The sequence below is a fragment of the Thermobia domestica genome, chromosome 12 (assembly GCF_964235325.1).
Source record: "Thermobia domestica chromosome 12, izTheDome1.hap1.1, whole genome shotgun sequence".
Classification (NCBI taxonomy): Eukaryota; Metazoa; Arthropoda; class Insecta; order Zygentoma; family Lepismatidae; genus Thermobia; species Thermobia domestica.
Genome location: NC_137465.1, coordinates 217,969,220 through 218,875,012, shown reverse-complemented (window position 1 = coordinate 218,875,012; position 905,793 = coordinate 217,969,220). Strand labels below are relative to the sequence as shown.

The window sequence follows — 905,793 nt, the reverse complement described above, 5'->3', positions numbered from 1 at the left end:
TACCCATATTGGTTTATTAGGACAATAAATTAGGATATGTTAGTAAGTATTTTAATAACAAACTATAAAGAAATCTCCAGTAAAAGAATATTTTTAAAAATATTAAAAAATATATAATCTTTCGAGGTCATTCAAACTCTGTTCTTCTTGTCTTCTTACTTTTTCTTATCTTCGTTTAATGCCGTGAAGGATAACAATGTGATCTCTTTGGCAGTAAAGACATCCTATAAAATGGATTAGTGTTGCTGCGAAATTGAAAATTTCTTTAACACGTGTAACTGGAATCTATGTTGCCAGGCTCATGTTATTGGTGACTGTGGGCATTTCTAAGTTCTACCTGAGAGTCTATCTGATCGAACCGGTTTATCGATTGTCATTTATAGTCCATAGGATTAGCATGGAGCTAGATGGAATTCGGAATGCTCCGTTCCAATAATGTCCATTTTAAACTTGAACCCCTTCCGTTTCCTCCACACAAAGCTCCTGATTAAAAAAAAAGTAACCAAACGTTTGCTGTAGTTTTATATTTTTAACGTTGATTCTTCTTTTTCTTGTTTCTTTTAGTTTCATCGTTCCTTAATTTTTTTCATTTATGATTTCGAAGGGGGGGGTCCGGACCACCTGGACTCACTCCTTGGCTACGTGCCTGTTCTAGCCCGGTATTTAAAGCCCTATGAACATGGTTTCCTTCTTCCTGTAAATACTTCTTTCGCCATTCGTATCCTTGCTTTCATTTCATTATCGCACTTCATGTACTCACTAATAATACTACCCAGATATCGAAAACTTGTCACCTGTTCTACTTTACCTCCTCCTTCTTCTATATTTGGTACAGTAAATAATTTCTTTAAAAAAAGTCCCTATTAACTTGACGTTATATTAACAACGATTCTTGAAACATGCATCTCATTGTTTTTTACTGAAAGGTTGAAAGCGATTTCTGAAAAAAAAAATGTACCCCGATTAAATTAGGGATATGTGGTTCATTACCCTAGTCTACTAATGGAGACTACTTTTTATGCATATATATTTAGAATACTACGCATGTTTCTTTACTTTCAGTCATCTCTTAATATTTTTTCAATCATTTTCTGTCCGTAAGCAAGTTAGTTCTACCTACATGGAAACATTACTTAAGATACGTTGTTTCTCACTCAAAGAAGCTGTGAGTTTTTTAAAAACTAAAAATGTGTTTTAAATTACAATAATTCTCAAAAGTCTGAACGCACTGCTGATTTTTCAGAATCCTCCGCACCCAAAAAGAAGGCGTATATCCGTACAAGACCCACTTTGTTGAACTTGTTCTGTAAAATGAAAATCATTGCTTATATAAAGAAATGAAAGCATATGGTTCTGTTTCCATTGATGCAAAATTTATTGAGTTCGTTTGCGTTCAATGAAATGCCGATCCTTTGCCTTGATAAGAGCTTTACACAGGGTACAGTGGCTCAGTGGTAAAGCTATTACCACTAGTATGCGAGGTCCCTGGTTCGATCCCCGGCCCCACAACATCGTGTCTGTGGGTTTTCTTGGAATACTCCCACTTTTTCATTCCACCTATTCATCCATTATCATTCACTTGCTTTAATTATCGTCTCCCTTAGCCTAAAGAGCATAACAAAGGACATTAAACTAAGAAATTTCATTTCATTTTCATTTCAAGAACCTTACAAAATCCAGGTATTTCTTTGACTAAATTTGTCCATTTTTTGCAAAACTATGAGACTAGTAGCTCTGAAGAGCCAAAGACCTTCAGTATTTGTTGCCACCTATTTATGTTCATGTTATAAGAGCGGTGAGGTGAGGTGAGGTGATTTTAGTTTAGCGTCCCTTTCAGCAGCGAGGCTTTATGAGACATGGACCTACTGATTAACGGGGAATCCAAACCACATGAGCTCCCGCCGGGCATCGAACCCGGGTCTCCCACGCCGAAGGCGCGTACGCTAACCGCTTAGCCACGAGAGAGCTCTGTTATAATAGCTCGATGGGTAACAAATCCGGTAACTGTGGCGACTATTCCAGTTAGTGGTGATGTGTGCATCTTCTTTGCATTGCAGATAATTGCTGCATTGTTTGGAACAATGCTTGAGATGTTGTAGAACAAAGTTACTGTCTCCAATTCGTGTTCCTGATGAAATTCTATGCCGCACTTAAACGTTTTGAAACATGTTTTTGGCCATTATTCCAGTAATTCAATCTGATCAATTTGATGGTCTGTAAAACATCTCCAAACAGTGACATCACCTTCTCCATGCCTTGCTGTAAGTCGCGATAAATGCGCTCTCCGGAACGACGACACACAAATTTCTAACATTGGAAGGCGAAAAGTTCGAATTTTAGATTAGTTGGTCCGAAGTTCCCTCTTCCATTGTTTATTTTATTTTATTTTATTTTTTGGTCCAGGCGTATCTCTGTGTAACGTTTCCTGCTTGAAACGATGATTTCCTCAATCCTAGCCCAAAGACCATAGATTTAAGGCGCTGGACAATTGTCTTATTAGATACCGATTGGAAATGGTTATTCCATAGTTCTTTTAGTTCTTTCGGGGCTGTTAACGTCCATTTCTTTTGATCGTTTTTTCCAGTGAACTTACCCTCAAGAGAAGTTATTATTTTTAACGATCACTGTCCAACATTTACGCCATTTTGTGACTGTTTTTTTAACAGTCTGACTCACTACTCAGGCCGATCACTGAGTGATTTTTCTCAGAGAATGACTGCCTTCTCTCAAAATAAATACTAGAGCACGTACTTTAACTCTTACTTAACAGTTTCTCTTCCCCATTACATAATACTTGCATGTTATTTACACTATTTTACTGGTTCATGCAAATGAAACAGTAAGATCATATTCATAGATTTGCATCAAATTTTGTCCATATTACGACACGATTGAATAGCGCATACACAACCGTTCGTCTAAATAAAGAGAAAACTACTGACAAGAGTTGAGTTGAGTTGATTTTGAGTTTAACGTCTCATTCAGCACCGATTCTATATGAGACGGGACCTACTGATTAACGTGGAATCCCAACCACATGAGCTCCCGCCAGGAATTGAACCCGGGTCTCCCATGCCAAAGGCGCGTACGCTAACCGCTTAGCCACGAATGAGCTCCCAAAACTACTGACACATCGCTACGTATCGTTCAAACGATGCGTCATCAAAAAGAGTATGACGTTAGTTGTCTGTTTGTTGGTTATCTGTTTATTGACAAGTAGCTTTCCGGAATAAATTTGTCTCGATGTCAATAAGAGCATGAATTTTCGTATCCTCATATGAAAAACGTTGTTTATTTTCAAAAACGAGTTCAATACACATGTTTTTGTATCGACACAGTGTCTTTTATTTGGAAAATTCTGAAAAATCAACAGTGTTCTTAAACTTTTGACAATGGCTATACGTAATCGTTAATATTACTTAACATGGAAGGAGTAAATATTAGCGTAAATTGCACAAGTCCACAATGAAAGGGAGTCAGATGGTGCATAATTGTTTTCGTAATATGTGAGTGGTAATTCAAATAAAACAGATAAACCTTTAGTAAAATCACAAGAGAAACAAACTGAGTGGGTGTTCTATGATGAACTTAGCCATCAATGGAAATAACAGTTAATTATCAATTCATTGTGTGTCGAGTTCTTGAAGAGATGCCAATTTTATCTTCCCTCTGAATTAAAATGTAATTATTTATATAACAGTTCTTCCTTGAAGGAAAAAGAAGGGAAAAGAAGACTCACAAAGAAGAAGAGCGCGTTTCGTAGGTCTTTGAACAGAGGGTTATGAAAAAGAACCAACGGATGTTTCGTGTAGAATATTCTGCTGTGCGGAGCAGAAACGTGAATATTATGTAAATAAAATCAGATTCAAAACAATAACTAGAGACCTTTGAAATGCAGGTACTAGTAAATAACTTATGACCAGAAGAAGAACCAGCTAATGTAATATCAAAGGCACGTTCCCACGTAGTGGGTGCTCTCCTTGTTCCCGAGTTTTACTTTCAATAGTGTTAAGCAGTCTTAATATTTTATTCTTATTAATTGAAAATATTAAGCATTTTAATTTTCAGTTGTAGAAAAATATGAAAGTTTATTTGTTTAGGATTTGGTATTTGTAATTTCATAAAACACAATCTGTGAATGTTGTAAATTTTCTGAAATATTTTATGTAAATGTAAGCATTTTGTAATTCCATGTTTTGTTAACACGAACCCAGTTCATCGAACAGTCTGATGTAAGTTTTGTAAATTCCGAACTGTTGACAGGATGGCCAACTTTGAGAAATATTGGTTAACTACGATGTTTTTTCCCACAGAAATCTCATACGCACGTGTAGTGATTTCAGCTCGAGTTTTGGGAGTCAGGTGCCGCAATGCAAGCAACTCTGTTGTATCAATTCTTCAGTCTATTTTATCGCAGTTAGTTAAAGTCGGAGAACGAGAGTGGAGTTGGAATTAAAGGTAGAGTTGGAGACAGCATCGTGAGCGTATTTAATAAATCGTACATAACGAATCTTAGTCACAGTCGATAATCAAGTCGTAAATGTAACATTTTGAAGTTACTTGAATAGACTGGCAGTGTATAGCTCACAGATGACGAGAAGAACCCTGGCAGGAGTAGTGTGACGTAGGTATGGGCTCGTCCACTTTTCGCACGGGGGTTTCAAATGACACCACGTAATAGCACACATATAACTTTACCCAGAGTGGCAGACGACATCTAAGTATAGGCCACACCTCAAAATCCAAAAATGGAGTTGACCGTGTCGTTGACCTTTCCCCGCTTCCCCTGTTTTAGGGTTCTTCTCGTCATCTGTGAGCTGTACATCAGAGCACTTAGCAGGTGAATTTTCTGGATTTGGGTTAACATCGTCATCAGGTATGGTCCAGTTAACCTATCCTCTTATTGCCTGAGAATTGTCCAACACTTTAAAGTTACATAGCCAACATTCCCTACACACACCTACACTTCAAACATTGAGAATGATGCAAAATACATGTTGATTATTGTTTTCAATGGTGTTTATCATTTACACACACGGTTCTGTTTCGCTGTTATTAAAACAGTGGTGCAGTTCCCCAAAGTACCTCAAAGCACCTCATAACTGCGTTCATTTAACATTAATTTAAGACATATCTTGAGCTAATACGAACAATCTGCGAGTACTCTGAGTGCTCAATAACACACGTAGAATTGGCTATATGCCAAGCTCAATTTTGAAGGAGTACCAACCCAGGTTGACAATAGTTAGAAAACACGGACACTAAATAATGAGTCTCTCCCCAATTTTCTTATTAATTTATTTAATAAGTATACAATTTTACATTCCCTATTATTATTAGAATTAATGCGGGTTCCTTTACTACGGCATGGCGCGTCCTCAAATTGCGGATCGAGGGGAAGACTTCTTTCTAGATATAGAGATTAGCTCCGAATGTACTGAATAAGCAGTCGGACAGACGACAAGGAACGGTCCTCCACCTTGGGAGTTGAAGTGAGGCTAACAACCGCATCCTGTTAAAAAAAAAAAAAAAAAAAAAAAAAAACACTTGTTCAGAAAGATTCACAGAAGCCTCGCACCAGGACTGATAACTTGACACGACCTCAGCAAAATAAAATGGACCGTCTTATTAGAATATTAGAAGTCTTTATAGGGGAGGCGCGTTAAAATCCGTAACGAGCGAGTTAGAGAAATACAGGATGAACCTAGTAGGAATTTAGGAAGTTAGGTAGGAAGGAAATGGAACTGAGACGTCCGAAAATTTTACGTTCTTTTACGTGGAAGGAAATAAAAATCACCAATTAGAAACGGTTTTTCGTTCACAAACGAATAAAAGTAGTTAAGCGGGTTGAATTTATTTCGTAGACATCAGGCGGGAAACATAAAAACTTTCAGAACAAAGAAATGCGAATTTTTGAAAGCTAAAATTAAGGAACTTGAAGATAATAGTAAAAATAAAAACATTCGGGGTATGTATAAGGTGATCAACGAATTTAAGAAAGGCTATCAAACTCATGCTTATATATTAAAGAAACCTCTCGGAACTGTTATCACTTATACAGACAGCATCTCAAATAGATGGAAAGAATTCTTCGACGATTCGTTTAACACGCAGCCCAAAGCTAATGTGCATGGAAAAAGGGAAATACACATCGCAGAACCCTAAATTCCAGAACCTAATAGAAGTAGAAATCGCTATAAAGAAATTAAAGAAACACACATCTCCGGGTGTAGACGAAATTTCGGCTTAGTTAATTTTAGCTTGAGGCGAAAAATTGTGGAACAAAATACACGATATCATTCTCCCTATCTGGAACAAGGAAGAATTGCCACAAGAGTGGGAAGAATCAATCATTGTTCCAATTCTCAAGAAAGGCGACAAAACTGACTGCAATAATTATCGAGCCATTTCTCTTCTGTCAACATCTTATAAAATCCTTTCAAACATTCTATTAGCAAGATTGACCCCATACGCAGGTGAAATTATTGGAGATTATCAGTGCGAATTTAGACAAAATCTATCAACTATCGATCAAATATTTACAATCCACCAAATAATCGAAAAGAAGTGCTAATACAATATCCCTGTACAACTATTTATTGATTTTAGAAAGTCTTACGACTAGGTTAGGCGAGAAACATTGTACAATATTCTTACAGAATTTGGAATATCGATAAAACTAATTAGATTAATTAAGTTATGTTTAAATGAATCCCAAAGTAAAGTCCGGGTAGGAAAATTTTTGTCCACAAGCTTTCACGTCGAGAATAGCCTGAAACAAGGAGATGCGTTGTCGCCAATATTATTCATATTTGTCCTAGAATACGCTATAAGGAAAATCAAAGATAGTAAAGAGGGCCTAGAGTTGAATGGTATTCACCAGGTTATAACGTATGCTGATGATGTAAGTTTAATAGGGGATGATAGGAAAACAATAAAAAGAAATGCAGAAGTCTTATTAAATGCTTGCAGGGACATGCGTTTGGAGAGAAAATTAAATACATGGAAGTTCGTCGGGATCGTAATACGCAAATTATGGATGCGTTAAAATATCAAATAATACTTTTGATAAAGTAGATACTTTCAAATATAACGGACGCAAACCATATTCGCGAAGAAATTAAATGTCGACTAAAAACAGGGAACTCGTGTTGTTATTCAGTTCAAAATATCTTGTCGTCGCGAATTATGTCGAGGAATTTGAAGCTTAGAATATGTAAAACGATAATCATGCCTGTTGTTCTGTATGGTTGCGAAACATAGTCGCTTACTCTAAAGGAAGAACATAGACTGAAAGTATTTCAGAGCAAAATCCGGACACTCTTTTTATTACCTCGCTCTACCTACATCCTATATGGGACAGAGTTTTACAATATTAGTTTCTTCTGCCATGGCTTCCAGAAGCACAAAAGAAAATTCTACAAGTATTAACTAAGTTATTTCTAATTCATTTCTTTCTCATTTACTAAAGTTGCTTGTAATATTATTTATAGAAAAATAAATTTTGCATCCATTTGTATAGGAAAATTACAGTTTCAAGGGTATTGTAACAAGAACTCTTGATATTATTTGAAGATTAAGTGCTACTTCAGTTGTACAAGATTTTGTCCCCAAAAAACAATTCTCAGGAGTTGAATGTTCATATTTTTTCGTACTTTCTCGTACTTTTTCGTACATTTGCAAGGAGATGGGTGGTATGATAACATTCCACTGCGCCTAAGTAGCAAAGTCAGAAAAAAAAGTTTGAAAATGAAATGAAATCTTTAAGTTTAACGCCCCATTGTTATGCTGACTAACCTAAAGGAGGCGGTGATCATAAGAAATGAATCAAAATGGTGAAACGAAGAAAGTGGGAGGAAACGGGAGAACAATGAGAAAACTCACGAACACCATGTTTGTCGATCACAAAGCTCACTTGGCGCGAGCTGGAATCGAACCAAGGACCCCATGCACCATAAGTGAACGCTCTACCATTGAGCTACCGCAGCCCCCCCAAAAATGTTTGGTTGTCCCTGGCTGAAGACCATTGTTCCCTCCTGTGGGCCATGATTCAGAGTAACCTAGGACCACCCTCTCTAAATTATGGAAATGGGTACGTTGGCCTACTCCTCAATTTTTCTGGAGCGGTGCATAGGACAGCTTGTTAAACTTTGATAATTGGCAAAACTAAAATCTGGTAGGGTAGTATAGAACCATAGTATGTACCTCTGAAAGTTTGGGAGTTAAATCTACGCATAAAAATTTACAAAATTCCAAATTTGGGATGTTATCGTCCTACTTTTTCTTCTAAGGTGAAGCTTTATTACAATATATTATCAAATATCTTATTTCGAAGTAGTGTTTTCCGAAGGAATTTGGAAACGTAGTCCGCTCCCATCACCTACAATTCAGAATCCGATCCGACGTTTCTGAGTTAAATTTCCAATCGAATAACCTCGGGGACACGGTGGTTCAGTGGCACAAAACTCACCTCTGATACGTGGGTTAACTGGTTCGATCGTCGACCAAGTAAGTTTGTGGTCGACAACATCGTGTCCGTGGCATTTCTCGAGGTTCTTCCGTTTCCTCAAACATTTATATAACACTGATTATTTCATCATCACTCACCTGCGTTATCGTCCGTGTCCTTTAACCTAACGAGCATAACGTAAGGCGGTAATCTGAAAGATTTCATTTCAATATCAATCGGATAATGAACCGTCGTCAGAAGTTACAATCAAGTAGATGCTACTACACAGATTGTCTTCGATGATAGAAAATGAAATAAAATATTTCAGTTTAATGTCCCACTATTATGTTCTGTTGAGTCAGGGAGACGCTAATTAAAGCAAGTGAATGATGATGCAAGAATTGGTGGAATGAGAAAATGGGAGGAAACGGGAGTACCACGAAACAATCTACGAACACGAGGTTATCATCTCAAACTCACTTAGCCGGGAATCGAACTAGGGACCCCACGTACTAGAGGTAAGAGCTCTACCACTGAGACATCATGGCCTTCTCCTTGATGATAGATGACGTGCCTGCAGAGTGAAGAAATCTCTGAATTTACAATTATTTAATTATCAAGAGTCTTAAGTACACTACTGATTTTTCAGAATATTCCAAACAAAACCATCCGACTTGTGTCCATACAAAACCATGTTTATTGGACTCACTTTTGAAAATAATTAACTTTGTTCATGTAAGGATACGAAAATTCATGATCTTGTTGACATTGAGACAAATTTGTTGAAGAAAGCTGCTTAGCAAAACACACACACGTAATTAATGAACAGACAATTAACATTACGCTTTGTTTAATGATGCATCTTTTCAACGACGCCCAGAGGTGTGATGTACGAATCCTTGTCAGTAGTTGTATCTTTACTTCCACGAACAGTTTTATATGAGCTATTCAACTGTGTAATAATATGGGCAAATTGGATGCAAATCTGTAACATGTGATCTTACTGTTTTTATTCGCGTCAATCAGTTGATAGGTTCAAGCACGTGTTCAAGAAGTCATTTTGAGAGAATCATTCTCTGCCAAAAATCACTCAGTGATCGGGCAGAGCAGTGCGTCGGACTCTTGAAAGATAGTCACAATGTGGTGTAAATGTTACATGGAAACGAACTTATCGTCCAAAATTACAACTTTTCTTAAGGAAAATTTCACTGGTAAAACAAGCAAATGGAATAGACATTAGCAGTTACAGAAGAACCAATATAACTATGGCAGAGCCATTTTCAATTCGCATCAAATAGGAAAGTGACCCAGCGCCTTCAGATCTATAATCAGGAGGGTAGGATTGAGGTAAAGAAACCATTGCTTCAAGCAGAAAACATTTCAAAAAAGACATTCCTGGGGCAAAAAATGAAATTTTAAAAAATAAAGACTTAAATGATAACGAACGGAAATAGCACTTGACTGACGAACCTAAATTTCAGTTTTTCGCCTTCTAATGTTAGAAGTTTCTGCGTCATCGTCCCAAAGCACGCTTTCATCTCAACCGTGTAATTACTTTCGGCAAGGCACGTGTCTTCTTGTTTCAAATTCTCCGGTAATGTAACTGAAAATCAAACGTAAAGATAATTCAGATGTGTATATATACAATCTTACTGAGGATATGAAAATACCTTAGTTCGCCTTGTAACATTATTATTTTTCGAAAGTAGTAATTATCATATCACCTATGTCAGATAGATAGAAAAACTGTATCAGCTCGAAGTAACTTATCTACGTGGTGTTGCTAACAGAATCTCATTCTGTCACCTGTGTAGTATACGAATGATAATAGAAGGTAAAGCTACATGTTCAGACAGTTTTTTAAATTTGTGAAAATACTAGCGTTCGGGTGGGCATTTAAAAGAAAGAAATACTGAAAAATATGGCTTAAGTTTAAAAGTGTTCGTCCAGTTTCAAACCTTCAAACAATCAATTAAACCATTAAAAATTGTTAGGTTAAGCTAGGTTTGGTTAAGTTAGGTTACCCGGTAAAACTTTACTTAGGCTAAAACAATGACTGGAACAGGTTCTCAGAGAAGCTTCAACTATCACTTAAATTCAGTAATCCGTGATTCTCATAAAAATTTAATATAATATATTCTTTTCATTATTCTTATATAATTCTGTATAAGTTAATGCGGAAATATCATGTTCAACGCACCGATTCGCCATCCTATACGGCTACCATGTTGCTGAATCATAGAAACCTTCTGCGTCTTGCAAATAGTACCCATTTTACATATCTTTTCTCGTATTAAACATAACTTTACTGAAAAACGTACCACCATCACGAATCCACCTAAACATCACATAAGAACTCCAAATCATCATTTCTTACCTCATTTTTTTCTGTAAATTTTACTAATTTTTATTTTGAAAAAATGAGGAGCATCTCTAAACTTAACTTTCGATTTGAAAAAGAAATACTGATCAAAAATATTATAGATATTACATAAGGTGTCATTTCTTTATTTGTAACAGTCTTAAAGCATTATATTCCACAACACCAAACCATTAGTATTACAATGTCCATTTCCACGCACCAGTCTGAAAATTAGTGTAACGTTGTGGCACATACTTAAGCAGGAGCTAAATCTTCAAATTGACGATAGAAATAACGTATTCTTTCTGGATCTAAGTGAATCTCCATGAACGAAAATACTTGGGGGTAATCTTTATGAAAAGCTGGTGTGACTACAACTTCCACATTACCAAAATATCCTTCACTACAGTCAAGTGAGTATCCACAAAATACAGTGTCTACTCCAAAATCTTCCAACTTTTTTAGCAGTAATCTACTTCTGTCAGGATCGATTGCTTGACTTTGAAAATTAGCAAAATGTTCCATTAACTTAAAGGGTCTGTTTTGTAATATCACAATATTTGGATATGCACTTTCTACTACAATATTTAACTGCTGACTAAGCCAATCTTCCTGCTTATTTCGTAGCTCATTCCGATTATCTGTCATATAGTATTCAGAATTCAACACTATAAAGAACGTACTACCTACTGCAAATGAGAAATAATCATATCCAAAGATCAAACGGTATTTCTGCACTTTTTCTTCAGTTAAAGGGTTTCCAATATAGTCACCACACACGAAAATGATCGGAACGTGCTTAGAAATATCATTCAAAATCTTTCTAATACTGAACTCATAATCTGATTGCTTCATAGACGAATCTAAAAGTTGTTTGAAGCCACCAGTTAGAGTAATAAATTTCGGTTTTTTCTTCACAGTACTTAGATTTCGAGCTAAATTTCTGAGATTCGTCAACATAAGATCTGTCGATGGATTTGCTTGAGGATCTCCAGCAAAAACAAAATAGACATAATCCCGAAATTTTTCTTTCTCTTTGTCAAGTAACTTATATTGATTTCGAAATCTCTGTTTTGTACGTAAGTACTATACAGCGAAAAACATAGTAAAACTATAAGGTACAATACAGATAATGAACTAAAGATTTTAATGATTTTTTTCAAGGATATAGTATACGTAAGACCGTCTGAGTTCCAGAAGAAGCTGGACGCTCATACTTTTAGGGATTATTCATTGAGTGTCTACGAACTTAGAAAGGGGGTAACAAATCCACTTTCATTTACTTATCCACTGATACGAAAATAAAAAAGAACGTACCTAATTGCCCTTGTACTTTATATGCTATAGCGCATTACATTATATCCAACAAGGATTTTGGTCTGCATCATGATATAAATTTAAAAATATTTAACATTTTTCAAATCGAAATCAACAAAATTTATTCTAGAAAGTAAAAATAGAATGTTAAGCACATATAATGAAGACAACGCAGTGATTTAATTTGGTAACGTATAAATATATAATATGAAGTATCCTCGCGCACGGAAGACAGGGGGTTCTCATGTATACTATTACCTTTTTCAAATATCGTTTTTTAATCATAATCTTTAATAATATTTTATATTTAACCCTAACATAAAGCGATCTAAGATGCATTGTACAGTTCTTTGTTTCCGAAGATTATTTTGATTCAGATTGCCTTGCACTTCTTTCTTTACATAGAAATTAGGTTTACGAATTTCACCACACATTTATTTTACCGGCATGTGCTTAATTATGAAGAAGTTTCCGATATTTCGTCAGTAATATTTCGTCTGATATGCTACATTGTGATAAAATGAAAATTCTTTTTTCTGTAGAATCTAAAATTATGTGTTTCTATACATTAGAAGAAAAATATTTGCTCTAATATTTTGGGAACGAAAATTATAGTTCATAACTACTCAGAAAAGTAATTAAGCTGTAGAATAAATAGATATGAATAACGATATTCCATTCTCGCTTGTGGGAAAATGAAATTGACCAATATAATACCCTGAAACAAACTATTTAGCAATCAAAGCATCTGAAACATATTCTAGTATCCACAAAATGGCTGACGTCACAGGCTACTGCATGTTTCTGAAATATCTACAAGATATACCTAACAAATAGCACAAGAAGAAAATTAAAATTATTTTGTTCAATATTTTTTTTTACAAAAATGTTCAGATATAAAGTTATTGTGTTACTATTTATTATCGTGTGTGTGTGTTACTTAAGAAGATTAAAAATGATTTAAATAAACCAAGATAATCAGATTTCAAGTATAGAAGATAAACTGACAGATTAGTTGACAGGTTTATAATTTACATAAGTTAAATGATTATAGGACATTTCCTACATAGGATATTCTTGCATAGAATATTCATATGACGGATATGTCTCAATGTTAGGAGTTTTATAATGGTCTATTTCTAAAAATTTATGAGTCTTAATACTGGTAATGCAAATTTGTGTCATGCTCAAAGTGAGATTCAGATTCTTTCAGTGTTCTATAATTAGAGTGCTACATCTGTTACTGTTTCGTACATTCAGTCAGGGGCGGATCCATGACGGACTTCTAAGGAGGCGGTGGGTTGTAATACTGGTACTTAGAGCTACTGTTAAGAGCGTCAAACTCGGGGATGGGTTTTATTCATATATCTTAATAATGCATCTGAATTTTCTATAATCTGAGCTTTGGCTATTACTTGGAAAAAATCTTGACATTGATGTTGGGCAAACAAAGGAACGAAGCGAGGTTGTAGAGATATTATCGTTTGCAGCAAAAAGGAAATGAAATGAAATTTTTGAGTTTTTCGTCCAACGGTTATACCGGTTAGGCTAAAGGAGAAGGTGATGATGAGTCATGAATGAAATGGTGGAATGAAGAAAGTGGGAGGAAAAGGGAGAGCCCCGAGGAAACCCACGCACACGGTGTTTGTCCACCAGAACGTTCACTTGGTGGGAGCAGGGTTTGAACCCGGGACCCCAAGCAGCAGAGGTAAACGCTCTACCACTGAGCCACCGCGGCGTCACTGCAGCAAAAAGAATTTAAAACACACAGGAAGTGAAAGGCGCTGGGACAGACGTATTTGTATAAAGAAATGAAGTGAGTTTTTCGTCTTTCTTGTTGACGCTTTTGAAATAGTAAGGTAACCTCAAGGGAGGATTAGAAAGGGGGAAACTATTACAATTTTTTTTCTTTCAACGCTGACAATGACAAATTTAAATACTGTGCATTGTTATTCAGCCAAAGGGCTGGAAAGTGTGTCAACGAGAGTTTGAAGACCTGCTTCTGGGTGTCTTCATTGAATTTATGTAGTAAAGATAATCTTTCAAATTTCTGTATAAACGTTTCCGCATCCTGTCCTTCTGAATTTGGAAAGGTATCTATGAACATGGGAGAAGCAATGGGAAGACTATTAGGTAAACTACTTTTGTTTTGTTGTCTTCGAGCCATTTTGTTTTTTGAAAATTCTTGAAATACTTGCACTAAGTTTGGAACAAATAAAGAAAAGAACTGCAAGAAATGTATGCCAGAAACCAGTAAGATATGCAAAACATATGTTTTGGTGAATTTGAATACTGCTCATGAAGAAGTAATTTCGTGATCTTGGCCTCAAAGTTGTAGTCATAGCAAACGCTAATATACCTTTAGATTTGAATTTAGTCTCTATTATTCGCTAGGAAAGCCATATTTAATCTAAAATAATGTGTTGGTCTACGTAAATTGTGATTGTATTTATTTGCTAACTCGCCTGTGAAAGTTACCTCTGTATTAATTATGTATAGTGCTAGTATTACAAATCATGATAACGCCCTATTAGTACTTTGATAGTTAATATGTGAAAGGAAAAGAGTTCTGATAATATAGGTTTATTACAATGATTTCTGCTAAAGTTACAACATTATTACAGATATGCAGACTTGTTGACGTTAATAATCAAACATTGATTCATTAGTCAAGTGAGCTCAAAGGAGTCTACAAATTCAAACATCATGAAATCAAATTAACAATATAATAATAAGTTATGCTTTAAGAGCAGTTATCAAAGAGGCCTTGCAGGAAACCATGAAGAAATTACTTCTTCAGAGACTGATTCAAAGAAAGAGGTTAGAACTTACATTTAAAATTCGGAGGTCTCTCTCTATAATCTCGACACAGTGTAAGCTGTAGATGTTCATCGTCGGAGCTTTGAAACATAGTGCGAATGCAAGATCAGTATCCATATGATTCTCTTCTAATTTTCCAAGTTTATATATTAGTCTGAGAGACCACTTTCACTATACAGAAATGTACAAACAACCAGTACGTAATAAGTCCTTGTGGCTTATTTTCGTAGTTTTTTTTTTCTAAAAAGTTATTTGTCTTATGACGTTTCAGTTTTTTTTATCTTTTTTAAAGTAATACTGATAAAATGTTCGTGATGGTACACTCAAATGCAAAAGTTTCGTTTTTAAAATTGAACCAATTTAGACTTTAATAATCATGACAGTATCGTTTGAAAGGCAGTTGAATTCTGAAGAGAATAATGGACAAACTATGATTCTAGGATGAATATGGATGTCTCGGAAATTTTTACCTGAGATCAGGGTCTTTTGCGGTACTCTGCGGCATTGTGGGGATTATTGATAAATATTTTCCGCTCTTACTATTCACGATAGAAGCGTGAAATTTGGTAAGCAGATTTAGTCCACAGAGTAGTATTTATCAGAATTTTTCAGATCTCACAGGGCTGTTCTACAAGGGTCCAAAGTGTGACAAAATAATTTCCCTGAAATTTCCCTTTTCCCCTCAATTTTTCCTTCTCCTGATATACGGTATGGGCATTTAGGTCATACCATTTGAAATCCTGCTCTATTCCGAAGAGGATGAAGTATGAACCATGATCCTACGATAAATAGTGACGATGCAGCAGCTGCTTGACAGAAAGTCTAAAAATACCCCAAAAACCCAAGATCTTAAAACAGTGAATGTATCAGAACCCTGAATGAGACAAGTGTCTTTGTGCAAGGTACCACACCAGCATTCATCCAGTGGAATTATTCTCATTCCGTCATACGTTGCAAACATTCTTTTTGATTTTCCACGATTTGTTTCTATCTCTTTCTACCCTTCGTGCACACAACGTGCTCAAGGACCGTACTACACAGTCTCTACTTCCTCATTCACGTCATCTTTGCGATAGTATTTTTACATTGCCATAGCATGGAACGCCTCCTGTTACACTAGTCTAAAACTGTATTGGCCACTATTGATTTCAATAGACGGTGTACATCAAGAGTCATATGTCCCATGACCCATTTTCCGTATTCTTCTTGATCCAAGTCCAACATAGCGGCTTTTCAGATGTTCCCTATGATTCACATTATGCCTATTTAGTGGATCTCTACATGCATTCCTCATATTCAACATTTGACCTCAATCCCTCTAATTGTTTCAAAATTAGTACAGAGCGGAAGTGTGTTTCTCTACTGTATCAATACCCGCAAAAAACAAAACACGAACTGAACTTTTCTTTCATATTGCCTGGTGTTTCATTATTACAAAATAGTTTATTCTTAATTACTACGATTAGAACGATCGTGCTCTGCCTAAAATCTATATCTCTTCCTCTCGTGTCAATAACAATTCAATTGTGATCAGTGGCTGACTATGAACTGTTGCTAAATTTGCTATCATTGTTTCCATTTTCGCAAATAATTTTGTTTTCTGGCGTGTATCTACCTTCAACACAACTTTATTAATTGAAAATTTATTTTCACCCTGAATTTCCATTTTGGATGGAAGTACTACGTTAATACCATCTTCAATAACAAAACATACATTAACTGATGTAACTTCAAAATGAATTGGTTGCAAGGTAACGTGTATGGGGTTTTGGGTTTTGCTGAAATTAATTTATCAACACTATAACAACAAAAGAATTTTGTTTTAAAACGTTACGTTGTATTCAACAAAGGATTTGACACCAGGTGCCTTAAACCAAAACTTCTCGATAGAGGTTAAGACAAGACAAGACAACGTTACATTTGCTAAAATTCATGTTACGGTAACCTACCTCTTCAAATCTACTTTCTAAAAAAATTCGTTTTCAGCATAGTGCTCTATTAAAGGAAGTGGTTTAGTTGTTACTCCCAGCATTACTTTGTAAGTTTCGTTACATTCATTATTTAACTGTAATTTGAGTCTTTTGCATTCTACCTGACAGTAGTTTGAAATTTGTTTCATTAACCAAATCTAAATTTACACCTTTAACATTCTATTTATTAGGTTTATTTTCAATTAACAAGTTATCTTTCTTTTTGCAGGATATATGTTGTAACTATACTACATTTGATATTCAATTTGATTTTCTAATATCTTTCTAGGCAACTGAAACAGCTTTTCTAAGATGTGAGTAGCATTTCCTCTCTGCCCTTAAGCATTTTCAAATTCTCACAACAATAAATTTCCTATTGTATACAAATTATTTTCCATGGAAATATTTATTAATACAATACCAAATTAAACAGTTACATTTTGCAATAGAACTTTGCTTTCGAACTGGCGCATATCATGTACTAAATTTTAAATTCCAGGTGCTATATTGGCTAATTCTAACTACCTTACCCGCAAGAAACCATTTACTAATAATTTAATGTTATTAGTAATCGGTCCCTGTTCGGACGCCATAAATTCGTTTTTGTATTCATCTCTAAAGCCAACATCATATAATCAGCTAAGCTTCACCCAGCACCTCAATCTGATGCAGAAAATTTATGTTCTTGGATGTTGAAGCGATGAAGTAACTGAAGTACAACTGACTCTCCCAATGTGAGTATTTATGAGAAGGAAACAACATAATGCTGTATGTTGAAGGAACAGAAAGTTTAACAAGTGATAATTAGTCTAAGCGGTATAGAAAAATTATAAATTAATGTGAACGTACGGAATCATTCCTTCGCACCAACACTTTACACCTATTTCGTATCATCCGACGTACCCAGTATACTTGAAAATAGGCCCCGCGTAGCGTATACGCTAACGCTCTCGCCTTCGGTGCGAGAGGTTCCGGGTTCGATTCCCGGTGGGGCAACTCGGTCGAAAAAGTGTAAAAGCTTTTTCAGGTCAGCCATTCTGAATGAGGTTTTCCTGGATTTTCCTCATTCACACCAGGCAAATGCTGGGGTGGTATCTATCTTCTAGCTTCCAGGCCGCTTCGTTCCTTTCTCCTGATAATTGCTTGCAGAGGGACGTCATCCCTCATGTACGTGACGGGCTGAATGCCCTTAGATGCCGAAAGCCCAGAAATCTAAAATCCTAAGTCCTATATTTGAAAATAAATTATACAACAACTGAAGTTACTATTTGTAAAGCACAATTGTTTTGACCAATTTATTATTATTTGATCTTTTGTAACACAAACCTTTCAAACACTTACGCTCGGTTGCACCAAAAGAGAATTAAGATCGGATAAGATAATCCATTGATTATTTTCATCTTTGGATAAGAATCTTCCATCGTTGCACCAACAGATTGTGAGAAAGGATCAACTTATCCACGAATAATCGGGAGTTGCATAAAAGTATGACGTTTACGACATGACGTCATACAATACCATACAAGTGATTGGCTAAAACAGTGTAGTAACAACTGAAAACTGATTCGCGTAGCATGTGGTAAATTTTCATACTAGATATAGGAAGAAAGCGGGCGAAGTTGACTCCTCGGGAAGGCAAATATGATTTAAGCTGGTGGACGAGCATATCCTTTAACAAAAGAAAAGCCATATCAAATACTGAAGAGGAAGCTGTTTCTGATATTTCAAAATATATCTATAGGAGTGCATTTTTTTTGATAAGAGAGATGACGTGAGCGATCCTCTGACGGGTGCTCATGCAATTCGGATCTTACGTTAAGCTGTAGGACCGCGTCCCATATAGCATTGCTCCTGAAAGGGATGGTAAACTCCAAACCAAATAAAATATACCTAGGGTCCAAATATTAAAAGGCAAAAGAAAGCTCTGTCCTAATAATCACACTTCTTTGTCCGCGTATTAAGCGACATTTTCAAGTAAGGGTGGGTAGTTTATTTTTCTTAAATGTTTGGCTACAAACTATGCAAAGCTTCACACAAATATCACCTACTCTGAAATACAACGTTCGGTTTTCGCACTCAAGTATAGGGTAGAATAGGGAAGAGTAGAGAATATTTGGGTAGCGTATGGAATCGTAGGGTAGAGTAGTGTAGATTAAGTTATATTAGTTAGCTCAATGCTTTGCAATTATTTTCAAATGTAGGGTATGGTAGGGTAGGTTAGGTTATGCTAGTTCAATTTTCAATCATTATTTTTAAATGTAAAGAAAAATGAAATTCTTTAAGTTTAACGTCCCATGATTTTACCCTTTAGGTTAAGGGAAATGATGATTGATGCAAGCGAATAATAATGAAAGGATTGGTGGAATAAGAATGTGAGAGGGTATGGGAGTGCCCTCAGAAAACCCACGGATACGATGTTGTCCAAAACAAATTTACTTGGCTGACAATAAACCAGGGACCTCCCGCGCCAGGGACAAGCGCTCCAAATGTAGGGTACAGAAAGTTAGGTTACGTTGTATTAAGTTACCTTACATTAAAGAGAGTACTTAAGATTAGGCTAAGTTAGCTCATCGCACTGCTGCTAACCATGACACTTTATTTAACAATTACATCACCAGGAAATCCCCCACGACTCTGTATGTACAGCTTTTTTAAAACCCTAACTTTGACATAGATTTCTTTTGCATCACCGCGCGATCGCCAGTTCCACTGAAAAAGAAATAACAACGGTTTAAGTTTACATTTGCGTCGCCAGTTGGTTATGCTTCATTCCAGAACGCACCGTAACACTAGTATATGTAAATGACCTTTTATAATTAGCAAAGTTTATTTTTAATTCACTGTCGGGTTTGCATAATGTTACCAATTGGCGATGCGATGCGATGCACATTTATGTACTGATCCAAGCACAAATTTCTTGTATATATACTTCTTTTTCAATAAATCAATTTTTGTGTCTGAAATAATCATTCTTGGGACATGGAGTTGCATTAATTTGGTCAGATAAATTTTAGGGAAACTTCAGTATCTGTACATGATAAGAACTATTGTGCAAAAGACTAACCAACTTGTACTAAACTGTCACTAAAAAGCATGTGTTATCTAAACGAGTTAGGGTAGGAGCGCAGACGAGTAGCCAGGTCGGTAGCGAGGGTGTGCGTCAGCAAAGGTGAGTATGCATATAAACGAGGATACTGCAAACACTATATATGGCAACAAATTACCTTACATGTTAAATAATGTATGTGTACGTTACTAAAGAAGGTATAGGTAATATCCCGATGTTTTCATTGCTTGTATATTTGTGTTCCAAATTAAGGGTCAAGTACCGTATCGCCGGACCACTTTTAGGAAATCTACCGGATGAATTGGTTAATTTATTTTGATTTCTGATTAAGAATGAGTGAAAGTCAGGTGATGGAAATAGCTGAAGTTAAAAAAGTATATGTTGTTATTTGTTATTTTTGATGTAAGCGCATGGCATATAGAGGTGGAAGGGACAATTTGGCGGAAAAATACACATGCTGTGATTTAGTGGCGGGAAAGGCAGTGTGAAAATGGCAGTATGTGTCAAGGTTCTGACACTCTTGTTTGAGTTTTATCGAGTTATAACCTAACCTAATGAAACTTAACCAACCTAACCTGCTAGGTAGCTACTACGGCGGTTATTTCTACATACTTCAGAAAGTGTATTTTATGTACAAGTGGATAGTTATTAATATGAAACCCTGAGAAGTGCTTTTGAAACAAGTATCTTACCAAAACCCACATGTTTTCACTATCCTCGCGTATATGCGGACACACCATCGCTGATGTGTCAGTTCTCGTCGGACGCACCCAGCGCTATCTTGCGGGTCCACTAGCTTCATGCTGCCCTAACTAGGTTTTATAAGACCTGTGATTTTAGTGGTCACCTAACACAGGTTGGTTTATGCATTTAGCACTGTAGTTTTTATGGCATATATATACGCATATACTGATTTACTATTCCATGTCGTAAAGGTTTACACAAATGATTTTCAAGGTAATTGACTTGTAACTCAACCTAACCTAGCCTAATACAATGTTGTCTAATCAATATAACGAACTGTAGTACATTTTGGAATTTTTTGTCGATTCTCGTTTTGTCCGGCGATACAGCACAAATGATCAAAATAACATGACACATTAATAACGTAACTTTCACAATGAAGAAATCAATTCCAAAAGAGCGTAAGTCAAAAAAGTAAGTTTTTCAGGAGACGATTTGTGTGTGTGCGTGTTACCATCACTCTTTTTCAGTGAAATGAAAGTAATCTACATAAAAGAAACTGTAATTACCTATTTTTTGTAAGATAACGGTGAAATTATCTATAACAAGAGTTTTATAAGTGTTTTTAGGCGCGAGACAAAAAATAACTTCAGAAAATACTGTTGACCAAGGACATTTTGGAAAACAACGCTGTTTTCTTTTGTTTACAATTAATTTGATTTATGGAGTTTTGGCATGGCACCCAGTTCAGTGTACGGAGATACTAAAATGGAACTTAACAAAACCTGTATCTCAAAATTGACAAAGGCTCGTTTGGAATCCACCCCTATAGTGAATCCGTGCGTAACAGGTTCAACTTTCATTAATGTATTTTACGTTGCTACGTATCTCACAGGTAAGAAGAAAATATATTTCGATTAGTAACACACTAGTCTATTAAAATATTACAAATTTGTTCTGTAAATTTTACAAATTGTGGATCCGTACAGTAAATGTGCACCAGTGCTTCTAATGAAAATTTGCTTACATTAAAAAAAAAAAACTAAACACATCAAGTTATTACTTACGGTGGTTACTGTATGACTTATTGGTAAGAGCACGATAGCAGCAATCAGTAGTTTTTATTGTAAAACTTGCAGAAGATACTAACAAATGTAATGTAATGGTGGAAGCAATTCTAGTTTATGGCATACAAAGTTAACTGTTCCGATCTTCAGTTTCGGTTTATTATTTTTTTTTTCTTTTCACACTTATTGCTGCAGTATTTAATATACAATGGCATATTCAATCCAAATAATGCAAAATTGTAAAGATTTAAAATGCCAATAGACCTGTTATATGAACGAATGGAACAGTGTATGTCATAAAATATAATTGACCCCAAGAGAGTATCTGCAGCAAGGTAGAATCTTACAAAGATAATCACCTTAAATGTGAGATAAATTTAACCTACTATGTCCATCTCTACTAGGTGATCATTAAAAACTAAATTTCTTCAATTCACAAACTGCAGCAAATAAATAAGTCAATTAATAAAATAAATAATATAATAAATTAATGGAAATATGCTACTTTAATCAGTCCATTGTAGTAATGGCAGATTTTTATTGGTAAAAATATCACTCTTGCTTAAGGAACAACTGAAATAAGCACAGTAACACCACTTATATCCACATAACCACATCAATATCCAAATTATTGATATAATCTCCTGCAACCAACCCTGCAGCAAAACGCTGTAAAATATCCAAAACATAATACTTCGACAAGCGAAAACTAATACAAAATTCATCATCGTTGAAGTACTCAAAAGGATTTTGCCTGTCTCATTATTTTTGTAGGTTGGATAGCATATTCTCTCTCTTCCAGCACTCCAAATTCATCTAAAACATTCAAATCTTCAGCAAGCATATTCACTCTACTCACAGCTGATCATGGCGTTATTAAGGATTAATCTCACGTTTCCGATGGTTAATCTTAAACCGACGATTTGGCGATATAATCTTCAGATCAGTGTTGGTGTAACATATTATCCTCACTTCAATGATTAACTTTAGTTTCATCCCAATCAACGGATTGATCCTCGGTTGGTGCAACTGAGCATTAGAGCATTTTACAGAACTTAAATCAAAATTACATTTAACACATGGCATTAGTTGAGAGCCACAACTAATAGCTTTAACATGAACACGTACGCTTTCCAGTACGTAATGAAGACATGCCTTATTGATAGCGTTATAGGAAGAAATAAGAGCTTAAACACAATAATATTCAGTGTTATAAAGACACACAGCGCCAATCCCATGTTAGTAATCCTTGAGTCATTTGCAGAAATGAATTGTTTCATGCAAAGTATGCTTTATATCTGAATTTAATAGTTTTTCAGTGAACATTTAGGATGTGAATAGAATAGAATAGAATAGAATAGAATACTTTATTAGTCATTAGACAACATAGTTGCAATAGACTTCGTCCAGAATAGTATTTAAATTGTAAAAATTATTGAAATGTAACAAAAAAGAAACTATGGCTATTACTAATTGACAGTTAATAACTAATTGAAACTATTACTAACAGTTATAACACAATTTACATTCTTCATATTTACATACTTCATATTTACATATATACTTCATAATTACTTCATAGAAGTATTACTACATATATACTTCATAGAATGTGTAGTGTGTTTGGTGCAGTGTAGTAAATTTTAGTATGCAAGGAAAATATTTCTCTCACTAACCTGCTGTTGATGTAGATGGCTTCCCTCTTATGAACCTTTGAACGGTTTATCCTTGTATATCAATGAATGAGACTCAACGCCACGTCCATTGGATTTTCAACTTACAAGGAGAAGGCAGACTTTGGTAAGTGAACTTCGGGGCCATTCTTTGCGAGTTGGTAGTGCACATTAAAAGAATTAATATTGCAAACTGGGAGAGCGCAATGGCCAAAAATAACGTAGAAAACCCGTTTTAAAGTTTTCTACTCGCTGCATATATTGTATGATGCATACAGTTACCATGTTTCGGCGTGGCAAAGTGAGAAAAATCTTTGACTCATGAGTAAAGGGTTTCGGGTTCAATTCCTTTTCAAGTCATACATCTTTATTTTTGCTTCAACCAAATAAAGTACCGGTAGCCATTAGTAACTAGAAGTAAAATATCAATTCACTATATATTTATAATGAATGAAACAATATAAATTTCCAAATCACTTGTAAAACCTTTCAATGTTCCATGGTAACTACGGTGGGAACAAAATTTAACCTATTCCGTAAATATTATTGTTACCGCAGTCATTGTGTAAAAAAAATGTTCTTGAAGCTTCGTATCTACATCTGTAGACAGTGTGCGAATTACAAGGGGAATAAGCAGGAAATCTTTAGTTATAGGAACATCCAGTATTAGCAAAGGGGATTTCCCCCTCAACTCCTTTGTGATTCGCAAACTGTCAACACATGTAGACGCAAAGCGTCAAGAACATTTATTACACAAGACTGTCGTAACCAGTGACGTATTTAAGGGGTGCGCTTCCGGGCTTGATCCCCCCGAAATGTTATTTACAATAAAAAATTAAATGAAATATCTTGGAGAATTTTTACATGTCCAGGACTAAAGTTGGCAAAGCCCCCTCGAAATAAAATCGTAAATACGCCACTGGTCGTAACCATAATATAATTCGTGATATCAGTACTTTTACGGAATAGATTAAATTTTGTTTGCCAGTAACATGGAACATTGAGAGATTTTACAAGTGATTTGAAAATTTCTATTGTTTTATTCATTACAAACATACGGTGAATTAATATTTTACTTAAGTTACAAATGCCTACTTTATTAGTTGAAGCAAAAAAGTATGACTCGAACAGGAACCGAACCCGGGACATTTTACACATAAGTTATAGATTTTACTCACTCTGCCACACCGACACTTGATAATTTCGTGCGTCGTACGATATATGCGGCGAGTAGAAAGCTTTAAGACTGTTTTTCTCCGTTATTTTTGGCCATTGCACTATTCCAGTTTGTAATATTAACTCTTTAAAAGTGCACTACCATCTCCCCAAAAATGGCCCCGAAGTCCATTTACCAAACTCTGCCTTCTCCCTGTTAGCCATTAGAATTTAGAATCAGGATACATGCTAATGTAGAGTGTTACTTCTCATAGGATAGGTTGAGTTCTGATTTAGGTTTGCGGACTCGGCTGTTCATTTTTGAAGGTATTGGTATGCTGGTTATGGGTTGCTATACTCGAGACCGAATGAATGCGACTAGAGGGTCCTCAGTTTAAATACTACGGGAGGGGTAGTAGTGGAAAGTGGGAATTCACTACCATTGTGGGGTCTCAAATCTATAATCTCGAAGAGTGCGGAAAAGTGTCAGTTTGAGAGAAATAGCTACATTAGCATTATGTAATTGGGAAGTACTTAGAGTTTGTTACAAGTTGTTTAACATACAGTATTACATAACGCAGAAGTTTACATTTGTAGACATAACGCCTTCCAGCTTTTCGTTTCTGACTTACTTGGATGATTTAAAAGCGGATAGTAAAATCAAAACTAATAAATCCATGTGCGTGAATTAAACAAATAAACACAAAGATTTTTATAATATTATAAAATATTATGTTTCATCTTTACTTTTTAAGATGATATTCCCACAGTAATAAACAATAAAAAACCGTTCTGTTGCTTTTGGTGTCAGGGATCACCTCCCAAACGTTGTCGGTGTTGTTTTGAAACACCCTGTATATATATATAGCGGAAGGGTTAAATTTTTAGTTGGCAACACTGTTAGATAAGCAGCAACTCTGAACACGTTGAGAGAGGGAGAGGGAGGGCAAGGGTCAGTTTCTTACCAAATTCTATCCATTGTTGTTTCAACGTTGACTGTTAAAAGTAAGTTGTAAGCTGTATTGGTGTGTGTGTCTTTTAAAGAAATAAATAAATGAAAAACTCCTCTGAGAAGACTATTTTTTTACCGTATCAAAGATGGTGTCGGTGAAACAGAAAGCGCAATGTGTTCTGTGGTACGCAGAGCTAAAATCACCAATTCTGGTGTTTCGAAAGTTCACCAAAGAGTTCAAAAAGCCGGCACCGACTGAAAGTACAATTCGAAAGTGTGGAAAGTTTATGCAAAGAAGCCAAGTGGTTTGGAGAACTTAACCCTTAACGAGTTTTCGTAACCATTTGGTTACACATTTTTTGATCTTGCATATTGCGTTTGAAGAGTATTATTTTCAGGAATTGTTTGTTGTGGTTATTTGTGTACATACTTTCCGCGATGGTAGGGCATCTATTGCCCTCTGGTGACAATTCTCATGAATTTTACGCCAGAAGTAGTCTGTGGATATGTTGTTTTGCAAGCAGTGCCGAAAGCAGACTGAAAAGGTAGTGAACCGTTAAGGGTTAAAGGACAAAATCAGGGCGTCTGTGGCTGGCATTTCAGATCAAACACGGCGGAACGCTGTGAGTGGATTCCAGCGCCGCCTACGCGAATGTGTGGACGTAAATGGTGCCCAGTTGGAGGTGTGGCGGTGGATGAACTGAGCTGGTGCAGATTACAGGTAAAAATTTAATCCTTCCGCTACCGTTTGCACTTTATTTGATTTCAATATGAGCATTTTTATGTAAATTATAAGCGAATTAAATCCGTCCATACTTTATGAAAACCCTGTATATATATATATATATATATATATATATATATATATATATATATATATATAGACCAACCTGGGTGCACAAATGCTTCCTTTTGGAGTTATAGGCTGCCGAAAACATGAAAAATGAATTTTAGAGGTCCATAGCTCCAAAACTATGTGACATACCGTAGTCAGGTCAATACTTTACTTAGGAACTAATATGTGCTCTATGCAAAAATACATATTTCAGAATCCTAAGGTACTCACGCAACAATTTTTGTATAGGCAGTTTGGTTACGGACAAATAATCTGAAGCACTCACTAACTACCTCTATAAAAATTGTTGCGGGAGTACTGTATGATTCCGAAGCATGTATTTTTGGATAGAGTACATATTAGTTCCTTAGTAAAGTCTTGACCCAACTACGGTAGGCCCCATAGTTTTGAAGCTATGGATCCTTAAAGTTCATTTTTTCACGTTTTCGGCAGCCTATAACTCCGAAAGGAAGCATTTGTGCACCTAGGCTGGTCTATACTTTTCGTCTTATTTTGGTATCAGGAATCACCTCCCAAACGTTGTCGATGTTGTTTTGAAACATCCTGTATATATACAACTATTTTTGAACATTTTCTTTCTTTTCTTCATATGCCTTTTTTCCACCACCAAATGGCGGGTGGATAGAAACAAGAAACTATCGTTGGGATATTTGGCCAGAGATTTGTAATATATATATTTGTAATATATTTGTAATATATTTGTAATATATATATATATATATATATATATATATATATATATATATGTGTGTGTGTGTGTGTGTGTGTGTGTGTTTTACTTGCGTTATCACTATTTTTTAACTTAAAAAAATAATGCAGACCAGTCATAACGTGTACTAAAACGTAAATTTCTTAAAACATTCCAATTCTGGTCAAAATCGTATGACTTTTATCAAATCTCATGCGATACGGTATATACCGTTCTTTCTATATTGATTTTTTTTTATTATTTTGGAAAAATCAAACAAAAGATATGTCTATCAATTAAAAATACTTTTAGGTTTCTAAATCTTACTTTCATATATTTCTTCACTTCCTCTTCCCACCCCACATAATATTCTCGCGGCCTCATAAGAGTCCCAACCCACAGGTTGAGAAATCCAACCTCTGTCAAACGGCAACAAGACGGTAATTTTGTTGCTTCAACCTATTCTATATTAAAAGCCAAAACATTTTATTCCTGTTACAAATTATTACGATATATAAGTTACGTCACAATCAAACTGAAAGTGATTCAGATGTATGTATATAATCTTAGAGTATAATGAATTTGCAGTTATTTTCGAACATGTAAATTACAATGGAACAACTCGGGTAAACATAATAATAAGGACGACTAAGAAATTGAGATATTGTGTGCAGTGGGTTGTGACCGAACCACAGAAGAATGCACAGTGTGTCTACTACATTTCAAGACTGGCAACACTGCAAGATAATCGCTGAGACCAACAAACGATTATTATGTGTAGCTTTTAGTCTGTGTTGTGCATTATATGAAGAATTCACGAATTTATGTTCTGAATTTTCTCAGTTACACTGATTTCAGTGAACTTTTTTTTCTTTGTTCGTCATGGAGAGTAATGTGTAGCCACCAAGTTTTGTATAAAACTTGGCAAAACAGCCACGGGCACCGTGGAAATGACTCAAATATCTTACAACAATTATGCTCTTTATCGCGCGAAGATTTTTGTGCGGCATCGTCGTTTTCGTGTGGGTTGAGAGGTGGCCACGGACGACTTTAGACCTGTGAAGACAATGCTAATGGTGTTTTTGACTGGTAAGGTGTTGTGCATAAAGCATTCATTCCAGAAGGACAAATTGTGAATGCTATGATTTATAGCAGCGTTTCCCAACCGGTGTGCCGTGAATGGGCCGCTGGTGTGCCACGAGGAATCGAAACAAAATTATTAATTTTATAGCAATCAAATTGCAAAACCTAGGGGAAAATGTACTTTTGTATTTCACATTACTATGAACCTCTAGTGTGAATCTACAATTTTGAGTTTGCTAACTTTCGGGGGAGGCTTTACCTGAAAAATCTGAAAATTCTGCAAAATATTTCATATACTTTACTATAGTAAGTAAGATTTGAGGGGGCTTAAGCCCGGAAGCCACCCCCCTAAATACGCCACTGGTTATGTTATTGTTTCTTTATTGTTGCAGACTATTTCGTAACTTGAAAATTTAAAATATCATTCAATCCTTTCGACAACTTACCTAATTTGTGTTTTAAAAGTAAAAGAGATTTATTCGTTCGTTCGTTATTTAGTGATCTTCCTTCTTAGTAAAAGGTTGGATACAGTTCTTTTTTTTTTAAAAAAAAAAGCGTATTTTTTAAAAAACATGAGTCCAATATTTCATTGCAATTGTTTTCTATTTTTAAATTAGAATGAAATGATTTACCACGGGGAAAAGCCAGTGATAGTGCTTTCTTCTCTGTGAGAAGGAGATCAATAATCACAGAAAAAATGTCACTGTGTTTTATATTTACAAATAATAATATCTATAAGTGTGCCGCGAGAATCCAAATAACACCTGTAGTGTGCCGCAAGTTAAAAAAGGTTGGGAAACGCTGATTTATAGAGACACTTTAGCACGCTTACTGCAGACGATGTAACGGGGTGCGTCCGGAAATGTTTCATTCGAGTTAATGGCTCTTGTTTCACGATAATGCACCATGCCATAGAGGCGTTCTATTTGATAAAGTATACAGCCATATTCGGCAAAAAAAAAAAAAAAAAAAAAAAAAAAAGATGACGTGCTTTAACCACCTGACCTGCCCTCAGCAGACTATTTCCGTTTCCAGAAGTCAAAAAGATAATGAAAGGAAATCATTTTCACTCAATTTCGGACATCCAAAGGGCCGTGACTAAGAAACTCAACATGGTCGGGCAAAAGGACTTCCAGAAAGAAATTCAGGGCCTTATGCAGAGTCGTTTTGACATCTGATTAACACCTTACTACGGGGTAGACTAAAAGATGATTATCAAAATTGTATTCAGAGTCTCTGATTAGGACGTAGTATTGGACGAAGTTAATCACATGTGACTAATTAATCTAGAGCAGAGACTAATCTTTTACCCACGGTTTAGCGTGCGACACAACATTTCGTATTTCGTAATTCATGTATTTTCATTTTTACAGACTACGCATGCGCTCATCTACTTTTCCGTAGTTTCCACATTTATTTTACTCACCGATGCATTGGGTTTTATAAGTTAATCATACCCAAATCATCATTTTAGTTGTACTCAAAATAGACTCTGAATACCAAAAAATGCACCTTCCTTAGTAAAAAGTTAGTATGCTTACTAACTAGTTTATTGCTAACCTTCGATTAACGAATTCTCTCTGAATACCGCCCTCAGAAACTATACAGCCGTGCAATTGCCCGTATAGAATAAGGAGGGTCATATTTTAAAGATTAGCGGTCAATTAACGTAATTCTCTTCTGTATTATTAACTGACAATGCCACACTTAAAATTTAGTAGACACACTCTACGTAGGTAGTGTGTCATTGCATTGGAACGGTCAACCTTTTCTAGTTTACTCGAAATTTGGAAAATGTGACATACCATTCTGCTCGCCCGAGCTGCTCAATTGTTTAATCTGTCAGTACTTGACCTATGTAACACTAGAGCATTTCTATTTGATCTTTGCCCCTTCTGGCGCTGCAGTCGATGTGTGCTTTCCCGTACGTCCCTCAAAAAACGAGGGAGAAGTTGTTGCAGCCAAAATCTTTCAATTGTTACATGTGGAAGCGTTTCCAAAATGAATTATTTCACAGACTTCGCTGTGCTCTGTCTTGTTAGCCATTCTAAGTAGCCTACGATCTTCACTCGTCAAGACCAAACGATTGAATGACAAATTGGCAACACAACTGAGGTCATTCACTTCTTTTCCCTAAGCAAAGGGATAATTTCCACCGTCAGAGGGTGGTGGGAGTGGGGCCGAAGTATAGTCCGCATACTTTCCGACGGCGGAGATGAGATAGGCTCTAGTGGACAATAAATAAAATACTCGTAACTTATTAAAGCATTCATTTGTAATTTTAGTTTAGAAAAGAAATGAAAATTGTCTTCACAACAAGCAATAATACGTTGAACATCTTACATGTACTCAGGGCCAGAGACTTTCTGTTTCAACTGTGTCCCTTCTGGCGCTGCTGACGATTTGTTTTCCCGTACCTCCCTCGAAAGAGAAGGACAGGTTGCTGCGGCCGAGATCTTTCAATTGTTGGACATGGAAGTGTTGCCATAATGAATTATTTCACAGACTTCGCTGTGCTCTGCCTTGTTAGCCACTCTAAGTAGGCTACAATCTTTACTCGTCAAGACCAAACGACTAAATGACAAATTGGCAACACAACTGAAGCCATTCACTTCTTTTCCTTAAGCAAAGGAAGGGGTTCCCTGAACCGTCACAGGATGGCGGGTATGGGGCTGTAGTGTGTTTCGCATATTTTCCGAGGGCACACCTGAAATAGGCTCTAAAAGTGGATCTGAAAATGTAGCGGAGGTTAACGTCACATTTCCCCAGTGCCTATCTTTGCCCATTGTAACTTTTGGGAAATGGAGGGACGCCATAGATATTTTTTTTTTGGAAGTAGGGAACGACTTCCACCCGCGTTCCCCCTCATTTTTACCCCTGCATATACTTACAAAGAAAGGGTAAAAGTGTAAAATATTGAACCTACAGTTGTGAATATGCATTTCACACATATAGCAAATTCAACTTCCTGTTAGTTAGTCCATTTTAAAACGTCTCTCAGATAGTAGAAACAAGAATTTTTTGTTGAAAAAATATATCGGATTTTTTGTACCAGGGGCCACAAAATTTTTTTAACGGTCCCTAAATCGAGTTTTTATATTTTCTACGGAATAAGTAAATCATACTGAGCTAACTGATAAGTTTGGGTTGGGCTACACCTTGTGTAGTTCTCCAGATATAAGGCCTACAAGAAAAATTTTAGTTGAAATATATTGGATCTTCTGATCTTAAAAAAAAAAAACGCACGCCAAATACGTAACAAATTAAGCTCTAAACATTCTATTTAAAGATGAATGCAACATATTATTGGCATTGTTGGGTAAAATTGATTCATTACCGAGCAAATCTTGGGCACGTTCGCTTACGTGTTACGCATAACGCATGACTTTATCTTGAATCCTGTTTGAACCTAGGATTGAAAATGGTAAGAGTGCGGCGTTTCAAAATTTGATCCAAATAACTTATGGATAAAAGCAACAAGTTTATAGAAAGGAAGGCTTTTGTTTTTTAATGAAATGTGACTATTCAATTCTTCCATTACAAATCTTTGAGTTGCAACAAATATTTCAATGCATTGTTAGTATTTATTACTTGATTCATAAATATTATACATATTTACATTAAGCTGTCATTTCTTTTCTTGTGGCATCTTAGCAAAGTATTATTATATTCCATAATATCAAACCATTAATTTTGCAATATTCATTACCACGTAACAGGCTGAACATTAGTACATTGCTATACCCTTGTGCCTACACACGAGTTACATTGCCAAATTGACGATAAAAATGACGACTAATTTCTCCATTCTTTACGTAAACATCCCTGAATGCCCATACTTCAGGATAATCTTTATGAAAAGCTGGTGTTACTACTATTTTTACGTTAGAAAAAAGTCCTTCACTATATCCAAGTGAATATCCACAAAATACAATGTCTACTGCAACACCACTTAGCTTTTCTAACAGTAAGTTACTTGTGTTAAAATTAAGTGATTGACTCTGAAGTCTAAAAAGATGTCCCATCAAGTTAAAGGCTCTATTCTGCAATATTACAATACTCACATATGGACTTTCTGTTACCATCCTGAATTGTTTAATAAGCCATTTTTCCTGTTTATTTCGTAGATCATTCCGTTCATTTGTCATATAGTATTCAGAATTCAGTACAATAAAGAACGCATTACCCACTGCAAATGAAAAATAATCGTCACCAAAGGTTGAATTATATTTCTGAATGTTTTCGTCAGTCAGAGGATTTCCAATATAATTACCACACATGAAAATGATCGTCGTTTCCTTACTAATATCGTTCAATATCTTTCTAATATTAAACTCATACTCTGATTGTTCCATAGAGGAATCTGAAACTTGTTTGAAGCCACCAGTTAAAGTAACAAATTTCGGTTTTGGCTTCACATATTTTAGTACGTTTGCCAGATTTCTAAGATTCGTCAATGTAAGATTTGTAGATGGATTTGCTTGAGGATCACTAGCAAAAATAAAATAGAAGGATTTGTCCCCAGAATTTTCATTCATTTTGTCAAATATCTTATATTGATTTCGAAATCTGTTCATAAATTTGTATCTGCTATGACCTAGGTAATTAACACACAGCAAAATGCATGGCAGAGCTATAAGGCACAATAAAGACACAGTTCTTAAAGGTTTGATCATTTTCTTCAAATTCCACCTTATAAGCATATTGTTTATCAATTTCATGATTATTATATTAACATCGATCTAAGATAAACTCAAAGGTCGTTTGTTTTCAAAGATTATTTTAAACCATCTTCTTCTTCAAAACCCAAATTTTCTAAATAGATACTACGGTCGCTGAACTCGGGATTTGTCGACCATGTCACTTGTCATAGTTTTGTGCAGAAATTGATTACATGTTAAATTGGCTACACATTTTGCAGTTTATACTGCAAGATAACCATGGCACGGACAAATTGCTTATTTACATACTAAGTTTTCCATCAGCAAATTATTGCTAATACGGTAGTAGTTCGACACTGATATGATATGCCATGATATGAAACGACATACAATATATAATCACCTTAAAAATAAATTTGCGAAAGAACTTAAAATGTTGCCATATTTAAATTAGTTTTAAAAGTGAAGTTGTTTTAAGAGTTTGCTGACTCAATACCATCTTCTTTTGATTCTTTCTCAGTCATTGACAATAACTGAGTTCATGTCTTGTAACAAGTAATACTAGTTCGATACTATGATACTATGGTAGATACTAGTGCTGTACACTACCAGTAATGTGTACGTTCAGTTTTATGTTACAGTACAGTACTTACTATAATACATTACTGTATTTCATTCACACCAAACTTATAAGTTTCAATATTGTACAGTACGTACACTGTATTCCATTTCAAACTTAATGCAAAAAAACAGATATTAAAGAAAAAACTGTATTTAAAGAAAGTTTACTTTGTTTTCTACGAAAATTTGCACGCATTTACTTATTAATCGTTTTAGTTATTAATTTCCTAAAACTGCGTATTTTCACTACAAAAAAATCCTCTCGGACCTGTCGGATTAACCAGATGTTCTGATTAAGAGAGTTCGGATTACCGGGATTCCACTGTAGTTCTTTTTGGTGATTTTAATCTACCAATAGATTGGATTGACCCTAGGATGGGGGTAGGTAAATGCCCTAGTGCCTTTAGATATGTTTATTCAAGGTTTAGGTGTCAGTCAATTTAACTTATTTTATATTCGTTGTGAGAACATTCTTGATTATGAGGTATCTTCTCTAATTGATCTTGTCATCACTTCACGTAAAAATTTGTTTTCATTTAATTACGAATCTTTGAATGTCGATATTCCTTTGCTTAGCCCATCATCGAAAAATAACATCTTCGAGTCTAAGCAGTTTATTTGATTATGGAAGAAGGTACCGTGGAACAGTATTAATCGTGCCTTTGAATTACTTTCTTAGTGTGTACTGAATGTAGGTCAAAACAGATAACCAAAAGAAAACATAAAAACAAGCAGAAATCTACAGGTAACCAAAAAATTCTCGCCGTTCTAGAGCAGTGATAAACAAAGAGTAATAAAGTGGACGGCATGTACCTTTAGGTTTCAAAGTAATCTCCTTCAGCATCCAACATCTTTTGCAAACATTCCTGCATCTGCACAATACCCTAGTGATAAAACTCGGCAGTTGTGGATGCAAAGAAGTCCGTGAGTGCGTTCCGCAAGTCTCCCACATTTGCGAATGATCTCCCACGGAGGTGGTTGTCAAGGAAATACAACAGGTGGTAATCTGTTGGCGCAAGATCCGGTGAATATGGTGCATGACAGTGTCTCCAAGCCAAGTTCCTGAAGGGTCTCCCGAGTCCTCTTTGCCACATGCCACTTGCCATTGTCGTGCAGGAACAGCCCACCCATGCGATTCTCCAATGCTAGCCCCTTCTACTGCAACGCACGGTGCACTCCTTAACAGCACAGGATGTGCTAGGCATGTCCCATTTAGGTGTCCCACTACTTTTTAGGTACCCGACACTTGGCACACATGATATTCATGTGCTAAGTATGTACTTCAGCTACCTACAGTTTTAGGTACTTCTTACACCTAATTCATATTTGTAACTATGTACCACAAATATAGCATTTATATACCTGGCTCAGTTTCGCACTCTAACAGTCATTTGTTTTTATGTCGTCATTTGGGACATGTATCTCTCATGTTCTAGGTACGTCCTTTAGGTACATACTGTTTCAGATACTCTAACAGCACAAGATGAGCTAGGCATGCTACATTTAGGTGTTCTAAATTCATCCCACATTCGCTGCATTTGCTTCTTCTAAGCGATTGTGTACTAGAAGCAATAAACGCATCAAATTTATTAGATAGGAACTGTCGGCGATCATTTGAAAGTGAATATGGAAGAACCATGAAATAAAGTAAATAGACACTCGTCATTTTGTTATAAAATTACATGGCGAATAGATTTTATCTGATCTCAAACGGTTATCGTCGAATATATGCGCTTAAAGAAGCACTCTGATTAGCCAAGTTCAAAAGACCTCAACAATTTATCCCTCTACAAGCGACATTGCCTTCATCGCCTCCTGGCGAAGTCGGTAGAACACGCGCCTACCCTAGGGTAGCCCTACATTTTGTTTACTTGTTTAAAGTGTTTTGTAGACTCACCTTAATGTAAACACATTACGCATATAGGCGATTTAACATATTTTGGAGAAGTAATTTTGTGGTTCATTGACGCTTACGGCATGGGGAACATAAGTAGAACGTATTAGGCACGTTCCCCAGGCACGTCAGACATGTGTCTAGGAGCGGACATAGAGTGTGACTATCACTTGCCATTCATGTTATTTCTCTCTCAGAGGTACATAAGGCACATATTGGACACATTCCCATGTACCTGAGGGAACATGATAGGCATATGCCTGCTATGTAATTGTGCTGTTAGGGTCTTTGCAACTGCTGACTGTAGAGGTAAGTAGTGATGGTTTGATCAGGTGGAAGGAACTCTAATAAACCATTTGCCGACAGTTCCACCAGAGAGAATAACTTTTCATGGATGCAGAAATATCTTGAGGTGTGACGAACAGAGTGACGTGGCTACAATCATGGTCTGGTACGCTTAGAAGTGTCATGGAGGACCCACTTTTCGTCACCAGTGAGCAAGCGATCGAAGGTGGGTATGTTCAGCTGCCGACTGAACAAGAACAAACAGGTTGTCACTTTCTGTTCCTTGTTAGCTGTGGACGTGTAAAGTGCCCACTTGTTTAACTTGTATAACTTCCCTATTCCATGCAGATGCAGACTGACTATTTCAGTGGAAATATGGAACCTTTCTACAAGTTAATCACACGTTAGACCACTATCGTCCTCGATGGCTGCTTCCAGAGTCTCGTCATCCAACATACGTGGTCGTCCACTGTGAGATTCATCCGAAAGGCTCACATCCCCCGAACGAAATTTCTGGAACCAATGCTTGGTGGTCCGTTCGTTCACGGCATTCTCCCCAAATACCTGGCATATGAGGCGATTTGATTCGGCATCTAACAGGCTGACTTCAAAAGCATACAAAAAACACACACCAACTAGCTGCTTCGATACCTCCATTTCTTTTCGACATTGGACGAGCTATGTCAGCTGTATGTACGCAATGTGCCTGTACTACTGAAGGTCAATGGTCAGATTAACTCCTGATTGCTTGGCAGCCACATGCGCCAGTTCATTTATTCTCTGTGAGCGCAGGATTAATTGGAACGTTACAAACGACACAAACTTTTTTGGTTATCTGGTACAATCTTCATGAAAGCAAAAGAAAATGAAAATATTACCACAGATAATGCAAACTTTGTCAAACTAATAAATCCCGCTAAAGAAAAATATAAATAACAGCGATGAGAAAAACGAAAAATACATTAATTGTGGATACTGCCTCAAATGCAGACATGGTTAAGATGATGAATAATAGAAACCTGCATCAGATGGTTAAAGTCGAAAAGCTGTAAAAGAAAACGTTTTTTAAGACAAAAAGTATCGTCTGTTAGAGAGAATTTTAGTAATAGTAAAAAGTGACTGACGAAAGGAACTACTAATTTTTCTTATTTTAACCCGGGTAATTGACGAAAGTATTGGTAAAAAGAGAAAATACCCGAAAAGGTGATCTCGTCTATAAACTTTATCTCATCCTTATTATCTTTAGAAATCGTTTATTATTATTATTATTATTATTATTATTATTATTATTATTATTATTATTATTATTATTATTACAATAGAATTTTTTCGCCAAAAAGCTAACTTTATAATATTATGATTACCGTTTCGTTCTGACCTTGAAGAATGTTTCATTTTACAATTACATACACTCTACACATGCGGTAGCAGGAACGTACCCAGGATTTCGTAAAGGGGGGAGGGGGTCCGTGACATGAAATACTGTTGTTATCACACCAGGGGCTCGATCATCCTAAACTATTTTACTGGCAACACACATTGGTTTGTTAGAACAATAAAATGAGGATATATTAGTAAGTATTTTAATAATAAACTATGAAAAAATCTTAAGTAAAAGAATATAAAAAATGTATTGAAAAAGGTTTTACAACCTTCCTTCCTTTGTTCATTCAAATATAAGAATTTTCTTTTCATTATGACCTCAACTATTATAAAAAGTAAATATCCACTATTATAAAAAGTACATATTCAATCATGTCTTGTTATTTTATAATATCCTTTTTCTGTTGAATCAAATGTTAACAGAACTTTCTTTCCACATGACATTTTTTGTTTTTATTATTCCGTCAACTACTGTCTGTTCCAAATGACAGGTTAAAGGAGCAGTAGGAAACTGTTTCTCAAATAACTTGTTTGATACTGCAGAGAAGCGATAACGAAAAATTATGCTTAAAAAATGTGCACACTGTTACAGAACAGCACTGTTTTCGAAACCTTGAAATTTCCCTGACTAGTAGCAGAAATTCTGAGAATTTCGTAATTTTTCTAGAAATTTCAAATTCCCTGACTTTTCCAGGGTATCCCGCTCATTCGTCACCATATATTGCAAGTAATACAAATCTCCTCATAAGAAAGAGTAACCAAAAGCATGCTGTAACTTTTTGTTTTTAACACTGAATCTTCTTTTTCTCCTTTCTTTTTGTTTCATGTTTCCTTATTTTTTTTCATTTCAGGTTTCGAAGGAGAGTCCGGAGGCTGAGTGCCTAGCGGTAATGACATGTTGTTCTATTATTATTGAATATTTAAGTCCAGCCTCGGAAAATACTGGCTGAACCCTTGTTCTTTGTCGGTGATCCCAAACTTCTAATTTCAGCCCAATATCACCTAATTATCCGAAGTACCTCATCCTGAATGTGGATCGAGCGCAAAAATCAATCGAATAAATTTTGAACTTTACACACTTTCAGGCGTGGGAGACCCGGGTTCGATTCCCGGCGGGAGCTCATTGTGGTTCGGATTTCCACGTTAATCAGTAGGTCCACGTCTAATATAGCCTCGCTGCTGAACACTACGTTAAACTCAAACACAACAACAACTGTATATCCCTTCAAAATTCATCCCATTGCAATTCAAAACTATAAATAATTTCTTCGTGTCTGCTTTTTCTTTCGCCCGCTACTGAACATGCTAGATTCTCAGTGTTTAAAATAGGTGCTCAAGCTACCAACATTTCACCTTGACATTTCCTTTCGTTTTTTTGTGTGATGGATCTTCAATCTATTTTAGTTTAATTACTTTTCTAACTTACGACCAACTTGTGTCGTCTCTGTCTCTCTCCCTCTCTCTTTAGATATAAAGTGTGCTTGTGTGTCCTGGTAACCAATATATCGTCATCCGTAACAGAGACACTTTTGCAATCGCTCTGAAACCAAATATTTACCGTCTGTGTCGTTTGGTGTACAACATAAACTGTGCGAATGTGCCTCACGGGTGTGAAAACCCAGAAAAGACACACTTCCTTTCAGAGTATTTTCAATATTGTCCTTGTACTATGTTATCACATGAGTGTTTTCCTTTTAGTTATATATATTTGTAGATCAGAAATCAGTGTTTTCAATTAATGGCATGCGCTAAGGTTTAACCCTTTCCCTTGACCAAAATATTATGGAAGAAAATCTACATTTAATTCGGTAAAATATATTTACAAAAATCACATTTGTTCTGAAAGAATATGAAATTGAGTGTTGGAACAATCCTTTTGATAAAATTTTGCCACTGCTCTCAATCACTGGGTTAAATGGTTTCACACTAGTAACCCTGTACTTGTAAATATAAAATACAGCTTTCCAACATATTCAGAAATCCTTCGTCAGAAATCAATATGCTACGTTGTTTTTTTTTTCATATGTACACTCATGTCCAAAATTATTGTCGCATGTATATAAATATGTTGTTGTAGGAATATAATTTGATAACGAATTCGCCCGGTATTTCTTATAAATGTTAGTATGTGTATAATTGGCAAAGACATGTATGTGGAAAATTTCATGTCAAAAGACCAGTAAATAAGAACAATAACACGAAAATAAAACTTTCTTGTCCATATAGCAACATTTTGTTTTATTCATTCTAATTTTCGTATTTATAATTATTTTCCTATGAAATTTACCACAAATATACCTTTCCCGATTATACACATACTATCAGTATTAAAAGTACCCTGCAAAATCATTATCAAATTATATTCTTACAAGAAGACAGTTATAGATATGCGACAAACATTTTGGACATGAGTGTACTCATTCATTTTAAAAGTCAATTTTTTAATAAATGACCTACATATTCCTTTAGAGAGAGCTCCCGCCAAGTGAACTTTGTGATGGACAAACACCGTGTACGTGGGTTTTCTCGGGGTTCTCCCGTTTCCTCCCACTTTTTTCATTCCATCATTTCATTCATTACTCATCATCACCGTCTCCTTTAGCCTAACCGACATAACCGTGGGACGTAAAACTCAAAAATTTCATTTCATTTTCCTTTAGAGAGAAAGGAAATTGCTTTGAAAATATGCTGAAGTATTAGATAACCAATAAATTGAACCTGACGTTTTCCGAAACGAAAGTTCTCATCAAGAGCGCACTCACAGGGGGGTCCACTGGGTCCGGACCTTATAATACTTCCTATACATTCATACACTTTCGTAATAAAACTTTACTTGTTTAACAGGGAAATGATTAATGTAATATGAAAATTTGATCTTACACTTCATCTGTACTTTTTCTCTTATAAAAACAATCTAGTTCTATATCTTATTTTTGAAAATATAGGTGGAAGTATTTTACAATTACTTATCGTCTTTTCGGGTGCAGACTAATACCCGTTTACTAATACATAGACGTCATGGCTTCGAACCCTCACTCAACAAAAATTTCTGGGTACGCGCCTGGTTCTGATTTTTAGTTCTCCTGTCAATCCCCTGAAGATACATTCACAAATTGAGATGCCTCATGGGAAAACGTACAGTACTTGAGGAAGAATTTTTTGAAATTCGAAGATGAAGGGGACAATAGGACTGGCTGGCAATTGTTATAGTAAAATGTCCATATCTCTGTGTCTCTGACTGTTAAGAATACCTTTTTAAATCTGAGAAACCGTTTCTTATCTGTGCACCGAGAATGTCTTTTCTTAGAAACAAGAGTTTGAAACTCTCATTAATGAGAAATGTAGAAAAGTAGTTGAGGTTGTATAAAGCGGAAGGAGAAAATGTACTGTTACAGAAGAAAATTGACAAATCTCATTTCTAAGAAAATATTGTCTCGGTGCACAGATAAGAAACGGGTTCTCAAATTTAAGAAATTATTTTTAACAATGTGAAGAGTAAAGACGTTAAATTTGCTATAAGAACTCAGCATCTAAAATAATTAGACATGCGTTTTACAGGTTTGTTACTAATAGGAAAGGGGAAAGACGAAAAATGGTGGGCGCTGTAATTGTTATAATAAGATGTAATATCTCGAAATCTCTTAAGATTAGACACATGTTAGGAAGATGAAACCTCGTATGTAAACTACTTATCCAAACCAAGTGCGTATACGCCACTGCTATTTCAGAAATTCCGCCTTTAACCAGAGAAGGAGATAATTTCTATATAAACTAATTCAAACCAAGTGGTTATACGCCACTGCGATTTCGGAAATTTCGCCTTTAACCAGAGAAGGAGATAATTTCTATGTAAACTAATTCAAACCAAGTGGTTATACACCACTGCGATTTCGGAAATTCCGTCTTTAACCAAAAAAGGAGATAATTTCTATGTAAACTTATTCAAACCAAGTGGGTATAAGCCACTGCGATTTCGGAAATTCCGCCTTTAACCAGAGAAGGAGATAATTTCTATGTAAACTTATTCAAACCAAGTGGGTATACGCCACTGCGATTTCGGAAATTCCGCCTTTAACCAGAGAAGGAGATCATTTCTATGTAAACTAATTCAAACCAAGTGGGTATACGCCACTGCGATTTCGAAAATTCCACTTTTAACCAGAGAAGGAGATAATTTCTAACTTTTTTCTTAATGTATAAAATGACTTTGAGGTTCTCAGTATCATGATCAGAGAAAAGCAGGTGGACCATTTGAAATGAATTTTTGAACTTAGAACTTGGGCTGATATGAGTTTTTATTATTTCACTTTGATAGAAATACATATTCTAAAGAAGAAAAGGATTTAAATTTTGCGCAGAGAAGCGAGACATTAGCCGAGCAAATGCGGGGGTGTACAGGCAGTTTCGGACTGTGGGGATATATAATGCAATGGCATGAGCCTCACTTGGAGGGCCCCATGTAGCATATAAGAACCTCACAAAGTACATTGAGCTGTTGTTGTTGGCGGTGGTGGTGGTAGTAGTAGTTGTTGTTGTAGAAGAAAAAGGAGAAGAAAAAATAAAATTTAAACTTTAAGTTTTACGTCTCACGGTTATGCCGGTTAGGCTAAAGGAGACGGTGGTGATGAGAAATGAATGAAACAGTGCAATGAAGAAAGTGGGAGGAAACGGGAGAAAGAAGAAGAAGAAGTTTAACAGTGTTGCAAAACTTTTGTAATGGGGGGGGGGGTTTCTTCATAAAGCTCTCAGCTTCATTTACGCGTGGTAACGGGGCCCCATTCTTCATATTGTTGACATATATTCTTACTAGGCCCCAAGCAGTACTTTATAATACTGGTATTAGTTTCATTCCAATAATGAGACCCCAAGGCTACATTCAATGTTGAGGGCCACCGAACTCAAGAGAACGGAACAAACTGCAAGGATTAACTATGCTCCAATACAGCGGACATGTTTTATCTTACTTTCCATGTTCTTCAATATTCATTCTCATCAATATAAATAACGAGAGAGGGCCCCAGCAGGGATCCCTGCCCTCCTGCCCGGCCAGTCCGAGGGTGAAGTTCCCAGCTAGCAGGAGGCTAGTGTATATAAACTAATTATGTGGCATATGGAACCTAGAGATTCAAAGCTACATTCATAAAAGCTTTCCACTAACTTCTCTCCTTAACCAACCAGATCTAGCTTCTACTTTGTATTCCTATTCTTCGAGATCCCTCTTAATATTGTCCTCCCATCTGCGTCTAGGTCTTCCTAATAATGTATTATATATATATATATATATATATATATATATATATATATATATATATATATATATATATATATATATATATGTGTGTGTGTGTGTGTGTGTGTGTGTGTGTGTGTGTGTGTCAATCATTTGAGGCATTATATAGCATTCGTTACATATATCGGCCCGTGAAGGACAGAAATATGTATGGAAGCCAATGCACTGATCACAAGTCCATTAGGACTATTTTCAATTTCCTTTAGTTGCATATTAAGCCGGCTTCAGAATGAACAGAACCGAGCTGGGAATAGCTCTGGTTGGCCCCAGGTTACTAGCAAACTGCAATGTGTTGTTCGTATTCGACAATCCAAAAATACATTACACTCTAGCATGGGGTTTAAGCGGAAGCAATCCATCCAATCGGCATAAAGTCAGTCCTATTCGCATGGTATTGAAATATTGATGAAAGTAACTAACAAGAAGAAGAAAGTACTTAACTAAATTTGCTTTTACTACAGTCCATAAATAGCTATGGTCGGTCAAATTACGCTCGTACATTTGGGTAATGCGTGGTCAGTGCATTGTTACCCAAGCTCTATTATTTCCGGCTTTCTGGACTGAAATTCGATACATTGTACTCCAGGTTGCTCCCTAATTCCCTCGTGATGCTGGACCAACACCCGATAAATTTAATGCCCCCATTCGTATTAAGGGATCACGCACACTGAATTCGCGAACATTAATAATTAGGCTAGGGGGTGAAGAAAATTCTAAATTAAAAAATCGACACGGATTCTTGCCTTCGATAGGTTATGAAGTTCCTCCTCTAAATATTTTGAAGTCTGTAGGTTGAAATTTGTAAGAGAAATCGTGAATTTTCATGAAAGGTAAAAATATATGAGATAAAAGACTGTAGTGACATCTATCGATAAAACTTGTCCCTTTAAACGAACCTTAACATTAGTCCTTCATGTTTCTGTGTGTGAGAGACAGAGAAAGAATATGTTTTCCTCAGTAGGGTCACATGGTACGCTGAGGACTTGATCTTCCTTGCCGTTAGAGTCGATGTAGACAGAACCTGGGGTTGGCTGTTACAGAAACTATCTCTATTATCGCTGAAAGGAAAGTCTGCGGCTGGATTTAATAGGAGAGAAAAGATGTCTCATTTTCCGTGGCTTGTTTCTCGCTAGCTCGTCATCTCGACAAAGCCATCGAAGCGGCAACTATCAGAGGTTATTCATCACGTGGGATAACGAACAAAACTCAGTTGTTAGCTTTTGCGTATCACAAAGACTAGTACAACATCGTCATTTAATAACAGGTCATCCACTGGAACTGGCAGTTCGAATAAATGTATTGAAATTGTAACTTCATCACCGAGCAGATAAATGTACTAATCATTGATATTAACAAAATGTTATCTTAATGCAGTCATTCTCAACCGTTGTGTCCCGCAGACCCATGGGCTGGGCCGTGAAATATTAGAATTTAAAGAAAACGAACTAAAGCAATTATTAGTTAAAGATAAAATCAATGTGGATATAGCGTGTGGGTCAATCCAAATGAAATCAACCAATGATGGTTGCTGACAAAATTTAGTTTTTTTTTATTAATTTTTTGCCTAAGTTTGTGCCACATTCAGGGAGTTGAAAACGGGTATTCATTTATTTTTTAGCCGCGCAGGTTTTGTCGTAGCGGCCATTTTGTATACGCGCCTGAGCATATTTTGAACTTTTTAGTGCATTCTGTTAAATGCTTTAACTTTCTGGGTTTTAAAGATAATGAGTTCAAACCAAAACCATATGAAAGATAATGGAATGGACAACATTCTATGTTCTGTGCACATTGAGATGTGCTTTACAACGTTGAAAAAAGAAGTTCTGAACATTGAGGTTGGAAATCTAGAAATGGCCATTTTGGAATGTACATTTTGAAACGAAATAAATAAGACTCACCTTCAATTCTTTGTCAACATAGAGACTAGGTAGTAAACAACGTCTCAAACAAGTTTCAGATCAGAGAACCATATACTTGATTTTTTTTAAAATTTTTAAACATTGCAAATTTTCGAAAATTGTCTATGTTCACCATCAAATATATCAGGAAGGACAAAGTTAAAAATCTCAAATTTGCACAAAACAGACGATAGTTATGCGATAACAGGTGGGCAAAATTGCATCACTGAGACTTGAGTAGTTTCTGAGTTATAAGGTTTTTCTTCACTGGGACTTAATATCATGAAGCGTCATGAGTGGGTATAAACTTTGTAGCAAAAGTCAAAATATCACAACGGTAATGTTAAATGCTAAAAGTGTTCATAATTTATGAATCGTATCTTGTACAAAAAGCGAAACGCGTCTGTTATTTCTTTTCTGCCTATAGCGCTACTGTTAAGATATCAGTGAGGTAAATAGTTGACTAATTTGTGTACGCAGTTTGGAACTGATATTGAAGGTACGACGTGTAGGAGTTATGAACTCTATAGGTGTTAGATTCCGGAGAACATTAGTGATTGGCACCCACACTTTGTCGTAGATAGTTTAAAAGAGATTCTTGGACCGTGGAGATGGAAAATGTGAATTAAAAAATCGTTATTTTCCTGACTGATGTCTTTAATTCTCCCAATCCATCATTTCTCATCGTAAATACAGGCTACGGTATCATTAGGTGCAAATGACACAATATGCTATATTATGGAAGTACTGAAGTACTGCAATCAGTAAATTCATCTGATTGTGAAAATGCATAACATGTGATTTATGTTTCCGTCAGAGGTACAAATCTATTATATGATCTGGTATTAATAATTCCTTTACAAGTACTAAATCTAGAATTTCTTGCTGTTTGACTGCACTTCTTCTGATGAAACATAGATAAATTGTATGCATGAGATACTATTTAAACACAAAACCTGTACATCTGTTCAGCTCTTAAAATCGCGAATTTCACATCACTGCAACAACTTACAACTCAAAAACTACTCAAGTCTCAGTGATGCAATTTTACTCACTTGTTACTGCACCACTACCTTAATTTCGTGCAAACTTGGGATTTTAAACTTATGTCCTTTCTGAGATATTTGATGGTGAAAATACACGATTTTCGAAAATTCGGAACGTTTAAAAATTTCCAAAAAATCAAGTATATGGTGCTCTGATCTGATACTTGTTTGCGACGTTGTTTACTATCTAATCTCTATGTTGACAAAGAATTGAAGATGAGTCTTATTTATTTCGTTTCAAAATGTACATTCCAAAATGGCCATTTCTAGGTTTCCAACCTCAATGTTCAGAGCTTTTTATTCAACGTTGTAAAGTACGTCTCAATGTGCACTAGGGATGCACACGAGTCGAATCGAGTCGAGATTTAAGCCTGTCTCGACTCGTCTCGAGAAAATCTTGTCTTGATTCGTGTCTCGACTCGAAAATATATTTCTGTCTCGACTCGACAGTTTCTCTCTTGACTCGACTCGAATTCGAGACGAGACGTCTCGAAATTCGAATCGAGACAAAATATACGAGTAAGCAAGAATATTATGACTACCTACCTGATTGTCAGTGTGTCCACCTTTGGCACGGATAACAATGGCGAACACGTCTTGGCATGGACGCAATGATCCTTGAAAGGTCACTGGAGAGAGTTGGCACCACATGCGTACACACAGGTCACCTCATTCCCGTAAATTCTGGGGAGGGGGCGATGCGCTCTGACATCACGTTCAATCACATCCCATCTGTGTTCGATTGAGTGCAGATCCGGCGAGTTGGGCGGCCAGCACATCACTTGGAACTTGATCCTGTGTTCCTCGAACCACTCCGTCACAATCCTGGCCTTGTGATATGGTGCATTATCTTTTCGAGAAATGCCACTACCGTTGGGAAACATAGTCGTCATGAAGGGGTGTACGTAGTCTGCAAGCAGTGTGCGATACGCCTCGGCCGTCATGGTGCCTTGCTCGAGCTCCACTAGACATATGGGTGCTCACGTGAATGTTCCCCGGAGCATAATTAAGCCGCCGCCAGCTTGTCTCCGACCCGAGTACAAGTGTCAAGGGGCTGTTCCCTTGGATCACGACGGATTCGCACCCTCCCATCGTCATGATAAAGAAGGTATCGGGATTCATCAGACAATGCAACGCTCTGTCACTGTGCAAAGTTTTAGTGATGATGGTCATGTGTTCATTTCAGTCGTAGTTGCCGATGTCGTGGTGTTAACATTCTCACATGGATGGGACATGGACTTCGGCTTCGGAGGCCCATCATTAGGGGTGTTCGGCACACTCTGTGTTCAGACACACTTGTACTTTGCCCAGTAATAAAGTCTGATGTTAGTTCTGCCACAGTTCACTGCCTGTCCTGTTATACCAGTCTGCCCAGTCTGTGACGTCTGACATCTGTAATGAGGTGGGGGCGCCCAACCCCTCGACGTTTGGACGTCGTTTCCCCTTGGTTTCGCCACTTTTTGAAGACACTTACCACAGCACTCCTCGAACACCCGACAAGTCCTGCAGTTTCCGAAATTCTCCTGCCGAGTCTCCGTGCCATTGTAACCTGCCCTCGGTCAAACTCAGATAGTTCGCGCGCCTTCCATAGAACCTCTACACACTGCCAGCATTCTCACAGATACTACATGCACCGTACGTGTGACTGACTAGCAGGCGTTCGTCGGCAGGTGACGCAGATATTGCCTGGACGGGTTTATATCGATAGTAGGTAGGTAGTCACAATGTTCTGACTGATCAGTACATAATAAATAAATTTAAAATGTAGAAAATTTTCAACATTCTGATTAACTTGCAGGAAATTTCACAAGTTATGACAAGAAGGAACTGACTTGGACAAGACAACGGTTAGTTTATGAGGCATCTTTTTTTTCTGGTACTTTGTGAAATTTTGATGTTTGATGCTCATCAGTCGCGCTTCCATTTTTTTCTAATTGTTCCAGTTCATGATAATTAACAATATTGCGCAGTTCGAATATATGTTCACGTTTTCATTCAATCCAACTCAAGCCGCTTCAGATACTATAGAGTTGTATTTGTTTATGAAGAATTAATTGCGTATTAGAAATACACCCCAACAAAACATTCTGCGTGCTCATCTGCTCAGTATTCAAGGTTTTAATTACTACCTGGATTGTTAAAATGTGAACGTAAGTCGCATTAGATATCTAAGCACTTTCTATGGATAATTGAAGCGCATGCTAATTAAGGTCTTTCTAGCAAGCACTTCTGCTGTTCCTAAACCTTACGCATTCGAGTAGGAAAAAAAAGATAGAAAGAAAGAAGTAAAAATGGTAATTTTGTAACCTTGACTCACTCGGGCTCGTGCTCTTTTTCCTCGATGGAGCTCGCTAATCTCAATGAGGATCACACTAGTTAAGATTCTCACTAATTCGAGCTTGAGCTTGATATTCACTGTGAAATTCTCTTTAGCTCGATCACGTCATGCCACACGTCTTTTCCTGTTTTTACATTTGTCTCACCATTTTCGATTTATAGGAGTGGCCGTGGACTTTTCAATTACGCTTTTGTTTACATTTTGACCCGCCGCTATTTTGCACAGGGTTGTCGTAGAGAGTCGGGACTTGCTCCATTTTCCTCCATTTTATAATAGCTTTCAAACGATGTGCCACTTAACCCCCCTTGCCATTTGAAACTTCTGAAAAAATGAAATGAAATCTTTATTTTACGTCCCACAATTATGCCGGTTAGGCTAAAGGAGACGGTGATGATGAGAGATAAGTGAAATAGTGGAATGAAGAAAGTGGGAGGAAACGGGAGAACCCCGAGAAAACCCACGAGCACGGTGTTTGTCCACCACAAAGCTCACACGGCGCAAGCTGGGATCGAACCAGGGACCCCTTGAGTTAGAACCTGTCTGGGTCCCTGCGGGGAACCCTGAGGCAAACTTTTTTACCCCCAAAAAGTGTGCCCTTGAAAATGATGGGATACCGTACGTGTCCACCGAGTTTTCCATTTACCCAACAGTTTCCGAACAAATGACTCGGTTCAAACTATTCTACCAGTTTTTTTTTTTTTTTTTTTTTTTTTTTTTTTGTAGCTTTTACATTACAAACCAGTTGAGAATGCTCCAAGAGCATTGCCTGAACGAACTTAAGAAGAATGGAGATATGGAGCGGGAAGTATAACTGTCATTGTTCCTAGATGTAAAAGTAAGTCTTCTCTTTCTTCTCTTTCTCGCAAAAATTAGCAAAATATCATCTCTCTATGACTCACAGTTCTGGAGATATGGCTGCTTAAATATCTAGAAATTCGAAATTTTTTGGCCAATATCTGGGGAACGGTGGCCAATTGGCCAGTAGACAGTTAATCAATGGCCACCGGTTACTATTTGATACCAAAATATTTACCATCCTCTTAAGGTATTGATCAACATCAATATCATCTCCCTACAACTTATGGTTTCTGAGCTATGGCTTTTTAAATATCTAGAAATTGGCCATTTTTTGACCAATATCACGGGATCGGTAAGTCATAGAGAGATTATATTCGTGTTAATCAATACTTAAGAGTAGAGTTGATTTTAGTTTAGCGTCCCTTTCAGCAGCGAGGCTATATGAGACGTGGACCTACTGATTAACGTGGAATCCGAACCACATGAGCTCCCGCCGGGAATTCAATACTTAAGAGTATGGTAAACATTTTGGTACCGATAATAATGGGTGGCTACTAGCGAACTGGCCATTGGCCAAACCAGTGGCCACCGGTTACTATTTGGTACCAAAATATTTACCATCCTCTTAGGTATTGATCAACATCAATATCATCTTTCTACAACTTAAGGTTCCCGAGCTATGGCTCGTTAAATATGTAGAAATTGGCCATTTTTGGCCAATATCACGGGAATGGTAAGTCATAGAAAGATGATATTGGTGGTAATCAATTCCTAATAGAATGCTAAACATTTTCATACTGCTATTAAATGGTGGACACGGGCCAACTGTCCATTGGCCAAACCACTGGCCAGTTGGATAGTGGCCACCGGTTACTATTTGGTACCAAAATGTTTACTATCCTTTTAGATATTGATCAACACCAATATGATTTTTCTATGACTTACGGTTCCCGAGATATGGCTCCTTAAACTTCTGGAAATCGGCCATTTTTTGGCCAATATCTCGGGAACGGTAAGAGTGACGCGAAAAATTTAATCACTTCATCTGGTAGTTTTTGATGCTCTATCGAATGCAGTGTTCAAAATTGAAAAAATCGCAAATAACAGACGGACAAACAGACAGACGCACACAGGCATAGAGAATTTATTAACGAACTTTTTAAGTTCGTTGAATATGTTGTAACTCGCGATATCCCGCCCGGTGGCACGCATAACTTCGGGATTCGTCTAGTTAAAATATATTAAATGCGAACACAATTGTCTCGTTCGGATCTCAGTGAAGCCACTCAATTGTCAGTAGACAACTGTCTTCTTCAATTAACAAGTTGCAGTATCTCAAATTGTTTTCTTGGTAGATATTTCTGGTAATTTATTGTAATACACGGTAATTGTAGTCTAAGATACGCGATAACGAAAATATGGCATTATAGACTAACATAATAATATGCAAATGTTACACTAGAAAATAAAATCTTTGGAAAATCGTAAAGAGCAACCTAACATTCATGTTCACAGTCATACCTCATTATTTAATTTTAATGATTACTCCATTATCTAATTCTGTGACATAGCACGCGGAATTTACTTTTGTCCTAAGAGTTGCACAACAGTGTATACCTAGGTACATATACTAGCAGATGTGTCCGTGTTACGTGAGGAAGAATAAAGTTTAATGAACAAAATCCCAGAAATTTCAGTGTTATACGAAATAACTTCTTTCCTCCTTTAAAATCGGGAAAGCTGGAATACGTGTTTGCTCATTCTTATTGAGGAGCTTATAATCAATAATTCACGTCTCTGACTTAAGTGAATCCTCACATTCAACATTATGTGCTTATAAGATCTGAAGTTAGAACAGTATAGGAATTACTGTTTCTTACTTCATGAGCGAAGTGTTTGCGTGCTGGATTTCACACCTACAACTCAGGTTCCCAACCATAACATTAAAACAGGAGAGGGCAAGATAATTTTGGGCAGCTAACTCGAAATGAAATCTTTCAGTATTACTTCACATCGCACGATTTTGCCCTGTAAGCTAAAGAAAACAGGACGTTGAGAATGAATAAAATGGTAGAATGAAGTAAGTGGGAGGAAACTAGAGAACCACGAGAAAGTCCACATACACGGTGTTTCTGTGCCACAAAGCCACTTGGCACCAGCTGGGGATCGAATCAAAGTCCTCACACACCAAGCGTGAAAGCTGTGCCACTGAGTCACAGCGGACCCGGGACTAGGAATTCGAGTCGAGTCCAGTCGAAATTCGAGACATGTCTCGACTCGTGCGCATCCCTAATGTGCACAGAGCACAGAATGTTGTCCATTCCATTATCTTTCATATGGTTTTGATTTGAACTCATTATCTTTAAAACCCAAAATGTTACAGCATTTAACGGAATGCAGTAAAAAGTTCAAAATATGCTCAGGTGCCCATACAAAATGGCCGCTATGACAAAACCTGTGCGGCTAAAAAAAAAAATAAAAAATGCCTGTTGTCAACTCCCTGAATGTGGTGCAATCTTAGGTTAAAAAAAATTAAAAAATAAATAAATTTTGTCAGCAACCTTTGACCTGGAAACTGGTTGATTTCATTTGGATTGCCCCGTGTACAAGTCAGCGATTCCGTCCGCAGAAACAATGCCCACTTCTACATTGAATTCCAGACGACAGAAAGGATGTGATACCAAAGAATAGTTGTGCTGTGATTACCAAATTCAGGGCTAGCATAAATGTTTCATTCATTTTGAAAAGGCTATATTTTCAAAAGTATTACACTTACACAAATGAAAGATATATATGAAAAAAAAACTCATCAAATTCATACACCCTCTACAAATGTTTAATATGTGTCTCTTTGGTAACACGACACACGTCCCATACATTTTGTAGCGTAGTTCTATCAATTGTCTGCACTGCAGCACTGATGAGTTGAGTTGATTTTGAGTTTAACGTCCCGTTCAGCAGCGAGGCTATATGAGACATGGACCTACTGATTACCGTGGAATCCGAACCACATGAGCTTCCGCCGGGAATCGAACCCGGGGCTCCCATGCCAAAGGCGCGTACGCTAACCGGTTAGCCACGAAGGAGCTCCAATGCAACATTGATGAGTTCTTTGAGCTCGACTATGGATTGCGGTAGTAGGGAGTACATAAACAAGGTTCTTAACGTGCCCTCACAGGAAGAAATCGTATTGCATTAAATCAGGAGATCTGGGAGAACAGGTGATTTTCTATTTACACAAGCAACTAGTGTCTTTGAATTGCCTATACCACCGTAAATGCTTTGTTTACATAGCGGTTCTTTTCCATACTATATTCTGAAAGCGCGTTGCTTAGCTGTAACAAACGAACATCTGGCATATTCAAGCACACAAAAACTTTTTCCTTGCTTTGCCTCCATTTTCGACAGGTACTAACCTCGTCCTTGCACACTGCACACTGCCAGACCTAATCGGAAAGATAATGGACTCGTGCTGCCACCTGGTACACACAATACAAACTTGGTGAGTTTGTTTTTTTCTTTTATATATCTTGCATGTATGTGCGTGTAATACTTTTGAAAATATAGCTTTTTTCAAAATGAATGAATCACTGATACTAACCCTCTGTAGTAATGCAGGCAGGGACTAGCTTACAGTTCCTAAGAGAAGGCTACGTCCTTTCTAGAAAATAACGTAAATTATGATAATTTTCTAGAATTAGTTTTACGTTGTTTAAAACATATTATTCTACAAACTCATGCAAATCAGAGTATCGTTGATAACAAGGAAAAATTAGGTGTTGATTTAAATACGAAAGAAAGAGTCAAGGAAAATGAAAAGTGGAAGAAATAGTCTGGTTGTATATCAAAAGATTTTATCAATAAAATGGAAGTTATCGGATAATAGGGGCAACGAATTATTACTAAAACATTCACAGACACTGTCGTGTGATATATGAGTTACATGTAGCCGGCTACATAAATAAGATCCTTCATCGACACTTTTCCTTTGTGATTCAACATATTTCCCCTCTAAATTGAGAGGAGAGTGACTTCCATATTCTAAATGTGCACCTTTCTACATTATAATGGATTATTTTATAAGTTACAAAGAATTGTCCTAAAGCAAGGGTGTTATAAAATATAGGATCTGCCTATACAACAGTCTTGAAGCCATACGTCACAGTTTCGCCACTCCCCTCCGCTCAATAAGATCGCAATATTTTGAGCCAACATTCATGTCCGAAACGGTTAGTAGCCAATCAGACGATGGCAGAAACGAGAGTAGCCAATCAGACGATGGTGGAAACGAGAGTAGCCAATCAGACGATGGCGGAAACTATTAGTAGCCAATCAGGTGATTGCGGAAACGAGAGTAACCAATCAGACGATGGCGGAAACTGTTAGTAGCCAATCAGACGATGGCGGAAACGAGAGTAACCAATCAGACGATGGCGGAAACTGTTAGTAGCCAATCTGACGATGGCGAAAACGGTTAGTAGCCAATCAGACGATGGCGGAAACGAGAGTAGCCAATCAGACGATGGCGAACACGAGAGTAGTCAATCAGACATGCCGATGCATTGTTGTTTTTGGCTTCATTGAGTTAACAGGATGAAGATACATATGGACAGATCCTCTACTTTATCACATCCTTGCTCTAAACTAACGTTTCCAGTTTGTTTGTTTTTATTTTTATATAAAATTCGAGGAAATTTCATTAGTTTAAGTTATGTTCTCTCATACTTTGTTTTCTTTTGAAATACTATAGTATTTGACTTCTGAAGATTGATGCACGTGCTTTGTACATTGTTCATTGTCCATTATGTTCGTAATGGATCAACTTCCTATTTGTGTTCGTTACGTTGTCCAAGCAAAAATTTTCGAGTGACTTCAGAATAGCTGAAGACTCTAGAGGTATAGCTTTGTTTGAAAAATTAAAATCAATATAGAGCAGTTTGGCATCTCTCTCCTTCAAATATGGTAGCATATCCCTTTGACAGAGGAGTACAATAATGGTCTTCGTGTTAAAAAAGGAAACCCAAATTTCATGCACTCACTGTAAAGGACATGTCCCTAATTTAGTGTTAGTCGATTCTAGGGTAAACTTCATGCAAGCAGGACAATTATTTGGAGTAGTACCGCTTTTTTTTAAGAAATTCTCATTAAAGATGGCACTATGTAGAAAAACAAAAAAAAACGTTACTGTAGTCATGCTATGCTCTATAAATTAAATAAAATTAGATAGTGATAGAAGTGAAATAAATGTAGTTAACCTAAACTGAATTTTGCTTATGTGATTTCCGTGTACGGAAGTTAATAAATATCGACACTTACTTTTCCTACTTTTAATGTTGGTTTTACATTTTATTTATATTTTTTTTCAAACTGGAAAGCTTGAACCAGGTGTTCTCCTAGAATATTTTGTTGGTAGGCGTCACAGGTTCTTTTGGGGGGACTTTAAGATTAGGGCGAAAACACGTTGCGTTTTGATCGAGACAGTTCCGTTTTAGGGGCATGTCCCGGCCGTCCCGTAAGTAGATGGAAAAAGTAGCATTTGCCCCGTTTTCTATAAGTGAAAAAAGTGAATAACGAACTCAGTATCTTTTACTCATTGTAAGTGTATTAATAATTAATAATAACAAAGAGTCAAGAATTGAACTCAAATTCCCTTGCGGTACTGGTCGAAAGTCAGCAGAGGTTTTAGCACTTCGTCGCTGCGCCTCGAAGAACCGCTATGTGTTAAAACCACAACTTTTCAAGAGAAGAAAAAGACATTCGAAACTACTAAAGTACTTATAACCACAACTTTTGCAAAATATACACGGAAACACTTGAAAAATATAATAAAAATGGTTTTGTGTATATTATGCAGTGGACATTGTTGTAGCTTGCTTCAGCAATATTATATTACTATTTTTGTGTTTACGTAGAATATGTCGATTTATCTTTTGCGTGTTTATAAGCACATAAAGGATCAATATGTACGTGATTAGAACTTGTAATCTTTGATTTCAATCTACTATTTTATTTCATTGCTGTGGCGAAACAATTGAATATTCACTTATCACATTATAAGGGACACTGCTTGGCAGCTTTGAGGTTTATTTGCACGGCATAACACATTTTGGGGGAACAAGATGGCGACGGACATCTTTACACCTGGAATATCATGCTCCTTCAATTGTGCAATTATGAATTTGTACATAATCTTAAATTTTGACAAAATTTAGTTTCTTTACAATTTTTATATATTATTACATCTTTTTTATGTGTCCTGAGCCTCTAACCCCAAGTAATTTTACAAATTGTGTGAAAACAAATTCACTTAGAACATGCGAACTCGTCCATGTTTTATACAAATCTACGTTTTCAAAAACAAAACAAATTTAGTGAAGCAGTCCACTAGGCTATAAGGCCGGGACTTCCTTTATAAATCTCCCAAAAGGGAGATAAGTAGAACTCATTTTCGACAAAAATGTTACATAGCAGTTCTTCGAGGAGCAGCGGCTTGTTTGTTTGTTGAACAAACTCGAACGTGTCTTTGCTTTTTCATATGTACCAAATTACTTGACCCTCCCTGTAACAAAGAGAGAGAGAGAGAAAGGACGGGGAGCTCTGATATCAAAGCGCTGATCAGAACAATGGTAGGCCTAAAAGTCCCGGTTGCTGATTCAGCACCAGTAGCAATCCTAGCCATATTCTTTTTTATTTCTAACTATTTTATAGCCAATTTTCATATTCATTCTTACGTATCTAAAAATAGAGGCAATATTTTATAGCTTATAGATATATTATATAGGTACATTATATTACAATATAAATGTGTTAAGTATTTTCTAAGGTAAACAGGAACTAATTTACACATACAGATCTGTCTCTCCTTTCTCAAGATTTTTAAAATGTCGGAACCTGTCTTGTTTTCAACTGAAAATTTTATGTAATATTCCAGACACTACATATATGTAATATTGAAGCAGTTTTATTCGGTAGCCAAAACGACGATAGAAAACTGTTTAGTACTGCTTCCTATACTCTCAGAAATAAAAAAGATAAAACTATATTGTTTAATAAGGAAACAAAGAGTATATAAATATAAGACCCGATCTTTATGCTTAATCAGTCATTTCTCTGCTAAAAGTACAGTTTCACTATGAAAGTTGTACAGGATGATCATAAAGTCCCTTTACTCCTGAAAATAAGTAACATAAACCATTAAACGTACGTAAATAACTACACGGAAAGAACTGAATGGCTTGAACAATAATGCTTTCCAGAAGTTTTATTGAGATAGGAAATATTAAGTGTCCAAAGGATCAGTCTGTCATTCTCATGACAAAGGATAATATGCCACCAGGTTCTGTGCGACATGTTCATTCCTTATTCTTCACACTTTCTGTGACGAATACTTTCTGTTTCCATCGCAAAAGTGTTTGTTTCGGGGGAGGATCTCGTAGAAACCTTGTCAGAAATTCTGTACGCACTTCTGCCAATGTCTCTCCTATGAGATTTCTCTCATGCACCCAACAACTTGTAATAACACGTTCTTCAATGCTGTAATTTGAAGTATTAGTCACCGTTCACACAATCTGAAACAATGGAAAACTTTATATTAGCATTTATCAAGGAGTAATCGAAAACTTACATCTACATTTATCAAAGGATAACGGGATTTTGTGGCCACACTGTATGTAAAGTTTAGAAGTTTTGGAGGGGTTATCCGACCCCGGGGACTCTTACAAACGTGTACCCATGGCTTGGACTAATTACAAAGCACATGCGGCAATACAGAAGTTAAATATTATAGTATGACAACGGACAACATAATTTAAACAATTAAAGCTTTCCCGAATTTTTTAAGAAAGAATTTGGAAGCGTTATTATAACCCAGTATAATGTAAGAAGGTGCACATTAATAATATCAAAGTAACTCTTTTTCGGAATTTAGAGGTGAAATATGTTGATTCACAAAGGAAAAGTAATGTTGAAGTATCTTAACTCATATATCAACATTCATGCAGCACTGAAAAGTTTGCTTCATTTCTATGATAGTTTCTTATGTATATAACGTATATAATTATTAATATGTGAAAGAGGAATTGGTGCAGAACTACTGTACTGACCCACAGATTTCTAAAATTTACAGAACAAATTTTTAATCATATTGTGATAGACTAAGGTATAAATAATCTAAATATGTTGTGTTATTACCTATCAGATGAATATTTACATAAAAGTAACGTTATACTGATATAAATCGAACTTGTTATGCATGGATTAGTCTATAAGGTGGCTAGTGACCACAGAAATATCTGAAATTAATGTTCTAACTCATGACGTACAACTATAGAAATGTCTGAGATCCACATAATTGTGAAACTGACTTTGGTAATGTGTTGTTACTTTGGAACACAAATATGCAAGCAATGAAAACATATAGTAATATTGCCTATAACGTAATTAGTAACGTACAAATACATAATTCAACATATAAAGTAAGTAATTTTATAACATATTTAATATTTTGCGCTATCCTCGTTTATGTGTATACTCACCTTCGCTGACGCGCCTGCTTCCTACGGACGCACCCATCGTTAACGTTCGGGTTTCCCTGCTGTGCTCCAGATCTGACTCGCTTAGATAGCATTCATGTTTTTTTAGTGGCCACCTAGCACAGTTGGTTAGTGTTGTTTTCACAGTAGTCCTTATTGTGTACATACACTGAAGGCCCCCTAAAGCAAAACTGTAGAGGGGAATGAAAGTCTACAGCCCAAAAATGATTAATATATAAAAAGTCAATTTACTGAAAAAGAAGTACATAAGCAAAGTATTTATGTATGATCCGTACAATAAATCTGCACCGAGGAATTCACATTTAAGCATTAATAAACATTTCTACATGAAAAGAGACATGTATCATATTATTATAACTTTTTTAAATACTATTTAGAATATACACTAATAAGATTGCAATCCAGAAATCCAAAGTCCAAACTCTCTAGTAGAAAGCTATTGACGTCATGGCAAGAATATCTAAATAACTAAGCACAGGCCACTTTAACAAAAGACTGAAGAAATTATTAATTTGTATTTGCGTAAAATAAATAGTGAAGAAGAAAGAAAGATCTTCAAAAGCTTTATTAACGCAACTTAGTACTTATCGACTGGACGCTATCTGTTCCAGTTTACCAGAACACAACTTTTTAGGATAAGACTCACAATGAGTTATTTGTTTAGGGTATCTTACAAAAAATAACAGTTAAGAAGTAAAAGACATTACTATTGAAGACAATGTGTGCGTTATGTGTGAAGAAAAGAATAAAAATTATAATTCGGAAATTATACGTGAAAATTTTTTTACTAATTTTAACGTTATTTTTGGGATTGTATCTTGTGATATTAAGTGTTTCGCGGAATGGTAATTATAATAACTCACATAAATTGTTTAGAGGTGGATTTCGAAATCAATATAAGCTGTTTAACAAAGAGGAAGAAAAAGAGTTAACAAAAAATTTCAGATTTATTTTTGCAGGAGATCCTCAAGCAAACCCATCGACTAATCTTACTTTGACACATCTCATGAATTTGGCTCTAAAGCTAAGGCATATGAGGCAAAAACCGAAATTTGTTATTTTAACTGGTGGCTTCAAACAGGTTTTAGATTCCTCTGTGAACCAATCAGAATATGAGTTCACCATTAAAAAGATACTGAATTACATTTCTGAGGAAATTCCAATCATTTTCTTGTGTGGTAACTATATTGATAATCCACTGACAGAAGGAAGTTTACAGAAATACCGTTCTACGTTTGGTAATGATTATTTCTCATTTGTAGCGGGTGGTGTATTTTTTATTGTACTTAATTCAGAATACTATATGACAGATTATCGGAACGAGTTACGAAACAAACAGGACCAATGGCTTAATGAACAGTTAAATACTGTTATACAAAGTACATATAAATATATTGTAATACTGCAAAACAGACCGTTCAACTTAATGGAACATCTTTTTACGTTACAAAGTCTAGCTATGGATTTTAACACAAGTGTCTTATTGTTACAGAAGCTAAGTGATGTTGGAGTAAACAGTATATTTTGTGGATATTCACTTGGCTGTAGTGAAGGATATTTTGAAAACCTAGAAATAATAGTCACGTCAGCTTTGCATAAAGATTATTCTGAAGTATTTGGGTATAGAGTTGTGTATGTAAGTAAAAAGTTTATATATCATGAGTATCGTGAATTTGATTATTTACATCCCGTTTAGTTATTTAATGTCATAACAAATTCATTAACGTTCAGAATGTTACGTGAGAATAGATGTAATATTAATAGATTGATCGTAAGGTATAATGTATTCAAATAAAAGAAATGCTGCACTAAAAATAATGTAATAGTGTTCGTAACTTAAAATGTACCGTGTTAATGGGTTCACTTGAGCAGATGATTCTACCAAATTAAAAAAAGGGGGGGGGCAAAATACGATGTAAAGCATTTTTCGTAAAGGAATGAAAGTGTGAATATAAGTATAATTACTGTCAGTGCGTAGCATATTGGAATGAATTTTGAGCATAGTGAAAGTACTGTATGTGTAAGTGTACTCTTAAACTATTCTCCTTTTATGCGTATACCCCCATTCGCTGACGCACCTGCTCCCTACGGACTCACTCCTCTCGCACCGCTCGAGCTCTTCTGCTCTAACTCGGTTAGATATCTTTCGTGGTTTTTAGTGGCCACCTAGCACAAGTGGGTTCGTATTTTATGTACTGTAATTGTATGCCATATGTCCACACTGTATTTATACTGAGCCCCTCTGAAGTCAATCTGCAAGTAGTAATTGAGCCTTTCATTCAGTGCAATCTCTGCTGAAAGAAATATAAAACTCTAACCTAACCTGAAAATTTGGTAGTATCGTCTGTTCGAGTAATGCCGTATTAACTCACAATAATCGTTATCGTCATTAATTCACTACGTTTTTAGCTATTTTACCATTATTAGCAAATCATTTGCCGCAACTGAGAAGCTTTCATACTTAATATTCTTCGGCTAACATCTTCGACTTTACGTATGATTTTTCTGTTTTGATAGCATCCATTAATTTATTTAACAAATAATAAATGTCATATGACAATTAAAATGTGCTTGAACATGAAAGAGGACTGTACAGCAGAGTCCCTATAACGCAGTACTCAATAACCCGGCAGTCCGGATAACTCAGCCACACCGAAGGGTGCCCATGTTGTGGTTTTCAAGGGGAGGGACAAGTACAAGCGACGATTCTAATATAGTTTCAAATTTTGCTGTAACTAATGTAAAAATTCTATTGGGTTTTCGATATTCCTAAATATAATTTACTCTTAGGAGGGCAAGCGCCCCACCTTCACCCCCCTGATGGGCGCCCTTGGCCACACCCTGGCAGGACGAAAAATTCCCGCGCGCCAACCCGTTTATCTTTTAATAACGTCATTGCCGGGTATTTTTCTGAGGTCTGTCTTATCAGATAAATTGCCGTACTGTACATTGTGTATTCATTAATTTTTATGTCAGTAGTACTGAGGTCACCCTACCGCGTTTTGGACTTTGACCCCGACTTTTGTGACGTCATAGGTCAAAGGTTAATGACCGAGGGGTACTTAGGACCATTCCCTCTAAATTTTGGCAGAGGTACCTTGGCCCACCCCCTAAATTTTGGCAGGTGTACTAGGACCACACCCCTTAAGTTTTGGAAATTGCCAAATCTAAAAATTTGGTATGGTAGCCTAGGACCATAGTATGTACCTCTATCAGTATTGGGGGTCTTTGTCGTTCCCTTTAATGTGTAAAATATTGCCAAAAATTCAAATTTTGGAGGTTGTTGACCTAATTTATCGCCTTTGATGAAGTGTTATTACCCTATATGGTTATATGGGAGTATACAGGGGTCCATTCCCTCTTATAAGACATGGGTATATTAATGCACCCCTTTAAATTTTTGGGAGGGGTACCTTGGCCCACCCCTTCAGTTTTGGAAATTGACCAATTTAAACATTTGGTATAATAGTATAAAACCCTAGTATGTATCACTATAAATTTGGGTGGTCCACCTCGTTCCCTTTCATGGGTACAAAATTGCCAAATTTTAGTACAACCACGCGTTTGGTTTTTGGCTCATTTTATCCCCTTGGATGAGGTCCTATTACCTTATATAGTTATATGGACGTATACAGGGGTCCATTTCCTTTCATAAAATATGGGTATATTGGTGCAACGCTTTAAAAATTTGGGAATGGTTCATTGGTCCACCCCATAAATTTTGGAATTTGCCCAATTTAAACATTTGGTATTATAGTATAGGACCCTAATATAGATCACTATAATCATATTGATGTAACGAGTGCCATCACATTCCATCAGTTCTCATCTTCCCATTATACCAATATGATTCTATATGCATTCTTTAAAAGTGGATACCTAGCTGAACGTCCTGAACGGTCTGTAACACCCAAGAAGTTTGCCTTGGGTCTTGATGGTGCGAATGTTTGTGATCATTGTGGTGCGCCATTTTTCATTCGGTGTTCATGGAGCAAGTTAATGGTATGTTTTAAACATTTCGTGAATGTCGACGATGTCTATTTTGTGAAGTGTAATACATACATCTCATAAAAGGTTGATCTCTACACCTCCCGGACACGTATTTTCTTTCGCGCTCCTGATGCACATAGTCAGTCATTAGCAGCTAATGTTTTTCCTGTTATCATTGTTCACACTACACTTTCAAATGAGTCTCACTAGAGATTGCACTTGCTACCTTGCACTCAAGGGGTTCCTTGTCAGAGAACTACAAACTTCAGACAACGATTTCTATCTATGAATCCAACTTTTTTCTCTTGTATTTTGTTGATTGAGCGGAACGCTGAACGACAATGGTATGGTGTATGCGTAACGAATTCTATCCGAGGGTCTTCATCAACGGTGTTCTTGCTGAGCTCGTTGAACGCCATGTTCAGTGCTCACGGAGTTCATTTTGCAGTGCTGTCACCGGAACAGAATGTGATAAACTTACAGCGAAATGAGTTTTCATTCGTTAGTTCTGTTCCAAATACAGTTAATGTTTTCATTTTTCGCGGCTTGTCATGCAGTGTGCCCCAGTTTAAATTTGTAAAGAAAAATCACTCGTAATTAAGTGTTCAAAATGGTGCACTTTCATCACACAACCCTATTCAACTGTCTTGGTACCCAACCCTGAATAATGAGTCTGTTACTTTAGACGCGTTACCTTTGCCCATCCTGTGTTGCGCTGCTAAGGTGAGTTCCCAACCAGAAATCAAATTGGATATTTCATTCGCATTAATCTAATAATAATAATAATAATCCATCAAATAAATATCCATGTTTTTTAACACCGCTCTAAATGAAAGTAACGCCGGCAGAAACTATTTCTCTGGGTCAGACAATCCGCACTCTAGAAAGAAGATTGTAGGTCTATAAGACAAGAGGACACTTTGTAAGAATATGATTAGGATTAGGAATTTGGAATTAGATTTTTGGGGTTTAGGCATGTATGGCCGTGTTAGCCCGTCACACATTTGAGGGATGACGTCTCGGAGAATTGAAGCGGAAGAAACGTATGGAAAAGTAAGGAAGTAGCCTGGGGCTATTATGTTATGTACCATCCTAGCATTTGCCTAGTTTGAATGAAGAAAACCCAGGAGAAACATCACTCAAAATGGCTGGCCTGAAAAAGCTGTTACACCTTTCCGATCGAGTGTCCCTACCGGGAATTGAACCCGGGACCACTAGCACCAAAGGCGACAGCATTTGCGACTACACTACATTGTAAGAAAACGAAATCACTGAGGAAAATGCAGAGGTTTCTGCCTAACCAAAAACTGGTTGTCAAGGACAAAGGAGTGATAATGAATCTGTCAGATTCTATTATTTGTTTCTCAGGAATCAGGGGTATATTTGCTTGCTTTACGATTTTCTTATCGCCATTATGGAAACTCTCTTATGAAATACTTGGAAATATTCCTGGAGGACAACACGGTGTGTGTAACAAGAAAAGCGCAACACTTATACCAAGAAACTAGAAATTTAAATACTTTCAGACACTTACGTGGTAATTTTATTATTCTCTGCTTTGTAGACACTCTGCAAAACGTTGAATTTCCTTATTTCACAGAACTACTCTTCTGCGTCTTATCCTTTCTGTAAGAATGACTCAACGGAAACAAGTCGTACAAGAAATAAGCAACACCTTCTTAATACGTTGTACACAAAACTTAATGACTTATTGTGAAACGCTTATACTTAATTAAATCCAGTTAAGACAATAACAAGGATATATATACTTGTTGTATATATATTCGGATTAGGTTCCGCATCCCAACCTGAATTTTCATTATAAAGCAGGATTGGTAAGCCGTATTCTCTAGGACGTATGAAATGTCATTCAAAAGGTATAGACACATTTCAAAGAACGAGCGTCCTTCAAATATCCTTCAGTGTGTGTGATACATTTATCCATATCAAAGATAGTAAGTAGTTAATAGTCTGAGCTTTCTATGTATTCGCTACTACAAGAACAAGCAGTTTTGCGTTACGAAACATGACAACAAAGTACTTGATACTATCACAGAGTACTTGAAATTGTCTTCAAAACAAAATTCTACATTTGTGCACAAATATATTTGTTTGTATTGAATGGTTGTTGGATCTCTAAGGCGAAAACTTTGATTAATTAATTTTGCATTATTTCCTTCTGCCACACTGAGTTTTGAAGGTAAGCTCTGAATAACGCTATGATTACATTAAGTGTAGTTGGATGGTATTCAAATAATGACGCTAGATAATCTTGTACAGAGCAGACGCTCTGTTCAGACTAACTTCCCTCCAAGAAATTTGAATTCGAAGACCACAACAAAGATACCTCAAAGACGAGAAGCACAAAAACAAGATTAACGTGAGCTGCAGAAAGTTGGTCCTGTCCACTAGAGAGAGATGAACTGGTGATTCTTGTCCTCTACTAACGAGAGGTCATATAGTTGTCCTTTTCCTCAAGAATGGCAAATATACGGTTGTCTTCTTCCAATCATGGCTTCCCATTTCCTGCACTAGTGAGAGATCACATAGTTGTTCTTTTACTTAAGTCTACAGCCCTATAACTACTTCATATTACACCAAAATTCTTGTTAACATTGTCTGATTGATTACCAAATAATTTTCCACGTCTTGTTCTAATAGTCCTTTTGGGATTTTGAAGGTAAATTTTAGGCTTTTAATCAAGCAGCTATTCCATCATCACTATTTACCCTGGGATCATGGTTCGTGCATCATTCTCTTCAAAATAAAGCAACCTTCCAAACGGTACTACTCACATGTCCATATCACGTACTTGAAAAGGGTAATTCGAGGAAAATTGGGACCTTTTCTGAAAAGAAAATTCCTTTCTCAAAAGCTTAGCCCCCTCTGGATTGGCCCCGTATTAATGTACAGATCTCAAAATTACTCGAAAAATGCAGGGAAGAAAATGACGGAAGGAGCTATAACACGTGTATTCTGTTTGATGATCATGTAGACGACATGTATACATGTGTTCTTGGATTCCATAAATCCTTTTAGATAGCATTTACGAGACAACAAAATAAACCTTTTGCGTTGTACTGTTTTGCGTCAGGCCAAACAGATGACGTCATGACCCCACCAACATGACGAGCTCTTTATCAAAACACGTGTGACCTGTTAGGCAATGTATGTATGACTGAACAATAAAAAATCCAGCAGTAATAGATAGAATGTTTTAAAATAATACAAACTTATGGTATATATATGGTATATAACAAATCCCGAAAGGACTAGAGAAGTGGTGTCTATCTTTCAAATATTCTTACTTTATCAATTCCAGATTCCTGCCTGCTCCTTCTTCTCTCTATGTGATTTAAACTAAGAAGAGAAGCATTCGCTTAGAAAATGATTCCTGTAGAACACTCGTTTTACCTAGAGATAATATAGTTGAGTTTTCTCCTCCAATAGTGATAAATATTGAATCTTCAATCAGGGACGCAAAAAGACCGATTCCAGGTCAAAAGACCGACACACAGCACAGTTGCAAATACACGCATACTTTGACGCACACGAGCACATAAATCCTCCTAGACAGCATTTTGCACTGTACTTTTGAAGGCCAAACAGATGACGTCATAACCCCCACCAACTTGATGAGCTCTTTCTCAAAACACATATGACCTGTACATCATATAAAGCAACAATTATATTCGCACATATTATTAACTATTAAATGAACTGTTAAATATATTAACTATTATAATACGTAAGAGCAAATTAATATGTTTTGATATGTTTTTCCAAGAATTAAGACTTCTTGTCCTTCGTTGCCGATGGCCGTGTTTCTAATTCCCTCCAATAGACCTGATATAGACATAACCGTTGTTCAAAACGACAGGTAAGTGCTTGTCTATTTACCATGAAGACGAGCCAAAAAATTATCTACAATTCTTGTCCTGCAGTTTTTTTTTTTTTTTTTTTTTTTTTACACAAGGGTATGGGTTCAACATGTAAATCTTTCTAGATGTCACTTCTCGTTTCAATGCATTGATCCAGTGGTTCGCAAGCTTGTGTATTCCTTCCAAAAAGAAAACTTATAATTGCTTGCGAAGCCACTTTTGCATCGCTTCTATACATCTATGATTAATGGGTAGAACTATGACTGATGTTTAAAGAATACGCTACCTCATCAATGGTAACCCGCCAATTCGCTAGAATCATCTGTCAAGCTTGCTAAATCTTGTCGTCTACTCTGGAGTTTGACGGAGTCCTCCTTCTTCGTGTGTCACACTCGTCCGGCCACTTTTCAATTTGTCAATCCACGAAAAAAATATTTTTAACACCTTTATGTGATAAAGTACTGTTCCTGTATTGTGATAGAAGTCTACAATGAATTTCAACCCCTTTCACACCCTCTGACCAGAGAAATTGGATTGTTGTTTATTGTTCTTCCTTGGCACTAACTGATAGCGGAGTGGACATGTTTACACTGTAATAGCAAGAAGGCGGATGACACAGTCGAGATTTTCTTTTGTTTTAAATGTGTTCTCTTTTCAATGTTCTTGCCGTATAAGTACTCGATATTATGTTGTTTTATATTTCATTTTTATTTGTTATTGTTGACAATGTAACTATGTATTAGACAGAGTGAAAGATACGGCACAAGCCTTAACTGAGTCTTAAATATATTGAAATTGAAAATTAAATTGAATTCAGAATGGAAATTAAACTATTGTAGAAGTTACCCCTTTCTCCCTTAGAAGAGAAATTTTGGAAGAAAACACTGAAATGCGTGGCTAATTGCTTTTAATGAGAAGTTCATGTGCCGAGTTTCATGTTCCGAACTTCAGAGGCTTCTTGAGTTCAACTCTATTTCTTGCATAAATCATGAACTAAAACATTAAAAATTTTAAATAGGCTACGGTTCTTTTTCTGTAGTTATCTAAAAGTGTACCAAAACACGACGAACTGCATAATTTATACGGTTTACTAAATATTGTTAGGGTCATCTGGTCTAGGAGGCTCAGGTGAACAGGTCATGTAGCCAGAATTGAAGACAGTAGGAAAAAACTTTCATTGGAAATCCAATCGGTTTTAACTGGAAATCCAATCGGAAAGCGACCATTAGGAAGATCTAGGTACAGATGGAAGAACAATATTAAGATGGATCTCGCAGAAATAGGAATACAAAAGTAAAAACTGAATCCAATTGGCTAATAACAGAAGCTAATGGAGAGCTTTTGTGAACGCGGCATTGAAGCTTCGGATTCCATAGGCCATATTTCTATAACGAACAAGAATATAAACAAATATTCAGCTTTATACACGTATAAGATTAGTCGCCAATATCATATCATATATATTTCTTGCAGATGCTGTTATATTTATTACTCCCCCTGCATTGATTGATGGATGGATGGATGGATGGATGGATGGATGGATGGATTGATTGATTGATTTAATTGATTGATTGATTGCAATTTAATATTCACTTTTAAATATCAAGACTGTACGAGACAACACGCCTTGAAGTGACACCATAACCATTATTTGAGTTTGTATCTGAGGCAAGTCACTCACCGGTAACCACGGGTGTAAGAAACTTGGCCACGAACGAGCATATTGCATCAATTGTTCATAACAGAATTCATCTTCTGCAAGCAATTTCTTGCATGATAAAAGCTCCAAAATCTTTTATATATTACATTTCGTCATTTAATTAGTTTGGGCACTGAGGGACGAAAGTTTTTTGAAAAAATGCTTCTCCCTTTTTTTTTTCTAATCTGCGTTCCATCTTCCGCTGGGTTGCTAAAAGGCTTCCCACAGACTCCAGGAAATACTGCTATCAACTCAATTTTCAATCTATTCGCTTCATTTCGGTCGACCGCCACAGGATGTGAAATTGCATCTGAGGGGAAGAGAAGGGAATTTTCTAAGACTTCAAAGGAAGCATCGTCTAGATTGGAGTCTTAAGCTTTTGAAGGTAAAGAGTAATGGACGTTCTTAGTTGCCCCCTACAACATACAATATTCATTGAGCTAAGACACGCCGCTAAGTCACTTCCTTTCTATGATTCATAGCATGATGACTGATTTTCAAGAACTATCAACGTCTTTATATTGTAGAAAAATTATGGAAGGAGTTGTAGATGGTGTGAAGTCTCGAAAATTTCTTATTTTATTTCTAATGTATACAGAATGTTTTGTTAATTATTAAAGTTAACTACGTACAGTGAAACTTACATATGTTCCTCACTATCAGTTCCATTAACTAGTGATTCTGTGTATTATTGAAGCGAATAGTCCTCCTATTAGTAATTTCAACCCCGATTTATACTAGTAAGTGTTTAATATCAAAGAAAACACATTTTTAAACAAAAATTGGAGCATTATTACGAAATTTTCACGGAAATACTTTATTGTCTGTTGGGATTCAACCTAGCATAAGTAAGCTGAAGTTTAACTATGTGAAATAAACTTGAGAGAATGTTGGGAGGTAGGAAGTTTTAACGAAAAATGCTCAAGCCCTGTAATTGTATTTGGAGTTAAACCTGTTGTTGAGTATATTGATTCGCGGTTACTGAAATATATATGATCGACATTAGGTCGGGTAATTCATTGTGGCTTTAGGAAAGTCGTTGAAGTTTATAAACAAAAAGCTTTTAAGTTTAATGAAATATACTTATATGGTGATTCGAGATTATACTATGGTTAATTGGTAAAGCAATAAAAATAAATTATCTATGTTTGTTTGTTCATATGTTCTAGTTTGAGCAATATAATCATGTCAATTAACAGCTAATCTTAACACTTACAAACGTGAAGGGGATTCCCTCTCTCATTATTCATTAATTTAAGCTCCATCAGCAAAGACGATTGATAATCCTCAGAAAACTTTACGCCACATACCACCAAAATCGAATTTATTTTACGACATATATTGTAGTACATATTTTTGCTTTAATCGTTGTATGATCTATATTGGATAGGAAGACTGCTCATTTGAGTAACTTCTACTCCAAGCATTGGGAATTGTTGATAGTCTGACAAACATTCACATCATTTTGTATCAAAATGAAATAGGTACGAAATAGTAGAACATATACATAGGAGAAAATATTCTACCATTCTCAATTGATTTTAAATCCAAGTAGTGTGGAGCCGGTTTTAAAGCCATAAAAAATGCGCCATATTCCATCAAAATCAATTTTTTACTATAGTTATCGTAAAACACACACACACACACACACACACACACACATATATATATATATATATATATATATATATATATATATATATATATATATATATATATATATATATATATATATATATGTGTGTGTGTGTGTGTGTGTGTGTGTGTGTGTGTATTAAAAAATCGAAAAGGATACTCACTCTACATTAGGGTAGTAAATTCACCGCTCACTCCTGACAGTATTTAATCCCAAGCTCTGAGGACTGTGTTAAAGCCTCTAAGAACATGCTCATATATTCTAACAAAATTAAATATTTTTTACGGAAGTTATGGAGGAACTTTAAAAAGAATCCGAGGGGTCTAATATATCCTTTGTTCTTTCATGATCTTAAGTCTATCCAGAAGAAATGATTAGAAAGTCTCAAAGAAAACATTCAGAATATTGCATCAAAATCAAGTCTTTTCTTAAAATAAAATTTTCGTGGAATATATTTCTTAAATTTCGGGAACAGTCTAACCTAAACCATTTTGGCACCAATCGGTAGATTTGGGGAAGCTGGTGTCCAAATAGAGATATGCCAAAATTTCACTCTCTCTTTCGTACAGAAACAACAATATTGAGTGCACAAACGTTCATAAAGTAATGCAGTAATGATTCAGACTATTTTAAAGCCAATCGGAGGTGGAAATTGCCGTTTACATAGGCCTCCCGCCCCAAAAAAAAATTTTTTTGAATACTTAAAAATTACTTTGTACACAAACGCCAGTTTTGAGTTCACAATCGTGTACAAAGGTTCGAGAATATTTTGGTGAAATTCGGAAGAGGTGAAGGTTGTTTAAACTGAGTTATTAATAAATTCCTCGGACTAAACTACAAAATCTATATAAATAAAAATGAGAGTAAAGATCTATCGATTGTGATGATTTTTGGTACATGAATGGATGGCCCCTAAGGGGAGAAGTAGGGCCAAAATTTATGCAAAAATTTCAGTATCTCACGATTCTGTCAAGTTAGGAAAAGAACTTGTATATAAACTTCTCATTAAAAGCAAGCGGATCCGTTTCCCAGCGATTTTGAGAATACTCGTTACTAGGGAAGAAAGGCACATATGAATATATATTAGGGTAGTTTTTATTTTTCGACTTTCGACTTTCGAGTTTGTTTTTTTTTTTTTTTTTAGTTTCACTTCCAAAATGGTTCTATATCAGACTAAAGTAGCCCATGAGAAAAAATAACTCAATTGTGTAATATTAAATGGTGCCCCAAATGACCTCAAGTTTTCAATCATTTACAGTATGCAATATGAGGCATATGATAGTTCTAAGTTTGGAACAGATAGAGGGAGTGATATCATATCTTGACTAGGGGTAATGGGTATAGAACCATCATGAGGGCCATCTTGAATACCACAATCTTGGGCTCAGATCCGATTTTTTAATAGGAAGAAAACATATGACATAGTTTTGGGATAGCTTTGACATTATTTCCAACTTATCACCGATTATTTAATAATTATTACTTTATAATATATATTTATTAACTTAAGTTTATTATAAGTCTTTCCAAACATAGAAGGTATCATTGTGTCATATTCTGGTAAGCTTGAAGAAATTTGAACCAATCTTGGCACACACATGACTTACAATCTGGAAAAATACTATATGGGTAAGACACCCCCTAACACTTCTATGGGAGTGGGAATGGCGACACTTGAATATAATCGAAAATGACCGGTATTAGTGTTGAATCCATAATTTTCGGGGACGCTGAGAAGAATAGTGACACACACGATGACGTTCAAGACCAAGTCCAAAAGATGGAATGAAATCTTTGAGTTTTTCGTCCCACGGATATGCCAGTTAGGCTAAAGGAGACGGTGATTATGAGAATGAGTGAAATGGTGGAATGAAGAAAGTGGGAGGAAACGGGAGTACCTCGAGAAAACCCACGAACACGGTGTTTGTCCACCAAAAAGTCCACACGGCGCGAGCTGGGATCGAACCAGGGACTTCAAGCACCGGAGGTGAACGCTCTACCACTGAGCCACCGCGCCCCCAAGACCAAGTCCAGGTGCAGAACCCATCGGTATGGGGAGGTAAAAGGACGTGAAAAATAAAGTGTCGAAAATGACAGAGATTAGTGTTGAATCCATAGTTTTCAGGATCGGGGAACGATTTACTAGTTAGGAATGACTTTTCGAAATGAAATGAAATGAAATTTTAGAGATTTACGTCCCACTGTTATAGGTGTAGACTAACGGAGACGGTGATGAAAACTGAATGAAATGGTGGAATAAAGAAAGTGGGTGGAAACGGAAGAACACTAGAAAATCCACGCACACGGTGTTTGTATACCACAAAACCCACTTAGCGTGAGTTGAGATCAGCTTTAGGCAATGGCTTCATTTACCACCCCTTTTTTCTCCAGGAAGAATAAACCTTAAAAGCCAAGATTTTAAGTATGTTACCCCATCATAAACAACAAAGGGGAGGGAAAATGCACTCGCACTCAGAAAGGCCTAAACACTTAAAATACAATCTCGTTGTGTCTGATTTTTCTTCAAATAATAATCTATTATTTTAGTGAAAGATAAAGCAAACACACCTGCAAAGGAAAGACGGTCATCCTTTTTATAGAATTCAACATCAAGCTTCAATCTCAATATATCAGTTTGCAATTCCAGTGCAACTAGCTCTTTTATCTTTATTTCTTGATTATTTTCTACATCTGTTAAATTTTTAAAATTTATTTCCACCTTCAACGATAAGGAACTTGTTTGTGACAAAGACAAGAATAGTTTTCATACCAAAAACTCTGATAACTAGTTTAATGGAACAGGTGTTCGCTACTGTTTGAGAATTGAGCTCTTGTATTCGACAACAATCATGCAATTCATATTGGGATTTGTTTGACAATTTGCTTTAGCACTGTCTATATGACCTTAAACTAATGCGATCTAAACATGATTTATGAATGTAGTATTCAAATAGGTCAGTTTAGTAAGTTTAACTACCATCATCATCATAAAGTCTGTTTCCAACAAGAAATATTTATTTGAAATAATATAGTGATGACAGATTTTGCCGCTCCGTGCAAATGCACGTGTTGCACATGCGGTAGACCCGGCACTGGCTGGGATTGAACCAGGGACTCAACACACCAAATGTAAACTCTCTACCACTGACCTACCACGGCTTCCGGAATGAATTTTGAAACATAGTTAATAGCTGTTTTTTTATCATGTTATTTTCATTAACGGGCGTATTCTGGGAGGGTAAGGGGTTCCCAAATTTATACCAAAAGTAGAGTATGTTATGGATTTTTGTCAATACACTTTCAATGAAATGCATATTCTGAGCGGAAAGGGGATTCAAGTATTTCCCATAAACCCATTCTCACATTGCGAAGAATGGACATTTCAGATTTCATTACCAACAGATACGTCGTTTTCTTTTCACGCAAAACTGCAGAAAGGGTATTTTTTTCTTTTTTTTTTTTTTTTTTTTGGAGGCATTGGGTTTAGTTAGCATATTTATGTAGAAAATGATCCTTGCCATTTACTTTTTTTTTAAAAAAAATCATACATAAATATTCCATTTACAACTCGACAATTAAACATAATTAATTTTCCTCTCAAAAGGAAAATACTGGGAGTGAATATTTCTTGAAAAATAGCTTCAGAAATCTGGTACAATTGTGTGGTTCGTATGCAAGGTGGTATCCTAAGCAACCTTCAGAAACTTCTATGAAGTGAACAATAAAGTTAATTAGAGCCAATGTACGTAAATCACAAAAGTGAAATAATACAAAAGCACTGCCACTTTCGGAGACAAAAGAGACCAAGAAAATTGCATAAATTCTTAATTTTAGCTTTTTATACAGAATTAGCTCACCTGTCTTGTTTGTAAAGTCAAGTTGATTGCTTTAAAGATCACCTTGAGTCAAACGGGCAAATCTAACAATTTTATGTGTACTATTGATGTCGTTGTACAGGGCGTTCCGTTAAGAACCAACATTTACTATTAGAGAATAAGGATTTCTGAGCTTTCGGCACCCATGAATGTTTTAGCCCGTTGCGTATGAGGGATGATGCCCTAGGCACACTACTCGCAGAAATTAGTAAGAAACAAAGGAGTGGGAAAGGAAAGAAAACGATCTGAGACCTTATGTTGGGTAACATCCCGGTATTTACCTAGTGTGAATGAGGCAACTTCTCACTCAAGATGAAGGGCCTGAAAAGGCTTTTACACCTTTCAGAACAAATGTCCCTACCAGGAATCGAACTGCTCGCGTGGGACACGGTCGCTCAGTGGAAGAGCGCTTGCCTCTGGTGGGAAGGGTCCCTGGTTCGATTCCAAATAAGTTTTCAAAAATTGAAATCTTTGAGTTTTATGTTCCATGGTTCTGCTGGTTAGGCTAAAGGAGTCGGTGATGATGAGCAATGAATGAAACGATGGAATGAAGAAAGTGGAAGGAAACGGGAGAATCCCGATGAAACCTACGCACACGATGTTTGTCCACCACAAGGTCCACATGGCACAAGATGGGATCGAACCAGGGACCCCACGCATCAGAGTGAACATTCTACCACTGAGCCATCGCGGCCGCCCAAGTAAGTTCCAGTGGAAAACATAGGGTCCATGGATTTTCTCAAGGTACTCACGTTTTCTCACACATTATCATTTCACCGATTTTTTTTATCATTATTGACTTGCTTTAACCATCCTTCTTCGTTACCCTAATGGATATAATCGTGTGACATTAAACTAAAAGATTTCACTCGTATCAAAGGCAACAGGCACTGTTAACATTAAAACAATGAAAAGATTAAATGTGTGTGGATTCAATCATTAAAGAGTGTGGTCAAAAAAAGTTGATAACCTATAAATATCATTTTTTTTTCTGTAATTGCACTGAAAGTTATGAAATAATGTGCAAAATCATTTCTTCTAACTATCTTCTATTTTTTTTTTTTCAGTTGCTCTTTCCTCAAGGATTTTTTAATGCTCAAATTGTTAATGATTATTACATTCAACAAATTATTTAGCAAAAAAAGAAGTGCATAAAGTAAATTTTGTATAGAGTAAGGGTTATCAAATTTTTCAACAACAGCTCTCAAATTATTTAAAATTCTGCAATATATTATCTACTGTATAATGGGAAAAGATGTTGAAAGGCTAGACGTATTTATCAACCGGTACAAAACCGAAATTTTTATTAACATAGACCTTGGTTAATTCTATGTTTTCGTGTATTTTGCAATCTATGGATCAAAGTTGTTGTAAGAAATCTTTTTAAATGACTGTTAAAGTTTGCAGCACTGCTACATATTAGACATATATTTTTATTCACCGTTATGTAGTTGTCTTATCCACCTAATAAGATAACGTAGAGCCATGTGAAAATAAAGAAAGTGTACACCAACTTGGCAACAGTAAATTACTTAAAGTATTAAAATGAAAAAAAGTTTTACGTCCCACGTTTATGCTAAAGGAGACGTTGATTATGAGAAATGAATGAAATGGTGGAATGATGAAAGTGGAGGGATACGGGAGAACTCCGAGAAAACCCACGAGCACGGTGATTGTCCACCACAAAGTCCACACGACGCGAGCTGCGATCGAACCAGGGACCCCAAGCACCGGAGGTGAACACTCTACCACTGAGCCACCGCGACTCCTTACTTAAAGTATTCGATAGCCTATGCAGTGTCTATAACATTATTACAATTTCTTATAGATTACTATTTGAATTTATCTTAAAATTTTACCATTATCTGGCGTCAATTTTTCCAAAATACCAGATAAAACTTTGTAATAAATACAACTTTGAAAGGGTTATCTATATCTACTTTCAAAATATGCAAAACCCTTTTTACATTTGGAATGGAATGTGTTCCTGATAAGTTCAGATATGTTACGAATATATGCATTTTTATCTGGTATTCCAAAATATTATTTCAGTACAAACAAAATTATAAAAAATGGATTCTATATTGATCGTTTTAAATATGGCTCCTAATGCATGTTCTAACAGGCTATATTTCAATTAATTTAACTACTACGGTTCAAGTTATTTTACCAACACACAAGCAGCTCAATCTACAAGCTGTTGGAGACTTAAGGGGGTAGACTTCTAAATATTTATCAAAAGCTAACAATTTTCCTTTTGCCAGTTTTTCGTAAGTGAAAAGAGATAATGAAATGTAACTTACCTCAATAATAGATGATGTTATTCTACACCCGAAAATACGAATCGGAAGAATTTTCAATGTTGCCATCCATAGAAATTACAGTGTGGTCAGAATTTGAATTACCCAAAAATCTAGGTTATGGCAGAGACTAGAAAAATGAACTCAACGGCAATTGATGTCTTATCATGCTGTCCATGTTCCTTGTTAGCTACTTTTTAAATAATATTTGTATTTTAATTCTACTTTTTTATTAAAAATTATTTATTTTGTACTCTTTATTACAAAATAAATGTAAATATTACTTAAAAAGTAGTTAGCAAGGAACACAGACAGCATTATAAGTTATCAATTGCCTTTGAGTTCATTTTTCTAGCCGCTGCCATAACCTAGATTTTTGGGGTAATTCAAATTCTGGTCACACTGTAATTTCTATGGATGGCAACAATGAAAATTCTTCCGATTCGTACTTTCGGGTGGAGAATAACATTACCTATTATTGAGGTAAGTTACATTTCATTATCTCTTTTCATTTACGAAACACTGGCAAAAGAAAACTTGTTAGTTTTTGAAAAATATTTAGTAGTCTGTCCCCTTAACGAGGGAGGATCAGAAACTAAGTTTGTGTGGAGTTTCGTCTGTTATAGAAGAATGAGGACTGTGAGTAAATTTTACTACATGGGCACAAAAACCGGTTTTTCGGTTTTTAGGAAAACCGAAAATTTGAAAATTTTCGAGAAAAATTGTTTTCACCGAAACCGGTTATCGTTTTTCTCCAAAACCGGTTCGGTTTCTCACCGAAATCGGTTTTCTCCAAAACCGGTTCGGTTTTTCATCGGGTCCGATTTCAGTTTTCTTCAAAACCAGTTCCGTTTTATTTTTTCAAAATTTGTTCTATTTCTGACCAGAATAGTAATTCGTTGTTCTCCGGAAACCGATTCAATTCCCACAAAAATATAGTTTTATGTGCTTTTTAAAAGTTTTCACCTAAACCAGTTTCGGTGAAAACCGAAACCGCTTTTGGAAAAAACCGAAACCAGATTCGGTTAAAGAAACCGGTTTTTGGAAAACCGAACCATGTTTTGGTAAAAACGAACCTGTTTTTGTAAAAAAAACCGTAAGGTTGTTTTTTCGGTTTTCCTAGAAACTCGGTTTCCGGTTTTTATAAAAACCGGTTTTGCCCATCCCTAGAAATAATATATACACGTTTTATTGAAGGCTTCGTAAGCTTACTTTCTGATCATCTCTCATGTCTAAGTTTCCTCGTATATACTGTTATGTTAATTCATGTTGAACATTGTAGAACAAAAATAAATTTTTTTAAAAAATAAAAAAGTGTGAACATGTAAGCGTAGACATTTAAGAGGGCAGACTACTAAATATTTTTCAAAAGCTAACAATTTTTCTTTTGCCAGATTTTCGTAAATGAAAAGAGATAATAAAGTGTGACTTACCTCAGCAATAGATAATGTTATTCTACACCTGAAAATACGAATCGGAAGAATTTTCAGTGTTGCCATCCGTAGAAATTACAGTGTGATCAGAATTTGAATTACCCAAAAAATTAGGTTATGACAGCGACTAGATAAATGAACTCAACGGCAACTGATAACTTATCAGGCCGTTTTTGCTCCTTGTTAATTACTTTTTAAATAATATTTGTATTTATTTTGTAATAAAGAGTACAAAATAAATAATTTTTAATGAACAGTAGAATTAAAATACAAATATTATTTAAAAAGTAATAAACAACAAACACAAACAGCATGATAAGTCATCAGTTGCCGTTGAGTTCATTTTTCTAATCCCTGCCACAACCTAGATTTTGGGGTAATTCAAATTCTGGTCACACTGTAATTTCTATGGATGGCAACACGGAAAATTCTTCCGATTCATACATTCGGGTGTAGAATAACATTATTTATTATTGAGGTAAGTTACATTTCATTATCTCTTTTCATTTACGAAAATCTAGCAAAAGGAAAACTGTTAGCTTTTGAAAAATATTTAGTGGCTGCCCCCTTAAGTTCAGAACAAGAGGAATTCCTTAAAAAAAATAAAAAGGAAAAAGAAAACTTTATACAATGCAATATGAACCAGTCTGTAAGTAAAGTTCTCCTTGGAGCAGCAATTTCGATAATTAAGTTCAAAAACTCCAAACAGAGAGTTTGAGGTAAATTGCATTCATTAGACGATGTTCATATATTTCTCTGAAATTATCTTTCAAAATACCTTGCAAGAAGAAACTTGCAATAATTTTGAATTGGCGTAGCAACCTCGATATTTCCACGTTATACATATGTTTTAGGTAAATTCCTCAACGTAAACAGTTAAAACTAATTAGTTATGTGCTACAACATTTTTACATTAAAAAAAAAATATGTATATAATAAAAATAATAATAATAAAATGAATTGAATTAATTTGATTGTTGTGTTTTCTTGTATGATGTTCCTTTTCCTTGAGATTACATGCTATGTTGAATGTATCATTGACTAGTGACACCGAACCTACTGGGCCCGTATGGGCTCGTCATCAGCAGTCACTGATACACTCACCAAGCCAATCATCTCCGGAAAATAGAACTCAAATTTGGCCCGAAATATAAAGCTTCCAAACTCTCTTCCATCTCGACTCACAGCCCGATATCCAGGTCTGCAGTTCATCATCCACATCCCATCCGGAAATAGGTTGTGAACCACGACTACAGACACAGGACACCGACCTCCGAGTGGAGCTGGCACTGAGCACAAAGAAGATCTTGATGTTGTCTGTGAAAGCCCTATCTGAATTTGAAAAAAAAAATCTCGAAACAGAATTTTGTAATTAAAAAAAAAAATCCAAACTGAGATTTTGATCGAAACAGATAAAATGAGAAATTTCTACAGATTCGGTTGTTTTCAACCAGGGCCGCCCACAGGGGGGATGTATGGCGCAAGCTGCGCCATTGAGAAAAAGTTTGGGGGGGATTTTACTCTACTTTCGAACTAGCAATTTTACTGTCGGAATAGCATTAAAACACGATTTTGAGAAGCTAATTTTCAAAAATTTTCCGGGGTGAACCCCCGTATCCCCTGCTTCGATACTCGATGAATGAAGTACGCGCAAGTAGCCGTATGAAAGGAAAGGTTGGTTCGTTTTAAGAGAGAAGGGCCGCCCACAGGAGGGATGAATGGCGCAAGTTGTGCCATCGAGAAAAAAATTGGGGGGAATAAAAAAATTGGGGAAGAATTTTACTCTAATGTCGAATAAGTAATTTTGCTGTCGTCAGAATAACATTGGAACACGATGCGATTTTTTTTTTTAAATCTCGAGAATGAATCCCCCTACCCCCTGCTTAGAAACTCTATGAATGAAGTACCGCGCAAGTTGCTATATGAAAGGATGGCGCCAAGTTCTGGTGAACAACAGTTACAAACACTCAAGGAATCACTTTCAAATTTAGATTTGAAACTTGCCTATGTTGTCTGTTGAAAATTATAAAGTAGTTTGACATAATTGTGAGCTAATGGTAACCATACAGACAACAGCCAAGTTTCAAATCTAAATTTGAAGTGAGCCAGTGAGTGTTTGTAACTGTTGTCCACCAGAACTTGGCGCCTATTTTTGTGATTTCAATTCTTTTTAAGGCCACTCGTACTTGGCTCTTTTACAGGAATTTTTTTGTTGGATATCACTTCTTTTTGTAGGCTAATTTCGAGGATAACATTTTCTTTTGATATCAAACTCAATAACTCGTAACTTGCGTCTTACTTTTCATGTACAAGGGAATTATATCAATATTTTGTAAAGAAAAAAATAATACTACTAATTGTAAAAAAAAAAAGAATACCTGTGCCATACACAGTGTGTAGAAGTTTTTATACCCTTCAATATCCTTATAGAACATATTTAGTATTGTACACTACCAAGACTACTAATAAAAGTAATGCCATTTTTATAATTACTACTGCCCCTACTACTACTACAAGCATTCTATACTACTACTACAGGAAATAAAAACAACAACAAAAATAACAATTACTAGTACTATAAAAACTACTGCTACACTGGGCAAGTGTTTTTAGAGGACTTGAGTTTTGAGGAGGGAAGAGATTATTAGTTTTTGGGGGGAGTGCGCCATCAGCTTTGGGGGGGATGGGCACCCCTGTTTTCAACTCGGTCACACTAAGGAAAGTCTCTTCCCTGAATTTCACAGCTATTTCATTTCCCCAGTAAACTTATTCTGCACATACTGCTCTTCGTTTTGATCACGCTTCGCATGCATACCAAAAACATCGACTACACATTTCTATGACTTCTTAAAATTACAAGCTAATTAGATTTAGTATTCGAAAAGAAAGATGCATTCACGGCTAGTAAGTTTTATTCTTTTCCAAAATATTCATGAATGTATTATTGGACAAAATATTCATTAACAGGAAAATATTTTACATTGAACTGACATACCCATCAAAATAAAATTAATAAAATCGATTTCTATACTTTTCAGAGCCGAAACATTCTTTACTTTTGCTCATATTCTCGAAATATTCATATTCTTTAATATTCATTTAATATTCTTGCCTTCTAGAGCATTGACATTGTATCGACACGCAAAACAAACAAAAGGACACAATAGAAAATACAAAACACTACTGAAAATAATAACTTCACTGCCTACATGTTGTGGTTAGCTTATTTTGCTTCTGTTTACATATTCTTTGGTGCTCACACTCCTCTGTGCGTCGAGATTGTGGCCGGCGTAGAGGATTTACGCTCTTCGCGACCTCTCTTCAGCTCGGACCCACATGACAATCTAGCACAGGCAAAACATTCATGTACATCTTGACACACTTAAACCTAAAGCCCTAATCTAACTATACTAACTTAACCTAAACAAGCATATATATATTAAAAAAAAATCACACATATATTTCATAAAGCACCATACTTATTTCGCATTTATATTTTGTTTCGCGTCCGCTACCACATTCCTACCGAAGACGCAGTGGTTAGTTTTGCATCAGTGTCGCTCTGAATATATTGAATTTCATGAAAAGAAAAAAAAGGCATTTACTAGTAATTAACAAAATTTGCGATTTCTAACTTGATGGGTATCAGATTTTAAAATATTACGTAGGTTTAGCCTATTGATGAAAGTTTTCAGTTACCGGTACGCAAAATGCATGTACCCTTGCACTTGACAGTAGCCGTGAATCTGACACTTGTTTACATCTTCAACATTCATAATCATTCTATTTCAAAAACCAAAGAAAACATGCCAAAATAAATAAAACTTAATTTTTGAGTTACCGAAAATGAATAATTTCTAAGATTTTGGGGAATCTAAAACATCTTTTCATCACTGGGGAAAATGTGTGTGTGGTACACACATTTTTCTTGAGATTACAACAATCGCTCTGTGCTGAGATTCTAGCTTTCTTTTCCCCCCCATCGAATGAAAACACGATGTCACATTGCCTGAATCTACATGTGTGCGGCGTTGAGGGAAACTTTACGAACTTAATGCTTCATATTACGAATATTACACGTACACCAGAAAATATATTCACACATGTTTGTCAGAACAAGGAAATTTTGAAGCCAATTACCTGGATTGAGTTTCACTTTCACTATTCCTTACTTACTTGAATCCTCTTCTTACACAGCGACTGAACGGACATATTAACAACAAAAAAAAGGTTCCTGACGACTTTTCCACTCGAGATTCCTGGGAAACTCGTAAAACGTGGTCTCAAAACAGTTTTAGGATACTAACTCCTACAGCACCTATCCAGAAAAAGCATCGAGCGTGGCTTGACTTCTTCTTCCTCGATGTCTGCACCACTACTCAACGTTCTCTCTCCTTCACCGTCTCCTCTGGCTTCTCTTAGGTTCTCTGGCTGACCGAGAACGCAAAATTTGCTAAGGAGCTCATTCCATAACACTAGACATCTACAGGCTAGTATCCATTATGTTATACGAAATCACTTCACAATTGGACTATTTCTGGATTAATAATCTGTTGAAACACCAAAACACCGTACGTTTATCTCTTATGACAATTTTCAATATTCGCCAAAACGAAGAATTTAACACAATTTAACGTGATCACAAATTATTCCACTTTTCTGCAGACGCTAAACACTGCACGTCTGACTCTTGAAATGGCTGACGCCGTAAAACAAAGAGTTGCATGAAGATGATCCCTAATTGGAAGATAATCATGACGTAATGATCGGATGATAGGCTTCTGTGCGAAGATCAAAGAAAACCGAAATCTCAGCCGCAGCTGTGATTGTGGATTAGCCAATCAAATAAATTTTACTTCGAAACAAAGAGATGCACCAAGAAGAAATTATGGCTGACTTTATTAATTTGGAATTTTGAAGAAGATTTTACGAAATAAAATTTTTAGCTTTCTCGTGAAGATTCCCTATGCCGAAATATGAATAGAAATGAACTGAAAACCATTGAAAAAGCTGAAATATACACTTATTTGTCTAAAATAATAATATATTCATGAATAAATGCGTAAAATATATAAAATATAACTAATAATCATGTAGTCTTCTTATAACATCTATCGAAACGCTCTGTTGTACTAAAATTACGCAAAATTCTCGACCTACTGTTCTTCCACTATAAAATAAAAGTTTCTCTTAACATTCTAAATAAATTTTAAAATTTTCCTACCAACATACAAGGTGCTCAAAAGCATCGGGCCATGTTACGTTATGCTGAGCATAAGGTAACATCCTCCGGGAGCTTCGGAGAAAAAAAAATCTGAACTTATGAGTTCTTCTTCAGTTTTTTTTTTTTTTTTTTTTTTGTTACTACTAAATTACTAGACTATACAAGATAAAACATCCTTTTTTTTCTAATTACAACTATACATTCTAATCAAGCTTAACCTAACCTTAACCTATAAACTAAGTTTTCTTTTCCTTTTTTTTTTCATCCTTCTAATAATTCCTTTCTTTTCTCTTCTGAGCAGCGAAACAATTTCAGATTGTCAAAACTCTGAACTCCTATGTTTTCTCCCTTCAGAGTTTGCAATCTCGCTGAATTTCGAGATAAAGATACCACTTTGTAAGGTCGGACGTATGTATGCATAAATTTAGCAAACACCTTTTTGGGTATTGACGATATATGATGAGTTTTCACCATCACCAAAGAACCTTCTGTGACGATGTCTTGCTGTTTCCGCAGCTTTCTCTCCTTCTTCGGTTCTGCTGCCGGAACAGAAACTACAAATTTCTTGTCTTCATTCACTTGCACCGTCTCTTTTGGCCAAACGAAGTTTTCTTTGAAGCTCTTGGATGCTGAATACGATAGAAAACGCTCCGCTGGAGTACATCCGAGAGCATCACACCAAGAGTGATTGCACAAATCTTGGGCTGCTTTTAGAAAATTACTCCATTTGGACTGATTCTCACTACAATTGAGAATCCTTCCAGATGGCATGTAGTTTTCTAAAATCCCCGAATTTCGGAAGCTGCCAAAACATTGAATTTTGAATTTAGAAGGTTAGTATCAAAATCGAACGAGGTTGTTACCAAATTGGAATTTTGACCACTCGCGAACCGATCTTGTTCTTTCTGGGGAGTTGAGGAATCCACATCGCAGTCCACACTCTCCCCTAATGAGGGCTGCGGTATGCATTTCCCAAACTATTCCCGTTCGTTTCTGGTGGCTGAGCCATCGTAGGTACGAATGTCGTATATTGCGGAGGCCATCCAGTGGACATCGCCATGTTCACTCCCGGGGAGGAAGTGGACGTGGGAGCCGCCACTCCCCCTCCAGGAAGTAAATTCGGCGCGTATCCCGGATAGGCTTGCGCTCCTGCTGAGTTCATCGCGTTTGGCGCGCATGTCTGAGATGTACCCCGCGGATACCCATAACTCATCGCTGCTGGATAGTAGCGTTGGTTGTACCCATACGGAGCATTCCGATTTCCATTACCATCTCTTACCCAATTCGATCTTCCTTGATTGGGCCATGGTCTTCGAGACTGAAAATTCCTTCTTCGACCCCGGTTTCCGGAAAATCGGTCATCTCCTTTGCCATTGGAACTTCCTTCCTTCCTCTTGCTTTCGTCTTCCTCCGTCTGAGACGAAGTATCTTTGGTGGCTTGTTTCCCTGACTTTTCTGTCTTTTTGACAACTTTCGCCTGACGTACCTGAAAGCGTCTAAACTTCTTGTCCGTGACCGGTTCACTAGGCTCTGGATGTCCCTCTATCTCAGCTATTTTCACCATAAGGTGTTGAATATTCTTTGGCTCAACAGCCCTCAACAACTTGGCATCACCAGCTGGTAAGCAATCCAAGACTATCTCAATCAGTTCGGTTTCATCCGGGTGTTGTGCCACAGCATAATATTCTGCTACAATTTTCCACGCAAAGTCCGTTAATCGGCTGTACTTCGCTCGATCGTATTTCATTCCCTGAATGAACTTCTTTTGCAACCTTTCCATTCTCGCCGAAAAATAGTGTTCTCGGAACAGACGCACAAAATCCGCATAACTATTAATGTCTTGACATACAGTCTGGAACCATGTCTTGGCCCCAGCTGTTAAGCAACAAGGTACCAAGGTTAGACGTTCGTGTTCTGATGCCGAAATTACCTTTAAAGTTTGTTCCAAATTTTCTAGAAATGTTCTAGCCAAACCGTATTCACCAGAAAATGTAGGTAAGTGATTTAATTCAGAAAGTCTTAAATTTAGAGTTCGCTTACCAAAGCCTTCCTCGCTTCTACTGGGGTTCACGGGAGAATTGTGGCCAACGACGGGGCTCTTTGCACCCAAGTGATTTTGACCGAAAATGGAATAGTGTTGGTAATTTTGTCCAGAAATTAAGTTGTCTGGCATTGATACCACCGCGTGACCACATATTCCCTCCTGAACTCCAGCACACGAAGGAGTCGTGTCTGCTACATTACTAGAGGACACCACATGGTTCAACCGACAACTAGGATTGGAAAATCCTGACACCTGAGGCGAAACTAACAATGGATTCGACCTCCTGGACAACGCCTGACAACCTATTGTCTCAACACAGGACGTATGTGACTTGTTTAAGTTCAACGTACGTGTAGATAATTCAAAGGGAAGGACATTTGTGCCGTAAATGTTGGTCGGCTGACAGACAGAGACAGTCACCGTGGGAACAGTACGAGTCTCCCCAAATGAAGAGACCGGTACATCCACTTGGATGTCTGACTCGGTCCCGTCAGACTCGATTTCATCACCGACAACAAAGTCTCGCGCTCGTTTACGACTACACCGTTTATCTTTTCTTTGGTTTTGTTTTCCCTCTAACGTCTGAATCCTGGCTTCAAGTGCCTGACACGACCTTTGGGTACTGAGTTCGAGATGTGAGAACTCCTTAGTCAAGTCGTCACATCGTCGATTCTGCGCCTCAACCGATAACCGGAGACCTTCCTCAACGGCATCTACCCGCGCGTCTATTTTATTCTGATAGTTCCCAACAGAGGTATATAAATCGCGAACTTCTGACCTAACAGCCTCTACGTCTTCGTTCACATGGGCTACTTTTTCATTAATCGTTTGTAACAACTCAAACTTTACATTATCGAATTTTTCATTCATGTCCTGGAATTTACTATCTACCTGATTGCTCATCGCCTGGAATTTATTGTCTACTTTTTCAAATTTTTCGTTTAGGGTTACAGTTAAAGTTTGACTGAAGCGTTCCATCATGGCCGCAAAGTCCGTTAATTGTACATTTGGACCGAAAGCTACGTTTCCTCGACTTCCTTCCTCCTTATCAGAATCATTCGGGCTACCCCGCGTTACACGTTCGCCTTCATCACTCTCAGTTTCCGGAGATTTCGGCAGTGGCAACACTGTCACCTGCTTCGCCAGGCAAGGCTTACATAACCACGGCTCACTACTTTTGTCTAACTCCTGCACTTGTTCCTCTGACAAACCATAACATTGGGCATGTACCCATCTAAAACAACTGTTACAATAAACACTAAACCCTGCAATTTCGTCAGAACAGCATATATATTCACTCGGATGACGAGATTCGTTACTTGATCTGCTACCCACAGACATTTCCACTTTCATGAAGGTTGTTTCCCACAACATCACGCACATACAGATTCAGAAGTGACCATGTTTCATTCAATGTAGCGATTGTCGTAATGATCCCCATTACAAATACTCTGCTGTGATCGTTTGTTTTCCTTAGCGCTCGCGTAGGATTGAAACAACAGAAATCCTGGATAAGGGTCGCCATTTTTACAATAAAAAAAAATATGTATATAATAATGTATAAAATAAAATGAATCGTGTTTTAATTTGATTGTTGTGTTTTCTTGTATGATGTTCCCTTTCCTTGAGATTACATGCTATGTTGAATGTATCATTGACTAGTGACACCGAACCTACTGGGCCCGTATGGGCTCGTCATCAGCAGTCACTGATACACTCACCAAGCCAATCATCTCCGGAAAATAGAACTCAAATTTGGCCCGAAATATAAAGCTTCCAAACTCTCTTCCATCTCGACTCACAGCCCGATATCCAGGTCTGCAGTTCATCATCCACATCCCATCCGGAAATAGGTTGTGAACCACGACTACAGACACAGGACACCGACCTCCGAGTGGAGCTGGCACTGAGCACAAAGAAGATCTTGATGTTGTCTGTGAAAGCCCTATCTGAATTTGAAAAAAAAAAAATCTCGAAACAGAATTTTGTAATTAAAAAAAAATCCAAACTGAGATTTTGATCGAAACTGATAAAATGAGAAATTTCTACAGATTCGGTTGTTTTCAACTCGGTCACACTAAGGAAAGTCTCTTCCCTGAATTTCACAGCTATTTCATTTCCCCAGTAAACTTATTCTGCACATACTGCTCTTCGTTTTGATCACGCTTCGCATGCATACCAAAAACATCGACTACACATTTCTATGACTTCTTAAAATTACAAGCTAATTAGATTTAGTATTCGAAAAGAAAGATGCATTCACGGCTAGTAAGTTTTATTCTTTTCCAAAATATTCATGAATGTATTATTGGACAAAATATTCATTAACAGGAAAATATTTTACATTGAACTGACATACCCATCAAAATAAAATTAATAAAATCGATTTCTATACTTTTCAGAGCCGAAACATTCTTTACTTTTGCTCATATTCTCGAAATATTCATATTCTTTAATATTCATTTAATATTCTTGCCTTCTAGAGCATTGACATTGTATCGACACGCAAAACAAACAAAAGGACACAATAGAAAATACAAAACACTACTGAAAATAATAACTTCACTGCCTACATGTTGTGGTTAGCTTATTTTGCTTCTGTTTACATATTCTTTGGTGCTCACACTCCTCTGTGCGTCGAGATTGTGGCCGGCGTAGAGGATTTACGCTCTTCGCGACCTCTCTTCAGCTCGGACCCACATGACAATCTAGCACAGGCAAAACATTCATGTACATCTTGACACACTTAAACCTAAAGCCCTAATCTAACTATACTAACTTAACCTAAACAAGCATATATATATTAAAAAAAAATCACACATATATTTCATAAAGCACCATACTTATTTCGCATTTATATTTTGTTTCGCGTCCGCTACCACATTCCTACCGAAGACGCAGTGGTTAGTTTTGCATCAGTGTCGCTCTGAATATATTGAATTTCATGAAAAGAAAAAAAAGGCATTTACTAGTAATTAACAAAATTTGCGATTTCTAACTTGATGGGTATCAGATTTTAAAATATTACGTAGGTTTAGCCTATTGATGAAAGTTTTCAGTTACCGGTACGCAAAATGCATGTACCCTTGCACTTGACAGTAGCCGTGAATCTGACACTTGTTTACATCTTCAACATTCATAATCATTCTATTTCAAAAACCAAAGAAAACATGCCAAAATAAATAAAACTTAATTTTTGAGTTACCGAAAATGAATAATTTCTAAGATTTTGGGGAATCTAAAACATCTTTTCATCACTGGGGAAAATGTGTGTGTGGTACACACATTTTTCTTGAGATTACAACAATCGCTCTGTGCTGAGATTCTAGCTTTCTTTTCCCCCCCATCGAATGAAAACACGATGTCACATTGCCTGAATTTACATGTGTGCGGCGTTGAGGGAAACTTTACGAACTTAATGCTTCATATTACGAATATTACACGTACACCAGAAAATATATTCACACATGTTTGTCAGAACAAGGAAATTTTGAAGCCAATTACCTGGATTGAGTTTCACTTTCACTATTCCTTACTTACTTGAATCCTCTTCTTACACAGCGACTGAACGGACATATTAACAACAAAAAAAAAGGTTCCTGACGACTTTTCTACTCGAGATTCCTGGGAAACTCGTAAAACGTGGTCTCAAAACAGTTTTAGGATACTAACTCCTACAGCACCTATCCAGAAAAAGCATCGAGCGTGGCTTGACTTCTTCTTCCTCGATGTCTGCACCACTACTCAACGTTCTCTCTCCTTCACCGTCTCCTCTGGCTTCTCTTAGGTTCTCTGGCTGACCGAGAACGCAAAATTTGCTAAGGAGCTCATTCCATAACACTAGACATCTACAGGCTAGTATCCATTATGTTATACGAAATCACTTCACAATTGGACTATTTCTGGATTAATAATCTGTTGAAACACCAAAACACCGTACGTTTATCTCTTATGACAATTTTCAATATTCGCCAAAACGAAGAATTTAACACAATTTAACGTGATCACAAATTATTCCACTTTTCTGCAGACGCTAAACACTGCACGTCTGACTCTTGAAATGGCTGACGCCGTAAAACAAAGAGTTGCATGAAGATGATCCCTAATTGGAAGATAATCATGACGTAATGATCGGATGATAGGCTTCTGTGCGAAGATCAAAGAAAACCGAAATCTCAGCCGCAGCTGTGATTGTGGATTAGCCAATCAAATAAATTTTACTTCGAAACAAAGAGATGCACCAAGAAGAAATTATGGCTGACTTTATTAATTTGGAATTTTGAAGAAGATTTTACGAAATAAAATTTTTAGCTTTCTCGTGAAGATTCCCTATGCCGAAATATGAATAGAAATGAACTGAAAACCATTGAAAAAGCTGAAATATACACTTATTTGTCTAAAATAATAATATATTCATGAATAAATGCGTAAAATATATAAAATATAACTAATAATCATGTAATCTTCTTATAACATCTATCGAAACGCTCTGTTGTACTAAAATTACGCAAAATTCTCGACCTACTGTTCTTCCACTATAAAATAAAAGTTTCTCTTAACATTCTAAATAAATTTTAAAATTTTCCTACCAACATACAAGGTGCTCAAAAGCATCGGGCCATGTTACGTTATGCTGAGCATAAGGTAACAACATTAAGTCGATATTCTTATTCATTGAATTTACGAAATTTGAGATATTAAAGCAATTAAAATACTATTACCCATAGTATTTTAAGACAAAATAGTTTTTCTTACTGTAAAGAGTGGGTTGAAATAATTTCCCTTAGTTTAAAATTTAAATCTTCTAAAATATAAGAATTTAAACCACACATTAATTGCCTTATAAGTTGTTTAATATAAGTTATTATTTGTTCTATAGCTATCGTATATCTCAGTAAGATCTTCCAACATTCGCAATTCATTTCTCTAAAAAGGCAGGAAGATTATACTAATTATTACCTCTCTTAAGAAATTAGAAAAGAAACGCGTGTACCGGCAGACACGGAGACTAATCAGATATAGAAAATTTTAATCTGTTTATATCCAACCAATTTGTCACTGCTGATGTGACATGTGTAATTGAGTCAGAAATATGAAATCGGCGCCGTTATCAATGTGGTCTTGTCACTGTCGCATTTTCCCAAGAACAAATGTAACGGTACACCTATCTATGATAACACGTGTAGTGCATGATGTCAATAAAGTGTTTTCAAAAAGAAGAAAAGGCAAAACTTAACGTATATTAGTTACAGATGATGATCTCGTACAAACTGTACAGATAATTAGAATGATATTATTATTTTTCTGTTACTTATCTCAGTCCTTCAACCAAACAGAATAACTCGCGATCGTCCAATGTTCACTTCAGCACAATGACATCGTATAATGGCACAATGTCCACCATTCATCACATCGCTCAATACCTAATAGTACACTATTTCAAGTTACACTCGATACATTTCATACACTGAAAAGGTAGTGTGCTCCCATGAGTAGACTTCTTCCAGCTTTCTGGTTCTTCCGTGTGATGGCCAACAGAGAGAGTTCGCACACTGTTCTTTGCTTAGATATTATCCGGTATTCTCTGCTGCCATCTGCCGGAATGCCTGATAGGAACTTTCAAAGATATTGCAGAAGGTATGGTTGATGTGGTGGCGCTACCTACCACAGTCTTCGAAGTATCGGTAGGTGCCGTAGTATCACTTTGGTTCTATGAAATTGGCCGGAAATGAACCATTATTGATTAGGATACATTACCCTAATCAATAATGGGTAATTCACCCCTGTCAAGGAACATAACGAATTTTACCGCTACTGCAGGGAACCGTGATTGTCGGCGGATACAGTTGCAAGAAGTTGAAAATGAAAGGTGCGCAAAAAAGTGAAGGCAAATTATATTTAATTCCAGGAATCCGCCATGATCTTAATCTATCGAAAAAACATCCCTCGTTGGTACGGAGACAATAAGAATGAAGTGCGGGATCACTTGAATGGACGTCCATCCATGTTTACCGGTTTTATCATGACATGAAGCAGGAAATAGAAATCAATGTTACTATCTTTCATTATACTTGTGTTTAAATCCCTGACGCCAGCCTAATAAATTTCTACGCATTTGATCTATTACAACTACAACAGCATCTAGAACATTGTCCTCACTGGCATGTAGAAAACCTGCGGGGAGGTATTGGATAAAATTCCTATGTTTATGCTCCAATGTATTTGTTCCAGTGGAAATTGCGATGTCGGGTGATATTCCATAATCCTTATGGTCCAATAGAACAAAATTTGTTGTGATGGCACAGATATTCATAGGATAAATACATTGTAAGAATCGGTCGGATATAAACCGATCAACCTTTTGTAGCTACATGAATCTTGTTTTTAAGCTCATGAGGACCTTAAAATTTATTCCGAGATTGTGTTATTGCTCCTTTGCTTACCTTATAAAAATTAAACACAAACGAATGAGTTCTGGATTTCGTGCATGCCATTCCCTGGGCCTTTTGTGGTCTATATATCGGTGCCATAAATTACTTTCTCAAATATGTTTGGGACTGCTTTTGTCGCACCTCTCATTTGTCCACAATACGATGTCAGATGCCATTTGCTAATATTTGCAACAGCTTGTAACTCACCCAAAACGCTGGATCTCACTGTATAACAAATGGACTTTTCTCTTTGTTTTCATGTGTAAAAACTTCTCCTGACCGTTATAGCCATGGGCGTCCGAAGAGGGGGGCAAGAGGGGGCAATTGCCCTTCCCTGGTTTTTCGAAAAAGGTTAACATTTATAGGCTCTTCTGGTGACAATAGTATACTTTTAAAATCAACATTCACTAAATGATTAGAGTAACAAAATTTAGTCAAACTTATCCTCAAGATTTTAATCTATTTCTCTCCCCCATGTGATGTTTCATATCTTTCAGTAATAATTATATTCAGCCTGATGCTGCATGCAATGCTAAGTATTTTGAATGATGGTATCCGTCAGTTGAGTTGAAACGATAATTTCGCTCTTTGTTGTTTCTTTTGCTGACGTGCTGCTGACAGCAATGAAGTTTTGTTTTATTGGGTTTCATTCTAGCAATTGTGTGTGTGTGTGTGTGTGTGTGTGTGTGTGTGTCTTGCCCCCCCTTGGAAAATGTCCTGCGGGCGCCCATGATTATAACATGTATTATGTTGCACTTTATATAATGTAATGTAGGTCAGCGTAAAATATAGCCATTGTAAATTCAGTATGTACACTGTGGCACACTTCTTTGAAGTGCACCGGAAGCAAATTATCCCAAAAGTGCTGACGGAAGTCCTATGATGCTAAGGGTTTCTAGTTGTGGTGAACTACATCATGTCCAAGGGCGCCCATGTTGTGGTTTCCAAGGGAGGGCAAGTATAAGCGACGTTTCAAATATAGTTTTAAATTTTGCTGTAACTAATGTAAAAATTCTATTGGGTTTTCAATATTCCTAAGTACAATTTCCTCTTAGGGGGGCAAGCGCCCCACCTAGCACCCCCCGGATGGGTGCCCTTGATCATGTCCGTGAGTTTTCACGAAGTTCTGCTGTTTCTTTCCTACATTCTGATCCCATCAATTATTTCAAAATATTCGCTTCCATTAATCACCCGTCTCTCTCTTAACCTAATGGGCATAATCTGTAACGTATATTAGCGTTTCCGTCGAAGAAAAAAAAAAGATTTCTGATGGAATTCTAATTGTATATTTGGATGTAAAGGTAGGAGTTAAGTAATACGGCTTCTACTCAATAGATGCCCTTCCACTTCACTTATGAGTGCTTGTCACGAGGAGTTCCCTCGAATCTCAAGAGATGGCAGCACTAGTGGCTGTAGCTGCTGAGTGGGTTTGCCCAGCAATTCGGTCACTTGAAGATTGGAAAGGGTAAGGGTTAGGTTTAAACTCTTGGAAATAAGTTAAATTTAATTTCGGTATGTTATAACATTGAAATTCCCTTTCGAACATATGATTTGGAAATTATGTGATAGTTGGCTTAAAACTGCATGAATAATATTGCTTCAATTAGTGTGTTAACAGAATATTATGAATATTAGTGAATGTATAAGAATTTCTTGTGTTTTGGTAAGTAGAGTGCTATTTTTCTACAAAAATTGAGTATTGGGTTTGTACTTAGTACTGTCCTGGGGAATAAAGTGAGGACGAATTATTTAACCTCTTTTTGGCTGTAGAAGGAGATTCGAAATTTATTCGTCCTCGCGTTATTTTTCAGAGCAGTGCATGGGAAACCCAATCCTTGGGTTTGGATCCCATTTTATTATATATTGGTTCGGATCGCGCATGCTGGGTTCGGATCCCAATAAGCACATTTATGCAAACTCTAGAACAATTACTGGGAGAATATTTGAATAGGAATTTTCATGTGAAACAAACGCGTAAAACCCGAGTAGACGTATTACTGTTAATTCCTAACCTAATCAAGAAACATTGTAAGTTTTGGGGAAAGAAAAGCAAAATTAATTATTCACGTGGATCCGGATTGTCACTGAGTGCCGGAAGGGTGGTAAACTTCAGTGAATGGAAAAGAGTAAATGTATATACGGGTAAAATTGTATCTTTTGGAATTATTAACGTTTCCTTTTGATAAATTAATGTTAAAAGAATTTGATACTTACGTAACTTTGGAAAATTAAATGTTAATCGTTCAAATTGTCATTTGTTGGGAAGTTTTGAAGTTATTTCAGTATTTAATCGTTTTTCTCCGGTGTTTGGTAATTTCTTGTTGTTGTTATACATATATATTGTTTATAATAAATTGTTCAAGTTGAATTTTTCGAGTTTACATATATCTCCTATTTCAAACAAGCTTGATTGCTACCAGGAAAAAAAACATTATTTTTCAGTGTTTTTACTCTGCTATTGCCAAAACAAGAATCGGGGAAATCTAACTCGACTAGTGTGCTTGCGATTGATTTGTATGCAGGTAAAGGAAGGAATTGTGTCTGTTTATTGGGCAAAGTTTGACTTTTACCTGTGGACAAATTGAACGCGGGACCACGGTTGTATGTGTGAGCATGCAACGTTACAACTTTCCAATCTTCAAGTGTTACTTGTTTTGGCTATATACTTGTTTAGATTAGAATTTAATGTTAAAAATAAAGTGCAGAGTAATAGTCAGGAGATATATGAAAAGAAAATAAATTTGTGTGGAGAAATTTTTGAGGGTGCACCTAGCACAAGTTGGAACGAGTTGTTGCGCATTTGCTTGTTGTTTGTAAAAGGAGAAGAATTTACGGATAATTTTGAATTCTGGCTACAGGAAAGATGGATACTAGGCAGAATTACGAAAATATTGATAATTTTGATCGTAGTAGTTCGAGTAGTGAAGAAGGATTTGTAGGTTATGTAGCTTTTGAAAATCCTTGCTTTCATAATGCAGAGTCAAATTTTAATAGTAACTTTGTTGAACCTAATCGTGGGAGGCCTCAGTGCCAGGCTTAGATAGACGAAATGTACACAGACATAATATGCGTTCTGAGCATTTGAATTTTGATTTTAATAAATTAGCAACCGAAGGGGTGTATAAATTGTTGTTGGCCGAGACTAATCAATTACCTTTGGTAGACGGTACAAATACAGAATTATCATTCCAATTCATTTTGAAACTAGACAAAATAGTACGTAGTAAAGATTTACCGTGTGATGTGATTTTAATAGCTAGTTTAGCGCGGACAAAAGGGGAATTTAATTACCTTTTGCAGTCAATGATTGGTACAGGTTCAGTTTGGGGAGACATTTGTAGACAACTTGTCATTAAATTCATCTCACCTTTGGCTAGAACACAGTTTATGCGTTTAGAGTTTTACCGAGTTATGAGGGAAAATCAAACCTTGTATGAATTTGTGGAGGAAAAATTAGCATTAATACATGTTTTAGATATGAATTTCGAAGAACCAGTGATTTGTAACTTAATCTGTAATATGGTTAGTCCAATGGTTCATAAGTTTTTCAACTGTAGGGGAGTACCGATGACTTTTGAACAGCTTGAGGACGCAGCTTTACATTTTGATAATATGTATAGGTACAGTAGCGATTATTACAAACTGAGAAATGCTGTCGGACCAGTAATGGGTAGTGTAAATAAAAATCCCCATAAGGGAATAACAAATAAAACCGCTATTTGTAATGTAATTAGTCAACCTAGTGTTAATAGTAAACCGGTTAATTTGGTAGAAGGTAGATGTTTAGACGGAAATCCTGAACAAAATCAAAATGTAATAGTTTCTGGTAAGAATACTAATACGTCATCAGTTAATGAACAATATCAAGGTAATACAGGTGCCATTAGGAGAAATATTGTGAATAGTTCTTCGGGTTCAAACAAACATTTTCGAAAAAGGAATAGTGCTTTTGGTAGAAATTCTGAACATAGGTCATTGGTGAATGAATCTGGTTTCCAAAATATAAATTCTTCACAACCTAATAAACATAATAGAGATCTTCTGGTTGTGCCTGCATATATTAAAGGGAAATTAGTAAACACAATCCTCGATACAGGGAGCGAGTCCTGCTTTGTGAGTGAAGTATTCTTTAGAAATCTGCAAAAACAGTGTAAAATCAGGGAAGTAGATGTTAGTTTGCAAGTTGTAGGTCTTGGTGATCAACAAGTGACAGTTAAATCACGAGTTCGCTTATATTTTCGGATGGGTTTTCAACAGTTTTCTGAAAACTTTTATATAGTTCCATCTACAGAGTTTGATCTCTTATTGGGAAATAGTTTCCATCGAAAATATCAAGCAGTGATAGATGTGTCCAACAGACTTTACAAAATCCAAGCTAGGAAGTTAATAATTCCTATAGATCCCCCATCTAACCTGCAACAGTCTACTCCTCGGACAAACTTTTTATCTTCTAGGGATAGCGTGGTTCATCCCACTCCCACATGCTCGAAGGGGGCTGAGGAGGCTGCTCGATTCCCTAGAACCTTACAAAATCAGACTTGCAGATCAGAACAGCAGGCGCTTGGAGAACAACAGTTGGCTGCCGAATTGGAAACCTATGTGGATCATGAGGTGCTTCAGGTTACTGATTCTGGGCAGAATGCAGCACCTTCAGAAGGTAATTATAAAGTTTCTTCGGAACTTTTAGTTCAAGATCCTGAATTACAAAATTATGTAAATAATTTAGTAACTTCTTTTTCAGATGTTATTTCAAATCGTTTAGGATGTGTGAAGGATTTCTATTATCAAATTGAATTAATTGATAAAACTCCAGTTAAGTTACAACCGTATAGTGTACCAAACTATAAGCAAAAAGAATTAGTTAATTTTATTCAAGATTTAGTAAAAGAGGGGGTGGTTGAAGAGATTAATGCTTCTCCATTTTCCAGTCCATGCTTTTTGGTCCAGAATAGGGACCATAGTAAGAGATTAGTCGTGGCTTACGGCTCTGTGAACAAGAAGATAATTACACGGAATTTTCCGTCACCCAATCTTGAAAATGTTATCTCCAGCATATCTAATAACCATATCTTTTCAAAGATTGACCTCAAGAAAAGCTTCTACCAGTGCTTGCTCACTGAGGATAGTAAACAGGTAACCGCCTTTTTAACTAAAAATAAGATGTATCAATTTCGACGTCTGCCAATGGGGTTATCAACTTCACCTCATGTTTTGAGTTATTTGATGTCAAAAATATTAGACGGCTTAATTGGGGATAACTTAGAAATATTTTATGACGTTGTGTTAATATTTACGCCTGATTTAGAATCACACAAAAAACTGGTTGAGGAAGTTCTAAGTAGGTTCAGGGAAGCTGGGTTAACTGTATCACCTTCCAAAACTCTTTTGTTTCAAACCAGAATAAAATATCTAGGGTTTCAATTTGAACGGGGAACGATGACCATAGATGAGGACCGACTTGAAACTATTAAAAATCTACCAAAACCTAAGAATAGGAAAGGCTTGAATAGGGTGTGTGCATTTTTTCAATTCTTTTCAAAATTTGTACATAATTTTGCTGAACTCATTGCACCTTTACAGGAGATGCGTTCCGCAAAAGTTCCATTTAAATGGACTAAAGAACACGATGATGCTTTTCAAAAACTAAAAGATGCGTTTTGTGACGAGGTAATCCTTAAGGTCCCGGATATGAATTCAAGTTTTGTTATTCATTGTGATTCTTCCTTGAAAAACTACAGTGCGATATTATCTCAGTATAATAAAGATGGCGAATTAATGCCAGTACATATGTTTTCAAAGGCCATACCACCATCAGACTGGAGCAAGAATGTGTACGAGTTAGAGGCGAAGGCTTTATCTTTGGCGTTAGAACGTTTCGAATATTATTTGCATAATTTCTTTGTAGTTTACACAGATTCGAAGGCTTTATCTTGGTTACTTCATAATCATAAACGGCAAAGGAAGTACGGTACTCTGATGGAGAAAATTTCCCAGTTTAAGTTCAAAATTCTCCATATTAGGACAAGCTCTAACATTGCTGCCGATTTCCTGTCGCGAATAGGAAATCATGTGGAATTTTATACTAATGAACCTAATACAGCTGAGGTTATAAAAGATAATGGAAAAAATGTCAACTTGAGTTTTGTAAATTTTTGGAAATTGCCGTTATTAAACGAATCTTTAAAAGAACATCAACAGTCAGATAAAGATCTTCAAGAAATTATAGGGAAATTAAAAAAGAAAGAAAGTGTAGACTCATATATTTTAAGAGATGGTATCTTGTTAAAGAAAACGAAGAGCCAGATTGGGGATGGTTATAGAGTAGTAGTTCCACAAAGTTTAGTACCAACTATACTAGACTATTTCCATTCTCAGTTGATAAGTGGTGCTCATAGAGGGGTAAGAAAGACAACTGCCGCCATTGCTAGACGTATGACATGGCCGAATATGTTTAAGGATATTAATGAGTTTGTGAGATCTTGTCCGAAATGTCAAAGGATTCGTGATAGGAACACCTTGCCTCAGGGAAATTATTATACGAGACATGTAAAAGCTCCAAACAACACGTTTTTTATTGATATTGCCGGGAAATGGCCTAGTAGTCAAGGATATGAATATGTATTAGTAGTAGTGGACGCCTGTAGTAAGTTTGTATTCTTAGAACCTTTAAGGAAACTCTCAAGTCAAGCTATTTGTAAGAAATTAATGGATATATTTTTAAGAACTGGATTTGTCTCTAAGGTGGTTCATGATTGCGCGACATATTTCGTATCACAGTACTTTACTCATTTCCTGTATAGCCTAGGGATACAGGACATAAAAACCTCGCCGTATAATCCATCTCCGAACATTTGTGAGAGAACGATACGTAGTTTGAAGGGAATTCTGAAGGCATACATTGATAAGAATCAAAGGAATTGGGCCCAATTACTATCAAAAATTGCTTTCTCTATCAATGTGAGTCTTAATGAAACTACGGGTCTCTCTCCTTGTGATATCTACTATGGAAGAACCATGTATAGTCCGCTTGATGTCAAGTGGCTTGTAGATTTGGGTATATTGGACGAAGAAGTCGATAAGAGTACGAAATATGAAATTATAAAAAGAAATTTAGAGAACGCCTGGAAAAGATGTGAAAAGACCTACTCTAAGAGGCATTTGCCAGTTAACTTTAAAGTTGGTGATCAAGTCTTGACCAAAAGATTCATGAAGGCATCATTAGAAAAACATTTCAACCCTAAACTTGCTGAACTTTGGGAGGGTCCTTATTTTGTAGTTGGTCAACCAACTATGAATACCTTATGGTTGGAGAAGGTGGACAACCCCCAGGTCAAAATAAAGAGACATGTTCAGCATTGTAAACGGTATATTCTGCCGAGAAATGCGCAACCCGTGAACCAGGTTGGAGATTAAAAGGTTTAGGTGTAAGAAAAAAAAATTTCTTTGTAAGGAAGATTATTTTATCTTGTATATATATATATAATTATGTGACATGTTTGTGTGAATTGTTTGTGTCGCTTAATTTTTGTATCCTGCAGGAGCTGTCCGTGGTTTTGGTCCTACTGTCTTTTGTGGTTATGTCAGAATGAATGAGGGAAGACGATCTTCCAGTATATACCCGAATTTGGATACACATATGTACGCGGATTCTATCACACTATTGTAATAAAGCACGTCCTCAAGGTATAGATGGATGGAGACTGTAAGTTGTAAAATTTTTGTATATAAGCATGCAATGCATGGAATTGGTAATTATTATTAAGATAAAGATTCTTCTCCTTAAACGCATATACTTTTGATGGATGTAATTAAATTTTTGGGCAGACGGATCTATATGTAACGTATATTAGCGTTTCCGTCGAAGAAAAAAAAAAGATTTCTGATGGAATTCTAATTGTATATTTGGATGTAAAGGTAGGAGTTAAGTAATACGGCTTCTACTCAATAGATGCCCTTCCACTTCACTTATGAGTGCTTGTCACGAGGAGTTCCCTCGAATCTCAAGAGATGGCAGCACTAGTGGCTGTAGCTGCTGAGTGGGTTTGCCCAGCAATTCGGTCACTTGAAGATTGGAAAGGGTAAGGGTTAGGTTTAAACTCTTGGAAATAAGTTAAATTTAATTTCGGTATGTTATAACATTGAAATTCCCTTTCGAACATATGATTTGGAAATTATGTGATAGTTGGCTTAAAACTGCATGAATAATATTGCTTCAATTAGTGTGTTAACAGAATATTATGAATATTAGTGAATGTATAAGAATTTCTTGTGTTTTGGTAAGTAGAGTGCTATTTTTCTACAAAAATTGAGTATTGGGTTTGTACTTAGTACTGTCCTGGGGAATAAAGTGAGGACGAATTATTTAACCTCTTTTTGGCTGTAGAAGGAGATTCGAAATTTATTCGTCCTCGCGTTATTTTTCAGAGCAGTGCATGGGAAACCCAATCCTTGGGTTTGGATCCCATTTTATTATATATTGGTTCGGATCGCGCATGCTGGGTTCGGATCCCAATAAGCACATTTATGCCAACTCTAGAACAATTACTGGGAGAATATTTGAATAGGAATTTTCATGCGAAACAAACGCGTAAAACCCGAGTAGACGTATTACTGTTAATTCCTAACCTAATCAAGAAACATTGTAAGTTTTGGGGAAAGAAAAGCAAAATTAATTATTCACGTGGATCCGGATTGTCACTGAGTGCCGGAAGGGTGGTAAACTTCAGTGAATGGAAAAGAGTAAATGTATATACGGGTAAAATTGTATCTTTTGGAATTATTAACGTTTCCTTTTGATAAATTAATGTTAAAAGAATTTGATACTTACGTAACTTTGGAAAATTAAATGTTAATCGTTCAAATTGTCATTTGTTGGGAAGTTTTGAAGTTATTTCAGTATTTAATCGTTTTTCTCCGGTGTTTGGTAATTTCTTGTTGTTGTTATACATATATATTGTTTATAATAAATTGTTCAAGTTGAATTTTTCGAGTTTACATATATCTCCTATTTCAAACAAGCTTGATTGCTACCAGGAAAAAAAAAACATATTATTTTTCAGTGTTTTTACTCTGCTATTGCCAAAACAAGAATCGGGGAAATCTAACTCGACTAGTGTGCTTGCGATTGATTTGTATGCAGGTAAAGGAAGGAATTGTGTCTGTTTATTGGGCAAAGTTTGACTTTTACCTGTGGACAAATTGAACGCGGGACCACGGTTGTATGTGTGAGCATGCAACGTTACAAATCGTAGGATATTAACTTAAAAATTTAAAACTGGAATTGCATCATACTTGGCCCAGTCATTGTCTGCTACAATGAACTTTGTATCCTCTCTCTCTTTCAGATGGAGTTGGTGCTATATAATCAGGAGTTTGTAAATTAATTACTGTAATCCATCTCTAATTAGGATGCATTTCTTTATATTATTAATGGTTGAACTAGTAGTTACTAATCTCACATACCTTAATGATTATTGATGTCATGGGCGTACGCAAACTTTCAATAAGGGAAGGTTCAAACACTCATATTCTTTGTAATGAAATTATATGTAAACAAAATTTAATTTCTTACAAAGTGAAAGGCATTTAAATAGTTCTAAAGAAATTAGTACTCTAACCATTAAAACTCAAGTTCACTTTAAAAAAAAAACAGAAAACTAGGCCTAATTCTACATATAAATCAATTGGCGAAAATACAACAAGAAAGTTCCCGAAGGTATTCAAAATGCAACTAACAAAACTACAGTTGCTAGGTTTCGAAGGAAGACAAGAGGTCAATTTATGTTTTGACGTCATACATCTTCCTAACTACTAAACCCATTATTTCCTTGGCTTGATTACTATTTGTAATAATACGAGTTGATTCCGAGAATTTCATAAAGCTACTGTGTAGCCTGTATAAACTGTACGTATCGCACACTCTCTTCTACACAGAAATGAAAGTACAGAGTTTTTTCAATGAAAGATTAATGTGCCAGTTGCAGTAACACATTAATAGTGAAACGCCAACAACGACAATATTTTACAATGTGTTTGGTAATTTATCCAGTTACAGAGGTACTAAACCAATTTTCAGTAACTTTTCCAACACAATTAAGCTTTCTCTGAGAACATAAATTGCTTAAATAATTTTCGTACTCAAAATACTCTGGTGGTTCACGTCTTATTCATCTATCCCACAAAATTATACCAGAATCAGTCATCCCAATGAGTATCTGACAAACCATAGAAGTTTGTTGAAAAATTCTTGCTTCTACCAGCACATCTTGAGAGAAGATTTGTATCTCTTCCTCGACAAGTAACTACTTGGGCACATTCTAGGTCGTCAGTTAACTCTATAATAAACTATACCCTCTGAAGTTTTACAATTATTTTTTTTTTCTCAAGGATTAATGTTTGAAATATTTGTGTGAAGAAGTTAGTAGTTGACTTTATTTTCTGGTTCAAATGCTACAGAGCAAATAATTTTAAATTGCTGCTATTTGTTATTTCAGATTTCAAATAGGTTATCAGTGTTTTTTTTTTCTTTCTTTATCCTACTTTTAATACAAAAATATTTCAGTCTGTCAGTAAGGCTAATATGTGAATTTCAAAACATTTAAGAATTACAGGTTGCATAACCACGAGGGACAAATGCTTAAATATTGATAATTTTTATTATAAACGCAAGTTGCTGTCTACCATGCAGTTACGTTAATTTCTAATACTTCACAGTCGGTGTAATAGTTGTCACTAACTGCGTTGTTTCCTACCTGATGTCAATAGATGTCGCTAGCGTGCAAGCAATTGCAAACGAACTGGTAAATTACTCTTTCCGGGGGAATGGTAAACTCGGTCTTTCCCCCTTTTTTATTTTTTTTTTAATTTTTTTCTTTACTGAAGACGTATACTTTACTAACGCTCTCTCGAACATATCGGGATTTCAACGCTATGCAAAAATTTACGTCTTAGGGTACGATTATCCCGAAATTCTCGTATTTAATCCTTTCTATTCTTAAATGTTCCTATCCTCGAATCGTTTTTCGTTATTCATAGAACAACATGTTTATGATGAGTTTAGCGATTAATTTTCTTCAGGCAAATCATAGTTGGCAGCAAAAGCTTTTAAAAACAAGTGTCTGCAGTTCAGGTAGCAACAGTGTAAATTGGAAGTAAAATTTTCCGGAAAATTTTCCGTCTTCCGTTTTTTACGGAAAATTTTCTGTCTTCCGTTTTACGGAAAATTTTGTCTTCCGCTTGTCCGGAAAATTTTCCGTCTTCCGTTTTTTCGGAAAATTTTCCCTCTTCCGTTTTCAATTTTCCGGTTTCCGGAAAAAATATCTTCCGTTTTCCGTTTTTCCGGAAAATGTGGCCATCCCTAGTTCCAATCCGAAATGCGAAGACCGTTGTGGAATAAGCACACTGGTTTTGTTAGCCAGTTCTACTAACACCTCTGATGGTATATAACAGAGCGCAAAATTTCAAAGTCAGACGCACTCGCCAATCCAAAAATTATGGTCGCCAGTATATCGCTCACGTATAAATTATGAGAGATCCCACCACCACCACCACTATGGCCTTTGGTTTGACAAAGAGAGAGATTACATCAGGGCATAATCTTTCAAAACCAAACAATTAGATATAGGATAATCCATTTTGAATTGAACAATTCATATATGTTAAAAATATCTTACCTTAAAACTTCACGTTTGTGTAGCGCTCTCTTTCTCTCTGCAAAGAAACACCAGTTGTCGATTGTAGTTTTCCGATTAAAGTCCTTAAGTGAAGGGCCACTGATGGAAATTGTCAGCAACTCATCCAGTGTGCCAGTCTTCAGTGAATTCCTGTGGGCAGTCTTAACTCTGTTGAGATTGCTGAAGCCTCTCTCTCACACATGAAGCAGTACTCACAGGTAAGACTGCACATTCGATTGAGGTTGAGAAAGGAGGGGCGAATTACAACGTTGTAAAGACTTCACTTTCCATGTCCGTTGTGAAGACTTCACATTCCGTGTTTTCTCTCACTCGGTGACTATTTTCGTGCAAAACAGAAACTGCACATTCCTGTGCGTTTAGGCAGAAACCATTCCTACTGAACATTGGTCGCCAGCTCTAAATTTCCAGTCGCCAATGGCGACCGAAATTTTTTTTTGCTCTGGTATATAAGTACGTGCTACTGTATTGTATTTTTTTTAAAATGTTTTTAGTAACCTGATTTTGTTTTCAAAGTCTATTAAACCTAGCCTTTCATTAAATAAAAGTGACTCTTCTGGTTGAGAGCTTATCTCTGGTGTGTGGGGTCCCTGGTTCAACATCGTGTCCGTGGGTTCTCTCGGAATACTCCCGTTTTCTCCAACATTCTCATTCCACCAATTCTTCTGTCATCATTCACTTGAGAATCAACCGTCTCCCTTAAGAGTCTTCATCCCGGCGAAATTAAAATACCGCTAATTTTACAGTAATTATGTGATATCTTCAAATAGATAAAAGATAATTGAAATATGGAACAAGAGCGCCCTAGACAATATTATTTTGCGTGAGGTACCGTTATCACAAGTCACCTAGTGGCTTTATGTTTTCAGCTATTTAGAAACGCGAAAATAAATGACGATTTTCAAAATGGCTCGAAATCGAACGCAGATAAGTGAGTCGTGATAGCGGTATCTCATGTAAAATGATATTGTCTAGGGCGCTCTTGTTCCACAATCGATTATCTTTTATCTATTTGAAGATATCACAGAATTAATGTAAAATTAGCGGTATTTTAATTTCGCCGGGATGAAGACTCTTAACCTAAAGAGCATAATCGTTTAACGTTAAACTGAAACAAATAAACGCTATTTTAGGGATATTATTATTATTATTATTATTATTATTATTATTATTATTATTATTATTATTATTATTATTATTATTATTATTATTATTATTATTATTATTATTCCCGACATAACTTATTTTATGATTACCCTAACTACGCTCATTTTTACATATCCGGATTGCGTTTACAATTCATTCATCCGGATAATTGAAATTTGATTGTGTATCTTAAGTTTTGAAACTCTTACGGTAAAAAAAAATTAGTACTGAATACCATAGTATTTAAAAAAAAAAATATTTAACAAGCTAGTTCGAAATGGCAAATGTTAAAAACGCTTCATAATTGTACTGTATTTTCCACCAATCGTATCGTACTTCCTGTTTATAAAACACTTTTCAAATCAATAAACATTCAGACAACCCATAGTTCTTGTTTATTTTATCTCGCTGTTGGAAATGTTTATTGTTACCTATACACCAGCTATGTGTATGAATCTTCTAACTTCTAAAATAAACAAGGTTGTTTTTATTATTATTATTTTTATGCTGTTCCTTCTCATTCATTACCAGAGAGACCTAGAATATGCATGAGAAACAACAAACATGGCTAGTTGTTAGAAAGCTGTTTTCATCTTTTTTTTTTTTTCAGAAAGGTAACGTTGTGAGAAACCAATAATGGATTTTTTCCCTCAAGTTTTGATTCAAAATTGAAATAACGGAAGAAAAACTAATAAACTGTAACTCGTACTTGATACTGCAACATGAACTGAAAGAATTTTTTTTTTTTAATTTGCTTTTTAGATCAAAGTAATTCAACATTCAGCTATTTTATTAAAATATGTTTCTATTTTTGAATACCACTACAATGCGAGTTTTCAGTCAAGGAAAAAGAAGGTTTTTCCGAATCCAATTACGTGTTTTAATTATGAAACTTTATCTAATTCTGCAGGGCATATTTAAATACGATAGACTCAAGAGCGTATCTTAGGAGATCCAACTGCTGTTTCACAGTCAGCAGTTGAAGAAATTGAATATTAGCCTCAATCCAAGCTAGAGGTGCAACGGCTTTATAAAAAAGAAGAAGTTTTTCCCAGCGTTGTTCTTCCTGAGAATTTTTGAACATTTCAACTTTGATGAAGAAATAACAATACGTTTCACTTTTTCCCGTTAGACTATAACACGAAAAAGTGTTTAACTACTGCTTCTGCAAAAAAAAAAAAAAAAAAAAAGTTTAATAGCTTTTTAAAAGTTTACAGAGCGAGTAAAATTTCAAAGAACGTGCTGAATACAGGGACGTACCCAGGGGGGGAGTCCTTGGGGTCCGGACCCCTCCCCCGAAATTTCGACTTTTGTGTAAATTTAGCCTAATTTTAGGGACAATTTTAGGAACTTTAATATAAAATATCCTCAAATTGAGTTGGGACCCCCTCCCGAAATAAATTTCTGCGTACGCTACTGGCTGAATAGGACAATAAACAACAGTGGAAATGATTTGGACGAGGCTACTATAACTGAAGATACCTTTCGCATTATAATCGGAGACGCTATAACATAAAATCAGTCTGTAATATAATATACAGACTTCAGCTGGCAAGTACCAAGAAGAAAGAGGCTAATTGAAGAGAATGTAACAAAAGTGTGCATAGAATTTCAAAGAACGTGTTGAATAGGACAGTAAACGACGATGGAAATGATTTGAACGAGGCTACTATAACTGAAGATTCTTCCGAATTCTGATCGGTAACGCTGTAACTTAAAAGATATACAAGGAGAAGACTTGTACTATTCTGATGTACAACATAGCTGTATTTATTATAGTTCAAGGAAAGCAGATTAACATCCAAGGTATACCCCCTCGTGTTCAACTGCTTGCCGCTACTTTCCTTCCTCCATTGTCGTCGATACCACGTCTTGTCCTTCGAGGCAAAGAAACCAGTCACTAGTGTTCTTACCTTTTGCTGGTTAGTGAACCATCTTGATTTCAAGAAGTGCCCCATGGACAAAAAAAAGGGGGGGTTGCATTATATGCTAATTGTGGCATCAGTTTGATGCCACCAAGTTAATGAATATTTTGTTTCGTTTTCTGAGCTGAGTTCGGTTTTACGTTATCTTGTTGCAGTAGGCGTGCTTTCAGTTCACTAACGCAGGACATTTCCGACGTAGTGTAGCAAACATCCTGTCCAACTATTCGAAATAAAGGTCGGAATCAATAGTATAACCGTCAGAAATGAACTTGAATGAACTATTCCCTCGTAGTTCCACTATAAACAGAGCAGGACGTTATGCTTGAGACGGCTTTGTTTGACGACTATTCTGGAAGTTGGCCCTTACTCTACAACTGCTTTGGAATATTCGAATTTCGGGAAAAACTAAGGATGGGTGCGAGTCGAATTACAACTCCACTCGACTCGAATTCAAGTCGAGTCAAATGTAATTTTCTCGAGTCGAGTTCAGGGCCGAACCACTTTTTTCAAAGTCGAGTTTCGAGTCGAGTCCAGTTTGATAAATGGCTCGCTCGTTCAGCTTGTTTTATCTCGTTTTGAAATAATGGCCTGATTAGACTGACCATGAGAAGTGGCGAAAGCCATGAGAAATGTAAGAAGTAATGTGGAACACTTTTAATATTACTCACGAGAGGGGACACTCTCGTATCTCGTCTCGTCTCGATAATGAAAAGAAAATATATTTTTATAACGAGACAACTTCAAATGTCGTGAGTACCAACATAAGTACATACGGTAGTTCTTACTATCAAGGCCGAGACCTGCAGGGTCGAATTTTTAAGCCGCTCGGTTGGGATGAGCAAACAGCTCGGTTCGATTTGGTCCGAGTGAGCCATCAGTTCTAGCCAGCTCGGTTGGGTGAGCTGTTGGCTCGGCTCACTTCTCTGTTCGGCTCGATAGTGAATGAGCTGTTAGCCGAGCCGCTCGAGCCTTTGACAAACCTAAACCCGGGCCAAGCAGTTTTGAACATGTTTAACTGCTGCCGTATAACATTTAACAATTTTTGGCTCGAGCACGAATACTTGCTACTTTGGAACTCAAACTCAGAACCGCGTAACCTCCTTGCCTCCCTAAGACTTCGCAACGACCGGGATCGACAGTCAACTAGTTTTTAGTATTCGGATATAAACCGCCTACTTTTTATATTTATACATGGTTTCCTGTTGTTGTTACAATAATAATAATAATAATTTGTAGTAATAGTAGTAGTATCATTGATAATTATATTGTCTATGTAGGATACTTGAAGAGAGTACTTGGAACTACACACAGGGCTTAGCTCGAATTGCCTCGTTTTTACTCGACTCGACTCGAAAGTCGACCCGAATTCGAGTTGAGTTGTAGGAAATTTTTCGAATCGAGCTCCAAGAAGTTTGTTTCGAGTCGAGTTTCAAAAAAAACGGTCGAACTCGCTCGTGCCCATCTCTAAGAAAAAAACAGTTTTCGACACATGTGACAATCCGTTTCAGAAAGGGCCGCGGAGGCTCAGTGGTAGAGTCACCTCTGGTGCTTGGGGTCCCGGGTTAGATCCCAGCCCCCGCCAAGTCAACTTTGTGGTGGACAAACACCGTGTGCGTGGGTTTTCTCGGGGTTCTCCCGTTTCCTCCCACTTTCTTCATTCCACCATTTCATTCATTACTCATCATCACCGTCTCCTTTAGCCTAACCGGCATAACGTGGGACGTAAAAGTCAAAGATTTCATTTCATTTCCGTTTCAGAAAACGCATATCACACGGATTTTGCAGCAGTTATCGACACACATCTACTCTCCTCTGGGCCTGAACTGGAGCTAACTCATGTGACACAATGCGACAGCTCCTGTGGTTTTTCCGAGTTCGTAAAATGACGCACTACAATGCACTGAGACATGGCGAGTTGGTTGGTAATCGTTGAGTCCTGGTAGGTGGATTATACTCAATAGCGTGCCGTATGACTTCAGAATCTGTTATCCTGTGACGGTCGGCCTTTGGGCAATCTTGGACATTTTTATAACCTGCACGAAATTTCTGGAACCAACCAGTTGTTGTGCTGCGATTCACTGCACCTTCTCCTTTTGCATGACAAATGTTTTGAGTTTCTGCGGCAGCGTTATGCTCCAGCTCGAACTCATAAACAAATATTTCACGTATGAGACATTATTGAGCATTCATCTTTACTGCCACTAAAAACTGACGAAGTGACGGCCTCCATGCTAAATAGTCTGCTTATCATGCTATCTCTTGGATAGTTTGACCATGTATTTACGGGCGATCACGATGTATATGCGCGCTTCGTGTTTCTATTGTGGAAATATTGCAAGACTTGCGACTGATTCTTATACGTGGGTTGTTCAATATGTAAGTTTCCCTAAGCTGTAAAAAAAATACTTTTTAAGACACATTTATAAACTATACATACATGTGTAGGTGCATCCCTCCTCACTTGTCCATATAATCCCCATTGAGATTCAGGCATTTATCTCATCGTTGCAGCAATTTTTCCAAACCCTTTGCAAGTAATCAAGGCTCTGGCTATTGAGCACTCTTCACACGTTCCGCTTCATCACCATGTCGTTTATGTCGAACCTGAACTCTTCTTCAAGGGAACGCAATTCGACATAAACGATCTGTTCTCTTCTTGACGATAACGCCCACCCCAACTCAGCAAACAAAACACAACATTGAAGAATTAGCGTAGAACGTATGCCCTACTCTCTATACAGCCTCAATTAGGGATGGCCACAGTATTTTTCGAAAAATGTTTTTTTTCGAAAACGAAAAACGAAAAATTTTTTCGAAAAACGAAATTTTTTTCGGAAAACGAAAAACGAAAAATTTTTCGGAAAACGAAAAACGAAATTTTTTCGAAAAAACGAAAAAAATTTTGAAAAAACGAAAAACGAAAAAATTTTCGAAAAAACGAAAAAAATTCGAAAAACGATAAACGAAAAATTTTTCGAAAAAGCGGAAAACGAAAAAACGAAAAATGAAATTTCCAAAAATCGAAAAACAGATTTTTCGAAAAAGACCATCCCTAACCTCAATTTAGCGCCGAGTTACTTCCACCTTTCTCCGGTATTAAAGTCTGCATTTAAAGGTGAACGTTTCGAAACAGATGAAGAAGTGAAGCGCGAATGTGATGAGAGTGCTAAATAGGCAAAGCCTTGATTTTTTGCAAAAGGTTTGGACAAAGTAGTCCAGCAGTAAGACGAATGTCTGTATCTCAATGACAATTATGTAGTGAAGTGAGGAAGGACCCACCTATATATGTATGTATAGTTTCCAAAAGTAAATATTTTACAGCTTACGGAAATTTATACATTGAACGACCCACGTAATATAGAGACTCTGTCTGACAAGTATCAATAAGCATGCTGATTCAAAGGGGAGAAAGAAATTACGGCTTGAATTTCATAGATGCTGAATAGGGTAGCGTTGCTTCGAAAGAATAGTGCAAATGTTTTGAACGAGACTACTATAACTGAAGATGCCTCTTGAATTCTAATCGGAGACGCCACAACGTAAAAGATGTAATAATATACAAGCTCGATGATCCTTGAACGATAAACCAGTTATTTGCATTTTTCCCCTTCTCCAAGAAAGCTTTTAGCTACGTATATTATGCATGGCCCTGTCAAGAACTGCCATAACCTCGTTTATCAAGAACTTTAAATACATCTTTTTTTTTTTTTTTTAATACGTCTACTTGAAAGATGGCCTCTTGTTTCACAGCAGAGAACAGATTGATCGGAAAACTTGAAAGAACGAACAACTTCGATAGCTGGTAAGTTCTTTCACCTTAAAGCAATTAAAGGCAAATTAGCTCTGGTTACGTCAGCCATTGTTGTCAAGAAGCTGAAAAGAGAGGACTAGGTAATACATTATTTGATGAGCTATCGGATGATTGATGTGGAGAAGAGGCCAAAAGCAGCCTTTCCTTGTAATATGAAGAGACTCGCTTAATGAGCTGAATCATAAACACACACTAATAGTGTCACATTAAAAAGAAGCCAGTATCATTGAAGCCGTAACATGTAATATAGTAAACGTTTGGATACATAGGCGACAATATAATGATCTCTATATGTATAAGAATAAATCCACTGACTAAATGACTGATAAAATTCACTCATTGCCAGATCTCGAAAAACTATTGGACGTAGAACCTAGAAACTCTTTTTAAATATCGTCTTTGCATAATATACAAGGTATTTCAAAACAGCACTCACAGCGTTTGAGAAGTGATTCCTGACACCGAGATAAGACAAAAAGTATAGACCAACCTGGATGCATAAATCAGCCATTTCGGAGTTATAGCATGCCGAAAACATGAAAAAAATGAACTTTAAACGTTCAAAGCTCCAATATCATGGAACCTACCGTAGTCGGGTCAAAATTTCACTTAGGAACTACTATGTGCCCTATCCAAACATATAAGTTTTACATTCGTGCAGTACTTTCGCAACAATTTCTATAGAGGTAGTCGGTGAGTATATAACCGTTATCCGGTTATATAAGTGTTTTTTGGGACACTGTATATTTTTGAAGAAGAGAAACCATTCTTAGATTTATATTTTATTCTAGCAACAAAAATAATTTCTTTTCTTTGATAGGAACTGCTAACAACCGATTTCTCTCCCATGAGTTAGTAGAACCTTACATCATTCACCAACACATACGTGTAAAACATTGTTTCACAGTGGAAGAATTTTAGTGAGTAACAAAGACCACATTCATTTTGTGAACTGCATGCGTGTGAACTCTGATTCGTCTATCTGATCACTTCAATATTTCTTCCTTACACATTAATATGCAAAGACTACGTTATATAGTTATTTAGAACTGGATTAAGTACTTTCTTCAATTACTTATGAAAATACTACATCACAGGTGCTCGAACGCCTCACAGACGTCAAGCAATATTGCTCAGCCAGCCCTTATATCAAAATTTTCACCCACCTCTTCTTTCATATTGTGGCCAGTAAACTGTGAATTAACGCAAATTCTTTCAACATTTAATTTGCATATCCATACAGATGGTTTAACCCGATTACATTTTGAAATGAACTACCAACATTGACCAGTTGGTCAGCCCAGCTCATATCCGGAGTATCTCAACTCGAAGAATTTTCTCCGTGTGTTGACGCAGCCACCATGCTAGTTTAATTCGCTATACAGTCAATCAAAGGACATAAGTTACTAAGTAGGCGCACAAGAACCTTCTCAGCGACAAGCCCCATTTAGTTAATTCCCTTATCTTTTGACTATATGTATATAATTAGTTAACGGGTTCTATCTACTCCTTGGATTATGCATTGCGACTACCCGTGTTTATTCTACTGAATACTACTGTGATTTTTTTTTTTTTTTTTTTTTTTTATGGATTCCCATCGCAGCAATCAGGAACTTACCTCGTGGGATTACTTCCAATGTTACCCCACAGTATTGACCCCAATGTGCATCATTTAGTGATGTGAGAAAAGTGCTTATGGTGATCTTCAAAATATAATATTTCATTCGTGTATATACGTGATACAAATTGAAAAGGGCTATCGTATTTTGAAATATGAAGTATAATTTTGTGTTTATTGAAGTAGTTAATTGTCCACGTTCATACTAGTGTTTTGTGCTGTGATTAATTTCTTCTAGATAATTATTATTATTATTATTATTTTTTACATATAGTGCATCTAACAATTAAGTATATTATTTTTTTATTCAATGTGTTTTCGTCTTATGTGTGAATGGTATTTTCGTGTGTCGCGGTCTAAGCGATTGTCTGGATGTCCATGAAGATTTCGAAACGATACATCCGAACCTCTCGGTGCTTTAAGCTCATCTCATGGTTGAGATCTGAAAACGATCCGGAAAAAGTTATGTAATTCCCTTTTGGAAATGTTCTTTAATATCTTAACCAGGTAAGTTTAACTGTTTTGAAAGCATACATTGGTTGGACGGGGGGAGCAGATTCGGAAAGCGGTTAGAAGTAGGCCCTACTTCAAATTATATGCCAGTAGCCAAACTCCCTCTATAAAAATTGTTACGTTAGTGCCTTAGGATTCTGAAACATGGATTTTTTTGGATAGGGTATATATTAGTTCCTAAGAGAAGTCTTGACCCGACTACGGTAGATCCCATAGTCTTGGAGCTATGGAACTTTAAAATTCACTTTTTCATGTCTTCGGCAGTCTATAACTCCGAAAGGAAGCATTTGTGTACCCAGATTGGTCTATATATTTGTCTTATCTTGGCGTCAATCACCTCCCAATGTTCTCGATTTGTTTTGAAATACCCGGTATACAACGGAATATTACTAAATATGACTGAAACAGGGGGAGGCTTGAAAAATTTTATTTTGCCATTCTCCAGATCTTCCTGGAGGATACGGAAGTTCCGTGGCAAAGCGCTTAACTCTGGTACGTGGCATTCCTGATTCGACCCCCGGCCAAGTAAGTTTGTGGTGGACAACATCGTGTCCGTGGGTTTTCTTGGGACATTCCCGTTTCCTCCCACATCTCATTCCTCCAATTCTTCCATTCATGATTCAACATATAAATTAGAAAGGGACCTTCATAAGTTGGAAACGCGTTCTGCTGCAAAGAATTCAGACGGACAAACATCTGAGAAATCCCGAGAACATTGGATTAATCTGAGAAATTGCTAATAATGGCTAGGCGTTGAATAGTTCGCTACCATAGGCCTCAAAGGCTCTGTTTTTTTTGTTCGATTAAATAAAATATTGAATAAAATTCGTGAGAAGGTCATGTAGACAAATGGGAAGCCCTGGAGTTGGGGTGAATTAAAAAAAAAAAAGTGGTAAAGCGTTTGCCTCTTGTTTGGTGTCCCTGCTTCAATTGCAGGTAAGGTTGTCAGATCTTCCAGCAACAAAAAAGAAATGTCTTAGGACTTTAGGAAAGAAAAGCAAGATATGATATGTCATGTTAAGAATTTACATATAAGAAATTCACATAGTAACAATCAATAATTTTATTGGAAACTGGAACAGTTTCATTAAAAATACGCAGCTGCACACAAAACCACAAATATATATATATATATATATATATATATATATATATATATATATATATATATATATATATATATATATATATATATATATATTAGTTTTACAATTGCCGGTGGTAGCTTATGTGATTCGGATCCAACGTGAAATTGTAGGCCTTTGTCTCATATAGCCTCGGTGCTTAAAGGGAACCTAAACTGAAGTTCTACCAACCAAGTATTGCAAAAACTTTCCGTTCTTTTTAATCGTATTTTAATGAAGACTTTGCATCTGTTAACAGTCTCACATCCTTTTTTATACATTCAATAAATCCTTGTAGGACATAGGAGCAAAATTCACAAGCACTTAGAGCTCTGCTTTTGTTAGTTCATAATAACTTGTGCTACTGACATCAGTATATTTTGCTTTTATTAGTTCACAGTAGCTTCTGTTCCTGATATGAGTATATTCTGCTTTTGTTAGTTCATAGTTGCTTCTGTTTCTGACATCAGTAGTTTCTGATTTTATTAGTTCTCAGTAGCTTCTGTTCCTTACAGCAGCATGTTCTGCTTTTATTAATTCACAGTAGCTTCTCTTTTAACCCATTGGCATATTCTGCTTTTATTAATTTACAGTAGCTGCTGTTTTTGACATCGGCATATTCTGCTTTTATTAGTTCACAGTAGCTCCTGTTCCTGACATCGGTATATTCTACTTTTATTAGTTCACAGTAGCATCTGCTCCTGACATCAATATATTATTTTTATTAGTTCACAGTTGCTTTTATTCCTGACATCAATATATTCTGCTTTTATTAGTTCACAGTTGTTTTTGTTCCTGACATCTGCATATTCTGATTTTATCAGTTCATAGTAGCTTCTGTTCCTGACATCAGTATGTTCTGATTTTATTAGTTCACAGTAGCTTCTGTTCCTGACATCAGTATATTCTGCTTTAATTAGTTCACAGTAGCTTCTATTCCTGACATCAGTATATTCTGCTTTTATTAGTTCACAGTAGCTTCTGTTCCTGACATCAGTATATTCTGCTTTTTTTAGTTCACAGTAGCTTCTGTTCCTGACATCAGTATATTCTGCTTTTTTTAGTTCACAGTAGTTTCTGTTCCTGACATCAGTATATTCTACTTTTATTAGTTCACAGTTGCTTTTATTCCTGACATCTGCATATTCTGATTTTATCAGTTCATAGTAGCTTCTGTTCCTGACATCAGCATATTCTGCTTTTATTAGTTCACAGTAGCTTCTGTTCCTGACGTTAGTATATCACGATCGATCGAAACTAGGATATCGAGTCGATGTTGACAGATGATTAAGATGCTAAAAAAAAAAAAAAAATAGTATTGTTGAACAAACTGTGGGAGTGCCAGCTAAATTTTAAAATGTAACCTGTTGCATTTTCTCTCTAAATACTAACTTATATCGTTGGGTTGGGTTGTTACAGCAGCGTCATTTTAGATTTTGCTTGGGGGCCGCGGACAAAACCCTAGATGTGAGTACATTTTCAGGTTTTTCATTGGTATATTATAATCTTATGGATTAAAATATAGGGTCTCTCAAAAGTCCCCTGACATAGGTAACTGTAATTATCAGAGTTACAACAAAATGTAAGAAGGGAAACCTTCTCCAAATATGATGTTTTCAATCTAAAGTGAAGATTTAAAAAAAAAAATCAGATGAGCCGTTTGAGCTGTACACTCTTTATGCGCTCAATGTTAAATGCAAATGCAACGTTGCCATTAATAGAAGGGCTTAGGGAGGGGAGGGCGGGGACCGAGGTGGATAAATTTTGTAAGAGTATGGTGAATGGGAACATGTTTGAAATGGGGTCTGGCCATCGACACATTAGTGTAAAAGACAGTAAGTTACTTCATTCACTTATGTTGTGGGCCCAGGTAAATGGCAACGTTGCATCTTCATTTAACATTGGCCCCATAAAGAGTGTACAGACCAAACGGCTCGTCCGATTTGAAAAAAAATCTTCCCTTTAGATTGAAAACATCATATTTGGAGACGGTTTCCCCTCTTACATTTTGTTGTAACTCTTATAATAACCGAGTTACACTATGTCAGGGGACTTTTGAGACACCCTGTATATGCAAATGTCAAACTTAGGGGGCAATTGCCTCCTGGAACTCCAAATGATTCGTCGGGTTATTAACAATATCTGATAAATCAGTTTATTCTTCCCCTTTAACTTAAGAAAAATTACCATTTCTTTTATTTATTAAAAAATGAAGAAACTGTTTTACGGGAAAAGTAAAAATGTATAACGTAAAAAGTGCCAGAGAAACGTAACACTGATGGGGAAAAGTACGCCCACCACAGACGCGCGCTCTAGCCACTAAACCAACGGCGGCAATGAACTTATGTTGGGCAACATTATGTCTGTGGGTTTTCTCGGAGATCTTTCACACTTTCATTCCACCAATTCTTTCCTGATGATGCTAGAGCGGGAAATGATGCAGGCACCCTCCCAGTGGCATCATCCATCCCCAACTGTTCTCTCCAGACACGTATTATAATATAAAACTTTTATTTTCGGTATACAAAAACTAACTGTCCCCCATCCCCCACCCCCCAAAAAATATCTCTGCCGCTCCGCTTTCCCTCCCATTTCCTAAGAAATTAAAGCTGATGTCGTTATAGTCGTGGAACATTAAAGTACAGATTTCATTTTGTTTCTCTATAACTAATTATCCACATTATTCCGCAACCTTACCCCTTTTCATGTGCAGAAACGATCTTTCGTAAAATGTTAAAAAGTATGTATGCTTCATTATCGTCCATTTAATCAAGCTGTTTGACGTAATATGATGGTTGTAATGACGATGTGAAACTTACTTGAACGTAACTAATGAAGATGGCGTTTAGCAAAAACTTGGAAGCTCCTGCGCAGCACTCAGCACTCACACTCACGCTGACATTCACACAGCTTTTAAAGGCCTCTGAGAAGAAGGACGGGAAGTTAGCAGGGGGTAGATGGACTTCGACGTGAAAAGAGGAGCCCATAATGCAATTGTCGAATGTGTGTGCCAAGCACTCTCAACTAATCAAACCCTGTTACGTAAAACCCAGACTCACTTTGAGATTTTCTGTTGTGGAAGACTGCAAATGTGTTTTCATGGTTCCCGGAAGAAGGAAATAAAATGTCATAACGAAAACAAAACTACGTTTGGAAGAAAATAGTGTCTGCGTTCTTTACTAAAGTGGTTCACGCTTCGTTTTACGGCTTTTTAAGTACCCGCACGTTTATAACCAAACTGATAGCATTAAGGGTAACTTGCTAAAGTAAGGTACTAAAGTTCTACTGAAAAATCAACCAAGAAATTCCTTCATCATAAAATGAAGCTAATATTCCATATTAAAGGGGAAAGGAAATAGATTATTCTGTGAAAACATGAAAATATGTGTAAATACAGGTTATATTGCAGGTTGTTAACTTGCAAATAAAACAACAAGATGCAAGTCTGTATATGTAGAAAGTAATACAATTAAAAACAATAAAAATTAATTAGACATACACTAGGGGTCTAATTTAGAATTCATATAGTTATGAGAAAATATACTAACCACTATTAAACTGATGCTAGTCATACCAAAGTAATAGAGGCATAAATCTGTCTTTAACATTGGAGGGGGATGGGTAAGACAATTCCCATATTTTTAAGCGATGTTCAAAATAGTCATGAAGTTGGAAAACAATGCTGTGGAGGATCAGGGAGCAGAGTTGTCTTCAACATTGGGATACGGGCAAATTTGAGGCTTATTCTGGGGGGACATCAATTTCATCTCACTTTCCTTTGTGGTAATCGGACACAAATCATCACATTTGTCCCCAATAAACACATTTCAAATCGGATTATTGAGGGGACAGTCAATCAGTTCCAAGACAGTCCAAGACAAAAGGGGACAGTCCATCAGTTCCAAGATTGGAGGGACATGTCACTCTCATCTCCCTCTGGGATTTGCGCCAGCGCACCGAAGGGCTGCGTTAAGGCAATGATATTTGCTCTTTTGTGTACGTAGTTGCTGATGCAAGCCTGGGAATTATGTGGTAACTTCGTGATTGAGTGCCATATGGTGGCATGGAACTTAACTTGATTAGAAATATTGTAAATTTAATGGTTTTAACAAATTTTGCGTGAAAAGTGCTCAAACTGCGAAGTTGAAACTTACTATTCTTATTACTAGATCTGGAAATCGTGATGGCCTTTCAACATTCTCAAGCGTCCGATCCATGCATCAGGAACACTGGTGTTCATAAGTAGGTTTAAGTGTACATGTTACACCCATGATTTTGTGTATGTGTGTGTGTGTGTGTGTGTGTGTGTGTGTGTGTGTGTGTGTGTGTGTGTAGGAGTATGATTTTTCATTGAAAATGGCATAATAGAACTTTAATTATATTATAATGTTACTCTTAAGAATGCTAACTGAGAAGGGAAATGTATTATGTACAACATTTTAAAATAATGAATTATCATAACAGAGAATTCATTCTCTTTTGATTCTAAAGAGATCAATGTGGCAGGAGGCGTAAGCAGGTATAGACTTATTCTGTTTAAAAGGAATGGTGCAGAGGCTACCATTCCCACATAGCACACGACATCCCTAGGACGTCCCATTTTGATCCCAATTATCCTATATAGTTCCCGAGATTATCGGGATAATGAGTAGACATCCCATGGACGTCCTGCATGGGACCCCTAAAGGATTTCCCCGTAGGATATCCCAAGGAAATCCCACGCCGAACACACCTAGAACCACATTATCCGATGATTTTCCAGTGGATATCCCTTTGGGGTCCTGTTTAATATCCAGTTTTCCAGGATGTTAGCGGACACCTGGATATCCCGCGGAGGTCCTATGGATGTCCCGGGAGCAAATTCAGATGATCCCGGGATCCCGTTGCCCATTGCGAATCACTCGCGGACGTCCCGTGAACATCCGTGAGCCATGTGGGATTGCTTTTGGAAAAAAATATTTATATTTATATTTACATTTATATTTATATTTATATTTATATTTATATTTATATTTATATTTATATTTATATTTATATTTATATTCTGTGTAACGTGGGTTCCTGTCACCACGGCATGGCGCGTCCTCAGGTTGCGGATCCAGGAGAAGAGCTCTAGATATAGAGGTTAGCTGCGAATATACTGAATAAGCAGTCGCGGACAGCCGACTAGGAGTGGTCCTTCAGCTTGGGGGTTTGAGTAGGGCTAACAACCTCATCCTGTAAAAAAAAAAAAAAAAAAAAATACTTGTTCAGAAATATTTACAAAAGCCTCGGACAAGGACTGATAACTTGGCACGACCTCAGCAAAAGCAAATGGACATGAGATTTGGAACATGGAATATTAGGAGTCTTTATAGGGCAGGCGCGTTAAAATCCGTAACGAGTGAGTTAGAGAAACACAGGATGGACGTAGTAGGAGTTCAGGAAGTTAGGTGGGAAGGAAATGGATCTGAGAATTCCGGAAATTTTAAGTTCTTTTACGGGGAAGGAAACAAAAATCACCAGTTAGGAACAGGGTTTTTCGTTCATAAACGTATATTACCAGCTATTAAACGGGTTGAATTTGTCACTGACAGACTTTCTTTTATTACTCTTAAGAGACGGTGGTGTGATATTATTGTTTTAAATGTACATGCCCCAACGGAAGATAAGGATGACGATATAAAAGACAGTTTTTACGAAGAAGTGGAACGGATATTTGTCCAACTCCCGCGATACCATATGAAAATTCTATTAGGGGATTTCAATGCGAAGGTAGGACGAGAGGATATTTTCAAACCGATTATAGGGAACGAAAGTCTGCATAAGGAAAGTAATGACAACGGTGTTAGACTCGTAAATTTTGCAACATCCAAAAACCTAATCGTGAAGAGTACAAAATTCCCACATCGCGACATTCATAAATACACTTGGACATCACCAGACGGGAAAACACACAATCAAATTGATCACGTTTTAGTAGATAGAAGAAGGCAATCTAGCATAATTGATGTCCGGTCGTTTAGAGGGGCTGATTGTGACACCGACAACTACCTGGTAGCAACGATAATACGAGAGAGGTTATCGTTGAATAAAGGTAATATTCATTGTCCGAAAACGGAGAGATTCAATTTAAAGAAATTAGAAGAGAGCCAGGTAAGAGAGAAATACCACATTGAAGTTTCGAATAGATTCTCGGCTTTAGAAGATTCGGAGTGCACTAGTGTTCAGGAAACCTGGATTGAAATTAGAGATAACATTAAAATTTCAGCAAAAGAAAAATTGGGACACGCGGAAATACGTAGGAACAAAGCATGGTTCGACCAGGAACGCATAAAATTAGCAGAGAAGAGAAAACAGGCAAAATTACGCTGGCTACAAAATCCGAATGAAATAACTACACAAAATTTCGCAGATATCAGGCGGGAAACCTCCAAAACTTTTATAACAAAGAAACGCGAGTTTCTGAAAGCTAAAATTAAGGAACTTGAAGATAATAGTAAAGTTAAAAACATCCGGAACATGTATAAGGGAATCAACGAATTTAAGAAAGGCTATCAACCTCGTGCTTATATATTAAAGAAATCTGACGGTACAGTTCTCACTGACACGGATAGTATCTTAAATAGATGGAAAGATTTCTTTGACGATTTGCTTAACACGCAACCGAAAACTAGTGTGCGTGGAGAAAAGGAGATACACACCGCAGAACCGTATATTCCAGAGCCCAACCGAATAGAAGTAGAAACTGCTATAAAGAAATTAAAGAAACACAAATCTCCGGGTGTAGATGAAATTCCGGCTGAGTTAATTTTAGCTGGAGGCGAAAAATTGTGGAACAAGATAGACAAACTCATTCTCCTTATTGTTCCAATTCACAAGAAAGGCGACAAAACTGACTGTAATAATTATCGAGGCATCTCTCTTCTGTCAACATCCTATAAAATTCTTTCAAATATTCTATTAGCAAGACTGACCCCATACGCAGATGAAATTACTGGAGATTATCAATGCGGATTTAGACGGAATCGATCAACTATCGACCAAATATTTACCATTCGCCAAATACTCGAAAAAAAGTGGGAATACAATACCCCGGTACATCAACTATTTATTGATTTTAGAAAGCCCTACGACTCGGTTAGGAGAGAAACATTATACAACGTCCTTACAGAACTTGGAATACCGAGAAAGCTAATTAGATTAATTAAGATATGTTTAAATGAATCCCAAAGTAAAGTCCGGATAGGAAAGATTTTGTCCACGAGCTTTCACATCGAAAATGGCCTGAAACAAGGAGATGCGTTGTCGCCATTATTATTTAACTTCGTTCTGGAATACGCTATAAGGAAAATCAAAGATAGCAACCAGGGCCTAGAATTGAACGGTATTCACCAGGTTATGGCATATGCTGATGACGTAAATTTAATAGGTGATGATAGGAGAACAATAGAAAGAAATGCAGAGATCTTATTAAACGCTTGCAGGGACATGGGTTTAGAAGTAAATGCAGAGAAAACTAAATACATGGAAGTGCGTCGGGACCGGAATACAGCAAATTATGGATGCGTTAAAATATTAAATAATACTTTTGATAAAGTGGATAGTTTCAAATACCTAGGATCAATATCAACAGAGGAAAATCATATTCACGGAGAAATTAAATGTCGACTAAAAGCAGGGAATTCGTGTTACTATTCGGTTCAAAATCTCTTGTCGTCGCGAATTCTGTCGAGAAATTTGAAGCTTAAAATATACAAAACGGTAATCATGCCTGTTGTTTTGTATGGCTGCGAAACATGGTCACTTACTCTAAGGGAAGAACATAGACTGAAAGTATTTGAGAACAAGATCCTGAGACGAATATTCGGACCCAAGACGAACGAGAATGGGGAATGGCGGAAACTTCATAACGAGGAACTACATAATTTATATGATTTACCCAACATTGTTAGGGTCGTGAAGTCTAGGAGGCTTAGATGGGCGGGTCATGTAGCTAGAATGGAAGAAAGTAGAAACGCTTTCAAAGTCTTGACTGGAAGACCAATCGGAAAACGACCATTAGGAAGACCTAGGCGCAGATGGGAGGACAATATTAAGATGGATCTCGCAGAGATTGGAATACAAAGTAGAAACTGGATGCAGTTAGCTAAGGATAGAAGTCAGTGGAGAGCTTTTGTGAACGCGGCATTGAACCTCCGGGTTCCATAGGCCATAGAGTTAGTTAGTTAGTTAGTTATATTTATATTTATTTATTTGCCATCAACACAACAGACATAAGCCAATTATAGTGTTGGTGTATTACATAATACATTTACAATAGTTTTCTTAAAACATAGAGTTCACATTACATATGTCTATTTCTTTGTGTTCGATACATATTTTGTTATAAGTAGAACACATTCTCCAGATTACTGATTTCAATAATGCGTTGGTCATTGCTTTTTTTTTTTTTTTAAATAGAATAGGCCAGGGTTACAGAGCAAGTTTTAAGTGTCGGGACATGAAAATTTAGTCATATGATATCCGTACAATTAAACTCGTTTTGTACTATTTTATGGAGAAAAATCAAATCTGTCACATTTCGCCTTTGTTCAAGTGTAGGGATACAGAAGTTGTCTATTAATGTTAGATAATTTTCATAATATGGACAGATTCCAGTTGTCTTGTACGTTAAGTATTTGATAAATTTAGATTGGACTTTTTCCAGTTGATGTCTACTGCTGTTGTGATGGGTTCCAGATCACAGCAGCATATTCCAGTTTTGATGGAACATAGGCATAATACATTTTTGTTAGTGTGGTACTATTGTTAAATTCCTTTCCAATTCTAATTATGAATCCTAACATCTTGAGAGATTCATTAACTATGTTCTCTATATGGTTATTAAATGGCAGTTTCGTGTCAAATATGATTCCAAGATCTTTGATTGAATTTAATCTATTTAGTAAGATCTGATTCATTGAATAACCAAACTCTATTTGACTTTTGTTTCTGGTAAACGATAAAATGTTACATTTGTTTATGTTTACATTAAGTTTGTTAAGAGAACACCAATTAGCAATATTTTCCGTGTCACGTTGTAAATTGAGACAGTCATGGATGGTCTTTATCCTACAGTATATTTTGAGGTCATCAGCAAAAAGCAATTTGTTACTTAATAATATATGATCAGGGAGAGCATTAATGAATAAAAGGAACAATAACGGACCTAGATTAGAGCCCTGGGGAATTCCAGAATATGCAACATAATCCGTTGATCTATATTCTTTGAAGATAACAGTTTGTTTTCGATTATTTAAATATGATGAAAAGAACTTGATCAAAGGAGAAGAGAAATTATATTTACCTTGCTTATGTAATAGTACTTTGTGATTGACTGTCAAAGGTCTTTTCAAAATCTATATATATTACATCAACCTAACATCTTACATCTAACGAATTTGCTATAAAGTCTGTGATAAGAGCAAGGTTTGTTGCTGTTGATTTGTGTGGGATAAAGCCATGTTGATATGGTGAGATTACTGGTTGGGTGTTGTGGTCAATTATCCGTCGGTATAAGGTTTGTTCAAATATCTTTGCAAAAGTACGTAAAATTGATATAGGCCGGTAGTTATTTATTTCGTGTTTATCATTGGTTTTTGGTATGATAAATTTGGGAAGATTGGGCCCAAGTTTTGGGGAAGAATCGGTACCGGTAGTCAAGAACTGGATATCCAACCATTAACCGACAATTAGCCCTATTGAGAAGTGCAACACCATGTTGAAACATTGTACGGAAGTCGCATGCTTCATTTAGCATTTTCAAGCATTCGTTGATAACCATCCGTGGAAAGATCACGTTCGGTGACCTTCGGGGTAGATTACTCCCTGTATCTAAATCTCGCACCACACCGACTATCTTATTGCCTCTTTGTATTTTCAAACTATTAGTCCACTTGAGATTTATATCACTCCAATACAGCCAGTTTTATTTGTAACATCCCCATTAACGTAAAAACGGTTGATTCAACATCGGAATTATCAATGATGTGGTCATTTCTTACTCTTATAATTGCAGGTACAATTGAAGACAGATACTGCAAGCTAGAGGACCACAAACACCACACACACCTATCTCTCTCTCTCTCTCTCTATATATATATATATATATATATATATATATATATAGTGTATGCATGCACTGAGAAAAGAAATTGTAGGTGGCGTACTTAAAACATAGGTTACATGCGTAATTCCTGTAGTTTTTGGACTTAACGTACAGCAGACGTATAACTGAAAACGCATGTTTTATAATACTTTCTGTATAAGTGTTCCATCTAAGACATTCCTCATTTTGAGATTTAAAAAATAATAATATAGAAGTATACAGTTAACGGATCATCTCCAAGTTTCTAGAACAATATAGGAGAGTGAAAACATTTTAAAATAGAACTGACAACATGTTTTGTGGGTAACACGGATGGATTTAGAAAGGTGAAAACAAAAACAATCCTAGTTCCAATTTCAGTTCCATGAAAGGTAGAAATGAATACTATAAAAACCATAGACAATTCATTCAAAGGTGCAAAAAGGATCTATCAACCACACGCCTCCTAGTTACCACTCTTGCTTCCTCGAGAAGTGACATTGGAAAAGTGTTGTGCTGTTTCTGATTACAATGGACGTTAAAACACTGTAACTACGCTCTCAAGAACTCTGTTAGTGATTTTAGTGAAAGACGCATAAGACAGTCCTAACGAGTAAAACGAGAATGTAAACCCCTCAAAATATCATGTTACTATTGTTCATTTTATTGGCTCTTTTGGTGATGGTTTAGTTTATATTCACTTTGTTATATATAATTGTAATAAATTAGTTTTCTACATGTCATGCCTATGAATCTAAGTTTCTAACTCTATACTACCTGCCCTATGGCAATATCAATCTCTCTCAATCAATCGTAAATTTTTATTATTTCTTATGGCTCCCCGGTGGGGAATCGAACCCCAGTCTCCCGCGTGACAGGCGGGGATACTAACCACAATACTACCGAGAAATTTAAGCAGTTAAGACTGTCTTGTGTACATTTCACATACTTGTAAGGCAAGACTTTTATTTTTCATATTTCATTATACTTATATTTTCTGTTATGATATGCCTATAACTCGTAGACAAGCATCTTTCATACCTCTCACCATGAATTCCACTTCAGACAACAACACCAACAATACTTCTGGTACAGTTTCTATCATTCCCGACATATATGACCCAAGTACGCACCCATCCGCGGAATTATTTTTAAAGAATTTTCTCAAAATTGCCTTAGTGAATAATTGGTCAGACTCAAAATGTGTGCAAATTTTTGAGAAATCCTTAGCTGGACCCGCTCATTTCTGGTTTTCCACCCAGACCCTTTCATCCCAAACTTGGGCAACCATCCAATCAAAATTCTTACGTCAGTTTGGTCAAGATCAGGTCCCCCGTTCCCGTATTCACCAATACCGCTCACGCGTTCAACTCCCCAACGAACCTCTCTCTCATTATGTCTTTTCCAAAAAGTATTTAGCAGACCAAGCTTATACCCAGCTAGACTAATTTTTGTTAGAATGTGTTTCTAATATGTTACCTGAATATATTCGTTGGTTCGGGACACGCTCAATTCCTGACTATTCTACCCTCTTAGATGAAGTAACCTTGCTGAAACGGACCAACCACCTTGTTCACAAACGGGAAAACGAAACAAAGACACATTCCACAACCGCGACCGATACCACAGCGCAGGCTATTTCCGAACTAACAGATCAAATATCTCAACTCCGTCTCCATGTTAATACTCTTTCAAGTTCCCAATCCGCATCTGTCCATTTTGCTCCCTCCCGTTCCCGTTCTCCAAGTCCTCATAACCGCTTGTACCCCTCCAAACCATCCCGACCTTCATCCCCGAACCCAACTCACTCACCTTCCTCTTCATTCCTCCCACATTCCCATTCCACCAATTCTCTCACAACCTATCAACACCATTCTTCGCCGACTCCTCCACCCTTTCATTCCGCTGCTTCCACCTCTACCTCATGTGCACTTTGCACTACGTACTCCGCTCCCCTCCCACATTCCCATCTCACCAATTCTCTCACAACCTCCTATCAACACTGCTCTTCACCGACTCCTCCACATTTTCATTCCACTGCTTCCACCTCTACCTCATGTGCACCTTGCGCTATGCACTCCACTTCCCTCCCACATTCCCATACCACCAATCCCAGTACACCCTCCTGCACTAACTGTATCCCACAGCAACATCAATGTTGCCAACACGTTTCTTCAACCCCTTCCCATCCTTCTCATAACTCCACAAACTAATCTTCATCTACAAACAATACCAAACGGAAGAACCCCAAGATACAGTGGCGCTCTAGTCAGAACAAACAACCTCCATCCCAGAATGTTTTTACCACACACTCTACCCAAATACCTATTCCTCCCTACCCGTTTTATCATCCTTTTTTCCAATATCCCCCAACTCCGTTCCCTCCTTCTGCCCCTGGGACCACACTAAACACACCTAAGAATTCAAAAAACGGCCAAAATTAGCGCGAGAGTCACCCCACCGCGCGTTAACCACTCAATCTTCATCCCCACCTTCCACTTCATCTCCCACAGCAACTAGCCAGGACTATCATACCCTTCCCTTGCAGTTCAAGGGTAATTCTCCCTATATACGAGGTACTTACGCAAACAAAGACTTACTTTTTTGCCTCGATAGTGGTGCAGACGTAGAATTATTCCCATTTGAATTATTGGAACCAAATGCGCATACTTTCCATCTCCCGTCCCTTCTTCAAGGTTTGTCAGACAAACCCGTCCAATTAAATCGCGCTACTATTCTCAAAATTAACTTTAATGGTCGTAATTACTCCATTCTTTTTCGGTTAGTTCCCTTCAAAAATTTCCCACCCCTTCTTTCATCACGTTTTTTGCAAGATCACCAATCAATTTTGGATTACTCACAAGGCACTTTGTCCTTGAAACATTTTGGAAAAATGCCACATACTGTAAAGGATAAAAACCCAGTTAGTATTAACATCTCGCATTTCTTTCAAAAACACTCCAAACCTCAGGTTGTATTTTTTGCGCGGCGCACTACCGTTATTCCCCCTCATTCTGTTAGATTCGTACCACTGGCTACTAATGGTTATTTCCCTGATGCACAGTTTCGCCTACATACACCGCTTTCTCGGAATTTAAGTAAATGTTATATGGTACATACTGTAGTTTCCACACAAAACCTTGTTCTCCCGTTGGCTAATCTCACAAACAAAAAGCAAACGATTCAGGCTCATAATCCGGTAGTTATAGGTTCTCTCTTTTCCTGAGAGAACCTATAACTACCTGACTGTTAGGCAAATATATTTTCCTACAGACGAAGATGCGGCACGCAACAAAGAAAAGCGTCTTAAAGAAATTGGTCATCTCATAGATATTAGTAAATTTAAGCTGTCTCCAGACATGAATGAGGAACAACAAGCTCAAATGCGGGAATTACTCTCCGAATATGCCTTTTTATTTCAATGGGCAAGTGACCATTTCACCAAGATAGATTCTTTTGTGGCAACATTAGATTTAGAAGACAAAACTCCATTTCAGTGTAACTCTTTTGTCATTCCGCACAAGTTACGCCCCCAAAGCGAGAGAGTTAGTTATACAACTTTTGAACCAAGGGATTTTTGAAAAATCGGATTCCCCCTATAAAAACAACATCCTCTTTGTTTTAAAACCAAATTCTGAATTTCTTAGGGCCGTATTTGATTTGAGGGTTTTAAATGGGAAATGCCGGACTTTAGCTTCTCCATTACAGGACATACAGGACGTGATAGATTCGCTTAGTGATTCCACTTTTTTTTCGAGTTTTGATCTTCACTCCTCTTTTCATCAGTTATCCCTTCATCCTGATGATCGCCCTGCAACAGCCTTTAGTTTAAAGGGCCTCTCTTTGCCCTTCAAACTATATGCAACTCACTTCAATTCCACAGGGTTTCAAAAATTCATCTATTTTATTACAACAGGTACTGCAAACTATCTTTCGGGATTTATATACCAATAACATCACTTCGTTCGTAGATGACATGTATATCCATGCTGATTCTTTTGATCACATGATGACAGTTTTACTCGCATTTTTTCATACAGCTGCAAAACATTCTTTGCTGTTCAATATCAACAAATCAGTATTTGGCGCTAGACGGATTAAATGCTTAGGTCATATTGTGGAAAATCATACAGTCAAACCTGATCCGGAGAAAACCGCTGCCCTCGCCAATGCACCCAAACCAACCACCATCAAAGGGTTAAAAAGTTGGTTAGCTTCGGCTAATTACTTTAGGAAATTTTTCCATCACATTTCTCTCATATTAGCCCCACTTTATGAAGCTATTTCGAATGGAAATCGCAAATTGATATGGACACCTGAAAGAGCCTTCGACCAGATGAAGCACCTCCTCACTTCCCCACCAGTTCTTGCTTTGTACTCAACAAAGAACACAGAACATATTTTAATGTGCGATTCCTCAGCCCTAGGCGTTGGCGCCGTATTGTTACAAAAAGACCTTAGCTCTAATGTCATTCAGCCCGTCTGTTATGTTTCTTCCAGGCATCCAAAAACTGTCAACCCTCTCCCGATTTTTCATCAGGAATTATATGCAATTTTCTTTTCGCTTAAGAAATTAGAAAAATACCTTCTAGGAAAACATTTTACTTTGATCACTGATAACATTTCCCTTCTCGCTATTAGGAAAACTGTTATCCCAAACGCAAAAATTCTCCGGTGGATCACTTATATCAACACTTTCACTTTTACAATCAAACACGTAAAAAGTCAGTCTAACGCAGTTGCCGACCTACTTAGCCGTTTTCCTCTGGACGTCTCACCAGACGCCATTGCCTTAGAACAGGATGACACTCCCGATGCCGTCCTCTTTACTAATACGACCGATACTGACCAGACCCACCTACCCTTGGAGGACACTCCTCCTACTGTTCTAACTACAATAGGTGACAACACTGACCTACCAAATCTCCAGCTTCAGGACCGTTTTTTGGCAAAATTATTACGACTCTAAACACAAAAAATGAATCAGACCCGGCCTTTCAACGTTTCACGAAACAGTACGTTCTTCAGAACAACATCTTGTACAGAAAAATGTATCGTGCCTCGCAAACCCGTTTGCTTGTCTGTATTCCGGACGCGCTAAAACCTGCTTTATTTCAGGAATATCACGGTGAACTCACTCATGTAGGCTTTAACAAACTTTACTGGATGATACGTTATAAATATTACGTACCACGCTTGAAATCTTGGTTAGCGAGTGAACTCAAATCTTGCAAACAGTGTGCAATTTTCAAACGCAATTATTTGCCCAACAACCCCAACATACAACGTTTTCCCCAAGCTCCCCTATTTTCGGTTTATAGCTTGGACTTAGCAGGGAAATTCATAGCCAGTGACCCAGAGAAATACCAATATTTCTATGCCGCAACCGAACATTGCACAGGCTTTACCATTACACAACCCATCACTACCCCAAATACTGACAATTTCATCTCCTTCATTACGAATCAAATAATCATTCCCTTTGGTGTTCCTTCCTGTATTTATACTGACCGTCAGTCAAGCCACACTTCCACTTTATCCCTGAGCTTTCTCAAATCCCTCAACATTACAGTTAAGTATGGATTACCATATCAGCATTTCACACTAGGAAAAGTTGAACAACGTCTGGGCACATTGCAAACCAGTCTTAAATTTCTGTGTCAATCTAACCAAAAACTCTGGCCAAAATATTTGCCTCCCGCCCCTTCCGCACTTAACAAGACTCCATTAACATCTTTAGGTGTCTCATCTCATGAGTTGTTATATGGAGTACCTCCTCGCCTACCCATCGATAACTTGCTGCATGTTGAGAAAGAACATCTAGATTTACAGGACCGCCTTTTGGCACTAAAAGACATGAGGGATTTAGTTGAATATAGGAAGCACCAAGCATTTCTTGACTTCAAGAAAGAAGTCGAATCAAGCAAACCGCCCACAGAGTTTCTACCGGACTCTCAAGTTATGATTTTGGACACATCCTCTCAGCCTGGTACTTGTAAACCACTGTCCAGAATTTATAAAGGATCTTATAGGCTCATATCAACTGTTTCTCCAAAGTCCTCGTTGATATAGAGGGTAAACCCACCCTTATAGGAAAGACTCGTTTGAAACATTACGTACCACCAACAACACCTAATTCAGAGTTCGAAATGAAATATAAGCGTTTTTTGAAATCGTCTAATTAAAATTTTAAGCTGGCAAAGCTTCCGACTTTGTCTCTCGTTCTGCCATGGACTCATATTTCAAAAGGAACTTTATTTTCAAATCCCCTGTTAGGTAGGCAACACACTTCACAAAAATCTTTCTCCCGTGCAATAATTTCCCGACCGTATAATGCATTCATATCTCACCTCCCAAATCCTGATTCCATATTGAGGCGTTGGTTCATTTCCCGACACACCTTAACTTCTTATCCCTTTTCCCCTTTCTTCCCTTCACGTAAGTAACCCGCCACTTAAACAATAGCGACACTGAATGTTCTCAACACATCTTTTCCTAAGCATGTAAGGAAAAGTATTTGTTTCTATTCACGTATTTCCTTCCTGTATCTTAATCTTGAACAGCTGGTTCTGTTCAAAAACTTGAGCGCTCTAAGGATACATGAACGAAATCTGTTGAATAATTTCATACAACTCACGCTCAATAGACATTGTTTATATCAGAATAGACACAATCACCCTTTACCATTTTCATAACATCTTAATACAAAGCGACTAAAATCCGTTTCTTTCGATTCAAATATACGGTTACGTCGTGACCCACCCCAACCAACTACTAACTCTGCCACTATGTCCTTTCCTCTCTTACGACCCTTTTGCCTTCAATACATCATAATCACTCACTAATTCAGCGTAAACATACTATTTATCTTCAAATTTAGGTGTTTACTTTATTTCAACAACAACAACAACAACAAAAAGAGAATTTCTAGGTAATACGTACGAAATTTCTTCTTCTCTCATAATAATATCCGGTTCACACATCACTTACACAAACACTAAACTTTCACCCTTGAACCTTCCTTCTACTCGCACACAATTACGGTACAAACCTCCAAGAATACACTTTCGCACAGGTCATTTACCTTGAATTCTCTATGATGCAGTGTGACCTACTTTGGCTAGTGGACAAATAGCCTCTTCATCCCGTTACTCTTCTACCAAAATATTTTGTTTCTGTTGAGGACCACAACAAAAGAACTACACCAGATTAGAGGGACTAAAATAATAATAATAATAATAATAATAATTCACTCCTACTTCCATCTCTTTTCCTCTTTGCAGTTTATTGTGTTGTCCCTCGTTCCACGAATTCCTGCCTTCGACTCCCGATTAGCTCCAATCGCTTGCAATAATTATTGCCTCCTACAAACAAATTGCACTATTTTCTGTCTGTCACCGATTACATTTTTTTTCACCCGTGACCTTTATCAACAACAATTCTTGTGGTGCATACCTGGTATCAGACATGTCTTATCATTGTTTTCTTTTTCACCTTTCTTTCCATTTTTTCTCTTCTTTTCATATAATGAAATTTGAATATGACCAGCCTTGCCTGCAACCTAACAGAGATACTCATGCACAAGCGTACTTTTATGTTTTTTTGAGTTCCTTTCATTTACGTCCTACTTCCTGGACCCGTGCTCCACCCGCCCTGGGACAGCGATTTCCAGAATCTAAAGGGATGCAGCAATGTCTCCAGAGAATTCCTGTTCCTGAGAGATGCAAACAGCCATGTCTCCAGAGACTTCCTGTTCCTGAGAAATGCAGCCAGCCATGTCTCCAGAGATTTCCTGTTCCTGAGAAATGCAGCCAGCATGCCTCCAGAGAATTCCTGTTCCTGAGAGATGCAAACAGCCCTGTCTACAGAGACTTCCTGTTCCTGAGAGATGCAAACAGCCCTGTCTACTGAGACTTCCTGTTCCTGAGAAATGCAGCCAGCATGCCTCCAGAGAATTCCTGTTCCTGAGAGATGCAAACAGCCATGCCTCCAGACTTCCAGTTCCAAAGCGACGCAGCCAGCCCTGCTCCTAGTGCTCCAGTACGATATGCAACCAGCACTACTCCACGGCATTCCAGTTTGCAGCCTTCTGAACTTTCACATGGACCTTCCTCGCATATCAGTGTTTTTTTTTTCACCCCATGTGATCACACCCTTTAGTGTTTTATTTTTTGAGATTTAAAAGTCACTAATTCATAAGAACAGATGACAGACTTTTTTTGAGCCGAGGATTAAGACATTCCTCATTTTGAGATTTTAAAAATAATAATATAGAAGTATACAGTTAACGGATCATCTCCAAGTTTCTAGAACAATATAGGAGAGTGAAAACATTTTAAAATAGAACTGACAACATGTTTTGTGGGTAACACGGATGGATTTAGAAAGGTGAAAACAAAAACAATCCTAGTTCCAATTTCAGTTCCGTGGAAGGTAGAAATGAAAGTACTATAAAAACCGTAGACAATTCATTCAATGGTGCAAAAAGGATCTATCAACCACACGTCTCCTAGTTACCACTCTTGCTTCCTCGAGAAGTGACATTGGAAAAGTGTTGTGCTGTTTCTGATTACAATGGACGTTAAAACACTGTAAGTATGCTCTCAAGAACTATGTTAGTGATTTTAGTGAAAGACGCATAAGACAGTCCTAACGAGTAAAACGAGAATGTAAACCCCTCAAAATATCATGTTACTATTGTTCGTTTTATTGGCTCTTTTGGTGATGGTTTAGTTTATATTCACTTTGTTATATATAATTGTAATAAATTAGTTTTCTACATGTCATGCCTATGAATCTAAGTTTCTAACTCTGTACTACCTGCCCTATGGCAATATCAATCTCTCTCAATCAATCGTAAATTTTTATTATTTCTTACATCTATACGTACTTTCCGTATGAAACAATGTAGGCGGTCAGGATCTCACATACAAATGGACGTATATAACATATAGCTGACGAAGGTAACATAAGTATTTGCATGTGATATACGGGAAATTGTTAGATGTCAGACATCCTGCAAGGGTATGATGTAACATCTAAGGGCAGTGCCTATGTAGCAGACGGATAACGTATGCTCCGTACTGATTTTTATAGTAAGCAAGAGGATACCGTATATTTGTACAATATACCGCTGTCCGGAGAACGGATTTTTCTCTGTGTATTATTATTATTATTATTATTATTATTATTATTATTATTATTATTATTATTATTATTATTATTATTATTATTTTAGTCTAGCTTTTCCTGCTTATGCGTGGTCGATGTTTGGTTGGATGATTCACTTCCATCTTGCTCGGTCCCAAAACGTCATTCTCTATTAACTCTTAGAAAGGGATAAGGGGAGATAGAAAGAGAGTTACAAACGTTAATTTCTGTACAGAATAATTCCTTTGCCACGAAAGCAATGGATAATAAAATGGGGAAGTAAAGAGCGGTTCAAATTCTTCTAAATTGTTTCACAAAGCCCTGAAGTTAGGAAGGAGAAAACTAGACATATGTACTCCTCTTTTTTAAAAAAAGAGAAAAGAAAGAAAGAAAGAAAATTGAACACCTGCTCCTAGAACAGGGAAGATAGGCAATCTCTATAAAATTCCAATTATCGATTCTTTGTTCAAGAAAGGCCAATATGAAGATTCGCTTAATTTAGATGTATGAAATTCAGTATATAAACTCTTAATTAAAAACAAGAGCATACGTGTTTCAGGGTTTTCTAAACTTTTAATGCTAAAGAAGGACAATTTCTTCAACATTCAAATTTCTCTTCTTCTTCTTTTTTTTAATAATTCAGAAATTGCTCTTTCAAGGACTAACTTAAGTTGGAATTCTGAAATTTGTTCGTAATTAAAAAGCATGAAATATATGTTTCAGAGTTTCTGAGATGTCTGCCTCGAAAGGAGTAAAGGGAACAAATTATATAACATTCAAATTTTCGATTCTTTATTTAGAAAAAGACACAATGTGAGGGTACTGTTAAGTTAGACCTTTGAAATCTAATACCTAAGCACTTCATTTAAAAGAAAAAAAAATAATGAGAGAAAATATTTTTGAAAAATTCATTTCTAAAGGGGGTCGTTTTATATTCATACAACGCCGAATTTTAGGATTTGTTGAAGTTGAAAGTGTGAAGTTTAGTATATAAAGTATTCATTAGAATTGAGTGAACACTATTTCACGGTTTTCTAAAATCTCGCTTCTAACGGAGGAAAGGAGATAATTTCCACTGGAAAATCACATTTTACAGAAAAAGAACAATTCTGCTAGTTATATATGCCCAGCTCCAATGTTTTGAACCACGTGAAAGTTAGGAAATTATAACCCTACAGGGAAGCTTCAAAATGGGCAAGCTGAAATACTTCTCGAAAAGTAGTGATTCATGCAACATATTCTTTTGCAGTTTACTGTACAATACAAGAAAAATATACAGGATGTTTCAAAACAATACTGACAACGTTCAGGAGGTGATTCCTGACACCAAGATAAGACGAAAAGTATAGACCAACCAGGTTGCACAAATGCTTCCTCTCGGAGTTATAGACTGCTGAAAATATAAAAAAAATAACTTTAAAGGCCCATACGTCCAATACTATGGGACCTACCGTAGTCGGATCAAGACTTTATTTAGGAACTAATATGTGCCCTATCCAAATATCCATGTTTCAGAATCCTGCGATACTTCCGTAACAATTTTATAGAGGCAGTTTGCTACACACATATAATTTGTTATACTCAAAAACTACCTCTGTAAAAAATTTTGCGTGAGTACCTTAAGATTCTGAAATATGCAATTTTGCGGAAATATGCAGAAAATTTTGAGCTGTTTATTCACACAATTTTTCCAAACTGCACATGCATCTACAAATGCATATTCAATTGGTAACGGGCCGCGATCGCTCAGTGGTTAGAGCATTCACCTCAGGTGCGTGGGGTCCCTGGTTCGATCCCAGCTTGCGCCAAGTAAACTTCGTGGTGGATAAACAACATGTGCATGGGTTTTCTCGGGGTTCTCCTATTTCCTCCCACTTTATTCATTCCACCATTTCATTCATTTCTCATCACCGTCTCCTAGCCGGCATATGCGTAGGACGTAAAACTTAAAAATTTCATTTCATTTTAAATTCTAATAACGTCCTTTAAGCCTTATTTTTTTCACTATTACTGAGTTGTGGTAACATGTATATTCATGTCCAAAATGATTGTCGCATATCTATAACTCTTCTTGTAAGAATATAATATGATTTTGCAGGGTACTTTTAATACTGATACTAAGTGTATAATCGGGAAATGTATATTTGTGGTAAATTTCATAGGAAAAGAATTATAAATACGAAAATTACAATGAGTAAAACAAAATATTGCTAAATGAACAAGAAAGATTTATTTTCGTTTATTGTTCTTATTTACTGCTCTTTTGACATGAAATTTGCCACATACACGTCTTTGCCGCTTAAATACATACTAACATTATACGGGGAAATACCGGCGAATTCGTTATCAAATTATATTCCTACAACAACGTATTTATAGACATGCGACAATAATTTTGGACATGAGTGTACATATAATGAATTTAGCATTACAAAATGTCATGTGAAAAGACAATGGTGGTGTTTTGAAGCAATTTGATGTATCTTAACCCAGTAAATAAATTACTATAAACATTTCAACAAGTCCAAATGTAGCACTTGTTACCATGAAATGGCTTCAATCGAATTGTTTTGCTTTTGTCAGGAAGAAAACAAAGGAAACCATATTTACCGAGGTATTCTTCCGCAAAATTAAATTTTTCCAAGAAAATTAGTAACGTGTGGCAGACCGTGCTGTTTACATAATCGCTAAATTACTTTATTTGAAAACACTATTCTTCATAAACAGTTTGTATTTATACAGATACTCTTCTATTTTCTTGGAACAGAACCACAAAAGAAGAAAACATGGAAAGACAGAAATGCTTTCTAAACTAGGAATTTATTTATTTTGTTTTTTGTTGCAACTAATTGTGACAACTTAGTCACACGAAATAAAACACGACACGCAAAAGGAGCAAAAGTACTATTTAGAAACATTTAATATGTTTTTCATCAACAAAGCAATGAAAATGTCATTTTAACAATAAAAAATAGAAATTAAAATAAAAAAAAGTTTGTAAAAGTGAAGACTTCCAGAGACCTAAAAGTTATTTTGCGGTAGTTTTATATTTTGAGAAAACTTTATAATTAATTACTCGTCTGTCAAAAAAAATAAATTTTTCTTCGTTAACAGAAAAAAAGAAAAGAAAAGAAAAGAAAAGCCATGTGAAAATAATGAGTAGCACGTGCAATTATGAAACTGGAACTCGACACTATCTCTATTCGAGGCATTGTTAGCTAACTCAATTATAAAAAACAGAAAGATTTCTTCACACGCGGCTCCCTGGACTCCTATCATCATTCTGCAGTATACTTCAATAAAAAAAAAAAAAAAAAGAAAGGTGAATCTTGTGTGTAGACCCTCACGTTCTTTACTCTAACTGTAAGTTATGTGATGTTCAATAATCAAGAGTCATTAGAAATTCTGTCAACTTTGATTTGCTTTTCTTAGTTTGACTACGTAATATCTCATCAGCGCATGTATTCAATCATCACTGGTAAATTACTTTCCCGTAAAATGTAAAGCTTCTATTTTCACCAGAGATGACAAATATCACAATATAATTGCCCACGAGGCGGTAGAGACCTGCACGGGCCGAATTTTCCGGCCCGAGCCCATTCCAGCCCGAATGTACCTAGGCCCGGCCCAGCCCGGGCCCGAAAAGTTTTGGAGATTTTCGGCCCGAGCCCGATAAATTTTAAATGTTTTTGGCCAGACCCCGGCCCAATAAATTTTTAAAAAATTTAGCTCGACCCCAATCTTTCTCAAAATTTAGTATTAAGCTTGACCTTACCCTCAGAAACCTTTTCTAAACTCTGGTTGACAACCTGACGCTTGCCTCCTAGAACTTTGCCTGTCATCGAGAGAACAAAAACTCCATTTCCTGTAACAAAAATCTAACTTAATTGATTTTAGCATAAAGTGGCGATGGCAATATTGTTTAGCGACAAGCATATTTGGGTTCAGTGAAGATCAAGGTCAGAGCTCAATTTACTGCGCAATGCCTGCAATCCTCTATAGTGAAAGTGGAGCCGCTAAGCAATACAAACTGTAAATAGCTATTGCATTCTTTGTAACATTTTTCACGGGCACACTTCTTCAACGTTTGGCTTTATTCCAATTATCGTATAACGAAAGTCAATAATTATTAAAGAATTGCAATTAATCGGCCCCAGCCCGGCCCGATCTGAAAAGAAATCAGTGTCGGCCGGCCCAAGCCCGGCCCGGCCCAAAGAAATAACAGAGTCGGCCCGCCCAAGCCCGGCCCGCGGGCCGGGCCGGGCTTCCGACCTCGGGTTGACCCCGCCCCTTGCAAGTCTCTACGAGGCGGGATGTGAAACATGACACTCCTCGTCTCGTTTTTGAAATGAGAAAAACTTTCTGAGAATCGAAACGAGACGAGAAGGAAAAATCCTTTATTTATCGTCCCGTCTCGTTTTGTGGTGAGCACTAATAGCAAGCCTGACTTTGGGACTCCTCCGTAGGGTTACTAGACGTCTGCATTTGGTAGACAATTAGTATTTATAAGCCGGTCCTGATGTCCGTATTTTTTTTTTTAAATTGTAAAAATGTCCGTATTTTTAATCCACAAATTATGTTCTTTAACATCTCTTCTGTTGTATTTTCATTTGAGTCCAGATGTGATTTTTCAACTGGAACTGGCTATACTTGTGTCAGTAGTAGTATACATGTGAGAACTGAGTTATTTTAATTTATACAGTACCATTGTTGCCACACTTGGTACAATTGTACCAAATTCAGCCCTTTTTGTCATTCATCGGCCCGTTGGTACCACGCTGGCATTTTAAGCCCCTTTTGTGAAAAAGTTGGTACAATTCTACCTAATTCAGCACCATTTAATGAACACCGGAACTTGTCACATTTTCAAAAATGACATTTCCTACCACTCACGTTACTCATACTGTAGTGTTGGCCTCTTAAAAAATATTGGTGAACATTCATTCGGTGACATTGCTCTCCATAACGCTACGAACTTTGTGTGGAATTATACCGGGAAACAAATGAGACTAGATGGACACGAGAAAGAAGCAGTGTGCTAGAAATTTTAGCTTCAAATCTTAAAAAAAAAAAAAAAAAAAAAAAAAACCCGTTGAATGAAGTGTTGAATATTCTGAAGAAGACCAGCGTGTGCTCAAGTAACTCGTTGCAAATGTAAGTATAATTTGTGTGTCGTTGCAAAGATTCTACACCAAAACGATTAGCACTAAAAAATACATTGACGTAGTTATCGGCTTACCGGGCTAAGTTGCTTACTAGTGACGTATCTTCCTTTTTAATTTGCGGCCTCTGTTACACTTCCTACGTGCGACAGAAGTTTCATCTACTTCCACGGTTGTTCGGGGTCCTCCTACTTGGGTGTTTTTAAAAAGTAATTTTTAAAACGAGCACTTTCTTGATTTGGAATATTGAAAGAGGGGGGGGGGAGGAAATATTATAGAACTTACCCTCTTTTAGTTTCATGTTATAGATCCATGTATTACACTGGTATAAAATAATGAATTCAGCCCTTTTTGTTTCAATTTGGTACTATTTTTCAGCCCACTCCAGAGCTAGGACTGTGGCAACACTGTATAGTACTGTTGTGAATTATTTCCATTTATAGTAAAATTGTACGTAGTACGGTATTTTGTGAGTTTACTGGATAGTAGTAACAGACAAAGCTCTACACAGCAGAGGACTTGCCGCCGCTGTGTATATTTTATTACGTGTTTCTGTGATCTTTTGCGCTGGCGCCATTACTGTCTGACCGTAGTGCGAGTTCCCTTTATACTTTTACCGCTTGCTATATATATTTTATTACGTATGTGATTTTTTGCTGTAGCCATTATTGTTGGAATTAATTGCGACTTCCTTTTATACTTTTACAGCTTGTTTGTATAGCTTATTACGTATGTGTGATTTTTTCGCTGGCGCCATTACTGTCTGACCGTAGTGCGAGTTCCCTTTATACTTTTATCGCTCGCTTTGTATATTTTATTACGTATGTGTGATTTTTCCGCTGGCGCCCTTACTGTTTGGTTTTGCTTTGACTTCCCTTTATACTTTTACCGCTTGCTTTTTATATTTTATTACGTATGTGTAACCTTTGCGCTGGCGCCATTACTGTTGTGAGTTTTGCACACCTGATTTGTATATTTGCTGCTTGGTAGCCGTGGACGCTAATGGTGTTTTCATTTATAGATACCGGCACACTTTGTATATATATTTATTATTGTGACCTAAGTAAGAAGAGAAAGTTTACTTACCTTTGATGACACGGCTGCTATTTTGCTGGCTATTTCTTGGTTGTTTGTTGTTGCAGTTGTATATAATTTATGTACATATTTTAGTGTTATTTGTAACGAGAATAATTACACTGATTTTTCCATAAATAGGTAAATTTTCCTTTTAGGGATGTTTTGTAGTGTTGCAGCGAAAACTAATTAGATTGTTGTTGACTTTAGTTTAGCGTTTCTTTTAGCAGCGAGGTTATATGAGACGTGGACATACTGATTAACGTGGAATCCGAACCACATGAGCTTCCGCTGGGAATAGAACCCGGGTTGACCACGCCAAAGTTGCGTACGTTAACCGATTAGCCAGGGAGGAGCTCTACAGTGATTAGACTACGTATAGTTACCTATAATATAATTTTTACGTAATGAGACCAAGCCCTAATTATGAATTATACTTTAATTTTTACTAGATTAATTATGAATTTACCTTGAACATTCTTTTATTTATATAATTGGAAATGATCAATATTAATTAACCTATAATACTTATTATATGTATATACTTACGTATGAAGAATTGAGCGTTGACGATTGTGGTTTTGATGGACGGATTTGTTTTTCCAATATGGCGGCGTTGCGTGATTGTTGAACAGAGGTTCCTCCATAGTAGGACTCTGAAATGCGAATGCGCGCGTTTTGCTTGCATTGTTTTTTTTTTTTTGGTAAGTGACTAGCCGTTTCGGCTAGAACCCTGTTAGAGGGTTATGCCCTCTCTTAGGGAACTGAAGTATGACAACAGTAGATGTGCCTTATTTGAGAGGGTCTCAGAGTTCTTTATTAAAGCTTGTTACAGCGATCAAAGACTTAGGACCTGTGCGGGCCTAAACATCAGGCAGGGAAAGGGTGGCAGAGCAATTACATGATGTACAAGATGCAACTTAGTTGTCATTATATAGGTTATATGGAGTTGTGGAAGGAGTTATTGTGCAACGTAGGATGGAAAAATGAGCGGAAGATGGTCAGGAATTTGATAGTCAGCAAGTAACTCCAGGTCTAGTGCATCAGGAGGTAGTGTGTAGCAGTACAGAGTATACAGGAGTGATAGCGGTGGATGGAAATATCGAAATGCTGATGGGTGGAGTGCCATATGATGCATAGTAGTCAGAAGTAGAGGATGGTGTGCTTCATAACGATTGTGTATGTAGGTGAGACGTAACTTTTCCAGATGAAACTGTAGAGATGGAAACTCAATGCGGTTGTATAATTCTGCTGTTGGGCTAGGTAACTTAATGCGAAATGCAATACGTAGTGCATGTCTTTCTAAGATTAAGAGCTTTTCGTAGAAAGAGCGTGCAGCAGCTATCCAAGCAGTGTGACCGTATGTTAGAGTCGGTCGTAGGAAAGCTTTGTAGGTATTTAATACTGTAGTAGGTTTCAAGCCCCATGTTGTTCCGGTTAACCTCTTTAGAAGATTTAGTCTATTGTAAGCCTTGGCGGTGACTGTTTGAAGATGTGGTTTCCATGTTAGATGTTTATCGAATGTAATGCCCAGATAGGTCACTGTTGAGCGTGCCTGTATAGGTGTATGGTTGACATGAAGTGTGAGGCGGTTGGGATTTCGACGGACTCGTGAGGTTTTCTTAGAGGGAATGAATACAATCGCCTGGGTTTTCGTGGCATTAATTGTAAGTTGCCATTTATCACACCAGCGGAGGAAATCGTCAATAGCTGTTTGCAAAGATTTGTTTATTGATTGGATAGTCGATCCCAAAGCAAGGAATGCCGTGTCATCGGCGTACTGAAAAAGATGGACTTTATCTGGTAGTGGGGGCATATCAGCAACGTAGAGAATGTATAGAAGTGGCGATAAAGCCGATCCTTGAGGAACTCCGGATAGCAGAAAAATAGGGTGTGATAGGCAGTTGTTAATAGAAACATAGGAAAGGCGTCCCACTAAGAAGTTGTAAATCAGACGGATATATGTGAGAGGAAAACGGTGCCGTATTAATTTATAGATAAGTGCTAAGTGCCAAACTTTGTCAAACGCTTTCTCTAGATCAAACAGTACAAGACATGATGGCTTGACGGAATTATAATGATGTGTGACCATAGTGGATAAGCGAAGCAGTTGGTCGTTGATAGAATAGCCTGGTCTAAATCCTGCTTGATGGATGGGAAGAAGGTGGCGTCTGTCGATGTATGTATGTAGACGTCGGACAAGTATGCGTTCTAAGATTTTACTGAAGGTAGACGTTAATTGTATTGGACGATACGATGATACACTTTCAGGTGGTTTGTGAGGTTTTGGAAACATTAACGTCTTTGAAGTCTTCCACTGAATAGGGAAATAGCCTGTTCGAAGTATGAAGGTAAAGATGCTGGCAAGCAGAATAAGCAATGAAAGCGGACTTTCTTTGATATGTCGGTAGGTGATATTATCGAATCCTGGTGCACTATTACGTTTATTTCGAACAACAGTGATGATGTCCTGAACTGTAATTGGTTCTGTCAAAGGTTGATTAAGTGGAAGGGTATGGTGTAGATGAGGCTGTAAGGAAGGAGATGACGTATTGACTGCGTCTGCTGGATGGCGATAAGTAGGAGGAGACCTGTCAGGTGTGAATATTGTTTGAAGAAAATCAGCGAAAGCGTTGGCTTTGTCTGTATCTGATTGAATTCGAGATTCCCCTTGTAATAGTGGGTAAGGTGTTTTTGTGTACTTTCCACAAAGAGTGTTAAAACGTTTCCAATACTTTGTGGGATGATTGGTATCAGATAATGAATTGCATGTTTTAACCCAACAGCGTAGTTTGTAAGCACATATGTAGTTTCTGACCATCCGCTGAAGTTGTTGATAATGACGAAATGATTCAGGATTGCCAGTCCTTCGATAATCTCGATAAAATTGTCGAGAGCGGGTAACGAATGTAAGGTATTGCGGAGGTAATGCAGGCTGGTACGGTATGGAGGTAGAAACTGGTATGAAGAGAGAACTTGCCTCCTGGATTGTAGTTGTGATAGTGTCGATACGAGCATAGAGTTCATCTTCCGTGGTGGGTGTTTCTAATGGCTCTATAGCTGTCATTAGATGAGCTTGATACTGAGCCCAGTTTGCCTTGTCAAAGCGGAGACTAGTGCGCTGGAAATGATTACAGGAATTGATAGTAGTTGCACGGAGCTGAAGTTTAACTGGAACATGGTCACTGCCGACTGGATCAAGAATATCAATATGTACTTGGGAGACTAGATTAGCTGAAGTAATGACGATGTCCGGGGTAGTTTGTGAGATAGGTCTTGTATGTTTAGGCAGATTGTGAATGATACCAAGCGTATGAGTTGTAATGAAGTTTCGGAATGTAGTTCTGTCTTGCTCTGATCTACTATGCATGTTGAAATCGGCCATGATTATAAAACGTTTATAGTTATCGGAAATATACCGAACAAAGGATGTAGGTAGTGGATGGCCGGGTCTGATGTAAATGGTGGCTACAGTGATGGCTACGTTACGGAAGTATAATGTAAGTAGTAGGTACTCAGGAAGACCAGGTAAATTGCAATTATGTCTGCGAGATGGAACACGATGTGGAAAACCCACAGCTGTTCCTCCATTGGCTCGTTTGAGCGGAAGGGAGCAATCCTGTCTGATCAGTGCGTAGCCAGGAAACTGGCAAGAGATGGATGGAGTAAGGAAGGTTTCATTAAGAATAAAGACTGTGGCTCTTTCCTCTAGTAGTAACGCTTCGAATAAAGGTTTGTTTTTGTGAAGTGAACGAATGTTAAGGTATATAAACGTTAAAGCCATGATGAAACAGACAAAGCTAAACAGTGGTTTCCAAGCGAGAGGTATGAAAGTATACATTTTGTCCTGAATAAGTTGCATAGAAGTTAACATGAAAAATCTCTCTTGCTGCGTGAGTAATTTGCTGTAAGACGTGAGAGCGATGAAATGGTTGGATATTTTGTAAGGTAAGCGTGAGGAAAGAAAGAAGATTTCGCACTGTTATAGGTGAGTCCATAGTAGGAGGAACATCCTCGGAATAATTATGTGTGCGCAATGGTACTACATATTCTGGGTGATTTACTTCAGGAGCAGGTTTTCCTTTGCATTTATAACTATATGTCGGATGTGCTTCGTGACAAGTAGAACAAGTAGGTGGCCGTTCTAGATTTGGACAGGCACGTGTTAAATGCTCGCCAGTGCAGTAACCACAGACGTTGGTGTTAGTACAGTTGGCGGTAGTGTGCTGATTGTAAGCCTGACATTTTTCACAACGAACAGGCATTGGTGCAGAGGAGCGAGAGGGTTCGACACGATGCTTCCTGTTATATATATATGCGCCATTTGTCAGCAGACTATCTATGGTGTTTTGCGATGATGTTAAAACTCGAACCATGAATGTAGGGCCTGAAGCGTTACGGATTCTCAGAACTTTCTGGAGAGTGTGTCCTTCGTAGGTTAGTTCTTCTTGAATCTCCTCATCGGTGTAGGAAGGATCGACACCCCGAATAACCACAGATAGCAGAGGTGTACGTCTTGGAGGAGGCATTTGTTTTTGTTTAGATGCATTAAGGCTGCTAAGTTGAGCATCTTTGCCAAACGTATCAATAGGCACTTTGTTCTTAATAGTGCTGAGTAAATTAGGGTCCTCTGTTTTAAAGATGTATCCATTTCTAGTCTTAATAATTTCTTTTAACGAAGCTCTAGGGAGATATTTGCGAAGTTGTATGGCGATATGTTTCTCGTTCGCAAATTTAGTGTCGAATTTCGTCAAAAGAAATGAATAAGTTGTTGCAGATGGTGGACTGGAATAATCAGAAGCAGCAGATGGTTCGGTTTCCATGTTGTTGGTACCTATCTCAATATCCAAAGTCTTATGTGGTTTTTTACTAGGTGGTGAAAGCTGCAAACGAGTAGCATAGCTACCTTGGATTCTTGAAGACAGTGATGCAACAGAGTTAATGGAACTTTGAGATGCACTCCTGGTACGAGCAGTTAGGTCTTTTGAACGCTCTTTTCGTTTTTCCACCTTAGTCGAACAACCGGAAGGTCCAGAAATGAGGCCAGGTAACTTGTGTCGACCGGTTATGGATTTGCCAGTGTCTACGCCAGAGTCCGCCATAGTGAAAGCCGTCTGGAGGGCTAAGCCCAAGTATGAGATACCAAATAAACCGTAAAACCAAGAACAATAGCAGCGTCGTCAATAGGTAAGACCAGTTAGGTGTGTTAGCCTCCGTGGAGGCTTTAAATCAACTCGACGGTTGTTTCCTTGAACCTCAAGGAGGCAAGTAATCCAACCGTATTTAGAAGTTCGCGATTCAACCAATGGGGATGGAAATACTAGTGACTTGCTTATTTTTCTCCGCCAGCAACGGATACCCTATTTTTTTACCTGGTTAGAGATTCCAGGTGGCCAGTATGCTTGCATTGTTTTTTTTTTTTTTTTTTTTTTTTGCTAGCCCTTGGGCTAGCTACCCTGTAGAGGGCTACACCCTCTTTAAGGAAAGGGATGGAATGGAAATTAAGGAATTAAAGGTTATAATCGATGGGCTAAGAGATGTTACTTTATTTATTACTGTATATACTCGGTCATGATAGTCTTTGCGACTATAATCATTTTAGAGGTGAGGTAATTAACAAAATTATATATAGTTATAAATACAATAATGATGATTACAACGATACATTTATTGTGCAAATAATGCAAATGTGTATAAATGAATATGAGGTATGAAATGAGGTGCGATGCACGCCACAACACATAGGTATTGTTAATAAAGACAAATGCGGGTTATCTTCTGCCTAGGGGCGACGCTAGGCCAATGTAGACAGAGGAGGCCCTGTTAGATGACAGAGGGGTTACTGTGCTTGATATGACGGGTAGATATGCGGAAGATGGACATGAAGGCGGTGATCGTGCACAAGTGCTAAGTCTGGGTGATTAGGCGGTAGGGTATAGCAATATAGTGTGAAGAGTAAATTAAGTGGGAGATGGTAGTATCGGGGGCGAATAGATGAGAGGGCGAGGTGATGCATAGTTTCGAAAAGCAGTGATTGTTCTTGCTGGTAGCGAATGGTGATGAAGTTTCGGCGTAGAGATTCAATGTGATAAAGCAATGTAGGAAAGGTTATGAGAGAGTACAAGTAACGAGTCGGACTGGGAAGAGAAATACGGTGAGCGATACGAAAGGCATGGCGCTCGAAGGTTGCCAGTTTGAAGTAGAACGAAGGTGGAGCTGATATCCAGGCAGTGAACCCATAGGTCAGCACGGGACGGAGAAAAACTTTATACGTGTTTAGAACGAGGTGCGATGTAAGTCCCCATGTCGTGCCTGTCAGACGTTTTAGGAGATTGAGGCGGTTATAGACTTTAGTTTTAACGTAGTTCAGATGAGGAGTCCAAGTAAGATGTTGATCAAATATAATGCCGAGATAAGTTACTGTTCTGCTGAGACGAATTGGCGAATTCTGTATGGAGAGAGAGAGAAGTGATGGATTTCTGTGAAGTCTGGAGCGTGTGCGTGGTGGAAGAAATACTATGGCTTGAGTTTTTGAAGCATTTATAGTGAGCTTCCATTTTCGACACCACTCAGAGAAACGATCAATTGATTCCTGCAATATTAGGTTGATGTGTCTAATAGTACGGCCGAGTGCAAGGAAGGCGGTATCATCGGCATATTGAAAGATATGTACGTCTGCAGGCAGAGGTGGAAAGTCGGAAACGAATAGCAAGTAGAGTAAGGGGGACAAAGCTGATCCTTGAGGGACACCTGAGTGTAGAAAGATTGGATGAGATAAATGATTGTTAATATGAACATATGTAATGCGGCAAACCAAGAAGTGATAGACGAAACGGATGTATGATGTTGGTAGTTTAAGTTTGATGAGTTTGAAGATGAGGGCGAGATGCCAGACTTTATCAAATGCTTTTTCAAGGTCAAAAAGCACAAGACAGGATGGGCGTACAGAATTATAATGATTTGTGATAAGGGTGCTTAGGCGTTGGAGCTGATCATTGATGGAGTATGACGGGCGAAAACCGGCTTGGAAAGATGGGATGAGACTGCGTGCACTGAGATAAGGGTGAAGCCTATTGACTAGAATGCGTTCAAGTATTTTGCTAAAAGTTGAAGTGAGTTGTATAGGGCGATAGGAAGATACAGCACTGGGTGGTTTTTTCGGTTTTAGGAACATGAGCGTTTTAGACATCTTCCACTCGGCAGGAAAAAAGCCTGTTCGAAGGATGAAAGTAAAGATAGAGGCTAATAAAAGGAGTAGTGACGGTGGGCTTTCCTTGATGTGGCGATATGTAATTGAATCAAAACCTGGAGCAGAGTTTCGTTTAGTCCGGACAACGGAAGTGATATCGGCAACAGTAATGGGAGAAGTGAGTTCATTGGGCGGTAATGTATGGCTGACACTAGGTTGGAAGAGATGACTCGCTGTGTTGACTTTATCGACTGGATGAGAAAAAATATGATCTGAGGGTTGAGGGGTGAAGATGTCTTGGAGGTAGTCGGCAAACGCATTCGCCTTGTCCTGATCAGAAGCGGCCTGATTGTTGTTGATGATGAGTGGGTAAGACGTTTTGCTGAATTTACCACAAAGCGCATTGAAACGTTTCCAGTAACGTGATGGATGTGCTGTGTCTGCAAGAGTGTTACAAGTTTTAATCCATTGGCGCTTTTTGTACGCTTCAATATAGTTTTTTACAGAACGTTGGAGCTGATTGTGAAGACGTAGTGCTTCGGGATTTCGTGTCCGGACGTAGTCACGATATGCTTGACGAGAGCGTTTGATCTGCGCTAGATAGTGCGGAGGTAATTTAGGTTGGTATGGAGTGGAGCTAGAAGTTGGGATGAATAATTCGGATGCACGGGTAATCTCGGAAGTGATAGTAGAAACGTGGGCATATAGCTCGTCGGATGATGTAGGAGGGTGGAGATTTGCGACAGCATGGGTAAGATATGTGCGATATTGATTCCAGTTGGCTTTATCAAAGCGAGGCGTTCGTAGTGGAGGAAGTGCAGTATGTGAACGAGTGGTGCCAGAATGATATGAAAGTTTGACCGGGGCGTGGTCACTACCAAGAAGATCAAGAACTGTGAAGGTACTGTTAGCAGCGAGTGTATTTGAGGTGATGGCGATGTCGGGAGTGGTATTGGACACAGGTCTAGTAGCAGATGGGAGAGTATGTATGATGCCGGTAGTGTGAGTGGTGATATGATCTGTAAAGCGTGTGCGTTCATTCGGAGTGCGACTATGAAAGTTTATATCGGCGAGAATGATGAAATGTTTATAGGTATTAGAAATATGACTGAAAAATTCAAGTGGGATGGGGTGACCGGGTCGAACATAGATAGTAGCAAAAGTGATGATGATTGACTTGAAGTACAATGTTATGATGATATGCTCAGGGAGGTGTGGTACAGGACAAATGTGATGGCGAGATGGTATGTGATTGCGAAAGCCAATTGCTACTCCCCCATTGGCCCGTAATGCAGGAGCTGTATTGTCATGACGAGTGAGTGTGTAGCGAGGAATATTACATACGGTAGACTTGGTGAGAAAGGTCTCATTCAGCAAAAATACAGATACGTGTTCTTCGAGTAACAGTGCTTCGAAAAGGGTTTTGTTGGTAGGTAAGGAGCGAATATTCATGAAAAGAAAGACTAAATCCATAATGACGGGTAGGTTAAACAGTTGTTTCTTGACGGGATGTATGAAAATGAACGTAATTGTTGGTATAGGTGGCATAGAAGTTGACATTGAAGACTGATTTAGCAGCTTTGGTAAGTTGTTGTAGAATATGATTGCGTTGAAAAGGATGAATGTTTTGTAGGGTGAGCGTGAGAAATTGAAGAAGCTGCTGGATGGTAACTGGATCAGTGGTTTGAAGATCGGTTTTAGGTGGAGAGTCTGGCATCCGGAGCGGTACGACTAAATCAGGATGTTGTTGATCAGGTTGAGGTTTATTCTTGCATTTATAACTATAGGCCGGATGTTGTTCATGGCATGTGGGGCATTCAGGTGGCTGTTGAAGGTTGGTGCAGAGGCGCGTAGGATGTGGTCCTGTGCAATGTCCACAGACTGGCTGATTTTTGCAATTTACAGTGTTGTGATCATTGTAGATTTGGCATTTTTCGCATCTCACTGGAAGAGGAGCTGGAGAGCGTGAAGGTTCAACCCTGTGGCGTCGTTTATAGATGTATGCGCCAGTAGTGAGTAATGCGTCTATTGTATCTTGGGAAGAGGTGAGAATGCGTACCATAAAAGTTGCGCCTTGATTGTTTCGTATGCGGATGACCTTATGAATGTTATGCCCTTCATGTTGAAGCTCTTCATGAATTTCGGCGTCAGAATATGTTGGGTCAACCCCCCGGATGACAACTGATAGATATGGTGGACGTTTTGGAGGCGGTGCTTGTTTCTGACGAGTAGAGGAGAGAGATGTAAGAGTAGCATTTTTCCCAAAGATCTCAAACGAGGCCTTGTTTCTGATGGTGATAGCAAACTGCGGATCTATGGACTTTAGGATGTAACCGTTACGTGTCTTAATTATTTCTGCTAGTGGAATGCTTGGAAGATATTTCCTAAGTTGTAACATGATGAACTTTTCATTGCTGTATTTCATGTCATAATTTTGAAGAAGGAACGAATGTAGAATCGGGCGATGAGGAGGCTGATTATTGGTGTGAGATGATTGAGAATTTGGAATGAGTGTATTGCTATTGTCATCGGCTGCATCCATATCAGAGTTGTCTGAAATATTGTCTCTGTGTTGCTTCTTGGACTGATGTCGAGGCTCCTTAATAGTATCAGCATATAGCTGTGTGGTTCGTGGAGACCTAGACCTGGTGGAGACATTTGAAGCTGATGAAGCTGTAGAGCTACCGGATATGGTTCGCTGCCGGTTGCCAGTGTCCTTCCGCTTGACCACCTTCGTGCTCGAAGCGGACGGAGTGACAAATACCGGAGGAAGACCACCGTGCCGTCCATCCACCTTTGGTCCTGAAGCAGCTTGATCTGCCATAGCAGAGACCGATAGATATCGAGAAAGCCGTGAGATCCGAAGATGAAGTGTAGTGAGTGATGAATATGATGAAGGTAGGACAACCCGTTTGGATAGTTGCCCAGGAGGAGCAGCTCCTCTGGCTCGATCCGTAGATCCGGACGCCCTTGGCTTGATGAGTCTGACGGACGGATCTCTAGAAAGAAGCAGAGAAAGAGGCTCAGGATATGGAAACGGAAGGTTAATTCAAAAATCGTCACCATATACAAGGTAACGCTTCAGAGCAAGCTCTGGGAAAGTATTGTGTGCTTGCATTGTCGTATAGATTGATGGTAATTAAAATTGTGAAGAATTTGGCTGGGCGAAGTTGCATAGTTTAACATATTATTGCATTATGTGATTAATTTATATTATTTTTTGTTTTAGCATGTACTTAATTATTATAAAATTGAAATAATAATAATAGATAACGAGACATTTTGATAAAGAAAGCGGAACCCCACAGTACTACGATATGTGCAACTGTGCTACCATCTATTGGCAATAATTACAACTTTATTTAACAGCCACGTTATATGGGAGACTGATACAGAATGAAGGGGGAGACTTAAGGTGAATTACATGAGATTTAGATGTACAAGAAAGAGAAGAGAATAAAATAAATAGAGAAAGCTATTATTGTTTATTGAATTGAAGCACCATTTAAGCGTAATATATTAGTTTGTAATGAGGTTATTAAATTGGGTTTAACTGGATACGTATGCACTTTGTAGGGTTGTTTATTATTTATTTAGGATTTTTATTTAATAATATGGTTTGTAGAAGTATATTGAATTGCTATAAAATAGAACAAACTTATATTTTATTTGTATAGATGTATTTAAGATTATATTCGGGTGCAGTTTTAGTATTGGTTTGCGTTAACGTAGTGAATGTGCGGAACGGCACACGATGGATTTGGAATGGGTGGAGTATTACAATTTACACGTTGCTTGGGAATTGTTTAGTATTGGTTTGCATTGATGAATGTTGCACATATTGAGGAAATGCTGAAGATTGTATTTATGCTAATTGGCACTACGATTTCCATTTGAAAGAATTAAATAAATAATAGCTTGAAAATATTTTAAATTGGATTACGGTATGGAGCATAATATTTAAGTATATTGTATTTACTGCGAACTAGAGTATTTATGTAGCTGCTATTATAGAATTAACAAGTACCAGAGATAATTATATTGTTTTTATTTACCATGTATTGAATTATAAGAATATATATTCCTTATAATATTTGATAACAGTTGGGAAGCTTTATATGGTGATTGATTTTTTACGTGTGGAACTGATTTAATTTGAAGCAACAGCAAATACATTTGACAGATAATTGACGTATTTGCAACTATTGAAATGGGTATAAAATGCTTTATGTATGTAAAAATATTTAATATTTTTGTTTGTAAAGTATGAGGCAATTTTAACTGCTAATGTATAACATTACAGATAGGGTTTTAAGCTATTTTAGAATGAGCTTAGGAGATAACAAAATTATTATGGAATGAGACTAGCATGATGCATAGGGAAGATGACATGTGGAATGTTTGGGAAAGTTTTATTATTTTAGGAAATAATATATTAATGAATACAACGGGTAATATTTTTAAGAGAAACCCATATTTTAGTATTGGTGTACTATTGAAAGCATGAATCAACAATTTTGAAGGCATAAGACATAGGCAAAGACTTGTATTTACTGGTGTTATTGTTTTACGTTTACCGGAGAGGATGTTGCTCCCATTATGTTAAAACAGTTTTGAATAGATTTGAATTATTGGAATATAGTATTTTTTATACTTAGGACTTATTTATAAATACAACTTACGAAATTAGAATATTATCGATTGAATTATTTACAATGTATATAATTATTTATATTTTAATGTTATTGACTAGTTATTTAAAATTTAGACGAATTGTACTTTTAGTGCTGGAATGGTATATTTATATTGGTATAGATTATGTACTAATACGGAACACATTGATTAGCATACAACTCTGCAGATTATATATTTGCGTAGACGAAATTATGAAAACTGTTGATTTTTAGTATTTAACGCACTTACACGAAAATAATTGTACAATTAGAAATTGTTGAAAGTTTTGAATGGGCAATTATGTATATGCGTGGTGTAGTACAAGTATTTGGAATATACGTATTGTATTGTGTTATCAACTATTGATACAAATAGGCTGAAGGATTTACGTAGTATTTGCGTTTGCGACAATATAAAATGTTATGAGAATGACATGATACCACGTGATTGTCAGACTTGCATTATATAGTAATTAGATTTATGTTTTATTAAGATATAGAGGTACATATTACGCATTAATATAGACACAGATTGATTTATTTTATTTTAGGCATGAAAGAGAAACTCCATATATTGGTGTTGACTGTGGAAAAACAGAGACGTGTGTACATTACAATTTTCCATTAGTATCTGAAAAGTTACACAGAATATAAACCTTCATCCAGCCTATGAGGTGGGTGCTCTTTGACTTGGCTATGGAGGCGATGCAATTTATGCTTAGAGCAGTTAAAATATGGGATTATATATGGGAACTTATATGCGAAAATTTGGTAGACAGAACATTTTTTGTCATTTATTTAAAAAACTATTGTATAGTTACAAGAGAATTTTGAATCGATTTTAATTTATTTAGGAACTACCATATACAATATTATAATTATTTACGGTGAATGCGGTAGCAACACATGATTGCATGAAAATATGTGGAGCCATCTATTGTATAAATTGGAAAACACAATTATGACTGTACTCGATAGAGGCACACGATGATGAATTACACACTTGTAACATTTCTGATAACTACATAAAATGTTATGAGAACGAGATGATACCACACGAATGTCAGACCTGCATTATATACTAACTAGATTTGTTTTATTAAGATATAGGTGTACATATTATGCGTTAATACAGACACACAATGAATTATTTTATTTGTGCATGAAAGAGAGATACCACATATATGCGTTGATTGTGGAAATGCAGAAGCATGTGAACATTGCAACCTAGCATTGTTATGTGAACTAATACACAAAATATAAACTTTAATGTAGTTTATTGTAATATTTATCAAGAGTTTCATTCCCATCCAATGGATGGTAGGACCGTAGAAGGCAATACCTTTTTTTTTGTGGCCAGAATTCTAGTTTATATTTTTTTTTTTTTCACCAGGCTTTCATTCCCATCCGGGGATGGGCGGGCCGCAGACGGTTATGCCGTCTCTATGGCCAGTGATTGACTAGTTTATATTTTTTTTTTTTTTTTAATGCTAGCCATATGCTAGCTCCCTTTTAGAGGGCTACACCCTCTCTTAGGTGTGAGAAGTGAAGGTAACATGGTAAAGATGTAACGCATGGGTGGGCTAAGAGTAATTTATTTATTTATTTATTACTAGAACTACTACATTATGATCTTTTCGATCATAATCATACTTGAGTGGTAGGTGTAGTTTTAATAACATAAGAGCAGTAACATAATAACGAGTATAATTGAACAACATAAATATGAATATGATAATTATAGAAATGTATATATAAGTGAGAAAACAAAGCAAAACATGAGAACAATAGAAGTGCCAAAAGTAAGATGTGATAGCTTATATAAATAGATGAATGAAACGTTACTTTACATATATATGATTGTTATTAAAGGAAAATAAATAAGGAAATAATCAGACAGTATATTATAAACAAAGAACATTAATGATCATAACGGAGGATTAAGTATAGCATGCACGATACTAATGATATAGAAATGGGCGTGAATGATGTGGCGAGGTGCATACACAGGACAACACGTGGGTGATGTTAGTGATACAAATGAGCTTATCTTCAGCCTAGGGGCTGCTCTAGGCAATGATGAAAACGAATGAGGCCCATGTTAGTAAATAATGGTAATCACTGTGCTGGAAATGATGGGTGAATGAGAGGAAGATGTTCATGAATGACGTAATCAGCAATGATAAGTAAAGCGGGATCTAGTGGTGGTAGAGTATAATGATATAATGTGAAGAGAAGCGAAAGTGGAGGATGATAGTAACGATGAGGTGTTGGATGAAGTGCTAAGTAACGCATTGTATCCTGAAGTAAAGGATGACGAGTTTCGAAGCGCTTGGTGATATATGTGAGCCACAGTTTTTCAATGTAGTACTGTAAGGTTGGAAAGGTAATTAGATTATACAGATCTTGTGTGGGACTAGGTAGCTTAATACGGAATGCTGTACGGAAAGCATGGCGTTCTAGGATGAAAAGCTTATTGTAGAATTTTGTCGGGGCAGCTAACCAAGCAGTAAATCCGTATGTGAGGACTGGTCGTAAGAATACTTTGTACGTATTTAGTATTGTGTGTGCTTTAAGGCCCCAAGTGGTACCAGTCAATCGTTTCAAGAGATTGAGTCTATTATAGGCTTTAGTGGTAACATTTTTCAAGTGTTGCGACCAGGTAAGGTGGCGGTCGTATGTTATTCCCAGATATGTAACAGTATTACTGAGTTGAATATGCACCCCATCAACCTGGAGAGAGAGTTTTCGTGGATTTCTACGGAATTTGGAAGTTTGTCTGGGTGGTAAGAAAACTATGGCCTGAGTTTTCGCTGCGTTAATAGTAAGCCTCCAGAGAGTACACCAGGTGTAGAAGCTTTCGATAGCAGTCTGTAAGATAGTATTGATCTGCTGGATAGTTGTTCCAACTGCTAGAAGGGCCGTGTCGTCCGCATATTGAAAGAGGTGTACTTTATCTGGTAATCGAGGCATATCAGCTACATACAGAAGATATAGTAAAGGAGATAAAGCCGACCCTTGTGGTACTCCTGTGAATAGAAAGATAGGGTGTGATAAACTGCCACGTACGGAGATATAGGTGATACGGTTGGTAATGAAATTATATATGAGACGGATATATGAGATAGGAAGCTGGAATTTGATAAGTTTATATATGAGCCCAAGGTGCCAGACCTTGTCGAATGCTTTCTCCAAGTCAAATAACACTAAACAAGAAGGTTGAGCGGAATTATAATGTTGTGTGATGAGCGTTGTGAGTCGGAGTAGCTGATCGTTGATAGAGAAGGCTGGCCTAAAACCTGCTTGAGTGACTGGGAGTATGTTATGATCGGCGATGAAAAGATGTAATCGTTTAACCAGAATGCGCTCTAAGATCTTACTGAAGGTGGAAGTAAGTTGGATAGGTCTATAGGATGCAATATTCTGCGGCGGTTTGTGTGGTTTAGGAAACATAAGCGTCTTAGATGTTTTCCAAGCTAAAGGAAAGTAGCCAGTGCGCAGTATGAATGTGTAAACATTCGCAAGAAGAAGCAGAAGTGAGATAGGACTTTCTTTGATATGGCGATATGTGACGTTATCGAGACCCGGTGCAGTATTTCGCTTATTAGACTAGTTTATATTTATGACACTTAAAATATGAGAGTATATATATGAGAACGTATATGCGAAAAAATTTGTAGACAGAACTTTTTTACTTATTTAAGAATGCTGTGTAGTTACAATAGAGAATTTTGAACCCGATTTTTAATTTATTTAGGAACTACCATATACAATATTATAATTATTTACGGTGAATGCGGTAGCAATAACAGATTGCGTGAAAATATGTGGAGCCATCTATTGCATAATATGGAAAACACGATTATGGGTGTATTTGATAGAACTACCCGGTGATGAATTACACACTTGTAATATGTGTGATAACTACATAAAATGTTATGAGAACGAGATGATACCACACGAATGTTAGATTTGCATTATATACTAACTAGATTTGTTTATTAAGATATAGGTGTACATATTATGCGTTAATACAGACACACAACGAATTATTTATTTTGGCATGAAAGAGAGATACCACATATATGCGGTGGTTGTGGAAATGCAGAAGGATGTGAACATTGCAACCTAGCATTGTTATGTGAACAAATACACAAAATATAAACTTTTATTGGAACTTATACGTTTGTTGTTCGTTTGTTTGTTTATAGCTAGTTATATTGACTTGTACCATTTTAGAGGGTTATGCAGTTTTTAGGGAAGAGTGATGTATAATTGGAGGATTTAAGGATTGTGTGATGTTTCATAGAAGTTTTTATTACATTATAATAATTGCTAAGGTTTTAAGGATCTTTCCAATCCTTAACATTTGCTAGGAAATTAACGAGGAAATTGCAGTTAGTGTAGTATTGTATAGAACTGGAAGAGTAGAAATATGGAAAGAATAATGAATATGTACTGATAAAGTATATTATACCTGTATATTGTGAATGATGAGCATGAGGGATGAGGCGAGGTGTGCTAGTATATTACAGCACAGAAGTGTTAGGCAGATGAAGTTTTTTTTTTTTTTTTTTGCCTAGGGGCTGCTTAAGCTTTAATGTAGATAATGGGAACACTGGTAGTGGTAGATGGATTTAGTGTACAAATAATGGAAATATGAGTGGCAGATGATCATGAACTTGATAATTTGGGAGACCCTACTGGTCAAAGGGCTCAGGAGGTAGATTGTAGCAATAGAGAGTATAGACCAATGATAGCGTTGGAGGATAATATTAACATGGAGAAGGATGGAGAGCTAAAAGGCACATAGTATTTTAAAGTAAGGGGTCGTGGGTTATAACGAGAGCATATGTATGCGAGACGCAAAGTTTTAAGATGAAAATGGAGTGTAGGAAACTGAATTTGGTTGCACAACTTTGCTGTAGGACTAATTAGTTTGACTCGATATGCAATGTGGAAAGCACATTGTTCCATCATTAATAAGTTTTTGTAAACTGTGTGGATGGTTTTAACTCATGCAGCATTTTCGTAAGTTAGCACAGGCCGTAAAAGACGCCTTGTATGTATTTAGAATTGTGTTTGCTTTCAGTATTCAGGACGTTTGCCGACACTTTTTTTTTTTTTTTTAATAAGTTAACTTTATTGTATGCTTTTTTTTTGCGATTGTTTGAAGATGTTTTTAACTGAGATGTTTAGTGAATGTGACCATTAACTAAGTTACACTTGAATGTGCTTGGATGAGAGCTTGATTTAGTTTTAGGGAAAGGTAGTTAGGATTTTTTTTTTATGGATTTTTGATGTTTTACGGAGGAATGATGATGATAATTTGTGTTTTTGTGGTGTTGATTGCTAGTTTTTTATTTGCTGCACCACTGAAGAAAACTGTTAATTATTATCTGTAGAGCAATGTTGATGGATTGGATACTAGATTTTAACGCAAGAAAAGATAGTGTTGGTGGCATATTGAAAGACCTGAAGTTATCAGGAAGTGGATACATATTGGGAACATAGAGATCTGGTGACAGAGCAGATTTTTTGAGGTACTCAACAGTGAAGGAAAATAGGATGGGAGAAGCAGTTATATATTGAAATATATGACAGGCGGTTGATTTAAAAACTTGTATATCAGTTTTATATACAAGATAGGAAATTGAAGATGAATTATTGTGTATGCAATTGTGTGGTGTTTACTTTGTTAAATATTTTGAGTTAAATAATACAAGACATGTTGGTTTGATCTAATTATAATGTTGTGTAACCATGGTAGTTAAGACCGGTAGTTGATTGTTGATCGAATATCCTGGGTGAAATTTTGCTTGATGTATGGGATGTATTTTGTGTTGTTATGTATGCATACAGACGTCTTACTATAATACGTTATAGGGTTTTACTAAAAGCAAACGTTAATTGAATTGTACGGTAGGATGATAAGATGGTATGAGTTTTTTCTTGGTCTGGAAACATTAACGTCTTAGAGGGTTTCCAGGTGACAGGAAAATATCCAGTGTGCAGAATGATAGTAAAAATTGTGGGTAACAAAGTAAGTAATATAAGAGGGCATAGTTTAATATGACGATAGTTTATTGAATTAAAGACAGGGGCACTATTCCTTTGTTACGAATAACTGTACGGATATTTGAACTATGAATGGTTTTGTTTGAGATTTATTTTTGCGGAAGAGTATGAAGGATATGAGGTTGTAATGAAACAGAAGATGAAATGAATGTGTTGGATGGATGTCTATATGAATATGTGGGACGGAGTGGTGTGAAGAAGTCTTGAAGGAAATTAGCAAAAGCAGCAGCTTTAAAAGAGTCTGTCTATATAGATAACGCATTATTTAATAATGGATATGGTGTTTTACTGCTTTTGCAAAGAGCATTGAAATGTTTTCAATACTTGTTAGGATGAGTGACCTCAGAGAGAGTATTACAGATTTTATACCAATACCATAGCTTGTAAGCACAGATATAATTTGATTAACCTTTGAACTTTTGGTGATGATGAAGTGTTTTTTTTTTTTAATATTTTTTATACGCTGATATTTATGATAAAACTGTTGAGAGCGAGTGATAAATGTGAGATATTTTGCTGACAATGCTGGTCGATAAGTGGATAATGTAGTTACCGGTATGTAAAGTGAACTAGTTTTTGATTGAAGTTGTGATGATATGATTGTTATGATACAGTTTTTTTTTTTGATGTAGGAGCTTGCAAAGGGTTTATTGCTCCCGATAGATATGTTTTGTATTGTTTTCAGGTGAATTTATTAAAATGGTCTTTAGTTCTTTGAAATTTGTAGACTGAGACATATCTTGAGTACTATAATGTAATTTGATTGGAACATGATCACATCAATTTTTAATGGATTGAGAACATTAATATAGATTTGTGAAATGTGATTAGCAGAAGTAATGACAATATTTGGTATGTTTTGTGATATAAACCTATTGGGTTTTTGGAAGATTATGAATGATATCAGTTATGTGACTTGTGACAAAGGTTTGAAAACTAGACCCCCACCCCTATTAGTTTTAAATACTATTCTTTTATTCAAATTAGCTTGAATATTTCATCTTTACATCAGTTTACAACCGACAAAGTCACCCAGACCGTTTACTGCGCGTGCTTGAATTTCTATATATTCACATTGAAAGCAATAATTAGAAATCACTATGCCTGAACCCCAATAGCTCCTTTTGTATTTACTTGTCTTTTAATTAGCCTGTTGGATTTCAACGTATCAATAAATAATGCTTTTAAATCCATTTTTTAAAAAGTATACTTTTGGTTATTGTACATTTAAGACATGGTGGATTACTTCCTTTGTGACAACTTTTAGTAATGAGTGGTGCTATCTTATCTACAGAATACTCCACACTTGAAAAATTTATTACAGTTGTTATCATAAGACAATAGTTATTGAACTTTCGCTAAATATGTTTACAGATAAAGTATTGCGTACAATAAGGAGGAACAAATGCTATCGAAAACTCGTCAAATGTTAAGGATTCTTGTAGACAATCCATGTAGTAAGTTGTGAATATATGTTAAAACTGAAGCCTACATTATGTATTTGATCAGTGCTAAAAAATACCTGTGAATTTTCATTAGGTAGGCTATATGTTAAAAGCATAGGAAAGAAAAAACTAACACCAACTTTGCAATGGGAAAGGAGAATAAACTGTTTCACAAACTTCTTCTTCTTATGTCTGAAGTTTCATGAAAGTAAAATTTATTTATTTGTACAAGTAATCACCGATTTATTTCCTATTTATCTGTATTCTTTTTTCATGTCTATATGACATATATTCAAAGATCATTTACTTATTTAAACAGGTTTTTATGTCGATGCGCTAGGTTATATATTTCTATTGTATTGAATTAGATTCAATCTCCCAACATGACCCTCCTCCTCTTTGCTAACGGATAGCGTCCCTGCTTTCGGGGTTGGCAGACTACAGTCATAATTCGTTATGGTTCCTTATCGATTTTGACCGTGCAATTTGACCTTGTATGTCCATATCAGATAACTCGCGGCCGAATGTGATTGTCGACATAGGTTGTGAGAGGTGCTGTTTCAGTTTTTTCCGTCACTTGCACCACAGATGCACATTGGTTCTGATTGATAATCCTCTTTAATGCTAGGCGGAACCTGTCACTGAGGATTTCCTTCAGACCAGTTGTTCTTCTTCATCCATGTGGTTTTGTTGTGAATTTTGTAGACTGTCATCAACTACATATCCAATAACACACCACTTCGTCACGCTCACACCACATAAATAAGCATCAACTTAACCATTTTGGGAAATCAGAAAAAATCGTACGCACATTTTACAGTATCAGTTTGCTCAGTTCGCTGCACACTGGCGTTCTACTGATCCTAACATATTACGGAAAAAAGTGTGATTTACCATATACGAAGTAGCGTGCACCTTTGGCGTACAGGGTTCCGGGTTCGATTTCTGGTGGGAAAGCCATAAAATATTTTTAAACCCATTATTGTGATTCGGATTCCATGTGTAGATGCATATAATTTCTAAGTTTCGGAAGTCCTGTTTGATAGAGTGTACGAATGAGAGAAAAAATAAAGTAAGAAGAATGGACGGTCGTGTGTAACTGTCATACATGTATACATTTAAAATGACTGATCGTTACAAGCGATTGTACCCATATGGCAGAAATCTGGTAGTATACATTTCCTGGTAGAGAAACGAATAATGACACGTCCGTGGTATTGAGATCATTTGTTATTGATCACTTTGCTCTACAGAAAGTTTGTCATATGGGTTAGATGATGGGTTTACGTTTGTGCTTTGGAGGAAAGTAATATGATGTTTTGTATTTGTTAACGTATTAGATAATTAGAAGAATGTTTAGGTGCTTGGCGTGTGACAACAGTGAGTGATAGTATTGGCAAAATGGCTTTGGATCATTTCATATTTGTTTCTATCTTGCCTCGACGAAGACTAAGGGGGAAGGATGGAAAAAGCATACCAATTATAAGTGAGATGTTTGTACCTGTAGATGTGTTCTAGCCATACCTTTGATACTGTGCGTGAACTTCCATTCTTGTAATGCTGTATATGTGTACATGGCGATATTCATTTGTGAAGGATAGTTTATTAATTAACTGTCCAATTTGGTTGACATAAATCTCATCATTGGGGAGGGAAAAAGTAAAAAATGCAAAATGGGACATTGCCTTATCGTTATTTCTTTCAAAGATTGGATTTTCGAATCTGGGAAGATGGCATTTTCCTGAACTGAATATTTCTCAGCCATTGGATTGGCAAAGTATGTCAATCCAATGGCTGAGAAATATTCAGTTCAGGAAAATGCCATCTTCCCAGATTCGAAAATCCAATCTTTGAAAGAAATAACGATAAGGCAATGTCCCATTTTGCATTTTTTACTTTTTCCCTCCCCAATGATGAGATTTATGTCAACCAAATTGGACAGTTAATTAATAAACTATCCTTCACAAATGAATATCGCCATGTACACATATACAGCATTACAAGAATGGAAGTTCACGCACAGTATCAAAGGTATGGCTAGAACACATCTACAGGTACAAACATCTCACTTATAATTGGTATGCTTTTTCCATCCTTCCCCCTTAGTCTTCGTCGAGGCAAGATAGAAACAAATATGAAATGATCCAAAGCCATTTTGCCAATACTATCACTCACTGTTGTCACACGCCAAGCACCTAAACATTCTTCTAATTATCTAATACGTTAACAAATACAAAACATCATATTACTTTCCTCCAAAGCACAAACGTAAACCCATCATCTAACCCATATGACAAACTTTCTGTAGAGCAAAGTGATCAATAACAAATGATCTCAATACCACGGACGTGTCATTATTCGTTTCTCTACCAGGAAATGTATACTACCAGATTTCTGCCATATGGGTACAATCGCTTGTAACGATCAGTCATTTTAAATGTATACATGTATGACAGTTACACACGACCGTCCATTCTTCTTACTTTATTTTTTCTCTCATTCGTACACTCTATCAAACAGGACTTCCGAAACTTAGAAATTATATGCATCTACACATGGAATCCGAATCACAATAATGGGTTTAAAAATATTTTATGGCTTTCCCACCAGAAATCGAACCCGGAACCCTGTACGCCAAAGGTGCACGCTACTTCGTATATGGTAAATCACACTTTTTTCCGTAATATGTTAGGATCAGTAGAACGCCAGTGTGCAGCGAACTGAGCAAACTGATACTGTAAAATGTGCGTACGATTTTTTCTGATTTCCCAAAATGGTTAAGTTGATGCTTATTTATGTGGTGTGAGCGTGACGAAGTGGTGTGTTATTGGATATGTAGTTGATGACAGTCTACAAAATTCACAACAAAACCACATGGATGAAGAAGAACAACTGGTCTGAAGGAAATCCTCAGTGACAGGTTCCGCCTAGCATTAAAGAGGATTATCAATCAGAACCAATGTGCATCTGTGGTGCAAGTGACGGAAAAAAATGAAACAGCACCTCTCACAACCTATGTCGACAATCACATTCGGCCGCGAGTTATCTGATATGGACATACAAGGTCAAATTGCACGGTCAAAATCGATAAGGAACCATAACGAATTATGACTGTAGTCTGCCAACCCCGAAAGCAGGGACGCTATCCGTTAGCAAAGAGGAGGAGGGTCATGTTGGGAGATTGAATCTAATTCAATACAATAGAAATATATAACCTAGCGCATCGACATAAAAACCTGTTTAAATAAGTAAATGATCTTTGAATATATGTCATATAGACATGAAAAAAGAATACAGATAAATAGGAAATAAATCGGTGATTACTTGTACAAATAAATAAATTTTACTTTCATGAAACTTCAGACATAAGAAGAAGAAGTTTGTGAAACAGTTTATTCTCCTTTCCCATTGCAAAGTTGGTGTTAGTTTTTTCTTTCCTATGCTTTTAACATATAGCCTACCTAATGAAAATTCACAGGTATTTTTTAGCACTGATCAAATACATAATGTAGGCTTCAGTTTTAACATATATTCACAACTTACTACATGGATTGTCTACAAGAATCCTTAACATTTGACGAGTTTTCGATAGCATTTGTTCCTCCTTATTGTACGCAATACTTTATCTGTAAACATATTTAGCGAAAGTTCAATAACTATTGTCTTATGATAACAACTGTAATAAATTTTTCAAGTGTGGAGTATTCTGTAGATAAGATAGCACCACTCATTACTAAAAGTTGTCACAAAGGAAGTAATCCACCATGTCTTAAATGTACAATAACCAAAAGTATACTTTTTAAAAAATGGATTTAAAAGCATTATTTATTGATACGTTGAAATCCAACAGGCTAATTAAAAGACAAGTAAATACAAAAGGAGCTATTGGGGTTCAGGCATAGTGATTTCTAATTATTGCTTTCAATGTGAATATATAGAAATTCAAGCACGCGCAGTAAACGGTCTGGGTGACTTTGTCGGTTGTAAACTGATGTAAAGATGAAATATTCAAGCTAATTTGAATAAAAGAATAGTATTTAAAACTAATAGGGGTGGGGGTCTAGTTTTCAAACCTTTGTCACAAGTCACATAACTGATATCATTCATAATCTTCCAAAAACCCAATAGGTTTATATCACAAAACATACCAAATATTGTCATTACTTCTGCTAATCACATTTCACAAATCTATATTAATGTTCTCAATCCATTAAAAATTGATGTGATCATGTTCCAATCAAATTACATTATAGTACTCAAGATATGTCTCAGTCTACAAATTTCAAAGAACTAAAGACCATTTTAATAAATTCACCTGAAAACAATACAAAACATATCTATCGGGAGCAATAAACCCTTTGCAAGCTCCTACATCAAAAAAAAAAACTGTATCATAACAATCATATCATCACAACTTCAATCAAAAACTAGTTCACTTTACATACCGGTAACTACATTATCCACTTATCGACCAGCATTGTCAGCAAAATATCTCACATTTATCACTCGCTCTCAACAGTTTTATCATAAATATCAGCGTATAAAAAATATTAAAAAAAAAAAAACACTTCATCATCACCAAAAGTTCAAAGGTTAATCAAATTATATCTGTGCTTACAAGCTATGGTATTGGTATAAAATCTGTAATACTCTCTCTGAGGTCACTCATCCTAACAAGTATTGAAAACATTTCAATGCTCTTTGCAAAAGCAGTAAAACACCATATCCATTATTAAATAATGCGTTATCTATATAGACAGACTCTTTTAAAGCTGCTGCTTTTGCTAATTTCCTTCAAGACTTCTTCACACCACTCCGTCCCACATATTCATATAGACATCCATCCAACACATTCATTTCATCTTCTGTTTCATTACAACCTCATATCCTTCATACTCTTCCGCAAAAATAAATCTCAAACAAAACCATTCATAGTTCAAATATCCGTACAGTTATTCGTAACAAAGGAATAGTGCCCCTGTCTTTAATTCAATAAACTATCGTCATATTAAACTATGCCCTCTTATATTACTTACTTTGTTACCCACAATTTTTACTATCATTCTGCACACTGGATATTTTCCTGTCACCTGGAAACCCTCTAAGACGTTAATGTTTCCAGACCAAGAAAAAACTCATACCATCTTATCATCCTACCGTACAATTCAATTAACGTTTGCTTTTAGTAAAACCCTATAACGTATTATAGTAAGACGTCTGTATGCATACATAACAACACAAAATACATCCCATACATCAAGCAAAATTTCACCCAGGATATTCGATCAACAATCAACTACCGGTCTTAACTACCATGGTTACACAACATTATAATTAGATCAAACCAACATGTCTTGTATTATTTAACTCAAAATATTTAACAAAGTAAACACCACACAATTGCATACACAATAATTCATCTTCAATTTCCTATCTTGTATATAAAACTGATATACAAGTTTTTAAATCAACCGCCTGTCATATATTTCAATATATAACTGCTTCTCCCATCCTATTTTCCTTCACTGTTGAGTACCTCAAAAAATCTGCTCTGTCACCAGATCTCTATGTTCCCAATATGTATCCACTTCCTGATAACTTCAGGTCTTTCAATATGCCACCAACACTATCTTTTCTTGCGTTAAAATCTAGTATCCAATCCATCAACATTGCTCTACAGATAATAATTAACAGTTTTCTTCAGTGGTGCAGCAAATAAAAAACTAGCAATCAACACCACAAAAACACAAATTATCATCATCATTCCTCCGTAAAACATCAAAAATCCATTAAAAAAAATCCTAACTACCTTTCCCTAAAACTAAATCAAGCTCTCATCCAAGCACATTCAAGTGTAACTTAGTTAATGGTCACATTCACTAAACATCTCAGTTAAAAACATCTTCAAACAATCGCAAAAAAAAAGCATACAATAAAGTTAACTTATTAAAAAAAAAAAGTGTCGGCAAACGTCCTGAATACTGAAAGCAAACACAATTCTAAATACATACAAGGCGTCTTTTACGGCCTGTGCTAACTTACGAAAATGCTGCATGAGTTAAAACCATCCACACAGTTTACAAAAACTTATTAATGATGGAACAATGTGCTTTCCACATTGCATATCGAGTCAAACTAATTAGTCCTACAGCAAAGTTGTGCAACCAAATTCAGTTTCCTACACTCCATTTTCATCTTAAAACTTTGCGTCTCGCATACATATGCTCTCGTTATAACCCACGACCCCTTACTTTAAAATACTATGTGCCTTTTAGCTCTCCATCCTTCTCCATGTTAATATTATCCTCCAACGCTATCATTGGTCTATACTCTCTATTGCTACAATCTACCTCCTGAGCCCTTTGACCAGTAGGGTCTCCCAAATTATCAAGTTCATGATCATCTGCCACTCATATTTCCATTATTTGTACACTAAATCGATCTACCACTACCAGTGTTCCCATTATCTACATTAAAGCTTAAGCAGCCCCTAGGCAAAAAAAAAAAAAAACTTCATCTGCCTAACACTTCTGTGCTGTAATATACTAGCACACCTCGCCTCATCCCTCATGCTCATCATTCACAATATACAGGTATAATATACTTTATCAGTACATATTCATTATTCTTTCCATATTTCTACTCTTCCAGTTCTATACAATACTACACTAACTGCAATTTCCTCGTTAATTTCCTAGCAAATGTTAAGGATTGGAAAGATCCTTAAAACCTTAGCAATTATTATAATGTAATAAAAACTTCTATGAAACATCACACAATCCTTAAATCCTCCAATTATACATCACTCTTCCCTAAAAACTGCATAACCCTCTAAAATGGTACAAGTCAATATAACTAGCTATAAACAAACAAACGAACAACAAACGTATAAGTTCCAATAAAAGTTTATATTTTGTGTATTTGTTCACATAACAATGCTAGGTTGCAATGTTCACATCCTTCTGCATTTCCACAACCACCGCATATATGTGGTATCTCTCTTTCATGCCAAAATAAATAATTCGTTGTGTGTCTGTATTAACGCATAATATGTACACCTATATCTTAATAAACAAATCTAGTTAGTATATAATGCAAATCTAACATTCGTGTGGTATCATCTCGTTCTCATAACATTTTATGTAGTTATCACACATATTACAAGTGTGTAATTCATCACCGGGTAGTTCTATCAAATACACCCATAATCGTGTTTTCCATATTATGCAATAGATGGCTCCACATATTTTCACGCAATCTGTTATTGCTACCGCATTCACCGTAAATAATTATAATATTGTATATGGTAGTTCCTAAATAAATTAAAAATCGGGTTCAAAATTCTCTATTGTAACTACACAGCATTCTTAAATAAGTAAAAAAGTTCTGTCTACAAATTTTTTCGCATATACGTTCTCATATATATACTCTCATATTTTAAGTGTCATAAATATAAACTAGATACTTACTTTGGGTTCAGCCTAACCTGTCTTGAAGCAGTTATTGCACCTCCCGATGAAGAAGTATTGCAACACGTATTTCTGAGATCGGTGCAAGTACGCTTTTTACAGGGTCGACAAAAGGATTATACGCCTTTTGGAGGGTTAAAACCTGTATTTTTGTTCTCATCTCATCTCATCTCATCTCATTTCTTGCTAGCGGGATTCGATCGACACCTGTACCTTTGTATACGCCTCCATCACTTTTGTAGGGCCGTTGGCCCGATGCACAGGCTACCACCCGTGGTCCCCCAGCCTAGGGATCAGCGTAGGCGCACTAGGCGGGAATCTGACAACTCGGATCAAACTGTTGACAAGCGCCCCCGTTCGGGGTCTGCTCCAGAGACAGCCACTCTTGCCGATGACGAACAGGATCTGATTATGGACACGCAACCATCTGTTAGTAAACCAACCGCTCCTCCTCAGCCTTCGACTACTCCGATCTACAATTTTCTTCTCACTAATTTTGACACCAAATTCAAGAACTCGAAACATATTTTTCAACAACTTGTCAAATACGTTCCACGCCTGGAAATAGCAGAAATTCGCTTCACGAACAATGGCGTCATACTGAAATCAACTAATCCAGATTTTCATCGCCATGTACGTAACAAGGCCTCATTCGAAATTTTTGGTAAAAACGCAAACATTTCTGTTTTGCAACCAAAACGTCAGGCCCAAGCTCCACCACCAAGGAAACCACCATTATTATCTGTGGTCATCAAGGGTGTCGATCCCGAGATAACAGACACTGAGGTCGAAGAGGAGCTTACAGCTGAAGGGGTCAGCATTCAAAAATGCATTCGAATCCGCAACAATACAGGCGCTACCTACTTAGTTCGAGTTCTGACCAGCGAACAACAGGCCATTGATCACTTGCTACAGCATGGAGCGTTCATTTTCAAACGCCGCCATAAGGTAGAGCCTTCTCGTACACCTCCGCCACTCCCGATCCGTTGTGAAAAGTGCCAAGTGTATAATCAACATCTGACAGCTAACTGTCCCAACAATTCTAAGTGCGGCTACTGTGGTCAAACTCATCTCACTAAAGATTGTCCGAATGGAACAGCACCGCCACAATGTAATACCTGTAACGAAAAGCACCCTACTTACAGTTATAAGTGCAAAGCCAAACCTCCAGCAGAGCCTACGAAACCGGAACTAGTTGTGCCTTTACGCACTCCCGATGCTCCAGTGCCCCCACATAATTCTCTACGTGAACCAGTTACTGTTGAAGATATGATTCGCTTTTTCAGTCTCACGCTTCAAAATATCCATCCGTTCTTGCGAGCCCACATAGTCGCTCAAGTCATTCATGCGACCAAAGTGTTATATCACCTCGATGTCAGGGCGACTTATTCCGGTCAGACCGTCCATTTTCAAATCAATCCCGTCACAACCCAAGTTTAATCGTTTTTCATCATGGATAGGAGTCTTCTTATAACGTTACTCTACCTAAATATCCAGTCGTTATGTACCAGGAAAGATCTTCTCACTGCTCTTTTACGTGAACATCAGGTACATAGCTTTCTATTGAATGAGACTTTCCTGACCCCGAAGCACTCTGTCTATTTTCCGGGTTATGATTTCACCCGTCACGATGGCCCTCCAGGGCAACGAGCAAACGGCGGAACGGCTATAGGGATCCAACATAAACTACCAAGTCGAATCATTACTTATAACTTTCCCGAACGTCTTCCGGAACATAATATCGTTACTATTTACTTTAAAGCCAGACCAATCACTGTAGCTACCATATATATTCGTCCCCATGTTCGCATACCAACTTGCTTCTTCACTTATCTGGATACTACATTCCGCTATTATATTATCATGGCTGATATCAACTACCACAGCAGAAGTGATGCTGAGAAACGTGCATTTTCTAATTTTATCAACTCACATACGAATAGCGAAATTTGCGCTATACCTAGAGCAACCCGTCCATCTTCAAATACCACTCCAGATGTGGTCATTGCGTCTTCTAGTATCATGCCGTATCTCGAGATCACAGTTCTTGATTCAATAGGTAGTGACCATGATCCTATCAAAGTAGACTTACAATTTCCTACCGCCAAGAAACCACAACCGGAAGCTCTTTGTACCCAGCCAAATTTTGACCGAGCTAATTGGATAGAGTACCGGAGGGACTTAACGGATACGCTAGCTGGTGTTCCACTTCCAAACGATATCCCATCATTTGACGCTACGCTAAGCAAACTCACTACGAACATTCAAACCGCCAGTGCACTCTTCATTCCTGTTACCACCAGAAATCTCTACAGGCCTAAATTACCCCCTCAGTACCTCTCATTCATTTCCTTAGCCCGGACTGCATACAAGGAGTACCTACGCACTCGTGATGCTGTCACCCTACGTCTCCATCGCCAATATCTTCGAATGGTGCAAAATTACATCCGAGCGTATAAGAAACGTAACTGGATCCGAACTGTCAACACTTTAGCCACAGAAAGTCATCCAACACGTTACTGGAAACATTTCAACCGTCTTATTGGGAAAACCAGTGCACCTCACTATCCGCTAGTTGAGAACAATACTGCCTTGACCACAGATACAGAGAAAGCAAATGCTTTTGCCCGGATTCTTCAAACCACCTTTACACCAGAAGTCTCGCTTCGAGACAGGTCCAATCTCTATCAACGTGTTGCGAAGTACAGCAACCCTCATAATGGGTACCTAAGAATAAATATGGATCATACTCTGGACGATCAGAATCCTTTGACTGCACCTATAACTCCACTAGACATTACCGAGGTCCTACGCCACAAAAAGAACACTGCGCCTGGCTTCGATCGTATCACTTACCGTCACATTAAGGAAGGTCCAGCTCTTTTATTCCACATTTTGGCGTCGCTGTATACTTTCGTTCTCCGCACCGGCTATTACCCACCCGATTGGAAGGTATCCAAAGTACTCATGTTTCTTAAGCCACATAAAGAAAAGTCAGACCCAGCATCATACAGGCCAATTCAACTGACGTCAACGTTAGGCAAAATATTTGAACGAATAATCGTTCGCAGACTTCATCACCACTTGTCAACCTATGATCTTTTGCCTACACACCAAGCCGGTTTTCGACCTAATCACAGCCTCCTCGATAATCTCTTACGTCTAGTTACTATTCTCACGAATCATTATAATAAAACAGCACCTTCCTGCTTACTTCTCTTCGACCTAGAAAAGGCGTTTGACCGAGTGTGGCACAATGGTCTTATCTATAAATTACATTTTTTTCGTCTTCCTGCGGCCTATCTTCGGATAGTGTATCATTTTCTCACCAACCGTCTTGCATATATTTCAATAAATAACAGTCTCTCCTTTCCAATCTTTCCTTGCACTGGCGTCCCACAAGGTTCAGCTTTATCACCTTTATTATATATTCTATTTGTTAGTGATCTACCTGTTTTGCCAGAACCGATTTACACTTTCACCTTTGCGGATGATACAGCGCTGCTCGCTTGCTGTCAAACTATGCATCAAATCAATACCCATTTACAACGAGCCATTGATGCTTTCAGCAACTGGTGTAGTCGGTGGCAATTAAACTTAAACTGTGACAAAACACAGGCGTTAGTCATCCTTCCGCATAAGAGGCGTAGTCGAGTGAGACGTAATCCATCTCTGCTTAATATTCAAGTCCAGGGTGTACCCATCCATGCAAGTACTACCGCTAAATATCTGGGAGTGATCTTTGATGATAAATTAACCTGGAAACCACACCTTCTTTCAATCAAAGAGAAGGCCCAAAACCGTTTAAATCTGTTGAAGCGCCTGGTCGGTACCACCTGGGGCTTACATGCTGACACATTGTTAAAAACGTATAAAGCGTTTTTCCGTCCGTGTCTCACACATGGCCACACTGCTTGGGTTAGCGCTGGAGATGAATTTTATAAGCGGCTTCTTATCATCGAACGTCATGTGTTACGTCTAGCCTACCGCATCACCTTGCCTAGCCCTACTCGCCTTTTGTACGATAAGCTGACCTTTCCGCATATCACTCGACATCTTGAAGACCTCCGCTCTAGGTACATAGATAAAAAATGGACAACTCAGCATCACACCCTCCTAGAAACCATACACATTGATGCCAGTCTTTCCACTCCTCCTAAGTATGCTTATACACCTTTACAGCATCTACTTACAATCTATAGTCAGAAACATCCAGAGCATCCGGATCAACATTTCTTTCAATCATATCATCCACCAGAATTCAATCATCACGTTTATCCATCGCTTGCACAGTAACTCTCATTCTAACAAGGGCTTCCCCATGTCGCTCATCAGTGTTGAGTAGCCCCAACACAGAAGATAACCTCATTTGTGACTACTAACACTGCCCTGTGAACTGTGGCGTCCATGCACTTCATCTCATCATCATTTTACGACCACTCAGATTTCATAATATTCCTTCCTTGTTTGTTTTCATTGCTATTATCAAACTTATGATTATTGCAGTCTCATTTTGATATTACTTAGGCTCTGTGTATTTATCCTTGTGTCTCCTGCCATGCTTACAACAACAATAATAATTCACCTATATGTATGAATAAAGTGAGCTTCTTTATTATTGTTGTTAGAAAACCTCATAGCCCATACATGTGTTCCACTTATCACTGACATTAAATTTAAGTCCCTCCCGAAGAGACGACGTTATCGTCTGCGGAAAACAGTAAAAAAAAAAAAAAAAAAATATAAACTAGAATTCTGGCCACAAAAAAAAAGGTATTGCCTTCTACGGTCCTACCATCCATTGGATGGGAATGAAACTCTTGATAAATATTACAATAAACTACATTAAAGTTTATATTTTGTGTATTAGTTCACATAACAATGCTAGGTTGCAATGTTCACATGCTTCTGCATTTCCACAATCAACGCATATATGTGGTATCTCTCTTTCATGCACAAATAAAATAATTCATTGTGTGTCTGTATTAACGCATAATATGTACACCTATATCTTAATAAAACAAATCTAGTTAGTATATAATGCAGGTCTGACATTCGTGTGGTATCATCTCGTTCTCATAACATTTTATGTAGTTATCAGAAATGTTACAAGTGTGTAATTCATCATCGTGTGCCTCTATCGAGTACAGTCATAATTGTGTTTTCCAATTTATACAATAGATGGCTCCACATATTTTCATGCAATCATGTGTTGCTACCGCATTCACCGTAAATAATTATAATATTGTATATGGTAGTTCCTAAATAAATTAAAATCGATTCAAAATTCTCTTGTAACTATACAATAGTTTTTTAAATAAATGACAAAAAATGTTCTGTCTACCAAATTTTCGCATATAAGTTCCCATATATAATCCCATATTTTAACTGCTCTAAGCATAAATTGCATACTTTCCCAGAGCTGTGCTCTGAAGCGTCGCTTCTTGTATGGTGACGAATTTTGGAAAAACCTTCCTTTTCCTTATCCTGGGTCTCACCTTCTGTCTCTTTCTTACGAACCGTCTGTCAGACTTATCTAGCCAAGGGCAGCCGGATCTACAGATCGAGCCAGGGGAGTTACCCCACCTGGACAACTATCCAAACGGGTTGTCCCACCTTGCTCATCTCATTCATCGCGCATTACTGCATCATTATTTAGGCTCTCGGATCTCCATTATGTCTGATCCTCCTATTGCTACTGGATCCTCGTTAGAAGGACGACATCAAGGCCTTCCTCCTGTGTTTGCCGTTCCCTCTGCTTCGGCTGCGAAAGTGGCCAAGAAGAGGGATTTGAGCAACAGACAGCGAACGCAGTCAGGCAGTTCTACTGCCTCTACAACTTCAAATGTGTCCACGAGGTCCAGATCTCCACACGGTCAACAACTCTATGCTGACTCTGTTAAGCAGACTCGCCAACCGGCAAAGAGACAACATCGAGAAAATGCTTCAGATACTTCAGACATGGAAGTCCAGCCAACCAACATCAATAACTCATCTCATCTTTCATCTTCTTCACCGTCTGTCCCGATACTTCACTCTTTTTTGCTTCAAAATTTTGACACCAAGTATAGTAATGAGAAATTCGTAACAATTCAACTCCGAAAGTATATACCGAGTGCTCCTCTTTCTCAAGTCGTAAAATCACGAAACGGCATGATACTGAAATCTCCAGATCCTAATTTCGCCATCCTAGTTCGGAATAAAGCTTCATTTGAGATCTTTGGAAAGCAGGCTATCATTACATCACTTAACTCCGCTAAACGTAAACAAGCGCCTCCCCCAAAACGGCCTCCACTTCTTTCCGTGGTTATTCGTGGCGTAGATCCCTCGTATACCGAAGAGGAGGTTCAAGAGGAACTTCAGTACGAAGGGCATACTGTTCAAAAGGTTGTTCGCATACGAAACAATATTGGTGCCACCTACATGATGCGTGTCCTTACGTCTTCCCAAAGCACAATTGACAACCTGCTCTCTTATGGAGCATATATTTATAAACGTAAACATCGTGTAGAGCCCTCCCGGTCGTCTGTGCCTCTCCCACTACGGTGTGAAAAATGCCAACAATACAATTCACATCCCACATCTGCCTGTCCAAATCCTACAGTTTGCGGCTTTTGTTCTGGCTCTCACCAAACTCGTTCTTGTCCCAACATGGCACAGCCTCCGAAATGTTCTACTTGCACCGAACAGCACCCAGCTTATAGTTATAAGTGCAAAGGCAAACCTTCTGCTCAAGAGTCACATCCCGAACTTGTTGTTCCGCTGAAAACCGCCGAATCATCCACTTCCACCGATAATTCCGTTGATGACCCCGTTACAGTTAGTAAATTACTAGAATTCCTTGCCCTTACTTTGCAAAACATCCACCCTTTTCAACGCCAACACGTTCTTCAACAAATTATTGCCGCTGCTAAATCTACATTTCATGTATCTTTGTTCGCAACTTACTCTAATAACTATGTTCACTTCCACACAACTCGCCTCGAAACCTCAGTTTAATCGTACCCAGTATGGATATAGTTTTTTTGTTTCTTAACATCCGATCACTTGTTAAAAACAAAGTGCTGTTCGAAACACTCTTACTCGAAGAACAAGTCACAGCTTTCCTCCTTAATGAAACATTTCTCAAACCCACTTCATCTTGTTCCCTTTCTCGTTTCACTTTACTCCGTCACGATAGTCATATGCCAGCCCTCAGAGCCAATGGTGGAGCTGCAATTGGTTTCCGACACACAATCCCGTTTCGGTCTCATAACTGTCCTCTATTACATCTCCCAGAACACATCATCACCACATTATATTTCCGTAATATCGCCCTCACCCTTGCTACTATCTACGTACGCCCTGGCCTTCCTATACCTCATGCCTTCTTCTCACATATTTCCAATACTTATAAACACTTTATTATCCTGGCTGATGTAAACTTTCATAGCCGTTCAGCAGCTGAACAAACCTCTTTCACTGACTTCATCACAGTTCATACCACAGGAACTTCTCTTAATCTCCCTCGCTGTACTCGCCCCATCAGTAATACCACTCCAGATATAGCAATAGTCTCAAACACAATCATTAATCGTTGTACTGTTGATGTCCTCGACCTAATTGGCAGTGATCACGCACCCATCAAGCTCATATACCATTCAGGCCTGACTACTGTTCAATCCTCATTTTCGCCACGCATCTCACTTCGCTATGACAAAGCTGACTGGACTCAATATCGTACCTATCTCTCAAACACCTTAGCTGATTCCACATCTCCCACTACGCCGGACGAACTTACAGATCTAGTTACTCATTTAACCACTTCCATTCAACAGGCATCTGCACTCTATATTCCGCATTCAGAATCAATTCCATATCGTCCAAAACTACCACCCCAATACCTAGCCTTTGTTCGTCGATCACGACAAGCCTACCGCGAATTTCTACGCACCAGGAATCCCGACGCCCTAAGACTTCATCACCAACTTCAACGCACAGTCCGTAACTATATTTCTGCTTACAAATTACGCCAGTGGGTGAAAACCTGCAATAACCTATCCGATACAGTTCATCCTAGTCGCTACTGGAAACGCTTCAATTCTCTTTGTGGCAAGCATACTAAAACCCCATATCCGCTTCTTCTACAAGATACGCCATTACATTCCGACACCGAAAAAGCAAATGCCTTTGCTGATTACCTCCAAACTATATTCACGCCCTCAGCATCAGATAACATAGGCAACAATCATCCAGTAGATCAAGTAGACCTTAACTGTCCATCACTTCAACCTCATGTCGCTCATCCACTACCCAATCATGTTCTTACCAGTCCCATCACAGTATCGGAAATCACCTCTGTTGTCCAGCACAAACGCAATACCTCACCAGGTTTCGACTCCATTACCTATCGCCATATTAAGGAAAGCCCCGCTATACTATTCACCATTCTGGCGCTCATTTATACATTCATATTACGTACAGGTTTTTTCCCCACAGACTGGAAAGTTTCCAAGACTCTCATGTTCCCCAAACCAGCTAAACCACCGTCTGCTGTTTCTTCTTACCGACCTATTCAATTAACATCTACTTTCAGCAAAATATTCGAGCGCATTCTTGTGAAACGTCTCCACCCATATTTACTAGACCGCCAATTACTGCCGAGTCATCAAGCTGGTTTCCGCCCCTCCTTTTCCATTAATGATCAGCTACTTCGTCTAACAACACTCATAACAAATCATTACAATTCCATCTTACCATCATGTCTTGTCCTTTTTGACCTTGAAAAAGCCTTCGACAAGGTTTGGCATATTGGGTTAATTTATAAACTCATTAAATTTCAGTTACCGCTGTCATACATTCGCATCATTTATCATTTTCTCATCTGTCGCATCACTTACATTGCCATTAACGAACAGCTATCACATCCAATTTTCCTCATGTGCGGTGTTCCTCAAGGCTCTGCTCTTTCCCCATTATTGTACATCCTATATGTTGCTGACCTTCCACCTCTTCCTACTGACGTCCACCAATTTCAGTATGCAGATGATACAGCCTTTCTTGCTCTTGGCAAAACTATTCAGGATATCAATCTTTCGTTACAGATAGCCATTGATCGTTTCACCCACTGGTGTTCTAAATGGAAACTCAAGATTAACGCCACAAAAACTCAAGCTATTGTATTCATACCACCACGTAAACGAACTAGAGTCCACCGGAATCCATCTCGTCTGTCACTTCATGTCCATAATACGCCCATTATTCCCACACGAATCGTTACATACTTAGGTATCGTTTTCGACCATCATTTAACCTGGAAACCGCATCTTCATCATGTTAAAACTAAAGCTTATAACCGTCTAAACCTCCTGAAGAGACTAACCGGCACAACCTGGGGTCTCAAAGCACCCGTTGTTCTCAACACCTACAAGGCTTTCCTCCGACCCATTCTTACATATGGTTTTCCGGCATGGATTTTTGCCCCTCCCTCGTACTACACGAAACTAGCCATTTTAGAGAGACATGCATTCCGCATTGCCTTCCGCATTTCTCTCCCCAGCCCAACCCGTGATTTATATTCCTTAATATCATTCCCTATCCTCAGCTACCATCTCGAAACTCTTCGCTTAAAATTCATTACCCAACGCTACACACATCACCATCCTCTACTTTTCGAAACTATGCACCACCTTGCCCTTCACTCCTCGCCTGCACGATACCATAATACTCCGCTTCATCTCCTCTTTACATTATATTGCTACACAGTCCCTCCAGACCATCTCGATCTACAGATCCTCGAAGACTACCGTTTGCATGTACATCTTCCTCATATCTTCCCATCATATGCACAGTGATTCCATTTCTCTAACAGGGTTCATCACGTCTCCATTAGCCTAGAGCCACCCCTAGGCAGAAGATAACTACATGCGTCTTTCTAACAACCCTCTATTGTGTTGTGGCGTCAAGTGCACTTCACCTCATCCCTCATTTTCATCATGTCTTCTGATTTGTTTCTCTGCTCTTTAACTTTGTATTAGATTTATCACACCCATTATCTTGACTATGTTTTCTACTCTGTTTCTGCCTTATATACTATGTTGTTTTTATGCTCATGTCTGTATCTTGTTTATGTTCCAGTGTAACCTCCAGTATGTTTATGATCGCAAAGATCATAATGACCTTTCCTCCAACTGATGATAAGAATAATAAAGATTAATAAATAAATAATACAGCCCATAGCCCAACAACCAATCCTTCAGTCCTCTAGTAATCCTCTCACTTCCCTTCCCTAAAAGAGGGTGTAGCCCTCTTAGAGGTTGCTAGCCTATGGCTAGCATTAAATAAAAAAAAATAAAAAAAATAAAAAAAAATAAAAAAAAAATAAAAAAAAATAAAAAAAAAAACATAAATTGCATCGCCTCCATAGCCAAGTCAAAGAGCACCCACCTCATAGGCTGGATGAAGGTTTATATTCTGTGTAACTTTTCAGATACTAATGGAAAATTGTAATGTACACACGTCTCTGTTTTTCCACAGTCAACACCAATATATGGAGTTTCTCTTTCATGCCTAAAATAAAATAAATCAATCTGTGTCTATATTAATGCGTAATATGTACCTCTATATCTTAATAAAACATAAATCTAATTACTATATAATGCAAGTCTGACAATCACGTGGTATCATGTCATTCTCATAACATTTTATATTGTCGCAAACGCAAATACTACGTAAATCCTTCAGCCTATTTGTATCAATAGTTGATAACACAATACAATACGTATATTCCAAATACTTGTACTACACCACGCATATACATAATTGCCCATTCAAAACTTTCAACAATTTCTAATTGTACAATTATTTTCGTGTAAGTGCGTTAAATACTAAAAATCAACAGTTTTCATAATTTCGTCTACGCAAATATATAATCTGCAGAGTTGTATGCTAATCAATGTGTTCCGTATTAGTACATAATCTATACCAATATAAATATACCATTCCAGCACTAAAAGTACAATTCGTCTAAATTTTAAATAACTAGTCAATAACATTAAAATATAAATAATTATATACATTGTAAATAATTCAATCGATAATATTCTAATTTCGTAAGTTGTATTTATAAATAAGTCCTAAGTATAAAAAATACTATATTCCAATAATTCAAATCTATTCAAAACTGTTTTAACATAATGGGAGCAACATCCTCTCCGGTAAACGTAAAACAATAACACCAGTAAATACAAGTCTTTGCCTATGTCTTATGCCTTCAAAATTGTTGATTCATGCTTTCAATAGTACACCAATACTAAAATATGGGTTTCTCTTAAAAATATTACCCGTTGTATTCATTAATATATTATTTCCTAAAATAATAAAACTTTCCCAAACATTCCACATGTCATCTTCCCTATGCATCATGCTAGTCTCATTCCATAATAATTTTGTTATCTCCTAAGCTCATTCTAAAATAGCTTAAAACCCTATCTGTAATGTTATACATTAGCAGTTAAAATTGCCTCATACTTTACAAACAAAAATATTAAATATTTTTACATACATAAAGCATTTTATACCCATTTCAATAGTTGCAAATACGTCAATTATCTGTCAAATGTATTTGCTGTTGCTTCAAATTAAATCAGTTCCACACGTAAAAAATCAATCACCATATAAAGCTTCCCAACTGTTATCAAATATTATAAGGAATATATATTCTTATAATTCAATACATGGTAAATAAAAACAATATAATTATCTCTGGTACTTGTTAATTCTATAATAGCAGCTACATAAATACTCTAGTTCGCAGTAAATACAATATACTTAAATATTATGCTCCATACCGTAATCCAATTTAAAATATTTTCAAGCTATTATTTATTTAATTCTTTCAAATGGAAATCGTAGTGCCAATTAGCATAAATACAATCTTCAGCATTTCCTCAATATGTGCAACATTCATCAATGCAAACCAATACTAAACAATTCCCAAGCAACGTGTAAATTGTAATACTCCACCCATTCCAAATCCATCGTGTGCCGTTCCGCACATTCACTACGTTAACGCAAACCAATACTAAAACTGCACCCGAATATAATCTTAAATACATCTATACAAATAAAATATAAGTTTGTTCTATTTTATAGCAATTCAATATACTTCTACAAACCATATTATTAAATAAAAATCCTAAATAAATAATAAACAACCCTACAAAGTGCATACGTATCCAGTTAAACCCAATTTAATAACCTCATTACAAACTAATATATTACGCTTAAATGGTGCTTCAATTCAATAAACAATAATAGCTTTCTCTATTTATTTTATTCTCTTCTCTTTCTTGTACATCTAAATCTCATGTAATTCACCTTAAGTCTCCCCCTTCATTCTGTATCAGTCTCCCATATAACGTGGCTGTTAAATAAAGTTGTAATTATTGCCAATAGATGGTAGCACAGTTGCACATATCGTAGTACTGTGGGGTTCCGCTTTCTTTATCAAAATGTCTCGTTATCTATTATTATTATTTCAATTTTATAATAATTAAGTACATGCTAAAACAAAAAATAATATAAATTAATCACATAATGCAATAATATGTTAAACTATGCAACTTCGCCCAGCCAAATTCTTCACAATTTTAATTACCATCAATCTATACGACAATGCAAGCACACAATACTTTCCCAGAGCTTGCTCTGAAGCGTTACCTTGTATATGGTGACGATTTTTGAATTAACCTTCCGTTTCCATATCCTGAGCCTCTTTCTCTGCTTCTTTCTAGAGATCCGTCCGTCAGACTCATCAAGCCAAGGGCGTCCGGATCTACGGATCGAGCCAGAGGAGCTGCTCCTCCTGGGCAACTATCCAAACGGGTTGTCCTACCTTCATCATATTCATCACTCACTACACTTCATCTTCGGATCTCACGGCTTTCTCGATATCTATCGGTCTCTGCTATGGCAGATCAAGCTGCTTCAGGACCAAAGGTGGATGGACGGCACGGTGGTCTTCCTCCGGTATTTGTCACTCCGTCCGCTTCGAGCACGAAGGTGGTCAAGCGGAAGGACACTGGCAACCGGCAGCGAACCATATCCGGTAGCTCTACAGCTTCATCAGCTTCAAATGTCTCCACCAGGTCTAGGTCTCCACGAACCACACAGCTATATGCTGATACTATTAAGGAGCCTCGACATCAGTCCAAGAAGCAACACAGAGACAATATTTCAGACAACTCTGATATGGATGCAGCCGATGACAATAGCAATACACTCATTCCAAATTCTCAATCATCTCACACCAATAATCAGCCTCCTCATCGCCCGATTCTACATTCGTTCCTTCTTCAAAATTATGACATGAAATACAGCAATGAAAAGTTCATCATGTTACAACTTAGGAAATATCTTCCAAGCATTCCACTAGCAGAAATAATTAAGACACGTAACGGTTACATCCTAAAGTCCATAGATCCGCAGTTTGCTATCACCATCAGAAACAAGGCCTCGTTTGAGATCTTTGGGAAAAATGCTACTCTTACATCTCTCTCCTCTACTCGTCAGAAACAAGCACCGCCTCCAAAACGTCCACCATATCTATCAGTTGTCATCCGGGGGGTTGACCCAACATATTCTGACGCCGAAATTCATGAAGAGCTTCAACATGAAGGGCATAACATTCATAAGGTCATCCGCATACGAAACAATCAAGGCGCAACTTTTATGGTACGCATTCTCACCTCTTCCCAAGATACAATAGACGCATTACTCACTACTGGCGCATACATCTATAAACGACGCCACAGGGTTGAACCTTCACGCTCTCCAGCTCCTCTTCCAGTGAGATGCGAAAAATGCCAAATCTACAATGATCACAACACTGTAAATTGCAAAAATCAGCCAGTCTGTGGACATTGCACAGGACCACATCCTACGCGCCTCTGCACCAACCTTCAACAGCCACCTGAATGCCCCACATGCCATGAACAACATCCGGCCTATAGTTATAAATGCAAGAATAAACCTCAACCTGATCAACAACATCCTGATTTAGTCGTACCGCTCCGGATGCCAGACTCTCCACCTAAAACCGATCTTCAAACCACTGATCCAGTTACCATCCAGCAGCTTCTTCAATTTCTCACGCTCACCCTACAAAACATTCATCCTTTTCAACGCAATCATATTCTACAACAACTTACCAAAGCTGCTAAATCAGTCTTCAATGTCAACTTCTATGCCACCTATACCAACAATTACGTTCATTTTCATACATCCCGTCAAGAAACAACTGTTTAACCTACCCGTCATTATGGATTTAGTCTTTCTTTTCATGAATATTCGCTCCTTACCTACCAACAAAACCCTTTTCGAAGCACTGTTACTCGAAGAACACGTATCTGTATTTTTGCTGAATGAGACCTTTCTCACCAAGTCTACCGTATGTAATATTCCTCGCTACACACTCACTCGTCATGACAATACAGCTCCTGCATTACGGGCCAATGGGGGAGTAGCAATTGGCTTTCGCAATCACATACCATCTCGCCATCACATTTGTCCTGTACCACACCTCCCTGAGCATATCATCATAACATTGTACTTCAAGTCAATCATCATCACTTTTGCTACTATCTATGTTCGACCCGGTCACCCCATCCCACTTGAATTTTTCAGTCATATTTCTAATACCTATAAACATTTCATCATTCTCGCCGATATAAACTTTCATAGTCGCACTCCGAATGAACGCACACGCTTTACAGATCATATCACCACTCACACTACCGGCATCATACATACTCTCCCATCTGCTACTAGACCTGTGTCCAATACCACTCCCGACATCGCCATCACCTCAAATACACTCGCTGCTAACAGTACCTTCACAGTTCTTGATCTTCTTGGTAGTGACCACGCCCCGGTCAAACTTTCATATCATTCTGGCACCACTCGTTCACATACTGCACTTCCTCCACTACGAACGCCTCGCTTTGATAAAGCCAACTGGAATCAATATCGCACATATCTTACCCATGCTGTCGCAAATCTCCACCCTCCTACATCATCTGACGAGCTATATGCCCACGTTTCTACTATCACTTCCGAGATTACCCGTGCATCCGAATTATTCATCCCAACTTCTAGCTCCACTCCATACCAACCTAAATTACCTCCGCACTATCTAGCGCAGATCAAACGCTCTCGTCAAGCATATCGTGACTACGTCCGGACACGAAATCCCGAAGCACTACGTCTTCACAATCAGCTCCAACGTTCTGTAAAAAACTATATTGAAGCGTACAAAAAGCGCCAATGGATTAAAACTTGTAACACTCTTGCAGACACAGCACATCCATCACGTTACTGGAAACGTTTCAATGCGCTTTGTGGTAAATTCAGCAAAACGTCTTACCCACTCATCATCAACAACAATCAGGCCGCTTCTGATCAGGACAAGGCGAATGCGTTTGCCGACTACCTCCAAGACATCTTCACCCCTCAACCCTCAGATCATATTTTTTCTCATCCAGTCGATAAAGTCAACACAGCGAGTCATCTCTTCCAACCTAGTGTCAGCCATACATTACCGCCCAATGAACTCACTTCTCCCATTACTGTTGCCGATATCACTTCCGTTGTCCGGACTAAACGAAACTCTGCTCCAGGTTTTGATTCAATTACATATCGCCACATCAAGGAAAGCCCACCGTCACTACTCCTTTTATTAGCCTCTATCTTTACTTTCATCCTTCGAACAGGCTTTTTTCCTGCCGAGTGGAAGATGTCTAAAACGCTCATGTTCCTAAAACCGAAAAAACCACCCAGTGCTGTATCTTCCTATCGCCCTATACAACTCACTTCAACTTTTAGCAAAATACTTGAACGCATTCTAGTCAATAGGCTTCACCCTTATCTCAGTGCACGCAGTCTCATCCCATCTTTCCAAGCCGGTTTTCGCCCGTCATACTCCATCAATGATCAGCTCCAACGCCTAAGCACCCTTATCACAAATCATTATAATTCTGTACGCCCATCCTGTCTTGTGCTTTTTGACCTTGAAAAAGCATTTGATAAAGTCTGGCATCTCGCCCTCATCTTCAAACTCATCAAACTTAAACTACCAACATCATACATCCGTTTCGTCTATCACTTCTTGGTTTGCCGCATTACATATGTTCATATTAACAATCATTTATCTCATCCAATCTTTCTACACTCAGGTGTCCCTCAAGGATCAGCTTTGTCCCCCTTACTCTACTTGCTATTCGTTTCCGACTTTCCACCTCTGCCTGCAGACGTACATATCTTTCAATATGCCGATGATACCGCCTTCCTTGCACTCGGCCGTACTATTAGACACATCAACCTAATATTGCAGGAATCAATTGATCGTTTCTCTGAGTGGTGTCGAAAATGGAAGCTCACTATAAATGCTTCAAAAACTCAAGCCATAGTATTTCTTCCACCACGCACACGCTCCAGACTTCACAGAAATCCATCACTTCTCTCTCTCTCCATACAGAATTCGCCAATTCGTCTCAGCAGAACAGTAACTTATCTCGGCATTATATTTGATCAACATCTTACTTGGACTCCTCATCTGAACTACGTTAAAACTAAAGTCTATAACCGCCTCAATCTCCTAAAACGTCTGACAGGCACGACATGGGGACTTACATCGCACCTCGTTCTAAACACGTATAAAGTTTTTCTCCGTCCCGTGCTGACCTATGGGTTCACTGCCTGGATATCAGCTCCACCTTCGTTCTACTTCAAACTGGCAACCTTCGAGCGCCATGCCTTTCGTATCGCTCACCGTATTTCTCTTCCCAGTCCGACTCGTTACTTGTACTCTCTCATAACCTTTCCTACATTGCTTTATCACATTGAATCTCTACGCCGAAACTTCATCACCATTCGCTACCAGCAAGAACAATCACTGCTTTTCGAAACTATGCATCACCTCGCCCTCTCATCTATTCGCCCCCGATACTACCATCTCCCACTTAATTTACTCTTCACACTATATTGCTATACCCTACCGCCTAATCACCCAGACTTAGCACTTGTGCACGATCACCGCCTTCATGTCCATCTTCCGCATATCTACCCGTCATATCAAGCACAGTAACCCCTCTGTCATCTAACAGGGCCTCCTCTGTCTACATTGGCCTAGCGTCGCCCCTAGGCAGAAGATAACCCGCATTTGTCTTTATTAACAATACCTATGTGTTGTGGCGTGCATCGCACCTCATTTCATACCTCATATTCATTTATACACATTTGCATTATTTGCACAATAAATGTATCGTTGTAATCATCATTATTGTATTTATAACTATATATAATTTTGTTAATTACCTCACCTCTAAAATGATTATAGTCGCAAAGACTATCATGACCGAGTATATACAGTAATAAATAAAGTAACATCTCTTAGCCCATCGATTATAACCTTTAATTCCTTAATTTCCATTCCATCCCTTTCCTTAAAGAGGGTGTAGCCCTCTACAGGGTAGCTAGCCCAAGGGCTAGCAAAAAAAAAAAAAAAAAAAAAAAACAATGCAAGCATACTGGCCACCTGGAATCTCTAACCAGGTAAAAAAATAGGGTATCCGTTGCTGGCGGAGAAAAATAAGCAAGTCACTAGTATTTCCATCCCCATTGGTTGAATCGCGAACTTCTAAATACGGTTGGATTACTTGCCTCCTTGAGGTTCAAGGAAACAACCGTCGAGTTGATTTAAAGCCTCCACGGAGGCTAACACACCTAACTGGTCTTACCTATTGACGACGCTGCTATTGTTCTTGGTTTTACGGTTTATTTGGTATCTCATACTTGGGCTTAGCCCTCCAGACGGCTTTCACTATGGCGGACTCTGGCGTAGACACTGGCAAATCCATAACCGGTCGACACAAGTTACCTGGCCTCATTTCTGGACCTTCCGGTTGTTCGACTAAGGTGGAAAAACGAAAAGAGCGTTCAAAAGACCTAACTGCTCGTACCAGGAGTGCATCTCAAAGTTCCATTAACTCTGTTGCATCACTGTCTTCAAGAATCCAAGGTAGCTATGCTACTCGTTTGCAGCTTTCACCACCTAGTAAAAAACCACATAAGACTTTGGATATTGAGATAGGTACCAACAACATGGAAACCGAACCATCTGCTGCTTCTGATTATTCCAGTCCACCATCTGCAACAACTTATTCATTTCTTTTGACGAAATTCGACACTAAATTTGCGAACGAGAAACATATCGCCATACAACTTCGCAAATATCTCCCTAGAGCTTCGTTAAAAGAAATTATTAAGACTAGAAATGGATACATCTTTAAAACAGAGGACCCTAATTTACTCAGCACTATTAAGAACAAAGTGCCTATTGATACGTTTGGCAAAGATGCTCAACTTAGCAGCCTTAATGCATCTAAACAAAAACAAATGCCTCCTCCAAGACGTACACCTCTGCTATCTGTGGTTATTCGGGGTGTCGATCCTTCCTACACCGATGAGGAGATTCAAGAAGAACTAACCTACGAAGGACACACTCTCCAGAAAGTTCTGAGAATCCGTAACGCTTCAGGCCCTACATTCATGGTTCGAGTTTTAACATCATCGCAAAACACCATAGATAGTCTGCTGACAAATGGCGCATATATATATAACAGGAAGCATCGTGTCGAACCCTCTCGCTCCTCTGCACCAATGCCTGTTCGTTGTGAAAAATGTCAGGCTTACAATCAGCACACTACCGCCAACTGTACTAACACCAACGTCTGTGGTTACTGCACTGGCGAGCATTTAACACGTGCCTGTCCAAATCTAGAACGGCCACCTACTTGTTCTACTTGTCACGAAGCACATCCGACATATAGTTATAAATGCAAAGGAAAACCTGCTCCTGAAGTAAATCACCCAGAATATGTAGTACCATTGCGCACACATAATTATTCCGAGGATGTTCCTCCTACTATGGACTCACCTATAACAGTGCGAAATCTTCTTTCTTTCCTCACGCTTACCTTACAAAATATCCAACCATTTCATCGCTCTCACGTCTTACAGCAAATTACTCACGCAGCAAGAGAGATTTTTCATGTTAACTTCTATGCAACTTATTCAGGACAAAATGTATACTTTCATACCTCTCGCTTGGAAACCACTGTTTAGCTTTGTCTGTTTCATCATGGCTTTAACGTTTATATACCTTAACATTCGTTCACTTCACAAAAACAAACCTTTATTCGAAGCGTTACTACTAGAGGAAAGAGCCACAGTCTTTATTCTTAATGAAACCTTCCTTACTCCATCCATCTCTTGCCAGTTTCCTGGCTACGCACTGATCAGACAGGATTGCTCCCTTCCGCTCAAACGAGCCAATGGAGGAACAGCTGTGGGTTTTCCACATCGTGTTCCATCTCGCAGACATAATTGCAATTTACCTGGTCTTCCTGAGTACCTACTACTTACATTATACTTCCGTAACGTAGCCATCACTGTAGCCACCATTTACATCAGACCCGGCCATCCACTACCTACATCCTTTGTTCGGTATATTTCCGATAACTATAAACGTTTTATAATCATGGCCGATTTCAACATGCATAGTAGATCAGAGCAAGACAGAACTACATTCCGAAACTTCATTACAACTCATACGCTTGGTATCATTCACAATCTGCCTAAACATACAAGACCTATCTCACAAACTACCCCGGACATCGTCATTACTTCAGCTAATCTAGTCTCCCAAGTACATATTGATATTCTTGATCCAGTCGGCAGTGACCATGTTCCAGTTAAACTTCAGCTCCGTGCAACTACTATCAATTCCTGTAATCATTTCCAGCGCACTAGTCTCCGCTTTGACAAGGCAAACTGGGCTCAGTATCAAGCTCATCTAATGACAGCTATAGAGCCATTAGAAACACCCACCACGGAAGATGAACTCTATGCTCGTATCGACACTATCACAACTACAATCCAGGAGGCAAGTTCTCTCTTCATACCAGTTTCTACCTCCATACCGTACCAGCCTGCATTACCTCCGCAATACCTTACATTCGTTACCCGCTCTCGACAATTTTATCGAGATTATCGAAGGACTGGCAATCCTGAATCATTTCGTCATTATCAACAACTTCAGCGGATGGTCAGAAACTACATATGTGCTTACAAACTACGCTGTTGGGTTAAAACATGCAATTCATTATCTGATACCAATCATCCCACAAAGTATTGGAAACGTTTTAACACTCTTTGTGGAAAGTACACAAAAACACCTTACCCACTATTACAAGGGGAATCTCGAATTCAATCAGATACAGACAAAGCCAACGCTTTCGCTGATTTTCTTCAAACAATATTCACACCTGACAGGTCTCCTCCTACTTATCGCCATCCAGCAGACGCAGTCAATACGTCATCTCCTTCCTTACAGCCTCATCTACACCATACCCTTCCACTTAATCAACCTTTGACAGAACCAATTACAGTTCAGGACATCATCACTGTTGTTCGAAATAAACGTAATAGTGCACCAGGATTCGATAATATCACCTACCGACATATCAAAGAAAGTCCGCTTTCATTGCTTATTCTGCTTGCCAGCATCTTTACCTTCATACTTCGAACAGGCTATTTCCCTATTCAGTGGAAGACTTCAAAGACGTTAATGTTTCCAAAACCTCACAAACCACCTGAAAGTGTATCATCGTATCGTCCAATACAATTAACGTCTACCTTCAGTAAAATCTTAGAACGCATACTTGTCCGACGTCTACATACATACATCGACAGACGCCACCTTCTTCCCATCCATCAAGCAGGATTTAGACCAGGCTATTCTATCAACGACCAACTGCTTCGCTTATCCACTATGGTCACACATCATTATAATTCCGTCAAGCCATCATGTCTTGTACTGTTTGATCTAGAGAAAGCGTTTGACAAAGTTTGGCACTTAGCACTTATCTATAAATTAATACGGCACCGTTTTCCTCTCACATATATCCGTCTGATTTACAACTTCTTAGTGGGACGCCTTTCCTATGTTTCTATTAACAACTGCCTATCACACCCTATTTTTCTGCTATCCGGAGTTCCTCAAGGATCGGCTTTATCGCCACTTCTATACATTCTCTACGTTGCTGATATGCCCCCACTACCAGATAAAGTCCATCTTTTTCAGTACGCCGATGACACGGCATTCCTTGCTTTGGGATCGACTATCCAATCAATAAACAAATCTTTGCAAACAGCTATTGACGATTTCCTCCGCTGGTGTGATAAATGGCAACTTACAATTAATGCCACGAAAACCCAGGCGATTGTATTCATTCCCTCTAAGAAAACCTCACGAGTCCGTCGAAATCCCAACCGCCTCACACTTCATGTCAACCATACACCTATACAGGCACGCTCAACAGTGACCTATCTGGGCATTACATTCGATAAACATCTAACATGGAAACCACATCTTCAAACAGTCACCGCCAAGGCTTACAATAGACTAAATCTTCTAAAGAGGTTAACCGGAACAACATGGGGCTTGAAACCTACTACAGTATTAAATACCTACAAAGCTTTCCTACGACCGACTCTAACATACGGTCACACTGCTTGGATAGCTGCTGCACGCTCTTTCTACGAAAAGCTCTTAATCTTAGAAAGACATGCACTACGTATTGCATTTCGCATTAAGTTACCTAGCCCAACAGCAGAATTATACAACCGCATTGAGTTTCCATCTCTACAGTTTCATCTGGAAAAGTTACGTCTCACCTACATACACAATCGTTATGAAGCACACCATCCTCTACTTCTGACTACTATGCATCATATGGCACTCCACCCATCAGCATTTCGATATTTCCATCCACCGCTATCACTCCTGTATACTCTGTACTGCTACACACTACCTCCTGATGCACTAGACCTGGAGTTACTTGCTGACTATCAAATTCCTGACCATCTTCCGCTCATTTTTCCATCCTACGTTGCACAATAACTCCTTCCACAACTCCATATAACCTATATAATGACAACTAAGTTGCATCTTGTACATCATGTAATTGCTCTGCCACCCTTTCCCTGCCTGATGTTTAGGCCCGCACAGGTCCTAAGTCTTTGATCGCTGTAACAAGCTTTAATAAAGAACTCTGAGACCCTCTCAAATAAGGCACATCTACTGTTGTCATACTTCAGTTCCCTAAGAGAGGGCATAACCCTCTAACAGGGTTCTAGCCGAAACGGCTAGTCACTTACCAAAAAAAAAAAAACAATGCAAGCAAAACGCGCGCATTCGCATTTCAGAGTCCTACTATGGAGGAACCTCTGTTCAACAATCACGCAACGCCGCCATATTGGAAAAACAAATCCGTCCATCAAAACCACAATCGTCAACGCTCAATTCTTCATACGTAAGTATATACATATAATAAGTATTATAGGTTAATTAATATTGATCATTTCCAATTATATAAATAAAAGAATGTTCAAGGTAAATTCATAATTAATCTAGTAAAAATTAAAGTATAATTCATAATTAGGGCTTGGTCTCATTACGTAAAAATTATATTATAGGTAACTATACGTAGTCTAATCACTGTAGAGCTCCTCCCTGGCTAATCGGTTAACGTACGCAACTTTGGCGTGGTCAACCCGGGTTCTATTCCCAGCGGAAGCTCATGTGGTTCGGATTCCACGTTAATCAGTATGTCCACGTCTCATATAACCTCGCTGCTAAAAGAAACGCTAAACTAAAGTCAACAACAATCTAATTAGTTTTCGCTGCAACACTACAAAACATCCCTAAAAGGAAAATTTACCTATTTATGGAAAAATCAGTGTAATTATTCTCGTTACAAATAACACTAAAATATGTACATAAATTATATACAACTGCAACAACAAACAACCAAGAAATAGCCAGCAAAATAGCAGCCGTGTCATCAAAGGTAAGTAAACTTTCTCTTCTTACTTAGGTCACAATAATAAATATATATACAAAGTGTGCCGGTATCTATAAATGAAAACACCATTAGCGTCCACGGCTACCAAGCAGCAAATATACAAATCAGGTGTGCAAAACTCACAACAGTAATGGCGCCAGCGCAAAGGTTACACATACGTAATAAAATATAAAAAGCAAGCGGTAAAAGTATAAAGGGAAGTCAAAGCAAAACCAAACAGTAAGGGCGCCAGCGGAAAAATCACACATACGTAATAAAATATACAAAGCGAGCGATAAAAGTATAAAGGGAACTCGCACTACGGTCAGACAGTAATGGCGCCAGCGAAAAAATCACACATACGTAATAAGCTATACAAACAAGCTGTAAAAGTATAAAAGGAAGTCGCAATTAATTCCAACAATAATGGCTACAGCAAAAAATCACATACGTAATAAAATATATATAGCAAGCGGTAAAAGTATAAAGGGAACTCGCACTACGGTCAGACAGTAATGGCGCCAGCGCAAAAGATCACAGAAACACGTAATAAAATATACACAGCGGCGGCAAGTCCTCTGCTGTGTAGAGCTTTGTCTGTTACTACTCTGGATAAATCTGGTTTTCATTATTTCTTAAATCTGTCCTGTTCTCGGACCCATTTGTCCTGCGTTTTACTCATCAACACGTGGTAACCTTTTTCCTCCGGTCTGGAGCTCAAAAGCTCAATGAGCTGGAACACTTAAAAGCACGTGCAAGCGTGCCGATCCTGCCTCCCCCCCCCCAAGCTCATGTGGGCCCCCCTATTGTATTTATGAATATACAATATTTGGCATAATTTGAATGCAATTTGTCTTAAAAATCCTTACTTATGTATCTTCTGCATCTGAATGGGTCCCCCCCCCCAAATTTACAGAGAAATTGGCGCCCTTGAGCACGTACGCTATAAATGCAATTAAATAGTGAATCAGAGTGTATCTCCGAGCTAATACAAGCCCTTCTGAGTCAAATGAGGTAAATAGACGCGAGCCTTATTGAGGATAATGTGCACTGGCGGCTCCACAGGGCGGACGCCAAAGTGATATGAGGACAGAACATAGGCAAAAATATTAATACGTGCAGAAACGTTAATATTTTTGATTGCATTGATAGATTCAAGTCGTACGGTTCTTGTAGACGTTTTTTAAAACCCTAACTGTTAACCTTGGTATCTTTATCATGCACAAAAATTTCAGTACAAATAGAAAAAAATTAGATAAACCTTACGGCACTGGTGCCACAAAAGAAAGAAAATTTTGACTTTTTTTCTGCTTAGAGTAAGAAGGATAGTAATACTTTGATACGGAGAACAAAAATCAGTGGTTTATGGAGAACACTCAATGATAACAGAAAATCAGGAAATTTTACAATTATTCAAATTCAATGTAAACGAAAATATGTACTTACAAGAAAATAAAAAAGCTTTTGCATTTTTTGTAGTAAAGTGTACATTAGTCATGTGTTTGTAAAGATATTGTAATATACAGGGTGTTTCAAAACAACACCGACGTTTGAGAGGTGATTTCTGATACCACGATACGACAAAAAGTATAGACCAACCTGGGTGGACAAAAGCTTCCTTTCGGATATAGGGGGCCGAAAACATGAAAAAAATTAAATTTAAATGTCCATAGCTCCAAAACTATGGGACTTACTGTAGTCGGGTCAAGACTTCACTTAGAACTGGTGTGTGTCCTATCCAAATATCCAAGTTTCAGAATCCTGTGGTACTTCCACAACACTTTTTACAGAGGTAGTTGGAGAGTACTTCAAATCATATGCTCGTAGCCGAACTCCCTCTATGAAAATAGAAACATGCATTTTTGAATAGCGCATGTATTAGTTCCTAAATTAAGTCTTGACCCGACTACGGAAGGTTCCATAGGTTTGGAGCTATGGACCTTTGAAGTTCATTTTTTTTTTTTATGTTTTCGGCAGCCTATAACTCCGAAAAGAAGCATTTGTGCACCTAGGTTGATCTATACTTTTTAATTCATAAAGGACGATGTGAAACTATAATAAATTTTCATTCTGTATAAACGATCATGTATAATCATTGTGTATAGTGTACTGCTATATATTGTAAAATTTGAAAAATGAAAAGAGAAAGATCCCGGTGGTGGTCGCTTGTAGCGCCAGGTTTTGTAATAATAAAAAGAAAAAAACTGAGATGGCGGGTTTTGGGTTCATATTCCGTCTGTCACTATTTATTCCCTGTGCACCACCGTTAAAGTCTCCGTTCCTCGAACTAAAATGGTTTGTGACTCGATAAGGATTGATCTCACGGTTAGGAAATCCTATCTCCCCGCGGTGTCCCAGGGCTTTAGGGAAATAAGATCCCTCTAAAACCGTGTAAGCAGATGAAACTTGATATTACTCGCATACGTATCCTGAATTCACATGCTGCAACGCTGAAAGAGAATTTTGCTCTAATGCTTGGTTTGTGTGGACGAACTAGACTGACTTTCACTTTCCAAGTGGACTGAATAATAATGGTAGTAATAATAATAATACCAGAAAATAAACGAATAATCTAGAATTTAGAATTTAGTTGAAAATTCTGAAAATCAGTCTAATCCCCACTATAGTCGAGAAATGCTAATATTGCCTAATTTGCCTAACAGATCCTTTGGAAACCAATGATATGCTTGAGGTTTGGGATACAACTTGTTTATGAAAGAAAAAGCTTATGAATTTGATTAACAATGTAATAAAAGTTTTAATGAGCAAATGAAAACAATAACAAAAAAAATGTTTTCTAAAAAAATTAAGCAAGCTGAAGGTTAATATTGAATTTTGGGTTTTCTGACAACAAATGTTCAGAATAAGGCATAAGGCCTTAACACAAAAAAAAAATCAATTTAAGTAAATTACATTGAACTATGTAGTGAATGAATTGTTATAATTAACCTGATAATAATAAACAATCTGTGGAATTGATGTTTATAACCAGTGCTAGATGCAATCTTACATTGTTTACATTTTATATATATATAGCTTTCCTGATTTACATAGATATCATACCAAACTGGTTAAATTACAATTTTGCATTTGAAAAATACCTAATTATTTGACATCGCATGCTAAGTATATAGTTTACGTTGATTAGCTGATTTGTTTTGACTATAACCTTTTTAATATTTACGAGATTAAGATATTACATAGCTAGACGGAATTTTGAATATAATAACCTATATTTTATTCGGGTGAAAACTAAGTATTGAAATGATTTAAAATGAGTTAAACTAGTTGAAGTAAGTGGAAATGAGTTGAAGTAACTTGAACTAAAATAAAATAAATTGAGAAACAAGTCATGACTTTGATTTGAGATTTGTGGGAAGTATGAAAGAAACATAGAATGATCTAAAGGAGTTGAATAAACCTACTGCCTGACTGCTAACCATTTCTAATTATTTAAATTAATAACTGAGAATGAGAATAAGTGCACTAAATATGCACTTTGACATTTACCTAACAAGCATACACTATCAAATACATAAAATCAATGAGCGTAGCATTACCATTTCGTTATGCATAAAGGCTACATATATATATACTCATATTAACACAAGTAGAAAATTAATAGACACAAACATATATATATATATATATATATATATATATATATATAAAATCATAAGTAAATACATGCATACATACATAAAAATCAAATAACATATGAATATTAATAATAAATGTCAAGACGTCTCTCGAGATTTTTTAATCTGAATATATTGAGTTTTTCGTGATTTTTCTCTTTATCATTAATAGGATTGGTATACGGCCGAACATTTTCATGTATTCGTCTAGTTTGTTCGTCTAGTTTATGCGCATAAACGTCTGATCGCTCGATTGTTAGAGGATCAGACTGACGTAATAATTGCGGCTTTACTTAGCCTACTTCGTATTTTTCATCTATATTCTACCTGACTGTACTAATGTCGGTTCCGCTTTATTTATGGATTACGTATCTCCAACCAAGAAAATGATTAATTGCGAGACTAGTCGCATATACATCATAGTTACTAATTAATCCTTTAGCTCTCTTACGTAACATATATTTGATGACTCATTACAATATTATTTATTAGAGTTTTACTAGTATATAGATCGAAATAGACTCATTTAGTACGTTCACTTCTATGCAAAATTACTTTACAAACACTATAATCTCTGGACAATTAAAGCAATGTCTTGAATATATTTTCTAGGAATATCTATTATGTCTTGTTCAAAATTTATGTTAAAGTTCTCATATTACATGTACATAGCGCAGATGATGCATTTTTACTTCATACAAATTTCCATATGTTAAAGTAAATACTTCTTTCATCGTTAAAGGTCTACAACCCGTCATTCGATCTACTTTTAAATTAACTTTCTTTATATGTTATCAAAAAAAATCTAAGCCACAAATAGAGAAATGACCTAAACTACTATCTCCTTAATAAAAACAACGACATATTCACTAAAGTCACAGAATATATATATATAGAAGTATCATTTTAAAAAGTATCTCTATTTTTAATAAGCCTTGCTCAAAAAGAAAGAAAAAAAAAGAGTTCTAATTGTTTAGCAATTACAGTTCGAGTTGGAAAATCTTTTCTCCACGCGGTGTAAATACATTAACAGTTTTCAAATAGTTCCGACTTTATATCGCGAACGTCTTGCATTTTATTCAATGACGAAAATTTCCCTTTTGGAATCAACAAAAAATAATTTGGATGGGTCCTACCTTTCGCCGTACACACTGCTCTCACCACCAAGCTCACAACACACATACAGATGTCCCTGCGTTTACTGGCTTCCTTCTTTCGTGAGAAGTGTCCTGGATTCGGAGTTCCTCTCTTCGATTCCCGCTGCGTCCTCCTCTCAAAATGGAAGGGGCGTCGCTCTTGGGCGTCTCCTGATCCATCAAGGTGGGGCTTCTGTTGGTCCATTTCTGATAGGATGCACTCTCACTAAAAGCACTTTCAGACGTCACACTGCACCAACATCACTCTCGGTGTTAAAAGTGTAGTGTTACACGGATAAACAGTGTTTATTGTTTTTAAGCATTGTGTATAATACTTCAAAACTGATTATGTATGATTAAAACTAGTTCAAGTGCTTTCGGTGCGTATGTAGGTTATTCTAATTGTCTGTAATAGCTCGTGATTACGTTTATAAGTACGAAACTCTGTCACTCAAAAAACAATGTTTGTAGGCGTTTCGCGATCTATATATATATATATTAGCAGCGTTACAAAGTTTATATATATATGTTTATATATATAAATATATTTTGAAGAAGATCAATGTGTAGGTTACTATACTAAGGAAAGATTGTAATTTCGTACACTCGGCTTCGGTGAGTTTAGCCGCACATTGTTATTGTGAACTTAACTTTTGATTATGAATGTAGTGTGTGTGTGTAAGTTCCGGGTATGTTTTTGTGTTGCGGTGGTACGCTGTTTCCCGGTGAAGAATTATTTTACGACTGACTTGGAGTTTTGAATTTTTAACCTGCCGAACTTTTTGGATACGCCTCTAACGGTGTCTTCGATTTCGTCTCTGCTCTCTTATTCGTTAAGTTATTTTGGTGTCCTAAATTTTGATTCTCTTGGTCTCCGCCTAGTTACGGTGTTCGGGCGTCGTTTCTCTAACGTACGTGCTTCCTTCAAATTTCACATGTTATATCGAAAATTTTTATGAGAGTTGATTTGGCACCTAGTCGTCTCGTGCGTGGTTTTGGACCATTTCACAGTTCTATGTTAAAATTTTATCTTGGTTCTGAGTGGCGACATATGGTCTATGCTGTGATTTTGACAAATTCGCAGAGATTATATTTCTACTTGGATTCTATTCAACGTGTTAGGACTTTATTATTTTTCTCAATTTCACAAAAAGATGCTAAAAGCTGTTTTGTTCTTCTTTCTTGCGTTCACGCCGGGAACTCTGCTGTGTGTGGTCTACGTATGTGGCTTAGGCAGTGGTATTGAGAGACAATGGAAGGGTCTTTCAACTGTCCTCGCCGCACGGACAGGTATACAAAAAAAAAATAAAACATCTTACTTCTCGGATAGTAAGGGAAAATAAAGAGAATGTTCTTTGGCTCTTTAAACAAACAAAAATGAAAATGAAAATTATATTCACTAATGTCCATAATTATACGCAAAATTGAATTTAAAAGATTTATTTAAAAATTAAATAAAAATGGTAATGATGCAACTGTCACAGTTATCCCCCTCCTAAGATGGAGCAGATGATGCAACTTAGTTGAAGCAGATCTCCATCCTAAGAGAAACTTTGTGATTGACATTGCATCATGAATTCTAAGTACAAATTGAGCATTACATAAAAATCCGAACCCTAGTCAGAAATTTCAAAGTTCACAAAAATATTCTGAAGTACATGAAAATTCTATCCCTAATTTTGAAGTTCATAGAAAAGTTGAAGTACATAAAAATCCGAACCCGAATGGTTTTTACCTCGTGTGCTCTGATCTGCTAGTGGATGATAGGTCTCAGGTGTCGAGTTTGTGGTCAGTTCAAGCTGCTAGACACAAGCTTATGAGGCATGTTTTAAGTAATATGACTTTTATCTTAATTGTCTCTTGGAGTTCTTCTTTAATTTTCTTCCTTCTGGTCTGCATCATCGCAGGTGTAATAATTGGAACTCTTCGTTATTTTATCTGCGCGGGATACGACTTCTTACTTTTCTTCCAAAGTGCTGGCTGCCCTAGGTAACAAAACAACAAAACAATAATATTATATCATCTTCAGCGTCTGGGATCATCGGGAAAGAGAGCATTGGTTACAGAGGGTGGCATGGAGCTTCAATTCCTCCATGTGCGAGGGCAAAGCCACTGCTCGCACTTCTGCTTTTATCCTTCGGCCATGATTCTTCTTCAGTAACACAACTTTAAAATATAAGGAGAGTAAAATAATTAAGGCAAAGTTCCATGTCGCGAACATCCAATTGTGGGAACTTGCAAACATCTTGGTGGAATTGTCATCTGCTCGCAGCTCGTAGCTCACTATTCTTTGGCTCGGCGCGTTTTCGCAGGTATCATCACCAAGGGGAAGGGGTGCGTTGAGTCTCTGCTCTAAACGCAAAACTCCACTTCAGAGAGCTCAAATCGGGAATCCTTCTCTACCGATTGCTCTGTATATAGGCACTTCTTCGTGCATAACAAAAATTATATCTCCTGGGCCGGTTTTAATGCTGGGTTGCGCACATTGGTGAACGTCTTTTTCCAATCTTCCTCTGTAATTTTTATTGCCTCACATCCGGTACCTGAAATAAAGTTAAAGTAAATACACTGGTAAACAATTTCACTTCTGGGCATTATGCGTCCATATAATTCATCTTCTTATTCTTTATGTTTATCTTCTAGGGTTAGCCACTTGGATAAAAGATGCAGTTACATTCAAATGCGCTGTGCCATATACAAAATTCACTTATATTTCTTTAATCAGTTTTCTGCTAAATTTTCTTCTCCGCGCTGATATTTCAGTTTTCAATTCTTCTTTTCTTGCATTATCTTCTTGCAATTCTTCTTCTTTACTTCTTGCATGCAATCATTCTATTACTGTGCTTCTATTTGTTTTCATGCCATTGTGTATTTGAGGTTGTTTTCTAGCAAGCTGTCACGTGACCTTGACTCGAACCTGGACCGTTGCAAGTCAATTTTTAGTAAACAAATGTCATAGCCGGGCGAATGGTAACAATGCCGATACCATTCTTCTCATTTACAAGGTTTTCCTCTCCATCATCTCGGTACCTCCAATTGTCATTACTCATTTCTTGAGTTCTCACCGCTTTGATAGGGGCAATCATTGTATCGTGCTGGCCATCTTTACATCCTGCGTCTAACTTGTGTTCTCCTCTCCTGGTACCTTCATCCTGAACGGTAATACATTGCGGATTTGCTTCGTTCTCCCAGTTATCATCGCTCATCTCTTGTGTTTCATTTGGTCTGACTTGACTGTGAATCTCTTGTCGGTCACATGGGCTTCTCTGGCCGTTGTAATTTATCCATGAATCTTGGTCCTCAAAATCAAGTATTCCTTTTCCTTCTATATTTCTGGAGTCTTCTGCCCATTTTCTCCATGGCTTCTGGTGATTATTCCTCCGGCAGAAGTTATGGCTTCGTTGCCATCCTGGACGTTTGTCGTGGAAACATTTCATTCTTGCATCCTTGTGCCGTATTGTCTGTATTCTTGTCTTCCCAGGGACCATTCTTCCACGCAGTTTGCGTTTAATCTTGAATTTCGGAGTGTTCAAAGCGTTGGAAACGCTTGTGCTTATGTCTACAGGTGGGTCAGTCTGCTTGGCCTCCTGGTGTGTATCTTGCACAATTTCTTCTGATGGAAGTTCCTTCAGTATAGCTTCTTCCATCTGGCTCTTTTCTACTATTTGACTGTGCTGTTCTGGTTCCGGAATAACCTCAGCGTCTTGCAGTTCGTCCTTCTGACGTGGTGCTTCATGCATTTCATCAGGATCTTTCTTCTCCTCTCTGAGCTTTTTCCGCTCTTCTCGTTCTTTTCTTATTTCTTCTGTTAGTTCTTGCACGACGGTTCGTAACAGGTCGAGCATCTCCCTCATCTGTTGTTCTTTCGTCAACATCTTGGTCCTTATTCTTTTGTCTGTGCCCGCAGTCTTGGCATCTGAAACTAAAAATATACGGCTTTTGCGCCGAATTATTTTTGCTCATACACAAAAATATATTTCTTAATTACTAAATTAATTTTGCAAATAATATTCTTGCACTCCAATATTAAAATCTGAAGTTTCGTCGCTTATTGTTATACACACACAACACGTTTACGTTATTTATTTATTGTTCATGAAATAAGCCTGAGTGTACGATCTTTTGCAATAATTCCAAAGCACAGTAATTCACACCTTAAATCATCTTCTCTTAAAATTTACTAAATGCTATACTTAACCTACATTAGTATTAATACGTTTCTAGCTTAACCCTATACATACTGAAAATTCAAAAAGTAAACGAATATATGCACTCCTTAAATATAAACTAATAAAAGAAAAGTTATTCCTATATAAATATATGAATGGATATCTTACAAATACATGAATGGTAGCAGGTTCGAGTTGATTTTAGCAACTTGTAGTTATTATCCTATTTCTATTTTCCTCACCTGGTTACCTTATTTTTCTTCTTTTCCTTCTTCAGTCACCCATTTTCAATACAAATAAATTCTGCAAACTGAATATTCTCTATTGCTAGCTCAACGTAAACGTAACTTACATTCTTCTGGCTGGAAAAGAAATGAAATTGGAGGAGAAAAGAACGTTGATCGTTCCTGGAAGTACTGTTCAACTTCTGTTGAATTTAGTTCGATTCCAAGGCTCATTGTGTAGCTGATAATAATCTTAGCAAGTAGTTACTTTTTTTTTTTTTTTTTTTGAGGTTAACAATGTAATCGAGTTCTTAAAATAATGGAGTTCTTTGAAGCGTATTCGTCGAGACTGTAAAGTAATTATCGTGTCTGACGATTAATTATCGCATCTAAAAATAAATTATCGAATCTGAAAGTTAATTATCGGGTTTAAAAATTAATTATCGGGTCTGAGCGTAAATTATCGAGTTCGAAAATTTATTATCGTGTTCCTGTTCGGATGCGCCATATTTGTAAAATTTGAAAAATGAAAAGAGAAAGATCCCGGTGGTGGTCGCTTGTAGCGCCAGGTTTTGTAATAATAAAAAGAAAAAAACTGAGATGGCGGGTTTTGGGTTCATATTCCGTCTGTCACTATTTATTCCCTGTGCACCACCGTTAAAGTCTCCGTTCCTCGAACTAAAATGGTTTGTGACTCGATAAGGATTGATCTCACGGTTAGGAAATCCTATCTCCCCGCGGTGTCCCAGGGCTTTAGGGAAATAAGATCCCTCTAAAACCGTGTAAGCAGATGAAACTTGATATTACTCGCATACGTATCCTGAATTCACATGCTGCAACGCTGAAAGAGAATTTTGCTCTAATGCTTGGTTTGTGTGGACGAACTAGACTGACTTTCACTTTCCAAGTGGACTGAATAATAATGGTAGTAATAATAATAATACCAGAAAATAAACGAATAATCTAGAATTTAGAATTTAGTTGAAAATTCTGAAAATCAGTCTAATCCCCACTATAGTCGAGAAATGCTAATATTGCCTAATTTGCCTAACAGATCCTTTGGAAACCAATGATATGCTTGAGGTTTGGGATACAACTTGTTTATGAAAGAAAAAGCTTATGAATTTGATTAACAATGTAATAAAAGTTTTAGTGAGCAAATGAAAACAATAACAAAAAAATGTTTTCTAAAAAAATTAAGCAAGCTGAAGGTTAATATTGAATTTTGGGTTTTCTGACAACAAATGTTCAGAATAAGGCATAAGGCCTTAACACAAAAAAAAATCAATTTAAGTAAATTACATTGAACTATGTAGTGAATGAATTGTTATAATTAACCTGATAATAATAAACAATCTGTGGAATTGATGTTTATAACCAGTGCTAGATGCAATCTTACATTGTTTACATTTTATATATATATAGCTTTCCTGATTTACATAGATATCATACCAAACTGGTTAAATTACAATTTTGCATTTGAAAAATACCTAATTATTTGACATCGCATGCTAAGTATATAGTTTACGTTGATTAGCTGATTTGTTTTGACTATAACCTTTTTAATATTTACGAGATTAAGATATTACATAGCTAGACGGAATTTTGAATATAATAACCTATATTTTATTCGGGTGAAAACTAAGTATTGAAATGATTTAAAATGAGTTAAACTAGTTGAAGTAAGTGGAAATGAGTTGAAGTAACTTGAACTAAAATAAAATAAATTGAGAAACAAGTCATGACTTTGATTTGAGATTTGTGGGAAGTATGAAAGAAACATAGAATGATCTAAAGGAGTTGAATAAACCTACTGCCTGACTGCTAACCATTTCTAATTATTTAAATTAATAACTGAGAATGAGAATAAGTGCACTAAATATGCACTTTGACATTTACCTAACAAGCATACACTATCAAATACATAAAATCAATGAGCGTAGCATTACCATTTCGTTATGCATAAAGGCTACATATATATATACTCATATTAACACAAGTAGAAAATTAATAGACACAAACATATATATATATATATATATATATATATAAAATCATAAGTAAATACATGCATACATACATAAAAATCAAATAACATATGAATATTAATAATAAATGTCAAGACGTCTCTCGAGATTTTTTAATCTGAATATATTGAGTTTTTCGTGATTTTTCTCTTTATCATTAATAGGATTGGTATACGGCCGAACATTTTCATGTATTCGTCTAGTTTGTTCGTCTAGTTTATGCGCATAAACGTCTGATCGCTCGATTGTTAGAGGATCAGACTGACGTAATAATTGCGGCTTTACTTAGCCTACTTCGTATTTTTCATCTATATTCTACCTGACTGTACTAATGTCGGTTCCGCTTTATTTATGGATTACGTATCTCCAACCAAGAAAATGATTAATTGCGAGACTAGTCGCATATACATCATAGTTACTAATTAATCCTTTAGCTCTCTTACGTAACATATATTTGATGACTCATTACAATATTATTTATTAGAGTTTTACTAGTATATAGATCGAAATAGACTCATTTAGTACGTTCACTTCTATGCAAAATTACTTTACAAACACTATAATCTCTGGACAATTAAAGCAATGTCTTGAATATATTTTCTAGGAATATCTATTATGTCTTGTTCAAAATTTATGTTAAAGTTCTCATATTACATGTACATAGCGCAGATGATGCATTTTTACTTCATACAAATTTCCATATGTTAAAGTAAATACTTCTTTCATCGTTAAAGGTCTACAACCCGTCATTCGATCTACTTTTAAATTAACTTTCTTTATATGTTATCAAAAAAAATCTAAGCCACAAATAGAGAAATGACCTAAACTACTATCTCCTTAATAAAAACAACGACATATTCACTAAAGTCACAGAATATATATATATAGAAGTATCATTTTAAAAAGTATCTCTATTTTTAATAAGCCTTGCTCAAAAAGAAAGAAAAAAAAGAGTTCTAATTGTTTAGCAATTACAGTTCGAGTTGGAAAATCTTTTCTCCACGCGGTGTAAATACATTAACAGTTTTCAAATAGTTCCGACTTTATATCGCGAACGTCTTGCATTTTATTCAATGACGAAAATTTCCCTTTTGGAATCAACAAAAAATAATTTGGATGGGTCCTACCTTTCGCCGTACACACTGCTCTCACCACCAAGCTCACAACACACATACAGATGTCCCTGCGTTTACTGGCTTCCTTCTTTCGTGAGAAGTGTCCTGGATTCGGAGTTCCTCTCTTCGATTCCCGCTGCGTCCTCCTCTCAAAATGGAAGGGGCGTCGCTCTTGGGCGTCTCCTGATCCATCAAGGTGGGGCTTCTGTTGGTCCATTTCTGATAGGATGCACTCTCACTAAAAGCACTTTCAGACGTCACACTGCACCAACATCACTCTCGGTGTTAAAAGTGTAGTGTTACACGGATAAACAGTGTTTATTGTTTTTAAGCATTGTGTATAATACTTCAAAACTGATTATGTATGATTAAAACTAGTTCAAGTGCTTTCGGTGCGTATGTAGGTTATTCTAATTGTCTGTAATAGCTCGTGATTACGTTTATAAGTACGAAACTCTGTCACTCAAAAAACAATGTTTGTAGGCGTTTCGCGATCTATATATATATATATATTAGCAGCGTTACAAAGTTTATATATATATGTTTATATATATAAATATATTTTGAAGAAGATCAATGTGTAGGTTACTATGCTAAGGAAAGATTGTAATTTCGTACACTCGGCTTCGGTGAGTTTAGCCGCACATTGTTATTGTGAACTTAACTTTTGATTATGAATGTAGTGTGTGTGTAAGTTCCGGGTATGTTTTTGTGTTGCGGTGGTACGCTGTTTCCCGGTGAAGAATTATTTTACGACTGACTTGGAGTTTTGAATTTTTAACCTGCCGAACTTTTTGGATACGCCTCTAACGGTGTCTTCGATTTCGTCTCTGCTCTCTTATTCGTTAAGTTATTTTGGTGTCCTAAATTTTGATTCTCTTGGTCTCCGCCTAGTTACGGTGTTCGGGCGTCGTTTCTCTAACGTACGTGCTTCCTTCAAATTTCACATGTTATATCGAAAATTTTTATGAGAGTTGATTTGGCACCTAGTCGTCTCGTGCGTGGTTTTGGACCATTTCACAGTTCTATGTTAAAATTTTATCTTGGTTCTGAGTGGCGACATATGGTCTATGCTGTGATTTTGACAAATTCGCAGAGATTATATTTCTACTTGGATTCTATTCAACGTGTTAGGACTTTATTATTTTTCTCAATTTCACAAAAAGATGCTAAAAGCTGTTTTGTTCTTCTTTCTTGCGTTCACGCCGGGAACTCTGCTGTGTGTGGTCTACGTATGTGGCTTAGGCAGTGGTATTGAGAGACAATGGAAGGGTCTTTCAACTGTCCTCGCCGCACGGACAGGTATACAAAAAAAAATAAAACATCTTACTTCTCGGATAGTAAGGGAAAATAAAGAGAATGTTCTTTGGCTCTTTAAACAAACAAAAATGAAAATGAAAATTATATTCACTAATGTCCATAATTATACGCAAAATTGAATTTAAAAGATTTATTTAAAAATTAAATAAAAATGGTAATGATGCAACTGTCACAATATATATCTATATCTATATCTATCTATATATATATATATATATATATATATATATATATATATATATATATATATATATATATATATATATATAGATAGATAGATAGATAGATAGATAATGAAAATCTGAGGGAAGTTAACCGAACTATTGCTGAAAAACGAAAGATAAACAAAACAGAAGCTGCAAAAAGAAAAAAATGTAGTAATATTAAAGGGTCACCAAAACACTACTGAACATTTTAGAGAGAATTTCGTGTGTGATGAGAATGACTAATTTGAAATGCTCGATCTACGAACTAAAACCAGATTTAAAATTGATGGGAAAATTCCAAAATCATAAGTGTTTGAAGTTGTGGTTGTTTCTTCACATGAAATGCCTTCTTAGCAAATATATTGGTAGTTTTAGGTGAAAAATATGCTTTAAAACTAATGCGACTTGTAAAGAAAGAAGATGAGTGTCTAACATCAGTTGGGCAAAGTTGGTCAGGATTGTTCAAATAAGAAAGTACAGACAAAAGTAATTTTGGGTTGTTTATCCTATAAGATTAATATTGAATAAATTAAAGGTGTTATTACGATGTTCTGTATCCAGATAAAATTAATGTTAACTATTATTTCTTGAATTATCACAATCGATGCTCAAAATATAAATTATACGGTTAATTTCCATCGGTTAGTAGTAACAGTTACAGAAGTTTGCATCTCTGAAGTGATGTTATATACCAGTGACTGAATTCGTAACAACTTATTATTGGTATGGTTAGTACTTGCTAAACGCCTTTAAAAAAATCTTAGATAATTCTTAAAAAAAAAAAAAAAAAAAAAACTGTATCATTGAGTCTGTAAACTCGCTGATTATTTTATCATTGTTTCGTCAATTAATCTTTAATAACTCATGCTGGCCATCGTGTGCATTTGTTTCCAGAGGAACTTCCCCGTCAATCTGTACCGCTGAACTGGAAGTGACAGAATGGGATATTGGGTCACTTTACTGCTCTTTTGCCATATATTTTAATTTTACTGCTCTTTCTTCGTTGGGTGAAGTTGAGTATAATTTATCTAATGTTCAGCCATCTACCAGGAGAACTGAAGCTTTCTCGCCTACCACTAAGACTTTACACTTGTTGGGCCTTTTGCAGAGTCGTTTTGACGTATGATTAGTGTCATACTAAAGGCCTGACTACTTCCCGAAACATATTTTCAGTCGAAACTCTTTAATATGGGAGTATCACGCGTCAGAACTACTCTGCATAAGACCCCTCCTTAATGGCGATATTCAGTCCCCCCAATGACAATATCGAATTTTCTATGTACGAGTATTATCAAAATGTGAGCAGCATCAAAATTAAATTAATGGACAGTGTAATACACGAAATTGAATTAATTTAGTATGACTGTTTAGTGTTTACTGAAACATAGCTTAATGATTTTGTACAAGATGAACTTCCATTTTCTTATTTTAATCCGTTTTATCTCCATGATGCCATACGGCAACGGAAAACAACGTTCAGAAAACCAACGCTAAATATCTGCTCATTTGCCTTGTTCATTTACTAGTAAAATCTAATTCCGTAACTACTAAATGAACAAGGTAATAAATGAAAAACGTTATCTTTTGTGTGTTTATGTTGTTAAGAAAGTATACAAAACACAATTTACAAAATAATAATAATAATTCGGGATAATAAGGGTTAATATATACAGAAAAGATTGCGGAACTTCTTGGAGTGGTGGTGTTATGGTTTGTATAAATAATAAATGTACCAGCAGAGCACGCCATGATTTAACAAGAAATTGTGAATTTATTTGGGTATAATCAAGTGTAAGAAGGTAACAAAATGTTCCTTGGGTGTTAATATAGGCCAAAGATTCTGGTGTAACCATTTTGGAAGCATGCAGAAACTCGTTATTGGCAACTCTTTCATTAGGTGATGTGGTTCTGATAGGTGGTTTTAGTTTATCCGTTGATTGGATATTACTTGATAGTGTGGAAATGATACCTGATTTTTAGGAACATTATTCATGGCCACGGCTTACATCAACTTAACGGAGCATATGCAGAGTCGTTTTGACGTACGATTAGCTTCATACTAAAGGCCTGACTATTTCAGGAAACATGTTAATCGAACTATTTAGTATGGCACTAATAACGCGTCAGAACGATTTTCCATAAGGCCGATTATCTTCAATGCATGTGATCCGTGCCAGGAACCTGGATTATGTTGTCTCCTCGTTAAATGAAGTTGATATAACCTCACACGTACTTTTTTTTTTTCTGACCGTAACTCAATGGATATAACTTTTCTTCCTTTCCACAAACTACAAACAGGCGTTCTAGTACAGCGACACATCGAAGGCTTTATTGCAGCGTTTCCCAACCGGTGTGCCGCGAGGAATCGAAACAAAATTATTAATTTTATAGCAATCAAATTGCAAAACGTAGGAGAAAATGTATATTTGTATTTCACATTACTATGAATATACAATTTTAAGTTTCATACCGGGTTACTGTTCTGTACATTTCTAATGTTGAAAAAAGTAATTGTTATCATTGTTATGACGATTATTGCTTCTTTATTGTTGCAGACTATTTCGTAACTTGAAAGTTTAAAATATCGTTAAATCCTTTCGACAAATTACCTACATTTGTGTGTTAAAAGTAAAAGAGATTTGTTTGTTCGTTCTTTATTTAGTGATCTTCCTTCTTAGTAAAAGGTTGGATAGTTTTTAAAAAGAAAGCGTATTTTTAAAAACATGAGTCCAATATTTCATTGCAATTGTTTTCTATTTTTAAATTAGAATGAAATATAAGCATGATTTACCACGGGGAAAAACCAGTGATAGAGCTTTCTTTTCTATGAGAAGGAGATCAATAATCACAGAAAAAAATACCACTGTGTTTTATATTAACAAATAATAATACTGTAAGTGTACCGCGAGAATCCAAGTAACGCCTGTAGTGTGCCGCAAGTTGAAAAAGGTTGGGAAACGCTGCTCTATTGAATAAAATCTGTCATGCATTAGACTTGTTTCCATTATGTTTGTTGGACAATGGTACTATCAATGATGCTACAGTATTACTTACATATACTATTTTAGTTGCTGTTGAAGATTTTAGCTCAATCATCGCCTAAGGTCCCGTCTTGGTTTGACGCTGAAATACGTTTGCCCTTAAAATAAGAAGATTGCGTAGTTACTTTGAAAGCAATATTCGAACTAGTGTACTTATAATAGTTTCTCGATATGCAAAATTTTTACTTAGGAGGACTACATTTCAAACGTTTCAACCTTTTGTTCGAAGCCTAATAGCTTTTGATCTCTTATTAACTCAGAGCTCATTCGTGGCTAAGTGGTTAGCGTACGCGCCTTCGGCGTGGGAGAACCGGGTTCGATTCCCAGTGGGAGCTCATGTGGTTCGGATTCCACGTTAATCAGTATGTTCACGTCTCATACAGCCTCGTTGCTGAAAGGGACGATAAACTAAAATCAACTCAACTCTTATTAACTCAAAGAGAAAACCATCTAGCATTCTTAGGAACATCACATACGAGGGTAACACTGTTGTTAGTGAGCACAAGGCAGAGTCATACAATGATTACTTGTATAGAAACTTCTCTACGCAGCCGGTGTCGAATCCTCTTCCTTGACTTGAAACTGTGTTCCTATTACACATGTTCAATTTCTACTACGCCTGCTTTTGTCAGGTCTCACTGACCATCCCTCTCTTGGACCTAACAATATCAATACTACCTAGATATATTCCTACGCAACACTGCTACTCAATTGGTTTTCTCTTGAATTTTGTTTAATAATGTTTTGTGAAAGCAGTTTTTCCTCAGCTTTAGAAAACGGCTAACATTATTCCAATCTATAAATCTGGTATTAAAACTGATGTATACTCTTCTAGTCCCATTTCTCTTCGGTTTCCAATTCTGTTAAGAAAATCATAAAGGATAGATTTTACTATCTTACAGCTCCTTATTTTGAACTCAGCACAATATGGCTTCCTGTAGCAGAAATCATGTCTTACTAACCTATCAGAATTTCTTACTTGTGGTATTGTGTTTTGGACAATTCTCAACTGGATGTAATATACTCACAGAATATACTGATCTAATATACTTTTAGATTTCTCAAATGCCTTTAAGTTTCTCGAAGTTGACATACATCTGCTTTTTCCTAAGCAATCCAATAGATTTAATGCTTATGGGTTATTTCTGTTTCTTATCTTACTGATCACAAGCAACGTGTTAAGTCTCCCAAATTCATCATCCACGTTGTTCCAGTTCTTTCTGGTATCCTGCAGAGCAATGTTAATAGGACCCCTGTTGTTTCTCCTAAATATGGATGACTTCCTGTCCTATATTTCTTTACCATCCAAGAACTTTCTTCTTTTGTCGATAATTGTCAGAAATTTCATTCATAGATGATACTATATGACTTCCACTTAAAAGTACGTTCTATTCTTTCTGTTGGTGAGGTAATAATTATAGTACGCTGCAATTGTGAAGTAACAAACTCAATGCTTAAAGGGCCTGGAAAAAGTTCTCTGAAAATTAATAAATTCAAAAGGAATTAACTTTGAACTTCTGTATCGTATTACCAATTCATTTAAAAAAAATGTCGAGGGAAACGTCCTGAAAAGTTTAATTTAGCAGTGGGAGAAGTTCATATAGTCAAACGAAAGTAACACTGAAAAGTTACAGTACGATATAGATGACAATAACTTACGGTGGGGAAAAAAAAAAAAAAAAGGTAATGCAATTAAAAATTTAAACTAAATTTTCCCGGAACTTTGGAGTTTTCTCGTAAACAATTGTACTTCAATATTAATGGACGCCATGGAATATATATTTATAAACTGAGATTACTAATCGTGTACCCGTGAAAAAAGAATCTTTTCTTGTTATATGATATCCGCAGTCTCTGCTACGTTCTTCAGCAACTTTCATGAACTACTACGCTAGATACGTTGTGCACCATCTCATCCTGTGACTATCTCAGACATTACTTTAGAAACGGAGATAACAATTTACAAATGGCACTGAATTATGAACTACTTGCACTAATTCTGAAAAAAAAAAAAAAAAAAAAAAAAAAAAAAAAAAAAAAACTGAAATAATGATTTACAACGCTGTTATGAAGTCCTTGCTGTAAAACAAATGCTTACAACTTTTTTAAAAAATAATTATAATGCAATGAAATAAATTTTAAATTGTGCTATGATCTGTAAATTTCTGGATGGCAACACTGATACAACAAAGGTCATGAAAATGGCGACGGTACAGCGGGGGACACTTCTAAATGGTACAGCCATATGGAGATTTACGGCTAAGGTGTACCATTTAGAAGTGTCCCCCGCTGTACAAGAGAAAACACAGTGTGTGTGTGTTGGTGCAGCGAAACTTCAAACGAATGTACAGTCCGCAGCAAAAAACCTGCAACATGAACATGTAAGTTAATTGTGAAACTACGCCAAACAGCGCAAGGAATCAACATAACCTCTAAGTGGCACGAATCATGCCAGGAGAAACATCGGCGTCTTCCCCTGCATACTTATTTTGGTGTAAAACTTACATGCTCACGTTGCAGGTTTTTTGCTGCGAACTGTACAAAACAGTACTTCCTAATGTCAGGAGTATAGAGAGTTGACATAGTAAATTTGTGGCTACCCGGAGTGTTTGTGATATGTAAAGAAGTGGTCAGCCGCCAGTGAGCCCAAACACGGTGCGAAGGGTTGCTGACAGCCTGGAGAGAAGTCCAAGAAAATAGATTTCGTTGCGGTTGCTGGAGTTAAGAATCCCTCAGTCAACAACGCGTTAAGATAATGTGCAAACATTTGAAAGCCAAACCGTACAAGACTGAATTTCTGAATACACATGATCAAGACACGAGATTGGAGTTCTGTGAACTGATGCTGAAACGAGTGGATGATGATAGAGAACTGTTCTCAGATTGAGAGAAATTTCCATGTTTCAAGGAGGGTAAACCGGCACAACTGTCTTGTTTGGAGAACTGAAAACCCTCATGAATATGAAACCCACGAGACAGGCCGGAAGTGAATATTTGGTGTCCCGTATCAATGAGCCATCTCATGGGCCCGTCTTTCTTCGAAAACACGGTGACAGGGTGAGACATACCTTCAAATGCTTGTAAATTTCCTGATGCCCGAATTGATTAGGCTGGGAATCAAGAATTGCATCCACTACAAGCAAGAGGGAGTCCCCCAACACATACATTTTGCACAAATTGTCAGGAACTACCTTAGCCTGGCAGGTAGGTTAGGCGCAGAGGCTGAGGCCCCACCCCTTGGCCCCCAGGTATCCCGATTTGACACCCAGAGATTTTTGGTTATGGGGTCACGTTAAGACACAGGTATAAACGAAAAAACTAACGACTTGCAGAACCTGAAAGCTAAGTTCAGTGAAGTGATTCATGACATTTCTGACGCCGCCACACGGAACAGCATTCATGGATTTCGCCAGAGGTAGCAGGAGTGTATGGATGTCAACGAGTCCAGCTGGAAGTGTGGCGATGATGACGGCAGTGTATCTATGGATGATGATATAAATACGTCTTAATAAACATCTTAACATTTATTTCACTGCAATATCATTTATTTAAAAAAAATTGTAAGCATTTATATGAAGGACTTTATATTAGTCCTGTATATTAACTAGTAGTAAGTCACTTGAACGAAGACTATCACTACACTTCAGAAACAAAATCATTAATTTATCCATTCTCCACTTCATGACTGTCTTGAAAAAAATAGTGTAACAATGTTCACAATACTGAGTTTGTGCCTTGTAAACCTCGCAGAATACAAAAGATTCTTTTTTACGGATACAAGGTTGGTACTCTCAATTAAAAGAACTACAATCAATCATACACAAAACACGCACTGTTACGTATCTAGGTACACTATGCATAAGAAAAATTAAGAATATATAACACAATGTGAAATATTTTTCCTATTTATTTTTAATAAAAAATAGACTCGGGAGTTACAATTTCACGAAGTCTTGACTTTACATTAATTTGCCCTCTTTGTACACTTTCTTTTTACATAAGTTACAAGACCATTATTAAATGCCATTAATTCTGTTTTGCCCCTCATCATAAACACAACTTTCCGGATTCCAACATGAATCTCTTTCCACAGTTAATTCGTCGTAACAAATGCAGTTGTCACTGTGCACACCTCAATGTGAGTGACACTGAAGACTGTACATTAAAAATTTTAAAAATATATTTATTATATATATATATGTATATATAATACCTTCCACAATGAAAGATTAATATTATGCTAACCCATAACGGGGAAATAACCACAAAAAATAAGTTGTTTTTTTCTTTTAAATTAGAAATAAGGAACATACATATACATTTACATACAGAGATAAACTTTTGTTTCCACAAAATTGGTTATTATGGAAGTAAACGATTTCCATAATAAAAAATAATAATAATAATACTATTCCGCTGAAGAAAAAAAAATACAAAATTAAAACATTTAGAAACAGAACATTTATATTATTTTTACATATTATTATAATAATAATATTGCTCCTTATAATAACATAAGTATCCTTCACTGACTAGTAACTGTCTTAAAAAATATTTTTAAATGTCGAAACAGAACACTGTTACCACTGTTATGCACATTTAACAGAGTTAAGAATTATTACTTTTTTTTTTCCTTTTTTATATTTAATAACAGAACTGGGTACACATCCAACAATTAGAATGCCCTTCCGAGGTACGTAACGTCTTCACTTGGGCCGAGATTCAATTCTAGGAAACCGAGTTTTCCATAGAATTCTAGCATGTACTTGTCTCCGACACTCACTTCCACATAGCAACCGAAAGAACCTGTCAATTAAAAAGAAAAAACAAATAACTTTCATTTACATAAAAATAATACAGTATTCAAATAATATAATCTTGAACAATAGGTTTTTCCCCGCTAATTTATATGATTTTTCTGATGTAGAAATGCATAAACTGTCACAAAACCATGTTCCTACCACTAAAATACAGCTGGCATATAACCCTATGACTATTTCAACACTTAAAATAGAAAATTAAAATCAAAATTGTTTAATAGTATTCTCTCGCAGCTGTATGGTCAGCCTATATACCTCCGAGGCGGAACACCCATGTCTTATTCCGGTACCTTATGTAGTCTGAAATCTTAAGTTAATCTGTAAGTATACCTCTCCTATTAACATCGGATCTGTAAAGACATGTGCCATTCCACAACGAATAATTACTTCCTTCTATGCGTTAACTATTAAGGTCTTCAATCAATGGCACTATACAGGGTAGCCACATAGTTCCGTTAGCCCTTGGTAAATGCTATAAGTTTTCCGTTACCCCTTGATAAATGTTAATGTAAATTTTTCCATTGTTTCAGATTGTGTGAACGATGGCTGATACTTCGTTACAGTATCGAAGAACGTGTTATTGCAAGTTGTTGGGTGCATGAGAGAAACCATGAAGCCCAAACCTCACCACCTGTGATAATGCGTTATGAGGGTTCATAAAGGACATCGTTGCACAAAACCGTTACGATACCACTGCCGAACTGACAGAAGCTATGAAACAAGCTTTCAGTCAAGTTACATCTTCAATGCTCCGCAAAATGTCGCACAGAACCTAGCGGCGTATTATCCTTCAAGACAATGACGGTCGACAGACTGATCCACAAATTATTCCACGGACTTCGCTATGCACTATCTTGCTAGCTATTCTAAATAGCCTACGATCTTCACTCGCCAAGACCGAATGACAAACTGGCAACACAGCCGAGGTCATTCATTTCTTTCCCCTAAGCCAAGGGAGAGATTCCATCGTAAGAGGTTGGTGAGGGTGGGGCCGAAGTATGTTTCACATATTTTCCGAGGGCACACTTCAAATAAAAAGGCTACTTTCAACAGTACAAACAATTTGGACAACTACTTTAATAATTCCATGTCTACATTAAGTCAAAAGATTATATAAAGATAAATAAGTGGGTCGTTGTTTTTATCCAGACGCACTAAATATCATGGAGAAAGTAATATTCAATCAAAAACAAAATTAAATTCCCTTCGGGTTTGAAATGAGTTGCCGTTATTGCGTTTTTGTCGTAATTCTCTTCGGGACTGCTATATTATTTCAAAATCTAGGCAAATTTTCTCTATTCCCCATAACCCGATCCGAATAAGAGAAATATGTTCAACAAATACTACATAAGTTATCCATTTTCAGTCAGATCTCCCTTCACTTTAAACTTCCAATTCCTGAGTAATCTTTACTCTTTAGAAAATTTCATTACCCGTACAAATCGAAAGGAAGAACTGAACTTTCCATAAAAACTAATCTGATCTTAAGACGACTAAGAAACAGATATGAAGAAAATCATGTGATGTTTAAGTGCAATGAAACTATCAAAAAAAAAAAAAAAAAAAAAAAAATATCACTACGACCAGGATTCGAATATACAAACCGCTGTCCTGAAGTTAAACGTAATCACAGAGCCACTGCAAATAATATATATATATATATATATATATATATATATATATATATTAATTTAATTTAATTGCTGCATATTTTCAAGTTTTAAATATTTAATAGCATTACCTAAATATAGAACTACTGATTTTACAATACTTGACTACCTTACCGTTTGCTCTGAGTGCGGCGAGAAGACACGTGATAAGCCTTTTCGCTACACTTTGATCCATCACAGACGTAAGCAGAGAGGAACACAATACTGATGGGTGGTGGCTGTGAATGCTGTCAGGTACATTATTCTTGAATGAATGGAAACTCATTATAATTTCCTGAAAAACGTAAAATACTAGTTTAGAAAAAAATTACATAACTGTCACAGTACATAACTCTATATTCCAAGTTCACTTACTGCCACAATATAACGATTTTGTGCTCATTTTCTGGAAATAATAAAATACGTAATTACAGCACATTGTATACCATGCGCGCATTTTGTTCCACAATGATACTCACAGGTATTCTGCTTCGTTTCGACTAGCTACTTGGTTTTCATACCGTCCATTAACTATATATCTTGCCTCTCCTTCTTTTTCGGCCCACCGTACGTTCTCCGTCAATCCCATGAAATATCTCCGTAATAGTGTCGAAACGGCGACCTTTGAGTTGGATCTTCAGATTCGGGAAGATGGTGAAGTCTGCAGGAACAAATTCTGAGAAATAGGGTGGTGCGGAAGTGCGATCATGTTTCTAGTGAGAAACTCACGTGTGAGGGGAGCACGGTGACAGGATGCATTGTCACCGTGGAGCAGACAGTCTTTCGCGCGCCACAAATCCGGTCGCTTTCACCAAATGTCCTCCCCTGGAGAGGAATTTGTTAACCAAAATGCCGCGAATGTCGAAAAAGAAGACGAGCATGCACTTGGTTGAGCTGTGGACTTGTCTCGTCATTTTCGGTTGTAGAAATGGGATCTTCCACTATGAAGACTGTTGCTTTGTCTCAGGGCCGTGCCTGTACACAAGTTTCGTCACCGATAATGATCCTCGACATGAAGGACGATTCATTCACGGCACGTTGACAGAGTTCGTGGCAGCAGACTTCAACGCGGTGTTCCTTCTGCTCCTGGGTTAGCAGCCTAGGGACAACCTTGGCAAATACACGACGCATGTTTAAATCATCCATGAGGATTGCCTGTACTGTTCCGTTTAACACACCGATACTGGCAGCAATGTTGTGGATTATTCTCCGACGAATCTCATGCACAAGTTGCCAATGATTTTTCACCTTTTCGGGTGTTGTGCACGTTGAAGGTCGTCCTCATCTCTTCTCGTCTTTTAGTGACGCTCTTCCGCTCTCGAAGCGCCCGTGCCACTCAAACATCTCGAACGACTCGTTTCAGAATCGTCGTACACTTGCCGAATCATGTCAAGCGTCTCTATGGCGGGTTTGGCCAGTTTTACACAGAATTTCACGTTCACGTGTTGTTCTAACTTGCTGTCCATGATTAAATCTCAGACGTGGTAACGCGCGTGGTCAGAATAACACCAGCTGCACACCTCCCGATGTACACCGGACAATGTCTTTTGGCACACTGAATTATGAAAATCGGTGTTCCCTGTGAGTGCAGCCTTGCGCTGTCATCTTGTTGTGTTACAGAACTAGTATCGAAACTTTTTGACACCACCTTGCACTATCCTGGTATTCCCTCCCTACTTCTATATTCGATACCGACCGCAAGGTTCCAATCACCATTGTTTTGTCACTAACGTTTATTATCTCGCATTCTTCCCAGTTCTTCCACAAGTTTTCAATTTTCTTTTCAGATTTCGCAACAAGCACATCAACAGAAAAGAATTAAAAGAAAATCAATCATACCAATGGGGAACAAATTTTTAACACATACTGATGGAAAATGAAAAAATGAACATACGAGAGGAAATGACGTAGGAACTTCGTATTCGTGTACGTTACTGACCGGGTACTCTAAATGTAATTAATAATGCAGCGCTATGGACGCAATACGATGCAAGTACTTGCCATGGAAATTCGAGATGGACAACTGGTGGATCCTAAACGTGGTAATGTTTCTAGCCCCATACCGAATGTCAATTTAAAAGTATGTTGGATACATGCCAGAAAAGCATAGTCGGCCTTAGTGTACTTAACGGACTTTTAACGGGTTCGTCATTGGTGACTCCCAGAGGCTGGATGGGAAACTAACATCTCCATGAGAGAGTACAGCTTTGCTTTGGGTGGTGTGCACAATCATCCAAAATGTTGAACAAGAAAGTGCCCAATGTGCATCGATGTTCACGCCAATTGTCCATGAAGATTTACCCACATGAAAGCATGGTTCAAAACAACGCATAGACGGCACTCCTGGACCGTCGAATCAGATGAATTGCCATTGCGGATCACACAGCTATTGCATATTAGAACTAATGTCGCGCTGGGGACACCACGAATGACTACGACTACGGTAGACACTAGCCAATCATCCCCTTACGGCTTGCAATCGTGTAGCTCTTCAACTTACCGCAAGAAAAGTAATTGGAAGAATGGATGTCGTCTTACTGTATTATTAATTATACCCCCTTTTCCTTCAATTCTACTATCCGTGCAACAAGAGTTGGCCTCAGACAAATCAATATTCCAAGTATTATTATTGTTATTTGAAAAAAAAAAAATACGCTCCTATTATATTTTTACGATAATAAAATTATGACTTGTTAAATGTTCTAGTTTGTTGCCAGAACTGCTTTGTCTGTTGCGGGACCTTTGGCAACAGCGGCACCAATACTCCACGTGCTGTACCCAATTGTCAGAAGCCAACTCTTGTTGCACGAATAATAGAGTTCCAAGTGTGGTGTCGACTAAGTGACGGCACCTTTCACGGTATATACAACAGCGTGACTAAAAACAATTTCAGGCATCATGAGTGGGAAGCTATAGATGACAATGAGCCTTTGCCTCACGCATCCATTTGCGTAGGAAACACTGACCACTGTAGCGCATAATCAGAACGACACCGAGCCGTTAATTTGCTCACCATCAGGGAACATGTACTTTAACCACTGGACTTTCCGTCAACACATAACTCGTGTTACATGTATCTATTGCATTCTCGAAGCAGTGCGTAATCTCTTACGTCCTTCAAGATCACCAGAACTGTTCAAATATTAAGAATTTGTAGGATATGATAGCACAATGTCTCACAAGACGGTTAGACTCAATTTCTTATATTACTAATTTTAACTGATTTTTGCACTGAAGTTAAGTACACTCATGTCCAAAATGATTGTCGCATATCTATAACTGTCTTCTTGTAAGAATATAATTTGATAATGATTTTGCAGGCTACTTTTAATACTGATACTATGTGTATGATCGGGAAATGTATATTTATGGTAAATTTTATAGGAAAAGAATTATAAATACGAAAATTAGAATGACTAAAACAAAATTTTGCTAAACGGACATGAAAATTTTATTTTCGTTTTATTGCTCTTATTTACTGCTCTTTTAACATGAAACTTTGCCACATACATGTCTTTGCCGATTGTACACATACTAACATTATAGGAAATGCCGGGCGAATTCGTTATCAAATTATATTCCTACCACATATTTATATACATGCGACAATAATTTGGGATATGAGTACATGAGTTAAATCAAGAAAAGAAAACCCCTACGAGTCCCTCTTACATTGTTAGTATGTACAAAAGAATTGTTGAATTGCTCGTCCTAATAAAGAAACCGGAGTACAAAAATCTGCATAACTAGTGCATGAAGATTATTTCAGTTTCAGGACCCTTACACTAGAAACGCAAAATATGTTCACAAAAGATTCAGTCTGCATGTGAGTGACAACCTGGGCAACAAAACCACAGAATTAGTTGTAACCGTTCAGGAAAACTTTCACATACAATCAATGACCTTATAGTTTTAATAATTCGATTGAACATGCGTTATCACTCAAATTGAAGCTGCTTCGTGATGCTAGCTCAACACTGAAAACCGTCCCCTTATTGGGAATCGACTCAGGACCACGGGAACACTCATACTACTACTATTAGTCAATTAAACTTTACAAATGGACTAAAATGCCAATACAATCAACTATACAACCTTAAAGCCGTTTATTCAAGTAACAGAAAGTATATATGCTTACTGGTATAAAATTACAAAAACAGAAATTTTAAAATTAATAAGAACTTAGGATGAGTATTTCTCTCTTCGGATACAACGTCAAATATTTCTAACACCAGTAGAACGTACAGGGTTTAAAAGTACAAGTTTCAGAATTACACTTACTTCTGCTGGAGTAAGGAGTTCTCCTTCCCCTTTAACTGGTTTTGGATATTTCTCACAGAGCTCAGGTACCCATGCGAGCTCTACTTTTTTATAAAACTGTTTGGCATCCAACGCTGCCATTGCATATCCTACGATTCCACTTTCATCTTCAACAACGAAACAAAATTCAGACGATAGATTAACAAAGCCGCCAATTAGTCTGAAAAACAAAACAGAACGAAAGTTAAAACAATATACATACAGAACTTAGTGTCACAAAATTACCAGAAAGTTAAAGTATGAAAATGAAACCCACTTTCAACTACACATGCAAATTTCCAGAGCTCTCAAACATGTTTAGCGAATGTAGAACAGATCATGCTAATTTATAATGTTTTACCTTTGCTGAACATGTTTATTTTGGGACTTTTGGAATACTATTTACAGAAAAGCATTACTCTGATCATGAAATTGTTAACAGAACATGCAAGGAAGAGACCTGCACTTGTCCAACAAGTTCTATTATACCAAGAGTGTTAAAAAAGTAATGACTTTTTTTTAAAGATGAAATTATTATCTTTACAAATCAAGGTTATTCCCTTTACAATAGTTCCTTTGGATACACAGCAATGGATAAGTTATTTTCATTCTTCGAACCAGTACTGGAATACCATTTAGCTCGTCGGTTATGCTACAATGGATATTACCCAAAGTACCAAAATGGCGTCCTTTTAATTAGTTTTTGAGCAAGGGAAATAAAAAAACCATAGGGACACACTTGGAGAAGCTGAGGAGCAACAGGAATCCTTTTTTTCTACTTAAAAAAAATACTGATGGAGACTGTGTGACATGGTTCTTTGGAACCACCTTGGCACATACCTCTTTCATGTCCAAATCCTGTGTTCAGATTCGTTGGACAGTAAACACGTTCAAATGTAATTCACTATTGATCATTCTCGCCGTCAATCGACGATCTGACCTCACGAGAGGCTTCACTCTTGCCACAGTCAATTTCGAGGCTCAAGGTCTTCCCGCACGAGGTTAGTCTTCCACGTGTTCTCAGGCTTCTAAAAAACGACTTGTACTCTCTGAACGCTTGAGTCTTGGATACGGAATATTCTCTATAAGCCTCGTAAAGGATTTGCAGGCTCTATACAAATTTGATGGCACAAAGTAGGTCAAACCTTTGCCGGTCGGTTTTCGTAACGGACCTCACAAACACTTCACTATTACACCATCTCAACAATCGAGTAGCAACTGAAGCACGTTCAAATTTGCCCTGAGACAACGGCAGAAGTTAATGTAAATATCGTGTGAAAGTGGAGGCAGCAGGTTGTCGGTTCGCGCACGGTGCCACTCATTACTTTTCTAACACACCTCGTCCTACGAGAGTTCAATGCCCATAAAAGAAACTATCTACACATTCTCTGAACACTACTACTAATCATTTATGATTGAAATGTTAGTGATGATGCATTTGAATCACAACACAAGAAAAGGGAAAGACATGCCCTTAACTTGAAAGTATTATTAGTTAGCTACGTGAAACTATGGGAAACAGAAAAATAGTATATAAGTGAAGAAAACAGTGAATTTATAGATTACAGAATGATCACGCCAACACAATTCACCCAACTCAAGCAATTAATTCAAGTTTTCCTTCTAGCTCAAGTACAGCCACAGAAGAACTAACTTTACCACATTTTTTATAGTACAATGATCTCAATTACTGCATGCTAAAATCAGAAATGTGTCTTAATGAAAGCTTGGCTACCAATAGTTTATCCCCCTTTTAAGAACAACATGGTTATGATATGCGTATTAAATCATCGGACAACTGTATACTTACTTGTCTCCTATTAAGTTGGGATAGTCCGGAAACACTTCCGTTCCATCCATACCGTCATCACAGGTTTTGCGACAAACTTCATACACACTCGACTCATCGGACGCCAAATAAGGTCGAATAGTGTACACTTTATTTGTTGGCACATCAGGTGGTTTGTATATGAATAAATCGTTCCCAGAATCCACTGGGATTAGGCGCTAATAGAAATAAAGGCACACCATTTAATTTTCACTTCCAATCTAAAGGATATAAACGCATATATATATATATACATGAATTATCAACTTAAACACAAAAAAGAAGCATTGTGGTTTCTAGAGAATACGGTATATGGCACTGCACCTTTGGATATTGTTTTTGTTTCTTCCAGAACATCCAAATATCGGACTGAAATTATCCACTACGGTACATAGTATTACCATATTCTCCGATCTACTCTCCTCTACTGTCAGCTAACCATGAAATTCTGATACATACACACAAGAAAAGAAAATTAATGGTAAGAAAATAACATAGAAATTTTATAGAATGCTGAAAAAGATGTTATATCACAAGCTATGCCATACAGTACTAAGTTACGCCCTGCGCGTCAACCACAATGCTTTGGTTATTAAGAACAACGCGCGAACATATAAAATGAGGAGAATGCTTTCATTTTTGTTTTGCTCAGTTCCACATACGTACTTGTAAATCTGCTGTAAGACCACCTCTGAATACCCAGGGCTCCTGCTCCCCACTCATGAACGCTTCCTTCCAACCTTTGGAGAACCCTAGAGTAATGACAATAGGACGATTAAGTTTTGTTTTCTTTGTTTTATAAGGGTGCTAGGAGAAACGAATTAACAACAATCACTAGGGACTGTTCTTGAGAAATAGCCCTCGTAAAGATTTTATATTTCGTATTTTCAATATTTCCGCATGCAAAAGTATATCAATACCACCCAAGTTTAAATATGTAACTTTTAAAATTTCAAGAACAGGCCCTCTATATTGCTTACTTAACTTAAAATGGTGGGATCGCCCTTGCGTCAAGCCACATTTCGCAGTGCAATCTAAGAATGGGGCCCCAAACCCAAGGCCACAGTGTATTGATTAATAGTGCTACACTGAGGAAATGCTACTATGAATTATTAACATCCTCTACTTCAGTATTTGAACAGAAAAAAAAAAAAAATATTAAAAATAAAACAGCACCCAAAATCAACATTATGTGGCCTTTTCTTTAAAAAGCTATATTTTACTTATCTCCCCCAAAACCAAAGCTAACGCAGCGCAAAATACCTAACGCGCGCGCAAAAGTTAAAAAAATTCCATAGATTTGTTCTCTTCCGTTGGGATGTCCTGCCGCAGTAGGGTGCTAAAATAGGTTTGTGGGATTTCAAAGGCAGATACCCAAAGGAAGAGTATTATATTCATGAGCCAAATCTGAAAGAAAATTAATTTCAAGAGGAAACTGACTACTGCTCGGAAGTTCATTACTGGAGGGTAATTTGTCACGATTTTGCACAGCTAACCTCTTGGCTGTAAGTCAAGAGGCTATGCCGAAAAGTCTTATTTTTTCTCTGTATAAATGCTGGGCAGCTACGCCGAAATCAGCACAGCTGCTACATGTAAAATAAAAATGAGGATCTTGAAAAAGAAAAAAAAAATACCACTACAACTTCCCCCCTAACAAAACAAATTTCAGTTTATTACTCTCCATTTCGTGAAAATCTGATGCCAGTAGTCAGCTCTATTTTAAAAGCATCATCCTAGAAGAGAATATAAACAATAATATCGGCTTCTTTCTCCTGCCTTGTTTCTTCGAAACGCAGAGCGCATGTGGCTTTTCAAAAGTCTACCTACCACATATTACTGCCTGCCAGTAATTTATCTAACCTGTTATTAAACCCTCAAATATATTACCAACGCAGCGAAACTGAAATGGAGCAAATATACCAAAAGATGCGTACATGTATATGTTCCCTGGATGTAGCTTGCAACCATCTGTGGAATGTGACCAGTGGCTGTATGGGAAAAGAGAAGAAAGAGAGATTAATGAATGAAGTCACTCCAACCTGAAAGATTTCGCTTCATCTACAAATCTTTCGAATTTTAGAATTTTAAGTAAAAGTTTCTTTATATAAAAGAAATTGACTTATTAAAAGCATAAACTCTTACCTGGCACTCTCCCTTGCCAGCACAAGAAAGTAAGAAGAAAGAAAACGCATGCTACAAGATCGTGTATTTAATACCCAAACAATACATGAGCAGTTCTCTTGTATTTTTCTAAGTCAAGAAGGATTATCACAAATATATTTCAGGGTACTCCAAACCTCTGCACCACTATAACCCTTCCCAAAGCTTTCGAAAATAAAAAAGTAAGATTTTAAAAGCAAGAAAGAAAACAAAAATAATACAGTAACTGTGATGAAAATTCACCAACTGAATCTGCTTGATTTAAGTATATTTGAAGTTGGAAACTTATGCAGACTGAAGCACACTGAAATCTATTATTAAACTATAAAACGATTGGTGCTACAAGAAAAGTGATTTTACTTGGGAAGTACTTATTTTCTAACACTGTATTCAAATCCTCACTATGGACTACTGCGGACTAAAAAGCAATTGTTTTACTTGTGACTACAAATTACCTTAACATAAGAAGACAAAGATTAGCAGATACAACAAGATATTCTACGATTAGATGGTAAAAACCATTTGGATGTAACGATCCCGAAATTCCAACTTGATTTCGCACTAAAAGATCTGAAAGTATGGTAAAGACAATGTTTTCCAAGATGCTCGAGGGTATAAAGCACACAGGAGATCTAAATATATGACATGTTTGACTACGCTTTAGCATCTTACGTTACAGCAAGGTCTACTATTGCCTAGTTTCACGCACTGCTTTCGACAGCTCTCAAGCAATGCTGAATAAAATCTGACATCTCCACACGATATTGCTAATCGTGCTGTACCAGACTGATCTTTGCCTTGTAATAGTTTTCTTCTTTTCTTGCAAAAACACAAGAGAACATAAATCATGTATAAGGTCGCCTCTGTCTTAACCTTATCTATTTCTTCAGAATTACTTCGTAGTATCCGATTCTTCTATCTCTGAATCATTAACTTTATTTACAATTCTGTATTCCGCCTCTCACACGATCATAAGAACTATACAATTTTACTGCATTTGTACTTGGACAACCCATCGAATCAGATGCCCCCTGAAATCTTCTTTAAAGACTTACCCAGCCACTTTACGTATGTATTCAGCAGAGAGACAACACCTCGCATATCCCAAACATACGGGTAGAGATCATACAGAAGTTCCCGATTGTTGCAGTACGTTAGACGTTTATATAATTTATTTAAACCTTCCGTCATGTCATCTAATTTCGATGCACGTTCGTACCATTCTTCCACCTGAAATTGAACAAGGTGTACTTTTTTTTTTTCTGAATCTCATGACACCTCTATTAATAAAATGCATATATTTATAGTTTAATGATTTGTTCCTATAGCAGAGCCAACAAGAGATGGTCTCTAAAGTTTCTTCCCACGTGCGGACGCTTTACATGCTGCCCCTACTTTGGTGCTAGTGTTTCCACTGAGTCTTACACCATTAATTAAATTGCTATTATAGATGCACCGAAAAAAGCCATGGCAACGCTTTTGCGAGCTGTCAGAGATCTTCTCTTGCTGGCTCCTCTATACCATTGGAAGAAAAACCAATATTGGAAAATAAATCTATATCAACAATAATCTTCCTCAAGTAGAAATTAAGATTTCTCAGGGTGTATAGTAAACTTCCAAAATGAAATTTCGTGACTTTTTCGTAACCTTTACTTTACCAAAACATAAAATTTCGTAACATTCTCAAGAGCGAATTTGGGTGCGAATGAGGCCGAATTTTCATGCATGCGATAGAAGCGTGCTATGCTTGCTATTTGGTAGCGACTAAAGCCGACCATTGACATTTTTGGTGGTGAATTTTAACGTTTTATAGAACAAAATTTTCCAGTCTGTACTTATATTTGTACAGATGAAAAAAAAATCGTGACCCAAAAGCTAAATTTCTTGACTTTCATGACAGTTTTCTGATTTCGTGACCTTTTCGTGACAGATAAGACACCCTGTTTCTTTAATCCCAACGTTTAATTACATGGGTATTGATTTCATTTTCACATTTCCCATATTACAGTGGAAAATATATTCACTATTCTATCAACTTAGAACAATTTCTCAAATTTAAATAAATAAATAAATAAGTTACTGTAATTACTAGAGACCAGATATTAGGCGAAATGCCTACTTTTTTTTCTTAATGTTAGAGAGATTGAAAATGAATGAGCTGAACTTCGCAATTTCAGTAAAATTTATTTTGCCTATTTCGTTCTATATTGCCTATTTTATGCCGAATGTTGCCTATTCTTCGCATTTTCTTCAAAATTAGTACTTCATTGCAGAAGTTAAATGAATCTCCTGTTTTAATAAATGTCCTCATCGGTTCCTAGAAATTTAAATGTAACAGAAATGAATTTCGTCCATGTGAATCCTAAATTCCATCCCAATGCCGCAAGAAATCTGAGCGAATTAGTGCGGTTAAAGGACGTGGGGTCACATTTCTTGCGTGCTACTTGAATATGTTCCAATTACATCCGTGAAACAAGATTGTCTTAGATTTAAAGAACTTTTTTTTTTTTTTTTTAAATAAGTTTTACAATCAGATATTATCAATTGACAACCTCAAAAATAAATAAATCACGTGAAATCAAAATTAATGGATGCTCAAGATGGTCAACCAAAATGTATTAAATCAAAACATACTTAATACTTTATATGCTTATTCGAAAGTAAATAATAATTTCTTTCCTCAAGCTCTTGCATGCCGAGCAGTAGTCATTAACTTATTTTTCGACAGTCTTCATATCGGTTGAGGGACTTATCGCATCGTGGGATGAGTTTGAAGATTTCCTCCTGATAAAAATCCTGTCCTTACGTGTTCAGCCACGTTGTCACAGTGTTTCCCCTCCTCGTCTGAAGCGAAGCGACGGCCTCCTAGATGCTCCTTCAAGTATGGGAGCAGGTGAAAGTTACTTGGAGTGAGGTTCAGGTTGTAGAAAAGGTGGTCGATGATGTCCCAGCGAAACTGCTTCAACAGCGTAGTAGTCTTCTGGGTTGTTGTGAAGGAAGATACGCCCTCGATAAGAAGTCATGGCCGTTTCATTCTGATTGCTTTGTGCAATTGTGTCAAGGTCTCACAGTATCGGTCAGGGGTCGCATTCCCTTTCCAAAAATTCCACGAGTATAACACCGGCGCTGTCCCAAAACACTATGGCCATCAATTTCCCGGCAGATGACTTCACTTTAAACTTCTCTGTCTTTTGAGAGAAAGGGTATTTCCACTCCTTCAAGAACTTCTTGCTGCTGGAGTCTGTAATGGGAAACACGGGGATCAATGTTTCGTTACCCGTGACATGCGGCGAAGGAAACACTTCCCTTCCGTGAACAACCGTTCCAAAAGTTGCAGACTTGCCCCATGCGCTTCTCCTTGTGTTGACTAGACAAATTGCGTGGAATCCATCGGAAACACACTTTTTGGTACTGCAGAATATCGTGCACAATGTGAGGAACGCTTCAGAGCGAGATTCTCAATTCTGCCATTAAGATGCCGTACAGTAATTCTCCTGTTCTGTATCAGCTCCTTCACGCGAGCTGTATTCAAATCTGTTGATGCCTTGCTGGGTCGGCCACCGCGTTCCTTGTCGGTGACATTTTCTCTAATAGCAACAAACTTTTGACACCGTTCTGCGACATGCTGACGAGGTATTGCAGTCTCTCCGTAAACATCTACCTGCTGCGGTGAATTTCAGCCGCGGTTACATATTTCGCCCACAGAAATCAAATAACTGAGTGGACTTATTCGCGAGAAGAATTTTCAAAACGAGACACCATTTGTGTTTACCTACACCTAGCGCCGTAGGTGGCGGATATCTGAAACTGCAGTTGCCAACTCCATGCCATCCTGAGATTTGCGACATCAATGCCATTTCGTGCGGAAAAGGTTCAATACTTTCTAGACGGCCTAATTATATATTATTGCAAGGCACGAATCCAGCAGCCAGATCAGAGTTTGGTCATTATTTAGCATATAAAATAAAGGCCTGTCGCCAAACTAAAAATTTTATCGACCTGGCGACCGGACATTTTACTTTACACATTTAATCTGTTACAATCCCAATATATCATATTTTGAATGTTTTCAATGAAATGACTTTTTAATGTAACAGGGAAAAAAAACTGTTTGCTTACCTCTGGTTTAATAACACCGTCCTTGCTTCGGTTGCCGTTACTGACTAAATGTGCGTTCATCTTGAGCCAGTTGAATTCCTGCAGTAGCTGCAAGCCTTGAGTGCCATGTTCGAAGGGCAGGTAGAAAAGATCACACAAGAATGCTAAATCCTCATGGGTCAGTTCATTTTCACTTTTCGTCGTACTATCGTCTTCCGTTGCATTCAATGGTTCGACTATCATGCCACTGCCCGCTGTCACTGACGACTGATTCACACTATTATTTGCAGAAGGTCCCACTTCCACTTGCATTGTTGTTGTTGAATTTGACACTGACACATTTTCACTATTTTCAGTCATGAGAACGTCTTCAACGCTTTTCCCGTTTTCTTTGATCTCCGCGTCTCCCTCGATTCGGTGGGATGGTGAAGAGTTGGGGGTCGGATTACAATCCATTGGTTCTGGAACTGGCGGCGTCTCAGAAGCACTAATGTTCTCACTGTCACTAGGAACTGCCACAGCCACACCCGGCACTGTTTCATTACATACAACCTTTGTTTCAGATACGAGCGAGTTCATCACAGCGGTCGGTGTAGGTTGCAACATGCTGTCGTTCGTTACCTAAATAAAGAAATATTACAAAAATAAAAGTAATACACATCCTTTAATTCGATCAAATACGCATATTTTATTATTGTATGTCTTATCTACGACCAACTATTTGGCTTACTACCACTGTAAATCAGAGTACATTACATCGAAGAAATATTCACGAGTACAGTGCCTAGAACAAAAGTAGGTAGCCCAATACACTATTTTTCATCCATTCAGTAACTTCTATACTCAATTGGTCATTATCTTCCTAAACGAATATATTTAATTGGACACTTGTCCTTCGGATCGACGTCAATGCTTTAAGTTACAGCAACCGACACTCAATAATTTCATCCACCTTAAACATATTTCAGAAAGAATCTAGATAAGGATTATTCACTTTTGCTTACAGCAATATAAGAGGCTCAAAAACGTATTGGTCGGAAAAGAATGAGACAGAATGCTATGTATTCATGTTAAATGTAATAATGTACACGTGGACACGACGTAGGCAGTCAGACAACTGAATTATGTCCCGTTGTGTTCCACGAAATAGTGATATTGAAGGTCGTTCAACATTCAACGCCAAGTATGGGCGAGCAAGCACATCGGACAGGAAAAACGTGATATCTGCGAGGATCTCATCCTCGAAACTCAGTGTGTGTGTTCCATAATATTTTCAAGTTGTAGAAAAGTAGGCAGCAGTGATGTGTCCGTCATGAAACAATAATGGGAGAGAAAACGAAGGAAATAACGGAAGATTGTAGTGCTTGTAATGAAACTTTTTCAGAACGGAAAAATCGCTTGCGGAAATAAGCGACTGTTGGAAGACCAGGAACAAACGCTGCAAAATATAGTTTACCGATTCAAGAAAACACCCAACAGTAGAAAATGAACTAAGAAGCGGCCGCATCTCAAAGCTTTCAGCTACAGTAAAACAAAACATTGTGCATAAATCCGAGATTAAGTAGCCCGAAGTGGAATGTGATGTGAAAGTGACAGTATGCGTGCTGAAACAATCAGAAATGTGTTTCGTTCAAGATAATATTGGGGAGAACAATCCATTCAAAGCCCTACATAAACAACGCGAATAAGAAAAAAACTGGCGTACGCGAAAGAGCACAAAATTGCAAATGATAAGCTCTGAAACATAGTTATTTTAACCGATAACAGTATCATCCACCGGTATCAACTCAATCGAGTCTTTATGGCAGTTTGGAACTAAATATTCACTCTCTACAACAAAAATGACCTAGCGGAATGAAGTAAAATCTTTCGCGAGACCACAGACAACTTCGTATGATGTCGAGTACATTGTGTGAAATCATCCAGAGGAACGAAGACTCCACCAAGTACTAATGATGGCGACAATGTGCAGAGAAATATGATACGTTTGTACCTATATTTTTTTCAGTCTCGTTCTCTTGACAGAATCACTGCTCTGTTTCTCTCATCTTACATGTCACATAGAATAATACGTAAGCTAGGAATACAGTAAATGTTCATTTGTTATACCATTTCCCTTCTACTTCGCACCCTGACATGTTATACATCTTGACACACCAGTGCTCTTTTGAGCCACTGTAGATGATAAGCTATTAATGAAGATATTACTCGTATCTTGTAACTGTGTATTCCAAATCCTATCTTGAAACAGTGTATTCCTTCCATCCAGTTCTACATTTCTAGCTTTCTATACATCCTTCTGAGTTAAAAATTGCTTGTTTTCCATATACCCTTCTGAACTAAGTACAGAAATAGAGCAACCTCGCCTAGCAAGGTTAGAATTTAAAACTGATTTGGACTTACCATCGGGAAGAACACTCGTACACGACAATAACTAGCCAGTGGAAGTGTGTTAAAAACATACAAGAGTTTTATTTAAAACTAGCTGAAATATTCGTCCCGTGAGAGAAGCGGACAAGTTTATAAAAACATATTTGGAAAGTATATTTGAACTCCCCTTCCTCCGTTATGATGTGTATTTGAATCAAAGTGAAATAAAAACATCTTGGCTCAACTGCTAATTACATTCAAAAATTCATTTAACAGTTCAAACGTTTACTGCAGCATCTGACCACTTACTTTTAATAGCGTAGATTTCACTTTTCTAATATATATAGAAATGTAAAAGTAATTGATCCTGCAACTTCAAATATCAGAATTGCAACTATATTCATTGCTTCAAGAAAAAGAAGTTAACAATTATTTACGTATTACGTTTCGCTGGGGGATGTGTAAGGAAAATATATTTTTAAACTTTTTAAAACAATCTGAGTATTGTCACCAGTTGTTTAACCCTCATCCTTTCATGAACTAAAAATTGTAATGCCTTTTACGAACAGACTTATCAACTTCCATTCAGTATGACCGATCAAGTGCGTTGAGCGAGAGGAGCACTGAAAATTGTGAGAACCATAACTCGTTATAGGCAAATTAGAATGTCAAAAAAAGGAAATAAATAAATTAATTAATAATAATGGAAAAAGGAAGATTACAAGTGTTTACATATGGGGAAAGTTAGGTAAATTCAACTTTCCGACTTACAAAGATAATATTACACAAACAAGATAAAAGTAAAGACTGACGGGAAGCTTCCCTAGGCAAAGGGGGTTGGGAAAGAGTGGACAAAACTTTTAACTGTTGTGAACCTAAGTGTGCTATCAATAAACAGAGAATGTATTGAAGTAGGACTCTCCTCACAGTCAGATGGAAAGAGAGGTAAAACAAAGACACTATGGAAAAAAAAGGATCGCTTTACGTTTGACACTGCCCTGCATAAATGGGAATTTTAGTACACGCCATTGACAATTTTTGAAAGCACCCTCTTGAGAGGTTTTCTGCAAACAGAAAAAGTTACTGACAGAGTCAGTGAACGCAGTGGAAATTAGGGATCGGCAAAAGTTTTTTTTTTTTTTTTTTTTTTTAATAAAAACCGGAAACCATTTTCTAGAAAAACAAATCCGAAAAACCCACATTTCGGTTTTCTCCAAAACCAGTTCGGTTTTTCATCGAAACCGGTTTCGGTTTTCTTCAAAATGGTTTTCGTGAAAACTTTTGGAAAACAAAACTATTTCTGTGGAAACGGAATCGGTTTCCAGAGAACAACGAAACGTTCTGGTCAGAAATAGAAGAACTTTTGAAAAAAACCGAACCGGCTTTGGAGAAAACAGAACCGGTTTTGAAGAAAACCGAAACCGGTTTCGGTGAAAAACCGAACCAGTTGAGAAAAACCGGGTTTTGTGCCCACCACTAGTGGAAACCTCTTGTCCACGGAAAACTGCGGAAAGCTGTCCAGGAAAAAGAACCTGTAGAAGGCCACGTCTGAATGTGTTGTTACGTTATCAACGATTGTCTGTCGAGCGCTGAAAGCAAGTACTGAAGGTATCCATCGTGAGAATATCCATGAGCACTAACCACTGCTGCTGCTCTATGCTCAAAAAGACTTCGGTTTTGGAATCTGATGACAAGTTGCAGCTGACTGACCGGAACAAATTACAACGTTCAAATGAAAACATGGGAACTTCAAAGAAGAAAGGAGCTATGTCATCCACTACGGACACTTTACTTAGGAGGTCGTCAAATGAAATGTCCGTATGTAATCACCAAAGTAAGCGTACATCTCACTAATTAGGAAGTCTGACCAACGTTATCTAACTAGTGTCACTCCCGATTCAATGGACAATGTTAATGTTCCCTTCATTGCTACATCATCTCCCTTCAGTGGACAGTCAAATCTCGAGGACAAACGTATTCGCCGCAGCTGAACGAATTAAGTCAAACCTCAAGTGACAAAATTCAAGATTCCTTCTTGAACTGGATTTCCATAACTAAAGAAGGTGCCTAAACGACTCCAAGCTACTCGGACAGAAAGTGTCTCAACCAGCTTAAAGTCAAGACAACTTGGCCCTCATCATGTATAACCGATCTCCGGTCTATGAAGTTCTTTGAGGAAAAAAAAAAATGTAAACGGTACGTTAATTCTCCTGGATCAATGGATACTTCATAGGCATCTCCGATTGATTAACTTTTGGCAAAACAGCTTACGAACGGACCCAATGGTTCAATGTAAACGCTACATACGTTAATGCAGATGTACCAATGAAGCTTCATGGACATCTCCAGTCTATGAAGCTTTTGGCAGAATAGCTCAAAAAAGACCCAATAGTTCAATGTAAAGGACAAATACGTTAATACAACTGTATCAATCGAAGCTTTATGATAATCTCCGGTGTATGAAGTTTTCGCAAAACAGCCCAAAAATGATGCAGAAGTTCAATGTAAACGACCGATCCGCTAATACAGCTGTATCGATGGAATCTTAATGGGCGTATTAACCCTTTCGTGGGACAGATTTTCTAGAAGTAATAGAACGTCTCTCTTTCATGTCACACAAGTTCAAAACAAATATATATATATATATATATTAGGGGAATCCCTGTTTCCCTAGTGAAGAATCATCTTCGAATGAGAATGGAACAAATAAGAGCATACTTAGGCCCCTTTGGCGGGAAGTATATTTTCCATTGCCCACTAAAGAGTTAAAGTAGTAATTTATTATATTAATAGCCGATTTCCTTATGGAGCTCTCGATTATTAATACAACAAATATAAACTCTAATATGCAAATAAAGCTTCTATCGGTATACTTACATTAACGTGTCTGTTGTCTCCACTGAACTTTCGTTCAATTTCTTTCAAAGTACTTCGTAGACCCGAGATGTACAGGGTGATTTAAATAAAAAAAAAAAAAAAAAAGAAGGAATTTTGAAAATTAAATAATTTCATGAAAAGTTTTTTTAAAATTATTTGTCTCATTTAATGGTAAAAATAATGGCATTTTAGAATACATACAGTACAATTTTAGTAACCGGTGACCACTGGCTGCGTGGCCACCCGTTACTATTGGAGGCAAAATGGTGATCATCCTCTTAGGTATTGATCAATACCGATATCATCTCTCTGACTTACGGTCCCCGAGATAGGACTCCTTGAATCTCCCGAAATCGGAACTTTTTTAGCCAATATCTCGGGAACCGTAAGTCACAGAGATGATATCGGTGTTGATCAATACCTAAGAGAATGGTAATCATTTTGGTACCAAATAGCACCCGGTGGCCACCGGTTACTATAATTATTATTTTAAATGGCATTATTTTTACTATTAAATGAGAATTTTTTAAAAATTATTTTCATGAAATTATCTCATTTTCAATATTTTATATCTATCTATCTATCATATATATATATATATATATATATATATATATATATAAAATCACCCTATAAAATGAGAAGTCTTTATGACTTGTTAAATCGAACCTCTAAACACTAGTTGTATCCACTTATACTCCTTAAATGCGAAATTTGCTCAATTTACAGAATTATTTAGGTATTTTATTTTTCAGCCTTAACAAATAAGCCTTTAAAATCCTACTTACAGTGCTGCACACTTCTGCTAAAGCTTGCAGTTGATTGGCATTTACTCCAGGGACGACTGGAATAACTCCCGTTGAACTACTGGTTGTTGTAGTGGTAACACTCATACAAGTGTTAACTGATGGAATGATAGGCATGGGAGTAGCAACAATCTGAGGCTTGGCTATAGGACCCCACATGGTTTTGTGTTTCTTGAACTCTGGCAACCATTCGTTTATTGCATTTTTCAACGCCTGTTTTGGATGGTACATATTAGGAGAGAGAGTTGATGGCACGTCTTCCACACCACCGTCTTCCGTTTCAGTCTCCAACTTAATATCTGCACTCACAGAGTCGTCTAAAAATGAAAGAAAAAAGTCAACACCTTCTCATACGACCTAAATGATACAATTACAATAAATACCACAATATGCTCTTCCAAAATCTAGTTACGTGCAGTTTCAATAAGTAAAGAAATTAAACAACCGAAAGATATTAAAGAACACTCAAACACTTCACTGGAATGACATACAGTAGAAGCTTGAATCTGAGCTCACTGGACAAACAATAGATAACTGTGCTATTAGCGCCACGATCTATCAGTTTTCTGGGTATGTAGTTACTTCTTCGAACTTTTGCTAAACAAATTACTTTTGCAGATTTGTTTTATTTTCTGTCTGTATAATACACAACTGTGTCAATCAAAATGAAACCTTAACATTTGAAGAGTTCGGAGGAAAACAATGATAACCCTCATGTGAGCTGAATTGTCGAAGGAGTTCAAGTTTGAAAGAATAGCATATTTAGTATGCTTTTTTTTTTTTTTTTCCCCTTATCTTGAATTGTTTTCGCAATTCAGCTCACATAAGTGTTATTGTTTTCCCCCCGAACTCTTCATTTATGTCTTAAACACGCAGAATGTATATTCACTCATTAAGAAAAACCATATTTACGACAAATCTGCTCAAAATCTACTATCTATGTCGTTCCAAATTTCTTGCAGAATTCATTTTCAGGTATACTAAGGATGTACAGGTTTAAAAAAAAAAAAAAATCATAGTTCTGGGAAAAGATAGAACAGCTATTTATCCAATGTTCTTGGCATTGCTGCCAGAGTGAGTGAGTGTTGCTGTGCTGAGCTTTCGTTACCATACAGCGGCAACATCTTCAGAGCTATGCGTGATAACCCTCTGAAGATGTTGCCGCTGTATGGTAACGAAAGCTCAGCACAGCAATACTCAACTCTGGCAGCAATCCCGAGAACATTGGATTAATAGTAGACGCCAGCAAACCTTCAAGATCATATAGAACAGCTCTTTGCCGGTGGTAATATCTGTGAATACATAAAATGTAAAAGTGAAATAAGTGCAAGAATAAGGAAGAGCAAGAGTATTTAGAAAGAAGGGAAGCATATTTTGTGGATATCTGAATAAAGAGGATTCTTTTTATAGTATAGTATTCTCAGGGCCAAAAGTATACATGTATGCTAAACGTTTAGACCCTTAAATGTGAGCATGGAGAAATTAACTGAGCCCAACAGAAAAGCAATGAAGTGGGGAAGATTCAAATTAGATTTATTTCTTAAAAAGAGAGAGTGAGAGAGAGAGAGAGAGAGAGAGAGAGAGAGAGAGAAGATACTAGATGAACTATTTTAAAAGATTATGAAGAAAAATTGTTTCAGTTTTCCTTGCCTCATTTTCAATGTGACTTACTCAATTGCTGTTGAACTCTTAAAAATATGCTGGTGGAAATTTTTCTTCTGTAAAATCCCCCACTTCGAATAAAATATCTTAACAAAGCGAACGAAATTCAAAACTTCGAATAACATTCTTCCCATATTATCAAATCATGAAGGGGAAATTTGCTAATAACGTTTCTCTAGACAACCACTACAAAGTCACAAACTTATCACGTATGTTTGAAGTCTTGAAGATCTGTACATTATGCCGGTATAATTATGACTGTAACGTCTGCGTTCCTCGATTTCAAGCAGCAAATGTAGCATATCTAGAATATTTTAAGAACTTCGTATTGAATTCGTACCATTAACTGTTTCTTCCTCTTTCCATAAAAACTTTTCTTAAGTTGACTGCAAGTGAAACATTACTAACGCAGTTCTTATGATGCATATTATACAGAAGAAAAATGCTCAACTAAAGTGTCTAGAACTTAGCAATACAGTCAAAGAAACCACTGAAAAAGAGGCAAGAAAAGCCTTGAGGCACTGTTTAAAAAAAAAAAAAAAAAAACTACAAGGATGTCTTGTCTTAAAAATTACAAACATCCATCAGCAAAAATTGTTGAACCGTTTGCAAAAGAAATGTGCCCTACAGCACGTAACAAAAGATACGGTAAAGGGTGAAAGAGGCTACAACTGCAGGCTGGTATTATAAAGCTACTACGTCAAGAAGATATCAGCTTTAAATGTTTCAAATACACACAACTAAACAAAAAATTACACACATGAAAAGCATTCCCCCACAAATCCTATTCTTTCGTTTCAATTTTAAAAAAAAAAAAAAAATGTGTTCATAAAATATTAGTGTACAAAATTATCAATGTCTCAAGTTCTAAAATAGTTAGTTATTGCTATAAAGACCTCTCGTGTACGTCCCGTTCTAAGTAAATCAAAATAACACACAGCGTAATTGCATGCTGGAGGCTTAAACTTCATGAGTATCTTAATTTTATAGTGCATTCATAAGTATGTCATGAACAAATTCACGTGAAAATGTTATGATACTACTTACTCATACTCAAGTCTCTCTTCCCATCTACATTGCATCGACTCCACTGAGCTAGCGTGTGAATGGCAATGAAGTTGGCACCATATTCACAGTTGGGATTTGTCAGAACTCCTCGAAGCTTTGGTATAAGATCTGGAGATCGGCCAGAATACGGTCCCAAAAAAACACGCTTCTGATCATAATCATTTGCATGGAGATTATCCCATATAACAGGAGGCCTTCGAAGTACTTCGGTGATTTCCTCCACCGATTCCACTGTCAACAGTTTTGATATCACTTTTGGCCCTGGAAAATTTGTATTTTATGTATTAATATCCAAAGATTCTCTCGTTAAAAGTGAATTTCTCAGTACTGCTTTTAAATTATTCAAACAAGAACACAAGTGAACACAAAATAACTTTCCAGTTAACGTTTACTGATCTCAATTGCGCTAAGTGAACGTTCACTTCGTATTTCATTCGTTCCTTATGTCTGACAACGGAAAATCTGATAATGTCCAAATTTGGCACAGTGACAGTGGCCATTAATTACAAGATACTCTTCACATTAAAATTTGAATTAAACGAAGTGAAGATTCACCAGTAAGCAACTGACCCCATGATTCTAATTAGGCTAGATGGTACAATCCGCGGCAAAAAACCTGCAACATGAGTATATAAGTTTATTGTGAAATGATGAAGTCTTTTGCTCCAAAATAAGTGTGCACGGGACGAGGCCGAGGTTTATCCTGGCGTGATTCGTTCTACTTAGACGTTATGTTCATTCCCTGTGCTGTTAGGCGTAGTTTCACAATAAACTTACATCATCATGTTGCAGGTTTTTTGCCGCGGATTGTACAAGTCATTCATTCAAGGGTGCTTTTATACACTATAAAGTAGAAAACTACGTGAATAATTAGCCATTAGAAGTTCCAAGTTGCTCTCGGTGGCAGTGGCGTAAAAGCAACCAGAAAAGTAAGATCCTTCCTATCAACGGCATCTGTCCATCGATCCTAAAGCTCTTCCACAAATTATTTCATTCCAAAAGGCTTTTTTCTCTTACTCTTTGCCACCATCTGTAATTGACACTATCTTGTCAGGTATATTTGCTACAAAGGCAGCATTTTTATCGGTTGGTATATAAGGCGAAACAGCATACAAAAGAAGAATACAGAGAAACTAAGATGTGAAGAAATTTATGATGTTCCAAGATCTTAAGCACATGTTAACTGAAAATTTTCCTCTATCTTGGTAAAGCAAGGTACCTGACAAGACAATATCACTTGAAAAATACGGTAAATTTACAAGAGATTGTTTTTCTTCTTCTTTCTTTCATTCATTCATTCTTAAATATTAACTCAATTGGCTGCATCAAACTCTTACTACTGAAGTCAATTCTGTTAACTTCAAATGAAGACCTATTAATACATTCAGGGCTTATGAAAACTAGTACCTTCAATATCCGGAGGAAGTCTGCACTCAAGCTCTGATTACAAAACACACAATTTACATGATCAATTCAACTGTTCCAATTAATGCTGTTGAAGTTACTTTTGATAAAATTTTCTACGAGAAGGTAACCAACTAATTGTAATTATGTTTTTAAAAAAATACAATAAAATTTCTAAAAAGTTTTAGATGGGATTTTAAAATCCTGAAATTACTGCAAATAGATCCATAACCAATCACGAATTTGTTTAGTTCCAAAGGCGAATGCAGACTAGAATAAAGCAATTTCTTACCTGTCCACATAATATCTATTTCCGGTGCAAGTTTCGAACCAATTGTATTTAGATATTCGGAATTTTGAACATTTGGCATTGCTCTAGCTGCACAATACTGCGTTGGACATAAGAGAAATTTAGGCTGATTCAAATGCTGGAATATTTCGTTCGTTACAGAAACCTGAAAAACACCGAAAGATTATAAATAAATTTAAAAATCATAATATCACGCAACCATACATGCAAAATTCAACTGTTAAAGACATGGTAACATTACAAGGATAACCAGTATAACTTACACGACTGAAGAAAAAGAACAAATTATTCCGAGTTAGTCTTCCATCATTATGAACTGGATTATTATTGGCTTTGCAAATTAATATAACATGTCACAACTTCACGCATTACGTCTTCGAATGATGAAGTGTAGGCTAAATTTTTAATGTTCAGGATATCGCTTTTCCAGATTCCCTTAATGTGGTTTCCTGAATGTTAACGGTAATCACTGTCTTCATACTTTTCTTTCCTTCTTTTGATACTTACATATTATATATATATACACACAACCGATTATGACTGACGTAATTTCAAACTTCAAGGAACAAATAATCTCACCTTAAACTGAGGACGACAACTATACAGACAATGGAGACTAGAGCGTATGAGAAATACCATACATCATTAAAGCATCTAGGATTTCACATTAGCAACACAGGTAACATTTATCACTGGCGCCACAAGCGTGATTACTCATGAAGGATTCAACGCACTTATAATTACATATAAGAGGGTTCGGCATATACTTCGCTCGAACTACCCATTCACAAGGCGGTTTCCCTCCATAGTATCACCATGACTATATCAACTATCCACTTACCTGGTTATGTACAGATGCGAATTTATCAGGCACATTTACTCATACTTTGTCAATAAACAGATTATAGTAGAATAACTATCAAGCATATCGTCATCATCAGTAATTTTCAGGCGGATTAAATATAATTGGCTAAATATATTACTCGGTATCGAACATTAAAATCATAAAAGAAGGATTATAGCATATTGTAAGGTGAGATCGAATCATTTGAGGGGACCCTGAACTTGTTTTAGTTGTACATATTTTCTATAGTACACATTGCAAAATTATACTTTAAATTCTTCGCAACAACTTCAAAATTGTTATAGGAAGTTTTAATGAACTTGAAATAGCTTACAACCATCTATATCTCCTATAATATTACCAAATCACTGGAAACAGTATCACTTAATTTGTAACTATGTATATATTACATATTCGACGACAATCTATTTTGTTCTACTTCTTTTTAAAAAAAAATCAATAACTTTTTCTTCTTCTTTTACACTAATTAGATTTCGGATGTATATCTTTCCAGAATGATTACATATTTAATGTGTTATACATTTTAAATTACAATAAATATTGATTTACTAAAATCTTATTAAAATTAATCAGAATATTTAAATCAAATTGAGTATTGAATAACCTCTGACAAAAATATTAACATTTTGTTTTGTCGTATATCTCCGGGACGGAGCTACTCAAGGAGATGTCCGAGTTTATTTCTCTGTACGGAACAAATCTAAAATTTGGTCCGTTACAAACACGGGTAATTCTAGCGACATATTCTTCTACCGGGAGTAGAATCAGTCATGCACACAGTGGTCTATCACCAGTTCGTTGAACTTATTTTTTGCAAAATCCTGTACGAAAAAAGAAAAAAAAATCGTAAATACTCAGTGTCGAAGTGAGTGGAAAAATTGGATAAATACAGTATGTAACACACTTGTTCGTATAGTGTGAATATACTGGGAAAATTGTTCTGTAACCGCCCAAAAGTGAACTTTATGTACTAGCTTTGTTTTAGTTTGTTGTAAGAAAACATTACAAGAACCAATACATGAAAGCCAAAAACCAAATGTAACATGCAAACCCTAAAAAGTGAAAAGCTACATTTTTCGTGTAACATACTTGTTCTAACACCAACTATTTTCTTCAAATCACTACTTAACTCCGTTCGACGCTCCATTTTCTTCAAAGCAGATCCACAGCGTAAACTACCGTACACTCACCTTTCTTAATGCACCCTGTGCCTCTAGAGGGCAACTACGTAGCAAACTGAGAGAGATCAAGAAAAGGTGTCACCCTTCTCAAAACATAGTTGGTGTACGTAGCTTTTTGCTGTTTACACTATTTTTAGAGTTTGCACATTACATTTGGTTCGTGGTTTTCATATATTGGTGCTTTGATGTTTCCTTACAAATAAACTGAAAGAAAGCTAGTACATAAAGTTCACTTTTGGGCGGTTACAGAACAAAGCACATGCTTTCCTCGATTTCCCATGTGAATGTTATATACTTTGCTTTCTTTAATATGTAACTAGAGTTACGTGCTGTACCTTTATGTATTTATATTATATATCAATTTTGCTTGTCTTGTAAAGAAAACGTTAAATAAACACTCCTACATCTTCTTGCCTTTTTTTCAATGCAAGCGCCTTTTTTGCATAAACATTTTCTCAATGGGGCCATTTTTTTTTTCACTTTTAAGAAATATTTTGGCTTTTTCCACATTTTATTCCCATAATAATTAAACAATGAATACCGAACATGTGCGGTATGGTACCACGCATCTTTCGCTTCAGTGCAGTGTACTATACAATGGACCGTAAAGAGAGGCAACATCAAACTGAACAATCAATACTGTTGAATGCTTTTGTACAGTCAGTGACAAAAATTCTTTCCGTTTGGTAATATTTTGGGGGGGGGGGAATTATGGCTGGGACATACAGAAAATTACATTCTTTTTTAGTTTACTGAAAACTGTACTCAAATTGTTCTACCATTCTGAAGTTATTTACAAAACCAATTTCATCAAACGGAAAGAACTTTTGTCGCTGACTGTACATACAAGTATTTACTTCGTGAGTGGATTCATTGATTGATTGGACTTTAGCGTCCTGTTTAGCAACAAGTCTATATGAGATGTGGAGCTAGAGCTTAACATGGGATCCGAACCACATGAATTCCTACCGGGAATCGAATTAATGTCTTCCGCGCCAAAAACGCGTACGTTACTCATAGTCTCAAGTGTGTATGAATATTTACATTTGAAATTTGCACTTGCTACCAAAATCCACCACTAAAATTATAAGTTCCAAGCATTCCAGTCAGTTTATTTCTTACCAGTCAAACCTCACATTTCCTAACGAATCGAATATTTCGAGGAATCCCAAGCTACAAATCCCCCCAGGTCTCATATGCACAATTCCATAGCCGTCTTTAGGAAGGCCCCGGCCTTCGGTGTGGCAACGCTGTTCCCCACGCCACTCGACGTCCATCGCGAGCAACACGAGGACAAATATTTTTCTGCAGGTTTTTTTTTCTTTTTTTCACTTCCTTTTGTCAACTTTTTGTGATTGTTTTGTCCCTGTCCAATCAACAAATGGAATATTCTTGTTGAATGTAATAAGCAAGAGACTAATATAGCGAAGCCTACCTAAGTAATAAGTAATCAAAGGGTGATTGACTAATACAATATAATTAGTAAGATATGTTTAAAGTACAAGCACCATGACAACAAATTGACTAAAATAATATAAAATCCATTCATAAAATAAGATTACAAAACATATTGAAAGATGTAAGTCAAAGCAAGAAAGGGTAAACGAGCAGTAGGAAAATGAAATGAAATCTTTCAGTTTTACGTCCCAAGGTTATGCCGGTTAGGCTAAAGGAGACTGTGATTATGAGAGATGAATGAAATGGTGGAACAAAGAAAGTGGGAGGAAACGGGAGAACTCTGAGAAAATCCACGACCACGGTGTTTGTCCACCACAAAGTACACACGGCACGAGCTGGGATCGAACCAAGGACACCAAGCACCGGAGTTGAACGCTGTACCACTGAGCCACCGCACCCCCAAATGAACAGTAGGATAGGCTTATATAACTAAATTGATAATTACATTGAAGTTTACCGTCCTTTTCAGCACTGAGGCTATCTGTATGAGTGACGATGAATGCATAAACTCCTATTCTAGTTTTATATACGTTTACATAAGTATTCATAAACATAGGCGCACGAAGGTGGGGACAGGGAGCCCAAGTGCCCCCTGGTTCACGAAAATGTGTATTATAACAACAATTTCTTAAGGGACCTCGGTGGCTCAGTGGTAGAGCGTTTATCTCTGGTGTTTGGGGTCCCAGGTTCGATCCCAGCTTGCACCAAGTGAACTTTGTGATGGACAAACACCGTGTGCGTGCGTTTCCTCGGGTTTCTCCCGTTTCCTCCTATTTTCTTCACTCCACCATTTCACTCATTTCTCATCATCACCGTTTCCTTTAGCCTAACCGGCATTAGCGTGGGACGTAAAACTCAAACATTTCATTTTAAATTTCTTAAGGTTTTCTTAATATAAATTAAAAAAATACCAAACGTAATATAGCAACCAGGGAGATGTCCCCCTAGAAAATTTTCTTCGAACGCCCATGTTCTTAAGTATTGTAGATAATGCATATACAGTACATTTACAAATTTGGCAGAATTGCCAGAATTTTAGGTCTATTGAAAGCCGTTCTCATGCTGAAAAGATGTTTAACTTCCTTCTATTCCTTTCTTTTACAACAGATTGCTTCATTAATTTTGAACAGTTATTTTAAAGAATATTACACAAACAATGTTTGCTACCAATTTTTCACTGTCGTGGTGGCATGGATTTACAATAATATTATACAATCAAGTATGTTATTGTCTCTGCTTATCCCTAATACACTTAAGCGATGCAAGACTAATTTCTGACTATTGTTTGGAATTAACTTGTTTTCATATTCTTTAGATATTAACACCTGCATAATTGCAAATACATGTTTGCATACTCTTACAATAAAATCTGACGGTACCGACAATTTGCTTCGATTTATGTTTGTGAAATATTCATCTTTTGATTCCTCTTAATGTATCAAAATATCATTACACGCATCACGGTTAAGTTTGTGTGCTGTCTTGAAACACATATGTACAGCCACATACGTACGTACAGAAATGCAGAATAATCTGATGTAAAACTGCTCAAATAGCCTTTGTTTAGAATCTCAAGAAACAAACTATTAATAGATAATCTTTACTGTTTACAAATTCGTAATAATCATCCAATATTTCGCTTGAGAATGGAACGCTTTGGAAATCGGAAACTCTTTACATATTCTTCCTCCTTAATTGTTTTAGGGTAATTACGTTGATATCCAGGCATAATACATTTATCTGGCATTCTGTCCTCTAATTCCCATAAATGTAACACTTTACAGCATCTAAATACCAACGCCTTTTACTGACAGCTTGCGATTTTCACCATTTACCGAAAGGCAAATGTTCCAGCCGATAGGACGTTCGCGCTGCGTTGCCGAGTTTCTATGGCGGGGCCTTCCTAGAGATAGCTATGACAATTCTCAATCTGCATGAAACCAAGATCATATAAACACCACTATAGAATATAAAAAGTTGTTCCGCTCGTTTGATTGTGATGAGATAAACATCCAATATTTCAAAGCAACACCGACATACGAAGTGCATAATAATGTTACCAGTAATTTAATGTTGTTAAACCTTTTTCTTTCAACTCACCGTTATTTACGTATACCAAACTTCGCTGATCTTCCACCGGAGTTGAAAGTGGCTTCGCTACATCTACCTCTAGAATTTTCATAGATCCCTACAAAAATAACCGATTTGTTTGAAACCCCATTCAGTGTTTCTAAATGAATATCATGGTTTTAATTAAGTATATCTTGTATTACATACACAATACAGAAATAAAACATACCTTAAAAGAAACAGTAATACAAAACTTCTTACAAGTGTTTACTGTGGGATCCCTTTGTGACAGCACATCTAGTACGGTATGTAGTCAATTTCTCCCCACAATGAAGCTAGCATGTCTGAGGTAACAGACTTCACTGCTGCATCAATCCTGTACAGCAATTCACGGAGATCGGTAAGGAGCGGCGGCACGTAAACACGATCCTTTATCTACACCCACAAAAAGAAGTCGCAGGGGGTGAGGTCGTGAGATCTAGGTTTTATCACAGGATTACACGACTAAAGAAAATCACCATCTTCCATATCAAGCACTTTTTCGCATAAGATGGCACGAATCACACTATCTTCAGGCTTTAGGAGCCGTAACAGTTGCAGATGGTACAGCTTCAGTTTTAGTCCTAACAGTGATAACCCGCATTGCTAGTTCCTGACTCGCCCTCCTTACAGATTTTCTGGAATTTCGAACGAAACTTGATTTGTTGTTCCCCGTGCGTTCTTCCGGAACATTTCCCCCCCATCACAGACATCCTGTAGTGCTTGTTTGCATCACCTTCGGATATTGTTATCCAATGGGGGATCACATCCATATTCTCGCCGAAAAGCTGAATTCCAATTGCCGAGTTACACCTTACGAATTCCAAGACACAGACGATTTTACGCTCAAGAGTCATCGCCATCTACGTAACTAGTGTCCTATTATGGTAGTTATGAAACAACTACACAGCCGGAAAGAAATTATTTGATTATTATTCCTTTTAAGGTGTGTTTAATTTTTGTACTGTATATGAAGATTACATTTAATTAAAATGTCGATGTTCATTTAGAAACAACACGTATTTCTGGTTTTCAAAAGAATCGGAATAATTTCTAGATCTCCTGATTTTATCTTTTATGTTATTTTCTATTTTCATGATAGAAATGCTAACCTGAGCGTGAGCAAATGACTGGAAAACTTCCTTATCAGCTTCTGACATTTCAGGCTCGATATCATCGAACAACAATGCAAAGGCAGTACAGCCAAACTGAGAAACCTACGAAAGAAAAATACATTAATATCTTTCAGTTTAAACGTTCTTAATACTCTCTATCTATCAGCTACAATAAATCACACATCACCTAGAACTCTCATTTAGCACTTCCTTAGATAGTGATCAGTAGACGTATTGTATTTTCTTAGATTTCTTTCTTTAAGCATTAATAATATTTTCAACAAATCCTGATTTTACCACACTGATTCTCTGTTGAGAATTATCAAGAGACACATATCTATGTAACTATGATCACTGAATCCATATCTATAGAGGAATTGGTATGTTCAAAATCGGTTGTTTGTTCCATTCGTTAATATATGTGTAATTACACTACAGACGAACAACTACGCCCAGAAACACTTCATTCGATGCCCACGAAGGACGTCCAGGCACTTTGCTTCGTGTGTAGTACATACACCAGAAAGTTAAAATTTGATGGCGAAGGTATCATGAGTACATAAGTACGAAGTAAACGCCAAAAATGTAAAATATACTACAGAAAAAAAAGTACCCGAAATAAAAGATTACAGCGAAGGAGAAATAAACGCAAAACATGAGCAAACTAGAAAGAGCGAAATGTGAAGAAAACAAAACAAATGCGGTTGATGAACGTCTGCTTAGATCAAAGGACTCAACGTGAGTTCGAAACGAAATACGATCTCCACATTGTTTGTTTTCACACCGTGGAAGAATATTACAGGAATTTGACCGGCACTTATTGAACACAGCCTTTCCCAATATATTATGCGTTCCTCTTACTGTTTTACTATATTGTTGTGTACCGATAAAAATTTCATAATATTCTTTAATTTTACAGTTAAAAGAAAAAAAGTATGATCGTGCTGTGTTGAGCCATTGTGTGACGGCGAGGATGAGTGTCCGATATTGTAACACTCGAAGAATTGAAAGTAAACTTATGCAGGGAACTTGAACTTGATGAGCAACTTGAAATAATATACTGTATTCCATGCACTCAGTAAGTAATCAAGAATATAACCAGTAATTTCATATACTCAGTAAATAACTAAAAATAAAGTTTTATTTTGAAACAATAAACCCTGTTATCTATTTGATCCATTCATTCACATGCAAGTGACACATCTTTTCAAACGTAATTTTACAAAATATTTCACAAGTCTGCCAACTACTGCGAAGACTATCTATAAAAATGCGTATGCACAAGATAACAACTTAGCTTCAATTACCAAATAATCCTAGTACATACCGAGCTGAGAGCAAGTACTCAAGCAAATAACCTGTCTGTATAAATTAAGTACAATACGACGATTAAAAAAAAATACACATATTATCCCTAGAATCCAAAACAATTACAAGGTAAATGAAGTTCGAGTTATGACTCAAGTAGTAAGTGAATTGTAAGCGTTACGGAAGAGTGTAACTCGTCGCCTTAGCATTATTCTATCATTTCGTCGCTAAAATATTTCATTCAGAAATTATTAGTACCTGTTCAAGCTTTCTCTTCAAGGCAGCCACCTCCTTTGCGCTGGAGTAGGTAATATCTAGTCCTGGAGATAAAGCGTAATAAAAAGTGATTCCACATTCTCGAGATGCGGTTATAAGACCAGTAAGATGCTCAGCCTCTTCAACTGTGTACAGTTCTCTCCAGTACGCACGATGTTTGTAATCGTCCTTCGGCGCATACAAATAGGAATCCATTCCCCATTTTTTTAATCTGGAAAATAAAAAATAAAAATAGACAATAGGCACTTAACTTCTTTTTTCCTTTTAGACTAACTTTCAACGAGGCATGACAACAAACAACTGAAGCTATATCCGCAATAATAACGAAAACCCAGGATAAACGAGAAACAACGAACACGAGAAAATGCCAACTACAGTTAAATAACATAAACGAGAATCTATATAAATACAACATGAAAGTGATTTCATCATGAGAAAACAGCTGAATCGTTTGAAGTGGAATTTTAAACATAGTTAGTGCCCACCTAAACTAGGTTCTTGTCACTTTCGTCTAAAATGTGCAGGGAAGGGAGTTCAAAATTTATACCAAAAAGAAAGTAGCTCATGAACCCCTCAATTCAGGAAGATGAAACTATGAATATAAACATTCAAAATAAGTTCGTCCAAGAATTCTTGAACATTGCGCTTTGAAGGGGAGGAAGAGGGCAATTTCTATACTTTTTTCGCCACATTAAAACCCATGCTGTCTGTCATCACGGAATTTTTCTTTTCAGCAATTATTAAAAATACCCCAAAGGCATCTAAATGGGAATGTTTCGGCAAAAATTTATTGCCTTCTTCTGTATATATCTTACCAGAAAACTAACACTGATTGCGGAACTACATCCCTTTGGTTATCTTGTCCCTAATAGTATAACTTTTCTCACTTCTAGTAGTCTTCCATATATATTCCTCATACCTATATACAAGGGTTGGATTTTTAGTAATGGCAACAATGGTATATCTTGAGAAGTAGAGTACTTACAAGGCTCCAAGTTTTGTAGACCCTCGATGTAATCACCAGCATTGTGAATCATGCATTCCCAGCGATGTGGAAGCCGCTGGATGCCGTTTGCAGTGCATAATCTATGGATAGTGCGGATGGAGTGATCGGTCTCCCGGAGGCGTATTCCACTAAGTGGTTCCTTCATCTTCGGGAAGAGGTCGTAGTCGCTGGGACTTAAATCTGGAGAATATGGGGGGGCGACACAGTACTTCCCAGCCCCAACGTGACAGCACCTGTTGAATGTGCCCTTGCATTGTCATGCAGAATGATAGGTGGGTTCGCTTTCGTCTTACAGCTGGTCGCAGATTTTTTTTTAAAGCAATAGTATTCTGCACTAACGATGTGTCTTTGGGGGACTGTATTGGTTTATGATTACACCATCCCAGTCACATAGTCTTCACATTGGTTGGGGTATTCCTAACTGTTACTTATCTCGGTGAACCAGGATAACGCCACTCGTTTGACTGCCGTTTCAGCTGTGGTTCATACGCTCTGGCCCAGATCTCATCAAAAGCAATGACCCGCTGTAAGAAGGTCTCACCTTCACGTTGATACCGCTCGAAGACGACCCGCTCGGGAGAGTAATACTCCCGGAAGTATGTTTTTCGGACGCTATCCTAGCCAGCTGTTTTAAGTTAGTCACGAAATTTATATCACGGGGGTCAAGGTGTAACAAAACGAGCACAGCGGGGCTTCTAACCCGTTCCTACTACTACTACTACTATTTATCTGTACGGAAATAAACAAATCACTCTTTCCAGTATTACTTTCATTTTAAAAGTGTTATGAAAATTATAAAAAACTTCCCTTGGGCCGGCTTTGAACCCACGCCAAAAGCGGTTTTCGTTACTAGCATGTAGCATTACACGCTCGGCAATGAGGGCCGACAGCAGCAAGCGTTTGATTTTTGCTATATGAATGCCACGTGGCAAGAAACTGATAACGCTAAACAATCAGAACCGCGTATTTAGCTCTTACTCCGGGAGCATTACTCTCTCGAGCTAGTCCTGCTCCAAGAATGTTCAAGCGGCATCATATCGCAGCCACTTTTGTTGTTCAGTCAGATCATGTGGAATCCACCTTGAGGCAATTTTACGCAATCGCAGATTCTTCTTCAGAATTTTCAGAATAGTCGAATGCGCTAGCCCTGTATCGTTGGCCAATTGACGAATTGTGGCGTTCCGTTCCACTAGCACTAACGCGTTCACGTTCTGCACATCATCTTCACTTACAAAAGGATGACCGGAGCGAGGCATGTCTGTGACATTTTGTCGTCTATCATTCAAGGCTTTGACCCACCTTGTTACTGTATGGTATGATAATGCACCTGCACCGCAAACATCTTGCAATACTTCGTGGCACACTTTTACATTCCTACCTCTAGCGCATTCAATTTTCAATCAGTTCCTCTGATCTTGCTTCGTAAACATGCCTGTATTCGGCAAACACTCACTCATAACTGTCGGTGCTGCGTGCGCATGGAGGGAAGGGCAGGCGAGTTCATGTGCTCTGAGGGAGGGTCGGCATCCAACCTACAGCTGGTATAATTTATAATGGATTGCTTTGTTCCCGAGTATAGGAGTGTTGGCATTACTAAAAATCCAACCCTTGTATTTTTCTTCATGAGTGAACACTGACCGGTATATAGCTGATTAATAAAAGTGAAGAAACATTACTTTTCAGTCTCACTTGTTTCACTTGCTTTATTTTACTCCACCAATAGTGTAATTGGTCGAAGAAAACTGCTAACACTACACTAATTTGAATCTCTTCAATACTCCTCAAAATTTATACTAGGAACGTAACGAGTTTTGAAGTACGTATGTTGGAAACTGAAATTTCTTACTTGATCCTCTTCCCACTTCCAAATTTTACAGACTATGTTGAGACCTATGAATTTACATACTGGTGCTAAATTTCGATGTTATGTTGAGTTGAGCTGATTTTAGTTTAGCGTCCCTTTCTGCAGCGAGGCTATATGAGACATAACGAGTGACGCATTGCCAAATCTACATCTACCGAAAATCCTAGATGTTGTACCGTAATTGTATTGTAGATGGAGTTATGAGTTTTCTATATATTACTTCAACTGAAATACGCAATGTTAAGCGGAAATGTTAAGGGAGGGGGGGAGGGTTCAAATATACCTTTCAAGGGTTGTTTTTGTTTGTTTGTTTGTCAAACCTATTCTCTTGTGAACGGGCATTTCAGCTAATGGAACAAAATTTCAGAAAGTTTCAGTTGCGAATTGAACACAAACTCTATTTTTTTTAAAATAATAAATCTTATCTCTTAATATAATTTACATTTTATATATTAGTATGACCAAGAGTAACATCAGATCCAGAATTAACATATATTAAGAGATTCGGCTGCTTCTTAGGTGCCGAAGCTTTTCGGGATGCGCAATCACAATATAAATGATGTTAAGATAGTCCAGCATATACTTCTTCAGTAGAGAGGATCATACACATATCTTGTTACATTAGGACGAAAAAGCCTGAACTATATCTGTGTAAGAAAATTAAGATAGTATTATCTTACTCAAAATTGAAGTTATCCTGAAATACCATTGCCATTGTAAGAATGCAAATGCTAAAAGGAGTTCTCTTCGAAAGGAGTAATTGGACTTGGGGAAATGTAAACTATAACAACTATTATGTTTATGATCTGAGGGCTTACTGGTCACTGCGCATTGTTCTTCGATTTGTCAGTTACATATTATGACTAGCTGAAATGCCCGTTCTTCACGAGAAGAATAATAGATTTATGGAAAGTATCATATTTGAACCTATTTCCTCCCTTAGGATACGTACGGGGGATGAATTTAAACTTAAAACATCATCAGTATGTCATTATTCATCACAGCGACCCTAGAAATTATGGATTGGACACTATTATCGGTAGTTTCCTATTATTTTTACATGTCATCCCTTTCCACTCCCGTGCCGACAGTGGATAAAGTTGGACTCATATAGCATCGGGCGTATATCACTGTTCATCTCAGCGATCCCGAAAACTATGGAGAATTAGATACAAACATTAATCATTTTCTATTATTTTTACATGTCACTGCTCGCCTAATTGCCGAAAAGGTTCTAAAACCCTCATTTAGGCTAGGGTCCACTCATGCACCAAAAATCATCAAAATTGGAGCAGCGATCTAGAAGGGTCAGCGAGCAAACATCGTTATATTTGTTTTTATTTACATACTTTTTTTTTTTTTTTTTTTTTTAAAGCTTTTGACATTAGTTATATGAGTAGTTCTATCTTTTGAGTGATCATATTGTTTTCATATTTATTTATTTATTTATTGAAAATTCCCAGATAAAGCATAATTTTGCCATTTTACACAGGGAAATGTTAAGCAGGAAAAAAAAGAAAAAAAATACCAACAATAATAACACCAATAGTGTCAACAAAGAATGCAGAAGTAATATTATTTGGCCAACATGCATTTAATTGCTCTCAAACACCGGGTAACTCGAAAAAAATGTACATATAGTTGTTAGATGACTATAACAGTTGGGTATTCTGTAAAAAAGAGACCTCTGTATAATTGAAAACCTAGGGCAGGCAAGATGGAATAAATGGGTATTCCAAGTTTTGCGGAAAGGGGCACGTAAGAATGGCATGATGAAGTTATAAAATCTCTTCACTTAATTTTGATTACTAAAAATGTTTTAGTTTCTCTCTTTCCGTGCATCATAACAGACGAAAAAAAAAAAAAAAAAAAGAGAGGGCGAGAGAGAGTTCTTGAAATATTTAAAATAAATACACAGGCATAATAAAGAGAATTTTCTTATTAAATAGATCTCATCTTTACACTGACATAGCTACTTAGACAAGAACTGGAAATAGTACAATCAATGTAGCACAGAATGTTTCGAAGCGTAACCTGAAAAAATTAAGTTTATTATTGCCTTCTATGCCACTCAGGAGTTACGAAAGGAACAGATCAGTAAAAGAACAGAAGAATAGAAACATGTTTACATTCACAGGCGACGAATGATTTGAAAACAAATGGAAGCATGACGGACAACTAGATGCTTAGGACAGATATACGGAAAATATGACATCTGTACAGCTTACGAGAGAAATGGAGCTATAGCGGTTAATGCTGAATCTAAATAAAAAAATTAGCTTGATGCCAGAAACCTCAACGACCAATTATAAAGACCAGAATGGACATAAATACTGTAATTCAAATGATGATTGGGACGAAATGGGCTGCACCATCTGCTGATGTGATTTGAATTAGAGCAGATACCTAGTGAAATCATATTTCTAGTGTACTGTCCCATGGCTATGTCCTTGAGGCTAAAGGGGACGGATGATTAACCGTAGAAAGAACAAGTGGGACAATTTTGTTTTATTTAGATCTTTTTTATTTAGTTTATATGCATTAACATGTATTTAGGATTATCTTTTTGTTATTGTTCCTTTTGATGAAAAGTTCATTTTCATTTTATTCAACTGTAATATACTGCAGTTTTTTTGTTATATATATATATATATATATATATATATATATATATATATATATATATATATATATATATATATATATATATATATATATATGTTGCGCGGCCGATCTGACCCCCTCCCCTCATCATAGGTGATACACATTTTTGCTTTCCCCAAAATTCCATTCTTTTTTTTTTTTTAATATATAAAACTTGCATTACTTTAAAATGTTACTTTTCTCCATTATATAAACACTTAGACTTTCATATACCTAGTCGAGTGTTGCTGAATGCTGTTAGTTATAAATACAAATAAAAAGCACAATTCCTTAAGAAGTTTCTTTTTTGAAATTTAGTTCAACATGTTAACTCAAATTGAACAAATATACTCTGAAAGCTACTTAAAACCAACGCGGGCAAATTTGACGCCCACCCCCAACCCTTGGTCCGTTACGTAGCAGATACACGTACGGACTTTCTAAGATTAATGAAGCTGAACGATGACAGAACTATTGGAATGAGAATGTGCGAGGAAACAAGAACAGGGCCGTGGTGGCTCAGTGGTAGAGCGTTCATCTCTCGTGTTTGAGGTCCTTGGTTCAATCCCAGCTCGCGCCAAGTGAACTTTGTGGTGGACAAACACTGTGTCCGTAGTGTTTTTTACCTTCATGAATATCAATTGTTTTTCTTAAATATTGTTATACTTAGTTATTCAAACGAAAGGATTAACTGATTGTTAGCTAACAATTTTATTGTATAACAATTTACAACAATAAACAATAACACATTCTGCTTTGTGGCTATGCAAAAAATTAACTATAACATTTAAACAATAAACATAAATCATTTATAGGAGCCATAACAATTTTAAATAATATTAAAAATTAATAAATCTAATGCTTAAAATTAATAATAAAGTATCTTAACCTGTCTACGGAAAACTTACCCACAATCTGGAAATAGCCAAAGTCATCATAACAAAATTAAAAAGGTATATATATCAGGGTTGGCTGGTTTAAACCAAGGTTTAAACCAGCTGGTTTTTTCAAAAAAACCAACTGGTTTAAACCAAAAAACAAAAAAATGTTCGTAAAAGTGTAAGTGTTTGTAAAATCTTGATGAACACACATTTGTGGGTTATCACGTTTCACTCCCGTATATTATTCGTATTATATTCAGACATAAATTCCCCATTCATTATTCAAAAAGATTATACTACAAAAGCAACTTTTTTTTACAAGTCTATAAATGTTTATTTTGTGATTTTTTTGTAGTTGTTATTATTGTTATGTAATTGCAATCGAAGAAAAATTCTAAATATTGTTTCGTTTCAATGTTTACTATTGATAAAATACATCGAAAATGCCGCACTTTTTGTGTGTGTGTGTGTGTGGAGGGGGGGTCATACAGACCCCACGAGAGGCATTTAGTGAAATAAGTATCTTTGGTATCTATTTGTGTATAAATGAGTTTGAGCCAAAGTGGACTCAAATAATTCGTATCTTTATTCACTTTTCTTATTGATATGCACATTAAGTCGGTGTATTTCTTTAATTTGGGCCAATAAAAGTCGTTGTTAACTAACTTGAACTAAATTAGTTCTTCAGTACTCCGTAGTACTTTGAAATTGTTCATATATAATTCTGTGTAATGGTTTCACTTGTGCAACTGTTTATCTTTTTGTCCTTCTGAAATGACTCTTGACAGTTATATTAAGAAGCATGCAAAGATCAGTACAACGTTTTTTTTTTTTTTTTTTTTTTTTTTTTTTTTTTTTTTTGCCAATTAGTCCTCGTTCTGAGTTCAAATGGAGGACAATTTCTCTCGGATGTAACTCGAGAAGCGGTTTTTATTCCGCTTTAAGCTTATGTGACCCCTTCCAGCATAACCCGGTTGTTGCATAATAACACCAAGGCGAAACAAACTTATTTCTGTCCATATACGATATGAATATATAGGGCAAATCATTTAAACCATAAAAACCTGGTTTAAACCAAAAAAAAAAACGGTTTTTTTTGTTTTTTAAATAAAAACCATGGTTTTTGCCAACCCTGATATATATATATATATAAAAGACAACTTACTTGGCCAGAAGAGTGTTTTGCCATTCTTGTAGTATGTCAATAAGCCTATCCAAGTTCAGGTGTCCAAATCGTAACTTGTTGTTAAAAGAGAGGCTTTTTATACTGTTTAGCAGAACACTTTCTCTTTCGCCAAAAGTTGTTTACAATATCTTGCAAGGCTAATAAAATTTCTAACATTTTTTAAAAATATTGCTATTGCCTTTATACTTTGATTTTTTTTTTATTTTAAATAAAGTTTTAATTTTACTTAAATAGAATTTTATTAAACAATACAGCCGTTTCCTTCCGCTTCTTCATTCCACTCATTTCTCATGATCACCGTCTCCTTCAGCCTTACCGGCATAACCATGAGACGTAAAAAAAAAAAGAAGAAAAGAAAAGAAAAGAAAAAAAAAACAAGAACTACGAGAAAATCTAGGATCGCAATGCTATCAATCAAACTCTCACTGCCTGGGATTGAACAGAGACTCTCTGCACTAAGATGGCAGGTATCTGTAGTTTTGTTGTCTAGTTAGTGCTATTTATTAAAGCATGAATGTAAGCGACGAAGGAAAAGAACTGGAATAACAAAAAACAATAAAGAAGCGGGAAAACTGACTACAGATTCTCAAAATATTTAGTGTAGAGTATGGTGAACATGTGAACATAAGGATTAAGAATATTAGTTGAGTGCAACAAACATTGGAAGTATTAAAAAAAAAAAAATGGGGAAGGATAGGACAATAAACAAAATCATTGTCAGAAGGAAGCAGAAGAAGACTGCTATCAATGAAAGGACAGGACTAAAACGGACAATTCCTCGACATTTCTCCAACTTGTATAACTTGCTTGTGATAAATATATACATAAAATATTAATGTATATTATTACTGGAAATGTTCTATGTAATTCAACATTGTTTTCCTTTTTATTATTATATCAGCCTAATTATTATTTATTTTTTTTTCTAAGCTCTCCTTCTAACCTCTTTTCTTACCTGTTCACTAAGTTTGAGCATGCAACAAATAGATTAACAGTATAGTTTGGAAGAAAAAAAAAATTTAGAGAGTGAATTGTTTGACTTCTCTTGATAATTTAAGCAATGTCATTACTTACGAAAATAATAATTAGCCATAAGTTTTCCAATCAAATACGATATCCACGCGGGGACAAATAGCATCGTTGCTGACGTTCTCATTAAGTACCGAACAAGCAATCAATCAACTATATATTTGCTTTTTATCCTTCACACTATTTCACTTCCGGTATGTAACAAGAAACTAATAAATTAAAACTTCAATTTAGTAATTAACCACGAAGCTACACATTATTGTGTGAAAACATTTGTAAAACTGTAGAATGATGAGTAAAATGAAGGTCAGTTAAATTTTTTTGTGACATTTCTACTAAATTCCAACACATGCAATATTAAGACGTATTTTACTTTGCGTGTCTAATCCAAGAAACTTCTTAAAGAACAAAAGACTATAATTTACAAGCAAAGCACTCTTCTCAATTTCTTCCATATCATACTGACCATTTAGTATATGAAACTGAACATGTATTTGTGCACTTCTCAAGGTTCCCACTTTCCTGGAAACTATGAATTCCCTGACTTTTCTTCGTCATTACTTATACAGCTTTCTAGATCTAAATATAATGTAAAAAAGCAACTATTATTCCCTATCAGGATTTCCTCATCTACTATGCATATACATGTATATACTGTGCGTGTAGGTACACTTTGCAAATCAAACTATTTTATAAAATATTCCCTACTCAATAGCTGGGCACAGCGAAAAACAGAAATGGGTTGTGACAAGTAAAAATCCGTTCAAAAAATTCCCTGACTTTTTCCGGTTTTCCAGATAGATGGGAAACTTGCTTGTGTTCCTTGGTTAAAGAAAACTATGGCAAATGCAAAATTTAAGAGAATGGGTAACCCAGATAAAACTAAGGTAATACATTGTTTGCAAAGCATAAGTAACAATACTTGATTTTGTACTTCACAGATAGTCTTCTACTAGTAAAACAGTATGTCACGGTGAAAAAATGTGCACATGGGTCGGGCATCGAACTCGGGCTCAGGCAAAGCACATCAGTGTGTTAATCACCACGCAATCCAGTCCTCCTCCATACCAGTCACACATTTTCATCATTCTACCTCTTAGATCATGTGAGCTGCACCCTATCTGACACCTACCTAGTCACCAATTTTAAATGTACACCTTGCTTTAAAAACTGTTTGGCCACTCACAGTTACTTACGAAGACAAACTAAAGTGTAACACTATTTTCTCTTCGAAACTTTCCCCATGAATGTTCTGATGAAAAGGACAATGCATTTCATAGCCACAATGTCTGCTGTAATCATCAATAGCATTATCGTTAAAATTACAAACAAGAATTTCCATGAAAATCTTGAACGTGCGTCCTCATATTTTCCGATTTTCATATTCCACACATTCAGAAAGGCAATACTGCACATATCGCACCTTTAGAATCCTGAGACGACTAGTGTTAGTTATAACTTTCAATGTCAAATATTTTAAGGAACTATGGGACACGCAAAATCAAAATATTTCTTCAATATTCAACTACTGCAAAGATCGAAAAAAGCTATTTTATAATTCGACGACAATAATTACTGACGATATATGTTCCGAGTTCTTTCAAATTTTCACAAGATTGTACAGTTCACGAAACTGTAATTTCTTTGCGTAAGTTTTTATTAATTACAAAAGGCTAAACTTAGAAAAACTGATCGGAATTTGTGAGACCGGAGTGTCACTGTTCAAAGTTTAGAGTTCAAAATGACTTGAGAACTTATTTTGGAACATGAAGAAACTTCTTGACAATTTAGTAACTATTTCACTACGTATATTTTCTTTTTATCTTATAGGATATACACTGAATATAAAATTCGTACCTTCTGTATGCAGTTAGGTAATTTATTTTGACAAATTTCAGTGTTCTTCCTTGTTACAACACACTTTTCAAGAAGACGTTCTGTTGATCTGTAGGAAATTACCAAAATTTCTGGATTTTCGTTATTTTCTTCTTCCACAAGAATTTTTTACCAACTTGAATGTTAACAATTAAACGTCACATCACATTTTTTTTTTTCCCCAAGAAAAGGTGGATAAAGTGAAGGAAGTGATCAATATCTTTTTCTGTAATTCTTAGAGTTATCTTACACTCTAACTACAATTTCCGTGGGTTAAAATTTCATACGAAAGATCATCCTAAAAAGGAGCACAGCTTACAGTTTTAAAGTAATTACTTATGAAAGCCGCAGAGCACACTGAAATGATTTAAATAACTAACCTAACTGATTATTACCATGATTATAACTTCTCTAATTATTACAATGTTACGAGAGTAATGTTGTACTTATTCCCATAATCTACAACTATTCAAATCACACTTCACAAGTACCAAAAGACTTGGTTTCCGAAATGTGCATTCCAAACACTTATTCTCATGTAGAATCTAAATTTAATATACAGACTGTTCCATAATTCGTGTTATTTTCTACAGCGCTGGGAGAAGATGAAGTTTATACACTATTAATGTAAAATTTGGCACTCTTATTGAGAAATATCTGAATTTTTCGAATTTTTAAAGAAAATAAGAGAAAATTGCTGTTTAGCCCCCCTTTTAGGGGTGTAAACACGAAAGTTCATTTTCCTTATGGGAGATTCAATGTTAAATTTTAGAAGCAGTTTTCTCCAATAATTATTCGTGAAGATTTTGGAGCAAATGAGTTGTATTTGTTACAAAATGCAAAAACACTCATTCACAAAGCTAGTAAAGCCGTCTCAAACATTATTATGCGAAGGTCCCCCTTTTGGGGGGCAAGGGGCGTAAAAAGGTGGTGCGTGATATGTTACCAAAATCCCAAAATTTATTTTCGGAATGCCAGTAAGCGTGAGATTAATCACAAATGTCACAGAATTAATGCTCCAATGTCCTTACATCTAAGAGTGACTTATAATGGGGCTACAGCCCCCTTTCAAAAATTTAAAAAAATCACCATAAATATCCTTAGTAGGGACATACGAGAAGAAGGTATTTTTGTTAATGTGAAATTTGTCGTCATTGTATCAAATGAGTATGCGTTTTTCAAATCTGGAATATTATTTTGATAACGCACCGCCTTAGGGGGGCACAGGGGGCGAAGTACTCGATGATGGATCTTTATAAAAATTCAAAATTTTGTTCCGGAAATGCCAGTGAGCGTCAGAATTTCACCACTGTCACAGAATTAATATTCTAATGCTCCTTGCATGTACCAGTGACTTATATGGGGCTATAGCCCCCTTTCAAAAATAAAAAAAATCACCATAAATATCCTTAGTAGGGACATACGAGAAGAAGGTATTTTTTTAATTAATGTAAAATTAGGCGTCATTGTATCAAAAGAGTATGCCATTTTTCAAATCTGGAATGTTATTTTGATAACGCACTGCCTTAAAGGGGCACAGGGGGCGAAGTACTCGATGATGGATCTTTATAAAAATTCAAAATTTTGTTCCGGAAATGCCAGTGAGCGTCAGAATTTTCACCACTGTCACAGGATTAATATTCTAATGCTCCTTGCGTGTGCGAGTGACTTATATGGGGCTATAGCCCCCTTTCAAAAATTTTTAAAAAAATCAACATAAATATCCTTAGTAGAGACATACAAGAAGAAGGTATTTTTTTAATTAATGTAAAATTAGGCGTCATTGTATCAAAAGAGTATGCGTTTTTCAAATCTGGAATGTTATTTTGATAACGCACCGCCTTAGGAGTGCACAGGGGGCGAAGTACTGATGATGGATGTTTATAAAAATTCCAAATTTTATTCTGGAAGTGTGAATGAGTACTTGATTAATCACGAATGACACAGAATTAATATTCCGATGCTCCTTGCATGTGCCAGTGATTGATGTGGTGCTACAGCCACCTTCCACAAATCACCAAAAATCACGATAAATATCCTTAACAGGGACATACCAGAAGAAGCTTTTTTTCTGTTGGTCGATTAATGGCGTCATTGTAATAAAAAGTTATGCATTTTCCAAATCTGAAATATTATTTTGATAACAGGGGACAAAGGGCGCGGTTGGTAATTTTTGGCTTTGGAGAGCACAGGGGCCGAAGTATAAAAATTCCAAATTGTATTTTGGTAGTGCCAATGAGCATGAAATTAATTGCAAGGCGCACAGAATTAATGCTCTTATGCTATTTCCATGTACAATCCGCAGCAAAGAACCTGCAACATGAGCATGTAAGTTTATTGTGAAACTACGACTAACAGCACAGGGAATCAACATAACATCTAAGTGGCATGAATCACGCCAGGAGAAACCTCGGCGTCCTCCCCTGCACACTTATTTTGGAGCAAAAGACTTCGTCGTATCACAATAAACATATATGCTCATGTTGCAGGTTTTTTACTGTACCAGTGATTGATATTAGGCTATAATCCCCTTTCATAAAACAATAGAAATTCATGATGAATGTCCTTATATGCAAGGACCTACTGGCAGAAGGTAAATGTGAAATTTGGCATTACTGTCGAAAAATGTTTGTTTAAAAAAAGAGCTAAAGCGACAATATGATAATGGTCATGTGTTGATCTCTTTTAGTGGCGTCAACTCAAAATTTGATTGGCCTAACTGGAGTTTCAATGTAAAATGCGGAAAGCAGTTTGCTCTATATTTATTCGAATTTTGCTGTAAATTAGCAGTTTTAGGTAGAAAATACGATATCATTCCTTTTCTTCCTCCCCTTTCATCTATGATGTTACATGCGTTTCTCGTTTTATTGCGCCAAACCTGCAAATTGGGGAAGATAGGCAGTAAGAAAAATTCAAACTTTTCGTTATTTCCCGTGAGCGTCAAAATATTTGGAAATATACCAAAATTAATGCTTAGAAGCTATCTCCATGTGCCAGCGACCACTTTAGTGATTCAATTGCCCCTTCCCGGTCCCAAAATCATTTAAAGAACCACACCACTTTGTTTTATTATCTTCCATGCTTCTCTCTGGCCTATTCAGAATGCATGCTAAGAGATGTGTGTTTAAGAAGCACTGGAACACGTCCGAATCATTTGTTGGCGTCCCACTGTAAGCTGATTTTAAGCAATGTCAACAAACTTTTGTTTATAAAACACCCTCTAATTCCTGACTCAACTTCTTGTTCATGTGTGCTGACAACAGTTTCAGACCTTTTCTTATCGCAATACACCAACGATTTACGAGTTAACGTGTTGACAGTTCAATAGGATTTCGTGTCTGTAATCAACACCTGAGTTAGATTGACTTCTTCGGAAATGGACATTACATAGTAGGTGAATCTCGGGGATAGACTGGCTTAATAATTTGATAATTACTTGTCGTTTCCAGTATACTTTAAGAGTGCATTCATACTGTAGTGTCCTTCGATCATGCAGTCTTTAACTCAGGATCAGCGTGCTAATGTAATTGAATGGTACATTTTATCAGAAAAAATCTGCAAGAGCAACAAGATCCCGTATAGTTAAAGAACTCGGATTAAAAGTACACGAAATGCAAATTCACCATTTGTACAAACAGTTCCGCAGCAATTGTTTTCACACTGCCCATCTTGCATCTAGAAAAAGTGCAGGAAGATCTCAAAGTGTATCTACAGAAGAAACAAAAAGACAGGTGTTATTATCTGTTACTAGTTCACCGCGGAAATCCCTTGCTCGTCGAAGCTTAGGTTTAAATATTAAGAACATTACGCTACAAAGAATTTTAAGAAACTTGAAGGTAAAACCATACAAGGTCCGAATGGTTTCTGAATTGTGTGCAAGTGATTATGGTGATTGTGTTTATTTCTGTAACTGGTTTATCGAGAAGTTAAATGAAAACCCTATGTTCTTATTTCAAGTGATGTTTTCCGATGAAGCAAAATTCTTCTTAAATGGTTCTGTGTCGTCATCACATGCAAGATATTGGCCATCGATACAGCCGAACGTGAGATCAGAAGTGTCAATGGACAAACGAGGAATAATGGTTTGGTGTGGTATAACTGCGACTGAGGTGATAGGACCTTTCTTTTTTGATGAAAATGTAACAACGTCATCATACCAAAAGCTACTAAGAGAAAAAGTATTTGCTGAACTTGATCGTTTAAATTTAGGTCAAAGTGATGAATTGTGGTTTATGCAAGATGGAGCGCCAGCGCATCGCTCAAATACGACTATAAATCTTTTGAGAGAGACATTTTGGGAACGGATTATTTCTATGGGGTCAAGTGTCGAATGGCCACCAAGAAGGCCGGATCTTACACCATGCGATTTTTTTTCTTGTGGGGATTCCTAAAACAAATTGTCTACCAAAAATCATGTAACAGTGTAGAGGACTTGAAACAGAGGATTGCCCACAGTATAGAGATGATCACTCCAGATATGTTGGAGAAGGTGCTCACAGTTTCTCTAGTAAACCGCATTAATTTATGTCTTGCTCGTTCAAGAGGGCATGCCGAATAAAAGTAAGTTGATTTCATGGGTTTTACACTTAGGTTAATGATCTTTTTAAACAATTAGTGATAGTAGAGCCAAGAAGAATAGTTTTCAACAAAGAATAATTTCCAGCAACTGATTCTTATTCCTCGGGAAACATTTGTATCTATTACAACCGTGTGTCCGTGTGTATTACTTCTGCAGTACATACGAGTAAATTGTTATATGGAAAGTTGGATAATACGGTTATTGTGTAAGAAGTAATGAAAATACATACTTTTTCTTTTTACGAATAAAGCAAACAATATTGAAACTTAAAGCTCACTTTTAATTTTTAAGATCTTACTTTTCATTAAGATTTTTTTTTCCTGCTACGTTTTCCATTGTCATTTTGTGTTCTATTGCGAGATGGTTCTGCTTAAGTGTGTAGAAAATACGTAGGTGATTTGTGTGTGAGATTTTCTGCTATAAAAAGAGCCCTAATTGATTTTTAAAAATATAAAATTCTTTGATTATATTCCAGTGACACCATAACAACAAAGCTATATGCATAATCAGTTACACTGACAGAAGTTATTCATTTACAGTAATTTCCATGTTTATTGTATATTTTTTTGTGTTGCAATAATGACAACTTACATATTAATTATGACATATTTATTGTGAATGTTTGTGATTTTTGGAAGGGAGCTGTAGCCCATATAAGTCACTGGGACATGCAAAGAGCATCGGAATATTAATTCTGTGACATTTGTGACTAATCTCACGCTCACTAGCATTTTCAAAATAAAATTTGGAATCTTCATAAAGATCCACAATCTTATGCTTCACCCCCTTTGCCGCTAAAGGTGGTGCGTTATCAAAATTATACCGAATTTAAAAAAAACAATGCCAGCGCCAAATTTCACATTACTTGATTTTAAAAAATAGCTTCTTCCGGTGTGTCCCTGTTAAGGATATTTATCGTGATTTGTGGAAGGGAGCTGTAGCCCCACATCAATCACTGGCACATGGAAGGAGCATCGGAATCTTAATTCTGTGTCATTTGTGATTAATCTGATACTCATTCACACTTCCAGAATAAAATTTGGATTTTTTTTTTATAAAGATTAAAATGCTTATGCTGCGCGCCCTGTGCCCTCCTAATCCGGCGTCACCAAAATAGCATTCTATATTTCAAAAACGCGTACCTTCTTACTAAGATAAATTATTTTACATTAATTTGACAAGAAATAATGGTTTCTCGGATGTCCCTGCTAAAATATTTATGGCTAATTTTTTATGTGATTTTTTGGAAGGGGCTGTAGCCCCATATCAATCACTGGCACATGCAAAAAACATCGGAATATTAATTCTGCGAAATTTATGATTAATCTGATGCTCACTGGCATTTCCAGAATAAAATTTGAAATTTTTATAAACATCCATCATTTTATGTTTCGCCCCCTGTGCCCCCTAAGGCGGTGCGGTACCAAAGTAACATCCCATATTAAAAGAGACATACCTTTCAAGCACAATAACACCAAATTTAACTTAATTGATTTTAAAAAAATGTTTCTTCCGGTATGTTCCTGCTAAGGATATTTATGGTGAATTTTTAATATGATTTTTGGAAGGGAGGCTGTAGCCACATATCAGTCACTGACACATGCAAAGAGCATCGGAATATTAATTCTGTGACATTTGTGATTAATCTGATGCTCACTGGCATTTCCGGAACAAAATTTGGAATTTTTATAAAGGTCTATCATCTGATGTTTCGCCCCCTGTGCCCCCTTAAGGCAGTGGTTACTAAAATAACATTTCAGATGTGAAAAACGCATACTCTTTTGATACAACGACGCCAAATTTTACATTAATTGACAAAAAGTACCTTCTTTTCGTATGTCACTACGAAGGATATTTATGGTGATTTTTTGAGAGGGGCTATAGCCCCATATAAGTCACTCGCACATGCAAGGAGCATTGGAATATTAATCCTGTGACTGGTGAAAATTCTGACGCTCACTGGCATTTCCGGAACAAAATTTTGAATTTTTATAAAGATCCATCATTGAGTGCTTCGCCTCCTGTGCCCCCTAAGGCGGCGCGTTATCAAAATAACATTCCAGATTTGAAAAATGGCATACTCTTTTGATACAATGACGCCTAATTTTACATTAATTAAAAAATACCTTCTTCTCGTATGTCCCTACTAAGGATATTTATGGTAATTTTTTTAATTTTTGAAAGGGGGCTATAGCCCATATAAGTCACTGGCACATGCAAGGGACTTTAGAATATTAATCCTGTAACAGTGGTGAAAAATCTGACGCTCACTGGCATTTCCGGAACAAAATTTTGAATTTTTATAAAGATCCATCATCGAGTACTTCGCCCCCTGTGCCCCCTAAGGCGGTGCGTTATCAAAATAATATTCCAGATTTGAAAAACGCATACTCATTTGATACAATGACGACAAATTTCACATTAACAAAAATACCTTCTTCTCGTATGTCCCTACTAAGGATATTTATGGTGATTTTTTTTTAATTTTTGAAAGGGGGCTGTAGCCCCATTATAAGTCACTCTTACATGTAAGGACATTGGAGCATTAATTCTGTGACATTTGTGATTAATCTCACGCTTACTGGCATTCCAAAAATAAATTTTGGGATTTTGGTAACATATCACGCACCACCTTTTTACGCCCCTTGCCCCCCAAAAGGGGGACCTTTGCAAAATAATGTTTGAGACGGCTTTACTAGCTTTGTGAATGAGTGTTTTTGCATTTTGTAACAAATACAACTCATTTGCTCCAAAATCTTCACGAATAATTATTGGAGAAAACTGCTTCTAAAATTTAACATTGAATCTCCCATAAGGAAAATGAACTTTCGTGTTTACACCCCTAAAAGGGGGGCTAAACAGCGATTTTCTTTTATTTTCTTTACATATTCGAAAAATTCAGATATTTCTCAATAAGAGTGCAAAATTTTACATTAATAGTGTATAAACTTCATCTTCTCCCAGCGCTGTAGAAAATAACACGAATTATGGAACAGTCTGTATAATCCTTTCCTATATAAATATCCTTAATAATAATAATCTCGTCAACTATACTTACAGATCTTAAATCTCCACATGTAATGCCCTTATAACATCTCTTCTTTAATCTTAAAAGTACTTCCAGTTTGTCTCACAGACTATAGCAATCAGCGGATATACAGTTAGTTGTGGTACTTTCTGCCCACATCACGCATATACGTATTATGCCAACCTAACTGGATACACACGTAAGAATTTTCTACTTCAGTAAGTCTTATTTTCTAATAGGAAACTATCCACAAAAAGTATAAAAATTATTCTTTGAATTTTATAATAGTCTGAAAAACGCGAAAAAAAGGTGGCGGTCGACCAATGGACATATGCATGAAGACGAAGAAAAGTTCACTTACTTCTGAAAAAGATCCTTCCTCTGCTCCGTAGTCCACGGCCTCCCATAAAACCCTAAAAAGCAATTACAAACAATTAATATCACACATATATGCATTAATAAAATGTATTTTATATTGTAACAATTTCTCAAATTCTTTGTATTCTTTAATTGTAATTAAAGACTCCCAGACAAACGAGCACACAGCAAATCATTTTAAACCTCAATTTCTTACCTATTATTATGCTTGCGCGTAGCAGTCTAGTTAATGCACTCCGTAGCATCAGGCAATTCTAAAGCTACAAGAATTAAGGGATAGTGATCTCAAATCTACAAAGCTAGGGACAGAGGCAATAGTCTTTCGCAGGTTGTAATGTTAATGATTCTAAATAGCTGTTATTTTTAATTCTGGATAGTTCTCTCTCAACAGACCTACATTATAATCACACAACCTTCATAGTTTTTATTTACATACTCAATTTCACGTAGAAGGTATAGTTTACCCGTAAGTGCCTGGTAAGGAATTAATGTAATCACAAAAAGACAGTTCGCTTCCACCATAGAAATACAATTATCTTTTCCCCAAAATTGTGTACTGTATTTACTTTCCTTTGAAATTTATAAAAAAAAAATAAAATAAATAAATAAATAAAATAAAATAAAATAACGAAATCTTTTAGTTTAACATCCCACGAGTAAGCCCTGTAGCTACTAAGTAAGCATTAACAGCAAATCTGAAGTGATGCAATTGACCTTATTCATAGAGTTTTTTAGTGCATCAATTGTTTCCGTGAACGAACACGACTGCAAATAATTGAAAAACTTTCTTCGCAGAAGAAAACGGAAAGGGCTCGCACTATTTCTAATGAAAAAAATTATTTAACAATAAGAATTCGCGCCCCAAATGCTTTTCCAAAGTGAAATCTATGGGCATCCCGTTTTTCGATAATCATTCCTCAATGGTATGTCCCAACCGAACATGCAACCCCGTACAACACTCAGCGCGCGCTATCGAAATGAAATGAAATCTTTTGAGTTTTACGTCCCACGGTTATGCCGGTTAGGCTAAACGAGACGGTGATGATGAAATGGTGGAATGAAGAAAGTGGGAGGAAACGGGAGAACCCCGAGAAAACCCACGAGCACGGTGTTTGTCCACCACAAAGTTCACTTGGCGTGAGCTGGGATCGAACCCGGAACCCCAAGCACCAGAGGTGAACGCTCTACCATTGAGCCACCGCGCACCCCGCGCGCTATCGAATCACCATGTCAAATTTGGTTAAAGAATGGTTCAAGCAAGGATGTTATAAAATAGAGGATCTGCCCTTACGTATCTTCATCATATGAACTCAGTGAAGCCAAAAAACAACCGAGCATCGTCTAAACCCGTACGTCTGATTGGCTACTCTCGCTTCCGCCATGATTGTTGGCTCGAAACATTGCGATCTTAGTAGCGCTGAGTGGGCAGAGTAGGTGTGGCGAAGCTGTGACGTATGGCTTCACAATTTTGTTGAATGGGCAGATCCTCTATTTTATAACATCCTTGGGTTCAAGAGTATCCAGATCCTAGGTCGAGTAGAAGAGTTCCGATCCAAAATGAGACAAATCAAAAGAATTGATTGATTATGAAACAATTAGTAGAATTATAATGTGCGACGAAAGGGAGCATTCCACGACTATATTCCCCTGAGTCTATAACACAAACAAGGTATTGTCTAACACAAACTCGTCTGGGCGGGGATCAAAGCATTGCCCTCGTACCAGAGGTGGACTCTCTACCACTGAGCCACCGTTCGATCTGCTTTGAAATTTGTACGTCGACTTTCATGTTGGCCTATGTGCAGCCAGCCACCTTCCTACCAGTCCCTCGATTCCACACCTTGTAGTTAAGAGGTAAAGAAATCAGTCGCTGCTGTTTCCACCTCCTGGTAACTGGTCAAATATCGTGATTTCAGGAAGTGGCCAGAAAATAATCCGAAGTGAAAAGGTCAGAACTATATACCGTGCGTAGCATCAATTCTATGACATCAAGTTCCCGCATTGTTACGCTTCTCGTGCCGAGGTAGTTTGGCATTAACTTGCTGCAGCAGAGCGCGCTTTCAGTTCGACAATGCTGGGGATTTTTGGCGCAGTGCGGTATGCATCCGCTCCAACTGTTCGTAATAAATAGCACTGATGATGAACGAACTAAGTGAATAATTCCCTTGTAGTCCCAACTCTCAGAGCATGACTATGCTCGAAACGGGCCTGTTCGACGATTGGTTCTGGAAGTTGGCCCTTGCTCAACCACTCTGATTTAGGATAAGCACCCACTTTTTGACACATGTAACAATCAGTTTCAGAACACATAAATCACGCCGATTTTGCAGCAGTTGTCGGCATACATTTGCACTCCTTTTGTCCTTAGCTGGAGTCAAATATCGTAGCTCCTGATGGTTTTCCCATGTTCGCAAAGGTGATACACTACAATGAACTGGAACATGTCGAATTAATCTGACAATCGTCGTGTGCTCGTGGATGAATATTCCTCAGTGTCGTGTAGTATAACCTCTGAATCTTGGGATCAGGGACGTAGCCAAGATTTCGAAGAAAGAAAAAAAAAAGGGGGGGGGGTCCGTGGCATCAAGTGCTGTAGTCATCATACCAGGGACTCGATCATTCTAAACTATTTTACTGAACCATACATTGGTTCGTTTAGCCAGGATTTCGTAATGGGGGAGGCGGGACATGAAATACTGAAGACCCAGAAGCTCGATCAATCTAAACTATTTTACTGGCAACATATATTGGTTTGTTAGAACAATAAAATGAGGATATGTTGGTAAGTACTTTAATTTTAAAAAAAAAATGAAGAAATCTCGAGTAAAAAAAAGAAAGTATTGAAAAATATTTTACAATATTTCTGTTCCTTCCTCTGTTTATTCGAATATAACCATTTTCCTTTCATTATGATCTCAACTCTTATAAAACGTATATATCCACTATTACAAACAGTACATATTCAATGTTTTGCAAAATATCTTACAATATCTGCGTTCCTTTATCTGCCGAATCAAATGTTAACAGAACTCTTTCCACATAACTTGTTTTGTTTTCATTATTCCGGCAACTACTGTCTGCTCCAAATGACTGTTTATGAAATAACATGTTTGATACTGCACAGAAGCAATGACGAAAAACTATGATTAAAAATGCCCACGCTGTTACAGAACGGCACTATGCTTTCGAATGCTTGAAATTTCCCTGACTAGTATCAGAAATTCTGAAACATACATAACTAGAACCTTCAAATTCCCTGACTCTTCCCCAATATCCCGCTTATTGGCCACCATGTATTGCAAGTAATACAAATCTAATCATAAGAAAGAGTAACCAAAAGCTTGCCCTATCTTTTTCTTGTTTCTTTTTATTTCGTCCTTCCTTAATTTTTTTTTTTTTTTTCATTTCTGGTTTCGATTGAGGGAAGGGGGTCAGGACCCCCTTCCTTGGCTACGTCTCTGTTGCCATGGCCGGACCTTTGCTGATCTTTGACATTTTTACAATCTTCACATAAACAAGTAGGATTAGGAATTAGATTCATGGGCTGTCGGCATCTAAGGCCATTTACCCCGTCATGTATATGAGGGATGACATCACTCGGCAAACATACTACCCGATGAAAGGGAGGGAAGTGGTCTGGAACCATTATTTGCGAAAGTGCACTTTGAGCAGAACATTCATAGGAACCAATACTTAAGCAAGCCTTGTTGGACTTCTTACCCCCTTCGCTCGCTCAGCTATGTTTTATGAAGTAACACTGGAGATCTTATATTTGCAAGATTGAGGAGAAACTAAAAGATACCCAAAATCACTTGTTCTGCTCAAACTGTACTGTTAGTTCATTACGTTGGGTACCATCCCGGCATTTGCTTGGTGTGAATGAGGGAAATCCAAAATGAAGTCACTCAAGATGGCTGGCCTGAAAAAGCTGTTACACTTTTTCGACCGAGTTTTCCCACCGGGACCGCTCGCACCAAAGACGAGAGCGTTAGCGACTACGCCACGCGGGGCTATCTGAACAAAGGAGTTGTTGTGCTGTGATTCACTGCAACTTCCCCTTTCGCAAGACAAAATGTTTTTTTATTGCTGCCGCCACGTTATAATAGAGTTGGAACTCATGCAATAACAGCTATCATATCAGACGTTGCTGAGCACTCACTGTTACTTTCATTAAAAACTGACTGAACATACTGATGGAGTGGCGGTCTCCGTGTTAAATAGTTCGCCTGCCACCAGGGTTGACTGGTTTAAACCAGCTGTTAAAAAAAAAAAAAAAAAAAAAAAAAAAAAAACTGGTTTAAACCAAAGAACGAAAAATGCTTTAAATCATGTGAACTTCGTGGTGACGTTTCCACATATCAACCCATCCGCATTACGTTTATCTACTTTTCACTTTTTAATCAAGGGGTCTCGTGTTTAATTAAACCACAACCCATCTTTCAAGTGTAAACTAAGTAGCGATTCGAGGTGTCCCTCTAAGTAAAAGTCTTCTCCGTGATAACCTTGGTATTTCATAAGGATGTTTAGCCTAAACATACGAAATGAAACCAAATTATATATTTCTACTTGAATGAATGCCTGTTTTATAAAGAAGCCAAGGTTGCTTAAATATATTGATAGAAATTGCCAAATTTATCAACTGCCTACGTAGCTTCCAACATCAGCTTGGATTTGACTTGGTTTTAATTTTATTGAATGATGTCTACACACCAAATTTGTAATATAATACCTGAGTCTTAGCGTAGTGATTATGTTACGTTAACCTTAAAATTTTACATACAAATACACTTAAAGTAATGACAGGATTTCCCCAATTTCAAAATAACGAATTTTTAGGACCGCTTTAAAAGGGTATAAGTAGGGTAGGATCGGATTAGCTAGGGAAGTTTGGACATAATTTGTTACAATTAATAGTCTAATTTCTCGTCTCTGTGTAGGGATATCAACTGGAACGTCTCTATATACCTGCATCCATGTTCAGACTATAAATGCTCGTTTTACCTTTCCATAATCCAACTATGCAGTAACTTTCTGCGAAGTAGCTCCCTCCACTTACCAAACAGTTCCATGCTCATAATCACTCACAAAATGAAATAAACACAATTTTCGTCTACTTTACATATCATGAACCACACAAACAAGCAAAGTACTGGTACCCATTTCTTTCCAGTAAATTTTTCAAAATTTTGCCAGAAACGGACGACCAACTTTGAAACGTAACCCTAATAGAACATCGTGCCGCACATGTTACAAGTTTGGACGAAGCTTGAAGCTGTAGGAGCAGGTCTCGTGTAGCCACAGAGCTGAAAAGGGACGCCAAACTTCAATAAACAAAGAAGAAATTCTATATCCATGTCTCATATGGCTTCGATACTAAAATGAGAGGCATTTATTCCGAAGTTGGGCGTCCGCTTTCGCCACGTTTTTTCGCTTTTATCTCCTTTCCACATTTTCTGCAATTTGTTATTAGGTTCATTAATCCGCGCTCTTCACAAACTTTTAAAAGATTTTGCCCGTTGTCAACGTATTGCTTCACAAATGTTAAAACTGTTAGTTCATTGCCCTTGTACATTCGCCATGTTGATAACATAAATGCTAGTATCTTTCCCACAATGCAACTGTTCGATTACCTTGCAGCAAGTAGTTCCCTCCGCTCGGCGTATAGTCCCATGTTTATAACCGCTTATATATAACAAATAAAAAGATTTTCTAGACCCTTATATATTATCAAGCACACAAACGATCAAATTATCCATATCTTTCCTGTAAATTTTTAAAATATTGCTGGAAACGGACGCCCAACTTTGGAACTTGACCCAAATGAGACGTCAGCTCCAAAGTAACAAACCAATCTAGTCCTCTCGGTTTCAACATTAGCAAACTGAGCTAAAATTCCGATCCAAGTGATTGCTGCCCAACAGTGTACTAGAAGAGGAAGATCCTAATCAATTTAGAATGCTGAAACACAGAATATTTTAAAGGAAAAACACCTAGACCACCTATTGTTGTATTAAGTTGGTTGCTTTTTAAAATATTTGGAAAACATACGGAAATGAAGATCATTTATTGATTCGGTGTACAGTTAAGAGCGAGAAATTAAATCACTAAGTACCTATTATGCTCCGATTTATTTATCAATATTAAATTCGATGCAGATTAAGGACAGAATTGCCGAGATTTAGAACACTTAGTTTAATTGCTTTAGTTAAGTTCTGAATAAATAAACGGGTCACTGCACTATACACTGCATCTATTTAATCTATCTGCAATAAAATTAAAATGGACGAAACGAAAATGGCCGCCGAATTCCTGAAAATAAAATCACCGTACTGAAGATTTCAGCACTTACATATATTCTTGAAACATAATGTTATAATTTCAAAGAAAATCTTACAGTAACTCGAACATAATAAATGATACCTACAAATATCAATATAATGTCATCTTAACAGATCCTGACATGCAAGTCAGCAACTTTCACTGCAACATATGCGCCAACTAAACAAAACATGAACTTCAAAATTTTCCAATATCCTACAATATTCACTAAATATGAACATTGTTATATAAGAATTGCATAAATAAATATACCTTCTACGACTCCACATATAAAATTCCCGTTTTTCGTATGTAAATTGTCCATCGTATCAGTCTTATCCTCCGCCATTTTGGACCTTGATCTCAAGCGTTTCCGCTTTGACTTCCCTACAAATAAATTCCAAAGGTCCTTCAATATTCCTTTTACGACGAACACGGTTATGTACAAAAACCACCAAACTACTCCAAAATTCACCGGAATTTCATAACGAAAAAAATTATTCCACTGCCGACGTATTTTGATAGATAACCTATTCGCCCCAAATCCGAACAACATCCACTTCTTCACAAAATGGAACAGCCCAAACCGGGAGGCACTGTTGCCAGCTATACAAGGCTAATATAGGTATCGTAGTATATAGCTTTTCAACTTGGTACTATTCCGTGTGCATTATTCCGTAACAGGCTTCGCTAAAATTGCGAAACATACCAAAACACAAAACTTGCAAATACCAATTATAACTATTACGCTTATCGCGAACTAGAGTGCAGATTTTGCGTTGTTTTTATTTTGCGATAATAGGCATAGGAGTTATAATTGATATTTGTTAATTTGCGGATTTCAACGCAATGCAAAATGTCAATAAGCAATTACAGTAACTATACATATTATCGCCAAATAAAATGCAAATTTTACACTGGGTTGGCGTGAACCGCTACATAGTGAAGCCAACTATGTAATTAAAACTGCTCCTTAGCCGTGAAAGGATATTTTTAAACCTTCGGGCGCGGGCTCTTTCTTCCTATGTGCTATCATCAACGCAACATAAATTTAGCGTTCTGAATTGCGATAGATGACAATAAAGTTATAATTACTTACTGAATTATTTGCGATCACTAGCGTGCGCAGGACATTGGGAATGTGGGTGCCAGATCTAAAGTACCACCATATGGAATGTCGTCCTCCCCCCTTTTCCCTAAGAAAAGATAGCGTTTTTGCACCCAACGCTGCTTCGGCGACACACGGCACACATGCAGACGAGAAATAATTTACACGTAATCTCTTCTCAGTTTGTAATAATTCTACATAAAATGTTTGTCTAATGGGGGTACCAAGGCACCCATGGCACCCACGTTGCGCACGCCTATGTTTGCGATGCATGCGATCCCCTAATATTTCAAAACTGTTATAGAATGATGCCCCCGGGAGCAGCAGCATTGTACATTAGGCTACACATAAATTTATTGGAACATTGCTCACCTTATTGTTAAAATGTGAAGAAACCCTAAAAATAAGGGGAACATCGAAATGGAACGATGACATGGAAAAGGAAGGGAATTTGGTTAAACTAGCTTGGAGGCTTTAATGTAAATGGAAAGGAACTAAGTGAGAAAGAAATGGAAAAACCGAAGAACTTCTTGAATTTTGGTGGAAAAAGAAAATGGAAAATGTTAAATGAAAAAAAAAGCAGTACATGTTTTTTTTTCTTTTCTCACGATTTTTTAAAATTATTTTCAGGAAAAAACTTCCGAAGAGAAGGAAGGCAAATACCTTGAACCTGAACCTGAACCTGAAGGAATGCTTAAAGAAGCTGTGTGCTCATAGTTCCCCATGGGGTCTTGTACAATTTTCTCACCGATGAATAAAATTCTTACAATGAGTTTAAAGTATTTCAGTTTACATGTCTGCTTCTTTCCCTCCAAAACTTTCTAATTTCTCCAGAAAGAAACTTCCAGTTTTCCTCTGCCCCTGATAGAGTATTTGATCCTTAGCCCAATGATGATTTCAGGTTTTCCCCAGGGAAATTTCCTATCAGTGATGATTTCAGATCCCTCCGGGACTATTTTAAAGAAACGAGGTGAAAGTAACCCTATGAAAATACAGGATGAACCCAATCAGAGAAATGCCCCGAGGCGATGTTCGTAGTTTCGGATTCGGATTCCTTCCCGCTGATCTAGAGACTAGGGTGTGTTCATTTGGTACATATGGTACCAGGTTTGATTTCTCGGTGGGAGTGCACAAAAATTTAATTATTCACTTCCATTAATTATTCATCTTCTTTAGTTTAAAGGCCATGTGCGTGGAGCATAAAACAGTAGTGGATCTACTCGGGGCCACATATTTTTAGTAGAAAAAATAATTTAAGCTATTATCTATATATTTTTGAGTTTATAGTAAACTCGTGATATACCTATAATAGTCTGAGCGCCCTCCACCAGTATTTACCTTCTAGATTCGCCACTGACCTAAAATTAGAAATGAAACGAAGATAGAAAAATATTAATGTTCATTTTTCTTCTCTTATAATATAATTTTATGAATATAAACAAATAAGTAAATTAGTTTTTCAATCTTTTTTTTTTTTTTTTTTTTTTTTTTTAGTTTTAACATGTTTTCCATCTTACTTAAATCTTTTCTTATGTTCTCATAGCTGAAGACGTATTTTATAGGAGAAAAAGCATAATTCCAAATTATGAAACAGATGTTTGCTACCCAAAATACGAAGAAAAGAGGAAGAGAAAGACTAATCTTAGCTAGAATGTTAAATTCAAGTAATTCAAATTTATACCGCTAGATGTCAATGCGGAATGCGTTGGTTACGCTGGTTGTTTTTGGACGAGTGCCAGGAAAATTGCTGTGTTGAAGCATTTTCAGAGTTAGCGTAGTTTGCATTGTGAGTAGTTGCAATTCTACTTGTGCACGAGTATCATTGTGATAGTGTGATCGTGACATCTGTCAAACTACGAGATGGCTGACAAGATATTCGCAGGAGTAGAAGGGTGAGTATTCTTATTAGATATTGTCAATATGAATATAAAAGACGATTGTCATATAGTTCAATATTGTATATCTGATATATTTATCAAATTGTATTTTACTTACAAATTTATTGATTTTAAAACGTTAATAATATATGTACAGTTACCGAATAAATAACTTTCCTCTCTTTTTTTTTAAGCTGCTAAAAGAAAATCATTTACCATATTATAGTAATCAGAAAGTAAATTTAATCTCACATTTTATCCATCGATTATAAAAGCATATGCTTTTTGATATACTAGAATATACTCACCAAGATTCGAACCCCGAACATCTTGAAAGATGCTCTTAAATTTTCTGTTGGGAAATAAGGCTCAAATTAGGACATATGGATCGTTATAAGATGGATGTAAGCTGAGCTATACTTCCCAAAGTGAAAGTGTATTAATTATACCTAATATTTATGAGATTGCTTACATGTAGTATGTTGGTATTTTGTGTCTCTCTCTTATTTTATACTACATTGAAGATGGGATAGGATTCAATCAAAGGATTTGAATACGTTATCTAGGTGTGCTTTATTTATGTAAATAGTAATAATAATAAAGTGCTACTTTACAGTTAATTTTCTAAACCAGTTTATTTATATTGGATTTTGCATCTAAAATTTAAATGAAGATCAATACTAAAATGGAAAAATGAAATGAAAATTTAGTTTTACGCCCACGATTATGCCCTGTAGGCTCAAGGAAACGCGTGATTAATGAAAATGGTATGAATGAATTGGTGTAATGAGAGAGCATGAGGATCCCGCAATAATCCATCTGAAGTTCATAAAACAAAGTGGTTTATTTTAATTATTAGTGGAGTATGGTGAATTCTATTGAAGACAGTATTTAGTTATTCGTATATTGGCGCAGTCTTATGGTAACCGAGTGTGTTGTCTATCATACACAAAGTACCATCACAGTGTTCGCCTAGTGTCATGGAAAAGCAGAAAAGTCTGATGTTAGCTATTTTATTTTTATGTCCCGATTATGCACCGACGCTAAGGGAGACACTTTTGATGAGATAGATTATAATGATACAGCGACGAATGTAGGGGGAAAAAAACGAAGGAGCCCCAAGAAAATCAGCACACGGTATTTGTCCACCACAAACCACGGACCTCACATGCCAGAGTTGAGCGCTGTACACTGAACATTGCGACAACATACTGTGAAATGTAAATACGAATTTATTTAGCTTTCTGCCCTAACAACAATTTTGTTAGTAAAATTGTGTGTTTTCTAAACGTTCTAACTTTGATTATTTTGTCGTCTGACTGTTTATAAAAGTTTGAAATTGCAGCTGACGAGTGATAAATTTTGCTGCACCTGTGATAGTTGATGCAGTAAGCTTTGTTATCTTCCGCTTTCCTCCCCTGGGATATGATCACCTTTGGTCAAAGATGCTTGAAAAGTGCATCTTATCAAAAGTTGTACTCCAGTTTTCTCTTATCCCTCACATAAATGACTCTTCCGTGATTGTTCGTGACATTTATTAATTTATTTGTCACCTCTGACAGAATCAAGTTTTTACAAATTGAATCTTCAACTTTTGAACATTAGTCTTCCAGTCATTGTGTCGACAACTCATTTCACAACGAACAGTGAAGACGGGTAACTTTATTCAAAACACGGATGTCGTAAGATAAACTCGTAGGGATGCAAATGTGATTAATATGTATTCCTTATGTATTTCATATGTAGTGTAATCACTATAATATACGTAATTAATTCGACTCAATTCAAATGTTATTAACATATATGTAATTAATGGGCGAACTAGGATCGCGGTGGCTCAGTGGTAGAGCGTTCACCTCTGGTGGATGAGGTCCCTGGTTCGTTCCCAGCTTGTGCCAAGTGAACTTCGTGGTGGCCAAACGTCGTGTGCGTGAGTTTTCACGGGGTTCCCCCGTTTCCTCCTACTTTCTTCATTCCACCATTTTATTCATTTCTCATCATCACCGCCTCCTGTAACCTAGCCGGCATAACCATTTGATATAAAACTGAAATATTTCATTTCATTTTATTTAATAGGTGAACTAGTGGTTAACGGAATCGCTAATCTTACATAATGTAATAATTATTGACGTTCAAATACGTAAACTCTCTATGTCGAAACATTCCAGTGTGAAGAGATTTCTTATTTTAACACTTTTGTCTCATCCCATTTCGACTGCTACGATTTTACACCCTGCACAAATGAATTGTTTTGAAGGTTCTGTGTACAAATTCCGAGGCTAGCCATCCTCACTGTTTTTCTGAGGGTTTATTTCAGTTATGACAGATGAATATCGGAATGGTGCTTTTAAGTATATGTCCCCTAGATGGCTTCCGTCCACTTCCATTGTTGTTATTATTGTTGGTGTTCAATTTTCCAGTGTAAACTGACCTTAACTTCCTTAAATAACTTCTAGAAGACAAATTCTTTAAATCTATAGCATTATAATCAAGAGAGGCTGTAAAACGAAGTATGCTTATTTTGTAGAGATTACTAGAATTATTAAACTGAATAAAAAGGAAGAAAAAAGAAAAATACATCGAAAAGTGTATAAATAAAGCAAATAAAATGAAGTACACCTCTGCATCAAATTCACTTAAGACTGCAATCCATATAATGTTCTATTACCACTGGGACAAATCCCGGAGGATGAGGGAGACATGTTCCCTCCAAACTTGGAACTGGAGGGGACTGTGTTTCCACAATAATCCGATTGAAATGTGTTTTTTGGGGGGGAGGGGAGAAATGTGATTATTTTGTCCGACTGTCACTTCATCTACATCGTCTGATATATAATATACAACAGGTTCATCTCAGAAATCAGGTTCATCTACCGTAATGTGTCTCATCTCTCCCCTCCCACTCCCCCTAGAATAAGCCTCAAATCGGCCTGCCTTCCAATGTTGAAGACAACTCTGCTCCTCTGATCCTCCACAGCACTGTTTTTCAATATAATGAATATTTTGAACATCGCTGGAAAAAAAATATATGGGAACGATCTTACCCGTCCCTCCCAACGTTGAAGAGAGATTTGCGCCGATGTCTATTACGTGGATATTTTTAGTGCATTTGTATAAATCAAGTTAAAATGTTTTCAGTGGATAATTTATTCATTTTCTGTACGTTAATATATTATTTCAACCCAGTTGTATGAGTAATTTTTAAGCCTTGAAAAAGAAATTAAAATCTGAAAAGCTTAACCAAAGTTGCCCTGAAATATTTTCTTATATTTGGAGATGGATATTTCATCTCAGTCCTTGACAAATTTCAGCTTTAATCAATTTCATTCGAAAGCCTCAAGGAAAGCTCTTTTATGCATTGCGAAAATTGTTTATTATTATTATTATTATTATTATTATTATTATTATTATTATTATTATTATTATTATTATTATTATTATTATTATTATTATTATTATTATTACGAAAGTTATGATTTAACTGTTTGATCACTCTAGCTCCTTCAGAGTATTATTCCATTAGGGAGAAGAGTTTGCGATAAACTAGTTCCTGCCGGAAATTGTCACATGTTTATTATCATGCAAGTTATAATGTAATGTTGCAAGGGGTCGTCATATTATCACGAATTGCAGCAATAGAGTGCATCGTTTGACTTGTTCTCTTGTTAGTTCAATGTGTATTCTTTTCTTTGCACTTACGTAAATATGTTCTTGAATATTACGACATTAAGTTATAGGCAAACATTTAAGGTTAGTGTAAAGGGACAAGTTTTGACCATAGATGGCACTACTGTCTTCGTATCTCTCCCATGTATTTTTTAACCTTTCACGAAAATTTAAAATTTCTTTTATAAATTTCAACCTAGAGACTTCAAATTTTTAGAGAAGGAACTTCATAACCTACTAAAGGGAACAATCCGTGCCGATTTTTTATTTAGAATTTTCTTAATTGTTGAAACAATTCTATTGTTAAAGGTTTGGATATCCATTTCAACAATCAAGCCATTTCAACGTCCCTCTGCAATCACACTGGCCGGGAAGTTTGGGAGGAAGAAAGAAATGGGGAAAGAAGGAAGAGGTTGGGATTATTATGAGAGGCACCATCTCGGCATTTGCCTGGTTTGACTTGATTTCATTTTGAGTTTAGCGTCCCTTTCAGCAGCGAGGCAATATGAGACGCGGACCTACAGCGTAACGTGGAATCCGAACCGCACCATTTCCCGCTGAGGTCCATTTTAAAGACTCGTACGCTAACTGCTTAGCCACGAAGAAGCTCAAGGCAATTACCTGGTGTGAAAGGAGAAGGTCTTATTTAGGATGACTGGCTTGAAAAGACTTTTTACATATTTTCGACTGGATGTCTTCACCGGAAATCGAACCCGAGATCACTCGCACTAAAGACGAGTGCGTTAGTGACTAAAAGTTTGGACATCTTTCATTCATACTCATCGTTTCTATGATTGCCGTATAGTATCAAATTATTTTACCATACGAAAATACGTATGTATCCATGTTCACTTTCAACTAATTAGAAAGACTCTCACCATTTACTCTTTAGTTAAAATCACTAAATATTGACCTTTCTGTTGATATAAGGCTTGATTTAATAAAGCTGATTGGGCCGCGGTTGCTCAGTGGTAGAGCTTTCACCTCTGGTGTGTGGGGTTCCTGGTTCGATCCCAGCTCGTGCTAAATGAACTTTGTGGTGGACAAACACCGTGTGGGGGGGAGTTCTCCCACTTTTTTCATTCCACCATGTCATTCATCTCTCATCATCATTTCTCCTTTAGCCTATCCGGCATAATCGTGGGACGTAAAACTCAAAGATTTAATTTAATGAAGCTGACACAAATATATATTCTTTCAACGAACAATTTATCTAGCAACTCCTGCTAGTACAGATTTATAAAAACAATTATCGCCTTACTTTTAATATTCTGCTTCCTCTCCCAACAGTTATTTTCTACAGCCTGAGATCTGAGCTGCGACCCCCCATTTTATTGTAATTTATTTATTTATTTATTTGTGCCCTCAACAGAGTATAAAACTCCAGTTACAGAAGGTTAACATTAGTGTTTATGTCCAGTTAACCAGTAAGAGTAATGATGATAAATAAGTTTAAATACATACATAAACAAATAAATAATAACACGACAAGACAAATAAAATACATTAAGTGTACAAATAGCCATGAATCATAGGATTTCCATAACTTGGTTCCTGAAGTGACGCTCTTTGTTACTAAATATATGCAAAAACACATTCTCTTTACTTACTGCATTGTAAGCAGCACTAATTCTCCAAGTATCTAGGCGATTCTCTGAATCGGCATCTGCTAAAGTTTCGTCCTTCTTGAAGATCTTTGCATAGTATTTTTTTTTTTTTAAATCAAAATATCCAATATATTTCAATCAAAATTTTTCTTTTACGCCTTATACCTGGAGAACTACGTAGCCAAACCAAAATTATCACTTAACTCAGTATGATGTGGTTATTCCGTAAGAAATACGAAAACTCGATTTAGGGGCCGTTCAAAATTTTGTGGCCCCTGATCCAGAAATTTATTATTGCCCAAAATGACAACCTTTTGATACATTTTTCTTTGGATCATTCCTAAAATTCTTGTTCTTATTGGGTAATGCGTACCTTCCAAGAAGTTGACCCAATTTGGCAAATATATAGGTTACTGGCTTTCTTTTAATTAGCGTTCACTCTTATTTCCTTTAGGCTAAAGGAGACGGATGATAAGTGAAAATTTTATGATTATGAAAGAGTTACTTGATTGAGAATGTGGAAGAAACGGATGAGTCTCGAGGAAATCCACGAATTAAATGTTATCTAGTACAAAGGCACTTGGCTTGAATCGTATCAGAAATGAGGTTCTATCACTGAGCCACAGTGCCCCCCCCCCCCCCCCGCCATTTTGACCTTTTAGTACATATGTTACGTGATATAATACGAGGGAGATTCAGAAAGTAAGGCTTCCAAGGTGATACCTTTATTTGTGTTTGACAGATAGCATGCATACAGGTATCAGTGAAAAGTTTGCAATGCCATCTACAAATGGTGGCATCATTTTTCAACATAGTCTCCATTACGGGCCACACAGTTGCTCCAACGCACAACAAGGTTTTTCATGCTGTAGGCGAAGAATTGTGGTGGCTGCTCTCGACACCATTGCGGAACTGCTGTGTCCACCTGCGTGTCACAACTGTAGCGTTGGCCCTTAAGGTGATTCTTAAGTTTGTGGAAGAGCCAAAAGTCGCAGGGCACAAGATCCAGACTATAGGCAGGATGAGGCAGAATGTCAATAACATTTTGCCAGCAGATGGAACAACTTAGAATATTTGGCGGAGGAGATGACGTGTGGCTGTACTCCATCGACTGACACTTCGTTTCCGGGTTGTAATTGTGTATCCACAACTCGTCGCTGACAACCTTCCGCAGTCAGAAATTCAATGACAGTCCGCTGTTTCAACTTGACGTCACGACTGGATGTCATGGATTGTTCAATTACTCTAGAAGGTGAAGAGATAGGAAGATGAAACAAGTGACATTCTATAGCTTAAACATCGGTCCATTAATGATAAACCGTTCAGAATATTTGCAGTACTGTTAGCCAAATAGTGGACTTGGATGCATTACTTTTTGAATTACCCTCGTATTATCATGTTATAAATGAGGATTCAATTTGGGATACTGTCTCGAATCCTAGTTCAAGCTACTTTATCCAAGAATCATTTCTGTGCGTTGTAGCCCCTGTTCGTAACCGGATAACCGTTCTTTTATAAATTCTAACCTAATGTGGATAACATAAGAATATCAATTGAAGGACGACATAGTGTCCATATGTTGTTTGTGTTTAAGATCGTAGGCATAAAATGCAAATTAATTAAGCGCTAAGAGACGTTCGTTAGTCTCTCGAGTTAGGCGGTGTTTATTTATTCAGCACGAGTAGGTAATTAGTGTGTTTAACACATAACTGTTCCTTGAAGCAAGCATTAGAACATTTTTACAAGGTATTTGTTGCTGTCTTTAAAATGCAAAATTTAGTTCTAAAAAAAAATCAGTATTAAGGTTATTTAGCAGGAAGTAATGTCTTTTTTTTTTTTTTTTTTTTTTGTCAGTGTCTGCGTTCGTTCAATATCTACAAGATGTTTTGAGAAACCACGCCTTAGTATACTTGAATTCAGAAAGAAGTTAATTCAGTACTACTGGATAACACTTATGCAGGGCCGCAGTCGTAAGGAATCCAGCGGGCCCGAAACCCCCTCAAAACTTCGTAACTTGACATATATTTATACATTTTCGTAATAGAACTATACTTGTTTAGCAGAGAAATTATTGATGGAGCATAAAGATTTGGTCGTATCCTTCATCTGTACTCTTTCTTTTCTTAATAAAAAGCAATTGGTTCTATTATGTTTTCTAAGAATATAGGTGGCAGTAATTAGTAATTACTATCATCTTTTCGGGTGTAGAGTTGGGCTATGTTAAGGGGCCAAACTACTAAATATTTTTCAAAAGCTAAGAATTTTTCTGTTTGCCAGTTTTTCGTAATTGAACAGAAATAATGAAATGTAACTTACCTCAATAATAGATAATGTTATTCTACACCCGAGAATACGAATTGGAAGAATTATCAGTGTTGCCATCCATAGAAATTACAGTGTGTCCAGAATTTGAATTACCCAAAAATCAGTATTTATTTTGTAATAAAGAGTACAAAATTAATAAATTTTACCAAACAGTAGAATTAAAATACAAATATTATTTAAATAATAGTTAACAAGGAACATAGACAGCATGATAAGTCATCAATTACCGTTGAGTTAATTTTTCTAGTCGCTGCCATAACCTAGTTTTTTGGGTAATTCAAATTCTAGTCACACTGTAATTTCTATGGATGGCAACACTGAAAATTCTTCCGATTCATATTTTCGGGTGTAGAATAACATTATCTTTAATTGAGGTAAGTTACATTTCATTATCTCTTTTCACTTACGAAAAATTGGCAAAAGAAAAATTGTTAGCTTTTGAAAAATATTTAGTAGTCTGGCCCCTTAATGTTTAAGAGTTAACAGCTGTTTCCCAATAATCCTATTGTGTATTGTCATAATGAAAAGCGTGCTGCAGGAGCGCGCCCAGAAATTTTTGTTTGGAGGGGTCCAAGGTTTGGAAGGGGAGGAGGATCAATACTACAAGCCATTATGACCATAGTACTGAACGGGTATTATTCTGCACCCGAAAACATAAGTAATTGTAAAATACTTCCACATATATTTTCAGAAAGAAAAAAATATGTGATAGAGCTAGACTGTTTTTAAAACAGAAAGAATAGAGATGAAGAGTAAGATCAAATTTTCATGCTACATCAATCATTTCCCTGTGAAACAATTATAGTTTTATTGACAAAGTGTACAAATGCATGTTGAATTAGGAAGTTTTGTTGGGGGTGTACGGATCCAGTGATCCCTCCGTGGCTATGCCCCTGGCTTGTTGAGAGCATTTCACTCAGTATCAGTTTCACTCTTAATAAGTTGTGTTGTTTTTCCGTACAGCGTCAACGTTTAGATTTACAAACAAATTTGTTTTTTTTTCTCGATCTTTTCAAAAACTACGCATAAGGTTTTACATTGACCCATATCATTTTGTTCATCTCAGCAAGATCTACTGATTGCTATATGTCTCATCTTTTGGATTTTTTTTTTTCGTTAAAAGCTAATAACATTGCAGATTAATATTACAGTTGGTTAAAAACTTCCTGGTATTTATTTAATTAAATGCAAAGAAAAGAATTGTACTCACAATTAGCATCAACATTTTCTCCGTTCACAAACATTAATATTGCTAGCCTTAGGTCTTAACACCGGTCAGGAATTTGATCAAAATCGTACACTCTCACGTTCGGGGCCCTCGTAACCTCCTCTAGTTATAACAGGGTAATGATTGGTACCTTGTTGGAAAGCTTATGGCACAGATTCCAAAGAGGTAATACTTGTGCAATTCCCACACTATTCGTAGAAGAAGAAGAGTAGTAGGAGGAAACAAAAAGTCCAAAAAATATGAAACAAATAGAATTTGCAGTCCCTGGCAATTTTTACAGTCACTTTACGCTAATAAAATACACTTGTAACATTAATATATATATATATATATATATATATATATATATATATATATATATATATATATATATATATATATATATATATATATATATATATAAACAGTGGTAGTCATTGCTGCAGTAAAAAGCGAGATAAAAATTCAGAAGTCATACTAAACAATAAATGTACTTAACACTACTGCTGACTGTGGAACTCCCTCCGCACCATAGTATCACATTTTATACACACCGTTTGTTTCATTGTTGTCCGTAGAAAATACAAAAACAGGAATCATTCTTCTAGACCAATTCAGTGAAAGATATCTTGTCTTGTATGGAACCGTCCAGAAAATAATTGTAATTTACGTCAAAAAACTGAGACCCAAGCAATGGTCATTTTTGCCCCCTTCTCCACTTCTCCATATAAGCAACAAATGCTTTTACAGTGTATCGCCGTTTAGTAGACTACTTCATTGTTTCCCATACCAATTTTTATGACTGTACCCCAAGGGCCAGGTGAATGGCCCTTCCAAAACAAACCTGATGCAAAAAAAAAAAAAAATCCCTCTCTCCTCCGTTATACTTCAGCACATCAGCAGCAAACATCATCCTTCAGGAACACATTAATACCAAAATTGTCTTCCTACCTTAATTAGAGCTAAGCTATTAAGGCTTGACGCACCACTTCCGTCCTTCAGCCTCTAAAAGTTAAATGAAATAATCGTTACTGTTGATTTCTAATTTGTTAAATAGCTTGTCATTTATCCTGAAATATTAGGCCACCAAAACAATCAGCATGCAAGGTTGGTTGCCGGATTATCATGTTTCTCGTAGACATAGAAGGACTGTTGATGCAACATGAACAAATTAACGGTGATAAACTTTTTTTTTTTTTATGATTTACGTATTCCGATCCGAGTTCCGAGTATTAATTTTGTAAGATGAGGTGAAGATTTCTCAATGTTCTGAAATTTTTGAAGTGTAACGATTATGGTTATCGCATTATCTAAGTGTATACACTTCTATTAATATCAGTTGATTGTTATCGAAATGTTTTCACATTGTTTACATTATGAATTAATAAAGCGTTGTCATTATTTTCTGTATGTTTAGTGTTATATTATTATTATTATTATTATTATTATTATTATTATTATTATTATTATTATTATTATTATTATTATTATTATTATTATTATTATTATTAAGTATTCTGCCTGTTGGCAGGTCCTGGAACTCATAGAAGATTCCCGCTCCCCCTCCTTAGGTCTGGAAACATTTGTTCCACGACTGTCGCAGTGGCTCAGTGGTAAAGCTTTTATCTCTGGTGCATGGAGTGCTTGGTTTGACCCCAGTTCGCTCCAACTGAGCGTTGTGGTGGATTTTCTCAGTGTTCTCCCGTTTCCTCGCACTTTCTTCATTGCACCATTTCCTTCATTTCTCATCATCACTGTCTCCTTTATCCTGGCCAACATAACGGTGGGACGTAAAACTTCAAGATTTCATTTAATTTCTTCCACGTTTCTCAATCTCTAGTTTCCTCCGTTAACTTTCAATATTTTGTTCTACTTTTGAATCGATAAGTTGTGTTTTTCCTACTCCTTGTTTTCTTTTTTATTTTTATTTTGCCCCTATGGTGGTATGAAGAAGGCATTTTTTTCAAGATGTATTTCTCTCCCTCTCTCTCTGCCCATTTTATCTTCTACATCATCCTTCAGCACCTCATTTCAAACCTCTTTAAGTATTTCTTCTCTAACTTAAATAATGTCTCACAGGCCATATTTTATATATATATCGTTTGACAAGCTTCTTCCTTAGTCCAATGTTAAAGCTACTAGTTGTAATAGTCATCCGTGATCAGTGTGTAATAGTAATAGTTGTAATCCGTGTGTAATAGTCATTGAAGAGCATTCTTACTATCCTTCTTCCTGATGGTAGTACCTGCTTTTGCAATTTAGGAATGAGTATTGAATGTCTTGTTTGGTCAGCTCTGTCTTCAAAGTGATTGATCCTGTGGCACATATCAGGAGTGGAACTATGATAACGGTTTCTTGTTCCACATCACTTTGACTTCGATTGTGTACTTTTCTTTCATTTCTGCCTATTTCACCCGTACGTTGTCATCCGATGGTATTGCAATATATTACAAAGATTTTTTTTTTTTTTTGTGTTCTTGTCCATAAAACAATGCCATGTGGTCTATTCATGCTATTGTAATTCTGTGCATGCTACTTCTGTGATTATAAATATGTCCCAGTATAGCTTTTAGCTTTGGTTTTCCATAAAGGGGTGGTGGTTTATATTTGCAATGTAGTAGTTTTTCTTATATAATTTTGCAGTGTGTTGCTATGACTTGATTTCCGCTACGTTATTAAGTTTTTCTGTATATTCGGTTAGTGTGTGGATTTTACATTCTCCCCTGATTTCGTTTTTATTTTGGCATCTTCTGCATTTATCTGTTTTGGCCAGTGGATCCTTCAAGATATGTTTCCAAGTGTTGCTACGACTTTGTCTCGGACTGTTGCCATTATTATTATTATTATTATTATTATTATTATTATTATTATTATTATTATTATTATTATTATTATTATTATTATTATTATTATTATTATTATTATTATTAATCTACAGGGTTTGTCCGGAAAGTAATAGGACTGAGTCGATTTAAAAAAAAATATTGAGCCAATCGTTACAATTCTTTAAAAACTTTGAAAATAGGCTCCTTCTGCGTCGATGCAGCGCTGCCAGCGCGATTTCCAAGCATTGAAGGCGTCACGGAAGTCATTCTCCGGAATAGCCTTGAGAGCCGCAGTGCAAGCTGCTTGGATCCCCTCTGTCGTCTCAAAATGCTTGCCTTTCATCGGGCGTTTCAGGCGAGAAAACAAAAAGAAGTCCGGGGGCCACATCTGGGCTGTAGGGCGGCTGCGGAAGCGTTGGGATGCCGGCCTTGGTCAGGTAGCTGTTCACAAGAAAGGCGGTGTAAGCCGGGGCGTTGTCGTGGTGCAGCTTCCAGTCGGCTCCGATGTCTGGTCGGACCCAATTGACCCTTCGTTTGAGTCTCTTGAGCACTTCCAGGTAAAACTTGGCTTTGACGGTTTGTCCAGGAGGAACAAATTCATGGTGGACGATGCCTTTGATGTCAAAAAAGACACTGAGCATCGTTTTCATTTTGGATTTGCTCATTCTTCCCTTTTTTGGGCGAGGAGACGCCGGCGTGTGCCACTCGGAAGATTGCCTCTTTGTCTCGGGATCATACTCAAAGATCCATGATTTGTCACCTGTGATTACGTTATTCAAAAATTGGGGGTCACTTTCACACATGTTCAAATTTTCTTGGCACAATTCCACTCGCCGCAATTTCTGGTCGTCAGTGAGCACTTTTGGGACAATCTTCGCGCACACCTTGCGTATGTTCAAATGCTCCGTCACAATTTCATGAACCACAGTTTTTGGTAAATTTAACATCTGGGTAATTAAACGAATACTTAGTCGACGGTCTGAATTCAAAACTCCGCGCACACGAGTCACATTGTCGGTGTTTATCGAAGTCGAAGGTCTTCCAGCACGGTCTTCATCGGTGACCTCTTCCCGGCCCTCCGAAAAGGCCTTGTGCCACCGAAACACACCACTTCTTGCTAAAGCATCATCTGGGTAAGCCTGCTTGATCATATCAAACGTCTCTGTCGCAGATTTACCGAGTTTAACACAGAATTTAATCGCGTACCTCTGCTCTAACGAACGCAGCATTTTCGGCTTGCACCACGCACAGAAACACGTCACGCCGAAAAGCCTGTCCTGACTCTCCGTGTGCTCAGAGACAACTGACCAGCTGCTCGTTCGTTAGCTAGGAACGCCCTCTACCGGATCCAGTCGGTGCGCGCACGCTCCGAAGTACAGTCATGGCGGAATAAAATCAGTCCTATTACTTCCCGGACAAACCCTGTATGTATTAAAATGCCAGAAAAAGTTTGTATGTTTGTGGTCCTTTCGACAATGAGATCTCGCAAATCACAAGTGCAAGAAATATGATGTTTTCGCTGATCGATTCCAAATTTTGTTTAGATTTGCTAGTTCTCATTCAAATTTTCAAAAAAAAAGAAAGAAAAAAACTTGTCTTTATTTTTCTATTTCACATTTTAGGCGTCATTTTGACCCTATTAGTTTAAAATTGTCACTAGGACATTAAGGTTGATACCCTTGTGAAAGGCCACCAGTAGAAGAGCTACGTATAGCGGGTTGATGGACATTTCAGGCGTTTTGCTTTATTCTGAATGACAATACCTATTGCAAGCTGACAACTACGAAGGCTTGTGGACCCACAATGAGGCGTACTCAGATATGGAATTATAAGGAAAAATATATATATGCATTTGGTATAATCTATTACTTATCCAAGTTTGCCACAAATCCACCCCAATATTCTATATATTAAAATACTACATTTATATGTTTGTCTATAGAAATTCACTCCCTTTGAGAGTCTTCCTGTCCTTTACTTGTGTTCGTAAAGGGACTTGTACAGATATAGTGAGACGTGAGAAGGAGATTCACGCTCATATTAGAACTGTGCGCTGTGAAAATAGCGCAGGTTCAGCTAATAATTTTTATTATTATTTCTACAGAAGAGGTCTGAACAGGTACATGAAAAATACATGGAATTTCAGATGTATACACAATAGTTAATAAACTATTAAACTAATAAAAATATTTCTAGGAATCTTTTGTATAAGTTTGACTCGACACTTGCATTTTCAGTGTTATGTTAATTTCGCAGTTCGCGGAACGGATGTTGATTTTTTTTTTTTTTTACCATTAGATACATACTTCATCGTTACTAAATAATAACTAATGTTTACATATAATGTTAAGTTAATAACTGTTTCATTAAACGGCTATCCTTGAGAACTCTAATTAATGATTTGTATGTACAGTAGTTTCGGAAGCAAATGTAGTTTCTTCCTCATGGAATTGTTGTTATAGACGAAAGTTGTTCCAATGTTGTCGTTTTCGTAACTCACTTTCATATAATCGGAATCTGACCATAAATCACGTAAAAATAAGCTTTTATTTTTCTGCTGAGATTTTCTTTTTTTTATTAACTTTCTTTAGTTGTTACTATTTGTTGTAGAACTACACACACACGGCTTCCGGTGATTGATTTTCACAGCTGCAACTATGTCGATTTCGAGGTCGCATTTGTTGTGCAGGAATTCCAGTCGTATGGGAAGAAGAAAGGTGGAGAAATCGTAGTTTCCGTCTGTAACAGTGGATAATCAAGCATTTCATCATCAGCATCATTGTCATATTTTCTCTAGAATATTGTTATAGTTTCTAGTTTTCTAAGCACTGTAGTTTACTTACGTGGTAAAACTTTAGTTGTTTATTTATGCATTTGTGATAATTTATTACTATTTTAATATAAATTGAACTTCCCGTTTTATATTATTAGTATTATAATTTATTTTATTCTTAATATGTTAATTTATTTCCTTTTTATCCATTTGGTTTTTCTTTTTTTAAAAAAATCAATATCACGAGACACAGTACATTCAGGTAAACTAATTTGGTCTCCATCAAACTTAGCATAGCGATAATCTTGACCTGCGTAGTAAACGTGTGAAATATTTTCCTGTACAGACCTTTGGTTTCCAAGTTGTGGATAATTGAATTTGGGGTTTGAACTGACATGAGCCAAATTTTCGAAATAAAAATATTACAGAGAAATTCTCTAACGTCTGAAGAAAAATTGATCTGATCTTCATCACTCTTAGTATATTGATAGACCTTGACTTGCTTAGTAAGTATGTGATATATTTTCCTATGCACACCTTTAGTTTCTGAGTTATGGACAAAACAAATTTGGGATTATGACTGACAATGAGTCAAACTTTTGGAGGGGGAAGGGAATGTTACAGGAAAATTCTCTGAATGTTATCATGTAAATTTATTAAATCTTCACCGAACTTACCCTAGCGTAGTGGTAGACCTTCACCAATAATATTGGGGAGCTCAAAGGGTCTATGAGGTCCAGGTTTCGTCGTCTATGCTGTACAGTAGATCCTTTGAAGTTTCGTCCACCCTGTTCGTCCTCATCTCCAAAATGGCACCATTGCTTATTGACACTTCCTTGAAGGAGTAGAGAATCCGCGGCGTCTCAGTGCTAGAGCGATCAGTTCTGGAGCATGGGATCCCTGGTTCGATCGCAGCTTCCTGCCATTGGGCGGCTTTGTAATAGATAAACATCATGTACGTGGGTTTTCTCAAGGTTCTCCCACGTTTATCATTGTCATTTGTCTTATCACTATTTCGATTAGTGGGGGCCGCGGGGGCATAGTGGTAAAGCGTTCACCTCTGGTGCATAGGGTCCTTGGTTCGATTCCAGCTCGCGCCAAGTTAACTTTATGGTGGACAAACACCGTGTGCGTGGGTTTCCTCGGGGTTCTCACGTTTCCTCTCACTTTTTTCATTCCACTATTTCATTAATTTCTGATCATCACCTAGCCGGCAAAACCGACGGACGTAAAGCTCAAAGATTTTATATTTTTGTTTCCGTTAGCCACGGTGCATAATCGTGGGGCGTTAAACTAATAAAAATAAAGTATATATTTACCTTTACTATTAAACTATTACCAAAGCTTAGTGACTGGAAACGTTATTGGTGTGGCTGCTATCCCTTTTGAGTACCCATATGCAAAAGGACCTACTACTTAACCATGTAGGTCCCGACGTCCCCCACAGGGAACATAAAATATGACGACATTATTATTATAACTTTAAAACCAGTCTGGCAACATTGCAAACGGTTTACAGGGGATGATCATAGTTGGATCATCCCTTGTAAACAGTTTCAATGTTGCCAGTCTGACTTTAAAGTTATAAAGAAATAATGTCCTCATATTTTATGTCCCCTATAGGGGACACCGGGACCGACATGGTTAAAGTAAAATTCAGAACATTACTCAAGTTTATATCCGAGATTTCCACCGTATCGAATCCTCAGATTGCACCCGGGACTATATACATAGGAAGTACCTGCATTAAGCATTTAATCCCGGACATGGAGGTCTAATAGAGCCTTTCTACCAGTGTTTCTTCCAGACATGTTCTTGGGGGGCACTGCTTCCCCGGAGGAGACCAAAATAATACGTCTAAAATATAGTAGTAGAATAGTACCAGCAGTGCCCCCCGGAATACTAAGTGTGCCTTCCCCCGGAACATTTTTCTGAAAGAACGACTGCTTTCTATTTCAAGTATGCTGCTGTTCATGTTTGTTTTACCTTACCTCTATCGAAAGAGGAGCGAGAAGTTGCTGTGACAGTGTTGCCACATTGAATTATTTCATGGGCTTCGCTGTGCACTATCTTGTTAGCCATTCTAAGTAGCCTACTGTCTTCACTCGCCAAGACAAATTGGCAACACAGCCGAGGTCGTTCACTTCTCGCCCCAAAGGAAAGGGAAGATTTCCTCTGTAAGAAGGCGGCAGGGGTGGGGCCGAAGTATGTTTCACATATTTTCCGAACGCACACTTGAAATAGATAGGCTTTAGTAAAAAAACCGGTGAAGTCATGTGTGGAATATTTTCCGGAATAAATCGTAGATTAATGTGTAAATAAACGTAACACAAGAATTGTGTATCAATATTGACTGAATGCAATTGACGTGTAATCACGCCACCTTTGATATTGTTAAGATAGAACGTTTGTCTCCTTTTCCTGCCCTTATCTGTCTGGATGCCTATTCAATGGAAGCGAAGATAAAGGAAGAAAGTGTAAGTAGATAAAAGAAATATGAAGAGTTTGACATTGAGTTTCGTAGCGGTACTTCGAGGTTTTATCAAGAGAGAAGTTGTGTTTTTATCTTAATCCTTTTGGTATTTCTTAAATCATAAACTTTATTATTTCACAATTAGCTATTATAACGTGTACAGATTGATAGAAGTTTTAGGCATGTAAGAGGAAAAAGATATAAATTCGAAAGTATTTATTTAAGTGATTATTGCGGATTTTCAAGGAGATAAAAAATTGCAAAATTCTTTCACGGCTATCAAATATTTTGTAGTACAGTGTAATAAAACAAAAGAACGTATATATATATATATATATATATATATATATATATATATATATATATATATATATATGACAGTTTACGACAAGTATCTTATAAAATAGAGGATCTGCCCTTACAACAAAATCTTGAAGCCATACGTCATAGTTTCGCCACCACTACTCTGCCCACTCCACCCAACAGGATCGCAATGTTTTGAGCCAACAATCATGGCGGGAACGAAAGTAGCTAATCAGACGATGGCAGAAACGAGAGTAGCCAATCAGACGTGCCGATGCTCGGTTGTTTTTTGGCTTCATCGATTTAATAGGATGAAGATACATATGGGCAGATCCTCTATAACATCCTTGGTTTATGATTAACGTTTAGCGGACACGGTGACTCATTGGTAGAGTGCTTACCTCTGGTGTGTGAGGTTCTTGATTCGATCCCCGGCAAGTAAGTTTGTGGTGGACAACATATGTGAGTTTTCTCGGGTTACTCCCGTTTCCTCTCACTCTTTCTCATGCCACCAATTCTTCCATCATCATTCACTTGCCTTAATCATAAACTCCATTAGCCTAAAGATCATACTCATGGGACGTTAGACTTAAAGATGTCATTTCATTTCATTTTACGATTTTTAGTGCTTTTGCTTCGCGATTGGAAGGTAGCACGTTGAAAATGGTATGAAATGAAATGTTTGAGTTTAACGTCCCGGAGATATACCCTTTAGACTAAGAAAGACGATGATTAAAGCAGATGAATGATGATGGAAAAATTGGTGGAATGAGAAAGTAGGAGGAAACGGGACTACCCCGAGAAAACCCACGGACACGATGTTGTCCACCACAAACTTACTTGGCCAGAAATCAAACCAGAGACCCCACGCACCAGAAGTAAGCGCTTTACCACAGAGCCACGATGCGACACACGTTCAAATCCCACCTATAGTCAATTATCGAGACTTAGATTTTCCCTCTTTCAATTTTCTGTGCAAAAATGTTGGGCTGTACTTTCCTCTGAAATGTATTTGCAAGTGTGAACGAAAGAGGGTAAGCCAAGGGCGTTAATATTTGTGAATATGAAAGCCAAGTAGGGGATAAATATTTGTAAGGATGAGAATCAGGGAAAGAGATTTATCTGAAGGTGAAGATGAGCGAAGATTAGAAAAAAGAATGCTCATCTCTACGTTTAACAGCTGTGCGTACAATTGTCCATGAAAAATGAAGAAGCAAAAATGAGAGCAGACTGATTCCGGCGACTACCATTAATGGTTGTCCTTGTGCTTGTTTTCATTGCAAACAGAAGATGATAGTCTCTCGGAAGGGATGTTAAGCTTTCCTGGAATAAATGGCACATAGACTGCCTCATCTCCTTTACGCTAAAAGATATAACCATGGGACATTAAATTGTTCAGTTAATTTCATTTTCATTTCATTCAAAAATTCGGGTGTTTACTCCTCCAATCGTGCTACTAATTGATAATTTTGTGTGTGTGGTTTAGAAAGTAAAGGACACCTGGTGTAGTGGTTAGAACATTCGACGCAGGTCCGCGTGGTCCCGAGTTCGATTCCCAGCTGGTGCTTCCCAATTTTTGGCGTCCATCCAACGTCGTGGGGCAAACTGAGGACAGGGCGACGCAGCGCGTTGACCATGTATTCGTCGCTGAGTTGGACGTAGTTGAGAATGTCGCTAACAGATGACGTTGGGGTGTTGGAGGGGTTGAGACTCACAAAGGGCTGTTACGCCAGTGGTTTGGTTTGGTTTTATTTTATTAAGTAGTGGGACACTATTAGTGAAAAACAATTTGACTGTTTACGAACTATATTGTAAGATATTAAAATGTAAGCCTAAGAGAAATCTTTAATGTCATGCACAGTGTTTTTGGTGTTTGAGCTGTTTGTGTTTCGTCTTCGAGATATCGAGGTTATGAAGTACTGGATCCAACTATTTAACATAGGCTTTTCGCTGTCTACATTCAAAATTGCGAGACGAGACGAGTAAAGATTTTCCGAAAATTCGAGAATTGTGATGATACGAGACAGAAAATTCGTACAATTTATTCCGTTCCCCACCACACTTTCTTGCCTCCAAGAGAACTTAATTTCAGAAACTACGCCACCAGATTCGGCTTGGTAAATGCTAGTGAATGATGATGCAGGATGGAAGAAAATAGTCACAGTGTCAGATAGAATCCAAGTGTATAACTCTGGAAAAGCATGGGCATGATGTAGCCCAAGTAATGAGAAGTACGTTTATAAATTTGAAACGAGACAAGAAAACATGTCAATTCTTGTCTCGTTTTCGAGACGAGACGAAACATTTCTCGTCTCGTAGACAACACTAATGATGAAATTCATCATATATTTTGTCGAAACTGCAACACAAGTTATTAATAAAAGATTTTTTGCGTTGGTCAAATTATGTATTTTTAGGATTAAGATTAGATTTCTGGGCTTTCCGCTTCTATGCCCATCTTAGCCCGTCACACATTTATGAGGAATGACGTCTCCCGGCGATCTCACTGCTCGGGGAATTGGAGAGGAAGAAATGGGGAAGGAAGAATGAGAAATGGGACGATTGTAAGATACCATCCCGGCATTTGCCTGGTGTGAATAAGAAAAAAAAGCAAAAAATCTCACTCAGGATGACTGACCTGAAAAAGTTGTTATACTTTTTTGACCGAGTGTATCCTCCGGGAATCGAACCTGGGACCGCTGACACCAAAGCAGGAGTGTTAGCGGGTTAGCGGTACGCTACACTGAGAATAAAACGTATACGGCACATTGGTGTAACTAGGATATTTTCCTAGGGGGACCATGGCCCCTTTTGTTCTGGAAATTGGAAGAATCTTTTAGAAGGCCTTGTTTTAATTTTTTTTTTTTTTTTTTCATATTTCCTTTTGAGTCCACCTTAACTCGCACTCATTATCATCTCTTCATTATTTAGTTCTCCAAACACGACACTGTCATGTAACAATTCAGTGAAAATCTATTACATCCAAAATTTGCTTAAAGTTGTATATTTCCTATATTCTGTTGCTACTAAATAACTACCCAAAATCTACTCTAATTATGAAAACATAAGTTTCTATTACAGTTTTACTCGTGCAATTCTGAGCGAAAGTACATTATTCATAAACGTTAATTATCATGTTCTCACTTTACTCTTAAATCTAATAGGAATACAAATATTCTGGTTGTCATAAAACTTGTTAAATTCTAAAATTTTGCGACCCACTGGTTGGAAAATCTGCCGTAATGGATAGAAGCATCTTAAATTCCAGCAACTGATAGCAAAATACTGAATATGATGATAAAACTGAGGATGTTATCTTACAGGGTATAAAAAACAAAATTAAACCCAAGTATAAGCCAATATTTTAGCCTTAAACTTCATAACAATAGGAGATAACTCCCTGTTTACGTACTTCAGTCAGTATCGTGAGGCACAGAGCATTGTATTGCACGTGGGAAGTATATCGCGTCCAGATCATAAAATACGTTGAATGTAATTCATTTAACGTACACAATGTATATCTCCACGGTAGTAATGTTCTGTGGATTACGATCTTAGCAGCGCCGATCAATACAATGTCAAGTTCGAGTTTTCTGTGCCAGTAGCACATGAGTTACGCATTGGATGAAAGAAACATCAACACACATGATTAATTTATTACAATATGTTACGAAATCATACATCAGAGTAAAACGTGTCAAATGCGATGAATGAACATGCTTTGTGTTTGAGGATGACTTAAATAAATGGTGGTTCTTCGATGCTTTGAAAATTATTTAAAAAAAAAAAAAAAAAAAAAAAGATTGGCATAGTATCTTTTAGCCCACAGAGCGTGACCGCGAAACGCTAAACTATTGATTTAAACTAAGTTTTCGTGTTTGAAAACAGGCCTGGAACTCATAACTCATGTTCAACGTTTTGGTCATAATCTCTTTTATGATGAGTGCACTGTTGATATTGTTATTGATTGCTACGTAAAATTTACATTTAGGTGTGACGCCCTATGGGTATGCTACAAGGCAAGGAAGACGGGGTGCAGATGGTGATAATAAACGATATGATGGAATGAATTAAGTGGAAGGAAACAGGAGAACCCAGAGAAAACACAAAACCAGGGATTCCACTCACCATACAATAACTGAAATACATGGGCTTAGCACGGTTACTGTATTTGCATAACTCCAACCAGATCACCATGTTGGCGACATTATGGGGAGGAATAAAATGATCACTTGCTGAATATATTTTGAAGTAGATTCTTATCTGTAATCCAAAATTTCAACTGTTGCGAATATTTTGGATTCATCTTCGTCATAATTTAGTAGCAGAGGAAGGCTACCAAGATGTTCTTCCCAACTTGTGAGCTGTTCGTTAAGAATAATTTGGTTATGCAGATGTCAAAAATTAACATTTATATGTCCTTTTCATATTCTTCTGAATAGTTGGCAAAGTGTTGCAGTGTAAATAATTTGATAAGCGAATGACGCACGTAAGATGTCTGTTATAATTTCTCTTCTTATGTTATGTTGATGTTCTGAATTCATGTACTGACTGCTTTCTGTAACTGTGAAACAAGTTGAAGTGTGACAGACAGAGAGAGAGAGAGAGAGAGAGAAACTAGTACCAAGGTTAGTTGTCACGTGTTCTTAGTAATACTCTTTTATTATAAACGCGTGAGGAAGAATGAATGTAAACTACAGTTCTGTCGTATGTAATATCAAAGATTTATTATTATTATTATTTGTTTTTCCATTCCCATGTGAGAAACATGTTACAATAAGTTTTATGTGTACTTCAATAGATTATGAGGAGAAAAAAATTATAGTTTTTCATTCTTAATTGTAAATAGTGGACACTAACGGATCTAGAAGAGTTGAGTTGATTTTCAGTTTAATGTCCCGTTCAGCAGCGAAGCTATATGAGACGTGGACCTACTGATCCATGTGAAATCCGAAATACATGAGCTCCTGCCGGGAATCGAACCCGGGTCTCCCATGCCAAAGATGCATGCGATAGCCGCTTAGCTATGAAGGAGCTCCGGATCTAGAAGAGTTGCTTAAAGGAAGCAGAGAATTATCTCCTGGAAAATGAATACACATATAATAATAATAATAATAATAATAATAATAATAATAATAATAATAATAATAATAATAATAATAATAATAATAATAATATACTGGTGAATTTATTATTATTATTATTATTATTATTATTATTATTATTATTATTATTATTATTATTATTATTATTATTATTATTATTATTATTATTATTATTATTAAAGAACCCTAGATGGTAGTCTCGTAAAAGAAAACATGAATCTATTTTTTTAATCCATAAAAGTTCCTAACTAAATCTGTTTAATAAACGCGTAAGCTCATACTAATCTAAATAAATGTAGAGTTTACTCTTTATTAAAATTAAAAAATGTATAAATAAAAACACAGAAGAACAAAAAATTCTTTCAACTAAACCCATGGACTCTCTTGTCCAGCCCTGTATTATACACGAATTTTGGTATCTCCTAGTTTAATTCCCGAACTGGCAACTTTTTTTTTTTTTTTTTTTTTTTAACTATCAACTTCAGTGGACAACTCCCATTCCTCTCTCAGAACCAGTTCTGAGTAGAGATCTGCCTCTCTCAAGAACACTAAAGAAAGTGGTTCTCACCATGTGAAAATCATGCTCTCTCTTTCTCTCTCTCTCTCTCTCTCTCTCTCTCTCTCTCTCTATATATATATATATATATATATATATATATATATATATATATATATATATATATATATATATATATGAAATATTAAAGATAGTTGTCAACTGCTTCCTTGGCAAATTTTCTTCTCTGTCCTCAAATAGTAATGTATAAAAAAAGCTATCAAAAATCATATATGCGTCTCCATCTCTCTTTGGTTGTAACCTACCGTCCGGAAAAGCGGAGAAATATATCCAACTAACCCAAGATACCATCAAATGGAAAATTATTTTTTCTTATTACTGAAATATATATGAAAGATTATGAATAAAGATTATTACATAAATATACAAGATACATGCGAAGATACACAATAGAAATAATAATAATATCCTAATATTAGCTCTGTTTTTCTGCCTGACTAATGCAACATACATACATAATGTGTACACAATTATATATATATAGGGAGAACCTGAACCTGAAAGTAGTGCACAAACTTTGGGAGGCGACTCAAAAGAAGAGAAAAGGTCCTCTTGCGTATTGTCGAATTCCGCGTCGTGTACGCTGTGCACATCTTTCTGTTCCACTCCAATTATCAGGATTCGAGTTTTGATTCCAAGTTGGGATCCCTGTCACTGTTACACGACCCGGAATTCGACAGTATGCAAGAGGATTTTAGTTTTCTTTTGATGTCACGAAACACCTCCCGGAGTTTGTGCTTATCTCTCAGGTTCACCCTGTTAATTACGTCTATTCAACATATAAAAAACAGCAAGTTGTCTAAAAGAGGTTGCTTGCAGGAGGGCGTGAAATATGCAGGGTTTGCGAAAGAGGACACCATGTAAACAAGGCTGGAAACTAATGGTGTTAGTTAAATTCTGAATAATTCTTTATTCGAATTATGGATACTTCGAATAGTCGAATAAGGAATAAGTATTTTACAAACTGCTTGAACTTTCATTTGAATAACTAAAACTCGAAAATTTCAACAGCACTACTGGGAACCACTGCTTTAGGGAATTTTGGGTATATTGGTACAATGATAATCAGCCAATAAGAGCAAAATAAGAAAGACCTATGATTCTTTTGAAAAATTCTCAGCTGGTTGCATTCCTCGTTTCCTGTTCTAGCGACCAACTGGCGCTGGAAAATTGCAACTATTACCTTGAAAACAATTACCACTATGTTGTTTACGTCTTCATCCAGAGGAAAGTTACTACCAAAGTCGTTTGTAACACGAATTCAGTAAACTATTAAGTCTCATATAGAAATGATTCGAAAATTATGTCCTGGAAATAAGGTGTAGAATTATTCTTATGTAATAGGAATGCGTGCAGAAGGATCTTTCTATTATTTAGTACCCAGAGAGATGATAGATATTATAAGAAACGATTATTGTTTTACGGTAGAGGGAATACTCGTATTGAAAATGTTATATGCTTATCGTAGCATGTAGATTTCGGTTTATAAAGATGTAGCTAAACGGTTAGATGTTGACGCCTTAGTGGGAGAAATTACAATATTGATGTCCAGTGGGAGTAGGCCTATTTATGTACGTTTAATTGTTCGTGTATTGTAATTCAAGTATCGACGTTGAATGGGATATTAAAACAGCAAAGGAACAGGTCGAACATCTAATATACGTGTGTCAATCCTAAGAATTTCTTATTCTTCTGGAAATATTTAGATATACAAGTTGTTTGTTAATAATTACATTATTAACTTCCTATTCAGGTTTCTTGCCCCCCCTTTTTTTTTAGGATAGTGGCCCCAATAACGAAAAGTGTATATATAAGTGTTCTAAAAATAGCGCCCCCACGGACAACAGAGCGCTATTCTTAGCGTCAGAACAAAGCGAAAATGCTATATAATGATATATCCTCCGGGGTTTCGTTTAGCTGCTATAAGGAATCAAAATTTCGCTATGTGACAACATTACATATTAACTTGGAACCATTAGGAATGCTCTACAAATCTATCAATTACATTGATTGTTAATGAATAATAAGTGGTACTAGTGTCAACGTTTATTGACTTTAACTATCATCTGGTAAGAATCGATGTAATTATTTGATGGATTGGTACAGTACTCTTTGGTTCTTTATCTGCGACTTTGCCACACAGTGCAAGTAGCGTCTCCAGACGAGGGACCCGAAAGGTATACAAATATATATATATATATATATATTTTTTGCTTTATTTTGACTTGTAGAATACAGGAGCGATCCAGGACGGACTTATGGGGGGGCGGTGGGTTGCAATACTGCTACTTTTAAGAGCTCCAAACTAACTCTGACATGGGTTTTATTTTATATATAAAATAAGAAAGTTTCCTCTTTTGGAGGGGGGAAATCGCTTCGACCACCCCCCGGATCCGCCCCTGGTAGGATAGTGTCCTGTAGTCCATGGATACCATTTTACAACATCCAATATAACTTCTTGTAAAATATTGAAAAGTATGAATATATTTTGAGATCAAATTAAAGGTGTATTAGTTTTCTTTAAAAAGTTTATCCCTATTTAGCTGTAATCGTTGACAGTTAAATATAATACAATTAAAAAAAAACGGAACAAATAAATGTTCAGCATTTCTAAACAACTTTATTTGTTTAATTAGAGGTTATTCTTAAATCAAACAACGTTTCAATGTCAGCATAAACAAGAAAAACAACCTTGAATAACGATGAAATACTTACACTTTCCACTTTACTATACTTTACAAATATCGGGATTAAAGGGAACGACTGTATCTCATGTTACACTATATTTGCTTTTTGATAGTAGTATGTGTTGTTTGTTTCCTTCCTTTTTTCCTTTCTATTTTATTACGTGAGAAATTTTAGACTATTACTATGCCACGAATACAATACAGGATAACTGAACCTTGTTTGTTCTATTATCGGAATCTTTCCAAAAATATAAAAAAATTCATCAGTCACTGATTCCAATAATTGGGGTTGCGGTGGTTCAGTTGTACAGCCAGTGGCGTGTTTACGATTTTGTTTCGGGGAGCTATGCACAACACGCTGAAGCAGGAGGGCAATTGCCCATCTGAGTTTGAGAATTAAATATATTTTAATCGATTGTTTACTAACATACTAGGGAAAAACGTGAACCTTGTACGTCGGTGGAGGATCTTACCTCTCACGTACATCTGAAATAACGCTCCTGCAAACACACGTTGAATATTTGTAATCTCATTTCAACTTAACTGATTTCATTTTAGAAAAAAAAATGGAAATATTCAGTTTTATCTCTGTACGTTTTTACCTGAAAGAAAATATTGAAACGAGTTGAAGCTGAAATATACTGATCGCAGTTTTAATGACAAGAATTGCAAATTGGTGAATATTATCTGATATGATACAAAAATTCAGCAGCAGTGAGTCTAACCTTTTCTTCTATTCATAGAAGAAAACGGAAGCATCCTCTTGGCTTACATAATTTCCCAAACTACTTATATTCTCCGTCTTGGTTTTGTTTAATTCAAACATTTACCTTTCTTTATAACTAAACGATGTAAATATTCCTTATTTGTTATAATAACTAAAGTTCCGTTATGTTGATATCCGTGCAAGTTGGTGTGAAGCACCAGTTTCGCTTATCAACTCCTCTTAGTTTTGATGTTACTGACGACGGCCGACTTGAATCACAACTAACAACGGTCGAAAGTATGATAGGAGAAACGAAAGAAAGTAACAGCTAAGAAAAAGAAACAGAAGAGTAGAATGGACGAAAAAAGAAAAAAAAAGAAAGCAGTTCTTACATGAAGTGAAATTTGACAAATACAGTATTATTTCTAAACAAGCAGCATAACAAAATGGAAAGTCAATGAACTTTTTTAGAAATGCTAAGAAGGATTATTGTTGTACGTGGAATGCGAAAAACTAGCAGTATTTATTTCCGGGAGGCTTGAACCTGATAGTCCCCCTAAATATTCCATGGTGTGCAGCGCTCATCTCTGGTATGAAAAGAGCCCCTGGTTCGAGCGCAAGACATGTGAGGGTTTGGTGGAAAATATGTTGTCTGTGCATTTTCTTAAGGTTCTCCTGGTTTCGTCGTAGATTCTCATTCCACCAGTACTTTCATAATAATAATTTACTCAATAATTATTTATTTCCTTTATCCTAGAGCACAGTTTCTCAACCAATGGTACGCGAGCCGCTGTTGGTGGTACGTACGACTTATGGCGGTAATGCTTTGGTGGTACGCCAGTATAAAAGGTTGAGAGCCCCTGTCCTAGAGGGAACGTTCAAGTAAAGATTGCATATTATTATTAGTAGTGGTAGTAGTAGTAGTCCAATAATGTTGATATCCGTCGCTAGAGAGGGGACGTGGTGGCTCAGTGGTAGAGCGTTCACCTCCGGTGCTTGGGGTCCCTGGTTCGATCCCAGCTCGCGCCGTGTGGACTTTGTGGTGGACAAACACCGTGCTCGTGGGTTTTCTAGGGGTTCTCCCGTTTCCTTCCACATTCCACCGTTTCATTCATTTCTCATAGTCACCGTCTCCTTTAGCCTAACCGGCATAAACGTGGGACGTAAAACTAAAGATTCCGTCGCTAGAGAGTTTAATTGATTAGAGTTTGACTCCTTGTTCACATCTAGTGTTGCACACGAAACGAGGAACAAGGTTTCTTGTCTCGTCTCGTATTTTTTTGGTAGGAATTTCGTCTCGTCTTGTAAATTTATGTAGTACAAAATTTATTCGTAGATTTTTTTCTGAATTTCGTCTAGAAGTTAATAGAATCCTTGTAAGTCACGACAGATCCATAAAGGGGTGGTATAACATTTAAATCATATTTATTATTGGAATATACCGTATTGCGTAATGAGCTGCGTATCTTTAAACGTTTTCGTAAATGCTTTTCATCATGTTCGTACAATTGCTTTATCAATTTACATTTTTTTTTTTTTTACTTTGAACCATGTAACACTAAAGCAGTGTTGGAGATCTAATGCTTGAGTGAACTAGTGTTACACACGAGACTCGAAAAATGTCTCAAATTTGAAAATGTAGTTTTTTATGTCGACTTTTGTCTTGTTTTCGAGACGAGGACGAGATGAGAAATATCTCGTCTCCTAGGCTATATTATTCAGCATGAGACGGACCCGTACCTCAAACTGGATTCTCAAATTACAATTCAGCTTTTAAGCTCTAAGGAGACATTGAGCTGAGGATCACAGTAACAGAGAGTATGCTTATTTAGTCATTAAGGTAGGCCTGTATAAATTCATTAGATACTACGCTATAATTAAGGGCTATTAAAGTTATATACGAGGGTGATTTAGAAAGTAATGCATCCAAGGTGATACCTTTATTTATGTTTGACAGATAGCACCGATATAGGTATCAGTGGAAAGCTTGGAATATCAGCTACAAATGGTGGCAGCATTTTTCAACATTGTCCCTATTACAGGCAACACACTTGCGCAAACGCGGAACAAGGATTTTCATGTCGTCTCCAAAGAATTGTTGTGGCTGCTCGTGTCACCATTGCCGAACTGTTGCTTCCTGCTCCGCGTCACACTGTAGTCTCTTAACGTGATCCTTAAGAGTCTTCATCCCGGCGAAATTAAAATACCGCTAATTTTACAGTAATTATGTGATATCTTCAAATAAATAAAAGATAATCGAAATGTGGAACAAGAGCGCCCTAGACAATAATATTTTACATGAGAAACCGTTATCACGACTCACTTATCTGCTTTCGATTTCGAGCCATTTTGAAAATCGGCATTTATTTTCGCGTTTCTAAACAGCTGAAAACGGAAAGCCACTAGGTGACTTGTGATAACGGTACCTCACGCAAAATAATATTGTCTAGGGCGCTCTTGTTCCATATTTTAATTATCTTTTATCTATTTGAAGATATCACATAATTACTGTAAAATTAGCGGTATTTTAATTTCGCCGGGATGAAGACTCTTAAGTTTGGGAATGATCCAAAAGTCGCAGGGCACAAGATCCAGACTATAGGCAGGATGAGGCAAAATGTCAATAACATTTGGCCAACAGATGGAACAATTTGGCGGAGGAGATGACGTGTGGCTGTACTCCATCGACTGACACTTCGTTTCCGGGTCGTAATGGTGGATCCGTGACTCGTCGTTGGCGATGAATTCCTTGGCGCACAATCTTTCGCAGTCAGAAATTCAATGACAGTCCGCTGTTTCAACCGGACGTCACCATTGGATGTCATGGATTGCCCCATTACTCTAGAACGAGAAGAGATAGGAAGGTAAAACATGTGACATTCTATAGCTTAAACATCAGTGCATTAACGATACACATCTCAGAATGTTTGCTGCACTATTAGCCAAATAGTGGGCTTGGACGCATTACTTTCTGAACCGCCCACGTTCTTTTAAATTTCGATCCAAGTTCGAGTTCTACTTAGTTGAAAGGCTCTTCGTTAACCTCAACACCACTTAAAAAAAAAAAAAAAAAAAGTGAATAATTCACAGATTTTTTAAAATCTAGCCCAAAATGTTATTAAATAAACGAAAAACTGATTCCAAGCCTTTTCTTACAGACCAGACATTTGGATGCACAGTTTGTGACGTCACAATTGTTGCACACCCAAATTTATACACTATACAAAGTGTCTTAAAATCAATTAGTACGAGGGCAATTAAGGAAACAACCTCCGTTTACGCATGTGCAAAAAATGGCCGGGAAAAGTGACGTCAGTTCTGTGGTGCTGTGTGCAGTTCGCTCGTCCGCTATAACAATTGAAAATGAACGCTCCAATAGAGAAAAGCCCGCCAAATGTGAAGTGTGTGTGGTAATACCATTTCTAAGTGCGAATCAAACTTTCGGCAGCTGCGGTTCATAGCGAACTGTGTGGTGTTTATGGACGAATGGATGAGTGAATGATATCACATGTTTAAAGTTGGACGAACTGATGTGCGCGATGCGGCAAGAAGTGGGCGCCCATCTTCAGTCAGCAATGAACACGTGCAGGAAACTGGCAAAACTACTCGTGAAATCTGTCGGTTCACAACATCGTCGAGCGACTACCACCTCTTCAAGCACATGAAACAGTGGCTTGCGTCGCACCGCTTCGACAATGACACTGTGCTTCGCAATGCTGTTAATGGGTGGTTTCATTCCCAGACGGGAGATTTTATTTTTTCAGAAGGAATTTAAAAGCTTGTAAAACGTAATGTGAAATGCCTCAATTTGTATGGTAAATATGTTGAAAAGTAATGTTGTACTTTTGTAATGTGTATAATAAAAGTTCTGTGTCTGCAAGTGTATGTCTTTGGTTACCAAACAGCAGTTTTTTCTTTTTTTTTCTTTTTAATTACCCTCGTAGTACGCATAATAGTGTTTTGTAGATACTATTTGGCTTATCCCTACATCTTTGATATTCTTCAGTCTCTTAAAGTATTCACCAAGAATAATTAAAAAAAATGGTGGTGAGTTAGTAAAGAGACTTTAAAAAGATATGATAAGATTAATTAATTTCCTGTATCTTTTGTTAATTAGATAACATTTTCTTTGCATGTTAGTGTTCAAAATTAATCAACGGGTCACATCATTTGTAATAGTGCGAAATTTAGTTTTACTTTTCTCATTATCAATCGTAGACAATCCGTTCTTTTTAACCCATACAAAACTAAAGAATATATTTCTCAGTTGTTCCTTAGGGTTCAAACTTAAAACCATTGTTATTCTCTTGTTTATTAATTACTTACCTCACTGCATTCCTGGCCATGAAAAATTACTATATACGGATGATCTGAAAATATATCCTTGCTAAAATCAATTCTCTAAACGATAACATAAAAGTGCAGCAACTCTAGATCATATTTGTAACTGGTGTTCTTCTGTTCAACTTGGAGTCAATGTAGTTTAATGTAAAGTGTTATCACTCACTAGGAGCAAATCACCTGGTCACTTTGATTATGTAATTAATAAATATGGAGTAAATAATTGTTTAGTTAAGGATCTTGGTTTTACGTTTGGTGCTAAGTTAACGTTTGACAGCCAAGTGAAGCATTCAAGCTATTAAGATTCGTAATTACATTGTAGAACAGGAAAAGAATTTACGAAGTCTTCAACGTTACAGAAGTTGTATTACAATACGTATGTTCGTTCAAAGTTAAGAGTATACGTCTACTATTTGGAATCCGACACAATTAAAAAAAAAAAAAATGTAAGCTATTGGACAAAACTTTTGATTTATTATTCATTCAGAAAGTAACTCAAAATATTTTGGACTGTCTTGACTTAGATTTTTGTATTGAGTTTTCATGTTCTTTCATTTAAAAAAAAACGTAAAAACATTGACCTCTATTACTGTAAAAAATCAAACAGTAATATAATCATGAAATCACCAATCTGGTGAACAACAACTTTGTATAATAGAATGTGTGTAAATAACAATGAATTTGATATATGTCATATGTCACCTAAAAGATTTAGAAATGTCATTATGAATATGTAATGATGTAATTCTCAACAGGGATAATTTTGGAACTGGGGATCCAAAATCAGGTATATATATATATATATATATATATATATATATATATATATATATATATAAAAGATAGGGCCTACCATGTTTACAGGAGAAATGAATTGATGTTACGTAAGGGTAATTCCTAAGTATTAAACTAACCTAACCTAACCTAGTCTAGCCTAAACCATCAAAAACAGAAAGTATGAGAAGAAAGTATGGATTTTAAGCAAAGCATTCTGGCCCCCAAACTAAGAAATCTTAACCTGACCTAACCTAAACTAACCGAAACTAACCATCAAAAATACAGCAAATATACGAAGAAAGTACGAATTTTAAGCAAAAAGTTCTAACTCTCCGAATTCCAAAAATATGCCTTCTCAACACTGTAATTGGACTATAGCTTGTAGTGTTGACAATAAATAAATAAATAAATTATTATACTATATAAGTGACCATCATGTCTTGTTTAGCTTTCAGAATCGGAAATGTCATTTGGAGATAAAGAAAATGTGCTCAAATGTACACAAGTCAATGACATACACTGATTTTTTTTTTTTTTAAAGGAAAACTCGCTTATCCCTGAAGTCAGTGTTAGAAGATGTTAATATTTGTAAATGAGAGACATTCCTGAATAACTGACATTTCAACACTTGAATTTGATATTATTAATGCAGGATTCATTAATATTGTTTGTAAACACTAATTCTGTACATTCTTTCTATTTTTAAAACAAACAAAAAAAAAGTAGGAGACGTAATTTTTCAACACTAAAACAATTTCTCTCACCTTCTTGACTGGATTAGCGCTCGTAAAAATTCCTAGTGGTCATAATTCCTGGCGTGACTGGACACATTATTTTCCGTTATGGCTTCGGGCGCTTCCTTTTAAAGAAAATGACCTTCATAGGTGCATGGTATATAGGCCAACTACATTAAATTGTATTCTTGTTAATATCAAGGCGAGCAGCCCAGAGACAAAAGTGCGATTATCGTAGACAAAATATAAGACACTATCACAACTCTTTTGCTTCCTTCCTTTTGCTATTTCTTTTGTGTCTCTGCCTTTTTAAATGGGTGGAGCTCCACTTTGTAGGTGCTTGTAGGTGACACTATCATGAAGGTTTCCAGGTTTATATGGATATGCTGGAAAATTTTCCGATTGACTGATCCGAAGGCGTTTCACTTTTTGTAGCACGTTCGTTGAATAAACATTCGAGAAACAATATCATAGATAGTCTGCTGTGCCGGATTTACGTATAATCTAAACAAGCTATGGTTTAGGGCACTACTCATTTGGGGGAGCCAAAAAATTTAAAGAAAAAACTGATTGTTCACTCAGGGCCGGCGCTAGAGGTTTTGCCGCCCTGGGCGGTACTTTCACATGCCACCCCTTTATTGTTTTCTTTCTCAAATTTTGCCGCCCCTGTATTCTTTTATTTTTTCAAATTTTGCCGCCCATCAGACTTGCCGCTCTGGGCGGTGGCACGGCTCGACCCCCCCTCGCGCCGGTCCTGTGTACACTGTAAAAAATCGTTGTGTTATTTCAACGACATGCCAATGTGTTAACACGATTGTGTTAAAATATAACACAAACAAGTGGTTAGAACAACTCACTCTCCATTTGGAGTTGTGTGTCAAATGCCGGTAGTTGAAATGACACACTGCATGTGTGTTAAATTAACAGAAGTGTAGAATCTTCGGTGTTGTTTTCTGCGTGATTGCCAAATATGTTGGGCATCTAATTATAAAGGCTTATGAATTAAAGCTACAGACAAACATAGTAGAAAGAAATACTTAAAGAAATCCAGGTATACGCAAAATTTCAAAATGTAAACCGCGCGATGTGCTTTCAATTGTTTTACATAATGTTTCTAAAGAAACCTAACAGCACAAGATGTGCTAGGCATGTGCCATTTAGGTGTTCTAAATTCATCTCCCACATTTGATGCATTTATTGCTTCTTTTTCTAAGCGATTGTGTGCTAGAAGCAACAAACGCATCAACTATATTAGATGGCAACTAGTGCCGATCATTTGAAAGTGAATATAGAAGAACTATAAAATAAAGTAAATAGACAGTCGTCATTTTGTTATAAAATTAGGTCTACATGGCGAGTATATTTTATCTATTCCGAACGGTTATCGTCGAATATACGCGGCTTAAAGGAGCACTCTGATTAGCCAAATTCAAAAGACCTCAACAATTTATCCCTCTACAAGTGACGTTTTTTCCATTCCTTCCGTGGCCAAGTCTGAAGAGTACGCGGCTAGTAATTGAAAGGTTGGTGGTTCGCGACCCCCCGTCACGGGAGTACATTTGTATTTTACTTGTTTAAAGTGTTTTTTTTTTTTTTTTTTTTTTTTTTTTTTTAGACTCAGCATAATGTAAACACATTACGCATATAGGCGATTTAACATATTTTCCGGGAGTAATTTTGTAGTTCATTAACGTTTATGGCACGGCTCAACACCGGTTGTGTATTAAAAACGTAACACACCCCCTGTGTTAAACGCCAATACCGCGGGGTATGTGTTGGACTAACACCGCATAGTGGTAGTCACGCTGGAACCACTGCCCTGTGTTAAAATTGAGTTGAATTAACACAAACATTTTTTACTGTGTAATGTAATTTCCAAATAACAAGAAAAAAAGCAAATAAAATAAAACGCACATACAACAATGCTGTTTTGTATTGTTATGTACTAGGCTTTTATGAATTAAGTTATAGGGTTCTATTTCTCAGCCCCATTTGTAATGAGACCTCTGTTATCCAGCCCTGCTTATAATGGAGCCCCCGTTTCACCAGCTCTGCTTGTAATGGGCCCTTGTTTCCATTTAGATATCCGTTAGATCCATAATTTAGCATATAGCATATATTCAAACCTAAGTCTTAGGCTATTTGAGTAAGCGTTACCCCCTGTAGCGAACGCGGCCAAAGTGGCTATTCAGTAATTTTACTTTCACCAGATGTGTAAATCATACTGTGAGCCAGTCAGGGTTTCCAGGTCTAGGTGTGTAATAGCAGAGCTCCAATACTCTACACAAACCATCTTCCAAGCAACTGTTTCTTGCTACAATCCCTTTGCCTGGCAACACGTCTTTCCTTTTTTCCCTTCCTTTTGAAATCTTTGAAACAGCAGGTGGTCTATTGTTCCGACCCGCACCAAATACGCTCGAGCTGACGTTTTCTCAGTGATTTTATTACTTTCGCGTTTATGATTAGCCATCTACATTTAAATACATGATCAGCGTATTCCAAGAGTACACATAAGCAATAAATACGCTTTATCGCTTCAAATAGCCGGGTACTAAAAAAAAATAATAAAAAAAAGGCAACATTTTGTCGCTGAAAAAGAAAGCTTGACATATAAAAGGCCCTTTCAATAGCTTAGGGTCCCATCAAACCTAAATTCAGCACTGGTACTCTGCCGTTATTGCTAGGTCATTTGCCGCAAATGAGAAGCTTCCATGCTCCCCGTCTTCTGTTGACCTCTTCGTTTTGTCGTACAATTTTTCTGTTTTGGTACCATCCATCAGTTGTAATCTCCTTCCATTCCTGTGTTTGCTTTTATTTCACTTTGAAGGAAACTTTTTCTTCAAAATATCCCTATCGAGAAGTTCGGCGCCCCCCTAAACCGGCTCTGGATGCACATATCCAGAATTAAAATCTACTTTGAAATACAGTATACTTCTGTTCTTCCGTAACTCATGTGGTAAATCATATTGCGATTGCATGAATAGTTACAAAAAAATATATATTTCCTAATTCTGTTAGAAGATTTAAAATTTCATGAAGAAACAGTGAAAAAAATCAGAGCTGAAAGAAAGAAATTTTGGCCACAGCACTATTCATTTAAGTATTGTAATTGTGATTCATATATCATTCTTTTCAGAACAAAAGATTTTAGATGGTACCCTGCATAAATGTGTGTGGCGTACTCGAAAAAATGGAATTTTAAGATAATTTGGGAAATTTCTCTCAAAAAAAAAAAATCAATTTCGGAAAGTTCCGTACCCCCTGAATCAGCCCTGGCTGCACGTACTCGGTTGGAATCTTTCTTGAAATGTACCCCTGTCCCTTCGTAACTCATGTGCCACGTCGCACTGCAGTTTTTTGAATAGTTAGAGGGCCCACTCACGGTCCACGGTTTGCGCAAACATCATGTTTGTGCAAACATCGTGTTTGCGCAAACACTCGGCCACACACGATACAACTGTTTGCACAAACTTCAGTTCAATTTTGAGTTTAATCGCGTAAGCATGTCCACTGAAGCAGCTTGTTTAACGTTAATGTATAGTAGGCTATATAAATAACACCTACCCTCAGTGGCGGAACTTCAAAATCAGCCCCCCCCCCACACACAGATACAGAAAAATCTTGCCAGGACTTATTAGGACCTATAAAACAATTTAAGCATTTCATGTTTCTTTCCAGCACAGACATTCAAAGTCAGGCAATGAATGACACCATGTAAACACGAGTAACTACATGTAATAATCAGAATATTACCGCTACTTTGAATTAGGACTATTTACTAATTGTTTAAAACTGAATATAATATATGTGAATGGAGTTTTCATGATTGTTACACTGTTATAATTCAACGAGGATATGTATGTGTACACGGCTGATTGACAGTGACAGTTCTGGAAAAATATTATGTTGCTTATTTTCCTAATGATCTTTTGATTACGAGTTACATACGCATATACTGTTGTGAAATCTAATTTGATTTCAAATAAATTTTGTAATATATTAAATTTACCTCAGACTTGTAGCCAAACGGACTGTAACTGTTCCGAAAGTAGTTCTAAACTTACTCAGAAAAATAAAGATATCTTTTTCCCCAACTTTGATCACATCAGGAATGACAAAATCAGGTGTTATACCCGCTCAAAACCAATAATGTTAGAGTAAAATAGTGCGTATACTTTTCAACGGAAGTAACAAAAATTATTTTTCTTGATTGCGATTTCATGTCTGACTAAAATAAAACACATATAATCAGGGCCTCCTTACGTCTTGGGCCTCCCTGCCGTTGCAGAGGCAGTAGCTCCGCCACTGCCTACCCTACAGTTTTTTTTTTTTTTTTTTTTCGTAAGATTGCTCTAATTTAGACTTTAGTCTGGCAATGTCAGCTTATGACCTTTGTCTGACCAAGACGAAATTTGTCGCTTGGTGTTGGTGAGCTCATTGCTTGATGAAATGACAAAGCGACTGTTTGTAACAAGCTGCTTGCAAAATGGGTCTGCAGTCATTCAGTCAAGGATTTTTTTTTTTTTTAATCTTATCAACTAGAACACAAAATCTTTTGTACGAATGCAACAAAACTCCGCGTGCTGCTATGCTCAGTGGAGGTATGGTCGGTGGCGTTGGGCGCTGAAAAATGCCTGTTACGTGATGTCATGCAGATTATCAATCATGTCATTGCTGGAACTCCCGCGCTTCGGTGTTGATCCCCCCCCCCCTTCGGCCCCACCGACGGCCGCAAAGGCGCGAACTCCAGAAACTATTGAAGTTAGCAGCACAACGACTGTTGTTACCAACATGCACGTTTAAAATGGTGCGGTGTGAAGAATGAAGACTTTTTTTTTTTTTTTTTTTTGAGAACAAGGTCACAAATGAAAATATCTATCATAACATATGCACAAATTTACCACTACTTATATTAAATGAAAGTGTTTCTTCCACATCAATTATTTCATCCACGCTCGAAATACCGGATAATTGCATTTCCTGGTCTCTCAGAAAGTCCATATGGGAAAAATACCACAACGAGGGTACATACACGTCATCTGTTCTACTTCCAGATCTTGTACTTGCATTTATCTTCTTTAGTTCTCTTCGGTATACAGAACGAAGTGAATTGATTTTATTCCTCACTGACTCTCTGTCCGCCGTTTGATCTATTTCCTTCATTTTATTCACTAACTTCTCATATGCCGCATTTTTCAAATTCCTGATTTTATAATCTTCACTCTTTATCTTCCACAGTTCAGGTAAATTTCTATAAAGGTCAATAAATTCTCGCCAGAATTCTTGATTCCTATTCATTGACGCCATAGCGCAAGAAATAATCGTCTGTACACTAGGATTCCTACTCGGAAATAAAGCTCGTGTTTGCACAAACATGCCCATACACGGTCCACGTGTTTGCGCAAACATCATGTTCGTGTAAACAATTTTCGAACGAGTTCGATGTGGAAAATGTTTGCACAAACGTTTGCACAAACAGTTCATACATCGCCACACACGGTCAAACTGTTTGCACAAACAGCCTTGTTTGCGCAAACCTTGGACCGTGTGTGGGCCTTGTTACGAGAAGAAAAAAATCCTAATCCTGTTGCAAGATCTAAAATTTGCTGGCGACTGGGGGAGACGGCTGTGCATGGTTGATGGTTGAGCGGGTTGGTCAGACTTATCACCCCCCATTTTCTTCTATCAGACATGTGCTTGAGCAATTTTATCACCATTACGCATATCTTCCTCACCGCTAGCATCATCCTCTTCGATTTCTTCTGCTTCCCACCTGACTCTTTCACTCTCTGAAACAAGAACTAAGTTTTTCGTGTGGTCGTGTCAAGTTCTTTCAGAGACTCCAGAATGGCAGATCGGGATAGAAACGCCATAATTGCATTCAAAAAGCTGCTTTTATACTATCTAACCAAAGAACTTCTCACGAATCCTTCTAAAATAACCACAGCAAGCACTAAAACAAAAATAATTTCAATCACTTCCCCTGTTCTAGCTTCCAAATTACACACAACACCTGTTGCTGGGAGAGAAAAAAATAGCTTCTCGCAAAAACAGTCAAAAACTCACAGAACGTCAGAAATCAGCACGTGCTTTTTTCTCTCACAAAAACTAACTCCGAACACACTTCCAACACAATTGCATTGAAAAGAAAAAAAGAAAAAAAAACTTTCAGACCTCTATGAGGAAACAGGGGGTTGAAGACGGGGAACTGATAAAGGACATTTTGTCACCTATGGCCATGCACTGTGAGTTTTATATCCGTTCACCTACTATTGTTCCTTCTTGCAAGCTACTATTGTTCATAGTTTGACACTGAAACAATCGAGTATATGGAGTCACGTAAAAAGCACGTTTAACTCTGAGCAACAGATATTTAAATGTGACGTTTTCACTATACACGTGCTTGCCAGCCAACAATAGCGAGTTCCTTGAAACGTTAAAAATTAAAAGAGTATGAAACTGATTCTCAATAAAGGAACGGACCTCTCAGATGAGGGTAATAAGGGACGTATGCTCATGGATGACACATCGTGTGTCATGAAATGTCAAAGGATTTATAGAAAGATTTTATTTATTATTATTTGAGCAATGATATCTTTAAACGTTCTGATGTGCACTGTTTTCTTTAATTCATTGCACATGATTGCTGACCATCTTCTGAGAATGAAGAAAAACAGTTCCACTTTCTGTATTGCGAAATACGTTTCCTTTCACTGTGTCGAACATTTTCGTTCTCGTGTATGAGACGTTTTTGTTCATGTAGGGTCTACTTCTGTATTGCATCCACGCTAATTATCTGTTTTCTTTTCTTATATTTTCCCTATAATGCCGGTTAATGTATTCTCTGTTTTTCTCTTTTGTTACACAGGTACTATCTGATATGAGTTTGATGTACAAGAAACTTAGATATAGTCCGTCCATTCTGAACACTTCCGCTCTTAATAAGATCACTGTTCGTAGGTTTCCTTAAGAAAATTTCCCTCCACTGACAAAATTTTCCCGTTTGTTATTAAATTTTCCTTAGTTTGTTAAGTGTTCAATTCCTATTACAGAAGTTGTGTGATAAGATTATTTTAGTTATATTAAAGGAAGTACCAATCACATTTGAAACAAAACATATAAAACACACAACAAATTATTGCTATTGTATTGATTCATTTCTGAAGAACAAAGAAAAGTTGATAATTTTGTATTGGTCAACCAATTTAGGCAAGAATTTCCCTCGATTTTCATGGTTTATCGAAAAAATTCCTTTTTTCCCTTTTTGCTAGATTTACGTATGATATGATCCTGGATTAGGGAAATCGAAAAAATCCCGTTTTCCCTTTTTTGCTAGATTTATGTACGAAATGGTCCTAGATTAGGGAAATCGAAAAATCCCTGTTTCCCTTTTTGCTAGATTTACGTACGAAATGTTCCTGGATTAGGGAAATTTCCCTCAAATTACATGATTAAGATAGGCAAGGTGCTGTGACGGTGACAAGTGATCAGACCTGAAGTAGGTGAAACAATCATATTGCCCATCATATTACGGGGCCGGAAGAATGCTTATCTCTCTCATTTACTAGAGCTGTTAAAATTCGAATAGTTTCTTACTCGAATATTCGAACAATTGTTCGGCTAACAAATAATTATTCGAAAAAATGTTCGGATACCGAATAATTTTAGCATTACTACTGCACAGCTAATTTCAGAATAATGTTCTAGTGTTGCCAACGGCTCGAGCGGCTCGGCTCACAGCTCAGTCACCACAGCTGAGCCGAGAAGTGAGCCGAGCCAACAACTCACTCAACCGAGCCGGCTCGAGCCCTCAGCTCATTTGGGCCAAGCCGAGTCGATGGTTCACCCCAACCGAGCGGGCTCGAGCCGATGGCTCACCCGAGCCGAGTCGAACCGAGCCGATGGCTCATCGCAACCGAGCAACAAAGAAAAATACAAGTTCGCTTAGAAATATTTTTTCAGTTATTGATAAGCAGATGGAAGTAATAAAACAAGTCTAGATAAAAACAAAGGATGCCTTTAAAAAACTACATAGATGCTGTTACATGACCTTAACAATAATAGTTGTAGGCGCACTCGAACTTTTACATATTTGTAATGTTATTTCATTTGTTTTTTAAAATTATATTTACAATAGAGATCAAACTAGTGCCCACTGATTTAAGAGATTGTTTAACAAATCAGTTACTACAAACTCAAATATAAAACATTTTGTTTGTCTCCACGTAATCCAAGTTCGAAAATCGGGCTTTTGTTTTAACATTTCGTAACATGTAGTTAGCATCTTTAATCTAGTGTTGTCTACAGCTCGAGCGGCTCGGTTCACGGCTCATTCACCACCGAGCCGAGAAGTGAGCCGAGCCAATAGCTCACCCATCCGAGCCGGCTCGAGCCGATGGCTCACCTGAGCTGAGCCGAAGCGAACCGATGGCTCACCCGAGCCGAGCCCAACCGAGCCGATGCTCACCTGAGCCGAGCCGATGACTCATCACAACCGAGCCGGCTCGAGGCAATGGCTCACCTGAGCTGAGCCGAACCGAGCCGATGGTTCATCGCAACCGAGCCGGCTCGAGCCGGTTGACATCACTACAATGTTCCGAGAGCCAAGCGCTTTGCATTCCTGCAGCTAGAAAGCCGAGGCGATAAGATTATCACAGGTATTATTACGTAACGAACCAGTGGTATGTGCTAAAAACGGGCGAACTATAGTTGAGGAGGTAGCTCTAAGAAGGGCACATACAAAATGGTAACTTTCTGGAAATCAGTGTTCAAGATTTGCATGGAATGTGTTAATATATGTTCATTTCATGATAATTAATAACTATCAATAAAAAGTTAATATTATTCTCTACATATAAGATTAATATATTCTATGTGGATTAGTCTGTTTTCATAGACATGACATTTTGTCCGGAAGTAGTGCGCATAGAATGATGAAATTAAAAAAAAATGAAATCTTTGAGTTTTACGTCCCACGGTTATGCCGGTGAGGCTAAAGGAGACGGTGATGATGAGTAATGAATGAAATGGTGTAATGAAGAAAGTGGGAGGAAACGTGAGAATCCCGAGGAAACTCACGCACACGGTGTTTATCCACCACAAAGTAGTTATTCTATTTACTTCCCTCGAAGTTCAATACACTTCCTTACAACGTGTTCCAATTTTTTTTAGATCAGTTTAAAAAAAAATATGAAGACTGTTCCTCGCTCCACTGTTCCGTAACACTAGTCACCTCTTTATCAGATCCAAAATGGCGTCCTGCGAAGTGATCTTAGTGTTTTGTCTGAGTAATAGTCTGAGGGCTAGATTTCAGGAATAAGGAGAATGATCTAGCTAGATCATGTTGTTAGTTGTGTTTGCAGTGTTCGATGGACAAGGACATTATCCTGAAGGAGCAGAATTCCTTTTTTTGAGTTTTCCTCCGCGTTGCACTTTCAATTTGCCTTTCAGTTTCGGTAGTAATGGAGCTAAATTTCTGACCCTTAGGCAGGTAGTCTATGAGAACGACTCCATTCTTATACCAGAAGATTGTTGCAAACACTTTTTCAGCCGACTTCTATCTCTTGAACTTCTTGAGTCGAGGGAAACCTGAGTGTCGCCACTCCATTGACTGTTGTTCGTTTCAGGATCGAAGTGGTTTAACCATGTTTTCTCCATAGTTACAATTCGTGACACAAATTGGTCGGCATTTCGGACACAATAGGAAATGACTTCCCTTGATGGATTCACTTTTTCATACTTTTGATCTACTGACCGATTTTTGGGAGTACATTTTTCTGAAAGTTTACGCATGCCCAAGTCATTACGAATTATGCTACGGACGCGTTCCCAAGAAATGCCCACAATCCCTGCAACAAGTTTTGCTGAGATTCTGCGATTTTCAAGAATAATGTCATGAATTCCATCCATGATTTCGGGGCCAGTCACTGTTTTTGGTCCTCCTGCACGTGGAGCGCCATCTGTTGGGAAATCGACAGGTTTAAACTGTAACGCCCACTTCTTTACCACTGCATATGACGGGGGAGAGTCCTGTAGTATTTCACTGATTTCCTCATGAATTTGCTGCGGTCGCTTTCTTTGATGAAACAAAAATTTGATGACATCTCTGATCTCGATGTTCGTCAAATTCGCTGATTGAGCACACGTTATTATTTCAGTGGCCTGAAAAACACAATAATAATTTCGTTATTAATATGAAAATTTGCATTTGTACCATTCATGATTCTGCCTGTACTCTTTGGTTGGGCTAAAAATTTTCAGCAAACCCTCGTATCATTATCAGTGATACGAAAAAGTCAAAATTAGCCTAAAATAATATTCACGCTGCATATGGAATTCTCATCCATATCATTGGCCACATGCTCCACAAATCGACGGGACGTCCTTTGTTTAATAACCTGTGTATATATAAATTGATATTGTTAAGTACATAGACAGGACAATGTTATTATATAACCTTTGACTTAATACTCATTCAAGTTTACATTGTTAGAATACAATGCACGTATTCATTGTTGCATGATTAATCTGTAAGTTACGTTACTTTGTCCTTGAGTGCAGTTGGATCAGCTGAAGTTGTGACAACGCATGAAATGATCCATCAAGTAGTTAATGTGACGTATTAGGTTATTTCGCCTGTTACTTGTTGATCCTTCAGTGCTAGAATCTAAGTGGATTTCAATCTTCAATATTCCAGTTCCGTCACTAGGTGCACTAATCCTAAATGGCACAAGTCATAAACAACAAAAGTCCGTAAAATCGTTTAGCTTATACCGATAACATTTATAAATACGTATGTCGATATGGACAACAGTCCGTAGCGTATATCATTTTCTTCTATGTCTAGACCTCAACATTTAACGTGTCAAGTTTTGTGGCCGAATATGTATAAACTATTGGTGGGCACAAAAACAGATTTTTCGGTTTTTAAGAATTTCCAAAAACGTTTTTTTAACGAAATCGGTTTTCACCGAACGGGCTTTTGGTTTTCTCCAAAACCGGTTCGGTTTTTCACAGATTCCAATTCCGTTTTTTTTTTTTTTTTTCAAAATTGGTTCTATTTCTGATCAAAATAGTGTTTCGTTGTTCTCCAGAAGCGATTCCGTTTCCACAGAAATAGTTCTATGTGTTTTCCAGATTTTTTCACCGAAACCAGTTTCGATGAAAACCGAAACCTGTTTCAGTGAAAAACCGAACCGGTTTTTGAGGGAAACCGAAACCGGTTTCGGTGAAAAACCGAAATGTCGTTTTTTTTTTGGTTTTGTAGAAAGCGATTTTCGGTTTTATTAAAACGGGTTTTACCCATCCCTAGTATAAACATGTTTTTCTAGACAGTTCAAATATGATACGAAAAGAAGCCATTAATAGTGGGTATATCTTCAATTATAAAAAAGCAATTTTGTAAAAATAGAAATTTCGGAAAATACATCAGTTTAAATATATTTTATCTTAAGTGTTATCATTGAACATTTCGTAAGTAAACTACGTTTTAATTAGTTACAGAAATTATAATATAACGAACTCAGGGCAAAGTAAATGTTATAACTGCAGACGGCAGAAGTCTTAAACAGTATAAGTTCTGAAGTGCATGAGTCCTAAAATGCAGAAGTCCTTTAAAAAATTAGAACTTTTTGCACTTGAGAACTTACGAACGTTTCCCAAGTTTAATACGTATTCGTATTTAAATAATTCAGAGAGTTGAACTAAAATTATAACAACATTAAAATAATTTTAAACACTTATTCATTCAGAAATTTCCTCTTGTAATTAAACTAGAATTGAGTGGATTCCTTTTGAACTGTCCCTAAATCCACAAAATTTTTGAACTGTCCCTAAATCAACTTTTCGTAATTTCTACAGAATTAGCACATCATACTCAGTTAAGTGATACTTTGGGTTTGACTACGCTGTATGTAGTTCTTCAGATATAAGATCTACAAGAAATCTTTTGATTGAAACATATTGGATCTTTTAATCCAAAAAGAGAGAAAAGAAATCTTTCAGTTTTACGTGAGACGGTTATGTCGTGTAGGCTAAAGCAGACAGGTGATTGATAGAAAATGATTGATTGTGAAATAATTGGTGTCCCAAGGAAATAGGAGATTGCCAATAAAACACACGCACACGATATTGATATATTTTGAAGAATTCAATTCTTTGGCGAGTCAGTAGTTTCTAATGGGTCAATCCATGCTGTGATCGAGAAAAAAAAGGAAAATTGCCGATCGATCATTTCAAAAAAAAATATATAATTTGTTCAGAAATGTTGAGTCGATATAAGAGTGCTTCAAAAGTACAATTAATTACTTTCTACAACATCGCATGGTGACGCAACGGCTGCCACCATTTTGCGTTTTCTCGATTTTTAGGCGTTTACGTTGTTTCTAATATCTCGGCACGTATTTGTCTTACTGACATGAAAATTGCTGGATGTCTCCAACTTGTACAGAGCTAAAACTTTGTCCTCTTAACATTTTTGCCTAAAACCACTTGAAAGGGGTGAAATCAGGGCATACAGTAGCAACATTTTTAGACATTGAAGACATGTTTGGGAAGAGGAAACAACTAACGTAGAGGTCTGAATTTGTATGTGCATGTAGTTTGGGGTCATAAGTTTATACACAAAAATTTGCAGACCTGTAGCTGCTCCCAAAGACCAGAAAAAATCGTAAAGTTGGGGATTTATGCCAATTTGTCATATTTCACTGTCCAATATCTCCAATGGGCCTGGATAATAAAACTGAAATTTTGGAAATAATTACTCCTTTAGTACACCATAACACACAACAAAGCACGTTTTGTATTTTTGAGCAGAAGTCAATGTATTAAGGAATTACGTCATACTCTAGGACGTGTTCACCAATTCAGCTGGAAATTCGTTGTTGTGAAGTAAAATAAAGTAGGATGAATGGTTAGTCCAGTCAAGGCTCACAAGCTCGTTCCTTTCCTCTAGTTCTGACTCATTGTCTTTATCACACCCACAGCAGAATTGGTGAAGAATGCCGCTATCAGCAGAAGGCGAGAAAAGTCAAAATGCATACTTGACAAAAAGTCTGTAAGTACTCATTACTCTTGCTGCTTGCTATATCAATGATATTCAGTCCTGTTTATTCTTGTTTTAACTGTCAATTCATGCAGGAGACTGTTGCCCTTTCGTTTGATTCACATTCCCCAGTCAGTGAACACTCACTCGCTGTAAACACTCGCTCAAAAACACAAAACGCGTTTTGTTGTGTGTTATGCTGTACTAAAGGAGTAAATATTCCCAAAATTTCAGTTTTTATTATCCAGGCCTATTGGAGATATTGGACAGTGAAATATGACAAATTGGCATAAATCCCCAACTTCACGATTTTTTCCGGGTCTTTGGGAGCAACTACAGGTCTGCAAATTTTTGTGTATAAACTTATGACCCCAAACTGCATGCACACACAAATTCAGACCTCTACGTCAGTTGTTTCCTCTTCCCAAATATGTCTTCAATGTCTAAAAATGTTGCTACTGTATGCCCTGATTTCACCCCTTTCAAGTAGTTTTAGGCAAAAATGTTGAGGACAAAGTTTTAGTTCTGTACAAGTTGGAGACGTCCAGCAATTTTCACTTCGGTGGACAAATAGATGCTAAAATATTCAAAACAATGTAAACGCCTAAAATCGAGGAAACGCAAAATGGCGGCAGCCGCTGCGTCACCATGTGATGTTGTAAAAACGTTTTGAAGTACCCTGATATAGGTTAAACATTCATGAATATATCTATCTATCTATCTATCTATCTATCTATCTATCTATCTATCTATATATATATATATATATATATATATATATATATATATATATATATATATATATATATATGTGTGTGTGTGTGTGTGTGTGTGTATTTTATTTAAAAGATCCAGCGGCAATTTTTCTTTTTTCTAGATCACTTTGCATGGATTGACCCTACTATTATTATTATTTAACAGATGCAGAAGGAAAATCAAGAAATAAAGATAAAAGAGCTAGTTGCACTGAAATTGAAAACTGATATATTGAGATTGAAGGTCGACATTGAATTCTATAAGGATTACCATCTTCCTTTGCATGTGTGTTTGCTTTTGATTTCACTAACATAATAGATTATTATTTATTAATAGAGACCGGATGTTTAGGCAGTAAAAACCTGGAAAATAGGCACATAAAATTTTAAAAATAGGCATTAAAATAGGCACTGAAATGTAACTCGAAATAATGGAGATAAATACTCAATACAATTATAAAATAAATTCAAGTCATATTGTTCAAAGAATGTAGAAACATACCTGTTTGTTAATAACTTCTTTAACTGTATATATAAAAGCAAAACTTGACATGTATTCCATGTATGTTTGGTAAATTCATTCTATACAGCACTTTATCACTACATATAACAGTCCAAATTTTACGCACTTTATTAGTACACACAACAGTCCAAAGTTTTACAGCACTTTATCAGTACAAAAGTAGTCCAAAGTTTTACATCTTATCATTACAAACTAGTGATGAGCAAACGCAAGACCAAGACCAAGACCGGGGTGGTCTTGGTCTTGGTCTTGGTCTTGCACATCCAGTCTTGGTCTTGGTCTTGCACTGCAACCCTTGGTCTTGGTATTGGTCTTGGTCTTGCACACCCAGTCTTGGTCTTGGTCTTGGTCTTGCATGCAAGAGTCTTGCAAGTCTTGCATTTAGGAATTTCCAAGCTTTTCATAGGTAAATTTTACTATGAATATAAGAGATAATAAACTCTACAATGCGCCAATAGTAACGGAAATACAATGCATGTTTCTAATTGTAACATAGTTTTAACATTGTGTAAGTATGTGATAGTGTACAACATAGGTGATGACCTTTCCTTTTTTAATGGGTGCCCACGCTTCATACTTGTAAGATATGCCTAAATCACAACGTTTCGTAATCTATTTATATTTTAAACAGATCCAACATCCACTGGTTCCCAAACTGGGGAGGCTACCCCTGAGACACAATAAAGATAAATCAAGACGGCACAGATTATTGAAATACCATGAATTGCAAAATTATTTTTACACTCTAAAGGCGTCAGATTTTTCTTTTCAACCACGATTAGCTAATTCTTGTATTAATCAAACTTCCAATTAAATATTGAGATTTTGTTTTACTGATTCCAATATGTACTCTATGGGGCAGAAACATTGACATTACGCAAAAGTGATGAAAAAATTGTAGGATTTCGATACATGGGCATGGCGAAAAAAGCATAGAATTAGCTGTATTGAACGGACAACGAATGAGGTGTTAAAAAATTAGCAGTAGGGAAAAAAGAAGAATTTTGGTTATTGTTAAGAGAAGGAAGAGGAACTGGTTAGGATATTGGCTGAGGAGGAACTGTATTATGAGGGACGTGCTGGAAGGTAGTGTGGAAGGAAAGAGAGGGAGGGAGCGAAGGAGACTAGTTGAAGAAGGTATTAAAACAGAAAATTGCTACATCAAGACGAAGAGACTAACTGAGGACCACCGAACATCGAAGCTTCTCAGTTGCAACAAGTAACCTGTCAATACTGGCAGAATAGCTATTATGAAGATCATGATATATTTAGCAATATTGACTAAAAAAAGAGAGAGAGAAAATTAAAATAATAATTATAATCAAAACTCTTAATATTTTAGAATAATTTGAGTGAAAACTGAAAACGATTCAACTGTCTATGTCTTTTGTGTAAATTCAATCTATATAAATACTTTTGATCTGTATTGAAAATACAAAATAACGGCGTCAAACTACCAATTATTTGAAGTCTCACTTGCGAATATGGATTATTAGCATCAATTACACACTTCGTTGGGTTAAATAATAATAATAATAATAATAATAATAATAATAATAATAATAATAATAATAATAATAATAATAATAATAATAATATATTTCGTTAGTCACTTTTTACTATTAGTAAAGCGCTCTCTGACATCGGTTGTTTTTGATTATATTTATATTCCTCTCTCCTCCTCCTCCCCAAGTTGCGGGGCTGAATTTGAATTTAAACGGCATCAAAGTGTCACTGTTCGTCTCAGAGACCCCCAAAACTAAGGATTCGGCACTAATATCGGTCATTTTCAATAAACTTATATATATCTCCTTTACCCCATGTTGCGAGGTACGGCATCGGAAGTGTCATTGTTCATCTCAATGACTTCGAAAACCATGAGTTCGACATTGATAATGGTAATTTTTGATAATTTTACATATCTTGTTCCTCCCTCAAGTTGCAGTGTTGAATTTGCACTTAAACGGGATCGGAAGTATCACTGTTCATCTTAGCGACGCCGAAAACTATGGATTCGACACTAATATTTGGTCATTTTTTAATCATTATTATGTATCTCCCTCTCCCCAAGTTACGAGGCTGAATTTGGTCGTAAACGGTATCGGAAGTGCCAGTAATCAACTCAGCGAACTGGAAAACTATGGATTCGACAATAATATTTGTCATTTTCGATCCTTTTTATATAGCCTATCTCCTCTTCCCTCCGCCAAGCTACGGGGCTGAATTTGGATTTAAATAGCATCGAAAGTGTCACTGTTTATCTCAGCGACCACAAAAACTATAGATTTAATTTTAATATGAGTCATTTTCGATCATTTTTAAATATCTTTCATTCCCCCTCCCCTAAACTGCGCCGCCAAAGTGATATGACAGAAACCACCTCAGGTCCGATCCTCATCTATGTTGAAAATGAGATCAAGTTCGGTTGGGTGGTTCAAGAGTTATTAAATTTTATTTATTTTTGTACATTTTCCATTTCTACCTCCTACCGTCAAAGTGATTTGATAAAAAAAAAAAAAATCCCAAGTCAGAACCTCATCTATGTTGAAAATTTGATCAAGATCGATCGGGTGTTTCAAAAGTTATTAAACTTTATTATATATATACCCCTCCTTCCTCCTCCCCTAGGTTCTACCATCAAAGTGAAACAAACTCTAAAAAGTTTTCCAGGACCGAACCTCATACATGTTAAAAATTTGATTGAGATCGGTTCAAGAGTAATTGAGTCACAAACTTAGTCATTTTTATTTTTATTTATTTTATTTTATTTTATTATTTATTTTATTTTTATTTTTGTACATCTCCCCTCCTCTTGCTCCCCTACATTGCTGCGTCAAAGTGAACTGACAGATATCATTCCTCAAGTCAGAACACCCCAGCACCCCTTTAAAAAAACACCCCAAGTCAGAACCTCATCTATGTTAAAAATTTGATCGAGATTGGTCGTTTGGTTAAAGAGTAATAAAGTTTTATTTATTATTTTATAACTCCCCCTTCCCCTCCCCTAAGTTTTACTGTTAAAGTGAAATGATGAAAACAATCCCAGGCCCAAACCTCGTCTATGTTGAAAATTTGATCGAGATCGGTCTGCTGGTTCAAGTGATTAGGAGTCACAAAAATAGTCATTTTCAATTTTATAATATAAACTAGCAGCGTTCACCCCGCTTCGCTGCGGTCACCCCGGAACGCAATAAACTTTGTTACTTAGATAATTTTTACTTTTTCGCTTTCAAATTGCAGTAAATTTTAACATTATAGCGCCTGTCATTTATGTTAACCCGCCGAGTGACACGGTCATGCGGGTTGCATATACATACGTTTATTTTTATACCTATGATCAACTAACAAAGGATTTGTACGTATGGACACTTGAATGGTCACTTATCTCAAGACACTGGTAATTAAAAATTAAAGTGATATGATAAAAACCATCTAGGGTCCAAATCCTAATAACCCCCCAAAAATAAAAGAAATTCGTTCAGCCGTATTAGCGTTATGAGGGAACAAAGGATTTGTACGTTCTCTTTTATAATATAGATTTATTGTTGTTGTATAATGTTATATTGTTTAATCCTCGATGTGTCGTATACCTAACGAGGCTAATATTAATAAACAATTATTCAATGTATAAGCATCCGCCAATGAAATCAAACTTGCGATCACATGCACTAAGTGTTTGTCAATGCCATGAAAATGTTATTTCGATATTAGTTTTAAGAGTACACATTGAAAATTTCCAATGGATGCTTGAGTCTCGGAGCCAAGGCCATACCCATGTAGTCGACACCTATGGTGTACGGTATTACTGATGTTCGATCTATATTTCTCTTTAGTTTTGAAAGAAGAACACCACTAATATGCTTTGAAATAAAATTAAGTATGTAGTTTAACGTCCCACGATTGTGCACCAAGGCTAAGGGAGACGGTAATGATGAGAAATGACTGAAGAGGTGGAATGAGAAAGTAGGAGGAAACAAAAAATATCGAGAAAACCCACGCCCATGGTGTTTGTCCACCATAAGAGCGCACATGGTGCGAAATGACACCTGTGTGGCTTGAAAACGAGTAATATCTACATAACACGTGAACAACCAATTCAGAAAACGACATACTGTTGCTATAAGCTACAGGGGCAGATCGACTCACACGGATTGCATAAACTACTGGAATACATTCACTTCAGCAGCATTTTTACTGAAGCCAAGAAATCCATCTCCTTCTTTTTTTACATTACATAAAAAAAATTCAAGTAGTGCCGGTACTTGTGCAAGACTCTTGCGCAAGAGTCTTGGTCTTGGTCTTGGTCTTGCAGGTATGGTCTTGGTCTTGGTCTTGGTCTTGCACCCCTTGGTCTTGGTCTTGGTCTTGCATCGGGATTCCTGGTCTTGGTCTTGGTCTTGGTCTTGGTCTTGCATGCAAGACTCTTGCAAAAACTGCAAGACCAAGACTCTTGCGCTCATCACTATTACAAACAGCACTTATATTTCTTGGAAGAGGCAGAATCCTTTATTGAAATACTAAATTATATATTTTCCCCCCAATAAAGTCTTATTTTGATGAAAATTAATAGAATGCGCAACATTAGGTACTAAAGTAATCATTTAGGCAAAACAAGCAAAATAAAATTAGCTTAAATTGAAACTATAACCCCCATATAAACTTTAAAACCTTATTTTGGATCATATCTTAATATTAAAGAATAGGCATTTTACCTAACATTCGGTATCTTTTTATTAATATAATAGATTATTATTCACTAACATAGTACATTATTAAAGCGCGGCTTTTAAGTTTTGTTCTTTCTGGAGAAAGGGGCAATGGGAAATGATGCTATTGCACAGGGAGGGAAATTGCCTAGGGCCAGCCCTGGAATAATTTTTGTATATTTTTGATATAACTTTTCTTGATATTTTGTGAGTTATTCACTAAAATAAAAAAAAAGTGGGGCATGAACTTAAGAAAGAACCTTTAGCAACGAAAAATATGAATGGGTCACCTTGAATTGGCTCTTTTTTGCGGAATAGAAGCACGAAGAAAACAAAAACTACGTACCGCTTGAACTCGCCATTTTATTCCCGGATACATTTTATAAAAGCCAATATTTATTCTATCTGGGAAAACATTTTACGAGGCCTTCTGCATTCATCTATGTGTAAAAGTAGTGTAAGTTTATACAGTATTTAAAAGAGTACCAAAATAGCTCTAGTTAAAAGGGTTATATTGATTCAATTATTTCTGGCCTCATATAACCAAATAAGAAATCAGAGAGGATTTTTCGTGGGTGAGGACTGGAGTCCACGTGGCAAGATATCCCAAGCACTTTTCTTGTCATCCGCGCGTAGGAATGTCGTAGAGCAAGGCGGGTTAAGTAATCCTTGTGACTTCTCTCTATCATGTGGACGACCTTGTAATGTCGGTGTCTTCCATTCAATGTAAAGCGCATTCGCGCCGTTAACATGTCTAATGCGAAGTGAAGGTGTTCTGAATGTGAGATGTCAAAAGAAAGAAAAAAAAGAAGCTAGCACAATGTATATGGAAGGTCACGAACTTACAAACACTGTGCAAAATTAAAGCTGATATTGTGTTTAGTAATGTCTATTAACAAATGAAAATCTTATAGCTGTTGGATTATTAGGTCAAATAAATATTTATTTTCATCTTTTTTTTCTTTTTTTTTTACATCCTTATTCAATACAGGTTATGAAGGACGAAACATACGAGGGTGAGTCAATTTTTATTATTTATTAGGTCTACCGCAAGAGTACAATGTTTTTATTCATATCATTGTTCAACATAGTCACTCTGCTTTACAATGCACCTGGTCCACCGTTGTACAAGTTTTCCGATACTCTCTGCCAAAAAGATTTTGGTTGCGCAACAAGCCACAAATGTATTGACTGGAGCTGATTCGACGTTTTCTGAGATCATCTTTAAGTAGACCAAACAGATGGTAATCCGACGGGGTGAGATCGAGACTGTATACAGGATGCTCCAACACCTCGAAACGCAGCGTCTGAAGAGTTTGAGCGGTGTGGGCGGTGGTTATGTGGAAGCTCTTTGCCATGCAACACAAGAACGCTTTCCGAGTTGAGTTGAGTTGATTTTGAGTTTAATGTCCCGTTCAGCAGCGAGGCTATATGAAACGTGGACCTACTGATTAATGTGGAATCCGAACCACCTGAGCTCCCGCTGGGAATCGAACCCGGGTCTCCCACGCCAAAGGCGCATATGCTAACTGCTTAGCCACGGAGGAGCTCATGGAACGCTTTCCGACAATCGACCTCTGCGTTTATTACGAATTACAGTCTTCAACTTGCTTAACAACATATCACTGTACCTTTTACTGTTTATTGTTGACCCCTTTTCCACGTAATGTTCAAGGATTGGCCCTTACACTGTGAGCATCACTTTCCCTACAGAAGGTTGACTATTGAATTTATTCTTGATGGGAGATCCAGAGTGCATCCATTCCATGTTCTGGCATTTGCTTTCCGGTTCAAAGTGATGAGTCCACGTTTCATCTTTAGTAGTGTTTCGCATGAGAAACGCTTCGCCCTCGTTACCATAACGGTCTAGTAGTTGCTAACAGATTCTCACATGGTTTTCGTTGTGCTCTTCACCGAATATTTTCGGAATCCATCTCGCACAGAGTTTGTAAAAATTGAGCCTGTTATGCATGATGCCACATGCAGAACCATGACTAATCTGCCTTTGGGTTGCCACTTCATCAACAATCAGTTGTCTGTCATTCAGAATCAAGGCCCGGACTCGCTCAATAATGTCATCAGTTCTTGCTATAGCTGGACGTCTTGTTTTTTCCTCATCCTTCAAGCTCATTCGATCATTTTGAACTTTACTGGTAAACACTTCGCTGTGGCAACACATTGTCCCCGTATTGTGCTGAAAGTCTTCTACGAATTTCCCCCTCCGGGTACCCTTTCCGACTACAAAAAATGGATGACAGAACACTTCTTTGGTTCATATAGAGAGTGGCGCGTCCATCTTTACTTCTTAACAGCGCAAAGCGAACTGACTGATGTGATAACGCTGTAACCTACCACAAGCGAAGCCAACGGTGACACCTAGCGTCTGGTGAGAACACAATGCCGTACAGCCAACTTCAGAAGAAATAGAAAAATATTGCATTTACTTTTTGGCTTATCCTCGCACTATGTGTTAATGTAGGCTCCGGGCCATGAGCCGAATTTGAATCCAATGAAATTGACGGGGGGAAATATAATGTTTGGTTTGTACCTCTTTCGGTTTGAATACAGCTTTCGTCAACGAACTCGATTCATATATTTGCCGTAGGAGACTCGGGTTCGATTCCCGGCGGGAGCTCATGTGGTTCGGATTCCACGTTAATTAGTAGGTCCCGTCTCATATAGCCTCGCTGCTGAAAGGGACGTTAAACTCAAAAATCAACTCAACTGGATTCCTATCTTTTCACCTTCTCATCCTGACCAAATTTGGTGGTGATTCACCAGGGAGATTATTTGTTTGTTTCTTTGTCGCACGCACTGGCGCAAATCCCGGGGATTGAGGGGAGATATGTTCCCTCCAGTCTTGGAATTGGGTGGATTGTCCCTCCAAATAATCCTATTTGAAATGTGTTTTTGGGGGAGAAATGTCATGATTTGTGTCCGACAATGGAAAGTGAGATGAAATTGGCGTCCTCTCAGAATAAGCCTCAAATATGCCCGCTTCCGAATGTTGAAGACAACTCTGCTACTGCCTTAATCCTCCACAGCAACTTGTTTTTCAACTTCATTAATATTTTGAACATCGCTTTTAATATATATATATATATATATATATATATATATATATATATCCCAGACAACACGTACGTGTACGACACATGTGCACTATCCATGCATAAGCCATACATTTGCACATGTGCATTTGTGTGGATGATGAACACATACATAACCCGTGCATAAGCCGTACACGTGAATTTGTGTAGATGAAGCACACATACATAACCCGTGTATGTGCACATGTGCATTTGCGTGGGTTATGCACAGGTACATAACCAGTGACTAAGTCGTGCGTGTGAACATGTGCATTTGCATGGATAAAGTACACATTTACATAACCCGTGCCTAAGCCGTTACATACACATGTGCATTTGCGTGGATGGAGCACAAGTACAGAACCCGTGCTTAAAGCCGCTATGTGCACATGTGCATTTGCATGGATGAAGTACACACTTATATAACCCGTGCTGTAGCCGTTGTATACACATGTGCATTTGTGTGGATGCAGCGCACGTACGTAACCCGTGCTTAAGCCGTTATGTACACATGTGCATTTGCGTGGATGCAGCGCACGTAGAGAACCCGTACTTAAGCCGTTATGTGCACATGTGCATTTGCATGGATGAAGCACACATTTATATAACACGTGCTTAAGCCGTTATGTGCACATATGCATTTGCATGGATGAAGCACATATTTACAGGGGTGCCCATCCCCCCCAAAGCTGATGGCGCACTCCCCCCCAAAACTAATAATCTCTTCCCTCCTCAAAACTCAAGTCCTCTAAAACAATTGCCCAGTATAGCAGTAGTTTTTATAGTACTAGTAATTGTTATTTTTGTTGTTGTTTTTATTTCCTGTAGTAGTATTATAGAATGCTTGTAGTAGTAGTAGTGGCAGTAATAATTATAAAAATGGCATTATTTTTATTATTAGTCTTGGTAGTGTACAATACTAAATATGTTCTATAAGGATATTGAAGGATATAAAAACTTCTACACACTGTGTATGGCACAGGTATTTTTTTTTTTTTTTTACAATTAGTAGTAGTATTTTTTCTTTACAAAATATTGATATAATTCCCTTGTACATGAAAAGTAAGACGCAAGTTACAAGTTATTGAGTTTGATACCAAAAGAAAATGTTATCCTCGAAATTAGCCTACAAAAAGAAGTGATATCCAACAAAAAACATTCCTGTAAAAGAGCCAAGTACGAGTGGCCTTAAAAAGAGTTGAAATCACAAAAATAGGTGCCAAGTTCTGGTGGACAACAGTTACAAACACTCAAGGAATCACTTTCAAATTTAGATTTGAAACTTGGCTGTTGTCTGTATGGTTACCACTAGCTCACAATTATGTCAAACTACTTTATAATTTTCAACAGACAACATAGGCAAGTTTCAAATCTAAATTTGAAAGTGATTCCTTGAGTGTTTGTAACTGTTGTTCACCAGAACTTGGAGCCATCCTTTCATATAGCAACTTGCGCGGTACTTCATTCATAGAGTCTCTAAGCAGGGGGTAGGGAGATTCATTCTCGAGATTAAAAAAAAAAATTGCATCGTGTTCCAATGTTATTCTGACGACAGCAAAATTACTTATTCGACATTAGAGTAAAATTCTTCTCCAATTTTTTTATTCCCCCCAATTTTTTTCTCGATGGCACAACTTGCGCCATTCATCCCTCCTGTGGGCGGCCCTTCTTTCTTAAAACGAACCAACCTTTCCTTTCATACGGCTACTTGTGCAGTACTTCATTCATCGAGTATCGAAGCAGGGGGTACGGGGTTCACCCCGGAAAATTTTTGAAAATTAGCTTCTCAAAATCGTGTTTTAATGCTTTTCCGACAGTAAAATTGCTAGTTCGAAAGTAGAGTAAAATCCCCCCCAAAATTTTTCTCAATGGCGCAGCTTGCGCCATACATCCCCCCTGTGGGCGGCCCTGCATATTTATATAGCCCGTGCTTAAGCCGTTATATACGCATGTGCATTTGCATGGATGCAGCGCACGTACGTAACCCGTGCTTAAGCCGTTATGTGCATATGTGCATTTGCATGGATGAAGCACACATTTATATAACCCGTGCTGTAGCCGTTATGTATACATGTGCTTTTGCGTGGATGCAGCGCATGTACATAACCCATGCTTGAGCCGTGCATGTGCACATGTGCATTTGCGTGGATGAAGCATATTTAAATTACCGGTGCTTAAGCCGTTGTGTGCACATGGGTATTTGCACGGCTACTGCACGTGTGTATGAGACGTCCATAATACCGTGCAAGTGTATACTTTTACTTTCATTCTTTTACTCTCATTCTCATCATCAGAAAGTAACCTCCATTTTTAGTAGGTGTCGTTTTTCCTCCAGGCGGTGTTATAGAGACTTTTCGATGAATAACAGCTGAATGATTGTAAAAACTCCATAACGCCCACTGAGCTAGGATACAAGATAAACAGGTGGCAGCATTGTACTGATGTAACTACAGTCAGACAGTTCATAGGTTTACAAAATTATTTTCATGACCGATTAAAGCAGAATATGTTGCGTTATTTGTTACTTGGCAAACATGTCAAAGATATTACCTAAAGCTTTGCTCGTTGCAAATAATAAACTCCAAACCTAAATTCTCACTGACAATTATTAGTTACCTGTTATATACTTTGAAGGTGATGTCTTTGCAGTTATAGATGGTGTTACTGCGTAAGACACCAAATATATAAACTTCTTTTTTCGTTGCATCTCGAATTTGCTTTTACATCACCTCTGTACTACGAGGAAATCACCTGTGCACTACATGTAAATCATCTCTGTCCTACATGTAAATCACCTGTGTGTTACGTGTAAATCATCTCTGTCCTACATGTAAATCATCTGGTTACTGCGTGTAAATCACCTATGTGCTACGTATAAATCACCTCTGTCCTACATGTAAATCACCTGGGTACTGCGTGTAAATCACCTGTGTGTTAACGTGTAAATCATCTCTGTCCTACATGTAAATCACCTGGTTACTACGTGTAAATCACCTGTGTGCTACATATAAATCACCTGTGTGCAACGTGTAAATCACCGCTGTCCTACATGTAAATCACCTGTGAACTACATGTAAATCGAATACGTGCTACTTGTAAATCACCTGCGCGGTAGGTGTAAATCACTTGTGCATGACGTGTACGTGTGCATTGCACATGTTCTGTGCACGTGAAGATGTTGAATAGAACCTGGCATGTATATGTGCATCACATGTACAGGCGTGCATTTATACAGATGATGCACATGTTGCATCCGTGCAATTGTACATGTATTATACGGATACTGTACGTGCATTGTGCTGTCTGGGATATATATATATATATATATATATATATATATATATATATATATATATATATATATATATATATATAGATAGATAGATAGATAGATAGATAGATAGAAACAGTCTTACCCCGTCAACCCAATACTGAAGACAGATTTGCCTCGCTGCTTGCACTGACGGACAAACGGGCAGTTTCGGAAAACCGGTAAACCAAACTCCTAAAAATATCATATTGTTCATTAAGAGTCTTCATCCCGGCGAAATTAAAATACCGCTAATTTTACAGTAATTACCGGTATGTGATATCTTCATATAGATAAAAGATAATTGAAATGTGTGGAACAAGAGCGCCCTAGACAATATTATTTTACATGAGAAACCGTTATCATGACTCACTTATCTGCTTTCGATTTCGAGCCATTTTAAAAATCGGCATTTATTTTCGCGTTTCTAAACAGCTGAAAACGGAAAGCCACTAGGTGACTTGTGATAACGGTTCCTCACGCAAAATAATATTGTCTAGGGCGCTCTTGTTCCATATTTCAATTATCTTTTATCTATTTGAAGATATTATATAATTACTGTAAAATTAGCAGTATTTTAATTTCGCCGGGATGAAGACTCTTAAGAAAAAGTGATTTTGATGAGTGGCAGCTCTTGGAAGAACTCACGTCGGTAACAATTTAAATTTTATCAGAAGAAGCCAAGAGAAGAAGAAACTCTTAATATAAATTCAGGAAGCATTACGTAAGCTTTCTTTCCTTAGGAACTAGCTAGGAAAAAAAATTGTTACCAATCTGAATTCCCTTCAGAGCCGCCATTGGTTTTGATTTATTATATGAAAATAATGTTCTCTTTTGTTCCTAAAGTGTTTCGCAAATGTGTATTTAACGAATGAGCATAGTTCTATGGTTTCATCACTGCCAAAGTTCAGACTTCTTTTCTCTCTGAAATAACGCTTGTTTTTAATCTCTCTGTATAGATTTATAGTATGCATATATACATGTAATTATGTTTGTTTATTTTATTTTATTATTATTATTATTAAGTAGTGGTTGACGTACTTCTACACAGCAGAGGACTTGCCGCCGCTGTGTATATTTTATTACGTGTCTCTGTGATCTTTTGCGCTGGCGCCATTACTGTCTGGCCGTAGTGCGAGTTTCCTTTATATTTTTACCGCCTGCTATATATATATATTATTACGTATGTGTGATTTTTGCTGTAGCCATTATTGTTGGAATTAATTGCGACCTCCTTTTATACTTTTACAGTTTGTTTTGTATAGCTTATTACGTATGTGTGATTTTTCCGCTGGCGCCATTACTGTCTGACCGTAGTGCGAGTTCCCTTTATACTTTTACCGCGTGCTTTGTATATTTTATTACGTATGTGTGATTTTTCCGCTGGCGCCCTTACTGTTTGGTTATGCTTCGACTTTCTTTTATACTTTTACCGCTTGCTTTTTATATTTTATTACGTATGTGTAACCTTTGCGCTGGCGCCATTACTGTTGCGAGTTTTGCACACCCGATTTGTATATTTGCTGCTTGGTAGCCGTGGATGCTAATGGTATTTTCCGGCACGCTTTGTATATTTATTTAATATTGTGACCTAAGTAAGAAGAGAAAGTTTACTTACCTTTGATGACACGGCCGCTATTTTGCTGGCTATTTTTTGGTTGTTTGTTGTTGCAGTTGTATATAATTTATGTACATATTCTAGTGTTATTTGTAACGAGAATAATTACACTGATTTTTCCATAAATAGGTAAATTTTCCTTTTAGGGATGTTTTGTAGTGTTGCAGCGAAAACTAATTAGATTGTTGTTGACTTTAGTTTAGCGTTCCTTTTAGCAGCAAGGCTATATGAGACGTGGACATACTGATTAACGTAGAATTTGAAACACATGAGCTTCCGCCGGGAATAGAACCTGGGTTGACCACGCAAAAGTCGTGTGCGCTAACCGATTAACCACGGAGGAACTTTACAGTGATTAGACTACGTATAGTTACCTATAATATAATTTTCCACGTAATGAGACCAAACCTAATTATGAATTATACGTTTACTTTTTATTAGATTAATTATGAATATACCTTGAACATTTTTTTATTTATATAATTGGAAATGATCAATATTAATTAACCTATAATACTTACCATATGTATATACTTACGTATGAAGAATCGAGCTTTGCCACTTGTGGTTTATGATGGACGGATTCGTTTTTCCAATATGGCGGCGTTGCGTGATTGCTGAACAGAGGTTCCTCCATAGTAGGACTTTGAAATACGAATACGCGCATTTTGCTTGCATTGTCGTATCGATTGATGCTAATTAATCTTGTGTAGAATTTGGCTGGGCGAAGTTGCATAGTTTAACATATTATTGCATTATGTGATTAATTTATATTATTTTTTGTTTTAGCATGTACTTAATTATTATAAAATTGAAATAATAATAATAGATAACGATACATTTTAATAAAGAAAGCGGAACCCCACAGTACTACGATATGTACAACTGTGCTGCCATCTATTGGCAATAATTACAACTTTATTTAACAGCCACGTTATATGGGAGACTGATACAGAATGAAGGCGGAGACTTAAGATGAATTACATGAGATTTAGACGTACAAGAAAGAGAAGAGAATAAAATAAATAGAGAAAGCTATTATTGTTTATTGAATTGAAGCACCATTTAAGCGTAATATATTAGTTTGTAATGAGGTTATTAAATTAGGTTTAACTGGATACGTATGCACTTTGTAGGGTTGTTTATTATTTATTTAGGATTTTTATTTAATAATATGGTTTGTAGAAGTATATTGAATTGCTATAAAATAGAACAAACTTATATTTTATTTGTATAGATGTATTTAAGATTATATTCGGGTGCAGTTTTAGTATTGGTTTACGTTAACGTAGTGAATGTGCGGAACGGCACATGATGGATTTGGAATGGGTGGAGTATTACAATTTACACGTTGCTTGGGAATTGTTTAGTATTGGTTTGCATTGATGAATGTTGCACATATTGAGGAAATGCTGAAGATTGTTTTTATGCTAATTGGCACTACGATTTCCATTTGAAAGAATTAGATAAATAATAGCTTGAAAATATTTTAAATTGGATTACGGTATGGAGCATAATATTTAAGTATATTGTATTTACTGCGAACTAGAGTATTTATGTAGCTGTTATTATAGAATTAACAAGTACCAGAGATAATTATATTGTTTTTATTTACCATGTATTGAATTATAAGAATATATATTCCTTATAATATTTGATAACAGCTGGGAAGCTTTATATGGTGATTGATTTTTACGTGTGGAACTGATTTAATTTGAAGCAACAGCAAATACATTTGACAGATAATTGACGTATTTGCAACTATTGAAATGGGTATAAAATGCTTTATGTATGTAAAAATATTTAATATTTTTTGTTTGTAAAGTATGAGGTAATTTTAACTGCTAATGTATAACATTACAGATAGGGTTTTAAGCTATTTTAGAATGAGCTTAGGAGATAACAAAATTATTATGGAATGAGACTAGCATGATGCATAGGGAAGATGACATGTGGAATGTTTGGGAAAGTTTATTATTTTAGGAAATAATATATTAATGAATACAACGGGTAATATTTTTAAGAGAAACCCATATTTTAGTATTGGTGTACTATTGAAAGCATGAATCAACAATTTTGAAGGCATAAGACATAGGCAAAGACTTGTATTTACTGGTGTTATTGTTTTACGTTTACCGGAGAGGATGTTGCTGCCATTATGTTAAAACAGTTTTGAATAGATTTGAATTATTGGAATATAGTATTTTTTATACTTAGGGACTTATTTATAAATACAACTTACGAAATTAGAATATTATCGATTGAATTATTTACAATGTATATAATTATTATTTATATTTTAATGTTATTGACTAGTTATTTAAAATTTAGACGAATTGTACTTTTAGTGCTGGAATGGTATAGATCATGTACTAATACGGAACACATTGATTAGCATACAACTCTGCAGATTATATATTTGCGTAGACGAAATTATGAAAACTGTTGATTTTTAGTATTCAACGCACTTACACGAAAATAATTGTACAATTAGAAATTGTTGAAAGTTTTGAATGGGCAATTATGTATATGCGTGGTGTAGTACAAGTATTTGGAATATATGTATTGTATTGTGTTATCAACTATTGATACAAATAGGCTGAAGGATTTACGTAGTATCTGCGTTTGCGACAATATAAAATGTTATGAGAATGACATGATACCACGTGATTGTCAGACTTGCATTATATAGTAATTAGATTTATGTTTTATTAAGATATAGAGGTACATATTACGCATTAATATAGACACAGAGTGATTTATTTTATTTTAGGCATGAAAGAGAAAACCCCTATATTGGCCTTGGCTGTAGAAAACAGAGACGTGTATGCATTACAATTTTCCATTAGTATCTGAAAAGTTACACAGAATATAAACCTTCATCTAGCCTATGAGGTGGGTGCTCTTTGACTTGGCTATGGAGACGATGCAATTTATGTTTGTTTTTTTTTTTTTTTTTTTTTTTTTTTTTTTGCACAATGCTAGCATGCTGAAGGCATGCTAGCCCCTTACAAGGGTTACGCCCTTTTCTCGGGAAGAGAAGGAATAGTAATATGGAAAGTAGGCAGCAGGGATGGTCTAAGTGATTTAATTTATATTAACTTTATTGATAATAAATTAAAGAGTATGAAAGTAGCATAGCAGACATTATGGCCTTTAGCCATAATCATTAGGATCGGTGATGAGATGGAGATGAGACTGAGGTGCACTGAACGCCACAACACAGTAAAGGCAAGGGTTAGTTAGACGAATGCATGTTATCTTCCGATCCTGGGGCTGCTCAGGATCATGATGAGAGACACAATGAGCCCTGTTAGAAGAGATGGATTACTGTGCGTATGATGGGAAGATGTAGTGCGAATCTGAATGAATGGCAAAGGCAGCTGCGATGTCTTGATCTGGATGATTTGGTGGGAGTGAATAACGGTATAAAGTAAAGAGGAGGGAGAGTGGCGGGTGGCGAACAGGATGTTGTGGAGCATAATCGATATCACTGTGTAGAATATCGAGGAAAAGGGGATGCTTCTGAGCCAGTCTATTGGTGATGTAGGAAAGTCGAAGTTTTTCAATGTGGTACAGGATGTGAGGAAAGGGGATGCGATCATACAGATCTTGTGTAGGACTGGGTAGCTTTATACGATATGCAATACGCAGGGCGTGTCGTTCTAGGATCTTCAGCTTGTTGTAAAAGGTTGAATGTGCAGCGACCCAAGCTGTGAACCCATAGGTGAGGACGGGTCGTAGGAACACCTTATATGTTGTCAGAATGGTATCTGCTCGTAGGCCCCAAGTTGTGCCAGAAAGTCTGCGAAGAAGATTCAGTCTATTGTAGGCTTTAGTGATAATCTGAGCTAAATGAGGACGCCATGTGAGGTGAGTATCGAATATAACGCCTAGGTACTTGACGTTTTTGGTAGGTTTGATGGGAGTATCAAGAACAGTAAGGTTCAGACGTGTTGGGTTTCTATGGACGCGGGACCGTCTCTTAGGGTCAAGAAAAACTATGGCTTGAGTTTTCTCAGAATTTAGGCGTAATCGCCATTTCGAGCACCAATTAACAAAGATATCGATGGCAGATTGGAGTGCTGTGTTCAATTGATGGATCGTTTTGCCGAGAGCAAGAAATGCCGTGTCGTCTGCAAACTGGAAGAGATGTACATTTGAAGGAAGTGGAGGAAGATCGGCAACGAAGAGCAGATACAAAAGTGGAGATAATGCTGAGCCCTGTGGAACTCCGGAATGAATAAAGACAGGGTGTGATAAGGAGTTGTTTACAGATATGTATGTTATGCGACATGATAGAAAGTTGAAAATGAATCGGATGTAGCACATTGGTAGTTTACAGGACAGAAGCTTAAAGAAAAGCGCAAGATGCCATACCTTATCGAAAGCTTTCTCAAGGTCGAATAGAAGTAAACATGATGGCTGTGAGCGATTAAAGTGATTCGTAATGATATTGGTAAGGCGTAAGAGCTGGTCATGAACACCAATGCGAGGACGGAAACCTGCCTGATGGAGTGGAATGATGCGATGGCGAGAGAAATGTGGATGAAGTCTGTTAACAAGAATGCGTTCGAGAATTTTGCAGGAAACAGTGGTTAATTGGATTGGACGGTAAGATGATACTGAGGTAGCTGGCTTGTTAGGTTTTAGAAACATTAAGGTCTTGGAGGTTTTCCAATTGACGGGAATGATACCGGTACGTAAAATGAAAGTGAAAATATGCGCTAACAGGAGCAGTAAACAGAAAGGACTCTCTTTAATGTGACGGTAAGTGATAAGGTCCATGCCTGGAGCAGTGTTACGTTTGCGAGCTGTGACTTCACGAATTTCTAGAACTGTGATAGGCGTGGTAAGTTCGTGATGAGCTGGAAAGGTATGCTCTGTACTGGGTTGAAGATGACGAGATTCAACATTAAACGTATATGCAGGATGGCGTCGTTCAGATCTTTCAGGAGGAAATGGCGTGAAGATGGTTTGGAGGTGATTCGCAAAGGCATCAGCTTTGGCACTATCTGAGGTGAGTGGATGATCACCGTCAATGAGAGGATAAGGTGTTCGAGTGAGTTTGCCAGTCAATGCATTAAATCTCTTCCAGTATTTGGTAGGATGTGAAGTTGCGTCCAGTGTATTGCACGTTTTGACCCAGTTTCGAAGTTTATAGGCTATAACGTAGTTTCGAACCGTACGTTGGAGTTGTCGGTGATGGCGGAGAGCCTCCTCGTTCTTTGTACGTACGTAATCTCGGTAAAATTGTCGAGAACGTCTGATCATGTGAAGGTATTGAGGTGGTAATCGAGGACGCCATGGATGTACTTGCGAGGTAGGTATATTCTCGGCAGATGCTGTATGGATAGAAGAGGTGATAGTATCCAGCGCCGAGTATAGTTCATCCTCAGTATTTGGTGGCTCGAGATGTTCAATCTTAGATGTGAGATGAACTCTGTAGTTATCCCAATTAGCTTTGTCAAATCTAGGGACCTCCCTCGGTGGAATGTTTACAGAACAGGGATGTCGAAAGGAACGTTTGATAGTTAACTTGACTGGAAGGTGGTCGCTGCCAAGAGGGTCTAAGACTTCGATATGGCATTTACCGGCAAGGGTAGTTGAGGTGATGACAACATCCGGTGTGGTATCTGAGACAGGGCGTGTTGATTTTGGAAGTTTATGCAGAATGCAAGGTATGCGTGTTGTAACGAAGTCCTGGAATTGAGCCTTCTGGTAAGCGGGTCTACTATGAATGTTAATATCGGCCATGATAATGAAGTGGCGAAAATTGTTTGCGATATACTGAAGAAAGGAGTATGGTATTGCATGGCCGGGCCGAACGTAGATGGTCGCCAAGGTGATGTATAAAGCTTTGAAGTAGACGGTTGTGATAAGATATTCTGGAAGGTTGGAAATAGGAGCTTGGAAAGTACGATAAGATAACTGAGAAGCAAATCCAATGAGTACGCCGCCATTGGCGCGGAGGGCTGGTGTTTGATTGTCGGCTCGAAAGATCTGGTATCCTGAGAACTTACAAGACATACGAGGTGTGAGATGCGTTTCGTTTAGTAGAAACGCTGATGCATGTTCTTCCAGAAGAAGTTGTTCGAAGAGACATTTATGTTGATTGAGAGAACTGATATTGAGAAAGATAATAACGATATCCATAAAGAAATTCATAATTTCAAACAGATGTTTCCAAGCGGGTGGTGTGAAAGTGAACTCGTTGACCTGTGTAGGTGGCATTGAAAGTAACGTTGAATATGCAGCGGGCAGCATACTGTACTTGTTGGAGTACATGCGGCCGTAGGAAAGGATGCACGTTTTGTAGCGTTAATGTGATGAACTGAAGAAGTTGAGATACTGTAACAGGCTGAGAATCAGGTGGTACATTGGAGGTAGGCGTGGAGTTGGTTGTTGGTTCACTTTGAGTGCGAAGTGGTGCCACTAAGTGAGGTTTATCCGGTGAAGGTGCGGGTCGAGCTTGACACTTAAAGCTATAAGTCGGGTGTTGTTCAGGACAAGCGGAGCACTGCGGTGGACGCTGCAGGTTCGGACAGGTACGTGTGGAATGAAGTCCAGCACAGTATCCACATTTCAAGTTATTCCTGCAGTTAGCGGTGGTGTGCGTGTTATATTCTTGACAACGCTCGCAACGGATTGGTACTGGTCGTGCAGTGCGTGATGGCTCGACACGATGCCGCTTGCGATAGATAAAAGCTCCGTTATCAAGTAGCTGGTTGATGGTGTCCTGCGTTTGAGATAACACTCGGACCATGTAAGTGGGACCTCGGTCGTTTCGAATGCGGATGCACTTGGAAACTTTGTACCCTTCTTCTGTGAGTTCTTGTAGAATCTCATCATCAGTAAGGTCAGGATTTACACCTCGTATGACCACGGAGAAGGCAGGCGTGCGAGGTGGAGGAGGCGGCTGTTTGATTCTCCGGTCAGTCAGTTTAGTGAGCTGTGCATTCTTGCCGAAAATTTCATAACTAAACTTGTTGCGAATAGTGGTAGCCAGATGTTGATCAGGAGATTTGATGATCATCCCATTTCTGGTGGCAACAATTTGTGAGATCTGAGCTCGCCGATAATATTTAGTGAGCTGAAGATAGATGTGCTTTTCGTTCTGATATTTCGTGTCAAAATTTGTAAGTAAGAACGAATAGATTGGTGGTTTTGTACTGTCAGATAGCGACGGAAACTCTGTGTCGTCGATTCTAAGTCGCTCACTATCAGAGTCTGAGATGCTATCTCGGCGATGACGTTTCGGAGATGGTGTGTGATGGTGACCTATAACTGGAGATCGTGATCTTTCCGGGCTATTGTCGGTACGGTGTGAATCTCGGTGCCTACGTCTGATATCCGAATCTACAGAGACGGTAGGACCAGCTATTACCGTAGGAAGTCCGACATGTTGTCCTCCAGTCGCCATATCGGGTCAACCAGTTATGGGCTCAAGGCCCACTGGTCGAAATGAGATGAATAGCAATGAGAAGTGAGATGAGAAAATACGATGAGTGTAATGAGTTTCAAAAGACAAGGAACCCTTCGAAAGCGATAACTTTCGTCTATCCTGTAAGTGCCGTATATGTGTTATGCTCTCAGGTACGTATTTCAATACCTGGTCCTCGCTGACACACTAACAAACACAAGACAGGCTAGGTTTCTTGATGAGGTAAGTATGTGCAATTTATGTTCGTTCGTTTATAGCTAGTCATAATGACTAGCACCCTTTTAGAGGGTTACGCCCTCTCTTAGGGAAGCAATTTATGCTTAGAGCAGTTAAAATATGGGATTATATATGGGAACTTATATGCGAAAATTTGGTAGACAGAACATTTTTTTTTGTCATTTATTTAAAAACTATTGTATAGTTACAAGAGAATTTTGAATCGATTTTAATTTATTTAGGAACTACCATATACAATATTATAATTATTTACGGTGAATGCGGTAGCAACACATGATTGCATGAAAATATGTGGAGCCATCTATTGTATAAATTGGAAAACACAATTATGACTGTACTCGATAGAGGCACACGATGATGAATTACACACTTGTAACATTTCTGATAACTACATAAAATGTTATGAGAACGAGATGATACCACACGAATGTCAGACCTGCATTATATACTAACTAGATTTGTTTTATTAAGATATAGGTGTACATATTATGCGTTAATACAGACACACAATGAATTATTTTATTTGTGTATGAAAGAGAGATACCACATATATGCGTTGACTGTGGAAATGCAGAAGCATGTGAACATTGCAACCTAGCATTGTTATGTGAACTAATACACAAAATATAAACTTTAATGTAGTTTATTGTAATATTTATCAAGAGTTTCATTCCCATCCAATGGATGGTAGGACCGTAGAAGGCAATACCTTTTTTTTTTTGTGGCCAGAATTCTAGTTTATATTTATGACACTTAAAATATGAGAGTATATATATATGAGAACGTATATGCGAAAAAATTTGTAGACAGAACTTTTTTACTTATTTAAGAATGCTGTGTAGTTACAATAGAGAATTTTGAACCCGATTTTTAATTTATTTAGGAACTACCATATACAATATTATAATTATTTACGGTGAATGCGGTAGCAATAACAGATTGCGTGAAAATATGTGGAGCCATCTATTGCATAATATGGAAAACACGATTATGGGTGTATTTGATAGAACTACCCGGTGATGAATTACACACTTGTAATATGTGTGATAACTACATAAAATGTTATGAGAACGAGATGATACCACACGAATGTCAGATTTGCATTATATACTAACTAGATTTGTTTATTAAGATATAGGTGTACATATTATGCGTTAATACAGACACACAATGAATTATTTATTTTGGCATGAAAGAGAGATACCACATATATGCGGTGGTTGTGGAAATGCAGAAGGATGTGAACATTGCAACCTAGCATTGTTATGTGAACAAATACACAAAATATAAACTTTTATTGGAACTTATACGTTTGTTGTTCGTTTGTTTGTTTATAGCTAGTTATATTGACTTGTACCATTTTAGAGGGTTATGCAGTTTTTAGGGAAGAGTGATGTATAATTGGAGGATTTAAGGATTGTGTGATGTTTCATAGAAGTTTTTATTACATTATAATAATTGCTAAGGTTTTAAGGATCTTTCCAATCCTTAACATTTGCTAGGAAATTAACGAGGAAATTGCAGTTAGTGTAGTATTGTATAGAACTGGAAGAGTAGAAATATGGAAAGAATAATGAATATGTACTGATAAAGTATATTATACCTGTATATTGTGAATGATGAGCATGAGGGATGAGACGAGGTGTGCTAGTATATCACAGCACAGAAGTGTTAGGCAGATGAAGTTTTTTTTTTTTTGCCTAGGGGCTGCTTAAGCTTTAATGTAGATAATGGGAACCCTGGTAGTGGTAGATGGATTTAGTGTACAAATAATGGAAATATGAGTGGTAGATGATCATGAACTTAATAATTTGGGAGACCCTACTGGTCAAAGGGCTCAGGAGGTAGATTGTAGCAATAGAGAGTATAGACCAATGATAGCGTTGGAGAATAATATTAACATGGAGAAGGATGGAGAGCTAAAAGGCACATAGTATTTTAAAGTAAGGGGTCGTGGGTTATAACGAGAGCATATGTATGCGAGACGCAAAGTTTTAAGATGAAAATGGAGTGTAGGAAACTGAATTTGGTTGCACAACTTTGCTGTAGGACTAATTAGTTTGACTCGATATGCAATGTGGAAAACACATTGTTCCATCATTAATAAGTTTTTGTAAACTGTGTGGACGGTTTTAACTTATGCAGCATTTTCGTAAGTTAGCACAGGCCGTAAAAGACGCCTTGTATGTATTTAGAATTGTGTTTGCTTTCAGTATTCAGGACGTTTCCCGACACTTTTTTTTTTTTTTTAATAAGTTAACTTTATTGTATGCTTTTTTTTTTTGCGATTGTTTGAAGATGTTTTTAACTGAGATGTTTAGTGAATGTGACCATTAACTAAGTTACACTTGAATGTGCTTGGATGAGAGCTTGATTTAGTTTTAGGGAAAGGTAGTTAGGATTTTTTTTTTTATGGATTTTTGATGTTTTACGGAGGAATGATGATGATAATTTGTGTTTTTGTGGTGTTGATTGCTAGTTTTTATTTGCTGCACCACTGAAGAAAACTGTTAATTATTATCTGTAGAGCAATGTTGATGGATTGGATACTAGATTTTAACGCAAGAAAAGATAGTGTTGGTGGCATATTGAAAGACCTGAAGTTATCAGGAAGTGGATACATATTGGGAACATAGAGATCTGGTGACAGAGCAGATTTTTTTTGAGGTACTCAACAGTGAAGGAAAATAGGATGGGAGAAGCAGTTATATATTGAAATATATGACAGGCGGTTGATTTAAAAACTTGTATATCAGTTTTATATACAAGATAGGAAATTGAAGATGAATTATTGTGTATGCAATTGTGTGGTGTTTACTTTGTTAAATATTTTTTGAGTTAAATAATACAAGACATGTTGGTTTGATCTAATTATAATGTTGTGTAACCATGGTAGTTAAGACCGGTAGTTGATTGTTGATCGAATATCCTGGGTGAAATTTTGCTTGATGTATGGGAGGTATTTTGTGTTGTTATGTATGCATACAGACGTTTTACTATAATACGTTATAGGGTTTTACTAAAAGCAAACGTTAATTGAATTGTACGGTAGGATGATAAGATGGTATGAGTTTTTTTTGGTCTGGAAACATTAACGTCTTAGAGGGTTTCCAGGTGACAGGAAAATATCCAGTGTGCAGAATGATAGTAAAAATTGTGGGTAACAAAGTAAGTAATATAAGAGGGCATAGTTTAATATGACGATAGTTTATTGAATTAAAGACAGGGGCACTATTCCTTTGTTACGAATAACTGTACGGATATTTGAACTATGAATGGTTTTGTTTGAGATTTATTTTTGCGGAAGAGTATGAAGGATATGAGGTTGTAATGAAACAGAAGATGAAATGAATGTGTTGGATGGATGTCTATATGAATATGTGGGACGGAGTGGTGTGAAGAAGTCTTGAAGGAAATTAGCAAAAGCAGCAGCTTTAAAAGAGTCTGTCTATATAGATAACGCATTATTTAATAATGGATATGGTGTTTTACTGCTTTTGCAAAGAGCATTGAAATGTTTTCAATACTTGTTAGGATGAGAGTATTACAGATTTTATTCCAATACCATAGCTTGTAAGCGCAGATATAATTTGATTAACCTTTGAACTTTTGGTGATGATGAAGTGTTTTGGATTTTTTTTTTATTTTTTATACGCTGATATTTATGATAAAACTGTTGAGAGCGAGTGATAAATGTGAAATATTTTGCTGACAATGATGGTCGATAAGTGGATAATGTAGTTACCGGTATGTAAAGTGAACTAGTTTATGATTGAAGTTGTGATGATATGATTGTTATGATACAGTTTTTTTTTTTTGATGTAGGAGCTTGCAAAGGGTTTATTGCTCCCGATAGATATGTTTTGTATTGTTTTCAGGTGAATTTATTAAAATGGTCTTTAGTTCTTTGAAATTTGTAGACTGAGACATATCTTGAGTACTATAATGTAATTTGATTGGAACATGATCACATCAATTTTTAATGGATTGAGAACATTAATATAGATTTGTGAAATGTGATTAGCAGAAGTAATGACAATATTTGGTATGTTTTGTGATATAAACCTATTGGGTTTTGGAAGATTATGAATGATATCAGTTATGTGACTTGTGACAAAGGTTTGAAAACTAGACCCCCACCCCTATTAGTTTTAAATACTATTCTTTTATTCAAATTAGCTTGAATATTTCATCTTTACATCAGTTTACAACCGACAAAGTCACCCAGACCGTTTACTGCGCGTGCTTGAATTTCTATATATTCACATTGAAAGCAATAATTAGAAATCACTATATCTGAACCCAATAGTTCCTTTTGTATTTACTTGTCTTTTAATTAGCCTGTTGGATTTCAACGTATCAATAAATAATGCTTTTAAATCCATTTTTAAAAAGTATACTTTTGGTTATTGTACATTTAAGACATGGTGGATTACTTCCTTTTGTGACAACTTTTAGTAATGAGTGGTGCTATCTTATCTACAGAATACTCCACACTTGAAAAATTTATTACAGTTGTTATCATAAGACAATAGTTATTGAACTTTCGCTAAATATGTTTACAGATAAAGTATTGCGTACAATAAGGAGGAACAAATGCTATCGAAAACTCGTCAAATGTTAAGGATTCTTGTAGACATTCCATGTAGTAAGTTGTGAATATATGTTAAAACTGAAGCCTACATTATGTATTTGATCAGTGCTAAAAAATACCTGTGAATTTTCATTAGGTAGGCTATATGTTAAAAGCATAGGAAAGAAAAAAACTAACACCAACTTTGCAATGGGAAAGGAGAATAAACTGTTTCACAAACTTCTTCTTCTTCTTATGTCTGAAGTTTCATGAAAGTAAAATTTATTTATTTGTACAAGTAATCACCGATTTATTTCCTATTTATCTGTATTCTTTTTTCATGTCTATATGACATATATTCAAAGATCATTTACTTATTTAAACAGGTTTTTATGTCGATGCGCTAGGTTATATATTTCTATTGTATTGAATTAGATTCAATCTCCCAACATGACCCTCCTCCTCTTTGCTAAGCGGATAGCGTCCCTGCTTTTGGGGTTGGCAGACCACAGTCATAATTCATTATGGTCCCTTATCGATTTCGACCGTGCAATTTGACCTTGTATGTCCATATCAGATAACTCGCGGCCGAATGTGATTGTCGACATAGGTTGTGAGAGGTGCTGCTTCAGTTTTTTCGTCACTTGCACCACAGATGCACGTTGGTTCTGATTGATAATCCTCTTTAATGCTAGGCGGAACCTGTCACTGAGGATTTCCTTCAGACCAGTTGTTCTTTATCCATGTGGTTTTGTTGTGAATTTTGTAGACTGTCATCAACTACATATCCAATAACACACCACTTCGTCACGCTCACACCACATAAATAAGCATCAACTTAACCATTTTGGGAAATCAGAAAAAATCGTACACACATTTTACAGTATTAGCTTGCTCAGTTCGCTGCACACTGGCGTTCTACTGATCCTAACATATTACGGAAAAAAGTGTGATTTACCATATACGAAGTAGCGTGCACCTTTGGCGTACAGGGTTCCGGGTTCGATTTCTGGTGGGAAAGCCATAAAATATTTTTAAACCCATTATTGTGATTCGGATTCCATGTGTAGATGCATATAATTTCTAAGTTTCGGAAGTCCTGTTTGATAGAGTGTACGAATGAGAGAAAAAATAAAGTAAGAAGAATGGACGGTCGTGTGTAACTGTCATACATGTATACATTTAAAATGACTGATCGTTACAAGCGATTGTACCCATATGGCAGAAATCTGGTAGTATACATTTGCTGGTAGAGAAACGAATAATGACACGTCCGTGGTATTGAGATCATTTGTTATTGATCACTTCGCTCTACAGAAAGTTTGTCATATGGGTTAGATGATGGGTTTACGTTTGTGCTTTGGAGGAAAGTAATATGATGTTTTGTATTTGTTAACGTATTAGATAATTAGAAGAATGTTTAGGTGCTTGGCGTGTGACAACAGTGAGTGATAGTATTGGCAAAATGGCTTTGGATCATTTCATATTTGTTTTTATCTTGCCTCGACGAAGACTAAGGGGGAAGGATGGAAAAAGCATACCAATTATAAGTGAGATGTTTGTACCTGTAGATGTGTTCTAGCCATACCTTTGATACTGTGCGTGAACTTCCATTCTTGTAATGCTGTATATGTGTACATGGCGATATTCATTTGTGAAGGATAGTTTATTAATTAACTGTCCAATCTGGTTGACATAAATCTCATCATTGGGGAGGGAAAAAGTAAAAAATGCAAAATGGGACATTGCCTTATCGTTATGTCGTTCAAAGATTGGATTTTCGAATCTGGGAAGATGGCATTTTCCTGAACTGAATATTTCTCAGCCATTGGATTGGCAAAGTAAGTCTTAACTTTGTCAATCCAATGGCTGAGAAATATTCAGTTCAGGAAAATGCCATCTTCCCAGATTCGAAAATCCAATCTTTGAACGACATAACGATAAGGCAATGTCCCATTTTGCATTTTTTACTTTTTCCCTCCCCAATGATGAGATTTATGTCAACCAGATTGGACAGTTAATTAATAAACTATCCTTCACAAATGAATATCGCCATGTACACATATACAGCATTACAAGAATGGAAGTTCACGCACAGTATCAAAGGTATGGCTAGAACACATCTACAGGTACAAACATCTCACTTATAATTGGTATGCTTTTTCCATCCTTCCCCCTTAGTCTTCGTCGAGGCAAGATAAAAACAAATATGAAATGATCCAAAGCCATTTTGCCAATACTATCACTCACTGTTGTCACACGCCAAGCACCTAAACATTCTTCTAATTATCTAATACGTTAACAAATACAAAACATCATATTACTTTCCTCCAAAGCACAAACGTAAACCCATCATCTAACCCATATGACAAACTTTCTGTAGAGCGAAGTGATCAATAACAAATGATCTCAATACCACGGACGTGTCATTATTCGTTTCTCTACCAGCAAATGTATACTACCAGATTTCTGCCATATGGGTACAATCGCTTGTAACGATCAGTCATTTTAAATGTATACATGTATGACAGTTACACACGACCGTCCATTCTTCTTACTTTATTTTTTCTCTCATTCGTACACTCTATCAAACAGGACTTCCGAAACTTAGAAATTATATGCATCTACACATGGAATCCGAATCACAATAATGGGTTTAAAAATATTTTATGGCTTTCCCACCAGAAATCGAACCCGGAACCCTGTACGCCAAAGGTGCACGCTACTTCGTATATGGTAAATCACACTTTTTTCCGTAATATGTTAGGATCAGTAGAACGCCAGTGTGCAGCGAACTGAGCAAGCTAATACTGTAAAATGTGTGTACGATTTTTTCTGATTTCCCAAAATGGTTAAGTTGATGCTTATTTATGTGGTGTGAGCGTGACGAAGTGGTGTGTTATTGGATATGTAGTTGATGACAGTCTACAAAATTCACAACAAAACCACATGGATAAAGAACAACTGGTCTGAAGGAAATCCTCAGTGACAGGTTCCGCCTAGCATTAAAGAGGATTATCAATCAGAACCAACGTGCATCTGTGGTGCAAGTGACGAAAAAACTGAAGCAGCACCTCTCACAACCTATGTCGACAATCACATTCGGCCGCGAGTTATCTGATATGGACATACAAGGTCAAATTGCACGGTCGAAATCGATAAGGGACCATAATGAATTATGACTGTGGTCTGCCAACCCCAAAAGCAGGGACGCTATCCGCTTAGCAAAGAGGAGGAGGGTCATGTTGGGAGATTGAATCTAATTCAATACAATAGAAATATATAACCTAGCGCATCGACATAAAAACCTGTTTAAATAAGTAAATGATCTTTGAATATATGTCATATAGACATGAAAAAAGAATACAGATAAATAGGAAATAAATCGGTGATTACTTGTACAAATAAATAAATTTTACTTTCATGAAACTTCAGACATAAGAAGAAGAAGAAGTTTGTGAAACAGTTTATTCTCCTTTCCCATTGCAAAGTTGGTGTTAGTTTTTTTCTTTCCTATGCTTTTAACATATAGCCTACCTAATGAAAATTCACAGGTATTTTTTAGCACTGATCAAATACATAATGTAGGCTTCAGTTTTAACATATATTCACAACTTACTACATGGAATGTCTACAAGAATCCTTAACATTTGACGAGTTTTCGATAGCATTTGTTCCTCCTTATTGTACGCAATACTTTATCTGTAAACATATTTAGCGAAAGTTCAATAACTATTGTCTTATGATAACAACTGTAATAAATTTTTCAAGTGTGGAGTATTCTGTAGATAAGATAGCACCACTCATTACTAAAAGTTGTCACAAAAGGAAGTAATCCACCATGTCTTAAATGTACAATAACCAAAAGTATACTTTTTAAAAATGGATTTAAAAGCATTATTTATTGATACGTTGAAATCCAACAGGCTAATTAAAAGACAAGTAAATACAAAAGGAACTATTGGGTTCAGATATAGTGATTTCTAATTATTGCTTTCAATGTGAATATATAGAAATTCAAGCACGCGCAGTAAACGGTCTGGGTGACTTTGTCGGTTGTAAACTGATGTAAAGATGAAATATTCAAGCTAATTTGAATAAAAGAATAGTATTTAAAACTAATAGGGGTGGGGGTCTAGTTTTCAAACCTTTGTCACAAGTCACATAACTGATATCATTCATAATCTTCCAAAACCCAATAGGTTTATATCACAAAACATACCAAATATTGTCATTACTTCTGCTAATCACATTTCACAAATCTATATTAATGTTCTCAATCCATTAAAAATTGATGTGATCATGTTCCAATCAAATTACATTATAGTACTCAAGATATGTCTCAGTCTACAAATTTCAAAGAACTAAAGACCATTTTAATAAATTCACCTGAAAACAATACAAAACATATCTATCGGGAGCAATAAACCCTTTGCAAGCTCCTACATCAAAAAAAAAAAAAACTGTATCATAACAATCATATCATCACAACTTCAATCATAAACTAGTTCACTTTACATACCGGTAACTACATTATCCACTTATCGACCATCATTGTCAGCAAAATATTTCACATTTATCACTCGCTCTCAACAGTTTTATCATAAATATCAGCGTATAAAAAATAAAAAAAAAAATCCAAAACACTTCATCATCACCAAAAGTTCAAAGGTTAATCAAATTATATCTGCGCTTACAAGCTATGGTATTGGAATAAAATCTGTAATACTCTCTCTGAGGTCACTCATCCTAACAAGTATTGAAAACATTTCAATGCTCTTTGCAAAAGCAGTAAAACACCATATCCATTATTAAATAATGCGTTATCTATATAGACAGACTCTTTTAAAGCTGCTGCTTTTGCTAATTTCCTTCAAGACTTCTTCACACCACTCCGTCCCACATATTCATATAGACATCCATCCAACACATTCATTTCATCTTCTGTTTCATTACAACCTCATATCCTTCATACTCTTCCGCAAAAATAAATCTCAAACAAAACCATTCATAGTTCAAATATCCGTACAGTTATTCGTAACAAAGGAATAGTGCCCCTGTCTTTAATTCAATAAACTATCGTCATATTAAACTATGCCCTCTTATATTACTTACTTTGTTACCCACAATTTTTACTATCATTCTGCACACTGGATATTTTCCTGTCACCTGGAAACCCTCTAAGACGTTAATGTTTCCAGACCAAAAAAAACTCATACCATCTTATCATCCTACCGTACAATTCAATTAACGTTTGCTTTTAGTAAAACCCTATAACGTATTATAGTAAAACGTCTGTATGCATACATAACAACACAAAATACCTCCCATACATCAAGCAAAATTTCACCCAGGATATTCGATCAACAATCAACTACCGGTCTTAACTACCATGGTTACACAACATTATAATTAGATCAAACCAACATGTCTTGTATTATTTAACTCAAAAAATATTTAACAAAGTAAACACCACACAATTGCATACACAATAATTCATCTTCAATTTCCTATCTTGTATATAAAACTGATATACAAGTTTTTAAATCAACCGCCTGTCATATATTTCAATATATAACTGCTTCTCCCATCCTATTTTCCTTCACTGTTGAGTACCTCAAAAAAAATCTGCTCTGTCACCAGATCTCTATGTTCCCAATATGTATCCACTTCCTGATAACTTCAGGTCTTTCAATATGCCACCAACACTATCTTTTCTTGCGTTAAAATCTAGTATCCAATCCATCAACATTGCTCTACAGATAATAATTAACAGTTTTCTTCAGTGGTGCAGCAAATAAAAACTAGCAATCAACACCACAAAAACACAAATTATCATCATCATTCCTCCGTAAAACATCAAAAATCCATAAAAAAAAAATCCTAACTACCTTTCCCTAAAACTAAATCAAGCTCTCATCCAAGCACATTCAAGTGTAACTTAGTTAATGGTCACATTCACTAAACATCTCAGTTAAAAACATCTTCAAACAATCGCAAAAAAAAAAAGCATACAATAAAGTTAACTTATTAAAAAAAAAAAAAAAGTGTCGGGAAACGTCCTGAATACTGAAAGCAAACACAATTCTAAATACATACAAGGCGTCTTTTACGGCCTGTGCTAACTTACGAAAATGCTGCATAAGTTAAAACCGTCCACACAGTTTACAAAAACTTATTAATGATGGAACAATGTGTTTTCCACATTGCATATCGAGTCAAACTAATTAGTCCTACAGCAAAGTTGTGCAACCAAATTCAGTTTCCTACACTCCATTTTCATCTTAAAACTTTGCGTCTCGCATACATATGCTCTCGTTATAACCCACGACCCCTTACTTTAAAATACTATGTGCCTTTTAGCTCTCCATCCTTCTCCATGTTAATATTATTCTCCAACGCTATCATTGGTCTATACTCTCTATTGCTACAATCTACCTCCTGAGCCCTTTGACCAGTAGGGTCTCCCAAATTATTAAGTTCATGATCATCTACCACTCATATTTCCATTATTTGTACACTAAATCCATCTACCACTACCAGGGTTCCCATTATCTACATTAAAGCTTAAGCAGCCCCTAGGCAAAAAAAAAAAAACTTCATCTGCCTAACACTTCTGTGCTGTGATATACTAGCACACCTCGTCTCATCCCTCATGCTCATCATTCACAATATACAGGTATAATATACTTTATCAGTACATATTCATTATTCTTTCCATATTTCTACTCTTCCAGTTCTATACAATACTACACTAACTGCAATTTCCTCGTTAATTTCCTAGCAAATGTTAAGGATTGGAAAGATCCTTAAAACCTTAGCAATTATTATAATGTAATAAAAACTTCTATGAAACATCACACAATCCTTAAATCCTCCAATTATACATCACTCTTCCCTAAAAACTGCATAACCCTCTAAAATGGTACAAGTCAATATAACTAGCTATAAACAAACAAACGAACAACAAACGTATAAGTTCCAATAAAAGTTTATATTTTGTGTATTTGTTCACATAACAATGCTAGGTTGCAATGTTCACATCCTTCTGCATTTCCACAACCACCGCATATATGTGGTATCTCTCTTTCATGCCAAAATAAATAATTCATTGTGTGTCTGTATTAACGCATAATATGTACACCTATATCTTAATAAACAAATCTAGTTAGTATATAATGCAAATCTGACATTCGTGTGGTATCATCTCGTTCTCATAACATTTTATGTAGTTATCACACATATTACAAGTGTGTAATTCATCACCGGGTAGTTCTATCAAATACACCCATAATCGTGTTTTCCATATTATGCAATAGATGGCTCCACATATTTTCACGCAATCTGTTATTGCTACCGCATTCACCGTAAATAATTATAATATTGTATATGGTAGTTCCTAAATAAATTAAAAATCGGGTTCAAAATTCTCTATTGTAACTACACAGCATTCTTAAATAAGTAAAAAAGTTCTGTCTACAAATTTTTTCGCATATACGTTCTCATATATATATACTCTCATATTTTAAGTGTCATAAATATAAACCATCTTCGGGGTCGATAGCAATATCGACCGTATCAACTGTGACGTACCAAACGTCAGAACAGTTGTCTTTTGAGAATCCTTTCCAAATTCCTGGTCGAAGAAGCTTCATACTGTGTGTAACTGCTGAGAGACTCATCAAGCCCACCTCAGCTGATACCTACGCAGTTGCCAAGCGTCTTCAGGCCCACCTAGACCACTATCCGAACGGGTGGTCTTCATATACCCTTACCTTACCTACTTCATCTGGCGGCTTTTTAAGCTTGCGTAATGGATCCCGGACCAGGTCCAGGGCATCCCGGATTACCACACCAAGTTGTTCAGGGCCCCTCTATTCCATCAGCGAAAGGGGATAAGCGGAAGGATCGGCAAGAAGTCACTTCAGGAACTTCACATTTGCCATCCAATGCATCCGCTCCTATCAGTACGAACCAAGTCACGCATGCTTCAAAACGACCTCATACATTGAGTGAATCATCAAACTCTTCTAATGAACTCATGGACGCAGACTTTCCGCCGCTCAAAGCATCTTCTAAACCACCGATTTATGACTTTCTTCTCACAAACTATGCCCCTACATACCAGGATCTTCGTCAACTTTATTTACGAATTTTGAAATATGTTCCTAGAACTACCGTCAAACAACTCATCCATACTAAAAATGGTATCATTATCCGCTCACCAGATCCGAACCTAGCCTCTACCATACGTAATACTTACTCCTATGAAATTTTTGGACCATCAGCTGATCTCAAGAAACTAACCACCAAACAAGTAAAGCAACCTCCACCTCCCCGTAAAGCACCGGCACTTTCTGTTGTCATACGAGGCGTGGACCCACAATTCAGCGATGAGGAAATCGCCAAAGAACTACAGCTGGAAGGACACTCAATAATAAAGTGCATTCGTATTAAGAACGCTAATGGTCCTACTTATATGGTGCGGGTTCTTACGAATTCCCAAGACACCATAGACAATCTTCTTAGCGACGGTGCTTATATTTACCTAAAACGTCACCGAGTTGAACCCTCTCGCTCCTCGCCACCTCTGCCTGTTCGATGTGAGCGCTGTCAGTCTTATAATTCACATACTACGTCTGAGTGTAAAAATCAATTAAAGTGTGGCTTCTGTTCAGGACCTCACGCAACGAAGGCCTGTAAGAATCTCCAAAGCCCTCCTAAATGCTCGACTTGTAACGCGCCACATCCCACCTACAGCTATAAGTGTAAGGCGAAACCGGGAGCAGAACCTCTTAAACCCGAACTTATTGTACCTATTCGTCCGCATGAATCGCCAGAAAATACCCCTGTTCCAGCTTCAGCTTCTCACCCTCTCACGATTAATCAATTTCTCACATTTCTCACAGTCTCTTTACAAAACATCCATCCCTTTCTCAGGCAACATATCCTTCAACAAATTCATCTCGCTGCCAAAAGCATCTTCCACATTAATTTCACTGGCACATACTCTGGGAACTATGTTCATTTTCATTCAACTCCTTATGAGACTGCCGTTTAATATCTTGCTACACCCACTGCTTATCACTGTGATTATGGCCATTAATTTCTTATTTCTAAATATTCGATCATTATCTAAACATAAACCCTTGTTTGAACAACTGCTTTTGGAGGAACACATTCACTGCTTCTTACTAAATGAAACCTATCTTACTACTGCCTCACTCTGCAAAATTCCCTCATACCATCTACTCCGTCACGATTGCCTCCTGCCCTCACGTCGCGCCAACGGTGGGGTAGCTATCGGATTTCCTCCTTCAATTCCCCATAGACTCCATAGCTCTGGGATACAATCTTTGCCTGAACATCTGATCACTACTTTATATTTTCCACAATGCTATGTAACAGTGGCCACCATATACATCAGACCTGGACGTCCCATTCCTTTGCAGTTCTTCCAGTTTATTTCTGACTCCTTTCGCAACTCTGTTATCATGGCTGACATCAACTTCCACAGTCGCTCTGACAGACAAAAATCTGACTTTCGCACATATATCCAAACCCATACTACTGGCTTTATCCATCACCTTCCAAAACCTACCCGACCTACCAGTAACACTACACCCGATATCGTTATTACTTCATCCAGCTTACTCTCCCAGATACAAGTGGCTGTCCTTGATCCCATGGGCAGCGACCACGTGCCCATAACACTTACCATAACTCCACACGGCCAGCATCATCTAGTTCCTTCCGCCATACCTCCCAGACTCATACCTCGTTACGACAGGGCGGATTGGCCGAACTATCGATCTTATCTCACCACTCACTTAGAAAACATCCCTGCTCCCACCACTGAACAAGATCTATACGACACTCTTCACACCATCACCCAAAGCATCCATCAAGCCTCCTCTAAATATATACCGCAGACGTCTCTTCATCCATACAAACCGACACTACCGCCTCAATATTTGCCTCTGATTCGTCGCTCGCGACAATTCTATAGGGACTACAAACGTACCGGTAATCTGGAATCGCTTCGATTATCTCGTCAATACCAACGAACTGTTCATAATTACATTGTCGCATACAAGAAACGAACCTGGATCAAAACCTGTAATAACTTAGCAGAAAACACGCATCCCACAAAATTCTGGAAGAGATTTAACCGACTAACTGGTAAATCTTCTAGCACTACTTATCCGTTACTTGAGAATAACACTCCTATCCATACTGATACCGAGAAAGCCGATGCATTTGCACATTATCTTCAGGATGTTTTCACCCCACTCCCACCTGCCGCACCGAATCGTCTCCATCCTGCTGATCATCTTAATCTTCATGCCCCTGCCTTACAACCAAATCTCAATCACACTCTCCCACCCAATTCACCTCTCACCGTCCCCATAACAGTTGACGAAATTCATCACACCATTGCTCATAAACGCAATACAGCTCCTGGAATTGATACTATCACCTATCGACATATTAAAGAGGGTCCTTATGTCCTGCTTTATCTACTCTCCCTAATTTTCACTTTTGTTCTCCGCACAGGATTTATTCCTGCCGACTGGAAGACATCTAAAACCTTAATGTTTTTGAAACCCGGTAAGACAGCATCATCTGTTTCATCCTACCGCCCTATACAACTCACTTTAGTCTTCAGCAAAATCCTTGAACGGATACTGGTCTCCCGCCTTCATGTTCATCTCACTACTCATGACTCCATCCCCATTCATCAAGCAGGCTTTAGACCATCCTTCAGTATTAATGATCAACTTCTTCGTCTCACTACACATATCACTAATCATTACAATCTCTCGAAACCTTCTTGTCTTGTGCTCTTTGATTTAGAAAAAGCATTCGACAAAGTTTGGCACATAGGCCTCCTATATAAACTTTCTTTCTTTCGCCTTCCCTATTGCTATATTCGCTTCATCTTTCATTTCCTTTTTTGCCGCTTGACATATGTCTCCATTAACAATCATCTCACGCATCCTGTCTTCATTAACTCAGGTGTTCCACAAGGTTCCGCCCTTTCACCTTTACTTTATCTTTTATACGTGGCGGACTTCCCTCGCCTTCCCTCAAATGTTAGTCTCTTCCAATACGCTGATGACACAGCATTCCTAGCCACTGGTAACACCATTCATCAGATCAACCATACTCTCCAACAGGCCATAAATTCTTTCTACTCCTGGTGTGAACACTGGCGTCTCAAAATCAATGCAGATAAGACTCAGGCACTTGTTTTTCTTCCTCCACGTACTCGCAGTCGTATTCATCGTAACCCCACCAGGCTCCACATCCAAGTCGATAATTCACCTATATCCGTAAGCAAAACAGTTACATATCTCGGCATAACCTTCGATTCACATCTCAAATGGAATGCTCATCTTAAACGTATTACAACCAAAGCCACAAACCGCCTTAACCTCCTCCGCCGCCTCATAGGTACCACTTGGGGTCTCCAAGCAACCACCGTATTAACCACCTACAAAGTCTTCATGCGTCCCGTCTTGACGTATGGGTATACAGCTTGGGTCGATGCACCAACTTCCTTTTACAAACGCTTACTCATTTTAGAACGCCATGCCCTACGTCTTGCTTACCGCATCAGGCTTCCTAGTCCTACACGAGACCTATATGCTCGGACCCCCTTCGCCAACCTTCTGTACCACCTTGAAGACTTGCGACTTCGCTATATAACGAAGCGATTCCAGACACACCATCCTATGCTATTCGACACCATGCATCGTGATGCTACTTTCCGCAAGACCTCTGCTCTCTTACGCCATACACCGTTATCTATATTATTCACTCTTTACCGTTACACTCTCCCGCCCAATAGTCCATTTCTACCCCTCATCGAAGATTACATCACTGACTTACACTCACCTTACATTCTTCCATCATATGTCGCACAGTAATCCTTCCGTACTAACAGGGCTCCCCATGTCTCCATTATATCCAGAGCAGCCCCTGGATAAGAAGATAACCTGCATTCGTCAGACTAACCTTTCCCACGTGTTGTGTCGTCAATAGCACCTCACTCTCATCTCATCACATGATCGTCATTTTTTATAATATCGCTGTTACTTTGTATTGTATATATTAATTTGTATTGTATATCTGTGTATTGTAATAGTTGTACTCCAATCCTGTCTCACTTTCCACTCCTAATGATTATGGCCAAAAGGCCATAATGACCATTGTTTGGATTTATTGAAATAAAGATAAACAAATAAATACAACCCTCTATAACCAACTCTATGTTCTGTAACATCCCCAACTTCCTTTACTCCCTCATCCCGAATAAAGGGCGTAACCCTTTGGGCGGGTGCTAGCCTCGGCTAGCAAAAAAAACAAAAAAAAAATATAAACTAGAATTCTGGCCACAAAAAAAAAAAGGTATTGCCTTCTACGGTCCTACCATCCATTGGATGGGAATGAAACTCTTGATAAATATTACAATAAACTACATTAAAGTTTATATTTTGTGTATTAGTTCACATAACAATGCTAGGTTGCAATGTTCACATGCTTCTGCATTTCCACAGTCAACGCATATATGTGGTATCTCTCTTTCATACACAAATAAAATAATTCATTGTGTGTCTGTATTAACGCATAATATGTACACCTATATCTTAATAAAACAAATCTAGTTAGTATATAATGCAGGTCTGACATTCGTGTGGTATCATCTCGTTCTCATAACATTTTATGTAGTTATCAGAAATGTTACAAGTGTGTAATTCATCATCGTGTGCCTCTATCGAGTACAGTCATAATTGTGTTTTCCAATTTATACAATAGATGGCTCCACATATTTTCATGCAATCATGTGTTGCTACCGCATTCACCGTAAATAATTATAATATTGTATATGGTAGTTCCTAAATAAATTAAAATCGATTCAAAATTCTCTTGTAACTATACAATAGTTTTTAAATAAATGACAAAAAAAAATGTTCTGTCTACCAAATTTTCGCATATAAGTTCCCATATATAATCCCATATTTTAACTGCTCTAAGCATAAATTGCACTAGCAAAAAAAAAAAAAAAAAAAAAGCGTATAAGCGAGAATCATACTCATACCTTACCAAGCAACCTAGCCTCTCTTGTGTCAGTTACTGTGCCAGCGAGGACCAAGTATAGCATACGTACTTGTGAGCATAGCACAATTACAGCACTTAGGGGTCTGACGAAAGTTTTCACTTTCGGAGGGTGTCTTGTTTTTTGAACCTCATCTAACATCTTTTTCATTTATTTTTTCATCTTCATCTGGGCTTTGGCCCTCGGCTCCTCTATCACGATGACGGACACTGGCAAAGTTAACGGATCTACGAATCTCGGTCAAGATGTCGGATTACAACCTCCACCGCTTAACATCGGGCCTAACGGTCGCCAAAAGACGCAGCCAAGGATTGTTACGGGAACACCTCGTTCAGACCGTAACTCTATTCCTTCCTATGCTGACTGCATCACCAAAGGACACAGAATTCGTTCACGATCTTTCTCTGATGGCGAACAAGCGCTAGATTCAAAGAAGCAACGAATTTCTCCCAGTGTTAATCAGCCTACAACTGACAGCCATTGTATGGATTGGGCATCCACTTCTGCCGATAATCATCAGCAATACCAGCCAGAACCCGTGTACAACTTCTTTCGTCTCACTAACATATCCTTGTGTTGTCCTGTCATACGCACTTCATTGTCATTTTTTTTTCCCTGTCCTCATGATTATGAACAAAGTTCATAATGTCCAATGAAATTGAATAAAATGCAATAAAAGCAGTAAACTGAAATTATGATCTAAATAAAATAAATGATTCTTTCCGCTTACTCTTACTTCCCATAGACCACCTCCAATATCCTTCCTTCCCCAGTCTCTGCACTCCTCACCCCGGATAGAGGGCGTAACCCTCGCAAGGGAGCTAGCCTTCGGCTAGCAAAAAAAAAAAAAAAAAGCATAAATTGCATACTTCCGATCGATTGTTCAATCAATCGATTACTATCAGCTGTGACGTACCAGACGTCAGAACGGCTGCTTTTTGGAATTCCTTCCTGTTCCTCATCCTGGGTGCTTCTCCACGCCATTTCATTGAGCACTGTAGTCCAGACTAATCTAGCCAAGGGTCTCCAGTGCTACGGATCTGGTAGGAGTCTCACTCTACCTTGAGTACTATCCAAACGGGTACTCTCACCTGCATCATTCATTCATTTATTCATTTCTCATTAAAACATCTGACACAGCTCCTTTGCTTATCCCGGGCTCTTGCCCGTTGGCTGGTATTACACTATGGCGGACTCTGGCAAGGCAATCGGATCAAAGACTAACGGCAAGCATTCTAATCTCCCGCACGTCGTAGCCGGCCCATCCGTTCGTGCCACTAAGGCACAACCACGGACGGACTCTAGTGCTACAAGTAGACGACAGCGGAAAAGCTCACAAGCATCCACAACTTCTGTTATCTCGAACAGCTCAGTTCGATCTAGGTCTCCTCAGGAGAAACAGAGCTATGCCGCCCGCCTCACTACCTCACCTCCACCAAAGAAGCAGCACTTGCATTCTGATTCAGAATCCGATCCAGATGAAATGATCATCGCAGATCCAGCAAATGGAGAATCTCACACTGTTCCAAAATCGACTTATTCTATGCTCCTAACTAATTTCGATAATAAGTTTTCTAACTCTAAATTTGTTGCACTTCAACTACGAAAATACCTACCACGTGCAGCTATCTCGGAAATAGTTCATACTCGCAATGGCATTATTCTGAAAACTACAGATTCATCTCTATTTTCAACTATCAGGAATAAGGTCCCTATAGACACATTCGGAAAGAATGCTCAATTAACATCATTACAGGACACCCGTCGTAAACAGGCACCACCTCCTAGGCGTACGCCATTGCTGTCAGTGGTCATCCGGGGAGTAGATCCTTCATACACTGATGAAGAGATCCTAGAGGAGTTGAAATACGAAGGGCATATGATCACAAAGACCATTAGAATCAAGAACGATCGTGGCCCTACCTATATGGTTCGGGTATTGACTTCACACCAAGAGACGATTGATGATTTGCTTGCTAACGGAGCTGTTATATATCAGCACAAGCACAGGGTGGAACCTTCACGTTCCTCACCACCATTGCCAGTACGTTGCGAGAAATGTCAAGAGTATAATACGCATCCTACTGCTGAATGTCGCAACAAACAAAAATGTGGTTATTGCTCTGGCCCGCACTCCACACGTACTTGTACGAATCTCAGCTCCCCTCCGAAATGCCCCACGTGTCAAGAGCAACATCCTGCGTACAGTTATAGATGTAAAGGCAAACCTGAACCACAAAAGGATCATCCCGAGCTTGTAGTTCCACTTCGTACTCCTGAGCAACCTATCACTAATCACCATCCATCAGACGCACCAATCACTCTCAACCAACTACTGACGTTCTTTACTTTGGCAATGCAAAACATTCAACCCTTTCAACGACCGCACATACTTCAACAGATCATTCAAGCTGCCAAATCTACATTCAATATCAATTTTACTGCCACCTATTCTGGAAACACAGTCCATTTTCATACTTCCATACCTGACACTTCCAACCATGGCTCTGGTGTTCTTATATCTTAACATCCGTTCTCTTCAACACAACAAAATGCTCTTCGAAACGTTGCTCAGGGAAGAACATGCCAATGCTTTTCTACTGAACGAAACATTTCTAATACCCTCTGTCAGATGTCGCATACCAGGATATTCCTTGTTTCGCGATGACTCCAAATTATCAGCTCAACGTGCCCATGGTGGTACTGCCATAGGTTTCCTTCATATGATTCCTCACCGACGCCATATCTACAATGCTCCTCAACTTCCAGAGTACGTTATCATATCACTGTATTTTCGAAACATCACAATCACTATAGCAACAATATACATTCGACCTGGTCACCCATTACCCAATGCATTTGTTCAATTCATTTCCAACAACTTCAACTATTATATCATTATGGCAGACTTTAATATGCATAGTCGAACAGAGCAGGACAGAACTAACTTCAGAAATTTCCTTACTACTCATACCACTGGTATTATTCACGCTCTTCCCAAACCGACTCGCCCCATATCAAATACAACGCCAGACATAGTCATCACGTCAGCAAATCTTGCCTCACGCAGCCTCATAGAAGTTTTAGATCCACTTGGCAGCGACCATGTTCCAATTAAACTTTCTATCAACACTCACAGCTCAAACCCAACTCAAACAAAACCTAATCTTTCCACAAGCCTCCGCTTCGATAAAGCTAACTGGGACAGATACAGGAGTCATCTTACCACCTCCACCGCTCATACTACAGCGCCGTCAACAGAAGATGATATGTACGCTGCCATTCACACGATCACATCTTCCATCCAAAAAGCCAGTTCTTTGTCTATACCTACCAGTACCACTCGACCATATCAACCTAATTTACCACCTCATTACCTCACAATGATCACACGATCACGGCAGTTTTATCGTGACTATACTCTCACCAAAAATCCGGAATCATTGCGTCATCACAAACAGTTACAGCGCACAGTACGTAACTACATACGTGCTTATAAACTTCGATGTTGGGTAAAAGCTTGCAACAAACTCTCAGACACTAATCATCCTTCCAAGTACTGGAAAAGATTCAATGCGCTGTGTGGCAAATACACTAGGACCCCATATCCTCTGTTAATACAAAACTCACCTCCACAAGACGATGTAGAAAAAGCAAACGCATTCGCAGACAATCTTCAACGCATATTCACACCACAACCTCCTGAGCATGCATCTCATCCCGTTGAAAAGATCAATCTCGCTGCTTACCAGTTACAACCCAGCATTATTCATTCTCTTCCGCCTCACACACCGTTAACTTCTCCTATTACTGTTGACGATATCAGAACCGTAGTCACCCGGAAACGTAATTCTGCACCTGGCTTTGATAACATCACATATCGACATATCAAGGAAAGTCCTCTCTCTTTATTAACACTACTAGCAGCGATTTACACCTTTATTCTTCGCACTGGGTATTACCCAACCACCTGGAAAATGTCGAAAACCCTGATGTTTCCAAAGCCCAACAAGCCATTGGACGATGTTTCTTCATATCGTCCCATACAGCTCACATCCACATTCAGTAAAATTCTGGAACGAATCTTGGTCAAACGCCTTCATCAATATCTCGCAGAACACCACATACTTCCTAATTATCAAGCCGGATTTCGACCTGCTTTCTCCATCAATGATCAACTGCTTCGTCTTTCTAGTCTGATCACTAATCATTATAATTCTGTCAAACCATCTTGTCTCGTTTTGTTCGATTTAGAAAAAGCATTTGACAAAGTCTGGCATCTGGGTCTCATTTACAAACTTATCCGCCTTAATATTCCTATCCAATATATTCGAATCATTTACAATTTTCTGACTGGCCGACTTGCATATGTTTCTATCAACAATAAGTTATCTCATCCCATTTTTCTTCTCTGTGGTGTTCCACAAGGTTCAGCATTGTCTCCACTTCTCTACCTTCTGTTTGTCACCGATATGCCACCACTACCAGAAAAGGTGCACATATTTCAATATGCTGACGATACTGCCTTCCTTGCACTGGGTAATACCATGCAACAAATTAATACGCTTTTGCAGACAGCTATAGATAGTTTCTCTCTCTGGTGCACGAAGTGGCATCTTCACATTAACGCTTTAAAAACACAGGCCGTCGTATTTCAACCACCCAAAACGTCAACTAGAATTCGCCGCAACCCCAATAGATTATCCATTCAAATCGACCAGGTTCCCATACAAGCCAGTAAGACAGCAACATATCTAGGTGTAACATTTGATCGACATCTAACCTGGAAGCAGCACCTGGCATCAATCACTTCTAAAGCATACAATCGTTTAAATTTACTGAAACGTTTAACTGGCACTACTTGGGGTTTAAAACCAGCCACTGTTCTCACTACTTATAAGGCATTTCTCCGCCCAACTCTTACACACGGCCACACAGCCTGGGTACCTGCCCCAACCAGTTTTTACCACAAACTCCTAATACTTGAACGTCATGCCTTCCGAATTGCACATAGAATCAAATTACCCAGCCCTACCCAACATCTTTACAGTCTCATCACATTCCCTACATTGCAGTACCATATCGAAAAACTCAGACTTACATATCTTACTAAACGTTACCACGATCATCATCCTCTTCTTATGGATACCATGCACCATTTAGCAGTTCATCCCACGCCCTCTCGATATATGCACACGCCCTTGTCATTATTATTTACCCTATATTGCTACACATTGCCACCGAATCACCCAGACTTAAATCTCCTCGATGATTTTCATACTCATTTTCATCATCCGTTCATAACTCCATCTACTGCACAGTGATTCTCCTCTATCACTAACATGGGCACCCCCCTGTCCACATCATAGCCTAGAGTTGCCCCTAGGCAAGAAGATACTCTCATGTGTCCAATTAACATTTCCTATGTGTTGTGGCGTGTTTTGCACCTCATCTCATCTCTCACCTTCATCATCATACAAACCGAAACTACTTTGGACTAGTGTTTAAATTATTCCCTTATGCTTCTGATTCAACTCTCATTATATATATATATATTTTTTTTTCACCATCGCTTCTTGATTCATCTTCCTTATATGTGTCTTACATTTTCTCCTCATACTATGTATATTATGTGTTATGTATATTATATGATATCTTGTATTATTTTGTCTGTCTCCCAACCCAAATGTTAAGGCTGCAAAAGCCTTAAGTCCTATGCTTATTTATAGATTTTATTAAATAAAGATAAATTGATATCTACCTTCTCATAGACCATCCTTCATAATCCAGTATCACATTCTCCATACAATTCCCTTCCCTAAAAGAGGGCGTAACCCTCTAACAGGGTGCTAGCCATAGGCTAGCCTTAAAAAAAAAATAAAAAAAAAATAAAAAAATAAAAAAAAAAAAAAAAACATAAATTGCATCGTCTCCATAGCCAAGTCAAAGAGCACCCACCTCATAGGCTAGATGAAGGTTTATATTCTGTGTAACTTTTCAGATACTAATGGAAAATTGTAATGCATACACGTCTCTGTTTTCTACAGCCAAGGCCAATATAGGGGTTTTCTCTTTCATGCCTAAAATAAAATAAATCACTCTGTGTCTATATTAATGCGTAATATGTACCTCTATATCTTAATAAAACATAAATCTAATTACTATATAATGCAAGTCTGACAATCACGTGGTATCATGTCATTCTCATAACATTTTATATTGTCGCAAACGCAGATACTACGTAAATCCTTCAGCCTATTTGTATCAATAGTTGATAACACAATACAATACATATATTCCAAATACTTGTACTACACCACGCATATACATAATTGCCCATTCAAAACTTTCAACAATTTCTAATTGTACAATTATTTTCGTGTAAGTGCGTTGAATACTAAAAATCAACAGTTTTCATAATTTCGTCTACGCAAATATATAATCTGCAGAGTTGTATGCTAATCAATGTGTTCCGTATTAGTACATGATCTATACCATTCCAGCACTAAAAGTACAATTCGTCTAAATTTTAAATAACTAGTCAATAACATTAAAATATAAATAATAATTATATACATTGTAAATAATTCAATCGATAATATTCTAATTTCGTAAGTTGTATTTATAAATAAGTCCCTAAGTATAAAAAATACTATATTCCAATAATTCAAATCTATTCAAAACTGTTTTAACATAATGGCAGCAACATCCTCTCCGGTAAACGTAAAACAATAACACCAGTAAATACAAGTCTTTGCCTATGTCTTATGCCTTCAAAATTGTTGATTCATGCTTTCAATAGTACACCAATACTAAAATATGGGTTTCTCTTAAAAATATTACCCGTTGTATTCATTAATATATTATTTCCTAAAATAATAAACTTTCCCAAACATTCCACATGTCATCTTCCCTATGCATCATGCTAGTCTCATTCCATAATAATTTTGTTATCTCCTAAGCTCATTCTAAAATAGCTTAAAACCCTATCTGTAATGTTATACATTAGCAGTTAAAATTACCTCATACTTTACAAACAAAAAATATTAAATATTTTTACATACATAAAGCATTTTATACCCATTTCAATAGTTGCAAATACGTCAATTATCTGTCAAATGTATTTGCTGTTGCTTCAAATTAAATCAGTTCCACACGTAAAAATCAATCACCATATAAAGCTTCCCAGCTGTTATCAAATATTATAAGGAATATATATTCTTATAATTCAATACATGGTAAATAAAAACAATATAATTATCTCTGGTACTTGTTAATTCTATAATAACAGCTACATAAATACTCTAGTTCGCAGTAAATACAATATACTTAAATATTATGCTCCATACCGTAATCCAATTTAAAATATTTTCAAGCTATTATTTATCTAATTCTTTCAAATGGAAATCGTAGTGCCAATTAGCATAAAAACAATCTTCAGCATTTCCTCAATATGTGCAACATTCATCAATGCAAACCAATACTAAACAATTCCCAAGCAACGTGTAAATTGTAATACTCCACCCATTCCAAATCCATCATGTGCCGTTCCGCACATTCACTACGTTAACGTAAACCAATACTAAAACTGCACCCGAATATAATCTTAAATACATCTATACAAATAAAATATAAGTTTGTTCTATTTTATAGCAATTCAATATACTTCTACAAACCATATTATTAAATAAAAATCCTAAATAAATAATAAACAACCCTACAAAGTGCATACGTATCCAGTTAAACCTAATTTAATAACCTCATTACAAACTAATATATTACGCTTAAATGGTGCTTCAATTCAATAAACAATAATAGCTTTCTCTATTTATTTTATTCTCTTCTCTTTCTTGTACGTCTAAATCTCATGTAATTCATCTTAAGTCTCCGCCTTCATTCTGTATCAGTCTCCCATATAACGTGGCTGTTAAATAAAGTTGTAATTATTGCCAATAGATGGCAGCACAGTTGTACATATCGTAGTACTGTGGGGTTCCGCTTTCTTTATTAAAATGTATCGTTATCTATTATTATTATTTCAATTTTATAATAATTAAGTACATGCTAAAACAAAAAATAATATAAATTAATCACATAATGCAATAATATGTTAAACTATGCAACTTCGCCCAGCCAAATTCTACACAAGATTAATTAGCATCAATCGATACGACAATGCAAGCAACATTCTTCTGGGTCGATAGCAATATTGACCGTATCAACTGTGACGTACCAAACGTCAGAACAGTTGTCTTTTGAGAATCCTTTCCAAATTCCTGGTCGAAGAAGCTTCATACTGTGTGTAACTGCTGAGAGACTCATCAAGCCCACCTCAGCTGATACCTACGCAGTTGCCAAGCGTCTTCAGGCCCACCTAGACCACTATCCGAACGGGTGGTCTTCATATACCCTTACCTTACCTACTTCATCTGGCGGCTTTTTAAGCTTGCGTAATGGATCCCGGACCAGGTCCAGGGCATCCCGGATTACCACACCAAGTTGTTCAGGGCCCCTCTATTCCATCAGCGAAAGGGGATAAGCGGAAGGATCGGCAAGAAGTCACTTCAGGAACTTCACATTTGCCATCCAATGCATCCGCTCCTATCAGTACGAACCAAGTCACGCATGCTTCAAAACGACCTCATACATTGAGTGAATCATCAAACTCTTCTAATGAACTCATGGACGCAGACTTTCCGCCGCTCAAAGCATCTTCTAAACCACCGATTTATGACTTTCTTCTCACAAACTATGCCCCTACATACCAGGATCTTCGTCAACTTTATTTACGAATTTTGAAATATGTTCCTAGAACTACCGTCAAACAACTCATCCATACTAAAAATGGTATCATTATCCGCTCACCAGATCCGAACCTAGCCTCTACCATACGTAATACTTACTCCTATGAAATTTTTGGACCATCAGCTGATCTCAAGAAACTAACCACCAAACAAGTAAAGCAACCTCCACCTCCCCGTAAAGCACCGGCACTTTCTGTTGTCATACGAGGCGTGGACCCACAATTCAGCGATGAGGAAATCGCCAAAGAACTACAGCTGGAAGGACACTCAATAATAAAGTGCATTCGTATTAAGAACGCTAATGGTCCTACTTATATGGTGCGGGTTCTTACGAATTCCCAAGACACCATAGACAATCTTCTTAGCGACGGTGCTTATATTTACCTAAAACGTCACCGAGTTGAACCCTCTCGCTCCTCGCCACCTCTGCCTGTTCGATGTGAGCGCTGTCAGTCTTATAATTCACATACTACGTCTGAGTGTAAAAATCAATTAAAGTGTGGCTTCTGTTCAGGACCTCACGCAACGAAGGCCTGTACGAATCTCCAAAGCCCTCCTAAATGCTCGACTTGTAACGCGCCACATCCCACCTACAGCTATAAGTGTAAGGCGAAACCGGGAGCAGAACCTCTTAAACCCGAACTTATTGTACCTATTCGTCCGCATGAATCGCCAGAAAATACCCTTGTTCCAGCTTCAGCTTCTCACCCTCTCACGATTAATCAATTTCTTACATTTCTCACAGTCTCTTTACAAAACATCCATCCCTTTCTCAGGCAACATATCCTTCAACAAATTCATCTCGCTGCCAAAAGCATCTTCCACATTAATTTCACTGGCACATACTCTGGGAACTATGTTCATTTTCATTCCACTCCTTATGAGACTGCCGTTTAATATCTTGCTACACCCACTGTTTATCACTGTGATTATGGCCATTAATTTCTTATTTCTAAATATTCGATCATTATCTAAACATAAACCCTTGTTTGAACAACTGCTTTTGGAGGAACACATTCACTGCTTCTTACTAAATGAAACCTATCTTACTACTGCCTCGCTCTGTAAAATTCCCTCATACCATCTACTCCGTCACGATTGCCTCCTGCCCTCACGTCGCGCCAACGGTGGGGTAGCTATCGGATTTCCTCCTTCAATTCCCCATAGACTCCATAGCTCTGGGATACAATCTTTGCCTGAACATCTGATCACTACTTTATATTTTCCACAATGCTATGTAACAGTGGCCACCATATACATCAGACCTGGACGTCCCATTCCTTTGCAGTTCTTCCAGTTTATTTCCGACTCCTTTCGCAACTATGTTATCATGGCTGACATCAACTTCCACAGTCGCTCTGACAGACAAAAATCTGACTTTCGCACATATATCCAAACCCATACTACTGGCTTTATCCATCACCTTCCAAAACCTACCCGACCTACCAGTAACACTACACCCGATATCGTTATTACTTCATCCAGCTTACTCTCCCAGATACAAGTGGCTGTCCTTGATCCCATGGGCAGCGACCACGTGCCCATAACACTTACCATAACTCCACACGGCCAGCATCATCTAGTTCCTTCCGCCATACCTCCCAGACTCATACCTCGTTACGACAGGGCGGATTGGCCGAACTATCGATCTTATCTCACCACTCACTTAGAAAACATCCCTGCTCCCACCACTGAACAAGATCTATACGACACTCTTCACACCATCACCCAAAGCATCCATCAAGCCTCCTCTAAATATATACCGCAGACGTCTCTTCATCCATACAAACCGACACTACCGCCTCAATATTTGCCTCTGATTCGTCGCTCGCGACAATTCTATAGGGACTACAAACGTACCGGTAATCTGGAATCGCTTCGATTATCTCGTCAATACCAACGAACTGTTCATAATTACATTGTCGCATACAAGAAACGAACCTGGATCAAAACCTGTAATAACTTAGCAGAAAACACGCATCCCACAAAATTCTGGAAGAGATTTAACCGACTAACTGGTAAATCTTCTAGCACTACTTATCCGTTACTTGAGAATAACACTCCTATCCATACTGATACCGAGAAAGCCGATGCATTTGCACATTATCTTCAGGATGTTTTCACCCCACTCCCACCTGCCGCACCGAATCGTCTCCATCCTGCTGATCATCTTAATCTTCATGCCCCTGCCTTACAACCAAATCTCAATCACACTCTCCCACCCAATTCACCTCTCACCGTCCCCATCACAGTTGACGAAATTCATCACACCATTGCTCATAAACGCAATACAGCTCCTGGAATTGATACTATCACCTATCGACATATTAAAGAGGGTCCTTATGTCCTGCTTTATTTACTCTCCCTAATTTTCACTTTTGTTCTCCGCACAGGATTTATTCCTGCCGACTGGAAGACATCTAAAACCTTAATGTTTCTGAAACCCGGTAAGACAGCATCATCTGTTTCATCCTACCGCCCTATACAACTCACATTAGTCTTCAGCAAAATCCTTGAACGGATACTGGTCTCCCGCCTTCATGTTCATCTCACTACTCATGACTCCATCCCCATTCATCAAGCAGGCTTTAGACCATCCTTCAGTATTAATGATCAACTTCTTCGTCTCACTACACATATCACTAATCATTACAATCTCTCGAAACCTTCTTGTCTTGTGCTCTTTGATTTAGAAAAAGCATTCGACAAAGTTTGGCACATAGGCCTCCTATATAAACTTTCTTTCTTTCGCCTTCCCTATTGCTATATTCGCTTCATCTTTCATTTCCTTTTTTGCCGCTTGACATATGTCTCCATTAACAATCATCTCTCGCATCCTGTCTTCATTAACTCAGGTGTTCCACAAGGTTCCGCCCTTTCACCTTTACTTTATCTTTTATACGTGGCGGACTTTCCTCGCCTTCCCTCAAATGTTAGTCTCTTCCAATACGCTGATGACACAGCATTCCTAGCCACTGGTAACACCATTCATCAGATCAACCATACTCTCCAACAGGCCATAAATTCTTTCTACTCCTGGTGTGAACACTGGCGTCTCAAAATCAATGCAGATAAGACTCAGGCACTTGTTTTTCTTCCTCCACGTACTCGCAGTCGTATTCATCGTAACCCCACCAGGCTCCACATCCAAGTCGATAATTCACCTATATCCGTAAGCAAAACAGTTACATATCTCGGCATAACCTTCGATTCACATCTCAAATGGAATGCTCATCTTAAACGTATTACAACCAAAGCCACAAACCGCCTTAACCTCCTCCGCCGCCTCATAGGTACCACTTGGGGTCTCCAAGCAACCACCGTATTAACCACCTACAAAGTCTTCATGCGTCCCGTCTTGACGTATGGGTATACAGCTTGGGTCGATGCACCAACTTCCTTTTACAAACGCTTACTCATTTTAGAACGCCATGCCCTACGTCTTGCTTACCGCATCAGGCTTCCTAGTCCTACACGAGACCTATATGCTCGGACCCCCTTCGCCAACCTTCTGTACCACCTTGAAGACTTGCGACTTCGCTATATAACGAAGCGATTCCAGACACACCATCCTATGCTATTCGACACCATGCATCGTGATGCTACTTTCCGCAAGACCTGTGCTCTCTTACGCCATACACCGTTATCTATATTATTCACTCTTTACCGTTACACTCTCCCGCCCAATAGTCCATTTCTACCCCTCATTGAAGATTACATCACTGACTTACCCTCACCTTACATTCTTCCATCATATGTCGCACAGTAATCCTTCCGTACTAACAGGGCTCCCCATGTCTCCATTATATCCAGAGCAGCCCCTGGATAAGAAGATAACCTGCATTCGTCAGACTAACCTTTCCCACGTGTTGTGTCGTCAATAGCACCTCACTCTCATCTCATCACATGATCGTCATTTTTTATAATATCGCTGTTACTTTGTATTGTATATATTAATTTGTATTGTATATCTGTGTATTGTAATAGTTGTACTCCAATCCTGTCTCACTTTCCACTCCTAATGATTATGGCCAAAAGGCCATAATGACCATTGTTTGGATTTATTGAAATAAAGATAAACAAATAAATACAACCCTCTATTAACCAACTCTATGTTCTGTAACATCCCCAACTTCCTTTACTCCCTCTTCCCGAATAAAGGGCGTAACCCTTTGGGCGGGTGCTAGCCTCGGCTAGCAAAAAAAAAAAAAAAAAAAAAAAAAAAAACAATGCAAGCAAAATGCGCGTATTCGTATTTCAAAGTCCTACTATGGAGGAACCTCTGTTCAGCAATCACGCAACGCCGCCATATTGGAAAAACGAATCCGTCCATCATAAACCACAAGTGGCAAAGCTCGATTCTTCATACGTAAGTATATACATATGGTAAGTATTATAGGTTAATTAATATTGATCATTTCCAATTATATAAATAAAAAAATGTTCAAGGTATATTCATAATTAATCTAATAAAAAGTAAACGTATAATTCATAATTAGGTTTGGTCTCATTACGTGGAAAATTATATTATAGGTAACTATACGTAGTCTAATCACTGTAAAGTTCCTCCGTGGTTAATCGGTTAGCGCACACGACTTTTGCGTGGTCAACCCAGGTTCTATTCCCGGCGGAAGCTCATGTGTTTCAAATTCTACGTTAATCAGTATGTCCACGTCTCATATAGCCTTGCTGCTAAAAGGAACGCTAAACTAAAGTCAACAACAATCTAATTAGTTTTCGCTGCAACACTACAAAACATCCCTAAAAGGAAAATTTACCTATTTATGGAAAAATCAGTGTAATTATTCTCGTTACAAATAACACTAGAATATGTACATAAATTATATACAACTGCAACAACAAACAACCAAAAAATAGCCAGCAAAATAGCGGCCGTGTCATCAAAGGTAAGTAAACTTTCTCTTCTTACTTAGGTCACAATATTAAATAAATATACAAAGCGTGCCGGAAAATACCATTAGCATCCACGGCTACCAAGCAGCAAATATACAAATCGGGTGTGCAAAACTCGCAACAGTAATGGCGCCAGCGCAAAGGTTACACATACGTAATAAAATATAAAAAGCAAGCGGTAAAAGTATAAAAGAAAGTCGAAGCATAACCAAACAGTAAGGGCGCCAGCGGAAAAATCACACATACGTAATAAAATATACAAAGCACGCGGTAAAAGTATAAAGGGAACTCGCACTACGGTCAGACAGTAATGGCGCCAGCGGAAAAATCACACATACGTAATAAGCTATACAAAACAAACTGTAAAAGTATAAAAGGAGGTCGCAATTAATTCCAACAATAATGGCTACAGCAAAAATCACACATACGTAATAATATATATATATAGCAGGCGGTAAAAATATAAAGGAAACTCGCACTACGGCCAGACAGTAATGGCGCCAGCGCAAAAGATCACAGAGACACGTAATAAAATATACACAGCGGCGGCAAGTCCTCTGCTGTGTAGAAGTACGTCAACCACTACTTTATTATTATTGCGCCACTGGAAAAGCTTGTGAAAGTGGGTGATTATCATGTTATTAAGCGCACATCGTGACATTTGTTGGCTTCCGCAATACTACATACTTAACTACGTCACGACTAATACCACCAACTCGCCATAATAATTGCCCATAGTGAGCGTATCATATGGGGAAAGATATATATATTTTTTTATCTATTTGTGTACATTATATCAGTGGCTATTTTTATAGGTTAAACTTTTCTCCTTACTTTTGGTATATTCATAATTTGATATTTTCTGCCTGATAAAAGTGGCGAAATTCCTACTTTGTACGTTTAGATAGGCGTTATACGAATCCTATTAGAAAACCACTGACACTTGTTCTTGGTGAAGAAATCACAACATGCAGGTCATGGATCGTTCAAGCATGTATACAAAAGGACACGGTAATAAAAAGTATGCGGTAAGCTTCGTCACTTTCTCACATTCGTTTCTCTCTCTCTCTCTCTCTCTCTCTCGGAGAAACGCGCTCCAGTACATGTACAAAGAATATCACAGTTCATTCCGAATCCCGAATATTAGATATCGTTCAGGAGTTCAAGATTTATAGTTCCAGGACTTCGGAATTACTTTCTAGTCTCATAATTCATATTAGTACTATTGTTGTTCCTAAATGGTTCTTTCGTACCTTGCTTTTATTTTCCGTTCACGTTTCTGATCTTTACTAATATTACAATATTTTTCTTCTCCCTCAAGTTTTTTCGCTATTCTTATCCTTGTTTTTATTTCTCGTTCACACGTTTCAAATCCTCAATAATACAAGGTCCATTCAATAAATAACCGGAAAAGTTGTATTAAAAATACAAAATTTCGACAAATTTTGTGCTTTGTTATTTTTCGGTAGTTCTAGAATTATTACCTGATGGACCTGGTACGCCTGTCTTGCGAACATGATGCTAGAAATGAGTGAAACAAGATGGCGGCACCCACACAGGTTAGGACTAGCTCAGGAGAGTAATGCTCCCGGAAGTAGGAACAGAAAACACACTTCTGATTGGTTGGCGTTATCTATGTCTTGCCACGTTGCATTCAAATAGCAGAATTCAGACGACTGTTGTTGTCGGTCCTCGTGGCCGAGAGGGCTAGCGCTATGTGTTAGTAGCGAAAATCTCTTTTGGGATGAGTTCAAACCCGGCTCGAGGAAAGCTTTTTTAACATTTTTTTTTTACATTTCTATAACACTTTAAATTAAAATAATATGAAAATAATACTCAAAAATGTGATTTACTTACTTTTGTGCAGATAAGTAGTAGTAGTAGTAGGAACGGGCTAGAATCTCCGCAGGGCTCGTTTTGTTGCCCTTGTACTTCATGATATAAGGCTCGTTTTGTTCCCCTTGTACTAAATGATATAGATTTTGTGACCAACTTAAAACAACCGACTAGGATAGCGCGTAAAACAGCTGGCTAGAGTAGCGTGCGAAAAAACACTTCCGGGAGTATTACTCTCCCGAGCGGGTCGTCGCAGGTTTGCACCAACGTAGAGTAGTAGAGTGTCATTAGATTTATGTCAACTGAAGAGTTAAACAGGCGTATGACGATGAAGGATATTGCAGCAAAGATGATCATTAGTGTTGGATCCTGTCTGACTTAACCCCAAGCAATAGGCTAAACTGGGAATTCTACCCTTCCCCCCAGAAGCTAATATTTTTAAAAATAAGTTATTATTACTAAGCCCTTAACTAATAATGCCTTTTAGGGGCCTGATAGGAATAGGAAAAGTTGTTAAGCCTCGAAGAAACAACCGGGATGTTTCAGAGAAACAGGGTCGTCATTTCAGACTTCGCTTGAGGAGGGCAAGAGCACCACCGACATAAGGCTTTCACGTTTTGTACTAGGATATTAGTAGACAATCGATTAAATGTATGTATTTTTCAAACTCTTGGGGGAGGGGGGCAATTGTCCTCTCCTGCCCCTCTAAATGACGCCCCTGCATAGAAATCTCGTAATTTATATGAAATGTATCGTGGAACAAATTTAATCAAGACTACTTGGGAGGGAGAAGGATGAACTCATCACATTTTTTTTTATTTATCTACAAAAATGTTGGAAATAGATGGGTAGGTAAGGAAATTAGATGTTGAGGTATCGATAAACAAGAGTTATGAAAATGGTAAGAGGAGAGAGGGTTGTAAAAAAAGAGAGATAGAATGATCGAATACATTATGACTCTATTAGCTATGGAAGAGTGGCAAAAGCGAAAATACCCAAAAGAAATCTACGATTAAAATACAGGGTGACCCAAAAGTAGATATACACCCTGCATTGATCAAGTATAACATTCTAGTTTATGGATTTATTTGATTCGATTGCTCCGGGCTTAAGTTACAAGTAAAAAGACGTTAAGAGCAAATAATAAACAAACTAGGTCTACTTGTTTGATAACAAGAAGAATACAGTGAGCTAATCAGTACGGGACTGTATACCTACTTTTGGGCCATTCTGTACACATTAAACAATACAAGATGTTGGTTAAAAATACAAAGAAGTGAAAAGTTCGGCTGAGAAGAGGAAAGAACCAAAAGCTCTGTCAAATCAATTGAGAAATTGCTGACTCAAAACGAATAAGATTTATATTCGGAAATTCAGTATTAAAGTAATGTCTACTCATCATCAGAGGCTTCAGAATCTCCATATGATAACATGTAAATGTAATTCATAAATATTTTACAAAATACTGCACTTAGGAAATTGCAATTTCATACACGAATGCCAAAGAACAATATAATTCAAATTATTGCCTCAATTTTACACCGAAGACTTGGATTAATTGTAATGTTTAAGTGATGGAAGTAGAAGTAACTACCCATTACGAATTTCAAATCCCAACTATGTAGTAATTATGGAAGAATTAATTATGTAGTTTACAGTATATCCATGTAAACATCTCATACAAACTTGATGCTGCAAGGGAACACTATTTTAGCCGTGATTTATATCGAACTGTTGATCCTGTTCTCCAAAGTACATTTTTTTAACCGTTTAGCAGTGTTATTACTAGGAATGGGCAAAACCGGTTTTTATAAAACTGGAAACCGGTTTCTAAAAAAACCGAAATCCGAAAAACCGACATTTCGGTTCTCTCCAAAAACAAATTCGGTTTTTCTCCAAAAAACGGTTCGGTTTTCTCCAAAAAACGGTTCGTTTTTCTCCGAAATCGGTTTCAGTTTTCTTCAAAACCGGTTCGGTTTTCACCGAAACTGGTTCCGGTGAAAACTTTTGGAAAACAAATAAAACTATTTTTCTGGAAACGGAATCGGTTTCCGGAGAACAACGAAACACTAATCTTGTCAGAAATAGAACTAATTTGAGAAAAAAACGGAACCAGTTTTGAAGAACACCGAACCGGTTTTTGGAGAAAACTGAAACCGGTTTTTTGAAAATTTTCATAAACCAGTTTCGGTTTTTCTAAAACCGAAAACCGAAAAACCGTTTTTTGTGCCTACCAGTAATTACACAGAGTTGGAACTTTCTAATATGAAATTAGTGGTTAGCAATAATTTTCTGACTAAAGTTATTATTAATGAACAAGTTGACGCTGTCTATCTGATCTTTGCTTTCGTATTATACATCATACAGTAGGAAATCGCAAGAACCAAATAGTTCAAATTGTCGTGTTCTTCCTTTGTGGCGTTTACACAAAATCGTCTACCCGGGCTGCATAAACGAAGGAAACAAATGGAATACGGGTAGTACCCGCGACGTTCTACCACACCCATTGGGAAAGTGCTTGAGGGGGGGGGGAATCTCTGCCTGTCAGCAGAACAGCTGTTCACGAGGACCAAATTGGAGCAGACACCTTCAACCACTATGTAACATATAGTCAATTACAATGGTATCAAAAAAGTACATTACTCTTGATACATCATTAAGCATGAAATTGCAACAATCATCCAATTTCTATTGCTTTTCTGTATTCATATGGAAAATTTTAAGTTGTTGAGTACTTCGTTAGATATTCATGAAATAAAATTTACATGTTCTCTTATTCAAACTGAGAAACCAGTGGTAAAAGGTGTAAGGTCCCCTTAATTAATAGGGATTAGGAAACCTACGTTATATAGAATCAAGTCCATTTTTTTTTTTTTTTTTTTTACGAAAGTTATCGTGTAAAATGTTATTATCATGTCTATTTAAAAGCTTTTTGAAAAATTACATAGCAAATTCAAATTAAATAATCGAAAAATTATCGTAGAACAAAACGTAGGAATGGATGCCGCCTCGCGGAGTAGAACTTATTGGAGCTCTTTTTAAAGTCTTATATTAGATATACTATAATTAATAATTGCCATAAAATTTACAGTTGAACCAATTATATGAAATTATTTTATTGGTGTTATTATGTATTTTTATATTTGTAAAATAAAATGTGTGATATTAGTCGTATGTAAACTCAAATAAATTACTTTCAATAAAAGTTTTTGATATCCTGTGCCGCTGCAATAAAACGACATTTTATTATTATTATTATTATATAGCTATGCAATCATCATAAGTGCGAAGGAGGAAACCTCTGAGTGCGAAATTCCACAGCTGAAGAAAGGATTATGCTAAATGCCAAGCAAACCATCGAAGAATCGTGACTGTCTCTGCATGTAAATATTGCATCAGAATTACACGTGTATTCTGACAGTTTACATTTACAATCCCCATTCTCTTCTACTGCGCACACAACTTTGTTATCTCTCATCCGGACGAAGGGGAAACCGTTTTTTTTTTTTTTTTTTTTTTTGTCATTTAGTATATTTTTTAAGTTTTTCATTTTTCCTTTCCATGAAACTGCATTCCAGTGATTAAAAAAATAATCATTGCGCAAAACAATACATATAATTGATAAAGAAAAAGTATCGTTTTGTTTTGTTTTGTTTAGACTGACGTCAGCTGAATTCTTTCGTAAACCGTAAACGTAAATCAAGAAGAACGCCCTTGAGCAGCACTGCCATCTTGTTCTTAGAAATGTTTCTGTTAGAACTTCGATTGGTTTTATAGTTTCTTTCATTTTCAGTAAATTCACACAAACATTATGAAAACAGTAAAAAAATGTTTGTGCTGCTTTCTTTGAATAGTGCGATACGAAGAGAAATATCTGGACCAATGGCAGTCAGATCGGTGAAAATTTAAATATCATCGCTGCAAAGGGAAGACTGTACAGAAGAATTACTGTATTATGTACAGTTAAACTTTCTTTCTAGACACATAGCAACAAAGGGCCCATCCAGTTGCAATGATATAAACAGACTTTGGGAGAAATGGATGAAATTCAGCTCAAATGAAGAAGAGATAGATCTAAAAGCAAATTGTCCTAAAATAGATGGAACGTACTCAAAAAGCACGAAACGTTAACATTAGTGTCAATGCAGAGTTCCTACTGGTAAGGAAAGTCAGGGAAAATGGTGCAAGTCAGGGAAACTCAGGGGAAAAGAATGGAAATCAGGGAAAGTCAGCGAAATTTCATAAAATATAATTTTTCTAACATTAATTGTACACCAATTTTAGCTTAGCCAACCATTAATGATCACAGTATGAAACGTTGATCACATTTTTATGGGTGGTAAGTGGAATGTGGGGCAATTCAAATGAAATCGATCAATTTCCAGGTCAAAGGTTGCTGACAAAATTTATTTATTTTTTATTCCTTTTTCCCTAAGTTTGTACCACATTCAGGGAGATGAAAACGGGTATTCATTTGTGTTTTAGCCGCCGAGGTTTGTATGTAGCGGCCGTTTTGTATAGGCGCCTGAGCGTATTTTGAACTTTCCAGAGGATTTCGTTAAACGCTGTAACATTTTAGGTTTTGAAGATAATGAGTTCAAACCAAAATCGTATGGAAGTTAATGGAATGGACAACATTCTGTGTTCTGTACACATTGAGATGCATTTCAAACGTCGTAAGAAAAAAACTCTGAACATTGAGGTTGGAAACCTAGAAATGGCCATTTTGGAATGTACATTTTGAAACAAAATAAATAAGACTCACCTTCAATTTTTGTCTACATAGAGACTAGATAATAGACAACGTCCCAAACAAGTTTCAGATCTGATAACCATATACTTGATTTTTTTTTTTTTTTTTTTGAAAGTTTTAAACATTGCGAATTTTCGAAAATCGTGTATTTTCACCATGAAATATCTCAGGAAGGACAAAAGTGAAAAATCTCAAATTTGCACAAAATAGACAATATTTGTTCCGTAACAAGTGAGCAAAATTGCATCACTGAGACTTGAGTAGTTTCTGAGTTATAAGTTATTGGACTGATGTGATATTCGCGATTTTAACAGCTGAACAGATGTACAGGTTTTGTGTTGATATAATATTTCAGGCATACAATTTATATATGTTTCATCAGAAGAAGTGCAGTCAAACAGCAAGAATTTCAAAATTTGCTAGTTGTGAAAGAATTCAATGCCAAATCATATCATAGATCTCTGACGCAAACACAAATCAGATGTTAGGAATACTCACAATCAGATGAAGTTACCGATTGCAGTACTTCAGTACTTCTAGAACATAGCATATGTCATTTGCACTTAATGATACCGTAGCCTGTATTTACGACGAGAAATGATGGATTGGGAGAATTAAAGACATCAGTCAGGAAAATAACGATCTTTTTTATTCACTTTTTCCATCCCCATGGCCCAAGAACCTGTTTTAAACTATCTACGAATGACAAAGTGTGAGTGCCAATCACTAAGTTCTCCGGAAACTCACACCCACAGAGTTCATAACTCTTACAGGTCGTACTTTCAGTATCAGTGCCGAACTCTGTACACAAATTAGTGAACTGTTTACCTCACTGATATCTTAACAGTAGCGCTATAAGCAGAAAAGAAATAACAGAGGCGTTTCGCTTTTTGTACAAGATATGATTCATAAATTATGCATACTTTACCCATTAAACATTACTTTCGTGTTATTTTGACTTTTGCTACAAAGTTCATGAGATTTTTCACTTCTGTCCTTCCTGAGATATTTGATGGTGAAAATACACGATTATCGAAAATTCGCAATGTTGAAAAATTTCCAAAAAAATCAAGTATATGGTTTCCAGATCTGAAACTTGTTTGGGACGTTGTCTATTATCTAGTCTCTATGTAGACAAAACATTGAAGGTGGGTCTCATTTATTTTGTTTCAAAATGTACATTCCAAAATGGACATTTCTAGGTTTCCAACCTCAATGTTCAGAGCTTTTTCTTTTGACGTTTCGAAGTACCTCTCAATGTGCACAGAACACAGAATGTTGTCCGTTTCATCACTTCCATACGATTTTGGTTTGAACTCAACAGCGTTTAACGGAAGTTCAAAATACGCTCAGGCGCCTATACAAAACAGCCGCTACAAACAAACCTGGGTGAAAAATAAATGAATACCCCTTTTCAACTTCCTTAACGTGTACAATCTTAGATAAAAAATTAAATTTTATCAGCAACCAACATGTACGTATGAGCAATTGATTATTATTTGTCTCTATAAAATAAATGTTCTCATGTATAAATATTCACCGTTATTTATTCCTTATTTATATGTAATCGTCATCCGACACATGTCATGAAAGTCAGGAAATTTCCTGACAAAGGCCAGGGAAAGTTAGAGTGAAGTCAGGGAAGTAGATTTCTCCAGATCAGTAGGAACCCAGCAATGGAAAACCGACGAACAAAGGTTCTTCCACCATGGGCGCCCGAAGAAAATTTTCTAGAGAGGGGGCCCTCCCTGGCTGTTATGTTACGTTTGGTACTCTTTTATTTGTGTTAAGAAAATTTTGTTTTCTCAAGCCAGAGGGGGACCCGGGCCCCACCCTGCCCCCACCTTCGGGCGCCCATATCTTCCACTTATCACAAAAACCAAAAGAGTGATATGGTTGAAATTCAGCTTAAATATAGAACAGACTATGTAGATTTTACATTCAAAAAAGAAATTACCACCCAGAAAAATCAGGTTTAGCTGAACACAGTTTAACAGAAGGCCATAAAGTTTTATTTAAGGATACATCCATCATTACCAAGAGCACCAATTACTGGACCAGGATAGTAGCCGAATCTCTTGCCATAGTTCATGAACCGAACAACGTTAATAGAGACACTGGATTTCAACTCAGCCCCCTGTGGAACCCGGTCATCAGTACCACAGCAAAGAAAACGACACTCAAACATCCAGATAACCCTCAGCCAATCTGTACCACGGACTACGGAACATAACCAGCCAATCACAGCTCCAGTTTTCAGATTGAAACAGCCAATCAGGAACCAGCATTTTCGCCAGTCCAGAGTATATATTACTTATATCCGCTGATCTCTACATAATTGCCCTGATGATGAGAACGATGACAGCTCTCGAAACGTTGGCCTATCCACCAGTTTTCACCTGGCTGATTGCCCGAGAATAACTTTATCAAAAAAGAAATTGTCGTAAAATGGATGGAACATAGTCAAAAAAAAAAAAACAAAAAAAAAAACGAAACATTAACATTAATGTCAATGGAAAATCAATGGGAAAAAAATAAAGTCGTCCAAATATCTCAAAAACTATAATAAGGAGATATAGTATACAATTGTTTGGAGAAATCTAGCTCCATCTTTCGTTTCTTACATACATCCTTGTACGATACCATCTTATGATCGAACAAAGTTGATTTCATTCCTGGTCTAGTGACTAACGTTGGCGCACAAGTTCCTGGGATGGATTCCCAGTTAGAGATCATCAATGGTTCAGATTCCATTTTAGACTCTCGATTTCTTCCTATATAACCTCGCTTCTCTTGAAGGACGTAAATACAAGTAAATCAATTGAATTCATTGAGATCAGAGCACCGATGTTGTTCATTCACAGTTTAAAACCCTGATTTCATTGACCATGCTATCTTTTGTGTGTGTTTCGTAACTTTTATCTCGAGTTTTGTTCTCGTGGTTCCTCACAAACCTTGACCATATATTCAGTGTCAAGTGCGTTAGCAATGATAAGTAATCCACGAAGGACACTGCATTTGATATAAACGTTGAAGAACCAGGATCTACTAATTTTGAAGGTGGTTCAAGTTGTTTTGTAATTTTTGATTACAGTATATGCAATATAATGGTTTAGTAAGTGAAAAGAACCCTTTATTAATCATGATGATATCTTTTACCATCTTTGGGAAGTCAAAAACTGAAAAGCTTCCATGTAATACTATTTTCAGTTAAATCTCTGCGTCTTGAGGTAAAAACCATTCCTTGTAACACTTCCCTCTGTATCCTTCTGCCATAGCTATCACGTCCCCAGGATTTAATTCTTTCTCAGCCCATGTTGCAATCACTTTTATTTATTTTTTTTTCAATTTTTGAGTTTTGAGTTTGGCGTCCTCATATAATACTGTGGTTATGAAGGACGTGACCTGCTATTCATGTGGGCTTTTAAAGCACGACCAGGTTTTAACCCGGTGCAGTTAGTAAGTGCACAGATCATCATGCGAGATTAACCCTCCAACTATTAGCCGTTCCCCGCTACCCTATTTCGCCTTCAAGACAGTTGTAAAGCACATTTGATATTGTTCTTTTCGTTCTACTATTCATTGCACTTCTTTGTTAGATTTCCTTTCGATCTAGTTAATTTTCTCGATTCTTCTCCATACTCACATTTCGAAAGCATTTCATTTTTATGGCCACTTTCGCGTAATATCCATGTTTCTGCCCCCGCTGCGTACAGATTAAACATTTGAGGTTAGTATATCTTCTTAGTACTAATAATGCACTAAGGGGGGCCGCATCAGGAGGGGCCGCGGTGGCTCAGTGGTAGAGCGTTCACCTCTGGTGCTTGGGGTTTCGGGTTCGATCCCAGCCCCCGCCAAGTGAACTTTGTGGTGCACAAACACCGAGTGCGTGGGTTTCCTCGGGGTTCTCCCGTTTCCTCCCACTTTCTTCATTGCACCATTTTATTCATTACTCATCATCACCGTCTCCTTTAGCCTTACCGGCATAACCGTGGGACGAAAAACTCAAAGATTTAATTTTTCATTTTTCAGGCGCCATCAGGATCTTTAGCTTAACGAGGAATCTGAACATTAAACTCGTACCGGAAATCGAACCTATGCTTACTGAATCAAAGGCTGTATCGCTAACTGTTCAACCTCCTGAGGATTGAATTTTTTTTCTGACAAACGTGTCTACTTTACTAATTAGATCGCAATATTATGTAAATATTAAAGAGAACGACATCTTTTGACAAAAGTCTCATCGGTAAAAATTAAAATTTTATCCATCAACGTTAAAACCCAAGCTAAAGGATGAAAAGGAAATGAAATATTTCAGTTTAACGTGCCACGCCCACGATTATGCCTTTTAGGCTAAGGGAGACGATAGTTAAGATAAATGAATGATTATGAAGGAATTGGTGGAACGAGAGTGTGGGAGGAAATGGGTGTACCCAGAGAAAACCCACGAATACGATGTTGTCTACCACAAACTTACTAGGCTGGGGATTGAACCATGGACCACACACACCAGAGGTAAAAACTAAGGGATAATATGTTCTGACGATAAAAGTTTGTCGATGGAGTTTCTCCTCAAGGGCCCCCTGCTACTGGACTAAGAGATGTTGATTATACCGTTTTTTTGTTTTGTTTTTTAGAAATGAAGTTTGGAAAAAAAATAAATGAAATCTGTGAGTTTAACGTCCCACGATTATTCACTTCAGGCGATGATTAAGGCAAGTGAATGATGATAGAAGAATTGGTGGAATGAGAGAGTGGAAGGAAATAAGAGTACCCTAAAAAATCCATGAACACGATGTGTCCACCACAAATTTACTTGGTCGGGGATCGAATGAGGGACCCCACGCACCAGAGGTAAGCGCTCTACCATTGAGCCACCGTGCCCCCCCCCCGTAAACATGAAGTTTGGGATGAAACTGAAATAGTGAATATCTTAAACCTCCCGAATGCGATCAGAGCAATTAGAAAAAGCATGTTTGATCTTGTTTAATCTTCAGTGTAGCTTAGGGTGACCAACCGTCCCGTAAAAACGGGATTGTCCCGTTTTTTCACTACCATTCCCGGTGTCTCGAAAAATTTTCCCGGGACGCCGAAATGTCCCGTGTTTACGTACATTGGATCCAAAAAAATATTTCTAATCTAAAATTTCCTAATTTATATTATTATTTTCTAAGCTATGTGATTATATTCGAATATGTGTAATTAGTGAGCAACGTCATTACGACGTTTGCGATATTGGTTGCGGGAGTTACACTGTTTTCCCTCCAAGACTGCCACTATGCAGGCGACAGTGCAAGAGGCTGAAAGTCTTATGAAAAACAAGCTGCTTTTTAGACTCTCTGTTTCGGGCGGTGGAAGACTGAGGCGCTGTCATCAGTACAGTACAGTGTTTCCGTGATTTGACTAAGATGTAACATCAGGGGCGTCATTTAGGGGGGGGGGGCAGGGAGGGGCATTTGCCCCCCCTGAGTTGGAGATGTATATAGATTTTATCAATAGAATAGTAGTAAATCAGTGAAAAACGCGAAATTTTACTTATATCAAGGGGTCTTGCCCCCCCAAGCAAAATCTGAAATGACGCTCCTGTGTAACATACTGTCATTTCCGAAATGGAAACGAAAATAATAATAATAATAATAAACTATAAAAGTGAAAGTAAAAAGAAAAGCAGTTGTAAGTGAAATAATGTTTAAAAGTAAGAAAAAGCAAATAAAATGAGTTTGAAACCGATGCTCAGAGTAGTTTGTTATGAATTCTGCCGGTGACAGATTTTGTTGATTGACAGATATTGATTAATGTTTCATATAGTTTTTGTAATGTTTTCAAAATTTCATTTTTTTGTTAGTTGCTGATAGTTACTTGTTATTTAATTAATTCCACAACCATTTCAATAGGTTTTAAACCGAAAAAGTGTAAATTTGGCCTTTTCTTGTGAGAGATACAGAGAGAGAAATAGAGAATGGAGAGGCAAAAATATATATTTAGGGGAGCAACCTATCCAAAAGTAAAAAAGTTGTCCCGTTTTTTCTAGTTGACGATTTGGTCACCCTAGTGTAGCTGTATGACGTGGATATTTAAACGGCGGTTGGCATTTGAAGGTGGCGCTCCAAATGCTGCTAGCAAATGAGAGGCCAGCGGTATTGCCACGTTTATTTTGTACACATCCACCTGATCGCACTGTAGTTTGTCTGCTTAGCCATAGCCACTTTCCTTTACCACTTGGCAACGTCGCGCCAGAGCTTGCGTTTTATTTGTTCAGCTGAAATGCCAAGATGTTTGTCACAGGCTTTTTTTTTTTTTTTTTTTTTTAGTTTAACATTGAGTTCCGATCCTAATCACATTGACTCAATCTTGATTGATTGAAGTTTCGAACCTAGGTTCACTTATACAGAATGCTCGCAACTGTCAAACGTGTCGCGTCTGCACCCACATGAATTACACAAGAACTGTGTACCCAGGGTTGCACCCACAAGGGTTTCACCGAGTCCGGGCTCTCCCAAAACTTTCTAACTCAACATACATTTGTTATTCACATTCTCAATAAAATAAACTCTACTTGTTTAACACAGAAATTATTGAAGTAGGATGAAAATTTGATCTTACACTTCACCTGTACTCTTGACAATCTATAGCACGGCCAACAAGAGATGGTCTCTGACGTTTCTTACCACATGCGGTGGGACATTGCAGCCTCTACTTTGATACCAGTGTTACCAACCACGATCACTTTGTCTTATACCATTAACTAAATTGCCACTACAGTTGCACCGAAAAAATCTTGACACGCGAGTACTGGCAATGTCACTGCGAGCTGTTAGAGACGTTCTCTTACTGGACGCACTATAGGTCTTTTGTGTGTGTGTGTGTGTGTGACAATATAGGTGGAAGTATTTTACAATTACTTTTATCATTAGAGCAACCCAAAAGCATAAAAAGCATAATAGCAATTTAGACATACGGTTGGTACCTTGAACAAGGTTGTGGTTATTTAAGAGTCCAGAAGAAACTAATTTTAAAAGCATAATTTTAGAAAATAAAGCATAATTTAAAATATATAGCACAATTCTTGGAAAATTCTGTTTAACTGCAAGTTTAACACACTATATTAAAATTTTTAAAACCAATATTTACAAGGCAAAATCATTGAGAACATAACAATGCAACAATGAAAAGCTAATTTTTATTTCTGTAAACTTCTCGGTGTAATCCTTTAATGTGGAGAAAAAGAAAGAAACGAAGAAAACTTTCCGCCAACGATGAATAGTACACAAGAACTTCACACTATATTGTTATGTGTACGAGTGTACCGCTTGTACTTTAGCACTTTCTGTATTTTTTGGTGATATCTTTTACTTTCCCTTTCTGTATATATGCACCTCTAAGGCGCACAAAAGTGAAGTAAAAACTGACTCGAGTAAAGCACATATCTTCTCTTTACAAGTGCATTAAGTAGAAAGTTCGCTAAATATGAAAGAAATTGGTCGCATAAAATATTAATAAATAGATCAAGATATTTAGAATATTTAATGTATAGTAAATATTTTACATTATTCACGATTAATATAAAACAACGATTGAAATTAACAATAAAGCATAATAAAGCATAATTTGGAAAAAATAAAGCAAATTACACAGAAAATAAAGCATAATGTGGTTTGCTCTACTTATTTTTTCGGGTGCAGAATAACACCCGTTCATTACTACATAGACATAGTAGCTTATAGTATTGGACCCACTCCGTCCAAAACTTGGATCCAACAAAAATTTGTGGGTGGGCGCCTGAGTGTATTTTTATCAGTTGTTTTTCAAAGTAATAGGGAAGGGAAATAGGCTTTAGTTAGTTAAAAAATATTTAGCCTCCGTTGGCAACTCTGAACTCGAATGCTTATTGCATGAAAACGATATGGATCAACGTGTCATTGTTTTGTTGCGAGGTATTTCATGAGACAAGATGGTTATTGGTGGGAAATTAAGGTGTGCTTCCTTGTAACGATGCAATTGGCTGCTGTGGATGGGTGTGGAGGAGTTTGTGAAAGTCTTAAAACGTATGTTAGTGAAGGCCATTATATTTACTCTTTGTGGACTTTCAAGGAATACTGTATTAGTAGTATTAGTAGTTATATACATAGGGGAATTTGTTTTCAGTTTCCGTTACACGAATAGAGGACGAGGAAAAAAATGCTTTCTCATTAAGGAAGGCACTTGTCGACATTTTTTTACTTCAGTTTTAATTGCCCTCCTTGTTGTTGTAATATGTGCTAGGTCCTGGGTTTGATTCCAGATTGGAGAGCAGTAAATGCATTATAGTAATTTCAATCCTTCTTTAAAATATAGGTCCCCTCATACGTATATGCATCGTTGTTTAATTTAAATTAATTAAGGGTACTTTGAAGCAGTGGCGGATCCAGTCTCAGGCTGGGGGCTAGGCACGCTAGTTTTTTGAGTGAAAAATAATTGAATCTATTATTTACGTATGTTTGAAAGTTTATAATGAACGTTGCCATTTACTCTTTAGTGTATTTTTTAATAGATATAGTTTTAGTTGCACTTTTCCTGTGCAATGTGTAAAAACAATACTTGAGGTCCACAATATCAACATCCAACCTAGCCATAATATACATCGGGAGAGAGTTAAGTTGGAACTTTCTGCAGGGCCCACGAAAAACTGTAAACTCATGACATGCCTATTATAGTCTGGGTTCTGGTTGACACTCCCATTGTTTACTTTCTAGATTCGCCACTGATTTGAAGGCTGTGAATGGCAAATTTTTGTATCTTTTTTTTGTCCTTTATTTGATTTTTTTCTAAACAAGTAAAAGTCCCACAGTCAAGGGCGCCCATCGTGGGGTGGAGGCAAGGTGGGGCGCTCGCCCCCCTAAAGCGAATTGTACTTCGGAATATCGAAAACCCAATAGAATTTTTAGAATAGTTACAGCAAAATTTGAAACTATTCTTAAAATGTCGCTTTTTCTCGCCCCCCCTTTGGAAACCACAACATGAGCGCCCTTGCCCACAGTGTAATACCACGTGAAAAGTTTGGTTTGTCACAATGTAAACGTGACACTTCAAGTTTGTATGTTTGATTATCCCTTCAGGCTTCATTCCCCACTCAAAAATTGTAAATATTTGGAAGTACAAAATATTTAAGTTTTTTGATTTGTCGAGTATAAAGTTATATAGTTTCATTTTAGGTTGTATTTCATGAACAAATTATATTTTCCATCCTGAGCACTGTACTAACCCGCTAATCTCAATAGCACTGTGGGTAGTATATCAAACAAGGATAAAAAATAAATCAAATCTTTGAGTGTAACGTCCCACGATTATACCCTTTTAGACTAAGGGATGCGGATAATTAAGGCAAATGAATGATGATAGAAGGATTGGTGGAATGGGAAAGTGGGAGGAAACGGGAGAACCCCGAGAAAACTCACAGGCATAATGTTGTCCACTACAAACTTACTTGGACGGAGATCGAACCAGGGACCCCACCCACCAGAGGTAAGCGCTCTACCACTGAGCCACCGTGGCCCTCCCCCTCAAACAAAAATGTATTAATAATTATTCGTATAAGAATGCGAAGAGAACCGTTTTTTGATTGTTAGTATCTCGGGATCAAATGGGTGGGTGACATCTATCAAAGAACTCGGTTAATTTTTGATCTTCTACTCCCTGGCCAAAATTTATGGTGATTCATCAAGTTAATTCTGAATCCTGAAAAATAATCAAAGAAAAATCGGTCATTTGATATAATAGATAGAGTGCGAATCGGTGGACGCAGTGGGGGAAAAATGAAATGAAATCTTTCAGTTTAACGCCCCACGAAATGCTCGCTAGGCTAAGGGAGACGATGGTTAAGAGTCTTCATCCCGGCGAAATTAAAATACCGCTAATTTTACAGTAATTACCGGTATGTGATATCTTCATATAGATAAAAGATAATCGAAATGTGGAACAAGAGCGCCCTAGACAATATTATTTTGCATGAGGTACCGTTATCACGACTCACTTATCTGCTTTCGTTTTCGAGACATTTTGAAAATCGGCATTTATTTTCGCGTTTCTAAACAGCTGAAAACGGAAAGCCACTAGGTGACTTGTGATAACGGTACCTCACGCAAAATAATATTGTCTAGGGCGCTCTTGTTTCACATTTCAATTATCTTTTGTCTATTTGAAGATATCACATAAATACTGTAAAATTAGCGGTATTTTAATTTCGCCGGGATGAAGACTCTTAAGGTAAGCAAGTGATGATGGAAGAATTGATGGAATGAGAATGTGAGAGGAAACAGGAGTACCCGAAAAAAACACAGATACGATTTTGTCCACCACAAATTCATTTGACCGGAGATCGAACCAAGGTTCCCACGCACTAGAGGTAAGCGCTCTATTACTAAGTCCCCGTGCCCTCAGGGTGCAGTGGGTTTTCTAAGTGCAAACATTAAGAAAAGATGTTTCCCAAACAGGAAATAGATGTCAGCAAAAGTTTATACCAACAAAAGTGGTTTTATATCTGTTTGTTCGATTATGCTACTTTTTGTAGCTTTCCAGATTTAATTTAGGCAACCAGTAAAACATACACACATATCAACATGTATAACGTCCAATAACTTGATAAGGTGATTAGGCAACCAGATCGACATTTGGGATATGAAGATTCCATAACTTACACTTGCAGGTAACAGCTGCAATGCCAGATTAAAACCCAATCATGATAGTCAGTCCTGCACTTTTGTGTCTAGTGTATTTGATTGAACTGATTAAAGAGAAAATGCATTAATTTGTTTTATTCTTTTTCAGAGGCGCTACTCACTCCAAAATCGTGTTGTACAATGGTTTGGGTGAGAAGCTGGTAGAATGTGATGGTCCTGGTACTAACCATTGGGTATGTAGTATTTTTATATTATTTCAATGCTTTTATTTTCTATTATTTGTTTTATTGTGAAGCCAAAATTTGAGAGTTCTGGCGAAACAAATTTCTGAATGTGAGGGAACCGTTAATGTCTAAGAATGAAAATATTATTTCTAATATTCGGCTGATTTGAATGAAATGTCCGTTTTACGATTAATAGGAAATCACCCTCTGTGACTCAACCAATGAAAGTGTCAAGATCACATTACGATATTACAAACTACACATGTTCAGAAAACAGATTGGAGTACCCAGTTAATCATGAAGCAATGTGTTGATGTAAAGGGTCGGGTGAAAGTGCATCATGGTGAACACAGAAGTATTAGTAGTTGTGTCTTTGCAAGTTAAAACTGGTACATTATGAACATCTATACCCTGGCCGGCAAACGATGATTTCTGACAGTTCAGCTCGCGAGGACCACTGAGGAGTGCGGTGTTGCCATGTACTCCTCGCGCAAGGGAAGACTCGTCTGCTTCCTCGTTGAGGGTGGGAAGGGGTGAGTGAAAGTTTGGCAATGTGCGGTGGTTACCATAGAGACGCGAATGGTTCTGAGCCTAAGGTTGGTTGACCTGCTGTCTTCTGCTCGCTCGTCGTGGCCTTGTCCAAAGCTGTCAGAAAGCATCGTTCACCGGCCATGGTATAGCCGTATAAACATCTCCAATGCACTTGGGCCAGGAGTGAGGAATGAATGCATCATATGCCGTTGGTTTGTGAATTTTGGATTCTCTATGAATTGCAGTATAAAACTGTACCTCATCCACCTATTCTTGTGTCGTCTCTCACTGACTACCGTTTTCTCCTGGCATCTTGATCACTTGATAGGGAAGAACTTCCGTGATGACGAGCAGTGCAAAATTCCATTTGAGGATTTCGCATCCCAAGTTCCTTAGTCATGGACTCCAGTATCTTTATCGATGGCAACTGTATGGTTCCAGCCGGAAGCTATTTTGAATAACCAGATATTTTGTAATCTTCTTCTTTGTTTATTTTGCTTTTAGTGTTTGAAAATGGCACATGCTAATCGGACATTTGAATCACACGAACCCAACGCGGAAGAATGAAGTCAGAAAATCAGTGCGGCGAAGAGATGACTATATGTGTTAGTAAGAAAAGAGAATTGTCTGAGTATTGACCCTATTGAGAAGTAGTATTTCGGAATGAGAAAAATAATTGTGGGTTGGGGAAGAAAATACTGTGAAAAAGAAATATAAGTGTCTGAGAGGTGAAGGAAAAACAAAGGTTTGAGAGTAAGAATCTGCAATGCATTTTTTTCACGCGCTATCCTAGCCAACTAGCACAAGGGGTGAGGTTATATTTACATGGAAGTTGCACCACCCGTGTGTGACGTAATGCTACGTGGTATTATCATGGGGCTCAAGGTGGAACAAAACGAGCCCTGCGGGGCTTCTAACCCCCTTCGCTCGCTGACATTCGCTCTGCTGTTTTTTATGCATTACCGTATATATATTACGTACAAGGGCAAGTAAGTATTATTTTTATCTTACGAGTATTTTAATGATTTAATTTTTATAGTTTTGAAAATTTAAAAAAAACTTTTCTTGGACTGGGCTTGAACCCACGCCAAAAGCGATTTTCATTACTACCCTGTGCGCTAGCATGCTCGGTGACGAGGACTGACAACAGTTGGCGTTTGTTTTGTGCTAAACGTATGCTACGTGGAGAGAAACGGATAACATCAACCAATCAGAACCGTGTATTTAGCTCCTATGGCTAGAATCGAGCGTGATTAAAAATGCGTCTGCAATAGTGGGATAGACAAATTGTTGTGAGGGAAACGAGTCTATTCTTGGTTTTAAAACGTACTGCCTTAAGAAGTGGTATCAGGAAAAAGAATTATAATGAAGGTACAAACATTAGAAAACTGAATGGTTAATAATTTTTTAAAAAATGTTTTCATCTTTAGCATAATAGACAATCTCAGAAATAGGGATAATAAAAAAACTTTCCATTCAACAATATATGAATTAGACATTTCGCAATCGAGGAAATATGTTTTAGTTTATTGCACTTGTTAATCTTTTAAACTCTTTTAAACTTTTTATAGCATTGATTTCATCACATTTTCCCTATTGCTGTGATAAACTATTCACGTTATTAGCCAATAATGTTCTTTATGAGATAATCTTTGCGAATTAGAGCGAGATAATAACGACTTTGACTCCAAAATGTCAAGTGTTGATAAGTGAAGATCACTAATATGTCCTTCTAATTTTTCCCCCCGAGAAAAGAGATAAACTAATTTAAAACTATATGAAGGATTTCCAAGTCAGCTATTCTTCATTCTGTCTAAGCTAATAGGCAATATTCTAATCTCTCCCTTTTTGACAATACAAGAGAGGAACAAAAATGTCTAATTTGGTCTAGAGAGAAATTTTTAAATATAATATCGTCCTAATCAAGCTTGTCATTAGCCCCTCCAATCAATCAAACCGAAAGAGTCCTTCCTTCATGAACTCCCGTCCAAACTTTATTTTCTGACGACAGCCAAAATACTTATTTGGTTTATCAGTTTAGTGAGATATCTTTTCTCAGTATTCGTAATAATTAACCAGGAACGTAACCAAGATGGGAGGCAGACAGGGCTTTTGCCCCGGGTGCCGGATTGGAGGGCGCAAAACTGGGCAAATATTTTTCACTTTGAACCAAGGGAAAGAGTTTTAGCAAACTAAAGATCAGAAAAAAATCACCTGAGAAACTTAACAGGACAACAGCGATTCACCAACCTTTGAATCATATGAATAGAGCATAAGTTAGCTTCAAAGCTATCTTTAGAGAACATTGTAAAAATCTTTGCAGCCAAAAGAGCCCGCAAAGTTAAATTTTAATTCCAGCTTTTCGTGTTTTCACTTAACTTACATCGATTCAAGAGATTTGCAAAATACCCTAGTATACTCGAGACAACAGCTTGACTGTTTGTCATAATTAAATATTATATTCTAAAGCAACCGACTGTTGATTTATTCTACACATATGCTCATCCCGATATAATTCCAAAAACATTGAGATTTGCAGTTATGATAAGACTATAAGAATACGTCAAGTATGCTACTCTTAGATTATTTGGTAATCAAATACTAATTGAATCGTTGAGTTCGAAAACGGGTCATCTCCATCGAAGCTAATTTGAGAAGAGTGACAAACAAAACTCAATTAATCAATGTGTATCTGACATATAGAGATATTGTCATTCTTGGAAAGTAGAAAAATGTCAATTGTACGGTCTGAAAATGAAAACAGCTCTATATATCAGATACATATTGGCAAATTTAATTTTGTTTGTCACTTCTCTCAAATTAGCTTCAATGGAGATGACCGGTTTTCCAAGTCAACGATTCAATTAGTTTGGTGTTTTATCTTGTACTGAAAATTATATTATATACTGCAATTTTGAAACCAATCTTTACCATTTGAAGAAAAAATGAAATAGGAGAATTACTATATGATACCAATATCAGGTGTAGTCGGGGAGCGTTTTGGTTTGGTTGGTCAGAGAGGGCGCTAAGGCAAGTTCTTGTCCCGGTCGACAACTAGCCTAGTCGGGTCAAAGGGCGCCGATTTCTCTGTAAATTTTTTTTTTGGGGGGGGGGCATCCAGATGCAGAAGGGATATATGAGGATCTTAAAACAAATTGCATTCAAATTATACCAAACATTGTATATTCATAAATACAATGTGAGGGAGCCCACATGAGCTTTGGGGGGCCTCGGTCCCCCCAGGATCGGCGACCTTGGTTAGATCGCTGTAATTAACTTACGAGTACGTACATTAAAAATTTTAATGTGTTATTTGTGCTTATTTCAACGACGTAATTAATTTTCTAAACAAAATATAATGACTACGAACGGAAACGTATTTAGGAACGGAAGCATTGTTAATTTGTAGAACTCTTTTGGAAACTGTATACTGTATAATAAAAATCATTATTAATTACAAAGGAAGATTACACCTCATCCTCCAGTTAATTTGCACATTAAGCTTAGAATATTCGTGACATTTAAAACATAATTTAAATTATATTCTTTTGATGGATATTTCTTTTCCTTAGTAGAATTACGTATTTTATTTAATTAATTTATAAATTATTTCGCATAGACACAATATACGAGCATATTTCAATTAAACACAATTAAATATATTATTTCCTCGTTTTCCCAAGATGAACCTTGCAACTGAAATTAAATCTGAATAGCTTATTTTAATATGCAGGTAGCAATGAGTATCATATGAAGTGTACAGAAGCCTGAAATATCTATTATGTCTTTATATCATTTATACTTTGTGTTTATGTCCATAGAGTTTCTTATTCAACTTTCAGATAGTTGTCCGAGTGAAGTTATAAAAACAATAAAAACACTACCGGTATTTTTTTTACCCTCCATATATATAGTGCTCTTTTAATCCATTAGTAATATTGGTTTTTAAATAATTGATATATTTGAAGTGAATTCTACTCAGAGATCCTTTTTGGATCTTCAGTTGATAACATCGCTTGCACATTGAAACAAATTTGCAACTGCTTTTTGCCATACAAGTGGAAAACAAATGACTACTCAATTGGTAACGCGCTAGTACCTGGAATCACGTACAGTGGCGCCGAATGTGCCTCTAGTGGTTATTTTATAACTCAATGGATGAGACCAATACTGTTTCTAATAAAATAAACTTATCCCCTCCCTTTTGCGGAAAAGAGGCGCCACTATTGAAAGGAAAGTAAATATGAAATGTAGCTTTATCGAAATTCCTGATAAAGCACATTAAAAAAAAATCATTTTATATCATCGCTCTATTACGTATTGTATCCATAGGATTAATTTGGGTTGCAAATAAGATAAAATTATCGTATCAATACATTATAAGTCCCAAGTCTGTCATTGGTTGAGTTGCCATTTGTCTGATATTTTGCCATTCCAATACTATAACGCAACCCCAACGAACAACATTTTATTTAAATTACAAACACACTACAGAGATAAGTTACTTATCTCAATAACACAGTTGAATGTATAAGGCCTCTTTCATACTACATGCCGTGCCTCGAATGACGCCGCGCCGTGTGTACAAAAGTCGTGCCGTGAAATATACGGCTTTTGTCGTGAACATCACGGTAGCTTTTTTGTCGGCCAAAATGATTTGTCATTTTTACGATACAGACAGTATGGATGATCGAGATAGGTTATTATATTTGTACTGGTTCTACTTAAAATCTAAAAGACGAAGGCAGAGAGGAAGAAAATGGGTTTATTTCTTGAATATTCAAAAACCTGTAGCTGGTGCATTTGTGCTATTATTTAGTGACTTCAGAAGAGATGAAATGATTTTTAAAAATTATTTTCGTATGTCGATAGTAACCTTTGATGAGTTGTTAAACAGAATAAAAGGACAGATTTTAAGGCAAAATACCCACTTTTAGTAAGGCATGCAATTTCACCGACTGAAAGACTTGCCGTAGCTCTGAGGTGTAGTTGGAAATTCTACGTTTCGAAAATCTTCAATGTTCATATTTACACTTTTGTATTCAATTATAAATTGGTTTTGAAAGTATATATCCCAAGTAATACGATATCAAGTTTAATTTTTAAAAAAAACGGATATAAATCACATTCTTCAAAGTATCAATAATACAAGATTAAACTATACAATTTTATCAGGCGTACACCGTCTAGTCTGCAAAGAACCATGAGTGACAACAGTAATCAATACACCGTGTACGGCGCGGCGCCGCGCAGCGTCTTGAAGGGCGCCGTGATGTTCACGGTGGCCGCATATGGCGAAACACCGTGGCCGGATAATCTGAAAAGCCTCATATATACTAATGGTAATCAAATACTCAAGATGCTGTGCCAGATGCGGCACGCGGCAAACGCCGCGTAGTCTGAAAGAGGCGTTAAAGTTTCCAAAAATATATACGAATTATTGTAAATATTAGAATTAATTTCTTATACGTGTTTTAAATGGATTCCAAACTTCTGTGGGCAGGGATTAATTGTGGTAAGGGGAACAGCAATATTTACGTTATGGTGAGATCCAAGGATATTAGGCTGCACACAGGCTAATTTTTATGAGTAATCTGGGTTCGGGATTTCATTAAAATTAGCTGTTAATGATTGTGAAACAACCCTTGCACCCTTTTCTAATTTTTGACCGATGAGGACAACAACTAGGCCCATTCTGGATCTTAGCAAAGGCGAAACAGTGTTACGATCTTTTCTGCACTTTTGACTTGTGATCCCATCGTGTTTGTGGAGTTCCACGGGGTCCCTTAAGGTTGGTTTAAAGGGACAATTTTGCCGATAGATGGCACTACAGTTTTCGTATCTCTCCCATGTATTTTTTTATCTTTCACGAAAATTCACGATTTCTTTTACAAATTTCAACCTACAGACTTCAAATTTTTAGAAAAGGAACTTCATAATCTATCGAAGGAAATAATCCGTGCCGATTTTTTATTTAGAATTTTCTTCATTGTTGAAATGGATATCCAAACCTTTAAGAATGGAACTGTTTGAACAATGAAGAAAATTGTAAATAAAAAATCGGCACAGATTGTTCCCTTTAATAGGTTATGAAGTACCTTCTCTAAAAATTTGAAGTCTCTAGGTTGACCTTTATAAGTAAAAAATACATGGGAGAGATACGAAGACTGTAGTGACATCTATCGGCAAAACTTGTCCCTTTACACTAACCTTAATCACCCGTCTCAGCGTAAAGGGCACTTCAAGATACGCTATTTCAGAAGGCTCATATCTCCGTTACTATAAGGAAATGAACCATGAACTTCTATGGTTGATAAAACCAAACCTAACCTCTTGGCATAACAACCTTTTGTGGACCCGAGCCACTCCAACGCCATCTGTCAGCAATCGGATGAACTACGTGCAGACTAGCGACAAATACGTGGTCATCCTGTGGCCGTCACGTCTTTTATTTATGTAACTCCTCAGTTTGCCTCACAACGCTGGGTGAACGGTAGAAATTGTGAAGCACCGACCGGGGATTTTTATGATTGACAGAGCAGGTTGAATAAGAATGGATTATGGTTATAACACAAAATCGCGTTTTTGAGTTGCGTCACTTTTAGGGATGCGCACAAGACAAGATTTGAAACTGTCTCGTCTCGAAAATGTGCTGTAAAATTGATGTCTCGACTCGAAAAACGTATATTTTTATATTGGAAGATCTGTGCCTCGACTCGAATTTTCTCAGGAAAATTATGTCTCGACTCGACTCATCCCTAGTCACTTTGCTGTTTACCGACGATTTAACTATACATTTTATCTCTTTTGAGGGAAAGTTGAAAGCAAACCTGGATTTTCGTGTCTAATACCCTAAATGCCATTTTTAAAAACTACAATCCTGAGCTCAATAGGATAATAAGTAAATAATAATATTTACTTTTGAATTTTAAATATTTCTGTTACATTTTATATTTTCTTATGTTCATGTGTGAATCCTTTACAAAATATAAAGGATGGAAAAATTACATCGTCTCTGTTGTCAATGATGAAAAATCTGTAGGATCGTTTACATTTTTATATGAAGTTTTGTAAAGTAGAGTGGGAACTCGAAAACTAAATGTATTATTGACATTGACAATGAACTAACAGATTATGTAACACAACAGAATCACTGTTTCACGCATGCTTGTGAATCTGATGACTTATGTTTACCATTTTATCTTCAGTCCAAAGAATGCTTTAGGTATCACCTATCTCGATCAATTCCTTGATTATGGAACCTTTTACACAAGTGAAAGGTATAGGCCCCTTCTTTGTTAGAATCTTATCAAATCATTAATTTTAAAAAATGATAAGAGCACAACCATTTGGGGGGTATGTCATTTTCTGTTAAACTATTTATAATTTAAATAATAATCTTTGAAGTGCTTAAATGCAATATCAGCTTTTCAATCACACAAGATAGTAAGATTTTAAATTAATTGATGGTCAAAGATATTCGATAGTTAATAGATAAGAATTTGCGTCATACGGTACTTTTAATTTCGTAGAAAATAAAATTATTTTTAAAATGTTTTACTTTAACTGCACTTTATTTGTTTTTTAAGATCTTATTGTATTAAATTTCTGATGATTTTTACAGATATATATGTATTTAAATATAATATTGTATTTATTTGCTTTATTTTTAGTAAAAGAGTAAAATAATTAAATTGTCTCTGTGATACGAAGTGTCATACTTCGAGTCATGTATATATGTGTTTGAATTAATTGTGGTGATTCAATAACTTCAGTTCAGCATCCCGTTGAAATATTATCAAGGTATTTTCTGATTCACGACAAACAAATACACAGACTACACGTTGCTAATCATTTAAATAATACTTCTTTTCGTTCCCAATCAAGAATTTGGTTTCGTAACAATTTAAAGATTTTTTTTTTAAATATTTATTATCATGTTTTTAAAGTAAATCTTTCATGTTAACGTCCCACGTTTATGACCTTAAGGCTATAAGGGAAACGGATGATTAAGGCAAGTGATTGATGATGGAAAAATTGATGGAATGAGAATATGGAAGGAAAAGGGAACACCACGGGAAAATTCACGGACACTATGTTGTCCACCACAAACTTACTTGGCCGGAGAACGAACCAGAGACCCCACGCACCAGAGGTAAGCGTTTTAATCTTTATAACACCCTACACTCTTACCTACCGTTGAAGTTAAATCAAGCAAATTTCAAGTTTCTTTGACCAATTAAGGCCTACGTACGGTTGGCAAGTGGGTGGCCTTCTAAAGCAAGACGAGTGGCCAAGATTTTTTGTACAAGACTCCATCGTTGTGCAAGGGACTTTGCAGGGGAACATTGACATATGCACATATGTGTGTGGTGAATTGTATTGACACAAAATATCCTTACCCTTAATGATATTTTAACTAAAGGTTCCTAATTTTCAGTTCTAGATGTAACTCTGAAGCACAAAGGAAAATAAATGCTCACTCTACTCCTTCTGCATTGACTTAGTGAAAAGACTTTTTCCCTACTGAATTAGTCTGTGGTTGAGTGCGAAGTAAAATTGTAAAATTAATCTATGTGCAGAAATAAACCGATTGAAATGGTCAAGTGAATTAAGATATTACGCTGGTTAACGCAAGTCCAGCTACTCAACGGATCAGCATTATGCATTATCCTTTTACGTGTAACTTCTTTATCACCATTTTCATTTCTTATTGTTTCCTTTAGCTTAAATTGCAGATCCGTATTTATTGATAGGCCTTAAAACTGAGCTCTTGTTATCTTCGGAAATATGAGGAAATCTTTCATGGGTAATATAAAGGTATATTTTCCCCTTTAGGGTCTTGATTGAGCTATAAATAATAATAATAATAAAACACTATCAGTCGTTTTCTAGAACTCTGAGACGCAAGAATACATTCCAATATGATGAACAGAAACACTCAGCTAAACGTGTATTTAATCATGGTATTGAAATAACGTCGTAGACCTCTTCCTTGCTGCGAGGTACTGCAAGTTTAAAATGCAGGGAAGCAAAATGAAACAAAAATATCACACTTTAAGAATTTTCATGCGTGAAATACTGTTTTATACAAAATATATCTATTTTAGAATAAATGTTGAACTCTGTGTCTGAAAGTTAAATGTGTTCTGGATTTGAGCAGAGAACTGATTTTTACAAGAAAAATATAAAATGACTTTTTTAAGAGTCTTCATCCCGGCAAAATTAAAATACCGCTAATTTTACAGTAACTATGTGATATCTTCAAATAGATAAAAGATAATCGAAATGTGGAACAAGAGCGCCCTAGACAATATTATTTTACATGAGAAACCATTATCACGACCACTTATCTGCTTTCGATTTCGAGCCAATTTGAAAATCGGCATTTATTTTCGCGTTTCTAAACAGCTGAAAACGGAAAGTCACTAAGTGACTTGTGATAACGGTACCTAGCGGTATTTTAATTTCGCCGGGATGAAGACTCTTAAGTTTAATGTTCCATAATTATACCCTTTAGGTTAAAGGAGATGTGATTAGTGAAAGTAAGTGATTGTGAAATGAAATTTTTTGACATTCTTCCAGTGTGAATCGAAGAACATAAAGAATTCCGATGTGAGAGCACAAAAGAAATTAATTTCACAATTAATCATTTTCATTAATCATCCGTCTCCGTTGCGTCACTGTTAGAAGCATATGTCCTCTTGGTGGTCTAGGCCTATAGTGGCTAGTGCATGTATTTTGTGCACGTGGTCGCGGGTGCGATTCTTGATGCGAGAGCACAAAATAAATAATGTCACAATCATTCACTTTCGTTAATCATGCGTGTCCTTAAGAGCGTAACCATGGAACGTTAAACTAAAAAATACTACAATAATAATAATAATAATAATAATAATAATAATAATAATAATAATAATAATAATAATAATAATAATAATAATAATAATAATAATAATAATAGTAATAATAATAATAATAATAATAATAATAATAATAATAATAATTTCATTGTTAGGAAAACGCATATAACAATACATAAAATCGATTAGTAAAGAAACTGCTCTAGCAGATTAAAAATTTATCAATTATTATTAGCAACTAAATGATTATATCTTTTAGTGGCTTAAAATTAGTTTTTCTCGAAAACAGCGCATGAGAATTTCCCTTCAATTATCTGATTTTGTTCCGCTTGATGTGCTCTAGTCTAGTGGTTCATGCGTTGGTCTACCAGGGGCGGATCCAACTGGATGGACTGGGCGGATGGACTTCTGGGGGGGGGCGGTGGGTTGTAATACTGCTACTGAGAGCTACTTTTAAGAGCTCCAAACTCTGGGATGGGTTTTACTTATATATAAAATAAGAAAGTTTCCTCTTCTGGGGGGCTATCACCCCGTTCGCCCTCTTGGGTCGGCCTCTGTGGTCTACGTGGCCTCGCATTGGATTCCCAGCCGATGTTTCTCAATTTTTGGCGTCCACCCAACATCGTGAGGCAAAATGGGGAATCATTTGAATAAAAGACGTGAAGGCCACTAGGTCCAGATAGCTCCTGATAGGCCTGTTAAGATATAAGGCGACGTATCTGACCGCTGATCGTGTGTTTGTTGAACTTAATTCATCTAATCGCTAACAAATGACGTTGGAGCGACTGAGGTCCGTAAGGGCTGTCATGCCAGTGGTTACTTTTGGTTTCACTTTTGGACAATATCATAGTTAAATAAAAATTTTAGAAAATCAGTTTTAATCATAATTTTAGGCTAAAACTCCCAAATAATACTGCGTACTGTCGCATTACTGGTATCGTCGTGAAAAACTTGGTGAAGGTACTTCATCATATTTCTTCTTAATAGATTGCGTGGTTGTCGTTTACACACAATTTTTAGGTTTACACAGGAACTCGGAAACTACGCATGAGGATTACTCACAAGCTCGATGAGATACATACAAAAAGTGGTATATACTGTGTCTCTTATCTATAGATATTTTTTTCCCTGTCAAACTCTAATTATGTTGGAGAACTTTACTTTCAATAGACTATTTCCATTGACTCGAGTAATTAGGAAAAACAATGCATTGTACGTAGCTTAGATTCCACTTTTGTGAGAAGAAAGTAAGAAAGTAAGAATAATGATCGCATGTTAACGTCAACGCTGACGTCAGTGATCACTGACACTTTGACAGGCGGTGATCTATTATTTTTTATCAACGTGACATCTTAAACTTTAGTATTCAAATTCAAAAAGTTAAGTGAAATGATTTTTCCCTCTTTTTTTTTTACGTTCTGCAATAGATATACTAAAAATTTGTGTAATAATAAAACCTCTTCCTCTACCTTCTATACAGGGTGTTTCAAAACAACACCGTCAACGTTTGGGAGGTGATTCCTGACACCAACATAAGACAAAAAGTATAGGCCATCCTGGGTGCACAAAATTCTTCCTTTCGGAGTTATAACCTGCCGAAAACATGAAAAAATGTACTTTAAAGGTCCATAGTTCCAAAACTATTTGACCTATCGTAGTCGGGTCAAGATTTCACTTCGGAACTAGTATGTGCCCTATCCAAAAATACATGTTTCAGAATTCTAAGGTACTCACGAAGCAATTTTTAATAAGGGAGTTTGGCTACGGTCATATAATTTGAAGTACTCTCCAATTGCCCCTATAAAACTTATTGTGGAAGTACCGCAGGATTCTGAAACATGGATATTTGGATAGGGCCTATACTAGTTCCTAAGTGAAGTCTTCACCCGACTACGGTAGCTCCCATAGTGTTGGAGCTATAAACCTTTAAAGCTCATTTTTTTTCATGTTTTCGGCAGCCTATAACTCCGAAAGGAAGCATTTGTGCACCTAGGATGGTCTATACTTTTTGTCTTATTTTTTGTCAGGAATCACCTCCCAAACGTTATCGGTGTTGTTTTGAAACACCCTGTATACATTAAAATGAAAGTGACTACGTTTGTAACTTAACGACTCTCGAACCACCCGACCGATCTCGATCAAATTATCAACGTAGATGAGGTTCGGGCGTGGGAGTGATGTTATAATTTCACTTTGACGGTGCAACTCTCCGGACCGAGGAGAGGAAGGGGAGCTACATAAAAATAAATAACACATAACAACTCTTGAACCATGAGACCAATCTCGATCAAATTTGCCACATAAATGAGATTCGGGCCTATTAAGGTTTTGTCATTTTATTTTGACGTAGAACTTAGGACAGGAGAAATATTTAAAAATAACGGAAAATGACCGATTTTAGTATCGAATCTATAGTTTTCCTGTTTCCGGGGTCGCTGAGATAAACAATGACACTTGCGATGCCGTTTAAATTCAAATTCAGCCCCGCAACTTGGAGAAGGGGAGGGGAATATATTAAAATGATCGAAAATGATCGATATTAGTGTCGAATTCATAGTTCTCGATATCGCTGAAACGAACAGTGTCCCTTTCGATGCCATTTAAATCAAAATTCACACTTTTATGTCCAAAATGAAACATATTCTCCCCTTACGAAGAAAGGGTATCCTGCTAGTTTGCCATAAACCTTAACGTGGGACTAGTTGTGATCGAACTTAACGATTGAAGAGCAATATGTCACTCGTACTGATTGACACTATTGTAGCAAAATACATACAATTCAAGCAGGGTTTAAGTGCTACTATCTCTTCCTTCTTAGCAAGGACCAGCGTTGGCTTAGTGGTAGAGTGCACATGTCAGATGCGTGTGGTGCCTGATTCGATTGTAGCTCGTGCCAAGTGAACTCTATGGTGGACAAATATTGTTTGTGTGCGTTTTCTACGTGGCTCGCTGTTTCCTTCCCCTTTCCTTGTTTCACCATTTCATTCATTATAACCATCATCATTTCATCTCCCTTGGTCTCGGTGCATAAACATGAGACCTTAAGCTACAAATTCCATTTAATTTTCTCTTCTAAGCAAAATACATAAGGAAATCCCATTTCTTTGAAACTTAAATTTTACATTTTTCGAAAGAAAAAAAGAAAAGTGGTTAACCATACAGTGTCAAAAAATAAGAAATAACTTACTACTAGTAGTACTTCTGCTGCTGCTGCTGATAATAATAGTAATAATAATAATAATAATAATAATAATAATAATAATAATAATAATAATAATAATAATAATACTAATAATAATAATAATAATAATAATAATAATAATAATAATAATAATAATAATAATAATAATAATAATAATCGCTAACCCAGTAAGCTCATTGGGCTCGGGGTCACTATTCTGAATGGGGCTTGCACTCTCTTGTAGTTGTGTCCAATTATTGCGCTCGATCGCGATTGAGTCCCAACATTTTTGTCTGTCCGTCTGGTTCGTGAGACACCGATTCTGTCATGAAAACATCTCGCAACTCCCTTATCCACAAAGGAAGTGTAAGGATGTCTCATAAAAAACGCAACTTTTGAAATGCCCGCAATTTCTGTTCTAGTTAGTTGGCCACACTGAACGTTACAAAATGTTCATCTTTTGTCTTTGAGGTTAATAGTCAGGGAGCGCCAAATAGCTTGACCATTGTCTGTATGGGTAGGAATGGATCGCTTCACAAAGAAACAGCGTGTTGTCATAGTAAAAAAAAAAAAAAAAAAAAAAAAAAGTGAATGTTTGGTCAACGTAATGCACCAAATAAGTCAACTGTAATGACGTTGGCCAAACATTTCACAGAGTTTGCAAAGAGTCTCTGGTCTCTGCACAACATTAATCACATTTGTAATTAGTTTTTTTTTTTTTTTTTTTTTTTTTTTTTTAACTATTACAACACGCTGTTCCTTTGTGAAGCAATCCATTCCTACCCATACAGACGATGGTCGAGCTATTTGGCGCTCCGTGACTATTAACCTCAAAGACAAAAGATGAACATTTTGTAACGTTCAGTGTGGCCAACTTACTAGAGCAGAAATGGCGTGCATTTCAAAAGTTGCATTCTTTATGAGACACCTTTTAGAACCGAGGACTGTCTGCCTTAGAGCACCACTCTCCCAATCATGAGTTATTGACATCAAGTAACCTTTACATAAAACATGCTTTGAATAAACATTAAGCTCATTCCAATAAATAACTTAAAGGCACTTACACCACCCCATTTCAAATACAGTAACTGTGTGATAAACATTTTATTCTTCATACAGAAAAAATTATATATATATATATATATATATATGTGTGTGTGTGTGTGTGTGTGTGTATTTCCGCATTGAAAGGAGTCAGTTAGAGCCACCGAATTCTGTGAACAAATAGGTTCAGGGTTGAAAAACATGTTTTTTTTTTTAAAAAAAAAAAGAACTAAAAAAACGTTTTTTATGTTTAAAACATGTTTTTTTTGGTTTAAAACGTTTTAAACGTTTAAAACAAAGTACTTTGTTTTAAACAAAAAAAAACATGTTTAAAATGTTTATTTTGTTTAAAACAATAATCTGAATACGCATATATATTATATTTTTACACTCTTAGGTATTGCTTGCCATCTATATTCAACCGCTAGATCAAATTTCGGGATCTTTCCTAATCTCGATCCGCCCAAATGTTCAATTCCGGAGAAAGAAATCGGGATTTTCCCGATCTCCGTTCACGGATTATGTAGTTTAGTTTGTGTTACGTTCTACTGGTCGTCTGCATTCTTAATCTTTAAAAGCCCATTGACGCAACTGATGTGTCAGGGCTTTAAACCTCAATGGCTCAGTCTTAAACCTAAATTAAGGCTGGAAGATGGTTTTGGTACCAATTTATTCCTGAAAGATGCAGCTTTGCTGGTGTGCATTTTATGTATATGGGAGGAGGGTAAATATCGTGTTTTTTTCAACAGTTTTTTGGGGAACCATTCCCCCTTTGAGGGATAGATTCATAAAAATTGGTACGTGAAGCAATGAAGTAGGTCATTACATGGTAATATCGTGTATTTGTACTTCTTGCTTATATGGGGGAGAAGGGAGGGGGCAAAGTTAGCCATTTTTTGGAGTTTAAGTTTTTTGACGTAAATTACATTTATTTTTAGAACAAACATCAATAGCTCAGCCTCTAATTAAGCTAGAAAAATGATTTGGTACCAAAGTATTTGTGAGGGATGAAGCTTTCCGTCAGTTGCATTTTATGTATATAGGGGGTACGTATGTACGGCCGAGAAAGGGAGGATGAAGTTCGTTTTTTAATTTTTCATCAATGTTTTTTCATTAGGTTTTGGCGGGTATTCCTCCCCCCTTTGTGGTACATCCATAAAAATTGGCATGTGAAGCAATGAAGTAGTCCCCTACATGATAGTAACTTGTATGTGTACTTGTTGCTTATAGAGGAAGAGGGGGTCAAATTTGGTTAATTTACATTTATTTTCGGGACGGTCCCATATAACACAAGATATATTTCACTGAAGTGGTCTAGAAGCATAATTCTTGTTCGTATACATGATGTGTGCAGCAAAAATGATTTGCATATGGACGTGGTGCTAGTGGGGGAGGGGAGAGAATGTCTAATTCAGTGAATGTTTACTTCGCATAATTTTTTAAAAAAAATATTTCCTACATAAAACGAATTCATTACGCAATGGCAGCAATGGCTACAATTTCTTACATTATTGTCACAAGTATGTGGCCTACACATTCATCATTTTGTCAGCGTAGGGTGGCTGCAAGGGTTGCCAGGGCCCCGCAAAGTTAGGGATGCACTCGAGACGCGAGAAGTCTCGCATCGTCTCGCGTCTCGTCTCGCATTTGCGAGACGAGACTCAAAATTTTATGCGAGACGCGAGACGAGACTAAACCATGCGAGACGAGACGCGAGACGAGACTCGGTTAATTCTCGCACGAGAAGTCTCGCGAGACTTCTCGCAGTCTCGCAATATTTATGAATTACATTTAATTGTATATTTAGTGATTTTACATTTATTGAGTTTTCTAAGTTGAGCGTTAATGTCTCCAGTAACAAAAAGTGATTGGGGCAATAGACATTTTATGAGATTTATTATTATTCAAGGTTGATTTTCAGAATTAAAGCCTTCTTTAGTTTCTAAACATCATTAAAAAAGAAAAGCTTTGTAAATTGCAAATTTATTACAGCAACGATTTAGGACTTTATTTTGCGACACAAACACATACACGCAGGCGCGCACGAATACATGAACTTCTGGTTTTGGTCTGAAAAGCGAATAAGACTCCCTATTGCTGTGAATTGTGATATTTCTGTTGTTTTTGTCTTTTTCACATTACTACTAGCGATGAATGTTGCAGGATGGCGGGGAAATCCCTTCTCGTCAAAGTTTATCCCCTGCCCGGCTCGCAGAAATAACATTATATTTTTACATGGAATAAGTATTTTCTTTCTATATATTTATCAAAAACATCCCCCTCTAGTTCGGAAGTTTAATTTAAACACTGGTTTGGTAGGATGGTCCTATAGGTTTGGTGGGAGATGGTAGGAATGGCCCTATATCTGTCAGTAATTTTATTTTTTAGATATGGCAACAATATATAAGTTGAAAGCGAAAGTTGATAAAATGCGATAATGCAACATTGCTATAAGCGCGAACGAACCAAAAGAATTGGGTCGTGTTGTGTTGTGAGTAGTTCTTTTGTTATCTACAAGCGCTTTTGGTGGTCTAAAAACATCTTTATAGTGGAAAATCACCCTTCAAGGAAACGACCAAAACGTGTAAATGTTGATAGTGGCGACGATATTTTAGAAGAACCAAATGGGGACCCAGTTGAAAGTGAAACGGATTCAGGTACTGTTTCTGCAAGTTCGAGTCTTGATCCATCCGAAACAGCAGGGGGTAAAAGTAAGTTCTAGGATTAGTTTGAAATTGCGACGAATGCTGAGTTGGCTATTTGTAAATTTTGTAAGCCTAAGAAGATAGAATTGAAAATGCATTCTCGTAATATAACGCGGTGAAGAAACACTTGCAAAATATTCACAAGAAAGAATACGCGATTTTCTACCCCGACAGCGACAAAGATCAGAAGAGTAGCTGCAGGAAGGTGGATATAACAATATATTTCCCTCAGAAGAAGGAAACTAAGGTAAGTGCATAGCATACTTGACAGTGTCTAAAGTGTTGAAAATTAATTATCACTATTCCCCGCTGCGAGCCATTGATATAATTGTTATTAGTATATAACATAATTATGTTGTATATCAGTTATTTAGGTTAGTATATTAGTATATGTTATCCACAAGTCCGTTCACACAAGTAATGTTATTCCTTGGTGGCTGGTGTAAAGGGAGATAGGCGACAATAGATGGTAGCACTGTTCTCCTACACAAGTAACGTATTTTTATATTTTCTCTGCTGTTTCCACAAATTTAATGCTAGAGAGTTTAAACGTTCTGAAAAGAAAGTTAAAACCTATTCTAAGGGAACAATCTATGTCAATTTTGGATATTGTGACGTTAGAGCATTCCTCGGACTAGAAGCAGGCAAAGACAAGGTTGAAATCCGGTTAAATAAAGACGAAGAAATTTACATATAGATTACCACATTGCGATTCGACAAAGCCGACTGGCCAGGATATCGAAATTATCTTAGTAGCATTTTTGCAAACTCAACTCTATCAGAAACGGAGGAAGATTTTCATAATTCTTTGGATAGAATAACTACAGCACTCCATGACGCTACCAGCCGTTTTATACCGACTAGTACATCCCATAGTTATCACCCAACGCTCCCACCACTTATCAGACGTTCACGAGCACTCTACAGAGATTACAAATGTACAGGAAATCTAGAGTCGTTGCATTTACATCGTCAATTTCAACGCACCGTTCACAATTATGTTAAAGCATATAAACTCCGTCAATGGATAAAAGCTTGTAATACGAGGGCTATCCAGAAAGTAGATTACGTTTTCGTCTGTGTCCGCTAGGGGCGGGGCTAGCGCGGCCATCTTGGGGTCAGAGCGTTGCGCAGCTCAGTCGGCATCTAGCCGTGCTAGTGAGAGGTTCGTGCTGTGCTCCGTTAAGATACTGTGACGGTTTGAAATGTCTGCGTTAATTGAAAATCCCGCGAGCTGCGAGGTGCGTGCAGTAATAAGGTTTCTGACAGCAAAAAACTGTAAACCGATAGAAATCTATCGGCAGCTGTGTGAAGTGTATGGGGACAACATTATCACTGAAGGTGGAGTGCGACAGTGGGTCATAAGATTTAAAAATGGCCGAACCAATGTTCACGACGAAGATCGAAGTGGGAGACCCAGCAAAGTGACTGCCGAACTTGTCGAAAAAGTCGATGTTAAAGTCCGTGAAAATCGAAAGTTCACAATAACGGAACTTTCTTTGAGTTTTCCACAAATTTCGCGAAGTTTGTTGCACGAAATCATCAGCGAAAAGCTTGGTTACCACAAGTTTTGTGCAAGATGGATTCCAAAAATCTTGACAGAGGACCACAAAAATCAGCGAATGGCTGCAGCGTTGCACTTTTTGGACGCCTACAATAAGGATGGTGACTCTTTACTCGATCGCATCGTTACTGGTGACGAAACATGGGTGAAACACGTGAACTGTGAAACGAAATTGCAATCAATGCAGTGGGGGCACACAGGTTCTCCCCAAAAACCCAAGAAATGCATGCAAACAATGTCGGCAAGGAAGATGATGGCGACTGTTTTTTGGGACAGAAAAGGTGTGATTTTGGTGGACTTCCTGGAAAGAGGCACTACAATAAACGCTCAAAGGTATTGCCAAACTCTGCAAAACCTCAGAAGAGCAATTCAAAACAAGCGCAGAGGAATGTTGAGCTCTAAGATCTTGTTGATTCACGACAACGCCCGGCCCCACACGGCAAATGTCATGCGTGAAGTTCTTGAATCTTTTCAGTGGGAGTTGTTTCCTCATCCGCCGTACAGTCCCGACCTGGCACCGAGCGACTCCCACCTATTCCCAGCAATGAAGAAGTGGCTGGCTATGCAGCGTTTTGATGACGACGAACAGCTGCAAGAAGAGGTAACGAAGTGGTTGAAGTCGCAGGCGGCCGAATTTTTCGACGAAGGAATTTCCAAGCTCGTACATCGCTACGATAAATGCCTTAATTTGAATGGTGACTATGTCAAAAAGTAGTATTTGTGTGTGGCTTTCATCTGTATATAATAAAATTTGTTTCCTATACTTTGTTGATTTTTTATTCCAAAACGTAATCTACTTTCTGGATAGCCCTCGTAATTTGGGAGACGATGCACACCCATCCAGATACTGGAACCGTTTCAACATGCTTATTGGTCGCAAGACCCACACTACCTATCCTCTCCTAGAAAATGAAAATCCTCTTCACACAGATAAAGAAAAAGAAGACGCCTTCGCAACCTATCTACAATCTATTTTCACGCCGTCTGAAGCAGCCATTCGTCGCAGGCATCCCACACATACCTTTAACATAAATTCACCAGAACTTCAACCCAGCACGTCTCATGTTTTACCCGACCATCCTCTTGCTACGCCTATCACTGTAACAGATATCAACTCCGTCACGGCTCGCGAACGCAATACTGCCCCTGGTCTGGACTCAATCACTTACCGTCATGTGAAAGAAGCGCCCTCGCCTTACTACACCTTTTAGCAACTATATTTACGTTTATTCTCTGCACAGGTTTCTTCCCCCTCCGTGGAAGACTTCCAAAACACTCATGTTTGCTAAGCCATACAAACCACTCAATTGCGTATCATCTTACAGGCCCATACAATAACTCCGACTTTCAGCAAAATATTGGAACGCATCCCTGTCAAAAGACTTCACACTCACTTAACAGCGAAAGAATTGCTACCTTTACATTAAGCTGGTTTCCGACCAGGATATAGTATTAACGATCAGTTACTTCGCTTCACCAACATGATCACTAATCATTACAATTCTTCCAAGCCTGCCTGTTTAGTTTTATTCGATCTCGAAAAGGCATTTGATAAGGTATGGCACCTGGGACTTTTATTCAAGCTTCTGTCTTTCCGTCTTCCTATCACGTACATCCGCTTCATCTTTAATTTTCTTTCAAACCGCCTGGCTTACATCTACATCAATGACAGTGTCTCTTATCCTGTATTTCTTTATAGCGGCGTTCCGCAAGGCTCTGCCTTGTCCCCACTGCTGTATCTGCTTTATGCCGTCCTTACCGCAAAACATTCATACTTTTCAGTACGCCGATGACACGGCTTTCCTGGCGTTAACGAAAACTATCTCTCAAATAAACAATGCGATGAATGAAGCTATCCGTCGCTTTAGCGATTGGTGTCGGACGTGGCCCTTAACAATAAACGCTACCAAAACTCAGGCCATAGTCTTTATTCCACCAAAACGTCGATCACGAGTTCATCGAAACCCAGCTCGTCTTGCCCTTACCGTCAATGATACTGCCATACAGCACTCAAAGACAGTGAAATACTTGGGTATTACATTTGATCATCAACTTACATGGCGTCCACACCTGGCTACCATTGTAAGCAAAGCTAAAAATAGATTAAATTTACTTAAATGTCTCATAGGCACAACGTGGGGTCTCCAATCTTCTACGCTCATCAACACCTACAAGGTCTTCCTCCGTCCCGTTCTTACATATGGTTTTCGGTATCAGCAAGCGCAAAATATTACGAAAAGCTGTTAATAATGGAACGACATGCTCTCCGCCTAGCCTACCGCATTAAATTACCAAGTCCAACCCTAAATTGTACGACCGTATCACATTTCCTCAATTTCTTTATCATATTGAAGCTCTTCGTATTAAATATATAACTCAACGGTATGACAGCGAACACGCTTTATTTTTTGAAACCGTCTACAGCGACGCTCCCTACACTCACAGCCATCACCACACGTCTACAACTCTCTCACTGCTTTTTGCATTATATAAATATACCGTACCTCCAAATCATCCGGACTATAACATCATCAGTATCCTCAGCACATCACACGTACCGGCCCACACCATAGCTAGCTAACTTAAAAAAATTGATATAGTAAAAGGATCCAGGTTTGGTTCAATGAGTTCAAAAAAACATATACGGAAACGTTATATTCTTTATATCCTAATTACATTGGCGACTTCTTTTTTCGGGGCAAAAATGTGCCCGCATGGCATACTGGAAAATATTGCTGGAGAACTCTAAGCTGGAAAATAATGTTGGATCCAGCAAACAATTTATGCTGGTTTTGTTGTAAATTATGCTATGTGATAATTATTGGTTCAGCAATCAAATTCCAGCACAACTTTCCTTTTAATTTGGAGCGGAGTGGACACAAGTTCGGATACCATGTTGAACTCTAGGTTCCGTCTCCTTAGGATGTTATGAACATTCATCCCATGGAAAACAATGGCAAACCACCATGGGTTCACCTTGCCAAGGGACTTTTAGGTCAAATATCTGCCTTCGGACAGAATATCACATCATCATTCATTAACAGCCATAGAATAAAACATTGCAAAATTTTAACCCAGAATATATGCGAGACTGCGAGACCATGCGAGAAAGTCTCGCGCGAGACGCGAGACGAGACTCAAGATTTTATGCGAGACGCGAGACGAGACTTCACATTTGCGAGACGAGACGAGACGCGAGACGAGACCAACATTTGAGGCTGCGAGACGAGACGATACTTTTCCATTTCTCGTCTCGTCTCGTCTCGCGTGCATCCCTACGCAAAGTCAATATTTTCATATTTTTAATGTTTTTTTGTCTGTTCTTTTTCTATGAATACGGCGGGAATTTTACGAATGTTACCTCATTGGAATTTGTGGTCTATAAGCTTTCCAATGGTGTATAACTCATGACTCTGTGATAATTAGGGAGGTCACCAGAGCCCCGAACGTGAGAGTCTACCATTTCGTTAAAATCCCTGGCGGTTGTCCAGAGTTAATTGTGTTGTTATGCCGTAGACATTAATCATTATTAGCTACCCATATTGCAGATAGAGATGTGTCTTGAAAAACTGTTTAGTTAAAATATATCATTTGCTCCTTGTAGGCTAGTCACTGCTCTTTTCTGTGAGTTGTATTTGTCAGAGCATTTCTTCTAGCTTATGATGTGAGAACTGTTCATTATTATGGAAATGATAGTGATCAAAAAATACCCAAGTTTTGAATTTGTGAATTTGGATCTTAGAATAGAGTATAGTGTGTTTAACCTCCGTTATTCTTGGAAATTAAGAAATGTTGAAATACTTCATTTGAATTTCTGTTGGTTTAGTTATATGCACATTGATGTGCAGAATTTCGTTCAGTAATTGCTGTTATAATAAGAATATAACTCTGCTTGTAATTTACTCCATGCACAAATCCTGCGGAGGATGGGTTGTTTGTTAGAAAATTAAATTAGCTTCTTCAATCTGATATTTTAGTTGTTTTAAACATGTCCAACCAGCATCGAAAAAAAACACGTTTAAAACATTTTGTTTAAAACGTTTAAAACAAACTGAATAAAACAAAAGCCCTCGTTTTAAACATGTTTTAAACATTTGTTTTAAACATTTTGTTTTAAACATATCAACCCTGAATAGGTTTACATCAAATCTAATCGTGTACGAAGCTTTTCTTCAATTTTCGATTCGGGTGGATTAGGGGATCAAAATTTATGTAACAATTATGTATTTAAATAGTGAATCATAGTGCCAGTGAGATAGGCAACCCGACCGTTAGTCCGAATGTTCCAGTTACATACTTGTCAGGGGTGATACTAAAAGCATTTTTTCTTCATTATAAATTTCACGCATTTAAAAAAAAAATCAGAGTTTCCATAAACATTATTCTTCACATGCGAAGAACAAGTATTTCTGCTAGCATGGCGTAAAAATAAAAACAACTGATTATGTCGTTTTTACATATATATTTTTTGGGGCACAGAGTGTCAGTCCTGCCAGTGTGGTGTTGTCGAGGGCTTTGGGGCCTTATGCTGACGGTTGTGATGAGAAATGCATCCGGGATTTGATGACGTGTTTAATTGTCCTCCATGTTTCTGTGTTAGTGTTCCTGTCAACTCCGGTAGTCGTGACAACTGTCAGAAGAAGAAAATAACAAAACTATGAATGTAGGCCTACATTAAAAAAAAAAAAACAAGAGTGGTAAAGCGGTCAGATGTGGTGCGACGGGTCCCTAGTTCGATCTCCGGAAACACAAACACAATGTTGTGGAGAGCATTGTGTCCAATGGATTTCTCAGGATTCTCCAGTTTCCTTCCACATTCTCATTTCACAAATTATTTCCCAATCAATCATTTTTATTAAATATCCATCTCTTTAGTCTAAAGAACACCATGAAACATAAAAGTAAAAACTTCATTAAGCTATTATTTTTTTTCAGTTGATGGGGATGGCTGAATGTCAGCGGCGAATCTATGCCATGGTTCAACAGGCCAAGAAAGAAGCAGGTATCTCTGACGATACTGTTTTAGAAGCAATAGTAAGTATCTTAGTTTTATTTTTGTTCTCGTATTTTCTTCTACATTTATCTAACACTTAGGAAAAAATATCTATATATATGTATGTTTCTGAATGATACGAAAAGATAAAAATATGTGAGCTTCCTTATGGCTATGTGGATAGTGTTCGCGCCTTTTGGCGCCGGAAACTCGGATTAAATTACCGATAAGAGCTCATATAATTCGTTTTCCGCATTAAGGATTATAAATTATATGTATGGGCTTTTGGTATCTATTACCATCAGGGGTGTCCGAAGAAAATTTTCTATAGGGGGTGGGGCATCTCGATGGTTGCTATATTACGCCTGATATTTAATATATGTGGTTTACTATATTACGTACACATTTTCACGAGCCAGGGAGGGGCCCGGACCCCACCCTGCCCTCCCCTTCGGGCGCCCATGATTACCATGTTAGCCCGTCACGTATGAGACATGACATTCCTCGGCGATCACACTGCCCGGGAAATTGGGACGAAGAAAGGAAAGGGAAAAGAAGGAAACAGTCTGGACCATTATGTGAGGCACCATTCCGACGTTTGCCTAATGAGGAAAATTCAGGAAAACCTGAACATTCAGGATGGATGACCTGAAAAGTTTATACACTTTTCAACCGAGTGTCCGCACCGGGAATTGATTCTGGGACCGCTCACACCTAAAGCGAGAACGTTAGCAAGTACTCTCCGGGGGTGATAGCTGCAAGTCTACTTCTCATACAGCCTCTCGCTGCTGAAAGGGACAGTAAACCCAAATCAAATCAAAAGAAAACGTGTGCCCCTTCGTAGCCAACTGGCTAAGACTCATGCCTTCTATGCGTGTGTCCCCAGGTTCGATCTGGCTGGGGGTACTTACAGCGCTGGATTTATCACTAAGCCCACTAGGCCTGGTCCTAGGGGTGTACGTTGGACGAAAACAAAACTAAGTTTAATAAACAAGACAAAAAATCAAAGTTGAATAATAATAATAATAATAATAATAATAATAATAATAAATAATAATAATAATAATAATAATAATAATAATAATAATAATAAATAATACCGTAAAAATAAGAATAATAAGAATACTTCAATTTAGAATGAAGGTCCTGGAAGTAATGATTTATTTAACGAGTTTGTTCGCTTCAATTATTTCTAGTTAAACTTGAATGGAATTACCTATTTGCAGTGAACAGTTTCGTACATTCGAATGCGTGATGCTGTGCGCCTCCTCTTGTGCTTCGCATTAGTTTGTGTCATCGTGACCGCATGCGCCCTCAGCCCTTGGGTATGGCACAGATTGCTTCTGTTTCAAATGTAGTGTGGCCACTCTGTCATCCAGGCCGGTAGCCAGCCCAAAAATGTGTGTGGGGGGTAGAAGTTAGGGGGCCGATCTAACCATATTATAGTTCATTTGTAAGCCTACCATGAAAATTTTGGGAGGCAGCAAAAATTTAGGGGGTGGGTCCTAGATCCCCCGTGGATACGGACCTGCTGTTATCTCTTTGGTGGTCCAAATGAAGTTCAATTTACGCGTATTTTAATGAAGGAAAAATGTGGGGAAAACAGGCAGTAAGTCTGAAAGGCAGTACTCAGATAAAGTTCGATGTCTGTCCTAAAGTTTGTTTTGTAAAAAACTTCAAAACGGTGAACTTAAAAATGGAGAATGGTTGGTTTATTCACCATCGAAAGGATGTGTTTTTGTGTTTACCGTGTTTGTTATTTGAAGAGCCTGGGATTAATGAGTCGTTTAGTACCGGATTCAATGAATGGAAAAATGCTTCTGAACGAGTGCTTGAACACGAGAATAGCTTTTATCATAAAAGTAGCTTGCAGTATAATTTATTTTTAAGAATGTTGAAACAAAGAATGGTCTAAAATAACTTTATTTTATATTGAATTAAAATTTTGTTCCTTGATCGGGATGAAGCATGGCAAATATCTTCGGGCCTAGGGGCGCCAAAACATTAAATCCAGCCCTAGGCATTTGTCTCGAATATAAACCCAAGTAGTGAGTCGAGGCCACTGTAAACAGTAGGTTCCATTTCCCATAGCCCTCATTGGTGAAAAGGAGCGCTAACCTCCGTCAATCAACCAATGAGGAGAAAGTATACGTAAATCAAAAATAAAGATTGTCATGTTCAACTACTGAAGAGATAATTCAGTCATCAGAGACTGAACATTTAGGCTCCAGCGTCGATATCAATATAACGGATACTTCTGTGATAGATATATATTTTTTCTTATGTTCTTTTTTGAAGGTGAAGGCTGTTCTGCCGTTATAGTTCACCCCGATCACCTTGAAAAAAACCACTGTAGCAAAACTATTTTTGGTACAGTTCCAATCGTCAAGCATCACCGACCTTGGAGAAAACGAGTTAACTTTTTAAGAAAGAGTTTTTCAGCAGCTCACACCCACTTTATGGTTGTCTGTATCACACCCTGGCGTGACATTTTGGAAGTGTGACACTTGCACTTTATTAAGTTGTAGATAATACTATCTCCCGTGCGCAAGCCGCAGCTTATTTTTGTCTGGAATTTCGAAAAATTCCACGTATAAGCCATAAGTAGCTTTTTTGTTAACAGTCCTTTAATAGCTTATTCTTCTGCTTGTTAGAGTCCATGCTATCTAGCACTATGATTTTTTTAAAACAAACAAGCAAACTCGATGACAATACAATATTTTCACATAATTATTTGCGTTAGAGAATCCTTTTCTTGTAAAATTAATGTTATTAATTTCTTTTCCTAAATATATATCCTATTCTCTTATGCAACCAAAAATGCACTGGAGTAGATACGTGTAACATAACACCCAGGCTATCATCGTTGGTTGATTTAGGGTTTAGCGCAGGGATGCAAATAAGCAACAAATTTTACTAGCCCAAGAAATAAAGCTACTAGCCCAGATTCCACAATAGAAATCATTTACTTAGCTTCGGTATGATATTAAATATTCGCCCGCACCAATGAACCACTTGTAGTAGGGGAGCTTAGGGGAAGTATCCTGCACTTTGTGTTAAAAGGTGCCACTCGGATATGTTGTTCCCCTGATCCAACTAAGCAGGAATCGAAGTGGCCCCACTCCGACAGGTGGCCAGAATCCAATATGGCGGCTATCAAAGATGGCCGCCTCTGCGAATTCATAGTGTTGGTTTTAGAGGCATATATCTCCTTAACTAATAGTCCAATCTTTACCATTCAAAAACTAAACGACGTAGAAGATAACAGGGTCAAATAAATTGGCAAAAGGTTTTACCTAACACTGAAATTAACACCTACAGAAATTATTTAATTTGGAACTTTACATTTCTTATGATTGAGTTTACTCATATTTTTTTAAAATAACAAGTAAACGAATGGGATTATCGAAAAAGATGTCGTATAACTTTTCAAAGAGTGTTAAATTATCTTTCGTTTGGTGTATATTTCATTCAGATTGGTTAATAAACAACGAAGTTATGACAATTTAAAGATTCGCATTGAGTCGATTGATTTTCCCCAATGTCGAGCGAGAGTTCATTTACCGTAATAAAACATCACTGATGGATGCTGCATTCTACGAAACAAATCATTCTTTTGTGATGTATTCTTCATAAGTCCCACTTTCACTAGAAGCACAAAGTAGCCTGACCAACAGGCCCGTATCCAGGGAGGTCTAGGGGGCCGCCCCCCTAAATTTTTGCTGGCCCCCTAAAATTTTCACGGTAGGCTTGCAAATGAACTATAATATGGTGATGAACTATAATATGGCTGGCTACGGGCCCCCTACATTTTTGGGCTGGCTATGGGTCTACTGGCCAAGCCCGGTTATGATTCCAATATGGCGGCCATTAATTATGATTCATAAAAATTAGTTTCTTTCGAAATATTGACCCGAGTATCTAGATTTGTAAACGAATACGGACAAAGTAATATCACCTATTCTATTACTATTCACTTTTATACATGAATCAAGTTTAAGAATATCTTAAGAAATTACGTGCGTAGCGTCACGATAGAAAAGTTTTATTGTTTCATCTGAATTGAAAGAGAACTGCACAGGAAGACTAAGAAAGAAGTTCATGTCTTTAAACCATAGACATTGCCTTTATATCCTTTACAATATTATACGGAAATTACATAAAGCAATATATTTTTTTTAATTCTTTAATAATTTCTTTCGTATTGAAGAACAGAAACACAAGACAAACACTTGGTTCGATAATTTGAAATTCACAATATATCTTTTGGATTTTCTATGTGTACAAACAGTTTTATGATTTCGACGAACAGTTAATTACTTTTTGTACAAGCTATTCTATAAAGAATCATACATTTAAGTTTATCTATTTATTGGTACGTTTCCATCGTGGTGTAAATTTACTGTGGATCAACTGAATATTCAAAAATAATGAGTGCTACTTACATGAAAGTTCTATTGGTCTAGATCTTCGTTTCCAGTTTCCATCACCTTTCCACATGTTCCCCTACACATAGAACAAAAAAGCAGCACGGGACGCTTGCACTTCTACAACGACATCTTGGGGTACATGTCTTGCAGGCACATTTCAAAAAGAGTTTCCTACATGCTTCGTATACAACTGGAATGGAAGTCCATGTTGGAGAAAGTTCACTTCCATTGTCAGTCCATCCCCAGTTTACTGGTGAAGGAATATGTGCTATCTTCTTTATTGCCTGGCCCCAGATTTGTCCAGCTTGGTATGCTGCACGCTTGGTGTGAAGAAGCAAGGCATCACAATTTGGAGAAAGTGCAGTAAGAGGTCTGCCCTTTTCCAAAAAGAATTCTCGCCGGGCTTCATTAACTTTAAATTTTTCACTTGTTTTTGAATATAATAGGACAACATATCGTTGCAGTGAATTAAAACAATCTTTGCCTATGTTGATTACAGGGTGTGAAATAGTTAGGAAAGCTGTGGTCACCTCTGGATACAAAAGCCGTGTTTTCCATGCTTATAATTTTCCATGTCCGAGAAAGTATGACATTGTATCACATCCTGTAAATGCGTGGAGGCCTCGTAACGCAATTGATTTTTCTTTTCTTCATGCTTTTGAAATATGATGAACTGGGAGAAATCAATGATGTTTCTTGGTACCGAAAGATATCGATAATTCTTCTAAACCGTGTCGCTTCGATAGTCGTGGAAAAACGATACAGTAAGTATTACAACATCTGTGTCTACTGTGCGGATGACTATCTTCTTGTGTGCATTTAATGCTGCATCAAAGCAATGTAACATGATCCTACTATCAGCTTCTTCCAAATGATTTCCTGATGATTTGTTTGAAAATGTTGGAAGATTTCTTGAAGTTTCTATGTGATATCCATTACTGGTTGCTACCTCAAAGTTCCTTCCTTTTTACACATAGATTTTCCAAGAAAAAGGAACAGTTCTTATTTATTTGCGTCATTACGAAGGAAATCGTTCCACTTGCTAGGAATTGGTGTAGTTGGTGTTACTTTTGTCCTTATTCCTACAACCCTGCTTTCTCATGTGGAAGATTTTATGCTCTTTGAAGAGTATCTATCCCATATCAGATCCACTCTCTTTGCATGGAATGTGTCTGCTTCTCTTTGAACATATTCGAAGAAATTACACTGGAAATGATCACAAAATGTTTCTACTGATACTGGTTGCAAAATGTGAATCAAAATTGCTCCATCAAATAACGAAACATCACAAGAATTAGGAAAGTGTTCTTCTTTGATGTTGGCTTCACTCTCTAGAAGCATAACTAAGTCGGACTTTTTTGAGGATTGTGAATTATGGCAGAGAGGCTGTGGATTTGGTTGACTCTCGTGCTGAAAGAATTCATCCAAGTCAAGTCCTCTTGTTTGATTGACGCAGTAGATGTCCCGGCGTATAGACGGCCGAGTCAGCAAAAAATTATCTTGTTTTCCTAGAATTCGGTGTCATTTCCTGGAATTGGGAGGCAAGTTTCGACAAGCCTTTAGTTGCTATGGTCATAGCCTTTTACGGCTACCAGAGAAGTGCGTGGGAAAATTTTGGTTTATCTGAACGTGTATGAGAACAGTTTGTTGTTATGATGATAGTCTTGGATGGTCATACTCTTGGAGGGATCATAGTCCTATCAGTTATCATGATCGAAGCTTCATGATTGATTGATTGATTTTTGCTTTTCGTTATGTATTGAATAGCTAGATGCTCTTGGCCTTCATAGTCTTGGATGCTCATACTGTTGGCCGGGTCAGAGTCCTATTAGTTATCATGATCGAAGCTTCCCAATGGATTGATTGATTGATTTTTGTCTTTTCGTTATGAATTTGAACCCCCAAACCCCCTCCACTTCCTCCTGCGAAGAACGTAAGGGAACGTTGTTACTATGTTCATACTCTTGGACGGCGAAGCTTCCCAATTGATTGATTGATTGATTTTTGCCTTTCGTTATGTATTGAATAGCTAAATGCTCTTGGATGGATGAGAGTTCTATTAGTTATCATGGTCGAAGCTTTCCAATTGATTGATTGATTGATTTTTGTCTTTTCGTTATGGATTTGAACCCCCCAAACCCCTTCACTTCACTCCCTCCTGCGAAGAACGCAAGCGAACGTTGTTACTATGCTCATACTCTTGGACGTCTATCACGTTCGAAGCTTCCCAATTGATTGAATATCAAGCTCGAAGCTTCTCGATTGATTGATTGATTTTCGTCTTTTCGTTATGTATTGAATAGCTATTTTGCATAGCGAAGAGCATACTTAATGTCTTAAAATAGTCAGTGCTTTCTCATCGAGAATCGAACCTGAACACTAAATATGTTTTCATTTTGAAAGCTCTCTCATTGAAATTGAACGCAAGACCAGTACTTCACGATTTAGAGTTGAATTAATTCTTGCATGAAAAAAAAAAGAATTTCATGTATTGGTTTTAGCGTAGCATATGATATGTACATTGTTCGAAGCTCTTCATTTCGAAGCACTATAACACTTTCAAGTGTTCAATGCCCCCTTTCTCTCTCTTTTTATCATCGAGAATCGAACCCGGACCAAAGTGGTATTAAAACATAAATAACAACCATAAAAATTAATTTAAAAAATACAGCATCATATTATTATTATTATTATTTTGGGAGTGAAAGTGAAGCAGACAACTAACCTTGATTGTAGCTTCGCTAACTTATGAAATAAAGACTTTACACAAAATTCTACTTTGGTAGGGAGCTGGGATCGAATTTGGTACTTCATGATTTTAAAGTTGAACTAGTCCTTGCATGAAAAAAAAAGAATTTCACGTCGTTTTCACGACAGAAAGGATAGAGTTAATTTCATGTCTTAAAATGTGTAATGTTTTCTCATCGAGGATCGAACCAGCAGGACACGGGAATCAAACGCAAGACCTGAGAATCAAACGCAAGACCTGTACTTCACGACCATTGAGTTGAATTAATCCTTGCATGAAAAAAAAAGAATTTCACGTATATAGCACATCGTTTCACGACAGAAAGGAACGAAATAGAAATATTTAATGCTCTTTCACTAAGAATCGAACCAGAACCCTAATATATGCTTTTATTTTGAAAGTTCTCTCATCGGAATCGAAGGTGAAACCTGTACTTCACGATTTAGAGTTGAGTTAATCCTCGCACGGAGTAATCCAACTTGAGGTGAGCACTCTATCACTGAACGTCAGTGTCTCGCATATAGATTAGATTTTATTTTTTTAAAAAAAACTTTTCGTCTTATTTTTTTCTAGTCGTCTTGTATTGGGTAGCTAGATTCCACCCCAGCACCCCCCGCAGACCTATCTTGTAATGCTAAGAATAGAAGTTCCCAGATTTTCTGCGAAGAAAAAAAAGAATGCTTTCTCATCGAGAATCGAGCCCGGATCCCAAACGATCGTGGTCTTTCGTAAGTGTATGGTACATGAATAAACAAGATAAAACATGATTTCCTCTTCGTCACCCTTCCACCATCATGCATGTGTGCACAGATATTTGTATGCATAGTGTCATTAGTCTCTGTTGATCATCTGCTGAAATAACATGTCTGTGTAAATCATAAGTTACTTTATAATATTGACTTCCATAGATTTCGAACATAATTGAATATAGAAACGTAAGCAAGATTTCATTGAAGTAGACGATTAGAAAAAGACGCATAGTGGAAGATTAAGAATGGAAATGCGACCAAATTCTGTATCTGAAAGGATACCATTCCAACAAATGCCAGAACTACCATATAGTGTTGCATATAAATGTTTTGCCCCACAATATAATCAGTATTGTACAAAGGAATTACGTTTAAGAACATTCGAACACTGGCCTATTTCATCAAAACAATGCCCGGATGAATTAAGTGATGCTGGATTTTTTTACACGAAGACAAGAGACCAAACTATATGCTTTTATTGTGCTGGTGGATTAAAAGATTGGACTGATAACGATGTTCCATGGATAGAACATGCGAAATGGTTTCCTAATTGTCCATTTCTTTACTTTAAGAAGGGATATGCTTTTATTAAACAAATACAGGAAAAGTGCCCTGATATACAAGTATTTCGTAGTGCTCCGAATGATGATATACATAAAAATGCCAGTAAAAGTTGCAATAAGGAACATAATTTTCAATATGGTACAATTTGAAGTGAAACTTGAATAAAGTTCCATTACATACTTTTTCTTTGTATATAACTGTAAAAAGTACATGTACATATTCTAAAGTTACCAAAACAATATGTATTTATACAAATAATTTACGTATGTGCTATTATGTATAACTTCCATATGCATTAGCATCGTATTTGGAAAAATGGAAATATATGTTTAATATATAAAGGAATGAAGATTAATTTATTTGGACGTAACATGCACGATCTTGAATTTACTGAACTGATATCATAATCGTAAGTGTATAGGACATATATAAACAAGACGAAACATGATTGTTTCTCCTCCTTGTCATATTAAATGGTGCATAAGGTCTTAATTTAATGAAAACCAAATTATTGTGTATTGTACTAAAAAGTGGAACATTTGAATAAGTGAATCGTGTTGCTAAAGACCTTGTATTTGGATTTAAGTGAAATTTTAACGGAATGGGAAAGAAAACTTGTACATTTGATTCCGCTTGTTTTCAGACAATAAACAAAAAACTCATAGATTCAATTATGACTGATTTATTGGATAGTGTACAAACACATTCAAGTTTGATGGAAAAACGAACTTTAAAGTTGATGGCTGTCAATGAAGTGGACTTCTGTTCAAAAAGAAGCAGAAAATACTTTTCATTTATACTGGCCAATGTAGTAGTAGTAATTCTAGTGCATTTAATAATAATAATAATAATATAGTGAAATTGAAATCTTTTATTATTTTCACATAAAATTTGTAGAGTTCATAGGGTACGAACTGAGATCGAACGAGGGACCCCAAGCACTTAAGGTGAACGTTCTATCATTGAGTCACCGTTCCCCATGGAACGAAAAAATGAAATGAAATCTTTGAGTTTAACGTCCCACGATTATGCCGGTTAGGCTAAGTGTACTATGCTAATGGAAAACGAACGAGGGACCCCCAAGCACTTAAGGTGAACGCTCTACCACTGAGCCACCCTGCCCTCTGGAACGAAAAAATGAAATGAAATCTTTGAGTTTAACGTCCCACGATTATGCCGGTTAGGCTGAGTGTACTATACTAATAGACGGCGATGGGACAAGTGAAAAGTGAGTTTTACGTCCTGCGGTTACGTCTACTAGGCTAATGAAGGAGAGGTGATAATGAAAAAAATGAATGAAATGATGTAATGAAGAAAGTGGAAGGAAACTGGTGAACTCCGAAGGGAAATCGACGCATACGATGTTTGTCCACCACAAAGTTTATAGGGCACGAACTGGGATCGAATCAGGGACCCAAGCACTTGAGGTGAACGCTCTACCACTGAGCCACTGTGCCATCTGGAACGTAAAAATGAAATGATAAGGACGGTTTTCCGGGGTCAGTCAATAGCATCTTTTCGTTAAGTTGTAAAGGAAGCAGGGAATTTGTGGTCGCTAAAATTAATGACAAGTATATAGAAAAAAGACATGTGATTTGAACACGGGACCTCATGCACCAGAGGTGAACACTCTACCACTGAGGCACTGAAGTTAATTTCATAATTTTCTAATGTTAATAAGAGTCAAATCTAACGTTAAAAACACATACATAAGTCAACGAACTGAGAGAGTTTCTGTATCTGCACTATCTACTTGCAAAGAGCAGAAAAATAAGATAACAGAACATGTTTTGCATTTCAATGTTGTTCTCCAGCTATCGCGTCAACATTATCTTAGGTCATGGTTTCAGACAACACGAAGCGAAGATATGTATGTGTGTGTTTTAGGTAATATTAAAACAGTGTTTGAGATCTAAAACTTGACAAAACTAGTGTTGCTTATACATCTCGGATGTCGTTACTCATGTACACATGATGTTGATTGATTTTTGAGTTTAACGTTCCGTTCAGCAGCGAAGCTATATGCACCACAAAGTTCACACGACGAAAGTTAGGATCGAACCAGGGGCCCCCAATCACCGGAGGTGAACGCTTTACCACTGATCCACAGCACCCCACGATTTCAACATAAACACAAATCTTCAAGTTAAAACAATTGTCTATTCTCAAATAAGAGAACATTTCTCCATTTCTTTAAGTTGATCTAGGAAGTTGAACTTTGTACAGTTTTCTCCATATTATAGTCTAAGTTGTGTGTGATATTACTTTAAAAGGACGAAAGTAGTTAAAATATTCCCTATTATTATCATCAATTTCTTTTAAAATGCTCAGAATCCCGTCATAGAATTCGTATACTAGCTATGTACACAGGCGTGCATCAAGATTTTTTTTTTGTTGGGGAGATGTCCAAGCTTTGGGCGACGGGGCTCAAACACTACAAGCCTCTGTGTAGTATTGAATGCGTATTATTCTGCACTCGAAAAGACAATAAGTACTATCTAAGTGTATATCTTTCTGTCTGTCTATCTGTATGATGAGCGTAATCGTGGTACGTTAAAACGTAAGAAATATGTGAAAGTTTGTGTATGTGGTTCAGTGATAAAGCAACGACGTATTCTTTCAGTTGAATACTTAGTATAGTAGAGTATTGTTCCGTAACCCCAGTGCATGCGGTCCCTAGTTCGATCTCCGATCAAGTAAGCTTATAATTTTTTATTACTAATTGCCGCCCACTGTGGTCGACTTCCGAACATAGTGTCCGTGAGTTTTCATGGTCTACTTATATATTTTTATTTTACTAAGTATTCATTCATTCATTCATTTGTCTTAATCATTCGTCTTCCTCAACATAATGAGCATAATCGTAGTACGTTAAACTGAAATATCTTCTTACGTTTCGAACGTAAGAAATATGTGAAAGTTTGTGTGTGGTTCAGTGATAAAGCAATGACTTATTCTTTCAGATGAATACTTAGTATAGTAGAGCATTATTCCGTAACCCAGTGCATGCGGTCCCTAGTTCGATCTCCGATCAAGTAAGCTTATAATTTTTTATTACTAATTGTCGTGCACTGTGGCAAAGTGCATGCAGTCCCTAGTTTCATCTCCGAACAGCGTGTCCGTGCGGTTTCATGATCTACTCATACATTCTCATTCTACTAAGTATTCATTCATTCATTTGTCTTAATCATCCATCTCCCTCAGCAAAATGGGCATAGTCGTGGTACGTTAAACTGAATTGAACGTACCTCTAACTTGAGTTTTCGTATTTGCTACGAAATAAGAACATCATATTGTGTTAAGTAATAGTTTTCGCAATCATTGAGACATCATGCCCTTTGTAAGAGAGAGAAAGAGAGAGAGAGAGAAAGAGAGAGATGAAATATTTTTAGTTTAACGTTCCGCCTAACAGAATTTCTTCGTATTTCCACTCTTCAGTGAAAATCAACGTTGCCATTTTCTTTTAACATAACATGTTTTTTTTTTGAAGGTACATTAGTGACAATACTACGAGTCTTGGATGTTTCTGTTTCATATCGAATTTGAAAAAATATACTTGTCGATTTGCGACTTATGTCTTTTCGTATCGAAAAGTTTCTCCATTCGTTGGCAAATAAATCTAAAAGTAATAATTTTTTCTTCACGAACTATGAGAATTGTCTGAAACAAAAAGAGATGTGTTTATGCCCTTATTATTATTATACTGAACACCTATCATTAACATCATCATCATCATCATCAGCCTTGGAGAAACATGAATCTAGCAAATTCCGAACTCGTTATCTTTCTTTTTTTAGAGTAATTAACTGAAGGTGTGATGATTGCCAAATCTGAGGCACTGATCGCCATTAAGTTCCAGCACTTGCTTTGTACAGGATGCATACCAAGAAGCTTCAGCATTTGAAAAGCGAAGTAGTGATTGTAAATCCTTTACCACTGAGCCACCATACTCCTCAAACCTAAAATGTAATAGGTTTGTACATCATGTAAAGACCCCCGGAGAAATAAAGATACGTCCCCATAAATATACCCTTTCTCGGTAAAAGGACATATGATTAAGACGAAAAAATATTAGTTGATAGAATGACAATGTGAATAAACGTTATATCACTAAGACATCATGCATCCTGAAATCCATTGAATTTATGAGTAGAAGAACAATACACGTACTAGAAAGAAAAGATACATGTTCTTCTAACCTGACATAATTGCTTTAGAAAAATAACAAAGTAGAAGTAAACAGGAGAACTAATGATCACAGTTTTTTTGTTTACCACAATTACCTATTAACATGAACTCGGATTGAGACAGGAACCACAAGCACCAGAAGTATTCACTTTACCCATGCCCTTATCCACAGGGATGACGAGCGCCCCTAAAATTATCACGGTAGGCTTGCAAATGAACTAAAATATGATTGAATTGGGTCTTTCCTAACTTCTACTGCCCATCTCCCTACATTTGGGACTGACTGTTGCCAATCTACCAATGGGACTCAACCATTGATCCATCATGACCGTTAAAAATTAAATTGTGATTACTCATCACTCTTTTACAAAAAGTTACGAATACCGTCAGCGAACTTTCCATTGTGATAATACCAAGGAGACAGGAGACTAATGAGGTAATGCTTAAAATTACTAATATTTGGCGAACATGTGAGCCATGATTAGCAACCAAAAATTGGCATGTCCATGCTCCCTTTTAGAAAATTTTGTTCCAACTGGACCTGATTCAAAACGTTAGTGGTTACATTAGATAGTATTTGCAAAGATGTGATGTGCACAAGAGTAACATGTAATCGTTTCTTAGAAAATTAATTACTTTTCAAAACGAAAGTCTAACATTAAAAATGAATCGAATGACTTCATTAAAAGATTGAAATCTATTGTACACGTTCACCATCATCATCTTTAAACATCACAAGTTTACTTTTTAAAAAAAAGAATGAACTACATACGTGTGAAGATAAATATTAAACCAAGACATTCGTCAACAAAAATGAGAAGTGTTAACGTGATGTTCTGACGTAATGCTGAACAGCAAAAGATAGCATATATCTAAAGAAACACTGACCTATCCTATATACAGAAGGAGTAGCAATGTAATATTCTGCGATATAATACATGATTCATTTTTATATAACTCTGCACATGTCGACATCAGGTCCGCAATTTGAATTACTAGCGAAAAAAGATAGCAACACATAATGGCCAATAAGTTTTGATCTACATTTGTTGGAGAAACAGTAGATCATTATTACGTATAGTCATATAATCTACCTGTACACACGAAAAAGAAAGTATTCTTCAGTTGACAAATTTTCTTTTTCGCATTAATTCGTGAACAAATGAATTAATTTGTTTTCACGTTATCTTTGGAATAGTTATAATTTGATAACTTGTCAAGTCGGTACTGTAATAGGAAAAGAAATTTTCTCAACTGTTTGTATGGGCGCTAAATGATTATCCGCGAAGATGTATTGCTTTTTAAGACAAGTAAGAAAAGGTAATTCAAATAACAAATTACAATAGTCTTGTGTTACGTTTTTTGAACAAATCTGAGAAAGTGGTTGGATCTAGTAATGTAGTATTCTGTGATATAATACATGATGCATTTTTACATAGCTCTGCACATGTTGACAACAGGCCCACAATTTGAATTACACTATTAAAGATGTACCTAGACTTATATTCGGTTAATCGAATCTGTAACTGTAACTGACCACTTACACTTCGAAAAATTGCACAAATCTGAAATTTTCAGATGAACCCTTATTGCGAAAAAAAGTTGCATCACGTAATGGTCAACAAGTTTTGATAAGTGATGACACTACGGATAAAAAAATATCTATATCCTCCTAACTCTAGCAATTCCCCCAAAGTCACTGCTAACAGGTGTAATATAAATAAAAAATCATCGTTGATAATGGGCTTGCGTGTACAAATTTCTAATTTCGATATCGTTTTTTCTAAAATATATTGAATCTTGGATTAAGTTATCACAAACTTTTTTGAACGTACCTATGTTTTTGTATCATCTCGAATTTGAAAATGTACTTATTGAATTGAGACTTGCCTCTTTTTGTATCGAGAAGTTTCTCTCGTTTTGTTGGCATTACTCGTTACCCTAGTAATAGTATTTTGAGGTTTCAGCTTTAGATCTTCATAATAAATCTTTTAATCCCCCTTCATTTGTACATTTTGTTTCTACTTTTGTATCTCTGTAGTTATTAGATAAAACATAAAATGTGAACGTGATTTAAAAACAAAGATAGAGTAGGAATGTTGAAAGAAGCATTTAAATAAGAAATAACCCATCTTGTGAATCTTTGAATAAGAAGTTAGAAACATAAACTCTACTCACACACACACGATGTTTGTACACCACAAAGTTCACTTCATGGGAACTGTGATTAAAATCGAACCTGTACACATCATTTGAGGTACAATTCATGTTCATTTCTGTTCTTTGTTTACTGTAATGAAAAGGTATGTTCTGGGTCAGATCACCAACATTCCTTAATATTCCGAATTTTCTGTAAATTTTGTCTAATGTGGACATCTTCCTCATCACAAAAACTTGGGCGAACTAGTATTGCTCATAAGTCTCGGATGTGTGTGAATTATTAATGCTCATAAATCTCGGATGTTTTTGTATTGTCTTGAGTTTGAAAATACATCGTGTTCGTGCAATTGCTATATCAATTTAAAGCTTTTATATATACCGCATGTGACATTAAAACAGTGTCTGAGGACTAAAACTTGAGTGAACTAGTATTGACTATGAGTCTCGGATGTTTCTGTTTCATTTCGAATTTGAAAAAATGTACTTGTCGATTTGCGACTTATCTCTTTTTCGTACCGAAAAGTTTCTCGAATCGTGTCATATTTTGTCAGACAGTGAAGATAGGAACAAAGGAACCACTGATGGATTATTTTACAAAGAGGAATTACAACCTGTGACGTTATCAAAGATCTAGATATTCTATGCTTGGTCGTCCTTCTACCTTTCTCTCTATCAACATGGATTTAATAAAAAAAAGTCGTGAGAAACACTAAAAGTATTTCACATTATTGCTTATATTTCTCATGGCTTTCCTTTTCCAGTTTAATAAGACTACGATTCCAAAACGACTTAAAATGAGCTGAAGGAGCGAGCCATTTATGAAACTCAACTCGACTCGAAACTCGACCTGAAAACAGTAACTCGACTCGAAACTCAACTCGAGAAAATTACATTTGACTCGACTCACGCCTATCCCTAAGATTTACGCATGTAACCTACGATTTTACGTACGCTACATAGTTTTTTCTTTGTGGCATCAAGTCTGTATATAATTGATTCATATTGAGCCTCAAAGTCTTTCAAAATCCTCAACTTCAGTCCATATAATGGAAATTTAATCCATTTTGAGAAATGATGGATAATGTTGCGTGTTGTGTGTCATCTTCTTTTTTGTCCATTGACTTATAGAGGATTTATTTTTCTTTCTTCTTTGAAATGAACTGAAATGTTAATAATTTATTCTACTAATATCTTCTTAAAATATTCCTTACTTAATAAAAACTAAATTTTGGTAGATCTACATCAGTTGTCTGAAAAGCATTGTCCTTTGAAGTTCAAAATTTGAGAATACACTTGTGATTTGAAAATAACGCAATGAAACTTCAAATACATATGATCTGCCATTTTTCCGGTAACAGAATTAACCTGTAACTGTAGAACAAGTATTTCAAACTTGTGAGCTGCATGTGGCCCTTGAATCATTTCTTTGTGACCCTCGGTTCACCTTCAGAAAACAAGAAAGAAGTATTCGTATATATATATAATGGCCCAAAAGTAGATATACACCCCCGTACTGATCAGCTCATGGAATTTTCATTTACTTATTGCAACCCATACATACAATATATTGACTTAGTTTCTTCATTATTTGCTCTTAATTCCTTTTCACTTATGCCTAAACTCGGAATAGACCGAAACATATAAATTCATTATCTTAATAAATTAAAATGTCATACTTGATCAATGCAGGTATGTATATCTACTTTGGGTCACTTTGTGATACGTTCAAAAATAGTTCACATAGACAATGTTCATATGGCTTAAACCAGCGACAAATTGCTGTTTTCTTGGAAGATTTTGCATAAATATTCTAGGTTTCCCTATCGCAGAGAAGTGTGCTCGGTATCCTGTGCTCCACGGGTCTGAAAAGTTCCTAGAACTTGAGAGATGAAATTAACAATTTTCTTCAAATCAAAGAACAAAGCACAAACTTACTGACAGATTCTTTATGGTTACAATATGTTTCTTTCATGGCAGATGATATTACGAAATATTTGTCACATTTTAATTTGAAACTTTAAGGAAAAAAACATAATTACTGCAAACATTACGTAAATAAAACGTTAGAACACAAGTTGCAGCTCTGGGAGAAACTGTTACAAAACGAAGGCTTCATACATTTACCAATTTGTGTTAAGTATGGAACAAGTACAATACATTTGCTTTGTACAGGTTGCATACCAAGAAGCTTCAGTATTGGAAAAATGAATTCAAAGAAAGATTCCGCGATATCAAAGATTAACTCTCCCTGTATTCTGCTTCTTTCTGAACTGACAATAAGGAATGAGCAACTCTCAGTCCTTTCGCGTGGGAGGTGCAAGTTCGATTCCCGTCGGGAGCTCATGTGGTTTGGATTCCACGTTAATCAGTAGGGTCACGTCTCATATAGCCTCACTGTCAAACGGGACGTTAAACTCAAAATCAACTGATATATGCCACATGTAACATTAAAACATTGTCTGAGGGCTAAAACTTGAGTGAACTAGTATTGTCTATGAGACTCGGATGTTTCTGTTTCATTTCGAATTTGAAAAAATGTACTTGTCGATTTATATCAAACGAATCTACTCCCCAAATTAATAATAATAATAATAATAATAATAATAATAATAATAATAATAATATTCAAACGGTGAATTTGGTACATAACTTTTCACAAATTAAGATTTCCTGCTCTAAGTGATTCTACCTAAGGAACGTCTAAGATGATTTTTCGTTTCTTTTACTTTTATTAAAATGTAAAACTTCCAAACAAATGTACAAGATTAAATCTAAACCTAATAGCTCTTTTTTTAATTATAAAACTTGAGTGAACTAGTATTGTCTATGAGACTCGGATGTTTCTGTTTCATTTCGAATTTGAAAAAATGTACTTGTCGATTTATATCAAACGAATCTACTCCCCAAATTAATAATAATAATAATAATAATAATATTAATAATAATAATAATAATAATAATAATAATAATATTAATATTCAAACGGTGAATTTGGTACATAACTTTTCACAAATTAAGATTTCCTGCTCTAAGTGATTCTACCTAAGGAACGTCTAAGATGATTTTTCGTTTCTTTTACTTTTATTAAAATGTAAAACTTCCAAACAAATGTACAAGATTAAATCTAAACCTAATAGCTCTTTTTTTAATTAGTTTTTTATTGGTGAATGAATTCAAATACGATTTTTAATACAACGTAAAATATTAGTGAACTAATGAATGATACATAATCGGAAATGTATAAAATATATCACTTTCACTAAAATCACTACACTGAAAAACATATTTTTTTCTTTTCATAATAATGAATTCAAATACGATTTTTGCGTACAACGTAAAATGTTACTCACTAATGAATGATACATTTTTTCAGAAATGTATAAAATATATCACTTTAATAAAATCACTAGACTGAAACATATGTTTTCTTTCTTTGCGTGTTTCATTTCACTATTCGTATAGTAAACTTGATAATGTATATAATTTTCAGACAGTTAGATATCCTCTTGTCACTCAATTTACGTCATAAAAATATATATCACTTTTCACTAAAATCACTACACTGAAAAATATTTTTTCTTCTTTTTTATCAACACATATCCATCTCATCGATGTCATCCACAGGTTGGGTATCAGTATGAAGAATAAGTCGATAATCATGTACATGTTCATACACTTACGATGCGTTCAACTCTGTGAATTCAATATCGTGCATACTATGTCCCGTTAAATTAATCTTTTTTTTTCCTTTGTATATTAAACAAACGTTTCCACTTTGCAAATATGTTAATAAAGCGCCATTATCTGCTTCAACTTTTTCAGTAAATCGTCCTGGTAGAATCACTTTTTGTCCTGCTTCAAAAGTCACACAAACCTTCTTTCCATATACGGTTGTAATTAATTTGCAATCTACAATACGATAGGTTTTATTAATTTCTAAGTCTTGTAATTTTGTAAAAGATACTAACGACGCTGCATTAAGTTTGGTTAATAAATTCATTGACGATGCCATCTTTAACTAATGAATAATATGTTCACTCTCGAAGACGTATTCTATATGTATGACCATTAAATCACCTTGTCCTCATTATCTTAAGAATTCGCAGGATACCTTTCTTATCTCTCGATGGAAATAATAATAATAAAGGACTCTCCTGCGTGAGACACAAAACTTAATACATTCACACAGGATTGAAAATTTTCAAGCTCATCGATTTTCCTTAACATTGTGTGAGAACATGATGTCTTAAGAAATCCCACGAACAAAGATCATTTCTTTGATCACATAGGAAGTAAATCGTAAACGAAATAAGCTGAATTGCATAAATAATGAAATTTGCAACTAAGTAAGTTAACGAATAGTGTAATGAGAGAATTTACTTATCATGGGTACAAAAGATTTATTACACTAATTTTACAACTAAACAAGGGCTAATGCTATATCCATACATATCAATTATTTATTAACTTGAGAAAGGCCTACGACTCGAATATGTGGGAAACAAAATTTGAAATACCGAAAAAAGTTATTTAAACTAATTAACATACATTTAAATGAATCTAAAAGTAATAAATTTTTCTTCACGAACTTTGAGATTAGTCTGAAACAGAGAGAGAGATGCGTTGACGCCCTTATTATTATACTGAGCATCTAGGCTAGTAACACATGAAGGCAAAATTTGTATGTGATGTCTTGTACTTTCAAGTCGAGTTGCCATATTACTCGATTTAACGGATATCTTCCAATTAAAGCCTTAATTTACAACAGTGAAAACAGAATGAATCCTTTTTCTATGACTTTTATAAGGAGATCTGTCCGACATTGGATCTCATCATAAATTTTTGTAAAAGTATCGTCGATCTTGCTTCTCGATGTATTCTATCTCGTCTCGAGAATGAACTATATCATGAGGGACGTACCCTTCGCCACAAAATTAAGATTTCTTGTTCAAAGTAATTCTACTTAAGGAACGTCTAAGACGATTTTTCGTTTCTTTTATTTTTTTATTAAAATGTAAATCTCCAAACCTAATCATAAGAACAGAAACACGACTAAATGTAGAATGTTACACATGTTGATCGGGAAAACAATTGTGTGCAACGATAAAGATGAAATCTTTTAGTTTAACGCCCCACGAATATCTCTTTTAGACTAAGATGAAAGGATGATTAAGGTAAATGAACTGATATTATGAGATGAAGCGGAAATATCACATGAGAATCAACGAACACGTTGTTGCCCCATCACAAATTTATTTATTTAATGTCCTACGATTATGCCCATTATGCTAAGGCATCATGAGCTAATATATTCGGTAGTCGAGCTAGGGACCATCATATACCAAATGTAAGCGCTTTGCCGCTGTGCCGTCTGCTCATCTTTTCAGCACCTTCAGCTGTTCTAATAGCTAACACGGAACGTGATCCTGAGTTCGATTTACGGATGGGAAAGCATTGGAAGTCAAAAATAAAGCAAGTTTATTATGATAACTGTTTTCAAGAAACATATAAGCTTTTCCAAACGAATAAAATCTCCCCACCTCTCCCTGCTACATTTAATATCCTTATTCAATTTCATTTCCTTATTCACACACATTATTTGATAGATGTATCAAAATATCATCTTTAGTAAATCTTATCTATTAACAGACTTATTTTTCATTACACAAACTCAGCGTTTTCGCATTCAGATTACACTATCTTCAGTCGCACGTGAGTATGTTCGTATGTGAAGACGACAACAAACATACATGTAATCTCAAATGCTGTATACGTTTGAAAATACGATATTCACGATTCATGCAATGCGATATTCCCCTGAGCAACTAAGGTCTATTCGATCAAAGAACAGTCTGCAAACAAATTCTATTCCCATGAACACTTACAAGTGAATTCGTGAGAATCCCAAGACCAAATTAGATAAAACAAATAGTTCATAACCTACAGACATTTCGTGGGGCGTAATCTTTTGTGCTATGGGAATGTTATAGCGCAATATCTCATCACCATCATGTGAATATCCATATAATACTTTTCACATGCAATACAATCAACCCTGGTGATTTGAGCATACAAATTTTCTCATCCTACGTTTTTAAAACATTATGATATGCTATGAGAAGTGCTTCCGCTACCAATACGTTTTAAAAACATCCATGAACCACAACAATCGTCTTATCAACTCAATTTCCTGAGAAGGTTCCAGACGAAAATTTTCCAGCCGTTTCGTGAGAATAAGATCAGGTCACACTCCTCAAAACTCTTCGCAGAAAACCTGGGAACTTCTATTCTTAGCATTACAAGATGGATCTGGGGGCTGAGGTGGGGAATCTAGCTACCCAATACAAGACGACTAGAAAAAAATACGATAAGTTTTTTTTAAAAAATAAAATCTAATCTATATGCGAGGCACTGACATTCAGTGAAAGAGTGTTCACCTCACGGTGGATTACTCCGTGCGAGGATTAATTCAACTCTAGATCGTGAAGTCTCGCGTTCGATTCCGATGAGAGAACTTTCAAAATAAAAGCATATTTAGGGTTCTGATTTGATTCTTAGTGAAAGAGCATTAAATATTTCTATTTTGTTCCTTTCCGTGAAGTACTGGTCTCGCGTTCGATTCCGATGAGAGAACTTTCAAAATAAAAGCATATATTAGGGTTCTGGTTCGATTCTTAGTGAAAGAGCATTAAATATTTCTATTTCGTTCCTTTCTGTCGTGAAACGATGTGCTATATACGTGAAATTCTTTTTTTTTTTTTTCATGCAAGAATTAATTCAACTCAATGGACGTGAAGTACAGGTCTTGCGTTTGATTCTCAGGTCTTGCGTTTGATTCCCGTGTCCTGCTGGTTCGATCCTCGATGAGAAAACATTACACATTTTAAGACATGAAATTAACTCTATCCTTTCTGTCGTGAAAACGACGTGAAATTCTTTTTTTTTTCATGCAAGGACTAGTTCAACTTTAAAATCATGAAGTACCAAATTCGATCCCAGCTCCCTACCAAAGTAGAATTTTGTGTAAAGTCTTTATTTCATAAGTTAGCGAAGCTACAATCAAGGTTAGTTGTCTGCTTCACTTTCACTCCCAAAATAATAATAATAATAATATGATGCTGTATTTTTTAAATTAATTTTTATGGTTGTTATTTATGTTTTAATACCACTTTGGTCCGGGTTCGATTCTCGATGATAAAAAGAGAGAGAAAGGGGGCATTGAACACTTGAAAGTGTTATAGTGCTTCGAAATGAAGAGCTTCGAACAATGTACATATCATATGCTACGCTAAAACCAATACATGAAATTCTTTTTTTTTTCATGCAAGAATTAATTCAACTCTAAATCGTGAAGTACTGGTCTTGCGTTCAATTTCAATGAGAGAGCTTTCAAAATGAAAACATATTTAGTGTTCAGGTTCGATTCTCGATGAGAAAGCACTGACTATTTTAAGACATTAAGTATGCTCTTCGCTATGCAAAATAGCTATTCAATACATAACGAAAAGACGAAAATCAATCAATCAATCGAGAAGCTTCGAGCTTGATATTCAATCAATTGGGAAGCTTCGAACGTGATAGACGTCCAAGAGTATGAGCATAGTAACAACGTTCGCTTGCGTTCTTCGCAGGAGGGAGTGAAGTGAAGGGGTTTGGGGGGTTCAAATCCATAACGAAAAGACAAAAATCAATCAACCAATCAATTGGAAAGCTTCGACCATGATAACTAATAGAACTCTCATCCATCCAAGAGCATTTAGCTATTCAATACATAACGAAAAGCAAAAATCAATCAATCAATCAATTGGGAAGCTTCGCCGTCCAAGAGTATGAACATAGTAACAACGTTCCCTTACGTTCTTCGCAGGAGGAAGTGGAGGGGGTTTGGGGGTTCAAATTCATAACGAAAAGACAAAAATCAATCAATCAATCCATTGGGAAGCTTCGATCATGATAACTAATAGGACTCTGACCCGGCCAACAGTATGAGCATCCAAGACTATGAAGGCCAAGAGCATCTAGCTATTCAATACATAACGAAAAGCAAAAATCAATCAATCAATCATGAAGCTTCGATCATGATAACTGATAGGACTATGATCCCTCCAAGAGTATGACCATCCAAGACTATCATCATAACAACAAACTGTTCTCATACACGTTCAGATAAACCAAAATTTTCCCACGCACTTCTCTGGTAGCCGTAAAAGGCTATGACCATAGCAACTAAAGGCTTGTCGAAACTTGCCTCCCAATTCCAGGAAATGACACCGAATTCTAGGAAAACAAGATAATTTTTTGCTGACTCGGCCGTCTATACGCCGGGACATCTACTGACGCGTAGTAAGCGAGAGAATAGCTCAACGTCCATCTTAAGTAATTTTATTTCATTTCTATTTGTTTTATTCTTTTGAAGGGAAGAATGAAGCACTAGAGAAGATATTTTTATGGGCGAAAAGAATGGCTTGGTACATTCTATTGATCTTTCTTGCACAAATTCCTTGTACATATTAGACCCTTTTTCTTCTGCTGAATATAGGGATTCAATTATATCACCGTTATAAATGATTCTGGAAGCAACATTAACAAATCCACTATTTTCTTCAAACGGATTCCACAATTCGACGAAAACTTCTTTCATCTTTTCAACAGACGATTTAAATCTTTCTTGCATCGACGAGTAATCTTCATGGTGCTTATTATCAGGATCATATTCATTATATGGTATTTTGAATTCATTAATTAGTCTACTAATTTCTGGTCCCGTTGTCATCCATTTGACAAGAGTATTGTCGTCGTGTAAGAGTCCAATCGCTCCGCCATCCCCTTTTATAATTTTGTTATTTTGCTATTTTGTTCATGAGCTGATCTATAGCTATTGCAGAGAAAGGTTTTGATGTCTTTCTTATCACAAAGTAACCCATTTCGAAAGCATAATCTCAGGAGGTGTTTCTTCCAACTTCTTCAAATCAAAAATGCGAACGCGAAGCCAACGAGCATAGTTAAGGTGGTCCATTGCGAAAAACAATTCTGCCATTAGTTTTAGTGTTTCAACGTAGAGCTTAAAATTTCCTTGACGTATGGCTCTGATGTAAATTAAGAGCAAAATCACGAGACGGTAATATATTATCCAAAACTTAAACGTTGGACACGAAGATTCCTTTTCAGTATACCAGTCATTGAAAGATTGCCCTGATGAAGAGTTCTGATATGCATCACGCAGCAAATGATGTAAAACTATCAGAGTAATCTGATGAGCAAAACGAGCTTTTGTAATGTGAGTTACTTTCAATATACTGTCAGCGGTTCCTGGTGTTGCTACATCTGACTTGTATAAAATTTCTACCCAACCACTTCCATCTAACTATTTGCCTATAAGATGCAGGAAGGCTTGTTCGATGTGCAATCCTCCCAGCATCAGAATTTGATGATCTCCGCCATATAACTCTGGCCAATTCCATTGAATTCGTTTCCCCACACTGAGAAAGACTTGGAGATATTTCCTGTACACGTGTAGACGAATTGTCTTGTGAATGCAGTTCATGCGTGAGATTTTTTACTAGTTTTAGCATACACGCTCAGCCCAACATGGAGAGGAAGAGGTGGCTCGCGATTGCTTTATGCCTTGCTGCTTCTGTTTCAATATCGCCTGCTTTCCTATGGAAGTTACAAAATATAAGTTGGCTTGCTATCAGGCGATAAGCTTGTAGTTGCTTGACTGCGTTGCTATCAGGGGTGACAGATGAATCATAAAGTAACATATTAACAGCAGCTATTAGTGAAGGAGGAACAGAATCTTCCTGGCAGTGATTCTCAAATTTTCTTGCAAAATGACTCTTGTGGTTTGCCATATCCTTTCGAAGCATCTTAACAACATGACTTAGTGCCATAGCATCTTCATCTATGTCTTTCTTCAGCTCACTTATTATGTCAGATCCTTCTGAAAGCAAAACATTTCTGCCGGACAGAAGAGCTGTTAGCTCTGGCCTGTGACGAAGAATCCTTCCACGAAATCTTGTACTATGAACTTCTATTTCTTCTGATTCAGGCTTCTTCATAATCGTCATTAACCGTGTTTTGTACAATTCAAAAACATCGCTCATTTTGAATCGACGACTTCTTGGTAACACAAGAATTGCGTAAGCGCCTCGAACTTTGACTTTTTGTGTGATTCCGAACTATTCCCGCCGAAACATTACACGGGATTTACGCCATTGTTACTTTCAATGGAAATACTTCAAGAATAGTGCAGTTGTTGTTACTCAAAGTTTTTTAAACACTCAGTTCTATCCGATTCTTTTGTCGTATTTCGAAACAAGATTTGGAGTTCATTCCTTCCCATACTTACTCTGTGGGGCAGAAGGATGAGGGAGAGAAAAATGTTTGTTATTGCTTTGTCGTACTTGTTTATAAATCTAGATACTTCAATAAATATTTCGAAAGTGACTTATCTTTATGGATGATAATTAATGGCCGCCATATTGGATTCATATAACCAGGCTCGGTCAGACTGTCTTGTGCTCTGGTGAAAATGGGACTTATGAAGAACAACTCACAAGAGAATGATTTGTTTCGTACAATGCAGCATCCATCAGTGATGTTTTATTACGGTAAATGAACTCTCGCTCGACATTGAGGAAAATAAATCGACTCAATGCGAATCTTTAAATTGTCATAACTTCGTTGTTTATTAACCAATCTGAATGAAATATACACCAAACGATAGATAATTTAACACTCTTTGAAAAGTTATACATCTTTTTCGATAATCCCATCCGTTTACTTGTTATTTTAAAAAATATGAGTAAACTCGATCATAAGAAATGTAAAGTTCCAAATTAAATAATTTCTGTAGGTGTTAATTTCAGTGTAAGGTAAAACCTTTTGCCAATTTATTAGACCCTATTATCTTCTACGTTGTTTAGTTTTTGAATGGTGAAGATTGGACTATTAGTTGAGGAGATATATGCCTCTAAATTTAACACTATGAATTCGCAGAGGCGGCCATCTTTGATAGCCGCCATATTGGATTCTGGCCACCTGTCGGAGTGGGGCCACTTCGATTCCTGCTTAGTTGGATCAGGAGAACAACATATCCGAGTGGTACCTTTTTAACATAAAGTGCAGGGTTTTGCCATTTTTTTGCCTTAAGCTCCCCTACTATTGCCCAGGCGAGTGGGCGAGTGGTTATTTTCATTCCTGGAGCGTCTTGTTCAGCGCTGAAGCTATATCAGACGTGGACTTCGAATCAATGAGCTCCCATCTGGAATCGAACCGGGTTGCGTACACTAACCATATAACCATAAAAGAGTTCAGGATATCGTGAGTTACGTTTCAGAATTTAAAAACAGGAGAAAATGGGAAAACTCCGATATAACCTATACGACCATAAAGCCCACTTGGCGCTAGCTTGGATTGAACCAAGGACCCCCACCGCAGCCCCTTATTAAAAAAGAAATCTTTTAAGTTTTACGTCCCACGATTATGCCGACTAGGCTAAAGGAAACGCTTATGATGAGAAATGAATGAAATGGTGGAATGAAGAAAGCGGGAAGAAACGGGAGAACTCCGGGAAACCCCCCACACGGTATTTGTCCACCACAAAGTTCACTGAGCGCGAGCTGGGATCGAACCAAGGACCTCATGCACCAGAGGTGAACGCTCTACCACTGAGCCACTGTGGCCCCTAGCCCATAATTTAAGTCTTAGCAAATGAAACAATTTTAAAACGAGCATTTTACAACATAAAGGAAACGGATTATTTCCCTAAAACATACTGGGCAAAGATTGATGCTTAGATTGAACGCTTTAGTCTGTAAGTTACCAAAATCTGTCAGGTAACTATACATTTTTGCTTAGTTGAGGATTCTCTAAAGCTTTCCTAAATGTTTGATATGTGAATGTTAGGATCCTTTCTTTGATAAATAAAAGCTGTTTCTTCTTGTTTATTAGACTCTAGGATCACTTTTCAGCATTGAGACTATGTGAGATTTGCACCTACAGTTTGAGAATTATCCGAACCACCATGATGCTCTTTCACCAGGAATTGAACCTGGAACAACATGCACCGAAGACACACACGGTAGCCACTAGCCCAGCAGGAAGACCTACATAGAACCTGCTTAACTTCCTTACATACATCTTTCATGTCTTCCATTCTTAGCGTTTGTAGTGTAAAATGACATCATATCTATCCGAACTTGGTTAAGTAAATACACCGTGTCAACAGTGCTTCTTCCAGACATGTTTTCTTGGGGGGCTCTGTCCCTCGCCCAGAGCTTGGATCCAGTTTCTACTTTGTATTCTTATCTCTGCGAGATCCATCTTAATATTGTCCTCCCATATGCACCTAGGTCTTCCTAATGGTCGCTTTCCGATTGGTCTTCCAGTTAAGACTTTGAAAGCGTTTCTCCTTTTTTCCATTCTAGCTACATGACCTGCCCACCTAAGCCTCCTAGACTTGACGACCCTAACAATGTTGGGTAAACCATATAAATTATGTAGTTCCTCGTTATGAAGTTTCCGCCATTCCCCATTCCCGTTCCTCGTGGGTTCGAATATTCGTCTAAGGATCTTGTTCTCAAATACTTTCAGTCTATGTTCTTCCCTCAGAGTAAGCGACCATGTTTTGCAACCATACAGAACAACAGGCCTGATTATCGTTTTGTATATTTTAAGTTTCAAATTTCTCGACAGAATTCGCGACGACAAGAGATTTTGAACCGAATAGTAACACGAATTCCTTGCTTTTAGTCGACATTTAATTTCTTCGTGAATATGATTTTCGTCTGTTAATATTGACCCTAGATATTTGAAAGTATCCACTTTATCAAAAGTATTATTTAATATTTTAACGTATCCACAATTTGCCGTATTGCGGTCCCGACGCACTTCCATGTATTTAGTTTTCTCTGCATTTACTTCTAAACCCATGTCCCTGCAAGCGTTTAATAATATCTCTGCTTTTCTTTCTATTGTTCTCCTATCATCCCCTATTAAATTTACATCATCAGCATATGCCATAACCTGGTGAATACCGTTCAACTGTAGGCCCTGGTTGCTATCTTTGATTTTCCTTATAGCGTATTCCAGAACAAAGTTAAATAATAATGGCGACAATGCATCTCCTTGTTTCAGGCCATTTTCGACGTGAAAGCTCATGGACAAATTTTCCTACCCGGACTTTACTTTGGGATTCATTTAAACATATCTTAATTGATCTAACTAGCTTTCTCGGTATTCCAAGTTCTGTAAGAACGATGTATAATGTTTCTCTCCTAACCGAGTCGGAGAATACTCGGAATAATATGGAATAGTACCCTCCGAATACAAGGTGTACTCCCCCGGAACATTTTTTTCTGAAAGAAACTATGCGTATCAGTAGGTATTTTCTCGGGGTTCTTCCGTTTCCTCTAAGGTTGCCAATTTCGAAAAATTAAAAAAAAAATAAAAAAAACCGCCATATCCTCAAAATTCCCTATGATATATGTCTGAGTGTGAAGTATCTCTGTTCGAACCCATCAATAGGAAGGAAATGTACTATCGTGAACAAAAGTGCATTAGCACTTGTATTCTGCATTTGTTTAGTACTGCATTCAATAACTAACTAACTCTATGGCCTATGGAACCCGGAGGTTCAGTGCCGCGTTCACAAAAGCTCTCCACTGACTTCTATCCTTAGCTAATTGCATCCAGTTTCTACTTTGTATTCCTATCTCTGCGAGATCCATCTTAATATTATCCTCCCATCTGCGCCTAGGTCTTCCTAATGGTCGTTTTCCTATGGGTCTACCAGTCAAGACTTTGAAAGCGTTTCTACTTTCTTCCATTCTAGCTACATGACCTGCCCACCTAAGCCTCTTAGACTTGACGACCCTAACAATGTTGGGTAAACCGTATAAACTATGTAGTTCCTCGTTATGAAGCTTCCGCCATTCCCCATTCTCGTTCCTCTTGGGTCCGAATATTCTTCTCAGGATCCTGTTCTCAAATACTTTCAGTCTATGTTCTTCCCTCAATGTAAGTGACCATGTTTCGCAGCCATACAAAACAACAGGCCTGATTATCGTTTTGTATATTTTAAGCTTCAAATTCCTCGACAGAATTTGCGACGACAAGAGATTTTGAACCGAGTAGTAACACGAATTTCCTGCTTTTAGTCGACATTTAATTTCTTCGTGAATATGATTTTCGTCTGTTAATATTGATCCTAAATATTTGAAAGTAACCACTTTATCAAAATCATTATTTAATATTTTAACGCCTCCACAATTTGCCGTATTACGGTCCCGACGCACTTCCATGTATTTAGTTTTCTCTGTATTTACTTCTAAACCCATGTCCCTGCAAGCGTTTAATAAGATCTCTGCATTTATTTCTACTGTTCTCCTATCATCCCCTATTAAATTTACATCATCAGCATATGCCATAACCTGGTGAATACCGTTCAACTCTAGGCCCTGGTTGCTGTCTTTGATTTTCCTTATGGCGTATTCCAGCACAAAGTTAAATAATAATGGCGACAACGCATCTCCTTGTTTCAGGCCATTTTCGACGTGGAAGCTCGTGGACAAAAATTTTCCTACCCGGACTTTACTTTGGGATTCACTTAAACATATCTTAATTAATCTAATTAGCTTTCTCGGTATTCCAAGTTCTGTAAGAACGTTGTATGTTTCTCTCCTAACCGAGTCGTACGCCTTTCTAAAATCAATAAATAGTTGATGTACCGGGGTATTGTATTCCCACTTCTTTTCGAGTATTTGGCGAATGGTAAATATTTGGTCGATAGTTGATCGATTTCGCCTAAATCTGCACTGATAATCTCCAATAATTTCATCTGCGTATGGGGTCAATCTTGCTAACAGAATATTTGAAAGGATTTTATAGGATGTTGACAGAAGAGAAATGCCTCGATAATTATTACAGTCAGTTTTGTCGCCTTTCTTGTGAATTGGAACAATGATTGACTCTTTCCACTCTTGTGGCAATTCTTCCTTGTTCCAGATAAGGAGAATGAGTTTGTGTATCTTGTTCCACAATTTTTCGCCTCCAGCTAAAATTAACTCAGCCGGAATTTCATCTACACCCGGAGATTTGTGTTTCTTTAATTTCTTTATAGCGGCTTCCACTTCTATTCGATTGGGTTCTGGAATATACGGTTCTGCGGTGTGTATCTCCTTTTCTCCACGCACATTAGTTTTTGGCTGCGTGTTCAGCAAATCGTCAAAGGAATCTTTCCATCTATTTAAGAGGCTATCCATATCAGTGAGAACTGTTCCGTCAGATTTCTTTAATATATAAGCATGAGGTTGATAGCCTTTCTTAAATTCGCTGATCCCCTTATACATGTCCCGAATATTTTTATTTTTACTATTATCTTCAAGTTCCTTAATTTTAGCTTTCAAAAAATCCCGTTTCTTTGTTCTAAAAGTTTTGGAAGTTTCCCGCCTGATATCTGCGAAATTTTGTGTAGTTATTTCATTCGGATTTTGTAGCCACCGTAATTTTGCCTGTTCTCTCTTCTCTGCTAGTTTAATGCATTCTTGGTCGAACCATGGTTTGTTCCTACGTATTTCCGCGTGTCCCAATTTTTCTATTGCTGAACTTTTAATACTATCTCTAATTTCAATCCAAGTATCCTCAATACTAGTGCACGCCGAGTCTTCTAAGACCGAGAATCTATTCGAAACTTCAATCTGGTATTCCTCTCTTACCTGGCTCTCTTCTACTTTCTTTAAATTAAATCTCTCCGTTTTCAGACATTGAATATTACCTTTATTCAACGATAATCTCTCCTGTATTATCGCTACTACCAGGTAGTGATCAGTGTCACAATCAGCCCCTCTAAACGACCGGACGTCAATTATGCTAGATTGTCTTCTTCTATCTACTAAAACGTGATCAATTTGATTATGTGTTTTTCCGTCTGGTGATGTCCAAGTGTATTTATGAACGTCGCGATGTGGGAATTTTGTACTCTTCACGATTAGGTTTTTGGATGTTGCAAAGTTCACGAGTCTAACACCGTTGTCATTACTTTCCTTATGCAAACTTTCGTTCCCTATAATCGGTTTGAAAATATCCTCTCGTCCTACCTTCGCATTGAAATCCCCTAATAGAATCTTCATATGGTATCGCGGGAGTTGGTCAAACATCCGTTCCACTTCTTCGTAAAAACTATCTTTTATATCGTCACCCTTATCTTCAGTTGGAGCATGTACATTTAAAACAATAATATCACACCACCGTCCCTTAAGAGTAATAAGAGAAAGTCTGTCAGTAACAAATTCAACCCGTTTCATTGCTGGTAATATTCGTCTGTGAACGAAAAACCCTGTTCCTAACTGGTGATTTTTATTTCCTTCCCCGTAAAAGAACGTAAAATTTCCGGAATTCTCAGATCCATTTCCTTCCCACCTAACTTCCTGAACTCCTACTAAGTCCATCCTGTATTTCTCTAACTCACTCGTTACAGATTTTAACGCGCCTGCCCTATAAAGACTTCTAATATTCCATGTTCCAAATCTCATGGCCATTTTCTTTTGCTGGGTCGTGCCAAGTTATCAGTCCTTGTCCGAAGCTTTTGTGAATGTTTCTGAACAAGTACCTTTTTTTACAGGATGAGGGTGTTAGCCTTACCCAAACCCCCAAGCTGGAGGACCACTCCTAGTCGTCTGTCCGCGACTGCTTATTCAGTATATTCGCAGCTAACCTCTATATCTAGAGGCCTTCTCCTCGATCCGCAACCTGAGGACGCGCCATGCCGTGGTGACAGGAACCCACGTTACACGGACTGCATTCAATAATAAGCTTAATAGATACATTGTGCCATAAACGAGAAACTGTAAATCGGCATTAATCATTTTATTGTATTTACCAGTAACTGCCACTTCTTTAAACTTATCGAAACAGATGAACAAAAGTATATTAATCTTTACGTGACAATTTTGGATTTGGAAAATGAAATTTATTCTTTAAACTTATACTTCAACTACAGCAGATTGCTTTAAGAGGTTCTTTTTCACTCTCAATAAATGTATTAAATTCCTTACAAGTAAATTTCAAATTTTTCCTGATAGAGTCCTGTCATCTCTTTAAAATTATCTAAACAGATGAATAAAATATATTAATCGCTGATAAATGGTGAAAGGTGACAGTTTTGGATTTACAGAATGAAAGTTTTTAAATCTATACTTCGAACTAAATAAAATTGCTTCGGACTAGATACAAATTTCAAAACAAAAAATGGTCATAAAGGGGCTGGTAAGAAGTTTGTACCGGTCACTGGCTTTAATCAAAATAACAGTAATATTTCCGGCCACTCCGGTGAAAAACCGGCCAGTTGGCAAGCCTAGTCAGTAAGTATTTTCTCGGGGTTCTTCCGTTCCCTCCTACATTATCATTCCAGTATTTATTTTATGGTTGTTTGCTTTCATCCGTCTCCTTTAGCATGCAGGGCATAATCATGGAAAATTAAACTGTCAATTACATTTAATATTTAAACATAAACTACATTTCATTCGCAAGTTAACGGAGTACTTTGCAAAGGATTATTGCAATTTGAGGTTCGTAAATTGAGAGGAAAGAGTGTACGTTAATATCTTCCGTAAGTTCCAGCAGCAATAATTTCCACTCGTGTGTTTGTTCAGAAGTTCCAGTTATAGATAACCGGATCAATATTTCGTATCCATGCCAGAGCCACAGACAAGTGCCCAGAGCTCTCTTTCTGTTGTCTCCACAAGATTTTTTTTTTTTTTTTTTTATCATGTTCACCCAGATGCTTCATTAGATAGTTTCAAACTTCGTCAACAGATGTCAGCTAATTCAATGCGATGCAGCCATTGTACACTGCGCAAGCGCAGTGCGGAAGAAAGGCAGACACGAGAAAACATGGCGTCGTAGTTAGTGTGTGTTGCGTGAGTGCTTGTTTTAGTGAGGTTGGATTATTTGTGTATATAAAAACGGGAGGAAAGTGCTATCTGTTTGTGTCCGGCACGTAGTAAAAATATAAAAAACTGCTATTTTTTAATCATTCCAGAAACATATACAGAATATATCTACTAGTGAATACATAAAATTAGAAATACCGGAGAATATACATTACGTTCTAATAGCCATATTTCACCGTAGTGATGTTATTGTGAAAAACCTGAACTAGGGAACTAAGTGTAGTAAATATTTTAGACTATGTCAGATTTTGATAAGAACCGTATTGATCGCAAGAAGAAAAAGCCATTTGGAATGAGTAAAGACAAGGATGAATCTGGACCTTTGGGTGGTGGGCGATTTCCTATTATTTTAGCGAAACCTGATCGTGACAAAGATTGGGACCGTACTGATAGAGAAAGATCTTCCGATTCTCGAAGTCCTGCTAAAGCAAGTGACAGGCCATTATCACAGCCTACTATTATATTACGTACGAGGGAGGGGGAAAGTCGAGCTGTATCCCCCAGTCAAAGACCACCAAGTGTTTTAAAAAAGGAGACAGACTCTCAGCAACCATTGTATCACATAGCACCAAAACATACGGCAAGCGAAAATGTCAACCCTCTGGCCCCTCCCCCAGAGATGAAAGCAAGTGTAAAATTGGTTGACGAATTATTTCAATTATGTGACAATGCCATGGAACATTTAATTGATCAGAATGACTTTCTAGTTGTAGGATGTCTAGGTTTGCAAGGTGTAGGAAAATCAACTATTATGTCATATCTAGCTGGGAATAAACCGCATGAACCTAATAAAAATTTATATTTCAAACCTCAAACTACAGAACACCAAGAACTTGGTGGGTACTGTACATCTGGCGTAGACATTTACGTTTCACCATCACGAGTAATATTTTTGGATTCTCAACCAGTTCTTTCGCCAGCGGTGATGGATCGTCTTGTGCAACAAGAGAAAAAATTCGTTGCGGAATTTGCTTCCACTGAAAATGCCATGGAAGTGCAATCACTGCAATTGGCAGCATTCTTTCTTTCAGTATGTCATGTAGTAATATTTATTCAAGACTGGTTCTTTGATCCGAACGTACTGCGATTTCTTCAATCTGCAGAAATGCTGAAGCCGTCTACCCCAACAACGTCACAAGATGAGGAAATAATTGAATATTTCCCTCACGTGTTGTTTCTTCATAACCGAGCGCAACCGTCTGATTTTAGTCCGAAACAAATTGAAATGATGCAAAATGTTTATTCACAGATATTCGCAAAGTCCAGGTTGCAAATACAAAGTGGTCTAGGAATTGGTACTGGTAATGTTATGGCATGTCTTACGCCTGCGACATGTGGCGATCCATTGAATCTCTTCCTTTTGCCTGAGAAGGATAGTTCATCGAACGGTGACCACTATGTAGGACATCCAGGATTTGATCACTTGCTCCAGGCACTGAGAAGCCAACTACATGGTGTGGCAAGGAATCCTTTGACACACACACCGTTATCAGAGAAAAATTGGTTTCATTACGCGTCGAAGACGTGGGATAGTGTTAAGAAAAGTACTTTCTTCCTCGAGTACAGTAGACTTCTTCCTTAGTAGAAGCGTTTGTACAGGATGCCTTTGTTTTCATTAAGAATTTTTCATTTATACAGGTAATTCTATGTCTTAAAATACTAATATGTATAATCTAAAATCACACTAAGGCTTTTAGCATGTAAGTTACGTCATTACTCAAGCAAACGGTTCTGCCGAATTTTGACACATTTCTTACATTTTCAGGTGAGGATAGAGCATTGTATTTCTTTTAGCAGTGCATGCACTACATCAGGAGCTCTATTACTACTTGCAGGTTGACTTCAGGAGGGTTCAGTATACATACAATATGGACGTATGGGATAAGAACTAGTGCATAAAAGATAGACCAACGTGTGCTAGATTGTCACTAAAAGCACGAATGTGGACATTTCTCGTAAAGGAATGAGATTGTGTAGAAGCTCTAACCTAACCTGAAAATGTAAGAAATTTGTCAAAATTTGGTAGGACCGTCTGCTCGAAAAATGCCATTTTAGACTAGATTTGCATTTTTCTTGAAAGTGAAAACGTTTATTTGCGATTGTACGATTAATCATCGGTCAGTATTTTATAAAAAAATACGATGATACTGCGTATTAAATATTAATTCCACATTTACAAAGTATAAGTTTTACGTCCAGTACAAATCGTAATCCTTATTGCTTTAGTTTAGCTTCTCTAATCAAATTCATAAACCTAAATGTCTTAGAAGAAATAAACCGTTGATAGGTCTAACACGAATATATGACAGGTGCAAATTTAATATGTAAAAAAGAGGTAGTGGAATATTATAAGGATCGTTACAAAATTCAGTAATCAGGTGGCAAAATATTACCTGTTATTGAACACTATATTTGTAATTGGAGTGTTGTTTTATTGCAAGCTGTGCCCTGTACTCCCGGACGTCAGATTGCGTTGAGTGTTTTTTAATGTGTTGTATGAATGCAATTCCCAGATTGAACAGTCTGAAAAAATAGCCTCAATACTGAAATCAAGGATGATGATGATATGAACAGAGGAACTAGGCAGTTTGTGATTTTTCCAGTGCATCATGGTCCTTAGAACTTTTTCACTACTCCTTAATACTTTTTACGATATATATTTCTGTGGCTTAAATCTAAGAGAACAAATTGACATGTTCGACACTTGTTTAACATCTCTAAATGCATGTTTTCTTGTACAAGAGGGGCAGATGTCAATATCCAATAGTATGTATGTAGCCTATTCGTAGATATTTTATCAAAAAGTTGCATTGGCTCTTTTAGATTTAAGCCACAGATATAGTTCTGTAATATTGCAGATCGATGCGATATATGTATATTAACTATTGATTTTAGTTTTACGTTCAGATCTGTTGAACTAGTTGTGTTAGCCAAGCACACTTATATCAATTAGATACATACATTTTGACGAACAACTGTGATCCTTAAAAAGTCACACTGCCTGTAGTACTACACATTTTGATTGTTTTTTTCCACTACAGATAGTGCTAATGGACCTTGAATTACTGCCTTTCTTTCTCTTTATTATTATTATTATCATCATTTATCATTGCACATGCGCTAAGAGAGAGAGATGATGGTGATGATATGAATGATAATGGTGGAATGGCGAAAGTGGGAGGAAACGGGAAAGCCCACGCACATTGTTTGGCCACGATAATAATAATAAAAACGACGGGAGCTGAGATCGACCAGGGACCCGACGGGCCACCTGTAGCTTATATAACTGCCTGTTGTCAGTTTTATGAAAACCTTTAGCTTATGTAATTTTATCTAGAGCCGTCTATTTCAAGTGTACCCTTGCTGGCGCTGCTGTCGATGTGTTTTCCCGTACCTCCGTCAAAAGAGGAGAAACAAGTTGCAATGGCCGAGATCCTTCAATAGGTGGATGCGGACAGCGTTGCCATTTCAAATTATTTCTCGGTCTTCGCTGTGCACTGTCTTCTTAGCCATTCTAAGTAGCTTACGATCTTCACTCACCAAGACCAAACGTCTGAATGACAAATTGGCAACGCAGCTGAGGTCATTCACTTCTTCCCCCAAAGCAAAAGGAAGATTTCGTCCATAAGAAGGTGGCGGGGGCGGGGGCAGGGCCGAAGTATGTTTCACGTATTTTCCGAGGGCATAGCTGAAATAGTCTAGCAAAAATGGTCAGTTTTATGAAAATCTGTAGCTTATTTAACTTTACCTAACACTTGTAAATACCACTTTACTTTTTTCAGGGTCTTAGTTTAAGTGGTTGTGAACAGCAGGAGACTAATGATGAACTTAAGAGAGGAATGCAGAAACTTTATCCAGATTTGAGCAAAAGTTACGTGGTGTGTAGTGATACTGTAGGATCAATTGCAGCTGCACATGAACATGGTAAGAGCATAGAAATTAGAGTAAATATTAATAATTACTAGTAGATACTATAGGATATATATTCACCAACATCATCGTAAGTATAGCGCCATTATTGACAGGTTAGCTGAGAAACTTCCATGCTCCACGGTTCTCCGCTAACCTCTTCGTCTTCATGTACGATTTGTCTGTTTTGATATCGTTCATTAATTGTAATCTCCTTATTCCTGTCACCATACCCTCTATCACGTCCCTCATGATACAGTTCCATCGTAGCCATTGTTCCAATAATTTTCCCTTCCTCTTTTTTTAATATTGTTCTTTTCTGCCTCACTATTTGTAACACCTTATCATTTGTTTTCTGCCCGACTCAGCTAATTCTCTCCATTCTTTTCCACACTCGCATGTCGAAAACTTCCAGTTGCTTTTCATCACTTTTGCGTGGCGTTCATGTTTCTGGCCTATACAGTACAATACTCATACGAAGCATTTTATGAGTCTTTTTTTCTTTCTTTCCTTTCTTTTCAATTTTTTATTCAAGGTCTTACAAAATACTTTTCTTCCTCCTAAAGACTTTTTTCGCCATTCCTATCCTTGCTTTTATTTTACGTTCCCACTTCATATCATCGCTAATAATACTATTCAGGTATCGAAAACTAAGTTCAAGATTTTACCCTTTTGTAATATTTCGGCCCTCACTGTGGCCATGTATCTTTGCCTATAAGATGTAACCTGGATATATGAGAATGAACAGGAACAGGAGCACTGGTTCGAAATACAAGATAATTTTAAGTATTGAAAGTACGCATGTGACCCATGCTGTTTATTTAAGAAATAGTAGCTTATTGCGTCATTCTTATTTTGTACTGAGGGCAGTGTAGATGGACATTTCCACTTTTCTAAGTCGTCTAAATACTATATAGATTTCGTCACATATTTCTGGGAAGTACCGGCAGCTGTGGCCGTAAGACGTTTTGCATCCCTCGGCAGGCACACTATCTAGGAAAGAGGGGAAGGAAACGGCCCTGGATCTGTAAGTTAGGTGCCATGCCTACATTTGCCTGGTGTGAATCACTCAGGATGGTGGCCTGAAAAAAACGTAATCGATTTTTTCCACCGGGAATCGAACCCAGGACTCATATCAGTTGCAGTAGCAACCAAAATTCGTAACTGAAATAAAGAAATCGACATTATGAATGTGAATAGGATTTGCACGGTGGTACAATATAAGCTAAACACTTATTTCCTTAAATATTAATAAGTTTTGTTTTAAATGTGCAAAGAATAAATTAAAGCAAGATCAAGAGTATTTCAATTTCAGTTCCGGTGGAACATCTTCATGAGAAGTATAGTAATTAAGTAACTTTTTTATTTTTATTGTATAAGTTGTTTAAAATGCAAAATGCCTGCTGTCTCAACTCATTAAATTAGTGCACTATACAGCCCGACTCCGTAAAGAGCTTCTTGTTCACCTCAACCATAGGTTGGTGGGCAACATGGAAATTTTAAAAATATACTCCCGCTTGGAATAGCTGTTTTATACTTTGATAAGGCCTCTTCTTCGTAACTGCATCTAGATATTGTATCCTTGGTCTTCCTCTTTCTGGTTTTCCTTCTGCCTTTCCCTCGATCAGCACAGCGATCCAATCCGAGTGTGGAATAAGATGGCCAAGCATGCTGTTTCTTCTTTTTCCTATTATCTTCATGATCTGTCGTCCTTCAATACCTTCCTTTAGTACGTCTTCATTCCTTTTTGTTTTCGGTCCATGATATGCGCAGCATTCTGCGCCAACATTACATTTCAAATGCTTCCAGCTTGGATATTTCAGCTTTTCTCAATGTCCACGTCTCTGATCCGTACAGCAGCACGCTCCATATCAGTGTCTTAATAAATCGTTTATGAATGTCCAGAGACACATTTCTTGATGTTAGTAGTCCTCTTTTCCGCTTGTTTAGCCTGTGCTATTCTGGAACTTACGTCTTTCTCACTTCTTCCGTCCGAGGATATTAGACTTCCTAAATAGGGAACGTCTTAACGTCTTCGATTTTCTCTCCACCTAGCCATACGTTTGCCCCTTCCTGTCCTGCTCTTGTGCACTTTATCACTTTTCTTTTCTTCTTATTTATCTTCATTTTGCATATTTTTTCCTGTTGGTCATTCAAGTTTGAAAGTGCTTCCTGCATGTCCTCATCGTTCTCCGCTATCAATGCTATGTCATCAGCAAACCTTATTGTGCTGAAAACTTGACCATTTACTTTTACGCCTTTCTCGTTTTTATCCAAGAATTCTTTCATAGTCTCTTCTATATAGACGTTGAACAGGAGAGGTGAAAACCCACGTCCTTGACTCACTCCTTTACTTATTCTTACTTCCTTCTGATCGCTTCCTATAATAGCTGTCTGGTTCCTATAAAGTTGGTATATTATTCTCCTGTCTCTGTAATCTACTCTCAACTTCTTCAAACCTCTGAACATGATATTCCAATCTACGTTGTCAAAAGCTTTCTCTATATCTACAAATGCTATCACAATTGGTTTGTTTATTCTGATGTGCTGTTCCATGATCAACCGTAGACTCAGTATTGCTTCCCTTGTTTCACTTTTTCTCCTGAATCCAGTCTGGTCCTCCGATAACCGTTCTTCGATCATTCCCTCTATTCGTTGTGCGATAATTTTGCACAGTATTTTTGATGCATGAGGAAGCAAACTTAACGTTGTGTGTTCTTCGCATTTCGTGCACCTCTCCTCTTCGGGATAGGTACCAATATGCTTTTCTCGAAGTCTCTTGGTATTTTCCCCGAGATATACAATTCATTAATAAGATTAAATAGTTTCTTCTTTGTTGCTATTCGGAGATTCTTAATCACTTCCGTTGGTATTTGATCTATTCCTGGGGCTTTACCATTTTGCATTTTCTCCAAAGCATTGTCAAATTCGCACTGTAAAATTGATGGTCCTAATTCATTTTCATCTATGTCTTCTTCCTTCTCTATCTCTTCTTCGTTCACTCTGTCTCCTTTTTAGAGTTCTTCAATGTATTCCTTCCATCTTCTTGTTATCTGCTCTTCTATGTGCGTTTCTCTTTCTCCGAACTGTTTTCTAACCTTTCTATATATGCCGTTTCTGTATTGCCTTTGACTACATTTTTCTCAATTTCTTTGCATAAATTATTTATCCGTTTTTTTCTGGCCGCCTTTACTTCTCTGTTGATTGATTTCTGCACCTTCTATATTTCTCTTCTTTGTTTGTTATCTTGAACTGTCTTCTTTGCTCCATCATTTCCAATATTTCTGCTGTTATTCAGAGTTTATATTGGGTTCTCGTTTCTCTTCCTATGTGCTCGTCGGCAGCTTTTGTAATGCGTGCTTTCATGGCTTCCCATTTCGAGTCGATGTCATCACTTGCTAAAGCTACCGTGGTCGTCTCTGTCTGTCGCATTTGCAAATTCCCTTTTCATGTTTTCATCTCTTCTTAGTTTGATTGTGTTCCATCTTTTGTTTGGTGCTATCACTCGTTTCCTCTTTAGTTGGGGTTCGCTCTTCATTAAAACTAAATTATGGTCTGAGTCTTGGGTAACTCTTACTGTTCTTCACTTGGCTTCTAAATGCTTGTCGGACCAGTATATAGTCTATTTGATATTTTTCTTTGTCTACTGGTCTTGTCCATCTTAGTGGTTTTCGAAGAGTGTTCGTTACATTCAGATTATGGCTTTTGCAGAACTCATTTAATCGTGTACCTCTCGCATTCCTTTCTCCTAGGCCGAAATTCCCAGTTACATTCTCTTCTTTGCCTTCGCCGACCACTGCGTTCCAGTCACCATGATGGTTAAATTGTCCTCGTCTTCAACTTTCATCAATAATTCTTCTATTTGCTCGTAGATTTCTTCTACTTCCTCATCTGTGTAGCTTGATGTAGGCATATATACTTGGATTATCGTCATATTTCTCGGTTCGGTTGCTATCTTCAAATATTATTATCCTTTCTTGTATTTCCAACTGCGTATAACTTTCTGTCCTGTCTTCTTATTCAAGACAAAACCGACTCCTGCTGTACCGTCTTATCAGTAAATTCAAAATGTACTCTTTTCTTTGCTGTATCCTATAGGTAAGTTTTAGGAAATATAAATGTTGAATTTTCCTAGTTTAATAGCGTCGTTGCAAAATTATTCTGACATTTTAGTGATTTTGAGTTGAGAAGATTGTTCGATAAGTGATTGTGGAAAAAACATTGGATTTCATTCTCCGGTCAAATAGAGTTAAATTACAAAACGAAGTTAAATCAGTTGGATTCGAAAGCTTTGTTACATTGTCCCGTAGAATTATGCTTTAGTGTACGTCAGGTCAGTTTTGATTTTTCTGAAGTGTATTTCTCTTAAAACAGAGTTTTTATATACACTAATATTAGCTTTGTTTGTAATTGAACAGGTGGTATTGTAGTCATAGCTGGTACTGGATCCAACACCCTTCTTCTTAATTCAGATGGATCTACGGCTCGGTGTGGAGGCTGGGGTAACATGCTGTCAGATGAAGGAAGCGGTAAGTTATTATTATTATTATTATTATTATTATTATTATTATTATTATTATTATTTGTATGTATATAATACTACTCTTACTGCTGAATAATTCATGCATATACTGTTATTTTGTTCGGTGTCTTTTATTCATTTTGACCCTCAATATGAGGGAGTGAGTTGATAGGCCAGCTTTGTTTATCATTTGCTAGATCATCCTTTAATCTGCATCTTTTTAGCGGTGAATACCGCTGCAGAACTCACGGGTGATTGCTGGGAATTTCGGTAGAAAATGATCAGTGGGCATCCTCCTCCAAATAAGGTGTATGTACACCCATCCTAGTCTGCTTGTGTGTGAATCGAGTGTTTCTTAGTTGTGTTAGGTTCAAACTAAATAATAAAACAGATTTTTTTTTTCTAGAAATCTTCTTCTAAAACAGGGAACACCGGAGCCTAGTGGTTAGAGCGTTGGATTCATGTCCGTGTGGTCCCGGGTTCGAATCTCGGATGGTGCTTTCCAATTTTAGGCGTCCGCCTGGCGTCGTGAGTTAAATTGGGGAGTCACATGAAAACAAGACGTGACGGCCACTAGATCTAGAAAGCTCCTGTTAGGGACAGGGCGTCGCAGCGTGCTGACAGCGTGCTCGCCGCTAGTCTGGACCTAGTTCTGCCGGTCGCTATCAGATGGCGCTAGAGGAGGCTTAGGCTCACAAATGGGCCGTTACTCTCAAGTGGTTTGGTTTAGTTCTTCCTTTAAAATTGCAAATCATTTTTTTTTCATAGTATTATTTGTGATCATAATACGTTAACGTGTTTGTCTTGACAATAATGTATGTAATATAAGGAAGACTGAAATTTGTTACGTGAATAGCGTAATCTGTACTTTTGTCAGCCGTATTTCGTAACCAAAAATCCTGGAGACCTCTTCTGTCTTTTTCTGGAAGGTTTGTTGGATACTCATTTACTCCTTTTTCTTTTTGATCTGCAGAATTTGATGTTTTATCTGATCACCACCGGTAATGAGGTTTTGAGTTTTTTCTTCTATATGAAATAGTTTCCATGAGTGACTTCTAAGTTTTCTTGACGCTGGTCTGCGATGTTGCCTAAACTAATTAATTTTTGACCATTGTTTTTACTCGTGTGTCCTTTTATGAGAAGCATGGAAAAGGAAGCATCCACCATTGGCTTTTCATGTCCCGGTAAAATTGCGTATGCCCTCCTGTTATGACTAATATTTTTACCATGTTTTGCGTATTGAGAAGTATTATTATTATTATTTCAGATTTGTAAAACCCTTTATTTTTACTTTTTACTGTATTTTGTGTGTTTCTTTTTTTGCAGCGTTTTGGATTTCCAACAAAGCGATCAAAATTTGTTTTGATGAACAGGATAATTATGAACAAGCTCCCTACTGTACTGACTACATATGGAAGGCTATTCAGGAGCATTTCAACGTAAAGGACAGGTAAATAATAATAAAGTTTGAAAGTTGTACTTCGTGTATTCAGCGTTGTAAAATTCATTCTTTTGAAAAATAGTCATGTAAATAACGGCCGGCAGGGTTACTAAATTTCATAAACTGAAAACAGAACACCTCATGTCGAGTACTGGTATTGAAAGGAAAATGCTCTAAGAAAGGAATTAATCTCGTTAAATGCAAACATATTCTTCCAACAGAGCTCTTTCGTGGCTAAGTGGTTAGCATACGCGCCTTTTGCGTGGGAGACCCGGGTTCGATTCTCGGCGGGAGTTCATGAGGTTCGGATTCCACTTTAATCAGTAGGTCCCGTCTCATATAGCCTCACTGCTAAGAGGGGTGTTAAACTCAAAAATCATCAATATTCTTCCATCAATGAATGTAAACAATACGAAACTGGAAGATAAAACAAACGAAGTTATATGACGTTATCAGTAGTACCAACCTCAAAACACTATAAGACCACACGTTGAGTTGAGTTGATTTTGAGTTTAACGTCCCTTTTCAGCAGCGAGGCTATATGAAGACCACACGTTGTTTAAACACGTGACTGATTCTGTTTAGCACTTGACGAAACTCATTTAATAGAGTACGCTACTTGTAATAAATAACCGTGTGATTTTTTTAATTTAAAAATCCGTAGATATTAGTATATATTAAAAAGCCGCCGGACACATTTTCCAGGAAGAAAAGAGGGTGTGTTCGAGGAAACGAGAATGTTAGGTAACCCTGATAATCGGTCAGTTGAATCAAAACAGTTAAAAGTCAGGGAACTTAGCAAGTTCGGTATTTCGGTAACACGTTTTCATTGCCGGAAATGGAGAGTGAAAATGGCTCGCCCCAATTATATAACGGCTGTTTTTATAGATATTAATGAAAGAGAAAACAACCGATTTTTTAACACACCATATCCTCTATAGATGTGAATTCAATAACGTACAGAGTGAGAATGTGACTGAAGGGACCGAGATTCGAACCCAGGACCTCCGGCACATCGTGCCGATGCGTTAATCACTACGCCACTCAGTCCGCTCACCAGAACAGCCACCCACTCTCAAGGTCGGTGCTTTCTACTCGGACCACGTGGGTTGTACGTGGTCATATAGATATTTGATTAATATCTATATGAAATCACAGCCATCATAGGTGCTCAATATATGGACACAGGATTGTCCAATCACAGCAGGAGTCTGTGTACAATATATTTGTATGTCTGTCACCGACCGCTTCGTTCCTCACCATGACTTGTCTTACTAATGTTTATTTTCATCCCATATTCTTCATAGCCCTTCCTCACGTTATCTAATATCTAATGTAACTTTCTGCACGAAGTTTTCATTATTTCAAGTAAGAAAATAGTTCAATTCCACGTTTACTTACCTCATTTTTTCGTTTTTTCCATGGTGTAGTTGGTTTTTACAAGATAGTAACGATTATTGTTGAATGTCAAATCAGTGCATGTAAATTTTGGACTTTGCATTTGTTAAAATTTGATTTTTGTTTTATAGATTTGGTCTCTTGGAACATTGTTATGCGAAATTCGACAAGCCATTCTTTGCCAAGCTGTGTGAGAAAATAGCCAAAGGTGCTCAAAAAGGAGACGAAATGTGTCGGTGGTTGTTTGCCGAAGCTGGTCGATGCCTAGCTAAAAGTATACTCGCTTTGCTACCTAATGTAGATTCGGTAAGTGCTGTTGCGTGTTCTTTAAATACTAAGTTCGATTTTTGTTTATATTGTGTAAGTGTTTTGTTACTTCAAGGGATGGGAAGATGTTAGGAATAGGTAAATATAAAGAATATGGAGCACTCTCTTTACCACAATGATTAGCTGCTGTTTTACAAAGTACGAGGGTCGTCCGATCAGTTACCTACCTAGACAGGAAGGGAGGACGCCTGACACGCACGCCAAGGCTACTGTGGGGAACCCCACTGCGCAATTTGAGGTCAGTCGGAGCAACACTGGCCGCGAGCAGAGTGTTTGTGTTACGCCACGAACAATGGATTTGCAGAAGTTGGAGCACCGCTCGGTCATCAGGTTTCGGAAATCCTGAGAGCAAGCAGGAGTCCATGCAATGCAAACACCATGATTCCCCGCCCCCGAAGAAGTTCCGTACACACCAACAGGCTGTTTACCAGTGATTTGCAGGCCATGATAAAGACTTATTTTTTTCTCTCTGATTTCTTGCCTGCCCACGAAGTGGCGACGGTGCATAGACCTCCATGGGGCTTACATCGAAAAACAGTGATGACCAGGTTCCTATCTGGATTCTCTCTTGTCTAGGTAGATAACTTATTGGACGTCCCTCATAACTGCTAATAAATGGTATAGGGTACACTCATGTCCAAAATGATTGTCGCATATCTATAACTGTCTTCTTGTAAGAATATAATATAATAATGATTTTCCAAGGTACTTTTAATACTGATACTATGTGTATAATCGGGAAATGTATATTTGTGGTCAATTTCAGAGGAAAAAAATTATAAATACGAAATTTAGAATGAGTAAAACAAAATGTTGTTAAATTGACAAAGTTTTATTTTCGTTTTATTCTTCTTATTTACTGCTCTTTTGACATGAAATGTCTTTGACGATTATACACATAATAACATTATAAGAAATGCCGGGCGAATTCGTTTTCAAATTATATTCCTACAACTTATTTATAGACATGCGACAATAATTTTGGACATGAGTGTACAAAACTCAAATATAAACAATCTTATTCTATATCAAGAATTTTTGTTCTTCATTCAGACGGTTCAGATTTTCTTCAGAGTTCAAGTGTATATATCAACAGCATAAAACTAGCTTATTGCAGAGGCCGCTTTTCTTTTGTTCACCAGAGCTCCTTCGTGGCCAAGCGGTTGGCGTGCGCACCTTTGCTGTAGGAGACTTGGGTTCGATTCCCGGCGGGAGCTCTTGTGATTCGGATTCCATATTAATCAGTAGGTCCACGTCTCATATAGTGTCGCTAGTGAATGGAACGTCAAACTCAAAAATCAATTCAACTCTTTTGTTCACCTGCAAATTTGTCATCTTTAAAGTATACATATCATGTCAACTGTGTACTCTTCACAGATTCCTATATATTAATTCTACAACCAACAAAAAGTTGATTACAGATATCTAGACACTCGTTCCAATTTTCACTCATAGAATGGATAGAGATTCAAATTTCCCAGGATGCCGATTTCGAAGTTTTATCTTGGCTATATGGTTAGCGTATGTGCTTTTGATGCAGGAGACCCGGCTTCGATTCCCAGTGGGAGCTAATGTGGTTCGGATCTCACGTAAAGCTGTAAACCCACGAGGCCATTTGATTTAGCCTCGGTGTTGAAAGAGGCGCTAAATTCCAGTGAACCATCCAAGAATCCAATTTTTTTTTTTTTCATTTCAGTTGTGGATTTTTTTTTTTTTTTTTTTTGGTACACGTAAAGATTCAATATGGCTTCCATTGTTGATGCGGTACGACGATAATATGTAGATTGTTATTATGGACAGTAGTCCGTAGTGTACAATATCACTTTCTTTTATGGCCAGAGCCTATTTATGTTCTTAGTTTGGGCCAGACATAAATATCTATGCTTTTATAGTTATTTGAGAACATAAAAGATACGCCATGTGAAGGAGTGTATATTCGTTTAAAAAAAAAAAAAGTAAGAAATTAAGAAGTTAAATGATAAAGTATTTATACAAAATACATAAATTCGCATATATCGTAGTCTGTGTTATGTCATTTTGAACAGTTAACTAGTGCACTATATATATGTAACGAAGTATGAATGGAAGCGAACGTTATGTTATAGCGGCACACATCCTATCTGAAGTCTCACTTGCTCTACAACGTCTTCAGACGTATGGAGAGACCTGAAGACTTCTTGTGTCTGACCAAACATCCAGTTTCAATAAAACACTTATGCCATTGATAAATAGTAGGCTTATTGGGAGGTACCATACTTGTACGAAAATTACGCTGCATAGTTGTCGCAGACTTGGATTTTTCAAACCAAAACACACAGCTAACATGTTCGGGACCAGTAAAGGCAGCCATCTTTGCTGCAACTGTCGCTAGCGCTTGTGGTGGCTTGTTTCTAAACTAGTGTACTACGTGAGTCAAAACTCGATGTATTTTGCTACAAAATGAAACCAAAACCACGTCTGTAAGATAAATGAATCAATCAATGAGTTTTCAAAGTTGTAAAGTCCCTTTTGATACACCCTGTATTTAAGTTGATATCTTGGATCGTGCGTCTGATGAAGGCGATGATACACTGTTAAACTAGTGTAATAATATGTATATAAAGTGATAAAATTGATAGGTTAATTGATTAGAGGTTTCAGCAGCGAGGCTGTATGAAACGGACCTACAGCTTCGGATTTATATCCGAAGTAAACACTGGAAAAGGGAATCGAACTCAGAACCGGGTATAGAATGCAAACTTGTTATTCAGTTGCTGTAAACTGACGAAAGATGTTCTGTTAAAAGTCCTAATGTTTTTAAATCTCAAAATTTAAGCATGTGGTGGTAGACTGGTGGAAGCAGATTTCCGCATTTTTCTTTTCTTTTCTTTTTCTTTTTTATTTAAATTTTTTTCTACTACATTTAATATTTGTCAAAACCAAAGTAAATCACTGTTTACCAGTAATTTGGTTCAAGTTGAAACGGAAAGTTCTCAAAAATAAAAATTTGACTGATTCCGGAATTGACATACAGCAGCTAGCGTCATCAGATCAGTTTACTGTTCTAGTCAACACACTTCGAATTTTATTCTTTTGTATTTGAAGAAATGACTAAAATATTTTCCTCTCTCTTTCTTGATATATTTCAGAATCTGTGGAATACTCCTGGAGGGCTTCCTATTGTTTGTGTTGGGTCTGTGTGGGGGAGTTGGGAATTCTTGAAGCCTGGATTTTTGAGAGAAATGCAGCAGTACCAAGCCAAAGGTCATAGTGGACAGGATGTGGCCATCCCGGAATTACTAATGCTTCAGTTGACCACTTCAATGACCATTGGTGCCACTTACCTTGGGGCAAAGAACATTGGGTACGATTTCCCAAGAGACTATACCAAGAACTATAAAGTGTTCTATCGCTATAGACCAAACCAAAATGGATATATAAATATGTAAATTTTGTTTATGTAGAAATAATGAACATCATTGCTCAATTGTGAAAAGTAAGACCACGTGTAATGGTTCCTGTTTATATATATATATCATACGTATATAAACATATCTGACTGATGTGTGATGTATAGAAACGTCATTTATATATAGTTTGTATATTGTTGTTGTTGACGGAGAAGTTCCAAGTTTTGCACATTCCTCTGTGAGTATGTGAAGAATTCGTTCTGCGCAGTGATACTGAAACTGTTCCCTGTAAATTATTTGTGTTGTCGAGTATGAGTGAAGTTAAAAGAACTATTTATATTCGAAATTCAATTTCTGTTATAAACTGGTTGGATGCGTGTATGATCCATGAAATGTGCGATAGTGTAGACACAATAATTTTTCTACTATTTAACTGTCGGTAACAGGAAGAAGAAAATATTGACAAATTCTTATTTAAAAATGTTGGTAGACGCTAGCCACAACAATTGTCCAAGGACCAAAACTTTTATATTTTTACGGTATATCATTGTGGAAAATAGAGAGAAAATTTAATAAGCGAATAGAAACTACCACAAATTATTGTTAATTATTATATCTTCGGGCTTCCAATCACTTAATTGTGTCTACACTTTTCTACTACTACTTTGTAAAGTCTAAGATGATCTGTTAAATTTCGTATGCGCGTTTTATGGTTGTGCCAAACAATTACAAAATGAGTATTTTAGTTGTACTTTTATACGTAATTCACGTAATTTCGACTTAATTAATTATATGAATTTCTTATTCATCTAGACCATTAAATTGACCCTGTTCTATGAATATATTCTACTGTACAGAAGCTCTTCTCTTAACTGAAAAGTGACATTAAGCCTTTCATTTACGAATTGAGAAAAGAAAGAAAGAAAGAAGAAAAAAATGAGATTGACGATCAGTTACGGAGTGTAGTTACAGAAGTTAATTTTTAAAGTACTTGTGCAGATATGGAACTTGACTACCTTATTTTAAAAAATGCTATCCTCTTTTGTATTATATTAAATCTCACTTTTTTCAAGCAAGCTGCACTATTGTATAAGTTAGCACTTAGTTCTTTTATTGTATGTAAAAACATTGTACTATATTCACTGCATATAAGAATGTAAATACAAGATTAATTTCTGCCACCGGAAAAAAAAATCGTTTGTTTTTTCAAGTTATGCAATATTTAAGAAACTATTTATTGTTCTTGATCTGATTGTTTCTCACTCATTGGACGCTACGGTGTATATCGGATGTTCTAAAAATGGTGGCCCAGGGACAACATTGCTCTATTCTTAAGGTCACAATAGAAAGAGAATGCTGTACAATGGTATAAGCTCCGGAACCTCCTTCAGCCGCTACGGGAAGTCGTAAATTTCACTATGTGGCAAAGTTGTAGATTAATTTGGAACTATTAGCATTGCTCTACGAATATATCAGCCAGTTATATCGATTGTTAGCTAATAAGCGGTGCTAGTTTCAACATCTATCGACTTTAACTGCCATCTAGAAAGAATTAATGTAACCATTTGATGGTTTGGTAGATCTTTTCTTTGGTTCTTTATCTGCGACGTCTCCACATAGTGCAATTCGCGTCTCCAATCGTGGATCCGAAAGGTATACAATTATATATATATATTTTTCCCTTTATTTTGACTTGTAGAATAGTGCTCTGTTGTCCATGGGCGCCATTTTTAGAACACCCGATGATATATACAGTGCTTTTTTTCCATAATATAATTTAGGAGTATGGTCAGAATAACTTTACAGCTAACTTGCGCTTCAAAACAACATATAAGGGCGCACTGTGTATCATGGGTTCATGTCCCCACGGCATGGCACGTGCTCAGGTTGCAAATCGAGGAATCTCTAAATATAGAGGTTAGCTGCGAATATTTGAATAAGCTAGGGGATGGTACTCCAGCCCAGGGACTTGGCGTGAGGCTAACCTCTTCATTCTGAAAGAAGACACTCGTTCAGAAACATTCACAGAAGCCTCGGACAAAGACTGATTAACTTGGCACTACCTCAGAAAAGTAAAATGGGATTTGGAATGTAAAAAGTCTTTATAAGGAAGGCGCATTAAAATTCTCAACAAATGAGCTAGAGAAATATACAATGGATGTGGTAGGAGTTCAGAAAGTTAAGTGGGAAGGAAGGGGCACGTTGCGGACGGAAATTCTACATTATGTATGGAGAAAGAAATTAAAATCAACTAAGAACAGGGTTTTTCGTTGACAAACGAATAATATCAGCAATTAAACGTGTTAAAATTTGTTAATGCTAGATTCTCTTTTATTACTCTTCAGGGCCGGTGGTGCGATATTATTGTTCTAAATGTACATTCCCCAACAAAAGATAAGGATGACGATATAAAGAACATTTTTTAGAAAGAAGTAGAACGGGTATTTGAATAACCCCCGCGATACCATATGAAAACTCTATTAGGGAATTTCAATGAGAAGGTAGGACGAGAGGATATTTTCAAACATCTTGTGCAATGTGTAAAAATTTTATCGTGAAGAGTACAATTCCCACATCATAACACTCATAAATGTACTTGGGACCTTGTATAAAGAGTTGAGAAAGAGATTCATAGCACCTCACCAGATGAGAATAATAATAATAATAATAATAATAATAATAATATAGAAGACAATCTAGCATAATTGATATTCGGTCGTTTAGAGGACTTTCTCTGATACTGACCACTACTGGTAGCAGCGATTTTGAGAGAGATTATCGTTGAAAAAGGGAAATTTTCATAATCAGAAAACAAGAGAGGTTTCAAGACATTCAAAGAGGGTCAGGTGAAAAGAAATACCAGATTGAAATGTCAAATAGATTCTCGGTTTCAGAAAGATGCACTAGAGTTCAGGATATTTCGGCCAAAATTACGGATAGGATTAAAATTTCAGCAAAAGAAAAATTAGGGCGCCGAAATAAGTACGAACAAACCTAGGGTCGACCAGGAATGCACTAAATTAGCAAATAAAAAAAGGAAAAACTGTGTTGGCTATAAATTCAGGACGGTAGAACTTCATAAACTTTAGGGAAAGGTTTATAGTAGGTAGAACAAAAGAAAAAAAAAGCATAGTCTCAAAAATATTCACCTAACAAAGAAAAAATGAAAAAAAAAGCTATCTTGATTTCCCAACATTCTCCTTTTAGCTCGATCCCTTTTTCCCAGCGATATGCAAAAGTTTCGATACTCTGTTTATAGTGTGAGCTCCCTCGTGGCTAAGCGGTTAGCGTACGCGCCTTTGGCGTGGGAGACCCGGGTTCAATTCCCGGCGGGAGCTCATGTGGTTCGGATTCCACGTTAATCAGTAGGTCCACGTCTCATATAGCCTCGCTGCTGAACGGGACGCTAAACTAAAATCACCTCACCTCTGTTTATAGTGTGATCCGTTGAGCTCCTCAAAATAGCCATTAACCGCAGACTTCACCTCTTCATTACTGGCAAATCTTTTACCACCGAAACATTTTTTTTTTTCATATTTGAAAAAAGAAAATAGTCCGAGGGAGCTGAATCTGGCGAATAATTCGAACTTTTAACTCGTTGATTTTGCCTATTGCGATAATGGATGAGTAACCTCGTGCATTGTCCTCCCCTTTCAGTCTATTGTTTTGACTGTTCCTTCGTTTCAGGTGTTAATGGACCCATGTTTCATCCATGGCTATGAATTGACTCAAAAACTCAGCTTTATTGCTATGAAATATCGCCAAACACTCGATTGAAACATCCTCATACGTTGTTCTTGTTCCATTGTGAGCAAATTCGGCAATCATCTCGCATATAGCTTTGTCATGTTCAAATTTTCAGTCAATGTGCGGTGTACAGCACTTTTTGAAATGCCTTACTATGTCTGCCAGCTCGTGCACTTTCAGTGGACGGTTATCCAATACCATTTTTTCGATTTTCTTCATATTTGGCGTGGTCACCTTCTTCGATCGACCACTGCGATGTTCCGTCTTTGCAGCTTGTACACCCTCCATTCCAAAAGAAACCGAACGTTTTAAAAAAACAAAAAAGCAATGTACATTTTGGAACAAATCATTTTTATTAATCAATGTATTCCCCTTCTGCATCGATACACATATTTGCACGCTCCAACAAGTTGTCAAACGACTTCTCCATGTCCTTTATTGGAATGGTCTTTAGGACGGCGGTCGTCGCCTTCTCAATGGCATCAATTGATGCGTGCCACTTTCCTTTCATCGCCAAATGCAGTTTCGGGAACAGATAGAAATCGCACGGAGCGAGATCTGGTGAATAGGGCGGATGATGCAACCGAATAATGTGATTTTTGACCAAAAATTCAGTTACAAGTCGCGAACGATGTGATGGTGCATTATCGTCCAAAAAGAGTCCAACTGCCGATTTCGCGATATTCGGGCCGAATACGACGAATTCTTGCCAGCAAACGCTTCATGACGCCCAAGTAAAACTCTCCAGTGACTGTCTGGCCGGGCTGAACAAATTCTTTGTGGATAATTCCTTTTGAATCGTAAAAACAAATCAGCATCACCTTAACTTTTGATTTCACCAAGCGACTTTTTTTGGGTGTTCCTTCATCCGACGCTCTGCATTCAGCACTTTGCCGCTTTGTTTCGGGCTCATATTCAAAACACCACGTCTCGTCACCAGTTACAATCGATTTCAAGAAGTTTCGATCCTGCCGAGCACTTTTAACGATGTCTTTGCAATGCGCAATTCGATCAACTTTTTGGTCTTCGGTGAGTTTGTGTGGTACAAACCGCGAATTAACCTTCTTAAGGCCCAAAACTTCGGTCAAAATGCGGTATGCGGTTGTTTGAGGAATGCCTAATTCCATTTCAATAACTTTCACCGACGATTTTTTGTTATGTTTGATGAATTCACACACTTTCTCGATGTTTTCTTCCGATAATCCGGTTCTGGGACGGCCTGATCTTTCGTCATCATCCAGCGTCTCTCTACCCGATTTGAATCGCCTGAACCACTCGTAAACTTGCGTACGGGATAGACACTCATCACCATATGCATTTTGTAGCATTTGGTGCGTTTCACTAAAAGTTTTACCCAGTTTAACACAAAACTCAATTGCAGCTCGTTTGAAACTCATTTTCCGACCGATGTACACAACACACTGACAGTTGAAACGCAATAACTTTGTTGCCGTGCATCCAAATGTCATGACATTTATAATAGTTGTCAATGAGGGACTACGCCATCTACCGGTAAAATATTACAACAGATGGCACTAGTGGTACTATTTGTTTTCAAAAGTTCGGTTTCTTTTGGAATGGAGGGTGTACAGCTTCGTTTACTCAATATTTTACTGTTGTAAACGAAGAAGCAGACTTACCAGTGCAGAACAGGGGATCACTGGATCCTGGGTTTAAAAAATCAGAAGATTATATGTCAGAACAACCGAAGAAACTGAGGTGGAATTATTTGGATTGCATTCAGCGTACTCAAATTATTATAAAATGCGTAATCTAGAAACTTACTCAAGCGTAAGCACTTTCAACATGCCATTAGCATTTGTTCTTTGCTGTCTAACGTTTTGACTAATAAAAATCGTTCCTATTTGTAAAAAAGCTTGAGAAACGCTGTTAAGTATAAAATATATTGACTATAAAAACCTGTTTTTTTTTTTCTTTCTTCCGAGAATACGAATGTCATTCACTTGCAGGTATATAACCCTCTTACGACCTTGGGGTAATGCGATATATCTATATAAAACAGTTTGTTTGAGGGTTGCTTTCGGCCACTGATTCTTTTAGTGTTCTTTGTCCTAGTTTAGTACATTATATATTCCATAAATGGAAAATTACTTGTAAAATGGAAAGGTAACGCATCAAACCATGGGATCTATTTGACTCCATATAGGAATTATGTTTTTCTCCAACTAAGCTATTTTATTTTGGTAGTTCCATTTCTTGCGGATATATAATGCTATTGCTGCCACATTTTTGACAACTAATTGGACTCTATGATGCACGGATTTCATTTTTCAAAGAGGCCAAAAGAGTATTAACTAAAACAACATGGAATGCACAGATATTACACCTAAAGGAATGGAAGGATACATTGAACTGATGTTCCTTACAGGTAATTATTGCTCTAGTGGTGAAGCCTTTGAAGAACTCTGAAGTCAAGAAACTGGACGTTTCATTTTCCGTGCAACAATATTCCTCACGAAATTGAAGGTCGTCAGCATATTTTTAAGATTCGGTAACCAGGCAGACACGCCAACGAGGAGGACGACTAACAAGCTGGATTCTTTTCATGATGTATTTGGTCTAGGAATTAATTCGTGCGGTTGGTACGCACACATTGAAGCTGTAGTACAAACACAAAATACATAAATACCTTAAGAAAAATATTGTCCATCGCTAGCCACCACTTTCGCCCATCTGTCAGGCAATGTACGGATTCCGTGGCGAAAGAAGTCCTCATCCTTGGAAGCGATCCAGTCAGAGACCCGTGTTTCGATATCTTCTGAAGAAGTAAACCGCTGTCCAATCAAATCGTTGTTCATGCAATCGAACAAGTAGTAGTCCGAAGGAGCAACGTCTGGTGAATACGGCGGGTGGGGTAAAACTTCCCATCCGACATTTTCTAAATAGGTTTTGACCGGTTTTGCGACATGTGGGCGAGCGTTATCATGTTGAACAATAAGTTTATCATGTCTGTTCTCCCATTCTGGTCGTGTTCTGGCCAGAGCTTGCTTCAAACGCATTAATTGTCGTCGATAACGTTCTCCATTCATAGTTTCACCCGGTTGCAGCAGCTCATAGTACACCACACCTTTCATATCCCACCATATGCACAGCATAACCTTTGCACATTGAATATCTCGTTTTGGTTGTGATGGACCTGGTTCACCTGGTTTCACCCAGGCCTTTTTTCGTTTAGGGTTCTCGTAATGGATCCACTTCTCATCACCCGTAATAATTCGATGCAGAAACCCCTTTCTGCTCTGTCGTTGAAGCAGCAATTCGCAAATGGTTTTTCGTCTTTCAACGTCTCTGTCTTTCAATTCATGTGGAACCCAATGTGACATCTTTTGAATCATTCCCATGGCTTTCAAGCGTTTGGAGACTGTTGTTTGATCAACGCCTAATGCTGCTGCAAGTTGTTCCTGCGTTTGACACGAATCCTGCTCGAGCAATGCTGTCAATTCTTCGTCTTGAAATTTTTTTGGCTGTCCAGCTCGCTCTTGGTCTGCCAAGCCGAAATCACCACTTCTAAACCGTGCAAACCACTTCTGACACGTTCGCTCAGCTAGAGCATGGTCACCATACACTTCCACCAAAATACGATGACTTTCAGTCGCACTTTTCTGCATGTTAAAGTAATGCAGCAGGACACCCCGCAAAAACACTTTATCAGGCACAAATTGCGCCATGTTCACTTAACTACAAACTGGTGTTGTTGACGCTTTAATCCACTGCCCTATACTACGAACGATACGCGATGACAGGGGTTTGCAACACTTGTGTGGATACACGGAACTGTGGGACGCTCCGTTCGTTGCGCCATCTCTTGTCCACCCGCACGAATTAATTCCTAGACCAAATAAATGTTCACTTATAAAGCAGGAACATGTTCCGTTCCATTTAGTGATGAATTCAAGGGTCATAGGAGAGTTAATGCGACACTTATACCCTAAATATGTAGTTAAGAAACATAATGATATACAAAAAGAACTCTTTATTCTTGAAAATCAGCCACACACCCTCCAGCATACATTTGTGTATATATCACAGACAACTTCCTAGGGAAAAAATGTGTCCAACAACAAAAGTATTCCGCCTTATGCAGAGTCGTTTTTCGGTGTCATTAGCATCGTACTAAAGGCCTGCCTACTGCAGGAAACATATGTTAGTTGAACTCTTTAGCATGGCACTAATTACGCGTCCGAATGACTGCATAAGGCTCATAGTCTTTTTCTTGTAAGAGCATGGAAGTTAGGTTGAATCAGTTTAGTAGCCCATATACAGACACATACGTACATATTCCATCTTAATTTGAAATTCATACTCTGCGTTTTTACATTTCCTATACACACCATATACAAACATTAATTTGATATAATTCTTAATCAACTTTACATATATTCAACAATGTATTTTCCATACAGATATTTGGAAACAAAACTCATACAAAAACTATAATAATAAAAACAAAACATTTCCACGATTATATCACAATTGCATAATATATATATTAGTTCCTTTTACGAAATGTATCATAATAACGCACTATATTGATTTTAAAACAATGTAATCTATTTTACATACTAAAATTATCTTGAACAATTACATATTAAAATAATTTCCCTCTGGTTGAAGTTGTTCCTCCGCAGTGGCGGATCTAGCCCGGAGCCTAGGCCCCCTAGTTTTTTTGAGTGAAAGATAATTTAAGCTATTATTTATATATTTTGGAAAGTTTTATAATAAAGTCATGATATACCTATCATAGTTTGAGTTCTAGTGCTCCCCCCCCAACCCAGTTTTTACTTTCTAGATCCGCCACTGTTCCGCCGCCCATAGCCTTTTTTATATTTATTCCACATAATTTTCACGGAGATATTAATTAACCCTTTCGACTCTAGCGGTAAAATATCAGGACCTTGGAAGAGAAAGGGCAAACTCGAAACATCTAATTTTTTTTTTTTCCTCACATGAGACGGGTCTGGACAACACATAGATATCGCGTTTTGCCCTGGTTCGCCCTTAGTATCCTCAGAGTTTCTATTTAAACACAGATTCGTCCTTGCTATCGAGAAGTACTTGCAAAAACTTTCAACTTGATTTCCCAACACGTCGATTTCAAGATTCGCCCTTTCTCTTTCAAGGTCCTGATGTGTGTACATTATATTTCAAGATTAACATAAAATTCAGCCATTTTGAATCCTCCAAAATGGTTACGTCTTTGTATTTTTGAAATTGTCTAAATTATTTTCAGCTATTTCTCTAGTGCTTTCATCTGTTGTCAGGAACAATGCACAGCACTCGTAGGCGCTATCACGATGGACGAAGGTCAGCCACATTGTATTATTTTTTAGCGAAAAGAAATATTTACATTAAGTCACCCTTTTGGTTTAGTAATGTGTTTCGAGCTCTTAATTACGTAGTTACTTTTGAGTAGTGCAATTTTGTATTTTATATGTTTCAACCTTAGTATTAGTGGCATATTTAAGGGGGGCTTCCAGGCTTAACCTGTTTTAAAGTGAATGAAATATATTGCAGAATTTTCACATTTCCGGGAATTAAGATGACAAATCCCCCCCGAAACAAAATCGTAAATACGACACTGCCTAGTATACAAAACTGTGCATGTCACATAACTATAAATATGACATCTGCTTACAAAATGGTGATTGTATTTCAGTTAAGTCAAAAGGCATAATAATGCAAAATGAAAATAAAAATTGAGGGGTAAACGGAAAAATCAGTGCTGAAAGGATTAAACTAAACTTTTATTTAAATTAAGGTGTTTCATCCGCTCTACTTATTTATTTGTTTATTTAAAATGGCGTTTCAGGGGAGACATACTGCCTTTGCCATCAAAGTTACAAATCCATTGAAGAAACACCGAAAATTTAATTTACATATTATTATGTGGTTCAGTAGTGAGGTACGATTGTTTCATCGATTTTAGTGTCAAATGAAATGAAATCTTTAAGTTTTACGTCCAACGGTTATGTTGGCTAGACTAAAGGAGACGGTGATAATGAGAAATGAAAGAAAAGGTGAAATGAAGAAAGTGGGAGGAAAAGGGATAACCCCCGAGAAAACCCACGCACACTGTGTTTATCCACCACAAAGTTCACTTTGCGCGAGCTGGGATCAAACCAAGGATCCCATGCACCAGAGGTGAATGTTCTACCACTGAACCACCGCGACCCCAATTTTAGTGTAGTTTACTGCCACCCAAGACAAAATAATATATATACACAAAATGAATTATTCGCCAGAAAATTGTAAAAACATACTCATATGTACTAAATAGTACACAATAAGCCCTTTCGCTAAATCCTTCATCAGATGACGTAAGGAAGATGCACGGAAAAAAAAAATCAACAGAAAAATGGTTGTGACGCATCCAGGTGGGTGCCATCTAAGAATGAGGTTACATGGTTATATTGCAGAAGTTCTTTCTTGATTCATTAGTCTTTCTCCAGTGCTCTTGCCGACCAATCTGTCCCACTAAAGTTGTGGCCAACCTAAGCTTTCAGTGACATAATTTCAATAGCTCCAAATCACTAACCATAAATAATTCCAAGTAATGTTAGAACTGCACCATTTCCTACTACAGAACTTCATTTTTTAGATTTACCTGCACATGGTTAAAATTATTAGTACTTTGAAGTAACAAAAAGTTAATATATACATAATGCATGCCCTCAGATACGCAATGATCTTAAGTTATAGCAACGAACACAGGGCTGCAACATTCGCTGTAACGAGCAATGCGGTTTGTCGATGCCCGCAAACAAATAATCCCACATTTTAAAAATTACCTTTTACGTAGAACAAATTGTGCAGTTATGATTTGATAATAGACCTACAATATACCTGTGAACTACAATAATTCACATATATGTATAAAATAGCTTGTTTTGTCGTCAACGAGCATACAAATATAGAAACGCTCACATCAGAGCGAGAGTTGTTTTCTGCTGTAGATGTGGAATATGGCGTCCTGAGCGAGAGAAATCCAAATTGTATATTCCCCCTGCGTGTTATTTTCGGTTACACAGAGGTGGCACTCAATTAAATGACCAAGCAAGGCAAATTGTTTTAAACGTATATTCATATTTACGTGCCGATCCATGTAAGTGTGTGAATGGTGATGTTAGTCTTACTGCTGGTACAATAGGTGTCAGTGAGCGTGTGATTTTTTCGTTGAAAAAGGAATTCTTGGAAGGAGGGAAAGTGTCAACACCAAAGACAAGAAAATAACTGCACTGAGCTTCGAAGTAAGGCTAATTTATACATTTCAATATAAGTGTGTTTGTGTTCTAAAATATTTTTCCCTTCTGTTTGCTGTGATTGTCAATCGGAAACTCTGTCTCGATTCCTACCCACCGCTTCATACACTGGCTGTCAGCTGTAAAAAACTCTCCTGAACGCGCGAATGAATACAATACTTCCCTTTGATTGTGAGTGGGCCAGTGCTTATGTCACTGCAAACTTAGATTGGCCACGACTTTAGTTTTATCTTGCTTACATACAAACATTATTTTCTATTTTGCAACACTGCCAGATAACTCATTCCAAGATAGCCCTCACCTGGGACCTCTCTCATTTATTTCCTTTATTTTGTTCCCTATCTGACGAAGCTATTAGCGGAAGTGCTGATCGTGTAATTTCTTTAGTTGTCAATTATGTTTTCACTATTTGTTAGCAAGCAATTCATATCGCTTCGGGTCCCGCATTTTTTTTCTTTTCGACTATTTGCTATACACACACAGATATACAGGGTGGTCTGTAGAAGTATGTACAAACTTCAGGAGATGATTTCTCTAAGAACAGGCAACGAAAAATTCTATATTAATATATACGTAATACTGCACCATCCTGGAGATATACAGCGTGTTCGAGAATATATTCAGTGAATGACAGGATGCCCATCGTGCAGGAAGCGTGACTATTATTGTGTATATGGTGGTCATTTTCAACAATTCCTGTTCCCAATGTGGGACCATGTTCCTGACTCCTCCCAAGAGGCGTAAATCATTCTTTAACTACGCCTACAGTAAGTTGGTGATTGTTCTCAATATATCGATGCCTCTCTCAGGGTCACAGATCACTTACGCACCTCTTACTTCCATACCATATAGCGTGTGCAGTTTCTTGTGGTTCATTCTGTATATCTCCGAAACAGTGCGATATTATGTATATATACTGATATAGACTTTTTGCTGCCTGTCTTCCAGTGTTGTATTGAGAAAGGAGGAGGGGCATTCCTTACGTCAACATAAACAATCTACTCGTGATAGTTGGTGCCTGGAAGGGATAGAGAGAACTTCCTGTGGGTGAGGCCTTATTATTTTTCATAGAAAATGTTAGACAGCGGGAAGAACATTCTATGGAAATAGTATCTCAGGTAGACGACTAGCACGTGCCATCAGGTTCGGTAGTGAACGTGGCACTTTAGAACATAAATTTTGAACGTAAAGCTGTGATAGGTAGGGATGGGATTCGGCCACTTGACTTCCACGGGTTCCCAGAAATGGGATGGACTCTTGTCAGGTTTGGTCATCCCGTGGGATTCGGTAGCTTATGTTATTTCGGGGGAGAAATGAGCTTGCCTTGAACGCCCCGGCACTGACACCAAATATGTCAATAGACTCATATTCACTAGGGGAGTCCCCACCTCCAACAGTAAGTACAACTGAAAGATGGACTCCAATCCAATGCGAAAAGGAGGTATCCCATTACCCTTCTTCGAAAGGATTTCTTGCATTTAGTACGAACTTCTGAAAGAGCAAGCTGACACACAAGTCTCTCAAACATCTGTACAATTTGAAGTTGGTTTAAAGTCCTAAAGTACCTTAAAGAGGCCACTTTTCTATCCCGTCTCATGAGAAGTGATGTGGTAGACACTTCCGCAACATGCCCGACAGAAATCACCTGCTGGAATTTACACACACGTTTGCGCACCACTCTGTATACACTTTATTATGCAGAAATCTTACTCCCCTGGATGCACAAGTCTCCCAAACTCTAGATTGGGAGAATGGAGCGTAAGTGAACACCACAGTAATCTAATTTCAATTCCGTGGATTTCGCATGTGGAGAATTTGGAAATCTTGAAAAGTATTCTGTGAAAAGCCGGAATCTAAGTCCTCTGTATGAGAAGATAATTACTCCAGCGGCTGTTTTGTGTCTTCACTTATTGAAAAATAAATAAATAAAATAAAATAATTAGAAATCGACAAACGTTTGGAAAATTGTGTTGAGAATGACGACAGACATGTGCTGATAATCCAGGTGACTAATAAAATAACAAACTAATAATCAGTTCTTCCATTGGGTCCAAACTTCATAACCAGTCTATACAAAAGAAGAGAAATTACTTTTGAACATGGAGATTCGCTTGAGACGGCGAGCTGACAAGACGTGCTTTTGTTACAGTGCTGCCATTGCGATCAGAATTTCAGTGAAGCAGTGGAGAACAACAATAGGGGCCTTTGGAGGAGGTGGGTCTGTTAGCAAGTGTAGTGAACATAGTGCAGGAAGTTATGGAAGGAAAGCGACTGGAAGAATAATATCCCTGGCGGTTGTGATAGCTCTATTGCGCATTGGAAATATAGAGAGAAACGCGGGAGCAACATTCAAGGATGGAATAAAGCAAAAGATTGAAGAGGTGGTGGTAAAGCTGGAAAACATGGAACCGAAACTGAACAATAGAATTAATAAGTTAATAAGAAGATGGATGTGGTTCAATAAGATGCCTATATCTTGAAATCGAGAAGTGAAATTTGGTATTTAGACCTTTCATTTGAAATAAACAAGTGTTTTAGTGTATTTTGATATTTGACCTAGAACGGAAGAAAAAGGGCTGAACGCGGTTCTTTAGGATGCGTTCGAGTTTTGTGTGTCTTCGGACTCAGACGAATTCCATATGAGAAACGCAGAAGGGAGGGTAATTAGTAAACTGATAATGTGGGATGAAACTAAGAGCCCTGAGAAAACGCACGGACACAATGATGCCCACCACAAACTTGCATGGCCCGGGATCGAAAAAAGGGTCATACTGTACAAAAATAATAGTTAAACTCAATGTTGGATTTAAGGAAAACTAGAGAAGTGGACGCTTCATAATTGTTTAAAAAAGCTAAAATGCCTCCAAATTATCACTATAATTCGAACACTTGATGATGTTACACATAAATACAAAATCATAATACGAGGGGAGTCCGAAAATAAGTTTCCCCAGGCGACTGTGGACAGAGGTGGGAATGCAAGGCCAAAAATAGCATGTCATATTAAAGATCAGATGTACCTTTATTTTTCCACCTAAGTACCACGTACATTGAGACATTTGTCATACCGGTCTATAAGATTCAAAAACTTTCCAGGCAAAATTCAGGGCTCTGCATGCGGAACAAGCGTCGAGCAGTTTCTGTGACTTCAGCATTGCTTCCAAAGCGCCTGCCACCGAGAGTCTTCTTCAAAGCCGGAAACAGATGGAAGTCCCTGTGTGCGAGATCAGGACTGTATGGCGGATGGGCAAGGCGCTCCCACCCAAGAGTTGCAATATGGTTCACTGAATTGGCAACACCATTTCCGCCTAATTTGTTTTGGCATCACATCAGGCCCATAGACTTCCATGAGGCGGTTATGGATTTCTGTTCCCGATACGCCACGTCGCCATTCACAGCGGACAACTACTTGAACTTCCTCATTTGACCACAACGTCAAAACGCGCCTTCTCTCCATAGCTACCAGGCTCAGACTGAGAGACACGTCTTCGCTTTGCGGAGGCGCTGCGACGGCGCCATCTCCAGGAATGCGGGTGAATGAAACTCACTTGTGTTTGGGTATGCTGCGCGTACCACCGTCGTCTTGTTTTCCCCACTGCTGTTCGTATTCCTAGGGAAAACGAGATGGGAAACTTATTTTCGGACTCCCCCTCGTAATAACTTTCCTCTCCTATCCTCCTTAAAAACATGGAACAATGAACATTATAGACCTAGTACACTACATTTTTTTTTTCCGGCGGAATGTGTCCAATTCATTTATTTTGTTAATTTTTAGATCAATATCTCATCTTGAAGGCTAATGCACACTGACCTTTCACTGGAAACTCAAACCGTCATCAGTACCTCATAGATTAATTGCCAACTGTATATCTACTCAGGATAACACTTAACCCATTATGATAACACTAACAACATTGCCAGAGAGGAAATTTTGTTTGACTAGCTCTTGCAGATGATCCAGAAAACTACACTGTTTGATCCAGTATTCTTAAATATGTGGCTGTACTGTATCTCCATCCGTTTGTGATATAGAGTTCATTTTATCAATTTATTATTCAAAATACGAAATACAGTTTTCCTTCATTCTAATAATTTTTACGTAAATCTGTTGTAGTGGCAATTTTTGAAATAAGGTTTTAAATTAAATTTAATTTGATTATGCTGTATAATTACAATATACATATAATGAAAGATACTTATTTACTATAAAAATATATATAATTTACTCTCATCAAACAGTACATAATAATAGTGATGTACAGTGTAAATTATGCTTTAAGCAACTGTAACACAAATATATTACTGTTGATACATGCTATTACTTTTACATACAATTTGAAACTTTGATTTTTCGATTTTCTTCTATACAATACAATAGTGCATGGTCTGAATTAAATAATTCTCTCAAACTAGCTGAATTGATAGTTTTCTCAAAATACAAGGTAACCAAAAATGTCCTCACCGGATTTTGATGTCCCATTTGATAAAGCGCTCACAGGAAGAAAATGAAGTGACTTACGTGAGAGAGAAAAAAAAAAGTTAGTGTCACGATTGATCTGCGCCAACACATGCATATTCCCCATCCACTGCAATCAATTATAGGTTGGTTATTGTCAGAGAGAAAAGGAGGTATCGAGGCAGCTCGTTCGCGGATTAAAGATGATTTGCCAGCAGGCACATTAAGTCATTGAATACGCTAGGCATTTGGCGAGAATGCTCAGAACGAATGCACCACCAAGCATTGGTTCCAGAAGTCCAGGTTGGGACATCTGATATTTTGTGATGAACCTTGCAGTGGATGAGGAGGTCCTGAAGGCATAGAGGAGAACAACAGCCAAACGTGTGATCTTGCCGTATGCTTCCAAGCTTCCCAAGAAACAGTCAGACTTCACCTGCACCGCATAGGGAAGGTGTAAAAGCTAAGCAAGTCGCACTCTCTGTAGCCAACAAGGAACAACAAGTAAAACCTGTCTGTCGTTGCTGTCCGGCATCACACCATACACACGTAAGTGGTCAAGTGCTTATGAGTGATGAAAAGTAGATCCAATATGACACTTTAAACTCCCAAATGTACCAGGGATGTGAATATGCGGCCCTGTGCCTTAAATCTCAAGACAGCTCCTGCACTTATGCAAGATTATGCTTTGTGCCCTGTGTCTGTGTCCGGTGAACTAGTCGCCAAGTAGCGCATTATGAGCTTCTACCACAGGCCACACGATCAATGCGGATCTATACTCGCAGCAATTGTAACGGGTGCAACATGTACCGAAGCAGGAGACACAGTTGGTTAATTGCAAAGGTGGGCTGTATCTCCATCACAATAAGATTCGTGGCAAGGACAGAACACACGTGGCAAGGACGACGGGGATACATTTCAGTGACTAGGCTGGGAGAAACTACCGACAACCAAATTCGTCGGACATAGGGTCATTAATTACTTACCTGTTTTATTCCCTGGACTACCATCTCCGTGCGAAATCCTTCGACAGTGAAGCAGATCTGCGGCACGCAGTCACTTCTTTGTGTCCCAGACTCTCGAGTTTTATCGCTAGGGCATTGCGCAGTTGCAGAAGCGTTGGCAAAGGGTGCTGGATACTGACGGAAATTACTTCGAGACCTAACACTGATTAATGCACTGTATATAGTCCGCCTGTTTCTGATGATCACGAACGGCAAAAACTATTTTTTGGTTAACTTGTATGCAATTTTACAATATTTATTCTTATACACTCAGTTTTCAAGAAGAATGTATTGTGTATTAAATGTAAAACCACAGAAAACAGTAAAACCTATGTCAATACTTCATGTGTAGTCTTTTGTTTTAGCAAAAATAAAAGAAAAAAAACGAAGTAGCAAACCGAGGTTGATATTTTAATATCTGTTTTTTTACTCCTCAAAAATACACGAAAAGGAGTGGCTTTACGAAAGTAATAATTTTCAATATAAATATCTGAAATCGATTAGAATAAGCCCTTAGTTACATAGCTATTTTAATGTGAGAAAATACATTCAATGCAACTTTCGTAAAATACTTCCATATGAATATCTAATGTCTACCAGACTTGACTCTTACCGACATTTTGTTGTTTTTTTAATACGGGTTTGTTACAACTCATCTACGATATACAAAGGATGTCCCAAAATTAACGGGAGTAAAATTACATGAAATTTTAAGTTTAACACGATCACTTTCCACTAGCTAAAGATACGTATGATATATACAAGTTATTGATACAATGTTAATAAAGTGGAAGTATCCCTAGAAAGCCCACAAATACCCAAGAACCCAAGCCATGTCCACCAGAACTTCGTATGATGGTTCCGAACCTTGACCCTTCACACCGATCGATCTACTATTAAGCTACCCATACCAAAAATCAGATTATGCTTTTATTATAAAAATAGCTATCCGTTTTGATAAATAATGGCCCCTTTCCTTTTCTCTTCGACACGTTTTCGAGCGGAATTATAGGCAATGTGGATCAAACGCGTCTTGTGGATGTGCCATCAATGTGCTTTGCACGGAGTTTAGCGTCTCCGGATCTGTAAATAACAGTTCTCTGAGGCATTCCTTAAATTGCGAAGGTTAAGCAAAATTAAGTAACATATGGATCTTATAGAATCTGGGGAACAAGATGAATAACGGTGTTGTACAGAATGATCCGACTGCTGGACTAGCAGGGACTCAAATCCCGATATTCTATTGCCAGGTAGATAAATCTACCATAGCAACAATATAATCAGTTTACTGTGTTCTTGGTGCTTTGTTCCTCAAGGCCAATTAGCCAATTGTCTATTAGCAATTTGAAGAGATAGTCCAACAGCTGATATTATAATTGAAAATGCTTTAACATGCAAAAAATAAAACGCCAAAAATACAGAAAACTGGTCGTTGACGATACCAGTTTGCTTTGTGCGGTTCCCACCCAGCAAGTGGGAGATGGGAGTTCGAATTTCTGTTAGCCTACTCGTCTGATCTCTGTTAGTACATCATTGTCTGTATCTACTGGAATTGAATGGCAACATAATAATTTAAAAGGTGACATTTACTTGCAGTAAAGCAACACAATTGCGCCCTATGTGATCTTACACTCCAGAATTCATCAGTTTATTTATTGACTCATTGCAGAACACCGTAGTGTAGTGGCTAGAGTGTTGGAATCATGTCCAAGTGATCCCGGGTTCGATTCCCGGCCGCTGTTTCTTAATTTTCGGCGCCCACCCAGCGTCGTGAAGCAAATTGGGAAGTCACGCTCTAGAAATCTCCTGATTCGCCTGTTAGAGATAGGGTGACGCTGCGCGCTCAACACGTGTTCGTGTCTAGTCTGGACGTAGTTCAGCTTGTAGCTAACAGATGGCGTTGGAGCGGCACAGGCCCACAAAAAGGGTTGTGGTTGTATTTATTGCCTCATTACGTAAATTTGCAGCTTCACCTCAATGTAATACAAGAATGAACAATAATTTCAGAAAGTACATCGTCTCTTTCTCTCTCTCAGCTGTACTTCTATCAAGCCGCCATAAATTTTATTGCATATCATCTTTCGAGTCTCATTTCAATATTACTTTGATAATCAAAAGTAATTTTGTAATATATTATAAAGCAACAGTTAAACTTGTGCTTTGTATTGTACTGCAAAATTACTTTTATTTTATCCTGCGTGCTTTCAATTGTGTAATGTAGTTTTGAAGTGAAAACTAAAAGAAAAATGAAATCTTTGAGTTTTACGTCCCACGGTTATGCCGGTTAGGCTAAAGGAGACGGTAATGAGGAAAGATGAATGAAATGGTGGAATGAAGAAAGTGGGAGGAAACGGGAGAACCCCGAGGAAACCCACGCTTACGGTGTTTGTCCACCACAAAGTTCACTTGGTGGGGGCTGGGATCGAACCCGGGACCCCAAGCACCAAAGGTGAACGCTCTACCACTGAGCCACTGGCCCCCTATGAAAACCAAAAGATCATCTGCAACAGACTTATGTATATTAACTATGCTTTCACAAAGAATTATTTTAATATTCACACGCTGTTAAGTTGCTAGACAGTATTGTCGATGAATAAAAAAAAAAAAAAAAAAAAAGTTTTGGGACACCCTTTAAAATCGATTAAAACTTGCTTGCGTACTCACATTTGCTGTTTTCAGCACAATGTAACAGTACCACTGCGCCATACCTGTCTTTGGCTGTAACAAGACACTATTTCTACGACACAAGGCCTCATTCTTTTCCTAGGAACACTTCCGATTTTCTCCGCACCTTTCTTTCTTGCCAAAGTAAAACTATTTCTTATATAATTTACAAACAAGCAATAAGATCTGCAAACGGTGACTGTGGTTGAGCAGCAGCTCGGAATGTAGACACGAACGTTTGTCTTTGGCCCTCGTCCGTTAACTGAAACAAGACAAATACATAAACTTATCATATAAAGTCCACATACACACAAATACATTACATAAGTACGAGGAGTCCGAAAATAAGTTTTCCCAGGGGACTGTGGACAGAGGTAGGGATGCAAGAAAAAAAAAAGCATGTGACATTAAGGATCAGACGTACCTTTATTTTCCACATAAGTACCACGTACATTGAGACATGTGTCATATCGGTCTGTAAGCATCAAAAACCCTTCCAGGAAAACTTCAGGGCTCCACATACGGAAGAAGGGTCGAAGAGCTTCTGTGACGTCAGCATTGCTCCCAAAACTCTCCCGCCGTCCTGACATTTTCGTCTGCACTTGCCGTGCACGTCCTTCCACTTGCTGCCACCCCTCACTGAATTGGCGACACCATTTTCGCCTCATCTGTTTCGACATCACATCAGACCCATAGACTTCCACGAGGCGGTTATGGATTTTTCCTCTCGATACGCCACGTGGCCCGTTCATAGCGGACAACCGCTCGCACTTCCGTTTTTGACCACTACTTCAAAACGCGCCTTCTCTCCATGGCTACCAGGCTCAGAGTGACACACTCGTCTTCGCTTTGTGCAGGCACTACGACGGCGCCATCTGCAGGATTTCGGGCGAACGATACCTGCTCTTGTCTGCGTGTGCCACCGTTATTTTATTTCCCCCATTGCTGTTGGCTTTCCTGGGGAAAACGAAAGGGGAAACCTATTTTCGGACTCCCCTCGTATATATGTACAGAATAAAATACATTTAGTAACTTTTATATGATCAATAATTTCTTCCCTTCAGATACTGGGTGAAAAATTTTGGACTGTTACATGAAGTGATGAGATGTACATAGCTTATTTATTAGAACTGTACGGGAAAAAAATTAATATTCCTTTCTCTAAAAGACGTTCTCTACAAATAAGGATCAAATGTTTCTAGATTTTGTTGGTACTATTCATCATCTAAGTTCAATTTTTGAATGTGACTGAATGTTTACGTTTATTTCGAGTTGGTTTTTACTATATATTTTACTGTCTATTTCTTGGATTATAAGTGCTTATTTGCATGCATTTTCTTCCATGTTTCTACAGCCTATTTAGCTTTTAAAAAATTACGTTAGGACCATATCTGTTAAATATATATACTTTTTGGTCTATACTTTTTGTCTTATCTTAGTGTCAGAAATCACCTTCCAAACGTCGGTGTTGTTTTGAAACACTCTATATATATACAGTAGAACGTCGATAATCCGAATGTCAAAAATCCGAACGCGGTCCCTAGAAGCTAGTGACAGTACACTAATTCAATTTTCTTCGTGTGAAGTCAGTATTTTTACAAAAGCTTATTCATATGTAATTATTTGTCATACATATTTTTATTTTCCCTTGGGCCTATGCAGGTTAAGTTTTAATTGTAAGTTACAAGAACAGCGTAATTTAGTGTACGAGCAGGTTCTCCAGAAACATTAAATGTAAATAGCCTCGTACGTATGGTGTTGTAATATACTGTATGTACTGTATAACCACTGTATCGATAAAAAAGCATACCGTACAGTATATTTAAGTCTAAATGGCATTTTCTTGATCATTTTCGAAAATCCGAACAATTTGAAAATTCGAACTATCTGTGGTCCCAATTAGTTCGGATTTTCGACTTCCTACTATATATACAGATGGTGATCAGAAAAATGGAAACACCTAAACGAAATTGCAACTTACCAGATTAATATGGTGTCGGGCCACCTTTCGCCTTCAGAACAGCCTTGATGCGACGTGGGATGGAGGCATAGAGGTCGTGAATGGTAGCAACTGGAATTTTACACCATTCCTCGTGCAGAGCATCGGCCAGTTCTGTGAGAGAGGATGGAGGTGGAAATCGTCGCCAGAGTCGTGTTTCCAAGACGGACCACAGATGTTCAATTATGTTGAGATCTGGGGATTGGGTGAGCCAGGGAAGGTGTTCAACTTCATCCCGATGTTCCTCAAACCACGCTGCAACAACGTCAGCTGTGTGAATGGGCGCATTATCATCCTGGAAGATGGTGTCATTGTCCGGGAACAACATCCGGACCATAGGATGCAAGTGGTCTCCTAAAATTGCGATATAATCGTTGGCAGCGATTCGTCCGCTAAGTGTGACCACAGGGCCCAATGAAAACCATGATATGGCGGCCCACAGCATCACCGAGCCGCCGCCATGTTTCACATTTAGGCGGAGACACTGCAGATCATAAGCTTCTTTGGGTGTTCTCCACACATAAACACGGCCCGTGGTTGGGAATAGGGTGAAGGATGACTCATCCGACCATTTCACACGTTTCCAGTCCTCAACGGTCCAAGTTGCATGGTCGCGGCTTCACTTGCGGCGTGCGAAAGCGTTATGGTCCCTGATGAGCGGTTTGGCCCGTGCAACACGACCTCGTAAGTTCATGTCATGTAATTCGCGGCGGACTGTGACTGTCGAAACGAGGTGGGGGAGGTGCTGATTGAGTTCCTCCGTCACTTGCTCCGCAGTGGCACGACGGTTCTGCGTGACAATGCGCTTTAATATCCGGCGTGACCTGTCACTCATGATTTTCTTCCGCCCACTGTTCCGTTTCCCCGATGTGGTTTTCCCGTGTGTTGTGTAGACCGTCATCACCTTCGACACTGTCCCACGCGACACAACTAACACAGTAGCCACTGCCGTCACACTCACTCCACATAACTGCGCACCAACAATTTGCCCTCTCTCCGTCTGCTGCAGCCACTGGACACTGCTGTTCCACTGCGCCTGACGTAGTATGGAGACCGACCTAACACACCACCACCAGCGGTCCGGTGCTGCGGGCGCCACGACACCACTGCCAACCCATACATCTGACGTGTTGCCAACTACAGGTGTTTCCATTTTTCTGATCACCGTCTGTATATATTTAAAAACCGCTCCACAATTTTACTTACTTTGTGCCTTACATAGAAAGACATGTAAATTGTACACGTACATATATATTGTAACTCTCAATACTAACCTGATTATAAAAATCAGACGCTGCTATGCAAAGTAATTTACGATCTTCGTATTCACACCTTCCAATCCGTGATTGTACATGTGGGAAACTAAGCTTTGTTAAGGACATAACTAAATGAACAATTATAACAGAAAATAACTTCAACTCTTAATTGTGACTACCATTTATTAAGTCTTATAACTGATTGTGCAGGTTCATTCAATTTTTATAAATAAATAAAGAAAGAAAGAAAGAAAAATACAAAATAAAAGGAAACAAAGAAAAAGTAAACGAAAGAAAAAGAAAAAAAGAAAGAAAGAAAGAAAAAGGAGTTGAGCCTGCGCTCACACAGCGCATCATTCATATACGAGCATGAATATCCTTGTTATTTCTCACATCTGTACATGTCTCTTTGCAGACACAAGTGAAAGACGTCTTCATAAAAATCGGTAAGAGATACCGTAAAGGGGAGATTTTTTTCGATTACTTTTTCAATATCTCGCACCGTTTGCAAGATTTGAGTCTACTCCCGGTTGGAGTTTTTAATTCATATATCATCAGTGTTTTCTTTCTTCTTGCATGCAGTATGTAATAAGCAAATACATAAATTAACTAACTCTATGGCCTATGGAACCCGGAAGTTCAATGCCGCGTACACAAGAGCTCTCCACTGACTTCTATCCTTAGCCAATTGGATTCAGTTTCTACTTTTCCTATTTCTGCGAGATCCATCTTAATATTGTCCTCTCTTCTGCGCCAAGGTCTTCCTAATGGTCGTTTTTCAGTTGGTCTTCCAGTTACGATTTTGAAAGCGTTCATTCTTTCTTCCATCTTGGCTACATGACCTGCCCACGTAAGCCTCCTAGATTTGGTGACCCTAACAATGTTTGGTAAACCGTATAAATTATGTAGTTCCTCGTTATGAAGTTTCCGTCATTCCCTATTCTCGTTTCTCTTGGGTCCGAATATTCGTCTCAGGATCTTGTTCTCAAATACTTTCAATCTATGTTCTTCCTTCCGAGTAAGCGATCATATTTCGCAACCATACAGAACAACAGGCATGATTATCGCTTTATATATTTTAAAATAAACGAATACATTACACATACAATCAATTATAATGTCAGTGATATATGGTGTTCATTGGGCAAAACACTCCAAACAATAAAGATTCACCTTAGACTGGAGAAATGGTTATCTTTCGTTTTTCATTATAGTTTGGCCATGAAACAAACACCTGAGACATATGCAACCCCTACATACAATTATGTGGTGTTGGAATGTATAATGGATAGGATGATTTTTTTTTTAGTTTCAACACTTCCAGTGTACCCATAAAAATGTAATAAAGAAATAATGGACATGTTTTTTTTTTAATATTGAGTTAGAACTGGACAATCTACGCGAAATTTGCAATCGATCAGTGAAAACGTTTAAAATATTTGTTTTTGTTATAAACGTGAAATCACAAATAACCGTAAATCAAAAGTTTGAAATCAAAAGTTAGATGTTGGAGCTCAGGCGCTTTTGTTGCTATTGTAGCATTTTAATAGATATTTATTTCATAACGTGGGTTCCTGTCACCACGGCATGGCGCGTCCTCAGGTTGCGGATCGAGGAGAAGGCCTCTAGATATAGAGGTTAGCTGCGAATATACTGAATAAGCAGTCGCGGACAGCCGACTAGGAGTGGTCCTCCAGCTTGGGGGTTTGGGTAAGGCTAACACCCTCATCCTGTAAAAAAAGGTACTTGTTCAGAAACATTCACAAAAGCCTCGGACAAGGACTGATAACTTGGCACGACCTCGGCAAAAGAAAATGGACATGAGATTTGGAACATGGAATATTAGAAGTCTTTATAGGGCAGGCGCGTTAAAATCTGTTACGAGTGGTTAGAGAAATACAGGATGGACCTAGTATGAGTTCAGGAAGTTAGATGGGAAGGAAATGGATCTGAGAATTCCGGAAATTTTACGTTCTTTTACGGGGAAGGAAATAAAAATCACCAGTTAGGAACAGGGTTTTTCGTTCACAAACGAATATTACCAGCAATTAAACGGGTTGAATTTGTTACTGACAGACTTTCTTTTATTACTCTCAAGGGACGGTGGTGTGATATTATTGTTTTAAATGTACATACTCCAACTGAAGATTAGAGTAACGATATAAAGGATAGTTTTTACGAAGAAATGGAACGGATATTTGACCAACTCCCGCGATACCATATGAAGATTCTATTAGGGGATTTCAATGCGAAGGTAGGACGAGAGGATATTTTCAAACCGATTATAGGGAACGAAAGTTTGCATAAGGAAAGTAATGACAACGGTGTTAGACACGTGAACTTTGCAACATCCAAAAACCTAATCGTGAAGAGTACAAAATTCCCACATCGCGACGTTCATAAATACACTTGGGCATCACCAGACGGAAAAACGCATAATCAAATTGATCACGTTTTAGTAGATAGAAGAAGACAATCTAGCATAATTGACGTCTGGTCGTTTAGAGGGGCTGATTGTGACACTGATCACTACCTGGTAGTAGCGATAATACGGGAGAGATTATCGTTCAATAAAGGTAATATTCAATGTCCGAAAACGGAGAGATTTAATTTAAAGAAATTAGAAGAGAGCCATGTAAGAAAGGAATACCAGATTGAAGTTTCGAATAGATTCTCGGTTTTAGAAGACTCGGAATGCACTAGTGTTGAGGATACTTGGATTGAAATTAGAGATAGCATTAAAAGTTCAGCAATAGAAAAATTGGGACACGCGGAAATACGTAGGAACAAACCATGGTTCGACCAAGAATGCATTAAACTAGCAGAGAAGAGAAAACAGGCAAAATTACGGTGGCTACAAAATCCGAATGAAATAACTACACAAAATTTCGCAGATATCAGGCGGGAAACTTCCAAAACTTTTAGAACAAAGAAACGTGATTTTTTGAAAGCTAAAATTAAGGAACTTGAAGATAATAGTAAAAATAAAAATATTCGGGACATGTATAAGGGAATAGGCAAATTTAAGAAAGGCTATCAACCTCGTGCTTATATATTAAAGAAAGCTGACGGAACAGTTTTCACTGATACGGATAGCCTCTTAAATAGATGGAAAGATTTCTTTGACGATTTGCTGAACATGCAGCCAAAAACTAATGCGCGTGGAGAAAAGGAGATACACACCGCAGAACCGTATATTCCAGAACCCAATCGAATAGAAGTAGAAGCCGCTATAAAGAAATTAAAGAAACACAAATCTCCGGGTGTGGATGAAATTCCGGCTGAGTTAATTTTAGCTGGAGGCGAAAAATTGTGGAAAAAGATACACAAACTCATTCTCCTTATCTGGAACAAGGAAGAATTGCCACAAGAGTGGAAAGAATCAATCATTGTTCCAATTCACAAGAAAGGCGACAAAACTGACTGTAATAATTATCGAGGCATTTCTCTTCTGTCAACATCCTATAAAATCCTTTCAAATATTCTATTAGCAAGACTGACCTCATACGCAGATGAAATTATTGGAGATTATCAGTGCGGATTTAGACGAAATCGATCAACTATCGACCAAATATTTACCATTCGCCAAATACTCGAAAAAAAGTGGGAATACAATATCCCGGTACATCAACTATTTATTGATTTTAGAAAGGCTTACGACTCGGTTAGGAGAGAAACATTGTACTATTGTAGAGAACTTGGAATACCGAGAAAGCTAATTGGATTAATTAAGATATGCTTAAGTGAATCCCAAAGTAAAGTCCGGGTAGGAAAATTTTTGTCCACGAGCTTTCACGTCCAAAATGGCCTGAAACAAGGAGATGCGTTGTCGCCATTATTATTTAACTTTGTGCTGGAATACGCTATAAGGAAAATCAAAGATAGCAACCAGGGCCTAAAGTTGAACGGTATTCACCAGGTGATGGCATATGCTGATGATGTAAATTTAATAGGGGATGATCGGAGAACAGTAGAAATAAATGCAGATATCTTATTAAATGCTTGCAGGGACATGGGTTTAGAAGTAAATGCAGAAAAACTAAATACATGGAAGTGCGTCGGGACCGTAATACGGCAAATTGTGGGGGCGTTAAAATATTAAATAATACTTTTGATAAAGTGGATACTTTCAAATATTTAGGATCAATATTAACAGATGAAAATCATATTCACGAAGAAATTAAATGTCGACTAAAAGTAGGGAATTCGTGTTACTATTCGGTTCAAAATCTCTTGTCGTCGCGAATTCTGTCGAAGAATTTGAAGCTTAAAATATATAAAACGATAATCATGCCTGTTGTTCTGTATGGTTGCGAAACATGGTCACTTACTCTGAGGGAAGAACATAGACTGAAAGTATTTGAGAACAGGATCCTGAGAAGAATATTCGGACCCAAAAGGAACGAGAATGGGGAATGGCGGAAACTTCATAACGAGGAACTACATAGTTTATACGGTTTACCCAACATTGTTAGGGTCGTCAAGTCTAGGAGGCTTAGGTGGGCAGGTCATGTAGCTAGAATGGAAGAAAGTAGAAACGCTTTCAAAGTCTTGACTGGAAGACCCATAGGAAAACGACCATTAGGAAGACCTAGGCGCAGATGGGAGGATAATATTAAGATGGATCTCGCAGAGATAGGAATACAAAGTAGAAACTGGATGCAATTAGCTAAGGATAGAAGTCAGTGGAGAGCTTTTGTGAACGCGGCACTGAACCTTAGGGTTCCATAGGCCATAGAGTTAGTTAGTTTAGTTAGATATTTATTTCAAAGATTCTCATGTATTACATCACGTATTTTTAATATTTAAACCAAGGATCATTTAGCTGATGATAAATGAGAAATACACGATATAACACCCGAGAACTATGGAAGAATGTTGATTCGTCATGAAGACTTCAAGCTACATAAACAAACGTTACAGCTGATCCAAAACTATTAATTGTGCGATCTACTTCAAAAAATATATTTCTCAGCAGAAGACTATCATAGAGTAAAATTAGCAAATCCTAATTTCTCAACTTTAAACCTGGTTCTTAATTTTAACATGCAAATTACAAACAATATACGCGTCGTAAAAGCAAAGAAAAATACTGAAATTTAGTCATTTTCTACTTAAAAATGAAATGCGAGCTTGAATTCAAAAAATATTTACATATGTCATTTAAATAATATTTATGTGATCATGGTAAGATTATAATTGACCAACTGACTAATGGAACATCGACATGTCTGCACTTCATAATTTCTTTAATTTGCACCATAAAATATTGGGAATTTGGTTATCGTTCGAGCGCATGTAGAACTAATTCGAGGATGTTCTAACTAGCACTTACTAAACGGAATCCTGGTGATGTTAGCGATGAAACTAGGTGAAAATAGGACGATAATATGTGTTGAATAGTTGTTCAAGAAAAGTTCCTTTTTAATACTTTAAGCGCGCCATGTGCATATATGTATTTTATGCATATTTGGTCTATTACTCACATACACATTTTCACGTATTACTCGAAAGGTCAGTGAGCGCTGCTAGCCTCAAAGTAAAATATCTGATTTTGGGTTTGGCGCTTAATGTGTTAATAAAAAATTGTATCATGAAAATCACACCATCGCTGTATCAATTTTCACATAATGAAAGATGTTTTACCACAATTGAACGTTATCGTTATATTGTAAACCTTATACTACAATTTGGATCAATGACGGACATGTCTTGCCATCAAGATATAGATCTGTCCAAGCGACTCTAGGTTCTTTTATGTGTAGCTTAGTTTGGACTTCGATGCTGCAATATTTTGTTCTCAACTGAATTTTGCTACAATCGGGATATTTTAGTTTAAAACAACATTGAATTTTAATCAAACGAAACGTTCAAATCTACACTGGGAGTTTTTAATAGACTCCTAATTTAATATTATCTTGGTAGCATACATGTTTTTATCTATAAAGAATACTACTAGATAACTAATAATATCTAATAAATAACTAATAATAAACAGCAAATAACTAATACTGTATCTATAAATGATTGAAATCTATTTTCATGGAAGAGTGATTTCTCTCCTCGCTATGCTGAATACTTCGTTCAAGATAATTCACTCAATAACTTATTCAGGGCACCATCCCAGCATTTTTACTAACTGAGGAAGACTTCCAGAATTTCAATAATATGAAACAGTGTATTGGCATAACACATTGCTAAGCCCAAAAGAAACAGAACAAATACTTCTGGAGTTCCACTAAATAAAAGATTTTGTGTAGCAGCTACAATGACGAATTTGCAGTAAGAGATAAAACTTAACATCGTCGGATATTTTGTACATCCAAATTATCCTGTACATGTAATATCATCATCATAGGTATTCTGCTATTATTGGCAGGTCACTTGCTGCAGCTGAGAAACTTCCATGCACCACGGTCTTCCGCTAACCTTTTCGTCTTCACGTATGCTCTTTCTGTTTTTATATCGTCCATTAATTGGAGTCTCCTTTGCCCTCTCCCTCTTTTTCCTGCCACCATACTCTCTACCACACGTCCTTCATGATACAGTTTGTTCTCAGCCAATGTCCTAACCAGTTTCTCTTCGTCTTCTCAATAATACCTAAAAATGTTCTTTTCTCCCAAACTATTTCTAACATCCTCTCATTCGTTTTCCGCTCGACCCAACTAATTATTTCCATTCTTCTCCACGCCTACATTTTGAAAGCTTCTAGTCGTTTTTCATCACTTTTATGTAATGTCCATGTTTCCGCCCCATACAGTACAACACTCCACACGAAGCATTTTATGAGTCTTTCTCTCAACTCTTTATTCAACATCCCACAGAACATTATTTCCTTCCTCCTAAAGGCTTCTTTCCCTATTCATATTCTTGCTGTTATTTCACGTTCGCATTTCATATCATTACTAATAATACTACTCAGGTAATACACAAATAATAATATTTAGAATAAAAGAGTAAAATAAACAAAAAATATAATAATAATAAATAGTAAAGGATACATTGCTCGAAGCCATGGATTTGTAGAAGCGCTGATAAAGAAACACATAAGGTACCACATAGCCATACCAACAGGTGAACACTGAGTGAAGTTTGAAAGACTGTCCACTACCCAATCTTGTAACAAAGACAACTGCGATTGTTGACAAGCTTGATCGAAAACCTAAAAAAATATAAAATTATATAATAGTAAATCAAAACAAACTTACACTAAGAAAAGAAGAAAATAATTTCTAGAAAGACTCCAGACTTTAATTTGAATAAATTCTTTCAATTGCGTGGTAATTCTCTCCATCTTCCTCTGATAGGCGGTTAATACTCTGGCACTAATCAACGGTTTCAATACTCGTAGACATGACAATATGTCTAAAACATCGTTCCACATTGGTAACCAATTTTTCATTTCGAAATAAAACTAGAATATTTTTATAAGAAATGATAGAACTAGAATATTTTTATAAGAGAAAGAGTACACATGAAGTCTAACACCAAATTTTGATGCTACATCAAACATTTCTCTTTTAAACAATTATAGTTTTATTGAGAAAGTGAACAAATGCATATTGAGCTAGAATTTTTTTTTTTTTTTTTTTTTTTGGACGGGGGTAGTACGAAGCCCCAACCCCAGAGGCCGCATACGCGCAAGTGAGCCCTGACTGCAAAACTTTCATTTCTGTTCCTTGCTAAGTGAATTTTGAGATGGCTCTTTTATGCAGAAGTCCCGGATGTTTTTTTTCTAAAACACCTTCTTATGTAACATTACTATTTGCTCTCAGTGAAAAATGTCTTCATAGCTCTATATGAAACTGTTAATCAATATATATAATAAAAGTAAGTGTGGTTTGTCCGTGCGTGCCACAAAGGCTCCGAAACCAATACCCGGAGCCCCATGGTAGTTATATGGTATTGTAGTCCTGTGTCTCCCATCCATGAAGAAGGTTTTGGTTTGGACCAGCAGGGGTCCTAGAGGGAAAAAACGCCCTAGCAACGGTGTTACTGTGCTTTAAAAAAAAAAAAAAGTTAAATTTTAGAATTATCAAGTCTTGGAAAATGTTATAGACTGTTATAGAAGTTTCCCAAAGGTTTGAGAGTGTCTTAAAATTTTCAGAATACTCTAGAACCTTCTAGAATGTTCTAGAATGTTCCAGAATGTTCTAGAATGTTCCAAAATGTTCGAAATTGTTGTAGAATGTGCCAGCATGTTATATTATTTTCCTTTAGAATCGAAAATGTTCTAGAATACGCACCAGTAAGAAGGTACACATTAAGAATACGGGATCATTTTTATCAAAGTTTAAAGGTATGATTATCATTACGCTCAGGTTCTTCTCAACCTATTTAATGTTCTGAAAGGAAAATGGTGGGGTTATGTCTAGATGATGGGAGCCAGACAACAGAACCTACATTATACTAACTTAACCGAATGCGAGCTACTGCTACTATTTGTGGTAAAAATTACTTATTCAGAAGCATAATTAACTAAAATTATAGATTACTGAGAAACAACTTTTCTGGAAGGTACACTGACAGAAAGTTAAATACATGTCAGTTTCATATTCAAATTACTTAATACTCTTTGGCACAAGTGTGCTCCAATAGCACCAAAGAAAGTTAACAGGCAACGATGGCCAGAGTCTGAACCATTACATTTATTTACAAGTTTGTTTAAAAGAAGAAGATATAATGTCTACAGACATCGTTGAAAATACAATGATGGTTTCAGAATTATCACAAAGTACCTAAAATACCCGTTCTTCGCACAAGGAAAATACGTTTATAGGAAATGAATTACTCTCTATAAATTGGAAATTAAATATTATGCCAGGGAAGCTTTTAAAATATAAGATCAGATCAAGGAAAAGTGAAATTGACAGACAGTTAATTGTATGCCAGTGATATGTTTAAAACGTAACAAGTGAAAGTAAATTGCTAAAGGTAAAACTTAGGTAAAACATGATATAAATAAAATGAAGAGTTTGTTTGTGTATCTGTCTGTCTGTACCAAGAGTTAACAAATTTGGGTCACGGGTACCTTGGTCTAGGCCCCAGACCAAGACGAAGCTTTTTTTTTTTTTTTTTGAAATTTTGAACCAGGAGGTCTCAGGGGGGGGGGGTTGTAAAAGAAGCAGAAAATGACCGATATTAGTGTCAAATTCATAGTTTTGGCGGTCGCTGAGATCAATGGTGAAACTCAAGAAAGTGGTTACTTTTTAAATTTAGCCCCTATCAGCTAATGAATGAGGACCATAATAAAGAGGGTGTCGAGACATGTAAAAATAATCCAAAATGACTGATATTAGTGTCAAATCCATAGTTTTCGCAGTCGCTGAAATCAATGGTGAAACTAAGATCGCATTAACTTCCAAATTCATCCCTTCGGCTGCGGGCTGGACGGTCACTGGGGGCGGGGAATACCGTGACATGTAAAAATAATCCAAAATGGCCGATATTTGTGTCAAATTCATAGTTTTCGCGGTCGCTGAGATCAATGGTGCCACTTCCATTAGCGATGACTTTCAAATTCAGCTACCATTGTATGCGGGCCGGAGGTCACCGGGGAGGGAGGGATAGACATGTAAAATTAATCCAAGATGACCGATATTAGTGTCAAATCCATGGTTTTCGCGGTCGCTGAGATAATGGTGACGCTTCCATTAGCAATGACCTTCAAATTAAGCTACCACTGTATGCGGGCCGGGGGCACCTGCTGGGGGGGGGGGGTACTGAGACATGTAAAATTAATCGAAAATGATCGATATTAGTGTCAAATCCATAGTTTTCGGGGTCCCTGAGCTCAATGGTGAAACTCAAGAAAGTGGTTACTTTTTAAATTTAGCCCCTATCAGCTAATGAATGAGGACCATAATAAAGAGGGTGTCGAGACATGTAAAATAATCTAAAATGACCGATATTTGTGTGAAATCCATAGTTTTGTCTACATTCATGTTGTTGTTTTTTTTCTGTTTAGTAGTAGATGGTTTTATTGTGGTTAAAAACAGGTTAGTGAATGGTTGTATTAAGTATAAACCGTGTTACTATTAAAGTCATCCCAATGGAAATACATCTACTTTGTCGGATATGCATTCACATAAAATAGATCCAATTTTAGAAATGTTTATTTTTTATTTCGTTGTTCAGTTTGTTTACATAGATATTTTATCTGACCCGTGCGAAGAACGGGCATAACAGCTAGTAAATACATAAATTAAAAATGTGAAAATATCTACTCAAACGCAAGGGCTATTTTTCTTTCAACCACTGGTAGAATACAAATAAGAAACAAATGAAAATTGATACAACCTTATTGTAAACAAAACTTAGATACAACGCTGTGCTACTCTTTTGCGTAATTTACATTGTAATTAAGACTCTTATCATAACCTGATACAAACTTTCCTATGCCCTTCGCAAAGGTTTCCACGCCCATTCAGCTCCTCGTCACTGTGAAACCACTGTCCTATCAACCACAGTTTTCTGTAATAGAGAGCTGATCTTGGAATTTCAAGGAACACGGAAGACTATTCAGAAATCGTCAATCTACGCCTTTCACGAACTACGTAATTCATTTGTTCAACATCGATACAGACTTCGCAACCCTTGACTGCCATCGTCATGCGTATCGCTGTGTCCTTTAAACTTTCTGCACCGCTAGCGCATACAATCACTACTTACACTCCAACTATAAACCTTATTCATTCGACCATAAGCTGTGGCTGCATTATGCTCTTCCGTTTGAAAATAGCAAATTAAAAAAAAAAAAAAAAAAAAAATGCCTGCTCCAGCGTCATCTGCTAGCGATTGACTGAAGTAAGTCCATCCAAGTGGCTACCACGTGACCAGCGCGCTGTGACGCTCTGTCCCTAACAGGTGCATCAGGAGCTATCTAGATTAGTGGCCGCCACGTCTTGTTTTCATATGACTCCCCAGTTTGCTCACGACACTGATTGGACGCCAAAAATTGGGAAGCACCGGCTGTGAAGCGAACCCGGGACCACGCGGACATGAGTAAAACACTCTAACCACTAGACTGAACAACGTACGAAGAATTACAGGAGGTAATTCACATTTGGCACGCACTTCGACTGCTTCGGCATGTTTTTGCTGTCGCTATTTCAAAATAATTAAACAGCCAAGTCTGTCTAGGACGCAGAGGGTGATCGACGTCCATGCTGCTTTATCTCCGTTTTGTCGTCGTTTGTGGCTCTTCTCTCCATACCTTACCGGAGGTTAAAAAAGAAAAATAGCCCACATAATCAGAATTCTCTTAATATAGATTTCTAATTACATTACTATTGATTTGGTTCTTGTTGAGACAGAGAAAATTCACATAATCGTTTTATCTTGTAAATGTTAGGACAAAATTAAACAACAACGATATTACTATAAATTGTACGATATGAATTGACGTGTGAATGAAAGCAGCTTTGAGAAAATTTATAGCCCATGATTGACTTAAAGATTATGTTTAAATCTTACCTGGAAAACTACGTCTGCTAACAACCTCGGATGAGGTTGTTGTGTTGACAAAAATTCACCAATAACTTTATTCAAAATTTCAGATGGGGGAAAGAAATCTGTTAGTAATGTTGGTAGTACTCCACACAGTAATTCTACTTCAAATGGATATCCTTTCTTAATCCTAGAACAAATTACAAAAATAAATAAGTAAAAGATGTTTGCTTAAAACTAGGAAAATTTTACAAAATAAAAAAAAAAAAAAAAAATTTTTTTAAGTACTCAATGAATAATTGCAAATATCCGGACAACAGGTTGAGGGAGATGTTAGTCCTGTTTGCTGTTTATATCCACATATGTGTAGGCGATAATAAATGTTACACTTGTTGCGCACGGGCGAAGTGTGGCTCGTTAGCAGAGGTTGGTTACTTATCAATGCAGGGGCGGATCCAGGACCGACTTCTGGGGGGGGGGGGCGGTGGGTTGTCATAATGCTACTTTTAAAGCTCCAAACTCTGGGATGAATTTTTTTTTTATATATATATAAAACAAGAAAGTTTCCTCTTCCTCCATTGCCCCGATCGGCCTTCCCCCCTGGATCTGCCCCTTTATCAATGTTTCTTTCTTTCCCCAGGCAAGACGTGTGGCGCCGTGTGACACACAAATGATGTTGTCAGCGACCAACGTTACCAAGGAAGAACAGCGGGATATGATACGCTTTTTTTGTGTGCGGAAGGTGTCTATCCAGCGGACATATACAGGAGAATGCAGGGTGTATATGGTGCGAAGTGTGTTTCAGACAAAACAGTGCGAAAATGGGTTTGGCGTTTTCGTGGTGGCAGGGTTACACTGACTGATAATGCGCGACTCGGGCAGGTGACGAACCGAATTCCTGATGAGACAGTTGCTTCTATTGACAATTGCATTCAAACTGATAGACGGGTCTCTTTGGATGTCATTAGTGCTTAAGTACAGGTGTCCCATGGCAGTGTGCAGGACATTGTGCGCAAGACTTGGTTACCGGAAGGTTTGTGCTCAATGGGTCACCAAGTGTTTGTCCGAAGAACAGCGACACAACAGAATCGGAAGATCACTGATCCATTTGACACGATATCAAAACGAAGGCGACGATTTCCTTGGAAAGATCACTGCCGGAGATGAATCCATATGTCCACTTTCTCAACCGGATTCCAAATGTGACAGTATGTAGTGGAAGCATGCAGGGTCGCCTAAACCAAAGAAAATCCGTTCTACAACATCAGCTGCTAAAGTCATGGTGACTGTGTTCTTCGACGAGCAGAGGTTCTGCTAACGGTGTTCCTCCCCAAAGAGAAACAAAAAACGCCAACAAATACTGCGACGTTCTCTGTCGGCTGCGGCTAGCAATCAAGAATAAACGCCGGGATAACCTCACAAAGGGCATCACTTTATTGTACGACAATGCCCGGCCTCATGTTGCCAAACAAACACACGATCTTTTCGCGTTGCGGACGTTGGAAGCGTTAGACCACCCCGCATATAGTCTGACTTGAGTCCCTGTGATTTCCACGTTTTTGGACCACTCAAGAAACACCTCCGGGGGCACCACTATTGATCGGATGGAGAAGTGTAGCAAGCTGTGACAGACTGGTGCCATATTCAATCCAAGGAGTTCTTCCAGGGTATTCACAATCTCGTGTCAAGGTGCCTCAACAGCAACGGTCATTATATAGAGCTCTATCCAGTAATAAAGTGTGTACATGGAAATGGACCTTTTCACTTGACTGCACCTTATATATTTACAAAATAACATTAAATAGTTGCCATTTGTATACGGTATGTAAACATTTTGAATTGAAAAGAAACAAAATATCTTTAGACTAGTCTCACAATTTAGTTTTGCGACGTGAATTAATGGAAGCAAAACTACCAAATATGGATAAAGAAAGAAAACTATTAAAAAAAAAAAGTTTATGTAGATGATAACATGATTCTGACCATGTACTGAAAATCGATTCTAATTGATTCAATTTTGAGTTTAGCATCTCGTTCAGCAGCGAAGCTATAAGAGACGTGGACCTATAGCTTAATATGGGATCTGAATCACATGACCTTCCGCTGGGAATCGAACCATGTGGAATTTGTGGATAATTTAAAAAGGCTGGTCCATGCGTTATAGGAGTCTTCTTACCAAAGCTACGTAATCTGGTAAATATATACATAGACTATAAAGAAAAGCACTTGATCAAATCAAAACTATATTTCATTATAACTTTATAGAAAGAAATTATAAACAATCCAGAACTAAAGCCAAAAGTGATCAATTTCTGCACTTAATTAAATAGAGGTCATTCGCATGGATATTGGGACGTGCAATGCATGATTAAAATAGAAGAAAATTCGAGAAGTTTAACATTTTGAGTATGAACATAGAAATATGAGTCGGGAGAAATTATTGAATTATTGCATATCGTTTTCAAATCTTATTAATTTATTAGATACCTCCTTATATAAATTGTAGGTAAGAAATTTTGGGCAGTAGCTTCACCTACGTTTTAGAAAAATATCATCTTTGAAGATAATTTCTCTAAAATACATTTAAGTTTACATTTTAACAAAAGAGACACTGACCAAAGCTTAAAACTTTACTTTATTTTAAATTATAATTTGTAAATTATAATAAAAATTTGTTAAAGTAAAGTTTTAAGCTTTGGTCAGTGTCTCTTTTGTTAAAACAATTAATCCAAAGCCATGAATAGTCTTACTATTAAGTTTACAATAGAAAAAGAAAAACAAAAACTTTTTCGAAGTGTTCCCATAGCTTCAGTCTAGGATTTTTATGTCCATCTGTGCGGTTTCAAATGTTTTATCTGCTATACCAGTCCCCCCATATGAATCACGTAGGATAGTTTCAAGTCAATTCAACCAATCATTTAGTTTAACGAAAATATTATCAACAACTACTTATGAAGACGTTTATCGGCTTCAAAAGTAAAGGTGAAACCGAAGAGATGTAAAAAATAGTCAATTTACATGGATACGATGATAAGATGGCGAAATTACTTACCTATCGAACAAAGCAGACGTTCTTTCCATGGCCTGCATTAATAGCTCAGGATCAGGACCCTGTTCTCCACCTTCGCCTGGAGTATTTGTACTTTGTTCCTGTGCTTGACCTGGAAAACATTTTTTTAACATGTTTATACATTTTCACAGGAAGTCAAACAAAAGTCTAGTCTAATTACTAAGTGACACAATGGGATTCATCTCTATTAGCAGTAGTATATTGGGTTCTGAACAGGGAACAAGAAACAGCTGAATTCTACAGAACAATAACAAGTTGATTCATAGATTCACCAATCTTATTAATAGCAAGTACTTTTAGAGTCTGTCTAAATCTATCAAGTTAAGAAGTTCCTGTCTGTAAGATATATTACAGTCTGCTGGGTGACTGCACTTCAAGATTGTCAATTGAATATTTGCTATTTGTCATTTTACAAGCACATACCCAGGATTTTTCGTTATCCTTAAATTAAGAAGAGTTGAAAATCTTACTATCAAATTAGCAAACTTATATTATCAGTTTGCGGTTTGATAGTAAGATTTTCAGCTCTTCTTAATTTAAGTATAACGAAAAATCCTGGGTATTCCAACTCTTCTTAGATTAAGGATAATGAAAAGTCCTGGGTATTCCAACTCATATGAAGAGTCCTGGGTATTCCAGCTCTTCTTAATTTAAGGATAATGAAAAGTCCTGGGTATTCCAACTCTTCTTAATTTAAGGATAATGAAAAGTCCTGGGTATTCCAACTCTTCTCAATTTAAGGATAATGAAAATTTCTGAGTACGTCCTTGTAAGATGACAAACAGCAACTATTCAACTGACGATCACAGCAACTATTCAACTGACAATCTTGAACTGTGATCACCCAGTAAACTGAAGATATACTCTTATTCATGAATAAAAATTGCAATGAAAATTTAAACCTAAAACACACGAAACAGAAAACTCAATAAACCATTGATCCAGTGAACAGTGATCAGTAAGTGGCTAGTAACATATGTTGAGCTTTGTTCGACAAGAAGTTGTGTGCTTCATCTTTTTAAATTCATTCCGAACTGTTTTAAGCTGATGATGGAAACCATGATTTCCGAAAGCGCTACTTAAAAAGAATATTAGGTTTTTTTTTTTTTTTTTTTTTTTTACTTATATATTTTTTCTAAATATGTAATCACCACTCGCAATACACAGTGATATGTATCTGCCCTTAGTAGCTTCTCTTTTCACTACCTTCGCTAATAACTGTTGGTTACACATACCTGTATACATGCACGATAACAGAAGCTGAAGAGCTGGTAGCGAAACATTAGGATTTGGATGTCTCAGGCGTTCCACTGCAAGCTTAGTCACTTGTTCCCAAACTTTCCCACCAATAGACTTCGTCACTACAAGCCTTTCTAGTCCCTACAACGAAAAAACAAATTTTAATGCCCTGTCCCATACGTACAATTATGTTTTAAAACAAGTGAATTTCATTTCACGCTGTGAAACTATGCAAATTCAATATTGAAACTAGCACTAGCAAATCTATACCTTAATTCTTTGCAGCGTAGTGATGCATTTTTTGCGTCACTCTGGTAAACGTTTTCTTGGTTCTTTCACAGCGATTCAATTTTTGAATCACAAAGTCGACGTAATTTAGGTGTTTGTTCTTAGATGTCACACCAATTTATTTTCAGTCATTCGTGGTATAACCATGTGTTTGCCTTCTGTGAAGGTGATGTGTGTGTGTATGTATATATATGGAGTGAAGGTGTTGATAAATAAAATGTTTCTATTCTCGGTACGCATGCTATATTATTTATTTTGACTATGAAATCTTGTATTTTAGATTCATACTAAATTGTGTAGCTGATCTAGCACTTACCTGAGTTTAATTCTTATCTTTTTTCACGTTTTCTTAGCGATGCATAATTTGCATTATTGTGCAATATGCTCATTACAACGATAATTTGCTGTATTCATGCTCATTTGCTTTTCATACATAATAAGTTACGTACGATATTTACTTTTGATTGTGTTAGAAAATAATGTAATACAAATATGACGTAATCCTGGGAAGGGGGTGCTGAGGGATCAGTCAGTGGCGTAGCCTAAGGGTTCTAAGGACTCGGACTTCGCTCGAAATTTAAATCAGACTAGCAGATTATAATAATTCCAGAATGAATCTGAAGCATGAAGCTTCCAAAAACCCCCGATAGACCCCCCCCCCCCGAAACCCAATCCTGCTGCTGAGTACATTTTTCTGAAGCTCCCAAAAACCGCAATATTCGTCACTTTTTAGAGAAAATGTATTTTACAAGTATTTCATACGTGAGTCTGACCATAGACCATACAGCTCCACCATATGACATCTGAATACGTGTCGTCAAAATCCTTTTTGTAAACGATCCATGGTGCGAAATCCTGAGGGATAGAGGAATCCCCTCCCAGCTCGGGTGTTTTAATATTACATGAAAGTGTATAATGTAACAGCTCAGTTAGAACTCCCCCATATTGACTGAGGTGATTTCGCACCCCCTGAGGATCCGACCTGCATTTAAATCAATCTTTTACGGCTTTCGGTTCAACCTTTTCCTTTTTCATGAAAGCCACACATGGAAATACATACTAACTCTTTAACTATGGTTCTTCACTTTTTTTTTTTTGTTCAGATATATCGAGATGCCAAAAGGACTGACAGAAAAGGAAATTGAAGATATTATTCTATATGAACGAAGTCCTTCGGAACCAGTCAGATGTGGAAGTGAGTGATATAGAAGATAATGTTTTACTGAATGAAGCTGAAGATCCCAATGTAGATAGGTCTGAAATTATTTTAAAGAATTAATTTTAGTTACACCGCGGTACTTTCATGGAAAAGTCTATATCTACGGTCTTTCATGTTGCAGAGTGATGCAAAAAATGAATCATCTTGTTTTAGTGCTAATCACCTTGTTTGAGAAAACAATTTAACTGTCTAACATATACAGAAATTCGTCTAGTTAATTTTACAATAAATAAATAAAATATAAAAAATTCCCGTGCAACACGAAGGTATAAAATAATTACTTCCCTATACTGCAAAGAGTTAAGGCTGCAACAGATCAATAATGAGAGAGGTGAAACTTGCTCATCAGGCACTGAATCCACTTCTAAAACATTATCTAGTTATCTTTTACAATTATAACTATATAATGATCAATACTGAAAACAGAAGTTGTATTCGTTTTTTTTACTTCCAGCTTCAGTAGAAGAACAAAGTTAAGATGGAATTCATTCTTGGGATTCGAAATTCTCGCCAAAAACAGTTTTGTTGCGTCCTATTACCATTTTCACTATATGAGAATCAATATTACAATTGATTTGTACCACTTTTGATTGCAATAGAGAATAAAGTCGAAAATTGAATCTGTTCTTGTAATATTGAATTCATTTAGTATTGAGGAATTTGAATTAGTTTACATGAATTTTCATTAATAATAGTTAATTCTTATCCTTATAAAATTTCACCATATTAGACAGCAAGTGCAAACTTTCTTATTTAGCCACGAAATGTCGTTAAGGCTATTACAAGTTCTGTCTTCTGCCGTTTCGTTTTAGAAGCCAAATAATCATTCTTCCTTTTTTTCTTTTTTAAATTAATAATTTTCAATAAATATCAATATAATCTAACGATAAGTACTTATTCATTTTCACTTGACAAATATTTCACATAATCACGCTTAATATATATCAACAACTTGACAAAAAAAGTTTACAGACGAACGGATAATTGTAATCAGGGGCGTCATTTCGGAGGGGGCAGGAAGGGGCAATTGCCCCCCCCCCCCTAAGAGTTTGAGCAATACATATACTTCAATAGATTGTCTACTAATATACTAGTACAAAACGTGAAAGTCTTTATGTCTGTGGTGCTCTTGCCCCCCATCAAGCGAAGTCTGAAACGACGCTCCTGATTGTAATGGCCAATTACCTTTTACTTTTTTTTCTTTCTTTTTAAAGAAGCAAATACATTGTTCAAAAGGTTTGAATGCAGTTTACCCATAATTCCATGACCTCCGAATAGACACTTATCAAGTTGATCTTAATCGAATCCAATTAGCAAGAATTGTAATCAGCTAAATTAAACAAATAATTTAAAAATTGCAGTAATAAAGTGAACTGGAGTTCTAAGACCAAAATAAACTTCGAATTACCTTTCATGGTAACATGTCAAGTTGTGATGCACTAGCAATACGGATAAATAAATTGGTAAGACAGAAAATGGAAATCTATAAGCCAAATGTCGAAGTCAGAAATGACGCAACATTACGAAAAAGCTTGGTGACAGTAGAAAAGAAAAAAAAATCGGATGTCTGTTAATTTGATATATTTTATGTAATTTTGCCTCTTATGTTTTTGGATCAAAAAATCCATTATATTTTAGTCAAAAATTTTCTTGTAGCTCTTATATTTGAAGATCTACATATAGTGTAGCAAAAGCCAAACTATCACTTAACCCAGTATAATTTGCTTATTCCGTAAAAAATACGAAAACTCGATTTACGGGCCATTCAAAAAATATGTGGCCTCTGATTCAAAAACTAATTATTGCAGAAGATCGCAATCTTTTGATGCAATTTTGAATCATGCGTAAAATTCTTGTTAACCTTTTGCATTCGTCCTTATGGCGAATATACAGTTGTATCCCAAATATATTAAATGTTAGTTTGCATGCGATTGGAAAGAATTTACGGTAAGATTCCATTCTATACAGGGTGTTTCAAAACAATACTGACAACGTTTGGGAAGTGATTCCTGACACCAAGATAAGACAAAAAGTATAGACCAACCTAGATGCACAAATGCTTCCTTTCGGAATTATAGGCTGCCAAAAACATGAGAAAATGAACTTTAAAGGTCCATAGCTCCAAAACTATGAGACCTACCGTAGCTGGGTCAAGACTTCACTTAGGAACTAATATGTGCCGTATTCAAATATCCATGTTTCAAACTCCTGCCGTACTTCCGCAACAATTTTTATAGAGGTAGTTGGTGAGTACTTCAACTTACATGCCCGTAGCCAAACTCCCTCCATAAAAATTGTTGCGTACGTACCTTAGGATTCTTGTTTTCAACAGGTTATAACTCCAAAAGGAAGCATCTGTGCACCCAGGTTAGTCTATACTTTTTGTCTTATCTTGGTGTCAGGAATCACCTCTCAAACGTTGTCGGTGTTATTCTGAAATACCCTGTACCTTTGTTCATATAAATATTTGTCAATTTGATCTTGATCGAATCCAAGAATCGATTTTGTGGTGCCTGACTCCTGGAAACAACCTGTAGTGAATGAACTTGTTGGTATTATTCTACATTGCGGTATTTTGTAACGGATAAACGCTATATAAGAATTTATTTTATGCTTTCTACACTTTATCATGCCACTAATTTCTTCGTCATCATCTAAATACAATTCTCACTATCTTCTTTACCCTATAGGCATAGCTGGAAGAGTAAGTTAAATACAGATTTTTAAATTTATTTTGAGACTGGTTTTTTACGTACTTGTAACAATGAAAGATGAAGATTTGTAGGCAGTGACGTCGAAGCCACCAGGCCAAGCACAAGTTGTAACACAGAAGGAGCAAGCTCGGTTTCCGTCATTTCTTCCTCGACGTTCTCAAGCAAAAAGAACACTAAACTCCACATCACCAGCAGATGCTCTTCACTCTGGTTGCTAGGTCTGGGAAAGAAACGCATTTTTATTTTTTGATTAAGGAGGAATTAACAATTTTCTAAACAAGTGACAAAACATGAGGTGGTTTCTGCAGTTTTAAATAGCAAAACATTCTTTTATTTTCTCCTGAAAATGCCGCTTAGGAAGATGGAAATAATAATTAAAAATTCGGCAACTATTAAATGATAAATCTACATCACGGTTAGTTCAACTTAATATTTGTGATTGTGCGTCAGTTTCATTAAGTTTTCATTTATTTATTTATTTATTTATTTATTATTTTTAATATTTTCTTGGAATCTTTGGATCCGGGTTCACTCGAGCAGATGTTCTACCAAATAGAAAATTTATAGGTAAAATACGATGTGAAACATTTTTCGTGAAGAAATGAGAGTGTGAATATAAGTAATTACTGTTAGTGCACAGCATATTAAAATGAATTTTGAGTGATAGTGAAAGTATAGTATGTGTAAGTGTGTCCACTATTCTCGTTTATGCGTATTCCTCCAGTCGTTGACACGTCTGCTGCCTACGGATGCATCTCCTTACTTCCATCGGGCTCTCGTGTTGCTCTCCTACGCTAATTCGGTTAGATAGCATTCGTGCTTTCTACTGGTCACCTATCACAACTTGGTTCGTGTTTTATGCACTTTAGTTTTTATGTTATATGTCCACAACTGTATTTATACTGAGCCCCTCTGAAGTCAATCTACAAGTAGTAATGGAGCTCTTCATTTAGTGCATGCTCTGCTAAAAGAAAAAATCTTTAAGTTTTACGTCCCACGGTTATGCCGGTTAGGCTAAAGGAGACGGTGATGATGAAAGATGAGTGAAATGGTGGAATGAAGAGAGTAGGAGGAAACGGGAGAACCCCGAGAAAACCCACGAGCACGGTGTTTGTCCACCACAAAGTCCACACGGCGCGAGCTGGGAACGAACCAGGGACTCCAAGCACCGAAGGTGAACGCTCTACCACTGAGCCACCGCGCCCCCCAACTCTGCTAAAAGAAACACAAAACTCTAACCTAACCTGAAAATGTATGAAATGTGTCAAAATTTGGTAGAACCATCTTTACGAGTAATGTCTTTGATTCCATATCAAACACTTGTTGATAAAACTTCCCTGTCCGTCGTGCAGTCTCTTATTAATTTTATCTCTCCTCTGCTATCACGTTTTCCAAATATTTAAAACTCTCCATACTCTGAGAGATAGTTCTCCTAAGAGAGAAGTTTTACTCTCTTCTACAATCATTAAAAAACACTTAACACGCAAAAGCACCCACAGTTATCTACAAATAAACGTTTCGGCAAAGTTATTAAGTAGCACTTTTATATAACCATTACTTTTGTTATTCCCATTGATTTACTTTTTCACTGCTCATTTTTATTCCAAACTCTTTAACAACGTATCCTTCCTTTCAGTGTTACTAAACTAACTAACTCTATGGCCTATGGAACCCGGAGGTTCAATGCCGCGTTCACAAAAGCTTTCCATTGATTTCTATCCTTAGCCAACTACATCCAGTTTCTACTTTGTATTCCTATTTCTGTGAGATACATCCGAATATTATCCTCGCATCTGCGCCTAGGTTTTCCTAATGGTCGTTTTCCGATTCGATTTCCAGTTAAAAATTTGAAAACGTTCCTACTTTCGTTCTCGCTACGTGACCTGCCCACCTGAGCCTTCTAGACTGGATGACGCTTGGTGAGCGGTAAAAATTGTGCAATTTCTCGTTATGAAGTTTCCGCCATTCCCCATTCCCGTTCCTCTTGGGTCCGAATATTCGTCTCAGGATCTTGTTCTCGAAAACTTTCAGTATACGTTCTTCCTTCAAAGTAAGCAAGCATGTTTCGCAACCATACAGAACAACAGGCAAGATTATCGCTTTATATATTTTAAGGATCAGATTCCTCGACAGAATTCGTGACAACAAAATATTTTGAACTGAATAATAACACGAATTCCCTGCTTTTAGTCTACATCTAATTGCTCCCTGAATATGATTTTGGTCTGTTAATATTGTTCCTAGATATTTGAAAGTACTCACTTTGTCGGAAGTATTATTTGATATTTTAATGGATCATTAATTTGCCGTATTACGATCCCGAGAAACTTCCATGTATTTGGTCTTCTCTGCACTTACTTCTAAACCCATGTCCCTGCAAGCGTTTGATAAGATCTCTGCATTTCTTTCTATTGTTCTCCTATCATTCCCTATTATACCTACATCATCAGTTTTATACTATGAAATGAAAAGTTTAAGAAAGAAAGAAAAAAAAAACTGAAACAAATTGGAAATAGGTTATCGATACTTACGTAGTACTGTTGTCTATATGTTTCTGAATATATTCAATAGCTAATGGCAAAATAAGTATCATTTCTTCGGAATGAGTCTTCGGTGAGTCTGAATTAGTTTTCGCTTCCGTTCCTTGGCTCGTCATCACACCGCTCTGAAGCAAGTATAAGATCCCGTGAAGGCCTGCGATCCTCGTTGGAAGGAAAGAACTTTTCAAACTTGCTTCCACCATCTTTTTTACTCGATCGTACACTTCTGCATCCTGTTAACAAATTTACGTTAGTGTTATGAACAAACACTGATTATTTTACATTATAATATTTGTTGCAAACTTTGCTCATTATTTAAGGATATTTGCAGGATTTTGTAATGTAAAAGCACGCAGTGAAATCCAACATTATGTCTACCTATGTATGGGATAACCAGTGAAGGAAAAAAAAAGTAATTCTAATTTCGCTGTACGATTACGATATACAAATGTTTTTAGTAGAAAAATGACTTACCTTGTGCTTACATGTTTTGTTACTTTAACTGAATATTTCTTTCCTCTCTGGTTACGTCTTCAGTACTACTTTCTTCTTATTATTATTACTGCGTTACTGGATCTTTACTTTATCTCTTATTGTAGTTTTTGTTTTCTTTTAAAGAACAATTAGTTCAGAGTATTCCATAGACTTAATTTCGGTTTTTGATTACCCTCAATGATTGTCCCACTGTATTTACGCAGTAATAAAAATGGTGCTAAAGACATTACCAGAGAGGAAAGAAATATTGAATTAAAGTAACACACATGGAGGAACAAGATACGTCACTTGCATTCTGGACAAAATCGATTAACCGTCCCAAATATACATTAATCTCCATCCTCAACTCTCTCCTAAAACTGTAGGTGTCAGAAATCCAGTACAATTCCGGTTTTAGTATTTATCTACCAAGAAGGAAAAAAATACGAGATAGCGATTTTTTTTTTAATCGACTTAGCATTCTAAGAATAGATACATCTTCTCTCTTAATCCTCTATTCAAACTACAAGTGACAGAAATCAACCACTTCCGATTTCAATGTTGATCGCTGTAGAGTAAAAACATGAATAGATTGTGAAAAACGGTTTGCTGCAATCAATTACGTATACCAAGAATATAATATTCCATCTCCAGTCCATCTATTAAAGCCGGAAGCCGTATCAATATTAATTGAGAAAATACATGGTGTACACGTTACACTGCTAATTGTTATTCATGAAAGTAAATATTTAATTACCATACATCCTATCTCCACTAAATACAATTCCTTATCTAAGTCATATTTAATTACCAGTACATCGTATCTCCACTAAATACCATTTTTTTTAGCTAAGTCATATTTAATTACCATACCAGTACATCGTATCTCCACTAAATACAATTTCTTATCTAAGTCATAATTCATTACCATACATTCTATCTCCACTAAATACCATTTCTTATCTAAGCTATATTTCATTATCAGTACATCCTATCTCCATTAAATACAATTTCTTATTTAAGCCATATTTCATTACCATACATTCTGTCTCCACTAAATACAATTTCTTATCTAAGTCATAATTCATTACCATACATCCTATCTCCACTAAATAGAATGTCTTATCTAAGTCAGATTTCATTACCAGTACATCGTATCGCCACTAAATATTTTTTTATAGCTATGTCATATTTAATTACCATACCAGTACATCGTATCTCCACTAAATACCATTTCTTATCTAAGCCATATTTCATTATCAGTACATCCTATCTCCATTAAATACAATTTCTTATCTAAGTCATAATTCATTACCATACATCCTATCTCCACTAAATAGAATGTCTTATCTAAGTCAGATTTCATTACCAGTACATCGTATCGCCACTAAATATCATTTTTTTTTATAGCTAAGTCATATTTAATTACCATACCAGTACATCGTATCTCCACTAAATACCATTTCTTATCTAAGCCATATTTCATTACCATACATTCTGTCTCCACTAAATACAATTTCTTATCTAAGTCATAATTCATTACCATACATCCTATCTCCACTAAATAGAATGTCTTATCTAAGTCAGATTTCATTACCAGTACATCGTATCGCCACTAAATATCATTTTTTTTATAGCTAAGTCATATTTAATTACCATACCAGTACATCGTATCTCCACTAAATACCATTTCTTATCTAAGCCATATTTCATTACCATACATTCTGTCTCCACTAAATACAATTTCTTATCTAAGTCATAATTCATTACCATACATCCTATCTCCACTAAATAGAATGTCTTATCTAAGTCAGATTTCATTACCAGTACATCGTATCGCCACTAAATATCATTTTTTTTATAGCTAAGTCATATTTAATTACCATACCAGTACATCGTATCTCCACTAAATACCATTTCTTATCTAAGCCATATTTCATTATCAGTACATCCTATCTCCATTAAATACAATTTCTTATCTAAGTCATATTTCATTATTAGTACATCCTATCTCCACTAAATACCATTTCCTACCTAAGTCATGAAAATGCTGACAAATGTCAGCGAAAATTTGACGTTTACTATGATTTGTTAAAGAACCTACTCTAATCTGGAGGAACAAACTGAATACCTTTCGAGTTCATTGCTAAAACTACTCCTCAAAAGATTTACATTATAATTAATCTAACTCATCCTCTTTTCGTCAAAGACCAAGCTAAATGAAACATAGATACAAAACGTATCAAAATATATACATATAATACAAAACTAAAAGAAGGTCTACATCAAAATGTATTAATAATAACGAAAAAAATGACATATCGATATTCTAACTTACCGGACCTAACACAGCAGCAGCTTTGCAAGCACCTAAAACCAAATATTGGCTCAATATTTCGTCTTCAACGGGATGTGCTCTGTGCAATTCTAAACAAGTATCTAGCATCCATTGAAAATGACCCTTCTCTGTAAACAAGTCAGAAATCGCAAGCACTGAGCGAACAGCTTCGGTCAACAATCTCAACGGCGTACGTGACTGAAAAGAAGAAAAACAAAAATGCCAAGTTTTCTCTTTTGACTCACTCTACGGCTTAAGATAAAAATCTCGCTGCAGAAACAAAAGTGCGCCAATGGAGTAAATCTTACGCCAAACTACTCCAGTTGAGTTTCTGCAATTTTTGTTATTCATTTCTCTTCTGTTTTATATTATTCTCCCATCTTTTTGGTATACTCGAAGGTTTCTGCCGAAAGGCTTCTCTTAGAATATGTCTATACATTCTAAGCATATCCCCCCCCCCCCTTCATGTCAATGACGTACGAGTCTCGATCTTATTACACTAAAACCTGTCTAATTTAGTCTCATTTCTGCAGAATCAGCATTTCTCCATAAAGTGTTACTTATTGCTCTCTAGTTTGGCTACCTCTTTGGGCTGGTTATAATATGGAACTTGCTGCATTGAAACAATGTTATTCCTACAATACTAATATTAAATTCATCTCAGTATGTTAAACATTCGACATATACGCAATCTTATTATTATTATTATTATTATTATTATTTTAAGAAACCCTTTGATAACATCTTTTACTATTGATAACCACTTATCTTTCATATATGCCATGGCAATCCTAATCTGATTATTGATTTCCTGGTATGATTTAGACCAATGGTTCTCAACCGATACGCAGCCACACATTGGTGCGTCACGCAGTCCCCTAAGGTCTGTCGCGAAGTTTTAGAATTTAAAAATCACGAAGAATTTAATAATAATTAGTTAAAATCGAGGTAGACTGTACCAGCCAACACCTCCAGCGGTAGAAATAATGCTCAGTGCTATATTCAGTCATTATAAAAACTAATTGGTTTCACTATTATTATTATTATTATTATTATTATTATTATTATTATTATTATTATTATTATTATTATGTATAATAAAAATATCAAACAAGTGTGTCGCTATGTCCTGACGTTCAGTGAAATGTGACGTCAGTCAAAATAGGTTGAGAACCACTGATTTAGACTACCAATCCTGCTGCCATAGACCGCCAGATACTAAGGAACTTTTTTACTTTTATTAGGTATGACTGGGGACGTTAGGATCGCGGCCAGTGGTTCCCGTCATAATAAACACAAATGCACAAACACGTACTTCCATAAACAAAAAGCACCCAAGAAACATCACCCCAAACCCATCTCATTATAACATGTTTATCCTGGTCTCCTCAGCCTCCAGAGCCTCGTTAGCCTGCAGTACAATTAATGCAGTTCTAAGGTGTAACTGAAGAATGTGATTTTTACAAAGATTGGTTGCCGAAATTATACGAAGAATTTAGTCATCCAATTAGGATTCCCAGGGCACATACAAAAGGTTAGTGGTTGTTAATCTTTAACAAAATGTACCAGCCTTTATTACGTTAAAGTTAATCTTTTACTATTGTTATGTTTCGCAAGGTCAACAAACTCAAGGAAGAATGGGAGTAAACTTGTCCACCAAAACTGACTTTTCCAAAAATACAGATGATGATGATATTGTTTATTCTTATCATGTCTGATGTCGGTAACCGTAACAACAGACCATTACGCCTTCGCATAGATATTCAGGTCTACTTACTTAAAAAAAAAAAAAAAAAAAAAAAAAAACCTCCGAAGAAAGACTGGTAGCAGTCCCTAAAACTTTAGAGAGTATGGCATATAAATACACAGTCGATCGTTCCGTTGGTGGAGGATGTGCTATATAAACACAAAATCTGGACGGAGAATGGGTGCAGTTTAGAAGCCTTATTTACTTTAATTTGTCAAATAAATCATTCTACGTATTGCAATATTATAAAAATCCGGTATGAATTCTGGATTTTTGTCGTCTCTGAAAGACACGGTGGCTTAATGGTAGAGCGCTTATCTCTGGTGTGTGGGTTCTTGGTTCGATCCCTCGCTAAGTAAGTTTGTGGTGGACAAGACAACATAGTGTCCATTGGTTTTCTCAGTGTACTTCCATCTCCGCTCCAATGTTCATTCTACCAATTCTCCCATCATCATTCACTTAACTTGATGGTTAAGCTGAAAGATTTTTCATTATTTTCATTTCTTAAGAAAAACTGCTTTAAATAATTAAGCCTAAAGGGATCATCTTTATTTATAATGGTAACCAAGAAAGTTCTGTCGCTTTTAGGGGAGGTCTGTGTTCCATTGGCTCTCACACCGTGAGTTGAATGTCAATGGAGATTACGCGAAGGTCAGTTGTTGGTGTGGGTACATTCAACATACTACCTCGTTGTGGCAGTTCAGTTACACCGTGAACTTGCATAAGGACAGAGTGAACATGGGACCTCCACAGAGCATCATAAGGGCATGTATGCTGTACGAGTTCAAACTGGGGTCAAACGTCGCTGCAGCGGAGCGGAAGATATGCCAGGTCTTTGGTGAGGGTGTTGTGACTACGCGGACAGTGCAGCGGTGGTTTAACAAGTTTATAGACGGTGACGAAACACTCGAAGATGCACCACGTGCTGGAAGATCAACATATGTACAAAATGAAGATCTTCAGGCAGCAATTGAGGGGATCAGTGACCAGATATGTGAGGAACTGGGACTACAATTCAGTGTGAGTGGAGAAACTATTTGGCAGCACCTCTGTCAACTTAAGAAGCACTACAAGTTGGGTCGATGGGTCCCACATGATTTGACTTCGGGCCAGAAGGAACGCGAACAGACACTGTGTTTCTTTGCTGTCTCGTCTGAGGAAGGAGCCATTTCTGGACAGGGTGTTGACATGTGATGAGAAGTGGGTCCTGCATGAAGCTCCACGGCGCTGTCATCATTGGTTAGCATCCCATGAACCGGTTCCAAAACAGCGAAACCAGCACTGCACCAGAAGAAGGTTCTCTTGTGTTTGGTGACTACTCGCGGCATCGTACATCGGGAGCTGCTATCAGCTGGTCAGAGCATAAATGGAACTGTGTACTGTCAGCAGCTGAGCCGTATTCAAAAAAACTTCAAAACTCTGGAGCCAGCACTTCTGAATCGCAAACAGGTCCTCCTGTTACAGGACAATGCTAAGCTACACGTAGCTACGATGACCCGGGACACCATTCTACGCCTTAGATGGGAAACACTATTGCATTCGCCGTACTCCCCGGACACTGCACCGTCCGATTATCACCTGTTCCATTCTTTGGACAATCACCTTAGAGGACGCCAGTTCAAATCCCTAGTAGAGGTGCAAAATGCACTTGATACCTTCTCGCTTCACGTCCACCAAGTTCTACCGCGAGGGAATCCATGGCCTTCCAGAACGTTGGCAGAAGGACGTCAATGTTGATGGGGACTATTTTTGATCTTTCAGGTACGTCTTAAGTGACATATCGCTGTTCGAAGGTGGTGGGTGAAAAAGCGATAAAACTTTCTTGGTTACCTTTATATATATAACGAGTACATAAAAAAAAAATGAATATCCACTCATCCTTCAGGCAAATGCGAATTACTGCTAAGTGGTGAGCAGCGCCATCAGATAAAAACGACGCGCTACTTGGAGAGCTGAGATTCGAACTAAATGTAACTCTGGTTTCATATGTGCTGAGCTACATTTCGTGACCGCAATAGTTTGGATTTCGACCGCAATAACTATAATTTTGAAATCAAATCAAAACCGCGATGAATCGAGAATTGCAATAACCAAAACCGTGCCAATCGAGTATTCCTATAGGTTACGATTTGAAATTTTAAAATTACTTTTCGGTTCCGGGACTAAATGAGACTTTGTTCTATATTCTAACATGAAATTCGAACCACGTATACACTAAACAAGAAAAAAAAATCCGATTTCCAGCACCAAAGGCATAAGCAGTAAACATTCAACCACGATATTGCTCTTTCTGTTTTCATTAAATTATCAGTTTAATGAGCTTTCAAATATTCAGAACAATACACATATACATACAAAATTAAGACCTACCATAAATATTAAAAATATACCTGAGGTACTGTCCATTGGGAATATAGCTGAATGAGAAAGTGAAGACAGGAATGTAGATCAAGTCCACTCGCTGCGAGACACTGTTCACGCTCCAGGCACTTCCACGAGACTGTCAAAGAAAATACAAAATCAAGTGTTCTAACAATAACTGAAAATAGTAGTCCAGTGTTCAAATTTTAAAATATTTTTAAAGAATTAATACAAACGGGAAGCAATATTGAAGAACAAAGGCAACGTGCTTATCACTTGTTAAAGGTTTAACTATAGCTCAATATTTCGTATACTGTAGGTGTGGTCCTGAGTTCAACTTCAATTGTGGTCCAGGGTGCATCAATATATGAAATATAATTCTGTGGCATTCCTAATACACGCACAAACATTCTCTGCATTTTGCTTGCTGATGTGTTTGAAATAAAATATTACGGGATGCATGCTTAGGAACTATATTAACTGACGAAGTAATAGGGATGTTTAAAAGTTTGGAACAGATGCTATTAAGTGAATGGTGTACGCTTGTGTTGACCAGACAAAAACTCAAATTGTCATTGTGGGCAGGGACGTACGCAGGGGGTGGGTCTTGGGAGTGCGGATCCCCCCCCCCCCGAAATTTCAACTTTTGAGTAAATTTAGCCTAATTTTAGGGGCGATTTTAGGAATTTTAATATAAAATACCCTCATATTGAGTTTGGACCCCTCCCGAAATAAATTCCTGCGTACGCTACTGATTGTGGGTGTACGCAAAATTTTTGGTAGTCATGTTTGATTCAAGTACATTCCTTTAAATGAACGATACATCAATTGACAGTTATAGAAGCTAAGAAAAATGACGGTAGCATCTGATCTTACCTAAAGGTAACGAACCTGAATGTTAAATATAGCTTCAGTTCGATTATTTGATTACAAATATATAGGAGCGGCTCTACGCAATTTGCCGCTCCCTTTTCTCTAGAAGAACAAGTCTGAAAAATCACGATTTTATGTGCATCATGAACAACGAAGAAGGGAAAGTGCACTCGCACTCAGAAAGGCCTAAACACTCACTACAAATACAATCTCGTTCTACCTGTTTTTTTCCCTTGAAAAATAATCTATAATGTTAGTGAAAGATATAGCAAAACACACTCGCAGAGGAAAGATGGTAATTTTTTTATAGAATTCAATATCGAGCTTCAATCTCAATATATCAGTTTGTAATTCCAGTGTTCTATCTTTATTTCTTGATTTTCCTTCTACATCTGTTAAAAAAAAAAAAAAAAACTTGTTTCCGCCTTCAATGATAAGGAACTTGTTTATGACAAAGAGTAGACTAGTTTTCACACCAAATGGCTCAGGTGTTTGCTACTGTTTGAGAACCGAGTTCTTGTGTTTGACAACAATCAAGCAATTCATGCTGGGATTTGTTTGACTATTTGCTTTAGCACTATCCATGTGACTTTAAACTAATGCAACCTAAACATGATTTATGAATATAGTATTCAAACAGAAAATCAGATTAGTAAATTTAATTATCATTATTATGAAGTCTGTTTCCAACAAGAAATATTTATTTTAAATAATATAGTTATGACAGATCTTGCCGCCCCCGTGCGAATGCATGTGATGCACATAATGGTAGAGCCGGCCCTAGAAGTATATTTGAAGACATACATTTCATGAAGGGATAGCAGTTCCTTCAATTCGAATTCACCAATATTCCACCAATTTTTTCGTAATTCAAATGAATTAATCATCCATCCCATTAGCTTAAAGGGCACAACCACAGACGCTAAATTAAAAATTCTACTTCACTTTGTTTTAAAAAAAAAAAATATTTAAGTATTTTACATTACTATCAGAACAACAAAAGACTATTGTAGTTTATCTGCTTCTCTGATTATATTCAACACTCCACATCTCAAGTTTTGATGAAAAATGAAAGCTGCTTACCTCTACCTTTGTGTTTCTCTGCTTCTTCATCTTCATTCACTTCTTCTAATATTCTTGTTGCTGTCCACAGATATTCAAGGGACACTTGACTATAACCGTATCTTTAAGAAAAAAGTTTTATTATTATTATTATTATTATTATTATTATTATTATTATTATTATTATTGTATTATTGATCATATTGAATGAAAACGACGAAATTATTTCAACTGGTTCCATGATTTTAAAAAATAGTAGTAGATATTTCGTCTGGATTGCTAGACAGTCGTAAGTAAAGAAAAGCAAGGAAGTATTTACTAAATACTAAGAGCCAAATGACTACCCGTTACTTCCTTTAAAATACCCTCTTCATACCTCTTTTCCATTTTTTTTTAACCGATGATTAATATAGTTGGCACTACTAGACGAAATAATGGCTTTTTTGTATTGACAGAATAAATATTGAGACCAGTTAAGGTGCGATTTTTGCTTTTATTTAACTTCCAAACAGCTTTTCTGCACATTTGTCAACACTATTTTTTGATCATACGAGGGACAGTGAAAAACTTCCCGGAGTAATGTTGCAGTTTTTCGGTCTTAGTGACCCCCCCCCCAAAAAAAAATGAAATCTTTACGTTTTACATCCCACGGTTATACCGGCTAGTCTAAAGAAGATAATGACAAATGAATGAAATAGTGGAATGAAGAAAGTGACAGGAAACGGTCGGACCCTAAGAAAACCCATGCACACGGTGTTTGTCCACCGCAAAGCCCACTTGGCGCGAGCTGGGATCGACCCAAGAACCCCATGCACCAGGGGCAAATGCTCTACAACTGAGCCACTGTGGCCCAAGTTTGGAAAGGAGTCGGCTACAATGTCTACATCCGTTTGGTGGGACGAAGAAAAATCCTTGAAGTAAGTTTTATCAAGATAGCGGACTGCGATATCCAATTCAGGAACACTTGACTTCGAGTTGAATTGACTGATGCTCACTCGATTATTATGAGTTATTTTCTCCAGATCAGATCAATCTGTTAATTTAAATATTGCTTTGCTCTAGTTTCAACTTTTGTACTTTTAAACAGAAGCAACCTACTTTTTGTTTACTACCTTTCATACTGTTTATATATGGCATAACAAGTTGAAAAAAAAATCAATGAATTGAAGGGAATAGTGGGAAAAGTTTATAACCCACAACTTGTTGGATACATGCGATTAAAGTTATAAATTAGTGTACCAAATTTCTTCGTCTAGCTACCTGATCGAGTTTCCCTTTTGATCTTTATTCTTCAACTTTCTATGCTAAAACTGATAATAATTATTACGATAATTAAATTATTGTCAGGAAACTTTATCAACTGTATACAAGATTGTAATTAGAGTTTTCAAGTTGCTCCACCACATCCCTCAATTATGACATAATATGGTTTCATAGGTAATTTAAACCTGAAAAATAGTAGCAATGAGGAATTACGAAACCAAACCACTTGGCGTTAACACCTGGGGCCCTGAGTCGCTCCAACGCCATCTGTTAGCGACCGGTTTAACTACGTCTAGCCTAGCGACGAACACGTGGTCTCTAACAGGAGTATCTAAACCTAGTGGCTGTCACGTCTTTTTACTCACGTGACTCCCGAGTACGCCTCACGACACTGGGTGAACGTCGAAAATTGGGAAACGACCTGGAATCGAATCCGAGACCACACGGATGTGAGTTCGACGCTCTAACTATCAGACTAGCTGTCTCTGGAGGAATTACCAAACAAAATATAAATTGTTCACGATTTAATGATCTTAATTCCATAGTCCCATGAATGTTCAACAAGATAAGTGGACGACGCCTTATAATTACAATAATAATTGAATTATAATCAAGGCTTACTTCAATGTGTAAGTCAATAATTTTTATTCAACGGACAGTTTCTGTAGGGGGGGGGGGGGTCAGTGCTATCCGTGTTCCAACGGGAAAGGCGATCAGTAGTGAAAGCTTCATTAGTATCGCAGAAAAAAAGGCAGATGTGCTCTGCCGAAACTGTCCGTTGAATGACGTAAACCGAGGCTAAGTTCTAGATTATAATTCCAAGTATATTTTATTTTAGTATATTAAAATAAACATACTACGAGGGGCGCCCAATAAGTTATCTACCTAGACAGGAAGGAATGCAGACAGGCTCATCTGATCATCACTGGAGGTCTATAGCACCGTCGCCACTTTGAGGGTAGCGAAGAAATCCTAGAGAAAAAATAAGTCTTTGTCATGGGCTGTAAACCACTGGGAAACAGCCTGTTGGACCTCGTTGTCTGACGAAAAACGTTTTCGCCGCAGGTGTTTCCATTGCATGGATTCCTGCTTGCTCTCAGGATCCCAAATGGTGGATCCAGGTTTCGCCCTCTGTCACCAGATGCAACTTTTGCAAAATTCATTGTTCGCAGCGTCATACAAACATTCGCTACGCGGCGTGACACAAGCACACTACTCAGCCACTGCGTTGCTCCGACTGACCTCAAACCGCGCAGCGGAGTTTCCCACAGTGACCTTGGCGTGCGTCTCAGGCGTATAATGCTCCGCCTCCTCCCTTCCTGTCTAGGTACATAACTGATCGGACGACCCTCGTATGTTATTTTTCCCTACAAACTTTCATATTTTGAGTTCAGTCAGTTTTTCCTCTGTTCAATTAAAATATTTCCAATTAAGAATTACACTTAAAGGCAATTACCAAGTTCTCAGAGACTTTACTATAACCGAACTTGCAAAAACAGAAATAAACCACAAAATATAGTTAAGAAACATGACGTGGATTATGTCTTCCCCAATTTATATGCAGTCTTTAACTGAGAATACCATATGTGTTTAAAATGTATATATACATACCTATTACGATAGTTCACTCTTTCTAGATTTCCTCTTTGGAAAACATGTTGAAATTGACTAAAATGACTAGTTAATTGTTGGTCTTGTAGTCTCCAACTTAACAACTCATGCACAGCTATTAACTTCTGCCCGTTACTGAAAAAGAAACACACAACACATAAAAGAAACGGGAAAGCAACAAGTTCTTAATCCATCACTAAAACCTTGCCTACGTTTAAGATTCATATATGGCAGGATGGGAGAAAATAACGATTTCTTTAACAGATATTACTATTATTAGAGACCATAGTCGAAATGCCTATTTCCTAATGATAGAGATATGACAAAAGTAAATGTCCTAAGGTTTATTTAGGCGTTCTCTGCTTCAATTTCAGCAAAATTTATATTTATGTATATAACGGAATAAAGTAAATTATCTACCTGTATATATTAGGTGGAATTAACTCATACTACATAAAACTTGATGGGTTGATGAAACTGTATCCACAAAAGTATATATATTCTAATAATTTTTTATTTTATAGTCACTTCAAATCAAGGCGCGTTTTGTAAGGATGCTGTACTTCCTTGTTTATTTACAATATGGGGCACAAACTAAAAACTAAACTAAGGAGGATTTTACGTTAAGTGTAAGCTACACCATTTATGTCCAAACTACTAAATTAAAGTTCAGTTCAGCTCTTATAATCGCCAATTTCAGCATAAAACGACAGAAATGATTGTTAAGCCTCAAAAGAAACACACACCAAGATCAATCAAAATCTCGCAATGTTTACAAAAGATATAAGTTTCTAGACAAACTTCCAAACTAAGGTCGAATCCACTTCTTTATACTTGACCATTCCAACGTAACTAATAGAAATGATTTTTAATCTGTTACGAAGATACTCACCAAGTTTTATTAAAACTGATATTTTTTCTTGAAACTTACAGTGCAAGAGACAAAAATATATATAGGCGTACAATAATTCAATGATAGAGGCTTACCTCTAGTGCAACGGGTCTCTGGTTCGATCCCAGGCTATTAGTTTGTGGTGAACAACATCATGTCAGTGGATTTTCTTAGGGTTCTCCAGTTTCCTTTCATTTCTCATTCCATCAATTCTTTTAATAAGCACTTTCTTTCATCCGTTTCCTTTTGGCTACAGAGTATAAATGTGGGACATAAAACTGAAAAGAAAGAAACACACATGGACAAAAAAGAACCCTCCTTCTTTTACCTTCTACCTCAACTTCTATATTTCTAACGCTACTAAAATAATGAAAATTTCTAAAATGAAGCGAATTCATTTCTTACTAGCTGAACCTGCGCTATTTACACAGCGTACAGTTCTAATATGAGCGTGGATCTCCTTTCCACTTCTCACCATATATGTGCAACTTCCTTTACGAACAGAAGCAAAGGACAGGAAGACTCTCAAAGGGAGTGAACTGCTATAGACAAACATATAAATATAGTATTTTAATATATAGAATGTTCGGGTGAGTTTGTGGCAAACTTGGATAAGTAATAGATGATACCAAATGCAAGTATTTTTTCTTATAATCCCATATCCAAGTACGCCTCATTGTGGGTCCACAAGCCTTCGATGTTGCTAGCTTGCAACAGGTTTTGTCATTCGGAATAAAGCAAAGCGCCTGAAATGTCCATCAACCCGCTATACTTAGCTCTTCTACGGGTTGCCTCTCACAAGGGTATCAACCTTAACGTTCTAGTGGCAATATTAAACTAATAGGGTCAAAACGACTCCTAAAATGTCGAATACAAAAATAAAGACTCTTTTATTATTTTTATTATTATTATTATTATTATTATTATTATTATTATTATTATTATTATTATTATTATTATTATTAATGAGAACTGGCAAATCTAAACAAAATTTGTAATCAACTAGCGAAAACAGCACGTTTCTAGCGCTTTTGCTTTTCGACATCTTATTGACGAAAGGATTGGCCACAAACATATAAACCTAGTATTTTAATATATAGATCCTTAATTGATTTCAATCACCAAATAACAGAAGTAGAATTACGCTACCATCATCATCCAAGAATTTCAAGGCTAGCGAAATGTTTTCAGATAACAGAATTAACTTGAATGATGAATCCTCGTTACAACTTTGAAAAAGAATAAAAGATTACATTATTATTTTTTAAAGTAAAGCTTAAAATAGAAATAAACATTATAGAGAAAGTAGAAAACCTACACAATCTCGTAAATTATTTTACCTTGAATTCTGAATGGGTAATCTTTCCCGTGGTTGGTGTACTAATACACTTGTATTTGGATTACCAGGCATCGGGAGTAATAAAGTTTGAATGAGTATGGCGGTTATAGCTTGAACGGCTTGGCTGCTAGCCTGTAAGAAACAGAATCACCATCTAAAATTACTTCATATCGTTCATACCTTGTATTTGAAAATACTTCATATTCTACTTTAAACAGAACATGCTCTCATCCTATGTTCTTACTTTGCCTGTTCGATGCAGCCTTCCTTCAAAAAAGTTTTCAGAGCAAATAAGTTTGTTAGTACAGGCATTATACACTGCGCTGATATATTAAAATAATTATGCATAATTTAAATCGTTGCATATAAAATATATAAAATAATTATACATATCAGTGATGGTCAATTAATGCACTGAGGGCCAGTGAAAATAAATAAATAAACACATCCATGGTGATTTAACAACATATTAATTACTATAGTAGACTATTCACTATCGAACTAGTTCTAGCTAACAAACAAACAAACAAAAAACTCCGTACTAAAATAGAGAATGATTTTTTGCACACCTACTTGACTTGTTGTAACACCTTCATAAATATATAACTTTGCTGAGAAAAAGCACTCATTTGTCAAGAACTTAAAAAAAAAAAAAAAAAAAAAACAACTGAAAAATGTAATTTTTGACACTGTTAGGCCTACCTTCTTACGTTTGTGTAATCATTTATCATTTATTAATGAACAGTAACTTAACTTTATATAAGTTATTTTAAAATTAAGCTTAAGCTTTATGTTAATGTTTTGTTTATTTTTAAAATTGTATTGTACCTAATTGTGTGTGTATACAGTGTACATAATTTTATGTTTCCTACAATTAAGTTAGATATTATAAAATTTCTTAAAATGTGATGACTTGATGCGTCTCGACGCAGAATAATTGACGAACTTGAAGACTTTTCCGGGTTATCCTAGAGCTCTATTCAGTGCATTTTGCACGACGATTTCGGAATGCGACTGTTCTGCATCGACCTTCCCTAATGAGATAAACAGATTTTGGCGATGCTTTCCTCGGTTCGCGCTCTTGAGGGACGACCGGAAAAATGAAATGAAATTTTTGAGTTTTACGTCCCACGGTTATGCCGCTTAGGCTAAAGGAGACGGTGATGATGAGAAATGAATGAAATGGTGGAATAAAGAAAGTGGGAGGAAACGGGAGAGCCCCGAGAAAACCCACGAGCACAATGTTTGTCCACCACAAAGTCCACACGGCGCAAGCTGGGATCGAATTAGGGACCCCAAGCACCGGGGGTGAACGCTCTACCACTGAGCCACCGCGCCCTCAAAGGACGACCGGAATGGGGCTTAGGTTTAATGGCCATTTCCCGCTGTTAAACTGAGCAAACTATTTGTGCACTTGCGTTTTACTAACAGCATATTCTTTGTAAGCTGTTTGCATAATCATCATCATAGTGTCTGGTGCGTTCTTGACGAGTTAAAAAGAAAATTTCACAACCGCGCGTTGTTCATGAGAATCCACCATTTTTTCGTCACGAATGCGCTTCAGATATACAAAGAACTCTCAGCGTCGTTGTCGGTTGACGCCACTTGCCATACTGACTCACGAGAGGTCCTCCCACAGTGCCTTGGTGGTGCAACTTTGTATTACAAGTACACGATGCGCATGAGTACGACTCCAGTTGTTTCTGGGTCCTTTCTTATATATCTAATTAGCACACAATGTAACTTTGAGTAATTGTACTCTTACAATTACTAGTTGAATGACGAATGGAAATTTTCTATTAACTTAAACTAATTTTAATAGTGATAAAGAATAATACTTCATTTTACTTTACATTTAAAAATAATATATTTATACCGGGTGAGGCATTTAAAACTGTTTTTTTGAATATCTGGAAAACTACAAATCGGATTTTGAAAAAGTTGTAATAAAAGTTGTTCGTCTCGAAGGGGGACATCCAATGATACCACACTCGACCCCCTGCCCCCACCCCCGGGGGCGGGAGGGGAGGCAACTTTGAAATCTTAAATAGGAACCCCCATTTTTTATTCCATATTCTGATTCTCCGTGAAAAAATACGTAACTTTTGTATTGAACATTTTTTTCGTTGCATGATAGATGGCGCTGTAATCGACAAAAATCAAAATGGCTCACAAACATTTGAAAAATGAGGCATTTAAAACTGTTTTTTTGAATATCTGGAAAACTACAAATCGGATTTTGAAAAAGTTGTAATAAAAGTTGTTCGTCTCGAAGGGGGACATCCAATGATACCACACTCGACCCCCTGCCCCCACCCCCGGGGGCGGGAGGGGAGGCAACTTTGAAATCTTAAATAGGAACCCCCATTTTTTATTCCATATTCTGATTCTCCGTGAAAAAATACGTAACTTTTGTATTGAACATTTTTTTCGTTGCGTGATAGATGGCGCTGTAATCGACAAAAATCAAAATGGCTCACAAACATTTGAAAAATGAGGCATTTAAAACTGTTTTTTTGAATATCTGGAAAACTACAAATCGGATTTTGAAAAAGTTGTAATAAAAGTTGTTCGTCTCGAAGGGGGACATCCAATGATACCACACTCGACCCCCTGCCCCCACCCCCCGGGGGCGGGAGGGGGGCAACTTTGAAATCTTAAATAGGAACTCCCATTTTTTATTCCATATTCTGATTCTCCGTGAAAAAATACGTAACTTTTGTATTGAACATTTTTTTCGTTGCGTGATAGATGGCGCTGTAATCGACAAAAATCAAAATGGCTCACAAACATTTGAAAAATGAGGCATTTAAAACTGTTTTTTTGAATATCTGGAAAACTACAAATCGGATTTTAAAAAAGTTGTAATAAAAGTTGTTCGTCTCGAAGGGGGACATCCAATGATACCACACTCGACCCCCTGCCCCCACCCCCCAGGGGCGGGAGGGGAGGCAACTTTGAAATCTTAAATAGGAACCCCCATTTTTTATTCCATATTCTGATTCCCCGTTAGAAAATACGTAACTTTTGTATTGAACGTTTTTTTCGTTGCGTGATAGATGGCGCTGGAATTGACAAAAATCAAAATGGCTCACAAACATTTGAAAAATGAGGCATTTAAAACTGTTTTTTTGAATATCTGGAAAACTACAAATCGGATTTTGAAAAAGTTGTAATAAAAGTTGTTCGTCTCGAAGGGGGACATCCAATGATACCACACTCGACCCCCTGCCCCCACCCCCCGGGGGCGGGAGGGGGGCAACTTTAAAATCTTAAATAGGAACCCCCATTTTTTATTCCATATTCTGATTCCCCGTTAGAAAATACGTAACTTTTGTATTGAACATTTTTTTCGTTGCGTGATAGATGGCGCTGTAATCGACAAAAATCAAAATGGCTCACAAACATTTGAAAAATGAGGCATTTAAAACTGTTTTTTTGAATATCTGGAAAGCTAAAAATCGGATTTTTAAAACAAAAACGTAAAAAAATCACTCATCTCGAAGGGGAACATTCAACAATATCACACTCGACCCCTGCCCAACCTCCCGGGGGCGGGAGGGGGTCAAATTTGAAATAATATACGAGAACCTCCATTTTTTAATAAAGGTTTGGATTCTCTGGGAACAAATACGTAACTTTTGTATTGAACATTTTTTACGTTTCGTGATAGGTGGCGCTGTAATCGACGAAAATTTGTTTCGAACAATTGAAAAATATCCAAGAAATACGCATCAGATTAAGAAAATTAAAGTAGATAGTTTTGATATCTTTGTAAATACTATCAAATGACACCATAGTTGACTACCGTAACGCTATCTCAGTTATTCTGAAAGGTGGTTATTCTAAAATCTTTAATGAGAAACTGTAATGTTTTAAGCAAAGCACTTGATTCTCCAGAACATAATTCATTACTTTGCCCATATTTTTGGTGTAATTTCTGTTACCGATGTAGGTGAAATTTACTTCAATTGGACTACGTGGACGTAGTATCTATTAGTTTGTTTCCTTTTGTTTGCTGATTCAATGTGAGTCCCCTTGCCTCTCACTAAGGAGGTGCTTGTTTCAGGTAAGTCCCCTTGAGTCTCGTCATCGAGGTGTTTGTTTTAGTTGAGCCTCTTGCATCCTACCATTCGGGTGTTTGTTTTGGGGTTGTCTCTTTGCCTCTCACACATCTTCATTGTTTACTGAACAAACGAACAAACGTTCGAAATGGTCCCCCTTTTCTGCAATAGACTATACATTGCAAGCAGGGGTAGGCGCGAGTCGAGCTTAAACTCGACTCGAGTTGAATTCGAGTCGAGTCAAAGGTAATTTCCTCGAGTCAAGTTCCAAGCCGAGTCACTGTTTTGAGCTCGCGTTTCGAGTCGAGTCGAGTTTGATAAATGGCTCGCACATTCAGCTCTTTTTAACTCGTTTTTAAATTATGGCCTGTTTAGACTGGAAAGCGAAAGCCATGAGAAATGTAAGCAGTAATGTCGAATACTTTTAATATTTCTCACGACAGAGGTACATCTGGTGGGGGTACGTTTAGTATATGTCATCTCGTCTCGAAAACGAGACAACAATAGATTTTTATAACGAGACAGCTTCAAATTTCGTGAGCACCAATATAAGTATATACTGTAGTTCTTACCGTCTAGGCTTAGACCTGCACGGTCGACTTTTTGAGCCCCAGAAGAAGCCCAATCCGTGCAGTGATGTCAATAGGCTCGGCTGGTTCAACTGAGCGAACAGCTCAAGCCGGCTTGGTTGGGACGAGCCAGCGACTCGGCACAATTGAACCGATGGCTCGAGCCGGTTCCATTCGGATCAGCCACCAACTCGACTCATGTGAGTCATCGGCTCGAGCCAGCTCCATTAAAAGCAGCCCATCGACTCGGTTCGACTCATCTTAACTGAGCCTATGGCTGAGCCGGCTCGCTTCGGTGAGCTGTTGGCTCACTTTTCTGTTTGGCTTGATAGTGAATAAGCTGTGAGCCGACCGCTTGAGCCGATGACAACCCTAAACCCGGACCAAGCAGTTTTGAACATGTTTGACCGACGCCCTATAACTTTTATCAATTTTTGGCTTGCTCCTCCGGAACTCAAACCCAGAACCTCATGACCGATGTCCTTGCCTCCTAAAGACTTGTCGACTACGCAGATAGACAGTCAACTAGTTTTTAGTATTCAGATACAAACCGCGTAATAATAATAATAATAATAATAATAATAATAATAATAATAATAATAATAATAATAATAATAATAATAATAATAATAATAATAATAATAATAAGTTGTAGTAGTGGTAGTATATTACTAGTAATATCATTGATAATTATATTATCTACGTAGGATATTTGAAAAGAGTATTTGGAACTACACACAGGATTTAGCTCGAATTGGCTCGACTCGACTCGAAACTTAACCCGAATTCGAGTAGAATTTCGAGTAGAGTTAAAGGAAGTTTTTCGAGTCGAGTCGAGTCGAGTTTCAAAGAAAACTTGCTCGAACTCGCTCGTGCCCATCCCTAATTGCAAGTGTTACACCTACAGGAAATCTAACCATGGACTGCTACGCGTGATAGCAGTTCTTGCTTCGTAGACGGTAGTTTGAATAATGCAAAATATATCGCAAAAAATAGTCACAATTTCGAACATTTTCTTATCACTTGTCAGCGGTGTTTACTCATTTTGATTGTTGTCTATTAGAGCGCTATCTATTAGACAGCGCCAAGAAAGACAATGTTACATAACGTACTCACAAAGTACGTTCACATGTCATTCAGGGTTATGTCGTTGTTTGTATTGGTGAGAATAACATGTAGTTTCAAGGATTAGTTTCTTGATGAAATTCTATTGAGTGGAGTTCGATTGTGGATTTCACTTTTAATGGGATGTTAACTGAAAGAAAAGAATATGGGCAACAAGACAATAGTCCGTATCGTATGATAAAGTTGGACTTGCTATGTAGTTAGAGTCTGTGATCAATAATGATGAAAATAGTTGTTCATTAGTTACAGAAAAATTCTTATTATGGATCAATTGAAGATATCAGTAACATTAGGTGACGAAGTTAAGGAATACTTTGAGTCAAATAGACAGTAGAAGAAGCACGTTTAAGGTATGCTAACCTGTTCCCTGATAGGAATGTTCCTTCTGCAACGACTTTTCGCAGTATTATTCAATTATTTATTGAAACTGGAAGTATTCAACCCAGACAACGAGTCCGATCACGGCCTGTGACGAACGAAAATACCGCAGTGAATGTTTTAGCTGCAGTTGCTGCAAATCCTCAAATCAGTTCTCGGCAAATCGCACGAAGTTCTGGAATGTCGCAAAGAAGTGTTCTGCACATACTGCATGAACACAGATTCCATCCATATCACGTTTCGTTGCATCAGGAACTACATGGGGACGACTTTCAACACCGCTTGAACTTTTGCAATTGGATACAACAGCAATTAGCAGTTAATGATGATTTTATTTCACAGATACTTTTCTCTGATGAGGCAACTTTCACGAATACTGGTCAAGTGAATCGGCATAATATGCATTATTGGTCAGTAGATAATCCACATTGGTTAAGGCAAGCCGAGCGTCAACGTACATGGAGTGTGAACGTTTGGTGCGGTGTTTTAGGTACTCGAATAATTGGCCCATACTTCATAGACGGGAATTTGAATGGTCAAATGTATGCCGATTTTTTAGATAATATTTTGCCAACACTACTGGAAGATGTCCCACTTCAAACAAGAATGAATATTTGGTTTCAACAAGACGGATGTCCAGCGCATTATTCACGGATATCTCGTGAGGTTTTGAATAGAAAATATCCTGATCGATGGGTTGGACGAGGTGGTCCTCAAAATTGGCCTGCACGATCCCCTGATTTAACTTCTTCCGACTTTTTCCTGTGGGGAACGCTAAAAGCAAAATGTTACACGGAAGAACCAACAACCACAGAAAATATGCGGCAGCGCATAATCAATGCATGTGCAAACATTAGCGAAGAGACACTTAGAGCAGTAGAATTGTTCTTCAGAAACAGAGTTGTAATGTGTATTGCAGAAAACGGACACCATTTTGAACATTTGCTTCGATAAAATATGGAGCTTCCGATGGTGAGAGGCAAGGGGACTCACCTTAAACAAGCACCCCGATGGTGAGAGGCAAGAGGACTCACCTAAAACAAGCACCCGTATTTTTTCACGGAGAAACAGAATATGGAATAAAAAATGGGGGTTCCTATTTAAGATTTTAAAGTTGCCCCCCTCCCGCCCCCGGGGGGTGGGGGCAGGGGGTCGAGTGTGGTATCATTGGATGTCCCCCTTCGAGAAGAACAACTTTTATTACAACTTTTTCAAAATCCGATTTGTAGTTTTCCAGATATTCAAAAAAAACAGTTTTAAATGCCTCATTTTTCAGTTTGTGAGCCGTTTTGATTTTTGTCGATTACAGCGCCATCTATCACGCAACGAAAAAAATGTTCAATACAAAAGTTACGTATTTTTTCACGGGGAATCAGAATATGGAATAAAAAATGGGGGTTCCTATTTAAGATTTTAAAGTTGCCCCCCTCCCGCCCCCGGGGGGTGGGGGCAGGGGGTCGAGTGTGGTATCATTGGATGTCCCCCTTCGAGACGAACAACTTTTATTACAACTTTTTCAAAATCCGATTTGTAGTTTTCCAGATATTCAAAAAAACAGTTTTAAATGCCTCATTTTTCAAATGTTTGTGAGCCATTTTGATTTTTGTCGATTACAGCGCCATCTATCACGCAACGAAAAAAATGTTCAATACAAAAGTTACGTATTTTTTCACGGAGAATCAGAATATGGAATAAAAAATGGGGGTTCCTATTTAAGATTTCAAAGTTGCCTCCCCTCCCGCCCCCGGGGGTGGGGGCAGGGGGTCGAGTGTGGTATCATTGGATGTCCCCCTTCGAGACGAACAACTTTTATTACAACTTTTTCAAAATCCGATTTGTAGTTTTCCAGATATTCAAAAAAACAGTTTTAAATGCCTCATTTTTCAAATGTTTGTGAGCCATTTTGATTTTTGTCGATTACAGCGCCATCTATCACGCAACGAAAAAAATGTTCAATACAAAAGTTACGTATTTTTTCACGGGGAATCAGAATATGGAATAAAAAATGGGGGTTCCTATTTAAGATTTCAAAGTTGCCCCCCTCCCGCCCCCGGGGGTGGGGGCAGGGGGTCGAGTGTGGTATCATTGGATGTCCCCCTTTGAGGCGAACAACTTTTATTACAACTTTTTCAAAATCCGATTTGTAGTTTTCCAGATATTCAAAAAAACTGTTTTAAATGCCTCACCCGGTATATATCAGGGTGTCCACACAATTTGGTGAAAAAAAAATCCCTGACTCTTCCCTGACTTTCCATGACCAAAGTTCCAGATTTCCTTGACCACTGAATAAATTAAAAATATAGAAGAAAAGAAAGAAACCCCAGCCTCCACACTCCCCATAGTTGACCTTGTTCTCTTTCCGCTTCTAATTCTTTCTTTTTTCAATTTTCTTTAATCCAAAAGAATGTAAATTTACAAATATATGCATTAGGTCGATATTGATTACATATTGCACAAACTGTAAAGTTACAAATGAAAGTGTGCAGTATACATAGTACTTAAGATATGAAAAAATATACATTATATATGCTCACACATTATAATACCAATTACACAGATTTATAATATTTTTTATAGTAATAAACAATTCATACATGATTTTACTGATCATTACAAAAACATATCTTTGCCGGTGGAGTTGTTAAATGCAACCAATTTAACAACTTGTTTTCATCCTTCTTCTTGTCTCCGCAGTTTAATTTTCTTCTCTTCGTCCTCCAGCTCCTTTAGTTGTTGCTGAATCTTCCGTTTCTCTCCTCTCTTCTCCTCTCCAGCATTCATTTCTCTTTTCTTTTTTAAATACATCTGATATTGTCTCATTCATCTTCTATCTGAATTTATCATACCTCTTGTAATTGTTTATGCTGACGATCCACCTATTCTCATCACAGAATCATATATGATCCGTTAAACTACCAGAGATTCTTCTTGTAAGTTCTCAACAATGAGATTTTTGCGTAGACAAATGCGTTTCCGTAACAGAAGATAAAACTCAGCTTCATAACAGATCATAAGTCAACGAAGTTCTTCTCATTTCCTAAGAGTAAGTGAAAAAAATCATCAGGTACAATACCATCTACGTCCTTGGCTATGAAATCATTAAAGAGTTCCTTAAATCCTTCAGTCTGAGATTTCACTGTGAGCTGGAGATGGCGTTTCTTTACGTTCTCAGCCATTTGTCCACATATCCTCTTGGCACCATGCAATTCTTCTAGAACAGCATCTACTCTTTTGAGCAAAATGCCAGAACGCGGTTAGATGTGTTTCTCGGAGAAAATTAGTTTCAACAACTATTTCAGAGAACACTGTCTCCCTCAATATCATCATTGAGAACACCACATTTTGAATCCAGTAACAGTAAAGAAATTAACACTACTTCATAAATTCAATAATTGAACAATGGACCTAAATCGATTTTTCCCTGACTTTCCCTGACACATTTTTACTTCCCTGACCTTTCCCGACTTTCATTGATTTTCCAGAAAATAAATGTCGCGAATTCAAATAGTTAAGACATGGTTGCGGGTTTGATTCCTACATAAGTACATTATTTTTTATACTGGTGTAGCATCTTGGTGTACGAGAAAGTTACCTAAATTACTAAGTGGTCTTAGTGGAATCGAGTAACTTCTGTTTTTTAACAAGATATTTCAAAAGTTACAGGAAAACAAAAGAATCTGTACACGTTTGGGCAGAGTAACGGTCCCAACTCTTACTGATATTGGTATTGTAATCGTTTAACTTCATTTTTATTTATTTGTATTTTAGGTTTTCATTAGGAACTTTCACTCAAACACGGACATTTTAGGTTCTATTTTCGTTTATTAGGATCACGCAAATAGGACTTCTTTAACACTTTAATGTTAGTAGGTGTGCACGTCCGTTACTCCACACGATAACTCTTGAGCAAAAGCGAAGTTCTGAATGTTTCGTGCAATAAATAGCTAGGGTAATGAAATTATTTTTTTTCAGTTTAACCTCCCACCATTATGTCCGTTAGCCTAAGGGAGACGATAAAGCAAGTGAATGGTTATGGAAGAATTGGTAGGGTAAAAATGTGGGAGGAAACAGGAGTACCCCAAGAAAACCCACGGACACGATGTTGTCCACCACAAATTTACTTGGTCGGGAATCAAACCAGGGACCCCACGCACCAGAGGTAAGAGCTCTACCACTGAGTCACCGTGCCCCCCCCCTTCCGCTAGAGCAGCGTTTCCCAACCGGTGCGCCGCGGCACAGTGGTGTGCTGCGATTGGGTCGCTGGTGTGCCGCGAGGAAATCGGAACAAAATTATTAATTCTATAGCAATCAAATTGCAAGACATACAGAAAAAGGTATATTTGTATTTCAAATTACTACTATGAATCTAAAATTTAAAGTTTCATACTGTGTTACTTTTCTGTAGAACATTTTTCTGTAAATTTCTAATTTTGAAAAAAAAAGTATTTGTTATCATTGTTATGACCATTATTGCTTCTTTATTGTTGCAGACTATTTCGTAACTTGAAATTTTAAAATATTATTCAATCCTTCCGGCAAAGTAAACATGCATACGAATTACCTATATTTGTGTTTTAAAAGTAAAAGAGATTCGTTTGTTCGTTCGTTATTTAGTGATCCTCCTCCTTAATGAAAGGTTGGATACAGTTTTCGAAAAAAAATGTATTTTTAACAACTTGAGCCCTATATCTGATTGTAATTGTTTTCTATTTCTAAATTAAAATGAAAAATAAGCATAATGATTTACCACGGGGAAAAAACAGTGGTCTAGCTTTCTTCTCTGTGAGAAGGATGTCAGTAATCAGAAAAAAAATACTACAGTATTTTATATTTTCAAATAATAATAATAATAATAATATGTGTGCCGCGAGAATTCAAGTTACCCTGAAGTGTGCCGCAAGTTGAAAAAGGTTGGGAAACGCTGCGCTAGAGCAATCACTTGGACGAAAATGAAATGAAATCTTTAAGTTTTACATCCCACGGTTATTGGGCATTCTATTATCAAAGTATTGGACATTTTTCTGCTATTACTAGGAATACAATTCTTTACAAGTTTTTGAATTATCGATCTGATAATTCAAGAGAGATTCTTACACATCCAATATACTACGTGTATATCATATCAATACCTGAGTCATTACAGCGACCTCTTCTGGTGCAGCATCCTCTCCGGGATTTGAACTAAGAACACTTAAAAGAGCCATCCAAGTCTCTTCGAACTGTTGCCTGCTAATCCAACCCAGCAGTGTTACTCTAAAGGAAAGAATAAACAAATAATAGAAGTTGTACTTACAAAGAGAAATATAAACAATGAACTACTCTCCCCTTACTGGGTGGTTAATCAACCATTGAGCTACCAGCGACATAGACTCCTTTCCAAGTTTAGAGTTTTATTACTAGAATGAAGGTAGGAATCGAGATTGGTGGTGTAATCTGTTGGTATCTGTAAATACGTTTGTAGTTTGAAGGCAGGAATATAACTGAAAAGCTCTTATTCCTATGTTTACATTAACTTGTATAAGTAGGTCCAATTTATGATACGAGAAACATCTACATAACATCACGAAATCTAATTTAGCTTGAAGTATACCTTTCACACAATCTGCTTCAAATTCTATATACATATATTTAAAACAAATATATCTAAAGGTACTTAATGAATAACTAACTAACTCTATGGTCTATGAAACCCGGAGACTCAATGCCGCGTTCCCAAAAACTTTCCACTGACTTCTGTCCGTAGCCAACTGGATCCAGTTTTTACTTTGCATTTCTATTTCTGCGAGATCTATTTTATTATTATTGTCCTATCTGCGCCTAGGTCTCCCTAATGGTCGTTTTCCGATTGGATTTCCAGTTAAAACTTACAAAGCGTTCCTACTTTTTTCCATTCTGGCTACATGACCTGCCAATTTAAGCCTCCTAGACTTGATGATCCTAACAATATTTAGTAAATTTATAAATTACGAAGTTCCTCGTTATGAAGTTTCCGCTATTCCCCATTTCCGTTCCTCTTGGATCCCAATGTCCTCAGGATCTTGTTCTCAAATACTTTTAGTCTACGTTATTCCTTCAGAGTAAGCGACCATATTTCGCAACCATGCAGTACAACAGGCATGATTATCGTAGCTACTTAATGAGCAATTCAAAAATATTAAATAGTGGTCGTACGCACAAAAAATAAAAATTGGCCATATGGCTGGCAACTCAACGTAAAATAACCACCTGTCTCATGAGAGATTCGATTCCAATATCTCTCCAGCTCATCATCCAGATTTTTTAAAAAACGTAATTGCATTGCTGTGCTATGCCTTCAGCTGTTTAAATAACATCTCGAAAGACACGGCACAATATAGGGCACTCTTTTCGCTAGTGATACTGTTTCGGGTTAGCAGAAGACCCGGGTTAGCTTCCGATGGAAGTCATATGGATCAAACCCACGTTACATATATATATCTGATTCACGATTGATTAATCTCGATACTGGTATGGGACGGTAACTTCAAACTAACCAACATATATATATATATATATATATATATATATATATATATATATATATATATATATATATGCATGTAATAGTAATGAATTTGTAAATAACAATGGAGTTACTTATTTTATTTCTGAAAATTTCAAATATATAAGAATAATGAGAAAAAGCGGAAAGGCTATTCTTAGTTATATACTGAACTTCATGTACTGATCAGAACATTCAGTTATCGTATTGGTGACGAACACAAAAAATATTCCTAGTTGCTTCAATTAAATGTCCACTAAAAGCAGGGAATTCGTGTTACTATTCGGTTCAAAATCTCTTGTCGTCGCGAATTCTGTCGAGGAATTTGAAGCTTAAAATATACAAAAGGATAATCATGCCCGTTGTTTTGTATGGCTGCGAAACATGGTCACTTACTCTGAGGGAAGAACATAGACTGAAAGTATTTGAAAACAAGATCCTGAGACGAATATTCGGACCCAAGAAGAACGGGAATGGGGAATGGCGGAAACTTCATAACGAGGAACTACATAATTTATACGGTTTACCCAACATTGTTAGCAGGGGCGGATCCAGGACGGACTTCTGGGGAAGGGGGGGCGGTCGGCGGCAATACTGCTACTTTTAAGAGCTCCAAACTTGTTATGGATGGGTTTATTTATATATAAAATAAGAGTTTCCTCTTGTGGGGGGGGGGGGCGATCGCCCCGATCGCCCCCCTCTGGATCCGCCCCTGATTGTTAGGGTCGTGAAGTCTAGGAGGCTTAGGTGGGCGGGTCATGTAGCTAGAATGGAAGAAAGTAGAAACGCTTTCAAAGTCTTGACTGGAAGACCAATCGGAAAACGACCATTAGGAAGACTTAGGCGCAGATGGGAGGACAATATTAAGATGGATCTCGCAGAGATTGGAATACAAAGTAGAAACTGGATGCAGTTAGCTAAGGATAGAAGTCAATGAAGAGCTTTTGTGAACGCGGCATTGAACCTCCGGGTTCCATAGGCCATAGAGTTAGTTAGTTAGTTAGTTGCTTCGACTATACTTGCACAATAATACAGTCGATTGTGCATGAAGAAATATCCTAAGGCAAACTTCATTTACTTTAAAACATACCTAAAGATAAACTGTTCCAAGACCTCTTCCTGCAAATACTCAACAGGAAGCGGAGGTACTTGAGTTTTTGTAGGTCCTCCAAAGTCAATGTCCCAACCTTGCAACCAAACTTGCGGTGGTGTGATAACATAGGAATTTACGAGAGGCATCCTCGCTAAACTTATTATCAAACTCCTAGAAGAAGAAGAAAGAAAAGAATCAAAATTTACTTTAGCTGTAAGTATCTAAAATAGTAAACACAGCCATGTCTTACACATTTCTATATTTAAAAAATAAACAATTACTGAGTACGCTCTTGTACTAGAGATTATATAGCAATGTCCATTGTAATACTGAGATAAAGTTTGAATTTCTAATATTACAACCGCTAGTAGATATGGCACTATAATTTTTACTAACATCTACACTCGTTGCTTATCCCATTGAAGAAACACTTGCTTCTTACAAGCAGGTTTACTCAGTGTATTGGCGATTTCCTCTTCATAGACATTGGATTTTTTTTTTTTTAATATATAATTACGGTTTATAGTACCATATCTTACATACCATATAGTACCATAGTTTATAGTACCGAAGGATTGAATACATTCCTTCGTGTTATGAATATTCATCCCTGTAATGGGAAAGACGGTTAGCTTCAAGCGTCATTCTTATTTCTGAATTTTATAGCGTTTCACTCGAAAAAAATCAATAGTAATCAACATTTGCAAATACTGTATATTCAATATATAATGAGTTACTTAGTGACGCGCTTTTTCGTATTTAGTGAGCGATCGAGGGTTCGCTTCCCGAAAGACAGAATGTGATTCGAATTCTACGTTGAACTGTGCAGCCACAAGTAATATATATACTCGTGAAATTGGACGCTAAACATAAACAAGTTAGAAATGAACCTAGTCTCTTCGCAGCCAAGACGCTAATGATCACGACTTCTTTATACACACAGTCTCTAAGTTCGATTCTCGGTGAGCCACTTGCCTCGCAAGGTTCCGATCCAACAGACAGGAAACCCCACTTCAGCCTCACATAGCCTCGGCACTGGAACTTCATAGTCAAGCGGAACCAAGATGGTTTATTTGTAAATAAGCCCCAAATTACAGATGAACCCGGATATTCAAAAGTGCTTTATAATTTCTTTTTGTCCTCATGATTTTGCTTATATTTTTCATTTATTTTTTTCCTCATAAGCATTTTAAAAATGTTCTACTGTTTTAAAAAACACGTATTAAAAAAACAGTACTTTCTTTGCAATCACAAGTAAGATTTTATTTCTCTTTTCTTTCTTTCTCTCTCTCTCTTTCTCTCTCTGTCACATACACAAACAAACACACACACACACACCAACATGCACAAACTGGGACACCCCTGCATTGATCAAGTATAACATTCTAGTTTATTTGCTTCGGTTCTTTCAAGCTTAAGATGTAAGTAAAAACACATTAAGAACAAGTAATAAAGAAATTAAGTCTACCTGATGGATAACAATAAGATATGATACAAAATGCAATGAGCTGATCAGTACGGTACTGTATACCTACTTTTGGGCCATCCTGTATATCCTTTTATCCATCCAAACAAACCAATATTTAGAGATTTTCTTTTTCGTTAAGACTCACAGGACAGTTCCAGCTGAGGACTCACCGGGATGTACACGAAGTGGCAACAGCGTACCACGTGCTTCTCCAAACATCAATTTATTTCTAGTTTTGAAAACACTATAGGGTGGTAACTTACTATTAGCAATTAGCGTAATGCACTAAGACGATTGATGCTTATGTAAGAGTTCTCATTGTATCTTCCTACAAAAAGCATTACACATCTCTCAAGCAGGGTTGTATAACATTGTAGGATACTAGCGTTACACACAGACTGGGACGTTCTCCTTCTATAATAAAAAATACACATTTTGCTACCTCTAATACTGTAACGTTTTATTCTTTTATTGTTGTAACAATGTAATAGTTTTTTTTTTTTAAAAAAAAAAAAAAAGCCTACGCACTATTATTTGCAATAACGTCGTGCACAGCTAAAGAAAATTGATTTATCTTCTATTCGATCAAATATTATAATGTTATTCTTTAAAATTATACTTATTGTTTTAACATAAGAGTAAAGTTATTCTTACTTCAGAGGTTCAGCGAGAAACGCTGGTATGCGATCCATTTTCATGCTAGTTCTTTCCAACCATGAAACCAAGGTAGCCATCTGATGACATGCATGAGCTGGACAGACACATTCAGGGTCATCAAGTGCTTTTTGTAGCCCTAAACAAAATAATTAATAACAATATATATATATATATATATATATATATATATATATATATATATATATATATATATATATATAACAACAAAAGCAGAAGTGTTCTTAATTAGCATTTTGTTGCTTAAAATATAGGGTGGACCAAAATTCTATACATAGAAAATTTTATATTATCATCTTTACAGATTCAGAATTCTTATGTAATATATTCAAGCTAGAATGAAAGTGCCTAGCAAGGAGACTTTTGACTCACCATGTTCAATCATCATCATTAAAAAAAACATACAATGTATGTTATTTTCTTTTGCAGTTGACTGCATAATATGTTTCCATGTCTAGAGTTTGAGTCTGTTTGGGTACCATATGGACGGTCAGCTCCAAAGATCACTTAACACGCACAACGAAGAGTTTGTAAATGAAAAGTTCCCTTATAATAATAATAATAATAATAATAATAATAATAATAATAATAATAATAATAATAATAAAAAAAAAATTAAACTCTGACAAACCTGCCGCAGGAGAATTAGCAGTAAGTTCTTCTTTCTGCAAGAACTGAACAATTTGTAGAACACATCCAATACTAGAAGCCACCCACGTAACATTCTGGGAAAGACCCATAACGCCAGAGAGATTAGGATCTTCAAGAATAGTTTTCACACCCATTAATCCCACGTGAATGTAATGGGGCTGCGGTTTTTTCTCATGTATAATCAACCAACTGATTGCCTATAAAAGAGAGTATATCAACTGAAGTCACTGTTTTGAAAATAGTAAACAGTTTACCAGTATGAGATTAGAATTATACGAATACAGCAAATAAATAAATAAATAAATAATTTACCGCTGATTTCTGTACTGAGTGCTTACTTAACAAAATAGGGTAATACAGTGAAACCTGTCTTTAGCGGAATCGAGCGGGACTTGCAAAAATTTCCTTTAAAATCAGGTTTCCGCTTAGTGGAGGTAAACCTTTCCTTTTTTTTTTTTTTTTTAAAGATACATGCTTATAAAGGAGCATACTGAGAAAATATATTGCTGTACGTACATTGTTCGATTACAGTACTTCTTTCTTCTACGAATAAATATACAAAAAATAAATAAATAAATAAATAAATAAAATGAATACAAAATATACTATGCACACGTTACTTTATTTTTCTAATAGCCAAGCAAGGTTTTCTGTGTACATTGCTGCTTGGCTGCTTGACTTTCCGCATACACTTTAGCCTGAGAAATTATACTAAGTGAATCAGAATCATTTTTCTGTAAGGCAAATTTTTGCAGTAAAACTTCTGAGGGCCTCTTGATATGTAGCCTATTTATTCTACACTCTTCTTCGAACTCGGTATCGTATTCTTCTTCTTCCTCTATCTCGTTTTCTTCTTTCCGACATTCCGTATGATTCTTGATTAAGTTGCGGGGATTAAGGACAATTTGTGGGGGTGAATATGAGTAGTGGTTGGGGAAGGTAACACTGTCCAGAAATATTTAACAAAAGAACGAACATTTTATCGCAGACAGTGTAACGTATATGTCTCACAAAATGTCTAAACATCTTCTAAACGCTGTAGTCCGGAACTCAGAATTTTCCGTTAAATGTTTATTTTTCTTTCCGTTGTCCGCGTAACACAGTTTCCGCTTAGTGAAGGGACTTTTACACGTTTTGTTCTCCAAAATTCATGGGACCGTAAAATATTTCCGTTCAAGACAGTTTTCCGTTTAATAAAGGGTCCGTTGAAGACAGATTTTACTGTATTTAAGAAAATAATAAGAATAATGTGGAAAGACCAATAATATTGATCTTTAATTTTTAGGAATAGGTATAATTATGTTGTATTTTGTTACATTATGGAAAGAATATTTTTGTAAAGACAAAAATTTCAATCACTACGTATAATATTTGATGTGTAACGTTTTGATGTAATCACTTGTTTGTATAGTTGTTTACGTATACTGATTGGAGTTTTACGTAATACAGGCCAAGTTTAAATATGGAGTAAGTAGACAGATTGCACAAATTGCACGGATGACAAGGATTCCTCAGATTTCATAAATTTTGAGGAACACACAAATTTTAGACAAATTTTCCAGCTAGTGAATTCTCCATAGTTCTGGCGAAGTTTTACATCCACGAGCAACGACGTCATTATTGGAATCACTTAAAGTCAGTGAAATTTTATGTATATAACGATCCAAAATTTGTCCAAAATTATTTCGAGACAGAGAAGTTGATGCTAGAGGAGAGAATTGCCGGTTAGTTAAACTAAACCACGTGTGGAGGCACCTTGGAAAGCCACTCGATCTGGTAGTCAACCTTAAAGCACCAAATCATGCTCTCATCATTCAGTACAACTTAGTGTGAAGTTTAGAATTTTCGTTAAAGTTCAAATATTAATGAGATCTATATTGCTATTGAATGGAACAATATCAGGATACAAAGTCAGGAGTTGGTACACCGAGCCTACGGAGATCTTCAAGTCATGGAATCAGGTCACAAACTCACTGTAGTTATTCTATCAGGCCTTGTTTCCACATTGTAAAACTAAGCACAACACTCTGAGCAAGGCAATGTCATAAAAATATATAAAAACAAAAACACGTAACATATTTCAACTAGTGGTGGGCACAAAAACCGGTTTTTCGGTTTTCGGTTTTTAGAAAAACCGGTTCGGTTTTCGCCGAAACCGGTTATCGGTTTTCTCCAAAACCGGTTCGGTTTCTCAGCTGATACGGTTTCGGTTTTCTTCAAAACCGATTCCGGTTTTTTTCCCAAAATTTGTTCTATTTCTGACCAGAATGGTGTTTCGTTGTTCTCCGGAAACCGAATCCATTTCCACAGAAATAGTTTTATGTGGTTTCGAAAAGTTTTCACCGAAACCAGTTTCGGTGAAAACCGAACCGGTTTTGAAGAAAACCGAAACCGGTTTTGGAGAAAACCGAAATGTCGGTTTTTCGGGTTTCGGTTTTTATAGAAACCGGTTTTCGGTTTTTATAAAAACCGGTTTTGACCACCCCTAATTTCAACACATTAACTGTGTCTTATTCGGACTTCCACTCCTCTTCAAGCAGAGAAGGAGTGGAAATATGATGAAGACACAGTTAATATGTTGAAATTATTACGTGTTTGTGTTTTTATATATTTTTATCACATTGCCTTGCTCAGTGTGTTGTATTTAGATTCACTGTGTGTATAGATACACTCACTGTCCACGCCTATGAGTACAGTCAAGCATACAAAAACAACACAACCATTTCCATTACAATATTTTATATTAAACATTCACACACATGAAATTAAAGCTCGTTTCTTTACGAATTCTCATCCTCTTAAACATATTTAAAACTTACCACAGGAGTTTGGTTAGGAAGGATCTATGTGTTAATGTGTAAAACTCAAAACCCTATCGCTAAAGTTTAATTTGACCGTCCCCGAAGCTAAGTATTTTTATTCACATCAATATATATATATTTCCTCAATAATACATACATACATACATACATACATACATACATACATACATACATACATACATACATACATACATACATACATACATACATACATACATACATACATACATACATACATACATACATACATACATACATACATACATACATACATACATACATACATACATACATACATACATACATACATACATACATACATACATACATACATACATACATACATACATACATACATACATACATACATACATACATACATACATACATACATACATACATACATACATACATACATACATACATACATACATACATACATACATACATACATACATACATACATACATACATACATACATACATACATACATACATACATACATACATACATACATACATACATACATACATACATACATACATACATACATACATACATACATACATACATACATACATACATACATACATACATACATACATACATACATACATACATACATACATACATACATACATACATACATACATACATACATACATACATACATACATACATACATACATACATACATACATACATACATACATACATACATACATACATACATACATACATACATACATACATACATACATACATACATACATACATACATACATACATACATACATACATACATACATACATACATACATACATACATACATACATACATACATACATACATACATACATACATACATACATACATACATACATACATACATACATACATACATACATACATACATACATACATACATACATACATACATACATACATACATACATACATACATACATACATACATACATACATACATACATACATACATACATACATACATACATACATACATACATACATACATACATACATACATACATACATACATACATACATACATACATACATACATACATACATACATACATACATACATACATACATACATACATACATACATACATACATACATACATACATACATACATACATACATACATACATACATACATACATACATACATACATACATACATACATACATACATACATACATACATACATACATACATACATACATACATACATACATACATACATACATACATACATACATACATACATACATACATACATACATACATACATACATACATACATACATACATACATACATACATACATACATACATACATACATACATACATACATACATACATACATACATACATACATACATACATACATACATACATACATACATACATACATACATACATACATACATACATACATACATACATACATACATACATACATACATACATACATACATACATACATACATACATACATACATACATACATACATACATACATACATACATACATACATACATACATACATACATACATACATACATACATACATACATACATACATACATACATACATACATACATACATACATACATACATACATACATACATACATACATACATACATACATACATACATACATACATACATACATACATACATACATACATACATACATACATACATACATACATACATACATACATACATACATACATACATACATACATACATACATACATACATACATACATACATACATACATACATACATACATACATATATATATATATATATATATATATATATATATATATATATATATAAAATAAATAAATAAATAAATAAAAATTAAAATAAAAATTAAATTAAATTAAATTAAAATTACGCAATAATTTTCATTGTACAAGCTTTGATTTCAGTAGACTTAAACCTGATTTAAACTACTCGCTGATCAAAACATACGTTTATTGTAAAATTTATTAACGTGTAACAGTTTCGCCAACTATCCACTTGGCTTCATCAAACACTATCTGGATAGTGGCGAAACTGTTACACGTTAATAAATTTTACAATAAACGTATGTTTTGATCGCCACTATCCAGATAGTGTCTGATGAAGCCAAGTGGATAGTTGGCGAAACTGTTACACGTTAATAAATTTTACAATAAACGTATGTTTTGATCGCCACTATCCAGATAGTGTCTGATGAAGCCAAGTGGATAGTTGGCGAAACTGTTACACGTTAATAAATTTTACAATAAACGTATGTTTTGATCGCCACTATCCAGATAGTGTCTGATGAAGCCAAGTGGATAGTTGGCGAAACTGTTACACGTTAATAAATTTTACAATAAACGTATGTTTTGATCGCCACTATCCAGATAGTGTCTGATGAAGCCAAGTGGATAGTTGGCGAAACTGTTACACGTTAATAAATTTTACAATAAACGTATGTTTTGATCGCCACTATCCAGATAGTGTCTGATGAAGCCAAGTGGATAGTTGGCGAAACTGTTACACGTTAATAAATTTTACAATAAACGTATGTTTTGATCGCCACTATCCAGATAGTGTCTGATGAAGCCAAGTGGATAGTTGGCGAAACTGTTACACGTTAATAAATTTTACAATAAACGTATGTTTTGATCAGTGGGTAGTTTAAATCAGATTTAAAATTACGTGGTTCAAAGCCTAGAGGGGTGCAACCTTTTTTTAAGTGGCCTTCTAGGACAACACTAATTTCCAAAAACTACATAAAAATAAAAGTAAACGGCTGACCCTACATAAAAATATAAGTAAATGACCAAGCGACCGAGCTCACTTCATAGCTAAAAAGCTTGTAAATATAATAATACTGTATTTTCCGCCATGTAAGACGCACTTCAGTTCACAATTTTGAGGAAAAAAATATTTGCACTGCAAATTATGAAGTTTTTATTATTTTTTAATATAGTGAAATCTTTTACAAGTAACATATATGGAGTTACTCCAATGTTAGTTAAATGTACGATTGTATGCTGTCTGAAAATGTCTATAGCGTGTGTGCGTCCAGAGAAAGAATACATATTGTGAAATGGTAAACAGAGCGATTATATCCAAACTCCATTTCAGGGGCGTCATTTAGGGGGGGGGGCAATTGCCCCCCTGAGTTTGAGGTTTATATGGATTTTATCAATAGAATAGTAGAGTGAAAAACGCGAAATTTTACTTATATCAAGGGGTCTCCCCCCCCAAGCAAAATCTGAAATGACGCTCCTGCTCCATTTACTGTGCTATTGTACTGTATGTAACTGGAATACTGTTGTACACTGGAAGCAAGGAACAAATTAATCAATTCATAATCGGGAAAACTTATTGAAACTGAAACAACTAAAATTTCTGTATCTGTAAGACACACCCCATTTTTGGACTTACCCTTAAAGAAAGAAACAAAAAAAAAAAAAAAAAAAAAAGAAAAAAGAATGCGTCTAATACGCCGGCAAATACGGTAATACTAGAGCAAAGGAGCTTTTTAATATCATAATAAATGTATGAAAATAGAACAGCAACAGATAGCTTACATAAAGACGTGAAATGTCAAAATATAATCGTAAAGCAGTAGCGTTCGATAGGAACATCAACGCTAATACTGTCAGGTCAACCATAAATTGTTCTTTCTATTTACGCTATCTAATTATCTAATTACTTACTTCCAAACAGAGAACACCGAATTTTGCCACATCACTCCACGATTCACCAGGCACATCAGGACTCCACGCAAGCTTGCTCAATGTTTTTAAATAACAAGTAACAGCTGGTATAATTTGGAACAAAGATTCCCAAAATTCTGCCTCGGAGAATAATTCCCCAATTCGATTCGTATACTTAATTTCTTTTGACGTGGCTTGTCTTCCAATTGGATTGTAGACCTTAAAATAAATACAAATAAAATGGTTATGGAAGCGATTGTGTGCGCTAATAATTTCTGCAATAAATTATTTTTGACAAGTTAATGACTCTGCAATAAATTATTTTTGACAAGTTAATGACAGAGTTAAAAAATTACATACAGTCACTCACACGTAATGCTCCACTTCCCCTCGCTTGAGCTCCGGCATGTTCTGTATTCCAATCTAGTTTATTTACATGTGTTCATTGCTTTATTACATGTTTTATGTTCTAATCTCCTCACTTATTGTGCTGTCTTTTTATATATATTGTTCTACTTATTGATTTCATATGCTGGTGCTTCTTGGAACTAACTTTCAATGGTGCTTCTGTCATTTTTCCCAGCCCGTACAGTCCCCTCTTTATCTGGGAACAAACTTTTTGTGAAAATGTACCTAGCAAAAGTGTACAATGAATGTTGCAGAATTGGTTTTAATGATATCTCATACTCATCACGCTGTTTGTAGCAGAGTCCAAGAAAATAACAATCCACAATTTGCATCCACCTTCTTTATATCCTTGTTTCCTAATCCAGGTTTTTTGGAAAGTAATATTTGTGATGTCTCCTTAACTTCATCTGTGCTGAACTGGTGTAATGCCATGTCGCCCAATGACAAGACAAAATATGAGTAGTGAAAGAAGTTTTATATTTGATCAATAATTTCTAGTAGCGCTTTTAAACGTAACCTTCAAATTAAATATTTATTTTAACATAAATAAAATTTAAACTTATAGTGACTATAGATATCAATGAAAGAGGAAACAACTGATTTTTAGCACACATTAGATCCTCTGTAGATGTGAATTTAAAAACACACAAAGAGTAAAAAAGTTACTGGACCGAGACTCGGACCCGGGACTGCCGGCATACCGTGCCGATGCGATAACCACTAGGCCACCCAGTCCACTTTCCAGAACAGCCACTCACTCTCACACTTTCCATTCGGACCAAGTGGTATTGTACCACAGACCACTGCTGTACTTGGACAATCCCTCAAGGAGAGCACTGACCTCGGGAGTAGAGTGGCTGTTCTGGGAAAGGGACTGGGTGGGTAGTAGTTAACTCATCGGCACAGTATGTCGAAGGTCTCGGTACAGTCAGACACTTTTTAACTCTTTGTGTGTTAATAGTGATTATATTTTTTTCCTATTTAGTACTGAAAGTGTACGTTGTAATACCCAGCAGCATTGTGCTACCTGTACGTGCAATAAATTTATATATGTATATTTTAAATTGAATGACCTACATAATAAAAGCTATAATGTATAATACCAATCCTGTCTGTAAATTATTATTATATTTATATAAAAGTTAAGTTGATTAACTTTAGATCCTCCCTCTTTGATTTCTTCTTAAAAATAAATAAATAAAATAAAAACAAGAATTTTAGGAATGATCCAGAAAATGGATCAAAAGATTGCGATCTTCACCAATAATTAGTTTTTGGATCAGGGTCCACAAAATTTTTGAACGGTCCCTAAATCGAGTTTTCGTATTTTTTAGGGAATAAGTACATCATACTGAGTTAAGTGATAGTTTGGATTTGGCTACACTACATATATTTGTCCAGATACAAGGTGTACAAGAAAATGGATATATATATATATATATATATATATATATATATATATTTAAATCAGAGGAGAGAGAGTTTTTGAGTGGCCCCGAAATCAAGTTATCGTATTTTTACGGAATAACCACATCATACTGAGTAAAGTGATAGTTCTGGTTTGGCTACACTACATTTATCTCTCCACATATGGAACGTACAAGAAAATGTTTGATTGAACGAAATATCTTGGATTTTTTAGATCAAGGCCCACAAAATTCTTGAATGGCCCCTGAATCGAGTTTTCGTATTTTTTGCGGAATAAGCACATCATACTGACTGAAATGATAATTTGGGTTTGGCTACACTATGTGTAGTTCTCCACATATAAAACCTACAAGAAAATTTTTGCCTGAAATATATCCCTTTCCGAATCCCGGCTTTTTGGGCTATTTTTTAGACTTTCAGTCAAGCAGCTACTGCATCGTCACTATTTATCCTAGGATCATGGTTCATACCTCATTCTCTTCAGAATGGAGCTGGCTTTCAAATGGTACCACTTGCGTGCTCATACCATATACCAGGAGCGGGGAAAATGATGTCAAAGGGAAAATTTCGGAGGGATTTTTTTTTCTCGCACTTTGGGCCCCTCTGGAGCGGTCCTGTGTGAACGTAGCCATCTTTAAAAAAATCTGATAAATAGTACTTGGTATACTGAATGTGTGTGCCAAATTTCAAGTTTCTATCTTGAATACTAAGGGCGGGAGAAATTTTATCGAAATTCCCACCATGCCCCAAATTACCGTAAAACACCATTATCTCAGGTAAAAAATTTCCTGAGACATCCCTAATTACCCTAGGGTCATGTTTCGCCCATCATTCTCTTCAGAATAGAAGTGCCTTTCAGGCGGTACCATTCACTTGTCTTCATCATGTATCTAAGGCGGGAAAATCCCGTGAAAGGGATTTTTTGCTAAAATTTCCCTTTTTCAACGTTTAGCCCCTCTGTACCCCCCTGTTTTAACACAGAAGTACGAAAAAAAATCTGTTAAATACTCCTTGGTGGACTGAATGTTTATGCACAATTTCAATCTTCTAGTTGCAAAAATAAGCCCGCAAAAAATAATACCGAAAATGTCCAAAATTCCCCTATACAGAAGTATATTTTGATAAAAATTCCCTGACACTTCCCTAATTACCCTAGGGTCATGTGTCGCACATCATTCTCTTCAGAATAGAACTGCCTTTCAGACGGTAACATTCACTTGTCTCCATCATGTATCTAAGGCGGTAAAATCGCGAAGAAAGGGATTTTTTGGTAAAAATATCCCTTTTTTCAACTTTTTGCCCCTCTGGATCCCCCTTTGTTTTAACGTAGAAATCTGAAAAAAAAACTGGTAAATACTACTCGGTGGACTGAATGTTTGTGCAAAATTTAAATCATCTACGTGCAAAAATAAGCCCGCCAAAAAATAATGAACATAGACCGGCCCCGCAATATTAAAAGAAAATATATATTTAAAATCATGACGTCATCACCTCCTATGTCTCGACGCAGGAAGGTGTGAAACCATACGTAAGGTCTTCTACAATGCCTCTAAACTAAACAAATTGTACCACAGGATCCCCGAAGGGATATTGGATCTTTTGATCCAATAACAATTTATTTATTTATTTATTCATCAGGAAATAACAGATATAAGTCCAACAATTTACTGTACCTATACAACACTACACTAAAGCCCTATAATAAGATAATTAAAAAAAAACAGACCAATCTTGTACAGATATATCAAAAAGAATAATTGCATATATTACGTATCAAGAGTGACATTTGGTAAACTGCTTTCTGATAATACAAAATCTCCGATGATAATAATAATAATAATAATAATAGGATGCGCATCCAGAAAGTAACTTTCCCACGTCCCATAGTTAGGAAACCGTAAGTTGCGCGAAGCGACTGCGTGCATGTGAGAGAGTAAGGTCCTAGCATGGCGCATGGGCCAGCGGAACTTCCCTAGTGCTCTCAGTAGGGTCGTGGCAGTGGTTGAAGATGGACGTTCCTATTCCAGCTCCCGCCGCGTGTGAAGTGCGTGTAGTGATGAAAGTTTTTGAATGCACAGGGCATAGTGCCGATTAAAATCCATCGTTAGCTGTATCGTTGCAAAAATGTCAATGCTGACCCATGCACATGGCTTTGTGTTCTGGAATCAGTTGCTTCGGCACCCACTTGGCACACAACTTCTTGAACAACAGGCGCTCTATGACAATGATGTGCAATGAATGGGAAATCTGCGGGAACTGACCGCTGAGTTTCGTTATTGTGAAGCTACGATTCTGCATGATGCGTTCCCGAACAAGGTCTACAAGATCGTCTGTGAAGACGGTTATTCTACCTAACATCAAGTACTTTGTGGAATGCCATTACTCGATAATTTTGCGCCTGCAGTTCACGAACCTACTGCATTGGAACATCTGTATATTTTCTGTGAGACAACACAGCACAACGGAAGCGACTCTAAACTACTGAGCCATATTTCAACGAAAATATCTGTCACCTCCTGTCTGATGTGATGCCACTCATTGGTGAACGTAACGACGTGAATCAACTACAAGAAACGTTGAAACAGTAATCCGGTGTGGTCGTGGGCCGAGGGCTAGTACACATAATATTCAATAAGAGTCAATAAACAATCGTTTCTCACCTGATGCTGTCTGAGTATCATGCTTCTGATATGACTAACATACAATCGTTTCTCAGCTGATGCTGTCTGGGTACCATGCTTCTGATATGACTCACACAATCGTTTCTCACCTGATGCTGTCTGGGTATCATGCTTCTGATATGACTAACGCACAATCGTTTCTCACCTGATGCTGTCTGGGTATCATGCTTCTGATATGACCAACACACAATCGTTTCTCACCTGATGCTGTCTGAGTATCATGCTTCTGATATGACTAACACACAATCGTTTCTCACCTGATGCTGTCTGGGTATCATGCTTCTGATAAGACTAATACACAATCGTTTCTCACCTGATGCTGTCTGGATATCATGCTTCTGGTATGACTAACACACAATCGTTTCTCACCTGATGCTGTCTGGGTATCATGCGTCTGATATGACTACCACACAATCGTTTCTCACCTGATGCTGTCTGGGTATCATGCTTCTGATATGACTAACATGTTGTAACAGAGATAGCTTAGCAGCTCTATACAAAGGAGATTCTAAACTTGATGTTTTATCTGAATCCAAGTAGCTAGAGGTATCATTGTAACCGACCTTCTGCGTAGACAAGCCCTGACATGCCTATAAAAAGAAAGAAGTAACTGATTAACAAACAAATTCAGTCATGAAATAACCCATGATCTTATACATATGTCGAACTTCTTTCTGTTTGTCACATTGCTCAATATTGTTAAGGATTTCATAAATGAACAGAAAGGGTAAGAAAAAGATTAAACCTAATAGATAAAGCGGATAAGTTCTACATCATGACAAACAGATTAGTTCTGTTTCGTTACTTATTTTTTTATTTTTTTTTTTATATAGAAATATAGAAAATGTACAGATTTAATGATTTTGTTTTTAATAAAATAAACAGAATATAATAATGAATTAAATATGAGTGATGCTTGGTTATATTATCATCTTAATATTCAAAAGGTTGATTCTTTGGATGTGAATACAGATATTCTTGAGAGAAAGATTTCTCATTTGATATGCATAGTTCTTCAGAATAAATGAACAAATAAAATATAGATTATAGAATCCAGGTAGAAAACATAAGACTAAGTTATTATTGATATAAAATTACATTGAATTTTAATTAAGTCATTGACACAAAGAAGACATAAATGGAATTAACTACAGAAATTATGAATTGGAAGAATTTAAAGCCTGTTTTGGAGGAAGACCTCCATGTACTGAACTTTTTGTATGTCGTTTCTTTACATAATTGAATCAAAAGGTTTTACTCACAGGATAGTTGAAGGTTTGAACAAGCTGTAGAACATTATGAAGATGAGCTCTTTGTTTGTCAACTAAATTGACTAAGCTAAGAGAGAGCTCCCTCGTAGCTAAACAGTTAGCGTACGGGTCTTTGACGTAGGAGACCCGGGTTCGATTCCTGGTTGGAGCTCACGTGGTTCGGATTCCACGTTAATCAGTAGGTCCTGTCTCATATAGCCTCGCTGCTGAAAGGGACGTTAAACTCAAAATCAACTCAATTAAGCTGAGACACACAGACTATAACGACACTATTGCCGTTTCTGACCGTTTGTTTATATTTTGGTCAATTTATATATTTTGTGTTATAGCCTTTCACCGATACGAGATCCTTATTTGTGTTTATGTTTTGAATTTGTCATTTTCATTTTCTGATTTCACTTCCTTGAAAGTGAATTTACTTGTTTATAGAAACTTAACCTATTTCTTTTTATTTTCAATAAAAAAAAAATAGATGTATTTCTTTGAGAATTACGTTACATCTCAAAAGAGTTGTCCACGGAAGCTTCTCAATTTACAGTCTCAAGTGATCTTATAGCACTTTTACTGTTGGCAAACTATGATGATTATTACAAGCGCGAGAAACCAGAATCTTTTAATATTATAAATTCTTAATATTTGTTCTTTATTTTATTTATTTATTTTTAGATAAGGTGATTTAATGCTAAAGAACAAATGAGAACAACAATTAACGTCAAGCATGTTTCAAGGTAGAAAGTACATATGATTAGCATTCAGATACTTGTCTTGGGTCTTATTTTATGCGGCGATTTCTTCGACTTATGATCTAAGTTTTTCCCAATCTAACTAGTCAGAAAAAGTAATTAGATAACTTGATGGGCAATTAATTACATGATATGGATCTATATTATACTCAAATTATACAAGGAGTGTTCAGCAATTATTATCCCTGATATAAAGGCATTATCTGAAATAGATGAAATTGTACAGTACGCAGCAAAAAACCTGCAACATGAGCATGTAAGTTTATTGTGAAACGACGAAGTCTTTTGCTTCAAAATAAGTGTGCAGGGGAAGACGCCGAGGTTTCTCCTGGCGTGATTCGTGCCACTTAGACGTTATGTTGATTCCCTGCGATGTTAGGCGTAGTTTCACAATAAACTTACATGCTCATGTTGCAGGTTTTTTGCTGGGGACTGTACATGCACCATCACCTATTCCTTAAATGTTTAGAGACAAAGTTTCAGGCATGTCGGGTGAATAATGTTAGTGTTGTGCTTTGTTTTTCAGGTCAAGGAGCGAGGATTGAGAAAATGTACGAATCTGAATAAAGAGCCGTTATTAAGTACCTCTAGAGGAAGGGATTTTCCCCCAAGGAGATTCATGAAGATATGGTGAATGCATTACGTGATGGCGCCCCTACATACCAAATCATCAAGAACTGATCACATGACTTCCGGTGCGACAGAGCGAGCTGTGAACTTGCATCAGGTGCATGACCGCCCGTAACCAGTGTGCACACCACAAAACATTAACGTGGTTCACGAGCTGATAATGGCTGACAGACGACTTACTGTGCGGAGCACACAGTATCAGCCCGATGGGTACCACGAATGTTAACCACTGATCAAAAGCGTGAACGAATCCGCTCAGAAACAAATATGGCATTGTTTAAGAAACACCCGGCTAACTTTCTAGCTAGATGTGTGACCGTAGATGAAACCTAAGTACATCATTACGATCCAGAGTCCATGCAACAGAGTATGCAGTGGCGGTACCATGATTCTCCTCCCTCTGAGAAATTCAATACAATGACATCAACTGGCAAGCTTATGGCCACGGTTTCTTGGGATAGTAAGGGTGTATTGTTCATTGATTATCTCCAGGGCCAAAAGACAATTACAGGTAACTATTATTCACAATTGATTCCAAAAGCTAGGGAGGCAATCAAGGAGAAACGCAGAGGGATGCTACACAGGAAAATGCTGCTGCTGCAGGACAATGCCCCTTCTCACGGAAGTCACCTTACCGCCGCCGCTATTGCTGATGCCGGGTTTGAAGTATTTGAGCACCCTATCTACTCGCCAGATCTTGCCTTAAGTGACTTTCACTTGTTCCCCAAGCTTAACTAACACCTGCGAGGGACAAAATTTGACAACAATGAGCATGTAATGCAGGCTGTCGAAGAATGACTTCTAGTACAGCCATCAAGGTATTTTTGAAACTGGTATTCGTGCTCTAGAACATAGATGGGAGAAGTGCATTACAGTGAGGGGGAGGGTGACTACGTGGAAAAATGACAGATCTTTTACGTCAGGGTCAATAATTGTTGAAAACCCTCGTACTAGTAAAACAAAGTTTTGTGATCTTTATCTTAACCATCTTGTACCGAAAAAGTTCACGGATTAATAAGTGAACGAGATATAGCCACAAAAAGACAAACTGAGGACATAGTAACATTTTTCTTTATAGTAATGTGTTTCATGCTTAGTATTCCAAGACAATTAGCATCTTTTATTATCTTACCTGCAAGGTCAAGTGTGTGCCTAGTTTCAAACAATCTTCTAGTATATAAATGTTAAATTCCTTCGTGGCCATAACAGACAAAATACCTTCGAAGTCTAACTTGCTAAGGAGTTGTGCACATTCAGTTCCAGAAGCCTTTGGTCGACAGCACCTTTACGACACACAAAAAAATTAAAGTTTAGAAAATATGACAATTCAAAGGATATATTCGTGATGAGTACTGAGTAAAATGCTTATCATATCTAGCAATGAATATCTTTTAATAAAAAAACCTTTCCGGTTGGAAGTTGCTGATCTCCAATATATTTAATTTTGTTTCATTTCTAGCTTTCCTAGTTCAATATATATATATATATATATATATATATATATATATATATATATATATATATATATATAGATAGATAGATAGATAGATAGATAGATAGATCTATCTTTTCTCTTTTATAGACGTGCTCTTTTATAGCCGTCTTTTGGAGAAAGAGTCTGTGAAGGGGTTGTAGGAGTTCTTCGTGGCTCTCCGTGTCCTTCGTACTTCTTTGTAGATGGCTTCTGTTGGGTGCTTGATGATTCCGTAGAGAAGCACATGCGGTTGTTTACAAGCACTGTATGAGGGGTTATTGCAATGTATTTAACTAATAGCGTAAAACGCACGAAAAGCTAAGTCAGAGTGACTGAGAGATAAGTGTATATTCCAAATTGAGGTGGTCAGTACTGTAGAGGTTAATGGAACATTAGAACATAATGAAGCGAAGTTCAAAGATTATCCAGACGAATAACTGTTTTAAGAGTAGTAAGTAATGGTAAGTAATGCGTATCTTATAGGAAATGGTAGGTCCTGTAAACGTCACGCCAAGTCAATCGTTTTATTGTACTATTTTTTCACATAAGAGCAGCACAAACAAAAATCTCCCTTTTTACTTCGCAGGTGAAGATAAAATAAACAAACTCATTATTGCACAGAACAAAACATTTTCCAGTAACATCATCTGAACGAACAGCCCTGTATGATACAGAATAATAAGTTATAGTTGAACTGTGTTATTATAAAACTTCATCGTAAAGTATAGCTTAAACAAACATATAATAAAGTTGATTACTGTTCCTAAAAGCGTTTATGTTTTTAAGCTCTAGTTCCTTAGCAATATATAAAAAATCAACAAGTAATGATTTTTGTCAAAGAGAATTTACATTAATAAAATGACTGATTTTACATACAGAACAACCTTAATTGAATATGTTACTCTTATCATATGAAAAGTCAAAATAATTATAATTATTTTTTAAAAGAGAAGTTTGAAAATATCTCCACTTACTGCACTTTAACTTGACTAAGATACCAGTTCTTATCAACACAAATGCTCTTGACGTTGGCCGGATTAAACGTTCTTCCCTGTTCAAGTTCTAATGGAGAGAGATCGTAACACTGAGAACCAAGTTTGTTCAAAACACTGACTAGACGACTATGCCTGAAAGAAAGAAAGAAAGAAAGAAAATAAATAAATAAATAAATAAATAAAATTAACTGCGTGTTTCAGTGATATAAATTAAAATATTCGAAAGAGTAAATAAATACTTTGATACCCATCAGAAGAAATCATTAATTGCGATGACAGCGATTAAAAAAAAGTTTTAAATTGATAATTACGTCTTTGATCGCACAGCTCATTTTTAAAAATCTTTTTTCACAGAAATAACCGGGGAATATTTAAAGTACGCAGACTGGTACTTTTTCATAGTTAAATACTTGTTTAAATTCTTAACAACAGCAATAACTCGCCACATATCTTGCGGTAAATATTCGTTTCATGTATGATGTGGAGTCTAACCCTGACCTTAACAAACTTCGTGTTTGTTATTCTTACATTTCTAGGAAGAAATAGAACTTCTTACTGAACAAGAAATTTATAAATTTTGCCCAAATGAAGAGAAGAATACGTTATATCTAAAGAATAGTTTATTATAGGATTGTTACTTACAGGATATCTGGAGTACAGTTAATGAGTAATATATAGATAATTGCCATTGATATTGATCCCAGCGTATAGGAAGGAGGTGGATAACTTCAGTGTAAAAACCCCTGGGTTGCTGACAGAACCATTATACTACGGTATTCTGCGCTTCCTTATTACAAGTTAACCATTCACCTTTCAGTGACATTTTTAAGGAGCCGAAGATACGGAAATCATATTGGGAAAGATATCAAAATTGTACGGGGGATGTTTGAAAATTTTCCATCCAAATGTTTTCAGCAGGTTAAAGGTCTTATTGGCCACATATAGCCTAGCGTTGTTTTGAAGCAGCAATATCCCATTCAAGAGTTTCTCTCTGTGCTTGATTCTGATGGCCTATTTAAGCCTCCCCAACGTGATGTAGTATCATTCTGAAGCGTTACAATCTTCTGCGTCAAGAAACTCGATAACATTTCGTTGCGCTAATCTGGAGGAATCCATCATGCACCCGACTACGCTTGTAACTTTCCCTAAACGAGGAAAGAGCAGGTACAAGTGCAAATCGGGAATCACACTGCACCATCCATTGACAAACGTATTTCCTCACTTCGACTAGATTCGACGCCTCTACAGTCAAAGTCTCCTTTTCATTCCTTATATGTTATCCAAATGAAGTCCTGATTTAGAATGAAAAGGAAAGATAGGATATTTATTGGCATTTGAGCTACAATGTAGACCAGTGGTTCCCAACCGGCGTGTCGTGATACTTATGTGTCGCTCAGTCCCTTAGGATATTGCGAAATATTTGAACTTAAAAAATCTTGAACCATTTACTAATTGGTTAAAATCAATTTTGAAATAGACTGTACCAGTCAACCTCCAGCGGTAGTAACAATGCTCGGTACTGCATGCAGTCCCTATTTTATGGGGCGCAATTTGGAGCTCAAGTGGGGAATTTGACCCCTTGAGTTTGAGATTCAAATACATTTTAATCAACAGGATAATAAACAAATGGGAAGTGTGAAAATATACTTACATCGGACAGTCTTGCCCCCCCCCCCCTCCTTCTCCTGAAACAAAATCTGAAATGATGCTGCTGCTTTATAGAAACTAGCACTATTTTCATTTTATATTATTACTAGCAGAATACCCGTTCTTCGCACGGGGAGAATAAGTTTCATTTTGGACATAAAGGGATGAAATTGGATTTAAATGGCATCGGAAGTGTCATTGTTCGTCACACCGACCCAGAAAACTATGGATTCGACACTAATATTGGTCATGTTCGAGCATTTATATATATATCAGTCGGGTTGAGTTGAGTTGTTTTTAACATTCTGTTCGGCAGCGAGGCCATATGAGACGTGGACTTACTGATTAACGTGGAATCCGAACCACATGAGCTCCGCCGGGAATCAAACTCGAGATCGGTAAGGTGGTTTAAGCGGTGCAAAGTCACAAACATAGTGAGTTTCATTTTTACATATGTAGATTAATTTTAAAAAAATATTAAAGAAGTGTGTCGCCAGTCAAAAAAGTTAGGAATTACTGATATAGGCACTGTACAGCGAAATAGGCATAATAAATTTTGCTGAAATTGAAGCATAAATTCCCAAATGAACTTCTGTGTGTTCATTTTTATCACGTCTTTAACATCGAGAAACAGACATTTTTACCTAATATCCGATCTCTAAAAATAACAGTAGCCACTGTTCTCCAAAGTAATAAATACGAAAAATACACGAATATTTACTTCTTAGATAATTTTAGTATCATGAATTAAAAAAAGTACATGAATATTTACTTTTTAGCTAATTGTAGTGTCATAAATAAGAAAAATACATGAATATTTACTTTTTAGCTAATTTTAGTGTCATAAATAAGAAAAAATACATGAATATTTACTTTTTGGCTAATTTTAATGTCTGGAGTGAGTCCATGATCATTTGAAAGTCCTGTTGTGGAAGCTGTTCCTTCACCTCTTCTACTGAAGATGTAAGCAACATCTCCGCTCGCTGACACGCTAAGTTTCCTGCCAATCTTGCTAAAGCAAGCTGCGGATAGCTCAAAAGTCGTGGGATAATCAATGTCAGCAACGAACCACTCTGAGATGGATGAACTCCTTCTAGACACTTCAATAATTGTCTTACAAGGCTCGGCTGTAAAATAAAATTGAAATACTACTGAGAAGTCCATACACTACGATACATATTCTATATACTACAAATCTAATTATTATTATTATTATTTGTAATTATTCTCTTCAAGGAAATATGGAAGGATAAGCTCTGCTAACTTGATAAAACTAAGATTCGAGAAAATTTTCCATGGTGATGCTGCTTATGAAAGAATATTGTAATATCCCATGTGATGTTGTAAACAAACAATTCCACATGTTAGTGTTTACAAACACCACCACGTGGTTTGGCAAGATGATTTCACACCAGATGGACCTACAATCACTTGCAGACGACGGCTTCTAGCCCTTCCCACGGAGCATGACGGCATCGGAGCAGCAGCGCCACCGCCACTCAAGGAACGCTATAAATTGGATGGACCACGGCAATTCTGTACCATCTTTCGCGCTTTCCTATCTTCTAATTTACCTTTCCTTCCTTCTATCTACACAACTACAGACTCGCGTGTAAGTGTCTTCCGAAAAGATCGATAATACAAAGCCGACAAACTCTTTAGGCTACTAACAGCATGTGAGGAGAGGCATGTAGACAGATGGTTGATGCCTTACTCTCTGTCAGGACGCGGGCTTTCCTGAGGAGCGTCCTTTTTTCTAACTTTTCTGTTTCTGTTTCTGAATTCTGTACCAGTTTTCTGGTGACCCTCCTATTTTTTGCTTCGGAACATTAGGAGTAACCTAACCCCAGGGCCTCTAGTCTGCTTCGAGACTACGAATATCCTTTCTCCTGGCTTAGCCTGCTTCGGGGCTCTGTTAGCCAGCTAACCTACCCACTGCTTGCTTCGGAGCTTTGGGCACCTAATTGCACTCCTCTTAGCCTGCTTCGGGGCTCTGCAGAGATCCTGTCTGCGACCTTACGGTCAAAGACCACCTATAACTAACCTTTGATATTAGAGAGATTAATTTGTACAGTATTTTGTGAAAATACTTTCATAGAAAAATTTTATAATAAAATTAGTAGTGGGAGATCGATTCCGGACACTCCTTTTATTAACGCTCTACCTATACCTATATGGGACAAAATTTTACAATATAAACGTAGAAGAGTTCAAAGCAACCAAATAAAACGTTTGCTCTCAATATTTTTCAAATGTCATTATTTTGATCCTGGTAAACCAAAACATCATGTAACGGTAAGCACGAAACATGTGATCACATTTCTGACTGAAGCTACAAATTACATGTATGTTTTATTTACACGAACAAATTAAGTTGATAGTAATTATTTTGCTTGGAATACGTAATTAAAATAGTTTTAGATGAAACTTATCGAATAAATAAATAAATAAATAAATAAATAATAAGCCAAGTTCTTTATTACTTTCATTTCATTTTCACAACGGCAAACTTATAAAAGAAACATACTTGCGTTAGGTTTTCACACCGAGATGAGACTGCTTGCACTAGGAGACAACTGGCTGCAGGACTTCGATGAACGGCTGCTATAAATTCTTGTACTGGAGGTTCAGTGGAAAGACGAATAACCTCCTGAATATGGTTTACAAGCAACCATGTCATCTGTTCCGCGTCATTTAAATTTTCACACTGAAATCAGAAATTACAATAAAAACTTTGTAACAATTTACCTCAACTAATACAAACTTGGAATTATCAACTGATTATATATTAATCTCAATTCAAATTTCCTTTTTATGTGGATCTAAAACCTATATTACTTTGCATATGTAGTAATTGGAAAGCAATTGCATATGTTAAACATAGAATCAAATTAGAAATTTCCTTTTCAAAACTTGATGGAGTAATTCACAAAAATCTGGTCGCTGGACTGATTCTCGAACCCCCATCTTTTGCTTGGTCGGCGGTTGATCTGCAAATTGTTAGAGTAACCACTAAGCTAAAGAACGGTTAATTGGCTGGATTGAAGTTTCAGCGCTCCTTTTAGCACCATGGCTATATAAGACGTAGATTTACATCTCAAGGTGGGGTCTGAACTCCAGTAATACGCTTAAATGTTTCAAAGCTTTTCCCATAGGGAATCAAACCTGGGACACTGTGCATGCAAAGGCGCGAGCGAAACCACAAGACCAGAGAAGAGGATTAATTGTTTCTGATCCATAAGAAACTTGTAGATGTATGAGAACACATATTTCCCTTTTTAGTGTTATGCGATGACTTTACGAAACAACGGCCATTTTCAGGTTTTGGCGTTGATGGAATTTATGTTGTATATAAGGAGAATAGGTCAAGCTACTACTATTAGCAGTGCAGCCAACTACTCAATAGCTGGCAATTAAAATACCTTACTTACGAATAAAAATGAAATCACGTCTGGCATTTCGCAGGGTAATATCTTAATTCTATTGTTTCAATAACAAAGAAGACTGTTTGTCATGAAAATACAGAAAATTATTTCAATTTTTTCCCTTTCACATTCACTCTTTATTGAGCCTTCAAACTTTTAACGCATTTCCATGTTAATCATATCAAAGTAACTATCTTGCTTAAACAACTCCAGCACCAGAAAGCCGTCTCTGCTGGTCTAGTGGTTAACGCATGTGGTCCTAAGTTCGATTCCCGGTGAAGAGCACAAAACATTAATTTTACAATCAATCACATTTATTAATCATTTGTCTTCTTTAGCCAACAGGGCATAACCGTGGGACGTTAAACTAAAAAAAAAATTCACTTTCCAGTACCAGAAAGAGAACTCCATTACAAAATTATTCAGGTTCGAAGCCTATGAATTCAAGTATGCAGAAGCATGTTAAGTGTAGTGTCGTCAAATAAAACGTCTCAAAACTTCATATTCTGTTATATATGCCTCTGAGTATAATATGGAAGCTATGGGCCTTTATACAGTGGAACCTGGATAATTCGAACCTCAAGGGACCAGTAGAAAAATTCGAATTATACAAAAATTCGAATTAGACAAGTTTTTGTAAATGGTTGAAATAAACAATCAAACTTCATGTTTTAACATAAAGACCATTATTGGAGCTAATATTAAGTGTTTTAAGTACCATACACTCATTGTAAAACTAGAAAACACATAGGTTAATACAATATGAAGTAAAATACTGTACTGTAATACGTACGTATGATCTGTCAGGAAAGTAAATGTACACCTATTTTTCGAGTCTGGCATTCCTGCGCTCCATCCATGGAGAGTATGAGAATTAAATCAATCAAAAGTTTACTGAGGGGCAAAAAGAAAAGCTTAATCTGAATAAGATATTGCAGAGGGGCACAAGCTGTGAATACGAATAGTGCATTGTGTAAATAAAGGACGACACCGAAAGAGAAAGCCAGAAACAGCTGTTAAACTTACAAAAAAAGAGTAAAAATTGTCGAAGTGGGAACATAAAACACAAATACAACAAATACGCTGACAACTAAACGGTCACCATGCCATGATCTTGGTGTAGTGGTTATGGTGCTGGCTTACAAATGCAAAGGACCCAAGTTCGAATCCTCGGCAAGGACATTTTAAAAATTTTTGTTAATAATACATACAACTCATGAGAGATGGTAAAAGAGGTCGTATTTAGTTTTTCGTAGCAATTATTATTGGTAATGTTTAGTACTGATAATACTTTTTGTCTTTGCGTATTGCTTTTATTCTTTTCTTCATTTCCAAAGAGAAGAATATCCGAACAAATTCCACAAAAATTCCTCATATTTTGAATGTAAACGCCATTTGCAATTAGTGAAGAATAAAAATTGAACGTTCCGATGTAGCTGCAAAAAGTAAAAAGAAAAACATGGAAGTGGACCATACTCATGGTTATTAAAAATACAATTTCTACATGCCTTACACCTCCCGACCACGTTTCTACGTTAGCAAGTAAGAGGCTTGTGTTTAGGTTAGGCTCGTCAATACGTTTTGCAAAGGGGCCCGGTTTAGCTCTGACGCACCACAGGTGCGAGAAGGGAGAAAAACACTTTTTCTCTCTCCCTCTGTGTGTCTACTTATCTATCTATTTGTATATATATAACGCTATTTGTGAATGCCATAACCACCCTAATTTTCAGCGGATTGAGACGAAACTTGGCACAAACATTAATTGTTGAAATATCTTAATGAGTTCGTTAACCAGAATAATCAGATGAAAATGTTCAAAATGGTGGTCCTTCAAACTCTTAAAAAGTTCCAAGGGAACCAAATTTCGCCCATAAATAGGTATTCAGAAAGTTTGAATAAATTTTCCTCTTTTACTGAAATATTTGTGTGCAGAAACTTATTGAAATATTGGACCCGATTAATCGCCTAAAGAAGGTTCACGCCCTTTCGCTACGGTCAGTTTTTTTTTTTTTTTTTTTTTTTTTTTTTTTTTTTTTTTTTTTTTGCAGGAGGGGGTTATTTTCCTATCGGAACAAGATGATTGTTAGTGATGATATGAAATTACACATTGAAAGTGAAGTAACTTGTGTAACGTGTTATTTGAAAGAATAATATAATAAATGTGCATTCCTCTAACACAGAGAACTCATGTATTTCGAGTTTGGGAGCCTGAATGGCGAGGAGTGTTATTTGATTTGCTTTTTAGTAACACATTGCATTGCAAATAAAGGTAAGCAACATTAGTGGTAAGTAAAATAATAATAATAATAATAATAATAATAATAATAATAATAATAATAATAATAATAATAATAATAATAATAATAGGTGTTGTTTGTGGCAAGGTAATATCTTAATCAATTCTTCTTCAAACGTAATGATTGTAACGCCATATCTCCCTTACAAACAAAATATTAGCAATTTATATCGAGAGAACGAGAAACTGTAGAGCGATGGGACCAACGTTGGACAGTATGCACTCATAGTACTCAGAAAAGTAAGCGATTTCAATGCAAAATGAACGAAGAGTCATTGTCATGGGTACTCATGGGGCCACGGCAGAGCCCTCTTTAGGCAAAGTGTCAATAACTTATATCGAGAAATGATACTGGGATGGGACCAACTTTGGACACCGTGGACCCATAAAGCGCATCGATAAAAATAGGGGGGGGGGCGCCAGCCAGCCTTACTTATTTCCACATAATAATATAAAATTATATTGTCGAAATACACACACGAGTTAGCTACTAATATTTCATATTATTATTATTATTATTATCGACAGCGTCTTTTCATTACGTGTGCGTGTTTGGCATGAAGCCAAAGAGAAGATCCATCATTCGTAGAAAGAATAATAGTCAGTTACTTTAACTGTGAACGACAGCGAAAAATACGAAAAGAGTGGACTACCTGTAGCGTAAAGAAGCAATATTTTCTCTCAAATGGATAAAAAATCAAGCCGAGATTAATTCGAATTCGCATGGACGGCGCGAAAAGCTAGTGCTTTGTCCACTTTTTTTTAACTGACTCACTGAATGTGTTTCAGTAACTTACTTATCGCTAATTTTACTTGCTTCACTTGTTTAACTTGCTTTTTCTAATAACTTATAACGACAGGGACACGAACACAGAAACATCGAGAACAGTTAAAAATCATAGATGCTCTCCCGCCGGGAATCGAACCCGGAACTCCATACACCAAAGGCGCACGTGCTAGCGACTAGACCAGCGGGAAGGGCACCACTCTCTCCGTGTGTCGTTAGGGATTACGACCACTGTATTGCCAGCTATCACTTCTGTGGGTTGTATACTATGATCACATGTTTCTTCTCTGCTGGAAGAGTAAAACCTACATTATATGTAATACATGAGATATTTAGACCTACATGCTCTTCATATAATGTAATAAAAGGGTCATGCTGGGAATAAGAAAAAGAACATTCCTTGGACAAAACGGAAACTATTGGCATCAGAAATATTTATCTACGAGGCATGCGCAGTAGTATATTTCAGAATAGTTACTGTTTTGTTCAGTAAACGATGAAAGGGGTATAAAAAAGCAAATATGTCGCGTCAACGAGATCGACCAGATTTGACAGGGGCGGAAGCAGATGTATAGTAATACAACAACTTCGCTCAGTTGATACGAGCCGAGCCGGTTGATATCACTACCCGAGTTGGTCTTCTGCTTGGGCTCAAGAATTCGACCGTGCAGGTCTCAGCCTTAATTTTAAGAACTACAGTATAATTTTAAGTACTACAAGAAAAATACCTTTGACTCGACTCGGATTGAACTCGAGTCAAGTCGAATTTTGGCTCGACTCTTGCTCATCCCTATTCGTATTTGTATTTTGTTTCCACTTCAACAATTTCTACTCTTTTTTTTCTTCGTTTACCTATTGTTTCTGGATTTCTCTGTCGGTGTCGTCCTTTATTAACACCATGCACTATTCTTATTCCCAGCTTGTGACCCTCTTCAATGTCTTATTCAGTTTAGGCTTTTCTCCTTACATTGACTTGACATGTAATTGATTTAATTCTCACTTTCCGCGCACGACCGATGAAAATGTTTTATTATTATTATTATTATTATTATTATTATTATTATTATTATTATTATTATTATTATTATTATACTATTGAACTTGCACGGCGAAATTAATGTATAATACGATATCATTTCAATAATTTTATTCCATTGTATGTTATTTAATTTATTAATGGGCACTAAATTGTCTCCAGATCAACGAATAAATTAACTACGGCATGCACTTTGGTGGAAATATCATTACATGAACATGTTTGGAACGAACCAATAATCTTATTGCAATGATATTTCCACCAAAGTGCATGCCGTAGTTAATTTATTCGTTGATCTGGAGGCAATTTAGTGCCCATTAATAAACTAAATAACATACAATGGAGTAAAATTACAGAAATGATATCGTATTATACAGTAATTTCGCCGTGCAAGTTCAATAATAATAATAATATAATAATAATAATAATAATAATAATAATAATAATAATAATAATAATAATAATAATAATAATAATAATAATAATAAAACATTTTCATCGGTCGTGCGCGGAAAGTGAGAATTAAATCAATCACATGTGAAGTCAATGTAAGAAGAAATGCCTAAACTGAATAAGACATTGAAGCGGGTCACAAGCTGGGAATAAGAATAGTGCACGGTGGAAATAAAGGACGACACTGAAAGAGAAATCCAGAAACAGCAGGTAAAAGGAGAAAAAAGAGTAGACATTGTTGAAGTGGAAACATAAAATACAAACACGAATAGGGATGAGCACAAGTCGAGCCAAAATTCAATTCAACTCGAGTACAATTTGAGTCGAGTCAAAGGTAATTTTCTTGAATTGAGTTCCGAGCCAAGTCGCTGTTTTCGAGGTCTAGTTTCGAGTTGAGTTGAGTTTGATAGTGGCTCTCTCGCTCGTTCAGCTCGTTTTAACTCGTTTTGAAATATTGGCCTGATCAGACTGGAAAGCAAAAGCCATGAGAAATGTAAGCAGTAATGTGGAATACTTTTAGTGTTGCTCACGACAGAGGTGCGTCTCATCTCGTAATTTTAGTGCATCTCGTGGGGCAATTTTAGTGTATCTCGTCTCGTCTAGATAACGAGAAGACAAGAGTTTATTATTATTATTATTATTATTATTACGAGACAGCCTCAAATGTCGTAATCACCAATATAAGTATATACTGTAGTTCTTAAAATCAAGGCTGAGATCTGCACGGTCGAATTCTTGAGCCCAAGCAGAAGACCAACTCGGGTAGTGATATCAACCGGCTCGGCTCGTATCAACTGAGCGAACAGCTCGAGTCGGCTCGGTTGGGATGAGCCGATGACCCGAGCCGGCTTAGTTGGAACAAGCCATCGACTCAGCTCAATTGAGCCGATGGCTCGAGCTTTCTCGGTTGGGATGGGTCACCTACTCGGGTCATGTGAACCGGTTCGAGCCAGCTAAGTTGAAACTAGTTCATCAGCACGTTTCGACTCAGCTCAACTAAGCCGATGGCTCAAATCGGCTCGGTGTGGTGAGCTGTTGGCTCGGCTCACTTCTCGATTCGGTTCGATATTGAATGAGCTGTAAGCCGAGCCGCTCGAGCCGTTGAGAAGCCCAAACCCGGTCCCAGCTGTTTTGAATATGTTTGGATGAAGCCTATAACTTTTAACAATTTTTTGCTCGAGCCCGAATACTTGCCCCTTCGGAACTCAAACCCAGAACGTGACCGATGTCCTTGCCTCCTGAAGACTTCCAGACGACCGAGATCGACAGTCAATTAGCTTTTACTATTCAGATACAAACCGTATATCTTTTAAAGATTATACATGGAGTTGATATAATAATAATAATAATAATAATAATAATAATAATAATAATAATAATAATAATAATAATAATAATAATAATAATAATAATAATAATAATAATAGTTTTAAACTTGCCCTGAAATTTGGCAAAACTTACTTAAAAGTAGAGATTTCGGGGAAAGGGTTCGTACCTTAGAGAGACACCTCTGCAACTACCAACATTTTAAACTAGAACCTTTTATTGAAGTTTCATGTAGAAAGTATGTTTTGAGGAAAATAACTGTAATAAATATAACTGAATATCACGCGACAGTAAGGCATATAATAAACTAATTTTTAGAATATGCAGAGGTAAATATAAAAGCTTTGTTACAAAAATACCTACACAGAGCATAATTCAATGAGCTCTGAAATACAATGTAACGAAATAGCCTATGAGATTCAGTCTACAGAGCAATTGTTACTTAAAGAATGGACATACACTATTTCGAGAATCGAGACAAGACGGGAAATGTTTACGATACTTTTCGTCTCGTCTCGATTCTCATCTCCAAAGAGAGACGAAAATTTTGGTTTAGCCCTGACCCGTCTCGAATGTAAAATGTTAATTCTCATGTTATTTTATTTGTTTTAGAAACGAGATGAGAAACTCCTCTTCTCGTGAGCAACATTAAACCAAACCGAAATATTCTTTCCAAATGTCACGTTTCTCCTTGTAATGGTATGACCTGAGCGATAATTTAGCTTCTAGCTTTTAATCTTCTACGAGATAATAATAATTATTATTATTACTATTATTATTCCTGAAGATTTGATAGTTCAAGTATTGAAACATCCGAGTATTCAAATATCTGAATATAATAAAACGTATGTTATCGCTGATCAATCGCCATCAAAAATTCTAAAGTAAGAAAAAAAAATTGCAACGTGCATTCGCAGAAGCACCTTGACCACTGAACCGCGATCGCTACGCGGTAAACGATCCGTCTTTAGTCTGGTTACGTTAGGTTTCTTTGTCTCCGCTTGCAAACTTGTATGTTATATTTTTCGATTCAAAATGTCTTTCGTATTTCTTTTATGAAGTCGCTAAAGTTTATATTAATAACTAGAGTTTTTCTTAAACCACTGGTTCACAAGTTCGTTCTTTCTCCACACGAAACTACAAATATGACAGATTGAATTCTCATACTCCCCATTTCTTTCAAAGCAGTCGCCATTACCTGGTCAAAGACTTGTTTTCGCCACGATTCATATTAACCAAAATAAATTCATTTTTCGGAAGCGGAACTTTCACTTTCCGGATTTCGCAAAATTATGGAATTCAGTTATACTCCGGAATTCAGAAGAATTTCGGAACTCGGAAAGAATCCGGACTTCAGAAAATTCCGGAATTGAGAAAAACTCCGACTTTCGAAAAAATACGGATTTTCCGAATTCCGGAATGTTAACGAAATCAGAAATTTCTAAATTCCGGATTTTTCCGAATTCCGAAATTATTACAAAATTGGAATTTTCCGAATTCCGGAATTCGTCCGGCTTTACTTTCGGGAGTCCGAAAACTAATAATTCCGGAACGGGCTATCCCTAGTTTATACACAACCTTTCAGAACACTAAGCTAGTAGCTGTCTACAAACAAACAAGTAATGCAAAGCATGTTGTATACTGCAATACGTCATGTATTAAAATCCGACACCATGACCCTTTTATTACATTATATGAAGAGCATGTAGGTCTAAATACCTCATGTATTACATATAATGTAGGTTTTACTCTTCCAGCAAAGAAGAAACATGTGATCATAGTATACAACCCACAGAAGTGATAGCTGGCAATACAGTGGTCGTAATCCCTAACGACACAGGAAATGAGCATTGCCATCGCCGCTGGTCTAGAGGCTAGCACGTGAGCCTTGGGTGTATGGAGTCTCGGGTTCGATTCTCGGCGGGAGAGCATCTATCATTTTTAACTGTTCTCGATGTTTCTGTGTTCGTGTCCCTGTCGTTATAAGTTATTAGAAAAAGCAAGTTAAACGAGTGAAGCAAGTAAAATTAGCAATAAGTAAGTTACTGAAACGCGTTCGGTGAGTCAGTTAAAAAAATAGTGGACAAAGCACTGGCTTTTCGCGCCGTCCATGCGAGTTCGAATCAATCTCGGCTTGATATTTTATCCATTTGAGAGAAAGTATTGTTTCTTTTCGCTACAGGATGGATTTTCTCTTTGGTTTCATGTCAAACATGCTCACGTAATGAAAAGACGCTGTAGATAATAATAATAATAATAATAATAATAATAATAATAATAATAATAATAATAATAATAATATAATAATAATAATATGAAATATTAGTAGCTAACTCGTGTGTGTATTTCGACAATATAATTTTATATTATTATGTGGAAATAAGTAAGGCTGGCTGGCGCCCGCCTCCCTAATTTTTTCGATGCGCCTTATGGGTCCACGGTGTCCAACGTTGGTCCCATCCCAGTATCACCTCCTGTTTTCTCGATATAAGCTATCGACATTTTGCCTAAAGAGGGCTCTGCCGTGGCCCCATGAGTACCCATGACAATGACTCTTCGTTCATTTTGCATTGAAATCGCTTACTTTTCTGAGTACTATGAGTGCATACTGTCCAACGTTGGTCCCATCGCTCTACAGTTTCCCGTTCTCTCGATATAAATTGCTAATATTTTGTTTGTAAGGGAGATATGGCGTTACAATCATTACGTTTGAAGAAGAACTGAAAAAGATATTACCTTGCCACAAACAACACCTATTATTATTATTATTATTATTATTATTATTATTATTATTATTATTATTATTATTATTATTATTATTATTATTGTTGTTGTTTTACTTACCACTAATGTTGCCTACCTTTATTTGCAATGCAATGTGTTACTAAAAAGCAAATCAAATAACACTCCTCGCCATTCAGGCTCCCGAACTCGAAATACATGAGTTCTCTGTGTTAGAGGAATGCACATTTATTATACTATTCTTTCAAATAACACGTTACACAAGTTACTTCACTTTCAATGTGTAATTTCATATCATCAGTAACAATCATCTTGTTCCAATAGGAAGATAACCCCCTCCTGCTAAAAAAAAAAAAAAAAAAAAAAAAAAAACTGACCGTAGCGAAAGGGCGTGAACCTTCTTTAGGCGATTAATCGGGTCCAATATTTCAATAAGTTTCTGCACACAAATATTTCAGTAAAAGAGGAAAATTTATTCAAATTTTCTGAATACCTATTTATGGGCGAAATTTGGTTCCCTTGGAACTTTTTAAGAGTTTGAAGGACCACCATTTTGAACATTTTCATCTGATTATTCTGGTTAACGAACTCATCAAGATATTTCAACAATTAATGTTTGTGCCAAGTTTCGTCTCAATCCGCTGAAAATTAGGGTGGTTATGGCATTCACAAATAGCGTTATATATATACAAATAGATAGATAAATAGACACACAGAGGGAGAGAGAAAAAGTGTTTTTCTCCCTTCTCGCACCTGTGGTGCGTCAGAGCTAAACCGGGCCCCTTTGCAAAACGTATTGACGAGCCTAACCTAAACACAAGCCTCTTACTTGCTAACGTAGAAACGTGGTCGGGAGGTGTAAGGCATGTAGAAATTGTATTTTTAGTAACCATGAGTATGGTCGACTTCCATGTTTTTCCTTTTACTTTTTGCAGCTACTTCGGAACGTTCAATTTTTATTCTTTACTAATTGCAAATGGCGTTTACATTCAAAATATGAGGAATTTTGGTGGCATTTGTTCGGATATTCTTCTCTTTCGAAATGAAGACAAGAACAAAAGCAATACGCAAAGACAAAAAGTATTATCAGTACTAAACATTACCAATAATAATTGCTACGAAAAACTAAATACGACCTCTTTTACCATCTCTCATGAGTTGTATGTATTATTAACAAAAATTTTTAAAAATGTCCTTGCCGAGGATTCGAACTTGGGTCCTTTGCATTTGTAAGCCAGCACCATAACCACTACATCAAGATCATGGCATGGTGAACGTTTAGTTGTCGGCGTATTTGTTGTATTTGTGTTTTATGTTCCCACTTCGACAATTTTTACTCTTTTTTTGTAAGTTTAACAGCTGTTTCTGGCTTTCTCTTTCGGTGTCGTCCTTTATTTACACAATGCACTATTCGTATTCACAGCTTGTGCCCCTCTGCAATGTCTTATTCAGATTAAGCTTTTCTTTTTGCCTCTCAGTAAACATTTGATTGATTTAATTCTCATACTCTCCACGGATGGAGCGCAGGAATGCCCGACTCGAAAAATAGGTGTACATTTACTTTCCTGACAGATCATACATATACTAGCACTGTATTATGCATGAACATTGAAAAAATCATAAAAACAGAAAAAAATATTACTGTATTAATAGACAAATAACTATCATGATCATGAGACTCAAAAAAAAATCCACATTTTTCAAAAAATGCTGATATCTTTGCTTGTTTCCTAGAATTTAGTCTCTCGGTCATTACAAACGAATCTAACAAATTCAAGGATGACTTGACCTCCTTTTAGATTTACACGGCAAAAACTTTGAATTATCCAGATTATAATTCGAATTAACCATGTTTTAGCATTGTTTGTATATAAAATTCTAGGGACCAAGTGAAAAATTCGAAATAAAGAAGTTTTCGAATTACAGAAGTTCGAATTATCCAGGTTCCACTACATATACACACCTTACTCCAACTTTCATATTTTATAAATCAAAATTCATCTGTTTCTTCATTTATACTTCCTTAATCTATGCCTCTTCTACTCCAAATCTACGCAGCCGTATTCTATGCGCTGTTACTTCAATAACATGAATTTCTCCAATCTCCCTACTCTCAGGATGATCTACGTGGCTCAGAATGTAAATTGTTATTTAAAGAAACCAAATAACTCATTTTAAAAGTATATTTTAAAAATAGTACGTGTGGCACTTACATGTTGACAAAGGCCGAAGAATAACGGGCTGAAACAGTTCAGTTAATTATTAGTGCTTTTCACGTGTGTGGTCTTTAGGAAAACATTAATACTTTATACGTTTTAGAGGTAACCAAGTACTGAAATTACACGTCAAACGTAACTTTATAAAAATTGTAATTTTATCGTTGAAACACAAGTTTATCATAGTACAGTAAAATACCAACATAACGAAATTTTGGTCATTTCCGAAAATAATTTGTTAAAAATTGATATTTCCAGTAAGCTACATTAAACTACATTATAATAATTAACTAACTAACTCTATAGCCTATGGAACCCGGAGGTTCAAAGCCGCGTTCACAAAAGCTCTTCAATGACTTCTGTCTTTAGCCAATTGGATTCAGTTGCTACTTTATATTCCTATTTCTGCGAGATCCGTCTTAATATTGTTCTCCCATTTGCGTCTAGGTCTTCCTAATTGTCGGTTTCTGATTGGGCTTTCAGTTAAAATTTTGAAAGGGTTCCTAATTTCTTCCATTCTGGCTATATGAATAACCACCTGAGCTCCTAGATTTGATGACTCTAACAATGTTCGGTAAACCATATAAATTATGTAGTTCCTCGTTATGAAGTTTCCCCATTCCCGTTGCTCTTGGGTCCGAATATCCGCCTCAAAATCTTGTTTCTACTTTCAGTCTGCGTTCTTCCCTCAGAGTAAGCGACCATGTTTCGCAACCATACAGAACAACAGGTATGATTATCATTTTATATATTTTAATCTTGAAATTCCTCGACAGAATTCGCGTCGAGAAAAGATTTTGAACTGAATAATAACACGAATTCCCTGCTTTTAGTCGACATTTAATTTCTTCGTGAATATGGTTTTCATATGCTAATATTGATCCTAGATATTTGAGTGTTCACTTTATCAAAAGTATTATTTGAGATTTGCCACATTACGATCTCGACGAACTTCCAGGTATTTAATTAATTAATGCAAAGTTCTCATAACGGAAGATCCTTCATATTAATAATACACTCGTTTTCACATTAGCGCTCCCATCTGTGGCTTCTTCCAAGAACACTTCAAATGATCCTCGAACAAAGTCGGTGTTGCAGAGATTGAAAGGAGTGATGAACAGAGTTTCTTATTAGTCAATTATATCTTGCTCCAGTCTAATATAGAAAAAATAAAAAATAATATCTAAGAGATACACACTAAAATTTTGACTTATCAATGCTATAAAATTAAAACCTATTAAATAAAATTGAAAATGACAGTCGAAAATGACCCACATTAGTGTCGAATCCATAGTTTTCGGGGTCGCTGAAATGAACAGTGACACTTCCGATACCGTTTAGATCCCAATTCAGCCCGTAACTTGAGGGGGGAGCGAGAAATATGTATGAAAATGGTCGAAAATTACCGATATTGGTGTCGAATCCATAGTTTTTGGAGTCGCTGAGACGAACAGTGAAACTTTCGATACCGTTTAAATCCAAATTCAGCCCCAATTGCCCTTTATGTCCAAAATGAAAAGTATTATTCCCGTGCGAAAAACGAGCAATCTGCTAGTACTACATAGAATAAGTCTTCAGGAATTGATAAGAACTTATCTTGTGCCAATTTGAATGCCTAACGCATGCCTCTGCCTCCTGTTTGTGAGCTACAGGTTCGATTACCCTAATCTAAGTAGTGGTTCGGATTCCAGTTTAAACATTAGGTTACGTTTCACTTAGTCTTGGTGCTGAAATGGGACATCTAACATCAATCAACCACCAACTACGAACTTTCTTCGGAAGAGAATGATTTACAATATTCACTGCGCTCAAATATTGGAATTTTCGAAAGATTTCACGATACATTGTCAAAGAAGATATTATTAAAACTAACACGTATAGTTCGCTTCTCCAGCCAGAGTGGAGTTCGTATATAGAGAATACGTGTGATGACTTGTGCCATAATTAAGTCATCGTCCGAGGGATCTAACAGAAGACATCCCCGATAAATAAATGGCCAAGTAGAACTCTCATTTCACACAACTAACAGTCGCTTGTCAAATCCACGTGGTGTCTTAGTTGCCACAGTTACAAATGCTGTTCTTTAAGTTAGTGCTCAATTCCCTATTCCCAAGACCAGTCTCCTTGTTCTCACATTGCCTGATATCTGTTTCATATTAGCCATAGAATTGGGAAAAAAGAACAATCATAGTGGGGTTAAGACGCTGCAACTCTGCAAATGCGATCAAAAGAAGGATGGAGGGAGGAACGGATACTGTTGTAAAATTTAGCATGGAAACTACAAAGGCATTTGCCGAACTGCACTCCTATTGAGTGAATATACTATATACGAAATGTACATGATTTGTTAAAACACGAGAACAAATAGACAGTGAAAAAAGAAAAGATATAAAGTTTTCTGTAAGTCAACCTTGCTATTCAAAGGATCTGCAATAATAATGGAAGGCAACAAATAATAATAATAATAATAATAATAATAATAATAATAATAATAATAATAATAATAATAATAATAATAATAATAATAATAATAATAATAATATTATTATTATTATTATTATTATTATTATTATTATTATTATTATTATTATTATTATTATTATTATTATTATTATTATTATTATTGACTATTTCCTCTTGATATTGAATTGTAAAACATTTGGAAAATTCAGAAGCACAGTGGAAAGTGAAAAGCGTACAAGGTAAGTTATACTTTCTTACAATCTGGTTCCCCAGTACGATTTCCATTGAACAACAGGCAATTTGAACTGATATAATTCTACTACAGGATAAAGGAGGATGATTTTTACAAGAATCAATGGCCATCTGCTTAAAGCATGATTTACAGAAGTAAAAGTACTATTTTTGCTAAAGGAAGTACTTGTTTGATGAAAGGAGTACTTAGAAAACTTACTACAAAATCACAGAAGAGAATGATTCCGCCTTTTCGTACGAGCTCCAAATTACAACATGGTGAGGGTCCATAATTCTTCATTTGTAACGGGCTGAAACAAAAGAAGCTAGTTATCATTAATGCAGTAAAATACCAGTATAACAACATTCTGAGGACATCTAAAGTTAATTTGTCGTAACGATTATATGTGATTACATTTTGTTGCACTGAAATAATAAATTTTCAAGAACCCACCTGATGTTGCATCCACCTGTATTACTTCAACAATAATTACACAAAAAGGATTTATTAGATGACAGGAAAATCAGGATATATATATGAAGTAATATGTACAGTATTTGTAAGAGATATTTCTGTAATTGCTCAGTATACAAGTTTTTACATCATTTTACAAGTTTTACAAGTGTTTACATCGTTTTACATCATTAAGTTCTTTCCGTTTGATGAAATTAAAAAAAAAAAAAAAAAAAAAAAAAAAAAAAAAATGGTGTCATAACTTGAATGCACTTCGTACTAAAATACCATTCCGAGACTTGTCTAGTGATATTGAACGTGAGCTCTAGAAAACTACAGCTATTCGAGCCCGGAACCTTATGATTAAGGAAATCATTCATCTACGTCTGTTCTATGTCACATGAAAAGTGCATGTATTACACAAGTATTTAAAAGCCCTTCTCACTAGTCTAGTGTCTAGAGTGCGTGCCTTTGGTACGGCTGCAGGGACATTATTTCGAGAAGTGACACAAGTTTCGTGTGATTAGTTAGTGAGGAAAAAAAAAAAAAGAAAAAAAAAGTGGTGTCATAACTTGAATGCACTTCGTACTAAAAATACCATTCCGAGACTTGTCTAGTGATATTGAACGTGAGCTCTAGAAAACTACAGCTATTCGAGCCCGGAACCTTATAATTAAGGAAATCGTTCATCTACGTCTGTTCTATGTCACATGAAAAATGCATGTATTACACAAGTATTTAAAAGCCCTTCCTGCTAGTCTAGTGTCTAGAGTGCGTGCCTTTGGTACTGGGGTTCCACGTTCCATTCCTGCTGGAAGAGCACTGAACGCATTACAATAGCCGGGATTCCATCTCAAACTGCAGCTCCACGTTTCACAGAGCCTCAGTGATTAAAAAAACGAACGCTAAACTCCAATGAACAAACAAGTATTCAAAGCAAGTTTGACATATGCAACTTACCTAGCAGTAGCACCAGATTTCGTCGGTGTTGTTCGCAACACCCGACCCCAGAACTCCTGATTACTATAATTGAGAATAACAAGTAGATAACACCACTCAAAAGTGAGCAGAGGAGACAGCGGTCCAAGTTCAAGAAACAGAGTATTGATATCATTTAATGGAAGTTCAGTTTCTTTTTCATCTGCACTTTTTACCATTTCCATGGCGGCATTGGCTACTTTGCAGTAGCTCCCTACAAAAAAAATGTAACCTTGAATGAGGTAAAAAAAAATATATATATATATATATATTCTTTGATATTTTAGTAAGATCTTCGCTTTTTTTTAACAATTTTTTTGGTTATACTCATATCACTAACACACTACCCAGGGGTCGTCCATCTAGGTTAGTAAAACACTAGACGACTCCCAAAAGTAAAACTATGATACATTTGATACCATGCCCGTATGTCCTCAGATTATTATGACGGAAAATAAAAGAAGAAAAGAAGAAAAAAAAACTTCCAAGTCATTCAACAGTTAACGGAAATTCCATCCACCATGACAAGATCGCACCACATTGGATTAAAAAAAATAGTTTCTAATTACCTTAGGCCAAAAACTGCATAAAAAGCACATAATTATTCGGTTTTTAATTGTCCTTGGGCCAAAATCGCATTAAAAACACATAATGATTCGGTGGATGAGCTTCCCACTAACACTGCCGAACTGTTGAATTACTTGGAAGTCATTTTTTTTTTCGGCACAAAACCGAAACAATCATGCACATTGAACAGAACAGTTGGTTTATTGTGCAACTCATGCCAAAGCCATCGTATTGCGATTCAAAATGTCACTTGCAGCCGAATCCACTTTCGTTATGCCGCTCACAGTGCCATCTATTGATATACTTTGGAGCTGTTTTTCTTATGCCATACCATTTCCCCTTTCTTCAAGTATATTCAGCTCAAATTTAAAGTCATTCTGACCAGTGGTTCTTTTTTCTAGCATTCTGAAAGTGGGAGTTTAATTATAATCACCTGCCTGTAGCCATGCATTATGAGGAAGAAAATAATTAAGGATGGATTCTAAACCAGATTTGATGAAGTTATCGTAACGTTCAAGTAGACCTTCTTCTTTCCAAGAAGATGAATATCTTAGAAAATATAGTAATCTTTTAAAAGAAGTTCTTAATAAGTAAAAAGCTGGGTGTGCCGACATTAATGACAATCGTGAGAAATAATTCTCCAGCTTGGCAGTCTTTCCAATTAATAAAGTTTTCCTTGCTTCAGAAGAAAGGGCTGAACCCAAAAGAAAAGCGTTTGAAGGCGACGTTAATTGAATACTGAAGCCGCCTCATTAAACATGGTGAAAAATAAATTTGTTTGTTCTGGAGGTGTTTCCAGGAAGCTAATCTCACATTTAAAGTAGTTTAGTTGGAGGCTTATTAAAGATGCCTTTGTATCGATATCATTTAATGTATTTAGTATGGTATCCGGGTCTCCAGCTATAGTACCATCGTCCAAGTACCATGTATTTAAATCTGTATTTATATTGTTGACGATTGCTTGTAGCGTTAAGGCAAATAATGCAGGACCTAAAGGGTCTAGTTGCTGAACTCTTTGGTATAAGATAATGTCTGTGCCGTTTAATAAATAACTAACTTAAGCATAACTCTGGAGCACGTAAGGATAGATGGATGGAAAACTGTCCTTAATGGCAGTGAGCATTGCATTCCGGTCTATATCCTTAATAGAATTTTTAAAATCAATCTTTTTTTTTTTTAGGAAGGCTTTAGACTTCTCATGAGGGTAGGAGTAATACATACGTGCAGCATGTGCTGCAACTTTAGCCCCGTGTTGAATGCCTACTCCTAGTTGGTGTGGAAAAAGGCGTTGAAGTAAGTAACTTTTAATTCTCCCGCATACTATTTTAGAAGAAAGTTTTCTCCATGTGTTTCTAATGATAATTGGTCTAATCCATCCACATTTCTTTTTCAATGTAATAAGAGAAGCTCCGATGAAAATTGGCCTTATTTCTACGGTTACATCTCCTGACAAAATCATAGAGAGGAACTCGCAAGTGATCTTGGTAAGGCGATCTTTAGAGTCATTAATATTGTAAAGAATTAAGTCCTTGAGAACTGAAGGACGCATGCTGTCTATTCATCCAGCTGAACCAGAAGGGAAGGATTTAAGCACTTTTAGAAACTCGCTGAACAAAACTTTATTAACTGTAACATTATGATTTGCTAAAGTAGGTGCAGTAAATATATAAGAGTGCGGAGGATGTTTTTCTTTTAAGGATCTTAAAATACCAGGATCTGATGGGGCAAAAGAATCCTCAGAAATGAGAAGTCTGAGAGCACCATGTATGTCGCCATCAGCGAGTTTATTTTAGATATGTTTAATGAAGATGTTGTTAGGTGATTTGTTAAGACTTCTGTTGTATTTGTCTTTGTTCGTCGTAAACTTATTTGAGTTCGTTCGATCGGTTCGTTCGTTCGATTTGACCAGAGTTGAACTCTCTGTTTCACCCATGTGGTGAGATTAGAGATTTTTTTTCGGATTGGGTAGGCATACACAGAGTAATGTACGGAAATATTAGGAGTTCGGTCCATTCTTCATTATTATTTGAAGTTACAATCTTCTGGAGAATTTCGATAAGAGCTTCAGCCCCTGCATGTCTTGCTCCTCGAGGAACTCGGCAAAGAATGGGCACTGATGATTTTAGGCTTCCCAAACTATCAATAAGTTTTGAACTTACAACCTCTCCAGGAGGAAACGTTATCATTTGAATTTAAGTCTATATTGTTTGAAATAGTACTAGTTGAAGAATGGGCACTGATGATTTTAGGCTTCCCAATCTATCAATAAGTTTTGAACTTACAACCTCCCCAGGAGGAAACGTTATCATTTGAATTTAAATCTATATTGTTTGAAATAGTACTAGTTGAAGAATGGGCACTGATGATTTTAGGCTTCCCAATCTATCAATAAGTTTTGAACTTACAACCTCTCCAGGAGGAAACGTTATCATTTGAATTTAAGTCTATATTGTTTGAAATAGTACTAGTTGAAGAATGGGCACTGATGATTTTAGGCTTCCCAATCTATCAATAAGTTTTGAACTTACAACCTCCCCAGGAGGAAACGTTATCATTTGAATTTAAATCTATATTGTTTGAAATAGTACTAGTTGAAGAATGGGCACTGATGATTTTAGGCTTCCCAATCTATCAATAAGTTTTGAACTTACAACCTCTCCAGGAGGAAACGTTATCATTTGAATTTAAGTCTATATTGTTTGAAATAGTACTAGTTGAAGAATGGGCACTGATGATTTTAGGCTTCCCAATCTATCAATAAGTTTTGAACTTACAACCTCCCCAGGAGGAAACGTTATCATTTGAATTTAAATCTATATTGTTTGAAATAGTACTAGTTGAAGAATGGGCACTGATGATTTTAGGCTTCCCAATCTATCAATAAGTTTTGAACTTACAACCTCCCCAGGAGGAAACGTTATCATTTGAATTTAAATCTATATTGTTTGAAATAGTACTAGTTGAAGAATGGGCACTGATGATTTTAGGCTTCCCAATCTATCAATAAGTTTTGAACTTACAACCTCCCCAGGAGGAAACGTTATCATTTGAATTTAAATCTATATTGTTTGAAATAGTACTAGTTGAAGAATGGGCACTGATGATTTTAGGCTTCCCAATCTATCAATAAGTTTTGAACTTACAACCTCTCCAGGAGGAAACGTTATCATTTGAATTTAAGTCTATATTGTTTGAAATAGTACTAGTTGAAGAATGGGCACTGATGATTTTAGGCTTCCCAATCTATCAATAAGTTTTGAACTTACAACCTCTCCAGGAGGAAACGTTATCATTTGAATTTAAGTCTATATTGTTTGAAATAGTACTAGTTGAAGAATGGGCACTGATGATTTTAGGCTTCCCAATCTATCAATAAGTTTTGAACTTACAACCTCCCCAGGAGGAAACGTTATCATTTGAATTTAAATCTATATTGTTTGAAATAGTACTAGTTGAAGAATGGGCACTGATGATTTTAGGCTTCCCAATCTATCAATAAGTTTTGAACTTACAACCTCTCCAGGAGGAAACGTTATCATTTGAATTTAAGTCTATATTGTTTGAAATAGTACTAGTTGAAGAATGGGCACTGATGATTTTAGGCTTCCCAATCTATCAATAAGTTTTGAACTTACAACCTCCCCAGGAGGAAACGTTATCATTTGAATTTAAATCTATATTGTTTGAAATAGTACTAGTTGAAGAATGGGCACTGATGATTTTAGGCTTCCCAATCTATCAATAAGTTTTGAACTTACAACCTCCCCAGGAGGAAACGTTATCATTTGGATTTAAGTCTATATTGTTTGAAATAGTACTAGTTGAAGAATGGGCACTGATGATTTTAGGCTTCCCAAACTATCAATAAGTTTTGAACTTACAACCTCCCCAGGAGGAAACGTTATCATTTGAATTTAAGTCTATATTGTTTGAAATAGTACTAGTTGAAGAATGGGCACTGATGATTTTAGGCTTCCCAAACTATCAATAAGTTTTGAACTTACAACCTCCCCAGGAGGAAACGTTATCATTTGAATTTAAATCTATATTGTTTGAAATAGTACTAGTTGAAGAATGGGCACTGATGATTTTAGGCTTCCCAATCTATCAATAAGTTTTGAACTTACAACCTCCCCAGGAGGAAACGTTATCATTTGGATTTAAGTCTATATTGTTTGAAATAGTACTAGTTGAAGAATGGGCACTGATGATTTTAGGCTTCCCAAACTATCAATAAGTTTTGAACTTACAACCTCCCCAGGAGGAAACGTTATCATTTGAATTTAAGTCTATATTGTTTGAAATAGTACTAGTTGAAGAATATCTCGTATTAAGCTCAGATGCTCTCTTTTCGTTATGACATTTACTGTTGTGAATCATCAATCCTCTCGAGTTGCCGAAGTATTTATTACATTTGGAGCAGAGGACATCTCTGGAATTAAAACTAGTTCCAGTAGGTGTGCAAGATAAATGTTTAGATTGATTGATCATTGTTTCTTCATTGTTGGATTTTTTAAACTTAGGCTTTAAAGATAATGTTATTGTTGAAGAATTCGAAATTTTTTTTAACTGACATGTAGTTTAACGAATAATAACTCACATGCATTTTGCACTATGAAACAAAACACGAAAACAGCACAAAATGCACAAAACCCACTGTGTTTCTTCAATCACTCATACAGGGCAAAGCACTGCACAACGAAGACAGCTCCCATGTAATGCACAATAAAAGGTAGATGTCACCGAACACTTGACTCGTTCCCATTGCCGATTAGTGTTTGCGAATCACGTTGTGTCTTCAGAGTTATCGGAACATGTAAAATGCATAATCTAAACACTCTCCTCACCAAAAAACCACACTTTCCCACTCAAAATAAAGTAAATTCATGGAGCGGTTCGCAAGCACGTCTATACTGTTTAATAATACGCTAGGATAAAATATATAAACACTCGTATGCCATTTATCTTCATACAACTTTTAAACTTTTGGTTCTTGTAACTTTTAAACTAATAGATACAAAACGTTGAAATTTTGTATCACGCAAATATCTACAGGGGTCACTGTTTAATATACAATGCAATACAACAGATTAACAGTGTTACCAACCCAACATAATTAAGTATTTTTTTTCAAATGGCACTATGTCATGTTATTACATATTTCAAATCTACTTGGGACCGCGGTGGTTCAGTGGTAGAGCGTTCACCTCTGGTGCTTGGGGTCCCGGGGTCGATCCCAGCCCCCGCCAAGTGAGCTTTGTGGTGGACAAACACCGTGTGCGTGGGTTTTCTCGGGGTTCTCCCGTTTCCTCCCACTTTATTCATTCCACCATTTCATTCATTACTCATCATCACCGTCTCCTTTAGCCTAACCGGCATAACCGTGGGACGTAAAACTCAAAGATTTCATTTCATTTCATTTTTTTCAAATCTACTTACTGAACAAAAACTTACAATACCACACTTGTTATGTAGCGTCACAAAGTACGCTAAAGTATCAAAAATATCGGAAAACAACCAAACACTGGACTATTCTACCATAGTAATAACACGAGTAAGACGGACAAGGCAATACACAGCTAAAGCTTTAGTGTCAAAAATTATGGTCATTATTTTTATCAAATTTATCAAATTTAGTATATTAAATATAAAATTTAAAAATTCCGAAATTATTGTAAATATTTAAATTTCGTAAATTCATGAAAACAATTCAAGGCTGGCTTGAGTACAAAATACCAAAACTGTCTGAATTGAATGAATTAAGTCAGAGTTGTTTCCGAAACCTAATCGGCTTATTGTACTTATTTTATTCTATCAGACATACACGTGAAACTTGCAGACAAGGAAATTTGAAAGGCACGCGGATTGTATACCGCAGTTTCATATAAAAAGGACCACCTACGTTCAGTCAACCACTATAAGTTGCCATTCGTCTATAAAGTTACGTAAGTCAAGAAGAGTCTTTGAGATTGACTACAACTACCACAGGAACACAATGTAAGTGCCTTCCCTTTATTAAGCTTTTCTGACAGTTTCAGATTCATTGCTTCGTATTTCAAGCAAGACTTTATACATCTTATGAGAACAACTAATGAAATTAAAACCTCTTTATCAATCAATAATCAGTTTCCTATTCTTTTCAATTCATTGTTGTCTCTATCTGTCGCAATATTCTGTGAGAAATCAGCCTAAAATTTAGATAAACTGAAAATCTACAATCAAGGGTTCAATTCTTAGTTGACACTCCAGTAGTTAGTATTCTTCACACAATAACAATATGACTTATTTGGAACGAACAGAAACAAAGTAACAAGCTAGATAAGTATCATAGCTAATTATGTAAATGGTTTTGAATCGAATAAAAATTATAATGTCAATCGCAGCAATTTGATATGTCAAACCGTTCCGGCGATACAAAAAGAAAAAAATGATATAATTACTATATTGCTTAAAATGGCGTATTTGTGGTATTTTTTTTTTTTTTTTTTTTTTTTTAAAGTTGTTGCTTTCCTTCGCTTCTGTAACATCCTAACAATAGTTTCTGGCACCTATAATAACAATAAATTCTTGGAATTACATAATTTTAAGTACTCTTGCAAATTTTACAAATTTTACAAGTGTTTATTATATATTCAGAACAGTTCAGATATCAAATTGCTGTAAACCTTATTATGATATTTGCAACTAATGAAAACTATCTCTGTAATTAGATTAGATACTTATCTAAAGCAGTTTTTCGATCGAAAAAATAAAAAGTCAAATTTTCAATCCAATGTAATTTTGTTCCAAATCAATCAAATTCCATCATATCATGATCGTAATATTAGACACTAAAGTACTCTGAATATGCATTGCTCCGTCCATCTGATTTGCGTCAGCCACAAAACCATTTGACGTAACAGCTCTTTTAGTGCGCATAAGCCGCTCCAACGCCATCTATTACCTACTGGTTGAACTACGTCCAACCTAGCGACTAACCATGTGAAAAGAAGGCTGGGTCGACCTGTATCAGAAGCTTTCAAGACCTAGTGGCCGTTCATATCTTTTATTTATGTGACTCCCCAGTTTGGCTCACGACGATGGGTGCACGCCGAAAATTGGGAACCACCGTCCGGGAATCCAACGTTCTACCCTCTAGACTACAGTGTCTCCATGATGCGTTGTAGAGGTCACAAAAATTTGGATGTTTGTGAAGCAATGAAACTGTACCGTCATTAGTTTCCAGCATTGAATTTAAAAAAAATGTGACAGTGTAAGTTCTTGTTTCACACGTAGATTTAAAATATGTAATAGTCTGACGTAGTTCCATTTCAAAACATATAGTTTTATATTGAGTTGGCAGCACTGTTAACATGGTGGTATTGCAGAGTATGTCAAACAATGTCCCCTTTCCGATACTTGCATAGTACAAATTTCAGCGTTTTTTATCTATGACTTTGTACTGAGTTGGTAGCATTGTTAACTTGGTAGTATTGCATATTATGTCAAACCATGTCTCCCTTCCAATGTTTGCAAGATACAAAATTTCAGTGTTTTTTTATCTATAACTTTATGCTGAGTTGGCAGCACTTTTAACTTGGTAGTATTGCACAGTATAAAAAACGATGTCTCCCTTCCGATGCACAGTATGTCAAACGATGTCTTCTTTCCGATATTTGCATGATACAAAATTTCAGCCTCTTTTATCTATAACTTTATGCTGAGTTGTCATCACTGTTAACTTAGTAGTATTGCAGAGTATGTGAAACAATATTCCTCTCCGATATTTTCAAGGTACAAAATATTAGCGTTTTTTTTATATCTATAAGTTTATGCTGAGTTGGTAATATTGACCAGTATGTCAAACGCTGTCCCCCTTCCGATATTTGCAAGGTACAAAATTTCATAGTTTTTTTTTTATCTATAACTTTATGCTCTGAGGTGGCAGCACTGCTAACTTGGAAATGAATCAATAATTAATGGGGACGTCAGCAGCAAGGATATTATGTCCCCGTCACGATATATAAAACTGCTCAATAACAGACTGCTCGAAATAAAATACTGGAATGAACAGAGTAAAATAAAAGAAATAAAATAGGCACTGCAAATCAGAAAGAAAACCAGAAAAAGAGTTAAAATAATAAACATAAAGGGTAAAATATACAACAGTAACAATAAATAGTACGAAAACAATAAAAAGTCAGAATAAAATATATATAAAAGTTAATAGTTCAAAGAGCCAAATACTAAAAAGCTCACAGAACATGAACCCTGCATAAACGCAAGTACACACACAAGAACATGAAAAGCATTTCCTAATGCACGCCGAAGTGTACGCGACAGTCCGTGACGTTTCTGAGATCTGAGTATTCCGGACATTCTAGAAGAACATGAGGAACACTCAGTGATACATACACTCTTCACAATACGGATAGTTGTTTAACTTGGGAGTATTACAGTGTATATCAAACGATGTCCCTCTTCCAATATTTGCATGATACAAAATTCCAGTGTTCTTTGTCTATTAGTTTAAAAGTTAGAAGGGCGTATCAAAATAAATGGTCCACCCTGTATGATCAGTAGAAACACCCATGTAGTACAGACTAAAATTAGAATAATACTAATGAAACAGAATTATCGAAAATACTCTAAATATTTAATACATACTCTGTTAAAATACTAAACATTATGTTAGTGAAATACCATCTATGAAGTCACACTTACCAGACTGAAACATATAAATACAGTACAGAAGAAATTGGGCGAATTGTTCTTGAAGATATTCACAGTCTTCCACAGATGACGATGTAAATACTATTTCGTAAATTTTAGTACTAACTAGACCAATAACACGAAACATAAACCTGAAATTAAGACAAACACCATTTTAGACAGCGCCTTATATTTAAGTGTACTATATATATATATATAGTCACTACGAAGATCAAGTATGCAGTTAACTTAAGCTAATGTATGGATTAACATGTTTTTCACGGTTTACAGTTAGTTTCCATTAAAAAATCTAGGATGAAGAAAGACCACAGGGATGAAAGAACTTGCCGGAAAGACCTCGTTCAAATCCTAACTCTGAAGGATGCTGGATTTGACAATTGGGGATGATATTGATCTTTATGTATATATATATATCGGGTGTTCTAAAAATAGCGCCAACAGATAACAGAGCGCTATTCTTCAGGTCAAAATAAAGCGAAAATGCTATATAATTGTGCACCCTCCTCTGTTTCCTTCAGCCGCTATGGGGAATCAAAATTTCATCACTGTGTGGCAACGTTGCAGATTAACTTGAAACCATATGAATACCATCAATTGTTACGTTAATAAGTGGTGTTTTTGTGAACGTCTATCCACTTAACTCCCATCGATGTAATTATTTGATGGATTGGTAGATCTACTCTATGATTCTTTATCAGCGACGTTGCCACATAATGCAATTTGCGTCTGCAGACGAAGACCCGATAAGTATACAATTTTATATATATATATATATATATCGCTTTATTTTTACTTGTAGAATAGCACTCTGTAGTCCGTGGGCGCCATTTTTAGAACACCCTATATATATCTAATTCAGAAAGCTGCCAAATCTCTTAAAAAGATCCTTAAGGTTGGTTTAAAGGGACAAGGTTTGCCGATAGATGGCACTACAGTCTTCGTATCTTTTTTTTTAACTTTTCACAAAAATTCACGATTTCCCTTACAAACCTCAAACTAAGACTTCAAATTTTTAGAAAAGGAACTTTATAATCTATCGAAGGCAATAATCCGTGTTGATTTTTTATTTAGAATTATCTTCATTGTTGAAATGGATATGGAAACCTTTAACGGAACTATTTCAACAATGAAGAAAATTCTAAATAAAAAATCGGCACGGGTTGTTTCCTTTAATAAGTTATGAAGTTCATTCTCTAAAAATCTGAAGTCTCTAGGTTGAAATTTGTAAGAGAAATTATAAATTTTCATGAAAGGTGAAAAATACATGGGAGATATACGAAGATTGTAGTGACATCTATCGGCAAAATTTGTCCCTTTACACTAACCTAAAGTGACTTCTATTGAAAAGGCACTACATTTGTTTATTTACTCAACAAAGTCTCCAAGGTAATTGTGTACTGGAATCGTGCGAAGCGGAAAGGAAGTTTAGATAGGAAAATGAATAATGGACAGGTACCATATGTATACTTATCAATAGAACTGAAAAATAAAAACACTCGAAGAAAGCTATTACAAGGCCTTTTATAAATTCAAATTACGAAGCAAGAACACAAACCGTTAATTTACGCGTAAATTAATAGCTAATATCGTAAAGAACCTAGTAATTACCTTGCCATTACAATTTCCGGGGCTACTTCATTTCTGCTAACCACATTCAATGGATCCACAGTCTCATACTGCGTTGGGATAAATAGCTCTAATTCCTCCAAACGACTAAGCACCACTTCCTCTTTTCCCTGAGAAATGAGGACTAGTAACATACCAAGAACCATTCCCAGCCACCGCTGAACTACCATTAGTGAACTATGCTGAAAGTAATTAAATAACACGATTATTACACTCAAAATCACAACAATTATGAGAATGTTCATGCTTTGTAGTAATCTCATTTCTTGCAGAAAAATTGTTGATGAACATTACGTACTATGCGAGGGTCATTTAAAAGCAAAGTTCTACAAATTATGAGAAGTTCTTACTCACACACACATGTTGGTATACAGGGTGTTTCAAATTAACACCAACCATGTTTGGGAAATAATTCCCGACACCAAGATAAGACAAAACATATAGACCAACCTGGGTGTACAAATGCTTCCTTTCGGAGTCACAGGCTGCCGAAAGCATGAAAAATGAACTTCAAAGGTCCATAGCTCCAAAACTATGGAACCTACCGTAAGTGGGTCAAGACTTCACTTAGGAATTAGTATATGCCCTATCCAAATAGACAAGTTTCACAATCCTGCGGTACTTCTGCAACAATTTTCATAGAGATAGTTGGTGAGTACTTCAAATTATATACCCACAGCCAAACTCCGTCTATAAAAATTGTTGCATGATTACTTTAGGATTCTGGAACATGTATTTTTTTGATAGCACACATATTAGTTCCTAAGTGAAGTCTTGACCTGACTATGGTAAGTCCCACAGTTTTGGAGCTATGGATCTTTAAAGTTCATTTTTTCATGTTTTCGGCAACCTATAACACTGAAAGGAAGCATTTGTACATCCAGATTGGTGTATACTTTTTGTCTTATCTTGGTGTCAGGAATCACCTTCCAAACGTTCTTGTTGTTGTTTTGAAACACCCTGTATATATTATTTATATCGTGAGAACTAAAGTAATCAACCGACACCTTTTTCATACCACCATTTCCCACAGGTATAGCTACAATCAAATCTAAGGAGATAAAATGTGCCATTACGCCGAGAATCACACTTGGGACTGACTGACTGTGCTAACTACTATGCCACTCAATCCTTCCACAGACCAGTCGCACATTTTTCACTTTTGAGATCAGATGTTTAGACAGTTTAAACTACACAAACTGTATCAGAAAATCAAAGTAGCTGATCTTTTGTAGATTGCGGATTCCGTATTTATACGTGGTTTGATTCAACATGCATTTCAATGGTTCTGCTTCTTTATTATACGGAGTTAGCAGTTTTGAAATATCCCTTGGACTTCGTAGTTCGGAATTTCGTCAATAGATCGCGTGAAGATCCTAATTAATACCTTGTTACCGCCAGGGTTCAAAAACCATGTGTTTATTGTTTGACTGTCAAAATGGCGAGAAAAAGCCTGTCGGGCGATTCAATAAGCTTCAGCTTAGAAGCGGAATTGAGCGACAGTGGTGGTGATTTGTTTGAAGGAGCGTTCTTGGACGATTGTGGGACTACGTCGAAACAGAAATATCAGATATGTGCTTATCTTGTGTATGTTATATATTTCGTCAAGTTTTTATTTTTTGTGAATTTCATGTTGTAAATTTTGAGCTTTCCAACATATTCTTATTATTGGTATACAGAATATTATATATAAGAATAAAAAGCAGGCCCTAAACTTTCAAACAGTGCATGTTGTATTATTTTAGCTTTTCTAGATTTTGATATATAATTTTTTAAAAGTTTGCAAAAAAGCCCAGCATTCTTGGGAAAGCTTGCACTTCTGAGCCCAGCACTTAAAGTGTTAATATAAGTACATTAAATTAGACCATGTGTGTATTTAATTCAAGATTTCTCCTCTGTGCATGTTGTGTAGGCAATAGTTCGTAGTAGTACGTTTTAGCAGTCATTGCTTAATCCACATCTTCTAATATAGTAGTTTATTGCGATTATTTGTTGGTGAGGTTGAAACAAAACTTCGTTTTGTTTGAATCGCATCACAATTACCAGGGAAACAGCACTTGTGTGTAGATAGCTTTGTATTTATTCAAGTCGATATTAGCGAAGCTATCAATGCACGGGCGCTGAACGGATTTCAAGTTCGATTCTCGAGCTTGGTTATCACGTTGGTTTCTTTTGCCTCCCGCTGTAATCATTATAACATAAGAGACAAAGTTGAGTAGTTTCAATTTTTAAATCTATTTTGACAAACATGTTATAATAATAATATAGTATTTGTTGGGAATTTACCATTGATGGCACTTCTGAGAAAAGAACCCGTAACAATGGATCGACAGGTCTCAAAACACTCGGTGCAGCTGAATTTAGTAAGCGATGTAAAGCGTGTTGAGCCTCTCTGGTTTCCAGTCTTACTCTTCCCTGAGCCAGCAGCGGAAGCAATACATCCATTACTTGCCGTGACCACCGACGCCATTTTTCTTCATTTTCACTATGACTTTCCGTTAGAACTATACTCAATAGTTCCAATACCTGTTCAAAAGAAAGAAAAAAAAAGATTACAGGGCTGACACTACCACTGATGAATTAGACTTGAAAAGGATATTCAACTTTGCTCTTACTTTTACGAAGCATACCTAGCTCTAAGGCTTAGAAACTGAACGGTTCATCGCTCAAGAAAACACAATTCCAGCAATGGATCCTTGGATCCTATCCTGCGCTTGTTCAATCGAGTTCGGACTGTTGTTTCCCACCTCTCTAAGATTCCTCTACTTTCTTAATTTACCCCCCAAAAATTATTTTTTCTAGGTATCTCTACTAGAACTCTATATACTTTGGGTGCAAGAGTGCGTAACAAAATTAAGCGCCGTTTTCCCATAACTCTTGCAGTTATCAATTGTCAAGTTATATATTCCTGTCAGTTTCAACACAATTCCCGCCCAGTTTTACACATCACTGCAATCTTTATATTTCACAATCAAAAGGATTAGGAATTAGATTTCTAGGTTTTTGGAATTTATGGCCATGTTGGCCCAAACGGGTAGTGTAATTGGAATAATGTCACTATTTTATATTGAAAACGTTTTTTTTTTTTTTTTTCAACAAATTTCCTCTTTTTCCATTTTTCTTATCTTACTCATAACAGACTTGGCCTATGGCCCTGGATTTACGATATATCCTGTATAGCTTATCTATTTTACCAGCGTTCATAAGTTTCATAAAGTCTATGAATGGTTCGTGAACCATACATATTCCCACTCTTTTCTCTGTCTGCCTGGTATTGAATATTTGGTTCAGTATTGACCTATTATATCTGAAGCCACACTGATGATCACTTCATCTACATACGAAACCGTCCTACCAGACTGTTGAAAAAAGAATTTACAGCATGCTGCTAATAATGATATTTATAAACAAACATTGCATTCCGGTTTATTAATTCTGCAATTATACGCAGCACTATCCATTCCTTTCACTCCTTTGGAATACTCCCTTTCTACTATGCTAAGCATATCCTAAGCGCACAGTGAAGATTTTACTGCTCGCCTTTTCGTCAGAAGGATTCGATCTAACGAATATATTTAGTACTTCCTTCTCAGCCAAGCTCTTTGAAAAGAACTGTGAGAAGGGAAAGACTTCTTGAGAGGACACTGTTTCTAGCTGTAACAGAAAACTTTGAGAGACCATTGCTTCTACCTACAGTAATTAGAAATATGTAACAAAAAACTAACGTCAGGATTTTGTTAAAAATGCAATTTCTGTACTTTCTGCATTATAATCCTCTTTCGCATGCCTTATTTCAATGTTGCCCGACTCGATGAAATTCCTATAACTGTTACTGTCCTTAAAATTATTAGACGTTGGTTGATTTTGCCTCAAGATCACCTTTTTATTTTAGATTTATTTATTTCATTTTTGTAAACAAAATTTATTATGCTTCTTTAAGGTCATTTGTATGATACACTTTTATAGAGACTTCATTAGTCTAAGTTAAACGATGAATCCCTTCTAAGAGTATGAAAGGCTTACTAAACTATTCTATATATTTCTGTTATCAAATATCTGTGCCATATTTGTTTATTTTTAGTAAATACTTTGATAAACCTGGCAAAGAAATTAGTTTACAAACTTTATTATTATTGTTTTGAAATATCAACTTACCTGATGATATTCTACTAGCCGTAACAACATGGAGACAAGAAAATCTCTTTGGGTATCAAGTTCCTTCAGATCTGAGCTGCTACTGCTAGACCCTCGTGCTAGAAACACATCTTCCACAACAGGTACCAAAGCAGGAATGCCTACGAATATGCATATTATTTCATACAGTGAAATAGTAAAACATTTTCTATGCATCACAAAACAAGTATGCTAATGAAAAGCAAAGTAAGAAAAACGTAACAGCAATTACATTTTTAAAAAGTTTTAACTTTGACATTCTACAGATTGTTTAAGCTGGTAGCTGTTTTCGAATGTGTCCACACAAAGTTTTTTTTTTTTTTTTTTTTTTTTTTTAAATACGTTCTGAATCCGTAATGACTTAAAGAACGAGTATTCGAAATTACTCACCACGAAGTCAATTCCATTTTTTACGTTAAAACAAAATATTATTTCACGCAAAATATAGTTTCTAATTGTAGGTAACTACTATTCGCATCCAATTCGTTTACCGTATTTTAAACATTTTAAACTGAACACTATTTTTTTTTTTTTTTCGTAACTTCAATGTAAAATAAGCGAGCATAGCAAAACAGATATATATTTCTAGGCCAACATTATGAAACAAATATGAAAAGAAAGAAAGAAAGAAATAAAAAGGCGACAGAAAAGAGTAGTGCTAAGGTACCGTAGGTCCCGTATTTTAGCTAGTAATCCAGTTTTGAAAAGCTCGATTGTTCAATTTGGAGTTAATTAAGCCACTTTCTTTATATATAGAATAAAGTGTTGAAGACGATATGGCTTCTGTCATTAGTTCTACGGCCTTGGTTTGTAGTCAGTAGTAGATTGTGTTCTTGAGAGCCAACATCGGGTTTCCAAGAAGACCAATCACTGAGCTCTGACGGTACGTAAGGTCGAAAGACCATTCTGCCATAAAGGAAATATAATGATAAACTGTTTTCTGTTGCAAAAATAGCTCACTTCGGTAATAAATCATGATCATAGACGCATCACATTTTGCGAAACAATTTTTCGTTTGTATTGCATTTCTAGGATTTTGTGTAGGAAACTGCGATGCGACACCGCTTAAATAAAACGCATATATCCTTTCCAGCACCATGGCTGTATGAGACATAGATCTACAGTTTTAAGGTGGATTCCAAACCACCGTAACGCGTCTAAATTTCAATGTCCTCCCACTGGGAATCGAGTCAGGGACCTCGAATATCAAAGGTGCGCGCGCTAGCCGCTAGACTAGTAGGAAGAGCTCATGTTACATTGTACGCCTACATCTCTAATAGCCTCGCTGCTTAAAGGAGGCAATAAACAATATACTGACCTCTAACATCTGAAATCACTTCCAATTACTGTACTCAGCTACTTTTTTTTTTTTTTTTTTTTTTTAACTACCTGAAGTACTCGTTTTTCACCCATAATAGACAAATTAATAGAAACGTGTACTTAATTTAGAGATTGGTGTGCTGATAGCATAATTTACCTTTTTTATTTTATTTATTATTATTATTATTATTATTATTATTATTATTATTATTATTATTATTATTATTATTATTATTATTATTATTATTATTATTATTATTGTTACTGTATTGGAATTCACATATATTGTCTAGTGTTAATCTATAATTTGATTCATCGTATCTAGTCATTTATGTTTCTAGCTAATAGTAAGTACATCAGTTTCGGGTATAAAATCTCATTGAAAGTAGGTTGAAACAAACGTAAATCACACGAAGACGACAACAACAACAGCAATAACGAATAATAACAACATAAATTGTAATTCACTGAAAATTGAAAAAAACACAGCACAGAGAAACTAATTAAATGTTAAGTCACCAACTTTTCTTATCCGTTTACCCTTCATAAAGACGATCGCGTAATCGTAGCATAACTTTTTTTTTCTACTTGATTTCAACATTGTTATACAAACTTTTTTATCTTACAAGGGACGTATGCGAACCGTGACAGCTATATATTTATGAAAATGGGTATCCTGACAAATTTTGGATTGCTAATCATTGTGGTGATAGTAACTCGGTGCGGAAATGCGTTGTTTACCCGCTATGTAGGCTATAATACATATACCAAGCAGTGACCGGGTGAGGCTGTGCCGAGTTATACCTCAAAAACGCCGGGAAAAGGCAGAAAATGAAAAATGTGTGCAGATAACCTGATACCTACAGGAGGGAACACGTGACCAAGATCACGGAAGTAGTCACACAAACTTGTTACCATCCCAACACAACTTATAGTTTTTCAAATAGAATGTATATCATGAGAATGTATATCATTTTGTGCCATTAAAACAATCGTAATAAAACGTGAAAGAAAATAAGCTAAAGGTGGTTATCAATGTTGCCGAATAAGGAAAATATGAGGTTCTAAAGTTGAGAAATTATGGAGTCCGTACGAAACGAACAAATGTACAACAACAAAAAGATTGCAGAAGGAACAAATATACAGTAGGGAGTAAACCACAGTATGCACAGCATCCAGTAACTAACGGGTTTGATATCATGTAATATCGAGTGAGAAATGTACGTATTTCGCAATAATATCTATGGCTTTTCTGTTGTATGTATTGGTATATTATGTTAAAATATTTTGCGTCTGTATATTACTGGTAACCTGAATGCAGTGTGTTTTATCTTCATCGTTGTCTCACATGCTAACGTCTTCTATACTATAGACTGACAACTATCACAGGTCATTAATCTTTGTAAATCGATTCTGATGTACTTTCTTGTCACAGATTAGTTACCTTTCGTGCTACAGCTTTTTTGTACTGTTTCCAGGCGCTACGCTGTCGTTTCTGTGGTTTGGAATTCATGCAGGATTTAATGCAGTGTTGTAACTCCAAAACAGTTCGTTTTTATAGCTCTCGGGAACGCTTCGAGATATCGATTCCACACAAACGCCGTTGGAATTGCTGCACTACAGGAAGACTTGCTGTTCACATTTCCGCATTATGTCACATGAGACTTTTTCTTTCTACGACTACTCTAACATGTGTCCTTTTCGGGTGAATCATGTATCAACCTCTAAGTCACTGAATGCTGTGCATGCTGTCGTTCACTCCCTACTGTACATTAGTTTCTTCTGTAGTCTTGGTATTGCTTTACATTTGTTCATTTCTCTGTACGGACCCCATAATTTCTCAACTTTAAAGCCTGATATCGCCTTTATTTGGCAACATTGATAACCCATCTTTTGCTTATTTTCTTTCACGTTTTACGCCAATTGTTTTAATGCCATAAAATGGTATACGTTCTATTTGAAAAATTATAAGTTTGTATTGGGATGACAACACTGCTTTGTAACAATACTGCCGTGATCTTAGTCACGTGTCCCCTTCCGTAAGTATCAGCTTATCAGCACACATTTTTCATTTTCTGCCTTTTCCCGGCGTTTTTGTCGTATAACTCGGCACAGTCTCATCCGGTCACTGCTTGGTATATGTGTTATGCATAGCGGGTAAACAACGCATTTCCGCACCGAGTGACTATCACCACGACGATTAGCGATCGACAATTTGTCAGGGTACCAATTTTCATAAATATCTAGCTGTCACGGTTCGCATACGTCCATTGTCAGACGTGTTTTTGATTCGCACATGACATCTTATTTCAATACATTTATAAGGGTATTCCTTTACTCTCGACCTCACTCTAAAATATCTGTACGAAGAAACTGCGAAGTAAATAAAAGATAATGTGTACTTACAATGAGTATTTGGAGACTGTCCACTTGCCATTAGGCCATCGCATAACCTTATAACCTTTGGAATTCCTATGATAAGCTTGGAATGATATTTTTCATAGGAAAGATGCACCAGAAAATAGAAGATCCGAGGTATCAGCTCTTCTGCATGTCTGAAAATGAAACCAATTCCTATAGAACATTAAATATTTTTCCTTTTTTCTTTTTATATGTATTTCTTCGGAAAAAAAAATCACAAAAATTTCCACTATATTTTACTATATATGACATTACATACGTAAGTTTGAGTAGATGTTGCAATAAATAGAAACGCAATCACTCTTTTGTCACACCACATCCTCTACGAGTATGAATTCAACTAAATTTAAAGTGTGACAAATGTACAAGACCGAAAATCGAACCCAGGTCCCTGGCTTATCGTGCCGTTACGATACCCCTCATGTCCAATTAGTACTTAATTTTTATTGCTGAGATCGGAACTCAGCCATTCAGACTACATGGACTAGACAAGTTCTGTTGTGCTTGGACAGCTTAATGTCTTTGTTAATGAACACCTATGATGGAGTATCAGCTATTATGATATATGGAGCAAACAATTGTTTTTTTCTCATACCCTGAATTTAATTGAATTCACATCTATACAAGACTAGATAAAATGCCCGTTCTTCTCACAGGGAGAATGTTTTTGAAAAGTATTAAACCCCTACCCCCGCTTAGAATACGCATTTAAAAAGAATTTGGATTTAAACAGCATCGGCAGTTGTCACTATTCATCTCAGTGACCCTGACAACTATGGATGGACAATAACATTAGTCGTTTTGATTATTTTTATATGTCACTCCCGCTCTCTTTCTCTTGCCAAAAACGTGTTAAAAACCCGAACAGGTTTACTCATGCACCAAAACTCATCAAAATCGGTGCAACGGTCTAGGAGGGGTTAGTCGCCAAACTTATTTTTAAATTTCACCTCCCCCATTCCTTCTGACGAAAAAGTGATAAAAACATAAATTAGGCTAAGGTCCACTCATAAACCCCCCCCAAAAAAAAATCAAAATCAAAATAGACGTAAAAGTCTAAGAGGAACTGCGAGCAAACACTGTTACATTCATTTTTACTTATATAGATATGGTGAAAGAATCTATCTATAGTTTTACCCATTGATTGTAATATCACAAGAAGTTGCAGCATAGTTCATGTGATTTGAATCACTGAGCACTGACCTCAAGAGTATAAGTGTGTGGCTCTTTAAAAAGCGGACTGTGTAACGTGGTAGTTAGAACACTGGCTTGGTAAGCCGGAGACAAAGGTTTGATTTCCGGTCCAGTCGTTTGAAATTTTGACTCTTAATTTCTTGAAATCTTTCAGTTTTACGTCCCACCACGATTATGCCCTGTACGCTAAAGGAGACGGAGATGAGTAGATGTATTTCGTAAAATACGAGCTGTGTTCAAAAATTATCGAACCATTTTTCCCGCGTAAACCAATAAGGCACGGGAGACTTTCTTCAGTGTAGATGTAGAGGGAACATTCATGCGCACTGCGCAATCGTGAATTTTTTTTCCCGCCCGCAAAAAGCGTCAATCTCTGGCAGTCGGCCAACGAGTGAAAACGTGTACTGAGCGCTCGTCGGATTTTAATCTTTTGTATATATATATATATATATATATATATATATATATATATATAAAAGAAAGAAAAAAATCACCCTTGAGCAGCGATTGCTTCAAAAGTTTGCCAAAAGCTTGGCAATACCAAAGCGGAAACCATTTAATCGTATCATTACATTCAATTTTGAACGAGAATTTGGGCATGAGAAGAGTGTCCACAAAATGTGATTCAAGCTTTCATTGCCAAACACAACATTCCTGTGTGTCGTCAGGCTCCCTATTCACCCGACATGCCTCCGTGTGATTTTTGGTCATTGCCAAACACAACATTCCTGTGTGTCGTCAGGCTCCCTATTCACCCGACATGCCTCCGTGTGACTTTTGGTCATTGCCAAACACAACATTCCTGTGTGTCGTCAGGCTCCCTATTCACCCGACATGTCTCCGTGTGACTTTTGGTCATTGCCAAACACAACATTCCTGTGTGTCGTCAGGCTCCCTATTCACCCGACATGCCTCCGTGTGACTTTTGGTCATTGCCAAACACAACATTCCTGTGTGTCGTCAGGCTCCCTATTCACCCGACATGCCTCCGTGTGATTTTTGGTCATTGCCAAACACAACATTCCTGTGTGTCGTCAGGCTCCCTATTCACCCGACATGCCTCCGTGTGACTTTTGGTCATTGCCAAACACAACATTTCTGTGTGTCGTCAGGCTCCCTATTCACCCGACATGCCTCCGTGTGACTTTTGGTCATTGCCAAACACAACATTCCTGTGTGTCGTCAGGCTCCCTATTCACCCGACATGCCACCGTGTGACTTTTGGTCATTGCCAAACACAACATTCCTGTGTGTCGTCAGGCTCCCTATTCACCAGACATGCCTCCGTGTGACTTTTGGTTATTTCCCAAACTGAGAATGCCACTAAAAGCGACACGATTTTAGTCAAAAGAAGATATTACGCGGAATGCGACGACACGGTTGCTCACCGTTCCAAAAACTGCCTTCCATAAGTGTTTCCAAAACTGGTGGAGCTCTAAGGAGGTCTGTGCATTACCAAAGACACTACTTTGAAGGGGGTCGAATTTCCAAATCAATAAATGTATTTTTGCCAACAAAGGGTTCGATACTTTTTGAACACATCTAGTATCCCTTTGAGGATCCGGGCTTTTTGGGGTATTTTTTAGACTTTCAGTTAAGCAGCTACTGCATCGTCACTATTTATCCTAGGATCATGGTTCATACCTCATTCTCTTCAGAATGGAGCTGGCTTTCAAATGGTATCACTTGCATGCCCATATCATATACCAGGAGAGGGAAAAGTGATGTCAAAGGGAAAATTTCGGGGGGAATTTTTTTTCAAAATTTGGGCCCCTCTGGAGCGGCCCTATGTGAACGTAGAGATCTCAAAAAAATCTGATAAATAGTACTTGGTAGACTGAATGTGTGTGCCAAATTTCAAGTTTCTATCTTGAATAGTAAGGGCGGGAGAAATTTTATCAAGAATCCCCACAATGCCCCAAATTACCGCAAAACACCATGATCTCAGATAAAAAATTTCCTGAGACATCCCTAATTACCCTAGGATTATAATCCGCCCGTCATTCTCTTCAGAATAGAACGGCCTTTCAGACGGTATGACTCACGTGTCTCCATCATGTATCTAGGGCGAGAAAATCCCCCAAAAAGGAATTTTTTGGGGTAAAAATATCCCTTTCTTCAACCCTTTGCTCCTCTGGATACCCCCCCCCCCTGTTTTAACGCAGAAATCTGAAAAAAATCTGGTAAATATTACTCGGTGGACTGAATGTTTGTGCAAAATTTCAATCTTCTACGTGCAATAATAAGCCCGCCAAAAAATAATGAACATAGGCTTAATAAGAGAAAATATATATTTTAAAATTATGACGTCATCACCTCCTATGTCTGGACGCAGGAAGGTGTGAAACCATACGTAAGGTCTTCTACAATGCCTCTGGACTTGAGAAAGAAAGAAAGAAAGAAAGAAAGAAAAAAAAACGGACGAAAAAGCTCAAATAGAAGAGTTATAACGCAATGTACCATGAAATACCCGTATGGTACAAATTGTACCATAGGATCCCCAAAGGGTATACTTAAATTTAAAGAAAATGGGAAGTAATGATACAATATGCTCATGCCTTGTTTACTTACGGTATCTGACCTTCCTCAATGAATTCAAATTGTTTTAGAACGAAACCAATAAACGTCTGCTCCGAATCTAGAAGACAGTAGTTGACTCGTAGCTGAACAAGTTGACTTAACAAAAGCAGCACTTGGCATTGTAAATGGGTGTCACTCGTAATTGTATATTGCTGCGGAATAAATAGAAATGACAAAAAAGAAGTAACTATATCAATAAAGGTTACATAAAATATATTCCAGAAGATTCTTAATATATATATCTAATAATAGAATATAAATATAACAGAATACTTTTAATACCTCTGACAATATTTCACGTTTGAAAGATACCTATTTAAACTTCACAAATGGGTTTTAATTTCATATGTACGAGTAAAAGTTTTTTTTTCACATACGTGTCCTCCGGTGTTTTGGAAAATTCTTTTCAGAAATGACAATATCTCTGTTTATATATTAAATTTATTACTAACGATAGCTCCGTCCTTACTCCATGAAATATTAATGTTGTGAAACGTGCATTAATGTTTCTCCGAGATTTCAGTGTGCCGTGTTTCAGAAAACGCACATTTTGTCTAACTTTTTTTTTTTTTTTTTTTTTAATCTATAACAAGATTATGAGTAGAAATATCCATCTACTCAGGAAGTTATTTGTGTCGCTCCATTCTACTTTTTAAAAGATCTGTACAAGAGTAGGAAATACTAAAACTTTGCTATTTGGGAACTTCGAAATGCTTCTTGTCTTGTTTTGATTAAAGATCACGTTTACAGCTGAGAGGCATGTTATCGCGCCATATTGTGTTTTTGATATATTTTTTACGTTACAAAATGAAAGAAAGTTATCAATCTACTTCAGAGTATTTTATAAGTTCTATGACGCTAAAATCTACATACTACAGAGCCTCGAAGAAGTTTCTATGTTGGGGTGTGTGTGTAAGTGTTACCCCTTTTATTCAGTTAGGAGTGCAACAATATTGAACTATCACAGGCCATGAAAAAATTTGGAGGAGTATTGATAAAAGGGGCAAGCTTTCCTCGAATATCTAAGCAACAATGGATAAAGAAATTTGAATTCCCAAAAACTCCGACCATAGGTGATCCGTCAAAAAAAATGAGGAAGTTTGATCCAACCAAATTACTCGAACAGTCCTCAGAACGCTTTGTGACCGGACCGGTGGTGTGGTCCTATAATCCAGTTCTCTGTAGGTAAGATTATGTGCTGGGAAACGGCCTAAGCCCTGTTCGTGGTTCGAAGAGTCCACGTCAATAGTAAGTCCTTCCTTTAAGGCCTCAAAATACAAAACTCAAAAACAACGCTTGGTGACGTTTAAGATATCAACTTGGTATGGTTTTCCCAAATGGTATCTATTTAAAAATAGTGCGACTTCAATAACTCGAAGCGGAAGGGAATAGATAAAAATTCAAGTTATCGAGTTTTTCGAGGAATCGATGTTCGAGTTATCAAGGTGGTTACAACAAAACTTTGAGATTTATTCAACCTCTATAACTCGAAGTGTGAACGTTCCTTAAATTAAATAAGATGACTAGTAAAAATAAAACGCTACACATGAGTAAAACACGATTACAGTACACATTAGCAACGTAGGGATTAGCAACAATGACAATTACGTAAAAGTATAGAGCTATAGCTTCGAGTTATCGATTTCACATCAAGAGAAATTCAACTTACAGATGTAAACTTCGACTCGTAAAAGTTCGAAGATATGAAAGTTTGAAGTTACCGAAGTTTTTAAATATGATTATGAAACTTAAAATTCGATTTATTGAGGTTGTAATTTTTAAACATTCGAGTTACAGAGGTTCACTTCAATATTGAGTGTTATGGAGAGTTCAAGAAAATGTGTAAAAATTGAGTTATCAAGGAATTAGTTATCGAGGTCCAACTGTACTAACAAAAATCGGTGCTTCGTTATTTCAATGATATCATCATATGTTTACCACATTTTAATTCTGACTCTTCAATTAACGAAATATTTTTCTTTACACATTTCTTTCCGAAATGAATGAATTCCACGGACAATCTCGCAGAGTTTTGTGCGAAATATCGAATGTCAAAATGTCCAATTTATCAGAATTGGACTTAACGTTAAGTTGACCATAGACTTACTTTGTACATGCAAAATACTGCTGCAAAATACTGAAATTTAAAAATAATGTGCAGCTAACCGTAGTAGAAGAATTTAAAATAATTTCTTGTTTGATCTAAAACTCTTTTGACGTACAGTATTTCATATTGACAGCAACGATTGTATCTCTTAGTATGTCTTCTTTTTCTCAAATATGTCTCCAAGAAAAGCATACCCATCATTTTATTAGAACTAGAGAATCAAATATGAACAATAATTATTACCATTGTAATTTTCTTTTTCAGATCGTATGCTATTTATTCTTGACGAATCATAAACTTACAACGAACTAATGTTAATAAATATCATCATATTAAATACTCCTATATTAAGAAATATATGAAGGAACAACTAACCTTTAATGCCTTGATAACCATAGGTTCAAAGAGTCGTATACACGACGCCAAAGAAGCTTGGCCTGAACTCTTAAAAGGTGGATACATTTTTCTTTCGCTTTTCTTTTTCAGATAATTCAGCCAGCTACAAGAAGCAAAAATGATTATTGGTTTTATGGATAATATTCTATCGAAATGAGCAGACAAAACTAAATAATAGTTTTGTATGCATTATTATTTAAGTTAACATGCAGAAGCAGAGGTACTACTGGAACATATATGATAGGACTCGGCAGAAGTTCGTATATATTGAAACCTTGATTTAAAATGAAAACAATATTCTAAGACTAATGAAATATTGATTGATTAATTAAGTAGAATTAGAACAGTCACTGATTAGGATTAGAATAATTTTTCAGATACCTACTTTATGTTAATTTCATGCACATAAAATGCTTAAATCTATCAAGCGCGGTGTCCGAAGCAAGAGCTATTCCTGTTCGGATCAGAACAGTAACGCTGTAAGATATTGTCTATAGGTAGTTGAATTGTGTTTAAGACATTCTGAGCTCGATTACCCTTTCTAGTTTCAAGTGAATCGACTTCACTTGTCATACAACACAAATATTGAAATAATCACCTTCATTCACTAGTACACGAAAAAGTTTTAACTTCGGATAAATTTAACCTACAGTGTTACAATGAGAATCTTTCCCTTTTAAACGTCATCAGCAAATAATCGAAGTACTAATTTGAAATGAAAAAATGAAAGGAAATCTTTAAGTTTTACGTATCAAGATTATTCCGGCTAGGCTAAAGGAGACGGTGATAATGAGAAATGAATGAAATGGTGAAATGAAGAAAGTGGGAGGAAACAGTAGAACAACGAGAAAACCCACGCATACGGTGTTTGTCCACTACAAAAATCACTTGGCGCGAGCTGCGATCGAACCAGGGACCCCATGCACCAGAGGTGAACGCTCCACCTCTGAGCCACTGGGAAAATATTAATTTGGAGTCGTTTAAATATAAATGAAATTTGAAGTTTGGTGATTTTGTGCAGAACCTTATGGTAACCGATTGAGATACGGTTTCTGGTAACAATGAACTAAATGAACTATACACGTTCAAGAGAAATGATTATAATTTTATTTAGTGTTTTCACATAAATTTAAAAATTAATTATTTTTACTCGGAAAAGAAGAGGCAAATACGAAAATCTAAAGCACTCGTACTCTCCTGGAATAGAAGAGCCTAGTCTGTGGACAGCCACAGTAAGAAAGCGGTTAAAATTTGGTTGAAGATAATATTTACACAAATACAAGTTAATAACTCTTCATTTTATTTATACCTAAAAGACTGTATGTAATAAAATCTGTTACATTTTATTTGAACATTCCTATGTTCATTGCAGAAACATCATGTGCATTCATACAGTCCTTATTCATTTATTTGTTTCAAGAAATGATTCAGACACTTAAGACTCAAATATAAAAGACAGCAAATATTGTTACCTGTGTGATGCGTTTAGGAGTAATATTTTTCTTCAATATTTCACAACCCTCACTGTTTGCTTATTCAAGTAGTCATCTCCCGATTAATTCTTGAAACGCTGCTTATTTTATTTATTTTTTTATTATATTTATTTATTTTGAGTTTAGGAAAAGAATAACTTCAGCATTTAAGGTCGAAATTTAGTAAATTTGTATGCTTTTTCTTCTCTTCTTAGAACTGATAACTGTGCTGTGAATGATTTATGATAATCATAGCGTCCACCATCTTCCTGTTTTGAAACAACAATGTTTTCATATCCACTAACACTGCACTATATTGTTAAGTGAAGCATATTGAGTCGGTCGCTATGAAAATTTCGGTCCAGTAAGAGTACGTATAAGACTTTATTCTTTGCTATAATTTATGATGTATTCTCATTGCTTGTCTGGGGTTTTATTATTCCGTTTTAATTTAGGATTCTTGATCCTAATGAAGAAAGGTCCGTATACTTGTCTTTCTATAAGCGAACAAGTTTTGTGCAAAACGTTACTTTGTTCTACGGAAAACTTTTTTGTTTATAGAAAGACAAGTATACATTCTTCATTAGGTCTGAGAATCCAAAATTAAACCTGGATGAATGAAGTATAGACAAGTAATGAGACATTTCGAGTTTTTATCCAAAGTTTCCTTGCGGTAAACTAAAACTAGATAGTATGATAGTATGGATGTAGATTCTTTCTAGGGTTTACAACTTCAATCAGTTATGATTCTTTATTGGAGCCGCATACAGACTTGGTTCATATGTCATTATACTGAAAAAAATAAAAATAAAAATAAAATAAATTTTTTTGTGACAAATCCATTATGGCTCAATGTGTGCACCTGCGGTCATCCTGGAAACATCCCAAAGAAAGTCGATTTCCTGCCAAAGAGTAGCCAGCATTTCGGGTGTAACGTCCGCGATGGTTGTTGTGATGAAATATTTCAGTTCATTAACATTATCAGGTTGGGAAGGGATGCACACTTTATCTTTCACACAACCCCACAGAAAGAAGTCAAATGGCGTGTAATGTGGAGACCGTGGCGGCCGGGCAATTGGTCCACCGCGACCTATCCACTTATCTATGAAATGCTGATCAAGAAATTCCCTTACATCTATCAGGTAGTGCGGCGGGGCACCATTTTGTTGCCACTAAAAGCGGCCATCGTGGTCATCTTCATCGAACTGTGGAACAAGGAAGTTCTGGAGCATATCAAGATAGGCGATGCCGGTAATGGTACTCTCAGCAAAGAAGAATGGACCATACACCTTTGTCTGGAAATAGCGCAAAACATGTTCCAGGGTGGCCACTCATTTGAAATTTCAAAATTCCCTGACTTTTCCAGAAATTTTCCCGGTTTTCCAGAAAATTTCTAGAGATATCTAAAATTGGTATATCATTGTTTTTCAAATCTTAAACAGAAGCTACAAGTGAAATGCAATGTGGACTAGAGGATCATTATTAAAAAAAGAATCACAAAAAACACCAGCGAAGATAAATAGTCTAATTTTAATCACTTACTTGCCTAATTTTCAATTCTCCTGTGTGTTTCCACTCCACTGTAACTAACTGCTGCACAGAACGAGAAGAGGAATGTCTATCCCAATCGCTTTTCAACCTTAAGCTTAATACTGGTCACAAAAGTACACACACTTACAGTCCACTACTAAAACACAAATTACTGGAACGAACACTACTTTACTGAAATGTTTTAAAACCTCAAATCACAGACTTGCAGTTCACTAAAATCAAACTGTAGTTAAGACCACATCTAGTTAAATGTTTTAAGACCTCAAACCAATAATCTCATCATCAATTGCAGACAGTTTCTCCTTGACATCATTCAACAACTTCATTTTCTTCGCCTCGAGTTCAATAACTTTATCCTTAATGGCATTTCTCTTCTTCTGTTTCTTCTCTTCCTCTTCTTGATTCCTCAGAGACTCAACATACACTCATGAGCATTGCGGGCAGCATGGACAACCCTCTTTGTAATTGGAAACTTATCAATACCACCCACAGCTGAAATTTTATCATGTACCTGCCTGAGTGCAATTAGACTCAACTCGCTTTGATTTTCAATTAAACATTCTTTGTTGATTGAAAATCCCCTCTCCACACAAGCATTTCCATGAGATAAAATGAGGAGAAATTTCACAAAATCAGTCATATGTATTGAGCATGCGCCTAAATGCAGCATCTCCATCCAATGGTCATCTAATCTCTTACTTTTCCTGTCATAAGTCCTCATTGCTTCCAATACGAGAGGATTTTTAGCAAAAACTTTGAATTCACCTTGGATTTCATCAGCTAATGTTCTTAAAATCCAATTTTTGGATACTACAATTTCTAGGCAATTGGACAATCTCTTTGCAGCTACAGTGTCATCCATAACAAACACACTTGGATCCAGGAAAGAAATTGCTCTTGTCAGGTTGAATTTTAGAGGTGACCTGTCCATTATTTTCAGTATGAATTTCTGACACCCTGCGCGACAGTCTTGTCGAAATTCAAGAGTCTGTCTATCCGATACGGTATTGGCTTTTCGTATAGCATCCTTTGATATGTACCCAATGTTTACAAACTTGGCTGGCTTTAAGTTTTCGCTATTATTGAAATCAATCTTAACCAATGGCCAGCCTTCCAAAACACTATCTTTCACAAAACGACCTGCAACAGACAATACTATGGCCTGGAGCGAGTTGTAAAGGAAAGGAGCTAATGGAGCTTCTCCCTGAAATTCACGCAGGAAAGGTTCAACAGATTTTGCTAATGTTGTGAAAAAGCCAAGTTTTGCACCAAGCAGGTTATCATTTGTGAAATGTCTTACAGTATCAAAGCTTTTGCACTGTGGTACTTTCTTCTCATCAACAGCCCACTGCAGTGTTGGGTAAGTTACTTGTAAAAATGTAACGCGTTACAAGTTACTTTACTTTCTCTTAAAATGTAACGCGTTACTTGCCTCAAAAAAGTAACTGTTACTTTACTTCGAAAGTAACGCGTTACTAACGCGTAACTTTTAGATCCGAAACTTTGAATATATGAAAAAATCTTATTAATTCATTTTTCCGTACGACTATTACTACCACTATTATTATTATTATTATTATTATTATTATTATTATTATTATTATTATTATTATTATTATTATTATTATTATTATTATTATTGTAGCAACACTGTGTATAAACATGAATGATAGGCGGTTTATATCTGAATACTAAAAAAGTAGTTGATTGCAAACCTCGGTAGCCGTGAAGTCTAGGAGTCAAGGACATTGTTCACGAGCTTCTGAATTTGGGTTGAGAGTCTAGGTTGAGAATTCGGGTTCGAGCCAAACATTGTTAGGAGTTTATAGGGCACTGGCCAAATATCTTCAAAACTGCTCGGCCCGGATTTGGAATTGTCAAGGACTCGAGCAGCTCGGCTCACAGCTCATTCACTATCGACCCAAACCGAGAAGTGAGCCGAGCCAACAACTCACCCAACCGAGTCGGCTAGAGCCCTTCGCTCAGTTGAGTCGAACCGAGCAGATGGCTCATCCCAACCAAGCCGGCTCGAGTCATCGGCTCAGTTAAGCCGAGCCGAGCTAAGCTTGTTTTAAAAAATCTCTTGTAGTCTCGCTATCGAGACGAGATGAGATGTGAGCAGTGTCTCCTCTCGTGAGCAACACTAAAAGTATTCCATATTACTGCTTAGCTTACATTTCTCATGGCTTTCGCTTTCCAGTGTATCAGGCCATAGGGGGAGGGGAATGCTATTACTTCAAATTGGTTGTCAAAAGGTCAAATATCTGTATAAAGCATAGCCAATTAATCGTGTGTCGCAAAAAGTACTGCCGCCACTGAGTACAAATGCATGTGGAATCCACACAGTTTTTGATTCCACATAGAAATACACGCATTAACCAAAATTCCACACATTTTGTGAAATTCGACACACATTCGGAACTCTTCCGGCAGAAATACTCAACTACCGTTCAGCCTTTATATTAATCACGTGACTACCAAAACGGGATGCAGGGGCGCAGCCCCGAGCGAATTCTGGAAATCGAGCAGCCATCGAACAAAACAAGTGTGTTAATTACAAAATGGTCCCGATTTCGCTCCAGCTCAATTCATGGGCAGCACTAAATGACAAAAGAATATGAAGAAAGTATGCGCAGCCCAAACCAGCAGAGCTAGATAAACGAAACCTGGAAAGAAGGAGAGATCTGGGGGCGAAGCCCCCAGCGACCAAAGCTATTTTGTATATAAATAAACCGGCTAAATGGCTAGGAATACAGCAGAACGTAAATTTTCCTTCGAGTAAAAATTCCCAGTTTTTCATCAAAATTCCCTGACTTTTCCAGAATTAAAAATTTCCCTGCCTTTTCCCGGTTTTCCAGATTTTCCAGGTGAGTGGCCACCCTGTGTTCACTTTCAGGCTGTCACGAACCAGCTCCACGTGCGTATGTGGATTTTCCGTGTCCCAAATACGACAACTGTGTGTGTTGACTCGGCCGGAAAGATGAAAAGTTGATTGGTCACTGAATACCACATTGTTCAAGAATGACTCATCACCATTAAGGCGATCCAACATGGCAACACAGAATTCATGTCGGGTATGTTTATCCACTTCACTCAGTGCTTGAACCAAGGACAGTCTGTATGGCTTCATGGACAAACGTCTACGCAATACACGCCAAACAGTGGTCTGAGGGATACCAGTTTCTTGTGATGCACGTCGTCTAGATTTTCGAGGACTGTAGACAAAACTCTCCCTAGCTGCTTCCACTAAATCGTCAGTCACGGGTTAATGCCCTGGAGCCTTTGTGTGTCGCACAGAACAACTTGTTTCAATAAATGTCTGGTGCCATTTGTACATTGTTGATCTGCTGGGTAGTTCCTTGCCGTATTGTGTGCGACGCTGTATACTCGTTGCTGACTTCGTTTCCTCAAACCAAAACACGCACTTATCTCTTTCCGCACCAGTGAAAGTCTCAATTTTCAACGACTGACCGGTAGCACCGCGTGTGATCAACTCCGCAACTACTCACTACGTGAGTCAAACTTGAAGTGTTTTGCAATATAATCACAAACAAACCAAGTCTGTATGTGGTTCCAATAAAGAATTATAATTGATTGAAGTTGTAAACCCTATAAAGAATTACCCTGTATATATTTTCATTGTCTCATCAGTACACAGTGCAAAATTATATGTTAAGATATGTATTTCAGCGCACTATTTTCTACTAAAAGTCAAAATTTGTTAACCTGAGTGATGGATCGTGAAGTTTAAAAGAAGCTGCCACACCTCGTAAACTTTGTCCCCGTTAACTTTGACGAGCAAGTTATTACTCTGGGATTATTTTTTTGACGACTATTTTTTTCATATTTGTTTTTATTATGGTATGTAGAAAGAGATATTTTTGGCTTTAAGTACTGAAGGTGCCTCTCTCTTGCATACTGAAAGAAATACAAATATGGAAAAAATGAAATGAAATCTTTGAGTTTTACGTCCCACGATTATGCCAGTTAGGCTAAAGGAGACGGTGATTATGAGAAATGAATGAAATGGTGGAATGAAGAAAGTGGGAGGAAACGGGAGAACCCCGAGAAAACCCACGCACACGGTGTTTGTCCACCACAAAGTTCACTTGGCGGGGGCTGGGATCGAATCCGGGACCCCAAGCATCAGAGGTGAACGCTCTACCACTGAGCCACCGCGACCCCTAATACAAATATGGAATAAGTAATAGTTGAAAAAATAATCCCGGAGTGTACTAACATGTTCGTCAAAACGGACACGAGTGAACAGTGAACGAAGTACTGCTGCTTTTTGAACGCATTGACCTCCTTGAGTTGTAAAATTAGTTTACTTGTATTTGGTTTTCTTAAACTTGACTAACTGCGTAGGCCAATCTAAAATATGAAAACAACTTATTTTATTTATTTAAAAATTATTCTAGTATTAAAACTTACCCAGATCCCTCTCCTTCGATATTCGCCAACGATAATGGCTTATTTGATGTTACTATTTCAGTCAAATTGGAATAAGGTGTTTGGAAACAAGTGTTATAGAATCCATCGTTTGGTGAATAAAATGAACTCCACGATGTAAGTCGTTTTTCTTCCGACTCCTCCCACTGAGCACATAAATTGGTTCCAAACAAACATTTCAGCAACTGAAAAAACAAATAACAATAACATATGCTAATTAACAGTATTGCAGTCATAGTTTCAAATATTTTGCAACATGTTAATACCCGGACGGTTAATTTCAGTTTCGTTTAACTTACAAATACTTCTCCTAACCTAATGGAAAACAATGACGGGCATTCTCGTCATTGTGCAGTTGTCAGGTTATCCCATAGAAGGACAAGTGTATTGCATCAGACAAAACTGATTTATTTTGTTCAACCTACAAATACTTCCCTTAATCTAATGGAATACAATGACGAGTATTCTCGTCATCACGCAGTTGCAAGGTTGCCCTATATAAAGACAAGTATATTGTATTAGACAGAACTGATTTATTTTGTTCAACCTCCAATTACCCCCCTTAACTTAATGGAATACAATGACGGGCATTCTCGTCATAAGGCAGTTGCAAGGTTACCCAATATAAGGAACTTAATGGAATACAATGACGGGCATTCTCGTCATAAGGCAGTTGCAAGGTTACCCAATATAAGGACAAATGTTTTCCGCTTCATTATACAGAACTGATCTATTTTTCGTTGTAATATAATGGAATACAATGACGGGTATTCTCGTCATTTGGCAATTGCAAGGTTGTCCTATTTAAGGAGTGTTTTCCGCTGCATTAGAAGGAAATGATCTATTTTTGTACACTTGTGGGAGTAGAATTGAGGAGTCTACTCAAAAACACTTAAAATAAAATTTGATGAAATGAATGTTACTTTTACGTTCCATAGTTACGCCTTGCACGCTAAAGCAGATGCATATATTAATGAAAAGAGATGTTTATGAAATAACTGGTGGCGTGGGCGCCCCAAGAAAACCCAAGAACACGAAGTTGTTCACCACAGATTCACATGACCTGGGACTGAACCCGGAACCCTTCTTACCACAGGTGAGCATTCACTGAGCCACCCTGTTTCCTAAAACATTCAAACGTTTACCGATAATGTGTATATGAGTAAACAGCATCATTGTAAAGAGCAATTGAAAACTACGTTGTCTGTTGTTTGTAATCCCATCATGGGAAAACGGATGAACGGTTTGAAAATGATTTTAGAACATTGCTAGTACCTACCTCGAGCAACGTTTTTATCATAATGCTTTGATTAAAGGGCGTATCCTAAGTGGATAGGAGGTTCAAAATTTTATACTAAAAATAGAGAATCTCATGTGTTTCTGTCATTACACTTTCACTAAAATGCGCATCCTACGAGGGAAAAAGGTTCAAATATATTCCATAAACCTATTTTTCCTGTGCGAAGAACAGGCACTTCAGCTATTTTTATTATATGGATACAGCCTCTTCTGTCCTGTACTGTCTTTTCACTCTGAATTTTCATAAAAATCGTCATTATAGAAGAAGATACAGTGTAGCAGGGGCCGACTGATTTTCCTATGGACTTGTCGTATAATTAAATATATAAATTACCTGATGAACACATTTGATTGTAGATGTTGATGCTACTACTACAGTGGATTTCAAATACGAAAGGATTTCTTCAGCAATTCGCCTCATTTCATGCAAGGAGCCGATTTCTAATAGCTGAGATAAAGTATCCAATGTCACTTCCAATAGACTCACAAACTTTTCACTGGCTCTTGAGTCTAAAGTTATCTGTAATACAAAGAAAAAGTATAAGTTGAACAAATAACTTTCGTTTCACAGTGTGAAAGTGAGATGCTCAAATAAAATTACTTTTCGAACTATAAATTTTCAGCATTAAAAACTAGAAGTGTTAGATCTAGCATTCTTAGTTCTAATATTGAATCTTCATTGCGTGTAACTGTGGAGCGTCTATCGATCATTACAAAGTATAAAATCAAGGAATGTAAATGCGGATGAGAACTGACAACTCACACGCAACTGTTGTACTGAACGGTTAGGCTTGAATGCATAAATGAAACTCAACCATTTTAAATTAGTAAAATAGCAACTAGATCAGGTAGAAAGTAAAAGAGGGAGAGAAGGGATTTAACTAAAAGGATAGGAATGAAAATTTTCCTTGGTTATTCTAGGTCCTCGATGATGTCGTAGTCTTGAAGAATGACGAATAGATTCCTCAGAGTACTTTTCCACATCCTAGCTGGCAATTGTACGAGGTGTATCCGGGAAGTAAGTACAGTTTTGAAGAAAAAAAAAATACTAAAATAGATTTGTTCAGACTAAATTTATTTTTACATGAAAAAGTATATCAAACTATTTTTCGACAGTTTCCACCAATGTTCAAACACTTGTTATAGCGGGTGACCAAATCTTCCTCAAAGAAACATCTCGCCAGTAAATACAACCGTAACTCCACAGATTTTTTTCCACTCCATACAAGATAACTACAACTCAACCGTACTAATGTCAGTGGAGAGGCAATAAACTAGTGAAACTAGCGCGCATACGCGGTGCGTCGACACTCGCGCTGCAGTGGCGTTCACACGAAACGGTACGTACATACCGGACACTTGCGGAATTCTTCATTGAGGAAGGTTTGGACAAGTTGGTTACTCGCTCTGAACATCGGTGAGAAGTGTTTGAACATTGATAGAAACTATGTCGAAAAATAGTTTAAGGTGTACTCTTTCATGTAAAAATCAATTTGGCTTGAACACACCTGGTTTAAGGTTTTTTATTTATTTATTTATTTATATATTTATTTATTTTTTATTTAAACGGTACACGCCTCGTAAAAACCCAATGGAGTTGACTGGATTCTTACCCCGTCAAATCTGCTTGGGGTGATGAATGGAATTCTGAAGTAGCTCGATGATAATCGTTGGATGATCGCCTAGTTTTCCTCATGGACAGTTTCTGCCTCAAATTGAGCTGGATTGTTCCCCTACTTCTGTTGCACACTCGAGTTCTTGTTCACGACTACCACTTGAGACGTATCTCCAATAGTTTTGTTAAAGAAGGACACTGATATTGAAGATGATTCAACTAGAAGGCTCTGTGTAATGTTAAAGGAATTGTTTCAAATAATACAGAAGGTCGATCCGCATATATGTGTCCAATTTTGAAATAGCACTAACCTTATGAAAATCCATGGGACCACCATCGGTTGGCCTCAATGTGATGGCCATGTGTTCTGGCAATAGCCCTGCACTATAACTTCCACTGTAGAAGACTACGACGAAGTACAGGAAGTGGAATCTTCTCCCATTCCTCCCGACAGGCTTTACACAGGCCCCGAGAGTAGTGACACAACGAGAAGAAAGTGCTCTTCTCAGTAGACCAAACCCGCAGAAATCCATGGGACTGGCATCTGGTGATTTTACTGGTATATCATGAAATGGAATAGCACGAATACCGGTCTGTCTCCATCTGCTTCAGAAAGTTCTGGGTAGAACGAGATGTATGTGAGGAGGCCTTATCCATATGCACAGACACTTGCTTTATGGTATGCCATACAAACGAGGCAGATCTTCTGTATAAATTGGGGTCAGTATATGTTGCTGCAAGAATGCAGAGTTGATTTTACAGTTTTCAGGGACCTGACGAATTGTTAACTTGCCCTGATAAGAGTAACCGGCGACAACCATAAATCCTTTCGAGAAAGTTGCTTTGCAATGACGGATGAATGCAGGACGGCTTTTTGCATCTCGCGAAGTTTAAGTTATCGACCAAATTTTGCCACAATCTGATAGATACACCCATGCTTCATCTAGTGTGGCCACAAACTTCCACTTTTCCCCAGATAGATGGCGTTCATACAGGCGCCTGCTGTTGGTCTTTCTCTCACGGCGATGGGCTGCACTTAGGTAATGTCCATGACTTTAAAGACCCTCCGGAGGTTTAATTTCCCACTCAGGGCGCGGTTAACAGTTGACTGTGGTATGTGGAGTCGAGCTGCCATCACATGTTGAGGAGGGGGATTTTCTTGTAAGGCCATTCGCCGCAACTTCTGAGCTACTTGTGGAGTCACTGTGGTACACGCTCGCTTCCTCGACCCCTTAGTGGGTGAATGCTTACCTGGTATGTCTTCTTTTTTATACTGCTTGATTATGTTCTTGGTAGTCGTCGAACCCAATGCACAACCATTTTCTTTGCACTGCTTTTGAATTTTAGAAACCGAATATTTGGCGTTGAAAAGTCCATTACGTAGCCCTTCCAAAAACGGTTCACCTTTGGAGCCATGATGCTCACGATACACAGTTTCGCTTGGCAAACGATAGAATGGACCTCCAGGTATAGCACACGCGTTTAACCACTTGGTTCGGTCACTTCTGTGGCCAGGAGTACGGGTGTAAAATTGGACACATATACGCGGATCGACCTTCTGTACTATATTTATAAAACATTACTGCACAACAAAAATAATAAAAAGTTCTTTCAAACAAACAAGAACAAGTATACTACAAACCTTGTAATTAGTATAAGCGCTCTTTAGTATGTCGTATGTTTTCATATAATGAGGGAGGTTAGCAAAGAACCCCATGGCTGAGCCTTTCGTTGGTTTTTTTTCTTCTGGTTTCTCTTCCTTCTCTGAAAGGATAAAAGAAACATTAAATAACATTTACCATCGCTTAATAAATACATTCAAGATAGAGCTAACGAAATACAAAATCAAATTTGTCTCGCAGTAAAGAAATAAACATACTTCAGTTTAACATCCCACGTTTATGCCCTTTAGTCTAAGAGAGACGATGATTAAAGCAAGTGAATGATTATGGAAGAACTAGCGGAATGATAATGTAAGAGGAAACAAGAATACCCCCGAGAAAATCCACGGAGTGGCACGGTGGCTCAGTGGTAGAGCGCTTACATCTCTACGTGGTCCCCGGCCAAGTTGGTTTGTAGTTGACAACATCGTGCACGTAGGTTTTCTCAGGTACTTCTATTTCCTCCCACTTTCCCATTCCACCAATTCTTCCATCATCATTTACTTGCCTTGATTATCGTCTCCTTTAGCCTAACGGGCATAATCTTAAACTAGAAAGATTTCACTTCATTCGTTTCAAAGCCCACGGACATGATGTCTACCACAAACTTACTTGGTCGGGGATCGAATCAGGGACCCCTAGCACCAGAGGTTAGCGCTTTACCATTGAGCCACGCTGCACCCTTCCCCCTATACAGTAATGAACGGGAATTGATGGCCTACAACTCTCTTTTTTTTTTTTTTTTTTTGTTAGTAAACGAAACTATTTCAGCCAGGTTTTCTCTCAATTAAATAAAAATAGATTTAGCATATAATAAATAATAAGTGGCAATATTACACTGTACGCTACGTGAAGGAGTTTGGTTTGTAATGCTGCATACAACGTAAAACTTGAAGTTTGAATTTTTGCATTTCTTCTCACCTTCCATTCCCCACTCAAAAATTTTAGTAAGATGAATGAATATTTGAAAATAGAAAATATTTAAATTCTTTAAACTTGTCGAGTAGTATATATATATAAAAACTCACCTTGAACAGATTTGGAAGGAGACATAACTTTGCTTCTGTCAATTGTGGAAGTAGAATCCAACGATTTACTCTTCCGTTTAATTGGTGACAAAGATGGCGCTGTGGGTAATGATGGAAGCGTTGGCTTTGAGGTAGGTATCACTGGGATTGTTTCCTCCAACACATGAACGAATATATTCAACGTTCTTATTGTATGAACAAGTAACATTTCTGCAGCAGAAGCTAGCTGAAAATAAAATAAAAGTATCAATATATAGTATATTAATGAATGGATGAGCTGTACATAAGCTGTGATCAAAAAATACGGTGAATGAATTTTTTTCAGCATCGACTACTGACTCTACAACCATTTGATGTAATTTGTCCGATAGCTTAATCCGTCAAGTTGGAACACGGTCTGACTTGTCAGTCAGCGTCGAGAGCCGCTAGAGTGAGGTTGTCTTTACTGTGTCTGTCACTCATCATGGATTTCGGACAACGCGCGAACATTAAGTTCTGTTTGAAGTTCCAAACAAGTGCCAAAGAAACTCATGAGATATTGAAATTGGTGTATGGCAATAATGTTGTAAACTTGAAGACTGTTTACAACTGGTATGAGCGATTTAAAAGCAGAAATGAGTCGGTAGAAGACGAGCAACGTTCGGGACACCCATTAACTTCAAAAATACAAGAAAACGTGCAAAAAGTGTCACAAAATTGTATGTTCAAACAGACGAATTGGACGTTTACCGAAAAACTTAGCATCTCATACGATTCTGTGGAAAGCATTTTAACCATCGATTTGCAAATGGGAAGTGCGAAATTCGTTCCCGACCTTTGACTGACAAACACGAGTTTTTGGTCGACGAAAATATTGTGTTTGTCCACATCCACAGTATTCTCCGGATATAATACCATCTAACTTCTGACTCTTCCCCAAAATTAAAACCATGCTTAAGAGTCTTCATCCCGGCGAAATTAAAATACCGCTAATTTTACAGTAATTATGTGATATCTTCCAATAGATAAAAGATAATTGAAATATGGAACAAGGGCGCCCTAGACAATATTATTTTACATGAGAAACCGTTATCACGACTCACTTATCTGCTTTCGATTTCGAGCCATTTTGAAAATCGGCATTTATTTTCGCGTTTCTAAACAGCTGAAAACGGAAAGCCACTAGGTGACTTGTGATAACGGTACCTCACGCAAAATAATATTGTCTAAGGCGCTCTTGTTCCATATTTCAATTATCTTTTATCTATTTGAAGATATTACATAATTACTGTAAAATTAGCGGTATTTTAATTTCGCCGGGATGAAGACTGTTAAAGGAAAACGTTTTGACACCATTCCTGACATTAAGAGGGCTACGACAGAGCAGCTGAATGCTCTTTCACAAGAGGCCTTCCAGAAATGCTTCCAGTCATGGATTCAACGTTGGGATAGGCGCATTGCTCGCTAAGGACAGTACTTAGAAGGAGATTAAACCAAATTCCATATAAGGTTATTATTTTATTTCTAATAAAATTATTCATCGTATTTTTTGATCACATTTCGTACAATTTTGGTAGTTTTGGTAACCAAGGTTACATGATTTGCCATACTGAAAAAAAAAAATGAAACTAACAAACCTTACCTAACTTTACTAGTAAAAGGTAAAGATAAGTCCCCTATTTGCGACATGGTAATAAGGCTTATGGGTGGTGTGGAAGAACGGCTCACACTTATACAGAATGTCATGTAGTTAGTACTACACCCTCTCTACCCTCCATGATTCAGGAGATAACCATTTTGTGCGTAAACCTATAAGCCGCAACATAAGGAGCAAATAGTAGTGTTCCGTCTATACCACGTGAGAAAGTTTGGTTTGTATGGCGTAATATTTTCTCAAGTAATATTGAAACCGGAAGTAGTACTAGATTTCTACCACTTCCGGTTTTAGTACAGAGATTAGAATGAAGATCGCATATTTCTTCGCACCTTTAATTGATTGCAGCAAACTGCTTCTCGCTAGCTATTACCGTTTGAACTCCATAACAATCAATGTTCAAACCGGAAGTGGTTGATTTCTACCATTTCCGGTTTGAATAGAGAACTACAAGAGAATAAGGCAGTTATCCTTAGAATACTAAACTGATTCCCAAAAAAGACGCTTCTCGCTTTCTATTGTCGTTTCTAATCTATGTAGATCAATATTGAAACCGGAAGTTGTAGAGGATTTCTATCACTTCCGGTTTTAGTAAAGAGTTAAGAATGGAAGTTTAATCGATTCCAGGAAACTGCTTCTCCCTGATTCCAGGAAACTGCTCTCCCTACCTTTTTGTTCTATAGTAATCAACATTAAAACGGAAAATGGATGATTTACAGCACTTTCGGTTTCACTATCAGATCCATCAAGTAGTTCCTGAGATTTTTAGTCCTTCGGATGAACACACGGACAGACAGGGTAAATATATAAAGGAATTTTGGTAAACAAAACTCCTTAAAAATAAATCTCAAAAGGATTGAACCCGGGTACTCCCAATTGGTAGGTAGACGCCTTACCGTCTACGCCACGAAATCTTATCTTCTTTAGTGCTTAATGATTCATGAAAAAGATAATTGTTCAAGTTGGCGTTCATTCACAAGATTTGAAGCTGTAGAAGATCAATTTTGGGAATTATATTCACAATTCGGCAAGATCGTTTACTTTCTTTATCCCTAGAATATTGTAGTAACTAATATGTCGTAATTCACCCTTTACTGTGCGCTCCGAAAAAGGTTATAGTATTACTAATTGAAAATCATCTACCAAGGTTTAAAATTTGGAACAACGAAAGAATAGTACATTGTTGCCCATAATTATGTTTTTTTTTTTTTTTTTTTTTTTTTAAATTTGTGTGTATTCATTTAATTGACATATTTCTATCTTGCTAGTTAGATACAGTGCAGTGTTAAAAATGTGCAGTTTGGAACCACGCAGCAAGCAGAATTTCCCCATAATTGCAATCAAAACAGTTCATACGCGTCAAAGACAATTAATTACCAGTTTAATCAGTACATTAATGCAAGTAGTTTATTAATTTCTATATATATAAATGCAGCAGTTACTGTAAGTACCAAAAACATAATTATTTGTATCATAGCAATGTATGTTGTATAAAGACTTGTTTACAACGAAGCAATAATGCATGTAGTCATTGTAGAGTGAATCATATTTTATATCTGTAATAAATTCATAGTATAAAAATAACAAGGCCAAATCTTAGAATCAGCTTTAATAATACAGTCCACAAGGTGTTATAGCAATACCTTAAATCACATACATTATGTATGCGATGTTTCAGACTGCGGCAAAAGCTAGCAACATAACTTGAACATAAAATTGAACACGTTACTTTTTATACCTTTCCTTACAAGAATTTTAATCTCTGTTCTCCATGGCATGATCCATCAACGCACCATCTAAATCGATACATGCCTGGAGACGAAGAGCAACCATCCAAATCGATATATGCCTGGAGACGAGGAGCAACCATCCAAATTGATATATGCCTGGAGAAGAAGAGCAACCATCCAAATCGATACATGCCTGGAGACGAAGAGCAACCATCCAAATCGATACATGCCTGGAGACGAAGAGCAACCATCCAAATCGATATATGCCTGGAGAAGAAGAGCAATCATCCAAATCGATACATGCCTGGAGACGAAGAGCAACCATCCAAATCGATACATGCCTGGAGACGAAGAGCAACCATCCAAATCGATACATGCCTGGAGACGAAGAGCAACCATCTAAATCGATACATGCCTGGAGACGAAGAGCAACCATCCAAATCGATACATGCCCGGAGACGAAGAGCAACCATCCAAATCGATATATGCCTGGAGACAAAGAGCAACCATCCAAATCGATATATGCCTGAAGAAGAGCAACCATCCAAATCGATACATGCCTGGAGACGAAGAGCAACCATCCAAATCGATACATGCCTGGAGAAGAGGAGCAACCATCCAAATCGATATATGCCCGGAGACGAAGAGCAACGTTGCCACAAGTAGCTTGATAGTTTCGTACTAGTATCCCGCGGAACTCTATTGTGATAGATTCCCATAGTTCGGCCAAATTGTGTATGTACTGGTGATACCCTTTGTCATAAACTCGTTTGTGCGTTATTTTGGCTCTATGCGGCTCAAGCAGTTTAATTCTCTTTTATTTTAAAAGGACTGTTACTTACAGGCAGACGACGTTTCTATGTGTGCGTTTTCTCGCTCAGAGGAGCAGACGACTGGCTTGACCTTGGCCAGCGCTTCTCCAGCCAATCACAGCTCTGTCTGCTCTTACGTCACCCAGCACGAGAAACTCACGCGAACAGCGAGAACTAAAGAGATTTGGCAGTAGGCAGCACTATTCGGCGCGAAGATAAGAAGAAGGGGACACCTCAAGAAGCCCTGCTGCACAATAATCTTTTAATAATGTAATCTGCAATTGTATCAACCTTTAGTTTATCGTATGTAAAACATCGATATAAAAATTCAATATAATACCCTATAACTAACGACAGGGATTTGTAAGTATGCTTCATTATTAAAATATTTAAGTCTATTTGTGAGTATTGATTGTGATTTGCATGTCATGTCTTCAAGCCTCGTGGCAATCAATTTAAGTGCACGGTACTGGAAATACTTCTTACTTATTGTTTGTGGTGTTTATTATCTTTCGTAAAATATGATGCTGAATCTTTGGTGTTTTTAAAGATTGTATTTAGAATTTTTGCTTATGTGTAGTTGGCGTTGAAAGGAGCTATTACTCATAATAACTTGTTTCATCGTCAACGCTCGAGCAAACGTCCTATTTACGACTATCTAACGTAATGTTTGCTCTATTTGGATTACCATCCTATGGAGTAAACATTATACCTTTATCCTTTAAAACACTCCATAAGAAAAAGTCAAGTAGTGTCAAATGGGGAGATCGAGGGTGGCCACTCCACAGAACCACGTCGACCGATCCAGTGGTTTGGGAATGTTTCGTTCAGCCACTTTTGCACTGGTATGGCATCGTGTGGTGGTGTTCCATCTTTACCACTATCCACACTCTCAGGTTACATAGTTTTGCCATATCGAAAATTTTGTCCAGAATTACAAATTCTATAGTCAGTCAATCATATATATATATATATATATATATATATATATATATATATATATATATATATATATAATTATGTGCCACTCTGTAATTTCTATTAATTTGAATATTCTTTAGCTAATTGAGAACTTGATTTCATTATTTGTATTCATGTGAATTTCCTTTGGCCAATTAAGATGTTCATTTCAACCAGCAACATTCAGATTTCCCAATACCGTTTCAGCACAACAGATTTTACAAAGATGGATGGGCTCAGGTTCTTTCAACTAGTCTTACATTTAGTGACAGTTACACTCTCTTGCTATTCGTTTTCTTTATACAAAGGAATATGTAAAAAATAAAATATTAAATGAATACACATTTTGAAATAATACACAGTGAAGGCATAATTGTAAATAAGTCTATAACATACTTGCCAAAGTTCTCATACGCTTATGTGATATTTTGAAAGCAACTACTTTCTCCTTAACAGGAATATTAAGATATCTACCAATTCCTTCAATTCATCATTTTGCCAAAATTCAAATTAGTAAGTAGCTCAGAATGGAGTATTTGGAATGTTTCAGTAACTCAAAGTGGTGAAGGGGCTACGGTGGCTTACTGATAGAGCGTTCACCTCTGTTGCGTGGGGTCCCGCTTCGATTCCTGCTTTTGCGCTAAGTGAGCTTTGTGGTGGACAAACACTATGTGCAAGGATTTTCTCGAGGTTCTCCCGTTCCCTCACACTTTCTTCATTCCACCATTTCATTCATATCTCATTATCACCGTCTCCTTTAGCCCACCCGTCATAACCATGGGACGTTGAGCTGGAAGATTTTACTTCATTTTTCAAAGTGGTGAAACAATTTTCTAAGCATAGGCACATAGCGTATACTAATGAAATTATCTACATTTTGATTTGTATATTTTGCACAACTTACGCTGAAGTTGCAGTGACTCGTATGTACCTGTATTTCTTGCACGAAGTCCTTCTGTGTGCAACACTAGCCGGAACATTGGAAAAATGATGGAATGAAAGAATTGCCAGACACTTCAATCTTCCCATAACCTGAAGATGAAATCAGTTCGTTTGGAAATGTCGTTACTACACAGCATATGATCACTTTGGCAAATAAGTTGTAGGTTTATTTACTGATAAAAAATATTAGTGCAATTTACCTGTCTATCTGCTAAGACATCCCATAAATGTTTGTGACTTTCTTCAGATGTACTAGAGGAATCTCGACCTTTCAGACTACATACAGCCATCCCTGAAAAGAATAACAGGACCACAATTAAAAAGATGCAAACTTTAATTATGCATGCACATGTGTGAACCGCTAAAATCTGAATTTTATTTAAATTGAAATATGAATTTACTTATATGCTATTTGATAATGATATTAAGGTATTAATTTGTCGTTTTAATTAGTAAACTTGAAACTGGCTCAAAGATTTCAGTTATTTTTTAACAGTTTTTTGACACATTTCAAATGCTAAAAACACCCTACGAGCTAAGCGCCTATGCGAAGGTTTTCTTAGAGCGTAGATTCCGATTCGATCCTCACTGCTAGCATAAGGGTTCTGATCCCATTGTAATTATTCACGCCTCACATCCTTTAGTAGTAGTGGTGGTGGTGGTGGTCGTCGTCGTCGTCCTCCTCCTCCTCCTCCTCCTCCTCCTCCTCCTCCTCCTACTACTACTACTACTACTACTACTACTACTACTATTACTACTACTATTACTACTACTATTACTACTACTACACTACTACTACTACTACTACTACTACTACTACTACTACTACTACTACTACTACTACTACTACTACTACTAATAATAATAATAATAATAATAATAATAATAATAATAAACAACTTTAACTATTGAACAATTAAAGCTAAGCTTCAATAATCTCGAGACGACTATGAATGTACCAGAGAAAAGATTTCCTGCGAGCTGCATCAACCACTGCTGACTACTTAAATCCAAGGCTACAGGAGACGACATTAGCAGAGTTAAAGTTGTTGCCAGTAAACCACACGCTGGACTTGGTGATTCAACCAAAGTATCGCTTCCAGAGCTGAAAAACAGAAGAGTCAAATGAAAGATGAGTAAGTTAAAATATGATCTTACAATTCAATAGTGTTACTATTAATCATATCTTACCATATCTACTAAACATTCGAGATGTGATCAAAATATACGGTGAATAATGTTATTAGAAATAAAGTAATAAGCTTACATGGAATTTGATTTCATCTCCTTTAAAGTATTGTCCCTGGCTAGCAATGCACTTATCCTAACGTTGAATTCATTACTGGAAGCATTTTTAGAAGCCTTCTTTTGGAAGGGTATTTAGCGGCACTGTTGTGGTCCTCTCAATGAAAGGAATGATGTCAAAACGTTTTCCTGTAAGTACTGTTTTAATTTTGGGGAAGAGCCAGAAGTCGCAAGCTGCTATATCTCGAGAGCACAGCAAATGTGGATAGACAGAAATATTTTTTTCGGCCAAAAACTCGCGGATCAAAAGCAAGGTGTGGCACGGCGCGTTTTTGTGATAAAGAAAGAAGGTATTTGCCCATTTAATTGGCGGCTAAAAAGTTTTTTTCAAGGACCCATACGAGATGTTTCTTTGGAAAGCTCTCGCATATAGTCATTTGCCTGTTTGAACGAATTATTTGTGCTAATTTTTGTGCGTTTTCATGTTTTTGACGTCAAAGGACGTCTCGATCGTTGCTCGTTTTCAACCGACTCCTTGCCGTTTTTGAATTGCTCACACCACTTGTAAATAGTCTTCAATACCACCACTTCATCGCCATACACTGATTTTGACATTTCGTGAACTTCTTTGGCACTTTTTTTTTTTTAAGCTTAGAACAAAACTTAATATTGGCGCGCGACAGACACTCTTCACACACCCTCACTCTTCTGCCTCTGGAGGCCAACTAATATGTCACAACTCGTTGAAACTCGAACACTGACAATACCAAAGGTTTAGGCTACCGGGCTTACTAGCTGAAATGGTATACAACATCAATAGATGTCACTGTACAACAACATTTGCCGTACTTTTTGTTCCACCTTGTGTGATTGGACAAATGTTTATATAATTTGTAAAAAGTATAACAACTATACAACCATGTAAAAGTATAACAACGAGTATACATTAACCCGGCGTTAGGTGCGTGGGTGACAGGTGTCACTCACCCATTAAAATGTATTTAGAATATGTAAAATCATCTTCAAATGACGATTCTTTGATTTAGTTGACAAAATGTTAATTACAGATTATAGTTTTGCTTGTACACAGTGTTCTACTGAATATAACGGACTTGTGTTTCTGACTACTAGACTGATTCGAAACATGTTACACAAATGTCTTTGAGATGTTCTCCACATCCATCTCTTACATTTCAAGCAACACATCATTGTAGTTTTTTCTCTTCCTCTTCCACAAGCATGACAACCTTTTCTGGAGCCTGATGACTTCTCAAGATCGACCATCGACCATTCTCTCTTCATCAACACCAAGTAACAGTTGGATTCGGCCACTGTTCCTAATTTCAACTGGAAATTGGGAAATACAGCATTGGCGTTGTATCTGAGGTTTAATCATTTGCCAGGCAATATCCTCCAAAATATTTCTTCGCGACAACTGAGGTCAACTGGTATTGAATTTCAGTATGCAAAGTGCATTAATTGCACATATCTTTAGACGATCAAAAAATATCACCATGGGCTATCTTGTTCCGATTCAGTGTTGTGGTCGCTTGCACTCATGTGATAAATTAAATAATCATTTTCATCAGAACACACCTCCAACTCCTCCTCTTCCTCATTAAGCCACTGCAGAACAATATTTTTATCTTTTGTCGTCTTTGTCTTCCGGCGTTTTGACATTTTACTTGTTATGTATATAGGTGCGCGGTTGACAATTGTCACCCAAATACGCTACTGCAGAGGAATTTATTTCTCACAAACAATAGACGGGAAACAGAAATATACTACTGCCACCACAACAAATATCAACAATTAACGTTCAGCTACTGAAAGGTGCTACTCAAAATACCAACCCACAGTGTTGCAAGTTTAAGATAAAAATCACTGGGAGACACCTGTCACCTACGCACCTAATCTAGGGTTAACCAAATGTTTCTTTAATTGTACTAATCTGTTTCAGCAATTTCTATCGCCTTTGTCAGTATCTCTGGGAAAACAGACGGCAACTGATTTCAAGTTGACCACATCGGTTTAATGCTAGTGTAGATCAGAAGTTATTGCTAGGTTGGTTTCTCAAAGAAATTAAAAACCCTAAGAAAGCACATAACGATAAATAGATATTACTTAACAGTTATTTTAAATAATTGAGTGATAAGTTGATAAAGTATGTAACTCTATAAGTTTATAATCACAACAGTAAGATCACAAGCACTTTTAAATTGTAAACATAAGTTTATAAAACTAGTTCTACATTATCTATGTCATTACAAAAGTTATAGCGCGAAGAGTTTGCAGTAGTAGATCATGCTAAAGAAGAGTTGTTCGAGTACAAGAGATTTCATTAACAAGAGTTTATTCTTATCATTGTTCAATTGGGTGCAGGAAAAAGTGCAAAATGCCACCACTCTACGAAGTGAAAACACCTACATGAGAGTTTCTCAGAGTGCCGACAAAGTAGAGAAATATTACTGGAACAGTTTAGTACTGTTAAAGTACCTTTGGGTGCAGTAAACTGTAATATCAAGGAACATGAAGCTTAAAATATATAAAACGATAATCATGCCTGTTGTTCTGTATGGTTGCGAAACAGGGTCGCTTACTCTGAGAGAAGAACATAGACTGAAAGTGAAGAGAACAAGATCCTGAGACGAATATTCGGACTCAAGAGAAACGGGAATGGGGAATGGCAGAAACTTCATAACGAAAAATTGCATAATTTATACGGTTTACCAAACATTATCAGGGTCATCAAGTCTAGGAGGCTCAGGTGGGAATGTCATGTAGCCAAAATAGAAGATAGTAAAAACGCTTTCAAAGTTTTAAATGGAAATTCAATAGGAAAACGACAATTAGGAAGACCTAGGGGCAGATGGAAGGACAATATTAAGATGGATCTCGCAGAAATAGGAATACAAAGTAGAAACTGGATCCAGTTGGCTAAGGATAGAAGTCAATGGAGAGCTTTTCTGAACGCGGCATTGAACCTTCGGATTCCATAGGAAATAGAGTTAATTAGTTAAATTGTAATATTCTTTTACAATATTTTATCATCTTTCAGCAAACATTAATTTAACAATTGCGGATATGCTCTTTGATTAACATTGTTTACTTATACTACAATATAAATATATGGCCTCATTTGGACAGGCCAATATGTTCTACGGGCGGTATGAAGATAAAGCTCCAATGTCTCATGACCCCAACGCATAGATATGATGTGCTTAACAACATGCTCTACACCCGCCTCCATTCCCTATGCAAGAATTTAACAGAGGCTAGGGGAACCACTAAGCTCCATTTGGACGAGAAGACTATAATATAATGAAATATTTTAGTAATCTTTGATATGGAGGCACTTTAATATGTACCTCTATAATACGAGGGGCTTTCATTATATGCTAAGCCTAAAGGTGGTGCAATAATCGTGGGATGATGAAACACGGTAAAATAATTGCATCGGCTTTCCTTAGCATAAAAACAAAAGTAGATGGCGCTAACATTTATTGTTCGGTTTTAGTAAGGTACAGAACATTGACACTGGGCGGTGTCTACAAGCAAGCCACGATTTCTACAATAACCAACGAGCCGCTATTTCCAAAGCTGCCATCCAATAATGCGGATTCCAGCTTCTCTATCCATTCTATTCTCCAGATCTAGCCCCAAGTGACTTCTTCTTGTTTTAAACATTGAATAAATACTTCTGCGGTTTACATTACAGCGATGATGAGTTAACATTGTTTCTTTTATGCTGCCCAAGATTGGTTACATGGCTTTTTATTATTATTATTATTATTATTATTATTATTATTATTATTATTATTATTATTATTATTATTATTACTGATAGATGTGCTAAGTGGCTTCAGATCAAGAGACGTTACCTACTTCCTATGTGTTAGACTTCTTATGACTTACAACTTATTGAATACTCTTCGTATTTTCATCTACCGACTTATATATGAACAGTACTGTTGTATTTAAGAAAAAATCATAATGGTACCACTTAAATTTTTTTTAACACATGAACAAAAACGAACATGGCCGATGGTATGGTCCAGTAATCCAGATCTGTGGGAAGAGAAAGCCTGTGATGGGGAACGTCTTGTGATGTAAGAGTTGACTTTGAGTGATGGCCTGCTAACTGCAACGGATTCAAGTCCCATTCGTGTTCGGAATCCAAGTTGTTGTGTAAAAAAAAAAAAAAAAAAAAAAAAAAAAAAAAAAAAAAAAAAAAAAAAAAAAACCTTATGTAAATTAATGTGAAACCGGACGTTTAAAAAATTAAACAATTTTAGGAATGATCAAAAAAAAATGGATCAAAAGATTGTGATCTTGGCCAATAATTAATTTTGGATCAGGGGCCACATTTTTTTTTTTTTTTTTTTTGAACGGCCCCCAAATCGAGTTTTCGTATTTTTTACGGAATAAATACATCATAATGAGTTAAGAGATAGTTTGGGTTTAGCTACACTACATGCAGTTCTCCAGATATAAGGCCTACAAGAAAATTTTTGATTGAAATATATTGGATCTTTTGATCCAAAGATGAAAAACAAATTAAAAATCTACAGCCGATTTTATTATTATTATTATTATTATTATTACTATAGGAAGAGTGCGGTATAACTGAAGTAATATTACAAGCAAATAAAAAAAAAAAACATAATTTAGTGAAATTTGAAATAACATAGAGGCCATAGTAGATCCGAGGTACAGCTCTCACCTCTGACGAAGAGTCCCTGGTTCGACCTCAGATTTGGGCTACGGTTTTTCAGTGATAAAGCGCTTACTTTTGGTGTGTGGGGTCCCTGGTTCGATTCCCAGCTATGAAAGTCTGTGGTGAACAACATCGTGTTCGTGGGTTTTCTCCCGTTTCCTCCCACGTTTTCATTCCACCAATTCTTCCATCATCATTCATTTGCTTTAGCCATCGTCTCCCTTAGTCTAAAGAGCATAAACGTGGGACGTTAAACTAAAAGATTTCATTTTCTCGATTCTAGGTCATCTGAGTTTGTGCTACACAACATCGTCTTCATGGGGGTTCTCGAGACTATCTAGTTTCCTCCCAATTTTTATTTCACTATTCTTTTATATTAATACCGTTCCATTAATCATGTCTCCTTCAGCCTATAGGGCATAATAGTGGAGCGTAAAACTACCATTTCATTTAATTTCACTTCTTTTTAGATTTTTTTTTCTTAAATACTATTAAACTTGGTTACGTAATAAATATATATTTATCGTACCTTGTACTCCTTTTAAGTGATGGTTTTTTGCTTGATTTCTGAACTAACATGCAATTCCATGCTCGAGGATAAACTGTTGTCAGATACTCCATAGATAATGCATTTAGTGTTTCACAGCAACCATACTGAAAGAGATGTAGAAGTATACATACAAATTTGTACGTTGTAAATGTAAATAACAAAAACAGGTTACCAGAGTTTCCCAGCAGATACATGGTTACCACTTTTCCTTTTCATGCATGAATCCCGGTTATTGTTCTAGCATGGCACACATTACAGAAATTCTACTAATAGTACACTAAATATTTACCTGCTTACTGAAATGTAATACTTGTGCCAACTACAGAAGATATTTCTGGAAAAAAACAAGCGTTTTACTGTTTTTCTTTACAAATTTCAATGTATTTCCTTCCATTGATATAACAAATTTAATTTTAGCAAGAAAATCATATTTACTCACTAAATTCATACATTAAGGAACAATTCGGGATTTTATTTACAATATTAATTTGACAGTAACAAGAAACAACATGTTCTATTGATGAGTCATATTAGCCACGGAGGTTCAGTGGTACAGAATTCACATTTAGCGTGTGGGGTTCCTAGTTCGATCCAACTCACGCCAAGTGGGCTTTGTGGTGGACAAACACTGTGTGTGTGGGTTTCTTGGGGTTCTCCCATTTCTTCCACATACTTCAGTCCCGTCTAGCTTAGCATATGATAACCTCGCGACATAAAACTGAAAGTTTTCATTCCACTTTTTGTTTATCAATCTTGAGAAAGAACACAGATCGAGAAACCTACACGGGAATCCTTAAGCTGCTTGCGTTTATAAGTTATAATATTCTACTGTACACAATGGACATTTCCCTTTTGACCTAAAGTTCAAACTTAATGATTACATCGTGTAGAACTAGTCTTCAATATAGCATACAAGAAAGACCTCTCAAAATTTGTTTTTAGTTACAGAGATACAGAGCTTTAAACCTTGAACAAATGCGTTGCATACGATTACAGCAGCAGATACAAGCTGTTTTGGCGTGACGTCACATATCGGTTCCCTTATCAAGAGTAGTTGAGTTGAGTTGATTTTAGTTTAGCGTCCCGTTCAGCAGCGAGGCTATATGAGATGTGGACCTACTGATTAACGTGGAATCCGAACCACATGAGCTCCCGCCGGGAATCGAACCCGAGTTTCCCACGCCAAAGGCGCGTACGCTAACCGCTTAGCTACGAATGAGCTCCCCTTATCAAGAGTAATATGCAGTAAAAATGTTATGAGTCCTGAATAACATTCTCCTTATTTCGTAAAACTCGACATTTTCGGTAACTCTCTCAGTCTACATTAGTTCAAGTTTGTGGGATTCTACTATACTGTACAAACTTTTGAGCCAATACGTTCAAAAAATTTCACTAGAATTAGACTTCGCAAAAATACAGGATAAGTGGAAAAGAAATATAATTATTCTACAGTAAATTCCTGTATTTTATGATTTTCTTGAGACCCTTACTCACCGTCAAATGTTTTGATGCTGACATCAATAACGTTTGAGACAAATGGTTGACAACTCGAGACAAAGAACTATCAATTCTTCTTCGATACGGTTTATTCTTTCCAACATTAAAAGGTGACGGCAAACCAATAATAAAAGGTTTCTGTGGAAGACAACTGTCCCCAACAATGGGAGTAAGGTACTTGGAGCTGAACATGGCACCTTTTGCTGTAATGGCATCTTCCCCTGGGTAATCCAAAGGGAAAAATAACGAAGGTACGATTCTGAAAAGATAATAATTAAAAATAAAAATACTTATTATTATTTTTTTTAAAAAAAAGTGTTTCGCTGCTAAAATTTATTGATAAAATTAGCGAAAAGTTTACCTGATATACTGACACAATAACCAGAAAATATTATTTTAAACGTCCAAACACAGCACGCAAGACCTATTTACATTAGAATTATTTATAATTAACAACAAACAATGTAGAAGGAAGTGGATATTATTAAAAATTGCAATTTTAGAACTTATCAGTAGTATTTTACAGTCCGACCACAGAAGAATATTAGAAGGTCGATTCTTTGTATTCAGGAGGCTAATGAGGTTCTATCCGACCAATTTTCAAAGTGTACTTAATCTATGTAAAGACGTGTCGCCGCCACTGATTGTGTTTTTTTCAAATCACCATCATATGGACTATCGCCCGAGATCGCAATTTCCACTGCAATAAACTAGGAATTCCATTCCATTTCTCCCTACAGTTCTTTTCATACGCAGAAGGGGGTAATATTGTAGACATCATTTTAAAAATCCAAATGCACATAAACCAATTGGGCTAGCCGGATTTTTGAGAGGAATGTCATAAAGGAGATTACACGAATGACCGTTTCTTGTTCATGCCATGATAAAACCAGAGGGAAATGAGAAACGAACTTGGTTCTGCTTGGCTCCGTATAAACGAAGGATGTCTTTCAGATTGTTTAGGGTTATTGTGGATTCCTGAGAGTACGCAGAATTCATCTTCATGTTTTTGTTCACCTTACGTACCTCCAACTTCCCCTCGTAACTATTCAGACAACAATCATAAGTCTCTATGGGAACTTTCTCTGTACTGGCTGTAAGACTCCATCCATCTCTTCCTTGCCAGAAGTGGATCTCACTAAATGTGACAAGTGACTTCCGTTTGCAGCCACCTCTCCCCCGTGTCTTCCGTACAGTTTGAAGAAATTTGTTTTACATTCAGCAATATCGCACGGAAGAGGGTTGTGGTTTACAATGAGCTGCTCCCGATTTAATCTCTAGGCCATGTCACGTTGAGGTGTGTCCTGCCAATAGACGAATTTTACGAAGCACTTCAAGAGACTCTCGCTGGTAACATCGAACAGTCCCCTTTCGTTGTCAAATGTTTTTCCATTTGTGACTGCTTCGCTAAGATATCTGTACCTGCGATCACTCCGATGGTTAAAGATTTTCCACTGTTTCACCATATTCGGTTGTACAAAAAAGTGCGTGGAAGTGTCACGATTGACCTTCTCAATATTGGCTTACTTTCGGCCGCGTTTCACGAGCAACAACACAACACTCCAGCACCTGAGATACCATACTTGATAACGACGCCGGCTTCATGTTTCTGGCGCAACTACACACGCGACAGCAGGTTGCCAAATCAGTAGGATATGAATCGATATGCCTTCTCCATGCCGACAAAATCTGAGCCTTATTTATGAACTAGATATGTCAGAGATACCTCGATATTAACGAACGTTGGTACTTATCATGTCTGATATAGTTAAGTACATTTAAACCTTCTCCAGAATATCCATCAAGATTGAAATCCATCAAGTCAGAACTGCCAAGGACTATTTTTCACCAAACCACGCTAATTTCTGCATGGTACCTTGAATACGACCATTCATTTTCATTCTACTCCGATCTCTCCCCTCTTCTACTTCCCTACAGAATATTTCTTAAGGGGTGAAATAAAACCAAAGAGTGACTTTACATTAGAAAGTAGAAAGCAGAAAGTAAATCTTTAAAATACGAAAGTGCAACCAAAAGAAACAAAGTTAATAAATAATTCTCACTTTACAATAGCTGATGCCGTTGCTTTCCTAACTCTAGCATCTTCATCTTCTAAGAGGGAGGTCATAACATTAAAGAGAACTTTCTCCTGAAATTCCATGCTGTTGGTTAGCTGATATATTGTGACGTACGGTAATTCACTCACTAACTCTACAAGATGAACCTGTAAGGGAAGGAGAATCTTTTTATTAGAAATAGTTAAAATTCTACACACATCCTACACACATAAAACAACACAACAAATGGATATGGAAAGAAACAATACAAAGATTTACAGGCGTACATACTGTACATATGACGATATTTTTGCAACTACTATTAAAGAATTCCTAAAAAGGAACTATATCGTTCTTTTTTTATCAGCAGTAATTTCTAATCTAATCTAATATAAATAAAATAAAGAGCTTATTTGTGTGTTTGTCTGTGTGTCTGTCTGTCTTTGTGCAGCCTGGAGACCAGACGAGTGGACCGAGAGTTACCAAAATTTGGTCAGGGGTTCCTTGGTCCAGTCCCCAGATCAAGACGAAGCGTTTTATCAAATTTCGAACCAGAGGGGATCTCAGGGGGGGGGGGGCGTTTACCAGAACCGGCTTGGGAACCAGACAAATTGATCGAGAGTTACCAAATTTTAGTCACGAATACCTTGGTCCAGACTCCAGACCAGAGTTAAACGTTTTTGTCAAAATTCGAACCAGGGGGCGTTTACCGGGACATGTAAATGTAGTAGAAAATGACCGATATTAGTATCGAATTCATAGTTTTCGCGATCGCAGAAATCAATGGTGAAACTCCGAACGCATTAAAATCCAAATTCACGCTATTCGGCTCCGGGCCGGGGGTCACCGAGGGGGTTTGAGATACCGAGACACATAAAAGTAATCCAAAATGACAGATATTAGTGTCAAATCCATAGTTTTCGCAGTCGCTGAAATCAATGGTGACACTTCCATTAGCGACAACTTGCAAATTCAGTTACAATTGTATGCTGGCCGGGAGTCAGCGGGGGGGGGGGGGATACCGAAACATGTAAAAAATAGCCCAAAATAACCGATATTAGTATCAAATCCATAGTTTTCGCGGTTGCTGAGATCAATGGTGATACTTCTTCAGGTGTTGACTTCCAAATACAGCCCCTGGGTATATTCAACTAGTAGATTAATATAAACTCAAGATTAAAAAAAAAAAAAAAAAAAAAAAAAAAAAACTTTACTTGTACCCAACAGGGAAAAGTTATCCTTACTGTTTCGTAGTTCTCTGAATTTTTTTTCAGTCATCTAATGCGCTCATAGGTGGGAACAAGTAGTTGAATCCTTCCTTTTTATGGATTTCCTTTCGTTGCAAGAAATGGGGAACCCATGGAAAGCAAGAAACCAACCTATATTTCCAACTTAGTAGCGCAATGGGGATGATAAACTTTATTTCATTCAATTTTTCTCATGGACAAAAATTGGCCTACTTGTCTAGTGGCCTCTGTTTTCTGCTCCCGCCAATCGTAACGTCAGACATGCGCGAGAGACCAACAAGTCACGTGATTGCACTGAGACTGCTCCCCGTTGCACGTCGACGTTTGTATCTTATTAGTAAACATATATTTTAAAAAACCGCTCCACAATTTTACTTACTTTGTGCCTTATATAGAAAGACATGTAAATTGTACACGTACATAGAAAGAGCTATTATCTAACAGGTCTGTGATTCAATGTCTAATTAAACTGAAATAAAATCATTAAGTTTTACGTCCTACGGTTATACCGGGTACGCTAAAAGAGACGTTGATGATGAGAATGAATGAAATAGGGAATGAAGGAAGTGGGAGGAAACGAGAAAACCCCGAGAAAACCCACGCATACAGTGTGTGTTCACCACAAAGCTCACATGGCACGAGCTGGGATCGAACTAAGGACCTCATGCACCACAGATGAACGCTCTACCACTGAACCAACGCGGTCCTGTCTAATTAAAGTGGCATGTTGCACTAAAGACTCATTGATGTTGTTTCGTTGTTCATCTCTATTTCACTTTCCATGTTGTACTATATCGCTTGTAGATTCAGATTGCCGTATCTTGTGTCTGTGTATCAAAGATAAAATCTATGCAGTATTTCATATTTATAGCTGAATCTTATTTTTAACTTTAATTTCATAATTATGTTTCTCAGTTATTATGAGTTGTGGAGAAAGGAAAATAGCGCACTTGCATTAATATTGTTTTCCGACAGCGCACAGCAAGCGAGTAATTTTTCCTATAGTAACTTGTTAGTATTTACGTACTTTACATTGAGATACACTGCAAAAACTTGGATGAGAGCTCGGTTCAATCCCCGAATCTTAAATCTGATCATATAGTAAGGATAACTTCTTCCTCCGGGACAAAAATTAAGATTTTTTATCTCTAAGTATTCAATATGTATCTTACAGCTACTATTAGCATTGTCTCAGGATTTTTTTTTTACATTCCTTATTTCAATACTAACTAGCAGAAGAAGCCAATTTATACTTTGGACCACACATTTTCATGAATATGGAAAAATATGAAAAAAGAGCATAATCTCCATTTGAGTTTTACGTCCCACGCCGGCAAGGCTAAAGGAGACGGTGATGATGAGAAATGAATGAAATGGTGGAATAAAGAAAGTGGGAGGAAACAGGAGAAGACCGAGAAAACCCACGCACACGGTGTTTATCCACCACAAAGTTCACTTGGCGCGGGGTGGGATCTAACCCAGGATCCACAAGCACCAGAGGTGAACGCTCTACCACTGTGCCACCGCGGCCCTGCTAATTTTAATTTCTAAAGGAACTGGAATATTTATCGTTTCTACGTAGTTGTTGTTTATGAATTCAGTTAGTTTCATTTTGAAGCCATTATTTCGGATCTCTGCAAGGCTGTCCCATTTAAACTTCATTCTTTCATTTGTTTCCATATTTCACGAAATATAATTGTGTTTAGCGTGCACATGATTCTATGAGGAGTCCAAAATTTGCTATTTAAACAGGATCATTGAGGGCTCCTTTGGTCAGCGACTTCCATTGAATTTAGGTAAGTTACTAATTCAAGTATAACTTCATGTGACAAATCCACTTGTAGTTTCCTCTCTAATAAAGAAATTGGAGGGACACGGTGGCTCAGTGGTAGAGCGTTCACCTCCGGTGCTTGGGGTCCCTGGTTCGATTTCAGATCGCGCAGTGTGGACTTTGTGGTGGACAAAAAGCATGCTTGTGGGTTTTTTCGGGGTTCTCCACTTTCTTCATTCCACCATTTCACTCATTTCTTATCATTACCGTCTCCTTTAGCCTAACCGGCATAACCGTGGGATGTAAAACTTGAAGATTTCATTTCATTTCACTTTCAAATATTTCATTTCCAGCAAAGAAGTTAAAATGATAGCTTCAATGTCAGATTCCTCCATCGTTTCTTACTTTATACATATGAAATTTTTCAGTTGTACGTCCCATGGTTATGCACTGTAGGTTATATAATATGGATGATTAATGGAAGTGAATGGTTATGAAAGGAACCGATAAAATGGAAATTGGGAGGAAACGGTACATCCCCGAGTAAACTCACGGACACGATCTAATTCAATACAAATTTACTGGCCTGGGATCGACCCAAGGACCTTATTGCATCCCCGTGCCGCTGTTCCTTACTTTGTCTTAATCCCACAAATAATATATACAGAGCGGTGCAGGAAAGCGGGAAATTTTGTACGATTAGCAACATTGTAGTGCTAGCATTCGTTTGGAACCAGTGCGACATCATTGAAAAGGTTTTGCCATTTAGTAATTATGGGGCATTGGAGTGGCGTGGAACATGCATTCAACGGAAGGCCGGTCACTTCACGTAACGGCAACACTCCATGGCCTCCGACTTCCCTTGAACTCAATGTTTGTGATAACCTTCTGTGGTGAATCTGTTACGATATCTCGGAAGAAAAACGTTCAGAACACTTTCTGCAATAACTGCTGAACACAAATATGAGATTCAAGAAGAAACCGTTGCCATTCCTCGAGACATGAAACATCAGGAACTACACAGGTTTCCGCATAACGAAATGGAACACAATTTTCCGATATCAACTTCAAGAAATAAAGTAACACGTAGGTGTAAAGTTAATGCAATCATTAATGACATAGTCTGTACATGCATTTTCATTAATTTTCATTATTAGATTATTTTTCCTGTGTTCATTTAACGTTTTACGTCAATTCAAATCTTCCACAGTTTCCCTGTGCCACTATATATATATATATACATATATATACATATATATATATATATATATATATATATATATATATATATATATATATATATATATATATATATATGCCTAACCCACATAACCGTGGGACGTAAAACTCAAAGATTTCATTTCATTTCATTTCATATATATATATATATATTGTCAAAGTTTATGGGAAAATGAAGAACATTTCAAAATTAGTCAGACGCATTGCTTTGTTTACTTGGATGTAGTAAGAATAAAAACAGACATGAGTAGAATGTGGCAATATTATGCTAACAAAAACAATAAGCAATAAAATGCAATGTAAAAGGTTTTGTAAAATATTTGTCAACAAAACACACGATTTTGGATATGTCAAAACAGTCAGATTGCAAAGGTAGGTGTCTGGAGATTTCGATCACTCTATGACATTGCAGAAACACAAGTTTCGGCAATGAGATAGATAAACATCGAAAGATGTCGATGGATGATGTAGCAGTTTCATCAGTCAAGAAAGGAGAATAAAAAGGCCATGTTTTAAGGAATCAAAAAAAGGAGTCGAGGATCCGACAAGTTTCAGCTGAGTATTAGTCAGTTGAGATCCGTCGCCGACCAACGAACATTTATTATCATATCGGTCAATGGCAATACCACGTTTGAGGTCTGGCCATTGTTAGTTTACCAATTCCATCCAGGCCATCACACAACGGAGGACGAGCTCTACGTTATCCAGAGGAAAGAATCAACAACACCCAAAGGTATGTGTTCCTATTTAGACCTGTTGTCGAGTGAGGTAATAACCAGAATTTATTAGATTGTGATCTGACGCATGTTTTACATATCCTCTACAGTCACACACATTTTACACTTGACAATGATCAAGTAAAATCTGAATATATGAATTTTTATAGTTAAATACCTGAGTTATCATTAGAATTTTTCCCCGTTCTAGTTTGTATGTTGAGTCTAAGATTTCCTGGGCATTTCAGATAATGTCCAGAGGACAATCTTCCTGCGTCAATGAGCTACGCAATCCCAAAGTTAAAAGGCACACGCAGGACGATTGACAATATATATAATGTGAAAATAAAGCATAAGACGTAAATATGTTTAATACAGGCAAAAGATGCGAAAATACATCTTGGCAAAGCAATTATTTCTAGAAACATCACATACATTTGATGATTAAAATACTGTATATATATATATAAACTCACCTTCACAAGCCAATATGGATTCTTTTGAAGCGGAAACAATGATTTGAGCAATGGTAACGTTATTAAACTGTCATGACTTTCTAACAATAAAACTAAGCAACTTTTCAGTGCACTTAGTGTGTGTCGACAAGCAACAGAGGATTCATCTTCCAAGCCCTAGAAGAAATAAAACAAAAATCGCATTTACAAATCTTATCATTATGATGCTACAGCATAGTTCTTATATATTCAGGCAAAGTTTATGTATTATACTAGGGCAGTCAAAAAGTTCCCGAGATATTGTTGCACCTCTTTTATTTAAGACACACATCAAAACCATACACAGACCGCCATCAAATATCAGAGAACTACTCCGTCCAGTTAAAGACGATTTGGAGTAAACACCAGGAGTATACTGCATTCCCTGCGAATGCGGGAAAACATACATAAGACAAACAGGACATCGAAGCAAGGAGCATAAGAGATACATCAAGCTGTTTTATCCGGAGAAATCAGCCCTAGCAGAACACAGTATAACGGAAGGATATAGAATTTTATGTTCAGACACTAAAATTATTTCAAAGAGCTCAAACCACTGGGATGGGATAATTAAAGAATCTCTTGCCATACAACAAGAACCCAACAATATCAACACGGATACGGGATTTCAACTCAGCCAGACATGGACACCAGTCATAAAGAATGCATATATGAATACGACCAATCAGCGTCAAGCTATAGACCATCCAATCAAAGACAGGGATTCTTAACCGCCACTTTCCTCTCCTATATATAGTACACACGAAATGGTCTCAGTATAATTGCCCTGAAGACGAGAACGATATCAGTTCTTGAAACGTCGGCTCTATCGTCGGACTTCACTTGGCTGATATCCCGAGAACATCTCTATAACATATTCACTTAATCACTGTCGAAGTAGGCTTCTTCGGAACACACACACACACACTTGCTCAACTGCTCCTGTCATTACTGGAAACATAGATGAAAGTCCTCTTTTTAGTACCGTATCTTCCGTAGTTCCATCGTCACTTTGATTTTGATCGTGTCACAATTCTCGGTATCGCGGTCAGAATGTTTCCTGTATCTATTAGCCTTAATAGTTAAAAAGGAAACTAAATGTGACCCCGAGTGACTTAACCACACCTGATTGGACAAATCCAGTAAAAAAGATATTATTAAGGCAAGTAATTTATAACTATGAACCATTCACACCAGCACACAATCTTAATACCTAAACTGAGTGAAGGTGGGTGATTAGAATTACAGATTTTATTTAATGAAATTCCAGAAGTGTTAATTTTAAAATATTTAATGCAATTCAGATTCCTTCAGAGCAGTTATAACAATTAAACAAATTCTTAATAGGTTCTTATTTTCGAAGGAGGTGTTCAATATTTTAATTGAAAAAAACTTTACTCTAACAACTACAGTTACTTTTTGCAAGGCAGAGATCATTTACAATAAATAGATTTTGAATGAGGATAACACAATCGAAACTCTCAATTCATTAAATATTAAATGCTAAATTGAATTCTATAATTCATAAACAGCAAAGTAACAACCACGTCAATCAATTTAATCTAACTGTAACAAAAAGTATCGTGACTTTAGAAGTAGCCTCGTATAATTATTAAAAATTAACCTTTGAACTATTTCTCTCTTTAATTCTCTCAGTAATTCTTAGTTAAGGAATGTACGCAGTGCTTTTACTACTATAAAACTATTTAACTAACTACAATACTTTTAACTAGCATTACTACTTCACACTTACCGTAATACAGCAGGAAATAATAGTGACAGTATAGCAGAGGTAGTTACCATTTCTCAACTCCAGATCCTCTTGGGTTTATAGACTGTTCCTTACAATACAATTCCATACAGTACAGTGCACGCGAATATTTCAAGAATTTAAAAATTAAGCAAAAAATTTATTCGGTCCGAAAGTATGTTCTAGATTTATTCAAAATTATTCGTTTTACTTCAATTTTACGTTTGAAACATAGCCGAGATATCCAAGAGAGCTAAAATAGAAGTATATGCATTTAACAGCAATTAATTACTGAACTAGGTAACTAGTGACGTTTTCATTAACAGCACTGTAAATTAGTTAACCTATTTCCAAAGCAGGAAATACCAATTTATATTTTACTTTAGTTCTTCAAAACTTTAAACACGTTATTAGAGACTGTTTTAGATTTTAAAATTAAATAGAACGAAATTAAAAGTAATTAGTAATTTTAATTACTATTAATTACCGACAAAGTTTAGTAATGAATGAAAAGAAGTTATGGAAATCCTTCTTATATTAGTTACTACGCGAGTATGCAATTTAAAAGTGGAATTTTAATACTTGATTTAACGTTTTATTTTTCTTCCCCCATTTAAAGTTACCCAGTTAAATTTCTTACTCGACCTTCTGTGGCACAACGAAAGCAAGAAACGCACTAGACTCGATGACGTAATACACGTGTTCCGTCTCTCACAAAGCAGCGTTAGGAATTTAACGTAGTTTTTAGCTTTTAAAAGGTTTTGACTACGGAAGTATTATTAAGAGGAAATTTAGACCTTATTAATTTCATCCACTTGCAAGATACGTCTTCCTTTAACACAACTTCACACTCTAGAAACACAAGTAACTTTTTCACTTTTAAACTGATTAAGCTTACAGAACTTATTTAAACACAATTTAATTTTATATTTCTGAACTCTTAGTAATTTAACACTGAGTTTTAGAATCACAGTTGTAATTAAGACACACTTCACAAGTTTAAACGAGGCACAGCTATAACGAACTCTCGACCACGTTTTCTAAAAAGAACAATTTTCGGCGCGAAGTAATGATGTCTAATACTTGAGTCCAACCCGTGTTGGCTCAATAAACTACAATACAGTTATGAGGCGCAGCGGATCAGAATGCCATATATAGGAGCAAGACTCTCGCTACTGCGCAGCGCCCAACTCATTACATACGTCACTCCAGACCCCTGCGCTAACTGAAGTGGTTGTGTAATTTAAAAAAAAAAAAAGAATTGATTCTCTGCCGTATTACAAGAATAACCAAGCTAACATATAAACATATATATATCATTTTAAAGCTTTTTTCATGCTCTTTACAATGAAAGTACTCTCATTTCAATCCAACAACGCATAACAAAATAATTCTTCAAAAACAAAACAATAAACTTCTTATTTTTAAAAAAAAGAAAACAAAAAAAGTAATTTTCCACAATGAAACTATGAACCAAAATGTAACGATTTTGCAATCGTTACAATCGTCTTGTACGGTAGTGAAACGGCACCTTTGAGGCCATTTTTTTTTTCTTAAAGCATTGTCACCGTAAACTGTTTCAAGGCTATCCAAGTCTCTGAAGCAGATATCCCCAATTTGCGCACGAATTTGACGTTTGCGCGTTGCTTGAACTGCAACATCGGCTCCAACTGATCACCAGGCATTCCTCCATCCAGCTACTCGTATACTGACTGTTATGACCTGTTCAAACTTGTCAAATTCGTAAGTAGACAACCTAAACACTATGCTGTACAAGAGACTTTGTGACTGCAACACAAATGGCAAAATTACATCATCATTCCGGGAACTTTCTGACTGCTCTGGTATTATAGATAAAACTATAGTGCGTCCAGTAAGAGAACGTCTCTGACAGCTCGCAGTGACACTGCCACTACTCGCGTGTCAAGGTTTTTTCGGTGCAACTGTAGTGGCAATTTAATTAATGGTATAAGACAGAGTGATCGTGGTTGGTAACACTGGTATCAAAGTAGGGGCTGCAATGTCCCAACGTATATATTCTCTTCAATATTTATTTCAAACATGCTAATATTCCATCTACCTTTGCTAGACTTTTTTCAAACCAATGGGAACAGGATGGAAAGCATCGAAGCTAAAACACACAACTACTGAAAACGTCTACTCTGTAGCACACCATCATACTTGTCCAAGGATTTGAAACAAGAAGTTCTATCTTCAATTCCCTATGTAGTGAGCCCAGATCCACATTTTGTCTTCGAATTGGTTTAATATGGCAAATTAACCCATACAATCATCTCACATACTTTTAGGTTTAACGCAGCAGTGGTGGCTCAGTGGTAGAGCCTTCACCTCTAGCGAATGGAGTCTTCGGTTCGATCACAGTTCGCGCCAAGTGTACTTTATGGTGGACAAACACCGTGAGCGTGGGTTTTCTCGAGATTTTTCCCGTTTCCTCCCACTTTCTTCATTCCACCATTTCCTTCATTTCTCATCATCACTGTCTCCTTTAACCTGGCCGGCATAACCGTGGATTCATTTCATTTTACGTTTAATTCCGAATAAATACCGAAAGTAAGTGAAACAATTGGTAAATTTCATACAAATCTCTAGACCTATTGAATAAACCACACAAACTGACGTTCTTAATCATTTCTACATTCTCCCTGCTGGATTAGTGGTTAGCAAGTGCACCTTCGGTGTATATGATCCCAGGTTCAATTCCGGGTAACAGAATATTAAAATTTGAATGCATTACAGTGGTTCGGATTTCACCTTTTATGATCACGCCCCATACAGCCCCGGTGCTGAAACAAACACTAAACTTCAATAAGTAAATAAAAAAATTACGATCTACTAATGACTATTTTTCTTTTATTTATGAAGGCGAGCTATTCGGTATCGGAAAGTTTAATTTTATTAGGATTTCGATATACTCAGAAAAATGCTAGTACATTATATTTGGTTTTTTAAATCCTCCAGTTGAAATTTTTATCTTTTTTTTATTACACATTACCGACTTAAAAATCCAGTAAATAGCATTATAATCTTAGACCAGAGTGATACAGAAACAAGAAAAACTTTTAACAAAAGAGAGACTGACCAAAGCTTAAAACCCACTTTATTTTAAATTATAATTTGTAACTGTTTCGGATATCTAGCATATCCTTCTTCAGACACTATCAAAATTAATGAAAATACAGACATATATATAAATGTTGTTATAACAAAGTTTCTTATATGTTATAACTTTGTTATAACAACGTTTATATATATATATGTCTGTATTTTCATTAATTTTGATAGTGTCTGAAGAAGGATATGCTAGATATCCGAAACAGTTACAAATTATAATTTAAAATAAAGTGGGTTTTAAGCTTTGGTCAGTGTCTCTTTTGTTAAAACAATCAATCCAAAGCCATGAATAGTCTTACTAAAGAAAAACTTGTGTACAATTCTTCACTCATGCTTTAAATTAACACGTAATGAAACATCGTGAATATTCTGTGTTTCAGGATACATAGCAGAACCTACACATTTAAGGCCAAGTCGCTCTATCTCTATTTTCTGACAGCTAAGACTGTATATGCAAAAATGTTTTCAATTTGTCTTCTTCTACTAAGATTGAGTGACTCAATGGTAGAACGATCCCCTCTGTTTCGTTCTCAGGTCATGTGAGTTTGTGATGGAAAATATCGTGTCAGTGGGGTTTCGCGGGTTCTTCCGCCTCCTCCCAGTTTCTTATTTTGCCTATTCTTTCATAATCATTTCGTTTCATTGATTACCGTCCCGTTTAGTCTCAAGGGCTTAGCTATGGAAAGATAAATCAAAGATTTCGTTTCATTTCGTCAGGTTCGAACCGCTTATATACACTATGCAGAGTAGGACTGGGCCAGACTAGACTTTAAAGACAAGGCAGGCGACTCACTGGAGTTGGTGAGTGTGTCGGAGTAATATCAACCTATAACCGCTACCAGGTTATAGAAGGATTTTTTGTGGACACTCTGTATATTTCGTAAAGACAGTGATCATTATTTTCGATTTATACTTTATTCTGCAACGCACATAAGTTCTTTCTTCGGTGGGAATTGCTTCTTTCCCACACAATTGGACAAAGAAGTCTTTCATCGTTTTCTCATATGTATATTTAAACATTGCTTTTGCTGAGAACAGTTCAGCTAGTGACGAACCATTTCAGTGTTTCTCCCTGACTCATTATATGCAGTATATATTCTATAGTTATTGGGAACTGAATTAAGTGCTTTCTTTAATCGCTTATGGAAACATTATAATAGATTAGAGAAATACGGGCTGACCAGATGTTCCAGTGGCCAAAGTGGCACCAACCTCACAATTTTTGCAGTTCGTTATCTGTACTTTCTCACGCCAGTGTTATCGCCGTGTCTAGTGCATTATAGGCAGTTGACTAAAATTAACATAAATTGTTTTCCATATTCTGTTTGTATGTGCGTACAGGTGAGTTAACTGAGTGATTTTTGAAATGAACTGCCAACACTTTTAGTTGATTATTGCAACCCGTAGCTTGAGCTTGGATGCTCGAGGAGTTTGACTCCAGGTCTGGAAGCGGTAACCACACATTTCGTGTCGAGCTTCAGATACGACTTTTTGTGAAGGGGCACAAGCTATTTAGCCGGTGAAGGACGATTTCTTACGGCTAGCCCCAACTAGTGAAGTCCCAGGTTCATAAACCTAGTGCGCTAAAAAGTTATATACGCGCCCTCCAATATCAGTATTCCACTGTGGAGACCTTCTTTTCGTTTATTTGCTGCAGATTCACCTTTACGCTGCAGGACTGTTCAGCGTAACAACTGGATTCATCGTGGGACGATCCAGACAACTTTTCCCTAGTGCTAATCCCCCAAGTGTGTCAATGGTGTGAGAGAAGAATTTGTAGTGATATCTGAATTATAATCATATATATATATATAAAGGGCTATATTGCCTGAAAAGGGCAAAGTGTGATTTCAGCGACGAAAATTATTATATTTATCTAGTGTTCAGTGTTGTGTCTATTCCTCTTCGCTATTTTTTTTTATACAATAGTGTTCTAATAAATAAGTATAGTGTCATTTAATCCAGTGTATTTTCGTTGTTAGTATGAGTGATGTTTGTGTGCGTTATGGTCTGGATGACCATCTGATCGTCCGTGAGGTTTTCGAGACGAGACACCCGAACCTCTCGGCGCCTAATGCTCATCTCATTATTGAAATCGACGAGCGATTTGGAAACAGTTTGTAACCTTTTTTTGGAGAGGTCCTTCATCGTCCTGTCCAGGTAAGTTAAAGTATCAGGAAGATACTCATTGGTAGAACCACGAACAGCGACTCGAACACTGGGCGGTTACAAATAAAAAGCCGCCCGAACAGCGACACGAACTCAGGACGGTTACAAATAAATGGAAGCCCGAACAGCGACACGAATCAATTGGTTACAAATAAAAAGCCGCCCGAACAGCGACTTGACACCCTGTTGGTTACAAACCCATGCTGTGTAGTGTGTAGTTGCCAGATCCAGAGGTAAAATGACTCAAGTACAAATTGTCATACTCCATTTCACAGCATGACAACACATCATTTTAAACCGCTACACATAGAGTTTGCAATGTTGAATTGTTTACAATTACACCACATTTGATTCCATAGAATTACTTCTTTTTTCCGAAACTAAAATTAATATTGAAGAGTTTCCAGTGAACCAAGATTTTCCATAGTTCAGACGTCTACACAAATGTTAAGCCTTCGCTCTACAGGGCCCCTAAAAGAGGACTATAGTACTTTCGTAAGTTTTAAATATCGTATGATAACACAACTACATTTTTGAGGATTTTCCCATTAAAATTATTATTACCATACTCTTTAATTTTTTTGACTATTCACGAATCTTTTAATATGACTTGAAGACATACAAAATTAATCCGTTGCATTCATTTCATTAAAAAAATAAAATAAAATAAAAAGAAAAGAAATAAAATAATAATAATTTTCTATCCAAATATTGCAGTTACCTTAATAAGGAGTTGAAGAAGATCTCGCAAAGATATGGGATGTCCTCCAACCCACGAGCTAAAGCTTCCTCCAGACTGAACAAGCGCAGCTTTCAAAAGACTGCCTACAACAACACTAGTAATACCACGAAGTTGAGGATCAGAATGGGTAGCAAAAAGCAGGACGTCGCTTAATGGCTGCTGCTCCCCTTTGAAAAAGAAAGAAAAGAAATTAGTTTTCAAGGCAATATAGTAGTTTGGAGTGACAAAATTTTTATACAGATAGAATATTAATATATTTACAAACATAGTGCGACAATTAGGTAAAGAAGTGAAGTCTGTAAGAAACTATCAATTTGTAGTTAAACTAGTATATATTGGTGTATATACATATATAAAAGCCCTGCTCGGAAAATAACATATCAGAGTTCGACTGCTTGCCAGTGCAGCGGTCAGATATTTTCGTTATATTCCAGCATTGTCCTAATTTTATTTACGGCAGATATAATTTTATATATTTTTATATTTTTCATAAATATCGAAATAGGCACAGAACATCAAAGAAAAAGCTGCAAAAATTAATACTTACCATCCGGAGTATTATCTTCCGTTTTGTCAAGTGCCAACAAAAACACGTTTGGACACAAATTAAGAATATTTGCTATACAGCTAAGAGCTAGTACTTTGACGCTGACTCTTATATTCCTGTCAGGCATCATATGACCTTTAACACCAGTCAGAAGAAACGAAGCTGCTAAATGACGAGCACAAAATACCAAAGGAACATCTGGATCACAAAATGTACCAATGTCGCAAACCTTTGGAAACAAACAAAATACTGATTACTATCAAGCTATCAAAACAATACAATAACTGAAAAAAAAATTAAAAAAATAAAAAAGGACTGAATTTTCAGTATAGGTATAGTCTGGCCTTTTCTGATAATATTTTGCACCTCTTATAACTACACATACGAGGGTGATTCAGAAAGTAATGCCTCCAAGCCCATTACTTCGCCAATAGTACTGCAAACATTCTGAACTGTTTATCATTAATGCACTGATGTTTAAGCTATAGAATGTCACATGTTTCACCTTCCTATCTCTTCTCGTTCCAAAGTAATGAAGCAATCCATGGCGTCCGGTGGTGGCGTGGTTGAAACAGCGAGCTCTCATTGAATTTCTGACTGTGGAAGGTCGTGCGGTCAGGAACATTCATCGCCGGCGACAAGTCGTGGATACACCATTACGACCCGGAGACGAAGCGTCGGTCGATGGAGTACTGCCACACGTCCTCTCCTCCGCTAAAAAAAATTCAAACTTGTCCCATCTACTGGCAAGGTGTTGTTGACATTCAGCCTCATCCTGCCTATAGTCCAGATCTTGCGCCCTATGACTTTTGCCTCTTCCCCAGATTTAAAGATCACCTTAAGTGCCAACGCTACTACAGTTGTGATGCAGAGATTGAAGCAGAAGTTCGGCAATTTCGCCAGCAGTCACCACAATTCTTCGCCGACGGCATGAAAAACCTTGTTCTGCGTAAGCGCAAGTGCGTTGCCCGTAATGGGAACTATGTTGAAAAACGTTGCCACCATTTGTAGCTGATATTGCAAACTCTCCACTGATACTTGTATCGATGCTATCTGTCAAATACAAATAAAGGTATCACGTGCCAAGCATCACTTTCTGAATCATTCTCGTATTTCTCATTGTTTCATTGATAGAAACTTACATTGGGAAAAGTGCAAATTTTTCGCTGAAATGTAATATAAATGTTAATTTAAGACCTCATGTTTATGCCTTTACGCTAAGGAGACAGATGATTAATGAAAGTGAGTTATTATGAAAGAATTGGTGGGCTGGGGATGTGGGAGGAAACGACCACTCTCAGATTTAAAAATAATAATAATTATTAAAAAAACAGACACGAAACTCTCACGGCCTGTGATTTATTATCTTTCAAAAACTCATGTACACCCTCAGACAATTAAGTAATGAAACTGATTTTATTGTGACGAAACAGTGAATGCAATCCGTAAACCAATATGTGCATTCAAGTGAATAATCCCTTCTTTACAAACTGGCAACACCGCACTGTCGCACGCGAAGCATAACGGGAAATACGATGCCAATACCAGCAGTCACTTAGAGGCCCTCGTTACGCTAGCAGCACAGCAGACAGCAATTATCAAATTATGTGTTAAACTGAGTAAAGTATCACAAAGATTGTTGATTTGATGCACAGAATTATGGAAATACGTGTATATCTCGTCCACAGATCTTTAGATGATGTCAACGTTTTAAACATGGTGTGGACTCGACTGAAGATGAACATCGGTCGGGTGCCAAATGTCTGTCTGTAACGAAGAACTCATTGCAAAGGTCCTTGAACGTGTACAAATAGATGTACAAATAGATCGTTGAGTGACTGTGGGAATGATGGCAGATAAGTTTTGTGTTAACAGGGAACAATTCCTAAGATCTTACTGGAAGATTTGGGCAAGAAGAAGATCGAATCGCGGTTTGTGGCACATTCATTGTCTGAGAAACAAAAACACGAGCGTGTTGCTTACGCTGGTGACATGCCCTCGCATGCTCTGGCAATGTCCCGTAGGAATAAACATTTTCTACGTTCCATTGTTGCGGAGGACGAATCTACGTGTTATCGTTATGATCCAGCTACTAAACGTGAGAGTGTCAAATGCAAGTTCCCAGGATCTCCAAAGGGTAAGAAACTTCTTTTGACTTCAGAAGTCAAAAGTGAAGACAATGCTCCTGTGTTTCTACGGCAGTAAAGGTACCATTAATTATGAATTTATACCATAAGGCCAGACAGCGAATGCCCAGTTTTATTTAAATGTTTTGGAACGATTCATGAAGAGAATTCTTCGTGTTCGGCTTGAAAACTCAGCTCCAGGTAGTTGGTTCCTTATCCATGACAATGCACCAGCTCACCGTGCAGTATTTGTTCAGGAATATTTCGACAGAAAACAAGTGTGTGTACTGCAGCACCATCTGTTTTCCACATATGTTCCCTGCGACTATTTTCTGTTCCCTAAACTGAAGTTACTATAAAAAGGACGAATTTTTGACAATGTTGAAGACATCCAAGCAGCTGTGACAACGGTATTACGGAACTTACCACAAACTGAAATGCAGAGATCGTCCTACTTCTTGCGTGATCGTGGCACTCGCTTGATTGACGCAGGAGAGATGTACTTAAATAGTAAACAGGTATTTATTGCATTATCTTTGTTTGGTCGCAATAAAATCAGTTTTCCTTACTTAATTGTCAGACAGTGTATACTTCCAGGTATGCCTAAAGACAGAATTCTATCTTACTTAACTAAACATCCTACAGATGGCTGCGAGTTTAGTTTTACAATAACTGTATGTATGTATATATGTTTGTTTCTCTCTCTCTCTCTCTCTCTCTCTCTGCGAGGGCAGTTTACCTTCTAATCAACAATCAACAACAATTGAAAAAGAAGTCCGCCAGGGAATATATTTCAAGGAATCGCTGGCAGAACACAACAAGAACTTCAGTCAGGATGGGATTGGCCATTTGAACCAGAGGTCTCAGATTCCGAACCAAGAACCCTGACCATTTGTCTAACTTGCTTGATACTTTTACGTTCTAACATTAGATCAATTCAATTCCAGTTTATCTGGTTGCGTGAATTCTCTTAAGCGAGTCAGGAAAAAATAGAAAAATATCATTCACTTGGAGATAGCAATAAAGAAATTACGGTAAAAACTAGCTTTCTCCATTTTTCAATCACATTTTAACATCCAAATATCCGGAAAGTGTTTCTGTTTAATAATTGTTGACAACTAAAACTAAAGAATATAAACTAGAAGGAAGCTAGGGATTCTGAAAATACTAAGGATTCATTACAATGTAAGTAGGAGGGGCATACTAAAAGTAATTAGCAACAATTTAATAATTAAATACATAAATAAATAAAAATAAAAAAAAAAATATCAGAAAACATCCATATAAAGCAAGCAAATGATACATGGAATCCCGATGAAATAATTTTTCATTTCTAACACCATAAGATGTTAGGTCAATGCCCCTTTTTTGAAAAAATCAAAAGATCCAATATATTTCAATCAAAATTTTTTGTAGGCCTTATACCTGGAGAACTACATATAGTGTAACCAAACCCAAACTATCACTTAACTCAGTATGATGTGCTTATTCCGCAGAAAATGTGAAAACTCGATTTAAAAAATGAAATGAAATTTTTACTTTACGCCCCACGGTTATGCGAAATGGTGGAATGCAGAAAGTGGGAGAACCCCGAGAAAACCTACGAGCACGGTGTTTGTCCACCACAAAGTCCACACGGTGCAAGTTGCGATCGAACCAGGGACCCCAAGCACCGGAGGTGAACGCTCTACCACTGAGCCACCGCGCCCCTCAAAACTCGATTTAGGGGCCTTGATAAAAATTTTGTGGTCCTTGATCCAATTGGATCAAAAGATTCAATATATTTCAACAAAAATTTTCTTGTAGGCCTTATATCTGGAAAACTACACATAATGTAGCCAAACCCAAACTATCACTTATCTCAGTATAATGTGCTTATTCCGTACAAAATACGACAACTCAATTTAACGGACCCTGATCCAAAAACCAGTTATTAGCCAAGATCGCAATCTTTTGATTCATTTTTGGTTTTCCTAATTTTTTTTTAAGCTCCTACCGAAAATCTAACCTGAAATCAAGCATTCAGAAAGCAAGTTTGCTAGTCATTACACACAAGGGGGTTCAATATGTTGAAATCTACCTAAATATTTACTACAGTTTGTTCTATCTTCGCATATTATTTTCTTGTTATTGTAGTATTTTGTTACGAAACTTTGACAAAGCAAATGGAAGAGAATATGTTTTCAATTTTATTTTATAATTGAACTTTTACCTGAAATGGAACATTCTGTGATATTGAAGCTGGAGAGGCTGATGCTGATTCTTCTTCTCTAGGTGTTCGTAGAAGTTCATCACTTTGAACAGATGACTGAAGCGAAATGCCTGGTGTACGAGCAACGGGGGACTTTAGATATGTCGTATCATCTTGATCTAAAATTAACAATTTTCCATTAAATACCAGCTTTTTCTTTTTCAGTAATACACAAAGTTATAAACACAGATTGGCCAAACAAATTATACTATACTGACAAGGGAACATCTTATATTGATAGTAGTATTGCCCAATCAAACAATGTGCAATCGATAGAGGAGTGAAGATATGTGAGAACTCCAAAGTTTTACGGGCCGACACTCTGAAAGACAGAAAAAACAGAGGAAAGAAGAATCTAGAATCATGTGAAGATAACAATGCAAAAGATACACTGATACAGAAAGAACTTCGAAATTAAAGTAATCAAAATGGCATTACACAACAGTATAGTAAGTAAACATTGTACTCACAGACATGCTCAATAATATCATATGTAATGCAGCGTTGCCAACGGAGCACAAAATGAAGTTTTGTTAAATGGCACGGAACACAAATTATAACATCTAGCAAATCTAATTATGAATAGAACCATACCTGTGAAATCTTGATGTACAATGTTATTTGAAGATAGGCCTAAATGAATCTCGGATGTAGAAGAGTACATACAGTACACGATTCGAACTAGATGAAACCAAAACATGAGACCACAAACAAGAATATAATTACTGAAGTGCAAAAATAACGGACGAAGCACAGCATCAAAGCATTTTTGCCAAAGGAAAATGTCAGAATAGTACCAAAACACAGCACATAAGTTGAAATGATCAAAGATTCATATAGGTTTATTCCCAAACGTTGGCAACACTTCACAGATATGGCTCTACTCATAGTTAGATTTTCTGGATGTTATAATTTGTGTTCCTTCATTTAATAAAACTTTATTTTGTGCTCAGTTGGCAACACTGCATTACATATGATGTTATTGAGCATGTCTGTGGGTTCAATGTTTACGTACTATACTGTTGTATAAATGTCATTTTGATTTCTTTAATTATTTTGAAGTTCTTTCTCTGTCAGTGTACCTTTTACAATACTATCTTCACATGATCCTAGATTCTTCTTTCTTCTGTATCTCCTGTGTTTCTGGGTGTCGGCCCGTAAAACCTTGGATTTCTCACTTTTCTGCACTCCTCTATCGATTGTGCATTGTTTGATTGGGAAATGCTACTATCAGTATAAGATGTTCCCTTGCAAGTAAGAACGTATTAAACTTAAAATTCTGGAAGTTCTGTGTAATTATTTCCCGTACTGATTATTGTATTTTCTCTCATTACACTGTATTATTTACTTTGATAATACTAACACTAAAGATACACAAAGGCTTGACTTACTGGTCTATTTGATTGAACCTTGAAACGCATAACAATAGAAAAACTCATTAATATTCATCTAAGTTCCTTTATTCATTTATTTGTCATATAATTATAGCATGTGATTAAGGCAATGTCGTTTTGTTCATCATACTTGCAATGTAGTTGGAGTGAGACTGGTATGGAATGAGGCTGGAAGGTCACAGACTGGTAATATTATGAAATACTGCACATGCCTATATTATGATATTGAGTTGCTAGGTTTTATTCTGTGCAAATATTGTGTCTAGACATGGAAGCAGATTAAGATGGATTAGTACTCATGGAACAATTTGAATGTTCTCTTTTGGGTAATTGACTCTATTACTCAATGATGTTTAGTGGATTATGAGTGGCTTAGTTATAGCTAATTATTTGTGCTAACTCAATGTGGAATAATGAAAGCTTTAGAGTAATAGTGCATTAAGTATGTTGAGTGGACTAAGCCTAACATGAAACATAGTAACGTGTCCTTGATGGAATTATACATGCTCTCAATTGTCAATTATAAATAAGAATAGTTTGTGGTGCAGCTCCAGTTTAGACGTTCACTTTTTAACTAATTTAAATTGCATTTTAATAATTCAACAAATGTCAAGATTTTTTTCTTCTTTTAATCTAATGTATAATAAAAGGTTCTCTAAAAGATCGGAAATTTCAAACTCAGATATGAGACGGATTAAATAGTAAGTAAAAATTAAATTGAACACAATAGTTGAGCAATTTATATTTTTCACTCAGGAGATTTAAATAGCTGAAAAAGACTTAATCATGACAATGAATAATATGGGGGATGCTGCTACATACATACTGCTGAAGAAAATGAAATGAAATGAAATTGTTCAGTTTAACGTCCCATGATTATGCCCCTTAGGCTTAGGAGACGAATAATTAAGGCAAGTGAGTGAATGATGATAGAAGAATTAATGGAATGACAATGAGAGTATTCTCCACGGAAAATTGCTCAGTGTTTATAGATATCAATCGGGGCAATGCGTGTAACTCTCGACAGTCAGTCACAAAATGATGTAAATATTGCACGGAAACAAACTGGTTGTCCAGAAATAACTTCTCGTAAGAACAAGTTCATTAGAACTACAAGCAAACGAAAAATACGTTTAACCCCTCCGGAAGTGGCAGCAGAACTACGGAAGAGCAGTTCGCAGTCAATATCAGATGGGACAATGGTCTGAAAACTGCAGATGTATGGTCTTCGGGGTGTGAATGCAGTAACGAAACCACTCCTTCGAGCAAGAAACATTGCAAAAATGCACTCTTGGGCAAAAACAAAGACTGGACCAATGAATAATGGAAGAGGGCACTCTGCACTAACGAATTTAAATTTCAACTTTTCGGCTCCCAGCGCCAGATATTTGTGTGTCACCTTTCCGAAAAATGCTTTCGTCCCGACTGTGTAATACCTACCAAAAAGGAGTGTTATTGTGTGGGAATGTTTTACAGGCAATCAAGTTGGTAATTTAAATCAAATCAACAGAATAATTGACAAAAACGTATATCACATCATTTAAGTAAGGCATGCAATTCCACTAGCGACGCGGGTTTTGGGCCATAACTTTGTACTATAACAGGATAACAATCCCAATACTTTCCCAAGTTATGCAGGAAATATATCCAACGCAAATATCGCGCTCATACCATCACAAAAATGGAATAGTTGCCACAGTCTCACTATTTGTCACCTATCAAGCTACTGCTGTATGAACTTCACATGACAGACGGTGAACACACGCCAACGAATATTGAATATCTATGAAAGGTTCTTCAAAACTGCTGGAGTGTAAAGTTGGATAAATGTACACTCATGTCCAAAATAATTGTCGCATATCTGTAACTGTCTTTTTGTAACAATATAATTTGATAATGATTTTGCAGGGTACTTTTAGTACCGATACTGCATGTATAATCGGGAAATGTATATTTATGGTAAATTTATAGGAAAAGAATTATAAATACGAAAATCAGAATGAGTAAAACAAAATGTTGCTAAATGGACAAGAAAGTTTTATTTTCGTTTTATTGTTCTTATTTACTGCTCTTTTGACTTGAAATTTGCCACATACATGTCTTTGCCGATTATACACATACTAACATTATAAGAAATACCGGGCGAATTCGTTATCAAATTATATTGCTACAACAACATATTTATAGACATGCGACAATAATTTTGGATATGACTGTACAAACATACGCTTGAGATTTGTAAAGCTCTTATGAAGTATTAATAAATTTGTCTCAACGAAAACAGAACATTGTATAGGGTGTTTCAAAATGAATACAAGGGTGTTAATTTTTGTATTATTTATTACATTTAACGCACAATTACAAATAATACATTAAATGAAAGAGCAACTCAAAACAATTTTTGCTACAAGTATTCAATGTGAGCACCATTCATCACACACAGAACAGATCGAGAAAGGCCTATAAACTTTCCGCTGGGATATGGCACAAAACACATTCAATTTAGGTGACTCTCGTTGCAATTGTACCATCTAATAGGGATTTGCTGACTCCCAGATGCGACATTAGGAGTGTTCACATAGCCACTTAGGCGAAATGTCGATTCATCACGGAAGACGACACGATTCAGAAAATCTTCATCGTCATGCAGCAATATTTAATTTGCAAAGTTGACACGTAAACCGTTAAAAAACTGAATTTTACGTCCCACTCTTATGCCGGTGAGACTAAAGGAGACGGTGTTGATGAGTAATGAATGAGATGGTGGAATGAAGAAAGTGGGAGGAAACGGGAGAACCCCGAGGAAACCCACGCACACGGTGTTTGAAAATGAAAATGAAATGAAATCTTTGAGTTTTACGTCCCACGGTTATGCCGGTTAGGCTAAAGGAGACGGTGATGATGAGTAATGAAGGAAATGGTGGAATGAAGAAAGTGGGAGGAAACGGGAGAACCCCGAGAAAACCCACGAGCACGGTGTTTGTCCACCACAAAGTTCACTTGGCGGGGGGCTGGGATCGAACCCGGGACCCCAAGCACCAGAGGTGAACGCTCTACCACTGACCCACCGCTGCCCCCACGTAAACCGTAGTATGGAGGCTTCAGAGCTTGTTGTAACTGCAAACGATAAGGATGTAGTTGTAAGCGTCTGCTTAAAATTCTCCACACAGACGGTTGAACCGTAACTACACAAAGAACAGTCTTTGCAAAATGTAAAACACAAAGAACTTTCAGCACAATAGTTGCCATCTTTGCTATTAGCGCTTTCTAACGCAGACAGAGGAAACAGTGCATGCGTACAAAACTGTTTGAGTTGCTCTTTCATTTGATGTATTATTTATAAGTTAATTGTAATAAATACTACAAAGTCTTAAAACCCCGATATGCATTTTGAAACACCCTGTATTTTCGTTTCAATATGTGAACAATGATGTTTATTTTGCAAAACAGAAGTTTGTATGGATACAGTGCATTTTGTCTAGAAAATTCTGAAAAATCAGTAGTGTGCTCAGAATTTTGACAGTGATCGTACATACGAAACAACCATTAATTGTTACTAATTTAACCAACATCAACCTGTGAAATGAAATTCTTAAGAATAGTGTGAACAGAGATTGAATATATATATACACACCTCGAATTTTGCCTATTTTTATATTGGAATAATCGGATTTCTCATCATCCACCGACGCACAGCTTCCGTCATCTACTTCTTCTTCAGTTTGTGATTCTTCGAGTGGCGACGTAGGACCTATTTCTTCACTGGGAGCATCTAAATTCAAAGAACACTGTTCATCTAGCTCCGTATCCAGTAATGATGCATCATCGGCAGGAAGAGATGGAGCCATGCTTGTTTGGCCTGAAAATCAGTTTTTTTAAAAATTAGTACCTCATATTTCTGAAACTGGGCAAAAGAATATAACTTAAAATCATTTTAAACGGAACCATTAGTATATTTTTTCTTTAGTAATGTCGTCCTTATCATATATTCTCATTACATTACTGTACATTTCGTTTTCTTCTTTGACTGGAGATGAGTGGGTTGAATTCTGACAAACTAGAAATCCTCATCTCATATAGACCTGGTATTCAAAAGAGATATTAAACTCTAAATAAACTTTTTTTCTAACACTTCAAATACCATAGGCATAATAATAGGTCTAATTACAGTACTTAGAAAAAAATATTTGGGACAATTCTTACAAAGTAAAGTATCCCAGTTCATGCTGTTACTTTATACCATTTTACAACAACAACATATTAACAACTTACGTTGGAGGAATTACGCTTGGCATGTGAGAGGTAGTTGATTAAAGTGGAATTAGGAACTAAACATTTAATATTGAATTAGACATTTATTGTTATAATACTGTAGAATTATGTGTACGGTGTATGTTAAGAGTAGTTAGTTAAATTGCTTGATTACATTAGGTAAACTGTTGGTGATTTATTCATTTGAGAGTAATCAGAGATGTACTACCACATACCTTGGCGTTACTGGAGTTGAACTCATGGACTCGGAGTTTGATGTTAGCAATGAACCACAGTGGAAGGGTTTCCACTGAGAACGTGAAGTTGCTTCTATACAGCTGATGTCCTAAACTGATCCTTCTACGATGGATCATCCGCAACTGATCCTTTGTAACTAATTTAGATTCAGTTTGACATAAACTTTTTATGTCATTTACTCGATGATGATTTTTTTTTTATTATTTATTTTTTTATTTTTTTTAAACCAAATTTTGCAGTTAATACATTTCTGTGCTGAAACCGTAGTTTCCACATTGTCTTTCAGTGACTAAATCTCCAAACAGTTTACGTTTGCGATTTTCACAATTTTACCCAACTTTCAAAATGTGTTGGTGTGAACATAAAATATACAAAGGTTTACATTTTCGTTTTGCTTTAATGTTTGTTTACAATATTATGACACGTGCAGACTCGTGTCTGGATCGTTACTTCATACAAAACAAACAACCATAAACATAATGTAATATGTGTTAACTCGTCTGTTTGCATGATTTTTCATTTTTGAATGTAATCCAATTTTAAACAACAATTTAATTTTTATCTTTAGCCAAATAAATAAAATTTAATATAAAAATTTATATCTGAATTTGGCATCCCTTAACAATATATTTATTTCCTTTATTTTATTTAATATGCTGAGAAAAATTGCTATTTTATTTGGTAATAGCTACAAATCAGAAGAAGAAGAAATGTTATAAAAGATGTCATGAATAATCTTTATTTGAAAATGTTTTATTTTGCTGCCGCTAGAGGTAAATGTTTGTGTATTCGTCGTAATCCGGTTACTATGGTAACAGTTTTCGTTACTAGGGATTTGTTTATAAATAAGTGTCAATAATTAATTCAAGAGGACGCCATGTAATTTAGAAGCGTATGAAATTGCTGAGAAGCAATTATCAATTATTTTAAAATACAGTGATCTTAAGTGATCAAAATAGTGTGTAATTATTGAATTATCATCGTAGTAAATAGTAACAGTATTTTATATAAGTATATACTACGATCAATCTTTCAAAATAAGTAAAAAATCAATCGAGTTGCAAAGTTTACATCATTTCCGTTATTTTTTGTCTCCAATCGAGTCAAACATAGTCGCTAAAAGAAGTGTGTTCTCAATTGTAACATTTTTCTTCAAATGTCTTCGTAAAACATATTAAGGGCGAAAATTATAAAATCAACGTCTTCGTTAAACAATCAATCTTTAGTTTTTTTTTCTTTCTTTTCGTTTCTGTTATCTGAGCAAAGAAGTACCATTTATTCAAATTAAGTTTACCGTATATAGAACTAAATGAATTAATGTATAAGCATACGCACTTTTCCATTTTCACACTACAGTTTTTGTAGTTTTTCTTGTTTTTCTTCTTTTCCTTTCTTTTAGGGAGAGTGAGAAAGAAAGAAAGAGAGCATTTTTCTATTTCTTTCTTTTTAAAAAATCCTTTCTTTCTTATTTTTTTCTCTCTCTCTAAAAAAAGAGAGAGAAACAGGAAAGGAGAGAAGAGATCTGAAATATTTGGAAGGAAAGTAGTTTTCTTTTCTTTTTTTACTTTCTTTCTTTTCTACTTGCTTTCCCTCTTCCTTCCGAGAATTCTTTAAAGGGAGAGAGAGAGAGAGAAAGACTCCTCCCTCGAAGAAAGGAGAATTTTTTGTTTTTATTTGTTTATATCTCTCTTTTATATTTTTTATAGAAAAAGGAAAAGAAGTAGAGGGAGGAAAAGAAAAAATAAAAGAAAAATAAAGAAGAAGAAAAGGAAGAGAAGAGAAATTAGAATTTTCTCCCCTAAATACAGTGATGACTGTTAGATAAATTGTGTTTCTTCAATTTCTGCTTTATCTGAAATATCTAGAAAATATCTGTAGTGAAATAAGCCAAACTATAAATTCTGAAACTGGTACACAGTAAATTGGAATAATTTGTTTTTCAGCATGAATTCCGTGCGTTTATCAAATTACATACATAAGCTACCGTTCCAATCGACATTGTTAACAGATATCAAGCAGTGACAGTTGTTAACAAAAATTAAGTCTTGATAAACTTGGCAACATTGTGCGTCTTTGGTGAACAGGGTTCCGGTTCGGTATTCGGTGGAAGAAAATTGGCATTTGAATGCACTACGGTGGTTCGCATTTCACCTTCAACTGTAAGTCCACGTCTCACATAGCCTCGATGCTGAAAGGGACGCTGATATTCTATCCCGCCAACCTTCCTTGTAATAACAGTTAACTGAAATCGTTATGCATCTATCACACGAAGAAGAAGAGAAAAGAATACTTAGTGAGCAATTGGTTATTTAGTGAGTTTTATCGTAAAACACTGATGATATCTATTTAAAATTACTTTTTTTTTTTTCACCAATGAATGGAGCATTATCAATGAATGGAGAATAGTTCTTTCTATAAAGCTATATAACAATCTTTTTAACTTACGTAAACATCTAAAGGTAAGTGAAGTAAAAGAAAACTGTATAGGGAAGGGATGAAAACATTTAGTATAATATAGAAGCGCATAAAAATATTTGTGACATTTAAAGCAATCTAGATGTTTGTTTACTTTTAAAAAAAGAAAGAAAAAACGAAGAAAATGACATTGATGTTTTTTCTGTGTTGATCACACACTTAAGATAAGAACATACTGTGTCCTCTACAAATCATACTTTTGGTTTTGATTAATCAGAGAAAAAAACCTCTACATACCATTTCGTATATCAATTTGGTTAGATACTGAGAAATTAAAAAAATAAATAATAATAATCTATCCCCGTCCACAGAATGGCACTTTTCCTTTTCTCATCCAAGTCCAGTTTTATATTCTAATTCGAATGTATACTAATCAAAACGTAACGCTTTTCAAGTCATTCTCTCTGAAGAACACACTTTTACGGAAATATAACTGAATAACAAATCCGGCATATACGAAATCAATGATAGGTACTAACTTAACGTTCTCTGTTCCAATCTCTCGTGGCCATCTACAGCCAATATTCTGCTTCTGGTGATTCCCTGTGGTGAAAGCAGAACTGCCAGCAACTCTGGTGGGGGAGAACGAAGAAGCTGATGCAACGTCTCCAAGGCTGCATTTACTACATTATGGTCTTGATGACCCGTATAGTGAAGACACAATTCATAGACCTGTAAATAAAACAACAATAATCATCGAAATAAACAGCAATAGATTTAATAGTTAGATTTATACTACTTTTATGTTTAAAACAACGTCTAAAATGGATGAGACATGTTCCTCAGAAAGGGTGCGCAACGTTCCAATTGGGAGGAGAAAAGGCTTGGAACTGCCATGGAAAAGATTGAAGAATGATATGGTGGAAATGCCAAGGAAATAACAAAAGGATAATATAGTGGAAATGGATAAAAAATGACAAAAGAATAATATAGGGAAACGAGAAGAAAAAACAGAAGAAACGCCAAGAAAATGACAGAAGAATAATAGTGGAAACACCAAGACAGAAAAATAATATAGTAGAAATCATAAGAATAATATAGTGAAAACGAAAAGAAAATGACAAAAGAATACAGTATGTCCGAATGAAAATATACCAAAAAGAAATTTTAGTAACTCGCAAAGCAATAGTGACAGAATCGTTCTGTTTTCTTCTTTGTAAAGAGAAAAGAATTGAATTTTATGCCCAGCAGATAATTCAACGCAACAGGACTTTACGTAAGTGCGTTACTCGTGAGCAAAATTGCGTCCTTTACTGTTCGTCACAAAGTGGAGTTCTGTTTTAGGTTCGTAGAATTTGTCTCCTGTAACCGTACAGAGAACATTAGACAACAATATGGATAGGAACCACCAGACTGTTATTGCATTGTTAGATGGCACAAACAATTGCTGGCAATTGGCTCTGAATTGAAGAAGAAAGGAAGTGAAAAAAAAGTCAATGAAGACGAGCCTTTCAGCGAAATCCACACAAATCGATGAGGCGTGTGAGTACACAACTGTGAATCCTGCATTTAACTGTACATGATATCAAGTATGAAACGTTACGTCTCAGAGCCCGCAAGCTACAGCTGTTCAAAACTTCAGCTCAATGATAAGCCTTGCAGATATGAATTCGCTGTTGAAATGCTACCGCGCATTGATGAGAACGATGATTTCCTTAATCCTTTCGTGTAAGAATATAAAAAGGTTTTCAACATTGGTTCAAAAAAATATATGTCTTTTTCGCTGAGAAGGCTAAGTGAATCATTTGTTAGAGTTGCCAGACCCAAGAATAGACCTTCAATAAAATCACTATACATGAATTATTACTCTGAAGATCTGAGTGAGATTTATACAATTAATTTTAATTCCCTATAACTATCGCCTCATATCTGGTTGCAGTACACGAAAGGGTTAAAAAAAATTTCTAACGTAGGCACCTTCCATACGACAAGTAATGGGGTGAGAAAAGTTCACACCAATTTGTGGAACATGAACGCAACAGTCCAAAATTAAACGTGCGGTGTGCATTGGCTGAAAATTCTGTCATAGGCCCATTCTTCTTTGAAGAGCCCACAATTACAGGAGAAATGCACCTGGTAATGTTGGAAAATTATGCTGTACCTCACATACAACAGGGATACATATTCCAACAAGACGGAGCTCCTCCTCATTATGCCTGTGAGAGAATTTCTGAATACCCACTTTCAGAGCAATTGGATTGGAAGGGGAGGTTTCATTCAATGGCCTCCGAAATCGTTCAACTTGACCCCTACACTTTTACCTTTAGGAGTACACGAAGACTTTTCTGTACCAGATCAAAGTTTAAGATTTGGATGATCTAAGACAAAGAATTATCGATACTTGTAGATCCAAGACACCTCAAATATTACGCAACATCTGGAAGGAGGTTGAGTACGCCTTGCTGTTTGCTGAGCAACAAAGCAGGCACACGTGGGGGTGTAGTAACGTGAGGTGAGCGAGGTTTTTTTTTTTTTTTTTTTTTTTTTTTTTTTTTTTTTTTTTTTTTTTACTGGATATAAAATCGCATTCCTTTCGCTTTCAGAAAAGCAAAACCGAACGATTCTATCGCTATTGGTTCTCGAGTTATCCAAATTTTTATTGGTATAATTTCATTTGGACATACTGTACTGCAAACATTAAGAAAAAAAAAATACTAAAGGGAAACGCCAAGGACAAGACAGAGAAATAATATAGTGAAAATGCCAAGGAAAAAATAAAAAACGATATAATAAAAAAAAGACGAAATATGATGAAAATGCTAAGAAGAAAACAGAACAATAATATAATGGAAAGGCCAAGGTGACAACAAAAGAAATAATATATGCAAATGGCAAGGAAATGACAAAAGATTTAGCATTTAGATTTCTGGGTTTTCGGCAGCTATGGCAATATTAGCCCGTCACGTTTGAAGGATGATGTCCCTCGGCGAGCACACTATCCAGGGAAAGGGAAGGTAGGAAGCGGCCTGGGACCTATATGTTAAGTATCACCTTAGAATTTCCTGGTGTGAATGAGGAAAACCCAGGAAAACCTCATTCAGGATGGCTGGCCTGAAAAAGCTTTTTACACGTTTTCGACCGAGTACCCCCACCGGGAATCAAACCCGGAACCGCTCGCATCGAAAGCGCGAGTGTTAACGACTACGCTACTTGGGGCTACGTAAATGACAAAAGAATGATATAATGGAAATGCCAAGGAGAAAACAGACGAATGATATAGTGGAAAAGCTAAACAAACAAACAAACAAACAAACAAACAAACAAAAGAATAATATGGTAAAAATGCTAACAAAATGACAATAATATAGTATAAATGTCAAGGAGAAAAGAGAAGAATAATACAGTGAAAATGCCAAGGAAATGACAGAATAATAATATAATGGAAACACCAAAAAAAAAAAAAAAAAAAGAATAATCTGTGGAAATGCCAAGAAAATGACATAAGAATAACACAGTGGAAACGCTAAGGAAAAGACAGAATAACAGAGTGGAAACGCCAAGAAAATGGCAGAACAATAATATAGTGGAAACGGCAAGAAAATGACATAAGAATAATACAATGGAAACGTCAAGGAAAAGTGAGAACAATAGTATAGTGGAAATGCCAAGAAAATGACAGAACAATACAGTGGAAACGCCAAGGAAGTACCAGAATAATAGTGGAGACGACAAGGAAAAGGCAGAAGAATAATATACTGGAAACACCAAGGAAAACATGCAAAAATAATATATGGATAGATCTTAGAGAGGTTAGTAACATCAATGCAGACTGAACTAACTTGGTATATGGTAAGATCTACTGGAAAACGGTTGCTTCTGCAGCAATGAATCTTTGGGCTTCTTAAGACATATGTTTAGTTAGACGCTAAACAACTGAAAATTACTATAATAAAATTACACTGATCGGGTAATTTCTATAGTAGGTTGTTTCCCTTAATGATTTTTCACACAGTGATTTTTTTAATGTTTTTACTTTAACGCACAGTTATTTAATGGAACATACATTATTTTGACAAATTTCACATTAAAAAAATTTAAGTTAACATATTTTCTACGTCATAATCTTTCATTTTTTTAAATTCAAGTATGTTAACAGATGGAAACACCGTAGTCCAGTGTTATAGTGTTGGACTCACGTCAATGCGTGGTCCCGGGTTCGACTCCCGGCCGGTGCTTCCCAATTTCCGGCGTGAGGCAAACTGGGGAGTCACGTGAATAAAAGACGTGACGGCCACTATGTCCAGAAAGCTCTTAATACGCCTGTTAGAGGCAGGTCAGTGCTCGTCGCTGGGCTGGACGTAGTTCAGCCGGTCGCTAATAGATGGCACTGGAGCGGCTCAGATCCACTAAAGGGTTGTTACGCCAAGTGGCTGTGGTTTTCAGATTAACAGATATGAATGACCAATCTAGGAAAATATTACCGTAAAGACCGCACTGATACTTGTTATATGTGTTCTGACTTAAAAGTACCATAGTAATTAAATTTCGTTTTTACACAGAATACTCTAAAAATACTTCCTATTTCCCGAAAGTTTTTAGCAAGAATTTAATACAAGGATATCACCAAGAAATGAAAGCATTGACTTTAGTTTTCAGTGTATTGTAAAAAAAAAAAAAGGACCAAATTAAATTTTCTGAAAGTTCTAGAACGTTTTTCTTTTCTTTTCTTTCCTTTTTTTTTTCTTGAGAAAAGCGACAGATGGTCTGGTGAAGCTTCAGTGGCGTATTAGGCGGTGAGTTGAGTTCCTTTTAAAAATATATAGAAGACATCAACTATATTTCATTTTATTTGTAGAATCTACTCCATATACTTTTTCATGTGTTATATTTCTCGCATTGACTAGTACATTTCTTATTTACTGTTAAAATAGATCTAATATTGCTGCAGGTGTGCACATGAATTTTGAACTATATAAAGTTTTCATTGCTTAGAGAAAACTGTTCACAGTTTTGTGATCATCATTTAAAAATTTTGCAGAATCTCCTATTAATTAAAGAGAAAAGAAAAACAAGCTTATTTATTTATTTATTTTCAAAAACTTGATCAGTGTAATTCGTAACAAAATCTTAAATAAAACAAATATCACATTCTAACAGTTTGCTGAAGTCTTCAATTTGTGTTAAATCAATGTAATAAGTTGAAATTCACAATTAACGCACATTGCAATCAGAATGAAGATTACTTGATGCACCCCACTTTTGAGTAATATTTTGTTAACTGTTTCAACGGAAACTGCTATCTTTATTGAATCCATGGATGCTTGAAGATCTTACGTTCTCCTCTACATCTTGACCTGCTTCCATGGATTGTAAACTTTAAATCATATCCTATTTAGAAATTTCTGAAGAACACGAAGAATCACTATAAGCACTATACACATATATTATTGGAAATTACAAATGAAGGGTAAGGGGAAAGAACAAGGAATGTCCATGTGTGTGCTTTATCCCATTTATTGGTGGCTCTTGGTACTATTTGACTGTATATGCTATGCATGCGTAGATGTAGAAATGTCCATGTAAAAAAGGCAAAAGATTTGACTAACCCTATTCTCTTTTACGCGGTTTTCAATATTGAAACGCCGTTTTCTCGAAAATGCACCTTTGTGACATTCCTTCGTTTTTGCCCTTTCCCTTAAATATTACATACAAGTTTCACTTGCTGTTGAAATTAACTCGACTTTATGTTCTACATATTGGTTGTTACAGCAGCTCTGCCATATACTCCAATGATAATTTACTGGTAAAGGCCTTTATGCAACTCCTATGTAAAGTATTCTGGATACCTCTGACTATTGTTAAGGTGCGAATTCCTTTTTGTTGATTTTATTCCCTATTTCCGAGCTAAACTTTACAATGGACGGAAGCACGTCAAAATGTGAAGGGTCGTATAATCTGTAAGCACGAAGAAACATCGATTCAAGGAAGACGACATTTGTCACTGAAACAATTATTAAAATATTATGAAGAAATAGTAGGATGCATCGGTTACGCTTCTTCATTGCAACATGCTCCATATGCTAATTTATTTCAAAGTAATAATACATATTACCATAAAGTAATAACACGTACTATCACAGTTATTTTCAAACACTAATATAAATTTATTACCTGAATCATCCTATCAACTCCTACTGTTGTTTCAAGATTACTTTTACGCACACCGAAACTTCCTTTCATCACCTCCTCATGACAATCTAATGTGGATACATGCGGCAACAAATTTCTAAGACAAGCCATTACTCCGAGTACTGTGGGTACGGACTGGTCCGCTCTCACTGGAACTACAGAATCTGAAATTTTCAAACCAGGTGTTTCAAACATTTTTTTTTTAAAAAAAGTCTGTAACGGTTAACACAAAGTTGGTTATTGAATATAAATTTGTACTTAGCACTACGCAAAATTTTTATTATCCCGGAAACAATTTACTATTTAACTAATATCTTCATTAGCCCGGATTAGGTGCTAGTTCCTCCTAGCGTTACTTTATATCTACTTCAAAAATTACGTATTTCTTCTACTGTAGTAACTATAATTTTAATTTTTCAAACCTGAAGGAATCCAATCTATACAAGTTCTTGACTAGTATTAACATAACTACAATTAAGGTGCAATTACAAACAACTTGTTCAAATTATTTACACAATGGTTGCGAAGTGGTAAAGCCACATTAATCATTCAATAGTTTAGAGATGTGCTATTTACAGTTATTGTTATTTTACAATACAAGCTAACTACAAATTTGTAGTACGAACGGTAGTAAACGGTCAGTACTTACACCGAATAAAAACGTTTGTCTCAGCAGAATAAAATTTTTCTGCTTGGGGTACAAGGAGGAACACAAAACTAAAGTAATTATAAACAAACACCAAAAATACAAGTGTCATTAGTCTGAAAATAAGGTACCTTAAACACCTTTGATTGATTGATTGATCTATCTATCTATCTATCTATCTATATATATATATATATATATATATATATATATATATATATATATATATATATATTTTAAAAAATAAATAAATAAGCAAGTCTAAGAAAAGTTGCATTATTACTACTTACAATTTTGCTTAGAAAAATTAATCTAAAGGAATTGATCTATATTATGACATCTAAAGAGTTAAGGGAGAAGATACATATTCTTAGAAAGCTAAATCAATTCCAAAAGCTGCTTCTTGTTATCTCTTTGTCATTTTTCTTCTTGTCGAGTTTGCGGTGGCTCAGTGGCCGGCGCTAATCTCTGGTGCATAGTCCCTGATTCGATCACCCTGCTTCATCTGTTGTGCTCTACCGACACTCCAGAAGTCTTTCTAGAGCATTTGAGTACAAATTCGCTACACTTAATACTCACAAGGAAGGGTCACGCAGTGGCTCCGCTGAGATCGGAACGAGACCATTATGTTTGCATTTTATATGTTATAACTAGATGGATCCCAAAGTTATACGTGCCACCGGGCGGAATATCGTGAGTTACAACATATTTTGTAATGTAAGAACTACAAAAAATTACCATGCAGAATAGTTTGAACCGTCATTTGTTCGGAAATGGTTGAGTAAGTGAAAAACTCTGCCAACACTTATCCCGCCATTTTCAACGAGAAACTTTTTGTGGTAAGAAAAATGCCCCACGGTCCCCCGCGGGGTCCCAGATGGGGTCCAACTCAAAATTTTCAAATGGCAAGAGGGGTTAAGTGGCACATCATTTGAAATCTGTTGTAAAATGAAAGAAAATGCAGCAAGTCTCGACTCTCTACAACAACCGTGTGCAAAAGGGCGACGGGTCAAAGTGTAAACAAAAACTTAATTGGAAAGTCCATGACTACCCCTATAAATCGGAAACGGTAAGACAAATGTGGAAACAGGAAAGAAAGCGTGGAATTATTTTCAAAGCACAACATGAAAATGTCTTGTTCCAGAGTCCACACATGGTTCCAGGTGGAGTCCAACTAAAAAGCTTCAAATGGCAAGAGAGGTAGGACTCGTTTGAAAGCTCTTGTTAAGTGAAAAAAGATGGAGCACGTCTCTACTTTCTACGACAACCCTATCCAAAATTGCGGCGGGTCAAAATATAAGCAAAAGCATAATTGAAAATCTATGGCCACCTTGAATCCAAGAGACAGCTTAAAACCTATATCGAAAGGATAGGCATACCAAACTGCTGAAGCTAGGAAAACCAAATTTGGCATGAATGTTGATCAGTGGATGACGAAAAGATGCGAAATGTTCAAAAACGAAACATCTTGAGTTCAAAATGCCGTAGTATGTATCGAACGCATGTCCAGCTCAAACCACTGGTGTTGGAGGTAATCCAATATGGCTGCCAGCGTGAAAAATGAGTTTGTGTATAAATATGTTATTTCTTGGAATACTGTAATTAAACCAACAAAGTTTGGCGCAACTCGAAGTACTGAAATGACTTACACATGGTTTGGTACTACTCGCCAATCTTGCAAATGATTTTTTTTGTATATTTGGTATTGCTTGGAGTATTGCGATCAAACCAACGAATGACATACAAATGTAACTGCCACGAATACGCAGTTACGAATTACAATAGAGCCACCCACCTACTGTGCAGCAAGTCCTTTATGCATGAACTACGTATGACAAAATTAGAGGAAGTCAGAGTTGTGTGTTCATCGCATATTCGTTATATTAAAGTAAATGATGGCGAGGGAACCAAATAAAACATATATGTGTTGTTACCGAATGAAATTATAGTTGAGGTGAATCGAAATTCAATTGTTCTTTAATCTTCCTATTGTTTCTAAATATAAAATAGAGAAAATTAGAGATTTAAATTTGTACTGTTATGAACGACATAAGTTTTAACCGGCCATCTTGGATTCGAGGTGGCCATAGTTTATCAAATAAGCTTTTGATTACTTTTTGACCCGCCGCAATTTTGGACAGAGTTGTCGTAGAGAGTAGAGACTTGATCCATCTACTTTCATTTAACAAGATCTTGCAAACGATGAGCTACTTAACCCCTCTTGCAATTTGAAACTTTTTAGTTGGACCCCACCTGGGACCATGTGGGGACCCTGGGACAAGACGTTTTACCTTAAATTGTTGTACTTTGAAAATAATGCCACACTTCCTTTCCTATTTTCACATTTCTCACCGTTTCCGATTTATAGGGGTGACCATTGACTTTTCAATTAAGTTTTTGTTTACATTTTGACCCTCCGCCATTTTGCACAGGGTTGTCGTAGAGAGTCGAGACTTGCTGCATCTTCTTTCATTTTGCAACAGCTTTCAAACGATGTGCTACTTAATCCCTCTTGTCATTTGAAAATTTTGAGTTGGACCCCATGTGGGACCCTGCGAGGATCCTGGGCAAACTTTTTTATCCGAAAAAGTGTGTTCTTGAAAATGACGGGATACATATTATCCGAGTTTTCCATTTACCCAACCGTTTCCGAACAAATGATTCGGTCAAAATATTCTGCCAGCTTTGTAGTTCTTACATTACAAAATATGTTGTAACTCACGATATTCCGCTTGGTGGCACGTATAACTTTGGGATCCATCTAGTTATAACATATCAAATGAAAACACATTTGTCTCGTTCGGATCTCAGCGGAGCCACTGCGTGACCCTTCCTTGTCAGAACGTCACTGTTGGCTAGCCTCCGTACCTGGCGATTATGCAACCACACACCACGGACATGAAGGTGTCCGCCATTTTGTATTTGTTCCCGATATCGACTTAATACAAACGAATTACTGTTACCTGGTAGAAACCCTATCAATTCATATCCATTTAGACCAATTTTCATTTGGCACATTATCCGAGACTCCCTACGTTCCTTTGGGGAATCCCTTGCGCGTGCATGATAGGATTGTGAAACATGCAAAATTCAATACAGCAGGTATGACTTCTTCAGTGAATTTTTTATCCGTCCTCTTTACGTTGGATAGTTTCCGAACTATTGGCGTCCGAAAGTCATTTTCCCACGCTTTCGGCATCTTGTAGATCCGAAACTATGTCCGATAGCCGAAAGTTCAAGAAAACTTGTTTTCTTGTCTCAGTGGCAGGAGTCACCTCCCAAGAGTTGTAACACTTATTTTGCAACACCCGATATATACTGGGTGATCCATCTTGATGGGAAACATTTTATTTTTAATCTACATGAACATAAGAAGTCTGTCACAGCTATATATATATATATATATATATTTATGTTTGCAAGTCAATGCGAGAGAGTTAATTTTGATGCTATTTGTTGCAGGTATTTTGTCCTTCATGATACCATCAAGTGAAATTGCAAATGTTCTAGAGATATACGTCTCTACTAACGGCTCGATCATCACAGTGCAAAGCATTTCTGAAAACACGATGAACCTTCCCAGAAACTGATTCATCATGAATTTTTGAACTTTTGTGAGACAGGAAATGTAAATAAAAAACAAAATAAAATAATTAAAAAAGAAGGCTGGATGACCCAGACGGTCTTGTTTTTAAGAGACAATTCATCGTGTTGCAGATATCAAGGAAGAAAAAGTCCCCACAAATATCCACCCGTCGGTTGTCCACACCATTCTGAGACAAGACCTACAATTGTATGCGTATAAGATACATGTAGCGCAGCAATTACTACCGGTAGATAGGCTGAGTCGAAAGACTTTTTATAATGCATTTCTGGACTAGTGCAACAAGGACAAAGCATTTCATCAGCAGCTGATCAAGTCAGATGAGACTCACTTTCTTCTGTCTATATATATTAACAAGCAAAACTGTTGGTTCTGAGGTAGACAAAACCCTAGCAACCTGAACAAAAAGTCATTGGACAGTGTCAAAGTGATCTATGGTGTACTGTGACTCATGCGTGTATGATCAGTCTGTACTTTTACGGGGCCTGTTCTGGCGTTATAGCAACTACTGAGAGCTCAACACGTTTCTCATTCTTGAGTTACAACGTCTTGGTCTTCGTTAAAAGGTAACCAAGAAAGTTCTGTCGCTTTTTCACCCACCACCTTCGAACAGTGATATGTCACCTAAGACGTACCTGGAAGATAAAAAATAGTCCCTATCAGCATCGACCTTCTGCCAATGTTCTGGAAGGCCATGGATTCCATCGCGATAGAATTTGGTAGGCCGTGAAGCGAAGAAGGTATCAAGTGCATTTTGCACCTCTACTAGGGATCTGAACTAACGTCCTCTAAGGTGATTATCCAAGGAATGGAACAGATGATAATCGGAAGGTACAATGTCCGGGGAGTATGGTGGACGCGTGTTTCCCATCCAAGGCGGAGAATTTTATCCTGGGTCATCCTAGCTACATGAGGCTTAGCGTTGTTCTGTAACAGAAGGACCCGATTCAGAAGCGCTGGCTCCAGAGTTTTGAGTTTTTCTTGAACACTGTTCAACTGCTGACAGTACACAGTTCCATTGATGCTTTGACCAGCTAGTAGCAGTCCACGATACCGCGAGCAGTCCACCAAACACACAGGAAGACCTTTTTCTGGTACAGTACTGGTTTCGGCTGTTTTGGAACTGGTTCATGGAATGCTAACCAATGATGACGGCTCCGTTGAGCTTCGTACCGGACCTACTTCTCATCATATGTGAATACCCTGTCCAGAAATGAGCTCCTTCGTGGCTAAGCGGTTAGCATGCGCGCCTTTGGCGCGGGAGATCCGGGTTCCATTCCCGGTGGGAGCTCATGTGGTTCGGATTCCACGTTAATTAGTAGGTCCACGTCTTATATAGCCTCGCTGCTGAACGGGACGTAAAACTCAAAAATCAATCAATCAATCAACCTGTCCAGAAATGGATCCTTCCTCAGACAAGGCAGCACAGAAACACAGGTATCTGCTCGGCCCGGAGTCAAATCATGTACTACCATAGACCCACCTTGTAGTGTTTCTAAAGTTGATGAAGGTGCTGCCGAATGGTTTCTCCACTCAACTGAATTGTAGCCCCAGTTCCTCACATGTCTGGCCACTGTTCGCCTCAATTGCTGCCTGAAGATCTTCATTTTGTACATGTGTTGGTTTTCCGACACGTGGTACGTCTTCGAGTGTTCAGTCACCGTCCTTAAACTTGTTAAACCACCGCTGCACTGCCCGTGTAGTCACAACACCCTCACCAAAGGCCTGGCAAACCTTCCGCCCCGCTGCAGCGGCATTTGACCCCAGTTTGAACTCGTACAGCATACATGCCCTTATGACGCTCTCTGGAGGTCCCATGTTCACTCTGTCCTTATGCAAGTTCACGGTATAACTGAACTGCCACAACCAGGTAGTACGTTGGATAAGCTACCCACACAAACAACTGACCTTCGCCTTATCTCCATTTGCATTCAACTCACAGTGTGAGGGCCAATTGAACATAGACCTCCACAAAATGTGACAGAACTTTCTGATTACCTTTATACATGTGGATCCAATAGGACGGCGCCAGTCGTCACACAGCATGACTGACCAAGACGACCTTTCCACAGCAAATTCAGGACGCCTAATTTTGAGATCGAGTGACATCCCTTGGCCTTGAAAATCACCAGATCTATTACCAGTTAGTTAGTTTCTTCAGAGTTGCCTGAAGGAAAGAGTATACGCCGTAAAACCCCAACACTTGATGAACTGAAAGATTTAGGGATTTAGGATTTAGATTTCTGGGCTTTCGGCATCTAAGGCCATTTAGCCCGTCACGTTTGAGGGATGACGTCCCTCGGCGAGCACATTATCCGGGGAAAGAGAAGGAAGGAACCGGCCTGGGACCTATAAGTTAGGTACCACCCGGGCATTTGCCTGGTGTGAATGAGGAAAACCCAAGAAAACCTCATTCAGGATGACTGGCCTGAAAAAGCGTTTTACACTTTTTCGACCGAGTGCCCCCACCGGGAATCGAACCCGGGACCTGAACTGAAAGAAAACATCAGAAGAGTAATTGCAACCAATTCAGCTGAATGCTGCACTACACCACTGGTGATGCAGAGACAAGAGAGCAGGAATGTTCCCGTCGCAATAATATCCACCTCACGGAAGTCATATTCAAAACTTATTACATTATAAGATTCTTATATCCCAGTTATGTATTAAAGTTTGTAGTAAAGTGGATTATTACAGCCAAAATTTTTGTATTTAAAATGTGTCCCATCAATTATGGGACACCCTGTATAATGCAATAAAAACTATACAAGCTTACCTTTTCTCCTGTTGTATTTTCAACTTCTGAAATTTACATGTAAGACTTTCACATGTTAAACAATAAGAACTATTTACTCACCTAACAATGTGTTTAATATCCACGAAATAAACATATGTGGTTTCCTACAATTTAAGCACAGAGTAAGAATTGTACTAGCGGCTGTTCTCCGAACTACTGCAGATGGCGACGACAAGTTATGAAGGAAAGCCTTCAACAGCACCTACAAGAAGGAAACCAACAAAATTACTCTTATGACTAAAATGAGCTATGAAAAAATTAAAATAACACTTCAGTTTCATATACATATTGTCTTTTTCAAACTGCTGCATTTTGAATAAGCGCTCTATCACTGAACCACCGTGCCCCAAACACTGACTTATAATGTACTCTAGTGATCCTAAAAAGAGTTTTATATTTCTAGTATAATATCAGCAATCAACTCTGTTGCCTTCGGGACGCAGATGATATCTATGTTTATATTATTAGTTACACAAAAAAGGCCAGCTTCTGCTATTGAAGAAACCCAAGTTAACATATAACTGAAAATTTAAACGGTATTCATTGAGAGAATTGAAGTTATTAGTATAATATACGGTAAAAATACAACCCACTAAAAGGATAAAATTACGTGACTAAGACGGAGATCAAAACCTGGTCTTCAGTTCACACAGCTTAGCACAGATTAGTCACTCATTTTCACCTTCAAAGTAAGTGTTAAGCCAACTTTCAACAATTAGACTGTGTCACAACTTACTTCTGCTGTCTGTGGACAACTCAAATGATAATGTATGTACTAATAAATAACTATAACGACTAGAAGGTATATTACTTGTAGAAAAAACGAAAAGAATTATTAAGTTCGACATTATTTACGTTCCGACATAGTAAGTCAGAGAGGTTCGATCTCCGATTCAATCACACAATAATATTTAAAGTGGAAATTAAGTGATACTTAGATACAGTCAAAAAATAAATAAAATAAAATAAAAAAATAGACACATCAAGTAGGCAAAATCGTACCTTCACTTCATTATCATTGGTAAAACACCCTAGAATTCTGAATATCTTCTCCATAGCAGCAGCTAATGTTTCCAACACAGGTTCTTCTGGTCTCTTTGCGATTTGCACTATGCATGGGATTAGATTCACAACATATGGTTTTCCTTTCTGTGGCCTGAAAATTTAAATAAGAATTGGAAACATTTTTGAGTTCCAAAAACATAACTTAAAATCAAAATAAAATGAGCTTACCACACAAAGTGTCTTCTGGCCTTTCCCGCTAGTCTAATGGCTAAAGCACAGGCTCTCAGTTTCGATTCCCGGTGGGAGAGCATTGAAAGTATTATAGTAATTTGGATTCCACCTGAAACTGCAGGTTCACGGCTCAACTAGCCTCGGTATTGAAAGGGACACTAAAATTCAATGAACAAACAACAGTAAACTATCTTCTACAAAATTTGTATTAATTCGTATCGGCAAATTTTCACTCCTCGTTTCCAGAGTGTAAAATTAATAGATATTTTTTACTGCCATCTATAAATACGAATAAATATAATATGCCACAAGAAAAATACAATTTCGATATTGCAAGAATTACAAGATACGTTACAATAATGATTTGTAGTATAAATGCTTTGTTAAATCTATGATATATTATGGATCTATGATATATATGATATATTTCCAATAATATCAATATTTACATATTTCTATTATTATTATCTTTTACATGAAACAAGTTATTCAATAAAAGTGGAAAGGTTCATACAAGAATAAGAACGAAAGACGAAAAAAGCAATAGAACTATAGTATTCCAGTACTGAAATAGAGAAAACGAACGATCAGAAAGAGTTGAGTTGAGTTGATTTTGAGTTTAACGCCTCTTTTAGCAGCGAGTCAATAATGAGACAGAACCTACTGATTAACGTAGAATCCGAACCCATGAGCCCCTGCCGGAAATCGAAAGCGTGTACAATAACTGCAAGGAGCTCCACGATCACAAAGAGCAATATACAGCTGCATCTAAAAGTGGATTCTCGGAGATAATTCTTTTACCGAAATGGAGGGCACGGTGGCTGTGGTAGAGCGTTCACCTCTTGTACATAGGGTACCAGGTTCGATACCAGCTTCCGACCAGTGAACTTTGTGGTGGACAAGCACAGTATTCGTGGTTTTCTCTGAGTTTTCCCGTTTCCTCCCATTATTTTATTCCACTATTGCATTCATTTCTCATCATTACCACCTCCTTTGGCCGTGCTGGTGTAGCCGTGGGTTCGTAAAACTGAAATATTTCATTTCATTTTTCTTTTTTCGGAAAACTTTTGAGCAAATAATGCATTCATATACAGTTCCCAGTAAGAAAACATTCGAATTTAGGATATGCAATTGGATATTTTTGCTGGTCACTTCATTCACAAATTATTAATTAAACAGTACTTTAAGGAATACACTCTTGGAACTAGCTCTCTCATATACTTTAATTATGTTTATGAATCCCGAAATGGATAATCTCAAGACTTGAAAAGTCCTCACCTTTAAATGCTTCATCATGTAAAATGGGAAAATATATAGACAAAAGAAAAGGAGAATTAAAAAATACAGAAAAACTAAGGAGTGTGCAGGTGCGCGCAATGTTGGAATGCAGACCACGTGATAGTTTTACCAGGCTGTAAACAGATGGAAAAAAGTAATCGAGCGGGACGATCAGTAGAGGTCAAGGAGGGAGAAGAAATAATGAATGAAGAGAAGAACCTTTAAAAGGAAAATCGATGAAGAAGTTAAGAAAATCATAAATAAAAAATAAGAAAAGTATAAAAAAGATTAAAGTCTTTGGGAGAAATAATAATAAAAAATGAAATTGAGAGATAAAAATGAAATCTTTTAGTTTTACGTTCCACGTTTACGCTGGCTAGGAAAAAGGAGACGCTGATGATGAGAAAGGAATGAAATAGTGGAATGAAGAAAGTGGGAGGAAACGGGAGAACCCCGAGAAAACTCAAGCACGCGGTGTTTGTCCACCACAAAGACCACTTGGCGCAAACTGGAATCGAATCAAGAATACCATGCTATAGGTGAACTATAGGTGAACGCTTTAGCACTGAGTCATCGTGGCCCCGGAGAGATAACAAGTGTATTGTAAATGGAGTGAATGTAACAACGTATAATATTACAGAGAGATAAGGCCAAGGATGCCTTGCGGACAGAGTAGTAATATAAGTGTGTTCTCAACCCTTTCTGAGTTACAATGGAAAAGTCTGGAAAAAGGATTTTCTAGATATTTATATAGAACTTGTAGTGAAATCTACCGATATAACGGGTTGTGTACTGTGGGGAAACGGCGCGCTGCTGAAGTATCGGTGTTTCTTTGGTGTGAATCGAAAAAGGACGTTTTACCAAAGTAGAAGTTGGGACAATGGGCGGCCTAAAGATGAAAATTAGGCTAGTTTTAGACGGAAGCATTTATCGTAGCATTTCTCGTACCAGATGTGCTGCCAAAAATCTTGTATAATATTCTATGGCATCAAAAGTATATTGTGCTTTTACACGGTAGCATTTTGATAAGCATTTTGTCGTGACGTAGCAAACAAATCACTGGAGAAGAGCGCAATTATGGCTCCAAAACTAAAAACAGATATTTAAGTCACTATTTCTTCTGAAGCCCTTTTTCGCATATGCTTATTATGATACAAAGGACTTTTAACGGTGCAGTTATACTATATAGATCCACAGATTTTAAAATTTACAGAAGAATTTTCTAATATTTTAATATAGTAGTGTATAAGTAATGGAAATATGGTGTGCACTTACATGTGAGATGCGTATTTACGTGGAAATATAGAAATTAAAGTCGAACCTGAAATGCACGTAACCTTCAATAAGCTGCCATAAAATTTTGGCAAGTCTGTAATTTCCCCCCGTTCCCAATACTGCTACTACTACTACTACTACTACTACTACTACTACCACTACTACTCCTACTCCTATTCCTACTACTACTACTTACTTCTACTATTATTACTCTTACTACTACTACTTCTACTTCTACTACTACTAATACACCTACTACTACTTACTTCTCCTCCTCCTCCTCCTCCTCCTCCTACTACTACTACTTATACTATGGATCCGTATAGTAAAACTACACGTTGCCACCTGTTAAAGTGAACCTGCACCGGAGAATGCAAGAGCACACCTCAGAAATGATTGCTGAAGGTACAATAAATGTAACGAAAAGTTTTTTTTAAATGAATTTCTGTGAATACGTATAGTGAAACTGCACGCTTTTAACTTTGTACAAACAAGGATGTTTCTCATATTTTTTAATCAACATAATAATAGTATCCCTTCTCCGACTCATTTTTCCTTACTACAATTCAATTTCCCATACAAAACAAAGAGCATGGATATTTGAAACAAAATCTTTCGCTTCCTTTTAACACACCACGGCGCTGCAATCGGAGCAGAAATGCTGGGGAAAATGCTACGAAATAGAGCAGGTTCTATCGACAAGAAATGCCATAGGATATGCCATGGCATGAGAAATGCTATAGCATTTGCTACTTTACACGGTAGGATATCGATGATACGATTTTTGCTACGAGAAATGCTACGATAAATGCTTCCGTCTAAAACTAGCCTTAGACTGGAAGAATTGTAACCACCAGAATGGTAATGCGTGTATGTTAGATTTATGATAAGATGTTAGAAAGTCAAATGGATATCCAATATCGGAGAGGTTTCTGACGTCTCTTGGGCAAATACTCATAAGACAGTAACTTACTTAATGTTTCCGTTTTATTTGAATACTTCCTTCCGTTTATCTGCAACAGCTCTTGCTGCGTTACTGGATCCTTACCTCTACACCTCTTACTGTGGTGTTTGCTTTCCTATAAAGAACAATTTGTATAGAGTATTCCATAGACTAAATTCCGGCTTTTAATTCACACCAAATGTTGTCACTGTATTTTAACAGTCGACTTACTGTTTTTATGAAAACACTATCGTTCAGGTTAACTATGTATGTGGATTTCCACAATGAGTCTTTTGATTTTGGTGCTAATGTTGACACTAAACTCACTTCTTGTGGCTGCTGTAAACATTATTTCCAACTTGCAGATATAAATACTATACAAAAATTATTGTAATTATACAACTGATTTATATAACTGAACACGTATTTTGACTTGTACAGACTAATGTCATTAGGGTTTTTTTTTCTTTTACACTAACGACACCAATATCGCTTTTGTGGCTGTTGTAAACACTATTTTCCGCTGACGAATTAAAAAAAAAAAAAAAAACACGGCGTAACAACCCATTTTGTAAGCCTAACGCTGCTCCAGCGCCATCAGGTAGCGATCGGCTGTAGTACGTCCAACCTAGCGGCGAGCACATCGGGAGCTTTCTAGACCTTTACGCAACTCCGCAGTTTGCCTCACCACGCTGGGTGGACGCTGAAAATTGGGAAGCATTGACTGGGAATCGAACCCGGGACCACGCGGACATGAGACCAACCAACGCTCTAACCACTAGGCTACGGTGTTCCCAAGGACGGATTTAAACATTACGTAAATATTATTGTGAATTATATAACTATTTGGATGAATACTTATTTTTGACTGTACAGTCCGCAGCAAAAAACCTGCAGCATGAGTATGTAAGTTTATTGTGAAACTACGCCTAACAACAAAGGGAATCAACATAACGTTTAAGTGACACGAATCACACCAGGAAAAACCTCGGCGTCCTCACTTGCACACTTATTTTGGAGCAAAAGACTTCGTCGTTTCACAACAAACTTACATGCTCATGTTGCAGGTTTTTTGCTGCGGACTGTACATTATCATTAAGATTTCTTCTATTAAAGTAAAAGTTCATAATTTTTTTGTTAGTTTCAGGCATTGTGCTGCCAAATTAACTTCTGAAACAGCGAGTGGACTGTTAAAATACAATGACAATCACTAGGCAACAATTAAAAATGGAAATTAAATCCACGGAACACACTTCGTAAATTGTTGCTTATAGGAAAGTAAACCCCACAATCAGAAAAAAAATAAATTAAATCTTTCGGTTTAACGTACCACGAGTATGCCTTTTTAGGCTAAGGGAGATGATGATTCAGCCAAGTGAAGGAGTAATAATGGAAGAATTGGTGAAATGACAATGTGGGAGGAAACGAGAGTACTCCGAGAAAACCCACGGACCCCCACAAACTTACTTGTCCGGGGATCGAACCAGGGACCTCACGCACCAGCAGTAAGCGCTCTACCACTGAGCCACCGTGCATCCCCACCACAACAGGAGATGGAAAAGTAAAGTTCCAGTGACGAAGCACAAACTGATGCTGATCACGTTCCCAGAGAAGAAGGAAATATTCAATAAAAGGAACAAAACAGTCACTTTTTTTCTAAAAATTCATTAGTTTCCGTAGTGAAGGAGGCTGGGATAGTATTGATTAAGGAAGTTAGAAGTATAACTTTTATGTCGTGCGCCTCAGCCTTTTTTCTGTTCTTTAACGTCTACTAATTACCTTATCATGTGACAAAGTTCACCAAATCGCCACAAAGCAGCTCGTAATGTTCTCGCACTTCCATTCTTCTTAATTTCTTTATGAAGCTCTACGAGAATTTTCCCTATATTCGTATCCGTTAAAGCCTACAATAAAAAAAACAAAAATAAATAAAAACTGAAATTACATCACTCTTTTATATAAAACTAAGTGATATTAAATACTAAAGAAATTGTCTGATTATATTATTAACTAATACAATAATTAACACGTAATATGCAGTCGATGATTCCAAGTATCTGTGAAGTATTCGACGAGAGACGCTTACTGCACCAAAGAGATGAACTCAAGAATTGCTTTAGCCAAAGAAGCATTCAACAAGGAAAAATCTCTCTTAACTAGTAGCCTTAATATTGGACTAAGGAAGAAATTGGTCAAATGGTATATATGGAGTATTGGACTTTATGGTTCAGAGACTTGGACATTACGGAAGTTAGAGAAGAAATATTTAAGAGCTTCGAAATGTGATGCTGGAAAAAAATGGAGAAAATAAAAAAGACAGAGAGAGAGCAACAAACGAAGACGTTTTAAAACGGATAGGAGAGAAGACGACGCTAGTCACCATCCTTCTTGGACAGGCCAATTGGATTGGGCACATCTTACGAAGAAATTGTCTTCTTCATACCGTCATAGAAGAAAAGGTTGAAGGAAGTCAGGAATAGCAAGAAGAACACAACTGATCGACGATTTAAAAAATGGAAGAAAATGCGGGCAGTTAAAAGAGGAAGCTGAAGATCGGAAAACGTGGAAGAAACATTTCCAGGCCTTAAAAAAATAAATAAAAAAAATCTTAAAATAGTCCTAGCATCTGCCAAAAGGCAAAATACTTAATAATAATAATAATAACGCACTTATAATTAACATAATGAACTAATTACTTAAAAGAACGTCACGGATGCTTACTTATATTTTCAATACTCACCGCCATATGTTTCCTGAGGACAGATATTTGTGAATAATTATCTGAAACATTTCGAAGAATAATCAGTCTCCTTTAGGCAGCACACAGATTAGTTACTGTCACTATGACAACGCTCAATTCCATTCAGCATCAACCTAAGCATGAAAAGACTAAGGATAAATAATTTCTAAGCAAAGACTATCGGCGAAGTCCTTCCAGTTACTGAAGGACAGTCTTATCGTGACGTATGATCCAAATGTGTACCCAGAAATCCAGATTCCAAAACAAAGCAGAATATGTAGACGGATAGAAATCCTATGTACGCATCTCTACGTAATGAGGATGTTAATCTCATAAGCATGTCATAGAGCATATAAAACAAATTTACCTACAACATTATCATATTACACATTTTATAACATTTTTTTTCAAACATCCACGTATGTTTTACAGCATTCTTAAAACAATATTAGAAAATAAAGACTAGAAAAGTGAAATTTAACATCTAACTTAAATAAGTTTGAAGTGTTGGCCGCCTTTACTTACTCTAATGAGTCTGTTGAGACTTTCGTCTGCCATCATTCTAACATCAGAATCCGGGTCATCACACAAACGTAGTAAAGTTTCAACAGAAATACTCAACAGGTGAGGAAAATCTTGAGTTCCTTTAATGTTAGGATTACACATGAAATCAGCAATTGTAATGCAGTGGGTAATTTTGTCTTTTCTCCTGGAAACAAAGAAGAAAACACTTACAACTTGAACTAAAATCTATCGATTTAATATTTAATTAGGGAAATTGGTTCGGATTACTTTCTATTGGTATCAGTAATAACAGAAGAAAGATGTAACGGCTGAATAATAATAATAATAATAATAATAATAATAATAGTAATAATAGTTTATTTGTGGTGCTAGCAACAGCGACCAGCCAAATACAAAACTATATCAGAATAATAAGTAAATACAACTGCCAGAATATCAAGGACACACGAAAGATGATTTTCACTTCCTTTCTCATAATTTTGAACCAGGCAGATACAGAAATTAAGTTCACCCTTCCACCTACGTATATTGCTTACACTTACGGATGTCAAACGTCCTTATTTTGTACGAACAGTTTGTATTTTTTAAGAACTCTCTCTCTCTTTTCGTATGCTACACTTAAAACTGACAAAATGTCCGTAATTTTGTTTTGGACTAGAAAAATAGATTGATCAGTTACTATACTCTTAGCACTGCACCGCTTACACGCTCACCAAGAGCTTTGTACTCTTTCATTTTAAAGATATATAATAAATCATGGAACAGATTGTGGTCTCATTGAGCGGCCTGTAAGGTGAGTTTACGACAGGGTGGAAAAAAATCGCGATTTATTTAAAAAAATCATTTTGTTGATTTTTTTATTTAAATCGATTTTTTTGATTTAAATCAAATCTTTCTCCTCGTATACTACAAGTCGCGAACTGAAGAAAAAGCATTAGGAATTAGTATTAACTGCTAATTATGCCATTTAAGTGAAAGTGTTGGGGCTGAATTTTGAATTATTCCCAATCGTTAACCTATATCAATCCCAAACTATGTTTCTTAACCCTTTTAAATTATGGCTCTTTTTAAAGGTAAATTATAGACTTTCAGTCAAGCAGCTACAGCATCATCCCTATTTATCCTAGGATCATGGTACATACATCACTCTCTTTAGAATAGAACAGCTTTTGAAACGGTAACTTAAACATTTCTCTATCATGTCCCTGAAGCGGTAAATTTTGAGAGTAATCGTCATTGTTTTTTTTTCTTTTTTTTTTTTTACTTTTTTAAAAAAAATTGATCCCCTCTGGATTACCCTGTGTTAACGCACAGTTCTTAAAATGAACTGGGAAATACTAAGGGGTGTACTAAATGTGTGTACAAACTTTCAAGCTTCTATCTTGAGTAGTAAGGGTAAGGAAACTATTTAACAATGAGCTAAGAACATTCTCATTATGCCCCAGATGACCCGGATGTAATATAAAAATTTCCTCAGACATCCCTATTTATTCTAGGATCATGATTTGCACATTATTCTCTTCAGAATAAAAAAAAAAAAAAAAAAAAAAAAAAAAAATTCAAACGGACCCTTCAAATGTCTCCATCATGTATCTGGGGCGGGTAAATCACGAAAAAAGGAATTTTCTGTTAAAAATATCTTTTTTAATTTTTTCTTTACCCCTGTGGACCCCTCGTCCTGTTTTAAAGCTGAGATCTGAAACAAATCTGAAAAATACTGAGGGGTCCACTGAGTAAATGTGCAAAATTTCAATCTTGTAGGTGCGAAAGTAAGCCCGCGAAAAATAATATTCCCCAAATACCCCAGATTCCCATATAAAACAGTATCTCAGGTAACAGTTTCCTGAAACATCCCTATTTATCCTAGGAGCATAGTACGTACATCATTTTCTTCAGAATAGAACAGCCTTTCAAACGGCACCATTCAGATGTCTCCATCTGAGGCGAGAAAAATCACGAAAAAATACGCTTTTTTAAAACGTTTTTGCCCCTCTGGATCTCGCTGTTTCCACGCAGAGATCTGAAAACATCTGAAAATTATTAAAGGGTGCACTGAACGTGTGCAAAATTTCAGTTTCCTGAATGCAAATTGTAACCCGCCATAATAATAATAATAATAATAATACGCATAACAAAAAATATTTTTTAAAATTTACGACGTCATCACACACTATGCCTCAACGCAGAAAGGCGTGAAAGCGTATGTAACGTGTTCTAAAATGCCTCCAGTCCTGAACAAAATGAAGTAAAAAGCCTTATAGGTGCTTTTTTTAATCGAATAGTTGATATATATAGGTGATATAATTTAAAAGGTTAAGCATTAAGGAAAAAGTACAGCAACATTTATCAAAATGACACTTTTTTTCACAAAAGTTACTGATATTTGGCAGGGGCCTATTTTTAAAAACTCAGAACTAGCTTGTAGCATGAAATACATCAATTTCGCCTAAAGTTATAAAATTAACAACAAAAAATGGAGGGGGGATAGGGCGCCTTTAAATACGCCCTATTATCTGGGAACAAACAACGCCCTATTATCTGGGAACAAACAAACAGACACGCACAAAAAAGAATTTTCGTCTTAAATGTCGATGGTGATTACCCCGTTGGAATAGTTAACGATTTTAAAACTCAAACCCAATGTTACGAAAAGAATAAAGCAGGATTGCTCCGTTACCTGTTCAAAACGGGATTTTCCGTAATCATCCTCTGCATGACACTTTTTTTCATACTATACTGTACATTTGAGTCTCATTGTATTATGATTATTAATTTCCATAATCGAAATAACAGAATAGAAGCGGGATTTTACTTATTTGCATTTTAAATTAATTTATTTCGGAATTCGATTTAAATCAGACTGATTTAAATCAATCCACCCTGGTTTACGAACAGTCGAGAGAATTGTAAGCAAGAAGAAAAGTCTCTTAATGAAACTGGAAATACGTTATTTGGATTCCTGGTCAGCGAGTCTTGCCTTGAAAACCCATACGGATATAGACTTGACGCCTTTTAGCTCCTACTGCTTAACACATTAAATAATAATAATAATAATAATAATAATAATAATAATAAGAAGAAGAAGAAGAAGAAGAAGAACGTAATGAACCAAACATCTTTATAAGAAAGAAAAGGAAAATACATTTCAGAATCGTGCGTGTTTAAACAACAACGAAATTAGTATAGATGGTTTGAATTTAAGGATATTAATTTTATGGCAACAGTGTTTTAGTTTTAATGTTAATCTTGTTATGTAATTCCACTACAGTAGGTAGTTTTCCTTTAATTAACTGATTTCACCAATTTTCATTAAAACTCGAAACTGTCCGTATTTTTGTACCAAGAAATCTGGCAATTCTACTTGAACTAATATTATACTATTAAAGTACTCCAAAGTTACAATCTATGATTATGTTGTAATTTTCTTTTTCCTTGTTCCTTAATAACCTAATGCAACGATAACATTTATGTACATTTAATTATAGAGCAATAAGAAGAACAGTCCGGTACCTTATGATAACAAAGCTTCTGACCAGATTTGTTTAAACTTGTTTTATTTATGCTGTTAAAGATATAATAAGTGAGGAAGCCATAAGTGATTAAAGTGTATTTTTAATTTCTGCACAATGAATGATTATTAAGGAAAAACAAAAATTAAAAATAACATAAATAGTTTAATTTATTGAAATAATCATTGCGATCAGTTTTGGTGATTATTAAAAATAATTTTAATCGAACTGGGACCGCAATACTTAATTATGATACGTGTGTTACGCTCTGTGCCATTAGTTGTCTTGTTCTGAATCCTGGAGCCTTTAGTAAAATGTTTTGAATTACGGTAGATATATGCTGGACAATCTGCTGCTTTCAAAGTTTCTTACCAGTGCTTGGTCATTTAACACGCACTATGTCAAGGTTTAAAATTATTTCCAATTGATCATACGCATAAGCAGTAAAATCTTATCCATTTTTACAACTCTTTTGTATCTGGAGAGGGCGCGGCGGCTCAGTGGTAGATCGTTCACCTCCGGTGCTTCAGGCCCCTGGCCGTGTGGACTTTGTAGTGGACAAACACCGTGCTCGGGGGTTTTCTCGCGGTTCTCCCGTTTGCTCCCACTTTCTTCATTCCACAATTCCACTCATCTCTCATCATCACCGTCTTCTTTAGCCTAATCGGCATACTCGTGGGACGTAAAACTTAAAGATTTCATTTCAATTTTTCTTTTGTATCTCCCAAGAAAATAGGAAGGTCCGGTGGATCAGTGGCAGAACGCTTACCTCTGGTGCGAGGGGTTTGGCTCGATTCCCGGACAAGTAAATTTGTAATGGACAGCATTGTGTGAGGCGGTGTTTTCGAGGTCTCCCGTTTTCTTCCACGTTTTGATTCCGCCAATTGTTTCATCATTCACGTGCTTTTATCATCGTCTCCCTTAGCCTAACGGGGATAAACGTGGGACCTTAAACTGGGAGATTTCATCTCATTTCCATTTTCTCAAGAGAACACTATTTCGACTATGGAGTTCATTATCTGCATACTCTAATTTAGAGTCAACTAAAATGTATTCGCGTGAATATTCTTAAAATTCTCACACTAGGTTAAAAAAAATAATATACTAATAATAAAAATAATAATATAATCATCATTATCAAATGGAAGTTAAAATATTTAAAATACTTAGCAATAAAAAAAATATCTTAGACCTCCACCACTTTCCAACAAACAAGTAAACTGCAGTCAACATTTCAAACACAAACCGGTGTCCTCTAAGAGAGAAATCCAAAAGGTTTTAACAGAACACAATCTTTGGTGCTCCATGCTTTTACCTATACTTTTGTGTCTCTCTTTTATACATCTAAAGGCAATTTTTACTTTTGATAAGATCTTTTTAGTTTTGTGCAGTTAAGACACCGATTAACTTTCAGAAAATATATCGATTGTAGTTTCATTTGTTTGTTGTGTAACACTGGAGAAAAGAAAAAAATGTCTCCGTTTGCTTTAGTTAAAATTATCTTTCAAAGGATTTGAATATTGTTACAATTATGCAAAATACGTTTAAATAATTTATAAATTAGAACATAGGAACCATCTGGGTAATAGTATACATGAGAACCCCCTGATCTGTGTTTCCTGTGTTCTATTACCACTTCTACATGAAATACCATAAATCTTCTACGTAGTGCAATAGTAAGAAGTAGCCATGTGCACAAGACATGCGATATGCGTTAAATTCCCCCCCACACACACACACACAGTCATAGATAAAGTACAAGGGCACTACACATGCAAATATAAAGTACAGGTACGTTCTTTTTTATTTTCGTATCAGTCGATAAGTAAATAAAAGTCGCTTTGTTACCCCCTTGGTAAGTTCGTAGATACTCAATGAATAATCCCTAAAAGTATGAGCGTCCTGCTCCTTGGGAACTGACGCGGCTTTACGTATACTATATCCACCATCGGTCTCGAAAGTACAGTTTGTCTTCTAAAGTAACTGGTACAAAAAACACGGGGGTATGTTTAGTACAAGGGGTCCAGAAGCACGTAAAAAACACAAAATTTACAGGAGAAATGAGTGATGTAAGTATTTAGACGTAACAACGTAACCAAATCTAACCTAACCTAACATAAACTATCGTAAGCTAACCTGAACTAACCTAAACTAACGTAATATTAGTAGAAATAAGCAAAATTCTACCATTTTTTGGAAAATTATGCGGGACTCAATACGCTGATATAACATAAACTAAAGGACCTAACGTAACCTAAACTAGCCTAACCTAACTTAAACTAACCAACCCTACCCTAAACTAACCGAATGTGAACAGAAATTACCAAAATTGTAACATTTTTAGAGAAAAGAGCTGGACCCCTTCTGCTAAACATAGGCCAAAACACGGACCTGCTGATGACTATTAGATGCTATTTTTCACTGGCGGCATACTATTTCTGCACAGTGTACAGAACCTGTATTTTGTTTACAAGTGCAGCGTTACTAGTACGAAATCATGACAAGTGCAATGGAAACTCGTATCATTGCCAAAAACACTTCTTTCCAATACCCTCGCTTGTGCGCATACCCATCATCGCTGGCGCGCCCGTTCAACCACGCAGGCCCACTTGCTTTACCCTGATTCGGTTACTTAGCATTCGGGATTATTGGACACATACCAGAGATTGGTTTAAGTTTTTTTACTGTAGTGTTATATGCTACACATTCGGAAACTATTTATACTCACTTCATAAAAGAATTACAATTTTTCAACAATTAAGTAGGGTAGGGGTTAGGAACGGGACAGCTTAAGGTTAAGTTAGTTTTGATCCATTTTTATAAAATTATTAGTGTGTAATTTCTCGCTTCTGAGTGAGTATACCTTTTGGAGCGGGCATTGTAAAGTTAACCCACATAATATTTAGTTTATTGTATGCACTTGCTAAGCACTTACATTGTAATACTGCTATGTAACTAGCACGAATACAAAATACTAACCTGACTGCAATGTTCGCTTCATCTGATATTGGTGTAGATGTTTGCACTACTTTCAGTGCTTCAAAAGCTTTCACAAGCTTCTCTAATGTTGTCATATTCATTGCACCGTTATTTCCTATAGTACTTTAATATATATTTAATTAACTTTCCATGTTAACGAATTTTAACATATTAACCGTATTTGTTTACGAAGACGGCCAGATTTCTCGTTTCTGCTTAGCTTACAGAGTTGCCAGGCCAATACCATTCGCCCAGCAGGAATTTTTCTTTTTACAAACAACTACAACAATAATAATATTGTATTGCATAGTCAGGACTTGTCAGGAGAATAGGTGTCTGCCTTACATCTTCTTATCTTCAATTAATGGCCTGATATCGAAACCTTTTGGCGAATTAAGTCGAAAAGTAGTATATAGTAAAAAATAAAAAAAAAAGAAAGATCGTAAAGTAGCGTGTCGCGCAATTTGAAATGTTAGTGAGGGCACTTAAAATTCGCCGAATCGGCTACTTATAGAGCAATCTGACAACATTGTTCTAATACTCTTTCCTCCTTGATGTCAGCGCCTACCAGCGGCAGTCCGAATCCGATCAAAACAAAAAAATAACGAAATGCGTCACAAGAGCAAAAGTGGTTGTTCACACGTGTGGTTGGAAATTCTTGTAACGTGTTGAATGTAAAGTAAGTTAAAATAGTTCTGGTTAAATTACTAGACATTACTGGAGAAAATAAGCGTACATTTGTTGATATTTACATATGTTGTCTGATGTCTGTTTTGATAATATTTTTTGTGACAGTAATTATATTGCTTGACATGCTTACTATAATAAAGTAATAAGTGTTCAAGTTACTAACATATCAGGGAATTATTTTCACATTTCTTTTAAAGTGTTCATTGTGTTAGCGGAAAGTAAAATAATAATAATAATAATAAAATAAAAATGTTCCGTGCACTCTATGCTGGTTGTCTTGTTCAGGTTCAGGTTCAAGGTTCAAGGTATTTTCCTTCCTTCTCTTCGGAAGTTTGGATCCTGGAAAAAAGAAAAAAAAAGTAAGTACTGTTTTTTTTTTCATTTAACGTTTTCCATTTTCTTTTTCCACCAAAATTCAAGAAGTTCTTTGGTTTTTTCCATTTCTTTCTCACTTAGTTCCCTTCCATTTACATTAAAGCCTAGCCTCCAAGCTAATTTAACCAAATTTCCTTCCTCTTTCATTTCATCAATCCACTTCCATTTTTCCCTGATTTTTTTGGGTTTCTTCACATTTTAACAATATGTGTTCTAATGTTTCATCTTCTTTGAAACATAATTGACATTTTTCATTCACTTCTTTAAATTTTTTCAGTCTTACCCCTGTTTCAAGGCTCCCTGACCTGGCTTTGAAAAGTAAAATGCTTCCTAAATCATTGTTCATGTAATTTATTTTCTCATAACTCTTTTTATGTGTGTATATTCCTTTTAAACTGCTCTTCTTAACAACTTCTTCATACCACTTTTCCTGCGCTTTCTCTTTAAATGTTTTTTCTGTGATTTTTTCCCAATTTTTATAATTTTCTTCTCTATGCCAGCGGGTAGTTTGATCATACTTTCTTTCTAATTTCCTAACTCTCCTAAACCATTTCGTGTTCTCCCCTTTTCTCATATGTTTAGTGGCCTCATGCACCACTTTTACTAATCTTGTTTCTTCCATAAATTTTAATCTTCCAAGATATTTTACTTTACTCACACCTTCTCTTTTTTCAAAATCACTCCATCCCATTTCTCCTGTTATTGTTACATTTGCACTTAATTTATTTGCTCCTAGGGCAAACCTTCCTATTTGATTTTGTGCTTGTTGTAAAATACTCCTGGTTTTTTCCGTTAAAGTTATTACTTCATTTGCATATGTTAGCGCCGGTACAGCTACTTGTTTCCATAATATTCTTGATACCTCATATCTATTGTATGACCACATTGCTTTATTTTTTATAATTGCTGCATATTTTTGTACTTTATTTTTTAGTTTTTTTTCATGTTCAACTAAGTATTGTTCTCCTTCCTCAAGTGTGATTCCTAAAAATTCTATTTTTTCAGTCCTGCTTATTTCTATATTTCCTGCTTGTATATTTTTATCCTCTATGTCTCCACTAAAAACCATGAACTTGCTTTTTTCTTCATTTATTTTTAGACCAATTTCTTCTCCTTTCCTAACTACTGTTTCTAACATTTCCTTAATATCTTCTATATTATTACTCATCAGAGCCACATCGTCTGCAAATAGAGTGCCAGGGATTTTTCTTACTTTTTCTTTTCCTTGCAATCTTAATTCTAACCCTCTGTTTGTTTTGATCAATGCTTCTTCCACTTCATGTATGTATATCAGGAAAAGAACTGGTGATAGAGGACATCCTTGTTTCAAACCTTTATTACTTTCTATCCATTTTGATTTTACGTTTCCCATTTCATATCTGTATTTGTTGTTCTTATATAATTCCTTAAGGAGCATAATAAATTTCTTTGATATTCCTATGTTTTCCATTACTTCCCATAATATCTTTCTCTTGACTGTATCATACGCCTTTTCAATATCTATAAATGCTACTATGAAATCTTCTTTTCTTTCTCTGCATATTTCTATCAGTTGTGTTATAATGTAGATGTTATCTGTTGTTCTTCTATCTGTTCTGAATCCATTTTGTAACTCACTTAAAATTTTGTTTTTCTCTAGCCAGTTCATTAATCTATCTCTTAGAATAATTGCAAAAAACTTATATACGCAGCTGGTAATCGCTATTGGTCTATAATTTTTTATATCATGTTTATCTCTACCTTTTCCTTTATATATTAACTTAATCTTCGTTTGCTTCCAACTTGGAGGAATGGTTCTTGACTCAAGTATATTATTCATAATATTCTTTAAACTTTCCAAATATTTATTATCTAAGTTTATTAACATCTCATTTGACACCTCATCTGTTCCTGTTGCTTTTCCTCTTCTTAGCTTTTTCCTAGCCTTCTCTATTTCCATATTTTCAATATCATTAGTTAAGTCCTGACTTTCTTCTTCTGCACTCTCATTACTCATTTTTGCTAATTTATTTGTTTCATTTTTCGGTTCTTCACAATTTTGCTTCATCGCCCAATCTGTTAAGTACGCCTCAATTTCCGTCCTGTCCTTCATTATTTGTCCCTTTTCATTTCTAAGAATAATTTCTTTTTCTGTTTCGTTTTGCTTTTGTTTAACATATCTCCAGAATCTTTTCCCTGCTTCTCTCCCTCCTGACTTAATTTCCTCTGCTATTTCTTCATTGAAATTTCTAATTTCTTTCATTTTAGCTATGTGTGCATCTTTCTTGCTGTTTATATATTCGTTCCATGCTTGAATTACTTCTTCTTTCCCGATTTCTCCTTTCTTGAATTTCTTTAGTATTAGTCTATGGGTTCGGCTTTTTTCTTTTCTTATATTAATTTTTGTTTCTGTTTCTTTGGTCCAATTGAACTTTCTACTTTCTCTATAACCTTTCTTCCCTTCTTTCGCATTTGTAACTTCAGCTGCAGCACTTTTAATTTTTGTTACTAAAGATTCATAGCTTAGTTCATTTGTGTAATCTTTTTCTAATTTCTCTTTATATTTCTTTATATCTTCTTCTTTTTCCAGTCTTCTAATAGTAGGTTTGTTTTGATCTCTTTTATTTATTTTTTGGAGGTAATTTCTCTTGCCCTCTTGATCAAATAGCTCCATTTTTATTAATCTATGATCACTTCCTACACTGTAAATTCCCTCTTCATCAACATCAAATTCTTTAACCATTTTCCTGCTTTTTTCACTAACAAGAAAGTAATCAATAGTAGTAGCCATCTCTCTTTTGAAGTATGTCTTCTTAACTGGTGTTTGTCTTATGTTCACTATTTCTAAATTAAAATCCTCTACTAGTGAGTATAAAAGTTGCCCATTTTTATTTACTTCTCCTTCCGTTTCTATCAAATGCGCATTTAAATCTCCTCCTATTATGTAATCTACATTTTCTTTTCTTATTTCATTTAAATCTTCATTTACACAATTATATATTTCCGTGTTCCACTCTAGATTTTTTTCAGGTCTCCAATATATTACACCTACATATAACTCCTTTTCCCCCAGCTTTACCTTTATCCATAAGTGATCCTTTACATCTTTGGTTTTGCATCTTAAATTGTTTTCTATGACACTTATATTTTTATTTATTAGAACTCCAACTCCTCCTCCTTTAATTTCTCCAGTTTTTCTATTTCTCCCTTCCCACATGTACTTAGTATCTTCCAAAGGTGGAGCAATTTCATCCCTCATGTTTGTTGCTGTAATTAGCATTATGTTTATATTCAGTTCCTCCATATTTTCGATAATTTCCTTCCATTTTTCTGTTTGGTTTCCCCCTTCCTGAATATTTAAACAACCTATTTTTATATTTACAGAATTATTTTTATTTACTTTTTCATTTCTGGCAACCTTACTACATCTTACTTTCCCTTCCAGTCAATAATTCCGTTCCATAATTCTTATTTCAAGGATTTTTTCACATTCTTCCAAGATTTGTTGTCCTAAGAAACACCCTCCCCTCCAGTTAAGGTGTATTCCATCATTTGCTGCTTCATATTTGGTTAGTCTTCTATTTGCATCTACATAAACCGTTTCTAACTGTTTACAGACCCAATTTATGCCATCATTTAGCTTTTCTATAGTATCTTCATAAACATCATTTCTATATATTAATCCATTTACGACCCATTTACTTTCAGGATATAGTTCCTTACCTTTTTCTAGGAACTCCCACATTTCTTGGATCAGGTGTTTTCCGTTTCTTTTCCCTATATTATTTGTTCCTACATGCACTACAATTACTTTTGGATGAGTTTGAAGATGAAAGTCGTGCAGATGAAGCTAGCTGCTACGATATAATTGGGTAAACTTTACAGTACACGCTCTAGCTGCGCATGGATAAGTAGAGACGCTTTAAAAGGATATGGTAGAGTAGGGTAGGGTAATGTAGAGTAAGATAGGGGTTTGAACAGCTTAGCTTGAGGTTAAGGAAGTTTTGATCCATTTTCATGTTCTCGTTTATGAGTGAGTATATCAGCTGGAGCGGATTTTGTAAAGTTGATCCGTGAAATAATAATTATATTTCTGATTGAAAATCTCCAAGATTAAAAGTAGAAAGGGACGAAATAATATAAACAAACTATTTCCAAGTGATGGAGTGCAAAACAGGTGTATCATTTCAATAACGCAATCTTTCTACTTTTATTTTTGGTTAAGTTCCAAAATTGGACGCCCGTTTCTAGCAAAATTTTGAAAATTTACAGGGAAGATATGGATAATTTGATTGTTTGTATGCTTGAAAATATATAAAGATTTAGAAAAATTCGTTTATTTGTTATATATAAGCAGTTATAAGCATTGTACTATTCGGCGAGCGGAGGGAATTAGTTCGCGCAAGGTAACCGAAAAGTTGCATTCTGGGAAAATAACGAGCATTTATATTATCAACGGGATGTGAACTAACAGTTTTAAAATTTGGGAAGCAATAAGTCGATAAGGAGCAAAATCTTTTAAAACTTGTGAAGATCATGGATTAATGAACCTAATAACAAATTGCAGACGATTTCCTGCTGGAGGTAGGGGAGATGTACAAAACGAAGTACTAAGGTAAGTGAAAGAAAAAACAAAAACTATTAGACATTAATGAAGACTGAAAGGTTGAATTGAATATAACATGCCCTGCGGGGCTCTTACCCGCCTTCACTCGCTAACGCTCGCTCGGCAATACTTTGTGAATTAAATAGTGAACTTTGATAAGAAAAAGAAAAAAAAAACGAACCTAGGTACTAACCGATATGGGGTACTTCTGTCCTAGATCATAACCTTTTCCCCCACCGTTCGATGTAATGGAAGGAAGACTAAAGTCAGTTAAAAACGTACAAATTGGAAAATTATAAATGTTAATAGCTTTTATTAAGATTTTGCTAGAAAACTATCGAATGTCCAACTTCGTAATAAATGCCTTTATTTTCATCGATCTTCAAAAAAAAAAAAAATATTCTAATAACCAACTACTACTCATACACATTGCAAATGAAACAATGCATACGTCAGAAAATAACTCATAATATCCTAGCATTCACTTCGGATAAACATTAAAGAAAAAACCTGTCCTAACCGTATTCCGTGACCGAGTAACCATTATACTACTATATATACTATATAATAAATACTTATATAAATATTATAATAAATACCGGTATTTGAATATATTTAACCATTTTAAAATAACAATGTCACAATCTATTATCTTTACAATCCACCGTAGAATACTAATTAACGAACTAGACCCGTAGTATTTATCATGAGTTCCTGTTTGGGCTTTGTGGTGGGCAAACATCGTGTGCGTGGGTTTTCTCGGATTTCCTCCGTTGCTTCCCACTTTCTTCATTCCACTATTTCATTCATTCTCATTATCACCGTTTCCTTTAGCCTACCCGGCATAATCATGGGACATAAAACTTGAATAGGCTATTTCATTTTATTTCACTTATGCATTCCACATCCAGATATACTGTAGCAGCGTACAAAGGTAATAACCATACAATTGACTGCCTTGTGCAAAATCATGTATTAATATTAAACCTTAGATTAATATTAGCTGCCCCTAATTCTATTGACTTTTTATTGTTAGTAGATATACTTGCGAAAAAATTTGTTCCAGAATCTACCATCAGGGTTGGCAAGGTAATTTACTTGTTACGTTTCTTACGTAAATTACCCGTAAGTTTCATGACATAGAAAACTAGTTTTTTACGCAGATGTAAAACCAGGGTTGGTAAAAACCATGTTTCTTATTGAAAAAAAACTTTTTTTGTTTTAACCCTATTTATTTATTAATTTATTTTTTTTTTTTGGTTTAAATAATTTGCTCTATGTATTCATATCATACATGGTCAGAAATATGTTTGTTTCGCCTTGATGTTATTATGCAACAACCGGGTTATGCTGGAAGGGATCACATAAGCTTAAAGCAGAATAAAAACCGCTTCTCGAGTAACATCCGAGAGAAATTGTCCTCCATTTGAACTCGGAACCAGGACTAATTGGCCACAAATGCGATACGTCTGCCAACTCACTCACGAAGGAATCCTGATAAAAATACGCTGTACTGATCTTTACATGCTTCTTAATATAACTGTCAAGAGTCATTTCAGAAGGACAAAACGAAAAACAGTTGAACAAGTGAAACCATTATACACAATTACATATGGACAATTTCAAAGTACTACAGAGTACAGAAGAACTAATTTAGTTCATGTTAGTTAACAATGACTTTTATTGGTCCAAATTAAAGAAATACGACTACTTAATTTGCATATCAGTAAGAAAAGTGAATAAAGATACGAATTATTTGAATCCACTTTGGCTCAGACTAATTTATAGATAAATAGCTGCCAAAGATACTTCTCATTTCACTAAATGCCTCTCGTGGGGTTTGTATGACCCCCTCCTACATACACATACAAAAAGTACGGCACTTCGATGTATTTTATCAATAGTAAACATTGAAACGAAACAATATTTAGAATTTTTCTTTGATTGCAATTACATAACAATAACAACAACTACAAAAAAATCACAAAACAAACATTTATAAACACATATAATAACATATATATATATATAAGTTGCTTTTATAGTATAATCTTTTCGAGTAATGAATGGGCAATATAGGTTTGAATATAATACGAATAATATACGGGAGTGAAACGTGATAACCAACAAATGTGTGTTCATCAAGATTTTACTTAAACTTTTACGAACATTTTTCGTTTTTTGGTTTAAACCAGTTTTTTTTTTTTTTTTTTTTTTTTTTTTTTTTTTTTTTTTTTTTTTTTTTTTTTTTTTTTTTTTTAAACATCTGGTTTAAACCAGCTAACCCTGTGTAAAACTATTCCAAAGCCGAACACAGTTAAAAGTAGAACGCAAAATGCAGTTTCTTCAAACTTGCTAACATCAGCTGGAGCGAAGTCTAAGCTTGCAGAGTAAAACTTCCCGGTCCAGAATCTCGCCTTCAATGTGTTCAAAATATCGTCGTATGTATATACTCTTAAAATAACTTATAACAGTTAAACCTCTGTTAACGACCTCGTTCATAATGGTGACAGATTTTTTTGTCCTGGCAAGAATATATATTAAAATGGGACGTATCCTTCTGTTTCACTGACACACTCAGACATGGACACGGATATTCTTCTTTTCCCCCTCCCTCCCTCCCAATATGGTACTAACATTTTTATCTCTTCATAATGGACAGAAACTACTCTCAATTCACTCGTATTTAGCACAGAAAACTTCATCTTTCTACATTTTAAAAATAAATCTGATCCGAATACAATACGGTGAAAAGAAATTTCTTTTCAAATGGTTCAGCCATTTTCAATTATTGGTGACTCGGACAATGCCGATTTAAATGAAAAACAATATATATATATATATATATATAAGTTTTATTTTTATTATTACTCAGGGTTGGCAAAAACCATATTTTTTATTGAAAAAACCAAAGAACCTGGTTTTTTTGGTTTAAATAATTTGCTCTATGTATTTGTATCACATATCGACAGAAATAAGTTTGTTTCGTCTTAGTGTTATTATGCAACAACCGGGTTATGCTGGAAGGGGTCAATAAGCTTAAAGCGGAATCCAAACCGCTTCTCGACTTACATCCGAGAGAAATTGTCCTCCATTTGAACTCGAAACCGAGACTAATTGGCCACAAATGCGATACGTCTACCGACTCACTCACGAAGGACTCCTGTTAAATATACGTTGTACTGATCTTTACATACTTGTGAATATAATTGTCAAGAGTCATTTCAGTAGGACGAAAAGATAAACAATTTCACAAGTGAAACCATTGCACACAATTACATATGGACAATTTCAAAATACTGCAGAGTACAGAAGAACTAATTTAGTCCAAGTTAGTTCACTGCGACTTTTATTAGTCCAAGTTAAAGAAATACAACGACTTACTTGGCATATCAGTAAGAAAAGTGAATAAAGATACGAATTACTTGAGCTTTGGCTCTGACCCATTTATACGTAAATAGATACCTAAGATACTTCTGTTTTCAATAAATGCCTCTCGTGGGGTTCGTATGACCCCCGCCCCCTCCCAAAAAAGTATGGCATGTTGATTTATTTTATCAATAGTAAATATCAGGCGACGCCAGAAGCCAACAGTTTTCAGTACAACGCATTAGCCTAGCTATACAAAGAGGCAATGCGATTAGTATCTTAAGCTCCTTCCCTTCACACAAGTTAGAAGAAATCTTTTATCTTAATTAAACATAAATTTTCAAAAATAATTCATTTTAGCGGCTCATTCTTGAAAAATATTTGATGTATAGAATATCCATTATTTAACGGATTCACAAGATCATAATGCATAAATAGCTTATATTTTTCATATCTGTAATTCCTTGCTCTGTATCTTCATAATATCATTGTGGCATTGGGTTTTTATATTTCCCATCTAAATGTTGATATATAGTGTTCTTTAATAAATTTGCAGCATTACTAAAATGAAACAATATTTAGAATTTTTCTTTGATTGCAGTTGCATAACAATAATAACAAACTATAAAAGAAATCACAAAAGAAACATTCATAAACGTATATAAAAAAGTTGCTTTTGTAGTATAATCTCTTTGAGTAACGAATTGGGAATTTAGATTTATATATAATACGAATAATATACGGAAGTGAAATGTGATAACCCACAAATGTGTGTTCATCAAGATTTTACGAATAGTTACACTTTCACGTACTTTTTTCGTTTTTTGGTTTAAACGAGTTGTGTTTTTTTAAAAAAACAGCTGGTTTAAACCACACAAATGATTTTTAGTATGTATTTAGAAGCCCTTGTATACCAAACTCTTTGACTATATATCTTTTTTCTTTTTTGTTTTTATGTTCTTGATTTGATCTCAGCTCGCGCCAAGTGAGTTTTCTCGTAGACAAACACTGTGTTCGTGGGTTTTCTCATGATCACCGTCTTGGGACGTAAAACTTGACGATCTCATTTCATTTCATTTTTAAGACTTATTATTTACTTCCTTTATCTATTAAATTCGTGCAAGTAAATGCTATATTTGAATTGGATGATCGAGTCATGTGTCTAAAAATTAACGGTAAATAAAAATTCTAGCATTTTAAAACATCCGAAGTACCTGCATATAATTTCGAGACTCTCTTCAATTCTTTCTCGTTACATGTAAAGAAAACTTGCTGCTATATAAAGAACATGCATGATGTATGGAACTTTTTCTTTTCCATTCTATAGATAAAAAATGATGGGATGAATTTGAAATTTCAATAGTAAAATTTTCATGTCGTCTCAATTTGTGTAATGATAAATCCTTGGTATATATTTCTTTTGTTAAGATCATGAATAGAAAATACTCAATAGATATGCATCCTATCGTATCGATTAGTAATTGTATCCGGGGGCTCTTAGATATCAGTTTTTTTGTCTTTGTATTCAACGAGTGAAAAGTAGGCTATATTGATACTAATATTTCACATGTAATATTGAGTTTCCTGCACACCTGGTTCCATCTACGCTATAGGTCGGTTCTGTTGAGTCAAAGTGTAGTAGTAGGGAACCTATAACTATTCATAAGGTATGTACTTCTCCGTGAAAAAAGAATTATCCACATCCTTCGGATTGTTTCGAATTTTGCTTCCAACACACAAGAAAGAACCTCTGCATAATATGGTGTGACTTTCAGCTATAATAATATGAAATACAGTAGACTCATGAGTATCCGGCCTGGTTTTCTTTTATCGTAATTAAATGAGGAAGGTAAGGCGTTGCATTGGCAACATTTCCCAAGGCATTGGAAGCGGGCGTCTGCTACAATCCTCTCCTACGTGTCGTGTGCAAAATACAAGTTGTGACAGGAAAAGAGCAGCGTTCTGCTCCTTTTTCATTGTTTCGTCAGTGTTTAATGGACCTGAATACAGTACGCTTGCCGCTGTTCCTAATTATAACTGTACAGTACGTACAGTACTGTATCCGTAAATAGTTCTTGCGGTATGCTTAATGTTCATAAAGAAATGAGTTCATAGAATTCCGGCCTATCCGGATATTTTTTTATCCGACCTGCCCTTCCACCACATTACGTCGGATACTCGGGAGTCTACTGTACTTAAAACTTGGCAAATAAATATATATTTGTTTATTCATTTAGAAAGGTCTCGTAAGACTGTTTTTTATGTTTAAAAGATTACTTCTTCTATAGAGGCTGGTAAATTTGATATTAATGAATTGATAATTATTTACATTTCAGTTTGGCTTCGTCTGTGACTATCAAAATGAAGGAAAACAAATGTAATGAAAGAGATGGTGGAAAGCCTACTACTAGACCATTTGCGCCCAAGGTAAGTGTTAGGGTTTGTAAGGTTTCAAAGTGTTAAGAAATTGAATGATAAGTGAATAGCGTTATTATATTACGTTTATTATATGTATGAAGTTGCTGAAACCTTTGTTGATGGTGAAATTTGGGCCATGAATGACTGATGTGATTATAGGGAATATGAGTCATAAGTGACTGAAGTTAAAGTATTAATTAATGTGTTAATTGTAGTAGATTAAGAGAGTTGTAGATTTATACAGGGTGTCTCAAAAGTCCCCTGACATAGGATAACTCTCTTATTATCACAATTACAACAAAATGTAAGAGGGGAAACCGTCTCCGAATATGATGTTGAGCCGTTTGGATTGTACACTCTTTATGCATCCAATGTTAAATGGAAATGCAGCGTTGCCACTTACCTGGATCTACAACTAAGTGAATGAAGTTACTGTTTGAGATGGGGGCTGGCTATCGACACGCTACCGTAAAAGACAGTAACTTCACTCACTCAGTTATGGACAGGTAAGTGGCAACGCTGCATTGCCATTTAACATTTTATTAAGCTTTTAAACTAGTTCTCTCGAAGCTAAATGGTTAGGGTATGAACTTTTAGCGCGAGCGACCCGGTTTCGATTCTTTGTGAAGCTTATCTGGTTTGTATCGCATGTTAAAAGCTGTAGGGTCACGTATCATATGACCTTGCGGTGAAAAGTACACTAAACCTAAATCTAACCAAGAAACATACTGATACTATTGAAATTGATATTAAAAAAAAAAAAATGCGTAATTGATATCGGTACTCGTGTTTTGCAGAAGTAAGGCTTTAATTATTTATTTATTATATTTATTTGGCCGGATTTAGGGGGGTGTAAAGGTGCACGTGAACCCTCCACCCCCCCTTCGTTGTAAATGTACACTACCTAAAGCGAGAAGTTAGCAGTAAAAATAAAACACTTTCCAAAAATTTCTGCTGTATGTGAGATTTCTGGGAACCGAATCTGGACCTCCGACGCCGCTCGTATGCTAACCATTTAGCCATCAGGAATTTTTTTAGAGTATGTTTCTGAATTAGACACAAAATCACAAATCGACAGCAGGGTTAGAAAGTGGAAACACTAGCGTATTGAAATGGGAAGACACAATTTTCAGTGTGCTAGAAATTAAAACAGAAAATTACTATGTCTTACTACTATGATGTTACCCTCTTTTATTGTAAAAGCTGGAAACACTTCTGTAAGGTTTACCTTTTCAACTCCAGCTGATTACTATGTTGCAACATCGCATCACAATGAGAGGCCCTAGTTGATTCAAGGCTGATTCTATTTTGTGTACTCATCATTGTGTGCGTTCACGAATGTCAATCGAACCATGTACGAGATGTGTCATGTTCGCTTGTGCGGGTGAAAGTGAGGTCCGACAAGACTATGCAAGGGACAGGCTGCTTAGAGGGGAGGGAACAATACCGAACTTTGTCGAGTCAGAGGTTTCGTAGCCTGCACTTTACTATAGGTACCTGAAGTGTGCTGAGATATTCAAGATGGATAGAAAGAGTATTGACGTTCTATATTCTTAGTATTCACTTGTAAAGTATAGGAGTTAATTAACACTAGGCATTTCAGGAAATTAAGTACTTTTTGGCTTTAATAATTCCTACCCAACAGTAAGTTTTAACAAAATATTGTACGTATTCATGCTTAATATTAGTGTTATAACGAGGAAAGTCTGATCTTAGCATTACCTCTACACACGGGTATAGAACGTTACATGTGGTTTAAACCCGTTGCATCGATTGTCTCACTACTAAAATGGAACATGTAATTAAATCTTAGACTTTCGTTCTGTTTATGTTTTGTAACGTTCGAGAAATTATTTCAAGGCACTTGTTCCAATATACCTGTCAATAACGACATGATTTAAAGAACGTTTGTCTAAGGAAGCCTTTTCTCAACACGTTACTTCGAGTATTGGATCGGTAAAGAGTCGTTTGCGTTGATTATCTTTGCAGAAATTAGATTTCTTTGGCATCTAAAGGATTATGTGGCCACACAATCCTTGCAGTTTCACAAGACATAATGGATAAGCATAATATAAGTTGAGCTGAGGAGCGTAATGATCTCATTTATAGGGAAAAAGAGATTTTTCAGGGAAAAGTTTGCCACATCGTTCCGTGCAAACATCACGCCAGTACCACCATTTGACAATTTCCCCGTTTACGAACAAAACGCGAGGCCACGTTCCTCAGTGGCAGAGTGCTCATCTCAGTGTGTGATGTTCTTTGATCGCAGCTCGCGCGAATTGGACTTCGTATGCACAAACACCATTTACGTAGGTTTTCTCGTGTTTCTCCCGTTTTCTTCCATTCTTTTTCATTCCACCATTTCGTTCGTTATCCATGATCACCGTCTCTTTTAGCCTCGGAGCATAATCATGGATGATGATGATCCCACAAAGAAAAAATCGTATTGGCATTATTGTCTTATTCCGAACAGCTCCTCAATCTGCATTATATTACATATTTATTTATATCATCTACTGTTAAAATAATAATTGTAATGAGAGAATTACCTGAAGTAAAATCTATCTAAAGTATCCATATTGTATCGAAATCATGAGAACACCTAAACCATACATAATATAGACCAAGATTACTTGAAATTATTCATCAGTCATTGTCAGTGGCATGCAGTAATAAATTTGCGAAATTATTTTCTGTTCGAGCGAAGAAATCTCTATATAGCTACTTATTTCTCCTTTGCCTTTGAGTTTTATAGGTTTTGCTAATGTAAGGTTTCGTACTCTCTGATACGTAATTCTTCTTTTCACTATTCCCAACGCTGAGTGCATACAAGATAAAGAGAGTATTTTTACATTATATGATGAAAGGTAAAGTTATTAGTGGTGGCGTGTGGCAACACAGAGTATAATCATGCTTCATAGGAGATTTGGCGAAGTAAAATTTTTCATTATACAAAAATAAGCAAACACGTTTACCAAATGAAAAGGGAAATGTTTCCTTAGCATTGACATAAGCCTCACTACAGTTAGTGCATGTTATTTGCAGTGATTAAATAAAAATGTGACCAAATTGTTAATTTTTAACGAAATTACGAACAATTCAGTATATTTCATGTCACTTGACGACTGAGTTGTGCAACTATTTTCTCGTGATTCCTTTCTAAAATAGAAAATATAGTTATTACCAAATGTAATTTAGATATTAACCTACCTGACTCAAAATTATTTACGGATTATCTTTTGGACACAACACAGTCTTTATATGAATAAATTATTCCCTAGACAATTACATAGCTTTAAGTTTCCTTGAACGTACTTCCAAAAATGATACATTTATATGACACTTATTTCAGATTCGATATTGGGGAGATGGCAGTGTAGCCGGAGAGGGTTCCTTTTCAACAGACGGTGGTCAGCAGTTGGATTCAGACGACGACGATGAGTCTTCAGGAAGAATCAGTGTTGCCCTCCCTCTTTCTTCCAAGGTAATTATGGTTATAGCTCTTAAATTACAAAACTAAATTACATCAGTTTTCTGTATACAGTTTTTCTTGATACGACCTTGTAACTTAACCAGAGGTGAGCCATCGCGGCTCCAGAAGGGAATTCCATAGTTTCGTGTGTATAATAGAAGATGAATGCTTAAATGCTATTTTAAGTAAGGATATAGCTTTAAATATATGTACAAAATTTAATAAAAGCCAGTTTTACCCAACAAAACCCACCGGGCTAAATTTGTAAAAAAAAAAAAAAAAAAAAAAAAAAAAAAAGGGGGGGTTCACAACTCTGATCAAAAGTCCAGGAAACATCGTTATCTACTGTGTACAGCGTTGGATTCATGTCCGCGTGGTCCCGGATTAGATTCCCGTCCGGTGCTTCCCAATTTCCGGCGTCCGCCCAGCGTCGTGAGGCAAACTGGGGAATCACGTGAATAAGAGACATGACAGCCACTACTTCTAGAAAGCTCCTGATATGCCTGTTAGAGACAGGGCAATGCAGCGTAGTGACAACGTTGTGATGCCTCAGGCCCATAAGGGCTGTCATGCCAGTGGTTAGTTGGTTAGATCAAAAGTCCAGGCCTGTAGACCAACTGCGTTGTAGATAAGAACATAAGAGAGAGGAAACTTGTTGGAAAAAGAGGCTTGTAATCTAGAGTAGTGAAATTTTTCGAATTGTATCAGCCGTTTCGGCTTCATAAGGTGCTCTATGTTAAATGAAAAAGCTACGGTTCTAGTTCAACAAACTGTTTGAACGGGACGTAAGTGCACGCAAAAATGGCTCAGGGAATTGTTGTGTAAGGGAACCTAGAGCACTTCCAATAAGTTTCCAAACAATGCTGCATTGTTGGTATGGTGAGGGGCCAAGGAAATAGCCTGTGCTGAATTGGCAACGTTGCATTTTCATTCAACAGAGGGCGCCTTACCAGTGTAGAGCACAAACGGCTGGTGCAATTGGAAAAATTCTACAAATTTTAACTTGAAAACAGTTATTTCTAATAACAACTTTCTTGGGATCACTGTGGCTCAGTGGTAAAGTGCTTACCCCTGGTGCGTGGGGTCCTTGGTTTGATTGTCGGCCAACAACGTATCCGTGGGTTTCCTCGAGGTACTCCCGTTTCCTTCCATTCTCATTCCGCCAATTCTTGCATTAACCATCTGTCTCCGTTAGTCTACGGGGCATAAACGTGGGACATTAAGCTAAAAGATTTTCTAACAACATTTCTCTCTCCCAGGTTTTTCGTATCAGCCCTCATAACGGAGTGGCTCCGGAATTTTGATACACCGGGTTACTATTCCGATTTAGTTTCAAAGTGCTTCTTCAAGTAACGTGACCCGCTATGTCAAATCTAATTCTTTACCCCAAATTGTGTCACGAGTATTTATATACTTCTGCCTTATGTAATTTTCTTATGTCTCATTGATGCATCTCTTTCATTCTGGACATTTTCTTCAAAATTTAGACCCTGAAACCGTTTATTTTGTGTTCATCCGTGCGAGTTTGTCTTCCTTGTCCATACAGTGGAAAACTGGTAAGAAAAAATATCTGATTTTTAAGTACCTAAAAACTTCTAAAGCAGAGATTAATTAACCTGTCATTAACTTGCTTGTCGGTTGTTTTATTTTCTAGGCTTTAAGGGTGGGAATGCTTCTCTTGGCTTGTGTGAGGGAAGTAGGCGATCGCTCAATAAACATGAGCCTTCCTGGAACATTGAGAGGGAAGGTGTTTATCAATGAAATATCAGAACAGTATAACCAAGCGCTACAAAAATCTGCTAAAGAGAAGAAAAACGAAGCGGTAAGTATCCAGCAAACTTTATAAAACAGTAATACTATAAGAACATAGTGTCGTTAAAGGTATGCAAAAGCGTATTAATTGTTTCATTTCTAATAGTAGATGTTTATCATTTCAATAGCTATTGTCTTGCTGTCTTCATTTCGTTTAAGTTACAGTGAACATTTCTGTACTTTAAACAAACAAACCAAAACTTTCATATACTGTGGTGAAGACAGGAGGATACTAGTTAAAATTAAAAGCATCAGGTTTGAAAATGAAACAGTTGGTAACGTAATGTATACATTTCAGCTGTGTAAAACTTTGGATTTATACCAAGTGTTCTAAAAGTGGCGCCCACGGACAACAACAATGTACAGGGTGTCCGAGAAGTCCTTCCCTGATTACAGAAATTGATAACTCAGGCTAGAAATAAGATAGAAATATGAAACTGGTGTTGAATTGTTTACAAACTATAAAAGTTTTGGTCACATCAGTACACTTCCACATCAGCACCCTTGGTAGCACGTAGCACATCTAGGCGATATTCAATTTCCATCCACACATTAGCCAACATCACTGGAGGGATCGATGCAACGACTGTGGTTATTCGTTGCTGCAGGGTTTCAAGATCTGGTACAGTCCGCGGCATAAAATTTGTTACAAAAATTCTAAGTCCAAATGAATAACAAACTCTTGCCCAGTTTTCTTATGCATTCCCGCAATACATGTATCAATCGATTAGTTGCTTCTAGTATTTATTCCAACTCCTCCCCGTCCTCCACCTCTCCTTGTCTAAAGCAGTGTGTGTGACGTAGTACACTCTTTCCATTCAGCTGAAAAAGAAACAGGAATCAAGTTTACAACGTTATAGCTTTAAAACAGTCTTTTCCATTCGTTTGTTCTGAAATATTTTTAAGAGCCTAAATTAAAGGAAAGTCACACAATCTTCCCAGAGCTTCATAAATATCTTTAGTTTCATTCTTTTCTTTCTTTAAAGAGTGCAAGCTAGTAAGATGCTCCCTAAGAAATTATGGAAATTGCCAAGAGTTCTAAAATATCTACGGACAGAAACGAGTTTTATTCAATGGTTCATTGAATTTCTTTTCAGTAAGTGCAAGCAAATGTTTCAGGGGCGTCATTTGGGCAGGACAGGAGGGTGTAATTCCGCCTCTCTTGAGCTTCATAAATACGTATTTTTTGATTAAATGTATAGTAATACACTAATAAAAAGTGAAAATCTTATGTCGCCGGAGAATCTCTTCCTTCCCCCCCCCCCCCCGAATAAAATCTAAAAGACACTGGTTTTAACAACAAACCTATAGAGTTACGATAGCACATTGCTAAAGAGCTTACATTTGGTTTCAAGAGTCGAAGGTTTGATCTCAAGCCATATGACTTCCTGCGTGACTGAGAGAGAGAGAGGGATTCAAATATGGAGACACAGAGGGATGATTTGTATACACAGATTTAGAATAGGGGAAAAAATGATCGGACAGCATTCGTATTATGACGAAAATTCTGATTTTGTGAAAGATAAGAAGGGAAGTTTTCGAACTGCGAGGATCACATTAGGCAGTTATCGAATTAATATGGAGAACTCTTTTTAGAGCATCAGATGATTACGAAAGGAGAGAAAGATCTTCAGAACTGAGGAATTAAGATTTTAAAAAATCTGATCTTGGCGACGGGTTTCGAACCACGAACCTTGTGGTCATCGAACCATGACTTTATCCATTCTGCTATAGAGAATTCTATTACTGGTTCACATACGTTTCCCTTAGCTGCGTTGAAAGCTACCTTCAGGGAATATTCCAAAAGTTGACTCGGTGGATGCGCCGTTCAGTTAGGACGTAAACCTCTTGTAACTTAGTTACAATGTGCAAAATGAACTTCCTCTTCTTCAGGACACTTTTTAAAGCTTTAAAATTTGTTACTATTGTTTTAATTAAGTTACATTTTATAGAACCATCTGATAAAGTAGTGCCAAGCCCTGTGCGTCATTGTCTGTTAGGTGAATGGTTAATGTAAGTTACTCCCACGTGGATGGTCCGAGCTTCCAATCAAGACCATTATTATTGATTATTTTATTTGAGTTACGCTCATACTGTATATTCCACAAGTTCACGTTTGAAGTAATGTAGTCACAGCTAGTTTAATTCGAAATAATTTTCCAATATTATATTTGTTAGTAAATTTACATGGCACTCCTCACTGTTTGTAGCCCTGCATAAATGCAAAATTGTTTTAAAAGTATATTTTACTTTCAGGTATTATAATTGTTTTTAATTGTCCTTCAACTTTATTTTATAATTATTTTCTATTTCTTAATTATAACATACTTTCTATTTATATTGTATTCTATGTTACACGTTTATTATTTATATTTTATGTTTTACCTTTGAAGAGGAGCTTTTGACAATTCAGAGCAGCAGGGGCATACACAGGATGCAGGCCTTTGCAATCAAGAGCTTTTGCCCCCCATGTAATCACTACTTTTTTTTTTTTTTTTTTTTTTTGTAAATGATATCTAATTTTAGAGATGATGATAGCAGGGGCGGATTCAGGGGAGTGCGTTTGGGCGATCACATCCCCCAGAATAGGGAACTTTTTATACTTTTTATTTTAAAAATAAAACATATCCTAAGTATTTTTCATCTTTGTATTATAAACTTAAATTAAAACCTAAAGTAGATAGCCCTTACTTTCTTAAGAAAGTTAATTCTGCAGAAGACCTACTTCTCCTTTTCTAAATTTGTTTTTTCTTTTCTTTTTTTTTTTTTTTTTTTTTTTTTTTTTTTTTTTTTTTTTTTTTTTTTTTTTTGCAATCCGCTCTTACCTTGATTTGACTTCGAACGACCGCCCCTCCCAAACAATCATCCTGGATCCGCCCCTGGATGATAGACATTTTAGTAAAATATTCCCTCAATCGCTGAAATAAATTCCTGTCAAGCTTTCGATCGCTGAAATAAATTTCTGTCTACGGCCCTGCAAAACAGTGACGATTTTAGGGAGTGATCAGTTAGTAATGCCTCCCTGGAGCAACGACACTTCCCCAGAAGTCATATCTCCGATAATTCAGAATGTGATTTGTGCATTATCACTTTTCAATCTCAGTGTCTTGAAACGCACCAAAAAGGAACTGTTCTGAAGTATTTACTGGTTCTCCCTATGACCCCATTTCAATATGGCCAACCTTGGACATATACACATCTGAAATATCACCTTTTATGTCAGTGATCCCGAAAACTATCCATTCGACACAAATATAGGATATTTTCGATTCTTTATTCCTGTCACCCTCCCATTGTCAACTCGAAGCCAACCAAGGCTTATTTTGGACTTACGCAGCATCCACAGTGTCACTTTTCATCTTTGCATATGAATTCGACACTAATTTCTTTCGTATTTGACTACTTTTACATGTCACCTTCACCTCTTGGTAGGGATTTTTTCAGTATCTCGCCCCCACAACTATGGAGAAATTTCAACCAACTAAGTATCATCTGAAACACAACAATACGGGTGATCTTTTTCGCAGAGGAATTCGTTAACTACTGTTTCAATATCAGTGTATTGGCTTTTTTGCTGTCCATGCTGGAGATTGCCAAAGAGCTAAACTTCATTCTGTACTATTGTGCTATGAACATAGTGGTTTAATTCACTGAATACTCGCTTAGATGATGCTCTCGTCACAGGAAAAGTGAGATACAGTTATAAAAGAAAAACGAAACGAAATATTTAAGTTTTACGTCCCACGTTATGCCGACTACGCTAATGGAGACAGTGATGGTGGGAAACGAATGAAATAGTTTAATGAAGAAAGTGGGAGGAAACTGGAGAAACCCGAGAAAACTCATGCACACGGTGTTTGTCCATAATAAAGTTCATTCAGCGCGAGTTGGGATCTAACCAACAACTCCATGCACCATAGGTAAAGTTATAAAAGAATAGGCGTCTAAACAAATACGGAACACTACTATCAATGAGAGTTGTATAAGATTAGATTTTTATTTATTTCATTCAAAGTTGAAATTTCAATCAATCTTGATCTTCATTACTGTTTGAAATCCGGACCAACCAGTATTCCCTACTAGGATAAAGATTAATTGATAGCCAACAGAAATCCAAAATCTTCTGTATAACCCCACGTTCCATTATTCCATATATACAATCCAGCGTAACCTACCAGTTAATAAGGTTTCTTATTATTATTATTATTTTTAACACCTCAAAAATATAGGCTCATAATTGAACCACTGATTGGAAAAAGGGAATAAGTACATAAAAATATTTTTTACACTTTTAAGCTTTTCTCACCAATTGCAGTGCTACAATACAAGATTCTTCTTCTTGTCTTAGAGTTTGTAAGTTCTTTTGCTACAATTAATTAGTTATACACGTGTTAAAACAAATACAAATACGCCTCGGGCAGGTTTTTTAGCGTTTCTGAAAACTTAGGTTTGATGTACTTATTCCCTTTTGCTGGAAATAGTTGCTGCAAGGACGTGATAAATCTTTTCGGTAGACTTCACAGTCTATAGCTCCTTCACAAATTCCTTTTTATTTAAGGCTAAGTAGTTACATTTTAGACATTGAGGAAAAAGTGTGAAATTAATTAAAACCCTTCAAAGTGGAGTTACGAATCTTCAATGGACCCCATTTTGCTGTTGGCCTCGCTCAACGCACTCCCGTCACTGTTCAGGGTGCACGGTGGAGTTTCTCCCTTTTAGGAATACTTTCTAAGACAGTACTAGTTTTTTTTTTTTTTTTTTTTTTTTTTTTTTTTTTTTTTTTTTTTTTTTTTACAGCTGTTTCAATTGAGTTGTATTTGCTAGAACTGTCGGTTAAAGGAAACAAAAGATCCTATATTCAAACACAAATCATCTCTCTAGAAGCTCTAATGGAAAACGAAACGAATCGTCGTAAACATGTTACGTTCTTGAAGAGGAAAACAGCAAAACATTGATTGCACAAACGTATAATGGTATCATTTGCTTGCAAATTTAAAACTTATAGAAGTTGGTGGCTTGTTAGGTGAGGGGTTAGTGAACAGGATTTTTGTACTGGTGATGCAGGGTTCGAATCTCGTCCGTTCTTCTTACGTTTTGTTTCTTTAAGCTACACTGAGTTTGTTCATTCCAATTCTTTAAGCTTGAATTAAATCTAATACCAGTTAGTGAATTAAAAGTAGCTAACATTATTTTCAAATACGAGATGTTATTACATGCTTGTCACTAGCTCGCAATACTCAACTTTGATATAAGCTCTTGCAGCCTTCATTTAACTCATTTCTTGACGTGTTTTGTTACAAAACTCATGAATCGTGGCGAACAAAATTGCTTTACCACATAATGGTGACTGCTTTGAAACCAAATGACAAGTATGAGAATTAAACGTATCATATCTGTAGTTTGGTGTGGAGAAGAAACCAAATAGCGAACGAAAGGTTTAAGAATACCACGTTATTAATATAAACTATGCCAAAGATTATTGACTTATATGATTTAAAAAAATCGAAAGAAATTTTGAAAGAACGAAAAATGCTAACTTAGAATTTTGTAACTGGAGGCAAGGAAATCTAATTTAAACATACTAAAACATACCATTTAGCGCATATAGAGCGCGGATCTGTGCTCAAGGCGCTAGCTAATAATCTGGAGGTTCTCAAGTCGGAACCATGTGTGAATATTTTGTTTAAATTTAGAATTTTTGGTGATCATTAGTCGGCGATGACACACGTTTAATTGTCTTAAGGTATTTGAATATTTTGATCTTTCAATACTTCAATGATCAAATCTTCAATACTACTACTACTACTACTACTACTACTACTACTACTACTACTACTACTACTACTAATAATAATAATAATAATAATAATAATAGTTATTATTATTATTATTATTATTATTATTATTATTATTATTATTATTATTATTATTAGCAAAGTAATTCAATAACACGTTAATATCTTTAATTACTTCTCGATAACTACTCGAACTTAAGACGTCCTCGAATCTAAGTCGCACCCCGATTTCGCTGGGCTAAATTAAAGAAAAATAGTAATATGTTTTGGTTTTACTATTATTAAAGCACTCCTTGATATTGGTCATTTTCGATGATTTTATGTATCCCTCTCCCCTCTCCATGTTGGGGGCACGGTATGACAAAAATTATCCCAGGCCCGAATGTCATGTACGTTGAAAATTTGATCGAAATCCGTTGGATGGTTCAAGAGTTGTTCTATTTATTTTTATATATTAATCTCCCCTTCTCTTATCCTCTCCTATGTTCTACCGTCAAAGTGAAAATATTAAAACAAAAGTTTCTAGGCCCGAACGTCGTCTATGTTGAAAATTAGATCGAGATCGGTCAGGTGGTTCAAGAGTTGTTAAGTTTTATTCATTTTTATAGATATCTCCCCTCCCCTCCTCCTACCCTACGTTCTACCATCAAAGGGATATGATAAAAACCACCCCAGGTCTGAACCTCGATAATTTGATTAAGATCAGTTCGGTGGTTTAAGCGTGATGAAGTCACCAAGACAGCATTTTTATTTTTATTTTTTTACATAGTCCCCCTTCCCCTCCCCTACATTGTGCCGTCAAGGCAAAAAATGAAAACATCCCAGGTCCGAACCTTATCTATATTGAATGTTTGATTGATTGGGATCAGTCGGATTGTTCAAGAGTTATTAAGTTTTATTCATTTTCATATATTTACCCTCCCCTCCTCTTCCGCAAGTTCTAATATCAAAATGAAATAACAAAAAGCTTCCCAGGTTCGAATTTCATCTATGTTCGAAATGTGATTGAGAACGATCGGGTAGTTCAAGAGTTATTCACCACCGAACATTGTCAGTTTTATTTTTATATTTATAGCTGTTATGTATCTTCCCCCTCCTCTCCATCCTCTACGTTATTCCGTCAAAGTGAAATGCTAAAATCCATCCCTCGCGTTAATCGAGACGGGGACATATAGCCTCATTCCTGACGTCCCCATTAATCCCCCTACTCATACCCTTTAGTGTGTTTAAGTTTTTTTTTTTTTTTCTTCAGTTGCAAATTTCTAAGTTATTTTTCTTTGTTTCAAAATTCTCGCATTTCTTGTATGATAATGCAGGTTAATAATCTTTGACTTGTTTTATATTAATAAGCTGAGTTGTTCTTAAACCTTTGCTTTCCAATTTTGTTTTGTCTCTACACCAAATTACAGATATGACAAATTTAATTCTCATACATTACATTTGATTTCAAAGCGGTCGCCAGGAACTGCTTAAAAGCACTTTTCCGTCACGAAACACCCAGCAGAGGGAGTACGATATCGTCTACAGCAGTGAGAGGAAACTCCGCCTTGTTACGTGACGTCACATGAAGCACGTTCCGTTCAAACACCTAAGCAAAGCTATCATTTTGCTTCTGGTGTGAAAATGGCTCACTACGATGCTTCTGTTAAAAGCAGCGTGATTGCTTTAATTGAGCATGCGGGCATGAACTATATCGAGGCAAGCGCGAGATATGGCGTTAACCGTGTTACAGCACGGAGGTGGTGAAGGAGATATGAGGAAACAGGAGATGTAAGACGTAAAAGAGGAAGTGGGCGACAAAGAGTTTCCGAAGAAGACCAGAGTGTAATTGCCCAATGCCGTGAGCACCCTTTCATGTCTGCCCGACAGTTACGAGAGGAAACCAATTTCCCTGGCGATGTTACGACTGTCCGTCGTACACGCAAATCCTTTAGTTTGAGATCATACAGGGCAGCTGTTAAGGAGCGACTAACAGAAGACCACATGGTTGACCGTCTGGCGTTTGCACAGTTAAATATTGCACGTGTGTGGGACGAGGTCGTTTTCACAGACGAAAAAATATTTTCCAGTGCAAACTTCGGGCCGAAGCGTGTTTACCGCCCTCCTGGAAAAAGGTATGCCTCTGAATACGTTTCCCGTTCTGGTCGAATGGGACATGTAACTGTCCACTGTTGGGCATGGATATGCAAGGCTGCAAATTTCGGAGGAATCTACAGGATTCCTGGTCGCCTAAACGCCCACAAGTATGTGGAACATCTGGATGAAACGCTTCCGGAAATAAAAGCTCATGTAGGTGACGCATATTATATTTGTAACAGGACAATACCTCGATACATAATTCAAATGTGGTTCAGACATGGTTGCAGAGGCAACCTGATGTCGAAATAGTTGACTAGGTTCCTCATGGAGCAGATCTGAACCCTATTGAAAATATGTGGGCCTCTGTTGTAAGAACATTGCGGGAAACCTGGTCGAACAATCCTCCACGAACATCTAATGATCTTTGGGAGCGTGTTGAAGATGCGTGGTCGATCTGTTGCACCCAACGCTATATCTCTCGCCTGGTGGATTCAATGCCACGGCGTATGGCAGCTGTAATCGAGTCCCAAGGGGATTATACACACTATTAATAAATGCTTGCCCACAACACCATCAGCCCTCTCGAGGGCTACCTAATTCGACTCACTTATTAACAAAATTTTATGAAATACATTACGCGACACCAGTGAATGTAAGTGTCTCAGTATGTTCTGCATTAATAAAGAGGCGAACGTGCGAGACTTGGTGGCCGAGTGGTATTATGCTTGCTATGTAAACCAAAACCGCCTGTAACAGTGGTTCGAGTCTAGTGAAGAAGACCCCTACTTTTTATCACCAGGGATATTTGCAATACGCCTTCTGCTATGTCCGCCTTCGTACGGTCTATTATATGACACATAATGTGGACCGCCATAAGTTTTTACTTAGTAAACAATTTATAAATATATGAACAAATACCTAGGTATATTAGAGTAACAATGGAATATAGTACTTTCGTCCGACTGACGTCGCTCTGCAAATGTTCATTGTATTACACCGGAAGATGAATTAAATAAAGGCTGGAAAATTTGATATAAAAATTGATACGTAATAAGTTAAAGACAAAATATGTAATTATAATCTCATATTTGAAACTAATTTCGACTACAATTAATTCTCTACCTCCTTTCATAAATAATCCAAAGCAAACTTCGAGGTTTGGAATGCACAAACTAAGTGTGGCTAAGAGAAAAAAGTAACAAGAGCATAGATTCGATCCCACGACCACCAGCGTAAGAATTCCTTTTACTAACCCTTCATCTATCAAACCATGACGTGAACATGACTTTTGTAAGTTATAAATTTGTATCCAAGAAACACCATTAAGCGTATGTGCAACTACTGATTTGCTCTTTTTCTCTTCAAAAGCGTAATATGTTTAGGACGATTCGTTTCGTTTTCCATTAGAGTTTCGAAAGAGATTATTTGTGTTTGAGTGTAGGATCTTTCGTTTCCTTTAACCGACACTTCTAGCAAATACAACTTAATTCACACAGCAGTTAAAAAACAAAACTCGTACTGCCTTAGAAAGTATTCCTAAAAGCAGAAGCTCCATCATGCATCCTGAACAGTGACGTAACTAACGGCAGTGCGTTGAGGGAGCCCAGAGTAAAACGGGGCCCATTGAAAATTCGTAATTCTACTATTTTTCCTCGATGTCTAAAATGAGACTACTTTAGCCTTACATGGAAAAGAAGCTGTGGAGGGGACTGCGAAGCCTACTGAAAAGATTTATCACGTCCTTGCAGCAACAACTTTAAGTTTTCGAACAGTAATGAAGAACAAGATTGATTGAAATTTTAACTTAGAATGAAATAACTAAAAATCTAATCTTATATAACTCTCATTGATAGTAGTGTTCCGTATTTGTTTAGACGCCTATTCTTTTATAACTTTACCTATGGTGCATGGGGTCCTTGGTTCGATCCCAGCTCATGCCGAATGAACTTTATTATGGACAAACACCGTGTGCATGTGTGTCCTCGGGTTTCTCCCGTTTCCTCCAACTTTTTTCATTAAACAATTTCATTTATTTCTCACCATTACTCTCTCCATTAGCATAGTCGGCATAATCGTGGGATTTAAAAATTAGATATTTCATTTCATTTTTCTTTTATAACTGTATATCACTTTTTCTGTGACGAGAGCATCATCTAAGCGAGTATTCAGTAAATTAAACCACTAAAACCTATATTCATTGCACAATAGTGCAGATGAAGTTGAGCTCTTTGGCAATCTTCAGCATGGACAGCAAAAATAGCCAATACATTGATATTGAAACAATAGTTAACGAATTCCTCTGCGAAAAAGATCACCCGTATTGTTGTTTCAGATGATAATTTATAATTATACTTAGTTGGTTGAAATTTCTCCATAGTTGTGGGGGCGAGATACTGAAAAAATCCCTACCAAGAGGTGAAGGTGACATGTAAAAGTAGTCAAATACGAAAGAAATTAGTGTCGAATTCATATGCAAAGATGAAAAGTGACACTGTGGATGCTGCGTAAGTCCAAAATAAGCCTTGGTTGGCTTCGAGTTGACAATGGGAGGGTGACAGGAATAAAGAATCGAAAATATCCTATATTTGTGTCGAATGGATAGTTTACGGGATCACTGACATAAAAGGTGATATTTCAGATGTGTATATGTCCAAGGTTGGCCATATTGAAATGGGGTCATAGGGAGAACCAGTAAATACTTCAGAACAGTTCCTTTTTGGTGCGTTTCAAGACACTGAGATTGAAAAGTGATAATGCACAAATCACATTCTGAATTATCGGAGATATGACTTCTGGGGAAGTGTCGTTGCTCCAGGGAGGCATTACTAACTGATCACTCCCTAAAATCGTCACTGTTTTGCAGGGCCGTAGACAGAAATTTATTTCAGCGATCGAAAGCTTGACAGGAATTTATTTCAGCGATTGAGGGAATATTTTACTAAAATGTCTATCATCCAGGGGCGGATCCAGGATGATTGTTTGGGAGGGGCGGTCGTTCGAAGTCAAATCAAGGTAAGAGCAGATTGCAAAAAAAAAAAAAAAAAAAAAAAAAAAAAAAAAAAATAATTTAGAAAAGGAGAAGTAGGTCTTCTGCAGAATTAACTTTCTTAAGAAAGTAAGGGCTATCTACTTTAGGTTTTAATTTAAGTTTATAATACAAAGATGAAAAATACTTAGGATATGTTTTATTTTTAAAATAAAAAGTATAAAAAGTTCCCTATTCCGGGGGATGCGATCACCCCAAACAAACTCCCCTGAATCCGCCTCTGCTATCACCATCTATAAAATTAGATATATATACAAACAAAAAAGTAGTGATTACGTGGGGGCAAAAGCTCTGGATTGCCAAGGCCTCCATCCTGTGTATGTCCCTGCTGCTCTTAATTGTCAAAAGATCCCTTTCAAAGGTAAGACATAAAATGTAAATAATAAACGTGTAACATAGAGTACAATATAAATAGAAAATATGTTATAATTAAGAAATAGAAAATAATTATAAAATAAACTTGAAGGACAATTTAAAAAAAAATCAATAATACTTGAAAGTAAAATATACTTTTAAAACAATTTTGCATTTATGCAGGGCTACAAACAAGTGAGTGCCATGTAATTTTAGTAACAAATATAATATTGGAAAATTATTTCGAATTAAACTAGCTGTGACTACATTACTTCAAACTTGAACTTGTGGAATATACAGTATGAGCGTAACTCAAATAAAATAATCAATAATAATGGTCTTGATTGGAAGCTCGGACCATCCACGTGGGAGTAACTTACATTAACCATTCACCTAACAGACAATGACGCACAGGGCTTGGCACTACTTTATCAGATGGTTCTATAAAATGTAACTTAATTAAAACAATAGTAACAAATTTTAAAGCTTTAAAAAGTGTCCTGAAGAAGAGGAAGTTCATTTTGCACATTGTAACTAAGTTACAAGAGGTTTACGTCCTAACTGAACGGCGCATCTACCGAGTCAACTTTTGGAATATCCCCTGAAGGTAGCTTTCAACGCAGCTAAGGGAAACGTATGTGAACCAGTAATAGAATTCTCCGTAGCAGAATGGATAAAGTCATGGTTCGATGACCACAAGGTTCGTGGTTCGAAACCCGTCGCCGAAACCAGATTTTTTAAAATCTTAATTCCTCAGTTCTGAAGATCTTTCTCTCCTTTCGTAATCATCTGATGCTCTAAAAAGAGTTCTCCATATTAATTCGACAACTGCCTAATGTGATCCTCGCAGTTCGAAAACTTCCCTTCTTATCTTTCACAAAATCAGAATTTTCGTCATAATACGAATGCTGTCCGATCATTTTTTCCCCAATTCTAAATCTGTGTATACAAATCATCCCTCTGTGTCTCCACATTTGAATCCCTCTCTCTCTCTCTCTCTCTCTCTCTCTCTCTCTCTCTCTCTCTCTCTCTCTCTCAGTCACCCAGGAAGTCATATGGCTTGAGATCAAACCTTCGACTCTTGAAACCAAATGTAAGCTCTTTAGCAATGTGCTATCGTAACTCTATAGGTTTGTTGTTAAAACCAGTGTCTTTTAGACTTTATTCGGGGAGGGGGGGGGGAGGAAGAGATTTTCCGGCGACATAAGATTTTCACTTTTTATTAGTGTATTACTATACATTTAATCAAAAAATACGTATTTATGAAGCTCAAGAGAGGCGGAATTACACCCTCCTGTCCTGCCCAAATGACGCCCCTGAAACATTTGCTTGCACTTACTGAAAAGAAATTCAATGAATCATTGAATAAAACTCGTTTCTGTCCGTAGATATTTTAGAGCTCTTGGCAATTTCCATAGATTTCTTAGGGAGCATCTTACTAGCTTGCACTCTTTAAAGAAAGAAAAGAATGAAACTAAAGATATTTATGAAGCTCTGGGAAGATTGTGTGACTTTCCTTTAATTTAGGCTCTTAAAAATATTTCAGAACAAACGAATGGAAAAGACTGTTTTAAAGCTATAACGTTGTAAACTTGATTCCTGTTTCTTTTTCAGCTGAATGGAAAGAGTGTACTACGTCACACGCTCTGCTTTAGACAAGGAGAGGTGGAGGACGGGGAGGAGTTGGAATAAATACTAGAAGCAACTAATCGATTGATACATGTATTGCGGGAATGCATAAGAAAACTGGGCAAGTTTGTTATTCATTTGGACTTAGAATTTTTGTAACAAATTTTATGCCGCGGACTGTACACGTGTTCGGTAGACCTCATCCTTGACATAACCCCATAAAAAGAAGTCTAATGGGGTTATGTCAGGAGAGCGTGGAGGCCAAGCTGTTGGTCCATCATGACCAATCCATCGCCCAGGAAATGTCCTATCGAGATAGGCACGGACGTCCAAACCCCAATGAGGTGGTGCAAACAGAACAAACCTAACACAGACAAAAACTTTTATAGTTTGTAAACAATTCAACACCAGTTTCATATTTCTATCTTATTTCTAGCCTGAGTTATCAATTTCTGTAATCAGGGAAGGACTTCTCGGACACCCTGTATTCTGTAGGTCAAAGTAAAGTGTAAATGTTGTATCTTAATATTCCTCTGGGACCCTTCTTCAGACTATGGGCAACTTGTGGTAGCATCATAGATAATTTTGGATCTATGAATCCATCAAGGAGTTATATAGACCTTTTCGGATGGCAGTTAAAGCTAGTAGACGTAAATACTAACCCCTATCTTTAGCGTTAGCATAAGTTATGTATTTAAATAGAAGTAAACACAACTTCTTGCTAACAGAGGAGCAAGCAAACACACACAGACATTAATTGCTAAAGATATGACTTAAAAGTATGATATAGCTTATACCAACGTTAATAGATAGGGTTAATATCAGTATACAGGTTTTAGCTGCCATCGGGCGAGAATCGATGTAACTTCTTGACAGATTCGTAAAGAAATGCTAATGGTTATCTTCGATGTTGCCATAACGTCAAATTTTTGGTTGATTCTAGAAGACCCGAAAGTGTATACCATTATACAACATTTCCATTTTATTCTGACCTATAGAATAGTTTTATGTGGTCCATGGGCCCCATTTTTAGAATATCCGATATAGAGGGTAGACACAAAGTCGCTTTCTCCAAAACAAGTCAAGAAACATATATTGGAGAAAGCGACTTGATGCCCACGTTGTATATATATAACTTAGCATCATTCATCAGGAATTTTAATAATCATTTACTCTTGCTTCAGTTTATTTTTACCTTTATACAAGCTGGCTTTATACAAGAAACTGGCACCGAGCTTTAGAAGATGATTCCTTATTCGAAATTAAAGAAGAAAGCTTAATAAACGTAGATCGAAAATATTCTTCTTTCAAAAGTACAAGCTACTGAAAGTGCAAGAAAATATGTTTCTGTAATGTTCTAGTTTGAAACTATAGAAACAACAGGGGCCGCGGTGGCTCAGTGGTAGAGCTTTCACCTCTGGTGCTTGGGGTCCCGGGTTCGATCCCAGCCCCCGCCAAGTGAACCTTGTGGTGGACAAACACCGTGTGCGTGGGTTTTCTCGGGGTTCTACCGTTTCCTCCCACTTTATTTATTCCACCATTTCATTCATTACTCATCATCACCGTCTCCTTTAGCCTAACCGGCATAAGAGTGGGACGTAAAACTCAAAGATTTCATTTCATTTTATAGAGACAACCTCAAGTGGTTTGGCAGATTATGCAGAAAGTAGTGTAAGTCCCCATCGAACATCGATTGTGAAGCTCGAGCGGTTCCGAAGCATGGATGTTTGGATAGAACTTGTGTCTTTCTAATTCCTTGAAGTCTCATATTTTTCAAACTAGAGGCTTCAGTAACATTGTTTGAACCTCTCGGCAGATTTATAGTTCTAAAAAGAGGATTTTAAAATAATTTTTATTTAAATATTACCGTATTTGCGCGAATATAGGCTGCATCTAAACTTGTGACACGAGATTATATAAAAAGTTCATCTCGAATATAGATCGCATTACTAAATTTACAAGAAATTTGTGTGTTGCATCTTTGGATATGTTTATCAGTCATCCTTTCAAAGCTAGTGTAAGACAGTTCTATAGAAATTACATCATGAACAAAGCAACTTCGACGCCAGGAGACAGTTTCCAATGTGCTGTGTCAGACGTGTGCTGTTGGATTTTAGCTGCTTGGCGGTCAATATCGAAAGAACTTCTCATGAAAAGTTAAATATATATATATATATATATATATATATATATATATATATATATATATATATATATATATATATATATATATATATATATATATAATCTTGCTGGGACTGAAGTTGACTCTGAGCAGCATTCTGAATCGTCTAGCGAGGGTGAAGAATCAGACGCTGGTGATGCTGAGATGGTGGGAAGTGATTGTGCTTGATTTGGGTGGGTACAAACAAGCTGATGCAGTTTTGGTAAACATGGTTGCTTTCTTTTTTTCAAGAGCAGGTATTATATAAATATACCGTATATATTATATATACGCAGGGCTTGAAAAATGCATTCGCCTACTCGCCAGGGACGAATAGTTTTTATATTTAGCGAATAAAGTCTGATCAATCAAAAACGTAAATTCAAGAATAAATAACATATATTATTATTATTATTATTATTATTATTATTATTATTATTATTATTATTATTATTATTATTATTATTATTTGTAAGAGGCAGCCAAGAAAAAAAGTATTATGTTTACTGTGTCGGGAATAAATTTTGTATAAACACTGTGACTGCAAAATGGTCTGGCTAGTAGATTTTTTTGGCTGGCGAGTACGTACAAGCAACATTTTTCAAGTCCTGTATCTACGGTATAACAAATATATGTATTCCTGTAAATAAAAGTAGCAAGTTTACAAGTGATTTTTATGCCAGTGTAAGGTGTTATCGGCACCCAATGAAGGGGGCAATTTTTGCGAACAAGGTAAGTTTCTCTGCTATTTTTCTTTTTAAGTCTTTGATGGTTTACAAAAGTAACTGCAGTAACTTGTAATGGTATTAATTTGAACCCACAAGATACGTGTATAGTCACCCGCATAAGTACCTGGACTTCTTACTGTTATAATTCCATTACTTAGGGTCCAGGTACTTATGTGGGTGACTGTACATGAGATTTTGAAATGATGATTTATTATCTCAGGGGCAAAAACTCGATTATAGGCCGCACCATGATTTTTCAAGCCGTTGCGCAAATACGGTATCCTATATTACTTACCTCTATACGCTCCTTGGATGCGTTAACCATTTCACGTAGTTCATCTGTTGTGTTTGTCAACCAACTTAACACTGTTGAAACACCGGCTTCAAGAATTTACGTCTCAATTTCATCCTCTTCTAACAAAACACTAAAATCTAGAGTTACTGTTTTAAAATTGCTAGTCACTTTCTGTTAGTACGTTCCCCGAATGGTGTTCACGTGGTTCGAATCCCACGTTTAGCTGTAGTTTCAGGTCTCATGGTACGTAGTCTCGCTGCTGAACTGGATGATAAACTCGAATCATCTATCCATCCTGTTAGTACGTAAAAATAAACGTGGCTAAGTCTTGGCTGTTCCGTAGTCTACACATACAGAAAATGTTAGTTGGTTGACGAAGACAACCTAGGAAGTTAGATACGATAAGTGTAGGATTTAACCGCTTTTATATCATACTAAATACATACATGTGAATGCAATGATACTCTGTACAACTACTAATTAACTAACTCTATGACCTATGGAACCTGGAGGTTCAATGCCGCGTTCGCAAAAGCTCTCCATTAACTTTTATCCTTAGCCAACTGAATCCAGTTTCTATTTTGTATTTCTATTTCTGCAAGATCCATCTTAATATTGTTCTCCCGTCTGCGCGTAGGTCTTCCTAATGGTCGTTTTCTGATTGGCCATTCAGTTAAGACTTTGAAAGCGTTCCTACTTTTTCCATTCTGGCTATGTGACCTGCCCATCTGAGCCTCCTAGACTTGATGACCCTAACAATATTTGGTAAACGGTATAAATTATGTAGCTCCCCTTTATGAAGTTTCCGCCGTTTCCCATTTCCGTTTCTCTTAGGTCCGAATATTCGTATCAGAACATACTGTACAAGGAATGAAAAATTCACTACTAGGTCGAGAATCGAACCCAAGTTTCCGGCTTACCGTGCAGATTCTTTAACCACTACGCTACCCTGTCTACTCTTTGAACAGCCACGCATTCTATCACTTTTTTAATGTTGGTGCTCAGCCACTCAACGCATCCATGGCGCATGAAGAGGCTACTTAACAGTTCCATGCTAGACATTTTCCTTAATACATATTTCACTTACTAAATTATTATGTTTTCTGAAAGCAGTTTCACGTAATTCTTTATTAATGTATCAAATTATTCTATTTTCTGCTTTACTTCATATAGCAAATTATGTTAATATAAATCTTACCTGGTACTCTTCCAAACTTAACAAAATAAATAAACCTAGAACCTTGATATTTTCGTTTCAACACGTGAACTCTATTGAAAAACGGGCAAGATGGGAGGAAGTAAGAAGGATAAAATTGCTGAAAGCATATGGCGGCTGGTTAGGATATCAGGTGTATCGTGATGACCAGAGGCGGATCTAGGAGATAAAAACTGGGGGGAAGGGTAACAGCCAGAACCCAGACTATGATAGGTGTATCGTGAGTTTACTGTAAACATTCAAAAATATATAAATAATAGCTTAAACTATGTTCGTCACCCAAAAAAATGCGGGCGGTCGCGGTGGCTCAGTGGTAGTGTTTACCCTTGGTGCATGGGATCCTTGGTTCGATCCCAGCTCGCGCCAAGTTAACTTTGTGGTGGACAAACACCGTGTGGGTGGGTTTTCTCGGGGTTCTCCCGTTTCCTCACACTTCATTCATTTCTCATCATCACCATCTCCTTTAGCCTAACCGGCATAATCGTGTTACGTAAAACCTAAAGATTTCATTTCGAAAAACTGCGGGGTGGGACTAGGCCCCAGGTTAGATCCACCACTGACGATGACAAGAGAAGAGTGTAGTAAAGTATTGTCAGTTCATTTAGTTTAAAAGATAAAGAAAGCTAGGACGGAAGAGTCGAGACACTGGTAGTAGAGAAATGTCGGATCATTCAGTTTAAAAGATGAAGCTAGAGGGTCACGGTGACTCATTGCTAGAGCGCCCTCTGGTAAAAGGGTCCCTGAATCGATACCAGGCCATATGGGTTTCCTAATGGACAACATCATGTCCGTGGGTTTTCTCTAGGTTCTCCACATTCTTACTCGTGCAATTTTTTAGAATCATTCACTCTCATTAATCATCCATTTCGTTTAGCTTGTGAGACCTTAAATTAAATGTTGTACTTCATTTCAAATAAAAATGTTAAAATGTGAAATCCAAATATAATGTATAAAATTGAAAGTGACTGTGTGTGTGACTTTATATTTGGTCTAGGAATTAATTCGTGCGGGTGGACAAGAGATGGCGCAACGAACGGAGCATCCCACAGTTCCGTGTATCCACACATGTGTTGCAAACCCCTGTCATCGCGTATCGTTCGTAGTATAGGGCAGTGGATTAAAGCGTCAACAACACCAGTTTGTAGTTAAGTGAACATGGCGCAATTTGTGCCTGATAAAGTGTTTTTGCGGGGTGTCCTGCTGCATTACTTTAACATGCAGAAAAGTGCGACTGAAAGTCATCGTATTTTGGTGGAAGTGTATGGTGACCATGCTCTAGCTGAGCGAACGTGTCAGAAGTGGTTTGCACGGTTTAGAAGTGGTGATTTCGGCTTGGCAGACCAAGGGCGAGCTGGACAGCCAAAAAAATTTCAAGACGAAGAATTGACAGCATTGCTCGAGCAGGATTCGTGTCAAACGCAGGAACAACTTGCAGCAGCATTAGGCGTTGATCAAACAACAGTCTCCAAACGCTTGAAAGCCATGGGAATGATTCAAAAGATGTCACATTGGGTTCCACATGAATTGAAAGACAGAGACGTTGAAAGACGAAAAACCATTTGCGAATTGCTGCTTCAACGACAGAGCAGAAAGGGGTTTCTGCATCGAATTATTACGGGTGATGAGAAGTGGATCCATTACGAGAACCCTAAACGAAAAAAGGCCTGGGTGAAACCAGGTGAACCAGGTCCATCACAACCAAAACGAGATATTCACTGTGCAAAGGTTATGCTGTGCATATGGTGGGATATGAAAGGTGTGGTGTACTATGAGCTGCTGCAACCGGGTGAAACTATGAATGGAGAACGTTATCGACGACAATTAATGCGTTTGAAGCAAGCTCTGGCCAGAACACGACCAGAATGGGAGAACAGACATGATAAACTTATTGTTCAACATGATAACGCTCGCCCACATGTCGGAAAACCGGTCGAAACCTATTTAGAAAATGTCGGATGGGAAGTTTTACCCCCACCCGCCGTATTCACCAGACGTTGCTCCTTCGGACTACTACTTGTTCGATTGCATGAACAACGATTTGATTGGACAGCGGTTTACTTCTTCAGAAGATATCGAAACATGGGTCTCTGACTGGATCGCTTCCAAGGATGAGGACTTCTTTCGCCACGGAATCCGTACATTGCCTGACAGATGGGCGAAAGTGGTGGCTAGCGATGGACAATATTTTTCTTAAGGTATTTATGTATTTTGTGTTTGTACTACAGCTTCAATGTGTGCGTACCAACCGCACGAATTAATTCCTAGACCAAATAACTCTAACCACTCGACCGATCTCGGTCAAATTTTCAACATAAATGAGGTTCGGGCTTGGGATGGTTCTTATCATTTCACTTTGACGGTACAATTTAGAAGAGGGGGAGAGGTAGGGAGATATATAAAAATAAATAAAACTTAACTCGTGAACCACACGACCGATCTGTATCAAATTTTCAACAAATATTGTGATTCGGACTTGGGGTGGTTTTGATGGTGCAACTTAGGGGAGGGAAAGATATTTAAAAATGATCGGAAATGGACCGATGTTAGTGTCGAATCCATAGTTTTCGGGGTCGCTAAGATGAACAGTAACACTTCCGATGCCGTTTAAATCCCAGTTCAGCCCCGCAACTTGGAGGAGTTGGAGATAGATAAAAATGATTTTCGGGTCGCTGAGATGAACAGTGGCACTTCCAATGCAATTTAAATGCAAATTCAGCCCTCCATTGCCCTTTATGTCCAAAATGAAACGTACTCTCCCCGTGCGAATAACAGGCAATATATATGTACCGGTCCTGCGAAAACGAACTAAGCGCCACTTCCATACTTTTAAGAAAATTACGTTTAAAGGTTGATGTCCAGCATTAATGTAGCCGTAATCAAAAGTGAAATTATGTTTCTTTTTTTGGAAAGGTGTTGGTTTTCCTCTCTTTTCGATTGTGCAAAACGTTCTAATGCTTATCAGGAACCAATCGTCGCATTTACGTGGATTTTCAAAATTTGGCACTTAGTTCACTTTTGCATAACACGATATATATATATAAAGAAGATAAAATGTATGCTTCCACACAATTTCACCTTTGAGAGTTAATGTGTAATTTCGTTCTTGGCGTTGGTATAATTTCTTGAGCAACGGCCATTTCGTTTACAGCGCAGGTTTTATTGTTCTTTTTCCTTCTACCTATCGAGTCTTTTGAAAATGATTCACGTGTCGGAACTATGAATTCTAATACGGACTTCTGTATTTTAAAAAGTATATCAGATAGTATTTGTATTATAATTCAAGTGACTTCGATGTGAAACTACTATTAAAATATGCACTTTTTTGTAGGTGTGCTACGAACTGCAGAAAATGTTCCGTCCTGGCCAGTACGCTGTTGCGAAAGTGGTAGACGACAGATATCAGACTGTGCTTTCGTTGAAGCCACAGGTTGTAAACTCTCACTTGAAGCATTCCGACATAAAACCAAAAATGGTAATGTAATGTTATTTTATCTCCTAATTTTACTAACACTTTTGTATATTTAAATTTTTAAATTCAAAAATAAAACTGATATTATTTTGTAAACGTACTATTTTATTTACTGCGTCAAATATTTAATGTACTGTTTCAGTGTTGCGTGACACCTTCCTCAGCAACTCCTCAGGTTCTAGAAATGTAAATCAAAATTGTCAAGTTTTAGTTACTACCCAGAACTTCGACAAACCTTCGACCTGGCAACATTAACAATCGAAATAAGATTCGCTAATTTAACAAACAGAAGAAACACTCAAAATCATTACAGTTATATTGGTACTACGTAATAAGTAAGCTATGTAATCATTCATAGATTTTGGAAACTCTTTGACAAGGTAAGGAAACGTGTAATCATCAAAGTTCAACGTACGGTTAACGTGTAATCATGGGTTTAAGAATATAACAACATAATCACCAAGTACTTCTGCAATCTAACACAAAACTATAAGTCTTAGATTTTCATAGAAATAAGACATTCAAAAGAAGAAGATTCTAATGCAAGGTAGTTATATTTGACCTCATAATGAATTGGTTAGGCATTTATTTTCATTTGTTTCCTCTGAGTTCCAAAATCGTAAGCTGTATATGGAACTTACAATGGTTATATTTTGGATTGACTTATAAATATTATAATGAAAGAGAAATGCAGTTTTTGTTAAAATTTCTGAAAGAGGGAAGTTTAAAGATAAATATATATATATATATTTTTTGCTTTATTTTAACTTGTAGAATGGTGCTCTGTGGTCCGTGGGCGCCATTTTTAGAACACCTGATATATATATATATAGTATAATTAAAGGAAACGTTATTACATGAAAATAAAATGAAACATAGCACTGGCCTATATTTTATCTAGCAGACGTATTATTTGGAACTGACAATGTGGGTTTTAGTTTCTGCATTTAGGTTGAGAGTGGAAGTGACGAAATCACTTAACTCATTCATTGTTTACCGTGCACACAAAATAGAGCAAGATATAATTCTAAGAAGTGACATGAAAAAAATGAAATGGTTTAATTTAACGCCCCATGGTTATGCCCTTCAGGCTAGAGGAGACGGGTGACTGATAAAAGTGAATGATTGTAAAAGTAAAAATTTTTTTGTATTTCCCCACTAGGAATCGAACTCAGGACCTTGTGCCCTAAAGGTGCACGCACTAGCCGTTCAGCGAGCAAGGAGGGCTAAGAAGTTATACGAGTTGCATGCGAGTTGCCCACATCTACAGAGGAAAGTGTCAGAGAACACCGAAATAGTACAGTCAATAAAACAGACGCAGTAAATAAAAAGAGTATGTTTGCAAATTATTATGAGCAGGCGTCAGTTCGTACTCTTAAATAATAATATGCCTCAAGTGTGATAATATCAGTTTTATTATTAAATTAATAATATGTCAAACATTTTTCTTACTAAATTAAAAAGTGTGTATCGTAGTTAAAGACAGATGCTTTGGCTAAATATTGGGTATGTTTCTGTGCAAATCAACATTCCAACTTGGTATTAAAGGTGTGGACTACAGGCTATCTTGATGTAAGCACATGTATTTGGTCTAGGAATTAATTCGTGCGGGTGGACAAGAGATGGCGCAACGAACGGAGCGTCCCACAGTTCCGTGTATCCACACATGTGTTGCAAACCCCTGTCATCGCGTATCGTTCGTAGTATAGGGCAGTGGATTAAAGCGTCAACAACACCAGTTTGTAGTTAAGTGAACATGGTGCAATTTGTGCCTGATAAAGTGTTTTTGCGGGGTGTCCTGCTGCATTACTTTAACATGCAGAAAAGTGCGACTGAAAGTCATCGTATTTTGGTGGAAGTGTATGGTGACCATGCTCTAGCTGAGCGAACGTGTCAGAAGTGGTTTGCACGGTTTAGAAGTGGTGATTTCGGCTTGGCAGACCAAGAGCGAGCTGGACAGCCAAAAAAATTTCAAGACGAAGAATTGACAGCATGCTCGAGCAGGATTCGTGTCAAACGCAGGAACAACTTGCAGCAGCATTAGGCGTTGATCAAACAACAGTCTCCAAACGCTTGAAAGCCATGGGAATGATTCAAAAGATGTCACATTGGGTTCCACATAAATTGAAAGACAGAGACGTTGAAAGACGAAAAACCATTTGCGAATTGCTGCTTCAACGACAGAGCAGAAAGGGGTTTCTGCATCGAATTATTACGGGTGATGAGAAGTGGATCCATTACGAGAACCCTAAACGAAAAAAGGCCTGGGTGAAACCAGGTGAACCAGGTCCATCACAACCAAAACGAGATATTCACTGTGCAAAGGTTATGCTGTGCATATGGTGGGATATGAAAGGTGTGGTGTACTATGAGCTGCTGCAACCGGGTGAAACTATGAATGGAGAACGTTATCGACGACTATTAATGCGTTTGAAGCAAGCTCTGGCCAGAACACGACCAGAATGGGAGAACAGACATGATAAACTTATTGTTCAACATGATAACGCTCGCCCACATGTCGGAAAACCGGTCGAAACCTATTTAGAAAATGTCGGATGGGAAGTTTTACCCCACCCGCCGTATTCACCAGACGTTGCTCCTTCGGACTACTACTTGTTCGATTGCATGAACAACGATTTGATTGGACAGCGGTTTACTTCTTCAGAAGATATCGAAACATGGGTCTCTGACTGGATCGCTTCCAAGGATGAGGACTTCTTTCGCCACGGAATCCGTACATTGCCTGACAGATGGGCGAAAGTGGTGGCTAGCGATGGACAATATTTTTCTTAAGGTATTTATGTATTTTGTGTTTGTACTACAGCTTCAATGTGTGCGTACCAACCGCACGAATTAATTCCTAGACCAAATAATTCAAATCACAAATTATGTCTGGTATAACGTAGGACTTAATGGAAACTTCATGAGGTCCAAGCTTAAAAAATAAATAAATAAAAAGTAATAGGTTTACTATAATTGTTGTAGAAAACTATTTCGTTTCATGATCGATATTCTGTAATCTTCGTTACGAAAACGATAACGGAGCGAAATAGTTCAAGTGGTAGAGCGTTGGCTTTGCATTCGGGAGGTTGTGGGTTCGATTCCCGCTTTCGACCATCCTGACTAAATTTTTCCAGGGTTTTCCTCAGTCCTTCCAGTCAAATGTCGGGATGGTACTACTAAACAGGCCCTGGCCGATACCTTCCCAAATCCTTTCCATTGTTATTGTTGTTGTTAGATATCCAGTAATAAAATGGCCTGTGTGCTGTATCTGGTGATTGTTAAATATTTTTTTAAAAAATAAATAAAATAAAAATAACAAAATTAGGTAGAAAGTCAAGCTGCTTCTTTTTATTATTATTATTATTATTATTATTATTATTATTATTATTATTATTATTATTATTATTATTATGAGAGTTTGACTTACCAAAATTCCTAGATATGTTTACCCTGTCCTTCTGGGATACAAATTCTCTCAAGAAATAATTCATGATTCACCACCAAATTTGGTCAGAATGTAGAGTCAAACGTTATGAATCCTATTCGTTGATGGATCCAAACCGGAAGTGGTAGAAATAAGCCATTTTTGGTTTTCACTTTGCTTACTAGAGAGCAAAAATAGTACTTGATAGCGAAAAGCGGATTCTGTAGTCTATTGAGCGTCCCAAAAATATATTTCATTTCCATCCTTAACACTCTAATAAAACCGGAAGTGGTAGAAATCATGCCACTTCCGGTTTTAATGTTGATCGTTATATAGTAAAAACAGTAACAGCGAGAAGCTCTTTTCTGCAGTGAATTAAGTGTTCCAAGAAATATTCCGTCTCCGCTCTAGTCTCTCTACTGAAACCTACCACTTCCGGTTTCATTATTTAAAAAATATTCCGTTTAAACCAAATTCCTTCACGTGGTGTACACATGCCACTGTTACTTGTTTGAAGATTGTTAAAGTACTTGTAAGTCAATTATAATCTAAATTTAAAGAAATTAAATCTAAATTATTCTACCGTATATTGTGAATACTGAAGTTGCCTTCCAATTGTTAATCTTAGTAATGTAGAGCCAGTAGAAGTATACAAAATGAAATCTTTTAGTTTAACGTCCTACGATTATGCCCTTTAGGCTAAGAGAGATGGATAATTAAGGCAAGTGAATGATGACGGAAGAATTGGTGGAATGATAATATGGGAGGAAACTGGAGTAAACCGAGAAAACACACAAACACGATGTCCACCACAAACTTATTTGGCCGGGGATCCCACACACCAAACGTAAGCGCTCTACTACTGAGCCACCGTGCTCCCTAGAAGTATTGAAGCTATAGCAGTTAGTATATAGTTATAAAGCATGTAACTGATGATAAAAATTGAGAAGTTGACTTCAATTAATCCCATGTATGAAATGAAACAGATTTTTTGGTTTCTTTAGGTACTGACTGGTGCTGTGGAAAGTATTAAAAAAAGTCAATACATACTTGATTTTGGAATTGACTTACCGAAAGCCTTTTTATCGAAGAAGGATGCTCAGACTTTCGTGGACACTGAAAACGATGGACGACCTTTAGGTAGGTGCTTTTCTTTTTTAACTTTTTTGTTTGTTTAAGTTTTGTTTCTTGTCAGCACGAAAACTGTACAAGACATGGACCTATAGTTTAAAATGGGATCTGAACCATCGTAATTCGTTCAGTGCTCTCTCACCTGGAATCGTATCTGGGGCTATATACACCAAAGACGCGAACTTTAGCCGTTAGGCTAATAGGAATGGATAGGACTTTCAGAACTATTCACTTAAATTCAGGTATAGGTATATTATTTTCGGAACAGCACTGAGCTTTCCTACGTGCACCTCTGAATCGACTCGCAAAGCATGACGTTTCAACAACAGCACGAAAACAGTTGGCTAACAGCTCACATATACTGACCACAGCGCTTTCACTGTGCACAGCTCATCACGTGACAGAATTTCCCCTTTCATGTTCCGGCTCGCCGACTAGCTTCGCACCAAAAGTCATAGCTGTTTCGAAAATAATCTGCCTATAACATAAATCACTGGTGAAATGGAGGTTCCCATTGAAAGTTTCGGCATTAAAGATATTTAGACGGGTTTCTAATTATAGCACTTAATTTAGTGTAGCATTTCCTTTCTTCATGCAAGAAGTGAGCCCCTTGTAGGTAAATGCTTATTCGATATCCGACCATGCGAATTTGTGATGCATAACAGCGAGTTCTCGCGTTTCTTCCCACATTCACATTCCACAAATTATCTCATACTCATTCTAACTAAGACTGTGGCCTATGAAACCCGGAGGTTCAGTGCCGCGTTCACAAAAGTTTTTCATTGACTTCTATCCTTAGCCAACTAGATCAAGATTCTACTTTGTATTTCTATTTCTGCGAGATCCATCTTAATATTGTACTCCCATCTGCGCCTAGGTCTTCCTAGTGGTTGTTTTCCGATTGGACTTCCAGTTAGTACTTTAAAAGCGTTCCTACTTTCTTCCATTCTGGTTACATGACCGGCCCACCTGAGCCGCCTAGATTTGATGACCCTAACAGTGTTTGATGAACGACATAAATTATGCAAGTTCCTCGCTATGAAGTTTCTGCCATTCCTCTTGGGTCCGAATATTCGTCTCAGGTTCTTGTTCTCAAATACTTTCAGTCTACGTTCTTCCCTCAAAGTAAACTACCATGTTTCGCAACCATACAGAACAACAGACATGATTATCGTTTTATATATTTTAAGCTTCAAATTCCTCGACAGAATTCGCAACGACAAAAGATTTTGAATTGAATAATAACACGAATTCCATGCCTTTAGCCGACATTTAATTTCATAATCATTCATTTCAATCAACGCATCCGTCTTCTGTAGCCGAAAGAGTATAACCGTGGGGCATAAAAATTCCAATTAGAAATTCCAATACATTTTCATTCACTTTAATTTTTATTCCGCGTTCCCTCGAATCTATTGAACATAACCGTAGAGCTGAAACTAAAGATTTCATTTTGTTGTGCCAGACCATGTATGGATGTTAGTACAGTCATAAATAGGTGTTGTATTTCGTTTGTGTTACATTAATGGAGGGACAAGCATCAACCTTCTTGGTCACGTAACCGTGATTTGCTGAACTGAACGACAGTAACTACCTGGTTCACAACAGTACTACGTTTAAAATCTTTGAAATTGATCAGTTTAATAACGTACGATTATGCTGATTAGGCTAAGGGGACAGATGAATAAGGAAAGTGAATGATGATGGACGAATTGGTGGAATGAGAATGTGTTAGGAAACGGGAGTACCCACAGACACGATGTTGTCAACCACAAAGTAACTTAGCCGGAGATCGAACCAGGGACCCCACGCACAAAGAAAAACGCTGTGTCGCTGAGCCACCATATCGCTTTCAATCACATTTACACGACATAAAGGTGTAGCCACTATATTACTAATGTCTACTTAGTAGTAGTGGGTTTCAGTGTTGCATGGTTACTTTTGCACTGAGAAATATTCGGATTAGTTATGTAATTAGGTTAGTCATTATTATTCTATATAGAATAATAAATAATTGTTGTTTCAGGAATTGGTCAACTCGTGAAGTGTCATGTGTTGAAAGTGGTGTGTTCGGACGAAGGAACGCATGTTAAAGTAACTGCTGATCCCAAAATCGTAGCAGGTGCCATAGTTGACAAAAGTATGGGCATAACGTTGGAAACACTACTTCCCGGGATGCTTTTTAACGTTAAAGTAAAGAAGGTATTTGTTTTGATATTATTATTACATATTTTTATATAAATATCTGTTTTGGTTCAATTTGAAAGTACTACTTTTTTCATTGTATTTTTTCAATTTCATGAGTATGTATAAATACAGTAGCTGTACTTCGTATATTTATTTTAGGATATGATTTGACGCATAACAACTAACGGTGAACTGTTTCAACTCTTTCTGTTGTCTTTGTCAGTAGCCCTGGATAACTCGCATAAATATTTTTCATTTCTTATAATGTCATTTACACTTTTGTCATGTGCCCAGTTGAAAAAGGATGAGGTTTAAACTCCTGTTAATGTAATCCTTTGTACTCAAACAATTTTTCTTTTGAATGTTTTGCTATTGCGAACACTTTGCATTAGAACTTTTTTGTAACGATACACGTAATATAAAATTAGTTCGTTAAGTACGAAGTTCTAATGCTGTGTTTGCAGTAGTAGAACATTCAAAACAATAGTTGGTCGAGTACAAGAGATTTACGTTAACAAGAAATTAAACCTCATCATTTTTCAACTGGGCATAGTTAAAAGTACAAATGACGTTCTGAGAAGTGAAAGATCTTGCATATGAGTTTTCTAGATCTACTAACGAAGGCAGCAGAGATTTCTGAAATAGTTTACTACATTTTAAGTACATTTGGATCCAATAGGTTGTTATATATATATAGTTCTAGTCTATATAAGTTGGAAAACATATGAAAGTTGTGATTGGAATAGCTTAAAATAATATAATAATAATATTGATTGTGATTCTTCTCCAGATAGCTGACTACTGTTAGCCTTTTTAGTTTTGTTCGGAGTTTAAATAGAAGGCTATGTGAGACCTGAATCTACAGAGTAAAATAGGATCCATTGGATGTTATTCCGACTTAAGGTTTGGTGATTGCTGGATGGACGCTCTTGCACCCGCCACATTTTCCGACGTTATTACGATCCGAGGTTGGCAAGGCGATTTTAAGTCGATACCCATACTTTAATAGTTTTTCTATCCGGAACAGAATCATATCAACTAATTCCGTGCCGAATGTGAAATGTCCCGTGAGTAATAATCAGAGAACAGCCATTACGAATGTACTTCTCCACAACACACACACGATGCTCACCACGCCAGGTCATTGCGACTACTGAAAATGACACGTATACCGCTATTGATTGATACCCTCTCCGCCGCCGTAATCCCAACACAACTCATACAGTACCCTCTCCAAATACGGGAGGTCTTTTTACCGGACCCTGTATATACAAAATGCTGAAATTTCATCCTATGCAAATATCGACAGAAGGATTTGGTGTGATATACTTACTTTGAAGATACTAGCAGGTTAATAGTGTTGCCAACCGAACAAGAAGTTTTACTACGTTTCAATTCTATATATATAACGGAAACTTAGTGTCACATTTATTATTCATTGTTACAAACTAATGACGCAATGGTATCACAAACATGGAAAAACGTTATTTTGATTCTCTTTCCTTACCCTTTAAGAGTTGATAAAGGTAAGAGGTAGTATTACATAGGTTGCTAGTGGTCTACTACTGCCACGCTTAGTTGCATGCATGGAGATCATGCCCGCGACTGTTCGGTCTATTTGATGGACGGGTTCCACCAAATAAGGCATCCCGCCCGTAGTTGCTCGTGCCTGGACCTGAGTCTTCGTGCACGATGTGTACCGTCAAGATTTGTCCCCTAACCTTGACGCCTTAGCATGTAACCACCATTCACTGAGGGAGTGGGATACGCCCACTGCGCGGCCAGACCGAAGTCTTGAGTGCCTACCAGTTAATCTACTGGTGGAGGCGGTCCTGCTAGCGAGTCAGGCCCTACCGTACTCTGCAGGCATGGTGCTCGAGCGTTATAAGGCAAGCTCACCTCCCGCACATGTTCATCGGTTCATGGAATTAGCTTCCATATGCTACCGAATCCCATGTATGGCCACAGCCCGCCAATCCAATCCGGGAACCCCAGGCAATACCCAAGGGGCCTCGAGTCCCGGCCCTGCCTACCTCTATCGTTCAACTGGCAACCTCCGTGTGTAGAGGTACCACACACACGTCGAGATGCTTCGCATCTCATCCCGGATCCAATGGTACGTGTTAAGTCACCATTTGAGTTTGGTACCTACAGAGTTTCCTCCCTTCAGCGGGATCAGAGCCGTTACCCAGATGCCTGGTATTGGCCCCTCCCCCACCTCCGTTTAGTCCCCCTAGTAGGCAGGAATCCGATACTCCCCTCCCGGTAGGATCGTCCATGCAATACGGGACTACCTCTCTTTAACGTGTTGAGGTACCACGTACACGTTGAGATACTCAGTATCACTTCCCGGACCTAACAGCACGTGTAAGTCGCCATTTTGGAGAAGGGCCGTGGCCGCTGCTCTCCCCCGGTAGGGCCATCCAGAGGACTACCTCACTCTTTACCGTGTTGAGGTACCACGTACGCTACCAGACCTAACGGGACGGGTTAGTCTCCCATTTGGGAATCGGTAGGAGTCCCGCAGGAATCCCTCATCCCTTGGCAGGGTTACGTAGTATTACAGTTGTGAGAGGCGAATGAGACGTGATATTTATTAATTGTGGTCAAATATACGAGGAGTGATCACAAAGTAAGGTTACAAAGCCTGCCGCGAAACGTGTATATATTATGTCATACAACCAGTACAGCCAACAGGTAAGTACATACATTACGTTATTTTCCGACGTAGTCTCCGTATTGGTTGAGACATTTATCGCAACCTGGGTGCTCCTTCAAGTGCAGGAACAGGTGAAAGTCGCTTGCAGCGAGGTCCGGGCTGTAGGGAGGGTAGTCGATGATGTCCCAGCAAAACTACTGTAACAGCATGGTGGGTCGGCCACTGCACTCCTTGTCAGTGACGTTTTCTCTACAAGTCGCAAACTTTCGCCACTATTCTGTAACATGCTGACGAGACGTCCTTAAACCTCTACGAGCTGCCGATGAATTTCACCTACGGTTATATATTTACCCACAGAAATCGTGTAACTGAGCAGACTTTGCGAGGACAGTTTTCCAAACGCGTCGCTATTTGTGTTTATCTACAACTAGCACCGTAGATAGCGGGTGGCTAAAACTGTACAATTGGCAACTCTATGTATTACAATTACCGCACACTCCTCATTCATCTATAACAGACAAAAACTATAAATATACCACATTGACTTGATCCCTAGTCTTCCGTTGCAAGCGCTGCTATCGGCTGAAGGAATTCCACTCGCTTTCTCTCGCTTAGCAACAGCTGAACCCTTACTGGCTCAACGCGTGGGTGTGTGAGGGTGTGAGCTTTAGTTCGCATTTTTGCCACGGCTCAAGACATTTTGGCAGCACAATAGAAATATCGGCTTTGTAACCTTAGTTTCTGATCCTCCCTCGTATTTAATCATGTTGGTCTATGTCCATTTGAAATGATCAGCGCTGGTCGATAACCATTTCAGAGATTTGTAAATTTCTTCCTATGATGGAAATTAAAAATACCAGTTAAGGGTCTTCACTACAGCGAAATTAAACTACCGCTAATTTTAGAGGTTTTTTTTTCTGTAGTATCTTCAAAACAAATAAAAATATTCGAAAAGCAGAAACGTAATGAACTAGACAATACGATTTTGCATGTGATACCGTTATCACAACTCATCTATCTGCTTTTGATTTGCAACTGTAGATAGATTTAGCACTTTTTGCGGGTTCTGTAAATAGCGGCATACCAAAAGCAGATAGGTGAATTGTGATAAAGGTATCACATGCAAAATCGTATTATCTAGTTCACTACGTGTCTGCTTTTTGAATGTTTTTATTTGTTTTGAAGATATTACAAAAAAAAAAAAAAAAATCTAAAATAAGCGGTAGTTTAATTTCGCTCTAGTGAATGCCCTTAATTGTTCCGTGTTTAAGCAGTAAGTCGCGTCTTGTTTAGCCTTTGTGCTGAAATGGGACATTACATTCTAATTAATCAGTTATATTTTTCCTTTGTTATTTTTGCCTGAATACAAATATTTTAAGCAATTGATTAGTGTTACTGTTGTTAATATTATTTTCTTATTTGTTAGGTGGTTCCTAATGGATTGAAAGTGAAGTTTCTGGATTATAGCGCGTACGTACATGAAAGCCATCTTCCGTATTTATGGAAGACACCATCGGACTATGAAATAGGCAGTGTATTCCCTGCTCGCTTGTTATATATTCATCCTGTATATAATACGGTGTATATGACAATGTTGAACCATAATTGCAGTCTACAGCGTCAAAGCGATTCTGCGAAAATATATGTACCGGGTTCTGTAGTGGATAAGGTGAAAGTGCATTGTGTTTTTAGAACAGGTTTAACGTTGAAATTGAATAAACTCTCCAAAGGATTTATTAGTTCCAAACAGCTTCCTCTGCACGCGGATCTGGAAACTCTCTACCCTGTTGGATCTAAAGTGAAATGTCAGATCCTGGGATACAACTATATAGAGGGAGTCTATGCATGTGCTCTGGAGTAAGTATTGCTTAATTATGTTATTTTTTTTTCTAGCCGAAATGTGTAAAGTACACAGTATGTCGGAAATATAACGGAACTTTTTTTAAATTAAACAAAACAAATTAGATATTTTACCAACTGTAGTGTTTTTTTAATATTCAAAATACATCCCTTCCGCATCAGTACACTGCTGGGTACGTTCAACGAATACTAGCATAGATTTTTTAATGTCCTTTTTGGGAACTGCCTCAATGACCCTCGTCACGGCAGACTGGACGTGTGTAACATTGTCATAAAATGTTCCTTTCATGGCCAGTTTTAATTTTGAGAATAGGAAATAGTCACATGGTTATAAATCAGGCGAACACGGAGGATGTGGAAGCAGACAGATTTGTTTTTTAGCCGAAAAGTCGCAAACTGCGACGGTTTTATGACGTGGTGCATTGTCGTGCAATAAAGACCAACTGCCTGGCGCTCGATACTCAGGCCTTATGCGAACGATTCGCTTCCACAAACTCTCCACAACACCCACATAATATTAACCATTAACGGTTTGACCCTGTGGAACGAATTCCCAAAGTATAATATCTTTGGAAAAGTAAAAGCATATCAGCATTGTGTTCTCACGTAACTTTTGAAAACGCTTTTTTCTTCTTCTTTTTTCAGGGAACCTGGGGACTTCCACATAGCACTTTCTCGTTTTGTTTGCAGGTCATACTTGAAGCACCAGGTCTCATCACCAATTACAATCAATTCCAAGAATGTACTGTTCTGTCTGGCTGTTTTAATCAGGTCCTTGCAATGTTTAACGCGAACAGGTTTGTGGTTGTTAGTTAAGGTGTGCGGAACAAATCAAGCACAGACTTTCCGTTTCTTTAAATCCTTTGTCAAAATTTCATGAATCATATCTTTCGTCGTATTTAATTCCTCTGCCATCCATCTCACAGTCGAATTCGCATCGTGGGCGATCATTTCACTCACTTGTTCCACCAATTCATCGCGATTTTTATTTTTCGGTCTGCCTGGCTTTGGGCCTTCTTCCAAGGACTCACGACCGTCCTGGAATTACGTATACCACTCGAACACGTGTGTATGAGATAAGCACTCATCACCATACACTTGTTTCATCATTTCCAATGTTTATGTAAATGTTTTACGTAGTTTGAAACAGAATTTAATATTGGCTGTTAGCTCCGTCGTGTTTTTGTGACGAGGCGACACCAGATTCACTCACCTTTCTTGTCATAACTTGACATTCTGTTAATCGGTTCTCATGATTGTACTCTCGTTTTGTTGAGCAGATATCCAGCTTTCCGATGATATGTTGCTTCAACAAATGGAGCTAGTAGTTATCTGTAAAGAAAAAAGTTCTGTTATTTTTCCTATATACTGTGTATATTCTTCTCATTACATAAAATCTTGGATAGTATATGCTATTTTCTTATGTACTGGATCCACCTTCTGTGAAATCCTGAAGTTCGAGTTATAACGATATGTGGGTCATTTCAAAAATAACGTTCTTTTCGAGACCGAAAAAATTATGAAAATATCTTGTTGCGGAGGAAACCGAAAATGTTATTTCTGTATTTCGAATAACCTAACATTTACCACACATTATATGGTCACTCAAGTACTATTTGTTTTTTCTTAATTTTAGAAGTTTTAAATTTGCAACAGGAACGGAGGATACGAAATGGTAACGGAAGTATACAGATTGATTACATAATGTATGTTATGGTTTGTTTATTTAATATATAAACTTACATTTCTCAACTCTAGTTTTAAAAATAGTCTGAGAATAGAGGTAATACCTTTTTAACGATATAGCTGTAAATCTTTCGGGGGGAAAAAATAAACTTTTGAAAAAAAAATGTTTGATATAATTATTCAAGGACTTCTTTTCTAAATGAAATCTAGTTCACAATGAGGTAAATTCAAAGACTACTTTCTTCTAAACATGAAAAATATGTGTTAATTCTGTTGTTAAAAACGACACATAAAGTTATTACATAAACATCATATTTCTCGCAGAAAGTTTCAAGATTAAGATTTATAAATGCTTCAGATCTTCAATAACTATTTAGCATAAAGAAATGGCAGACTTTAATATGGATCATGTTGCACACACAGACGAATGTCTCTATCTTTCACCACTGGTGCTACAATCGAAAATTGACATGCAAAATAATGTATATGAAAAATTTTAAGTTGGGGTATTGCTTATTAAACTTTGCATATAAGTGTTTCATCATATTGTTCAACAATCTCTTTTGTGTTTTAACTTTATGTCGCATAATTGTATCCTTTTTCCCAGGTGCCACTCTACTGTTCTCATTATTCTCCAAGTATTCGTGGATAACTTTTTTTTCTTCATCTTCTACCATATGTTTAATTTCTTGAGTAGACGTTCGTGTAGCTCTGTTCGACATAAGTGATTTCAGGTAGTAGAGATATTTATATATATATATATATTTTCACTATTCAATGCTAATTTTGCCAGAAAATCTTTTCTTCTCTTTCGAGACAACTATTCTGCAAAACTCTCTTTTATCTGCTTCTCCATGACAATTCCTTCAAACAATTTTTTCCTAATCGTCGGAGATACTTTTTTGTGACATCAGCAAACATTTTACATTTGTGCTTGGGCTGTCTTTAGTATTTGTGCTTTTCCTTTCAAGCCTATAACAACGCTCTCGATATTTTTCAGTATCTTTAGACATCCGTTTCAATTTCCGTTCTAAATGTTTGATTTAGTGTGTTTCTATGTTTTCTGTTTTACGGCCTAATTCCTTTCTCGCATTGCTTTTATTACGTACTGCAATATTGTCATTGCTGTCTTGAGAACACCCCGGCTCATCCTGCAGATTTGAACTTGGAGAACTTAAAAGCCAAATTGTCCAGCAATATTTTTTTTTTCTTTTCAAGTTTTGTCTGTATCTTCTTGTTCTTTCTCTCCATTGTTTCCTTAAAGTACTTCTTTCACGATCACTCATTTTCGTCTTTGCTGTTTTGATTTTGTTCTGTTCCACTCTCCTATTATATCTTTTCTTCCTTTCTTTTCATTTCTTCATACCTCTTTTCATCTTCGTTTATTTTTCTTCGATATTTTCGCATTTTTTGTTTGCTACTTTACGTCGTAATTTTACCCATCTCTCTGGAAAGAAACACACATGCAAAGAATTATCCCAATAAGTACGTAATAAAAATAGTTGTAAACTAATATCCAGAAAGGTGAATCGTCACTTTCAAAGCATGAGGAAGTATGTTGCAGTTTTTTTTTTCGGAAATACAGCTTTTATATTTTCTTGTCGACCTCGATGGCCTACACCTGGTGGCAATCGTGATAGCTACATTGAATTCGTCTAACTTTGAGATCCACAAATCATGGGCGTTTTTATGGGATTAAATGAGTTCCTTGGAAGCAACTTTTATTTGCTTCTCTAAAATTTATGCATTGTACATTATGACCTTCTGCCTTTAACGGGACGAATTGTGCCAATAAATGAAATTTTACAGGAAATACAAACAACTGAATGCCTCTTATCAATTCATGTTGGAGAATCAGTACTCTAACCCTTCTCGCCCAAAAGAAATTGCATCGCATGTATCCTTTCTGAACAGCTTATACTTCAAATAGTTCAATCTTCTTATATATATATATATATATAGGGAGTCCCAGGAGGAAGAGGAAATACTACGGAAAATGGTAGTATGGATGATTCTAAGCAAAAATGTTCATATGAACATAAATCCTACCTAATCGGGGGCGCGGTGGCTCACTGGTAGAGCGTTCACCTTCGGTGCTTGGGATCCCTGGTTCGATCCCAGCTCGCGCCGTGTGGACTTTGTGGTGGACAAACACCGTGGTCGTGTGTTTTCTCGGGGTTCTTCCGTTTCCTCCCACTTTCTTCATTCCACCGTTTCATTCATCTCTCATCATCGTCTCCTTTAGCTTAACCGGCATAACCGTGGAACGTAAAAGTGAAAGTTTTCATTTTTTCATAGGTTCTAATCTCAACGGTTTGAGAACTACAGGTTGAGAGCCATTTTTTAACTTTATATTGCGCATTGCTCATCCTGTAGTTATTCTACAGAGGTAGTACATAGCGGATTTGAAAGGTGATGGAATGGCCTTTCCAACGATATGCAATATGTGGCACTGGTATATTTGGAAAATAAGTTATTGAGAGATATTTTGGAATCAGTGTTGCCATCCAATTTCTTTAATCAACCTTAACTTTCTCAAATTTCTCTCAATAGCTTCCTTTTCAAGGACAAAACTACCACATGCTGCATACCGTTGGAAATGTCATTCCATCAGCTTTCAAATCTGCTATGTTTCACCTCTGTAAAACAGTTACAGGGTAAACAATACGCAACAAAGTCAAAAATGGTTCACAACCTGTAGCTCTCAAACCGTTGAGATTAGGACCTATGTTCATGTGAACTTTTTTGCTTAGAATCACCCATACTACCATTTCCCAAAATATCGCCCTTTCCACCTGGGACACCCTGTATCTATCTATCTAACTATGTATATAATGGCCTAACTCACAATGTCCACTAAATTAATTCAATAACGTTTCTTTTCCGTTATTACCCAAATGAAAGTTGAAAACATGGGACTCGACTGGTGATCTTTTGTTTTTCGTGACACGGAAACTAGAAATTCGGGTTTGATCCCCGGTCGAATCGTAATTTTTCCAACTTGCACTTGCATATTTTCCATTACTTTTGCAGTGGCTTAACTTGTTTCGCTTGCAATTTTGACCCCTGACTGAAGTAAATTCCTCTTCGAGTACGTATATACTTCTGTTTTCTTCGACTGATTAATATTTTGTTGTACGTAAAATAATCATGAGTTTTGGTGGAACTTTTTCGAAAACGAAACAAACTTATCGGAGTTTATAAGCAAAAATACATTAAACTAAAAGTAAGCGTGAACAATACTCACACATCAATCCTGTATGCTCCGTTACGCCAGTATATCTTCCGTTACCCCAGTAGTGGTAACGGAAGATACATATACGGAGGATACAAATTGTTAACTTTTTCAAAATAAACCGCGCTTATTATTATTAAAACGTAATGAAAGGATGATAGAATTCAACTATGCCCAAAATGCTACACTGATATATCTATATTTCGATTGTTCATATAACTCACTTCTTTTACGTGGAACGGCAGATACACATTTATCAGGACGTCCTTGAAAACTTGACACACTATATCAGTATATCTCCTTTGCACAGCACAAGCTTACTCGAACTCTCACGACATTCTGACCAGGTGTTTATTGCTCACAGTTTGTCTTTGTTTGGCTACCAACTGTTGATGTATTTGATTACGACTTCCCAGTAACGGAGGATAAAGATAAATCGTAGGACATCTATATATGTACAATTACTTCATACGGTGTTCGTATTTCTGTGACGAAAAGTACTCCAAAGACAGCAAGAATATTCCACCTCCACTTCAAACACGAAATTAGATTAATATATTATTCATATTTGAGAGCAGAAACTTGAAGTTGTTAAAAATTACCTTGGGACAGGTAGGTAACGGAGGTATACAAATGCCACTTCTAAAAACAACAAAACGCTTAAAGTGATAACTTCAAAAATTTTGTTAATTGGGCTATTAAGTAAAATAGAATTTCTGTATAGGATGTCAAGAAAGCATTGTTTTTTTCAATAATAATGAAACGCTATAAGCGGACACGGAAAGTTACGTTTATTCTGGAATGACCCTTGTGTTCTATTTCAGTTCTTTGTATAAACTATTCATGTTGTGAACTGATTTCAGTATTACTCTCCCAGTGAAAACTGCGTCGTATTTGCTAGTAAACACGATGAGTTTCTGTTTCGCAATAGTTATTGTAGGATTTTACTTGCTCTTCAGCAAATGCTGTGCAAGAGACTTCTTCCCTCACTAATGTAACAAGCTAACTTCAATATTGGGGGAGGGGGTAAGACTTTTTTTTTAAAGCTATGTTTAAAATATTTATGAAGTTGAAAAATAATGCTGTGGAGAATCAGGGGGACTTCAACATTGGGAGGCGGGTAGATTTGAGGCTTTTGGGGGGGGGGGGGTGAAACTCATATTACGATAGATGAATCTGATTTTTTAGGTGAATCTGTTGTATATCAGGCGATATAGATAAAGTAGTGGTACATATCAGTATTATAAATCAGTGCCGTGAATACATGAATTCTAAAATCTGAATGCATGTATATTTATAATTGGTATGTTTCTACTAGGCATTCACAAGGATTCTCATTTACAATGTAAATGAAAATCACATTTCAAATTGGATTATTGGTGGGACAGTCCACTTCCAAGATTGGGGGGAGCTCCTTCGTGGCTAAGCGGTTAGCGTACGCGCCTTTGGCGTGGGAGACCCGGGTTCGATTCCCGGCGGGAGCTCATGTGGTTCGGATTCCACGTTAATCAGTAGGTCCACGTCTCATATAGCCTAGCTGCTGAACGGGACGCTAAACTAAAATCAATCAATCAATCAATCAATCAATCCAAGATTGGGGGAACATGTCCCCTTCATCCCACCGGGATTTGGGCCAGTGTCTCAATGAAGGATTTATTTTATTATAAGTTGTGTGTATGTGCATATGTAAAAGTAATAATAATTAATAATAATAATAATAATAATAATAATAATAATAATAATAATAATAATAATAATAATGAAACACATTTTGTTTTTCTTTCCAGCACAGACGATGGTTATACAGATTATTCGGAGGTGAAAATTGGCAGCATAGTTCGTTGTTGTGTGTGTCAAGTTAAAGGTGATGGTATTTTTGTTCTTGTGGGAAAATTGAAAGGATGGATACACAAGTTTCACTTTGGTGACGAACCATTTGAAGAATTGCGATACAATTTCCGTGAAGGAGAGTATTTAAGAGCTCAAGTGAGTTATTTGTTCTTTTATTTAATTTATTTTCTTTAATTATTCCGTGGGAAAAGCATACAGGAAAGGGAGTCAGGAGAATCGTCCAAAATTTATGTCTAAGCAAAGGATTTACGTCTAAAATCAGACGACTAAAGCTTAATCTTTTATTAGCTGTCTGTAGTTAAATGAGTCGATTTCTTTTTGGATTGAAAGTTGCAAGTTGATAATTGTGCTTGATCATCCGAAAGACTTGACTGATTAGTATATGTAAGGCAGTACTGAGGAGAAATATTTTGGGTTAGCCCGAGACGCCAGGTTTAACATTTGCTGTGTATACAAGGCTGTATCAAAACAATTATTGATTAAATTTTGTAACCTGTAACTCGTGTTTCATACAGGTGAGTGCGGACAATCTTAACGTTAATAATGAACATTTACCATATCGTTGCCTAGTTTGGCCCGTAAAATACACCAATATTAACTCGCTGTGCGTCCTCTGGCTATTCTCATGCACAAGTTTTCTAATTCGTTCCACATTTTTCAAGAGTGATGTTTGTGGAAGGTCACCGAGATCTCTTGTCATCTTCGAAGCATGTTCTCCCACTTTTAAAATCCATAGCTTCCCGAAACACTTCATACGATGCATTGCCTCATCGCTGTAAGCTTTGAAGTAGCATGTTTACAGTCTGTGGCGAATTTACCCAGTCAGTGGTAGAGCGTTCACATCCGGTGCTTGGGGTCCCTGGTTCGATCCCAGCTCGCGCCGTGTGGACTTTGTGGTGAACAAACACCGTGCTCGTGGGTTTTCTCGGGGTTCTCCCGTTTCCTCCCACTTTCTTCATTCCACCCTTTCATTCATTTCTCATCATCACCGTCTCCTTTAGCCTAATCGGCATAGGCGTGGGACGTAAAACTAAAGATTTCATTTCATTTTCTCATCACTCCCGATTATACGGTTCCAGAAGTCTTGTGGGATTGATGTGCGTCCTTGCGAACTCTAAGAGAGTATGTACACATGTTCATCTGTTAGTTTGATCTGCAAAGCAGAACAAATAATATGAGTACAGTTACATGTCTCTGCACTGCATTCCAGAGCTAAAGTTATTTTCATTTTTGTTGCAGCAGCGAACTAGTTTGCTACATTAGCTATGGAAGCTTTTGTGTGTATCTGTGTTCCGTTGTCACTTGCGGTCTACTCAGTTTCGCTTTTGTTTGTGATCCGTGTTCCCCTTCTGCTACGAATAGTTCGATTCAGTATCTTACTGTTTTAATATGCAGGCTCTATGGCTTTTTAGGCATTCCAGCTTCTCATATGCAATTATTCTTCCTCTGGTTATGAGACAAATAGCCTACCATCTTTTTTTTTCTTTCTAAAAGCAATTTGCCGTAGATAACGAACAGTTCCTTTTAAGTTCGTTCTGACAGTGCCCTTGGAGCATTCTCAACTGGTTTGTACTTTATTTTGACTGAATTCGAACATTCTGACTGTCCAAAAGTATTACCGTATTGCATGTTGTCCGAATAATAATAATAATAATAATAATAATAATAATAATAATAATAATAATTATTATTATTATTATTATTATTATTATTATTATTATTATTATTATTATTATTATTATTATTTCTGTATAATTCTACATAACTACTTTCTTTTATTGTTATGTCACTTTTGTCTAAATCAACTCTGCGTAGAACAGTCTTTTCTTGCTGCTTTGTTTGCTAACTAATTATTGTGCTTGTATAGGTTTCAATCGTGAATATACTCTTTAATTTGTTTTCCTGGCAGGTCCTTGAAGTGATTCCTGAAGAGAAGAAAATGTTTCTAACATTAAAACCGTCATTGATGAATTCTAAATTACCAAAAGTGACGACCTACGACGCATTGAAGAAAGGGATGATACTTGAAGGAACTGTGATGGGTATTTCACCTGATAAATTGATCCTGTTTTTCTACGGTAGCCTGAAGGTACTACTGAGTTTTATTTTAAAATACGTAAGAGATCAAGCATGAGGTCCCTGGTTCGATACCAGCTCGCGCCTAGGTGGACAAACACCGTGTTCGTGGGTTTTTCTCGGGGTTCTCCCGTTTCCTCCCACTTTATTCATTCCGTTATTGCATTCATTTTTCATCATCACCGTCTCCTTTAGCCTAGCTGGCATAACTGTGGGACGTAAAACTCAATGATTTCATTTCATTTTTTTTACATAGATCAAAACTGGAAGGAAGAAAGAATGAAACAGTAAAAACGACTCTGGTGGGTTTGCAATAGTAATATATTTGCCTTACATAAGGTCAAAAATCTCCCAAATTTACATTTTTTGCCTTTTTTTCTCATAAAAGGGAGATTTTTTTCTCATCTCACCCAAATTTACAGAGGTACACCCATGTCCAAAATGATTATCGCATATGTATAACTGTCTTCTTGTAAAATTATGATTTAATAATGATTTTGCAGGGTACTTTTAATACTAATACTTTGTGTATAATCGAGAAATGTATATTTGTGGTAAATTTGATAGGAAAATAATTATAAATAAGAAAATTAGAATAAATAAAACAAAATGTTACTAAATGGACAAGAAAGCTTTATTTTCGTTTTATTGTTCTTATTTACTGCTCGTTTGACATGAAATTTGCCACATACATGTCTTTGCCGATTATACACATACTAACATTATAAGAAATACCAGGCGAATTCATTATCAAATTATATTCCTACAACAACATATTTATAGACATGCGACAATAATTTTGGACATGAGTGTACATATGCCTGTCCTGTACTACCATACCAAATTTTTAGTTTTAGCAATTTCCAAAATTTCAAGTGAATGGTCCTAGGTATCCTTTGGTAAAATTTAGGGAATGTACCAACGTATTTATTGTCAAAATTTAGAGTGGATTGTCTTGTGTACCTCTAGATCATTGACCGTGGCCAGGCACCCTGGGTTCTGAGGCAAGGGCTGCCAAAAATTTTTGCTGATTAATCAGCCAAACAGTTTCATATTATTCTAGCCTTCTTATAGGGGCTATTAATAACAACAACTTATCTTTGTTTAAAAAGATATTGTAGCGAGCGGTCCCGGGTTCGATTCCCGGTGGGGGCACTCGGTCGAAAAAGTGTAACAGCTTTTTCAAGCCAGCCACCTTGAATGAGATTTTCCTGGGTTTTCCTCATTCACACCAGGCAAATGCGGGGGGGACCTAACTTATAGTCCCAGGCCGCTTCCTTCCTTCCCTTTCCCCGGATAGTGTGCTCGCCGAGGGACGTCATCCCTCAAACATGACGGGCTAAATGGCCATGAGATGCCGAGAGCCCAGAAATCTAAATCCTAAATATATTGTAATATCCCACATGTGCTTCTGTTTACAAACACCCGACATGTGCTTCTGTTTACAAACATCAACCATGTGCGTCTTACTACGGAGTGCTATAGCTGTAGACGACGGAGACAATAGCAACGCCACTGGTCATGTAACGACGGAGGAGCAACGCCACCGCCTCAACTATAGCATCTATATAACCGAGAGGACTTCAACAACAAGCATCAGTCTCGTCTGGTCAAATCCCCTTAATTGGCTTGCAGTAGAGGCTTGGAAGTACTTCACCTAAACCCAAAGCCTCTAGCTTGCAGTGGAGCTTTGAGTGTCTTACTACTCCTTACGTAGCTTACTTAGTGAGGATTGCTTCCCGGGACACCTACTTTTACCCAGACATTAGAGAATTTGTATCTATTTTTGTATTATAGTAGTATTTTGTAATAAAATGTAGTGGAGGAAAACGATTCCGGACTGTAATTTGCTCTCTCTATGCTGTACCAACACCTGTACAAGCAGAACGTTACAATATAGAGTGAAGAATAATACAAATAAGCTTGGGAAAATCCTCGAAAAATCCTAGAATTTAAAAACAAGCGGATAATGTGTCTGATGAAGCGAGTGATATATTCCCGAAACTGTAACACATAGTAGGTCCGCGGTGGCTCAGTGGTAGAGCGTTCACCTCTGGTGCTTGGGGTCCCGGGTTCAAACCCTGCTCCCGCCAAGTGAACTTTGTGGTGGACAAACACCGTGTGCGTGGGTTTTCTCGGGGTTCTCCCGTTTCCTCCCACTTCCTTCATTCCACCATTTTCATTCATCTCTCATCATCACCGTCTCCTTTAACCTAACCGGCATAACCGTGGGACGTAGAACTCAAAAATTTCATTTCATGTAGCACATAGTAGTAATAATAATGTGTTTACTTTGGTTATATCTTATTTTTAATTCAAGTAATTATCTTTATGTATATTCAACGACAAATGCTTTATGTGATATAAAATGATAATAGTATTTATTTCGTGTGTGATACGAACTTAGGCGAAACTTCTGTATCTTACTTTTATTGTTGACTCCTAAGTGTTTTGAAATGCCTGATATTGTGGTATAGATATTAGTGTTATTTAAATCTTGCGCAACAAAATGAAGTATGTTTATGTTTACTAAAAGACACTTTTTGTAAATTACAGGGATTTCTGCCTCTAAGTAAGACGAATCAGGGAAACAAATTCTACCATGGACAAGTATTGAAATGCCGAGTTACAAATTTTAACACAGCAGAACGAATATTGTGGCTCGAACTTGCCTCAGAAAAGCCTAAAAATAAATTTAGTGACGAGAAACAATTAGAAGTAGGCAAGGAATATAGTGTTGTAGTGACTGAAATAACATCTAGCCGTTTAAATGTCACTGTTTGTAACACAACGATAGAAGGATTTATTCCCGTGCGGATGTTGAGTGATCACCCTTCGCTCATTCAGTCGTTAAGGAATACATTCCAAGTCGGGGATATGTTGCTGAGTGTATGTTGTATGCAAAATAGTCCTGTACCAATTTTTTCGGCTCGACCGTTCTTACGGAATTTCTACAAAGCAAATAAACAAGATAATAATTCTCATGGAGAGCTCGTCCCATGTATAGTGGAAGAGATTGAAGTGTCACGAGGAGTTCTCTTCAAATTACCTTCTAAAAGACAAGCATTTGTACCTATGCGGGTAAGTTGAATGATTTTGTGATTTGATTATGGATACAGTGCCGTATTCAATGTGCGAGGTTTGTCAGTAAAATATATCGCTCTATAGGAATGTATACAGTGTGTTCACCTTCAGAGTACTACCTTTGTGATGACAAAGTTATACATTTTACCGTCGTTGCAACCACTTGTGAATGCCATCTTCGTAAAACTATGCACATTGGACATTGAGCTACGCCTCTGTCGCAGAAATGACGTCATTATCATTTTGAACTTTTCATGTTAGAGAAGAGGAAGAAATTTGAAGGCGAAAGACGTGGGGAATATGAAGGATGCGGCAAAATATCATAGCCACACTGACTTGCTCTGACAGGAGCAAAATGGAAGGGGGCTGCGGTGGCTCAGTGGTAGAGCTTCACCTCTGGTGCATGTGGTCCTTGGTTCGATTCCAGCTCGCGCCAAATGAGCTTTGTGGTGAACATACACCGTTTGCGTGGTGTTTCTTTGGTTTCTCTCACTTTCTTCATTCCGCAATTTCATTCATTTCTCATCATCACCGTCTCCTGTAGCCTAGCCGGCATAATCGTGGGACGTAAAACTTATAGATTTGATTTCATTTCAAAGAGCAAAGTGGAATGCATGAATAGGCGCGTGTCATGTAGGATGAGCACACCTTTGGACATCATTCTTCGTTCGCGATGTATAATTTTGTCACGTAGTTTGGCCAGAAGGTTTGCGGCGTATTATTTGCCAATAATTATGTGGCATTTGGTAAATAATCCGTGAGGATAACACCACATCCATCCTAAAATACAGGTAACATGATCATCTTTGCAGATATCTGGTCTTTTACATTTTTAGGAACCGGAGAGTCATATTGGTTCCATTAGTCTGAACTTCCTTTGTTTTTATGGTGTCAGCAGACGCTGGATCCAGCTTGTAGACACCGCCCACCATAATTTCTTCATGTTTTATCTTGGTGCGACCACATTTGAGGTATTTCAACAACAGCAACAACACAAAGGACATTCTTCACCATTTATCATGAACGTTTCCTTGTGGATTTGTTTGGGAGCTTTGCTTCGTAGAAAGAGGTGTCGTCCAGTCTTGCAGTTCCATTCATTTTAACAGCTGCAAAGGAAAGAGTAATTATTGTACTGCAGTCATATTTTGCCTTTAATATACACAAAGTTATAACTAATCAATTAACTTAAATTTCTGATCCTACGTGAACGATTTCTACATGAATATGAAAACTTTTAACTCCCCCTTCTATTTATTTATTTATTTATTTATTTATTAATGATTATAATGAGTAGCGACATTATCTTCAATATTCTACTTTTCTGCAAGGAATGTACACACTTGTTCTCGTACCAAATAGTTGCTAGAGATTGAGAAATTGCAAAATTCTACGAGTTGAAGACATAGTGAAATATCAAGGTTAAAATGATGTAGTAGTAGAACGTAACAGTGTTGCCGTACTAGGTATAAGAAAAAAAAAACAGTCTCATTACTTTGTCAGGCCACGTGTATTGTCATTTGTTTTCCCTTTTATTTATTTGAAATTTGGGGGCACGGGGGCTCAGTGGTAGAGCGCTTACCTCTGGTGCGTGAGGTCCCTGGTTCGATCCCCGGCTAAGTAAGTTTGTGGTGGACAACATCGTGTTCGTGGGTTTTCTCTTGAGTACTCCCCCTTTCTCACTCCACCAATTCTTTCATCATCATTCAGTTGCTTTAAACATTGTCTCCTTTAGCCTAAAGGGCATAAACGTGTGACGTTAAACTGAAAGGAAGATATTTATTTGGAATTTCATGTTACGTTTCAGTGTTAATACTGTATATGAAATATGATCGTACAATTTAAGTGTAATCTTAGTCTAAGTACTCTCAATTCTTCTGAGCCGAAAACAAGAACATTAACCATTCAGCAACGAGGAATTTGTTTTTCGGCGTCAATTGGGTGGGAATTCCTGGAAAAAGTAGGAATAAGTACTTCAATATTGAAATTGTATTGAACGATTATTATAATTGTTTCAAACCGTATACTTTCAAACTACTTTATATATATATATATATAGATATATAGTCCTGCAACACACTTGCAATCAGATCCTTTTAAGTAATACATAAACTTAAACTAGTTTGACTACTAATTTGAAAACGTAGTTAAATTTTGTTAAATCTTCTCATAAAGTATATCTTCCTCCATCGTCTTAAACATTGTTAAAAAATACTTTTTAAAATTATGTGTAATAATTGCTTTTTCCAGTAGTAGTTTATATGATATTTAGAGTACTGTGGAGTTACTTAAGAACTTCGAAACTTGGTGATTTACACCTCATCAAGATTTGTTTGCATAGTTTTACTTCACAGCTAGTTTTGAATCACAGATGAATGATAAGAGCATCTGATGTTCCACATAAAGCTAAAATCTTAATCAGTACGACCTGTAATAGTAGCACTTAGCTTTAGTTAAAGGGTTGTATTGTTCAGTTCCAATTCATGTTAGCTTGTGGTTGACATCGTTCATACTTTCTGGATTTTCTCGGAGTTTCAATCTTTCCCCGTTTCCATTTTTGTTTTCTTCATCAATCGGTAAAGACGTATGTATCGTCCGTAAATATATAGCTCCCTCGTGAGTTAGTGAATAGGGTTCTCGCTTGTTGCTGAGGCTGGAGTTTGATTTATGGTGAGAGTACATGTAACTCAGACCTCAGAATAAATTTTATTCCCAGATCTCTTACAGCTTCAGTTCTTTAAAGAAACCTTATAAGTGTTCGAAAATATTCTTTATGCTGTACAGGGACCTAGAGTTAGGACTCTACGTAAATCAAACCCGGAACCTTCGAGTGAAAAGTGGCTGCGCGAATCACTTGCCTACTTGTGAACAATCGAGCTAATCTACTAAGTGAACTACGAGGGGGAGTCCGAAAATAAGTTTTCTCAAAGCGATTGTGGACAGAGCTGGGGATGCAAGACCAAAAATTAGCATATGACATTGAAGATCAGACGTACCTTTATTTTCCACATAAGTACCACGTACATTGAGACATTTATCATGCCGGTCTATAAGCTTCAAAAATCCTTCCAGGAAAAAATTCAGGGCTCTGCATACGGAAGAAGCGTTGAACAGCTTGTGTGACTTCAACATTGCTTCCAAAGCGCCTACCGTCGAGATTCTTCTTCAAAGCCGGAAACAGATGGAAGTCACTGTGTGCGAGATCAGGACTGTATGGCGGATGGGCAAGGCGCTCCCACTCAAGAGTTGCATATAGTTCATTGAATTGGCAACACCATTTCCGAAACCATTTGTTTCGACACCATATCAGGCCCATAGACTTGCATAAGGCGGTTATGGATTTCTGTTCCCGATACGCCACGTCCCCATTCACAGCGGACAACCACTTGCACTTCCTCATTTGACCACAACGTCAAAACGCGCCTTCTCTCCATAGTTACCAGGCTCAGACTGAGAGACACGTCTCCGCTTTGGGCAGGCGCTGTAACAGTGCCATCTGCAGGATTGCGGGCGAACGATACCGGATACTTGTGTCTGGATGTGTTGCGCGTGCCACCGTCGTCTTGTTTCCCCATTGTTGTTCGCTTCCCTGGGGAAAACGAGATGGGAAACTTATTTTCGAATTCCCCCTTGTATGATGGAGTAGTACAGAAAAACTAGATTGCTGCACTGATAAGCTTTACAATTTAGATACTTTGCTTGCTGGATGGATGTGCTACAAATTGACCTACAAAGCCCAAGTGGCAATGTAGGAATAAGGATGTGAATTATTATGTTTGTATTAAGTATCAGTATATATAGAAAAATGGTAGGATAACATATTTTTCTTTCTTTTCTTTCGTGGAACTTCAATGGAAGCTAGTCTATCTAGGTTGAACATTGAAACTAAAACCAAATTCGTTTCGTATCTTAGAATTTGAAAGCTATCCAAAAATATTTCATGTTTCGTGTAGAATAACGGTTAATTTTTACATTATTCTCTTACAGCATTTATGTGATTTTCCTGTAAGTTCAGTAGAAGAACTCAATTTGCATATTGATGATGTGGTGATGGGAAAAATAATCAGTGATAATACCTCTGACAGAATTCAGGTTACAGCGAGACTCTCTGAATGTTGGAATCAAAATTTTCAGGTGAGCGCCTCAAATTTCGTTTTAGATTTTGTAGGTAGATGTTATTGATCCTAAAAGACTCTCTTAATAATTCTTTTATTTATAACAATGTGTTTATTATTGTTATTATTATCTAATCTTCTAACTCGTATAGGTACGTTTGTGCACTTGTTTTTAGTAGAACCTTAATATACTCATCTATGATCTGTAGGGCATAGATTAAAACACGAGGTCCAATCATTATAAATGATAAAATTCTTTCACAAATTCCTTTTATCGTCTTCGTCCTAAAATTGTCAACTGAGATACATAATATATTTTTATTTATTTGATTTTGTGTGTGTGTGTCGAGTTTTCTTGAAGAAAAAGCTATGTTCTCAATGTTCAATGACGGTTCTAAACTTATTGAAGCATGTTCTGGGTTTCAGTAGTATCTTGATCGAGAATCGAGTTTCTTGATGTCTTAGGTGAGAAATAGGATAAATTAAAGCTTATAGCCACAGGAAATGGGACATTTAAAAGTGGCAACACTTCCAAACTGAAACGCATAGTGGCGCTAGTTGCCATGCCGTCTACATCACAGACGTCTGCCATTTAATTTACCACTAGTCGTTAACCAGTGCACGTGCGTGTTCAAGATTTGGAAGCCTTTGTTTGCGAGAAGAGTATAATTGCTGTTCAGCAGGAGCTGCGACTTGGTGGATCGCCATTTTAGTGTACCAAACAAGAAAGCAATTACCACGTGGTTGAAACAATGGAGAGAAACTGATTTTGTCGTCGATAAGAAGCATGGAGAACATTCAAAGACCGTACATCAGAAAACATTGATCGTATACACCAGGCTTTGCAGCAAAGTCCGCAAAGATAAGCTCGTCGCCATGCAAGAACACTCCACATGTTGAAAACATCAGTGCGTCGCATTTTGTAAAAAGAACTACACTATCTTCCATACAAGATACAGACTGCAACAACTACAGCGGTTGACAAAAAGCTTGACTGTTTTTAGACAAACTGAATCGCGATGACGACTTGCTGGACAACTTTATGATGTCTGATGAGACAGATTCTACCTGAATGGATGTTGGTCGGACACAAATCTCAAATTCTTCATGATACTCCTTAGTACAGCCCTAAGGTTGTCGCTTGGTGTGGCATCAGTGTTCTTGTGGCATTGTGTCGTCACGTAGTAATTGCTTTCCTGTTTGGCACACAAAAATGGCGGTCCTGTCCATGTCCCAGCTTCCGCTGAACAGCTCTTCTAACGAATAAAATTTTCTACCGCTTGAACACTCACGTGCACTGGCCAATGACTCATGGTAAACTAAATGGTACACCTCTGTGATGTAGACGGCGCAACTAGCGCTACCATGCTCTTCAGTTTGGCAGTGTTGTCACTCAAGTGTCCCATTTCTCGTGGCTCACCCTGTAAATATGTAAAATTGATAATATTGTAATTTATTTACTTATCTTACAGTTATATTCTTCCCTGTACATGTAACTTCTTTCAATCACAAAGTATTAAGACAAGTGTTGGTGCCACAGTGGCTTAGTTATAGAGCACTAGTGTGAGGATTTTTTTTAAATCCAGGCTGTGAGAGTTTGCAGTGGACAGGTTTCTCGAGATTCTTAGTTTCCTCCCACATTCTGATTTTCCCAATCGCTTCATAATCTTTAAAGGTTTTGTAATCATCTGTCTGCTTTAACCAAAGCACAGAATCGTGGGACGTTAAATTACATTTTTTATTTTCATTTTTTCAAAAGACACTTTGTAGATGCACTCTACACAGTATTATAGTTTCAAGAGTTTCATTCCGAGTCAAAAATTAAACGTATTTCCATTATATATAAAGGTTTTTACGTATACATAAGAGCAAAATATTATACTATCTTACCTTACGTATACGTATATTATTTGTTTGGAATCGCAATAAGATTCATGCGAAAGTAGTGAGCATTGAGGATGCACTAATGAAAATAATATTTGATTGAATTAAAAGAACATATCAAAGTTTATACTTATCACGTAAAGATTTATTTACAAATTTATCTAATGGCCTATGGTGAAAGTTATATTATACTCAGAGAGATTTTTACTACATGCTTCTTTTCCTATCCATATCGGTCCCTCCGCTTGTCCTTCTGGTAGTTGTTACAAAAGGTCTTTCACTTACGAATTATGAAAACGTCGGACAGAGGTTCTACCAAGAAAAAGCCTTTGTCTCACTGTATGGTGCATTTTATTCGGAAGTGACTTCCTAGGTTCAATTCGGCAGTTTTCTACCATTTAACCCGGCAGTACACTAAAGAATGCGGAATCTAGACATGGTAGTATGGTCAGGACAGGGCAGTGTACTTACAGAATATACAGTAAAACTTCGATGGATCGTTCTCTCGATACAAACAGTATATTCCTATATACAGTAGGTCAGTAATTTCGCATATGTGCTGATACTAACACACATATTTTCAAGTTGTGTTATGCATGAGGGCAGGAAGTTGTATAAAACGAGCCTGGACCGGTCGCATGGTTTGGTAATCTAACTCTTTTGGAGGAGAAATAATATGGTGGTGAACAGGGTGTACTGAACGAGTTGATCTTATATGATGAGGTATGCACCCGCCAACTGCACTGGTTGTAACCCCTATGATGGTTCAGAGCCCACATTAATACTAGGTTCCGTCCTTTATAATCACGGTGTTATATAACAATCCAAAACGCAAAAATTCATATACAGCAACTATATCCGTCTCTCGCCTGTCAATAGTTACCAGAGCGAACACGGTCAAAAGAGAGTAATCCTCTATTCGAACCGAAAGTGATGGAAATGTGTATCCCCCAAGAGTAGGATCTATCTTCGATCGTAATCATGTAATCATTCGTGTCGAAGAACTTTTTTTTAACACAGATTCAGTATTCCATGAATGTAAGTTCCATCTCCATTCTTATTTCTCTCTCTATGGAAACCGGAAGTAATAGACGTAACCAGTTCCGGTTTCAGTATATTATTCTCATATAACAGAATCTGAGTGTCTTTTTAATACTGGTTCTACGCGTTGGAGAAGTAAGTTGAATATCCTTCCTCAGTCTCTGCTAAAACCGGAAGCAGTAGAAACTTAGTCCATTTCCCCACTTCCGGTTTCAGTTTTTTTTTTTTTTTTTTTGATTTACCAAAAGTGTAAGAAATAACAAGAAATAATCATCACTTGAGAAGTCTACATGACTGTTTATAAGGAGCTATTTTTAGATAATGAATATGGCAATAGTACGAGGGGTAATCAGGAAGTACGCTTACAAAGCCTGCAGTAAAACGTGTATATATTATTTGATACAACCAATACAGCCAACATATATTACACGCATTAAGTTATTTTTCGACGTAGTCTCCATATCAGTTAAGGCACGTGTCACGTCGTGGGATGAGTTTGAAGATTCCCTCCTGACCTTGCGTCTTCAGCCACATTGTCGTAAATTGTTGTTTCCTTCGGTACTGCAGCATACCGTGCACCATGTGACGAACGCTTCTGAACGACATTCCCAATTCTGCCATCAGATGGCGTAACGTGATCCTCCTGTCGTCCTAAATCAGTTTCTCCACGCGAGCGGTGTTCAAATCTGTTGATGCCGTCGGCCACTGCGCTCCTCGTCGGTGACGTTGTCTGTACCAGCCGCAAACTTTTGACACCATTCTGCGACATGCTGGCGAGACATTACAGTCTCTCTATAAACCTGTACCAGCTGCCGGTGAATTTCAGCCGTGGTTACATGTTTCGCCCACAGAAATCGAATTGTGATTGTGATGTTTACCCCATAGGATGGTAATCCAAGTAGAGCAAACATTACATTAGATAGTCATTGATCAAATTCTTCACCCCGAGCGTTAACGACGAAACAAGTTATCACAAAAGTAATAGCTTCCTTCACCGCTAACCACACATAGGCAAAAATTCAAACAACAACCTTAAACCTATAAATAGTACAAAACTTCAGCATCGTTTAACTGAAAAACAACTTACAACAATAATTTGCTAGCATTAATATATATTCTGCACCATGCACAACAAAGTGAACGAACACGAGGCGATAATGTTCGGGTCAGAATAACGCCAATGATACGCATAAAATAGTGATTATATTTGGTATTAAACTTTATACTTACATTTCCTCGCAAGTGACAGGTAAAATTCTAATAACAGAAAATGTGGATGTATTCGGATTACAAAAACATAAATAGATACGCAAATTTTACATTTGTTATATGCACTTTTTGTCGCAGCGAGTTTGAAATGCTTCCTTTCGAAGAATGTCTTGGCGCTCAATGACAGCTACAGCACGCAGTTTCCTTTTTTTCCCGCTGCTCACGTGAGACCCACCTACCAAAGTGACGTAAGCACAAGTAGGGCTGTGATTGGCTGCTGTTGATTGCCAAGGCCGTCGGCTGCTTCGCTTGCCTTGTTGCTGATATACATCCGTTGCGAGAACGTACAACGATTAGTTACACTATTTGTTTAAAGGTAAAAGCCTTCTAAAATAAAAGGATTGAATTGTCTGAGCTGGACATACCAAAAAATAATGCACAAATGAATTTATTACAGAATAACTGAGCGAACTTCTTCACGAGACCGGTTTACTAAACGAGTCACCATTTGTGTTTACATACAACTAGCGCTATAGGTGACGGATGGCTGAAACTATAGATATACCAGATTGACTTGACACCTAATCTTCCGTTCCGAGCGCTGTTATCGGCTGAAGGAATTCCACTCCCTTTCGCTAAGGCTCTCTCGCTTAGCAACAGCTGAACCCTCATTGGCTCAAGGCGTGGGTGTGAGCTTTAGCTCGCATTTTTGCCACGGCTCAAGACATTTTGGCAGCACTATACACAGTTGCCAACACCATGTATTAAAATTACCGCACAGGCCCCACTTCTCTATAACAAACGAAACTCCAGAACTATCGGCCTTGTAAACTTAGTTTCTTATTTTTCTTCGTATAAATCGTGATTAATCTCTGGTAGTATTAAGAAGACGAGAGATGTGGTTCATCCTTTGAAGCTATCACTACTTGCTTGTAACATTTTGTTGCTCTTGGTCCTAACTAAATTTATTTCATGTCTCTAAATATCAACACATGCATACAATAACGTGCTTTCTATTTAGTGTTCCATCATTGTTGCATCTTACTTTATCATGAACTTTATTACTTTTTCAGACAAGTATAAATTTGTTGGAGTCGTATCTAGTGGACGTTGAAAGAATAGCAAAACATCTAAGAAAGGATAGAAATCCTTTAGCGAACTTTTCACCAGGTGACGATGTTACAGGTGTCGTGAAAAGAATTTCGGAATTCGGAGCTGTGATTGCAGTGAATGAAGAAGTCCAAGCAGTTGCCAGCTCGTTCTTAATCAAAGGTAAGACTCGATGTAATTTCACAACGAATAATAATAATATTATCATCCGCTGCTACAAAAGCTGTCACAGAGAAGGTGAGGCTAATTTCTGTGTATGGAAACAGCGACCTCCATTGGGCAACAAATGTACTAGGGTGAAAATTTGTTTCATTAGCTTCCGTTTGAGATCAGCGATAACATGAGCGCAATAGGTCAAACAGTCTTGACTTCGTAGCAGTTAAAAGACAAGCATGTACAGAGTGTCTATCGGTCACGAAAGTCACGAAAAAGTCATGAAATCAGAAAACGGTCATGAAAGTCAAGAAAAATTCACGAAATTTAGCTTTTGGGTCACGATCTTTTTATCTGTACACATATAAGTAGTGTGTGGAAAATTTTGTTCTATAAAACGTCAAAATTCACCGCCAAAAATGTCTATGATCAGCTTTAAACGCTACCGAATCGCAAGCAAAGCACGCTTCTATCGCATGCATGAAAATTCGGCGTAATTCGCACCCAGATTCGTTCTTGATGTCCTTCAGCTGGCATCATTGAGCAGTGGCGATGCAAATCGCATCGGCGAAACCACATACGCTTCTTTACCAGTTTATTCAACTGTAAGAAGATACCAAGTTTTTATCACTCCAGGGAATAGCCTTTAAAAGTAGAGATAAGTAAAGACAAGTGCTAAAGAATAATAGGTACCGTTGTTAGTTTTTGAATGTTACGAAATTTTATGGTTTGGTAAAGAAAAGGTCACGAAAAAGTTACGAAATTACATTTTGGAATTTTAGTAGACACCCTGATTTATACGGACACTCCCAAGAATTATTAAAAAGGACAAAAAAAAAAAAAAAAAAAAAAAAAAAGAAAGAAAAAGAAAAAAAAAGAAAAAAAGAAAAGAAAACCTTACAAACCAAAAGATTTTTATTCAGAATCTGCCGTATCAAGTAGCCATACACCTTTTTCAAAATAAGCACCGTCGACAGCTAAGAAAATGTCCATACGCTCTTGCTACTTCGTGAATATGTTTGAAAATGCATCGTCAGGTAACGAACTGAAGAAAACTTTTGCTGCAGTGATCACTTAAAATGCATGCATGAAATGACGACCACATAGAGCAGCCTTTAAAAGTGGAAATGGCCAAAAGTCGCAGTGTGCGGGCTGTATGCTGGAGACAGGAAAATGTTTTTCTCTTCGTTGCGTAATCTTTAAAAGCACGTGCTCTATGCGGGCGTGTGTTATCGTGGTGCAACATGAAGGAGTTCTTCAAATGCGGCGGCCTCTTTTTAGCTACGTGCTGGCACAGAGTCTCGATGACTTCTTGGTAGTACACTGCATTCACTGCTTGTCCGGGAGGGACAATGTGTTCCAAAATGTGATTAGCATCACCTTATCTGCGCTTTTCTGTTGCCGCACTTCCTTTTGCGAGGCCATTGTGGCGATTTCCATGTGTGCTTTCTTGTTTTGTAAGCAGATCGAGGTCATGGATTCATGTTTTGTCGGCAGCTATGATTCTTCTAGAAGAAGGGAATCATCTTCCATACGTCTATGCAAACATTTACACGCAACTGCATCGGTTCTGGTGTTAGAAAATGCAGTACCCATTCGAAGTAAACTTTCTTTATTTTCAAAGGATCACGCAAAATTCGGTGGACGGTGTCCTTCGATATGCCCAAATGTGCACTTAGTGCTCTCACAGACGTATGCCTTTCATTACGAATAATTGCTGCAACAGTATTCACTAGCGTCTCGTTAATCATGGACAGTCTTTTTCCAGGATGCGAAAGCAAAGCACCTGATTCGCGCCCATCTTGGTACAACTTGTGCCATCGGTACACTATGGCTCTACTCAGTGTGTCTTGATTGACATATGCCTGTTGAAACATTGCACATGTTTCAGAAGCGCTTTTCCCTAAATACCAGCAAAATTTTATGGCTTGTCGCTGTTCATCTTGAATACTCATCGCGAAAATCAATTTTAATCACAAAAAGCTGGAGAAATAAACGAGACACATTCTATGTAAAACAACACAGCTGCTCAGTAACATAGTTTAGAAACATGTGAAACTTGCTACGGATACAGAATTAGTCATCCTACACGACGAGAGCATTGGCACTGTTTCCAAGTCAGAAAAACTCTGTCTCACTGTCTGTGCGACAGCCTTTGTATTAATCTAAAATACTGTATATATTGATCTTCCCTCGATTAAATTCTTACAGTTTTAACATCTTATAAGGAAACCTAGGCTCAGGCTCAATCTCCAGTGATAGTATATATAATTCAAATTCAATATTAAATTATAGTTTTATGCGAATTTTTCACCGCACATTTTCTACGTTTCATACAGCCTCTGGGCAGAAAAAGACACTATAAATTGAAAACAAACAAAACAAAAACTAATATAGTTTGTATGTCTAGTGAAAAATAGAGGAATCAACCAATATTTTAAACCACATCATCTGTAGGCTCTGAAGCAATGAGATCGGAAGACTTAAAATGTACATCCAAGTCGAAGATCAAACGTGGATAGCCGGCGCATCTTGCCAGTACGCAAACCATTTTGACACCCAATCCTCCATATCAACAATATATTTTCACAATTGAGTTGATGATCAGTTAATTGAGACCACATAGATTATACCAAACTGCTGCTGTTGTATATGGTTTACCGTAATGATTATGGCATAGTGAACAGTGTATTGGCATGATAAATTTTAGGACCGGGTTTGATGCTTGTCCAGTTGCATATTTTCACTTTGAATTTCATAATATTGTTAGTCTTCGTAAGAGGTATCGTATAGTTATGCTGTGCGTCACCCAAATGATGACCCATCAGTTGCCTTAAGAGGCAATGAGATATCTGTAAAGCTTGGCTAGTGTGGATTTACAGCATTGTAACTGCTAATAATAATATTCAATTTTTGCGCTATTTAAAAAATGTGAACAGACGTTGGTAAATTCAACAATAGTACACCAGTTGAACTATGATTAGGCACGAGTTCAGTATTTGTAGGATCTTCTATGAATGTTCCAAAAATCTTCCAAATATCAACGAAACATTCTTTGGCATCCGTTGTTCATTGTTTGTTATCATTGTAGTATGTGGGAAGAGTTTCTGACAAGTGGTAAATTTATGTGATATCTCTTAATTCCCTAATCGTTTTAATTCAGGAAGAATATTAAACATAAGGAATCTTCCCATTCTTAGTTTTCTGGGCTATATAGAACAATCTAATTGAGTAATCAAGATCTTCAGATAATTAGCAATGTAATTGAAACACGTATGTTTGTGTTGGCAACGATCAAGCGACGACCGCAGCGGCCAAACTGTTGTATGTTAGTGCAAACATCGTACTACGTGAGGAGCAGTAGAACGGCATTGTGCAGTGAACTGATCAGACGGTGATAGTGTAAAGTGGATGATATCTGTGATTTCCAAATAGGGCAAATGATTGGAGGTCGGCTATGTGATGCAAGCGTGACCAAAGTGGAAGGTGTTGGGTGTGTCGTACCGGACAGTGTCCAAGGTAATGATGACGACTTATTAAGTTTACGGTAAAACCACATCAGAGAAGAGAAACAATGGTCGGAAGAAACCCTCAGTGACAAATCCCGCCCAGCATTTAAGCGGACTGTCACTTTGAACCGTTGTGCGTGCAAAACTGCTATGCAAGTGACGGATGAACTCAAGGAACATCTCCCACAGCCTGTGTCAACAATCACAGTCCGCCGCTAGCCACGTGACATGAACGTGCGGAGTCGGGTTGCACGGGCAGAACCACTAATAAGTGACTATGACGCTTTAGTACGACATCCAATGTTGTCACGAACGTACATGAACTGCTGATGAGTGGAAACGTGTGATATGGTCAGAAGAGGCATCATTCACCTTCTTTAGGGGGCTGCGGTGGCTCAGTGGTAGAGCGTTCACCCTTGGTGCTTGGGGTCCAGGGTTCGATCCCAGCCCACGCCAAGTGAACTTTGTGGTGGACAAACACCGTATGCGTGGGTTTTCTCGGGGTTCTCCCGTTTCCTCCCACTTTCTTCATTCCACTATTTCACCCATTCGTCATGATCACCGTCTCCTTTAGCCTAACCGGCATAACCGTGGGACGTAAAACTCAAAGATTTCATTTCATTTCATTTCACCTTCTTTCAAATTCATGGGCCTTGTTTATATGTGGCGGACGCCCAAAGAAGCGTATGATTCGCAATATCTCCGCCCAACCGTGAGACATGACGGCGCCTATGTGATGCTGTGATGATCACTAGTGATTATGTCATTATTTCAGAGGATCATGTACAGCCAGCGACAATAGTTCTTTCCGTTTGGTAAAATTCATTTTTGGAATAATTGTCGTATGGCTGGAACATACAACGCTGGTATGGTGGAACGTACAGAAAATTACATTATTTTTAATTTAGTGTAAACTCTACTCAAATTGTTTTTTCCATTCTGAAGTTATTTACGAAACTAATTTCATCAAACGGAAAAAACTTTTGTCACTGACTGTACATCTTATGGTCCGGATATTGTTTCCGGGCAACGTCACCATATTCCAGGGTGCTAATATATACCGGTTCACACACATTGTGACGAGGCTTGAAGAACATAGGAATGAAGTTGAGCACCTCGCCCAGTCTAATATAATTGAACCTCTGTGGTTCATTTTGGAAACACAAACCCCACTCAGTTTTCCGCTTTTATCCTCTCTCACGGAACTGAGCGATGTACTGCACATGAAATGGTGTAATATTCCACTTACTACCATTCGTGACTTCTATGACTCCATTCCACGTCGGAGGTCTTTCGTGGCTAAGTGGTTAGCGTACGCGCCTTTGGCGTGGGAGACCCGAATTCGATTCCCGGCGGGAGCTCATGTGGTTCGGATTCAACGTTAACAGTAGGTCCCGTCTGATATAGCGTTGAAAGGGATGTTAAACTCAAAATTAACTCAACTCAACTCCATTTCATATCGCCGAGCGGTCCTGGGTTCGATTCCCGGTGGGGACACTCGGTCAAAAAGTGTAAAAGTTTTTTTTCAGGTCAGCCATTCTGAGTGAAGTTTTGCTGGGTTTTCCTTATTCACCAGACAAATGCCGGGATGGTACTTAACATAGATCACAGGCCGCTTCCTTCCCTCCTTTTCCTTGGATAGTGTGATCGCCGAGTGACATGATCCCTCATACGTGACGGGTTAACATGGCCATAGATGCTGAAAGCCCAGAAATCTAATTCCTAATCCTAATGACGGGCTAACATGGTCATAGATGCTGAAAGCCCAGAAATCTAATTCCTAATCCTAATCCTAGTGACGAGCTAACATGGCCATAGATGCTGAAAGCCCAGAAATCTAACTCCTAATCCTAATCCTAATGACGGGCTAACATGGTCATAGATGCCGAAAGGCCAGAAATCTAATTTCTAATCCTAATCCTAGTGACGAGCTAACATGGCCATAGATGCTGAAAGCCCAGAAATCTAATTCCTAATCCTAATCCTAGTGACGGGCTAACATGGTCATACACCGTAGATGCTGAAAGCCCAGAAATCTAATTCCTAATTTTAATCTTAATGACAGGCTAACATAACCATAGATGCTGAAAGCCCAGAAATTAACTTCTAATCCTAATCCTAGTGACGGGCTAACATGGCCATAGATGCTGAAAGCCCAGAAATCTAATTCCTAATCCTTTCCACGTTGCGTTAGAGCTGCTCCGTGGGCGAAAGCTGGTCTTACGTTCTTTTCCAAAGCAGTGAGTCTCTTAAAAGCAGAAAATGTAAAAAATAGAACTTTAGTTACTTTAATTAGTAATATAAGTATTATTTTATATTGCTTTGTTTTCTTTATCAAATTGTTTTCTTTCCGTTATAGGAGTTGAGTTAGAAGAAGGTGATCGAGTTCGAGGAAAAGTGCTCTTCGTTGACTTTCCCAAGCATTGCCTTGAGCTGTGTTTGAGACCAGATATTATCAGTATGATAGACCATGCATCAGGTACGGAATATATGAGAAAGTCGTAGTCGTAATTATTCAGACAAATTTTACACATCTACCTTTATACTAACCTTTTTCTTGTAATGTGTTTCAAAGCTTAAAAGTTATTCTTCCGATACTTTCAACTACGTACACTATTCTTCCATAGAAAATCAATAAGGATTACAATTTATGGGAAATCTTTCTACTGACTTACTTTCTATACTATAGGTACATTATAAAGAATACGTACCAATTAAGAATAAAAAGCAATAATTTTAATAATTCTACTAAAAAATGATTAAACTAGGAGAATAGGTCTTATTGCACGTTCTTTTGATATACAGTAAGTATGTTCAATATTCCACTGAATTTACTTGTAGTTTGAAGTAAGAAACTGCAATATAAAAAGCATTCTCTGAAGCTTTCAATACGTATCGGAGAGGGGAACCTATGTGTGAGTTAACTATTAACTCAACTCTATTAACTGATAAGGTTAAGATATCCCTGCTTTAGACTTCCTGAAATTCTTTCACATGGCAAATTATTACTTAGAATTTTTATTTTGCAGGGAATGCAGAATCTTTGACTCCTGGAACACAAGTGAAGGCCAAACTTTTACTAATTAAAAAGAAGGAATTCGCGTTAGCTTGTGTGAAAGGTGATAATGAAGGAAAGTTAATTTATCTTCCCACGAGACGTCATATTAACGATTTCACTGGCAAAACGGATGATTATGTTGCCGGGAAAGTGTATAAAGTTTCTGTTGTCAAGTAAGTTACTTGCTATGTTTAATTGTTTGTATAATAATGTTTACTAAAAATATTTAACACAACTTTTTGTTTGAGGGGTGTCCAAGAAGTGCGTGTCGGGTCGGAAAGAATCCCTCCTCTCAGTTGACCCACAAACTTCAAAATTGCTGCTCTCACTCGGGAGACCCGAGTTTGATTCACGGCGGAAGCTCATATGGTTCGGATCCCACGTTAACTAGATCCCCGTCTCGTATAGTCTCACTGCTGTATGTTGTAGATGAATGTTTTATAAGTGATATATCCGAAGGACATCGTGTAATTATTATTAACTAACTCTATGGCCTATGGAACCCGGAGGTTCAATACCACGTTCACAAAAGCTCTCCATTGACTTCTATCCTTAGCCAATTGAATCCAGTTTCTACTTCGTATTCCTATTTCTGCGAGATTCTTCTTAACATTGTCCTCCCATTTGTGCCTAGGTCTTCCTAATGAACGTTTTCCGATTGGATTTCCAGCTAAAACTTGGAAAGCGTTCCTACTTTCTTCCGTTCTGACCACATGACCTGCTCACTTGAGCCTCCTAGACTTAATTACCCTAACAATGTTTCGTAACCGTATAAATTATGCAGTTCTTTGTTATGAAGTTTCCGCCGTTCTCCATTTCTGTTCCTTTTGGGTCCGAATATTCGTCAGGATTTGGACTTCAGAACGCTTTGCATTATTACATGACTGCCTTCCAGATACAGACATTAGGTGATAATGTACTTTTATACTTCTCCATTAAGAGATGGCATCGTGAATTCCCCTGTGGAAGGCATTCATGTAATAATGCAAAGCGCTCTGAACGTCAGTCGACATTCGTTGCTACGGAACATCTGTGTCGTGTGAAAGAATTGACTTCATATGATTAATACAGTGCTAGCAGACATATCACATACTAATATTGATTCCATCTAACTGCACACTTGAGTCTTCTGAAGTTGACTTACCGTTGGGGCCACACACGTTATATCAGAATAAGAAAAACATAGCCATACAAGATATGCAGCTATCAGTTGAACTCTTCTTCAACAGGATCCTAGTCCTTATGTTAAAAATATTTTGAAAGACGAAACTTGGATGCATCAGTTTGAGCCTCAACGAAACAATAGACAGTAATGTGGTAATGTTCATTCTTGCTAACACCAGAAGTGTTCTCGTTCACTCTCCTCCTCCAGAAAATGATGGCTTCAAACTTCCGGGACGTTTAGAGTGTGTTGTTTATAGCCTATGTACCGCGTGACAGGCCAGGGTTATACTGAGCTTACGATAAAGGAAGCGGAAATCATCAAATCAAGGAAAAACGGAAAATTGCGACGCACTGTCAACACCGAAGGCACCAAATCTGATATAGCGCAAGAAACCATCCAGGAAGCAGGTTTCCAAATACTGGAGTACTAACCAGTTAATCTGACTTGGTCACAAAGGACTAGAATTTGTTTCAGAACTCAAGGAACATCTCCGTAACCTCATTTTTTTTAGAGATGGATGCTGGTGACATTTATAAAAGGAGCAAAAAAAAAAAAAAATGTTTATAGGCTTTGAGCTGTTACAGAAGATACGGGGAATCTGCAGGGAGTTCGAAATACTATCTTCTTTGGACATTCTTCGTAGTGTGAATATTGATAATGGTTGTTCTGTGTTTGTTCTAATCTTACTTATGAATAGGAATCTCGTAGTTGAAGTTTTTTTGCTTTATAAACCTGCAAACTTTATGTTCCCTCTAGTTGGTCTAGTTTCCATGCATGCATTGAATTCATATATGTATTGTTTAATTATTCCTTGTCTTCCGGTAACCTATACAGCACAAGATTTTAACGTCCCTGATATGTTCCCAAAATGTACTTATTTCTCTTAAGTTATGCCAGAGTATTTTATTGGAGTTAAGATTCCCGTTCCTATTCACTTTTTTTATTATTATTATTATTTTCATTATACCTTCATTTGTCTTTGCAATATTGTTGATAATGCAGTCCCCTGTATGACAAAAATTTGACGTCCGATTGTATTTGCCTGCGAGAAATATATGCCAGAGCAGTCAAAAAGTTCCCGGAATGTTCTAGTTTTGACATTTATGATGCAATCACAACGAATCTTATACAGTACAGTTCTTAGGTTGCCTAATTTTGAATTTGATAAGTGTGAATAGGTGATAACAGGCAGTGTACGATAAGTGTAACTGAGGAGTGTGTGGTCATCAGTTGGCGCAATATCGCAGTTCAAGCAATGCGCAAACATGGAAGTTCATGTGCAGATTGGGGAAATCTGCTTCAAAGACACTGATGACCTGAAAACAGTTTACGGATACGGTGATAATGCTTTAAGGAAAAACTGGCCCAATAGGTACGCGTTTCGCCACTGTAGAAGACGATCACAACCAACGTGACGGCTGAACTTCGAAAGATACCAAAAAAAAAAAAGGCTTTCGTCTGTGTTTAAGTAAGTATTTATTTATTTATTTATTTATTCGTTCGTTCGTTCGTTCAATTAAGTACATGTGTACGTGTATTGTGGCAATAAAGAGCTGCAACACTTTTTGACTGCCCTGGTAAAATGTAGTTAGTGACTGACATGTGTATTTCTTATTTCAGAGTTGTAAATGGTAGTATTATTGGGATACGAAAAAAGTGTTTACTTCAAGTGGAACAAGAAGAAATAAGTGAAAAAGATAGTAAAAGAAAGCGCACAAGTTCCGCTTCCACTGACGAACTACACTCCTCGAAGAAATGTAATTCAAATGGACTTAAGTTAAACGAAAGTTCGTCAAGTATTATTTCTGATGAAAACCAATGTGTAAATAGAGAAGCATCATCGGAAGAAAATCATTTGTCCAGTATCGTAAATAAGAATTTAAGCGAGAACTCTATAGAAGGAGTGAAAAAGAAGAAATGTGATACTAGTTCAGTTACGTCAAACTCAGACTCAGTTCGGCAAACAAAGAAATCCAAAAAGAACGATGCAAGTAGTGTGACGGTAAAACACAAAGTATCAAGTTCTGACGAAGATGTTGTTATACTGGATAGTTCATGTACAAATAATTCTTCAGTTTCAGCGAAAGCGGTAAGTTGTATTGTGTTTAAATTTTCAGATACTTTCTACAAAGGAAGGCCAGAAAGTTCTTACCCTCACCATGATAGCTTTATGCAAGAAATGTTTAAAAAAAAAAAAAAATTGCACAAGGTTTGGTTGGCCTCTCATTGATATGTGTGCTGATGTGTATCTTTATATCTAGGTAGATCTGTTGAATTGATGTTACAGTCAAATACATAAAATATTTAGTTCCAGCAACATTGATTTTCTTAGCGGAGAACTACGGTTCATGAGTGGAGTGTGATTATAGTTTCTCAAAGATGTAAAATGTTGCTAACTAAATGAAAATGTCCCAAAAACACTGAATATTTATAAACTCGATACTTATAAGAGTGTGTTAGTTTAAATAAATTGCGATTAGCAATATTGTTGATGGTGCCTGTCCATCTTGGCTACACCTAGTGCGATGAAAGTAGAATTGGAATTAAAAAAAGAAAAAAATGTTTTATTATGTTGGCTACGACGACTAAAAGGAATTGTTTTCTCATCAATATTCACCAACATACAAAAAGAGTTCAATGGTATACAGAGAGTGAAATTGATGACTGGACTCAAACCCGGGACCTTCTGGGAAGCGTGGTGGTTAAGAGTCTTCATCCCGGCGAAATTAAAAAAATAAAATACCGCTAATTTTACAGTAATTATGTGATATCTTCAAATAGATAAAAGATAATCGAAATGTGGAACAAGAGCGCCCTAGACAATATTAGTTTACATAAGAAACCGTTATCACGATTCACTTATCTGCTTTCGATTTCGAGCCATTTTGAAAATCGGAATTTATTTTCGCGTTTCTAAACATCTGAAAATGGAAAGCCACTAGGTGACTTGTGATAACGGTACCTCACGCAAAATAATATTGTCTAGGGCGCTCTTGTTCCATATTTAAATTATCTTTTATCTATTTGAAGATATCACATAATTACTGTAAAACTAGCGGTATTTTAATTTCGCCGGGATGAAGACTCTTAACGCATCGGCACGGTATGCCAAAGGTCCCGGGTTTTACTCTCGGTCCAGTCATGCACTTTTTCACTCTTGTATGTCCTTGAATTCGCACTTATAGAGGATTTGGTGTGTTAAAAACTTATAGAGGATTTGGTGTGTTAAAAACCCCGTTGTTTTCTCCTTTCACTGATATACAAGATGCCTCAAAAGTAAGTATACATCCCTGCATTCATCTAATAAACATTCTAGTGTATGAGTTTATTTGCTTCGGCTCTTCCGAGCTTAAGACGTAAGTAAAACCACATTAAGAATAAATAATAAAGAAACTAAATCCGTCTGATGAATAACAATAAGAAATGCAATGAGCTGATCAGTACGGTACCATATACCTACTTTTGGGCCACCCTGTATAATACAAAAAGTTCTTTTTTTTTAAGAATAAAAAATATATTAAAATGGATTTTTCCTTAAGTTGGCTTATATAGTCGGAGACAAAAGAACATGTATAACCGGAAAACGGTTATAAGTTTCATGTTAATAGGTTGCGAGATTCTTGTACAGGATCAACTTTGAGGATTACATAAACTCAATTTTCTCGAAAGCTGTGCCTGAAGATTTTTTATATCATTTTTGTTTAACTCTCTCTCTCTCTCTCTCTCTATATATATATATATATATATATATATATAAAATTGAACAGTTTATTTTATCCTTCTTTTAATTAATTCCTATTGATATTGCAGGATTCATGTTATAGAGTGGCTGAAACCATGTTGCATTTTTCTAATGTATTTTATATATTTTATTTTACCTTCTAGTCTTTCAGTTCTGCTAAGAGTGCAAAAGAGACCAAAACGAAGGAGAAAAGTGAGAAAACTAAACGAAAGCGTGCAGAAGAAAGTGGTGAATCTCAGATGAATGTAAAAAATGATAAACATTCAAATAATATAAAACAAGAAAAGGACAGTATTGCAGAAACTTCTTTAGTCAAAAAGATAAAAACGGAGCCCAATAAACAAGAGGACGTAAATTCTCTGCCGAGACTTAATGTAAAAAGTGAGTTCATATGGGATGTTGATGCACTGATGGAGCCATTTCAAATAAAACAAGAACGTGATTCTTCTAGCGATGAAAGTGATACTGAACAGGTAGGTAAAATTATGTTCTTAATTCTGCCAGTGCAGCGTTTCTCAAACTGTCCTCGAGTTTTATTTTTGTGGCCTTCGTAGATTGAAGATAAGTGAAAAAAAAAAAAAAAAACGACGTCAAGTGAATTACTAATCACACATTGTAGATAAGAATCTTAAATAAGTATTAATTATGCAAATATTAGATTATAAGATTTAATAATGTGCAGATAATCCAAATTCGAATAGCTCATAGATATGTTATTATGGCATATTCATACTAGTCTTTAGTTGTATATAATATCCTTCCTCGCTGGTCTAGCGTGTGCCTTTGGTGCACGTGGCCCCGGGTTCCATTCTCCACATAAATTTAATTTCTCAATCATTCACTACCACTAATCATCCGTCTCCTTTAGCCTAAAAAAGTCATTATTGTGGAACATTGAACTAATATATACGTATATTAACGTTTTTTAAAGCTGTATCGCATCACAGTTTTTGATGCAAAAAACATGGAAATGCTATACACATTGAAAAATGTATTGTAAATTGCGATACATCTTTTCCTCTTTCATTATTACCACGGAAGCTAAAATAAGGAGCAAGCTGAAAAAATATTGCTATTATTTCTAGAAACTTTTCTTTGAAGGATCGATTGCTGTCAGAAAAAAAAAATGCCTCGACTTTGGGTTATTAAACAGTTTTTCACTCTGTCTTTCCTTCCCTTTGTCGGTTTTGTTGCTAGTGGGTCATTCTCCAGACCTCCTCAAATTTCGGGTCATCTTATCCTTGTTTCTGAATGTGTAATGAAAAAAAGAAAGTCCTTTTGAAAAAAAGCACATAGGCAGCAGAGAAAACAATTTCAACTTATAGGCCCTATTTTACCTAGCCGATATATGGTGTAGCATGAATGGGGCTTGGATATGGTTAGTATAACGCAAAAGTGCGTCCAGTAGATCACTGAAACAGTAACGACATTCTTCAGTAACGAAAATATAGAAAAATACACTCCTCTGTCTCTCTTTTCTTTCTTTCTTTTTTTTTTCGTTTCATTTGAAATTGATATACCGAATGACCATTTACGCCCCTTGTAAAAACCAACACACAGTATTTTCAAGGTTCCTCGCGAGACGCCCGAATCTAATCAAAAAACCTTATCAAATAATAATAAATAGATTCATAAAAGAAATCCAATAAATACGATAGTAATTCACAATTCTATTCATTATGAATTACTTTTGGACTTTTGGAATTGTGAAGTACTTTTGGACTTATTTTATGGATCTATAATTACTCATTATAATACATAAAATGCCATACAAAATTTACAAATTGTGATATAAATTGAAATTTGTAATACAGTTTATGGTGTGTATGGTCGTAGCCCGTGACCAAAAATTGGGTAAAAAATTTGTTAGACAAAGGATCTTAGAGCGAATGTTTTTCTTCATTAAGCGTTAAATTACAAAGGTAGCCTTATTTCTTACTGCATTTTTAGACTCAGAGGAAGCCCAAAAAACTGACTCTACAAGAGAAAGTGGAGAAGGCAAGACAAGAGGAAGAAAATCTACGGAAACTCGAAGAAGCTCACCTCAATCCAGACTATATACCACAGACTGCAGCTGATTTCGATCGACTTGTTCTCGCATCTCCAAATAGTTCCATTATTTGGGTCAGGTACATGGCATTTCATTTGCAGGTACGTAGTTAATTTATTATTATTATTATTATTATTATTATTATTATTATTATTATTATTATTATTATTATTATTATTAGCAGCAGCAGCAGCAACAGCAGTAGTAGTATGATGCCGATGATAATAATATTATTACTTCTAGTTGTACATTCCACGGTTGTTGACCCCGTGTAGTGTACTCGCTAATGCTTTCACCTTTGGTGCGAGCAATCCAGGGCTCGATTCCCGGTAGAAAAACTCGGTCGTAAAAAATTGTGCAGCTACGACTTGTCAGCTCTAGTAGCTCAGATTAACAGCAACAAACTTAAATGTAGTGGATTCAGAACTGACCAGCCATCCCAGGATTTTGTAGACTAAGATTGACTAGAATTAAAGTAGACTAGAATTAAAGTAATGGAATTGACCTGGGTTGTCTTGTAAATGAAATATAACACATTTAAAAGGGAAACAGATTGTAATGTTGTTCGGGGTGAAAAGATGAAAGAAAGTAAGAATGTATCTAGGATAGGATTAATCTACTTGCACTTGCCTGAAGTTCTCGGTGGTCCTCTAACGATGACTCATCTGACGAACTGTTGGCTTCCGATTGATGCGTCTCCTCTTCTGTAGATGACAGTTGATTAAATGGTTCAAAATGAAGTCCAGCGTGCAAGATGATAAGTGTTTCAGCGACTATGAACTTTGTCAGAATATGAACGCTCTCTCAAGAATTAAGACATACTTGTCAAATATCTTACAGCATATTGAATAGATTAGACCAAGGGGGTGATAACTCCTCCCACTTGAGAACCTTTCACTATATTAGAAATGTTCCTTAGGGTCCTTAGATTCAAAAAATACATAAGTACAACACCTGCGTCCTGGGGGCCCTTAACCCTTTAGCACCCGTGTATATTTACAGATATCGATGGAATCTCTTTAAATAACCCTAGATCAGACCGTTAGTGCAACACAGTTAGTGATCGGAACAAGTTATACTTCGATCGATTTGTGAAAGTGTAGTTTAGTACGGTCACGGTCACTTTTTTCAGTTTACGTAATGGACGGGACATTTCTGTATACAAAGGAAAACTAATTGATGGATATTTAAGAACATTTCCCTTATAAACGTCCCTTCTCGAGATTATTTTTGTTATTACGTGGAAACACTGCAAACTGGGTGAATATTAAAATGTTTTTGTGCGTCCTATTTTATGTTCAGCTTAAACTGAAAATTTCATCTTGATCTATCAAATAGTAGCAGAGGATATTATGTTTTATATAGTTTTCACAGAGTTCATAAAAAAATATTTTCATGAAAGTACAAGTATGACTTTGTATCAAGGTTCCGATCGTCAGTGCAAAACTGGAACAAGTTATACTTCGATCGATTTGTGAGACTGTAGGCTTTCAGTTTACGTAATGAACGAGACATTTCTGCATAGAAAGGAAAAATAATTGAGGGATATTTAAGAAAATTTCCCTTAAAAAAGTTCCTTCTCGCGATTCTTTTAGTTATTACGTGGCAACATTGCAAACTAAGTGAATAATAAAATGTTTTTGTGTGTTCTGTTTTATGTTCAACTTAAACTTAAAATTTCGTCTTGATCCTTCAAGTAGCAGCAGAGGAAATATGTATTTTATAGTCTTTACAGGGTTCATAATAATTGATTTTCATGGAAGTACGAGTATGACTTTGTGCTAATGTTCCATTTTATTTTTCTATAGAAAACAAGTGATACAAATTATTCTAGTTGATTTTCTCATTCGTTATATTATGACAGTTTCCCAGTACCGAGAAATCCCCCAGGAAGCTTTTATGGTTTGTTGGTCCATGGTATAATAGAAAAAAAAATTTCAAAGCAATAATTTTACTGTTGTGCGGTTACATTATGTTCTTTTGAAAATATTTGTTGTTCTGCTATTCTACAATGAATACAACTTCCGAAGATGTCTGCTGATATGTAAAGTTATAGAACAACTCTCGTAGTTATTGCGTGAGGTATATATTCTTATTATATGTGCACACAGATAATCGCACTTAATATAGTATATAATATGTGGTTTTTTCATTGCCATAATATTAAATAATTCATGATATTCTTTATGTTCTTGTCTGTAAGTTGATAATAGTAGCACATTTGCCATGAAATCCACGTGTTCTCAATTATTCTGGAGAAGAATGGCAAACAAAAAGAAGCCAGTCAGACAGACGACAATTGCAACAAGAAAATGGATTGCTGTTGTGAAATATCGAAAATTCTGTGTAACACACTACACATAAAACGAAACTACCATAAGGACGAGAAATTTAATCGACAAAAGCTTCCGTAAAATCTTTTAGGTCCAATAATTGTGGCAAGAGAGTGACACTGGAAAACTGCACCGCTAAACATCATTTTTTTAAATCCATATTCCTACAGAATACGACACAAACTAACACGGTCTATCGCAGGGACTACCAAAGTTTCACAAAATTACCAGGGTTGCTAAGTCAGTCTGCTGAATGATGTGTGGCGGAAAATTGTACACTCTTAGTGGATATTTCACCATATTTGGAGCGTACTGCTATACGACAGTATGTAGTAGATATCCTGTTTAACGAGGAGCAGTGCGTATTTTGCCAGAAAACTAAAATGGGGATCGCAAAAAAGGGGAACGGATATTTCATGGGAAACTCGAGTGACATGTGTCACTAGAACAGCTGAACGTGCCATTAAAGGAACACCTATTCGATAGGAAGATGAATCACTACTGTTACAGATTCAAAAAGTGGATCTCATGGCAGCCAAAATGAGATACCACAACTTGTACCAGATCGTCGAGCTGAAATTATTCATGGACGGATCAAATGTGAGTGGTCTACCACTGAGCCTCGATGCCCACAGTAGTAGTAGTAGTAAAAGAAAAACGCTTGCTTTTATTGTATTCAAACCCTGTTGGTGATAGGGTTGGTGATATAATGCTTCTACTTAAAAAATTTCGTTTTTCTAATGCTTACCATTACCGAGCTACGAGAGACGTACGTTACTTTCTCACCATTATATATATATATATATATATATATATATATATATATATATATATATATATATATAAAGTTACCTGGTATGAAATAAATTAAGCTTCTATTATTATAAACAGAAAAATCTGGTTGGTGGACAAACGGGTACTCGAATGTAGATTTTCTAATTACTAGGTGGGTGCATACCATTTGAACCACCAACTACACAATTAGCCTTCTGTTTTTGGTGCTTTACTCATCCAGCCCCAACTAACCAGTCATCTGGTGGTAAATATGCGTGGGAGCAATCCATTACGATAAATACTTTGATCGAAGATCCTCCATAAGATGCCATTCATACAAATACTGTATTATTCCAACGTGGTTCCACAGTATTAAATCCTTTCTAAAATTACAAACAAAACAGTTAAAATTTGTAAGGTCCATATTGTACTAAACTTTTGTCATTTCATTGAAATCTTATTCTTTTAGCCTACGTATTAGAGTACAGGTTACAGGAAAGTTACATTTTTGAATATGTCTCATTTTATATCACAGCACTGTAAATTTATATTCACAAATATGAAAATGACTTCCCTTGATTTTAGGTATTAAACATTTATACTTATTTTGTGTTTTTTCTTTCTTACCAAATTAACTTTGTGCTGTTTAACCAATTACTTCCAGGCAACTGAAATCGAAAAAGCTCGTACAGTGGCTCAGCGTGCTTTAAAGACTATATCATTCCGTGAAGAGCAGGAGAGGTTCAATGTATGGGTTGCGCTGTTGAACTTGGAAAACCTTTATGGAACTAAGGTAACTTGTTGTGTAAAGTAATAAGAAAAATAAAATATTTATTTTCTTGGCTTGATATTTTTTTTTTTTTCTAGCACTGACGGTTTTTTCCAGATGTTCCCCATTTTTCTGAGTTCATGTTTCTAAATTTATGACACTATAAAATGGTATGTCGCAACATTAAAAGAGATTGACCTTCTCCTTATTCCAACCGCTGCTCAACGTGGTGTTGGATTCGTTATGTGATTATACACACAATTATTTATAAATGCAGTCATTTGACTTGAGGTGGTTTGTTTGTTAACCTTTAAACGCCCATTGACGCAACTGCTACGTCAAGGTTTTAAACCTCAATAGCTCAGGACCTAAGTAAGCTAGGAATATAATTTTGTTAACAATGTGTTCCAGAAGTACAAAGCTTTCCGTCGATATGTATGTAAATTACCACGGCGGAGGGAGGGTAAAGGTCGTATTTTTTTTCCCCATCAGTTCTTTGGGGGGGGCGTTACCCCTTTTGGGGTACACGCATAAAAATTGGTATTTGAAGCAATGAAGTACACTACATATTAATACCCTGTATGTGTACATGTTCCTTATGAGAGAGGAAGGGGGAAAAGCTGGCCAATTTTTTTGAGTCTCGGTTTCTTTTGACATAAATTACGTTTATTTTCAGGACGGTTCCATATAATTGCACAAATTCAAAAATTGCATAAATGTTACCTCGTTGCAATCTATGTTCCATAAGCTTCCAACGATGTATCAATCATAACTCTGTGGTGATTAAGGGGATCAGCAGGACCGTCAACGCGAAGGTCTGCAGCAGTCCTCCGAAAATGATATACAGGACGTTTTATAAGAATTTCGTTCTGAATTTGTATCTCATTTTGTATTGCAACAATGACTATCATTTTTTAATTTTATTATCACAGATATGTTACACATGAACGTCATTTTGTCAGCGTTGGATAATTGGCAGGGCCCCTCAAAGTCTTAATTTTTCGGACTATTTTTGTTTCTTCTTCTTCTTCTACAAATAGGGCGGGAATTGCACAATTCTTACTTCGTTGGAATCTGTGTTCCATAAGCTTTCCAACCATGTATCAGTCATGACTCGGATAATTAGGGAGGGGGGAAGATCATCATGGTCCCCAACGTGAGAGTCCACGATTTCGTCCAAATCCCTGGCCGGTGTAGAAAGGTTGAACGCTGAATCATTTCAGTTTACAAAAATGGGTTATTTAAGAAAGATGACCTTAAATTTGAGATCTTTAAAGTACCGTGTATGCCAATAGCAGGGCCGGCTCTACCATATGTGCAACACGTGAATTTCACGGGGCAGCAAAATCTGTCCTAACTGTATTATTTAAAATAAATATTTGTGGTTGGAAACAAACTTCATGGTGATGGTAGTTACATTTACTACTTCTATTTGAATACTACATTCATAAATCATGTTTAGGTCGCATTAGTTTAAGGTCACATGGACAGTGCTAAAGCAAGTGGTCAAACAAATACCAGCATGAATTGCTTGATTGTTGTCAAATACAAGAAATCAGTTGTCTAACAGTAGCAAACACCTGTTTCATTTAGTTAGTTATAACATTATTGATATGGAAACTAGTCGTGTCTTACAAATTAATCCCTTATTATTGAAGATGGAAACATTTTTTTAAACTTTTAACAGACGTAGAAGGAAAATCAAGAAATAAAGATAAAAAAGCTATATTAAGATTGAAGCTCGATATTGAATTTTATAAAAAGGACTACCATCTATCCTCTGCAGGTGTGATTGTTTTATCTTTCACTAACATAGTAGATTATTGGGGGCCGCGGTGGCTCAGTGGTAGAGCGTTCACCTCTGGTGCTTGGGGTCCCGGGTTCGATCCCAGCCCCCGCCAAGTGAACCTTGTGGTGGACAAACACCGTGTGCGTGGGTTTTCTCGGGGTTCTCCCGTTTCCTCCCACTTTCTTCATTCCACCATTTCATCCATTACTCATCATCGCCGTCTCCTTTAGCCTAACCGGCATAAGCGTAGGACGTAAAACTCAAAGATTTCATTTCATTTCATTTTAGTAGATTATTATTTAAAGAAAAAAACAGACAACGAGATTGTATTTGTAGTGTTTAGGCCTTTCTGAGTGCGAGTTAGCTCCCATCCTCCCATTCGTTGTTCATGATGAGGTAGCATACTTAAATCGTGGCTTTTAAGATTTGTTATTTCTGGAGAAAGGGGGCGGCAAATGAAGTCATTGCACGGGGTGGCCCTGACCAAAGTAAAAGTGCCCACTTTTGAACTCACTTCTAATTGCATTTTTTACACTACTTTGAAGATGCTGAGGGTTCAGAATCCTTAGATTAGTACAAAAAGTGCACTTTAAAAAGTATCCAAGCGTCGCCTCCAGACCATCCAGAATCGAGCCGCCTGAGCGATTACAGATACTTTGGACACAAATATTGCCTAGATCCATGAGAACTTAGACCTACCTCTTCCCAGTGATGTGCGACAACACCAATCAACCAAATTGTGGCACAGGACCAGAACTCAAGATAACCTGGCCATAGCTGCAATTGGAACCAGACCTCCACCGCCAGGAGTAGCCTACAAAATGCGAGGACCGCAGTAGTCCAATCAGAAGGAAACGAACTCGCGTCAGTTAAGAAATACAAGTCAATGCACACCAAACTTTACATGAAAGGCAAGAGCTCAAGCTCGAAACTTCGAGCACCAAAATGTCAAGAACGGACTTGGACTTATCCAAGCGTGGGCACTTTTTACTAATGGTATGATCGTTAGATCTGTATATATATATATACAGGGTGCGGGAAAAGTCCCGGAACGGTCCAATATCTCACGAAGTATAAAGATCAGCAAAACAAAAATAACACGTGTTAAAGTTTTGAAAAAGCTATCCAATGATAACCAAACGTAACTCCCTATCCCCACCCCCTTCGGGGGTACGGGGATAACTTTAAAATTTTAAATGGGAATCCCTATTTCTTATTGCATATTTGGATTCTCCAGAAAAAGTGACAGTGATTTGGCCCGAAATTGAAAACAGTGTCTTCGCAGATGGCGCTTGAATCGACACACAATAAAAGGTGGTTTAGCAAAACGTTACAAAAATGCGAAGTGTCAGTCTCGTGCTCTGTGGCCGTACGGTTAGCGTACTAGGTTACGGAGTCGGAGGTTCTGAGTTCCGATCGCCGTTCAAGACAATTTTTTTCTGTTATTTCCACAAATAAATTCCATATGTTTTAACTTCAATTAATACTTTTTTGAAGTTACATAGAATACAAATTTCGATAATTGTTTTGCAAACTAGCTTTATGAAGTAGTTCTTAGTAATAGGGTTACTTACAACAAAAATAAACCACTTTTGTCGTCATTTGTATTTTCTTGCAAATTAATAAATATGGACAAATGCATTATTTTTTATCGAAGTTAAAATGTATGAATTCTTTATTTGGGTGTAAAAAATTCACATAAAATGTTACTCTGAGCGGGAATCGAACTCACGACCTCTGACTCCACAGTCCAGTACGCTAACCGCACGGCCACAGAGTACAATACTGAGATGGCACATTTTGATAAGGTTTTGCGTTTCTTTTTTTGTGTGTGCGATTCAAGTGAAATCCGTGAAGGCGTTGTTTTCAATTTTGGGTCAGATCACTGTCACTTCTTCTGGAGAATCCAAACGTGCAATAAAAAATTGGGGTTTCCATTTAAAATATTAAAGTCCCCCCCCCGTACGCTCGAAGAGGGTGGGAATAGGGTGTTGTGTTTGGTATCATTGGATAGCTTTTTCAAAACTATTTAACAGTGTTATTTTTGTTTTGCTGATCTTTATACTTCGCGAGATATTGGACTGTTCCGGGACTTTTTCCGCATCCTGTATATCTATCTATCTATCTATCTATCTATCTATCTATATATATATATATATATATATATATATATATATATATATATATATATATATACAGATTAAAACTTGTTTTTCCGATGCTTTTATGTAGAATGGTTTGTTCTTGCCACATGTAGAAATATTCCTGTTGAAACCGTTCATGTTCTCAGTGATTTGCGTAATTAAAACTCAGAAACTAAATCAACGAAGAATGCGTATTCTTCATTCTTTCCAATGACCACAATAAATTTCCCCATCCGACCGAGAATACGTTTTTATATATATATAGTCCACCCATTGTGACGCCAAAAATATATTATTCTCGGTCTTGACAAAGACTTAAATTTGTGCTTTTCATTTTCCATCCTTAGGAGAAAGAAGTTAGAGGAAGCTAAGCTTTCCCAGAGATATATCCAGTCCGCCATATTCTAAATCTCACAATAATTACGGTCCTCCCAGGAACTGGACATGGGAACTTCATGAACGACTGCTAATGACACTAGCACCAAGCGTTTTGAGTGAGAGATTTATGTATGTAGTTTCTTCGAGTTTCTCCCGTTAATGGTTTTAATGTTTCTAAAAGTTTAGTGGAATTTTCAATAGCAGCAGAGCTAGTGGGCTAAAGGCTTAATTTAACCTTATAATAATTGTTATGTTAAGAAACTAGAATTACAAGATTGGAGAACAGGAGAAAAAAAAAAGAGTAAAAGAAAAAAGTAACTACTGTATAAGGAACCCCTTATAGCACAACCTGGAGTCAAGTTTGTCCAGACAAAAAAGATGATTACAACTACAGTGGATGTAATGGTGCAAGATATCAGCATACCAATTTGTTATTTATTTGGTGGGGGGGCGCGGTGGCTCAGTGGTAGAGCGTTCACCTCCTTTGCTTGGGGTCCCTGGTTCGATCCCAGCTGGCGCCGTGTGGACCTTGTGGTGGACAAACACCGTGCTCGTAGGTTTTCTCGGAGTTCTCCCGTTTCCTCCCACTTTCTTCATTCCACCATTTCACTCATCATCACCGTCTTCTTTAGCCTAATCGGCATAATCGTGGGACGTAAAACTTCAAGATTTCATTTCATTTTTTTCAATTTGTTATTTGAAATGCTAGATTCACCAATTTAACTAACTGAAATTTACTCAGTGAATATCGCATTCAAATACAATTTTTGCATGAAATAACTATTTAAGAATGCATTTCACAAATTTTATCTTCATGTTTTTATTTTATTTTATTTTACTTTTCAGGAAAGCTTAGACAAAGTGTACAAGGAAGCAATTCAAATGAACAATGCCTATAAGATTCAGTGTAAGATGCTCGAAATTTATAGTGATACCAAGAAGCTTCAGGTAAATCGCAATTTATAGTTTAGTTCTAGTTGCAGATTAAAAGAGTAAGTTTAGTTACTAAATAGTTACTAGACGTTCATTTTGAACATACTTTCCGTATTTTTTAAGAGTTCTGTGAGTACAGGGTTTTCATAAAGTCTGGACGGATTTAATTTGCTTATAATTTTCATAAAAATGCTCATAATGAAATCAAATAAAGTGCAAACGGTAGCGGAAGGATAAAATTTTTAGTTGGCGACACTGTTAGATAAGCGGCAACTCTGAACACGTTGAGAGAGGGAGAGGGAGGGCAAGGGTCAGTTTCTTACCAAATTCCATCTATTGTTGTTTTCATTGTTGTTTCAATGTTGACTGTTAAAAGTAAGTTGTAAGCTGTATTGGTGTGTGTGTCTTTTAAAGAAATAAATAAATGAAAAACTCCTCTGAGAAGACTTTTTTTTTTTTTTACCGTATCAAAGATGGCGTCGGTGAAAGAGAAAGCGCAATGTGTTCTGTGGTACGCAGAGCTAAAATCACCAATTCTGGTGTGTCGAAAGTTCACCAAAGAGTTCAAAAAGCCGGCACCGACTGAGAGTGCAATCCGAAAGTGGCATGCTAAGTTCTTGGAGACAGGAAGCGTCCTGGACCGTCCTCGAAGTGGGAGGTCGCCAACATCGCCTACAACAGTGAGCAGGGTAAGGGAAAGCATCATCAACAGCCCACAGAAATCGATTCCCAGACGATTCCTAAATGGCGCCCAGTTGGAGGTGTGGCGGTGAATGAACTGAGCTGGTGCAGATTACAGGTAAAAATTTAATCCTTCCGCTACCGTTTGCACTTTATTTGATTTCAATATGAGCATTTTTATGTAAATTATAAGCGAATTAAATCCGTCCATACTTTATGAAAACCCTGTATTTACAGATGTTAACAGAGATTAAATTCTAATTTCATCAGTGGAAGGTGCTAGGTCAAGTGTTATCCTAACACGAGAGGGTAGCTTAAACTATGTAGCCTTATCCCATTAATTACTTTAATAAATGAAATATTAAATGAATAATGTATACATGGAACATAGTAAGGGGGACAAGCAGAAGTAAGCAACTATCAAAGTGACTCATATCATAAATGAATGATGTTAAAATTGTTACTACAAGATAAGTAATTCTATATAGATGTATTCAGTAAGTATTTGAGGCCAATGATGTTTGGTTATAACTAGTGGTGGGCACAAAAACCAGTTTTTCGTTTTTTCCCACCGAAACCAGTTATCGGTTTTCTCAAAACCGGTTCGGTTTTCATCGGACCCGGTTTCGGTTTTCTTCAAAACCGGTTCCGGTTTTTTTCCAAAATCTGTTCTATTTCTCGTGTTCGTTCTCCGGAAACCGAACCCGTTTCCACAAAAATAGTTTTGTGTGTTTTCCAAAAGTTTTCACCGAAAGCAGTTTCGGTGAAAACCGAACCGGGTTTTGGAGAAAACCGAAACCGATTTCGGAGAAAGACCGAAACGGTTTTGAAGAAAACCGAAATGTTGTTTTTTCTAGAAACCGGTTTCCGGTTTTTATAGAAACCTGTTTTGCCCATCCCTAGTTATATATAACTGAGCGATGAGGTTGGGAAAGGATGTTTCACTCCCTATAAAATTGGGCTGTGGAAGCTCATACCTTCTAAGCTCCCCGTAAATGTAATTCTTGGATGTAGGCCGTTAAGATTGACAATCTTTTCCTTAGTCACCCTAATGACTACGATGTAGTACTTTTAAATAAGATGTTTTTTCCTCTACTGGAAGACATGCGGAATGGGTAGAAAGTTTTGAACTAATGGGTGAACAAACGAGTAGCAATTGGATAAGAACCATTAATACTTTGCAGAAAATTGCAACAGGAAAAATATTTTTCGTGTGAAGCATAATCATTTTGTTATCAATAAAAACGGAGTTCATGTGGTTCGAATTCCACGTTAAGCTGTAGGTCCACGTTTCACATAGCCTCTCTGCTGAAAGGAACACTAAATCCAGATCCAATGAATCAATTAATCTCCATGTTTGCTGACACAGCGATCACACAGATACTCATTTGCTTCAGACTACAACCATGAAGAAAATACATTTTGCACTCCGACGCCTGACTTAAAGCACTTCTTGTTCTTTGCTTTCCTACGGCTTTTCTAACAAAGATCGTTATCCTCCTTCACGATAACGTTAGACCGCATTACTTTGTTTGAAGATCCTTTTCTAGCCCACAACCCTTGTGTGTCTCCATGCGTTTGGGAAACTGAAGAAAAGATTGAAGGCGACCACTTTTGGTTGGATTACGCAATGTATTAGAGGCGCAGCATTATTTTCACTCATACGATCACAAGATGCCTTCAATAGAGGCATTCGTCATCTGGCGTTACAATAAGAAAAGTGTGTTAAAAAGTCTTGAGATGTGAGTCATTTCTTTTAAATTTTACTGCCCTTCACCAAGTTTTATTTAACTGAACCCTATCAAATTTGACTTCTAAATTCCCTTGTGACAAACTTTATGAGTTGAGATCAAGTGAGTCTGCTGCTCAGTCTTCTCCAAGCTTCGCGTTTGCAATACAAATTATCCACCAATGACGCGTAAGTTCCTCACAATAACGTGGCTTCCCTTTGTTTTAAATTTACATTCGTCCTGTATATACTGAAAAAAGAGCATGTCCTGTTGTAATACATTATATACCTTATAGGCGTGAAAACTGACTCATAATAAATATAAAATAAATCTTATCTTTTAAGGGGATGTTATACCTTTTGCCACTGGTTTCTCAGTCCCCATAAGATAACATGTAAACTTTATTTCATGAATATCTAATGAAATATGGTACGTAACAACTTAAAATTTTTCATATGTACACAGAAAAGCAATAGAAGTGAAATGATTGTTTCAATTTCACGCTTAATGATGTAGATCAAGAGTAATGAACTTTTAAAAGTAACATTGTAATGGACTATATATTGAAGGTTGTGTGTTCCAATGTGATCTTCGCGAACAGATGTCCTGCTGACAGGCAGGTATTTCTCTCCCCCCTCTTAAGTCCTTTTCCAATGGGTGTGGTAGAACGCCGCGGGGTGCCACCCTCATCCCATTTCTTTCCTCCGTTTCTGCAGAGCGGATAGATTTTCTGTAAATGTTACAAAGAAAGAATATTTGCTTCCAAGACAATTTGAAATATTTGCTTCTTGCGATTTCATGCTGTATGATGTATACTGCGAAAGCAAAGATCAGGTAGAGAACGCCAATTTCTTCATTACTAGTAACTCTAGTTAGATAATTATTGCTAACCACTAATTTCATATTAGTACGTTCCAACTCTTTGTAATAACACTGCCTCAACAGTAGAAAATAGGGGAGAGTATATACTTTGAAGAGGAGGATCAACAATTTGATACAGATCATGGTTGAAATTTAGCTTTCCTTTGCAGCACTAAGTTTGTATGAGACGTTTGCATGGATACAAACTACAGAATTCCCTGTAGTAACTGGGATTTGAAATTCGTGACAGGTAGTTACTTTTACTTTCTGGCAACATTAGCTATTCAACACATATTTTTCTGGATGTAATAAAAAAAATCAACTTTACTTCAAGCTAAATTCAACAGATTGAAACGATGGATTGAACCCGATGAACCAACTTTCCCGTGAATAAACATACATAAGTAACATTCTAAAAAATACAATAACCCTTCCCTTCGTCTGTCTAGTGGCTAGCTCGCGCACCTTTGGATCACAGATCTCGGGTTCGATACCCGGCGGAAGAGCCTTGAAATATCAACAGATCACTAAGGACTCGGATTCCACTGAAGGCTCACGTCTCTTATAACATCGGTACAGAAAGGGACACTAAACTCTAAACCCACCAAACCAACCAAGCTAATGAAGAACGGACATAGTAATGTCACTATAATTTAGACTACGTGAACGATTTTTTAAAGTTTTCATTATGGTAATAAATATAAGTGGAACTAGGGCCTCGAACATTTCTAGATCTTGTTACTCGAAAATAAGCAAATATAATATATACACATGGTGTCAGGAAATAACTTCGGGATGTGAATCCTCGGACGAAAACATGAAAAAGCCTATAGACCAACCTTGGTGCACAGTTGCGTTATTTCAGATATATTGTCCACAGAAAATTGGTCGTAACGGTACAAGAAAGCAACAACTCGAGCAATATTTTGGAGTTTTCCGAAAATGCCTTAAAGTTTTGTTGTATTTGACAGCAACATAATATGATTTAACCTAAGAAATTTAAGCGAGAATGTTTTTAGTACGGTGACCCGTAACTTTCATTTTATGTTCTCGTGTAAGGATTAATTTCCTTAAGTAATTTGATGTCGTTTTCGAACACCCTGTGAACATACATAGCGAGACCTCGGGTCACGAACTTTATACCTATTCCACTGTAGGGATGGATACGAGTGAGTTTTTTTTGAAACTCGACTCGACTCGAAGCAGACATTTTTGAGCTTGGCTCGAAAAATTTCCTCCAACTCGACTCGAATTCAGGTCGAATTTCGAATCGAGTCGAGTCGAGTCGTGTGTAGTTTCAATTACTATTTTTAAGTGTCCAACATAGATAATAGGTCAATGATACTATTACTACTTATATTATTATTATTATTATTATTATTATTATTATTATTATTATTATTATTATTATTATTATTATTATTATAACATCATGTATAACCAAGAAAGTAGGCGGGGTGTACCTGTATACTAAAAACTAGTTGACTTCCGATCTCGGTCGCCGAGAAGTCTTCAGGAGGCAAGGACATTGTTCACGAGGATCTGGGTTTGAGTTCCGGAGAAGCAAGTATTCAGGCTCGAGCCAAAAATTGTTAAAAGTTATAGGGCGCCGGTCAAACATGTTCAAAACTGCTCGGCTCGGGTCTAGGGTTGTCAGTGGCTCGAGCGGCTTGGTTCATAGCTCATTCACTATCGAGCAGAACCGAGAAGTGAGCCAAGCCAACAGCTCACCCAACCGAGCCAACCGAGGCGATGAACTCGATTCAACGGAGCTGGCTCGAGCCGATGGCTCATCTCAGCTGAGTTGGTGAATCATCTGAGCCGAGTCGGTAGCTCATCCCAACCGAGCAAGCTCGGGCCAAAAGCTCAATTGTGCCAATCGACGGCTCGTCTCAACCGAGATGGCTCAAGCCATTGGCTCAATTGGGCCGAGCCGATAGCTCATCTGAACCAAGCCGGCTCGAGTTGTTCGCTCAGTTGAACCGAGTGCCGAGCCGATTGACATCACCACTCGGGTTGGGCTTCTGCTTGAGCTCAAAAATTCGAACGTGCAGATCTCAGCTTTGATAGTAAGAGCTACAGTATATACTTATATTGATGCTCATGACACTTGAGGCTGTCTCGTTATAAAAGGTAAAAAATTATTGTCGTCTCGTTATCGAGACGAGACGAGATGCGAGTAGTGTTCCTTGTCGTGAGCACGTGAGCAACACTAAAAGTATTCCACACTACTGCTTACATTTCTCATGGCTTTCGCTTTCCAGTCTAATCAGACGATTATTTCAAAACGAGTTAAAACGAGCTGAACGAGCGAGCCATTTATCAAACTCGACTCACTCAAAACTCGACGTCAAAAACAGTGACTCGGCTCGGAACTCCACTCGAGAAAATTACCTTTGACTCAATTCTAAACTTGACTCGAGTTTCGAGTCGAGTCGAGTTTTAGCTTGACTGGTGCTAAAATTATCCAAAATTATCCAAAGATCCAAAATCATTTTCCTATTGAAGTTCATAGAATTTGTATGTGTATGTTAAACAAACAATTGATTTAAACCAATAAAATAATATAAATGGTTCAGAACCAGAGTGAACTCAATTGATTCATATCTTTATTCACTTCTTATATTTATATGCAAATTAAATTAGGTCGCTAAATTTTTTACTCTGTGAACTAACTTAGAGGAATAAAGTATATCTTCAGTACTTTGTACTGATTTCACTTGTGCAGTTTTTTTTGTTTTTTTTTTCTCTTCTTGTAAAGTGATTCTTAAAATATTCACAAGTACAGTACATGCAAGATCAGTACAATATATCTTTATCAGGTGTTCTCCGTGGATGAGTCTGTAGAATTGTCACTTTTGTAATCAGGCAGGGGTCCCAGGTTTGAGCCCAGCTAGAGGACAATTTCTCTCCGATTCAAACCGAGTAATGGTTTGTAACCCACTTTAAACTGCAAGTCCCGTCCTTCATAAACCCCCTGTTACATAAGAACGGGCTAGAAAAAACTTATTTCTATCCATATGTAAGTAGTAGAAAAATGATCGATCTGGCTCATACTAGAACATACTAGAACAACTCACAAGCCACTGGGAAAATGACCACCGTGCACCGTGAGCCCACGGTCTTTTACGACCTCAAATTTAGGGGTGAATTTAATCCCTTTTATGAGCACTTTTAAGGGGGTGTATTCGTTCTCTTTTATGACCACTTTTAAGGGTGAACTCGTTCCCTTTTACGAGCCCCCCCCCCCCCTGGGAATTGACCACCATACAACGTGAGCCCATGGTCTTTTACAACCTCCATTTTAGGGGTGAACTCGTTCTCTTTTACGACCTCCATTTTAGAGGGTGTACTCGTTCCCTTTTATGAGCATATTTTTCAACCCCTATTTTAACATAACAAAAATGACATAAGAATACGTAACATAGCAGGGTATACTCGTTCTCTTTTACGACCTCCATTTTAGAGGGTGTACTCGTTCCCTTTTATGAGCATATTTTTCAACCCTTATTTTAATTATGAACACATAGAAGAGCAGATAACACATAACACTACGTAACATACAGCAAAGGAGATAACACATAAGAGTACATAACATAACAAGGGTGTACTCGTTCTCTTTTATGAGCATATTTTTCAACCCCTATTTTAATTACGAACACATAGAAGAGAAGATAACAGATAACACTACGTAACATACAGCAGAGGAGATAACACATAAGAGTACGTAACATAACAAGGGTGTATTCATTCCCTTTTATGAGCATATTTTTCAACCCCTATTTTAACATAGGAGATAACACATAAGATTACGAACACATAGAAGAGAAGATAACACATAACACTATTTTAACATAGCAGATAACATATAAGGTTACGAGTACATAACATAACAAGGGTGAACTCGTTCTCTTTTATGAGCATATTTTTCAACAGCAGATAACACATAGAAAAGCAGATAACACATAGCACTATTTTAACATAGTAGGTAACATAAAATTACGAACACATATAAGAGCAGAAGACTACATAACATAGCAGGCCTCCATTTTAGGGGTGAACTCGTTCTCTTTTATGAGCATATTTTTCAACCCTTATTTTAACATAACAGAAATGACATAAGAATACGTAACTCATTCCAACCCTTATTTTAACATAACGAGCAAAGATTACAATCGAATACCCACGGTCTACATATAATCATTTTAGAGGGTGTATTCATTCATTCTCTTTGATGACCATTTTTTCCACCCCTAATTGAAATTACATAGGAGAGCAGATAATACATAAGATTCGTTCCCTTTTATGAGCACTTTTTAGGGGGTGTACTCGTTCCCTTTTATGATTACTTTTTCAACCCCTATTTGAACATTTTAACATAGCAGAAATTTATGAACACATTCTCCACCCCTATTTTAACGTAGCACTGATTTCGTTCCCAACCCTTAATTTAACATAGCAGAAGTGACACAAGCATGTCCCCAAACTACTGACCATCGTGAACAAAGGTCAAACTCGAAAACAAAACAACATATCGAGGTGCTGTTTCCACATTTAGTACAAGTTCCAAAATAATGACCATCGAGGTCAAAGGTCAAAACTCGAAAACGGAGCCACATACTCAGGTGCTGTTTCCACATTTAGTAATTGGTCATCAACTACTACGAGTTCCAAAATAGTGGCCATCGAGGTCAAAGGTCAACATACTTAAAACCTAATTACTCGAAAATGGATCCACATATTGAGGTGCTGTTTCCACATTTAGCAATTGGTCATCAGGTACCACAAGTTCCAAAATAGTGGCCATCGAGGTCAAAGGTCAACATACTTAAAACCAAATAACTCTTAAATGGATCCACATATTGAGGTGCTGTTTCCAAATCTAGTAACTGGTCATCAACTACTACATGTCCAAAAATTAGTGGTCATCAAGGTCAAAGGTCAAAATACTTAAAACCTAATAACTCGAAAACGGAACCACATATTGAGATGTTGTTTCCATGTTTAGTAATTGGTTACCAACTACTACAAGTTCCAAAATAATGATCATCAAGGTCAAAGGTCACAATACTTAAAACCTAATAACTCGAAAATGGATCCACATATTGAGGTGCTGTTTCCATATTTAGTAATTGGTCATCAGGTACTACAAGTTCCAAAATAGTGGCCATCGAGGTCAAAGGTCAAAATACTTAAAACCTAATAACTCGAAAACGTAGACACATATTGAGGTGCTGTTTCCAAATCTAGTAATAGATCATTAACTAGTACATGTTAAAAAGTACTGACCATCGAGGTTAAAGAACGGAGCCAAATATTGAGGTGCTGTTTCCAAATCTTGTAATTGGTCATCAACTACTACAAGTTTCAAAAATAATGGTCATTGAGGTCAAAGGTCAATCTCGTAAATGAAACCACATATTGAGATAACGTTTCCTCATTTAGTAAATTTGTGTGATTTATTCAATTTTGTACAAAGCAGAAAAAAAAAAAGTGAAGAAGGAATAAATTTGAGTGGCTTATTTACTTTTGTAGTAATGAGAAAGAAATCAAAGGAACACAATTTTAACTAGAGCAGAATTTCTGTACCTTTTTGGGCTATTCAAAGCAAGAATTAACAAGAAAGAAAGCAAAGATATGCCATATTAACTAGCTGAGAATTATATGTCATCTTGTATTATTTAAACAAAACGAAGGGCTAAATTTGAGAAAGCGAACATGGACCATTTTACTCAAATTTGGATGGAGTATTTATCTTTGTATGAACCAGAAAAAAAAATGAAGAAGGTTCAATATTTCTATATAATTTTGTACTACCCAAATAAACGAAATTTTATTTTTGTACCAATTACAAGAAAATCAAAGAAGGGTCATTTTATACCTCTTTGTGTTATTCAAATAATAGAGGGAACAAATTTCAGTGGTCTATTTTATTTTTGTACCAATCAGAAGAAAAGCAAAGATATTCCATTTTAACTATTTAAACAAACGAAAAGATAAATTTGAATGACCTATTCAATTTTGTACCAACGAGAAATGCCATTTTGTACGAATCAAATAAACAAAAAAAGCCGAAGAAGGATCATTTTAACTAACTCAGACTTTTATACAATTTTGTACTACTCCAATAAACGAAGGAATACCAACCAGAAAAAAAAAAGAAGTGAAGATTAGGTGGATTATTTTCTTTTGTACCAACTAGAAAAGAGAAGAAGAGCTACTTTAACTAGCTCAGAATTTAGGTAACTTTTGAACTACTGAAATGTTCTATTTTTGTATTAATCAGAAAAAAGTGAAAAAATACCATTTTAACAAGCTCAGAATTTATATACATTTTGTACTAATCAAATATACGAAAGAATAAATTTAAGTGACTTATTCAATTTTGTACCCATGAGAAATTGCATTTTAACTGGCTCAGAATTTTACTACTCAAATAAACAATGGAGTATTTAGTTTTATATCACCAAGAAAAAAAAAAGAAATTGCACCATTTTGGAGTATTCAAATAAACAAAGGACTTATAATTTGTGTCAACTCTAAAATCAATTAAACGAAGTAATGCGTTTGAGTGAGCTATTTAATTTGAAAAACCGAAGTTGAGTATTTTATACCATTTTGTATTATTTCAACAAACAAAGGAATAAGCAAAAAAAGGATCATTTTATATCATTTTAAACTAGCCTAATAAACGAAGGCATAAATATGAGTGAGCTTTTTAGCTTTGTACGAACCAGAAAAAAGTGAAGAAGGTTCATTTTATACCTTTTGGTGCAATTCAAATAATCGAGGGAATAAATTTGGATGGTCTATTTTATTTTTGTATTCATTCGAAAAAAGCGAAGAAGGGCCATTTTATACCTTTTTTTGCCATTCCTATTTCCTTTTGTTCCAACGAGAACCATTTATAACAGGCTTAGATTTTTATGCCTTTCTTGTAATATTTCTACCAAACAGAAAAAAAAAGCTACACAAATAAACAAAGGAATAAATTTGTAATAACCACAAAAAAAGCGAAGAAATGCCATTTTTAACTAGCTCAGAATTTCTAGACCATGTTGTACTATTTAAACAAACAAAGGGATAAATTTGAGTGGTTATTCAATTTTGTAGCAAGAAGAAAAAGGAAAGAACTAACATTTTGTACTTATCAAATAAATGAAGGAATTTAGTTTTGTACCAAACAAAATAAGAAAAAGCAGTGAAGAAAGAATAAAATTTGGATGGACTATTTTTTTATGTACCAACAAAAAAGAGAAACCGAAGGAGGAATAAATTTGGGTGACCTATTCAGTTTTGTACTACTAAAATAAACGAAGGAATAAAACGGAGAAGGGCCATTTTATTTAATTTTGTAGTACTCAAATATACAAAGGTATAAATCTGTGTAACCCATTCAGTTTTTGTACTAAGCAGAAAATTTGTTGGCTTTTTTTAAAAAGACCATTTTATCTTTTGTATTCAGATTTTCCGGCTACTTTTTGCGCTCTACAAATAGAGATCATTTTATGTGCCTTTTGTAACGAAGGAACAAATTTGAAGGAGGCTCATTTTAACTGATCCTGCTGCGAGTAGATCAATGTGGTATTATTGCGACTTTCATTTTCAAATACATACGGATTAAACCACTATGGCCAAAAAAAAAAAAAAAACCTACTCTCTTCTTATGCTTATTTGGAGTAGACTTAAAAGGATCAACAATTAGAAACCCACTAGTAGGGCGTCGATTTAGTAAAACCCGTTATGCTTTCTTCTACGGTCTTCAGCATGTATTTTAAACCAAGAGCAGCAAGATTAATATTCGATACTTGGAAATTGACCCAACAAGCATCTGTTAAATTTATCCATATCCGTAAAATATTCTTTGGTGTGTAAAATTGGATCCACTCATCAGTATAGTAGTTAAAGATAATTGCTTCCAATCTCGTAATACCCCGTAAAGGCTTGTTTGAACAATGAACAAAATAAATTAGATAGTTACCCAAGAATTTGGCAAATACATTTGTTGTAAATTTTAATGGAAGAATTACCTGTATTCCATCTAAGACAATCTACACTCACGGAATCATCGTTGTTACAAATAGTGTTAATATTCTTGTCCTTCGATTCAAAAATTATAATACCTGCAAAATCTTGTATAATATTCTGTTTGTAGATGTTCTGAAATTTTTCTATTGGCACATCTGCTAACTCCATCCTAGTACTTCTTACTTATATCTCCCAAATACTTTTGCACAATTTGTGGTACACCTCTTCCTCATTTAATTTAGCCTTAAATCTGAGAAATTAGATGGTATAAATGTGTTCGGAACATTGTCGCAGAATGGTGGTGTAATTGTTATCGGGTAAGTTTTTTCTTTACCTAATAACTCTCTCAGAGATGATTATTGCTGGTAGACTAGAATATACCTTTAAAACTCTTGTGCAATGTAACCTATTTAAAAAGTTTTAATGTTCTTGTAAAAACTACTCTCATTCGAAAAGTAAACTGCACTATTACAGATTATTATTATATTATAAACACAGTGCAATACCGCTATTAATTGGAAATTCTTACACAATGTATCATTATTGTTATCGAAGTATAATGTAATACCACCTAAATTCTCTTAAGTCTACTCCAAATAAGCATAAGGAGAAAGTAGTATTTTTTGCCATAATGGATTATTCTGTATGTATAGCTTTATTGTGAGAAAAACCATTTGTTATTCTTTTCCACCAAGTTTCCAAATACTGCGAGGTCTAACAGATAGGTATCAGGAGATACCGTAAGAAGGCCAGTTTTACCACATAGTGTAAAGAATCCAAGTAAATCTGCAATCTGGATACTTGGCCTGAACTCGCACTCATGATTCCAAAGTGTCCTGTGTTCTCCCATAGCGAAAGAAGCGATAATAGCGACCATTAAACAAATATCTATCCATCAAATAATTGTCTACCACATCGTTATAGTGGGCATTGTGTTCAACAAAACATGGCTGTATACCATTATCCAACCGAAAATATCTAACCTACAATACTATGCCTTGGTACAAATCTAAATATTCTATCCCAATTTATACCTTCATTTATTTGAATGTTTTTTCTCGGTGGTACAAACAGTACAAAATACTTAGTTTGTTACAATGGTACAAAACTAAATTCCTTCACTTCTCCCAGCTGGTACAAAAGAAAATATTCCATTCAAATTTTATTCATTCTTCACTCCTTTTTTGCCCGGTACAAAACTAAATTCCTTCGTTTATTTGAGTAGTGCATTTCCCTACATTTGTTTAAACAGCACACGATAATATAATAAAATGACATATCTTGTTCGTACATATGACACTCAAATTCATTTATTCTTCCCTTTGATCTCTAAAATAATAATAATAATAATGATTTAAAATTTAATTATCCATTTTTTCACACTCTCTCTTTATCTCAACTTAATTTAAAAAAAACCTTCGTTTCTACTACTACAGTATTTACCCATATGGAACTGTCTCAAAATTATCTATTCGTTTTCTTTTACTAGCTGTAACCTCATAAATTCAAAGTATGGATAAATTTAACAGATGCTTGTTGGGTCAATTTCCAAGTATCGAATATTAATCTTGCTGCTCTTGGTTTAAAATACATGCTGAAGACCGTAGAAGAAAGCATAACGGGTTTTACTAAATCGACGCCCTACTAGTGGGTTTCTAATTGTTGATCCTTTTAAGTCTACTCCAAATAAGCATAAGAAGAGAGGTTTTTTTGGCCATAGTGATTTAATCCGTATGTATTTGAAAATGAAAGTCGCAATAATGCCACATTGATCTACTCGCAGCAGGATTAGTTAAAATGAGCCTCCTTCAAATTTGTTCCTTCGTTACAAAAGGCACATAAAATGATCTCTTATTTGTAGAGCGCAAAAAGTAGCCGGAAAATCTGAATACAAAAGATAAAATGGTCTTTTTAAAAAAAGCCAACAAATTTTCTGCTTAGTACAAAAACTGAATGGGTTACACAGATTTATACCTTTGTATATTTGAGTACTACAAAATTAAATAAAATGGCCCTTCTCCGTTTTATTCCTTCGTTTATTTTAGTAGTACAAAACTGAATAGGTCACCCAAATTTATTCCTCCTTCGGTTTCTCTTTTTTGTTGGTACATAAAAAAATAGTCCATCCAAATTTTATTCTTTCTTCACTGCTTTTTCTTATTTTGTTTGGTACAAAACTAAATTCCTTCATTTATTTGATAAGTACAAAATGTTAGTTCTTTCCTTTTTCTTCTTGCTACAAAATTGAATAACCACTCAAATTTATCCCTTTGTTTGTTTAAATAGTACAACATGGTCTAGAAATTCTGAGCTAGTTAAAAATGGCATTTCTTCGCTTTTTTTGTGGTTATTACAAATTTATTCCTTTGTTTATTTGTGTAGCTTTTTTTTTCTGTTTGGTAGAAATATTACAAGAAAGGCATAAAAATCTAAGCCTGTTATAAATGGTTCTCGTTGGAACAAAAGGAAATAGGAATGGCAAAAAAAGGTATAAAATGGCCCTTCTTCGCTTTTTTCGAATGAATACAAAAATAAAATAGACCATCCAAATTTATTCCCTCGATTATTTGAATTGCACCAAAAGGTATAAAATGAACCTTCTTCACTTTTTTCTGGTTCGTACAAAGCTAAATAGCTCACTCATATTTATGCCTTCGTTTATTAGGCTAGTTTAAAATGATATAAAATGATCCTTTTTTTGCTTATTCCTTTGTTTGTTGAAATAACACAAAATGGTATAAAATACTCAACTTCGGTTTTTCAAATTAAATAGCTCACTCAAACGCATTACTTCGTTTAATTGATTTTAGAGTTGACACAAATTATAAGTCCTTTGTTTATTTGAATACTCCAAAATGGTGCAATTTCTTTTTTTTTTCTTGGTGATATAAAACTAAATACTCCATTGTTTATTTGAGTAGTAAAATTCTGAGCCAGTTAAAATGCAATTTCTCATGGGTACAAAATTGAATAGGTCACTTAAATTTATTCTTTCGTATATTTGATTAGTACAAAATGTATATAAATTCTGAGCTTGTTAAAATGGTATTTTTTCACTTTTTTCTGATTAATACAAAAATAGAACATTTCAGTAGTTCAAAAGTTACATAAATTCTGAGCTAGTTAAAGTAGCTCTTCTTCTCTTTTCTAGTTGGTACAAAAGAAAATAATCCACCTAATCTTCACTTCTTTTTTTTTCTGGTTGGTATTCCTTCGTTTATTGGAGTAGTACAAAATGGTATAAAAGTCTCGGCTTTTTTGTTTATTTGATTAGTACAAAATGGCATTTCTCGTTGGTACAAAATTGAATAGGTCATTCAAATTTATCTTTTCGTTTGTTTAAATAGTTAAAATGGAATATCTTTGCTTTTCTTCTGATTGGTACAAAAATAAAATAGACCACTGAAATTTGTTCCCTCTATTATTTGAATAACACAAAGAGGTATAAAATGACCCTTCTTTGATTTTCTTGTAATTGGTACAAAAATAAAATTTCGTTTATTTGGGTAGTACAAAATTATATAGAAATATTGAACCTTCTTCATTTTTTTTTCTGGTTCATACAAAGATAAATACTCCATCCAAATTTGAGTAAAATGGTCCATGTTCGCTTTCTCAAATTTAGCCCTTCGTTTTGTTTAAATAATACAAGATGACATATAATTCTCAGCTAGTTAATATGGCATATCTTTGCTTTCTTTCTTGTTAATTCTTGCTTTGAATAGCCCAAAAAGGTACAGAAATTCTGCTCTAGTTAAAATTGTGTTCCTTTGATTTCTTTCTCATTACTACAAAAGTAAATAAGCCACTCAAATTTATTCCTTCTTCACTTTTTTTTCTGCTTTGTACAAAATTGAATAAATCACACAAATTTACTAAATGAGGAAACGTTATCTCAATATGTGGTTTCATTTACGAGATTGACCTTTGACCTCAATGACCATTATTTTTGAAACTCGTAGTAGTTGATGACCAATTACTAGATTTGGAAACAGCATCTCAATATTTGGCTCCGTTCTTTAACCTCGATGGTCAGTACTTTTTAACATGTACTAGTTAATGATCTATTACTAGATTTGGAAACAGCACCTCAATATGTGTCTCCGTTTTCGAGTTATTAGGTTTTAAGTATGTTGACCTTTGACCTCGATGGTCATTATTTTGGAACTTGTAGCACCTGATGACCAATTACTAAATGTGGAAACACCATCTCAATATGTGTCTCCGTTTTCGAGTTATTAGGTTTTAAGTATGTTGACCTTTGACCTCGATGGTCATTATTTTGGAACTTGTAGCACCTGATGACCAATTACTAAATGTGGAAACACCATCTCAATATGTGTCTCCGTTTTCGAGTTATTAGGTTTTAAGTATTTTGACCTTTGACCTCGATGGCCACTATTTTGGAACTTGTAGTACCTGATGACCAATTACTAAATATGGAAACAACATCTCAATATGTGGTTCCGTTTTCGAGTTATTAGGTTTTAAGTATTTTGACCTTTGACCTTGATGACCACTAATTTTTGGACATGTAGTAGTTGATGACCAGTTACTAGATTTGGAAACAGCACCTCAATATGTGGATCCATTTAAGAGTTATTTGGTTTTAAGTATGTTGACCTTTGACCTCGATGGCCACTATTTTGGAACTTGTGGTACCTGATGACCAATTGCTAAATGTGGAAACAGCACCTCAATATGTGGATCCATTTTCGAGTAATTAGGTTTTAAGTATGTTGACCTTTGACCTCGATGGCCACTATTTTGGAACTCGTAGTAGTTGATGACCAATTACTAAATGTGGAAACAGCACCTGAGTATGTGGCTCCGTTTTCGAGTTTTGACCTTTGACCTCGATGGTCATTATTTTGGAACTTGTACTAAATGTGGAAACAGCACCTCGATATGTTGTTTTGTTTTCGAGTTTGACCTTTGTTCACGATGGTCAGTAGTTTGGGGACATGCTTGTGTCACTTCTGCTATGTTAAATTAAGGGTTGGGAACGAAATCAGTGCTACGTTAAAATAGGGGTGGAGAATGTGTTCATAAATTTCTGCTATGTTAAAATGTTCAAATAGGGGTTGAAAAAGTAATCATAAAAGGGAACGAGTACACCCCCTAAAAAGTGCTCATAAAAGGGAACGAATCTTATGTATTATCTGCTCTCCTATGTAATTTCAATTAGGGGTGGAAAAAATGGTCATCAAAGAGAATGAATGAATACACCCTCTAAAATGATTATATGTAGACCGTGGGTATTCGATTGTAATCTTTGCTCGTTATGTTAAAATAAGGGTTGGAATGAGTTACGTATTCTTATGTCATTTCTGTTATGTTAAAATAAGGGTTGAAAAATATGCTCATAAAAGAGAACGAGTTCACCCCTAAAATGGAGGCCTGCTATGTTATGTAGTCTTCTGCTCTTATATGTGTTCGTAATTTTATGTTACCTACTATGTTAAAATAGTGCTATGTGTTATCTGCTTTTCTATGTGTTATCTGCTATGTTCAGAATAGGGGTTGAAAAATATGCTCATAAAAGAGAACGAGTTCACCCCTAAAATGGAGGCCTGCTATGTTATGTAGTCTTCTGCTCTTATATGTGTTCGTAATTTTATGTTACCTACTATGTTAAAATAGTGCTATGTGTTATCTGCTTTTCTATGTGTTATCTGCTATGTTCAGAATAGGGGTTGAAAAATATGCTCATAAAAGAGAACGAGTTCACCCTTGTTATGTTATGTACTCGTAATCTTATATGTTATCTGCTATGTTAAAATAGTGTTATGTGTTATCTTCTCTTCTATGTGTTCGTAATCTTATGTGTTATCTCCTATGTTAAAATAGAGGTTGAAAAATATGCTCATAAAAGGGAATGAATACACCCTTGTTATGTTACGTACTCTTATGTGTTATCTCCTCTGCTGTATGTTACGTAGTGTTATCTGTTATCTTCTCTTCTATGTGTTCGTAATTAAAATAGGGGTTGAAAAATATGCTCATAAAAGAGAACGAGTACACCCTTGTTATGTTATGTACTCTTATGTGTTATCTCCTCTGCTGTATGTTACGTAGTGTTATGTGTTATCTGCTCTTCTATGTGTTCATAATTAAAATAAGGGTTGAAAAATATGCTCATAAAAGGGAACGAGTACACCCTCTAAAATGGAGGTCGTAAAAGAGAACGAGTATACCCTGCTATGTTACGTATTCTTATGTCATTTTTGTTATGTTAAAATAGGGGTTGAAAAATATGCTCATAAAAGGGAACGAGTACACCCTCTAAAATGGAGGTCGTAAAAGAGAACGAGTTCACCCCTAAAATGGAGGTTGTAAAAGACCATGGGCTCACGTTGTATGGTGGTCAATTCCCAGGGGGGGGGGCTCGTAAAAGGGAACGAGTTCACCCCTTAAACGTGGTCATAAAAGAGAACGAATACACCCCTTAAAAGTGCTCATAAAAGGGATTAAATTCACCCCTAAATTTGAGGTCGTAAAAGACCGTGGGCTCACGGTGCACGGTGGTCATTTTCCCAGTGGCTTGTGAGTTGTTCTAGTATGTTCTAGTATGAGCCAGATCGATCATTTTTCTACTACTTATGTAATCCAAATAAATTAAAAGTTTTGTAGCCATGGCCCCTTCATTCGACTGTTCTCGGTCTCAATCTTGAAGTGACCGCAAACCGGTCTAACTCGAGGTCAAAGGTCAACTAGCTGTTTTGGCTCAGAATCAAGACTTTCATTACAAAAATGTGTTTTATACTTCCCGCTTTATCCCAACTTTGGCTCTAGCCCAATCTATCTTATTCTCTTATCAATTTCTTAACTGTAACTGTGTGAACCAAATAACCTCTCAGATGTTTAAGATTTCTTATCCCTTATTACAAATCTAAAGTAGGTTTTATTCATGCAAATAATCTTATGTATTAGCTTCCCTAACTCACTCCTTTGTTCAGACACGCTACTCGGTTTGGCTTATTCAATCTTGAACAGTAATGAATGAGCAGACTAGTAAATAATTTGTGCTCTACTGGTAAATCATTTGCAAAACTAGTTTACATATGGCCTCGAGTTTGACTTATTTTATTATTTAAAAAAATAGAGGCCACGATTATCCATAAGATAAAGAAAATGGTTCAAAAACAAGTAGCAGTGCCACATGTACATCACGCAAAAGAGTTTGGTATCTGTGGTACGATATTTTCACAATTAATATTGAAACTGGAAATTGTAGTAGATTTCTACCACTTCCGGTTTTAGTAGAGAGATTAGACTAGAGACGAAATATATTCTTGGAACGCCTAATAAATTGCAGAAAACCGCTTCTTATCTATTACAGTTTTTATTCTATAGCCATCAAAGTTAAAATCGGAAGTAGTTGATTTCCACATCTTTTGGAAGACAGAATATAGTAGTTATTTTTAGAAAGCTGAATAGAAAGCAAAAACCCGCTTCATTCCTGTTCTATGGAGATCACTATTGAAACCGAGCTTTCAATTGAAGATCACAAGAGGAGATGAAAAGTACACCTGAGACGCTTGAGAGCTGCTCGATTGGAAGAAACCGTTTTCATCTATTTTTTTTAACCGTTTTTGCTATATATAGATCAATATTTATTGAAAGCAGAAATTATAGTTGATTTGAACCATTGTAGGTTGTAGTAGAGTTAATAATAGAGATTAAATATATTCTTACGAAGCAGAAAACCGGATCTCACTACATATTGCCGTTTTCGATCTATGGTGATCAAAGGTCAAACCAGAAATGGTTTATTTAAATCACTTCCGGTTTGGGTAGGTGGTTTTAATGAAAAATAAAATTCCTTACTCTTGACTATATTTTGACCAAATTTGGTGATGATCCATCAAGCAGTTCTTTAGTTTTTTCTTTTACTTTTTCTTTCTTTTTTCTCACACACGTGCACACACACGTATGGTAAATATATAAAGGAGTAGATAAACCAAATTCTAGTTATTCAAAAACCAAACAAGGAAAACTTGGTTTTTGCCACCCCTGCATACAATTAATCCATTCTAACCACAGAAACGTCGCACTGTCTGTTTTCTATGATAAATAATATAAAATGAAATGAAACCTATCCTTCCAGAAAACAAAAGATAGGTAAATAAGAAACATTTAGACTTTTCTTCGTTGTATAGTTTTGAGTGGCAGAGAGGTGAAAGCTACTGCTTGGAAGAAGAGTCCATCCGTTTCAAGAAAGAAGAAAAAAAGATGTAGAAAAGCAATCGGAAACATATGTTCGATACTGAGGTTTAAAAGATCATTATCTTTGTTCTAGCAAGTATTTTGTTGACACTTGAGTCACTCCAGTTTCCATCGAAAAGGCAAATTCAGGTAGTTGCCGTCTGGGGCGGGGAGTGGTAAGGAAAACTGCTCAAGGCGTAAATGATTATGAAAATGGAGGGATAGACATGAGTTTCGCTGTTCAAATTGCCACAATGCACCCTTCCTCAGCATGTGTTCTTCAAAGAATGTCACCTGTAGTAATTTGTGAAGTATGAAAGTGGTCTTTTGATCCTTTACCTGCAATAGTGATTACCTAATTACGGAAGTAATTATTACAATTAATCTAAGTCATTAAGTTTAAAATTGAGATAACCACCTTCTTTGTATTGCTCTTTGGTATCCGTATACAAAATTGCAAGTTTCTAAGTGCAGTACTTTGTAAGATATTTACGAATTAAATTTTACATGTTACCTTATGGAGATTCTGAAGCCTCTGGTGATGGGTAGACACCCCCTTAATACATTCTAATAGTTATTTACCAGGTCAACAGAATTCTCTGTCATCATCGGCGATATTACTGTTAAAACATTGATTTCTAATTTAATTCACATTACCTGGTGACATTCAACATTGACTACAAAAACTTAACCGGTATCGTTCAGATATACTAAGATGTTATATTAGTGAAATTTCTGTAAATAAATATTAGAACTATCAAAAGGTAAGATTTAATTTAACATTATATGGAACATAAATACAATGCTATCTCCTTTATGCATAATAAATGGTGGGAAATACTTCGGAAGATATTTTCTTTTAACGGACAATGGCTGAGAATGAGTGATTTCTTCGCTATAGTGGAATATGTATTTTCAGTCAGAAAGCATGCAAATGTAAATAATCCCAAATGTACTAAAATACATTTTATACCGTACATTGAATTCGAAGTTGCAGAGTATCGCATGGGAAGTTCAGTATATAGTTCCGATGTGTCCCTTATATCACCTCGTTAAATTTTCTGAATTCATTGGAAAATTTCTTCATATTCGTGAAATACAGCTGTTGCATTTAATCATTTGTTTAAATATGTAAAATTAGTCAGTGAGCTCCTTCGATGGTTTCACTTATCATGGAATGCTTCGAACGATGTTCAGTCTTCTGTAACTTACAACAATAGATACTTTCTGTTCCATTTGCATTATTGATTTGTACTGTGACTGTATCAAAAAATTAAATATCAAACGTACTTGTATTTGCACAGATGCATTAAGTGTCATCAAAGCTTTAAACAACATTACTTAGACTTCCCAAAACTTGTGGAACTTAATGTTGATTAGAAAATTATATCACACTCTAAAAAATAATAAATTTGACGTTATTTTCCTGCACACTAAGGCTCATGTTCAAATAGAGGGTAATGAAGTAGTAGACCTTATGTAAAAGTGCAATTACTATGGGCATAAATACCAATATCAAGATTCCTTTTTATAATTTCAAATCTATCATTAGAACAAAAAGGAGAGAACTGATCATTCAATGGAAAAAGAAAAGCAGAGAAGGACCAGGAATCCATTATTGGAATATCACTTATATCGAGGAAGAAGATACTTGGGATTCATTAAAAACTTGGCCACATTCAAAAATAGTCTTATTTCATCGTATTCTTTTTAATACAGCTTTAACTCCTCACAAATTATTTGTTATACGAAAAAGAGAAAGAAACCTTTTTTGGTGTGGACAAGAAATAGGTACTCTAAACCATTTAATTTTCCAATGTGAGTTGCTAAAACAAAAAAAAAGAATTGTTCTTATAAAAGATCTTCTGAAATTTTTTCATACTTCACCTATTTTAATCAACATGATTGTGGCTACGAGAAATTGGAACATTATCAAGTTACTTTTACAATTCATCCAGGAACATAACTTAAATAAAAAAAAAAAAAAAATCAACAACTAAATAAACAAATAATACAAATATACATAAGATATCTACATATATACATTAATGCAACTATTACTACAACTGAAAATACAACTAGTGATTAACAAGCCACCTTAATTCAAATAAACGGAATGACTGGGAATTATCTATTACTACTAGCTAACACAATATTCAATATGTATATACAGTCGTATGTAACCTTTTTTAACAATTATAAAGCAGCTACAATGACGGTATTTCAGTAAAACATACGTATCTCAGTGATTCCGACTGCAATATTGGAAAAGGAACATAATGAACTATTACATACCAACCATAAAGTTTTTACTAAAATAGAGAGAAGGCTCCAGGAACTAAACGTTCAAAACCTATGAAGACGGCGCCCAGGGAGGCCGAAAGAAAGAAAGACTTACAACAATAGATACTTTCAGTTCCATTTATATTATTGATTTGTACTGTAACTGTGATTTAGATATCCTTTCTGTTCCATTTACATTATTGATTTGTACTGTAACTGTGACTTAGATATCCTTTCTGTTCAATTTACATTATTGATTTGTACTGTAACTGTGACTTAGATATCCTTTCTGTTCCATTTACATTATTGATTTGTACTGTAACTGTGACTTAGATATCCTTTCTGTTCAATTTACATTATTGATTTGTACTGTAACTGTGACTTAGATATCCTTTCTGTTCAATTTACATTATTGATTTGTACTGTAACTGTGACTTAGATATCCTTTCTGTTCCATTTACATTATTGATTTGTACTGTAACTGTGACTTAGATATCCTTTCTGTTCAATTTACATTATTGATTTGTACTGTAACTGTGACTTAGATATCCTTTCTGTTCAATTTACATTATTGATTTGTACTGTAACTGTGACTTAGATATCCTTTCTGTTCCATTTACATTATTGATTTGTACTGTAACTGTGACTTAGATATCCTTTCTGTTCAATTTACATTATTGATTTGTACTGTAACTGTGACTTAGATATCCTTTCTGTTCCATTTACATTATTGATTTGTACTGTAACTGAAAATATAATTTTTCGTTAAATTGAAAGTGTAATTACCAAAACCACATTTCAAAACTTACGTAGGCCGGAATCACTGGTATTGCCTTGTAATCCAGCTGTTGGAGACGAGATTATATGGTAGGAAAGAGCCAGCTCATTGTACGACGGATCTTTCATTATCATCTGTGTAGCCATCTACTGCACTGGATTCAAGTTACGGCGTACCTTGGTGATCACTAAATAGAAGTCTCATCCTTTATAACCTTGGCATTGCATAAAATCTAATTAAAATCAATTAATCAATTGAAATGTTCATGTACAATATTGTTATTATCTTTTTCCTTAAGGAGTGTTATCGTAAGGGTTGTAATATGTTTTTGTGAAAACTCTGTGTATGACAAAAATTGTATTAACTTTAGATTGAACATTTTTTTCAGGAAGCCGAATCGGTCATAAATGCAATGGTGAAAAAGTACAAATTTAACAAAGATATGTGGATTCAAGGTGGTCAATTTTACATGAAAACAGGCCAACTTGAAAGTGCAAGAAATTTTATGCAGAAGGCGTTGAAAAGTTTAGATGCAAAGGAACGTAAGTATCATTAGTGACAGAATTTAATTTGGAGGAAAATATTAGTAGTTATTTTTGGTTATTTAGCATACTTTCAAATACACGCTACGAAGTCAAGTACACTAAATATCAACAGAAATGGAAAAGGAAGTTTAAGGATGTTGGTGAGAACGCGTGTGCGCTAGCTACTAGACCAATAGGAGGACTGTAATGCTACAAATTGACTGTCTCTAACCAGACTAACGATACTAGTCGAGTGAATATCTTAAAATGTTTTGGAATACATAGTGATTCTCTTACAATATACATGATATATTAGATACGAAATGTTATTATATTAATTTTTTTATAAATAGATATCAGTGTTTTCTGTAATAGTGACATTGTGTCATATTTTGGTCAATTTCGGTGGAAAATGTAGGCGAGTAATGTGAAGAAACGATTGGTTGCCCCGTTTTTTCACATAGTCCTTTAAACTCGTTTAGCTATAGTATGATACATATTGATTAATGCTAGTAAATGCACGTGGTTCCTGTTGTGTTTATATTATTAAACGTTAATAAATATTAATAGCCTCTTATATGGCTACAAAAATCACTTTCACTGTATGTAATTGCAAATTCAGATCCCCTAAAGTCGCTCCTTCTTCCTAGTCGGGGTGTTTGTCTCGGATAAAATCTCTTTTTGAGAAGTAAATCCCATCTCATGTAGCAGTGGCGGATCCAGGATATGATCAAGGGAGGGCTAAACCATAGTTTCCAGCTTTATCCAGTGTAAAGCAGGATTGAAACCCATTTTGTCCAGTGTACACCTGAGCGTCAAGGGGGCCTATACCCCTATAGCCTCCCCCCCCCCGTTCCCTTGGATCTGCCCCTGTCATGTAGTTTCGGTGCTGAAATGTGACGTTAAACCTTAATCAACCAAATCCTGGTAGAAATGCAGCATCCGAAACAGTTATTGAATTCCCATGCTAATAGTAGGCTCGATCCCCGTGCCACAAGTATTCCAGAAAGACTTAAATAGTATAAAGGACTGAGGGATCGTACAGAGTGGTTATGTTCTCACTTCACAATCGGTCCCAACACCGTGTGTGTGGGTTTTCACGGTGTTCCACCATTTCCTTCATTTCTCATCATCGCTGTCTCGTTTAGCGTAGCTGGCATAAGTGAGAGACGTAAAACTTAAAAATTTCATTTTCATTTTTTCATAATCGGTCCCGATTGGAATTCTGAAAGCGGCTATTCTGACGTGAGACGTTTTGCAGTTTTTCCTGAATTCCAGTAAGCAAAGTTTATATACACATTCTGTTGTTTCTAGTTTATTACTATTACTAACCGTGTACTATTACTAACCATATTTCATTCGTAATTCTATACGAAGATGACAAAACTATGATCTCTCACTTTTTGACCATTTTCTGATGTTTCGCTCTGGTAGCTGGGCACCCTGGCATTTAGGCTGGAAATAGTTAATAATGTCTTAATTCAGAATTCCTAATTTAGGTACATGTATTCCGTATTCATCAGACAACTGAAAGTATTTTAACACATTGACCGCCATGTGAGCTATATGTGGCTCACACTAAAACTGACCATGGGGCTATTTTTTTTTTTTTTACTCCTTTTAACCTGGCTTTTTACCCATCCATGTTTCTCCCCCATCCTTTTTTTTTTTTTTTTTTTTTTTTTTTAATTTTCTGTTTCGAACTGCTAAGTTGAGGATGCAAATAGTAATTTCCGAAAGTATTTCTGAGATGAACATTTGGTCTTCGGTGAGTAGTAAGCTGTTTATTTATAATTGTTTTCTATTTTAAATGTAATTCATAAGATTGTAATTTGCTTGCCAGTGCAAATGTACATATCATGTTTTGCCATCGTCGTGTAGAATTATTTCTAACGTAAAATGGCTTCATAACTGTGTCTGGAGTTATATTCATAAATAAATAAATAAAAATACACGTTGCATAAATAAGTATCGACGGTTGAACAGTATTTAGTTCCAGGTTTTGATTCTAGTCAGTTACTGAAAGCACCCGAAATTACTTTTTTTCTCTCAAAAAAATTTCAAATAATTCTGTTTATTATTATTATTAATGTTATTTTTTTCAGATGTGAATGTGATTGTTCAGTTCGCTCTGATGGAAAACCAACTGGGATCTCGCGAAAGAGCTCAGACCCTGTTTGAACATGTGTTAACGTCATACCCTAAGAGAACTGACGTCTGGATTTCTTATGTGGACATGTTAGTCAAGTCAGGTGACATAGAAGCTGCAAGGTAATGATTTATCAAGTTTCATTTTCTCTATAGTAGTACAGTAAGGTTGTTAAAATACTCGTGTTGAATATGCCGAAGGGACGGTATATCAGAAGGCTTATTGTAGAAAAAATCAGTGAAATTAAAGATCTCCCTTCGTTCAAATGACGAAAAAAAAAGTTAAGAATGTTCGAAGTGCATTACCAGAACGAACTTAAAAAGACAAATTAATAACTAATGACGCAGTAATTATTGAATCAATAACTGGGGTATTGGTATTGATCAACACCAATATCATCTATCTATGACTTACGGTTCCCGAGATATAGCTCCTTAAATCTCCGGAAGTCGGAACTTTCTTGGCCAATATCTCGGGAACGGTACAATTCCATCACTTCTTTGAGAGTTTTTGATGCTCTATCGAACGGAGGCCATAAAATTGAAAAATTCGCAAATAACAGATACAGACAGACATAGCGAATACAGTAATGAACATTTTAAGTCCGTTGGGGGCGCGGTGGCTCAGTGGTAGAGCGTTCACCTCCGGTGCTTGGGATCCCTGGTTCGATCCCAGCTCGCACCGTGTGGACTTTGTGGTGGACAAACACCGTGCTCGTGGGTTTTCTCGGGGTTCTCCCGTTTCCTCCCACTTTCTTCATTGCACCATTTCAATCATCTCTCATCATCACCGTCTCCTTTAGCCTAACCGGCATAACCGTGGGACATAAAACTTAAAGATTTCATTTTTTTTAAAAGTCCGTTGAAAATCATAGCATTTTTTCCGTATAGAATTTAATGGATTAAAAACCCAGTGTAGTTCTGGTATTATACAGCGGTAAGTATCTACATTCAGTGCGTTTCGCTTGATGTTAAAATCTTAGCAATATGTATAGTTGGCTAAGCATGTCGGTGTGGACTTCAGTAACGTGTAGTTCTTACCTTAGCCGCTACGGCGCCACATGTGGTAGCACATTTCCGCCATCTGTCTATCTATATATTTATTATTTACGAAACAGCAGCAGGCTCATTGAGAGCAATGACCGTTCAACTAATGTATTGTTGAAAAGGAGTGAGTATTTACCTCATCTATGGATTAGTCTCAGTGCAGTTTAGTAAGTCTTCGTATTATAGTTATTCGTTTTGTGATCTCTCGCAGAAAGACTAATTCCATTCAAGGTAAAATTGAGTTTATATTTGAAATGTGGGATTTGTAACTTTGCATTCATTGAGATGTTAAAAGAACATACATGCTGTCGTTTGATGTAATCAGAATATTCTTTTCGCCGAATTCAATAGTACGTTCTGTCTGTCCAGTATAGGCTTTCCCACATTTATATCTGGAATACTGTTCACTCTCGGTGTCTTAAGTTCTAAATCATCTTTCACTGGTCGTAGCAAGACCTATCCATAAATCTCTCAAACTCAGGGCCGTGGTACGTTCAGTGAAAGATGATTTAAAACACCGGGAGTGTACCGTATTCCATGTAAATGTGGGACAGCAAGCAGAAAAATCGGGATTGGCGGAGCATAGCATAACTGAGAGACCCAACATCTCTTTCCCTGAAACAATGTTGATAACAAAGTGTTCAAGCTACTGGGAAAGAAAAATGAAGGAAGTAATAGCAATACTAGAAGAAGGCGGCAATTTCAATAGGGACACCGGTCTTCAGCTCACCCAAACATAGCTTCCTCTCATTGGAAGAAAACCTATACAAAACAACCAATCAGGGCTTGCTAACCAACCTAGTCAACTAGCCAATCACAATTAAGGCCACAGACTGACGCTGATCGGAAGTCGCCATTGACCAATTAAACTCTGCCCCCTTCTTGCCAGCACCTATATAATAAAGGTTACCGTTTTTAGTTTCCCATACTTTACTCTGAAGACGCGAACAATGTTGTTAGTTCTCGAAACGTTGAACGACGCGGAATTCATCTGTCTGATTACGTAAGAACAACTATATTCATCATCATACCAGGAAAGCTTCAGTTCTAGGTACACTCTTGACAAAATATGAAGTCAGGAAGTGGATTGGGTAGCGCAATTGTAACTACACCAATACTATAAGACGAGGAACTAGGTTCGATTCTTAGTCCAGTCGTACTTTTTTCGTTGTTGAAGTTTCATTAAATCCTCTACTACAGAGAATACGGTGTGCAAAGGGGGGAGGGGGAATGGTTGTTTTCTCCTTTATATTACAAAAGTATTAAGTGTGCTTTTTTTTTTTTTCAGGCAAGTGTTGGAGCGCGCATCTGTACAGAAACTTCCAGCCAAGAAAATGAAATCGATATTCAAAAAATTTGTACAATTTGAGGAACTGCATGGTACGCCTGAGAATGTTGAACGTGTGAAACATATGGCATTAAATTATGTTGAGACTGTCACATCCTCCAATGATACGTAGTGTGCAGTTTGAAACACAACACGAAAGAAAGTTGTTGCATTTGGTGAATATATATTTTTTTTTTTCCTGTAATATACAAAATATTATTATTTGCTGTTAACGCCGAAATGACGTAATGTTATGTTTTGCATGTTTGTAACTTACTTGAAATACAGTCATTATATTTGTCTGTTTTGTTTTTTCATTGGTCAAAGTGATTATTACCTTCCACCTCGAGATTTTTGTGAACGAATATACGAGGTGTATTCGAAAAGTATTGAACCTTATTTTTTCCCGCGTAAACCAATGAAGCGCAGGAGACTTTCTTCAGTGTAGATGTAGAGGTGACACTCAAGCGCAGTCGTGAAATTTTTCCCGCCCGCAGGAAGCATCAGTCGCTGGCAGTTGACCAACGAGTGAAGACATGTAGTCAGCGGTCGTCGGATTTCAGTTTTTTGTAAAACGACAGAAAAATTGTGCAGCGATATTGCATCAAATTTTGCCCAAAGCTTGGGGCGATACCCAAACGGAAACCATTCAATCGGATCGGTACATTCAATTTTGAACGAGAATTTGACCGCGAGGAGAGTGTCCGCGAAATTTGATTCAGGCTTTCATCGTCAAACACAACATTCCTGTGTGTTGTCAGGCTCCCTACTCACCAGACATGGCTCCGTGTGACCAAGCTGGATTCGTGTGACCAAGTTATTTCCCAAGCTGAAAATGCCATTAAAAGAGATCCGATTTGAGTCTAGAGAAGACATCATGCGGAATGCGACGGCACGGTTCCTCACCATTCTAGAAACTGCATTCCAAAAGAGGCTGGAGCGCTGGGAGAAGTGTGTGCATTACCAAGAGTAGACTGCTTTGAAGGGGACTATTGTTTCAGAGTTCCAAATCAGAAATTGTAATTTTGTAATTGAGGTTTGATACTTTTAGAACACACCTCGTATTAGAAAATATTTTACAAGTAGTATGTGTGTTACTGTTAAAAGACACAAATAACAATAAATGGATTTTTTTTTTTACATATATCTATATATAAATGAATATACAGTAAGTGACTATGTTTGTGACCTAATAACTCTTGAACCACCCAATTGATCTCGATCAAATTTTCAACATAGAGGAGGTTCGGGTCTGGAATGTTTTTTATCATTTCACTTTGACGCTGGGAAGACTTAACTTAAAGGAGGAACAGGGAGAGGCATGTGAATATAATCGAAAATGATCGATATTAGTGTCGAATCCATAGTTTTCGGGATCGCTGAGATGAACAGTGACACTTCCGATGCGATTTATATTCAAATTCTTCCTCGCACCTTGGGGGAGGAGAAGATATAAAAATGATCGAAAATGGCCGATATTAGTGTCGAATCCATAGTTTTCGGTGTCACTGGGACGTGCAATGACACTTTCGATGTCGCTTAAATCCAAATTCAGCCCCACAACTTGGAGGAGAAATATATAAATGATCGAAAAATACAGATATTAGTGTCGAATACCTAGTTTTCGGAGTCACTGAGACGAACAGTGAAACTTTCGATGCCGTTTACATTTAAATTCAGCCCCGCAGCTTGGAAGAGGGGGAGATATACGTATAAAGGAATTGCATTCAAAGTTTTTGTTGCCACCCAGCGAAGCGGGTAATCAACGCTAGTACCATTTATACAGGGTGCGGCACGTAAAACCGGCCCGTCGTAATATTCTGGTATATTGTGTTTTTGGCAACACTTAAATAATCTATATGGGAATCCTGGAGGAGTTTTATACACACTTGACCGAAGAGGAGCGTCAGTTATGTTACTTTCAGCAGGACGGTCCAACATGCCACACATCAGCTGCATCATTGTCCCTTGTGCATGAGATGTTTACACCAGAGAGGACAATCAGCAAAGGCTTGTGGCCTCCTCGGTCACCAGACTTGTCCACGTGTGACTTTTACTTATGGGGACTGTTAAAGGGAAGAATATACGAAACAAATCCACACACAATTGAAGAACTCAAGACCAGGATCCAGGATGTCACCAATAGCATTACAACACAAGATTTGACAAGGGTACATATGAATCTCCTCAATCGTGCTCACATGTGTGTTGAAGTGGGCGGAGGACACTTTCAGCACCTGCTGTGAAGTGCTGTGAAGGTGAGTAGTCATATTCAATACATTACATTTCATTTATGTGTTGTAGTTAATCATATTCAATACATTACATTTCATTTTATGTGTTCACTTTACGGGCCGGTTTTACGTGCCGCACCCGTTATCTGTCCCAGCAGAATAAAAACTTTAAATTATTATTGGCAACGGACGACATACTTTTAACTCCATAAAAATTTGTTTTCCTCGAAAACTACGCATGAAGCTTTACACTCAACCACTTTGTTCAGGTCTATTAGATCTATCAAGTGATATATGTCAAGAGTTTCAAAATTTAATCATATTCTTTGTTTTTCTATATATTATTAATCCTGCTGTGTACTGCCGTCTTGCTAGTGTTGTAATACCAAGCTTGATATTAGTATTCTGCAGAACCAATCGTTTCCTCAGAAACCACGCATGAGGATTTACACTCATCAGCTTTCTCCCTTTCTTGGTGTCCCTCTTCAACAATTCTTTCCTCTCTCTCTCTCTCTCTCTCTGTGTGTGTGTGTGTGTGTGTGTGTAAAGAAAAGGTCATGAGTGGTCCACTTTACCCCTTTCCACCAAGAAAAATCGAGAGAGGTTAAATTACGAGCCTCAGTTGTATATCGTAAGGAGAAGGAAGGGCCACTCCATCCCTCCAAACACCTGGTCAGTGTATGAGAGAAGCTAGGATACACCCATACTCTCCTAGACAGAGAGAAGAGGGGTTCAGGGAACGAGCGGAAAGGCAATTGTCCTCCCCTTCCCTATTCAGAGAAAGAAGGTGAGACCCGTTTCCTTCCACATTTTAAGGGGAGGAAAGTTGGGTAGTATTGAACTCTTTTTCTCATGATGTAAAGGTTCTCGCTTTATCTCTATTACTATTCTAGCCTAATCTTCTCTACTCTTTCCTATCCCTCCTCCCTTACCTTCCATTACACCCCATTTGGTTATGAAGGAAAGCAAGGAGTAGGAAGAAGAAGAAGAACACAACTATTCTGTCTCTTTTTGAATTCTGTGTCCTCCAGGTTCACTAGATTTATCGATTGGTATATGTTCCATCATTGGACTACTATTTTTTTTTTTTTAATGAAACTAGAGCATTTCTATTTCAAGTGTGCCCATGGTAGCACTGCTGTCGATGTATTTTTTTTTCGTACCTCCTTCGAAACGGAAGGGCAAGTTGCTGTAGCAGAGATCTTTCAATAATTGAATGTGGACAGGGTTGCTACATTGACGGGCTTCGGTGTGGACTGTCTTGTTAGCCTCTCGAAATATCCTATGTTCTTCACTTGCCACGATCAGACGACGGAATGACAACTTGGCAACACAGCCGAAGTCATTCACTTCTTTTCCCAAACGAAAGGGAAGGTTTCCTCCGAAAGAGGGCGGCGGGGGTGGAGCTGAAGTATGTTTTTGACATTTTCTGAGGGCACACTTGAAATAAAAAAAAGTTCTAATAATATTGCAGAATGAGCGAAAAGTACAAAGTCAAGTGTACGATATAGTTTAATAAAAATTTAACTCGCTAGGTATTTGTTGTAATATTACTTACCAACAAAGAATGTTGTTTCTGTTTTGTTAAGACGGAATCCGAAGTATTTGCAGAACCAGTAGGATGAAATGGAAGGGGGAGGGGAACAAAAGTATTCACGCTTTTGAAATGTACGTTTTCGAACCTAAATATGTCTCACCCCCCTAATAAGACTATCATAACTCTTAAGAATGTCAATTTTTACAGGTAAGGAAAAATGAAGCGTTGTCTTTTTGTCAATAAGCGTATATATATATATATATATATATATATATATATATATACTTGTGACAAACGTTTAACTTCTGTTTTGTTAGAGAAGAGTGAGAGCAACAATCGGTGAATCCGAAGTAACCCCCTTGATGAGGCTAATTACTTTGAATTTTAGGAAATCATTTTCCCTGTCATAGCTTTTAACTGGCAATAGTATTGATAAACTATCGACACATGACTAAATACAAGAAATAGGCATTTAAAAATCGAGGCTTACTTGAGCTCGCTTGGGCTCAGGCCATTATATTCAATGGAGTTCGCGCTCACTAATCTTAATGAGGCCTACGATAACTCAACTTCACATTCAATCAAGTTCGAGCTCGCTATCGTCAATGAGCCTCGCGCTCATTAACCTTTTTGAACTACGCTTAATAAGAGCTGAGGATTGTGCTCATTAACCTCATTGGGTTTCCGCTTATTAATTGCTCGGAGTCGCTATTCCCAATGAGCCTCGCGCTCATTAACTTCACTGGGCATGCGCTTACTAAGTGTTTGGACTTGCTCTGCTCAATGAGCCTCGCGCTTATTAACCTTATTGGACTACGCTTACTAAGGGCTGAGGCTCGCGCTCATTAATCTTATTGGGTTTCCGCTTACTAAGGGCTCGGAGTCGCTATTCTCAATGAGCCGCGCGCTTATTAACTTCATTGGGCATACGCTTACTAAGGGCTCGGGCTCGTTGTCCTAAATGAGGTTTGAACTCACTCATGCTTGCTTGAACTCCGGCTCTGACTTGCACCCATTTATTGAGCTCGAGAGTTTGGATATCTCTGCTGCATATAGGGTTGCCAGATCTCCAGTTGCCTCCCAGTGTGCGCAGGTTTTGAAATAATTATGTGTGCTTCAATAATCAATTACGAAGACAAACAACGATAGATACATTCTGCTGGTTAACAGTGAATTTTACTAGATATAAGAATACCATAAATAAATACTGCAACAGTCTCTTCCATCAAAATGAAAACTCTTTAATTATTATTGGCTACGAACGACATACTCTATAGAGCCACAAACATTCGTTTTCCCGCCGATTTTCTCGAAAAATACACCATAGAATTCACCCTTAAATATGTACTTTGTCCAGCTCGAAGTGAAAATTGACAGCTGCATGTCATATATTTGTACAATATTTTAATTAAAATAAAATTCAAGAGTTAATGATAATTTTAGGCTATATGTTATTAAATATACTATGTGCTGTCAATACTTTTGTGATAGGATTTATTTCATTAACAATTTCACCTTAATGTGTGGCATAGCTGTACAGCATCCATTTTTAGGTTTAGAAATTAATTGTTTTGACAATTTTCTCGAATGTTTTGCACTTGTGCATACCATTTTGTTCAGTCCAGTAAAATTATCGAATCGCATATATATAAGATGTAACATAAATGCATGGCCAAAAGTGATGAGGTGATCGCGGATATCCGAATAAGTAAAAATGTTCCAATAAACATGGGCTCGATGCCGCTTCGTTTCCGAGATACAGGGTATTCAAATGTCGAGTCCCTCCAATGGTTCACTATGGGAAATTCAGTGGAAATGCCCAATATTACAGGAATAATACAATCAAAGTGGCATTATGCCTGTGCAAATACATTTACACTAAGATAGAGAATGATACTAATCAACATTTGAGGTTATTGGGTTTTCAGTGTTGCCAGCCTGATACAAGGTGTTATGCTTTCAAATAGCATAGATGTCCACACGTTAGCATATGAATGCTACATCAGAACGTTCCTAAACATGGAGCAGATTCCGCTTCGTTTTCAAAAGACAAGGCGTCCCAAGTGGAAGTCAATTAACGGCTAACAATAGTAAACAACGGTTCATAGATTACAACTATTGCATGTTTCCAAATATAAGTAATTGAGAAAGTTATTCGATGGAGGCCATGGCGTTCGTTTATACCATACATAAACTTCTGAAGACAGTGCTCGCAAAGATTTTGACGAAATGTATTGCAAGAAATGTTCAAAGTGACCACCTTCAGCGCATATACATGCTTCCATTCTTCGTTGCATTGATTGCCTGATATACTGGTGTATTCCCGCAGTATTTCGGATTGTTTGCAACCATCACGAATACGATCGCGAAGCATTCCCACGTCTAGCACTGGGGTAGCATACACAAGTGATTTGAAATGTCCCCACAAGTAGAAATTAGTGGATTAAAGTTTGGGCTACGTGAAGGCCAGGCGATAGGTCCACCGCCGCTTATCCAACGATCATGAAAGGGACGAGTAAGAGAGGGACGAACATCGTGATTAAAATGTGCTGGAGCTCCGTCATGCATGAAGATCACTTGCTGTTGTATAGCCAGTGGTACATTATCCAACAGATTGGATAAATCCTCTTCCAAAAATGCGAGGTAGGTTGGTCCTATGAGACGGGGTGGAAGCACGAAACACCCCAGTAAGCAATCACCAGCAATACCGGCCCAAACATTGACAGAGAATTGCTACTGATGTCGTGCTTGAACGGTTCGATGGGGATTTTCTTCAGCCCAAACGTACTGATTATGAAAATTAAAAATTTCCGTTCTTGTAATGCACCCGCTGCACATAACCCGTGACTGTGGAACAGCCTCCATACCGCCATGTGATCAACACGATGTCTCTTACCTAATTGTCTTGTTAATTGTAGGGACTGTCTTTGACACTACGTAACACCGCCCCCTTCATTTCTGGAGTCCTTGTTTTTCTGGGTCTTCTCCGGTCAGCAGTGGATGGAAGAATCGTTCCATGTTCGCTGAGGCGACGATGAATAGACTGAAACATCCTCTTGTCTGGACAATGACTGTTCAATTCAACTATCCAACACTTATACATATATTCAAGTTTGAACAAAATCAATTGTCATTCTTGAGAAATAAATTAATCCCATTTTTCCGATTTTACTCCATTTCTCATAAACCGATGAGAGTTGAGGTTTGAAACGTGAGAGATACCTACCTACCCCCACTTGTCGTCCCAAAATTCATCTGGGGCCATTTTACTAATCCGTCCACAGTCAAAAACTCGAGAATTTTCGAACTTTCTTTTTTCCCTGTAGCTTCCTTTGTTGTAGAGATATCTCCTTAAGAATTGTCAGGTAGAAACCTTGGATGGATACCTAATTGTTGACATCAATTGGACAGGCCTGCACACAGTGTTGCCAACTATGGGAATTAAACTTTTTCCTAAATTTGGGCAAAAAAATCGAAATTTTAGAACTTTTTGTTTTAAACCCGTACCTATACGTCCGAGTGCAAGTCAACTTATGCTAGTCGAACACTGGTCTTACTGAACAAAATCGGGTACAGATGGTTACAATGTGGTAATTGGGGGCGCACGAGAAATTCGTATGTAGGTTCTAACTCTTGATTTTTCTAGTTTTTCCCTACTTTTCTGTTTACCGCAATATATATATATATATATATATATATATATATATATATATATATATATATATATATATATATATATATATTGGTAATTAGAAGCTTTGTTTCTTAAATATCACCATGATACTAGTAGGATATCTTAATGGTGTGCCAATATTTATTTTAAGATTTGGTTGCAGTGTTGCCAACTACAGAAAAATCCCAATTTTAGGGAAAATTTTGGAAAAATCCTTTTTTGTCTATATTATTTCCCTCTTGTTGGCTATATTCAAACAAGCATACCACTGTCTGAAAGCCTCGACCTTAGTTTACACAATTCACCATAAAAGGTTTTAGTTTAGTAGGATAATTAGGATTGAAATGTACAGATTTACAATAAACCATGTACAATTGAGATTTATAATAAACCGTGTTCTGTAAATGGTAAGAAAATGATGAATTTCTGAGGTAGAATGAGATATTTCTTTTTTAATTTCATGCTTACTTTGTTAGATATCGTCATGATACTTGTCGGATATATTAGTGGCGTACTAAGGTCTATTTTCAGATAGTTTGCGTCTGTGTGGTGACAGTGTTTCCAGTCAAAAAATAATTCCCGATTTTAGATGAAAATTTTGGAAAACTTCCCCTTTTTTCCTCTATTATTTCCCTATTGCTGGCTACATTGGAACAAAGGTACCACTATCTGAAAGCCTCCTCTTTGGCGTACAGAACGCATCATAAAAATTTCCATAGGATAATTTGGGAAGATGTAGCCCGGGCATATCTGTTGATTTTTGTTTCTGAGGAGTAAAAAGTGTCAAAATTTCATGTGTATGATAACAGAGAATTTTTCTTTCTCTCTTTGTATGATAGCCAGCGACTTCAGGTTTTCACTGTACCTTATCAACACACTAAATAATTTTTTCATGTGACTTGGGCTGATGTGGCAACAGTGGTGCCAGCTACAAAAATCTTGAAATTCGGTTAGCGAATTTTTTTTGTAAATTTTCACCCTTTCATTTCCCTCAATAAGTTCCCTCCTGTTGGCAACACTGCAACGTAACTTACACCAAAAAATAGCCACATCTCTCTTCTAATAAACAAGGTCTTAACCATATCAATCGGATAAATAATTTTTGAGCAATAAGTTACTTACTGAAAATGTAGGAAAACGCCAAAAATGACCTGAGTTCTTAAGGGTTAATGTAGTCTGTCAACCCTAGCTATATACACTTTTGCGGATACTATTTTGCAGATGCGTTGTCCTGCATTTACATATCTTTAAATGCAATATATACCTCAAAATACTCAATAACTTTTTTTTTTTTTTTTTTTTGGCAGGGAGGGAGTGACCAAAGCTCTTGATCCATATCCATGTTAACCGAAGCTCTTAATCCATTCCAGATGTAATCTACTCCTGCTAGAGGGCCGCGGTGGCTCAGTGGTAGAGCGTTCACCTCTGGTGCTTGGGGTCCCGGGTTCTCAACCCCAGCCAAGTGAACTTTGTGGTGGGCAAACACCGTGTGCGTGGGTTTTCTCGGGGTTCTTCCGTTTCCTCCCACTTTCTTCATTCCACCATTTCATTTATTTCTCATCTTCATCGTCTCCTTTTGCCTAACCGGCATAACCCTGGGACGTAAAACTCAAAAGATTTCATTTCATTTTTTTCCACTCCTGCTAGCTCTTAAGCAGCTGAATTGGGGGGGATATATTGTGAATTATGCTTGAGGATACCTAGGAACTTAGTAATTGTCGATTTATGATCTAAGTGTGTGTACAAGATGGGCGGCTATCATCCTATCCTCACTTCTAAAAAATTAAGGTATGAACGCCTCCGTAACTATATGTTTAGCATATGCACCTTCGGCGCGGCGCGGAAGACACTGGTTTGATTCTCGATGGGAGTTCATATGGTTCGGTTTCCTCGTTATAGTGTAAATCCCGTCTAACATAGGTTTGGCACTGAAAACTCCAAAGAAACCAACCAAAATTAAGACTGACTAACATTGATATCGTTTAACGAGATCTTTTCTACTACTTTATAAGCAGGGGGGCTATGACGCAAACTGCGTCATTGAAATATTTGGGGGGGGGTTAGAAAACTATATAAATATGTTTGACGGAGTGTAAAAATTAATCGAAAAGATTTTTTTTTTTTTTGATGGAAGAACACCTATGGATAGACAATTGGGGGGGTGCGTCATGGACATAAGAGGGGGTGGGCACCATTGTTATAAGAGATAATTTAAGCGGGATAATTTTATTTGCTCTCCTGGATAAAGGATAAGGTAAATTCAAGTGCAACTCTGAGCACCCATAGCTGTTTAGGTAAAAGGCATAAAATGAGTTTAGAAATAACTTATACATTTCGAATAAACAAATATTATCTTGCGAATATATTTTTAAAAAGTATCATATATTTTCATTTTGTGGGGCTCCCAGAGCCAATTCCTTAGGGGAAAAAAGGAAACCTTATAAGCTATTTATTAAACAATGATGCATTTGTACAAAGCTTTGAGTGTGAAATATGAATTTATGTATCGTTATTATATGAAGAATGAAAAGACAACTGGTGTAGTTAATAATATTTGACAGACAAGGAAGTCAAGATTATGGAAGACGAGGGAAAGAAGGAAATATCGCTATTGTGATGAAGTACATAAAACGGAAAAATGATCAATAGATTTGAAGATAACATTGACACCGCTGAAAGGTAGAATCCAGAGCGATGTGAGGACTACAGACTTGCATCACATGCAGCAGAAATTAGGTTTCTAATACTAATGCTAATTGAGGGTAATAAGAAGTTAAAGAGAAACAGTTTGAGTTTCGCAAGTATAAGGACACAAGGGAGAAATACTATACGAGTAGAATATTTAGATAAGGAAAATAGACTGAAGAATCAAGCAATGTTGATTGAACTGGGAAATGTTCATGATAAAAGATTGCTGGGATCGAATGGAACCAGGAGCGAATTAAGGGCGGAGCTGATGGAGTCCAGGCTCCGGGGCCCTCAGGCTCAGAACCCCCCCTTCCCCCAAAAAATCCCTCTTTTTAATACTAAAATATAGCAATCAACCTATTAAGTTATAGACTTCAAACCCGTGCTAATTTTTTCCCCGCTCTCTACGCTCACAGTATCGCTAGAGTTAAGTCTTCTTTCACCAGCCCTTGCCATCTATAGTCGGACAATTTGTCCATATCGACCAGATGCCGCGGTCGGATTGCCGGCGCCGGACACCGGCGTCTTTCCGCGCGATTTTCGACCGCGACGAATAGTTGCCTTGCCAAACAGCCGGAAATGAGCATTAAATGCGCTTCCATAGGAAAGTTGCCTTGCCGAGCAGAGCCGTAAAGGCGCAGTAAATGCGCCGGCGTCGAAAAAAGGCCGGCATAAGGAGTCGGTAGAGAGTCGGAAAGAGGCCTTTCCGACTGTTTTGCCGACTCTAACGGTCGGCATAGGGCATTTTATTTTACGATTTTCGACCTCTTGCCGCCTCGGCAAAAGATCGGCAACTTTGAACACCGTCGACGGCGGCAATCCCTCTTTCCGACCGCGACTTCCTGATAGGGAGCATCTTCACGATACTTATTTTGTGAGGGAGTGAGTTACTTAGGGCCTCTATTACAAACGAAATTATTAGCTTGTGGTGACAATTCCTTCGAAATATCTCTCATTACTTAAAGCAAATCTAGGAGGTTTTCTAAATCTCCTTAGCAATAAAACGTTCCTATTCAAATCAATTTGGGCTCTCTGAGATAGTAAATAGTCATTCCCTAACAACATGTCTTAGGGAAAATTACTTAACACGCAAAAAGCACGATGAAATGTTCTCTCATTAATTTTGAAACGTACAATTGCTATCTTGTTTATTAAAAAAGAATTCTGAGTAATTCCTTTTATTCGTGTGTAGATATTCAATATCTTAGCCTTAGGTGAAACTAAATCCTCTCTAATTATATTGATATCTGCGTAGCAGAATCTAATACAACATCAACATTCTTATCTTCAATCAATAATGGCATTAAGATCATATTATTTTGTGTAGTAATGGAGGGTTTTACAACATGACCCTTATTTCCTAATACAGTGTTACTTCCCACATTTACAGACATTACACTTTTAAAGACTGTTTATGCAACAAACGTATCTTCTGTGTGAAAACCATGACCACAAAAAGAGTAAATGAGATGTGTTTGCGCCTGATTCGTAAATTGTTGATAATTGTTTCCATACATAGGTGTTTGAAACTGATAATTATGAAAATTTCCTCTAAGATAAAATTGATTTCTCGACTGGCCTCTAAAATTTCTAAAATTACCAAGAAATCGACCTCTAAAATTCTCTCTGAATGTGATTCTGATTTCTTCTATTATGCCTGTAAAAAATATTCCCTTTTCCTTGAAAATTCTGTCAGTTTTTGTAACCATTGTGTTTGTTACTACTGCTAGTATTGTTTTGATCAGAACATGATGCAGCAGAAGCTCTTGCCCTAGAGAATTACCGTTTGACATAATAGAATCCTTTGCAGAGCAAAAATGTAGGCAAAAAACTTTTCTAACAATGTAGCCTTGTACAGCTTTACCTATTTGTATATGATTTTTCTCCTTTTACTCTATTAGTGTTTTTACAGGGACTGTTGACCATTTGGATTGTACTTGGCATTTGTATGTTACACTGCAGTGTATGAGCATTTAACTGTTAATAATGAATGTAATTAAACTAATTATTGTAAACTTGAAGCACATTAAAATATTACATCATAGTTCTCGGTGTTTCGATATGTCGATGAGATTGTGGAAGGCCACAAAGAAAAAGTGTGCCCTGGAATTATTCATAACATAGGGCCCCCTTGAAATAGTCAGCTCCAGGGCTCCAAAAACCTTAATCCGCCCCTGAATGGAACAACCGGATTACTATGAGATACACATGAACCAACAAGAAATATTTGAAGAAAATTTAATAAGGAGAAGAATTCGATAGGAATGTTATCTCAGCAACACTATTCAATATTTATTTAACACTTTTCCTGCGAAATTCGACTTTAGTCGAATTAATAACTTTAGTCTTTAGCTGCGAAATTCGACTTTACTCAGCAACGTATATTTTTGTTTATACCTGTACTCCTCTGCGATATTCACCACCTTCACCCCCTCATTGTATACGAAACATTTGGTAGCGATAATGCGTTCATCAAAGACTTGCGCCTTGGCAGTGAAGAAAGCATGACCTACTCTGAGATTCGATCTTAGGACCTCCTACTTGTGGAGCTAAGTCACACTACCATAACTCCACGCTAATAAGAAATTTTGTCAGCATCAAAATACGAATTTTACCATACATATGCGCCTCCTAACAATTTGCCTGCAGTTGTAACAAATACTCGTAAGTAAATAACCATTCAGAGATACCTGGCGTGGGTATAGGCCAGCAGTTAATTTTTTAGTCGCGTCCGAGAAGTACATAAGAAAAGTTTGAGAAACAGATGCCTATGAAGACAATAGTTGATTAGAATATTATTTTAATCTGTGCTGTAAACATAAGCAACAACTTTCAAGTACAGAGAGCATATCTCCACAGAAATAAGAACTTGAAAGAGAAAGACATTCTTGAGTGACGCACGTAACATTGTTCTTATTTGAGGTTCCAGTACCTTCTTCTTTTTGTGACGTTGGAATTCCATGTGAATACTTGTATTACAGGTGGTTGTACAAGTGTTACGTAATAGAGCGAAAACATGAAGCTTCCATCATCAATTTAAGTGTAAAAGTGGCACAGCTATGTAACACTTCCAAGTTTACTCGGAAAGCAAAAGATATGAGGTCAATTCATAACACCAATAAAATAATAATGAAGTTAAATCAAGAAAGAAGAAGAAATAAACGAATAAAAGCTAAATTCAATTGCAGTACATCCACACCACAAAGAACTTCGAAAAATTATTGTTGCTATCAGCAACGCCATCTCTTGAGGGTTTCTTGTGTTTTTGTGGTCAGAATATGGTGGTATTTGTGTTTTATTCAATGAAATGAAGAGGTTCTCTGAATGATTTTTATAGGCCTCATTCCCTATTTTCTTGGTGTCGTTTGACCCAGTCAGAGGCTCCCACCTTTCAATCTTTGAAGGCTTCAGCATCCGCAGGCAACAGGCAAAGAATGCGGTAGCAACGACGCTATGAAAAAGGAGGCAATCTGTAGCCGTGGAGAGAGAGAGGAGATATGCGTCATTGTACCGCTCGCCTACGGAAGGATCCTTCAAAAAGAAAAAAAAATTTAAAAATAAAAAGTCTGGTGCTTGCTTGGTCATCCACAAACAACAGCCAAAATATTTTCGATTATGTCATACGATGACCAAACATTGACGAAATTTACACATATTTTTCTTTGAGAATTGAGAATGTAGTTTTCTTCTTTTGTTCTCGAAAGCATTTTCATGATAAATAAAAAAGGAAACTTCTTTATGCTTTGTACTTCGGAGCAGCGATAATTTCGACAGACTTGCAGTATAAAAAGAGACAGTGGACATGGAGCATGCAACGATTGCATGTATGGGGAAAAATATTTTATATTCTGCACTTGTCCAAAAGAAGAAGAAAATATTTGTATTAATTTTAATAATATTGTAATGTTAACAGAATTGTATTAAGAACTTTCTGCTGTCCTAATGGCTAGCACGTTCGTTTTCGGTGCATGGTATTTTCGGGTTTGATTCCCGGTGGGAGACAATTGAAATTTTAACGCAATGCCATGGTTTGGATTTCAGCTTTAACTGTCGATCCACGTCTCATATCATCGGTGAAGGGGCGTACTGGCGTATCCTGATTTTTGAAAGTTTACAGGAGAACGATTTAAATTTATTTATTTAATTATTAGCCTGCTTTGCATACATACGAGAATGTTCTCGAGTTGTCAAATATATATATGCCATAAAAACTTACAAATAGAATAATACATAAATAACCATGCTTTTATAAATATAACATAACTAACAAAAGCCACAAAGATTTATACGTACATGTCTTCGAAAAACTCATTTATCGAGTAGTAACACTTATCCACTAAGAAACTGTGAAGAGCAGATTTAAACATAGAATATGATTTGTTTTGCTTTAGAAAGTCAGGTAACTTATTGAAAATTTTTGTACAATTTATATATACGCTTTTTTGAAGAAAAAAAACGAGAAATTTTTGGGGATAACATGCAAATTACTAAAAAATCAAATATTGTATTTATGGACGTTACTGTTTTCAATAAATAAGTGTTTATTACTTACGATAAACAAGATAATTTTATATAGATACAAACAAGGTAATGGTAATATTTTTTTGTCTTCGAAAGATGTCTTACAAGAAGTCTTTGGTGACAATCCAAACACAACCCTTGTGCTTTCTTTTGTGAGCGAAACGTGATAATACATTAGAATAACCCCAAAAATAATACGTAACTTATTAAAGAATGGAATTTTGCATAGTACGCTGAAACTAAAGTTTGTGTTGTAACATTACTTCTTAGTCTTTGGAGACCGAAACAAATACTACTTAATTTTTTGTTGAGTTGAGAAATATGCTCATTCCAAATTAGTTTCGAACTAATGGTGACACCAAGAAATTTAGTTGAAATAGAAAAGTCGACTTTTTTGTTATTTACCATTACATAAAGAATAAATTTATTTTAAAGAGGATAATAAAAATTTAGCAAGGAAGTTTTATCATTGTTTAAAACTAATTTATTGCTACTTAACCAGTTACTTAATCGTGAAAATGCATTGTTTAGGTTATATTGAATATCATGTCGTGAGTTACCTGTAATAATAACATTGGTGTCATCAGCAAATAAAACACATTTATTAGCAACTTTTCTTTTGCCAAATCATTAATGTATATAAGAAAGAGCAGTGTACTAAGCACTGATCCCTGAGGTACACCAGTTAGTATTTTACCTGTATAAGAACTAAACTTATGAATTTTGTCATTATTTTCGTTCGTAATTTTAACTTTTTGATACCTATCTTTCAAGTAAGACTCGATCCATTTATTGGCAGTTACTCTTATACCATAAAAGCATATTTTTTTAAGTAAGAGATCATTAGTTTACAGTATCAAATGCCTTAGTAAGATCAACAAAGAGTTCAATTGCTCATTTTTTATTATTTATAGCGTGCATAACAGTACTAAGAAAATCAAAAATTGAGGAATCAGTAGATTTGCCAATTAAAAAAACCTATGTTGTGATAATGATATTAGATTATTGGAATGTAATTCCTTAGCCTATTTGACATTACCGTCTCAAAAAGTTTTCAAAATATAGACCAAACCGAGATAGGGCGATAATTCTTAATATTGTAACGACTGCCTTACGAACTTTTGAAAATGGCGTATCTTGGAATGAGTAGCACTGTATCATAAGTTACGATACAGTGCTACTCATTTCAAGATACGCCATTTTCAAAAGTTCATATCTCCGTTATTATCAGGAATTCAACTATGAACATCTTATGGTTGACAGAACAGGTTAAATAAGGATAGATATGGGTCATAACTCAAAATCACGTTTTCGAGTTACGCCACTACACACCTTCACTGCAATGGCGAATCCACTGGGGGGCGGAGGAACTGTCTCCCCAAGACTATTCTGAGCTTATCTGACTTAGACCTACTTTCATTGCTGTACACGAGCTCAAAAATTTCTGCTGTCTGAGAAAGTTGTCATGGTGACTGAAAAGATCGAGTCTGTCGCTAAGCCAATTTAAATCGAAACATATAGGATTACATGTCAAATTGCATTTGTATTATTGTGTAGCTTGGGTTTCGGAACTAGCACGTAAGTCTTATATATATGGATATATTCGATAATCTCGTACGGGTACTTTAGTGTATCACTACAATACTCCTTTTTCTTTCCTTCTAGGTCAAGTATCGAAAACCGCTAAAACATTTTCTTTTTTTCATTTGATATTTTAAATGAAAAGCCCAAATTTCATGTCTCTAATCTTCAGTAAATACGAGATATAGATATCTTATTATATAACAATTACAACATCCATCCCCTTTTCTTCCCTCCTAGGTCAAATATCAAGAAATGTTGAAATGTATGTTTAATTATTTGAAATGTTAATTGTCATGTTTCTAAGCTTAAGTAATTCCAAGATATGAACATCGTATTACAATAACTCCAGTGGTACCTTACATAAATCTGATAGCGGATGATAGGAGAACAATAGAAAGAAATGCAGAGATCTTATTAAACCCCTGCAAGGACAGGGGTTGGGAAGTAAATGCAGAGACAACTAAATACATGAAAGTTCGCCGGGATGATAATACTGAAAAATTATGGATGCGTCAAAATATCAAAGAATATTCTCAACTATTAAGTAGATAGGCATACTTTAAAGATCTAGGATCGATGTTAACAGACCAAAACTATATTCACAAAGAACTAAGTGTCGATTGAAAACAGGAAATTCGTGTTACTATTCACTTCAAAATCATTTGTCGTCGAGAATTTTGTCGAAGACTTCGAAGCTTAAAATATATAGAACGAAAATCATGTCTGTCGTGCTGTATGGTTGCAAAACATGGTCGCTTACTCTGAGAGGAGAACGTAAACTGAAAGTATTTGAGAACAAGATCCGAGACGAATATTCGGACCCAAGAGGAACAGGAATGGGGAATGGTGGAAACTTCATAACGAGGAACTGCCATAATTCAAACCATTTGCCAAACGTTTTTAGTCATCAAGTGCACGAGTTTCAGATGGGTAGATCATACAGCCAGAGTGGAAAAAAGTAGGAACGCTTTCGAAGTTTTAACTGGAAGTTGAATCGAAAAATGGCCATTAGGAAGATCTAGGTGCAGATGGAAGGACAATACTAAGAAAGATCTCACAGAAATCGGTATACAAAGTAGAAACCGGATCCAGTTGGCTAAGGTCAGAAGTCAATAGAGAGCTTTTGTGAACGCGCCATTGAACCTTTGGGGTCCATAGGCCATAGAGTTAGTAGTTAAACGGCATGACAAACATCTTGGCATTTGAAGGCGGCGCACCAAGTTCCCTTTACATGCTGCTAGCAAATGAGAGGCCAGCGGTATTGCCACGTTTATTTTGTACACATCCACGTCTATTCCCTGTCACCTGATCGCGCTGTAGTTTGCCAGCTTATCCATAGCCACGCCCCTTTACCACTTGGCAACGTCGCGCCAGAGCTTGCGTTTTATTCGTTTAGCTGAAATGCCAAGATGTTTGCCACAGGCTTTAGTTAGTGGTACTTTACGTTACAGTTGCTATTAACTGGCGAAGCTGGTCTGGACCAGTAGCGTAGCCAGGATGTGTGTTTGGGGGGGGGGGCAAGTGCTGTTATAGGTACATATAGAAAAATTACAAACAAAAAAATATATAAACATAAAAATATATAAACAATACAAACATCAAAGTACCAAAGTACATTGTCGGACCTCTTTGGGGGGGGTCCCTCTGGGCCCCCCTTCCCTACGCCACTGGTCTGGACGTTGATCAACCAGTCAGTCAGGATGTAGAGATTATAGAGATTGCATTTTTTTCTTCAAAATACAATGGTGTATCATGTCATCTCTCAGATTGATAAATGACGACTTCGCACCTTTTGGTAAAGTTGAAATAAACATTAGGTATTCGGGTAGCATAAAGTATTGAAACCAGAAAAACAAGGAAACCGTTTGACACTGATATGCGTGAGAATTGTGATACATATCGTGTGAATATTTCGTCCTTGTCACCCTCAGTTGACGATCTAATAAGTACCTTTTCCACCGAAGAAACCACACTGGACGGATTCGGTTCACAAAATAAAGATAATATTAATAATATTTTTATTACGTTTTATAATATAGAAGTAAACAGTGGCGTGAAGGAATGGAAATGACTTTTTTTTTGTTTATCCTGCGTGAATTGTCACGTATTAGAATAAAGAAGAACAAGGTTCCCTTGGTTTGGGATTCTATTATATCATCTGCGGTAGAAATTCAAAATACAATCCATTTGTTGAAGTATTACTCTTTTCTCGCAAAAACAAATTAACAACTGGGTGAAGGAGTGAAGAAATAAAAGACAAATCTTTGAAAATTCTCAGTTTAACGTCCCACGATTATGCTCTTTAGGCTAAGGGAGTGAAAATTCTCAGTTTAACGTCCCACGATTATGCCCTTTAGGCTAAGGGAGTGAAAATTCTCTCTTTAACGTCCCACGTTATGCCCTTTAGGCTAAGGGAGTTTAAATTCTGTCTTTAACATCCCACGATTCTGCCCTTTAGGCTAAGGGAGTAAAAATTATCTCTTTAATGTCCCACGATTATGCTTATAGGCTAAGGGAGTGAAAATTCTCAGTTTAGCGTCCCACGATTACGCCCTTTAGGCTAAGGGAGTAAAAATTCTCTTTTTAACGTCCCACGATTCTGCCCTTTAGGCTAAGGGAGTGAAAATTCTCAGTTTAACGTCCCACGATTATGCTCTTTAGGCTAAGGGAGTGAAAATTCTCTCTTTAACGTCCCACGATTCTGCCCTTTAGGCTAAGGGAGTGAAAATTTTCTCTTTAACATCCCACGATTATGCTTATAGGCTAAGGGTGTAAAAATTCTCTCTTTAACGTCCCACGATTATGCTTATAGGCTAAGGGAGTGAAAATCCTCAGTTTAGCGTCCCACGATTATGCTTATAGGCTAAGGGAGTAAAAATTCTCTCTTTAACATCCCACGATTATGCCCTTTAGGCTAAAGGAGTAAAAATTCTATCTTTAACGTCCCACGATTATGCTTATAGGCTAAGGGAGTGAAAATCCTCAGTTTAGCGTCCCACGTTTACGCCCTTTAGGCTAAGGGAGTAAAAATTCTCTCTTTAACGTCCCACGTTTATGCCCTTTATGCTAAGGGAGTAAAAATTCTCTCTTTAACGTCCCACGATTATGTTCTTTAGGCTAAAGGAGTGAAAATTTTCTCTTTAACATCCCACGATTCTGCCCTTTAGGCTAAGGGAGTAAAAATTCTCTCTTTAACGTCCCACGTTTATGCCCTTTAGGCTAAGGAAGTGAAAATTTTGTCTTTAACATCCCACGACTATGCCCTTTAGGCTAAGGGAGTAAAAATTCTCTCTTTAACATCCCACGATTATGCCCTATAGGCTAAGGGAGTAAAAATTCTCAGTTTAACGTCCCACGATTATGCCCTTTAGGCTAAGGGAGTGAAAATTTTCTCTTTAACATCCCACGATTATGCTTATAGGTTAAGGGAGTGAAAATCCTCAGTTTAGCGTCCCACGATTACGCCATTTAGGCTAAGGGAGTAAAAATTCTCTCTTTAACGTCCCACGATTATGCCCTTTAGGCTAAGGGAGTGAACATTCTCAGTTTAACGTCCCACGATTATGCCCTTTAGGCTAAGGGAGTAAAAATTCTCTCTTTAACGTCCCACGATTATGCTCTTTAGGCTAAGGGAGTGAAAATTTTCTCTTTAACATCCCACGATTCTGCCCTTTAGGCTAAGGGAGTAAAAATTCTCTCTTTAACGTCCCACGATTATGCCCTTTAGGCTAAGGGAGTGAACATTCTCAGTTTAACGTCCCAGGATTATGCCCTTTAGGCTAAGGGAGTAAAAATTCTCTCTTTAACGTCCCACGATTATGCTCTTTAGGCTAAGGGAGTGAAAATTTTCTCTTTAACATCCCACGATTCTGCCCTTTAAGCTAAGGGAGTAAAAATTCTCTCTTTAACGTCCTACGATTATGCCCTTTAGGCTAAGGGAGTGAAAATTCTCTCTTTAACATCCCACGATTCTGCCCTTTAGGCTAAGGGAGTAAAAATTCTCTTTATCGTCCCACGATTATGCCCTTTAGGCTAAGGGAGTGAAAATTCTCAGTTTAGCGTCCCACGATTACGCCCTTTAGGCTAAGGGAGTAAAAATTCTCTCTTTAACGTCCCACGTTTATGCCCTTTAGGCTAAGGGAGTGAAAATTCTCAGTTTAACGTCCCACGATTATGCTCTTTAGGCTAAGGGAGTGAAAATTCTCAGTTTAGCGTCCCACGATTATGCTCTTTAGGCTAAGGGAGTAAAAATTATCTCTTTAACGTCCCACGATTATGCCCTTTAGGCTAAGGGAGTAAAAATTCTCTCTTTAACGTCCCACGATTATGCCCTTTAGGCTAAGGGAGTGAAAATTCTCAGTTTAACGTCCCACGATTACGCCCTTTAGGCTAAGGGAGTAAAAATTCTCTCTTTAACGTCCCACGATTCTGCTCTTTAGGCTAAGGGAGACGAATGATTAAGGCAAGTTAATGTTGAAAATTTGGTGCGATAAGATGTTAGGAAGTGGTAGTACCCCGAGAAAACCTACGAACACGATGTTGTCCACCACAAACTTACTTGGTCGGGGATCTAACCAGTGACCACATGCACCAGAGGTAAGCACTCTACCACTGAGTTACAGTGCTGTACCCCACTCCATTGACTTTTGTTCTCACACAGCTGGATCCAGTTTCTACTTTGTATTCCTATTTCTGCGAGATACATTTTAATATTATCCTCCCATCTGGACCTAATAGTCGTTTTCCAATTGCTCTTCCAGTTAAGAGTCTTCATCCCGGCGAAATTAAAATACCGCTAATTTTACAGTAATTATGTGATATCTTCAAATAGATAAAAGATAATTGAAATATGGAACAAGAGCGCCCTAGACAATATCATTTTGCGTGAGATACCGTTATCACAAGTCACCTAGTGACTTTCCGTTTTCAGCTGTTTAGAAAAGCGAAAATAAATGTCGATTTTCAAAATGGCTCGAAATCGAAAGCTGATAAGTGAGTCGTGATAACGGTTTCTTATTTAAAATAATATTGTCTAGGGCGCTCTTGTTCCACATTTCGATTACCTTTTATCTATTTGAAGATATTACATAATTACTGTAAAATTAGCGGTATTTTAATTTCGTCGGGATGAAGACTCTTAAGACTTTGAAACCGTTCCTACTTTCTTTCATTCTTGCTATATGACCTGCCCACCTGAGCCTTCTAAATTTAGTCACCCTAATAAAGTTAGGTAAACGGTAGAAATTCAGTTCTTCGTTATGAAGATTCTTTATTTCCGTCCCTCTTGGGTCCGAGTATTCGCCTTAGGGTTTTATTTTCAAATACTTGCAGTCTGTGTTCCTTCCTCAAAGTAAGAGACCATGTTTCGTAACCATACAGTACAATATGCATAATTATCGTTTTATATATTTTAAGTTTCAAATTCTTCGACAGAATTCGCGAAGTAAAAATTCTAGTTATATCATATCTTGTTTCATTAGAGCTCACAGCCGTTATAAACAGATGACAAACTTTAAATGGTTGTATCTTCGAAACACTGCAGCCAATATATATAAAGTGTTGCCATATTTCCTTATTACTAAATAGAAAACTCTTGCCAAAATACCTTGAAGATCACTGTCGGTGGATGACATAGCCGATTAAATTGTAGAATTGACATGGAATGATCCAGAATGCGAATTATTTTGATGTTACGCGGGTTAAAAGCAGTCATATAAGTCGATGGGCCTTTTCTTTCTCGACATATAGTCGAAACCTCGCAAATAGTTTTCTGGTGGCGCCACTGGCAGACACGTTGACATTGTAGAGATTCTGGAAAATCGAAGATTCTAATTCTGTATCTGAAGATGTTCTCTCGATCCTTTTTTTTTTCTCGATACATACACCATGACGAACAGAGAAAGCAAAGCAACTAAGCTTCAAAATTTCCCAATCACGTCAACTGTTTTAGGTGCAGCACAAAAAGAACAAAAAAAAAAAAAGGGAGGACATTTCTGAGACTTTCGGAGTAAAATTGAGACAACGGAATATCTAATTTAATTTAATAATTAAATGGGACAGTTGTGCGGAAACGATACAAATAAATACTAATGAACTCTTTCTTGGAAACTGAAACGGGTATTTTCACCATCAATTCACTAGTTTTTTTTTTTTGTTTTTTTTTTTTTTTGTTTTGTTTTTTTTTTTTTTTAACTTACTTGCATTTCTATTTAAATAATTTATGAGCTCCTCGACTTCGGAAATAGAACGAAAACGCTTTGCATCAAAGGCGAATTTCTTACCGTCATTACGCTTACTTTTGGACCATTAAGGTCGAGCTGCTTCTTTAAAAAAAAAAAATAAAAATAAAAATAAACAACTTTTAGAGTGCCTATCATGAATGTTTAAAAGTTATGACGTGAGTTATTACATTTAAAGTCAGAGCAGGACAAGTCAACGGTATAGCAACAGCTGCAAAATACAACTAAATTTCCTGGTAATAAACTGTATCTAATCATTCTATATACGTAAGTTTACATCTAGCACTTATCCACAAAAGAATTGCCGTGCATAAGAACAGCTTTTTATGATGTAAAGGGCAAAAAAAAAGAAAAAGAAGAAGACAAACACGATAAATTATGCACAGAAAATTGGCTATTTAAAATAATCATTCATTTCAACAACTTTTGTGCAATTTGGTTTCATATTGTCTCCACATTTTTTGATCACGGAGCCATATTGGTAAGTTTTGGTAACTTTATTCGTATTATTATTTTCTCTGAATTATTTTATGTTGAAAATTACTTTATCTCAATTTGTGTTGTGTAAAGAATGGAATTATATTGCAAGGATCCCCACATCACAACAGACGCACGTGTCAACTCAACACGTGCTATTATTTATAAAACAACATAGCAGACAGCAAGCCAACGCGGAAGAACACCGAGGAACGCCGAAAGCAGACGGACCTCACGAAAGGACCCGAGGAGGACAAATAAAAGGAGGAACACCGAGGTACCCAACATCAGTCGTCCAACTGATCAAATCACCTACACCGCCCTGAGGTCGCACTGGACTAGGGGTACACCCATCCTTCCCGAGGTCGCACTGGACTAGGGATCCTCAACAAAGCCTTGCGAAGCTGCCTTGAGCTGAGGGGGCTATCCTTCCAAACTCACCGAACCGGCAGGTGCCTTGGAGACTGCTTTGAGAGAAGGGTCACCGTGCAAAACACCTATACTCCTCTGCTTGGACATTAACGAGGAAACAGCATTATTCTCTTTGTAATCAAAGACGTTTTGTATTTATCAAATTTTATAATAAATTGGTGAAGGGATAAAATCTCGGTCCATTATTGACTCTACCAAAATCATTACAATATGAAGAAAACTTATATTTATCCAATTAAAATGTTAGTTTTGTCTTTGAAAACTAACGGTTTACTATTTAGATTGAAAAAAAAAAAAAAAAAAAACTTTGTCACAAGTCCCACGTAAACTTCACCAAATAGATATAACAAAAAATTAACAGACAACAACAAACTTCCATGGGTTTCTAGAACTGTCTCTGAACTTAATATTTGCAGAGAAAAATGAAATCTTTGTTTAACGTCCCACGATTATGTCCTTCAGGTTAAGGTTGACGGATGATTAAGGCAAGTGAATGATGATTAATGAATTGCTGGAACGAGAATGTAGAAGGAGACGGGAGTACCTCGAGAAAACCCACGGACACGATGTTTTCCACCACAAACTTATTTCACTAGGGATCGAACCAAGGACCTCACGTACTAAAGATAAGCGCTCTACCACCGAGCCACGTGCCCTCCTCCCCCGTTAATGGGATAAACCTCAAAATTATGTTTGGTATCTTAAACTTTAATTTCTGTGAAAATAAAATATTGTCTAAGAATTATATATATATATATATATATATATATATATATATATATATATATATATATATATATATATATATATATATATATATATATATATACAGGGTTTGTATGATAAGTAATGAGACCAGGTCTGGAAACATTGTTTTATTGATCTGATCTGTACAGGGACTTAAAAGCTTTCGAAGTACTCTCCTCTTGCGTCGATGCACTTCTGCAATCGATGTTTCCACGCTGCAAACGCCCCCTGGAAGTCAGCAGCCGGCATGTCCTTTAGAAATGTGGTCACGGCTGCTTGGATGGCTGTGACGTCTGCAAAACGGGTTCCTTTCAAGCGTGGCTTCAGCTTCGGGAAGAGGAAGAAGTCGGCCGGGCTCACATCTGGGCTGTAGGGTGGTTGTGGAAGGACTTCCACCCCAATCCGGGTCAAAAAGGAGGTCACTAAGAAGGCGGTGTGGGCAGGGGCATTGTCGTGATGCAACTTCCACCGGCTAGCGATCGCCGGTCTTTTCCGCTTGACGCTCCTGTGCAGTCTCTCAAGGACTTGTTTGTAGAAGGCGGCGTTGACGGCTTGTCCTTGGGGTACAAACTCCTTGTGGACCACCCCCACATTGTCAAAAAAAACAATCAACATTGTTTTCACCTTTGACTTCGACATTCTGGCCTTCTTGGGGCGCGGGGACGCAGGAGTGTGCCACTCCGCGCTTTGACGTTTCGTTTCAGGGTCGTACTGGAACACCCACGACTCGTCACCTGTTATGACGTCATCTTCAAAGTTAGGGTCACTGTTCATGAGGTTCAACAGTTCCTGACAACAATCAACACGTCGTTGCTTTTGTTCGTCAGTCAACACTCGCGGCACCAGTTTCGCACAGATTTTTCTCATTCCCAATTGTTCCGTCACAATCTTGTGCACTGTTGTGTGGTTCATATCGAGTTCATCAGCAATCAATCTCAACGATAATCGACGGTCTGAGTTCAGGAGATCCCTCACTTTTGCCACAGTTTCGTCCGTAGTCACTGTTGTCGGGCGTCCAGCCCTCTCCAGATCCTCAACGCTTTCCCGGCCGTTCCGGAACGCACTGTGCCAACGAAACACCTGGGCTTTGGATAGGGCTTCCTCTTTGTAGGCCTCCGTGATGAGAGAAAGCGTCTGAGTAGCCGTTTTCCCCAGGCGAACGCAAAATTTGATCGCATAACGCTGTTCGATGGAACCCTCCATGTTTGTTGATTTTCCGCCGTGACAAGAATGTTCACAAGGGCTTTGTCCAAGGCTTGTCCGCGCTCCACTAAGGCTCGGAGCCAACTGACGCGCGGTGCGTTGCTTTGCTCGGACCCCCCCCCCTACATCCTCCATCACCGACAAACCCGCTCCAGCGACACGCGCGCCGCGGCGCGGCGAGTCTCATTACTTATCATACAGACCTTGTATATATATATATATATATATATATATATATATATATATATATATATATATATATATATGTCAGTTGATAGATAGATCAGATCAAGCTGAACATAATTAAATATTTTGAGGAGAAATTGTCAGCCGTAGGTTTCAAAAAATCAAGAAAAGTGGTGCTAAAAAGTACATAATCGATTGTCAATCTGCTGCAGTTGATAATTTTTACCTCTGCTGGAATAATTTATTTATTTATTTATTGTTTATTAAAATATACACTATTAAGTAGCAAATTGTATCCATTGTAGTTTGATTTTCCCTAACAGGAACGCAAGTAGACCTACTACTTGCAACATCAGTGTATATTTGCAATAGATGAATTACTTCTATAATATGCTTTTTGAAATGTAACCGCACGGTCAATGAAATCTAAATGACTCTCATTGAACATTTAACAAGTCGAGGTGAATCGAACCCAGGACTTTCCGGCGTGTAAAACTGTACAACACAGTCTCAGTTGCCGACCCGAGCCTGTCCCCGCCCGAGGTCGGCCACCAAATATAGAGTGCTTTATTACTTAGACGATCGGCTATTTGTCCACCAAATTACGTTCAAATCCAGGAAGTAGTTGCCGATAAATAATGTACCGCATACAAGTTAAGCCGAGCCGAGTCGACTTCAGCTTAGCCGACTCTGTCTCTGACTGGGATCGGCCACCAAATATAGAGTGCTTTATTCCTTAGAGGATCGGCTACTTGTCCACCAAATTACGTTCAGATCCACACAGTAGTTATCAAGAAATAAAGTACTAAATACAAGCAGAGTCGAGCCCGTTCCTGTCCAAGCACTGCCAGCATATCTAGCGATCTTTATTTCCTAGATAATAGCCTACTTGCTCAGCAAACTTGGTTTAGATCTGACCAGTAATTCCGAGAAATATAGTACCATACACGCATATACATAGAACTAGAGGGAAACTGGAAGCTCCCGTACTCCGGGAGCGGATAACGTATTTAGAAAATGTCATTGATGGATTGTAGTATACACTTTAATGATTATGCCAATATATTCTTCAACTATATTTTTGCAGTTCCAAACTGTCAATCTACGTAAGGCCTATGAAACAGGGGCGCGCCCACGGGAGTTCACGGGGTCCTTCCCTCAAAACTTCCTAACACAACATACTTTTATATACTTTCTCAATAAAACTATACTTGTTTTAAAAGGGAAATTATTGATGTAACATCAAAATTTGATCTTGCACTTCATCTGTACTCTTTCTCTTACAAAAAAGGGGGCCGCGGTGGTTTAGTAGTTGAGCGTTCGCCTCTGGTGTATGGAGTCCTTGGTTCGATCCCAGCTCGCGCCAAGTGAGCTTTATGGTGGACAAACACCGTGTATGTGCATTTTCTCGATGATTTTCCATTTCCCCCTCACTTTCTTCATTCTACCGTTTCATTCATTTCCCATCATCACGGTGTTCTTTAGCCTAGCCGACATGACTGTGGAACGTAAAACTCAAAGATTTCATTTTATGTTCTTTCTGTTATAAAACCAACAATCTAGTTCTAACATGTTTTCCCCTGTAAATATAGATGTAAGTATTGTACTTGTTACAATTACTTATTGTCTTTTCGAGTGCAGAATAATACCCATTCAATAGTACATAGACATAGACGTAGCGTTGGACCCTTCTCCAAACTTCAACCCCTTCCAACAAAAATATCTGAGTCCGCCCCTGCTATGAAGTGAGCCGCCACAGGTACTATCATATTATGACCTTCTACTGAATATACCGTCCTAAATAGAAAAAAAAATATTTATATATTTTCACCAGCTTGCTAGTATGATCTTAGGTTGTGCTCTGGGGGCCGCGGTGGCTCAGTGGTAGAGCGTTCACTTCTGGTGCTTGGGTTCCCAGGTTCGATCCCAGCTCACGCCAAGTGAACTTTGTGCTGGACAAACACCGTGTGCGTGGGTTTTCCCGGGGTTCACCCGTTTCCTCCCACTTTCTTCATTCCACCATTTCATTCATCACTCATCATCACCGTCTCCTTTAGCCTAACCGGCATAATCGTGGGACGTAAAACTCAAAAATTTCATTTCATTTTTCATTTAGGTTGTGCTGGAAAGAAGTAGATCTCTGACTTTCATAAACAAACAAGTATTTAAAACCGGAACAAGAAATGCAAAAGACAAGATTATGTGTTTCTGACTGACATGAACTCCACCCTTAAACAACACTGTTATGTGAGCATGTTATGGAGGAAAAAAAAAGTCAAGTCGTAATACACATCTTATTTCTCAGCATGTTGGTTAAAAAAAAAAAGAAAAAAATGAAAAAAAGAAAATGTTCTTTGACACTCCTGTATAAGGTTGTACTGTATTCGTGTTCTAAACTTGAAAAGTGCGATTTGCATGAATGTGCCAGATTTTTTTTTTTTTTTTTTTTTTTTTTTTTTATTATTATTTTACTGAGCATCCTGTCTTTCTCCTTTTATTATATTTAGTAAAACCAGGTTTCGGACTTCTTTTGCCTTCCATCCGTCACCCATGTTTTGGAAATAAAAATAAGAACGACAGATTTTTGTCCACTACTTGCTCTATAACACCACGCTTTTTTTGGGAGCGTACTACACGACATTATCATAAGTAGAATATTTAGAAAAAGTCGAAGAAGAAAAAAAGAAAAAGAAAAACAATATGCATCACAAGAAGTACCTTTTAAAAATTCGACACTAAACTAGAAAAATGATAATTCTCGTCTCGATTTCGAGACGAGACAAAAACAAAAGTTTTTTCGACTCTTGTGCGAAACATTAGTTCACCCGAGTGTTAGATCTCAAATACTGTTTAAGGGGCCGCGGTGACTCAGTGGTAGAGCTTGGGGTTCCGGGTTCGATCCCAGCCCCCGCCAAGTGAACTTTGTGGTGGACAAACACCGTGTGCGTGGGTTTCCTCGGGGTTATCCCGTTTCCCTCCCACTTTCTTCATTCCACCATTTCATTCATTACTCATCATCACCGTCTCCTTTAGCCTAACCGGCATAATCGTGGGACGTAAAATTTAAAGATTTCATTTCATTTCTTTTTTTAAAAAAATACTGTTTAAATGATACACGATTTATACTACAAAAACTATAAATTGATAAACTAATTATACGAACAGAATGAGGAGCATTTATCAATCTTTGAACAGCGGTGTTATTCTAATTTTTTTAACAATAGTAGATAGATAGGTAGATATAACTCTCTTCATACAAGATAGATAGAAGCAATTTTTTTATTGGATACCACAAGTGCCAAGTAGGGACTTAACACAGCATCCTAATACAAGGTACTGTGACGAAATTAGGCACCACTGCGAATATCTTGGAAACCAATTATCCAAGATAATGGTTGTCAAAAAATATTGGAAAGACCTTAATATAGCAATGGATCGACAATTGATGATAATCGTATGTACGCACTTCAAATATAAATAGCACTCACTACTACATTGATATGGACCCAGTCCTCATTCTTGTCATCTGAGCATTTGAAATTAAGAAATAAACGCTTATACCTTGTTCTGAGAGATCATATGTTTAACCCTGTAGCTGTAAGAATTTCTAAAAACAAAGACAGTTAAACTAAAATTTACTGTTCCTGGGTATAACCGGGTAAAAATTACTATTGTGCCTGTGTAAAACAAACGGTTCTGCGAACTCGAAATATTTTAACAACCATTTGTAGCGAACCGGTGCGAACTGGCTAAATAGCACCACTGCCCTTAAAGATACCCAAGTCATTACATAATGTGCTCCAATTGTAAACAGGGTTTGAGTGTTGTTATATCACACTTTTCGTGAACCTGTCGTAACGCGGAAGGATTCTGATCATTACTAGACAAAATTTAAAAAAGTGAGTCTATTAATTTTGTTCTTAGACTTACAAAGTGAAACAATAACAAATTCGAGTCGAGATAACAAAAACTTTTCGAAAATCGAGACGAGATTAGAAAGATTTTTTTTTATGTGTGTCGAGATAAGAAATAAGTTTTTCTCGTTTCGTAAGCAACAACAATTCTCTTATGGATGATAACTTTTTTTTTCAGTTTTTATAGCTATTTTCTAGTCTTTCCTTCATAGCTCCTTGGTGGCTAAGCGGTTAGCATATGCAACTCTTATCATCTACGAGACCAGGGTTCGAACCTTGACGGGAGTTCATGTGGTTCGGACTCCACGTTATGCTGTAGTTCCACGTCTAATATAGCCTCGCTTGGGAAAGAGACGCTACAATCAAACTTGTCTTTTTTTTTTTTTTTTTGTACTTTTCATCACTACCGGTGTCGACAGTGACTCGAACACAGAAATACCAAGGACAGATAACAACGCACATGTTCTTCAGAGGTGATTTACTGAGCTATTGTGCCTCATGGGAAGCGTAGAAAATAATCTTAAGAATTGTTCCTTTTTTAAAATTGTTTTTTAAATCTATAAATCAGATCCCCCAGATCGACCTAAGTAGGCTTTGTGGTGTACGTGGGTTTTCTCGCGATTCTGTTATTTTCACTTACAAGGCAGGGTAGCCAGGTGTAACACGCCGATTGTGATAAGATTGCACAGACATAAAGAACATTGAAAAAGAAGCGACACGTATATTTTTTTATATCGGCCAACAAGCGCATTGAAAGGGTCAAATAGGGGCATAAAAATGGGGTCAAAATGAGATTAAGTGAAATATAGCGAGAACGAGAAGAGATATCGGAAAAGGCTAAATGTACGAAATACTGCCCACGGTCGACGCAATTCAATGAGGTAGAACGCACCCATGAGAAGAGAGCAGAACATCCGGAAATGGACCAATCACGTATACAACATTGTCACAATGTGTTACGGAAATGAGCGAAAAGTGTGATAAGAAGCAGGAAGAAAGAAGAAACGAAAACAGGAAATATGTGCTTTTGCTTTGGGTGCATATGTTGTCCGTGTGCGAAAGAGACGCAGATGTATCTCAATACACGAAGATGGGATAAAACGCAGGAAAGATGCAAACGTCGTTCGTATAGACAGCCAGCGAGACAGTACTGCGCAGTGGATTGCATATATCGGGTAATGGGGAAAATTCATGGCACAGGTAGAATGTACTAGCAGGTGGTCCACATGCGTAAGATAAACAGCAACATTAATATCAGTACCACACATGAGTATCAACATTATATCACTACGAAAATACGCGTACAACATAACAGTAATAGTAACAATTTTGTTTTTGTGTTACTACTGCCTACACACATTTTCGTTTCCAACATCCATCTCATCGTTGTTCTCATTACGCGATATATGCAACCCACTGCGCACTACTGTCTTGCTGGCTGTCTATATCAACGGCGTTTGCATATTTCCAGTGTGTTATCCCATCTTCGGGCATTGAGATAAATCTGCGTCTCTTTCGCATACGGGCAACATATGCACCCAAAACAAAAACACGTATTTTCTGTTTTCGTTTCTTCTTTCTTCCTGCTTCTTATCACACTTTTCGCTCATTTCCGTAACACATTGTGACAATGTTGTACACGTGATTGGTCCATTTCCGGATGTTCTGCTTTCTTCGCATGGTTGCGTTCTACCTCATTGAATTGCGTCGAACATGGGTAGTATTTCGTACATTTAGCCTTTTCCGATATCTCTTCTCGTTCTCGCTATATTCCACATAATCTCATTTTGACCCCATTTTATGCCCCTATTTGACCCTTTCAATGCACTTGTTGGCCGATATATAAAATACGTGTCGCTTCTTTTTCAATGTTCTTTATGTCTGTGCAATCTTATGACAATCGGCTTGTTACATCTGGGGTGTTAGTTTTTTTATTCTACCACTTCGTTATCACCATCACCGTCTCCCTTAGTGTTGGTGAATAAATGTGGAACGTTAAACTTTAAAAAAAAAATCAGAGCTGTTCGTACCCCATGACATGCATCCGTAAACTATCTTGGTATACTGCATCCCTACCAGAAACAGCAGCACGTAGCTAAAAGCTACTAAATTGATTCAAAGTTTTTTTAAACCTCCAATACTTTCCCGCCTCCGTAACTCTTGATCACGGCTATGGCTAAAACTTTATTTGTTCTTTTACTCTAATCATAGGAACTTTTAAGTTGTTAACAAAATTTAAATACTTTGTTCTTTTTTTTTTCCCTCTATCCGCCCAAACTTTCAATGGCTCATTTTGCATCATGAATCTTTTTGGATGGCCCTTTATGAAGACAAGGTTTTTAATTGTATCTGCTTCTTTTATTTTTTAGCAAAATCTGGCAGAAAACTTTATTACTAAAAGATTTCATTTCAATCTTCGAATAAATGTCAAGTTCTTTCATTTTTACTTTCAAAAAACCAGAAATACGAATATTTGTAATGATATTAGTACTACTACTACTACTACTACTATTACTACTACTACTACTACTACTACTACTACTACTAATTATAATTATAATTATAATTATTATTATTATTATTATTATTATTATTATTATTATTATTATTATTATTATTATTATTATCTTATTTCTCTCCGTATTTTCCCACATACACTGTGCCATTTTACTTACCCTCGCAGAAGGACAATAAAAGTACTGTCTTTGAGTAAAGCTTCTTCAACAACCAAAAACGTTTGATTTTGTTGCTTCTTATTATATATACTTATTACTGACTAACAATCAAATTAGTTTACCTGGGGTCGACGTTACTGATGGATTTTTCTTTCATAAAGCCCTGTTCCACAATTCCTCCCCTATTAGACCTTTCACCCTAAAGTTATACTTAACAATATTCATCAGTTTCTTTCCTGGTTTCTCTCTACCTCTCTTCCCGCTTCCATTGCCATCACACTTCTGACAATGCAGTCTTTCTTCTAATTAGATAGCCATAATACTGAAGTTTTCTTTCTTGGAGCTTCTTAGATATCTTCACAACCTTGGTTGTTTCTCTCATTCCTCATTCTGTCTCTTCTTGTTATCCCACACATTCAGCACAGCATTCTCATTTCGGTTACATTCAATCTTTTCCTCTGTGCATTCTTTATTGGTCATGTGTCTGCTCTGTCTATCATTGCTGCCCTAAATACTGTTCTGTAAATTAACTCTTTATTCTTTAAATAATAATAATAATAATAATAATAATAATAATAATAATAATAATAATAATAATAATAATAATAATAATAATAATAATAATAATAATAATAATAAACTTTACCACAATTTCACAAGACTTAAACATCAAACCCAAACTACCATTTAAAAAATCCAATTCTGAATGTATACTCATGTCCAAAATTATTGTCGCATGTCTATAAATATGTTGTTGTAGGAACATAATTTGATAACGAATTCGCCCGGTTTTCTTATAATGTTAGTATGTGTATAATCGGCAAAAACATGTATGTGGCAAATTTCATGTCAAAATATCTCATGTAAATAAGAACAATAAAACGAAAATAAAACTTTCTTCTCCATTTAGAAACATTTTGTTTTACTCATTCTAATTTTCGTATCTATAGTTCTTTTCCTATGAAATTTATCCCAAATATACATTTCCCGATTATATACATAGTATCAGTATTAAAAGTACCCTGCAAAATCATTATCAAATTATATTCTTACAAGAAGACAGTTATAAATATGCGACAATCATTTTGGACATGAGTGAACCTATGGTACCTTTACAAGTATTAATCCAGTCCGCTCTGTTCTTGGATATTAAGGTTGCCAATTTAGTGGTTTGTGATTTCTAAGAGAAAAAATAATCCACCTAGTGCCCACTGTGGAATTGTGTTCATCGTAAGCTCATGTTCTCTAGAAATGAACGGGGGACCTTTCGTACTAGAGATAAGCAAACTTACCATTGGATCAACTTTTAAAATTATTAAAATTACTTATAATCAATTTAGCTAAATGAAATTATCATACATTTAATAACTATTATTCATCATATCTTATGAAAGCAAATGAGGTAGTTAATTAATAATGGAAATTATTTCTAACATATATTACCCGCTTCGCTGAGTTGAAATGAAATTTTAAATGCACAACTCCGTATCTCATGTGTTTAGTACCTGTGAAATATGCTTTTTTCGTTTTTAATGGCATCGATTTAAACGGCGTCGGAAAGATCATTGATCATCTCGGCGAACCAAAAACCATGGATTCGACACTAATGTTGGTCATTTTCGATCATTTTATTACCTCCTCCTCTCCCAAGTTGCGGGGCTGAATTTTGTTTTAAACAGGATCGGAAGTGTCACCGACCCCGGAAACTATGGATCCGATACTAATATAAGTTATTTTTGATCAGTTTTATGTATTTCCCTTTCCCCTCCCCAATGATGCGGAGCTGAATTTGGATTTAAGCAGCATCAGAAGTGTCACTGTTCATCTCGGAGACCCCGAGAACTATAGATCCAACACTAATATCGGTCATTTTCGACCGGAAATGTCACTGTTCATCTGAATGATCCCGAAAACTATGGATTAAACACTAATATTGGTCATTTTCGATCATTTTTAAATGTTTATCCCCCTTCCCTACGTTGTACCCTAGGGATGCGCACGAGACAAGATTTGTGGCCGTCTCGTCTCGAAAATGTGCTGTAAAAGTGATGTCTCGACTCGAAAAATGTATATTTTAATATTGGAAGAGCCGTGTCTCGACTCGAATTTTGTCAGGAAAATCCTGTCTCGACTCGTCTCGTGCGCATCCCTATTGTACCCTCCCCTCCCCAACTATCAGGGCTGAACTTGGATTGAAACAGCATATCAGAAGTGTCACTGTTTCTCTATGGATTCAACACTAATATAGATCATTTTTGATCATTTTAAAATTTCTCTCCCTCTTTCCCTCCCCTACGTTACATCGTCGAAGTGAATAGCCTAAAGTAGTGCCTAATTCCTACCCCTAAACTCATGTATGTTGAAAATTTGATTGAGATCGATCGGGTGGTTCAAGAGTGATGAAGTCACAAAGGCAGTCATTTTTATTTATTTATTTATTTTTTTTTACATATATATTATCTCCATTCCCCCTCCCGTAGGTTGGCTCGTCAAAATGAAACGATAAAAAAAACACCCAAGGCCCAACCCTCATATTTGAAAATTTGATCGAGATTGGTTGGGTAGTTCAAAAGTTATTAGATTTTATTCGTTTTTATTTATACGTCCCTCTCCCCCTCCCCTAAGATCTATTGTTAAAGTGAAATTACAAAAATGTTTCCAGATCCGAAACTCGTGTATCTTGAAAATTTGATTGAGATCGGTCGGATAATGCAAGTCTTATTAACTTGCAAAAATAGTCACTTTCAGTCTTATGTAAATTTATTTCTATATATCTCCTCCTCCTTCTCCCCTATGTTGCTCCGTCAAATTTAAATCATAAAAACGATCCCAGGCCTGAAGCTCATCTATGCTAAAAATTTGATCAAGATCGGTCGATTTGTTTATTTTTATACTCCGTCCCCTCAACCTTCAGTTCTAGGGGGTCTATCATCAAAGTGAATAACCTAAAACCAGCCCAGCCTCGAACCTCATCCGTGTTACAAATTTGATCGAGATCGGTCGGGTAGCTCAGGAGATTTAGAGTCACAAACATAGTGATTTTCAATTTTATATATATATACCGTATATATAGATAGATTAGTGGCGCTAAGGTACTTTTTTAAAAATATATATCCAGTGAGGTTTGAACTCTGATCTGGTGGAAATTTTCATGAAATGTTGGTAACACTGTTGTAAAAATAGACCTATAAGTGCATCTTTTCTTATTCTTTTTTCCTTATTAACAAGTCATCAAAGCTAATTTTCGCTTTCTGTGTGAGGATACATTTACTTTAATAAGCGATTTCATGTTTAGTTTCATCAGTGGTGTATTTAGGGGGGGCTTCCGGGCTTAAGGCCCCCCCGAAATCTTACCATAGTAAAGTATATGAAATATCTTGCAGAATTTTCACATTTTCAGGCAAAGCTCTCCCCCCCCCCCGAAAGTTAGTAAAGCCCTCCCGAAACAAAATCGTAAATACGACATTGACTTTTATTATACTTTATTTGACATTTCTCAACGAAAAGTATTAATTTTCTTCTATGCTAACATAAGCATGAAAGCAAGAAACAAAGGTTAATAGGTAAAAGTAAATAGTTTTTTATTTGAGTGTTGGAAAAGAGAAATAAAACTGAAGGTATTGTTTTTGCTTCTCTGTACCTGGGTGTGACAGCGGATATGTCCTAATATAATAAATGCCTACCTGCCAATACTCAGAAGATCAATGCAAAGTTGAAAGCCAGCATCCTTCTGGGTGTGGTAAGCTTTCTAGTTTGCCCATGGAAATTACCAGGGTGGATGTTTCTGACTGTTCCAATAACAGATGATGAATTGTGTGTCATTGTTTTTTCTAAGTAAGACCGTAACTTATGTGCCAAAAAGAGTTTTGTCGTGAGTAAAAGAAGTCAAGAAATATTAGTGAATGAAAAACGAGTATTATTTTTTACGCATGACAATATACTGTAGAAACAGCCATCTTATAAGGAAAGGGAAGATGTTACATATAGTGTTGTAAATAGAAAGAATTAATTTCAGAAATGTACGTTTTTTTAACAAAAAATACATTGCCTCTCGTTTTCTTCTAAATTTCGTTTTTTTCTTTTCAAATACCGTATTTTACGGACTATAAGATGCACTTTTCTCTTCGAAAAATTGCCTCCAAAATTCAGGCGCGTCTTGCACTCGAAATTAATATAAAAAGTCCCATGTTTGATTTAAAATTCCCGCCAGTCTTAAAAATGGTCATATATTCGATGCCGCGGGAAACCTATCTCTATCTGGCAACATTGGATTCAACTAGCAGCAGCAGTGTACCGATGCCACGAACATGAGTTGCGGTGGTTCACAAACTTGCTAACACTGCCTGGCTTTGCAATTTAATAGCAAAAATGATAAAAATGTTGTGGTATTTTCTTTTTTAAAAAATGCCTAAAAATTAAGGTGAGCCTTATAGTCCGTAATATACGGTAGTCATTTGTAATGTATCTAACGTACATAAGAAGTACTTTTATGTAGATAATTACCATAAAATACAACATAAATTAAACGCTAGATACAGATACGGTACAAATATTTTACAATAGCCTATATATGAAAATGAAAATTAAATCTTTGAGTTTTATGTCCCCGCCTTTATGCCGACAAGGCTAAAGGAGACGGATGAGTACCATACCTACTAATAATCCGGGTTCCAGCAGTGCTTCACCAATATCATTCAAGAAATAAAAGTATAAATGAAACTTTGTTTCTTTCGTGAAAGCAGACCTTTAATAAGTACGAAAATAATATCACATATAGTAGGCCTATAAAATGCAAATAACTTGTCTAAAGTTAAAAACTAATACTAATTTGTCTACTAGTATTTTTCTAAATATCACACATAAATAATTTGTTGACTAGATATATATGATATGCAGGGCCGGCTCTATCATATGTGCAACACGTGCGTTTGCACGAGACGGCAAAATCTGTCATAAATATATTATTTAAATTAAGTATTTCTTGTTGGAAACAGGCTTCATGATGATGGTAGTTAAATTTACAAAAGCTGACCTTCTATTTGAATATTACCTTCATAAATCATGTTTAGGTCGCATTAGTTTAAGGTCACATGGACAATGCTAAAGCAAATGGTCAAATAAATCCCAGTTTATATTGCTTGATTGTTGTAAAATACAAGAACTAAATTCTCGAACAGTAGCGAACACCTGTTCCATTTAGTTAGTTGTCGAAGTTTTGATATGAAAACTAGTCTTGTCTTTGTCACAAACAGGTTCCTTATCACTGAAGTTGAAACCAAGTATTTAATTTCTTTTAACAGATGTAGAAGGAAAATCAATTAATAAAGATGAAAAATCTAGTTGCACTGGAATTACAAACTGTTATATTGAGATTGAAACTCAATATTGATTTCTATAAAATAATAATAATAATAATAATAATAATAATAATAATAATAATAATAATAATAATAATAATAATAATAATAATAATAATAATAATAATAATAATAATAACCATCTTTCAGGTGTGTTTGCTTTATCTTTCACTAGCATAATAGATTATTATTATTTTAAAAAAACAGACACAACGAGATTGTATTTGTAGTATAGTGCGAGTGAGTGCGAGTGCATTTTCCCTCCCCTTCGTTGTTCATGCTGGAATAGCATACTTAAAATCGTGAATTTAAGATTTGTTTTTTCTGGAGACAGGGGGAGGCGTTAAATGACGCCAAATTGCCTAGGATCAGTATTAAAAGTATCCTGTAACATCATTATCAAATTATATTCTTACAAGAAGACAGTTATAGATATGCGACAATCCTTTTGGACATGAGTGTAGATACAAGACATGAATATAGGATGACATAATTTGAATCAATGCATGGTGTTTCAAAATTAATATTAGGGTTTGAGACTTTGTAGTATCAATATTATAAATACTTACAATTAACTTACAATTATAAATATCAAACGAAAGAGCAACTCAAACAGTTTTGTACACACGCATGCGCGTGCATTGTTTCCTCTGTCTGCCGATAGGAAGAACTAGTATCAAAGATGGCGACTAGAGAGCAGAAAGCTTTTTTCTTTTAATTTTGCAGACTGAATCTGTAGTTACAGGTCAATTGTCTGTGTGAAGAATTTTAAGGAGACGCTTACAAGTACGTCCTTATTGTTTGAAGTCGCCTACAGACTAACGTTTATGTGCCAATTTTGCAAATGAAATATTGCTGCATGATGATGTAGATTTTCTGAATAAAACATTTCACCTAAGTGCTAATGTGAACACTCGTAATGTTCGCATCTGGCGATCAGCAAATCCTCAGGCGATGGTACAATTGCAACGAGAGTCCCCTAAATTGAATGTGTTTTGTGCCACATGGTGAAAAGTTTATGTGGCCTTTCTCGCCTATCGACTCGATGTGTGCGGTGTAACGAATGCTGTTCACTCTGAACACAACTTGTAAAAATTGTTTGAGTTGCTCTTTTACTTGATGTATTGTTTATAATTCTATGTTAAATGTAATAAGTACTTCAAACCTTTCAAACCCCAATATTCATTTTGAAGCACCCTGTATTTTCCAGCAACACTATTGGAACTACGATGTTAAAAGGAGGCAACGAAACGAGACTATTATTAGTCGAGGCTATAACTACTACAACAACCCGAATTATTAGAGAAGAAAATGTAATCAAATGTACAATAATCACACAATTTTTTTCGTATAGGTACAAAGAAACAAAGGATTTGTAAGTTATGAGGGCTTCGATTAAAGCTCTGTTGGATATTTCACTTATCTGCAACGTAAATCAATAAATAATAGTTACCAGAAAAAAACAGACATTTGAAAAGAAACATGAAAAAGAACGGTTTTTATTTTAGAAACTTTACAGGAAAAAAGTTTTTTTAAAGAACACTAGTTACATATGATAATCTATCACATCTTATAGGACCACTTTAACTGCTCCAAAAAATAAAAACAATAGCTAACAATTTCAATAAACTTTCTAAATGTAGATTGGAATTATTGTGAATAATGATGAAATGATATAATCTATGTACTTGATCATCCCACGTGAATGTCGCACTCAGAAAAATATGTTAGCCGGACAGTTGTGTGTTGTACAAATACACGGCATCCATATGTTTATTACGGAAATCTGTACGGAGAATACGTTATCCATATGCTAGATACAGTACCTACTGTCCTTTTCCCGCTTAGATGTATCATCATGTCGCTGCAGGATGCCTGACATCTAACGGTCTTTCGTATATTACATACGTATATGTATGTCAAATACGTCAGTTGTATGTTACATACGTCCATCTGTATATGAGATCCGACCGCCTACATACTGTTCTTTCTTTCGCATAGAAAGTACGTTTATTCAAACACTTATACTGAAAGTATTATAAAAGATACATTTTCAATTATACGTTTGTTTGCTGGAGGATGCTACATAGGGTTGTACATTAAGTTCAACAACTAGAGAATTTACGCATGTAACCTACGTTTTCACCTACGTCACATACGTTTTTGTCCGTATTGCGTTAAAGAAAAGGAAACTATTGGTAATAGAAATAATCAACAGTGTCACGTGTACAAAACGTGAAGAAATTTGGTTTATATGATGTGACATTTTCTCACCATATAATATTGAAACCGGAAGTTATAGTAGATTTCTACCACTTCCGGTTTTAGTAAAGAGATTAAATTGGAGACAGAGAGACGCTTAATTGATTGCAGAAAACCGCTTTTCGCTATCTATCACCGTTCTTACTCTATAACGATCAACGTTACTCGATTTTCGGTTAGCGTCCAGTTCACCAGCGAGACTATTTGAGACGTGGACCTATATATACAGGGGCGGACCAAAGCAAAATTTTCACCCGGGCAAAGTGACTTTTGGCGCCCCCCTAATCCTAGCCTATATTTTACACTTTATTACAATGATTTTAATATTTTAAATCATTTTTTTTCAAAAGGGAAAATTAATACTCAAATACATAATATAGGCAAGGGCGCCCATCAGGGGGGAAAAGATGGGGCGCTCGCCCCCCTAAGTGAAATCGTACTTGGGAATATCGAAAGCACTATAGAACTTTTACATTAGTTATAGCAAAATTTGAAACTATATCTGAAACCTCGCTTACATTTGCCCCCCCCCTTCCTTGGAAACCACAACATGGGCACCCTTCAATATAGGTATATTTATAATTAAAAATATACATATGGTATTAGTTACATTGTGTTTTATTAGTATGTGCCGACCACTAATTATTTATTATTTATTTTACTAATTACACTGGTCGACATTTTTTCAAAAGTTGAGCGATGTTTTGAAATGAATAGGTAACTTCGAATGGATTTTTAATGCTGAATTCAAAAATAAAATCAGTTTCTCTCTATCACGTCACATTTTTTCACAAATCGTTAAAACATATTAGCATCGGCCGGTGTATTGTTTTATTACTAAGACTATAAGGAACTTAACGAAACGTATTACATATTAAGTTCAGGCATTTCTCACAATTTTTGTACAGTTCTTAAATGTATGCGACATGCCACAAGATTGTAAAATTAATGTTAATGTACATTTTCATTTTCACCTACATACAAAATCACTAATACGTTACGTCACTTAGCACAAAACTTCATTCGCTTCGATTTCCTGACATCGCTGACGCTCGACACGGAAACATCCTTTTTCAACATCCAGCAATAATCTGCCATCATGTTAACGTTCCATCTCCCCTGGTATCTCCTTTCCATCTCTGCTATGTCTTTATGAAATCTCTCCCCACGCTCCTCACTGTAGTCTCCGAGATTACGTGGAAAGAAATCAAGATGGGAGTTGAGGAAATGGAACTTTAGGCTCATTTTGCTTCCAAGTTTACATAAATTTTCCAAAAGGTTTTTCACGTAATGTTCATACACTTTGTAAAGAAAAAATAGCGACACCTCAATTCTCAAGCGAACTTACACAGAAAACCATAGTTGCAGCCCGTTAGAAGAGGAATAGAAGGAAATGAAGAGTGGGATAGTTCATTTGCGTTATTTGTGACACCTGTGGTGTTCGACATCGCTTGCCAATTGTTTGTGTATCAGTAATATTTTCACTAGATGGCACTGAGTGCGTCTCGTAAATTATTGTAGTGAAAATTTTGTATTTCATTTGTGATCTATAGGCTGAGGTAAATAGCGTTTTATGATTGTTCTTTGCTTGTCAAGTGACAAAATTGTTGTTGTGCAGCGTTGTTTGTATTTGATATTGTTGCTACATGTGGACTGTAAACAAATAAGATGAGTAAGAAATGTGACTTGTTGCCATGTGAACAAGACATAATTATTGCTTTGCGCAGCTAAGGCAAATCTCTAAGGGAATAGATGGAATATTGAAAATCCATGATTCTACGACAGGAAGAGTAATCCACAAGTGGAAACAGCATAACAATCGTCCCTTCGTCAATAGTGTGCAAGAAAAATGAAAGCATCACCCAGAGCAGATTGCTAAATGAAATCAATAGCACTGCTGATTTCAGGAGTGATTTCCCCAAAAATCGCTTCTGTAGTTTGACATGATCTTGGAACTGCAGTTACTCGTACAACTGTATTGTCTTGACTGTATGAAGAGGATATTACAAAGAAGAAACCGCGTAGAAAGTCCAAACTGACAAAACACAAAGGATTTCAACATCTAGTTTTGTGAGTTGATATGCAACTTGGACTTATGACAACTGGAAGCACGTCGTTTTCTTCGTTGAAAAGAAGTTTAAAATAGAGGGAAACGATGGTGGTGTGAAGTTGTGGATACGAACAAGCAAGGAACTTGACAAGGATTTTGTTTAAGAGATGCAATTACTCAGTTACTGAGTGATGGTAAGGGGTTGGTTCATCGTTAAAGACGTCAGAACAACGGATATATGTGAAGGATCTTTTGATGCACGAAAATATCTTCAAATTCTGGTACGTAAAGTTCTTACACCAGCTAAAGACGACTTTACTGAAGAAAATTTGGACTACTTCCTTTTCCAGGACGATAATGCTTCATGTCACCGAGCGAAAATCCTTAATATGTGGTTCAAGAATATGACTATTTAAAAACTCATATGGCCTACAAACTTACCTGGCATGAATCCAGTTGAAAATTTGTGGATCAATATGAGTAGAAGATTAAATAGACAACTATCTCAAAAGAATGGAATTCAAGGAACAGATAATCCGGGTGTTATTCCGTGAAATCGAGGTTGCATTTTGCAATAGCCTTGTTACCAAAGGGCTCCGATGATTCGCTGCACTGCAGAAAGCCCATGGTGCACATACAAAATACTAGTTTGGTGTATGGTACTTCCCGATGTTTCCACATAATATGTCTTACCCTCAAGAAATTCCATTTCTTGTTTTCTGCTATTGTTGTTGATCTTTTTGAGTTTTATGTATAACTCTTCCTATAAACGATTTTGCTCAAAACACACACAGCTACTTATATATGCATATAAATTCATATCAAAAGCCTGAAACTCTGGCGCAAGTATTAAGAATGAACTGCTCATTAAGAATATGCATTGTAATATTATCAAGAATTCATGTAAAAAATCATATTGATTAAAGTATGTTGCGAAAACCATATCCGAGCAAGTGTCGCTATTTTTTCTTTACAGAGTGTAGTTCTTATGTTTTTCATTTCCCAGAAAATGGGCAACTATCAGTTTGAAACTAACCCAGGCCTCCCTTTCAGTTTCTGTCATTATTTACTCAAATTCACGGTCAAGCATCAACTTTCTTATTTGAGGGCCAACAAAAATGCCTTCTTTCAGTTTCCCATCACTGATTGCTGGAAATTTACTCGCAATGTATTTAAAACATTCCCCATCCGTGTTTAATGTTTTAACGAGCTGTTTCATGATTCCTAACTTAATGTGCAATGGAGGAAGTAGTATTTTAGACGATGGCACCAATTGCTGTTGTCACATTCTTCTTTCGTGGAGAGAGAGACTTTCTACGTGGCCACATTTTCACTTTCCAATGATTCTCCCTGTCCCGATTGTCCCATTCACACAAAAAGCAGAGGAATTTTGTGTTCCCGGATTGGAGACCTAACAACAATGCTATCACTTTAAAATCGTCACATACTGACCAACCATGTTCTTCATATTTCACTTTTACCAGCAGAAGTCTCAACGTTTCATACGTTTCCTTCAAGAACACAGAATATGCTATGGGAATCGATGGTAATACATTACCGTTGCTCAACAAAACACCTTTCAAGCTGGTCTTCGATGCATCAATAAAGAATCTCCATTCTGTTGCATTTTATGCAATACCATAGAATTCTATCACTTTTCTTATGTTGTTGCAATATACTAAATTTTCTTCTTCAGTGAAATATGGTAGAAGTCCTTTCTCTCGGTGCCTGTACCATGAAAAATGTGTTTCAGGAGAAAAGAGACAATTTTTCTTCAACCGGGAACCAAGAAGTTGGACACTCTCTTTTGGTAAATTTAAATCTCTCACAAGATCATTAAGTTCATGTTGTGTAAGTGGCTTTGGAGTGCTAGTACTCGTACTAGGATACAATGCATCATTATCACGCTGTTCTAATTCTACCTCAACTTCACTGTCACTAGAACAACTTTCGACAATAGTAGGTACACATGGTACAGGTATATCTGGCCCATGAGCTACAGGTCTGATAGCTAATTGTATGTTGTTTGGATAGTTCACCTTACTTTTGTTCTTAGCTCTAAAACCACTAACGTTAACAGCACAGAAACAGCAGTCTTCAACATGAATTTTTGGTTCACGCCATACCATTGGGATTCCAAACGACAGGGCTTTCTTCTTGCCACATGTCCACAGTCGCAAAGCCTCCACAAAAGTCTTGCAAACTGTATGTGGGACCCAATTTTTGTCCTGGTCACCTAATTTCATTCCAAAATATGCATTGTATGCATCCTTCACAAATTTTGTTACACGTTGTCTTTGTCTCTTCACTACATAACATCCGCAAATGTAACAAAAAATGTCTGGAGAGTTCACACACTTACTAGATGACATTGTTTCAATGCTTCAAAGCAACAAACCGCAGAGAAACTTGATCAAAACAGCGTATCCTAGAGCTGTGTATACATAAATTGTTTACGTGACACTTACCGTGATTTCTTACATTAAGTAATATGATACATGAAAAAATTGCACTTTATTACATCAGTTAATGAGACTAGCTATAACAGCAAAAAATTACGTATTTCTTTCGGTTACTTTTAAGAATTTACAACAAAACTTTGAATGTCTAAATTATCCATTATTGTAATATTATGCGCTCTGACATCTACCGGGTAAAAACAGAAAAACTGTGGGTGATGGAAACAAAAGAAACATAGTTTTGGGATCAGTATCAAAATAGTTGTTCAAAATAGCAATTAGTTTCCAGACATCAAAACCCATGTCGACCAGTGTTATTTATCATTAGTATTATTTATATGCCGACTACTAATGGTAACATGATTACTGCCCTATTGTAAATTGTTTTGTTAAATAACAATAACATCAGAAATAATTCTACCATACAGTATATCCCACTATGTAACAACAATCTATTCTAATAATGTGAAATACCAATAAATACATTTCACATATGTTGAACGTGTTTTACGCACAACACTACAAACAACCCTACTTATGTAGGTCCTAGTAGTTGAAGTCCATAGCATTCACAAAACGTATCTCATGAATTTGTACAAAAGCTGAACACTCTTATAATCAAGTACTGTATTAGAAATCCTCTAACTTTCGTAAGTTTGATAAATAAGTGAACCATGTCAAAGTCAATTTAGGAAACTATGAGAAAGCGTCCATATCTTTTTCTTCCATAGAAACAATACCTTAAAATCTAGAATAATTTACACAATTTGTTCTCCTAATTTTGTAACGTTTGGCCTCAAGTGTCATAATTAATAGCATAACAAAATTGAAGAAAAACTAAATAAAAAAGTTTAAATTCCACTATTACTGAAATTTAGCAACAAATTAACCCTAGAACGCAGAACATGGGTCAAAAATGACCCAGCAGTAATTTATGTATAGATTTTTGTTTGCAATATTTGTTGCACAGTAGTTTTTCTCCGTGACATCTTCTATTGGTTTGTTTACTACATAAAAATAATGTATTTAAGTTTTTGGTTTTGTATTTATTTTTTACATTTTATTATATATATTTCTATACGTAGTATACATAACATGGGTCATTTCTGACCCGCGGTATATTTTAGTATTAGATTACTATTATATATTAGTATTAGTATATAATACTAATACTAATCTTTATAGTAATATTAGATTAGTTCTTTGCTATAACAAATTAGTATTTGTTTTACTAAAATGTTATTATATTTGTAGTAGTATTATTACTACTAGTCTTGTACTTTGAAATGGATTTTTTTTAGAAATATGTACTCTGAACAGACTAATCTTATGGACCATGTTATGGACCCATGGACCCATCATAAAGACCCATGTTATGGAAACTAAGGTACAATTCATGTCATGCGTTTAAGGGTTAAACAACGAAACCAAAAAAGTCAGTAGAAAACACGCTATAAAATTTACCTTTTGAGGATCGTTTTGGCGCTCTGCTGATTGTACCCCCTCCCCGAGCAGTCACCCGGGTTTGTCCAGCCCTAGGTCCGCCCCTCTATACATAGGTTAACGTGGAACTACATGAGCTCAAGCCGAAATTCAACCCGGGTCTCAGGTGCAAAAGAAGCGTATCCTAATCATATTGCCACGAGAGAGCTCAGTGATTAACGTTAAAACCGGAACTCGTTATTTTTACTACTTCCGGTTTAAATAGAGGGTTAAGAGAGGATGTGGTACCTATTCTTAGAATGCCAAATCGATTTTAAAAAATTCACTTCTCGTTATTTCTGATCTTTTTTGATCTATGTTGAAACTGGAAGTTTAGCTTAGTTTTGACGTCTAAAATAGAGTTTAGGAAAAAATTAAATATTTCAGTTTAACGTCCCACGATTCTGCCCTTTAGGCTAAGGAAGAAGATGTGTTATGCAAGTGAATGATAATGGAAGAGTTGGTGGAATGAGAAAGTGGGAGAAAACCTGAGTAACCCTGAGAAAACCCACGGACACGATGTTGTTTACTAGAAACAAACACCACACAACGGCCGGTGATTATGGGGGAGTCGTCGTGTCACCCATAATTTGGCTTAGGAATACATTATATATAGAACAATATGTAATTACGACTTTTTTTTCTAACGAAAGTTGTCACTTGAACACGCCGACTAATATTCCACCGATATGAGGCACTGACTTCTTGGACAAATGATTTTCAAAATCAGCAAGGGGAACATTGAATGTTTTGAATATGATATCTCAGAGAAATGGATCATCAGTTGTTAGTATAGGCACATGATAGACAAGAAGTAACAAGAAAATGTGACAATGCGTAATTGTTATTTTCCCCCTTGTCTAGGGATACTAGATTGAGAACTCATATTTCATGTGTAAAAAATTCAGAATAATACCGGTACTTTATGAAACAACTTCTTTTATAGATTCCTCTCTCGTTGCCAAACCTTAATATTCTACCAGACGCAGGGCCGTGCCGTGGAAAATCAGCGCCCGGGGCGAGAGTATACGACGGCGCCCCCATACATATATTCCAAGCGATTTTTCCTATCTCTTTTCCTTTTTTCTCCGTAATTTTTCGCCCCCTTACTTCTGCGCCCGGGGCCGTCGCCCCGCTCGCTTTCCCCCCCACGACACGGCCCTGACCAGACGTACAAAAAAAAAAAAACTTTAAAAACAAGAACTGCTATGTTATATTCATCGTATTCTTTCATATGTCCTCATTCCAGATTATACAACATTTGTATGTAAGTATGTATAAGTGTATTTTTTCGTACATTTCATTTTATATTAGCTACAAAAGAATTTAAAAAGTAGCAGAGAACGTGCTGCTGCTATAGTCTGCTTTTTTTTGTCGATGATATGAGTGATGATGGTTCACTGCTCATGATGTCTGTGACGTTAAAAGAGGTCAAAACATGATTCAAAATGAAAAATTCTCAGAAGACTCCAGCCTCTGGAGAGAAACAACCGGATCATGAATGTTCCCACATGCAATGAACACACTTTTCCTTCCTCTTCAATATAGATATATGTATATACACACGATATTTTGTTATCTGACTACCAAGCTTTAAGAAGCAGATCTTGAAAAAGCAAACAAAAAGAAGAAGCAAACATCACGAATCATAACCATATAAGTTGCTATATTACTTTGTAATAAATGTAAATTTGTACTTCAGCATATACATGAAATACATATGTATATTTATACATACATATATGTATGATACGTTCTCCTTTTTTTCTGACTTCTTAAAAATTTGAAGTAAAACCAATACTTATTGCTTCCAGTATTTCGTAATTCTTTTTTGAAATTCAAATTACATTCTTGCTTGTAATTTAATTGTTAAAATAAGAGTAATTATGATTTTTAGGAAAGCCTCACTTTTAGGAAAACATGTTGTCTGTATATTCTACATATTAATATATGCAGAAATTATGTGGGTCTTTTTCTGAAAACAAAAACATTGCATGACAAAAAATTTTAGTTGTTCCTTTTTTTCCCTTAAGTATTTGTCAGTGTCACACAAAATATATATAATTGTGTCTGTTATTTAAAAGAAAGTTCTTTTTTTCCGAGGAAGAAATCTAGATTCGTCCAAATGTGCTCAATTTACCTAAAGTGCGTTAAAAAGAACATTCGAATGCAAATGAAGTCATATTATAGAAGCTTCTTAGCATCATATGACGTGTGTCCTGGATTAATTAGGAGCTTCATGTTTTAAGTATATTCTTGATTTTTATTATACTAGCTGAAATACCCATTCTTCGCATGGGTCAGATAAAATATATATGTACACAAACTAAACAACGAAAGGAAAAAAAAATATCGGTCATTTTCTACTACTTTGACATATCCCGGTAAACGCCCCCAGAAACTCCCTGGTTCGATTTAAAAAAAAAAAAAACGCCTCTGGCCCCCAGCCAATGGTGCTGTATTTTGAAGTCAGCATCTGTGAGAGTATCATCATTCATTTCAGCAACTATGGATTTGACACCAATATTGGTCATTTACATGTCTCGGTAGTTCCCTTCCCCGCAGGTGACGCTAAGCTTGCATACAATGGTAGCTGAATTTGAAAGTAATCGCTAATGGAAGTGTCACCGTTGATCTCAACGACGGCGAAAACTATGGATTTGACACTAATATCGGTCATTTTGGATTATTTTTACATGCCTCGGTATCCTTGACGGGAACTCCCGGCCCACAGCTAAATGGGGTGAATTTGTAAGTTAATGCGATTGGAGTTTCAGTTTCATAATTGATCTCAACGACCGCGAAAACTATGAATTCGATACTAACATCGGTCATTTTCTACTACTTTTACATGTCCCGGTAAACGCCCCCCCCCCCGAAACTCCCTGGTTCGAAATTCTAAAAAAAACAAAAAAAAAAACGCTTCGTCATGGTTTGGGGCCTGGACCAAGGTACCCGTGACCAAAATTTGGTAACTCTCGGTCCATTCGTCTGGTTCCCAGGTCGCACAAAGACACATAGATAGTCAGACAGACATACAAAACACTTTATTTTATTTATATTAGATTATCAGTGTCCCCCGTTCTTCTCATGAAGTTTCTACTCTTCTAGGTCAAATAATAAAAAAAAAAAAAACATTGAAACACGGGTTTAATTATTCTAAACGAAAAGTCTAAATACCGAATTTCATATCTCTAGCCTTAAGGAATTTAAGGAACTTAAGGAACGTAAGGAGAAATGGACATCTTAATATAATGGTTACAATCCTACCCCTTTTCTTCCCATCTTTTTTCTTCAAGGGTGAATACAAAAAAAAAAAAAAAAAAAAAACTGAAACACATGTTTAATTGTGTTTCATGAAAAGTATAAATACCGAATTTCATATGCTTAAATTTTAGGAATTCCGAGATATGAATATCTTAATGCAATAATTACAATCTTACCCCTTTTTCTTCCCATCAAGGGCAAATACAAAAAAAAGAAAAAAGAAAAAAGAAAACTGAAACACGTGTTTAATTATATTACATGAAAAGTCTATACCGAATTGAATTCCTTATATGGACATCTTAATATAATAGTTACAATCCTACCCATTTTTCTTCCCACCAAAGGCAAATACCAGAAAACATTAAAACACATGTTCAGTTATGTTACATGAAAAGCTTAAATACCAAATCTCATAACTTTAAATTAAACTTAAGGGATTCCGAGATATGGATATCTTAATACAATAATTACAATCCTACGCCTTTTTCTTCCCATGAAGGGCAAATACCATAAAACACTGAAACACATGTTAAATTATCTATCTATTAAAATGCAAAAGTACCAACCAGGAGCGTTTTTTTTTAAGGGGTAAGGGAATAGGGTTATAAGTGAACTGGATAATCTTTATTCATCAATTATTAACTAATTTGGGCAAGGTGATACTCCTACTCCCAGCCATTAGAGGGTTACGCCCTCTCTTTGTCATAGATGCATTTAGATTTACATTGATTATTGAACACTGTGAGATGGTCAAAGTGCAGTTTTATAAACATGATGAAAAAGTGAGCATACTAAACTAGGTGTTACTGATAAATAATAATAATAAATCAAAAGTAGAACACATATGTGCAAATATATATATACGAGGTGCTAAAGTATAAATATGATAGAAAAACAAAATGTATCACAAATGTAATAGAACTTAGAGCAATGATGATGAGGTATGAGATGAAGTGCAAGCACAACACAGACATAGTTAAATTAGCAAGACAGATGCAGTGTTAAATCTTCTGTCCCGGGGCGACTCGGGACTGATGAGGACAGGGGGAAGCCCTTGTTAATAGTGAGGATTTCAGTGCTAATATGGAAAAATATGAGGAAGATGATCATTAATGAAGTAAATGTCATATATTTCCCGTTCGTCAGCAGTCAGATGTGTATTTTGAACAAAGATACTAAGATGTTTAACGGTGAATGTTTGTACCGAAATGTAGCGTCAGTAAGAGCATCAGTCTGCAGGATGTCCAAGAATAGCGGATGACCTGTTTGTATACGTGAAGTGATATACTTTAGTCGTAGTTCTGCGAGGTGTTTCGTGATTTTTGAAAAATCGATATACTCATATGTCAGCCATGTAGGGTAAAGAAGCTTAATACGATAAGCCAGCCGAATAGCATGCTCCAAGATGCAGAGTTTTTCGTAATATGACGCAGAAGCATTGCTCCAGGCGGTGTGTCCAAAAGTGAGGATGGGTCGGAGGAATGCCTTATAGGTGTGAAGTATCACTTCAGCTTTCAGACCCCAAGTCGTGCCTGTGAGACGGCGCAATAGATTTAACCGCATGTTAGCCTTAGCTGTTAGCTTTTTCAGGTGAGCATTCCAAGTGAGTTTTGAGTCGAAAACCACGCCTAGGTAAGTAGCAGTAGGGGTAGGGCGTACACGGTATCCATCAACAGTTACTTGCAAAAGATTCGGATTTCTGTAAACTCGGGAACGTCTGTTTGGAGGCAAGAATATGATTGCTTGAGTCTTTTCTGTATTAATGGTTAAATGCCATCGCTTGCACCACTTGATGTAATTATCGAGAGTTCTTTGTAAAAGAATATTAAGTTGTTGGATGGTTTTACCAAGAGCAAGAAAAGCTGTGTCGTCTGCGTATTGAAAAGTAAAAACATTGCGTGGAACTGCAGGGATATCAGAAGCGTATAGGATATACAATAAAGGACTGAGAGCAGAACCCTGAGGAACCCCAGTAAGCGGAAAGATAGGCCAAGATAGAGCATCGCCGACTGTAACATAAGCAATGCGATTTGTAAGGAAAGAATATACTATCCTCAAATAGCAAAGTGGAAACTTGAATGATTGTAATTTTTTGATTAAGCCGTAATGCCAAACTTTATCAAAAGCCTTTTCTAAATCCATAAGAATGAGGCTAGAAGGGAAGGCTTTATTATACTGGTTAGTGATTATGGTGCTGAGGCGAAGTAGCTGGTCATTTATGGAGAAGTTAGGGCGAAAGCCTGCTTGGTGGATGGGTAGTAGAGTAGTTGTCTCAAGATACTTATGAAGACGGCAGACAAGAATTTTCTCAAAAAATTTACTGAATACTGATGTCAGTTGAATTGGTCTGTAAGAGGAAACAGAATGTACAGGCTTGTTCGGTTTATGGAACATGCAAATTTTTGATACTTTCCAGTCTGAGGGATAGAAACCAGTTCTGAGAATGAAGTTGTATATCGCCACCAGTAGTAGTAGAAATGATTGCGGGGCTTCTTTAATATGTCGATAGCAAATGTTATCAACCCCAGGGGCTGTGTTCTTTTTCCGCCTGAGAGCAATGTGAAGTTCATCTGTAGTAATCGGTGCGGTGAGTGGATGTTCCAGATCAATGACGTGGTCTGCAGAAGGTTGTAAAGCAGGAATGCAAGAGATGTCTGTCCGTTCAGAGATCTTAGAGGCAGCTGTTGGAGTAAAAACTGTCTGTAGCTGACTAGCAAAAGCGTTAGCTTTCTCTTGGTCTGAGAAGAGAGGGGTGCCATCTAAGATTAGAGGATAAGTGGTTGTCGTATTCTTGCCAGTTAGTTGATTAAACCTCTTCCAATAGCGTGATGGGTGTGCTTCCTCAGATAAGGTATTACAAGTCTTAATCCAACTGCGACGTTTATATGCAGCAAGATAATTACGAACCGCTCGTTGCCATTGGCGATGTTGATGAAGATAGACATCATTCCCTGTTCGATGGTATTCACGGAGATGTTGGCGAGCCTTATGTATCAGAGTGACATACGTCGGTGGTAATTTTGGCTTGTGGAGAGTCACTTGAACAGTTGCAATGTTATGGTGAGCACTGGTTCGTATTGCCTCAGTGAGAGTAGTAAGACACGAAGCCAACTCAGGTTCTGTAGCTGGAGCTGCTACACTTGAAAGAGAGTGTTCAATGTCTTGCCGAAAATGAGGCCAATTCGCTTTGTCAAATCTAGGAACACGTCGCGGTGCAATTACCTGTCGTGGCGGTTGTCCTCGAGTTAATGTTAATTTAACTGGATGATGATCGCTTCCGATGGAATCGAGAACTTCAAGCTGACAGTCGTTAACAAGGTTTATAGATGTAATTACGACATCTGGTGTAGTCTGACTGATTGGTCTGGTGTGAGTAGGAAGGACATGAAGATACAGCTGCAGATTGTCAGTTAAGAACTGCTGAAAATTTGCCTTTTCGCGAGCACTACGACTATGGATATTTATATCCGCCATGATAATAATATTACGAAAGTTATTGGCTATATATTCAAAATACTGTAATAGTATGGGTTGGCGTGGTCGAATATAGATAGTGCTAAAATTAACTATTAATGATGGAAAGTATATAGAGTAAAGTAAGTATTCCGGGAGATCTGCAAAAACTTGAGGAGTATATGCTCTTACTGGATATTTGGGAGAATAACCAATTGCAACCCCTCCTTGAGCACGTGCCATATGATCGGGATAATCATGGCGCTGTAGTTGGTAACCAGAAATATGGGCTAACACGTTCGGTCTTAAGGCGGTTTCGTTAAGTGCAAATGCATTAATATGCTCCTCATATAATAATGTTTCGAATAACAGCTTATGTTGTGAAAATGAACGAATATTGACGAATAGGAAAGTAATCCCCATAATGTAGAGTAACACATGCATGGTTTTAAACAGCAGTTTCCAGAGGCCCAATGTGAAAATGAACATAATTATTGGAATACGTTGCATGGAGATTGATGTGAAAAATTGATTTTGCGGCAGAGATTATATGATGTAAGATATGAGCTCGCTGAAATGGGAATATATTTTGTAACACCAAACTGATATAACGGAGGAGATCTTCAACGGTTAGCGGCGGTAATATGGATTGAGTCGGTTGAGTTGCTTTATCGGCCGTTTTTAGTGGTACCGTTAGTTCTGGATGCTCAGGTGTTGGTGCTGGTTTGGCTTTGCAGCGATAACTGTAGGTAGGATGAATCCCACTGCAAGTATTACATTTCGGCGGTCCTTGGAGATTGGGACACGCTTTGGTTTCGTGCAGCCCTGAGCAGTATCCGCATTTAGAGGGATTTGAACAGTTAGCGGTAGTATGATCGTTGTAAACCTGACATTTTTCACAACGAATTGGTAATGGTCCTTGAGTTTTGGATGGTTCAACCCGGTGGATTTTCTTATAGATCGGCGCACCATATCGTAATAAGTAGTCAATAGTATCCTGACGCTTACAAAGAACGCGGACCATGTATGTAGGACCATTATTATTTCGAATCCGAATACATTTATCGACTGATATCCCTTCTTGCGCTAGTTCCTCGAGTATTTCTGCATCTGTCAGTTCGGGTGAGACACCTCTAATGACAACAGATAGAAAATGAAATGAAATCTTTAAGTTTTACGTCCCACGCTTATGCCGGTTAGGCTAAAGGAGACGGTGATGATGAGTAATGAATGAAATGGTGGAATGAAGAAAGTGGGAGGAAACGGGAGAACCCCGAGAAAACCCACGCACACGGTGTTTGTCCACCACAAAGTTCACTTGGCGGGGGCTGGGATCGAACCCGGGACCCCAAGCACCAGAGGTGAACGCTCTACCACTGAGACAACAGATAGAAAAGATGGCTGTCGCGGTGGTGGAGGCTGCTTTTGACGCTTATCTGTCAATTTCGTGAGTTTAGCATTTTTCCCGAAAATTTCGTAAGAAGCCTTATTCCGTATGGTAATTCCAAAATTCGGATCTTTGGATTTCAAAATGTAGCCATTTCTAGTGGAAACGATTTGAACTAGAGTGTCCCGTACCCTAGGAACGTATTTCATTATTTGCAGAAAAATCATTTTGGAATTTGTGAATTTAGTGTCATATTCAGTGAGAAGAAAGTGATAAACAGGATCGAAAGTTGAACTTGGTAAGGAATGATCTATAGGACCCGTTGTTTTATTAGTATGCTGTGGATTGCCCTCGATATCCATTGCTGTAATAGGAGACCTTGATCGAACACGCTTAGCAGATTGTGTAGATTCTGTAGAAGGGTGCCTATCTCTAGATGTGATTCCTATCGGTTGACTTCCCCAAGAAAAGTGGCGAGTCCGGCTGCGAGAGGCAATAGATGTAGGTTGATCGCGGGAAGTGCTTGGATTCGTCTGAAGTGTAGGTGGTAATCCTATATGTCGTCCTAGGTGAGCTTGACCGTTTGTGTTGCCAGAGTCCGTCATAGTGATAAAGTAGCCAAGGGCCGAAGCCCAAATGTAGATGAAAAAGAAAGAAAAGATGATGAAAATGAATGAGGTTCAAAAAGCAAGTTGCCCTCCGAAAGTGAAAACTTCCGTCAGCCCTCTAAGTGTCGTATGTGTGCTGTGTTCCCAAATGGGTATTACAACACTTGATCGTAGCTGGCACATTAACTAACACAAGAGAGGTTAGGCCTCTTGATTCATTATGTTCAGGAGCGTTTTTTTTTTTCGGAAAGGAGAAAAGAAAATTTACTAATTATACAAATCATGTGTTTCTTGAAAAAAATATATATTTCTCCAGCCTCTCAGAGGGTTACGCCCTCTCTTTGGCAAGTGATTTCCTACAGAAATATATATTATTGAAAAGAATGCGATGGTCTAAGGGAAGCTTGATTATTAGGCCTAACAGTGGTATTTGGGCATCAGTTTTGGAAGGGAGTTATATCATCATTTTATTATTCTTTATTTATTTCATTTTTCATCTTTATTATATGGTACACAAAACGAAACAGTGCAATTAAGGTGCCAAATGTAAATATATAACAAAATACATAACAAATAAGGCAAGAAAATGATAAAAAGATATGTGAATAGCGAAAATAAAGTGAAGAAGACATAGGTGCAAATGTGCAAGAATATATATATAAAAAGAGTATATATATAGATATAATGCGAGATATTTTAACTGATTAAAAATGTAAGATAATGTAAATGAAAGATGAGATGAAGTGCCAGCACATCACAAACAAATAGAAATTAGTTAGACAGATGCAGGTTAAATATTCTGTCCCGGGGCGACTCGGGACTAATGATCACAAGGGGAAGCCCTTGTTAGTTGTGAGGATGTCGGTGCTAAGATGGAAAAACATGAGGAATATGATCATGAATGATATAAATGGCATTGATGTCACGTTCGTCCTCTGTGAGGTTTGCATGTTGGACATATAAGGAAATGAGTACATTTAAAGGAGAATGCTTGTAGCGGTATGCGGCATCAGTGACAGTATCAGATTGAAGTATGTCCAGGAATAGCGGATGGCCCGTTTCAATGCGAGAAGTGGTGTACCGAATACGGAGTTGTGCAAGATGTTCTGTGAGCATAGGAAAGTTGATGTACTCATACGTGAGCCACGTGGGATATGGAAGCTTAAGTCGGTGGGCTAGTCGAATAGCATGACGCTCCAATATGCAAAGTTTTTCGTAGAAGGAAGCAGAGGCATTGCACCAGGCAGTATGTCCAAAAGTGAGTATAGGTCGGAGAAACATCTTATAGGTGTGGAGTAAAACATCTGCTTTGAGGCCCCAAGTGGTGCCTGTGAGACGACGTAAAAGATTTAAGCGAATAGTAGCCTTTGCTCTTAATTTTTGCAAATGTGCATTCCAAGTCAGTTTGGAATCGAAGACGACGCCCAAGTAGGTAGCAGTGTTGGTAGGGCGTACAATGTAGCCATCAACAGTTACTCGTAAGAGTGTGGGGTTTCGGTGAACCCTAGAACGCCTGTTTGGTGGTAGGAAAACCAGCGCTTGCGTTTTGTCATTGTTAATAGTCAGATGCCATCTCTGACACCACTTGATGAAATTGTCTAGAGTTGTTTGCAGAGCAAGACTAATTTGCTGGAACAGTGTTGCCAAGTGCAAGAAAAGCTGTATCGTCAGAATATTGGAAGGTGAAAACTTTTCGTGGCACTGAAGGAATGTCTGAAGCGTAAAGAATATATAATAATGGGCTGAGAGCAGACCCCTGGGGTACTCCAGTAAAACGGAAATATAGGCCAAGAGAGTGTGTTACCAACTGCGACATACGCAATGCGATTTGTAATGAAAGAGTAAATTACTCTTAAATAGCAGACGGGAAGTTTGAATGACTGCAGTTTTTGAATTAGCCCATAGTGCCACACTTTATCAAATGCCTTTTCTAAATCCATCAGAATGAGACAGGATGGCAAGCCTTTGTTAAATTGATTTGTAACTATGGTACTGAGACGAAGCAGTTGGTCATGGATGGAGAATCTAGGTCGAAAACCTGCTTGATGAATAGGTAATAGACCAGTATTTTCCAGGGGTGGATAACTTAACGTAACTGTAACGTAACGAAAATAGTTCTCTGTAACAAAATTATTGGTTATTTAATGTAGGTAGGTACAAGGTATACCACCAATTTTTGTTACGACACCGTAACGTTATTCGAGCAAGTAACGTTATTGTACCGTAACTAATTGAAGGAACAAATCTGTTTCGGGTATTCCTTTCACGCTTGGTGGGAGAAAATCAACAACTGGTACCAGCTGAATGAGATTCTTTCCTCTGCGGGTATCTAATGGAACGAAAATGTGTGGAACAGAAGCTATTTCGTTACAAATACTATTTGCCACATGAGTAACACAGTTGACCATACAGGTTTGGTAAAGGTATTGTGTTCATCAGTTACAGATTTTATCAGATCTTTGGAGAGTTCCTCGGACATGGTATCTATTGTATTGTTCTTCAGAGGGTCACATTGAATTTCGTTCTTCAGGTGGTGAAGCAGAATGAACATTTCACTTTCATATGTTGTTATTGCAAATATGAAGTAGAGACAGGGAGAAAAAAAGAGATCGATTTCTGTGAATATCATAGGAGGAAGTCAGTCACATACAAGGAAAAAGGCAGGTGGAAGGGGATAGCAGGGTCAGGGGGAAGCACAGAGTGAGACAAAAGTAGCAAAGGGGAGGGAAAATAGACAATCTCTTTCATTCTTCATCTTGCTTTGTTTTCATAGCGCTCTTAGCTGTCCACAACAAGAGTAGGATTAATTTATGTTAGAACTGTTCCATGAATGGTGGGCGCAAGCCTGTGAAAATCATATTATTATTATTATTATTAAAATAAAGCCCACAAAATAGCTAGGAAATTGTGTGATGCATGGCCACGTCATTGGCTATCAATCTGCATTATTTTTGGAATATTTCACCGTTGTTTGCTGATTCTTAATCCAGGCACATCCCCAATTTGTTCACTATATTGAATCAAACTATATTATTATTATTATTATTATTATTATTATTATTATTATTATTATTATTATTATTATTATTATTATTATTATTATTATTATGTCTAGCGAGCATAGGCTAGTGGCTAGCGTTCTTCTTTCGCAAAAGGGAGATCCTGGGTTCAAAGCATGTGGCCTGCTACCCTGAACGGTTTTACCAGCTTTTTTCGTTGTTCCACAAAGTGAATGTCGGGAGGTTATCTTTAAGGGGATGTTATACCTTTTGCCACTGGTTTCTCAGTCCCCATAAGATAACATGTAAACTTTATTTCATGAATATCTAACGAAATATGGTACGTAACAACTTAAAATTTTTCATACGTATACAGAAAAGCAATATAAATGAAATGATTGTTTCAATTTCACGCTTAATGACGTAGATCAAGAGTAATGAACTTTTTAAAGTAACATCGTAATGGACTTGAAGGTTGTGTTTTCCCAATGTGATCTTCGCGAACAGATGTCCTGTTGACAGGCAGGTATTTCCCTCCCCCTCTGAAGTCCTTTTCCAATGGGTGTGGTAGAACGCCGCGGGGTGCCACCCTCATCCCATTTCTTTCCTCCGTTTCTGCAGAGCGGATAGATTTTCTGTAAATGTTACAAAGAAAGAATATTTGCTTCCAAGACAATTTGAAATATTTGCTTCTTGCGATTTCATGCTGTATGATGTATACTGCGAAAGCAAGGATCAGGTAGAGAACGCCAATTTCTTCATTACTAGTAACTCTAGTAAGATAATTATTGCTAACCACTAATTTCATATTAGTACGTTCCAACTCTTTGTAATAACACTGCCTCAACAGTAGAAAATAGGGGAGAGTATATACTTTGAAGAGGAGGATCAACAATTTGATACAGATCATGGTTGAAATTTAGCTTTCCTTTGCAGCACTAAGTTTGTATGAGACGTTTGCATGGATACAAACTACAGAATTCCCTCTAGTAACTGGGATTTGAAATTCGTGATAGGTAGTTACTTTTACCTTCTGGCAACATTAGCTATTCAACACATATTTTTCTGGATGTAATAAAAAAAAAAAAAACTTTACTTCAAGCTAAATTCAACAGATTGAAACGATGGATTGAACCCGATGAACCAACTTTCCCGTGAATAAACATACATAGGTAACATTCTAAAAAAATACAATAACCCTTCCCGTTCGTCTGTCTAGTGGCTAGCTCGCGTAACTTTGGATCACAGATCTCGGGTTCGATACCCGGCGGAAGAGCCTTGAAATATCAACAGATCACTAAGGACTCGGATTCCACTGAAGGCTCACGTCTCTTATAACATCGGTACAGAAAGGGACACTAAACTCTAAACCCACCAAACCAACCAAGCTAATGAAGAACGGACATAGTAATGTCACTATAATTTAGACTACGTGAACGATTTTTTAAAGTTTTCATTATGGTAATAAATATAAGTGGAACTAGGGCCTCGAACATTTCTAGATCTTGTTACTCGAAAATAAGCAAATATAATATATACACATGGTGTCAGGAAATGACTTCGGGATGTGAATCCTCGGACGAAAACATGAAAAAGCCTATAGACCAACCTTGGTGCACAGTTGCGTTATTTCAGATATATTGTCCACAGAAAATTGGTCGTAACGGTACAAGAAAGCAACAACTCGAGCAATATTTTGGAGTTTTCCGAAAACGCCTTAAAGTTTTGTTGTATTTGACAGCAACATAATATGATTTAACCTAAGAAATTTAAGCGAGAATGTTTTTAGTACGGTGACCCGTAACTTTCACTTTATGTTCTTGTGTAAGGATTAAATTCCTTAAGTAATTTGATGTCGTTTTCGAACACCCTGTGAACATACATAGCAAGACCTCGGGTCACGAACTTTATATCTATTCCACTATAGGGATGGATACGAGTGAGTTTTCTTTGAAACTCGACTCGACTCGAAGCAGACATTTTTGAGCTCGGCTCGAAAAATTTCCTCCAACTCGACTCGAATTCAGGTCGAGTTTCGACTCGAGTCGAGTCGTGTGTAGTTTCAGTTACTATTTTTAAGTATCCAACATAGATAATAGGTCAATGATACTACTACTACTTATATTATTATTATTATTATTATTATTATTATTATTATTATTATTATTATTATTATTATTATTATTATTATTATTATTATTATTATTATTATTATTATTATTATAACATCATGTATAACCAAGAAAGTAGGCGGGGTATACCTGTATACTAAAAACTAGTTGACTTCCGATCTCGGTCACCGAGAAGTCTTCAGGAGGCAAGGACATTGTTCACGAGGATCTGGGTTTGAGTTCCGGAGAAGCAAGTATTCAGGCTCGAGCCAAAAATTGTTAAAAGTTATAGGGCGCCGGTCAAACATGTTCAAAACTGCTCGGCTCGGGTCTAGGGTTGTCAGTGGCTCGAGCGGCTTGGTTCATAGCTCATTCACTATCGAGCCGAACCGAGAAGTGAGCCAAGCCAACAGCTCACCCAACCGAGCCAACTCGAGCAATCGGCTCAGTTAAGCCGAGTCGAACCGAGGCGATGAACTCGTTTCAACGGAGCTGGCTCGAGCCGATGGCTCATCTCAGCTGAGTTGGTGAATCATCTTAGCCGAGTCGGTAGCTCATCCCAACCGAGCAAGCTCGGGCCAAAAGCTCAATTGTGCCAGCCGACGGCTCGTCTCAACCGAGATGGCTCAAGCCATTGACTCAATTGGGCCGAGCCGATGGCTCATCTGATCCAAGCCGGCTCGAGTTGTTCATCACCATCCCACTCGGGTTGGGCTTCTGCTTGAGTTCAAAAATTCGAACGTGCAGATCTCAGCTTTGATAGTAAGAGCTACAGTATATACTTATATTGATTATTAATAATTTGTTTCGATTTTCTCGCGGCACACCGGTTGGGAAACGCTGGCCTAAGGTGTTTACTGAATCTTAAGTATAAGGAAAAAGAAAACAGACTGAAAAACGTGGAATTTATTTACTAGTATAATGGAGATTCTTTTAAAGCCAACCTTAGACTTCCTGTCGCCAAGGATGTTTAAACGTTACTCAAGCGTAACTCCAAGACCATCAGAATTGAAGAAGATGAAATACAGGTACAAAAGGTAACCGATAAAGAAAAGAGAAACATAGAAATGGTACTCATCATAACAAAAATATGTCTATTTACACAAAAATGTTCTGGAGAATTTCAATACGTTTCATATCGCTAAAATCAAGGAACAAAACCCTTTGGGTTCGAGAGAGAACTGGTATTCAGTGGAACCAGTTTTATCTTAACAATCTCAAGCAGGTACGACATACGTGGGTATTTCGAGTAACGCTAATCCCTTGGTGACTGTAACTACAATACCAAAATGCAGAATGTTCCATTGAGTAACGTTACTCAGCGTAACATAATTCAGAGCGTACCATTTTAAAAGTTACACTGACCAATAACGTTATTAACTAGGTGCAGAAATGGGTTACAAAATAGTAACCGTAACAGATAACAAATTGTAAATATTGCACATTTCGTTAAGTTATCCACCCTTGGTATTTTCAAGGTATTTATGAAGGCGGCAGACAAGGATTTTTTCCAGGATCTTGCTGAGAACAGATGTGAGTTGGATTGGTCTGTATGAACAAACTGAATGGACAGGTTTATTCGGTTTATGAAACATACAAATTATTGAGATTTTCCAATCAGGAGGATAGAAACCAGTTTGAAGTATGAAAGTATATATTGCTGCCAGGGTTAGCAGGAATGAGTGTGGAGCTTCTTTTATGTGTCGATAAGAAATGTTGTCAATCCCAGGTGCTGTATTTTTCTTCCGTTTTAGTGTAGAATGGATTTCATTGGTAGTAATGGGTGTGGTAAGTGGATGCTCCGGATCAATGACATGATTTGTTGAAGGTTGTAAAGCAGGAATGCTAGATAGGTCTTTCCGTTCAGAGCGTTTAGAAGCCGCTGTTGGTGTAAAAACGGTCTGGAGCTGTGTAGCAAAGGCGTTTGCTTTTTCTTCGTTGGAGAACAGAGGAATGCCATTTGCAACTAGCGGGTAGGTTATTGTGGTGCTCTTGCCCGTAAGTTGATTAAAACGCTTCCAGTAGCGAGATGGATGCGCTTCCTCGGATAAGGTGTTGCAAGTGTTAATCCAATTGCGGCGTTTATAGGCAACAAGGTAGCTATGAACAGCTCGTTGCCATTGGCGATGCTGACGAAGACATGCGTCATTCCCGGTTCGATAATATTCCCGAAGATGTTGTCGGGCTTTCTGTATGAGCGGAAGATATGTCGGTGGTAGGGCCGGTTTGTGTGGATGTACTTGCTGCATCGGAATGTGCTGCTGAGCACTGGTTTGAATTGCCGCAGTAATAGCAGTAAGACAGGAAGCAAGTTCAGTTTCAGTAGTTGGAGGTGTTATGGTAGATTCAGGAGCGATTTTTTTTTTTTTTTTTTTTTTTTTTTTTTTTTTTTTTTTTTTTTTTTTACAAGGTTAAACCGGTCAAGGGGTACACCCTTTCTTCGGGAAGGGCATGAAGGGAAAGCTAAGGGATAGGTGAGAGAAGGTGAGGGCTAAGTGATTTATTTTTATTTATTTATTTATTTATTTATTTTTTTTTTTTTTTTTTTTTTTTGGGGGGGGGGGTTGCATTGATTAATGTAGTTGGGTTTTCACATTCTTTATTTCTTTATTTGTTCAGGACATCCATTGCATATATCGGACTCTTTAAATATGGAGGGCATCATTTAGGTATCTATAAGCGGCGAGAAAATGAAGCTAGGAGTTCATCCACGGGATAATGAGATGATAGATGAATGCAGTGCAATTGGACAAGACAAACACAGGGAAGATGGTTAGTAGAGACAAATGCAGGGTTAGCTTCTGTTCTGTGGCAACTCAGAACTAATGAGCACAGATGAGCCTCTGGAACCACAATGATGAGTACTAGTGCAAAGATGGATAGATGTGCCGTGATAAATGGTCAGGGTGGTAGATGGCAAAATCTGGTTTAGTAGGATCGTTGTCATCAAGGGTATTGGAGTACATTGTGAGAAGATGTTGAAGAGGGGTATCAAGATATTGAGAAGGTGTGTCTAGCAGGATGTCTGTATGAATGGCGTCAAGAATAAGGGGATTACCTGATTGAATGCCTTTGGTGATGTACTTGGAGCGGGTTTGTTCGAGATGTTGAAGAATGGTAGGAAAAGTAATTCTCTCGTAGAGTAGTGCGGTAGGGGACGGAAGGCGAATGCGAAAAGCTAGTCGAAAAGCGTGGCGTTCAATGATTTCTAGTCGCTGATACAGTTGGGGTGGGGCAGATATCCACGCAGTATGGCCATGAGTGAGTGCCGGTCGGAGAAACGATTTGTATGTTGTAAGAACAGTTTGTGTATGGAGGCCCCATGAGGTACCTACTAAGCTTTTCAGTAAAGCTAGTCGTTTAGTAGCTTGAGTTTGGATCTTCTGCAAATGGGGCTTCCAAGTCAATTTACTATCGAAGATCACTCCGAGATATTTAACATGGGAAGTTGGTAATAGGGGAGTGCCTTGAACTGAAAGACGTAGCAAGTTAGGATTTCGACGGATTTTGGAGGGACGTTTTTGAATAATGAGGGTTTGGGTTTTTGAGGCATTGACGGAGAGTTTCCAGATGTCACACCAGTTGATAAAAGCATCTATGGCTGGTTGTAGAGTGCGATTAATATGTTGAATAGATTTTCCAAGAGTCAAGAAAGCGGTATCGTCCGCATATTGAAATAAGTGAATATTCGCCGGTAGGGGTGGCATATCTGTTACGTAAAGTATATACAGTAACGGGGAGAGAACAGAGCCTTGAGGTACTCCAGTGTGTAGGAATATAGGATGAGATATGGTAGAATTTATGAGGATATATGCGAGTCTATTTGCAAGGAAGGAATGTATAAGGCGGACATAGCTAGTGGGTAAGTGAAATTTGTGAAGTTTATATAGCAACCCTTGATGCCATACTCTATCAAACGCTTTTTCTAGGTCAAACAGCAGAAGACAAGATGGGTGAGAAGAATTATAATGATTGGTGATGGTGTTACTGAGGCGAAGTAATTGGTCATTCAGACTAATGCCAGGGCGAAAGCCTGCTTGGTGAGTAGGAATGAGATTACGATCTGTGAGATGAGCATGGAGACGTGTAACAAGAATTTTTTCAAAAATTTTACTAAGGCAAGAGGTCAGTTCAGGAGCGACCGGGCTCTAACCTATAATCTTAGCTTTCAAACATTTGATTTACGGTTATTTGTGATTTCACGTTTATAACAAAGTCAAATATTTTTAAAAGAGTGTACTTTAAATAAATTACTTCAAGAAATATTTTTCACAAAGTTTCTCCTTTTAAATTATTGTTCAAAGGCCTTTGCCTTTAATAAGCCTTCTCCGAAATAAATGCAAATGAATTGTGCTGCCATCTTTGGAGCTCTTTTAAACTACGTTTATATGTTTATGTCCAATTCTTTCGACAATGAGATCTCGGAAACTACAGGCTCTAGAAAAATGACGTTTTCACTGATCGATTGCAAATTTCGTGTAGATTGTCCAGTTCTAATTGAATATTAAGAAAACATGGGCACTATTTCTTTTTTACATTTTTGCGGGTACATTGGAAGTATGAAATTTTAAAAAACTAAAGGATCACATCCTAAGCATTATACATTCCAACACCACACTGTTGTATATAGGGGTTGTATATGTCTCAGGCGTTTGTTTCATGGCCAAATAATAATGGAAAAGGAAGGATAATCATTTCCCCAGTCTAAGATGAACCTTTTTCTTTTGGGGGGGAGTGTTTTGACCAACGAACACCACATATAACTGACATTATAATTAATTGTGTATGTAATGTATTTGCGTATTACATACTGCATGCAAGAAGAAAGAAAACACTGGTCATACATGAATTAGAAACTCCAACCGGAAGCAGTCTCAAACCTTGCAAACGGTGCGAGATATTCAGAAAAATAATCGAAAAAAGTCTCCCCTTTATGATACCCCTTGGCTTCTTTTTTTTTTTTTTAATCAATACGTCTTTCACTTGTGTCTGTAAAGGGACATGTACAGATGTTGTAAGGAATGATAAGGAGATTTATGCTCATATGCGAATGATGCGCTGTGTAGAGAGCGCAGGTTCAGCTAATATTACATGAAAAGTCTATACCGAATTGAATTCCTGATATGGACATCTTAATATAATAGTTACAATCCTACCCATTTTTCTTCCCACCAAAGGCAAATACCAGAAAACATTAAAACACATGTTCAGTTATGTTACATGAAAAGTTTAAATACCAAATCTCATAACTTTAAACTTAAGGAATTCCGAGATATGGATATATTAATACAATAATTACAATCCTACGCCCTTTTACTCCCATGAAGGGCAAATACCAAAGAAACACTGAAACACATGTTAAATTATATTACATTAAGAGTCTAAATACTGAATTTCGTATCTTTAAACTTAAGGAATTCAGAGATACGGATATCTTAATATAATAGTTACAATCCTACGCCTTTTTCTTCCCACCAAAGACAAATTAAAAAAAAAAAAAGAAACATGTTGTTATGTTACATGAAAAGATTAAATACCGAATTTCATACCTTTAAACTTAAGGAATTGAGAGATATGGATATCTTAATATAATAATTACAATCCTACGCCTTTTTCTTCCCACCAAAGACAAATTAAAAAAAGAAAAAAGAAACATGTTGTTATGTTACATGAAAAGATTAAATACCGAATTTCATACCTTTAAACTTAAGGAATTGAGAGATATGGATATCTTAATATAATAATTACAATCCTACGCCTTTTTCTTCCCACCAAAGACAAATTAAAAAAAAAAAAGAAACATGTTGTTATGTTACATGAAAAGATTAAATACCGAATTTCATACCTTTAAACTTAAGGAATTGAGAGATATGGATATCTTAATATAATAATTACAATCCTACGCCTTTTTCTTCCCACCAAAGACAAATTAAAAAAAGAAAAAAGAAACATGTTGTTATGTTACATGAAAAGATTAAATACCGAATTTTATACCTTTAAACTTAAGGAATTCAGAGATACGGATATCTTAATATAACAATTACAATCCTACGCCTTTTTCTTCCCACTTCTTTTCTTTCCATCAAGGGCAAATACCAAAAAACACTGAAACATGTGTTTAATTATATTACATGAAAAATCTAAATACTGAATTTCATATATTTAAACTTAAGGAATTCCTGATATGGACATTATTTGACATCAATCTATACAACATAGTGAAAAACAAACTACATAATGAAGATGGCATTTCGGTAGGAGGAAGAATGGTTAGGTGTATATACAGGTGATATGGCGCTTGTTGCGGAATCTTAAGAGAAAGTCAATAAGATGTTAGAGAACTTGAAGAAGGGTTGTGAAGAATATGGAACGAAAATATATGTTAGAAAGACAAAAACCGTGGTAATTGAAATGAAGCTGTCGGCGTCAAATATAGAAGGAGGAGGAAAGAAAATTGAACAGGTGACTGATTTCGGTACTTAAGTATAGTATTACAAGTGATGATATAAAGTCCAAACATGAAATAGAAGCAAAGATAGGAATGGGGAGGAAGAAAAGTCTAGTTTGTAGAACCATGAATAAAAAATTAAGAAAAAGATTCATGAAATGCTTCGTGTGAGGTATTGAACTATATGAAGCAGAAACATGAACATTACGTAAAAATGATGAAAAACCATTGGAAGCTTTCGAAATGTGGGTGTGGAGGAGAACGGAAAGAATTGGTTGAGTAAAGCGGAAAACGAGTTAGAATGTCAGAAATGATGGGAGAGAAAAGAGAAGAAGGAACCGTATCATGAGGGACGTGCAGACAGGAAAGAGACGAAGGGAGTGAAGGAGGCTATAGTTGATGGACCATATCAAAACAGAAAAATTGTACGTGAAGACGAAGACTGTGGGGCATGGAAGTTTCTCAGTTGTGGAAAGTAACCTGCCAATAATGGCAGAATACCTATGATGATGGTGACATGCTCTACGCATACCAATGGTTGACATGGTATGAAATAAGTATCTATAAAAATATATTGACCCAATAGTTTGAAGTGTATGTTGGCCAAACGACAATTTGCCGTTATTTATCCAACAGAATCGAGGTTCCATTTTCAATTGCAATTTCATTTTTTTTTTCTTAGGGCAATTGCGTTGGTGACAAATGCTCGGCAAAGCGGCCAGTTACCAGTTGGTTAGCCTACCGTTTCCCACTGTTGGGCCAACTGTTTGTGGTGCTAGGGTAAATACCTTAATCAGCAGCAAAATTATATATTATTATATCCTACACGTGCCTCATATGAGTAAACAAAGTCAGTTACTTCTTCTTCTTCTTCTTCTACTACTACTACTACTACTACTACTAGAAGCAAGCAGACGACGGATATCATAATCTCCGATGGAACATGCGACCGAGGAGGAACACTAATGTTACCGCCACCCACAAAGAGGGTGTAAAAGTACTTTTACAATATATTCACACACAGTGTACTAGTATGACAGATATTGGAATTCCTTCTTTCGGGTTAAGTGAAAAATATTAACTTTGTTTTATTGCTTTCTGAGCAGCTTAAGATACAAATTTTCAAACCAAAATTTCACATTGATTTTTAAACAGAGACATAGGCCTATTAATTTAATTGGCATTCTCAAAACTTTGGATCTAGTGAAGTCATATATGCTCATATTCCCATATGCAGTGGCAATCTCGTTCATTTACAGTGGAGGTTCGTCCCATGCCTTCGTGGTCTCTCTCGGTGCTCGTTTATAAAAATAAAATCAAATATTTATTTTGAAGATCCCAGTCTTATCGTCGTAGGTTACATGAAGAAAAAATGGTGGAGCAGGAGGCTTCACTGCAGCCATTTATCCACCCCCCCCCCCACACACATACATACATACATACACACACAGAAGGAAAATCTGTATAAAACCATGGACAAGTTGATTACCACTAGCAGTGGAGTATTAACGATTTTGTTTCGGGGGGACTTCGCCTGAAAATGTGAAAATTCTGCTAGATATTTCATATACTTTATACTATAGTAAGTAAGATTTCGGGGGGGGGGAGGCTTAAGCCCGGAAGTCCCCCTAAATACACCACTGACCACTAGGGTTGACTACAGTACAAGAAACGAGAAGGAGTTGCACTGACTCAGTGGTAAAGTGTTCATCTTTGGTGCATGAGGTCCTTCGTTCGATCCCAGCTCATGACAAGAGAGTTTTCTGTTGGACAAACACCGTGTACGTAGGTTTCCACGGGGTCCTCCCATTTCTTCTCACTTACTTCATTTCACCATTTCATTCATTTGTCATCATCACCGTCTCCTTTAGCCTGAGCAGCATAACCGTGGGACGTAAAATTTAAAGATTTCATTTCAGCTTTTCAAGAATCGAAGATGTCTTGTTTCGCAAATTATACCGGTTTCTCTTGGAAGAGCTGTCTCGTCTTAGACACCCTCCCCCTCACGAAAATTTTCTTCTCGGCTCGTGCCATGCTACAAGGTGTCATAACCTGAGATCATACCAAGAACACTTCGTACAATATTTTATCGTACCAAAAGTGATCACTCTAACATTGAGCCACCGTACTCTCCCCTCCCCCAATCCTTTTAAATCTTACTCTCTTATTTTACCTTTTCTTAAATTCCCATTAACGTTATCTATGCAGTTCATTGTACTTAAATGACAAAAAGCTAAAATAAATAATGGTGAAAGTTAATGTTTATTCTTACATGTCCAATGTGACAGACATACGTATGTAAGTGATACATTTCAACAAATAACTTTATATATTAAATAAAAAACATTAGAAATGTATAACAAAACTACCATAGTTATGTTATATTTATAATATATTTAAGTCTGCTATTAACATGAAAAGGAAGCAATGCGTATAAATAAGCTAAAAGAAAGCACAGACTCATAAGAGATTAGCCTCAAGTTGTTAAATACCAGTATATCATATTACAATCATGAGGTGCATACGAAAACAGGAAAAAGTTGGTCCATCCGAAGGAAATGTTATAATATTAATTATATGAATCAGCTTTCCACAAGTGTAGTCAAGCATTGGCTTCTCCTTACGAGAGATACTATATGCACACAGAGAAATAGAGACTGTAAGAGAATGACGCCCAAATATGCTTTCTCTTAACGCAAATCGCTCTTCTTTTATTTTCCCTCTTCTGTCAGTTTTTTTTTTTACAAGGTTCTATGATGAGGAATCTACTGTCACGAACACATCATTAAAAACACTTGTCGTTCACCCTTCACTGGGCATGCTAATCAGTATTACGTGTACTTTTTTTTAAAGTATTTTTTTTTCTTCTGAAGATTTCGAGTACTTTCTTGTAAATAAGAGGAGCTAGTTAGCACTTAATGATGGCGCATGAGTGTCTTTTTCTTTCATCTGGGAATAATAATTAATTTTTCAGATTGTTATGTTCTACAGAAGAGAGAAAAAGTTAGTTAAGAATAATTCCTTTGAGATCACCACGAATTAGTAAGCTTTTAAACTTTTCACTTATAATCTTACCTTATGTATGGGCTTTCACTTTTCATTAGTAAAATTTCTTGCCTTGTAAAGTTCAATGTCTTTATCCATTTCCCCTTACTTATTACTTAAAGCTTTCTTAAGTGATGTTGTAAATGATTTACTTTAAAAATCTATGCGCTGTATACCTCAAAGGCCTATCACCGACTATGTGATGTACGTCCAATTCGGTTGCTCCAATGCCATTTATGGTGTTTTACGCTGGAGTTCCCTATCTCATAAGAGTCTTCATCCCAGCGAAATTAAAATACCGCTAATTTTACAGTAATTATGTGATATCTTCAAATAGATAAAAGATAATCGAAATGTGGAACAAGAGCGCCCTAGACAATATTATTTTACATGAGAAACCGTTATCACGACTCACTTATCTGCTTTCGATTTGGAGCCATTTTGAAAATCGGCATTTATTTTCGCGTTTCTAAACAGCTGAAAACGGAAAGCCACTAGGCGACTTGTGATAACGGTACCTCACACAAAATAATATTGTCTAGGGCGCTCTTATTCCATATTTCAATTATCTTTTATCTATTTGAAGATGTCACATAATTACTGTAAAATTAGCGGTATTTTAATTTCGCCGGGATGAAGACTCTTAAGTAGATGTTTTCGTCTTCACAGCATGCTGAATAAACAGAGATGGTAACTTGGTATACGTCCTTAATCCGTCTCAGATTTTTGGACTTACCCTAAACGATTTTTTTTTTTTTTTAATTTTAAGAGCCTGACACGAAAAATAATACAAAATTTGCCATTTTTCCTTTGCTTGTTTTTTATAAGTAAAAGGAGATAATGAAATGCAATTTAGCACAATAATATATAATGTTATTCTACAATAGAAAATATGAACTTGAAGAATTTTCAGTGTTGCTATCCATAGCAATTACAGTGATACCAGAATAACATTTCCCCAAAAAGCTAACTTAAGACAGCGACTAGGAGAACGAACTCAGCTGCATTTGATTACGTATCATGTTATTTTGGTAACCTGTAAACTATTTTTAAAAAATAACATTATTATTTAATTTTAACAACTGTTTGTTAAAACTATTTTGTTTATTACAAATTACATACAACTAAAATTTAAAAAGTAATTCACACATTACCAAAACAAGATGATACGTGATCAAATGCAGTTGAGTTCGTTTCTTTAGTCGCTACCTTAACTCAGATTTTTGGAGAAATTTTATTCTGGCAACACTGTAATTTCTATGGATAGCAACACTGAAAATTGTTCAGGTTCGTATTTTCTGTTGAAGAGTTGAGTTGAGTTTGAGTTTATCGTCCCGTTCAGCAGCGAGGCTATATGAGACGTGGACCTACTGATTAACGTGGAATCCGAACCACATGAGCTCCCGCCGGGAATCGAACCCGGGTCTCCCGCGCCAAAGGCGCGTACGCTAACCGCTTAGCCACGGAGGAGCTCTTTCTGTTGAAGAATAATATTATCCAGGATTGTGTTAAGTTGCATTTCATTATCTCCTTTCACTTATGAAAAACAAGTAAAAGAAAAATGGAAAATTTTGTATTATTTTTAGTATGTCAGGCTCTTAAGTAAGAGAGGAAAAATTATTAATCCTTTTCCGTAAAAAAAAAAAAAAAAAAAAAAAAAAAAAAGACCTCTTGTTATTGGCATATTATACATTGATAGGGTTGTATAAAATACATTTAAACATTGCATAACACTAAAATACGTAAATAAATACAAAAGCAATTAGATGAAGTAAATAACATTTTAACATCAATTTACCTTGCTAAGAACTAACTAACTTACTCTATGGTCTATGAACCCGAAAGTTCAATGCCGCGTTCACAAAAGCTCTCCACTGACTTCTATCCTTAGCTAACTGCATCCAGTTTCTACTTTGTATTCCTATCTCTGCGAGATCCATTCTAATATTGTCCTCCTATCCGCGCCTAGGTCTTCCTAATGGTCGTTTTCCGATTGGTCTTCCAGTCAAGACTTTGAAAGCGTTTCTACTTTCTTCCATTCTAGCTACATGACCTGACCACCTGAGTCTCCTAGACTTGACGACCCTAACAATGTTTGGTAAACCGTATAAATTATGTAGTTCCTCGTTATGAAGTTTCCGCCATTCCCCATTCCCGCTTTTACCTTGCTAAGAAGAAAAAAAAATTAAATGAAATCTTTGAGTTTTACGTCCCACGGTTATGCCGGTTAGGCTAAAGGAGATGGTGATGATGAGTAATGAATGAAATGGTGGAATGAAGAAAGTGAGAGGAAACGGGAGAACCCCAAGGAAACCCACGCACACGGTGTTTGCCCACCACAAAGTTCACTTGGCGGGGGGCTGGGATCGATCCCGGGACCCCAAGCACCAGAAGTGAACGCTCTACCACTGAGCCACCGCGGCCCCTCAGCCTTGCTCAGAAGAGTCGAGTCCTACTGGGATGGTCCTGAAAACGGAGGAGAAGGAGTTATTATTGTTTGGAAGGAAAGTTCACTTGCAATAACACTTCAGGAATCAGAAATTCTAGTACGTATCTTTCTCTTTTCTGTCTCTTTTTTTCCTACTTGGACCCAAACAAGGACGCCGATTTCTCTGTAACTTTGGGGAGTCCATTCATATGTGTGTTTCGTTGTATATAAAGGTCTAAGAAGACATAGATGAGGATTTTAAGACAAATTGAATTCCAATTATGCCAAATATTGTATATTCATTAAAAAATACAATAAAAATACATGGGGCCTACACGAGCATTGATTGAGCTCGGGCCCCCAGGATCGACGCCCTTTTTGGACCTGGTTAAAACTCACCAAGTTTGGCTTTTACAAAAAAAAAAAAAAAAAAAAAAAAAAACTTGGTTCTGCCTTCTCAGTATGTTCCAGAAATGTGACATTGTCTACTCATCCCTTACAATGTTATTACTTCTTGTTTGGGCTTTGTTTGGGTGATTTTTCTACAATATTTTTCTTTTCTTTTCTTTTTTCTTTTTTTTTTTTACATTCACCATTTGGCAAGGATTTCCTTGATTAATGAAATAGGCGCTTCATTTTGACGCATATAAGTTAATAACATGCGAGTCGTATTCCCAAACGAAGGCCAGATACCACTCAAAATTTTTCGAGTTCAAACAGGACGTAGGCCTATACCAAGTTCGAATTATTCCCAAGAGGATGTATACCGATGTATTACTGTATCTTACTACCGGGACTCGAAGCTGGGACCAAGCATAGTTCTGTGGTGTATGTGTTAATCATTCGACTACATGGAATCTCCAGCGGTGCCATGAGAGTCGTTTGGGAACGGCAGATTGCATGCAGAACGTTGAACATAGACTTAAGCAATGGAATATACTATAGTCTCAACAATAGGAAGAAGGTGTCCGTACAAATAATGAATCCTACAGTCGCTCCTTTGGGGCTTATCACAATTGGCCCAACAAATTAGGAACAGTACTACATATCCTCAATCATCAATCAGGGACGTACACAGAAGGTTTGTTCCGGTGGGTCCGGACTTCCCTCCCCAGGAATCCCAACTTTTCTGTAAATTTAGTCCAATTTTACAGGTGATTTTACAAATTTTAATATAATTTATTCTCATATTGAATTCGAGCCCCTCTAGAAATAGATCCCTCGTACGTGCCTGCCCACAATTCAAACCAAGTATTATATATATATATATATATATATATATATATATATATATATATATATATATATATATATATATATATATATATATATATATATATATATATATATAGTAAAACCTGTCTTCAACGGACCCTTTATTAAACGGAAAACTGTCTTAAACGGAAATATTTCACGGTTCCATGAATTTTGGAGAACAAAACGTGTAAAAAGTCCCTTCCTTAAGCGGAAACTGTGTTACGCGGACAACGGAAAGAAAAATAAAAATTTAACGGAAAATTCTGAGTTCCAGACTACAGCGTTTAGAAGATGTTTAGACATTCTGTGAGACATATACATTACACTGTCTGCGATAAAATGTTCGTTCTTTTGTCAAATATTTCTGGACAGTGTTGACCTTCCCCAACCACTACTCATATTCACCCCCACAAATTGTCCTTAATCCCCGCAACTTAATCAAGAATCATACGGAATGTCGGAAAGAAGAAAACGAGATAGAGGAAGAAGTGGAATACGATACCGAGTTCGAAGAAGAGTGTAGAATAAATACATATCAAGATGCTCTCAGAAGTTTAAAGGAACTGCAAAAATTTGCCTTACGGAAAAATGATTCTGATTCACTTAGTGTAATTTCTCAGGTTAAAGTGTATGCGGAAAGTCAAGCAGCAATGTACAGAGAAAACCCTGTTTGGCTATTAGAAAAATAAAGAAAACGTGTGCATAGCAAATTTTGTATTAATATTATTTTTTGTGTATTTATTCATAGAAGAAAGAAGTAATGTAATCTAACAATGTACGTACAGCAATATATTTTCTCAGTATGCCCCTTTATAAGCATGTATTTAAAAAAAAGAAAGGAAAGGTCTACCTCCACTAAGCGGAAACCTGACTTTAACGGAAATTTATGCAAGTCCCGCTCGATTCCGCTAAAGACAGGTTTCACTGTATATATATATATATATATATATATATATATATATATATATATATATATATATATATATATATATTGGTTAGGTTATGCCAAGCTTGTATCAGACAAACTAGATCGACCCAAAAAGGATGTGTTCGTATTTCCTTAGGAATTAATGTTTAAAGTAAAGATAAAACGAAATAGCCTGTATGTCTGAAGTAGGATGGCTACCTGTCCCTAATCAGGCGAGATATCCTGAATTTAAAAAATAATAATAATTTTCAGGAAAACGGGTCGCCAAATTATTCAAAACACTTACAAAATATACGAAAGAAATTCTTAGTCACATTTGTAAATTTCGATCCGATGATGTGAGCCAATCGAGATATTCCGTTGCTTAAATTTTTGGTATTGGGAGCACTAATATAACCGCCAATGAACCGGTTATTCTTTGACCGGTTCCATGGTTCTTAACTTCTATTCAACTAAGATTTATTACAATTTTCATTCATGGACACACCATTCTTAATAAAGTGTTTCATGTACAAATTTGAATACGAGGAACTGTTGATCTGCACATATTCGATAAACCTCTCGGTATTAAAATTCTGTGTCTTTTCATCGCGTTTGCGACCCAACTATGTGTGAAGTTTTACGTGGGTGGTTATTAAAGTTGAGACTGTCTCGACTCGAAATGTTGTGGAACTGGTGTATTGTTTCGTGGTTAAGCCTATATGCAATAATAGGAAGGCATTCATTTATGCTTCCAACTGTACCATTCATTCGAAAGTTGTTGGGACAAAAATATCTAAAGATTTTGAAAGGAGGCAAATATATATACGTCCTCTAAATTTATTTGCTATCTCTGATCTGTTATCCTCCATCTCTTGGAATTGAATTGAGAACGATTGGCATCCAGCCAGATGCGATGCGTTGTTTTATCTTCCACGTTTGCTCTACAAACATTGGGCTCTGAAAGAGAACAAGCCGATTATGAATACACGCAGATATCTATAAACAGAGAGATGGTCAAACAAACCTAACCCTGTAACAAGGACACACGAATCACGACTTTTCTTCTTCCGTTTTTACAACTTCGTTTGGTGGTGGTTTTGGGATGGAAACACGACATAGGTACGTGATTTTGTGTTATGTATTCACATTTGCCACGGAACAAGAAACGTGACCATGTTTTTTATAACAAGGGGGGCATGATGTGCATTCAATTACTTAACCAGAAAAGAACAAGAACTGGTTTTGTCATACCAAGATGTGTTATGTATTTAGAAACCACGTTAAAGTTTTTGACAAACTATACCCTAAATTCAGTTTACAGCTTTTTTTTTTCTTTTTGTCACTATAGAAACATCGAAAGAATAATTAATATAATTAACGTGAATCTTTACAAACTTCTGTACCAACCTACGAAACCTAACTATTAACGTACACCGTCATTACTGCATGTTAGAACATATTGTTCTCGTAATTTCCGTACATACCTTGCAATTTTCTCATTGATAGTCAATTGTCACTTTTCAATATGGCGACCCCGCGCACCAGCAAAGCGTCATTCGATTTCTAAGGGCAGAAAGGATTAAAACAAGGATGTTATAAATATAGGATCTGCCCATATGTATCTTCATCCTATTAAATCGTTGAAGCCAAAAAACAACAGAGCATCGGCACTTCTGATTGGCTACTCTCGTTTCTGCTATCGTCTGATTGGCTACTTTCGTTTCCGCCATGATTGTTGGCTCAAAACATTGCGATCCTATTGGGCGGAGTGGGCAGAGTAGGGGTGGCGAAACTGTGACGTATGGCTCCAAGATTTTGTTGTAAGGGCAGATCCTCTATTTTATAAGATCCTTGGATTAAACAAAGTGAAATTTATAGCAGAATGTGTACAAAATGTGGGAACAATTGTTTGTAATCAAAGTCGTTGTTTAGCATAGAAAATGAACATCGACGTAGGGAGACGCGGTCAAAATGCCGAACTTTCAAAACGGTTAAATCGGCTGAAACAAACGATTGTCAAAACGGTCAGAGCAAACCATAACGGGACAAATCACCCATAAAATAATTAGATCGCTCAACAGCACAAGGATTCAAAGAGCAGCTGAACTAAACCTGACTAGAAGACCGGGAGAGGGAACAACGATTCGACATTAAATTACAGTACAACAACTTATTCAGAAGAATTGATTCATTCACTTTGAATAAAATTTGTAATGAATAGAGAGATGCAAAATATGAAGGAAACATAAGTACATATGAAAATTAAAAGTCCGAAATACTAAAAATATGAAATTTTTATGATATATCTTTTAAAGGTGAGATATACGATCACCTTAGACTTACGAGATGTCACGTATTCATTAAACATATTACGCCATAAGCTTTGGAAAAGTAATTTCTAAACCTGATTTGTAGACCTATAAGATATTTCGATACATCGATTTTTAAATTTCAAACAATCAATATCGATAAGGCATATTGACCAATATTTGACGTTCTTAATACTTCTACACTATTGATATTTTTTGGTGCTTTTAAGTGTTGATTGAGTTTCGTTATTTTGTGAGTGTCGATTTTCGATATTCAACTCCACATATAGCACATTCCTATATGTATTTATTCACAGAGTACTTTCAAATAATCCTGAATGACAAGGGGCACAGATATGCTGATAATTTGCGAGGAAAATTTTAAGAAACTGTAGCAGGAAGCAACAAAATCTGTATCATGTGCCAATGGTCTGTAATTTTAGTTCTTTTGGTTCTGGCACAAATTATTTCATACGGAGCAAATCGTGATTTTCGAAACGTCCATATTCTTATTTTACGTATATTACATTTGATCCGTCTTAATAACAGACATCAATCCCAGTAGAAGCTCATCAGAGGCTGCTCTTGAGGGAACAACCGTAAGAAATGGTGTTTTGTTGCTATAAGCGAACGGAAAAGAAGAAACAACAATAAGAATTAATATTTTATCGCTATGAACTAAGGAAAAGAGGAAACAAGAGTAAGAATTAATATTTTAGCTATAAGCTAAGGGAAAAGAGAAAACAACAATAAGAATTAATATTTTGTCGCTATAAGCTATGGGAAAAGAGGAAACAACAGTAAGAATTAATACGTTATTACTACAAGCTAAAGGAAAAGAGGAAACAACAGTAAGAATTAATAATTTAGGTATAAGCTAAGGGAAAAGAGGAAAAGCAGTAAGAATTAATATTTTATTGCTATAAGCTAAGGAAAAAGAGGAAACAACAGTAAGAATTAATATTTTATTGCTATAAGCTAAGGGATAAGAGGAAAAAACAGTAAGAATTAATATTTTATTGCTATAAGCTAAGGGATAAGAGGAAACAGCAGTAAAGAATTAATATTTTATTGCTATAAACTAGGGAAACAGATTTAAAATATATACTAATTCTTGTATGCATCTTGTAGCGATAAAAATCGATATATATATATATATATATATATATATATATATATGCTAATTTCCTTACCTTATATCAATAATATGTCAGTTTTTACCGATGTTACTTCCTTCAAGACCCACCGCTGAAGGTCATACAGTACGAATCATACGTCAAGTTGTAGATGCACATATACGTGTTAATGATAGTCCTTGAATGTGAATATTTTTAATATAGTCTGTTTGTTTTAGGCACTACCCTAATAACATGATAGGCAAGTTAATATCATGATAATATGCTGGGAAACATCCAGGGGACGAGTAGGTTAACAAACCAATTGTGCGTAGATGTTGCGTTTGAGTTTTTTTTTTTTTTTTTTTTTTTAACTTTTGACCTACGAATGTATTTGAAGTAAACGCTCCGTGAATCAAATGTGGTGAACGTTTGTGCAAGAGACGAAATGATACGATTATTACGAAAAATCTTAGAATTGGGCAGACTATAATATCGTCGCAAGAGGGCCAGAGGAACGTAACTCCATTTTCGTAGGTTTATAAGCGAGAGGACAAAAAATATTATTTTCTTAGAAATATCTATTTCTAATAAGATGGTAATTGGGCTACATTGCAACAGATGATCGACAAGGAGAACAGATGGCGTTGCGTTCCATTTACACCAAGTGGGGTTTTCAAAATTATGTCCAAACATGAAGAAAACGAAAACCGCATTTTTGGAGTTACGTTCCTCTGGCTCTCAAGCGACGATATTATAGTAATCACATTCTACCCATTCATAAAAGCTCGTCTGGACTTACGGTTTGCAGTGCATGTGTTGTTCAACCTCGAAGATCCTTTAGGAATGTCGGTAATAGTAGTACATGAACAGTAATTTTAACTAATGTTCAAAAGAAGAAAACACATGGTTTCAGAACTGCCGAAACGGTGCCATGGGAGGTTATCGTCTCAACTGTAACATGATTAACCGTTTCCCAAAGCTGCAGCTGTGTACAAACGAGCTGTTAGTAATACATTTTAACTTTGGGAAGCTTCCTATTTTTGTAGGTTCATTTACACAAAATCAATAACACAAAAACTAAAACAGCAGGCAAATGAGATTATGATAAGTGACCCCTTGTAGCGTAGTCGCTAACGCTCTAGCCTTTGTTGCGAGCGGTCCCGAGTTCGATTCCCGGTGGAGACATTCGGTCGAAAATGTGTAAAAGCTTTTTCAGGCTAACCATTCTGAATGGGGTTTTCCTCATTCACACCAGGCAAATTCCAGGATGGTACCTAATATAAAGATCCTAAGGCGCTTCCTTCCTTACTTTTTCCTCGGATAGTGTGCTCGTCGAAGGACGTTATCTCTCATACATGACGGGCTAACATGGCCATAGATGCCGAAAGCCCAGAAATCTAATACCTAATCCTAATCCTAATGACGGGCTAACATGGCCATAGATGCCGAAAGCCCAGAAATCTAATTCTCAATCCTAATCCTATTGACGGGCTAACATGGCCATAAATGCCGTAAGCCCAGGAATCTAATTCCTAATCCTAATCCTAGTGACGGGCTAACATGACCATAGATGCCGAAAGCCCAGAAATCTAATTCCTAATCCTTATCCTAATGACGGGCTAACATGGCCATAGATGCCGAAAGCCCAGAAATCTAATTCCTAATCCTTATCCTAATGACGGGCTAACATGGCCATAGATGCCGAAAGCCCAGAAATATAATTCCTAATCCTAATCCTAGTGATGGGCTAACATGGACATATTTTAGATGCCGAAAGCCCAGAAATCTAATTCCTAATCCTAATGATGGTAAGACCTTAAATGAAGCATCCCTTGCTCAGTTTTCATGCAGTGGCTGCATGTGTCTGCAGGAAACCTAATCAGAAGTCAGAATGAACCAATTGTAACCAATAACCAGCTATCTGGCAGGCCGGATTTTCCTGTTGCGTGCTATTTTACGCACTTATCGATCAGATCTTATTAAATGGACAATATTAACAGCGAATACTATCATATTGGTTAATACTTCACCATATTGAAAAGCACTACTTACTTATTAAGTTAATATCTCATTTACTGCGTTGTTTTCAAGAACACGCTTGACTTAATAAAATACGTTTAATGTATAGTTCAATTCTCACACTTCGGATGTTGTCAGACCAAGCCCTTTTCAAAATTGGAGAAAAAAACCGAATAGTTCGAGATATAACATAATAAAGGCCTTCAACTGCAATTGCATTAGCTATTTGTTCCACATCATTGCTGAAAACAATTGCTTGATAAAAGTAGGTAAGAAGAGTGTTTTTCTCTCCACATTTCCAATGGAGAAGTAACTGCTTGCTCTCCAAACAAAGCCGAGTAACGGACTTTAAAAGACTTGGCTAGAGGCGCAGTGGGAGACCCATTGTGTGTGTGTTTATATGTGGAAGTGTGCGTGTGCATATGTAGCTGGGCTATATACGTGTTTATGAAAGTAGCCTTCTGCTTTGCGCGAATTTTTCGCTTCTTTTGTTGTTGCTTTTTGTACTAAAAGTCAACATAAAATGAACATTTCTTCAACACTACGTGACAAAAGTTACGCTGGTAAAGTGACCTGGTTTTCTAAATGCCGCATGAACTTCAGGATGGAAGTACCGGGTTCACACCCGAGGTCAGTCAACTGTCTGAAGACAACCGAACCGAGAATATATGCTTTTTTCCTCCACCACCACCTTAGGGTGTTAGGCTTTCAAAGTCAGCTTCGATTGCAAGCCTGTAGCTGGAATGAAATCAAACAGTATATATATACAATCGGATATTTGTTGGACAGCTATATAGAGCCCGTAAGCAGGGTTACCTATTCCCCTTAAGGATTTAGACCCAACTCCTAAAATTACCATTATGACCCCAAATTTAACATTACAGCCCCAAATCTATCATTGTCCTCCCCAAGTTTAGAATTTTTCTTCCCAAATTTATCATTGTCCTCCCCAAAATTTACAATTTTTCTTCCCAAATTTATCATTGTCCTCCCCAAAATTTACAATTTTTCTTCCCAAATTTACCGTTGTCCTCCCGAAAATTTACAATTTTTCTTCCCAAATTTATCATTGTCCTCCCCAAAATTTACAATTTTTCTTCCCAAATTTATCATTGTTCTCCCCAAAATTTACAATTTTTCCTTCCAAATTTATCATTACTGCCCAGTTTACAATTTTTTCGCAAATTTATCGTTGTGTTCCCGAAAATTTACACTTTTCTTCCCAAATTTATCACTGTCCTCTCCAAAATTTACAATTTTTCTTCCCAAATTTATTGTTGTTTCCAAATTTACAAAATTTCTTCCTAAATTTATCATTCTTCCAAACAGAATATCATCTTCTCCAAAAAGTTACATTTTTTCTTCCCAGATTTCAGTTCTTCCCCAATATTTACCATTTTCCTTCAATATACTTCAATAATAAACATGGTTTAAATGCTGGTATATCACAGGCCTCGTGGACTACTCGTGATACAGAAAGATTCTGATAATATCTATCTAGACCAAACTAAGAAATCTCTGCATAAATTTTGCACATAAATTTATAAAACAAGACGAGAAATCTTTTCAAGAATCAAGACAAAACGAGAAAAAATGATTCGAGAATCATGACGAGTCTTCTTCAAAATTTACGAGACAAGGCGAGGAAACATTATATCTCATCTTGTGTAGGCCCATAGGGTCGTAACTAGGCTAGCTAGAATTCGCCTTAAATAGCATCCCATTGACCAACCAAACCAAAACGCTCCCCGAGTACACCTGATATTGGCATCATACATTAAATCTCCTATTTCAGTTTTTCTTCAAGTGGTAAAGCTTGATTTCAAAATTGCAGTACATCATTTAATTTTTAGTACACCATAAAGCACCAAACTAATTAGTATTTGATTGCCAAGTAATCTGAGAGTAGTATGCTTGGCATATTTTTATAGTATTATCATAATAACTGCAAACCACAATGTTTTTGGAATTATATCGAAATGTGCATATGTGTAGAATGAATCAACAGTCTGTTGCTTTAGAATAGAATATTTAATTATTACAAACAGTCAAGCTGTTGCTTCAAGTATTATTCTTGGACATTTTGCAAATCTTTTAAATCGATGTAAGATAATTGAAAACACAAAAGGCTAGAACTGAAATTTAACTTTCCGGGCTCTTTTGGCTGCAAAGATTTTTACAATGTCCTCAAAAGATAGCTTTGAAGGTAACTTATACTCTATAGATATGATCCTAAGGTTTGGTGAGTCATTGCTGTCCTGTTAAGTTTCTGAGGTAATTTTTTTAATGATGTTTAGTTTGCTAAAACTCCTTTCGCTGCCTTATAATGAAAATAAATATTTGCCCAGTTTTCTACCCCCCTAACCCGGTGCCTGGGGCATAAGCCTCGTTTGCCCCTCTTAGTTACGTTACTGTTCGTCTCTCCTCGTGTGGTGGGAAACACTTGTTCTAGTCGAAAGATGAACATGGAACGTTAATTTATTCCATGTATGATTGAAAATTCTAATGAAATGAAATCTTTCAGTTTAACGTCCCACGATTATGCATAAGTTAGGCTACGGGAGACGGATGATTAAGAGTCTTCATCCCGGCGAAATTAAAATACCGCTAATTTTATAGTAATTATGTGATATCTTCAAATAGATAAAAGATAATTGAAATATGGAACAAGAGCGCCCTACACAATATTATTTTGCATGAGGTACCGTTATCACAAGTCACCTAGTGGCTTTCCGTTTTCAGCTGTTTAGAAACGCGAAAATAAATGCCGATTTTCAAAATGACTCGAAATCGAAAGCAGATAAGTGAGTCGTGATAACGGTTTCTCATGTAAAATAATATTGTCTAGGGCGCTCTTTCGATTATATTTTATCTATTTGAAGATATTACATAATTACTGTAAAATTAGCGGTATTTTAATTTCGCCGGGATGAAGACTCTTAAGGCAAATCAGTGATACTGGAAAAATTGATGGAATCAAAATGTGGGAGTACTTCGAGGTAACTCACAAACACAATGTTGTCCACCACAAACTTATTTGGCCAGGAACATCATGCATCAAAGGTAAGCACTTTATTACTGAAGCAAACCATGTCCCCCTTGAGAATTCAAGAAAAGAGAGTTTTTTGACCCTTAATATCATCTCATAGGTACTGCTTTGTCCAGTTAAGGTGAGCTACCTAGCCGGCAAATTTATTCGTGGAATAACACCGAGGAGTTAACAACGAGTATATACTTTTTATACATGATTATTTAACTCGTATGTAGGCCTAAATATAGAGAGTATTAATTTCTCGTTTTACTGTTAAGTGAAAACAGATAGCTTAGAGACTTGCGTAACAAATACTTGATAACTATACTCATCTTACTTGGAAATAGTCCGAAGAGAAACTTTGAGAAGAAGAAAGAAAAAACTATCTATCTGAAGGTACCTCTCATCATTTGTTAACCAGGAAGTTACTTAGCTATTCAACGATTATGTTACACTTTCTCCAAATTAATTATAGATCTGTAATGTTTAGCCTCACAAAAGGATGGGCTTCGTCTTCTACTGTATTAGCATTGAACAGAAAGGGAAAAGTCATAGAACAAAAGAATCACGAATAAAAGTGAAGATTTAATCTCTCTCAGATTTATTTCTGTAGTTGTTGAAACTAATTTTTGCTCTTTCTTTTTGCTCTTAAAGAACTGTAAACAAGTTTTTATTATTTTTCTTTCTGTCTAGAGTTGTTGCACTGCCTTATGTAATTCTATGGTTAATCTATGGATTTAAATTTTTCTTAACTATACCATACGGAGTAGCCCCGAGTAACGTAGTTGCTAACACTCTTGCCTTTGGCGCGAGTGGTCCTAAGTTCGATTCCCGATGTTGACACTCGGTAACAGCTTTTCAGACCAGCCACCCTGAGTGTGTTTTTTCTGGGTTTTCTTTAATATAATGCTCCCGGGTCGCTTTCTTGCTTTCCCTCTTCTTTCTTCCTCCCCAATTCTCCCGGTGGTGTGAGACAGCGGAGGGATGTCATTCCTCATATGTAACGAGCTAACATAGCCACAGACGCCGAAAGCCCAGAAATCGAATTTCTAATCCTAATCTATCAAATGGATATGGAATATATTTCTTACAGATAATAGATCTTAAACTGTGAGATTTTATGTAATTTTTTTTTTTTACAAAACACTGATGAACATACTGCCAAAGAACCATTGTTAAATAACATTCAGTTGTAATCAAAGAGTATGGTTAATAGAAATATATATATATACATATTGCTTTCTTCCTAAATTTTTGCTTATAAGGCAATAATATTAAATTATTTGACAAAAAAATCTTCAATGTATTTTTTTCAAATTATTAGGATTTGCTAAATATTCAATGTTGAACATTATGAATTTTAAAAATAAGATAAATATAATTTTTTATCCAAAAACTTTTTTTTTTTTTTTTGCTGTTATTATTTTTCCTTACTCTTCATTCAATGTTTCCAATCACATTATGGAAGATAATCTCGACTGAATTTACCATACCAATAGACTCAGTAGGTCCATCTCTGTGGGCTCACGTTGGACGAAAATAGCGGGTATAATAAATTCAGTAAGAATGTTGTACAATGTTTCTCTCCTAAACCAAGTCGTAAGCCTTTCTAAAATCAATAAACAATTGAGGTACCAGGGTATTGCATTTCCATTTCTTTTCGAGTATTTGTCGAATGATAAGTATCTGGTCGATAGTTGATCAATTTAGCCTATATCTGCATAATAATCTCCAATAATTTCATCTGCGTATGGGGTCAATCTTCCTAATAAAATGTTTGAGAGAATTTTTAGGTTGTTGACAGAAGAGAAATGCCTCGATAATATTACTACAATCAGTTTTGTTACCTTTCTTGTCAATTGGAACAATGATTGATTCTTTACACTCTTAGCTCCTTCGTGGCTAAGCGGTTAGCGTACGCGCCTTTGGCGTGGGAGACCCGGGTTCGATTTCCGGCGGAGCTTATGTGGTTCGGATTCCACGTTAATCAGTAGGTTTCATCTCATATAGCCTTGCTGCTGAAAGGGACGTTAAACTCAAAATCAACTCAACTCAACTCTTTCCACTCTTGTGGCATTTCTCCTTGTTCCAGATAAGGAGAATGAGTCTGTGTGTCTCGTTCTACAATTTGTCCCTTTCAGCTAAAATTAACACAGTCGTAATTTAGTCTGCACTCGGAGATTTACCGGTATGTATCTTTAATTTCTTTATAGCAATTTTTAACTCTCTTCTGTTATGTTCTAGAATACTATACAGTTTTGTTGTGTCTATTTTTCTTTCTCCACGAAGATAGCTTTTGGCTACGTGTTAAACAAATCGTCAAAGAAATCTTTCCCTCTATTCAAGATGGTAACTGTACCAGTGAGAATTATTCCGTCGATTTTTTTAAATATATAAACGCGAGCCTTTCTTAAATTCATTGATGCCCTTATACACGTACCGAATATTTTTGTTTTTACTATTATCTTCAATGATTTTAGCTTTCAAATAATCGCATTTCTTTGTTCTAAATGTTTTGGAAGTTTCTCACCTGATGTCGACGAAATTTTCTAATTTTGTCTTCAACGCAGTTTCGCCTGTTTTCTCTTCTCTGCTACTTTAGTGCAGTCCTGGTTGAATCATGGTTTCTTCCTATTTCCACAGGCCCTAATTTTTCTATTGCTAAAATTTTAAGGTTATCCCTAATTTCAATCCGAGTATCTTCAACACTAGTGCATTTCAAACTTTATAGAATTGAGAAACTGTTCGACCTATCAATCTGGTATTTTCTTTTCGCTTGGTTCTCCATTAATTAAACTTATCAGTTTCAGATATTGAATATTTCCTTTTTTCAACTATAGCGTCTCTCTTACCATCGCTGTTACCAGATAGTGATCACTGTAGCATTCAGATTTTCTAAACACCAAACATCAATTATGCTAGACTGTCTTCTTCTATCAACTAAAACATGACCAATTTGAGTATGTGTTTTCCATTTTTTGAGGACAAGTATGTTTATAAACGTCTTGATGGGAATTTTGTACTCTTCACGATAACGGTTTTGGATGTTGCAAAGTTCACGATTCTAACACCGTTGTCATTACTTTCCTTATGCAGACTTTCGTTCCCTATAATCGGTTTGAAAATATCCTCTCGTTCTACCTTCGCATTGAAATCCCCTAATAGAATCTTCATATGGTATCGCGGGAGTTGGTCAAATACACGTTCTACTTCGTAAAAACTTTCATATCGTCATTCTTATCTTCTGTTGGGACATGTAAATTTAGAAAATCATATCACACCATCGGCTCTTAAGAGTAATAAAAGAAAATCTATCATTAAAAATTCAGCATTACCTAGGTAATTAATTGTTGATATTATTCGTTTGTAAACGAAAAACCCTTCCCCATAAAAGAACGTAAAATTTTCGAGACTTCACTGCTCCCTTTCCTTCCCTTCTAACTTCCTGAACTCTTAATAGGTCTACCTTATTTTTCTCTAATTCACTCGTAACAGATTTTAATGAACCTCCATTATAAAGATTTCTTATATCCCATGTTTCAAATGTCATATCCATTTTACTTTGCCAAGTTATCAGTCCTTAACCGAGACATCTGTGAATGATTCTCGACAGGTAAGAATAAGGTTGTTAGACTCACACAAAACTTCCAAGCTGGAACACCACCCTTTGTCGCCTGTCTGCGATTGCTTATTCAATATATTGACATGTATTTAGATGCCTTCTCCTTAATTCGCCATGCCGTGGTGACAGGAACCCACGTTAAATCAAAACACTAGTCTCATTAAAATATTACAAATTACTTACGGGTAAATAAAGCATCCATAAGGTTACCATCATGTAACCACAAAAGATGTCTTTCTGCTGTACATCTGGTGCATTTTCTTGCACATAGAGGTATGTTTCTTTCGCTAATCCACTTCCATACATGTTTACCTTCTTCGTATAAGCACGACAATACCAAAATCTCCAACTTCCTCCAAATGTATTGAGAGAAATTAAAGAAACGCCAACAAATTGTAACACAAGGAAGATATACGGCGATCACATTCATGATTGCTTTTTCGATATCCAGAAGGACACCCTGCATCATCCAGAAGAACATCTCCTTATTTTGCACGTTTGTAGAACATTCGAGAACCTACGCTGTCCTTCCTCATGATACTCTCAAGTGTGTTCCTTTATTGTTTGGACAGTTGTACTTGTGCACTATTCATGGAAAATTTCTAGAACAAAAATTTCCATATTTATATCGTTTGCTTCCTAGCAAGTCCCAAGAGACTTATGTTAGATTTTTTTGTGGTTACACAACAAGCAGAATCTAACCATATTGAGTTTTATGATGCAGGATGTTGTTCTGGGCTGGATGTTTTAAAAAGAGCCATGATTGTGATCATCGTATGTATTTCTTGTGTTACAATTCGTGGGTGCTCGTTCCATTTCTCTCAGTGCATTTGGAGGAAGGGTGGAGAGTTTGGAATTGTAGTCCTAATACAAAAAAGATGAAGATGTACGGAAGTGAATTCGTCGCTCAGCAGTTCTGGCTCTTGTTCCTGTGGATAGTGTGAGCACATTACCTCTACGTGCAATAAAAAGCACCAGATATGCAGCAGAAAGACACCTTTCACGATTACATACTGGAAATCTTACGAATTTATTGAAGAAATGAAACATGATAAACCGAAGAACGAGACCCTCACGAGTGAGCTAGAATTAGGCCAACGGGGTGTAGCTCAGAAAAACAAGTGGAAGCGAATGAATGATTCACGGTTGTAGGCATAATTAACAATGACAGCGAACAAAGTAAAACATAGAGATATACTAGAACAGGCCCGTAGCCACGGGGGGGCTACGGTGGGCCGGGCCCACCTAAATTTTCACTGGCTCCCCCTAAAATTTTCACTGTAAGCTTGCAAATGAACTATAATATGCTAATGAACTAAAATATATTTGGGTTGGGTCCCCCGTAACTTCTACCGCCCCTCCCCTATATTTTGGGCTGGCCAGGGGTGCCCACAAGGGGGGCTATGACGCAAACTGCGTCATTGAAATATTTGGGGGGGGTAAAAATCTATATAAATATGTTTGATGGAGTGTAAAAATTAGTCGAAAAGATTTTTTTATGGAAGAATACCTACGGATAGACAATTGAGGGGGGTGCGTCATGGATATGAGGGGGGGTGGGCACTACTGGGGCTGGCTACCGGCCTGACTAGAAACATTGCTCTTTCAGCTGCACCTTTTCCTCCCTCATCACTCGGTACAGTTTTTAAAATTTTATTTTTTAAATTTTTCTTAAGTGGTCGCCATTCCCTTATTTTCTCCTATATCCAGAAACCTTCCATGTGTACTACATAGATGTCTGCAATCATCTGTGCCAATACATTAACAGTGTTACACCCCACATTTAGTGAAAAACACTCCAGCTTCAAATGTTAAGTTGTTTCATAACACCCCTTGGTAACATGTCGCTCAACACGATACTAGAGAATTCTGAATTTGATGGGAGATGCTACATCACCCATCTCACATTCCGAACCTTGCTCCTCCAGACTTTCATTTATTTTTCTTTGTCAGTTTGTCATCATTGATGGTAAACAAGACATAGACCTACAGTTTAACCCAGAACTTCAACGTTAAAGGTGAGAATGCTAGTGATAGCTAATTAGCCGCATTGGACACAAGCAGATACTTACATTAGAATAGACCTGTTGATTTAAATTGGTGAACCTTCTTTTTTAAAATAAGCCCTTCATGTTGAACGAATGCTGAACTTTAGTTTCAAAATCAGAATATTCCACTTACAAACCAATCATGGAGTAGTATGCCATTCGTGGAGCAAGGGAGCTTATTGAGTAATTGCTTATCTATAATACGAAGTTCATTTTCCAGGTCGTATGAATCAGATGTGAAGAACATGATGTCCATGAGTCTTTGTCGTAATTAGGGTTGCCTACAAAATAAAGAAATGGTTATGTTAGTTCAACATAATGATTCTGTGTCACGATAATTGTGTTAAATTTTGACGCATACCTGCTGCTACTTCAACTCTATCCGGTTTGGAGTAAATTGTTAAAATGGTGTGGTAGAAAGAACTATCTGACATGATCTTTATGGGTTGAAATACACCAAGAACAAGTGTTAAAACATCGAAAACAGATAATCGGACAATTTTGTAAGAAAATTTGTACTCACTAAACTATTTACGTACATGACAGATTACAGATAATATAATATGTTGTTGGTCACTTGGCATAGACGTCAAATATAATGCGTAAAGCTTTGCTCATAACTAAAAATAAAAAAAAATGAATTCTCAAGGTCAGCTACTTACGTATTATTAATACCCGCGCAAGGCAATGTGCACATTAAAAATTGCAGTATTGGTGTATCCATCTGATACACAGGATTTTAAGACATTGTTCTTAGCAAACGAAAGATCTGACTGATCATTAACGAATAATATAGTTATCAATATTACTATCTCAATAGCTTACGTTTGCCATGTGAGGTGGGATATTACAAACAGTACAAGGTATGCATTGAAGGAAGACAGTTGTGCTGTTCCTCCTTCAGTATTTCTTCGTTCATTTACCTAGTTCTTTAACAACTTTGTGATGTTATATTCACACCTTTGAATACCGGCTTTATGTCGAATCGGTAACACCTAGCCTGTGTTAATCCCAACACCGGACCCTTGGTTGGTAACATCTGGCCTGTGTTAACCGCAACGCCGGACCCTTGGTTGGTTACACATGGTCTGTGTTAACCGCAACGCCGGACCCTTGGTTGGTAACACCTGGCCTGTATTAACCCCAACATCGGACCCTTGATTTGAAATAGTATGTTAAAGTGATAATCATGCTGGCACAACTGGTCCGTGTTGTAATTGACTTCTATTATTAACACCAACATTTATTTTTGTATTGAAGACAAAACTTGAGAGTCTCTCCTCTCGAAAAGTGAAATGAAATCTTTAAGTTTTACGTCCCACGGTTATGCCGGCTAGGCTAAAGAAGACAGTCCTCTCGAAAAGATGTCGTGAAAGTGATATTTAGTCTCGAAATAGGTAGACCTATATAAATATTTCTATCGGAACAGTGTCTCATCTCGTGGGTAACCTCGTTTTCTTACACTTCCTTCATCCCACTAACACTTTCATAAACAGGATCCAGGATCTCAACCGCATGAGTTCCCACCGGGAATCGAACTCAACCTTCCACACAAAAGACGGTAACGCTAAATAACTTAGCCATTAGCTGCCTTGACTTTGGTGTAGGAGACCTGAGTTCGACTCCCGGTTGGAATCATGTGATTCGTCGACCCGTGCTATGTCGTAATTCAGGTCACATATTAAAGCTCCAGGACTGAGCTAGGACTGCTGAGTGACATACAACGCATCTGAGTGACATACAAAGCATAACCGGCAGTGGGGGATCTAGCCTGGGGCCGGGGAGGGGGGAGGCTAGGCCTTTCAGTTTTTAGACTGACAAAAATAATTGAAACTATTATGTATATATTTTTGAAAGTTTATAGTAAACTCTTGATCAGGGGCGTACGCATGGGGTGGGTCCTGGGTATCCGCCCCCCGAAATCCCGACTTTTTGTAAATGTAGTCTACTTTTAGGGGCAATTTTAGAAATTTTCATATAATTTAGCTTCAAATTGTATTTGGATCCCCCTGAAATGCTTTAGACCCCTCCCGAAATAAATTACTGCGTACGGCCCTGCTCATGATATATCTATCATAGTCTAGGTTCTGGTTTCTCCCCCCCCCACCAGTTTTTTATCTTCTTGATTCATCTCTGCCATGTCATTACGCTATATGCTTAATTTTAGTACTTGATCAGTTGCGTGTCTTAAATATGTGCTAGATTATTATTCATGAATTAGACTCACTTCAATACGTCACTCTGGCTACTTTAATTATCTGAAATAATATTTAATGTGTGTGGAGCAATTGCAGTGAGTGTATTGTTTGTTTTTTGTCGCGTATCCAGTTTTATATGTGATTTAATTTGGCTCAGTGTTACGCATGAATAGGGTATTACCTTACAGTAACACATTCTATGAAAATATGTGTATAAAAAGTAATATTACACCTTTTTTTAAATGACCATCAATCCACACAAGTAATACAAATGATAGCATGCATTTACTCATGTTATAAAATACGGATTTCTAATGTGCATGTCAAACTCCTGGCATTTGTTCTTCAGGATTTTTATTCTTCAAGAAATTTATATGTTCACATTGACTTCTTTTGTATAAATCTGTCAAAAGAATATAAAATTAATTTTGTTATTAACCTTAATTGCAAACTTGTTCACTAAATGAATGCATACCAGAAGGATAATGTGCGGAACTGACTGGTGCTTCGTGTTAAGAACTGGTTAACAAAAAAGGAGGTAGCTGCTGGAATCAGCCAGCATCCCTTTCCCCAATGTAGCAACGCGGTTCCTCATGTCCCCATCCTTTCAGCCACTTCTCACCGGAGGCGCTGCCTGCTCCTGAAAGAAGAAGTTGGAGTTCTTCATTGGCTTTTGGGTTCATTGAACCCCGCTCGTGGATTGGTTGCTTTGCCGCGGACCCCCTTTGGCTGTTCACTATTCTACATTGGCTGCGAGAACAGGTCATCGCATCTTCACTCAATGTAGTGAATGTTGGTGTCGGTAGTCGTGACAGTGACAAATCACTTACTGTCACGAAATATACGACACGGTGACTTTTCGTTCTTTTATTTCCCCACTCTTTTTTTCTTTCTTGACGAGAAGTAAGGAGGAATATATAGTCACGCGACACACATAGCAAAGTGTTGAAAGTTCTGATTGTAGAATTACATCAGTTGTTCTTCCAGCTATCAGAAGTTGATCTTGAGTTTTAGGTTGATCGCTGTTAGTTCTACATAGCCTAAACTGACGAATTTACACGATAATACACAGGAACCTAGATAAATATACCCAGCTTTTGATTCTGAGTGGAGGAATATCAACTCCTTTACATGTACTTACATATTCTAACATATTATATTACATGTGTCTCTTCATGACCTGGGGATTAACGTGCGCACTTTTTATTTATTTATTTCCAACTTACAGATACAACGTCTGACGCCAAATACCCTGGAGTTATTAACAGTCTACAACAACAAGAGTGGAAAAAAATATAAGAAAATTGCCCAGTGTTTATCGTTAAACGTCCCATTACGGCAGTCACCTAATGGAACTAAGGGAAAACGTTAAGAACAACGGGTAGCCAATGAATTATAACCCGGAATCTCCCAGTTTTAAAGCAAGAACGCTAACCACTAAGTCCACTGTCCGGGAGGCTTGGTTTATTAGTACTTCCTTTGAATACAACCCATAATAGTAGTTCGGTTTGGGTTGCACTTTAAACAGTAAGCCTTGTCTCCAAGGGCGCCCATGTTGTGGTTTCCAAGGAGGGGGGGCAAGTATAAACGATATTTCAAATATAGTTTCAAATTTTGCTGTAACTAATGTAAAAATTCTATTGGGTTTTCGATATTCCCAAGTACAATTTCCTATAGGGAGGGGGCGAGCGCTCCATCTTGCCCCCCTGATGGGCGCCCTTGCTTGTCTCATATAGATGTGGTGCTGTAAGAGACATTTAATTTCAATCTTAGATCACTCCGGAGAAGGCTCCGGATCGTAAGTATCTTTCCCTTAAACAAGCCCCTGGGAACCTACTCAAGTTTAAACATACAAGATACGGAGCTGTCCATTCTCTCCATAAAATCCATGATGTACCTCCTAAATAATCCTATGTCCCCCTGTATTCTTCACATATTTCATCCTAAGCAATAGAGATGGTAGGAAACTCTTAAAGAAAATTCCATATAGAATCAAAATTGATTTTTTTACGTCAGTTATCACAAGGATAAAATAACAGCTTATGTATAAGTGTAACTTTTCAACTAGATGTAAATGTATTTCTTTTAGCCCTTTATAGCTGATTGAGTATATATACAGGGACGGATCCAGGATATGATCAAGGGAGGGGCTAAACCATATTTTGCCGTTTTATCCAGTGTAAAGCAGGATTGAAGTCCATTTTATCCAGTGTATACCTGAGCGTCAAGGGGAACTATAGGCCCCCTTGGATCCGCCACTATATATATATAAAGAGTTTGGTTTACCAAAACTTCTTTCCATGTTTACCCTGTGTCTCCGTGTGTGTGTGTGTGTGTGTGTGTGTGTGTGTGTGTGTGTGTGTGTGTGTGTGTGTGTGTCCATTCGTTCGGGAGACAAAAATATCTCCAGAACCTGCTTGATGGATCACCATCAATTTTGATGAGGATGTTAGAAATTGAGTTCCTAAAATCTGGTTGGTAACTCTGAATACAATTTAAATAGGGATCTGAGCCATCGCAGTGCATTTGATGTTTTCCCACCGGGAATCGAGCCTTGGATCTTGTGCACCGAGACATGCGGAACCAGTTATAATGACTCATATATCTAGTTGTAAAGCCAGTCCTAAATTAATATTGGGATAATTTTACGAAAGTTATCGTGGAACAAACAAATGAGCCTGTTGCCGAACGGTAGAAGTTGGTTGCAGGCCCGTAGCCAACCCAAAAATTTAGGGGGGCCCGACCCAATCATATTATACTTCATCACCATATTATAGTTCATTTGCAAGCCTACCGCAGTAGCGTAGCCAGGATGTGTGTTTGGGGGGGGGGAGTGCTGTTATAGGTACATATAGAAAAATTACAAACAAAAAATATATAAACATAAAAATATATAAAAAATTACAAACATCAAAGTACCAAAGTACATTGTCGGACCTCTTTGGGGGGGCCTTGCCCCTCCGGCCCCCCTTCCCTACGCCACTGGACCGTGAAAATTTTAAGGAGGCCAGCCAAAGTTTTGGAGGGGCCCGGCCCCCTAGCCCTCCGTGGATACGGGCCTGGGTGGTTGTAGACCATTGTTAGTCAATCTGAGAAAAATTTTACTTGCAAACTTTGATCGACGGACTGGAATAGAAGAAAAGCTAAAACGTTACAGAACGACCCGAGGCAAAAATTCCTTTACCAATTCTTAGATGATGCCGACGTCATTGTTTGTACGAGAAAACATATAAAGATCAATCACTATTCCTGTCAGCCTAAGGCTCTTAACCTCTAACATAGTCCAACCTTCATTCGATGTCCGTAGAGCTTCCTTCGCCTTTCTAATCCTGCAGCCTTTCAACACGGTTCTATATGATTTTATACTATTCATCGTCTCCTTTAACTCCTTCATGTGTGCTCAAGTTCAGCATTAATATGCTTAACAAAACATTCATATTCAACTATATTTAAAACATATTCTGAATAGTAGTAACACACTGATCTAATTGTATTGGGTTGTGTCATAAGTTCGTAGCTGATTTTTTTTTCGTAAATTGTTGTAGCTAAGAGAATGTAATGTAATTGTACAAAAGTTCTTTTAGGGCTTTTGAATTGGATTCTGGTAGTAGAATCAGGTAATATACCTACCATAACATTAATCTTTATTGTTTTATTTATTTATCAGAGGCTCTGGTAGGTAACTTTGCCCTTTTGTCGAGTTTGCGTCGGTAATTAAAGATACTCTAAAGAATTCAATCCTTCAAAAATGGCAAGTTACAAATAATTATCTTCACTCATCTTATTATCACTTCTACTTCATGATTGCACAATCTGTTCTATTTGAGTAGGGAATAACGAACCCGCATAGCTTGGATGGGATTTTCCAGACTGACAGGAAACTACATACGAGAATGAATTGCCTCAGAAACTTATCACATTTTGATTATTTGACACCACAATCTTCCTATGACTTTATACCCAACATTTAGAAAAATGTACGCACTTACATTGCATCACGAATGCAAAACGTGGAACATACATATTTCTCAGCGAACAGCTTCTATCGACACATGAATTTAACTACGACTCTTTTCGCAAAGTCCTCAATTTTCCATTAGTTACAACTCGCCACTCCGATTCCTTCTCCCCGTTCTGGCCCCCGTGCAGTCTCTCCTTCTGCGCAATCTATCCTGACTTTATATATATATATATATATATATATATATATATATATATATATATATATATATATATATATATATATATATATATATATATATGTGTGTGTGTGTGTGTGTGTGTTTAAAGATACTAGCAATGCGCCAATAATAATAATAATAATAATAATAATAATAATAATAATAATAATAATAATACACAATTCACATAGCTACTTTCTGAGGACAGATGATTTTGCTGAATAATGCATTTGGTAGAATCTATGGATCCACCAGTACTCCAAATATGAAAACAAGATCAGACCAGAGTGACAAGAGCAAAAATTATTTACTAAAGAGGCCTAGATCATTCAGATAGACGTTACTAATTTATGAATGCAACCTCTCTTTAGCTCAGTCACAAAATACGAAGTCTTTTAATTCATTTCCAATGGGAATACTAATATAACTTGATACCTAAGTCTATTGTAGCAAATAAGTTAATACCCGCAAAACATAACTACATACGTTTCATTTTCTCGAATGCTGTTAAGTATTGCAAATAAAACTTGGAAATCAGACATAAATGTGAAATAAAACCAAGTTGTTGTTATTATGACAAATAATTGATTAATAAGACATTTATATCTTTCATCTGGATATATTTGAGTTCACTTTCCCTTGCAAATTACCGGGGACAACTGCTCCTCATTTAAGCTCTACGCCATTCGATGGAAGGCCCGTAAAACTTTCTTATTTCATATAATACGACACGATACAAACATGATTGTATAAATGAAGCATAGAAAAGGTTCGCCACATTAAAAAAAAAATAATTTAAAAATAAAAAAGCTCCTCAATGAAACAATAATGTGATGTGGGACCATTTCATTGTAAATTAAATGAAAATGAAATCTTTAAGTTTTACGTCTCACGGTTATATCGGCTAGGCTAAGGGAGACAGTGATGATGAGAAATGAACGAAATGGTAGAATGAAGAAAGTGGGAGGAAATGGGAGAACCCGGTGGAATCCCACGTACACGGTGTTTGTCCATCACAAAGTTCACTTGGTGCAAGCTGGGATCGAACCACGGACCCTATCCATAGTGTTGCCACGAGATGAGACATTTCACGTGTCTCGTCTCGTAAACGAGACGAGTCAGAACCCTTTGAGGCGAGACACGAGACGAGTCAGAACCCTTTGAGGCGAGACACGAGACGAGACGTCTCGTGAAATGTCTCATATCAATGTATAAAAATCCTGTTATAGAAGTATAAGTGCTCTTAAGGGGGCAGACTACTAAATATTTTTCAAAAGCTAACAATTTTTCTTTTGCCTGTTTTTCGTAAGTGAAAAGAGATAATGAAAGGTAACTTACCACAATAACAGATAATGTTATTCTACACCTGAAAATACGAATCGGAAGAATAATCAGTGTTGCCATCCATAGAAATGAAGTGTGAACAAAATTTGAATTACCCAAAAATATTGGGTAAGTCAAAGACTAGAAAAATAAACTCAACGGCAATCGATGACTTATCATGATATCTGTGTTTTTTGTTAACTACTTTTTAAATAATAATTGTATTTATTTTGTAATAACTTACATAAATTTTTACAAAAGAAATAAATTATTACAAAATAAATACAAATATTATTTAAAAACTATAAAAATTATTTATTATTTCATTTATATTATTTATTATTTCATTTTTGCAATTTTATTTATTTATTTATTTATTTGCCACCAACACAACAGGCATAAGCATATGGTGTTGGTGTATTACATAATACATTTACAATAGTTTTCTTCAACATAGAGTCCATATTGCAGATGTCAATTTCTTTATGTTTGATACATATTTTGTTATAAGTAGAACACATTCTCCAAATTGGCGATTTCAATAATACGTTGGTCCTTACTTTTTTGCAGTAAAACAGACCAGAGTTATTAGCACGTGTTTTAAGTGTCGGGACATGAAAATTTAATGTTGATAAGAGATCCGTACAATTAAATTCGTTTTGTACTATTTTATGGAGGAAAATCATATCTGTCACATTTCGCCTTTGTTTAAGTGTAGGGATACAGAAGTTGTCTATTAATGTTAGATAATTTTCATAATATGGATGGATTCCAGTTGTCTTGTACGTCAAGTATTTGATAAATTTAGATTGGACCATTTTTCAGTTGGTGTCTGTATTGCTGTTGTGATGGGTTTAGGGATGTGCACGAGACGAGTCGAGACAGGATTTTCCTGACCGAGTCGAGACACGGCTCTTCCAATAGAGAAATATACATTTTTCGAGTCGAGACATCACTTTTGCAGCACATTTTCGAGACGAGACATCCACAAATCTTGTCTCGTGTGCATCCCTAGATGGGTTCCAAATCACAGCAGCATATTCCAGTTTTGATCGAACATAGACATAATACATTTTTGTTAGTGTAGTTATCATTAACTAACCATTATTTCATGGTCTTTCTCGTTCGGAGCAAAGACAGAAACATGTCAGCATTTTCCGGTACTGAGTTTGAAAGGATTCTGGTCTGACAATATTTTTGTTTTATTGTTTTATGATGTTATTTGAACCTAAGGCACTTTTGAAATCAGCAAGTCACATAGGCTTCCTTATTTGTTGAAGTGGTGCCAGAGGTCCTGAAAAAATGATTTCAGAGTAAGTGGGGAAGGCTTGTCTTTCGACTATACCGACGGTATTAACAAATATTCCTGTCGTAGTAATTCATTACTGGTTCAGTCGAAACTAAGCTGTCGTTGTTGGAAGATTGTTATCGTTATTTTGTGTGTTGTGCTCTGTTAACCAAATCAAACTAGGTTAAAAGTTGTAACTTCAACCACTTAGCATAACAGTTCTCTTTTGTATGGCTCAGCCACTCTAGTGTTGCCACGAAACGAGACATTCCTCGTGTCTCGTCTCGTTTACGAGATAGAACCATTCGAGACTGGACTAGCACATCTTTTCGAGACGAGACACGAGACGAGACGAGACAACCTGAAGTCTCGTCTCATCTCGTCTAGTGGCAACACTACCCATGAACCAGAGGTGAACCCTGAACCACTGAGCCACTGCGCCTTCCCCCCCCCCATTTCAATTGTCTACCATTAGACACCCAAGAAATAACACATTTCTTAAGATATAGTTTCCTAAATTTAATTTATTAGAACAGCTTGGAATAGGCTCACTATACAATTTCCAAAAGAACTGAAAATAATTTAAAATGCTGCTGCTGCCCCATCATCTGAACAAAATATCCATAAGATGCAGAATAATCAAGTACCTGCTTCACTAAAACGCCAACTTGGGTGCATAATAGTAATAAAAATGTTTATGAAGATCTTACATTCTTAGAGTACTCTAAATTTCATATTTCATACTTTAAAAAGGGGCCCAACTTCATATTTTTCTAGAGAGTCCAAATAACAATGCATGACATCCCCCCACCCAAGGAAAAGTTCCAAGTTACGCCGCTGCGAAACAGTATCTACGTACTTTTAATCAAGGTTTAATTTGCATTTGTTATTTTTTAAAATTTATTTTATTGACTTTTATTTTAGCGATATACGAGAAGCAGTCTATTTTAAGTGTAGCAAAAATTGAAAATTATATTTGCCTTAACTGTCAACAACACAGAGAAATGTAAATTATTATTATTATTATTATTATTATTATTATTATTATTATTATTATTATTATTATTATTATTATTAGTGTGTAGTAGTAGTAGTAGTAGTAGTAGTAGTAGTAGTAGTAGTAGTATCCTCATCATCAAATGTGAAGTAATATTCATTAAAAGAAATCGGAAATACTAAAAACTTGTTTTCTGATTTTCAAAAAAAAAGAAAAAGAAAAGAAAAGAAAAGAAAAGAAAAGAAAAGAAAAAAAGAAAATAGCAGTTTTACAATAATAAGTGCTTATTTCAATTCTAAATTTACTAAATAGTAGCATACACTTAAATTATTTAAAATACACATATCTTTCTTATACAGATCTTACATTTTGTCTTAAAAAGTAATTACTACATTCCGTGTGTATTTAGAGAAAAAAATGAAAAAGAATGAAATCCTTTCATCGCACGCAAGAATTAAGAAAACTGAAATTCATTAGATGGATGAATGCGGTTTATGAGATGGGAATTTAGGTGATGAAGACGTGGGAAGCGCAGAATTCCTGTTACCTTAAGAGGGAGTCAGGTGAAGATTGATGATTTCAAATCAAGGTCCGGGGTCAACGACTGATTTCGTGATGGAGACCACTCATCTCTCTGGTCTCCCTACGCTGATGACACGCCAGACACTTAGTTTCATTTTCTATTACATCTTTTTTATTATTTTAAAGTTTTTTTAGTGTAAAAGTATTTATTTTAAGTTATTTGTTAATATTTGATTATAACGTACTAGCAGAATGCCCGTTCTTCGCAGGGGAGGAATATGTTTTTTAGGGCACAAAGGGCACCAAAACTGTCACCAATCAACTTAGAGACCCCCAAAACTATGAGGCCGTCACTAATATCGGTCAATTTAAAGTATTTTTACAGGTCAATATCCCCCCTAGAAGTACTAATGGGAGCTGAGTTTGGGTTTAAACGGCATTGGAAGAGTCACTGTTCATGTCAACGACCCCGAAAACTATAGATTCGATACTAATATTGCTCATTTTCGACCATTCTATATATATATATATATATATATATATATATATATATATATATATATATATATATATATATATATATATATATATATATCCAGGGCCGGATCCAGGATTTCCTGACGGGGGGTGCACCAATAACTACCAGTACATTTCAATTAAATTTAAAATTTTAAAATGCCCTTAGGCATCTGTGGTGAGTATGAGAAATTTTCCAAGAAATACTAAGTCTCTGTTCTCGGTAAACCCTTTTGCTTCAACCTTCAGAAAATTTACTTTCCTTTTCGGACTCGTACTCCGCTTTCTTTTAAACCCGAAATGGAAACATGACGTGAAATTTTCAGAAAGTATTGCTATTTTCACTGCTAGCTTCTCACTTTAGATAGTGTATATTCACAACGGAGGAGGGGTGTATGTGCTCTGGTGTACCCCACTAAATCCGGCCCTGTATATATCTCCCCTTTCACTCCCCGAAGTTGCACTGTCAAAGTGAGATGATAAAAACCATCCCAGGACCGAATCTCATCTATGTGGAAAATTTGATCGAGATCGGTCCGGTGGTTCAGGAGGTGTGAAGTCACAAACATAGTCACTTTTATTTTATATATATAGAAGATAACGTCATATCAAAATATTATTTTGAGGATTGATATATGAAATTTCTAGTTTTACTACCACAATTACGCCATGTAGACTAAAATATGCAGGGGAATGGATAATGAAAGTAAAATATTATGGAAAAGATTTGAAAGCTTTGAGTTTAACGTCCCATGATTATGGAATGAGAAAGTGGGAGGAAACGAAAGTACCTCGAGAAAATCCATAGACACGATTTGTCTATGACAAACTTACTTGACCTGGAATCGAACTAGGGACCCCCATGCACCAGAGGTAAGCGCTCTATCACTGAGCCATTATGCCCCCGAAATAGGAGAATCTCCAAGGAAATCTACAGATACGATGTAGTACATCAGAAACTCGCGTGACCGAGGATATAACCAGGGACCCCCTCTTCACTAAGCCATGGTATCCTCAGGCATATATGCAGTACACTTCGCTTAAAGGAACTATAGCATCTTCTAATCAGGCTTCATATATATATATATATATATATATATATATATATATATATATATATATATATATATATATATATATGTCTGCCTCTGTGCGGGCTGGGAACCAGACAAGTGGACCGAGAGTTACCAAATTTTGGTCAGGGGTACCTTGGCCCAGGTCCCAGATCAAGACGAAACCCTTTTTTCAAATTTCGAACCAGGGAGTCTCACGGGGACGTTTACCGGAATCGGCTCTTGAGAACCAGACAAATTGACCGAGAGTTACCAAATTTTAGTCACGAATACCGAAACTCAAACCAGAGTTAAACGTTTTTGTCAAAATTCGAACCAGGGGGGTCGTTTAACGCGACATGTAAAAGTAGTAGAAAATGACCGATATTAGTGTCGAATTCATTGTTTTCGCGGTCGCTGAGATCAATGGCGAAACTCCGATCGCATTAATTTCCAAATTCACCCTATTCGGCAGCGGGCCAGGGGTCGCCGGGGGGGGGGGAGATACCGAGACATGTAAAAGTAATCCAAAATGACCGATTTTAGTGTCAAATCCATAGTTTTCGCGGTCGCTGAGATCAATGATGACACTTCCATTAGCGATGACTTGCAAATTCAGCTTCCATTGTATGCAGGCCGGGGTTCAACGGAGGGGGAGGGGATATCGGAACATGTAAAATTAGCCCAAAATGACCGATATTGGTGTCAAATCCATAGTTTTCGCAGTCGCTGAAATGAATGGTGATACTCCTACAAGCGTTGACTTCCAAATACAGCCCTCACGCGAAGAATGGGTATATTCAGCTAGTATATACTAAAATGATAGAAAATGTGTCAAATCTATAGTTTTCGGGGTCGCTGAGATGAACAGTGACTTTGACGATGCCGATTAAATCCAAATTCAGACCTCAATAGTAATATTTAATTTTTTATTTATACAGATTACTTATTATCTTTATTTAATTATTTTTCATTATATTTTCTTTGTTTCTATTCATTTGAGACAGCTTCAGTAATAGTTAAAAATGACTGACTAACGGATTATATTACTATTTTTTTCTAATTCTAACCCAGCGAAGCAGGTACCTGATGCTAGTATCTTATATAATATACTAGGTGTAAGGCGGTGTTTCTCAAACTTTCTTCAGGTAGGGACAACTTTTATTAGTCACAATATTCTGCAGGCCATCCTACTCTTGTACCCTTCGAAATCAAATTTATCATTTTAAAAAAATGTTTTGAGCATATGTTAATACCATTATATGCAGTGGTCGAAGTGACACGGTATGCGGTAATATACCATACCGTCTCTGGTTTTTGAGTGATGAAGGCATACCACCTCTGGTTTTTCAGTAATCAAGACATATCGTCACTGGAGAGTAGATGCTAAATATTTTTACATTATAATATCGTAACTACAGAGAAGTTCGCCAATAGTTTTTCAGTCATTATGTAAATAGAAATGCAATCTTTTAGACAACATACCCTCACTGTATTTTAACATTTTGATAGCCGGTATGTCAAGTCAAAATCATAATAAAAGATACTACCTCTGCTTTTTTTACACTTCGAACACTGATTATACTTGTACTATTAAATTAGTATTATTTAAAATCCCATTAATTTTATGTTGATGTAGGTGTTTCTGATAACTATCATGAATGTCTTGTGGAATAAGTGGATAATAAATTTCACAAAATATCAGTTCTAGGAGAGAAAGTCAAAGATGTTTGCTTATGTAATTTCCAAACTCTGAAATCTCAACTGGATATTGTATGTGATAGAAATTCATTTAAATTTTATTTATTTATTTATTTATTTATTGGGCCTTTTTTAGGCTCTTGCTCAATCTAAGATGACCAAAAGGACACACATCGAGGGCTTCTTGTAGTCTAGGGACCAGAGGTTGAGAAATCTGCTTCAAGGTTTCCAAATGAAACTTCACATTCGTATATATTATAAATAGTTGCACAAAACATCAGGGTGAGCCGAATTCGTATGTATCTCAGCTGTATCTCTGGAGAAGCTGGTGGGGAAGGGGGCATAGTGGCTAAGTGGTAGAGTGCTTATCTCTGATGCATGGTGTCCTGGTTCGATCCCCGACCAAGTAAGTTTGTGGTGGACAACATCGTGTCCGTGGATTTTCTCGGGATACTCCCGTTTCCTCCTACTTTCTCATTCCACCAATTCTTGCATCCGCATTCGCTTGCCTTAATCATCACTTGCTTTAACCTAACGGACATACTGAAAGATTTCAGACATCAAACTGAAAAATTTCATTAAAAACTGTTTGTAAGATTGGCAATATTCATAACGGCCGTGGGTTAGCCTGGGTTCTGCGGGGCCGCCCCCATAAAATTTTCACGGTAGTATTGCAAATGAACTATAACATGGTGATGAACTATAATATGGTTGGATCGGGTCCCCCTAACTTCAGCCGACCCCCCCTACACTTTTGGGCTGGCTACCGGCCTGGTACTGGGAAACATATTCTCCAAATCATCTGCACACTTCCTCCTCCAAATACGTTAACAGACTAGAATCTTCTTATTGATCATGTAATAACGATGCTTGTGAGAATATATGTTCAAGTTTTTGAATTTTATTTCTTTTACTAGCATATTTTCAGATACAGCTGTTAAACATATGTAGAGGCATAATCTCAACATTCTTCTTGTCGCACTGAAGAATACTTTATGATCGTTCGTACCTAGGATAAAAACGAGAAATTCCTTTATTATTATTATTATTATTATTATTATTATTATTATTATTATTATTATTATTATTATTATTATTATTATTATTATTATTATTATCATTATTATTATTAGAGAGATTAGGAATTTGAATTGATAATGTGGTTTAGAAAGCTGGATCTCCTGAGTCCCTCGCGTATCCATTTCCGCTCAGTCAGCGGATTTAGAATAGGAGTCAAAGTTGATGTATTTGGAGCGTCAAAATAAAAAGTTTCCAATATTACAAAGTTGTATCTCTGTGCTCTTTATCGGAAACTTACTTAGGCACACACTTATATAAACTAAACAAATGAAATGAAATGAAATCTTTCAGTTTAACGTCCCACGGTTATGCCTGTTAGGCTAAGGGACACGGATGATTAAGGCAAGTGTATGATAATGGAAGAATTGGTTGTTGGAATGAAGATATGGGAAGAAACAGGATACCACGAGAGAACCCACAGTTGTCCACCACAAACTTAAATTCTCCTGGCATCGAACCAGGAACCCCACTTACCATAGATAAGCACTCTACCTCTACCACTGAACCACCGTGCCCCCTTAAATTAAACAAATTTGAAAACTTTTATCGACCTGCCGTACGTTATTTTGTGTCTCTCAAAACTGTTTCTCCATATTCTACTAGTCTTTCCATGTATTTTCTTTCATTTTCCTCATTCTAGTGTTAAAAGATGAGTGTCAACTATTGAAAGCGTAGTGATAGATAAAATTCCAACTAACTAACACACATATGAAGTTAGGCTGTACTGCTTTCAGAAGGAACGATTTCAAATCGAAAAATAAAATACCAATGTGTTTAAAAGCATTTTAATCAACGTATTTTGCCTGTATTGACATGTGGATCTGGGACATAAGTAACTAACTAACCAGTGGCGTAGCACACTTTTGCGGGCCCCCCCGCAAAGTATAGAGAAGGGGCCCTAGTTGTAAAGCCGATAGAAGTAAGATTGAAGTTCTACTTCTTTAAATCTTTATTCATCGCAAGACTTCGGGGCCCCCTATACGTCGGGCCCCCCCGCACTGCAGGGGTTGCGGGGGCAGCTGCTACGCCACTGTAACTAACGCTCTGGCCTATGGAACTCGGCCGGAAGTTCAATGCTGCGTTCAAAAAAGCTCTCTACTGACTTCTTTGTTTAGCCAAGTGGATCCAGTTTCTACTTCGGATTCCTATTTCTGCGAGATTCATCTTAATATTGTCCTCCCATCTGCGCCTAGGTCTTCCTAATGGTCGTTTTCCGATTGGATTTCCAGTTAAAACTTTGGAAGCATTCCTTACTTTCATTTTGGCTACATGACGTGCCCACCTGAATCTCCTAGACTTGATGACCCTAACAATGTTTGGTAAACGCTATGAACTACGCAGTTGCTCGTTATGGAGTTTCCGCCATTTCCCATTCCCGTTCCTCTTGAGTCCGAGTATTCGTCTCAGGATTAAAAAAAAAAAAAATACTTTTCAATCAGCGTTCTCCCTTCAGAATAAACGACCATTTTCCGCAACCAAACAGCACAACAGGCATGGTTATATTTTAAGCTTCAAATTCCTCGATATAATTCATGTATCTGGGACCAGGGGCGGATCCAGGACGGACTTCTGGGTGGTGCAGTGGTTTGTAATATTGCTTCTTAGAGCTACTTTTAAGAGCTCCAAACTCTGGTATGGGTTTTAATTATATATAATATTTTTAAAAAAATCCTCTTCTGGGGGGGGGGCAAATACCCCGATCGCCCCCCTGGATCCGCCACTGTCTGGGACATAGACCTAACAAAATCACATATTCGCCATTTGAGGACTACACAACGAAGCATAGAAATATATGTTAGGAATCATCCGCAAAGATTAAAAAAAAAAAAAAAAAAAAGAAAAGAAAAAATACATGGATCAGAAAGATCACTTGATTGATGGATATTATGTTAAAAATAAAACTCTGGTAAAGACTGCAAATAGAATCACACGAAAACATATTAACCATATGTGGGGTGTGGATAGCCATCGTTACTCGTGAAAATGTTAACAAACCCACTCGAGATAATCGCTCTAGCGGTCTATTAACCTCTTAAAATAAAACCCCGGAAATACTCGGGTGTTTATCAAAAATATAAAATCCCGAGTACACTCGTCTTAACTTGTGTTTACCTGTACATATTTTAAAAGAATTATTATGCTCGTTTTTCCTATGTGTCTGTATGTTTCTCCCAGATACTCTGTTGAAATGGTTGTTTACGAGTATTTCCGGTAGATGCCACTCTAATCTCTTCTATTCAGGATTCCAGTTTGTTTTCGTCTGCAGCTGGGACTAATACAAAGTCTATAAAATATACTCAGCTGTCTAAATATACTAATTGGTATTTCAGCACTGTTTTGAGTTCATTTTGACTATTCAAACGCATTTTCTTGATTATGTTTACAAGTTTCATAGGTAATATTGGTCTATTGCGAGCAGGAGTATATTCGGGATTTTGGGTTGAATTGATTTTGAGTTTAACGTCCCGTTCAGCAGCGAGGCTATATGAGACATGGACCTACCGTACTGATTAACGTGGAATCCGAACCACATGAGCTCCCGCCTGGAATCGAACTCGGGTCTCCCAAGCCAAAGGCGCGTACGCTAACCGCTTAGCCACGAAGCTCTTATTCAGGATTTAATTTTAAGGTTTTTTGCGTGTACCTCATTGTTGAGTTGTCAATGAACAATATTATCATAATCATTTATAATGTTCGTAAGTGATCATTTTAATTGAGTAATTAAAAAATACATTAAAATCGAGACATCTTTCTGTTCAAAATCTGTATGTTAAGAGGTTAAAAAACCTGAATTCAAACATTAACTTCCGTCCAAGAGTTAATGGTGTGGAGTCATGGATGAAGGGACAAAAGTATTAACATAATAATATTAAAAAGGGCCCACTCTGTGATTCTAATAGAAAGGTTTTGAATTTTGTGGTGGACTGTACATGTTACAAGAAGAAGTGGAGATTGATGTGAAAAAGATTTCTTGACTCGTTACCACGAGACAGGAAACGACCTAGGAAATGTTCTCGAACAAGCCTGTGTGGCATAATCAAGGAGTACTGCTAATATAGTGGAATAGCATTACCCAGTATGCATGGCCATTGCTGCGGGGTGCGCTGACAAAATTGCTTGATTTTTTGTCTCCGTCAATTAACATGCGTTCTAAAATTTTATTATATGTAATTCTTGAATTCATTGAAATACCATTTTGTCTTATTTTTAATACTTAAAAGACAATAAAATGTACACATTAAAGTGTAACAGTAGGAGGGACGATGAATTTTAATTAACTTAATGAACACTCATATGAAAATTACTATGAATTTGATTTGATTTGAGTTGGAGTTTAGGGTCACCTTCAGCAGGAAGGCTATGTAAGACGTGGACCAACTGATTAACGTGGAATCCGAACTACATGACTGGGAATTTAACCTAGGTCTTCCACGCCAAAGGCGCGTATACTAACTACTTAGCCACGGGGGAGCTCAATTTTCACATTAATTATCTTCATGCACACAGGTATGGAAGATCTGTCTACGGCAACCCAAAGTATAGTTCGCTGTGCAGAAGAGTTGCAGATACTTTCATCCATCAGTGGATTGATAACGGTTGACTGTAGTTATGATGATAATTTTTGTAAGGTAGCCGAATTTTTGTAACCGAATTTGAAATACAGTGGTTCAAATATAATAAATGTTGCTTTGAAGTAGACCTAATGTTAATCAAACCTTTGACATGTCCACACACCCGCTCGAATAAAAAAGAATTTGAATGTAATGTATGCCAATTACGTTACTGATCTCATTTCAGCAGGTGCACATTGTGTTGGAATAATTCGCAGATGCGTTAGATACTTAGGGTAGGTAACTTTATTCATTTCATAACCATTAAAAAATGAAACATTTTTTCTTATTCCATAGCTTTGCTAAATTAATCTTGATTGTGTGCTGTTAAGTAAGTATACATATTCATGTGTGACAGCAAATCAGGAAGATTGTTCAGTACCCGGAAAAGGAAAATAAAGCTAAAGATGTAGGCGGAACGGAACGAGTTTTGACAGTTCCTTTCTAACTTGTTTTGCTTCGTTCTTCGTAACGGTGACAAAATCACTAACTGTTCCGAAAATCCTTTAGCAGGTACTACTTGCTTTGACTTGGCGAAGGAAGGGAAAGACGGTGGGGAAGGAATTGTAGTGGAAAACCGAAACAGAACAGTGTAATGAGATTACTCTTGTACTGAAGTCGCGCGCGACAGGTGTGGTGTTCGCTCTGTGCAAGGAGGTAGTTGCCACCACGTGCTTTTTTCCTTTGCACACGCTCCGTGTTCGAGCATCCATTTTTGTCCCTCATGTTGTTGCTAAGTGACACAGCTGCAGTTGAACTTGGTGGGACGCTTTTGGTGATTGTGAAGTGATTTTAACGTGAGGATTGAAACTGATCCGAATGCAACAAATATTATTGTGCTTCCGAATCATATGGGAAAACATGTTAACATATATTTACAGTGCGTACATGGTTTAATATACGCGGTGTGACTTATTATTTGTGTGAAGTGTTTTTTCAGCAGTTAAATTAACCCAGAGAAGTGTTTTTTTGTTATAAATTTCAATGAGTAAAAGACAACAAGCCCTTGTGCCTTTAAGCATGAATCGTTTGGAGAAATATTACGATCCTCATGTGAAGAGTAACATATTAATGTTACCACCTCCGCCTCTGATAGACTCAGGGTCTTCGAGAACTTCCACTTGGACATACAAAACGAGTGGATTTTCTCTCCTGGATCGCGGTGACCGGATAAAACCGGAAAGATCAAACAGAAGAAATGTCCAGAAGATGCAATGGAGAAATTCCAGATGGGTGAAGAGCTTCCCTGATGGCGATTATGATTACAATGAACTGGATTCACGAATTAGCTCCATGACAATCGCTGACGTAAGTCCCAGATTTGCTGTCAGAAGAATCATTTTGTTGTACGAAAATTTTCAATACCGAGAGGCTGCTAATTTTATCAATAGATTAAGCCATGGTACCTTCAAAGTCATTATTAATGACCTGCCAATCGACCTGTTTATCGAATCAATGCCTCACAGCTTATCCATTCTGGAAGCTCTTTACGCCAAGGTCTTCCTATCTGATGGTCTTAATTTCAGCATCAAAACACTGAGACCAGACGGAGTTGTCATGCAAATGGTGAAATTTTTCTCCACTCAAGACGATAACTTAAGCAGCAGTAAATGGGAATTATGTGGTCCATTTATATGTAGCTGTAAAAAATTGCTGAAAGTGATTGTGTTGTCAGACCCCAAAATAAAGAAGCTTTTACAGCAACGTCGAAGATGCTTGGACAAAGCTATCGAAGGCATGGGACAGCACGGATTAGTTGGGACAAGCGATGAAACGCTTATGAATCTTCACGATGCTTTGAAAGTTGAATTCCAGAAGGTGGTCGAAACGTACAAAGAAGCATTGCAAAAATTGGAGGAGTTGTCCTTGGCTAACAAGACAACTGTAACACGATCCATCTCTCACGGTCCAGCTCCAATTCAGGCATCACATCAACGGCAGTTGTCCTTGAAACAAGAAGAGATCCAAGAAAGACTGATTAAAAACAAAACCTTATTAAATGTTGTGGAACCTTCTCTGGGCAATAACTCTTTGGGTATCCTGCTGGGTATTCTTCAGAGGAGAATTGAGTATGATAAGGATGTACTTTTCCAGTTTACACAACTCAAGAAGGAGGTTAAAAACATTGACCCGAATAGTGTCGTGGCTCCTGTTTTGATGCATTATTCACACGGCTGTGAAATGGTAAGTAGGAATTTTGGATTTCATAAAGTACTAAACTGTTTTAGAAATATAGAAGGATATTAACAGTTTTATTTCCCTTTGTAATCAGTAGAATACAGGATTCATTTAAAATGTCTATATTTCTGCTAGTTTTACTGTTATTATTTAGTTTATATCCGATAACTGACCAATTCCAGAACTACAAGAATTAAAGGTAGCCATCACTTACGGTTCATGTTATAGATATTAACTTTCTGATTGGTAGAAATGCGTACATAGACAAGATCCCATACCGTGTAAGTTGGGTTGTATACTTTAAGGAGTTAGGCCATAAGCGAAGAGCATGGGTATTATTTTCCATTAAAAAGGAAAAGATAACTCTCAGAGCCTTGCCGTTTATGAACGTTCTATCCGTAGGCTGGCCCATTTACGTAAACATAATTGAGCATAAAGTTGAACAAATAGGACAAGGGTAGGG

At 36.8% G+C, this 905,793-nt stretch overlaps 7 protein-coding genes across 12 annotated transcripts in view; 3 read left to right on the top strand and 4 right to left on the bottom strand.

Annotated features, from left to right (window-relative positions):
* Window positions 1-11,066: 11,066 nt before the first annotated feature.
* On the bottom strand, window positions 11,067-20,725 carry LOC145666263 (serine/threonine-protein phosphatase CPPED1-like). Its single transcript, XM_081733325.1, has 2 exons — window positions 20,678-20,725; window positions 11,067-11,897 (listed from the first exon to the last, which is right to left on the bottom strand). The coding sequence occupies exons 1-2, from the start codon at window positions 20,723-20,725 to the stop codon at window positions 11,067-11,069; spliced, it is 879 nt and encodes a 292-aa protein (XP_081589451.1).
* Window positions 20,726-31,895: 11,170 nt separating this feature from the next.
* LOC145666262 (serine/threonine-protein phosphatase CPPED1-like) lies at window positions 31,896-32,681 on the bottom strand. The gene has a single exon (XM_081733324.1). It carries the CDS (start codon window positions 32,679-32,681, stop codon window positions 31,896-31,898), a length of 786 nt encoding a protein of 261 aa, XP_081589450.1.
* A 174,624-nt stretch (window positions 32,682-207,305) lies between these two features.
* Oga (O-GlcNAcase) lies at window positions 207,306-266,461 on the bottom strand. 2 transcript variants are annotated; one of them, XM_081734753.1, is made up of 15 exons: window positions 266,140-266,461; window positions 259,532-259,583; window positions 241,062-241,290; window positions 239,493-239,597; window positions 232,750-232,912; window positions 231,033-231,314; window positions 228,306-228,640; window positions 222,292-222,891; window positions 219,228-219,402; window positions 217,947-218,000; window positions 216,679-216,764; window positions 215,995-216,191; window positions 214,167-214,365; window positions 210,021-210,180; window positions 207,306-208,222 (listed from the first exon to the last, which is right to left on the bottom strand). In XM_081734753.1, the coding sequence occupies exons 1-15, from the start codon at window positions 266,420-266,422 to the stop codon at window positions 208,092-208,094; spliced, it is 3,051 nt and encodes a 1,016-aa protein (XP_081590879.1). In that variant the 5' UTR covers window positions 266,423-266,461; the 3' UTR covers window positions 207,306-208,091. The 2 variants fall into 2 exon arrangements, with proteins under 2 accessions (XP_081590879.1, XP_081590880.1); XM_081734754.1 differs by lacking the exon at window positions 217,947-218,000.
* Window positions 266,462-268,690: 2,229 nt separating this feature from the next.
* On the top strand, window positions 268,691-457,100 carry Nagk (N-acetylglucosamine kinase). 2 transcript variants are annotated; one of them, XM_081734751.1, is made up of 8 exons: window positions 268,691-268,866; window positions 384,488-384,572; window positions 408,387-408,485; window positions 445,018-445,159; window positions 449,563-449,673; window positions 450,993-451,116; window positions 452,637-452,811; window positions 455,961-457,100. In XM_081734751.1, exons 1-8 carry the CDS (start codon window positions 268,835-268,837, stop codon window positions 456,258-456,260), a joined length of 1,068 nt encoding a protein of 355 aa, XP_081590877.1. In that variant the 5' UTR covers window positions 268,691-268,834; the 3' UTR covers window positions 456,261-457,100. The 2 variants fall into 2 exon arrangements, 1 of the variants encoding a protein (XP_081590877.1); XR_014127857.1 differs by lacking the exons at window positions 268,691-268,866; window positions 384,488-384,572; window positions 408,387-408,485; ... (2 more) ...; window positions 452,637-452,811; window positions 455,961-457,100 and adding an exon at window positions 441,149-442,873 and having other exon boundaries at window positions 445,018-445,117.
* Window positions 457,101-463,945: 6,845 nt separating this feature from the next.
* Window positions 463,946-676,720, bottom strand: htt (huntingtin). The gene is made up of 53 exons (XM_081734750.1): window positions 676,444-676,720; window positions 669,956-670,139; window positions 668,470-668,594; window positions 662,961-663,114; window positions 662,019-662,160; window positions 654,894-655,075; window positions 649,262-649,454; window positions 645,433-645,657; window positions 640,366-640,523; window positions 636,028-636,256; window positions 635,460-635,647; window positions 627,670-627,825; window positions 622,227-622,387; window positions 620,161-620,422; window positions 618,646-618,770; window positions 613,114-613,259; window positions 612,355-612,446; window positions 606,078-606,303; window positions 605,031-605,152; window positions 602,108-602,293; window positions 600,457-600,659; window positions 592,979-593,102; window positions 590,488-590,648; window positions 586,708-586,856; window positions 582,964-583,103; window positions 581,095-581,334; window positions 578,791-578,990; window positions 577,174-577,313; window positions 567,886-568,117; window positions 566,692-566,782; window positions 552,024-552,203; window positions 550,370-550,623; window positions 547,829-547,981; window positions 546,513-546,663; window positions 543,162-543,326; window positions 538,220-538,438; window positions 531,629-531,845; window positions 530,977-531,115; window positions 528,852-529,025; window positions 526,371-526,494; window positions 515,107-515,237; window positions 512,875-513,009; window positions 510,022-510,122; window positions 508,095-508,204; window positions 503,958-504,155; window positions 501,137-501,378; window positions 498,648-498,825; window positions 494,381-494,525; window positions 493,128-493,236; window positions 490,103-490,265; window positions 485,629-485,789; window positions 478,646-478,733; window positions 463,946-475,634 (listed from the first exon to the last, which is right to left on the bottom strand). Exons 1-53 carry the CDS (start codon window positions 676,542-676,544, stop codon window positions 475,539-475,541), a joined length of 8,670 nt encoding a protein of 2,889 aa, XP_081590876.1. The 5' UTR covers window positions 676,545-676,720; the 3' UTR covers window positions 463,946-475,538.
* Window positions 676,721-676,985: 265 nt separating this feature from the next.
* On the top strand, window positions 676,986-797,205 carry LOC145667050 (protein RRP5 homolog). Of its 3 annotated transcripts, none has more exons than XM_081734749.1 (23): window positions 676,986-677,122; window positions 687,799-687,889; window positions 691,233-691,364; window positions 693,007-693,174; window positions 713,799-713,942; window positions 718,371-718,506; window positions 720,524-720,699; window positions 724,770-725,200; window positions 731,912-732,110; window positions 733,885-734,064; window positions 736,608-737,132; window positions 741,120-741,266; window positions 746,455-746,653; window positions 752,513-752,632; window positions 753,183-753,384; window positions 755,997-756,465; window positions 758,262-758,591; window positions 760,069-760,269; window positions 763,940-764,068; window positions 769,202-769,303; window positions 792,246-792,399; window positions 794,487-794,652; window positions 796,865-797,205. In XM_081734749.1, the coding sequence occupies exons 2-23, from the start codon at window positions 687,824-687,826 to the stop codon at window positions 797,034-797,036; spliced, it is 4,548 nt and encodes a 1,515-aa protein (XP_081590875.1). In that variant the 5' UTR covers window positions 676,986-677,122; window positions 687,799-687,823; the 3' UTR covers window positions 797,037-797,205. The 3 variants fall into 3 exon arrangements, with proteins under 3 accessions (XP_081590875.1, XP_081590873.1, XP_081590874.1); XM_081734747.1 differs by lacking the exon at window positions 676,986-677,122 and adding an exon at window positions 677,368-677,492; XM_081734748.1 differs by lacking the exon at window positions 676,986-677,122 and adding an exon at window positions 682,017-682,102.
* Window positions 797,206-903,711: 106,506 nt separating this feature from the next.
* The window catches only part of LOC145667049 (uncharacterized), a 250,428-nt gene continuing 248,346 nt past the window's right edge, over window positions 903,712-905,793 (top strand). For both annotated transcript variants that reach the window (XM_081734746.1, XM_081734745.1), the window contains exon 1: window positions 903,712-905,336. In XM_081734746.1, the coding sequence (XP_081590872.1) occupies window positions 904,137-905,336 (1,200 nt within the window). In that variant the 5' untranslated portion in view covers window positions 903,712-904,136. The remainder of the gene's footprint in view (window positions 905,337-905,793) is intronic.

Bases quoted from the DNA above. Each gene is read 5' to 3' on its own strand.
- LOC145666263 (XM_081733325.1), bottom strand. From the start codon at position 20,725: ATGGTGTGTCCGCATATACGCGAGGATAGTGAAAACATGTGGGTTTTG. The intron at 11,898-20,677 runs GTAAGATACTTG...TTCGCTGTATAG, and splicing joins GTGAAAACATGTGGGTTTTG to TACTTACGTACAAAACAGAG.
- LOC145666262 (XM_081733324.1), bottom strand. From the start codon at position 32,681: ATGAATGAAAATTCTGGGGACAAATCCTTCTATTTTATTTTTGCTAGT.
- Oga (XM_081734753.1), bottom strand. From the start codon at position 266,422: ATGTTGTTCGGATTTGGGGCGAATAGGTTATCTATCAAAATACGTCGG. The intron at 231,315-232,749 runs GTAAGAAATTGC...CAAATTTTCCAG, and splicing joins AATAGATATTATGTGGACAG to GGCCAAAAGTGATATCAAAA. The intron at 218,001-219,227 runs GTAAGTCTTTAA...TTTCCCATACAG, and splicing joins TACATACGTAAAGTGGCTGG to CCACTGGTCACATTCCACAG.
- Nagk (XM_081734751.1), top strand. From the start codon at position 268,835: ATGGCTGACAAGATATTCGCAGGAGTAGAAGG. The intron at 268,867-384,487 runs GTGAGTATTCTT...ATTCTTTTTCAG, and splicing joins ATATTCGCAGGAGTAGAAGG to AGGCGCTACTCACTCCAAAA. The intron at 408,486-445,017 runs GTAAGTATCTTA...TACTTTTTTCAG, and splicing joins ATACTGTTTTAGAAGCAATA to GGTCTTAGTTTAAGTGGTTG.
- htt (XM_081734750.1), bottom strand. From the start codon at position 676,544: ATGAATATGACAACATTAGAGAAGCTTGTGAAAGCTTTTGAAGCACTG. The intron at 640,524-645,432 runs GTGTGTATATAT...TGTTAATTTTAG, and splicing joins AAAAATAGGCAAAATTCGAG to ATCAAGATGATACGACATAT. The intron at 566,783-567,885 runs GTAAGTTGCATA...CTTTTGTTTCAG, and splicing joins AAATCTGGTGCTACTGCTAG to CCCGTTACAAATGAAGAATT.
- LOC145667050 (XM_081734747.1), top strand. From the start codon at position 677,383: ATGTTCCGTGCACTCTATGCTGGTTGTCTTGTTCAGGTTCAGGTTCAA. The intron at 720,700-724,769 runs GTATTTGTTTTG...CTTATTTGTTAG, and splicing joins TTAACGTTAAAGTAAAGAAG to GTGGTTCCTAATGGATTGAA. The intron at 794,653-796,864 runs GTAATGATTTAT...TTTTTTTTTCAG, and splicing joins GGTGACATAGAAGCTGCAAG to GCAAGTGTTGGAGCGCGCAT.